We start from the raw sequence: 1153433 nt of genomic DNA on the forward strand, positions 1-1153433 counted from the left end.
TTGCAGGGGGCTGGGTGGCATTACCAACAGGGAGCTGGGTGGCATTACCTACAAGGGGCAGGGTGGCATTACCTACAAGGGGCAGGGTGGCATTACCAACAGGGAGCTGGGTGGCATTACCAACAGGGAGCTGGGTGGCATTACCTACAAGGGGCAGGGTGGCATTACCTACAAGGGGCAGGGTGGCATTACCTACAGGGGACTTGGTGGCATTACCTACAGGGAGCTGGGTGGCATTACCTACAGGGGGCAGTGTGGCATTACCTACAGGGGGCAGGGTGGCATTACCTGCAGGGGGCTGGGTGGCATTACCTGCAGGGGGCTGGGTGGCATTACCTACAGGGGGCTGGGTGCATTACCTGCAGGGTGCTGGGGGCATTACCTGCAGGGGGCTGGGTGGCATTACCAACGGGGCTGGGTGGCATTACCTACAGGGGGCTGGGTGGCATTACCAACAGGGGGCTGGATGGCATTACCTACAGGGGGCTTTGTGGCATTATCTACAGAGGGCTGTGTGTGGCAACAAATTTAAATGAAATTCATCCGATTTTAAAACGGACAGGGAAAAAAACGGATGCAAAACGGGTCAAAATCGGCCGGTAAAAACGGCAACACGGCCCGGAACGGAATCGGAATGAATGCAAGCCGGCCGGGAAAAACGGCCCAAAACGGGCGATTTTATCCGCCGACACTCGGACCCTGTCGTGTGAATGAGGCGTAAGGCTCCTTTCACACGTCTGGAATTTGGCAAAAATTTCAGGATGAAGTCTGTGTCAAATTTGATGGCAATCCGTATTCTTTGTATGTGAATAGGGTTTCTGAAACCACGTTGACATGCAACAAAAAATCCCTTCGCAGATTCTGATCTGCACTGCGGGAAAAAAAATCTGCCACTGATATAAGTAGCATGCTAAAAAGCCAAAGTCAAGCCCCATTGAATGACAATGGGGCTCATTGAATTAAATAACTTTGGATTTCTGCCACAAAAATACTTATCAGAGTTAAAGCCAAGTTGTGAATGGGGCCTCCACCGGTGCCAGAACACCTGCCTAAGTGCTTGTGCCATGATTTTTGAGAAAAGTTAGCTGCAGAAAAACTACAACTAGATGGGGGGTTGGACCTTTAGCAACATAACAGTCACTTGATCAAGGTCCTGCACCAAGGCACCGCAGAAAAGGAAGGTTAAAGAGGCTCTGTCACCAGATTTTGCAACCCCTATCTGCTATTGCAGCAGATCGGCGCTGCAATGTAGATTACAGTAACGTTTTTATTTTTAAAAAACGAGCATTTTTGGCCAAGCTATGACCATTTTTGTAGTTATGCAAATGAGGCTTGCAAAAGTCCAAGTGGGTGTGTTTAAAAGTCCAAGTGGGCGTGTATTAGGTGCGTACATCGGGGCGTTTTTAATACTTTTACTAGCTGGGCGCTCTGATGAGAAGTATCATCCACTTCTCTTCAGAACGCCCAGCTTCTGGCAGTGCAGACACAGCGTGTACTCGAGAGATCACGCTGTGTCGTCACTCACAGGTCCTGCATCGTGTCAGACGAGCGAGGACACCGGCACCAGAGGCTACAGTTGATTCTGCAGCAGCATCAGCGTTTGCAGGTAAGTAGCTACATCGACTTACCTGCAAACGCCGATGCTGCTGCAGAATCAACTGAAGCCTCTGGTGCCGGTGTCCTCGCTCGTCTGACACGATGCAGGACCTGTGAGTGACGACACAGCGTGATCTCTCGAGTACACGCTGTGTCTGCACTGCCAGAAGCTGGGCGTTCTGAAGAGAAGTGGATGATACTTCTCATCAGAGCGCCCAGCTAGTAAAAGTATTAAAAACGCCCCGATGTACGCACCTAATACACGCCCACTTGGACTTTTACTTTTAAACACACCCACTTGGACTTTTGCAAGCCTCATTTGCATAACTACAAAAATGGTCATAACTTGGCCAAAAATGCTCGTTTTTTAAAAATAAAAACGTTACTGTAATCTACATTGCAGCGCCGATCACATGCAATAGCAGATAGGGGTGCAAAATCTGGTGACAGAGCCTCTTTAAATTGCTAAACGTGTATGCTCAGGGGTGTAGCTAAAGGCTCATTGGCCCCCGAGGCAAAAGTTCTTATTGCCCCCCCCCCCCCCCCCGTGTGTGTATGTGTGTATAGGAGACAGCATATCTATTGCACTATGACCCTATAAACTATGGATAGAATTAGATACAGCCGCTCAGCAGACAGTATCACACATGATAGGATTAGATATAAGGCCCAGCAGACAGTATCGCACATGATGGGATTAGATACAGTAGCTCAACAGACAGTATCACACATGATAGGATTAGATACAGTGGCTCAGCAGACAGTATCACACATGATTGTATTAGAAACAGTGGCTCAGCAGACAGTATCACACACGATAGGATTAGATATAAGGCCCAGCAGACAGTATCACATATGATGGGATTAGATACAGTAGCTCAGCAGACAGTATCACATATGATAGGATTAGATACAGTAGCTCAGCAGACAGTATCACATATGATAGGATTAGATACAGTGGCCCAGCAGACAGTATCACACATGATAGGATTAGATACAGTGGCTCAGCAGACAGTATCACACATGATAGGCTTAGATACACAGCTCAGCAGACAGTATCACATACACTGGCGTAGCTATAGGGGTCGCAGTGGTCGCAATTGCGACCGGGCCCCGAAGCCAGGGGGGCCCACGGCCCCCCGCACCACATCAATAAAAAGTTACTATAGTAACTCGGGCCGCGGGCCCCTGTTACTATAGTAACATACTTTACTTACCTTCCTGGTTCCGGATCGCAGCGGAGGTCCTGACGTCAAGCGCTGTGCGCAGCGCATGACGTCACAGCGCTATGCGCCGCGCACAGCATCGAGACGACAGAACTCCCGCCGCGGCCGAAGAGGAAGGTAAGGTTAGCCCTGACTGGCGGGGTCCGACTCCCGGGACCCGCCAATCAGCTGTTTTGAAGGGGCCGCAGCACTCGTACGAGAGCTGCTCCCCTTCATTCCTGTCACTTCATTCCGGTCACACTGTGAATCCGTGTCGGCGATACACAGTGTGGACGACTAGTGAAATGAAGGGGAAGCAGCTCTCGTACGAGTGCTGCGGCCCCTTCAAAACAGCTGATTTGCGGGTCCCGAGAGACACATCAGCTATTGATGGCCTATCCTGAGGATAGGCCATCAATGTTTCGGGACTGTACAACCCCTAAGCCTACGATGTAGCAGGCTTAGGAGGCCCATGAGACAGGATCACAGATTGTGTGATCCTGTCTGCTGGGCCCTGTATCTAAGCCAATCACATGGTAGGCTTAGATACATGGCCCATGCGTGATCCTGTCTGCTGGGCCCTGTATCTAAGCCAATCACATGGTAGGCTTAGATACATGGCCCATGTGTGATCCTGTCTGATGGGCCCTGTATATAAGCCTACCACACTGTAGGTTTAGATACAGGGCCCCAGCACACAGTAATCTTATACTGTATAAGATTACTGTCTGCTGGACCCTGTATCTAAGCCTACGTTGTGGTAGGCTTAGATACAGGGTCCCACAGACAGTATCACACATGGGCCCTGTGTCTAAGCCTAACACACGTGTTACTAATCATTTTTTGTGTGTTTTCTTACAGGTTCGGTCGTTGGACTACGTCGGATTCCAGGACTACTTCGATGACAGCTTTTTTTTTATTATCAATAAAATGGTTAATGAGGGCTGTGTGGGTTTTTTTTTTATTTCAATAAAATATTTTTTCTATGTCTTTGTGGTTTTTTTTAAACTATAATACTACCGCCTTAGTAATGGCCGCCGGCTGATTGACAGCATCCATTGCTAAGGCGGGGCTTAGTGTTAGCCGGTGCAGAGGCTAACACTAACCACCTTTATTACCCCGATACCCACCGCCACCAGGGGTGCTGGGAAGAGCCGGGTACCATCCAGTACTTGACCATCTGTAGTGATGGTCGGCCACTGGGGTTGCCGCAGGCTGGTATTATCAGGAGGGGAAAGGCCAGATACAGTGGCCCTTCCCACCCTGGTAATACTAGGCTGCTGCTTTATTGTATCTGGCTGGTTATGAAAAATGGGGGGGACCCCACGTCATTTAAAAAAAAAACATAAAAAAAAAAATTGGAAAGAACGATGTGGGGTCCCACCCAATTTTCATAACCAGCCAGATACAACACAGCAGCAGCAGGCAGCATTACAAGGGTGGGAAGGGCCACTGTTTTTGGCCTTCCCCAGCCTAATACTACCAGCCTGCGGCCACCCCGGTGCCTGCCCGTCACTACAGATGGTCGGGTACTGGTTCGTACCCGGCTCTTCCCAGTACTCCTGGTGGCGGTGGGTAACGGGGTAATAATGGGGGTTAGTGTAGCCTCTGCACCGGCTAACATTAAGCCTCGCCTTAGTAATGAAGGTTGTCAATCAGCCAGCGGCCATTACTAAGGCGGTGATAATAAAGTTTAAAAAGATACAAGCACATAGAAAAAATATTCTATTGATATAAAAAAACACAACCCTCATTAACCATTTTATTGAGAATAAAAAAAACGCCGTCATTGAAGTCCTCGAATCCGAAGTCCAACAACCGAACCTGTAAAAAAGACACAAACACACAAAAATAATCAGTAACACATAAAGAAGCAAAATTATTATTCTTACCTATCCTGGGTCCAGCGCTGGAGACGCAATGTCAGCGAGCTGGGCCCTATATCTAATCCGATCATGTGTGATACTGTCTGCTGAGCCACTGTATCTAATCCTATCATGTGTGATACTGCCTTCTGAGCCACTGTATCTAATCCTATCATGTGTGGTACTGTCTGATGAGCCACTGTATCTAATCCTATCATGTGTGATACTGTCTGCTGAGCCACTGTATCTAATCCTATCATGTGTGATACTGTCTGCTGGGCCACTGTATCTAATCCTATCATGTGTGATACTGCCTTCTGAGCCACTGTATCTAATCCTATCATGTGTGATACTGTCTGCTGAGCCACTGTATCTAATCCTATCCATAGTTTATAGGGTCATAGTGCTATACTGTAGATATGCTATGCTGTCTCATATACACACATTTTTTTGGGCGGACACATATGTATTGGGGCTATTTCCCCTGACATTTTAAGCCCTGAGGGTATGTTCACACGGCAGCGTCTGTTACGGCTGAAATTACGGTGCTGTTTTCAGGAGAAAACAGCACCGTAATTTCAGCCGTAATAGCATGTGCAGGCGTCTTTCGTTGCGTCCATTACGGACGTAATTGGAGCTGTTTTTCTATGGAGTCCATGGAAAACGGCTCCATTTACGTCTGAAGAAGTGACAGGCACTTCTTTGACGCGGGCGTGTATTTTACGCGCCGCCTTTTGACAGCGGCGCGTAAAAAAAAATGACCGTCGGCACAGAACATCGTAAGACCCATTCAAATGAATGGGCAGATGTTTGCCAACGCTTTTGAGCCGCATTTTCAGACGTAATTCAATGCTAAAACGCCCGAATTACGTCCGTAAATAGGGTGTGTGAACCCAGCCTTAGTGACACCCCGGCTGCTAGTGCTGCATTGTTGGGTCACTTAGGAGACCCAGCGATGCAGCTGAAAGCTGCAGACCGTCGGCCATGAGAAGTCTGCGGGGGGGGGGCCCCAGTAAGAATTTTTGCATCGGGGCCCATGAGCCTTTAGCTACGCCCCTGATCACATATGATAGGATTAGATACAGTTGCTCAGCAGTCAGTATAAGGGTATGTTCACACGGCAACGCCAATTACGTCTGAAATGACGGAGCTGTTTTCAGGTGAAAACAGCTCCTGAATTTCAGACATTTTGACAAGTTAACGCGTTTTTCGCGGCATCTTTTACGGACGTAATTGGAGCTGGTTTTCATTGGAGTCAATGAAAAACAGCTCCAATTACGTCCCAAGAAGTGACATGCACTTCTTTGAGGCAGGCGTCTTTTTATGCACCGTCTTTTGACAGCGGCGCATAAAAAGAAAGCCCGTCTGCACAGAACACCGTAAGACCCATTGAATTCAAAGGGCAGATGTTTGCAGACGGTTTGGAGCCCTTTTTTCGGCTGTAATTGGAGGCGTAAAACGCCTAAATTACGTCCGTAAATAGGGCATGTGAACATACCCTTACACATGATAGGATTAGACACAGGGCCCAGCAGACAGTATCACACATGGTGGGATTAGATACAGTAGCTCAGCAGAGAGTATCACACATGATAGGATTAGATACAGTAGCTCAACAGACAGTATCACACATGATAGGATTAGATACAGTGGCTCAGCAGACAGTATCACACATAATAGGATTAGATACAGTAGCTCAGCAGACAGTATCACACATGATAGGGTTAGCGATAGGGCCCAATAGACAGTATCACACATGATGGGATTAGATACAGTAGCTCAGCAGAGAGTATCACACATAATAGGATTAGATACAGTAGCTCAGCAGACAGTATCACACATGATAGGGTTAGAGATAGGGCCCAATAGACAGTATCACACATGATGGGATTAGATACAGTAGCTCAGCAGACAGTATCACACATGATTGGAATAGATATAGGGCTCAGCTCGCTGACATTGCGGCTCCAGCGCTGGACTCAGGAAAGGTAAGAATAATGATTATTTTGCTTCTTTATGTGTTACTAATTATTTTCGTGTGTTTGTGTTTTTTTACAAGTTCGGTTGTTGGACTACGTCGGATTCGAGGACTACTTCAATGACAGAGTTTTTTTTATTCTCAATAAAATGGTTAATGGGGGTTGTGTATTTTTTCTATGTGCTTGTATTTTTTTTACTTTATTATTACTGCCTTAGTGTGATTGACAACCTCCATTACTAAGGTGGGGCTTAATGTTAGCAGTTGCAGAGGCTAACACTAACCCCCATTATTACCCCGCTACCCACCGACACCAAGGGTGCCGGGAAGAGCTGGGTACGAACCGGTACCCGACCATCTGTAGTGACGGTCAGGCACCTGGGCAGCCGCAGGCTGGTATTATTAGGCTGGGGAAGGCCAAAAACAGTGGCCCTTCCCACCCTGTTAATGCTGCTGCTGTGTTGTATCTGGCTGGTTATGAAAATTGGGGAGGACCCAACATCATTCTTTCCAATTATTTTTTTATATAATTTTTTTTAAATGACGTGGGGTCCCCCCCATTTTTCATAACCAGCCAGATAGAACATAGCAGCAGCATGCAACATAACCAGGATGGAAAGGGCCGCTGTTTCTGGCCTTTCCCATCCTGATAATACCAGCCTGCGGCCACCCCATTGCCCGTCCATCACTACAGATGGTCAAGTACTGGATCGTACCCGGCTCTTCCCAGCAACCCTGGTGGCGGTGTGTACCGGGGTAATAATGGGGGCTAGTGTTCGTCTCTGCATCGGCTAACACTAAGCCCCACATTAGCAATGGATGCTGTCAATCACCCGGCGGCCATTACTAAGACGGTAGTAATATAGTTTTTAAAAAAAACACAAATACATAGAAAAAATATTTTATTGAAATAAAAAAAACCTCACATAACCCTCATTAACCATTTTATTGATAATAAAAAAAAGCCGTCATCGAAGTAGTCCTGGAATCCGACATAGTCCACCGACCGAACCTGTAAGAAAACACAAACAAAAACGATTACTACGATTTCCATGTGTTAGGCTTAGATACAGGGCCCATGTTTGATACTGTCTGTGGGACGCTGTATCTAAGCCTACCACAAGAGAGGCTTAGATACAGGTTCCAGCAGACAGTAATCTTATACTGCGGTGTTGCTATCAGTGTGTGAAGAGTGGGAGAAGAGGGTTGCATTGACAATCCAACACAATGGGCAGCACTTTGAACACATTTTATAAGTGGTCAGAAACTTGTAAATAACTCATGAAAGAATAAAGTAACGTTAAAACCAAGCACACCATTGTTTTTCTTGTGAAATTCTCGATAAGTTTGATGTGTCACATGACCCTCTTCCCATTGAAAAAACTAAAGTTGGATACAAAATGGCCGACTTCAAAATGGCCGCCATGGTCAACACCCAGCTTGAAAAGTTTCCCCCTCCCATATACTAATGTGCCACAAACAGTTAGTTAATATCACCAACCATTCCCATTTTATTTAGGTGTATCCATATAAATGGCCCACCCTGTATATTTTTTTTAGTTAAACTGTTAGTATACAGTGAAGGAAATAAGTATTTGATCCCTTGCTGATTTTGTAAGTTTGCCCACTGTCAAAGACATGAACAGTCTAGAATTTTTAGGATAGGTTAATTTTACCAGTGAGAGATAGATTATATAAAAAAAAAAAAAGAAAATCACATTGTCAAAATTATATATATTTATTTGCATTGTGCGCAGAGAAATAAGTATTTGATCCCTTTGGCAATCAAGACTTAATACTTGGTGGCAAAACCTTTGTTGGAAAGCACAGCAGTCAGATGTTTTTTGTAGTTGATGATGAGGTTTGCACACATGTTAGAGGGAATTTTGGCCCACTCCTCTTTGCAGATCATCTGTAAATCATTAAGATTTCGAAGCTGTCGCTTGGCAACTCGGATCTTCAGCTCCCTCCATAAGTTTTCGATGGGATTAAGGTCTGGAGACTGGCTAGGCCACTCCATGACCTTAATGTGCTTCTTTTTGAGCCACTCCTTTGTTGCCTTGGCTGTATGTTTTGGGTCATTGTCATGCTGGAAGACTCAGCCACGAGCCATTTTTAATGTCCTGGTGGAGGGAAGGAGGTTGTCACTCAGGATTTGACGGTACATGGCTCCATCCATTCTCCCATTGATGCGGTGAAGTAGTCCTGTGCCCTTAGCAGAGAAACACCCCCAAAACATAATGTTCCCACCTCCATGCTTGACAGTGGGGACGGTGTTCTTTGGGTCATAGGCAGCATTTCTCTTCCTCCAAACACGGCGAGTTGAGTTAATGCCAAAGAGCTCAATTTTAGTATCATCTGACCACAGCACCTTCTCCCAATCACTCACAGAATCATCCAGATGTTCATTTGCAAACTTCAGACGGGCCTGTACATGTGCCTTCTTGAGCAGGGGGACCTTGCGGGCACTGCAGGATTTTAATCCATTACGGCGTAATGTGTTACCAATGGTTTTCTTGGTGACTGTGGTCCCAGCTGCCTTGAGATCATTAACAAGTTCCCCCGTGTAGTTTTCGGCTGAGCTCTCACCCACCTCAGGATTAAGGATACCCCACGAGGTGAGATTTTGCATGGAGCCCCAGATCGATGTCGATTGACAGTCATTTTGTATGTCTTCCATTTTCTTACTATTGCACCAACAGTTGTCTCCTTCTCACCCAGCGTCTTACTTATGGTTTTGTAGCCCATTCCAGCCTTGTGCAGGTCTATGATCTTGTCCCTGACATCCTTAGAAAGCTCTTTGGTCTTGCCCATGTTGTAGAGGTTAGAGTCAGACTGATTAATTGAGTCTGTGGACAGGAGTCTTTTATACAGGTGACCATTTAAGACAGCTGTCTTTAATGCAGGCACCAAGTTGATTTGGAGCGTGTAACTGGTCTGGAGGAGGCTGAACTCTTAATGGTTGGTAGGGGATCAAATACTTATTTCTCTGTGCACAATGCAAATAAATATATAGAATTTTGACAATGTGATTTTCTTGTTTTTTTTAAATATAATCTATCTCTCACTGGTAAAATTAACCTATCCTAAAAATTCTAGACTGTTCATGTCTTTGACAGTGGGCAAACTTACAAAATCAGCAAGGGATCAAATACTTATTTCCTTCACTGTATAAATGATTACACATTGTTCTAATTTTTTTAACTTTTTCACAAGTCAGAAAATATTATAAATTAGATTCTAATTTATAACATTTCCATGTGCTGGTCACTAGAGGGAGCAATTCCCAAAATTGCAGCATTGGCATGTGGTAAAGCAACCTCATTGCTTTATGCTGCAAAATTGGAGAAGACACACTCGCTCTAGTGTCCTCAAACAATCCTCCCTCCTTTATCCTGGCTAGTGCCAGGAGAAAGGAAGGGGTTGAATATTCAAACCTCCTACACTGTGTGCTGACATTTTTTGAGCGAATGCACAGTGTAGGAGGATTAGATACAGTGGTAATCAGACAAAAACACAAATAAAAACACAAAAACACAAATAAATAAAATTTATTTTAATGACATACTAAAAGCAATAACATATAAAAAAAATATTTTTCGTGACACCTTCCCTTTAACAATGGAGCTGATATTTTTTCGTTTTAGGAAATTATCTAAGCCTTTTTTAAAACCACCTCCCTGCTGTGACCAGATCCTGCGGTAGACTATTCAATAGATTCACAGTACTCACAGTAAAGAAGGTTTGTCGCCTCTGCAGATTGAACCTTTTTGTCCCCCCTTAGTCGACTCTTTTCAAGGCGAAATAGGTTTAATTATTTTACTCTTTCCTCATAACTTAGATTCTCCATGCCTATTATTAGCTTTGTTGCTCTTCTTTGTATTTTTTCCAACTCCAGGGCATTCTTTCTATGAACTTGAGCCCAGAACGGAACTGCATATTCTAGATGAGGCTGCACTAATGTTTTGTAAAGTAATATTATATAACTGTCCCGCGAGTCAGTGCCTCTTTTAATACATAACAATATCTTACTGGCCTTAGAAGCAGCTGATCTACAAGTACACCCAGATCCTTCTCAACAAGTGACTCTCCCAGTATAGCTCCCCCTATGACATATGAGGCAGATTGTTGGTACCCAGATGCATAACTTTACATTTATCTAAATTAAACCTCATTTGCCAAGTGGATGCCTAAACACCTAGGTTGGATTCACACGAGCACATTACGTCTGTAATGGACGGACGTATTTCGGCCGCAAGTCCCGGACCGAGCACACTGCAGGGAGCCGGGCTCCTAGCATCATAGTGATGTACGATTCTAGGAGTCCCTGCCTCGCTGCCGGACAACTGTCCCGTACTGTAATCATGTTTTCAGTATGGGACAGTAGTTCCACGGAGAGGCAGGGACTCCTAGCGTCGTAGATAACCTGCAGTGTGCTCGGTCCGGGACTTGCGGCCTAAATACGTCCGTCCATTACGGACGTAATCAGGGGCGTAGCTAAAGGCTCATGGGCCCCGATGCAAAAGTTCTTTTTGGGCCCCCCCCCCGCAAACTTCTCATGGCCGACGGTCCGCAGATTTCAGCTGCATCACTGGGTCTCCTAAGTGACCCAACAATGCAGCACTAGCAGCCGGGGCGTCACTAAGGCTGGGTTCACACACCCTATTTACGGACGTAATTCAGGCGTTTTAGCATTGAATTACGTCCGAAAATGCGGCTCAAAAGCGTTGGCAAACATCTGCCCGTTCATTTGAATGGGTCTTACAATGTTCTGTGCCGACGGTCATTTTTTTTACGCGCAGCTGTCAAAAGGCGGCGCGTAAAAAAGACGCCCGCGTCAAAGAAGTGCCTGTCACTTCTTCAGACGTAAATGGAGCCGTTTTCCATGGACTCCATGGAAAAACAGCTCCAATTACATCCGTCATGGACGCAGCGAAAAACGACTGCACATGCCATTACGGCTGAAATTACGGTGCTGTTTTCTCCTGAAAACAGCACCGTAATTTCAGCCGTAATGGACGCTGCCGTGTGAACATACCCTCAGGGCCTAAAATGTCAGGGGAAATAGCCCCAATACATATGTGTCCGCCCAAAAAAAAATGTGTGTATAGGAGACAGCATAGCATATCTATAGCACTACGACCCTATAAACTATGGATAGGATTAGCAGACAGTATCACACATGATTGGATTATATACAGTGGCTGAGCAGACAGTATCACACATGATAGGATTAGATACAGTGGCTCAGCAGACGGTATCACACATGATAGGATTAGATATAGGGCCCAGCAGACAGTATCACACATGATAGGATTAGATATAGGGCCCAGCAGACAGTATCACACATGATAGGATTAGATATAGGGCCCAGCAGACAGTATCACACATGATACGATTAGATACACGGCTCAGCTCGCTGACAATGCGGCTCCAGCGCTGGACCCAGGAAAGGTAAGAATAATAATTTTGCTTCTTTATGTGTTACTGATTATTTTTGTGTGTTTGTGTTTTTTTACAGGTTCGGTTGCTGGACTACGGCGGATTCGAGGACTTTAATGACGGCGTTTTTTTTTATTCTCAATAAAATGGTTAATGAGGGTTTTGTTTTTTTATTTAAATAAAATATTTTTTCTATGTGCTTGTATCTTTTTAAACTTTATTATCACCGCCTTAGTAATGGCCGCTGGCTGATTGACAACCTCCATTACTAAGGCGGGTCTTAATGTTAGCCGGTGCAAAGGCCAACACTAGCCCCCATTATTACCCCGGTACCCACCGCCACCAGGGGTGCTGGGAAGAGCCGGGTACGAACCAGTACCCGTCCATCTGTAGTGACGGGCATGCACCGAGGTGGCCGCAGGCTGGTAGTATTAGGCTGGGGAAGGCCAAAAACAGTGGCCCCTACCACCCTGGTAATGCTGCCTGCTGCTGCTGTGTTGTATCTGGCTGGTTATGAAAATTGGGGGGGACCTGACATCGTTCTTTCCAATTATTTTTTATTTTTTTTAATTTTTAAATGACGTGGGGTCCCCCACATTTTTCATAACCAGCCAGATACAATAAAGCAGCAGCAGCCTAGCAATACAAGGGTGGGAAGGGCCACTGTATCTGGCCTTTCCCCTCCTGATAATACCAGCCTGCGGCCACCCCAGTGGCCGACCATCACTACAGATGATCAGGTACTGGATCGTACCCGGCTCTTCCCAGCACCCCTGGTGGCAGTGGGTACCGGGGTAATAAAGGGGGTTAGTGTTAGCCTCTGCACCGGCTTATACTATGCCCCGCCTTAGCAATGGACGTTGTCAATCAGCTGGCAGCCATTACTAAGGCGGTAGTAATATAGTTTAAAAAAAAACACAAAGACATAGAAAAAATATTTTATTGAAATAAAAAAAAAGCCACACAACCCTCATTAACCATTTTATTGATAATAAAAAAAAAAGCCGTCATCGAAGTAGTCCTGGAATCCGCCGTAGTCCAACGACCGAACCTGTAAAAAAACACACAAGAAAAACGATTAGTAACACATGTGTTAGGCTTAGATACAGGGCCCATGTGTGATACTATCTGTGGAACCCTGTATCTAAGCCTACCACAACTTAGGCTTAGATACAGGGACCAGCAGACAGTAATCTTATACAGTATAAGATTACTGTCTGCTGGGGCCCTGTATCTAAACCTACAGTGTGGTAGGCTTAGATACAGGGCACAGCAGACAGGATCACACATGGGCCATGTATCTAAGCCTACCATTTGATTGGCTTAGATACAGGGCCCAGCAGACAGGATCACACAATCTGTGATCCTGTCTCATTGGCCCCCTAAGCCTGCTACATCGTAGGCTTAGGGGTTGTGCAGTCCCTAAACATTGATGGCCTATTCACAGGATAGGCCATCAATAGCTGATGTGTCTCCCGGGACCCGCAAATCAGCTGTTTTGAAGGGGCCGCAGCACTCGTACGAGAGCTGCTTCCCCTTCATTTCACAACTCGCTCACACTGTGAATCGCCGACACCAATTCACAGTGTGACCGAAATGAAGTGACCGGAATGAAGGGGAGCAGCTCTCGTACGAGTGCTGCGGCCCCTTCAAAACAGCTGATTGGCGGGTCCCGGGAGTCGGACCCCGCCAGTGAGGGCTAATCCTACCTTCCTCTTCAGCCGCGGCGGTAGTTCTGTCGTCTCGATGCTGTGCGCGGCGCATAGCGCTGTGACGTCATGCGCTGCGCACAGCGCTTGACGTCAGGACCTCCGCTGCGATCCGGAACCAGGAAGGTAAGTAAAGTCTGTTACTATAGTAACAGGGGCCCGCGGCCCGAGTTACTATAGTAACATTTTATTGATGTGGTGCGGGGGGCCGAGGGCCCCCCTGGCTTCGGGGCCCAGTCGCAATTGCGACCGCTGCGACCCCTATAGCTACGCCAGTGGACGTAATGTGCTCGTGTGAATCCAGCCTTAGTGTGTCCAAATCAGCTTGCAATTTACGAACATCTTCCATAGACTGAACAATACTACATAACTTGGTCTCATCTGCAAAAAAAGAAATAGTGCTATTAATCCAATCCTCTGTATCATTAATAAAAATAAGTTGAATAATAGTGGTCCCAGCACAGAACCCTGGGGTACACCACTTATAACCGGGGACCATTCAGAGTAGGAATCATTTACCACAACTCTCTGGATACCGTCCTTGAGACAATTCTCAATCCAATTGCAAACTATACTTTCTAAACATATAGTCCTTAATTTATTCATTAGACTTCTAAGGGACAGTGTCAAATGCCTTTGCAAAGTCCAAAAACACTATATCCACAGCGGCCCTTCTGTCTAGGCTTCTGCTCACCTCTTCATAAAAACAAATCAGGTTGGATTGACAACTTCAGTCCTTAGTAAAACCGTGCTGGCTGTCACTTATAATACTATTTTTTGTCACATAACCCTGTATATAGTCCCTCAATATCCCCTCAAACATTTTTCCCACGGTTGATGTTAATAGTCTATAATTACCCGGGGAAGACCTAGAGCCCTTTTTGAATATAGGCACCACATTTGCCCTGTGCCAGTCCCTTGGCACTATACCAGTCAGAGAGAATCTCTGAATATTATGAAGGGGGGGACATAAATAACTTAACTAAGTTCTTTAAGAACTCTAGGGTGTAACCTATCTGGTCCCGGGGCCTTGTGCACATGTATTTTATTTAACTTAGCTTTGACCTTATCTACATTCAGCCAATTAACTATATTAATCGATGTATTAACAGTACTGGCACCGGCTACATCAGCTGCTCTTTCTTCTGTTGTATATACAGAGCTAAGGAGCCCATATAGTAACTCTGCCTTCTCTTGATCCCCCGTGACCAACTCCCCATTACCAGTATTTAAGGATCCTACATGTTCAGACCTTGTTTTTTTTGCATTTATATATTTGAATAGTTTTTTGGGATTTGTTTTACTATCCTTGACCACCTGCATTTTCATTTTGTATTTTGCCCCTTTTTTACAGAAGGTATAAGCCATGTGGGGTTTAATTTTTGTAGTTTATACTTTTTACCTATAGGAATAAATTTTGCACTATAATTATACAAAGTGGATTTTAAGATCTCCTATTTATCATTTGTACCATTATTTGACATTAGTTGTTCCCAGTCTATGTCCTGAATTGCAGCCCTCATCCCGGGGAAATTGGCCTTCTTAACCCCTTGGCGACATGTCACGTACAATGACGTTGCTGTCGCCAAGGTCTTAAAGAGGCTCTGTCACCAGTTTATAAGTTCCCTATCTCCTACCTCATTTGATAGTTCTGATAGTCGCTGTAATGTAGATATGACTATTTTTAGTTTTATGCTAATTTCATCTAAATGGGTGTTTTTTTACTTTTGAGCAAGTTGGCCTTCTCTTCATTCATGTTTAGTTGTACTCACAGCACCGCGTGATCTCGCGAGATCACGCTGTGCTGTCACTCCTGCAGTTCCTTCACCGTAACGACGGGAGAATGACCAGATATCACCTCCATCCAGGAGGCGATGTCTTTTCATTCTTCCGACACTCCGGTAAAGTTAATGTGGGAGTAAGTGACAGCACAGCGCGATCTCACGAGATCACGCTGTGCCGTGAGTACAGCTAAACATGAATGAGGAGAAGTATATGACGCTGATTGGTCAGCATCATACACTTCTCTTTAAAATGCCCAATTGCTCAAAAGTAAAAAAAAACTTTTGGGAGAAATTAGCATAAAACGAAAAATAGTCATAACTCCGTCAAAAATAAACGTTTAAAAAAAACAAAACAAAACAAGTATTGTTATCTACCATCGCCAGCGGGTGTTGGCTGTATATCACAGCTGAAACCATGCCGCATGCAAGGCCTGGAGCTAGCTTCCGATCCGGCTGATTAACCCCTTAAAGGCAAGGTGTCGCGAAAATGTTTTTTTTTTATATAATATTGCTTTTAGTATGTCATTAAAATACATTTTATTTATTTGTGTTTTTGTGTTGTACTTTTTATTTTTTTCTTTCTTTTATTTCTCTATGGGGGCTGCCATTTTTTTTTACATCTCCCGTCCATTGTATCTGCTCTCTGGCTCTGTACTGCGCAGACGGAGGTCAGAGTCACACAGCAGAGCAGATGTTTGCAGGGAGATGTGTCTCTGTCTGTCCCTCTTCTCTCACAGACCGCCGCTCTCGTGACCCCCGATGGGCCCCCCCCCACCCACCCGACGGGGCCTCCTATAGTCGTGCAGGACTCTGTATAAAGGACACATGATGTAACTGTCCTGGGAAAGCTGGGTGATAAACAAGATGCCCGCTGTTAGTGTGGTACCCAGCTTTCCCAGACCCCTGAACGGTAAATCTCTCTAGTTGTGCTGAGACTGAGAGGTTCATTAGTCACATCCCCAAACAGTCTCAGCACAACTAGAAAGATTTACCGTTGAGGGGTCTGGGAAAGCTGGGTGACCACCATTACCATTCCGATGATGAATACCTATAACTTTATGTGAAGACATATCACATCTCCCCAAAGGGAAAAATAACACGAAGTACAATAAGTACCTTACAAAAAATATTAAATTCTTTATTACAATATACATAAAAACATATTGGCCATCAGGACCTAAAATACCACAAACAATTAAAATACACAAATGTGGAGAACATTAGGCTACTCAAAATGGCATATAATTCAACATTATATGATGCAATACCATAAAGGGTCACTCTGACAGACATGCTATAAATATGAAATGCAAAGAAATACAGACACCACAGAATATGTCTCAAGAAAGCATGCCTAAACAGAAAAGTATAACTATTAAATTTATATATGAGAAAGACTGGTAACAAACACATAAGTGTCAATGTGAATAGAGTAGTAGTGAAACCGGGGTATCACCAAAACATCAAGAAAGGTCCCAGAAGCTATACCAACCCGTATGTTGCATATTAAGCCTAAAGTGAGCTCCACAACAAGAGCACCGACGCGCATTTCGCGGATAGCTTTTTCAAGGGGTACTGACTAGTAAGGTGACCAGCGTTATATTTATATGGCAGGAGGGGTTTATTCAGGATAGCCAATAGCGGTCAGGTGTTCAAAATGCCTAATGTTGTGCATCTAAAATGTACCAGGTGTTATACACTAGTAAACCAATTCGTATATAATTACCTGAATGCTGATCAGTGGGTAACGGACGCCGCCATTGTTGCCATCATGCATGCGTCTCAAGGACGCAAACGCGCATGCGCATCAACAGGAGAGCGCCGTGGATAACAAATGTTTTCGCGCATATATGACGTGTCACGCTATAGTGGCCGTTTTAGGTATGGGCAGGGACAATCGAAAATGACCATATAGGGCAGGAAACAGTGTAGAATAGAGAAAGCAATTATCACGATCTGAATCTCCATATCGGAAACAAAATGGAGCAGGACTGTGATATATACATATATAAACAATACCGCTATAATACGAATACTGTACATGTAGAGAAAAAATTCAAATTGATAATACATTTAACATAGTATCATAATATCATTTCATGAATCCATGAATACAGAAAGACCATATATTTCCTTCTATATACACATAAATAAAAATTGTTTATAATACATGATAAGAAAGGGTAACTATATATAAAAGGAGGTATAAATAGAAAAAATATATAAGTGAGTGAACACACGTGCACAGTGAAGTGAAAAGTAAATAACAAAATAAATAAAGTGAAACACACGTGAAAGAGCGCATTTGAAAAATACAGTTCTTTTTATTAATATTGTTCATAAATACAACAATTAGTAAGTGTGGAGTATAGTTGTAATGACGGGGGTGGGGAAACAGACAAGTGAGCCCTAATCTACCCGCCACTCAGTCCCTGCCTACTTGCAACGACCCGCCCTAGGCGACGGGGTACAACTGGGCAACGGTTCCTACGCTCAATAAGTGCACGACAGACAAACAGACAAGGGTACACAGAGCTAGGGGGAGAAAGGTGCAGTTGCCCATGGCAACACCGTGAGCAACAAAAGAAGTGAACAAGCCGAGTCAAACCAGGAGTGTACGAGGTACCAAACGCAGAGCAGGAGAGTAGTCTGAAAGCCGGGGTCAATATGAAGCAAGGACAATAGTACAAGAGCTGCAGCAGGGCCAGGAAACCAAACGAGAAGAATCACAAGCAAAGGAGGAACAGGAAAGGCAGGTATAAATAGACAGAGGGCGGGAGCTAGCTCCGTCTGGCCAGGCTGTGATAGGTTCTCCCACTCCTAAGCCTGCCACCCTGAGTGGTGGAAGATGGAGTCAGTCTCACAGACATAGAAGCAGGTGCAGACTGATTATCTATGGGCGTTAACCCCGAAGCTGTGCCTGGCAGATCCTTTACAATAGTATGATATAATATACCCAACCTATAATAAAAATAAATGTGAGCGTATATACAAATAGTAACTAAAGTGTACAAAAATATAGGTATTCATTGTCCGTTTTCTTTTGATATGTGTGGACGTTTATTATAACGTTTATCGTTAGGTCTGTATCTACATAGGTATTCATTATTGTTTCTGTTTTTCTAACAGGCCTCAGTACTAATATGGATTTCCATACACGGGAAACCAATTGGCTGTCACTTGTGACCCAAGTTTTTAGTAATGATGCTGTAGGACCTATGGGTGTAACCCATATGGGAATATTGGAAACCCAAAAGAAATTAAAAGATTTACTTAAACGAAGGATGCGAGTATGGTGGAATAAGGTTGCCTTAGAGCAATATCTTACTAAGGACCTTATCCCCAGAGGCCTGCGGGTTCAGGTTTTTCCTTCCTTCCCTTTTGATGACATCATGTTTCGTTCTCGATGGGAAGAAGCATGCAAATCCTGTTCACGGACGTTCATTGAGCTCCTGATTGGATGGGATAAAAAGCAGTTGGAGGAAATTGAAAAGATGATACTGCCTTTACAGGAGAAAGTGAAAATGGAACTTACTCCAGACTTTCTTTCTAAATTTGAATATGAATTAAGCCTTGAATATATAAAATGGGAGAATGACATCAAAGAACTCAAATCCAAGAAATTTCAGCGGGATTTGATGGATTTCCAGGAACAAAGAGTGTACAAGTGGCAAAGACGTGGTTCTACTACGATGTCACGTTCTGAGACCTTATCCTCACTGGATAGTGCAACTTCTGGGGCCTCACAAGGGAGCCAACCAATGAGAACTAGGAGATATGAAACCAGACGTACTCCTACAAAAAGAAAATTGAATCCTTTGGAAGACAGTGTAGGAGGTGAAGTAAAGGTAATTAACCTCTCAGATATATTATTCACCCCTAGTCAAATTTCAGTGCTTTCCCTGGGGCTGTCATTCTGCCCTGTGACAGGCTTTGATGACTTTTTAGCCATCAAAGATGTGTTTCTGTTTGCACGCAAACTTCTATACAAAATGTATTTCTCTAAAAATGAACCTCATAATCTCTTTACAGCAGAGGAATTGGAAGCGGTCCGGGCGCTAGAATCTCTACTTCAGGTGCAGGAGGTCAGTAATGGCAGGTTTCCGGATACCATTCGTCCTAGGTACACCACATTTCCCCCCTTGTCACTAAATCCATCGGTTGAAATGTTTGTCAGAATGGTGGTGGATGAACTTCGTAAGTTGCCACAGGATCGTGGTTGTGACAATCTATCATGGGCACAGCGCAAGGCTTTACGTGAACTTAAGCAGATGAAGGGCATTGTGTTCAAACCCACTGACAAGGGTGGAAATGTGGTGGTATGGCCTATTGAGATGTATGAATCTGAGGCATATCGGCAATTACGGGATATGGAGTGTTACAAGCGTTTGACACATAACCCTACTAATAACTTTAAGGCTGGGTTCACACAACCTATTTTCAGGCGTAAACGAGGCGTATTATGCCTCGATTTACACCTGAAAATAGGGCTACATTACGTCGGCAAACATCTGCCCATTCATTTGAATGGGTTTGCCGACGTACTGTGCAGACAACCTGTCATTTACGCGTCGTCGTTTGACAGCTGTCAAACGACGACGCGTAAAAATACAGCCTTATCAAAAGAAGTGCAGGGAACTTCTTTCAGACGTAATTTGAGCCGTTCTTCATTGAACTCAATGAAGCACAGCTCAAAATTTACGGCTGTCAGAGAAGCCTCGCAAAATGCGAGGAGGAGCATTTACGTCTGAAACGAGGCAGCTGTTTTCTCCTGAAAACAGTCTATCTTTTTAGACGTAAAAGCCTCTCATCGTGTGCACATACCCTAAGGGACAGCTTGATGCGATGTTAGTGGAAGCTTGTGATAATAACATCATCAGTAAAAAAATTGTGGATGGGCTTACTGTGAAATTTCCCATCACTCCAACACTATACCTCTTACCAAAGGTACATAAAGATCAAAAGAAACCACCTGGCCAGCCAATTGTGTCAGGATGTGGGAGTTTATGTGAATCGATTTGTCGCTTCTTGGATTATTATCTCCGTCCTTGCGTTGAGAATTTACAATCATATGTTAAGTATTCCACGGACGTATTGAAGCGTCTGGATGGGGTGACCATTGAGCAGGATATGTATTTGGTATCCTGTGATGTGGAATCCCTGTATACTTGTATTGACCACGAATTAGGGCTGCGTGCTATCCAATACTTCCTAGGCTCACGTGACCACGATCATGAATTGGTCCAATTTTTGATCCATCATGCTTTTTGTCCTTGAGCATAATTATTTTGTGTTCAGGGACAAACATTATTTACAACTCCGCGGGACAGCAATGGGTGCCACGTGTGCACCTTCATATGCAAATTTATTTTTGGGCTTCTGGGAACAAGCAATTGTACGGGAAGCCATGGATATGGTGTCTGGATGTGTTGTTGGCTGGATGCGTTTTATCGATGACATCCTCTTTATCTGGCAGGGTACGCGAGCAGAACTGGATCAGTTTGTATCCATTTTAAACAACACATAGAACATCAAACTAACAAGCATGATCAGTCAAACAACCATGGACTTTGAGGATATCAAAATGATAGTACAAGATACAGGTTAGCTCAGTACCACTATCTTCCGAAAGGAAACTTCTGTAAATTCTCTCCTACATGCATCGTCTTTCCATCCCTCACATGTTATATGGGCTATCCCTACGGGTCAATTCTTGAGGGCAAGACGTGTATGTGACTCTGATTCCAGCATTGAAAGAGAATCACAGTATTTGAGGACCCGCTTTATACAACGCGGGTATCCCAAAAATGATATCGAGAAGGGATATCACAGGGCTTGCCACACTAACCGGAATAGTCTGCTCATCCAACAAAAACGTAAGAACAAGGATGATATAGTGAGACATTACTCCATACAACACGCAATGGATGGAGATAAGAAAAATTCTCACTCGCTTTTGGCCAATTCTGCTCACTGATCCTGATTTGAAAAAACATCTACCCTCGAAGCCTCAACTCACAGCCAAAAGAAGTAAAACTCTTGGTGATCACTTAGTTCGGAGTCACTACAGTGCTCCTAGTCCCAAGGCCTATCTTTTTGGCTCCAAGGGACCAGCGTGGGGATCTTTCTCCTGTGGTCATTTCTCTATCTGCAAATTGATGGTTAAAACTGATACGTTTACAGACTCTGAAAAGAAAAAAAGTTTTAAAATCGTACATTTCATCAATTGCAGTACCACTGGTGTGGTTTATATGGCCACATGTCCATGTGGCCTCTCTTATGTTGGCATGACCACAAGAGAATTGAAAACGAGAATTCAGGAACATGTGAGGGATATTAAAAAGGCTGGAACAATTAAGGGCAATAATTGGGAAGAAATTGACAAATTGAAATCTATCCCCAGACATTTCCGGGATTTTCATAACAATAAGTGGCAGGACTTGAAGGTACATGGTATCGTCAAAATTATTGTTGGATCACGTAGAGGAGATACTTTCCGTAAATTGGAACGTATCGAATGCAAATGGATCACAAAACTAGCTCGCCTCTGGGGCTTAATGAAAAAATGTACTTCGCCTCCTTCTTATAGCAATAATTCCTCTTTGGGTCCTATGGCATCATTAGTTTTTTACTTTTTGTATACATGCATATATTTGACTGGTTTGGTTGATCTTGTTGTAATGGTAATATATTCGGTGGGCCTTTTGGTCTATGCAATTGAGTGCATTAGTTGTTATATTTACATTATAGTGGCAATTTTTTGACATTATTATTTTTTGTCTTCTTATAGGGGCCTTACGTACTTTCGCTTTGTATTTACTGGGCTGAATATAATATCAAGCATCACATAACATATTTCTGAATATTTTTTGCTGGATTCTACTCATTAAGATGTTTTCAACATGTTTTGAGTTTTGACCATTATTTTTCATGGGGTACCTATTCTTATATGTGTGTTCGTGTACATATTACACGCATTCCTATCATGTATTTTACATATTTATATATCAAATTTGTTAGCACACTTGTTTACATTGTACATATTTTTTCTTATACATATCTTTTTATTCACATTTATTCATACACATATGCATATACAGTATATTTTTGTACACTTTATTTACTATTTGTATATACGCTCACATTTATTTTTATTATAGGTTGGGTATATTATATCATACTATACTCCACACTTACTAATTGTTGTATTTATGAACAATATTAATAAAAAGAACTGTATTTTTCAAATGAGCTCTTTCACGTGTGTTTCACTTTATTTATTTTGTTATTTACTTTTCACTTCACTGTGCACGTGTGTTCACTCACTTATATATATTTTTTATTTATACCTCCTTTTATATATAGTTATCCTTTCTTATCATGTATTATAATTTTTTTTTATTTATGTGTATATAGAAGGAAATATATGGTCTTTCTGTATTCATGGATTCATGAAATGATATTATGATACTATGTTAAATGTATTATCAATTTGAATTTTTTCTCTACATGTACAGTATTCGTATTATAGTGGTATTGTTTATATATGTATATATCACAGTCCTGCTCCATTTTGTTTCCGATATGGAGATTCAGATCGTGATAATTGATTTCTCTATTCTACACTGTTTCCTGCCCTATGTGGGCATTTTCGATTGTCCCTGCCCATACCTAAAATGGCCACTATAGCGTGACACATCATATATGCGCGAAAACATTTGTTATCCACGGTGCTCTCATGTTGATGCGCATGTGCGTTTGCGTCCTTGAGACGCATGCATGATGGCAACAATGGTGGTGTCCGTTACCTACTGATCAGCATTCAGGTAATTATATACGAATCGGTTTACTGGTGTATAGCACCTGGTGCATTTTAGACGCGCAACATTAGGCATTTTGAACACCTGACCGCTATTGGCTATCCTGAATAAACCCCTCCTGCCACTGAGTATAAATATAACGCCAGTCACCTTACTAGTCAGTACCCCTTGAAAAAGCTATCCGCGAAACGCGCGTCGGGGCTCTTGTTGTGGAGCTCACTTTAGGGTATGTTCACACGAGGCCATTACGTCCGTAATTGACGGACGTATTTAGGCCGCAAATCCCGGACCGAACACAATGCAGGGAGCCGGGCTCCTAGCATCATAGTTATGTACGACGCTAGGAGTCCCTGCCTCACTGCCGGACAACTGTCCAGTACTGTAATCATGTTTTCAGTACGGGACAGTTGTCCGGCAGCGAGGCAGGGACTCCTAGCGTCGTACATAACTATGATGCTAGGAGCCCGGCTCTCTGCACTGTGTCCGGTCCGATACTTGCGGCCGAAATACGTACATCATTTATGGACGTAATGACCTCGTGTGAACATACCCTTAGGCTTAATATGCAACATACGGGTTGGTATAGCTTCTGGGACCTTTCTTGATTTTTTGGTGATACCCCGATTCCATACTACTCTATTCAATTTGACACTTATGTGTTTGTTACCAGTCTTTCTCATATATCATTTTTTATGGGTCCATGTTATACTTTTTTGTTTAGGCATGCTTTCTTGAGACATATTCTGTGGTGTCTGTATTTCTTTGCATTTCACATTTATAGCATGTCTGTCAGAGTGACCCTTTATGGTATTGCATCATATAATGTTGAATATATGCCATTTTGAGTGGCCTAATGTTCTCCAAATTTGTGTATTTTAATTGTTTGTGGTATTTTAGATCCTGATGGCCAATATGTTTTTATGTATATTGTAATAAAGAATTTAAAATTTTTTGTAAGGTACTTATTGTACTTGGTGTTATTTTTCCCTTTGGGGAGATGTGATATGTCCTCACATACAGTTATAGGTATTCATTGTCCGTTTTCTTTTGATATGTGTGGACGTTTATTATAACGTTTATCGTTAGGTCTGTATCTACATAGGTATTCACCATTACCACTCCTACTGGAGTTTGAGAGGTTCATTAGTCACATCCCAAAACACACTCCAGTAGGAGGGGTAATGGTGGTCACCCAGCTTTCCCAGAACCCTGAACGGTAAATCTCTCTAGTTGTGCTGAGACTGAGAGGTTCATTAGTCACATCCCCAAACAGTCTCAGCACAACTAGAGAGATTTACCGTTCAGGGGTCTGGGGAAGCTGGGTGAACACCATTACCACTCCTACTGGAGTGTGAGAGGTTCATTAGTCACATCTCCAAACACACTCCAGTAGTAGGGGTAATGGTGGTCACCCAGCTTTCCCAGAAGCAGATATAACCAGAAAAGGGCTGGATGGACGGGCTGAGGGTGCACAGGGTTTTTGGTGATCCCCCTCTGTCATGTGATCGGACCTAGGTTACTGGTTCTGATGCAGACGGGGTTCATGTGACTATAAATCTGTTCATAACAAGAGACAGTGCACTCAGGACAAGCCCTGCCCTCATGCCGTAGTTGTGTGGTTCTGTCTGCAGTGATGGCGGTGGGTGGCTCTGACACCCGCCTCCCCCTTCAGGTCATCTCAGGATAGAAGGAGTGTCCGGATTGGAGACACAGCGCCGCACCTGTCCTCAGGTTGTGTCTGGTATTGCAGTTCACCTCCATTGAAGTGAATAGGACAGGGCTGTAATACGACACGACCTGAGGACAGGTGCGGCGCCATGTTTTCCTGAACGACCCCTTTAAGACTTTTCCTGTGTGTGTGTGTGTGTGTGTGTGTCAGAGCGGAGTGTGCACATGCGCTGCTGATACTTCATAACCGCTTATAAGCTGTTTTGAAGAATCAGCGGCGAGCGCACAAACACACACACACACACACACACACACCCACACACACCCCCCCCAAGTGTAATCAAGCGTTTTTTATGTGGTTTTTGGCACGTAAAATGTGCAAAAAAAACGTGACAAATACACACCGTGTGAAAGTGTCAACTGAAAAGTCATTCACTTCCCTTTCATCATTCTAAGGGTATGTGCACACGCAATGTTTTCAGCTGAAAAATCGCAAGTAGAACGCCTACAAGCATCTGCCCATTGGTTTCAATGGGAAATACGGCGTTCTGCTCCGACAGGGTGTTTTTTACGTGGTCGTTTCCAAAAATGGCACGTAAAAAGACACCGGCCAAAATGAAGTGCATATCACTTCTTGGGAAGTTTTTGGAGCTTTTTTTCATTGACTTTATAGAAAAACAGCTCCAAAAACGGCCGCAAAAAACACGAGTTTGATTAAAAAATGGCTGAAAATCAGGAGCTGGTTTCCCTTTGTTTACTAAGCGTGTGAACATACCCTTAGCCTTTTGGTGTGTCCAATAACTTCTGCCAGCTGCAGAATCACACCCAAAATGGCAGCCGGACACTGCTTAGCAATTTGAAGACACCTTTTCCTGGCTTGTAGGAGGGGGGTGAGATTCCCTCCCACATTTACGGCAGCTGTGAGTCAGGTTGCTTTGCCTTATTCACCTTGCTGCAATTAAATAATTAAATAATTAAATAATAATTTGACATGTTTTCCTATGTTGGCCACCAGGGGGGGGGCCTGGTGGCCAACATAGGAAAACATGTCAAATTATTATTTAATTTTTAATACTTTCCACCATGTGGAAGAAAAAAAAAATACAGTAAAAAACGTAAAAAATATAATAGAAATAAGTAACGACACTTAAAAAAAAAGGTTTAATTCGTGACAAATTCCCTTTAAATGCAGCGCTCAAACGTGAGTGCTGCATCTATGGGGTTTTACCAGCAGATCAAAACCCTGCGATGTAATCGCGAGGTTCAGATGACTGCTCAAGCAGACCGGAGGCCTAACAATGGCCTCCTGTCTGCCAAGTACAGTACCCTGTCAGGTCCCACTCGGAGGCGGGGCCTAAAAGGCTTTCGTCCCCAGAAACAAGATGGCGCAGGTTCAGAAGCTGAAATTGCAGGGAATGGAGCTAGCTCGGATCCCTGCCATTAACCCGTTAGATGCCGTGATCAAAAGCGATCGCTGTATCTTAATTGTCTTTAGCTGATCGGCATCGCTGCGATGCGCAGAATTGCCGATCGTTGCTATGGCCCTAAGAATGGCCTCCTGGTCTGCCACGTATGGAAGCCAATTAGGCCCCGCCCATAGGCCTAATAGGCTTGCTGTCAGTGAATAACTGACAGCTCTAAGGGTATGTGCACACACACTAATAACGTCCGTAATTGACGGACGTATTTCGGCCGCAAGTCCCGGACCGAACACAGTGCAGGGAGCCGGGCTCCTAGCATCATACTTATGTACGATGCTAGGAGTCCCTGCCTCTCCGTGGAACTACTGTCCTGTACTGAAAGCATGATTACAGTACGGGACAGTTGTCCTGCAGAGAGGCAGGGACTCCTAGCATCGTATATAACTATGATGCTAGGAGCCCGGCTCCCTGCACTGTGTTCGGTCCGGTACTTCCGGCCGAAATACGTCCGTCAATTACGGACGTAATTAGTGTGTGTGCACATACCCTAATGCATTGCACTACATGGGTAGTGCAATATATTCGAGTAAAGATCGGAAGTGCAGGCCTTCAAGTCCCCTAGTGGGACAAAACAAAAAAATTATAAAAATTTTGAATAAAAGTATAAAAATAAAAGTTTAAAGTTAAAAAAACAAACAAACACTGCCTTTTATCCTACAATAAGTCTTTTATTATAGGAAAAAAAATAAACTGTTAAAAAACAAAGTACACATATTTGGTATCACCGTGTCTGTAACGACCCAAACTGTAAAACTTTAATGTTATTTTACCCTTTCACAAATGACAGCACACCTGGAGAGACATCCCATTCGCTGGACAGGAAGCCTGACGATATAAAAAAGGACATACCTCTCCACACACACAGTCAGGTTTCCTATCCTCCGGATGGGATTGTCCTGTGGGATCAAGACACTCTTTCCAGGATTGCAGACCCTCCAGCTTTTACTCACCTGTATTCCTGGAGGTCTTCTGAAGGTGTAAGCCTCTTAAGGAGCAACTTGTAGTCTGGGGCTGGTATATCCCTCCTCTCCCGGTCACCGCTTCCCTCTACGGAGGTGGTAGGCTCCTGCTGCGGGTGGGGTCTCCTCTGAGGGCAGTAGCTCTCCTGGGTTCAGACCTGGCTCCAGTTTGCAGAGAGAGAGCCAGGACTCGTGACCCAGCGTTCGGCCGCTTCTGGCTCACTACAGTGACTATTTCCAGTCACGGCGCACGTCACTTCAGGTGGGAATGATGCATGGAGGTGCTCTAACGTCTCAGTTGAGGTGGAGGCGCTACAGCAAGTCGTAGCCTGGGAGCCTCCCCAGCCAATCCTAGGCCTTTTTTAGGTCTGAACTAAGATGGCTCCTTCTCCAACAAAGCAACCAGCATGGAAGCTCCAGGAGAAGCAGCAGCACGCGTGGTAGGACAAACCTTTTTTTCCCATTTATTAATTTTTTTCCTTCCTTGTATATTGCATGTTTCCTAGGTCAGAGAGGGTCCCAGGAAAAAGTTGGACAAGGCTCGCAACAAATAATGTGCTTTGTGTTGTAGGAAGCTAGCAGCCTCTTATCAAAAACGGTTATGCCAGCTTTGTTTAGATAAAATCCTGGCAGAGAATTCCTCTAGTGAAGAGGAGACTTTTGAGGAGGAAGGGGAGCTATGCTCCTCTGAATTTTCCTCTGACAAAGATGGGGGAGGGAAAAACCTATTTCCAGCGGAGGATGTGGACCAACTTCTTAAAGCAGTCCGGGTCACTATGAATATCGATGACCTTAAGGAACCCCTGTCCATTCAGGAACAGAAAGTTAGGCATTCCCAAAATTTTGAAGAGAAAATATCCCTTTGAGGAGGATGTAAGTAAGGGCTGGGATAGTTTTCCCAGACTGGATGCCCCAGTAGCGAAGATATCCAGGAAAAATGCCATATCTTTTGTAGTTCTGGGTTCCCTCCCCGATCATATGGATAGGAAGGCAGACTATTATCTAAAAGAACCTGGGAAGCCTCTGCAAGGGCCTTTAAACCTGGTATTGCGGCCACGTGTGTAGCCAGGTCACTTAAAATCTGGATAGCTCATGTCACGGTTTGTGGGTATGTGGACCCACTAGGCCGCTCTGCCGAAGTGGGGAGGCAGCTGGCCAAACAACTGAGCACCCCAGCAATATAAAGTCCCACCCTAGGGTACCTGAATAGTCCAGACAGTGGCTGAGGCTCTGGCATGGATGGAGAATACCTATACGAGTATAGACCATTGGCATGCGCCAAACAATAATGCGTCCACACAAATCATAAATCAAATATCAATACCTATACCAGACTGTGAAGACTACTAGTATATCCAGAAAATGAAACACACATAGCACAAGTCATGTACCATGACAATATAAAATAAACTTTATTGAAATATACATAACACATTGGCCATCAAAATATAAAAACAATATAGCACACAGTTAAAAAGGAGAGTATGGAGGATCTGCTTTCTCAAGGGGTACTGACTGATGGGATAGTGGTTGTTTTAAATATAAAATGCAGAGGGAGGGGACTACACGAATAGCCAAACACTAAGCAGTGTTCACAGCATATGGAGATCTGCTATCACAGATCAAATTACACCTACCATGCTGCAGGCACCATTAGGCTATGTTCACACAGGGCACTTTGCAGGGGGACCATCTGCCTCAAAATTCTGTTTGGAAGTCCGAGGCAGATATTCCTCTCCCTGCACGCCGATTTACTCGGCAATTCTCGTGCCGATTTTCGCCCGCGGCCATTGAGCGCCGCGGGCACAAAACAGCGCGAGACGCTCTTTCTGTGCCTCCCATTGAAGTCAATGGGAGGTCAGAGGCGGAAGCACCCGAAGATAGGGCATGTCGCTTCCCCTTCCCGTGAGGCAGTTTTACTGTTCGCGGGAAAAAGCCGCCGTCGCTTCCCATTGAAATCAATGGGAGGCGTTTTCGGGCCGTTTTTGCCGAGTTTTGCGACGCGGTTTCCGCGTAAAAAAACTCGGCAAAATACTCTGTGCGAACACAGCCTCAATGTGCACGGATGACGGAAGCCACATTCGTCTCTGCGGACGCCATCATACCTGCTTGGCGCATGCGCATCGGCACTGATCCGGATGTCGGAAACTGCCATGGACTTAAACTACAAACTGCGCATGCACGCTGCAAAAAGACTAAAGGGAGGGGCTGGCATTATACATGGAAGGGTTAGTGGCCATTTTAGAGCCTGGCAGTTATGCCAGAAGCCCAAACACGGGATAAAGGTCATGTACTGACCAGGAGTGCCGTATATAGCACTAAAACAATCTACCCCGGGAAAACATATAAATAGTGAAAGCATAGTTAATACATTAGTCGGTACTCCCGAGTACCTGGGTATCTCTCAAGGTAGTTGAGATATTATCACTGGACAGCTGGAGCACGCACATAAAAATCCCATATACATAGACAAGAATGAATATACATACATACATAAATACACAACAATATCAATATTCTACACATATTAGTACATCACTGTAAATAGCACCATACAATTAAAAATTCAATTTTATTTTACAATAAATACCATCGTAATAAAAATATACATATATAAATATACAATGTACCCCCATATAAACAAATAGTAAATAGTGTAAATAAAGTGCAAGGGGAGTGAGGAGAGGTGAGTGAACACACGTGCTCGTGATAGTGAAAAGAAGTGAGGAAAAAAATAAAATAAATAAATAAATAAATAGTTAGATTATGTGAAGGAGTAAAAAAGGACTGCACCTGAAAAATATATAGCCATTATTAAACATGCAGAAATATAAACATATTCAATATGAATCATTATATAATGTATTGTATAAATGACAAAAATATGAAAACCTATATAAAAATATGAAAATGATGCGACTCAATATGAGCGTGTTAGAGACCATAAAAATAATCAATGCATCATGACTAGAGATGAGCGAACCGGGACAACCGAACCCGGTTTCGGTCCGAACTTCCGGTAAAGTTCGGTTCGCAGCGAATCCGAACTTCACCGGGTTCGGCCGAACCCGTTTTGACCGAACCCGGTCAAAAACATTATACAAATCGGCAGCCACTTGTCTCTATCAATCACTGATAGAGAAAAGAGGCTGCTGATTAAAAATAAAATAAAAAGCATTTCATACGTACCCGGTCGTTGTCTTGGTGACGAGTCCCTCTTCTTCCTCCAGTCCGACCTTTTCTGACGCGGCAGCCTGTGGTTGGCTGCAGAGGCCTCTGCAGCCTGTGATTGGCTGCAGAGGCCGGGGCAGCCTGTGATTGGCTGCAGCGCTCACATGGGCTGCATCGTCATCAAGGAATGTCGGGCCGGATGTCGAGAGGGACGCGTCACCAAGGCAACGGCCAGGAGACCAGACTGGAGGAAGCAGAAAGTTCTCGGTAAGTATGAACGTCTTTTTTTTTACAGGTACTGTGATCGGTAGTCACTGTCCAGGGTACTGAAACAGTTACTGCCGATCAGTTAACTCTTTCAACACCCTGGACAGTGACTATTTAGGGTATGTGCACACACACTAATTACGTCCGTAAATGACGGACGTATTTCGGCCGCAAGTACCGGACCGAACACAGTGCAGGGAGCCGGGCTCCTAGCATCATAGTTATGTACGATGCTAGGAGTCCCTGCCTCTCTGCAGGACAACTGCCCGTACTGTAATCATGTTTTCAGTACGGGACAGTAGTTCCACGGAGAGGCAGGGACTCCTAGCATCGTACATAAATATGATGCTAGGAGCCCGGCTCCCTGCAGGGTGTTCGGTCCGGTACTTGCGGCCGAAATACGTCCGTCAATTACGGACGTAATTAGTGTGTGTGCACATACCTTTACTGACGTCGCCTAGCAACGCTGCCGTAATGACGGGTGCACACATGTAGCCACCCGTCATTACGGGGCCTCATGCACACAACCATAAAAACACCCGTTATCACGGGTCGTAATTACGACCCGAAATAGCGGGCCCATAGACTTCTGTTAGCCACGGGTACCTTCCCGTTTTCTCACGGGAAGGTGCCCGTGCCGTTAAAAAGATAGAACATGTTCTATTTTTTTTATTTTACGGGCCGTGCTCGTAATTACGACTCGTAACTACGAGCACGGCCGGCCGGCCACGGGCAGCCGGCCGCTTTTGCGAACCGTGCTGTCATTATAATTATAGCAGCACGGCCCGTAAAATAGAAAAATAGAACATGTTCTATTTTTTTAACGGCACGGGCACCTTCCCGTGAGAATACGGAAAGGTACCCGTGGGTAACAGAAGTCTATGAGCCCGTTATTGCGGGTCGTAATTACGACCCGCAATAACGGGTGTTTTTACGGTCGTGTGCATAATGGGAGCACGGCTCGGAAAAACGAACGGCTGCCCGTGCTCATCTCCTGAAATAATCTGTGCTGCCTTAAACTCTGTGGACGGGTCAGGATCCTGTTTCTTTTAAATGCTGCTAGGGAACCCGCTCGATCCACTATATAAGGCTACGCTACAGTGCAGCATTTAAAAGAAACAGGATCCTGACCTGTCCACAGAGTTTAAGGCAGCACAGAGTATTTCAGGAGATGAGCGTGCAGATTCAGTGCTGCTGTGAACTCTGCTCTTACCATTACGTAGCTCTCAGTCTGTTACCTCTCCTCCACTCCTGTCCTCAAGAACACCTTCACATGATTGGCAAGTCACCACGTAATGGTAAGAGCAGAGTTCACAGCAGCACAGAGTATTTCAGGAGATGAGCGTGCGGATCTTGTGCGTGGTGGTGACTTGCCAATCATGTGAACGTGTTATAGAGGACAGGAGTGGAGGAGATGTAACAGACTGAGCTACGTAATGGTAAGAACAGAGTTCACAGCAGCACAGAGTATTTCAGGAGAGGAGCGTGCAGATTCAGTGCTGCTGTGAACTCTGCTCTTACCATTACGTAGCTCAGTCTGTTACCTCTCCTCCACTCCTGTCCTCAATAACACCTTCACATGATTGGCAAGTCACCACCCCGCACAAGATCCGCACGCTCATCTCCTGAAATACTCTGTGCTGCTGTGAACTCTGCTCTTACCATTACGTGGTGACTTGCCAATCATGTGAAGGTGTTCTGGAGGACAGGAGTGGAGGAGAGGTAACAGACTGAGAGCTACGTAATGGTAAGAGCAGAGTTCGCAGCAGCACTGAATCTGCACGCTCATCTCCTGAAATACTCTGTGCTGCCTTAAACTCTATGGACAGGTCAGGATCCTGTTTCTTTTAAATGCTGCACTGTAGCGCAGCCTTATATAGTGGATCGAGCGGGTTCCCCAGCAGCATTTAAAAGAAACCGTGTTTGTGTATGTGTGTGTTTGTGTATATATGTGTTTGGGTATGTGACTTTGTCTGTTTTTGTTTTTATATGTGTGTTTGTGTATATGTGTGTGTATATATGGGTGTGTTTGTGTATATGTGTTTTGTGTATATGTTTGTGTATATATGGGTGTATTTGTGTATATGTTTGTGTGTAGATGTTTGTGTGTGTTTTTGTATATGTGTATATGTGTGTATATGGGTATGTGTATATGTGTGTATATGGGTGTGTGTTTGTGTGTATATATGGGTGTGTTTGTGTATATGTGTTTGTGTATATGTGTGTTTGGGTATGTGTGTTTTTGTTTGTATATGTGTTTGTGTATATGTGTTCGTGTATGTGTGTATAACTGTGTGTGTGTGTGTGTTTGGATATGTGTGTTTTTGTTTGTATATGTGTGAGTTCGTGTATCTGTTTGTGTGTGTGTGTGTGTGTGTGTGTGTGTGTGTATATCTTGTTGTGTTTGTGTATATATGTGTGTGTGTCTGTGTATGGTTGTTTGTTTGTGTGTGCGTGTATATATGTGTGTAGGTGAGTAGAAGTATTGGTATTGTTCACATTGATAACTGTTTTTTTATGTTGTTGCAGATTTTGATGTACCGATTGGACTACATCTTCGATTCGTTGGACTACTGCGTAGATCTGCGTTTTTTCAAATTTTAATAAAATGGTTAACGAGGGTTTTGTTGGGGATTTCTTATTTCAATAAAAAAGAATTGTCTTTGTGTTTTTTTTCAAACTTTATTAGTGCCTAGATAATGGCAGTTGGCTGATTGACAGCGTCTATTATTAAGGCGGTACTTAGTGTTAGCCGGTGCAGAGGCTAGCACTAACCACCCATTATTACCCCGGTACCCACCACCACCAGGGGTGCCGGGAAGAGCTTGGTACGATCCAGTACCCGACCATCTGTTGTGATGGTCGGGTACTGGGGCGGCCGTAGGCTGGTATTATGAGGCTGGGAAGGGCCAAAATCAGTGGACCTTCCCACCCTTGTAATGCTAGGCTGCTGCTGCTGTGTTGTATCGGGCTGGTTATAAAAATGGGGGGGACCCCCACGTCGTTTTTTTTTTTGAATTTAACAAATTTAGCAATAGACGGGTCCCCCACATTTTTAATAACCAGCCATATACAAGGCCGCAGCAGTCTGGCATTACATTGGCGGGAAGGGCCACTGGTTTTGTCCATTCCCAGGCTAATAACACTGTGTTGTATGTGGCTGGTTATGATAAATTGGGTGGAACCCCATGTCTTTTTTTAAAAAAAAATGTAAATAAATAATTAAAAAAAATGACGTAGGGTCCCCCCCACTTTTATAACCAGCCAGATACAACACAGCAGCAGCAGCCTAGCATTACAAGGGTGGGAAGGTCCACTGTTTTTGGCCCTGCCCAGCCTCATAATACCAGCCTACAGCTGCCCCAGTACCCGACCATCACAACAGATGGTCGGGTACTGGATCGTACCTGGCTCTTCCCGTCACACCCCTGGTGGTTGTGGGTACCGGGGTAATAATGGTGGTTAGTGTTAGCCTCTGCACCGGCTAACACTAAGCCTCGCATTAGTAATGGATGTTGTCACTCAGACAGCGGCCATTACTAAAGTGGTAATAATAAAATTTGAAAAGACAAAGATATAGATAAAATATTTTATTGAAATAAAGCACCCCCAACACAACCCTCATTAACCATTTTATTGTAGAAAAAAAAAACGTCATCTAAGTAGTCCTCGAAACCGACGTAGTCCAAACACCAAACCTGTAAAAAAAAAAAAAATGAAATAAAACATGTCGTAGGCTTAGATTCAGTTTAATGTGTGATACTGACTGTTATACCATGTATAGAAGCCTGCCGTGAAGTTGACTTAGATACAGGGCGCCAGCAGACAGTATCATACATGGCCATACATACATATATACAAACATACATACATATATACAAGCATACACATATATACATGCAAATATACATACATGCAAACATACACACATATATACATGCAAACTATCATACATGCATACACACACACATGAAAACATACATACATACAAACAAACATGCAAAGATACATACATACATACAAGCATGCACAAATATACATGCAAACATAAATACATGCAAACATAATTACATACATGCACATATATATAAACATACATGCAAACATACATGCAAAAATAAAAACATGCAAACATACATACATGCACATATATACATACATACATGACAACATACATACAAACATACATGACAACATACATACATGCAAACATACATACATGCAAACATACATACACACATGCAAACATATATACATGCAAATATACATACAAACATGCACATGTATACATACATGCCAACATACATGCACATATATACATACATGACAACATACATACATACATGACAACATACATATATATATATACACACATGCAAATATACATACAAACATGCATACATACATGCAAACATACATTCATGCAAACACACATACATGCAAACATACATACATACATACATACAAATATACATACACACATGCACATATATACATACATGACAACATACATACATACATACATGACAACATACATGCAAAAATACATACATGCAAACATACACACATGCAAACATACATACATACATGCAAATATATACATGCAAATATACATACAAACATGCACATATATACATACATGCCAACATACATGCACAGATATACATACATACATACATACATGACAACATACATACATGCCAACATACATACATACATGACAACATACATACATGCCAACATACATACATACATACATACATACATGGCAACATACATACATGCCAAAAAATAATAATAATACGTTCATACTTACTTTCCTCCTGTCCGGCCTCCAGCGATGACGTTTCATCCATGTCGCCGCTGCAGCCTGTGATTGGCTGCAGAGGCGGTCACGTGGGATGAAGCGTCATCCTGACGTGCGTGACCGCCACTACAGCCTGTGATTGGCTGCAGCGGCGAAAGGGATGAAACGTCATCGCTGGAGGCCGGACAGGAGGAAAGTAAGTACGAACGTATAATTTTTATTTTTTTATTACATTTAAAATAGTATTTTCCGCGCGCCGAGCATGTACTGTGAAGGTTGCTGAAAGAGTTAGTGCAGCCCATTAACTCTATCAGCACCCCGGACAGTAGCATGCTCGGCGCACGTAAGTGACAGGTTCGGTCAGAACTAGTTCGGTCCGAACCGAACTTTTTTGTGAAATTCGGCGAACTAGCCGAACCGAACTTTTGATAAGTTCGCTCATCTCTAATCATGACTGAAAGTCATCAAAATGTAAGTGATCTAATAAGTATAACTGAACACATGTATACAATTAAAATCCATACATGTGCCAAAAATATATATATATATTCAAAAAAATGTGTAGTGAGTATACGTGGATATAATATAATGGATAAGAAACATGAAACAATATATATAGATTCATGCATGATATATAAAAAGTGATAACGTGTATAGACTTAGGTATATAAATATGTTAATTAATTAGTGTATATAAAGTAGTAAAAATATATAAATATATAAAGTTGGTACACTAAAAGTGTATACATAATATGTGCATGTAGTAATCATGATATCATACAAAAAATACAATAATAACAATATGTAAATTCATATAAACATGTGTCAGTAAGAGAGAAATATGGATAAGGTACGTGTACCAGTACCAATACCTACCCCTTGAGAAAGCTGAGAACATCCCAAAATACCAAACATATACAAAAAAAGGGTATAAATGTATAGCAATGTATACATAAAATGACATTCCCATGCATACACTAAGCCCACATATGATAATAGCACGCAGAAGAAAGCGGGAACGGGCACAATTTGGGCATCATAAAGCACCTCCGCTATAACTGGACAAATGAGCCAATGTATCCATATCGCCTGTAAAGAGATTGAGAATTTGAGTGTAGTGTAGAATACTAAAAAATAGTCCGACCTGAGTGTATATAACTCACACCGACAGAACATTGCGTCCCCACCGCAACAACATGATCACAGAAATGTATCAACCAGAAATAATCCCATCACACAATTAAAATATCATAAAACTAACTATATTCCATAAAAGTGACGCCATGGAACCCACGGGGTAAATTACAAGAAGGAAGCGAAGGACATTTTTTCATTTAGACCATATGGTGAACTAGTGTTAAGCTTTGTTATCCACTTGCACTCGATACGTTCAAGCTTGCAAAAAGTGTCTCCACCACGTGTTCCGATGATGATTTTATCAATGCCATGTACTTTCAGATCTTGCCACCTGTTGTTATGATGGTCCCGGAAATGTCTGGGGGTAGATTTAAGTTTATTAATAATCTCCCAATCATTATCCGCAATTTTTTCAGCCTTTTTAATGTCTCTTACATGTTCCTGAATTCTTATTTTAAGCTCTCTTGTGGTCATGCCAATATAGGAGAGACCACACGGGCATGTTGCCCTGTAGACAACCCCCGATGTACTGCAATTAATAAAATGCACAATTTTGTAGCATTTTTTGTTTTCAGAGTCAGGGAAAGTATCCGTTTTGACTATCAAATTGCAGATAGAGCAATGGCCACAGGGGAATGATCCCCACTTTGGTCCCTTGGAACCATATAGATACATATTAGAGTTTGGGGCACTATAGTGACTCCGAACTAGATGGTTGCTTAAGGTCTTGCTCCTTTTGGCTGTAAGTTGGGGTTTGGGGGGTAGAAGCCTTTTAAGATCAGGGTCTGTCAACAGTATGGGCCAAAAGCGAGTAACAATTTTGTGCATCTCAGACCATTGTGTATTGTAGGTAGTGATAAGCCTTACCGTGTCCTCACTGTTTTTCTTTTTGCGCTGTTGTTGAACAAGAAGACTATTACGGTCAGTATGGTATGCTCTCTGATACCCTTTCTCAATATCATTTTTACGGTATCCTCGTTGTGCAAACCGAGCCTTCAAACATTGGGATTCATTTTCGAAGTTTGATTGTGAATCGCATACACATCGTGCCCGCAGGAATTGTCCTGTGGGGATGGCGCGTATAGTGTGTGAGGGGCGGAACGAAGATGCATGTAAAAGAGCATTTACAGCAGTTTTTTTGCGAAAAATAGTGGTACTGAGCTTACCCGTATTTTGTACAGAAATCTTGATGTCCAGAAATTCCATAAAGTCCTGACTAATCACATTTGTCAGTTTGATGTTACATGTATTGGTATTTAAGATGGTTAGAAATCGATCAAGCTCAGCTCGCGTACCCTGCCAAATAAACAGTATATCGTCAATAAAGCGCATCCAACTGACAACGCTACCCGAAACCGTGTCCATAACTGCTCTCACAATCTCCTGTTCCCAATGGCCCAGAAATAGGTTAGCATAGGACGGCGCACAGGTAGCACCCATCGCCGTCCCACGTAACTGTAAATAGAATTTGTCTCTGAACAGAAAATAATTATGTTCCAAGACAAAACGCAAAAGGTGGATGAGAAAGTGGACCAAATCCTGATCAAGGTTGCCTGCTCCTAGAAAATATGAGACCACGGATAGACCCAAATCATGATCTATACATGTGTAAAGGGATTCTACATCACAGGATACCAAAAACATATCCTGCTCCATTGTTACACCATCAAGGCGTTTCAGCACATCCGTAGAATCCTTGATGTATGATTGGAGTCCCTCCACACATGGACGGAGATAAAAGTCTAAAAAACGGCATGCCGATTCACATAAACTACCACAGCCAGACACAATTGGTCGACCGGGAGGTCTCTTTTGGTCTTTATGCACCTTGGGCAACAAGTATAGTGTAGGGGTGATGGGAAATTTCACAATAAGCCCATCCAGAACTTTTTTAGTGATAATATTGTCCACCAATGCATCCGCAAGCATTTTATCCAACTGTTCCTTAAAACCTTCAGTAGGGTTGGAGGTCAGGCGTTTATAGCATCTAGCATCATGCAATTGTCTGTATGCCTCCAGTTCATACATCTCCACCGGCCAAATCACCACATTTCCACCCTTGCCTGCTGGTTTGAATACCACACCCTTCATCTCTTTTAGTTCAAAAAGCGCCTTGCGTTGGGCCCACGATAGATTATCATGGCTCCGCTGCTGTGGAAGTTTGCGCAATTCATCGGTGACCATTTTAACAAACATGTCAACTGATGGGTTAAGAGACAAGGATGGAAATGTGGTAGACCGGGGGAGAATAGTTGTTGGGAATTTGCCAGTGCTCACCTCCTGCTCCTGAAGAAGGGATTCTAACGCCCGGACCGCTTCCAATTCCTCCTGTGCTGTAAACAAGTTATGAGGATCATTTTTAGAAAAATATTTCTTATATATTAATTTGCGTGCAAATAGGAAAACATCCTTACTGGCTGTGAAATCATCAAATCCTGATACAGGACAGAAAGTTAAGCCCAAGGAAAGCACAGAGATTTGACACGGAGTTAATACTCGGTCATCTCGCCTCCCATATTCTCCTCCACAGAATTAAATTTTCTTTTGGTTGGGGTCTGTCTTTTCTCATACCTCCTAGTTCTCATAGGGACACTCCCATGTGATGCCCCAGAGGTCGTACTCTCAAATGATGACACAGACTCGGAGCGTGTCAACATAGAGGGACCCCTCCGTTGCCATTTATATACCCTCTGTTCTTGGAAGTCCAACAAGTCACGTTGGAATTTTTTAGATTTAAATTCTTTGATGTCATTCTCCCATTTAATACACTCGGTGCTCAACTCTTGTTCAAATTTAGCCAGGAGTTCAGGATTCAGATCTGTTTTAATTTTATTCTGTAAGGGCAATATTAATTTTTCAATTTCTTCCAATTGTTTTTTGTCCCAACCAATCAGAAGTTCTATGAACGTCAGAGAGCAGGATTTACAGGCTTCCTCCCATCGCGATCGCATGGTCAAATCATTAAAAGGAAAAGATGGAAACACTTGAACACGTGATCCTCTAGGGATCAATTCTTTTGTAAGGTATTGTTCCAATGAAACCTTGTTCCACCAAATACGCATCCTTCGCTTGAGTAATTCCTTCAATTTTTTCTGGGTTTCCAATATACCAATATGGACAACCCCTGTGGGTCCCACAGCATCATTGCTAAAAACTTGAGTCACCAAAGACAACCAATTGGATTCCCTGGTGTGGAAATCCATATTTGTAACTAGGCCTATTAACAAAAACAGACAAAATGATGAATACCTATACGAGTATAGACCATTGGCATGCGCCAAACAATAATGCGTCCACACAAATCATAAAGCAAATATCAATACCTATACCAGACTGTGAAGACTACTAGTATATCCAGAAAATGAAACACACATAGCACAAGTCATGTACCATGACAATATAAAATAAACTTTATTGAAATATACATAACATATTGGCCATCAAAATATAAAAACAATATAGCACACAGTTAAAAAGGAGAGTATGGAGGATCTGCGTGAATAATCCAATATATATGCTACCATACTATAAATATCCTGTGATGTGGTAACAAATGCAGATATCTATAGAAAAAATAATCATATAGATCAAGTATTTGGACAACAGAAGCACATAAATATATTTAGCACCTGACAGAAGAGCACACAATTGTGCATGCATATAAAAGTATACAGCTAGAGCTCCAAGTTGCACCCAAAACAAAGACCATGCTTTATAAATAGAGGATATTGCACAAACCCATGGACTGCATGATAGGAAGCAGGATTGCAGACCCTCCAGCTTTTACTCACCTGTATTCCTGGAGGTCTTCTGAAGGTGTAAGCCTCTTAGGGAGCAACTTGTAGTCTGGGGCTGGTATGTCCCTCCTCTCCCCGTCACCGCTTCCCTCTACGGAGGTGGTAGGCTCCTGCTGCGGGTGGGGTCTCCTCTGGGGGCAGTAGCTCTCCTGGGTTCAGACCTGGCTCCAGTTTGCAGAGAGGGAGCCAGGACTCGTGACCCAGCGTTCGGCCGCTTCTGGCTCACTACAGTGACCATTTCCAGTCACGGCGCACGTCACTTCAGGTGGGAATGATGCATGGAGGTGCTCTAACGTCTCAGTTGAGGTGGAGGTGCTACAGCGGGTCGTAGCCTGGGAGCCTCCCCAGCCAATCCTAGGCCGTTTTTAGGTCTGAACTAAGATGGCTCCTTCTCCAACAAAGCAACCAGCATGGAAGCTCCAGGAGAAGCAGCAGCACGCGTGGTAGGACAAACCTTTTTTTCCCAATTATTAATTTTTTTTTGAGAGGGTCCCAGGAAAAAGTTGGACAAGGCTCGCAACAAATAATGTGCTTTGTGTTGTAGGAAGCTAGCAGCCTCTTATCAAAAACGGTTATGCCAGCTTTGCTTAGATAAAATCCTGGCAGAGAATTCCTCTAGTGAAGAGGAGACTTTTGAGGAGGAAGGGGAGCTACGCTCCTCTGAATTTTCCTCTGACAAAGATGGGGGAGGGAAAAACCTATTTCCAGCGGAGGATGTGGACCAACTTCTTAAAGCAGTCCGGGCCACTATGAATATCGATGACCTCGAGGAACCCCAGTCCATTCAGGAACAGAAAGTTAGGCATTCCCAAAATTTTGAAGAGAAAATATCCCTTTGAGGAGGATGTAAGTAAGGGCTGGGATAGTTTTCCCAGACTGGATGCCCCAGTAGTGAACATATCCAGGAAAAATGCCTTATCTTTTGTAGTTCTGGGTTCCCTCCCCGATCATATGGATAGGAAGTCAGACTATTATCTAAAAGAACCTGGGAAGCCTCTGCAAGGGCCTTTAAACCTGGTATTGCGGCCACGTGTGTAGCCAGGTCACTTAAAATCTGGATAGCTCATGTCACGGTTTGTGGGTATGTGGACCCACTAGGCCGCTCTGCCGAAGTGGGGAGGCAGCTGGCCAAACAACTGAGCACCCCAGCAATATAAAGTCCCACACTAGGGTACCTGAATAGTCCAGACAGTGGCCGAGGCTCTGGCATGGATGGAGATGGGTGCAGCAGGTTACTCCAGACGTGGCGGATGACAGCAGGTGCCGCAGGTGACACAGCACGTGGCAGATGACACAGGATGTGGCAAACAACAACAGGTGCAGTAGGACACGACCCCAAAACTAATAGGCTCAGGAACAAGAACACAGCACGGGATACGGGTAACATAGCATGGGTAACAACTGGAATGGGATAACACTAAGGGACTATTTGCAAGACTGACATGGGATACACTAACAACGCTCAGGCAAGGATCAGAAGGGCAGCGCCCTTCTTATAGTCCAGAAAATCATGTGCAGTTGATGATGGTGATTATACACATGTGCGTGCGCTGGCCCTTTAAGACCGGGCACGAGCGTGCGCGCACACCCTACGGGACACAGCGAACCGGAGCGGAAGTTAGCACTGGCGTCTCCTAGGAAGGAGATGCGAGCCAGCGCTCACTGATCCATGGCTGCGGGCGTTGGGAGGTGAGCAAACCCGACGGCCCGCGGCCATGGACGCTACAGTATCCCCCCTCTTACACCCCCTCTTCTTGGGCCAGAGCGAGAGAGGAATTTCTTAATGAGTGCAGGGGCACTGAGGTTCCCTTCTGGCTCCCAGGACCTCTCCTCAGGACGAAACCCTCTCCAGTCCACAAAATAGAAAGTCCTTCCTCCTACCTTTTTGCAGTCCAGGATGTCCCTCACCTCAAACACATCAGAAGAACCACTGGGAGCAACTGTGGAACTGGAAGTCTTACTATAGTGGTTCAAGATCACTGGTTTCAGGAGGGACACATGAAAGGAATTGGGGATTCTGAGGGTAGGAGGTAGCCACAGCTTATACAAGACAGGGTTTATCATTTGCCAAATCTCAAAAGGGCAGAGGAACCTGAGAGCTAACTTGTATGAAGGCACCTTTAAACTCATGTTTCGTGAGGACAGCCAGACTTTGGTACCAGGAAGATACTGAGGTGGCTCTCTTCTTTTTGTATCCGCTTTTCGCTTCATGTGATCGACTGCCAGCAAAATAGAGGACCGGATCGGTTACCAGATTTGCAGAAAGTCCCCAAAATGCAGAGAAAGCAGCGGGTACCTGAGATGTAGTCGACACAGGAAGAGGGACTCTAGGATGTTGACTGTACACAATGTAAAATGGTGTGGAAGTGGTGGACTCACTAGTGTGGTTGTTATACGAGAACTCGGCCCATTGAAGAAGCTGTACCCAGTTATCATGCTGCAAGGAGATGAAGTTGCGGAGATAATTCTCCATAATCTAGTTGATCCTCTCGACTTGTCCATTGGACTGGGGGTAATAGACTGAGTCCAATCCCACATCCAATAGTTTACAGAGGGCTCTCCAGAATTTTGAGGTAAATTGAACCCCCCGAAGGGGCAATCCATGCAAGCGGAAGATGTGTTGAATGAATAGACTCGCCAGTCGGGGAGCAGAAGGTCAGCGGGATAAAATGTGCCATCTTTGAGTACCGGTCTACCACCACCAAGACAGTGTTGCATCCTGCTGAGGGAGGAAGGTCTGTGACAAAGTCCATCCGCAATGAGCTGCCAGGGGACACTGGGTACAGGCAGAGGTTGGAACAGGCCGGCAGGCCTGGAGTGAGTAACCTTGTTAGAAGCACACACCGTGCAGGAAGAGACAAAGTTCACAACATCTTTGGGTAGCATGGGCCATCTGAAGTGACAAGCATTCAAGTCTTGGGTCTTACGAACACCAGCGTGCCCAGCTGAGTCCCCAGCGGAGAATTCTTCTCCAGTCTGCCAACCGAACATAAGTCCTCCCCGGAGGGATCTCTGTAACCTGCAAAGGATTGGCAGTGACAATGCAGGACGGGTCTATGATACTTTGAAGGGACTCCACGGAGTCATCCATCTCAAATAACCTTAACAGGGCATCGGCCCTCACATTCTTGTTAGCGGGACGGTAGTGGAGCACGAACTTGAAACAGGTGAAGAACAGCGACCACCTGGCTTGATGGGGATTTAGTTATTGAGCGGATGTCATGTCCGTGGCTGCGGGCCATCAGCTCCAATCTCCCCCTGACAGCCGCAGCTACAAGTTGGCAAGCGCGGGCCCCAGCCTCTTCCTCAGGAGCAGCTAGCGCTCGCTTCCACTCACCTCAGCCAGATCCCGAAGGGTGCGCGCGCGCTCGTAACCGCTCTTAAAGGGGCAGTGCGTGCACCGGACTTTGATGAACATCTGGCCGTGAGTACCCTGGACTATAAGAGGGGTTCAGACCTCTGCCTTGATGCCTGAACGTTGTTGTTTTTTCCCTAGTTTGTTTATGCAATGGTCTCCTAGTGTGTTCTTGTTCCTGTTCCCTGCAACTCCATACTATCCTGGTCGAGTACTCTGCTGAGCCAAAGTCGTGCCGTACTGCATACCATGCCTGACCTGCTTCACCTCACATGACGTCTACCTGCTGCCTAGTCCCAGCCGAGCCTGCCTTACTTCTGTCCGAGCTGCCACAGGTACCTATACGAACTATAGACATTGACCAAGGCGGTACGGCCCAGTGGGTCCACAGACCCTTCGTGACAATGCGCTCAGGCCATGGACCCCGCTGGTCAATTCAAGACCATGACGACATCTCAAGAGATGCGGGCGGATATGCTAGACCTCCGGTCGCAACAGGACCAACTCCTCCAGGCGTTGAACGTTCTTGCACGTCGGCAAGAGGCACAAGCTGCCGTTCCTCCTACTACACCCCCTGGCAGTGTTGATCCTCAGACTACACCGCTTGGCAGTGTTGACCCGCGTGTTTCTTTGCCACTTCCTGACCACTATGATGGAGATGCAAGTACCTGTCGTGGATTTCTGAATCAGTGCCAGATCCACTTCAGCCTGTATAGTAGGACATTTTCGTCTGATGGCGCAAGGGTCGCTGTCATCATCTCTCTCCTCACTGGCAAGGCTCTTGCATGGGCGAACCCTATCTGGGAGAGATAAGGACCAGAGACCCGTGACTTCCAAGCCTTCCGCCGGACTTTTCTTATGGTGTTTGAGGAGCCTGGTCGGGTCTCACCTGCAGCAGCCTCTTTAATTAACTTACGCCAAGGAGACACCTCCGTGAGTGACACCTCCTGTACGCCATCCACTTCTGCATCCTGGCGGGACAGCTGTTATAGAACAATGAGGCCCTGGTGGCTGCATTCTGGAATGGACTGTCTCCTAAAATTAACCCCTTAACCCCTTAAGGACACAGCCTGTTTTGGCCTTAAGGACACAGGCTTTTTTTTTTCTCAAATCTGACATGTGTCACTTTATGTTGTAATAACTCCGGAATGCTTTCACCTAGCCAAGCGATTCCGAGATTGTTTTCTCGTGAGATATTGTACTTGATGTTAGTGAAAAAATTTGGTCGATAAATTCAGTATTTATTTGTGAAAAACACCATAATTTAGAGAAAATTTGTGAAAATTTGCATTTTTCTAAATTTAAATGTATCTGCTTGTAAGACAGATAGTAATACCACACAAAATAGTTACTAGTTAACATTCCCCATATGTCTACTTTATGTTTGCATCGTTTTTTGAACATCCTTTTATTTTTCTAGGACGTTACAAGGCTTAGAACTTTAGCAGCAATTTCTCACATTTTCAAGAAAATGTCAAAAGGCTATTTTTACAGGGACCAGTTCAGTTCTGAAGTGGCTTTGAGGGCCTTATATATTAGAAAGTCCCCATAAATCACCCCATTTTAAAAAATGCACCCCTCAAAGTATTTATGTCATGTTTGTAACGTCCTGGAGGGACCAGAACAGTGGAAACCCCCCAAAAGTGCCCCCATTTTGGAAACTACACCCCTCAAGGAATTTTCCTAGTGGTATAGTTGGCATTTTGACCCCACAGGTTTTTTGCAGAATTTAGTGGAATTCGGCATGAATATGAAAATCTACTTTTTTTCTGAGAAAACGTAGAAATGTTTAATTTTTACTAGGAACAAAGGAGAAAAAGAACCCCAAAATTTGTAAAGCAACTTCTCCCGATTACGGCAATACCTCATATGTGGTAATAAACTGCTGTTTGGACCCACGGCAGAGCTCAGAAGAGAAACAGCGCCATTTGGATTTTGGAGCCCAGATTTTGCTGGATTGGTTTTCGGTGACATGTCGCGTTTGCAACGTCCTGGAGGGACCAAAACAGTGGAAACACCCCAAAAGTGACCCGATTTTGGAAACTACACCCCTCAAGGAATTTTCCTAGTGGTATAGTTAGCATTTTGACCCCACAGGTTTTTTGCAGAATTTAGTGGAATTCGGCCGTGAATATGAAAATCGACTTTTTTTCTGAGTAAACGTAGAAATGTTTCATTTTTACTAGGAACAAAGGAGAAAAAGAACCCCAAAATTTGTAAAGCAACTTCTCCCGATTACGGGAATACCTCATATGTGGTAATAAACAGCTGTTTGGACCCACGGCAGAGCTCAGAAGAGAAACAGCGCCATTTGGATTTTGGAGCCCAGATTTTGCTGGATTGGTTTTCAGTGACATGTCGCGTTTGCAACGTCCTGGAGGGACCAAAACAGTGGAAACACCCCAAAAGTGACCCCATTTTGGAAATTACACCCCTCAAGGAATTTTCCTAGTGGTATAGTTAGCATTTTGACCCCACAGGTTTTTTGCAGAATTTAGTGGAATTCGGCCGTGAATATGAAAATCGACTTTTTTTCTGAGAAAACGTAGAAATGTTTAATTTTTACTAGGAATAAAGGAGAAAAAGAACCCCAAAATTTGTAAAGCAACTTCTCCCGATTACGGGAATACTCCATGTGTGGTATTAAATTGCTGTTTGGACCCACGACAGGGTTCAGAAGAGAAGTAGCGCTATTTGTAGCTCAGATTTGTCTGGAATGGTTTTCGGGTGCCATGTCGCGTTTGCAGAGCTACTGAGGTACAAGTACAGTGGAAACCTCTAGGAAGTGAACCCATTTTGTAAACTACACTCCGTGAGGAATTTATTTAGGGGTGTAGTGAGCATTTTGACTTGAAAGAAGCTTCTTAGAAGTTGTAAACACTGGGCCGTGAAAATGCAGAATTTAATTTTCTCCAATAAAGCTTCTCCTGCTTTATCCTCAAATATTTCTTTTATACAATGGTAATAAAAAATAAAAAAAAAGCACCCCAAAATTTGTTGTGCAATTTCTCAGGATAAGGCCAATACCCCATATGTGGCCATTAACTGCTGCCTGGGCACACTGTAGGGCTCAGAAGGGAAGGCCTACCTTATGTTTGCAGAGGCTCCAGAACATAAAGTAAGTTGAAGAAATGCCTCATTTAATAAAATTGCCCCCTTCAAAGCACAGTATTCATCTAGGGGTATAATGAGAATTTTTATTTTTTTGGGGGGGGGGGGGGGAGGAGGCGGGTGTGGTATTATTGAGATATCAAATTAATTTGGAATATAAATGCCCAGGGGGTATTTAAGAAATAAATGGAATGGATGTGATGTCATTGGAGTCGTAAAAATTAGATTTAACGAATATCAACAGAGGTGTGATAAAAACGGAAGCATTCTCCGATGCAGAGACCTGGTTTAGAGGGACAGGTCATACAGTAGTGAGTGGTGTCTTTCCTAATCCCTCTGCTTGAGCAAACTCAACACATTTTCTTGGGTTTTTGATTTTTTTCTGTGGGGGGAAGTACTCCCGTTAAATGCTGGCGAGGTATTATTCTGGAGATCCCAGAAGTGCTGCTACCTTCACTGCTGCCCTCTGCTTCCTGGTCTCCAAAAATCATTTTTTTTATAATTTTTTCTTGGAATCCCAGGAAAGTCTGCGTATTGCCTGCCGTTCTGTAGAGAACAAAGGCGTTATAGAGTGCCACTTGGGTGAGGTATACCGCTAATTTTTTATACCACACCACAGATTTTCTTAGGGCACAGTAGGGCTGCAGTACCTGGTCCGAAAGATCCACCCCTCCCATGAATTATAGTCCTGGATGCACACAGGCTTGATGGTCTGCTCGGTGGCTCCTCTAACTGGAACTGGGGTGGATCGATCAGTATGCAGTGTGGTCAAAATAAAGACATCACGCTTGTCTTTATATTTGACAAGCATCAAATTTTCGGAGCAAACAGCCCTGCTTTACCCACGGCGCATTGTCTGCTCTATATAGGACTTGGGGAGACCCTTTTGATTTCGCCGAATTGTGCCACATGCTAGTGTGCCCCTGGCAGAAAGGCACTTCAGGAGGGGGACGCTATTGTAAAAATTGTCCACATACAACTGGTATCCTTGGTCTAGTATGGGGTGGAGCAAATCCCATACTATCCTCCCACTTATTCCAAGGACAGGGGGACAGTTTGGTGGCTCGATCTTTGAATCCTTCCCTTCATATACACGAAAGCGCAGTGTATACCCAGACATACTTTCACAGGCCTTATACAGCTTCACCCCATACCTAGCCCTTTTATTGGGCAGGTACTGGCGGAAGTGTAATCTGCCTTTAAAGTGGACTAGGGATTCGTCCACTGCAAGGCATTTTTGGGGCGTATAGACCTGACTGAATTTTAAGTTGTAGTGGTCAACTACTGGCCTAACTTTATACAGTCTATCATAATTGGGGTCGTTTGGGGGTGGGCACTCATCATTATTGTTATAGTGAAGAAATTTTAATAAAATTTCAAAACGGGCCCTGGGCATGGCAAGAAAATAAAGAGGGGAATGATAAAGGATGTCTTTGTTCCAATAGGAACGTATCGTGGGTTTTTTGGTAATGCCCATACTCAATAGAAGTCCCCAGAACTTGTGGATTTCAGTGGGGTTTGTGGGGGTCCATTTTTGGGGCCTGGCATAATAACTATTTGGGTTGCGGGAAATAAATTGCTGGGCATATATGTTCGTTTGTGCCACAATCAAATTTACAAGGTCATCAGTGAAGAACAGTTGGAAATAGTTCATTTCACTGAAGCCTGCGGTATCTACATTGATGCCTGGAGTCGCAGTGAATTCAGGCACCTGGGGCACAAAATTATCTGCAGGGATCCATGTGGAGTCCGCTGTACTGGGCTGCGATTGTGCACTACTGACGCCTACCCTTGGACGCCTACGTGGCGGTTCATCAATAGATGAGTCACTAGATGAAGAGGACACTAAAAATGTCACCTCTTCCCCACTACCAGAATCAGAGTCCTCAAAGAGCATGGCACATGCCTCTTTGGCAGTATACAGACGCTTAGTAATTTTTTTTTTCTTCTGTAAACTTGGTAACAAAGTGTCACTGGTGTTGAAAGTAATGTAAAACTTTTTTTGTATTTTTGTCTTGTTTTAGCGTTTTTTTGTGTTTTTTTATCGTTTATTTTATAGAATAACTAATTCCCTAAAACAAAGGTAATTTTTTTAAATATATCTACAAAAACTCCCGGGTAACAGGTGTCAAACGCGGGTGGATGGAGTTTGGTATGTCCAAATTAGGCGCAGAATACAGGACGGTAGCGATGAGACAATATATAGGTCACAGGACAGCTGTATAGGTCACAGGACAGCTGTATAGGTCACAGGACACCTGTATAGGTCACAGGACACCTGTATAGGGCACAGGACAGCTGTATAGATCACAGGACACCTGTATAGCGCACAGGACAGCTGTATAGGGCACAGGACAGCTGTATAGGGCACAGGACAGCTGTATAGGTCACAGGACACCTGTATAGGTCACAGGACACCTGTATAGGGCACAGGACAGCCGTATAGGACACAGGACAGCCGTATAGGGCACAGCACACCCGTATAGGTCACAGCACACCCGTATAGGGCACAGCACACCCGTATAGGGCACAGCACACCCGTATAGGTCACAGGACAGCCATATAGGTCACAGGACAGCCGTATAGGTCACAGGACAGCCGTATAGGGCACAGGACAGCTGTATAGGTCACAGGACACCTGTATAGGTCACAGGACACCTGTATAGGGCACAGGACAGCTGTATAGATCACAGGACACCTGTATAGCGCACAGGACAGATGTATAGGGCACAGGACAGCTGTATAGGGCACAGGACAGCTGTATAGGTCACAGGACACCTGTATAGGTCACAGGACACCTGTATAGGGCACAGGACAGCCGTATAGGACACAGGACAGCCGTATAGGGCACAGCACACCCGTATAGGTCACAGCACACCCGTATAGGGCACAGCACACCCGTATAGGGCACAGCACACCCGTATAGGTCACAGGACAGCCATATAGGTCACAGGACAGCTGTATAGGTCACAGGACAGCCGTATAGGGCACAGGACAGTCGTATAGGGCACAGGACAGCTGTATAGGTCACAGGACACCTGTATAGGGCACAGGACACCTGTATAGGTCACAGGACACCTGTATAGGTCACAGGACACCTGTATAGGGCACAGGACACCTGTATAGGGCACAGGACAGGTATAGGGCACAGTAGATTGGCTGCTGGGTGATCCAGGGGTTAATTTATATGGTTAATTACTAAATTATAATCTATCTAGCAATAGCTCCTTCTCTGATCGCTTCCCTGACAGAAGTGAAGCAGTCAGAGATGGAGACTACACTAAACTCCCCTCTCCAACTGTCATAATAAACTGTGATTGGTCCATCAGCACTGATGGACCAGTCACAGCGATCGCCGGCCGAGGACAGCTGTGGTTGGTCCTCGGCTGGCATCTCCTGTTACTAGGCTGTCTTGGACAGCCGTATTTCCAGAACTGTAATCCTGTCAAAGTCAAATTAAGCTGTGATTGGTCCATCGGCACTGATGGACCAATCACAGCGATCGCCGGCCGAGGACAGCTGTGATTGGTCCTCGGCCGACATCCAGAGTTGCTAGGCTGTCTCTGACAGCCGTCTTTTTTAAACTTCCGCCGCACCAGGATGTGCGGCGGAAGTTTAAATCGTTCGGAACGTCACACTAAGCTGTGATTGGTCCATCTGCACTGATGGACCAATCACAGCCATCGCCGGCCGAGGACAGCTGTGATTGGTCCTCGGCTGGCATCCTCAACTGCTAGGCTGTCTCGGACAGCCGTCTGTTTTAAACTGCCGCCACACATCCCGGTGCGGCGACAGTTTAAAGCATTCACATAACTGTACGTGGAGATGCGCGAACAGACCACATCCCATCATGTACAGTTACGTGAAATGGCGCGAAGGGGTTAAAGACGCAGCCTTGTTTTGGCCTTAAGTCTCAGAGCCCATTTTTCAAATCTGACATGTTTCCCTTTATGTGGTAATAACGTCGGAATGCTTAAACCTATCCAAATGATTCTGAGTTTGTTTTCTCGTGAAACATTGGGCTTTATGTTAGTGGTAAAATTTGGACTATATGTTCAGTGTTTATTGGTGAAAAATTGCAAAATTTAGAGAAAATGTATAAAAAATAGAATTTTTCAGAATTTAAATGCATCTGCTTGTAAAACAGACGGTTATACCACCCAAAATAGTTACTAGTTCACATTTCCCATGTGTCTACTTTAGATTGGCATCGTTTTTGAACATTCTTTTATTTTTCTTGGACGTTACAAGGCTTAGAACATAAACAGCAATTTCTCATATTTTTAAGAAAATTTCAAAAGCCTATTTTTTAAGGTACCTGTTCAGTTCCGAAGTGGCTTTGAGGGGCCTATGTATTAGAAACCCCCATGAACCACCCCATTTTGAAAACTAGACCCCTCAAAGTATTCAAAACAGAATTTAGAAAGTTTATTTAACCCTTCAGGCATTTCACAGAAATTAAAGCAAAGTAGATGTGAAATTTAATTATTCTTGCTGAATTTCAATTGTATTCTATTTTTTTTCTGTAACACAGAAGGTTTTACCAGAGAAACACTACTAAATATGTATTGTCCAGATTCTGCAGTTTTTAGAAATGTCCCACATGTGTCTCTAGTGCGCTCATGGCCTAAAACACAAGCCCCAGAATCAAAGAAGGACCTAGTACATTTTGAGGCATCTTTTTTATTAGAATATATTTTAGGCAGCATGCCAGGTTTGAAGAGGTGTTGAGGTGCCAAAACAGTAGGAATCCCACAAAAGTGACCCCATTTTGAAAACTACACCCCTCAAGGAATTAATTTATGGTTGTTGTTACTATTTTGACCGCACAGTTTTTTCACATCACCTCTTTGAATTGGGCTGTGAAATGAAAAAAAAAATGTTTTTTTTCCAATAAGATGTCATTTTTTATCAAAATTTCTTATATTTACAGGGAACAAAATACCCCATTTTGTTGCCCAATTTCTCCTGGGTGCAGCAATACCCCATTTGTGCCGATAAACTGCCGTTTGAGCCCATGGGAGGCCTCAGAAGGGAAGGAGCGCTGTGTGTTCTTTGGAGTGCAGATTTTGCTGGATTGGTTATCGGTTGCCATGTCGCATTTGCGGAGCCCCAGAGGTATCAAAGCAATGGAAACCCACCAGAAGTGACCCCATTTTGGAAACTACACCCCTCAAGGAATTAATTGATGTGTAATGTGACCATTTAGACACCACCTTTTCTTCACAGAACTTATTTGAATCGGGCTGGGAATTTTTCCAATAATATGTAGTTTTAGCTCAAAATTTCTCATTTTTACAAGAAATAAAATATTCAATTTTGTTGCCCAATCTGTCCTGAGTGCAGCAATACCCCACTTGTGGTGATAAACTGCCGTTTGGGCCCATGGGAGGGCTCAGAAGGAAAGGAGCGCTATTTGTTCTTTGGAGTCCAGATTTTGCTGGATTGGTTTTCGGGTGCCATGTCGCATTTGCAGAGCCCCAGAGGTATCAAAGCAATGGAAACCCACCAGAAGTGACCCCATTTTGGAAACTACATCCCTCAAGGAATTCATTTAGACCCCATAGTTTTTTCACATAACTTATTTGAATTGGGCTGGGAATTCAAACAAAATAATTTTTTTCCAATAATATGTAGTTTTGGCTGAAAATTTATTTTTTTCACAAGAAATAAAATACCCCATTTTGTTGCCCAATTTGTCCTGAGTGCGGCAATGCCAAATTTGTGGTGATAAACTGGCGTTTGGGCCCATGGGAGGGCTCAGAAGGAAAGGACCACCATTTGGCCTACTGGGGATTTTCTGGTGCGAAGTCATGTATGCAGAAGCCCCTGAGGTACCAGTACAGTTGAAACCCCCAGGAAGTGACCCTGTTTTAAAAACTACACCCCTTAAGGCATTCATCTAGAGGTGTAGTGAGCATTTTTACCGGAGACATACACCCCATAAACTGTAATGTTGGTTCTCACGGGTTTGGCAATACCCTCAATATGGTTGTTATCAGCTGCCTGGGTACACGGCAGGGCTCAGAAGGGAAAGATGAGGGGGAATAAGCTGTGCGGAGTGCATCAGGGTAAGTAAAACTGGGGTAGATTAAAAATCAAGGGATGTATGATACATTTTCAAGCACTCTTTCATACGGAGCCCTAGTTTTTCGGGACACGTGTCACATTGATATATTGTGTCCTCCCTTATCCCCCTCTTATAGCAGACTTTGTACCTCTTTTGACTTTTTCCTTTCTTGCCAGTTTGGGGAACTTCTCCTGGAAAGTGTTGCCCTGGTAAGATGCGTGTGACCCCGCTTCCAGAAGTACTGGGTGCCCCCCCTTCTTGGTCCCTAAAAATTAGTTTCTTGATAACCACCTCTTGAAATTCCAGGAGAGTTCCCGTCTGGCCTGTACATCGACGTAGCACGTATGCATTGTACAATGCCATCTGTATGATGTGCACGGCCACCTTCTTATACCACACCGCATGGCGCTGTAGGGCTTCAGGACTTGATCTGACAAGTCCACCCCTCCCATGTACCTATTGTAGTCCAGGATGCAGTCTGGTTTGGGGGTCTCTGTACTGGTACCTCGTACAGGTACATGGGTACTGGTGTGGGCATGTATTGTTGTCAATACAAGGACATCTCTCTTGTCCTTGTACTTGACACACAATATGTTGCTGCTAGATTATGCCCTGCTCTCACCCCTTCTGAGTGTTTGCCCAAGTAGAGTCTTAGGGAGGCCTCTCATATTTCTTCTAGCAGTGCCGCATGCCGCAGGACTTCTGGAAGCGAGGCAGTTGAAGAGCGGGACGCTGGTATAAAAATTATCCAGGTAGAGTTGGTAACCCTGGTCCAGCAGTGGGTGCAACAAATCCCACACAATTTTTGCAATAACTCCCAGTAAGGGGGGGCATTCTGGGGGCTGAGCACTGGTGTCCTTCCCTTCATATATCCTAAATTTGTAGGTATACCCTGATGCACTCTCGCACAGCTTATACATCTTCACGCCATACCTTGCCCTCCTACCCGGCAGGTACTGGCGGAATTGAGGCCTCCCTTTAAAATGTACCAAGGACTCATCAATAGAAATACAATTCTCGGGGGTGTATGCTTGGGAAAACCGGCCACTGAAACGGTCTAATAGGGGTCTCCGTTTATACAAACGGTCAAAACTGGGGTCGTCTTGGAGTAGGCAATGCTCATTAGGAGAAGCGAAGTATTGCCTCAATTTTTTTTTTTTTTTAGCTTCCTGTTCAGTTCTGAAGTTGCTTTGAGGGGCCTATATATTACACACCCCCATCAAACACCCCATTTTAGAAACTAGACCCCTCAAAGTATTCACAACAGCATTTAGAATATTTATGAACCCTTTAGGTATTTCACAGGAATTTAGAGAAAAGTAGAGGTGAAATTGACATATTTATTTTTGTCAGAAAATCCTTTTTATACCATTTTTTTCTATAACACAAAAGGTTTTACCAGAGAAACGCAACTTAATACTTATTGCCCAGATTCTGCAGTTTTGAGAAATATCCCACATGTGGCCCTAGTGCGGTAATGGACTGAAGCACCGGCCTCCGAAGCAAAGGAGCACCTAGTGGATTTTGAGGCCTCTTTTTTATTAGAATATAGTTTAGGCAGCATGCACCCCTCAAGGAATTCATTTATGGTTGTTGTTACCATTTTGATCCCACAGTTTTTTCACCATGTCCGGTTTGAAGAGGTCATGTGGTGCCAAAACAGTTGGAAACCCCCCAAAAGTGACCCCATTTGGGAAACTAGACCCCTTGAGGAATTCAATGTATTTTTCTGCGGGGTGCATGCGGCTTTTTGATCAGTTTTCATTCTATTTTTAGGTGGCGTGGTGACTAAAAAACAGCAAGTCTACTATTGTTTTTTTATTCTATTTTTTTACAGCGTTCACCGTGCGCTATAAATCACATATTCACTTTATTCTGCGGGGCGATAGAATTACGGCGATACCATATGTTTATAGTTTTTTTATGTCTTATGGCGTTTGCACAATAAAATAAGTTTTGTAAAAAATCATTAACTTTTTGTGTTACCATATTCTAAGAGCCAGAACTTTTTTTTTCATCAATAAAGCCGTGCGAGGACTTATTTTTTGCATAACGAACTGTAGTTTCAATCAGGACAATTTTTAGGTACAAGCGACTTTTTGATCTATTTTTATTCCATTTTTTGGGAGGTGACCAAACAATTGTGATTGTGGTACGGTTTATTATTATTTTCTTTTACGGCGTTCACCGTCCGGGATAAATAACAAAATAATTTTGTAGTTCAGGCCGTTACGGACGCAGCGATACCAATTATGTATAGATTTTTTGTTTATTTATCTATTTTTATTAATAATAAAGGACTGATAAGGGAAAAAGGGGGATTTTTACTTTTATTACTTTTAAAACTTTTATTTTCTTATTTTTACACATCTTTTTTAACTTTATTACTTTGTCCCACTAAGGGACTTGAGGGCAGGAGGCCCTGATCGCTATTCTAATACACTGCACTACATGCGTAGTTCAGTGTATTAGAGCTGTCAACTACTCACTGACAGCAAGCATAGTGGGTCCTGACTTTGTCAGGACCCACTAGGCTTCCGTCGATGGCATAGCCTGACACCATTGTTTGGTATCGTTGCCATAGTTACAATCGCCGCCTGCTATCGTGTAGCAGGCCGGCGATGGTAGCTTAACCCCTAAAAAGCCGCGATCTCTATTGAACGCGGCTTTTAAGGGGTTAATCAGCGGGGACACAGCGATCGGTCCCTGCTGTAGGAGCTGCGGCAGCTGCTGTACGAGGCAGCAGCTGTCACAGCTCCTGTATGTGTCGGGAGGACGGCCGAAACGGCCGTTACTCCCAAGACGTACTATTAGGTCATGGAGCGCGAACGATACAGCTACCATGACCTAATAGTACGTCCAGGAGCGGGAAGGGGTTGAGGACAAACTTGCCGCTCGAGATCTGCCGCCTACCCTGGATGACCTCATCCTTCTGTCCACCCAGATTGATATACGGATCCGAGAACGCCTCCAAGAGGTTCGACGGGAGGGAGCCCTTCCCAGTTTCGCTCCTATTTTGCAGCAACCCCTGCTGTCCTCAGATGTCGAGGCCCCTAAGGAGTCTGTGATAATGGACCAGTGTAAGCTATCCACCCAGGAGAGACAACGCAGACGCACTTCTGGACTTTGTCTTTATTGTGGCCTCGTGGCCATCTTTTGCGCCTGTGTCCCCAAAGATCCCAAAGCCTAGGGTTGCTAGGAGTGACAACCTTGGGTAAGAAAGGACTTCCGTCTAAATTGTCTATACCTGTGACCATAGTGTCCGGTGAGTGAACGCATCAGGTCTCTGCGTATCTGGACTCTGAATACGCTGCTAATTTCATCCATAGAGACCTGGTGGACCTTCTTTAAATACCCACCACCCCTCTGGAGAGCTCGTTGACAGTTGCTTCAGTAAATGGACTACCTCTGCCAGACCCAGTTATAGCTGTGACCAAGTCGCTGAGGCTGCAGTGTAGGGGCTATTCACTCTGAAATTCTGTTGTTCTATGTCCTATCCAAAGCTGTTAACCCTGTGTTGCTGGGCCTGCCTTGGCTCCAAATGCATGCCCCAGCCCTGGACTGGAATTCTCGGGAGGTTCTTCAGTGGGGCCCTAAGTATCAAAGCCGTTGCCTGGTCCAGATTCGTTTGGTTCAGCCTTCTCTGCCTCAGTCATTGGCAGGATTGTCGGGTCAGTATGCTGCATTTTCTGACGTCTTCAGCAAGAGGGAGGCGGGGACATTGTCTCCACATCGGGCGTATGACTGCCCTATCGAACCGATTCCTGGTGCATCCATTCCCCATGGTAGAGTATATCCTCTCTCCTTGCCAGAGACTCTGTCCATGTCCGTCTATGTGAAAGAGAACTTGGAGAGGGGCTTCATACGAAAGTCTTCTTCCCTAGCAGGAGCCGGGTTATTCTTTGTCAAAAAGAAAGATGGCTCTCTTCATCCTTGTATCGAATACCGAGGTCTCAGCCAGATTTCAGTGAAGAATAAATATCCGTTGCCACTGATCTCTGAACTGTTTGATCGTATACGTGGTGCCAAGATTTTTTCTAAACTAGACCTGCGTGGGGCTTACAACCTAATCCGGATTCGCCAGGGTGACAAATGGAAGGCTGCATTTAACACCCGTGATGGACACTATGAGTATCTAGTAATGCCCTTCGGCCTGTGTAATGCTCCCGCGTCTTCCAGGAGTTTGTTAATGACATTTTCCGTGACCTCCTCTATGTTTGTGTTGTGGTCTATCTTGATGACATCTTGATTTTTTTCTCCAGACCCTTTGACGCATCAGAGACATGTCCGTCAAGTTCTGCTACGGTTAAGGGAGAATCGTCTGTACGCCAAGTTGGAGAAGTGTGTGCTTGACAGAGATGCTGTACCCTTCCTGGGCTACATTGTCTCGAATCGAGGTCTTGAGATGGATCCTGAGGAGGTAAAGTCTGTCCTGGAATGGCCACGCCCTCAAGGCTTGAGGGCCATACAGCGCTTTTTGGGATTCGCCAATTTTAACAGACAGTTTATTCCAAACTTCTCCTCACTGACTTCTCCTATCTCTAACCTCTCTAGGAAGGGCATGAATGCCAAGGTGTAGACTCCTGAGGCAAAGTCCGATTCAATAGCCTGAAGAGTGCCTTCATGTCAGCCTCTATCCTCCATCATCCAGATATCTCTCTGCAGTTCTCATTGGAGGTGGACACATCCTCTGTCAGTGCTGGTGCACTCCTGTTTCAGAGAGGTCCCAAGGACAAGTCAATGGTATGTGGATATTTTTCTAAGCTCTTCTCTTCCGCAGAACGCAACTACTCGATTGGGGATCGGGAATTACTGGCCATCAAATTGGCTCTGGAAGAGTGGAGACATCTACTAGAGGGCGCAGCTCATCCGATCCTAATTTTTGCAGACCACAAGAATCTGACCTACCTCCAGACGGCCCAACGGCTGAACCCTTGTCAAACCAGGTGGTCACTGTTCTTTACCAGGGTCCATTTCGAGCTCCATTATCGCCCGGCCGACAAGAATGTGAAGGCTGATGCCTTGTCCAGGTCTTTCGAGACGGAGGACACCATGGAGATTCCACAGAGCATTATTGATCCGTCTTGCATTGTCTCTGTCAATCCCCTGCAAATTGGGGACATACCTCCAGGGAGGACTTTTGTGCGCCTGGCTGATCGTGGAAGAATCCTCCGCTGGGGACACTCCTCTAGACAGGCAGGTCACGCGGGGGGGGGATCCGTATGACCCGGGATCTGATTGCTCGTCATTTCTGGTGGCCCACGCTTCCCAAGGACATTATGGGCTTTGTTTCTTCCTGTTCTGTATGTGCAGCCAACAGGGTCGCTCACTCCAGACCTGCTGGTCTGCTCCAGCCATTGCCTGTGCCCAATGCTCCCTGGCAGCATATGGCTATGGACTTTATTACGGACCTGCCTCTCTCTGCCGGATGCAGTACTGTCTGGGTGGTGGTGGATCGGTTTTCGAAGATGGCCCACTTTGTTCCTCTGACCGGTCTCCCTTCTACTCCACAGCTGGCCAAACTATTTTTTCAACACATCTTCCGCCTACACGGCTTGTCACAGCATAATTTGTCTGATCGGGGGGTTCAGTTTACCTCGAAGTTCTGGAGAGCCCTCTGCGCCCCTCGGTGTGAAGTTGGATTTTCCTCAGCCTACCATCCTCAGTCCAATGGTCAGGTCGAGAGGATCAATCAGATCTTGGAGTACTACCTACGCCACTTCATCTCCAAGCAGCATGATGACTGGGTGCAGCTGCTTCCGTGGGCTGAGTTCTCATATAATAATCACACCAGCGAGTCCACAAGGAATACACCGTTCTTCATTATCTACGGCCAACACCCACAAATTCCTCTCCCGGTGCCCGATACTTCCGAGGTACCAGCGGCTTACTCCGCTATTAGAGACCTCCTGCAGATCTGGCAGCAAACTCGATCCTTCATTCTAATGGCAGTCGACCGAATAAAACGGAGGGCTGACACAATGTGAAGAGAACCTCCTCAATTTCTCCCTGACATGAAGGTCTGGCTGTCTTCTAGGAATATCCGACTGAGGGTGCCATCGTACAAATTTGCTCCCAGGTTCCTCGGACCCTTCGAGGTCCTACAGCAGATCAACCCTGTCGCCTACAAGCTTCGGCTGCCTCTTACCCTCAAGATCCCCAATCCTTCCATGTCTCCCGCCTCCTGGCGGTGGTTCTGAACCGCTATACCAAAACTCCTATCCCTGCGGTTGCCTCCAGCGGCCCTTCAGACACCTTTGAGGTTAAGGAGATCTTGGACACCAAAAATTGTGAGGAAAAGAGAGATCTTTATTAATAATAAATAACAATACATGGTATCACAAAAATACATATAAATAAACTCAATAGAGCAGGTCATATATATGGAGAGCAGCATCAATAGGGTATGGTTGTAATTATACAAAAGGAAAACAGAGCAACCCATCTCAGAAAAAACGTACCATTCCCTGCCTCACCACTAAATCCAAAAAAATGTGCTGCTAAAAAGCAGTAGCCGGGTAATCAGATGTAAGGCTTATAGGTACGCAGGGTAAATTCCAACTGGTGATTAATACATATGGCAAGGCCTAAATACAGCAATGCCGGCAAGAGCTGAATATCAAATCTAAATGCATTACCAGAAGTGTAAATAAGAAAACGTACCCAAAGACATGGTGGAGGGAGGGGGGCACATCAAGAGATGTGGCACGGCACAGAAAAACACCTCAGAGAGGCTATACCTGCCCACGGGGGAGAGAGGCATTAGGAACCAGTTCAATGGGGCAGTCATAAGTCCGATGTGGAGGCAGCATCTCAGCCTCCCTCTTGCTGAAGACATTTTTAAACTGAGCAAAATGGAGGGGTAGTCCCGCCAATTACTGATGCAGAGCTGGCTGGACAGGATGGATCTGCAACAGACAACGACCGAGGCATTTAGAGCCCCATTGGAGAACCTCTTAAGAATTCCAGTCCAGGACTGGGGCATGTAGTCAAAGCCAAGGAAGGCCCAGCAGAACAGGATTGATGGCCTTGTTCAAAACAAGAAATTAAATTAGTTCGGAATGAAGGGCTCCAACTTGGAGCTTCAACGGCTTGGTCTTACATACGATCGGGCAGAGGCAGTCCATTCACCGAGGCAACAGCCAAAGATGTCTCCATGGGAACTGTGGGCAACTGGAGATGATCCACTAGCTCTTTTTGGATGAAGTTTGCTGCAGACCCGGAGTCCAAAAAGACAGAAACCCAATACGTCTTTCTCCATACTATGGTCACAGGAATAGTCAACATAGAACAGAATGTTTTATTTGGTACAGTTCCACCTAGAGTTCTCTCTTCAACCAATCCTAGGCACTGGGGTCTCTCTGGCCTCTCGGGACACAGACGCACAATATGGCCTACAAGGCCGCAATACAGACAAAGTTCAGAAGTGCGTCGGCGTTGTCTCTCCTGGGTAGACATTTGACTCGGTTCATCTGCATAGGATCCTCTGGTAGGACGACTGAGGAGGATAGTAAGGATTGCTGGAAAGTAGAATCCCGCCTAGGAAATCCTCTCCCGGAGAACCTCTTGGGAACACTCCCGGATCCTCATGTCAACCCAGGTGGCAAGTAGGATGAGATCGTCCAGGGTAGATAGCAGATTGCGAGCGGCCAGCTCGTCTTTAATCCCAGAAGACAGTCCCTGCCAGAATGTGGCTACCAAAGCCTCGTTGTTCCAATTTAATTCAGCAGCCAGGTTATGGAACTGAATGGCATACTCGCCCACGGAGTGGTCTCCCTAGTGTAGGGTCAGCAGGGATGCAGCAGCCGAAGAAGCTCTTACAGATTCCTCAAATATTGAGCGGAAACTCCATAAGAGGCACTGCAAGTCACAAGTCTCTGGTCCCCGATGTTCCCACAGAGGATTTGCCCATGCAAGAGGCTTTGACAGTAAGAAAAGTGATAATGAAGGTGATCCTGGAGAAGGCCCTGGCATTTAGTCTGAAGTGGATCTGGCACTGATTCAGAATTCCCCTGCAGGTCCTCGTGTCTCCGTCATAGCGAGGAGGTAGCGGCAGGAAGCATCGGGGATCGGCACTGGTACTGACAGGAAGTGTAGCAGGAGGAACAGCAGAAATGAGTGCGGTGATGACTGTGGTTGGAGCAACCAGACAATGAGCAATGGCGTTCACCGACAGGAGGTGTTGGTCTTACCATGACTGGAGGTCTTGCATCTGGGCCAGCATGGCTTGTGTCGTCAAGGTCTCAGGTTGGCCAGCGGGGTCCTTGCCATAAGCATACTGTCACAGTTTGTGGGTATGTGGAGCCACTAGGCCACTCCGCCTCAGCGGGGAGGCAGCTGGCCAAACAGCGCACCCCAGCAGGTGCCGCAGGTTTTGCCAGATGTGGCGGATCACACTGGACGTGGAAGATGACACAGAACGTAGCAGACGACACAGGACGTGGCAAACGACAACAGGTGCAGTAGGGCACGACTCCAACACTAATAGGCTCAGGAACAAGAGCACAGCACGGGATATGGTTAACAGGGCATGGGTAACAACTGGAACGGGATAACACTAAGGGACCATTTGCAAGACTGACATGGGATACACTAACAATGCTCAGGCAAGGATCAGAAGGGCAGGGCCCTTCTTATAGTCCAGAAAAATCATGTGCAGTTGATGATGATGATTGTCCACATGTGCACACGCTGGCCCTTTAAGACCGGGCACGATCGTGCGCGCGCACCCTATGGGACACAGTGGACCGAAGCAGAAGTGAGTGCTGGCGTCTCCTAGGAAGGAGATGCGAGCCAGTGCTCACTGATCCATGGCTGAGGGCGTCGGGACGTGAGTAAACCCAACCGCGGCCATGGACGCTACAGCTCAGTTGGAGCTTCATCTTAGAGACAAGACTCCTAGGGATCAGATACTGGCTTCCCTCCCGGTTTTGTCTAAGGCCACAGAATTTTTGGCTGATGCCTCAGTGGACTCCGTCTGCCTGGCAGCTAGATCTGCAGCCCTATCCAACTCAGCCAGAAGAGATATATGGCTGAAGACATGGAAGGGAGATGCAGCCTCAAAAGGGAAACTTTGTTCTATCCCTTGTTCAGGAGATTTTTTGTTTGGTCTTCCACTGGATGATCTCCTGGAAAAAGCATCTGATAGGAAGGGTTTCCTACCCAGAGCAAACCAGACTCCTTTCGCTCCAGGAAGTTCAATAGAAACCCCAATCCCAAGAGACAGGAATTTAGATCCTCTAAATTCCCTAAAGAGAACAGGGGTTTCTTGTTTAGGCCTCAGAACAATCCCAAGAATAAGGATCACCAACAATGATGCCAGAAGGAGTGGTGTAGGAGGTCGCTTATCCCTTTTCTACCAAGAATGGGAAAAGATCTCCTCAAATAAATGGGTTCTAGATATCATAAAGACAGGATACAAGCTAGAATTCATGTCCCCTCCTCCAGACAGATTCCTCCCCACAAAGAGGCAGAAAGATTCAGAGAAACACCGGGCTCTAGAATCAGAGGTTATTTCTCTTATCAGGAAGGGGGTTCTAGTACCATTCCCTGAAACTAGATATAGGGAAGGGCTACTATTTCCCCCTTTTTCCGGTAAAGAAACAAGAAGGCCGATTCAGGTTTATAATATACCTAAAACAGCTGAACTCCTTCCTAATTTACAAAAAATTACGAATGGAGAGTATCCCCTCTACTGTACATCTTCTCTTCAGGAATTGTATGATGGCATCAATAGATCTGGAGGATGCTTATTATGACCCTGTCTGCATCACTCACCAGAAGTATCTGCGGGTGGCAGTACCAAGCTTATATCAGAAATGACATCATATATACAAACGAAGGACATTCTTATCATTCCCTACCTAGAAGACTTTTTAATAGTAGGAGACACTGCCCAGACTTTGACAATCCATCTACAGTCAGTACAATCGACTTTAACCCCTTAACGACCAGCGTATAGTGTTTTTACGTCGGCCGTTCAGGGTCGCCTTTTCACATCTGCACTTCAGAAGAACTTTTCCCACATCGTGCGGGGTGCTCCTGAAGCCCGGGCTGTTAGTTACAGCCTCAGGCTTCAGGGCAACAATCGGAGACCACTAGCAGTGGTCTCCGATCATATTTAACCCCTCAGATGCGGCGCACAATAGCGAGCGCCGCATCTGAGTGGTTTTAGAGGGAGGGGGCACCCTCTCTCATCCCACTGGCATCCCCTCGTGCATCGCGGGGTGCCGATGGTTTCTATGGCAGCCCGGGAACCTAACAAAGGCCCCCAGGTCTGCCTTTAGTAATTGCCTGTTTGGCCATGCCAGAGGCATGACCTAACAGGTGCCTGTCAGTTTTACACTGACCGACAATAATACACTGCAATAAGTATTGCAGTGTATTATAATAGCGATCAAAAGTTTGCACAGTAAAGTCCCCCAGTGGGATAAAAAATAAAGTAAAAAAAAAGTTAAATAAAGTTTGAAATATATAAATGTCCCAAGTAAAAAAAAAAAAAACCCCCACTTTTTCCCCTTACAACATACTTTATTATTAAAAAAAGTTAAAAGTTACTCATATTTGGTATCGCCGCATCCATACTGAACCCAACTATAAAACGATTACATTATTTAACCCGCACGGTGAGCGCCGTAAAAAATATTATAAAAAACAACGGCAGAATTGCGGTTTTCTGTTCATCCCGCCTTAAAAAGAATTTGATAAAAAGTCATCAAACCGTCGAATCTACTCCAAAATAGTACCAATAAAAACTACAAGTCGTCCTGCAAAAAAAAGCCCTCATACAGCTGCATCGGCGAAAAAAAAAAAAAGTTATGGCTCTTAAAATATGGCGAGACAAAAGCAAATAATTTTGAAAAAAATGTGTTTTTACTGTGTAAAAGTAAGAAAACATAAAAAAATCCATATAAATTTGATATCGCCACAATCGTAACGACCCGCTGAATAAAGTTATTATGTTATTTATAACACACGGTAAACGGCGTAAAATTAAGACGTAAATAAATGATGAAATGTCAGGGTTTTTTCCAGTACTCCACTATAAAAGTTATTAAAGAGTTAATCAATAAATTAGATGTAGCCTAATATGGTGCTATTATAAAATACAACTTGTCCTGCAAAAAAAAAAGATATTATACAGCTATGTCGATGCAAAAATAAAAAAGTTATAGCTCTTTGAATGCGACGATGTAAAAACGTAAAAAATTGCTCGGTCATTAAGGTTTAAAATCTTCGGTATTAAGGGGTTAATAGATCTGGGATGGAACATAAACGTAAACAAGTCGAACTTAACACCGTCCAACAGATGCATTTTTTTGGGAATCTTTTTAGACTACTCCAGACAGATGTCTTTTCTCCCTCAGGGAAAGATCCAGCCTTTGATGGAGAGGGTCTCAGTCCTCTTTTTGGATCACTTGACTTCTTTCAGGAGAGCTATGTCGGTCCTGGGTCTTTTAACCTCCTGTATCCCACCATAATGTGGGCTCAGTTCAGGTCCAGACCTCTGCAGAGGGACATATTAGAGAAGTGGGACAAGAGCAGACTCTCACTAGAACACTCCCTACTCCTTTCCTCGGTAGCCAGACACTCTCTCAGGTGGTGGATGAAGGTAGAAAACCTCAGGAAGGGGGTTTCATGGGAAATGTCTCCAACCCTGAACATTACAACAGATGCCAGTCCTTGGGGTGGGGAGCCCATGGCAAATTCTTCTGCCTTCGGGGTCAGTGGGATCCTCAAACCTCCATAAGATCTTCCAACTACAGGGAACTGGAGGCAGGACTTCAGGCTATAAAAGGCACAATTCCTATATTTTCAGGAAAAAGGGTAAAGATTCTTTTGGACAACATGACTACAGTAGCATACATAATTCATCATGGAGGTACAAGATCAGGACTTCTGATGAAATTAGCCACAGAGATTCTTTCCCTAGCCGAGATGCATCTATTGGCCCTTTTCAGCAGGGGAAGGGACAATCAGGTAGCAGACTTCTAGAACAGAAGACAGTTGCTACAGTCAGAATGGTCCCTGAATTAGGAAGTCTTCCGGATGATTGTGACCAGGTGGGGGAATCCTTCCATAGATATGTTTGCTACCAGGGAGAACAAGAAGGTGCCCAGATTCTTCTCCCTAGACGCCAGGGAATATCCAATAGCAGTAGATTCTCTCTCCCAGTGTTGGAGCCAGGAACAGGGTTATGCCCCCCCCCCTTTGTCTACTTCCGAGAGTTTTAAAAAAGATCAGGGAAGACAACGCCTCTGTAATCCTAATTGCTCCATTTTGGCCAAAGAGACCATGATTCACATGGTTGAGGAAGTTGTCCGTAACCTAACCATGAATCCTTCCAGACAGACTAGATCGCCTGTCCCAAGGGCCCGGTAGTTCATTCAGACATCACGAGGCTGCATCTTACAGCATGGAGACTGAGAAGATAATCCTCAGAAAAAGAGGTATCTCAGAAACTGTCATCTCTACTTTACTAGCAAGTAGGAAACATGATACCTCTAAAATATATTTAAGGTCCTGGAAAGCTTTTCTTAACCTTTACAGGAATTGATATAGATCCATTAACCCCTTAAAGGAACAGTGTCACCAAATATTTTTTTTTTATATCAGTTTTATGTTAGGGTTTTATTAAAAACGTTTATATTTATTTGTGTGTTTGTGTGTTACTTTTTTCTATTTGTATACTTTTTCTTCCCTATGGGGGCTGCCATTTTTTTTTCCATTTCTGTATGTGTCGATTAACGACACATACAGACATGGAATACGGCAGCTCCAGTCCCATAGGGACTGCGAACGGGGCCCGTTCCATCCACTATGGTGTACGCCGTGTGTGTGGGAACGGCGCATGCGCCGCTCCCACACAGTCCAATTTGAAATGCGCACCGTCCGGCGCCATTTCCTGTGGACCGGAAGTCGCGGCCGGACAGTAAGATTACTACTTCCGGTCGCGGCTTCCGGACTTGTGCACATGGAGCAGCGGCAGCAGACGGAGCGGACGGACCGGAGGGAGAGGCGGCGACTGGAGCAGGTAAGTGATTTCTATGTATGTTCGTGTTTCAGTGTGTGTTTACTAGTGTATGTAAACCTTCTACACTGTGTGTTAGCTCAAAAAATGGCGACAGACAGTGTAGGAGGTTAGACCGTTCAAACCCCTCGTTTCTCCCGGCACTAGCCAGGATAAAGGAGGGGGGGATTCTGAGAGCTCACTAGAGCGAGGGATTTTTTCCCAATTTTGCAGCATAAAGCAATGTGGTTGCTTTACCACATGCAATGTTGCAATTTTGGGAATTGCTCCATCTAGTGACCAGTGCTGGGAAATATTATAAATTGAATCCAATTTATAATATTTCCTGACTCTTGAAAAAAATAAAAAAAATTAGAACAATGTTTAATCACCTACACACTAATTGTTTAACTAAAAAAAATAAATCATGTTTTGCTGGCAACACATTCCCTTTAAGGACAGAGCAATTTTTTTACATTTCCCTCTTTGCATCCCGACGCTCATAACTCTTTTATTTTTTGTACGACGTAGTTGTATGAGACTTTGTTTTTTGCGGGACGAGTTGTACTTTATGTAGGTACCATTTTTTGGTACAAATACATTATCGTGTAATTTCTATACATTTTTATTTTGGCGAAAATGCAGAAAAGAAGCAGTTGCACAGCAGTTTTAATATTATTTTTTTTACACCATACACCGATCATCATAAATAATGTTATACATTTGTTGTACAGGTTATTACGGTCAGGGCGATGCCAAATATGTCTATATTATTTCATGTTTTGGGACTTATATTTTAAAAAGTTTATTTATTATAAAAAATGTGTGTTTCTGTGTATTTTTTTTACTTTTTACTTATTTATCCTAAAAAAATGTTTACATTCATTGAACTTTTTTTTTTAATCCCATAAAGGGATTTATCATTTTGATTTTGATTTTGTAACTTTAATGTACTGGCATAGATCTATATGCCAGTACATTAGCCTGATACTGATTGTACACAGGCAGTTGTTAGAGCATACCTCAGTATGCCCTAACAACAGGAAATATGTTCAGACAGCCCTGGGGTCCTTCAATGAACCCTGGGCTGTCTGGCCATATGAGTTGTGGGCTTTGATCGCGCCGTTCAAAGGGTTAACGGCGGAGAGAATAGGTTTCTTTCCTCTCCGCTGTCAGAGCGAGGCCGTGGCTGTGTATTACAACCATTGCCCCGCTCTCGATCAGGCGCAGAGACGGCTGTCACACAGGACGAGTATGCTCGTCCTAATGCGCGAAGTGCTCGCCGCTCAGGACGAGCATACTCGTCCTGTGTCGGCAACCAGTTAATAGATCCAGATATACCCCTGATATTATACTTTCTCCAGGCAGGGCTAGACAAGAGCCTCATGCCCAGTACATTAAAGGTACAGATTTCTTCCCTAAACTCCTTTTATGATTCCAGATTAGCAAAACACCCCTTGATTAGAAGGTTCCTGATTGCGACCCCCAGGATAAGACCCCAAATAAGATCTTCAGTCCCACCTTGGGACTTAAACTTAGTCCTTACCGCTATGATAGGTTCATCCTTTGGACTCCCTGTCCATTAAATTTCTCTCTCTGAATACCTTTTTACTAGCGGTTACCACTGCCCGAAGTGCAAGTGAAAGTCAGGCCCTCTCGGCTTTCCCCCCTTACATGTTAGTATTGGACAATAGGGTAATTATGAAGACCTTACTAGGTTTTTTGCCAAAGGTAATTTCCCCATTTCATCAAGACCAGGAAATTATTCTTCCTTCCTTTTGTGACTTCCCAAAAAATCCAAAGGAGCAGGAATTTAATTGTTTAGACTTGAGGAGGTGTTTAGTCCACTACCTGGAGGTTACAAAGGACTGGAGGTCTTCAGAGAATCTCCTTATTCAGTTCCAGGGTCCAAATAGAGGTTCGGCAGCTAGCAGACCGACAATAGCAAGGTGGATTAAACAGGCCATACACTTATGTGGGCCAGAAACACTAATCCACCAGAATTCTTTGGAGCTCATTCCACCAGAGCTATATCTACTTCTTTAGCAGAAAGAGCCAACGCATCTCTAGACCAGATTTGTAGGGCGGCTACATGGAGTTCACCCCATACCTTTATTAAAGAGGCTCTGTCACCAGATTTTCAAACCCCTATCTCGTATTGCAGCAAATCGGCGCTGCAATGTAGATTACAGTAACGTTTTTTTTATTTTAAAAAATGACCATTTTTGGCCAAGTTATGAGCATTTTTATATTTATGCAAATGAGCCTTTCTTAAGTACAAGTGGGCGTGTTTAAAGTTAAGTACAAGTGGGCGTGTATTGTGTGTGTACATCTGGGCGTTTTTACTTGTTTTACTAGCTGGGCGTTGTGAATAGAAGTGTATGATGCTGACGAATCAGCATCATCCACTTCTCTTCGTTAACACCCAACTTCTGGCAGTGCACAGACACACAGCGTGTTCTCGAGAGATCACGCTGTGACGTCACTTCCTGCCCCAGGTCCTGCATTGTGTCGGACGAGCGAGGACACATCGGCACCAGGCGACAGAGGCTACATCGACTTACCTGCAAACGCCGATGCTGCTGCAGAATCAACTGTAGCCTCTGTCGCCTGGTGCCGATGTGTCCTCGCTCGTCCGACACGATGCAGGACCTGGGGCAGGAAGTGACATCACAGCGTGATCTCTCGAGAACAGAAAATAGAGAGATGCCTCCAGCTCACCTTTTGACTGGACTTATGCTTTGTAGTCCTTGCGCACGGGTCCTCGTGACGACACACGACTAGCTGATTGTTTGTAGAAGAGAAGGGGGATGGATCCAGCGCTATGGTGGTTAAAAAGAATCTTTTTCTAAGTTTTAATTATCTTCGTTAAAAATAGGATCGGTAGCATGATAATGATGATGTCCTGAAATGCTGAGAGAGTGGAGTGAAGGTGGATAGCCTACGCGTTTCGAACGCTGCCTGCGTTCTTATTCATGGTTTGAGAACACGCTGTGTGTCTGTGTGCTGCCAGAAGCTGGGTGTTAACGAAGAGAAGTGGATGATGCTGATTCGTCAGCATCATACACTTCTATTCACAACGCCCAGCTAGTAAAACAAGTAAAAATGCCCAGATGTACACACACAATACACGCCCACTTGGACATAACGTTAAACACGCCCAGTTGTACTTAAGAAAGGCTCATTTGCATAAATATAAAAATGCTCATAACTTGGCCAAAAATGCTCGTTTTTGAAAAAAAAAAAACACGTTACTGTAATCTACAGCGCCGATCTGCTGCAATTCGAGATAGGGGTTTGAAAATCTGGTGACAGAGCCTCTTTAAGCATTATAGATTACAGTTGCATTCAGTCACTGACTTGGCCTTTGGTAGGAAAGTTGTACAAGCTGTAGTCCCACACTAGAAACTGGGGTTCTATTTTACATCTCCAGGGGTGCTGTCATAGGTGAAAGAGTAAAAGACTGATTACTTACCGGTAATCAGTTTTTCATGAACCTATGACAGCACCCCCTAGTTTCCCCCCCTTCAGTAAACTTTCTTAGTATCTGTTGTATATAGGATACATGTGACCATAAATATATATTTATGGTGTGGGGTAACTTTTCACTAAGGTGGCAAAATGAAAAAAGAAAAACAAAATATATAATAAATAAATAGATGTGTGTATATATACACACGGTGTATATAGAGATAAAAGATAAATTTACCCCAAAACAGTAACAATAAAAACTATAACCCGTCCCGCAAAAAACAAGCCCTTACACAGCTTTTTTGATGAAAAATAAAAAAGTTATGGCTCTCAGAATATGGTGACACAAATAATAAATTATATTAAAATAAAAAGTGATTTTATTGTGCAGACGCTGCAAAACATAAAAAACCTTTATACCTATGGTATCGTAATTTCTTGTTTTTGGTCACAATGCTTGCCAAAAAATGGAATAGAAAATGATAAAAATAAATAAATCGCATGTACCCCAAAATGGTACCAATGAAAGCGACAGATTGTCCCGCAACAGATTGTCCCTCACACAGCTCCGGTGGAGAAAAAATAAAAAAGTTCTGGCTCTCAGAATATGGCGACGCAAAATGTGCAGAATGTTCCAAAAGCAGATAAGATTTGGCACCATTTATCAGTGTGACACCGGCCACACATCTATGAATAATTATTTATTTACCGCATTATTATACCCTCTTATTATGCCCTGATGTACTCTTCACAGATTAAATATGCCCCCACATTATAAACTGAAATATCAGCAATACCCCAAACAGAAAAACTACCAAGAAAAATCTGCACTCCAAAAGCCAAATGGCGCTCCCTTCCTTCTAAACCCTACAGCGTGCCCAAACAGCAGTTTATGTCCACATATATGGCATCACCATACCCGGGAGAACCCTCTTAACGTTTTATGAAGTATTTGTCTTCAGTGGCACAAACTGGGCACAACATATTTTGCGCTAAAATGGCTTATCAGTGGAAAATTTTAATTTTTGCTTTGCACCATCCGCTATGCATTCATTTCTAATGAAAAAACACGTTGAGTCAAAATGCTCACTACACCCCTTAATATGCCCTACAGGGTGTAGTTTCAAAGATAGGAGTCACTACTTGGGGGTTTGTTTTACTATTTGACCTCAGAGCCCTGCAATTTTGGGCCAATGAGGTGAAAATCACATAAATAGGACTCAAATGTGCATGGTGCTCTTCACTTCTGAGCCCTGTCATATGTCCAGCCAAATGCTAAATATCTTGAGGGGTGTAGTTTCGAAAATGGGGTCACTTCTTGGGGGCTTCCACTGTACTCTGGTACCTCAGGGTTTTGCAAATGCGACATGGCGCCAAAAAATCAAATCAGCAAAATCTGCATGCCAAGTAGCGCTCCTGCATCTTTGAGCCCAGCTGTGTGTCCAAACAGCAGTTTATGACCACATGTGGGGTATTGCCGTACTCGGGAGAAACTAATTTACAAATGTTGGGGTGCTTTATCTCCATTATCCCTTGTGGAAATGAAAAAAATTCAACATTTTAGTGTAAAAAATGTTCATCTTCATTTTAATGCCCTAATTACACTAACTTTAGCAAAAAAAACTGTGAAGTCTTAATGCTCACTATACCCCTCAATAAATTCCTTGAAGGCTTTAGTTTCCAAAATCTGGTGACTTTTTGGGGGTTTTCCAATGTTTTGGTCCCTCAGGGGCTTTGCAAATGCGACAGGACACCCAAAAACGATTCCAGCAAAACTTGAGCTTCAAAAGCCAGATGTTGCTCCTTCACTCCTGAGCACTGCCATGTGTCCAAAAATCAGTTTATTACCACATATGGGATATTGCCATAATCGGGAGAAATTGCTTTTCAAGTGTTGGGGTGCATTTTCTCTTTTATTCCTTGTAAAAATTGAAAGTTTTTCTGAAAACATGTAATTTTTCATTTCACAGCATAATTACACTAAATTCTGCAAAAAAAAAACAAAACAGTGGGGTCAAAATGCTCACTATACCCCTCAATAAATTCCTTCAGGGGTGTAGTTTGCCAAATGGGTCACTTTAGGGGGGTTTCAACTTATTTGGTCCCGTGGGGGCTTTGCAAATATGACATGGCGCCGCAAACCATTCCAGCAAAATTTGAGCCCTGAAAGCCGAATAATGCTCTTTCCCTTCTAAGCCCTGCCGTGGATACGAACAGCAATTTATGTTCACATATGGGGTATTGCCGTGTTCAGGAGAAATTGCTTTACAAATATTGGGGTGCTTTTTCTCCTTTAGCCCTATTTCCAATTAATTCTGCAAAAAATCTGTGGGGTCAAAATGCTCACTATACCCCTAGATAAATTTCATAAGGGGTGTAGTTTCCATAATAGGGTCACTTTTGGGGGTTTCTACTGTTTTTGTCCCTTAGGGGCTTTGCAAATGCGACATGGTACCGAAAACCATTATAGCAAAATTTGAGCTCCAAAAGCCAAATGGCGCTCCTTCCTTTCTGAGAGAAGTTTTTGACCACATATTGGGTATTTCCGTAATCGGGAGAAATTGCTTTACAAATGTTGGGGTACTCTTTCTCCTTTATTCCTTGTAACAATGAAAACATTGTATGTTTTATTTGAAAAAAATATTAGATTTTCATTTTTATGGCTTAATTCAAAGACATTTAGCAAAAAAAAGCTGTGAGATCAAAATGCTCACTGTACCACTAGGTTAATTCCTTGGGGGGGGGGGGGGTGTAGTTTCCAAAATGGTGTCTTTTTGTTTTTCCTATGTTTTGGCACCACAAGACCTTTTCATACCTGACATGGTGCCTAAAATACTGTCTAATAGAAAGGAGGCCTGAAAATTCACTAGGTACTCCTTTGCATCGGAGGCCTGTGTTTTCATCTATTAGCACACTAGGGCCATATGTCTGATATTTCTAAAAACTGCAGAATGTGGGCAATAAATATTGCGTTTCTCTGGTAAAATCTTCTGTGTTACAGGGAAAAATTTATTACATGTGAATTTCGGCAAAAAATAAATAAAATTTGTCAATTTCACCTCCACTTTGCTTTAACCCCTTCAGGACTGAGCCTGTTAAGGCCTTCAGGACGAAGCCGATTTTTTCAAATCTCGTTTTTAGTGCCATATCGCGTTTGCAATGCACTGGAGGGACCAAAACAGTAAAACCCCCCCAAAAAGTGACCCCATTTTGGAAACTACACGGCTCAAGGAATTTTTCTAGGAGTATAGTTAGCATTTTGACCCCACAGTTGTTTTGCTGAATTCATTGGTATTAGTTTGTAAAGAGCAAAATCTACTTTTTTTTTCTTAAAAAACTTAGACATTTTTAATTTTTACAAGGAATAAAGGAAATCAAGCACCCCAACATTTGTAAAACAATTTATCCCGATTACGGAAATATGCCATATGGGGTAATAGACTGCTGTTTGGACCCACAGCGGGCCTTAGAAGGGAAGGAGCGCTATTTGGCTTTTGGGGAACAAATTTAGCTGAAATGGTTTTCACCCAAAAGTGACCCCATTTGGCAAACTACACCACTTAAGGAATCTATTTAGGGGTATAGTGAGCATTTAGACCACACAGGTCTTTTCTAGAATTTATTAGAAATAGGCCGTGAAAATGAATATCAACATTATTTCCACTAAAATGTTGAATTTTTTCATTTTCACAAAGAATAAAGAATGAAAAAGCACCCCAACAATTGAAAAGCAATTTCACCAAGTACAGCAATATCTCACATGTGATCATAAATGTTTTTTCATTAGAAATTAATTATCCCTTTCTGGACTAATCAATTTTTGCCTTTTTCTTTTTCGTTTTTCCCTCCCCACTTTCCAAGTGCCATAACTTTTTTATTTTTCCCTCAATATAGTGGTGTGGGGCTTATTTCTTGTGGGAGGAGTTGTAGTTTCAATTGACACCATTTAAAGTACCATTTAATATACTGGGAAACTGAAAATAAAATTCTTTGCAGGCTGAAATTGGAAAAAAAACTGCAATTCCGCCATTGTTTTTGTGTTTTGTTTTTACTGCTTTCATCGTGCAGTAAAAACTACATATTTTACTACTTTTACAAAGTAAAAACTATTTGTAAAAAAAAAATTTTTTTTGTTTCACCATATTCCGAGAGGCATAACTTTTTTTTATTTTTTGGTCGATTGAGAGGCGTGAGAGCATATTTTTTGCGGGACGAGCTGTTGTTTTTATTGGTACCATTTTTTAGTACATGCAACGTTTTGAGCACTTTTTATTACATTTTTTGGTAGAGCCAAGGTCACTAAAAAACAGCGATTTTGCAGTTTTAAATTCTTTATTTTTTCACAGCGTTCACCGTGCGAGTTAAATAATGGTATATTCTAATAGTCCGGACAATTTTGTGTCATTTTTTACATTACTTTAGAGAAAATATGGGAAAAGGTTTTTTTTCTACTTTAAATATTTATAAAAATATTCAAATAATAATAACTATTTACTTTTGTTTTTACACATTTTATTAGTCCCCCTAGGGGACTTGAACCAGCAATTACTGGATAGCTGGTACAATACACTGCAATACTAATGTTCCTGTCCGTTAGTCCCGGGTGTCAGCTGTAATACATGGCTGATACCCACAGCATATGGCGCGGGCTTAGCTCGTGAGCCCACTCCATACACCACCCCTCACACCATGACATACAGTCGTGGTGCATGAAGGGGTTAATGCGCAGCCGATGGTGCAGAGTGGAAATTTTCATTTTCCATTGATATGCCATTTTAGTGCACTATATGTTATCCCCAGTTTGTGCCACTGAAGACAAATACCTCATAAAATATTAACGGGGTTCTCCCGGGTATGGCAATGACATATCTGTGGACGTAAACGGCTCTTTGGGCACACTGTAGGGCTCAGAAGGGAGGGAGCGGCATTTGGCTTTTGGAGTGCAGATTTTGCTTGGTAGTTGTTCTGTTTGCCATTCATTTCAGTTTATAATGTGGGGGCATATGTAATCTGTGCGGAGTACATCAGGGCATAATATGAGGGTAAAATAATGGGGTAAATAAATAATAATCCACAGATATGTGGCCAGTGTCTCACTGATAAATGGTGCCCGAACTTTTGAACATTGATTTTTATTCAATTTTACAAATGTATGCAAAGACAATGTAAAGTCCATACAAGGTAAAATAAGAAAAATAAAGGATCAATTACAAAATCATTGCAAAGAAAATAAAATACAAAATATCAGAGCAGTATCAATCGTTGCATATTGCACTTTTTGTGATCATACATGAACATTTGTACTAGATCAATAGAGCAATAGATCAATAGCAGAGAAACAAAATTAAAGAACATAAAAGTAAGGAACACGAACAACAATACATTCTTTCATGTATAAAATAGCATGGTAGAAACTGACCTTCTTGAGTGAACAAGACATCTCTCCCCCCTGCGCAAACCATAGCCCCTTGAGAACAGTAATTTAAGTTGACCCAATGTTCCCCCGATGTTCGCCTAATTATACCATGATGTATATCGGAAAGGCTTGACTATTTCCTCAATCTCAAAGGCTAAGTAGTGAGATTCAATAAACAACTTCCATTTGGTAAGCAGCCACTCTGAGCCCAATTCTTTTTGCCTCTCCACCTCAATTCTTTCCAGTCCAAAGAGGTATTTCAATTGTGCCACTATTGCATCCCTCTGTGGCACTTTGCCAACCACTGAGCAAGTAGGCACCGAAGGGCTACCAACAAAACACTATGAATCAGTGAGGGAGAAGGGCCCCCACCCACCTGAACATCTTCTGGCGACCGAACATGGTGGAATAAGAGAGTCTGTGAGGATATGGGGAGCCTCCTTCCCCAGTGACCATAAATGTAATTGACAACCATCCGCCAATACTGGTGTGTATCTGGACAATCCCACACCCTATGCCACAGATCGGTTAGAGGGGTCCTACACTTAGGATATGCTACTATGCGATCAGGGAATGCAGGGGAAGATAGAATATTCAAGCCATATATGGCCGAGTGCATAATTTTAAAATAAGTTTCCCTCCACCATTCATTTAAGATGTGTTTCCTAACCAGTTCCCATCCTTCCAATATTATCTCGCCAATCAAAGGGGATTAAGACCACCTCTGCCATGATTTGAACATTGTTTTTGGATCAGTTTTAATGAGCTTGTCCCTGAGAGCTCGGTATAAACCAGATATGGTCACTTTATGCGTCACTGGACCCATAATCTCATCAAAAACGGTAGGAATTGCTTCCCTAGATAAATCTCTCAATCTAGAAGAGCAAAAGGCCTGTACCTGCAAAGTCCTCAAGAAATTATTCCCTGGTAAATCTAGTTTATTTGTCAGTTCCCCCCAGGTAAGCAATCTTTTATCCTCCTGATGCATTAAGTCACCTGCACAAGTAATCCCCTTATCAACCCATAAAGAAAAAACAAAAACATCCCCCATACCCTGGGAAAACTCTGGATGTTCCACAAGGGCACATGTTTAGATAGTAAATAAGGTAACCCAAATAATTTCCTAAGTACCTTCCATGCTACAATTGTATCTCAGAGCAGCACTGAAGCCTTGAGATGGGAAGGGATTTTAGCTATGTTGGAAAGCAGTAGTGCCTTTAAATCCCATGGTGAGGCCTTAGCAGACTCCAGATCCAGATTAGTATAATGGCTCGTGCCATGCAGCCAATCTACCACATGTCGAAATAGGCAAATTAAATTTTATCCCCTGATATTTGGAAAATTTAAACCCCCCTCTGGTTTACATAGCATAAATTTTGAGAGCGCAATGCTCCTTCCCTGCCAAAATGAAACGAGTAAAAGAGGAGTTAAGCTTAGTAATATCAACATATTTGAGTAGTAGGGGAAGGGTCTGTATGGGATATAAGAGTTTCGGGAAGCTGATCATCTTTATCAAATGGCCCCTTCCCAAAAATGTGAGTGGCAAGTTATGCCATCTAACCAACTCCATATTAATGCGCCGTAAGAGATGATGGAAGTTCAGGCCATATAAGGAGTCAGGGGTTTTTCCTATTTTAATTCACAAATATGATGTGGAGTAGGGGATATACCACATCCTAAGGAGTCCCACTTCACCTGCGGAAAGGGATGTCTCAATTTCAACAATTCGCTTTTTGCAACATTTATTTTGTATCCTGAGAAAGACCTGAATTTATGTAGAAATGGGCACTAGATGCGTTTGAGGATCAGCTAAAAATAGAATAATGTCATCTGCAAACAATGCTATTTTTGCCTCCTGCGTACCCACCATAATACCTTTTATATAGGTCAGAATTCTCAAAATAACGGGCTAGGGGCTCCAGGGCCAGGTCAAATAAGAGTGGCGACAAGGGGCAACCCTGTCGCGTGCCATTAAATAAACGAAAATGGGTTGACAAAAACCCTCGAGTGTGTATGCGAGCATGCGGGCTATCATAAAGACCCCTTAAAAAAGTTCTAAAAGCCCCTCTGATGTGCATCTTGTCCAGCACCATCTCCAACCAAGCCGACTGAACATTATCAAAGGCCTTCTCGGCATCTAACGCCAGCAAAGCCGGGCGGAGACCCGGCTGGAGACAGTGCTGTACCTCTTCCAGTACTGCCAACACCTTCCGTACATTCTTCACTTCCGCCCCACCCCTTACAAAACCAACCTGAGAGCCACCCACCAGGTCAGGGAGATATTGCACCAAACGATTCGCTAAAACTTTTGAGAATTTTTTGATCCTGGTTAATCAATGAAACGGGGCGATAGGAGCCTGGTTCAAGAGGATCTTTGTCCTTTTAAGGGTATGGTCCGATACGTTTTTCATGAGAAAACAGCTCCTGAATTTCAGACATAATGGCATGTGCAGACGTTTTTTTTGCTGCGTCCACTACGGATGTAATTGGAGCTGTTTTTCTATGGAGTCAATGGAAAACGGCTCCAATTACAGGCACTTCTTTGACGTGGGAGTCTTTTTTACGCGCCGTCTTTTGACAGCGGCGCGTAAAAAAAAATGACCGTCGGCACAGTACATCGTAAAACCCATTCAAATCAATGGGCAGATGTTTGCCGGCGCTTTGGAGCCGTATTTTTGGACGTAATTCTGTCAGGGATCATTAGCCTGTATATTGTTTGCAAAAACATTATTGCTTTATATCAGTATATTCCACAAAGATTTGTAAATGAAACAAGATGGAGCCTGCATGAGGGACACGCCTACGGAGACACCGCCCCTGGAATGCAAGAGGGGTGTACAGAAGAACTTACAGCTGAATAGAGCCAATAGGGCTTAAGCACGTCCCACATCTCTAGGGAGGAAACTTTTGTGTTTCTTTGTTCAATAAAAATTTAGTTTTTACTTCCTACTTCACTGAGGGAGGATGTCTACCACCATTTGTCTGTTTGGTACATATCTTCCATGCATGCCCTCAGTTTCCAATTTACAGAGGTGGCTATTCGGTGTGGAATAACAGGGAGAAGGCAGTTTGCCCTGACAATTGGCGCCCGAAGCGTGGGGCCATACTCGAGGGGATCTCGGAATCCGGACAACCGACAATCACAGGGTGAAACAGACAACCCGGGACTGCCCACTGAAGGAGCCAGAACACCTCCACAATAACACGGTAAGTCAGTTGATTTTATAAATCTTCGTGTTATCTGTGTTAGTGGACGGTCTTTTGGTAGTCTGTAGAACCCTTGTCGGTTGCCTGGATTAGCTCTCAGGCGACAGGAGCGACATCCCCGCTGTGTGGTCACGAACCCGTAAGAAATTAGTCGCGCCCGACTAACCATCCTCTGGGTAATTAGGGACTATATAGAAAATATAACCTGTTTTATACAGGGGCACGATAAGTCGTGAGTAATATTCCAGCCAGATTTAATACATTGCAGACTGGGAGATTGTAATATTCCAGCCAGATTTAATAAATTGCAGACTGGGAGATTGTAATATTCCAGCCAGATTTAATAAATTGCAGACTGCGAAATTGTAATATTCCAGCAAGACTTAATGAGTTGCAGACTGAGGAATTGTAATATTTTGGCCAGACCTCGGTGAACCGGTCACTAGAAGGTTGCAGACCAAAAGGTGTTATATAAATTCAGTGAAAAATATAGACGGTTAGAATGGATGATTTACGGTCCATATTCAAATCATCAGGATCACCCGTACCCGGACGATCCTATTCGTATGATTTGGTGAAGCGAAGGGCAGTTGGAAATAAGAAAGGTATTGTATGTTATATGTATTAGAAACCACAGTACCAGCCGCCGCCCTGTAATGGCGACAGTCCCTCATGTTGGGTGTGTCCTCATTGTGGGCAGCAAAACCCCCCTCACAGCTGAGCAATGTGCTTCCTGTGGGAGAGGCTGCCCCCCACCCCCTGATGAGGTCACGCACGGCCCAATCAACTCAGTATGAAATTATAGCCTTGTTAATTTTGTCATTTCCCTCATTAAAGAGTTGCCAGTAACACATGCTGCAGTGTTTTCTTCTATTCTAGATTCCGTCCCAGGGGTGCAGGATGCTGTGCACTGGTGAAAAGACACGTCATCATAATATAGAGATAGTGGCCGACAGATTGGACACTGTTACAGATATGTGACTCTTGGAGGTTCATTGTATGGGAGAATTTTTGCCGGCATTGAAATTGTTAAGATTGTGAGAATATAAGCTGTGAGGAGTGAGTGTGTGACCCCCTCCTGTAGAATTTGATGTAACGTGTGTGATAGATTGTGTGGGGGAGGGGGGCTGTGTGAAGTGTGCAGTGTGAAAAGCAGACTGGTGTAAGCTTGTATATAGAGCGTGGACTGATGAGACAAGTGATTACAATACTGCACTGATTTTAGATCTACAGTATATTGTATGCTCTTATTTTTAACAGCAGTAATGTCTAAAAAAAACTAAATTCTTAGTGTTTTGTGTATGGGGTTAAAATCAGTTTCTTTTTTTTCTGTGTAAAGGAAAGTTTCTTATTTTTGCGCATGCGCTGTTGTCCTACACTTCACCCAGCGAGAAAAATATTACAGACCGCTGGATATGTCTGAAAAAAAAAATATATAAAAGTTACACTGCATATTTGTGCTATGATGTGATAAGATTTAATGTTGGAATGTTTTGATGTTAATTCAGATGTATTAAACGACAGATATTGTGAGACACGGGGTCTTGAAAATGTATTTGCCCCCACTGTTCCCTATTTTTATATACAGTTTATTGGTTTGCAGTAATTAATATTACCAGATATATTATTTTCCGTTTTATTGAATAACTAATTACAATTGTTTTGTTTTTGTTTTTACACATGAGGAACGTGCTATAGTGCTGCCTAAATGTTATTTTGGAAAATGTGAGATGTTTTACAGGTAAATGGTTGCAAGTCATTTTAACTGGTTCCCGACCGCTGGCTGTATTTTTACGGCCAGCGGTCAGGGTCCTTAAAACCCGAGCCATATACTTTTTACGGCTCGGGTTTTAACTTGCTGCCCACGCGATCGGGCAGCTGAATGTCGGGTCTCCGGCTGTCAGTGACTGCCGGGGACCCTGAGGAGAAGATAGAAACAGCTTTCGCTGCTTCTGTCTTCTCTGATGTCTTTTTACACAGCGCTCAATGAACGCTGTGTATAGGAATAGAGGCAGCGGCAGCGGTGCTGTCTCTATTCCTCCCGGTGATCATGTGACTGGTCACATGATCGCCAGGTGCCGTTAGTGGCAGACTGCTGCTGGGTCTTACTAGACCCAGCACAGCCCAGTTAGTGACAATCGTCATTATGAGAGGGCTGATTTCCCCTGTAACTGGGGCTGCTGTGCAGCTCCAGTTACAGTGGAAAAACATGGTGTAAAAGAAAGAAAAAAAAAATATAAAGTTCCACAAAGGTCTTTTTTGACCTTTGAGGGACAGACCATAGTTATAAAAAAAATAGTAAAGTCAAGTGCCCAAAAAAAAATTAAATAAGAAATACGCATAAAATACCCACCCCCAAAAAAACGTTCCCCCCGCCAATCATTGTTGCAACGCTAGCGCTGACCCAATTACCCTAAAATAGACATGTAATATATTACAATTTATGGTAGACAATGACGATCACAAATAAAAGGTCTATTTTAGGGTAAAACTATGTTATTACCCAAAGAAATAGCTGAAACGTAGAAAAGCTTATTTTTTTACTATTGTTTTCAAACTTTATGAATAAAAATTCTAAAATAGCAAAAAAGATGTGTATAAAAACGATACGATACGATCGATACGATTACGGCGATACCATATGTATATAGTTTTTTTATGTTTTGCTGCGTTTGCGCAATAAAATCACTTAATTATAAAAAATTAATTTTTTTGTGTCACCATATTCTGAGAGCCATAACTTTTTTAGTTTTTTGTCAAAAAAGCTGTGTAAGGACTTGTTTTTTGCAGGACGGGTTGTAGTTTTTATTGGTACTATTTTGGGGTACATCCGACTTTTTGATCACTTTTTATTCTATATTTTGTGAAAGGTGGTGAGCAAAAAATAGTGACTCTAGAATTGATTTTTTTTACTTATTTTTTTGCGGTGTTCACTGTGCGGGAAAACGAACATTATAGTTTTATAGTTTGGGTCATTACGAACGCAGAGATACCAAATATGTGTACTTTTTTTTAACATGTTCATTTTTTTCCTATTATATAATATAATAAGACTTATTATAGGAAAAAAACAGTTCCCGTTTATGTAACTTATAATTTTTATTTTTACACTTTTTTAAAACATTTTTACTATCTTTTTTCTACTTTTCCCACTAGGGGACATGAAGACTTGCTGCGTAATCACTGCTAGAATACATTACACTACCTACGTATTGTACAGTAGTGTATTCTAAGGCTGGGTTCACACGACCTATTTTCAGGCGTAAACGAGGCGTTTTACGCCTCGAATTACGCCTGAAAACACGGCTCAAATAAGTCGGCAAACATCTGCCCATTAATTTCAATGGGTTTGCAGACGTACTGTGCCGATGACCGGCAATTTTACGCGTCGCTGTCAAAAGACGGCGCGTAAAATAACAGCGTCGTCAAAGAAGTGCAGGACACTACTTGGGACGTTATTTGAGCTGTTTTTCATTGACTTCAATGAAGAACAGCTCCAAATTACGGCCATAATTGACACCTCGCAAAACGCGAGTACGAGCAATTACGTCTGAAACGCAGGAGCTGTTTTCCCCTGAAAACAGCTCCGTAATTTCAGCCGTAATTGTTGATATCGTTTGCACATACCCTAACTGGCATTGTAACGTGACAGTCACTCTGACAGGAAACCTATATCCTCATAGGCTTCCAAACATGGCAGCCTGGAGGCCATTGTCTGGCCTCCCGTTGCCGTGACAAGCATAGCCAGCCCCTGCAAATGCATGTGGGGGCTGCCAATCTGCTCTAAACCTCTTCAATGCAGCGATCGCAATCGACCGCCGCATCTAAGGGGTTAATTGCCAAAATCAGCTGCGATGGGCCGCTTATCAGCAACACAGAGAGCAGGGCAGACACCCTGCACAGTTAACCGCCACTGCGTTGTAGCGCCGCGTGGCAGTTAACTGTTAAAGCGCGGACGTAGCTGCATGCCCAGGCGCGCAAAGTTACTGCTCATCTGGACGTGCATTTATGCCAAATGTGTGGGAAGGGGTTAATTCCTGTGAAACGCCTAAAGGGTTAAGACACTTTCTCAATGCTGTTTTACATGGTTAGTACTGTTGAAAAAAGACATGTCCATCAAGTTTTGAATACTTTGAGGGTGCAGTTTTTAAAATGGGGTGATTTATGGGTACATTCTAATATATAAGGCCCTCAAGGCCACTCAGCACTGAACTTGTCCCTGAAAAATAGCCTTTTGAAATTTTCTTGATGTTGTGAGAAATTGCTGCTAAACTTCTAAGCCTTGTAACAACCTAGAAAAATAAAAGAACGTTCAAAATATGATGCAAACATGAATTAGACATATGAGAAATGTAAACTAGTAACTATTTTGTGTGTTATTACTATCTGTCTTACAAGCAGATACATTTAAATTTAGAAAAATGCTAATTTTTCCAAATTTTCTCAAACTTTTGTAGTTTTTCACAAATTTTGAATTTATCGATCAAATTAACATAATAACATAAAAATACAATATGTCACGAGAAAACAATCTCAGGATCGCTTGGGATTAGCAAAAGCATTCCAAAGTTATTACCACATAAAGTGACATATGTCAGATTTAAAAAAATAGGCTGTGTCCACAAGGCCAAAACTGTCTGTGTCCCCAAGGGGTTAAAATTAAGTGTTTTTGCTCTCCCAGCCTGCGTTTGTTTTTTACAGTATAGGTAAAATGTAACTATATTGTGATCACGGTTACCGAGGTTTTCACGAACAGTGACATTCCCAACAAGCTCTTCGTTATTAGAAATGACCAGATCCAACAGAGCTTCACCTCTAGTCGGGTCTTCCACAAACTGGCCCATACAATTTTCCTGCAACTGGTTGAGGACATTTCTCCCCTTCGCATTATCACTACAGTACCAGCCTGCGCAGTTCGCTCCATCTGTTTATATAACTGACCTTCCATCACCTCAGTTATATTGGGGGCTCTATAGATTACACCAAAAGTAATTTTTTTCAGTGTTACCTCCTTTTGTAATTAAACCCACAAGGTTTCAACCTCCTCACTATCTTCACCCACTATTGCCTCTTTCACACTTGCCTTCATATCACTTCTCACATACAGACATACATCCTATTTGCCGTGTCTTTTCGAAACAATATAAAGCCCTGTAGATTTACAGCCCAGTCCTGAGTAGAGTCTAGCCATGTTTCTGCAACACCAACTATATCAATATGTTCCTCCAGTACAAAGGCCTCCAGCTCCCCCATTTTGCTTGCTAGACTTCTGGCATTTGTGAACATACACTTTAACTTGCATTTCAAATTGTCACGTTTGGTTTTAGAAATGTTATTATGTGACATTATTTGGGCATTTTTATTTTCATTGCTGTTTTGTAACAAAAGGATCTCCTTATCCTGTTGCCTTGTCCTCTCCCGACAGTCGTTCTTCTCCCCCCACCAATATAGTCTGACCCAGGGGCGTAGCTAAAGGCTCATGGGCCCCGATGCAAAAATTCTTACTGGGCCCCCCCCCGCAAACTTCTCATGGCCGACGGTCCGCAGCTTTCAGCTGCATCGCTGGGTCTCCTAAGTGACCCAACAATGCAGCACTAGCAGCCGGGGGCGTCACTAAGGCTGGGTTCACACACCCTATTTACGGACGTAATTCGGGCGTTTTAGCATTGAATTCCGTCCGAAAATGTGGCTCAAAAGCGTTGGCAAACATCTGCCCATTCATTTGAATGGGTCTTACGATGTTCTGTGCCGACGGTCATTTTTTTTGTCAAAAGGCGGCGTGTAAAAAAGACGCCCGCGTCAAAGAAGTGCCTGTCACTTCTTCAGACGTAAATGGACCGGTTTTCCATGGACTCCATAGAAAAACAGCTCCAATTACGTCCGTAATGGACGCAGCCAAAGACGCCTGCACATGCCATTACGTCTGAAATTACGGTGCTGTTTTCTCCTGAAAACAGCACCGTAATTTCAGCCGTAACAGATGCTGCCGTGTGAACATACCCTCAGGGCTTAAAATGTCAGGGAAATAGCCCCAATACATGTGTGTCCGGCCCCAAAAAAAATGTGTGTATAGGAGACAGCATAGCATATCTATAGCACTACGACCCTATAAACTATGGATAGGATTAGATACAGTGGCTCAGCAGACAGTATCACACATGATAGGATTAGATACAGTGGCTCAGAAGGCAGTATCACACATGATAGGATTAGATACAGTGGCCCAGCAGACAGTATCACACATGATAGGATTAGATACAGTGGCTCAGCAGACAGTACCACACATGATAGGATTAGATCCAGTGGCTCAGCAGACAGTACCACACATGATAGGATTAGATACAGTGGCTCAGAAGGCAGTATCACACATGATAGGATTAGATACAGTGGCTCAGCAGACAGTATCACACATGATCGGATTAGATATAGGGCCCAGCAGACAGTATCACACAAGATACGATTAGATACAGGGCCCAGCAGACAGTATCACACATGATCGGATTAGATACAGGGCCCAGCAGACAGTATCACACATGATAGGATTAGATACAGGGCCCAGCAGACAGTATCACACATGATTGGATTAGATACAGGGCCCAGCTCACTGACATTGCGTCTCCAGCGCTGGACCCAGGAAAGGTAAGAATAATAATTTTGCTTCTTTATGTGTTACTGATTATTTTTGTGTGTTTGTTTTTTTTACAGGTTCGGTTGTTGGACTTCGGATTAGAGGACTTCAATGACAGCGTTTTTTTTATTCTCAATAAAATGGTTAATGAGGGTTGTGTTTTTTAATTTCAATAAAATATTTTTTCTATGTGCTTGTATCTTTTTAAACTTTATTATCACCGCCTTAGTAATGGCCGCTGGCTGATTGACAACCTCCATTACTAAGGCGGGGCTTAATGTTAGCAGGTGCAGAGGCCAACACTAACCCCCATTATTACCCCGGTACCCACCGCCACCAGGAGTACTGGGAAGAGCCGGGTACGAACCAGTACCCCACCATCTAAAGTGACGGGCAGGCACCGGGGTGGCCGCAGGCTGGTAGTATTAGGCTGGGGATCGCCAAAAACAGTGGCCCTTCCCACCCTTGTAATGCTGCCTGCTGCTGCTGTGTTGTATCTGGCTGGTTATGAAAATTGGGGGGGACCACACATCGTTCTTTCCAATTATTTTTTATTTATTTATTTTTTAAATGACGTGGGGTCCCCCCCATTTTTCATAACCAGCCAGATACAATAAAGCAGCAGCAGCCTAGCATCACCAGGGTAGGAAGGGCCACTGTTTTTGGCCTTTCCCCTCCTGATAATACCAGCCTGCGGCCACCCCAGTGGCCGACCATAACTACAGATGGTCAGGTACTGGATCGTACCCGGCTCTTCCCAGCACCCCTGGTGGCGGTGGGTACCGGGGTAATAAAGGGGGTTAGTGTTAGCCTCTGCATCGGCTAACACTAAGCCCCGCCTTAGAAATGGATGCTGTCAATCAGCCGGCGGCAATTACTAAGGCGGTAATAATATAGTTTAAAAAAAAACACAAAGACATAGAAAAAATATTTTATTGAAATAAAAAAAACCCCACACAACCCTCATTAACCATTTTATTGATAATAAAAAAAAGCCGTCATCGAAGTAGTCCTGGAATCCGACGTAGTCCAACGACCGAACCTGTAAGAAAACACACAAAAAATTATTAGTAACACGTGTGTTAGGCTTAGATACAGGGCCCATGTGTGATACTGTCTGTGGGATCCGGTATCTAAGCCTACCACAACATAGGCTTAGATACAGGGTCCAGCAGACAGTAATCTTATACAGTATAAGATTACTGTGTGCTGGGGCCCTGTATCTAAACCTACAGTGTGGTAGGATTATATACAGGGCCCATCAGACAGGATCACACATGGGCCATGTATCTAAGCCTACCATGTGATTGGCTTAGATACAGGGCCCTGCAGACAGGATCACGCATGGGCCATGTATCTAAGCCTACCATGTGATTGGCTTAGATACAGGGCCCAGCAGACAGGATCACGCATGGGCCATGTATTTAAGCCTACCATGTGATTGGCTTAGATACAGGGCCCAGCAGACAGGATCACACAATCTGTGATCCTCTCTCATGGGCCCCCTAAGCCTGCTACATCGTAGGCTTAGGGGTTGTACAGTACAGTCCCGAAACATTGATGGCCTATCCTCAGGATAGGCCATCAATAGCTGATGTGTCTCTCGGGACCCGCAAATCAGCTGTTTTGAAGGGGCCGCAGCACTCGTACGAGAGCTGCTTCCCCTTCATTTCACTACTTGCTCACACTGTGAATCGCCGACACGGATTCACAGTGTGACCGGATTGAAGTGACAGGAATGAAGGGGAGCAGCTCTCGTATGAGTGCTGCGGCCCCTTCAAAACAGCTGATTGGCGGGTCCCGGGAGTCGGACCCCGCCAGTCAGGGCTAACCTTACCTTCCTCTTCGGCCGCGGCGGGAGTTCTGTAGTCTCGATGCTGTGCGCGGCGCATAGCGCTGTGACGTAATGCGCTGCGCACAGCGCTTGACGTCAGGACCTCCGCTGTTATCCGGAACCAGGAAGGTAAGTAAAGTCTGTTACTATAGTAACAGGGGCCCGTGGCCCGAGTTACTATAGTAACTTTTTATTGATGTGGTGCGGGGGGCCGTGGGCCCCCCTGGCTTCGGGGCCCGGTCGCAATTGCAACCGCTGCGACCCCTATAGCTACGCCAGTGGTCTGACCCCTCTCTAACCTAACTACCTCTTTATTTTCTACATTGACCTCCCTCATCAGTCCTAGTTTAACCCCTTTAGGATGCAGCCTAGTTTGGGCCTTAAGGCTCAGAGCACATTTTTCAAATCTGACATATTTCACTTTATGTGGTAATAACTTCGGAATGCTTAAACCTATCCATGCGATTCTGAGATTGTTTTCACGTGAGACGTTGGGCTTTATGTTAGTGGTAAAATTTGGTCGAAATATTCAGTGTTTGTTTGTGAAAAATAGCAAAATTTAGAGAAAATTTTAAAAAGATAGCATTTTTCTGAATTTAAATGCATCTGGTTGTAAGACAGAGGGTTATACCACCCAAAATAGTTACTTGTTCACATTTCCCATATGTCTACTATATGTTGGCATCAGTTTTCGAACATCCTAGGACGTTACAATGCTTAGTACATAAGCAGCAATATCTCATATTTTGAATACAATTTCAAAAGCCTCTTTTAGAAACTAGACCCCTCAAAGTATTCAAAACAGCATTTAGAAAGTTTATTAACCCTTTAGGTGTTTCACAGGAATTTAAAGCACAGTAGAGGTGAAATTTACAAGTTTCATTTTTTGTCAGAAAATCCTTTTTATTCCATTTTTTTCTGTAAAACAGAAGGTTTTACCAGAGAAACGCAACTTAATACTTATTGCCCAGATTCTTCAGTTTTGAGAAATAACCCACATGTGGCCCTAGTGTGCTAAAAGACTAAAGCACCGGCCTCAGAAGCAAAGGATCACCTTGTGGATTTTGAGGCCTCCTTTTTATTAGGCACCATGTCCGGTTTGGAAAGGTCTTGTAAGTGGCGTATCTATAGGGGTCGCAATTGCGACCAGGCCCCGAGGCCAGGGGGGCCCATGGCCCCGGCAGAACATCAATGAAAAGTTACTATAGTAACTGGGGCCTATGTAATAAACGATACGGGCACCCGTTACTATAGTAACTGACAGTACTTACTTTCCTTGTTCTGGAGCGCAGTGGGGGTCTTGACTGGAGTCAGGACCTCTGCTGCTGCTGAAGGGGAGTGTAAGTTCAATGCCACTCTGCTGGAGCTGATAGGTCGGGAACCCCCGCCAATCAGCTGTTTTGAAGGGGGTGTAGCCGCTCGTACGAGCGCTACTTCCCCCTTCATTCTGGTCACTTTCTCACACTGAATCGCCGACACGGACGTGTCAGCGATTCACAGTGTGAGCAAGTAAGGAAAATGAAGGTGAACCAGCGCTTGTACAAGCACTGCACCCCCTTCAAAACAGCTGATTGGCTGGTGTCCCGGGTGTCAGACCCCGACCCATCAGCTATTGATGGCCTATCCTGAGGATAGGCCATCAATGTTTAGTTGAATTCTATAAACTCCTACTGCAAAGTAATAGTGGGCTAGGAAATGTCCCTATGGGACACCCTCCCTTTTGTAATGCAAAGGCAACTCCATAATAGATATTTAAAACACAGAAAAAGCGGAGTACAAAGCCAGGTGTATATAAAATATAACAAATTTTATTGACTACACATATAAAACAAACATATTAAAAAGGTACATGAAATGGAGAGACTCTATGGTATTATAAATACAAGGGAGGTGTATTATCTTATAAGCAAATTTTCCCTCATGTGAGCACCCATGAATAATGGACACAATGGACTAGGGGGCAGTTTTTTCAAAAAGTGGGAGAGCTTGAATGTCATAAATGATTATAGAGAACCTTACCCATGTCAGTAATCCTGGAAGCCTGGATGGCTTGTATTAAAACCTGACGCGCATTTTGCGATGTCTGCTTCCTCAGGGGGTGGAAGGAAGCAGACATCGTGATACGTAGGTGACAGAAAAGTTGGATAGTTGTGAGTAATATCCTGCAGTACCACAAGGGCTTCAATGGTTATGTCCTGATAATGGAGAAACCAGTGCAATAGGGAAAACTTTGAATGTTGTTTTGAATAATCAATGATACGCTTCTAGCACGCGCTGCCAGCTTGTAATATTATCTGTAAGGGTCCTTAAAAAAAAAAACAGTCGTATGCATTATTTATGAGAGGAGGAAAAGGGGGACCAGATAACAGCGCTGCTAACATCAAATTGAAAATCCAGACTGAGAGTGATTAGTAGTAAAAGGGTTTTATTTGGTTTAGGAGGGTTTAGTTAGGCTACGCGTTTCGACGCTGGACCAGCGTGTTCATCAGGCCATATACATTGCATTGTAAGGGAGCAATTTTAAATTGTGGGAGAATGGAGGAAAAAGGGAGAAAAAACCCCGCCAAAAAAGGCAGGTCAGGGATCACCTCTGACGTCACACAGGGTCATGAGGATGAAGGTCAAGTAAAAAAATCACACATAACAAAACCAAAAGAGTTAAGTAAAAAACAATCAATCACTTCAATGGCAATAAATAAATATGTACATGTCAGAAGGCAATGGAGAAAACCGGCCGAAAAGGGGGATGAATACAGGAGAACATAGGCAGCAAACATCGGGAATGTTAAGAGCGTCGCGCACAGTAGTTATGTAAATATGTGGTACGAGTTGGAAGTGAAGGGATGAGAGGGGTTAAAATGTGGGGTTTGGGACATGTAATGTAACAGTGGGACCGATCGGTACTTACAGTTATGAGATTCGTGTCCCGTGAGGCTAGGATTGGAGGTATAATGCGTAGCCTAACTAAACCCTCCTAAACCAAATAAAATCCTTTTACTACTAATTACTCTTAGTCTGGATTTTCAATTTGATGTTAGCAGCGTTGTTATCTGGTCCCCCTTTTCCTCCTCTCATAAATGCTGTATTGTGCGGTCGCCCTCGTGCAACCGGCTTCGACCTAGCTGCAGCTACATCACCAACTATTACCTGCCTTCAGTAGAGTTGTGCCTACCCTTGCACAACAACTTTAGATGAGCATACTCTGCACCATTTTTCATCATCCATATTTTCCTTTGTGATCTGCACCATGTGGCGCCGTGGTTTTTTTAAAATTATTTTTCCTTTAAGTTGTATGCATTGTAAGACTGGCATAAGGTGGGAATCAGTACAGACTGATTTCTAGCACGCATTTGATAATCCGGCATGGACTTTTGATGTAGTATAACATCCGAAGTCAGTCTGTAGTAGTATAACATCAGACCGCTGGATTGAATACCGTTATAAAATAACATTTTGTATTCAGTGAATAACCCTGACACTTACCCTAATTGCCATCTGTGTCGTAGTAGTATAACTACCTACACAAATTACAGTGAAAGACATTGGTATTAGCTCACACTCAGGGCCCCTAAAGATCACCAAAGATGAGCAAAAGATCACCAAAATACATCACAGGCTGTATGAAACAAAAGCTATATCGGCAGCGAGGGGTTATTAGATGTTTGAAATTAATGTGACCAACTCCTGCTTGATTCAATGGAGGTTCACGAATGTCGATTGTGTTGAAGAATTTGCTCTTGAAATTGTTGATTGGCAGCATTTTGTCTGTTCTTGATGTTTTTAGAGAAAAAGATACCCTACTGCTAGAATGTCTGGAGGAACGACTTTTGATATTGTATTGGTAAGACAGTCTAAGAGATAGACTGGTCTGAGATATCTCTCTGCAGACGTGGCCAGTTTGCCTGGAGGTGGGGGATTTACCGGAGATCACCCTACTGCTCTCCGACTATGGGGTCAGGAGAAAGTGAGACAAAAATGCGGGACAGCCTTGGGGCATGGGTCCCGGCCATCATTATAGTAGAATGAGCAAAAGGAGCAGGGGATTTAATTGTAAAAAATGTCAAAGAGTGATGGGAGTTGGATCTTGTGATGCTGGAAGAATGTGAAGACAAAGTAACACACTGTAAAAAAAATTGTTGAAGAGGCTGGCAGCGGTAAGATGGTTGTTTGCATGTGATAAATAGAATAGTTTGTGGAAAGATGAAAAAGGGATGGTGGATGGCCAGGAGTTAAACTCTGTTAACTGGGCATAAGTTAAAATGACAAAGTAAGTGATTACAGGTGGTTACAAGAAAGTTGATTTGAGAAAGAACAATTTGAATACAGGTGTCAATTTTGATCGGAAGAGTGAAGAAAATGGAGCAGCCAGGTACTTTGCAGTGATTAATGTGGGTCAGAACGGGGGGGGGGGGGGGGGGGGGGGGAGTGTAATGTGAATGGGTGTTATGTGACATGTGTGTGATAAATGTGTGTAATGTAACATGTGTGAAGTTTGAAACTAGTGGCCACAATATAGCAGATCTATACTGTATGCTCTTATTTTTAACAGCAGTACTGTCTAAAAAAAATGTTTTTAGTGTCTTGTGTATAGGGTTAAAATCAGTTCCTCTCCTCTGTGTAAAGGAATGTTTCTTATCTCTGCGCATGCGTTTTTGTCCGTAAGTACCAAGTGAGAAAAATATTACAGCCGGCTGAATTTGTCTGCAAAAAGATAAGAGTTACGTTGCATATTTATGTGTTATGATGTGATAAGATTTAATGTTGTAATGTTTTGAAGTTAATTCAAATGAATTAAATACCGATATTGTGAGACACGGGGTCTTTAAAATGTATGTACCTCTACTGTTCCCTATGATCACATATAGTTTATTGGTTTGCAGTAATTAATATTATCCGATATAATTTTCTGTTTTATTGGATAAATAATTACAATTGTTATTTTTGTTTTTACACATGCAGGCAAGTGCTATAGTACTGCCTAAATTTAATTTTTTTAAATGTGTAATGTTTGAAAGGTAAATGGTTGTAATTTATTTAAAAGATAAAAAAAAAATTTGTCAGGAGAAAGTAATTTTTGTTCCAGGCTATTGTGTATTATAGGGGGCCAAACTAGTGTCCCCCAAATAGAGTGCCCAACCTTATTATATTGAGATATGTCGTTTTGAACCCAGCTACATTACTGTCGCAGAGTCTAAATAGGAGGGAGTAGTACGGGGACTGGAGGGAGTAGTGAGGGGACTGATCAGGTACAATTTTGTTTTGTTTTGTTAATGAATTTGGTTCTAGGAGGTCTACAAAATGTGTATGAGACCCCAATGAGTAATCCAGATTAAATGTGTATGACAGTAACCTTAATTTAGATTTTTTTTCTGTACAGATGGTTCCAGATCCTTCCAGAATGGTAAATATGACATGGATATGCTGTGCTGTAGTCTCCACCCAATATGAGGTATTGTGTAAGAGACCATCCCCCTCCAACAAATCTGCACAGGGGGCCGAGGTGACGTCACTCACAGATGAGTCTTTACAGATTTAGATGGGAAGGAGGCAAAAATTGTCTGAACATTGTTCATTTTATGCCAGATTTTAGTGAAATAATTTGTTTCTTTTTGTATTAATCAGGTATTTACAGGACCTGATGGGGTGGGATTTACAAGTGTTCTGGATTATCAGATGAATGTGGAAAAATAAAACTCCACCCTTTTGATATAGTCTGTCTATATGCGATATGGGTTTTCAATGTAAATTTGTAAGGTAGAGATACTTCATCATATACAGTATGTACAAGATAGGATACGAGGCACCAGGTAAATCATCCAGAAACCACTCTCACCTTCTTGTTCATCTCAAGAAGTGGAGCTAGAGGTGCTCGCTGAGGCTTGTAACCTGGCAAAAGGTAAGACGGCCGACATTTACTCTGACTTTAGGTACGCTTTTGGCATCGCCCACAATTATGGGTCCATTGGTAGTAGGACCTTTGTTGGATCATAAGGGTAAGCCAATTGAGAGAGCAAGAGATGACAGACCTGACAACAAGAGTATGTGCAGCCAGGTATCAGTAAATTGGCTTGTCCCTGGATTCAATAATGCCACCACTAGGTTTGTAGCAGCCTGCATGATGTGCGCATGGAATGACATAGGTAAAACAGCAAAGGTACCTATGAGAAGTGCCCCCCAGGCCAGATTACCTGTTCCAGCGACTGCAGAACATACAACTACCCGAGATAGGTGTGTATGAAAATGTGCTCGTATGTGTTGACCTGTTCTCAGGGTGGCCTGAATCCTGGTTGCAGAAGTTGTGTGTAGTGACAGGAATAGTTTTCTCCCAAGTATTGAACAGGTGTTTGTACAATGACTAAGATATCAGCAGTTCTCCAGATGTTATTCCAAAGTTAGTTTGGTTAATAATGGTATTCAAGAAGTGCTGTGGGAATATTAAATACTCAGGTTAAGTTTTATGTAAAGTTCTAGACCAGAGTGCCTTAGCATTGGACTATTGGAGGCATGCCTCAGATAAAAAGGTACAGCAGCGGAATATTCCCATTTGAAAACATTTTTTTGTTGTGAAAGGAAAATTTTAGAGCAGAAAATTCTGTGCAGTATATATATATATATATATATATATATATAAAGAAGAAAAATCAGTTTGCATGTATCACTTCTAGTTATTGCTCAATGTGAATGTTCAATGTAAAGTTGTTATTTGTTAATGTTTTTCTTCAATTGAATTGATGAAAGTGATGAAAAAGTGATGAAAAAGATTGTTCTCCACAGGAAGTGTCCAACTGGGAGCGGAGGGTGTGAAAACCAGATTCTAACAGACTGTGGAAAGATAAGGAAGGCAAACCGGTAGAACCCAAGGCACTCTTGATGGCATTTGCATTGATGGTGTGTGACATCACATATGCCCCAAGACTGCAAGGATCGATTTGGTAAGATCTAATTGGTATGTCCCAGGTTTTACAGCTGATGCTGCTAAATTCTGTTAGAGCTGTTTGATATGCCTACAGAACAGTCCTGGCAGACCGGTGCCAACTTTATCATACCCGCCTCCCGCAAAGAGAAGGGATCTTGAGAGAGGCCTTCCCATGCAATACAAATTAGAGTAAGATTGGCTTGAGACACTTGTCAGATAAACATGTGGAATCTGTGTATATTTTTGTGAGTAGAAGCTGTTATAGGTAATCAGCTCAGATCAAGGTACAAATCCTGCTGAAAAGTGTAACACCAAGTCCAAATACAATGTACCCAGTAACTACACATTTTCTACGTGCCCTGTCCATTTTGGGACAGATAAGTTTTTCTTATATAAAGGTGTGTGTTTGATTTAGTTTAAGGACCTAGCATTGTTATTGTATGTACTTAGTACAATTTTTATATTATGTAAATGTTATCAAGTTAGGATTTATTTTTAATAATTGACAAAGGTTGGTTCCCCAGAAAGTGCCAGTAAACATGAAATAAAAGACTTTAACATGATGAACTCCATCACTGAGAAGCGGCAGGCGCAGCCTGAGCCATTACAACCGACGGCAGTGTCACAATTCTAAGCAGCCGTCCAGACAAGTAACTTGCCCCAGGAAAAATACAGATGCGGAGGGTTTGTGGTTGTCACAATAAAACTCCACTACTCCGTCTACGTGGGATCTCACCCCAGGCTCAGAGTGCAGCCCGGTGATGTATACTAAAAGAGACGGTGTCTGACAGATCAGAAGGACCAAGCCAAGTCCCGGTGACATCAGCAGAGGTCAAAGTAAAGCAAAGACCAAAAACCTGAGTGAAACCGTTAGCAGCATCCAAGTGTTTTAGAAGTAAGTGACCAGGAGGAGGGTAATAATAAATCCCCCACTGGACACCACTGTTCAGTCTGACTCCATAATTGTGTGGGTTACCCTAAGGGCAACAGTCAGTGAAGAGCAGAAGACAGAAGAGGATGACGATGTACAGGACTTGTCAATGCACTGGTGGGACCCTATACCCAAACCTGAGATTGGTGATGGCATTATATGATTAGTTGTAGCCCTATTGATATATTGTTTGAGGTTTATAATCATAATATATAATTTCTGTAATTTAATATGAGAAAAGGGGTTTGTGAAGGATGGTTTATTTGCTTATATTCTCTGTATTAAATTACATTATGAATTATCAAGCAGGATGCCGAATTACTAAGATATGTATTCTCCATTTTGTAATTACCTTTCCTCTATATAATTCTAAAGAGAGAGAGCAAAAAACACACGGCGCCACCTTGTGCAGATCAGTGGGTAATAGGGTGAGACAAGGGGGCAAATACCATGCTCACCTAGATAAGATTTTTTTGAAGCGTAAGGATAGAACCACAGTGCTGCTGCCAGATCCAAGTCAGTACCCCGAAGGGACCGTTTTGTTGAGGGAGAGAGAGGGAGAAAAAAATTGGATCTTTTTGGGGGTGCTGCTGCGTGGCAAGATTAGTAGGAATGAAATCCAGAATATAATAAATAAGAATTGTTTTATTTCATTGAGTGGCTACGCGTTTCAACGCCGAACAAGCGTCTTCCTCAGGCCATGTGCACACTGTGTTCACAGCACTTTTTATAACATAATGAGTTCAGATTAGCACAAGTGAAAAAACCGCCAAATCTGCCGAGGTCAGGGTGCGACCGTGACGTCACACCCGGTTTTTTTCAACAACAGAGCAGTAAAAACAAGGATAAAATATTATACAAATAAATACATTCTTTTGTAAGACAAAGGCATTTTGGTAATAAAGGTACAATAGAGAAATGTTTGAATTACATAGTTCACAGAAATAACTTAAAAATAATGATCTTTAAAGTCCGGCAGTGTGTCGTTATCTGTAGTGCATAAAAATGGTAAAAAAGATCGTATATTAACAGTTTTATGATTTTATACAAGAGGTTAGTGAAACTTGCAATGGAAATGGTGATTTTGACATGAAATTGAGTTTGTAGTAAGAACAATTGTGTTGCTAGATTACATTGAAGGACGCCGGGACGCGTCTCCGTTGCCAGGACAACCAAGGAGGATCAGAACCTCAGGACGAACAAGCCGGGCTAAATGGGCTGCAGGTAAGTTGATAAAGGATTAAACAGTACTTCTGCATGTATTTATTTAACATATATAGAATAATAAATGGTAGTCATATAGTAATAGGCTCTGTAGTCATAATGATTTGTTCTGGTTTTGATGTGGAATAGTAAGTATGCCAGAAATCGTGTCTATCATAAACAATACTAGTCTTATTTATGTTTTTACTTTCATTTTCATATTGTGTACATGTTATCATGTTCATCTCTAACTTTTGGTGATCGCTCTGGAATCGGGATGTGTTAATCTAATGTGGACTCAGAGATGTCGTTAAGACCCCCTGGGTGTAATGTTTGTAATTTAAAAATCCAATAATTTTCCCTCTGTTTCAGTTTATTGAATCTGTTGGGAACATCTGGATGAATGTCCTCAATTGGTGTGATATTAATTTGATTAAATTGAAAGTTATGTACCTGAGTGAAGTGACGGGACACACTATGTTTTAGAAAGCCCGTATTCACATTGAATCTATGTTTGTTCACTCTAGATCGCAGACATTGTGTAGTTCTCCCTATATATTGTAACTGGCACGTACATTCCATTAGGTAAATTACATAGGAACTACTGCAACTAAGGGATGATTTAATTGAAAAGGATTCTTTTGTAACCGTCGATGTGTATGTACATTTTTTGTGAGTAATGCTGTTGCAGCATAGGCATCGTGGGTGACCACACTTGTAAGAGCCATTCAATTTAGATAGAAAGGTCGTTTGTGATGTTTTGGGTTTACGGACCCTACTGGGGGCTAAAATGTTTTTCAGAGTCAAAGATCGTCTGAATGTGATGCTTGGCAGGGCCGGCATCACATCTTTCAGATAGGGGTAATTTTTTATAATGTGCCAGTGTTTGTGCAGGATGGAACTAACTGTTTTGTTCCCTTGGTTGAAAGTGGTAATGAAATTGGTATTATATTTGTTTGATTCTAATTTTTTATGTGTTGGATTTAGACAGAAGTCTTGAGACAATTCTGAGGCTTTACGTCGCGCATCTTTAATCAGGTTTAAAGGGAAATTCTTCTCCCTGAACCTTTTTTCCAAGATGTTACACTCTAATTTAAAATTTTGATTGGTGCTACAGTTTTTCCGGACCCTTCTAAATTGCCCGAAGGGTACATTTTTTAGCCAAGGACGATAGTGTGCGCTTTTGAAGTCAATATAGCTATTGACATCGACGGATTTAAAATGAGTTTTGGTAATAAAATGTTTAATTTTGGTATCATAGCTAATAGTCAAATCCAGAAAATCAATGAAGGTTTTAGAAAAGTTGTGCGTAAAAGATAGGTCATAGTTGTTATCATTTAAAATTTCAATAAAACTAGCAGCTTCGTTTTTTGGATTTTTGGAAAGAAATTTGCGATAGTCTGTGCTTTCGGACTCATAATGAATGGTAATAGGACGTCGTTGCTGGTGACCGTAGGGGTTAAAGGGGGTCTGGTCAATTGTGAGGGAAGGCCTAAAAAAGGTAATAGGTCACCAGCAACGACGTCCTATTACCATTCATTATGAGCCCGAAAGCACAGACTATCACAAATTTCTTTCCAAAAATCCAGAAAATTTCCATAAAAAGAAAATTAAACACAGATATAGAGGATGGAGAGGAGGTAAAAAATACAATAAATCACTGCCCGAAACTGAACACAAAGAGAAATCGAATAAAACAATAAAAATCTTCAACTTGTCATCTTACACACTAAATATCCATGAGACGAACCTACTCAACAAAGGATTGTCCTTTTGCCCCACAGCTTCATCTAACAACTTTGAATTATTCATGGACCTTAACCGGTTCATAAGGAAACTTACCCTCATTAGACATTTAGCTTTACAGAAACCCACCATACCATCAATTACAACAACGGATTTACACACAACCTACCCAAATATAAATGCCATCTCTGTAGATGTCCATTCCAAATTTGAATTTTATCCTGTCCATCACCAAGGCCCCCTTATAGAAACTTTCTCAACTTTAGTTAGTAACGAATTTAGGTTATTAGAGAACCCACATCATTACCAAGACAACCTCACCACACACGAAAGAAGGGCTATCAAATCCCTTCAAAATAATGGGGACATTGTCATCCGCCCTGCAGACTGTTAGGGATCTGCCAGGTACTACGTCTAGGTATACTCCTGGGATTAATCAATCCACACCTGAGGCCAGACCTGTTCGACTGACACCATCTCCCACCAACCAGGGTGGCAGGCTCAGGAGTGGGAGAGCCTATCGCGGCCTGGTCAGTCGGAGTTAGCTCCGCCCCCTGTCCTTTATTACCTGCCGTGTTCTCTTCCTCAGTGCTTGTAATTCTTCTGGATTCCTGGCCTCACTGCTGCTTGCTCCAGCCTGCTTCTGCCGTGCTTCTGCCTTGCTGCAGTTCCTCTTAACCTGCTTTGCTTTGCCCCTGGCTTGCTTCCTTCTCCGTGCTCACTTTGGTATACTCCACTTCATCCTGGTCCTGACTACTCATTCACCGCTCCGTTTCCTCGCGGCGTTCCGTGGCTACTGCCCCTTCCCTTGCGTGTTCCCTGTTTGTTCTCCCGTGCACTTAGACAGCGTAGGGACCGCCGCCCAGTTGTACCCCGTCGCCTAGGGCGGGTCGTTGCAAGTAGGCAGGGACAGGGCGGTGGGTAGATTAGGGCTCACTTTCCCTTCACCTCCTTCCTGCCATTACACAGACAAAGGGGGTGGCATAGTAATCCAAGATAAAAACAAGTACTTTGAGGAAACAATGAGAATTCTGAATGATAACACCTTTTATTGCAGATTGACCTCGAACCCTCTTTCCACCTATATATGCAAATACAAATCCCTGATAGAGACAGCTTCTCAGGATGGATTACTCACTAAAAAGGAAAAACGTTTCCTACAGGTCCCTTTTCCAAACATGCCTTTCATTTATCACCTCCCCAAAATTCACAAGACACTCATAGACCCCCCCGGACGTCCCATTATTTCGGGAATTGGCTCATTAACCAGCAACCTTTCTCATTTTGTGGACCTGCACCTTCAACCATTCGTGCTTACCCTGCCATCCTACTTAAAGGACTCTACTCAATTAATCAAAGACCTATTCAATCTAGAAATTGACACATCCATATCCCATATACACTTTTTAACAGCTGATGTAACTGCCCTTTACAGCAATATCCCACACAAAAAAGGTATACAAGTAACAAATTCATTTTTATCATCCAACACCTCAATTCCAGATAGACAAGTTTCATTTTTAATCAATTGCATTGATTTTATCCTCCAGCACAACACATTCACATTTCATTTTAACCACAGTTTTTATAACCAAATTAAAGGCTGTGCGATGGGCACTAGATTCGCACCGGCCTATGCGAATCTGTACATGGGGGCATTTGAAGAGGAACACATCTACGGGGAACATCCTTTTAAAAATAATATTTTATTATATAGGCGTTATATCGACGACCTGTTCTTTGTGTGGACAGGAACTGAGAACGAAGCTGCTAGTTTTATCGAAATTTTAAATGATAACAACTATGACCTATCTTTTACGCACAACTTTTCTAAAACCTTCATTGATTTTCTGGATTTGACTATTAGCTATGATACCAAAATTAAACATTTTATTACCAAAACTCATTTTAAATTCGTCTATGTCAATAGCTATATTGACTTCAAAAGCGCACACTATCGTCCTTGGCTAAAAAATGTACCCTTCGGGCAATTTAGAAGGGTCCGGAAAAACTGTAGCACCAATGAAAATTTTAAATTAGAGTGTAACATCTTGGAAAAAAGGTTCAGGGAGAAGAATTTCCCTTTAAACCTGATTAAAGATGCGCGACGTAAAGCCTCAGAATTGTCTCAAGACTTCTGTCTAAATCCAACACATAAAAAATTAGAATCAAACAAATATAATACCAATTTCATTACCACTTTCAACCAAGGGAACAAAACAGTTAGTTCCATCCTGCACAAACACTGGCACATTATAAAAAATTACCCCTATCTTAAAGATGTGATGCCGGCCCTGCCAAGCATCACATTCAGACGATCTTTGACTCTGAAAAACATTTTAGCCCCCAGTAGGGTCCGTAAACCCAAAATATCACAAACGACCTTTCTATCTAAATTGAATGGCTCTTACAAGTGTGGTCACCCACGATGCCTATGCTGCAACAGCATTACTCACAAAAAATGTACATACACATCGACGGTTACAAAAGAATCCTTTTCAATTAAATCATCCCTTAGTTGCAGTAGTTCCTATGTAATTTACCTAATGGAATGTACGTGCCAGTTACAATATATAGGGAGAACTACACAATGTCTGCGATCTAGAGTGAACAAACATAGATTCAATGTGAATACGGGCTTTCTAAAACATAGTGTGTCCCGTCACTTCACTCAGGTACATAACTGTCAATTTAATCAAATTAATATCACACCAATTGAGCACATTCATCCAGATGTTCCCAACAGATTCAATAAACTGAAACAGAGGGAAAATTATTGGATTTTTACAAACATTACACCCAGGGGGTCTTAACGACATCTCTGAGTCCACATTAGATTAACACATCCCGATTCCAGAGCGATCACCAAAAGTTAGAGATGAACATGATAACATGTACACAATATGAAAATGAAAGTAAAAACATAAATAAGACTAGTATTGTTTATGATAGACACGATTTCCGGCATACTTACTATTCCACATCAAAACCAGAACAAATCATTATGACTACAGAGCCTATCACTATATGTGTAACGGCAGGAAGGAGGTGAAGGGAAAGTGAGCCCTAATCTACCCACCGCCCTGTCCCTGCCTACTTGCAACGACCCGCCCTAGGCGACGGGGTACAACTGGGCGGCGGTCCCTACGCTGTCTAAGTGCACGGGAGAACAAACAGGGAAACCGCAAGGGAAGGGGCAGTAACCCACGGAACGCCACGAGGAAACGGAGCGGTGAATGAGTAGTCCGGACCAGGATGAAGTGGAGTATACCCAAGTGAGCACGGAGGAGGAAGCAAGCCAGAGGCAAAGCAAAGCAGGTTAAGCGGAACTGCAGCAAGGCAGAAGCACGGCAGAAGCAGGCTGGAGCAAGCAGCAGTGAGGCCAGGAATCCAGAAGAATTACAAGCACTGAGGAGGAGAACAATGCAGGAAATAAAGGACAGGGGGCGGAGCTAACTCAGACTGACCAGGCCGCGATAGGCTCTCCCACTCCTGAGCCTGCCACCCTGGTTGGTGGGAGATGGTGTCAGTCGAACAGGTCTGGCCTCAGGTGTGGGTTGATTAATCCCAGGAGTATACCTAGACGTAGTACCTGGCAAATCCCTAACAGTACTCCCCCTTTTATGAGGGGCCACCGGACCCTTACTAAGAGGACCCGGTTTAGTAGGGAAGAGAAGGTGGAACCTCCTGATCAATACCCCCGCGTGAACATCACGGGCAGGTACCCAAGTCCTCTCTTCCGGCCCGTATCCTCTCCAATGGACCAGGTAGTGGAGGGAGCCCTGGACCATCCTACTGTCCATAATCTTGGCCACCTCGAATTCCACCCCCTCAGGGGTGAGAACGGGAACAGGAGGTTTCCTCGAGGGGGACCAGGACGGGGAGCAGCGTTTAAGGAGGGAGGCATGGAAGACGTCATGTATGCGAAAGGATGGGGGCAGCTCCAGACGGAAGGATACAGGGTTGAGGACTTCAATGATCTTATAAGGTCCAATAAATCGGGGAGCAAACTTCCTGGACGGGACCTTAAGGCGCAAGTTCCTGGACGACAACCAGACCAAAACCCCGATGACAAACCGGGGGTTAGCAGAACGTCTACTATCCGCCTGAATCTTTTGTGCGCTCTGGGACGCCTCTAGGTTCCTCTGAACCTGGGCCGAGACAGTGCACAGTTCCCGATGAATATCCTCTACCTCAGGATTATTGGAACAACCAGGGGAAACGGAGGAGAACCTTGGGTTAAACCCGAAATTACAGAAAAACGGGGAGACCCCTGACGAGTTACTGACCCGGTTATTCAGGGAAAATTCAGCAAGGGGAAGGAATGAGACCCAATCGAATTGACAGTCAGAGATGAAACACCTTAAATATTGTTCCAGGGATTGGTTAGTCCTTTCCGTTTGGCCATTAGTTTCGGGATGGAAGGCGGAGGAGAAGGACAGATCAATCTCCAACTTTTTACAAAAAGCTCTCCAAAATAAGAAAACAAATTGTACCCCCCTGTCAGAAACGATATTGACTGGGGCCCCATGGAGACGCAGGATGTGTTTCACAAACAAAGAAGCTAACGTCTTGGCGTTAGGTAGCTTCTTAAGGGGCACAAAGTGGCACATCTTGCTGAAGCGGTCTACTACCACCCACACCACCGACTTGCCCTGAGATGGAGGCAAATCGGTGATAAAATCCATGGAGATATGGGTCCAAGGTCTCTGGGGAATGGGCAAGGAACGTAGTAGGCCCGCAGGTCGGGACCTAGGGGTTTTGGACCTAGCACAAACCTCACAAGCGGCGACGTAGGCCTTAACGTCTTTAGGCAACCCAGGCCACCAATAGTTTCTGGTGATGAGGTGTTTGGTGCCCAAGATGCCAGGATGACCAGATAGTGCGGAGTCATGGTTTTCCCTGAGTACCCTTAGCCGGTATTGCAGGGGAACAAACAGTTTGTCCCCAGGGACGTTCCCGGGAGCTGCACCCTGATCAGCCGCGATATCAGAAGCTAAATCAGAATCCGTAGCAGAAACGATTATACCAGGGGGTAGAATACAAGCAGGATCCTTCTCGGAAGGAGGATTGGCCATGAAACTACGTGACAGGGCATCAGCCTTAATATTCTTGGACCCAGCCCTATAGGTAACCAAGAAATTAAATCTGGTAAAGAATAGTGCCCACCGAACTTGTCTAGGATTAAGCCTCCGGGCCGATTCTAGGAAAACCAGATTCTTGTGATCCGTAAGGACCGTTACCTGGTGTCTGGCCCCCTCCAGGAAGTGCCGCCACTCTTCAAAAGCCCATTTAATGGCTAGAAGTTCGCGGTTGCCAATATCATAGTTACTCTCCGTGGGCGAAAACTTCCTAGAGAAGTAAGCACAGGGACGGAGATGGGTGAGGGAGCTGGTACCCTGGGACAAGACGGCCCCCACTCCCACCTCGGATGCGTCAACCTCCACAATAAATGGCTCCTCTTGGTTGGGCTGAATCAGCACGGGGGCCGAGATAAAGCACTTCTTGAGGGTCTCAAAGGCCTGGACGGCCTCAGGGGGCCAATGGAGGACATCAGCACCCTTGCGAGTAAGGTCCGTAAGAGGCTTAGCGACGACCGAGAAGTTGGCAATAAATCTCCTGTAATAGTTGGCGAACCCTAAAAAACACTGTAACGCCTTAAGGGAGGCAGGTTGGACCCATTCCCCCACAGCCTGAACCTTGGCAGGGTCCATGCGGAATTCATGAGGAGTGAGGATTTGCCCTAAAAATGGTATCTCCTGTACCCCAAAGACACATTTTTCAGTCTTAGCAAACAGATTATTCTCCCGAAGGACCTGGAGCACCTTCCTGACATGCTCCACGTGGGAGGACCAGTCCTTGGAAAACACCAGTATGTCATCAAGGTACACAACAAGAAAATTACCCAGGTAGTCTCTCAGGATTTCATTAATAAAATTCTGGAAGACAGCAGGGGCATTACACAACCCAAAGGGCATGACCAGGTATTCGAAATGACCATCGGGTGTGTTGAACGCAGTTTTCCACTCATCCCCCTCTTTGATGCGGATAAGGTTATATGCCCCCCGTAGATCGAACTTAGAAAACCATTGGGCTCCCTGAACCTGATTAAAAAGATCCGGAATCAAAGGAAGTGGGTACTGGTTCCTTACGGTGACCTTATTCAGGTTACGATAATCAATGCACGGCCTAAGACCACCATCCTTCTTCCCCACGAAGTCGAGGGGCGAATGAAACCCTTGGCCAAGCATTCTTGGATATACACCCTCATAGCTTCACGTTCAGGACATGAAAGATTAAATATCCTACCCTTAGGAAGCTTGGCACCAGGCACCAAATCGATGGCGCAATCGTAATCTCTATGGGGGGGGGGGGCAACACCGCGGAGGCCTCCTTAGAAAACACTTCGGCGAAGTCCTGAACAAACTCAGGAAGCGTGTTTACCTCCTCCCAGGGAGAAATAGAGTTAACAGAAAGACATGACATAAGACATTCACTACCCCATTTGGTGAGATCCCCAGTATTCCAATCAAACGTGGGATTATGCAACTGCAACCAGGGAAGACCTAATACCAGATCAGACGATAATCCCTGCATCACCAGTACAGAGCACTGCTCCAAATGCATGGAGCCAACAAGGAGTTCAAAAACAGGAGTATGCTGAGTAAAATAACCATTAGCAAGGGGAGTAGAGTCGATACCTACTACAGGGATAGGATAAGGTAAATCAATAAATGGCATCTTTAGAGACATAGCAAATTCCACAGACATGATATTAGCAGATGAGCCAGAATCCACGAAAGCACTGCCCGTGGCAGACCGGCCAGCAAACGAGACCTGAAAGGGAAGCAAAATTTTATTGCGTTTCACATTAACGGGAAATACCTGTGCGCCCAAGTGACCTCCCCGATGATCACTTAGGCGCGGAAGTTTTCCAGCTTTTTATTCTTGCGCCTGGGACAGGTGTTCAGAAGATGCTTGTCGTCCCCACAGTAGAAGCAGAGACCATTCATTCTGCGAAACTCCCTACGATGTCGAGGGGACATGGAAGCCCCGAGTTCCTCGCCCCTCCGAGTCCTCCGTGGAGGGGCGAGGAGACGGGACCTCGGGGGGGATCGCAGAAAAGTCAGATGGGAGCACATTGAAGCGTTCCAGCTGACGTTCCCTGAGACGTTGGTCAAGTCGTACTGCTAGGGCCATAACCTGGTCAAGGGAGTCAGAAGAGGGGTAGCTAACCAGCAGATCCTTCAGGGCGTCAGATAATCCTAACCTAAACTGGCACCTTAGGGCCGGATCGTTCCACCGAGAAGCTACGCACCACTTTCTAAAATCAGAACAGTATTCCTCCACCGGTCTCCTACCCTGACGTAAGGTCACCAGCTGACTCTCGGCTAAAGCAGTCCTGTCAGTCTCGTCGTAAATGAGTCCGAGGGCAGAGAAAAAACGATCAACAGAGGAAAGTTCAGGGGCGTCAGGAGCCAAGGAGAAGGCCCACTCTTGGGGCCCTTCCTGGAGTCGGGATATGATGATACCCACCCGCTGGTTCTCGGAACCTGAGGAGTGGGGTTTTAGGCGGAAATACAGTCTGCAACTCTCCCGGAAGGAGAGAAACGTCTTACGGTCCCCTGAGAACCGGTCAGGTAACTTGAGGTCGGGTTCTAGAGGTGAGGTGAGGGGAACTACTAAGGCAGCGTCACCCTGGTTGACCCTCTGGGCCAGGGCCTGGACCTGTAGGGAGAGGCCCTGCATCTGCTGGGTCAGGGTCTCAAGGGGGTCCATGATAGCGTCAGCGTAGGAGAAATGGTAGACTAGGTATGGGCTTGTAATTATGTAACGGCAGGAAGGAGGTGAAGGGAAAGTGAGCCCTAATCTACCCACCGCCCTGTCCCTGCCTACTTGCAACGACCCGCCCTAGGCGACGGGGTACAACTGGGCGGCGGTCCCTACGCTGTCTAAGTGCACGGGAGAACAAACAGGGAACACGCAAGGGAAGGGGCAGTAACCCACGGAACGCCGCGAGGAAACGGAGCGGTGAATGAGTAGTCCGGACCAGGATGAAGTGGAGTATACCCAAGTGAGCACGGAGGAGGAAGCAAGCCAGAGGCAAAGCAAAGCAGGTTAAGCGGAACTGCAGCAAGGCAGAAGCACGGCAGAAGCAGGCTGGAGCAAGCAGCAGTGGGGCCAGGAATCCAGAAGAATTACAAGCACTGAGGAGGAGAACAAGGCAGGAAATAAAGGACAGGGGGCGGAGCTAACTCCGACTGACCAGGCCGCGATAGGCTCTCCCACTCCTGAGCCTGCCACCCTGGTTGGTGGGAGATGGTGTCAGTCGAACAGGTCTGGCCTCAGGTGTGGGTTGATTAATCCCAGGAGTATACCTAGACGTAGTACCTGGCAGATCCCTAACAATATGACTACCATTTATTATTCTATATATGTTAAATAAATACATGCAGAAGTACTGTTTAATCCTTTATCAACTTACCTGCAGCCCATTTAGCCCGGCTTGTTCGTCCTGAGGTTCTGATCCTCCTTGGTTGTCCTGGCAACGGAGACGCGTCCCGGCGTCCTTCAATGTAATCTAGCAACACAATTGTTCTTACTACAAACTCAATTTCATGTCAAAATCACCATTTCCATTGCAAGTTTCACTAACCTCTTGTATAAAATCATAAAACTGTTAATATACGATCTTTTTTACCATTTTTATGCACTACAGATAACGACACACTGCCGGCCTTTAAAGATCATTATTTTTAAGTTATTTCTGTGAACTATGTAATTCAAACATTTCTCTATTGTACCTTTATTACCAAAATGCCTTTGTCTTACAAAAGAATGTATTTATTTGTATAATATTTTATCCTTGTTTTTACTGCTCTGTTGTTGAAAAAAAACGGGTGTGACGTCACGGTCGCACCCTGACCTCGGCAGATTTGGCGGTTTTTTCACTTGTGCTAATCTGAACTCATTATGTTATAAAAAAGTGCTGTGAACACAGTGTGCACATGGCCTGAGGAAGACGCTTGTTCGGCGTTGAAACGCGTAGCCACTCAATGAAATAAAACAATTCTTATTTATTATATTCTGGACTTCATTCCTACTAATCTTGCCACGCAGCAGCGCCCCCAAAAAGATCCAATTTTTTTCTCCCTCTCTCTCCCTCTATATAATTCTAGAGGAGTCTCAAAGAAATGTCTTAACTTTTAGTGTTCTTTGCATGGTTTTCATATATCTATGCTAGCGGGTTGGCTGAACGCCCAGACATAAAGTGTAACTATTTCAACAAACTTCCTTAATGGGAAAGAACAGCAGACACCACTCTATTGTAGGTTTGTCTCCAGGTGTTACCTGATGTCAGCATTTTAATGAAGATGTACTTGAAATATGGTCTGCTATTGGTTAAATAAGAAATATTGTCACATTGTCTCTGACTGGTTAACTTCAAGCCTACAATCCTTTTGAATTATATTATGGTAATTGAGTTTGGCATTAAACCCCCAGAGTGGTATTTTGAGCTTACCAGCCGCGTCTGTGTGTTTTCTTTTTCTCTCTCGATATATATCGGTATGAAATCTCCTGATTAGGATGCTGTCTATTGGAACACTCGTCTAAATTTCAGTCTAACATATTTTGATCCATTGACTTCCATGACAGACCGAACGTCAGAACGGGACCCCAACGCAGATGTGAATGAGGCCTAACTAATGTTTTTTTACAGTTTCGATCGTTGGACTACGTTGGATTCGAGGACTACATCCATGCCGGCTTTTTTTTATTATCAATAAATTGGTTAACGAGGGTTGTGTGGAGGTTTTTTATTTCAATAAACCTGTTTTTTCTATTTTTTTTAAACTTTATTACTACCGCCTTATTAATAGCTGCTGGCTGATTGACAGAGTTCATTACTAAGGTGAGGCTTAGTGTTAGAGACTAACACTAACCCTCATTATTACCCTGTTACCCACCGCCACCAGGAAGGGCCAGGTACGATCAAGTACCCGACCCTCTGTAGTGATGGTAGCGCACTGGGGCTGCCGCAGGCTGGTATTATTAGGCTGGGAAAGGTCAAACACAGTGACCTTCCCACCCTGGTAATGCTAGCCTGCTGCTGTGTTGTATCAGGCTGGTTATGAAAAATGGGGGGGATCCCACGTCATTTTTAAAATAAAGAAATAAAGAAATAATTGGAAAGAACTATGTGGGGTTTCACCATTTTTATAACCAGCCAGATACAACACAGTAGCAGCAGGCTAGCATTACCAGGGTGGGAAGGGCCACTGCTTTTGGGCTTTCCCAGCCTAATAATACCAGCCTGCGGCCACGCCAGTGCCCAACCATCGCTACAGATGGTCGGGTACTGGATCGTACCCGACTCTTCCTGGTGGTGGTTGGTACTGGGGTAATAATCGGGATTAGTGTTAGCCTCTTCGTGTCCAATATTAAGCCCCGCCTTAGTAATTGACATTGTCAATCAGCCAGCGGCCATTACTAAGGTGGTAGTAATAACGTTTAGAAAAATACAGACATATAAAAAATATTTTATTGAAATAAAAATCTCACACAATCCTTGATATCCATTTTATTGGGAATAAAAAAACGCCGTTATCGTAATAGTTCTCAAATCCGAAGTAGTCCAACAACCAAATCTGTAAAAAAACACAAACACATGAAAAAAATTAGTAACATGTAAAAAAGCAAAACAATTATTATTCTTACCTTTCCTGGGTCCAGCGCTGGACCTGCAATCTCACCTAGCTGAGCCCTATATCTAATCCTATAACGTGTGATACTGTCTGCTGGGCCTTATATCTAATCTTATCATGTGTGAAACTGTTTGCTGAGCTGTGTATCTAATCCTATCATGTGTGATACTGTCTGCTGGGCCTTATATCTAATCCTATCATGTGTGATACTGTCTGCTGAGCAACTGTATCTAATCCTATCCATAGCTATAGGGTCGTAGTGCTATAGATATGCTGTCTCCTATATTGACATATACATACACACACATTTTTTCAGGGGTGTATTTACTGGGGCTATTTGTTCCGGCTTTTCAAGACCTTAGGGATGCCCCTGGCTGCTGGTGCTGCATCGTTGGGTCACTTAGGAGACCCAGCGATGCAGCTGAAAGCTGCGGGCCCTCGGCCATGAGAAGTCTGCGGGGGGCCCAAGAAGAACCTTTGCATCGGGGCTCATGAGCCTTTAGCTACGCCCCTAGATCTTGTGGTGCCAAAACAGTGGAAACCCCCCAAAAGTGACCCTATTTAGCAAACTACACCCCTCAAGGAACTTATTGAGGTGTATAGTGGGCATTTAGTTCCCACAGGTTTTGTGCTGCATTTTGTGGAATTAGGCTGTGCAATTGAAAATCAAAATTTTCCAAAAAAACGTACACATTTTTAATTTTGACAAGGTATAAAGGAGAAAAAGCACCCCAACATTTGTAAAGCAATTTATCCCGATTACAGCAAACGGCAGAGCTCAGAAAGGCAGGAGTGCTATTTGGCATGTAGATTTTGCTGGATTGGTTTCTGGGAGCCATGTCACATTTGCAGAGCTTCTGAGGTATCAGTACAGGGGAAACCCGTTAAAAGTGATCCCATTTTGGAAACTAGACCCCTTGAGGACTTCATTGTAGTTTTAATGGGATGCATGCGACTTTTTGATCAGTTTTTATTCTATTTTTAAGAGGCATGGTGACTAAAAAACAGCAATTCTTCTATAGTTTTGCATTCTTTTTTTTTTACGGCATTCACCATGCACAATAAATAACATATTCACTTTATTTTGCAGGTTGATACGATTACGGTGATACCATATGTTTATAGTTTTTTTTTATATCTTATGGCGTTTGCACAATAAAATACTTTTTATAAAAAATCATTTACTTTTTGTGTTGTCTTATTCGAAGAGCCATCACATTTTTATTTTTCGATCAAGAAAGCTATGTGAGGACTTGTTTTTTGCGTAACGAACTGTAGTTTCAAGGTATATACGATTTTTTGATCTCTTTTTATTAAATTTGTGATTCTGGTATGGTTTATTATTATTTTCTTTTATTGCGCTCACCGTGCGGGATAGATAATGAAATACTTTTGTAGTTCAGGCCGTTACGGATGCGGCGATACCAATTATGTATAATTTATTTGTTTATTTTTATTAATAATAAAGGACTGATAAGGGAAAAAGGGGGATCTTTACTTTTTATTACTTTTAAAACATTTCTTTTTTATTTTTACACAACTTTTTTTTATTTTTTTTTACTTTGTCCCACTAGGGGATTTGAAGGCAGGAGGCCCTGATTGCAATTCTAATGCACTGCACTACATGACTTTGTCAGGACCCACTAGGCTTCCGTAGATGGCATAGACGGAGGCCATGATTAGGTCTCCGGTTGCCATAGCAACCATCGCCACCCGCTATCATGTAGCGGGCCGTCGATGGTGGTTTTACCCCTAAGAAGCCGCGATCGCTATTGAACGCGGCTTCTAAGGGGTTAATCAGCGGAGACACCACGATCGGTCCCCGCTGAAGGAGCTGCGGCAATTGCTGTACGAGACAGTATTTGTCACAGCTCCTGTATGTGTCGGGAGCACGGCCGAAATGGCCGTTCCTCCCGCTACATACTATTCCGTCACTGAGCGTGAATGATGTGCTTACCATGACGGAATAGTACGTCGTGGAGCGCAAAGGGGTTAAATACTCTGCCACCCCAGCTAGAATTCTCTCCCGCAGCACAGCGGACCCCCTTCTATTTAGATGCAAATCATCTGCAGAATACAGTTTGTACTCCAATGAAAAGTCAGCCCAGTACTCTAGGAACCCAAAGCCCTCTCCACTACACCAAGACTTAAAGAGGCTCTGTCACCATATTATAAATAACCTATCTTCTACATGATGTGATCGGCGCTGTAATGTAGATTACAGAAGTGTTTTTTATTTAGAAAAACGATCATTTTTGACGGAGTTATGACCTATATTAGCTTTATGCTAATGAGTTTCTCAATGGACAACAGGGCGTATTTTACTTTTTGGCCAAGTGGGCGTTGTGGGGAGAAGTGTATGATTCTTACCAATCAGCGTCATGCACTTCTCTCCATTCATTTATACAGCACATAGTGATTTAGCTATATCGCTGTGTGCAGCCACATAAACACAGTATAACGTTACTGCAGTGTCATGACAATGAATATACATTACCTCCAGCCAGGACGTGATGTGTATTCAGAATTCTGACACTTCTGTAGCGTGATATTTACAGCAAGGCGTAATCTCGTTTGAAATGACAGGTTACATCGTAACCTCGCGAGATTATGCTTGCCTTGCTGAAGATATCACACAGACGATACAGAAGTGACAGGAGTCTGAATACACATCACGTCCCGTCTGGAGGTAATGTATATTCATCGTCATGACACTGCAGTAACATTATAGTGTGTTTATGTGGCTGCAGATAGCGATATAGCTATATCGCTATGTGCTGTATAAATGAATGGAGAGAAGTGTATGATGCTGATTGGTCAGCGTCATACACTTCTCTCCACAACGCCCACTTGGCCAAAAAGTAAAACACGCCCAGTTGTCCATTGAGAAACTCATTAGCATAAAGCTAATATAGGTCATAACTCCGTCAAAAATGATCGTTTTTCTAAATAAAAAACACTTCTGTAATCTACATTACAGCGACGATCACATCATGTACAATATAGGCCACTTATAATGTGGTGACATAGCCTCTTTAAGCCATGGATTTAACTCCCTGAGCTCCCGCTGTCTTTCTTGTGATGTGCATGGCACAGGCAGTATTCCTGAGAATACTACCTTGGAGGATCTTCCATTCAGCTTGTAGCCTAGTTCTTTAAAATTATTCTTAAGGCACCTTCACCCACCATGTATTCGGTCATTGTTACCCACATGGACCACGACAGCTGGATCATCACCAGCCCCTACCAGTAATTTATCCACCCTTTCCACCACATGCCGAACCCTGGCATCAGGGACACAGCAAACCATTCGGTTGAGGTGGTCTTGGCGACAAATTATTCTATCCGTCGTCCTGATTATAGACTCCCCTACAACCACTAATGTGTTATATATATATATATATATATATATATATATACATATATATATATATACATATATATATATATATATATATATATACACATACATATATATATATATATACATATATATGTGTGTGTGTGTGTGTGTGTGTGCCTGTGTGATATCTGTGGTGTTACATAGGACTACAGGCAACACCTACTATATTATCTGTACTCAGAGAGTTATCACTGTGTGTTATCTGTGGTATTATATAGGACTGCAGATAACATCTACTACATTATCTGTACTCAAAGAGTTATCCTTGTGTTATCTGTGGTGTGGAAATTTTTAAGCAAAAAAACATGAACCATCAAATGCACTGCTGACATTAGAAACAAGTGAAAGGGTAGTAATGTACAAAGTTAACGCCTTTATTATGGCAACGTGTTTCAACGCTGTACCAGCATTTTCATCAGGCCATTCAACATACAGGAAAAACAAACACAACATATATAATGCAATTAACTATGCAAATTATTTCTAAAAGATCCGCCAGAAATTGAACTGCTGTCTGACGTCATAGAGCAAATTTGACAGGCAGAAAGAGATTGCAATGTTATGGCAAAAGAAAACAGTGGCCAAGTACTTTGTGAGTTGAAATACATAAATACATTGTTTATATAGGATAAAATCTATCTCTAGAACAGGGCCCACTAAACCCCTTTCTAGCTTACTCGGCTCCGCTGCCTCCCGACCACTTCCTGGTTAGGTGGTCGGGAGTTACGGAAACAGCTGAGAGCTCGCTGAGCTACGCTGTTTCCGTAACTCCCATAGAAGTGAATGAGATTTACTGAAACAGCGTAGCATGGTGACCTACACTGTTTTCGGAACCCGTTAGCTACGGAAACAGCGTAGCTCACCATGCTACGCTGTTTCCGTAACTGCCATTTACTTCTATGGGAGTTACAGAAACAGCGTAGCTCAGTGAGCTCGGCTGTTTCCGTAACTCCCGACCACCTCACCAGGAAGTGGCCGGGAGGAGCCCAGTAAGCTAGAACAAGGTTTAGGGGGCCCCGTTCTAGAGATAGGTGCGGGTCCCAGAGGTGGGACACGCATCTATCAGACTTTTATGGCATATCCTGTGGATATGCCATAATTGTACAAGATGGGAAAACCCCTTTAAGCGGGCAGTGGGGAAGGATGATCAGCAGAGCATCAAGGTGAGTGGCGGTAATGTGGATAGGATTGACCTGACACAAAGACCAAATTGAAACAGGATGTGCACAGACGTCACCGGTGAGAGACACGGGTCTGGAATCAACAGCGTTGACAGTCGCCAGACACAATGTAGTGATACTGAAATGGTCCCTGTAGTCATAACGACGGAGCTAAGCTACGGAAGTCGGGAGGGGACACACGAAAATGAAAACGCCAACAATCAGTTTGGCTGATGAAGCCGGGGAGCAAAGAGACGATGTGTCATAGGGGATGGGAAAGGGAGGACAGGAATAGAAGAGGGAGAGGGTTATAAAAAAAAAAACTCTATCAGGGTGGCGGGAAACGAGCAAGGGGTGAGGAGTATATATAGACACAATTAAGTATAAATAAGTCTAAGTTCACACTTGCGTTGTTTAATCTGTTACTCTGATCCGTTTTTATATTAAAATAACTGATAAACATCTGTTAACAATACCATTGAAATCAATGGGATTTTTAATTGTATCCGTTAGCATCCATTTGCTTCCGTTGTGTTAGTCATCCATTTTTTTGAAGGATATAAAAGTGCAGAGTACGGGACTTTTTTCTCCGTTCAAAAAAACGGATGTCTAACTAATCAGTCATTTTTAACATTGGTGTCAATGTAAAACTGATACAAACGGATTGCAAGGCTTCTTTCACACTAGCGTTACTATACGTTTACCTCTCCTGTCAGAGGAAGAGAGGATCGATACATTAAACGGAAAGCAACGGTTCCGTTAGAATTACCATTGATTTGAATGGTAATTCTTTTGTTTCAGTTGCTTTCCATTTGTCTCCGTTTGCTAGGTTTTGCATTTTTTTTGAACGGAAACAAAAGTGCCATCTGCAGAACTTTTGTTTCCGTTCAAAAAACGGAAACCTAGCGAATGGAGACAAACGGAAAACAACTGATACTAAAAAATTACCTTCGAAATGAATGGTAATTCTAACGGAATTCTAACAGAACTGTTGCTTTCTGTTTAATCTCTTGGAGACACGGCCAATTTCAGTTTTTTAATTTTCTTTTTTTCCTCCCCGCCTTCCAAAAGCCATAACTTCTTTCTTTTTTTGGCGACATAGCCAAATGAGGGCTTGTTTTTTGTGGGACAAGTTGTAGTTTGTCATGGTACCATTTCTCGTACTGCATAATGTACTGGGAAGCTGAAAAAAATATTTGTGGGGTGAAATGGGAAAAAATCTGCGATTACGCCTTTTTTTGGGGGGCTTTTGTTTTTACGGCATTCATCAGGGGTAAACACTACATGTGCACTTTATTCTACAGGTTGATACGATTACGGCTATACCGAATTTGTTTGTTTTGTTTTATGTTTTACCCCCTTTTTTAAAAAAAAAAAACAACAACTATTTGCTCTTTTGTGTCGCCATGTTCTGAGAGCCATAACTTTTATTTTTCCGTCAATTTACCAACGTGAGGGCTTAATTTTTGCGAGGCGAGCTGTAGTTTTTACCGATATCATTTTGGGGTATATGCGATTTTTTGATCGCTTTTTAGTAAAACATTTTTGGAGAGCAAAGTGGACCAAAAAACAGCAATTTGCGTGTTTTATAATTTCTTTTTTTTACGGCGTTCACCGAGCAGGTTAAACAACGCTATATTGTGATAATTCGGACTTTCACGGATGCGGCCATTCCAGTTATGCTAACTTTTGGTTTTTTTAACATTGCTTTAGGCGAAAAGGGGACATTTTTGAACTTTTAATACTTTTTTTTTTTTACACATAAAAAAACCCTTTATTTAACTGTTTTAACTTTTTTTTATTACTTCCCCTAGGAGACTTGAACCAGCAATCATTGGATCGCTTGCATGATATACTGCAATACTAACGTGAACTCAAAGGTGACGGAAACCTAGCTAATGGTTTCTGTTTGTCACCGTTGTGACAGGGTTCCATAATTTGACGGAATCAATAGCGCAGTTGACTGCGCTATTGGTTTAGTCAAAACAATGGAACTCTGTCACAACGTTGACAAACGAAAACCTTTAGCAATGTTTCCGTCACCATTGATATAAATGGTGAGGGAAACGGAAGCTTAGGTGTCCGTTTGCCTTTCCGTTGAGGGGTTAACCGGATGGAAACTTTGGATGGAACCCCACAACGGAAGGGCAACGGTGATGTGAACCGGCCCTAACATCTACTACATTATCTGTACTCAGAGAGTTGTTAGGCTGGGTTCACACGACCTATTTTCAGACGTAAACGAGGCGTATTCTGCCTCGTTTTACGCATGAAAATAGGGCTACAATACGTTGGCAAACATCTGCCCATTCATTTGAATGGGTTTCCCGACGTACTGTGTAGACAACCTGTCATTTACGCGTCGTCGTTTGACAGCTGTCAAACGACGAAGCGTAAAAATACAGCCTCGTCAAAAGAAGTGCAGGACACTTCTTTCAGACGTAATTTGAGCCGTTCTTCATTGAACTCAATGAAGCACAGCTCAAAATTTACGGCTGTCAGAGAAGCCTCGCAAAATGCAAGGAGGAGCATTTACGTCTGAAACGAGGCAGCTGTTTTCTCATGAAAACAGTCTGTCTTTTCAGACGTAAAAGCCTCTCACCGTGTGCACATACCCTAACTGTGTGTTATCGTTGATGTTACATAGGACTGCAGGTAACATCTACATTATTTATACTCAGAGAGTTATCACTATGGTAACATCTACTACATTATCTCTACTCATAGATTTATTACTGTTCAGGGGCATAACTAGGAAACACTGGGCCCCATAGCAAACTTTTGACTGGGCCCCCCTCCCCTGTGTGCCACACACAGCCCCCTTGTTGATATTGCCCCACTGTAGATAGTGCCCCCTGTAGATAGTCCCATACAGCCCTCTCCTGTAGACTGTGCCATACAGCCCTCTCCTGTAGACTTTGCCATACAGCCCTCTCCTGTAGACTGGGCCATACAGCCCTCTCCTGTAGACTGGGCCATACAGCCCCCTCCTGTAGACTGGGCCATACAGCCCCCTCCTGTAGACTGTGCAGTACAGCCCCCTCCTGTAGACTGTGCAGTACAGCCCCTCCTGTAGACTGTGCAGTACAGCCTGCCCCCTGTAGACAGTGCCATACAGCCCACCCCCTGTAGACAGTGATATACAGCCCGCCCCTCTGTAGAAGGTGCTGTACAGCCCGCCCCTCTGTAGACGGTGCTGTACAGCCCGCCCCTCTGTAGACAGTGCTATACAGCCGCCCTCTAGACAATGCTATACAGCACCCCTGTAGAAAGTTCTATACAGCCCCCTGTAGACAGTGCCATACAGCCCCCCTGTAGACAGTGCTATACAGCCCCCCTGTAGACAGTGCTATACAGTCCCTCCCTGTAGAGTGCTATACAGCCCCCCTGTAGAAAGTGCTATACAGCCCTTCCTGTAGACCGTGCTATACAGCCCCCTGTAGACAGTGCTATACAGCCCCCCTGTAGACAGTGCTATGCAGCCCTCCCTGTAGACCGTGCTATAAAGCCCTCCTGTAGACCGTGCTATACAGCCACCCCTTTAGACAGCGCTATACAGCCCCCCTTGTAGATAGCGCTCCCACCTCCCTTGTATATAGTAGGATATATCACCCCCAAGAAAAAAATATATATATATACGGTACTCACCTAGGCCCTGTTCTCCCGACGAACGGAGCAGCTCCTCAATGCCGACGGGATCCTTGCATAGGCCTGCGTGATCCAGTGACGTCATCACGCCGGCCTGCGCAGGGATTCTGTATACCTAAATATGTGCCTTTATGTATGTATAGTAGGGCTGAGTGAATAATATCATTTTATTAATTCGCCCTTTTATTATGACATTAGCCCGATATTAGCCCAAACTGCACAGCAACGCCTTCTCAATATGACTGGAAAAGCACGGAAGAAGCCGTTAGAGCAGCAACGAGTCCAGCACCAGCAGGCTCTCCAAACTTACACCCTCCTGACCCCCAACCGGTTTAGCACCAGCTTCCCCCAACATCTTCACACCTCCTCTGCAAACCTTACCACGCAACACGACCATTGCTGCTTGGCCCTGCACCTATGTACTGAGGGGAAGACAAATGCATAAGGAACCTGAGGACACACACTGGATCCTGCAGGCTCTCAAGGCGAAGGGAGAGACCCAGGGAGGAGGAGGAGGAGGATAAGATACTGCATCCAGGTAAGTATGAAGGACAAGCAGGAAGACCCCACACCCTGGAGACTGAGATAGAGGCTGTCTAATGTAAACAGAGGGGAGAGACTTCAAGAGGAAAAGATCAGCACTCCTTGTGGAATTTGAAAAATAAATCTTCTTTATTTATTTAGATAGATTTTTTTCTGTCCATAATCCCTCTTTCTATCCTATTCATCTTAAACCTCCTGTTTTGGATAGGTTTCAGGAATTGGTCCAAAAAGATCTAGTTGAATTACATACTACGGCAGATACTAAATCTGTTGATAATTTACCCAAGAGGGAATACAAAGCAATTTTTTCTTTGAAGAACAATATAGATATAACCATTAGAACAGCAGAAAAGGGAGGGGCGGTTGTGGTCCTGGACACTGCGCTTTACATTAGGCTAAATGAGGAATTATTATCGGATGATAACACATATGACAGATCTAGCATTAATCTGACTGTGATTTTTTCTGAACGCCTGTACATTTTGTTACAGGAAGCTCTAAATTTGGGAGTTATGGACCAGAGAGAATGTGATTACATCTTTGTTGAAAAAACAGTTATTCCTATTTTTCATTCCTTGCCCAAGATCCACAAGGATCGCTTCCCGCTCCCTATGAGATCTATTGTGGCAGGCATCGGTTCCCTCAATGAGAAACTTAGCGAGTGGGTAGATACATTACTGCAACCCTTGATTACACGTTGCTATGGGTTTCTCCAGGATACCAAACACGTGCTATCGTCTGTACAGAATATTAAATGGCAGAATAATTTTGTATGGATAACTTGTGATATCGAGGCATTATATACATGCATCTCCCATCAATTAGCATTAAAAGCAGTTTCATACCATCTAGATCAGGGGTCTCAAGCACGCGACCCCTGGGGCTGTCATCTGCGGCCCGCGGGACATAGAGCCGCTAGACTCTGGAATTCACATATGAACAGCGATGTCTGGGGCTTCTCCAGAGCCGGAGTCCCGTGCAGAGCGCTAGTATCGGCTCTGCTCCGGGACTCTGTGGAATTCCCTGACATCGCTGTCCATATATGGACAGTGTGTCAGGGTCTTCCCCAGAGCGGAGTCCCGAGCAGAGCGCTAGTACAGGCTCTGCTCCGGGACTCTGTGGAATTCCCTGACATCGCTGTCCATATATGGACAGTATGTCAGGTCTTCCCCAGAGCGGAGTCCCGAGCAGAGCGCTAGTACAGGCTCTGCTCCGGGACTCTGTGGAATTCCCTGACATAGCTGTCCATATATGGACAGTGTGTCAGGGTCTTCCCCAGAGCGGAGACCCGAGCAGAGCGCTAGTATCGGCTCTGCTCCGGGACTCTGTCGAATTCCCTGACATCGGTGTCCATGACTGTGGCAGCATCTGTGGAGGGCACTGTGGCAGCATCTACGGATGGCACTGTGGCCGCATCTACGGAGGGCACTGTGGCAGCATCTACGGTGGGCACTGTGGCAGCATCTACGGAGGGCACTGTGGCAGCATCTATGGAGGGCACTGTGGCAGCATCTACGGAGGGCACTGTGGCAGCATCTACAGAGCGCACTGCGGCAGCATCTACAGAGGGCACTGTGGCAGCATCTACAGAGGGCACTGCGGCAGCATCTACAGAGGGCACTGCGGCAGCATCTACAGAAGACTCTGCGGCAGCATCTACAGAAGACTCTGCGGCAGCATCTACAGAGGGCACAATAATTTTGTGTTGTATCAAATTTGAAAGTAATGTGGCCCGTCAACTTCCCATTTTTTCTATATGCGGCCCACTTACCTTGCTGAGTTTGAGACCCCTGATCTAGATAGATATTCGAAATACTCAACAGATCTCAAAAATTGAATTATTATGGCAATAGAGTATCTTCTCTCCTCCAATTATTTCATGTTTCATGAATGTTACTATATACAAAAAACGGGCGCCGCTATGGGGGCTAAATTTTCCCCTTTGCTCGCCAATTTATATGCAGCATGGTGGGAGGAATGCTTTCTATTCACTGACAGCAATCCTTTTGCTCTTGATTTAGTCCGGTATGGTCGTTACATTGATGACATGATCCTCATCTGGTCCTCTCATGTGGCGACCATACCAGACTTCATCAACTACATTAATAATAACCCATTCGGTTTGACTTTCATCTATGCTTATGATTGCAAACAAATCGCGTTTCTGGATCTCACTTTGAGTTGTACCTCCAGTTTTGAGACTGTTCAGACTGGCACTTATCGCAAGCCTACTACTGGAAATGCAATTTTGCATGGCAAATCTTGCCACCCGGAACATACCATTAAGGGTGTCCCGGTTGGAGAAATATTTTGAGCTAAAAGAAACTGCTCGTCTGAACAATCATATAGGGACGAAACGTACAAAATATGCCATTGTTTAAAGGATCGAGGCTATCCCCAGTGGACCCTGCTATTAATTTAGATGAGGACAGAAAACGCTGCGATTACAAAGAAAACATAAATATAAAAAGAATAAAAATTAATCTCTTGCGTTTGTTACATCATATAGTAAAGAATATCATATGATGCAATCTATAGTGTCCAAATACTTACCAATCCTTTTTCAAGACGAAGGTTTACGCCAGATACTAGAGACGGGTTGTAAATTTTCTTCTCGGAGAGCGCCTACTTTGGGTACTATGCTCTCACCTAGTTTAACGCATGTTTCACCTAAACAAAATACGTGGCTGTCATCTTAGGCTGGGTTCACACGACCTATTTTCAGGCGTAACCGAGGCGTATTATGCCTCGATTTACGCCTGAAAATACGGCTCCAATACGTCGGCAAACATCTGCCCATTTGTTTGAATGGGTTTGCCGACGTACTGTGCCGACGACCTGTAATTTACGCGTCGTCGTTTGACAGCTGTCAAACGATGACGCGTAAAATAACAGCCTTGTCAAATAAGTGCAGGACACTTCTTTGGACATAATTTGAGTCGTTTTTAATTGATTCCAATGAAAAACAGCTCACAATTATGGCCGCCAGAGACGCCTCGCAAAATGCGAGTACAAGTAATTACGTCTGAAATGACGGAGCTGTTTTCTCCTGAAAACAGCTCCGTAATTTCAGACGTAAATGCAGTTAGCGTGTGCACATACCCTAAAGGTTTTTATCCTTGTGGAGCAAATATATGTATGTGTTGCAACCATGTACCATATTTTTCGGATTATAAACCGCACCTGACCGTTAGAACCACCCAGGTTTTAGACAACAGAAAATATGAAAAAAATTATTTGTTCTGTTTCACCACATTCTGAGAGCCAAAACGTTTTTTTATCGATTGAGCGGTGTGAGGGCTTATTTTGTTGTGGGCCGAAATTATTTTATTTTTTACATTGTGCTTGGGGAAAAATGGGAAAAGATTTTTTTTTTTGCACTCCTAAAAATGTATCTAACATGAATTTTTTTTTTTACACATTTTATTAGTTCCCCTAGGGGACTTGAACCAGCAGCCACTTGGTTACATGTGGAGTTACTGAAACAGCGTAACTACTCTATTTCCCTAACTCCCATAGTAGTGAATGGCAGTTACGGAAGCAGCGTAGCATGCGAGCTACGCTGTTTCCGTAACTACTGTTCAGTTCTATGGGAGTTACGGAAACAGCGTAGCTCAGTAATCAGGTCGCCGGGAGAGCACAGAAAGCTAGAACAGGGTTTAGGGGGCCCCGTTCTAGAGATAGGTGCGGATTCCAGAGGTGGGACATGCATCTGTCTGACATTTAGGACATATCCTGTGGATATGTCATAAATGTCCTTCATAGAAAAACAAATATAAACGCCGCGATCGCTATTGACCACGGCATTTAACTAGTTAAATGGGTTTGCCATAAAACACACGTATCCCCTATCCACAGAATAGGGGCTACATGTGAGATCGCTGGGGGTCCGACCACTGGGAGCCCCAGCAATAAGGAGAACAGGGGAGCGAAAGTCACCCAGAGCGCTACATGAGAAGCCTGGACTTCTGGGTTCTGTGTCCGACTTATTTGTTCTGCTGTTCCATAGAGATCAATGAGAGCCGCTCGCGCATGCGCAGAAGAATCCCATTGATCTCTATGAAGCTGCCGGACACAGAACGCGGAAGTAACAGCTTCTCATGCAGCGCTCCTGGTAACTTTCAGTCCCCGTTCTCCTTATCGATCACACATGTATCCCCTATCCAGTGTATAGGGGATACATGTGTTTTATAGCACAACCCCTTTAAACTGCCAGGAACAGCGAAATTGCTCCATACATCACTCCCCTCCAGCTCCATGAGGTGCCGGCACGTCATGGGTGGGGAAGGGGTTAAGTAATGAAGCGGTCATGGCGCCCGGAGATGCCGGGTCCCTTGACTGCGGACCATAAGATGCAGGGACTTTTTAGCAAGAATTATTCTCGCTAAAAACTGCGTCTTATAGTCCGAAAAATACGGTACATCAAATTAAAGAAGTTCGGCTATTGATGAAACTATACATAAAATAAAACATTTTATCAACTGCAGCACACGACATGTAGTATATAAAATAAACTGTACTCTCTGTAATTTATCCTATGTTGGGTGCACAAGTCGCCCACTTAAGGCCAGAATTAGAGAACATCTCAATGGAGCCACTAATCCTGAAGTTAGAAATCCTTATAATGCATCCAAACACTTTAATTTTAAGGCAATTTCAGCAGCTTTCAATTTTCAGGAATTGAAAGGGTTAATAAACCAGTACGAGGTGGTGATCATAGGAGAGCACTACTAAATCGTGAGGGATACCGGATTCTCATGTTGAATACTATAGTCCCCAATGGTCTTAATGTAAGAAATGATCTTATTACGAACTATTAATACTAGATATATTTTTGTGATTTCTGTGATTTTATAGTTGCATTTTTATAAATTTTTGTACGTTTTATATGTCATTCGCTTTTGTGATCATTGTATACACCTGATTAGAGTGGGTGTTTCTCTTTCCTGGCTGTTATTTCAGCCACACACTCTCATTCCCACCCCTATCTATGAGTAATGGCTCTTGTGAGCTAGAAACGCGTCAGAGAGGACGGACGTTTTATGTATTTTGTCCACTTCAAGCTGTTCAGCCTTCCGCTGGCTATCTAAATAAATAAAGAAGATTTATTTTTCAAATTCACAAGGAGTGCTGATCTTTTCCTCTTGAATGCTTTTCCTATAGCGTGGAGATCGCTGTCTTCTTCGTGCACCTGGGAGGGTGAGCTGACATTTCTATTTATTTATTGCTTCAGAGGGGAGAGACTGTCTCAGAGTTTCTCTCTCTTTATTTACATTAGACACTCTCTCTCCAGTCTTCTATACAGAGAGGAGAGAGACTGTCTTATATGCAGTGTTTGGTGACGTAATGTTGCTATGGGAACCAGACAGAGCGTTCCCTGGCTTAGAAACAAAACAAGCTGGCTGTCAGATCAAAAAACGATGAAGTAATAGCATTCAGTGCCAGAGTAAGCTCGTGTTAATGTAACTCCAAATGGTTTGACATAGAAGGGATAGGAAGGGCGCGAAGGAGACATTCATGGAGTTTGTGAACTGTCTAAAAGAGTATCCGGCACACCAATTTTGAAACAAAGGTATTTTTATTTTGTTTTTAATGCCAGTGGCTGAGTGCGAAGTTTCGGTCTAAGCGACCTTCATCAGGCACTTAGCCGTGCTGGGAAACTGCATAGACGAGCGCTATCAGCACCACTTGCGCTGGTCTATGCAGTTTTCCAGCACGGCTAAGTGCCTGTTGAAGGTCGCTTAGACCGAAACTTCGCACTCAGCCACTGGCATTAAAAACAAAATAATAAAAATACCTTTGTTTCAAAATAAGTTTGCCGGATACTCTTTTATACTCATATTTGGGTTGTGCCCCTATCCGTGCAAAACCCTATCCTTCCACGTATCTGGTGCTGTCTGAACCTATACACAAACTGTATCAACTGTAATCATGTTGGGTTGACATTCACTGCTGTAATAGAGGAACATTCTCTGGCCTTTTTGGATGTCTTGATTGAGCCTGACCATAATGGCTTTATCAAAATAGAGGTGTTCCACAAAGCAACTGCAACAACCAGCCTCCTGAAATGGGAGAGCTCCCATCCTTATTCCCTCAAAAAGGGAATTCCTAGATGAGCAATACCTCCGTCTCAGGAGAAACTGTACGAAAACGACAACATTTGTAAAACAGGCTCGCGATCTTCGCATAAGTTTTAGGAACCAGGGGTATCCAATCAAACCCTGAGAGAGGCTTTTAATTTAGCCATCAGGAAAGAGAGAAAGACCCTATTGACCTCTAGAGTTAATACTGAGGAAGTTAAACAATTTAGAGTCATAGATGTATATGATGAGACACACACTGAGGTAAGGAAGATTTTGAAGAAATATTGGGGATCCTTTTACAGGATCATGACCTCGGGAAGGTCCTGACCCCATGACCACAGATCACTTTCCGGTAGGGGAGAAGTTTGAAAGATAGGCTAGTCAATAGTCACTTCTCTCCCCCATTACGAAAAGATAACTGGCTCACACAAAGACCATGGGGCACATTTAAATGTGGTACGTGTGTCGCATGTGACCAAATCCAACCCACTCTCTAGCTCATCTACTGTGTTTGAAATTAGGAACTTCATAAATTGTAAAACTAAATGAGTGGTTTATCTTGCCCAATGTGGGTGCCCCCTGGACTAGTTAGGGAAAACAAAACGTGAATTTTGCCATAGAGTTAGGGACCACTTCAATGATAAAGTCAACGAAAAAGAGACATCAGTATTAAGACATGTACATTTGATGCATAGGGGAGATCCCAAATCAATGAGGTTCATTGGTTTTCAAGCTGTTCCCCAACACTGTAGGGGAGGTGACTGGAACAAAAGGATCTTACAGATTGAAAGTCGGTGGATCCATATAATTAAATCAGTTAACCCGGCTGGGTTGAACGAAAATATACGTTTTGGTTGCTTCATTTGAATATTAACGTTTAATTTATTGTCATTTCTCACTAATAATCGAGTATGCTTATGCTGTGATATGATCATATTTTGATAACTATAGTATGCCCTCAAACTGACATATCGGGTTAAACATGGGGCTATCGACTGGGGCAAATTATGGTGCTGGCTTATTATGCATGGTACATTAGTAAATGCTATCTTTCTGCCCTTGAACATTTGTGCCAAACAAATTGTAAATACATTCAGAATCTTAGTCCTGTGTATATGACTACAGTTGGCTGTGACCCGTAGAAAATCAGCTTAAAAAAAAAACCATTTAATTCGTTTTCTGATGCGTTTTTCCACTTTTATGTGTTTTTTGGTGCGTTTTCCTCTGCACTAGGCAAGTCGCAGGTGGAGACGCAGGATGAATTGACTGTGAATGATCCATCCGTAATATGCCACTGTCTAGCTCCAGACTATTTACGCTCACGTTCGTCTGAATAAGCCCTAAGAATTAGGGCTTCTGATTTTTGTAGATTGATCTTGAAACCTGACAGGGCACCATAAATTTAGATTTCCTGGAGGATTGGTTGTAAAGTAGAGGCAGGGTTAGATATGAACAACAAAATATCATCTGCAAAATGCCGATAGTTTAATTTGAGAATCTCCAATTTCTATGCCTTGAAAACATGCTAGGGATTGGAGATGACAGAGAAGTGGATCTAGGGACAAATTAAATAGTAACAGTGAGAGAGGGCATCCCTGACGCGTACCCCTGAAAATTGAGATAGGACGAGAGTTGAGCCCATTGATGGCAGAACAGGCCTGTGAGCGTGAAAGGAATGTTAGAAAGCGGTCCCCGAAGGCCATGATATAGAGTCAAAAGCCTTTTCCACGTCAAGTCCCAGCAGCATGGTCACTGGGGAGGAGGGATCTAGTGCAGACACCGTGGCTGCTACAGCCTGTCGGATACCTTTAGTGGAATGTCTATTCCTCAAGAAATCTAGCTGGGTTGGGGCAATGATCGGTCCAAGCATGGTTTGGAGGCGGTCGGCCAAAATCTTTGTTAGGAGCTTTTAGTCTTGGTTTAAAAGGGAAATCGGGCGATATGAGGAAAGGAGGGTTGGATCCCTATCAGGTTTGGGAAGCAATATGGTCCTGGACTCATGAAAGTTAGGCAGGTCAATCTCCCCACTAAATATGGCTTGTAAGGTCCTCGTCAATGTCGGTACAATATCTGGCAAAAGTTTGTATTATTCAGCCGATAGGCCGTCAGGACCCAGCGTTTTATTATTGGGTAGCTTAGACATTGCTAAAGCAACCGCCGCCTCCGTGATATCATTATTCAAAACTGTTATATTTTCTTCGGTTAGTTTGGGCAGATGAAGCTTGGATAGGAAAGATTTTGTTTCCTCCTGATCATATGTTGTCGTTCGATAAAAGTCTGCAAAATAATTCACAAACTCCCGTCGGATGAGATCAGAGTCCAAAATCTCAGAGCGAGACACTGGATCCACTAATTTCTCAATGTTGTGATTCGAGCGCTTAGGTCTGTGAATTTTTGCCAGCAGGGAGCTGACACGATTACCCCATCTAAAATATCTGTTGTTGGTCATATCCACGCCCCATCTAGCCTGACCCTGTATGTAAGTCTCCAATAGAGATTTAGTTGCTAAATATGCTGTTTTAGCCTCAGGAGTACGGGATTCTACCAGTAATTTATGAGCCTTCATAAGGTCCGTATTTAAGGAATGAAATTTCTTACGATATTCCCTTGGTTTAAAATTAACATAAGAAATGATGTGTCAGCTCATAACCACCTTAGACGCAGACCAAAAAAGGGCCGTATCATCTAGGTGGGCAATATTGTCATCTATGTAATAAGACCAATGGGCGATCAGTATTTGCGGAAATCCTCAGAGCTCAACAGATAGGAAGGAAACCGCCAATTATGACTATATGACGTTGGAATGCCCGTGGTAAATTCCATGCATACTGGAGCATGATCTGATATGCATATGGGTGTCAGGTCTACCGAGGTGAGTGATGGAAGAAGGGAATCTGGTATAAGAAAATAAATCAATTCTCGAGTGAGTGTTGTGGACATGCGAATAATACGTGTATTCTCGTGAGGAGGTGTGGGTTACACGCCAGGGATCACACAATGATAGGTGTTCTATGAGTGTAAGGAGTACCGAGGCTCCCGCGCGGTCCTGTGTGGTCGGGTTGGACCGGTCTATGTCTGAGTTCAAGGTGAGATTAAAGTCACCTCCCAGGATCAGAGTATGTGTTTGTCTCTGAAGTAGAAAAGGGAAAAGAGAGGAGTAAAAGTCTGCGTTCGGGTACACGGGTGCGTATAGGTTAACAAGACTATATCTGTGCGTGTTAATAGTAACATCGATGTACAGGAAATGTCCCCCCGGGTCGGAGTATGTATCGTGAACAGTCAGGTCCAGAGATTTGTGAAAAAGAGTTGCCACCCCAGTAGATTTAGAAGTGTATGAGGTTGTGTAACAGTCACCCAACCATGGGGCCCTCAGTGAACCCCCGTCGCCCTCACGCCAGTGTGTCTCCTGTAAGAAAATGACATGGAGTCTCAGTCGCTTTAAGTGAGTTACTACCTTTTTACGCTTGTCCACAGTATTTAGGCCAGCAACATTCCAGCTGACCATTCGTAGTGTGGAAGGCGTGACGACAGGTGTGTCTATAGTGCTATAAAGGGTACTCATCCTATCCCAGTAGGGATCTCAAAGTAGAAGTGCGATGAATTACAAGATCGGGGTCCACTGTCCCAGCAAGCAGTAGATCCCACGATGTAGCAACCTAGGAGGATAACACATGTCCAGGGCAGAAGGGGTGGAAAAAAAATGAGTTAAAAAAAAAAACATAGTTAAATAAAGTGAACAATATGTGCACCACATAACAATAATAATTAGTAATGAAAGGCATAGAAAAAGAAAACAATATCAGCGCTACAGTGCAAATACGCAACATGTGGTAAGGCATTAAAAAACATGAGGTAGAAGAGTCCCCAAATTTTCACAAAGTGATGACAGGTCAGGCAGGGACATCTCTGAAGAATTGACGTCGAGCTGCTCCAGGATCCGCGTAGATGCTGGGTCAGCCATTTTCAGTCACCCTGAGCTTAGCTGGGTACAGAAGTGGAAACGTATTCCCTTCTCTTGTAGATGACGGCATATTGGCGTGAACGCCTTTCTTTTCAAGGAAACTGCTGAGGAGAAGTCCTGAAAAATAAGTAGTTTAGATCCCCTGACCTGCAAGTTCTTGGCCTGTCTATAAGCCCTTAAGTCACGTTTCTTGATTACCCAATTAAGGTATTTCGCTATAACTGGGCGAACTTTACTCTCTCTCTCTCCCTGTGGGGGGCCAATTCTGTGAGCACGCTCAAAGCTGAATGGGTCCGGTGCAAGATCCAGTTGGAGGGCGGAAGGGAGGTCTGCTGTGAGAAGTTGCATGAGATCATCGCCCACAATGCTTTGGGGAATTCCTACAAAGCGCAGATTGTTCTGCCTGTCCCGGTTTTCCAGGTCCTCTAACTTATCTCTCAGAATGATTTCTGCATTTTGGTGTAGAGCCACTGAGTTCTCCAGATCAGACACTGTAGTTTCGCATGAAAGCACACGGTTTCCCTGGTCTGCTATTTTTTGTGCGTTTGTGGTAATCTGCGCCAGTGCTGAGTTAATGGAGGTATGGATCAGATTCATTCTCTTGTCAAATAAAGGTATCATTAAGCGAGATACCTCTTCTTCCAATACAGTGGCATGATGATGATCCATAAGCGCATAGGACATAGGATTGTCAGCCGGAGATAGGTTTGGTGGAGTGATGTCTCCGGTTTGGAGAAGCTCCGGTGAATGAGGACAAGACAGTGATGCAGATGGAGTCTGAGGAAGTCTAGGCCCCTTTTTGTCTTTACCGGCTTTTCCCCTTGTCATTGCTTCTGTTTTAGGGTTGGTCCCTTGAGATTGCCTAGTAAAACGTGGGGGCTGAGCGTGTCTATGAAGAAATTTGTCCATTATCAAGACAGGGGGAGAGATGGAAGGGCTAGATTAGGTCAGACGGGTCGTCTCCTACATTTTAGGGTTATCGCATCAGCATTTTATCAGGATGTTCAATTTGTAGAAAAGAAGACGGTGCAACGAACAAGACTAGGATGAACACTAGGTGGCAGCAACGTCACAAGCATTCAGCTATTGCTTAAGTCAGATGGTAGTGAAGTATGAGCAGTCAGGCCGGTACAACAGGCAATGTAGTTATCCAGATGACATATATGCAAGATTACAAGCGTGCATCACAGGGTTGAGGCAAACAGAGTTCAAAGTATACACGCGCCTGTACTTAGCAGAAGATTATATTCAGTCCTTGAAAGCGGAGACACTGTACTCATTCAGTACTCAGTACTTTATTTTGCGGGACGACTTGTAGATTTTATTCGTACCATTTTGGAGTAGATGCGACTTTTTGATCACGTTTTATCGAATTTTTTTTAAGGCAGGATGCACAGAAAAGAGCAATTTTCCATTCTGTTATTTATTATATTATTTACGGCGTTCACCGTGCGGGTTAAATAATGTAATAGCTTTATAGGCGGGGGCGTTACGGACGTGGCGACACCAAATAGGTGTAACTTTTTAACTTTATTCTGTTTTTTTTTAAAGTAAAGCATTTGGCAAGGTGAAAAAGTGGGTTTTTCATTTTATTTTCACATTTTCTTTTATTAACTTTATTAAACTTTTTTTTTAACTTTTTACTAGTCCTACTAAGGGACTTTAATATACGATCCTCTGATCGCTTTTATAATACACTGCAATACTTCTGTATTGCAGTGTAATACTGCCTGTCCGTTTAAAACGGACAGGCATCTGCTAGGCCATACCTCTGGCATGACCTAGCAGGCATTCACTACAGGCAGACCAGGGGGCCTTTATTAGGCCCCCGGCTGCCATCGGAGATATAGACACTCGGTGATCTTATCTTATCTCATCGGTGGGATGAGAGGGAGCTCAGATGCGGCGCTCTCTATTGAGCACCGCATCTGAAGGGTTAAACGGGTGCCGGACGAAGGCAGGTGCCGAAACGCGCGTCGGGTGTAGACGTCCCATCTTTGCATCACAATGTCTACTGGTATGTTGAACAAATACTTGCCATCTTCAGCAGCTTGCACAAAACTTTGCCTATAACTCTTTGATTACACTTCAAAACCAGCTTTTGCACACCTAAACTGCTCTATACTATTGTATCCTGTTGGCGTTGTTTATACATTTTCTTTTTTACTTAAATCGCCACTACTGTACGAAATATATGCATATATGTGTTTTAGCCAGGTATGCTGCTATTTATTTATTCGCTGCCATAATACCTTATTGTTTCCAACATGTTGACCAAATTAGCACATCTGATTTATGATTGATGTGACGTCCTTTTTTATTGTGTGACTTATCCTTATTTCCATCTTTTTACTTGTCTCATGTCTCTATTCAATAAAAATTGTATATATATTTTTTGTATTTCACGTGCCTCAAGTCGATCATTTTTTCTTTGTCAGTTTCTCATACCTCTGGCATGACCTAGCAGGCATTCACTACAGGCAGACCAGGGGGCCTTTATTACGCCCCCGGCTGCCATCGGAGATATAGACACTCGGCGATCTTATCTTATCTCATCGGTGGGATGAGAGGGAGCTCAGATGCGGCGCTCTCTATTGAGCACCGCATCTGAAGGGTTAAACGGGTGAGATCGATACTGATATCGATCTCACCCGTTCGAGCAGGGATGCCCTCAGCCCTCAGCTACCTCTGCCATCTGAGAGCAGGGACATTTAACGGCTCCCTGCTCTGTTTATTTATCCTGATGCAGCGCCGTGAAAAGGCGTATTGGCGGTCACTAACGGGTTAACATAGAATTGTAGACCATTTTCTATGGAATGTGCATAATGTGCTCTGCAGTATTAGCACATGATTCTTTATCACTCTACATTTTACTTTCATGTGACAATGTTACGTCAGTTACTGCACGAAAACGGGCAGGAGTTAACCCTTTGTGTGCTGACAAGGGTGAGCATGTACATAAACTTGGCTCACTACAATCTGCCTGACTCGCTCTGAGCCCTGGAACCTGAGCGTCATAACATATACACCCATTGGATGTGGTACGCAATGTATATTATCAGCTACAACACCACTTTCAGTAGCTTTACTCCCTTCCATCTTGGAATCTAAAACATGTGTCTCAGCATTCACATGCTCAGACTGGCTAGCCAGGGAAAATTTCCCATGACACTGTTCAGACACTTCAGGTTTAAGATTATTAGACCAAAAAGTGGTCATCTCCACAGCAGTGTTAGGGCCCTGCTCCTGCTTAGTGGCAGAACATGACTTGTTGCCATTAGCAACCTCTTTTACATCATATGCAATGTCAGTGGCTGAAGCATACTCTATAGTAGCATCCACTGAACACGGCTTGTTGTCATTAGCAACCTGTTTTTACATCAGTCTTCATTTCTAGAGGATTGAAATCACCTGTAGGGGGCAACATTTCTAAAGGTGCTGCAGTCAGATCTATTGCCAGGGCCCCCATAGCAATCGCTTGGGGGACACATGGTATCACAGCCCCACATAATTTTTATGATTTAAAGGTTGGTGGTTTCTGGTTTGGTTTCTTCCTCCCCACCCCTCTTTTATTATTACAGTTGGTATTTACCTGCATGGGTCAGGTTCAGGTCAGCTGTACAGGAATGTACGAGCAGGTTCTGGAATTTTCCACCTTGCGCTCGTAAAGCCCGCGCTTTTTACTGATTGGATAATGAGCAGCAACGGCGGGAAGATTTCCTGTTTAAATTCTGGTGTCCGGCAGTGTTCCGGGCCGTTTGAAGAAGATTCAAGACAAGCCATGGAGGACCTTATGCAACAGCTATTACAGAGAGCGGAGTCAGCGGGAGGTGAGGAATGGCTAAGAAGATGCCTTAATGTAGCAGAGCTGCCACCGGAACAAGGAGGAAGACTACCACAGGATGTGATGGAGCGGAGTGAGGCGGTACTTACAGAGGAGGAGCCGGGCCTTACAGAGACTGACAGGAGGCCGACCAAGAGGACAAGGAGGAGCCGGGTAATTTACTCACCGCCTCCTCATGGCAGCAGGAGCAGAAGCAGTGGTCGTTCAGTCGGCCAAAGGGCGGAGTTTTGCCTGTCAGCAGAGGGGAGACAGCGTCAGCAGTCGGTGTCGTCAGAACGGCGTGGGACAGTGACGAGGCAGAGTTTCCAGGGTCCTACGGAGTCAGAAGGGCGGGAAAGCGCCTCACAGCAGCAGCGCAGTACAGCTTCCTCAGGATGAGCTGCACAGCCTAGAGAGGGATTTCGTCAGGACCAGCAGGGCTTAGCTCCACCTACCGGTTCAAGGTCGGGAGAGAATCAGCCTGCAATGGACCCAGCGAGTGGTGAGATGAATGCTAACCAAAATGTCTATCTTTTTAATTTTATGAAGGTTTTATCAGATTTTATTATTAAAGCTGCAGCTCCTAGTACAGCAGCTGGAGTATGGAGTGAATAGAACAGCTCAAATGATAAAGTGACAGAGAGTAATGGTAATACTTCTGTCATTTTCCACAGGTTGCTGAGTCTGTTAGTGTTGTTCCTTTGTTAGACAGAGGTGCAGGAGTTGTAGAGACTTGTGTTAAGGAGGCAATTTCGTGTGAAGTGTCACCTTTAGGTTTTCATTTGTTGAAGAATATTAAGGAGCGCATTTGGCGTAATGAATTTATTGAAGTCTTATCACTATTGCCCTCAGCTAAGGAACATATTGTTTGTAGTGATAAGAAAGATGAAAAGTACGAGGATGATAGGAAGCGTAGTATGCCAAGATCTTTTAATAATTGGTTACAGGCGTTTTGTATCTATTCTGCAGTTTTAGGTGAGAAATATCCGGATAAGTGTTGTGGTTTATTTCAACATATTGATATTATTCTTGAGGCTTATCGCAATTTTGGCGGTATGGCATGGTACAACTATGACGAAATGTTTAGACAGAAGTTGGCAGTTTACCCGTCCATTAATTGGGGGGTTAAAGATGTGGGTCTTTGGCTCAATCTAATGTTACCACAAAGAGCTACGCCGGTTAAACAGCAAAATGCTGCTCAAGGTAACCTTAGGAAAGGGGTATGTTTCGCTTTTAATGAAACAACTTGCAAACGGTTTAGTAGTTGTAGGTATAAACACGAGTGTTCCTTTTGTTGGGGCGCTCACCCCATGTGTAGATGTTTCAAAAAAGCAGGTCAATCAAGTCAGCAACAGCCAAGTACCAAGGAGTTATCAAAAAGCATGGACGCCAGTGATGCTAATAAGAATGCGCCCATGGCTCGAGCGTTACCCAGACAGGGAGAAAGCTGAGCTCATTTTTAAGGGTTTCAATGAAGGTTTTGAAATTCCAATGTTTATTGGTCATGGCTGCTGCTGGGTTGAAAATTTGAAATCAGTAGATATGCATAAAGCTATTGTTAGGGAAAAGTTGTGTAAAGAATTAGAGTCAGGCAGGATCGCTGGCCCATTTAGTACTCCTCCATTTAGTAATTTCAGGTTATCACCTTTAGGTATAGTTCCTAAAAAGGAGGCTGGGTCTTTTAGACTAATTCATCACCTTTCTTACCCGGAGAAGACGTCTTTAAATGACGAGATAGATAAAGGAAGAGCGTCAGTTACATACGCTTCATTTGATCAGGCAGTGGCTTTATTAAGACAGTTTGGCCACAAAGCTCTATTAGCCAAGGCTGACATAAAATCAGCTTTTAGATTACTACCGGTTAAGCCTAGTGGCTTTAAAGAGGCTCTGTCACCAGATTTTGCAACCCCTATCTGCTATTGCAGCAGATAGGCGCTGCAATGTAGATTACAGTAACGTTTTTATTTTTAAAAAACGAGCATTTTTGGTCAAGTTATGACCATTTTTGTAGTTATGCAAATGAGGCTTGCAAAAGTCCAAGTGGGTGTGTTTAAAAGTAAAAGTCCAAGTGGGCGTGTATTATGTGTGTTACATCGGGGCGTGTTTACTACTTTTACTAGCTGGGCGTTGTGACGAGAAGTATCATCCACTTCTCTTCAGAACGCCCAGCTTCTGGCAGTGCAGACACAGCGTGTTCTCGAGAGATCACGCTGTGTCGTCACTCACAGGTCCTGCATCGTGTCAGACGAGCGAGGACACACCGGCACCAGAGGCTTCAGTTGATTCTGCAGCAGCATTGGCGTTTGCAGGTAAGTCGATGTAGCTACTTACCTGCAAATGCTGATGCTGCTGCAGAATCATCTGTAGCCTCTGGTGCCGACACGATGCAGGACCTGTGAGTGACGTCACAGATCTGCACTGCCAGAAGCTGGGCGTTCTGAAGAGAAGTGGATGATACTTCTCTTCAGAGCGCCCAGCTAGTAAAAGTAGTAAACACGCCCCGATGTACGCACATAATACACGCCCACTTGGACTTTTACATTTAAACACACCCACATGGACTTTTGCAAGCCTCATTTGCATAACTACAAAAATGGTCATAACTTGGCCAAAAATGCTCGTTTTTAAAAAATAAAAACGTTACTGTAATCTACATTGCAGCGCCGATCTGCTGCAATAGCAGATAGGGGCTGCAAAATCTGGTGACAGAGCCTCTTTAACTCTTTAGGTTTTCAGTTTGATGATGCATTTTATTTTGACAAATGCCTCCCGATGGGATTCTCAGTATCCTGTCATTATTTTGAAGCTTTTTCTACTTTTTTGCATTGGGTAGTTCAGGAACAGATGCCTAATGGAGGTATATTACATTATTTGGATGATTTCTTGTTTGTTGGTTACGCTGATTCGTTTTCATGTTTAGAGTTATTAGATAAATTTATTGAAGTTACTAGTTATTTTGGAGTTCCATTTGCTAAAGAAAAAACGGTTTTGCCCTGTTATTGTTTAGAGTTTTTAGGTATTGTTATAGATTCGGTTAATATGGAATTTAGATTACCAGTAGATAAGTTGTTAAAAATCAGAGTTTTGTTGGTTGAGCTGTTAGCAAAAAAGAAAACTACGCTACAGGAACTACAATCTTTACTTGGTTTATTAAATTTTGCTACCAGAGTTATTCCAATGGGACGCGTTTTTTCTAAAAGACTTTATTTTGCTACGCCGGGTTTGAAGTCGCCTAGGGCTCATAACAGATTATCGAGTTACTTGAAAGATGATCTGGGAATTTGGCTTGAATTTTTGAGCAAATTCAATGGTCACAGTTGCTGGCAGCAAGATTTTGAAGATTCAGACTCGCTTTGTTTATTCACGGATGCAGAAGGTAGTAGTGGCTATGGAGCATACTGGTGTGGTAGATGGTCGGCAGAGACTTGGCCGGATTCTTGGATATTGAATAAAGTTAACAAGAATATAGTGTTACTCGAACTTTTTCCTGTGCTAGTTGCTATTGTAATTTGGGGTTTTGAATTTAAAGATAGAAGAATTCGTTTGTTTACAGACAACAAAGGAGTTGTATTTGCTATAAATACATTATCATCAAAATGTGATCTTACCACTAAGCTGTTAAGACATTTGGTACTGTGTTGTTTATCTTTTAATATATGGTTGAAAGCGAGTTATATTGAAGGAAGAAGTAATAATTTAGCAGATTCTCTGTCTCGTTGTCAGTGGCAGAAGTTTCGAGAGCTGGCTCCGGAGGCAGAGGAAGAAGGGATCCCATGCCCAATTCATTTGTGGGACTAGATCTGGGATTGATTTCTTCTAATATTAGAAATTCATTAGCACCTAGAACATGGGCTGAGTATTCAGCTGCATGGAATGATTGGCTTTCCTTTTGTGCAAATTTAGATGTCGATTATTTACATGATGATCTATTTTTATTATTTATCTGTGATTTAATTCAGAATGAATTTTCTGCGTCTTACATTTCAAATATCCTGGCATTTTTTAGGAAATTATTGGGTTCACAACCAATCAATTATTTTCCAGTCAGGCAATTACTGAAGGTTTATCGGAGGAATTTTTCTCGCTCAGATGGTAGGAGACCTATTTCTGTTGATCTTTTGAGTAAATTGTGGTCTGCTTTGGAGCAGATTTGTTTTGACAGTTTTGAAGTTTGTTTATTTCGCACAGCGTTTGTAGTCGCCTTCTTTGCAGCATTAAGAATAGGTGAATTAGTATCGATTAATAAAAAAGTTAGTTCTGGTTTAGATTGTAAAGACATTTAGTTGAGAAGTTCGTTTGTATCTATTTTCTTGAGAAAATCAAAAACGGATCAGTCTGGTCGTGGTTTCTGGATTCGTCTAAATAAGTTCGAAGGCTCTGAAATTTGTCCGGTACTAAATATTCAGGAATGGTTTAAAATTAGACCTGCAGTTACAGGCCCCTTTTTGTTACACCAGGATATGTCTCCATTAACTAGGTTCCAATTTACTTCAATTTTTAAGAAATGTTTAGTTTCGTTAGACTTGGGTGATTTTAAATTTTCATCCCATTCTTTTAGAATTGGGGCTGCTACGGAAGCAGCCAGATTAGGTTTGGATGAATCAATAATTAAGCGTATAGGTAGATGGGAATCAAACAGATTTAGACTATATATTAGACCTGACTTTTTGATTATGAATTAATTATTATTTTCTTTAGGTAAAAAATTAGTGGTCTGGATAGTTGGCCACTCTTTTATCTATTGGGCTCAGAAGAGAGCAAGCAAGCGGAGTTATTCAGAGAATTTATCTTTTGATCCGAATGTTTTTAATATTTTTTGGTGGGGTATAAGAGGATTACAGTGGAAGAGAGTTATGGCTGAATTGAAGAAATTGAATTCGTCTTGGCCATGTCCGGACGTTTTAATAATTCATATCGGTGGTAATGACATTGGAAAAGTTAGGACATTAGAGCTAATTTGGGAAATGAGAAGGGATTTAGCTGTAATACAATGCATGTTTCCCAGTTCTGTTTTAATTTTTTGGGAAATTGTTCCTCGATTATTATGGACAGGTAAGGTATGTTCATATTTAGAGAAAATAAGAAAGAGAGTCAATCGAGCAATGGAGAAGTATTTACCCTCTTTAGGGGTTTTTTCATACAGACATATTGATCTGGAGGGTTTTACATCAGGCCTTTATAGGTCAGATGATATTCATCTTTCTGAAGTGGGGATTGATATTTTTAATTTAGGTCTGCAAAATGTTATTGAAAAATGGCTGCGATGTTTGGGGGGGGGGGCATGTATCGATGATTCATGGCTTGTGGGGTTTAGTCTCCCAGCTAATGCTGGGGGGACTTGGTTCAATAATTTGATGATGATTGATTAATGAATTTTCAATAATTTTATGGTTATGTTGTATTGAATTATTTATTCTTGGGTAACCCTTAATAAACATCGCGGGCTATATTTCCAATTATAAAGTTGTGGTTGTCATTTATTTGTATGTTTATATGTTGGGGTTTGTGTTACCATGCCAGGGCCCCCCATAGCAATTGCTTGGGGGACACATGGTATCACAGCCCCACATAATTTTTATGATTTAAAGGTTGGTGGTTTCTGGTTTGGTTTCTTCCTCCCACCCCTCTTTTATTATTACAGTTGGTATTTACCTGCATGGGTCAGGTTCAGGTCAGCTGTACAGGAATGTACGAGCAGGTTCTGGAATTTTCCACCTTGCGCTCGTGAAGCACGCGCTTTTTACTGATTGGATAGTGAGCAGCAACGGCAGGAAGATTTCCTGTTTAAATTCTGGTGTCCGGCAGTGTTCCGGGCCGTTTGAAGAAGATTCAAGACAAGCCCCGCCCAGCCCTCCCCTTTTTTACAAGGGCTTCCCTGTCGCGATGTTTACTAGTGGGGTTTAGTCTCCCAGCTAATGCTGGGGGGACTTGGTTCAATAATTTGATGATGATTGATTAATGAATTTTCAATAATTTTATGGTTATGTTGTATTGAATTATTTATTCTTGGGTAACCCTTAATAAACATTGCGGCCTATATTTCCAATTATAAAGTTGTGGTTGTCATTTATTTGTATGTTTATATGTTGGGGTTTGTGTTACCATGCCAGGGCCCCCCATAGCAATTGCTTGGGGGACACATGGTATCACAGCCCCACATAATTTTTATGATTTAAAGGTTGGTGGTTTCTGGTTTGGTTTCTTCCTCCCACCCCTCTTTTATTATTACAGTTGGTATTTACCTGCATGGGTCAGGTTCAGGTCAGCTGTACAGGAATGTACGAGCAGGTTCTGGAATTTTCCACCTTGCGCTCGTGAAGCCCGCGCTTTTTACTGATTGGATAATGAGCAGCAACGGCGGGAAGATTTCCTGTTTAAATTCTGGTGTCCGGCAGTGTTCCGGGCCGTTTGAAGAAGATTCAAGACAAGCCCCGCCCAGCCCTCCCCTTTTTTACAAGGGCTTCCCTGTTGCGATGTTTACTAGTGGGGTTTAGTCTCCCAGCTAATGCTGAAGGGACTTGGTTCAATAATTTGATGATGATTGATTAATGAATTTTCAATAATTTTATGGTTATGTTGTATTGAATTATTTATTCTTGGGTAACCCTTAATAAACATCGCGGCCTATATTTCCAATTATAAAGTTGTGGTTGTCATTTATTTGTATGTTTATATGTTGGGGTTTGTGTTACCATGCACCACACACATTTTCATCACAATCATTAGGTATGGCAGGGCTGTACTCCACGTTACCATCAACAATCCCAATCTCTAGGGAAATCTCCTCAGATACACCTGGTCTATTAAATGGCACGTCAGTGTCCAAGGACACATCCAGCACCACACACACACACACACACACACCTCACTGGCTCTTTTTAATAGCTCCCTCTCTGCTGTAAAATGTCGAAATGTCTTCTCGGCATCTCCGATATCAACCTCTATGAGAGAACTTTCAGTTTTACTCAGGTTCACCCCTACAGCTTGCATTTTTTCAAATTCACCCACTCCTTCAGTAAAACGTATTTCACCCAAAACTGACATGGCAACATTATTCTCTGGGTTGCCATTAGTAACAGTACACACAGCACATGTTACACTCTCGACATTCTCAACTACGGCCTCAAGGGGCGCACTTGAGCTAGTCTCCCCTTCTGTCTTGGCTGCTGTTTCTTTACCAGCCCGTTCACATGCTGCATTCACCTGTTCAGACTGTGTGACCTGTTCATGTGTTACAGACAGGTTAAGCGCAAAACTGGACATTTCGTTAGTGTCATCATATACCTCTTGTGTGTCATTTGCTATAGACATTATTACAGGAAACAGATTTTCATCATCAGACACAGTTACCATAGCTGCATGTCCCTCTTTAGAATTAGTAGCAGCATACTCTGAAGAAGGCTTCTCCCAGGAATATCCATAATGATTATATGGGATACTGTCCCAAAGATGCCAAAAATGAGGAAAGTCTCTACCAAGCACAAATTCCACATTAAGTAACTCACATTTTATGAGTTTGTGCTGTACAGTCCCAAAATCAGTCTTAAAAGTAAGGAGAACAGTCTCACCACTCCCAGGATTCCTCTTAATGAATAGCAATATATCCAGAAGCACCATCGACACCACCTGGGTAGGATCCACATCAACAAGTAGTGGGACTCCTCCCACCCCCAACTCCAAGGTCTTGATCTGCCATTCCTCTGGAATCTTGACCAAAGGACAACTAAGTGCATATTTCTCCGCTTGATGGCACTTCCTGCACAGCTCCTTCGGCTGAGCAATAGCTACCTGCTGTTGAAGTTTGTTGCCCCTAGCAACAGCCCTAGCAACAGACTTTTTAACACTTGGCCACTCAGCAACAGGACTTCCGACCATGCAGCAATTCGCACTCAGACATCTCCAGCCTGGCTCCGTTTGGTTGCCCTTAGTAACGGTACTCACAGTTTGTATCTTTGGCATCCAAGCTCTCTGCTCTTGCTTGCAAACCTTTTCCAAAACGTTAGGGGTCCTCTCCGTGGAACTACTGTCCCGTACTGTAATCATGTTTTCAGTACGGGACAGTTGTTCCATGGAGTGGCAGGGACTCCTAGCATTGTACATAACTATGATGCCAGGAGCCCGGCTCCCTGCAGTGTGTTCGGTCCGGGACTTGCGGCCGCAATACGTTCCGTCCTTTACGGACCGAACATGCTCGTGTGAATCCAGCCTAAAAGGAACCTTTTAGCACGCTAATGCTGTCCAAACAATGGACACAAGCCAGTGCTAAAGCTATAATTTCTCTAAAGTGACACAGCCCTTTAGGCCGGATTCACACGAGCGTGTGCGTTTTGCGCTCGCAAAAGTTCAGTGTGGCATCTGTATATGGTGCATGGCTGCGTGATTTCCGCGCAGCCGGCATCATTATGACACTCTGTTTTTAGGTTACGAAACAGTAAAGAAGGAGGGGCTTTTATGTTTCCCTTCACTTCTTTAACAGCTGTAGCGCGAATCACGCACGTCACCCGGAAGTGCTTCCGTGTGCCGTGCGCGATTTCCACGCACCTATTGACTTCAATGGGTGCGTGCTGCACGAAACACGGGCAAGTATAGGACATGTGGTGAGTTTTACGCATTGGACATACGCTGCGTGAAAATCGTGACCTGTCAGAACGGCCCCATTGACTTACATAAGTCCGTGACACGCGCGTGATTTCCACGCGCGTAGCACGGACGTAATATATGTTCGTGTAAATAAGGCCTTAGAGTAACACATAGTTTAGTTTAATCTGTGCACCTGTCGCTATATCATACTGCCCATTAACAAGCCGACAGTTTCACATAAACAAAATTGAAGATACAGGATTTGTTTCGGTACAATCTTAAAACCCCATCTATGATCAAAAATAGATGCATAAAAGCAAAGGAGAAAAAGGTTGTTAAAACAGTGGCATAACAATTGTGGTCACAGGGGGGATGGGTCGGCCTGGAATGGGTGATATTATTCTAATTCTCTATGTAACCCATTTATTCATTTTACGCTTACCTTTGCAGTCTTCTCTTCTCTTCTCTTCAGCAGGGGGGCATCCAAGCTCACAAGTGCTTACCACACACTGAAGCTGAGCCGCTCCCTTTGCCCTATCCAGACACAGCAGTTGGTATCACTGGGATTGCTCTTCACTGCTTTGGACCTTTAGGGTATGTGCACACGATAACGTCAATTACGGCTGAAATTACGGAGCTGTTTTCAGGAGAAAACAGCTCCTGCATTTCAGACGTAATTGCTCGTACTCGCGTTTTGCGAGGCGTCAATTACGGACGTAATTTGGAGCTGTTCTTCATTGGATTCAATGAAAAACGGCTCCAATTACGTCCCAAGAAGTGTCATGCACTTCTTTGACGAGGCTGTTATTTTACGCGCCGTCTTTTGACAGCGATGCGTAAAATTACAGGTCGTCGGCATAGTACATTGGCAAACCCATTGAAATGAATGGGCAGATGTTTGCCGACGTATTGGAGCCGGGTTTTCAGGCGTAATTCGAGACGTAAAACGCCTCCATTACGCCTGAAAATAGGTCGTGTGAACCCAGCCTTAGCAATAATACCAATTATTAAGTGAAAGAAAAAATAAATATTGTAAATAGCTTCGTCATTAGTTCTATAGAGTTTTAAACTTTAGGGTTAACGCTTATGACGTTGAGCATGACGTCAAGATATGCTAGATTGCAGCATGAGACTGCTGAGCAACTTAAATACACCCTAGCTAGACGCACATTGGAGCTGCTGCTTACTGGTTAAAAAGCAACCATTCAGTCCAAAAAAACAAACTAATTATAAACTGCAAAATTATTGTTAACCTACCTGCTGGCCTCACTTGCTTGCTTCTGGCTCTTCTTCCTCATTCCGCTCCCCGTTTTTCCAGAATCCAAGATGGCTGGTGCTGTCTCAGACTTGCATATAGAAAGCATTGCCTGCAAGTCTGAGATATGCCCCCACCTCCTTCACTGCTCCCAGAAGGACAAGCACCGATGATGTAAGCATTGTGTCCATCTCTTCTGACACTTCCCTTGCTGGGTTCTTGACATGGGTTCCGGCTGCAGCAACATCCTCACTGACAGCGCGTCAGTGGAGGACAGAGGAAGACAGCACCAGGGTTGGACTGAATCATCTTCTGTATGTAAGTATATCACTTTGTATGCTTGTAACGGTCTTATATTTTTTATTGTCTGTGTTTTTTTAAAGGTTTCCGTGTCTTGGACTACGTTGGATTGTCGTGGGATCGAATTTTTACCAATAAAATGGTCAAAGCGGACTATAGGGGGGGCAGTTTCTAGTTTTTTTCAACTGTGCAACAGCGCTAGTAATCGAGGTGTCTGACGGATACCTCTCCATTACAATTGCTAGGGCTTGGTGTCAGTCAGAGGTGGGCTATGTGACCTTTGGCTAACACTAATCCCTCCAATTACCTCAGTACCCAATGCACCAGGGGTACTGGGAAGAGGCACGAACCATCAGGAGCAGCCCAACCAACGTAATGGGCAGCCGTAGGCTGGTGTTTTTAGGATGGGAAGGGGACCAATAGCCATGGACCTTCCTATCCTGATAATCAGACTGCAGCTATTGATTTTCTCCATGTTTTTTTTATATATATATTTTTGTATTTATAGCATAGTGTAATGCCTTTCTTAAAAAAACAATAAGTAAATGATTAAACAAAAAAACATGTGGGGTCCTCCTATTTCTCTATCCAGACAAGAAAAACCAACAACCGCAGTCTGAAATTCTCAGGATGGGAAAGTCCATGGCTATTGGTTCCTTCCCATCCTAAAAACACCAGCCTGCAGCTGTCCTCGGGGTCACCCATCACATTAGATGGGCCGCTCCTGATAGCCCTCGGCTCTTCCCAGTAACCCTAATGCGTTGGATACTGGGGTAATAGATTGGAGGGGTTGGTGTCAGCCAAAAGTGGACATAGCACACCTCTGCCTGACGCCAAGCCATAGCGATTGTAATGGAGAGGTGTCAGTCAGATACCACGATTACTAGTTCTGTTATACAGTGGAAAAATTTATAAAAAAAACTTTATTGAAATAAACTGCCCCCCCTAGAGCCCGCATTGACTATTTTATTGGTAAAAATTAGATCCTACGAGGATCTTGCGTAGTCCAAGATACTGAAACATGTAAAAAAAAAAACACAGACAATAAAACATATAAGACCGTTACAATCATCCAATGTGATATATTTACATACAGAAGCTGATTCATGACAAACCTGGCGCTGTCTTCCCTCGTCCTCCACTGACGCGCTGTCAGTGAGGATGTTGCTGCAGCCGGAACCCCTGTCACAGACCCAGCAGGAGAAGTGTCAGAAGAGATGGACACAGCGCTGACATCAGGTGACAAGAGATGGGGGCATGTCTCAGACTTGCAGACAACGCTCTCCACATGCAAGTCTGAGACAGTAGCAGCCATCTTGGATCCCGGACAACTTTTTTTTTGTGTTCATAAGAACGAGGGTTCCAAACCCCCAGATCCTGCTCACTGCACCCCCAGCAGTGAGGGGGACATTGAATTGAGCGGCGGTCAAGCGTGCACGCTTCCATTTTATTCAAAGTGTATGGGAATGACGTAAACACCAGAGTACGTGCTTGACCGCCGCTCCGTACAAGCTCCGCCTGCATGGGAGTGCAAGTTTTATTTTACTCAAAATGCCCAAATTGTAAGGCTGGGTTCGCACCTGCATTCAGGTTTCCGTTATACTGTTCTGTCAAAGCAGAACAATGGAAAAATAAGAAGCGCCTGTTCCATTGCACAACGGACACCTGCCGCCAACTAAACCCATTGACTTTAATGGGTTTTGTCGGATTTACGTTGGGGTGTCCGTGGTTTTAACGAAAACAATAGGGCAGCATGCTGCACTATTGTATCCGGTATTCTTGGTCAGATCTGCAACGGAGCCTCCAACGCAGATGTGAACAAGGCCTAACACAAAAGTTTTGTATTTTTTTAAGCTGGTTCACAAAAAAAAATAAAAAAATTACAAATTCTACTGGACCAACTGCCTATTTAAAGACAGGCAGCAGCTTCAGGAGCACATCATAAGGGTAGGAACACACTAGGCGGATATGCTGAGTTAAACTACACAGCTTATCCACCTCGGTAGCCACAGGGAATTCCACCTGCAAAACCGCACCAAATAGTGGTGCAGGTTTCGTGAGGCATGTCCGCTGCGGAAATCCTGCAGGGAAAATAAAAATTTAGTCTTTCCCCGGCCGTAATCTAGGCGACGAGTCTCTCTCTTCTGAATGTAGCCCGGTCTCTTGGGATGGCGCTGTAGACCATGTGACCACTGCAGCAGTCACATGGGATGAAACGTCATGATAGGAGGCCGGGCTGCGCTAAGAATAGAGGAATGCCGGGGTAAGTCTAAACTCTTTTATAAATGTAAAATAAAAAAAATACCTTTTTTCCGCAACAGAGGAGCAGCGTGTTAGGGATCTGCCAGGTACTTCATCTAGCTATACTCCTGGGATTAATCAATCCACACCTGAGGCCAGACCTGTTCGACTGACACCATCTCCCACCAACCAGGGTGGCAGGCTCAGGAGTGGGAGAGCCTATCGCGGCCTGGTCTGTCGGAGTTAGCTCCGCCCCCTGCCCTTTATTACCTGCCCTGTGCTCTCCCTCAGTGCTTGTAATTCTTTTGGATTCCTGGCCCCACTGCTGCTTGCTCCAGCCTGCTTCTGCCGTGCTTCTGCCTTGCTGCAGTTCTGCTTGACCTGCTTTGCTTTGCCCCTGGCTTGCTTCTGTCTCCGTGCCCGCTCGGGTGTACTCACTTCGTCCTGGTCCTGACTGTTCGTTCGCCGCCCCGTTTCCTCGTGGCGTTCCGTGGCTACTGCCCCTTCCCTTGCGTGTCCCCTGTTTGTCTTCCTGTGCACTTAGCCAGCGTAGGGACCGCCGCCCAGTTGTACCTCGTCGCCTAGGGCGAGTCGTTGCAAGTAGGCAGGGACAGGGCGGTGGGTAGATTAGGGCTCACTTTCCCTTCACCTCCTTCCTGCCATTACATAATTACAAGCCCTTACCTAGTCTACCATTTCTCCTACGCTGACGCTATCATGGACCCCCTTGAGACCCTGACCCAGCAGATGCAGGGCCTCTCCCTACAGGTCCAGGCCCTGGCCCAAAGGGTCAATCAGGGTGACGCTGCTTTAGTAGTACCCCTCACCTCACCTCTAGAACCTGACCTCAAGCTACCTGACCGGTTTTCAGGGGACCGTAAGACGTTTCTCTCCTTCCGGGAGAGTTGCAGACTGTATTTCCGCCTAAAGCCCCACTCCTCTGGTTCCGAGAACCAGCGGGTGGGTATCATCATATCCCGACTCCAGGAAGGGCCCCAAGAGTGGGCCTTCTCCTTGGCTCCTGACGCCCCTGAACTTTCCTCTGTTGATCGTTTTTTCTCTGCCCTCGGACTCATTTACGACGAGACTGACAGGACTGCTTTAGCCGAGAGTCAGCTGGTGACCTTACGTCAGGGTAGGAGACCGGTTGAGGAATACTGTTCGGATTTTAGGAAGTGGTGCGTAGCTTCTCAGTGGAACGATCCGGCCCTAAGGTGCCAGTTTAGGTTAGGATTATCTGACGCCCTGAAGGATCTGCTGGTTAGCTACCCCTCGCCTGACTCCCTTGACCAGGTTATGGCCCTAGCAGTACGACTTGACCGACGTCTCAGGGAACGTCAGCTAGAACGCTTCAGTGTGCTCCCCTCTGACTTTTCTGCGATTCCCCCCGAGGTCCCGTCTCCTCGCCCCTCCACGGAGGACTCGGAGGTACCTATGCAACTCGGGGCCTCCATGTCCCCTCGACAACGTAGGGAGTTTCGCAGAATGAATGGTCTCTGCTTCTACTGTGGGGACGACAAGCATCTACTGAACACCTGTCCCAGGCGCAAGAATAAGAAGCCGGAAAACTTCCGCGCCTAAGTGATCATCGGGGAGGTCACTTGGGCGCACAGGTATTTCCCGTTAATGTGAAACGCAATAAAATTTTGCTTCCCTTTCAGGTCTCGTTTGCTGGCCGGTCTGCCACGGGCAGTGCTTTCGTGGATTCTGGCTCATCTGCTAATATCATGTCTGTGGAATTTGCTATGTCTCTAAAGATGCCTTGTATTGATTTACCTTATCCTATCCCTGTAGTAGGAATCGACTCAACCCCCCTTGCTAATGGTTATTTTACTCAGCATACTCCTGTTTTTGAACTCCTTGTTGGCTCCATGCATTTGGAGCAATGCTCTGTACTGGTGATGCAGGGATTATCGTCTGATCTGGTTTTAGGCCTTCCCTGGTTGCAGTTGCATAATCCCACATTTGATTGGAATACTGGGGATCTCACTAAATGGGGTAATGAATGTCTTATGTCATGTCTTTCTGTTAACTCTATTTCTCCCCGGGAGGAGGTAAACACGCTTCCTGAGTTTGTTCAGGACTTCGCCGATGTGTTTTCTAAGGAGGCCTCCGAGGTGTTGCCCCCCCATAGAGATTACGATTGCGCTATCGATTTGGTGCCTGGTGCCAAGCTTCCTAAGGGTAGGATATTTAATCTTTCATGTCCTGAACGTGAAGCTATGAGGGTGTATATCCAAGAATGCTTGGCCAAGGGTTTCATTCGCCCCTCGACTTCGTGGGGAAGAAGGATGGTGGTCTTAGGCCGTGCATTGATTATCGTAACCTGAATAAGGTCACCGTAAGGAACCAGTACCCACTTCCTTTGATTCCGGATCTTTTTAATCAGGTTCAGGGAGCCCAATGGTTTTCTAAGTTCGATCTACGGGGGGCATATAACCTTATCCGCATCAAAGAGGGGGATGAGTGGAAAACTGCGTTCAACACACCCGAGGGTCATTTCGAATACCTGGTCATGCCCTTTGGGTTGTGTAATGCCCCTGCTGTCTTCCAGAATTTTATTAATGAAATCCTGAGAGAGTACCTGGGTAATTTTCTTGTTGTGTACCTTGATGACATACTGGTGTTTTCCAAGGACTGGTCCTCCCACGTGGAGCATGTCAGGAAGGTGCTCCAGGTCCTTCGGGAGAATAATCTGTTTGCTAAGACTGAAAAATGTGTCTTTGGGGTACAGGAGATACCATTTTTAGGGCAAATCCTCACTCCTCATGAATTCCGCATGGACCCTGCCAAGGTTCAAGCTGTGGCGGAATGGGTCCAACCTGCCTCCCTTAAGGCGTTACAATGTTTTTTAGGGTTCGCCAACTATTACAGGAGATTTATTGCCAACTTCTCGGTCGTCGCTAAGCCTCTTACGGACCTTACCCGCAAGGGTGCCGATGTCCTCCATTGGCCCCCTGAGGCCGTCCAGGCCTTTGAGACTCTCAAGAAGTGCTTTATCTCGGCCCCCGTGCTGATTCAGCCCAACCAAGAGGAGCCATTTATTGTGGAGGTTGACGCTTCCGAGGTGGGAGTGGGGGCCGTCTTGTCCCAGGGTACCAGCTCCCTCACCCATCTCCGCCCCTGTGCTTACTTCTCTAGGAAGTTTTCGCCCACGGAGAGTAACTATGATATTGGCAACCGCGAACTTCTAGCCATTAAATGGGCTTTTGAGGAGTGGCGGCACTTCCTGGAGGGGGCCAGACACCAGGTAACGGTCCTTACGGATCACAAGAATCTGGTTTTCCTAGAATCGGCCCGGAGGCTTAATCCTAGACAAGCTCGGTGGGCACTATTCTTTACCAGATTTAATTTCTTGGTTACCTATAGGGCTGGGTCCAAGAATATTAAGGCTGACGCTCTGTCACGTAGTTTCATGGCCAATCCTCCTTCCGAGAAGGATCCTGCTTGTATTTTACCCCCTGGTATAATCGTCTCTGCCACGGATTCTGATTTAGCTTCTGATATCGCGGCTGATCAGGGTACAGCCCCCGGGAACGTCCCTGGGGACAAACTGTTTGTTCCCCTGCAATACCGGCTGAGGGTACTCAGGGAAAACCATGACTCCGCTCTATCTGGTCATCCTGGCATCTTGGGCACCAAACACCTCATTACCAGAAACTATTGGTGGCCTGGGTTGCCTAAAGATGTTAGGGCTTACGTCGCCGCTTGTGAGGTTTGCGCTAGGTCCAAAACCCCTAGGTCCCGACCTGCTGGCCTACTACGTTCCTTGCCCATCCCCCAGAGACCTTGGACCCATATCTCCATGGATTTTATCACCGATTTGCCTCCATCTCAGGGCAAGTCGGTGGTGTGGGTGGTAGTCGACCGCTTCAGCAAGATGTGCCACTTTGTGCCCCTTAAGAAGCTACCTAACGCCAAGACGTTAGCTTCTTTGTTTGTGAAACACATCCTGCGTCTCCATGGGGCCCCAGTCAATATCGTTTCTGACAGAGGGGTACAATTTGTTTCCTTATTTTGGAGAGCTTTTTGTAAAAAGTTGGAGATTGATCTGTCCTTCTCCTCCGCCTTCCATCCCGAAACTAATGGCCAAACGGAAAGGACCAACCAATCCCTGGAACAATATTTAAGGTGTTTCATCTCTGACTGTCAATTCGATTGGGTCTCATTCCTTCCCCTCGCTGAATTTTCCCTGAATAACCGGGTCAGTAACTCGTCAGGGGTCTCCCCGTTTTTCTGTAATTTCGGGTTTAACCCAAGGTTCTCCTCCGTCTCCCCTGGTTGTTCCAATAATCCTGAGGTAGAGGAGGTTCATCGGGAACTGTGCACTGTCTGGGCCCAGGTTCAGAAGAACCTAGAGGCGTCCCAGAGCGCACAAAAGATTCAGGCGGATAGTAGACGTTCTGCTAACCCCCGGTTTGTCGTCGGGGATTTGGTCTGGTTGTCGTCCAGGAACTTGCGCCTTAAGGTCCCGTCCAGGAAGTTTGCTCCCCGATTTATTGGACCTTATAAGATCATTGAAGTCCTCAACCCTGTATCCTTCCGTCTGGAGCTCCCCCCATCCTTTCGCATACATGACGTCTTCCATGCCTCCCTCCTTAAACGCTGCTCCCCGTCCTGGTCCCCCTCGAGGATACCTCCTGTTCCCGTTCTCACCCCTGAGGGGGTGGAATTCGAGGTGGCCAAGATTATGGACAGTAGGATGGTCCAGGGCTCCCTCCAGTACCTGGTCTATTGGAGAGGATACGGGCCGGAGGAGAGGACTTGGGTACCTGCCCGTGATGTTCACGCTGGGGTATTGATCAGGAGGTTCCACCTCCTCTTCCCCACTAAACCGGGTCCCCTTAGTAAGGGTCCGGTGGCCCCTCATAAAAGGGGGAGTACTGTTAGGGATCTGCCAGGTACTTCATCTAGCTATACTCCTGGGATTAATCAATCCACACCTGAGGCCAGACCTGTTCGACTGACACCATCTCCCACCAACCAGGGTGGCAGGCTCAGGAGTGGGAGAGCCTATCGCGGCCTGGTCTGTCGGAGTTAGCTCCGCCCCCTGCCCTTTATTACCTGCCCTGTGCTCTCCCTCAGTGCTTGTAATTCTTTTGGATTCCTGGCCCCACTGCTGCTTGCTCCAGCCTGCTTCTGCCGTGCTTCTGACTTGCTGCAGTTCTGCTTGACCTGCTTTGCTTTGCCCCTGGCTTGCTTCTGTCTCCGTGCCCGCTCGGGTGTACTCACTTCGTCCTGGTCCTGACTGTTCGTTCGCCGCCCCGTTTCCTCGTGGCGTTCCGTGGCTACTGCCCCTTCCCTTGCGTGTCCCCTGTTTGTCTTCCTGTGCACTTAGCCAGCGTAGGGACCGCCGCCCAGTTGTACCTCGTCGCCTAGGGCGAGTCGTTGCAAGTAGGCAGGGACAGGGCGGTGGGTAGATTAGGGCTCACTTTCCCTTCACCTCCTTCCTGCCATTACACAGCGATTCCGCAGCTTAAATGCTCAATTTCATTCTGAGAAAAAACATTTTCTTATTTGGAGTTAAACTCTTCCACCAATTGAGGGGGACTGCCATGGGCAGCCCCTGTGCCCCAACCTATGCTAACCTCTACCTGGGTTGGTGGGAGGATCAGGTGATGTTCTCGGACAACCATACGTCATCAACCTTGCGCATTTTATTGTGGGCAAGGTATATAGACGATATACTAATGGTCTGGAATGACTCAGTTGAGAATTTTAATAAATTTGTTAGCACTCTGAATATTAATGGACTAGGATTATGTTTCACGTCTGAAATACATCCAACATCTATCAATTTCCTAGATATCACCATTAATAAGACGGAAGAAGGAGATATAACCACCACGCTCTTCCGCAAGGCTACCGCAACTAATAGCCTCCTAGCTTGGGACAGCCATCATCCGATCAGCCTGAGGAAAGGGATCCCCAAGGGACAATACCTCAGGCTGAGGAGAAACTGTTTCGACCTGGGTGACTTCATGAGTAAGTCAAGACATCTGCGACAGAGATTTCAGACCAGGGGATACCGAGACGTTACCCTTAGACAGGGTAGACATATCGAAATGCTTTATCTAACAATAGAACAAACCTGCTAGTCCCCAAAATAACAACAAAGGATGAGAACCAAAATCAGATTCGAGTGATAGGTACCTATGACAATAGACACAGAGAAATCAGGACTATCTTTCCAAAATTTTGGGTTATTTTAACTGCGGATAATGATCTTAATAAAGCAGTTGCATTCTACCAGCTAATCACTATTAGGAGAGGAAGGAACCTAAAAGATAGGTCGGTTCATAGTCACTTTGATGAGGGTTCACCCCCTATAGGCTGGCTACCAGATATTCCAGTGGGCACCTACCTACAAATGTGGATCATGTAGGGCATGTAAACATATTGTTAAAAATAAATCCTTTCGGAGTGCAACCACAGGATAGGTTTTTGCAAATAGGGAATTTGGAAATTGTAGGTCCAAGGGTGTGGTATACATGGCAACATGCACTTGCCTGCAAAATTATGTGGGTAAAACAATCCGGGAGTTCAGGAGAAGAGTTTTGGACCATATTGGAAATATTCGACGCAAGGAAGATACATGTCTGGCTAGACATATGCGTGATATGCATGATAATAGAGAGGAATAGCTAACATTCCAAATCATAGAGGTTATAAGACCAACCGGTCGAGGAGGAGCTGTGGATTAACTTCTACTCCAGAAGGAATGTAGATGGATATATAGATTCCACACATTGAGCCCTATTGAATATATTCATCAACTAGCTTGATGACTGGTTTAAGACCTATTTAACAACATAATGTAACTAACAGTAGCCAATGACTTTATACATAAAAGTGGGGGTCATTATAGATTGGATGTGATTCTCCAATGTAGGGACTTCCATCTACAGGGATGAACTATGTATGTTTAATCTTATCCATTTACTTTGAAATTATGGATGTAAAAAACAAACATAAAGTTTCCTTATTTGACTTTGCTATCTCTCAATGATACAAATGCATATTTTTCCCAGTATATCTCAATGGATATTTAAATGAAAAAGAATTAATGCGGAGAATAAACACATATGTATCGATATTAAACAGACAAGCATCGATAGTAAACACATATGCATAGATAGAAAGTGCATATGCATCGATAGCCTTTTTAATAAACAATTAAACCTGCGCACACTAACTATCAATTGCATCCCTCTCTACATATACAGAAATGTTGAAAATATAGGCACGGTTTGTTCATACCTTGAACGGCGCTGTATGTCTCGGTCTGGTACCGCCCCCAACCCTTACGTGGAGGGAAGGGGTGACATTATTTGCACTGCTTTGCCGTGCAACTCGTCTATCCAATCCACTCCTTATACGTCATCTTGGAGAAGCCAGCTTAGCCGACGTATGATTGGATCAGTCGGACGAGCCCCCCTCTCAGGGGGAAAGGCATACGTAATAAGCTGAGCCTTATGATTGGCTGTGTAGTGTTGAGAGGGGTGGACACCTCGCCATTTAAGGTGAGGTGTCCTGCCGCCAACTGCGGCTAGCAAACTGGACCCCACGTTAAGGCATAAATCGATGCCTCGAATACATTGAGCATTAAAATCATTAAAGAGATCAAAATCTGCAGGCCCCTGATGAATTGTGGCAGATATCAATACAAGTAATGAAACGCGTAGAGCTGACAATTGGTAGCTGGAAGATATAGGAGTTAAAGAAAGGGCCAGTATTTAGTAGCCATTACTAACTGTGCCCTGATTAACACTGAGCTGTTTGACTCATAAGCAGTGCAGTGATATTGGGATTGAGTAGCTGCACGAACCTCTCAACGTATAAGCTGAAGGGTAGTATACAGTTAACAATATCCGTGACTATACCGGCAGCATAATCTGAGTACAGGAAGAGGGGACACCTATCCCCTTTTGGATTTATTGTCTACACATATTAGAGGTCTAGTTTGGAGATAAAATAACAATAAAAATAATAACATTTTCTAAAAACCAAAAAAAATAATAAGATTTTCTAAAAACAAAAAAAAATATCTAAATAAAATCCAGACTAGATTTATAATTAAACATAGAGCCTGTATCGTTTTGGCATACCAATTTATCGTTACTGAAAGCATCAATGTAAGTGCAAAAGCACTAGTAAAAAACATTGTTACATCTGCATAAATTTTATGCAGATACAATTTTTGAACTGGATACATATAGCTACATTGTTACTGAGATAATTTTGTATCCCTATAGATTACAAATCAGTGAGTAATTAATACATATTCTAGGGAAAACTAGCGAAGATACCTTAATAATAACAGTGATATTTACTCCCCTCAAGGTTAGCGGGAGTGGCTATCATTATTTAAACACACCTGGGCACTTCCCTTCAGCAGCATTCTCTGACCGGCCGCGTCCTGTTTGGAACGGGTTTTTACCCTCCTCCTAATTTGTGAGTATGGCCTTTTCTGTGGTTTTAATTATGTTCTATGTCCCAATTTTTTTGCATACCTTGATATTGACTCGGACACTGTGTCAGAATCACCGCCAAAAAACTTCCAAAACAGCATCCCATTGATTTCATCTGAAATCAATGGGTGCCAGTTGCGGAAAAAATAAAAAGCAGCATGTCCTTTTTTGCTGCCTCTGACCTCCCATCGAAATCAATGAGAGGCAGAGCTGTTTTTTTTGTCTGCGGTCCTCAATCGTCGTGGGCAAAAAAACGCGGCAAGATAGTGTGGGAATTTTGAGGCAGATTTTGTCTGCCTGCAAAATACTCTGTATGAACAGGGCCATACTTAATCAGCACTTTCAGACACTTTTCTTACTGTGTCAGAAGAGCTGCTGGCTCCCACTCCAGTCCTTCACCTCCAGGCTACAGAAAATGGCGAGGATCGGAGAACGCCCGCCGCCATGCTACAACTTGACTCCTCCCCCTCTCCTTACGCAGCTACGCTCTGGAGGAGAAGGAGGAGGCCCAGGAGAGTTGTGTGTGTGCTGGTGTGCGCGAGCGCTCACGGGAGCACGCGAGCGCTCTCGCGGTTGCGCGCAAGTGCACGCGGGGGGGGGGGGGCGGTGTTTGATAGCTGGGCCCCCATGATGAGAGGCGCAGGCAAACTCAAGGTGTAGGGGGGCCCGCAGCTCATGACTTTACTTTTGGTGAAAAGAACGGGTCCCACCCATTGCAGGGGCCTGTTTTTTTTCTACCAAAGGCAAGTGGCGGCAGTTGCCTGGCCCCCTTTCAATTAGGTTTGGCTGGGCCCCTTACATCAGTACCCCTAGTACTGCCCTTATGGCGGCCAAGGGTATGACCATTTTGTTTAGCAAGGTCTTCCTGCCACTCTATCTGACACATTTGTTTGACAAATTCCTCCATAAGACCCATTGGAACGGTCTCCGAACTTTCACAACTCAGCATAAGCACTCTCTCTGCTCAGACAGTCACTTTCAAAAATCCAGTTTCTGGCCTATTAAATTCCAGGTGCCCTTTTTGTGCTCAAAGCAATTCTCCACCATATGGGACAACTTGGGGTTAGCTCACAGGTTCGCCATCTCCAGGGTAAGATGGTTGGCACACTTAAGAATTTTCACTTCCACACAGTGGATTCGGTATGAAACTGGCGGCAACCAGCTTTATTGTCTTCATACAGGAAAAGCAGTTTTACAAAACAGTTAAAAAATAAAGCCTAAGGCTGGGTTCACACGACCTATTTTCAGACGTAAACGAGGCGTATTATGCCTCGTTTTACGTCTGAAAATAGGGCTACAATACGTCGGCAAACATCTGCCCATTCATTTGACTGGGTTTGCCGACGTACTGTGCAGACGACCTGTAATTTACGCGTCGTCGTTTGACAGCTGTCAAACGACGACGCGTAAATTGACTGCCTCGGCAAAGAAGTGCAAGGCACTTCTTTGCAACGTAATTTGAGACGTTCTTCATTGAACTCAATGAAGAGCAGCTCAAGATTTACGAGCGTCACAGACGCCTCGTATATTACGAGGAGGAGCATTTACGTGTGAAACGAGGCAGCTGTTTTCTCTTGAAAACAGTATGTCTTTTCACACGTAAATGCCTGCTATCGTGTGCACATACCCTTATCCATCCAGCCTCTAACTAAACATACAGCTTCCCTAGCTATCAGGGTGATAGGCCTTCTGCCCAGCACCTCACAACAAACATATGTTCTTACCAGAACTTCTGACTCCCACAGGCTGGCAATACCTGTCTTCCTCAGACTGGGAGCATTACATAGTTACATAGTTCGTACGGTTGAAAAAAGACACATGTCCATCAAGTTCAACCAAGGGATGAGAAAAGGGAAGTAGAAATTTCTACACATAAGAGCAAATATTTTTTTGTTCTAGGAAATTATCTAAGCCTTTTTTAACCCCTTCCCGCTGCAGCCCTTTTTCAGATTTTCATTTTTGTTTTTTCCTCCCCACCTTCCAAAAGCCATAACTTCTTTATTTTTCCATCAATATAGTCCTATGAGGGCTTTATTTTTGCGGGACGAGTTGTAATTTTTCGTAGTACTATTTATTTTGCCATATAATGTACTAGGAAACGGGAAAAAATTATTTGTTGGGTAGAATATGAAAAAAAACTGCGATTCCTCCATGTTTTTTTGCGCACCGTTTTTACGGAATTCACTGTGCAATGAAAACAACATGTTAACTTTATTCTGTGGGACAATACGATTACGGCGATACCAAATATATATTGTTTTTTTCTATATTTTACTACTTTTACAAGTAAAAACCTAAGCGTAAAAAAGAACATTTATTTTGTGTCGCCAAATTCCGAGAGCCATAACTTTTTTATGTTTCCGTTGATTAAGTGGTATGAGGGCTTATTTTTTGCGGGATAAGTTGTAGTTTTTAATAATACCATTTTGGTGTACATGCAACGTTTTGATCACTTTTTATTTCATTTTTTGTAGGAGATGAGGTGACCAAAAAAAATAGAGATTCTTGTTTTTAAATTTTTTTTTATGACCTTCACCGTGCGGGTTAAATAATTACATATTGTAATAGTTCAGACTTTTACGGATGCGGCGATACCAATTATGTTTATTTTTTTTATTTTTTACTATGCTCTAGGGGGAAAATGGGAAAAAGTGTTTTTTTTAACTTTTAATTTTTATTTTTTTTTACATAAAAAGAACAACTTTATTTAACTAATTTTTACTTTTGTTATTAGTCCCCAAAGGGGACTTCAACCAGCGATCATTAGATCGCTTGCACGGTATACTGCAATACTAATGTATTGCAGTATATAGTGATTCTGACAGGCATATATTAAGCCATGCCGGAGGCAGGGCTTAATAGGTGCACAAAGATGGCGGACCTGGGGGCCTTCATTAGGCCCGCAGGCAGCCATAGTAACCATCACTCCGCTCCCACGTGATTGCGTTGCGGGGGGAGCGATGAACTGTTAGAAGGGGTCGCCCCCCTCTTTCTAACGATTAAAGAGCTCATTTTGGAAACTACACCTCTCAAGGAATTTGGCTAGGGGTATAGTTAGCATTTTGACCACACAGGTTTTTCGCTAAATATATTGGAATTAGTCTATAAAAATGAAAATCTACTTTTTTCTGAAAAAACATAGAAATGTTTAATATTAACAAGGAATAATGAAGAAAATGCACCCCAACATTTGTAATCAATGTCTCCCGATTATGACAATACCCCATATGTGGTAATAAACTGCTGTTTGGACCCACAGCAGGGCTCAGAAGGGAAGGAGCGCCATTTGGATTTTGGATTTCTGATTTTGCTGGTGCCATGTCGCATTTGCAACACCCTGGAGAGACCAAAACAGTGGAAACACGCCAAAAGTTACCCCATTTTGGAAACTACACCTCTCAGGGAATTTATCTAGGGGTATAGTTAGCATTTTGACCACACATGTTTTTCGCTAAATATATTGGAATTAGTCTGTGAAAATGAAAATCTACTTTTTTTTTCTTGAAAAAAAAGAGACAATTTTAATTTTTAAGGAATAAAGGAAAAAAAAAGAACCACAACATTTGTAAAGCATTTTCTCCTGATAACGGCAATACCCCATATTTAGTAATAAACGGCTGATTGGACCCAGGGCAGCGCTCAGAAGGAAAGGAGCACCATTTGGATTTTGGAGCACAGATTTTGCTGGATTGGTTTACGGTGCCATGTCGTGTTTGCAATGCACTGGAGGGACCAAAACCATGAACCCCCCCCCCCCAGAAGTGACCCCATTTTGGAAAAACCCTCAAGGAATTTTCTAGGGGTATAGTGGGCATTTAGACCCCACGGGTCTTTTGCAGAATTTATTAGAATTAGGGCGCGAAAATGAATATCAAAAGTTTTTCCACTAAAATTTTGCATTTTTTCATTTTCACAAGGGATAAGGGAGAAAAAAAACAATAATTTTTTTATAAAGCAATTTCTCCCGAGTATGGAAATACCCCACATCTGGTCATACGTTTTTTCATTAAAAATGAATTAACCCTTTCAGGACTGATCCATTTTTTTCTTTCTTATTTTAGTTTTTCACTCCCCGCCTTCCAAGAGCCAGAACTTTTATATTTTTTCGTCAATGGAGCGGTGTGAGGGCTTATTTCTTCCAGGAGGAGCTGTAGCTTCTATTGACACCATTTAAAGTACCATAAAATGTACTGGGAAACTGAAAAAAAATTCTTTGCGGGCTGAAATTGGAAAAAAATCTGATTCCATTTTTTGGGTTTTCATTTTTACAGCTTTCGCCGTGCGGTAAAAATGAAGAGTTTACTTTATTCTGCGGCTCAATACAATTACGGTGATACCAAATTGATATAGTTTTTTTTTTTACATTTACTACTTTTACAAAGAAAAATCTATTTGTTAAAATAAAAATTGTTTTGTTTCACCACATTCTGATAGCCGTAACTTTTTTATTTTTCGGTTAATTGAGCGGTGGGAGGTCTTATTTTTTGCAGGACGAGCTGTAGTTTTTATTGGTACCATTTGCAGTAAAAGTTGCAGTACATTTTTTTTGAGAGCTAAGGTGACAAAAAAAAAACCAGCGGTTTACATTATTCCATGTTTTTTACGGTGTTTACCGTGTGAATTAAATAATGGTATATTGTAATAGTTCGGAATTTTATGGACGAAGCGATACTAATTTTGTTCATTTTCTAAATTACTTTAGAAGAAAAATGGGATAAGGTTTTTTTTTTGAACTTAAAAAAAAAAAAAAATCTCACTACTCATAACATTAATTATACTAATGTATTGCAGTATATTGTTATTTTTACAGCCTTCTGTAACAGAGCGATCGCTGTACCTGTCCGTTAGTCCCAGGTGTCATCTGTAATACACAGCTGACACCCGCAGCGTATCGCCATCTTCTGAAAGCCAGAACTTTTTTATTTCTTCACCACCGGAGCCGCATGAGCGCTTATTTGTTTCGAGACAATCTGTAGTTTTTATTGGTTCCATTTTGGGGTACATGCGATTTATTTATTTTAATCAATTTTTATAAAAAAAATTTGCAATCCTGACCAAAAACCAGGAATTCTGACACTGTCACAATAAAATCACTTATTTTTCTGTGTCACCATATTCTGAGAGCCATAACTTTTGTATTTTTTCAGTCAGAAACGCTGTGTAATGTCTTGTTCTTTGCGGGACGGATTGTAGTTTTTATTGTTACTATATTTGGGTACATGCGACTTTTTATGCTTTATTTTCGGAGGGGTGGTGACTAAAAAAATAGTGATTCTGGCCGTTTTTTATTGATTTTTTTTTTAGGTGTTCATCGTGCGGGAAAAATAACATTATAGTTTTATATTTTGGGTTGTTACGAACGCGGGGATTCCAAATATGTGTACTTTTTTAACGGGTTCATTTTTTTCCTATAATAAAATTCTTATTATAGGAAAAAAAGCATTTTTTGTTTATGTAACTTAACTTATTTTTACAGGTTTTTTTAAAACCTTTTTATTACCTTTTTTTTTTGTAACTTTTTTTTACTTGTCCCACTAGGGGACATTTAGACTTGCAGCTTTGATCGCTGCTCGAGTACATTACACTACCTGAAAAGTATGTCAGTATATGCACTCAATACTTGGTCGGGGCTCCTTTTGCATGAATTACTGCATCAATGCGGCGTGGCATTGCGGCAATCAGCCTGTGGCACTGCTAAGGTGTTATGGAAGCCCAGGTTGCTTTGATAGCGGCTTTCAGCTTGTCTGCATTGTTGGGTCTGATGTCTCTCATCTTCCTCTTGACAATAGCCCATTGATTCTCTATGGGGTTTAGGTCAGGTGAGTTTGCTGGCCAATCAAGCACAGTGATGCTGTGGTTATCAAACCAGGTATTGGTACTTTTGGCAGTGCGGTCAGGTGCCAAGACCTGCTAGAAAATGAAATCAGCATCTCCATAAAGCTTGTCAGCAGAGGGAAGCATGAAGTGCTCTAAAATGTCCTGGTAGACGGCTGCGCTGACTCTGGACTTAATATAAAACAGTGGACCAACACCAGCAGATGACCTGGCTCCCCAAACCATACTGGGAACTTCACACTGGACCACAAGCAACTTGAATTGAGTGCCTCTCCACTCTTCCTCCAGACTCTGGGACCTTGATTTCCAAATGAAATGCAATATTTACTTTCATCTGAAAACAGGACTTTGAACCACTGAGCAACAGTGTTGTTCCACTGTGTTATATCAAGTCCAGAGTCAATGCAGCCGTCTATCAGGAAACTTTCGAGCACTTCAGGCTTCCCTCTGCTGACCAGCTTTATGGAGATGCTGATTTCATTTTCCAGCAGGATTTGGCACCTGCCCACACTGACAAAAGTACCAATACCCGGTTTAATAACCACAGTGTCACAGCCACAGGGTATGTGGACCCACTAGGCCGCTCCGCCGTAGCGGAGAGTCAGCTGACCAGGTCACAGTCTATACGAAAGTCTATAGTAGTTAGTAACACTCGGGTACCTGAACTGGTCCAGACAGTGGCTGCAGCCTCAGCACGGATGGAGGTCGGTTCAGCAAGTAGCACCAGACGTGGCGGGCAGTATCTGATGTGGCAGAAGACACTGGACGTGGCAGAAGACACTGGACGTGGCAACGACAGCAGGTGCAGTAGACACAACTCCGACACTAGTAGGCACAGGAACAAGAACCGCACGGGATACGGGGACAGGTAACAGGGCATGGGTAACAACTGGAACGGGAAACACTAAGGGACCATATGCAAGACAGACTTGGGATAACTAACAATGCTCAGGCAAGGATCAGAAGGGTTGGGGCTTTCTTATAGACCAGGAAATCAGGTGGTTGATGATTGTTTTACAGGTGCGTGCGCTGGCCCTTTAAGAGCGGGCACGAGCGTGCGCACGTACCCTACGCAGACCGGAGCCGTAGTGAGTGCTGGCGTCTCCTAGGAAGGAGATGGGGACCAGCGCTCACGGATCCATGGCTGCGGGCGTCAGGATGGCCCGTGGCCATGGACGCTACAGTATCCCCCCTCTTACGCCCCCCTCTTCTTGGGGCCAGAGCGAGAGAGGAATTTTTTAATGAGAGCAGGAGCACTGAGGTTCTCTTCCGGCTCCCAGGACCTCTCCTCAGGACTAAATCCTCTCCAGTCCACCAAATAGAAAGTCCTTCCCCTATCCTTTTGCAGTCCAGGATCTCCCTCACCTCGACACATCAAAAGAACCGCTGGGAGCAACTGTGGAACTAGTAGTCTTGCTTCAGCGGTTAAGGACCACTGGTTTCAGGAGGGACACATGGAAGGAGTTAGGGATTCTGAGGGTAGGAGACGGGGTTTATTTGTTGCAGAATTTCGAAAGGACCAAGGAACCTGGGAGCAATCTTGTATGAAGGCACCTTCAAACGAATGTTCCGAGAGGATAGCCAGACTTTGGTACCCAGAAGATACTGAGGCGGCTCTTTTCTCTTTGTATCTGCCTTTTGCTTCATGCGATCAACTGCCAGAAAAATAGAGGACCGGGTCTGTTGCCGGATTTGCAGAAAGTCCCCATATGCAGAGTCAGCAGCGGGTACCTGAGATGTAGTTGACACAGGAAGAGGGACTCTGGGATGTTGACTGTACACAATGTGAAATGGAGTGGAAGTAGTGGATTCACTTCTGTGGTTGTTGTACGAGAACTCAGCCCATGGATGAAGTTATACCCAGTTATCGTGCTGTAAAGAGATGAAGTGGCGGAGATAATTCTCCATGATCTGGTTGATCCTCTCAACTTGCCCATTGGACTGGGGGTGATAAGCTGAGGAAAAGTCCAATCTCACATCCAGGAGTTTACAGAGGGCTCTCCAGAACTTTGAGGTAAACTGAACCCCCCGGTCGGACACAATGTGAAGAGGCAAGCCACGCAAGCGAAAGATGTGTTGAATGAAGAGACTTGCCAGTCGGAAAGGAGAAGGTAGGCCGGTCAGCGGGATAAAATGTGCCATCTTAGAGAATCGGACCACCACCACCCAGACAGTGTTACATACTGCTGAGGGGGGAAGGTCTGTGACAAAGCTCATCACAATGTGCTGCCATGGGCATTGGGTACGAGCAAAGGTTGAAGCAGGCCGGCAGGCTTGGAGTGAGTAACTTTGTTAGAAGCACACACGGTGCAAGAAGAGACAAAGTCCAGAAGATCTTTAGGTAGTATGGGCCACCAGAAGTGACGAGCAATCAGGTCTCGCGTTTTACGGACACCAGCGTGCCCAGCCAGTTTAGAACTGTGTCCCCAGCGGAGAATTCTTCTCCTATCCGCCAACCGAACAAAAGTCCTCCCCGGAGGGATGTCTCTAACCTGCAGAGCATTAGCAGTGACCATGCAGGATGGGTCTATGATAGTCTGAAGGGACTCCACCGGGCCTTCCGTCTCAAACGATCTGGACAGGGCATCGGCCCCCACATTCTTGTCAGCGGGATGGTAGTGGAGCACAAACTGGAAACGGGTGAAGATTAGCGACCACCTGGCTTGACAGGGATTTAGTCGTTGAGCGGACTGAAGGTAGGTAAGGTTCTTGTGGTCGTGTAGACCAAGATGGGGTGAGCTGCGACCTCTAGAAGATGTCTCCAATCCTCCAGAGCCAATTTGATGGCCAGTGAGCTCCCGATCTCCAATAGAGTAATTGCGCTCAGCTGAAGAAAAAAGTCTTGAGTAGTAGCCACATACTACTGCCTTTCCTTTGGAGCTCCTCTGGAATAGAAGTGCACCTGCACCAACAGACGAAGCGTCCACCTCTAATGAGAACTGCCGAGATACGTCAGGATGATGGAGGATCAAAGCTAAAGTGAAGGCTTATTTGTGGCTAATGAATGCGGACTCCATGGAGTCCATACCTTGGCATTCACACCCTTCTTGGTAAGGGTAAATGGGAGCCGTCAGAGATGCGAAGTTCGGAATAAACTGCCGGTAGAGATTGGCGAATCCCAGGAACCACTGTATGGCCCTTAGGCTTGAGGACATGGCCATTCTAGGAGAGACTTTAGTTTCTCAGGATCCATCTTAAGACCTTGATCCGAGATGATGTAGCCCAGGAAGGGCAAAGACCTCTTTTTCAAAGACGCACTTCTCCAACTTGGCATATAAGCGATTCTCCCTTAGTCACAGAAGAACCTGACGGACATGCCTCCGATGGGTCATCAGAAATGGGGAGAAAATCAAAATATCATCGAGATAAACTACAACACACATATAGAGGAGATCTCGGAAAATATCATTGACAAATTCCTGAAATACTGCGGGAGCGTTACACAGTCCGAAGGGCATCACTAGGTATTCGTAGTGCCCATCACGGGTGTTAAATGCCGTCTTCCATTTGTCAACCTGGCGAATCCAGATTAGGTTATAAGCCCCCCACATGTCTAGCTTAGAACATTTTTTGGCTCCTCGTATGCGATCAAACAGCTAGGATATAAGTGGCAACGGGTATTTGTTCTTGACCGTGATCTTGTTGAGACCACGGTAGCCAATGCAGGGTCGAAGAGATCCATCTCTCTTCTTAACAAAGAAGAAGCCGGCCCCAGCCGGGAAGGAAGATTTTCGTATAAAACCAATCTCCAAATTCTCCTTGATATAGACTGACATAGATAAAGTCTCTGGTAAGGATAGAGGATATACCCCTCCACGGGGAAGAGAAGCATTTGGAACCAGTTCAATGGGACAGTCATAATTCTGATGTGGAGGCAACGTCTCAGCCTCTCGCTTGCAGAAGACAGCCGCAAAACTGGCATACTGAGATGGTAGACTGGAGAGTGACTGAGGCAGAGGGGGCATAACAGGACGGACTTGTGACAGGCAATGCTTATGGCATCTGGAACCCCATTGAAGAACCACTCCGGAACTCCAGTCAAGAACCGGGGCGTGCAGGCGAAGCCATGGCAGACCCAGCAGGATAGGATTGATAGCCTTAGATAGTACAAGGAAGGCGATCTGCTCAGAGTGAAGAGCTCCGACTCGTAGTGTTAGCAGCTCCGGGATAAACACAATCAGATCGGGCAATGACAGACCATTCACAGAGGCAACATCCAGGGGTCTCTCCAGAAGAACTGTGGGTAGATGTAGACAATCCACTAGATCATGCTGGATGAAATTAGCAGCTGCTCCAGAGTCGCGATAGGTGGAGGAGGGATGTGACGTCTTTCCGGAGATGATGGCCACAATACATACATAGTACTGGAGTTTCCCGGTTTCTGTGGGCATTGGTGCACAAAATGAACCTTAAGGCCACAATACATACATAGTCCAGAGGAGCGTCTGCGCTGCTTCTCCTGTTCAGAAAACCAGACTCTGTCTACCGGCATGGGTTCTTCAGGTAGCGCAGTAGGGGAAGGCAATAGTGGTCTCTGGACCGAGGGTGATGGTCTGTGGACCCGGCTCTCCTGTCGAACCTCTTCCGTGTACTACCGGATTCTCATATCAACCCGGGTGGCTAACAGGATGAGGGCATCCAAGATAGAAGGAAGGTCGCTGCCTGCCAATTTGTCCTTGATGTGAGAGGACAGTCTCTGCCAGATGGTCGCCACCAGTGCCTCATTGTCCCATGCCAGTTCAGCTGCCAGGGTATGGAAGGAGATCGCATACTCCCCTACTGTAAAACCCTCTTGCATGAGGGTCAACAGAGTAGCTGCGGCAGAGGATGTTTGACCCAGTTCCTCGAACACGGCATGAAAGGACTGCAGGAACAACGCTAGGTCCGAGGATACAGGTCCTTGTTGCTCCAAGATTGGGTTCGCCCATGCAAGGGCCTTGCCAGCAAGAAGGGAGATGGTAAATGCTACCTTCGCCTCCTCGGAGGGGAAGAGATGAGCCCGTGTCTAAAATGAACCGTGCACTGATTAATAAATCCTCTACATGCTCTGGGATCACCGTCGTAGCAAGGCGGAAGAGGCAGAGGAACTGAGGATCCGGAGCAACGGGTAGTGGCACAGAAACAGCCTCAGGAGGAAGAACCGGAGGTGGAACAGTGAGTAGATCCAAACGGACCAAGATAGAATTCACAGCCTCAATGAGTTGATCCTGACATGTGCGTAGGTCATGCATCTCCGTCTGTATCTTCTGGACTGCAGTCTTGGGCTCGCCAGTGGGTTCCATGGCCTCAGCGTACTGTCACGGTCACAGGGTATGTGGACAAACTAGGCTGCTCCGCCGTAGCGGAAAGGCAGCTGACCAGGTCATAGTCTATATGAAAGTCTATAGTAGTTAGTAACACTCGGGTACCTGAACTAGTCCAGACAGTGGCTGTGGCCTCAGCATGGATGGAGGTTGGTTCAGCAGGTAGCGCCAGACGTGGCAGGCAGTATCCGATGTGGCAGAAGACACTGGACGAGGCAGAAGACACTGAACAAGGCAGAAGACACTGGACGTGCCAGAAGACACTGGACGTGGCAACGACAGCAGGTGCAGTAGACACGACTCTGACACTAGTAGGCACAGGAACAAGAACAGCACGGGATACAGGGACAGGTAACAGGGCATGGGTAACAACTGGAACGGGAAACACTAAGGGACCATTTGCAAGACAAACTTGGGATAACTAACAACGCTCCGGCAAGGATCAGAAGGGGTGGGGCCTTCTTATAGACCAGGAAATCATGTGGTTGATAATGATGATTGTTTTACAGGACACAGCAGGCCGGAGCAGAAGTGAGCGCTGGCGTCTCCTAGGAAGGAGATGGGGACCAGCGCTCACGGATCCATGGCTGCAGGCGTCGGCAGGTGAGTAAAACTGACAGCCCGTGGCCATAGACGCTAGATACATTATCACTGTGCTTGATTGGCCAGCAAATTCGCCTGACCTAAACCCCATAGAGAATCTTTGGGGTATTGTCAAGAGGAAGATGAGACATCAGACCCATCAATGCAGATGAGCTGAAGGCCGCTAACAAAGCAACCTGGGCATCCATAACACCTCAGCAGTACCACAGGCTAATTGCCTCCATGCCACGCCACATTGATGGAGTAATTCATGCAGAGTCGGCGCCCCGACCAAGAATTGAGGGCATATACTGTATATACTTTTCTGTAGGCCAACATTTCGGTATTAAAAATATTTTTTTAAATTGCGCTTATATAATATTCTTATTTTCTGAGACGCTAAATTTTGGTTTGCCATATAATCATCAACATTAAAAGAAAAAAATGCTGGAAATAGATCACTCTGTGTGTAATGAATCTATGTAATATATGAGTTGCACTTTTTGAATTGAATTACTGAAATAAATTAACTTTTTGATTATATTCTAATTCATTGACAAAGACTAGTATGTATGTGTATCTATGTGTGTATAAATATATAATATATATATATATAGGCAAAAAAGAGCAGCAGCACTCACAACGAAAAAAGTTGCGTCTCGGTGCCCACCAAGTAGTCCTGATCCTTGAACTAAATTGAGTATTCATCTTGCAGCACTCCGGTAGAATATAAGAAAATGTGATTTATTCAGTCAACATCAGGCAGTGCAACGTTTCAGTCCTGCAATAGGACCTTTCTCAAGCATAGTGATACATAGGCTCTTAATGGTTTATATAGCCTATATTCAATTAGTGTCATCAGCCTCTTTATAATCAATATGAATTGTGTAACGTGCAAATACATTGATAAAAACGAATTTTAAGGTATCAAAAATAGGTAAAGTTGATACAAAGAGTAAAAGTGACAAGTGCATATGCAATAAATATAACATATATCCATATTATACATAAAGTACATAACTAAAACATAATAAAAAAATACACAACTGGGTCGGGGGATGGAACTGCAGGACCACTCACCAATCAACGATCCACAATACACTGAATATTTAAATCCGGTTAGTTTGTAAAATTTAGTTATTCGACAATCACGCTGTACTTGACGTTTGTAGATGACGAATGCGCATGCGTTTAGCCATGAGACCGGAAGTAGCCTATTGCTATGCAACACAGAAAATCGGGAGCATCATGCAGTCATACTGGTATTGACAGCACATGTCAGAATGGAATACAGCAAGCGTCTCATGTTATCAAGCAACCAGGCAATACAAAAAACTAAGTCTGTATAACACCCATGGCCGCGGGCCATCAGGTTTACTCACCTCCCGACGGCCGCAGCCATGGATCAGTGAGCGCTGGCCTGCATCTCCTCAGGAGACGCCAGTGCTCACTTCCGCTTCACTCTGCTGTGTCCTGAATCAGATATCCAAATTAGCCCGTGAGCACCCTGGACTATAAGAAGGGCCCTGCCCCTTCCTGCATTGCCTGAGCGTTGTTGTTGTTAACCTATGTTCATCTCTGCAAATGGTCCCTTAAGTGTCTCCCAGTTCCCAGTGTTCCCATTCCTGCTACCTGTATCCTGTGTCCCGTGCTATCCTGGATCAAGTGTCATTTAGAGTTGGAGTCGTGTAATGCTGTGTGCTACGCCTCCCTGGTTACACCACGCTTGGTGTCCGCCTGCTGCCAATATCCCATCCAAGCCTGTCTTTGCTACTGTCAGAGGTTACCACAGGTACACCTATCCGAACTATTGACTTTGACTTGTACCATGTTGGCCAGCTGCTATACCATCAAGGTGGTACGGCCCAGTGGGTCCACGCACCCAATGTGACAGTCTGGTTCAGAGGTTACAGTATATAAATGTATAGATAAGTCGGTGTTGTAATATCCTGGTTCATTTCAAAGGGGGAATAAATCTGGAAAACGATCCCATCGAAATACAAGCTCAAAATGAAAAAAGGAGAATATGTATTAGCAAGTTAAATATCAGAGCTTACTATTTGTCAAGATCAAGGGGTATGTGGACCTACTAGGTTGCTCCGCCGTAGCTGGCCAAGTCACAGTCAATGCACAAGTCTATACAAGAAGTACGTAGCACGAAAGTACCTGAGATAGTCCAGACTATTGGCAGGGGCAGCAGGTTGCGCCAGACGTGGTGTATGGCAGCTGGTGCAGCAGGTTGCGCCAGACGTGGCGGATTACAGCAGGTGCAGAAGGTTGTGCCAGACGTGGCGAATGACAGCGGGAGCAGCAGGACACGACTGCAATCACTAAACAGGCTCAGGCACAATAACACAGCACGGGATACAGGATACAGGTAGTAGGGCACGGGAACACTGGGAGCAGGGTAACACTAAGGCACCATTTGCAAGACTAACATGGGAATTACAAACAACGCTCAGGCATGGATCGAAAGGGCAGGGCCCTTTTTATAGTTCAAGGTGATCAGACCATAATTAATTACATTTGCGTGCGCTGGCCATTTAAGGCTGGGAACCAGCATGCCCTCTAGTGACCACTGCGGGACAGAGCGGACGGGTGTGCTGGCGTCTCCAGGGAGGGAGAGGTCAGCAGGAAGAGGAGGACCTGCGGGAGGCAGGTAAAAGGAGGTTGCTGTCCGAGACCGCAGCCGTAACACTATTATATCTAATATATGTAAAGAACAGGAAAAGATTATGGTCCACACGTGGATACAAAGAACTACGGCCACACTTACGTGGTCAGTACGATCCTCATTCCGGGTTCGTGGGAACACCATGTTCTACCTTCGTACACATTGTGTATCACACTAAAACCACAAACATGTAACGGACCTGCAGGTGCCTGCTATGCAGCAGCTCGATACTGCAACCATTCCACAGAGGTTAATATATATAATAAGTAACTATATACTTTTCAACTCCATTAACCATATATGGGCTAAAGTGAATAAAACCAGAGTATATTATTTAGATTCACCCTGTCGAAAGATCTCAAGACATAACATGAGCAATAAAAATAAAGTCACAATACGAAATGATGGAGAGTGGTCCTGATCTTCCACTGTGATCTACAAATAAACAAAACTACAAATAAATTACATTAAATAACAACCTACATATATGTGAACAGAAAATATACACATATCATATATAAAGAACTACATATATATGTATCACAAACTATATCTGGAGAGGACTTTGCGAGGAGCAAATGTAATCACAAGGCAATGATCAGTCAAAGAGTAATCCTAGCTACATTAAATTTTACATTGAGGCCATTAGGCTTCAATGTGTTCAACAAAAATATCCATTTCAGTTCACATTTATGGAGCAACATATGTCTGTCACCACCTTGGCTGGACATGGTGGTCATAAATTTTAGATCTCTCTTAGTATGACACTGTTCAGCAAAATGTTTTGATAGAGGTAGTTCAAGTTTCTTTCTCCTAATAGAGAATCAATGGTTATTCAAACCAATGTTACCTCTAAGTCTTGGCAGCTCCTGAGCGGAGCAGTTAGGGAGCAGGGCAAGTCTCCATCAATAGTGGGCGATCTGATGACCAAAAGTAATACCCCCAGTAAACGCAAATATAGCGACTAAATAAGAGAATAAGAAAATTTATGTAAAATTACGTCAAGTTGTAATTACTTTTTTAAATACTATAATATTACAAATGCAGCAGTAAAATAGGCAGTTATAAACACCAATTATAGGCATCAATGAAAGAATCCCTCATTACACTACTGCCCCTATAGATAGCGCCACACAGACCCCCTGTAGATAGCACCATACAGACCCCCTGTAGATAGTGCCTCTCAGACCCCCCTGTAGATAGCGCCACACAGACCCCCCTTGTAGATAGCGCAACAAAGACTCCCCCGTAGATAGTGCCACATAGACCCCCCGTAGATAGCGCCACACAGACCCCCTGTAGATAGCGCCACTCGGACCCCTGTAGATAGCGCCACACAGACCACCTGTAGATAGCGCCTCACAGACCCCCTGTAGATAGCGCCACTCAGACCACCCTGTAGATAGCTCCACTCAGACCCTCCTGTAGATAGCGCCACACAGACCCCCTTGTAGATAGCGCCACACGGACATCCCTGTAGATAGTGCCACACAGACCCCCCAGTAGATAGTGCCACACAGACCCCCATGTAGATAGTGCCACACAGACCCCCCAGTAGATAGTGCCCCATGTTGATACTGTATATACTGCCGCACAGACCCCCCCTTGTATATACTACCACACAGCCCCCCTTGCATATACTGCCACACAGCCCCCCATGTATATACTGCCACACAGCCCCCCTTGCATATACTGCCACAAAGCCTCCCTTGCATATACTGCCACACAGCCCCCCTTGTATATACTGCCAAACAGATCCCCTTGTATAGGCTGCCCCACAGACCCCCCGTATATACTGCCACACAGACCCCTGTATATACTGCCACACAGCCCCCCTTGTATATACTGCGACACACAGCTCCCCTTGTAGATAGCCACACACAGCCCCCCTTGTAGATAGCCACACCCCCTTGTAGAAAGCCACACAGCCCCCCTTGTAGATAGCCACACATCCCCCCTTGTAGATAGACACACACAGCCCCCCTTGTAAATAGCCACACACAACCCACCTTGTAGATAGCCAGACACAGCCCCCCTTGTAGATAGCCACACAGCCCCCCTTGTAGATAGCCACACAGCCCCCCTTGTAGATAGCCACACAGCCCCCCCTTGTAGATAGCCACACAGCCCCCCCTTGTAGATAGCCACACAGCCCCCCTTGTAGATAGCCACACAGCCCCCCCTTGTAGATAGCCACACAGCCCCCCTTGTAGATAGACACACACAGCCCCCCTTCTGGATAGCGCCCCCCATTCCCTTGTAAGTAGCGCCACATAGCCTCCCCCTACCCTTGTACTTAGGCAAACAGAACGGAGAGCGGTACAACTCCGCTCTGCCTGACACGACTCACCGTCAGGAGGAGGAGGAGGTGGTCATGCAGCGAAGATCGGATCACTTTTGTCTGGGGTCGGTGACGGCACAGGACTGGACCTTTTCAGTCACCTGACCTAATGTCAGGTGACCGGATTGGTCCACTCCCGGTACCGACCTCGCTTGTCAGCGGACGGCCTGCATGCTGTCTCTGATACTCTGGGCTATCTCCTCCCTCTCTCACCTTCCGGGAGTTTTCATTGGGTGGCTGCTCCGTGAGGGTGATTGAGTGAGGAGATTGAGAAACTTCCGCTAGCCGCACTGACAGTCCGCTGGCTTTAAAGTTTAGTGAGCGGGGCACCGTGGAAGGTGCGCGGCCGCGCACCTAATAGGGAACATTGATTCAAACGTGTTTTGAACTCACACGTAGTTTCTCCCACATATAGTAGTCGACAGGGGCACTAAAGTACGTAAATGACCCAATCCGAGTCACAAGTAAACATATTTTATCGGTTCAGGATCGGGCTATTTTGAGCCTTCAGGACCAGACACCGTTTAGTCATTTTTTGCACGCGTTAGTTAAAAGGCTATAATTTTTTTATTTGTTGTGCTAGCGACGTGATTTTTGCGATGTTTTTCTGTAGACAATGCATGTCTATTTTTTTTATCATTTTTATACACACCCTTTTTGCTATTTTAGAATTTTTAGGCTTAAAGTTTGAAAATAATGGTAAAAAATAAGCTTTTATACATTTTAGCTATTTGTTCCTGGTAATAACATAGTTTTACCCTAAAATAGACCTTTTATTTGTGATCGTCTTTGTCTACCGTAAATTTTAATATGTTACATGTCTATATTAGGGTAATTGGGTCAGGGATAGCGTTACAACAATGATTGGCGGGGGGAACAATTTTTGGGGGTGGGTATTTTATGTGTATTTATTATTAAAAAAAATTGCACTTTATTTTACTTTTTACATTTTTTTTATTATTATGGTCTGTCCCTCAAAGGTTCCTTTGGGGGGACTTTATTTGTTTTTTACTTTCTTCTTTTACACCACGTTTTTCCACTGTAATTGGGGCTGCACAGCAGCCTCTGTTACAGGGGAAATCAGCCCTCTTATAGTGACTATTGTCACTAATAGGGCAGTGCTGGGTCTAGTAAGATCCAGCAGAAGTCTGCCAATAACGGCATCCCGGCGATCATGTGACCAGTCACATGATCACCGGGGCCAATAGAGGCAGTGGCGCTGCTGCTGCCTCTGTTCATATACACAGCGCTCATTAAGCTGCTTCTATCTTCTCCTCAGTGTCCCCGGCAGTCTCTGTCTGCCGGACACCCGACATTCAGCTGCCCAATCGCGCGGGCAGCAAGCTAAAACTCACGCCATAAATAGTCTATGGCGCGGGTTTTAAGGACCCTGACCGCTGACTGTAAATACACAGCCAGCGCTCGGGAACCTGTTAATGCTGTATTGACTACCCGTCCTGGGGTACGTTAATGTCCTGCCCTACACATGAACGGGCAGTTAACACAATTGTGACAAAGAAAATTACCCAGTTTAAGTGGTTTCAGTGAGGCCTGTTGTATGCCTTTAGATGACCTTTTTACTCGAGTCCTAACAAGTTTATCCCGTAAGATTTGTGATGGTCTATAAGACATATGGGGGATATTATTTAATTCATCTATATGATTATAGCTATTTTTAATAATAGACCAGTGTTTGGATAGAAATTTAGATACCTCACTACTAAAATAATTATATGTGGAGATGAAAGGAATTCGTTTCGGAATCGAGTGCCTAGATTTATTAAAAATTTTCTTCCTCGGTATAGTTTGAACCTTATTCTTATGTGCCTGTAGTAATGATTTGGGATAGCCCCTCTGTAAAATGTTAGAGGTCATTGTCTCAAGTGTTTGGTCCAAATCAGATTGATCATCGACTATACGTTTTACCCTAATCATCTGACAGTAAGGCAATGATCATATCGTGTTTCTTGGATTACATCTTTCAAATCTTAAAAGTGTATTTCAATCTGTTTCCTTCGTGTGCAATCTAGTCCTGAATTTGTTATCATTGATCATAACCATGCCATTAAAAAATTAGATCGTTTCCATGGAATGAACCATAGTAAACTGTATATCGTCATCCAACATGTTATGGTATTGATGGAAAGCCATCAAAGAAGCTTCGGTGTCTTTCCAGATGAAGAAGATGTCATCTATGTATCGCCATCACCTCAGAACATACGTGAAGTGTAGGGATACATAGATCAACATCTCCTCCATCATGTCCATAAAAATGTTGGCATAGGACGGTGCCATGTTGGACCCCATGGCCGTCCCAATAAGCTGTATATAATATCTGTCTTCAAAAGTGAAATAGTTTGATGTCAAAATAAGTTCCACAAGCGATATAATAAATTTGAATGCTGATGCCATATAGTAAGAGGTGCATAGTGTGATCGCAATGAGGTCACTTTACGCCTTGATCTCCATGCAGGTTCAAATCAGGTGGGGGGGGGGGGTGCGAGCTCGGAGAAGCAACAGATACACTGAGACGTTTCTCAAGGTAAAAATCCTTCTGACTTTATTTGCAGAGACACAGAGTTTATATAGTAAAAATATCATATAATTACGTGCAGACACATATACATTCTTGTGGTTTCTTTCCTCATTATTCTTATCTCTACATACATTGTTCTTATTCCTTACATCTAATTTTTAATCCGGTGTTCTACCCATATCTATCTTGGCTGTACGCCCAGTACCCAAAAAATCCTGTAAACAGACTCCCTAGTTTCTGGTGATACTCCCAAAACACAAAGAATTCGCAGTTTCTAGTCTCTGCAGAACATCTGCAGATTATTACATTCCATAACCTTTCAATAATACCCAAAATATAGACTCGTTTATCCTTCTACCTTGAAGTAGTACATACATTACACTTATATCATTGATTATAGGTTGTTCTATACCATCACATACCCAACATATATTCTAATACATGTTCTTCTCTTCAGCATTGCACTCATTGAGGTCCCAGATACATTATTCATATATTTATTCCATAACAATCCCTCCTTTTGTGATTTTACCAACACCTAAATTCCAATGCTACTTCTATCTCCTGATAGCAAGGCTTCGATCCATTTCTTCACTTGATTCACACAGGTATGTAGGTGGGGTAATCTCACAACACTCTTTCATCATAATGTATAGGCCTCTGACTGAATGCTTCCCTTATCTTGCAAAATGCCTAACAATTAAAACATATAAACAATATAAACAATATTATGAAACATATCAAATGTTGGAATAACACATACAGTATCTTAGTGGCAGTGGGGGGAAAATCCTGTAAATATGTCATACCAATGATGGGCACTGGCATCTTTTATTGCTGACGATAAATTTATTACTTCCTTAGCTGCTATTGTAGCCAATATTTTCACTTTACTTAGAGTTACATTATGGGCTGCTATCAATTTCTTTAAGTCTTTAGACTTTTGTAACACTTGTTTTAACTCTTCCAGTGGCAAACTAAAATTTCCATAGGGCAAAGGTTCAGGTACCCATACAGTGGACATTATTTCTTCTAAAGTAGGCAGGAACACTATAGTTTGGTTCCCCCAAGTCAAATGCGTCACATTGTATAGACATCCTGAAAATGGTCCTGTGAGTTTAAACTGGCTAAGGGTCTGCTTGTTGTTAGTTATTAAACATACATGCAGGGGCGTAACTAAGAAAGACTGGGCCCCATAGCAAACTTTTGACTGGGGCCCTCCCTCCCCTGGGTGTCACACAACCCCCCCCTTGTAGATAGGGCCTTTTTTACAGCCCCCCCCTGTGGATAACGCCATACAGCCCCCCCTCTGTAGATAGCGCCATACATCCCCCTGTAGAGAACGCCATACAGCCCCCCTGTAGATAACGCCATACAGCCCCCCTGTAGATAACGCCATACAGCCCCCCTGTAGATAACGCCATACAGCCCCCCTGCAGAGAACGCCATACAGCCACCCCCCTGTAGAGAACGCCATACAGCCCCCCCCTGTAGAGAACGCCATACAGCCCCCCCCCTGTAGGGAACGCCATACAGCCCCCCCCCCCCTGTAGGGAACGCCATACAGCTCCCCCCCTGTAGGGAACGCCATACAGCCACCCCCCCCCTGTAAGGAACGCCATACAGCGTCCCCCCCCCCTGTAGGGAACGCCATACAATGTCCCCCCTCCCAAAAAAATGCGACCTACAGTGTGTCCTACAAAATACATGTATCCCCTCTCCACAGGATCTCCACAGGATAGGGGATACATGTGTGATCGCTGGCAGCGATAGGGAGAACGGGGGACTGAAAGTCCCCTGAACTTCTCCATGACAAACCTCTGACTTCCGGCGTCTGCGCAGCTCAATAAAAATGAAAGGAGCGCTGGTCACGCATGCGCACAAGCACGACCGGCGCTCCATTCATTTCTCCGGAGCTGCCGACACAGACCCCGGAAGTCCGAGGTTTGTGATGGAGAACTTCAGGGGACTTTCAGTCCCCCGTTCCCCCTATCGCTGCCAGCGATCACACATGTATCCCCTATCCTGTTGAGATCCTGTGGAGAGGGGATACATGTATTTTGCTCTATTTTGCGCCTTCAGGACCAGACACCGTTTAGCCATTTTTAGCACACGTTAGTTAAATGGCTATCTTTTTTATTTGTTGGGCTAACGACGTGATTTTTGCGACTTTTTTCCGTAGACAATGCAGGTTTCATTTTTTATCGTTGTTATACACACCTTTTTTGCTATTTTAGAATTTTTATTCATAAAGTTTGAAAATAATAGTAAAAAAATAAGCTTTTTTACATTTCAGCTATTTTTTTTTTGGTAATAACATAGTTTTACCCTAAAATAGACCTTTTATTTGTGATCGCCATTGTCTACCGTAAATTTTTATATATTACATGTCTATATTAGGGTAATTGGGTCAGCGCTAGCGTTACGTCAATGATTGGTGGGGGGGGGGGATGTTTTTTTTTTGGCGTGGGTATTTTATGTGTATTTATTATTTACATTTTTTTTGCACTTTACTTTATTATTTTTTTATTACTATGGTCTGTCCCCCAAAGGTCAAAGAAGACCTTTGGGGAACTTTATATATATTTTTTCTTTCTTTTACACCATGTTTTTCCACTGTAACTGGAGCTGCACAGCAGCCCCAGTTACAGGGGAAATCAGCCCTCTCATAGTGACGATTGTCACTAATAGGGCTGTGCTGGGTCTAGTAAGACCCAGCAGCAGCCTGCCACTAACGGCACCTGGCGATCATGTGACCAGTCACATGATCACCGGGAGGAATAGAGACAGCGCCGCTGCTGCTGCCTCTGTTCCTATACACAGCGTTCATCGAGTGCTGTGTACAAGTGATCAGAGAAGACAGAAGCAGCGAAAGCTGCTTCTATCCTCTCCTCAGGGTCCCCGGCAGTCACTGACTGCCGGAGACCCGACATTCTGCTGCCCGATCGCGCGGGCAGCAAGTTAAAACCCGAGCCGTAGAAAGTCTATGGCTCGGGTTTTAAGGACCCTGACCGCTGGCCGTAAAAACACAGCCAGCGGTCAGGAACCAGTTAATGGCAGAGCGGGGAGATACCTCCCTGCTCTGCCGTAGTGTTCAGTGGCGTCCCGCTGTAGCAGCCATAGCGGCTGCTAGCGGAGCCTCCGGCCATGGTGGGGGCCCGTGCCGGCGGGCGACACGGGCCCCCTCATGCTGCGGGCCCAGTAGCAGCCGCTACTGCTGCTACGGCGGTAGTTACGCCACTGCATACATGCTGTGGACCTACTTCAATATATACCTGTAGGTTAGCTTCTGGGATTATAGTGAGTGCGCATACATTATCCTGGTGCTGCATTAGACAAGGTTCATATATCCCTGACTGTTGATTACATACATATCCTTGCTCTGTTAGTTGGCATAAATCTATATTCCTCGTTTTGTTTTGAGAATCTATGTGTGTTCCCTTCATTTCCGGCATCCAATATTGTCCTAATAATGTCACCGGATCAATCATTACCATTGGCATAACAATAAATTTGCATAATAGAGTAGGATTTTTCACATGAAATGCTATCAGTCTTCCTGCACACCATTTAGGTGTACACTCAATATACTCAGGCTGTAACAATAACCACGTATCATTTCTCTTTCCTATGGGCAGAATGTCTGTCCATTGCCTAACATGACTACTAAACAATTTATTCTTACAATTATTCATCTGTTCTTGTTGCCACATCGTTTTAAGCGTACATACTGTCCAATTTACAAAAGTTGACACATTCTGTAATGTTCTATATTTGGTTAGCATACTTTCATTAAAAACATTTAGAAACAGTTCATCTATAGCTAACCCTTTCTGTTGTATGGCAAAGGTAGTAGGTAACCATGAGGCACCTATCCTTAATGCAGTAGATGTGTCGTCTCCCACTGAGTTTAATTTGTTCATAACTGTTTCTAACTGTATACCATTCAATACTCCTAATCCCGTTCCTACCCCTCCTAATAGCGTGTCATACCATTCTCTTTTTTGTCTATGACAGCTGGGGGATTCAGGGAAGGAAATATTGAAGTGTACATTCTTTTTCTGCTGTTGGGTTACAGTGCTCTTACAAGTGTGTGGGATTCTTTCCAGACTTTGTACTGTTATATGTGGCTTAAAACTATCTCTTAAAATTGTTATCAAGAATACAAAATATATTCTATTTCTTATTTGGCTATTATTCATACATAATATCATCCCATCAGTTTCTTTTATTACAATCGTAGAGTTGAGCCTCTCCTTGTTGCATCTTTCATAAGTCTTATTTATCATTTTGTTTCTATTTTTACTGGTTGTATATTTCTGTGGATACTGTAAATCTGGTTCATAACAACAAAGCAACAGCCCCGGCGTCTCTTCTTGTATGCTAATGTTGGCTGTTTTGTCTATGTGAAGGTACACAGTCCCTCCATGTGGTCCTTTTTTTTCCAAGTCCCTTCGGTTGTAGTCACATTTGTAGTATAACACGGGGCATTGGCCTTACAGGTGTAGTTACCCTGCTTTCTATCCACTGTGGCATTCACCCACCCTGTCCTGAACTGTTCCAGTGATTCTGTACTGATTACGTGTACAGGAGTAGCAGTTCTGCCTTTTTGTATAAGAGCACACGCAACAACCGCCGCAACAACCGCAAAGATCTTCATTCTTCTGGCTGAAGAACCTTTTTACAATGACTGGCGTGAATCCAGGTTGCCTTTCCTTCGAGCTTCACTGAGGTGCTTGTAACGAGTAGGACTTGAAACGGTCCGTCAAATCTTGGGTCTAGACTTTTCCTCACGTGTCTTTTAACGACCACCCAATCTCCCGGTTCTAACTTATGCGTCCCTTCAACTGAATCAGGACCTGGAATGGAAGCAAAGACTTGTGCATACACCTTGGTCAATTGTTTGTTCAGCGTTGATACATAATCTGTTAGTCTACCATACTGCATTTGGAGCACCTGTGGAAAATAACATCCTAATCTGGGAGCCGACCCAAATAAGATCTCATATGGGCTGAGACCTGTTCTTTTTGTGGGCGTGTATCTTACTGAGAACAAGGCTAATGGTAGACACTCGGTCCATGGTTTCCCGGTTTCTACCATTGCTTTTTGGATTTTCAATTTGAGAGTCCCATTTAGTCTCTCAACCTTCCCACTGCTTTGTGGATGGTATGGTGTATGTAGGGCTTGACTTATGCCTAGAGCCGACAACACATAGTTCATGATTTCACCCGTAAAATGAGTTCCTCTGTCGCTCTCGATCACCTCTGGAACTCCATATCTGCACACCACCTCGTTGATCAGTTTCTTTGCTGTGGCTACGGCTGTAGCTTTGGTTACTGGAAAAGCTTCTGGCCATCCTGAAAAAAGATCAATACAAACAAGCACATACTCATAGGTACCGACTTTTGGTAATTTAATATAATCTATCTGTAGTCTCTGGAATGGGTAAATTGGTCTGGGTGTGTGCTTCTGTGGTACTTTTACAGTTCTTCCAATATTATGTGTTGCACAGATCATGCATCCTTGTGTAAAACTGCTGGCCATCATTGGGAACATTGTCTTAGGCAGGCACAGTTTATTCTGGCATTGCCAGAGGCCATCTTTTCGTAGCGTTGCTCCTTGGGCCGTCCACTTGTCTTTTTCTTCTTTTGTTGCTTGTCCTTGAAGTTTTTGCAGTAGGTCCGGGCTTACAGCTGGTCTTGTTTCCTCTGGATCTTTTATCTGACATACGGCTGCTAACACGGGTAGCTTCTGTGCTGCTTGCTTTGCCGCTTCGTCTGCCAGGGCATTTCCTTTTGTCTCTGGTGAACTCACCTTAGTGTGAGCTTTTATCTTTACTACTGCTACTTCTGTGGGTAACATCAGGGTCTCCATCAAGTATTTTACAAAGTCTGCATTCTTTACAGGTGTACCTGCAGAGGTCAAAAATTGTCTTGCCCTCCATATGGGGCCATAATCGTGTGCAATCCCAAAAGCATATCGAGAGTCAGTGTATATATTTGCTGTCTTTCCTTCTGCATGTTGGCATGCTGCTGCCAGGGCCTTAAGCTCCGCTTCTTGTGCTGAGCGGGACGCTGGTAAGGAGGCTGCTTCTAGGACTACATCTTCGGTGGTTACTGCATATCCTGTAAGAAAAGATCCTTCTACAAAATACCTTGAACCATCCACAAAGAGTATTAGGTCTGGGTTATCTTTTACATGTGCGAACCCCACTGTTTCCTGGGCCATAAGGGCCATACAATCATGTTCATCAGTATCAGGCAAAAATTGTGACCATACTTTACCTACGTCTTCTCCCCCTTGCTCCAAAGGCAGTAAGGTAGCTGGGTTCAATGTAGTACAGCGGTATAAAGTAACCTGCTCAGAAAGAAGAAGTGCACAAATTAATCTCAAATATCTTGCTGTTGACAAATGCTTCGGCTGTACTTGAGTAAAAATAACAGTAATATCATGTGGTGCAAAAACTTGGACTGGAAATGCCAGGACCAAATCTGAGGCCTTGTTTAACATTGAATTTACAGCAATAATAGCTTTCACACATGATGGGGAACCTCGGGCCACAGGGTCTAGTCTAGCTGAATAATATGCTACCGGGCGCTGCTGTGGTCCATGACTTTGTGTGAGAACTGCAGTGGCATGTCCATTTTGTTCAGTACAGTACAAAGTATATGCTTGCGTAGAGGTACTCCATGGATTGGTGTCACAAGCCGCTACCAAACACAACTCCTCCTCATTCAGCTGATAATCCAGAATACTTTGAGAATCTCACTTTTATCAGATTCTGCAAATACTTGATTAATACAAAAACAAATAAAAATAAAACATTCCCAAAAACTTTACATCAAATTAACAATGTCCAGACAAGTTTTGCCTTCTCCCTCATCTAAATCCATAAAGACTCGTGTGAGTGACGTCACATCGCCTCCTGTGTAACTTTGCTGGAGGGGGATGGTCTCTTACACATAAACCACAATTGTACCTGATCAGTTCCTTCACCCTTCCCCCCTTTGTGGACTCTGCGAGAGTGATGTAGCAGAGTTCAAAACTACATCTCAACATAACACTAATTTAACCCCCTGTAATGTACAACAGCCTGAAACAAAAATGACTTTTCCTGACAAACATGTTATCTTTACAATGACATAACTCATGTGTGAAATCAAAAACAAAACAATTGTAGTTAGTTATTCAATAAAACAGAAAATATTATATCTGATAACATTATTTACTGCAAACCAATAAACAGTATAAAAATAGGGAACGGTGGGGGCACGTACATTTTCAAAACCCCGTGTCTCACAATATCTGTAGTTTAATACATCTGAATTAACACATAAAATCTGATCACATCAGAACACATAAATAACGTAACTTTTATAAACAACAGCGCATGCGCAAAAGAGAAGAAATGTATTTAGGTTTGTAGACATTACTGATATATATATATCTCTCAGCAGTGCATATTGAAATCCATTTGTCTCATCAGCCCTGCAGACTGCACCCAGTCAGCCCCCCTCCTCCTCCTCCCAAACACAGCACACTACAGGGGAGAGGGAGGGGGGTCACAAACTCACAGCTTCTCACAGCTTCTCACAATCTTAACACTTTCAATGCCGGCAAAACAACATACGTATCTGCAATCATTTATCACACCATTGTATAGGAATTATGATTACGTGTTGCTTCATCAGTGAACTAGACTGGAACTTCTGTAAATAGAAAAAAAACACTACAAATGTCAAAATTAACAAGGTGATTATTTCATACTGATTTGGTTGGGCCGGGCGTGGCCACATCAGGGGCAGGGGGGGGGGCAGCCTCTCCCATTGGAAACAGTGCGCAGGGGGTTTCCCACCAACAATGAGGACACACTCAACATGAGGTACGGACGCCATTACCGGGCGTCGGCTGGTCCTGTTTTCTAATACATACAATACCTTTCTTATTCCTAACTTCCTCTTCTGCAAATCCCTCTAAAGCACTTTCCATCAACTTTCTACCTTCCAACTTCCCTTTGTTCTCCAGTATACCTTTTGCCCAATCTGCGGCTTGGAGCCGCCCTCCTCTTTTTCCCTCTGACAGTTTACATGCCTTGATCAGGGCAAGCAACTGCACTCTGTGCAGAATGTATGACAGGATCAAGGGTCTCATCATATAAGACAGGTGTCTGGTGGTTTGGCTGTGAAGGACTGCTTATACATTATTACATTTATCACTTTTCCTGATTCAATCTACAAAATGACACAAAGTCATACAAAATATCTATATCAGCATTTAATGTTGTGTCCATTCATTTCAAGAACAAGATTACATTTCTTATCTCACTAGCAACTGTTCTTCACCTTCCCCTTCTCTTGTCACACAAGTTGATTCTAAATTATACCATATGGGAATTTACTATAAGGTCATTTGCAACATTAAAACAACTACTATTTCTATAACTTCCTTTGCTTTTAACTTTACTTTATAAAATATGAATTTCCTCTGACAACCTCCTCGTACTACTTCTTCTGACACTTTTCTCCATGCTTCTGCTTTCCCCTGTAACTTTTTATCTTTCAACCATCCACGTTTTGTGTCACAACATTCATTCCATTTTTCTGCGTCTAACCGTCCATGGGATTCTAGACCACATGCTTTCATAAATTATTTTTTTTTGTTCCCTGCGTTGCCTTTTTACCTTCTCTTTCTGCTACTGCCTGTTTGGCTGTCAGTCCTTGTGGGTGCTCATCTCGTAATAGGAACACCAAGTTCCCCATTGTTCACTAGTTATAAGTGGTCGCCTATGGGCAGACCCTAAGTTATGTAGGGGGTAATTTCCTGATAGGTGAATTTCTTTCTCACCTATTTTAGACAGTTACTTATCCCCTCGAAACTTCTTAATAGGAACACCAAGTTCCTCATCTTGTGACTGTAAGTGGTGGCCTTTTGGCACACCCTAAGTAATGCAAGGGGTAGTTTTCCTGATAGGCAAATTTCTTTCTTGCCTATTTTCGACAGTTACTTATCCCCTTGATACTTCTTATTTTGTTACAGATTTTAGCTACTGACAGATGAATTTCTTTCTCATCTATTTTAGACAGTTTGTAGTTTCTGTACTTACTTTTCTACTCTGGCCAGAGAATCTTCACTTTTACAGTCCTTTTATAACTAGCTTACTTTCTTCGTCTGAGACACCACTCGAGTACGTGCCCTCCGCACCATAAGAATATTCCTAATCCAAATAACAAGGCAAACGTAAAATCAAGCTGTTCATTTGACATGCCGGATTATCAGATTGCACAAAATTCTGGAATTTTGAGCTGAAAATCAGTGCATGATAATCCCCGCAAGTACTCCAATCGTGTACACACATTTTCGGTATTTTGCCGGATTATCAGATTGCACAAAATTTTCGATTTCCGGGCTTAAATTTAGCCTATCATAATCCCCGTAGTCACCTGAAGCATGTACACATGTTTCTGGTAATTTGCCGGATTATCGGATGTTTTTTTTTTTTTTTTTCCAAAAACAATTTCCTTATTCTAAAATGCATTTGTACCACAAAACTGGGTTTCTACAACATTCATACAAATACTGTCATGGAGATCAGGCACTTTATCCTGAGGGTAGGATTACATATAGACTTGACCAGATTTTTACACTAAAAATACCCTCATGTGGCCCCTCTATTCCTCAGGAGTACTACCGGGAAGGTGACCTACCAGACAGGAAGGTGCAGAGCAGAGTTTGTAAGAATTAAGTGCTTCTTACCTTGCTGCAGCTGTGGTCTGCCCGTTCCTTAGTCTGGAGAGTCGCCACTTTAGTCCCGGTAGGTACCCGGGCTGGGTACCACTCGTCTGGTCAAGTCCCTGTTCGGGCGCCAATTTCTGTGATCGCAATGAGGTCACTTTACGCCTTGATCTCCATGCAGGTTCAAATCAGATGGGGGGGGGTGCGAGCTCGGAGAAGCAACAGATACACTGAGACGTTTCTCAAGGTAAAAATCCTTCTGACTTTATTTGCAGAGACACAGAGTTTATATAGTAAAAATATCATATAATTACGTGCAGACACATATACATTCTTGTGGTTTCTTTCCTCATTATTCTTATCTCTACATACATTGTTCTTATTCCTTACATCTAATTTTTAATCCGGTGTTCTACCCATATCTATCTTGGCTGTACGCCCAGTACCCAAAAAATCCTGTAAACAGACTCCCTAGTTTCTGGTGATACTCCCAAAACACAAAGAATTCGCAGTTTCTAGTCTCTGCAGAACATCTGCAGATTATTACATTCCATAACCTTTCAATAATACCCAAAATATAGACTCGTTTATCCTTCTACCTTGAAGTAGTACATACATTACACTTATATCATTGATTATAGGTTGTTCTATACCATCACATACCCAACATATATTCTAATACATGTTCTTCTCTTCAGCATTGCACTCATTGAGGTCCCAGATACATTATTCATATATTTATTCCATAACAATAGTCTACGTCTGACTGCTTCCATGCCTTTGCTATGACTGATAGATGTGTATAGGGACACAACATCGAAAGACACTAAAAAAAAAACAGACGCGGCGTCACCTGTTTCAGTTTGTGAAAAAAATCGGAGGTATCCCTAATATCTGACTTTGTGTCAATAGCAAAAACCCTCAAGACTTTATCCACAAAAATTGAAATATTATTGAGTAAAGATCCCCTCCCAGATACAATGGGGCGACCTGGGGTATTTATTAAACTTTTGTGTATCTTAGGGAGTAAATACAAGCAGGGCGTAGTAGGATGTTCAACAATTAAAAAAATGCTCTAAATGCTTGATCAAAGATACCCTCCTCAGATGCTTGTGTTATTAATGTTCTGATTCTACGTTCTATATCACATTTGAGATCACTCTTCAACATCCTATAGATATTGGTGTCCTGTAGTTGTCTGTTTGCTTCATTGATATACATGTTAGTGTCCAAAACCACAACCACAACCACACCCCCTTAGTCAGCGGGTTTAATAGTGCGGTCGTGGTTATGGACCAAGTCATCAAGTTCCCGCATTTCTGATGTAGTAATGTTCGGATGTTTAATGTTACTGGCCTGTGTCAGGGACCTCAATGTGCAAAGATCTTTTTAAACTAATTCAATAAAGTTTTGATAGAATGTGACATTATATTAGGTTGAAAGGTACTCTTATTATATAATCCGAAACTCTTTAAACAAATATCCTGGGAATTAACACATGAACCCACATCACTCGATTGAGAATCAAACCAGACCCTTAAATTAACAGATCTAATAAAATTATAAAGATCTAGTTTCAACTGGAACCCATCCATGCGTGGACAAAATGAAAAAAAAACTTAGATAAAATCTGTAATTGAGCATCAGGAAATATATGTGAAGAGATATTTACCACTGCTTATGGGAGTTATTTTTGCTGCCGTTGTATGGGGTCTTCTAACCTTGTAATTGTAGATGTTTCTGGAAACGGGTTCTTCCTCCCTTTATGTCTCTTGCATCCTGCTCTCCTGGTGGTTTTTCTTTTAACACGTCCGTATTGTTGGACCCTAAAAATAATCCTGGTTTGAATTTTGAATGTTACTTGGATAATGTTCCTGATTACGACTCTCATTGTTGAATTTTTTTGATCACGTGGTCTTGTCTTGGTGGCCCATTGTGATATTCCAAAGAATTGCCCCATGTATACACATGACCTGTCTTGTAGTCAAGTTGATCTCGATACCACTTTCTCTTTTTTGTGTCCTCAGTCTCGGATCTCACTTTGGTTAACGAAATTCGAAGTTTCTCCATATGTGAATTAAATTCGTCAGTGGATATCAACTTCTTTAATTTGCTTTCCAAATCATGGATCTTGGTTTTTAATCCTTTTGTAGAAAGTCAATATTAAGAAGAATCATATCCAAAGCGTATTAACATGGTGCGGCCGACCGCGCATGCGCCACTGGCAGCGGCTGAAAATAGAGGCCGTACGGCTGAAGCAAGACCGTTGCGCGCATGCGCCACATATGTACGTGCATGCGCCCGACGGCCGGGATGGAATAACAATATAAATAAGTATATAGCCACATGAAATGCACCAGAGATGATTGTCTCATATCTATAAAAGGAAAAATACATGTTTAAATAGAGTGACCATTTGTATGGCAAAAGGCATCTACCACATTGTCATATTGAGACTTATATAGAAGCCAAGACACGTACAAACTACATGGAACAATGCCCCAAATACTACAGGTATAATGGAAATGATAAATTCCGATCATTATTGTGAGGAATCAATAGACAACGATATTGCAATAATACCCATGTATATGGTCCCACATGTTGTATAAGATGTGGGCTGTGCAGAATTACACTGTGACCCTCTAATCTAATTTACAACATGAATCACAAGTCTCTTCTGAATAGAACCAATGTATTTTATGTCCAAGATCACACGGTGACCACCAGGAAGGAAAGAAGACCAAAGAAGGGGAAATAGAGCAATTATAACCCAGCGGTTAAAGCCAGGGAATTTTAAAAGCAGTTTATATGAAATGAAGCTCATGGAATGGAGCCAATATATCTTTATGCCATTTTCTTTGATGGTTTCTTCATTATCCTGAATAACAGCTCTTTCTGTGTTCAGAGAAAGCCAGCATGATAGGACACATTGTTGTCACCTAGAAGAATGGATGTCACCTAAAAGAATAAATAGGTTGGTGATTTTAGTTTTACAAAGAAATAATAAAATTAATTAGAGTAAGAGGGTGTAACCCAAGAACAGTAACAATGTTTTGTCCAAAAACAAAAAAATCACCAAAATTATCTGTGCAGTGTCATGCTTAAAGAGGCTCTGTCACCAGATTCTCAAATCCCTATCTCCTATTGCATGTGATAGGCGCTGCAATGTAGATAACAGTAAAGTTTTGTTTTTTTTAAAAACGGTCATTTTTGGCCAAGTTATGAGCTATTTTATATATATATATATGCAAATGAGGTTTGAAATGGACAACTGGGCGTTTTTTTTTTCGTTATGTCCAACTGGGCGTGTATTGTGTTTTTAACTGGGCGTGTTTACGTGTATGACGCTGACCAATCAGTGACCAGTCAGCATCATACACTCCTCTCCATTGATTTACACAGCAGCGATGTGCAGCCACATAAACAGAGATTAACGTTAATCAAGTGTCCTGATAATGAATACACATGAAATCCAGCCTGGACGTCATGTGTATTCAGAATCCTGACACTTCTGACTCTTTTCTTTGAGATTTCTAGCAAGGGAAACGAAATCTCGCGAGATTACGGAGGTAAACGAGATTTCGTTTCACTTGCTGGAAATCTCACAGAAAAGATTCAGAAGTGTCAGGATTCTGAATACACATGATGTCCAGGCTGGATGATCATGTGCATGGCCGGCCTTAGCTATGTGCGACACGTGCGGTCGCACAGGGCGCCGGGCGCCATGCTGTAAGGGGGGCGCCAGTGGGTACGAGCAGAAGAGAGGAGAAATGTTCCTCCCTCTGCACTGCTGCGTGAAGTGAGCGCTGATTGGAGGAGCAGCAGGTGCTTCTGTCTGCTCCACCAATCGGCACAGCCTGTACTGCAGTGTCACACACACTCAGCACCTCAAGCAGCTCCTTCCTGCTGTGCTGCTGCCCCAGTGAAGACTCCTCCACGGAGCTCCAGAGTCAGGTAAGAAGAGCAGCAGCTTTAGCTTAATCTATGTCTATTTATGTACTGTGTGAGGGAGGGGGAGAGAGGGGGCTTTTAGTGATGTGTAACAGGATGTTTTTTTTTTTAAAAGATCGATTTTGTGGGGGAGGGGAGACTAGGTTATAGGTACTTTGTGTGTGTGTATTTTTTACAGATCGATTTTGAAGGTGAGGGAACATTGCCCTAAATGCTATAGGAGTGTGGGGGATTCTTTATAAATGTATTTTGTGGGGAGGGGGACTTCTGTATAGTTTATTTTGTGGTGTAGGAGCTTATTATGAATGATGGGGGAGGGGAACTTAGCGTTATGTATGGGGAGAAAGGATTCTTTAGGGTACGGCCACACAGAGCGGCCCTCACACTGTTGCAACGCGGCCAACAACCGCGCTGGCACTATGTAGGAGCGGCTGTCAAATACCTTGTTAAGGGGTATTCCGGTTACATTCGCATGCGCACTGCCGCTCCATTCATTCTCTATGGGAGCGCCGGAGATAGCCGAGTGCAGTGTTCTGCTTTTTCCGGCGCTCCCATAGAGAATGAATAGGAGGTAAGTTGTTGTAATTTGCAAATTCGTGCGGCCATAAAGGGTGTATTAATTCATGGCCGCACGTTAACGCGGGTAAACCGTCCCTTTATCTGCAAAATCGTGCGCTCATGAGTTAATATACCCTTTATGGCCGCACGATTTTGCAAATTACAACAGCTTACCCCCTATTCATTCTCTATGGGAGCGCTGGAAAAAGCCAAACACTGCACTCGGCTATCTCCGGCGCTTACCCTTAGGCTCGATTCACACGAGCGTGTGCCTTTTGCGCACGCAAAAAGCGCGGCGTTTTGCCTGCGCAAAATGCATTTGACAGCTCCGTGTGTCAGCCCCGTATGATGCGCGACTGCGTGCTTTTTGCGCAGACGCCATCATTATGACACTCCATTTGGATGTTTGTAAACAGAAAAGCACGTGGTGCTTTTCTGTTTTCATTCATCCTTTTGACAGCTGTTGCGCGAATCACTCTGTTCGCATGGAAGTGCTTCCGTGTGGCATTGACTTCAATGGGTGTGTGATTCGCGCAAAACGCCCAAAGAACGGACATGTCGTGTGACTTTTACGCAGCGGACTCACGCAGCGTAAAAATCACACACATGTCTGCACGGCCCCATAGACTAATATAGGTCCGTGCAACGCGCATGAAAATCACGCGCGTTGCACGGACGTAATTCCTGTTCGTCTGAATAAGCCATTAGAGATAATATTTGTGGGGGAGAGCAACTTGATTATAAGGGTAGGAACACACAGGGCGGATACGTAAAACCACACAGTGTATACGTCCTAAGAACCGCAGGGAATTTCATCTGAAAAACAGCACCAAATTTTGGTGCAGTTTTTTGGGCGGAAAGACTGCAGAAATAAATTAAAAAAAAAGCTAATACTCCCGGCCGTAGTCCCTCTCTCTCTCTGAGCGTAGCCCAGCCTCCTGCGATGACGCTGTAGTCCATGTGACTACGTCCGGGTGTATTACCTTTTTTTTTCTCATTAGAGATTAACGATAAGCAAAGTTTTTATCATTGATCTTCCCCTTTGTTAACACTGAAGCCCCATGCACACGACCGTGCCCGCAATCACGGCCCGCGAATGCGGGCACGGCCGCCCGCCGACTGACAGCCGCATTTTCGGGCCGTGCTCCCATACAAAGTATGGGAGCACGGCCCGCAAAATGCAAAAGAACGGACATGTTCCATAATTCCCGGAACATTTCCACGGCACGGACACCCTTCCGTAGTGCCACGGAAAGGTGTCAGTGTTCAATGAAAGTGAATGGCTCCGTTTTTGCGGACCGCAATAGCGGTCCGCAAAAACAGAGGTTTTTTACGGTCATGTGCATGGGGCCTGACCAAATATCATTATAATTGGTCAGAAACTGGCGAATCATGATGATAATTGGCTAAACTAAATAGGCCTTTAATGGGGGTATATTCAGGCTTAGTGCCTAGGGCAGCGTGAGTTGTAAATACGGCCCTGCTAAAGACGCAGATACTATTGAACACTATAGCAGAGCAGGGAGGTATCTCCCTGCTCTGTGATCTACTAGGCTGGTGGTTCCCAGCATGAGGTTCCCATGAGAACCCTCCAGGGGTGCCGCGACACTCCTCTGGACAACTGCCACGGACGTGCTTTCTCTCCTCCTCCTCATAGCGCAAAGTGGATGTGAGGAGGAGGAGGAGATTTTTTTGCAGAACCCCTGTAGATAGCACCCCCCGACTAAATGGACAGAGACGTCAGGGGCTTCTCCTGGAGTGGAATCTCCGGTCACAGCGTCGGCAACGCTGAGGACAGGGATTCCGCTTCAGGAGTTAGTTGCCCCTGATGTCACTGTTCACATATGGACAGAGACATCAAGCACTCCGTCAAGGAGCGGAATCCCCAGCCACAGGGAGCTACAGTGGCGCTATCTACAGCAAGGGAGTGCTACCTACATGGGGGCTGTGTGGCACTACCTACAAGGGTGTGTGTGGCACTACAAGGGATCTGTGTGGCACTACCTACAAGGGGGCTGTGCGGCAAGGGGGGGATTTGTGGCACTACTTACTAGGGATGCACAATGCATTGAAACTTCGATACTGTGCATCCCCAAATGGTTCGAGCCACACAGCTAAGTATAGTAATACATGATGAATGAGAGCGGGGCTGCGGCTGTGTAATACAGCCATTGCCCCGCTCCTGAGTCCTGACAAGAGCGCGCCGCGAGGATGATGCGATGCGGCCAGTGCTGCACTAATGAGCGGCGGCACTGAAAACAGAACATGGCGGCCGCACTGCAAAACACCCCCATGGTCTGTCTTCGGTGTCTGCGCCGCCGCTCATTAGTGCAGCGCCAGCCGCATTACCTCATGCTGACCGCGCACGCACTTCTGTCAGGAGCGGGGCAATGACTGTATTACACAGCCGCAGCCCCGCTCTATAACGGCCGAGATCAGAGAAACCGCTCATCTCCGCCGCTATTCTCCTGAATGCTGCGATCAAAGCTGACTGCAGCATTCAGGGGAAAGTGAGGAGGGGGGATTACCCTTGGATCGCATCACAGGGAATTCCTGTGACGCGATTAAGGGCCATACCATATATGGGCAGAGAGCCCAGGGTCCATTGAAGGACCCCAGGGCCGTCTTACCATATTTCCTGTTGTTAGGGCATACTTAGGTATGTCCTAACAACTGCCTGTGTACTATACATACACAGGCTAATGTACTGGCATATATCTGATATATGCCAGTATATTAAAGTTTAAAAATAAAGTAAAAACATAAAGTAATGTTAAATTTTAAAAAATACACATACGGCTTTTTTACAATAAGCATTAAAATAAGTCTCAATACATAAAATATACACACATTCGGTATTGGCGCGGCTGTAATAACCTGCACAACAATTTTTTTGCGTCATTTATGATGTGTACGCTGTAAAAAAAAAAAAAAAACCTCCATGTGCCTCAAATTAATAGTAATTAACCCCATCATGTACCTCACACATTAACCCATTATGACTGCGAAACATGATGGGGTTAATTACTATTAATTTGAGGCACATGGAGGTTAAATTCATCATCACATCACGTGCCTCACATCAGAAAATGGAAGAACTTTTTTTTATTACTGTTGGCAAAGTATCGTTTTGGTATCGAAATTGCAATACTACACAAAGTATCGGTATCGAAGTCCAAATTCAGGTATCGTGACAGCCCTACTACCTACAAAGGGGCTGTGTTGCATGACCTACAGGGGGCTGTGTGGCACGAACTAAAAGAGGGCTGTGTGGCACGACCTACAAGGGGGCTGTGCAGCAAGGGGGTTGTGTGGCACGACCTACAAGGGGGCTGTGTGGCACTACCTACAATGGGCTGTGTGGTACTATCTACAGGGGGCATCTGTGAGTGCCGGGCTGATGGTCATTTTACTGTGAGTGGGGGCTGATGGTAGTTTTACTGTGAGTGGGGGGCTGATGGTAGTTTTACTGTGAGTGGGGGGCTGATGGTCATTTTACTGTGAGTGGGGGCTGATGGTAGTTTTACTGTGAGTGGGGGGCTGATGGTAGTTTTACTGTGAGTGGGGGACTGATGATCATTTTACTGTGAGTAGGGGGCTGATGGTCATTTTACTGTGAGTGGGGGCTGATGGTAGTTTTACTGTGAGTGGGGGGCTAATGGTCATTTTACTGTGAGTGGACGGGCTGATGGTCATTTTAGGGTATGTTCACACGGCAGCGTCCATTACGGCTGAAATTACGGAGCTGTTTTCAGGAGAAAACGGCTCCGGAATTTCAGACGTAATGGCATGTGCAGGCGCTTTTCGCTGCATCCATTACGGACGTAATTGGAGCTGTTTTTCCATGGAGTCAAGGGAAAACGGCTCCAATTACGTCTCAAGAAGTGACAGGCTTTTCTTTGACGCGGGCGTCTCTTTTACGTGCCGTCTTTTGACAGCGGCGCGTAAAAAAAATTACCGTCGGCACAGAATATCGTAAGACCCATTCAAATGAATGGGCAGATGTTTGCCGACGCTTTTGAGCCGCATTTTCGGACGTAATTCGGGGCTAAAATGCCCGAATTACATACGTAAATAGTGTGTGTGAACCCAGCCTTACTGTGAGTGGAGGGGCTGATGGCCATTTTACTGTGAGTGGGGGGGGGGGGGGCTGATGGTCTTCAAGTGGTTTCCACCTCTGACCTCCAATTGAAATTAATAGTAGGAAGAAAATAGCTGTGGCGCTCGTTTGGAGCTTTTTTTGCTGCGTCTTTTGCATTCGCTTCAACGGCTTAAAAAAAAACGCTAAAAAAACCCCATCAAATAACGCTGTCAATTCAAAAGCAGATTTTTTCTGCCTTACAAAAAACGCTGTGTGAACATACCCTAAGAATGTAGTGCTTATTTTTAGCTATTTTCTGTCTTTCTCTAAACAATTTTTGGTAGGGGGGCCCTGAGGATTTTTTTTTTGCCAGGGGTGGCTCAAGTCTGAAAAGGTTGGGAAACTCTGTAGCAGGCTACAGCGGCGCCTGCAGCCTATGAGGCGCAGGGACAGGATCCCTGCGCAGTAGGCATGATGACATCTCTGGATCAAGCCGGCCTACGCAAGGATCCTGTCAGGTGGAGGTGGGGGGCAGTATGGCACTGTCTACAAGGGGGAGGTGGGGGCTGTATGTCACTTTCTACAATGGGGAGGTGGGTGCTGTATGACACTGTCTACAAGGGGGCGGTGGGGGGCACTGTGTACAAAAGGGAGGTGGGGCTGTATGGCACTGTCTACAAGGGGGCGGTGGGGGGCACTGTGTACCATAGGGAGGTGGGGCTGTATGACACTACAAGGGGCAGATGGGGGCTGTATGGCACTACAAGGGGCAGATGGGGGCTGTATAACACTACAAGGGGCAGATGGGGGCTGTATGACACTACAAGGGGCAGATGGGGGCTGTATGGCACTGTCTACAAGGAGGAGGTGGGGGATTATGGCACTGTCTATAGGGAGGCTGTACGGCACAATCTACAGGGGGCACTTTCTACTGGGGGGGCTGTGGGGGCATTATACTCTGTGGAGGACATCATACTGTGTAGGGGCACTACAGGGGGCAATATAATGTATGTGGCACTTAGGGGGCATAACACTGTGTGGGCACAATTAGAGGACAAAATACTGTGTCCTTGAAGGCGTTATAATATATTACATTATTAAATATTATTATTATACTGTGTGTGGGGCACTAAAGGGGCATTACACTGTGTGGGGGCACTATATAGGGCATTATACTGTGGGGAGGAATTATGCTTTTTTATGGGGCATTTTTTATAATGGCGTGGGGCGCCGAAAGATAATTTTGCACGGGGTGCCATCTACCCTAAGGCCGGCCCTGATCATGTGTATTCATTATCAGGACACTTGATTAACTTTAATCTCTGTTTATGTGGCTGCACATTGCTGCTGTGTAAATCAATGGAGAGGAGTGTATGATGCTGACTGGTCACTGATTGGTCAGCGTCATACACGTAAACACGCCCAGTTAAAAACACAATACACGCCCAGTTGGACATAACGAAAAAAAAAGCCCAGTTGTCCATTTCAAACTTCATTTGCATATATATAAAATAGCTCATAACTTGGGCAAAAATGAACGTTTTAAAAAAAACAAAAACGTTACTGTTATCTACATTGCAGCGCCGATCACATGCAATAGGAGATAGGGATTTGAGAATCTGGTGACAGAGCCTCTTTAAGGGCTATTATTGTCTGGAAATATGTGAAAAGTAGACCAGTTCATATAATGTGTGTTAATAATTACAACTAAAGTGTACTATAAAGTAATCTGTGAATATGTGATAAACTAGGTGAAAATAAGTTTCTTGTGTAAAAAATGATTGTATATAAAAAAATTTGATGTTTTTATAAAATCCTGTATATAACAGTTCCTCATTCATACCCCTAGGAGATATGCATCCAACATTATACAGGGTGGGCCATTTATATGGTTACACCTAAATAAAATGGGAATGGTTGGTGATATTATCTTCCTGTTTGTGGCACATTAGTATATAGGAGGGGGGAAACTTTTCAAGCTGGGTGTTGACCATGGCGGCCATTTCTAAGTCGGTCATTTTGTATCCAACTTTAGTTTTTTCAATGGGAAGAGGGTCATGTGACACATCAAACTTATCTAGAATTTCACAAGAAAAACAATGGTGTGCTTGGTTTTAACGTTGCTTTATTCTTTCATGAGTTATTTACAAGTTTCTGACCACTTATAAAATGTGTTCAAAGTGCTGCCCATTGTGTTGGATTGTCAATGCAACCCTCTTCTCCCACTCTTCACACACTGATAGCAACACCGCAGAAGAAATGCTAGCACAGGCTGCCAGTATCCGTAGTTTCAGTTGCTGCACATCTCGTATCTTCACAGCATAGACAATTGCCTTCAGATGACCTCAAAGATAAAAGTCACCTCAAGGCCACCGGAATATCTGAAATTGCTACATGATGATGTGTTTCCCTCTTTATGTACTGAAGCTGGCACGTTCCCTGAGTTTTTCCAGCAAGATGGTGCACCACCACATTATGGGTGTCAGGTCCGAGCATTCCTAGATGAACAGTTTCCTGGAAAGTGGATTGGTCGTCGTGGGCCAGTTGAATGGCCCCCTAGGTCTCCCGATCTGACCCCCTTAGACTTTTATCTTTGGGGTCATCTGAAGGCAATTGTCTATGCTGGGAAGATACGAGATGTGCAGCAACTGAAACTACGGATACTGGCAGCCTGTGCTAGCATTTCTTCTGCGGTGTTGCTATCAGTGTGTGAAGAGTGGGAGAAGAGGGTTGCATTGACAATCCAACACAATGGGCAGCACTTTGAACACATTTTATAAGTGGTCAGAAACTTGTAAATAACTCATGAAAGAATAAAGTAACGTTAAAACCAAGCACACCATTGTTTTTCTTGTGAAATTCTCGATAAGTTTGATGTGTCACATGACCCTCTTCCCATTGAAAAAACTAAAGTTGGATACAAAATGGCCGACTTCAAAATGGCCGCCATGGTCAACACCCAGCTTGAAAAGTTTCCCCCCTCCCATATACTAATGTGCCACAAACAGGAAGTTAATATCACCAACCATTCCCATTTTATTTAGGTGTATCCATATAAATGGCCCACCCTGTATTTTAAACTTCACTGCGCTGGATCATTGTTTCCTTTTTTCCTGTCTTCACTGCCGTGTGCCATCACGGCGATCCTGGCGCAACTTGCAGTGAAAACCTGCTGATTGGTGAGCTGGAGGATTCCTCCCACAAACTGTCTTTTTCCATTCTTCATTGTCTATAGCCAACACCCTTGAATACCTCTCCCTGTTTTCACTACGTCCCAGGTGCCTGCATCTGACTCTGTATTCAGGGACTTTCTACAAATCTGGCAGCAGACCCGATCTTCTATTCTGCAGGCGGTCGACCGCATGAAAAGAAAGGCAGACACAAGAAGATGAGAGCCTCCCCAGTTTCTTACAGGTACTAAGGTTTGCCTGTCCTCTAGGAATATCCTGCTGAGGGTGCCATCGTACAAGTTTGCTCCCAGGTTCCTTGGACTCTTTGAGATTTTTCAACAAATCAACCCTGACTCCTACAAGCTTTGGCTGCCTCCTATCCTCAAGATTCCCAACTCCTTCCTTGTCTCCCTGCTGAAGCTGGTGATCTTGAACCGCTACTCCTAGACTTCAACTCCTGCAGTGGCTTCCAGCACTTCATCAGAGACTTTTGAGGTTAAGGAGATCCTAGACACCAAGAGAGTGGGTGGAAGAAACGTTTATTTTGTGGATTGGAGGGGGTTTGGTCCTGAAGAAAGGTACTGGGAGCCAGAAGAGAACCTCAATGCCACTACCCTCCTGAAGAAGTTTCTGTCTCGTTCTGGCCTCAAGAGCAGAGGCATAAGAGGGGGGAGACTGTCATGCCCATGGCCGCGGGCCGTCAGTTCTTAGGAACTCGTCGCATTTGCTTTCTCTTCTGCTCCTGGCAAGACTGCTTAGGAACTCCTTCTTTGATACTTTCGCCCATTCTTAGGGTTCTGCCCTTTTTGCTATCTTTTGACTCGTAAATCTTAGAAACTCGTTCTTGTTTGCTGTCACTTCTGCTCCTGGCAAGACTGCTTAGGATCTCCTTATTTTACGCTTTCGCCCATTCCAAAGGCTATCTTTTGACTCGTAAGTCTTAGGAACTCGTTGTTATTTGCTTTCACTTCTGCTCCTGGCAAGATCGCTGAGGAACTCCTTCTTTGACACTTTCGCCCATTCCTAAGGCTATGCCCTTTTTGCTATGTTTTGACTCGTAAGTCTTAGGAAATTGCTCTTGTTTGCTTTTACATCTGCTTCTGGCAAGACAGGTTAGGAACTCCTTCTTTCCTGCTTTCGTTCATTCCTAAGGCTATGTTTTGACTCATAAGTCTTAGGAACTTGTTCGTGTTTTCTTTCACTTCTGCTCCTGGCAAGACTGCTTAGGAACTCCTTCCTTGATGCTTTCGCACATTCCAAAAGCTATCTTGTGACTCGTAAGTTTTAGGAACTCGTACTTGTTTGCTTTCACTTCTGCTCCTGGCAAAACTGCTTAGAGACTCCTTCTTTGACGCTTTTGCCCACTCCAAAGGCTTTCTTTTGACTCATAAGTCTTAGGAACTGGTTCTTGGTTGCTTTTACTTCTGCTCCTGGCAAGACTGTTTTTGGAAATCCTTCTTTAATGCTTTCACCCATCCAAAGGCTATCTTTTGACTCGTAAGTCTTAGGAACCCGTACTTGTTTGCATTTACTTCTGCTTTTGGCAAGACTGCTTAGGAAATCCTTCTTTGACACTTTCACCCATTCCTAAGACTATGCCTTTTTTCTATATTTTGACTCGGAAGTCTTAGGAACTCGTTCTTGTTTTCTTTCCCTTCTGCTCCTGGCAAGACAGCTTAGGAACTCCTTCTTTTATGCTTTCGCCCATTCCTAGGGCTCTCTTTTTACTCGTAAGTCTTAGGAACTCGATCTTGTTTGCATGCACTTCTGCTCTTGGCAAGACTGCATAGAAACTCCTTATTTTACGCTTTTGCCCACTCCAAAGGCTATCTTTTGACTCATAGGTCGTAGGAACTCGTTCTTGGTTGCTTTGACTTCTGCTACTGGCAAGACTGCTTAGCAAATTTCTTCTTTTATGCTTTCGCCCACTCCAGAGGCTATCTTTTTAATCGTAAGTCTTAGGAACTCATTCTGGTTTGCTTCAATTCTTCTCCTTGCAAGACTTCTTAGGGATTACTTCTCTGATGCTTTCGCCCATACCTAAGGCTTTATTTTGACTCGTAAGTCTTAGGAAATCGTTCTTGTTTGCTTGTACTTCTGCTCCAGGCAAGACTGCTTAGGAACTCCTTATTTAATGCTTTCACCCATTCCAAAGGCCATCTTTTGATTCGTGTTAGGAACTCTTTGCTGTTTGCTTCCACTTCTGCTCCTGGCAAGATCGCTCAGGAACTCCTTGTTTGACGCTTTCGCCCATTCCTAAGGCTATGCCCTTTTTGCTATCTTTTGACTCGTAAGTCTTATGAACTTGTTCTTGTTTGCTTTTACATCTACTCCTGGCAAGACTGCTTAGGAACTCCTTCTTTTACGCTTTTGTTCATTCCTAAGGCTATCTTTTGACTCGTAATTCTTAGGAACTTGTTCATGTTTGCATTCACTTCTGCTCCTGGCAAGATCGCTCAGGAACTCCTTCTTTGACGCTTTCGCCCATTCCTAAGGCTATGCCCATTTTGCTATCTTTTGACTCGTAAGTCTTATGAACTTGTTCTTGTTTGCATTCACTTCTGCTCTTGGCAAGGCTGCTTAGAAACGTCTTCTTTTACGCATTCACACATTCCTAAGGCTATGCTCTTTTTGCTATCTATTAAATCGTACGTATTAGGAACTCATTCCTGTTTGCATTGTTCTCCTATAAAGACTGCTTAGGAACTCCTTCTGTGACTCTTTTGCCCATTCCTAAAGCTATCTTTTGACTCGTAAGTATTAGGAACTCGTACTTGTTTTCTTTCACTTCTGCTCCTGGCAAGACTGCTTTCTTTGATGCTTTTGCTCATTCCTAAGGCAAACCATTTCATCCATTCCAGTTGGGGAAATGTACAGGGCGAAAGGAACTGTAACAGTGATGATAGCTATAGAGCAGAACAGCAACAAATCTGTAATAGACTTCGCAAAAGAGGATATGCTGACTGGACCCTTAAAAGAGCGAGTTCCATAGTCTCAAAAAGACTCCGGGACCTTTTACTTTTTGAACCAAGACCCCCTACTAGTCATGATATAAATAAACCAACCTTGATTTTACAACACAGCAACCAGTTTTCTGAAATCAAAAGGATTATCCTCAAAAATCTACCCATCCTAATGGAGGACGATCAGTTAGAGGACATTCTCAGAAATGGTTGCCGTGTTGTATCAAGAAGGGCTCCATCCCTGGGTGACTAACTTTCCCCCTCCATGTTTACCTCAAGTGAGACCAAAATGACATGGCTTCATTATAAAGGCTTTTATGGATTTGGCTCTAATCCATGCAAATTATGCTCCTATGTTAAACCTACTAAAGTGTTTTGGGATTCTGATGGAGCCATGACCTTCTCAATTCAAACATACATTAATTGTAATAATGAGGCAGTGGTTTACATTATTGAATGCACCGAATGCAATTTACTATATGTAGGATGGACTAGCAGAAAATTCGAAGCCAGAATTTTGGAGCATCTTGGTTACATCAGAAATCCAAATCTTACTAACATCTCAAATGTTGCAAAACATTTTATAAAAACAACATAATAGATTAGTTTCAAAATTTAAATGCTATGCTATAGAGAAAGTCAATAACCCAATTCGAGGGGGCTACATAAAAGATAAAATCCTAGCAAGAGAAGCCTATTGGATATTCATACTCTGGACTAGGTTTCCTAAGGTTCTTAACCTCAGAAAAGAACTAATGTTTCATTACTAGCCATGGATCACTGGATATTGAAGGCTACTTTTTGATCATTGTTACTAATATAGTTATAAAAAAAAAATCATATATAGTAATGGAACATCCACAATTATGTATCAATGATCTAAATGCAACTTGTCCCTATAGTAAAGACTTGTCTTGATTCTGGTCATAAAATAAGAAAATTAACATTTAATTAAATTAAAATATAAATTCCTCCATCTCCTCTTTGTTACAAATGGCCATTATTTATCTACTAGTGACCATGCATTAATAAATTAATATCCATTATGATTACCGATGCCTCTTCCAGCCAACGCATTATTTTTAATTTAGTTAAAATGTAACATTTAGTCATGTATTTAGAGCTATATTTAATTTTAATTTATAGTAATACGATGTGAGCAGTACCTGTGTCGATGGTTATATCCGGTCATTAAATAACAACATATACTTAGTCCATTTCAAGACCCAATGAGTATAAAATCTGAATAGGATATTTTATATATTTTTTACACATAGAGATAACGTAAACTACTTACCTTATATCCGTGGTGCAGATCACCATATATCCGGGTGGCTGACGTAACATTGAGATCTGTTTGCGTTCCAGCACAATTTTGTTGGACCGCAATCTACTTCACCTGTCGATGACCGTATATAAACCCCGACACACTATCACTGTGTTAGCAAAAAGCCATGAAAAAGGACGCCGTATGCGTCTGAAACACCTAGGCATCATTGAATTTTTTGATACTTGCATCTGGGAGTCATCCTCTTTTAAAAGAATTGGAAATAAAATTGGAACAGCGTTCTATTTTAAACTTCACTGCGCTGGATCATTGTTTCCTTTTTTCCTGTCTTCACTGCCGTGTGCCGTCACGGCGATCCTGGCACAACTTGCCGTGAAAACCTGCTGACTGGTGAGCTGGAGGATTCCTCCCACAAACTGTCTTTTTCCATTCTTCATTGTCTATGGCCAATGCCCTCGAATACCTCTCCCTGTTTTCACTACATCCCAGGTGTCTGCAGCTGACTCTGTATTAAGGGACTTTCTACAAATCTGGCAGCAGACCCGATCTTCTATTCTGCAGGCGGTCGACCGCATGAAAAGAAAGGCAGACACAAGAAGATGAGAGCCTCCCCAGTTTCTTACAGGTACTAAGGTCTGCCTGTCCTCTAGGAATATCCTGCTGAGGGTGCCATCGTACAAGTTTGCTCCCAGGTTCCTTGGACCCTTTGAGATTTTGCAACGAATCAACCCTGACTCCTACAAGCTTTGACTGCCTCCTACCCTCAAGATTCCCAACTCCTTCCTTGTCTCCCTGCTGAAGCTGGTGATCTTGAACCGCTACTCCTAGACTTCCACTCCTGCAGTGGCTCCCAGCAGTTCATCAGAGACTTTTGAGGTTAAGGAGATCCTGGACACCAAGAGAGTGGGTGGAAGAAACTTTTATATAGTGGATTGGAGGGGGTTTGGTCCTGAAGAGAGGTACTGGGAGCCAAAAGAGAACCTCAATGCCCCTACCCTCCTGAAGAAGTTTCTGTCTCGTTCTGGCCCCAAGAGGAGGGGCATAAGAGGGGGGAGACTGTTATGCCCATGGCCGCGGGCTGTCAGTTCTTAGGAACTCATCTAATTTGCTTTCACTTCTGCTCCTGGCAAGACTGCTTAGGATCGCCTTATTTTACGCTTTCGCCTATTCCAAAGGCTATCTTTTGACTCGTAAGTCTTAAGAACTCGTTATAGGCTTTCACTTCTGATTCTGGCAAGATCGCTGAGGAACTCCTTCTTTTGCCCATTCCTAAGGCTATGCCCTTTTTGCTATGTTTTGACTCGTAAGTCTTTGGATCTTGTTCTTGTTTGCTTTCACTACTGTTCCTGGCAAGACTGCTTTGAATCTCCTTCTATGATACTTTGTCCCATTCCAAAGGCTGTTTCTTGACTCGTAAGGTTTAGGAATTTGTTCTTGTTTGAATTCAATTCTACTCTTGGCAAGACTGCTTAGCAACTCCTTCTTTGACCCTTTTGCACCTTCCTAAAGCTATCTTTTGACTCCTATGTCATAGGAACTCAGTTCTTGTTTGCTTTCACTTCTGCATCTGGCAAAACTGCTTAAGAAATCTTTCTTTAACGCTATCGCCCATTCCTAAGGCTATGCCCTTTTTGCTATCTTTTGACTCGTAAGTCTTAGGAACTCGTTCTTGTTTGCTTTCACTTCTACTCCTGGCAAAACTGCTTAGGAACTCCTGCTTTGAGACTTTTGCCCATTTCAAAGGCTATCATTTGTCTCGTAAGTCTAAGGAACTCGTTCTTGTTTGCTTTTACTTCTGATCCTAGCAAGACTGCTTAGGAATTCCTTCTTCGACGTTTTCGTCCATTCCTAAGTCTATGCCTGTTTTGCTATCTTTTGACTCATAAGTCTTAGGAACTCGTTCTTGTTGGCTTCCACCTCTGCATCTGGCAAGACTGTTTAGGAATTCCTTCTTTGTCACTTTCACCCATTCCTAAGTCTATGCCCTTTTTGCTATCTTTTGACTCGTAAGTCTTATTAACTCGTTCTTGTTGCTTTCACTTCTGTTCCTGGCAAGACTGCTGTAGCGTCCATGGCCGTGGGCCATCGGGTTTACTCACCTCCAGTCGCCCGCAGCCATGGACCCGTGAGCGCTGGCCTCCATCTGCTTCCTAGGAGACTCCAGCGCTCGCTTCTGCTCCGGTCTGCTGTGTCCCGTAGGGTGCGACACAAAGGAAATGGTCATCATCATCAACTGCCATGATTTCCTGGTCTATAGGAAGGCTCTTGGCCTTCTGATCCTTGCCTGAGCATTGTTAGGGTATGTTCACACGGCGGGGGTCCGTAACGGCTGATATTACGGGGATGTTTCAGCCTGAAAACATCCCCGTAATTTCAGCCGTATCGGCATGTGCAGGCGCTTGAACGCCGCGTCAATTACGGCCGTAATTAGCGCTGCTATTCATTGGAGTCAATGAATAGCGGCTCCAATTACGGCCAAAGAAGTGACAGGTCACTTCTTCTACGCGGGCGTCTATTTACGCGCCGTCATTTGACAGCGGCGCGTAAATATACGCCTCGTGTGAACAGACAAACGTCTGCCCATTGCTTTCAATGGGCAGATGTTTGTCAGCGCTATTGAGGCGCTATTTTCAGACGTAATTCGGGGCAAAAACGCCCGAATTACGTCCGTAAATAGGCCGTGTGAACATACCCTTAGTTTTCCCAATCTGTCTTGCAAATGGTCCCTTGGTGTTTCCCGTTCCAGTTGTTACCCGTGCCTTGTTCCTGTTTCCCATGTTGCGCCATTAGTATTGAGTCTGCCACGTCCAGAGGAATCCGCTACGTCCTGTGTCATCTGCCATGTCTGGAGAAATCTGCCACGTCCTGTGTCATCTGCCACATCCAGAGGAATCCGCCACGTCCTGTGGCATCTGCCACGTCATGAGGAATCCGCCATGTCCTGTCTCATCTGCCACGTTCGGAGGAATCCGCCATGTCTGGCGCAGCCTGCGGCACCTGTGTCATCTGCCACGTTTGCCTTTACATGCTGCACCCATCTCCATCAGTGCCAGAGCTGCGGCCACTGTCCGGACTATCCAGGTACCCTAATGCGGGACATTGTATTGCTGGGGTTTTCTGTTGTTTGGCCAGCTGCCTCTCCACTATGGCGGTACGGCCTAGTGGGTCCACTAACCCGCTTCGTGACAGTACGCTCAGGCCATGGACCTCGCTTGTCAACCTGAGATTTTGACGACACAATACATGCTGGATAAGATGGAGGATCTCCAGTCACGACAAGACCAACTCCTCCTGTCGGTGAACGCCATTGCCCATCGGCTGCTTGCTCCAACCACAGTCATCAACGCACCCATTCCTGCTGTTCCTCCTGCTACACTTCCTGTCTGTACCGGTAACAATCCCCTGTTTTTCTTGCCACTAGCGCCACGCTATGACGGAGACCCGAGGACCTGCAGGCGATTTTTGAATCAGTGCCTGATCCACTTCAGACTACATGCCAGGTCCTTCACTTCGGATGATGTCAGGATCGCCTTCATCATCTCTCTCCTTACTGGCAAAGCCCTGGCATGGGCTAATTCACTGTGGGAACATCAGGAACCAGAGACCCGTGACTTGCAGTGCTTCTTACAGACCTTCCGCTCGAACTTTGAGGAACCTGGGAGAGTTTCTTCAGCTGCTGTATCCTTGCTGACCCTACATCAGGGAGACCTCTCCGTGGGCGAGTATGCCATTCAGTTCCGTATCCTGGCTGCTGAATTGACATGGAACAACGAGGCTTTGGTGGCCACATTCTGGCAGGGACTGTCTTCAGGGATCAAGGACGAGCTTTCTGCTCGCGATCTGCCATCTACCCTGGATGATCTTATCCTACTTGCCACCCGGGTTGACATGAGGATCCGGGAGCGTTCCTAAGAGGTTCTCAGAGAGACAGAACATCCTAGGCTGTATTCTACTTTCCAGCAATCCTCCTCAGTCGTCCCACCAGAGGAACCTATGCAGAGTAACTATGTCAAATTGTCTACCCAGGAGAAACAACGCAGACGCATTTCTGGACTTTGTTTGTATTGCGTCCACGGAGGCCATATTGTGCGACTATGTTCCCAGAGGCCAGAGAGACCCCTTTGCCTAGGACTGATTGGAGAGACGACCCTAGATGGAATGATACCTAATAAAACATTCAGTTCCAAGCTGACTATTCCTGTGACCCTAGTATCCGCGACAGGACGCATCAAGTTTCTGCCTATCTTGACTCTGGTTCTGCGGCAAACTTTATCCAGAAAGAGCTTGTGGATCATCTTCAGATGCCCTGTTATGACGGGGTAGGGAGACAGACAGGTGAGCCCTAATCTACCCGCCACTCAGTCCCTGCCTACTTGCACGGCCCGTCCTAGGCAACGGCGTACAACTGGGAGCCGGTCCCTACGCTCAATATGTGTACGACAGACAAACGGACAAGGGTACACAGAAGCTAAGGGAAATGGGGCAGTTGCCCACGGCAACACCGTGAGCAACAGGAGTAGTAAACGAGCCGAGTCAAACCAGGAGTGTACGAGGTACCAAACGCAGCGCAGGGGCATATTCAGTAAAGCCAGGGTCAAAATGAAGCAAGGTCAATAATAATAGCAGGAGCAGCAGAGCCAGGAAACAGGAAAGAATCACAGGCAAAGACAAGCAGGAAATGAGGGTATAAATAGACCAAGGGCGGGAGCTGGAACCGTCTGGCCAGGCTGTGATAGGTTCTCCCACTCCTGAGCCTACCAGCCTGAGTGGTAGCAGATCGAGTCACTCTATCAGACCTAGGAGCAGGTGCAGACTGATTACCCACGGGCATCGACACAGAAGCTGTGTTTGGCAGATCCTTTACATGCCCACTGACCCCCTAGAGACATCTTTGGCTGGTGCCTCAGTTAATGGACTGCCTCGGCCTGATCCCATCATTTCTAAAACTAAGCCATTGAAGCTCCAGGTTGGAGTCCTTCATTTTGAATTAATTTCTTTCCTTGTTTTGCCCAAGGCCATCAATCCTGTTCTACTGAGCCTGCATTGGCTTCGACTACGTGCCCCAGTCCTGGACTGGAATTCTGGAGAGGTTCTCCAATGGGGTTCCAAGTGCCATGGTCGTTGTCTGTTGCAGATTCATCCTGTCAAGCCTCCTCTGACTCAGTCATTGGCGGGACTGCCTCCCCAGTTTGCTCAGTATGCAGATGTTTTCAGCAAAAGGGAGGCTGAGACGCTGCCTCCACATCGGACTTATGACAGCCCCATTGAACAGGTTCCTAATGCCTCTCTCCCCCGTGGTCGAGTATATCCTCTCTCCTTGCCTGAGTCTCTATCCATGTCAGCCTATATCAAGGATAATCTGGAGAGGGGTTTCATACGAAAGTCTTCCTCCCGGCCGGGGCTGGATTCTTCTTCATTAAAAAGAAGGATGGATCCCTTCGACCCTGCATTGACTACCGTGGTCTCAACCAGATCACGGTCAAGAACAAATACCCGTTGCCACTTATATCTCAGCTGTTTGATCGCATACGAGGAGCCCAAATTTTTTCTAAGCTAGACCTGCGAGGGGCTTATAATCTAGTCCGGATTCGCCGGGGTGATGAATGGAAGACGGGATTTAACACCCGGGACGGGCACTAGTGCTAGTGATGCCCTTCGGACTGTGTAACACTCCAGCAGTGTTTCAGGAGTTCGTTAATGATATCTTCCGAGATCTCCTCTATGTCTGTGTTGTTGTTTATCTTGATGATATTTTGATTTTTTTTCCCCCAGATCCGACGACTCATCGGAGGCATGTCCGTCAGGTTCTAATACTATGAAGAGAGAATCATTTATACGCCAAGCTGGAGAAGTGCGTCTTTGAGAGGAGTTCTCTGCCCTTCCTCGGCTACTTCATCTCGAATCAAGGTCTCAAGATGGATCCTGAGAAAGTGAAAGCTTTCCTGGAGTGGCCACGTCTTCAAGGCTTAAGGGCCATACAGTGGTTTCTGGGATTCGCAAATTTCTACAGCCAGTTTATTCCTAACTTCTCTTCTCTGACGGCTCCCATCTCTACCCTTACCAAGAAGGGTGTGAACGCCAAGGTGTGGACTCCAGAGGCAGAGTCCGCATTTATTAGCCTCAAGAGAGCCTTCACTTCAGCCTCGATCCTTCATCATCCTGACGTATCTCAGCAGTTCTCACTGGAAGTGGACTCTTCCTCTGTTGGTGCAGGTGCACTTCTGTTCCAGAGGAGCTCCAAAGGAAAGGCAGTAGTATGTGGCTACTACTCAAGACTTTTTTCTTATGCTGAGCGCAATTACTCCATTGGAGATCGGGAGCTGCTGGCCATCAAATTGGCTCTGGAGGAGTGGAGACATCTTCTAGAGGGCACTGCTCACCCCATCCCGCGTTCAAGAATGTCAGGGTCGATGCCCTGTCCAGATCATTTGAGACGGAAGACACGGTGGAGTCCCTTCAGTCACCAACGAAACTTTTCCAATCACAACATTTCTTAATTGCGACAGTTCATATGTCGTTTATCTAATTGAATGCCCATGTCAACTGCAATACATAGGCAGGACCACCCACTGCCTGCGAACCCGGGTTAATAACCATCGTTTCAATGTTAACACTGGCTTTCTGAAACACAGTGTATCCCGCCACTTTGCCCAAATACATAAATGTCAATTTAATGAAATCAGAATCACTCCTATTGAACACATTCATCCAGACGTCCCAAACAGGTTCAATAAGTTGAAACAAAGGGAAAACTTTTGGATATTCAAAATGAACACACTACATCCAAGAGGCCTGAACGACATCTCAGAGTCATCTTTGGACTAGCCCTATCAACATCAATCAATCCTTTATGTATGCCCTACTATGACCTTCTAGTTAATACACTAAGACGCTATCACACCACTAGGGAACTACATGATATTCCTATTGAAATCTATCGAACAAATATACAACAAAGACAATATACTTATATAACACCCACCAACCCATGCTTATTTGTTTTCTCTAGACGACGTTACCCAGAGATCCAAAATCAACATTCCTATGTTTTAAAAAAAAACCTCAGTGCAAAGCCATCCGAAAGTTCCCATCTCATGGTCCCACGTAAATCTTGATTCCATAAAATATCAATCTCATTATTAATACCTACATTCAGTATCAACAAGACACCTTTAAAAAGATTACCCTACTCTCTTTACATCAATTCAACTCTTAGTCGTTTATAAAAAAGAAAAAAATTTTTAAATCAAAATTGTTTTTAATATAATCTATTTTTCTATACACATAACTAGAATGTCCTTTTATTACATACATGCCCGCAGCAGCTGGTTTGCTCATCCTTCTCTTCAATGACGTTTCACACGAACCCCTGCGCATTGCGTGGCACCATGCGTGCCACCGTGCGTTCCACCGCCTTATTTTGGTCCGCCTCGGCCTCCGTAGTTGAAACAATCTCCTTGACTACGGCCCATGTTTACTAAAAGAGTCGTATTCACTGTGCCAACTGACACTTTGAATAAACAAAATACAAAACACGGCTACGATAATGTTATCAATATCAGATGGGTAAATAAATCCTTGTCGTCCACACTGCGAGCACAACCTCCTATATATAGAAACGGTTGCACTCTCGTACCTGCTGCAAACTCCGATCTGACACATATCACTTTTTAATATCCCCCGTTCTGCATTTTTACTTTTTACTTATCTACATGTCCCTCTTTCCAATGTCTAATCATACTACAAACTGTTTACTGCTGTTATCATACATGGTATTATTATGAACTTTGACCCGCCAGCTTTTGCCGGTTTTTTTCTCCATTTTCTGCTCCATCTGAACTGGGCCAATCATTACCCAGTGATGTGTATTTATACCAGCTTGTTTTAACACAATTTTATGCCTGATGAAGACGCCAGTTCGGCATCGAAACGCGTTGCTATCGCAATAAAATATTCATCATTATTAGAAGAGACTACTCGTTTCTCCACCAACTTGGACCACGCAGCAGCGCCGTTATAGATCCCCTTTTCTCTATATCTACCTATCATTCCTATAGGTAAGAAGTATGAACGACTAAAATTAAATCCCACATGGCTTACACCATCTGTAAAAAGGGCAATACATGACAAAAAAAGGGCATTTGAAAAATACACATCTGAGGATACAGCTGTAGCCTTTGTAAATTATGCAGAGCTTAATAAAATTTGTAAAAAGGTAATAAAATCAGCAAAAATACAAAATGAAAGGCAGGTGGCCAAGGATAGTAAAACAAATCCCCAAAAATTCTTCAAGTATATAAATGCAAAAAAGCCAAGGTCTGAACATGTGGGACCCCTAGATAATGGTAATGGGGAGTTGGTCACAGGGGATCAAGAGAAGTCAAGAGAAGGCAGAGTTAATAAATGGGTTCTTCAGCTCTGTATATACAACAGAAGAGAGAGCAGCTGATGTAGCCGGTGCCAGTTCTGTTAATATATCAGTTGATATACGGAAATGGAATGTACACAAGGCCCTAGGACCAGATGGGTTACACCCTAGAGTTCTTAAAGAGCTTAGTTCCGTTATTTCTGACCCCCTCTTCATAATATTTAGAGATTCTTTAATGACTGGTATAGTGCCAAGGGACTGGCGCAGGGCAAATGTGGTGCCTATTTTCAAAAAGGGCTCTAGGTCTTCCCCGGGTAATTCTAGACCAGTAAGCTTAACATCCATTGTAGGGAAAATGTTTGAGCGGCTATTGAGGGACTATATACGAATTATGTGACAATAATTAGTATTATAAGTGACAGCCAGCATGGTTTTACTAAGGACAGAAGCTGTCAAACCAACCTGATGTAATGATGGGGTAGGGAGACAGACAGGTGAGCCATAATCTACCCGCCACTCAGTTCCTGCCTACTTGCACGGCCCATCCTAGGCGACGTCGTACAACTGGGCGACGGTCCCTACGCTCAATATGTGCACGACAGACAAACAGACAAGGGTACACAGAAGCTAAGGGAAATGGGGCAACACCGTGAGCAACAAGAGTAGTGAACGAGCCGAGTCAGACCAGGAATGTACGAGGTACCAAACGCAGAGCAGGAGAGTAGTCAGCAAAGCCAGGGTCAATATGAAGCAGAGGTCAATAGTACAAGCAGCAGCAGCAGAGCCAGGAAACAGGCAGAATCACAGGCTAAGGAGGAGCAGGAAATGAAGGTATAAATAGACAGGGCGGGAGCTAGCTCCGTCTGGCCCAGGCTGGGATAGGCTCTCCCCCTCCTCAGCCTCCCAGCCTGAGTGGTAGCAGATCGAGTCACTCTATCAGACTTAGGAGCAGGTGCAGACTGATTAACCATGGGCGTCAACACAGAAGCTGTGTCTGGCAGATCCTTTACAGTACCCCTTTTATGAGGGGCCACTGGATCCTTTCTAGGTGGACCTGGCTTATTGGGGAACCGAAGATGGAACCTCCTGAGCAATACCCCAGCGTGAACATCCCGGGCGGGTACCCAAGTCCTCTCCTCAGGCCCGTATCCTCTCCAATGGACCAGGTACTGGAGGGAGCCTTGGACCATCCTGCTATCCACAATCTTGGCCACCTCGAATTCTACCCCTTCAGGGGTGAGAACAGGGACCGGAGGTTTCCTGGAGGTAGCCAAGGACAGGGAGCAGCGTTTGAGGAGGTAGGCATGAAACACGTCGTGTATTTGAAAAGACGGGGGTAACTCCAGCCGGAAGGAGACAGGGTTAAGGATCTCAATAACCTTGTACGGCCCTATATACCGGGGAGCAAATTTTTGGGACGGAACTTTAAGACGCAAATTTTTTGAAGACAGCCACACCAGATACCCTACCACAAACAAGGGGTTAGCAGAACGTCTTCTATCTACCTGAGTCTTTTGTATGCTCTGGGACGCCTCTAGGTTCTTCTGAACCTGGGCCCAGACTGTGCACAGTTCCCGATGAACTACATCTACCTCGGGGTTGTTGGAACCACCAGGTGAAATGGAGGAGAACCGTGGATTAAACCCAAAATTACAGAAAAAGGGGGAGACCCCTGACGAGTTACTGACCCGGTTATTAAGGGAAAATTTGGCGAGGGAAATTAAGGAGGCCCAATCGTATTGACAGTCAGAGATAAAACACCTTAAATATTGTTCTAGAGACTGATTAGTCCTTTCGGTTTGGCCATTAGTTTTAGGATGGAAGGCCGAGGAGAAGGACAGATCAATGTCGAACTTTTTACAGAAAGCTCTCCAAAACAATGAAACAAATTGTACCCCTCTGTCAGAAACAATATTGACAGGAACCCCATGGAGATGCAGGATGCAGGATGCAGGTAGCTAACGTCTTAGCATTGGGTAGTTTCTTGAGGGGCACAAAGTGGCACATCTTACTGAAGCGGTCTACTACAACCCACACCACCGACTTGCCTTGAGATGGAGGCAGATCGGTGATAAAATACATGGAGATATGGGTCCAAGGTCTCTGGGGAATGGGCAAAGAACATAGTAAGCCCGCTGGTCGGGACCTGGGAGTCTTGGACCTAGCACAAATTTCACAAGCGGCGACGTAGGCCTTAACGTCTTTAGGCAACCCAGGCCACCAATAGTTTCTGTCAATGAGGTGCTGGGTACCCAGGATGCCTGGATGTCCAGATAGTGCAGATTCATGATTTTCCCTGAGTACCCTTAGCCGGAATTTCAGGGGAACAAACAGCTTGTTCTCAGGAAGGTTCCCGGGAGCTGAACCTTGATCAGCCGCAATTTCGGAGACTAAGTCAGAATCAACAGAGGAAATGATTATACCTGGGGGCAAAACACAAGCAGGATCTTCCTCCGAAGGAGGGCTGACCATGAAGCTACGTGACAGTGCATCAGCCTTAATATTTTTAGACCCAGCCCTATAGGTAACCAAAAAGTTGAATCTGGTAAAAAATAACGCCCATCGAGCTTGTCTCGGGTTTAGCCTCCGGGCAGATTCTAGGAAAACCAGATTCTTGTGGTCGGTAAGGACCGTTACCTGGTGCCTAGCCCCCTCCAGGAAGTGGCACCACTCTTCAAATGCCCATTTAATGGCTAAGAGTTCGCGGTTGCCCACGTCATAGTTACTCTCAGTGGGCAAGAACTTCCTGGAGAAGTAGGCACAGGGACGGAGATGGGTGAGGGACCTGGTACCCTGGGACAAGACAGCACCCACTCCCACCTCGGAGGCGTCAACCTCCACGATGAATGGCTCCATTTGGTTAGGCTGAATCAGCACTGGGGCCGAGATAAAGCACTTCTTAAGGATCTCAAAAGCCTGGACCGCCTCTGGAGGCCAGTGGAGGAGATCAGCACCTTTGCGAGTGAGATCCGTAAGAGGCTTAGCGATGACCGAGAAGTTAGCAATAAATCTCCTGTAATAATTAGCAAACCCCAGGAAGCACTGTAACACCTTCAGGGAGGCAGGTTGGACCCATTCAGCCACACCCTGAACCTTGGCAGGGTCCATGCGAAATTCTTGAGGAGTGAGGATTTGACCCAAAAATGGTATCTCCTGCACCCCAAACACACATTTTTGGGTTTTAGCAAACAGTTTGTTTTCCCGAAGGGCCTGGAGCACCTTCCTGACATGCTCAATGTGGTAGGACAAGTCCTTGGAAAACACAAGTATGTCATCAAGGTACACTACAAGAAATACCCCCAGGTAGTCTCTTAAAATCTCATTTATGAAATTCTGGAAGACCGCGGGAGCATTACACAACCCAAAGGGCATGACGAGGTATTCTAAATGACCTTCGGGCGTGTTAAACGCAGTCTTCCACTCATCCCCCTCTCTGATGCGGATAAGGTTATAAGCCCCCCCGAAGATCAAACTTAGAGAACCATTGGGCCCCCTGAACCTGATTGAAGAGATCAGGAATCAAAGGAAGGGGATACTGGTTCCTTACAGTGACCTTATTCAAAATTCGGTAATCGATGCACGGCCTAAGACCACCATCCTTCTTCCCTACGAAGAAGAAGCCAGCACCTACCGGAGAAGTAGAGTGGCGAATGTAACCCTTGGCCGGGCATTCCTGGATATACTCTCTCATGGCTTCACGTTTGGGACAAGAGAGATTAAATATCCCACCCTCAGGGAGCTTAGCTCCTGGTACCAAATCGATTGCGCAATCGTATTCTCTATGGGGAGGTAACACTTCGGAGGCCTTTTTAGAAAAAACATCAGCGAAGTCCTGAATAAACTCAGGTAGAGTGTTCACCTCCTCAGGGAGAGAAATAAAATTAACAGAAAAACATGACGTCATGCATTCATTACCCCATTTGGTAAGATCCCCAGTATTCCAGTTAAACGTGGGATTATGCATCTGCAACCAGGGAAGGCCTAAACCAAATCGGACGATAATCCCTGCATCACCAGTACAGAGCACTGCTCCAAATGCATGGAGCCAACAAGGAGTTCAAAAACAGGGGCATGCTTCGTAAAATAACCATTAGCAAGTGGAGTGGAGTCGATACCCACTACCGGGACAGGATTAGGCAAATCAATCAATGTCATAGCTTGAGACATAGCAAATTCCACAGACATAATATTAGCAGAAGACCCTGAATCCACGAAGGCACTGCCGGTAGCAGACCTACCCTCAAAAGAGACCTAAAAGGGAAGCAAGATCTTATTAGGTTTCATATTTACGGGAAATACCTGTGCGTCCAAGTGACCTCCCCGATGCTCACTTAGGCGCGGAAGTTCTTCCGGCTGCTTATTCTTACGCCTAGGACAGTTGTTCACTTGATGCTTGTCATCCCCACAGTAGAAGCAGAGACCATTCTTCCTGCGGAGCTCTCTACGTTGTTGGGGAGACACGGAGGCACCGAGTTGAATTGGTTCATCCGAGTTTTCCGTGGAAGAACGAAGCAACGGAACCTCGGAGCCATCATGGGGGAGCCAGAGGAGAAGGCACAAAAATGTTCAAGTCGTCGTTCCCTGAGACGTCGGTCAAGACTTACCACTAAAGCCATAACCTGATCTAGAGAGTCAGAAGAGGGATAGCTAACTAACAGGTCATTCAGGGCGTTCGACAGACCCAATCAAAACTGGCACCTCAAGGCAGGGTCATTCCACCGAGAAGCTACACAGCACTTCCTAAAGTCAGAACAGTACTCCTCAATGGGTCTCTTACCCTGACGTAAGGTCACCAGCTGACTCTCGGCAAAGGCAGTCTTGTCAGTCTCGTCATATATGAGCCCGAGAGCAGAAAAAAAAAGATCAACAGAGGAAAGTTCAGGGGCATCATGAGCCAAGGTGAAGGCCCATTCTTGGGGCCCATCCTGGAGCAGGGACATAATTATACCCACTCGCTGGCTCTCAGAGCCTGAGGAGTGGGGCCTTAGATGAAAATAGAGCCTACAACTCTCCCAGAAGGAGAAAAAAGTCTTCCGGTCCCCTGAGAACCGGTCAGGTAACTTGAGGTGGGGTTCAAGAGGTGAGGTAGCATCATGCTGGTTGTCCCTCTGAGCCAGGGCTTGGACCTGTAGGGAAAGGCCCTGCATTTGCTGAGCCAGGGTATCAAGGGGTTCCATAGTTGTGTCAGGGACCAGGGTAGAAAAGGTATATGGGCCTGTGATTATGTAATGACGGGGTAGGGAGACAGACAGGTGAGCCCTAATCTAACCGCCACTCAGTCCCTGCCTACTTGCACGGCCCGTCCTAGGCGACGGCGTACAACTGGGCGACGGTCCCTACGCTCAATATGTGCACGACAGACAAACAGACAAGGGTACACAGAAGCTAAGGGAAATAGGGCAGTTGCCCACGGCAACACCGTGAGCAAAAATAGTAGTGAACGAGCCGAGTCAAACCAGGAGTGTACGAGGTACCAAACGCAGAGCAGGAGAGTAGTCAGCAAAGCCAGGGTCAATATGAAGCAGAGGACAATAGTACAAGCAGCAGCAGCAGAGCCAGGAAACAGGCAGAATCACAGGCAAAGGAGGAGCAGGAAATGAAGGTATAAATAGACAGAGGGCGAGAGCTAGCTCCGTCTGGCCAGGCTGTGATAGGCTCTCCCCCTCCTCAGCCTCCCAGCCTGAGTGGTAGCAGATCGAGTTACTCTATCAGACTTAGGAGCAGGTGCAGACTGATTAACCATGGGCGTCGACACAGAAGCTGTGTCTGGCAGATCCTTTACACCTGATTTGTTTTTATGAAGAGGTGAGCAGAAGCCTAGAGAGGGGCCGCTTTGGATATAGTGTTTTTGGACTTTGCAAAGGGATTTGACACTGTCCCTCATACTCATCTAATGGGTAAATTAAGGACTATAGGTTTAGTTTTAAGTATAATTTGTAATTGGATTGAGAATTGGCTCAAGGACCGCATCCAGAGTGTTGTGGTCAATGATTCCTACTCTGAATTGTCCCCGGTTATAAGTAGTGTACCCCAGGGTTCCGTGCTGGGACCACTATTATTAAATGTATTTATTAATGATAAATAGGATGGCATTAATAGCACTATTTATATTTTTTGCAAATGACACCAAGCTATGTAGTATTTTTCAGTCTATAGATGATATTAGTAAATTGCAAGCTGATTTGGATGCACTGAGTGTTTTGGCATCCACTTGGCAAATGAGATTTAATGTAGATAAATGCAAAGTTATGCATCTGGGTACCAACAATCTGCATGCATGATATGTCCTAGGGGAGCTACAGTGGGGGAGTCACTTGTTGAGAAGGATCTGGGCGTACTTGTAGATCATAAACTAAATAAATGCATGCAATGTCAATCAGTTGCTTCAAAGGCCAGCAAGATATTGTCGTGTATTAAAAGAGGCATGGACTCGCGGAACAGGGATATAACATTACCACTTTACAAAGTATTAGTGTAGCCTCATATAGAATATGCTGTTCAGTTTTGGGCTCCAGTTCATAAAAAGCATGCCCTGGAGTTGGAACAACGACAAAGAAGAGCAACAAAACTAATAAGGAGCATGGAGAATCTAAGTTATGAAGAAAGATTAAAATAATTAAACATATTTAGTCTTGAAAAGAGACAACTAAGGGGAGACATGATTAACTTATATAAATATATGAATGGAACATACAAAAATATGGTGAAATCCAGTTCCATGTAAAACCCCCTCAAAAAACAAGGGGGCACTCCCTCCGTCTGGAGAAAATAAGGTTCAATCTGCAGAAGCGGCAAGTCTTCTTTACTGTGAGAACTGTGAATCTATGGAATAGTCTACCGCAGGAGCTGGTCACAGTAGCTACAGTAGATGGCTTTAAAAAAGGCTTAGATAACTTCCTAGAACTAAAAAATATTAGCTACTATGTCAATGTATAGATATTTTTCCCATCCTTTTCCCATCTCCTGGTTGAACTTGATGGACATGTGTCTTTTTTCAACCGTACTAACCATGTAACTATGTAATAATATAATATATTATAACCCCTTCAAGGACACAGTATTTTGTCCTCTAATTGTGCCCACACAGTATTATGCCCCCTGTAGTGCCCCTAAACAGTGTATTGTCCGCTTAGTGGCCTCCACACAGTATAATGCTTCCCTCCCCTGGCTGCCACACACAGCCCTCCCTTGTAGATAGTGCCATACAGTCTCCCTGTAGACAGTGCATTAATCCCCTACCTTCTCCTTGTAGACAGTGCCATACAGCCCCCCACCTCACCCTTGTAGAAAGTGTTATACAGCCCCACACCTCCCCATGTAGAAAGTGCCCCATACAAAAAATTGTACTCACCTAGGCACCTTGAGTACAGATGCCCCCTGTAGATAGTGCCACACAGCCCCCTATTAGGTAGTACCACACAGTCCCCTTGTAGGTAGGGCCACACAGCCCCTGTAGGTAGTGCCACACAGTACCCTGTAGGTAGTGCCCCACAGTGCCCTTGTAGGTAGTGCCACACAGACCCCTTGTAGGTAGTGCCATACAGCCCCCTTGTAGGTAGTGACACACAGCCCCATTGTAGATAGTGCCACACAGCCCCCTTGTAGATAGCACCAATGTAAGCTCCCTGAAGGGGCGGAATGAATCCACCTGTGGCCGGGGATTCCTCTCCTGGATGGAGCGCTTGATGTCTATGGACAGTGACATCAGGAGCAACTCCTGAAGCGGAATCCCCGTCCACAGCGTTGCCGACGCTGTGACTGGCGATTCTACTTCAGGAGAAGCCCCTGATGTCTCTGTTCATTTATGGACAGTGATGTGAGGGGCTTCTCCTGGAGCCGAATCACCGGCCACCACGCTGTCAATGCTGTGGACGGGGATTCCGCTTCAGGAATTTCCCCTGATGTCACTGTCCATATATGGTACCATGTTTGGGAACCACAGGTCTAGTAGATAGCAGAGCATGGACATACATCCCTGCTCTGCTATAGTGTTCAACAGTATCTCTGTCCTAAGGATGCAGATACTATTAACAGCGGCTGCTATCGGCGCCACCGGCCGTGGGGGGGCCCGTCTCGGAGGGCGGCCCTCATGCCCGGTGTCGCCGCTATGGCTGCAACAGCGGTAGCGACGCAACTGAGACACAAGCAGGAGAAGGGAGTCAGCGCAGTGCCCCCTTCCACCTGCTGGAGTGATGCGCCCTGTACAATGGCACAGGTCGCACACTCCTAAGGCCGGCCCTATATGGGAAGCAGGATACAGGAACACTGGGAGCAGGAAACAACTCAGGGACCATTTGCAATACGAACTTGGGGAGACAACAACGCTCAGGCAAGGAGTGGAAGGGCAGAGCCCATATTGTAGTCCAGGGTGATCTGGGGATGGATAATTGCTAACTGTTTGCATGTGCGCATGCTGGCCCTTTAAGGCCGGGAACGAGCTCGTGTGCACACCCTATAGGAGACTGTAGAGTAGGACGGCCATGTGTGCTAGCGTCTCTGAGGAAGGAGATGCAGGCAAAAGACCAGAGGTTTGCAGTCGCGGCCGTCGGATCCTGAGGGGCGGCGGCAGTCCATGATCACGGCCATTAAAACGTATTCAACAAAAGGCCACTTAATCCCTTCAGGACCAAGCTCATTTTGGCCTTCAGGAGCAACCCCATTTTTTCAAATCTGACATGTTTCACTTTATGTGGAAATAACTTTGGAATACTTATACCTATCCAAGCGATTCCAAAATTATTTTCTCGTGACATATTGTACTTTCTGTTAGTGAAAATGTATTTATTTGTGAAAACCGCCAAAATTTTGAGAAAATTTGCAAAGATTGATTTTTCGAAATTTTAAATGTATCTGCTTGTAAAACAGATAGTAAAACCACCCAAAACAGTACTTTCCATTTCCCATATGTCTATTTTATGTTTGCATCATTTTTTGAATGTCCTTTTATTTTTCTAGGACGTTAAAAGGCTTAGAACTTTAGCAGTAATTTGTCACATTTTCAAGAAAATATCAAAAGGCTTTTTTTCAGGGACCAGTTCAGTTCTAAAGTGGTTTTGAGGGGCCCATATATTTAAAAAGGTCTTGTGGTGCCAAAATAGTGGAAACCCCCAAAAGTGACCCCATTTGGAAACGACACCCTTCAAGGAATGTATCTAGGGCTATAGTTAGAAATTTGACCCCACAGGTTTTGTCCTAAATTTATTTGAATTAGTCTGTAAAAATGAATTATTTTTTTTTCTGAAAAAACAGGGAATTTTTTAGGGGTATAGTTAGCATTTTGACCCCACAAGTTTTTTGCTGAATTTATTGGGCTTAGTCTGTGAGGATGAAAATATACTTTTTCCTATGAAAAAAACGTAACATTTTCAAATTCATACAAGGAATAAAGGAGAAAAAACACCCCAACATTTGTAAATCAATTTCTTCCGATTACGGCAATACCCCATATGTGGTAATTGTGATCGCAATGGGGTCACTTTACGCCTTGATCATCTATGCAGGTTCAAATCAGGTGGGGGGGTGCGAGCTCGGAGAAGCAAAGACACACTGAGACCAGGTTCTCAAAGTAATACTTCTAATTTATTGAACTACAGTGCTCATACTTATAGCATCAGACGAACAAAGAACATTCCATAACATATGAGTCATCTGTATGTTCAAGCCTTACATCTTCCTTTCCCATAAAAGCTCATTGGTGGAGCACCAGGTATTCCCTTAGGTTTCCTTTATGCTTAGGGGTTGGTCAAGCGATTGACCTCCATCTGTTTGCAATTTCAAGGGACGGCAAAGCATCTGCAAACTATTTCTTCTCTTAACCTTTCTAAAATACCGATTATTCTGTATAGTCATAAGAGCATTAACCATTTATCTCTCACAAATTCCAACTTTTGTGATTTTAACCATCTTATCTCTTAAACTCACAACATCCGTCTCTGCTCATAGTGTATAGGTCTTCGAGAAAAAGCATTTCTTATCTTACAAAAAGCATAACAATTGAAACATGTAAGTAGTACAAATAATATCATCATACAGATTAAAGGTTGAAACAATACGTGTAATATTGTAGTGGCTGTAGGGGAAAATCCTGTGAAAATATCATACCAGTGGTGGGCACTAACGTCCTTTATGGCTGAGGATAAATGCACTATTTTTCCTGAAGCTATAATAGCCAATACTTTTACTTTATTTAGGGTTACATTGTGTTCTTTTATTAATTTCTGGACATCTTGTGATTTTTGTAATACCCTTCTTAGTTCTTCTTAGGCTGGGTTCACACGACCATGTTACGTCCGTAATGTACGGAACGTATTTCGGCCGGAAAACCCGGACCGAACACACTGCAGGGGGCCAGGCTCCTAGCATCATAGTGATGTACGATGCTAGGAGTCCCTGCCTCGCTGCGGGACAACTGTCCCGTACTGTAATCATGATTACAGTACGGGACAGTAGTTCCACGCAGAGGCAGGGACTCCTAGCGTCGTACATAACTATGATGTTAGGAGCCCGGCTCCCTGCAGTGTGTTCGGTCCGGGTCTTCCGGCTGAAATACGTTCCGTACATTACGGACGTAACATGGTCGTGTGAACCCAGCCTAACGGTAAACTAAAATTGCTATAAGGTAGTGGTTCAGGAATCCATATTGTAGACATAATTTCTTCTAGGGTGGGCAAGAAGACTACCGTATCATTACCCCAATTCAAATGAGTCACAGTATACAAACACCCTGAGAATGGACTGGTGACATTAAATTGTTTAAGTGTCTTAGGTCATCCGTTATAAGACATACATGCAAGGGGCCTACTTCTATATATATTCTCAATTGTGAAGAAGGGATAACTGTGAGTGAACAAACATTATCTTGATGCTGCATCAAGCAGGGTTCATATATTCCTGATTGCTGATTACACACATACCCCTGTTCCGTCAATTGGCATAGGTCAATGTCAACAGTCGTGTTTTGTGAACTTATGTGAGTTCCCTTTATCTCTGGCATCCAGTACTGTCCTTCAAACATAACTGGGTCTATCATCACCATAGTCATAACTATAAATTTGCATAACAATGTAGGACTTTTTACCTTGAAAGCTATTAGTCTACCAGCACACCAAGTGGGAGTGCATTCAGTATGTTCGGGTTGCAACAATAACCAAGTATCATCTACTTTTTCTACCGGTAGAATATCTGTCCACTGTCTTACGTGTGTGCTGAATAATTTTGATTTAAAATCATCCATCTGTTCTCTTTGCCATATTGTTTTGAGAGTACATACAGTCCAGTTTACAAACGCTGAGATATTCTCCATGGTTCTATATTGCACTAGCATAGATTCGTTAAAAACATTTAAAAACAGCTGATCTATTTTGAGACCACTCTGTTGGGTAGCAAAACTCGTAGGCAACCATGTAGCTCCTACGCGTAAGGCTGTTGCTGTGTCGTCTCCTACGGAACCAAGTTTATTCATGACTGTTTCTAACTGTATACCATTCAATACTCCCAGTCCCGTTCCTACCCCTCCTAACATTGTGTCATACCATTCTCTCTTTATTCTAGTGTGACAATCTGGGGGTTTAGGGAAGGAGATATTGAAATGTATATTCTTCCTTTGTTCTTGAGTAACAGCATTCTTACATGTATGTGGTATTCTTTCTAAACTTTGTTCGGTTATGTGTGGCTTATGTTCATCATGCAAAATTTCAATTGATAATACAAAAATCGTTCTGTTACTTATTTCTGATGCATTTGTACAGAGTATTCTATTCATACCTCGTGTAACAAATACAGTTTCATTTACCTTATCACATCCTTTTACACTTTCATTATAGTAGTCTCTTCGTTGTATCGTTTGTTTTTCCAAATATTTCTGCACAAAATGTTTGTCAGTGTTAATGCAACAAATAAGCAATTTACTTGACGCCTGGGTAATCGTGACATTTGACTGTTCCCCATATTTTAGGTGTAAGTACCCACTCCTTCCCATTGGTCCTGACTTAAAAGTTCCTGCTGTGGTTGTCCAATTGGCAATCAAACACCTGGTATTTTCTTGACATGTAAAATTGCCTTGTTTCCGTGTCCTTGTAGCATTGTTCCAGCTCATTGTGAACATTTTTCCCTGGCCTTCCCCTTGTATTTTTACCACAGGGGTTGCTGTCCATACATTGTGTAACATCATAAAAACAGTAATTATCGCAACAACCGAGAAAAGCTTCATCTTGACTTCTCAGTCCTTCGTCTTTGACGCTTCTTGAGATTCTTCTGATAGTATCAGGACCTTTTTACAGTGGCTGGCATGTATCCAACTGGGTTTTCCTTCTAGCTTTACTGAGGTGCTTGTAACGAGAAAAACTTGAAAAGGACCATCAAACCGTGGCTCAAGGCTCCTCCTCACGTGTCTTTTGACAACGACCCAATCTCCTGGTTCTAGCTTATGCGCGCCGGCAACCGATTCTGGGTCCGTAAAGTGTGTTCCTCTGTCGCTTTCAATTACTTCCGGCACTCAATCACTCCATATCTGCAGACCACTTCATTTATCAGCTTCTTGGCTGTGGCTACTGCTGTAGCTTTGGTGACTGGAAAAGCTTCTGGCCATCCTGAAAAGAGATCAATACAAACAAGCACATACTCATAGGTACCAACTTTGGGTAGTTGAATATAGTCTATCTGCAGTCTCTGGAACGGATATATAGGTCTGGGTGTGTGCTTCTGTGGTACTTTTACAGTTCTTCCAATATTATGTGTTGCACAGATCATGCATCCTTGTGTAAAACTGCTGGCCATCACACTAAACCCTGGGGCATACCACACCTTGTTTACCAAATCCATTATTGCCGTTTTTGATTGGTAAGTCGCTCCATGTGTTATTTGGGCCATCATTGGGAACATTGTCTTAGGCAGGCACAGTTTATTCTGGCATTGCCAGAGGCCATCTTTTCATAGCGTTGCTCCTTGGGCCGTCCACTTGTCTTTTTCTTCTTTTGTTGCTTGTCCTTGAAGTTTTTGCAGTAGTTCCGGGCTTACAGCTGGTCTTGTTTCCTCTGGATCTTTTATCTGACATACGGCTGCTAACACGGGTAGCTTCTGTGCTGCTTGCTTTGCCGCTTCGTCTGCCAGGGCATTTCCCCTTGCTTCTGGTGTGTTGGCCGTAGTGTGAGCTTTTATCTTAATTACTGCTATCTCAGTTGATAATAATAAAGACTCCATCAAATACTTTACGAAATCCGCATTCTTAACTGGGGTACCTGCTGAAGTCAAAAATTGTCTTGCCCTCCATATGGGGCCATAATCGTGTGCAATCCCAAATGCATACCGAGAGTCAGTGTAGATATTTGCTGTTTTACCTGTGGCCTGATGGCAGGCTTTGGCAAGTGCTTTTAGTTCTGCTTCTTGTGCGGAGCGTGAGGCCGGTAAGGATGCTGTTTCAAGTACGGTATGTTCTGTGGTGACTGCATAGCCTGTGAAGAAAGAACCTTGTACACAATACCGTGAACCATCCACAAAGAGTATCAGGTCTGGATTTTGGAGTGGGGTATCTTTCACATGTGCGAACCCCACTGTTTCCTGGGCCATAAGGGCCATACAATCATGTTCTTCAGTATCTGGTAGATATTCCGACCATACTTTACCTGTCTCTACTCCCCCTTGCTCCAGAGGCAGTAAGGTAGCTGGGTTCAAAGTGGTACACCTATGGAGTGTGACCTGCTCAGGGAGAAGAAGCGCACAGGTTAATCTTAGATGTCTGGCAGTGGACAAATGCTTAGGTTGTACTTGAGTTAGAATAGCAGTAATATCATGGGGGGCATATATCTGTACAGGAAATGTTAATACAAGATCAGAAGCTTTATTCAACATAAGATTAACTGCAATAATAGCTTGTACACGGGATGGGGATCCACAGGCAACCGGGTCAAGCCTAGCTGAATAGTAGGCAACTGGGCGCTGTTGTGGACCATGTGCTTGCGTAAGTACAGACGTGGCATGGCCATTTTGTTCAGTACAATATAGTCGAAAAATCTTGTCATAATTGGGGGTCCCGAGAGCTGGGGCTGTCTGGACCACCAATTTCAAAGTGTGGAAGTTCTCTTCAGCTTCGGGCGTAAGGTGGAAAGGCTGGCTACTGAGGCAGTCATACAGAGGCTGCATGAGAATGGATGCGGAATGAATCCATGGTCTGCAGTAAGAGACTAAACCTAAAAATGTACATAAAGCATTTAAAGATTTTGGAACTGGTATTTGTACAATAGTTTCTACTCTGCTGTGTGTGAGATGCCTCGTGCCTTGTGCTACACAGTGTCCTAAAAATACAACTTGAGTACAACAAAATTGCAATTTATCTTTAGAGTCCTTGCACCCATTTTCTGCTAAAAAACTTCAACAGTGATACCGAAGCTTGGATACACGCTTCGGAAGAGGGACAGCAAAGAAGTAAATCATCGACATACTGCAATCCTCTCTTTTTGCCTTGTCCTTCCTGTTTTGCTCTTTTTGCTCCTCTTCGTCTTCCTCATCCCCTCCCTCTGCTCCTCTATTTGTTTTACCTGCCCTAGTAATTACCCCTGCTGGTGCTAACACCACTGGGGCCATTCCCGCAACCTGCTTATATGGTTCCGGTATATGCGTGGGGGCAGGCGCAAAAGGGTTGTTGTTCGAGTATCCTGGCACTACTGGGTATATACCTAGAGGATATTTGTCCCTAGGTCTGGGAGCGCCACATGCATAACATACATCCCTCCACTCCAGGTTCTGAGAACCGCACCTAAAACACGTCCATCCTTCTGGACCATTTGCCATTCTGTCTCCATACCCCGGGGGTCTACCTACCTTCTCTGTCCTTTTTCCTGGATTTTCATTATAACAATCATAATAAAACTTTTTCTTACATTCTGTTTCCATGCATCCCCCTGCGTTACTTCCTCTGACACCTTCTTCCATGCTTCGGCTTTCTCAGTCAACCCTTTATCTTTCAGCCATCCACGCTTTGTGTCACAACATTCATTCCATTTGTCTGCATCTAACCATCCATGGGATTCTAGACCACATGCTTTCATTCATTTTTTTATTCCCTGTGTCGTCTTTTTACCTTCTCTTTCTGCTACTACCTGTTTGGCGGTTTGTCCTTTGGGGTGTTCATCTTTAAAGAGGGTAACCAAGTTTCCCATCTTGTGACTGTAAGTGATGGCCTTAGGCACACCAGTATTTTGTTACAGATTTTAGCTACTGACAGATGAATTCTATTCTCATCTATTTTAGACAGTTTCTAGTTTCCGTACTTACTTTCTACTCTGGCCAGAGAATATTCCTTTTACAGTCCTTCTTATTTACTTTAAACACCACTCAAGGAGATATCCTCCACACCATAACAGTAAAACGGCTAGTATCCCTAGTCCAAATAATAGGGCGAGTGTCAAATGCAAGTGTTGATTCATCATGCCGGATTATTGGACTGCACAAAATTTTCGATTTCCGGGCAAAAATTTAGCCTATCATAATCCCCGTAGTCACCTGAAGCATGTACACATGTTTCTGGTAATTTGCCGGATTATCGTAATTTTTTTTTTATTTTTTTATTTTTTTTCATCTTTAAAAAAATTTCCTTATTCTAAAATGCATTTGTGACACAAAACTGGGTTTCTACAACATTCATACAAATACTGCCATAGAGATCAGGCACTTTATCCTGAGGGTAGGATTTATTTTAGACTTGACCACATTTTTACACTAAAAATACCCTCATGTGGCCCCTCTATTCCTTAGGAGTACTACCGGGAAGGTGACCTACCAGACAGGAAGATGCAGAGCAGAGTTTGTAAGAATTAAGTCTTCTTACCTTGCTGCAGCAGTGGTCTGCACGTTCCTTCGTCCGGGAGGTCGCCACTCTAGTCCCGGGAGATCCCCTGGGTGGGGTGCCGTCCTTCTGGTCAAGTCCCTGTTCGGGCGCCAATTTCTGTGATCGCAATGGGGTCACTTTACGCCTTGATCATCTATGCAGGTTCAAATCAGGTGGGGGGGTGCGAGCTCGGAGAAGCAAAGGCACACTGAGACCAAGTTCTCAAAGTAATACTTCTAATTTATTGAACTACAGTGCTCATACTTATAGCATCAGACGAACAAAGAACATTCCATAACATATGAGTTATCTGTATGTTCAAGCCTTACATCTTCCTTTCCCATAAAAGCTCATTGGTGGAGCACCAGGTATTCCCTTAGGTTTCCTTTATGCTTAGGGGGGTGGTCAAGCGATTGACCTCCATCTGTTTGCAATTTCAAGGGACGGCAGAGCATCTGCAAACTATTTCTTCTCTTAACCTTTCTAAAATACCCATTATTCTGTATAGTCATAAGAGCATTAACCATTTATCTCTCACATAATAAACTAATGTTTAGACCCACAGCAGGGCTCAGAACGGAAGGAGGGCCATTTGGATTTTGGAGTGCAGATTTTGCTGGAATGGTTTTCAGTGCCATGTCGCGTTTGCAACGCACTGGAGGGACTAAGATAGTGGAAACCCTCCAAAAGTGACCCCATTTTGGAAACTACACCCCTCAAGGAATTTTTCTAGGAGTATAATTAGCATTTTGACCCCACAGGTTTTTTGCTGAATTGTTTTTTGTTTTATTTTTTTATTGTGTTCACCTTGCGGGGAAATAATATATCATTATAGGTCAAGAGAGAAGTCCAGCGACGTACGGTGAGTAAAAGGAAATCCTGGTTTCCACTTTATTTAGGTAGTCAATGACATGTAACACACAGGAGGAAGAACGCAATAAGGTGGTAATCCAAAGGCAAAACATCAGACACACAGACAGCTAGTTCAATTCCCCATAATGAAATATCAAGGCAAAATATTTTTCGACCTTTCATGTTCCAGGAACAAATCACTCTTCTGAATTTAGAAGAGTTAGCTGAGCATGAGGAATCTCCTCCAATGTTACAAGCTGTAGATTTCGTTACGTCAAACCCAACCTTTAATCCCATCCAGTCCAGGACAGATTCAATGGACAGGTTCCAATCTACTATGGAGAGGGAGTTACACACTATTGCTGATCGGATTAATAAAAACAGCACTCAACACAATCTTACAGCTCACCAAAATAGTGCAGTAAAATCCCTTAGAGACAACAGAAATTTAGTTATCCGCATGGCGGACAAAGGTGGGAGCGTAACCGTAATGAACCGTGATATGTACACCGACCAAGTGAGGGAATTGCTATCTGATACTGAGACATATATTAAATTGGGACATAATCCGACCTCCATCAACCATAGTCTCCTCACAAATTTGCTTGACAAGGGTCTTAGCATGGGCACATTCACACAGAAACAGCACCAGTATTTTTCCATCAAAAATCCGATCATCCCACTACTATACGCCTTACCCAAGACACACAAGGGGATCATCCCTCCACCAATGCGTCCCATCGTCTCAGGCATTGGGTCATTAACGGAGAGATTATCCGAATGGCTGGATCATCTTCTCCAGCCCCTTGTTCAAAGAGTTCCCGGTCATCTTAGGGACACCAAAGATGTCCTACACATTCTAAAAAACAAAATCTTACCTGGCTAAGCTGTGACGTGGTGTCACTGTACACATGTATTCCCCATCACGTAGCCATCCAAGCTCTTGAACATCATCTTACCAAGTACAGTTCATACCACCACACATTACAGTCTTATGTGATAGAAGTACTTTACTTTTTGATGACTCATAACTACTTCCAATATGAGGGTGAATTTTTTCTCCAAAACAAAGGAGTTTCTATGGGGGCCAAGTTCTCTCCGTCCCTGGCCAATTTAGTCATGGCGTGGTGGCAAGAATGTACCTTATTTTCATCCCAAAATCAATTTGCTGATGTGATCCATTGGTACGGCAGATACATTGATGACCTCCTGATCATCTGGGAGGGCGATGTATCTGCCATACCGGAATTCATTACCTACATCAATTCGAATGCCTCCAATTTGAGGTTCACTCATACCTCTCACTCCAATTCTATCAATTTTTGGGATTTAACCTTGTCCGGTATAGCGGGGAAAATCATATGTACTAACACCTTTCATAAACCCATATCTGGCAACACCATTCTCCACGCCAGCAGTTGCCATCCGAAGCATACCATCTCGGCAATACCTGTTGGCGAGCTCACAAGGGCAAAAAGAAATTGCAGTTGTAAACAAATGTTTTGATGCAGAGCAACACAAAATTTTCAAAAAACTATCAGAGAGGATACAAAAATTGGACCCTCCGGAGAGCTCAAGCCTTAGTTAAATCCAAAGACAGGGAGGACCTACTCTCCATGGATAGAATTAGCAATATCAGGGATTCCACCTCCAATTCAACAACAGATAAACCTACACTAATTCTCCAGTTTAGCAGTTTAACGAGATTCGGAATATGATTAACCGTTACATCCCCATGTTATATGAAGACGCTAAATTGGAAAGGATACTAAAAAATGGTTTCCGTATAGTATCCAGGAGAGCGCCAACCTTGGGTAATATACTCTCTCCTTCATCCCTGCCATCCCATACCACTCCGACTTGGCTCCATCACACAAGTTTTTATAAATGTGGGTCGCACCCATGTAAGGTGTGCACAGTTACTAAAACCACAAGAACTTTTTCCAACTCCAGTGGGCAAACTGATTTCCCAATCAAAACACATATCAATTGCAACAGTAACCATGTTGTTTACATAATAGAATGCACTAATTGCAATCTTAAATATGTCAGATGTACCACCAGGAAATTTAAGATTAGGATACTGGAACATCTTAGCTACATTCGAAATCCGGCTATCGTAAACATTTTAACCCCAGTAGACATTTTATATCATGTCACAACAGAAGTATCAACGCTTTCAAAACATATGCCATCGAAAAAATTGGGAACTCTAACAGAGGCGGCGACTTGAAACATAAATTGCTAACACAGGAAGCCTTCTGGATTTTCAATCTGGATACGAGATTTCCCCTAGGCTTGAATTTGAAAAAGGAGCTAATGTTCCATTATTAAAGTGAGCTTTCTATATACTAGTTCATTTGCAAATTTGCATATCAGATCCATTACTAATATCTATCAATTATATTTATAGATTTGAAATAAATACCACTTTCATTTAACATATGTTGCTCTCTTAGATGTTTAGTTATTCATAGTCATGCAGTACCAATATTCGTGTCCATTGACCTCGACACTCTTTATGTTAAAACATCCTGGCAACAATTTTTATAACTTATATTTTATATGCTATGCCAATCTTTTACAATATTCACAAAAGAGTACGAAAAAGGTGGCTTTATTAACTTCATTTCATCGACATTTTGTCTCTGACGACTATGGATCTATTCACACCTGCTGCTGGCTCATGCTGCGGTCTTTTAGAGCCTTTTCTCGTTTGGAAAATAATGCACATATTTTCTACATTCATATTATGAAAAGCTCATACATTTGGCCTAATATTCTGTATATATACATACATATAGGTAGTTTATCATTGTTACTTTTCAACCCAGACAGGATTCCTTCCTTTATCTTTTGTCTTTTTAATTGATATACGCGGTATTACTTGATATGTTTATCAGTTACCACTAATAGCTTTTTAACACAATTACCTATTTATATTTATTATATGTATTCTGTGGCTCTATTATTGAGTCTTCTGATTAAAAATAAAAAGTTTCTTTTTTTCTTGTCTAATGTAATTTATCGGTTGTGCTTTGCGAGCTCCTTTCAGTTTGCTATACCGGATTTTGATATGGTATTAATTCACGTTCCTATGGTCCTTAATATATAGTTGCCGTTCCTATTTCAATACCTCCGTTTTACAGCCCTTCAGCTCATTATTTATATTATTTTTTCTAAGTACCAATTTGTTCCTGCTATTTTTTGGCTTACAAGGGTTAAATTTATAGGTGTATCAACCCGGGCCATGGGCGTTATTCAGGTCTCTACACCGCCCTACGTCTATCACTCTGTTATATTTATTGAGAGGGGCTCGCACTCACACACCGATATCAGCCATGATTAAGAATACTGTGTGTATTCGAAGCGCGTAGGCTTCTATTTTGCCTTTGGATGACCACCTTATTGCGTTCTTCCTCCCGTGTGTTACATGTCATTGACTACCTAAATAAAGTGGAAACCAGGATTTCCTTTTACTCACCGTACGTCGCTGGACTTCTCTCTTGTCTTCTATGTTGTTTGCCGTGTGCTGTCACGGAGATCCGGGCGAGTTCTGAGGACGGAACGCTGAGCTGGTGAGCTGGGAGGATCCCTCCTTCCCCCATTTCCCTATGTTGTTTCAAATCATTATAGGTCGTTATGGACGCGGCAATACCAAATATGTGTACTATTTTATATTTTTTCAGTTTTTCCTATAATAAAATACTTATTATGGGAAAAAAGGCAGTGTTTGTTTTTTTTACTTTTTTTTTTGTTCCACTATGGGACTTGAAGGCATGAAGCCCTGATTGCTATTCTAATACATTGCACTACCTACATAGTGCAGTGTATTAGAGCTGTAATTTATTCACTGAGAGCAAGCCTGCGGGCAGGGCCTAATAGGCTTCTGTACTAGACAGACTAGGAGGCCATTGTAAAGCCTCCGGTTGCCATAGCAACTATCGGCAACAAAGCGGGTGTCGATCGTTGCCATAGCAACCATCTGCTCCGATCTAAGATACACCTAGATGTAGCGATCGTTTTTGCTCGCTGCATTTAAGGAGTTAATCAGCCGAATCAGAGGCTAGCTCCGGTCCTAGCCATTACATCAGGATGTCAGCTGTAACGAACAGCTGACAACCGTGGATGCTGGCGCAGGCTCAGCTTCTGAGCCTGTGCCATCTTCTTGGCCTTTATAGTAAGTCTTTTAGGCCCCGCCTCTGGGCGTAACTACAGCGGTAGCAGCCGCAGGTTGAGGGGGCCCGTGCCGCTAGCCGACACGCCCCCTCATATGCCCGGTGGCGCTGCTAGCTGTAGTGACGCTTATATGGGGCCCGCGCCGCCGAGCCTCTAACATTTATGGGCCGGGCGACACGGACCCCCTCATACCTGGGGGCATTGCTAGCACCTGAGGGGGCCCAGGTGCTAGCGACAGCCACCCCCTCTATTGTACCTGTGTCTATAGCACGCAGGTACAAATACATGCATTAGTGCTGTATGGCCGGGGCATGCCCGACCATTCAGCGCTTTACAATGACTTGCCCCACCAATCAGTGCCTTTCAACGACGACGCCGCTTGAAAGGCGCTGATTGACGGGGCAAGTCATTCTGCCCTGCCAATCAGCGCTTTTGAACGACGCGTCGTTCAGCTCCAGCAGACTTGCTCAGAAGAGAGCAGGTCTGCATTGCCACCGGATGGCGCGGGAAATGGATCATGTGAGTATGTAAATTTTTTCTAATAAAACTGTGACTACAGGGGGGGCTTTATGTGGGGATGTGGGCCACTGTATACAGGGGGGGGGTCTATATGTGGCGATATGGTGCACTATCTACAGGGGGGTCTATATGTGGGGATGCGGGGCCCTATATACAGGGGTTTTATATGTGGCGATGTGGGTCACTATATACAGGGGGGTCTATATGTGGGGCACTATATACAGGGGGTCTTTATGTTGGACACTATATACAGGGGGTCTATATGTGGGGATGTGGGGCACTATCTACATGGGGGTTTATATGTGGGGCACTATATACAGGGGAGCTACATATGGAACACTATATACAGGGGTGGGCTATATGTAGAGCACTATCTATAGTGGAGATATTTGTAGGGCACTATATATAGGGGTGGGCTATTTGTGGGACACTATACACAGGGGTGGGTTACCTGTGGGGCACTAGCTACAGGGGGCTATATGTAGGCCACTGTCTACAGGGGTGAACTATATGTGGGACAATATATACATGGGGAGCTATAGGTAAGGTACTATATACAGCGGAGGGCTATATGTGGAGCACTATCTATAGGGGGAGCTATTTGTAGGGCACTATCTACAGGTGTGGGCTATATCTGGGACACTATATACAGGGGTGGGTTACCTGTGGGGCACTATCTACAGGGGGCTATATGTAGGGCACTGTCTACAGGGGTGGGCTATATGTGAGGCACTATCTGCAGAGGTGGGCTATATGTGGAGCACTATCTATAGGTGTAGCTATATGTAGGGCAGCACGGTGGCTCAGTGGTTAGCACTATTGCCTTGCAACTCTGGAGTCCATATGTGGGCACTATCTACAGAGGGCTGTATGTCGGGCACTATCTACAGTGGCTACTATGTAGGGCACTATCTACAGGGGGCACGGTTTGGTGGGGGACACAGTGTATAGTACTAAAAGGGTATGTTCACACACAAACTCAAAAAAGTCTCAAAATACGGAGCTGTTTTCAAAACGGCCACGTAAAAAAACGGCCTGTCAGAACAGAACGCAGTTTTTCCCATTTAAATCAATGGGCAGATATTTAGAGGTGTTCTGCTTCCGATTTTTTTGGCCAACGGCCGAAAATAAGCCATGTGAACATACCCTTATAATCAGGAACACAGTGTATGGCGCTACTATAATTAGAGGTGCAGTGTAAGGTACTATTATAATCAGGGACACAGTGTATGGTGCTATTATAATTAGAGTTCCAGTGTATGGTGCTTTATTATAATTAGAGGTGTTGAGAATTTTAACTTCGTTTATTGGTGCAGAAATGTTTTAAAAGTGAGAAGTGAAGACATCTGAGCGGAAAACTGCAGAAATGGGTAGTGGCTGGAAGACATCCATCATAGAGGTCTGGACCAGAGGGAGAAGAAAATAACTAGAATCTGAGACGTCACAGGTGAGTCACTTAATGTAAATGTTTATTCTGCCTCTAATCAGCACTGTAGTTGCTGTATGATCAGCAGCGAGATGTGAAACAGCATCTCCCAGCATATCCTTACTATTGTTCGGGCCATGCTGGGAGCTATAGTTTTACGCCGTACAAACCTATACGGCAGGGGTTGCACTAAATTGAGCTCTATTTGTTCTGGTGTTTTATATATGTACTGAGCTTGGTTCTGGGGCTGTATATATATATATATATATATATGTATATATATATATATATATATATATATATATATATAGACAAATCAAGGGTAGGAGCAGCACTGTGATTCCTTGCCTGTTAAGGCTGGTGCTCAGCTTTCAAACAGGGAGTGACCTCTCCCTGCACAAACGTGTATCCAAAAAAGAGAGATAGAAGCAGCACTCAAAAAAAATCTGGTTTATTCATCCAGCATCCACTGCAACGTTTCACCTTCTCTATGAAGGCTTTTTCAAGTCAGGTGTGTTAAAGCATACACGTGTATATATAGGGGCCAAAGCCCAGACAATCAGTGTTACAAATCAGTACATAATTAATAAAAAATATAAAAATACATAAATATTATAAATATAAAGTGACAAGTGAAACAAAATTCAGATAGTGAACATGAGTTATGACATGATGCAATAATACAAACAGATGATGCAACATGGCTAACATATAAAAATTGATCTTTATAATTGATTAAACCAACACAGTGTAATTGATTAAAAATTAGATCAGCTGGCACTCACCGATCTATGAAAGGAAAAAAGGTAATCATGAGACTCATATGTAACGCACGTAATCGTCCATAGTCATCCAAACTGGCGTTAAACAAACCATACTGCGCATGCCCGCAGGGAGCGCATAGATTGGATAAACTGAACGTCAAATCAAATAACGTCAGGGCAACATGAAGCAGCAGAACCTCAAGTATGTCTCGCGAGATTCAACTATAGAGACGTCATCCCTTGTTTGGTATTCAAAACCGCCATGTTTAAAGAGGGAATATCGCAATCCCAGCCAGGTAAATCCATATCCATAACCATAACCTATTTTTGTTACATAAAAGAGGATAGTTATCTCAAAAGGGGAATTTATAAGATCCAACATGTCATTCCAACAAGAGGGAAAACGGTCCGTTCGCATTTACGCAAACAACGTCATTTAGGCAATTTTCGTTCAGGCACTTACAAGGTATTCAACATCCCGGTACAGATTACATCTCTCATTATCCATAAGAGAGTAACCTGTCTCCAGTCACCACATAGACCTCCAGCGGATATATCATCCCCAAGAGGTTTTATAGTGGGTACTAGCCAAGAGGCGAATAAACCTAATTGACTCTATCAGAGCGAGTCATATTCTAATGACTATTATTATTAAAAGTTTATTAGTGCCATCACTGCTGCCAATCGAGACGCCACCGACCTCATAGTGGATACACATACAGGATCAGAATTAGTCAGATTTAAAATATAGAAAAAATGGACAGATTAATCCAAGGGTATAATTCATACTCATGCGGTACCGCTGCACCATATGACCAATAGAAAATTCAAAAAAATTACATTCATTATATAATTTTATCAACATAAATGCAGTCTAGAAGAACAACAGTCACATATGAGTCCAACGATCTGTCCTTCTCCTCGGCCTTCCATCCTGAAACTAATGGCTAAACTGAGAGGACTAATCAGTCTCTAGAACAATATTTAAGGTGTTTTATCTCCGACTGTCAATATGATTGGGTCTCCTTCATTCCCCTCGCCGAATTTTCCCTTAATAAACGGGTCAGTAACTCGTCAGGGGTCTCCCCCTTTTTCTGTAATTTTGGGTTTAATCCACGGTTCTCCTCTGTTTCACCTGGTGGTTCCAACAATCCCGAGATAGATGTAGTTCATCGGGAACTGTGCATAGTCTGGGCCCAAGTTCAGAAGAACCTAGAGGCGTCCCATAGCATACAAAAGACTCAGGCAGATAGAAGACGTTCTGCTAACCCCTTGTTTGTGGTCGGGGATCTGGTGTGGCTATCTTCAAAAAATTTGCGTCTTAAAGTTCCGTCCCAAAAATTAGCTCCCCGGTATATAGGGCCGTACAAGGTTATTGAGATCCTTAACCCTGTCTCCTTCCGGCTGGAGTTACCCCCGTCTTTTCAAATACACAACCTGTTTCATGCCTACCTCCTCAAACGCTGCTTCCCGTCCTTGGCTACCTCCAGGAAACCTCCGGTCCCTGTTCTCACCCCTGAAGGGGTAGAATTCGAGGCGGCCAATATTGTGAATAGCAGGATGGTCCAAGGCTCCCTCCAGTACCTGGTCCATTGGAGAGGATATGGGCTTGAGGAGAGGACTTTGGTACCCGCCCAGGATGTTCACGCTGGGGTATTGTTCCATCTTCGGTTCCCCATTAAGCCAGGTCCATCTAGGAAGGGTCCAGTGGCCCCTCATAAAAGGGGGGGGGGGGGTACTGTAAAGGATTTACCAGACACAGCTTCTGTGTCGACGCCCGTGATTAATCAGTCTGCATCTGCTCCTAGGTCTGATAGAGGGACTCGATCTGCTACCATTCAGGCTGCCAGGCTGAGGAGTGGGAGAACCTACACTACCGTTCAAAAGTTTAGGGTCACTTAGAAATTTCCTTATTTTTGAAAGAAAAGCACCGTTTTTTTCAATGAAGATAACATTAAATTAATCAGAAATACACTCTATACATTGTTAATGTGGTAAATTACTATTCTAGCTGCAAACGTCTGGTTTTTAATGTAATATCTACATAGGTGTATAGAGGCCCATTTCCAGCAACCATCACTCAAGTGTTCTAATGGTACATTGTGTTTGCTAACTGTGTTAGAAGGCTAATGGATGATTAGAAAACACTTGAAAACCCTTGTGCAATTATGTTAGCACCGCTGTAAACAGTTTTGCTGTTTAGAGGAGCTATAAAACTAACCTTCCTTTGAGCTAGTTGAGAATCTGGAGCATTACATTTGTGGGTTCGATTAAACTCTCAAAATGGTTAGAAAAAGAGAGCTTTCATGTGAAACTCGACAGTCTATTCTTGTTCTTAGAAATGAAGGCTATTCCATGCGAGAAATTTCCAAGAAACTGAAGATTTCCTACAAGGGTGTGTACTACTCCCTTCAGAGGACAGCACAAACAGGCTCTAACCAGAGTAGAAAGAGAAGTGGGAGGCCCCGCTGCACAACTGAGCAACAAGACAAGTACATTAGAGTCTCTAATTTGAGAAATAGACGCCTCACAGGTCCTCAACTGGCAGCTTCATTAAATAGTACCCGCAAAACGCCCGTGTCAACGTCTACAGTGGAGAGGCGACTCCGGGATGCTGGCCTTCAGGGCAGAGTGGCAAAGAAAAAGCCATATCTGAGACTGGCTAAAAAAAAGAAAAGATTAATATGGGCAAAAGCACACAGACATTGGACAGAGGAAGATTGGAAAAAAGTGTTATGGACAGACGAATCGAAGTTTGAGGTGTTTGGATCACACAGAAGAACATTTGTGAGACGCAGAACAACTGAAAAGATGCTGGAAGAGTGCCTGACGCCATCTGTCAAGCATGGTGGAGGTAATGCGATGGTCTGGGGTTGCTTTGGTGCTGGTAAAGTGGGAGATTTGTACAAGGTAAAAGGGATTTTGAATAAGGAAGGCTATCACTCCATTTTGCAACGCCATGCCATACCCTGTGGACAGCGCTTGATTGGAGCCAATTTCATCCTACAGCAGGACAATGACCCAAAGCACACCTCCAAATTATGCAAGAACTATTTAGGGAAGAAGCAGGCAGCTGGTATTCTATCTGTAATGGAGTGGCCAGCGCAGTCACCAGATCTCAACCCCATAGAGCTGTTGTGGGAGTAGCTTGACCGTATAGTACGCAAGAAGTGCCCATCAAGCCAATCCAACTTGTGGGAGGGGCTTCTGGAAACATGGGGTGAAATTTCTCCCAATTACCTAAGCAAAGAACAGCTAGAATGCCAAAGGTCTGCAATGCTGTAATTGCTGCAAATGGAGCATTCTTTGACGAAAGCAAAGTTTGAATGAGAAAATTATTATTTCAAATAAAAATCATTATTTCTAACCTTGTCAATGTCTTGACTATATTTTCTAGTCATTTTGCAACTCATTTGATAAATATAAGTGTGAGTTTTCATGGAAAACACAAAATTGTCTGGGTGACCCCAAACTTTTGAACGGTAGTGTATCACAGCCTGGCCAGACGGAGCTAGCTCCCGCCCTCGGTCTATTTATGCCTTCGTTTCCTGCTTTTCCTTTGCCTGTGATTCTGTCTGGTTTCCTGGCTCTGCTGTTCCTGCTTGTACTATTGACCTCTGCTTCAATTTGACCCTGGGTTTACTGACTACTCTCCTGCTCTGCGTTTGGTACCTCGTAAACTCCTGGTTTGACTCGGCTCGTTCACTACTCTTGTTGCTCACGGTGTTGCGGTGGGCAACTGCCCCATTTCCCTTAGCTTCTGTGTACCCTCGTCTGTTTGCCTGTCGTGCACTTATTGAGTGTAGGGACCGTCGCCCAGTTGTACGCCGTCGCCTAGGACGGGCCGTGCAAGTAGGCAGGGACTGAGTGGCGGGTAGATTAGGGCTCACCTGTCTGTCTCCCTACCCCGACATTACAGCTTTATTCCAAATACTGGACTTTTTAGGTAAGCGATTTTAAATGGACGTTTCAGCCTATCCAAGGCCTTTATCACAATCGCTGTGAGAAAAAAAGAACAAGTGTATAATATACACTCTCAACTGTAATCACTTATAACGGAATGGATATAACATTTTCTAAAGTATTAACAAAGGTATATAAATCTAAGGTAAATGTATACAATAATAAAAAAAATACAGTGAAGATGATAAATTGCTAGTATATAATGATTTAAGGATTGTAGAAAAAAGCAGAGGATTGGAGCAGCACTGTGAACAAATGTCTGACTAGGCTGGTGCAAAGCTTCAAAATGCCTTCATAGAGGAGGTAAAACGTTGTGGTTCCATGTTGGATGAATAAATTCACTTTATTTGAGTGCTGCTTCACATTCTCTTTTTTGGATATGATTTAAGGATGATTGCAGCAGGGTTTTGTCTTTCCTTAATGATATTGGCGGATGTCGTCAGTACGGAAAGTCGTGTGATATGAAAATAGGAACTAGAGAAGGATTTACTTTGTTACATGAAGAGGTAAAATATGCTCAATATTCATTGAGAAAAAATATATATATATTTATTAGAAATATGTATGCACATGCAAAAACATACTCGTAGATCATAGGAGTGTATATCAAGAAAATAAAAAAAATAAAAAAATAAAGGGAGAATCCAAGACAATATACTGTCACGAAGGATCTGGGACCCACTGGGCCGTACCGCCTTGGCGGTAAGGCAGCTGGCCCACAGGGAGCAGGTGAAAGTCTATGGTTCGTATAGGTACCTGTGGCAGCTCAGACAGCAGCAGGGCAGGCTCGGCTGGGACTATGCAGCAGGTAGACGTCAGGCGAGGTGAAGCAGGTCAGACGTGGAATACAGCACAACACGACTTTGGCACAGCACAGTGCTCGACCAGGATGGTATGGAATACAAGAAACAGGAACAGGAACTGGAACAGGTACAGGTACCGGAAACACACTAGGAGGCCATCACATAGACAAACTAGGAAACTTCAACAATGCTCAGGCATAGAAGCAGGGGACTGGACCCCTCTTATAGTCCAGGGTACTCACGGGTCAATGTTTATCAAAAGGTCCGGTGCGCGCACTGCCCCTTTAAGAGCGGGCACGAGCGTGCCTGCGCACCCAACGGGATCCGGCTGAGGTGACGCGAGCGCTGGCGTCTCCTGAGGAGGAGGCTGGGGCCAGCGCTTGCCGACTCGTGGCTGCGGCTGTCAGGAGGGGATTGGAGCTGACAGCCCGCAGCCACGGACATTACATATAAATTGCAGCCGGTTAACATGAACAAGATATCACAGAATAAGATAAAATGCATATAAAACAACTTAGAAGAGAGGCAGGGATATTGACAAGATACCCCTCAGGACCATACCATAAAGTGCCGGTAATAAATGTGCATAGAAGGAAATAGAATATAGGCAAAGGATGAGACAAACATACCTGTGTATAAATGAGATCGATGAAATTGATAAGTATAATGGCGTCTGCCAGACGCTCCAAGGAGGGGTCCGTCCCTTCATATATCCTAAATTTGTAGGTATACCCTGATGCACTCTCGTACAGCTTATACATCTTCACGCCATACCTTGCCCTCTTACTCGGCAGGTACTGGCGGAATTGAAGCCTCCCTTTAAAATGTACCAAGGATTCATCAATAGAAATACACTTCTCGGGGTGAATGCTTGGGAAAACCGGGCACTGAAATGGTCTAATATGGGTCTCCGTTTATACAAACGGTCAAAACTGGGGTCATCTCGGGGTGGGCACTGCTCATTATCAATATAATGTAAGAAGCAAAGTATTGTCTAATTATTTTTTTTTAGGTTCCAGTTCAGTTCTGACGTTGCTTTGAGGGGCCTATATATTAGAAGCCCTATCAAACACTCCATTTTAGAAACTAGACCCCTCAAAGTATTCACAAAAGCATTTAGAAAGTTTATTAACCCTTTAGGTGTTTCACAGGAATTTAGAGCACAGTAGAGGTGAAATTGACATATTTCTTTTTTTTGTTGTCAGAAAATCCTTTTTTTTCCATGTTTTTTTTGTAAAACAGAAGGTTTTACCAGAGAAACGCAACTCAATACTTATTGCCCAGATTCTGCAGTTTTGAGAAATATCCCACATGTGGCCCTAGTGTGATAATGATCACGCTATAGGGAAAAAGGAAACAAAGCGCACATAGTGCATGAGCCTGTATTAGGTGAGAACAAAAGGAAAAAAGTGGTCAATTGTGCTGACCTGATGTTGTTATGCTCGGAGCATAACATCCCAAGGTGCGTGTCCAAGTTAGACTTAGGTAGAGACAGTTGCAGCCCAAATTCCGGTTTGAAGATTGGTAAAAATCCACTATGTAGATCCAGGAGATAGGGAGATAAAAAATTGAATATCCGAGGGCGTAGCTGTACTGGAAATTGCTTTTATTTGTACAACAACAACAACAATGTGTTTCAAGGCCGTACCGGCCTCTTCGTCAGGTTAGGTACAAGTGTTAGGTCTATTCATGATGACTGTGCATTTATAGCTGGCCTAGGAATCAGTACCGGGTTAGGTTACAGGTCAAAGGTCAAAGGTCAATTGTGTAAGCAAGGTACGGCAGTGAGGTATAAAAATTATTCATTTAAAAACAAAACAGTTTTTCATTCATATTAAAGGTATAGACAAAGATACAAAACAAGGATCGTAGGTTCAAAAATATGAATAAGCATTTTTTACAGAATGATAATAATATAAAAATAATAATAATAAATAAAACAATGATTAAAAAACATTAATGACAATATGTATAAAAGTATGTATAAAAAGATCATAGATGCATTTCAAGTGGAATGTCTCCGCAGTGTGTTTATTCGTTAGTTGTAGTATGAAGTTTTTTATTATTGTTTTGTATTTTCAATTTAAAACATCGTTCATTCCAAACTGTCAGTGGTGTGTATCATCGTCATGGTGATATGACGCTCCTAGGTATGAGTCATATTAGCAAAGTGCGGTAATGAAGTGTGTAAGTTGTTCCCTATCAGAGAGCAGACCCGTTTTACATTAATATTCAAAATTTGTGCAAAAAGATAGAATAAGCATCTCATATATAATCATGGAAGAAGTGATTTAGAAACATGTAGAAATATATGTAGAAATATATACAAAAGCCTATTAGAGATGGAGCATCTTTGAAATGTGTATTTATTCAATGGGGGTGTTTATTTTTTGTTTATATGTACTTCAAATGTTTGGTGCTTATATTTTAGAGTATCGTTCTTTCAGAGCTGTCAGTGGTGTGTATCGTTGTCATGGTGATGTGACGCTCCTGGGTATGAGTCATTCATGCAGAGAGTGCTGCTGCCGACTCAGAGAAGGGAGCCGTGCGGTTCGAGGAAGATTGATCGGAACAAGAATACACAGCAGCCACGGGTGAGAGAATTGCCTATATTATAGCGCACAAATGTTGGTATATTCGTTTGTATATATATATATATAGGATGATTCCTATATATGTTGCTCTTAGGGTTGTAAAAACGGAGTTACATAATGGTCTCTGTTACTTCATTGAGACCTGTTGGTTTTAATGTCTTGAGTTTATACATCCAGAAGATTTCTCTTCTGCAAAGAATATTATAACGGTCTCTTTGGTTTTCCTTAATGTGATCGATCTGGGTGATGGTGAAGCAGTTAAAATCACTATCATGTGCTAGTGTGCAATGTCTGGATATACTGTGGAGTAAAAATTTATTTTTGCAGTTGGATCTATGTTTGTTTAATCGACAATGTAAGGGTTGGATTGTTCTTCCCACGTACTGAACTTAAAACAGATTTCAGGCCTCCTTTTTATTAGGCACCATGTCCGGTTTGAAGAAATCTTGTGGTGCCAAAACAGTGGAAACCCCCCAAAAGTGACCCTATTTTGGAAACTAGATCCCTTGAGGAATTCATTGTAGTTTTCTTTGGGTGCATGCGACTTTTTGATCAGTGTTTATTCTATTATTAAGTGGCATGGTGACTAAAAAACAGCAATTCCACTATTGTTTTGTATTCTATTTTTTTTTACAGCATATAATTGACATATTCACATTATTCTGCGGGGCGATACGATTACGGCGATACCAGATGTTTATAGTTTTTTTTTTTTGTCTTATGGCGTTTGCACAATAAAATACGTTTTGTAAAAAATAATTTTCTTTTTGTGTTGCCATATTCTAAGAGCCATAACTTTTTTATTTTTCCATGAAGAAAGCCGTGCGAGGACTTGTTTTTTTGCATAACAAACTGTAGTTTCGATCAGCACCATTTTTAGGTACATGCGTCTTTTTGATCTCTTTTTATTCAATTTTTTTGGGAGGTGAAGTGACCAAACAATTGTGATTCTGGTATGGTTTATTGTCATTCTTTTTTATGGCGTTCACCAGGCGGGATAAATAATGAAAGAATTTTGTAGGTCAGGCTGTTACGGATGCGGCGATACCAATTATGTATGGTTTATTTGTTTATTTATTTGTATTAATAATAAAGGACTGATAAGGGAAAAAAGGGGGTTTTTACTTTTATTACTTTTAAAACTTTTATTTTATTTTTACACAACTTTTTACTTTATTACTTTGTCCCACTAGGGAACTTGGGGGCAGGAGGCCCTGATCGCAATGCTAATACACTGCACTACATGCGTAGTTCAGTGTATTAGAGCTGTCAGCTACTCACTGACAGCAAGCATAGTGGGTCCTGACTTTGTCAGGACTCACTAGGCTTCCGTAGATGGCATAGCCGGACGCCATTATTAGGCGTTCGGTTGCCATAGAAACCATCGCTGCCCGCTATCATGTAGCGGGCCGTTGATGATGGTTTAACCCCTAAAAAGCCGCGATCGCTATTGAACACGGCTTTTAAGGGGTTAATCAGCGGGGACACAGCGATTGGTCCCCGCGATAGGCGCTGCGGCAACTGCTGTACAAAACAGCAGCTGTCACAGCTCCTGCATGTGTCGGGAAGACAGCCGAAATGGCCGTTACTCCCGTGACGTACTATTAGGTCATGGAACGCGAACAATACAGTTACCATGACTTAATAGTACGTCCAGGAGCGGGAAGGGGGTTAAAATTAATAAGTTTGCTGCTCTAAACCTACCCACAACCTCGAAGAGGAAAGCATAACCTGTTGAATGCTATTTAGATTGTTTGTGCCTGAGTGAACGTGTGCGTTACCAGGAGGAGGCTCTTGTCGGCCTAATACGGCAAGTGGTGGCAGCATTTTTTTGGTGGGTGTGTGAACTGGTTTTGGAGTGCACTTTAACTGGTTCCTGACCGTTGCTATTTTTTTACGGCCAGCGGTCAGGGTCCTTAATACCCGAGCCATAGACTTTTTATGGCTCGGGTTTTAACTTGCAGCTGATTGTCGGGTCTCCGGCTGTCAGTGACTGCCGGGGACCCTGAGGAGAGGATAGAAGCAGCTTTCGCTGCTTCTATCTTCTCTGATCACTTGTACACAGCGCTCAATGAACGCTGTGTATAGGAATATTGCTCCTGGTGTTCATGTGACTGGTCACATGATCGCCGGGTGCCGTTAGCGGCACACTGCTGCTGGGTCTTACTAGACCCAGCACAGCCCTATTAGTGACAATCGTCACTATGAGAGGACTGATTTCCCCTGTAACTGGGGCTGATGTGCAGCTCCAGTTACAGTGGAAAAGCATGGTGTAAAAGAAGGAAAAAAAATATATAAAGTTCCCCAAAGGTCTTTTTTGACCTTTGAGGTACAGACCATAGTAATAAAAAAATAAAAGGAAAGGAAAGTGCAAAAAAAATTAATAATAAATACACATAAAATACCCACCCCAAAAAAACATTCCCCTCCCGCCAATCATTGTCGTAACGTTAGCCCGGACCCAATTTCCCTAAAATAGACATGTAATATATTAAAATTTATGGTTGACAATGATGATCACAAATAAAATGTTTATTTTAGGGTAAAACTATGTTATTACCAAAAAAAAATAGCTGAAACTTAAAAATCTTATTTTTTACTATTATTTTCAAACTTTAAGAATAAAAATTCTAAAATAGCAAAAAGGATGTGTATAAAAACGATAAAAAAGAAACCTGCTTTGTCTAAAGAAAAAAACATCGCAAAAATCACGTTGTTAGCCCAACAGATAAAAAAGTTATAGCCATTTAACTAACACGTGCTAAAAAGGGCTAAACGGTGTCTGGTCCTGAAGGCTCAAAATAGCCCGGTCCTGAACTGGTTAAGTCATGGGCAGATGTTTACCAACGTATTGGAGCCATTTTTTCAGACGTAATTCGAGGCGTAAAACGCCTCTATTACGTCTGAAAATAGGTCGTGTGAACCCTGTCTAACGACTTATTTTCAGACGTAATGGAGGTGTTTTACGCCTCGAATTACGTCTGAAATAACGGCTCCAATACGTCGGCAAACATCTGCCCATTACTTTACATGGGCTCTACGATGTACTGTGCCGACGACCTGTCATTTTACGCGTCGCTGTCAAAAGACGGCGCGTAAAATTACAGCCTCGTCAAAAGAAGTGCAGGACACTTCTTGGGACGTAGTTGGAGCCGTTTTTAATTGATTCCAATGAAGAACAGCTCCAAATTACGTCCATAAAAGATGCCCCGCAAAACACGAGTACATGCAATTACGTCTGAAATTCAGGAGCTGTTTTCTCCTAAAAACAGCTCCGTAATTTTAGACGTAATTGCAGTTATCGTGTGCACATACCCTTAGAGTGCTCAAGGTTTTTTTCTATGGACCTATAGTGTTGGTTTCCAAACACGAACCTTTACAGCACCACCACATCCTACTTTGAAGTACAGCCCTACATATTTCTTTCTATGACTCAGGTACCAGCAGCCAATTCTTCTTTTTGGACGTTTATTCACATCTGGCAGCAGACTAAGTCTGCGATTCTCCAAGCATTGGACCGCATGAAAAAACATACTGATAAAAGGAAAAAAGTTCCTCCTCAGTTCTCTCCTGGAGTCAAGGTCGGGCTATCCTCGAGAAACATTTGTCTCAAGAAGCCCTCCCACAAATTCGCTCCAAGGTTCCTCGGTCCTTTCGAAGTTCTGCAACGGATTAACCCTGTATCCTATACACTTTGGTTTCCTCCCACTCTCAAGATCCCCAACACATTCCACGTGTCTCTCCTTCAGTCTGTGGTTCTGAACCGCTTCAGTAAAGCTCCTAGGTCTGCAGTTGCTCCCAGCGGGTCGTCTGATGTGGTCGAGGTAAAAGAGATTATGGACTTTAAGAGAATAGGTGGAAGAACCTTCTATCTAGTGGACTGGAGAGGGTTTGGTCCTGAGGAGAGGTCCTGGGAGCCAGAAGAGAACCTCAATGCTCCTACCCTCATAAGGAAGTTCCTCTTGCGCTCCTGACTTAAGAAGAGGTGGCGTAAGGGGGTGGTACTGTCACAGCCATGGTCGCGGACCGCCACCATTCCTTATCTGGCGACGCCCACGACAACAGTCTGTTGGCTTCCTGCCGGCATCTCCCTCCTAGGAGACGGCAGCACTTGCAGCCGGCTGGTCCTGCTCTCACTATTAAGATGCGCGCGCTCGCTCGGCCCCGGCCTTAAAGAGCCAGCGCGTACACATGTTTAAAGTTCCCTAATCAACCCCTGTCTATCCTGGACTATAAGAAGGGTTCCACCCTACCACTCCCTACCTGAGCATTGTTGTAGTTTTCCGATGTCTGCATTCTTGTTGGGAATGTCAATGTTCGTGAAAACCTCGGTAACAGTGATCATAATATAGTTACATTTTACCTATACTGTAAAAAACAAACACAGGCTGGGAGGGCAAAAACATTTAATTTTAAGAAAGCCAATTTCCCCAGGATGAGGGCGGCAATTCAGGATATGGACTGGGAAGAACTAATGTCAAATAATGGAACAAATGATAAATGGGAGATTTTCAAATCTACTTTGAGTTATTATAGTGCAAAATTTATTCTTATAGGTAACAAGTATAAACGACTAAAATTAAACCCCACATGGCTTACACCTTCTGTGAAAGGGGCAATACACGACAAAAAAAGGGCATTTAAAAAATACAAATCTGAGGGTACAGCTGTAGCCTTTGTAAAATATAAAGAGCTTAATAAAATCTGTAAAAATGTAATAAAATTAGCAAAAATACAAAATGAAAGGCAGGTGGCCAAGGATAGTAAAACAAATCCCAAAAAATTCTTCAAGTATATAAATGCTAAAAAGCCAAGGTCTGAACATGTAGGACCCCTAGATAGTGGTAATGGGGAGTTGATCACAGGGGATCAAGAGAAGGCAGAGTTACTAAATGGGTTCTTTAGCTCTGTATATACAACAGAAGAACGAGAAGCTGATGTAGCCGGTGCCAGTGCTGTTAATATATCAGTTGATATACTGAATTGGATGAATGTAGATATGGTCCAAGCTAAATTAAATAAAATAAATGTGCACAAGGCCCCGGGATCAGATGGGTTACACCCTAGAATTCTTAAAGAGCTTAGTTCAGTTATTTCTGTCCCCCTTTTCATAATATTCAGAGAATCTCTAGTGACTGGTATAGTGCCAAGGGACTGGCGCAGCGCAAATGTGGTGCCTATTTTCAAAAAGGGCTCTAGGTCTTCCCCCGGTAATTATAGACCAGTAAGCTTAACATCCATCGTGGGGAAAATGTTTGAGGGGCTATTGAGGGACTATATACAGGATTATGTGACAATAAATAGCATTATAAGTGACAGCCAGCACGGTTTTACTAAGGACAGAAGTTGTCAAACTAACCTAATCTGTTTTTATGAAGAGGTGAGCAGAAGTCTAGACAGAGGGGCCGCTGTGGATTTAGTGTTTTTGGACTTTGCAAAGGCATTTGACACTGTCCCCCATAGACGCCTAATGGGTAAATTGAGGACTATAGGTTTAGAAAATATAGTTTGTAATTGGATTGAGAATTGGCTCAAGGACCGTATCCAGAGAGTTGTGGTCAATGATTCCTACTCTGAATGGTCCCCGGTAATAAGTGGTGTACCCCAAGGTTCAGTGCTGGGACCACTATTATTCAACTTATTTATTAATGATATAGAAGATGGGATTAATAGCACTATTTCTATTTTTGCAGATGACACCAAGCTATGTAATATAGTTCAGTCTATGGAAGATGTTCATGAATTGCAGGCAGATTTAAACAAACACGGAAGGAGAGGGAAGTGTTGTTCCAGCGCTGCAAGGAGTATTAAAATGGAAGAAGGTTTCCAAGTTTAATGACGTTCACTTTCTTCCCACGTTATATCCTCATTACAAAAAGCATGCGCCCGTCTCTGTCCTTTTTCAATCTAAAGGAGAACAGTGATAATATCTCTCTAATAATACGTCTAACACTACACATCAACACTGTCCACGTACAGTAATAAACAATATCGTACTACTCACAGACATTTAAAACAATACTCTAATAATTAACGTACAAAATATTGACATTTACATAACAATGCATATCAACTATGTCTAAAAAAATGTTTTACCATATTTTCTATCTAAATAAATACACATAATACTCACCTATGTCATATGTACCACTGTCTGTCAGATAGATATCTGAGCTACAGGGAAGAGGCAAAGTGACGGGACCTTCCGTCTTCTAGTCTCCAATCTACACGACAAAACACCATCTGAAATATATAATATACTCATGTTGGGTTGAACTTACACAACCCAATACTCTCAACTATGATACTAACGTAGCTACCAGTCTTACAGTACGTAAGTGAAAACGCTAATAGAATGGGCAACAACCATTCTCACTTCCGGCTTGCGTTCCAAAGGGATAACAACAGTGGAACGCACTCAGCAATCAGCTGTACCCTAGAGACGAGGATAAATAAGAGACAACGCGCGCTTTTCAAAATAGACATTACAGCCAAGACTAAGGATGCAGTAGCATCCGAAACGCGTAGGCTCTGAGGACATTACCGCCCGCTTACCCTCACATCAAGACTATACCTCTGGACTATTTTTTAATTGAACGTCATTAAACTTGGAAACCTTCTTCCATTTTAATACTCCTTGCAGCGCTGGAACAACACTTCCCTCTCCTTCCGTGCTTCAGAACGTGTACCGACACGAGATTCCGGGCGCTGCTGAGACACACTCTGTAGTGTCAGGTGAGCTGGAGGATTCCTCCCCCCTCTTCTTCTATTTTTTGAGATTTAAACAAACTAAGTGTTTGGGCGTCCACTTGGCAGATGAAGTTTAATGTAGATAAATGTAAAGTTATGCATCTGGGTACCAACAACCTGCATGCATCATATGTCCTAGGGGGAGCTACACTGGCGGATTCACTTGTTGAGAAGGATCTGGGTGTACTTGTAAATCATAAACTCAATAACAGCATGCAGTGTCAATCAGCTGCTTCAAATGCCAGCAGGATATTGTTGTGTATTAAAAGAGGCATGCACTCACGGGACAGGGATGTAATATTGCCACTTTACAAAGCATTAGTGAGGCCTCATCTAGAATATGCAGTTCAGTTCTGGGCTCCAGTTCATAGAAAGGATGCCCTGGAGTTGGAAAAAATACAAAGAAGAGCAACGAAGCTAATTAGGGGCATGTAGAATTTAAGTTATGAGGAAAGATTGAAAGAATTAAACCTATTTAGCCTTGAAAAAAGACGACTAAGGGGGGACATGATTAACTTATATAAATATATTAATGGCACATACAAAAAATATGGTGAAATCCTGTTCCTTGTAAAACCCCCTCAAAAAACAAGGGGGCACTCCCTCCGTCTGGAGAAAAAAAGGTTCAAGCTGCAGAGGCGACAAGCCTTCTTTACCGTGAGAACTGTGAATCTATGGAATAGCCTACCGCAGGAGCTGGTCACAGCAGGGACAGTAGATTGCTTTAAAAAAGGGTTAGATAATTTCCTAGAACAAAAAAATATTAGCTCCTATGTGTAGAAATTTTTCCTTCCCTTTTCCCGTCCCTTGGTTGAACTTGATGGACATGTGTCTTTTTTCAGCCATACTAACTATGTAACTATGTATTGCAAATGGACCCTTAGTGTTTTCCTGCTCCCAGTGTTCCCTTGTCCTGCCTCCTATATCCCGTTCTGTGCCATGTTCCCATGCCTGTATAGTACCTGAGCCTTGCCTTGCCCCGTCTGCTGGAATTCTCCACTTCTGATGTTGCCTGTCATCCCATCATCTGCCACGTCTGCCGCAACCCACCACCTCCAGCCCCATCTGTGCCAGAGCCCTTGTCGCCATCCGGACTATCCAAGGTACCCTTGTGCTACACTCCTACCATAGACTTTGTGCATAGACTGTGAGTTGGTCAGCTGCCTCTCTGCTACGGCGGAGCAGCCTAGTGGGTCAACATACCCTTAGATCGTGACACCTAGAATAGAGTAGAATACTGCAGTGTGTATTATCTATTTTTCTCTGTCAGTTCCTGAAAAATCATCTTTACCTTATTAAAGGGGTTCTAGATATTATAATGAATACCGCAAACTTACAGAGCGCAGGTGCTGATCTTGAATATAGTGGTGACAGGCAGAGGCTATAGAATGTTCATATCCCATTCATGAGCATATAGAAATTAAACGTGACCAAACCTAATGTTGAAAGTGTTTGAGACAAGTGTTCCCTATAAGCTGTGCATGCTGGAAAGGATAGAGTTAAATAAAAAATTCTAATGAAGTCAACAAGTACAATAATAGCTCTACCTGTCTACAGGGTGTGGTTTTTATTCTATAATTTACGCAGATCACAACTTAGAGAGAACAGTGTTTGAGACAAGTGCTCAAGTACCCAATTGTAATAAGAAATTCTGTCTGGGACCACTATTAATGAGTAAGGGAGGCGTGCATAGACATGGCTCTTGAGCTGGCCGTCTGTGAAAACTATGACATTCAATTGTTTCTTTATGGAAAGGCTGCTATATTTAGTTTTTTTCTTGCAGAAGTGAGGCATTAAAATAAGCTAATTTATTGAGGAGGGTCCAAACATACGGGGCTCCAAATCCTCTGCAAAGGCAAAATTATAAAATTATGGCTGCCTGCGGCCACCACTAGGCAGACATTTTAAGTTTTACTGCATATTGTTTAGACAATGAACTCGATAATAGCACAGTATGCAGTAAGCTCTACAACTATAAAAGGGATTTGGAGTTTTGTATAAGGAAAGCAGAGCTCCGACCGCCATAATGATATGTTATAAAGTTAATCAGCACAGAATGGTGGACCTAAAAAGAAAATAATATGAAAAGGTGGACATTTATTTTAAGAATAGTGTGACACCGTTTCACTACCACAACACAATGTTTCTGTATAAAATAAAAAAGTTGCAAGCGACTATATCAAAGAAATTGTTGTAGTTTGATTCTTTGGATGGTCACAAAGTCACTTGCAAGTTTTTTCCCAAAGGGAAACAATTAAATTGTGACACGGTCGCTGTATCACTGTGATTCGTGGGCATTCTTCATGTGCCCTTGCCAAATAAAATAGGACACTACCCCAGGGAAACTGAATATTTTAGCATGTACTCTAAGACCACATAATATGCACATTTCATACCTCAAATACCTTTATCTCAATCCGTGATAATAATTATTAAAGATAACTTAAAGATAACATTGTGTAGTAGAAACAATTTGACATTTAAGACCATTTGTGCTTTCAAGTTTTACTTCAACAAGTGGTGGAAACATAAAAGTACATGGCAAAAGAAACACTAAACGCAATGCTCAATAGTTTGTTTTGATTTTATTTTGAATAAAGTAGCTAAAACGCTACCCTGAGGCTGAATTACTGCAGTGGGTTCTGCAAAACAAAAAAATATTTAACAAAACATAATCATTGAATTAGTCCATCAAAAAGACATCACACTATTGTTCAAGAAAAGTGAACAAGGAAACAAATAGTTTTCAGACAGTAAGAACATCTGAGACACATTTAACAAACGTCATCAAACACTATATCAATATGCACTTTAAGAATATTGTTGTTTTTTTTTAATATGGATATAGATATAAAAATATTTAATTTCCCAACGCAAATGATGACCATCTTTGAATTCCTGCTACTTAATGATTACTACAAGTATAAGATCAATTACTAGGAATCTGAAATGCAGCAGGCTGTGGGATAAAATGGCTACGTTATTCCTTCAGTACCTTTAAGAACAGAAATATAACACAATATTTAAAAAAAAAAGAATACATTTGTATAAAAATTCAATCTCCAGTTAACATGTGTCAATGAAGTTGAGCATCAAGGTCATACTTCTCGCAAAACTTGTCTGTAAATGGAATACAGGTTAGGTATTCGCACCATTCACACTTGATATGATAAAAGTAGAATAAAACCACAAGTCCCGACAAAAGCCCAAAAAATATTAAGAGAAAAATAATAATTTGACACCGTTTTCTGTACATGTCAAACTTGCCAAAACTAATGTAAGGGAGAAATGCAAAAGACAAAAAGAAACCACTAATAAAGCCGGAAATATGAGCAAAATTGTCAATCCATGGAAGAAGGCCAAATGTGAACAGGAAGATAACAACAGCAAAGAGTTTGAAGAAGGCTCTCCATGGTCTCTCTAGAATTTGCCAGCTTTGGAAAAGCTCAACAAAAAGGCATGCCAAGATTCCAAACTGAGATCCAGCTGGTCCAACCTGTAAAAAATTAGTAAATATATTTTAAATACCTAACATAAAATATAATGGAATTCTATATGAAGCACTTCATAATGAGGGAAAAAGAAGCATGAATATATTTAAAATAAAGTATTCAGGACCCTCAATAACTAAATATAAACATGTCCTATTTTGTTTTATCCTTAAATTTTTATTTACTTTTTTTTCACAAAGTACAAGACACAGCTCTCACAACAGGTAGAGCGCTGCGGAAAGCAAACGGAAAATAAAACAAAACCAAATAAAACAGTGGCTCTTATCACGGAGAACACAATAATAAGAATTACAATTAACATTAAATATTTAGAAGTAATCCAAGCGTTACATAAATTCCAGTTGCGACAGTGAGTTTTTACATCAGATATCAAATAGGTTTCTTGAGAACACTGGCTATTAATTCTACGCATAATTTAAGATAAGGAGGGAGACGTGGGAGACTTCCAGGATTTTGCAATAGCTAATCTAGTGGCAATTAAATTGTGGTGAATGAGGAGGAAGAGATCTGCTCCAGTGATATGTCTAAAATTGCAAATGCAGGATTTCTGTCAATAGGATGATTAGAAAATTCCAACATTCAATTAAATACATCCTCCCATGATGTAGTTATGGTCGGGCATGACCACCACATATGTAAGGGAGTGCCTACTCAGCCACAACCTCTCCAACAAGATTTAGAATCATTTGCAAACATATGTACCAGTCTAGAGGGTGTTAAATACAATCTGAGTTGAATGATTTACACATTTAGAATGTTTAGATGGCCAATTAGATGCTAGGAGCCACTGCTCATCTGAATAGGACGCTCCCAGTTCTCCCTCCCACTTTTCCATATATTTCGCCTTTCCCCTCATACCCACGGTGAGAATCAAATCATAACTACAAGTAAGGGCTTTTTGTGACCTTGCCAGTTACACATACATTTATGGAAAGTTATAAAACAGCTCGGAGCTAATAGAAAGTTTATCTTCTGCAGTAGAAGACTCACCTGAAGATATTGAAAAAAAAACTTATTTGAAATACCAAATAGATGTACAAGATTCTCAAATGACTGAAATGCATCTTCTATGTAAAAATCTGAAATCATTCTAACACCTGCTTCAAGCCAAGGTGCCATTGAGATATGAAAGATAAAAATTCCAATAACTTGTATCAGAATTTGAGTCCGAGGAATGTGAAACCAATTATATATACAAACATGTGATCTCCAAACCCTCAGAGAATCAGACATCGACTGCAGAGGCATAGCTGTCTTTTTCCGCACCAGCATATTCTGCCGCAAGAAAATGTTTAACCAGAAAACCAGGAACCATGTTATCTTCTAGTGTGCCCATAAAGTCGACCCTGCAGAATTCCAAGTCAAATGCATTTGATCCATGATCGCCGCTATATTATAAGCCGCTAAATTCTGAACCCCTAGACCTCCATTCTTAAGTCTACGAAATAAAAGGTGTTTAGATACTCTCGCCCTCTTTTTATTCCATTTGAATCTAAGAAATAGAGTTTGGATTTGTGAAAGTAAAGAAGATGGAATAAGGTATGATATAGTCCTACATAGGTAAAGAAATTTTGGTAAAAGTAACATTTTAACCAAGTTTTTCCTGGCTATCTAGGATAATTGAAAGAATTCTAGTCTACTACATTATTTTTAGGGATGTTAGGAGATCTGTTTAATTTAAATTAATTACTTGAGGTGGATGAGGAGTCAATGTAATGCCCAGATATGGAAATCCTTTTTCTGCCCAAGTAAAGTTAAAACTAGAAAGAAGGGATTTTAGAATTACTGGGACATGAATAGGCATTAGCAGAGATTTAGCCATATTTAATTTGTAATAGGATTCTCAACAGTATTCTGCTATGACTTTGTTAATGTCTGTTAAAGAAGAAAAGGGAGAAGAACAGATGAGAACCACGTAATCTGCATAAAGTCCAACTTTATGTACTTTATCACCTATAGTAATACCTGAACTATTTTGTGAAGTCCGTATAATTTCTGCAAAAGGTTCCATACACAGATCAAAAAATAATGGTGAGAGTGGACACCCTTGATGAGCACCATTGCTAATTAAAAAGGTTTTTGAAAGAAAGCCTGAGGCTAACACTATCGCAAAAGGACTAGAATAAATGGAAAGAATAGCATTTTTTATAAAAGATTCAAATTTAAACTTATCGAGAACCGCTTCTATGAAATTCCAATTTACCCTATCAAATGCTTTTTCAGCATCTAAAGAAAGTACCACTGTTGGGTCCGTTGAGTCATAAGCCACTTGTGTCAAATCTAACAGTCTTCCAGTCCAATCTCTAGCTTGGCGGCTTTTTACGAAGCCAACTTGGTCTAAAGAAATTAAAGAGGGCAGGCAATCGTTTATCCTTGTAGCCAATAATTTAGAAAATATCTTAATATCACTATTCAACAGGGAAATTGGGCGGAAATTTTCTGGAGAGTCGGTCGTTTTACCCGATTTGGGAAGAGTGACAATGACCGCTTGAAGAATTTCTGCAGGAGGGGTTTGTCATATGTGGAAGGAGAACCTCCCCAAATACTTTATAAAATTAATTTAACCCCTTACCGCACCAGGACGCACCGGTACGTCCTGCATTGAAGTGCTTTAAGGCACCAGGGCATACCGGTGCGTCCTGGCTAAAAACTGTCACCCTGTCAAAGGACAAGGTGACAGAACTGTGCCGTCAACTGTTTATGACAGTTGACCGGCACAGTAAGACGGCAGGGGATCAATCATAGCGGTCTCCTGCCGGCGATCGCTGTGATTGGTCAGTCAAAGCAGACTGACCAATCACAGCCCCATGACGTGGTGTATATGATGGCGCTGGCTCAGCTTGAGCCAGCGGTATCACCGCCGGTAATCAGCTGTTCAGCACCCCTCTGCAACGGCCAGGACCGGAGCTAGGCTCCGATCCGGCTGATTAACTCCTTCAATGCATCGATCAACGCGATCGATGCATCGAAGTGTCTTGTAGCCTGTCGGCAACCACGATGATTGCCACGGGCGCGGGTGTCAGCTGTTTGTCACAGCTGAAATCGTGCTCTAACGGCCAGGACCAGAGCTAGGCTCCGATCCGGCCGATTAACCCCTTAGATCGCACGCTATGGTTGCTAATGACAACCATCGGCACCCGCGGGTGTTCCGATGGTTGCTATGGCAACCGTAGCCTAACAATCGCTTTCTAGTACGGAAGCCTATTAGGCCCCGCCGGGAGGCGAAGTCTAATAGGCTTGCTGTCAGTGAATAGCTGACAGCTCTAATACACTGTACTATGTAGGTAGTGTAGTGTATTAGAATAGCGATCAGGGCTTCATGCCTTCAAGTTCCCTAGTGGGACACAAAAAAAAGTTGAAACAAGTTAATAAAAATGTTGCAAAAAAGTAAAAAAAAATAAGTTTCATGAAAAAAAAAGTTTAAAAAAACACTATAACAGCCTTTTTCCCTATAATAAGTCTTTTATTATAGGAAAAACAAAAAAACATTAAAAAAGTACACATATGTGGTATCCCCGCGTCCGTAACGACCCAAACTATATAAATATCATGCTATTTTACCCGTACGGTGAACACCGTAAAAAAATGTAATAAAAAACTATTCCAGAATTGCTGTTTGTTATTCACTACCCCTCGCAAAACAGAATAAAAAAGGGATCTAAAAGTTGCATGCACCACAAAATTATACCATTAAAAACTGCAGCCCGTCCCGCAAAAAACAAGCCCTCCCGCAGCTTTCTTGACTGAAAAATAAAAAAGTTATGGCTCTCAAAATATGGTGACACAAAAAATAAATTATTTGAAACAAAAGTGATTTTATTGTGCAGACGCTGCAAAGCATAAGAGAAACTATATACATATGGTATTGTCGTAATCGTACCGACCCGCAGAATAAAGTAAAATTGTCATTCATAGCGCATGGCGAACGCCGTAAAAATTTTTTTATAAAAAACATCAGAATTGCAGGTTTTTGGTCACCTTGCTTGTCAAAAAAAAATGAAATACAAAGTGATCAAAAAAATCGCATGTACCCCAAAATGGTACCAATGAAAACTACAGATTGTCCCGCAACATATAAGTCCTCACCCAGCTCCGGTGGAGAAAAAAAAAAAAGTTCTGGCTCTCAGAATATGGCAATGCAAAATGTGCAGAGTGTCCAAAAGCGGATAAGATCTGGCACCATTTATCAGTGCGACACCGGCCACACATCTATGAATTATTATTTATTTACCCCATTATTATACCCTCTTATTATGCCCCTGATGTACTCCGCACAGCTTACATATGCCCCCACATCATAAACTGAAATACCAGCAAAAGCCCAAACAAAACTACCACTAAGCAAAATCTGCGCTCCAAAAGCCAAATGGCGCTCCCTCCCTTCTGAGCCCTGCAGCGTGCCCAACGGGAAGTTTATGTCCACATATATGGCATCACCATACCCGGGAGAACCCGCTTAACAGTTTGAGGTATTTGTGTTCAGTGGCATGAACTGGGCACAAAATATTGTGCACTAAAATGGCATATACCTGTGGAAATTTGCAATTTTCACTTTGCACCATCGACTGAGCATTCATTTATTATAGAAAAAAAAAACCTGTGTGGTCAAAATGCTCACTACACCCATTAATAAAATGCCTTCAGGGGTGCAGTTTCCAAAATGGGGGTCACTACTTGGGGGTTTGTTTTACTATTTGACCCCAGAGCCCTGCCATTGTGGGCTAATGCTGCGAAAATCACCAAAATAGGTCTCGCATGCGCCTTTCACTCCTAAGCCCTGTCATATGTCCAGGCAAATGATAAATGCCTTGAGGGGTGTAGTTTACAAAATGGGGTCACTTCTTAGGGTTTTACACTCTACTCTGGTACCTAAGGGAGCTCTGCAAATGCGACATGGCGCCCATACACGAGTCCAGCAAAATTTGTGCTCTAAAAGCCACATGGCACTCCTTCCATTTTGAGCTCTGCCATGTGCCCAAACAGTAGTTTAGGGCCACACATGGGGTATTGCCATACTCGGGAGAAATTGGGTAACAAATTATGTGTTGTTTTTTCTCCTATTACCCCTTGTGGGAAAAAAATTGGGTGCAAAACTACATATTTTTTGGGAAAAAAATAATATTTCATTTTCATACTGCCTCATTCTGATACAATCTATGAAACATCTGTGGGATCAAAATGCTCAGTACACCCCTAGATGATTACCCTGAGGGGTATAGTTTCCAAAATGGAGTCACTTCTCAGGGGTTTCTACTGTACGGGTACCTCAGGGGCTCTGCAAATGCGACATTGCGCCCAAAATACAATCAAACAAAATCTACATGCCAAGTAGCACTCCTGCCATTCTGAGCCCTGTGGTGTATCCAAGCAGCAGTTTATGACCACATGTGGCGTATTACCGTACTCGGGAGAAATTGGTTTACAATTGTTGGGGCGCTTTTTCTCCTTTATTCCTTGTGAAAATGAAAAAAATTCAACATTTTAGTGGAAAGAATGTAGATTTTCATTTTCACTGCATAATTCCAATAATTCTGAAAAAAACCTGTGGGGTCAAAATGCTCACTATACCGCTAGATAAATTCCACAAGGGGTATAGTTTCCCAAATGGGGTCACTTTTGACGGGTTTGTACTATTTTGGCCCCTCAGTGGCTTTGCAAATGTGACATGGGGCCTCAAACCATTCCAGCAAAACTTGAGCTTCAAAAGTCAAATGGCGCTTCGTCCTTTCTAACTTCCGCCATGTGTCCAAACAGCAGTTTATTACCACATATGGGGTATTGCTGTGCTCAGAAGAGTTTGCTTTACAAATATTGGGGTGTTTTTTCTCCTTTCTCTATTGTAAAAATGAAAAAATCTGAGCTAAAACTAAATTTCATTAGAGAAAATTTAGATTTTCAATTTCACGGCATAATTCCCATAAATTCAGCAAAAACCGTGTAGAGTTAAAATGCTAACTATACCCCTAGAAAAATTCCTTGAGGGGTGTAGTTTCCAAAATGGGGTCACTTTTGGGGAGTTTCCACTGTTATGGTCCCTCCAGGGCTTTGGAAACACGACATGGCACTGAAAACTATTCCAGCAAAATCTGCGCTACAAAATTCAAATGGCCCTCGTTCCATTCTGAGCCCTGTCGTGGGTCCAAACAGCAGTTTATTACCACATATGGGGTATTGCCGTAATCGGGAGAAATTGCTTTACAAATGTTGGGGTGCTTTTTCTCATTTATTCCTTGTAAAAACTAAAACATCGTATGTTTTTCTCAAAAAGTAGATTTTCATTTTCACAGACCATTTCCAATAAATTTAGCAAAAAACCTGTGGGCTAAAAATGCTCACTATACCTCTTGAAAAATTCCTTGAGGGATGTAGTTTCCAAAATGGGGTCACTTTTGGGGGGTTTCCACGGTTTTGGCTCCACAAGACCTCTTCAAACCTGACATGGTGCCTAAATTATATTCTAATAAAATAGAGGCCCCAAAATCCAGCAGGTGCTCCTTTGATTCGGAGGCCTGTGTTTCAGTCCATTATCGCACTAGAGCCACATGTGGGATATTTCTAAAAACTGCAGAATCTGGGCAATAAGTATTGAGTTGCGTTTCTCTTGTAAAACCTTCTGTGTTACAGAAAAAATTGACACATGAATTTCATTTAAAAAAAAAATAAATTTGTACATTTCTCCTCTACTTTGCTTTATTTCCTGTGAAATGCCTAAAGGGTTGAAATTCTTTCTGAATGCTATTTTGAATACTTTGAGGTGTGCAGTTTTTAAAATGGGGTGATTTATGGGGACTTTCTAATATATAAGGCCCTCAAAGCCACTTCAGAACTGAACTGGTCCCTGAAAAAATAGCCTTTTGAAATTTTCTTGAAAATGCGAGAAATTCTAGCTAAAGTTCTAAGCCTTGTAACGTCATAGAAAAATAAAAGGACGTTCAAAAAACAATGCAAACATAAAGTAGACATATAGGAAATGTTAACTAGTAAATATTTTGTGTGGTATTACGATCTGTTTTACAAGCAGATACATTACAATTTAGAAAAATGCAGATTTTTGCAAATTTTCTCAAAATTTTGGTGTTTTATACAAAACATTTTCAGTATCATAAAGTACAACATGTCATGAGAAAACAATCTCAGAATCGCTTGGATAGGCAAAAGCATTTTTGAGTTATTACCACATAAAGTAACACATGTTTGATTTGCAAAAATTGGCTGTGTCCACAAGGCCAAAACAGGCTTAGACACTAAGGGGTTAATAGACCATCAGGTCCTGGAGATTTGTTTTGTTTTAAGTCGTTAAGTAATTTTCTAAGTTCCAAGTCTGTGATGGGGTTGTTAAGATTAATAAATTGAGTGTCTGATAACTTTGGCAAATTAAGCTTAGACAAGAAATTACTAGCTGCCTCTTTTGATATAAATGGTAGAGATGGGTCAGTGTTTAAATTATAGAGCTTGCTATAATAATCCGCAAAGGAATCTGCAATAATTTGTGGGTCATAAATAGTTTGACCATTCGGGGATTTTAAAAAAGGGATCTTAGATTTGGCTATCTGCTGTTTCACTTTTTTCACTAGCAATTTGCTAGGTCTGTACCCATGAGTCTAAAAGTTCCATTTGAGTCGTTTTAGAGTCTGTTCATAATGCATGATATTTAGAGATTTGAGTTTGTCTCTCTAGGCTTTGAGTTTGTCTTTAAGGCTATTTGTAGGGGTAGCTTTCATCTGTGTCTCATTTATGCGGATTTCTCAAAGAAGAAAATCAAGGCTCTAGCTGCGTGTTGAAAAAATAATCCCCTCACATAAGCTTTATGAGTGCACCATAATAACTCCAGAGAGGATGATGAGGGAGAATTTAGAAAAAAATTTTTTTTCAAAGCTGAAGTAATAGCAGACCTCGTATGTGAGTATTTCAGAGGTATGTATTCAATTTCCATGGTGCCCTGGGAGACAAGCTATTTCTATCCAACATGGTCAGTGATATGGGAGCATGATCAGACTATGTGATAGATCCCACTGCGACGCATTCAATAATACTATTCTAGAATAAACCCTGTGTGGGGAGGAGAAATAGGTATAATCCCTCTCAGAGGCATGTTGAAATCTCCACACATCATGCAAATTCTCTTTGGGAGCTAGGGTACGCAATTCAGAAACCAGTCTATTCCCAAAAGAAGAACGGTCCAATCTGGAGTTCATTACTACATTGAAATCCCCACATATCAGTTAACCACCTTGTTGCAAAGATTTAGCTTTAGATACAACTTTAGCTATAAATGATAATTGTCTAGTATTCAGAGCATACAGAGAGACAATAGTATAGGTAACCAAGTTTAACTTACAAACCAAAATTACATATCTACTATTATAACCTATATATATTTCACAACAAATTTATTATTCTCAAGATATCACAATATCCATATATATTTAACCAAAAAGAAACATCTTGATATCACATAAATTCGATTTATCAAATAGAATTTATTTTATTTATTACACATTAGTACAAAAATAACCCCCATCCAAGTATATACTACAGACATATAAAACAATAAAATCAACCAGGTGTCATACCATATTTAGTCCTGAACCATAGCTAGTGGTAACAATTCCTCACAGATAGCAATATACACATCGTTCAGCGTGCAACTCGACATTGATTATGTTCATAGTATACCAGCATGCAGGGCACTTAAATGGTATAGCAGGATGTTAATATCGCTACGTTGATTTGGTACAAAGTATCAAAGTTCCTATGAGTATATACATGTGTTAGTATTGCTACGTTGATATAGAACGAAGTATCAAAAAGTCCCTATGAGTACAAACATGTGTAGATCAACATACCTGTAGAGGGCATGATGGTTGGTGTATTAGACACCTGGAAACAGAGCACCTCGACGCGCGTTTCGCAACCATCGTCAGGAGATGTATAGACTGCTCTGAGACCCAGTTTAAATAGTGTATAGAAGAGAGAGATGACCAATGGCGCATGCCACACTGTACACATCCCCCCACGTCACTCCGTCAGCGTCATGACGTATACCTCTGTGTGCTCTGCACACATGCGATGTCCGTCACTGATCAGACAGCTTTCGGCCTGAAACAGGTGAGTGTCACAGTGCGCATGTGCACGATCGCTAAAACCTAAAATTAGTACTGTCACATTATATGCAAAATTTAGTCTATAAAGTAAATTGACCAGCTGGTTCAAATACCATCATATCTCCAAAGTGAACCTAAATAGATCCAAACCTTAGCGTGGAATTTATTATTAGTTTTACTAGCCCATGAAGTTGGGCAAGTCCATTATCAAGAACAATAAGGTAATCCATCATTTAAACCTGTATTATTCATTTAAAATATTTGTATATATAATTTTGGTATGTATATATGTATTTAGACTTTGCAAAAAAATATTTAATAACACAGGAGTATATGTACATCGTTCTAAAGATATCTGTAGCCCATCCACCTCAATGAATTATAATATGTATATAAAATTAAGTAAATAGTTTGAACCACGAGTAAATAATGGAGTACAGGAATTACACGAGAGAGCTATTCAATCCACAATAGCATATGTGAGTAACATCACACCACTTCATGCCTAATTTGAACACGACGTGGGTGATACCATCTGTTTATATCGTTACATATAAACACTTTACTACATCAATACAAATATATATAAAAAATTGAAAAAAATCTATGTGAAAAAAAAATATAGAAATAAATATATTTGAAATAAATAAATAAATAAATAAATAAATATATATATTATATATATATATATATATATATATATATATATATATATATATATATATGTATATATATATATATATATATATATATATATATATATATAGGAATAGAGGACAATATAGACCCCTAATAGTGAAAAAATCCAAGGTGGGCATGTGATGACCCAAGCGGCGGCACGTGAGAGTCCCACAAGGATAAATCGAATTTGTGTGATATCAAGATGTTTCTTTTTGGTTAAACAAAATTACATATCTACCCCTAGGATCAGAATATGTGTGAACTTTTTCGTAAATAACAGAATTCCTGATTGCAATGGTGACCCCTGCTTTTTTAACGTCTGCAGTAGGCGACATTATATGTGAAAATGTAAAATGCTTAATTAGATGTACATCTTTTTGATATAAATGAGATTCCTGAATACATAACACATCACAATTGGTTTTAGTGGCTTCCTTCCATAACAATGAATGCTTGAAAGGAGAATTTAAACCATGAGCATTGATAGACATGAATTTAAGACCCATCATAACAAATGTGAAAGTTTTGAAGAAAACCCAAGATTCTCTGTTGACACGAGGTTATCAAAAAACAGACATAGATCATAAGAACAAGTAGCAACATGGCAACCAGCCAAAGGAAAGGAGCACTATATATCCCTTTTTGAGGGAAAAGGGTAGATGCCCCAAAGTTAGAGAAACTTGTCACCCCTCAAATTCGAGGGCTTAGTAGACAGTCGGGCAACTGCAACAATCACAACTGAAGCTGAAGCACTAGTAAAGGTCAGTCCTCTGTTCTATGTTTAGTACGATTTACTTTCTCTGACCACAGGGGAGTGATGATTTCCGGACAGGATTCATTCCTAAAAGGAGGACTGCCAGGTAGATGGAAGAAGACCCCAGTCCTGGAGCAAATTCCTGGCTGCATCAGAATATGTACAAACGTAGTAACCCCCATTCCTAGAGATTATAAGCTTTACTGGAAAGCCCCATTTAAAAAGTATGCCTTTTTCCTGTAGGATTTTAGTTGCATTTAGGAATTCTCTACGACGCAGCATCGTGGCTGCAGATAAATCCGGGTATAAAGTGATATCTCTGGGAGTTCTGGGGAGATTTTTAGTGCTCGGAGGAATTCATCCTTTACATGGTAAAAATGGTTATGAGCTATAGTGTCTCTTGGAAGATGAGCTGCAATGTGTCGAGGTTTAGAGATATGGTGGATCCTGTCAATTGTGAGATCCAGAGTAGACTTTTGGGTAACACCAATGCCACCAGTCTGTAAGTTATTGTAGGAGTAAGTCACGAGAAACCGATTCCGGAATACTCGTAATTCTCACATTATTTCTGTGCGACCTATCCTCTGGGTCAAGGATTTTGTTTGACAATCTTTGAACTTCTTCTTCCAAAATCGAGTTAGCATCAATTAACAGGTTATGCGATTTGGCAAAATCATCCATCTTATGTTCAATATGGTCTGTACGTGACGCTATGGCTAGTATATCTGTTTTTAGGTCACCCATCATTTGTTTTATGTCTGAGTGTAGGAAGTCTCTCAGGGAATTTAGGAATTTTTTGATTGCTGTTTCAGACACTGGATTGGAGTCTAGATGATCTCCCGTTTATATATCTAGAGAATCCATTCTAGAGGATGGGGTAGGTGATGAGGGGGGAATAGATAAGCGTCTTTGAACCGCCAGCTGTTGGGACGGTGAATTATTGAAGAACTCAGTGAGTTTGGTAGGTTTTGATTTAGTGTCTTTCTTCCTCGTGGTACCACCCATCTTAGACATTCACGAAAAAATACTGTAGTATTGTTGTAACGTATACGTAGGTATGTTTTTTTTATTTTTTTATTTCTTTACTCTCCCCCTACTCCCTCTTTTACCTTTCTCTCCTTCTAAACTCTAAATAGATGAAAAGCCTGCGAAAGGTGACTTTTGAATAAAATAACACTGGATGTTGTTGTAAATGAAGATATGTCTTTCTCGCTAAGTGGAGAAGAAAATGTCAGAATTTCGCGCAAAACTGTAATGTCCAGTTACAAGGGCTTAGAAGACAATTTTGTTATGGGCGCATCACTTCAATTCTAAAATGTTTCTATTGGTTCCCGGTGGGTCAGGCATAATTGTCACTATGGGTAGAAAGCCTTACAATATCTTGTACCGGGACCCCGGCACCGGCATCTCCAATCTCCCCCACGGAGGAGAGGAAAGAGAGACAGGGAGGAGGGAAGCCAACGACCTTTATGAATGTACCCAGTATACCGGCTGGGTTCGTGTTCAGCACCTCAGCGGATAAGCGAGAACGGCATTCACTACTCCGGCGTTTATCTCACTTCCGGCGATCTCTACGATGCAGAGCAGGATGAGGTGTAGGACCAGGCCATAGGGTTCGGGATTGTCCATCAGAACAGAAACCATCAACAGCTGTCCAGAGTTCTGTCAGTCCAGTCACCGAGATATACAGGCATTGTCCTTCAGTAAGAGAGAACTCTGGGATTATAATTAGGGTTTAGCTGACCCGTTTTAGGCATGAGCAATCAGGAGCTCTCGTTCACACATCAGCTCTCATGTAGATCCAGGCCACACCCCCCGACATGTCCTATTTTCTTCCGTTTTCATGGATCCCTCGATAGACTCAAGTCCATGAGGGATCCCTGAGAACAGGTCCAGCACGGGTGCAACTCGGACGTGAAAAATTGCAGTTTTTCACGTCCGAGTTTCCCCTCGTTCGAGTCAATGAGCCCTTAGAAGTTTTCTCTCACAATCCGAGTAACATGAGCTCTGCTATGTCCAGTCCATACTGTGTTCTGAGAACACCAGCAGATTGTATAGTTCATAAGCACACTATATGAACAAAAGTATTGGGACACACCTCTTAATCTTTGAAGTCAGGTGTTTCATTCAATCTCATTCCAACAGGTGTATAAAATCAAGAACCTAACCATGCAGTCTGCCTTTACAAACATCTGTGATAGAATGGGTCATTCTAAAGAGCTCACTGATTTAGAGCTTGGTCCTTTAATAGGATGCCACCGTTGCAACAAGTCAAGTTCGTAAAATGTCTTCACTCCTAGATATTGTATGCACGACTGGAGCCGGAGTTCCAGTTTGAATACCTCTGTGGCAGATGTGAGCATGTTGTTCGCCAGGAAGCTCGCATTAGGGATCTGGAGGAGCAGAATGCAACACTGAGGAAGATAGACAATCTTGAGCTGAGCTTGCTGCTCACGGAGCATGCTGTTAGTGGGTTAGAACTGGAGGGTGAAGACATGGGAGAGCAGGATCAGGCAAGTAGCTGGGTTAATGTAGTTAGGGGCAGTAGAAAGGGGTCCAAGAAAAGGAAGGCCAATGCTGTTTCTGACATTCCAAGCAAAATTGCCAAGTTGGGTGATGATGCGAGGATGTCGGTCTCAGAAATGGCAGCCCTTGTGGATACTGATCTCCCTAATAGCCGGGAGAACAGCCCAGCTAGTAGTCGGCGGGATGGCAATGCAGGTAAGCCAAGACAATTGATAGCTGTAGGGGATTCTATAATCAGGAAGACGGATAGAATAATTTGTCGCCAAGACCGCCTCAACCGAATGGTTTGCTGTCTGCCTGGTGCCAGGGTTTGGCATGTGGTGGAACGGGTGGACAAATTGCTGGGAGGGGCAGGTGATGATCCTGCTGTCGTGGTCCATGAGGGTACCAACGACAGAATAAATGGTAGGTGGAGGAGCCTTAAGAATAATTTTAAAGAACTAGGCTACAAGCTGAAGGGAAGGACCTCCAAGATAGTATTCTCAGGAATACTGCCTGTGCCATGCGCATCACAGGAAAGACAGTGGGAGCTCAGGGGGTTAAATGCATGGCTTAAGTCTTGGTGTAGAGGAGAAGGCTTTGGGTTCCTAGAGCACTGGGCTGACTTTTCATTGGGGTACAAACTGTATTCTGCAGATGATTTGCACCTAAATGGAAGGGGGTCCGCTGTGCTAGGGGAGAGAATTCTAGCTGCAGTGACGGAGTATTTAAACTAGGGCTGAGGAGGGAGGCCAATGTAGAAAATAAAGCGGTAGTCAGGTTAGAGAGGGGTCAACTTTCGTTACAAAACAGAGGTGAAAATAAAAATGCACAAATATCAAATTATCACATTTCTGATACTGAAAGTGAAACATTTAAAGGCAAGTTAAAGTGTATATTCACAAATGGCAGAAGTCTAGCAAGCAAAATGGGGGAGATGGAGGCCTTGGTACTGGAAGAAAATATAGATATAGTTGGTGTTTCTGAAACATGTCTAGACTCTTCACATGTCTGGGCTGTAAATCGACAGGGTTTTACACTGTTTTGGAAAGACAGGGCGAATAGGAAAGGTGGTGGTGTATTTCTGTATGTGAGAAGTGATATGAAGGCGAGTGTGAAAGAGGCAATAGTGGGTGAAGACTATGAGGAGGTTGAAACCTTGTGGGTGGAACTAGAAAGGCAGGTAAACACGGAAAAAATAAATTTTGGTGTAATCTATAGACCCCCCAATATACTGGAGGAGATGGAATGTCAGCTATATAAACAGATGGAGCGGGCTGCACAGGCTGGTACTGTAGTGATAATGGGAGATTTTAATTACCGGGATATTAATTGGTGTCATGGTTCGGCTTCAACTGCAAAGGGGAGACATTTCCTCAACCTGTTGCAGGAAAATTTTATGGGCCAGTTTGTAGAAGACCCGACTAGAGGTGAAGCTCTGTTGGATCTGGTCATTTCTAATAATGCAGAGCTTGTTGGGAACGTCAATGTTTGTGAAAACCTCAGTAACAGTGATCATAATATAGGTTAAGAATTTGTAGTCGGCACACCTTGCTTGTGTTACAAAAATATATATCATTATTGGATTGATGCCAGAGGCTACATGTAGCCTCTGGCATCCATCCAATAAAGATATATATTTTTGTAACACAAGCAAGGTGTGCCGACTACAAATTCTTAACCTATACCCGGGTTGGGACCTTACCTCCCAAAAGAAACCAGTGCCATCTGAACACAACCACACCAGTGATCATAATATAGTTACATTTTACATATACTGTAAAAAACAAACACAGGATGGGAGGGAAAAAACACTTAATTTTAAGAAGGCCAATTTCCCCAGGGTGAGGGCTGCAATTCAGGATATAGACTGGGAAGAACTAATGTCAAATAATGGTACAAATGATAAATGGGAGATTTTCAAATCTACTTTGGGTAATTATAGTGCAAAATGTATTCCTATAGGTAACAAGTATAAACTACTAAAATTAAACCCCACATGGCTTACACCTTCTGTAAAAAGGGCAATACATGACAAAAAAAGGGCATTTGAAAAATACAAATCTGAGGGTACAGCTGTAGCCTTTGTAAAATATAAAGTGCTTAATAAAATCTGTAAAAAGGCAATAAAATCAGCAAAAATACAAAATGAACGGCTGGTGGCCAAGGATAGTAAAACAAATCCCAAAAAATTCTTCAAGTATATAAATGCAAAAAAGCCAAGGTCTGAACATGTGGGACCCCTAGATAGTGGTAATGGGGAGTTGGTCACAGGGTATCAAGAGAAGGCAGAGCTACTAAATGGGTTCTTCAGCTCTGTATATACAACAGAAGAAAGAGCAGCTGATGTAGCTGGTGCCAGTGCTGCTAATATATATTTTGATATACTAAATTGGATGATTGTAGATATGGTGCAAGCTAAATTAAATAAAATAAATGTACACAAGGCCCCGGGACCAGATGGGTTACACCCTAGAGTTCTTAAGGAGCTTAGTTCAGTTATTTCTGTCCCCCTCTTCATAATATTTAGAGATTCTCTAGTGACTGGTTTAGTGCCAAGGGACTGGCGCAGGGCAAATGTGGTGCCTATTTTAAAAAAGGGCTCTAGGTCTTCCCCGGGTAATTATAGACAAGTAAGCTTAACATCCATTGTGGGGAAAATGTTTGAGGGGCTATTGAGGGACTATATACAGGATTATGTGACAATAAATAGTATTACAAGTGACAGCCAGCACGGTTTTAGAAAGGACAGAAGCTGTCAAACCAACTTGATTTGTTTTTATTAAGAGGTGAGCAGAAGCCTAGACAGAGGGGCCACTGTGGATGTAGTGTTTTTGGACTTTGCAAAGGCATTTTACACTGTCCCTCATAGACGTCTAATGGGTAAATTAAGGACTATAGGTTTAGAAAGTATAGTTTGTAATTGGATTGAGAATTGGCTCAAGGACCGTATCCAGAGAGTTGTGGTAAATGATTCCTACTCTGAATGGTCCCCGGTTAGAAGTGGTGTACCACAGAGTTCAGTGCTGGGACCACTATTATTCAACTTATTTATTAATGATATAGAGGATGGGATTAATAGCACTATTTCTATTTTTGCAGATGACACCAAGCTATGTAATATAGTTCAGACTATGAAAATTGCAAGCTGATTTGAACACACTAAGTGTTTGGGTGTCCACTTGGCAAATTAAGTTTAATGTAGATAAATGTAGAGTTATACACCTGGGTACGAACAACCTGCATGCATCATATGTCCTAGGGGGAGCTACACTGGGGGAGTCACTTGTTGAGAAGGATCTGGGTGTACTTGTAGATCATAAACGAAATAACAGCATGCATCTGCTTCAATGGCCAGCAAGATATTGTCATGTATTAAAAGAGGCATGGACTCACGGGACAGGGATGTAATATTGCCTCTTTACAAAGCATTAGTGAGGCCTCATCTAGAATATGCAATTCAGTTCTGGGCTCCAGTTCATAGAAAGGATGCCCTGGAGTAGGAAAAAATACAAAGAAGTGCAACGAGGCTAATAAGGGGCATGGAGAATCTAAGTTACGAGTCAAGATTAAAAGAACTAAACCTATTTATCCTTGAAAAAAGACGACTAAGGGCGGACATGATTAACTGATATAAATTTATGAATGGCACATACAAAAAATACGGTGAAATCCTGTTCCATGTAAAACCCCTCAAAAAACAAGGGGGCACTCCCTCCATCTGGAAAAAGAAAGGCTCAACCTGCGGAGGCGACAAGCCTTCTTTACTGTGAGAACTGTGAATCTATGGAATAGCCTACCGCAGGAGCTGGTCACAGCAGGGACAGTAGATGGCTTTAAAAAAGGCTTACATAATTTCCTAGAACAAAAAAATATTAGCTCCTGTGTGTAGAATTTTTTTTCTTTTTTACTTCCCCTTTCCCATCCCTTGGTTGAACTTGATGGACATGTGTCTTTTTTCAACCGTACAAACGATGTAACTATGTAATATTCCACAATCAACTGTGAGTGATATTATTGCAAAGTGGAAGCATTTAGGAACCACAGCAAATCAGCCATGAAGTAGCAGACCACATAAAGTTACAGAGCAGGGAGGCTGAGTGCTGAAGCGCATAGTACAAAGAAGTTGTCAACGCTCTGCTGACTCAATAACTACAGAGTTCTAAATCTCCCCTGGCATTAACATCCGCACAAAAACTGTGCACTGGGAGCTTCATGGCATGGGTTTCCATAGCCGAGTAGCTGCATGCAAGTCTTACATTACCTAGCACAATGCCAAGCATCGAATGGAGTGGGGTAAAGCACGCCATCACTGGACTCAGGAGCAGTGGAAACCTGTTCTGTAGAGTGATGAATCACCCTTCACTATCAGGCAGTCTGATAAGAAAGTCTAGGTTTGGCGAATGCCAGGAGAACGCTACTTGCCTGACTGCATTGTGCCAACTGTAAAGTTTGGTGAAGTAGGGTTAATGCTATGGTGTTGTTTTTCAGGGGTCGGACAGAGCCCGTTAGTTAGAGTGAAAGGAAATCTTAATGCTTCAGCATACCAAGACATTTTGGATAATTTAATCCTACTTTGTGGGAATAGTTTGGGGTTTGGACTTTTTCTGTTCCAGCATGACTGTGTCCCAGTGCACAAATCAAGGTCCATGAAGACATGGTTGGGTGAGTTTAATGTTACAGGACTTGACTTGCCCGCACAGAGCCCTGATCTCAACCCCATCGAACACCTTTGGGATGAACTAGAACGAAGATTGCATGCCAGGCCCTCTTATCAAACATTAGTGTCTGACCTCACAAATGCTATTCTTGATAAATCGTCAAAATTTCCCACAGACACACTCCAGAATCTTGTAGAAAGGCTTCCCAGAAGAGTGGAAGCTGTTTAGCTGCAAGGGGAAGGGCAAGTTAGAATTAATGCCTATAAATTTAGAATGGGATGTCATGAGAGCTCATGTCGATATAATGTGTAGGTGTCCCAATACTTTTGTCCATATAGTGTATGTCTTGATCTTCACAGCAGTGTATTTGGATTTTGTTATTTTGCTTTATAATTCATTTTTCTTTAAACATTTTCCAGAATGGATGAGGCACATCCCCAAATATGATGTTGATTCAAGAAGACTTTGCTTGGGCAGCACACATACTGCCTTCTGTAACCTTCAACGATCTCAAATTTAGACTGATCAGTCATAAAAACTGACTCCATTACAAGCAAAGATTTAGTGATACACATCTTTTCAGACCCAGAGCACTGAGCTGTCCTATTAGGGTATGTTCACACAAAGTGACCAAAAACATCTGAAAATACAGAGCTGTTTTCAGGCGAAAACAGCTCCTGATTTCCAGACGTTTTTTACAGCCGTTTTTGGAGCTGTTTTTCAATGGAGTCAATGAAAAACGCCTCCAAAAACGTCCCAAGAAGTGTCCTGCACTTCTTTTGACGAGCCGTCATTTTACGTGCCGTATTTTGACAGCGACGCGTAAAATAAAGGCTCGTGGGAACAGAACATCGTAATTCCCATTGAAAGCAATGGGCAGATGTTTGTAGGTGTATTAGGGGCGTTTTTTAAGGCGTAATTCGAGGCGTAAAATGCCCGAATTACTTCTGAAAACACTGCGTGTGAACATACCCTCACTGTGATAAAAGGACAGAAACAACAGTGGATTTTTTTCAAGTTGGAAGCAAGTATGAAGTTTGATCTTCTCCTATCTCTCTATTTATCTAATGGTGACAGTTTCAGTGTCCCATTTTCTCTATGTCTTTTAATATTATGTTTAAATTCCAGTTTTTGGAAACTTCAGTTTTTTCACCCATTTTCCTTTAAACTTCCACTTCCTTATTCATGTGGATTATTTTATATCTAATCTCTTCATAAATATCTCCTTGAGCTATTTTAAATGCACATTGTTTCCTAAGGTATGTTCGGGTGAATATTAGTGTCTTTTCAGGGCAACATAATGTCAATGTCAACCATGGAAACACCATTTGGTAGTGGGACACAGATGTAACTTGCTGGGTTTAAGATTGAAGATTGAAAAGAGCAGAAGAAAGGATAAATGAAAGACCAAGTTTATATGTACCGAATTTGCATGGCATGGCTAAAATATATTAAAAAAATCTGTATACTCGTACCTTCCTAATTTTATGCCACTCCACTAGTACCACTAGTCTGATCCCTGGCTAGTCTCTGTAGCCTTAGCCCAGCTATGACGTGTTGACACATGTGACCGCTTCAGACTGTGATTGACTGCAGCGGTCATGTGTCTACACTACACATTATCAGAGGAGGCCAGGACGCAGAGACCGGCTAGCGTTACTAGGGGATTGGCGTGCTGAGTATAGTGATTTTTTTTTTACTGCTTCTTTTAGTAATTTTTTTTTTAACATTTGTCCGCATCTGTAGATTTTTCTGTGGATCTGCGGTTAATCTACAGTAAAAGCCGCAACAATTTGGTTTTGTTGTTGATTTTGACTTCTCCATTAAACTCAATGGGCAAAATCTGAAATAACTCCAAACCCAATTTGCAACAGATACTGGCATGCTGCCAATTTAAAAATCTGCACTGCTTGTCAATTGTACAAAAAAGTTTTGCAGCATGGAAATGAGATTTATCTAACCTGCAAAAGAACAGAGCTCCAAATGTCTCGACTACATAAATCTTTATTTAATACACAAAGTTAGAAACACAAAAACGAAAGATGGATGGGTCATCCTAAAAAAGCTGGAGCAGGTAGTAACATATAGTAGTAACAATCGTATACATGTAATGCCACATATATTTATAAGGCCTTATTTACACGAGCGTATTTAACGTCAGTGATACGCGCTTGAAAATCACGTGTGTCGCACGGACTTATGTAAGTCAATGGGGCCGTTCAGACATTCCGTGATTTTCACGCAGCGTGTGTCCGCTGTGTAAAACTCACGACATGTCCTATACTTGAGAGTTTTTTGTGCATCACGCACCCATTCAAGTCCATGGGTGCATGAGAATCGCGCACAGCACACGGAAGCACTTCTGTGTATCGTGCGTGATTCGCGCTACAGTAGTTAAATAAATGAAGGTAAAAATAAAAGCACTTCATTCATTGCAGTTTCTAAACCTCAAAACCGCGTGTCATAAGGATGGCATATGCGCGAAAATCACGCAGCCACGAACCAAATACTTATCATACATGGAACTGCAATGTGCAAAAAACGCTGCGTTTTTTGCGCGCACAAAACGCACACGTTCGTGTGAATCTTGTCTAAGGAAAACAATTGTAGTCACTAGGACTGCAAATCTGGATGGCAAATCTGCAGTAATTCCATCATGTGTGCACAAAAGTAAAGAGTGTAGAAATAAAAAACAAATAAAGATACTAGATTTTTAATGTTGGAGGCTTTAGCCCAATTTTATTATACATATATGTTGCCTGATTTAGTTTTAAAATGAAAAATTAATAACATACTTCACTTGAAATTAAATAAATGAGATACTGACATGATCCAAGATGATAGTCTATTTCTCAGCAGCACATTTTTCAGTTATGGTTCTGCTCACAGAGATGCCTGTTACGGCTGCTTTCACACAGCAGTATTTTGGTAAGGCCTCATGCACACGACCATAGCCATGTGCACGGCCGTGATTTTCGGGTCGGCCGGCAGCGGACTGTCAGCCGCAAGCCGCCCGCAAATCGCGGGCAATGCACATGACCGCGGCCATTATTTTCAATGAGCCCGGACCGCAGAAGACGTCCGTAATAAGACATGTCCGTTCTTTCTGCGGTGCGGGCTCCCGGGCCATGCACAGACCGTAAAAACTATGGTCGTGTGCATGGCCCCATAGAAATGAATGGGGACGCAATTTTCGGGGGAATTGCGGCCGAAAAAGCACGTTCGTGCGCATGGGGCTTAAGTATTTTGCATCAGTATTTGGAGGCCAAAATCAGGAGTGCATCCAAAACATGGAAGAGGTACATATGTATTTCCATTATATGTTTCTCTCTGTAGGTTTGACTCCTAGTTTTGGCTTACAAATACTGCTGCAAAATACTGATCAATATACTGCTATGTGAAAGTGGCCTTATGCTGTATTATACTGCTCTGTGTGAATGGAGTTTTAAATAGAAAACAAAAATGTGACTATTCTTACCTCAGCTCTGTAAGGCAGGAAAATAGCACTTGTAAGATTACCAGTAATCCCACTTAAAATGTAAATAATGGAGATTCTATGCCAGCCTGCCAGCTTTTCCAAATCTCGAAGTATTGTCATTTGGAGACACACAGACACCAAACAGTGCAAGATGCTGCAAAAACAAACACACAATGAGTGAGCAGGAGAATGACACACATTTTTCTGGGTTATATACAATGAAGAATTCTGAAAGCTTTGACTATAGACACCAGGATAATTTATATTTAAATAATTACAATTCTTTTGCTGGAAGAAGACTGGTTTACATTTTTGATGTATGTCTATGTGACGTTTAAAGAGCATCTATCACCAGTTTAGTAATGCCCAATCTCCTAGCTAATCTAATAGGCACTAAAACACTGATATTTCTAGTGAAAATTGTGTCCCAAAAAGTATTATTATTTTAGAAGTTATGAGCTTTTTTCTACATATGCAAATGTGCCTATACTTGACAAGTGGGTGTCAATGCCAGCGATTCTCCTCAGGTGGAGCTACCTCACAGCCTCTGGCGCTGTCCTATCTGCATGAAGATGCTTCACACTGTGTAAGAGACTGAGGCTGGAGGGAAGGGGATCACTTAAAACGCACATATCTTTGAACATCAATTCTGGTGGCATATGAAAGATGAGAAACAACCAGAGGTATCACCAGCTGAAAACACAGTCGGGAATGGAAGCTGTATACTATATGTTCAGGCTGTATGGCTGGGCAGGGAAGGGGGAGAAGCTGTATGGAAATTCGACAGCGTCATACAGAAAACATTACACCGCCCAGAGTGAAAAGAAAGAGTCACCTCCCATTTGGCAAGTATAACCAAAGTAGCATATTTAGACATAAAATATATATATTTTTTAAATAGTACACTGTAGTTATCTGCATCATAGCACCTATTAAATTAGTTAGGAGATAGGACATTAATAAACTAGTGACAGATCCTCTTTAACACCATAGTCGTACAACTATTACAAGATTGGTATGCAGCCTAAAGTTGGTAGGGTCATAATAGCCATGTACAATAAATAGGTTTCAGAACTGTGGTTGAATTAGACAACATACACCATTACATACCCAGCATGAAGGAACAGAGAAAGCCATAACCTATAAAACTGGTCTGGAACTTCTGGGTTCAGGAATGGCAGCAGACCACAAACATCATCCATGCAGTGAACCTAGGAACAATATGGACATTTGATCAAATCCCCTCAAATCAGATTACTCTGAAACAGTGAAGGAAAATAACACCATAATAAACATTGTAATAAAATATACCTAAATATGGAATAGGCATTATTTCCTACACTAGCAGACTCACATCCATTTATTTTATTTTTTTTATGAAAGTTGAGGCTCCTAAAACATTTGAAATGCACCGTTCAAATCTATACCCCCATCCCACGTAGATTATTATACTACTCATAAAGTACTAAGTGTCACTTTAAATGATTAACAAGTGATCAAACAAGCAGTATTGTATCTTAGGGTGAGTTGTATTAGAATATACCTGCAAGGAGGCGTGGCTTGAACTATGAGGAGGACAGACGTGCTTTGGAGGAGCTGTGAGACTCTCTTTCACAACCTGCAGGAATCAACCTGATACACCCACCATCCAGCCTGCTTTTCAGCAGCACGATACTCCTGGACTCCTGCTGAGCCTTTCTAAGTGCTTTAGCACAAAATTGGCTTAAACTGGTCGCGAGGACGACCTGCGGCCTTAACAACACATAGCTGCGGCCTGGATTTTTGTGCCGACTCCGCCATCACAGTTCAGCTTACCTGCAGAATTTATCTGGACACAGAATTAACCTGTTTGCCCAAGCGACGGTGACCCAGGCAAACTGCACAGCATGGACTCCTGCTCCAAACTTCTAAGTGCTTCAGCACTGATTTGCTCAACCCATCTGTGAGTACGTTTTGAGGCCTTGTAGGCGCGGAGTCGCGGCCTCGAATTTTTGTGCTAACGCTACAATTATTGGTCGGCTACCCTGCTGTGGACCTCAGGACCTTAATACCTAAGCAGTGGTGAACCAGACACATCCAGCAGTTCCACATTGTGAAACGGGCGGGACATACTGAAAGCCATCTCTGCCATTTTAGACCATCATGGCTCCTAGGATAAAGCAATCCTGTGAAGGTCTCATCCCGATTCAGGGTTCTCAAACTACTAAGTGCCACACAACACTACTCCTGCTTTTCTCTATCTTGTAGGTGAATCTGCAATTTACAAGTGAGACTCTTTTCCTATAATACAAGATTTGTATTGATACATTAAAAGAGCATAGCTCTAATTTTTCTCTGAACACTTAGCTCAGAACACATACTGGACATTGGACTGTCTCTTAAAAACCGGACTTGACAATTACACCAATTTCAAAATATGCATCTCTGAACAGGTGCATCTATTGGCAAAATTGTTCTAACATGTTACCACTCTCTTGAGACATTTGCCCTCTCTGTTACTTAAATGCGATATTGTATAAAAAATGGTCAAGCCTTCTAAAGATAAAATCAAAGAAGCTTTCGTCACAAAAGAACAACAGAACCTAGATAGATTCCTAAGAAAGAAACTCGCGGCCTCACCAGCAGGAAAACCTAAGCAAGTTTCAGTGGATATTTCTAAATTTGACCCAGTTGATGATTCAGACGGGTAAAGTCGTGCTTCTGAACAAGTCACGGATACTAATACTTGTCACCTCTCTAAATCCTTTCTGAAAAAATGCCTGACCCAAGCTCTATCTCCGGTGTTAAAGGAACTTTCAGACATCAAAGCTGAGCTGAAACATATTGGTGGTAGAGTTGAATCCTTAGAAACTACACAACCCTCTATCCTGTCACACAGTGAAGTTGCACAAACTAATATTCTAGCACAACAAGACCACCTGAACAACGCTCTTCTTTTGATAGAAGACCAGGAAAATCACAGCCATAGTTAGAACATACGGATAAGAGGTCTCCCTGAAAGCACGGCTTCAGAAGCTTTACCGACTGTCATGCCCATGGCCGCAGGCCAGAAGGCTCACTCACCTCTTGACGGCCGCAGCCATGGGTTTGTGAGCGCTGGCCCCCATCTCCTCCTCAGGAGACGCCAGCGCTCACTTCCGCTTCTCTCAGCTGGTGCACACTCATAAAGGGCCAGCGTGCGCACCTGAGTTAAAGTGTCAAATTAGCCCATAAGCACCCTGGACTATAAGAGGGGCCCAGCCCCTTCCTGCCTTGCCTGAGCTTTGTTATCGTTACCCTAGTCTGTTTATGCAAATGGTCTCCTAAGTGTTTTCCAGTTCCAAATGTTTCCCGTTACTCCTACCTGTAACCTGTATCCCGTGCTATCCTGGTCAAGTGCCGTATTGAGTTGGATTCATGCTGCGCTGAGTACCACGCCTGTCCTGCTACAGCACGCCTGGTGCCTGCCTGCTGCCTAGTCCCAGCCGAGTCTGTCTTGCTACTGTCTGAGCTAGCACAGGTACACCTATATGACCTATAGACTATGACCTGTGTCCTGTTGGCCAGCTGCCATACCGTCAAGGCGGTACGGCCCAGTGGGTCCACGTATCCAACGTGACACCAACTGTGGCTTTGTCAATGTCCTCAGACCTCCTGGGAGGAGAAAGAGCAAATAAAATCTTTATAGAAAGAATTCATAGAGCTCTATGCCCAAAGCCAGAATTAACCGATCCGCCACGCGATGTGATCTGTGACCTTTTGAGCTATGTCGACACAGCAGCATTGCTTCAAAAAGCTAGAGAGATTCCCAGTGTAGTTCTTGAGGGGACTAAGGTTATTTTCTTCCAAGATTTAGCAACCAGCACACTGACCAAATGGAGAATACTAAAACCGTTAAGAGATACACTGCAAGAGAAGAAGATTCCATTTTGCTGGCTATACCCATTTGGTCTATCCATCATGTGCAAAAGTAAACAAACTACCATCAGGCTCCAAGGCAACCTAGAATCTCATTAGCAAGGCCAGCGTTAGCACCCGGCGAACCCGGGCAAGTGCTGGGGCCCAATACCCTTGGGGGGGGGGGCCCACTTGGTCGCAGGGTGCTGTCGCTGCTGTCATCACGGCATCACTGTCCATATGTGGACCGTGATGTTGGGAGGAGAGAAAGAGTCCCAGGTGTGCTGTGTGGCACTCAGGGTTGCCAACCGTCCCGTAATTCACGGATAGTCCGTGAAATGAGAGGACTTTTGGCAACTGTCTGGAATAAAAAGAATGCGTCCGTGATTTCTATATTCTTTTGTTGTGCAAGGAGCTGCGCATGTGCAAGTTGTATGCGCCGGGTCACATGCAGGCTGCGTGATGACCTCTCATGTAGCACATTGTTAGCAGCCTTCCCACCCTTCCGCGCACTACATCTGGTGTGTAGTACTAGCAGGGGCCTCCTGCCCGCCAGAGAGGAGGAGGACAACGGAGAGGAGGAAATCCGACAGCAGAGAGAGAGTGCCTTGGCTGACACCTGACCGGTGGAACAGGAGAATATGCGCAGAGCATGATGGTGGGCTGCCGATACTTCAGCTTGTACTGCTGATGAGTGAAGCGCCTGCCCGGTGGCTTGCTCTGTATCTAATTCACTGCCCAGCAGCTGTACAGGTCAGCAGCACCCGGCTCCTTCACTGTGTCTGCACCACTGACCTGTATAGCTGCTGCTAAAATGTCTCCTAAACCCTGTACAGCCCAGTACTCCCTTGATAGCCCCTTCAGTTCCTAATCACCCTCTGTACACCCCTCCCCCCAGAACTGGAGCACCACCCCGTGCTGAAGAAGTCAGAGGAGACAGAAGTTGTCGAAGAAGCAGATTACAGGAAGGAGATAAGTGTCAATGTGTCTAAAGACAAAGACGTGACTGGAGTGTGCCTCAATGTATTTATGTATGTACACTACCGTTCAAAAGTTTAGAGTCACTTAGAAATTTCCTTATTTTTGCAAGAAAAGCACAGGTTTTTTTTCAATGAAGATAACATTAAATTAATCAGAAATACACTCTATACATTGTTAATGTGCTAAATGACTATTCTAGCTGCAAACGTCTGGTTTTTAAGTTATTATCTACATAGGTGTATAGAGGCCCATTTCCAGCAACCATCACTCCAGTGTTCTAATGGTACATTGTATTTGCTAACTGTGTTAGAAGGCTAATGGATGATTAGAAAACACTTGAAGACCCTTGTGCAATTATGTTAGCACCGCTGTAAGCAGATTTGCTGTTTAGAGGAGCTATAAAACTGACCTTCCTTTAAGCTAGTTGACAATCTGGAGCATTACATTTGTGGGTCCGATTAAACTCTCAAAATGGCTAGAAAAAGAGAGCTTTCATGTGAAACTCGACAGTCTATTCTTGTTCTTAGAAATGAAGGCTATCCCATGCGAGAAATTTCCAAGAAACTGAAGATTTCCTACAACGGTGTGTACGACTCCCTTCAGAGGACAGCACAAACAGGCTCTAACCAGAGTAGAAAGAGAAGTGGGAGGCCCCGCTGCACAACTGAGCAACAAGACAAGTACATTAGAGTCTCTAGTTTGAGAAATAGCCGCCTCACGGGTCCTCAACTGGCAGCTTCATTAAATAGCACCCGCAAAACGCCAGTGTCAATGTCTACAGTGAAGAGGCGACTCCGGGATGCTGGCCTCCAGGGCAGAGTGGCAAAGAAAAAGCCACATCTGAGACTGGCTAATAAAAGGAAAAGATTAATATGGGCAAAAGCACACAGACATTGGACAGGGGAAGATTGGAAAAAAGTGTTATGGACAGACGAATCTAAATTTGAGGTGTTTGGATCACACAGAAGAACATTTGTGAGATGCAGAATAACTGAAAAGATGCTGGAAGAGTGCCTGACGCCATCTGTCAAGCATGGGGGAGGTAATGTGATGGTCTGGGGTTGCTTTGGTGCTGGTAAAGTGGGAGATTTGTACAAGGTAAAAGAGATTTTGAATAATAAAGGCTATCACTCCATTTTGCAAAGCAATGCCATACCCTGTGTACAGCGCTTGATTGGAGCCAATTTCATCCTACAACAGGACAATGACCCAAAGCACACCTCCAAATTATGCAAGAACTATTTAGGGAAGAAGCAGGCAGCTGGCATTCTATCTGTAATGGAGAGGCCAGAGCAAGTCACCAGATCTCAAACCCATAGAGCTGTTGTGGGAGCAGCTTGACCGTATGGTACGCAAGAAGTGCCCATCAAGCCAATCCTACTTGTGGGAGGGGCTTCTGGAAGCTTGGGGTGACATTTCTCACGATTACCTCAGCAAATTAACAGCTAGAATGCCAAAGGTCTGCAATTCTGTAATTGCTGCAAATGGAGAATTCTTTGACGAAAGCAAAGTTAGAAGTAGAAAATTATTATTTGAAATAAAAATCAGTATTTCTAACCTTGTCAATGTCTTGACTATATTTTCTAGTCATTTTGCAACTCATTTGATAAATATAAGTGTGAGTTTTCATGGAAAACACAAAATTGTCTGGGTGACCCCAAACTTTTGAACGGTAGAGTATGTATGTATGTATGTATGTATGTATGTATGTATGTATGTATGTATGTATGTATGTATGTAGTGTGTGTGTAATGGCTCTATATGTGTGTATATGTAGTTTGTGTGTATGTAATATGTGTGCGTGTGTAATGATGGGGGTAGGGAAACAGACAAGTGAGCCCTAATCTACCCGCCACTCAGTCCCTGCCTACTTGCAACGACCCGCCCTAGGCGACGGGGTACAACTGGGCAATGGTCCCTACGCTCAATAAGTGCACAACAGACAAACAGACAAGGGTACACAGAAGCTAAGGGAAATGGGGCAGTTGCCCACAGCAACACCGTGAGAAACCAGAGTGGTGAACGAGCCGAGTCAAACCAGGAGTGTACAAGGTACCAAACGCAGAGCAGGAGAGTAGTGAACAAGCTGAGTCAAACCAGGAGTGTACGAGGTACAAAACGCAGAGCAGGAGAGTAGTCAGTAAGTCAGGGTCAATATGAAGCAGATACAAATAGTTCAGAAACTGCAGCAGGGCCAGGAAACCAAACGAGAAGAATCACAAGAAAGGAGGAACAGGAAAGGCAGGTATAAATAGACAGAGGGCGGGAGCTAGCTCCGTCTGGCCAGGCTGTGATAGGCTCTCCCACTCCTAAGCCTGCCATCCTGAGTGGTGGAAGATGGAGTCAGTCTCACAGACATAGAAGCAGGTGCAGACTGATTACCTATGGGCGTTGACACAGAAGCTGTGCCTGGCAGATCCTTTACAGCGTGTGTGTATATATGTGTGCATTTTCTATATATGTAGTGTGTGTGTGTGTGTAGTGTATGTTTGCAGTATGTATGTTTGCATTGTGTGTATATGTAGTGTGTGGGCAGTATGTATGTATGTATGTATGTGTGCAGTATGTATGTATGTATGTATTATGTGTATGTGCAGTATGTATGTGTGTGTGCATTATGTATGTGTGCAGTATGTATGTGCGCTGTATGTATGTGTGCAGTGTGTACATGTGCAGTGTGTATATGTAGTGTGTGTGCAGTATATATGTATGCAGTGTGTGGGCAGTATGTATGTATGTATGTATGTATGTATGTATGTGTGTGTGCAGTGTGTGAATATGTAGTATTTGTGCATTGTGTATAGGTATGTGTGCAGCATGTATGTATGTATGTATGCATGCAGTGTGTAGATGTAGTGTGTGCATTGTGTATAGGTATGTATGCAGTGTGTAGATGTAGTGTGTGCAGTATGTATGTATGTATGTATGTATGTATGTGTGCAGTGTGTAGATGTAGTGTATGCAGTATGTATGTATTGTGTATAGGTATGTATGCAGTGTGTAGATGTAGTGTGTGCAGTATGTATGTATGTATGTATGTATGTATGTATGTATGCATGCAGTGTGTAGATGTAGTGTGTGAATATGTATGTGTGAGTGTGTAGATGTAGTGTGTGCAGTATGTATGTATTGTGACAACCTGGGGACCACTTAGCTCATGGGATCGCCATCTCCCGGGTGAGATGGTTGGCACACATAGAAAGTTCACTCCAACTCCTTGAGTAAAAGGTTTAAACCAGCCGCAGCTAGCTTTATTGTCTTCACAACAGCAATCCGTGGTACAACAATAAACATACAAAATAAACCCTAGGCCGTCCAGCCTCTAACTAACACATTCAGTGTCCCTCACTACGAGACACTGAGCCTTGTGCCCAGCACCTCAAAACCTTCACAGTTTTACCTCACACATGGTGACTCTAACAGGCTAGCATGCCTGTCTTCCCCAGACTGAGAGCCCTGTGTGAACAGCACATACCTGAATTAAAGAGCCGTCTCAGGTGAAGCCTAACTAAGCTCATCAGACAGCCCAAGACATGGACTGTCTGTATGGAGTGGAAGCCTGCCCTTCTCCTTCACACTCCAGCAAACCAGGCCTTATTCCAGGCTTTACACCCAAGCAACAGAAGAGAAAACCCTCGCTGCTTTACATGCTCCCTGGTTGCTTAAAACCTGAGTTTCTGCACTGTCCAGTAGCTGCACTGCTACAGTATGTATGTATGTATGTATGTATGTATGTATATGTGCAATGTGTATGTTTCTAGTGCGTGTATATGTAGTATGTAGCTATATCTTCAGTGATCCATGTCGCACTCTTTGTATATTGCAACGATCTTCCTAGAGCTGAGTACGTCTTGTCTGCAAGTTTTAGTGCCGCAGCCTTGAACTGAACCAGAACATTACAAGAAGTAAATATGCAGAGTTCACCTGAACCTATTATTATAATCTTTAATTATTCTCACTTTCTAATTCACAATTAACATAGCTAACCTGGTTATATTAATGTTTTAAGTTCGAGAAACATGTTATTCTCAATTTTCAAAAACTGTCCGTAAAAATTTCTGTTTGTCCATGATTTTGGGCCAACTTGTGCAGAAAAAAATTAATTGGTGTTTGGCAACCCTGGTGGCACTATTTACAGAGGGCACTAAATTTATGGGGGTACAAACTGGGGGCCTAACTTCTATATGGGGCAAAAACAGGTCCTAACGTCTATATGGGGGTACAAAGTGATGTTTTCTGCCATTTTACTGCGGACGTGAGTTCCCCCGCAAAGGGGCCTATTAAGTCTGATTGTTTGATCACAGACCCTACTTCTCTTTCTATGAAGAAATAGATGATGACGTGCTAGGTCACGTAAGCTGAAATGTATTTTACTGTTCAATGTTTCAGATGTCATTACCATATTACAGAATTTTTTTCTATTTTCACTAGGTATTTTGTACCATATTTACGTTTCTATATTTAATATTTCATAGAAACACTATTATTGCTGCGTTCTTGTAAAATTACACGTTATTTACAACTTTACTGAGAGTGCATTTGTTCTCATATGTCTTAGGCCTCATTTACACGAGCGTGTGCGTTTTGCGCGCGCAAAAAAACGCTGCGTTTTGCGTGCGCAAAAGGCAATTGACAGCTCCGTGTGTCATCCGTGTATGATGCGCGGCTGCGTGATTTTCGCGCAGCCGCCATCATAGAGATGAGGTAGTCGACGCCCGTCACTGTCCAAGGTGCTGAAAGAGCTAACTGATCGGCAGTAACTCTTTCAGCACCCTCGACAGTGAATGCCGATCACAATATACACCAACCTGTGAATAAAAAAAGACGTTCACACTTACCATGAACTGCCTGCTTCCTCCAGTCCGGTCTCCCAGCCGTTGCCTTGGTGACGCGTCCCTCTCTTGTCATCCGGCCCCACCTCCCAGGATGACGCGGCAGGCCATGAGACCGCTGCAGCCTGTGATTGGCTGCAGCCTGTGCTTGGCCTGTGATTGGCTGCAGCTGTCACTTGGCCTGAATTGTCATCCCGGGAGGTCGGACTGGAGGAAGGAGCCGGGACTTATCGGTAAGTCAGAACTTCTGTTTTTTTTACACGTATATGTATATTGTGATCGAAAGTCACTGTCCATGGTGCTGAAACAGTTTAAGTCTTTGAGCACCGTGGGCAGTGACTGTCTCCTGACGTCGCGTACCCGAACATTTTTTGCCGGGTTCGGTTAAAACGAGTTCGGCCGAACCCGGTGAAGTTCGGTGCGCTCATCTCTAATTTGACACTCCGTTTGGATGTTTGTAACCAGAAAAGCACGTGGTGCTTTTCTGTTTACATTCATCCTTTTGACAGCTCTTGCGTGATTTTCGCGCATGCAACGCAGGACCGTCAGTGTGGCATGCGTTGTTTTCACGCACCCATTGAAGTCAATGGGTGCGTGTTGCGTGAAAAACGCAAGAATATAGAACATGTCGTGAGTTTTACGCAACGCACTCACGCAGCGCAAAATTCACGCATCGTCTAAACAGCCCCATAGACTATTATAGGTGCGTACGACACGCGTGAAAAGCACGCGCGTCGCACGCGCGTATAATACGCTCGTGTAAATGAGGCCTAATTGTTATTATTATTGTACTATGATATTAACCCACCGCTTCTCAGTCCCCCTGGCTACCTCATATATACACTACCGTTCAAAAGTTTGGGGTCACCCAGACAATTTTGTGTTTTCCATGAAAACTCACACTTATATTTATCAAATGAGTTGCAAAATGACTAGAAAATATAGGCAAGACATTGACAAGGTTAGAAATAATGATTTTTATTTGAAATAATAATTTTCTCCTTCAAACTTTGCTTTCGTCAAAGAATGCTCCATTTGTAGCAATTACAGCATTGCAGACCTTTGGCATTCTAGCTGTTAATTTGCTGAGGTAATCGGGAGAAATTTCACCCCAAGCTTCCAGAAGCCCCTCCCACAAGTTGGATTGGTTTGATGGGCACTTCTTGCATACCATACGGTCAAGCTGCTCCCACAACAGCTCTATGGGGTTGAGATCTGGTGACTGCGCTGGCCACTCCATTACAGATAGAATACCAGCTGCCTGCTTCTTCCCTAAATAGTTCTTGCATAATTTGGAGGTGTGCTTTGGGTCATTGTCCTGTTGTAGGATGAAATTGGCTCCAATCAAGCGCTGTCCACAGGGTACGGCATGGCGTTGCAAAATGGAGTAATAGCCTTCCTTATTCAAAATCTCTTTTACCTTGTACAAATCTCCCACTTTACGAGCACGAAAACAACCCCAGACCATCACATTACCTCCACCATGCTTGACAGATGGCGTCAGGCACTCTTCCAGCATCTTTTCAGTTGTTCTGCATCTCACAAATGTTCTTCTGTGTGATCCAAACACCTCAAATTTCGATTCGTCTGTCCATAACACTTTTTTCCAATCTTCCCCTGTCCAATGTCTGTGTGCTTTTGCCCATATTAATCTTTTCCTTTTATTAGCCAGTCTCAGATATGGCTTTTTCTTTGCCACTCTGCCCTGAAGGCCAGCATCCCGGAGTCGCCTCTTCACTGTAGACGTTGACACTGGCATTTTGCAGGTACTGTTTAATGAAGCTGCCAGTTGAGGACCCGTGAGGCATCTATTTCTCAAACTAGAGACTCTAATGTACTTGACTTGTTGCTCAGTTGTGCAGCGGGGCCTCCCACTTCTCTTTCTACTCTGGTTAGAGCCTGTTTGTGCTGTCCTCTGAAGGGAGTATTACACACCATTGTAGGGAATCTTCAGTTTCTTGGCAATTTCTCGCATGGTATAGCCTTCATTTCTAAGAACAAGAATAGACTGTCGAGTTTCATATGAAAGCTCTCTTTTTCTAGCCATTTTGAGAGTTTAATCGAACCCACAAATGTAATGCTCCAGATTCTCAACTAGCTCAAAGGAAGGTCAGTTTTATAACTTCTCTAAACAGCAAAACTGTTTACAGCGGTGCTAACATAATTGCACAAGGGTTTTCAAGTGTTTTCCAATCATCCATTAGTCTTCTAACACAGTTAGCAAACACAATGTACCATTAGAACCCTGGAGTGATGGTTGCTGGAAATGGGCCTCTATACACCTATGTAAATATTGCATTAAAAACCAGACGTTTGCAGCTAGAATAGTCATTTAGCACATTAACAATGTATAGAGTGTATTTCTGATTAATTTAATGTTATCTTCATTGAAAAAAACTGTGCTTTTCTTTAAAAAATAAGGACATTTCTAAGTGACCCTAAACTTTTGAACGGTAGTGTATATTACTATGCTGCATTGCAAGTCCAGTTCGATTCTCTCATTAAAATTATTTTGAGTGGACATTTTCACTTCTTATTAAACTGTTATGGAGACATGTACTCTGTTATGTTTCCTATTAGTTTAGCTACCTTTGCTATTCATATGTTGTTTTACTCCCTTTATGTGTGTAATGTGACATTATGGCAAACTCATAAAATATGTACAACCCCCAATTGTTGTATTGAATGATGGCAGCTCAAAATTGTATTACTCAATGCTAGATGACTTTAAACTCCGCAGAAACGATGCCAAGTTTTTAGTACATTACAGAAAGCACAGGCTGAGATTTTCTTCTTCCAAGAAACAAATTTTAGAAACCTGCATATTCCTAAGTTATCACACAACTATTTTCCCCTTTGGTTTTATAGCACTCATTCCTCGGTATCTAGGGGTACGAGCATAGGCATTAGCAAACAGATTCCATTAAGGCTGGGTTCACACTGAGTTTTTTGCAGGTAGAAAATCTGCCTCAAAATTCAATTGGAAATTTTGAGGCAGATTTTGCTCTGCCTGCATGTTACTTTTCACGGCGTTTTTCGCCCATGGCCATTGAGTGCCGTGGGCAAAAAAACTTTGCAAAATACGCTTTCTCTGCCTCCCATTGATGTCAAAGATAGGGCATTTCCCTTCTTTTACCCACGAGCTGTTTTTTTCCGCTTGCGGGAAAAAAACGCCCCCTCCTCCCATTGAAATCAATGGGAGGCATTTTCGGCAGTTTTCCGACACGGTTTCCGCGTAAAATAACAGTGTGGACTGACCCTTACTGTTTTGTCACACAGGGCAGACCCTAATGCTAGATATATCTTTGTAAAAGCTAAAATACATAACACATTAGTGACCTTAGCTAATTTGTATGCCCCAAATATGAATGAAGTAGCTTGGTTAGCTGATGAACTCCAACTATTTTCAGAGGGAATTGTGGTTATGGGAGGTGATTTAAATTACATCCTTGACCCAGATCTAGATACTACCTCAAAAACGCCCTCATTGTCTCATAGGGCCATGAGGAAGATAAAAAAGCCCTTAATTAACTCTCATCTACTAGATACTTGGAGAGTACTTTACCCTGACAGGAAGGACGATTCATACTTCTCACAAATACATGGTACCTACCATCGTTTAGACAAGATTATCATAATAGAGAGACACATATATGGAATAATTGCAGCTGATGATTGCCCAATCACCGTGTCCGACCATGCACCAGTTTCAGTCACGATATCGATCCCATCCCTCCCTAGTAGTAGAACTTTTGGGTGACACTAACCACATGTCATATTTACAAGACCGTCTTAAGGAATATTTTCACTTTAATGACATTCTGGAGACCCTGGTACCTTTAGTGTGGGAAGCGCATAAATCATATATTAGAGGAGAACTGATCTCATTAGGAGCTAAGATGAAAAAAGCTACATCAATACAAATAGACTCACTCTATAACCAACGTTCAGTTTTGGAAAATCTGAGTAAAAAATCCCACCTACAAAATGAGCAATCTGAACTCCTCAGAATTAAGCCTGATTTACACGAGTGTGTGCGTTTTGCGCACGCAAAAAACGCGGCGTTTTACGTGCGCAAAAGGCACTTAACAGCTGCGTGTGTCATCAGTGTATTATGCGCGGTTGCGAGATATTGTCTCGCAGGCGCCATCATTTTGACACTCCGTTTGGATGTTTGTAAACAGAAAAGCACGTGGTGCTTTTCTGTTTACATTCAGAGTTTGACAGCTGTTGCGCGAATCACGCAGTTCGCACGGAAGTGCTTCCGTGCGACCTGCGTGGTTTTCACGCACCCATTGACTTCAATGGGTGCGTGATGCGCGAACAGCGCACAAAGAAAGGACATGTCGTGAGTTTTATGCAACGCACTCGCGCTGCGCAAAACTCACGCACTGTCTGCACTGCCCCATAGCCTAATATAGGTGCGTACGACACTCGTGAAAAGCACGCGCGTCGCACGTGCGTATATTACGCTCGTGTAAATGATGCCTTAGGGCGGATTTACACGAGCGTGTGCGTTTTGCGCACGCAAAAAACGCTGCGTTTTGCGTGCGCAAAAGGCACTTAACAGGTCCGTGTGTCATCACATAGGATGTGCGGCTGCGTGATTTTCGCGCAGCCGCCATCATTATGACACTTTGGTTGGATGTTTGTAAACAGAAAAGCACGTGGTGCTTTTCTGTTTGCAAACATACTTTTGACTGCTGTTGCACGAATCACGCACGTTCCACGGAAGTGCTTCCGTGTGGTGCGCGTGATTTTCACGCACCCATTGACTCGTGATGCCCGAAAAAAGCAGAAATATAGGACCAGTTGTGAGTTTTACGCAGGGGACTGACGCTGCGCAAAAATCACTGACAGTCTGCACTGCCCAATAGACTAGCATAGGTCCGTGCGATGCGCGTGAAAAACACGCGTGTTGCACGGACGTATTAAACGTTCGTGTAAATCCGCCCTTAGAAATGAACTCAAGGCTCCCCTGAACGTAAAAACAGCAAAAATCCTACGGAAATGTAAATGTAAATATTACGCCCATGGGGATAAGGATTCCAAGATTATGTCTGCATAGGTTAACCCCTTAACCCCTTCAGAACACAGCCTGTTTTGGCCTCGTGGACACAGATGATTTTTTCAAATCTGACATGTGTCACTTTCTAACTCTGGAATAACTTTTACCTATCCAAGCGATTCTGAGACTGTTTTCTCGTGACATTGTACTTTATGTTAGTAAAAAAATTTGGTCGATAAATTCAATATTTATTTGTGAAAAACTTCAAATTTTAGCGAAAATTTGCAAAAATGTGCGTTTTTCTAAATTTTAATATATTTGCTTGTAAAACAGATAGTAATACCACACAAAATAGTTACTAGTTAACATCCCCATATGTCTACTTTATGTTTGCATCGTCTTTTTTCACGTCCTTTTATTTTTCTAGGATGTTACAAGGCTTAGAACTTTGGCAGCAATTTCTCATATTTTCAAGAAAGTTTAAAAAGGCTATTTTTTCAGGGACCAATTCAGTTCTGAAGTGGCTTTGAGGGCCTTCTATATTAGAAAGTCCCCAAAAATCACCCCATATTGAAACGTGCACCCCTCAAAGTACTCAAAACCACATTCAGAAAGTATTTTAACCCTTTAGGCCTTTCACAGGAATTAAGGCAAAGTAGAGGTGAAATTTACAAATTTCATTTTTTTTGCTGAAATTCATTTGTAATAAAAAAAAAATCTGTAACACAGAAGGGTTTACCAGAGAAACGCAACTCAATATTTATTGTCTAGATTCTGCAGTTTTAAGAAATATACAACATGTGACCCTGGTGTCCTAATGGACTGAAGCACCGGCCTCAGAAGCAAAGGAACACCTAGTGGATTTTGGGGCCTCCTTTTTTTAGGAATATATTTTAGGCACCATGTCAGCTTTGAAGAAGTCTTGTGGTACCTAAACAGTCAAAACCCCCCAAAAGTGACCCCATTCTGGAAACTACAGCCCTCAAGGCATTTTTCTAGGGGTATAGTTAGCATTTTGACGCCACCGTTTTTTTTTTTGCAGAATTTAGTGGAATTAGTCTATGAAGATGAAAATCACCTTTTTTTCTGTGGAAACATAGAATTTTTTCATTTTTACAAGGAATAAAGGAGAAAAAGCACCCCAACATTTGTAAAGCAATTGTTCCCAATTATGGCAATACCCCATATGTGGTAATAAACTGCTGTTTGATCCCACTGCAGGGCTCAGAAGGGAAAGAGCGCCTTTTGGATTTTGTAGCGCAGACTTTGCTGGATTGGTTTTCAGTGCCATGTCGGGTTTGCAACACACCGGAGGGACCAAAATAGTGGAAACCCCCCAAAAGTGACCCCGTTTTGGAAACTACACCCCTCAAGGAATTTTTCTAGGTGTATAGTGAGCATTTTGACACCACAGGTTTTTTGTAGAATTTTATGGAATTAGGCAGTGAAAATTAATATCAACATTTTTGTCCACTAAAGTGTTGAATTTTTCAATTTTTACAAGGGATAAAAGAGGAAAAGCACCCCAGCATCTGTAAAGCAATTTCTCCCGAGTACGGGAATACCCCACATGTGGTCATAAATGTTTTTTTTATTAGAAATGAATTAACCCTTTCAGGACTGATCTTTTTTTGCATTTGAATTTTCGTTTTTCACTCCCCGCCTTCCAAGAGCCATCATTTTTTTATTTTTCCGTCACTAGAGCGGAGTGAGGGCTTATTTTTTGCGGGAAGAATTGTAGTTTCTATTAACATTGAACTATTGAAATAGGAAAAAACTGTGATACCTCCATTGTTTTTGGAGTTTTGTTTTTAAGTCTTTCACCGTGCGGTAAAAACTACAACTTTAGTTTTATTCTGCGTCTGAATACGATTACGGTGATACCAAATTTATATAGGTTTTTTTTTATATTTTACTACTTTTACAAGGAAAAGACTATTTGTTAAAAAAAAAATATTGTTTCGTATCATCACATTCTGACATCCAGAACTTTTTCATTTTTTTGGTCGATTGAGCGCTGCGAGGGCTTATTTTTGGTGGGACAAGCTGTAGCTTTTATTGGTACCATTTTATGGTACATACATCTTCCTGATCACTTTTTATTACATCTTTTATAGAGCTAAGGTGACCAAAAAACTGCGATTTTGGAGTTTTAAATTCTTTATTTCTTACAGCGTTCACCGTGCACAATAAATTAGGTTTCACTTTATTCTGCGGGTCGGTACGATTACGGCGATACCATATGTATATTGTTTTTTTTTAACGTTTTGCAGGGTTTGCACAATAAAATTACTTTTCTATAAAATAATTTATTTTTTGAGACACCATATTCTGAGCCGTAACTTTTTTATTTTTTAGTCAAAAAATCAGTGGGAGGTCTTGTTTTCTGCGGGACGGGTGTAGTTTTTATTGGTACTATTTTGGTGTAAACGCGACTTTTTGATAATTTTTTATTCTATATCTTGGGAGGGGTGGTGACCAAAGAATAGCGATGCTGACATAGTTTTCCGTTTATTTTGTTTGCGGAATTCACCGTGCAGAAAAAAATAACATTATAGTTTCATAGTTGGGGTCGTTACGAACGCGGTGATACCAAATATGTGAACTTTTTTTAATGTTTTCATTTTTTTCCTATAATAAATGACTTATTATAGGAAAACAAAAACTTTTATTTTTACACTTTTATAAAACATTTTTATTAACTTTATCTTTACTTTTCACACTTTCTTTTTTTACCTGCAGCTCTGATCGCTGCTAGAATACATTACACTAGCTAGATAGTGTAACGTAATTCAACTGTCATCACAAGCATCAGCAACCCCCACAGTTGCATGAGGGCTGCTGATGTGCTACAAACCCCTAAATGTGGCGATCGCAATCAAGCGCCGCATTTAACGGGTTAATTGGCTAAATCAGCGTCGTTGAGCGGCAGATCGGCAACACTGGAGTGTCAGCTGTCGGGGACAGCTGACCTCCCAGTTCCCGATGCACACTTTGTCGCCGACAGTGTGCATCGGGAACGACACAGTGACTTCCTGTCACTCTGACAGGAAGCCTATCAGGACCAGCCGGAGGTTGGTCCTGATGGGCTTCCGTCCATGGCAGACACGGAGGCCATTGTTTGGCTTCCATTTGCCATGCTAACTATCGGCAAACCCCGCGATTTCGGACCGGGGTCTGCCGATAGGCAAGAAACCCCTAAAATGCGTCGATTGCAACCGATCGCCCCATTTAAGGGGTTAATTTGACAAAATCAGCGGTAAAGGACCGCTGGCCGGCAAGAGTGGAGTGTCAGCTGTCGGCGACAGCTGACCTTCCGGTTCCCGGTGCACACTGTAGCTCACAGTGTGCACTGGAAACAACTCAGTAACTATACGTCCTCGTGCGGGACGTAACCTCCCGCAACGACGTATAGTTACTTACTCGTGTGGATAGGGGATAACGACACAGCCTAGTTTGGGCCTTAAGGCTCAGAGCCCATTTTTCAAATCTGACATATTTCATTTTATGCAGTAATAACTTCAGAATACTTAAACCGAGATTGTTTTCCCGTAAGACATTGGTCTTTATGTTAGTCGTAAAAATTGGTCGATATATTCAGTATTTATTTGTGAAAAATAGCAAAATTTGGAGAAAATTGTTTAAAAATAGCTTTTTTCTGAATTTAAATGCATCTGCTTGTAAGACAGAGGTTTATACCACCCAAAATGGTTACTAGGTCACTGTGCACACTGATAATATGTTTTGTTCAATTGAATTCAAAAGTCACTGCCTGAAGAGAACGATTAAAATTATTTTAATAGTATTATTCCTAAAAATGGCACTTGAAGCCGAAAAAGTATCTAAATGCAGGCACAAGCAGACGGTCAGAACGTGTGAGAAAGGTCTATGGGTGATAGATGATAAACCCACGTAGACTGCAATCTCTATATATGATATAACTGATACACTAAACCAACTGCTAGAGAATAATTCTACGCGTTTCAGTACCACGTGTTTTAGTGGTACATCATCACGATTATGTTATTACAATTCGTTACATGCCGGTTAGCCCTATTTTCGTACTGGAACAGCCTCCCGGCATGTGCACGACTCTGATAGGAATGGCCGCAATCGCGCCGGCGAAGTGCTGGCCTTAAAAGGACTTGGGCCCTCCCACTCTATTGACGTCACGAATGCCACCCGCCAATCCGAATGTGACACGTTACCTCTGACGTCTCGGAAGGACGCGAGCCTCCATTGTACAGCCAATAGGCAGACACCAGACGTCAAAGCGTCCAGAGTAACACTTGGGATCCCGAAGCGGATTATATAACACCATCGGAATCAACACAGCAGGTAAGTTTCACAATGATGATAGTTGAAATCTGCACCTTTGTCATCCCAAATAAATAAACAAAGATAAACGCAGCAGATCTAAACATAGATAAATACTATCTTATTCACTTGAATCCGGAGTGAATATCCCATGATTTACATGGGAGTATCACACCATAATTGAACCTATAGAAATGACCACTGGCGTAGCTATAGGGGTCGCAGCGGTCGCAATTGCGACCGGACCCAGAAACCAGGGGGGCCCACAGCCCCCCGCACCACATCAATAAATAGTTACTATAGTAACTCGGGCCGCGGGCCCGTTACTATAGTAACAGACAGTACTTACCTTCCTGGTTCCAGATCGCAGCGGAGGTCCTGACGTCAAGCACTGTGTGCAGCGCATGACGTCACAGCGCTATGCGCCACGCACAGCATCGAGAGGACAGGACTTCCGCCGCGGCTGAAGAGGAAGGTAAGATTAGCCCTGACTGGCGGGGTCCGACTCCCGGGACCCGCCAATCAGCTGTTTTGAAGGGGCCGCAGCACTCGTACGAGAGCTGCTCCCCTTCATTCCGGTCACACTGTGAATCGGTGTCGGCGATTCACAGTGTGAGCGAGTAGTGAAATGAACGGGAAGCAGCTCTCTTACGAGTGCTGCGGCCCCTTCAAAACAGCTGATTGGCGGGTCCCGGGAGATGGACCCCGACACATCAGCTATTGATGGCCTATCCTGAGGATAGGCCATCAATGTTTAGGGACTGCACAACCCCTAAGCCTATGATGTAGCAGGCTTAGGGGGCCCATGAGACAGGATCACAGATTGTGTGATCCTGTCTGCTGGGCCCTGTAGCTAAGCCAATCACATGGTAGGCTTAGGTACATGGCCCATGTGTGATCCTGTCTGATGGGCCCTGTATATAAGCCTACCACACTGTAGGCTTAGATACAGGACCCCAGCACACAGTAATCTTATACTGTATAAGATTACTGTCGGCTGGACCCTGTATCTAAGCCTACCTTGTGGTAGGCTTAGATACAGGGTCCCATAGAAAGTATCACACATGGGCCCTGTATCTAAGCCTAACACATGTGTTACTAATAGTTTTTTTTGTGTGTTTTCTTACAGGTTCGGTCGTTGGACTACGTCGGATTCCAGGACTACTTCGATGACTGCTTTTTTTTTGTTATCAATAAAATGGTTAATGAGGGTTGTGTGGGTTTTTTTTTATTTAAATAAAATATTTTTTCTATGTCTTTGTGTTTTTTTTTAAACTATATTACTACCGCCTTAGTAATGGCCGCCGGCTGATTGACAGCGTCCATTGCTAAGGCGGGGCTTAGTGTTAGCCGGTGTAGAGGCTAACACTAACCCCCATTATTACCCCGGTACCTACTGCCACCAGGGGTGCTGGGAAGAGCCGGGTACCATCCAATACTTGACCATCTGTAGTGATGGTCGGCCACTGGGGTGGCCGCAGGCTGGTATTATCAGGAGGGGAAAGGCCAAAAACAGTGGCCCTTCCTACCCTGGTAATGCTAGGCTGCTGCTGCTTTATTGTATCTGGCTGGTTAGGAAAAATGGGGGGGACCCTACGTCATTTAAAAAAAATTAAATAAAAAATAATTGGAAAGAACGATGTCCAGTCCCCCCCAATAACCAGCCACATACAACACAGCAGCAGCAGGCAGCATTACCAGGGTGGTAGGTGCCACTGTTTTTGGCCTTCCCCAGCCTAATACTACCAGCCTGCGGCCGCCCCGGTGCCTGGCCGTCACTGCAGATGGTCGGGTACTGATTCGTACCCGGCTCTTCCCAGCACCCCTGGTGGCGGTGGGTACCAGGGTAATAATGGGGGTTAGTGTTGGCCTTTGCAACGGCTAACATTAAGCCCCGCCTTAGTAATGGAGGTTGTCAATCAGCCGGCGGCCATTACTAAGGCGGTGATAATAAAGTTTAAAAAGATACAACCACATAGAAAAAATATTTTATTGAAATAAAAAAAAACAACCCTCATTAACCATTCTATTGAGAAGAAAAAAACGCCGTCATTGAAGTCCTCGAATCCGAAGTCCAACAACCGAACCTGTAAAAAAACACAAACACACAAAAATAATCAGTAACACATAAAGAAGCAGAATTATTATTCTTACCTTTCCTGGGTCCAGCGCTGGAGCCGCAATGTCAGCGAGCTGAGTCCTGTATCTTATCCGATCATGTGTGATATGGTCTGCTGGGCCACTGTATCTAATCCTATCATGTGTGATACTGTCTGCTGAGCCACTGTATCTAATCCCATCATGTGTGATACTGTCTGCTGAGCCACTGTATCTAATTCTATCATGTGTGATACTGTCTGCTGAGCCACTGTATCTAATCCTATCATGTGTGATACTGTCCGCTGGGCCACTGTGTCTAATCCTATCATGTGTGATACTGTCTGCTGAGTCATTGTATCTAATCCTATCATGTGTGATACTGTCTGCTGAGCCACTGTATCTAATCCTATCATGTGTGATACTGTCTGCTGAGTCATTGTATCTAATCCTATCATGTGTGATACTGTCTGCTCAGCCACTGTATCTAATCCTATCATGTGTGATACTGTCTGCTGAGCCACTGCATCCAATCCTATCATGTGTGATACTGTCTGCTCAGCCACTGTATCTAATCCTATCATGTGTGATACTGTCTGCTGAGCCACTGCATCTAATCCTATCATGTGTGATACTGTCTGCTGAGCCGCTGTATCTAATCCTATCCATAGTTTATAGGGTCGTAGTGCTATAGATATGATATGCTGTCTCCCATACACAATTTTTTTTTGGGGGGGACACATATATTGGGTCTATTTCCCCTGACATTTTAAGTCCTTAGCGATGCCCCCGGCTGCTAGTGCTGCATTGCTGGGTCACTTAGGAGACCCAGCGATGCAGCTGAAAGCTGCGGACCGTCGGCTATGAGAAGTTTGCGGGGGGGGGGCCCAATAAGAACTTTTGCATCGGGGCCCATGAGCCTTTAGCTACGCCCCTGGAAATTACACTGCTAATACGGAGGCCAATTATAGTTGTTCTTGAAAATAAATTAAAGAATATAGGGTATATGTAAATTGCCAAAGTTGTACCAAGCACCACATCTGAGAATGTGCAGAAGGAACCATCTCTATGACTATTCATTATAAGAGAATCTCTCACAGAAAACAGGAGTATGAGATCTGTTCATTCAGACCGGATGGATTAAACGTCTGCATTCGGAAGATCCACTGTGCCTCCTTCTGTAAGATCTTTTTATCCAAATTCCCTCCTCTGACTGAGGTTCTAATATGCTCAATGCCTTGGAACTTGAGGCTCCTACCATCCCCCTTATGATATTCCAATACATGGCGTGACACTGGGGTATCTTCTTTCCTCCTAATGTCACCTATATGATCGCGAATCCTCCTCCTGAATTCCCTTTTCGTCTTACCAATATATTGTAACTGGCATCCACAAGTAATCAGGTAGACAAGGCCCTTAGTTTTGCAGTTGCTATACGACCTATTCACAAAAACCTTTCCAGTCTTAAAGCTTTTGAAATTTTTGCTGCAAAGAACAGATTCACATGCTTTACAAGAGCCAAATCTATAGGTTCCCTTAAGTCCACTATTCAACCAAGTAGTTGATTTGGCCTGTGGATCAAGGTGGCTATGTACAAGCCAATCTTTGACATTTCTACCCCTTCTATATGTAATTAGAGGGGACTTTCCCACCAAGTCACCCACATCTGGGTCGGTTTGTAGGATCCCCCAGTAACGGTGTAAAATTTCTCTAATCTCATTATTGGCCGAATCAAAAGTCCCTATAATACGAATTGGTTCTTCTTGCATTTTCTTAGGTTTAGGGTTGAGCAGATCATTCCGATTACAACCAGGAGCATTTTGGTACACCTCTTTTAAGACTCCCATGGGGGAGGTTGAGGAGGGAATGATCAGAGTAGATATCCCAATCGTGGTAACCAGAGATGGAGAGGAAGGGGAAAAGGTCCCAACCGGGGTGGTTTTTTAGACAGGAATCATCCCATCTCAGAGTATCTTGTACGATGTGATCAACCTATCTTCACGGACACTTAAAAAGGAAGAAATTGACATTTTGAAGAAGGGTCTATCTTTTGTTCCCACTAATAAATTCAACTTGTTCACATGGGTTAAGGACCTCAACTTGTTCGCACAAAAATTGAAATAGATTTTTTTTTTTAGAACACATGACAAACGACAATGTCTGGAACTGGGCATTCTGGAAGAAGACCTACCAAATTTGAAATTACTGGAGGGTTTGTGGGAGGAGAGTAACAGGGAAGAAGGAAAGGGCCCCTTTACTGAACTGGAGGTCCCCTCAACTAAATTTGCACCCCTGAATGACACTACTCCCATTGATGTGTTTTTGAAGGTGGTTGAGGAACAGCTTAGATCACTTGAGTGACCTGGGGGATGTCACTTTAATACAACTAAGGGCAAGATGGCAGGCTTACAATCTCTTGAAAGTGATGACACCATTATAATTAAGCCCTATGATAAGGGCGGAAATATCGTGGTTATGGATAGAACTCAATATAGCATAATGTGCTATCATATACTAGACGATCAGAATTGCTACAGACCGCTCACGGGTGATCCTACCACGATCTTCAGAAATAAGCTCAAAGGTATTTTGGGTCCTGCCAAATCCTTGAACCTTATCAGCGAGAAAGAAATGACATTCATGCTGACTGACTATCCTCAATGTGCGACATTCTATGGTCTCCCTAAAATACACAAGGGGGTCACCCCTCTCAAGGGTCGCCCTATTGTATCGGGAATAGACATCTTGTCACAGAATGCTAGTCTATACCTTGACCAGATCCTCAGACCATTTGTAGTCACACGCCCTTCCTATGTTAGGGATACGATGGATGCTTGAAGACATACGTTGTGATCAGGATGTTTTATTGGCCTCCCTGGATGTGGAGACTTTATACAGCTCCATCCCTCATGACGAGGGTTGTAGAGCCGTTGAATATTTTCTTAAGGGTAAAGGAGTACAATACCAGACTCATAACGAGTTTGCCATTTTACTTTTGAGGTTCATCCTGGAGCATAATTTCTTTTTATTTGATCAAAAGATCTTCCACCAACTCAGGGGTGTTGCGATGGGGAGTCCATGTGCCCCTACATATGCCAATTTATACCTGGGTTGGTGGGAGAAGGAAATTGTCTTTAGTGGAAAAATGGACTTCATGTATCCTACTGTGGATTAGATTCATAGATGAAGTGCTGATACTGTGGACAGGAACAAAAGGTGACTTTGAACAATTTGTCGCTATTCTTAATATTAACGATTTGGGTTTATTGTTTACATCAGAAATCAATGAGAACAAGATTACGTTCCTATATGTGATGATTTCAAAAACAGAATCGGTAGCTATTCACACAAATGTATATCGGAAAAAAACTGACACAAACAGTCTTCTACGATGGGAAAGTTGGTATCCCATTACCCTCAGGCGAGGGATACCGAAGGGCCAATACCTTAGGATGCGTCGTAATTGTTTGACTATCTCGGACTTCAAAATCTCTGCACGTGAACTGTAGGGGAGGTTTAGACGCAGGGGCTAACCCAGCGGAGTCTTAAAAGAGGCGTACCAAAATGCTCTTGGTTGTAATCGGAATAATCTGCTCAACCCTAAACCTAAGAAAATGCAAGAAGAACCAATTCGTATTATAGGGACTTTTGATTCGGCCAATAATGAGATTAGAGAAATTTTACACCGTTACTGGGGGATCCTACAAAGCGACCCAGATGTGGGTGACTTGGTGGGAAAGTCCCCTCTAATTACGTATATAGAAGGGGTAGAAATGTCAAAGATTGGCTTGTACATAGCCACCTTGATCCACAGTCCAAATCAACTACTTGGTTGAATAGTGGGAACCTATAGATGTGGCTCTTGCAAAGCATGCAAATCTGTTCTTTGCAGCAAAAATTTCAAAAGCTTTAAGACTGGAAAGGTTTTTGAGAATAGGTCGAATATCAACTGCAAAACTAAGGGACTTACCTACCTGATTACTTGTGGATGCCAGTTACAATATATTGGTAAGACGAAAAGGGAATTCAGGAGGAGGATTCGCGATCATATAGGTGACATTAGGAGGAAAGAAGATACCCTAGTGTCACGTTATGTATGGGAATATAATAAAGGGGATGGTAGGACCCTCAAGTTCCAAGGCATTGAGCATATTAGATCCTCAGTCAGATGAGGGAATTTGGATAAAAAGATCTTACAGAAGGAGGCACAGTGGATCTTCCGAATACAGACGGTTAATTCATCCGGTCTGAATGAACAGATCTTGTACTCCCGTTTTCTGTGAGAGATTCTCTTATATCGAATAGTCATAGAGATGGTTCCTTCTGCACTATCTCAGATGTGGTGCTTGGTACAACTTTGGCAATTTACATATACCCTATATACTTTAATTTATTTTCAAGAACAACTATAATTGGCCACCGTATTAACAGTGTCATTACTAATGAATTAATTGATGCCCATTATGAGTTAGAGGACGAGGTCTCACAGATGAAGGCTAAGATGGCGGATCTTGAAGACAGATCTCGCAGAAATAATATAAAATTTAGAGGGATTCCTGAGGATGTTGTCGCAAAGGATCTGTCCATGTATGTTCAAGATTTTATTAAGACCATGATCCCGAAGTGCTCGCCAAGAGATATTATCATAGATAGAGTGCACAGACTCCCAAGGAGTAAACATCTGGCAGACGAGATACCACGTGATGTGATAGCGCGCATTCACTTCTATCATATTAAAGAGCAGTTGATGATATCCCTCAAGAAAAAGGAGGCAATCCCATCCTCATACAAAAACATATCTGTTTTTGCGGACCTATCAGCTATCACGCTGCAACTAAGAAGACAACTGGCCCCAGTCACTGGTGCCCTACGGGACAACAAGATTTTATATCGTTGGGGTTTCCAGGTTCGTTTGCTTATTCATCGCAACGATTCTCTAAACATAATTCGAAATCTTCATGAAGGAGTGGCTATATTGAAAGCATGGAACATTCAGGTTCATTTCCAGGAGCAACCTCCCACTCATCATCCCGCCAGAATGCAGGAAGATTGGCAACAGGTCAAACAGCGTAAACAAAGGCGTAAACAAAGGCGACGTTGAAAGGTCCTTTCTTTATTACATCACACCTGTTTAAGTTTTCTACGACAGAAACAAGTCCATCAAAAGACCAATATGGAGGCTCAACTACTTTGGTGCAGTAGCGGTGACTCGGTTTTGACTTCAAGCTGACTGAGACTTTTTTTCCCCCCAAGAAGTTGAATAGTATGACCTGTTCTTGTATTGTGCAGTATTTTCGTTTACTGTGTTTTTTCTATTTTTATTTATGTTACAGCAGCAGTTGCAACAGATGTACCTTCAAACAGGCTTGTATAGTGTAACTTACGATCATGAAAGGTTAAATGGCGATATACACACACCCTCAGAAGGTTTGTTGCCATCAGCTACTCTATATATAACAAGATGGCTCTGAAATTAGCATCACTAAATGTTAACGGCCTCAACAGCCCACATAAGCGGGCCCATATGTGGCAGGAATCACAATCCCTAGCATGTGATATCTTTTGTATACAAGAGACGCATCTACTGTCAAAAGATGCGACTCGTATTCATCATCAGGCTTTTCCACACATATTCCAGTCACACTTTGTTAGCAAGTCAAGAGGGGTTTTGATTGCTGTCAAAAATACGGTGTCGTTTCAGTTAATTCAGGCCCACACGGATCCACAGGGTAGATTTCTTATATTGACTTGTATTATTAACAATGTAACGTATACCTTGGTTAATGTCTATGCTCCTAATAAGCATCAAAATCGCTTCTTTCACAAAGTCTTTAGGCTTATAAATAAATTTAGAAAGGGTAAAGTAATATTGTGCGGAGACTTCAACTCTATAATTGATACTTCCTTAGATACAACAAATCCTGTACGCCAGCGTCACTCACAGCTGGGCCCGTTGCTATGGCAACATGAGTTTTATGACGTCTGGCGCGCACAACATAGCGCGGAGAGAGACTACTCCTATTATTCCTCAGTCCATAATAGCTATTCCCGTATAGATATGTTTGTTATAGAGAAAGAATTACTCCTTACTGCTAAGAGTTCAGCTATTGAGACCATTAAATGGACGGATCATGCAGCAATCACCCTGACCTTTGAAGACAATAACACGAGTACCCCAACATACCTTTGGAGATGTAACCCCTTCCTACTGTCTCACTCGGAGCATAAACAAATTATAACTGATGATCTGAGAGAATATTTCCAAAAGAATGACACTTCCCAAATCAATGCTTTTACCCTCTGGAATGCCCACAAAGAATTTATCAGAGGCACTTTAATACGCTTAGGCCATAAAGTAAAAAAACAAAGGCTGGCTGCCATTTCCTCCATTACATCTGAAATTAATAAATTGGAAACCCTAAATAAAACAGTACAGACTCCACAACAAGCAGAAAGGCTTTTTATTCTTCGACAACAACTTAGATATAGCTTACTTTCTGAATATGAAAAGAATCTCAAGAAAACAAAGGCTAGGTATTATTCTCAGAATAATAAAGCAGGCAAATTATTAGCGTGCAGGCTTAAGTCGCAATACCAAAAGGCTAGGATCCCATTCCTGATAGATCCTCACACCAAAGCGAAACGTATCCATCCCACAGATATAGCAAATCAATTTAAGGAATACTATTCGTCCCTGTACAATTTAAAAAATGACCCTTTCTCACCCCATCCGTCGGAGGAGGACATCCAGTCCTTCCTCCGTAAAATACATTTACCACAACTCTGAGAGTCAACTGCGTACCCTAAATTCTCCGGTAGTAGACAAGGAAATAACAGCTGCAATTCAGATGATGCCTATGGGGAAGTCTCCAGGACCAGATGGTCTGACCAATATGTATTACAAATCGCTGCAAGAAATTTTATTGCCGTTTTTGAGTAGATTTTATCAGGCAGCCATGAACTCTGGGTCTATGCCAGCAGAAAATCAATCTGCGTTAATTGTTACCATCCCAAAAGCAGGGAAATCCATGGACACGCCCAAAAATTTTCGTCCTATCTCCCTACTAAACGTAGATGTCAAGATACATGCCAAGATCTTGGCTATGAGACTCTCCCCTCTGTTGCCATTGCTAATAGGAGAAGATCAGGTTGGATTTGTAAAGGGAAGGCAGGGATCAGATAATACCTGTAGAGTCTTGGGTCTGCTACATGCTATTGAGAGCTCACACACACCTGCAGTCATGTTAGCGCTTGATGCTGAAAAAGCATTCGACCGTATACACTGGAAATATGCCTTTTCCACATTAGAGAAAATGGGATTTGGGGAAAATATTCTTGCGGCTATTAGAGCATTATATTCCTGTCCCTCAGCTAAGGTGTTCACTAATGGGGTTCTCTCAGGTAGTTTTCAAATCACAAATGGCACCAGACAGGGATGTCCTCTCTCTCCTCTGGTGTTTATTCTATCAATGGAACCTCTAGCACAACTCCTCAGAACACAACCTAATATCCACGGAATCCGTATAGGTAACAGAACCCACACCATTTCTTTATACGCAAACGATATTATCCTTTCGTTATCTTCCCCGGAGGACTCTTTAGAAGCGTCTTTGGATTGTATCCGAAATTTTGGACAAATCTCCTTATACAAACTCATTCCCCAGAAGTCTCAAGTGCTTCCGCTGAACCTCTCAATCGCAACGCTTCATTTCCTCAAGAATAGATACCCACTTGACTGGCAGGATCGTGACATAAAATATTTAGGCATCTATTTGACGCCATCGCACAAATCTTTGTACCGAGCTAACTATGAACCCCTTCTACAAAGTGTTCAAGCAGAAATGACTGGGCTACACAAAACGGAAATGTCATGGATAGGCAGGATTGCCGCATTTAAAATGCTGCTCCTACCCAAGCTTTTATACTTATTTAGAACTGTTCCAATTGCTGTTCCTAAAACCTTTTTCAAAAGTATTCAAAAGGCTATACTAGAATTTATCTGGTCTTATCAAAACCACGTATCGCATCTCATATTTTAGTCAGGGATAAAAGGATAGGAGGATTGGGGATCCCTGACATCTATAATTACTACTCATACACTTTAGTGGCACTCTTGGGCCCGGGATGGAGGGAGGATCTCTCTACACATTGGGTTCAGATTGAATCGACTTATGTTTTCCCTTCAAGTTTGAAAGCACTTCTGTTTTTAGAATTATGGAATAGTAACATACCCTCTAATATCTCCCCCCTAAGTAAAGCGGCCTTAGATTGCTGGACATATATTCACAAAAACTCATCTGACCGCCGTCCTCTTCCAAACTCATACACTCCTATTGACATTTTAGAGTTAGCTATATCTGATTTAAATTTAATGACTTGGAAGTCTGGAGGAATATCCCTGATGTCACATTTATACGGAAGCGTAGGCTTTGGTTCCTTTGATTACCTAAAGCTTACTTTTGCTCTTCCTCAGACAGAATTTTTTAAATATTTACAGATCAAACATTATGTTGCTACTCTGCAAAATGTACATCCCATATGCAGTCTGACATTGTTTGCTATGCTTGGCAAATCCTCTAAAATCCTGAAAGGGATACTTAATGTATTAACAATAAATGCAGAATTTTATAAAACTCGTAATATGCGAATATGGGAAAGATCCCTAGATACAACCTTTAATGAAGCTGAATGGAAGAAAGCATATCAATTAATTCACAGCTCCTTACAATGCAGCTCTCAGGTAGAGGTAGCGATTAAAACTCATTTACATTGGTATTACACTCCTGATAGGTTACACATAATGTTCCCAAATGTACAGGATATGTGTTGGAGAGGATGCGGACATAAAGGCAAGCTATTGCATATATTGTGGGACTGCCCTATGATAACCAGCTACTGGCACAATGTGTTTGATTTGATGGAGTCATTGATTGGTACCCGGATTCCTCCTTCCCCTCACCTAGCTTTACTTCTCCTCCGAATAGATGATATCCCTACCAAATTCAGAACGTTAACTTGTAAAATTTTGGTTATGGCTAAATTGGTAGTGACCAGACATTGGAAGAGTGCAGAATCACCTACCCTAGACGAATTAATAACACTAGTAAATACCTCCTATGCATTTGAAAAAATAATAGCTTATGGGAATTCTTATTTTCCTAAATTCACTGAAATATTGAAGTGCTGGTCGGAGAGCCTTCTATGCCATAAATTATAGCTCTTGTAAGAAGTAGTTGACCAGGGGTAAACATGATTACCAACGACAATGTATCTGTTGTAAATGTTACCTTATGCTGCTGTCTTTCTCATGTAACGTTGCTGTAAAGTTGTATTGTTGATTTATGCATCTGTTCTTTAACCCCTTAATGACCGGGCCATTTTGCACGTTAATGACCAAGGATTATTTTTTGTTTTTCCACGGTCGCATTCCAAGAGTCGTAACTCTTTTTTTATTCCGTCGACATAGCCGTATAAGGGCTTGTTTTTTCCGGGACGAGTTGTATTTTGTAATTGTACCATTTTTAGATGCTTATAACATATTGATTAACTTTTATTAACTTTATTTTAGGAGAGAATTGAAAATAAGCAGCTATTCCAGCATTAATTTTCACGTTATAAATTTACGCCGTTTACTATGCAGCGTAAATAACATGTTAACTTTATTCTATGGGTCGGCACGATTACAGGGATACCAAATATGTAAAGGTTTTATATGTTTTTTCTACGTTTGCACAATAAAAAGCCTTTTAGAAAAAAATTACTTGTTTTTGCATCGCCGCGTTCCAAGAGCCGTCATTTTTTTATTTTTCCGTCGATGTGGCCGTACGTGGGCTTGATTTTTGCGGGACAATGTGTAGTTTTCATTAGTACTATTTTGGGGTACATAGGACTTATAGATGAACTTTTATTTTATTTTTTATGGGGGGAATGGGAGAAAAGAGAGAATTTTGCCGTTGTTTTTTGCGTTTTCTTTGGACGCCGTTCATCCGGCGGTTTAATTAATGTGTTCATTTTATTGGTCAAGTTGTTACGATCGCGGGGATACCATATATGTGTATGTGTGATTTGTTTTGACCGTTTTATTAAATAAAACCACTTTTTGGGGCAAAACAGTAGTTTTATTTGACTTTGACTGTAATTTTTTTTTTTTCACAAACTTTATTTAATGGTTTTACTTTTTTTTTTTTAGTCCCACCAGGGGACTTCACTATGCGATGTGCCGATCGCATATATAATGCTTTGGTATACTTCGTATACCAAAGCATTATTGCCTGTCAGTGTAAAACTGACAGGCAACCTGTTAGGTCATGCCTCTGGCATCGCCTAACAGGCAGATGCTGAAGACAGACCTGGGGGTCTTTGTTAGACCCCCGGCTGTCATGGAAACCCGACGGCGACCCGCGATTTGTTTGCAGGGGCGCCGATCGGGAGACGGAGGGAGTTCCCCCTTCTGTCAAACACATTAAATGCCGCTGTCACTGTTGACAGCGGCATTTAATGGGTTAAACTGCCGGAATCGGCGCGTGCTTCGATTCTGGCAGTTGCAGCAGGAGCCAGGCTGTGTATAACAGCCGTGCTCCTGCCGCTGATCGCGTGGGTAAACTGTCAGTACCCGCGCGATCACAGGACGGATATATCCGTCCTCCTGCGCGAACTAGCAGCTGCTGAGGACGGATATATCCGTCCTTCGGCGTTAAGGGGTTAACTTTGAAAAACAATAAAAAATGATTGAACCGAAGATAGTATTTATCTATGTTTAGATCTGCTGTGTTAATCTTTGTATATATATATATATATGGGATGACGAAGGTGCAGATTTCAACTATCATCATTGTTAAACTTACCTGCTGTGTTGATTCTGGACGTGATATATAATCCGCTTCGGGATCCCCAATGTTACTATGGACGCTTTGACGTCTGGTGTCTGCCTATTGGCTGTACAAAGGAGGCTCGCGTCCTTCCGAGACGTCAGAGGTGACGTGTCACATTCGGATTGGCGGTTGGCATTCGTGACGCCAATAGAGTGAGAGGGCTCAAGTCTTTTTAAGGCCGGCACTTTGTCGGCGCGATTGCGGCCATTCTTATCAGGGTCGTGCACATGCCGGGAGACTGTTCCAGTACGAAAATATGGCTAACCGGCATGTAACGAATTGTAATAACATAATCTCTGATGATGTACCACTAAAACACGTGGTACTGAAACACGTAGGATTATTCTCTAGCAGTTGGTTTACTGTATCAGTTATATCATAAATAGAGATTGCGGTCTACGTGGGTTTATCATCTATCACCCATAGACCTTTCTCACACGTTCTGACCATCTGCTTGTGCCTGCATTTAGATACTTTTTCGGCTTCAAGTGCCATTTTTAGGAATAATACTATTAAAATAATTTGAATCGTTCTCTTCAGGCAGTGACTTTTGAATTCAATTGAACGAAACATATTATCAGTGTGCACAGTGACCTATTTATATATCTAAGACTATTCAAGCAGGTGGGGATGGCAGGATTTCTCACGGGTGCTATCAACACAGATAAATGGATTAATGATGCAAGGGAGGTTTTCTCGGCTTCAAGGGCCATTTTTAGGAACGACGACTTGAACGTTTTTGTGCCTTCTCCTCTGGCTCCCCCATGATGGCTCCCGAGGTGTCATTGCTTCGTTCTTCCACGGAAAACTCGGATGAACCTATGCCACTCGGGGCCTCCGTGTCTCCCAACAACGTAGAGAGTTCCGCAGGAAGAATGGTCTCTGCTTCTACTGTGGGGATGACAAGCATCAAGTGAACAACTGTCCTAGGAGTAAGAATAAGCAGCCGGAAAACTTCCGCGCCTAAGTGACCATCGGGGAGGTCGCTTGGGCGCACAGGTATTTCCCGTGAATATGAAACCTAATAAGATCTTGCTTCCCTTTCAGGTCTCTTTTGGTGGTAGGTCTGCTACCGGCAATGCCTTCGTGGATTCAGGGTCTTCTGCAATGTCTGTGGAATTTGCTATGTCTCTAGCTATGCCATTGATTGAATTGCCTAAACCTGTCCCGGTAGTGGGTGTCGACTCCACTCCTCTTGCTAATGGTTATTTTACACAGCATACCCGTTTTTGAACTCCTTGTTGGCTCCATGCATTTGGAGCAGTGCTCTGTATTGGTGATGCAGGGATTATCGTCCGATTTGGTTTTAGGCCTACCCTGGTTGCAGATGCATAATCCTACATTTAACTGGAATACTGGGGATCTTACCAAATGGGGTAATGAATGCATGACGTCATGTTTTTCTGTTCATTTTATTTCTCTCCCTGAGGAGGTGAACACTCTACCTGAGTTTATTCACGACTTCGCTGATGTTTTTTCTAAAAAGGCCTCCGAAGTGTTACCTCCTCATAGAGAGTACGATTGCGCAATCGATTTGGTACCAGGAGCTAAGCTCCCTAAGGGTAGGATATTTAATCTCTCTTGTCCCGAACGTGAAGCCATGAGAGAGTATATCCAGGAATGCCTGGCCACGGGTTACATTCGCCCCTCTACTTCTTCGGTAGGTGTTGGCTTCTTCTACGTAGGGAAGAAGGATGGTGGTCTTAGGCCGTGCATCGATTACCGAAACTTGAATAAGGTCACTGTAAGGAACCAGTATCCCCTTCCTTTGATTCCTGATCTCTTCAATCAGGTTGAGGGGTCTCCCCCTTTTTCTGTAATTTTGGGTTTAATCCACGGTTCTCCTCCGTTTCACCTGGTGGTTCCAACAATCCCGAGGTAGATGTTGTTCATCGGGAACTGTGCACAGTCTGGGCCCAGGTTCAGAAGAACCTAGAGGCATCCAAGAGCATACAAAAGACTCAGGCAGATAGTAGACGTTCTGCTAACCCCTTGTTTGTGGTCGGGGATGTGGTGTGGCTGTCTTCTAAAAATTTGCGCCTTAAAGTCCCGTCCAAAAAATTTGCTCCCCGGTATATAGGGCCGTACAAGGTCATTGAAGTCCTTAACCCTGTCTCCTTCCGACTGGAGTTACCCTCGTCTTTTCGAATACACGACGTGTTTCATGCCTCCCTCCTGAAACGCTGCTCCCCGTCCTTGGCTCCCTCGAGGAAACCTCCGGTCCCTGTTCTCACCCCTGAAGGGGTAGAATTCGAGGTGGCCAAGATTGTGGACAGCAGGGTAGTCCAAGGCTCCCTCCAGTACCTGGTCCATTGGAGAGGATACGGGCCTGAGGAGAGGACTTGGGTACCCGCCCGGGAGGTTCACGCTGGTGTATTGCTCAAGAGGTTCCATCTTCGGTTCCCCAATAAGCCAGGTCCACCTAGAAAGGGTCCAGTGGCCCCTCATAAAAGGGGGGGTACTGTAAAGGATCTGCCAAACACAGCTTCTGTGTCGACGCCCGTGGTTAGTCAGTCTGCACCTGCTCCTAAGTCTGATAGAGTGACTCCTTCGTCTACCACTCAGGCTGGGAGGCTGAGGAGTGGGAGAGCCTATCACAGCCTGGCCAGACGGAGCTAGCTCCCGCCCTCTGTCTATTTATACCTTAATTTCCTGCTTCTCCTTTGCCTGTGATTCTGCTTGTTTCCTGGCTCTGCTGCTGCTTGTACTATTTGTCCTCTGCTTCATATTGACCATGGCTTTACTGACTACTCTCTTGCTCTGCGTTTGGTACCTCGTACACTCCTGGTTTGACTCGGCTCGTTCACTACTCTTGTTGCTCACGGTGTTGCCGTGGGCATCTGCCCCTTTTCCCTTAGCTTCTTTGTACCCTTGTCTGTCTGTCTGTCATGCACATAGTGAGAGTAGGGACCGTCGCCCAGTTATACGCCGTCGCCTAGGATGGGCTGTTGCAAGTAGGCAGGGACTGAGTGACGGGTAGATTAGGGCTCACCTGTCTGTCTCCCTACCCCGTCATTACATTTTACTTTTATAACTTTTTTTTTCTATAACTTTTTTTTACACTTTTTTACTTTGGCCCACTAGGGCACTTGAGGGCAGGAGGCCCTGAGGGCTATTCCAATACACTGCACTACTCGCTGACAGCAAGCATAGTGGGTCCTGACTTTGTCAGGACCCACTAAGCTTCCATAGATGGCATAGCCGGATGCCATTATTAGGCCTCCAGTTGCCATAATACCATCGCCGGCCACTATCATGTAGCGGGCCGTCGATAGTGTTTTAACCCCTATGAAGCCGCGATCGCTATTGAACGCGGCTTCTAAGGGGTTAATCAACGGGGACACCGCGATCGGTTCTCGCTGTACGAGACAGCAGTTGTTACAGCTACTGTATTTGTCGGGAGCACGGCCGAAACGGCCGTTCCTCCTGTGAGGTACTACTCCGTCATGGAGCATGAACGATGTGGTTACCATGACGTAAAAGTACGTTGTGGAGCGGGAAGGGGTTAAGAAACAAAACGAAAAAACTTTTAAACGTATCTCACATAAAAACACGCACAGGTGATCTCGGGCACCTCTGACATTGCCCTAGACTTTCATAACTTTTATACTTCTATATAAAATATTGATACATTGATACATTCGTCCCAATCGATGGGGTATCAATAGATACCCCATCGATTGGGACGAATGTATCAAATAAGGGTGAACTCATCTCGACATTCCTTGAATCCATTATCCTACCCCACCTAACAGCTACGGAATAAGAATCCCTCATAGCACCATTCTAAGCTGAAGAACTGTCTGTAGTTTTGTCCTCTATTCCTGGAGGTAAGAGCCCAGGCCCAGATGATTTTCCCATCTCCTATAAGACCTTCTCAGATGTTTTAATGCCGTATTTTACTTCTTTATGCAACTCCCTTTTGAACGGAGATCACCTGCCAAGACAAATATTGGAAGCCTTCCTCATCATACTGCATAAGGAAGGAAAAGATCCAATGAAGTGTGGTAGCTATAGTCCCATATCGTTATTGAATGCAGATGTCAAATTGTCGGCGAAACCTTGTTGGTCCTGAGCAGACTGGGTTCTTTCTGGGCTGGGAAGGAAAATTTTATATGATCAGGCTGATAAATGTAATCTCTTATGCTAGGCTCCACCAAATTCCACTAGTATTTCTTGGCACTGATGCCGAGAAGGCTTTTGATAGGGTGGCTTGGGACTATATAACGACAGCGTTGGAGGGATTTGGTTTCCCTCCACTCTTCATTAATGCAATTCTTACACTCTATAAACATCCACATGACAGGATCCAAATTAACCCCTTAAGGATGCAACCTAGTTTGGACCTTAACGCTCAGAGCCCATTTTTCAAATCTGACATATTTCACTTTATGTGGTAATAACTTTGGAATGCTTAAACCTATCCAAGCGATTCTGAGTTTGTTTTCTCGTGACACATTGGGCTTTATGTTAGTGGTAAAATTTGGTCGATATATTCAGTGTTTATTTGTGAAAAATTGCAAAATTGAGAGAAAATGTAGAAAAAATTGAATTTTTCTGAATTTAAATGCATCTGCTTGTAAAATAGATGGTTATACAACAAAAAATAGTTACTAGTTCATATTTCCCACATGTCTACTTTAGATTGGCATAGTTTTTTGAACATTCTTTTATTTTTCTTGGACGTTACAAGGCTAAGAACATAAACAGCAATTACTCATATTTTTAAGAAAATTTCAAAAGCCTTTTTTTTAAGGTACCTGTTCAGTTCTGAAGTGGCTTTAAGAGGCATTGTATTAGAAACCCCCCCAAAACACCCCATTTTAAAAACTAGACCCCTCAAAGTATTCAAAACAGCATTTAGAAAGTTTTTTAACCCATTAGGCATTTTACAGGAATTGAAGCAAAGTGGAGGTGAAATTTGCAAATTTTATTTTTCTTGCTGAATTTCAATTATATAAAAAAAAATTCTGTAACACAGAAGGTTTTACCAGAGAAACACTATAAATATGTATTGTCCAGATTCTGCAGTTTTTAGAAATGTCCCACATGTGGCTCTAGTGTGCTCATGGACTAAAATACAGGCCTCAGAATTAAAGAAGCACCTAGTGCATTTTGGGACCTTTTTTTTTATTAGAATATATTTTAGGCAGCATACCAGGTTTGGAGAGGTGTTGAGGTGCCAAAACAGTAGGAATCCCCCAAAAGTGACCCCATTTTGGAAACTACACCCCTCAAGAAATTCCGTTATGGTTGTTGTTACCATTTTCACCCCACAGTTTTTTCACAGCACGTATTTAAATTGGGCTGTGAAATTAAAAAAAATAATTTTTTTCCAATAAGATGTCATTTTTTATCACACTTTCTTATTTTAACAAGGAACAAAATACCCCATTTTGTTTCCCAATTTCTCCTGAGTGTAGCAATACCCCATTTGTGGTGATAAACTGCCATTTGGGCCCATGGGAGGCCTCAGAAGGGAAGGAGCGCTTTGTGTTCTTTGGAGTACAGATTTTGCTGGATTGGTTTTCGGGTGCCATTTTGCATGTTGCCCCAGAGGTATCAAAGCAATGAAAACCCACCAGACGTGACCCCATTTTAAAATCTACACCCCTTAAGGAATTCATCTAGAGGTGTAGTGAGCATTTTTACCCCACAGGTATTGTCTAAAAGGTAATGCGCAGCAGATGGTACAGTGTGAGATTTGCAATTTTCTACATATGTATGCCATTTCAGTATCCAATATATTGTGCCCAGCATGCGCCACCGGAGATATACACCCTATAAATTGTAATGTGGGTTCTCCTGGGTACGGCAATACCCTACATGTGGCTGTTATCTGCTTCCTGGGCACACAGCAGGGCTTAGAAGGGAAGGACCACTATTTGGCCTACTGGAGCTTTTCTGGTGCTAAGTAGTGAATGCAGAAGCCCCCGAGGTACCAGTACAGTTGAAACCCCCGAGAAGTGACTCATTTTAAAAACTATACTACAGGCAGGCGCCAGGCATGGTGTAGCAGGACAGGCGTGGTATACAGCACGACTTCAGCTCAATGCAGCACTTGACCAGGATAGCACGGGTGACCCCATTAGTCCATGCAAGGAAGTAGAGAACCATCCTTTTTCTTGACGAAGAAGAACCCGGCTCCTGACGTGGAGGAAAACTTCCGTATGAAGCCCCTCTCCAAGTTCTCTTTAACATAGGTGGACATGGACAGAGTCTCTGGCAAGGAGAGAGGATATACCCTACCACGGGGAAGGGATGCACCAGGAACTAGGTCGATAGGACAGTCATACGACCGGTGTGGGGGCAGCCTCTCAGCCTCTTTCTTGCTGAAGACATCCGAAAATGCAGAATAATGACCAGGCAATCCTGCCAAGGACCGAGGCAGAGCCGAACTAATCTGTACCAGGCAACGGTTGAGACACCCGGGATCCCACTGGAGAACCTCTCCAGAATTCCAGTCCAGGACTGGGGCATGTAGTCAGAGCCAGGGAAGACCCAGCAGCACAGGATTGACGGCTTTAGCCAGGAAAAAGAACAAGAGGAGCTCAGCATGGAGGGCTCCCAGTTGGAGCCTCAGCAGTTTGGTCACAGCTATAATTGGGTTTGGCAGAGGTAGTCCATTCAAAGATGCAACCAAGATGCCTCTTGGTAGTGGGCAAATGGAGAAGATCCACCAGGTCTCTACGAATGAAATTAGTAGTGGATCCAGAGTCCAGATACGCAGAGACCCGATGCGTTTTCTCGCCGGACACTATGGTCACGGGAATGGACAATTTAGACGAAAGTCCTTCTTTACCCAAGGTTGTCTCTCCCACCAACCCTAGGCTCTGGGGCTTTTGGGGACACAGACGCACAAGATGGCCTCCAAGGCCGCAATATAGACAGAGTCCCGAGGTGCCTCTGTGTTGTTTCTCCTGGGTAGACAGCTTAAACTGGTCCGTCCTCACAAACTCCTTAGGAGGATCAGCATCTGAGGACAGCAAGGGTCTCTGCAGAGTAGGAACCGGACTAGGGAGTCTTCCCTCCTGACGAGCTTTTTGGAGCCGTTCTCGGATCCTTATATCAATCCGGGCAGCCAGAAGGATGAGGCCATCCAGGGTAGACAGTAGATCTCGGGCGACAAGCTACTTCTGCAGAATGTAGCCACCAGGGCCTCATTGTTCCACAACAGTTCTCCCGCCAGGGTGTGGAAGTGGATGGCGTACTCGGCCATGGAGGTGTCTCCCTGGCGTAGGTTCAGCAAGGAGGTGGCTGCAGACGAGACTCGTCCAGGCTCCTCAAACACTGTGTGAAATGTTCGTAGGAACCCCTGGAAGTCACGGTTCTCTGGTCCTTGTCTCTCCCAGATAGGGTTCGTCCATGCAAGGGCCCTGCCAGTGAGGAGAGAGACGATAAAAGCGACCCTAGCGCCATCAGATGAAAATGACCCTGCATACAGGCTAACGTGGATCTGGCACTGGTTCAAAAATTCACAGCAGTTCCTTGCGTCTCCATCATAGCGGTCTGGAAATGGCAAAAAAAATCGGGGATCAGCACTGCCAGGAGGTGTAGTCGGAAGATCAGTACTGCCAGGTGGTGTAGTAGGAGGAACAGCAGCTTGCACCTCCAGCTGACGTGTAATAACGTTCAAGGTCTGGAGGAGTTGGTCCTGATGAGACCGGAGGTCTAGCATATGCGCCCGCATCTCTTGTGACGTCATCATGGTCTTGGATTGACCAGCGGGGTCCATGGTCTGAGCCTACTGTCACGATGGGTACGTGGACCCACTGGACCATACCGCCTTGACTGTATGGCAGCTGCCCAACAGGACACGGATCACAGTCTATAGTTTCTATAGTGTACCTGTGGTAGCTCAGACAGTAGCAAGACAGGCTTGGCTGGGACTAGGCAGCAGGCAGGCGCCAGGCGTGGTGTAGCAGGACAGGTGGTATACAGCACAGCATGACTTCAGCTCAATGCGGCACTTGATCAGGATAGCACAGGATACAGAATTACAGGTAGCAGGAACGGGAAACACTGGGAACTGGAAAACACTTAGGAAACCATTTGCATAGACATACTAGGGTAACGACAACAAGGCTCAGGCATGGCAGGAAGGGGCTGGGCCCCTCTTATAGTCCAGGGTGCTCATCTGCTAATTTCGACTTACTTTCAGGTGCGCGCACTGGCCCTTTAAAAGCGGGCACCTGCGCGCGCACCCTGCGGGACCCGGCCGGGAGAAGCGTAAGTGAGTGCTGGCGTCCCCTGAGGAGGAAACGGGGACCAGCACTCACAGTTCCATGGCTGCAGGCGTCAGGAGGTGAGTGAGCCTGATGGCCTGCGGCCACGAGCATGACAGATTGTCCTCCTCACAATTAAAACAGAACAAACTACAAGGGGGCTGCGCCTTACCGGATGTGCCAACTTATTATGTAGCAAACCACTTAGTTAGACTCTTCTTTGTACGCACCCAAGATAAAGCACCGCATTTACAAATATAAAGACCATCTACAGTACTTGGTGAAGGTGGCCTTTTGTACCTATGGTCAGATGTGCAGTTGGAACACCCGATTTGCAGCTTAACTCTCTCCGGCAGTAAATCAGAAACATCTCTCCCATACACAATTGAATGTTGGTCCTTCCCCAATTATGCCTATGAGTCTATTACATTCTAATGTCCAAAAAAAAGCCTATACCCTTAAGTTTTCCTTGGTCTAATCTCTGGAACGTATATATTACCCCGCATCTCAAAGATAGAACTCATTTACTCACAATCCTTCACAAAATATCCTTTAAACACTGGTGTGAAGGTTTCCTTGGCTTAATTTTTTTTTACTGCTTCCTAAGCTCCCTGAAGGTCTATTCTCCAGTCTATATAAACAGCTGATGATACATTATGCTCCAACTAAACCAAGCTGTCTGGCAGCGTTGGAAAGGGAATTTTTTTTTTAAATCAAACAACTGTTTATTGAAAATACACAATATACATCTGTCATCTGCTATAAATCCACTTTCAGCAGAGAAATAAAATTTACATTACACATATCATCTTTTCATATAAATTCTGTGTATATATTACATATTTCCCATATGGTTCTTTAATAACATCCCCCCCCCCAACCTTAACTCCCTTCCACACCCCTTCTCCCCCTGCGCGTCCATGTCTCTATCCCTTGCTATATCTCGCTCCACTTTTATTGACCTCCCAGTCCATAGTATTGTGTCCATTTACCCCATTGCTTATCATATTTATGAATCGCTCCACGTTTCATATATATTCTTCGCTCCAAAGCCACCGTATAAGTAACATAACTCACTAGTTCAGAAACCTCTGGGGGATCCCCCTGTAGCCAGTATTTAGCAATCAATTTTCTTGCGTGATATAGTACTTTTTTAATGGATAGCAATTCAGCCCTATCTTCTTCCACCCCTCCCATGCAGCCCAACAGGTATATCTTAGGATCCAGTGGGAATTCCCTGCCATATATCCGAGACACCATTTCTTTAATCTCTCCCCAGTATCCGTGCAGCCTCGGACAACTCCAGAACATGTGTTTCAGATCTGCCCCATCCAATAAACATCTTTGACATTCCATTGTAGATCTAAGCCGCATTTGCCAGAGCACCTTAGGTGTTCTATACACTCTGTGTAGGAGAAAAAGCTGCGACCTCCTATGCGCCACACTAAGGGAGAGGACTTTCGGTGACTCTAATATTTCCCCCCACTCGTCCTCTGTCAATGTTCCCACATCTCTTTCCCATTTTGTTTTAACTTCTGCCATCGGATCTCCTAGAAATTTGAGAAGCAGCGTGCCATATACTAGAGATATAAGCCCTTTTGTGTCTCTTGCCCCCAGTATCTGTTCCACCACTCCCATGCTGCAACAACCCATATCTAGCACCCTTGCCTGTGCTTGTGCCGCATGCCGCAGTTGAAGGTATTGATAGAATAACCTATGGGGGAGGCCAAACTCTTCCTGAAGCTGTGAGAAAGGTTTAAAAATTCCCTCATCATATAGCTGACTCACCATTCGAACTCCATTTTGCTCCCACTCCTGAAATCCCTCCAGTGTGCTAACCTCCCCAAGGTATGGATTGTTCCAGATGGGCATGTAACTAGAGCACCCCGTAACTCCCAGTAAGGCCTTACATTCCCACCAAACCTTATGAAGCAATAACAAGCTAGGTTTTCCTCTCGCCTCCCTCTTCAATCTATGAGATTCCCTGTCTCTGTCATACTCATGCGTTGCCCCAGGTAGAATAGCAGCTTCCCCCTGGAATCCCAATCCTCTCTATCTTTCCATCCTGCAAAGTGCTGCAACTGCGCCGCCAAGTAATATACCCACGCATTTGGGATGGCTAACCCACCTTGCTCCTTTGGTAACTGCAATTTTTCCATTTTAATTCGAGGGATCCCCCTTTTCCACACCAAGTCCCTGAACAGGTTATGAATCCTCCTGAACCAATACTTAGGTAACCACATTGGAGCGTTGTGTATCACATAAAGGATTTGGGGCATTAAAATCATTTTAATTAAGTTAGCCCGTCCCAGTGCTGAGAGCGGTAACTTCAACCAAATTTTTGATCTATCTTGGATCTTTTCCAATAGGGGCTTCACATTTAGGGCAACAAAGTCCTGCACCTTTGCCGAAACTGTAATCCCCAGGTACTTAAACTCCTTCACACAGGGTATATCCACCCCTCTCACCACCACCGGCAGACTCAAAGGGGTAAGCGGCAGTAGCACTGACTTACTCCAGTTGATTTTCAACCCCGAGAATTTACCAAAGATTTCCAGCACATTCATAACTGCCGGCAACGACCGATCTAGTCCCCTTAAAAATAACAAAACATCATCCGCATACAAGGCTATACGCTCCTCTAAGTCCCCATATCTAAATCCTTCAATATCCGGATGCTGTCTCACAACATTCGCTAAGGGCTCAATTGCTAAAGCAAATAACAACGGGGATAACGGGCATCCCTGACGCGTCCCCCTTTCCAGAGCAAAGATCTCAGACATCCTTCCATTAGCTCGAATTCTTGCCATTGGCTGTTTGTATAACAGTCGTACCCAGGTAATAAAGTTGTTCCCAAACCCCATGCGTTTCATCACCGCCCACATATATCCCCACTCTACACTATCAAAAGCTTTGGCAGCATCTAGGGATAACACTGCTCTAGACCGAGCATCTTCAGTATCTGCCTGAATATTCAGGAACAGCCTTCTCAGATTAACTGCCGTAGATTTTGATGGCATAAACCCTGACTGGTCTGGGCCAACAATGGTGGTCACTACTTTCGTTAGCCTATTGGCAAGAATTTTTGCAAGAATTTTAACATCTGAGGTCAACAGTGAGATTGGCCGATAGGATTCAGGCATAGTCTTGTCTTTCCCCTCCTTAGGAATAACTACTATGGCAGCCTCAGACATTGACCGGGGCAGACACCCCCTCTCAAAACCATCCTGAAACACTGTCAATAACTCTGGCAGAAGCACATCACCGCAGGTTTTATACAGCTCCACTGGTATGCCATCTAGCCCTGGTGCCTTTTCATTTGCCATTGAACTCACCGCTTGTTGTATTTCCTCCAGAGTTAGTGGTGCCTCCGGCCCCTCCCTATCTTCTGCCTTCAGCGTGGCCCACGTCATACCCTCTAAATAGTCTGCCAATAGTGCTCCCGTATAGTCAACTTTAGAGCTATATAGTTCAGTATAGTAAGATTTCAACACCTTCAGCACAGTTCCTGTGTCTTTAGCCACCCCCCCTTTCCCGTCCTGTAAGCAATGAACAAACGCACTATCTTGTGCAGGCCTAGCTATAGTGGCCAACAATCTACCTGTCATTTCCCCCTCCTCATAATATTTCTGTTGCAGAAAAAGTCGTTTATTAGCCGCCTGTTCCATCACATGTTCTCTCAATAGTTTCTGGGCATTCTTCCACTGAGCAAGCGTATCTGCCGTGCAATGTGTAACATGACTCTCCTCTGTTAGTGTTACCCTATTTGACAATTCCACACCCATTTGTTTAGTCCTATTCTTAATGGCCGTAATCTCTCGTATATATACCCCTCTAATATATGCCTTCATCGCATCCCACAAGACGTCGACAGGCACCGTGCCAGAATTAAATTCAAAATACTCCTGTAGACTCGAGGCTATTTTTCCCCCCCCTACCAATTGAATCCAGAACGGATTTAACCGCCAATGCAGTCTAAGTCCTCCCTCCTGAGGACCGGTGTTGACTTTCATTAGCATTGGAGAGTGATCTGACAGTGATCGCGGTAAATATTCCACCTCTTCAACACACACAACTCCCAGACTATTACTAAATATCAAATCCAACCTGGACAGTGATCCATATGTAGAAGAGACACAGGAATATTGCACAGTAGATGGCCATTTAGCTCGCCACACATCCGTAAACCCCCCCTCCGTCATATATTTTCCAAACAATGTCATCCCGGCTTCCGTTCCCCCTCCATTCCCCAGGAATTTATCACGCGCCTTATCCATTATATTGTTAAAGTCCCCCATTAGTATAGTGGGGACCATCGGCCAGCCAGCCAATTTCTCGAACACTTCCCGTATGGGGACCACAGAGTATGGGGGAGGCACATACAGTATCACTATAATACATTCCCAGTTAAAAAGTTTACAATGTACCCCTACATATCTACCTTCCCGATCACTGAATGAGTCCAGGCAACTAAACGGTAGGCTCCGATGTACCAAGAGACTAACCCCTCTTGAGTACGTGGAATGAAAGGAGTGGAAACTGTGCCTAATCCAGGCTCTATGCGCCTGATGGGCTGTGTCTTTGGTCAGGTGAGTCTCTTGCAATCCCATCACCCCAGCAGACTGTCTTTTCAATGAATCAAAAATAGCCCTGCGTTTTGTAGCCTCCCCCATACCCCTGACATTCCAGGACATAAAATTTACCCTTCCCCCCATCTAATCAAGACTTGGATTTGACATTGAGATATACCATATAATACAACACACTTCTGAATACGGCACGCTTTAACCTCCCACCCCCCACCCCCCCCGCAACACATCCCCTTCCCCCCTGTTATATCCCTCAACTCCCCACCTTGCCATAAACTTACCCTCCTAAGAGGGCCAGGGCAGGCGAACAATTCGCCCTTATCAAGACATTTCAGCACCTTATTCACAGTGTATAAATACATGTAAAATATTCTATGCATTGTACTTCAGAAGCTCCGATTTTCCCGCCACCAGAATACAGTATACATATTATTTTCACATTTCAAGTAATCATATCACGGTCAACCTTCCAGTATTCCCCCCCCCCCTTCCTTCCCTATTTCTTAAAATAAAAGGATTTCAACTCCTCTCCAACAATTCAGCGTTTCAACGTATACCCGCATTTCTTTCTCCTCTCCCCCCATCAGCAACAGTCCCATCAGGAACCTTCAGGTGCGCACAGCAACTTCTTCCCTCTCCTGACGAAGACGATCCTCATGGCTGTCCAGCCATCTGAGCACATCCTTTGGGTTTTCAAAAAATTGGACAGTCCCCAGTGCCACCACCCGCAGCTTCGCTGGATATAACATGGAGTATTGGACTCGAAGATTCCTCAGCCGTTTTTTAATATCTAGGAACTGCAGTTGCCGCTTCTGTATCTCAGCTGAGAAATCTGGATAAAAGGAGATTTTCGCCCCGTTCACACTAATATCTTGGCGTTCCCGGGCTTTCCTAAGAATCAGATCTCGGTCTTTGTAATGAAGCAATTTCACCAAAACTGGCCTGGGCGGTCTTCCAGGTGGGCCAGGTCGAGTGGGAACTCTATGTGCTCTTTCCACTGCAAACAATGGCGTCAAGGATTCTTTGCCAAACACTTCTAGCAACCATTTTTCAAAATAAGAATCTGGATGGGCCCCTTCCACTTTCTCCGGGATCCCCACCATCCTCACATTATTTCGGTGCAAACGATTCTCCAAGTCGTCCGTTTTGGACAAAAGGTAATTTACATCCACAGCCGTTGCATTCACATCTCTCCGCATGGGCAGCATTCTGTCTTCCAGCTCACTGACCCGACCCTCCACCGCCGTTGTACGTTCAGACACTTTCTGCAGGTCATGTCGTATAATAGAAATGTCCTCTTTGATCCTCCCCACCTGGCAAGTAAGCTTGGCTAGAGTAGAATTGCACTGGCTTACCGCCCAAAAAAACGTCTGCCAAGGTGGGTCCAGGCACTGCCTTGTCATGTATGCATCCTTCCGATCCGTCCGCATGGCCATCCGACACCCCTTCTCCATTTTCCTCCTCATCCGACTCCATCTGCGTCCTCAGTGGCTCAAACCGGGACCCGGAGCCTGAACCCTCCGCCATCCTCTCCCTACTGCTCATCTGCCCTCTGATTACAGCAGGCTTCGTAGGTGTGTGTCGGGCAAAGCGCTCTAACCTCGCTGCTGCCGCCCCTTTCACATCTCCGTGAAGGAGCCCGCGTCGGCGCCATCTTGCTTCTTCAGCTCCTCGTCCTCTGCCGCCTTTGACTTCCGAGATCGGGTCATTATGAATGTCGGTTTTGTTCCGAAATATCGTCCCCAGGTTCTCCACCACTTCTCCTCTCGTGTTAAGTGGTTCACCGTGCAAATTAACAACTGCAGGATATCGTTTAAGGATAATGGCAGCGGGAGCTCCGGATCCTGCTTCTTCTCACATGCGCTGCTAGGCCACGCCCCCGTTGGAAAGGGAATTTAGTATTCAATTCACCATCTTAGATTACCAAAATCCTTTCAAATTTCCATGGATTCTCCAGATGTATAAAAATCCGGCGGGGGCGTAGCCGGATGTAGAAGGGAGCAGCAGCAAAGGAATCCCAGCTCTGTACATGAGGTGACTAAAACGGCTAAAAGGAGGCACGTAACTGACGAAAAAATCCTCCTGCAGCACACTGCTACCTAGCTGACAACCCAGGGTACCTGCTGACATGACTAGGACGAGAAGGAAGCCCTGCAAAACTCACCTCTTTCTTTGCCAGTACAGCACAGAGCCAAGATGGCGCCGGACCGCATGGTGTCTCAGCCTCCTCGCGGCGGGCGCACAGCCCACAGTCATCTCCTCGTTCTGACATGGTCGGAAAATCGAGGATCTCCAACCCGGCCCTACAGCAGACCAGCCAAGGTGAGACCCATAACCAGTCTCCCCTGCACAACAAGCCATGCTGCAGTGTCTCCATGGGGGAATATGCAGCAACATCTTCCCCATACAGGGACTCTCCCTCACATTCAATGCCCTCAGCAGAACACCCTATTACTATCTCTGACATGAAATGTCTGCTAAAAGAGCTGAAAGATACCATACAGGCTGACATTCATGGTGCAATATCATTTCCCCACACTGAGTTGATCGCTATAGGAGAAAGAACAGCACATTTAGAGGACAAAATGGAGGATTTTACCACAGCCCATAACAGCTTAGTGGACGCTCATAATGCTGCAGAGGATGATCTAACACTTATCAAGCTGAAACTAGCTGACCTAGAAGACCGCTCTAGGAGAAATAATATTAGATTCAGAAACATCCCTGAAAATATTACAGACGACAAGCTAAAAGAATATTTAACCGACTTATTCACAGCACTGCTTCCAGACACAGCAGAAAGAGATCTACTCATTGATAGGGCTCATAGAGTCCCCAAACCAAAGCACCTGGCTCCTACTATCCCCAGAGATGTTCTGGCTAGATTGCATTTTTTCCACTTTAAAGATAATCTGCTCAGGGCTGCAGCAAATACAAATACAAAAAATCTGCCTGAACGGTTCCAGGACATTTCACTGTACGCTGACTTATCCATAGCCACACTGGCTAGAAGAAGAGAGTTTGCTTCAACAACTCAGGTTCTGAGATGACACAACATTCCCTACAAGTGGGGCTTCCCAGTCAAACTGATAATACGGAACAACGGAACAACTCACTCTCAGTGGCGGATTAAGAAGACCATGGGCCCTGGGCTGTTACCCAAACTTGGGCCCCCCTTCTCCACCACCACCCTGCCGCGCCGTAACTATTGCTAACACTACCTAAACACTAGTACACAAAGTAGGCACATTATGCACAAAGTACACACAGTACGCACATTATGCACAAAGTACGCACATTATGCACAAAGTACGCACATTATGCACAAAGTACACACAGTACACAAAGTAGGCACATTATGCACAAAGTACGCACATTATGCACATTATGCACAAAGTACGCACAGTACACAAAGTACCACATTATGCACAAAGTACACAAAGTAGGCACATTATGCACAAAGTACGCACAGTACACAAAGTACCACATTATGCACAAAGTACGCAAATTATGCACAAAGTACGCACATTATGCACAAAGTACGCACATTATGCACAAAGTACGCACATTATGCACATTATGCACAAAGTACGCACATTATGCACAAAGTACACAAAGTAGGCACATTATGCACAAAGTACGCACATTATGCACAAAGTACACAAAGTACCACATTATGCACAAAGTACACAAAGTAGGCACATTATGCACAAAGTACGCACAGTACACAAAGTACCATATTATGCACAAAGTACGCACATTATGCACAAAGTAAGGACATTATGCACAAAGTACGCACATTATGCACAAAGTACACAAAGTATGCACATTATGCACAAAGTACGCACATTATGCACAAAGTACACAAAGTACGCACATTATGCACAAAGTAGGCACATTATGCACAAAGTACACAAAGTATGCACATTATGCACAAAGTACGCACATTATGCACAAAGTACACAAAGTACGCACATTATGCACAAAGTAGGCACATTATGCACAAAGTACGCACATTATGCACAAAGTACACAAAGTACGCACATTATGCACAAAGTATGCACAGTACACAAAGTACCACATTATGCACAAAGTACGCACATTATGCACAAAGTACACACATTATGCACAAAGTACACAAAGTACGCACATTATGCACAAAGTACCCACATTATGCACAAAGTACACAAAGTACGCACATTATGCACAAAGTAGGCACATTATGCACAAAGTACGCACATTATGCACAAAGTACGCACATTATGCACAAAGTATGCACATTATGCACAAAGTATGCACAGTACACAAAGTACCACATTATGCACAAAGTACGCACATTATGCACAAAGTAGGCACATTATGCACAAAGTACGCACATTATGCACAAAGTACGCACATTATGCACAAAGTACGCACATTATGCACAAAGTATGCACAGTACACAAAGTACGCACATTATGCACAAAGTACGCACATTATGCACAAAGTACGCACATTATGCACAAAGTACGCACAAAGTACGCACAAAGTACGCACATTATGCACAAAGTACGCACAAAGTACGCACATTATGCACAAAGTACGCACAGTACAAAGTACGCACATTATGCACAAAGTACGCACAGTACACAAAGTACACACATTATGCACAAAGTACACAAAGTAGGCACATTATACACAAAGTATGCATAGTACACAAAGTACACACGAGTATGCACATTATACACTAAGTAGGCACATTATACACGAGTATGCACATTATACACAAAGTACACCTTGTAAACACATGAATATGGACATTAAACATACATGAATATGGACATTAAACATACATGAATATGGACATTAAACACACATGAATATGGATATTAAACACACATGCACTTACCTTTTATGTCTTCACTGCAGCTCTTCTCCTGCTCACAGCACAGAGCCCGCCGACAGTCTCCCCTCCCCCATGTCCCGACAGCTAGCAGCAGAGATGTTTAGAGCAGGGAAGGGGGGCTGGAGGGGGAGCTTCTAAAGCAGCACAGACCACGGCTGCTAAGTAGAAGCAAAGCTCCCCTCGCCTGACAGGTGCGGTCCTGGCACCGGGGCTCCCTCCGGTGCTAGCGACGCCACTGGGCATGAGGGGGTTCGGGCGGTCATAGGCTCCTTGGGCCCCCTGGCAGTCTTGGGCCCCGGGCGACCGCCCGAAACGCCCTAATGATAATCCGCCACTGCTCACTCTATCTCCTCTCCCAAAGAAGCAGCTAACTTACTAAAGAAATGGTCCCTGGACCCGTCACTAGAGGGCGACAACACAGCAGTAAAAATGAGGAAATCCAATACTATTCCACAGGAATGGTCCAAGACAGAACGCCAGGAATCTCCTCCTCGTCCAGATGTTTGATAAGTATCTTTCTGATCCGAAGTTTTCAATTGTTGCTATGCTTATCTTCTGAAAAGTTACGTGCTTTATTCACCTCACCACCTTAATGTATCCTGCTGATACATAGTTTATCTCCGGTCCTTTTTACTTTTCTAATTTTATTGGTTCTACAGGGTGGGCCATTTATATGGATACACCTAAATAAAATTGGAATTGTTGGTGATATTAACTTCCTGTTTGTGGCACATTAGTATATGGGAGGGTGGAAAATTTTCAAGCTGGGTGTTGACCATGGCGGCCATTTTGAAGTCGGCCATTTTGTAACCAACTTTAGTTTTTTCAATGGGAAGAGGGTCATGTGACACATCAAACTTATTGAGAATTTCACAAGAAAAACAATGGTCTTCTTGGTTTTAACGTTACTTTATTCTTTCATGCGTTATTTACAAGTTATGGGTGACATTATGGGTGTCAGGTCCGAGCATTCCTAGATGAACAGTTTCCTAGAAAGTGGATTGGTCGTCGTGGGCCAGTTGAATGGCCCCCTAGGTCTCCCGATCTGACCCCCTTAGACTTTTATCTTTGGGGTCATCTGAAGGCAATTGTCTATGCTGTGAAGATACGAGATGTGCAGCAACTGAAACTACGGATACTGGAAGCCTGTGCTAGCATTTCTTCTGCGGTGTTGCTATCAGTGTGTGAACAGTGGGAGAAGAGGGTTGCATTGACAATCCAACACAATGGGCAGCACTTTGAACACATTTTATAAGTGGTCAGAAACTTGTAAATAACTCATGAAAGAATAAAGTAACGTTAAAACCAAGCCCACCATTGTTTTTCTTGTGAAATTCTCGATAAGTTTGATGTGTCACATGACCCTCTTCCCATTGAAAAAACTAAAGTTAGATACAAAATGGCCGACTTCAAAATGGCCGCCATGGTCAACACCCAGCTTCAAAAGTTTCCCCCCTCCCATATACTAATGTGCCACAAACAGGAAGTTAATATCACCAACCATTCCCATTTTATTTAGGTGTATCCATATAAATGGCCCACCCTGTACAATTTCCAGTCCACCCGAAGTCGAGAGACTATCCTAGGATGTCCAGACGGGTTCACTTAGAACCAAGACTTTCTTACCCAAAATTTTTGAATATTTGGGACGTTTTTCAAGTGTTCAGTTTTTTGTCTTTGTTCTTTTTTGTCTTAAACCCATGGTACCTTCTAAGAAATGTATTATTATACTTGAACCTGAGCTTCTTTTATGCTAGATGTAATGTCATAAAGCAATGCGATGTCATATGTCATTCCCACAGATGTGTCTTTATAACGTGGTACACTCTCCCCAATGGTTATTACGATATGCACCTTGAATGTTAAGGGTCTTAACAGCCCTTTTAAGAGGTCCTTGTTTTGGAGAGAATGTGTTAAGCAAAAATGTGATGTCATTTGTGCCCAAGAAACCCATCTAAATGAAAAAGATGCTCCCAGAATGTACAATAGGCATTTCCCACATACCTTTTATTCTCATGCAATAGACAAAAAGAAGGGAGTATTGATAGCTATCAGGGACACTGTTGCATTTCAGTTGACATCTATTATCTCTGATCCAGAGGATAGATATCTAGTAATTATATGTCTCTGGTTTGATTTAGTTCAATCAAAAAAAACTGGCAACTTAATTATTTGTGGAGATTTTAATAGAACTATAGATCCTGTTTTAGACAGGAACCCGCCTCAATCTAAAGATAAAAATTGTGACTTACAAAGCTTATTACATTCAGAGGAACTATACGACGCATGGAGAGTTAATCACGCGTCTGAAAAAGATTATACATTTTTCTCTAATCCACACAATACATACTCTCGCATAGATCTAATACTAGTGGACAAATGGTTATTGCAAAGAGTATCTAACACAAAAATTGATATAATCACGTGGTCAGATCATGCACCGGTATCCATAAGGTTTCAGGAATCCTTTAATTCTCCCCCAACATCTCCTTGGAGGTTAAACAATTACCTTCTTAATAATGATGTATACATATCTGCCATTGAAAAAGCACTCTCGGAATATTTTTCACTAAACAATGTTGACAACATCTCTACAACCACTCTGTGGTGTGCCCATAAGGCTGTTATAAGAGGCCACTAACTTAAAATAGCAGCGCTAGAAAAACGTAACAGATTGGTTAAAGTCAAGGAAATTTCAGATAAATTGGCAATCTTAGAAATCAAAAATAAATCCACCATTTCCTCTACTCAAACTGAAGAAATCAAATCCCTTCGGCATCAATTACACCTTATACTTCAGAACAATTACGAACTCCATCTTAGAAAATCTAAACTGATAAATTACTCGCAAAACAATAAAGCTTCTAAACTCTTGGCAAATAAGTTAAAGAAAAAGGCCGCCAAGTCTAGAATCCCTTACCTATATGACAAAAACAAACACCTCAACCCCCTCGATATCGCCAACGAATTTGCCAACTACTATTCTTCTTTGTACAATTTACAGGATGACCTTAACACTCCCCAACCCTCCATAGAGGGTATAAATGACTTCTTGGAAGGTATGAAATTGCCTTCACTTTCCAGCGACCAACTAAAAATCCTGAACAGAGACCTATCGGATAGGGAAATCACAGAGGTGATAAAATCCTTAAAACTCAACAAATCTCCTGGACCAGACGGTCTCCCAAATGAATATTACATAAAATTCTCACACATACTATCTCCTTATCTACTACAATGTTTAAGGACTATAGTATCTACCGGCTCCACTCCTACTGAGATGCTACATGCAATAATTGTCACTCTCCCCAAGCCAGGGAAATCTGAAGATACACTGGCAAATTTCAGACCAATTTCTCTACTAAACTCTGATCTTAAAATAATGGCTAAACTGATGTCGAACAGACTCATATCCATTCTCCCCTCCATTGTGCACCCCGACCAAGTAGGTTTTATAAAAGGTCGCCAAACCGTTGATGGAACGAGGAGATTTGTTGACTTAATTGACGTTGTGCATTCTCGTGGGACGCCTTCTCTGCTCCTATCTCTGGATGCGGAGAAGGCCTTCGACAGAGTCCACTGGGGATATTTGAAAATGGTCCTTCAGAAATTTGGCTTCAAAGGCTCCTTCTTATCAGCAATACACTCCCTATACTCATCACCGACTGCAACTGTATACTCTTCTGGGTTTATGTCCGCTCCTTTCAAAATCACAAATGGCACCAGACAGGGATGTCCCATGTCCCCTCTTCTTTTTGCGCTATTAATGGAACCATTTGCTCAAGCCATTAGATCCTCACCTCATCTCTCTGGGATTTCAGTAGGCCAAGAAGACCACAGAATAGGCTTATTTGCAGACGATGTGATACTTGCTCTCTCAAATCCTGATTCCTCACTACAGACAGTTACCTCAATGATAAAACAATTTAGTAGTGTATCATACTACAAGATAAACACATCCAAAAGCCAAATTCTTAATCTAGGGATACCCCAAAGAACAAAAAAGCTTCTAGAAGAAAGATTCCAATTCAAATGGGTTAAATCAGAAATTACTTACTTAGGAATTAAACTCGCATTCCCTGCATCAAAATTGTTTAACTCTAACTTTTCTCCTTTACTGAACACAATCAAGCTAGACATAGCCAACCTCCGAACACAAGGTATATCGTGGCTGGGCAAAATTGCGGCAGTAAAAATGATAATCCTTCCAAAAATCTTATATATATTTCGTAATATGCCAATCTTTATTCCCATATCGTACCTAAAACAACTCCAAAATTTGATACTCAGATTTCTTTGGAACAATAAGAAAGCTAGAATCAAAGCAGACATATTGTATTTACACCCGAAAATGGGAGGTTCAGGATGTCCCTCCATACTGCAATACTACAGAGCAGCTATCTTGGACCAATTACGTTCACTGTGGTCTAATGACAAGTCCAAACGATGGGTTCAAATAGAAATGTATTCTTTGAAAACTCCCCACCTTAAAAACTTTCTACTCGCTGTCTCGCATTTACAATATGTACCTAGATCTCCGTTGTCCACTATAAAAGCCATATTATCCTTATGGCCTATTATAACCCACCAGAAGTACCTAATTCAAATGAATATTTATAAAAGCTCTTTGGAAGTGTTGGAAATCGCAATTCCTAATCTCGATCTTACTAGCTGGAAGGAAAAACAGTTGGATAAACTACACAAATTGTGGCATAATGGTGATTTCATTCTATTATCAGAATTGCAAAATACATACAATATTTCCATCGAGGACTTTTACAAATACCTTCAGGTCAGACATGCATTACAAAAAATCCCCCCTCCTCCGGGAGACCTTCATTCCCCATCCCCACTAGAAAGAGGGATTACTTATTCAAATAGATCTGATAAAGGTCTCTCTAAGTGTTATAAAATTTTGAATACTCCTATTTCGGATCAATTATGTCATATTAAAACGCTGTGGGAAGCGGATTTAGCTCTATCTTTTACTAATGACCAGTGGGCCTCCGCCCTCATGGCTACTATGACACATTCTAGATGTGCCAACCATATAGAAAATGCAAGAAAAATATTTTATAGATGGCACTTTACTCCAAATAGATTGTCACAAATTTTCCCGACTATGTCCTCCAATTGTTGGATATGTGATAGTCATAGAGGTACTTTTATTCATATGTGGTGGGAGTGCAAAAAAGCCAACACAGTGTGGCTCAAAGTATTCCAATTGCTCTCTGAGCTTTATGGCTCAAATATCACACCGAAGCCGGAATTAGCGCCTCTATCCATAGGCTTGAATCTATTTCCAGCCTCTTTTCAAACCATTCTTCAACACTTACTGATTTCCACCAGGCGTTCAATAGCCTCCACTTGGAAGGAAAAGTCCTGCATCAAGATAGGAGATATTGTTCGGAGTATGAATGATAGTTGCTGGTTAGAATGTATGTCTGCATCCGCAGTCCAAAAATCTGCCGTGTTTCAGAAAAGATGGGATGTGTGGCTTAAGAGCAAATATAACCAATGTACCATTTCTCACAAGATCTGATAGCACAAAACTCACACTAACACCTCCTATAGATGTTAGTGGAACTGACATCTCAGGTTTATTTCACATTACCAGGGTTTATAGATTTCGGTTTTCTTGTTCTCTTTTTGTTTTTGTTCCAGTCCATCTAAATGTACGATACTGCTTGCACCACATGCAATGTTTCTTCTTTTTGATGTCAATGAAGCTGATACTGTATAGGCTTGCCTAACCTTTGCTTGTGAATCAATCGTTACTCAATTGTATCTGTACATTTTCATGGAAAATTTATTTTCAATAAAAATGTAATGTTTCAAAAAAAATAAAAATAAAAATCCAAGAGAATTCATATAAAACGCTGACCAGATGGTACAAATCGCCATATCAATTGAAATTGATGGGTTTGTCACAGGAAGACAGCTGTTGGAGGTGTGGTAGAAGTACAGGCACTATTTCGAATATCTGGTACCATTGTGACCTCATTCATCCCTTCTGGACTGTGGTGCAAAAATATACCACCCAAGTTTGCGGGTGTGTAATTTCCTTGACTCCTGAGCTGGTTTTATTGTGGCTTCCCACTCCACAGTTCCAACCCTCTAGGAATAACTTGCCCACTATACTACTTACGGCAGCAAAATAACGTATTCCTCTTAAATGGAGATCTGTAGACACTCCAACTATAGAACAGTGGATTGATAAAGTAAACCAAATTTCGAGATTGGCCAGCTTGGAGACAGTAAGCCAAATACGTGAAATTATGGAAACCGTATTGTGACTTCCGAAGTTTGCATAGACTATTCAGAACAGCTTAACACTACAATATAGGTGATTGTTTTTTGTTACACAGGTCCTCTGGATACACGTTTACTGTTCATGACATTCATTAATCATATTGCTACTCTATTGTAAATGGGTTGAGAATGTAATATGATGCTTATTGCCACTCTTGTCGCTGTTTGTTTACCCCTTTTTGTATATTCTGTATAACATTTACGATATTTGTACTACGAGCTCTATGTAATATATTGGAACTCATTTATCTTTGAATATTCGGCTAATGTGCCCCTGTTTTATTCGATGTTACATTTCCTGCTTCAAATAAAAACAGATTGGAGAAAAATAATATACCTGTAAAATGAGAAAATTTTTAGCATTCTGAACAATTGCCAGTAGCAGATTGAGAGAATATGGTCCCAGTGGTTATAATCTCTCCTGTCTTTAGAGTATTGGCTTTTGGAAATGACACTCCCCTTCAGACCTTTCTCTTTTCTATCTAATTTTCTTTTAATCTGACTTAGTGGGGTCCATTTAGCTCACTGTTGTTTTATACCCTCATTATTATGGCCACCTGTACAGTAATATTATATCCTTTCATTGTTCTCCACCTCATTTATTTATTTGTAAAGTTAAATTAACACTTACTAAAATATAAAATTTACCTGTGAACACAAAGTTGCTTCTTCATGGAAATATCCTTTCATGAAATCGCAGTATTCTCTTGAAGTTATTTTACAGCTGAGGAAGTAGGGAATAAATTTGTAATGTTCAATTAATTATATTAAGTATATTATAGATTTTTATCTGTTTGCATTAAATCATGCATGTGATAAATGGTCATATTTCTGACAGAAGATTACAGATGGAAAGAAGACAACCCATGTTGTCCACAGAAACCAAAAAGTCCAGCATTGTAGGTTCTATAAAGTTACAATTTGTAGGATAATATGCTTACTTTCCCTTAGTTCCAATACAACAGGGCCTGCCTGTTATTTCACAATTCATGTGAAGATGGTTAGGATAGCTTCCATTTGTGCTGTTTGTACAAACCTACAAGCAAGAAATCAAAATATTTACTACACACAAGAAAACGTTATATTGGCAGGTTTTTCTACTAATCTTAGGCTTCATTCACATCTGCGTCGGGACTCCATTCAAGGGTTCCGTCTAACCTTTTCTGTGAGGGGAACCCATAAATGGAATCCAAACTGAAACAAACGGAAACCATAGGTTTCTGATTGCATCACCACTGATTTCAATGGTGACGGATACGGTGCAAATGGTTTCCGTTTGACATCGTTGTGTGAGGATTCCGTGTTTTTGACTGAATCAATAGTGCAGTCGACTATGGTATTGATTCCATCAAAACAAAACCCTTACACAACGGTGTCAAACGGAAACCATTTGCACCGGATCCGTCACTATTGAAGTCAATGGTGACGCAAACAAAAACCTCTGGTGTCCGTTCATGGGTTCCCCTGACGGGAAGGTCCAAGGGAACCCATGAACGGAGTCCCGACGCAGATGTGAACATAGCCTTACCTGTATGTGGTATTATGTATGATATACATTGCCTGATGTACATTCAAAGTATATGTTTATACATATGTAAGTTTTTTCATTATTAGTTTCTATGTGCACTATTGTTTACTCATTTGTCTTTTTTTGTAGCCTGATAAAGGTCTTACGCCAAAAGCGTCACTAGATTAATTACAATTGAGGGCTCTTTGACACAGTCGTACAATTCATTATATAGATTAAGGAGAAGATAAAAATTTAATTCAACTGCATATCGGTGTGCAGACCTAATCCTTCCTACTATCTACTGTGTACATGGTAAGGAAGTTTACCACAAGGCCCTGGCACCTGTTAAACCCTTATCAGCTGAGAGTGCTGCCTGATTGACCCGTATCAGACTGTGTAGGAACACATCTTATTAACAATGGGAATGGTAAGCCCAGTTTTTAATTAATTTATACATTTCCAGGAGGAATAACAGAGGACGCCACAAAGCTAATTTATAAAAAAAAAGATGCTTGAGAATTGTAATTCCATGGGGAATACAAGTGTTAACTAAGACATTTGAGGAGAGCTATATAAAATGTTGGTCTCTGAGAATCATTGGCCAGCATTTGAGCTATCCACAAGTCAAGTCAAATATTTCTTCGCAAAAAGTTTTCGACCTTTGATAAAGGCGTAATGGCGAAACTGGTCGGTCATTTCTGATTTATGATATGGCTTTTATGAGTATCTACTCTTTAAGTATAAAAAAATAGCGGGAGATTACTCCTATTAATTTTAATCCACACAGTCTTGCTTTCTTTCCGTGGTTTATTTGAGGTAGTGTTCTCGAGAAGCTGGAAGTTGGATCAACTGAAGGAGTTGCGACTTCTGAGGAGGTTTGACTACTAAAACCATCTGTAGCTACATGCACAAGGAGAGGTGTATCTATGAGGAGGATGCCATGTCGGAACATTGGAAAAGTGTGGAAAGAGTCTGAGGGAGTTCTCAGAAGATACAAATCAGAAAGTGGTGAGCTCTATGAGAATAGACATTTATAACTATCCGTACGAGACTGTACATACATTTTATTTTCATCACCTAATGTGTGACGGGGGCTGGGTTCACATGACCTATTTTCAGACGTAAACGAGGCGTATTATGCCTCGTTTTACGTCTGAAAATACGGCTACAATACGTCGGCAAACATCTGCCCATTCATTTGAATGGGTTTGCCGACGTACTGTGCCGACGGCCTGTCATTTACGCGTCGTCGTTTGACAGCAAAGAAGTGCAGGAGGAGCTTTTACGTCTGAAACGACGCAGCTGTTTTCTCCTGAAAACAGTCTGTCTTTTCAGATGTAAAAGACAGTTCTCGTGTGCACATACCCTTAAAGAGACTCTGTCACCACATTATAAGTGCCCTATCTCCTACATAAGGAGATTGGCGCTATAAAGTAGGTGACAGCAGTGCTTTTTATTTAGAAAAACAATCTATTTTTACCACTTTATGAGCGATTTTTATCTTTATGCTAATGAGTTTTTTAATTCCCAAGTGGGCATGTTTTTACTTTAGACCAAGTGGGCGTTGTACAGAGGAGTGTATGACGCTGACCAATCAGCGTCATACACTTCTCTCCATTCATTTACACTGCACTAGCGATATAGCTATATCATTATGTGCAGCTACATACACACACTATAACATTACTGTAGTGTCCTGATAATGAATATACATTACCTCCAACCAGGACGTGATGTGTATTTAGAATCCTGACACGTCTGAATCTTTTCTGTGAGATTTCCAACAAGGCAAACGTAATCTCGTGTACATCGTAATCTCGCAAGATTACGTTTGCCTTGTTGGAAATCTCACAGAAAAGATTCAGAAGTGTCAGGATTCTGAATACACATCACGTCCTGGCTGGAGGTAATGTGTATTCATTATCAGGACACTGCAGTAATGTTAGTGTTTGTGTATATAGCTGCACATAACGATATAGCTATATCGCTAGTGCAGTGTAAATGAATGGAGAGAAGTGTATGACGCTGATTGGTCACTGATTGGTCAGCGTCATACACTCCTCTGTACAACGCCCACTTGGCCTAAAGTAAAAACACGTCCACTTGGGCATTAAGAAACTCATTAGCATAAAGCTAAAAATCGCTCATAAAGTGGTAAAAATAGATTGTTTTTCTAAATAAAAAGCACTGCTGTCCCCTACATTACAGCGCCCATCTCCTTATATAGGAGATATGGCACTTATAATGTGGTGACAGAGCCTCTTTAAGTTGTGGATGGAATAAATACTGGCCCATGGTCAGAAAAAAGTTATTGGGTGATTTGTGTTACACTAGCAATTACATTTTAGTTGAATAGATTTCATGTGTTCCGAGACCAATGTTTTATATTGCTATTATTTTATCTGATATGTGGAGTATCAGAAGGTTGTCGTAGAAGCCTGTTATTATAGATCTTGTGCTCTGTTTCTTATTCTCTTGATATTGATTTCAGGAGAGCTGACAGGTTTTCTTTAAAGAGTTACACAGTAGTATCTAATTTCCAAAGAATTTTAGAGAAATTTAGAAATACGTAATAAATTAGTCTGGCATGTACAGAATATCGCAATCAGATGACATTGTCCCAAAGCAAACCCAATAACTGATAAAGAGTAGGCAGCCAGCCATTTTCTTTCTTGTCCTAAGAGTTTATTTTAAGGTCAATGATAAGTGTTGTTTAAAAAATATACAATAAATTTTGCCATGTTACATGAAACCCAGTCTGTAATGCTTAAGAATTAGAGCATGTTACAATACATGTGTTCCAACAAGACCAAGCATACTTTAAAGAGTCTCTGTCACCACATTATAAGCGGCCTATATTGTACATGATGTGATCGGCGCTGTAATGTAGATTACAGCAGTGTTTTTTTATTTCGAAAAATGATAATTTTTGACGGAGTTTGACCTATATTAGCTTTATTAGCTATTTATTTATTATATTAGCTACGCACTTATTAAAATAATATCTAATTGTAACTCAATTAAGTAAATTAGCTTAAGAAATCTTATATTTATCTTAAAGGATACGTACACTTTTAAACTAATTATTTTGTTTTAATAAAACAATGTTTTGGTTGATTTAAATAAACTTTTAAATTGTTTTTTACAAAAAAATAAATAGTTTTACTTTTTGAGATACAGCTTCTATCCATCCAGTATACATATATATTGCCATTAAAGCCGATTCCGTCAGGTCAGCTGGACTGACGGCTCAGCTGAATGTTGGTGTGTCTGACAAGCAGGATCTATCTAATAACGTTCACATCTAAGTTCATGAACTAAGATGTGATCATTATTAGCTGTATCCCGCGTGTCAGGAATCAGATTTGACGGCAGGATTCAGCTTCTTATGTATTCAGGATACAAAGAAGCTGTATCTCAAAAGTAAACATTTTATTAAATAAAAAAAACAATTTAAAAGTTGCTTAGAATCCCCAAAAATAATGAGTTCAAAGGTGTACATAGCCTTTAAAGGGAATGTGTTGCCAGAAAAACATGTTTTTTTAAAAAAAAAATAAACATTTAGTGTGTGGGTGATTAAACATTGTTCAAATTTTTTTTATTTTTTTCGCGAGTCAGGAAATATTATAAATTATTTCTAATTTATAATACTACCCATTTTTGGTTGTCCAGTCCCTAAAAATGAATGGCCTATCCTCAGAATAGGCCGGTTGATCAGCTGTTTTGAAGGGGGTGCAGCGATTGTACGAGTGTTGCTTCCCCTTCTTTTCTACTTGCTCACTGTAAATTGTCGACACGGATGTAGCGGCTATTCACAGTATTGCAGCCTTCTTCTCTCATTGAAGTGAATTGGAGAAGAAGGCTGCAATACCTGTGAATCGCCGCAATCATGAGCAAGTACAAATCAAAGAGAAGCAGTGCTCGTATGAGTGCTGCACCCCCTTCAAAGCAGCTGATCAGCGGGGGTCCCGGGAGTCGGACCCCAACTCATCAGCTATTGATGGCCTATCCTGAGACTAGGACATCAATTTTAAGGAACTGGACTTTAACTTGTTTTTTCATTTTGTATCCAAAATACATTTAGTTAAAAAGCAAGAAACTCATGACCATCAAATTTTACCACTCATGGCTAACAGTATCTCAGTATGTTGATTTTTTTCATTACCATACAGGAGCTCCACAGTTAAAAGAGGCAACCCACCTAAAAACATCTGCTTACGTGTCATTCAGATGACAATAGTGAAGGGGTCTATGAGCTTGGACAACCAGTGATTCTAAAACAGTGGGTCCATTTTATGAAGTACCTGCAGCCCTTTAAGGCTGGATTCACACACAGTGTTTTTCTGAATTTTTTATAAAATTTTTGAGCGTTTTGTGGTGCTTTTTTTTAGTGCGGCCAGATGTTGCATTAAAGTCTATAGTAAAATATCAAATGCACTACACACAACTGCGTTTTGGTTTGTGCCATTTTTGAGGCAATTTTGTGGTCAGTGGCTTTTTTTTTCCAAATGCAGAATGGCGTTTTTTTCATACGTATTTCTGATAAAGTTCTCTATAAGCCTTGAAAAACACCAGAAAAAAGGGATGTACAAAATGACACCAAATGAAAAATGTCACAAAAAATGCTATTAAAAACACCTTAAAAAAAACGCATATTTCATTTTAATAACGCTAGCTTTTTTAGAAGATTTTTTTGATGCAGTTTAAAACACCAGAAATTTTCTGTTTGTGAAGGAGACCTTACACTGCTTGAAGATTCTCGAAACACTATGACCCCTTGTTTTGATATAATTTGGTATAATCTATAGGACATATAAGAATATGAATTTAGATGGTTTTCCTGTTAAACCAAAACCGGTGTCTGTGTATACAAACTGATTTTAAGAAATGGACAAATACCTACCGGCCACTTTGTGATGTCATCTGTCCACTCATGAGGAGGAACAGAAGCTGGTTCAGCACAAAACCTACAATAAAACTTTATTTAATATGTATAATCTGAAAGGCAACTGTTTCCAAAAAACAGCACACATCACTCCAGCCCTGACATAGGCAGGGAGGTATAAGTCTCTTTTTTTTATTTTTTATTCCTGCCATACATAACTGTACTCAAACAGTATAAGCAACTCTATGCTATACTGCTGGATATATCTGTCCATTAACCCCTTAGTGACCAGCCTACTTTAGGCCCTAATGAGCAAGAATTTTTTTTCGTTTTTCTATAGTCGCATTCAAAGAGCTCTAACTTTTTTATTTCGACATAGCTGTATGAGGACTTGTTTTTTGCGGGAATAGTTGTACTTTTTAATGGCACCATTTTGGGGTACATATAATTTTTTTATTAACTTTTATTAACTTTTTTTGGGGGGAATATAAAAAAAGCATTTTAAATTCACGCCGTTCACTGTGCGGCGTAAATAACACATTAACTTTATTCTATGGGTCGGTACGATTACGACGATATCACATATGTATAGGTTTTTTATGTTTTACTACTGTTGTACAATAAAAACCCTTTTTAACTAAAATGATTTGTTTTTGCATCGTCGCTTTCCAAGAGGCGTAATTTTTTTATTTTTTTCGTCAATGTAGTGGTATGAGAGCTTTTTTTTGCAGGACAAGACGTAGTTTTGATTGGTACTGTTTTGGGGTACATGGGACTTATTGATGAACTTTTATTTTGACTTATTTGGGGGACAATGGAAAAAAATAGCAATTTCGCCATTGTTTTTTGCGAGTTTTTTTTATAGTGTTCACCTTGCGGTTTAAATTACATATTAACTTTATTGTTTGGGTGATTACGGTCGCGGCGATACCATATATGTGTAATTTTGTTTATTTTTTACATTTTTACTAAATAAAAACACTTTTTATGGAAAAAATAGATTTATTTTTTTACTGTAAATTTTGTTAATAATTTTTAGTTAATTTTACTTATTCTTTTAGTCCCACTAGGGGACTTTACTATGAGATCTTTAGATCGCTGCTATAATGCTTTGGTATACTTAGTATACCAGAGCAATATTGCCTGTCAGTGTAAATCTGACAAGCAATCTATTAGGACGTGCCTCTGGCACATCCTAATAGGCATATGCCCAGGGCAGACCTGGGGGCTTTTATCAGGCCCCCGGCTGCCATGACACTCCATCGGAGGCCCACGATTGCATTTGCAGGCCGCCAATGGGTGACAGAGGGAGCTCCCTCCCTCTGTAAACAAGTTAATGCGGGTTAAACGGCCGAGATTGAAGTAAACTTTGATCGCTCCCGTTAGAGCGGGAGCCTGGCTGCCATCAAACAGTCGAGCCCCGGCTCCAGCCTGCACGGGACACCCGTGCAGGACTTAGACTAGGCCGCCGTGAAAGGGCGACAGCCTAGCCTAAGGCCCCTAAGGCAGTGACTGCTGTGAAAAAGCGTATTGGTGGTCACTAAGGGGTTAACTGGACTTATAAACATATGTATACTCAATGTCTACTTTTCTGATTATGTTTATCCAATGGTACAATATATAAATATATAAATATGTTTAAAATATATATATTTTTATACAATGATTTTTAAAGTGTATTCATCTGACGTATGGGACAAAGGTGTTGTGAACAGAGCCTTACACAGAAATATATAGTAACACAAGTAGCACAAAGATCACAGTCAGGACATCCGTTTGTTTGTAATCTTTGGTGATGGAAAAGCATTAACCATGCTAAACATACTAAATGACTGCACATCACTAACGCCATTTATTTTGTGTCAATGCCTAAAACAATTCTCTTTTTATAGTTGTGTTATAGTGTCAGATAATTATAACTTCTACAATAAAGTTTCACTAAGAAAATTCATGCTTACTAATGATGGGTACTTTAGATGGAATGCAAGATGTCCCTCTAATGAACTTCGGTGTATACACCAAGAGAGTGATTCCAGCATTCAAATGACTGCCGACGACATTGCGTCCCGCAGCGCAGAGCACTGATACACCTCGGACGTGAAAAACTGCAGTTTTCCATGTCCGAGATGCGCAACGCTCGTGTAAATAAGGCCTGAGCGTTACGGGCCATGCAATGGCCGTTAATCATAGCAACCTATGACTAAGGCCCATTTTATAACCTAAAAAGCATAAGCAGTGTTGTCTTGTATTCTGCGATGGATTTTATAAGAGTTTAACCCGTTAGTGACCGGCCCATCGTGTTTCTACGTCGGTCACTAACGGGCCTTATTCCGATGCCATAGACTTTTTACGTCGCAGCATCGGAATAAGTAAACAGAGCAGGGAGCTGTCAAATTTCCCTGCTCTCGGCTGCCAGAGGCAGCTGAGGGCTGGGAGCGTCCCTGCTCTGCCGTGTGAGATCGATATTAGTATCGATCTCACACGTTTAACCGCTCAGATGCGGTGCTCAATAGCGAGCACCGCATCTGAGTGGTTTTGGAGAGAGGGAGGGAGCTCCCTCTCTCCCCCACCGACACCCGGCGATACGATCGCCGAGTGTCTGTGTCTCTAATGGCAGCCGGGGGTCAAATAAAGGCCCCCAGGTCTGCCTGGAGTGAATGCCTGCTAGATCATGCCGCAGGCATGACCTACCAGATACCTGTCCGTTTTAAACGGACAGGCAGTAATACACTGCAATACAAAAGTATTGCAGTGTATTATAAATGCGATCGCAGAATCGCATATTATAGTCCCCTAATGGGACTAGTAAAAAAGTGAAAAAAAAGTTTAATAAAGTTAATTAAAAAAAAAATGTGAAAAAAAACGAAAAACCCAGCTTTTCCCCTTACAAACTGCTTTACTATTAAAAAAACAAAATAAAGTTAAAAAGTTACACATATTTGGTTTCGCCGCGTCCGTAACGACCCCGACTATAAATCTATTACATTATTTAACCCGCACGGTGAACGGCGTAAAAAAAAAAAAACTATGGAAAAATTGCTGTTTTCTGTGAAGACTGACTTTAAAAAAATGTGATAAAAAGTGATCAAAAAGTCGCATCTACTCCAAAATGGTACCAATAAAAACTACAAGTCGTCCCGCAAAAAAAAAGCCCTCATACAACCGCATCGGCGAAAAAATAAAAACGTTACGGCTCTTCAAATATGGAGACACAAAAACAAATAATTTTGAAAAAAAAGCGTTTTTACTGTGTAAAAGTAGTAAAACATATAAAAACTATACAAATTTGGTATCGTTGCAATCGTAACAACCCGCTGAATAAAGTTATTGTGTTATTTATACCACACGGTAAACGGCGTAGATTTAGGACGCAAAAAAGTGTGGCGCAATTTATGCTTTTTTTCTATTCCCCCCCAAAAAAAAGTTAATAAAAGTTAATCAATAAATAATATGTACCTAAAAATGGTGGTATTAAAAAATACAACTTGTCCCGCAAAAAACAAGACCTTACACAGCTATGTCGACGAAAAAATAAAAACGTTATAGCTCTTGGAATGCGACGATTGAAAAACGTAAAAAATAGCTTGGTCATTAAGGTCCAAAATAGGCTGGTCATTAAGGGGTTAATAAATGTGGTTTTATTTATCAGAATTTGGATGCTGCAATCTCTCTGTTTTGGATTATCTACAAGTTGCCGCTGTACATCCCTCAGACACCACAATGAACTTTGCTTTGCACTGATAGGTACTTTAAGCCAAAGCTAGATGACATTGTGTGCGTGAGACTGTGTATTATTATAAGGTAAGTTGTTGAGTTGTGGAGCCTCAGCAAAAGGATGATTTAACACTTGAAAGAACGTCTGTACCCGTGCTATAGGCATAGGGGGAGGCCACATGAAAAGTGAAATAGGAAGGGGAGGAGTCAAGGGACACGAGGCTGGGTGAGACGGCGCTCTTGTTTAAGCGCCAGTCTAACCGGAAGGAGCACACCAAGCAGTTGTGCTTAGTGCTCGCTCCTGCATTCGGCCGATCTCCCGCATCTCATCTCCCCTTCTGGCAGACATTTCAGTGCTACTGGAGCAGCTCCATGCACTGGCCGATGAGCGGGACTCAGAGTGGCTTAGTGCCCAGCTCACTGGTCTGGTGGGTGGCCCGACTGGGCCTAGTGTGACGGCACCCTCGGCTGAGGGTGCTCAGGGGGTCGAGTCCAGGGAGGGGGAGATGGCTAGGGGATTGCAGGACCACTATTCCTAGATGGCACATCTGCGGCGGTCCAGGATGGCCAGGCCGCCATCTAGATTGAGCCCGGCTGTTACTCCCAGGGTCCGGCGGAGGGTTGGGAGCCCCTCCAGGCGGCCTGGAGGCCGGGTCTTGTGCCCTCTCATCCAGGACGCAGGCCCCGGTCTGGTAGGAATCCAATTTCCTGGCCGGATCTAGTTGGGACAGGGGGTCATGTCCCCATGAGGCAGGGGATGCCCTCTGGCCCCAGATCAGCTTAGCCCGGATCTGCGGCGGGCCGGCCTCGCGATGCTCCGGTCAGGTGTCTCATCTGTTCACATGAAGGAGGCTCCAGGATTTCCCGCTGGTCACAGTCGGTGGTTGTGCGGGGCAATGGCGGTGGGCGGCACCCTACTGGCTCTGCGGTGGAGAGACGACGGCCCGCGAGGGCTAGGGCATTGGCTACTGTTCAAGCTCAGGCGGGGGAAGCTGCCCTTCAGGATTAACTTCTGGATTCGTGACACAGGCGATGGGTGACTCCAATAATGATGATGGTCTTCGTGGAGGACGACTGGATGATCATGTTCTTCTGGCTGGTGTGATCACACCTGCCGTGCAGCCCGATGAGTCTTTTTAGTTTCCTTGCTTAAATCCTGCTATATTTAGGACCCCGGGGCAGGGTGGGGTGTCCCTCGGGGGGAGTAGTTAGGGAGTCTGTTGTCAGTAGTGTGGGTCATGAAGATGCTGATAATTTTCGCAATTTGTTGGCCAGTGTGCGGGAATTGTTGTTGCAGTATGAACATGCCGGCAGGGGGTCCGTCGCCGTGTTCCGTGAGGAAGAAGCCGCGGGGCCATTGTTTCCGCCCGTGGAATATAGACCGGGGCAAGCGGTGGTAGTTCGTTAGTGGGGGTGTCGGTACAGACGGATAAGGATTCGGAAGTCGATCTGGTTCGTTTGGATGATAGGGCAAAAGGGGAGGTTTATGTCTGTTTTGAAGGCACCCTCAGAGCCCATTTAAAGTCCAACGTTAAAGAAAAGATCTGAAAAGGCGAATACGTCGAGATCTTTTCACTTTTGCCCTTGAAAAAGTTTAATTTCGACAAGCGAAAACGGGTAGAAAGTAAGAAGGAGGAGGAGGAGGAAAAGCGGAGGTATAGGTTGATATCCCAAACTTTTACTAATTGGTTGCAAGCGTTCTCCATCTTGGCGAGCATTATCGGTGAAAAGGCGATAGATAATTGTTCCTGCCTTTTTTGCTATATGGATGCCATAGGGTTGGCTTATAGGGTTTACATCGGGATGACTTGGCTCAGATACGATGAGCAGTTTAGGCAACGGAAGCCGTTCCGCCCGAGTATACGGTGGAATCAAAAAGTTATTGGCCAAAGATTAAGGGTCATGGCATTGGTGTACCTTGCCAGGGAGTCCTTTGCATGTGGGGCTAGGGGCAGTAGGGAGTAGTAAGACAGTTGGGAGGCACTGCAAGCAGTAAATACGGTCTTTGTTGGCAGTTCAACAAGGGACAGTGTAAATTTGGGGCGGGTTGCAAGTTTAAGCACTCCTGCTCGGTTTGAAGAGGAATGTCCCATGGATCGTCCCGTCGCTTTACCAAGGGAAAAGGCAAAGGGGGGCAGCTCAGGTCGCCATGAGGCTGATCCTGGTGAGACTGGTAGAGATATTACCATAAATAGGCACCCGGATAGGACGAAGGGAAGTTTACTGGAGTCAGGTTTTCGAGATGGGTTTTGTATTCCACCCTCCCTTTTTCATTGCGGAATCTAAAGTCTGCTCGTGAATTCCCATTGGTAGTGTCAGAGAAGCTGGGTAACGAGGTGGGGCATGGTAGAATGGCGGGCCATTTGTCTCAACCCCCTTTTCTGACTTGGTCGTTTCATCCCTCGGTGTAGTCCCCAAAAAGAAGCCTAACAAGTTTAGAGTCATTCATAATGTCACGTTGGGTGCGTGGACCCATTGGGCCGTACCTCCTTAATGATATGGCAGCTGGCCAACAGAACACAGGTCAAAGTCTATAGTTAGACCTGTGGTAACTTCAGACAGTAGCAAGACAGGCTTGGATGGGACTTGGCAGCAGGCAGACACCAGACGTGGTGTAACAGGAGAGGAGTAGTACTCAGCGCAGCATGACTACAACTCTATACGGCACTTGGACAAGGATAACACGGGATAAAGGTTACAGGTAGCCGGAACGGGAACACAGAGAACTGGAAGACACTTAAGGAACCATTTGCAGAGATGAACCTAGATAACGACAACAAAGCTCAGGCAAGGCAGGAAGGGGCAGGGCCCTTCTTATAGTCCAGGTTCCTGGGCTAATTAAATAACAGATTCAGGTGAGCGCTGGCCCTTTAAAACCGAGCACGAAATGTGCGCGCACACCCAACGGGACACAGCAGAGTGAATCAGAAGTGAGCGGGCCAGCGCTCACAGAACCATGGCTGTGGCCATCAGGGGAGAGTAAACCTGACGGCCCACGGCCATGGGTATTACACATAACCTGTCGCATCTAAAGGGGGCTTCGGTGAATGATGGGATAGATCCATTTCTCTGTTCTGTAGTTTATATCTTGTTTGACGCGGCAGGCGATTGGGTTCGGCAGTTGTGACGGAACGGGTGACGGTTACAGGCATTGTACCCAAATAAAGGTTAAGCCTGCCGCAAACCGTCGAACTCCAGCCATCCGGGTGCCATAGCTTAGATGGCGCCCGGTGCTAGATGGGGATATATCCCCTCAAACTGCATTACGTTATGTTTGATAACCAGTTGATTTATATTATATTGTATTCAGTGCTGCTTCACTGTCCTCCCCTCTAGGGTTAATCTTACACTGAAGGAGAGTGAGTCACAGGCTGCAAGCGGGAACTTGTCTGAATGTAAATAAGAAAAAGGAGGTGGCAAGAGCAGAAAGCACATGGCCTGATTCCTGAGGGAGGGGTGAGTGAGGGAGATAGTGGTGCTGTGTGAGATCTCAGTTAGTTGCTGTCCAGGAGAGGATGAGATAGCAGTGTGAGCTGCAGGCAGGGGCTATCTACCTCAGAGATGGTACCTGACCTAGGGACAGTAATAGAGGACAAGTGCTGGAGTCCCATCTAACTAAGAAGGATCTGGAGACACCCCAAAGGATGAGAGGTACAGTGGAGAGACCCCATAGTGAGGTAGCCTGTCACATCCAGCCCAGAGGGGAGAAGCAGCGGTGCATTGTTTCTGTGTGTGTCTGTCCCTGTTAATAAACGCGCCTCTGTGGCTTGTCCCCTGTTAATCTGTGTCGCCTGAATCTATCGCCCACATTCTCTTGGCGTAAACCGACCCCCACTGACCCGGTTTCGCCACAGCAGTATGGCAAGGATGCGCTTATGGCGAAAACTGATGTGGAATAGTTTTTTTTTTTTGCTTCCAGTTCATCCCGAGAGTATTCGGCTGTTGGTTTGCTATTGGGAGAGGGCGTGCTTTGTTGATAAATGTTTTCCAATGGGCTGCTCGATTTCATGAGCCTATTTTGAAGCTTTCAGTTCGCTCCTGGAATAGGTGATTTGTAAAGTAGCAGGGGTGGCCTCGTTCATTCATTACTTGGACGATTTCCTTTGCGTCGGTCTGGCGCGGGTCCCAGGATTGTGGAAACCTTTGGTTGATGGTAGAGTGGGTGGCTAGGCAATTTGAGGTCCCGTCTACTAAAACTGAGGGCCCTCGGTCGGTTATGGTATTCCTGGGAATCACCATTGATTCAGAGGGCATGGAATGCCGCCTTCCCTGGGAGAAATTAGAAGATTTTAAATTATTGTTCGGCAGAATGTGTCACTTGCGGTAGATCACGTTGCACAATCTGCAATCGCTCCTGGGGAAACGTAATTTCCCACGTCGAATCAAGCCAATATACCGGGTTTTCCGTAGACATTTGGCAAGGGCGACAACTGGAGTGACGGCTCCTCATTTTGTTCGCTTGGCCCGTGAACATCGTGATGATTTGGGGGTGTGGTCAGAATTCCTTTGTCATTACAATGGCTGGTCGCTTATCGTGGCACCGGTCGTGGAGAATTTAGACTGGAACTTATTCACTGGCTTGTCGGGGAGTGTGGGTTTTGGGGCCTATTGGGAGTGGCCTACAGGCTGGGTTGCTGAGGGATTGGTTCATAACCTAGCCTTGTTGGAATTATTCCCGATTATCATGGCAGTTACGATATGGGGAAATGTTTTCGAAATACGAAGGTAAGTTTCCACTGTGACAACATGGGGGTGGTGATGGCAAAAACAATGTTTCGGCGTCATCTCCTCCTGTTGTCTGTTTGTTGCCGCATTTAGTTCTCTTGTGTTTGTCCCTTAATGCTTGGGTTACTGCTGTTCATGTCCTAGGTGTCAACAACTCAATCGCTGATTCCCTTTCTCGCTTACAGTGGGATCGGTTCTAGCTATTGGCCCCCGAAGCGGAGGGGTCCTCACTTGTGGGATCTGCTCTGCAAGGAGCGAATCGTCTGATCCATTCTTCTTTGGCTCCAGGGACGTGGATTGCTTATGAGGAATGGGAGGAGTGGTTGAGTGTTTTGAATGGGATGGTTATGGATGGCGATAGGATGGTTGCCTTGCTAGCTTTTTTGGGTCATGTGTCGGCTGCGGGTTGGTCGGTCGCGAAGGTTCATCGTTTTATGGCAGCGCATTAGGTTGTAAATGGCAGGGATGGAAGGACATTACAAAGAATTTTCTGGTCGGCCAGGCACTGAAGGTGTTTCAAAGTGCCTGATGGATGTCGCCCTGTGTCGTTTGCCTTGTTAGAACGGTTGTGGTTTGCTGTGGATGTTGTCTTTACTTCTGAGTATGAGTCAAATTTGTTTAAGTTGGCTCTTTCGTGGGCTTTTATTTGATGTGCTTCGGGTGGGGGAGTTAGTGTCTCCCAGCGGGTCACGTCCGGGTGGCTTGTTGGTTGAAGATGTTGCGCATGTTGATGGGGGAGTAGAGTTTTGGATTCGCCATTCCATGACGGATCAATCTGAGAGGTGGTATTGGGGCAGTTTTTGGTGCGATCATGTGTACGTTCGCTCCCTGGTAGTTTACCTCAGGAATAAAAAACTCATGTCTGGTCCTTTGCTTCGGCATGTAGACAGGAGGTTTCTGTCCCGTTTTCAATTCACAGCTGACTTTCATAACTGTCTGGTTTCGGTTGGCCTGGATTGGAGGACTTTTACGCCACACACTTTTCGGATTGGGGCAGCCACGGAGGCGGCTAATTGGGGGTTAGGGCCTGACGCGGTGCGCCGTATCGGGAGGTGGGAATCCCGGAGGTTCCAGTCATATGTGCACTATATGCATTTGCTGTGGGAAGTTTGAGCACTGTGGATTGTATGGTGGGGTTATTTATCGTGTTTTTTCATGTTCTTGGTTAACGATTATTGTATTTTTCTTTCAGATCATTCCCTGTGCCTAGTTTGGATCTTTGGGATGTTCGACCTGACTAGCGTCAACTTGGGTTTCCAAGATCGGCAGCTACATTGTGCTGGTCGGATTCCGCGGAACGTCTTGGGGAAAAGTTCACCCCGAGTTTAAAGAGGCTCTGTCACCAGATTATAACTTGACTATCTCCTAAATAATCTGGTTGGAGCTGTAATGTAGATAACAGCAGTGGTTTTTATTTTGAAAAACGATCATTTTTGAGCAAGTTATGAGCTAGTTTATATTTATGCTAATGAGTTTCTCAATGGACAACTGTGCGTGTTTCTACTTTTGACCAACTGGGTGTTGTACAGAGGAGTGTATGAGGCTGACCAATCAGTGACCAATCAGCCTCATACACTTCTCTTTGTTCCAGCCCAGCTTCTTTCACTGCACAATCACACTGTGCTGTGGATCATGCTGGGCTGGAACAATGAGAAGTGTATGACGCTGATTAGTCACTGATTGGTCAGCCTCATACACTCCTCTGTACAACACCCAGTTGGTAAAAAGTAAAAACACGCCCAGTTGTCCATTGAGAAACTCATTAGCATAAATATAAACTAGCTCATAACTTGCTCAAAAATGATCGTTTTTCAAAATAAAAACCACTGCTGTTATCTACATTACAGCGCCGATCAGACTATGTACGAGATAGGGCACTTATAATGTGGTGACAGAGCCTCTTTAAGCATTCGTGGGGCTGAAAAGGGTGCCGGGTGTCCTGGTGCTGCACATTGGGGGGAATGACCTTGGGGTCAGGCCCTTCCGCGAGTTGATCAGGGACATCTGGTTCGATCTACTGGTCACATTTTCCCTGTGTGATTGTGGTGTGGTCGGAGATTGTGCATCACAGGTCATGGAGGGCTGTCAGGTCGGTAGTGGCGATTAATAGGGCTCAAGTGAAGGTGAATCAGGCAGTGTCGGCGTTTGTGGTAAGGAATGGAGGTGTGTTTGTTCGACACTATGGTTTTGAGGATGGTTTGGGCAATTTTTGGTTGGCAGATGGTGTGAATTTGAAGGTGGTAGATATTGATTTGTGGGCACTGGGGATTCAGCAGGGAATTGAACGTGCCATTTTCTTGTGGGGGAACTTGCATACTTGAGTTGGTCAATATCTGCTCCTTGTGGCGGGTTGAGGGGTTCTTGGAGTAGGTTAAATTTGGTTGACGAGAGATTCATAGTATGGATGCTCCCTCCCAAATTATGATTATGGGGATCTGGCTTATTTAGGCTCCTGCTGGTGGGGTCATGAGGAGAAAATATATGTGAAGTTTAGCCATCTGCGGTTGGTCACGTTACACTGAGCCTGTGTTTTGGTCGGCTGGGGATAAAATTTGTATGTAATGGCAGGAAGGAGGTGATGGGAAAGTGAGCCCTAATCTACCCACCGCCCTGTCCCTGCCTACTTGCAACGACCCGCCCTAGGCGACGGGGTACAACTGGGCGGCGGTCCCTACGCTGTCTAAGTGCACGGGAAAACAAACAGGGAACACGCAAGGGAAGGGGCAGTAGCCACGGAACGCCACAAGGAAACGGAGCGGCTAACGAACAGTCAGGACCAGGACGAAGTGAGTACACCCAAGCGGGCACGGAGACAGAAGCAAGCCAGGGGCAAAGCAAAGCAGGTCAAGCGGAACTGCAGCAAGGCAGAAGCACGGCAGAAGCAGGCTGGAGCAAGCAGCAGTGAGGCCAGGAATCCAGAAGAATTACAAGCACTGAGGAAGAGAACAGGGCAGGTAATAAAGGACAGGGGGAGGAGCTAACTCCGACAGACCAGGCCGCGATAGGCTCTCCCACTCCTGAGCCTGCCACCCTGGTTGGTGGGAGATGGTGTCAGTCGAACAGGTCTGGCCTCAGGTGTGGATTGATTAATCCCAGGAGTATACCTAGACGTAGTACCTGGCACATCCCTAACATTGTAGTTATGGACAGAGTTGCACCAGATCCTTCTTTTGAGCTTCAAGGACCTCCTCCCCAATTTTCCGTAGGGGTGAATGTTTTGACGCGAATGATGTTAGAGTGGGTTTGCGTGAAAAGGGTTAAAATTTTGTCATTTATTTTTGTATTTATGGGGATGTTATTTATTGACTTATTTTTGTTGTTTGTTAATAAAATGGCTGCTGTGGCAAATTCAATCCAAGCGAAAGTCTCTGTGTCGTTATTGGGGGAATCAGAGTGTTAACAAGAAAGTTCTGAGATGAGCGGGTGTAAATTGGTACAGTAGCAAGTAAAAAAGCTAAGACAGTACCAAACTCTATTGTCCCTTGTCATGATAAAGTTTAATCCAGATTTATGTATGTAGTGAGACTATCCATTTTCATACCTGGGGTCCTGGCGGCAAACCGAACCATAATACCTTTCGCTTTTGTTTGCTAGCAGAGGGGTGCTGGAATGGTATGGCCATTTTACCCACACAGAAAGAGTAGACTAAAAAAAATAGAAAAAGTCAGGGCATGAAAATTGCTAAAGACGTCATTTTTAGAAATGAACACAAAAAAGTCTTAGGATTTATGTAAGACTGTGTAGGCATTTCTGCCTTTGTGAAATCATTATACACTTTATGCAAATGCAAAATTATTTTCCAAGGCATGCACATAAATTAGCAGTCTACTGGTGGAACAAAACTATTTTGTCCAATGCAGAGGGCCCATTGTTAAACTTGGAATGAAGCCCCAATCCACTATAACTACCATCAGAAGCAAGTGAGTTTAGGGCATAAAAAGCTGAAGTTATTTTTCATCCTTTCCCTGATCACTCAGTGATGTACATTCAACTTTTCACTGTGCCATCACAATTGCCTGCTGGGTCCTATAGTAGCTGCTATGAAAGCTACCCTGGTTGTTACACCCATGGGCAAATCTGATAAGATGAGCTAGCAAGATATGAGTAGTCTCAGGCATTTATATAAAAGTTTGCAAGTTGGCCTGGTAATCAGCTGATCGTGTGGGTCAGGCTTCTCTAAACTTTGGCGAGTAGTCTTATAAAGCACTCACCGTTCTAACTTAGAGAGCAGAGTTTCCCAACCTTTACCAGGCTTGAGGCACCCCTGGAAAAAAAAATTTCCTCAGGCACCCCCCACAGTAAAATAACCACGTTAGAGCACATAGTGTAGAAAGATCTCATCAACGGTTCACCCTCTGAGCTTCACCTACTCCACAGACAGAAGTTAATTTCTTCCTCCCGCAGTAAGCACACTATAAAGCCACTGCAATCACATCATGGAGATGTGAATGTAATGGCACAAAAGTGTGCTTACTCCGGGGGAAGGAATCACATACTTATGCAGCCCAGAAATGTAGAGTTAATGGTTCCTCTCCGTCAGGGTGTTCAGACGGGGAGCGTCGGGGGGGTGGTACTTGTAGCAGACGTGTGGGCGTGCTTCACGCCTGCTACAAGCACAGAAACAACTTTCAGGAAGGTTTTGGGCAGGGGACGCCATCTTTGATTGCCACATGCTCTATAAGATCATGCGGACATGGGTTGACCCCTTTAAAGTGGATCTGTCAACATAAAAGGCTACCCTTTTTAAGGGCAGCATTTTATAGGAACAGGTCTGCTGTACTATTAGAATAAACTTTCATTTTTGGCTATTTGCATCACAAAACACAAACACCACACCGGACTGAAAGCTGCCATGTATACATGCAAATACACAGAAATCGTCACTCACTGGTGATGGCGGCAGGGGGAGTTTCCATGAGTCCGTTGTATTCTGTTTTGGGTATAATTAGTCAAACGGCACAATTTTTTTTTGTGCTATTTAGAAAAATAGCACAATCGACCTTAAGCAGACAGCATATTATGGTTAAAGATCTGCTTGAAATTAATGTTTAATCCCAATTTATAGTATACTAGGTATGAACAAATTATTTTATCTCTGTATTTACTCATCTATTGTATGTATTATTACCCTAATAGTGAACACATTTCAGAATACTGTAACTTACTGAACACTCCTCTTCTGAGGTCTGAATACATCCAGATTTGTCATTTCTCACACAACAAGCAGAGTGCTTTTCTTTTTCTCTTTTCTTCTGAATTAAATTAAACACTTGCTGATCTTGTCTCATGCATGGTGAAAACTTTGCTCCAAGATGTATTAAATCTTCCTGTAAGAAATTACAATTGACAAACAAGGAAAGTTTATTCATACATTAGATTACATAAGCATGTTGATTTCTTCATATAAAAACAGCTTTCTATTTAACAGACAGTATCTATTATTTTTAAACAGACCTCTTTAGTCCTCTGGGACGCTATCCCATCAGACAAACAGGGATAAAAATATGCCGCCAGGGTTAGATGGGACAGTGTTAAGATAGCCAGTCTGTGGTGTCAAGTTGGAGATAACCCCCTCATGGAAGCCGACACATCCAATGCAACTTGTTGTGCCCGCGGTCGCTGAATGCCGACATGTCCTACTTACCGGCAGCCGCAACCGCAGGACACTCTCTTCATGCCGGTGTCTCCCTCCCCAGAGACACCGGCACACGCGGCTGCAACTCCCCGCTGTCTAATGTAGGGTGCGTGCGCGCACACCAGGGTAAAAGTTTCCTACCAATCCTTATGCACCCGGGACTTTAAAAAGTACCCTGCCCCTCCTCTAATTGCCTAAGCGCTGTTGTGTCTGCCCATGTTCGTCTCAGCAATGGTCCCTTAGTTGTATCCTGTATCTAGTGTTCGTGTTTCCTGTGCCCCGTATCCCGTAATTGTGTTTGTTCCAGTGTGAAGTCTAGTGTCGGAGTAGAGAGTGTCATTTGTGACAAGTGTCATCTGTGCCAAACGTCTGCTACATGAAACGTCTGCTATAGCAAACGACTACTACATCAAAAGTCTGCTATACAAAACGACTGCTACATGTGGCTGCTCCACCACCTGCTATCCCTCCTGCCTGCCTTGGGCCTGCAATTTCATTGCCTTTACCTCCTCGCTACGATGGGGATCCTCAGGGTATGTTCACACGGCCTATTTACGGACGTAATTCGGGCGTTTTTGCCCCGAATTACGTCTGAAAATAGCGCCTCAATAGCGCTGACAAACATCTGCCCATTGAAAGCAATGGGCAGACGTTTGTCTGTTCACACGAGGCGTATATTTACGCGCCGCTGTCAAATGACGGCGCGTAAATAGACGCCCGCGTAGAAGAAGTGACCTGTCACTTCTTTGGCCGTAATTGGAGCCGCTATTCATTGACTCCAATGAATAGCAGCGCTAATTACGGCCGTAATTGACGCGGCGTTCAAGCGCCTGCACATGCCGGTATGGCTGAAATTACGGGGATGTTTTCAGGCTGAAACATCCCCGTAATTTCAGCCGTTACGGACCCCCGCCGTGTGAACATACCCTAAGACTTGTAGGGGTTTTATCAATCAGTGTACCATCCACTTAAGGTTACGTGCTCATCTCTTCCCCTCTGATGAGACCAAAGTTGCTTTTATTATTTCTGTCCTCTCCAGCAAAGCTCTGGCATGGGCGAACCTCATCTTGGAACAAGAGGGCCCGGGATTCACTGATCTGCCACTGTTTCTAGAGACTTTCCATACTGTGTTCGAGGAATCGGGTCAAACATCTTCTGCTGCTGCCTCACTACTCACCCTCAATGAAGGGGAATCAACAGTGAGGGAGTACGCTATCTTCTTCTGTATGGTAGCAGCGGAATAATGAGGCCTTAGTGGAAACTTTATGGCGTGGCCTGTACTCTCATATAAAGTATGAATTGGAAGCTTGTGAACTTCCTGCTACCTTGGATGCCCTAATACTTCTGGAAACCCGGATCGATACGAGGATCCACCACCGCACTTTGGAAGTTTGTCGTGAGAAAAGGTCTTGTCGACTGGCACCCAAATTTCAAAAGCCTCTACTGCCGTGTCCTTCCGCACCTTTGGAGGAGCCTATGCAGGTCGACAGACTCTGACTGTCTGACCTGTAAGGGCAACGAAGACATTCAACTGAGCTACGTCTCTATTGTGGCCACAAGGGACATTTTGTGTACCAATGCTTTCAAAAGCAGGGAAACTCCAGCTCCTAGGTGAATCTCCCTCGACCACTAAATTCTCTCCCAGACTTTCCATTCCTGTGTCTATCGTCACCGGTGAAGGATCGCAGTTTGTCTCCGTTTATTTGGATTCTGGAGCTGCTGTAAGTTTTATCCTGCAGGACAAGGGTTGATCGTCTCCACTTGGCCACAGTTCCATCACTAAACCACTGGGACTACAGATAGGAGTTCCCCATTGAGAGCTGATTGCTTTCTATGTCTTACCAAAAGCTATACACCCCATTCTTCTGGGAATGCCTGACGTCACCTACATGCTCTGGTCCACGACTGGAGTTCTGCAGAGGTCCTCCAATGGGGATCCAAGTTTCCTCACCGCCACAGGTTCGTCCTATTCTGCCTCCTTCCATTTCAAAGAAACTCCAAGGGTAAGGCAGTGGCTTGTGGCTTTTTCTCCAAACTATTCTCTCCTGCAGAGCGCAACTACTCCACTGGGGACCGGGACTTACTGGCATTACAAGTTGGGCATGGAGTAGTGAAGACACCTGCTGGAGGCGCTATTCATCGTATAATCATCTATACGGATCACAAGAATCTCACGTATCTGCTGTCTACACAACTATTAAATCCTCGTCAAGTCAGATGATCGCTGTTTTTTGCCCGGTTCCAGTTCCTGCTCCACTTCCGTCCTGCAGATAAAAATGTGAAGGCCGACCCTGTCTCGGCCATTTAAAACTCATGACTCTAAGGAGGCTCCTCAATATATCATAGATCCTTCTAAGAATATTGTCGTTAAGCCTCGGCAAATTAGAGACATTCCGCCTGGAAACACTTTTGTTTGTCCTGCATACAGAGAAAAGATTCTCCTCTGGAGACAAAATTCCAAACTGACCGGGCACTCTGGTGTTCATAAGACACAGGACTTTATCTCTCGTCACTGCTGGTGGCCCACGCTGCCTAGAGATGTTGTGGAATCTGTTGCTTCTTGTACCAATTGTGCCCGAGATAAGTCTACTCATTCCAAGCCTGCTGGTATGCTCCACCCTCTGCCCATTCCTGTTGGTCCTTGGCAACACATTGCCATGGATTTTATCACCGACCTTCCTCCTTCTGCAAGTTGTACTACTGTCTGGGTCGTGGTGGATCGCTTCTCTAAGATGGCACATTTCATCCCACTGACTGGCCTTCCCTCTGCTCCTTGTCTGGCAAATTTATTTATACAGCACATCTTTCGTCTGCACGGACTGCCCCTCCATATCGTGTCTGATCGTGGTGTGCATTTTACTTCTAAATTCTGGAGAGCTTGGTGCAATCTTCTAGATGTGAAATTGGACTTTTCCTCTGCTTATCACCCACAATCTAACGGTCAAGTTGAAAGGATTAATCATATACTTGAGAATTATCTTCGTCACTTTGTTTCTGTTCATCACGACAATTTCGTGCAGCTCCGTCCCTGGGCCGATTTTTCCTACAACACCACGAGTGAATCTACTGCTATTTCCCTGCTCTTCATTGTATACAGCCTACATCCACGTGTTCCTCTTCCTGTACAGCCTACATCTCAAGTGCCTGCAGCTAATTCTTCATTTGGGGACTTTCTTCATATCTGGCAGCAAACAAAGTCCTCTATCCTACAGGCTGTGGACTACATGAAGAGAAATGCTGATGGAAAAAGCATTCCTGAGTTTCTTCCCAGAGCCAAAGTCTGGTTACCGTCAAGGAATATTCATTTGAAAATCCCCTCTTACAAATTTGCCCCCAGATTTCTTGGCCCTTTTGAAGTTCTCCAACAGATCAATATTGTGTCATATAAGCTACTGCTGCCTCCGACTCTTAAAATCCCAAACTCGTTCGATGTATCTCTCCTGAAGCCTGTGTTCCTGAACCGTTACAGCAAATCCTCTGGTTCTGCAGTCTCCCCCAGCAGTTCTTCTGACAAATTTGAGGTAAAGGACATCCTGGACTTCAAGGGGGTATGAGGGAGGATTTTCTATTTGGTGGAATAGTTTGGTCCTGAGGAGAGCTCTTGGGAGCCTGAAAAAAACATTGATGCCTCAGCTCCCAAGAAGTTCCGCTCACGCTTTGGACCTAAGAAGAGGGGGCGTAAGGGGGGGGGGGGAACTGTTGTGCCCGTAGTCGTTGATCACCGGCACGTCTTACTTACTGGCAGCTGCGACCACAGGACTCTCTCTTCATGCCGGCGTCTCCCTCCCCAGAGCACATAACTGCAACTCCCCACTGTCTCCTGTAGGGGTCGCACGCTCATTCCCGGCCTTAAAAGGCCAGCGCACCAGTGTAAAAATTCCCTACCAATCTCTGTGCACCCTGGACTTTAACCCTTTATTGACTAAGACTGTTTTGGCCTTAAGGACCAGACCATTTTTTTCAAATCTGACATGTATCACTTGAAGTGGTAATAACTTTGAAATGCTTTTATATTTCCAAGCGAATCTGAGATTGTTTTCTCATGGCACATTGGACACATACTGCTGTTTCGACCCATGGTAGGGCTCCGAAGGGAAGGAGCGCCATTTGGCTTTTGCAGCTCAAATTTTGCTTGATTGTTTTTCAGGTGCCATGTTTCATTTGCAAAGCCCATGAGTGGCCAAAACAGTGGAAACCCCCAAAAGTGACCCCATTTGGGAAACTACACCCATCTAGGGGTATAGTCGAGCATTTAGACCCCACAGGTCTTTTGCGGAATTTATTGGAATTAGGCCGTGAAAATGAAAATCTACATTTTAAGTTAGTGGCAAAATATGGTCGACACATTCAGTGTTTATTTATGAAAAACACCACATTTTTGAAAAAAATTGCAAAAATTAGCATTTTGTTAAATTTAAATGTATCTGCTTGTAAGACAGATAGTAATACCGCACAAAATAGCTACTATTTCACATTTCCCATATGACTACTTTATGTTTGCATTGTTTTTTGAACGTCCTTTTATTTTTCTTGGACGTTACAAGGCTTAGAACTTTAGAAGCAATTTTTCATATTTCCAAGAAAATTTCAAAAGCCTTATTTTAGGGACCGGTTCCGTTCTGAACTGGTTTTGAGGGCTTTATATACGATAAACCCCTATAAATCACCCCATTTTAAAAACTGAACCCCTCAAAGTATTCAAAACAGCATTTAGAAAGTTTCTTAACCCTGTTTTAATCAATTTTTTTCTGTAACACAGAAGATTTTACCAGATAAATGCAACTCAATATTTATTGCCCAGATTCTGCAGTTTTTAGAAATATCCCACAGGTGGCCCTAGCGTGCTACTGGACAGAAACACAGGCCTCAGAAGAAAATGAACACCTAGTGGATATTGGGGTCTTATTTTTATTAGAATATATTTTAGGCACCATGTCGGGTTTGAGGAGGTCTTGTGGGGCCAAAACAAAGAAAGTACCCCAAAAAATACACCATTTGCCAAACTACACCCCTCAAGGAATTTAACAAGGGGTATAGTGAGCACTTTGACCACACAGGTATTATGCTGAATTTAGTGTAATTAGGCTGTGAAAATGAAAATCTAAGTTTTTTCAAATAAAATGTTGTTTTAGCTCAGATTTTTCCATTTTCACAATAGATAAAGGAGAAAAGCAACATTTGTAAGGCAAACCCTTTTGAGTACAGCAATACCCCATATGTGGTAATAAACTGCTGTTTGGACCCACGGTAGGGCTCAGAAGGGAAGGAGCGCCATTTGGCTTTTGTAGCTCAAATTTTGATTGACTGTTTTTCAGGTGCCATGTTTCATTTGCAAAGCCCATGAGAGGCCAAAACAGTGGAAACCCCCCTAAAGTGACCCCATTTGGTAAACTACACCCCTCAAGGAATCTATCTAGGGGTATAGTGAGCATTCAGACCCCACAGGTCTTTTGCAGAATTTATTGGAATTAGGCCGTGAAAATGAAAATCTACATTTTGTTCCACTAAATTGAAGAATGTCTTCATTTTCACAAGGGATACTGGTGAAAAAGCCCCCCAACATTTGTAAAGCAATTTCTCCCGATTATGGCAATACTCCACATGTGGTCATAAACTGCTGTTTGGACACACGGCAGGGCTCAGAATGGCTGGAGCGCTATTTAGCATGCAGATTTTGCTGTATTGGTTTTTGGCCACCATGTTGCATATGCAAAACCCTTGAGGTACCAGAGTACAATGGAAGCCCCAAGAAGTGACCCCATTTTGTAAACTGCACCCCTCAAGGCATTTATCATTTGCATGGACAAGACAGGGCTCAGAAGTGAAGAGCACCATCCACATTTGAGCTCTATTTTTGTGATTTTCACAGCATTGGCCCACAATTGCAGGGTCCTGAAGACAAATAGTAAAACAAACCCCCATATTGGAAACTACACCCCTTAGGGCATTTTAAGGGGTGTAGTGAGAATTTTGACAGGTGATTCTACCTTAGAAATTAGTGTCCAGCATATGGTGCAAAGTAAAAATTGCAATTTTCCACTGATATGCCAATTTAGTGCACAATATGTTGTGCCGAGTTTGTGCCACTGAACACAATTATCTCATAAACTGTTAAGCCAGTTCTCCCGGGTATGGCAATGCCATAGATGTGGACGTAAACTGGTGTTTTCGCATGCTGTAGGGTTCAGAAGGGAGGGAGCGACATTTGGCTTTTGGAGCGCAGATTTTGCTTAGTGGTAGTTTTGTTTGGGATTTTACTGGTATTTCAGTTTATAATGTGGGGGCATTTGTAAGATGTGCGGGGTGCATCAGAGCATAATAAGAGGATATAACAATGGGATAAATAAATAATTCATAGATGTGTGGCCAGTGTTGCCCAATCTTATCCGCTTTTGGAACACTCTGCATATTTTTTTTGTTGCCATATTCTGAGAGCCAGAACTTTTTTATTTTTTCACCACTGGAGATGTGTGAGGGCTTATTTGTTGCGGGACAATCTGTAAATTTCATTGGTACCATTTTGGGGTACACGCAATTTTTTGATCACTTTTTATTTAATTTTTTGGCAAGCAAGGTGACCAAAAACCAGCAGTTCTGACAATTTTTTTGTTTTTACAGTGTTCATCGTGCGCTATAAATTAAATTTTACTTCTATCTGCGGGTCGATATGATTACGGCGATACCATATTTATATAGTTTTTAATGTTTTGCAGTGTTTTTTGTGTTGCCATATTCTGACAGCCATTAGTTTTTTATTTTTGCATTGACAAGGCTGTGTAAGGGCTTGTTTTTTGCGAGACTGGTTGTAGTTTTTAATGGTACTATTTTGTGGTACGTGCGACTTTTTGATCACTTTTTATTCTATAATTTAGAAGGGATAGTGACCAAAAAATAGCGATTCTGGCCATGTTTTATTTTGGTTTTTTTTGCGGAGTTCATCGTGCGGGAAAAATAACATTATAGCTTTATAGTTAGGGTTGTTACGAACGCGGTGATACCAATTATGTGTAGTTTTATACCGTTTTCATTTTTTTTCCTATAATAAAAGACTTATTATAGGAAAAAAGGCAGTTTTTAATTTTTTAACGTAGAACTTTAATTTTTACACTTTAGCAAAACTTTTTTATAACTTTTTTTTTGTCCCACTAGGGGACTTAAAGACCTGCACCTCTCATCTTTATTCTAATACATTGCACTACCCACGTAATGCAATGCATTAGAGCTGTCAGCTATTCACTGACAGCAAGCCTATTAGGCTCCGTTCAGGTCGGGGCCTAATAGGCTTTCGTACGTGGCAGACCAGGAAGCCACTGTTGGCCTCCGATTCCCATAGCAACGATCAGCATCCGTGCGACCACATCGCAGCGATGCAGATTTCCTGGAAACCACTAAGATGCCGCGATCGCTGCATCTAAGGGGTTAATGGCAGGGAGCAGAACTAGCTCCGTTCCCTGCTGTTACAGCAGGATATCAGCTGTAACATACAGCGGACACCCTTCGGCTGATGGCGCAGGCTCAGCTTCTGAGCCCACCGCCATCTTTCATCTGCGGCCGGAAGCCTTGTACTTGGCAGAAAGGGGACCATTGTTAGGCCTCCTTTTGCCAACAGGCAATCAGCTAGCGTGGCTACCCGGCTCTTTTATCCCGGTTACCATGCTGCAATACTGTGATTGGTCAGTCACTACTGACTGACTAATCACAGCGATCGCTGGCGGCGCCATGTTGCGATTGTTCCCCCGACGAGTCACAGTGACTATCAGCTGTCTGCGACAGCCGATGTCATTGTTCTGCCACCATTTGACAGGGTGACACAAAAGCACCTTGACGTAACTGTACTTCATGGTGCCTTAATGCAGGGCAAACCATGACGTACAGTTGCAACAAGGTGCATTAAGGGGTAAAAAGAACTCTGCCCCTCCTCTCCTTACCTAAGCATTGTTGTGTCTACCCATGTTCGTCTTTGCAAATGGTCCCTTAGTTGTATCCTGTATCCAGTGTTCCCATTTCCCGTGCCCCGTATCCCATATCCAGTAAATATGTTTGTTCCAGGGCAAAGTCTAGAGTCGGAGTCGAGAGTGTCATTTGTGCCAAGTGTCATCTGTGCTAAACGTCTGCTATACAAAATGACTGCTACATCAAACGTCTGCTATACCAAATGACTGCGGCTTCAAACGTATGCCACGCCAAGTGTCTGCCTAATCTTCTATCCAGGTACTTTTGTCATAAAGGCTTTTATTGACTGTAGTTTGGCCAGCTGCTACTCCTCTATGGTGGAGCGGCCTAGTAGGTCCACATTCCCCACAGTCGTGACACAACTGCTAACAATGAGCAGTGCATCCTCTTAAATGTATGACATACGCAGACCAGTCGTGACCAGTTGAGCGGCCCTGCCCATTACGATGCAAACAGAATGACGCAGGTCAATTTTGTCTTGTCCCAACACAAACATATAAAGCTCTATATTGATTAATAGTAACACAGGTCTTAACATAAATGCTATCTCTATAAGTCTCTAAATATTATACATATAAATAACAAAGAACTAAAAAAAACCTGTTTTTTGCAAACCATATATAAAAACATTGCCTGATGAAGACTCTGGTACAGGGTCAAAACACGCTGTAGTTTATTTGAAAATAAACATTTTAATCATTCCTCTACAATCTTTATTTATCGGAAACACAATCAAGAAAGATTGTCCAACACAGGAGCGCCTTCATAGGAGAAAAACATTTTTCAGTTTATTTCTGGATCCTTTGAGTTATCGGGTGAGCCGAGCAGAGCGCACACTCGGTGTCATCTCCTGAGGTAAGCACACTGTGTACCATAGAGCCGGAAGACTCGATAAGAAGTTGAGTTGTGCCTATGAAGTTGTGCAACCAAAAAAGGTGAGCAACCATTTTAAACACTCTTCACAAAACTATTACTAGAAAAAAAACTTGAACCTCAGCGTTTTTGAGGAGAAATGGTGCTTTTTCCCTTTTTTTTCATTTTCCCTTTAAGCATATTACAGATTATAGATTCGTACAAAACGTCTTTAGAATCAGGGAAAATTACATATCTATTGCTCATTTCTTATATAATTTCCAGTCCACCAAGCAATATTATTTTCCGGGGATTATAACTTTATTTCACATAGTGTCTTTATCATCTAGAAATGATGTATGAATAATTTTCTTAAAGTTAAAGTTGCTGATAACAAAAGGTTTTATAAAAAGGTGTGAAAATTCATGAAATATCTCTAGGCAGTAAAACAGATGAAGCCTTCCTTTTATCTGTGGTCAAAACTGTAAAGATCTGCTCTAAATGTAGGTACATTCCCTTCTACAGCTAAAAACAAGTCTGAAGCACGCTCCATTATGCACACCTTAAACAATATATCTCACTTATTATACTAGCCTACACCCCTACAAAATAATGAGCACTTACACCCATCATTCGAAAATGTAACTCTTTATTACTTCATATTGAAAAGTATTTTTAAAAGGATAAACAAAAAACAAAGTACAGCACAGAGCACTGTGGTTGAACAAATCCTATATCATGTAATAGTGTAATTCCCCCTACACAAGTAGGTTACATTTAAATATAAAAATCACGTGCCTAATGTTAATAACATGCAAATGAATTGCTTAGTAATTAGTATCACATGACAATAGAAGATAAATGAACAGAAGATGATTTACCATTGGAGTAAAGTTTTACAGCCGACAGAATTTTTGATTACACAAATTATATTCTTTCTGCTCTAATCATGTTCTTTGTGTTTTTATGGTTGCTTCACATTATGTATGTTGTGTTTTACATTATATATTTTTTTTTATTGTAAATTATAAAATCTTTAATAGCCAAAATTTCAATTTCAACCATAGTTTCCCATAAATCATCTTTTTCTATGTTTAGTTATGTTACAAATTACTACTTTACATCACAAATGATCCAGGTATAAGAAGCAAAAATAAAGATTGTAAACAGTCGATTGTCCAACAATATATGTCTTTCTGAGCTCACAATTTTTTTTTGCAGAAATGGTTTAGCTGTGAGAACAGGAAAAAAATGTTTTGTGTGAGGCAAGAGCACCAAGAATTTGTTCTACTTTTTTAGTAGCAGGATGTACCCCAATTAAATTCTAAGTGGCCACAATTCCTTGTGGGATAATGCCTGCAAGTTGTCTTGACCATATCTGTAAGTTGCTGCACTGCACTATGGTCACATGATGACATTGCACAGCTAGTGCAAATTAAATTATGGCACCATTTCATCCCAAAGATGCTCCTCAGGGTAAAGATCAATCCAATAATCACATTTACTTAATCTTATTGCACAACACTGGAGCTCAATATGGTTATATCTTATAATAGCTTATCCATATCAAGAACTGATGAATAGTTGGGATGACCATCAGCAGGGGTGCTGTCACCGGAACTCCGGGGCCCAAACCAAAGGATGTTTGGCAAGATGCCCCGGGCAACTGCCGCTACAGTTGTTGCAGCAGTCGCAATTGCCCCAGCCCCCGCACCTCTATAGAAATTTACTATAGTAACTGGGGCCTATGTCATAAAATTCACGTGCCCCTGTTACTATAACGATACATACTTACCCTCCTTCCCGAGCGCAGCGTAAGTCCTGATGTCTTCCCACGTCATGACGCTGCATGGTGTCGGGACATCCGCTGTGCCGAAGAGCCGTGTAAGTGTATCATCATCACTGCCTGCTGGGGTCCTGTATTTAAGCCTGCCTTGTAGTAATGGCCGCTGGCTGATTGATTAACAGCGTACATTACTAAGGCGGGGCTTAGTGTTAGCCGGGGCAGAGGTATTATTATTTTTCATAACCAGCCAGATGCAACATAGCAGCAGCAACCTAGCATTAATAGGGTGGGAAGGGCCACTGTTTTTGGCCTTTCCCAGCCTACGATTACCAGCCTGCGGCCGCACAAGTGCCCGTCCTGCTCCACAGATGGTCGTGTACTGGATCGTATCCAGCTCTTCCCAGTAACCCTTGTGGCGGTGGGTACTAGGGTAATAATGGGGGTTAGTGTTAGCCTCTGCACTAGCTAACACTAAGCCCCGCCTTAGTAATGGACGCTGTCAATCAGCCATCGGACATTACTAAGGCGGTAGTAATAAAGTTAAAGAAATATAAGGACATAGAAAAAATACTTTATTGAAATTAAAAAAAACACACAACACTCATAAACCATTTTATTGAAAATAAAAAAGCCGTAATTGAAGTAGTCCTCGAATCCGACGTAGTCCCAACAACCGAACATGTAAAAAAAACAGAAATACGTCCAAAAAATTAGTAACACATAAAAAAGCAAAATAATTATTATTCTTACCTTTCCTGGGTCCAGCGCTGGAGCCGCAATGTCAGCGAGCTGGCCCGTATATCTAATCCTATCATGTGTGATACTGTCTGCTGAGCCACTTTATCTAATCCTATCCATAGCTATAGGGTCGTAGTGCTATAGATATGCTCTCTCTCTCTCTCTATATATATATTATATATACACAAACACACATACATACACGCACACACCATTTTTTTGGGGGGGTGAGCATATGTTAGTGCAAAGATACTTACTGTTGGGGCCCTCTAAGTATCATGTGTGATACCGTCTTCTGGGCCATGTATCTAAGCCTATCATGTGTGATGCTGTCTGCTGAGACGAGGATGGTATGCGGGACTACCTACAGGGAACTGCATTGCACTGTATACAAGGGGGATGTATGGCAGGGGCACTGTGTGTGGAACCATACCAGGGGGTTGTGAAACTATATACAAGGTTCTTTGTGTGGGGAACTCTCTACAGGTGTCTATGATTAGATCCCCGAGACATTGGGGCCAGAGAAATGCCAAATTTGCCCCTGAGAGTTAGTACAAGGATACATACTGCTGGGGCCTGTGTCTAAGGCTAAATTCAAATGAGCGTGACAGATTTACATGCGTAAAAAAAGTGTGTAAATCTGTCCGTGTGCGTTGCGTTTTTCATTCGTGTGCTTCGCATGTGGCATGTGTTTTTCACGCAATCGCAAGCCCTTTTTTTTTTCAGTGTAATTGATGCCAGAAACACGAACTGCACACAGATTAAATACACCAATATAGGACATGCAGTGAGATTCACGCAACGGACAATCACAAGATCATGCTGTTTTGCTGGGCTGGGTATAGGAGAACTGTATGTTGCAACGTCATACAGAAAACATTACACCGCCCAGAGAGAAAAGAAAGAGTTACCTCCCATTTGGCAAGTATAGCCAAATAAGTATATTTAGAAAAAAGCATATAACTTTGCAATAATAAAAGTTTTGAAACACAATTTACACTGTAGTTATCAGCATCATAGCGCCTATTAGATTAGTTAGGAGATAGGGCATTAATAAACTAGTGACAGATCCTCTTTAATCATGGTCAATTTCCTGTGCCCATTTTTCCTGTAATTTACAAATATCCACAGTGAAACCAGAAGTTGCAAGGTGCTTATATAAATAAGAAGTTATTATTACTAGCTTTTTTTAAATAATTACTATCTGGAATAGAACGATTTTGAATCTGTGTTTATCTTCCACCTTCTCCCATACTTGTTTTAATTGAGCATAGTGCAAAAAATGACCCTTCAAAAGGCCGAGCTCTTTTTAAAGGACACAAAAGTCCTTCAAAATCCCATTGTCAAAAAGCTGCAAAAATTGGCTTATACCTCTTTTCTCCCAGAAATTTCTCCCATGAAAACCGTGACATTGCGGAAGGGTAGAATTTACCCAAATCAGTGAGCCCTCCAAAAAGGGAAAAGAGTAATTAATGATATATTTAAATTCTTTCCATTGTTTTCGATACAGATGAAAAGTATAGTATTTCAAAGGGTAGTTGGTTAAAGAGACAGATTCCAAGAAGCTGAAAGATATCCTCAAATACACCGCATTCTAAATTATTATGCAAATGTTATTTTTCGCTGATTTTCCTAAATAGTCGATGCAAATGACAGTCAGTATAATCTTCAAGCCATCAACCGTTGGAGTAGAATGCGAATTTTATTGAACAAATCTCCTAATGATAACAGATTTTTTTTTAGAAGTAAAAAACTCAAAACGCACTGTTTCAAATTATTATGCACAACAGAGATCAAAACATTTGAAAGGTTGTAAAGAGAATTAAAATGGTAATGTGTTGAATTTGCAGCATCAGGAGCTCATATTTACAGAAATCAAAAGCTCTTTCAATCAAAAAAAACATAGCAGGCCAAGTTACATGTTAACATAGGACCCCCTCTTTGATATCATCTTCACAATTCTTGCATCCATTGAATTTGTGAGTATTTGGACAGTTTCTGCTTGAATATCTTTGCAGGATGTCAGAATAGCCTCCCAGAGCTTCTGTTTTGATGTGAACTGCCTCCCACCATCATAGATATTTTGCTTGAGGATGCTCCAAAGGTTCTCAATAGGGTTGAGGTCAGGGGAACATGGGGGCCACACTATGAGTTTTTCTCCTTTTATGCCCATAGCAGCCAATGACACAGAGGTATTCTTTGCAGCATGAGATGGTGCATTGTCATGCATGAAGATAATTTTGCTACGGAAGGCATGGTTCTTCTTTTTGTACCACGGAAGAAAGTGGTCAGTCATAAACGCTACGTACTTTGCAGAGGTCATTTTCACAACGTCTGGGACCCTAAAGGGGCCTACCAGCTCTCTCCCCATGATTCCAGCCCAAAACATGACTCTGCCACCTCCTTGCTGACGTCGCAGCCTTGTTGGGACATGGTGGCCATTCACCAACCATCCACTACTCCATCCATCTGGACCATCCAGGGTTGCACGGCACTCATCAGTAAACAACACGTTTTGAAAATTAGTCTTCATGTATTTCTGAGCCCACTGCAACCGTTTCTGCTTGTGAGCACTGTTTAGGGGTGGCCAAATAATAGCTTTATGCACACTTGCAAACCTCTGGAGGATCCTACACCTTGAGGTTCGCGGGACTCCAGAGGCACCAGCGGCTTCAAATACCTGTTTGCTGCTTTGCAATGGCATTTTAGCAGCTGCTCTCCTAATCCTATGAATTTGCCTGGCAGAAACCTTCCTCATTATACCTTTATCTGAACAAACCCATCTGTGCTCTAAATAAGCCACAAATCTTTTCACAGTACGATGATCACGCTTTAGTTTTCTTGAAATATCCAATGTTTTCATACCTTGTCCAAGGTATTGCACTATTTCACGCTTTTCGGCAGCAGAGAGATCCTTTTTCTTTCCCATATTGCTTGAAACCTGTGGCCTGCTTAATAATGTGGAACGTCCTTCTTAAGTAGTTTTTCTTTGATTGGGCACACCTGGCAAACTAATTATCACAGGTGTCTGAGATTGATTACAATGATCCAAAGAGCCCTAAGACACAATACCATCCATGAGTTTAATTGAAAATCTAATAATTAAATGTTTATGACACTTAAATCCAATGTGCATAATAATTTGGAACATGGTGTATTACTTCAGTGGCTTGTAGTAAAGTTCACTTAACAGCAGAAAATTCCCAGTCTAGCAATTGCTAGAGTTGACATGCTAAGAAATAAGCATAAAAGTTAGGTAAATCAAACCCTTGTCACGGCGCAGGGTGTGGGCCCACTGGGCCGTACCGCGTAGCGGGATAGCAGCTGGCCAACTAGGTACAAAACAATGTCTATAGTCCAGAAAGGGTACCTGAGGCAATGTAGACAGTAGCGGTGACACAACTTGACTCTCACTGTAGATGCAGCGGAAGACACGACTTGACTCTCACAGTAGATGCAGCGGAAGACACAACTTGACTTTCACAGTAGATGCAGCGGAAGACACGACTTGACTTTCACAGTAGATGCACAAAGGCACGGTAGCATGGGATACAGGGTACAGGCAGCAGGAACGGATAACACTGGGAACTGGAAAATACTGGGGGACCATTTGCAAGACAAACTTTAGGTAAACAACAACACTCAGGCAAGGATCAAGTGGCCAGAGCCCCTTTTATAGTCCAGCAGCATTCTGGGCTAATACTGATCAATGACAGCTGGATGCGTACTGGCCCTTTAAGGCCGTGCACGCGCGGGCACACGTGCCCTGCGGGAAATAGTCCCAGGACCCGGCAGTGAGTGCCGGCGTTTACCTGGAGGGAGATGCCAATGAAAACACAGATGTCCATGGCCGGGGCCGTCAGAGGGTAAGTCTGAACAACGGTCCTCGGCCATAGACGTTACAGTATCCCCCGTCTTACTCCCCCTCTTCTTGGGACCAGAGCGGGAGAGAAATCTCTTCACGAGGACAGGGGCATCGACGTTCTCCTCTGGCTCTCAAGACCTCTCCTCTGGACCAAATCCCCTCCAATCCACCAAATAAAACGTCCTTCCTCCCACTTTCTTGGTAGCCAGGATCTCCCTCATTTCGAAAGTCCCCGACGAACCGCCATGAGCCACTGCGGAACTAGGAGTCCTGGAGTAGCGGTTCAGGACCACGGGCTTCAGCAAAGAGACATAGGAGGAATTAGGGATCTTGAGGGTAGGAGGCAGAGGAAGCTTGTAAGACACGGGATTGATTTGCAGCAGAATCTGGAAGGGTCCGAGGAACCTGGGAGCAAATTTGCAAGACGGCACCCTCAGCCGGATATTCCTAGAAGACAGCCAGACCTTCGTACCTGGAAGAAACTGGGGAGGCTCTCGTCTTCTAGTGTCTGCCTTTCTCTTCATGCAGTCCACCACCAGCAGAATAGAAGATCGTGTCTGTTGCCATATTTGCAGAAAGTCCCTGAAGGTAGAGTCAGCTGCAGGCACCTGGGACATAGTAGAGACAGGAAGAGGTATACGAGGATGTTGGCCGTAGACAATGAAGAACGGACTGGAGGTGGTGTACTCACTATGGTTATTATAGGAGAACTAAGCCCAAGGGAGCAGCTGCACCCAGTCATCATGTCGTCTGGAGACAAAGTGCCGCAGATAGTTCTCCATAATCTGGTTAAACCTTTCGACTTGTCCATTGGACTGAGGATGATAAGCCGAGGAGAAGTCCAACTTTACACCAAGGAGGCCGCAGGGTGCTCTTCAGAACTTCGAGATGAACTGGACCCCTTGATCCGAGACAGAGGCAAGCCGTGCAGACGGAAGATGTGTTAAACAAAGAGGTCGGCCAGTCGAACAGCAGAAGGCAGGCCAGTCAGAGGAACAATATGAGCCATTTTAGAAAATCAATACACCACCACCCAGATCACACTGCATCCAGCAGAGAGAGGCAGATCTGTGACAAAGTCCATAGCAACATGCTGCCAGGGGGCATCGGGTACAGGCAATTGTTAGAGCAGACCGGCTGGTCTGGAGTGGGCAACTTTGTTTGCTGCGCACACCGTACAGGAGGAAACAAAGTCCATGACGTCTTTGGGCAGCGTGGGCCACCAGAACTGACGGGCAATTAGGTCTCGGGTCTTACGTGACCTGCCAGCTTGGAACTGTGACCCTAGCGAAGGATTCTTCCTCTGTCTGCCAGACGTACAAAAGCCCTTCCCGGAGTAATGTCTCTAATTTGCAGAGGGTTAACAGAATAGATGCAAGAAGGGTCAATAATATTCTGTGGGGACTCCACAGTGTCCTCTGTTTCAAATACTAAGGGAGAAGAAAAAGAGATACACGGCGCCACATAGTGCAATAAAGCAAGGGAGTACAAGGAGCAATCTAATGTAGGAAAAATGCTCACCTTTGTTAGTGGATACCGTTAAGTATCTCAATAGCCAGAAAGCTGCTGCCAGGTCCGTGCACAAGCAAAACGAGTTTTGCTGTCAAATGGATCAATAATAGTGGAAAAAAAGGGGGACCACCGGCGCTGCTATAGACGATGTCGAGGCAAGAGATGATGATTAATGTTTTAATGAAATAATGAAAGAGGCTACGCGTTTCGACGCCGAACCGGCATCTTCATCAGGCCAATACACATTGTGCGATGTGCACACGTTTAAATACAGAATGAAATGAGACATAATTGCTAAAAAAAGAAAAAAAGAACCGCCAATACGGGCGGGTCAAAGGTCACATATATAGATTACATAATACTAATATACAGAACACCGCATTACAAAGTTTGTTCAGAGTAAAAAGTGTTTACATAAATACAATATGGTTAATACAATTAATGTATTTTTGTATTTTTAATTGTATTAACCATATTGTATTTATGTAAACACTTTTTACTCTGAACAAACTTTGTAATGCGGTGTTCTGTATATTAGTATTATGTAATCTATATATGTGACCTTTGACCCGCCCGTATTGGCGGTTCTTTTTTTCTTTTTTTAGCAATTATGTCTCATTTCATTCTGTATTTAAACGTGTGCACATCGCACAATGTGTATTGGCCTGATGAAGACGCCGGTTCGGCGTCGAAACGCGTAGCCTCTTTCATTATTTCATTAAAACATTAATCATCATCTCTTGCCTCGACATCGTCTATAGCAGCGCCGGTGGTCCCCCTTTTTTTCCACTATTATTGACTCTGTTTCAAATGACCTAGACAAGGCATCAGCCCTTACATTCTTGTCGGCAGGTCGGTAGTAGAGTTCAAACCGGAACCGAGCAACAAACAACGACCACCTGGCTTGACGAGGATTCAGCCGTTGAGCCGTCTGTAGATAGGTCAGGTTCTTGTGGTCCGTGAAGACCAGGATAGGATGAGCTGCGCCTTCTAGTAGGTGTCTCTACTACTGCAGGGCCAGCTTGATGGCCAGTAACTCCTGATCCCCAATCGAGTAGTTGCGCTCTGCGGGAGAAAACAGCTTAGAATAGTAGCCACATACCACAGTCTTGCCTTTCGAACCTCTCTGGAACAAAAGTGCACCGGCACCAACAGAGGAAGCGTCCACCTCTAATGAAAACTGTAGGGATACATCAGGGTGATGAAGAATAGAGGCTGACGTGAAGGGCTTTTTTAAGGTTTTAAATGCGACTTCTGCTTCTGGAGTCCACACCTTGGCATTCATGCCCTTTTTAGTGAGGGTGGAGATGGGTGCAGTTAGTGAAGAGAAGTTGGTAATGAAAAGCCGGTAGAAGTTGGCGAATCCCAGGAAGCGTTGTATGGCCCTTAAGCCTTGGGGGCGTGGCCATTCCAGGACAGCCTTTACCTTCTCAGGGTCAATTTTGAGACCCTGATCGGAGATGATATAGCCCAGTAAGGGTAGAGACTTTTTTTCAAACACGCACTTCTCCAGAAACACCTGGTGGACATGACCCTGATGAGTCACAAAATCTGGGGAAAAAAATATCAAAATGTCATCGAGATACACCACAACACAGACATAGAGGAGATCACGAAAAATTTCATTGACAAATTCTTGAAACACCGCGGGGGCAGTACACAGGCCGAAGGGCATGACCAGATATTCGTAGTGTCCATCACATGTACTAAATGCAGTCCTCCACTAATCACCCTGATGAATCCGGATTAGATTGTAAGCCCCCTGCAGGTCTAGCTTAGAAAAATGTTTTGCCCCCCCGTATGCGATCAAACAGTTCTGAAATCAAAGGCAATGGGTACCTGTTCTTCACCGTGATCTGGTTGAAGTCTCAGTAGTCAATGCAGGGTCGGAGGGATTCATCTTTCTTCTTGACAAGAAAAACCCGGATGAGGATTTACGTATGAAGCCCCTCTCCAGATTCTGTTTAATGTAGGTTGACATAGACTGGGTCTCAGGCAAGGAGAGAGGGTATACTCTACCGCGAGGAGGAGACGAATCAGGAACCAAGTCAGTAGGGCATTAATTCTCTCGATGTGGTGACAATGTCTCTGCTTTTTTCTGGTCGAAGATATCCAAGAATAGAGGATGGCAACCCTGCCAATGACTGATGCGGAGGAGACTGAGACGGATGGACATGCACCAGACAGCAGTCGAGATACTTGGGGCCCCACTGGAGAACCTCTCCAGAGTTCCAATCCAGGACTAGGGCGTGTAGACGGAGCCAAGGCAAACCCAGCAGCATGGGGTTGACGGCCTTGAGCAGGACAAACAGGGAGATCAGTTCGGAACGAAGAACTCCCACTTGGAGTTTTAACGGCTTGGTCACAGACAAAACTGGGTCAGGCAAAGGCAGTCTATCTACCGAGGCAACGATCAACGGCCTTTCCAGCAGAACAGTGGGCAACTGAAGAAGATCCACAAGGTCTTGGCAGATTAAATTGGCTGCAGAGCCAGAGTCCAGGTTGGCAGAGACTGGATGGGGACTCTCGCCAGCGACAATGGTCACAGAAATGAACTGTTTGGAGGAGAGTTCCCTATTAAATGCAGTATCGCCCAGGGTTGTCTCTCCAACCAATCCTAGGCGTTGGGATTTTTTGGCTTCTGCGGACACAGACACACGACATGGCCAGCAGGTCCGCAATATAAACAGAGTCCAGAGGTGCGTCTGCGCTGTTTCTCTTGAACGGACAATTTAAGCTGATCCACCTGCATCGAAACCTTGGGTAGACCAGTAGAAGAAGGCAAAAGGGGTTGCTGGAAATTGGGTGCCAGTCTAGGAAGCCGTCTCTCCTGTCGAATCTCTTGAGATCTCTCTCTGAGCCTTATGTCCACTCGCGTAGCCAGTAGAATCAGGTCATCCAAGGCAGCTGGTAGATCTCGAGCAGCACGTTCGTCCTTGATCTCAGGCGATAGGCCATGCCAGAAGGATGCTACCAAGGCCTCATTGTTCCAGGATAGTTCTCCTGACAAGGTCCGGAACTGGATTGTCTATTTGCCCACGGAGGCGTCCTCCTGGCGAAGGTTAAAGATAGCAGTGGCTGCCGACAAGACTCGTCCAGGCTCCTTGAATACGGTACGGAATAACCGCACAAACCCCTGGAAGTCTCGGGTCCCCGTCGTTCCCAGATTTGATTCGCCCACGCCAGGGCCTTCCCGGCAAGTTGAGACATAATGAAGGCGATCCTGGCTCCATCCGAAGGAAATGCTCGGGTGTGCAGAGTGAAGTGGATATGGCATTGGTTCAGAAACCCCCTGCACGTACTTGCGTCTCCATGGAACCGAGGTGGCAATGGCAGCGAGAACTGAGGATCCGAACTGGAGCTGCCAGGTGGTGTAGCAGGTGGGTCGATTGGAGGAGCTTGAATAGGAGCGGAGAAGGAAGTAGCTAGCGCCCCTAGCTGCTGTGCCATGGAGTCTACTGCCACAAGAAGTTGATCGTGTCATGCTCGCAGATCCTGCAGTTCCGCCTGAATGGCTTGGGAGGGTAACAGTCCCTTGAATTGACCAGCGGGTTCCATTGCCTGAGCAACTGTGAGTGCGCGGGGTGTGGATCCGCTGGGTCGTACCGTGTAGCGGGATAGCAGCTAGCCAACTAGGTACAAAACAATGTCTATAGTCCAGAAAGGGTACCTGAGGCAATGTAGACAGTAGTGGTGACACAACTTGACTCTCACTGTAGATGCAGCAGAAGACACGACTTAACTTTCACAGTAGATGCAGCGGAAGAGTCGACTTGACTTTCGCAGTAGATGCAGCGGAAGACACGACTTGACTTTCACAGTAGATGCAGCGGAAGACACGACTTGACTTTCACAGTAGATGCACAAAGGCACGGTAGCACGGGATACAGGGTACAGGCAGCAGGAACGGGTAACACTGGGAACTGGAAAACACTGGAATACCATTTGCAAGACAAACTTTAGGTAAACAACGCTCAGGCAAGGATCAAGTGGGCAGAGCCCCTTTTATAGTGTAGCAGCATTCTGGGCTAATACTGATCAATGACAACTGGACGCATACTGGCCCTTTAAGGATGTGCATGCGCGGGCACGTGCGCCCTGCGGGAAACAGTCCCAGGACCCAGAAGTGTGTGCTGGTGTCTCTCTGGAGGGAGATGCCGACGAGAACTCATATGTCCATAGCCGAGGCCGTCAGAGGGTAAGTCTCAACGACAGCCCTCGGCCATAGATGTTACAATCCTCCTTTCCCTAATAGGCCGCAGAGTTTTTCATATTTAATTTGAATTATTTTCCCTTTACAAATTAGGTCACTAAGTATTGCTTCTATTAAAGCAAAAATCTTTTTTGGTATACATATTGGGGAATTTCCCCAAAAATTAAGTAACAAATTAAGAACAATCATTTTGGTCAAAGCAATGTAAGAGGCCCTGGATAGGGGAAGTCCCCTCCATGCTTGTTTCTTAGATCTCTAATAAAATGCAAGATGTTTAGGGAAATTAAATCATTTGGATCTTCTGAGAAAATAATACAAAGATATTTAAAAGTTTCCTCTCTTATTACCTCTCCACATAGCTGAGACTCTACTAATGGCACTAATAGGAGTAAAGATGACTTAGCCCAATTAATATTAATACCTGAGAAGTGCACAAACTCAGTATACACGCTTTCCAAGAATAGAAACTGTCCATAGTGGAGAGTAATTATGGGGTCTGGGAGGGCTGAGTGGGTACTCAACCTAGGAGTTGGTTTGTCTTTTTTTTCTTTGGAGGGATCACTATCTCTAATGGTCTATTGTAATGATTTAAATTGTGTGTTAGAATGTTAGAGGCTTGGGTAACTGGTTAAAAAAATACTGCGGTATTTAACTTGATTAAAAATTACTTACCTGCCATTATTTGTTTACAGGAGACACATCTCTCTCCACCAGGATAAAGAAGAAGTGGGCAAGCATTAGTTACAATTCACTATACTCCTGATTTTCCAGAGGAGTGAGTTTTCTTGTATAAAATAAAGTCTCAGTTACTATCTATGACACCATCATGGATGGTTGTTTACCAGATCAAAGTCTGTGCAAGAAAGGGAGTTGAAAAACATGAAAACTAATGCGCTTTAGGATTAAGAATCCTCCAGGGATCTTTCAAGCCACACTGAGAGACAAACTCTGAAAGTCTGAGTCTGTGAATTTCCTCCCTTTCTAACTCTATCCCTCTCCTCTTGCAAAACCTTATTGAAATTGCCAATAATTAGAATAAGGCAATCACCTTTTTTTCAATGTAAAATTGGTGATCTTCGTCAAAGTATCATAAGAAAAGGGGATATAAAATCAATACTCCAATCAAATCCTCCAATTTATCATAAAATCTCCCTAACTCATCCATGATGGTGTCATAGATAGTAACTGAGACTTTATCGTATACAAGAATACTCACTCCTCTGGAAAATCAGGAGTATAGTAAATTGTAACTAATGCTTGCCCACTTCTTCTTTATCCTGGTGGAGAGAGATGTGTCTCCTGTAAACAAATAATGGCAGGTAAGTAATTTTTAATCAAGTTAAATACCACAGTTTTTTTTAACCAGTTACCCAAGCCTCTAACAGTCTAACACACAATTTAAATCATTACAATAGACCATTAGAGATAGTGATCCCTCCAAAGAAAAAAAAGACAAAACAACTCCTAGGTTGAGTACCCACCCAGCCCTCCCAGACCCCATAATGACTCTCCACTATGGAGAGTTTCTATTCTTGGAAAATTTTCCTCTTCCTGAATTTATATTCAAGTGGAACAATTCCCCCTGAAGTATATTAGGCCTGATGAAAGACTATCTTAATTTCATGAAATGACAAATATTTTTTTTTTTTTGCAGTGATCCACAATACTGCCAAATCAGGCCATTGGAAAATAGTATGGTCATTGTAGATTACTCTTAACTTTGTTGGATAGATATATTAATTCATGGTTTCTCAATCTGCTTTTAACCTCAGAAAATGTAATTCTATTCTTAGATGTAATGATAGAGTAATCTGGGTAGAATGATATTTGTGCTCCATTGAAGCTTAAATCCTCCATTGTTCTTGACATTTTGAGCATAGTGTCTCTGTCTTCCGTATTCATTACCTTAATCAAAATAGATCTTGGGGGAAATCCCAGTGGTCTGGGGTTAAGGAGGACTCCGTGTACTCCCTCCAGCACACAATTTTGATAAAGTATCCACTCCAAATTTCTCCATTAAAGGGAAGGAGTTGCGAAAAAAAATTTTTTATGTAAATTTGCTTTTAGTATGTTATTAATATAAATTTTAATTATTTGTGTTTTTGTGTTGTACTTTTTTATTTTTTCTTACTTTTACTTCACTACGGGGGCTGCCATTTTTTTTTCACCTCTGTATGTGTCGATTAACGACACATACAGTGATGGAATACGGCACATACATCCCCATAGAGAATGCGAACGGGAGCCGTTCCATTCACTATAGCGTACGCCGTCTGTGTGGGAACGGCGCATGCCCCGCTCCCACACAGTCCAAAAAAATGGTCTTCGGCAGAGTGACATCCGGCGCCATTTTCATGTGGACCGGAAGCCGCGACCGGACAGTAAGATGATTACTTCCAGTCGCGGCTTCCGGACATATGTTCCAGGCAGCGAAGACGCGAGGAGTAGGATCGGAGGCAGCAGCGGCGGCAGGAGCAGATAAGTTATGTTTGGGTATGTGATGTGTGTATTATGTTCGTGTTATACTGTCTGATTACCACTGTATCTAATCCTCCTACACTGTGTGCCGCCATTTTCTGAGCGAATGCACAGTGTAGGAGGATTAGAAGATTCAACCACCTCCTTCTCCTGGCACTAGCCAGGATTAGGGAGGGGGGATTGTGTGAGCACACGAGAGCGTGTGTGTCTACACCAAATTTGCAGCATAAAGCAATGAGGTTGCTTTACCACATTGCAGTGCTGAAATTTTGGGAATTGATCCCTCTAGTGACCAGCACATGGAAATGTTATAAATTTGAATCTAATTTATAATATTTCCTGACTTGTGAAAAAATGTAAAAAATTAAAACAATGCTTAATCACTTAAATACTAACTGTTTAACTGAAAAAAATAAAAAAAAATTCTAGCGACACATTCCCTTTAACCAGGAGCTCATAAACTCTCTGCAATTTGCGCCTTCATTTCCCTCTGCAAAGCCCACGCATCGGAGGTTAAGCCTCCTAGATCTATCTTCCCAGTCACAGACTTTAATAAATTTTTCCTGATAGGTCTTCATACCTCTTGGTCTTCAAACTCCTTTTTTAATATCTCAATTGTGTCTTGTGAAAAAAAGACCCTCTCCTCCACTTCATCCACACGAGATCAGATTTTTGACAGCTCATGTTCCATGATATTAGTATCGGATTGTATAGCTCCCATTTGTGTCTTCATATCAGCAATAGATACACTACCGTTCAAAAGTTTGGCGTCACCCAGACAATTTTGTGTTTTCCATGAAAACTCACACTTATATTTATCAAATGAGTTGCAAAATGACTAGAAAATATAGTCAAGACATTGACAAGGTTAGAAATAATTATTTTTATTTCAAATAATAATTTTCTCCTTCAAAATTTGCTTTCACAAAGAATGGTCCATTTGCAGCAATTACAGCATTGCAGACCTTTGGCATTCTAGCTGCTAATTTGCTGAGGTAATCGGGAGACATTTCACCCCATGCTTCCAGAAGCCCCTCCCACAAGTTGGATTGGCTTGATGGGCACTTCTTGCGTACCATACGGTCAAGCTGCTCCCACAACAGTTCTATGGGGTTGAGATCTGGTGACTGCGCTGGCCACTCCATTACAGATAGAATACCAGCTGCCTGCTTCTTCCCTAAATAGTTCTTGCATAATTTGGAGGTGTGCTTTGGGTCATTGTCCTGTTGTAGGATGAAATTGGCTCCAATCAAGCGCTGTCCACAGGGTATGGCATGGCGTTGCAAAATGGAGTGATAGCCTTCCTTATTCAAAATCCCTTTTACCTTGTACAAATCTCCCACTTTACCAGCACCAAAGCAACCCCAGACCATCACATTACCTCCACCATGCTTGACAGATGGTGTCAGGTACTCTTCCAGCATCTTTTCAGTTGTTCTGCGTCTCACAAATGTTCTTCTGTGTGATCCAAACACCTCAATCTTCGATTCGTCTGTCCATTACACTTTTTTCCAATCTTCCTCTGTCCAATGTCTGTGTGCTTTTGCCCATATTAATCTTTTCCTTTTATTAGCCAGTCTCGGATATGGCTTTTTCTTTGCCACTCTGCCCTGAAGGCCAGCATCCCAGAGTTGCCTCTTCACTGTAGACATTGACACTGGCGTTTTGTGGGTACTATTTTATGAAGCTGCTAGTTGAGGACCTGTGAGGCGTCTATTTCTCAAACTAGAGACTCTAATGTACTTGTCTTGTTGCTCAGTTGTGCAGCGGGGCCTCACACTTCTCTTTCTACTCTGGTTAGAGCCTGTTGGTGCTGTCCTCTGAAGGCAGTAGTACACACCGTTGTAGGAAATCTTCAGTTTCTTGGAAATTTCTCGCATGGAATAGCCTTCATTTCTAAGAACAAGAATAGACTGTCGAGATTTACATGAAAGCTCTCTTTTTCTAGCCATTTTGAGAGTTTAATCGAACCCACAAATGTAATGCTCCAGATTCTTAACTAGCTCAAAGGAAGGTTCGTTTTATAGCTCCTCTAAACAGCAAAACTGTTTACAGCGGTGCTAACATAATTGCACAAGGGTTTTAAAGTGTTTTGTAATCATCCATTAGCCGTCTAACACAGTTAGCAAACACAATGTACCATTAGAACACTGGAGTGATGGTTGCTGCAAATGGGCCTCTATACACCTATGTAGATATTGCATTAAAAACCAGACCAGACGTTTGCAGCTAGAATAGTCATTTAGCACATTAACAATGTATAGAATGTATTTCTGCTTAATTTAATGTTATCTTCATTGAAAAAACTGTGCTTTTCTTGCAAAAACATGGAAATTTCTAAGTGACCCTAAACTTTTGAACGGTAGTGTATATCTAGTCACTTCAATGTTTTGAGAACTTCTAGTATTGTTTGGTAGGGTGATAAGGATAATGGACAAACAATAATCAAAGACAGTCAGAATAGCAGTGCAGACTCAGTGCCAGCTAGAGCTTCTGCTTTCCCAGGCACTGGAGCAATTTCTTTTATTGAACACTTAATGAAATACATTGTGTACATCAATAAAGAACATTTTTACATCATGTCATAAGTACATATAAAGGAGGGCAGAAAGGAGATTATGGAATACTCAGTATTCGGTCAAACCGGAAGCAATACAGAAGTCTCATACCTACATATCAAATACACAATATAAACTAGAGTGATGCATTTAATATTTTACATATATTTAATTGTCAAAAACAATGGAATTCAACTTAACGTTGCACTTCTGAAATTTGCATAGTAAAGTACATCAGTTGTACTTTTCAACACTAGATAATTTAATACATATGATACATGACCTATGGTTCATGTTATGACTCTCGTGTACAGCGATGAGACCTTCCAGATATCTTGTGGATGATGTCACAGAGATCCTCAAGGATCAGACGAGAGACGACCCCAGGCAAGAGAGAGCCAACGAGGATTCATTCCATATTCTCCATACCTTTAGGAATTTTTGTGGACAGCCTCTATGTTTGTATACCACTTTTTCATAAGGAATTGTTGTATTGATCAACCTCTTCCATTTTCCCAAGGTTGGAGATTTATCTCCCATCCATCTAAGTCATGACTTTTCTAGCAAAAAATAAAGATTCTCTGAGAAAAATACGGATATGGTGCGGCCACGTCGATTCATCTAGCAGACCCAAGAGGCATACATCTGGGGTAGTTGGTACTGGAATCCCTAGGAGAGATGTCAATTGTGACGTGATCTCAATCCAGAAGGAGTTACTATAGGAACATTCCCATGCCATATGCCAGAAGTCAGTGGTTTAGAGCATCTATGGCACCTGTTGTGTGGAAGTCTTCCCATTTTATGGAAACAGGTCAGAGATAAATAACATAAATGCAAAAAGTATAATTGCGTCATGCAATTGTTAACTGCAAGGGAAACATACAATGGAAAGGCAAGAGCTTCTACCCAATCCTCAGAGGATAAACCAGGTAGAAGTGATATCCATTTGGTCTCAGATGCTAGTTGAGTGGATTCCTATTTAGTTCCCAAAAGATAAATGTATAAGGCTGATATTATTCCCCTGGGTCCCTGAGACACGAAGATTCCTATTAAAGGATAATTAGATAAGGGGCATGACACATTCGGAAACTGGCGTGCAGTAGTTGAAGATATTTATAAAATTAGGTACATGGTATTTGGTAAAGTTCCTGCATTTGTATAAAGGATCGAAGAGTTCCATCACTGTACAAATCACCCAAAGTGATGACACCATGTGAGAGTCAAAACACATTGTCCTCTACAAGTAAAATATGCAAAAACATGGGATTTCCCCAACGAGGGACTGAGGGGGGAAGGTCGTGGTAGTGAGACATCTCCTTGGCAGCTCTCCAAACTTGAATGGCCAATCTATGAAGCAACAGCAGGCATCTGGGAAAGAAATTAGACCTCTCTAGGACCGGCCATAGTGAGTCAACTTCCAAATAGCGCGCTAAATAATATTCAACACTGGGCTGGAGTAATGACCTTAGTCCACACATAAAGAAAGTGGAGCTGACCAAATAAAAAATATAAGTAAAACTCTGGCAAGGCCATGCCGCCCTGATTTTTTGGTCTTTGTAAAATTCTCACGCTCAATTAATGTCTGGATTTTCCCCATATAAAGGAAGTTAATATAGATTTGGAGAAAAGGGACTTGGGAATAGGACCTGAGGCATGTTCAATGAGATATAACCCTTTAGGAATGAGAATAATTTTAAATAGATTAATACGGCCAGGAGTGGACAAAGGCAAAGTCCCCCAAAACCTACATTTGGACTCTACATAATAGGGGGCAAATGTTCTTTTCATGGGACTTATTAGCATGTTTAGTAATATATATACCTAAGAATTACAAAAATCTCTACTACCGGCAAATGATAGTATACGGAAGGCCAATTTGAATCTCATAAAGGCATCAAGGATGATTTTCTGCAGTTTATGCAGAGTCCCGAGAATGGAGCAAACTCATCTAAAAGATGAATAGTTCTATGTAAGGAGATATCCGGATCTGCCATTAATAAAATAAGGTCGTCCGCGTATAGACCAACACGATCCTCTCTCTCTAACAAGGAGATACTGCGGAATACAAGATCCCGTCTCAGCCGGAGAGCCAGAGGCAAATGCAAACAGCAGCGGCGATAGGGCATATCCGTGCCTAGTGCCCCTACCCAAATCAAAAAAGCAGAGCACTGACCTGTAATCAACAGATTAGCCTTAGCTTTTTTTTTTTTTTTTTATAGAGGATACTTATTTAATAAATTGAGGGCCAAAACCAAATTTTCCCAACACTGCAAGCAGATATGGCCATTCTATGGAGTCAAAAGCCTTGGCCGCATCTAAGGAAGCCAAGGCACATTTTTTATTTTTGGCTCTTCCTACCTGAGAAATAACTTGTTCTCTGCGAATATTATCTGTGGTGCCCTTACCAGATTGTTCTGAGTGAATAATGCTGAGAATTAAAGAGTTAAGACGGTTAGCCAGTATTTTCGTCAGTATTTTGTATTCTACATTTAGCAATGAAATGGGTCTGTAAGAGCCACATTCCAGAGGGTTCTTATCAGTTTTTAATAATATACCTGTGAAGGGGGACCATCAGGGTCTGGTGATTTACCCTTAGACATATCTGAAATAGTCTAAGAGCTGGCTGTCCACTTCCAATAACTGGGGAAAGGAGATCTCATCTAAGTATGTGTCAGACTGCGAGTTACTATAATAAGTGGAGTATAATTGTTCATAGAAGTTTCTAAACCTATTTAGGATGAAATTATTATCCAGTAAAACTTCAGCCTGGTCTGATGAAATCTCAAGAATAGCTGGAGAGGCATTATTATGGTATACAATGTGGGCCAGGAATTTCCTGCCTGATTACTCAGTTCAAAGTAGGATTGCTTGGAAAAGAACAGTTTCCTCTTTTCGTTTAGGAGTGCCAAATATTGATGACCTGAGCGCAGCCAAGCTTGTTTCTTGGTGTCAGTGGGATCTGTTACAAATTCTTGTTCCCTAATCATACAGTCCTATACAAACCTCTCTTCATGTCTGGCAGACTCCTACTTAATGAAGGAAATAGTAGATCGAAGGCATCCTTATATATATATGCCTTAAGTGTCTCCCAAATAATGAGAGGATTAGCTGTACCAGTATTTAACTCTATAAAGGTCTGTAACTGGTCAGGTATTCGGTCTTGCACACCTACAAGTTTAAGCCAAAAGGGATGCACCCGCCATCCCGACCTACAGGGGTTTGTATTTCCAAGCATAATGGTGATATCCCCCTAACAACATATCGGATGTCCTTAACTGCTACTGAGACAGATGAAGTCCCAAATGCATAGTCAATTCAAGACAGGGCTCCCCTCCCTGGTGAAAAACAGGTGTATTGTCTCTCAGAAGGATGCCTACATCTCCATAGATCTATTCATCCCACCTCGGCCAGGAATCTTTTCAAGGCGGTTTCTTCTGAAAAAGCATTTCCTACACTTTGGGGTATCTGTAGTCTATCCAATAGGGGTTCAAGTGCCATCTTGTAATCTCCTATACACAGTACTTTGGCTATGGGGTATTGAACCGAGAAGATTGCAGCCTGATGTAATATAGACATGCCTGCTGCAGGGGGTATGTATAACATAAGGTAAACAATTGAGATGTGCATGAACAAGTACATATTGGCCTTCAGCGCCCGAGGAAACTCGGCTCACTTCTCATCTCAGAATTCTATGAACCAGCAGGGATACTCCTCTTGAGTATGAGGTATGTGTGGAATGTCTAGACCATTTTACCCAGGTACATTGTAGGCATACAATATATGGCGACAATTGTCTAAGATCGGAAAGAACAGCTATTCTTTTCCCCGGATGGCCCATTCCTCTGATATTCCAGCTAACAATCTTCAAGTTAGCCATCTATATGGTGTGCGTCATACGCATCAGGATAAAGGAAATCAAGTAGTCTCTCATACCAAGTCATCCTCGTGTTTGCAAAAGATAACATTACAAGAACCCTAAAAGGTATAAGTGGCCAATGAAGCTTATTGCTCGCTGTGGATGTCCAAAAAAGAATTATCATATCACAAGTGCATTGGATTGTAAAACTGACAAACATTAATACAAATAGAAACATATAACTCGTGGAAAGGTGCTGGGGTTGCTTGTGAAGCGAAAAATTAAGGTGGAAGTTGCTCCACAAACAAAAGACAACTCTCTCGTGACTTATTAAAATAGGTAAAATGTAAGAGAATGTGAATATACATGCTATCATCCTTGTCTCAACGGATCTACGGGCAGAACTGGTAATGTTGATTACAATACAGCAGTAAAGTCAAACATTAATCTTGCTATGGGACCATCACAATTTAAAAGCTGAGACTGCAACTCACCCTATAGATTCCACCAGTATCATAGTAGTATGTACAAAGAAAGAAATCCGGAACAATTAAAATGGATACATTCTCAAATCAGATTTCTTGTTTCCTTTGTGTGACTTGTAGAATAAGGTCACGGTGCTTCCAGTTGTCACGTAGGCTTTGTGGACCCACTGGGCCGTACCTCCTTTGCGGTAAGGCAGCTGGCCAACAGGGAGCAGGTGACGGTCTATAGTTCTACAGGTACCTGTGGGCAGCTCAGACAGCAGGAGGGCAGGCTTGGCTGGGACTTAGGCAGCAGGCGGACGTCAGGTGAGGTGAAGCAGGTCAGACGTGGATGCAGCACGGCACGACTTTGGCACAGCTCAGTGCCAGACCAGGAAGGTATGGATTGCCAGGAACATTAACTGGAAACAGGTATAGGTACAGGGACAGGGACAGGAAACACACTAGGAGGCCATCACATAAACAAACTATAGCGAACACAAAAACGCTCAGGCATAGAACTAGGGGGCTGGGGTCCAGGGTACTCACGGGATCCGGCAGAGGTGAGTGGACGCGAGAGCTGGCGTCTCCTGAGGAGGAGGCTGGGGCCGGCGCTTGCCGACTCATGGCTGCGGTTGTCAGGGGGAGGTTGGAGCTAACAGCCCACAGCCACGGACATTAAAGTATCCCCCCTCTTACGCCCCCTCTTCTTGGGACCAGAGCGAGAGAGAAACTTCTTCAGAAGAGCAGGAGCATTGAGGTTCTGCTCTGGCTCCCAGGACCTCTCTTCAGGACCAAACCCCCTCCAATCCACCAAATAAAAAGTCTTTCATCTCACTCTCTTGGTGTCCAAGATCTCCTTGACTTCAAAGATGTCCCAGGGGCCGCTGGAAGTTTAGGATCACTGGTTTCAGGAGGGAGACATGGAAGGAGTTGGGAATCCTGAGGGTAGGAGGCAGCCGAAGCTTGTAGGTTGATCTGCTGCAGGACCTCGAATGGTCCAAGGAACCTGGGGACAAATTTACATGACGGCACCCTCAGTCAGATATTCTTGGACGACAGCCAAACCTTAGTGCCAGGAAGAAACCGAGGAGGTTCTCTTCTCCTTGTGTCCGCCTTCCGTTTCATGCGGTCCACTACGATTAGGATGGAGGATTGAGCCTGCTGCCAGATCTGCAAAAAGTCTCTAAACGTGGAATCAGCTGCAGGTACCTTGGAAGTATCAGGCACCGGGAGAGGAATACGTGGATGCTGGCCGTAGACAATGCAGAACGGTGGATTCCTAGAAGACTCGCTGGTGTGATTATTGTAGGAGAACTCTGCCCATGGGAGCAGCTGCACCCAGTCATCATGCTGCTTAGAGATGAAGTGGCGTAGGTAGTTCTACAAATCTGGTTGATCCTCTCAACCTGACCATTAGACTGAGGATGGTAGGCAGAAGAAAAGTCCAACTTCACGCCAAGAAGTCTGCAGAGGGCTCTCCAGAACCTCGAGGTAAACTGAACCCCCCGATCAGACTCAATATGCTTCGGCAAGCCGTGCAGGCGGAAAATATGTTGGATAAATAACTTGGCCAACTGAGGGGGAGAAGGAAGACCAGTCAGAGGAACGAATTGGGCCATCTTCGAAAATCGGTCCACCACCACCCAGACAGCACTGCATCCAGCAGAGAGAGGCAGGTCCGTGATAAAGTCCATTGCTATATGCTGCCAGGGAGCATTGGGCACAGACAATGGCTGGAGAAGACCAGCAGGTCTGGAGTGGGTGGCCTTGTTGGCTGCACATACAGCACAGGAAGTTACGAAGTCCACAATATCCTTGGGCAGAGTGGGCCACCAGAAAAGACGAGCAATCAAATCCCGGGTCATACGTAACCCCACGTGACCTGCCTGTCTAGAGGAGTGTCCCCAGCGGAGGATTCTTCCACGATCAGCCAGGCGCACAAAGGTCCTCCCTGGAGGAATGTCCCCAATTTGCAGGGGATTGACCGAGACAATGCAAGATGGATTGATAATCTCAATGGTGTCTTCTGTCTCGAAAGGCCTGGACAAGGCATCGGCCCTCACATTCTTGTTGGCTGGGCGATAATGAAGCTCAAACTGAAACCTTGCAAAGAACTGTGATCACCTGGCCTCACGAGGGTTCAGCCGTTGGGCCGTCTGGAGGTAGGTCAGATCCTTGTGGTCCGTAAAAACCAAGATCGGATGAGATGCGCCCTCCAGTAGATGTCTCCACTCCTCCAGAGCCAATTTGATGGCCAATAACTCCCAATCCCCAATAGAGTAGTTGCGTTCTGCGGAAGAGAAGAGCTTGGAAAAGTATCCACATACCCTTGAATTGCCCTTGGGACATTTCTGGAACAGGAGTGCACCAGCACCGACAGAGGATGCGTCCACTTCCAACGAGAACTGCAGAGAGACATCCGGATGATGGAGGATAGAGGTTGACGTGAAGGCACTCTTCAGGCTATAGAAAGCGGACTCTGCCTCGGGAGTCCACAGCTTGGCGTTCATACCCTTCTTAGTAAGGTTAGAGATGGGAGACGTCAGTGAGGAGAAGTTCGGAATAAACTGCCTGTAAAAATTAGCAAATCCCAAAAAGCGCTGTATGGCCCTCAAGCCTTGAGGATGTGGCCACTCCAGGACAGACTTTAACTTCTCAGGATCCATCTCGAGACCTCGATTCCAGACGATGTAGCCCAGGAAGGGTAGAGCATCCATGTAAAAAACGCACTTCTCCAACTTGGCGTAGAGACGATTCTCCCTTAACCGTAGCAGAACCTGACGGACATGTCCCTGGTGCGTCATAGGATCTGGGTAGAAAATCAAGATGTAATCAAGGTAGACTACAACACAAACATAGAGGAGGTCACGGAAAATGTCATTCACAAACTCCTGGAAGACCGCGGGAGCATTACACAGGCCGAAGGGCATTACTAGATACTCATAGTGTCCATCACGGGTGTTAAATGCAGTCTTCCATTCATCACCCTGGCGAATCCGGACTAGGTTGTAAGCCCCACACAGGTCTAGTTTATAAAAAAAATTTAGCACCACGTATACGATCAAGCAGTTCGGAGATCAGTGGCAATGGATATTTATTCTTCACTGTGATCTGGTTGAGACCACGGTAGTCGATGCAAGGACGAAGAGAGCCAGCTTTCTTTTTGACGAAGAAGAACCCGGCTCCTGCCTGGGAGGAAGACCTTCGTATGAAGCCCCTCTCTAAGTTCTCTTTCACATAGGAGGACATGGACAGAGTCTCTGGCAAGGAGAGAGGATATACCCTGGCAGGGGGAAGGGATGCACCAGGAATCAGTTCAATAGGGCAGTCATACGCCCGATGTGGGGGGCAATGTCTCCGCCTCCCTCTTGCTGAAGACATCCGAAAAGGCAGCATAATGACCCGGCAATCCTGCCATTGACCGAGGCAGCGAAGGCTGAGCCGAACAAATCTGCACCAGGCAACAACCTTGACACTCAGGGCCCCACTGGAGGACCTCTCCAGAATTCCAGTCCAGAACTGGGGCATGCAGTAGGAGCCAAGGCAAGCCCAGCAACACAGGATTAACATTTTTCAGCAGGACATAGAAGGGCTCCCACTTGGAACCTCAGCGGCTTGGTCACAGCTATAACAGGATCTGGCAGAGGTAGTCCATTTACTGAAGCAACTTTCAACGGGCTCTCCAGAGGGGTGGTGGGGAATTGCAGAAGGTCCACCAGAACTCTGCGGATGAAATTAGCAGCGGATCCAGAGTCCAGATATGCAGAGACCTGATGCGTTTTCTCGCCGGATACTATGGTCACAGGTATAGACAATTTAGACGGAAGTCCATCTTTACCCAAGGTTGTCACTCCTAGCAACCCTAGGCTTTGGGATTTTTGAGGGCAAAGGCGCACCAGATGGCCATCGAGACCGCAATAAAGACAGAGTCCAGATGTGCGTCTGCGTTGTCTCTTTTGGGTAGATAACTTATACTGGTCCATTATTACCAACTTCGTAGGAGGATCGACATCGGAGGACAGCAGGGGTTGCTGCAAAGTAGGGACCAGACTAGGAAGGGCTCCCTCCCGTTCAACCACTTGGAGGCGTTCACGGATCCGTATATCAATCCGGGCAGACAGAAGGATGAGGTCATCCAGGGTTGACGGCAGATCCCGGGCGGCAAGTTCGTCTTTAATTCTGGAAGATAGTCCATGCCAGAATGCAGCCACCAGAGCCACATTGTTCCATAAGAGCTCTCCCGCCAGGTTGCAGAAGTGGATGGCGTACTCACTCATGGAGGTGTCTCCTTGGCGCAGGTTAATCAAAGAGGCCGCTGCAGATGAGACCCGTCCCGGCTCCTCAAGCACCATGCAAAAAGTCAGGAGGAAGGCAGGGAAGTCACGGGTCTCCGGTCCTTGTCTCTCCCAGATAGGGTTCGCCCATGCAAGAATCTTGCCGGTGAGGAGAGAAATAATGAAAGCGACCCTGGCACCATCAGACGAAAATGTCCTAGCATACAGGCTGAAGTGGATCTGGCATTGATTAAGAAAACCACAACAGGTACTTGCTTCTCCATCATAGCGGTCAGGAAGTGGCAAAGAAACACGTGGGTCAATACTGCCAAGAGGTGTAGACTGAGGATCCACATTGCCAGGAGGTGTAGTAGGAGGAACGGAAGCTTGTGCCTCCTGCCGACGTACAAGAATGTTCAACGCCTGGAGGAGTTGGTCCCATCGAGACTGGAGATCCAGCATATCCGCTCGCATCTCCTGTGTCGTCGTCATAGTCTTGAAACGACCAGCTGGGTCCATGGCCTGAGCGTACTCTAACGTAAGGTTTGTGGACCCACTGGGCCGTACGGCATTGGCGGTAAGGCAGCTGGCAAACAGGGAGCAGGTGAGGGTCTATAGTTCTATAGGTACCTGTGGCAGCTCAGACAGCAGCAGGGCAGGTTCAGCTGGGACTTAGGCAGCAGACGAACGTCAGGCGAGGTGAAGCAGGTCAGACGTGGATGCAGCACGGCACGACTTTGGCACAGCTCAGTGCCAGACCTGGAAGGTATGGATTGCCAGGAACAGGAACTGGAAACAGGTATATGTACAGGGACTGGAATAGGAAACACACTAGGAGGCCATCACATAGACAAACTATAGGAAAAACAACAACGCTCAGGCATAGAACTAGGGGGCTGGACCCCTCTTATAGTCCAGGGTACTCATGGGTCAAAGTTCGTCCATGAGGTCCGGTGCGCTGCCCCTTCAAGAGCGGGCACGAGCATGCGCGCGCACCCTACGGGATCCGGCAGAGGTGAGTGGACGCGAGCGCTGGTGTCTCCTGAAGAGGAGGCTGGGGCCAGCGCTTGCCGACTTGTGGCTGCGGCTGTCAGGGGAAGGTTGGAGCTGACAGCCCGCAGCCACGGACATTGTACCAGTTCTGCAACCTTGAGTTAATAAGGAAACAGCAGGTATTATGTGTTCCCCTAGGATTGACTATGATGAATTAGCTTCCGTAGGTGGTATGGTCGTAATTTGCAATTTTTGCGGTGCTCTCAAATGGAGAAAAGAACCAAATGGAATCTGTTGTTCAAGTGGTAAAGTTCACATTGAAAAATTTTAAGAGCTTATAAAACAACTTTTAAATGGTGACCTTCCACAATCAAAACACTTCTTAGACAGTATCCGTTTATATAACAGAATTCCAAGTGACATCTTTTGGGGCAAAACTAATTACAGAGGGACCATTCATGCCAACCTTCAAGGTGCAAGGCCAAGTTTACCATCTCATCGGATCTTTGCTACCACAAGATGAGCCAACATTTCTTCAGATTTATTTTGTATCAGATTACAATGAACAGGCCAATATTAGAAATCAGAACTTTCCACAACTAAATAGTAACCTTATATCTCCACTTCAAAACATGCTGCATCAGGTGAATCGTACGTGCATAGTTTCAAAGCTGCATTACAGTCTATTCTGCAGATGCAAAGCAATGATTACAAAATGATCAGATGTGGTGTATACCAGAAGGAATGGCAGGTTGCGCCAGACTTGGAGTATGATACCAGGAGTGGCAGATGGCACCAGACGTGGTGTATAACAGCAGGCGGCACAACACAAATCCAACACTAGACAGGCTCAAGAGGAAAACACAGCACGGGATACAGGTAGCAGGGCACGGGAACACTGGGACAAGGATAACACTAAGGGACCATTTGCAATACGAACATGGGAAAACAACAAGAACTCTCAGGCAAGGAGTGAAAGCGCAGGGCTTTTTATAGTCCAGGGTGATCTGGGAAATAATTAATTAATTACATATGTCCGCGCTGGCCCTTTAAGGCCGGGAACCAGCGCGCGCCCCCACACAGAGGTTGCAGGACAGAGCGGCTTGATGCGCTGACATCTCCCGAGAAGGAGACGTTGGCCAGAGGAGGAAGGTCTGCAGTTCGCGGCAGTCAATAGGTAAGGGGAGGTGGCGGTCCGTAACCGCGGCCATTACAGGTTATATTTCTTCTTTATGTAAATATGTCTTCTTTATACAAATATTTTAGCAATGTAATTCATTTTTTTTAGTATATTCAAAGGCATATAAGTTTAAGGGTATGTGCACACACACTAATTACGTCCGTAATTGACGGACGTATTTCGGCCGCAAGTCCCGGGCCGAACACAGTGCAGGGAGCCGGGCTCCTAGCATCATACTTATGTACGATGCTAGGAGTCCCTGCCTCGCTGCAGGACAACTGTCCCGTACTGTAATCATGTTTTCAGTATGGGACAGTTGTCCTGCAGAGAGGCAGGGACTTCTAGCATCGTACATAAGTATGATGCTAGGAGCCCGGCTCCCTGCACTGTGTTCGGTCCGGGACTTGCGGCCGAAATACGTCCGTCAATTACGGACGTAATTAGTGTGTGTGCACATACCCTAAAGGTAGATTTTCATATTTCAACAAGATTTGCAGAACATATATTTAGGCACCAATTCAGTTCTGAACTGGCTTTGAAAGGCCTAGGCCTGTATATTAGAAAACCCCCATTTTAAAAACTACACCCCTGAAATTATTCAAAACAGCTGTCAGGTCATTTGTTAACCCTTTAGACGTTTCACAGGAATTAAGGCAAAGTTGAGGTAGAATGAAAAAGTTTCACTTTTTAGCAGAAATGTAAATGTAAACAAATTTTTAGTGTATCACAGCAAGTGTTAACAAATAAACGCAACTAAATCTTTGTTACCCTAACACTGCAGTTTTCAGAAATATTTCACGTGGCCCTAATATGCTATTTGACTAAAAAACAGAGCTCAGAAATAAAGGAGCACCTTGTGGATTTTGGGGGCTCATTTTATTAGCATGATTTCCAGGAACCGTTTCCATTTTAAAGAGGCATTGGGAAGCCAAAAATAAGAAACACCCCGAAAAATACCCTATTTTAAAAACTGCACCCTTCAAATAAGTATTTTGACCCCTCTAGCGGGAAAGAGTGGCATTTGATTTTTGGAGTACAAATTTTGCTGCCATGTCGAATTTGCAGAGCTCCTCAGGTTCCAGTACTCTGGAAACCCCCCAAAAGAGACCCCATTTTGGAAACTACAACCCTCCAGGAATTCATCTATGAGATTGGTTAGCATTTTGACCCCACAGGTATTTCAAAGTCTTTTTTCAGAATTGTGCCACGAAAATCTATTTTTTCCCCCAATAATATGTGGTTTTAGCGCAAAATGGATGTTGCAGAGTGAAATTTGAAAATGTTCCCACAGATATGCTATTTCAACGCTTTAGAAAAGAAACAAAAAACACATTGCGAGGGATGAAACATCGCTTCATGGGTAAATAAAACTCCTTTTTTTCATCTTTACAACTTGGAATGCTTCTCTCAAACTTTATTCTTGCTAGCATAGTGGAATCTGGAATCAGGATTCAAGAGGTGTACACCAAACCATTATCAGAGCTTGGGGCTGTTGGACATTTTAAAAACTACACCCTCAAGGCATTTATCTAAGGAAGTGTAGTAAGCATTTTGACCCCACAGGTGTTTTCCAGAAATTAGCGTTTAAAGCGAAAATTGCAATTTTCCACAGATTTCGTGCCAAATATGTGGTGTCCAGCTTGTGCCCCTGGAGACACACACTTGTTAAATAGTTGAGTGGGTTCACCCGAGTACGGTAATACCCCATAAAATGAGGTTTGGGCACACTGCTGGTGTGGAAGAGCCACCATTTAACTTTTGAAGCACTGATTTTTCTTGGTAGTAGTTTTTGTTTGGTGTTTTACTGGTATTTAAAGTTATAATATTGAGGCATATGTAAGCCTTGCAGAGTATATTAGGACAAAATAATGTAGTATAATGGAGAAATAAATAATACAATTAATAACCCATAGGTATGTGGTACGCTTTTAAGCAATCCTTCATGTACAGGCCAGGTTTTTCAGGGCAGGTGTCTCACTGATAAATGTTATTCTTTTTATCTCCCTTTTGGAACACACACTGCACCTTTTTTGAGTCCTTCCTTTTTTTGCAGTTCGCGGAAGTTTGCTGGGAAAGTGTTGCCTTCTTACAATACGGACACCCTTGCTTCCTGCAGAGATTATGACGTTTTGGTACAGATATGCTTGGGCCCTCGTCTTCCTGGTTCTTAACCCCTTAATGACCGGCCTATTTTAGACCTTAATGACGAAACAATTTTTTAAGTTTTTCCATCGTCTCATTCAAAGAGCTATAATTTTTTTATTTTTGCATTGACATAGCTGTATAAGGTCCTGTTATTTTGCGGGACAAGTTGTAATTTTTAATAGCACCATTTTGGGGTATGTAAAATTTATTGATTAACTTTTATTAACTTTTTATAAACTTTTTTTGGGGGGGAATATAAAAAAAAACAGCAATTTCGCCACACTTTTTTGCGTCCTAAATTTACACCATTTACCGTGTGGTATAAATAACAATATAACTTTATTCAGTGGGTTGTTGCGATTGCAACAATACCAAATTTATATAGATTTTGTATGTTTTTCTACTTTTACACAGTAAAATCACTTTTTTTTCAAAATTTGTTTTTGTGTCTCCATATTTGAAGAGCCATAACTTTTTTATTTTTTTGCCGATGCAGTTGTATGGGGCTTTTTTTTTGCGGGACGACTTGTAGTTTTTACTGGTACTATTTTGGAGTAGAGGCGACTTTTTGATCACTTTTTATCACACTTTTTTTAAGACAGGATTCAAAGAAAACATAAATTTTTGCATTGTTTTTTATTTTATTTTTTACGACGTTAGTGGCCATCGTAAAAACACTATGGGGCGGTCACAAACGGGTTAAATATTAGGACCGTGATAACCACCTCTTGAAAGTGAAGGAATGTTTCCATCTAGTGTTACACTATCTGTATGATGTGCACGTCCAGCTTTTTGTACTATGTATAGTACAGCTCTGCAGCCAGCACCCACTGTGAATAGTGAAGGTTCAACTACTGCGTCTGCAACACGCGAGTGCCGTAAGGAAATTGCATTCTGCTAGTACTGATTCCCGCACATGACGTAACTGTCATGGAATGATAGTTACTAGTCCATTACTATTTTTTTTTTTCTGTCTATTTTTTAGTTTCTTTTACTGATAATTCAGAAAAAGTGATAGGGAGCCAAAGGAATTTTCATCTCTCTGAGAATTTCTCTTTAAAGGGGTTGTCTACTTTGGACATTCCCTTTTTTTTTTTAAATACGGAACCCCCAGCAATTAGCTGAAATATGTTAGGGAATATGGTAGCAAGTTTTACAATTCCCTGAAGCGACACCTCTGTCTGTTTACCACACAGTCCCAAAATCTTCAGGGGATACCACTTCCCCCAGCACATAAGCGATAATCAGTAATCCCAGTGTTGCACCTGGTTCTACTGGGCCCCGTAGTTCCATAGTGTATCCATCTTCAGACACTGGTTCTGAGGTGTTCCAAGTGTTGAAGTAAAATCTTCAGAGGATATCACTCTATATATAGATATCACTCTAGATATAAGCTATAATCAGTAGTCCCAGTGTTGCGGTTGGTTCTCCTGGGCCCTGTAGTTTCACAGTGTATCGATCTTCAGATAATGGATTCCGAAAGAAGCCAAAAGGGCGAAACCCAGGGTCGGGCTGGATACTTGGCGTGCAGCGTGCTTTTATTATTGATGTGCTTTTACCTTTTATATGCTTTGTGAGTATTAAGTAGTGTGCTGTGAAGTTGATCTTGAAGTGTTGCACTATACTTCATATATATTTTCCTGGTGACTACTTGAACACTTGGAACACCTGAGAGCCAGTATCCGAAGAACGATACACTGTGGAACTACAGGGCCCCGGAGAAACAGATGCAACACTGGGACTACTGATTATCTATAGCTTATGTGCTAAGGAAGTGATATCCTCTGAAGATTTTGGGAATGTAGTTAAGCACCGTCTGAGCAGTAATATCTGCCCTTTATTGTATATTATTTGAGTGTTGTGAATCTCAACCCAGTACCTGCTCCGGTCTCATTGGGAAGTGTGCATAGGCTATATTGTATTTTGTTACAGTTTTTAATGTATTCATGTATTTTCAGGGGAAATAACGGATTAACACAATGCAGATTTCTAAGAAAAGATGTCAGGAGAGCTGACAGTTTCTCTTTGAGGGTATGTGCACACGATGAGAGGCTTTTACGTCTGAAAAGACAGACTGTTTTCAGGAGAAAAAAGCTGCCTCGTTTCAGACGTAAAAGCTCCTCCTCGCATTATGCGAGGCGTCTGTGACGCTCGTAAATCTTGAGCTGCTCTTCATTGACTTCAATGAAGAACGGCTCAAATTACGTTGCAAGTGTCCTGCACTTCTTTGCCGAGGCAGTCAATTTACGCGTCGTCGTTTAACAGCTGTCAAACGACGACGCGTAAATTACAGGTCGTCTGCACAGTACGTCGGCAAACCCATTAAAATGAATGGGCAGATGTTTGCCGACGTATTGTAGCCCTATTTTCAGGCGTAAAACGAGGCATAATACGAAAATAGGTCGTGTGAACCCAGCCTGAGGCTAGATTCAATTGTAACTTACTATATCACAGTCAATCATTACACAAGCACATTCACGCTAGAAGACTGCCATATCACACCTAATATAAGTCTATGGAGGCGCATGACATTGCATGTGTACAAGCGATGACATGTATTCACGATTTTGTAAAACTAAAAAATGTAGCGATTGGATTTTCTTGACATTATTGCAAATCACCAGTGGTTTCACTCCCCATAAGGTCTACATTCGCAATGCACATATCATACAGTATGTGATTTTGCGCTGCAATCACACAAGGGATTGCAGTACAAAATATTTTAAACGATATGTCGCCATGGAGCCCCAGTCTCATTCACAATTCCCTTAGAAAGTATTTTCTAACCCAGACAATCCTGTCATTTAGGCCTCATGCACACGACCATAGCCATGTGCACGGGCATGATTTTCCTGTCTGCCGGCAGCGGAGTGTCACCCGCGAGCCGCCCGAAAATGCACACGGCTACAGTCATGTGCATAAGGACTTTGTGATATTTTTCAGAACATGCTGTTAAAACCAGTGTTTCTCAAACTGTGAGGCGGCATCACTGGTGAGGCACTTTTGACAGACGTTATCATATGCTGCGCAATCCCTGGTATGGTTGCACCAATCTATGGTAGGCAACATAACTTACTTCTTTTGTCCTTATTTTAATTTTCCACTGGGTTGGGGAGACAAATTTTAAGATAAATTTAGGTAAATTTTGCAGTAGGCTACAACCACTGGTAAGACCAATGCATCATCATATTCTGGCTGACCTGGTCTTAGTAAAGAAAGATTGAGAAGCCCTGGGTGAAACCATACAAGGCTTACTGTCTACTATATGTAATATTTATGGAGTGGAACATTTAGATCAGGAAAATAAAAAGAGTGTGCATAAAAAGTTTTTTTCCCAACTTTGCATGATTTCTACGTGGACATGTGTCATTTTTCTACCTGAAATACTAGGTGGTGACATTTTTGGTAGTGTTTTTTTTATTATTATTTATCCGTGGCACTATCAATCTAAAAAACTCTTAAAATATTGCAGTTATTTACAGCATTTTTTTTATACCAAAGAAAACCATACTAGTCTTCAACATTTTATGAAAGTAGCAGGGGTGAAGGTGGGGTGTCATTTTAAGAGAGCAATTACTGAGATTACCTATATTTCATATATCCTGTCTCTGTACTCCTACTTTCTAATGACTACAGGTTGTGTTTTTTTACGAGTAAACATAAGAAAAGTAGTAGGAGGGCCTTGAGAAAGCGTGAGACCACGCAAAAAAGCCCTGGGCTTCTTCCACAGCTAACAGACCATGATCATTGAATAAAAATAAGCTTTTTGCTACAGTTGGTGAGTGCCTTGATACTCGAGTACTAGTAGCTATGATAATTTCCACAGGATGCACTTTATTGGGAGGACATGCACTATAAACAAAATACTTGAGGAAGTTAACATAAAGTAAAATGAAAATCTGGACAGTAGCTTACTGAGTTTGGTCCAATCCAAAAGTTTTCTTGCTGGATATATCTCACATTTTCATAAACTCCCTTATTCCGTAGAACCTACAGATTAAAAAAAATATCATCATTAAAGCATTTTTCAAACATCTATTCAAACTTGTTCTATGCAAAATATGTGTAAAATACAACTTCTTATGTAATCTACTTGCCCTGCTCCTTGGCTATATAAGCCATAGAGCTGTTGACTGGAGTGGTTGGGTTAATCTGCAGGGTGGAGGACCCACTCCCCTTTCTTCATCTACCATGGCATTAATTTTATTGGGAACACACTCCTAGTGAGCGTCACTTAGCTGTAATAAAGTTTTGCTGTGCTCCTGTTCCTGCCTCTTTGGACCCCTGCACAGCCACCTGTCAAGATGTTCTTTGGAGACTGCATTCAACAGCATTAATCATGGCTGATACTGCACTAATTTCTTTGCTAAAAGAGAAGTTGAACAGAGATGGGTCAGCATGGCTGACTCTGCTGCTTGCTGGCTCATTAGAGAGCAGCTTTTGAGCCTGCTCCCGCTGTGGCGCGGTCTGTCTGCCGCGGCCGACCTCCACTGCTATTACTAGGCCGGCCGCATCACGTGCTCATTGATTGCCTGCTTAGACATGGCAGGCGGTAGCTCCGCCCATTCCTCTGGTGCATCGGCCGCAGCAGCACTGCCAATAGTGGCTGCTCCAGTGGCGAGGAGCAGCATAACCCTCGCTGCTAATAGTGAGGCTATGCCTCTTTCTAAGCCACCAGGCAGATTCACCAGGTGGTTTGGGAGAGGTAATGTGTCCCAGCCCACTGTCCCGCCAGAGTCCACCCCTGATGTGCAAAACACAGAAGTTACTGAACATCCGCCACTGCTCCCCCAGGTCACATTTAGTGCCAGAGTACAATAGAAATAAGGAGTTCTTTGATGTGGATTACATCCCTGGAACTCCTCAGACGGTAACAAGTGCACATGGTTTTACCATGACTTCGAGGTCGCGTCACGTATCTCGTGACCCTTTGCCCGCACGCAGATATGATGCCTGTTCTCGGGTGTCAAGATCACGATCCCCCAATGATACTAGGTCTAGACATCTTGGCCAGGATAGACGCTCGCGGTCATTCGAGCATAGACATTCTTGTAGAAGCTCCGTGGCCAGCGAAAAAAATGAGCAGGCCATCCAGGAATTCCCGCGGGGGGTGTTTTGTTTCTCGCAATTCCACTGCTTCAGCGAGTAGCAGATTCAGTAGATGTAGTAGAAGGAGCCCTGATAGTGGGCGTCGAAGGCGGAGTGCTCATTTCAGCAGATACACAGATCCGGGTGTTCTATCGCCAACTTCGGTTGCCATTTCTGTGGTGCCTCCGCTGCAGCAGTCGCGCAGCCTGTGGTCCTTCCGAGTGGTGAGTTGCTATATTCTCATGCATGGGTTGATGCTACTAGTAATAACGGTAATTAAATCTTGGACGTTTTAAAAGCTGTATTAGCTAAAAATAATACGACAAACGTATCATCTCCACCAGGTACGACTTCGTCGCAGCCTGCGTCAGGTACGAATCCTTTAGGTATGTTATTGAGGGATTCGTATTTCTGTGGTGTGTCCCCGCGGGGTACGCACATTTCTGGGGATGTTCGTGATAAGAAATTGAAAATGGAAATTGTGGATATTTGGTCCTTAGTTTCCGTTGATCAGTTGACCATAGACAAGGAGAGACGTTTTGAGAAATCGGACGATAAAAAGCCCAAGGTGGTAAAAATGTTTGTGAATTGGTTGTAAGCCTTTTCTATTATGGCAAGTATATTATGTCAATGGAGACCCGATTTTTCTCATGAGTTGTTTACGTATTTAGACACTATTTTTTCAGCACATAATTTGCATGGAGGTTCTGCCTGGTGGAAGTATGATGAGAAGTTCAGGCATAGGTTAGTGTAGCGTCCATGCCCATGGGCCATCGGGTTTACTCAACACCTGGCGGCCGCAGCCATGGATCTGTGAGCGCTGGATCGCATCTCCTTACCAAGAGATGCCAGCACTCAGTTCCGCTCCAGTCCGCTGTGTACCGTAGGGTCGTTCTTAAACGGCCAGCGCGCCCACATTTGGAAATCATCATTATCAACTACACATGATTTCCTGCACTATAAGAAGGACCCTGCCGTTCTGATCCTTGCCTGAGCATTGTTAGTGTTTCCCATGTCAGTCTTGCAAATGGTCCCTTAGTATTTTCCCATTCCAGTTCTTGTTCCTGAGCTTATCAGTGCTGGAGTCATGTCCTATTGCACCTGCTATCGTTTGCCATGTCCAGTATCGTTTGCCATGTCCAGTGTCGTCTGCCACGTTCAGTGTCGTATGCGGCGTCTAGTATTATCTGCCACGTCTGGCGCAACCTGTGACACCCACCTCCATACATGCTGAAGCCTTGGGCACAGTCTGGACTGGTTCAGGTACCCGTGTGTTACGAATTGCTATTGACTCTTGTATAGACTGACTAGGCCAGCTGCCCCTCCGCTACAGCGGAGCGGCCTAGTGGGTCCACATAACCTGTGATCGTGACAGTTACTTTTGAAGCCGGAAGTTGGTTGGGCCACTAAGGCCACGGATGTCTGGATACAGCTTTTGCTAGCTCAAAAACAACAACCTCCCTTTCATGCTGGTGCCACCGTGGGAGCCTCCACCTTGGCGGCAGCAACAGACACCCAGGAGCCTGCCGGCTCTTCAATGAAGGGCATTGCAAATTTTTTGCTTTGTGCAAATTGAAGCACGAATGTTCCATATGTGGAGGGTCACATTCGGCCCTCCGTTGTTATAAGAGTGGTAAATTGCCCAGTAGACCGGCTGCCTCCGCCGGAAAACCAGAGGACACTGGTGAGCATAACAAGGCTGCTCCGGTGGCTCGACCTACACCCCAGGAGGTAGGAAGCAGACATTTTAATAAATGTTTTTTCTGCAGGTTTTTACATTCCTCACGTCCCTCATGCTGCTCTCCTTTTCACTGACAATTTAAAATCTGTTATTAACAAATGTGATCTGGTCAGGGAAAAATTGGCCAAAGAATTTGAGATGGGTAGAATAACTGATCACATTAATGAACCTCCCATTCCAAATTTAAGAGTTAGGCCCTAGATTTGGTAAAAAAAAAAAGGGTCAGGTAAATACTGACTCATTCATCATTTGTCTTTTCCCCCTGGTGAGTCGGTGAATGACGGTATACTCCGCAAGGATGTCGTAGTCTCTTATACATCTTTTGACAGGGCGGTGTCACTGGTGGTTGCAACTGGAGCCGGCGCCTGGCCAGCCAAGTCTAATGTTCCGTCCGCTTTCCGCCTCCTCCGGGTCCACCCTGATTGTTTCCACTTGTTGGGTTGCCATTTAGAATGTTCCTTTTAATTGATATGTGTTTGCTGATGGGCTGCTCCATTTCGTGCCGTTATTTCGAGATGTTTAGTTGCTTTCTTGAATGGGTGCTACTTTACGAGACTGGTTGTTCATTATCTTGATGATTTCTTTTTATAGGCCCTTCCGGTTCCCAAAGGTATCAGTATTTGTTAGATTCATTTAGTTACTTTTTTGGTGTGCCTCTGTCTGAGGAGAAGACGGAGGGCCCAGTTCATTGCTTGTCCTTCTTAGGGATACTGATTGACATGGACTGCATGATACTTCGTTTACCAGAGGATAAATTATCGTGCCTGCACGCTGAATTGGATGTCAGCATTACATCAAAAAAGCAGACTCTATTTAAGTTGCAGTCCCTTTTAGGCCAGCTGGTATTTGCTTGCAAGATCTTCCCCATGGGTAGGATCTTTTTGAGTCGGTTGTCCATGGCGACAGCTGGTGTCAAAAAGTCCTAACTATTTCATTCGTATTACTCGGGTTTAGAGAGAGGATCTGCGAGTGTGGAAATGGTTCCTTTTGGACTATGACGGTGTGTCATGTTTCCCGGAGCCAAAACTTAATAATGATGATCTTCAGCTGTTTACCGATGTGGCTGTCTCCATGGGCTACTGTGCCATATTTTGTTGTCATTGGTCAGCCGAGAAATGGGCGCAACATTGGAAAGATGATGGTTTTCACAAAATGTGATGCTTTTGGAATTGTTCCCAGTTATCATTGCTATTGAATTATGGGGTCAGGCCATGTCTAACAAGCAAATAATTTTTGGGTTGGACAACGAAGGCGCAGTGTCTGCAATTATTAACCTTACATCTAGTTCTTTGCCACTATTAGCACTAATACCTCACCTGGTTTTAAGATGTTTACAGCTTAATATAGTTTTTAAAGCTAAGCATGTTCCCGTTGTTGTTAATGTGGTGGCTGATACGCTTTCTCGTTCACAGTGGGATCATTTCAGGGACTTTAATCTGCTGGCTGACACAGAGGGGTCCCCCTGTCCACCTTCCCTGTGGGGTTTAGCCACTCTCCACTGATGCTGAGAATTCGCTGGTGTCATCAATTTGGACATGTCACGGTAAGGCGTGGTCTGAAAAGTAGTCCTGCGGCCGCGCCGACCAGGTTCTGGACTTGGTGACTATGAGACATATGACTATGGAATATCTGTTTAGATTACACGTCTGGGCTCGTCCTCCGCAGTGGTGCAAAAACGGCTAGCTGGGGTCTCCTTCATTTTCGTTTAATTATAAAAGGGTTGAAAAAATAAACGATCCGGGTTGACGACAGACGCGCAATTTCGCTCCCTCTTCTTAGATGCCTTATGTTGGTGGCGGTTTGTGTCTGCACGTTGGACCACGAGGCCTTCCTACTTCAATGTGCATTTTCCATTGTTTTCTATTGTGCCCTGCGGGTAGGCAAACATGTTCCTGCTTTGCGCCAGAAGATTACAGGTCTTCTAACTGACAACGTGGTAGTCCGCTCGGATTCATTGACAGTTCGTATTAACCGATCGAAAACGGATGAGTATGGACAGGGTACATGGTTGACGGTTAATAAGATTCCTGACGTTTCCTGCCCCATATCATTTGTTGCCAAATATGCTACTATTAAACCTTCTTCTGACTGTTTTTTGGTCCACAACTCCGGTTTGCCCTTGACTAAATTTCAGTTGAATCCCTATTCAATAAGTGCTTGTACATCGCGGGTGTTCCTGCGTTGGAGTTCGGCACCCAGTCTTTTCGCATCGGTGCCGCTAGCGCTGCTGATGCCATAGGTTTGTCAGAATCCGACGTCAAAAGCTTGGGTAGATGGAAATTGGATTGTTTTAAACTTGACATACGTCCTAATCAATTGACTTGTTAGGTTCCTGTTACTTATGATCGTTACCTTTGCCTTCTTTCTTTTCAGGTTTGCATCGCTCGAAAGTTTAGTTGAAATAAATTTGCCAAGCATCTGTAACTTAGTTTATTGCAAGACCAATTGAGCAATTACAATAACAAACAGTTTAGATGAGATGTCCATTTGACAAGATATTTAATGTGAATCTAGTAAGATAAAAAGAAAATTCAGATGGAAAAAATCAGTTCTCATTTTCTTCTTATTTGTAGTCAGTTGTAAATAACATAAGATATAATTGCAGGAATACTTCCTGGTTTACAAATAAAGCAGAGGGGCTAATCGCCAGCTGGTTGATACTGCTAAGAAGTGCATCCCAAGGTATTTGATCTGTTACAAGCCTTATGGATGGAGAAGATCCAAAAGCAGTCCACATATAAATATCCTACTGTACTTCCTTCCTTCCTATCTTCAAAGTTGAAATGATCACTAGAATTACATTGCTACCCAAGTGGTGAAGTGATCCTCACTCTAGTTTTTCACTGCTATTTAACACTTTTTGATTTTAATTGGTTTATTTCAAAATGTAAACATTTACATGTAAGGCTTTGTTTACATCTGCATGCTGCACTATTGTCTCCAGTAATCCATGCTGGAACTGCAACGGAGGCCCCTAATGCGGAGCCTCCAACACAGATGTGAATGAAGTCTTAGCTGGAACAAGCACTAAAACACAATAATTGAATAAATACAAAATTGCATCATAGAGATTAAGTCTCACAGAGCACCAGAAAAGGGTCAAGAAAATTGGTACACATATAGCATTGACATTACAACCTATTTGTGCATCCAGAAAAAAATATATATCCTTCCCTTTTATTATTAATCGTGTTTCAAATAGAGCATGAGAAGAAGGAAATATAAGTATAACCAAGTAAAGCTTGGTGAATTAAATATATATATATATATATCCTACAATTGAGGTCAATTAACACGAAAATATTTATAGAAAAATACAAAGTATTCTTTATTGTTACATGTATTAAGACAAACAGTTTAAAACTGAATCATACAGTGCAATACCAGGTGTCTGTCAGGGCAATTTGCCAATGGATGTAAACCAATGTGGTATATGGCCACAAAAGATGTAGAAATAGATGCAGAAATTTGTAATGGGCAAAATCCCTGGGCATGTATTATAAAAAGGTCAAGTCATGAAAATATTTGTAGAACAATGGTAGATTATCTCATAATGTGAAAAAAAAACTCTCTAATATGTGTGCTGTCAGCATCTGAGAGTAAATAAGTAAGAGTGATTTGACCTAGTAAAAATAAAAAAGTGGACAGAATAAGCCTACCCACATTACTGCTCCTGCACCGTGGAGACACCAAACCCGACGCGCGTTTCGGCGGGATGCCTTCGTCCGGGGGTGGTGTCTCTCCAGCGGAAGTCTCTATTTATGTGACGTCTGTCCAATCATATAAGGAATATAGTAAGAGGGGAAAGAGCCTCTATGTGGCGTCATACGCCGGGTGTAGAGTTGTCCGTTGGAGTGCTTCCGGTGATATACAGTACAATTTCATTTGACATATGCAGGGATGGGATGGCCCAAATTGGTTGTTAATATTACAGCCGGTTCGCAGAACCGGGGTGAAGCGGGAAACCGGAATCGGTACCGTGCACTAAATTGTATCCGTGTCCTTAGGATACGGATACAAATGAGTTGCCTAGCACTGCCCTGGCGTGGCACAGGATGCTTCGTCATTCGGCGCTTTAGCGATGATGCATTCGGTACGATTATGTCATCGCGCTGCTGCGTCATTCCACTGGAGGGGGACTGGCATCGATGGAGGACGGAGCGGGAATGGGCACAGATAAGCATATCATGGTTTTATTTTACTGTGGACAGTGTTGGGGGCCTTATCTATAGGGGACACTAACTACAGGGGCCATATAGGGGGCAGTAATTACAGGGGACTATATAGGGGGCACTAACTACAAGGGACTGTATAGGGGCTCCTAACTACAGGGAGCACCACAGGGGGCACTATCTACAGGGAATGCCACAGGGGCACTATCTACAGGGAACGCCTCAGGGGGCACGATCTACAGGGAAAACTACAGGGGACGCTGCAGGGGGCCCTATCTAAAGTGAATGCTATGGGGGCCCTTATCTACAGGGATTGCCACATGGGGCCCTATCTACAGGGAATGCAACAGGGGGCCCTATATACAGGGAATGCCACGGGGGGCCCTATCTAAAGAGAATGACACAGGGGCCCTATCTATAGGGGAAGGCCTTAGGGGGCCCTATCTACTAGGAACGCCACAGGGGACCTATCTACAGGGAATGCTACAGGGGGGCCTATATAGGGAACGCTACAGGAGGCACTATCTACAGGGAACTCTACAGGGTGCCCTATCTACAGGGGATGCTACAGAGGACCCTATCTACAGGGGACTCTACAGGGGGCACTATCTACAGAGAACGCTACTATTTACAGAGGGCTCTATGGGGAGCACTATAGAGAGGGCTCTATGGGGAGCACTATTTACAGAGGGCTCTATGGAGAGCACTATCTACAGAGGGCTTTATGAGAAGCATTATATGCAGGAGGCTCTATGAGGGGCACTATCTACAGGGGGCACTGTGTGTGTGGTGCATTACTTTGCAGTGTTTGACACAATTATATTCATGGGCACAGTGTATGGTACTATTATATTCAGGAGCACAGTGTGTAGAACTATTATATTATATATGTTGGAAAAGTAAGCTTCCGAAGACATCTGAGCAGCAAACTCTGCAGAAATAGGTTGTGGCCAGGAGGTGTTATCATAGAGGTTTAGACCAAATGGAAAAGAAAAGAGAAAAAGAACGACTTCAATCTGAGAAGACGTCACCGGTGAGTCACTAAAAGTAAATATTTATTCTCCCTGTGACTGATCAGTACTGTAGTCACTGTATGATCTGCAGGGAGATGATGGGTGTATCGCTCTTTTTTATGAAACAACTCCCAGCATATCCGTACCATTGTTCTGGCTATAGAAGGAGCTGTAGTTTTATACCGTACAAAATTATATGACAGGGGTTAAACTGAATTCGCCAGTGATCTCTGTACTGAGCTGTAATTGTGCTTGTGCTGTATTTATGTACTGAGCTTGGTTCTGGTACTGTGTTTATATATGTACTGAGCAATATATAATGCAATAAAAATAATAAAAATGCATAATAAACAATAAGTGTGTATATATACAGTGAAGGAAATAAGTATTTGATCCCTTGCTGATTTTGTAAGTTTGCCCACTGTCAAAGACATGAACAGTCTAGAATTTTTAGGCTAGGTTAATTTTACCAGTGAGAGATAGATTATATATATAAAAAAAAAAAAGAAAATCACATTGTAATGACGGGGTAGGGAGACAGACAAGTGAGCCATAATCTACCCGCCACTCAGTCCCTGCCTACTTGCAACGGCCCGTCCTAGGCAACGGCGTACAACTGGGCGACGGTCCCTACGCTTAATAAGTGCACGACAGACAAACAGACAAGGGTACACAGAAGCTAAGGGAAATGGGGCAGTTGCCCACGGCAACACAGTGAGCAACAAGAGTAGTGAACGAGCCGAGTCAAACAGGAGTGTACGAGGTACAAATCGCAGAGCAGGAGCGTAGTCAGTAAAGCCAGGGTCAAAAATGAAGCAAGGTCAATAATGATAGCAGGAGCAGCAGAGCCAGGAAACAGAAAAGAATCACAGGCAAAGGAGGAGCAGGAAATGCAGGTATAAATAGACAGAGGGCGGGAGATAGCTCCGTCTGGCCAGGCTGTGATAGGCTCTCCCACTCCTCAGCCTCCCAGCCTGACTGGTAGAAGATCGTGTCACTCTCTCAGACTTAGGAGCAGGTGCAGACTGATTACCCACAGGCGTCGACACAGAAGCTGTGTCTGGCAGATCCTTTACAGTACCCCCCCTTTTAAGAGGGGCCACTGGACCCTTTCTTGGTGGACCTGGCTTATTGGGGAGGCGAAGATGGAACCTCCAGAGCAATACCCCAGAGTGAACATCCCGGGCGGGTACCCAAGTCCTCTCCTCAGGCCCGTATCCTCTCCAATGGACCTCTCCAATGTAGTTTTTATTGGTACCATTTTGGGGTACATGCGACTTTTTGATCACTTGTTATCCTTTTTTAAAAACAGCAATTCTGGCATATTTTTTAAATTCTTTTTATACAGCGTTCACCACGCATTATAAATTACATGTTACCTTTATTCTGCGCGTCAGTCCGATTCCGGTGATACCTAATTTATAGAACTTTTTTATGTTTTACAACTTTTTGCACAATAAAATAACTTTTGTAAAGAGAATGGATTATTTCTGTTGCCAAGTTGTGAGAGCCATAACGGTTTTAATTTTTTCGTCGACGGAGCTGTATGAGGGCTTGTTTTTAGCGAGACGAGTTATAGTTTTTATAGGTACCATTTTTGGGTACATGCGACTTTTTGATCACTTTTTATTTCAATTTTTGGAAGACAAAGTGACCAAAAAATAGCAATTATGTCAGTATTTTTTTGTTTTTTTTTTACGGCATTCACTGTGCGGAATAAATAACACAATATTTTTATAGTTAAGGTCGTTGCGATCGCAGCGATACCAAATATGTATGGCTTTATTATTTTTTTCAATAATAAATGACTCGATAAGGGAAAAAGGGCGATTGTGTTTTGTGTTATTATCTGAAACTTTTATTTTTAATTTTTTTACACTTTTTTTTACACTTTTCTTTAGTCCCACTAGGGGACTTGAAGGTCCAACTGTTTGTTTGATGTTCTAATACATTGCACTACCTATGTAGTTCAATGAATTAGAACTGTCAGTTGTTCACTGACAGCAAGCCGATCAGGCTCCGCCTCCGGTCGGGGCCTAATCGGCTTCCGTAATGGCAGATAGGAAGCCATTGTTAGGCATCCTGTTGCCATAGTAACAGTCGCCAGCCTTGCCATCGCATGGCAGGCTGCCGATTTTATACAAACCACTTTGATGCAGCGATTGCATTGAATCGCTGCATTGAAGGGGTTAATGGCAGGAATCGGAGATGGCTCTGGTTCCTGCCTTTACAGTGGGATGTCTGCTGTTACATACAGCGGACACCCACTGCTGATGACGCCGGCTCAGCTTCTGAGCCGGAAGCTGAGTCGGCACCATCTTGCCGATGGTACTGGAAGCCTACTGGGCCCCGCCGACGACGGGGCATAGGAGGACTCTGTTACTGGCAGACTGGGAGGTAAGTATTAGCCCTCCGATCGCCTTTGCAGCCACCGGCAACCCAGCGATCACGTTGCTGGGGTGCCAGAGGCTATAAACTCCTCAAATGCTGCGATCTCCATTGAACGCAGCATGTGAGGGGTTAATCGGTCGGATCGGAGGCTAGTTCCGGTCCTGGCCGATACCTCAGGGTGCCAGCTATAACATACAGGTGTCACCCGGCGGTGATGTCGCTGGCTCAGCTCCTGAGCCAGCTCCATCTGTTTCACGTACAGTTACGTGGAATTGCGTGAAAACACCAGTTCCCATCACGTAACTGTACGTGAAATTGCGGGAAGGGTTTAAGGTAAAACATTCTTATCCAGTACTATATTCCGTCCTAGGTTTTCTGCAGGAAACCCTGGTTGGGAAACCCTGATGTTCTGTAGGTAAATAAATGCAGTGTTGTCTCCCTCACCAAATACATTTTAACCCCTTCAGGACGCAGCCTGTTTTGGCCTTGTGGACAGATGATTTTTTTGAAATCTGACGTGTCACTTTATGTGGTAATAACTTTGGAACGCTTTTACCTATCAAAGCGATTCTGAGATTGTTTTCTCATGACATATTGTACTTAATGTTAGTGAAAAAATTTGGTCGATAAATTCCATATTTATTTGTGGAAAAATTTCAAATTTTAGCGAAAATAGCATTTAGAAAGTATTTTAACCCTTTAGGCGTTTCACAGGAATTAAGGCAAAGTAGCGGTGAAATTTACAAATTATTTTTTTTTTGCTGAAATTCATTTGTAATAAAAAAAAATCTGTAACACAGAAGGTTTTACCAGAGAAACACAACTCAATATTTATTGCCCAGATTCTGCAGTTTCTAGAAATATCCAATATGTTGTACTAATGTGCTAATGGACTGAAACACCGAAGGAGCACCTTGAGGATGGTGGGGCCTCCTTTTTTTAGGAATATATTTTAGGCACCATGTCCGGTTTGAAGAGGTATTGTTGTGCCTAAACTGTCAACCCCCCCCCCCAAAAGTGACCCAATTTTGGAAACTAAAGCCCTCAAGGCATTTTTTTAGGGGTATAGTTAGCATTTTGACCCCACAGTTTTTTTGCAGAATTTAGTTGAATTAGTCTGTAAAGATGAAAATCACCTTTTTTTCCTGCGAAAAAAATAGAATTTTTTCATTTTTACAAGGAATAAAGGAGAATAAGAACACAAACATTTGTAATGCAATTTCTCCAGATTACGGCAATACCCCATATGTGGTCATAAACTGATGTTTGGACTCACAACAGTGCTCAGAAGGGAAGGAGCGGCTTTTGGATTTTGGAGCGCAGATTTTGCTGGATTGGTTTTCAGTGCCATGTCGTGTTTGCAACGGGACCAAAACAGTGGAAACCCCCCAAAAGTGACCCCATTTTGGAAACTACACCCCTCAAGGAGTTTTTCTATGGGTATAGTTAGCATTTTGACCACAAAGGTTTTTTTGTAGAATTTAGTGGAATTAGGCCGTGAAAATGAATATCAACATTTTTGTCCACTAAAATGTTGAATTTTTTAATTTTCACAAGGGATAAAAGAGAAAAAGCACCCCAACATTTGTAAATAAATTTCTCCCGAGTACGGCAATACCCTACATGTGGTCATAAATATTTTTTTATTAGAAATTAATTAACCCTTTCAGGACTGATCCTTTTTTGCTTTTTCATTTTCGTTTTTCACTCCCCGCCTTCCAAGAGCCATAACTTTTTATTTTTCAATCAATAGAGTGGTGTAAGGGCTTATTGTTTGCGGGAGGAGTTGTAGTTTCTAATGACACTATTTAAAGTACCATAAAATGTACTGGGAAAATGAAAAAAAAATAATTAGTGGGCTGAAATTGGAAAAAACTGCGATTCCTCCATTGTTTTTGGGGTTTTGGTTTTTACGTCTTTCACCGTGCGGTAATAATGTCAACTTTAGTTTTATTCTACGTCTCAATACGATTACGGTGATACCAAATTGATATAGTTTTTTTTTATATTTTACTACTTTTACAAAGAAAATACTGTTTAAAAAAATTTATGGTTTTGTATCATCACATTCTAACAGCCAGAACTTTTTTATTTTTTGGTAGCATTTTTTGGTACATACAACTGCTTGATCACTTTTTATTACATTTTATTTAGAGCTAAGGTTACCAAAAAACAGCGATTTTGGCGTTTTAAATTCTTTATTTCTTACGGTGTTCACTGTGCGCAATAAATTACGCTTTACATTATTCTGCGGGTCGGTACGATTACGGCTATACCATATGTATATAGTTTTTTTATGTTTTGCAGCCTTTGCACAATAAAATCACTTTTCTATAAAATGATTTATTTTCTGAGTCACCATATTCTGAGAGCCATAACTGTTTTAATTTTTAGTCAAAAAAGCTGTGGGAGGTCTTGTTTTTTTGCGGGACATGTGTAGTTTTTATTGGTACTATTTTGGGGTGAATCCGACTTTTTATTCTATATCTTGGGAGGGGTGGTGACTAAAAAATAGCGATGATGGCATAGTTTTTCGTTTATTCTGTTTGCGGCGTCCACCGTGCGGTAAAAATAACATTATAGTTTTATAGTTTGGATCGTTACGAACGCGGTGATACCAAATATGTGAACTTTTTTTTAACGGAAAAAAACACTTTTATGTTTACACTTTTATTAAACATTTTTATAATTTTTTTTTACTTTTTACACTTTTTTTTTTACCTGCAGCACTAATCGCTGCTAGAATAAATTATATTACCTAGTAGTGTAATGTATTCCAACTGTCAGTGTGACGTCACAGTCACTCTGACAGTAAGTCTACGAGGACCAGCCATAGGCTGGTTCTCATAGGCTTCCATACATGGCAGACCCGAAGGCCGTTGTCTGGCCTCCGGATGCCATCACAAGCATAAGCAACCCCCACAACTGCATGGGGGTTGCCGATGTGCTTACAAACCCCATAAATGCGGCGATCACAATCGAGTGCCGCATTTAAGGTGTTAATTGCCGAAATTAGCGCCGATGAGCCGCTGATCGGCAACACAGCTGACCTCCCGGTTCCCGATGCACATACTGACGCCGACAGTGTGCATCGGGAACACAGTGACTTCCTGTCATTCTGACAGGGAGCCTATCGGGACCAGCTGGAGGTTGGTCCTGATGGGCTTCCGTCCATGGCAGACATGGAGGCCATTGTTTGGCTTCCGTTTGCCATGCTAACCATCGGCAAACCCCCCGGGGGTGTCTACCGATATGCTAGGAACCCCTAAAATGCAGCGATCGCAACCGATCCCCGCTTTTAAGGGGTTAATTTGCCAAAATCAGCGGCAAAAGACCGCTGGCCAGCAAGAGTGGAGTGTCAGCTATCGGCGACAGCTGACCTCCCAGTTCCAACTCAGTAACTATAAGCCCTCGTGCGGGAAGTAACCTCCCGCGATGACGTATAGTTACTGATTTGTGCGGGTATGGGGTTAATGAACATTCTGTAATCTCTCTTTAATTTAATCCACAGAGATTTTGGATAGGGAATGTCTGTACTCTATGTAAAATTGTTCTGTCAATGATTATGTGATATCTGTCAGAAAATTCACAATAGTATAAGAAACATTACATCTTGCTGAAATGTCAGCTATCTCAGTTATGTAGTCTTACTCAATAAGAAATATGGGTAAATTAATATCAACTAGTGCATTCCATTACATTCTATTGCGTAAAAGTTCAAGTGAATAAAATTACAGTTTAGCCACATACTGGAAATCAAGCCTCTGAAATAAAGAACTGGAAAGGTTGAATTACTTACTGATTCTACTGTTTCATGCTGGGAAAATCCAACAGGTGCAATGCCATAGATACATACAGTCAAGATGGTTATCAGTAAATGCACAACTGTAATCCAGTAAGTGAAGAACGGCCTGAGAAAACAAAAACCTTAATTATTATCACAATTAAACAGCACGCAACAGTGTAATAAAAAGCTTGTTAACCAAAGGCTGCTATGGACACGTGTGTCAGCTGGACCAGGACTAAATGCAACACTGCAATGCAAATGATGCCAACCTGTATATATGAAACATGTGATGTCAACAATAAGCACAAAAGGCAGATTGTTCAATATCAGCAGAGCACTAGTGAGTATGTTCACTCAGGACAAGCAATATCCAGCATAGGGAGGGGTCCCCTGCGTTGAACCGCCCTCTATGCTCCAGCAGCTGTTGTCCTAAGGAGATTGGTGAGAACATGTTTTGAATTGTGGACGTGCCCGCAGTTTCACCCAAGCGATAACAGCTGATCACTGGCAGTTGCTGAGTTTGAACCCGAGTTATCAGTTTGCCATTAGGGGAACTGTTTAATGAAAGTGGAGTGTCCTGAGTGGATTTTTCTTATAGTGTTTACCAGTAAGGATTGATTGAGATTTTACCAAACATATACTTTTCTTACCAAAGAAGCAGATTTCCATCAGTTGGAACCAATCTTTTTTGAATCATACACATAACAATAATCTGTCAAAAGTTTTTCGTTAACAAAATTTATTATGTGTATGGCCACCTATAGACATTGGAGGCTTTCATACCTGAGAGGTTCGACTAGCCCTCATAATCAAAAGAAAAACTGTGGGGAAAATGAATATACTGTGTTATACAAAGTACAGTGCCTGAAGGGAGGGGGGAGGTGCGTGACACAGCGATTCTCCCTGTGCCATGCATTATTATATACGTCACTGCCAATCTCTGCCAAGGTGTCATATATAAACATACCTAAATTCTCATACCACTAACTAGAATTTTTATGCAGGAGATCTGTTCTTGTCCACGTCATAACTTGCTTAGTCTTGGATTGATGTGATAAGAAGTGCAATTACAGTGCATTCGGAAAGTCTTCAGACCCTTTCACTTTTTTCTAATTTTGTTAATTTGAGGCCTTGTGCTAAAATAAAATAAAAAAATCAAGTTTTCCCCATCATTCTGCACTCAATACCCCATAATGAAAAAGTGGAAACAGATTTTTAGAAATTTTTGCAAAATAATGAAAAATGAAAAACTCTAATTTTGCATGGACGTAAGTAATCAGACCCTTTGTTATGACACTTCAAATTTAGCTGTGAGGGCCTCCAACTCTCTAGATTATCTTTGAAATGTTTCCACACCTTGATTGGTGTCCACCTGTGGTAAATTCATTTGATTGGATATGATTTAGAAAGACACACCCATGCAAGTTCTCACAGCTGACAATGCATATCAGAGAAAAAAACAAGCCATGAGGAGGAAATAACTGCCTGTAGAGCTCAGAGACAGTATTGTGTGGAGGCAGAGATCTAGAGAAGTGTACAAAAAAAATTCTGCTGCACTGAAAGTTCCCAAGAGCACAGTGGCCGCCATAATTCTTAAATGGAAGAAGTTTGGAACAACCAGGGCTCTTACTAGCGCTGGCTGCCCCACAAAACTAAGTAATCGGGGGAGAAGGGCATTGGTAAGAAAGGTGACCAAGAACCCAATGGTCACTCTGGCTGAGCTTCAAAGATCCTGTGTGCAGATGGAAGAAACTTCCAGAAGGTAAACCATCATTGCAGCACTCCACCAATCTGGGCTTTATGGCAGAGAGGCCAGAAAGAAGCCTCTCCTAAATAAAAGTCACATGAAAGGCCGCCTGGCGTTTGCCAAAAAGCACGTAAAGGATTCTCAGACTTTGAGAAACAAGATTCTGTAATCTGATGAAACCAAGATTGAACTTTTTGGCCCCAATTCTAAGCATAATGTCTGGTGGAAAACAGGTACCTGCCCATTACCATCTCTACAGTAAAGCATGGTGGTGGCAGCATCATGTTGTGGGGGTGGAAGCATCAAGCATGGCAGTGGCAGCATGCTGTGGGGGTGTTTTTCAGCAGCTGGTACAGGGATACTGGTCAGGGTTGAGGGAAAGATAAATGGGGAAAAGTGCAGAGATATTCTTGATTAAAACCTGATCCAGAGTGCTCTGGACCTCAGACTGGGCCAAAGGTTCACCTTCCAACAAGAGAATGACCCTAATCACACAGCCAAGGCAACACAGGAGTGGCTTAGGGACAACTCTGTGAATGTCCTTGAGTGGCCCAGCCAGAGCCCTGGCTTCAACCCAATCGAACATCTCTGGAAAGACCTGAAAATGGCTTTTCACCGACGGTGCCCATCCAACCTGACAGAGCCTAAGAGGATCGACAGAGAAGAATGGCAGAGAATCCCCAAATGCAGGTGTGCAAACCTTGTGGCATCGTACCCAAGAAGACCGAAGGCTGTTATCGCTACCAAAGGTGCTTCAACTAAGTACTGAGTAAAGGGTCTGAATACTTATGTCAATGCAATAATTACATTATTCCTTTTCAATTAGCAAGGATTACGAACATTCTGTTTTCACTTTGTCATTATGGGGTTCAATACCCCGTGCAGAATGATGGGGAAAAACTTGATTTTTATTTTAGCACAAGGCCTCAACATAACAAAATGTGAAAAAACTGAAAAGATTTGAAGACTTTTAGAATGTATTTTATATAGAAACAATATGGTGGTATGCAGTGTCTTGCGAAAGTATGCTTTTCATGTTTTGTTGGATTACAACCTTGAATTAAAATGGATAATTACATTTTTATGTAACAGACCTGACAAACTAGGTCACAGTGCAATTAAAAAAATACAAAAAAACAAGAGAAACAAAAAACTGAAAAGTTGTGAGTGTATATGTATTACCCACTTTTCAATGAAACCCCTGAATAAGGTCTGGTTAAACCAAGTAACTCCAGAAGTCACAGAATTAGTTGAATAAGGTCCCCTGTGTGCAATTAAAGTGTCACATGATCTGTCACATAATGTCAGTATAAGGGCAGATTCAGACGAACGCGCGCAAAAACCACTTGACAGCTGCGTGTGTCATCTGTGTATGATGCGCGGCTGCGTGATTTTCGCGCAGCCGCCATCATAGAGATGAGGCTAGTCGACGCCCGTCACTGTCCAAGGTGCTGAAAGAGCTAACTGTTCGGCAGTAACTCTTTCAGCACCCTCGACAGTGAATGCCGAACACAATATCGAGAAACCTGTTAAAAAAAAAAGAAAAAGTTTGTACTTACCGAGAACTTCCCTCCCGGCCGTTGCCTTGGTGACGCGTCCTTGGTGACGCGCCTCTCTTGACATCGGGCCCCACCTCCCTGGATGACGCGGCAGTCCATGTGACCGCTGCAGCCTGTGCTTGGGCTGTGATTGGCTGGAGCTGTCACTTGGACTGAATTGTCATCCCGGGAGGTCAGACTGGAGGAAGAAGCCGGGAGTTATCGGTAAGTCAGAACTTCGTTTTTTTTTTTTACACGTTCATGTATATTGGGATCGGAAGTCACTGTCCATGGTGCTGAAACAGTTTAACTCTTTCAGCACCCTGGACAGTGACTATCTCCTGACGTCGCGTACCGGAAATTTTTTTGCCGGGTTCGGACAAAACGAGTTCGGCCGAACCCGGTGAAGTTCGGTTCGGTTGTCCGGGTTCGCTCATCTCAAAGACACTCCGTTTGGATGTTTGGAAACAGAAAAGCACGTGGTGCTTTTCTGTTTACATTCATCCTTTTGACAGCTGGTGCGCTGTTTCAGTCGGTTCGCACGGAAGTGCTTCCGTGCGGCCTGCGTGGTTTTCACACACCCATTGACTTCAATGGGTGCGTGATGCGCGAAATACGCGGAGATATTGAGCATGTCGCGCTTTTTGCGCAGCTGACAAACGCTGCGCAAAAAGCACGGACTGTCTGTACTGCCCCATAGACTTGTATTGGTCTGTGCGTGGCGCGTGAAAACCACGCGGCCCGCACAGACCCAATACACGCTCGTGTGAATCCCCCCTAAGGCTGGGTTCACACAACCTATTTTCAGGCGTAAACGAGGCGTTTTACGCCTCGAATTACGCCTGAAAACACAGCTCCAATACGTCGGCAAATATCTGCCCATTCATTTCAATGGGTTTGCCGATGTACTGTGCCGACGACCTGTAATTTTACGCGTCGCTGTCAAAAGATGGCGCGTAAAATAACAGCGTCGTCAAAGAAGTGCAGGACACTTCTTGGGACGTAATTTGAGCCATTTTTCATTGACTTCAATGAAGAACAGCTCCAAATTACGGCCGTAATTGACGCCTCGCAAAACGCGAGTACGAGCAATTACGTCTGAAATGCAGGAGCTGTTTTCTCCTGGAAACAGCTCCGTAATTTCATCCGTAATTGTCGATATCGTGTGCACGTACCCTTACTAAACCTGTTCTGAAAGACTCCTGAGTTTGCAACATCACTAAGAAAGCTATATGAAGACCAAGGAGCTCCCCAAACAGGTCAGAGACAAAGTTGTGGAGAAGTATAGATCAGGGTTTTGGTTTTAAAAGAAAATATCCCAAACTTTGAACATCCCATGGAGCACCATACAATCCATTATAACAAAATTGAAAAAATATGGCATAAGTACAGGATGGCAGTTGACACCAGAAGTGGTGTATTCCAGCAGGCAAGGCAAGGAACGGCTCAGATAATAAACAGGCTCGAGAACAAGACACAGAATGGGAGACAGGAGATTGGAGGCAGGGCATGGAAACACTGGGAGTAGGAAAACACTAAGGGACCATTTTCAATACAAACATGGGAAAACTACAACAACACTCAGGCAGGGAGTGGAAGGGAGGCACCCTTCTTGTAGTCCAGGATTAACAGGGGTTAATTAGGGTACTTTAACATATGTGCACGCTGGCCATTTAGGGCCGGGGTCGAGCGTGCACGCACCTCAACAGACAGCAGGGCCGGACGGCCGCAAGTGGTGGTGTCTCATAGGAGGGAGATGCTGGCGGGATGCCAAGGGTCTGTGGTCGCGGCCGTCGCAAGGTAAAGAAGGTCGGCGATCCGCAACCACGGCCGTGACAGTACCCCCCTCTTCATAGGTCCGGAGCGTAAGAGGAACTTCCTTATGAGGGTAGGAGCATTGAGGTTCTCTTCTGGCTCCCAGAACCTCTCCTCAGGACCAAACCCGCTCCTGGACTGGATAGATAGAAAGTTCTTCCTCCTACTTCTCTTATAGTCCAGAATCTCTTTTACATCGAACACATCAGACGACCCGCTGGGAGCAACTGCAGACCTAGGAGCTTTACTGAAGCAGTTCAGAACCACAGGCTAAGTAGGGATACGTGGAATGAGTTGGGGATCTTGAGAGTGGAAGGTAACCAAAGTTTATAGGATACATCATTATAGGTTAATCCGTTGAAGAAGTTCGAAAGGACCGAGGAACCTGGGAGTGAATTCGTGAGAGGGCATCTTTAGATGAATGTCTCTCGAGGATAGCCAGACCTTGACTCCAGGAGAGAACTGAGGAGGAACTTTTCTCCTTTTACTGGCATGCTTTTTCATGCGGTCCACTGCTTGGAAGATCGCAGATTTAGTTTTCTCCCAGATGTGAATAAAAGTTCCAAAAGAAGAATTGGCTGCTGGTACTTGAGTCATGGCTGGCACAGGAACAGGAACTCGAGGATGCTGGATTTACACGTGTAGAAGGGAGACGAGGTAGTAGATTCACTTGTGTGATTATTGTACGAGAATTCCGCCCAAGGCAGAAGTTGCACCCAATTGTCGTGTTGGGCAGAAACAAATTGACAGATAGTTCACCAAAATTTGATTGGTCCTCTCCACTTTACCATTGGACTGTGGGTGATGGGCAGAAGAAAAATCTAGTTTTACATGGTTTAACAGGTTGCACAAGGATCTCCAGAACTTGGATGTAAACTGTACTTCCCGGTCTGAAACAATATGCAGAGGAAGTCCGGGCAGGCGGAAGATGTGTAGAATAAACAGATTTGCCAGTCGAGGAGCAGAAGAGAGACCAGTCAGTGGAACAGAATATGCGATTTCAGAGAAACGATCCACTACTACCCAGATTGTAGTACATCCAGCAGTAGAAGGAAAGTCAGTGATGAAGTCCATCGCAATATGCTGCCAAGGGGCATCAGGAAAAGGCAGGGGTAGTAGCAGGCCAGCAGGTTTAGCGAGGGTAGATTTGTTCGAGGCACAGTTTATACATGAGGAGACATAGTCCGCAACATCACTAGGCAGATTGGACAACCAACAGTGACAAGCTATCAAGTCCTGTATCTCACGGACACGAGAGTGCCCAGGTAGTTTAAAATTGTGGCCCCAGCAGATAATTCTCTTCCTATCAGCAGAGCAGACAAAAGTCTTTACAGGTGGAATCTTTCTAATTTGCACGGGGTTAGCAGAAATAATCCTAAAAGAATCTATGATGTATTGAGGAATCTCCTCAGAATAATTGGCTTCGAAAGAGCGAGACAGGGCGTCTGCCTTCACATTCTTGTCTGCAGGACGGAAGTGAAGCAAAAACTGAAATCGGGCAAAGAACAATGAACATCTGGCTCGGCGTGGATTTAACCCCTTAAGGACGCAGCCTAGTTTGGGCCTTAAGGCTCAGAGCCCATTTTTCAAATCTGACATATTTCACTTTATGTGGTAATAACGTCGGAATGCTTAAACCTATCCAAGCGATTCTGAGATTGTTTTCTCGTGACACTTTGGGCTTCATGTTCGTGGTAAAATTTGGTCGATATATTCAGTGTTTATTGGTGAAAAATTGCAAAATTTAGAGAAAATTTTGAAAAAATTGCATTTTTCAGAATTTAAATGCATCTGCTTGTAAAACAGACGGTTATACCACCCAAAATAGTTACTAGTTCACATTTCCCATATGTCTACTTTAGATTGGCATCGTTTTTTTAACATTCTTTTATTTTTCTTGGACGTTACAAGGCTTAGAACATAAACAGCAATTTCTCATATTTTTAAGAAAATTTCAAAAGCCTTTTTTTTAAGGTACCTCTTGAGTTCTGAAGTGGCTTTGAGGGGCCTATGTATTAGAAACCCCCATAAAACACCCCATTTTAAAAACTAGACCCCTCAAAGTATTCAAAACAGCATTTAGAAAGTTTTTTAACCCTTCAGGCATTTCACAGGAATTAAAGCAATGTGGAGGTGAAATTTGCAAATTTCATTTTTCTTGCTGAATTTCAATATTATTCCATTTTTTTCTGTAACACAGAAGATTTTACCAGAGAAATACTACTAAATATGTATTGTCCAGATTCTGCAGTTTTTAGAAATGTCCCACATGTGGCTCTAGTGCGCTCGTGGAATAAAACACAAGCCTCAGAAACAAAGGAGCACCTAGTGCATTTTGAGGCCTCTTTTTTATTAGAATATATTTTAGGCAGCATGCCAGGTTTGAAGAGGTGTTGAGGTATGAAAGCAATGGAAACCCACCAGAAGTGACCCCATTTTGGAAACTAGACCCCTCAAGGAATTCATTTATGGTTGTTGTTATCATTTTGACCACACCGTTTTTTCACAGCACCTATTTGAATTGGGCTGTGAAATTAAAAAAATGATATTTTTTCCATTAAGATGTAATTTTTGTTCAAAATTTCTTATTTTCACAAGGAATAAAACACCCCATTTTGTTGCCCAATTTGTCCTTAGTGCGGCAATACCCCATTTGTGGTGATAAACTGCCGTTTGGGCCCATGGGAGGACTCAGAAGGAAAGGAGCGCTATGTGTTTGTTGGAGTCCAGATTTTGCTGGATTGGTTTTCGGGTTCCATGTCGCATTTGCAGAGCCCCAGAGGTATGAAAGCAATGGAAACCCACCAGAAGTGACCCCATTTTGGAAACTAGACCCCTCAAGGAATTCATTTATGGTTGTTGTTATCATTTTGACCACACCGTTTTTTCACAGCACCTATTTGAATTGGGCTGTGAATTAAAAAAATTATATTTTTTTCCATTAAGATGTAATTTTTGTTCAAAATTTCTTATTTTCACAAGGAATAAAACACCCCATTTTGTTGCCCAATTTGTCCTGAGTGCGGCAATACCCCATTTGTGGTGATAAACTGATGTTTGGGCCCATGGCAGGACTCAGAAGGAAAGGACCACCATTTGGCCTACTGGAGCTTTTCTTGTGCTAAGTCATGTATGCAGAACCCCTGAGGTACCAGTACAGTTGAAACCCCCGAGAAGTGACCCCATTTTAAAAACTACACCCCTTAAGACATTCATCTAGTGGTGTAGTGAGCATTTTGACCTCACAGTTATTGTGTAAAAGGTAATGCGCAGCAGATGGTGCAAAGTGAGATTTGCAATTTCCTATGCATATATGCCATTTCAGTGTCTGATATATTGTGCCCAGCATGTGCCACTGGAGACATACACCCCATAAATTGTAATGTGGGTTCTCCCGGGTACGGCAATACCCTACATGTGGCTGTTATTAGCTGCCTGGGCACACGACAGGGCTCAGAAGGGAAGGACCACCATTTAGCCTACTGGAGCTTTTCTGGTGCTAAGTCATGTAGGCAGAACCCCTGAGGTACCAGTACAGTTGAAACCCCCGAGAAGTGACCCCATTTTAAAAACTACACCCCTTAAGACATTCATCTAGTGGTGTAGTGAGCATTTTGACCCCACAGTTATTGTGTAAAAGGTAATGCGCAGCAGATGGTGCAAAGTGAGATTTGCAATTTCCTATGCATATATGCCATTTCAGTGTCTGATATATTGTGCCCAGCATGTGCCACTGGAGACATACACCCCATAAATTGTAATGTGGGTTCTCCCGGGTACGGCAATACCCTACATGTGGCTGTTATTAGCTGCCTGGGCACACGACAGGGCTCAGAAGGGAAGGACCACCATTTAGCCTACTGGAGCTTTTCTGGTGCTAAGTCATGTAGGCAGAACCCCTGAGGTACCAGTACAGTTGAAACCCCCGAGAAGTGACCCCATTTTAAAAACTACACCCCTTAAGACATTCATCTAGTGGTGTAGTGAGCATTTTGACCCCACAGTTATTGTGTAAAAGGTAATGCGCAGCAGATGGTGCAAAGTGAGATTTGCAATTTCCTATGCATATATGCCATTTCAGTGTCTGATATATTGTGCCCAGCATGTGCCACTGGAGACATACACCCCATAAATTGTAATGTGGGTTCTCCCGGGTACGGCAATACCCTACATGTGGCTGTTATTAGCTGCCTGGGCACACGACAGGGCTCAGAAGGGAAGGACCACCATTTAGCCTACTGGAGCTTTTCTGGTGCTAAGTCATGTAGGCAGAACCCCTGAGGTACCAGTACAGTTGAAACCCCCGAGAAGTGACCCCATTTTAAAAACTACACCCCTTAAGACATTCATCTAGTGGTGTAGTGAGCATTTTGACCCCACAGTTATTGTGTAAAAGGTAATGCGCAGCAGATGGTGCAAAGTGAGATTTGCAATTTCCTATGCATATATGCCATTTCAGTGTCTGATATATTGTGCCCAGCATGTGCCACTGGAGACATACACCCCATAAATTGTAATGTGGGTTCTCCCGGGTACGGCAATACCCTACATGTGGCTGTTATTAGCTGCCTGGGCACACGACAGGGCTCAGAAGGGAAGGACCACCATTTAGCCTACTGGAGCTTTTCTGGTGCTAAGTCATGTAGGCAGAACCCCTGAGGTACCAGTACAGTTGAAACCCCCGAGAAGTGACCCCATTTTAAAAACTACACCCCTTAAGACATTCATCTAGTGGTGTAGTGAGCATTTTGACCCCACAGTTATTGTGTAAAAGGTAATGCGCAGCAGATGGTGCAAAGTGAGATTTGCAATTTCCTATGCATATATGCCATTTCAGTGTCTGATATATTGTGCCCAGCATGTGCCACTGGAGACATACACCCCATAAATTGTAATGTGGGTTCTCCCGGGTACGGCAATACCCTACATGTGGCTGTTATTAGCTGCCTGGGCACACGACAGGGCTCAGAAGGGAAGGACCACCATTTAGCCTACTGGAGCTTTTCTGGTGCTAAGTCATGTAGGCAGAACCCCTGAGGTACCAGTACAGTTGAAACCCCCGAGAAGTGACCCCATTTTAAAAACTACACCCCTTAAGACATTCATCTAGTGGTGTAGTGAGCATTTTGACCCCACAGTTATTGTGTAAAAGGTAATGCGCAGCAGATGGTGCAAAGTGAGATTTGCAATTTCCTATGCATATATGCCATTTCAGTGTCTGATATATTGTGCCCAGCATGTGCCACTGGAGACATACACCCCATAAATTGTAATGTGGGTTCTCCCGGGTACGGCAATACCCTACATGTGGCTGTTATTAGCTGCCTGGGCACACGACAGGGCTCAGAAGGGAAGGACCACCATTTAGCCTACTGGAGCTTTTCTGGTGCTAAGTCATGTAGGCAGAACCCCTGAGGTACCAGTACAGTTGAAACCCCCGAGAAGTGACCCCATTTTAAAAACTACACCCCTTAAGACATTCATCTAGTGGTGTAGTGAGCATTTTGACCCCACAGTTATTGTGTAAAAGGTAATGCGCAGCAGATGGTGCAAAGTGAGATTTGCAATTTCCTATGCATATATGCCATTTCAGTGTCTGATATATTGTGCCCAGCATGTGCCACTGGAGACATACACCCCATAAATTGTAATGTGGGTTCTCCCGGGTACGGCAATACCCTACATGTGGCTGTTATTAGCTGCCTGGGCACACGACAGGGCTCAGAAGGGAAGGACCACCATTTAGCCTACTGGAGCTTTTCTGGTGCTAAGTCATGTAGGCAGAACCCCTGAGGTACCAGTACAGTTGAAACCCCCGAGAAGTGACCCCATTTTAAAAACTACACCCCTTAAGACATTCATCTAGTGGTGTAGTGAGCATTTTGACCCCACAGTTATTGTGTAAAAGGTAATGCGCAGCAGATGGTGCAAAGTGAGATTTGCAATTTCCTATGCATATATGCCATTTCAGTGTCTGATATATTGTGCCCAGCATGTGCCACTGGAGACATACACCCCATAAATTGTAATGTGGGTTCTCCCGGGTACGGCAATACCCTACATGTGGCTGTTATTAGCTGCCTGGGCACACGACAGGGCTCAGAAGGGAAGGACCACCATTTAGCCTACTGGAGCTTTTCTGGTGCTAAGTCATGTAGGCAGAACCCCTGAGGTACCAGTACAGTTGAAACCCCCGAGAAGTGACCCCATTTTAAAAACTACACCCCTTAAGACATTCATCTAGTGGTGTAGTGAGCATTTTGACCCCACAGTTATTGTGTAAAAGGTAATGCGCAGCAGATGGTGCAAAGTGAGATTTGCAATTTCCTATGCATATATGCCATTTCAGTGTCTGATATATTGTGCCCAGCATGTGCCACTGGAGACATACACCCCATAAATTGTAATGTGGGTTCTCCCGGGTACGGCAATACCCTACATGTGGCTGTTATTAGCTGCCTGGGCACACGACAGGGCTCAGAAGGGAAGGACCACCATTTAGCCTACTGGAGCTTTTCTGGTGCTAAGTCATGTAGGCAGAACCCCTGAGGTACCAGTACAGTTGAAACCCCCGAGAAGTGAACCCATTTTAAAAACTACACCCCTTAAGACATTCATCTAGAGTGTAGTGAGCATTTTGACCCAACAGTTATTGTGTAAAAGGTAATGCGCAGTAGATGGTGCAAAGTGAGATTTGCAATTTCCTATACATATATGCCATTTCAGTGTCCGATATATTGTGCCCAGCATGTGCCACCGGAGACATACACCCCATAAATTGTAATGTGGGTTCTCCCGGGTACGGCAATACCCTACATGTGGCTGTTATTTGCTGCTTGGGCACATGGCAGGGCTCAAAAGGGAAAGATGAGGGGGATAAGCTGTGCGGAGTGCATCAGGGTAAATTAAAAATCAAGGGATGTATGGTAAATTTTAAAACAATCTTTCATACAGAGCCCTGGTTTTTCGGGACACGTGTCGCATTGGTATGTTGTGTCCTTCCTTATCCCCCTCTTATAGCACACTTTGCACCTCTTTTGACTTTTTCCCTTCTTGCCAGTTTGGGGAACTTCTCCTGGAAAGTGTTGCCCTGGTACGATGCGTGTGGCCTCGCTTCCAGAAGTACTGGGTGCCCCTCCTTCCTGGTCGCCAAAAATTAGGTTCTTTATAACCACCTCTTGAAATTCCAGGAAAGTTCCCCTCTGGCCTGCACATCGACGTAGCACGTACGCATTGTACAATGCCATCTGTATGATGTGCACGGCCAGCTTCTTATACCACACCCTCGATTTCCGCGTAGCGCTGTAGGGCTTCAGGACTTGATCTGACAAGTCCACCCCTCCCATGTACCTATTGTAGTCCAGGATGCAATCTGGTTTGGGGGTCTCTGTACTGGTACCTCGTACAGGTACATGGGTACTGGTGTGGCCATGTATTGTTGTCAATACAAGGACATCTCTCTTGTCCTTGTACTTGACACACAATATGTTGCTACTAGAATGTGCCCTGCTCTCACCCCTTCTGAGTGTTTGCCCAAGCAGTGTTTTAGGGAGGCCTCTAAGATTTTTTCTAGCAGTGCCGCATGCCGCAGTCCTTCTGGAAGCGAGGCACTTGAAGAGCGGGACGCTGGTATAAAAATTATCCAGGTAGAGGTGGTAACCCTGGTCCAGCAGTGGGTGCACCAAATCCCACACAATTTTTGCGTTAATTCCCAGTAAGGGGGGGCATTCTGGGGGCTGAATACTGCTGTCCTTCCCTTCATATATCCTGAATTTATATGTATACCCTGATGCACTCTCGCACAGCTTATACAACTTCACGCCATACCTTGCCCTCTTACTTGGCAGGTATTGGCGGAATTGAAGCCTCCCTTTAAAATGTACCAGGGACTCATCAATGGAAATACACTTCTCGGGGGTGTATGCTTGGGCAAACCGGGCACTGAAATGGTCTAATAGGGGTCTCAGTTTATATAAACGGTCAAAACTGGGGTCATCTCGGGGTGGGCACTGCTCATTATCGGCATAATGTAGGAAGCGAAGTATTGCCTCATAACGCATCCTGGACATGGCCATACGGTACATCGGGGTGTGGTATAGGATGTCCGTGCTCCAGTAGGTCCTAATGGATGGCTTTTTTAGAAGCCCCATGTTCAAGAGCAGTCCCCAGAACTTGCCCAACTCTGCTGCGTTTACAGGAGTCCACCTCTGGGATTGGGCATAAAATGAGTTGGGGTTCTTGGTGATATACTGTTGGGCATATAAATTAGTCTGGGTGACCATTAGCTCTATAAAGTTATCAGTGAAGAAGAACTTGAAAAAGTCCATCTCACTGAACCCTGCCGTGTTAAATTTGATGCCTGGGCTGCCCGTGTACTCAGGGATTTGGGGTTCATAATGGTCTGGTGTGGGCGTCCAAATGGGGTCACTTCGCTCAGGGGTATCACTTGTTGTGGGGTCACTTCTCTCAGGGATTTCTACTATGGTGGTGGTCCTGGGGCGTCTCCTAGGGGGTCCCTCCTCTTCATCGCTGGATGAGGAGGTAGACAAATAAAATAGTGTATCGCCATCCGACGAGTCTGTGTCGGAGGCCAGAAATGCATACGCCTCTTCAGCAGTAAATGTCCGTTGGGACATGCTTGTTGTGCGAAGACAAAATTTATATACTGCAAAAAAATAAATCCCTAACTGGGAGCAATAGGATAGCACAACTAGCACAAATGTGTGTTTTGTTTTTAGAGAGCAAGTGGACTTCCCTGACACTAAAGCTAACTAGGGCGAGGGTTCCTAACACTAAACCTAACTAAATTTTATGTGGACTTCCCTAACGCTAAACCTAACTACGGCGACGATTCCCTGACACTAAACCTATCTAGATTATTTCAAGCTTCCCTGACACTAAACCTAACTACGGTGACGGGTGCCTGACACTAAACCTATCTAATTATTCCGAGCTTCCCTGACGCTAAACCTAACTACGGTGATGGATCCCTAACGCTAAGCCTATCTACGGTGACCGATTCCTGACGCTAAATTCCCTGACACTATACCTAACTACGCTTTTTGACGGTTCCCTGACACTAACTAATCCTAATACTAAACTAACCAGTTAAATTTTCAAAATTGGCTAAACTAACTATTTTTTTTTGTTTCTTTTTTTTCTTTTTATATTTTTTTTTTTGTTTTATGTTTTATATAGAAAAAAATGAAAAAAAAATCCCCAGGGACCAAGAAATGTGGTCCTGAAGACTGAAAAGTGGTCAGTGATAGGAGATCACTGACCAAAAAACGTGGGTAGAACTCAAAGAGGAAGGGAACAGGAGTGGGTAGTGGATGGGGTGGTGGGAAGCAAAAAAAACGTTGTTTTAGAAACTTTTTTTCACTTTTTTTCACTTCTTTTCTCTCTGACTCTCTGCTCACAACCGATCTCAACGCCTCGCTAACTCCAACAGGGCGTTCAGGGCGGTTGCAGCAGGATGTGAGGTCAGAGAGAGGAAGTGACGAGAATGATCGCTGCTATTGGCTAGTTACTCACTGACTAGCCAATAGCGGCGATCGGCGAGGCGGGACCATAGTAAATGGTCCCGGCCCATTATGCTGTGATAGCATGCTGTCAGAAACAGCAGCTATCACAGCTCAGGAACGCCGGGCTCGAGCACTGCTGTGCTGAATGAGACCGATCGCTGCTATTGGCTAGTTACTCACTGACTAGCCAATAGCGGCGATCGGCGAGGCGGGACCATAGTAAATGGTCCCGTCCCATTATGCCGTGATAGCCTGCTGTCAGAAACAGCAGCTATCACAGCGCATGAACGCGCCGGGCGCGCGCACCGCTGTTCTAACTGCAAGACGTACTATTACGGCATGGAGCGCGAACGATAGAGCTGCCATGACGTAATAGTACGTCAAGGAGCGGGAAGGGGTTAACCGTTGGGCCGACTGTAGGTATGTGAGGTTCCTGTGGTCTGTATAGATGATAAAAGGATGGATAACACCCTCCAGAAAGTGTCTCCACTCCTCTAAGGCCAATGTGATGGACAGCAATTCCCAATCCCCTATGGAATAGTTGCGTTCTGCTGGGGAGAATCATTTTAAGAAAAAGCCACAAGCCACCATCTTGCCTTTGGAATTCTTTTGGCATAGCAGTGCACCTACAGAAGAGGTATCCACATCCAGAAGGAATTGCCGAGAAGAATCAGGGCGATGGAGAACAGATGCTGAGATGCTGAGGTAAAAGCGCTCTTGAGATCAGAAAACGCAGAATCTGCATCAATAGGCTAGACTTTGCCGTTCACCTCCTTTTTGGTGAGGGCCGAGATTGGAGCAATCAGAGATGAGAAGTTCGGGATGAATTGCCGATAGAAGTTTGCAAATCCCAGAAATCGTTGTAGGGAGCGAAGGCCCTGAGGTCGTGGCCATTCTAAGATGGATCTCACCTTCTCAGGATCCATCCTGAGACCATGGTCAGACACGACTAAGCCCAGAAAGGGCAAAGAGTTCTTCTCGAACACACATTTCTCGAATTTAGCATATAGGCGATTCCCCCTCAACCGCGAGAGAACTTGGCGAACAGGTTTCCGATGTGTCAACACTAGCTCCTCGTAGATCAAGCCTTGTGAACACCTTGGCCCCACAAATTCTATCAAGAAGTTCAGAGTTAAGTGAGAGGGGGTACTTATTCTTAACCGTAATTTGGTCCAGGCCCCGGTAGTCGATACATGGACGAAGAGATCCATCCTTTTCCTTCATGAAGAAGAATCTGTCTCCTGCCAGAGAGGATGACTTCCAGATGAAACCTTCCTCTCTCTCTCTCTCGGTTCTCCTTAACGTAGGCAGACATGGCTAGGGCCTCTGGCAGGGAAAGAGGATAAACTCGACCTTGAGGTGGTGAGGCGTCAGGAAGTAATTCAACAGGGCAACCGTAGATGCGATGGGGAAGCGTCTCTGCCTCCTTCTTACTGAAGACGTCCGCAAAACAGGCATATTGTGACAGTAGATCGGAGAGTGACTGAGGCAGTGGAGGCAAAACAGGATGAATCTGTGGCAGGCAGCGGGCAAGGCATTTGGGGCCCCATCCAGCACTCCAGTTGAGAACTGGAGCATGTAGGCGGAACCAAGACAGGTCCAGCAGGACCGGGTTGATGGCTTTAGGCAGGACAAGGAAGGTGATCTGTTCCAAGTAAAGTATCCCGATTTGTAAGGTCAGTGGTTAAGTGATAGACACAATAGGATCGTACAATGGTAGTCCAATTACAGAGGCAACAGCGGGGTCTCTCTAGAAGAAATGTGGGTAGATGTAGATGGTCCACTAAATCCTGCTGGATGAGGTTTGTAACAGAGGGGTCTCTCTATGAGAACTGAGGTTGATGGAGATGGTCCACTAAATCCTGCTGGATGAAATTTGCAGCTGCTCCGGAATCAAGATAGGCAGAAGAGGAGTGTGATGTCTCTCCAGAGATGAGGGTCACAGGAATAGATAATTTGGAAGAGGTTTTGACGTTTGGCGTCATCCCCCCTAAAGTTGCCTCTCCAACCAACCCTAGCTGCGGGAGTTTCCCGGCTTTGTGGACATTGCCACACGAAATTACCCTTAAGGCTGTAATACAGACACAAACCTGAAGAACGTCTGCGCTGTTTTAAAGGATCTGCCAGACACAGCTTCTGTGTCGACGCCCATGGTTAATCAGTCTGCACCTGCTCCTAGGTCTGATAGAGTGACTCGATCTGCTACCACTCAGGTTGGTAGGCTCAGGAGTGGGAGAACCTATCACAGCCTGGCCAGACGGTTCTAGCTCCCGCCCTAGGCCTATTTATACCTTCATTTCCTGCTTGTCTTTGCCTGTGATTCTTTCCTGTTTCCTGGCTCTGCTGCTCCTGCTATTAATATTGACCTTGCTTCATTTTGACCCTGGCTTTACTGACTACGCTCCTGCTCTGCGTTTGGTACCTCGTACACTCCTGGTTTGACTCGGCTCGTTCACTACTCCTGTTGCTCACGGTGTTGCCGTGGGTAACTGCCCCATTTCCCTTAGCTTCTGTGTACACTTGTCTGTTTGTCTGTCGTGCACATATAGAGCGTAGGGACCGTCGCCCAGTTGTACGCCGTCGCCTAGGACGGGCCGTGCAAGTAGGCAGGAACTGAGCGGTTGGTAGATTAGGGCTCACCTGTCTGTCTCCCTACCCCGTCATTACAGCTGTTTCACCTGCTCGGACAGCTTGACTCGGTCTACCTGCATCGGTTTTTCAGGTAGAGCAACAGGAGGAGGCAATAGTGGTCTCTGGAACAAGGGTGCTAGTCTGTGAAAACATCTCTCCTGCCGAACCTCCTGAGTGCGTTACTGGATCCTCATGTCGACCCGGGTGGCCAACAGGATGAGAGTATCCAAGGTAGAAGGAAGGTCGCGGGCTGCTAGCTTGTCTTTGATGTGTGAGGACAGTCCCTGCCAAAAAGTTGCCACCAACGCGTCATTGTTCCATGCCAACTCTGCTGCTACGGTACGAAAGGAGATAGCATAGTCCTCTACTGTGGACTCTCCTTGCTTGAGGGTTAGCAAAGTGGCCACTGCAGAAGATGTGAGACCGGCTCCTTGAACACGGCACGGAAAGACTGTAAAAACAAGGCCAGGTCCGAGAATTCAGGTTCCTGTCGTTCCAAGTTGGGGTTCGCCCGTGTGAGGTCATTGCCAGCGAGGAAGAAGATAATGAATGCTACTTTGGCCTTATCAGAGGGGAAAAGATGAGCTCGTAGTCTAAAATGAATAGTGAATTGATTGATGAACCCTCTACAAACTCTAGGGTCACAGTCAAAGCGAGGAGGAAGAGGCAGTGAAACTGTGGATTCGGAACAGACAAGAGGGGTAATGGGCAGTGGAACGGCAGCAGTCTCTGGAAGAGGAGCAGGGAGTTGATCCAGTCAGGCAATGATGGAGTTTACAGCCTCAAGGAGTTGTCCTGGCGCGCAAGTAGGTCACGCATATCAGTAAGTATCACCTGAACTGTGGTCTTAGGCTGGCCAGCGGATTCCATGGCCTAAGCGTACTGTCACGATCTAGGGGTTTGTGATAGTAAGCTCAGAGGAGAGCCAGCTTACCAACTCACAGTCTATGCAAAAGTCTATGGAAGTAGTGTAGCACAAGGGTACCTGGGATAATCTAGATGGCGGCAAGGGCTCTGGCACATATGGGGCTAGATTTGGAGGGTTGCGCCAGACGTGGTGGATAGTATCTAGGGTGGCAGTTGACACCAGACGTGGTGTATTCCAGCAGACGTGGCAGGATGCGCTAGATGTGGCAGGATGGTATCCGGGTGGCAGCTGACAACAGACGTGGTGTATTCCAGCAGGCGAGGCAAGGCACGGCTCAGATACTAAACAGGCTCAGGAAAAAGACACAGCACGGTATACAGGATATCGGAGGCAGGGCACGGGAACACTGGGAGCAATAAAACACTAAGGGACCATTTGCAATACAAACATAGGAAAACGACAACAACGCTCAGGCAGGGAGTGTAAGGGGAGAGCCCTTCTTATAGTCCAGAATGAACTAGGGTTAATTAGGGAACTTTAACATGTGCGCGTGTTGGCCCTTTAAGACCGGGGCCGAGCGCGCGAGCACACCTTGACAGACAGCCCAGGGCCAGATGGACGCGAGTGCTGGCGTCTCCTAGGAGGGAGACGCTGGTTGGGTGTGAACGGTCTGTGGTCGAGGCCATCGCAAGTTACAAAACGGCGGCAGTACGCGACCACGGCCGTGACAAATACTTTTCATTGGCAGGGATTGGAAAACTAGCCAGGATTAAAGGAGAGATGGATGGCAGTAAATACAGGGTAATTCTTAAGGAAAACCTGTTTCAGTCTGCCAGAGATATGAGACTGCGAAAGAGGTTCAACTTACAGCAGAACAATGACCCTAAACATACTGCTAAAGCTACATTGGATGGGTGTAAGGGGAAACATATAAATGTCTTGGAATAGCCTAATTAAAGCCTAAACATCAATCCAATTGAGAATCTGTGGCATAACTTGGAGACTGCTGTCACCAACGCAACCCATCTAACTTGAAGGAGTTGGAACAGTTTTGCCTGGATGAATGAGCAAAAATTCTAGTGTCTAGATGTGCTAAACTAATACAGGCATACCCCAAAAGACTTGCATCTGTAAATTGCAGCAAATGTTGGCTCCACAAGCAATTGACTTTCAGGTGGTTAAATAATTACGCATATTAAAGTTTTCAGTTTATTGTCTTAATTATTGTTTGCATCGCAGTAACAATATTTTAACCTTCAAAGTGGTAGGCATGTTGTTTATATCAAATTGTAAAAACCCACCAAAAATCTATTTCAATACATGCTTGTGATGCAACAGAACTTGAAAAACAACAAGGGTGTAAATACTTTTGCAAGGCAATTTTACACACTTTAAACAACCTATGTGAGTGAGAGTGTGAATGTGTGAGAGAGATTGTGCGTGTCATTATGCACACCGGCATACTGTAACATTCGTGGCATTAAAAGTACAAGATTTTAATGTCATCACCTATAAGGGAATTGTGAAATTCTATATTTTGTTTAAAAAGGCTTTAGAGAACAAAGATAACTCGGGAATTCCTTAACGTATGTACACATTTTCTTACTCATTCTATTCACTCAATTCAATTAAAAAGTCTGTACAATAAGAATTCTATTGCTCCATTTCAACAGAGCAAATATTTGCAAATCCTAGTGTGCAAATGTCTGTAAAACACATAGAGAAAAATCATAAAGCAAACAGGTATACAGTGCAATGTTTACAACATAAATAAAGTATCATAGTGTCATGCCGCGGGTCATCAGGTTCACCCACCTCCTCACGCCCGCAGCCATGGATCTCTGAGCGCTGGTCCCCATCTCCTCCTCAGGAGATGCCAGCGCTCACTTCTGCTTCTCCCGGTCGGGTCACATAGGATGCACACGCACGCTCGTGCCCGCCCTTAAAGGGCCAGCGCGCACACCTGAATTCAAGTACACAATTAGCCCATGAGGAATATAAGAAGGGCCCAGCCCCTTCATGCCTTGCCTGAGCCTTATTGTCGTTATCCTAGTATGTCTATGCAAATGGTCTCCTAAGTGTTTTCCAGTTCCCAGTGTTCCCCGTTCCTGCTACCTTTGTCCCGTGCTATCCTCGTCAAGTGCCGTGTTGAGCTGAAGTCGTGCTGTGCTGTGTACCATGCCTGTGCTGCTACACCTCGTCTGGCGCCTGTCTGCTGCCTAGTCCCAGCTGAGCCTGTCTTGCTACTGTCTGAGCTACCACAGGTACAATATACGAACTATAGACCTGTGTCCTGTTGGCCAGCTGCCATACCGTCAAGGCGGTACTGCCCAGTGGGTCCAGGCTCAGGCCATGGACCCCGCTGATAAATCAAAGGCAATGACGACGTCACAGGAGATGCGGGCGGATATGCTAGACCACCGGTCTCGACAGGACCAACTCCTCCAGGCATTGAATATTATTGAACGTCGGCTGGAGGTGCAAGCTGCCGTTCCCCCTCCTACACCTCCTGGGAGTACTGATCCTCCGACTACACCTCCCGGCAGTGCTGAGCTCCGATTTTCTTTGCCTCTTCCTGACCACTATGATTGAGACGCGAGGACCTGCCGTGGATTTTGAACCAGTGCCAGATCCATTTCCAAACCTTGGCTGGAGAACTGTTGTGGAACAATGAGGCCCTGGTGGCTACATTCTGGCAGGGACTGTCTCCTAGGTCGAGCTTGCCGTCCGGCATCTACCATCTACCCTGGGTGCCCTCATCCTTCTGGCCGCCCGGATTGATATAAGGATCCGAGCTCGCCAGGAGGGAGGACTCTCTAGTCAGGTTCCTACTTTGCAGCAACCCCTGCTGTCCTCAGATGCTGATCCTCATAAGGAGTCTGTGAGGATGGACCAGTTTAAGCTGTCTACCCAGGAGAGACAACGCAGACACCTCTGGACTTTGTCTATATTGCGGCCTCGGAGGCCATCTTGTGCATCTGTGACCCCAAAAGCCCCAGAGCCTAGGGTTGGTGGGGGAGACAACTCTGGGTAAAGAAGGACTTTAGTTTAAATGGTCAACTCCCATGACCATAGTGTCCGGCGAGAAAACGCATCTTTTCCAGTCCCTTGGTTGAACTTGGACTAACTTTGTAACTATATATGCATCGGGTCTCTGTGTATCTGGACACTGGATCCGCTGCTAATTTTATTCATAGGGACCTGGTGGATCCTGTCCAATTGCCCACAACCCCACTGGAGAGGCCGTTGATGGTTGCATCTGTGAATGGACTACCTCTCCCAGACCCAATTGTAGCGGTGACCAAGCCGCTGAGGCTCCAAGTGTGAGCCCTCCATTCCGAGCTCCTCACGTTCTTTGTCCTGGCTAAAGCTGTCAATCCTGTGCTGCTGGGTCTGCCCTGGCTCCGACTACATGCCCCAGTCCTTGACTAGAATTCTGGATAGGTACTCCAGTGGGAACCGTTGCCTGGTAGATACGTTCGGCTCAGCCTCCTCTGCCTTAGTCCTTGGCAGGATTGCCTGGTCATTGTTCTGCATTCTCGGATGTCTTCAGCAAGAAAGAGGCGGAGTCGCTGCCCCCACACCGTGCGTATGACTGTCCTATTGACCTAGTTCCTGGTGCATAACTTCCCTGTGGTAGGGTATATCCTCCCTCCGTGCTAGAGACTCTGTACATGTTAAGGAGAACTTGGAGAGGGGCTTCATACGGTAGTCTTCCTCCCCGGCTGGAGCCGGGTTCTTCTTCCTCAAGAAAAAGGATGCTTCTCTGCGTCCTTGCATCGACTACCAGGGTCTAAACCAGATCATGGTAAAAAATAGGTATCCGTTGCCATTGATTTCTGAACTGTTTGATCGCATACGTGGAGCCAAGATTTTTTCAAAACTAGACCTGCGTGGGGCTTACAACCTAATCCGGAATCGCCGGGGTGACGAATGGAAGACGGCATTTAACACCTGTGACGGACACTATGAATATCTAGTAATGCCCTTCGATCTGTGTAATGCTCCTGTGGTCTTCCAGGAGTTCGTTAATGACATCTGCCGTGACCTCTTCTATGTTTGAGTTGTGGTCTATCTTGATGACATCTTGATTTTTTCTCCAGATCCAATGACTCATCGTAGACATGTCCGTCAAGTTTTGCTACGGTTAAGGGAGAATCGTCTGTTTGCCAAGTTGGAGAAGTGCGTGTTTGAGAAAGATGTTCTACCCTTCCTGGGCTACATCATCTCGAATCAAGGTCTCAAGATGGATCCTGAAAAGGTAAAGGCCGTCCTGGAATGGCCACGCCCTCAAGGCTTGTGGGCCGTACAGCACTTCCTGGGATTCACCAATTTCTACAGACAGTTCATTCCAAACTTCTCCTCACTGACATCTCCTATCTCTAACCTCACCAAGAGAGGCATGAATGCCAAGGTGTGGACTCCAGAGGCGGATGCCGCATTTAATAGCCTGAAGAGTACCTTCACGTCAGCCTCTATCCTCCATATGTTTCTCGACAGTTCTCGTTGGAGGTGGACGCCTCCTCTGTCGGTGCTGGTGCACTCATGTTCCAGAGAGGTTCCAAGGGCAAGTCAATGGTATGTGGCTATTACTCCAAGCTCTTCTCTTCCGCAGAACGCAACTACTCGATTGGGGATCGGGAGTTACTGACCATCAAATTGGCTCTGGAGGAGTGCAGACATCTATTAGAGGGCGGAGTTCATCCCATCTTGATATTTACGGACCACAAGAACCTCACTTATCTCCAGACAGCCTAACGACTGAATCCCCGTCAGGCAAAGTGGTTGCTGTTCTTTGCCCGGTTCCAATTTGAGCTTCACTACCGTCCGGCCGACAAGAATGTGAGTGCCAATGCCTTTTCCAGGTCATTCGAGACAGGGGACACAATGGAGTCTCCACAGAATATCATTAATCCGTCCTGCATCATCCCTGTCAACCCTCTCTGCAAGTTATAGACATTCCCCCGAGGAGGACTTTTGTGCGTCTGGCAGACAGAAGCAGAATCCTCCGGTGGGGACACAGTTCCAAACTGGTAGAGCACGCGGGTATCCATAAGACCCGAGACATGATCGTTTGTCAGTCCTGGTAGCCCACGCTGCCCAAAGACATCACAGACTTTGTCTCCTCCTGCATGGTGTGCGCAGCAAATAAAGTTGTCCACTCCAAACCGGCGGGCCTGCTGCAGCTGCTGCCTGTGCCCGATGCCCCCTGGCAGCATTTTGCTATGGACTTTGTCATGGACCTGCCTCTCTCTGCTGGCTGCAGTACAGTCCGGGTGGTGGTGGACCGATTCTCCAAGATGGCTCATTTCGTTCCACTGACCGGCCTACCGTCCGCTTCTCGACTGGCCAATCTCTTCGTCCAACACATCTTCCGTCTGCACGGCTTGCCTATGCATATTGTGTCGGATCGGGGGGTTCAGTTCACCTCAAAGTTCTGGAGAGCGCTGTACGTACTCCTTGGTGTGAAGTTGGACTTTTCCTCTGCCTACCTTCCCCAGTCCAATAATCAAGTCGAGAGAGTAAATCAGATTATGGAGAACTATCTACGACACTTTATCTCCAGGCAGCATGATGACTGGGTGCAGCTGCTTCCTTGGGCTGAGTTTTCCTACAACAACCACACTAGTGAGTCCACCGCTAAGAGTTCATTATTCATTGTCTATGGCCAACACCCTCGAACACCTCTCCCTGTTTCCACTACATCCCAGGTGCCTGAAGATGACTCTGCATTCGGGGACTTTCTACAAATCTGGCAGCAGGCCCTATCTTCTATTCTGCTGGCTGTCGACCGCATGAAAAGAAAGGCAGACACAAGAAGACGAGAGCCTCCCCAATTTCTTCCAGGTACTAAGGTCTGCCTGTCCTCTAGGAATATCCGGCTGAGGGTACCATCGTACAAGTTTGCTCCCAGATTCCTTGGACCCTTCGAGATTTTGCAACGAACCAACCCAGACTCCTACAAGCTTCGGCTGCCTCCTATCCTCAAGATCCCCAACTCCTTCCATGTCTCCCTGCTGAAGCCGGTGATCTTAAACCGCTACTCCAAGACTTCCACTCCTGCAGTGGCTCCCAGAGACGTTTGAAGTTAAGGAGATCCTGGACACCAAGAGAGTGGGTGGAAGGAACTTTTATTTGGTGGATTGGAGCTGGTTTGGTCCTGAAGAGAGGTCCTGGGAGCCAGAAGAGAACCTCATGGCCCCTACCCTCCTGAAGAAGTTTCTGTCTCGTTCTGGCCCCAAGAAGAGGGGGCATAAGAGGGGGGATACTGTCATTCCCATGGCCGCGGGACATCAGGTTCACTCACCTCCTGACGGCCACAGCCAAGGGTTCTCGGAGCGCTGGCCCCAGTCTCCTCCTTAGTAGAAGCCAGTGCTCACTTCCACTCACCTAGAAAATTATCCAAGCAAATTTGTACGACGGCACCCTCAGTCTTGGTGTCCAAGATCTTCTTAAAGGAAGGGTGTCGCAAATTATTTTTTTTTTATATATCAATTTGCTTGGGGGCTGCCATTTTTTTTTTCATCTCTGTATGTGTCGATTAACGACACATAAAGACATGGAATACGGCACATACATCCCCATAGAGAATGTGAACGGGAGCCATTCGCATTCATTATGGTGTACAACGTTTGTGTGTGAACGGCGCATGGGCCGCTCCCACGCAGTCCAAATGGAAGGTCTTCGGCCGAGTGACATCCGGCGCCATTTTCTTGTGGACCGGAAGCCGCGGCCGGACAGTAAGATTACTACTTTCGGTCGCGGCTTCCGGACATGTGTTCTGAAGCAAGCACTAGGAGCAGAGGGAGAAGACGGACCGGAGGGAGCGGCGGCGGCAGGAGCAGGTAAGTTATGTCTGTGTTTGTTCGTGTTTTACTGTGTGATTACCACTGTATGTAAGCCTACTACACTGTGTATTCGCTCAAAAAATGGCGACACACAGTGTAGGAGGTTTGAACATTCAATCCCCTCCTTTCTCTTGGCACTAGCCAGGATAAAGGAGGGGGGATTGTTTGATGACGCTAGAGCGAGTGTGTCTTCTAAAATTTTGCACCATAAAGCAATGTGGTTGCTTTACCACATGCCAATGCTGCAATTTTGGGAATTGTTCCCTCTAGTGACCAGCACAGGGAAATGTTATAAATTAGAAACTAATTTATATTTCCTGACTCGTGAAAAAATTAAAAAAATTAGAACAATGTTTAATCATTTATACACTAACTCTTTAACTAAAAAAAAAAAAAATATTTCTAGCGACACATTCCCTTTAACCTTGAAGGTGTCTGAAGGGCTGCTGGAGGCAACCACAGGGCTAGGAGTCTTGGTAAAGCGGTTCAGAACCACTGGTTTCAGGAGAGAAACATGGAAGGAGTTGGGGATCCTGAGGGTAGGAGGCAGCCGAAGCTTGAAGACGATCAAGGTTGATCTGCTGCAGGATCTCGAAGGGTCAGAGTAACCTGGGAGCAAATGTGTACGATGGCACCCTCAGTCGAATATTTAATGAGGACAGCCAGACCTTCGTTCCTGGAAGAAACTGAGGAGGTTCTCTTCTCCTTGTGTCCGCCTTCCGTTTCATGCGGTCGACCGCCAGCAGGATGGAGGATCGAGTCTGCTGCCAGATCTGCAGAAAGTCCCTAAAAGCCATGTCAGCTGTTGGTACCTCGGATGTATCAGGTTCCGGGAGAGGAATTTGTGGGTGTTGGCCATAGACAGTAAAGTACGGTGTCTTCTGTGTGGACTCGCTGGTGTGATTATTGTAAGATAATTCAGCCCATGGGATCAACGGCACCCAGTCATCATGCTGCTTGGAGATGAAGAGGCGTAAGTAGTTTTCCAAAATCTGATTGATCCTCTTGACCTGCTTATTGGAGTGAGGATGGTAGGCTGAGGAAAAGTCCAACTTTACACCTAGGAGTCCGCAGAGGGCTCCCCAGAACTTTGAGGTGAACTGACCACCCCGATCAGACACAATATGCTGCGGCAAACCATGCCAGCGGAAGATGTGTTGGATGAACAGCCAGTTGAGCAGCTTGGCCAGTTGAGGAGCAGAAGGAAGACCGTTCAGAGGAACGAAGTGGGCCATCTTCGAAAATCGATCCACCACCACCCAGACAGTACTGCATCAAGCAGAGAGAGGCAGGTCAGTGATAAAGTCCATAGCTATATGCTGCCAGGGAGCATTGGGCACAGGCAATGGCTGGAGCAGACCAGCAGGTCTGGAGTGAGCGTCCTTGTTAGCTGCACACACTGAACAGGAAGAAACAAAGTCCATAATGTCCTTAGGCAGTGTGGGCCACCAGAAATGACGGGCAATCAGATCCCGGTTCTTACGGGTCCCTGCGTAACCTGCCAGTCTAAAGGAGTGTCCCCAGCGGAGGATTCTCCCTCGGTCAGCCAAGCGCACAAAAGTCCTCCCTGGAGGAATTTCCCCAACTTGCAGGGGATTGACAGAGACAATGCACGACGGATCAATAATGTTCCGTGGAATTTCAATGGTGTCTTCTGTATCGAAAGACCTTGACAAGGCATCGGCCCTCACATTCTTGTCTGCCGGGCGATAATGGAGCTCAAACTGGAACCTGGTAAAGAACAGCAACCACCTGGGCTGATGAGGGTTCAGCCGTTGGGCCATCTGAAGATAGGTGAGGTTCTTGTGGTCCGTAAAAATCAGGATGGGATAAGGCGCGCCCTCTAGTAGATGTCTCCACTCCTCCAGGGCCAATTTGATGGGCAGTAACTCCCGATCCCCAATTGAGTAGTTGCGTTCTGCGGAAGAGAAGAACTTAGAGAAATATCCACATACGCTTGACTTGCCCTTGGAATCTCTCTGGAACAGGAGTGCACCAGCACCGACAGAGGGTGCGTCCACCTCCAACGAGAACTGTCGAGAAACATCTTGATGATGGAGAATAGAGGCTGACGTGAGGGCACTCTTCAGGCTATTGAATGCGGACTCTGGCTCAGGAGTCCACGCATTGGCGTTCATGCCCTTCTTAGTGAGATTAGAGATAGGAGATGTCAGTGAGAAGTTTGGAATAAACTGTATCTAAAAATTGGCGAATCCAAGAAAGCGTTGTATGGCCCTCAAGCCATGAGGGTGTGGCCATTCCAGGACATACTTTACCTTTTCAGGATCCATCTTGAGACCTCTATTTGAGACAATGTAGCCCAGGAAGGGTAGAGCATCTTTTTCAAACACGCACTTCTCCAACTTGGCGTACAGACGATTCTCCCTTAACTGCAGCAAAACTTGACGGACATGTCTCTCATGAGTCATAGGATCTGGAGAAAAAATCAAGATGTCATCAAGATAGACCACAACACAAACAAAGAGGAGGTCACGGAAAATTTCATTAACGAACTCCTGGAAGACAGCGGGAGCATTACACAGGCCGAAGGGCATTACTAGTTATTCATAGTGACCATCACGGGTGTTAAATGCCATCTTCCATTCGTCACCCCGGTGAATCCGGATTAGGTTGTAAACGACCCACGCAGGTCTAGTTTGGAAAAAATCTGGGCACCATGTATACGATCAAACAGTTGTGAGATCAATAGCAACAGATACTTATTTTTCACCGTGATCTGGTTGAGACCCCGGTAGTCAATATATGGATGCAGGGAGCCATCCTTCTTTTTGACGAAGAAGAACCTGGCTCCTGTCGGGGAGGAAGACTTGCATTTGAAGCCCCGCTCCAAGTTCTCTTTAACATAGGTGGACATGGACAGAGTCTCTGGCAAGGAGAGAGGATATACCCTACCACGGGGAAGGGATGCACCAGGAACTAGGTCGATAGGACAGTCATACACCCGGTGTGGGGGCATTGTCTCCGCCTCCCTTTTGCTGAAGACGTCCGAAAATGCAGCATAATGACCAGGCAATCCTGCCAATGAACGAGGCAGAGGAGGCTGACCTGAACAAATCTGCACCAGGCAACGGCTGTGACACTCGGGGCCCTACTGGAGAACCTCTCCAGAGTTCCAGTCCGGGGATGGGGCATGTAGTCGGAGCCTAGGCAGGCCCAGCAGCACGGGGTTAACGACCTTGGATAGGACATAGAACAATAGAAGTTCAGAGTGGAGAGCCCCTACTTGGAGCCTCAGCGGCTTGGTCACAGCTATGACTGGCTCTGGCAGAGGTAGTCCATTTACCGATGCAACCATCAACGGTCCCTCCAGAGGGGTAGTAGGTAATTGAAGAAGGTCCACCAGGTCTCTACAAATGAAATTGGCAGCGGATCCAGAGTCCAGATACGCAGAGACCTCATGCGTTTTCTCACCGGACTCTATATTCACGGGGATGGATAATTTAGACGGGAGTCCTTCTTTGCCCAAGGTTGTCTCTCCTACCAACCCTAGGCTTTGGGGCTTTTGGGGACACAGACGCATAAGATGGCCTCCGAGGCCACAATAAAGACAGTGTCCCAAAGTGCGTCTCTCCTGGGTAGATAGCTTACATTGGTCCATCCTCACAGACTCCTTAGGAGGATCGGCATCTGAGGACAGCAGGGGTTGCTGCAAGTTAGGGACTGGATTAGGAAGACCACCCTCCCAACGAACCTCTTGGAGCCGATCTCAGAGCCTTCTATCAATCCAGGCGGCCAGAAGGATGACATCATCCAGGGTAGACGGCAGGTCTCGAGCGGCAAGTTCATCCTTAATTTTAGGAGACAGTCCATGCCAGAATTTAGCCACCAGGGCCTCATTGTTCCACAACAGTTCTCCCGCCAGGGTGCGGAAGTGAATGGTGTACTCGCCCACGGAGATGTCTCCTTGGCATAGGGTCATCAACGAGGCCGCTGCAGATGAGACTCGTCCAGACTCCTCAAACACTGTGTGAAATGTCCAGAGGAACCCCTGGAAGTCACGGGCCATTGGTCCTGGTCTCTCCCAGATAGGATTCGCCCATGCAAGGGCCTTGCCAGTAAGAAGAGAGATGATGAAAGCGACCCTTGCGCCATCAGACGAAAATGCCCTTGAATACAGGCTGAAGTGGATTTGGCACTGGTCCAAAAACCCATGACAGGTACCTGCGTCTCCATCATAGTGGTCAGGAAGTGGCAAAGAAAAACGAGGATCAACACTGCCAGGAGGCGTAGTAGGAGGGACGGCAGCTTGTGCCTCCTGTCGACGTGCGAGAATGTTCAAGGCCTGGAGGAGTTGGTCCTGTCGTGACCGGAGGTCTAGTATATCCGCCCGCATCTCTTGTGATGTCATCTTGGTCTTGGATCGACCAGCGGGGTCCATGGCCTTAGCGTACTGTCACATATGGTTCGTGGACGAACTGGCCCGTACCGCCTTGGCATTATGGCAGCTAGCCAACAGGGCACAGGTCATAGTCTATAGTTCCTATAGGGTACCTGTGGCAGCCCGGATAGTAGTAAAGAAGGCTCGACTGGGACTAGGCAGCAGGCAGACATCAGGTGTGGAGTAGTAGGATAGGCGTGGAATACAGCACAGCACGACTACAGCACAGCACGGAACTTGACCAGGATAGCATGGGACACAGGATACAGGGAACTGGAAAACATTAGGAGACCATTTTCTTAGACAAACTAGGATACGACAAACAATGCTCAGGCATGTAAGTAAGGGGCTGGGCCCTTCTTATAGTCCAGGGCTGATTACTCATTAAAGTCCGATGCGTGCGCTGCCCCTTTAAGAGCAGGCACAAGTATCCGCGCGCACCCTACGGGACCCGGCCGAGGTGAGTGGAAGTGATCGCTGGCGTCTCCTGAGGAGGAGACTGGGGCCAGCGCTCACAGACCCATGGCTGCGGCTGTCAGGAGATGAACCTGACATCCCGCAGCCACGGACATGACAGTATATAATGGAGACATGTATTTTCTCCTCCCAAGTTCATAAACTTACATTTATCAGTAACCTTATTTGCCACTTTTCTGCCCAAGCCTCCAACTTCTGCAGATCTATTTGTTACAGAATACTGCCCTCCTTTGTGTTAATTACTTTACGCAATTTAGTATCATGTTCAAAAATTAAATTTTACTGTGCAATCCCTCTACAAGGTCATTAAAAAAATATATTAAACAGCATTGGGCCCAATAACAACCCCTGCGGTACCACACTAGTAACGGTGACCCAATCTGAGCACGTACCGTTAATAACCACCCTCTGTTTTTTATCACTGAACCAGTTACTTTCCCACTTACACGCTTTTTCCCCCAGCCCTAGCAATCTCATTTTAAGTACCAACCTGTCATGAGGCATAGTATTAAATATTTTGGAAAAATCAAGATATATGATATAATTAACCCTGGTCCAGTCTAGCGCTCACCCCATAGAAGCTGATCAGATTAATTTGACAGAACCCATCCTTCATAAATCCATGCTAATATGTAGTTATGACTTTAATCTTATTGAGTTACTCGAGGATAATAGCATCTCTTAGAAAACCTTTAAGCATTTTACCCACAGTAGATGTTAAGCTCACAGGCCTTTAATTTCCGGCCTTATTAATTGACACCTTTTTGAATATTGGCACATTTTCTATGCACCAGTTCTGTGGAACAGACCCTGTCATTAAAAAAAACTTAAATATCAGAAATAATGGTCTGTTCTTAACTCCCATTTAGAACTCAGGGGTGTATGTCATCCTGGTGATTTGTCTATTGTAATTTTTTTAATGTCTTCCTGGGTTAGACATGTGACAACTAATAGAGAATTTACTTTATTCCTCTGCATTTTACCTGACATTTCATTCTTCTCTGTGAAGACGGGTCAGTCAGTGTGAAGACAAAAAAAAGGGATCCACTTCAGGGAGGCGGACAACAACTTGGCAAAACTATTCTGCGATTTCCTTAACCCCTTCGCGCCATTTCACGTACAGTTACGTGATGGGAGATGGCCTTTTCGCGCATCTCCACGTAACTGTACGTGATGGAGATGAAGCTGGCTCAGGAGCTGAGCCAGCGACATCACCGCCGGGTGACAGCTGTATGTTACAGCTGGCACCCTGAGGTATCGGCCAGGCCCGGAGCTAGCCTCCGATCCGACCGATTAACCCCTCACATGCTGCGTTCAATAGAGATCGCAGCATGTGAGGAGTTTATAGCCACCGGCGCCCCAGCAACGTGATCGCTGGGTTGCCGGTGGCTGCAAAGGCGATCGGAGGGCTAATGCTTACCTCCCGATCAGCCTGTAACGGAATCCTCCTATGCCCCGTCATCGGCGGGGCCCAGGAGGCTTCCGGTACCATCGGCAAGATGGCGCCGGCTCAGCTTCCGGCTCAGAAGTTGAGCCGGCGTCATCAGCAGTCGGTGTCCGCTGTATGTTACAGCGGACACCCCGATCTATCCGCAGGAACCGGAGCTAGCTCCGATTCCTGCCATTAACCCCTTCAATGCAGCGATTCAATGCAATCGCTGCATCAAAGTGGTTTGTATGCAATCGGCAGCCTTGCCATGCAATGGCAAGGCTGGGACTGCTACTATGGCAACAGGATGCCTAACAATGGCTTCCTATCTGCCATTACGTTAGCCGATTAGGCCCCGCCCGGAGGCGGAGCCTGATTGGCTTGCTGTCAGTGAACAACTGACAGTTCTAATACATTGCACTACATAGGTAGTGAAATGTATTAGAACATCAAACAAACAGTTGGACCTTCAAGTCCCCTACTGGGACTAAAGAAAAGTGTAAAAAAAAAAAGTGTAAAAAAAGTAAAAATAAAAGTTGTTAAACATACAATAAAAGTTTCAAATAATAACACAAAACACAATCGCCCTTTTTCCCTTATCAAGTCATTTATTATTGAAAAAAATAATAAAGCCATACATATTTGGTATCGCTGCGACCGTAACGACCTGAACTATAAAAATATTATGTCATTTATTCCGCACAGTGAACGGCGTAAAAAAAAAAACCTAAAAAATACTGACATAATTGCTATTTTTTGGTCACTTTGTCATCCAAAAATTTTAATAAAAAGTGATCAAAAAGTCGCATGTACCTAAAAATGGTGCCTATAAAAACTATAACTCGTCTCGCTAAAAACAAGCCCTCATACAGCTCCGTCGACGAAAAATGAAAACCGTTATGGCTCTCACAACTTGGCGACAGAAAAAATCCATTCTCTTTACAAAAGTTATTTTATTGTGCAAAAAGTTGTAAAACATAAAAAGTGCTATAAATTAGGTATCACCGGAATCGGACTGACCTGCAGAATAAAAGTAACATGTAATTTATAATGCGTGGTGAACGCTGTATAGAAAAAACCTAAAAAAATATGCCAGAATTGCTGTTTCTTGGTCACCTGGCCTCCCAAAAAAAAAAGGATAACAGGTGATCAAAAAGTCGCATGTACCCCAAAATGGTACCAATAAAAACTACAGCCCGTCCCGCAACAAACCAGCCGTCATACCACTATGTCTATGAAAAAATAAAATTAATCAAGGCACCAATAAATCAGGAAAGAAAAATATGTAGTTGTGCCGGCTTGAGGGGAACATTTCTTCTGTTTCAAGTGGCGAATTATCAAGGCCCCTAAAATTAGGGAACCAGGAAGGGGAGGGCCCAAACATATCTGCTGGAAGTGAGGGCGCCCGTATTATACCAGGACAACACTTTCCCAGCAAAATTCCCCAAACTTCAAAGGTGCCGAGTGTGGACCAAAAGGGGAATAAGTAAAGACCATTTATTAGTGTGACACCGGCCTGTGCAGAAAGGATTGTGTCACAGCGTAACACACATCTATGGATTATTTTATTGTTTTTTTTTACCCCACTATACCACCTGACTATGCCCCTTATATACTCCGCCCGCCTTACATGTACCCCGACATTATAAACGGAAACACCAGTAAGACTCAAAACAAAACTACTACAAGCAAAATCCACGCTCCAAAAGCCAAATGGCGCTACCTCCCTTCTGAGCCCTACAGTGTGCCCAAACAGCAGTTTACTTCCACATATATGGCATCGCCATACCCGGGAGAACCCTTTTAACAATTTTTGTCCAGTGGCACAAGCTGGGCGCCACATATTGGCATATCTATTGAAAAAACATTTTCACTCTGCAACATCGAGTGCACACCAATTTCTGCCAATCACCTGTGGGGTTAATATGCTCACTACACCCCTAGGTGAATACCTTGAGGGGTGTAGTTTCCAAAATGGGGTCACTTCTGGGGGGTTTCCACTGTTTTGGTCCCACAGGGACTTTGCAAATGCGACATAGTGCCCAGAAACCAATCCAGCAAAATCTGTACTCCAAAAGCCAAATGGCGCTCCTTCCCTTCTGAGCCCTACTCTCTGCCCAAACAGCAGTTTATGACCACATATGTGGTATTGCCGTACACAGGAGAAGTTGCTTTACAAGTGTTGGGGTGCTTTTTTTCATTTATTTGTTTAGAATATGAAACATTTTCAGCTAAAACTACGTCTTATTGAAGAAAAAGGATTTTTTTTATTTTCACTGCCCAATTCTAATAAAATCTATGAAACACCTGTGGGGTTAAAATGCTCACTACACCCCTAGATGAATTCCTCAAGGGGTGTAGTTTCGTGAATCGAGTCACTTTTGGGTAGTTTCCACTGTACTGGTACCTTAGGAGCTTTGCAAAAGTGACATGGTGTCAAGAAACCAATCCAGCAAAATCTGTGCTCCAAAAGCCAAATGGCACTCCTTCTCTTCTCATCCTTGCCGTATGCCCAAACAGACGTTTATGACCACAAATTGGGTATTGCCGTACTCCAGAGAAGTTGCTTTACAAATGTTGGGGTTCTTTTATTCCTTTATTTGTTGAGAAAATGAAAAATTTTGAGCTAAAGCTGCGCTTTATTGGAAAAAAATGTTTTTTTTTATCTTCACTGCCCAATTCTAATAAAATCTATGAAACCCCTGTGGGTTCAAAATGCTCACTACACCCCTAGATGGATTCTTCAAGGGGTGTAGTTTCCTAAATGGAGTAACTTTTTTGGTGTTTTCACTGTTTTGTCCCCTCAGGGGCTTTGTAAATGTGACCTGGTCTCCGCAAACCATTCCTGCTAAATTTGAGCTCCAAAAGACAAATGGCGCTCTTTCCCTTCTAAGCTCCGCCGTGTGTCCAAACAGCCGTTTATGACCACATGCGGGGTATTGTTTTACTCGGGAGAAATTGCTTTACAAAAGTAGTGGTGCATTTTCTCCTTTTAGTCCTTTTGGAAATTAGAAAAAATTAGCTAAACCTACATTTTCTTTGAAAGAATGTAGATTTTCATTTTCACGGCCTACTTCCAATAACTTCTGCAATAAACCTGCGGGGTCAAAATGCTAACTATACCCCTAGATAATTTCCTCAAGGGGTGTAGTTTCCAAAATGGGGTCACTTTTGGGGGATTTCCACTGTTTTGGCGCCGCAAGAGCCTTTCAGACCCGACATGGAGCCTAAAATATTTTCTAATAAAAAGGAGGCCCCAAAATCCTCTAGGTGTTCCTTTGTTTCTGAGGCCGGTGCTTCAGTCAATAAGTGCACTAGGGCCACATGTGGGGTATTTCTAAAAACTGCAGAATCTGGGCAATAGATATTGAGTTGCATTTCTCTGGTAAAACTTTCTGTGTTACAAAAAAAATAGATGAAAAATGAATTTCTGCAAAAAAAAAAAGAAATTTGAACATTTTACATCTACTTTGCCTTAATTCCTGTGAAACATCTAAAGGGTTAATAAACTTTCTAAATGCTGTTTTGAATACTTTGAGGGGTGAAGTTTTTAAAATGGGGTGACTTATCGAGGGTTTCTAATAAATAAGGCCCTAAAATCCACTTCACAACTGAACTGGCCCCTGTAAAAATAGCCTTTTGACATTTTCTTGAAAATGTGAGAAATTGCTGCTAAAGTTCTAAGCCTTGTAACGTCCTAGAAAAATAAAAGGATGTTCAAAAAACGATGCCAATCTAAAGTAGACATATGGGTGATGTTAATTAGCAACAATTTTGTGTGGTATTACTATCTGTCTTACAAGCCGATACATATAAATTTAGAAAAATGCTAATTTTTGCAATTTTTCGCTAAATTTTGGTGTTTTTCACAATTAAATACTTAATGTATCGAGCAAATTTTGCCAGTAACATAAAGTCCAATGTGTCACGAGAAAACAATCTCAGAATCGCTTGGATAGGTAAAAGCATTCCGGAGTTATTACCACATAAAGTGACACATGTCAGATTTGAAAAAATAGGCTGTGTCCTTAAGGCCAAAACAGGCTCAGTCCTTAAGGGGTTAATCAAAACAAGTGAGACATCTCCTTCACCATGAACATGGTTAATTCTGTCTTAGAATTCCTAGTTCTTATAATCATGCATGACAAAAAGACAATCTAAACACAAATCTCCTACAAAAAAGTTGATACCAATGACTAATTAGAGTTTTCAAGCAGGCACAACAAAAATGGTATCCGGTTCAGTCAATTCAATCGTATCCAGAAGAACTGCACCCGTAAAGACAATTTTCTCACCCAAGCTACGGTATTACATATACGGTTTAAAGAAAAAAAAATATCCCAAACCATTAATCACAGCTGCTTTTGAAAAAGCACCACGCCTCACATTGGCAGAATGCCTAATGACTCAATTGTCATTCAATGGTCAATCATCCATTTCCACATCACCACTACAAACTACATAGAATTTTCCTATCAAATTGAACCTGACCTTTCAATCATAATACGTAGTATATTTTCTAAAATGCTACTGTCCTTTTCAATATGTAAGATGGGAAATTCCCTCCATTGCAGAATCAACAAACACAGGTCAAACTGCTCAAAATAAAACCTCAAAACGCAACAACTGCTATTTGTTACAGTATTTACCTCCCCTTTGGATTCAATAGGGAAAACCTGAAACAGATAAGCAGCGTTTACGCAAATACAATTGACATGCTGCGGAATAAAATTCTGCGCTGCAAGTCAATTTCTGAACATTTTTTCCGCTCAGTATATACACAACTTGTGGATGAGATTTGTTCTACCTCATCCACTCTGCTGCTACTGTATTTGCTGCGGATTTTCCGCAATGCCTCTCCTACGATACCCTTAACCCCTCCAACATTCCTGCTAATTCCCCCTCTCCCCATCCATCCTATGTCCACCATGCTATCCCCTCCTCCACACATTCCGGTCCACGCGTCTGCTCCCCCACCTCTGATAGGCAGGCTAAACTGTGAGACCAGCCACCTAGCAACATGATGTCCTGCACTCCTTTTTAACCCCAGCAGGCAACCTACCAATTACCCAGCAATGCGATACGAAAGCCGAGCCTTTTAAAATCGTAATAATTCACACAATAAGCCTCCCGTTTTTACCTCCGCTCTACCACTTCTTGATTATTCAGCTAAAGTTTATACAGTTAAAGCTTTTATTCCTAGCTACAATTATTAAACTTACCACTTTATTTTAGCTTAGTCGGACCAATAAATGAGAACGTGTTTATTTGGTCCCCTAGCAACCGGAACCATACTGAAAGCAACCCTCAAACTTAAAGGAGTTCTCCGAGAGTTTTAAAAATGTATAGGAAAGCAGGGGAGAGTAACAAACATGTACTCACCCTTTGAAATGCCTCCAACTCCAGAAACTATACTCCGTTCTCCACCACTTTGGTTCCGGAAGCTCCGACAGCAGTCACGTGCGGTTGCAGCCAATTGCAGGCCTTAACGGTGCCATTCATGACATCACCACTGCTGAGGCCAGCGATTGGAGCGGGGGACATTTCATAGAGTGAGTACCTGTTAGGCCGGATTCACACAAGCGTGTGCGTTTTGCGCGCGCAAAAGGTACTTAACAGCTCCATGTGTCAGCAGCATATGATGCGTGGCTGCGTGATTTTCGCGCAGCCGCCATCATTATGACACTCTGTTTGTATGTTTGTACACAGAAAAGCACGTGGTGCTTTTCTGTTTCCATTGATACTTTTTACTGCTGTTGCGCGAATCACGCACGTCACACGGTAGTGCTTCCGTGTGCTGCGCGTGATTTTCATGCACCCATTGACTTCAATGGGTGCGTGATGCGCGAAAAACGCACAAATATAGGACATGTCATGAGTTATACGCAGCGGACACACGCTGCGTGAAACTCACGGACTGTCTGAACGGCCCCATAGACTAACATAGGTCCGTGCGAGGCACGTGAAAATCACGCGCGTTGCACGGACATATTTTACGTTCGTCTGAATAAGCCCTTAGTTTATTATTTTATACCCTTCCCTGCCCTCTTGCAAAATTTAAAAACTCACGGATAAGGTCGGGTTCACATCTGCGTCAGAGGCTCCCTCAGGGGCCTCCGATGCAGATCCGGTGGAGATTACTGCAGACAATAGCGCAGCATGCTGCGCTATTGTCTCCGGTAAAACCACAGTCCCCCCCAGCGGAAAGCCGACGGTACCCATTAAAGTCAATAGGTTCCATCGGCCACTGGCAATGTGCGTTGCTTCCACCATTCCGTTGTTCTGCTCCTCAGACGGAGAAGATCAGTAGAATCTCACAACGCAGATGTGAATGTAGCCTGAGCCCTTTAACCCCTTACCGCACCAGGACGCATTGAAGTGCTTTAAGGCACCAGGGCTTACCGGTGCGTCCTGGCTAAAAACTGTCAAAGGACAAGGTGACAGAACTGTGCCGTCAACTGTTTATGACAGTTGACCGGCACAGTAAGACGGCAGGGGACCATTCACAGCGGTCTCCTGCCGGCGATCTCTGTGATCGGTCAGTCAAAGCAGACTGACCAATCTCAGCTCCATGACGTGGTGTATGTGATGGCGCTGGCTCAGCTTGAGCCAGCGCTATCACCGCCGGTAATCAGCTGTCCGGCACCGCTCTGCAACGGCCAGGATCCGATCCGGCCGATTAACTCCTTCGATGCATCGATCAACGCGATCGACGCATCGAAGTGTCTTGTAGCCTGTCGGCAACCACGATGGTTGCCACGGGTGCAGGTGTCAGCTGTTTGTCACAGCTGACATCGTGCTCTAACGGCCAGGACCGGAGCTAGGCTCCGATCCGGCCGATTAACCCCTTAGATGCAGCTTCCGCTGCATCTAAGTGATAGGATCGCACGCTATGGTTGCTAATGACAACCATCGGCGCTCGCGGGTATTCCGATGGTTGCTATGGCAACCGTAGCCTAACAATCGCTTCCTAGTACGGAAGCCTATTAGGCCCCGCCGGGAGGTGAAGCCTAATAGGCTTGCTGTCAGTGAATAGCTGACAGCTCTAATACACTGCACTATGTAGGTAGTGCAGTGTATTAGAGTAGCGATCAGGGCTTCATGCCTTCAAGTTCCCTAGTGGGACACAAAAAAAAGTTAAAACAAGTTAATAAAAATGTTGTCAAAAAATAAGTTTCATGAAAAAAATAAGTTTAAAAAAACACTATAACAGCCTTTTTTCCTATAATAAGTCTTTTATTATAGGAAAAACAAAAAAACATAAAAAAAAGTACACATATGTGGTATCCCCGCGTCCGTAACGACCCAAACGATAAAAATATCATGCTATTTTACCCGTACGGTGTACACCGTAAAAAAATGTAATAAAAAACTATTCCAGAATCGCTGTTTGTTAGTCACTTCCCCTCGCAAAACAGAATAAAAAAAGGGATCTAAAAGTTGCATGTACCCCAAAATGATACCATTAAAAACTGCAGCCCGTCCCGCAAAAAACAAGCCCTCTCGCAGCTTTTTTGACGGAAAAATAAAAGAGTTATGGCTCTCAGAATATGGTGACACAAAAAATAAATTATTTGAAACAAAAGTGATTTTATTGTGAAGACGCTGCAAAGCATAAGAGAAACTATATACATCTGGTATCGCCGTAATCGTACCGACCCGCAGAATAAAGTAAAATTGTCATTCATAGCGCATGGCGAACGCCGTAAATAAAAAATTATAAAAAACATCAGAATTGCAGGTTTTTGGTCACCTTGCTTGCCCAAAAAAATGAAATACAAAGTGATCAAAAAAATCGCATGTACCCCAAAATGGTACCAAAGAAAACTACAGATTGTCCCGCAACAAATAAGCCCTCACCCAGCTCCGGTGGAGAAAAAAAAAAAGTTCTGGCTCTAAGAATATGGCGATGCAAAATGTGCAGAGTGTTCCAAAAGCGGATAAGATCTGGCACAATTTTTCAGTGCGACACCCGCCACATATCTATGAATTATTATTTATTTACCCCATTATTATACCCTCCTATTATGCCCTGATTCGCAGCGAATCCGAACTTCACCGGGTTCGGCCGAACACGTTTTGACTGAACCTGGCTACATTTTGGGAAAGCTTTAGGAATCTAAAAGCCAGGAATCCAGCAATCGAAGGGGCTCATCCACTACAGCGGGAGTCTACTCTCAACATCCAAATTGCAATACAAATTCTCCATTTGTCAAGCCAGTGTGTGAATAAGCTTTTATAAGGGGCTCATCCCCGTTGCATGGGTTAACATCCAACTTGCAATCCAGGCAGGCAGCTGTAGTACTACAACGCCCAGCATTCCCTGAGTGCACAGTGGCTGATAGAAATTCTCATTCATTGCCATTTGCCAAGCCAGTGTGTGAATAACCTTTTATAAGGGGCTCATCCCCGTTGCATGGGTTAACATCCAACTTGCAATCCAGGCAGGCAGCTGTAGTACTACAACGCCCAGCATTCCCTAAGTGCACCGTGGCTAATAGAAATTCTCATTCATTGCCATTTACCAAGCCAGTGTGTGAATGAGCTTTTATAAGGGGCTCATCCCCGTTGCATGGGTTAACATCCAACTTGAAATCCAGGCAGGCAGCTGTAGTACTACAACGCCCAGCATTCCCTGAGTGCACAGTGGCTGATAGAAATTCTCATTCATTGCCATTTGCCAAGCCAGTGTGTGAATAAGCTTTTATAAGGGGCTCATCCCCGTTGCAAGGGTTAACATCCAACTTGAAATAAAGGCAGCCTTTGTAGTACTACAACGCCCAGCATTCCCTGAGTGACCCGTGGCTGATAGAAATTCTCATTCATTGCCATTTGCCAAGCCAGTGTGTGAATAAGCTTTTATAAGGAGCTCATCCCCGTTGCATGGGTTTACAATCCAACTTGCAATCCAGGCAGGCAGCTGTAGTACTACAACGCCCAGAATTCCCTGAGTGCACTGTGGCTGATAGAAATTCTCATTCATTGCCATTTACCAAGCCAGTGTGTGAATAAGCTTTTATAAGGGGCTCATCCCCGTTGCATGGGTTAACAATACAACTTACAATCCAGGCAGGCAGCTGTAGTACTACAACGCCCAGCATTCCCTGAGTGCACCGTGGCTGATAGAAATGCTCATTCATTGCCATTTGCCAAGCCAGTGTGTGAATAAGCTTTTATAAGGGGCTCATCCCCGTTGCATGGGTTAACAATCCAACTTGCAATCCAGGCAGGCAGCTGTAGTACTACAACGCCCAGCATTCCCTGAGTGCACCGTGGCTGATAGAAATTCTCATTTATTACCATTTGCAAAGCCAGTTTGTGAATAAGCTTTTATAAGGGGCTCATCCCCGTTGCATGGGTTAACATCCAACTTGCAATCCAGGCAGGCAGCTGTAGTACTACAACGCCCAGCATTCCCTGAGTGCACCGTGGCTGATAGAAATTCTCATTCATTGCCATTTGCCAAGCCAGTGTGTGAATAAGCTTTTATAAGGGGCTCATCCCCGTTGCATGGGTTAACATCCAACTTGCAATCCAGGCAGGCAGCTGTAGTACTACAACGCCCAGCATTCCCTGAGTGCACCGTTAAATGAATTAGAAAAAAGAGACACGGCGCCACAAATGAGGGTCTGATAGGGTATCAGAAGAGTGGTGGATGCGATAATTGCGCTCACCTCGGGTGGTGGACACCTTAGGTGTCAATAGAGCTTGAAAAGCTGCAGCCAGGTCCACATCACAGCCAAACCAGGTTTGCTGTCGATTTGTAGTGCGATTAGAAATGGAGAAAAACAGTACCACCGGCGCTGCTTAGATAGAGATAATCCACGACCATTACAGTGGGTATGATAGATGAAAGGATTTTATTGTCAAACAGGGCTACGCGTTTCGACGCCGAACCGGCGTCTTCCTCAGGCCAATGCAGACAGTGCGGTTCCTGCCCCATTTATACACCAGGGCAAGGAAAAAAGACCGCCAAAAGAAAAACGGGTCAAAGGTCACATAAATACAGAATAAAATGACATGATAAATTTAAAAAAAAAACTTACACACAGTAATTGAGTATACAAAGGACAGAAATAGTACAAAGTTTGAAGGATGTTTTGGGTATTAAAAATATATACTGCTTGGGTCAGAATATTCTGACAAATCATTACGAGATTCCACAAGAATATTCTGGTCATCTCAGCAGGAAGACTCTGACGATCTGGCTTCAAGCCAGGTTTCGTTGGATTCCAGATCCTCTACAGTTCCTTGGCACAGTGACAGTAGTAATATGGGTATTTCTAGCGTTTCCATTCCATCATCTACGTCTTCACTCCCCCTTCCTAGCGGGAAGCCATCTTTCCTGAGAGTCCTAAGAGACATCTCCTCGGGTGCGAAGGAAGATACTGAACAACATAGTGATGATGATTTGTTTTCCGCGAGTCAGCCAACGGAGTGTGTTGCGGCGGTGGTGGAGGTGGAAGCGGTGTCCGAGACGCATAGCTGTGGTAGTGGGGGTGTTGGTGGTAGCCGTGGTGGCAGACGCAGTAATGAGGGGGGGCATGGAGCCCGCCATGATGTCACATCACATTCACAACACAGTGATAGAAGTGGCGGGGATGATGAGGAGGGCTATGATGATGTTGTTTTAGACAGGACGTGGGGACCAGGTGACGAGGTGATGACGGCGTCAGAGGAGGAGGGTAGTAGTGGCGGCACTGGCAGTGATAAACAGCCAAGCCGAGGTAGGGGCAGAAGTAAATCTGCAAAACGTTGCAGCGGTAGGGTCAGCTCAGGAGCCGGTGACGGCGACACTGCTGCTACTGGTGTAGGCTCCCGAAAAAAGCCTGCCAGACAAGGGGCAAGCTCTGGTGGTGGTGGTGGACGTGTACGACCTCTTTACGGTACTCTGCCGTGTGGCAATTCTTCTGTACCTTCCCGGAGGACGAAAACATGGCACAGTGCCTTGCACAAGCACGTGGAGAAAAAGCTGGGCCAGTCCTTGCAATTATCCGTGTGCAGCAGGGTACATGCCACCGTCGACACATGGAGCAGAAACTACGGGCAGGGACAGTACATGTCTTTCACGGCCCACTGGGTCAATATTTTGCAGTCCGATGCACCACCGCAGCAATGCCAGGCATTACCACCTCCACGCTTGTATCTTTCTGGTTCAACTCCGGACACCAGGCGCCTACCATCCTCCTCCTCCTACTACTCCTCCTCCTCCTTGCCCTCCTCAGTGGAGGTCTTCCCGTCACCGACAGGACACAGCGTATCTTCCACTCCTCCTCCCTCCTCTTTTCATAGGTGCAAGGTGAAGCGCCACAACGCAGTCTTACACCTGCTGAGCCTGGGCGAGAAAAGCCACACAGGGCAGGAGCTGATGCTGTGCATCAAGGAGGAAATCGCACGCTGGCTGTCTCCTCTGAAACTCACACTGGACAATGTTGTCTCTGATAACGGGAAGAACGTTGTGGCTGCACTGCGTCTAGGTCACCTGACACACGCTCCTTGCATGGCACATGTGATCAATCTGGTCATAACACGCTTCTTAAAGTCATATGTTGGTTTGAAGGGTGTGCTGGCCATGTCCAGGAGGGTTTGTGTTCGCTTGAGACGTTCGTATGCATTTAAGCACGCCCTCCTGGACTTGCAGCGTCAAAACAATCTCCCAGAACACAGCCTGATTTGCGAAGTTCCAACACGCTGGAATTCCACCCTGCACATGTTGGACCGTCTGTACGAACAGCGGAAAGCCGTGAATGATTTCCTGATGCAGCAGACGGGCAGCGTTTGGAGCCAGTGTAATTTCGAGCTCAGGCACTGGCAGCTGGTTAGAGACGCATGTCGCGTTTTGAGGCCTTTTGAAGAGGCCACACGATTTGTTAGCCGTGACGCTAGCGGAATGAACGATGTTATGCCGCTGATATTCATTCTGGAGCAAACGCTCACAGCGATGATTCAGCAAAGGATGGAGGAAGGATCACATCTGGCTATGGATGTTGAGGAGGAGGAGAATGAGGATGAGGAAACAGGACCTGAAGAGGAGCTGGATTTTGAGATGGAATCACAGGAATGGATAGGGGACGAGGCAGCCGCACAACAGGACAGTGATGATGACGAGTCTGACGACGACCTTGATGACGTACAACCATGGCAGTATGGGGCGGAGATGGAACCAACCGGGCCCTCTGAAACGCTGGCCAGGATGGCGAGCTTTATGCTTCGTTACTTGCGCGCTGACTGTCGTATTGTTAGCATGAAGCAAAGAGATGAGTACTGGATAGCCACACTTTTAGACCCTCGGTATAAAGCCAGAATGGGGGAGTTTTTTGCGCCTTCCGAGAGGGAGGCAAAATTGGCTTATTATCGAGAGAAGCTATGCAGCCAGCTTGTCACGGCTTTCAAACGGCAAACACCTGCTGCAAGCATGTCTGACCGGGGGCCACTCTCCGCTCCCCACTGTCTCATCGTTCCACCGCCTCTGGCACAGCTACATCTGCAATAGGCGGCAGCAGCAGCAGCAGCAGCAGCAGCCAATTCAGTTTGGAAAATATGATGACAACATTTTTACATCCAATATCCCGACCTGACACACATCGTAGTCATCAAAGGGATGTTCACCATAACCAGCACCTAAACAACCAGGTTCACTCGTACCTGGACTGTGCCCTTTCTCCGTCAGAAATCCTGATCCCAGACCCCATGGACTTCTAGGTCAGCAGATTGGATCATTGGCAAGAACTGGCCCAGTTTGCCATGGGTGTACTGTCTTGTCCACCCTCCAGTGTAGCGTCAGAGAGGGTATTCAGCGTGGCAGGGGGCTTCATCACCCCTAAGTGAACAAGATTGTCCGCCAACAGCTTGGAAAATCTCACGTTTCTGAAAATGAATCAAGCGTGGATCGGTGAGGATTTTAAAACCCCTGTGCCTGATGCCACTGATTAGATCTGACATTGCTGCTGCCGCCTGCTACTGCCGCCTGCTACTACGGGATTCTGTCCTGTCCACTCTTTTTTTAATGTGCCGCTGTTGGTGCTGCTACTACTTCTACCACCAATCCACCTCCAGTGTCGTCTGCTACAAGCAGGCCTGCCCCACCACAGGGCTTTGTCTGTGACTGTCCAGTCTGTTTTAATGTGCTGCTACTACTACTACCACCACCCTTGCTGTCCGTTGGCTACCTCTACTACCACCAATACACCTCCACTGCCGTCTGCTACAAGCAGGCCTGCCCCACCACAGGGCTTTGTCTGTGACTGTCCAGTCTGTTTTAATGTGCTGCTACTACTACTACTACCACCACCTTTGCTGTCCGTTGACTACCTCTACTACCACCAATACACCTCCCCTGCAGTCTGCTACAAGCAGGCCTGAAGCCAGCCCCACCACAGGGCTTTGTCTGTGACTGTCCAGTCTGTTTTAATGTGCTGCTACTACTACTACCACCACCCTTGCTGTCCGTTGGCTACCTCTACTTCCGTCTGCTACAAGCAGGCCTGAGGCCAGCCCCACCACAGGGCTTTGTCCTGTGACTCTCCAGTCTGTTTAAATGTGCTGCTACTACTACTACCACCACCCTTGCTGTCCGTTGGCTACCTCTACTACCACCAATACACCTCCACTGCTGTCTACTACAAGCAGGCCTGAGGCCAGCCCCACCACAGGGCTTTGTCTGTGACTGTCCAGTCTGTTTTAATGTGCTGCTACTACTACTACCACCCTTGCTGTCCATTGGCTACCTCTACTACCACCAATACACCTCCACTGCCGTCTGCTACAAGCAGGCCTGAGGCCAGCCCCACCACAGGGCTTTGTCTGTGACTGTCCAGTCTGTTTTAATGTGCTGCTACTACTACTACTACCCTTGCTGTCCATTGGCTACCTCTACTACCACCAATACACCTCCACTGCCGTCTGCTACAAGCAGGCCTGAGGCCAGCCCCACCACAGGGCTTTGTCCTGTGACTGTCCAGTCTGTTTTAATGTGCTGCTACTACTACTACCACCACCCTTGCTGTCCGTTGGCTACCTCTACTACCATCAATACACCTCCACTGCCATCTGCTACAAGCAGGCCTGAGGCCAGCCCCACCACAGGGCTTTGTCCTGTGACTGTCCAGTCTGTTTTAATGTGCTGATACTACTACTACCACCACCCTTGCTGTCCGTTGGCTACCTCTACTACCACCAATACACCTCCACTGCCGTCTGCTACAAGCAGGCCTGCCCCACCACAGGGCTTTGTCTGTGACTGTCCAGTCTGTTTTAATGTGCTGATACTACTACTACTACTACCACCACCCGTGCTGTCCGTTGGCTACCTCTACTACCACCAATACACCTCCACTGCCGTCTGCTACAAGCAGGCCTGGAGAGCTTGTGAAAAGCCATTGCTTGTTGCTTTTACATCCATGTATGGATGAACCCCGGCAGGCATCTACCAATAAAAAGGGTACATTTTTGGAGAGCTTGTGAAAAGCCATTGCTTGTTGCTTTTACATCCATGTATGGATGAACCCCAGCAGGCATCTGCCACCATAAAGGGTAAATTTTTTGAGGGCTTGTCAAAAGCCATTGCTTCTTCTTTTACCACCTTATATGTATGAACCCTGGCAGGCATCTGCCGCCAAAAATGGTTAATTTTTGTACCTTTTTTTAACAATGCATTAAGCATACAACATGCACAAGTGCAGTGGTTTCTGTTAGTTATCACCGTGTCCCATCCGTTTTCCTATAGCCATACATGTTGGCGGAACTTTGACACTAACTTTGCCTTAAAGACAGCTCAAAAGTACTTGGATACACTCATGGGTGACCTAAGAGTGTTATACAGGGCTTCTAGGGCTTTTAAACAGTGTTATACACAATTTTTAGGGGCTTTCTTGAATTACAGGTTCGGTCAGAACTAGTTCGGTCCGAATCTAACTTTTTCATGAAATTCGGCGAACCAGCCGAACCAAACTTTTCATAAGTTCGCTCATCTCTAGCCCTGATGTACTCCGCACAGATTACATATGCCCCCACATCATAAACTGAAATACCAGCAAAAGCTCAAACAAAACTACCACTAAGCAAAATCTGCGCTCCAAAAGCCAAATGGCGCTCCCTCCCTTCTGAGCCCTGCAGCGTGCCCAACGAGCAGTTTATGTCCACATATATGGCATCGCCATACCCGGGAGAACCCGTTTAACAGTTTGAGGTATTTGTCTTCAGTGGCATGAACTGGGCACAAAATATTGTGCACTAAAATGGCATATACCTGTGGAAATTTGCAATTTTTACCATCCACTGAGCATTCATTTATTATAGAAAAAAAAAACCTGTGTGGTCAAAATGCTCACTACACCCGTTAATAAAATGCCTTCAGGGGTGCAGTTTCCAAAATGGGGGTCACTACTTGGGGGTTTGTTTTCTATTTGACCCCAGAGCCCTGCCATTGTGGGCTAATGCTGAGAAAATCACCAAAATAGGTCTCACATGAGCCTTTCACTCCTAAGCCCTGTCATATGTCCAGGCAAATGATAAATGCCTTGAGGGGTGTAGTTTACAAAATGGGGTCACTTCTCAGGGTTTTACACTCTACTGTGTTACCTAAGGGAGCTCTGCAAATGCGACATGGCGCCCATACACCAGTCGAGCAAAATCTCTGCTCTAAAAGCCACATGGCACTCCTTCCATTTTGAGCTCTGCCATGTGCCCAAACAGCAGTTATGGGCCACACATGGGGTATTGCCATACTCGGTAGAAATTGTGTAACAAATTATGTGTTGTTTTTTGTCCTATTACCCCTTGTGGGAAAAAAAATTGGGTGCAAAACTACATATTTTTGGGAAAAAAAAATATTTTTCATTTTCATACTGCCTCATTCTAATACAATCTATGAAACACCTGTGGGATCAAAGTGCTCAGTACACCCCTAGATGATTACCCTGAGGGGTATAGTTTCTAAAATGGACTCAATTCTCAGGGGTTTCTACTGTACGGGTACCTCAGGGGCTTTGCAAATGCGACATGGCGCCCAAAAAACAATCAACTAAAATCTACATGCCAAGTAGCATTCCTGCCATTCTGAGCCCTGTGGTGTATGCAAGCAGCAGTTTATGACCACATGTGGGGTATTACCGTACTCGGGAGAAATTGGTTTACAATTGTTGGGGTGCTTCTTCTCCTTTATTCCTTGTGAAAATGAAAAAAATGCAACATTTTAGTGGAAAGAATGTAGATTTTCATTTTCGCTGCATAATTCCAATAATTCAGCAAAAAAATTTGCGGTCAAAATGCTCACTATACCGCTAGATAAATTCCACGAGGGGTATAGTTTCCAAAATGGGGTCACTTTTGCTGAGTTTGCACTACTTTGGCCCCTCAGTGGCTTTGCAAATGTGACATGGGGCCGCAAACCATTCCAGCAAAACTTGAGCTCCAAAAGTCAAATGGCGCTCCGTCCTTTCTAACTTCCGCCATGTGTCCAAACAGCAGTTTATTACCATTGCGTATTGCTGTGCTCAGAAGAGTTTGCTTTACAAATATTGGGGTGTTTTTTCTCCTTTATCTATTGTAAAAATGAAAAAATCTGAGCTAAAACTACATTTTATTAGACAAAATTTAGATTTTCAATTTCACGGCATAATTCCCATAAATTCAGCAAAAACCGTGTAGGGTAAAAATGCTAACTATACCCCTAGAAAAATTCCTTGAGGGGTGTAGTTTCCAAAATGGGGTCACTTTTGGGGAGTTTTCTACTGTTATGGTCCCTGCAGGGCTTTGCAAACACGACATGGCACCGAAAACCATTCCAGCAAGATCTGCGCTCCAAAATACAAATGGCCCTCGTTCCCTTCTGAGCCCTGCCATGGGTCCAAACAGCAGTTTATTACCACATATGGGGTATTGCGTAATCGGGAGAAATTGCTTTACAAATGTTGGGGTGCTTTTTCTCCTTTATTCCTTGTAAAAACTAAAACATCGTATGTTTTTCTCAAAAAGTAGATTTTCATTTTCACAGACTATTTCCAATAAATTTAGCAATAAACCTGTGGGCTAAAAATGCTCACTATACCTCTTGAAAAATTCCTTGAGGGGTGTAGTTTCCAAAATGGGGTCACTTTTGGGGGGTTTCTACGGTTTTGGCACCACAAGACCTCTTCAAACCTGACATGGTGCCTAAAATATATTCTAATAAAATAGAGGCCCCAAAATCCACCAGGTGCTCCTTTGATTCGGAGGCCTGTGTTTCAGTCCATTACCCCACTAGAGCCACATGTGGGATATTTCTAAAAACTGCAGAATCTGGGCAATAAGTATTGATTTGCATTTCTCTCGTAAAACCTTCTGTGTTACAGAAAAAATGTATTACAAATGAAATTCATTAAAAAAAAAATAAATTTGTAAATTTCACCTCTACTTTGCTTTATTTCCTGTGAAAAGCCTAAAGGGTTAAAATACTTTCTGAATGCTATTTTGAATACTTTGAGGTGTGCAATTTTTAAAATGGGGTGATTTATGGGGACTTTCTAATATATAAGGCCCTCAAATCCACTTCAGACCTGGACTGGTCCCTGAAAAAATAGCCTTTTGAAATTTTCTTGAAAATGCGAGAAATTCTAGCTAAAGTTCTAAGCCTTGTAACATCCTAGAAAAATAAAGGGACGTTCAAAAAAACGATGCAACCATAAAGTAGACATATAGGAAATGTTAACTAGTAAATATTTTGTGTGGTATTACAATCTGTTTTACAAGCAGACACAATACAATTTAGAAAAATGCAGATTTTTGCACATTTTCTCAACATTTTCGTGTTTTTTTACAAATAAATATTGAATTTAACGACAACATTTTTTCAGTATCATAAAGTACAACATGTCACGAGAAAACAATCTCAGAATCGCTTGGATAGGCAAAAGTATTCTGGAGTTATTACCACATAAAGTAACACATGTCAGATTTGCAAAAATCGGCTGTGTCCACAAGGCCAAAATAGGCTTAGACACTAAGGGGTTAACCAACTTCTCTTTATTTATTGTTCATCATGGATTATTTATGTATATATTTTTTAAACTTACAAAACATGATCAATTGTTTATCCTCTTTCATTAACTCAATTTTTAACTTAACTAGGAAATTAAATAAACAAATTTCACTACCTTAACCTCTCCCATACCCCGCCTCAACCTCTTTTCATGCACTTTTTTTTTTACTATAAATGATTGCAACAGTCGTATTACTTATGTGTCGAAGGAAGGAGCAGGTCCATCTCTGAAACGCGTTACACTGTTAACAAACCGTTCCAATTGGATTTCGGGATTGATCCATGGTGGCAGCTTCCCTTCTCCTATAAAGCAAGCCACGTTGTTGTGCACAAAAAACTCTGTGTGAGCAGGGCTTAATGCTGCAATCTAATGCCCACTGCTTTGCTGTGCCCAAAAAAGTCCTATACGTTTCAGGTGTCAAACTATGGACAAATAATGCTGCCATAGAATTCCAGGTAATACTTGCATATGGCTGAAATAATGCTTGCATACTGTGTTGCACAATATTTAAAATAATGCAGCCGTGAAGTGCCCAATTAGCCTCATGACTAAATAAAATAATCAGTCATATCAGTAACAGAACTGTAGTGCCCAAAAGACATATGTCCATCAAGTTCAACCAGGGGGAGAGGACGTAGATGAATGAAAGGGTTAAAAGGAAAAAAAAACAAAAAAAACACATACTGCATGAGCCAATCTGCTCTAAAAGGGAAAATGACCCTCCTGATTTGAAGCGGCGATCAGAATGGATCAACATACATACAAAAATTTTCTATATAGCATTTATCTAATTGGGAAATCGTGTAAGCCTTTCCCGAAGCCATAAACTGTGTCTGCTAAAACCGGCTTCTGATGTATTCTATTCCATAGTTTAATCCCTTAATGACCAGCCTATTTTAAACCTTAATGACCAATCCATTTTTTAAGTTTTTCCATCGTCGCATTCCAAGAGCTATAACTTTTTTATTTTTGCGTCGACATAGCTGTATAAGGTCGTGTTTTTTGCGGGACAAGTTGTATTTTTTAATAGCACCATTTTGAGGTACATATTATTTATTGGTTAACTCTTATTAACTTTTTTTTGGGGGGGGGGGGAATAGATAAAAACCGGACATTTTGCCACTCTTTTTCGCGTCCTAAATCTATTCTGTTTAACCCCTTCCCGCAAAATCACGTACAGTTACGTCATGGGAGATGGACTGTTCCCGCATCTCGACGTAACTGTACGTCATGGAGATGAAGCTGGCTCAGGAGCTGAGCCAGCGACATCACCGCCGGGTGACAGCTGTATGTTACAGCTGGCACCCTGAGGTATCGGCCAGGACCGGAGCTAGCCTCCGATCCGACCGATTAACCTCTCACATGCTGCGTTGAATAGCGATCGCAGCATGTGAGGAGTTTATAGCCACCGGCGCCCCAGCAACGTGATCGCTGGGTTGCCGATGGCTGCAAAGGCGATCGGAGGGCTAATGCTTACCTCCCGGTCCGCCAGCAACGGAATCCTCCTATGCCCCGTCGTTGGCGGGGCCCAGGAGGCTTCCGGTACCATCGGCAAGATGGCGCCGGCTCAGCTTCCGGCTCAGAAGCTGAGCCGGCGTCATCAGCAGTGGGTGTCCGCTGTATGTTACAGCGGACACCCCGATCTATCGCCAGGAACCGGAGCTAGCTCCGATTCCTGGCATTAACCCCTTCGATGCAGCGATCCATTGTGATCGCTGCATCCTAGAGGTTTGTAGCAAATCGGCAGCCTTGCCACGCGATGGCAAGGCTGGCGACTGCTACCATGGCAACAGGAGCCCTAACAATGGACTCCTGTCTGCCATTACGTAAGCTGATTAGGCCCCGCCCAGAGGCGGAGCCTGATCGGCTTGCTGTCAGTGAACAACTGACAGTTCTAATACATTGCACTACATAGGTAGTGCAATGTATTAGAACATCAAACAAACTGTTGGACCTTCAAGTCCCCTAGTGGGACTAAAAAAAAGTGTCAAAAAAGTAAAAATAAAAGTTGTAAAAAATACAATAAAAGTTTCAAATAATAACACAAAACACAATCGCCCTTTTTCCTTTATCAAGTAATTTATTATTGAAAAAAATAATAAAGCCATACATATTTGGTATCGCTGCGACCGTAACGACCTGAACTATAAAAATATTATGTTATTTATCCAGCGCAGTGAACGCCGTAAAAAAAATAACTAAAAAATACTGAAATAATTGCTATTTTTTGGTCACTTTGTCTTCCAAAAAATGAAATAAAAAGTGATCAAAAAGTCGCATGTACCTAAAAATGGTACCTATAAAAACTATAACTCGTCTCGCTAAAAACAAGCCCTCATCCAGCTCCGTCGACGAAAAATGTAAAACCGTTATGGCTCTCACAACTTGGCGACAGAAAAAATCCATTCTCTTTACAAAAGTTATTTTATTGTGCAAAAAGTTATAAAACATAAAAAAGTGCTATAAATTAGGTATCACCGGAATCGGACTGACCCGCAGAATAAAGGTAACGTGTAATTTATAACACGTGGCGAACGCTGTATAAAAAGAACTAAAAAAATATGCCAGAATTGCTGTTTTTTGGTCACCTTGCCTCCCAAAAAAAAAGGATAACAAGTGATCAAAAAGTTGCGTGTACCCCAAAATGGTACCAATAAAAACTACAGCTCGTCACACAAAAAAAACCAACCCTCATACCGCTACGTCCATGAAAAAATAAAATTAGTCAAGGCACCAATAAGCCAGGAAATAAAAATATGCCGTTGTGCCGGCCCAAGGGGAACATTTCTTCTGTTTCAAGTGGCGAATTATCAAGGCCCCTAAAATTAGGGATCCAGGAAGGGGAGGGCCCAAACATATCTGCTGGAAGTGAGGGTGCCCGTATTATACCAGGACAACACTTTCCCAGCAAAATTCCCCAAACTGCAAAGGTGCGGAGTGTGGACCAAAAGGGGGATAAGTAAAGACCATTTATTAGTGCGACACCGGCCTGTGCAGACAGGATCGATCACAGCGTAACACACATCTATGGATTATTTTATTGTTTTTTTTAACCCCACTATACCACCTGACTATGCCCCTTATATACTCCGCCCGCCTTACATGTACCCGCACATTATAAACGGAAACACCAGTAAGACGCCAAACAAAACTACTACAAGCAAAATACACGCTCCAAAAGCCAAATGGCTCTACCTCCCTTCTGAACCCTACAGTGTGCCCAAACAGCAGTTTACTTCCACATATATGGCATCGCCATACCCGGGAGAACCCTTTTAACAATTTTTGGGGTGTGTGTCTCCAGTGGCACAAGCTGGGCGCCACATATTGGCATATCTTTTGAAAAAACATTTTCACTCTGCAACATCACGTGCACACCAATTTCTGACAATCACCTGTGGGGTTAATATGCTCACTACACCCCTAGGTGAATACCTTGAGGGGTGTAGTTTCCAAAATGGGGTCACTTCTGGGGGGGATCCACTGTTTTGGTCCCACAGGGACTTTGCAAATGCGACATAGCGCCCAGAAACCAATCCAGCAAAATCTGTACTCCAAAAGCCAAATGGCGCTCCTTCCCTTCTGTGCCCTACTCTGTGCCTAAACAGCAGTTTATGACCACATATGTGGTATTGCCGTACACAGGAGAAGTTGCTTTACAAGTGTTGTGGTGCTCTTTTACATTAATTTGTTGAGAATATGAAACATTTTCAGCTAAAACTACGTCTTATTGAAGAAAAAGGATTTTTTTTATTTTCACTGCCCAATTCTAATAAAATCTATGAAACACCTGTGGGGTCAAAATGCTCACTACACCCCTAGATGAATTCCTCAAGGGGTGTAGTTTTGTGAATGGAATCACTTTTGGGGAGTTTCCACTGTACTGACACCTTAGGAGCTTTGCAAAAGTGACATGGTGTCAAGAAACCAATCCAGCAAAATTTGTGCTCCAAAAGCCAAATGGCACTCCTTCTCTTCAGATCCTTGCCGTGTGCCCAAACAGCAGTTTATAACCACAAATGGGGTATTGCCGTACTCCAGAGAAGTTGCTTTACAAATGTTGGGGTTCTTTTATTCCTTTATTTGTTGAGAAAATGAAAAATTTTGAGCTAAAGCTACGTCTTATTGGAAAAAAAGGATTTTTTTTTATCTTCACTGCCCAATTCTAATAAAATCTATGAAACCCCTGTGGGTTCAAAATGCTCACTACACCCCTAGATGGATTCTTCAAGGGGTGTAGTTTCCTAAATGGAGTCACTTTTTTGGTGTTTTCACTGTTTTGGTCCCTTAGGGGCTTTGCAAATGCGACGTGGTCTCCGCAAACCATTCCTGCTAAATTTGAGCTCCAAAAGCCAAATGGCGCTCTTTCCCTTCTAAGCTCCGCCGTGTGTCCAAAAAGCCGTTTATGACCACATGCGGGGTATTGTTTTACTCGGGAGAAATTGCTTTACAAATGTAGTGGTGCATTTTCTCCTTTTAGTCCTTGTGGAAATTAGAAAAAATTAGCTAAACCTACATTTTCTTTGAAAGAATGTAGATTTTCATTTTCACGGCCTAATTCCAATAATTTCTCCAAAAAACCTGCGGCCTCAAAATGCTCACTATACCCCTAGATAATTTCCTCAAGGGGTATAGTTTCCAAAATGGTGTCACTTTTGGGGGATTTCCACTGTTTTGGTGCCGCAAGAGCCTTTCAGACCCGACATGGAGCCTAAAATATTTTCTAATAAAAAGGAGGCCCCAAAATCCTCTAGGTGGTCCTTTGCTTCTGAGGCCGGTGCTGCAGTCAATAAGTGCACTAGGGCCACATGTGGGGTATTTCTAAAAACTGCAGAATCTGGGCAATAGATATTGAGTTGCGTTTCTCTGGTAAAACTTTCTGTGTTACAAAAAAAATAGATGAAAAATGAATTTCTGCAAAAAAAAAAGAAATTTGAACATTTCACATCTACTTTGTTTTAATTCCTGTGAAACATCTAAAGGGTTAAGAAACTTTCTAAATGCTGTTTTGAATACTTTGAGGGGTGAAGTTTTTAAAATGGGGTGACTTATCGAGGGTTTCTCATATATAAGGCCCTAAAATCCACTTCACAACTGAACTGGCCCCTGTAAAAATAGCCTTTTGAAATTTTCTTGAAAATGTGAGAAATTGCTGCTAAAGTTCTAAGCCTTGTGATGTCATAGAAAAATAAAAGGATGTTCAAAAAACGATGCCAATCTAAAGTAGACATATGGGTGATGTTAATTAGCAACAATTTTGTGTGGTATTACCATCAGTCTTACAAGCTGATACATATAAATTTAGAAAAATGCTAATTTTTGCAATTTTTCACTACATTTTGGTGTTTTTCACAATTAAATACTTAATGTATCGAGCAAATTTTGCCAGTAACATAAAGTCCAATGTGTCACGAGAAAACAATCTCAGAATCGCTTGGATAGGTAAAAGCATTCCGGAGTTATTACCACATAAAGTGAAACATGTCAGATTTGAAAAAATTGGCTGTGTCCTGAAGGCCAAAACAGGCTGTGTCCTTAAGGGGTTAAATAACACAATAACTTTATTCAGAGGATTGTTACGATTGCAACGATACCAAATTTGTATAGTTTTTGTATGTTTTACTACTTTTACACAGTAAAAACGCTTTATTTTCAAAATTATTTGTTTTTGTGCCTCCATATTTGAAGAGCCATAACTTTTTTTATTGTTCCGCCGATGCAGTTGTATGAGGGCCTTTTTTGCGGGAAGGACTTGTAGTTTTTATTGGTACTATTTTGGAGTAGATGCGACTTTTGGATCACTTTTTATCAAATTTTTTTAAAGTCAGGATTCACAGAAAACAGCAATTATTCCATTGTTTTTTAATTTCATTTTTTACGGCGTTCATCGTGTGGGTTAAATAATGTAATAGATTTATAGTTGGGGTCATTACGGACGCGGCGATACCAAATATGCGTAACTTTTTTACTTTATTTTGGTTTTTTAAAAGTAAAGCATTTTGTAAGGGGAAAAAGTGGGTTTTTCATTTTTTTTATTAACTTTATTAAACTTTTTTTTTACTTTTTTACTAGTCCCACTAGGGGACTTTAATATGCGATTCTCCGATCGCTATTATAATACACTGCAATACTTTTGTATTGCAGTGTATTACTGACTGTCCATTTAAAACGGACAGGCATCTGCTAGGTCATGCCTTCGGGTTAACAGCTCTTAGGTTAAAGAAGGCTTGAACCTTTTTTCTCCAGATTGAGCGTGTGTTCCCTTGTCTTTTAAGCCAGGTTCCCACATAGCGGAAACGGTGCAGAATTTCCGCAACGGAACTCTGTGCGGAAAGTCCGCAGCATTTACAGTAGCAGCAACGTGGATGAGATTTAGAAAATCCCATGCACACGCTTCGGAAAAAAAACGCTGCAAAATGTTAATATATTGGCCTACGGTGCCGAATTCCGCAGCACGTCATTTTATGCTGCGCTTTCGTTGATTTTCTTTTGCGGGTTTGCCCCATAGAATTCAATGGGGATGCAAAACCCGCAACAGAAAGCCAGTGTTGTAACTTTTGCGGAGGAATCACAAAAATCACAACTCAGGAAAAAAAAAGCAGCATACTTACTCAGAACTTTCTTCCTGCAGTCTGGACTCCTGGGATGACTTTGCATCCCGTGTGACCACTGCACCCAACCACAGGCTGCAGCGTCACTTGGCCTGCAACGCATCCAGGGAGACCGGAATAGGCGCAGAGTAGAGAGAGGGGGTAAGTATGAACAGCTTTTTTTTTCCCCACAGCACTGCACTCCGCAGCGGAAATTCAGTTTGAATAACCGCACCACAATGTGGTGCAGTTTTTAGTACGGAAGGTGCTGTGGGTTCCAGGTCGGATGCACAGTTTTTACGCAGCGTATCCGACTCGTGGGAACCCAGCCTTAAGAGGATTTTACATGGAACAGCTTCAACATACGTTTGGTCTTCTTTGAATCTTTCCCAATTCCAGGACAATCTCTCTAACAACTAGTGCCCAGAACTGAATTGCATATTATTAGTAATATTACATTCCTGTCCCACAAGTTCATGCCTCATTTATTACTCGCTTAAAATTTACTCTTCTGCCAAAGCTCACCTGGAATGACTGACTGCTTCTGACAACAGCTTAGAGCATTCAGGTTTTTATTAGCAGGGCTGCTTGTATGTATGGGCCTCTTGCCTATTAGAAAATCTAGTCCTGATTAATAATATTTAAAATTCACATTCATAATTTTCTTGCAATTTTAAAACAGAAGATATTTTTTCTCAATCCAAAAACCGCACATGCAACACACTCCAAAGGATTTGTTGGGCTTTTACCAGTACTGCATACACCAATTTCTACATAGCAGCTTATTCTGTTACCTTTAAATTGCTCTTACCGGTGATCATCCATATCTTCAATTTGCCTTTTTACATAGCTATCTATTCTTTTTCGATAAGTTCTATTTGTTAATCTTCCCACCATTCCCAACCCATATGGTCTTTTTTCTTTTGCAAAGAGTTTCTTCACTGGGATAGTTATACGTTGTCCTCGAATTTGAGGACCAATACTGACAACTTCTTGGCACAGTCGGATTTTTGGCCGAACGAGATGTCCATCTTTTATCTTTCGCCACCCTCTTTCCAAAGGCCTGAAAACACACAAAATGAAAATTTTTATGCATACTATATGTAAGCTATGACATAATCATACATTCTTTGAAAGGAGAAACCTGTTTTACTTGCATAAATGACTGCAGCACTTTGGATTCTAAGTACAAAACAACTGTTCTAGTGGTAGAATGGAAATACTGGGGCAGATTAAGTAATCTGATTAATAATTGAGCCAAAATTCTATTGCACATGCCGTGCACATTTATCAACTGTTTCAGAAACTTTTTGTGCCTCGCTCGACAAGTTGGCGTGGTTTAGACAAATGGGGGGTCTAGTGGAAGTTGGTGTGGCCTAAGTGGGTTGCCGTCTCGCAAAATTGCACCAAAATTGTGGTGAAAAAACTGACAGAAATAAGTTAAACAAGAGGTGGTTGCCTGCGTAAAATTAGACAAGGCAGTCAGAGGGTGCACCAAATTTATCATAGTGGCACACGTTGTATGATAAATTTGCCACATCTTGCTAGACATACTAGATACTTTTGTCTACCTTATTCCACCTCTTGATTGACTTAGTTTATGCCAGACTTCTGCACCATGGTGATGCATTTTAAGCCATTTCCCTTATCATTTAGGCCACATCCCTTTTTAAACCAAGACGCCAAAAGTGTCTCAAAGAGATAATAAATGTGGTGCACGACATATGCAACAGAATGCTGGCTTAATTTAAATAGTAAGGCTATATCCACACAGGGCGCATATGCTGAGTAAAAGCACGCAGCATATCCACCCTGCGCGCCGCAAGGAATTCTGGGTGAAAAAACACACCTAACTGTGGTGCAGTTTTTCGCATGGAATGTCCGCTCTGGAAAATTGCAGCATTTAGCTTGTCTGCACGCAGGCCATCCCAGGAGACCGCTGCAGCCTGCGATTGCCTGCAACGGCGATCACATGGGATGCAACCTCATCCCAGGAGGCCGGCTCTCTGATTTTTGGATACGTATAAGATTTTTTTTTCTGAGCTGCGGTTTTTGCTGCAGAATCGCTGCTATTCCACCACAAAAAAACGCAACATCTGCTATTTGTTGCGGGTTTTATTTTCCCATTGAATTCAATAGGGAAAACCTGAAACAAATAAGCAGCGTTTGTGCAAATACAACTGATGCTGCAGATTAGAAAACCGGTGCGATTTTTCCAGAGCTAACTCAGTTGTGGAAAATCTGCAGTAATTACACAACGTGTGAACTGACCCTAAATGTGCCCCTGTGTATAGCAAGATGAACAAAATTTATCATACAGCATGCATCACTGTGATAAATTTGGAACATCTTCTGACTGCCTTGTCTAAGTTTACGATGTCCAAAACGTAACCGTTTTAGTAAATCTGCTGCATTATATTCATAGTTACGACAGTGCCTGCACACTGTTAGAAGTTGGTATTTTACTAAATAGCTGATTAGTTCCTGCAGGCTATAGGCTCTCTTGTAATTATAGGTCCCTAGATTGTCCGCTTCGAATCCTATTCAGTAATTTTTTAGTTATATCTGTTTCTGGGACAGTTGGATTACAACCAAAATGGTCACAATTATATCTGCTGCAAGTGTGGTCACTTCCTGAAAAGCACGTTTTCCTAACCTTGGAGTGATAGAGACATAGGAGATATATCAATACATAATTAGGCTTATTTTTTTATTTAGAAATCTAGTAAAATTTGATGATTTTTGATTACCAATACGCTTTCCAATAAAACAGAAAAAAATGAGGAACTGGTTAAATTATTATTTTTCTTTAAATATATTTTTTATTTTTTATTGCAATTTAACAAATTATTCGTAAACATCAAGAAAAAATATTGCATAAATACAACATTTATACCCTCCCATCCAAACCCTAAGACCCAATAAAGGCCCTATTTTCCCTTTCCCCCCTCATCCCTCCCCTCTCCCCTTCCCATCCACCCATTTCTAACAACGGGATCAATTGATTCCTCAGACTCCTATGTCCTTGTAATTTATACCATTCCAAATAGTTTTATGTTGGGGCATCAACAAAACTAAAGTCCTCAGCACAATCTCAATATCTACTTTTTCATCTATTAATTCTATCAAAACAAATGTTTGGTTCCATTTCCACTAACCTATTATAGAGTCACAATAAGGTTTATGCTAATATACATAATTTCAACAACCCCTCTACAGCATATGGTCTGTGGAATACATATCTACTCAACTGATTATCACATTGACTACCTAAACAAACTCCTTCTCCAACAACCACCCAACATCAGGATCGCGATGATCGATGAGAAAAGAAGGAGAGAAAGAACAGAGGAGAAAAAAAGCAAAAACCTCACTCGGTACCCCAGATCTCCTCCCACCTCCAAATATGACAGATTTTACGGTACTTAAGCTTCTCATACTTCTATATTTTTCTCATAAGATTCCTCCACTCCTCGACTATGGGGGGTGAGGCAGCATCCCATTTCATTGCAATAAGTACCCTGCCTAAATGCAACAGTCTGGTAGTAACAGCTGTTTGTCCCTTGTTATATTTACCTTCTTCCATCTCTTTTGTATAGTTAGGAATTGCTAGGAACAGGGATTTAGGAATATCTCTCCCTAGAAAAATGTCAATTTCCTCAAAAATGTTTTCCCAAAAGATTTTAATGTACGTGCATGTCCAAATAACATGGATAAAGTTAGCCATTGGAGTTTGGCATCTAAGACAATTAGAGCAGTTGTTAATGTCAAATTTACATAAAAGAGCAGGGAAATAATACAGCTTATGCAATATATTGATTTGTATGAATTGATGATTTATTAACCGATACATTTTTGACATTTCTATAACAATTCACCCACCAATCATTATCGATCGGCCCTAAATCTCCAACCCATTTTGCTTGGCTTAAGGGCAACATACTTCCAGAAAGTGCACCATTTATAATTTTATATGGTGACGAAAAACACCCCTTTTACCCAAAGTGTTATGCATAAGCCTATCATTCCCACTGTGACTTTGTACAACAAATCTTTCTTTATTACTAGTTTTACTAACTGCGTGCTGTATTTGAATATATCGATAAGTTTCCCTTATTGAATAAATGATTTTAAGTTCCTCAAAAGTAATCAGTGTCCCATTATTAAATAAACCTTTAATATATTTAATACAATATTGTATCCACCCCCTTACATCCTGAATGTCCTCCAATTCTTTCAAATTGTTATTATACCACACTGGTGTACACTGAAGTGCTCCCTTAATCCCTAATATTGTTTTTACTGCTGCCCAGCTCTCCATCAACAGCTTACATATCGGCCTGCCCTTATAGATGCCAGCTCTAAGTTGCCCCGACTCCAATAACGTAAATATATTGCTTATTTGATCTTCTTTCTCTTTCACCAACCTCCTCAAAGCACTTACTTTATGCCATCTAATTAGGGGTATAATCTGAGATGCTATAAGGTATCCAAAAATAAAGGGCAGTGCCATTCCACTCTCACTGGTCTCAATAGAAATTTTTGCTTTATTCTCATCGTCTTCCTACCCCAAATTAAGTAATTTAATATAATTTCTATTAATTTGAATATTTTTTCATTAATCCAGACCGGGTTGGCAGCTAATACATAGAGTATTTGCGGTTGTAAGATCATTTTAACCAATGCCACCCTGTCTCCCCTTGATAATGGCATCTTAACCAATATAGAAATTCTAGACCGTATTTTAGCAAGAAGAGGCATAATATTTAAGGAGATAAAATTCTCCATATCTGATTCAATTTTAATGCCTAAGTATTAAACATTTTGAGTTGGTTGCAGCACTTTGAGTTTACTCAATGGTAATTCAAAATTGTCCAAAGGGAGAAGCATAGATTTGCTCCAATTAATACTTAATCAAGACAATCTTCCGAAGTCCTCTATTGCGTGTTAGCCTTAGGAACAGTTTTTTCTGAATTGTTTAAACATAATAAAATATCATCGGCATATAAAAGGACTTTATCCCCCTTTCCTCCCCAACCGAAGCCCTCTATGTCCTCCTTATTCCTTAGCCGTACTCATAGGGGCTCTATAAAAATAGCAAACAGCAGCGGAGAGAGGGGGCATCCCTGCCGGGTGCCACGAATCAAATAGAGAGGGGCTGTAAATCCACCATTAATTCTCACTCTTGCACTAGGTTTAACATAAATTTTCCTTACCATATCAATGTATTCCTGGCCCAGATCAAACCTCTCCATCACTTTCCATAGATACGCCCACTCCACCCTGTCGAATGCCTTAGTAGCATCCAATGACAGAATGGAGCGGGCCCCACCTCCACCCAGCTGCATATTTCCAAACAACCTGCTAAGATTATCATTTACATTTCTTCCTGGGATAAACCCACTTTGATCAGGGTGTATAATTGATGAGATTACTTTGGCCAACCTTATTGCCAATGCTTTAGCATATATTTTTACAACCGTGTTGAGGAGTGAAATTGGCCTATATGACTCAATTTCTATAGGATCTTTACCTTTCTTTAATATAACAGTGATAATAGCATCAGTCCTTGACAATGGGTGACCCTAATTTCTATTAAATAATATTTTTAACAGCTTAATAGAAGAAAACCCCTCATGAGCTCAAGATACAGCTCTCTCATGGAGAATCCCTTTCTTAAATAAAGCCAGCCAGGGGGCCGCCTTCAGAAACCCAGGGTGATCCTCTGTGCTTGCTGTTTAGCAATATTTACATGGCGACAGTTTAAATAAATGGTCATCCATGTAATACATGGATGGGCAGGGTCTATCAGAGCGTTTGTGTTGACTCTGGACTTGATATAACACAGTAAACCAACACTGTTGCTCAGTGGTCCAAAGTCCTGTTTTCAGATGAAAATAAATTTTGCATTTCATTTTGAAATCAAGGTCCCAGAGTCTGGAGGAAGAGTGGAGAGGCATTCATCCATGTTGCTTGCGGTCCAGTGTGAAGTTTCCACAGTCAGTGGTTTGGGGAGCCATGTCATCTGCTGGTGTTGGTCCACTGTGTTATATCAAGTCCAGAGTCAATGCAGTCGTCTACCAGGAAATTTTAGCGCACTTCATGCTTCCCTCTGCTGATAGGCTTTATGGAGATGCCGATTCATTTTCCAGCAGGACTTGGCACCTTCCCACACTGCCAAAAGTACCAATACCTGGTTTAATAACCACAGTATCGCTGTGCTTGATTGGCCAGCAAACTCGCCTGACCTAAACCCCATAGGGAATCTATAGAGTATTGCCAAGAAGAAGATGAGAGACACCAGACCCAACAATGCAGACAAGCTAAAGGCCGCTATCAAAGCAACCTGGGCTTCCATAACACCTCAGCAGTGTCACAGGCTGATTGTCTCCACGACACGCCACATTGATGCAGTAATTCATGCAAAAGGAGCCCCGACCAAGTATTCAGTGCATATACTGTACATACTTTTCAGTAGGCCAACATTTCAGGAATTAAAATTTATTTTTGAAATTGGGCTTATTTAATATTAAAATTTTCTGAGAGACTAAATTTTGGGTTTTTATTAACTGTTAGCCATAATTATCAACATTAAAAGAATAAAATGCTGGAAATAGACCTCTCTGTGTGTAATGAACTTTTTGATGATATTATAATTCATTGAGAAGGACTTGTATATATATATATATATATATATATATATATATATATATATATATATATATATATATATATGTATATATATATATATATATATATATATATATATATATACATATATATATATATATATATATATATATATATTTGCTTAAATAATTTACACATATTTTTTCCAAATTAAGATCTTCACCTACAGCATCAAATGACTTTTTTCTAGTTCACTCTTGTCTAAAGCACTTCCTGTTCGTTCGACGGTGTCTTCAGAGTTTGCATTTTGCTCAGCCTCTTTTATAGCTGCCTCTGATGGAGATTCAAACACCTCATCAGGATAACTTGACATATCTTCATGAAGAGCTCCTTCCTGATTAAAAAACAAACAAAACAAAAATAACAACAAATAATGATTTATGTTGATACTACTCATTACCTGGGTCCTGGATGAAAATTTTTTTTTAGTTTTGTGTTTACAACATATACGCCTTTCCCGCAAAAAAGACGTGTGTATATATATATATATATATATATATATATATATATATATATATATTAGTCCTTCTCAATTAAATAGAATATCATCAAAAGGTTAATTTATCTCAGTAATTCAATTCAGAAAGTGAAACTTATATATAGATTCGTTACACACACGGAACTATTTCCAGCATTTTTTTTATTTTAATGTTGATGATTATGGCTAACAGTTGATGAAAATGCAAAATTTAGTGTCTCAGAAAATTTGAATATTATATAAGCCCAATGTAAAAAATAATTTTTAATACCGAAATGTTGGCCTACTGAAAAATATGTACAGTATATACACTCAATGCTTGGTCGGGGCTCCTTTTGCATGAATTACTGCATAAATGCGGCGTGGCATGGAGGCGATCAGCCTGTGGCACTGCTGAGGTGTTATGGAAGCCCAGGTTGCTTTGATAGCGGCCTTCAGCTCGTCTGCATTCTTATGTCTAGTGTCTCTCATCTTCCTCTTGACAATACCCCATAGATTCTCTATGGGGTTTAGGTCAGTCAAGTTTGCTGGCCAATCAAGCACAGTGATACTGTGGTTATTAAACCAGGTATTGGTACTTTTGCCAGTGTGGGAAGGTGCCAAGTCCTGCTGGAAAATTAACTCAGCATCTCCATAAAGCTTGTCAGCAGAGGGAAGCATGAAGTGCTCTAAAATTTCCTGGTAGACGGCTGCGTTGACTCTGGACTTGATATAACACAGTGGACCAACACTGTTGCTCAGCGGTCCAATGTCCTGTTTTCAGATGAAAGCAAATTTTGTATTTCATTTGGAAATCAAGGTCCCAGAGTCTGGAGGAAGGGTGGAGATGCACTCAATCCAAGTTGCTTGCGGTCCAGTGTGAAGTTTCCACAGTCAGTGATGGTTTGGTGAGCCATGTCATCTGCTTTGTTGGTCCACTGTGTTATATCAAGTACAGAGGCAACACAGACGTTTACCAGGAAATTTTAGAGCACTTCATGCTTCCCTCTGCTGACAAGCTTTATGGAGATACTTATTTCATTTTCCAGCAGGACTTGGCACCTGCCCACACTGCCAAAAGTACCAATAGCTGGTTTATTAACCACAGTATCACTGTGCTCGATTGGCCAGCACACACTTGCCTGACATAAACTCCATAGAGAATCTATGGGGAATTGTCAAGAGGAAGATGAGAGACACCAGACCAAACAAAAGCAGACGAGATGAAGGCCGATATCAAAGCAACCTGGGCTTCCATAACACCTCAGCAGTGCCACAGGCTGATCCCCTCCATGCCACGTCGCATTGATGCAGTAATTTATGCAAAAGGAGCCCTGACCAAGTATTCAGTGCATATACTGTACATACTATTCAGTAGGCCAACATTTCGGCATTAAAAATCATTTTTGGACATTGGGCTTATTTAATATTCAAATTTTCTGAGATACAAAATTTTGGGATTTCATTAACTGTTAGCCATAATCAACAACATTAAAAGAAAAAAAATGCTGGAAATAGATTACTCTGTGTGTATTGAATCTATATAATATATGAGTTTCACTTTTTGAATTGAATTACTGAAATAAATTGACTTTTTGATGATATTCTAATTCATTGAGAAGGACTAGTGCATATATATATATATATATATATATATATATATATGTGTATATGTATATATATATATATATATATATATATATGTGTATATATATATATATATATATATATATATATATATATATATATATATATATATATATACAGGGTGGGCCATTTAAATGGATACACCTAAATTTAATGGGAATGGATGGTGATATTAACTCCCTGTTTGTGGCACATTAGTATATGGGAGGGGGGAAACTTTTCAAGCTGGGTGTTGACCATGACGGCCATTTTGAAGTCGGCCATTTTGTATCCAACTTTAGTTTTTTCAATGGGAAGAGGGTCATGTGACACATCAAACTTATCGAGAATTTCACAAGAAAAACAATGGTGTGCTTGGTTTTAACGTTACTTTATTCTTTCATGAGTTATTTACAAGTTTCTGACCACTTATAAAATGTGTTCAAAGTGCTGCCCATTGTGTTGGATTGTCAATGCAACCCCCTTCTCCCACTCTTCACACACTGATAGCAACACCGCAGAACAAATGCTAGCACAGGCTTCCAGTATCCGTAGTTTCAGTTGCTGCACATCTCGTAGCTTCACAGCATAGACAATTGCCTTCAGATGACCCCAAAGATAAAAGTCTAAGGGGGTCAGATCGGGAGACCTAGGGGACCATTCAACTGGCCCACGACGACCAATCCACTTTCCAGGAAACTGTTAATCTAGGAATGCTCGGACCTGACAGCCATAATGTGGTGGTGCACCATAAATAACTCATGAAAGAATAAAGTAACATTAAAACCAAGCACACCATTGTTTTTATTGTGAAATTCTCGATAAGTTTGATGTGTCACATGACCCTCTTCCCATTGAAAAAACTAAAGTTAGATACAAAATGGCCGACTTCAAAATGGCCGCCATGGTCAACACCCAGCTTGAAAAGTTTCCCCCCTCCCATATACTAATGTGCCACAAACAGGAAGTTAATATCACCAACCATTCCCATTTTATTTAGGTGTATCCATATAAATGGCCCACCCTGTATATATACATTTATATATATATATATATATATATATATATATATATATACACAGTATATATATGTATATATATATATATATATATATATATAGACACACATTAAAAATTAAAAAAAATAAACTATTTCCCATTTTTAACATAAAATAATGTCAATGTAATAATGTCTATACAGCAACACGTTACGAGATCGGACTGATCTCTTCGACAGGCTTACAAAACACATACCTAAGCCTGACGAAGAGATTGGTCCGATCCTGAAACGCGTTGCTGTATTGACATTGGAATAAATGCATGAATTTTTATTACTTTCCATTTCCACGACTTTCATTTGGATACTCCTTTGGGAAACATCTCAAAAGAGTTTTGCATCACTGCACCAGTGAAGGCAACTACGCTTATTAACGTGGGACAGTGCTGAAAAATAAAAATCTGTTTTTTTTTCTTTCCGCCTATGCTGATGTGTATCCTGGGATCAGTAGTTCCACTGGTTTGTTTGCCTTTCCTATGCGTTTAGTCTGCTGCCAAACACTTGGCTTGCCCTGCTGTGGGATGGTATTCAGATAGGGTCAGTGAAAGCTGTAAACTCTTGTACATTGTCTATTCGTCTGTTATCTGCCTTTGGTGTTCGGTTCCGCTTGTCCACTGGTGAGTTACTTGTGCCTTTAGTTTTCTGTCAGTGTTGACGCGTGCTTCACCCATGTGATAGCACTTTCTGGTATTGCATTCTTGAGCACCACCAGCGACGTAACATTATAACCAGCCTTACCGGAAGCCGTATCATGTCTGATCGTAATCCTATGCATAGTTTGACTGATTAGATTCAGACCTTCGGTTCTGTGATGCAGAATGTTCTAGCTCATTTGGTTTCTCAGAAACAACTTACTCGTAATATGCAGGGGGTGATCTTACTCCTTTGCCTTGTCCTGAACCTCGTATAAATTTACCTAACCATTTTTCTCATGATCATTCACAGTTTAGAAATTTTTATGAGAGTTGTAGATTGTATTTTTCTTTGAGGCCTAGATTTTCGAGGTCAGAAACTCAGGGAGTTGGAATTATTATGACTCTGTTTCAAGGGGATACATAGTCTTGGTCTTTTAGCCGTAGGCCTGGAGATCTTGCATTACTAAGTGTGGAAGAATTCCTGTCAGTTTGGGGGTTCTCTATGATGACCCAGATACAGATAATTCAGAGGCTAATTATCATCGGGCTTTGAAACAGGGAGACAGGACAGTTGAGGTATAGTCAGTAGGATTTAGACAGTGAGTCACTGTTAGTGATTGGAATAATGTCGCACTCCGTAGTCTGTATCGTTTGGGCCCTTCTGACCAGGTAAAGGATGCTATGGTACAATTTTACCTCGTGTGATTCTCTTAATAACATGTCTTTAGCCATCAATATTGACAGGCGTATTAGGGAGAGGTCAGAGAGGGAGACTGCTTTGTGTCATCTTGTTGATGTCTCTTGTCCTAGTACAGCTGAGGAGGAACCAATGCAGCTGGGTCCCTTGAGGTTTTCTAGGGCAGAGAAAGATAGGAGGGGACGCTTAGGTCTTTGTTTGTATTGCGGTAAAGAGGGACATTTTGCCCAATAGTTTCCTCCCAAGTTGGGAAAACGTCAGAGCCTAGAAGTCAATGGTGAGGTTATTCTGGGCATACTTAATTTTTCTCCCAAGAATATTCTGTTGTTGCCCTCTAAGATTGAATGGGAGGGCATATCTTTGCATATGCAGGCCTGGTTGATTCTGGTGCTGCAGAGGATTTTCTAGATTTTGATTTGACCAAAAAGTTGGGTATTGTCCCTGTCCTTCTGGAGGATCGGTAAAATACTGTATCCTGGTCTTAAGTTGTCAGTGGGAGGTATCCACTGTGACACTATTTATTTTCTATTGGTTCGCTCTCATTCCTATCCAATTGATTTGGGGTATACTTGGTTGTCCCTCCATAATCCAGTGTTTGATTGGACTTCAGGAGATGTAATGCAGTGGGGAAAGTTTTGTCCAGGGAGATAATTTAGTTCTCCAAGTTTAATCTCAGTGACCAGTCTCCAGGGTCTGCCTGTTGAGTATCAAGAATTTGTGGAAACCACCGTACCTTCTTTTATTATTCCTCCTGATAAAATTGTGACATGGCTAACATAGGATATTTCAGATTTATTTTTGCAGGCTCAATCTCAGACCCCTCCAGAGAAACCCACCCAGCAGTTGTTTGTTCTTAGTAACCTTAGACCTGCTGTTCTTTTAGAATACCATGGTAGTAAGTTGATGGGTCATCTAGGTATCACTAAGATGTGTAAGACCTTGTCTTGATCTGTTTGGTGGCCAGATATGAGGAGAGATGTGAAAAAGTTTGTTGGGGAACATGAGATCTGTTCTCCCAATAAGACATCTAGAGAATTACTCTTTGGTCAGTTAAATCCTTTGTCCACTCCCAGGAAATCATGGACACACATATGCATGGACTTTATTGTCGAGTTGCCCAGATCCGGGGGGAGAGATACCATTTGGGTTCAGCAAAATGGTCCATTTTATACCCTTGTATAAACAGGTAAATGTTTTTTTTTTTAGCCCTTCTTGAAGGGGGGGGGGGGTATATTACGATTAGCAGAAGGACTGCTGCTAATCAATGACTCTGAAATCTCTGTGTTTGGGCTTTGCTAGGTAATTTCTTGGATCTGAATCTGTTCATCATTTAGCTTTGCCTGGTTGATTAAGGCTGAGTACCTTTCTTTGGATATATATTCTTCAGGCCTGGATTACTCAGGTGCTGGTTATACTGTTTCTGGCATGTGCTAACTCTTTCCAGATTCGTGTTTAAGACTTTGTTCCTTGTCTGTTTGTACTGTGGGACTTGTTGGTCCCCTCGGGGTTCTAGTTTTTGTATAGTGGCTTGCTGTGTATCCTGGGATCAGCAGTTCCATTAGTTTGTTTGCTTTTCCTATGCATTTAGTCTGCTGCCAAGTTGTTATCTTACCCTCCTGTGGGATAGTATTCAGATAGGGTCAGTGAGTGCTGTAAACTTTTGTCCACTGTCTATTCGTCTGTCATCTGTCTGCATGCTATTCATCTGCCATCAACTCCATTTGTGCATCGTCTCCATCTACTACTGCCTTCGGTGTTCAGTTCCACTGGTGAGTTACTTGTGCCTTTAGTTTTCTGTCAGTATTGATGCGTGCTTCACCCATGTGATTGCAGTCTTGAGCACCACCAGCAGTGTAACACCCATTTGCTGCATACTGCAGAGCCACGATGGTGTTCGCTGGCTGAATTAGTTGATAAATACAATCTGGGATGTCATAACTTTTTACAATACTCTCAATTTAGGCATTTTCTCTCGCGTATAGTTAAAGACGTTTCCAAGGAAGTGGGGCAAAATAAATTTGACAGTATAATAGGCCCCTCCCCTTACAGCTCAACAATTTTGATGTTTTATTATGAGAGGAAGAGAGAAGTCCTCGGTATAGACACAAGGTCGTTTCTTAAAAGTTGGTCCAAGCAACTCCAAGAACCAGATATCATGGATAAAATTAAGAAAGGTTGGGTCTCGGTCTGTTGGCTGATTCCAAAAGAATTGTGGATGGAATCCCAGCTTGAAATGATGCACAAAGCGATTTTGGTGTTTGAACTAACTCAGACACCCTCACAGCCAGATCGTCCTACCTCTTGCCCATAGTGTGGTATTCCAAAAATGGATTTATTACCTGTCTTATGGCAATGTGATAAGGTACAAGTATTCTGGACAATGGCCAGTACCTTTATTAAAAACCTTTGATGTGGACCTCAGTCCTCATCTGATCCTTTTTCATTATTAGGATGACATTAATATAGAGTCCCTCCATTATGAATACCCTCCCTCGTTACTACAAGTTATGATATTGGTGGCTAAAAGGGCCCTACTGCAGCATTGGTTGCAAACCAGCCTATCAACAGTGTCAGATCTAATGGAACAGATGAGTTATTTACTTTCCATGTACCCCACAATGGTTCAAATAAAAACTACAGCTTGTGCCACAAAAAAACAAGCACTAACTTAGCTCCATCAATGAAAACATAAAAAAGTTAAGTATCGAAACAAAACATTATATATTTTTTTTTTTAACAAATTGTTTTTATTTTAGTAAAACATAAAATAAAAACTTTAGAGGGCGCTTGCGAGCAGCTAACCAAGATGACCGTACATTGAAGTGGCCTCGCAGCACCTAGGCACAACAGCTACCTTCAGTTAATATTTGGGGCGAGTTGCCTCTATTCAACCCTCCATCTTTTCTCTCCGATACTCCCCTGATTCGATTGCTTATGGTACGAAGCGGCACAGGAGGAAAAATCACCACATGCATCCGGCCACGTGCCAGAAAGTGCCGCATCTCTCGCCATGATGGCCGCATCAGAAGATGACTTGATGGCTTTGCCTGAACTCCACAACTAGGGTTATCCCTCGCTACCTCAAGCGGAGGAGCATATTTCCACCAGGGATGCTTCCCTGGTCTGTAAATGTAAATTCTGGTGCAGAGGGAGCTACAAGCCACAGCCACTAAGCTGTCCAAAGATCTAACCAGGGTGATCCACAACTTGGGATCTAGGACTAACGCCCTGGTAACAAAAATGGATGACACTGTTGAAGTATTAACTGCACACAATGCTAATTTTTTTTTCCTAAGAGCAGACTTGCACTCTGCGTTGCTGCATATAGAAGACTAATCGAACGCGCCGGGGCAAACACAGAATCCGAGGCCTACCTGAAACTTACGGGGACCTAAACTTCTCTATTATGGCGCTTTTCCAAGAACTGGTGCCAAACCTTCCCATAAAAAGACAGGAGATGGACCGGGTCCATAGATCCCTAGGCCCGTAGTGGGCAGATGGTAAACACAGCGACAATGTGGTTAAAATGACCTACTATGCAACAAAAGAAACCCTGATGCAAAAGGCTAGGGTGAAATATACCCTGAGATTCCAGGGCCATGAATACCAAATCTTTGCTGACCTATCGCCCATCACCATTCACCAACACGAAACCTTACCATCCTCCAGCAACACCAAATCCGACATCCGACCCTTTGAACTCTGATTCTCAGTGGACACTAAATCCTACTCGTCTCACTTGGCCGACGACCTCAAGTGACTATTGGAGAATCTAAAACTGCTACCAATGTCAACAGACCGTCCGAGCCAACAATCCCAATCTTCTTGGGAAGGATCCCGACTTCGCCCCATCTGGGATAAAGTTTCTCTCCGTAATCCACCACAAACCATCACCAGAGGACAGGGCTCTACGGTCCATTCCCAAGATGGTCTTACTTGAAGGATAAGTACTTCTATTAGTCCTGCTTATTTGCTTTCTAAGACCACCTAAATTCTTGGCTGACATCCTCTTAGCCAAGTTGGACTTATTCACACCCAAAGATAAAATGACAACTCCCGTAACCCTAATTGCTCCTTTCATTTCTCACCCTGTACTCCAGTTACCTAAAGACATTTCCCTTCATTTGTTTGACTGTTGGGGCTCAAGCACCTTTTTTTTTTTTTTTACTAATAACTTAGAATTGGTCATGACAAGTACCTTGAGATGCATTAATAAGTCCTTTAATATGTTTTTGCAATTTCTATATAGTGGGCTACGATTCCTGCTCATAGCTAAAGGGAAATTTGTTTACTGTGTATTTCACAATTTTACATTATGCAAAAAGCTTTTTGTCCACCTACAATTCACAAACATCCAATGTACTGCACGTTTTATATGGCTACCATACATGGTCACCACTATCTTCCCTCTTGATAGACCAATGTATTGTCTTTTATATATGACTGATAAGTACACTGTTTTCGGCTTCCCTTTTCGACAAGACTCCCCCCTCCTAGCCCCCACCAATCTTTTCTTCTCCCCTGTTCACCCATACTCCCTTCTCTCTTCCTCCCCCCACTGACCGACTCCGTTCCCTCTCTCTACCGCTTATCCATACAGCTTCTTCCCACCCAGATTTACCCCCAACAGACGTTATATGTCAGAACACCCATATTACTTATATTAATGCTGCTATAAGCTCTGATACAATAGCACATACTGAACTTTTCACTGTAAATTTATGCCCACACACAACATACAAATCCTCAGAGTAAAAGCCTTAACTTTGTACCTTGTTACTGCAGCTTTGTGCCCATCTGCCGGTGACCCACACTATCAAGTGTAGTATACACCACAATACTCAACCTAACATTGCCGTGCCAGGCGTACTGTATTGTTTGCTTATGCATTGCTCTATATTGTTTTTTTTTTCGTTTTTTTTTCCTTATTTTCCCTTCCTTCCTCCTCCCTATCACCGTTGGAAGTCTCGGAGTGACACTGCTTCTCCATGGTTCCTGATATGAACCCCCCATTCTAAAAATTATTTCCCCATAGTGTACAGGGTTTTAACTCCCCGAATAATACAATCAAAGGGCTTTTACTACTACAAAATGTGTCACGCCAACATCAGCTGCCTTCAGGAAGCTAGGTCTTCCACCATATCACATCCCAAATATCTGAACCCACACTTTTCAACCTTCTAAGGTGCTTATGCCCATGAGAAGAGGCGTGGAGTCAATATCGCTTTTAGGAAGGTTGCAGTAATGCACAGACTCTAGTATACAATAAAAAAATCACAGAAAAATGGTTCCACTTATAAAATGGTAGCTACAGAAAAAATTAAAAAACACCAAATTTGTCTGTCCTTGCTCAGAATAACAAAAGTTATACGTAATTAACATATATTAATGTCTTAGAACTCTCCTCATCTCTATAGATAAATACACTTGATATTACAGTAAGGGTATGTGCACACGGTAGCAGGCTTTTACGTCTGAAATGACAGACTGTTTTCAGGAGAAAACAGCTGCCTCGTTTCAGACGTAATTGCTCCTCCTCGCATTTTGCGAGGCTTCTCTGACCTCCGTAAATTTTGAGCTGTGCTTCATTGAGTTCAATGAAGAACGGCTCAAATTACGTCTGAAAGAAGTGTCCTGCACTTCTTTTGACGAGCCTGTATTTTTACGCGTCGTCGTTTGACAGCTGTCAAACGACGACGTGTAAATGACAGGTTGTCTGCACAGTACGTCGGCAAATCCATTCAAATTAATGGGCAGATGTTTGCCGACGTATTGGAGCCCTATTTTCAGACGTAAAACGAGGCATAATACGCCTCGTTTACGTCTGAAAATAGGTCGTGTGAACCCAGCCTAAGGCTCCATGCACACGACTGTATTTAGTAATTACGGACAGTAATTACGGACCCACTAAATTCTATTGGCCACAGACACCTTTCAGTATTTTTACTGATTGGTGTCCGTGCTGAAAAAATCTAGAACCTGTCCTATTCTTGTCAGTAACTACGGCAAGGACTCTGTCATAGAAGCCTGTGGGAGCTTCCGTAAATACGGACGGCTACGGATGTGCATCCGTATATTGTCCGTATTTACAGAAGCGTTGCTAAGCAACATGCCGATGATATCATTCGAATACTGCCCATTTTTTTACGGATCCGTATATATGGATGCATTACGGATGCAATACAGACCGTATTTACAGACACCCTTCCGTATATACGGATGAAATACGGATGCCTACGGATCCGTGTTTACGGACAGTATTTTGGGATAGATGAAAATACGGTCGTGTGCATGGAGCCTAAGATAAAAATAAGACTTTTGTTTTTTGATTATCACTGGATAAGGCCCCATGCACACGACCATATTCTTACCCTCTCGTAAATACTGGCCGTAAATACGGGTCCTTTGTTACACGTTTTTAACCCGTATTTACGGACACGTGCCCATAAATACGAGTCCGTTGTCATCCGTATTCTACCCGTATTTAAGGACCCATAAAAAAAGGGGGGCTGGAAATGATGTCACAATTATGTCCAAACCCCTTAAAAGGGTCACATCATCGCCCAGACACCATTTTCACTGCTTCTCTTTATTCAAATATTGAAATCCCCTGACATTGCCTAGCAACTTCTATGTGCCTGCCCGTGCCGTAATTACGGCTTGAAATTGGACATTTTCTATATTTTCTATATTTTTCTTCCCGTAAGGTACCCGTGGCCAATAGAAGTCTATGGGCCCATAATTACGGGCCGTAATTACGGGCGTTTTTACGGTCGTGTGCATGGGGCTTAATTAATTTTTACAAAAAATGCATTTACAAAATGCAGGTAATGTGCATGTAGCATATGTTATATATTTGGATGAAGGCAGAAAATGTAATGTCTTCGTTAAGTCAATTTGGACTCCAGGGGCCTCTTCTTGAAATAATTTCCTGTCAAGATTTCCCTGTCTGGGGCCTAAATTCTTCTGACATATCCTCCAAATTTTCAAGACTTTGGGGTCGCCGTTGTGTAAAAATCTGACATGTAGAGATAGTGGTGTATCAGTTTGAGTATAAATTGAGCAGATGTGCTTTGAAATGCATATCCATAATTGCTGAATAGTTTTTCATTTTCTGCCTTCATCTGAAATCATCAATATTTTTTAAAAATTTTACGAATATATGACATATGCTACATGCATATTACTATATGTTGTAATTGCTTTGTTGTATAAATTAATTATCTAGTGATATTCAAAAACCCCCCAAAAAAACTTATTTTTATCTTATGGTATAATCAAGTGACTATATCTATTAAGATGAGGAGAGATCTAAAACATTAATCTATGCTAATTACATGTAACTTTTCCTTTTGTTATTCTGAATAAGGTCAGCCAATTTGGTGTTTATTATTTTTTTCTGTAGCTGCCATTTTATAATTAGACCCCTTATCTGTGATTTTTTTTATTGTATACTAGAGTCTATGCATTACTGCAACCTATGTATACTTTGATTTATCATTAATATAGGAGAGGCAACAGCTCTATTTAATGCTAACAATTGTTACTTATTTCACTTGAGTCTCAGTATATAGGTCGTGTGCTTCTGCTTGCAGGAAGTGTAATTTCATAACTGTATGCTCTATCCAGTGGCGTAACTACCGCCGTAGCGGCCGCTACTGGGCCCGCGTCATGAGGGGACCCGTGTCGCCCGCCGGCACGGGCCACCACCATGGCCGGAGGCTCCGCTAGCTGCCGCTATGGCTGCTACAGCGCGACGCCACTGAACACTACGGCAGAGCAGGGAGCCATCTCCCCGCTCTGCCATTAAACAAAATACATGTATCCCCTATCCACAGGATAGGGGATACATGTGTGATCGCTGGCATTGATAGGGAGAACGGGGGACCGAAAGTCCCCTGAAGTTCTCCATCACAAACCTCGGACTTCCGGGGTCTGTGTCGGCAGCTCTGTAGAAATGAATGGAGCGCCGGTCACGCTTGTGCGCACGCGTGACCAGCGCTCCTTTCATTTTTATTGAGCTGCGCAGACGCCGGAAGTCAGAGGTTAGTCATGGAGAACTTTGGGGGACTTTCGGTCCCCCGTTCTCCCTATCGCTGCCAGTGATCACACATGTATCCCCTATCCTGTGGATAGGGGATACATATCTTTTAGTAGGACACACTGTAGGTCAGATTTTTTTGGGAAGGGGGACGCTGTATGGCGTTCCCTACAGGGGGGGGCTGTATGGCATTCCCTACAGGGGGGGCTGTATGGCATTCCCTGCAGGGGGGGCTGTATGGCGTTCCCTACAGGGAGGGGCTGTATGGCGTTCTCTACAGGGGGGCTGTATGGCGTTCTCTACAAGGGGGGCTGTATGGCGTTAGCGCTATACAGCCCCCTCTGTAGATAACGCCATACAGCCCCCCCTGTAGATAACGCCATACAGCCCCCCTGTAGATAACGCCATACAGCCCCACCTGTAGAGAACGCCATACAGACCCCCCTGTAGATAACGCCATACATCCCCCCCTGCAGGGAACACCATACAGCCCCCCTGTAGATAATGCCACACAGCCCCCCTGTAGAGAACGCCATACAGACCCCCCTGTAGATAACGCCATACAGCCCCCCTGTAGAGAACGCCATACAGCCCCCCCTGCAGGGAACACCATACAGCCCCCCCTGTAGGGTACGCCATACAGCCCCCCCTGTAGAGAACGCCATACAGCCTCCCCCTGTACGGAACGCCATACAGCCCCCCTGTAGAGAACAGCCCCCTCTGTAGAGAACGCCATACAGCCCCCCGTAGAGAATGCCATACAGCCCCCCTGTAGAGAACGCCATACAGCCCCCTGTAGAGAACGCCATACAGCCCCCCCCTGTAGAGAACGCCGTACAGCCCCCTGTAGATAACGCCATACAGCCCCCCTGTAGAGACCGCCATACAGCCCCCCCTGTAGATAACGCCATACAGCCCTCTCTGTAGATAACGCCATACAAACCCCCTTTGTAGATATCTACAGGGGGGGTTGTAAAAAAGGCACTGTCTACAAGGGGGGGTTGTGTGACACCCAGGGGACGGGGGGCCCCAGTCAAAAGTTTGCAATGGGGCCCAGTCTTTCCTAGTTACGCCCCTGGCTCTATTCAACAGAATAGATATTTCCCATGCTTTCTTCTGCAGTTATCTGGCAGTGTTATCTGATGGCACTTAGTATTTGAGCATGCACTGTCTTAGGAATAGAAAAAATTTAACTAAGGACGGACACATGCACAGTCCACAGCAACCTATGCTTAGATTCTGTGTGCTTTGGTGCTAATGAGCATGCTCCGTATGTAAGAAGCAATTGGCGCTTGTAGGAGCTTCGTATAAAGGCTAAGTTCGCCGTCTATCAAATGAGTCTGAATGACCGATGATACACCAAGTTACCTAATTGGCTCATGCGCACTGGTCCTCCTCTAGTGAAGTTCAAAAAGGTTTTATAAGCCTCAGACTTACTGTTTCCGCCGCCATTACCCCATTGTACCCCTGAGGACGCCATCTCGGCGAAACTTGTCAGGGGGGGGGGGCTTTGTTGAATGTTCCTAATATCCAATGGATTTTAACCTTAACCTTAAACTTAAAGACCAGGCCAATTTGAGTTTTTCATTTTTGTTTTTTGCAGGACAAGTTGTAGTTTTTCATGGCACCATTTATTGTACTTAATAATGTACTGGGAATCTGAAAAAAAAATATTTGTGGGGTGAAATGTGCAATAAACAGCGATTACACCATTTCTTTTGGGAGGTTTTGTTTTTACAGGCGGTAAAAACTACATATTCACCTTATTCTACTGGTTGATATGATTATGGCAATACCAAATATATATGTTATGCTTTATGTTTTACCACTTTTAAGAAAATAAAACTATTTTTAAAAAAATGTTTTGTGTCACCATATTCTGAGAGCATAGCTTAAATTGTGCAGGGTGAGCTGTAGTTTTCACCCATACCATTTTGGGGTATATGCGACTTTGTGATCAATTTTATTCCTTTTTTTTGGAAAGCTAAGGTGACCAAAAAACAGCTATTTACATGTCTTCTAGATTTTATTTTTACGTCGTTCACCGTGCGGGTTAAATAACGCTATATTGAGATAGTTCTGACATTTACGGATGTAGCAATATCAGTTATGTTAACTTTTATTCTTTTTTTTCAAATTGAAAATTTTTATTGGTTTTAATTCAAACATTTACAGAAACATTCAGAGAAAATGTAGTCTCATCATAAAAAAAACATGACAAATAGGGCACAGCCCAAACCGAAGGGTAAGCATCACAACTCACGAAGAGAACACAGTACACCAACCTTCTGAGTAATCATAACGGGAAGGAACATTGCTTAAAAGTAAAGGAAAAGAAACATACCATAATTAGTCGACTTCCTACACATCCTAAAATGCGCTGACTACATCATGTGAGCACAATCACAGGAAGCAATGACCCCCCCAAAGTAGACACGAGAGAAAAACAAAAGGGGTGATAGAATAGGACACAAACAAAGGCAAGGAGAAGACAAGGAAAGTTCATGGTGAACCTGGACTCCAATTCCAGAAAAGCATGGGTAAATAAGAATAAGAAAAAGCAGCCATGCACCTAATAAATACCTGGGTGGAGCAAGCAAACTCTTCCGCACTTGTCTACAGTTCCCTCTCGGATGAACTCTCTTATAAGGGAGGATAGGTACTGTGCCTCAAGCCACTACAGTATGGTATGAAGGAGAAGAGAGAAACAGAAGCCATTGAGACCAAGTATCTGTAAAGGATCTGCCAGGCACAGCTTCGGGGTTAACTCCCTTAATTAATCAGTCAGCACCTCAATCTACATCCCTGAGACTGACTCCAGCTTCCACCACTCAGGCTGGCAGGCTTAGGAGTGGGAGAGCCTATCGCAGCCTGGCCAGACTCAGCTAGCTCCCGCCCTCTGTCTATTTATACCTGCATTTCCTGTTCCTCCTTGCTTTTTATTCTTTTTCGTGTGGTTTCCTGGCCCAGCTACAGCTCCTTCTATTTTGTTCCTGCTCCATACAGACCCTGGCTTACTGACTACTCTTCTGCTCTTCGTTTGGTACCTCGCACACTCCTGGCTTGACTCTGCTCGTTCACCACTCTGGTTGCTCACGGTGTTGCCGTGGGCAACTGCCCCTTTCCCTTGCTTGTATTCCCTTGTATGTTTGTCGTGCACTTACTGAGTGCAGGGACCGCCGCCCAGTTGTACCCCGTCGCCTAGGGCGGGTCGTTGCAAGTAGGCAGGGACAGAGTGGCGGGTAGATTAGGGCTCACTTGTCCGTTTCCCTACCCCCCGGTCATTACATACCACAAGAATCTGGTTTTCCTAGAATCTGCCCGGAGGCTAAACCCGAGACAAGCTCGATGGGCGTTATTTTTTACCAGATTCAATTTTTGGGTTACCTATAGGGCTGGGTCTAAAAATATTAAGGCTGATGCACTGTCACGTAGCTTCATGGCCAGCCCTCCTTCGGAGGAAGATCCTGCTTGTATTTTGCCTCTAGGTATAATCATTTCCTCGATCGATTCTGATTTAGTCTCTGAAATTGCTGCTGCTCAAGGTTCAGCTCCCGGGAACCTTCCTGAGAACAAGCTGTTTGTTCCCCTGCAAATCCGGCTAAGGGTACTTAGGGAAAATCATGACTCCGCACTATCTGGTCATCCAGGCATCCTGGGTACCAAACACCTCATTACCAGAAATTATTGGTGGCCTGGGTTGCCTAAAGACGTTAAGGCCTATGTCGCCGCTTGTGAGGTTTGTGCTAGGTCCAAGACTCCCAGGTCCTGACCAGCGGGCTTACTGCGTTCGTTGCCCATCCCCCAGAGACCTTGGACACATATCTCCATGGATTTTATCACCGATTTGCCTCCATCCCAAGGCAAGTCGGTGGTGTGGGTGGTGGTAGACCGCTTCAGTAAGATGTGCCACTTTGTGCCCCTCAAGAAACTACCCAACGCCAAGACGTTGGCTACCTTGTTTGTCAAACACATCCTGCGTCTCCATGGGGTCCCTGTCAATACTGTTTCGGACAGAGGAGTACAATTTGTTTCATTGTTTTGGAGAGCCTTCTGTATGAAGTTGGGGATTGATCTGTCCTTCTCCTCTGCCTTCCATCCTGAAACCAATGGTCAAACGGAGAGGACTAATCAATCTCTAGAACAATACTTAAGGTGTTTTGTCTCTGACTGTCAATATGATTGGGTCTCATTCATTCCCCTCGCCGAATTTTCCCTTAATAACCGGGTCAGTAACTCGTCAGGGGTCTCTCCCTTTTTCTGTAATTTTGGGTTTAATCCACGGTTCTCCTCCGTTTCACCTGGTAGTTCCAACAATCCCGAGGTAGAGGTCGTTCATCGGGAACTGTGCACAGTCTGGGCCCAGGTTCAGAAGAACCTAGAGGCGTCCCAGAGCGTACAAAAAACTCAGGCTGATAGAAAACTTTCTGCTAACCCCGTTTATGGTCGGGGATCTGGTGTGGTTGTCGTCTAGGAACTTGCGTCTCAAGGTTCCGTCCAAGAAGTTTGCTCCCCGGTTTATTGGGCCGTATAAGGTCATTGAGGTCCTCAATCCTGTCTCCTTCCGGCTGGAGTTACCCCCGTCTTTTCGTATACACGACGTGTTTCATGCCTCCCTCCTTAAACGCTGCTCCCCGTCCTTGGCTCCCATGAGGAGACCTCCTGTTCCCGTCCTCACCCCTGAGGGGGTGGATTTCGAGGTGGCCAGGATTGTGGACAGCAAGATGGTCCAAGGCTCCCTCCAGTACCTGGTCCATTGGAGAGGTTACGGGCCCGAGGAGAGGACTTGGGTACCCGCCCGGGATGTTCATGCTGGGGTATTGGTCAGGAGGTTCCACCTGCGTTTCCCCAGTAAGCCAGGTCCACTTAGAAAGGGTCCGGTGGCCCCTCATAAAAGGGGGGGTACTGTAAAGGATCTGCCAGGCACAGCTTCGGGGTTAACTCCCTTAATTAATCAGTCAGCACCTGAATCTACATCCCTGAGACTGACTCCAGCTTCCACCACTCAGGCTGGCAGGCTTAGGAGTGGGAGAGCCTATCGCAGCCTGGCCAGACTCAGCTAGCTCCCACCCTCTGTCTATTTATAGCTGCATTTCCTGTTCCTCCTTGCTTGTTATTCTTTTTCGTGTGGTTTCCTGGCCCAGCTACAGCTCCTTCTATTTTGTTCCTGCTCCATACAGACCCTGGCTTACTGACTACTCTTCTGCTCTTCATTTGGTACCTCGCACACTCCTGGCTTGACTCTGCTCGTTCACCACTCTGGTTGCTCACGGTGTTGCCGTGGGCAACTGCCGCTTTCCCTTGCTTGTATTCCCTTGTATGTTTGTCGTGTTTGTCGTGCACTTACTGAGTGCAGGGACCGCCGCCCAGTTGTACCCCGTCGCCTAGGGCGGGTCGTTGCAAGTAGGCAGGGACAGAGTGGCGGGTAGATTAGGGCTCACTTGTCCGTTTCCCTACCCCCCGGTCATTACAGTATCTGTATATCGTGCAGAGGCCGCCGGGGATTGAGCCAGGAGGAGTTCCATACGCTGTATCAGGGAAACCTCCTGAAACCATTCATCCAACAGTGGAGGAACTGCCGTTTTTCATTTGACTGGGATAACCGATTTGGCCAACTGAAGGAGGTACCTAACCAGGGAGCGTTTGTAACTGAATAATGGCATAGGGAACATAAACAAAAGGGCCGCCTCGGGAGCACTGGGAAATGAGACCCCAGAGACTTCCAGTATTATCTTAAGTACCGCCTCCCAAAAACTCTGCAAGGAGGGGCAACGCCACCAAATATGAGACATGGATCCCCCCAACGCCCCACATCGTCAACACATGTCAGGTACAGACGGGTACCACTTCTGTAGGGCAGAAGGTACCCGATACCATCTAGAAATTATTTTATAACTAGTTTTCTAGGCTCGTATGGCTATCGAGGCTTTCTGGGACAGGTAGAAAGATCGCCTCCATTGTGCGTCCGCAAATGTCATGTTCAATTCAGTCTCCCAAGCCTTGCAGAAGGATGTGAGATGAGGGGATCGCTGGACAAGGAGTAATTTATAGAGTGTGGAAATGGCATGTGCAAGGGACCGGGTGGAAACACATAAGCGTTCAAAATCTGAAAGCGGTCGGTGGAGGTGAGCACGACGCTTAGTGGCACTATAGAAATGTTGTAACTGGGAGTATTGAAATATATGACTCAGTGAATTTTCAGCAGGGCAGATAGTGGTTAATGGGAGCAAAGAAGAGTCGGATAGAACCTGAGTGAAGTACATGGGATTGATGGAAGACCTACCTAGGAAGGAGAGACGCGCCTCCCCAGCAGGAAATGCTGGGTTGTCAGTAATAGGGGTAAGTGGTCCCAGTGGATCCACAAGCGAGCCCCCTCTCCCAGAGGAACACAGCGCCAGGAGTGTATGGAAAACAACAAAGGAGTCAGGTCTCGGTCTGTTTCCAGTTAGGGTCCATGGCAAAGTAGATAGGGTACGGGTACAGAGCTGTTGGGCTAACCAAACCCAGAGTTTAGAGTCATGATTGTGAAAGAAGTGAAGGACACGAGCATGAGTCGATGCCATATAATAAAGATGACAATCCGGCAGACCAACCCCACCCGCGTCCCTAAGGCGAGTAAGAATTGTCCTACTCAAGCGGGGGCGACCCGTTGGCCAGATGAAGGATCCAATGCACTGTTGGATACGTAGCCAATAAGAGGATGGGACGGATATGAGCATCGTCTGCAGGAGATACAACAACCTGGGGAGGAGTGACATTTTAATAGTATTTATACGGCCAAACCAGGAGAAATCCCTTTTATGCCACGAGGCGAAATCTGTGCAGAATTTGCTTAATAAAGGGGAAAAGTTATTAGTAAACAGTTGGGATAGGTCAGAGCTTAGGCGCACCCCTAAATAAAGTTATCCCTCTAGAAGGCCAGGAAAAAGGGAAATTACGTTTGAGGAGTGATACTGTCGAGGGTGAGAGGGACACATTCAAAGCCTTAGAGTTGGAGAAGTTGATCTTAAAGTTGGACCATGATCCAAAATGGGACAGCTCGGACATCAACGATGGAAGAGATACATGCGGATTCGTAAAATAGACCAAAAGGTCATCAGCAAATGCAGAGCACTTATATTCTGTCCCACCTATAAGAACACCCTTAATATCCGAGCTACCCCGGATGGAGGCCATGAGATGCTCCATAACGAGGACGTACAGCTATGGGGAGAAGGGCAACCCTGCCTAGTGCCATTATGAATAGCAATGGACGCAGATAGGGGGCTGTTTATTTTTAATTGGGCAGATGCGGAGTGATAAAGGGCCATAATCTTATTTATAAGGGAAGGTCCTGGGCCTATATGTTGCAGATTCTGGTGAAGAGCGGGCCAGGATATCCTATCGAACACCTTTTCAGCATCCAGAGACAGGATCGTGAGAGGGATGTGAAAGGACTGGGCCTGATGAATGATATCTAAGGTTTTCAGGGTATTATCGCACGCCTCCCGGCCAGGCACAAAGCCCACCTGATCCAGATGAATTAAATGGGGAAGATGTGTATTTAATCTGTTAGCAAGCAATTTGGCATAGATTTCAAGTCCACGTTGAGCAAGGAGATGGGGCAATAGCTGGAGCAGAGCTGAGGGTCTTTACCCGGTTTAGGAATAACTGTGAAATGAGACAAGGTGGAGCCCGTGGGAAACAAGACTGCAGGGGAAATAGAATTAAAGGCACGGAAAAGAAGTGGCGCCAAACAGTCTGTCAATGTTTTATAAAATTTGGCCGTATATCCATCCGGTCCGGGACTCTTTCCCCCCGGAAGATCCTTAATAACTGCAAGGATCTCCGGCAAGGTAAAATCGGCATCCATCTCCTCAGCCACCGCACTAGTCAAAGGCGTGAAAGAAGAGGGGAGAGAGGCTCAATCCAAGGAGGAAAAGCCCGCCGGGGGTCGAAGGTTATACAGGTCAGAGTAGAAGGTGTGAAAGCAATCCGCAATCTCAGGGGTCGTGTGGACTACATGACCAGAAAGGAATTTAATATTTGGTATATGGGATTGGGCCAACTGAGTCTTTAATGCCCTGGCTAACATGCGTCCGCTTTTGTTACCAAATTCATAAAACTTACTCCTACAAACTTGGAGTGCACTCTGTTGGGCCGAGTCTAACAGACGTCTGGCCTCTTGGCGGACACTCTGTAACTCCCGTAAGAGAGGAAGAGAAAGCGCACGCTTGTGAGCCAAGTTGAGGGAGCTGATTTTTTGAAGAGCAAGTTTCAGGGAAGGGCCCTGTAAAGGATCTGCCAGGCACAGCTTCTGTGTCAACGCCCATAGGTAATCAGTCTGCACCTGCTTCTATGTCTGTGAGACTACTCCATCTTCCACCACTCAGGATGGCAGGCTTAGGAGTGGGAGAGCCTATCACAGCCTGGCCAGACGGAGCTAGCTCCCGCCCTCTGTCAATTTATACCTGCCTTTCCTGTTCCTCCTTGCTTGTGATTCTTCTCGTTTGGTTTCCTGGCCCTGCTGCAGCTTCTGAACTATTTGACCGTGCTTCATATTGACCCTGGCTTACTGACTACTCTCCTGCTCTGCGTTTGGTACCTCGTACACTCCTGGTTTGACTCGGCTTGTTCACTACTCTCCTGCTCTGCGTTTGGTACCTCGTACACTACTGGTTTGACTCGGCTCGTTCACCTCTCTTGTTGCTCACGGTGTTGCCGTGGGCAACTGCCCCTTTTCCCTTAGCTTCTGTGTACCCTTGTCTGTTTGTCTGTCGTGCACTTATTGAGCGTAGGGACCGTCGCCCAGTTGTACCCCGTCGCCTAGGGCGGGTCGTTGCAAGTAGGGAGAGACCCTGCATTTGCTGAGCCAGGGTCTCAAGGGGGTCCATAGTAGTGTGAGGGACCAGGGTAGACTAGGTATATAGACTTGTGATTATGTAATGATGGGGGTAGGGAAACAGACAAGTGATCCCTAATCTACCCGCCACTCAGTCCCTGCCTACTTGCAACGACCCGCCCTAGGCGACGGGGTACAACTGGGCGACGGTCCCTACGCTCAATAAGTGCACGACAGACAAACAGACAAGGGTACAAAGAAGCTAAGGGAAAATGGGTAGTTGCCCACGGCAACACCGTGAGCAACAAGAGTGGTGAACGAGCCGAGTCAAACCAGGAGTGTACGACGTACCAAACGCAGAGCAGGAGAGTAGTGAACAAGCCGAGTCAAACCAGGAGTGTACGAGGTACCAAACGCAGAGCAGGAGAGTAGTCAGTAAGCCAGGGTCAATATGAAGCAGGGTCAAATAGTTCAGAAGCTGCAGCAGGGCCAGGAAACCAAACGAGAAGAATCACAAGCAAGGAGGAATAGGAAAGGCAGGTATAAATAGACAGAGGGCGGGAGCTAGCTCCGTCTGGCCAGGCTGTGATAGGCTCTCCCACTCCTAAGCCTGCCATCCTGAGTGGTGGAAGATGGAGTAGTCTCACAGACATAGAAGCAGGTGCAGACTGATTACCTATGGGCGTTGACACAGAAGCTGTGCCTGGCAGATCCTTTACAGGCCCTTTCTCTTTTAAGACGTGCCCCATGCTTTATGAGGACACCACGGAGCACACACTTGAGCGCCTCCCACTGCATCATAGTAGAAGTGGCATCACGGGCGTGATCGAGCGTGAAGTGCTCAACCATTTGCAACAGCTCAGCACCACAGACCCCATCAAGGAGAGGGACTCGTTAAGTTTCCAGGACCAGGGACCTTTAGTGAGAAAAGGAAGGTGTACGGTACAAAACACCGGGGCATCATCCAACCATAATATATTGCCTATGGACGTGGACACAGCCCAGGGCAGGGCATGATGTTGGAGGAAGATGTAGTCTAAGCGACTGTAGGTGCCATGCAGATTAGAGTAAAATCTATAGTCTTTATCAGAGGGATGTTGAAGTCACTAAACATCACATAGCTGAAGCTGTGAAAGTGCGTGTCACATCCGTCTGATAGCACAATAGGCGACACTGGAGCGACCAGTAGAGTTATCTAGAGTCGGGTCCAAGGTAAGATTAAAATCACCACATAACACCACAGTCCCCCGTACAACCGGTAGGGCAATGTCTATGACCTGAAGTAGGAAAGGGGCCTAATCGGTATTAGGGGCATAGGCATTAATCACAGTTAAGTCACGCCCACCAAAGTTTAAAACTAGGATGATATATCTAGCATCAGTGTCGGTGACAATATTGACGACCTGATGAGTGAGGGATTTATGAAGAGCTATGGAAACTCCACAGGAGAGAGACTGAATCAAGACCTAAACACATACATGTGGAGGAACATAGAGCGACAACAGCGCCCCGGAATGGTCCAGTACCTACGGGGGGAAGGTGACAGCTACACATGAGAGCGACCCGCTCTCCCCAGCATATAATAACATAAAAACAGATATAAACATCTATTATTATAGAGACATTGCAAATACACCGTGTTCCAAATTATTATGCACATTGGATTTAAGTGTCATAAACATTTAATTATTAGTTTTTCAATTATACTCATGGATGGTATTGTGTCTTAGGGCTCTTTGGATCATTGTAATCAATCTCAGACACCTGTGATAATTAGTTTGCCAGGTGTGCTCAATCAAAGTAAAACTACTTAAGAAGGGCGTTCCACATTATTAAGCAGGCCACAGGTTTCAAGCAATATGGGAAAGAAAAAGGATCTCTCTGCTGCCGAAAAGCGTGAAATAGCGCAATACCTTGGACAAGGTATGAAAACATTGGATATTTCAAGAAAACGTAAGCGTGATCATCGTACTGTGAAAAGATTTGTGGCTGATTCAGAGCACAGACGGGTTCGTTCAGATAAAGGCATAATGAGGAAGATTTCTGCCAGACAAATTAACAGGATTAGTAGAGCAGCTGCTAAAATGCAATTGAAAAGCAGCAAACAGGTATTTGAAGCCGCTGGTGCCTCTGGAGTCCCGTGAACCTCAAGGTGTAGGATTCTCCAGAGGTTTGCAAGTGTGCATAAAGCTATTATTCGGCCAACCCTAAACAATGCTCACAAGCAGAAACGGTTGCAGTGGGCTTAGAAATACATGAAGACTAATTTTCAAACCGTGTTGTTTACTGATGAGTGCCGTGCAACCCTTGATGGTCCAGATGGATGGAGTAGTGGATGGTTGGTGAATGGCCACCATGTCCCAACAAGGCTGCGATGTCAGCAAGGAGGTGGCGGAGTCATGTTCTGGGCTGGAATCATGGGGAGAGAGATGGTAGGCCCCTTTAGGGTCCCTGACGGTGTGAAAATGACCTCTGCAAAGTACGTAGAGTTTTCCCCACTTTCTTCCATGGTACAAAAAGAAGAACCGTGCCTTCCGTAGCAAAATTATCTTCATGCATGACAATGCACCATCTCATGCTGCAAAGAATACCTCTGTGTCATTGGCTGCTATGGGCATAAAAGGAGAGAAACTCATGGTGTGGCCCCCATGTTCCCCTGACCTCAACCCTATTGAGAACCTTTGGAGCATCCTCAAGCAAAATATCTATGATGGTGGGAGGCAGTTCACATCAAAACAGAAGCTCTGGGAGGTTATTCTGACATCCTGCAAAGATATTCAAGAAGAAACTGTCCAAATACTCACAAATTCAATGGATGCAAGAATCGTGAAGGTGATATCAATGAAGGGGTCCTATGTTAACTTGTAACTTGGCCTGTTAAGTTTTTTTTTGATTGAAAGTGCTTTTGATTTCTGTAAATATGACCTCCTGATTCTGCAAATTCAACAAATTACCATTTTAGTTCTCTTTACAACCTTTAAAATGTTTTGATCTCTGTTGTGCATAATAATTTGAAACATTTTGAGTGTTTTACTTCTAAAAAAAAAATCTGTTATCATTAGGAGATTTGTTCAATAAAATTTGCATTATACTCCAACGGTTGATGGCTTGAAGATTATACTGACTGTCATTTGAATCGACTATTTAGGAAAATCGGCGAAAAATAACATTTGCATAATAATTTTGAATGCGGTGTAGAGGGGAAGGCATATGATAGCAGTCATGAATACAATTTCTAAGGCAGAAAACAAACTAGGCATCTCACAGTAAGCAAGAACAAACGAGGACTACGAGGAACTTAAAGAGTCACGGAAGGCAAACTAAGTCCTGGAGTGGGCACACAGGCCTCCAAGCATCATGAGTCCTTAAGCAGAGCGGTCAGTCTCCACAGACTGTACAGGTTCCCAGTCGCGTCCGCGATCAGACCGTCTTCTGGGACACCTCATGGACTGACCCTCTATAGAATCCAAACTTGAAGAAGGAGGACATCCTACATGGGATGCCCTGCCAGCAGATGACAACAATGAGGGCCACTCCTGGAGTGAAACGGAAAAAAGGCCCAGATCCCTGAGGAAATCCGGCAAGTCATTGGGAGATCTCAGCGTGTACATGTGATCATCGCGCCTGACCATTAAGGCAAAGGGGAAGCCCCATCTATAGACGATGCCTCGATTTCGAAGAACCTTCGAAACGGGCTTAAGAGCTGCTCTTTGAGTATGTCTAGAGAGATCCGGCAGTATACGTATTTGCGTCCCATGGTGAAAAATGGTGGGCTGTTGTATGCTGTGGGTTTTTTGCATGATAGCGTCTTTTATGGTATAGAAATGTATCCGGCAAATGACATCTCTGGGCCGCTGGTCATCAAGGCTCAGTGGATGAAGGGCTCTATGAGCATGATCAAGTTCAATATTGGTAGTTGGAGGACGACCCAATAACGTATTGTAGATGGTGGACAATGTGGAGAAGAGATTGAATGCAGGAATAGATTCAGGCAATCCCCTAATACGTATGTTGTTTCTCCGATTACGATTCCCAATGTCATCAAGATGTTGTTGCAGAGTGAATAATTGAGCAGAGTGATGCTGCAACGTGGACTGCATGGTGACAATTGTTGCATTGTCAGAGATAAGGACGTGAGCAAGGGTATCAACTCTAGTAGAAAGTGAGGAAAGTTCAGCTCGCAACTGTGAAAACTCCAACTTACATTCTTCCACAATGTGTCTAACAAAGGAAGTCATATCCGCCCTAGTGGGTAGCGTTTGGACCATCTGACGAATGTCCAAAAGAGTTGCCTGTCTATCCTCACAAACAGGTACCCCTGAGATGTCTGTATGACTTAATCCAAAAACAGCCGACAGTTCGCCCGGATTGCGGGCAGAGTCCAGAACATGGTGGCTGGTAGAGAGGATGGCGGAAACCTGGCTGCGGGCATGGGAGAGAGGCAAGGACCGACACAGCAAGGGAGGCCCCTGGGGGATCGAGGAAGGAGAGGACGGCTGAACATGGGGGAGACTACCCCATGGGGAGCCAGAGGACCATGTGGGGGAACCTCCCAATATTCTAGGGCCCTGGGAAGGCTGGAGGGATTGGCAGACCGGAGCATTGGAAAGGGGCACATGAGGTCCAGGACCCGCGTACGCACTGTGATCCCTCGGTGGAGAGGATGTGTCCCGCAGAGGCCTGGTCTGAAGGCAGGGTCGATGTGGAAGTTCAGGGTCCAAGGCAGGGAGAGGGACCGCCGGTCTGAGAGGCGATTTCCGGGCGGGAGGCCGCCTCGAGAGACTACCCTGCATCCACTTCCGGTCTCATCTCCAGCAGCAGGTGCCGGCGGGCCATTTTGAAGGGCCGCATGTGAGGCCTGGAGCTGATCGCTGGCCTCTGCAGCGTCCCCGGAGGCAGCAGCGGAGGATAGTGGGGTCCCCACAGACAAGACCTCTCCAATAGGAGAGGCCGGTCGAGACACAGCACCAGCACTGGCCAGACCGGGATCCGTCACACACAGGCCGCGGCGGCCATCTTGGAAGGCCTCTTCGCTTGGGGCCTGGAAGCCGACTCAGCTCATCACAGAGCGAGGAGAGAAGGATCCACTGCGGTGATCCTGGAGGAGGTAAGGAGACCTCCGAGGATAGCGGGGAAGCATCCACGGCTCACTGGGGCAGCCCAGGTATTAGAGCCGGGCAGCCATCTTGCCCACGTGTTGGAGGGCTCGATGGCATGTTTGACTGGGCGCCCCCCTGATTCTAATAATTTAAATGCAGTGGTCGTGTTAAAGGGGCCGAATCAAGGTGATCTTTGATTTCGCCCGTTGCAATGAGGTACCGGCTGTATAACACAGCCGTCACCCGCTGTGTATTGAGCGAGCTCAGCCCATGAGCCCGCTCCATACTTCCCCTTAACGCCTGCCGCGTACCAGTACATGACATGCCGCTAAGGGGTTAAGGAACAGATTCATGTTACTCACCCTCTGGAGTTGTGCAGAATGGTCGGCACAACTCAACTTTTTTTTTTTTTATATTTCTAATTTTTTATTTTCAACAAAGAAAGTAAGGATACAGAAGGAAGAAAGGGTGACGTGGGTACAAATAATCTGACCACATTGCAACATATCAACAATTAATTCAACAAGTCTGTTGGTATTCCATTACCGTCATTACTGTAAGATACCCCTCCCATCTAGCCAGTGTCAGTATGGAGAGACTTGCACAATAACTCAACGCCTCTATCCGGCATTTCCCAAACCCCCATTGTCACCCCACAGAATTAAACTATCTGTTTAGATAATCAGAGAACAAACTACAGTAAGAGTGAGCTATAAAGGAGAAAAAGAAGAAGAAAACAGAAAAGATCAAGAGAAATGAGGGAAGAGGGGAGACATCTCTCCCAGCTCTCTCGCCCCCCGCAGCTCACCCCAAAGAACCAGATATTCTAAGCACTCCCAACATCATTACCAATCTGTTCGCCCATAACCCCTTTGTACCTGTCCGATCCACAGAATTCGAACCAGTAGAACCATGTTTTCCGGAATCGACCCGCATGTTTAGGAGAGGAATGGAGCAGCTCCTCCATTCTCCGAATGTCATGTACCCGCTCCAACCATTGTCTAATCGATGGAGGCTCAGAGGACCACCATTTCACTGGAATACATGCCTTAGCCGCATTTAATAAGTGTCTCACCAACAACTTCTTATATGTCCCTATAGAGATGTCATGGTGGTATAGCAAAATCCACGCCGGGTCATCTCCCAGTGTGAGTCCCGTAATCTCAAAATATGACGTCTTGGACTTATGACCAAAAGGGGCGAAGACATTCACAACCCCAAAATATATGTCGAAGCGTACCTTCTTCCCTGCCACATCTCCAACAGAGATGGGAAACATCGGGGAACACTTTGTGAAGAACATGTGGGACTCTGTACCAACGGGACAGTATTTTATAATTAGTTTCTTGATAAGCATTACTAATAGACGCTTTATGTGAAAGAAGCATGACCTTCTCTTTCTGTTCTTGTGTTAGGGAGATCTGGAGATCTCGCTCCCATTTTGCAATAAACGGTGGCGTAAAATCTTCTGCAGGAGCAATTCGCAAATCATAAATATTAGACAATGCTCGTTTCACATGTCCCTTCTGGGAGCACAACACTTCAAACTGAGTTAGTCTGCGATCATAAGTAGCAAGGGTAGGTAGATGAGCTAAGTAGTGAGTTAGCTGTAAAGTCTGCCACTGGGATGCCACAGGCAAACCCTCGGGCTCGGAAAGTTCCCTCTCGCATAGCCATTCATTATCCCTACAAAAGTGACTAATTCTAAAATGGCCCTGTTGGAACCAGGTCTTAAATGTCAGTTCTGTTAATGGTGGCCCAAACTCTGGTGTACCCAGGACCGGCGTGAGAGGCGAAGGGATCGATGAAATCCCCTCCCGTCGCCGCGTATTTCTAAACACCTGTAGGGTTGGGTATATAGTAGGGTGATCCCTCAGGGATTTCCAATGAGTCATAGGTATCCAAGGCAAACATTTCAATGGAAGATCTGTAAAGCCTTGTTCCACAGCTATCCAATCTTTAAGAGAATCATGACTGCACCAGTCCACTACCCTAGTCAAGTGTATGGCATGATAATATTGCTCCACATCAGGCAGCCCAATCCCTCCACGACGCTTGGCAAGAACCAGAATTCTCCTCTGTAATCTCGGAGGTTTATTGGACCACACAAAGGAAGTGATGTACTGATATACAGTTTTAAAAAAGGACGAAGGTAATTTAATTGGCAATACCTGCATCGGATATAGGAATCTGGGTAAAACGTTCATCTTGATGATACTCACTCTCCCAAACCATGAGAACGTCCCCTTTGTCCAGCGAGCCAAATCATTCCTCAATGTTTGTAACAGAGGTAGGAAGTTTAGTTGAAATGCCCGCTCTATACAGGCCAGCAATTGGATACCCAGGTATTTGATCGAGTCACGCTTCCACCTAAAGGAAAAACTAGCACGTAAGGAATTTTCTAGGTCATGTGGAATATGCAACGTCATCGCCTCCGACTTCTGAAAGTTGATTTTCAAATTGGACAATAAGCCATACTCTCGAAATTCCTTCATGAAATTGGGCATAGAAATGTGAGGAGAGGTCACAAAAAACAGCAGATCATCTGCATAAGCCACTACCTTGAAAGCTTTGCCTTTCAAAGTTAAGCCACTCACATTAACGTTGCCTCTGATCTTACACAAAAAAGGTTCCAGAGCTAAAGCGAAAAGCAGGGGCGATAGAGGACATCCCTGTCTTGTACCGTTATGAATCAGAAACGGGGAAGAGTAAGTACCATTCACCCTCACAGAAGCCGAAGGCGACGAGTAGAGTGCCCCCACCCAGGAGCGCATGTTAGGTAAACCCTAAACCCAAATGTTCCAAAGTTCCAAATAAAAATGGCCACCCAACCCGATCAAAAGCCTTTTCCGCATCTGTGGATAAAATGACGGCGGGACTCCTCTGTGAGTTGGCCCAATGGACAAGATTGAGAGCCTTAGTCGTATTATCTCTCGCTTCCCGAGACGGAATGAAGCCTGTTTGGTCTCTGTGAATTACTGTGGCCATCAATGGGGCCAGCCGATTCGCCAATATCTTAGAAAATAATTTCAGACCTACATTAAGCAGAGAAATCTGCCTATAACTAGCACAAGAGGAAGGATCCTTGCCATCTTTCGGGATAACCACTATGGTAGCCCTCAATGAATCTGAAGGGACTGAACTGCCCGATGATATCGCATTAAGAGCCCCCAAAAATCCGTCTGCCAACTGATCCAAGAACAGTTTATAGTAACCAACCGTCAGTCCATCTGGGCCCGGGGCCTTCCCCTTTTTTTGTGTCCCGCAGTGCCCTGGAAAGTTTGTCATGAGTGATTGGATGATCCAATGCGGTACACGCTTCATCAGGTAGTTCTGGGAAACCTGAGGAAGATATATATTCCTGTATAGCTACCTTAGTGGGAGGAGAATGAGGTGCTAATTGGTAGAGGGAGGAGTAAAACTCCCGAAAGGATCGGGAAATCTCCCTCGGGGACGTGACCTTTACCCCTGCGTGGGAAGTAATATGAGGAACATATGTAGAGATGGTCCAAGCTAAATTAAATAAAATAAATGTGCACAAGGCTCCGGGACCAGATGGGTTACACCCTAGAATTCTTAAAGAGCTTAGTTCAGTTATTTCTGTCCCCCTTTTCATAATATTCAGAGAATCTCTAGTGACTGGTATAGTGCCAAGGGACTGGCGCAGGGCAAATGTGGTGCCTATTTTCAAAAAGGGCTCTAGGTCTTCCCCGGGTAATTATAGACCAGTAAGCTTAACATCCATCGTGGGGAAAATGTTTGAGGGGCTATTGAGGGACTATATACAGGATTATGTGACAATAAATAGCATTATAAGTGACAGCCAGCACGGTTTTACTAAGGACAGAAGTTGTCAAACTAACCTAATCTGTTTTTATGAAGAGGTGAGCAGAAGTCTAGACAGAGGGGCCGCTGTGGATTTAGTGTTTTTGGACTTTGCAAAGGCATTTGACACTGTCCCCCATAGACGCCTAATGGGTAAATTAAGGACTATAGGTTTAGAAAATATAGTTTGTAATTGGATTGAGAATTGGCTCAAGGACCGTATCCAGAGGGTTGTGGTCAATGATTCCTTCTCTGAATGGTCCCCGGTTATAAGTGGTGTACCCCAGGGTTCAGTGCTGGGACCACTATTATTCAACTTATTTATTAATGATATAGAGGAAGGGATTAATAGCACTATTTCTATTTTTGCAGATGACACCAAGCTATGTAATATAGTTCAGACTATGGAAGATGTTCATGAATTACAGGCAGATTTAAACAAACTAAGTGTTTGGGCGTCCACTTGGCAAATGAAGTTTAATGTAGATAAATGTAAAGTTATGCATCTTGGTACCAACAACCTGCATGCATCATATGTCCTAGGGGGCGCTACACTGGCGGATTCACTTGTTGAGAAGGATCTGGGTGTACTTGTAAATCATAAACTCAATAACAGCATGCAGTGTCAATCAGCTGCTTCAAAGGCCAGCAGGATATTGTCGTGTATTAAAAGAGGCATGGACTCGCGGGACAGGGATGTAATAATGCCACTTTACAAAGCATTAGTGAGGCCTCATCTAGAATATGCAGTTCAGTTCTGGGCTCCAGTTCATAGAAAGGATGCCCTGGAGTTGGAAAAAATACAAAGAAGAGCAACGAAGCTAATAAGGGGCATGGAGAATTTAAGTTATGAGGAAAGATTGAAAGAATTAAACCTATTTAGCCTTGAAAAAAGACGACTAAGGGGGGACATGATTAACTTATATAAATATATTAATGGCACATACAAAAAATATGGTGAAATCCTGTTCCTTGTAAAACCCCCTCAAAAAACAAGGGGGCACTCCCTCCGTCTGGAGAAAAAAAGGTTCAAGCTGCAGAGGCGACAAGGCTTCTTTACAGTGAGAACTGTGAATTTATGGAATAGCCTACCGCAGGAGCTGGTCACAGCAGGGACAGTAGATGGCTTTAAAAAAGGGTTAGATAATTTCCTAGAACAAAAAAATATTAGCTCCTATGTGTAGAAATTTTTCCTTCCCTTTTCCCTTCCCTTGGTTGAACTTGATGGACATGTGTCTTTTTTCAGCCGTACTAACTATGTAACTATGTAACTATATGTTGAAGCTCTCTGGGCTCTCAAGGCATTTGCCAGTATTTTCCCCGGTTTATTTCCATACTCATAAAATATTCTCCGGCATCTAACTAATGTGGCTTTAGCCTTAACTTCATAAAGTGCTCTAAATTCTTCCCGAAGGGACAGCAAGACCCCCCTAGTTTCTGGTGTCTGACACTGTTTATGTTTGACCTCTACTTCGCTAATCCTAGTCAACAGGTCACTCATTTTTGCCACTCTCTCCCTCTTGAGCCGCGCCCCCTATTTGATGAAAAAACCTCTTATGTAGCATTTATGAGCCTCCCATAAGGTGAGCGGGTTTGACACTGAACCAGCATTGGTAGAAAAGTAAAGCTCCAGCTTGTGGCGAATTTCAGATTGAGCCTCAGGATGATGAAGTAAAAACTCATTAAGTTTCCACCGGCCTTGTGTCTGTGAAGACGGAGCGAAAGAGAGAGAGAGAGCGCAATGGGCGAATGATCCGACAAAGGAGATGAATGAATTTCCGCCCTCTCCACTCTATCAAGGTGGAAGTGACTGATAAAAAAATAGTCTATTCTGGAGAACATATCATGAGTGGCTGAGTAATACGAATTGTCACGAGTTCCCAGGTACAGAGTCCTCCACACGTCCACTAGTTGGTGGTCATGAATAATTTTTCTAATGGAGCTGAGTTGAGAGTAAGGAAGATGAGAGGCGCCCCTTGAGACGTCCAGATGAGGCTCCATTGCCACATTAAAATCTCCTCCAACTACAGTCAGGCCTTCCCAAAAAGACTGGAGTTGTTCCAGGTAGTCAGCTATAGCAGCTGACTGCCCCATGTTCGGTAAGTATAAATTAGCCAGTGTGACTACCTGTGAGAATAGAGTGCCCTTGACAAACAGAAATCTACCCTGAGGGTCAGCTTGAGAATCAATGAAGGACCAAGGTACATTTTGTGCAATGAGAATACTCACACCCCTAGATCTAGAGTCCTCTGAGCAACCATGATAGCAATATGGAAAGCGTCTATTGGAGAGCTTAGGTATCTTATCTTTCCTGAATTGCGTTTCCTGGAGAAACCCAACCTGGGTTTCAAGTCTCCACAGTTCAGCAAGAATCATGTAGCGCTTCTCCGGCGTCCTCAAGCCCCGGACATTATAGGAGAGCATTTTCACGTCCGTGTTCATGGTTCCCAAGCGCTGCGAGGGAAGAAGCAGAAGGGAGAGAAAAAGAAAAAGGAAAAGAAAACAGAGAGGGAGACCGAAGACAGACAAGTAAATAAAGAAGGTCAGGGAAATCTCTAAGGAAGGTTAAAGAAACCGAGGAGACTCAACCAGCGAGGCACCCCGGTGGGAATTCCTAAAGGGGAGAGTTAGTAAGGAATCTAAGGAAGTGGAGTCCACCTCCCGTGTAATTATTTGTAAATAGTACACCAGCAGCGATCATCATCACCCACCCCAGAGTTCTACCAATAATCTCCTAGGGAAATCGGGTAAGTGATACCAATTCTAAACTTATAGCTATAGAGGTATAGAACTGCCCAGTAGGGATCCGAGGCCAATCCCCCAGCAAGAGTCGTACAGCCCGCACCAGTAAGCCCATGAACTCCATAAAAGAGCCCTTCACTATGTACCAACCCTTGTAGCGTCTCCCATGATAGGATAAAGACCCGCAACCCCTCCCCAGGGAATCCCTCAAATTCCCTTGCCCCCTAAGGTCGTTATGGAAAGCGATCCGTAACCTCGGGACAGCACAACTCAACTTTATAGCTACGTATCGTACAGTCTGCGAGCCTCTGGAGTGGGCATCGGCGGCAGGTAGATAACAAATCCTCCGGTGAAAGATAATATACAATGGATTTTAAGGAACAAATTCACTCCTTTTCGTGGCACTCCTGTTATTTTGATGAGTGGTTTTCAGTTACTCTTCTGTCAGATAACGAATACTCCACAGTCCTTCAGTTTTTTTAAGTTTAACCCCTTAGTGACCAGCCCATTTTAGGCCCTAATGACCAAGCTATTTTATTCGTTTTTCTATAGTCGCATTCAAAGAGCTATAACTTTTTTATTTTTTCGTCTGCATAGCTGTATGAGGACTTGTTTTTTGCGGGATTAGTTGTACTTTTTAATAGCACCATTTTAGGGTACATATAATTTTTTTATTAACTTTTATTAACTTTTTTTTGGGGGGATTATAAAAAAAACCTGAAATTCCACCATTGTTCTATGCATTTTTAAATTTACGCCGTTCACTGTGCGGCGTAAATAACATGTTACCTTTATTCTATGGGTCGGTACGATTACGGCGATACCACATATGTAGAGGTTTTTTATGTTTTACGACTTTTGCACAATAAAAACACTTTTGAACTAAAATGATTTGTTTTTGCATCGTTGCTTTTCAAGAGCCGTAACTTTTTTATTTTTCCATCAATGTAGTGATTTTTTGGGCTTGTTTTCTGCGGGACGAGACATAGTTTTGATTGGTCTGTTTTGGAGTGCATGGGACTTATTGATTAATTTTTATTATGACTTTTTTGGGGGCAATGGCAAAAACGTGCAATTTTTTTTCGTTTTTTTTTTACGGTGTTCACCTTGCGGTTTAAATTACATATTAACTTTATTAATGGAGTCATTACGGTCGCGGCGATACCATATATGTGTACTTTTATTTATTTTTTACACTTTTAATAAATAAAACCACTTCTTATGGAAAAAATGGTTTTATTTCTTTTTTTACTGTAATTTTTATTAATAATCTTTATTTCACATTTATTATTTATTTCATTAGTCCCACTAGGGGACTTTACTGTGCGATCTTCAGATTGCTGCTATAATGCTTTGGTATACTTCGTATACCAGAGCATTATTGCCTGTCAGTGTAAATCTGACAGGCAATCTGTTAGGACGTGCCTCCGGCGCGTCCTAACAGGCATATGTCCAGGGCAGACCTGGGGGCTTTTATCAAGCCCCCGGCTGCCATGACAACCCATTGGAGACCCGCGATTGCATTTGCAGGCCGCCGATGGGTGACAGAGGGAGCTCACTCCCTCTGTAAACAAGTTAAATGGCGCGGTCTATATTGACAGCGGCATTTAACAGGGTTAAACGGCCGCGATCTAAGTAAACTTCGATCGCGGGCGTTGGAGCAGGAGCTCAGCTGTCAGTCCGTGCAGGACTTAGACTAGGCAAACGTGAAAAGGCGTCAGCCTAGCCTAAGACCCCTTAGTGACGAACGTGAAAATGAGTATTGTTGGTCACTAAGGGGTTAAAATGTATTTGATTAATAACAAGAATAAAACAAATAAAAGAACAATGCAGGCATGCGACGTGTTTCAACCTAGAACCTAGGTCTTCATCAGGCATAAAAAATAAAGGTGTTCCTACAGTATTTATATCCTACTAATATAAATAATCAATACCGGGTCAGGAGCTATCGGTCCAAGTTCATGGGGGGGTGTTTTCTTTTCTTAGTCATATGCTACGTCTATTCACAAAATACCTCAGAATTTGGTCTCTTATGGGGCTGGGAAATCAACAAACACTAAAATACTACAGTGTGCAAGCAAATTTTTCTGTGTCGTTCCACTTTATGCTGTTGTTAGTTTGCTCCTTTTTCATTACAATATTTAGTCAATGGTACTTCTCTCTCCATATTTCTAATGGAAACCCTTTATTTATTATGTGGTGGGCTACATATTGGGAGAGTATGTGTCTATTTGTATTTTAACTATTTTTGTTTCTGCACACTTTCTCGTAGCCTTGACTATGGTACTCTAAATGTAAACAAATCAGGAACGGTGTTCCTGTTGCTATGGCCACGGGAACTCTGTTATCTAATTGGTGCATCTCTATTTAAGTCTCGTGTCTCCTCCAATCGGGCCTTTTGGTTCTATTACTACACGGGTGTCGTATTTATCTTAATGCATCTATCCGCCAGACTAAAAGTGGATCTTCTCCAGAAGATGAAGGTCTGGTTTAAAAAAACCTAGACCAGAGGATTTTGTTACTCCGTTGAAGGGTAAGTTATTTTGATTTCCAACATAACCCTTTATTGCACGGTGTTCCATATTTATCTTATGGAGCAACCATCATCCTTGACTTCCTATATAAAAAATCCTCAATACGTATTTATAGAATTAGGCGGATTTTATGTATATTGATCTTCATTATGGGATATAATCTAGCAGTAGGTTTATCTATATGGGAATTTTTGTGGTTAAAATATTTCTATATTTTTATTAAGGCCATCCGGGGTCAATGTTTGAAGTTTAAAAATCCAAAAGGCTTCTCTCTCATTTAATTTTGAAATGCGATTTTGAACTGTATTCGCCACATGTTTTATGGGGGAGATTTCCAATACGAAAAAAGATGAATTGTGGTATCTGTGTAATTGTCTTGAGAGACTATGTTTTTAATACCCTATTCTTGCATTAAAACGATGATTATTTATTCTGCAATGAAGTGGTTGTGTGGTTCTACCAACATATTGAATATAACTTCAACATGCACTGAGCACCGCCAGACAAAGGCTGTCAAACTACAGGTCCCAGCGAGCTGAAGCACAGAGTCTGTGACATTGCAAGCTAAGGCAGTGCCAACCATTTTTCATTTTTACATGTTGCACATTATGTATACTTACCTGTTTAGACATGTGTCTTTTTATCTGTTGAAAAATTCAATAACATTTTTTAAATAAAAACAAAAACTGGGATTCGGCCATTTTAGCCTTTTTCCCCGCTATGGTGTTCACCATATTGGATAATTTTTTTTATATTTTCATAGTTCAGGCATTTTCGGACGCGGGGATACCTAATGTGTTTATGTTTATTTTTGTTTATTTATTTTATATGTGATCTAGGGAAAAGGTGGGTGATTTGAATTTTTATATATATTTGTTTTTGAAACCTTTTTACATTTTTTTTTAACTTTTATTTAGAACACCTAGGGGGCTTGAACCTGCAATCATTAGATCGCTTATGCCACTGAGAGCAATATCACAATATTGCAGTCCCCGCCAAAATTAGTGTATTCCTACTGAGACCTTCCACAGGCAGGTCTCAATAGCAATTTTCCTCTAGCAGGGCTTGGAGCGCTCACGAGGCTCCCATCTGCTAGAGGAGTGTACCGGCTCCCGCGATCTCACCGCGCAGGAGGCGGTGACCGGCCCCCCGAAGTGAAAGGGACCGTAAAAATCCTTCAGATGCCGGTGGTCACATTTGACACCGGCATCTGAGGGGTTAAATGCTTGCGATCAGAAATTTTTCTGATCGCAAGCAATGCCGCTGGGTCCCTGATACCCAACACAGCAGAGACCTGGCGGATATGGTGCCCCACTCTGCCTGTGAGCAGGCGCCATATTTAAATACCCTTTCACAACGTGAATCTACAGATTAGCGACGTGAAAGGGTTAAAGAGCAAAAAAAAGCAAAGAATGGATATAGATGAGCCATCTACCTCTACGTACATACATCTCCCAGTTCAGGGAAAATCCAGATTTTATCCTCTGTATCACAGAGGTAATTACCTGGAAACATTTGATGCGCTGGTTTCCAATGAATTTAAAAATGTAAACAAAGTTATATCAGAACGAGACCATTTAGATAGAAAAGAAAGATTAGCCTTGAAAAAATTAAAGGACGATCCCCAGATAGTAATCAGAGCAGCAGATAAGGGAGGAGGGATAGTTATTCAGGATCAAGAGATATATATTGTAGCGTCCATGGCCGCGGGCCGTCGGGTTTACTCACCTCCCGACACCCGCAGCCATGGATCTGTGAGCGCTGGTCTCCGTCTCCCTCCTAGGAGATGCCAGCGCTCACTTCCGCTCCATTCGGCTGGGTCCCGTAGGGTGCACGCGCACGCTCGCGCCCGGCCTTAAAGGGCCAGCGCGCGCAATTAGGAAATCGTCATCACTATCAACTGCCACGATTTCCTGGTCTATAAGAAGGTCCCTAGCCTTCTAATCCTTGCCTGAGCGTTGTTAGTCTTTCCCAGTCTGTCTCGCAATGGTCCCTTAGTGTCTCCCGTTCCAGCTGTTACCCGTGCCCTGTTACCGTTCCTGTATTCCGTATTGTTCTAGCTCCTGTGCCTACCAGCGTTGGAGTGTCTTCTGCCACGTCAAGTGTCTTCTGCCACGTCAAGTGTCATCTGCCACGCCAAGTGTCATCTGCCATATCTAGTGTCTCCTGCCACGTCAAGTGTCTTCTGCCACGTCAAGTGTCATATGCCACGCCAAGTGTCAACTGCCACGTCAAGTTCATCTGTCAAGTGTCATCTGCCACGTCAAGTGTCATCTGCCACGTCAAGTGTCTTCTGCCACACCAAGTGTCATCTGCCACGTCAAGTGTCTTCTGCCACGCCAAGTGTCTTCTGCCACGTCAAGTGTCTTCCGCTTCATCGGATACTGCCCGCCACGTCTGGAGCCACCTGCCGCATCTGCCTCCATCCGTGCTGAAGCCACAGCCACTGCCCGGACTATTTCAGGTACCCAAGCATTACGGTCTGCCATTGACTTCCGCATAGACTGTGACCTGGTCAGCTGCCTCCCCGCTACGGCGGAGCGGCCTATTGGGTCCACATACATACCCTGTGTCCGTGACAGTACGCTCAGGCAATGGAACCGGCTGGCCAGCCCAAGACCCCAGTACAGAAGATTCAGACAGAGATGCATGACCTACGCACACATCAGGATCAACTCCTTGAGGCGGTGAATTCTATCCTGGTCCGCCTGGATCTACTCACTGTTCCACCCCCGATTCTTCCTCCTGAAGCTGTTGCCGTTCCACTGCCTGTTGCTCCCCCTGTTTGTTCCGGATCCTCAGTTCCTCTGCCTCTTCCTCCTCGCTACGACGGTGACCCCAGAGCATGCAGATGATTTCTCAATCAATGCACGGTGCATTTTAGGCTACAGCCTCATCTCTTCCCCTTCGAGGAGGCCAAAGTGGCATTTATTATCTCCCTCCTCGCTGGCAAGGACCTGTATCCGCGGACCTAGCCTTGTTCCTGCAGTCCTTTCGTGCCGTGTTCGAGGAGCCGGGTCGAACATCCTCTGCCGCAGCTACTCTGTTGACCCTCAAGCAAGAGGGCTCCACAGTAGGGGAGTATGCTATTTCCTTCCGTACCCTAGCAGCCGAGCTGGCATGGAACAATGAGGCACTGGTGGCGACCATCTGGCAGGGACTGTCCTCTCACATCAAGGACGAACTGGCAGCCCGCGACCTTCCTTCTACCTTGGATGCCCTCATCCTGTTAGCCACCCTGGTTGATATGAGAATCCGGGAGCGCTCTCAAGAGGTTCATCAGGAGAGCCGGGCCCACAGACCAGCACCCTCTGCCCAGAAACCACTATTGTCCACTCCTAGTGCGCTACATGAAAAACCCATGCAGGTAGACAGAGTCCGGTTATCTGAACAGGAGAAGCAGCACAGACACTCCTCTGGACTTTTTATGTATTGTGGCCTCAAGGGTCATTTTGTGCGCCAATGCCCACAGAAACCGGGAAACTCCAGTACCTAGGGTTGGTTGGAGAGGCAACTCTAGGTGGAACGTCTCCAAACGTTAAAACTTCTTCCAAATTATCGATACCTGTGGCCATCGTCACCGGACAGACGTCACATCCTTCCTCCGCCTATCTTGACTCTGGAGCGGCTGCTAATTTTATCCACCAGGATCTAGTTGATCGGTTTCAACTACCCACAGTCCGTCTGGAGAGACTCCTGGCAGTTGCCTTTGTGAATGGTCTACCGTTGCCTGATCCGATCATGCTCATCACTGAGCCGTTGACACTACGGGTCGGAGCTCTTCACTTGGAACAGATCTCCTTCCTGGTACTACCCAAGGCTATCAATCCTATCCTGCTGGGTCTGCCATGGCTCTGTCTACACGCCCCGACACTCGATTTCTGGAGAGGTTCTTCAATGGGGTTCCAGATGCCATAGCCATTGCCTGTCACAAGTCCGTCCTGTTGTGCCCCCTCTGCCTCAGTCACTCTCCGATCTACCTTCTCAGTATGCCAGTTTTGCGGATGTCTTTTTTAAACGAGAGGCTGAGACGTTGCCTCCACATCGCAATTATGACTGTCCCATTGAACTGGCTCCCAATGCTTCTCTTCCCCGTGGACGAGTATATCCTCTCTCCTTGCCAGAGAATTTATCGATGTCAGCCTATATCAAGGAGAACTTGGAGAGGGGTTTTATTCGAAAATCTTCCTCCCCGGCCGGGGCAGGCTTCTTCCTCGTTAAAAAGAGAGATGGATCTCTCTGACACTGCATTGACTACCGTGGTCTTAATTAGATCACGGTCAAGAACAAATACCCGTTGCCACTCATTTCCGAGCTGTTTGATCGCATACGAGGAGCCAACATTTTTTCCAAGCTAGATCTGCGGGGGGCCTATAATCTAATCCGGATTCGCCGGGGTGATGAATGGAAGACGGCATTTAACACCCGCAATGGGCACTCCGAATATCTAGTGATGCCCTTCGGACTGTGTAACGCTCCCGCAGTATTTCAGGAGTTCGTTAATGATATCTTCCGAGATCTCCTCTATATGTGTGTTGTAGTTTATCTCGATGATATTCTAATTTTCTCCCCAGATCTGATGACCCATCGGAGGCATGTTCGTCAAGTTCTTCTGCGACTAAGGGAGAATCGCTTGTATGCCAAGTTAGAGAAATGCACCTTTGAAAAGAGGTCTTTGCCCTTCCTGGGCTATGTCATCTCGGATCAAGGCCTTAAGATGGAGCCTGAGAAATTAAAGTCTGTCCTGGAATGGCCACGTCCTCAAGGCCTAAGGGCCATACAGTGGTTCCTGGGTTTCGCCAATTTCTACCGGCAGTTTATTCCGAACTTTTCTTCTCTGACGGCTCCCATCTCTACCCTTACCAAGAAGGGTGTGAACGCCAGGGTATGGACTCCAGAGGCAGAGTCCGCATTCATTAGCCTCAAGAAAGCCTTCACTTCAGCTTCAATCCTCCATCACCCTGACGTATCTCGGCAGTTCTCACTAGAAGTGGACGCTTCCTCTGTTGGTGCAGGCGCACTTCTGTTCCAGAGGAGCTCCAAAGGAAAGGCAGTTGTATGTGGCTACTATTCAAGACTGTTTTCTTCTGCTGAGCGCAATTACTCCATTGGAGATCGGGAGCTACTGGCTATCAAATTGGCCCTGGAGGAGTGGAGACATCTTCTGGAGGGCGCTGCTCACCCCATCCTGATCTTCACCGACCACAAGAATCTCACCTACCTTCAGTCCGCTCAAAGACTAAATCCTCGTCAAGCCAGGTGGTCACTGTTCTTCACCCGTTTCCAATTTCTGCTCCACTACCGTCCCGCTGACAAGAATGTGAGGGCCGATGCCCTGTCCAGATCATTTGAGACGGAAGATACGGTGGAGTCCCTTCAGACGATCATAGACCCATCCTGCGTTGTCACCGCCAATCCTCTGCAGCTTAGAAATATCCCTCCGGAGAGAACTTTTGTTCGGTTGGCAGACAGAAAAAGAGTTCTCCGCTGGGGACACAGTTCTAAACTAGCTGGGTACGCCGGTGTCCGTAAAACACAAGACCTGATTGCTCGTCACTTTTGCTGGCCCACGCTACCTAAGGATGTTCTGGACTTTGTCTCTGCTTGCACGGTCTGTGCCTTTAATAAAGTGACTCACTCCAAGCCTGCCGGCCTGCTTCAACCTCTGCCTGTACCCAGTGCCAGTGGCAGCACATCGCTATGGACTTCGTCACACACCTTGCCCCCTCAGCAGGATGCAACACCATCTGGGTGGTGGTGGACCGGTTCTCTAAGATGGCACATTTTATTCCGCTGACCGGCCTACCCTCTGCTCCCCGACTGGCGAGTCTCTTCATTCAGCACATCTTTCGCTTGCATGGCTTGCCTCTTCACATTGTGTCCGACCGGGGGGTTCAGTTTACCTCTAAGTTCTGGAGAGCACTCTGTAAACTCCTGGATGTGAGTTTGGACTTTTCCTCTGCCTATTACCCCCAGTCCAATGGGCAAGTTGAGAGGATCAACCAGATCATGGAAAATTATCTCCGCCACTTCATCTCTTCACAGCACGATAACTGGGTACAGCTTGTTCCATGGGCCGAGTATTCTTACAACAACCACACAAGTGAGTCCACCACTTCCACTCCGTTTCACATCGTGTACAGTCAACATCCCAGAGTTCCTCTTCCTGTATCAAATTCATCTCAGTTACCTGCTGCTGACTCTGCATATGGGGACTTCCTGCAAATCTGGCAACAGACCCGGTCCTCTATTTTGCTGGCGGTAGATCGCATGAAGCGAAAGGCAGATACCAAGAGAAGAGAGCCGCCTCAGTATCTTCCTAGGACTAAAGTCTGGCTGACCTCTCGGAACATTCGCTTGAGGGTGCCTTCATACAAGTTCGCTCCCAGGTTCCTTGGTCCTTTCGAGATCATGCAACAAATTAACCCTGTCTCCTATAAGCTGCGGCTGCCTCCTACCCTCAGAATCCCTAACTCCTTCCATGTGTCCCTCCTGAAATCAGTGGTCCTGAACCGCTACAGCAAGACTTCTAGTTCCACAGTTGCTCCCAGCGGTCCTTCTGATGTATTCGAGGTAAAGGAGATCCTGGACTGCAAAAGGGTAGGAGGAAGGACTTTCTATTTGGTGGACTGGAGAGGGTTTGGTCTTGAGGAGAGGTCCTGGGAGCCAGAAGAGAACCTCAGCGCCCCTGCTCTTATTAAAAAGTTCCTCTCTCACTCAGGCCCCAAGAAGAGGGGGGATACTGTAGCGTCCATGGCCGCGGGCCGTCGGGTTTACTCACCTCCCGACACCCGTTTGGCTGGGTCCCGTAGGGTGCGCGCGCACGCTCGTGCCCGGCCTTAATTAGGAAATCGTCATCACTATCAACTGGCACGATTTCCTGGTCTATAAGAAGGCCCCTGGCCTTCTAATCCTTGCCTGAGCGTTGTTAGTCTTTCCCAGTCTGTCTCGCAATGGTCCCTTAGTGTCTCCCGTTCCAGCTGTTACCCGTGCCCTGTTTCCATTCCTGTATTCCGTATTGTTCTAGTTCCAGTGCCTACCAGTGTTGGAGTGTCATCTGCCACGTCAAGTGTCTTCTGCCACGTCAAGTGTCTTCTGCCACGTCAAGTGTCTTCTGCCACGTCAAGTGTCATCTGCCACGCCAAGTGTCATCTGCCACGTCTAGTATCTTCTGCCACGTCAAGTGTCTTCTGCCACGTCAAGTGTCATCTGCCACGCCAAGTGTCATCTGCCACGTCAAGTGTCATCTGCCACGTCAAGTGTCTTCTGCCACGTCAAGTGTCTTCTGCCACGGCAAGTGTCATCTGCCACCTCAAGTGTCTTCCGCTTCATCGGATACTGCCCTCCACGTCTGGCGCCACCTTCCGCATCTGCCTCCATCCGTGCTGAAGCCACAGCCTCCGCCCGGACTATTTCAGGTACCCAAGCATTACTGTCTGCCATTGACTTCCGCATAGACTGTGACCTGGTCAGCTGCCTCCCCACTACGGCGGAGCGGCCTAGTGGGTCCACATACATACGCTGTGTCCGTGACATACACTACCGTTCAAAAGTTTGGGGTCATCCAGACAATTTTGTGTTTTCCATGAAAACTCACACTTATATTTATCAAATGAGTTGCAAAATGACTAGAAAATATAGTCAAGACATTGACAAGGTTAGAAATAATGATTTTTATTTGAAATAATAATTTTCTCCTTCAAACTTTGCTTTCGTAAAAGAATGCTCCATTTGCAGCAATTACAGCATTGCAGAACTTTGGCATTCTAGCTGTTAATTTGCTTAGGTAATCGGGAGAAATTTTACCCCATGCTTCCAGAAGCCCCTCCCACAAGTTGGATTTGCTTGATGGGCACTTCTTGCGTACCATACGGTCAAGCTGCTCCTACAACAGCTCTATGGGGTTGAGATCTGGTGACTGCGCTGGCCACTCCATTACAGATAGAATACCAGCTGCCTGCTTCTTCCCTAAATAGTTCTTGCATAATTTGGAGGTGTGCTTTGGGTCATTGTCCTGTTGTAGGCTGAAATTGGCTCCAATCAAGCGCTGTCCACAGGGTATGGCATGGCGCTGCAAAATGGAGTGATAGCCTTCCTTATTCAAAATCTCTTTTACCTTGTACAAATCTCCCACTTTACCAGCACCAAAGCAACCCCAGACCATCACATTACCTCCACCATGCCACCTCCACCTTTTCAGTTGTTCTGCGTCTCACAAATGTTCTTCTGTGTGATCCAAACGCCTCAAACTTCGATTCGTCTGTCCATAACACTTTTTTCCAATCTTCCTCTGTCCAATGTCTGTGTGCTTTTGCCCATATTAATCTTTTCCTTTTATTAGCCAGTCTCAGATATGGATTTTTCTTTGCCACTCTGCCCTGAAGGCCAGAACCCCGGAGTTGCCTCTTCACTGTAGACGTTGACACTGGCGTTTTGCGGGTACTATTTAATGAAGCTGCCAGTTGAGGACCTGTGAGGCGTCTATTTCTCAAACTAGAGACTCTAATGTACTTGTCTTGTTGCTCAGTTGTGCAGCGGGGCCTCCCACTTCTCTTTCTACTCTGGTTAGAGCCTGTTTGTGCTGTCCTCTGAAGGGAGTAGTACACACCGTTGTACGAAATCTTCAGTTTCTTGGCAATTTCTCGCATGGAATAGCCTTCATTTCTGAGAACAAGAATAGACTGTCGAGTTTCACATGAAAGCTCTCTTTTTCTAGCCATTTTGAGAGTTTAATCGAACCCACAAATGTAATGCTCCAGATTCTCAACTACCTCAAAGGAAGGTCAGTTTTATAGCTCCTCTAAACAGCAAAACTGTTTACAGCGGTGCTAACATAATTGCACAAGGGTTTTCAAGTGTTTTCTAATCATCCATTAGCCTTCTAACACAGTTAGCAAACACAATGTACAATTAGAACACTGGAGTGATGGTTGCTGGAAATGGGCATTTATACACCTATGTAGATATTGCATTAAAAACCAGACGTTTGCAGCTAGAATAGTCATTTAGCACATTAACAATGTATAGAGTGTATTTCTGATTAATTTAATGTTATCTTCATTGCAAAAAACTGTGCTTTTCTTGCAAAAAAAAGGAAATTTCTAAGTGGCCCTAAACTTTTGAACGGTAGTGTATATTAGGAAAGCACTTAATATATTGTCAGATAAATCCTATTATCAAATTCAAGATCATGATCCCACAATGGATTTTTAAAGAAAATATGAAAATCTTATAGAGGAAGCCTACCTCAAATAACTGATAAATTAAAAAACTACTCAGAACCCAGACACCCCATTTTTTTTTATCATTTGCCCAAGATACATAAAGTTCAAAAAAATCCACATGGGCGAACTATTATATCAGGCATTGTCACGTTGGGTATGTGGACCCACTGGGCCATACCGCCTTGACGGTATGGCAGCTGGCCAACAGGACACAGTCTATAGTTCGTATAGTGTACCTGTGGTAGCTCAGATAGTAGCAAGATAGGCTCAGCCGGGACTAGGCAGCAGGCAGGCGCCAAGAGTGGCGTAGCAGGACAGGTGTGGTACACAGCACAGCATGATTTCAGCTCAACATGGCACTTGACCAGGATAGCACGGGATACAGGTTACAGGTAGCAGGAACGGGGAACACTGGGAACTGGAAAACACTTAGGAGACCATTTGCATAGACATACTAGGATAACAACAACAACAAGGCTCAGGCAAGGCAGGAAGGGGCAGAGCACTTCTTATAGTCCAGGGTGCTCTGGCAGCAATCAGCTCAATCTCACACCTGTGTGCGCTCCAAGGCTGGACTGAGCTCGTGAGCGCACCCTGGTGGTCACTGTGGAACAGGACGGCCGCATGTGCAGACATCTCTGGAGAGAAGGGCGTCGACCGGATGGAAGGAGTTCGTGGTCATTGACTACATATTTTACAGAATCCCCCTTCTTACGCCCCCTCCTCTTGGGACAAGAATGAGACACAAACTGCTTAATGAGGGTAGGAGCATTAAGATTCTCTTCTGGCTCCCAGGACCTCTCTTCTGGACTAAAACCCCTCCAATCTACTAAATAAAAGGTTCCTCCTCTTACTTTTTTGGTGTCCAGGATATCCTTAAGTTGAGCCGAGGGTTGAGGGTTTCCTTAAGTTGAGGATTTAGTCGTTGAGCCGACTGGAGATAGGTGAGATTCTTGTATTCGGGGTAGATCAGGATGGGATGAGCTGCGCCCTCCAGCAGATGTCTCCACTCCTCCAGAGCCAATTTTATGACCAGTATCTCCCGATCCCCAATAGAGTAGTTGTGCTGTCACGTTTGGTATGTGGACCCACTGGCCCGTACTGCCTTGACGGTATGGCAGCTGGCCAACAGGACACAAGTCACAGTCTATAGTTCGTACAATGTACCTTGTACCTGTGGTAGCTCAGACAGTAGCAAGAAAGGCTCGGCTGGGACTAGGCAGCAGGCAGGCACCAGGTGTGGTGTAGCAGGACAGGCATGGTACACAGCAATGCACGACTTCATCTCAACACAGCACTTGAACAGGATAGCACGGGATACAGGTAGCAGGAACGGGGAAAACTGGAAACTGGAAAACACTTAGGAGACCATTTGCATAGACATACTAGGATAACTACAACAAGGTTTAGGCAAGGCAGGAAGCGGCTGGGCCCCTCTTATAGTCCAGTGTGCTCATGGGCTAATTTTGTACTTAAATTCAGGTGCGCGTGCTGGCCCTTTAAGAGCAGGCACGAGCGTGCAAGCGCACCCTACGGGACCCGGCCGGGAGAAGCGGAAGTGAGCGCTGGCGTCTCCTGAGGAGAAGGGGACCAGCGCTCACAGATCCATGGCTGCAGGCGTCAGAAGGTGAGTGAACCTGACGGACCGCGGAAAATGGGCATGATATGCGCTCTGCAGAGGAAAAAAGTTTCGAGTAATAGCCACATACTACTGCCTTTCCTTTGGAATTTCTCTGGAACAGAAGTGCACCTGCCCCAACAGAAGAAGCGTCCACCTCCAATGAGAACTGCCGAGACACGTCAGGATGATGGACGATCAAGGCTGAAGTGAAGGCTTTCTTGAGGCTATTAAACGCAGATTCTGCCTCTGGAGTCCACACCTTGGCGTTCACACCCTTCTTAGTAAGGGTAGAGATGGGAGCCGTCAGTGATGAGAAGTTTGGGATAAACTGCCTGTAGAAGTGGCCATTCCAGAACGGACTTTAGTTTCTCAGGATCCATCTTGACACCTTGATCCGAGATGATGTAGCCCAGGAAGGGCAGAGCACTTCTCCAGCTTGGCATATAGACGATTCTACTTAATCGCAGTAGTAGTTGATGGAGATGCCTCCGAAAAGTCGTCGGATCTGGGGAGAAAATAAAAATATCATCGAGATGGACACAGATATAGAGGAGATCTCGGAAGATATCATTGGCAAATTCCTGGAAGACCGCGGGAGCATTACACAGTCCGAAGGGAATCACCAGGTATTCATAGTACCCGTCTCGGGTGTTGAACACCGTTTTCCACACATCACCTTGACAGATTCAAATCAAATTATAAGCCCCACACAAGTCTAGTTTTGAAAAAATCCTGGGTCCTCGTATACGGACAAACAGTTCGGATATACGTGGGAATGGGTATTTGTTCTTGACCGTGATCTGGTTGAGACCACGGTAGTCAATGCAGGGTCGAAGAGATCCGTCTTTCTTTTTAATGAAGAAGAACCCGGCCACGGCTGGGGAGGAAGACTTTTTTTTATGAAACCCCTCTCTAAATTCTCTTTGATATAGACAGACATGTATTGAGTCTCTGGCAAGGAGAAAGGGTATACCCGTCCACAGGGAAGAAAGGCATTTGGAACCAGTTTAATGGGGCAGTCATAAGTCCGATGTGGGGGCAGCGTTTCAGCCTCCCTCTCGCTGTAGACATCCGCAAACTGAGCAAAATAAGGGAGTAATCCTGCCAATGACTGAGGCAGAGGAGGCTGGACCGGATGGATCTGCAACAGACAGCGATCTAAACATTTGGAGCACCATTGGAGAACCTCTGCGGAATTCCAGTCCAGAACTGGGGCATGTAGTCGAAGCCAAGGCAGAACCAGCAGAACAGGTTTGGCGGCTTTGGGCAAAACAAGAAACCAAATCAGTTCCGAATGAAGGGCTCCAACTTGGAGCTTCAGCGGCTTGGGCTCATAAACAATCGGATTGGGCAGAGGTTGTCCATTCACCGAGGCAACAGCCAAAGATGTCTCCAGAGGAACTATGGGCAAATGGATACGATCCACTTGGATGAAATTTGCCAGGGACCCGGAGTCCAGATAGGCAGAAACCCGCTGCGTCTTCTCGCCGGACGCTATGGTCACAAATATGGTCAGCTTGGAATTGAACCTTATATTTTGTACCAATATGCCCAGGGTCATCTCCCAAACCAATCCTAGGCACTGGGGTCTCTCTGGCCTCTGGGGAAATAAACACACAACTTGGCCTCCGAGGCAACAATACAGACAAAGTCCTGAAGTGCATCTGCATTGTCTCTCCTGGGTAGACAATTTGGCCCAGTCATCTGCATAGGCTCCTCTGGTAGGACGACTGAAGAGGACAGTAGGGATCTACCGGAGAACTTCTTGGGAATGCTCACGGATCCTCATGTCAACCCAGGTGGCTAGTAGGATGAGATCGTCCAGGGTAGGTGGCAGATCGTGAGCGGCCAGCTCGTCTTTAATCCCAGAAGTCAGTCCCTACCAGAATGAGGTCACCGAGGCCTCATTGTTAAAGGTTAGTTCAGCAGCCAGGGTACAAAACTGAATGGAATACTCTCCCACGGAGAGGTCTCCCTGCTGTAGGGTCAGCAGGGATGCATCAGCTGAAGAAACTCTCCCAGGTTCATCAAAAATTGAACGGAAAGTCCGTAAAAAGCACTGCAAGTCACGAGTCTCTGGTCCCTGATGTTCCCACAGAGGATTTGCCCATGTCAGGGCTTTGCCAGTAAGGAGAGAGAATATGAAGGTGATCCTAGCGTCATCAGAGAAGAAGGCCCTGGCATGTAGTCTGAAGTGGATCTGGCACTGATTCAGAAATCCTCTGCAGGACCTCGTGTGTCCGTCATAGTGACGAGGTAGCGTCAGGAAGCAGAGGGGAAGGCACTGGTACAGACAGGAGGTGTAGCAGGAGGAACAGCAAGAATAGATGCGGTGACGACTGTGGCTTGAGCAACCAGCCGATGTGCAATGGCGTTCACCGACAGTTGGAGTTGGTCTTGCCGTGACTGAAGGTCTTGCATCTCTGCCAGCATGGCTTGTGTCATCAAGGTCTCAGGTTGGACAGCGGGGTCCATGGCCTGAGCGTACTGTCACAGTCTGTGGAAATGTGGACTCACAAGGCTGCACTGCCGTAAGGGGGAGGCAGCTGGCCAAGCAACAGAGCACCCAATCAATACAATGTCCCACTCTAGGGTACCTGAATAGTCCAGACAGTGGCCGAGGCTTTAGCACTGATGGAGGTGGGTGCAGCAGGTTACGGCACACGTGGCGGATGACAGCAGGTGCAGCAGCTTGCGCCACACGTGGCAGATAACACTGGACATGACAGATGACACTGGACGTGGCAGAAGACACTAGACGTGGCAAAAGACAGTGGACGTGGCAGAAGACACGGGACGTGGCAGAATACACTAGACGTGGCAGATGACAGCAGGTGCAATAAGACATGACTCCAACACTAACAGGCTCAGGAGCTGTAGGGTACCTGAATAGTCCACACAGTGGCCAAGGCTTTAGCATGGATGGAGGTGGGTGCAGCAGGTTACACCACACATTCCGGATGACAGCAGGTGCAGCAGGTGCAGCAGGTTGCGCCAGACGTGGCAGATAAAACTGGACGTGGCATATGAAACTGGACATGGCAGATGACACTGGACGCCTGGAAGAAGCCAGAATGCTGGCGAAACGCGCGTCGTGTGCTTAATCCATTATCCATTGGTGCTTACAATTGGCCAGAGCTGTCTCTGTTCAGCTTACAATAGACCACGCTACATAACACGGCTGACAGCTGTCAGCTGCTCTAGTGTGCTACACTATTTCAATTGCAGCGTGCCTCGCTGCCTAACTCTGAACAGTCGGGGCATATATCTCTCACCTCCCGCCACGATATGGTCTGATGGCTGGTAACTCATTGTACAGCCCTCCCGGGGTTCAACACACCCACGGGCTTTGACCGTAGGCGAGGTGTAGCGAGGCTGTGGGGTCTGGGCAATAGAGCCCTCACTGCCCCACTCATTGGCTCAGTCTACACACCGAGCTAATTGAGCGGACCTTTTCACGAACCGCTCTAACAGTATACACGACCCAGTGAACGGCTGCATTCGCCGCTTCTGGGTCACAACCAGCGGTGTTGGTAGCACATATCATAACCGCTCTCTGCATCGCTGCTCCTCAGGCAGACAGCGGCGTTAAGGTGCGCATGCAATTACAACTATCTAATACAAACGCTGTAATAACGCTAGATGTGCATGTGGCTCGATCACAATGCTCATCTAGTTACTATAGGGCCCACCTGGAGTCCACTTAGCTGCTTGCTGTTTTAACAGCGCAGCAATAATCACAAGAACTACCCTCTAGCACAGCTCAAATTTCTTAGCTGATACACGGTTCGAATTGATATTTGGACTCCACTTCATATCATCTGGAGCCACAAAAATGAAAAGTATAAATAAAAAATAAAAATAACATATCCTTTTATTTACAGTTCAGCAATGTGTGCACCACAATGTAACACCAGTGACAAGTGTAAACATTCAACATAACACTAAGTGAAATCACTTAATTTAATTCAATTCTTGAGCTATGATAACTGCCTACCATTAACGCAGCAATAACGCTGGGTGTGTATGTGGCCAACTTTACAATTGCCCACACAGTTAGTGTAGGGATATCCAAATTCCACATAGCTGCCTGTTATTATCACAGTGCAGCAACTACCACACGAGCCCACTTTTCTAGCACGGGCTATTTTTCTAGCTGTCACACTGCTCAATTGTTTACTTTACTCCACTTCGTCTTAACTGGAGCTACATTCTCTATTCATAGTGCAGTGATACATGTACCACAATGGAACACTAGCGTTGGTGAAATCACTTGACATTGTACTTAGTGATATCATTCAATATAACACCAATTTCAGGCCAAGGGTATGTGAGTTTTGGGGTCACTCACACATACCAGTCTGCACCAATGGACTTTTAATACATTTTAATGTTATTCAATAAAGGTTATTTATTAATTCCACTCTAGACCACACCTTCCCTCTTTCCCCCTTCCTGTTTAAACTTAGCTCCATACGGTGGTGTACACCAATGTGGTCCCCCTGACCTATTTCCCCTAGTGAGACAGGTGATCTTCACCAGTTGCCTGACACTGGATGTGGCAGATGACACTGGACATGGCAGAAGACACTGGACGTGGCAGAAGACACTGGACGTGGCAGAAGACACTGGACGTGGCAGAACACACTGGACGTGGCAGAACACACTGGATGTGGCAGAAGACACTGGACATGGCAAATGACAGCATGTGCTATAGAACACGACAACAACACTAACAGGCTCATGAGCAAGGACACAGCATGGGATATAGGTAGCAGGGCACGGGTAACAACAGGAAAAGGATAACACTAAGGGATCATTATCCAGACTGACATGGGAAAACTAACAACGCTCAGGCAATGAACAAGGGGCCTTCTTATAGTTCAGGGAATCATTTGGAATAAACTGTCTGTAAAAATTAGCGAATCCCAGAAAGCGCTGTATGGCCCTCAAGCCTTGAGGACAGACTTTACCTTCTCAAGATCCATCTCGAGACCTCGATTTGAGACGATGTAGCCCAGGAAGGGTAGAGCATCTTTGTCAAACATGCACTTCTCCAGCTTGGCGTACAGACGATTCTCCCTTAACCGTAGCAGAACATGACGGACATGTCTCTGGTGCGTCATAGGATCTGGAGAAAAAATCAAGATGTCATCAAGGTAGACTACTACACAAACATAGAGCAGGTCACGGAAAATGTCATTAACAAACTCCTGGAAGACCGCGGGAGCATTACACAGGCCGAAGGGCATTACTAGATACTCATAGTGTCCATCACGGGTGTTAAATACAGTCTTCCATTCATCACCCTGGCGAATCCGGACTAGGTTGTAAGCGCCACGCAGGTCTAGTTTAGAAAAAATCTTGGCGCCACGTATACGATCAAACAGTTCAGAGATCATTGGCAACGGATATTTATTCTTCACCGTGATCTGGTTGAGACCTCTATAGTCGATACAAGGACGAAGAAAGCCATCCTTCTTTTTGACAAAGAAGAACCCGGCTCCAGCCGGGGAGGTAGACTTTCGTATGAAGTTCCTCTCCAAGTTCTCTTTCACATAGGCGGACATGGAGATAGTCTCTGGCAAGGAGAAAGGATATACCCTACCACGGGGGAAGGGATGCACCAGGAATCAGCTCGATAGGACAGTCATATGCCCAATGTGGAGGCAATGTCTCCGCCTCCCTCTTGCTGAAGACGTCTGAAAATGCGGCATAATGACTTGGCAATCCTGCCAATGACCGAGACAGCGAAGGCTGAGCCGACCGAATCTGCACCAGGCAACGACCTTGACACTCAGGCCCCCACTGGAGAACCTCTCCAGAATTCCAGTCCAGAACTGGGGCATGCTGTCTGAGCCAAGGCGGCCCAGCAACACAGGGTTAGCAGCTTTGGGTAGCACATAGAAAGGCAGAAGTTCGGAGTGAAGGGCTCCCACTTGGAGCCTCAGCGGCTTGGTCACAGCTATAACTGGGTCTGGCAGAGGTAGTCCACTGAAGCAACTGTGAACGGGTTCTCGAGAGGAGTGGTGGGTAATTGCAGAAGATCCACCAGGCCTCTACGGGTGAAATTAGGAGCGGATCCAGAGTCTAGATATGCAGAAACCTGATGCGTTTTCTCGCCGGACACTATGGTCATAGGTATGGACAAACTAGATGGAAGTCCATTCTTACCCAAGGTTGTCACTCCTAGCAACCCTAGGTTTTGGGATCTTTGGGGACACAGGCGCACAAGATGGCCACCGAGGCCGCAATAAAGACAGAGTCCAGATGTGCATCTGTGTTGCCTCTCCTGGGTGGATAGCTTACACTGGTCCATTATCACAGACTCCTTAGGGGCCTCGACATCTGAGGACAGCAGGGGTTGCTGCAAAGTAGGAGCGAAACTGGGAAGGGCTCCCTCCCGTCGAACCTCTTGGAGGCGTTCTCGGATCCGTATATCAATCCGGGCAGACAGAAGGATGAGGTCGTCCAGGGTAGACGGCAGATCTCGGGCGGCAAGTTCGTCCTTAATTTAGGAGACAGTCCATGCTAGAATGCAGCCACCAGGGCCTGATTGTTCCATAACAGCTCTCCCGCCAGAGTGCGTAAGTGGATGGCGTACTCACTCACGGAGGTGTCTCCTTGGCGTAGGTTAATGAAAGATGCCGCTGCAGATGAGACTCGTCCAGGCTCCTCAAACACCATGCGAAAAGTCTGGAGGAAGGCTTGGAAGTAACGGGTCTCTGGACCTTGTCTCTCCCAGATAGGATTCGCCCATGCAAGAGCCTTGCCGGTTAGGAGAGAAATGATGAAAGCGACCCTTGCGCCATCAGACAAAAATGTCCTACTATACAGGCTGAAGTGGATCTGGCATTGATTAAGAAATCCACGACAGGTACTTGCTTTTCCATCATAGCGGTCAGGAAGTGGCAAAGAAACAAGCGGGTCAACACTGACAAGAGGTGTAGTCTGAGGATCAGCAGCTTGTGCTTCCTGCCGACATGCAAGGATGTTTAATGCCTTGAGGAGTTGGTCCTGTCGGGACCGGAGGTTCAGCATATCCGATCGCATCTCCTGTGATGTCGTCATGGTCTTGAATTGGCCAGCGGGGTGCATGGCCTGAGCGTACTGTCACGAAGGGTCTGTGGACCCACTGGGCAGTACCGCCTTGGCAGTAAGGCAGCTGGCCAACAGGGCGCAGGTGAATGTCTATGGTTCGTAAAGGTACCTGTGCCAGCTGAGACAGCAGCAGGGCAGGCTCAGCTAGGACAAGGCAGCAGGTAGACGTCAGGCGAGGTGAAGAAGGTCAGACGTGGATACAGCACGACACGATTTTGGCACATGCACAGTGCTCGACCAGGGTGGTATGGAATGCTAGGGACAGGAACTGGAACAGGTAACACACTAGGAGGCCATCACATAGACAAACTAGGGAACAACAACAATGCTCAGGCATCGAAGCAGGGGGATGGACCCCTCTTATAGTCCAGGGTACTCACGGGTCAAAGTTCGTCACAAGGACCGATGCGCGCGCTGCCCCTTTAAGAGCGGGCACGAGCATGCGCGCGCACCCTATGGGATTCGGCTGAGGTGAGTGGACGCGAGCGCTGGCGTCTCCTGAGGAGGAGGCTGGGGCCAGCGCTTGCCGACTCGTGGCTGCAGCTGTCAGGAGGGGAACGGAGCTGACAGCCCGCAGCCACAGACATTACACTTGGTCAGACCACGCAGGTATCACTTTGACCTTGTAGGAACACTAAGGGAAGCACAATTGATGACAGTTGCCAACAGGATCAGGGACAAACCCAAATGTGTACCTTTCGTACATATTTACCACCCTTGTGCCTATAAGGTGCATCACATCATTAGAAAGCACTGGTCGCTTCTCAAAGAAGCATATCCAAAGGTCGTAGAGTTTCAGACTCCATTTCTTCAATGCTCCAAGAGACCCCAGAACCTCAGAGATAGGTTAATAAGAGCAGATGTAGGATCAGTAAAGAAACCATTAAGACAAACCTTTCTGAATACCCCAAGAAAAGGGACGTTCCCATGTCGATCCTGTCTACAGTGCTCCCACATAATAAAAGGTGACACACTACGACATCCCCAGACTGGCGAGCGCATACCGATAAAGGAATACTTCACATGCAATACGAACTATGTCATCTATTTGATAAAGTGCCCATGTGGGCTAGCGTATGTGGGAGAAACGACGCAGCGCATACGGGACAGAATAGGCCAGCATAAGAGCAACATTCGATGCAACAAGACCCTACTACCGATCCCAGCACATTTTTTATCTAGAACACACAACATCTCACAGTTGCAATTCCAGGTAATTGAGCACATACCAGCCCCACGAAGAGGAGGGGATAGGGTTAAGACACTTAAGCGCAGAGAGACGTACTGGATTCATAGATTGCAAACATTGGAGCCCAAAGGCCTGAACAGGGAATATGAAGTAAGCAGTTTTTTGTAAACATGCAATAGCAATCATCATTGAATATGACTAATGCCTCTTTTTGCAGACACGCTGACCCAACACTGGGCATAATGCCCACCTTCATGCCGAACAAGGTATCCTTTAGAATATTGGCTCTCCTGCACAACAGGGGATGTGATAACCTATACCAAGGTATTTGACAGGGGTGATGATCATATGTTTGTACACGTAGATCTTTTTGTGCTCTACTCAATTGCAACAGACAGCTAGCTACGTACCACCCTATAGATAGAAGATTGCCCTATGTTCTATCATAACTGAATTTTACCCTTTCTCCCAATTTCTTTGGTTGAGGGCATAGAAACATTTGCCCACATACACAGATCACATAAATGACCAGTAACTGTGACACTACCAGGCCTGTAAATAGTATCCCATACCAACTACCTGAACCTGTCTATGGTGATTGACAAGTCCTTAACCTAGACCTATGGTAACACAGACCATCACTAGCTCCATTCTTAAATAAATAAATATATTGCCTCTTAAATATATTGCCTCTTAGATATACTGCCTCTAAATATATTGCCCAATTACAATAGGTCAGATAAAACCTATAACCTTAATATCATTAATATCTCCAATGTTTCCCTACAACTAAACATGTCCCTGACACGGCACAAGCTATTTTGAATTACGAGATCAGCAAAGAGCCTGCAGCAGGGATTCCCCTGAGCTGTTACACGCTCGAGAAATTTAGGCGTTACAAGGGTCGGCACTGACCAATCAGATACAGGCTAGGCAGGGTATTGACAGGAGAGGACACGAGCGTCCTCTGACTAGTAGAACGCCCAGAGCGTGACGTCGACAATCAGACGCGCGCTGAGACACGCCCACTGCCCGCCCCATACAGGGATATTTAAACCAGGAGTGTATCTCCTGAATTAGCGCCAAAAGGAGCGGAAACCCGCCAATCTGATTCACAGCGCCGATCATCTGGACATACCAGAAACCAGGGAAACGAGGTATGCTTGTAATAATCCTGCGCCCACTATACCATAACTATGTGTCTGCAATACGCTAGCTAGCACTAAACTGTGAGATTTCAGGTAGTGATAGCAAATTAGTAACACACCAGTATTTTACAGTAAGTGGGTATATAAGAGTCACCCGACCTCCTGCTGAGCCTAGATGTTTGCCATGTTGTTTTGTTGCCCTGTGGGATGTGCTCAATTGACAGCACAACAATAATACACTGTATTGTAATAACCACAGAATAAACATTATAAGAGATGCTGCTATGTCTTTCCTCCTTAACGATTTATGTTTAGATACTTCTATTTCTAGCCTCTATAGAACCGTCCATTTTGCCTATATGAGGAACTCACTATATAAACGCATACCTAACCATATCATTGTACCTGGGATGAGGATGTCGTTCGTACACTGATTCTGTTCTTGTTTGATTATTTATTATGTAATATTTGATAGCACAATTCAGTTTTTGATTTCCTTAAGATCTATTTTAATTTTCCTTGTATACGTCATGTTTTATTTTTTACTTTTTGATTGATGTATGTATATGATGCAAATATACCCACGTACAATGTTTTGTATACTTGTAGTGCCTGACGAAGGTCCTTTGACCGAAACGTTGCACCAAACCCTTGGCATCGAATATAATAAAAATTTCAAGAATTTGATACTTACGACTCAGTGTGCCGAATACTTTTTCACTAAACTAGGGAACAACAACAACGCTCAGGCATCGAAGCGGGGGGCTGGACCCCTCTTATAGTCCAGGGTACTCACGGGTCAAAGTTCGTCACATGGACCGATGCGCGCGCTGCCCCTTTAAGAGCGGGCACGAGCATGCGTGCGCACCCTATGGGATTCGGCTGAGGTGAGTGGACGCGAGCGCTGGCGTCTCCTGAGCAGGAGGCTGGGGCCAGCGCTTGCCGACTCGTGGCTGCAGCTGTCAGGAGGGGAACGGAGCTGACAGCCCGCAGCCACGGACATTACACTTGGTCAGACCATGCAGGTATCACTTTGATCTTGTAGGAATGTTTTAACCCTAACCATTCGTATTTATACCTATCTTATGTCTCACTTGAAATATAAAGAGATATTCAAAAACGATCTAAAAGAATATTTTAGATCTAATGTTAATTTTGTATCCGACCCTAACATATTATGGAACACACACAAAGCTTTTATTAGGATACATTTATAAAATTGGGACACAGAGATAAAAAAGAGAGGAATGAGCAGCTTTCTGCTACACTAGCTGAAATTAAGCGATTAGTATTGCTTAACAAGGCTAATCAATCCTCACAACAGATAGATCAACTTCGTAACCTCAGACAAAAACGCTGTAATTGCCTTTTGTATAAATATAAAAAAAAAACATAAAGAAAACAAAGGCTAAATATTATTCACAGAATGACAAGGCAACTTAACTACTGGTATCTCGTCTTAACCCCTTCAGGACTGAGCCTGCTTTGGCCTTGTGGACGCAGCCGATTTTTTCAAATCTGACATGTGTCAATTTATGTGGTAATAACTTGGGAATGCTTTTACCTATAAAAGCGAGTCTGAGGCTGTTTTCTCGTGACATATTGTACTTTATGTTAGTGGAAATATTTGATCAATAAATTCAATATTTGTTTGTGAAAAACACCAAATTTACATAAAATTGTAAAAAATTTGCATTTTTCGTAATTTTAATGTATCTGCTTATAAACCAGATAGCAATACCACACAAAATAGTTACTAATTAACATTTCCCATATGTCTACTTTATGTTGGCATCGTTTTTTGAACATCCTTTTTTTTTTCTAGGACCTTACAAGGCTTAGAACTTTAGAAGCAATTTCTCACATTTTCAAGAAAATTTCCAAAACCTATTTTTATAGGTACCAGTTCAGTTCTGAAGTGGATTTGAGGGCCTTACATATTAGAAACCCCCATAAGTCACCCAATTTTAAAAACTGCACCCCTCAAAGTTTTCAGAACAGCATTTAGAAAGTTTATTAACCCTTTAGGTGTTTCACAGAAATTAAATCAATGTAGAGCGGAAATTTACAAATTTCATTTTTTTTGCCACAAAATCCATTTTAATAAAAAAAATTCTGTAACACAAAAGGCTTTACCAGAGAAATGGAACTCAATATTTATTGCCCAGATACTGCAGTTTTTAGAAATATCCCACATGTGGCCTTAGTGTGCTAATAGACTGAAGCACAGGCCTCAGAATCAAAGGGGCACCAAGAGGATTTTGGGGCCTCCTTTTTATTCTAATATATTTTAGGCACCATGTCAGATTTGAAGAGTTCTCATGGGGCCAAAATAGTGGAAACATCCCCAAAAAGACACCATTTGGCAATCTACACCCCTCAAGGAATTTATCAAGGGGTATAGTGAGCATTTTAACCCCATAGATTTTTTGCTGAATTCAGTGGAATTGGTCCGTGAAAATGAAAATCTAAATTTTTTCCAATAAAACTTAGAAATGATCAATTTTTACAAGGACTAAAGAAGAAAAAGCACCCCAAGATTTTTAAAAAATTTCTCCTGATTACGCCAATACCCCATATGTGGTAATAAACGGCTTTTTGGACACACGGCAGGGCTCAGAAGCGAAGGACCACTATTTGGCTTTTGGAGCTCGGGTTTGCTGGATTGGTTTTCGGGTGTCATGTCGCATTAGCAAAGCCCCTGAGGGACCCAAACAGTGGACATGTCCCAGAAGTGACCCCATTTGGGAAACTACAGCCCTAAAAAGAATTTATCTAGGGGTATAGTGAGCATTTTGATCCAATAGGTTTTTTGCTGAATTTAGTGTAATTAGGCCGTGAAAACTTCTATTGTTTTTTATTCTTTTTTGTTACGGCATTCACCATGCATTAGAAATGACATATTTAATTAATTCTGTGGATCGATGCGATTACAGCGATGCCATATGTATATAGGTTTTTTATGCTTTACAGTGTTTGCACAATAAAATCACGGTTTTAAAAAAATTATTTCGTTTTTGTGTGGCCATATTCTAAGAGCCACAACTTTTTATTTTTCCATCAAGAAAGCTGTGTGAGGGCTTGTTTTTTGCGGAACAAACTGTAGTTTTTATTGGTATTATTTTTGGGTACATGCTACTTTTTGATCCCTATTTATTACATTTTTTGGGAGCTGAAATGACTAAAAATAGCGATTCAGGTATAGTTTTTTTTATTATTTTTTTTTTGGCGGTCACCGTGCGGGATAAATCACATTATATTTTTATAGTTCAGGCCGTTACAGACACGGCAATACCAATTATGCATAATTTATTACATTTTTTTCAAATAATAGAGGACTTTATAAGAGAAAAAGGGTGATTTTATTATTTTGAAATTTTACGTTTTTACTTTAGTAAATTTTTTAACAATTTTTTTTTTTTAGTCCCACTAGAGACTTAAACATCCAATTGTTGGATCGTAGTTATAATACCCTGCAATACCTATATATTGCAGAGTATTATACCTGTCAGTTTCACACTGACAGGAGGCATCTTAGGTCCTGCATATGGCAGAGCGGATTCCTTTGTTAGGCTTCCGGTTTCCAGAACAACAATCAGCCCCCGCAATCGCGCCACGTCGTGCTGATGTTGCTATAACAACTTAAATGTGGCGGTCGCTATTAATCGGCAGGGATCACGGCTGTGATCCGACCCAAAGATTTCCCCCAGTACTAAAGCTGCTAGTAGCAGCCTGTACTGGGAGATGCCGGGCTGTGGGGAGTGCCTGTGTGCTCTGTTAGGAGCAAACATAGATTAACAGGCTGCAGGCACAAGGACCAGGGCTGCAGCCCGTTAATCTACGTGGGGTGGTCAAGAAGGGGTAAAACTACAACACACAGAAACTAGAATTCCCTATCTAAGAATGCTAATGACACTAGTAAATTGTATAACCCTAAGGACATAGCTAACAGATTCAACTATTACTATAGCACACTTTATAACTTGAATTCTGACCCTTTTTCTCCCCAAATATCAGAAACAGACATTCAATCATTTCTAAATAGGATAAATCTTCCAAGACTATCGGTTGAACAATTAAACTTCCTCAATTCACCTATCACAATTTTGGACATTTCTAAGGTTATCACCTCTTTGCCTTTCGGCAAGTCCCCAGGCCCAGATGGGTTATCAAATGACTGTTATAGAACATTTAATTCCATTCTTAATCCCCATTTACACTCGGTTTTTCAAAAAAGCACTGTTCTGAGGGTCGTTCCCAAAAGAAAATCAAACTGCCCTGATAGTTACTTTGCCTAAACCGGGTAAAACACCTGAAGTTCCTCAACATTTTAGACCTATCTCACTGCTTAACTCTGACCTAAAGATATATGCAAAAATATTGTCCACTTCCTTAGCTCCTATATTACCAGCCCTGGTCCTAACGGACTAGGTTGGTTTTGTCAAAGGCAGACAAGCGTCTGACAACACTAGAAGAGTACTGAATATATATGGAATCCCAATGGCAGCATGGTGGCTCAGTGGTTAGCACTGTTGCCTTGCATCCTGGGTTCAAATCCAACCAAGGACAACATCTACATGGAGTATGTATGTTCTCCCTGAGTTTGTGTGGGTTTCCTCTGGGTACTCCGGTTTCCACCCACACCCCAAAAACATACTGATAGGGAACTTAGATTGTGAGCCCCAATAGGGACAGAAAGTGTGGACTTTTGTACAGCGCTGCAGAATATGTTGGCGCTATATAAGTAACAGAATAAAATAAATCCCATGGAATTCCTTCGGTGCTATTGTCGTTGGATGCCGAGAAGTCGTTCAACTGTATTAACTGGTGATACGCCTTCTCGGTTCTTAGACATATGGGTTTCAGTAGCAATATACTAAACACAATCCTTGCACTACATTCTGCTAAGGTATTTATAAATGGTTCCCTCTGTGACGAACTCTCCATTTTTAATGGGACTCGTCATGGCTGCCCCTTAAAACCAATATATGACATAATACATGATCACAGTATATTTACAAAATTTTATCAATTCAGAGAATGGAAGAAAGATTTAGGCCACACTTTTGAATCTGATGAATGAAAAGCCTTTAGATGGATCCCTGAGCTGTAGTTCACACTACGAATCAGCTATGAAAACCATGCTGGGGTGGTATTACACTCCGGATCGGTTGCATAAAATATACCTGAACTCCTCCTGTACATGTTGGAGTGGTTGTGGACACAGGGGTACCCACAACCAATGCCCACTCTTGTTGGCGGGCAGTTTTCAGGATGATTTCAGATCTTACAAATCACATTATTCATTGTTCCCCACAAATGGCACTTTTATTCATAGATCTCCTTGTAATACCTCCCACATTTCGGATCTTATCCTGTAAAATACTGATAATTGTTAAGATTGTTGTAACAAAGTATTGGAAATCTAACTCCATTCCGCAAATTGCAGAAGTTATTTCCTCTATTAATAACACTTTTATATATCAACGTTTAATAGCATATGGATCAAATACTTTCAACACCTTTTCAACGGCATGGAATGGGTGGATGCATAGTTCGAATTGCATTTCTCTAACGTAGGGATATTTATGGAGAAAGTAACATGTTTCACACCAAAATGTATATATGCCGTATAATGAATAGTGAGTTCCGAGGGGACATATTACGGTTTCTGTGTTTGACCAAATTTTGTAATTTAAACAATTGTTTTTGTTATATATACATCTGTATGACTGTGATGTTACTTACAGTTCTATGCATACTGCAATATGTAACCTTCTGTCATGTTTTTTGTATGTTTGAAAATAATAAAATTATTGAACCATAAGTCAAACAAGTCTCACCCTTGCAAAAAATGATGTATCTAATTCATCTGGAAAATCCATAGTGTCTTCTTCAAGAAAACTAACTGGGGTAAAGCTTCTTTGTTGTATCCTTCGTAATGTACCGTCCTTTACTGAGCGCCCCTACAGTTTTGAAAAAAGCAAAACATAAAACAAATTACTTACATTGTAGTAAATCCCTAAATTTGAAAGTCATCCATGGCTCCGTATGTTTAGTTCATACTTTCAAACACAATGAAGGACATTTCAACCTAAAACTAATTTACATACTGACTTACATTCTATAAATATAGAATTAGGAACTGCTTACTTTTCCTGGTCACCATGGTTTCATGATTTTCATGCTCCTTTATGACAATGCAAAAATCAAACTTCTCTTAGACCTTTTTGTGCTCAGAACAGTGGTAGTCTCTTTTGTAGTCCTATTATTCATTATGGAGAGGGAGGGAGTTGAGCAACCAAGCAATTAAAGTGTTATACCCACCTGAGACATTTATGGCATATCCATGGGTTATGCCATAAATGTCTGGTAGATGTGGGTCACATCCAGGCGGTGAATGAATAGAGAGGTGGCAGCGCATGTCCATGGCTTTCTCCATTGTTACTTCTGGGAGTTACGGAAACAGCCAAATAGACTTGCTGTTTCCGTAACTTCCATAGGAATCAATGGCCACTTCTCAAGTCATTCTCCGCCAGGATGAGGCCACCTTACCAGGTAGAATGGTAATCATGTGAGTCCGTGTTCTGTAGATAAGTGAAGGTTCTAGAGTTGGGACCCACATCTTAGCAGAGATCTACCTACATCTATCATACATCAGAGATGTATGGCATATCTCGTGGATATAGAATAGATGTCTAAGGTGGGAATAAATCTTTAAACATTTTAATTAAAAGCTATATAAACTTTCTAAAGCGATTTCAGTTTTTTTTTTTTATAAACTGGTCAATCAGTGTGTTTTGTGCAACTTTTTAATAAGTTTTTATTCAAAAATTATTTTAGCTTTTTGAGATACAGTTGCTTTGTATCCTGGATACACAGCAGCTGTATCTTACGCCAAATTCTGTACCCGTGAGGCCCGCGGGACTGCCGTGATCCTTTACAGGTGGATCCTGTGTGTCAGAGACACGCAGGACCCACTGACACTGAACCCATATAAGTTATGAACTATCCCGTGGACCTGACGGGTACAAGATTCAGCGTAGGATACAGCTGCTGTGTATACAGAAGACAGAGCAGCTGTATCTCAAAAAGTACAATTTATTTTTTAATAAAAACAAATTATAAAATTGCACAAAACACACTGACCTCTTTATTTAAAAAAATAAAATCGCTTTCTAAGGTTTACATAGCTTTTAAACCTGACTATTTTTAGGCATATCAACAGCCAACAATTTTATTCTTATTTAATTTTACTAGATTGCATTATACAAATGATTTTAGACATTTTACCATTCAGCTTTCTCTTAAATGTTTTGAATAATTGTTACAGCCAATGCTGTCGAGAACTTGAGACGGTATGCAGGGAATATAACTAGAATTCAAGAATTTATAGGCCCCATTGCAAAGTCAAGAATATGCCTCAAAATATTGTTGATAGTAATCTGAACTGCTGTAATGCAAATAGCAGCAAAAAAACTTTTATTTGAGCAATAAGTATAGATAGTGGTGTCATATATAAGATACTTTACACAAAGCAGTACCCAAGTAGAGGTGCTAGACATCAAAAAGTCATCACATTGTTTCTCCCCACAAAAAAGTATAATGTTTCTGTTTTTGAGTGGGACCGTTCAGCATCTGGTACCCATAGCAGCTGTTATTGCTGCTACAGCTGTGGTTATGCCCATGACAGTATGTTGTACAATTGATCTGCAGATGTACAGAGTATATCCAATATCTAGGAATCCTAACCTTTACAAGTGCAGCTGCTGCCCTAAAGCTCATCTTGGCTACAGACTCTTTTTTCCGTCTTCTGGGAAATCGGTTAAATCCAGATCTTGAGCTTGCAAACGAGCATAGGGAAGTGGCTCCTGGAGTAATGGGTGTATGTGGAATACTGTAGCCATCAGCATCTTCTACCATTCGGAAAGCACGCCCTCGTGCCAGAGGGTCTATAATCTAAAAATATGCAAGTAATTATTATACATCATGTTAAAAGAAAGAGAGGACAGTGTGGCTAAAAAACAATACCTTCTGCATATTAAACTGAGTTGATCCCACATATACAGGAGGAGGTGTTTCTGTACTTGTCAAGGATATATTATCCTGGCTGGGAAGGTCCATTTCCCGTATGACCTGCGGTTTTAACTTTCCATATCTCTGGCTGCAATGTCTAAGGCTTTTCCGTTGCCATTTTTGAGTGGAATCACTGTCCTTACTTACTCCAAACCAATCAGCAGTGCCCCTGCAATAAAGAAGGTGATCAGTTCTAGCAAAAGAAGTAGAATAAACTAAAAGCTTGTGACATTCTTCATTGGTTTGAATTCATTTTTAATACTTGGAAATATCTGACTTTACATAAGTGCTGGTGGTTAGGCAAAAACAAAGAGTTACAGTATAAAGAGTTACAGTATAAAAAAAAAATCCATACTTGTCAGTAACAGTTATTGAGTTATTTATAAACCTAACTTCCTTCCAACTCATTGACTCAAGCAATCATTAAGTCTGGGTGTCAAAAATAACACACATGCAATATGCATGTTTTAATAATGTTACATAACAAGGCAGACAGAGACTGTGAGATTTCATAGTTATACAGATATTGTTCATCACTATTAGCCATTGTAGTCTTGGAAACTACATCATGCTTCACAATGATTACTAGAGAGGAAGTCTGCTATGGAAAATATCTCCCCAAAACAATACCAACAGTCTTCAGCTCTAATATGCTCCTAAAGCTTTTATGTAACTATAGTATTAGGAGCAATGTTATACAAGCTAACATACATGGTAAGTTTAAATAATCCTTTTAAGCAAACCTCCACTGACCTTATGTCTGCAGTTCTTGTTACTCTTGTAGAGACCTGCAGGTCACATGATCGCAGGTCCTAGAATAACAGCAATACTAAAGAGACAAGACTGTGAAGTGAGCTGTTATGTAAGTATAAGGGGATGGATTAGTTTAAGGGGTCTGTATTTAGTGGGTCTGTATTTAGAGGGTCTGGCCTAGGTATTTGTATTAGTTTAAGGGGACTGGGGTCTGTATTGAGTAGGTCTGGTTTGGAGCGTGTATTACTTTATGGGGTTTGGGGGATGTGTCCCTACACAGTGTGATAGTCAGCGATGGTTGGAGACTGTCAATAAGTAGGGACACAGCCCTTTGACAAGGAGAATAGTAAAGCACAGGCTCGCACAGAACGGTGGTGTTCACTATGGACACGCCAGAGAAGTGGTGGGGAAGGGGGACCCAAGTTTGGGAAACAGCCCAAGGCCTATTGTCTACTTAATCCACCACTGATTTTCCCAACTGTTTTTGACTCTGCAGAAGAGAATGCAGGGATTAGTCTCCTGGTGATATGTTGCAGTTTTGGCTGGGAAAGGGAGGTAAAGTAGACAGGCAGCATTCAGGAAGAGGAGAAGCTGTAGAACGCCTCCTGTCCCTGTATAGTCGTAGATTACCCCAGGGGGAGGGGTAATATGAAATTTTCTTCATGTTATTACCCCTCTTATCAATCATAGAACATACCTTCACTCTGATTGTCACATTTGGGGGGGTCTCTTTTTTTTCCAGAAAAGTAGTGAGAAGATGAGCAGTATATAATATAATCATGCCTCTGCACCTAATTAGGTTGTTTATAATCTCCAGAACCTGGACGTTTACAAGCATCCGGATCGCGGCATCAAATAAGTCGCACTAACCCCTTGCACCACACAATGCGATACCCGTTACACAGTACGGTCAGTCAGAATTATAGTCATAGCAATAACGATTATCACGAGAGAGGAATCGCTAATACATTTCTGATTGATGGAAAAAAGTTCCCTTAGTCATAAAATACATTTTCATCCTGATGATCATCATAAATTATAATTTCCATCTCGTTCCACTAATAAAAGCAATATTAAGAGGTTTTCCCCATAGTGAATATCTATCACCTACACGCAGGGTAGGTGATAAATATCTGATCAGTGGGGGCGTGACTGCTGGGAACTACACCAATCACGAGAAAGTGCTTACCCTGCAATTCCTGGAAGCCCCACATGAATGGAGTGGTAGTGCGCATGCTCAGCCACCTGCTCCATTCATTTATACAGGGCTGCCACAGATAATGCTCAGCAGGCCCATAGAAATGAATGGAGTGGTGACTAGAATGTGCACTACTGCTGATATATATTGATTATGGGAAACCTTTAATGCATCACATTCAGTTTTTTGACCTTGTCGTGTAAACACAGCCTTAGAGTTTGTAAAGGGGTATAAAAAATGATATACCTATATTATCCAGAATATTATTTTCATGCAAAAATTGGATGGTGCATTGTGGTTTTGGAGTTTCTTTAACACATGCTACTGTGAATGTAGACATGTGTGGTATGTATCAATTGCTCACATCTTACAGATTTATGCAAGAGTACATTTGGTATGCATAACGGGTCTGCTTGAGTACGAATTTTAGTCCAAAATTTGAATTTTTATGTAAGTTTTGCTTTTAATCACTGTTTGATGCAAAGTTGTGTGAAGGTGGTTGTTTAGTAGAAAATTTTCAAGTTGTATTTTTATACGCAGTATGTTGAACTCTCAAAAAAATGTGAGTCTTACAAGCATAATAGCTGTTTGCCATGTGCAGTATATCATTTTTAACAAATTTGTGGATAATGGCCAAATATTACAAGGCCTCTGTTTCAGCACTTTTGGGAGGAAAAGCTATTGTTGATGTTTACATATGTGGTATATATGAACTTTGTACACCTCTGTCTATTATTTATTACATTAATGACATGTCATGTACAGTTACATTGCTATTATTAAGGGCCTAACGTAAAGTTACGTTGCAGAATTAAGCGGTCACGCGATGGCCGAGAAAAGATGTTCATCTTTACTCATTGCCCAGGGGGTTTTCACCCCCCACATCGGCGATTGCTCTGATTGGCCGGTCAAATCTGACCAGCCAATCATGGCTTTTTAACCCCTTCCCGACATTTGACGTATCCATCTGCCAAAGTCGGGTAGGGTAAGTATGGAACGGGCTCACGGAGTGAACCCGCTCCATACGATGCGGGTGTCGGCTGTATGTTACAGCCAACACTTCAGAGTAACGAGCGGGATCCCGCTAATTTAACTCGTTAAATGCCACGGTCAATAGTGACCGCAGCATTTAAATTGTTATGCAATCGCTGGGGGGGGCGATGGTTGCTATGGCTGCCTGGGGGCCTAATGAAGGCCCCCAGTTCCGCCGTCTTTGTGCTCCTATTAAGCGCTGCCTCCAGCAGGGCTTAATAGAAGCCTGTCACAATCACGATATACTGCAATACATTAGTATTGCAGTATATAGTGCAAGCGATCTAACGATCGCTGGTTAAAGTCCCCTAGGGGGTTAATAAAAAAAAGTAAAAATTAGTAAAATAAAGTTGTTTTTTTAATGTAAAAAACAATAAAATACTAAAAGTTCAAAAAAAAAACCTTTTCCAATTTTCCCCCAGAGAAATGTAAAAAATAAATAAATAAACATAATTGGTATCGCCGCATCCGTAAAAGTCTGAACTATTATAATATATCAGAATTTAACCCGCACGGTGTACGCCGTAAAATTAAAAAATGTAAATGCCAGAATCGCTCTTTTTTGGTTACCTCATCTCCCACAAAAAATGAAATAAAAAGTGATCAAAATGTCGCATGTGCCCCAAAATGGTAAAATGAAAAATGACAGCTTATCCCGCAAAAAATAAGCCCTCATACCACTTAATCGACGGAAAAATAAAAAAGTTATGGCTTTTGGAAAGTGGGGAGAAAAAAACTAAAATGAAAATCTGAATAATGGCTGCGACGGGAAGGGGTTAAAGCTACAACCAATCACTGTGCCACAGTGAAATGGAGGAGATTGGCGTAGCACCAATCTCTGACTTGAATTAATGGGGCTGTGGCAGTGGTGCCTCCTCTGCAATCACTACGATTGGTCAGTCTGTATAGAACAATGAATGGCAGCCATGGCAGGTATTTCAAACACCCTGCACCAGCTATGCCTGCCTCATTCCGTTTCCGAATAGCTGGTGCATACCTACTGTCTCCCATACTGTCCGTTATTGTGGCCTGTGTTGCTGGTGATCGTCGTCTTCTGCATCCTGAATCCTGCCTTGTGATCATCATCATCAACAACTGCGCTACTGCTATATTTTTTTTTTTTCAGTAGCAGTACTAGTGATCTCTAAATTTCCTTATCCCAGTCCCTCCTCCTCATCATCATCCTCATTCAGTGATGAGAAACCACCACAGAGGCGCCCCAGGACATCAGCTGAGGCAACCACCTAGATGAATGAGCTCATGTGAAACCCACCCCTGAAAATTCTGAGCCTCAGATTCCTGATTTCAGGGGCAGCACAGGAATTAATTTTGAGACTGAAGGCCTCGCAGAATTTTTTTTTTAATGTGAATTTAATGGTGGCCCAGACCAATTTATACGCCCAGCAGTTTACTACCCAGAACCCCAAATTACCATATGCTTGGCCCCTTCAAGTGGACTCCTGTAGATGAACCGGAATTGCTAAAATATTTTGGGGTCTTGTGCTGCATATGAGGCTAGTAAAGAAGTCACAGATCAGACAATAATGGAGTACAGATATTTTGTACAACACCCCAATTTACCGCATGGCAATGACCCAGTCACACTTTAAAGCAAATCTTACATTTTGCATTATAATAATAATGAACAGTGCCCAACCCATGATGACCCCACATATGACAGTCTATTCAAAATCAGGCCAGTCATTGATCATTTCTGCACCAAATTTCAACAAGCGTACACCCCCGAAAAGAACATTTCAATTGACGAGTCCCTTGTTCATTTTAAAGAGAGACTTACATTCTGCCTATCTCAATACCTATGAAAGATTGTAAGGACAAATAGTATATCCAAAGAATAAACAACACATTGTATTTCCACACTTTCCTTTTTAACATGTGTAATACTGTTTTTATCTTGTGATGGCCAATTTGCTGTTATGTGCATTATAAATAAAGTTTGTTTTATACTGTCATAGGCACATTATTTGTGCTATCACAAGATAAAAACAGTATTACACACGTTAAAAAGGAAAGTGTGGAAATACAACGTGAATAATCCATGTAAGATGCTAGCACAATGTAAACAGCATGTGATGTGGTACAGTACAGAAATCGACATTAAAAGATGATATATCAAAAGCCAAATTATAGAGCAAGAAGAGGAAGCCGTAAATGTATTATACACCTAGCCACAAGGCACAAAATTGTGCACACCTTTACAGAATGCAGGGCTAGGGCTGAACAAATAAACCCAATACTGGCCCTACTTCATGGGCTAAGAGAACTGTACAAACCCGTGGATTGCATGGTGGATCATGCACGAAATAACTCCTCACTGACCGCCAAGCCAGATTGCATCATGGGCTATAATAAATACATGGGAGCGGTTGATCTCTCAGATCAAGTGCTGAAGCCCTATAGTGCAATGTGAAAAACAAGGATGTAGTACAAAAAGGTGGTCGTGCACATGGTACAGATGGTATTGTAAAATGCTGACGTGCTATTCCAATATGCAGGCCAGACAGGTACATTCCTTAATTTTCAAGAGGTGGTTATCAAGGTACTTCTGTTTCATAGCCAGGAAGGGGAGGGCCTTAGCACATGCTGGAAGCGAGGAGCCCGTCTTGTACCAGGGCAAAACGTTTCCAGCACCGTTCTTCAAACTGCAAAGAAAGGAAGGTTGCAAAAAAGCTGCAGTGTGTAACAAAAGGTGGATAAGAAAGGACACTACCAATCAGTGCGACACCTGCTCCGAAAAACCTGGTCTGTGCATAAAGGATTGCTGCATGGCGCACCACACATTTACAGACTATTCATTTATGTACCCTTTTATTATACTCTGACTTTCCATGCACAGCTTACATATGCCCCCACATTTTTAATTCAAATACCAGTAAAACCCCAAACATAAATATAACTTCTTATTTATACCTCTAGATCTGTGTAGTTTCCATAATGGGTCACTTCTCTGGGGTTTCTACTGTATTGGTACCTCAAGGGCTCTGCAAAAGTGACATGACACCTGTACCGATCCGTGAGTATGTGGACCCACTAGACTGCACCACTGTAGCGGATTAGCAGCCGGCCAAACAACAGTCTATAAAGTCTAGGCAATCCCCTAGCACAAAAGTACCTGTAATAGTCCAGACAGTAGCAGGGGCTTAGACACAGATGGAGCTTGAAGTTAGATGACAACACACGTGGCGGATGATATCAGACGTGGCAGATGACACCAGAAGTGCTGTATGACAGCAGGCAGGACAGATAGCACAATATGACTCCAACACTAGAAGAGGCACACAAACAAATACAGAATACAGAGGGCACAGGAACACTGGGAACCGGATATGACTAAGGGACCATTTGCTAAGACTAACATGGAAATACACAACAACGCTCAGGCAAGGAGTGAAAGGGCAAGGCCCTTTTTATAGTCCAGGGTTATCTGGGAACAATTAATTAATTATTTACATGTGCGCAGGCTGGGCCTTTAAGGCCAGATACGAGCTCACGCACACCCTAGTGGTCACTGCAGGGCAGAGAGGCCGGATGTGCTGGCATCTCTGGGGAAGGAGATGTTGGCAGGAGGAGAGAGGTCTGCGGTCGCGGCTGTCAGCATGTAAGGGAAGGCAGTGGTCCGTGACCGCGGCCGTTACATGAGACCCCTTACGCTCCTTCTTCTTGGGTACTGAGCGAGAGAGGAACTTTTTAACGAGGGTAGGGGCATTAAGGTTCTCTTCGGTTCCCATGACCTCTCCTCATGACCAAACCCTCTCCAGTCCACCGAATAGAAAGTCTTTCCTCCTACCCTCTTGCAGTCCAGGATCTACTTTACCTCAAACACATCAGAAGAACCGCTGGGAGCAACTGCAGGACTAGGAGTCTTACTGTAGCGGTTCAGAACCACAGGTTTCAGGAGGGACACATTAAAGGAGTTGGGGATTCTGAGGGTAGGAGGCAACCGAAGCTTATAGGAGACAGGGTTTATCTTTTGCAGGATCTCAAAGGGTCCGAGGAGCAAATTTGTATGAAGGGCACCATAAAATATATGTTCCTTGAGGACAGCCGGACTTTGGTTCCCGGAGGGAACTGAGGTGGCTCTCTTCTTCGTATATATGCTTTTCGCTTCATGCAATCGACTGCCCGCATTATAGAGGTCCTTGTCTGCTGCCAAATTTGTAAAAAAGTCCCGAAATGTAGAGTCAGCTGTGGGTACCTGAGATGTAGCAGGAACAGGATGAGGAATTTGTGGATGTTGATCGAGGACAATGTAGAATGGCGTGGAAGTAGTGGACCCACTTGTGTGGTTGTTATACAAGAATTCGGCCCATGGAAGAAGCTGTACCAGTCATCATGCTGCACGGATATGAAGTTACGAAGATAATTCTCCATGATTTGATTAATCCTTTCGACTTGACCATTAAACTGAGGATGGAAGGCCGAGGAGAAGTCCAATCTCACATTGAGATTGTAGAGGGCTCTCCAGAATTTTTAGGTAAACTGAACCCCACAATCAGACACGATATGAAGAGGCAAGCCATGAAGGCGGAAGATATGTAGGATGAAGAGATTTGTGAGTCGAGGAGTAGAGGGTAGGCCGGTCAGCGGAATAAAATGTGCCATCTTAGAGAACCAGTCCACACCACCCAAACAGTATTGCATCCTGCTGAGAAAGGAAGATCCGTGACAAATTCCATTGCAATATGCTGCCAGGGAGCGTAAGGCACAGGCAGAGGTTAGAGAGGGGGCAACTTTATTAGAAGCACAGACCGTGCAGGAAGAGACATAGTCCACAGTAATTTTGGGCAGCGTGGGCCACCAGAAATGACGAGCTATCAGGTCTCAAGTCTTGCGGACACCAGTGTGCCAAGCCAGTTTGGAGCTGTGTCCCCAGAGAAGGATTCTCCTCATGTCTGCCAAAACGCACAAAAGTCCTCCCTGGAGGGATATCTCAGCAGGACGGTTCTATGATACATTGATCCACAGTGTCGTCTGTTTCACATTCTTGTCAGCGGGTCGGTAGCGGACGGGGCACAAAGTGAAAACGGGTGAAGAACAGCGGCTACCTGGCCTGACGGGGGTTTAGCCATTGAGCCGACTGGAGATAGGTCAGATTTTTGTGGTCGTGTATATCAGCATGGGATGAACTGCGCCCTCTAGCAGATGTCTCCACTCCTCCAGTGCCAGCTTGATGGCCAGTAATTCCCGATCCCCAATAGAGTAATTGCGTTATGCAGCAGAAAACATCCTAGAGTAATAGCCACACACTACTGCCATTCCTTTGAGTCCTCTCTGGAACAGAAGTGCATCTGCACTAACAGAGTGAGCGTCCACCTCCAATGAGAACTGTTGAGATATATCCAGATGATGGAGGATCGAGGCTGAAGTGAAGGCACTCTTGAGGCTATTAAATGCTGACTCTGCCTCCGGAGTCCACACCTTTTCGTTCACACCTTTCTTGGTAAGGGTAGAGATGGGAGCCATCAGTGACGAGAAATTTGGGATAAACAGCAGGTAGAAGTTAGCGAATCCCAAAAAACACTATATGGTACGCAGACCCTGAGAGTGTGTTAATTCCAAGACGGACATTACTTTCTCAGGATCCATCTTGAGGCCTTGGTCAAAGATGATGTAGCCCAGTAAGGGCAAATAATTTCTTTCAAAAAGGCGTTTCTCGAGCTTGGCATAAAAGCGATTCTCCCTTAATCGCAACAGGACTTGACGGAAATGCCTCTGATGCGACGTCGGATCTGAGGAGAAGATCAGAATATCATCTAGATAGACCACCACACAGACATAGAGGAGATCTCGGATGATATAATTTACTAATTCACGGAAACCCGCGGGAGTGTTACACAGACCGAAAGGCATCACCAGGTATTCGTAGTGGCCGTCTCGAGTGTTGAATGCCGTCTCCCACTCTTCACCTCGACGGATTCGGATCAAGTTGTAAGCCCCATGCAAGTCGAGTTTAGAGAAAATCTTGGCTCCTCGTATACGGTCAAATAATTCGGGGATCAGTGGCAATAGATATTTGTTCTTGACTGTGATCTGGTTGAGACCACGGTAGTAAATGCAGGGTCGAAGAGATCCGTCTTTTTTTTTAACGAAGAAGAACCCAGCTTCGTATGAAGCCCCTCTCCAGATTCTCCTTGACATAGGCTGACATGGACAAGGTCTCTGGCAAGGAGAGAGGGTATACCTGTCCACGGGGAGGTGAAGCATCTGGGACAAGTTCAATTGGATAGTCGTAAGACCGGTGTGGGGGAAGCATCTCAGCCTCCTTCTTGCTGAAGACATCCGCAAACTCAGCAAAATGAGGAGGTAATCCTGCTATTGACTGAGGCAGAGAAGGCTGGACAGCAAAGGTCTGTAACAGGCAGTGGTGGAGACATTTGGAGCACCATTGAAGAACTTCTCTGGAATATCAGTCCAGGACTGGAGAATGTAACCGGAGTCACGGCAGACCCAGCAAAATCGGATTGACAACTTTAGGCGAGACAAGAAATGTAATCAATTCAGTATGAAGAGCTCTAACTTGGAGCTACAGTGGCTTTGTCTCAGACACAATCGGATCAGGCAGAGGAAGTCCATTCACTAAGGCAACAGCCAGAGATGTCTCCAGGGGGACCCCGAGTCCAGTTAGGCAGAGACCCGATGCGTCTTCTCATTGGACACTATGGTCACGGGAATATACAGTTTGGCAGAGAGTTTTTTATTTAGTGCTGTTCCACCTAGGGTTGTCTCTCCAACCAATCCTAGGTGCTGGAGTTTTTTGGCTTCTGGGGACACAAATGCATAAAATGGCCCCCGAGGACGCAATGCAGAGATTCCCAAATTGAGTCTGCGTTGTCTCCCCTGGATTGACAATTTGAGCCGGTCAACATGCATAAGCTCCTCTGGTAGAACAACTGATGAGGGCAGCAGGGGTTGCTGGAAAGTACGAGCCAGGCTAGGGAATCCTGTGTCCCGGTAAACCTCTTGGGACCGTTCCCAGATCCTCCTGTCAATCCGGGTGGCCAGAAGAATGAGATCATCTAGGGTAGGTGGCAGATCTCGAGTGGCAAGCTTGTCTTTAATCTCCGAAGACAGTCCCTGCTAGAATGTAGCCACAAATGCCTCATTGTTCCAGGCCAGTTCTGGAGCCAGGGTACAGAACTGAATGGAGTACTCGCTCACGGAGATGTCTCCCTGGCGAAGGGTCAACAGAGATGCAGCTGCAGAAAAGACTTTCCCAGGTTCCTCAAATACTGTATGGAAAGTCTGTAAGAAATAATTTAAAGGGAAGGTGTCACGAAAATTATTATTTTTTATATAATATTGCTTTTAGTATGATATTAAAATAAATTTTACTTATTTGTGTTCTTGTGTTGTACTTTTTACTTTTTTCTTACTTTTACTTCTCTATGGGGGCTGCCATTTTTTTTTCATCTCTGTATGTGTCAATTAACGTCAGAGATGGAATACGGCACATACATCCCCATAGAGAATGCGAACGGGAGCCGTTCCATTCACTGCAGCGTACGCCGTCTGTTTGGGAACGGCACATGCGCCGCTCCCACACAGACCAAAACTAAGCTCGTTAGCAGAGCGAAATCCGGCGCCATTTTCATGTGGACCGGAAGCTGCTGCCGGACAGTCAGATGACGACCTCCGGCCGTGGCTTCCGGCCATATGATCAAGAAAGCGAAGACGCAAGGTATGGGAGCGGAAGAGGCAGCGGCGGCAGAAGCAGGTAAGTTATGTTTGTGTATGTAAAGTGTGTTTTACGTTTGTGTATGTTAGTGTTATACTGTCTGATTAGCACTGTATCTAATCCTCCTACACTTTGTATTCGCTCAGAAAATGGCGGCACACAGTGTAGGAGGTTTGAAGATTCAACCCCCTCCTCCTCCTGGCACTAGTCAGAATAAGGGAGGGGGGATTGTGTGAGGACACTAGAGCGAGTGTGTCTACCCCAAATTTGCAGCATAAAGCAATGAGGTTGCTTTACCACATTGCCAATGCTGCAATTTTGGGAATTGCTCCCTCTAGGGACCAGCACATGGAAATGTTATAAATTAGAATCTAATTTAAAATATTTCCTGACTTGAGAAAAAATAAAAAAAATTAAAACAATGTATAATCACTTAAATAATAATTGTTTAACTAAAAAAAAAATAAAAAAAATTTCTAGCGACACATTCCCTTTAAGTCACGGGTCTCTGGTCCCTGATGTTCCCATGTTCACCCATGCCAGGGCCTTGCCAGTAAGGAGAGAGATTATGAAGGTGATCCTTGCGTCATCAAAAGGAAAGGCCTTTGTATGCAGCCTGACGTGGATCTGGCATTGGTTTAGAAATCACCTGCAGGTCCTCGCGCCTCCGTCGTAGCGAGGAGGTAGTGGCAGGGAGAATCCGGGATAGGCACTGGTATTGACAGAAGGTGTAGCAGGAGGAACAGCAGGAGCGACAGTAGCAGGTCTTGTGAAGGCTGCAGCTTGCACATCCAGCCAATGTGCAATGGCGTTCAACTCCTGGAGTAGTTGGTCCTGTCGTGACCGGGGGTCTCACATGTCTGCCTGCATGATTTGTGACGTCGTCATGGTCTTGGGTTCACCAGCGGGGTTCATGGCCTGAGCGTACTTTTACGATCCGTGGGTATGTGGACCCACTAGGCCGCACCGCCGTAGCGGAGTAGCAGCTGGCCAAACAACAGTCTATAAAGTCCATGCAAGGTCCTAGCACAAGAGTACCTGTAGGAGTCCAGACAGTAGCAGAGGCTTAGGCACAGATGGAATTTGAAGGTAGATGATGACGGCATTTACTACTTTTACAAGGAAAAAACTAAGTGTAAAAAATAAAATTGATTTTGTGTTGCCAAATTCTGAGAGCCATAACTTTTTTATTTTTCCGTTGATTAAGTGGTATGAGGGCTTATTTTTTGCGAAATAAGCTGCAGTAGTTTTTAATGCAGCCATATTGGGGCACAAGCTGTCGTTTTTAATGCTACCATGTTATAGTACATACAAGGTTTTGATCACTTTGTATTCCATTTTTTGTGGGAGATGAGGTAACAAAAAAGTAGCAATTCTGGTATACACATTTTCAATTTTTTTTTAGGGCATACACTGTGCGGGTTAAATAATGATATATTGTAATAGTTCAGACTTTTACAGATGTGGCAATACAAATTATGTTTATTTATTTTTTTACAATGCTCTAGGGGAAAAATGGATAAAGGAGATTTTTTTTAACTTTTAATATATATATTTTTTCACATTAAAAAAAAACTTTATCTTACTAATTTTAACTTTTTTTTATTAGTCCCCCTAGGGAACTTCAACCAGTGATCGTTGGATCACTTGCACAATATACTGCAATACTAATGTATTGCAGTATATCGTCTTTCTTCACTCTTCGCCTTGGGGATACTATAAGGGAGGGGGTAGTCTGACTCCTAGCATCTATGAGTGGTATATTCTGGGAACTCATAGTTTTGCACTCAAGACGTCTTGTAAGCTTATGATTGGTTCAGGGCAAAACATATTGTCATTATATGCTATTGGCTAAATAAACGTCATATTTTAAACATTGTAAACGATTGGCTGGACTCAAGCTGCTCCTACTTCAAAAGATATTATTGTAATGTTTTGATGAATAAACGCCAGAGATGGATTTTGAGCAAACAAAACATGGTCTCTTGTGTCCTCTTTTCTCTCATAGGTATCAGGTGACATACCCAATACAGATTCCAGTCTAATGTATTTTGGCCCATGATTGCGACAAAAGTTTTTGGCGACGAAACACGGGAGATTGCTCGTCTGCTAAGCTGTCACTTGGAGGCCGGGTGGCATTTCATCAGTGAATTAAAACTGGCTGGTACGTAAGAAGCTTATTCTTACAAACCTTTTTCACTCATTCATTGGCGAGGCTGAAATTAGCTCTCATGACGTCACATCTCCTGAACGCAGTAATTTATCCAGAAGTTTGAGGTATGTTGAAAGCTTTTTGTGTGATGCATGATTGCAGATACGTACTTTATCTTGAGTTGTTGTTGCAGATGTGTGAATCTTGAGGAGTTCCATTGTATGAGAGAATTTTTGCCGGCAGTGAAAATTTAAACTGTTAAGATTGTATGGAACAGAAGCTGTGAGGAGTGAGTGCGTGCCCCCCCCCCCTTTGGAACGTGATGACATAGTGAGGAAAAAAAGCAGAAAAGAGGAACTCTCTGTGTAAGATGAGAATGCTGAATGTTGGGTTGTGTAGTGAACCTGCAATAAACTGTGCGGTTTGGATTTGTGTATGGTTATAGGTCTGTTGAAAATTTTATTTATTATTTGGCCGTTGTGTAGAAATTGTTAAGGATCAAAGGAAGGTTATCATGTTGCCTGTTTGTTCTGAAAGAGCTGAGAGTCGGGGACTCCCGACTTGGCGAGAGTCACAGACTACTGACTCAGTGGTACTAAAAGTGTTCGTCGGTGACACAACTGTCCAAATAGACATGACTGCGTTTATAGCAGAGAGTCTGGGACAGAGGAGTTGGATATTTGTCGGTGATCCTGTAGATAGTACCTGTAGTACCTCCAGTATCTCAGAGGGCCGCCCATTGGCATACAGCCAAAGATTATTGTGGCAAACAGGGGAAGAAAGACGCTATAACAACTACAGAGTAATAATCAGGATTTTAGAAGTTAATCATAACTTTGTCAGGATTGTAGAAGTCATGTGAATATATATAAAACTGCATATGATAAGTGTGATAAATGTGTATGTACCCTGACACAGTGAAATAGGGAAAACTTTGAATGTTGTATTGAAGAACCATTGATATGCTTCTGGCACACTGCCAGCTTGCAATATTATGTGTAAAGGTCCTTAAATACCACCAGTTGTATGCATTGTCAGACTGACATAAGGTAGGAATCAGTACTGACTGATTTCTAGCACGCATTTGATAATCCGGCATAGATTTTGATCTGTAGTAGTATAACATCAGACCGCTGGATTGAATAAAGTTGTAAAATAACAACCTGTGTTCAATGACCTACACAAATTACAGTGAAGGACATTGGTATTGGCTCACACCCAGGGCCCCGAAATAAATCATCACCAACATACATAAGCAAACCCCCAGACCCAGATGTGAATAGCAAACTGTCAAACTGTGGAAACAAAATGTTTAAAAAGATGGTTGTCTGCATGTTATAAATGGAATGGTTTTAGTTTAAAATGACAAAGTAAGTGATTACAGGTGGTACCAAGTAAGTTGGTGTGAGGGAGATGTGACTAATGTAGATTTTGACAGGAAGAGTGAAGAATACGGAGCAGCCTGTGTAAAATTTTTAGTGTCTTGTGTATGGGGTTAAATAATTTGAGTTATTAATGTAATCAGTTCCTCCCTTCTGTGTATAGGAATGTGTCTTATCTCTGCACATGCGCTGTTGTCGGTAAGAACAGAGTGAGTAAAATATTACAGCAGGCTGAATTTGTCTGAATAAAAGATAAAAGATACAAAATATGGACTGCTGGAATGTTTGGTGCTACGCTGCATATTGATGTGTTATGATATGATTTAATATTTAATGTTTTGAAGTTAATGCAACTGAATTAAAATATAGATATTATGAGATACACGGTCTTGAAAATGTATGTTCCTCTATTGTTCCCTACTCCCACATATAGTTTATTGGTTTGCAGTAATTCATATTAGCAGATATACTATTTTCTGTTTTATTGGATAAAGAAATGCAATTGTTATTTTTTTTTTTTTACACATGCAGGCCAGTGCTAAAGTACTGCCTAAATGTTATTTTTTTTTAAAAAGTATGACGTTTTAAATCTACAAGATAAAATGTAGTTATGTCAGGAGAAAGTCATTTTTGCTCCAGGCTATTGTGTATTACAGGGGGCCAAACTCGTGTCCCCAGATAGAGTGCCCAACCTCACTATATTGAGATATGCAGTTTTGAACTCTGCTACATTAGTTCTGCAGTCAAAATAGGGGGAGGAGTAGTGATACGTCTCAGTGAGACAACACACAAATTTGTTTTACATTTGTTTGTATCAATAAACTTAGAGCTAGGAGGTCAACAAAATGTTTATGAGAGTAACCCAGATTTTTGAGTATTTCTGTGTAGATGGTTTTAGATTCTTTCAGAACGGCAGATATCGCACTGAATATTTTGTGCTGTAGTCACCACATATTGTGTAAGAGATCACTCCCCTCCACCAAATCTGAACATTTGGCCGAAGTGACGTCACTCACAGATGAGTCTTTACAGATTTAGTTGCGAAGGAGGTGAAAATTTGTCTGAACATTGTTTGTTTTTTTAATGCCAGATTTTAGTAAAATATTTTTTTGTTGTGGTATTAATCTGTGGTGTTAATCAGGTATCTATAGGACCTGATGGGGGTGGGAGTCTCAAGTGTTCTAGGTTATCAGATGAGTGTGGAGAAGTGTATAACATTTGTTTTTATTTTTGAGAATAAAGACTCCACCCTTTTGAAATAGTTTATCTATATGCAACATGGGTTTCCAATGTAAATTTGTAATGTAGAGATACTTCATCATATATAGTATGTACAAAACAGGATACGAGGCACGAGGTAAATCATCCAGAAACCACTCGCACCTTCTTGTTCATCTCAAGGAGCGGAGCTGGAGGTGCTTGTTCAGGCTTGAAGCCAGGGAAAGGGGAAGACGAACAACATTTACACTGACTCTAGGTACGCTTTTGTCATCGCCCACAATTATGGGCCCATTGGTTGTAGAAACTTTGTTGGATAATCTGGTAAGCCAATTGAAACAACAAGAGCTGACAGACCTGGCAGAGAGAGTATCTACAGCCAGGTAACGGAAAATTGGCTTGTCCCAGGATTCAATATTGCCACCACTAGGTTTGTAGTAGCCTGCATGATATGCGCATGGCATGACATAGGTAAAACAGTAAACGTACCTATGAAAAGTGAACCCCGACCAGATTACCCGCTCCAGCGACTGCAGAACATACAACAACCCGTGGTAGGTGTGTATGAAAATGTGCTCGTATGTGTAGACCTGTTCTCAGGGTGGACTGAAGCCTGGCCAGTATTTTCCCCACTGCAAAGGACAAGGCCAAGAAAATTTCAGTGAATTTGTGTGTAGTGACAGGGGAATAGTTTTCTCCCAAGTATTGAACTGGTGTTTGTACAATGATTACGATATCAGCAGTTCTCTAGATGCTGTCCCAAAGTTAGTTTGGTTGATACCGATATTCAAGAAGTGTTGTGGGAATATTAAATACTGAGGTTACGTTTTATGTAAAGTTCTGGATCAGCGTGCCTTAACATTGGATTATTGGAGGCATATGTCAGTATTATGATTGTGTAAATGATAACTTCTCAATGCAAGTAGATTCTCATTTGAAAATATCTTTGTTTTGAAAGGAAAATTTTAGCGCAGAAAATTCTGTGCTATATATATATATATATTTATAAAAAGGAGAATAATCGGTTTGGGAAGTAACTAAAAGTGATACATACAATGTGAATGTTTAATATAAAGACATCAATGTGAATGTTTTTACTCAACTGGAAACCCTGATGAAGAACATTTCATGTGCAATGAAAGGATTGTTCTTCACAGGAAGTGTCCAACTGGGAGCAGAAGGCGTGAAAACCAGATTCTAACAGAATGTGGACGGATAAGGAAGGTAAAACTGTAGCAGCCAGGGCACTCTTGATGGCACTTGCATTGATGGTGTGTGGCCTCACATATGCCTCCAAGACTGTTAGGATCGATATGGTAAGATCTAATTGGTATGATTCCAGATTTTACAGCTGTTGCTGCTAAATTCTGTTAGAGCTGTTTGATTTGCCTACAGAACTGTCCTGGCAGACCGGTGCCAACCTTATCATACCCGCCTCCCACAAAGAGAAGAGACCTTGAGAGGCCTTCCCAGGTAAAACAAGTTGTTTTTAGCTTCCTAAGATATTAGGTATATGTATAAGGGTGTTCATTTGAATCTCAGAATAGGTAAGAGAAACAAATTGGTTTGAGACACTTGTCAGATAAACATATGATATCTGTGTATATTTTTGTGGGTAGGAGCTGTTACAGGTAATCAGCTCAGATCAAGGAATAAATCCTGCTGCAGAGAGTAACACCAAGAGCAAAATAAAATGTGCTCAGAAGCTACACATTTTCTAGGTGCTATATCTAGCGGGATTTAGTTTAACCCCTTGATGCACCAGGACGTAGTTGTACGTCATGTGTTGCAATGCTTTACCGCACCAGGATGAACTGGTGAGTCATAGATGTAAACTGTCACCCTGTCAAAGGACAGGGTGGCAGAACTGTGCCATCAACTGTTTATGACAGTTGATCGGCACAGTAAGAAGGCAGGGGACCAATCACAGCGGTCCCCTGCCAGCAATCGCTGTGATTGGTCAGTCACAGCAGACTGACCAATCACAGCTCCTTAAGAACGAGTATGTGATGGAGCTGGCTCATAAAGCTGAGCCAGCGCCATCACCGCCGGGTGTCGGTTGTATATTACAGCAGAAACCAAGCTGTAACGGCCAGGACCGGAGCTAGACGCCGATCCGGCCAATTATCCCATTAGATGCAGCGATCAAAAGCGATCGCTGCATCCAGATGGTTAGATAGTACCCGATGGTTGCTAATGGCAACGGTCGGCACGATGGTTGCTATGGCAAACTGAGGCAACAATGGCCTCCTAGTACGGAAGCCTGTTAGGCCACGCCAGGAGGTGAAGCTTATTAGTCTTGCTGTCAATAGCTGACAGCTCTAATACACTGCACTATATAGGTAGTGCAGTGTATTAGAATAGTAAAGGCTTTATGCCTTCAAGTCCCATTGTGAAACAACAAAAAAAAGAAAAAAAAAGTTAATAAAAATGTTGCAAAAAAGTAAAATAAAAGTTTCAACTTAAAAAAACAATAACTGCCTTTTTTCCCATAAGTCTTTTATTATAGGAAGAAATGGAAAACATAAAAAAGCACACATATGTGGTATCACCACTTCCGTAACAACCCGAACTATAAAAATACCATGCTATTTTTCCGGAATTGCTGTTTTGTGGTCACTACCCCTCCCAAAACAGAATAAAAAAAGTGATCAAAATGTTGCATGTTCCCCAAAATTATACCATTAAAAACTACAGCCTGTCTCGCAAAAAAACAAGCCCTCCCACAGCTTTCAGAATATGGTGATACAAAAAATAAATTATTTGAAACAAAAGTGTTTTTATTGTGCAAACGCTGTAAAACATAAAAAAACCTATATACATTTGGTATCGCCATAAACGCATCGACCCATTGCTTCCCAAAAAATGAAATGAAAAGTGATACAAAAATTGCATGTACCCCAAAAAGGTACCGATGAAATCTACAGATTGTCCAGCAACAAATAAGCCCTCACACAGCTGTGGTGGAGAAAAAATAAAAAAGTTCTGTCTCTCACAATATGGCGACGCAAAATGTGCAGAGCGTTTCAGAAGCGGCTAAGATTGGGCACCATTTATCAGTGCGACACCGGCCGCACATCTGCGGATTATTATTTATTTACTGCATTATTATACCACCCTATCATGCCCTGATGTTCTCTGTCCAGCTTACATATGCCTCCACATTATAAACTGAAATACCAGCAATATCCCAAACAGAAAAACTACCAAGCAAAATCTGCACTCCAAAAGCCAAATGGCGCTCCCTCTCTTCTGAACCCTACAGTGTGCCCAAACAGCAGTTTACGTCCACATATATGGCATCGCCATACCCAGGAAAACCCGCTTAACAGTTTATGAGGTATTTGTATTCAGTGGCACGAACTGGGCACAACATATTGTGCACTAAAATGGCATATCAGTGGAAAATTGCAATTTTCACATTAAACCATCCACTGAGCGTTCATTTCTCATTTTAAAAAAAACCTGTGGGGTAAAAATGCTCACTATACCTCTTAAAAAATGCCTTGATGAGTGTAGTTTCCAAAATTGGGGTCACACCTTGGGGATTTGTTTTACTATTTGATACCAGAGCCCTGCTATTGTGGGCCAATTGTGTAAAAATCACCAAAGTAGACCAAAAATGCGCATAATGCTCTTTTACTCCTAAGCCCTGTCATATGTCCAGGCAAATTATAAATGCCTTGAGGGGTGTAGTTTACAAAATGGGGTCACTTCTCAGGGTTTTCCACTCTACTCTGGTACATAAGGGGGCTCTGCAAATGTGACATGGTGCCGTACACCAGTCCAGCAAAATTTGCACTCTAAAAGCCAAATTACGCTTCTTCCATTTTTAGCTCTGTATTGTGCCCAAACAGCTGTTTAGGGCCACACATGGGGTATTGTTGTACTCGGGATAAATTGGCTAACAAATTGTGTGGTGTTTTTTTCTCCTATTACCCCTTGTGAAAATAAAAAAATGGGAGAAACAACTATATATTTTTGGAAAAAAATGGAATTTCATTTTCACTGCCTAATACTGATAACATCTATGAAATACCTGTGAGATCAAAATGCTCACTACACCCCTAGATGAATGCCCTGATGGGTATAGTTTCCAAAATGGAGTCACTTATCAGGGGTTTCTACTGTACTGTTACCTCAGGGGCTCTGCAAATGTGACATGGTGTAGAGAACTCAATCAAGCAAAATCTGAGTGCCAAGTAGAGCTCCTGCCATTCTGAGCCCTGCAGTATGTCCAAACAGCAGTTTATGACCACATATGGGGTATTGCCGTACTCGGGAGAAATTGCATTACAAATGTTGGGGTGCTTTTTCTCCTTTATTCCTTGTGAAAATTTAAAAAATTCAACACTTTAGTGGAAAAATTTATTTTCACTGCCTATATTTATTGCAATAAATTCAGCAAAAAAACAGCGGGGTCAAAATGCTCATGATACCGCTAGATAAATTCCGTGAGGGGTGTAATGTCCCAAATGGGGCCACTTTTGCGGGTTTTGCAAATGTGACATGGCGCCGCAAACCATTCCAGCAAAACTTGAGCTCCAAAAGTCAAATGGTGCTTCTTCCTTTCTAAAGTCTGCTGTGTGTACAAACAGCAGTTTATTACCACATATGGGGTATTGCTGCGCTCGGGAGAAATTGCTTTACAAATGTTGTGGTGCTTTTTCTAATTTATCTATTGTAAAAATGAAAAAAACTGAGGTAAATCTACATTTTATTATAAAAAAAATTATATTTTCAATTATACGGCCTAAATCAAATAAATTCTGGGAGTTCAAAAAACCTGTGGGATTAAAATGCTAACTATACCCCTAGAAAAATTCCTTGGTGTGTAGTTTCTAAAATGGGATCACTTTTGGGGGGTTTGCACTGTTTTGATCCCTCCACGGCATTGCAAACACGACATGACACTGAAAACCATTCCAGCAAAATCTGCGATCCAAAATCCAAATGGTGCTGCTTCCATTCTGAGCCCTGTCATGGGTCCATACAGCAGTTTATTACCACATATGGGGTATTACCGTAATCGGGAGAAATTGCTTTATAAATATTGTTGTGCTTTTTCTCCTTTATTCCTTGTAAAAATAAAAAATAAATGTTTTTTCAGAGAAAAAAGTAGATTTTCATTTTTACAGACTAATTCCAATAAGTTTAGCAAAAAACCTGTTGTGTCAAAATGTCTACTATTGACAAATGTCTTGAGGGGTGTAGTTTCCAAAATGGGGTCACTTTTGGGGGGTTGCCACTGTTTTGGCACCACAAGACCTCTTCAAACCTGACATGGTGCCCAAAATATATTTAATAAAAAGGAGGCCGCAAAATCCACTAGGTGCTCCATTGTTTCTGAGGCCGGTGTTTCAGTCCATTAGCATACTAGGGCCACATGTGGGATATTTAGAAAAACTTCGGAATCTTGGCAATAAATATTGAGTTGTGTTTCTCTGGTAAATCCTTCTGTGTTACAGAATTTTTTTTATTACAAATGAATTTTGGCAAAAAAAAATAAATGAAAATCGTAAGTTTCACCTCTACATTGCTTTAATTCCTGTGAAACAACTGAGGTGTTAAGAAACTTTCTCAATGCTGTTTTGAATACTTTGAGGGGTTCCGTTTTTAAAATGGGGTGATTCATGGGGACTTTCTAATATATAAGGCCCCTTAAAGCCACTTCACAACTGAACTGGTCTCTGAAAATATAGCCTTTTGAAATTTTCTTGAAAATGTGAGAAATTGCTGCTAAAGTTCTAAGCCTTGTAACGTCCTCGAAAATAAAAGAACGTTCAAAAAACGATGCAAACATAGAGTAGACATTTGGGAAATGTTAAATAGTAACTATTTTGTGTGGTATTACTTTCTATTTTTCAAGCAGATACGTTAAAATTTAGAAAAATGCTATTTTTTGCAAATTTTCTTTCAATTCTGGTGTTTTTCACAAATAAATACTGAATTCATCGACCAAATTTTTTCAGTAACACAAAGTACAATATGTCACGAGAAATCAATCACAGAATCGCTTGGATAGGTAAAAGCATTCCAAAGTTATTACAACATAAAGTAACACATGTGAGATTTGAAAAAATCAGCTGTGTCCACAAGGCCAAAACAGGCTGTGTCCTTAACCCCTTAATGACCAGGCCATTTTGCATGTTAATGACCAAGGATTATTTTTGTTTTTTCACGGTCGCATTCCAAGAGTCGTAACTTATTTTTTATTCCGTCGACATAACCGTATATGGGCTTGTTTTTTGCGGGACGAGTTGTATTTTGTAATTGTAAAATTTTTAGATGCTTATAATATATTGATTAACTTTTATTAACTTTATTTTAGGGGAGAATTGAAAATAAGCAGCTATTCCAGACATTGATTTTCACTGTATAAATTTACGCCGTTTACTATGCAGCGTAAATAACATGTTAACTTTATTCTATGGGTCGGCACAATTACGGGGATACCAAATATGTAAAGGTTTTATATGTTTTCCTACGTTTGCACAATAAAAAGCCTTTTAGAAAAAAATTAGTTGTTTTTGCATTGCCGCATTCCAAGAGACATAATTTTTTTATTTTTCCGCCAATGTTGCCGTATGTGGGCTTGATTTTGGCGGGCCAATGTGTAGTTTTCATTAGTAGTATTTTGGGGTACATAGGACTTATAAATTAATTTTTATTTCATTTTTATGGGGGAATGGGAGAAAAGAGAGAATTTTGCCGTTGTTTTTTGCGGTTTTATTGGACGCCGTTCATCAGGCGGTTTAATTAATTTGTTCATTTTATTGTTCAAGTTGTTACGATCGCGGGGATACCATATATGTGCATGTGTTATTTGTTTTGACACTTTTACTAAATAAAACCACTTTTTGGGCAAAAAAAGTAGTTTTATTTGATTTTCACTGTAATTTTTTTTTCCCCACAAACTTTATTTAACTGATTTACATTTTTTTTTTAGTCCCACCAGGGGACTTTACTATGCGATCTGCTGATCGCATATATAATGCTTTGGTATACTTAGTATACCAAAGCATTATTGCCTGTCAGTGTAAAACTGACAGGCAATCTGTTAGGTCATGCCTCCGGCATCGCCTAACAGGCATTTGCTGAATGCAGACCTGGGGTCTTTGTTAGGCCCCCGGCTGCCATGGAGACCCGACGGCGACCCGCAATTTCTTTGCGGGGGCGCCGATGGGGTGAGAGAGGGAGCTCCCTCCCTCTGTCAAACACATTAGATGTCGCTGTCACTATTGACAGCGGCATTTAATGGGTTAAACTGCCGGAATCGGAGCGCGCTTCGATTCCGGCAGTTGCAGCAGGAGCCAGGCTGTGCTCCTGCCGCTAATCGCGTGGGTACAGTGGCAGTACCCGCGCCATCACAGGACGGATATATGCGTCCTCCTGCGCGAACTAGCAGCTGCAGAGGACGGATATATCCGTCCTTCGGTGTTAAGAGGTTAAGGGCCTGTCATTGTTAGTACTTAGAACAACTTTTATAGTGTATGCAGATGTTATCACCAGATGAACATTTATTTTAACAATTGACAAAGGTTGGGTCCCCAGCAAGTGCTAATAAACATGAACTAAAAGACTTTTAACTGGTTCCCGACCGCTGGCTGTATTTTTACGGCCAGCGATCAGGGTCCTTAAAACCCGAGCCATAGACTTTTTACGGCTCGGGTTTTAACTTGTTGCCGCGCGATCGGGCAGCTGAATGTCGGGTCTCCGGCTGTCAGTGACTGCCGGGGACCCTGAGGAGAGGATAGAAGCAGCTTTCGCTGCTTCTGTCTTCTCCAATGTCTTTTTACACAGCGCTCAATGAACGCTGTGTATAGGAATAGAGACAGCAGCAGTGGCGCTGTCTCTATTCCTCCCGGTGATCATGTGACTGGTCACATGATCGCCGGGTGCCGTTACTGACAGACTGCTGCTGGGTCTTACAAGACCCAGCACAGCCCTATTAGTGACAATCGGCACTATGAGAGGGCTGATTTCCCCTGTACTGGGGCTGCTGTGCAGCCCCAGTTACAGTGGAAAAACATGGTGTAAAAGAAAGAAAAAAAATATATAAAGTTCCCCAAAGGTCTTTTTTGACCTTTGAGGGACAGACCATAGTAATAAAAAAATAGTAAGGTAAAGTGCAAAAAAAAATTAAATAATAAATACACATAAAATACCCACCCCAAAAAAGAACGTTCCCCCCCACCAATCATTGTTGTAACGCTAGCGCTGACCCAATTACCCTAATATAGACATGTAATATATTAAAATTTACGGTAGACAATGACGATCACAAATAAAAGGGTAAAACTATGTTATTACCAAAATAAAATAGCTGAAACGTAAAAAAGCTTATTTTTTTACTATTATTTTCAAACTTTATGAATAAAAATTCTAAAATAGCAAAAAAGGTGTGTATAAAAACGATAAAAAAGAAACCTGCATTGTCTACGGAAAAAACGTCGCAAAAATCACGTCGTTAGCCGAACAAATAAAAAAGTTATAGCCATTTAACTAACACGTGCTAAAAATGGCTAAACGGTGTCTGGTCCTGAAGGCGCAAAATAGCCCGGTCCTGAACTGGTTAACATGATTAACTCCATCACTGAGATGCGGCAGGTGCAGCCTGAGCCAATACAACACGCTTGTCATGAACTGAAGGCAGTGTCACAATAAAGAGTTTTGTGGTTGTCACAATAAAACTCCACTAATCCGTCTACGTGGGAACTCACCCCAGGCTCACAGTATGAGGTGCTGTGTACAGCTCGGTGATGTATACTAACAAGGGACGGTGACTGACAGATGAGAAGAACCAAACCAAGTTCTGATGACATCAGCAATTCACATGAGTGTTGCACACCTCGGACGTGAAAAACGACAGTTCTTCATGGCCGAGGTGAATCCGTGCTCGGCGCTGCGGGACTTGATGTCTCGCATCCCCCATAGATGAGAGTCTATAGAGGGATGCGTGATGCGTGAAAAGATAGGAAATTTCCTATTTTCCCACGGACCCTTCACACGGTCCGTTGAAACAACGGCTGTGTTAACGGCCACATTGAACTACATAGGTTTGTGGGACGGCCGCTGTTGCAACAGCCGTCCCACGGACGTTTAACACGCTTGAGTGAATTAGGCCTAGGTACCAGGCTTGGATACAAAATGTCCTCAAATAAACAAAAGGTGGGAAATGTGAAAGTGATTAGGAATGTTTAAAAGATTACATTTTGCGTGGACTCCATCTTGTATGGTTGGCGTCCATTTTCGATCGTTGGAATCCAGCTTGTGGCTTGAAGGAGCCATTTTGAGAAGATGAAGTCATGTTGCTTTAAGGCTAAGATATCTATGTTAAGCATTGTCTGAAACAATTCTATGTTAGTTGTTCTTGGGATGAATGTTTATACTTAGTCTCTCTCTAGTATGGAGAATACAGATGAATATTTACTTATTTTTGTATGATAAGGAGCTGCTCGACCTTGACGTCTATGGAGAAAGATCATGTTTTACTACATGGGAGGGGGTAGTCTGACTCTTCACCTTGGAGATACTATAAGGGAGGGGGTAGTCTGACTCCTAGCATCTATGAGTGGTATATTCTGGGAACTCATATTTTTGCACTTAAGACGTCTTGTAAGCTTATGATTGGTTCAGGGCAAAACATATTGTCATTATATGCTATTGGCTAAATCAAATCCAAATTAACGTCATATTGTAAACATTGTAAGCAATTGGCTGGACTCAAGCTGCTCCTACTTCGAAAGATATTATTATAATGTTTTGATGAATAAACGCCAGAGAAGGATTTTGAGCATACAAAGCATGGTCTCTTGTGTCATATTTTCTCTCATATATATATATATATATATATATATATATATATCGACTACCCATGATTTGAAACTGGATAAATCACTGGAGGGCGGGTATCGGTTGTCCTGCTGCAGGACAAATTTGGAGCCAAACAGACGCCTCCCTGATGGTATTGCACGATTGATAAGTACCTGACTGCATTTCTCAGCATTGAGAACACTATTAATTGTGACCAAATAACCAACTCCATTTGCTAAAATGTAGCTCCACACTTGCAAGGAACCTCCACCATGCTTCACTGTTGCCTGTAGACACTCATTATTATAGTGCTCTCCAGGCAATCGGCGAACAAAGTGCCTTCTGTTACAGCCAAATATTTAATATTTTGACTTAGCAGTCCAAAGCACCTGCTACCATTTTTCTGCACCACAGTTCCTGTGTTTTTGTGCATAATTGAGTTGCTTGGCACGGTTTCCAGTCAAAGGTATGGCTCTTTGGTCATATTTCTTCCATGAAGACCCTTTCTGGCCAGATTTGTCCGAACAGTACTTGGGTGTACCTGGGTCCCACTGGTTTTTGCCAGTTGTGAGCTCATGGCACTGCTGGACATCTTCCGATTTCGAAGGGAAGAAAGCATGATGTGTCTGTGATCTGCTGCACTAAATATCCTTGGCCGACCACTGCGTCTATGGTTCTCAACATTAACCGTTTCTTTGTGCTTCTTCTTGAACAGCACATTTTAAAACCCCAATCTGCTTTAAAATTTATGCCTGGGATAGAACTTGTGGATGAAGTATAACTTCCATGTGTCTTGTTGCTGTGCTCAGTATTGCCATGGTGGACCTGTCACAAGAAACTGTCTTCCACAACCCCACTCTTGTAGCAGCGTTTGGCAGTTCTTCACCCAATATTAAGCCTCCTACACGGCTTTTTCTGTTAGACTGGGTTCACACTACCTATTTTCAGGCGTAAATGAGGCGTATTATGCCTCGATTTACGCCTGAAAATACGGCTACAATACGTCGGCAAACATCTGCCCATTCATTTGAATGGGTTTGCCGACGTACTGTGCCGACGACCTGTAATTTACGCGTCGTCGTTTGACAGCTGTCAAACGACGAAGCGTAAAATGACTGCCTCGTCAAAGAAGTGCAGGACACTTCTTTGGATGTTTTTGGAGCCGTTTTCTCATAGACTCCAATGAAAACAGCTCCAAAAACGGACGTAATAAACGCTGCGAAAACGCCGCAAAAAAACAGCTCCGTATTTTCAGACGTTTTTGGTCACTACATGTGCACATACCCTCAGAATGACTGTGTTTCAACCTACATATGAAAATGATGATCATTATCACGTTTGGTCAACAGGTGATAATGATCATTTTGGTAATTGGTTAATCATGCACCTGACTATAATCCTACAAAATCCACGATTTTGTGCAAGTGTACCTAGAAGAATTAATGCTGTTTTGAAGGCAAAGGGTGGTCACACCAAATATAGTATGATATAGATTTCTCTTCTGTCATTCACTTGATAAAAAAAAACTATTAACACTTCTATTTTTAAAAGCATACTTAAAGTGCAGTATTTTACCACAACTGCCTAAAACTTTTGCACAGTACTGTATATTCAGTAAACTTTTAATTTTCCTGTTTTCAGAACTATTGGAATAGTATTTAGATTACCGTCAGGTGCTGTATGATCTAGTCCAACCTTAGCTGTGAGAAATTCCGGAATGGTGATGATTTGTTGCAGTTAGTAATATACTGTATAAGGGGAACTTCAAACACACTAAAACTAAGTGCTTCTTACAAACTTTTTTTTGTTGCATATATTATCAGCTGTAACACTTATTGTGAAAGAATGATATTGTTTCCATCACGTGTTGTCAACTAGGCATGCTTCAATTTACAGACTACGGTAGCATCTCCCAGGATTTAAGGCCAAAAAAGTTTGGGTCATGCAAAAATATATTGTTTCCACAAGTACTAAGTTTAGATGGCACCTGTGTGCTAGCAAAGTAGATCAACAAATGGCAGCTCCCCTCAGAGAAAGACTTAATTCAGAGGTACCCACAGTGCATTTTACTTAAAGAGGGCCTGCAACTAGGTTATATAAGTTGAACTGGTTAACTGACCTGAATAGCATTGCCTCCCTGATTCCAGTGGTTGTTTTTTTTTTTTCCTAGACCCCCTGTTCCAAAGATATAGCCACTGTTTTATTTGCACCCTATATGCTAATTTGCTGTAGTTAGCCAACAGGGTGGAGCTATCTTCCCTGCCTCTGATGCTGACCAATCAACGCGAGGCAGTTTAAAGGTAGTTCACGTCCTGTTGGCTAACTACAGCAAATTAGCATAGAGGGAGACAACACAACAGTGGGTCCTATCTCTGGAACGGAGCGGGGGTCTAGAATAAAAAAACAGTGCTGGAAACAGGGAGGCAGCACCATTCAGGTCAGTAAACAAGGTCAACTTATATCTAGTGACAGGTCCTCTTTGAGGGCACTTAAAAAAATTGATAATTTGCTTTTACTAGCAAAAGTTAAATGCTATGCACACCTTATAACATTGGAGAACATAAAATTCCCTATGCAAGCATATTTTACAATGTGCTCCCACCACATGCTTGTTTCACTGCAGCATAAACATAACTTCCCTCTGTGGAGACCCCTCTTGTTCAACTAAAAGAAAAATAAACCTAGAGATAAATGGAAAGAAAAAATTGCTCACAATGTTAGTCAGTCTGCAGATTTTCTGTAAGATCTTTTTTTAAAAAAAAAAAAATGTTTTATAATTGAAAATGTTCAACTTTTTCGGTAAGGGGTACAGAAGGAAAAAAAGGGGGAGAGTGAGAGGGATCGGGAAGGAAAGCGGTACATGAGATAATACATGTCTCGTGTAATTCACAACCGTAATACAGATAAACATCTCAAAAGAAAAGACGAACAATATAAATCAATTTTTAATGTTACATGCCACATCATCAATGATATATATATATATATATATATATATATATATAGAACCTGAGGAGATGCAGAACGAACAACAGGTCTCTTATGTCTACATGTACATGGTAAGGGTTAGGGAGGGGAACAATATGAGTTCGGACATCTGGGTCTCGTGAGGAAGTGAGCACCAATGCACCAGCTACTAGGTGATCACCAACATTATATCATTATAGGTGTGTATCCTGAAATGGATTGTTCTAGATACCAGGTCGTTAGACCAAAACAGCTCTTTAATTTAAGTTTAATCCTATCAGGAAGAAGATTTATGAATTTATTCCAGATTTGGAAGAACTGTTTTACTCTTTTCTCTTTTAACAGAAATGCCTTTATCCAATCCATCCGGAAGAGATATGATAATTTCTCAAAGGAAAAATCGAATAGTAGGTGGGGAGGATGAAATCCAACAGTGTAAAATGGTCTTACGTGCCACCACAGAAATAAACATTAAAAGCTTTTTCACATGTCGGTGTGTTACATTAGTATCATGCGGTAGTATTCCAATTAAATTCCATATATCTGTGCAAGGGCATGAGTCCAACAAGTTCGTGACTACAAAAGATTGTATTTGGCGCCAAAAGGTTTGTATACGGGGACACCTTCAGAGACAGTAAACTAAGTCAGCATTAGGGGAGAAGCATTTAGGACATGAGTGATCTGTGGTATTACCAATTATAAAGCCCCTATGTGGAGAAATATAAGCCCCATGTGTCACCTTATATGCTATTTCCCAGTACATTGCTGAAGGTAAGTATTTAGCTGCCAATTGTAGGGCACATAGAATATTTTCAGTGGAAGTATCGGTAAGTATTGTGAACCAATAAGCCACTCCAGTGAAAGATTTGGAATAATTATATTTATGGGAGAGTAATCGATAGTAAGTTGTCATTTCTTTGGGCAATGTTTATCGGGTAGGTGCTAAAAAGTGCTAAAAAGGGATCATCCCAATCATCATCTGTCATATGTTTGAGAACTTTAGATACCTAGCTATAAGCTTGTAAATAATAGAACGGAAGGGGACCCACTATGCCATATTTTAATCATAGTTCGTTAAATGTGTATGTCTAGTTCTGTCTACCATTTTAATGATATTATACAGGCCACCAGATTGCCACTGTTTAAATATATGGTGTGGTTTTCCTTCATGAAAGGTAAGATTTCCTAAGAACTGCAGAGATAATAAATATCTCGGATTAAGTGAGAGAGTGTGTCTAGTCTTAGTCCAAAATTTTCATGTAGTTATTAGAAGAGGATTTGTCTTTATATCTCCCGGTAAGTCTGGATATGGGGTATGTAAGAGGTTAATGAGGGAGATATCATGGGTGAATTGTCTGTCCAATGTTTGGAAAGTTAATTCCACCCTTAGTTTTATGTTGTTGTAAGATATGTAGTCTGATTTGTGGTCTTTTACTATTCCAAATAAATTGCCGGAATAAACCATTAATACTTTTAACGTCTCGGGGTCTGAGATACAATGGTAGTGATTGGAGACTATATAGAAGTTTAGGGGAAATCACCATTTTTAATAAATTAGACCTACCAAGAAATGAGAGTGTAAAGTTCTTCCACATGTTTAGTTGGGATCCCAGTTACGATATGAAGGTTCCTACATTATGTTTGTAAGTTATGGTAGGAGATCTTGTGACTTGAATACCTAGCTATGGTATCGATGTTGTGTTCCAGTTGAAATCATATTTAAGAGACCAAGTGGGTTTTGTAGGGCCTTTCAGAAGTAATGCTTCCGATTTTGACATGTTAATCTTGAATCCTAAAAGGGATTCGTATTTTGCAATGTCTCATAATATGGGGTCTAGGGAAGTTAGTGGGTTAGTAAAATATAATAATATATCTGTAAAGGATCTGCCAGGCACAGCTTCGGGGTTAACTCCCATAGATAATCAGTCTACACCTGAATCTACGTCTCTGAGACTGACTCCATCTTCCACCACTCAGGATAGCAGGCTTAGGAATGGGAGAGCCTATCGCAGCCTGGCCAGACGGAGCTAGCTCCCGCCCTCTGTCTATTTATACCTGCCTTTCCTGTTCCTCCTTGCTTGTGATTCTTTCCGTGTGGTTTCCTGGCCCAGCTACAGCTCCTAACTATTTGATCCTGCTCCATACTTACCCTGGCTTACTGACTACTCTCCTGCTCTGCGTTTGGTACCTCGTGCTCTCCTGGTTTGACTTGGCTCGTTCACCACTCTGGTTGCTCACGGTGTTGCTGTGGGCAACTGCCCCTTTCCCTTTGCTTTGTATTCCCTTGTATGTTTGTCTCGTGCACTTACTGAGCGTAGGGACCGCCGCCCAGTTGTACCCCGTCGCCTAGGGCGGGTCGTTGCAAGTAGGCAGGGACAGAGTGGCGGGTAGATTAGGGCTCACTTGTTCGTTTCCCGAACCCCCGTCGTTACAATATCATCTGCAAAGGCAGATAGTTTCAATTCCATTATGCCCACATGTATTCCTTGAAAAGGTGTTACAGTGAGAAGATGTCTAAGGAGGGGGTCTATGGAGAAGGGGGGATAGTGGGCATCCCTGATGTGTACCTTTATGTATATCAATGGGCATGGTGTAATGGCTATGTATACTGAGGGTTGTGTGAGCCTGGTGTTGGGAATCTCTAAGAAAGTTCAAAAAGGGTCTCCAAAGGAACAATATGGAAGGGTGGTGTGTAAGAAAGGCCATGATACTGCATCAAGTTCCTTTTTGGCGTCTAATCCCAAGAGCATTGTAATCGGTGAGTATGGATCGGAAGCTTGTACTATGGCCGCTATTGCCTGTCTAATGCCTTTAGTTGAATGTCTATTTTTAAGGAAACCCATTTGACTCTGTGTAATCATAGGGCCCAATACTCTGTGCAATCTATCTGACACAATTTTAGTCAGTAATATATAATCTTGGTTCAGTAAGGATATGGGACGGTAAGAGCAAACTGTAGTCGGATCTTTATTGGGTTTTAGAATTAAAATAGTTCTGGAGCCGAAGAACTCATGACGCTGGAGGTCCGTCATATAGATGTCATTCAGAATTCTGGTTAACAGGGATACCAGGTCTGGCAGAAGCATCTTATAATATTCTGAAGAGAGACCATCTGGGCATGGTGTTTTATTATTTGGGAGAGCAGTAATAGCCCTGCAGACCTCCTCCTCTGAGATCTCCCAATCAAGAAACTGCTGGTCTATTGAGGGAAGTTTAGGCATTGCGATAGAGGATAAAAAGGACAATGTAGCCCCTGAGTCGTATTTGTCGTTTTTTTTTTAAAAATCCTTAAAGAATTCTCTAATGGTGTGTTGTATTTGGTCAGGGGCAAATATGGTTTCGTTAGTGGTGGGGTGGGTCCGTTTTGGAATGTCATAGGAGGATCTACGTGGTTTACAAGTTTTTGCCAGTATCAGACCTATACGATTACCCCAACGGAAGTATTTATTCCGTATAGCTTCTATCTGCCACTTAGCTTGTCCTTGTAAGTAAGTGTCCAAAAGGGTTTTCGCTTCCAAATAAAGAGATTTACATTCTTCTGATCTATCTAAAAGATAGGATTTATGTGCTTCCAGTACTTCGAGGTTTAAAGTGTTACATAGTCACATAGTTACGTAGTACGGTTGAAAAAAGACACATGTTTATCAAGTTCAACCAAGGGATGGGAAAGGGAAGGCAAACATTTCTACACATAGTAACTAATATTTTTTTGTTCTAGGAATTTATTTAAAGGAACAGTGTCACGAAAAAAAATATTTTTTTACATCAGTTTGATTTTAGTGTTTTATTAAAAACTTTTATATTTATTTGTGTGTTTGTGTTTTCAATTTTTTTATTTTTGAACTTTTTCTTCCCTATGGGGGCTGCCATTTTTTTTTCAATTTCTGTATGTGTCGATTAACAAATACAGTCCCATAGTGAATGCGAACGGGGCCCGTTCCATCCACTATGCTGTACGCCGTCTGTGTGGGAACGGCGCATGCGCCGCTCCCACACAGTCCAAGTTGAACTGTGCGACGTCCGGCGCCATTTTCCTGTGGACCGGAAGTCACGGCCGGACAGTAAGATTACTACTTCCGGTCGCGGCTTCCGGAATTGTGCACTTCGAGCGGGAGGTAGCAGACGGAGCGGACGGACCGGAGGGAGCGGCGGCGGCTGGAGCAGGTAAGTTATTTCTGTGTATGTAAGTGTTTTACTGTGTGTTTACTAGTGTATGTTAACCTACTACACTGTGTGTTAGCTCAAAAAATGGCGACACACAGTGTAGGAGGTTTGACCGTTCAATCCCCTCGTTTCTCCCGGCACTAGCCAGGATAAAGGAGGGGGGGATTCTGAGAGCTCACTAGAGCGAGTGAGTTTTCTCAAATTTTGCAGCATAAAGCAATGTGGTTGCTTTACCACATGCAATGCTGCAATTTTGGGAATTGCTCCATCTAGTGACCAGCACTGGGAAATATTATAAATTAGAAACTAATTTATAATATTTCCTGACTCGTGAAAAAAATTAAAAAAATTAGAACAATGTTTAATCACCTATACACTAATTGTTTAACTAAAAAAAATATACATTTTTTTTCTAGCGTCACATTCCCTTTAAAGAGGCTCTGTCACCAGATTTAGCAACCCCTATCTGCTATTGCAGCAGATAGGCGATGCAATGTAGATTACAGTAACGTTTTTATTTTTAAAAAACGAGCATTTTTGGCCAAGTTATGACCATTTTTGTAGTTATGCAAATGAGGCTTGCAAAAGTCCAAGTGGGCGTGTTTAAAAGTAAAAGTCCAAGTGGGCGTGTATTAGGTGCGTACATCGGGGCGTTTTTAATACTTTTACTAGCTGGGCGCTCTGATGAGAAGTATCATCCACTTCTCTTCAGAACGCCCAGCTTCTGGCAGTGCAGACACAGCCGTGTTCTCGAGAGATCACGCTGTGACGTCACTCACAGGTCCTGCATCGTGTCAGACGAGCGAGGACACCGGCACCAGAAGCTACAGTTGATTCTGCAGCAGCATCAGCGTTTGCAGGTAAGTAGCTACATCGACTTACCTGCAAACGCCGATGCTGCTGCAGAATCAACTGAAGCCTCTGGTGCCGGTGTCCTCGCTCGTCTGACACGATGCAGGACCTGTGAGTGACGTCACAGCGTGATCTCTCGAGAACACGGCTGTGTCTGCACTGCCAGAAGCTGGGCGTTCTGAAGAGAAGTGGATGATACTTCTCATCAGAGCGCCCAGCTAGTAAAAGTATTAAAAACGCCCCGATGTACGCACCTAATACACGCCCACTTGGACTTTTACTTTTAAACACACCCACTTGGACTTTTGCCAGCCTCATTTGCATAACTACAAAAATGGTCATAACTTGGCCAAAAATGCTCGTTTTTTAAAAATAAAAACGTTACTGTAATCTACATTGCAGCGCCTATCTGCTGCAATAGCAGATAGGGGTTGCTAAATCTGGTGACAGAGCCTCTTTAAGCCTTTTTTTAAAGCCATCTACTGTAGCTACTGTGTCTAACTCCTGTGGTAAACTATTCCATAGATTCACAGTTCTCACAGTAAAGAAGGTTTATCGAATCTGCAGATTGAACTTTTTTTTTTTCCAGACGGAGGGAGTCCCCCCTTGTTTTTTGAGGAGGTTTTACATGGAACAGGATTTTATTTTTTGTATGTGCCATTCATATATTTATATAAGTTAATCATGTCACCCCTTAGTCGTCTCTTTTCAAGGCTAAATAGGTTTAATTATTATAATATTTCCTCATAACTTAGATTCTCCATGCTCCTTATTAGCTTCGTTGCTCATCTTAGTATTTTTCCAACTCCAGGGCATCCTTTCTATGAACTGGAGCCCAGAACTGAATTGCATATTCTAGATGAGGCCTCACTAATGCTTTGTAAAGTGGTAATATTATATCCCTGTCCCTGGAGTCCATGCCTCTTTTAATACACGACAGTATCTTGCTGGCCTTTGAAGGAGCTGATTGACATTGCATGCTGTTATTTAGTTTATGATCTACAAGTACACCCAGATCCTTCTCAACAAGTGACTCCCCCAGTATAGCTCCCCCTAGGACATATGATGCATGTAGATTATTGGTACCCAGATGCATAACTTTACATTTATCTACATTAAACTTCATTTGCCAAGTGGACACCCAAACACTTAGTGTTTTCAAATCAGCTGGCATTTTATGAACATCTTCCATAGACTGAACAATACTACATAGCTTGGTGTCATCTGCAAAAACAGAAATAGTGCTATTAATCCCATCCTCTATATCATTAATAAATAAGTTGAATAATCGTGGTCCCAGCACGGAACCCTGGGGTACACCACTTATAACCGGCGACCATTCAGAGTAGGAATCATTGACCACAACTCTCTGGATACGGTCCTTGAGCTAATTTTCAATCTAATTACAAACTATACTTTCTAAATCTATAGTCCTTAATTTACCTATTAGATGTATATGAGGGACAGTGTCAAATGCCTTTGTGCAAAGTCCAAAAAAAACTATATCCACAGCTGGCCTCTGTCTAGGCTTCTGCTCACCTCTTCATAAAAACAAAATCAGGTTGGTTTGACAACTTTTGTCCTTAGTAAAACCATGCTGGCTGTCACTTGTAACACAATATTTTTTGTCACATAATCCTGTATATAGTCCCTCAATAGCCCCTCAAACATTTTCCATACGATGGATGTTAAAGAGGCTCTGTCACCAGATTATAAGTGCCCTATCTCCTACATAATCTGATTGGCGCTGTAATGTAAGTGGTTTTTATTTTGAAAAACGATCATTTTTTAGCAAGTTATGAGCTCGTTTAGATTTATGCTAATGAGTTTCTCAATGGACAACTGGGCGTGTTTTTATTTTTTACCAACTGGGTGTTGTACAGAGAAGTGTATGAGGCTGACCAATCAGTGACTAATCAGTGTCCTACACTTCTCATTGTTCCAGCCCAGCTTCTTTCACTGCACAATCACACTGTTCTGTGGATCATGCTGGGCTGGAACAATGAGGACTGTAGGACACTGATTAGTCACTGATTGGTCAGCCTTATACACTCCTCTGTACAACACCCAGTTGGTAAAAAGTTAAAACACGCCCAGTTGTCCATTGAGAAACTCATTAGCATAAATCGAAACTAGCTCATAACTTGCTCAAAAATGATCGTTTTTCAAAATAAAAACCACTGCTGTTATCTACATTAAAGCGTCAATCAGATTATGTAGGAGATAGGGCATTTATAATCTAGTGACAGAGCCTCTTTAAGCTTACTGGTCTATAATTACCCGGGGAAGACCTAGAGCCCTTTTTGAAAATAAGCACCACATTTGCCCTGCGCCAGTCCCTTGACACTATACCAGTCACTAGATAATCTCTAAATATTATGAAGAGGGGACAGAAATAACTGAACTAAGCTCTTTAAGAATTCTTAGGAACTCTAGGGTTTAACCCATCTGGTCCCGGGGCATTGTATACATTTATTTTATTTAACTTAGCTTGGACCATGTCTACATTCAGCCAATTCGGTATATCAACTGATATATTAACAGCACCTGCAGCGGCTAAAGAACACATTTTGTAACTCTGCCTTTTCTTGATCCCCTGTGACCAACTCCCCATTACCACTATTTAGTGGTCTTACAAGTTCAGACCTTTTTGGGGGATTTGTTTTACTATCATTGGCCACCTGCCTTTCATTTTGTATTTTTACTGATTTTATTACCTTTTTACAGAATTTATTAAAGGGAATGTGTCGCTAGAAATTATTATTATTTTTTTTTCAGTTAAACCATTAGTATTTAAGTGATTACACATTGTTTTAATTTTTTCCACAAGTCAGGAAATATTATAAATTAGATTCTAATTTATAACATTTCCATGTGCTGGCCACTAGAGGGAGCAGTTCCCAAAATTGCAGCATGGTCACTGTGGTAAAAGCAACCTCATTGCCCGGAGGAAACCCACACAAAAACAGGGAGAACATACAAACTCCATGCAGATGTTGTCCTTGGTTGGATTTGAACCCAGGACTCTTGCTGCAAGGCAAGAGTGCTAACCACTGAGCTACCATGTTGCCCATCTTTCTCCTGGCACTAGCCAGAAGAAGGGAGGAAGGATTGTGTGAGGACACTAGAGAGAGTGTGTCCACCCCAAATTTGCAGCATAAATCAATGAGGTTGCTTTACCACATTGACCATGCTGCAATTTTGGGAACGGCTCCCTCTTTCCTGAATTAAAAAAATTAAAACAATGTGTAATCACTTAAATAATAACTGTTTAACTAAAAAAAAAAAAATAATTATAGCGACGCATTCCCTTTAAAGAGACTCTGTCACCAGATTATAAGAGCAGATACCACGGGAGGTTCATTTGCTGCTGATCCCTTCCATGTTGGCTGGCAGTTGTCTCAGGGGGTGAGCTTCATTAAGGAGTAAGAATGTACCTGATTTCCAGAAAGGATATTGGGAGAGGAATTTTGTTGCGGACAGTTGCCTTATGGCCATAGACAGGTGTTATCTAAGGTTTGTGAGAAGGAGGGTTAAAAATGGTTGCTCTGCTCGAACATATATAGAATGCTACATTTGCTATAGCACTCTATAGAGACCTTTTCATTCTGGAAAGGTGCCGGTTCGAGATAACTGACTTTACCAATGTGATCGTCTGACATATATCTACCACATATCTACCACGTATCTACCACATATCAAAAGAGTATTTGACTGAATTTATCCTAAAAAAGATTTTAATTTAACAAAAGGGAAGGACCTCCAAGGTTGTATTTTCAGGAATACTGCCTGTGGCATGTGCATCACAGGAAAGACAGCGGGAGCTTAGGGAGTTAAATGCATGGCTTAAGTCTTGGTGTAGAGTAGAAGGCGAGGTGTTCCTAGAGAACTGGGCTGACTTTTCATTGGGGTACAAACTGTATTCTGCAGATGATTTGCACCTAAATGGAAGGGGGTCCGCTGTGCTGGGGTAGAGAATTCTAGCTGGGGTGGTGGAGTATTTAAACTAGAGCTGAGGAGGGAGGTCAATGTAGAAAATAAAGGGGTAGTTAGGTTAGAGAGGGGTCAGACTTTATTGGTGGGGGAAGAAACAGACTGTGGAGAGAGGACTAGACAACAGGATAAGGAGATCCATTTGTTACAAAACAGCAGTGTAAATAAAAATGCCCAAATAATGTCAAATAATCACATTTCTGATAATAAAAGTGAAAAACTGAAAGGCAAGTTAAAGTGTATGTTCACAAATGCCAGAAGTCTAGCAAGCAGAATGGGGGAGCAGGAGGCCTTGATACTGGAAGAAAATATAGATATAGTTGGTGTTGCTGAAACATGGCTAGGCTATTCGCACGACTGGGCTGTAAATTTACAGGGATTTACACTGTTTCAGAAAGACAGGACAAATAGGAAAGGTGGTGGTGTATGTCTGTATGTGAGAAGTGATATGAAGGCGAGTGGGAAAGAGACAATAGCGGGTGAAGACTGTAAGGAGGTTGAAACCTTGTGGGTGGAAGTAGAAAGGGAGGTAATCACTGAAAAAATTACTTTTGGTGTAATCTATAGACCCCAAATATAACTGAGGAGATGGAAGATCAGCTATATAAACAGATGGAGCGGGCTGCACAGGCGGGTACTGAAGTAATAATGGGAGATTTTAATTACCAGGATATTAATTGGTGCCATGGTTCGTCTTCTACTGCAAAAGGGGAGACATTTCCTCAACCTGTTGCAGGAAAATTTTATGAGCCAGTTTGTGGAAGACCCGACTAGAGGTGAAGCTCTGTTGGATCTTGTCTTTTCTAATAATGCAGAGCTTGTTGGGAATGTCAATGTTCGTGAAAACCTCGGTAACAGTGATCACAATATACAGTGAAGGAAATAAGTATTTGATACCTTGCTGATTTTGTAAGTTTGCCCACTGTCGAAGTCATGAACAGTCTAGAATTTTTAGGCTAGGTTAATTTTACCAGTGAGAGATAGATTATATATATTAAAAAAAAAAGAAAATCACATAGTCAAAATTATATATATTTATTTGCATTGTGCACAGAGAAATAAGTATTTGATCCCCTACCAACCATTAAGAGTTCAGCCTCATCCAGACCAGTTACACGCTCCAAATCAACTTGGTGCCTGCATTAAAGACAACTGTCTTAAATGGTCACCTGTATAAAAGACTCCTGTCCACAGACTCAATTAATCAGTCTGACTCTAACCTCTAAAACATGGGCAAGACCAAAGAGCTTTCTAAGGATGTCAGGGACAAGATCATAGACCTGCACAAGGCTGGAATGGGCTACAAAACCATAAGTAAGAAGCTAGGTGAGAAGGAGACAACTGTTGGTGCAATAGTAAGAAAATGGAAGACATACAAAATGACTGTCAATCGACATCGATCTGGGGCTCCATGCAAAATCTCACCTCGTGGGGTATCCTTGATCCTGAGGAAGGTGAGAGCTCAGCCGAAAACTACACGGGGGGAACTTGTTAATGATCTCAAGGCAGCTGGGACCACAGTCACCAAGAAAACCATTGGTAACATATTACGCCGTAATGAATTAAAATCCTGCAGTGCCCACAAGGTCCCCCTGCTCAAGAAGGCACATGTACAGGCCCGTCTGAAGTTTGCAAATGAACATCTGGATGATTCTGAGAGTGATTGGGAGAAGGTGCTGTGGTCAGATGAGACTAAAATTGAGCTCTTTGGCATTAACTCAACTCGCCGTGTTTGGAGGAAGAGAAATGCTGCCTATGACCCAAAGAACACCATCCCCACTGTCAAGCATGGAGGTGGAAACATTATGTTTTAGGGAGTGTTTCTCTGCTAAGGGCACAGGACTACTTCACCGCATCAATGGGAGAATGGATGGAGCCATGTACCGTCAAATCCTGAGTTACAACCTCCCTTCCTCCACGAGGACATTAAAAATTGCTCGTGGCTGGGTCTTCCAGCACGACAATGACCCGAAACATACAGCCAAGGCAACAAAGGAGTGCCTCAAAAAGAAGCACATTAAGGTCATGGAGTGGCCTAGCCAGTCTCCAGACCTTAATCCCATCGAAAACTTATGGAGGGAGCTGAAGATCCGAGTTGCCAAGCGACAGCCTCGAAATCTTAATGATTTACAGATGATCTGCAAAGAGGAGTGGGCCAAAATTCCATCTAACATGTGTGCAAACCTCATCATCAACTACAAAAAACGTCTGACTGCTGTGCTTGTCAACAAGGGTTTTGCCACCAAGTATTAAGTCTTGTTTGCCAAAGGGATCAAATACTTATTTCTCTGTGCACAATGCAAATAATATATATAATTTTGACAATGTGATTTTCTGTTTTTTTTTAAATATAATCTATCTCTCACTGGTAAAATTAACCTAGCCTAAAAATTCTAGACTGTTCATGTCTTTGACAGTGGGCAAACTTACAAAATCAGCAAGGGATCAAATACTTATTTCCTTCACTGTAGTTACATTTTACCTATACTGTAAAAAACAAACACAGGCTGGGAGGGCAAAAACACTTAATTTTAAGAAAGCCAATTTACCCAGGATGAGGGCTGCAATTCAAGATATAGACTGGGAAGAACTAATGTTAAATAATGGGACAAATGATAAATGGGAGATTTTCAAATCTACTTTGGGTAATTATAGTGCAAAATTTATTCCTATAGGTAACAAGTATAAACGACTAAAATTAAATCCCACATGGCTTACACTTTCTGTAAAAAGGGGAAAAAAATGACAAAAAAAAAGGACATTTAAAAAATACAAATCTGAGGGTACAGCTGTAGCCTTTTTAAATTATAAAGAGCGTAATAAAATCTGTAAAAATGTAATAAAGTTAGCAAAAATACGAAATGAAAGGTAGGTGGCCAAGGATAGTAAAACAAATCCCCAAAAAATCTTCAAGTATATAAATGCAAAAAAGCCAAGGTCTGAACATGTAGGACGCCTAGATAGTGGTAATGGGGAGTTGGTCACAGGGATCAAGAGAAGGCAGAGTTACTAAATGGGTTCTTCAGCTCTGTATATACAACAAAAGAAAGAGCAGCTGATGCAGTTGGTGCCAGTGCTGTTAATATATCAGTTGATATACTGAATTGGATGAATGTAGATATGGTCCAAGCTAAATTAAATAAAATAAATGTGCACAAGGCCAAGGGACCAGATGGGTTACACCCTAGAATTCTTAAAGAGCTTAGTTCAGTTATTTCTGTCCCCCTTTTCATAATATTCAGAGATTCTCTAGTGACTGGTATAGTGCCAAGGGACTGGCGCAGGGCAAATGTGGTGCCCATTTTCAAAAAGAACACAGAGAGATGAAAGAGACCCCAGGTAGTTGGCAGGCACACTAATGAATTGCAGGAGAAGAAAGTGTCGCCCTCAGGCGACAAGCCTAATTTCCCAACTACCCAACAATATAAATTAAAAGTAAATCTTTATTAGCTACTTATAGCAAGACGACCACACACACAAATTTAAAATTCTCACTACCAGAAGACCGGATGACAATATTTTGCCTGTGGTGCAGGCATAAAGTAGCTACCGATAAGGTACGCATTGACAAGTGTAGTAGGTTAGATTGCTTGACAATAGTCAACTAGATAGATAGCATAGTGAAACCGGTCAGTGGTAGGAATTAAAAGGAATTTGGAAGCCCCCCCGACATGTTTCGCTACAGAGTAGCGTCCTCAGGGGTACATGGGGCTAAGATAGATAGATAGCATAGTGAAACCGGTCAGTGGTAGGAATTAAAAGGAATTTGGAAGCCCCCCCGACATGTTTCGCTTTAGCCCCATGTACCCCTGAGGACGCTACTCTGTAGCGAAACATGTCGGGGGGGCTTCCAAATTCCTTTTAATTCCTACCACTGACCGGTTTCACTATGCTATCTATCTAGTTGACTATTGTCAAGCAATCTAACCTACTACACTTGTCAATGCGTACCTTATCGGTAGCTACTTTATGCCTGCACCACAGGCAAAATATTGTCATCCGGTCTTCTGGTAGTGAGAATTTTAAATTTGTGTGTGTGGTCGTCTTGCTATAAGTAGCTAATAAAGATTTACTTTTAATTTATATTGTTGGGTAGTTGGGAAATTAGGCTTGTCGCCTGAGGGCGACATTTTCAAAAAGGGCTCTAGGTCTTCCCCGGGTAATTATAGACCAGTTAGCTTAACATCCATCATGGGGAAAATGTTTGAGGGGCTATTGAGGGACTACAGTGGAGGAAATAAGTATTTGATCCCTTGATGATTTTGTAAGTTTGCCCACTGTCAAAGACATGAACAGTCTAGAATTTTTAGGCTAGGTCAATTTTACCAGTGAGAGATAGATTATATAAAAAAAATAAAAAAAAATAACATTGTCAAAATTATATATATTTATTTGCATTGTGCACAGAGAAAGAAGTATTTGATCCCTTTGGCAACCAAGACTTAATACTTGGTGGCAAAACCCTTGTTGGCACGCACAGCAGTCAGACATTTTTAGTAGTTGATGATGAGGTTTGCACACATGTTAGATGGAATTTTGGCCCACTCCTCTTTAAAGATCATCTGTAAATCATTAAGATTTCGAGGCTGTCGCTTGGCATCTCGGATCTTCAGCTCCCTCCATAAGTTTTCGATGGGATTAAGGTCTGGAGACTGGCTAGGCCACTCCATGACCTTAATGTGCTTCTTTTTGAGCCACTCCTTTGTTGCCTTGGCTGTATGTTTCGGGTCATTGTCGTGCTGGAAGACCCAGCCACAAGCCATTTTTAATGTCCTCGTGGAGGGAGGGAGGTTGTAACTCAGGATTTGACGGTACATGGCTCCATCCATTCTCCCATTGATGCGGTGAAGTAGTCCTGTGCCCTTAGCAGAGAAACACTCCCAAAACATAATGTTTCCACCTCCATGCTTGACAGTGGGTACGGTGTTCTTTGGGTCATAGGCAGCATTTCTCTTCCTCCAAAAACGGCGAGTTGAGTTAATGCCAAAGAGCTCAATTTTAGTCTCATCTGACCACAGCACCTTCTCCCAATCACTCTCAGAATCATCCAGATTTTAATCCATTATGGCGTAATGTGTTACCAATGGTTTTCTTGGTGACTGTGGTCCCAGCTGCCTTGAGATCATTAACAAGTTCCCCCCGTGTAGTTTTCGGCTGAGCTCTCACCTTCCTTAGGATCAAGGATACCCCATGAGGTGAGATTTTGCATGGAGCCCCAGATCGATGTCGATTGACTGTCATTTTGTATGTCTTCCATTTTCTTACTATTGCACCAACAGTTGTCTCCTTCTCACCCAGCGTCTTACTTATGGTTTTGTAGCCCATTCCAGCCTTGTGCAGGTCTATGATCTTGTCCCTGACATCCTTAGAAAGCTCTTTGGTCTTGCCCATGTTGTAGAGGTTAGAGTCAGACTGATTAATTGAGTCTGTGGACAGGAGTCTTTTATACAGGTGACTATGTAAGACAGCTGTCTTTAACCCCTTCCCGCCATTTCACGTACAGTTACGTGATGGGAGATGGCCTTTTCCCGCATCTCCACGTAACTGTACGTGATGGAGATGAAGCTGGCTCAGGAGCTGAGCCAGCGACATCACCGCCGGGTGACAGCTGTATGTTACAGCTGGCACCCTGAGGTATCGGCCAGGACCGGAGCTAGCCTCCGATCCGACCGATTAACCCCTCACATGCCGCGTTCAATAGAGATCGCAGCATGTGAGGAGTTTATAGCCACCGGCGCCCCAGCAACGTGATCGCTGGGTTGCCGGTGTCTGCAAATGCGATCGGAGGGGTAATACTTACCTCCCGGTCCGCCAGTAACGGAATCCTCCTATGCCCCGTCGTCGGCGGGGCCCAGGAGGCTTCCGGTACCATCGGCAAGATGGCGCCGGCTCAGCTTCCGCTGTGTGGGTGTCCGCTGTATGTTACAGCGGACACCCCGATCTAACGCCAGGAACCGGAGCTAGCTCCGATTCCTGGCATTAACCCCTTCAATGCAGCGATTCAATGCAATCGCTGCATCAAAGTGGTTTGTATGCAATCGGCAGCCTTGCCATGCGATGGCAAGGCTGGCGACTGCTACTATGGCAACGGGATGCCTAACAATGGCTTCCTATCTGCCATTACGTTAGCCGATTAGGCCCCGCCCGGAGGCGGAGCCTGATCGGCTTGCTGTCAGTGAACAACTGACAGTTCTAATACATTGCACTACATAGGTAGTGCAATGTATTAGAACATCAAAAAAACAGTTGGACCTTCAAGTCCCCTAGTGGGACTAAAGAATAGTGTAAAAAAAAGTGTAAAAAAAGTAAAAATAAAAGTTGTAAAAAATACAATAAAAGTTTCAAATAATAACACAAAACACAATCGCCCTTTTTCCCTTATCAAGTCTTTTATTATTGAAAAAAATAATAAAGCCATACATATTTGGTATCGCTGCGACCGTAACGACCTTAACTCTAAAAATATTATGTTATTTATTCCGCACAGTGAACGCCGTAAAAAAAATAACTACAAAATACTGACATAATTGCTATTTTTTGGTCACTTTGTCTTCTAAAAATTGAAATAAAAAGTTATCAAAAAGTCGCATGTATCCAAAAATGGTACCTATAAAAACTATAACTCGTCTCGCTAAAAACAAGCCCTCATACAGCTCCGTCGACGAAAAATGTAAAACCGTTATGGCTCTCACAACTTGGCGACAGAAAAAAATCCATTCTCTTTACAAAAGTAATTTTATTGTGCAAAAAGTTGTAAAACATAAAAAGTGCTATAAATGAGGTATCGCCGGAATCGGACTTACCCGCAGAATAAAGGTAACATGTAATTTATAACGCGTGGTGAACGCTGTATAAAAAGAACAAAAAAAATATGCCAGAATTGCTGTTTTTTGGTCACCTTGCCTCCCAAAAAAAAAAAAAAGGATAACAAGTGATCAAAAAGTCGCATGTGCCCCAAAATGGTACCAATAAAAACTACAGCTCGTCCCGCAAATAAAACAGCCCTCATACCACTACATCTATGAAAAAATAAAATTAGTCAAGGCACCAATAAGCCAGGAAATAAAAATATGCAGTTGTGCCCGAGGGGAAAGTTTCTTCTGTTTCAAGTGGCGAATTATCAAGGCCCCTAAAATTAGGGAACCAGGAAGGGGAGGGTCCAAACATATCTGCTGGAAGTGAGGGCGCCCGTATTATACCAGGACAACACTTTCCTGCAAAATCCCCCAAACTGCAAAGGTGCGGAGTGTGGACCAAAAGGGGAATAAGTAAAGACCATTTATTAGTGCGACACCGGCCTGTGCAGAAAGGATTGTGTCACAGCGTAACACACATCTATGGATCATTTTATTGTTTTTTTTTACCCCACTATACCACCTGACTATGCCCCTTATATACTCCGCCCGCCTTACATGTGCCCCCACATTATAAACGGAAACACCAGTAAGACTCAAAACAAAAACTACTACTAGCAAAATCCACGCTCCAAAAGCCAAATGGCGCTACCTCCATTCTGAACCCTACAGTGTGCCCAAACAGCAGTTTACTTCCACATATATGGCATCGCCATACCCGGGAGAACCCTTTTAACAATATTTGGGGTGTGTGTCTCCAGTGGCACAAGCTGGGCGCCACATATTGGCATATCTATTGAAAAAACATTTTCACTCTGCAACATCGCGTGCACACCAATTTCTGCCAATCACCTGTGGGGTTAATATGCTCACTACACCCCTAGGTGAATACCTTGAGGGGTGTAGTTTCCAAAATGGGGTCACTTCTGGGGGGGATCCACTGTTTTGGTCCCACAGGGACATTGAAAATGCGACATAGCGACCAGAAACCAATCCAAAAAAATCTGTACTCCAAAAGCCAAATGGCGCTCCTTCCCTTCTGAGCCCTGCTCTGTGCCTAAATAGCAGTTTATTACCACATATGTGGTATTGCAGTACACAGGATAAGTTGGTTTACAAGTTTTGGGGTGCTTTTTTTTCATTTATTTGTTGAGAATATGAAACATTTTCAGCTAAAACTACGTCTCATTGAAGAAAAAGGATTTTTTTTATCTTCACTGCCCAATTCTAATAAAATCTATGAAACCCCTGTGGGTTCAAAATGCTCCCTACACCCCTAGATGGATTCTTCAAGGGGTGTAGTTTCCTAAATGGAGTAACTTTTTTGGTGTTTTCACTGTTTTGGTCCCTTAGGGGCTTTGCAAATGCGACGTGGTCTCCGCAAACCATTCCTGCTAAATTTGAGCTCCAAAAGCCAAATGGCGCTCTTTCCCTTCTAAGCTCCGCCGTGTGTCCAAACAGCCGTTTATGACCACATGCAGGGTATTGTTTTACTCGGGAGAAATTGCTTTACAAAAGTAGTGGTGCATTTTCTCCTTTTAGTCCTTGTGGAAATTAGAAAAAATAAGCTAAACCTACATTTTCTTTGAAAGAATGTAGATTTTCATTTTCACGGCCTACTTCCAATAATTTCTGCAAAAAACCTGCGGGGTCAAAATGCTCACTATGCCCCTAGATAATTTCCTCAAGGGGTATAGTTTCCAATATGGGGTCACTTTTGGGGGATTTCCACTGTTTTGGTGTTGCAAGAGCCTTTCAAACCCGACATGGAGACTAAAATATTTTCTAATAAAAAGGAGGCCCCAAAATCCTCTAGGTGTTCCTTTGCTTCTGAGGCCGCTGCTTCAGTCAATAAGTGCGCTAGGGCCACATGTGGGGTATTTCTAAAAACTGCAGAATCTGGGCAATAGATATTGAGTTGCGTTTCTCTGGTAAAACTTTCTGTGTTACCAAAAAAATAGATGAAAAATGAATTTCTGCAAAAAAAAAAAAAATTTGAACATTTCACCTCTACTTTGCCTTAATTCCTGTGAAACATCTAAAGGGTTAAGAAACTTTCTAAATGCTGTTATGAATACTTTGAGGGGGTGAAGTTTTTAAAATGGGGTGACTTATCGAGGGTTTCTCATATATAAGGACCTAAAATCCACTTCACAACTGAACTGGCCCCTGTAAAAATAGCCTTTTGAAATTTTCTTGAAAATGTGAGAAATTGCTGCTAAAGTTCTAAGCCTTGTGATGTCATAGAAAAATAAAAGGATGTTCAAAAAACGATGCCAATCTAAAGTAGACATATGGGGGATGTTAATTAGCAACAATTTTGTGTGGTATTACTATCTGTCTTACAAGCAGATACATATAAATTTCGAAAAATGCAAATTTTTGCAATTTTTCGCTAAATTTTGGTGTTTTTCACAATTAAATACTTAATGTATCGAGCAAATTTTGCCAGTGACATAAAGTCCAATGTGTCACGAGAAAACAATCTCAGAATCGCTTGGATAGGTAAAAGCATTCCGGAGTTATTACCACATAAAGTGAAACATGTCAGATTTGAAAAAATTGGCTGTGTCCTGAAGGCCAAAACAGGCTGTGTCTTGAAGGGGTTAATGCAGGCACCAAGTTGATTTGGAGCGTGTAACTGGTCTGGAGGAGGCTGAACTCTTAATGGTTGGTAGGGGATCAAATACTTATTTCTCTGTGCACAATGCAAATAAATATATATCATTTTGACAATGTGATTTTCTTTTTTTTTTTTTTATATAATCTATCTCACACTGGTAAAATGAACCTAGCCTAAAAATTCTAGACTGTTCATGTCTTTGACAGTGGGCAAACTTACAAAATCAGCAAGGGATCAAATTGTTAGGGATCTGCCAGGTACTACGTCTAGGTATACTCCTGGGATTAATCAATCCACACCTGTGGCCAGACCTGTTAGACTGACACCGTCTCCCACCAACCAGGGTGGCTGGCTCAGGAGTGGGAGAGCCTATCGCGGCCTGGTCAGTAGGAGTTAGCTCCGCCCCCTGTCCTTTATTACCTGCCGTGTTCTCTTCCTCAGTGCTTGTAATTCTTCTGGATTCCTGGCCCCACTGCTGCTTGCTCCAGCCTGCTTCTGCCGTGCTTCTGCCTTGCTGCAGTTCTGCTTTACCTGCTTCGCTTTGCCCCTGGCTTGCTTCCTTCTCCGTGCTCACGTTGGTATACTCCACTTCATCCTGGTCCTGACTATTCGTTCACCGCTCCGTTTCCTCGCGGCGTTCCGTGGGCTACTGCCCCTTCCCTTGCGTGTTCCCTGTTTGTTGTCCCGTGCACTTAGACAGCGTAGGGACCGCCGCCCAGTTGTACCCCGTCGCCTAGGGCGGGTCGTTGCAAGTAGGCAGGGACAGGGCGGTGGGTAGATTAGGGCTCACTTTCCCTTCACCTCCTTCCTGCCATTACATAGGTTCGCCAACTATTACAGGAGATTTATTGCCAACTTCTCGGTCGTCGCTAAGCCTCTTACGGACCTTACTCGCAAGGGTGCTGATGTCCTCCATTGGCCCCCTGAGGCCGTCCAGGCCTTTGAGACCCTCAAGAAGTGCTTTATCTCGGCCCCCGTGCTGATTCAGCCCAACCAAGAGGAGCCATTTATTGTGGAGGTTGACGCATCCGAGGTGGGAGTGGGGGCTGTCTTGTCCCAGGGTACCAGCTCCCTCACCCATCTCCGCCCCTGTGCTTACTTCTCTAGGAAGCTTTCGCCCACGGAGAGTAACTATGATATTGGCAACCGCGAACTTCTAGCCATTAAATGGGCTTTTGAAGAGTGGCGGCACTTCCTGGAGGGGGCCAGACACCAGGTAACGGTCCTTACGGATCACAAGAATCTGGTTTTCCTAGAATCGGCCCGGAGGCTTAATCCTAGACAAGCTCGGTGGGCACTATTCTTTACCAGATTTAATTTCTTGGTTACCTATAGGGCTGGGTCCAAGAATATTAAGGCTGATGCTCTGTCACGTAGTTTCATGGCCAATCCTCCTTCCGAGAAGGATCCTGCTTGTATTTTACCCCCTGGTATAATCGTTTCTGCCACGGATTCTGATTTAGCTTCTGATATTGCGGCTGATCAGGGTTCAGCTCCCGGGAACCTCCCTGGGGACAAACTGTTTGTTCCCCTGCAATACCGGCTAAGGGTACTCAGGGAAAACCATGACTCCGCAATATCTGGTCATCCTGGCATCTTGGGCACCAAACACCTCATTACCAGAAACTATTGGTGGCCTGGGTTGCCTAAAGACGTTAGTGCTTACGTCGCCGCTTGTGAGGTTTGCGCTAGGTCCAAAACACCTAGGTCCCGACCTGCGGGCCTACTACGTTCCTTGCCCATTCCCCAAAGACCTTGGACCCATATCTCCATGGATTTCATCACCGATTTGCCCCCATCTCAGGGCAAGTCGGTGGTGTGGGTGGTAGTAGACCGCTTCAGCAAGATGTGCCACTTTGTGCCCCTTAAGAAGCTACCTAACGCCAAGACGTTAGCTTCTTTGTTTGTGAAACACATCCTGCGTCTCCATGGGGCCCCAGTCAATATCGTTTTTGACAGAGGGGTACAATTTGTTTCCTTATTTTGGAGAGCTTTTTGTAAAAAGTTGGAGATTGATCTGTCCTTCTCCTCTGCCTTCCATCCCGAAACTAATGGCCAAACGGAAAGGACTAACCAATCCCTGGAACAATATTTAAGGTGTTTCATCTCTGACTGTCAATTCGATTGGGTCTCATTCCTTCCCCTTGCTGAATTTTCCCTGAATAACCGGGTCAGTAACTCGTCAGGGGTCTCCCCGTTTTTCTGTAATTTCGGGTTTAACCCAAGGTTCTCCTCCGTTACCCCTGGTTGTTCCAATAATCCTGAGGTAGAGGATGTTCATCGGGAACTGTGCACAGTCTGGGCCCAGGTTCAGAAGAACCTAGAGGCGTCCCAGAGCGCACAAAAGATTCAGGCAGATAGTAGACGTTCTGCTAACCCCCGGTTTGTCGTCGGGGATTTGGTCTGGTTGTCGTCCAGGAACTTGCGCCTTAAGGTCCCGTCCAGGAAGTTTGCTCCCCGATTTATTGGACCTTATAAGATCATTGAAGTCCTCAACCCTGTATCCTTCCGTCTGGAGCTGCCCCCATCCTTTCGCATACATGACGTCTTCCATGCCTCCCTCCTCAAACGCTGCTCCCCGTCCTGGTCCCCCTCGAGGAAACCTCCTGTTCCCGTTCTCACCCCTGAGGGGGTGGAATTCGAGGTGGCCAAGATTATGGACAGTAGGATGGTCCAGGGCTCCCTCCAGTACCTGGTCCATTGGAGAGGATACGGGCCGGAGGAGACGACTTGGGTACCTGCCCGTGATGTTCACGCTGGGGTATTGATCAGGAGGTTCCACCTTCTCTTCCCTACTAAACCGGGTGCTCTTAGTAAGGGTCCGGTGGCCCCTCATAAAAGGGGGAGTACTGTTAGGGATCTGCCAGGTACTACGTCTAGGTATACTCCTGGGATTAATCAATCCACACCTGTGGCCAGACCTGTTAGACTGACACCGTCTCCCACCAACCAGGGTGGCAGGCTCAGGAGTGGGAGAGCCTATCGCGGCCTGGTCAGTCGGAGTTAGCTCCGCCCTCTGTCCTTTATTACCTGCCGTGTTCTCTTCCTCAGTGCTTGTAATTCTTCTGGATTCCTGACCCCACTGCTGCTTGCTCCAGCCTGCTTCTGCCGTGCTTCTGCCTTGCTGCAGTTCCGCTTTACCTGCTTCGCTTTGCCCCTGGCTTGCTTCCTTCTCCGTGCTCACGTTGGTATACTCCACTTCATCCTGGTCCTGACTATTCGTTCACCGCTCCGTTTCCTCGCGGCGTTCCGTGGGCTACTGCCCCTTCCCTTGCGTGTTCCCTGTTTGTTCTCCCGTGCACTTAGACAGCGTAGGGACCGCCGCCCAGTTGTACCCCGTCGCCTAGGGCGGGTCGTTCCAAGTAGGCAGGGACAGGGCGGTGGGTAGATTAGGGCTCACTTTCCCTTCACCTCCTTCCTGCCATTACACAAATACTTATTTCCTCCACTGTATATACAGGATTATGTGACAAAAAATAGTATTATAAGTGACAGCCAGCAAGGTTTTACTAAGGACAAAAGTTGTCAAACTAACCTGATCTGTTTTTATGAAAAGGTGAGCAGAAGCCTAGACAGAGGGGTCGCTGTGGATATAGTGTTTTTGGACTTTGCAAAGGCATTTGACACTGTCCCTCATAGACATCTAATGGGTAAATTAAGGACTATAGGTTTAGAAAATATCGTTTGTAATTGGATTGAGAATTGGCTCAAGGACCGTATCCAGAGAGTTGTGGTAAATGATTCCTACTCTGAATGGTCCCCGGTTATATGTGGTGTACCCCAGGGTTCAGTGCTGGGACCACTATTATTCAAATTATTTATTAATGATATAGAGGATGGGATTAATAGCACTATTTCTATTTTTGCAGATGACACCAAGCTATGTAATATAGTTCAGTCTATGGAAGATGTTCGTGAATTGCAAGCGGATTTCAACAAACTAAGTGTTTGGGCATCCAGTTGGCAAATTAAGTTTAATGTAGATAAATGTAAAGTTATGCATCTGGGTACCAACAACCTGCATGCATCATATGTCCTAGGGGGAGCTACACTGGGGGATTCACTTGTTGAGAAGGATCTGGGTGTACTTGTAAATCATAAACTAAATAACAGTATGCAATGTCAATCAGTTGCTTCAAAGGCCAGCAGGATATTGTCGTGTATTAAGGGGAATGGACTCGCGGGACAGGGATATAATATTACCACTTTACAAAGCATTTTGTAAGGCCTCATCTAGAATATGCAGTTCAGTTCTTGGCTCCAGTTCATAGAAAGGATGCCCTGGAGTTGGAAAAAATACAAAGAAGAGCAACGAAGCTAATAAGGGGAATGGAGAATCTAAGTTATGAGGAAAGATTAAAAGAATTAAACCTATTTAGCCTAGAAAAAAGACGACTAAGGGGGGACATGATTAATTTATATAAATATATTAATGGCACATACAAAAAATATGGTGAAATCCTGCTCCATGTAAAACCCCCTCAAAAACAAGGGGGCACTCCCTCCGTCTGGAGAATAAAAGGTTCAACCTGCAGAGGCGATAAGCCTTCTTTACTGTGAGAACTGTGAATCTATGGAATAGTCTACCGCAGGAGCTGGTCACAGCAGGGCTAGTAGATGACTTTAAAAAAGGGTTAGATAATTTCCTAGAACAAAAAAATATTAGCTCCTATGTGTAGAAATTTTTCCCTTCCCTTTTCCCATCCCTTGGTTGAACTTGATGGACATGGGTCTTTTTTCAGCCGTACTAACTATGTAACTATGTAATGTGAAATACTACCCAACTAATAACCAGTATTACATAAAGAGGGAGCCAATATCTTGTATGTGGCCGCACACAGACGTCTGGACAGTTAGACCAGGGTGACCATCCACGTGTGTGGCCAAGAAGTACATTGAGTTAAACCACAAATGATGATCAGCCTGAGTGTACCTTATTGAAAATCCTGCCTAACAGAAGAATGCAGGCATGTTAGGAAATTACAAAATCCCCAAATTACTGTTGGTGGAGAAGTGGGTGAATAAAATAATTTGCAGAATAAGGGCAAGGCATGTATTCATGAACAATTGCTAAACACATTTCATTGAGCAAAATATGAGTATCATCCAAATCCTGTAATTGCTGAAAAATACTAGTAACAACATTTGAATGAAAGGAGTGACACATCAGTAATAAGGACTTTGGAAGAAATTACTAGTATACTGTATTCAAGTAAAATGCACCCTACATATACACACAGAATCTTCACTAAATTGGAGGTCCCCCACCCTTCAAAGTAATGACTGGGATAGGGCCGTATTTGCCACTAGGCACTGGGGGTACAGATTTGCCACTAGGCACTGGGGGTGCAGGATTTATGCGTCCCGCAGGGGGGTGGCAGATGCAGAATCGTGTTTTGTTTTTTTTCGACTTTAACTTGTGACCTCAGGTCATTCACAGGGCAGGGGGAGGGGGTGCGCTTCACCAGCGCTCCTCAGACTGTAAGGCTATGTTCACACGGGGTCTTTTGCCGAGTTTTTTGACGCGGAAACCGCGTCGCAAAACTCGGCAGAAACGGCCCGAGAACGCCTCCCATTGATTTCAATGGGAGGCGTCGGCGTCTTTTTCCCGCGAGCAGTAAAACTGCCTCGCGGGAAAAAGAAGCGACATGCCCTATCTTCGGGCGCTTCCGCCTCCGACCTCCCATTGACTTCAATGGGAGGCAGGAGAAAGCGTGTTTTCTGCCCGCGGCGCTCAATGGCCGCGGGCGAAAAACGGCGCGATCATTGCTATTCACACGGAGTATTTTGGGGGAGGAATATCTGCCTCAAAATTCCGTTTGGAGCTTTGAGGCAGATATTCCTCCCCCAAAATACTCCGTGTGAACATAGCCTAAGGCATGCCGTCTGTTATTGGAACGCTAGTGGGAAAAAGAAGTGTCATGCCCTTTCTTCAGGAGTTTCCGTCTCTGACCACTTTTGGCAGAGAAAGTGGTTTTCGCAGCGTTTTTGCCCATGGCGCTCAATGGCCGCGGCCGAAATAAACGCGGGAAAGAGAGTGCAGGCAGGTCAAAATCTGCCTCAAAATTACAGGAGGAATTTTGAGGCTGTTATTCTGCCTGCATAAAACTCTGTGTGAACATACCCTTATAATGGTTTTGCTTTTTTAGTTATTAGTGTTACAAAATTTTTTTGGGGTGTGCATTTTTTTACAAGTTCGGTCATTGGACTACGTTGGATTTGAGGACTACTTCGATGACGGCATTTTTATTTTCAATAAATTGGTTAACGAGGGTTGTGGGGGGGGTTATTTAAATAACATATTTTTTCTGTGTGTCCGTGTTTTTTTTAACTTTATTACTACTGCCTTAGTAATGGCGTCTGTCTGTTAGACAGCGTCCATTACTAAGGCGGGGCTTAGTGTTTGTCGGTGAAGAGGCTAATACTAACCCCCCATTATTACCACGGTACCCACCACCACCAATGGTGCCGTGAAGAGCCGGGTACAATTCAGTACCTGACCATCTGAAGTGATGGTAGGGCACTGGGGCGGCCACAGGCTGTTATTATTAGACTGGGAATTCCCAAAAACAATGGACCTTCCCACCTAGGTAATGCTAGGCTGCGGCTGCTCTGTTGTATCTGGCTGTTTATGAAAAGTGGGGGGACCCTACGTAGTTTTTTTATAACTAAATAATTGAAATAAACAACATAGGGTCCCCCCATTTGCCGGCAGCACATCCACCTGTGTAAACAGGAAGATGTGTTGCCGACATGATAGAAATGTATGGGGACGAATGATCGTTCGTCCCCATACATTACCGATCATAGCTCCTCGTGAAAAGAGCAAACGAGCACTGATCTCGTCAATCAGCGCTCGTTTTCACAGTCCATATCGGGCCATGTAAGAGGATCCTTAACTTCTATATCACAATTTCTTTTCGCCGCAAATAAAAGTGAAAAAGACCACATTTAAGTCCCCTGGCACTCCTGAAGAGTGAAGAGTCCCTGCTGCCCCAGCTGGTCCCTGAGTCCCAGGAGAGGTAAATATAGTCTTTTTCTTTTTTATCCCCTCTGTTCTGCAGCAGCAAATGTGGCCAAAAATCTATACCAATTAAAACATGATTTGGTGTGGAATCTGGGTTGGATTTAAGGGTTCCCACACACGTAGTGAATTTGCTGTGAATTTTCCACAGCAAGGTTTTGCTGCGGATTTACAGCAGATTTTACCCCTTCTACATTGTACAGGGTGAAATCTGCTGTGAACATTCGTAACAACCAGAGCAGTTGAATCAGACAAATGTCCCCTGAATAATCACTCATCGGTGGATTGGGGCAATAGAAAGTCTGTTAGAGGAAAATCTACAAAGAAAATATCTGTAATCACACCGAGTTTAATATAAAAAAAACTTTATTTAAATACACAGTACATAAATATATTAAAAATGGATGGATCACACAGTGCAAAAATAAGGAGTCATGTACCCGAGGAGAACATGTGTCAAGGGTACTGTCACATTGGGTATGTGGACCCACTGGGCCGTACTGCCTTGACAGTATGGCAGCTGGCCAACAGGACACATGTCACAGTCTATATTTCGTATATTGTACCTGTGGTAGCTCAGACAGTAGCAAGACAGGCTCGGCTGAGACTATGCAGAAGGCAGGCACCAGGCGTGCACAGCACAACACGACTTCAGCTCAACTGTCACTTGACCAGGATAGCACAGGATACAGGTTACAGGTAGCAGGAACGGGGAACACTGGGAACTGGTAAACACTTAGGGTATGTTCACCCAGCCTATTTTCGGCTGTTTTTCGGGCCGTACACGCTCGAAAAACAGCCCAAAAATCGGAGGCAGAACGCCTCCAAACATCTGCCAATTGAAATCAATGGGAAAAATGGCATTTGAAAAACAGCCGCGTAAAAAAACGGCTGCAAAAAAGAAGTGCAGGAAACTTCTTGGGACGTTTTTGGAGCTGTTTTTTATAGACTCTATTGAAAAAAAGCTCCAAAAACGGCCGTAAAAAACGCAGTCGAAAAACACCGCGGCAATCGCGAGTGGCTTAAAAAACTTCTGAAAATCAGGAGCTGTTTTCCCTTGAAAACAGCTCTGTATTTTCAGACGTTTTTAGTCTAGTGTGTGAAAATACCCTTATGAGGCCATTTGCATAGACATACTAGGATAATAACAACAAGGCTCAGGCAAGGCAGGAAGGGCCAGAGCCCTTCTTATAGTCCAGGGTGCTCTGGGAGCAATCAGCTCAATCTCACACCTGTGTGCGCTCCAAGGCTGGACTGAGCTCGTGAGCGCACCATGGTGGTCACTATGGAACAGGACAGCCGCATGTGTAGACATCTCTGGAGAAGGGTGTCGACCGGATGGAAGGAGTTTGTGGTCAGCGACCACAGATGTTACAGTATCCCCCCTCTTACACCCCCTCCTCTTGGGACCAGAACGAGAGAGAAACTTCTTTATGAGGGTAGGAACATTGAGATTCTCTTCTGGCTCCCAGGACCTCTCTTCTGGACCAAACCCCCTCGAATCTACTAAATAAAAGGTTCTTCCTCTTACTTTTTTGGTGTCCAGGATCTCCTTAACCTCAAATATCTCAGAAGAAACTGCAGGGCTAAGAGTATTAGAGTAGCGGTTCAGGACCACAGGTTTCAGGAGAGAAACGTGAAAGGAGTTGGGGATCCGAAGGGTCAGAGAAACCTGGGAGCAAACTTGTAAGGTGGCACCCTCAGCTGGATATTTCTGGAGGACAGCCAGACCTTGGTACCTGGAGAAAACTGGCGAGGTTCTCTTCTCCTTGTGTCTGCCTTACATTTCATGCAGTCCACCGCCAGCAGAATGGAGGATCAGGTCTGTTGCCAGATCCGCAGGAAGTATTTTAAAGCAGAATCAGCTGCGGGCACTTCGGACATAACGGACACCAGAAGAGGGAATCGTAGGCGTTGGCCGTAAACTATGAAGAATGGTGTATTTCTTGTGGAATCGTTAGTATGATTATTATACGATAACTTGGCCCAAGGGAGAAGCTGCACCCAGTCATCATGCTGCTTGGAGATGAAGTGTAGTAGGTAGTTCTCCATGTTTTGGTTGATCCTCTCGCCCTGACCATTGGACTGAGGATGGTAGGCTTAGGAAAAGTTCAACTTCACACCAAGGAGTCCGCAGAGGGCTCTCCAGAACTTCAAGGTGAACTGAACCCCCCGATCAGACACAATATGCCTAGGCAAGCTGTGCAGGCGGAAGATGTGTTGGATGAAGAGGGCAGCCAGTTAAGATGCAGAAGGTAGACCAGTCAGCGGAACAAAGTAAACCATCTTCGAAAATTGGTCCACCACCACCCAGACCACACTGCATCCCGCATAGGGAGGCAGGTCTGTGACGAAGTCCATCGCAATATGTTGCCAGGGGGCATCGGGCACAGGCAGCGGCTGGAGTAGACCCACCAGTTTGGAGTGGGCAACTTTATTTGCTGCGCACACCGTGTAGGAGGAGACAAAGTCCATCATGTCTTAGGCAGTGTGGGCCACCAGAACTGGCGAGCGATCAAGTCTCGGGTCTTACGGACACCCGCGTGACCTGCCAGTTTGGAACTGTGTCCCCAGCGGAGGATTCTTCTTCTGTCTGCCAGATGCACAAAAGTCCTCTCCAGGGGAATGTTTCTAACTTGCAGAGGGTTGACAGGGATGATGCAGGACGGATTAATAACATTTTGTGAAGACTCCATAGTATCCTCTGTCTTGAACGACCTGGACAAGGCATTGGCCCTTAAATTCTTGTCGCCTGGACGGTAGTGGAACTCAAACTGGAACCGGGCAAAGAACAAAGACCATCTGGCCTGACGGGGAATCAGTAATTGGGCAGTCTGGAGAGAAGTGAGGTTTTTGTGGACCGTAAAAATCAAGATGGGATGAACTGCGCCCTCTAATAGATGTCTCCACTCCTCCAGAGCCAATTTGATGGCCAGTAACTCCTGATCCCCAATCGAGTAGTTGCGTTCTGCAGAAAAGAAGAGCTTGGAGTAATAGCCACATCCCATTGACTTGCCCTTGGAACCTCTCTGGAACAGGAGTGCACCAGCACCGACAGAGTAGGCATCCATCTTCAACGAGAACTGTCGAGAAACATCTGGATGATGAAGGATCGAGGCTGACGTGAAGGCACTCTTCAGGCTATTAAATGTGGCTTCCGCCTCTGGAGCCAACACCTTGGCGTTCATGCCTTTCTTGGTGAGGTTAGAGATAGGAGATGTCAGTGAGGAATAGTTTGGAATGAACGGTCTGTAGAAATTGGCGAATCCCAGGAAGCGCTGTATGGCCCTCAAGCCTTGAGGGCATGGACATTCCAGGACGTCCTTTACCTTTTCAGGATCCAGAGTCCAGATACGCAGAGACCCGATGCGTTTTCTCGCCAGACACTATGGTCACAGGGATGGACAATTTAGACGAAAGTCCTTCTATACCCAGAGTTGTCTCTCACACCGACCCTAGGCTCTGGGGCTTTTGCGGACACAGACGCATAAGATGGCCTCTGAGGTCGCAATATAGACAGAGTCCTGAGGTGCGTCTGCATTATCTCTCCTGGGTAGACTGTTTAAACTGGTCCGTCCTCACCCGACTCCATAGGAGGATCAGTATCTGAGGACAGCAGGGGTTGCTGCATTTAGGAACCGGACTAGGGAGTCCACCCTCCCGACGAGATTCTTGGAACCGTTCTCGGATCCCTATATCAATCCTGGCGGCCAGAAGGATGATGGCATCCAGGTAGATGGTAGATCTTGGGCGGCCAGCTCGTCCTTAATCCTAGGAGACAGTCCCTGCCAGAATGTAGCCACCAGGGCCTCATTGTTCCACAACAGTTCTCCCGCCAGGGTGCGGAAGTGGATGGCGTAATCGCCCACGGAAGTGTCTCCCTGGCGTAGGTTCAGCGAGGAGGCGGCTGCAGACGAGACTCGTTCGGACCCCTCAAACACTGTGCGAAATGTCATAAGGAACTCCTGGAAGCCATGGTCTCTGGTCCTTGTCTCTCCCAGATAGGGTTAGCCCACGCAAGGGCCATGCCAGTGAGGAGAGAGACGATGAACGCGATCCTTGCACCATCAGACGAGAATGCCCTTTCATACAGGCTAAAGTGGATCTGGCACTGGTTCAAAAATCCACGGCAGGTCATCGCTTCTCCATCATAGCGGTCAGGAAGCGGCAAAGAAAATCGGGGATCAGAACTCCCAGGAGGTGTAGTCGGAGAATCAGTACTGCCAGGAGGTGTAGTAGGAGGAATGGCAGCTTGCACCTCCAGCCGACGTGCAATAATGTTCAATGCCTGTAGGAGTTGGTCCTGTCGAGACCGGAGGTCTAGCATATCCGCCCTCATCTCCTGTGATGTCGTCATGGTCTTGGATTGACCAGCGGGGTCCATGGCATTGAGTCTTCTGTCACGTTGGGTATGTGGACCCACTGGGCAGTACCACCTTGACGGTATGGCAGCTGGTCAACAGGACACAGGTCACAGTCTATAGTTCGTATAGTGTACCTATTGTAGCTCAGACAGTAGCAAGACAGGCTCGGCTGGGACTAGGCAGCAGGCAGGCACCAGGCGTGACGTAGCAGGACAGGCGTGGTACACAGCACAGCACAACTTCAGCTTAACACAGCACTTGACCAGGATAGCATGGGATACAGGTTACAGGTAGCAAGAACGGGGAACACTGGGAACTGGAAAACACTTAGGAGACCATTTGCATAGACATACTAGGATAACGACAACAAGGCTCAGGCAAGGCAGGAAGAGGCAGAGCCGTTCTTATAGTCCAGGGTGCTCTGGGAGCAATCAGCTCAATCTCACACCTGTGTGCGCTCCAAGGCTGGACTGAGCTTGTGAGCGCACCCTGGTGGTCACTGTGGAACAGGACGTCCACATGTGCAGACATCTCTGGAGAGAAGGGTGTCGACCGGATGGGAGGAGTTTGTGGTCAGCGACCACAGACGTTACAGGTACTAATATGTAGAAAATATAACTGATTCAATTTAACACAGTTGCTGGTTTAAAACCCACATAAAGTATTTTTTTATTATACTCAGTGTAATTACAGACGTTTTCTTTGTAAGTTTTGTGAACATTCGTAGCAGAATAGCATGCTGCGGATATAAAAATCTGCAACAAGCCCTGATTTCCATCTGGAAAATGTTCCATAGTATGTGGATGAGATTTGTTGCTGGTAATGTAATCCGCTACAGATTTTTCGTGCTAAAATCAGCAGCATTTCCATTCCGTGTGCAGGGGGCCTGATACTATTATTTTACATTTAAACAAATCTTTTCTTAATTATCATCTTACACAAAATGTCTTTATCCTTGTTTGACCAAGTGCATTTTCTAGCTTTGATTGATAAATATTTTAGAATTAAACGACATGCAAGAAAGTTAATTAACATGAAAACATTGGTTTATTAGCCATGTGCCGAAACTAGTAGAATATCATTAACTGTTTTAAAATTCCTCCAAATAAAAATAATCATGCAGAATTGCAGCACTCTACATGCACTTCAAAAACTACCTGCAAAAAAAAGTAGAGAGTGTTTGACGTTTCCTATAATATATAGGTCTCCTGCGAGCCAGATGCCCCTTTACCGGCATAGTACTGATTCTGTCAAATGTGACATGCTTCCTTGCAGAAAAAATACAAGAGAAATATTGGTGAACATACCTTACTGCTAACTTATAATGTAGATTTAAAATAAAAATCCTGTACTAATATTTAAGATCACTCAAAACTCTTTAATTCTTAATATTAAAACTGGGCTAACCTAGCCAAAATTCAAAGTATCAGGCTAAACAAGCAGGGAACAATCTAGGTAGAGTTCAGCAGAGACAAATTAGCTATAGCCTAGCCTGCCAAAATATTGCACTTTCTGTAACCCAGATAAACAGACCATACAAAGCTGTCACCTGCCTGGACTAGTTATTGAGAAAATGGATTGTCTATTAGCACATTTATAAGACACCTATTCAGAAAATGGTTTCTCTATCAGCAAAATTCGTAAGACACCTAATGCGTTTCAACATCCCTTTATTGTGTGGATGTATCTTCAGAGGTGTACAATAATTTACAGCAGGGGCAGCTAGTACACATTTACGTGTATGTATCAAGACCCCTGTTGTGTGGATCGCATTGCCGGAACTGGTGTCTGAACGTGGGGCTAGCGTGTTGAACGCCGGCTATTAATGGTTTAAGCCCCGCCTGTTCGAAGCCGACCGAGCCCTCTCGTTCACCCAATCGTAACACTTGTCCGCTGGTTTTGTCAGGTCCCGGTCATCAGTCAGCTGGCAAACTAATGGGCGCTAAGCGTCTGGTTACTATGCAAACCAATAAGTTGGGGCAGGTCGCCATCTTTGAGACACAGCAACATGGGTCAGTAGTCCACCATTTATTCCAGGTCTGTCATCGTTTGCACTTAGCACTTTATAAATAATATATGGAGTCTGATGGAATAGTGGTAGGGTGGTTTCTATTGGATTCCCTGTGGAGGCTGGTAACAGTGTAGTTCTCACATCTCTATAACCAGACATATAAACGTTCAATATTCACTTTGCACTTTTGTACTATATTGTATACCAACGCATATGTGGATATATGATTGATATTTGAACCCTCTCACGATAATTGTCTTATTTTTTGGCTGTCCTTTTCTGTCATCTGTGGAGATTCATTTTTAAATAGTTTATGTATTGACTTTTTAGAATTTGTGAAATAAAATTTTCGTTTTATCTTTTGACTTATAGACTCCATGTTCTCTTTTTTGGTGCAATATATATAAGGAGCACAGTCGTGTTATATGGGGAAATGACTATGTAAAATGATACATGTATATACCCTGTACGTGTATGTATCAAGCCCCCTGTTGTGTGAATTGCATTGATGGCACTGGTGTCTGAACGTGGGGCGAGCGTGTTGAACGCAGGTTATTAATAGTTTAAGCCCCGCCTGTCCCAAGCCAACCGAGCCCTTGTGGGCAGGTGGCGATCATCACTCAGCAGGTAAACCAATCGGCGCTAAGGGTCAGGTTACTATGGGAACCAATAAGCGACCTTGCAGTAGCGGCGTTCTGCATAGATGAAAATTCTCGATAATGTAGCCAAATGTAAAAACTTTTGAGGTGAGCTCCACCATATAGAGATCCAGAGAAACATATTAAAGATACAGTGTAATAAACGGCTCAAGTTGGTTCTGATGGGCCGTACTGCCTTAAGCCACTGTTGGATGATGGGGTATGTATATATATATATATATATATATATATGTGTGTGTGTGTGTATAGGTATTAGGTCAGGGACATGCTTCAGTGTCCTGAATTTAGGTAGTCTCAGTCAAGAAGTCTCATGGGTAAAAGACCTAAAACTTTTTGGGCGAAAGCTCAAATGGAAAAAATTCTTTCAAATCAATGATAAACGGAGATGTTTGGAGCTGGGTCTAGAGGAGGAGGATATGCCCCTCCTTAGAACTATGGGGGACCTGCTTGAAGAGTGTGAGAGATCGATAGGGGAAGGTCCATTCACTGAATTGTACTTGCCCGCAAATAAAACCCCCCCTATGAGTGATAACACGCCAATTGATGTGTTCCTGACCGGCTATCCCATATTTGTTCTAAAGGAAGACCTGGCATTGTCACCACTGATGACTTGGAGAGCTTGAGGCTCTAAGAAAAAGATGAATCCATCATACTCAAGTAATCAGTTAAGGGGGACAATGTGGTCGTCATGGATCGCCATGCATACATCAATATGTGTCACGCGATCCTTGACCCAATAACTCGTACAATGAGATACTTCAAAACATCCTATAACGGTTCTCACCGGTTTGTTCGTGGATCCTCGGTGTCGTCTGGGAGATGTTGCTTGGAACCCAGGCAACGCTTGGCACAGCGGGAAGAGGCGGTCGGATGGAGAAGCAGAAGTCAGGACAGGTAGCAGACGTTGTAACGGGTATGGCAGCAATAGGTCAAGGCAGGCGGCAGACGTCGTAACGGGTATGGCAGCAATAGGTCAAGGCAGGCGGCAGACAAGGATAGTCAAGTTCAAGCAGAGGTCAGTAACGGGAAATCCAGACAAAAGGCAGAAGGAACGTAAACAGGGAACTAGGGCACAGGGAACTTGGTTCAACAAGCAGGGATGGAAGGGAGGAGGAACCTTAAATAGGAAGTTCTAGCAATTAAGGCGCACGCTGGCCCTTTAAGGCAGGACGAGTCAGCGCGCACGCCTTCTAGTGACTGCAGCCGCACATCGAGGATGCCGACCGCGGCAGTAGGTAATGGATAGACTCACCTGACGCCGTCCAGGGCCAGCAGAGCGTTCGGACCGAGTAAGTGGAGCTCGGGATGAGCAACTGATGAGGGAGGGCGCCAAAACCGGAGCAAAGGCCGTGGGAACGGCGGGGAATGCACGGCAGCCATTACAGTACCCCCCCTTTACGCCCCCTCTTTTTAGGCTTGCTTGGAAACCTTCGCTCAAAGTCCTTGATGAGAGCTGGGGCGTTGATATTCTCCACGGGCTCCCATGATCTCTCCTCAGGACCATAATCTTTCCAGTCCACTAGGTACCACAATCTCCCCCGTGTTCTTTTGACATCCAGGATTTCTTGAATTTCAAATTCGGCATCAACCACTGATACAGGATGGACAGGAATTTTCTTAGAAAATTGGTTGAGTATGGTGGGTTTCAGCAGAGAAATGAGGAAGGAGTTAGAGATTTTTAGAGACTGAGGAAAGCGAAGTTTAAAAGTTACTGGACTAATTTGTTTAGTTATTTCATAGGGGCACAGAAACCGAGGAGCTAGCTTGTAACAAGAGGTCTTCAGACGTATGTACCGGGTGGGTGGACAACCAGACTTTATCCCCAGGAAGGAGCTGCGGCGGTATCCTTCGTCTTTTATCCGCGTCTCTTTTAAACCTGGAACGGCTCTGTGGATGGAGTCCTTGGCCGTCTGCCAAATTCGTAGAAAGTCGCGGTGGACCATGTTAGCAGCTGGAACCTCAGAAGGCACAGAGACTGGTAGGGGAATTCCTGGGTGCTGGCCATACACCAAGAAGAAGGGAGAAGAGCGGGTAGATTCCCCCGTATGGTTGTTTTAGGCAAATTCGGCCCATGGAAGCAGACCTGCCCAGTTGTCTTGTCTCGGAGACACGAAATTCCTGAGGAAACCTGCAAGTATTTGGTTAATCAGCTCTACTTGACCATTGGATTGGGGATGGTACGCGGAAGAGAAGTCTAGTGTGACCTCCAGCAGTTTGCACAAGGCTCTCCAGAACTTGGATGTGAACTGAACTCCTCTGTCAGAAACAATGTGCTTAGGAAGACCATGCAGACGAAAGATGTGCTTGACAAACAGCGTTGCCAGTCGGGAAGATGACGGAAGGCCTGAGAGAGGTACGAAGTGCGCCATCTTGCGATCCACCACAACCCAGATTACAGTACACCCAGCAGAACTAGGCAGATCGGTGATGAAGTCCATGACAATTTGCGACCAGGGAGAGTCAGGCACAGGCAGGGGGTGCAACTGGCCAGCAGGTCTTGAATGGGAGACTTTATTTTGAGAGCAAGTGGAGCAGGCAGAAACAAAGTCTTTAGTGTCTTGGGACATGGAAGGCCACCAGTACTGATGACCAATCAAATTGAGAGTCCTTTTGATGTCAGGGTGCCCAGAAAACCTAGAGGCATGACCCCAACGCAGAACACAATCCCTTTGTTTCGGGCATACGTAGGTCTTTCCTCGGGGAATGTGTACCACTTCAGCAGGAGCAGCGATCACAATACGTTTCGGATCTATAATAAACTGTGGGCTGGACTCTTGGTCTGTGGGGTCAAAACAGCGAGATAAGGCGTCAGCCTTGGTATTCTTTCCGGCAGGTCTGTAATGAAGCTGAAAATCGAATCTGGAGAAGAATAATGCCCACCGAGCTTGACGAGAGTTTAGGCGTTGAGCAGTCTGTAAATATAGGAGGTTTTTATGATCTGTGTAAATGATGATGGGGTGCGGTGCACCCTCAAGCAAATGTCTCCATTCCTCCAGAGCCAATTTAATAACTAAAAGTTCTTTATCTCCAATTCCATAATTTTTTTCAGCGTATGTGAACGATTTGGAGAAAAAAACGTAGGCCACTAGTCTCCCTCTACAAGTCTTTTGGGACATAAGAGCTCCAACTCTCACAGAAGAAGCATCGACCTCCAGAACAAATGGTTTGGTGAAATGTAGGACTGAGGCAGAAGAGAAGGCAGATTTGAGGGCTTGGAATGCGGCTTCGGCCTCCGCGGTCCAGTCTTTAGCATTAACCCCTTTTTTGGTCAGAGCAGAAATAGGAGCCGTCATAGAGGAGAAATTAGGAATAAACTGGCGGTAATAATTTGCGAATCATAGCAGGCGTTGGACCGCTTTGAGTCCTTGCGAACGAGGCCAGTTGAGAATTGAGGACAGCTTGGCTGGATCCATTTGAAAACCCTGGTCGGAAATGACATACCCCAAGAAAGGCAGGCAGGTTCTCTCGAAGAGGCATTTTTCTAGCTTGGCAAACAGAGAGTTCTCTCGCAGACGTTGTAACACTTGGTGCACATGCACACGATGAGTTTGAATATTGGGAGAAAAGATTAAAATGTCATCTAGGTATACCACCACACAGCTGTACAACAGATCTCGAAAAATGTCTGTAATGGCGGGGTAGGGAGACAGACAGGTGAGCCCTAATCTACCCGCCACTCAGTCCCTGCCTACTTGCAACAGCCCATCCTAAGCGACGGCGTACAACTGGGTGACGGTCCCTACGCTCACTAAGTGCACGACAGACAAACAGACAAGGGTACACAGAAGCTAAGGGAAATGGGGCAGATGCCCAAAGCAACCCCGTGAGCAACAAGGATAGTGAACGAGCCGAGTCAAACCAGGAGTGGACGAGGTACAAAACGCAGAGCAGGAGAATAGTGAACGAGTCGAGTCAAACCAGGAGTGGATGAGGTACAAAACCCAGAGCAGGAGAATAGTCAGTCAAGCCAGGGTCAATATGAAGCAGAAGACAAGTAGTAAGCAGTAACAGCAGAGCCAGGAAACAGACTGAAAGAATCACAGGCAAAGGAGGAGCAGGAAACCCCAGGAAGCACTGTAACGCCTTCAGGGAGGCAGGTTGGACCCATTCCGCCACAGCCTGAACCTTGGCAGGGTCCATGCGGAATTCGTGAGGAGTGAGAATTTGACCCAAAAATGGTATCTCCTGCACCCCAAACACACATTTTTCGGTTTTAGCAAACAATTTGTTTTCCCGAAGGGCCTGGAGCACCTTCCTGACATGCTCAATGTGGGAGGACCAGTCCTTGGAAAACACTAGCATGTCATCAAGGTACACTACAAGAAATACCCCCAGGTAGTCTCTTAAAATCTCATTTATGAAAATCTGGAAGACCGCGGAGGCATTACACAACCCAAAGGGCATGACGAGGTATTTGAAATGACCTTCGGGCGTGTTAAACGCAGTCTTCCACTCATCCCCATCTTTGATGCGGATAAGGTTATAAACCCCCCGAAGATCAAACTTAGAGAACCATTGGGCCCCCTGAACCTGATTGAAGAGATCAGGAATTAAAGGAAGGGGATACTGGTTCCTTACAGTGACCTTATTCAAGTTTCGGTAATCAATGCACGGCCTAAGACCACCATCCTTCTTCCCTACGAAGAAGAAGCCAGCACCTACCGGCGAAGTAGAGGGGCAAATGTAACAGATGGCCAGGCATTCCTGGATATACTCTCTCATGGCTTCACGTTCGGGACAAGAGAGATTAAATATCCTACCCTTAGGGAGCTTAGCTCCTGGTACCAAATCGATTGCGCAATCGTATTCTCTATAAGGAGGTAACGCTTCAGAGGCCTTTTTAGAAAAAACATCAGCGAAGTCCTGAATAAACTCAGGTAGAGTGTTCACCTCCTCAGGGAGAGAAATAAAATTATCAGAAAAACATGACGTCATGCATTCATTACCCCATTTGTTAAGATCCCCAGTATTCCAGTTAAACGTGTGATTATGCAACTGCAACCAGGGAAGACCTAAAACCAAATCGGACGATAATCCCTGCATAACCAGTACAGAGCACTGCTCCAAATGCATGGAGCTAACAAGGAGTTCAAAAACAGGGGTATGCTGCGTAAAATAACCATTAGCAAGAGGAGTGGAGTCGATACCCACTACCGGAACAGGTTTAGGCAAATCAATCAATGGCATAGCTAGAGACATAGCAAATTCCACAGACATAATATTAGCAGAAGACCCTGAATCCACGAAGGCACTGCCGGTAGCAAACCTACCACCAAAAGACACCTGAAAGGGAAGCAAGATCTTATTAGGTTTTATATTTACGGGAAATACCTGTGCGCCCAAGTGACCTCCCCGATGATCACTTAGGCGCGGAAGTTCTTCCGGCTGCTTATTCTTACGCCTAGGACAGTTGTTCACTTGATGCTTGTCCTCCCCACAGTAGAAGCAGAGACAATTCTTCCTGCAGAAGTCTCTACGTTGTTGGGGGGACACGGAAGGCCCGAGTTGCATTGGTTCATCTGAGTTTTCCGTGGAAGAACGAAGCAACGGAACTTTGGGAGCCAACATGGGGGAGCCAGAGGAGAAGGCACAAAAATGTTCAAGTCGTCGTTCCCTGAGATGTCAGTCAAGTCGTACCGCTAAAGCCATGACCTGATCTAGAGAGTCAAAAGAGGGGTAGCTAACTAACAGGTCCTTCAGGGCGTTCGACAGACCCAATCTAAACTGGCACCTCAAGGCTGGGTCATTCCACCGAGAAGCTACACACCACTTCCTAAAGTTCGAACAGTACTCCTCAACGGGTCTCTTACCCTGACGTAAGGTCACCAGCTGACTCTCGGCAAAGGCAGTCTTGTCAGTCTCGTCATATATGAGCCCAAGAGCAGAAAAAAATAAGGTCAACAGAGGAAAGTTCAGGGGCGTCGGGAGCCAAGGAGAAGGCCCATTCTTGGGGCCCATCCTGGAGCCGGGACATAATTATCCCCACTCACTGGCTCTCGGAACCTGAGGAGTGGGGCTTTAGACGGAAATAGAGCCTACAACTCTCCCGAAAGGAGAAAAAAGTCTTCCGGTCCCCTGAGAACCGGTCAGGCAACTTGAGGTGGGGTTCGAGAGATGAGGTGGGGGGCACTACCAGGGTAGCATCTTGCTGGTTGCTGCTCTGAGCCAGTGCTTGGACCTGTAGGGAGAGGCCCTGCATTTGCTGAGCCAGGGTCTCAAGGGGGTCCATAGTTGTGACAGGGACCAGGGTAGAAAAGGTATATGGGCCTGTGATTATGTAATGGCGGGGTAGGGAGACAGACAGGTGAGCCCTAATCTACCCGCCACTCAGTCCCTGCCTACTTGCAACGGCCCGTCCTAAGCGACGGCGTACAACTGGGCGACGGTCCCTACGCTCACTAAGTGCACGACAGACAAACAGACAAGCGTACACAGAAGCTAAGGGAAATGGGGCTGTTGCCCACGGCAACCCCGTGAGCAACAAGGCTAGTGAACGAGCCGAGTCAAACCAGGAGTGGACGAGGTACAAAACGCAGAGCAGGAAAATAGTGAACGAGCCGAGTCAAACCAGGAGTGGACGAGGTACAAAACCCAGAGCAGGAGAATAGTCAGTCAAGCCAGTGTCAATATGAAGCAGAAGACAAGTAGTAAGCAGCAACAGCAGAGCTAGGAAACAGACTGAAAGAATCACAGGCAAAGGAGGAGCAGGAAGTGAAGGTATAAATAGACAGAGGGCGGGAGCTAGCTCCGTCTGGCCAGGCTGTGATAGGCTCTCCCACTCCTGAGCCTCCCAGGCTGATTGGTGGAAGAAGGGGTCACTCGACCAGACTTAGGAGCAGGTGCAGAGTGAGTAACCACGGGCGTCGACACAGAAGCTGTGTCAGGCAGATCCTTTACAATGTCATTAACAAAGGCCTGGAAAACCGCAGGAGCATTACAAAGTCCAAAGGGCATGACAAGGTATTCAAAATGCCCATCACGAGTATTGAATGCGGTTTTCCATTCATCTCCCTCACGGATTCGGATGAGATTATAAGCTCCACGAAGGTCTAGTTTGGTGAAGATTTTCGCCATCACGGGGATTTGAACTGGATCCGAAAACTTCATGCTGAATAGTATGGCAGGAATCATGCTGTAAAACAACAGAGATCTTATAACAAGATAATAATTTCTTATCAAGTTGTGAACAACTGGGATAATAGTTGACCTCAAGAATAAAGATCAATATCCACGTATGTCTAGATAGAAGAACAGGGCATAAGGGGAATGGCAAGTAGAAAACCCAATGTACAAACACATAAACATAAAAATAAAAGGATAAAAACAATAACAACAAGTTAAAAAGTACAGGGATAAAATATTGGTGGACACCAATAGGAGAGTGGCAATGCTCAAACCAAAGAAAGTGACCATGACTTAACTATGGCGATTTCAAAGAAATGGTACGAAGCTGTTGTACTCATTAAGACCATATGGATGTAAGTACTTTAGAAAGCCTCATTTGCATAAATATAAAAATGGTCATAACTTGGCCAAAAATGCTCGTTTTAAAAAAAAAAAAAAACGTTACTCTTATCTACATTGCAGCGCCGATCTGCTGCAATAGGAGATTGGGGTTGCAAAATCTGGTGACAGAGCCTCTTTAAACACGCAGATACATAGGAACGACCAACTGCGACAAACACGCTGCTGAGATGGGACAGCTGGCATCCCAAATCCCATCGTAAAGGAATACCAAAGGGATAATAGCTGCGTATGAGGAGAAATTGCTCAGATTTCTCTGACCACCAAACAGCAGCATCAGAACTCAAAATCGTGATTAAACTATAGGGAATACCAGAATTGGGTCCTCAAAGATGCACATCAGCATGCCATCTCCAGGAACAGAAATGATTTGTTGAACCCAAAAACTCGGGGGACACAAGACACAGGCCTAAGAATTATAGGCACCTATGATGCACGACACCAGCAAGTTAGAGAGATATTAAATACCTACTGGGGGATCTTAAAGGTAAGAATAGGTAAAGGTGTTACCCTCTTATAATTTTACAAATTATTAGTGTAATGAAATCACACTAGGTGTACACCACCAATTGAATAGTATATATATGAAAAAAGGGGAAAAGGGATAGAGGGAAAGTAGTGTGATTGTGTTGAATTTAAAAAATAATAAATACTTTATTAATAATTGGTTAAAAATGGCAATGTTAGATGCTGAATTAACAGTGACAATGACCCGTCACTTGACACTGTAGACAAATTAATGTCTTAAGTAAACATACTCTGTTGTGAATAAAATTACTGGCCTTCAACCTCTATAGGACAATTAACTTCAATCTGGGATGTATACAGTGGAGGAAATAAGTATTTGATCCCTTGCTGATATTGTAAGTTTGGCCACTGTCAATGTCATGAACAGTGTAGAATTTTTAGGCTAGGTTAATTTTACCAGTAAGAGATAGATTATATAAAAAAAAATAAAGAAAATCACATAGTCAAAATGATATATATTTATTTGCATTGTGCACAGAGAAATAAGTATTTGATCCCCTACCAACCATTAAGAGTTCAGCCTCCTCCAGACCAGTTACACGCTCCAAATCAACTTGGTGCCTGCATTAAAGACAGCTTTCTTACATGGTCACCTGTATAAAAAACTCCTGTCCACAGACTCAATTAATCAGTCTGACTCTAACCTCTACAACATGGGCAAGACCAAAGAGCTTTCTAAGGATGTCAGGGACAAGATCATAGACCTGCACAAGGCTGGAATGGGCTACAAAACCATAAGTAAGACACTGGGTGAGAAGGAGACAACTGTTGGTGCAATAGTAAGAAATTGGAAGACATACAAAATGACTGTCAATCGACATCGATCTGGGGCTCCATGCAAAATCTCACCTTGTGGGGTATCCTTGATCCTGAGGAAGGTGAGAGCTCAGCTGAAAACTACTCGGGGGGACGGGACGGGGGGACTTGTTAATGATCTCAAGGCAGCTGGGACCACAGTCACCAAGAAAACCATTGGTAACACATTACACCGCAATGGATTCAAATCCTGCAGTGCCCGCAAGGTCCCCCTGCTCAAGAAGGCACATGTACAGGCCCGTCTGAAGTTTGCAAATGATTCTGAGAGTGATTGGGAGAAGGTGCTGTGGTCAGATGAGACTAAAATTGAGCTCTTTGGCATTAACTCAACTCGGCGTGTTTGGAGGAAGAGAAATGCTGCCTATGACCCAATGAACACCGTCCCCACTGTCAAGCATGGAGGTGGAAACATTATGTTTTGTGGGTGTTTCTCTGCTAAGGGCACAGGACTACTTCACCGCATCAATGGGAGAATGGATGGAGCCATGTACCGTCAAATTCTGAGTGACAACCTCCTTCCCTCCACCAGGACATTAAAAATGGCTCGTGGCTGGGTCTTCCAGCACGAAAATAACCCGAAAAATACAGCCAAGGCAACAAAGGAGTGGCTCAAAAAGAAGCACATTAAGGTCATGGAGTGCCTAGCCAGTCTCCAGACCTTAATCCCATCGAAAACTTATGGAGGGAGCTGAAGATCCGAGTTGCCAAGCGACAGCCTCGAAATCTTAATGATTTACAGATGATCTGCAAAGAGGAGTGGACCAAAATTCCATCTAACATGTGTGCAAACCTCATCATTATCTACAAAAAACGTCTGACTGCTGTGCTTGCCAACAAGGGTTTTGCCACCAAGTATTAAGTCTTGTTTGCCAAAGGGATCAAATACTTATTTCTCTATGCACAATGCAAATAAATATATATAATTTTGACAATGTGATTTTCTTTTTTTTTTTTTATATAATCTATCTCTCACTGGTAAAATTAACCTAGCCTAAAAATTCTAGACTGTTCATGTCTTTGACAGTGGGCAAACTTACAAAATCAGCAAGGGATCAAATACTTATTTCCTTCACTGTATATGTTTGATACACAACAGTTAGTCTGCACGAATTAGATTTGAAACAGAGGATGTTGTTGAACTTCCTCTGAAAAATCAATGCTTTATAATCAGTCAGAATGACGTGTCTCACATGCTGGGCTATGTATATACCCTTCTTATTGATGTGCCTATGATCAGGTTATAATCAAAACCCTGCAGTAACGGATCCTGCTGGAGTGACATTCACTGCGTGTAACAGAGGGGATTTACAGCCTGTGAGCCGGGATCAGCTGTCTGGAAGCTTATCAGAACGTCCAGCACAGGGATCTTAAAGGCTGATCCAGATATAGGGGTATTGTTGGATGAAAGACTGGCAATTACATACCGGAGAGGACACAATCTTAAGGATAAACTGATAAACAGCCACATGCAACCAATGGTCGAACAGACATGGTTACCTGGGGCCCCATCAGGGACATTCTGCTGTGGAAAATGCAAAGCCTGCAGTTCGATAACAGTTGGCAAGACCTTTTCAAATACGGCCTTGGGATGAATATATAAAATCTATGACTTTATTAATTGCAAGACCCAAAAAAGTGATATACTTGATGACGTGCCGTTTTGGTGTTCAATACTTAGGGAAGACCATAAGAGAATTCCGCAGACGCATTACTGACCACATGAATGATGTGGGGAGAAAAGCAGATACCCCGATTTCCCGCTACGTGTGGGATAAACATCTGGGTAACCCAGACCAACTCAAATTTCAAGGAATCAAAATGGTTCGCTACCTATCGCGAGGAGGCAACTGGGATAAACGTATCCTACAGAGGGAGGCTCGTTGGATTTTTTTTGATGAATACAGTGAAACATGTTGATCCTAATGATGATATATCATATACCTGCTTTCTCTAGGTGAGGACAACAATTCACACCATATCTCCATTGTCAATCGTACATTTACTTATTGACTACTGTATCAATCTTGAACAATTCTATAACCCCCTTTAGCTTACTTGACACCTTCAGTTTATAATAAACCTTTATGCCATCCTAAAGGGACATTGATTAATGCCACTATATGATTAGTAATATAGGTATGATAAGATGAGTGCCTTGTTTACTGATTAAGGAATAGATGCTTTACAGTTCCTGATTCTTGACTGAGACTACCTAAATTCAGGACACTGAAGCATGTCCCGGACCTAATACTTATACACATACAGGGGCGTAGCTAAAGGCTCATGGGCCCCGATGCAAAAGTTCTAATTGGGCCACCCCCTCCGCAAACTCCTCATGGCCGACGGTCCGCAGCTTTCAGCTGCATCGCTGGGTCTCCTAACTGACACAACAATGCAGCACTAAAAGCCGGGGCGTCACTAAGGCTGGGTTCACACACCCTATTTACGGATGTAATTCGGGCGTTTTAGCATTGAATTACGTCCGAAAATGCGGCTCAAAAGCGTTGGCAAACATCTGCCCATTCATTTGAATGGGCTTTACGATGTACTGTGCCGACAGTCATTTTTTTTACGCGCCGCTGTCAAAAGGTGGCGCGGAAAAAAGACGCCCGCATCAAAGAAGTGCCTGTCACTTCTTCAGATGGAAATGGAGCCGTTTTCCATGGACTCCATGGAAAAACAGCTCCAATTACGTCCGTAATGGACGCAGCGAAAGATGCCTGCACATGCCTTTACGGCTGAAATTACGGTGCTGTTTTCTCCTGAAAACAGCCCCGTAATTTCAGCCGTTACGGACGCTGCCGTGTGACCATACCCTCAGGGCTTAAAATGTCAGGGGAAATAGCCCCAATACATATGTGTCCGCCCAAAAAAAATGTGTGTGTAGGAGACAGCATAGCATATCTATAGCACTACGACCCTATAAACTATGGATAGGATTAGATACATTGGCTCAGCAGACAGTATCACACATGATAGGATTAGATACAGTGGCTGAGCAGACAGTATCACACATGATAGGATTAGATACAGCGGCTCAGCAGACAGTATCACCCATGATAGGATTAGAGATAGGGCCCAGCAGACAGTATCACACATGATTGGATTCGATATAGGGCCCAGCAGACAGTATCACACATGATAGGATTAGATACAGTGGCTCAGCAGACAGTATCACACATGATTGGATTAGATATAGGGTCCAGCAGACAGTATCACACATGATAGGATTAGATACAGTGGCTCAGCAGACAGTATCACACATAATTGGATTAGATGCAGTGGCCCAGCAGACAGTATCACACATGATAGGATTGGATACAGTGGCTCAGCAGACAGTATCACACATGATAGGATTAGATACAGCGGCTCAGCAGACAGTATCACACATGATAGGATTAGAGATAGGGCCCAGCAGACAGTATCACACATGATTGGATTCGATATAGGGCCCAGCAGACAGTATCACACATGATAGGATTAGATACAGTGGCTCAGCAGACAGTATCACACATGATTGGATTAGATATAGGGCCCAGCAGACAGTATCACACATGATAGGATTAGATACAGTGGCTCAGCAGACAGTATCACACATGATTGGATTAGATACAGGGCTCAGCTCGCTGACATTGCGGCTCAAGCGCTGGACCCAGGAAAGGTAAGAATAATAATTGTGCTTCTTTATGTGTAACTGATTATTTTTGTGTGCTTGTGTTTTTTTACAAGTTCGGTTGTTGGACTTCGGATTCAAGGACTTCAATGACGGCGTTTTTTTTATTCTCAATAAAATGGTTAATGAGGGTTGAGTTTTTTTATTTCAATAAAATATTTTTTATATGTGCTTGTATCTTTTTAAACTTTATTATCACCGCCTTAGTAATGGCCGCTGGCTGATTGACAACCTCCATTACTAAGGCGGGGCTTAATGTTAGCAGGTGTAGAGGCCAACACTAACACCCATTATTACCCCGGTACCCACCGCCACCAGGGATGCTGGGAAGAGCCGGGTACGAACCAGTACCCAACCATCTGTAGTGACGGGCAGGCACCGGGGTGGCCGCAGGCTGGTAGTATTAGGCTGGGGAAGGCCAAAAACAGTGGCCTTTCCCACCCTGGTAATGCTGCCTGCTGCTGCTGTGTTGTATCTGGCTGGTTATAAAAATTGGGGGGGACCCCACATCGTTCTTTCCAATTATTATTTTTTTTTTAAATGACGTGGGGTCCCACCCATTTTTCATAACCAGCCAGATACAATAAAGCAGCAGCAGCCTAGCATCACCAGGGTGGGAAGGGCCACTGTATCTGGCCTTTCCCCTCCTGATAATACCAGCCTGCGGCCACCCCAGTGGCCGACCATAACTACAGATGGGCAGGCACTAGATTCGGTTCCGACTCTTCCCAGCACCCCTGGTGGCGGTGGGTACCGCGGTAATAAAGGGGGTTAGTGTTAGCCTCTGCACCGGCTAACACTAAGCCCCGCCTTAGCAATGGATACTGTCAATCAGCCGGCGGCCATTACTAAGGCGGTAGTAATATAGTTGAAAAAAAAATACAAAGACATAGAAAAAATATTTTATTGAAATAAAAAAAAAACCCACACAACCCTCATTAACCATTTTATTGATAATAAAAAAAAAGCCGTCATCGAAGTCGTCCTGGAATCCGCCGTAGTCCAACGACCGAACCTGTAAGAAAACACACAAGAAAAACTCTTAGTAACAAAAGTGTTAGGCTTAGATACAGGGCCCATATGTGATAGTGTCTGTGGAACCCTGTATCTAAGCCTACCACAACGTAGGCTTAGATACAGGGTCCAGCAGACAGTAATCTTATACAGCATAAGATTACTGTGTGCTGGGGCCCTGTATCTAAACCTACAGTGTGGTAGGCTTATATACAGGGCCCAGCCGTCAGGATCATGCATGGGCCATGTATCTAAGCCTACCATGTGATTGGCTTAGATACAAGGCCCAGCAGAAAGCATCACGCTATCTGTGATCCTGTCCCATGGGCCCCCTAAGCCTGCTACATCGTAGGCTTAGGGGTTGTGCAGTCCCTAAACATTGATGGCCTATCCACAGGATAGGCCATCAATAGCTGATGTGTCTCCCGGGACCAGCAAATCAGCTGTTTTGAAGGGGCCGCAGCACTCGTACGAGAGCTGCTTCCCCTTCATTTCACTACTCGCTCACACTGTGAATCGCCGACACCGATTCACAGTGTGACCGGAATGAAGTGACCGGAATGAAGGGGAGCAGCTGTCGTACGAGTGCTGCGGCCCCTTCAAAACAGCTGATTGGCGGGTCCCGGGAGTCAGACCCCGCCAGTCAGGGCTAATCTTACCTTCCTCTTCAGCCGCGGCGGTAGTTCTGTCGTCTCGATGCTGTGCGCGGCGCATAGCGCTGTGACGTCATGCGCTGCGACCAGCACTTGACGTCAGGACCTCCGCTGCGATCCGGAACCAGGAAGGTAAGTACAGTCTGTTACTATATTAACAGGCGCCCGCGGCCCGAGTTACTATAGTAACTTTTTATTGATGTGGTGCGGGGGGCTGTGGGCCCCCCTGGCTTCGGGGCCCGGTCGCAATTGCGACCACTTCGACCCCTATAGCTACGCTAGTGTACACATATATATATATATATATTCCCCATCATCCAACAGTGGCTTAAGGCAGTACGGCCCGTCCGAACCAACTTGAGCCGTTTATTACACTCTATCTATAATCTGCTTCTCTGGTTCTCTATATGGTGGAGCTCACCTCAAACGTTTTTAACATTTGGCTACAATATCGACAATCTTCGTCTATGCAGAGTGCCGCTACTGAAAGGCCACTTATTGGTTTGCATAGTAACCAGACGCTTAGCGCCGATTGGTTTGCCTGCTGACTGATGACCGGGACCTGCCCACACCAGCGGACAAGTGTCACTATAACGTGGCGCTGCCCTATTGGGTGAACGAGAGGGCTCAGTCGGCTTGGGACAGGCAGAGCTTAAACTATTAATAGCCGGCGTTCAATACGCTAGCCCCACGTTCAGACACCAGTTCCGTCAATGTGATCCACACAACAGGGGTCTTGATACATACACGTAAATGTGTACTAGCTGCCCCTGATGTGAATTAATGTACACCTCTGAAGATACATCCACACAATAAATGGATGTTGAAACGTGTTAGGTGTCTTACAAATGCGCTGAGAAACTATTTTCTCAACAGGTGTCTTACAAATACGCTGATAGAGAAACCGTTCTCTCAATAACTAGTCCAGGCAGGGTACAGCTTTATATGGTCTGTTTATCTGGGTTAGAGATAGTGCAATGTTTTGGCAGGCTAGGCTATAGCTACTTTATCCCGCTGAACTCTACCTAGATTGTTCCCTGCTTGGTTAGCCTGATACTTTGAATTTTGGCTAGGTTAGCCCAGTTTTAATATTAAGAATTAAAGAGTTTTTAGTGATCCTAATTCAGGTGGTATCTATATACATTTAGAATAGAGGACGCAAATTTATGCATCTAGACTTATATAAATTCAACTATACTAATATTTAACAATAGAAATGAACCAGGTGCTATGTACAAAGAATACTTGTAAACCGTAACATATACAAATAGCATGTGTCTATTCATGATTCAAAACAGAGAAATAGGCTACAAGATGAGCTGAGCTGCACAACATCTACAATTTGCCTCCGATATTACACCGGAGACGCTTGAATTGAAAGGTTTGTCCTGAGAGACAGCAGTAATTAGCCTTGGCCTTATTACTATAAGGGTATGTTTACACGTCACAGTCAAGTTTTGTTTTTTGGGGAAAAACACAGTTTGACTGCAATGTTTGAACACACCCCAAGGGCTCAAGTACACGGCCATATAACCTGTTTTAATAACCTAAATAAAGGAGTCTATAAGCCACCGATAAGAGGAAAACATATTAATATTCATTTCTTAATTTTATATGTATGTGTTTTTTATGTTTTGTACTCAATAAAATGTATACGTTTTACCTCTTATCGTTGGCTTATAGACTCCTTTCTTTAGGTTATTATTGCAATATAATGAGTCTTTCACCACATTTATCATGTGTAGAAAGGGCTATTATGCCCTCCCCTCATATATGATATATGTTACAATTATGAGATTTCCTCCATGATGTGGAGGGGGATTGTGGTTTATCTCCCTATTGGTATACGACTCTGTTTGATAGAAAGCAGTATTAGGGCTCCGATAGAGATACACACAGCCTCTACTGTACCTAAATTTGCCTCTAATTTCATAAGAAGGTTTTTCTGTCTGATTCCGTAGAAAAGTAATTTGATATGCTCGTTTGGACTCTGTATGATAACAGAGGTATTCTCCTCTGGAAGCATTTCTTCTAAGGAAAAATATCTCCGTACATAAAGAAGTCGATGGAGCTTGTACAGCAGTGCATGGAGGCCGTGTAGGACCTCACCTGGAAGCTGTAAAGGTTCTAACCACTGGGCTCTGCCACAAGTTTTTACTCACAGTTTATAGGACAAAACTAATATCAGCAATTTTTAAATGCTATGTAAACCTTTGAAAGGCAACATGTTTTTTTTTTTTTTTTAAATAAAAAGGTGTATCAGTGTGTTTGATGTAACTTTGTAAATACCTATTTAAAATTATTTTTACTTTTTTAGATACTGCTGCTCTGTATTCTCTATACAGAGCAGACACATCTAGCGCTATTACTGAATCCGTCTGTCCCGAGGACCTTACGGGTTCAGTGACAGCGGGTCCAGCGGGTCTCTCACCACCTGTAAACTATCATATCTAAGTTATGAAGTTATGAAAATATCATGCCATTTCATATCTACACCTATGCAGACCTATTTTTTCTCATGGTAACAGACTACAAGCTACCTGTAAAGTCTTATCCTGCAGCCATACTCACTTCCATCTGTCCCCTACTACATGACAACTTACATTTGGTAGGTTAGCATAAAGTAGGGGTGACATGAAAGAGAATATGACTGCAGGACTAGTCTGCACAGCAGTATGTTACTATGGTGATATGTAGGTCTGCATAGGAGCTGTAAACACAAAACATTAGGATATTTTTAATCAAGAATATATGCAGTATGTAATAAGTTCATTCATTTTTTTCTTAGATGCAATTGAGCACAAAAAGATTGGTTGTAAAGGCGAAGACATCCTTTAGAAGTGATCTTTTGTATGTTTGACAAAAACTGAATTAGCAATATTGTCACTAACATAACATTGTCACTAACATTATCATTATTATAACACTTATTAATTTAATACAACAGTATATATTATCACAATCTATTCTTACCTTTTTATGGTCTGGGTGATTGAGGTCTGTCGTTGTAAGATTGGCCGCTTTGAATCATTGGGAGGTGACGGAATTCTAGTATTTTCAACTGGCATACTCACACTTCTTAAAAATGTCTGACGCTTGAAGGACTGGAAGTAGAAATGTTTCCATTGTAACAAAAGCTATTTTTTTCATATTTTATAACATTTCATTCAGCAAATAACTATATACATAAAATCCATAATAAATTATGGTTAAGAATACATCAATCTCACAAATAATATATTGCAGGAATTAACCTTTTTTGGGGGTATTTTTTAAATACTGTAGATACAGAATAATTTTGACCCCTTTATGACCACCCATGGTACATCATGGGTGGAGGGGGGTTGTATGGAGCGGGCTCACGGGCGAGCCCACTCAATGCGCTGTGGGTGCCAGTGTAAATTACAGCTGATAGCCTGCTCTAACTGCTAGGATCAAAGATTACTATGATCCTATTTGTATAACCCCTTAAATGCCAAGGTCAATAGTGACCCCGGCATCTAAAATGTTGAAAGAGGGGTGGCCCCCTCCCGTGGCCCATCACCCCCCCCAGGTGAGGTGATCAAGGTGTGCAGATTGTAGTCATGGCAGCCTGCGGCCTAATGAAGACCGTTCGGTTTGCCATATTTGTGCTCATATTAAGACCTGCCAGAGCCAGTAAAAATCATACTATACTGCAAAACATAAGTATTGCACTATAAAGTGCAAGCAATCCAGCAATCGCTGATTCAAGTCCCCTAAGGAGACTAATGAAAAAAAAACAAAAAACTGTTAAATAAAAAAAATTTATATTGAAAAAAAAATCCCCTTTTCCCATTTCCCCCCAAAAACGATGTATAAAAAAATTAACATAACTGGTATCGTTGCATCCGGAAAAGTCTAAACTACATAACCTTATTTATCCAGCACGATCAACGCAATAATACGCCAGAATTGCTGTTTTTTTTGGTTACCTTGTGTCCCCCGAAAAATGAAATAAAAAGTGATCAAAAAGCTGTATGCACCACAAAATTGTATAAAAAAACATATTTAGCCTTGAAAAGAGACGACTAAGGGGGCGGGGGGTTATGATTAATTTGTATAAATATATGAATGACACATACAAAAAATGTGGTGAAATCCTGTTCCATGTAAAACCCCCTCAAAAGTCAAGTGGGCGCTCCCTCCGTCTGGAGAAAAAAAGGTTCACTCTCCAGAGGCGACAAGTGTTCTTTACTGTGGGAAATCTGAATCTATGGAATAGTCTACCACAGGAGCTGGTCACAGTAGCTGCTGTAGATAGCTTTAAAAAAGGCTTACATAATTTACTACAACGAAAAAATATCAGCTCCTATGTCAATGTGTAGAAATTTTGTTTCATCCCATCCCTTTTCCCATCCCTTGATTGAACTTGATTGACATATGTATTTTTTCAACCGTACTAACTATGTAACTATATGATTTGTGCGGGTCCGACACCCGGACCCCGCATCGATCAGCTGCTCCAGCTGCCGGATGTTTTGAATGGTATGCAGTAGTTGCAGCCAGAAGCAGATGGCTCCGATCACGGAATAGCGGCCGAGCTGCACTACTGCAGCTCTGTTCCTATACAAGTGAATAGGAGCAGAGCAGCAGTTCTGCAGAACAGCCGCTATGCAGTGGTCGGAGCCCTCTGCTTCCGGCTCCAACTATTGCATACCGTTCAGATCATCCGGCGCCCGGAGGCCGCCGGACCGGCTGATAAGGGCGGGGCCCAGGTATTGGACCAGCACCGATCAAATAATGATGACCTATCCTGTAAATAGGTCATCAGTTGTCCGGTCGTGGAAAACCCCTTTAAGAGTATATTCACATACTGCAGTAGTAATACTGCATGTGCCACTACCATATGGTTGTTAATACTTTTTGCTCTGTATGTAGACAGAAGGTAACTTTCCCCTGTGTAGATGACTTCATGTGAACTACAGGACTAGATCATCACCAATCAGATCCCTCCTGGCAGCTCCGAGGCCCCTCCCCATCTGGCTCCACCCACCTTGTTTCTCTATATGCCCCCACATATATAGCGCTGCTGAAGAGATGATTTCTTCACTATCTAATGGAGCAGGAGTTCAGTTATATAATAGTTAAAGAAGCTCTGTCACCACATTATAAGTGGCCTATCTTGTAGATGATGTGATCGGCGCCGTAATGTAGATTACAGCAGTGTTTTTTATTTATGAAAAACTATCATTTTTGACGGAGTTATGACCTATATTAACTTTATGCTAATGAGTTTCTTAATGAACAACTGGGCGTGTTTTACTATTTGGCCAAGTGGGCGTTGTACAGAGGAGTGTATGACGCTGACCAATCAGCGTCATACACTTCTCCCCATTCATTTACACAGCGCATAGCCATATAGCTATATCGCTATGTGCAGCCACATAAACACACTATAACGTTACTGCAGTGTCCTGACAATGAATATACATTTTCTCCAGCCAGGACGTGATGTGTATTCAGAATACTGACACTTCGCTAATACAATCCCGACACTACAGCACAGCCAGCGTAATCTCGCGAGATTACACTGTAAACTGTCATTTCAAACGAGATTACACTTGGTGTGCTGTAGTGTCAGGATTGTGTTAGCGAAGTGTCAGAATTCTGAATACACATCACGTCCTGGCTGGAGGTAATGTATATTCATTGTAAGGACACTGCAGTAATGTTATAGTGTGTGTATGAGTCTGTACATAGCGATATAGCTATATCGCTATCTGCAGTGTAAATGGAGAGAAGTGTATGACGCTGATTGGTCAGCGTCATGCACTTCTCTCCAAAACGCCCACTGGGCCAAAATGTAAAACACGCCCAGTTGTTCATTAAGAAACTCATTAGTATAAAGCTCATATAGGTCATAACTCCGCTAAAAATTATCGTTTTTCAAAATAAAAAACTGCTGTAATCTACATTACAGCGCCAATCACATCATATACAATATAGGCCACTTATAATGTGGTGACAGAGCCTCTTTAAGTCTATACAATGAATAGCTGCAGAGTTGTAAAACTCCTCTGACTGTCTATACTATCTGTGTGTGTGGTGTGTGACGACAGTTTTTCTAAAAGATGCTGCTCTCCCGTGCCTCAGGTGTAAAAACTGACATGGAGAAACCTATTATAAACAGACGTAAGAAAGAAAGGCTGAGCTGAACAGTATATACTGAGACTACAGTGTGAGGCCACTTAAGATAGGATAGTGCAGGGTGATGAGTCTCCACCCCCTCTGTGTCTGCAAAGCCTGAAGCCTCATGGGAAATGTAGTGCTGAAGTGCTTCTTTAACCCGTTAGTGACTGCCCCATAGTGTTTTTACGTCGGTCACTAACGGGCTTTATTCCGATGCAATAGACTTTTTACGTCGCTGCATCGGAATAAATAAACAGAGCAGGAAGCTGTCAAATCTCCCTGCTCTCAGCTGCCAGAGGTAGCTGAGGGCTGGGGGCGTCCCTGCTCGAACGTGTGAGATCGATATTAGTATCGATCTCACCCGTTTATCCCTTCAGATGCGGTGCTCAGTAGCGTGCACCGAATCTGAGTGGTTTTGGAGAGAGGGAGGGAGCTCCCTCTCATCCCACTGACACCTGACGATAAAATCGCTGAGTGTCTGTGTCTCCGATGGCAGCCGGGGGCCTAATAAAGGCCCCCAGGTCTGCCTGTAGCAAATGCCTGCTAGATCATGCCTCTGGCATGACCCAGCAGATGCCTGTCCGTTTTACACGGACAGGCATAATGCACTGCAATACAGAAGTATTGTAGTATTATAAATGCGATCGGATAATCGCATAGTGAAGTCCCCTAATGGGACTAGTAAAAAAGTGAAAAAAAAGTTTAATAAAAAGTGAAAAAAAAAGTGAAAAAAATAGAAAAACCCACTTTTCCCCCTTACAAACTTCTTTATTATTAACAAACAAAATAAAGTAAAAAAAGTTACACATATTTGGTATCGCTGCGTACGTAACGACCCCAAATATAAACGTATTACATCATTTAACCCGCACGGTGAACGTCGTAGAAAATAAAATAAAAAACCATGCAAAAACTGCTGTTTTCTTTGAATACAGCCTTAAAAAAAATGTGATAAAAAGTGATTAAAAAGTCGCATCTACTACAAAATGGTACCGATAAAAACTACAAGTCGTCCCGCAAAAAAAAAGCCCTCTTACAATTGCATCAGCGAAAAAATAAAAATGTTACGGCTCTTCAAATATGGAGACACAAAAAACAAATAATTTTGAAAAAAAAGTGTTTTCACTGTGTAAAAGTAGTAAAACGTACAAAAACTATACAAATTTGGTATCTTTGCAATCAAAACAACCCGCTGAATAAAGTTATTGTGTTATTTACACCACACGGTAAACAGCGTAAATTTAGGATGCAAAAAAGTGTGGCGATATTGCTGGTTTTTTTCTATTCCCCCCCAAAAAAAGTTAATAAAAGTTAATCAATAAATAAATGTACCCCAAAATGGTGCTATTAGAAATTACAACTTGTCCCGCAAAAACAAGACCTTATACAGCTATGAAAAGGTTATAGCTCTTTGAATGAGACGATGGAAAAACTAAAAAAATTGCTTGGTTATTAAGGTGTAAATTAGGCTGATCATTAAGGGGTTAAAGACTTTTCATGGAGATTGTGGATGCAACATTATTGCCAAAAATATCATCATCATCATCATAAAGACAACTACATTTATAGTGTTATAAGTGATACTCCAAAAGACAACTAGAACGATCAATAGAGATAAATGGTTTTTTTTTACACACACATTTTCAATTTCAAAAATGATTTTTAAAACCAATCTATAGGCCTACTGAAAAGTATGTACAGTATATGCACTCAATACTTTGTCGGGGCACCTTTTGCATGAATTACTGCATCAATGCGGCGTGGCACTGCTGAGGTGTAATAGAAGCCCAGGTTGCTTAGATATCGGCCTTCAGCTCGTCTGCATTGTTGGGTCTGGTGTCTCTCATCTTCCTCTTGACAATACACCATAGATTCTCTATGGGGCTTAGGTCAGGCGAGTTTGCTGGCCAATCAAGCATAGCAATACTGTGGTTATTAAACAAGGTATTGGTACTTTTGGCAGCGTGGGAAGGTGACAATTCCTGCTGGAAAATGAAATCAGCATCTCCATAAAGCTTGTCAGCAGAAGGAAGCATGAAGTGCTATAAAATTTCCTGGTAGACGGCTGCGTTGACTCTGGACTTGACACTGGATCGCAAGCAACTTGGATTGAGTGCATCTCCACTCTTCCGCCAGACTCTGGGACCTTGATTTCAAAACGAAATTCAAAATTTACTTTCATCTGAAAATAGTACATTGGACCAGTCCTTTTTCTCCTTAGCCAGGTAAGATGCTTCTGACATTGTCTCTGGGTCATGAGTGGATGTCACGATCCGTGGGTATGTGGATCCACTAGGCCGCACAGCCGTAGCGGAGTTGCAGCTGGCCAAACAACAGTCTATACAAAGTCCTAGTACATGAGCTCCTGTGATAGTCCAGACAGTAGCAGAGGCTTAGGCACAGGTGAAACTTGAAGATAGATGACGCCACACATGGCGGATGATATGAGGCGTGGCAGATGACACCAGGCGTGGTGTATAACAGCAGGCGTTACAGGTTGCACCACACGACTCCAGCACTCTAAGGCTCAGTAACAAACACAACACGGGATACAGGATTACAAGGGACCATTTGCTAAAACTAACATGGGATACACAACATTGCTCAGGCAAGGAGTGAAAGGGCAGAGCCCTTTTTATAGTCCAGGGTGATCATGGGCTATTTAGTAATATTATACATGTGCGTGCCCTGGCCCTTTAACCCCTTTCTGTATTTATTTCTGAAAAACACCAAAATTTAGAAAAAAAATTCAAAATTGCATTTTTCTAAATTTAAACATATATCTGCTTGTAAAACAGATAGTAATACCACGCAAAATAGTTACTAGTTAACATTTCCCATATGTCTACTTTATGTTTGCATAGTTTTTTGAACGTCCTTTTATTTTTCTAGGACGTTACAAGGCTTAGAACTTTAGCAGCAATTTCTCATATTTTCAAGAAAATTTCAAAAGGCCATTTTTCAGGGACCAGTTTAGTTCTGAAGTGGCTTTGAGGGCCTTATATATTAGAAAATCCCAAGAATTCACTCCATTTTGAAAACTGCACCCCTCAAGTTATTCGAATCAGCATTCACAAAGTGTTTTAACCCTTTAGGCCTTTCACAGGAATTAAAGCAAAGTAGAGGTGAAATTTACAAATGTAATTTTTTTTGCCGAAATTAATATCTAATAAAAAAAAATTGTAACATAGAAGGTTTTACCCAAGAAATGCAACTCAATATTTTATTGCCCCGATTCTGCAGTTTTTAGAAATATCCCACATGTGGCCCTAGGGAGCTAATGGACTGAAACACAGGCCTCAAAAGCAAAGAAGCACCCAGTGGATTTTGGGCCTCCTTTTTTTTAGAATATATTTTAAGCACCTTGTCAGGTTTGAAGAGGTCTTGTGGTGCCAAAACAGTGGAAACACCCCAAAAGTCACCCCATTTTGGAAACTACACCCCTCAAGGAATTTATCTAGGCATATAGTTAGCATTTTGACCACACAGGTTTTTCGCTTAATATATTGGAATTAGTCTGTAAAAATGAAAATCTACTTTTCTTCTGAAAAAACATAGACATTTTTAATATTTACAAGGAATAATGAAGAAAATGCACCTAAACATTTGTAAAGAAATGTCTCCCGATTACGGCAATATCCCATATGTCGTAATAAACTGCTGATTGGACCCACAGCAGGGCTCAGAAGGGAAGGAGCGCCATTGGGATTTTGGAGCACAGATTTTGCTGGAATGGTTTTCGGTGCCATGTCACATTTGCAATGCCCTGGAGGGACCAAAAGAGTGGAAACACCTCAAAAGTTACCCCATTTTGGAAACTACACCTCTCAAGGAATTTATCTAGGGGTTTAGTTAGTGTTTAGACGACACAGGTTTTTTTGCAGAATTTAGTGGAATTAGGCCGTGAAAATGAAAATCTACTTTTTTTCTGAAAAAGGATAGAAATGTAACATTTTTACAAGGAATAAAGGAAAAAAAGAACCACAACATTTGTAAAGAATTTTCTCCTGATTACGGCAATACCCAATATGTGGTAATAAACTGCTGATTGGACCCATGGCAGCGCTCAGAAGGGAAGGAGCGCCATTTGTATTTTGGAGCACGGATTTTGCTGGATTGCCTTTCAGTGCCATGTCGCATTTGCAACGCCCTGGAGGGACCAAAACAGTGGAAATCCCCCAAGTTTCCCCATTTTGTGAACATCCCTCAAGGAATTTTTCTAGGGGTATAGTATGGTGAACATTTAGACCCCACGGGTCTTTTGCAGAATTTATTAGAATTAGGCCGCAAAAATGAATATCCCCATTTTTTTCCACTAAAATGTTGCATTTTCTCATTTTCACAAGAGATAAAGGAGAAAAAACAACCAATATTTGTAAAGCAATTTCTCCCGAGAACGGAAATACCCAACATGGGGTCATAGATTTTTTTCATTAGAAATTAATTAACCCTTTCACGACTGATCCATTTTTTGCTTTCTTATTTTCGATTTTCACTCCCCGCCTTCCAAGAGCCATAACTTTTTTCTTTTTCCGTCAGTAGAGTGGTGTGAGGGCTTATTTCTTGCGGGAGGAGTTGTAGTTTCTACTGACACCATTTAAAGTGCCATAAAATGTACTGGGAAACTGAAAAAAAATTATTTGCGGGCTGATATAGGAAAATAATCTGATTATATTTTTGGGGGTTTTCGTTTTTACAGCTTTCGCCGTGCGGTAAAAACAAAAACTTTACTTTATTCTGCGGCTCAATACAATTATCAAATTTATATAGTTTTTTTTATATTATACTACTCTTACAAAGAAAAATCTATTTGTTAAAATAAAAATTGTTTTGTTTCACCACATTCTGAGAGCCGTAACTTTTTTTATTTTTCGGGAGGTTTTATTTTTTGCGGGATGAGCTGTCGTTTTTATTGGTACCATTTTTTTGGTAAATAAAAAGTGATCAAAAAGTTGTATTACATTTTTTTTTGAGAGCTGAGGTGACAAAAAAAAAACAGCGACTTTGGCGGTTTAAATTATTTTACGTTTTTTACGGCGTTCACCGTGCGAGTTAAATAATGGTATTTTGTAATAGTTTGGCCTTTCACGGACGTAGCGATACCAATTTAGTTTATTTTTTTACATTACTTTAGAAGAAAAATGGGAAAAGGAGGTTTTTTTTTACTTTAAACTTTTTTCTTTCTCACTACTAATAACTTTAAGGGCGGGTTCACACGTGGCGGAATTTCACTTAAATTCCGCTGCGGACACTCCGCAGCGTTAATCCGCAGCGGTGCCGTTTGTCCATTGACTTACACTTTAATTTAGCAGTATTCGTTTAGACGAGGCGTAAAATTCCGCTGCGGAGCATAGGCTGCGGAGCGGAATTTGGTGTCCGCAGCATGCTCTGTCTGTTGCGGAGCAGTGGCGGACTCATGGCGGAATTTCTCCATTGACTTCAATGGAGAGTCAAAATTCCGCAATGAAGTCCGCAGATCTTATGTGTGCTGCGGAGCGTATTGTTTTTACTACCATGACATTTCTTCATTCTGGCTGGACCTATGTATTTCTAGGTCTACAGCCAGACTGAGGAAGTCAATGGGGCTCCCGTAATGACGGGAGCGTTGCTAGGAGACGTCTGTAAATAGTCACTGTCCAGGGTGCTGAAAGAGTTAAGCGATCGGCAGTAACTGTTTCTGCACCCGGGACAGTGACTACCGATCTCAATATACATGTATCTGTAAAAAACATATAAGTTCATACTTACCGAGAACTCCCTGCTTCTGTCTCCAGTCCAGCCTCCCAGGATGACGTTTTAGTCTAAGTGACGGCTGCAGCCAATCACAGGCCAAGCACAGGCTGCAGCGGTCACATGGACTGGTGCGTCATCCAGGGAGGTCGGGCTGGATGCCGAAAGAGGGACGCGTCACCAAGACAACGGCCGGTAAGTATGAAATTCTTTTACTTTCCCTAGGGAAAGTGCTGTCCCTTCTCTCTATCCTGCACTGATAGGGAGAAGGGAAGCACTTTTCCCGCAGTCCGCAGCAGCTAGTCCGCATCAATTTTCTGCACATTTTGTGCAGATCCGCAGCAGAATCTGCAACGCAGATTCTGTGCGGCATTGATGCGGACAGTTGCGGAGGAAATCCGCCACGTGTGGTCATGCCCTAATACTTCTACACATTTTATTAGTCCCCTTAGGGGACTTGAACCAGCGATCATTGGCTCGCTGGTACAATATACTGCAATACTAATGTATTGCAGTATATTGTTATTTTTACAGGCTTCTGTAACCGCACGATCGCTGTTCCTGTCCATTAGTCCTGTATTACAGCTGACACCCGCAGCGTATGGAGCAGGCTCAGCATGTGAGCCCGCTCCATACATCAACCCCTGCACCATGAAGTGCTATTAAGTCTGGGTGCGCAAAGGGGTTAATGCACAGCAGATGGTTCAAAGTGAATATTGCAATTTTCCACTGGTATGCCATTTTAGCGCATAATATGTTGTGCCCAGTTTGTGCCACTGAAGACAAATACCTCATAAAACGTTAAGCGGGTTCTCTTGGATATGGCAAATATATATGGGCGCAAAGTGCTATTTGGGCACGCTGCAGGGCTCAGAAGGGAGGGACGCCATTTTGCTTTTGGAGCGCAGCATTTGCTTGGTAATAGTTCTGTTTGGGGTTTTGCTGGTATTTTAGTTTATAATGTGGAGGGCATGTGTAATCTGAGCGGAGTACATCAGGGCATAATAAGAGGGTATAATAATGCGGTAAATAAATAATAATTCATAGATGTGTGGCCAGTGTCGCACTGATAAATGGCGCCTGATCTTATCCGATTTTGGAACGCTCTGCACATTTTGCATCACCATATTCTGAGAGCCAGAACTTTTTTATTTATTCACCACCGGAGCTGTGTGAGGGCTTATTTGTTGCGGGACAATCTGTACTTTTCATTGGTACCATTTTGGGGGACATGTGATTTTTTTGATCACTTTTTATTCAATTTTTCTGCAAGCCGGGTGACCAAAAACAAGCAATTCTGACAATGTTTTTTAGTTTATTTTTTTGCGGTGTTCACCGTGCGCTATAAATGGCAATTTTACTTTATTCCGCGGGTCGGTACGATTACGGCGATACCATATGTATATAAGTTTTTTTGTGTTTTGCAGCGTTTGCACAATAAAATCACTTATTTATAAAAATATAATATTTTCTGTGTCCCCATATTCTGAGAGCCATAACTTTTTATTTTTTAGTCAAAAAAGCTGTGTAAGGGCTTGTTTTTTGCAGGACGGGTTGTAGTTTTTATTGGTACTATTTTCGGGTAAATGCGACTTTTTGGTCACTTTTTATTCTCTGAGGGAGGGGTGGTGACCAAAAAAAATAGCGATTCTGGTGTCATTTTTTATTGATTTTTTTTGGGGTGTTCATCGTGCGGGAAAAATAACATTATAGTTTTATAGCTTGGGTCGTTACGAACGAGGTGATACCAAATATGTGTACTTTTTTAACGTGTTCATTTTTTTCCTATAATGAAATTCTTATAATAGGAAAAAAAACATTTTTTGTTTATATAACTTATAACTTTTATTTTTACTTTTTTTAAAAAAACATTTCTATTACTTATTTTTACTTTTTTTACTTGTCCCTCTAGGGGCCATTTAGACTTGCAGCTTTGATCGCTGATAGAGTACATTACACTACCTACGTAGTGTAATGTATTCTAACTGTCATTGTGACGTGACAGTCACACTGACAGGAAGCTTCGGAGGACCGGCCGGAGGCTGCTCCTCCGAGGCTTCCGTACATGGCAACCCGGAGGTCATTGTTTGGCCTCCGATTGCCACGACAAGCATCGGCAGCCCCCACAATCAATTCGTGGGGGCTGCCGATGTGCTTCAAAGCCCTTAAATGCAGCGATCACAATCGGTCGCCGGATTTATGGGGTTAATTGCCAAAATCAGTGGCGATGGTCTGCTTAACGGCAAGACTGGAGTGTCAGCTGTCGTGGACAGCTGACCTCCCAGTTCCCGGACACTGTCCGTTAGGATAGTGTGTGCCGGGAACCGCTCCGCAACTGTACGTCCTGGTGCGGGAAGTATGCCCTCTGCAGGATGTACAGTTGCGGCGCAGTGCGTGATGAGGTTAAGCCCGGGCACGAGAACGCACACGCTCACTACGTGATACAGCAGAGCGGAGGGGAGTGCTGGCGTCTCCTAAGAAGGAGATGCCGGCCAGCACTCCCAAGTTCATAGCTGCGGCCATCGTGGGGTGAGTAGGAACGATGGTCCGTGGCCGTGGACGTTACAGTATCCCACTTCTTATGCCCCCTCTTCTTGGGACCAAAGAAAGAGAAGAATTTCTTAATGAGGGTAGGGGCATTGAAGTGCTCTTCTGGTTCCCAGGACCTCTTCTCTGGACCAAACCCCTTCCAATCCACTAAATAAAAAGTCCTTCCTCCTACTTTCTTGTAGTCTAGGATCTCCTTCACCTCTAACAAATCGGTAGAACCGCTGGGAGTAACTGCAGGACTAGGAGTCTTACTGTAGCGGTTTAGAACCACAGGCTTCAGGAGGGACACATGAAAGGAGTTGGGTATTTTGAGAGTAGGACGCAGCCGAAGTTTATAAGAGACAGGGTTCATTTGTTGAAGGATCTCAAAAGGTCCGAGGAACCTAGGAGCAAATTTGTACAGTGGCACCTTCAAATGGATATTTCTTGAGGACAGACAGACTTTGGTACCCGGAAGAAACTGAGGCGCTTCATGCGACCAACTGCCAGCAGAATGGAGGACCGGGTCTGCTGCCAGATTTGTAGAAAGTCCCCAAATTCAGAGTCAGCTGCGGGGACCTGGGATGTAGCCGAAACAGGATGAAGAATTCGTGGATGTTGGCAATGAAGCAGTGGACTCACTTGTGTGGTTGTTATATGAGAACTCGGCCCATGGAAGAAGCTGTACCCAGTTATCATGCTGCATGGAGATGAAATGACGAAGATAATTTTCCATGATTTGGTTAATCCTCTCGACTTGACCATTGGACTGGTAGACTGAGGAAAAGTCCAATCTCACATCTAGTAGTTTACAGAGGGCTGTCCAGAATATCGAGGTGAACTGAACATGCAAACAGAAGATGTGTTGAATGAAGAGATTTGCCATTCGAGGAGCAAAAGGTAGGCCGGTCAGCGGAATAAAATGTGCCATCTTCGAGAACCGGTCCACCACCACCCAGATAGTATTGCATCCTGCTGAGGGAGGAAGATCTGTGACAAAGTCCATTGCTATATGCTGCCAGGGAGCGTTGGGCACAGGCAGAGGTTGAAGCAGACCGGCTGGCTTGGAGTGAGCAACCTTGTTGAAAGCACACACAGAGCAGGAAATGACAAAGTCCACAATATCCTTGGGCAGAAATGACGAGCAATCAGATCTTGAGTCTTACAAACACCCGCGTGCCCATCCAATTTAGCGCCGTTCCGCCTAGGGTTGTCTCTCCAACCAATCCTAGGCACTGAAGTTTTATGGCTTCATGTGACACAAACGCACAACATGGCCTCCGAAGTGCAACTTCGTTGTTTCTCCTGGACTGACAATTTGAGCTGGTCCACCTGCATACGCTCCTCTGGTGGAACAACTGATGAGGGCAACAGAGATTGCTGGAAAGTAGGAGCCACCCTGGGGAATCTTCTCTCCCGGCGAACCTCTTGGGATTGCTCCTGGATCCTCAAGTCAATCCGGGTGGCTAGAAGAATGACGTCATCCATTGTAGGTGGCAGATCGCGAGCGGCAAGTTCGTATTTAATCTCAGAAGACAGTCCCTTCCAGAATGTAGCCACCAGGGCCTCATTGTTCCAGGTTAGTTCTGCAGCCAGGGTGCGGAACAAAATGGCGTACTCGCCCAAGGAGATGTCTCCCTGGCGAAGGGTCAGCAGAGATGCAGCAGCAGAAGAAACTCTCCCAGGTTCCTCTAATACTATATGGAAAGTCTGTAAGGAACACTGTAAATCACGGGTCTCTGATGTTCCCAAATGGGGTTCGCCCATGCCAGGGCCTTTCCAGTAAGGAGAGAGATTATGAAGGTGATCCTTGCATCGTCAGACAGGAAGGCTTTTGCATGCAGTCTGAAGTGGATCTAACATCGGTTCAGAAATCCCCTGCAGGTCCTCGTGTCTCTGTCATAGCGAGGAGGTAGTGGTAGGGAGAATTAGGAGTCAGCACTGGTACTGACCAGAGGTGAAGCAGGAGGAACAGCTGGAGCAATTGGAACAGATGCTGTGACGACTGCAGCTTGCACATCCAGCCGATATGGAATGGCGTTCACCACCTGGAGGAGTTGGTCCTGTTGTGACCGAAGGTCTTGCATGTCTGCCTGCATGACTTGTGACGTCGTTATGGTCTTGGGTTGACCGGTGGGGTCCATGGCCTGAGCGTACTGTCACGATCCGTGGGTATGTGGACCCACTAGGGCACTAAGCCGGAGCAGCTGGCCAAAAAACAGATGAAACTTGATGGTAGATGACGCCACACGTGGCGGATGATATCAGGCGTGGCAGATGACACCAGACGTGGTTTATAACAATAGGCGATGACAGGTGACACAACACGACTCCAACACTCTAAACCTCAGGAACAAACACAGCACGGGATACATGTAGCAGGGCACGGGAACAACGCTAACAGGATAGCACTAAGGGACCATTTGCATGTTCCACTTGCTGGCCATTTAAGACCAGGCACGCGCGCCCGCACGCACACTACGGGACACAGCAGAGTGGAGCGGAAGTAGTGCTGGTGTCTCCTAGAAAGGAGATGCCGGCCAGCACTCACAAGTCCATGACCGCGGCCGTCGGGAGGTGAGTAGGAACGACCGTCCATGGCCGTTACAGTAGCTTGACACAAGAAATGCGACAGTTGTAGCCCATGTCCTGATACGTCTGTGTGTGGTGGCTCTTGAAGCTCTGACCCCAGCCGCAGTTCACTCCTAGTGAATCTCCCCCAGATTCTTGAATGGCCTTTTCTTGACAATCCTTTCTAGGCTGCGGTTATCCATGTTACTTGTGCACCTTTTTCTACCACAGTTTTACCTTCCTCTCAACTATCCATTAATATACTTGGATACAGCACTCTGTGAACAGCCAGCTTCTTTAGCAATGTCCTTTTGTGGCTTACCCTACTTGTGCAGAGTGTCAATGATTGTCTCCTAGACAACTGTCAAGTCAGCAGTCTTCCCCATGATTGTGTAGCCTACTGAACCAGACTGTTGGACCATTTAAAGGCTTAGGAAACCTTTGCAGGTGTTTTGTGTTGATTAGCTGATTAGTGTATGACACCATGAGTCTACAATCTTGAACTTTTACCCAATATTCTAATTTTCTGAGACTAAATTTTGGGTGTTCATTAACTGTTAGCCATAATCATCAACATTAAAAGAAAAAGAATGCTGAAAATAGATCACTCTGTGTGTAATGAATCTATATAATATATGAGTTTCACTTTTTAAATTGAATTACTGAAATAAATTAACTTTTTGATGATATTCGAATTCATTGAAAAGGACCTGTTAATATTAACCCCTTAAGGACGCAGCCTAGATTTGGCCTTAAGGCTCAGAGCCTATTTTTCAAATCTGACATGTCTCATTTTATGTGGTAATAACTCTGGATTGCTTATACCTATCCAAGCGATTCTGAGATGTTTTCTCCTGAGATATTGGGCTTTATGTTACTGGCTAAATTTGGTCGATATATTTAGTGTTCATTTGTGAAAAATAGCAACATTTTGAGAAAATGTGAAAAAAATATCATATTTCAGAATTTAAATGTATCTGCTTGTAAGAAAAATAGTAATACCACACAAAATAGTTACTAGTTCACATATGTCTACTATATGTTGGCATTATTTTTTTTAACATCCTTTTATTTTTCTAGGATGCTTAGAACTTAAGCAGCAATTTCTCATATTTTGAAGAAAATTTCAAAAGCCTCTTTTCTTATGTACCAGTTCAGTTCTGGAGTGGCTTTGAGCGACTTCTATATTAGAAACCCCCATAAAACACCCCATTTTAATAACTAGACCCCTCAAAATATTCAAAACAGCATTTAGAAAGTTTCTTAACCCTTTATGCATTTCACAGGAATTTAAAGCAAAGTAGAGGTGAAATTTACAAATTTCTTTTTTTTGTCAGAAAATCCTTTTTATTCCATTATTTTCTGTAAAACAGAAGGTTTTAACTGAGAAACACAACTCAATATTTATTGACCGGATTCTGCAGTTTTTAGAAATATCCCACATGTGGCCCTAGTGTGGTAATGGACTGAAGTAAAGGAGCACCTATTGGATTTTGAGGCCTCCATTTTATTAGGCACCATATTTGAAGAGGTCTTGTGGTGCCAAAACAGTGAAAACCCCCCAAAAGTGACCCTATTTGGCAAACTACACCCCTCAAGGAACATATCGAGGGGTAAAGTGAGCATTTAGACCCCACTGTTTTTTGCTGCATTTTGTGGAATTAGACTGTGCAATTGAAAATAATTTTTTTCCGATAAAAGGTACACATTTTTAATCTTTACAAGGAATAAAAGAAAAAACCACCACAACATTTGTAAAGCAATTTCTCCCGATTACGGCAATACCCATATGTGGTCATAAACTGCTGTTTGGACAAACGGCAGAGCTCAGAAAGTCAGGAGCGCTATTTGGCATGTAGATTTTGCTGGATTGGTTTCTGTGCGCCATGTCCCATTTGCAGGGCTTCTGAGGTACCAGTACAGGGGAAACCCCAGTTTTCACTCTATTTTTTTAAGAGGCATGGTGACTAAAAAAAGAGCAATTCTACTATTGTTTTTAATTCCTTTTCTTTTTACAGCTTTCACCGTGCGCTATAAATGACATATTCACTTTATTCTGCAGGGGCATATGATTACGGCGATACCATATGTTTATCTTTTTTTTTATGTCTTATGGCATATAAAATTATTCACTTTTTGTGTTGCCTTATTCTAAGAGCCATTACTTTTTTTTATTTTTCTATTAAGGAAGCTGTGTGAGGATTTGTTTTTTGTGTAACGAACTTTAGTTTCGATCAGTACAATAGTTAGGTACATGCAACTCTTTGATCTCTTTTTATACTATTTTTAGTGAGGTGAAGTGACAACATTTTTTTGATTCTGGTATGGTTTATTACTTTCTTTTATGGCGTCCACCGCACAGGATAAATACTACTTTTGTAGATCAGGCCGTTACGGATGCGGCGATACCAATTATATATAGTTTATTTTTTTTTTTATAATAAAGTACTGATAAAGGAAAAAGTTGGAATCTTACTTTTATTACTTTAAAACTTTTATTTTTTTATTTTTACACAACTTTTTTTTAAATCTAAGTTATGAGGAAAGAATAAAATAATTAAACCTATTTAGCCTTAAAAAGAGATGACTAAGGGGGACATGATTAACTTATATAAATATATGAATGGCACATACAAAAAATATGGTGAAATCCTGTTCCATGTAAAACCCCCTCAAAAAACAAGGGGGCATTCCCTCCGCCTGGAGAACAAAAGGTTCAATCTGCAGAGGTGACAAGCCTTCTTTACTTTGAATCTATGGAAAAGTCTACCGCAGTCTACCACAGGAGCTGGTCACAGTAGCTACAGTAGATAGCTTTAAAAAAGGCTTAGATAATTTCCTAGTACGAAATTTTTTTGGTCATGTTATTTCCATAAAAATGGAATAAAAACTGATCAAAAAGTCGCAAGCACCCCAAAATAGTACCAATTGTACCATGCAAACGCCGACAAAAAAATAAAAAAGTTATGGCTCTCATGATATGGTGACACTAAAACATTATTTTATTTAGGAAAAAGTGTTTTTATTGTGTAAAAGTATTAAAACATGTAAAAACTATATAAGTTTGGTATTGATGTAATCATATTAAACCACAGAATAAAGTGAACATGTTGTTTATACTGCACAGAGTAAAAATGTAAAAAAAATGTAAATGTAAAAAAAATGTAAATGTAAAAAAAAACAGTGAGAGAATTTCTGTTTTTTGGTCTCCTCACCTCCCAAACAATTTAATAAAAACTGATCAAAATATCGCATGTACCACAAAATTATACTAATAAAAATGACAGCTTGTCCCAAGAAAATCAAGCACTCACACAGCTCAAAGGAAAAAAAAAAAAAAAGTTAGGACTCGGAACGCAATAATGAAAAACGACGGCCCAGACTAATTTATATGTGCAGCAGTTTTTCACCTAAAACCCCACGTCATCATTTGCAATCCCCCACTGGTAGACCCTGTAAATGCAGCGGAAACTGATATTTTGCAGTCTTGTGCTACATATGGGACTAGTGAAGATGTCAAAGATTAGGCAATGCTGGAGTGTGGGTATTTTGTACAATACCACGGACACCCTTTAGAAGTGTTACTCCTGCCCCCAAAAAACTGGCCTGTTCGTAAAGGATTGGTTCAAAGCATACGTCACTATCCATGGATAATTAATTTTATTATTAGATTACCCCATTATTACATCATCCCATTATGCGCTGATGCACTCTGCCCAGTTTACATATGCCCCCACATTATAAACTGAAACACCAGTAAAACACTAAACAAAACTACTACCAAGCTACTTGCTCTCCAAAAGCCAAATGGCAGTCCTTCTGAGCCGAGCAGTGTGCCCACACAGCAGTTTATGACCACATATGGGGTATTACTGTACTCTAGAGCACAATATATTGGGCACTGAAATAGAATATATGTGGAAAAATGGCAATTTACAATACGCAACTCTTTAAAGGGGTGTAGTCTCCCAAATGGGGTCACTTCTCTGGGTTTTCACAGTACTGGTATCTCAGCGCAATGCAACATGGCGTCAAAAATCTGTTTTGTAAAATCTTCACTGCATAAACTAAATTGCGCTTTTTCCCTTTAGACGCTTGCCGTCTGTCCAAATAGCAGCTTACAAACACACATATAGGGTATTTTCTTCCTCAGAAGAAATTGTGTAACAAATTTTGGGGGTGACTTTTCTCCTGTATTCCTTGTGGAAATGAAAAATGATGAGCTAAATCTACATATTATTAGAAAAACTAATATTTTTTCATTTTTACGGCTAAATTCGAATAAAAACACCTAGGGGTTTAAAATGCTCACTACACCTCTTATTTAATCCTTTGACGGGAATATATCCAAAATGGAATGACACCTGGGGATTTCTACTGTACTGGTACTTCAGGGGCTCTGCAAATGTGACATGACCCCCAGAAAACAATTCAGCAAAATATGCGTTACATAAGCCAAATGGCGGTCCTTCCCTTCTGAGCACGACCGTGTGCCCAAACAGCAGTTTATGATCACATATGGGTAATTGCTGTACTCAGGAGAAAATGCTCTACATGCATTGGGGTGTTTCTTCTTCTATAGTCCTTGTGAATATGAAAAATTTGAGATAAAACTACATGTTATTGGCAAAAGAACATATTTTAAATTTTTACAGTCCAATCCTGATGAATTCGCTGAAACGAATGAAGTAAAAATGCTCACTACAACCTAGGTGAATTCCTTAAGGAGTGCAGTTTCCAAAATGGAGTCACTTTTTGCGGGCTTCTACTGTACAGATACCTTAGTGGCTTTGCAAATGACATGACATCAGAAAACCATTCCAGCAAAATCTGTGCTCCAAAAGCTAAAAGGTGCTCCTTCACTTTTGAGCCCTACCGTGCTGAAGTTTATAACCCCATATGGGGTATTTCCATGCTCATGAGAGATTGCATAACAATCTTTGGGATGCTTTTTCTCTTGAATACCTTGTGAAAATGAGAAATTTTGAGCTAAAACTGCAATTATTGGAAGAAAATTAGTTTTTACATTTTTGCAGCCCAAATCTAATAACTTATATTAAAAAACCTGTGTGGTCAGAATGTTCACTACACCACTAGACACATTCCTTGAGGGGTGTAGTTGCCAAAATGGGGTGTCTTTTGGGGTGTATCTAATGTTTTGGTACCTCAAGGCCTTTTCAAACATGACATGGTGCCTGGAAAACTAGTAAAAAGGAGGCCCCAAAATCCACAAGGTGCTTCTTCATTTGTGAGGCCAGTGTTTTGATCCAGTAACACACTAGGGCCACATGTGATATATTTTTTTTAAACTGCAGAATCTGTGTAATGAATATTGAGTTGTGTGTTTCTGTTAACGCTTGCTGTGTTACTGAAATAAATGAATGAAATTAAAAATCTGACAGAACAAATGAAATTTGGATATTTTACCTTCGCTTTGCTTTAATTTCTATGAAACTTCCTAAATGTTGTTTTGAATATGTTGAGGGTGCCGTTTTTAAAATAGGGTGACTTATGAGGGGTTTTTAATATATAGACCCCTCAAAGCCACTTCAAAACTGAAGTGGTGCCTAAAGAAATATGTTTTGCAAATTTTGTTGAATATTTGAAAAATTGCTAGGAAACATATAAACCTTATAACGTCCCTAAAAAACTGAAATTGAATAAAAAAATTATGCCTACATAAAAAATACATACAGTAAACCTTCTTTATGTACTAATTTCTGTGGTATCGTTAGCCATTTTAGAATTAGAGGATTTCAAATGTAGGAAAATTTTAGCAGCTAAAATTTCTGAATTTTCTTTACATTTTTTATTTTTTAATAAAGAGTAAACATACCGACCAAAATTTACCACTAACATAAAGTACAATGTGTTACGAAAAAACCATCTCAGAATCACTTGGATAAATTCAACCATTCCAGAGTTATTACCACATAATCTGACATGTTAGATTTGAAAAATGGGGCTTGGTCCTTAAGGCAAAAATAAGCTTGGTCCTGGGGGGGTTAATACTAAATAATACCACCATGCAGTAGTGTATGAAGTCTGCAGAGTATGATCACGCTGCAAACTATACAAGTGAATTACAGGGCTGATTCAACACAGTTAGTGTCAGAGTAGATTACAATAACATTCTGTGATTTAGAGGAGACGTCTTTACTAAGTTAACTTTCCTTTTTCTTCTCCATTGGGTCCAGACCGCCATGACGTCTTCTCCTGCCCACAAATAGAATCTGTAGGATTATGTACACCATTGAGATTTTTTTTTCTATATATATAAAAAATATATATCAGTGTGTTTTCTGCAACTTTTTTAAATGCTTCATATAAGAAATATATTTTTACTTTTTGAGATACTGCTGCTTTCTATCTTGTATACAGAGCAGATGTATCGTTCGCTTAGACCTGAATCCGTCAGGTCCGCAGGACTGTGTCAGCTGAAATCCACAGGCTTGGTTCTGTTGACAGATTACAGCAGCTTGGGATTTGCCAGAGGAGTCTTTCGTCTAAGTGCAGGGTTTCTTTTTGGAGGCATGACTGGTATGAAAGGGTTCCAATTTATGAGAATGCATATATCCAGTATCGGTACAGTTTGTTTACGTCGAGTAAAATGTCGAGTCAAGAAAAATGGCTTGGTTGTTATGGAAACCCGGTCTAAAACTGTGTGTATGTGAGTGAGGCTAGCAATGAGCAATGACCTGCGAACAAGTTATCTGAAGTGATATGGAGGAAGGTCCTTGATGTGGAAGCGAGTGGTTTCATATTTGCTTTTTTGAATATGCCAAGACCTGCCAGCTTAGAACTGTGACCCCAGCGAAGAATTCTTCCTCTGTCTGCCAGACGCACAAAAGTCCTTCCCGGAGGAATGTCTCTAACTTGCAGGGGGTTCACAGAGAAGATGCAGGATGGATCAATAATATTCTGTGCGGACTCCACAGTGTCCTCAGTTTCAAAAAACCTAGACAAGGCGTCGGCCCTCACATTCTTGTCGGCAGGTCGGTAGTGGAGTTCGAACCGGAACCGAGCAAAGAACAACGACCACCTGGCTTGAGGAGGATTCAACCGCTGGGCCGTCTGTAGGTACGTCAAGTTCTTGTGATCCGTGAAGACCAGGATAGGATGAACTGCGCCCTCATGTAGATGTCTCCACTCCTGCAGAGCCAGCTTTATAGCTAGTAACTCCCGGTCCCCAATCGAGTAGTTGCGCTCTGCGCAAGAAAACAGCTTGGAATAGTAGCCACATACCACAGTCTTGCCTTTCAAACCTCTCTGGAACAACAGTGCACGAGCTTCAACAGAGGAAGCGTCCACCTCTAACGAAAACTGTAGGGATACATCAGGGTGGTGCAGAATAGAGGCTGACGTGCAGGATTTCTTTAAGGATTCAAATACGTCTTCCGCCTCCGGAGTCCACACTTTGGCATTTATATCCTTTTTAGTGAGGGTGGAGATAGGAGAAGTCAAAGATGAGAAGTTGGGGATGAACAGCCGGTAGAAGTTGGCGAATCCCAGGAAGCGTTGCATGGCCCTTACACCTTGGGGGCGTGGCCACTCCAGGACAGCCTTTACCTTCTGAGGGTCAGAGATGATATAGCCCAGGAAGGATAGAGACTTCTTCTCAAACACACACTTCTCCAGCTTGGCATAAAGACGATTCTCCCTTAGACGAAGCAACACCTGGCGGCCATGACTTTGATGAGTTACTGGATCTGGGGAAAAAAATCAAAATGTCATCGAGATACACAACAACACAAATATAAAGGAGATCATGAAAAATGTCATTGACAAATTCTTGAAACACCGCGAGGGCGTTACAAAGGCCGAAGGGCATAACTAGATATTTGTAGTGTCCATGATGAGTATTAAAAGCAGTCTTCCACTTGTCACCTAGACGAATGCGGATCAGATTGTAGGCCCCCCGCAGGTCCAGTTTAGAAAAAAAATTTGCCCCCTGTATGCGGTCACACAGAGATCAAAGGCAGAGGGTACCTGTTCCTCACTATGATCTGATTCAGGCCACGGTAGTCAATGCAAGGTCGTAGCGATCCATCTTTCTTCTTAACAAAGAAGAACCCCGCTCTGGCTGGGGATGAGGATTTACGAATGAAGCCCCTCTCCAGATTCTCCTTAATGTAGGCCGACATAGACTGGGTTTCTGGCAAGGAGAGAGGGTACACTCTACCGAGAGGAGGAGATGGCTCAGGAACCAGGTCGATCAGACAATCATATGTCCGGTGTGGCGGCAAGGTCTCAGCCTCCTTTTCATTGAAGACATCGGAGAACATGGAGAAACAAGAAGGCAACCCTGCTAATGACTGAAGCGGAGAAGACTGTAGTGACTGGATATGACCCAGACAGCAGTCAAGACACTTCGGATCCCACTGGAGAATCTCTCCAGAGTTCCAATCCAGGACTGGGGCATGCAGACGGAGCCAAGGTAAACCCAGCAGCACGGGTTTCACGGCCTTGGACAGGACAAACAGGGAGATGAGCTCAGTATTAAGAGCTCCCACTTGGAGTCTCAACGGCTTGGTCACAGACACAACTGGGTCAGGCAATGGCAGTCCATCCACCGAGGCAACGATCAACGGCCTTTCTAGCAGGACAGTAGGCAACTGAAGAAGATCAACAAGGTCTTGGCAGATGAAATTGGCTGCAGAGCCAGAGTCCAGGTAGGCAGACCGCATGGGACCTCTCGCCAGCAATGATGGTTACAGAAATAAATAGTTTGGAAGAGAGTTCTCGATTAAATGCAGTGACGCCCAGGGTTGTCTCTGCAACCAAACCTAGGCACTGCTGTTTTTTGGCTTCTGAGGACACAGACGCACGACATGGCCAGCGAGGCCGCAATATAAACAGAGTCCAGAGGTGCGCCTGCGCTGTTTCTCCTGGACCGACAATTTTAGCCGGTCCACTTGCATCGGAACCTCGAGCAAAGCAATAGAAGCAGGCAAGAGGTATTGCTGGAAGTTGGGCGCCACTCTAGGAAGCCGTCTCTCCTGACGAACTTCATGAGATCTCTCCCTCAGCCTTATGTCTACCCGAGTGGCAAGCAGAATCAAGTCGTCCAAGGCAGGTGGCAGATCTCGAGCGGCCAGTTCGTCTTTGATCTCGGACGACAGACTATGCCAAAAGGATGCCACCAAGGCCTCATTGTTCCAGGATAGCTCTCCTGCCAGGGTCCGGAACTGGATGGTATATTCGCCCATGGAGGTGTCCTCTTGGCGAAGGTTGAAGATAGCAGTGGCTGCCGACGAGACTCGCATAACCGCACAAACCCCTGGAAGTCTTGGATCTCGGGTCCCTGACGTTCCGAGATAAGGTTTTCCCATGCCAGGGCCTTGCCGGCAAGTAGGAACACGATGAATGCGATCTTGGTTCCATCCGACGGAAATGCTCGGGCATGCAGGGTAGAATGAATATAGCATTGGTTCAGAAACACCCGACAAGTACTGGCGTCTCCATAGAACCGAGAAGGCAATAGCAGCGAGAACCCAGGATCCGAGCCGGAACTGCCAGAGGGTGTAGCAGGACAGTCGACCTGAGGAATTTGCATAGAGGTAGAAAGAGAAGCAACTAGCGTCCCTAGCTGCTGTGCAATAGAGTCCACTGCCACAAGTAGTTGATCTTGTCTAGCTCGGAGATCCAGCAGGTCCGCCTGCATGGCTTGGGAGGGTGACATGCCTTTGAATTGACCAGCGGAGTCCATGGCCAGAGAGTACTGTCACGATGCGGGGTGCGCACCCACGGGGCCGTACCGCGTAGCGGGGTGGCAGCTGGCCAAACAGGTAAAGTACAGAGTCAATAGTCCAGAGAGGATACCTGAGACAACGTAGACAGTAGCAAGGCAGGCACGTCTGGGACAAGGCGGCGCGTAGACGTCAGGTGTGGCGTAGCAGAACAGGCGTGGAACGCAGCACAAATATTGCAACAGCTCAGCATGGCACTAGAACAGGACAGAACAGAAACAGGATACAGAAACAGGGTACACTGGGAAACTGGAAGACACTAGCAGAGCATTAGCACGACAAACTTCGGGTAAAACAACGCAAACAACGTTCTGGCAAGGAACAAGAGGGAAGAGCCCTTTTTATAGCCCAGAGCATCCTGGGTTAGATTGCAGACTTCCTGCAATATGCGCTCACTGGCCCTTTAAGACCGTGTTCGCGCCCTCCGGAGACAGTCTCGGTATCCGGAAGTGAGTGCCGGCGCCTCACAGGAGGACGACGCTGCACACAAGTCGGATGTCCTTGGCCACGGCCATCGAGGGGTAAGTCAGAACGATGGGCCGTGGCCATAGACGTTACAGGTAACCTCTCCCCTGTACCTTCCCATCTAGGATTATCTTGTAAAGTGCACTACCTACTACTACCAGATAAAAAAAAACACTTTTCTATAAAAGCGAATGTCTGTATTTGCTTTTATAGTATTGGATCGTAATCATGTGATAATGGCTGATAACAGAGATCAGCAGCAAGGTTGGGACCTTTACGAAAACCTTCCTGAACACCCGATGAACCTATAGTTAGGTCCAGAATTTGTCATTTTAGCTATTTACCAAAACATATTGTATATACAGTTATATAATTAATAAAGGCTTAAAGTGCGAACTCTCAGCCTTAATTTGAGGGTATTCATATCATAATTTGAGGAAGGGTTTTGGAATTAAAGCTCTTTAACTCCTTCCCGACATTTATTGTAAGTATACGTCATGGAAAGCCAGTGCTTCCCGCAAAATGTCCTATACTTACGACAAATGCATGGCACCGGCTCAGAAGCTGAGTCGGTGCCATAATCCCCGGATGTCAGCTGTATCTTACAGCTGACACCTTGCTGTAATGGCGAGGGCCGAAGTTAGCTTTGATCTCCGCGGTCAAAGGCGATCACTGCATTTAACCCATTTGTGACCGCCAATAAGCCTTTTCACTGCGGCCACTGATGGGCTTTATTGTGATGCATAAGCCTTTTCACGGCACTGCATCAGAATAAATAAACAGAGCAAAACGCCGTTAATTAAATGTCCCTGCTCTCAGCTACCAGAGGTAGTTGAGGGCTGGGGGCATCCCTGCTCGAACGTGTGAGATCGATATCAGTATCGATCTCACCCGTTTAACCCCTGAGATGCGGCGCTCAATAGTGAGCGCCGCATCTGAGTGGTTTTGGAGAGAGGGAGGGAGCTCTGAAACCTGCTAAGTTGCCTGCAGCTCCAGGGATGTCATCGGGACTAAGTGCCTATGTCGAGCCAGAAGGACTTTTGACTGCTGACATCTTAAAAGGTATGCTGCTTTCTTTGCGTAAGGATATAGCTAAAGATTTCAACTCTGTGGTGTATCAATTACTAACAAATATTGATGGTCTTGGAGTGCGCACAGAACATCTTGAACAAAAAACGGCCCATCTCTCTACTGCAAATAGTGAGCTTGCTGACGCTCATTCTGTGCTTAAGGAGGAGGTGAATAGGTTACGGGATAAGGTCAACGATCTGGAGGACAGATCAAGACAGAACAATCTTAAAGTTCGGGGTGTTCCAGAGGAAGTTTTGCAGCCTGAACCCCCTTAGTATTTTCTGCAAGTCTTTCAGCTATTATTACCATCCTGCTCCACATTGGATCTCACTATTGACAGGGTTCAGAATTCCTAAGTCGAGGTCTGCTCCTGAGCTTGCACCTCGAGATGTTCTAGTTCGTATACACTTTTATTCGGTTAAGGAGAAATTGATGGCGGAATGCCGAAAGAAGGGCGCTCTTCCATATTCCGTATGCTGAATTATCCATATTTCCAGATCTACCAGCTGCCACCCTACAGAAAAGACGTGGTTTCTATCCGGTTACTGCCGCTCTTCGAGCTGCAAACATCAAGTATAGGCGGGGCTTCCCTACAAAGCTCTTCATCCATAAAAATGGAGTTCCACACACAGTCCTGTCCGTAGAGGAGGGTATAAACCTTTTAATGAAATTGAATATTTTGATTGACTTGCCATTTCCCCCTCAACGACCCAGATCTCCGGTTTGTATACAAGAAGATTGGACTGTCGTTAGCAGAAACGGTCATCATTCATGATTCAGCTCTACTGTAGAGGTGTCCTGGTCCATATATTATTGTTGCTTTTCATTATAGCCCGTTTTTTGAGCTTTGGATATTGTTCTACCCCCTCTATTTCTCACCGATAGTGCGTTTTTGCCTGATGATAATCTTTTTCCCCCCTTCTTTTTCTGTTTTTTTTTCTCTTTTTCCTATGCTGTAATGTTACTTTTTTTTATATATTGTACCTGACTACAACATGTACTTTTTGTATATCCTACAAAGGCAATTGGTTTCTATATGGTAATGAGTGGGGCGCGGCTGCATTTGTGTTGGTGTTTAAGCATTTCTATTGGAAAACATGCCGATTACTATAATATCTCTCAATGTGAAGGGCTTGAACAGTCCATTTAAACGTAGTATGTTTTGGAAGGAAGCTACTACTTACCGTTGTGATGTAATCCTTGCTTAGGAAACTCACTCAAGGTAAACACCCTATATGTACACATACTAAATTCCCCAATGTTATTTTTGCTTCTAATGGTACAAGGAAAAAACGAGGGGTTTTGATGGCGTTTGGGAATTCTGTGATCTTTTCTTTGCATACTACCATTTCTGATCCCTTGGGAAGATTTCTTACTGTTGTTTGTGAAATTAACAAAGTTTTTTATACCTTAGTGAATGTGTATTTCCCTCACACTGGCCAGCGAAGTTTTTTTCCATTTCTTCTTAAAAAAATGGATGATGTTAGACGCGGTATTCTGGTCATAGGAGGGGACTTTAACTCCGTTATTGATCCTTCATTGGATACCTCGGCAACATCACAGCGATCTCCGTCTGCTGTAGCTCCTCTGTTAGATGAGCGGGTATTGTATGATGCCTGGAGGTGCCATCACGGATCAGAGGTAGATTTTAAATTTTTCTCTCATGTACACTCCTCATACTCCAGGATTGACATGTTCTTTTTGGAGTATCAGGTTCTGCGGGATGTGGTGGGGACCGAGATTGGCACGATAACCTGGTCGGACCACGCACCGATTACACTTTCTCTTAACGAAAACGCTTCATATCCGCCTACGTATGTGTGGAGACTAAATGAATACATTTTGTCGCACCCAGACCATCAACACGTATTGAAGTCGGAATTGATACAATATTTTGACACCAACTCAAAATCTGTATCGGACGAGTTCATGGTCTGGAACGCACACAAAGCAGTTGTGAGAGGTGTGCTCCTTAAAGCGAGTGCCTTAACCAAACGAAAACGTGATAAAGAATTTAATTCCTTAACCTCTAAAATTCGGATCTTGGAGACGGAAAATAAAATGTCCCCCTCTCCTCGGTTAATTTCTGAACTACGGAAACTTCTTTCTGATCTAGGTACCCTATTATTGTCAAAATTTGATTATGCGTTTAAAAAGACCCAAATGAACTTTTATGCCCATGATAATCGTCCGGGAGCTTTATTGGCTAAACAAATAAAAACTATATATAATAAATTTTTTACTATACTCGCAAGGTAAAGACATTTCACACCCCAAAAGATTGTGGATCAGTTTACACTTTACTACGATTCTCTTTATAACCTTAAGAAGGATCAGGATACCTATATACTGAAAAAAGCCGACATCTCTGAGTTTTTAGACACAATCTCCCTCCCACATCTATCTAAAGATCAGGCTGCTTCCCTGTCGCTTCCCATTTCTGTGGAAGAGGTTATGCATGCTATATCGTCCTTAAAGGCCTTTAAATCTCCTGGCCCAGATGGATATTCTAATGGGTACTATAGGAAATACGCCCCGATACTGGCCCCGTACCCGACATCCATGTTCAACTTGGCGATGGTTAACGGGGTTTTCCCCTCTGAGATGCTGGAAGCTTTAATATACTTTGACTAAACCTGGCAAAGAACCGACTACTCCTGCAAATTTTCGGCCGATCTCCCTGTTGAACACGGATGTCAAGATATATGCTAAAATATTGGCTGGCCGTCTGGCCAAGATTTTGCCCGACCTCATTCTCCCTGACCAGGTAGGCTTTGTTCCGCATAGACAGGCCCCAAGCGGCACGAGACGATTTTTAAACCTCATCAGAGCCGCTGAATTAGCCTGGACACCTCTGCTCCTAGCTTTGGATGCGGATATGGCGTTTGGCCGCATCCACTGGGGATTTTTGGAGGCAACATTGATCAAATTTGGTTTTACAGGGCTTATTAAATCTGCCGTCCTGGCTTTATATTCGTCTCCTTCCGCCAGGGTGTTTACTTCTGGATGCCTTTCGGAACCTTTTCGTATTTCTAATGTGACTAGACAGAGGTGTCCCCTGTCTCCTCTTATTTTTTTGCACTTATGATGGAACCCCTGGCGGAGCAAGTCAGAATGTCCCCCGAGATTGAGGGAATAAAGGTGGGCAAGCAGGAACATAAAATTGGCCTTTATGCCGATGATGTGATTCTGGCAGTGACAAACCCGGCTGTCACTCTGCTATGTGTTCTGGATCTCTTAAATGCCTTCGGGCGGGCCTCTTATTATAAGATTAACAGGTCAAAGTCTTAACTACTTAATATTGGACTAGACAACAGTACTAAGTTCCCTATAGCAGCCTCTTTCCCTTTTCAAAGGAGTGACTCTAGTATTCCATACTTGGGCATATCCCTGGCTAGCCCTAGTTCCGCTACGTTTGCACGAAACTACACCCCTTTACTGTCTTCAATCCTTAAGATATTGTCTAGCTTTCGTAAACCTTTTATTTCCTGGGCTGGGCGCATAGCAGTACTTAAAATGATGATCCTTCCATGCATCTTATATATATTTATTTAGAACCTTACCAATCCCTGCTCCGGTGTCTTTTCTCAATAAGTTACAATCTATATTGAATAAATACATCTGGAACGGGGCGCGGGCTCTAATTAATTTTTCCACCCTATCTAAACCAACCGAGCTGGGGGGTATGGGAGCCCCTGATGCTAAAATATATTACTATGCAGCTGTATTGGACCAACTCAAAATTTGGTGGTATCAAACTCGCAGAAGCGATGGGCCTCTATAGAGACAGCGCTATTAGGTGCTCTCTTAATCTCCCTATTACACCACCAAACGGTTTCCCATGCATGTCAGACACCTCAGGTAGCTGGCATTAAAGAGGCAGTTCGTGCATGGACCTATCTCCAGGGCCGGCCTTAGGGTAGATGGCGCCCCGTGCGAAATTATCTTTTTTTGCGCCCCACACCATTATAAAAAATGCCCCATAAAAAAGCATAATTCCTCCCCACAGTATAATGCCCTATATAGTGCCCCCACACAGTGTAATGCTCCTTTAGTGCCCCACACACAGTATAATAATAATATTTAATAATGTAATATATTATTACGCCTTCAAGGACACAGTATTTTGTCCTCTAATTGTGCCCACACAGTGTTATGCCCCCTAAGTGCCACACACATTATATTGCCCCCTGTAGTGCCCCTACACAGTATGATGTCCTCCACAGAGTATAATTCCCCCACAGCCCCCCTAGTAGAAAGTTCCCCCTGTAGATTGTGCCGTACAGCCTCCCTGTAGACAGTGCCATAATCCCCCACCTCCTCCTTGTAGACAGTGCCATACAGCCCCCATCTTCCCCTTGTAGTGTCATACAGCCCCCATCTGCCCCTTGTAGTGCCATACAGCCCCCCATCTGCCGCTTGTAGTGTCATACAGCCCCACCTCCCTCTTGTACACAGTGCCCCCCACCGCCCCCTTGTAGAAAGTGACATACAGCCCCCACCTCCCCCTTGTAGACAGTGCCATACTGCCCCCCACCTCCACCTGACAGGATCCTTGCGTAGGCCGGCTTGATCCAGAGATGTCATCACGCCGACTGCGCAGGGATCCTGTCCCTGCGCCTCATAGGCTGCAGGCGCCTCTGTAGCCTGTTACAGAGTTTCCCAACCTTTTCGGACTTGAGCCACCCCTGGAAAAAAAAAAATCCTCAGGGCCCCCCTACCAAAAATTGTTTAGAGAGAGACAGAAAATGGCTAAAAATAAGCACTACATTCTTAGGGTATGTTCACACAGCATTTTTTGGAAGGCAGAAAAAATCTGCTTTTGAATTGACAGCGTTATTTGATGGGGTTTTTTTAGCGTTTTTTTTAAAGCCGTTGAAGAGAATGCAAAAGACGCAGCAAAAAAAAGCTCCAAAAGAGCGCCAAAGCTATTTTCTTCCTACTATTAATTTCAATTGGAGGTCAGAGGTGGAAACCACTTGAAGACCATCAGCCCCCCCCCCCACCACTCACAGTAAAATGACCATCAGCCCCACTCACGGTAAGGCTGGGTTCACACACACTATTTACGGACGTAATTCGGGCGTTTTAGCCCCGAATTACGTCCGAAAATGCGGCTCAAAAGCTTCGGCAAACATCTGCCCATTCATTTGAATGGGTCTTACGACATTCTGTGTCGACAGTCATTTTTGCGCCCGCGTCAAAGAAAAGCCTGTCACTTCTTGAGACGTAATTGGAGCCGTTTTCCCTTGACTCCATAGAAAAACAGCTCCAATTACGTCCGTAATGGACGCAGCGAAAAGAGCCTGCACATGCCATTACGTCTGAAATTCCGGAGCCGTTTTCTCCTGAAAACAGCTCCGTAATTTCAGCCGTAATGGACGCTGCCGTGTGAACATACCCTAAAATGACCATCAGCCCGTCCACTCACAGTAAAACGACCATTAGCCCCTCACTCACAGTAAAACGACCATCAGCCCGTCCACTCACAGTAAAACTACCATCAGCCCCCACTCACAGTAAAATGACCATCAGCCCGTCCACTCACAGTAAAACTACCATCAGCCCCCACTCACAGTAAAATGAGCATCAGCCCCCACTCACAATAAAACTACCATCAGCCCCCACTCACAGTAAAACTACCATCAGCCCCCACTCACAGTAAAACGACCATCAGCCCCCCACTCACAGTAAAATGACCATCAGCCCCCCACTCACAGTAAAACTACCATCAGCCCCCCACTCACATTAAAATGACCATCAGCCCCCAACTCACAGATGCCCCCTGTAGGTCATGCCACACAGCCCCTTTGTAGGTAGTAGGGATGTCACGACACCTGAATTTGGACTTCAATACCGATACTTCGTGTATTATTGCAATTTCGATACCAAAACGATACTTTGCCAACAGTAATAAAAAAAAGTTCTTCCATTTTCTGATGTGAGGCGCGAGGTGTGATGCTGAATTTAACCTCCATTTGCCTCACATTAATAGTAATTAACTCCATCATGTTTCTCAGTCATAATGGGTTAATGTGTGAGGTACATGATGGGGTTAATTACTATTAATGTGAGGTACGTGAAGGTTAAATTCATCATCGCACCTCGTGCCTCACATTAATAAGTGAAAGCAGTTTTTTTTAATTTATTTTTTTACAGCGTACACATCATAAATGACGCAAAAAAATTGTTGTGCAGGTTATTACAGCCGCGCCAATACCGAATGTGTATATTTTATATATTGAGACTTATTTTAAGGTTTATTGTAAAAAAAAAAGGTGAATGTGTATTTTTTTAAATTTAACATTACTTTATGTTTTTACTTTATTTTTAAACTTTAATGTACTGGCATATATCAGCTATATGCCAGTACATTAGCCTGTGTACTAATAGTACACAGGCAGTTGTTAGGACATACCTAAGTATGCCCCAACAACAGGAAATATGGTAAGACAGCCCTGGGGTCCTTCAATAGACCCTGGGCTGTCTGCCCATATATGGTATGGCCCTCAATCGCGTCACAGGAATTCCCTGTGACGCGATCCAAGGGGCATCCCCCTCCTCACTTTCCCCTGAATGCTGCAGTCAGTTTTAATCGCAGCATTCAGGAGAATAGCGGCGGAGATGAGCGGTTTCTCTGATCTCCGCCGTTATAGAGCGGGGCTGCGGCTGTGTAATAGTCATTGCCCCGCTCCTGACAGAAGTGCGTGCGCGGTCAGCATGAGGTAATGCGGCCGGCGCTGCACTAATGAGCGGCGGCGCAGACATCGAACACAGAACATGGGGGTGTTTTGCAGTGCGGCCACCATGTTCTGTTTTCAGTGCCGCCGCTTATTAGTGCAGCGCTGGCCGCATCGCATCATCCTCGCGGCACGCTCTTGTCAGGACTCAGGAGCGGGGCAATGGCTGTATTACACAGCCGCAGCCCCGCTCTCATTCATCATGTATTACTATACTTACCGGTGTGGCTCGAACCATATGGGGATGCACAGTATCGAAGTTTCGATGCAGTGTGCATCCCTAGTAAGTAGTGCCACAAATCCCCCCCTTGCCGCACAGCCCCCTTGTAGGTAGTGCCACACACACCCTTGTAGGTAGCACTCCCTTCCTGTAGATAGCGCAACTGTAGCTCCCTGTGGCTGGGGATTCCGCTCCTTGACGGAGTGCTTGATGTCCATATATGAACAGTGACATCGGGCAACTAACTCCTGAAGCAAAATCCCTGTCCACAGCGTTGCTGACGCTGTGACCGGGGATTCCACTCCAGGAGAAGCCCCTGACGTCTCTGTCCATTTAGTCGGGGGGTGCCATCTACAGGGGTTCTGCAAAAAAATCTCCTCCTCCTCCTCACATCCACTTTGCGCTATGAGGAGGAGAGAAAGCACGTCCGTGGCAGTTGTCCAGAGGAGTGTCGCGGCACCCCTGGAGGGTTCTCATGGGAACCTCATGTTGGGAACCACCAGCCTAGTAGATCACAGAGCAGTGAGATAGCTCCCTGCTCTGCTATAGTGTTGAATAGTATCTGTGTCTTTAGCAGGGCCGTATTTACAACTCACGCTGCCCTAGGCACTAAGCCTGAATATACCCCCATTAAAAGCCTATTTAGTTTAGCCAATTATCATCATGATTCGCCAGTTTCTGACCAATTATAATGATATTTGGTCAGTGTTAACAAAGGGGAAGATCAATGATAAAAACTTTGCTTATCGTTAATCTCTAATGAGAAAAAAAAAAGGTAATACACCCGGCCGTAGTCATAGCGATGCGTATTCTGTTCTGAGCGTAGCCCGGCCTCCAGGGATGACGATGCTTCCCATGTGACAGCTGCAGCCAATCAAAGGCTGCAGCGGTCACATGGACTACAGCGTCATCGCAGGAGGCTGGGCTACGCTCAGAGAGAGAGAGAGGGACTACGGCCGGGAGTATTAGCTTTTTTTAAATTTATTTCTGCAGTTTTTCCGCCCAAAAAACTGCACCAAAATTTGGTGCCGTTTTTCAGGTGAAATTCCCTGCGGTTCTCAGGATGTATACACTGTGTGGTTTTACGTATCCACCCTGTGTGTTCCTACCCTTATAATCAAGTTGCTCTCCCCCACAAATATTATCTCTAAGGGCTTATTTAGACAAACGGGATATACGTCCGTGCAACATGCGTGATTTTCATGCGCGTTGCACGGACCTATATTAGTCTATGGGGCCGTGCAGACATGTGTGTGATTTTTATGCTGCGTGAGTCTGCTGCGTAAAAGTCATGACATGTCCGTTCTTTGAGCGTTTTTTGCGCATCACGCACCCATTGAAGTCAATGGGTGCGTTAAAACCACGCATGCCGCACGGAAGCACTTCCATGCGAACAGCGTGATTCACGCACCAGCTGTCAAAAGGATGAATGAAAACAGAAAAGCACCACGTGCTTTTCTGTTTACAAACATCCAAATGGAGTGTCATAATGATGGCGGCTGCGCGAAAAGCACACAGCCGCGCATCATATGATGCTGCCGCACGGAGCTGTCAAATGCATTTTGCGCAGGCAAAACGCCGTGTTTTTTGCGTGCGCAAAAGGCACACGCTCGTGTGAATCCAGCCTAAGGGTAAGGCCACACAGAGCGGCCCTGACATGGTTGCAATGCAGCTAACAACCACGCCGGCACCATGTTCAGTGCGGCTGTCAAACAGCCTGTTAGTGGCCGCATGTATTCCGGTTACATTCGCACGCGCACTGCCGCTCCATTCATTCTCTATGGGAGCGCCGGAGATAGCCGAGTGCAGTGTTCTGCTTTTTCCGACGCTCCCATAGAGAATGAATAAGGGGTAAGTTGTTGTAATTTGCAAAATCGTGCGGCCATAAAGGGTGTATTAATTCATGGCCGCACAATTTTGCAGATAAAGGGACTTTTTACCCGCGTTAACGTGCGGCCATGAATTAATACACCCTTTATGGCCGCACGATTTAGCAAATTACAACAACTTACCTCCTATTCATTCTCTATGGGAGCGCCGGAAAAAGCAGAACACTGCACTCGGCTATCTCCGGCGCTCCCATAGAGAATGAATGGAGCAGCAGTGCACATGCGAGTGTAACCGGAATACCCCTTAACGAGGTATTTGACAGCCGCTCCTACATAGTGCCAGCGCGGTTGTTGGCCGCGTTGCGACAGTGTGAGGGCCGCTCCGTGTGGCCGTACCCTAAAGAATCCTTTCTCCCCATACATAACGCTAAGTTCCCCTCCCCCATGATTCATAATAAGCTCCTACACCACAAAATAAACTATACAGAAGTCCCCCTCCCCACAAAATACATTTATAAAGAATCCCCCACACTCCTATATCATTTAGGGCAATGTCCCCTCACCCTCAAAATCGATCTGTAAAAAATACACTCAAAGTACCCCTAGTCTCCCCTCCCCCACAAAATCGATCTGTAAAAAATACACTCAAAGTACCTATAACCTAGTCTCCCCTCCCCCACAAAATCGATCTTTTAAAAAAAAAAAAAACATCCTGTTACACATCACATAAAGCCCCCTCTCTCCCCCTCCCTCACACTGCACATAAATAGAAATAGATTAAGCTAAAGCTGCTGCTCTTCTTACCTGACTCTGGAGCTCCGTGGAGGAGTCTTCACTGGGGCAGCAGCACAGCAGGAAGGAGCTGCGTGAGGTGCTGAGTGTCTGTGACACTGCAGTACAGGCTGTGCTGATTGGTGGAGCAGACAGAAGCACCTGCTGCTCCTCCAATCAGCGCTCACTTCACGCAGCAGTGCAGAGGGAGGAACATTTCTGCTCGTACCCACTGGCGCCCCCCTTGCAGCATGGCGGCCGGCGCCCTGTGCGACCGCACGTGTCGCACATAGCTAGGGCCGGCCATGCCTATCTCTACTCGGTAAGGACATCTGACTCTCTGGGGGCCGTGTTGATTTTGGTCCTCCCATTACGATATTTATATACATTTATTCCACAGATAGATCTAGCTGAGTGGGAAAATTTGGGGGTTGGGAAAATTGGAGACCTATATAAAGATGAGAAGCTGGCTACATTTGAAGTGCTACAGAATAAATTCAGTCGTCCAGCGACAGATTTCTATAAGTTTCTTAGGATCAGGCACGTCCTGCGATATATAGATATTGCCGCTTTTACTTTTCCTAAGGCTGCTTTTGATTTTTTTCTCATTGTCATCTAGGAGTGTTGGGGGAATATCCACATTTTACAACTCCTTTTTTGAGCATCTTTCATTAGATAAATCTTCCCATATGCTTATCTGGGAAAGAGACTTTGAAGTCCAATTCTCCTTGTCCGATTGGAAGCATGCTCTTTCTTGGGTAAGGAGGGTCTCAAACGGTATTAACCACTGGGAGATGGCACAGAAACTTTTCCTGCATTGGTACTTTACTCCGGTTAGGTTAGCTCAAATGGATAAATTCAACCCGGAGTCCGGTTGGAGGCAATGCGGATCTAAGGGGACTTATCTTCATATGTGGTGGACATGCCCGGTAATTAAACAACTATGAGATTTCAGTTTTCATTTGAAATATACGGTCACATCCCATCGGATTCTCCCGAAGCCATCTTTGGCTTTGTGCTTTCTGGGAATGGAATATATCCCAAGAAAACTGGTAGTAGTGGTTGGCCATATTATCCTTGCCACAAGATTAATCATCGGTCAGCATTGGAAACTACCTATTACCCCCTCAAAACGGGAAGTGATTAATGAAGTTACCCATTCTTGTAAGATGGAACAGTTGTACTCTGCCAGACATCCTGGAGGTCGGTCACATACAGCCCTTTGGTCGCTATGGTCCCTATATCAGGCTAGTACTCCTATGTAGTGTCTTCTGTCACTCTATGACTTAGAGATAATATATAACATGACTGGAAGGCTGGTTTTATCAAGACTTTAACTGTCTTTTAAATGCACCAATTGCTTTCTGCTTAGTAAACTGAAAATGTTACTTGATTGTTATCTGCACATATGCACTAAGGTACTTTTTTTTTTCTCTATCTTTTTTGTGTTAATTATGCATTGTTTATATAGAAGCAAGTGAACGCAAAATCCTTTATTGTATGTCTTTGTAAAACTAATAAAAATTCATTAACTGGAGAAAAAAAATGTGGAAAAAAAAAAGAAAAAACACTTTTCCCCTTACAAACTGCTTTACTATTAAAAAACTAAAATAAAGTAAAAACGTTACACATATTTGGTATCGCCGCATCTGTAACGCCCCCGACAATAAAGCTATTATGTGATTATAAATGTGATAAAAAGTGATAAAAAAGTCGCATCTACTCCAAATGGAACCAATAAAAACTACAAGTCGTCCCACAAAAAAAAACCCTCATACAACTGCATAGGTGGAACAATAAAAAAGTTATAGCTCTTCAAATAAGGAGACACAAAAACAAATAATTTTGAAAAAAAAAGCGTTTTTACTGTGTAAAAGTAGTAAAATATATACAATCTATACAAATTTGGTATCGTTGCAATCGTAACAACCCACTGAATAAAGTTATTGTGTTATTTGTACCACACGGTAAGTGGCGTAGACTTAGGATAGAAAAAAGAGACAACTTGTCCCGCAAAAAACTAGACCTTATACAGCTATGTCGACTCAAAAAGAAAAAAGTTATAGCTCTTGGAATGCGAGGATGGAAAAACATAAAAAATACCTTGGTCATTAACCCCTTAATGACCGGGCCTGTTTGTACCTTAATTACCAAGCCAGGTTTGTCAAATCTGGTATGTCTGACTTTATCAGAGAATAACTCTGTGAAAGTTTTGAATATCCAAGTAATTCTGACATTATTTTTTCGTCACATGCTGTACTTTATTTAAGTGGTAAAAGTAGAATGATACGATCTGCGTAAATTAATTAAAAAATAGAAAAATTGAAGAAATTTTGTAAAAATTAACATTTTTCCCTGTTTTTAACTGCAATATGTCACATATATACTACATACTGTACAATTTGTTTTATTAAATATATATTTACATCTCTTTACTCTATTTTGGCAGCACTTTGGACAAAAATAATAATTTTTGAGCAATTTAGAAGACTTACAAATTTAATAATAATTGTATACATTTTGAAGTACATTTTGTTTTCCTGCACCAAGCCAGGTTTTCAGAGGCTCATATGTGTTAGAATGATGGAAACCCCCACAAGTGACCCCATTTTGAAAACTACAGCCCTTAAGGTATTTATTAAGGGGTGTTGTAAGTATTTTGACAGCACAGTTTTTTTGTAAGAATTCATGCAAAGCAGGCGTATAAAAATATAATTTAAATTTTTTCACAAATGTGTAATTTTTAAGACAGATTTCTTTTAAAGCGAATATGAGAATGAAGAAACACACCCCAAAATCTATCATCCTGTTTCCAAAAATACCCCCATTGTGGCCCTAATGCGCTGCCTGGACACACGGCAGGGCCCGAAAGGAAGGGAGCAACCGGAGGCTTTCAGGACTCATATTTTGCTTGAAAATGTTGTAGGTCCCACTGTACATTTGGAGAGGCTTTGAGCTGCCAGAACGATATAAACTCCCCATAATAGACCCCATTTAGAAAACTAGACCCCTTAAAGTATTTATCTATGGGTGTAGTTAGCATTTTGACCACACAGGTTTTTCACTAAATATATTGTAATTAGTCTGTAAAAATTTAAATCTACTTTTCTTCTGAAACAACATAGAAATTTTTAACATTTGCAAGGCATAACAAAGAAAATGCACCCCAAAGTTTGTAAAGCAATGTCTCCAGATTACGACAATACCCCATATGTGATAATAAACTGCTGTTTGGACCCACAGCAGGGCTCAGAAGGGAAGGAGCGCCATTTGGATTTTGGATTTCTGATTTTGCTGGAATGGTTTTCGGTGCATTGTCGCATTTGCAATGCACTGGAGGAACCAGAACAGTGGAATCCCCCTAAAAGTTACATTTTGGAAACTACACCTCTCAAGGAATTTATCTAGGGGTATAGTGAGAATTTAGACTCCACGGGTCTTTTGCAGAGTTTATTAGAATTAGGCCGCGAAAATTAATATCAAAAATTTTTTACCACCAAAATGTTGCATTTTCTCATTTTCACAAGAGTTAAAGGAGAAAAAAACAACCAATTTTTGTAAAGCAATTTCTCCCGAGTACGGAAATACCCCACATGTGGTCATACGTTTTTTCATTAGAAATGAATTAACCCTTTCAGGACTGATCCATTTTTTGCTTTCTCATTTTAGATTTTCACTCCCCGCCTTCCAAGAGCCATAACTTTTTTATTTTTCCATCAATAGAGCGGTGTGAGGGCTTATTTCTTGCGGGAGGAGCTGTAGTTTTTATTGGCACAATTTATTGGTACATAAAAAGTGATTAAAAAGTTGTATTACATTTTATTTTTTAGAGCTAAGGTGACAAAAAAAACAGCGATTTTGGCGGTTTCAATTATTAAAGTTTTTGAAGGTGTTCACTGTGCGAATTAAATAATGGTATATTGTAATAGTTTGGACATAACGATACCAATTTTGTTCATTTTTTTTACATTACTTTAGAAGCAAATGGGGAAAAGTTTTTTTTTAACTTTAACCCCTTCCCGCTCCGTGACGTACTATTACGTCATGGCAGCTGTATCGTTCTCGCTCCATGCCGTAATAGTACGTCTCGGGAGTAACAGCCGTTTCGGCCGTCCTCCCGACGCATACAGGAGCTGAGAAATTGCTGTTTATGTTCTAAGCCTTGTAACGTCCAAGAAAAATAAAAGAATGTTCAAAAAACGATGCCAATCTAAAGTAGACATATGGGAAATGTGAACTAGTAACTATTTTGGGTGGTATAACCGTCTGTTTTACAAGCAGATGCATTTAAATTCTGAAAAATGCAATTTTTTCAAAATTTTCTCTAAATTTTGCAATTTTTCACCAATAAACACTGAATATATCGACCAAATTTTACCACGAACATGAAGCCCAATGTGTCACGAGAAAACAATCTCAGAATTGCTTGGGTAGATTTAAGCTTGGGTAGATTTTCCGACGTAATTACCACATAAAGTGAAATATGTCAGATTTGAAAAATGGGCTCTGAGCCTTAAGGCCAAAACTAGGCTGCGTCCTTAAGGGGTTAAAAAAAAATAATTCTCATTACTAATAACTTTAATTCTTCTACACATTTTATTAATCCCCTTAGGGGACTTGATCCAGCAATCATTGGATCACTGGTACAATACACTGCAATACTAATGTATTGCAGTATATTGTTATTTTTACAGGCTTCTGTAACAGAGCGATCGCTGTACCTGTCCGTTAGTCCCGGGTGTCAGCTGTAATACACAGCTGCACCCGCAGCGTATGGAGCGGGCTCAGCACGTGAGCTGGCACCATACATCAACCCCCGCACCATGACGTGCTATTAAGTAATAGTGCGCAAAGGGGTTAGTGCACAGCGGATGGCTCAAAGTGAAAATTGCAATTTTCCACTGGTATGCCATTTTAGTGCATAATATGTTGTGCCCAGTTTGTGCCACAGAAGACAAATACCTCATAAAACGTTAAGCGGGTTCTCCGGGGTATGGCGATGCCATATATGTGGGTACAAACTGCTGCTTGGGCACGCTGCAGGGCTCAGAAGGGAGGGAGCGCCATTTTGCTTTTGGAGCGCAGATTTTGCTTGGTAGTAGTTCTATTTGGGCTTTTACTGGTATTTCAGTGTATACTGTGGGGCATATGTAAGCTGGGTAGAGTACATCAGGGCATAATAAGAGGGTATAATAATGGGGTAAATAAATAATATTTCATAGATACGTGGCCGGTGTCACACTGATAAATGGCGCCCGATCTTATCCGCTTTTGGAAGACTCTGCACATTTTGCAGCGCCATATTGTGAAAGCCAGAACTTTTTTATTTTTTCACCACCGGAGCCGTGTGAGGGCTTATTTGTTGCGGGACAATCTGTAGTTTTCATTGGTACCATTTTGGGGTACATGCGATTGTTTTGATCACTTTTTATACCATTTTTTGCAATCCTGACCAAAAACCAGGAATTCTGAAAATGTTTTTTAGTTTATTTTTTTGCGGCGTTCACCGTGTGCTATAAATGACATTTTTACTTTATTCTGCGAGTTGGTACGATTACGGCGATACCATATGTATATAGGTTTTTTCCTTTTTTTAGCGTTTGCAAAATAAAATCACTTATTTATAAAAGAAAAAAATTTCTGTGTTACCATATTCTGAGAGCCATAATTTTTTTATTTTTTAGTCAAAAAAGCTGTGCAAGGGCTTGTTTTTTGCGGGACGGACTGACGTTTTTATTGGTACTATTTTTGGGTACATGCAAATTATTGATCACTTTTCATTCTTTATTTTGCGAGGGGTGGTGACCAAAAAAATTGTGATTCTGTCATAGTTTTTTATTGATTTTTTTATTGGGTGGTCATCGTCATTATGGTTTTATAGTTGGGGTTGTTCCGAACGCGGTGATACCAAATATGTATACTTTTTTAATGTGTTCATTTTTTTCCTATAACAAGAGTCTTATTATAGGAAAACAAAGCATTTTGTGTTTATAGAACTTCTAACTTTTATTTTTACACTTTTTTTTAAAAACATTTTATTACTTTTTTAAACTTTTTTTTACTTGTCCCACTAGGGGACTACGAGACTTGCAGCTTTGATCGCTGCTAGAGTACATTACACTACACACGTGGTGTAGTGTAATGTACTCTAACTGTCATTGTGACGTAATTGTCACTCTGACAGGAAGCCGAGGAGGATCGGCCGGAGGCTGTTCCTCCGAGGCTTCCGTACATGGCAACCCGGAGGCCATTGTCTGGCCTCCGATTGCCACAACAAGCATCGGCAGCCCCCACAATCACTTTGTGGGGGCTGCCGATGTGCTTCAAACCACTTAAATGTGGCAACGGCAATCCGTCGCCGCATTTAAGGGGTTAATTGCTGAAAGCAGCGGCGATGTTCCGCTGACCGGCAAGACTGATGTGTCAGCTGTCTAGGACAGCTGCCAGCGCGGACTTGTCACTCTGTGTTTACACAGAGTGACAGTTTGAAATACTGACGAAAATGAACATCACGCTGCGCGATCTAGCAGCCAACCATGACGTTCATTTTCGTCATAGGTCGGGAAAGGGTTAAGGTTTAAAATAGGCTGGTCATTAAGGAGTTAAGGTGTTTGCAGCTTGTCCGTGGCTGAAATGGCAAATGGATGCCTAATAGTGGCCTCCCGGTCTGTCTAGTATGGCAAGCTACCAGCTCCTGCCGAAAGGCGGGGCATAAAAGGCTTCCGTAGCCGTCGGCAAGATGGCGACGGCTCATGAGATGAGCCGGCGTCATTAGCGGTGGATGTCAGCTGTATGTTAAAGGCAGGAACCGGAGCTAGCTTTGATCCCTGCCATTAACCCCTTAGATGCAGCGATCGAAAGAAATTGCTGCATCTTTGTGGTTGTCAGAAGATCGGCAGCTCTGCCTGCAATCGCAGAAATGCCGACTGCTGCTGTGGCAACAGGAAACATGACAATGGCCTGCTGCTCTGCCATTGCGGAAGCCGATCAGGCCCCGCCCGGCGCTAAAGCCTACTCGGCCCGCTATTAGTGAATGACTGACAGATCTGAAAATGCACTACATACGTAGTGCAATGTATTAGAAAAAAAATCTGACAGTTAGACCTTCAAGTCCCCTTGTGGGACTAAAAAAACCAGTGTAAAAAAAAGTTTAAAAAAAGGGAAAGAAAAAGTTGTAAAAAAAAGTCCTTTATTATTAAAAATAAATAAATAAACCATACATATTTGGTATCACTGCGACCGTAATGGCCTAAACTATAAAAATATTATGTGATTTATACCACGCGGTGAACCGCGTATAAAAAACCTGTAAAAAACAATGCCAGAATTTCTGTTTTTTGGTCACTTTACCCTACAAAAATTGAAATAAAAAGTGATGAAAAAGTCGCATGTGTCCAAAAACGGTACCTATAAAAACTAAAGCTCGTCTCGCAAAAAACAAAGCCCTCATACAGCTCCATCGATGAAAAAATTAAAAAGTTATGGTTCTCACAACATGGCAACAGAAAAAACTACATTCTTTTTACAAAAGTAATTTTATTATTCAAAAAATTGCAAAACATCAAAAAAAAGTACTAAAAATTAGATATCCCTGGTATCGTACAGACCCGCAGAATTAAGTTAACATGTAATTTATAAAGCATGGTGAACGCTGTATAAAAAAAGAACTAAAAACTTTGCTTCCCAAAAAATAGGATGAAAAGTGATCAAAAAGTCGCATGTACCCCAAAATAGTACCAAAAACTACAAAAACCAGTCCTCACATAACTCCGTCAATGAAAAAATAAAATTAGTTAAGGCTCCAATAAGTCAGGAAAGAAAAATATGCGGTTACGCAGGCCCGAGGGGAATATTTATTCTGTTTCAAGAGGCGATTTATCGAGACCCTAATCTTAGGGAACCAGGAAGGGGAGGGCCCAAACATATCTGCTGGAAGCGAGGATACCCGCATTATACCAGGACAACACTTCCCAGCAAACTGCAAAGATGCGGAGTGTGTACAAAAAGGGGGATAAGAAACGACACCATCTATCAGTGCGACACTGGTCTTTGCATAAAGGATTGCTTCACAGCGTAACAAATATCTATGGATTATTTTATTGTGTTTTTTACCCCATTATTATACCACCTGACTATGCCCCTGATGTACGCTGCCCAGATTACATGTACCCCCACATTATAAACTGAAATACCTGTGAAACTCCAAACAAAACTACTACCAAGCAAAATCTACGATTCAAAAACCAAAATGGTGCTCCCTCACTTCTGAGCCCTACAGCGTGCCCAAACAGCAGTTTCCTTCCACAAATATGGCATACCCGGGAAAACCCTTTTAACAAATTTTGGGGTGTATGTCTCCATTTTGCCACTGAAATGGCATATCTGGGGAAAAATTGAAATGTTTACATTGCACCATCCGCAGCACAATTATTTATGGAAAAGACCTGTGGTGTGAAAATGCTCACTATACACCTTAATAAATGCCTTGAGGGGTGTAGTTTCAAAATTGCGTCACTTCTCAGGGGTTTCTTTTATTATTTCCCATCAGAGCCCTGCAAATGTGAACCAATACTTTGTAAGTCGCCAAATTAGGCCTCAATTTCGCATGCTACTCTTTCACTCCTGAGCCCTGTCAAATGTCCAGGCAAAAGATTAGTGTCCCATGTAGCGTAATTCTAAAACCGGGAAACGCAGCATAATAATTAGAGAGCTGTCTTGTTATGGTGGCACAAGCTGGGCACCACATATTGGCATATCTATGGAAAAAAATCCCATTTTCACTCTGCAACATCGAGTGCACACTAATTTCTGCAAAACACCTGCGGGGTTAACATGCTCACTACACCCCTAGGTGAATAATTTTGAGGGTGCAGTTTCCAAAATGGGGTCACTACAGGGGGGTTTCCACTGTTTTGGTCCCACAGGGATTTTGCAAAATCTGCACTCCAAAAGCAAAATGGCGCTTCTTCCCTTCTGAGCCCTGCTGTGTGCAAAAACAGCAGTTTATGACCAATATTGCCATACTCGGGAGAAATTGCTTTTACAAATGCTGGGGTTCCTTTTTTTGTTGAGAAAATGCAAAGAAAAAGGATTGTTTTTATTTTCACTGCCCAATTTTAATAAAACCTATGAAACACTTGTGGGGTCAAAATGTTCACTACACCCCTAGATGAATTCCTCAAGGAGTGTAGTTTCCTAAATGGAGTCACTTTTTGGGCACTTTCACTGTTTTGGTCTCCCCAGGGGCTCTGCAAATGCGATATGGCATCCGCAAACCATTTCTGCTAAATTTGAGCTCCAAAATCAATATGGCGCTCTTTCCCTCCTAAGCCCTGCTGTGTGTCCAAACAGCTGTTTATGACCACATATGGGGTATTGTTTAACTCGGGAGAAATTGCATTACAATTCCTTTAGTCATTGTGGAAATGAGAAAAAAATTAGCTAAACCTACATTTTCTTTGATAGAATGTAGATTTTCATTTTCACGGCCTGCTTCCAATAATTTCTGCAATAAACCTGTATGGTCAAAATGCTCACTATACCCCTACATCATTTCCTTGAGGGGTGTAGTTTCCCAAATGGAGTCACTTTTGGAGGACTTCCACTGTTTTGGCACCTCGAGAGCATTTCAAACCTGACATGGTGCCTAAAATATATTCTAATAAAAAAGAGGTCCAAAATCCTCTAGGTACTCCTTTGCTTCTGAGGCCTGTGCTTCAGTCCATTAGCACACATGTGGGATATTTCCTAAAACTGCAGAACCTGGGCAATAAATATTGAGTTGCGTTTCTCTGGTAAAACTTTCTGTGTTACAAAAAAAATGGATTAAAAAAGAATTTCTGCCCAAAAAATTAAATTTGTAAATTTCACCTTGATATCGCTTTAATTCCTGTGAAATGTCTAAAGGGTTAAGAAACTTTCTAAATCCTGTTTTGAATACTTTAAATGGTTAAGTTTTTAAAATAGGGTGACTTATTGGGGGATTTCTAATACATAAGTCTCTAAAAGCCAATTCACAACTGAACTGGTCCCTGAAAAAATAGCTTTTTAAAATTTTCTTGAAAATGTGAGAAATTGCTGCTAAAGTTCTAAGCCTTGTAACGTCCTAGAAAAATAAAAGGATGTTCAAAAAATGATGCCAATCTAAAGTAGACATATGGGGGATGTTGACTAGCAACAATTTTGTGTGGTATAACTGCCTATCTTACAAGCAGATACATTTAAATTTAGAAAAATGCTAATTTTTGCAAATTTTTGCAAAATTTGGGTGTTTTTCACAATTAAATACTCAATGTACAGAGCAAATTTTAACAGTAACATAAAGTCCAATATGTCACGAGAAAACAATCTCAGAATCGCTTGGATCGGTAAAAGAATTCCGAAGTCATTACCAAATAAAGTGAAACATGTCAGATTTGAAAAATGAGGCTCTGCCAGGAAGGTAAAAAGTGGCCAAAGACGGAAGGGGTTAATTTGTAGCTGCCTCTTTTTCAAGGGACCAAAGGTAACTGGACAATTATCCCAAAAGCTGTTTAATGGGCTGCATGGGTTATTCCTTCGTTAATCCATAATTAATTAAGCAGTTAAAAGGTCTGGTGTTGATTCCAGGTGTGGCATTTGCATTCGGAAGGTGTTGCTGTGAACCCACAATATGAGGTCAAAGGAGCTCTCAATGCAAGTGAAACGGACCATCGCTAGGCTGAAAAAAAATGAAGAAATCCATCAGAGAGATAGCACAAATGTTAGGAGTGGCCAAATCAACAGTTTGCTACATTCTTAAAAAAAAAAAGGGTGCACTGGTGATCTTGTGAACTTCAAAAGGCCTGGACGTCCATGGAAGACAACAGTGGTGGATGATTGCAGAATCCTTTCCATGGTGAAGAAAAACCCCTTCACAACATCTACCCAAGTAGGTGTATCAGTATCTAAGTCTACCATAAAGAGAAGACTTCATGAGAGCAAATACAAAGGGTTCACCACCAGGTGCAAACCATTAATCAGCCTCAAAAATAGAAAGGCCAAATTAGACAACATCTAAAGAAGCCAGCCCAGTTCTGGAACAGGATTCTTTGGACAGATGAAACTAAGATCAACCTGTACCAGAATGATGGGAGGAAGAAAGTATGGAGAAGGCTTGGTACGGCTCATGATCCAAAGCACACCACATCCTCTGTCAAACATGGTAGGGACAGTGTGATGGCATGGGCATGCATGGCTGCCAAAGGCACTGGGTCACTAGTGTTTATTGATGATGTGACTGAAGACAGAAGCAGCCGGATGAATTCTGAAGTGTTCAGGGATATACTTTCTGCTCAGATTTAACCAAATGCAGAAAGGTTAATTGGGCTTCGCTTCACAGTATAGGTGGACAATGACCCAAAACATACTGTGAAAGCAACCCAGGATTTTTTTTTAAGGCAAAGAAGTGGAATATTCTGCAATGGCCAAGTCAATCACCAGGTCACAACCCAATCGAGCATGCATTTCAATTGCATAAGACAAAACTTATGGCAGAAAGACCCACTAACAAGCAACAAATGAAGACAGCTGCAGTAAAGGCCTGGCAAAGCATCACAAAGGAGGAAACCCAGCGTTTGGTAATGTCCATGGGTTCCAGACTTTAGGCAGTCATTGCCTGCAGAATATTCTCTACAAAGTATTAAAAAACAAGAACATATTATTTATGGTAATGTTAGTTTGTCCAATTACTTTTGAGCCCCTGAAATGATAAGGATGTGTAGAAAAATGGTTGCAATTCCTAAACGTTTCACAGGATATTTTTGTTCAACCCCTTGAATGAAACCTGAAGGTCTACACTTCAATTGGATCTCAGTTGTTTCATTTCAAATCCAATGTGGTGGCATGCAGAGCCCATAAAATGAGGACTGTGTCACTGTCCAAATAATTCTGGACCTAACTGTATGTGGCAAATTTGGGGTCAAATAGTTCAGGTGTTTGGATACCTATAGAGGACGACAAACAGACATTCACTATAATGGCTGATAACAGAGAACAACGGCAAGGTTGGGACATTTACGAAAGCCTTCCCATACACCCGATGTACCTATGTGCCAAATTTGGGGTCAAATGGCTCAGGTGTTTGGAAAGGTGTTTGGATGCCCATAGAGAACAGACAAACAGACATTCACTTTTATAATATAGAATAGCAGAGTAACACGGGTTCACACTGGTCTATTTGTTTGTTGTTTGTGTGTGTGTGGTTAAAAACTTCATTCCCTACTGATATGAAGTCAATATATCCAATAAAGTCCAAGTGCAGGGCACCTTTTTGGAGGCATGACTGGTCTGAAAGGGGTTAAATTTATGATAATGCTAAAATACACAGGCTTGGTTCTGTTGAGAGATTTCAGCAGATCGGGCAGCAGCTGTAAAGGATCTGCCAGACACAGCTTCTGTGTCGACGCCCGTGGGTAATCAGTCTGCACCTGCTCCTAGGTCTTATAGAGTGACTCGATCTGCTACCACTCAGGCTGGTAGGCTCAGGAGTGGGAGAACCTATCACAGCCTGGCCAGACGGTTCTAGCTCTCACCCTCGGTCTATTTATACCTTCATTTCCTGCTTGTCTTTGCCTGTGATTCTTTCCTGTTTCCTGGCTCTGCTGCTCCTGTTATTATTATTGACCTTGCTTCATTTTGACCCTGGCTTTACTGACTACGCTCCTGCTCTGCATTTGGTACCTCGTACACTCCTGGTTTGACTCGGTTCGTTCACTACTACTGTTGCTCACGGTGTTGCCGTGGGCAACTGCCCCATTTCCCTTAGCTTCTGTGCACCCATGTCTGTTTGTCTGTCGTACACATATTGAGAGTAGGGACCGTCGCCCAGTTGTACGCCGTCGCCTAGGACGGGCCGTGCAAGTAGGCAGGGACTGAGTGGCGAGTAGATTATGGCTCACCTGTCTGTCTCCCTACCCCGTCATTACAGCAGCCATGCGCTTTCCCACAGGAGTCTTTCGTCTAAGTGCAGGGTTTCTTTTTGGAGGCATGACTCGGATGAAAGGGTTTACATTTATGATAATGCTCTTATCCAGTAAAGGGACTGTTAGGAAAACGCCTGTTATCTTACGATCACCATGACTGTTCTAGCTTCTGGGCGGTTCTGTTTTACTTTGAGCCTATCTCTTTTCTGTGTCTTTCTGCCAATTAGGTGTGTGGTTGTATTTATGTCTGGCTTTCTCCACCTGGTCTTTGCTTGGGACTTTCCCAGTCTTCTGGTATTCTGATCAAGCTCTGACACTCCCTGTACTTCTGACTTCTTGGAAACTCTCTTTGGCTTGTCTCTTGTTAACCCCTTGTTTACCGATTTTAATTATCTGCTCTCGGCTGGTTCTGACCTCTGCCGTACCTTATTTCCACGTGCTTGGTTTTGTACTTTCTGTTTACCCTCTGGCTGGCTGGTTCCCGTTCAGGTTTGCCTACATTGTACCTCTTATCCAACACTCAACTCTGCTAAGACAACCTGGGTTCTATGCAGAGCTACCTTGCGGTCGGCTCTGGCAAAAACCTTAGAGTAGCATTAGACTCTGTTGATCAGAGTTGTGACGGATTTGAGGTTGCAGTTTTATTTGCACGCTCTCTCCTGGCAGTCTCCAGCACTCATTGGGGAATCGCTCAACTTGCAAATCCATAACAGGTACAGTTTGTTTACGGCGAGTAACACATCGAGTAAAGAAAAATGGCTTGGTTGTTATGGAAACATGGTCTAAAACTGTGTGTATGTGAGTCAGGCTACGAATAAAGGTCCTGCGAACTTCCATTGGCTAATACGGGTCAGTGGTGTCATATCTGCTTTTGTTGATATGTCGAGAACGGTAGGTCCCAGAGAGCTAAAACCTTCGGAAGTGCATGATTTACTTATGTGCCAAATTTGGTGCAGATTGGTCCAGTCGTTTGGCCGTGCATAAAGAACAGACAACAGAAATTCATTTTAATTCTTATATACATATATACATATGTATATATATATATATATATATATATATATATATATATATATACTTTTATTTCAAGCCGTCATTACAGTCTGATTTTTGTTAATACATTGGCATATTTGCCCTTATCTAATATGGCGTAATCTGTAGCTCTGTACCCTAGTGCGTCTGCGTGGGATCTTGATCCCTAAGCGGTTACACATTCGGGTCAGCTGTTACGCTTATGTGCGTTGTCATCACTACCTGAAACACACTTGTTAGCGGTATCCAATAGACAGCTGCTGTTGGAGCATGCGCAGATCGGTGACGATGGCGCTGAAATCGTAGTTTGTATATCTCGTGGCCAGGAATTCCTTGTTTTTCCAGATTGGTGAGTGTCAGCTTTTGTGTATTGTACTGTGATTATTTATTAATATGCAATTAATGTGTTTCACTGTTTTATACACACATATTTCACTTGACAGAAATGTTAAAATGTTTATACCTATTGTCAGCGATTGTCTCATGCACATATGCACTTGGTATTTCGTTACATTGTTACACATGACTATATTTTTATGTATAGTGTATAACTACTATGATTTAGAACACTTGTTAATTAAGCTTTGCTTTTCCTATATATGTCATTATGTGGTTTTTATTGATTGCTTGAAAATGCTTCCATGGAGGAAGTGAAACGTTGCTTTGCTGGGTAAATAAATTCATATTTTTTGCTATTTGAGTGCTGCTTCTGGTCTCTATTTTTTGTATATATAAAAATATATATATATAAAAAAAAAAATAAAAAAAAAATACAAAAAAAATAGGGAAACGGCCACAGTCTCCCAAGGTATATATTTTTCAAAAAACAGGCAGCACTCAAAAAGTTGTAGCAAAATTAGAAAAGGTGCTTTATTCCATCAGTCCAATACAGCAACGTTTTAGCTCTTCAATACAGCCTTTTTCAAGCTAGTGAATGCACACTCAAACAGCATATATATAGGGAAAATACAATCCAGTGGGAAGTGCTTGCATCACATGGCAATCCACCATGTGACCACACATGCAGTGAATAATGAATGAGCAATCATAAAAAGAGTTAACAACAACACATGCAATGTTATGACCTGCCAGTGTGCAGGTTCCAATTCATAAGTGACACAATAAAATTCTGTGAATCTTCGTGATTGTACATAATCGGTTACAGAAATCACCTGTGAAAATAGTACATAATAATATGAGGAAAACACACCATGTTGTAATCGGCCATAGTGTTTCAAATGCTGCCGCGCTAATCGCGGCACCTTTCGTGCGCTACTGCGCATGTCCGGGAAGTAAAATATGTCAGGAGTGTACTATTACATTGCACATGTCCGCGCATGCGCAGTCGCACCGACTACGTCAGGATCGCCATTTTTATTGTGGGAGAAGACGATATCCATCCATATCGTTAGATATTAGGATGGAGGAGAGCCCCAAAGATACAGCAGGCAAAGGTGTGGCACAAGGTATATAGTTTGAACAGCATCTTAAATGCGAGAGTCCACTAATTAAACTAAATTAGTAGTGACACTACCTCCAATGTTCAATACATATATATATATAATTATAACATGTAGGAAGACAACCTATTTATATCATATATCCTATTTATCAAACAATTTCAAAGGTTTGCATAGCCTTCAAAGCAACCCACCAATCAAAAACGAAGGAAACAGATGAAAAAACTGTGGATTTGCCCAGGTAAAATCTGCAGCAATTTACAGTAGCAGGCAATTGGCAGAGATTTTTCAAAAAATGTACCTGGGGTGAAGATATTAAAATCTATAGCACATCAATTTCTGCTGCTGATTTTCACAGCGGCTTTCATTCCTTTTAATGTAGCAGGGGTGAAATCAGCAGTGATTCCTCAGCTGAATCTGCAGTGCAAAAATCCACTGCGTGTGGACCTACCCTAAGGCTGGGTTCACACAACCTATTTTCAGACGTAAACGAGGCGTATTATGCCTCATTTTACGTCTGAAAATAGGGCTGCAATACGTCAGCAAACATCTGCCCATTCATTTGAATGGGTTTGCCGACGTACTGTGCAGACAACCTGTAATTTACACGTCGTCGTTTGACAGCTGTCAAACGACGACGCGTAAATGGACTGCCTCGGCAAAGAAGTGCAGGGCACTTCTTTGCCACGTAATTTGAGCTGTTCTTCATTGAACTCAATGAAGCACAGCTCAAGATTTACGAGCGTCTCAGACGCCTCGCAAAATGCGAGGAGGAGCATTTACGTGTGAAACGAGGCAGCTGTTTTCTCTTGAAAACAGTCTGTCTTTTCACACGTAAATGACAGCTAGCGTGTGAACATACCCTAAGGCTTAATGCACATGACCGTTGTTTTGTGTCCGAGTGCTATCTGCAAATTTGTGGATAACACACAGAACAATTGAATTTTATGGCCCCATGCACATGACCATAATGTTCACGGTTCCGCGTGGGGGCTGCAAAAACTCAGGACATGTCATTTTACTGGCTGTATTTGCGGATCATGTCACCTACTCAGGGAGTTCCAGACTGTCTTTGTTTGCGGATGCGTGAATTCTGATGATACACGAATGTACTACGGAAGGTTTTTGTGGACATATGGACCACAAGTACATATAACGGATCAGTGGTTTTGCAAAACGTAAAATAAATGCGGTTGTGTGCAACAGGCCTTAGGCTGGGTTCACATATCACGGTCAAAATGCGCTTTAGCTGCACAAAATAACATCAAAATGATGAAAAGTTTACAGATCATAGTTATTAATTAGACAGGAGAAGCTCCTCTTTTCACTTTATGCTGGGTTCACACACTGCGGTTGTCGTGGTTTTTTTTGCCGCAACTACTGTGAAATCACGGAAAAACCTAGTGTGATTTGTAAAATCACAAAAAAAACAACTAGCATTTAGACACTATATTGTGCTAATATTACTAGATTACTTAATGTCATCCCGGATATCCTCTCTCCCGACCAGGTGGGAGTTGTCGCTGGCCAACGGCCCCTGATGGCACCGTCGATTTTAAAATCTAATTCAATGAGTGGAGCATAACTCAACGCCGTCTCTGCTCTTAGCCTTGAATGCGGAGAATGCGTTTGATAGAGTGCACTGGCTATACCTCGTAAATACTTTTGAAACATGTGGCCTGCTAGGTTTCATCAATTCTGCAATATTAGCCTTGTACTCGTCCCTGTCGGCTAGGGTGCCGTCATCTGGCTTCCTCTCAAACCCTTTCCCGAACAGTAACGGTACGCGTCAGGGATGCCCACTGTTTCCCATAATATTTGCCTTTATGATGGAGCCATTGGCTGCTTTCATTAGGGACAACCCTAATATCCACAGGATCTGGGTGGAGCATGTTCTGCATAAAATAGGATTATATGCAGATGATGTATTACTTGCCTTTACGCAGTCGAGGGCCTCACTTGAAGAGGTTTGTACTTTGTTAGATAAGTTTGGAGAGGTCTGGTATTATAAAGTCAATCGGACCTAATCCCAAGTTCTGAATATGGGAATACACTCCAACACCTTATGTCTGGAATGACAATAGCATCCAGTACTTGGGTATTAAACTTACTTTCCAGGGTGCATTTCTGTTCCCCCTTAATTATTCTCCATTGATTCCGAAAATATCTGGCATGCTTGATAAGTTTCAGGGTTCTTTAGTGACATGGGCTGGTAGGATTGCAATTATAAAAATTTTGATATTGCCAATAATTCTCTACACATTCCGTACAGTTACTATTCCCTTACCACCCTCCTTTCTTCCCCAATTGCAGAGGGTGCTCTAGTCCTTTATCTGGTGCGGAAGGAGACCTTGGGTTCGGATTTCTACCATGATTAGACGTTGGCAGGCTGGCGGGATGGGGGTTCCTGATCTATATAAATATTATATGTCTACTATACTCGATCAGCTTATATTTTGGTGAGCCCTGTGTCATGTCCGTGGCTGCGGGCCATCAGCACCACTCTCCCCTTGACAGCCGCAGCCAAGAGTCGGCGAGCGCTGGCCCCAGTCTCCTTCCCAGGATACGCCAGCACTCACTTCCACTCACCTCAGCCGGATCCCGTAGGGTGCGCCCGCACGCTCGTGCCTGCTCTTTAAGGGGCAGCGTGCGCGGGACTTTGATGAAGCATCAGGCCGTGAGTACCCTAGACTATAAGAGGGGTCCAGCCCCCTGCTTCGATGCCTGAGCGTTGTTGTTGTTTCCCTAGTTTGTCTATGCAATGGTCTCCTAGTGTGTTCCTATTCCTGTTCCCTGGATGCCGTACTATGCTGTGTGCTTTATACTACGCCTGACCTGATTCACCTCGTCTGACGTCTACCTGCTGCCTAGTCCCAGCAGAGCCTGCCTTACTACTGTCCGAGGTACCACAGGTACCCTATACGAACTATAGACATTGACCTGCGCCCTGTTGGCCAGCTGCCATACTGCCAAGGCAGTACGGCCCAGTGGGTCCACAAACCCTACGTGACACCCTGTTCAGTGACAAGAGATGGGTGGGTATAGAACGATGCGCTATGGGCGTCCCCCTTAAATCTGCATTGACTAACTCTTCTCGTACTCGCGTATTCCATCTGTTCCCCTATTAGGAATGAAAGTCTCATTGATTGCTTGAAAATTCCTGTTACGGCATTCCCCCTTAATGATTGTGTGACTATTTGTGACTTGCCTCTTCGGGTTTTTGCATGCCTTTGTTGACAATATTAATGTTGACACCTGGGAGGATGCTGGGATTGGGAAAATTCAGTGCCTCTTTCTTAACTCCTCTTTATGTTCATTTACAGATATATCTTCGACCGATGTTATTCCTCGTTTTGACTTTTACAAATATTTGTGCATTAGACATGCGTTGTCCTCCATGGATGTCTCCAAACCAATGCTCGCTCGTCAAGCATTGTTAAACTTTTCCAACAAACTTCCCAAAGCTAGAGGTATCTCCCTATTCTATAATATATTTACTGCTTATGTACCTATTACTAAACTGTCATTCATGATTAGGTGGGAAGCGGAGATTAATTCTGAATATTCAATCCAGTCATGGTTTAAAGCTATAGCCTAGGTTAAGAAGGTGTCTAAAGGCTCTGTCCATTGGGAAAGGTCACGCAAAATTGGCTTCCGCTGGTATCTCAGCACTGCTCAAGTCTCTAAAACGTCTTCCTCTTCCTCAGATATCTGTTGGAGGGGTTGTCGGAGGAGAAGAACAAAATTGCACACATGGTGGAAGTGCTATTTAGTTCAACGGCTCTGGTCGATTGCCTTTCATCTGGATGCACTGTAATGTCCACAGCTGCGGACCGTCATTCATACTTGCCCTCCTTCGGCCGCGGCCATGGACGAGTGAGTCCCGGGCGGCATCTCCCTCCTGAGAGACGCCGGCACTCACTTCCGCATCGCTGCACTGGTTCCTGTAGGGTGCACGCGCGCGCTCGCGTCCGGGCTTAAAGGGCCATTGCACACACATGTGTAAGATCTGTAATTAGCCCATGATCACCCTGGATTATAAAATGGGCTCTGCCCTTTCACTCATTGCCTGAGCGTTGTTATGTTTACCCATGTTAGTCTTAGCAAATGGTCCCTTAGTGTTAGCCTGTTCCCGTTGTTCCTGTGTCCTCCTACCTGTATCCTGTATCCCGTGCTATATCTGTTCCTGTGCCTTAACCTGTTGGAGGCATGACGCCTGCTGATATACACCGGGTCTGGTGTCTAAAAGTTCATCTATGCCGAGCCTCATATACTGTATGGACTATTAAAGGTACTTCTGTACTAGGACTGTTGTTTGGCCATCTGCTACTCCGCTACGGCGGTGCGGCCTAGTGGGTCCACATACCCACAGATCGTGACAGTACGCTCAAGCCATGGACCCCGCTGCTCAAACCAAGACCATGACGACGTCACAAGCTTTGAAGGCAGACCTGCAAGACCTTCAGTCACAACAGGACCAACTCCTACTGGTAGTGAACTCCACTGCACAGCGACTGGATGCACGAGCTGCAGTCATCACGGCACCTGTTCCTGTTGCTCCGACTGTTCTTCCTACTGCGCCTCCTGTCAGTACTGGTGCCGACTCCCAATTTTCGCTGCCACTACTTCCTTGCTACGACGAAGAAGCGAGTACCTGCAGGGAATTTCTGAACCAGTGCCAGATCCATTTCAGTCTACATGCCCGAGCATTTCCTTCTGATTGCGCAATGATCGCTTTCATCATCTCCCTCCTTACTGGCAAGGCCCTAGCATGGGTGAATCCTATTTGGGAGCGTCAGGGACCAGAGACCCGTAACTTCCTACAGACTTTTCGCACTGTATTTGAGGAACCTGGACGAGTCTCGTCAGCAGCTGCATCTCTGCTGACCCTTCGCCAGGGAGACATTTCCGTGGGCAAGTACACCATTCAGATTCGCACCCTGGCGACACAGCTGTCCTGGAACAACGAGGCCTTGGTGGGTACATTCTGGCAGGGACTGTCTTGCAAGATTAAAGACGAACTTGCCACCACCTACCCTGGATGACCTCATTCTTCTTGCCAACCAAATTGACATGGGGATCCGGGAGCGATCCCAAGAGGTTCGTCGGGAGAGAAGATTCCACAGGCTGGCTCCTCCTTTCCAGCAATCCCTGTTGCCCTCACCAGTTGTTCCACCAGAGGAGCCTATGCAGGTGGACTGGCTCAAATTGTCAGCCCAAGAGAAACAACGCAGACGCACTTCAGGACTTTGTCTGTATTGCGGCCTCGGAGGTCATGTTGTGCGTTTGTGTCCTCAGAGGCCAAAAAGACTCCAATGCCTAGGATTGGTTGGAGACACAACCCTAGGTGGAATGGCGCTGAATAAAAAATTATCTTCAAGACTGTCCATCCTCGTGACCATAGTGTTCGGCGAGAAGACACACCGGGTCTCTGCCTATCTAGACTCTGCGTCCGCAGCAAGCTTCATCCAGAAAGACCTAGTGGATCTTCTCCAGTTACCCAGAGTCCATCTGGAGATGTCTTTGGCTGTTGCTTCGGTGAATGGACTACCTCTGCCCAACCCGATTGTATCTGAAACCAAGCCGCTGAAGCTCCAAGTTGGAGCCCTTCATACTGAACTTATTTAGTATCTTGTATTGCCTACAGCCGTCAATCCTGTCCTACTGGGCCTGTCTTGGCTCCGACTACATGCCCGAGTCCAATGGGGCTCCAAATATCGCAGTCGTTGTCTTTTGCAGATCCATCCTGTCCAGCTTCCTCTGCCTCAGTCATTGGCAGGACTGCCCCCTCATTTCTCTCAGTTTGCGGATGTCTTCAGCAAGAAGGAGGCTGAGACGCTTTCCCCACACCGGGCTTATGACTGTCCTATTGAACTGGCTCCAAATGTGTCCCCTCCCCGTGGACGGGTATACCCTCTCTCCTTGCCAGAGACTCAGTTTATGTCGGTCTATATCAAGGAGAATCTGGAGAGGGGTTTCATACAAAAATCCACCTACCCAGCCGGGGCCGGGTTCTTCTTTGTCAAGAAAGATGACGGATGTCTTCGACCTTGCATTGACTACCGTGGTCTCAATCAAATCACGGTCAAGAACAAATATCTGTTGGCACTAATTTCCGAACTATTTGACCGCATACAAGGAGCCAAGATTTTTTCTAAACTAGACTTGCGTTGGGCTTACAATTTGATCCGGATCCGCCAGCTTGACAAATGGAAAACAGCATTCAACACTCGAGAACTATGAATGCCTGGTAATGCCCTTTGGTCTGTGCAACGCTCCTGCGGTCTTCAAAGAATTCATCAATGGTATCTTCCAAGATCTCCTCTATGTCTGTGTTGTGGTCCATCTTGATGATATTCTGATTTTTTTCTCCAGATCCGACGACTCATTGGAGGCATGTCCGTCAAGTTCTGCTGCAATTAAGGGAGAATCGTTTGTATGCCAAACTGGAGAAGTGAATTTTTGAGAGGAATTCTCTACCCTTCCTGGGCTACATCATCTCGGACCAAGGCCTCAAGATGGATCCTGAGAAGGTAAAGTCCGTCCTGGAAAGGCAACGTCCTCAAGGCCTGAGGTCTATACAGCGTTTTTCGGGATTCACCAACTTCTACCGGCAGTTTATCCCAAACTTCTCTTCACTGACGGCTCCCATCAATACCCTCACCAAAAAAGGTATGAACACCAAGGCGTGGACTACAGAGGCGGAATCTGCATTCAAATAGCCTTAACCGCTTCCCGACCGCCCACAGTAAATTCACGTTGACTGTGCAGCGCCAACGTGAATTCACAGTAGGTGTTAAAAGCACGATCCGGGTGTCTCAGAGTAGCGCTGACACCTGGATCGCGCTGTTATCCCCTGCCTCTGGTCCCGGAGACATGACCGGGACCTAATTGGTTCAGGTCCCGGTCATGTGATCGCAGGGAAAGTTTGTTGTAGCAACGAACTGGAAAGTTTGTTACTACAACAAACTGGAAAGTTTGTTGCTACAACAAACTTTCCCGGGGACCGAGTGCAGGTGCTGCAATCGGTTATAAGGCAAAACCGGGGGCCATACAACAGCCCCCGGGTCTGCCATGCACAGCAGCCTATGAGAACCAGCCGGAGGCCGGTCCTCATAAACTACCAGTCAGTGTGAGTCTCAGCGTCACAATGACAGTTTATAATACGTTACACTACCTAGGTAGTGTAATGTATTATAGCAGCGATCAGTGCTGCAGGTCTTCAATTAAAAAAAGTAATAAAAATGTTTTTTAAAAGTGTAAAAATAAGTTATAAGTTATAAAAACAAAAAATGTTTTTTTTTCCTATAATAAGTCTTTTATTATAGGAAAAAAATGAAAATGTAAAAAAAAAGTACACATATTTGGTATGACCGCGTTCACAACGACCCAAACTATAAAACTATAATATTATTTCTCGCGCACGGTGAACAGCGCAAAAAAAATAATTAAAAAACAATGTCAGAATCACTATTTTATTGGTCATCAACCCTCCAAAAATATAGAATAAAAAGTGATGAAAAAATTGGAATGTACCCTAAAATAGTACCAATAAAAACTACAACCCGTCCCGCAAAAAACAAGCCCTTACACCGCTTTTTTGACTGAAAAATAAAAAAGTTATGGCTCTCAGAATATGGTGACACAAAAAATAAATAATGTTATCGAAAAGTGATTTTATTGCGCAAACGCCACAAAACATAAAAAAAACTATATACATTTGGTATCGCCGTAATCGTATCGACCCGTAGAATATAGTAAAATGTCATTTATAGCGCACGGTGAAAAGTGTCAAAAAAAAGACAAAAAACATTGTCAGAATTTGTTTTTTTGTCACTTTGCTTGCCCAAAAAAATCTAATAAAAAGTGAGAAAAAAATCACATGTACCCTAAAATGGTACCATTGAAAACTACAGATTGTCCCGCAACAAATAAGTCCTCGCACGGCTCCGGTGAAGATAAAATAAAAAAAGTTCTGGCTCTCAGAATATAGCGACAGAAAGTGTGCAGTGTCCAAAAGCGGATAAGATCGGGCGCAATTTATCAGTGCGACATTGGCCACATATCTGTGGATTATTATTTATTTACCGAATTATTATACCCTCTTATTATGTCCTGATGTACTCTGCCCAATTTACACATACCCCCACATCATAAACTGAAATACCAGCAAAACCCCAAACAAAACAGTTACCAAGCAAAATCTGTGCTCCAAAAGCCAAATGGCGCTACCTCCGTTCTGAGCCCCACAGCATGCCCAAACACCAGCTTACGTCCCGGATATAAAATATCATATATGTGGAGAACCCGCTCGACATTGTATGAGGTATTTGTCTTCAGTGGCACAAACTGGGCACAACATATTGCGCATTAAAATGGCATATCAGTGGAAAACGTTAATTTTCACTTTGCACCATCCGCTGCGCATTAACGCCTTCGCGCACCACGACTTAATAGAATATCGTGGTGCGGGGGGTTATATATGGAGCGGGCTCATGCGCTGCGCCCGCTCCATATTCTGCAGGTGTCAGCTGTGTATTACAGCTGACACCCGGGACTAATGGACAGGAACAGCGATCGCGCTGTTACAGAAGTCTGTAAAAATGATATTATAGGGGGGCGTGGCCAGCTACTGATGTGAGAGGACGTGTGTGGCGATAGCTCCGGGCTGGCATCCTGCATTATATCCTCCTGACGGTACTGTAATCCGTGAAAGTTGCCAAAATTCCTTACCAGCTACGTCGGAAGGGAAGGACATCTTCCAAAAAAAAGATGAGCCCGCCTAAAGCGATGAATGCGGCGGAAAAACTGAAATCCTATGCCCGCGTGGTAATCCAAGATGGCGCCGGCGAGTGTTCTGCTGGGCAGGCCGCGGCAATGGAAGGGACATCCACATCAGCTCCCTCGGAACGGGATGCGGGGCTCACGTTGCAGGAGGCATCGGATAAGCTGCTGACAGCCATCCTTGAGACACGTACGACACTCACGGCCAAGATAGATGAGGTGAGAGTGGACGTGGGCCTATTGAGGCAAGACCTACAGAATGTGCGGGAAAGAGTGACGGAGACGGAGGGCAGGATTTCGGCCTTGGAAGATCTCACTGCTAATATGCCTGCGGCTATACAAGACCTGCACCGTAAAGTGGATTTGTGGCGCCAGAAAGCCGACGATCTGGAAAATAGATCGCGCCGTAATAATCTCCGCATTGTGGGGCTGCCGGAGAGGGCAGAGGGGCAGAGATCGGGAGAGTTTGTGGAGAAATGGCTGAAGGAGATCTTCCCAGATGCACCATTCTCGTTGGCGTATGCGGTAGAGAGGGCGCACAGGGTTCCAGCACGATTACCACCTCCGGGTGCTCCTCCAAGACCTCTGCTTGCTCGGATGCTGAACTGCAAAGATCGGGATACGGTTCTGCTGGAAGCTCGGAAGGCCGGAGGGATTCGATTTGGAAATGCTTCTGTGTCCATATATCGGGATTTTTCTCCTGATTTGCAGAGACAGAGGGCGTCTTATGTCCCTATCAAGCGCCGACTACGGGACATGCAGATTCCTTACTCGATGGCATATCCGGCTAGATTGCGGGTTGTGGATGGAGATAGAGCCATATTCTTTATGAATCCAACTGAGGCGGAAGAATGGATTACAAGAAAACATAGGCAATCTCCCCGAAGATGAGAGCTGTGGCTATGCAGGATGGAAGTTATATCTGACATATGGAACTCATGGACACCCCATATTGCCTATAGCACGGACGTTCCAGTTTAAAGTATTCGTCTAAGATAATGAGGTGATGATGTACCGTATTGTCTGCAACTTGTTATGGGGGGCATGAGGCCCAGGTTATAAGGTGGGCAGTTTAAGGCCCATAGTAACATCCTTATATGTTATAAATTGAAGGAATAAGGGACCGATATTATACGTCAGGTATTAAAATGTCTTTAAAAGGGCCTGGGGATGCTGGCTCGGGGGTGTGCTACACTTATACAGACAGTGTATTTACGGCAGAAGCACGCTAGCCGTAGAAACTAACCCCTAAAGTATAGGCTACAAAGGTTAGCTCCTGTTGAGCAATGTTTGGTTTTGAAGTTGTTATGAAGGATATTGAGTCTATTAACATTACAACAGAACGCGGCTTAGATATTGCATATATACGAGTCATGGAGGGCAATGCATACGGGAATGGGATAATTGTTACTCAGGGGCTGGGGGAAAGGCTTCAGGGCAGTGGCGATCCAATGTGTGTTAACAGTATGACATGGCAGGATTACGGTTAATGTCCTGGAATGTCCGGGGAATGGGGTCTCCTGAAAAGAGGCATATGATATTTGCTACTGTGCGGGGACAGCGTCCACATATAACGTGTCTACAAGAAACACACATGACACCGGACATCGTGTCGATTCTGAATAAGCCCTGGGTGCAGTGGGTGGGACACGCTTCGCACACTTCGTACTCCAGAGGGGTGGCCATCTTAGTACACGCAGAGCTTCGTTGGAAATTGTTACAATCTAGTGTAGACCCGGAGGGGCGGTACATTTTTTTACACGCGGTTCTAGATAATTGCCCATATGTGATCATGGGGGTGTATAATCCTCCACCAGCCTCATTGGCAGTAATTCAGGAAGCCGTCCGATTTGTGGCAACACACCCCGGGGCTCGAGTGATCATGATGGGGGATCTCAACTTGGTAATGGACCCAGGTATGGATAGACTGCCGGGAAATGGGAGCAGAGGCCCGGGTAGTCCCACTCAATTGAGCATGTTGGTAAAGGAAATGGGATGGATAGACTTGTGGAGGGTGACACATGAAGGGATCAGAGAATTTACATGTCACACCTTGCAATACAACGCGCTGTCCAGAATTGATTATATATTTGGATCACATGCGGTTTTCCAGGAGATAGAATCAGTGGATCATTTACCGAGGGGGATCTCGGATCATAGCCCGATATTATTGACATTAAAAAGGCCACAGGTAGGCAGAAGGGGGATGCGTAAAATACATCCGTTTTGGCTTCAGCTCATCCAACAGAATGATCGCATACCGGATCAGTTGTCAATTTTTATAGAAGCGCATGCCCAGATGGAAAATCGGTCACTGGTGTGGGATACCCTCAAGGCCTATTTAAGGGGGTGTCTCCGATCCTCCATATCCTATGTAAAACGAGCATCCGCCTTGCAGGAGGAGGACATAGCATATCAATGCTCACAGGCGGAAAGGGCATTTGTTCAGGATCCCACACCAGCTAACCGGAACACATGGCTGGAGTTGGGTAGACAGTATTTGCAGATCCTGAGGGATAAGACATCGCGTAGCTTATTCTTTAGCAAACAATCTCAGTTTGAACTGGGCAACCAATCGGGTAAAATCCTGGCACAAATGGTACGGAACAGCTCTAGATCCCCCCCGGTGATGGGCATTGCGGGGCCTGGAGATGAGATCTACACCTCCCCGGGAGAGATTCTCGAGCAATTTACACAGTTTTATGATCAGTTGTATGCATCAAAAGTAGATTATAGGATGGAGGAGATGGAGGGCTACTTGGATGGAATATCGTTTCCTTCACTGACAACGGAGGGGGTGGCATCGCTTGAGGCTCCATTTACGTTAGATGAGGTGTTGGAGGGAATGGCTTCATTGGCTAAGGGGAAGGCTTCAGGGCCGGATGGTATTCCTCTGGAGGTATATTTACAATATGGAGAGCTGTTGGCCCCCCAATTGCTGGCCCTGTTTGAACACAGCTATCGGAATTCCGCTCTTCCGGAATCCATGTGTGAAGCCACCATAATTGTGTTGCTGAAGCCAGACAAAAAACCAGAAGAATGTGGTTCATATAGACCGATCTCGCTGCTGACGGTGGATTACAAAATCTTGACTAAGATGTTAGCTAGTAGACTCTGCAGGGTGATAAGTGAGATTATCCATTCAGACCAGTGTGGCTTTATACCTGGCAAGTCCACCTCAGAAAATATTAGGCGGGTGCAGGTGGTGACACAGATCGGCTGGGAGGAGCAGCAGGACTGGGCAGTGGCATCTTTGGATGCGGCCAAAGCATTTGACTCGGTAGAATGGCCTTATCTGCTAGCAGTACTGCGAAGATTTGGGTTTGGGGAGAGATTTATTAATTGGGTTTCCTTGTTATATAAGTCTCCACGAGCGCAGGTGTTGGTGAATGGGGCTCTGTCCCCTTCCTTTGGCCTCCATAGGGGCACGAGGCAGGGGTGCCCTCTCTCGCCACTTCTCTTCGCTTTAGCCATTGAACCACTGGCTCTTAAAATTAGGAAGGATCCTGCATATATGGGAATTAGAATAGGAGACAGAGAGGACCGGATAGGATTATATGCGGACGACATGGCGTTGTTTATGGCGAACCCCAATGCAACTCTCCCCAGAGCTATTTCCCTTATTAACGATTTTGGAAGATACTCAGGGTTATTAATTAATTGGTCTAAATCGTATTTGATGCCATTGAGACAGGATAATTGTGGATGGGGCACCCAGTTTAGCGGACTGCCGGTAAGATCAGAGTTCAAGTACCTGGGGATTAATATTGCTAGAGATAGCACTAGATCGTATGGGTTAAATGTAGCGCCCTTGGTCACGTATCTAAGGGACAAAATACAGGTGTGGAAGGGCCTGCCTCTGTCAGTAGCGGGACGTATCAATCTATTAAAAATGATAGTAATGCCAAAGTTCTTGTATGTGCTGGAGCACATGGATGTGTTGGTGCCTAAAAGGTTCTTTAAAATAATAAACTCGTTGTTTGCGCCATTTGTGTGGGGGGGGGGGAGATCTAAACTCAAGCTGTCGATCCTACAAAGACCTAAAGATGAGGCTGGGGCTGCGTTACCGGATGTTTTTCTATATTATTTGGCGGGGCAGCTAAGGTATTTGATCTCTTGGGTCTCCCCCCCCCCTAAAGACTAATGCTGAGAATCATCTGGCCCGAGTGTTGGGCTTAAAAAATCTGTGGCCGATACTGGAGCCGTATGATTTTAGACACCGCTCCCTGTTACCCTTACATAGGCTGGCGAGACGAGTCTGGCAACAGGCTAAAGATGTACTGGGATGTGTGGGGGTGGTGGCGGAGAGTCCGTTGTGGGATAACCCGAGCTTTTCTCATTTGCATGGGTTGGTGGGGAAACGTTACTGGTCATCTAGAGAGGTAGTTACTGTATCACAACTGTTAACGGAAGAAGGGTCGGTGATGACGGTGAGCGAGATTCGGGCAGCATTCAATATACCGACAGGGGATGAATTATATTGCATACAGCTTCATCATGCTCTAATAGCACAATTCCCATTGAACTCCGTGACACACTCTAGCTGTGACTTGGTGGTGAGGCTGTGCAAGCCGTTTACAAGAGGTGCTATCTCCCAAATTTATTCTTATCTAATGGAGGCTAAAATGCAAATGGAACCCCTGGGGGTGGAGGATAGGTGGCGTGCATTAATCCCACATCTCACAGCAGAGGAATGGAGGGAGGCGCAGGGCTCCCATCTGCTGGTGTCACCAGCTGCAAATAATAAACTTGTGCAATTGTTTATCATCCACCAATGTTATTTAACGCCCGTAAAGTTACATCGTATGGGAAGATTGGAGTCCTCACAATGTCATAGGTGTGGAGAGAGGAGGGCAGACTCCATACACCTAATGTGGGGTTGTCACCGGATTCTTCGTTTCTGGGAGGAGGTGGTGGCATTATTAACGGCAGTGATGGGGAGGACGATAACGTGCAGGCCGGAGGTGTGTTTATTGGGACTGCTAAATGAGGAGCAATGGTCAGTATATGAGAGGATCTTTCTCAGAGAAACACTGTTTATGGCAAGAAAGGCGGTGGCCATGAGATGGATGGCGGATAGGACCCCGACAGTAGCGCAATGGCGCAAAATGGTCAATGACATGCTCCCATTTGAGAAAATAGTGTATAAACACCGGGGAAAGCCAGCTAAATTTGATCTGATCTGGGATGGGTGGTGCTCATCGAGTCTCACTCATTGTACAGTCCAAGGGCTGACAGCTGCTCTGGCACAAGCTGGAGGTGGAAGAGGGTAAAAGATTAGGGAGGAGGACATGTCCAGGTGCTCCAGGGTATGATGTACAAGAGGATTGAGGTGGGGTGATAGAATATGGAAATGTGGGAATATTCCTATTGTCATGATGTAATGTAATAAAAGACAGGGTGAAATGCATTGAGAATTCTGTATTATGTGTGAGTGGTCTGCGAACCACGGGTTATCATGACGGATACCTGCGAGTACTCCTTTTGTATATATTGAGTATTATGACATATGCACTATTGAATGTATAATGTTCCCCTGCTGTATGTGATGGATTGACTCTGACAGTTACTTTTAATAAAACGAGTTTAAAAAAAAAAAATGATATTATACTGCAATACATCAGTACTGCAGTGTATTGTACCAGCGACCTAATGATCGCTCGTTCCAGTCCCCTAAAGGTACTTTTGGGAGGTTTCCACTGTTTTGGCACCTCAGGGGCTTTGCAAATGCGACATGACACCCGAAAACCATTCCAGCTAAATTTGAGCTCCAAAAGCCAAATATTGTTCCTTCCCTTCTGAGTCTTGCCCTGGGTCCAAACAGCAGTTTATTACCACATATGGCGTATTGCTGTAATCAGGACAAATTGCTTTACAAATTTTCGGGTGATTTTTCTCTTTTATTCATTGTAAAAATTAAACATTTCTATGTTTTTTCATTTTCATGGCCTAATTCCACTAAATTCAGCAAAAAAAACTGTGGGGTCAAAATGCTAACTATACCCCTAGAAAAATTCCTTGAGGGGTGTAGTCTACAAAATGAGGTCACTTTTGGGGGGTTTCCACCATTTTGCTCCCTCCAGGGCGTTGCAAACGCGACATGACGCTGAAAACCAATCCAGTACAATCTGTGCTTCAAAATCCAAATGGCGCTCCTTCCCTTCTGAGCTCTACCGTGTGTCCAAACAGTAGTTTAGTACCACATATGGGGTATTGCTGTAATCGGGAGAAGTAACTTTACAAGTTTTGGGGTGCTTTTTATCCTTTATTCCTTGCAAATATTATTTTTTTTTATATTTTTTCAGAAAAAAAGTAGATTTTCACTTTCACAGGCAAACTCCAATAAATATAGCAGAAGACCTGTGGGGTCAAGATGCTAACTATACCCCTAAATAAATTCATTGAGGTGTGCAGTTTCCAAAACCGTGTCAATTTTGGGGGATTTCCACTGTTTTGGCACTAGAAGACCTCTTCAAACCCGACATGGTGCCTAAAATATATTCTAAAAAAGGAGGCCACAAAATCCACTAGGTGCTCCTTTGCTTCTGAGGCTGGTATTTCAGTCCATTATTACACTAGGGCCACATGTCAGATATTTCTAAAAACTGCAGAATCTGGGCAATAAATATTGAGTTGCATTTCTCTGGTAAAACCTTCTGTGTTACAGAAAAAAAATGTATTACAATTGAATTGCAGCAAAAAAAATAAAATTTGTCAATTTCCCCTCTACATTGCTTTAATTCCTGTGAAACGCCTAAAGGGTTAAGAAACTTTCTGAATGCTGTTTTGAATACTTTTAGGGGTGCAGTTTTTAATATGGGGTGATTTATGGGGTCTATCTAGTACATAAGGCCCTCAAAGCCGCTTTAGAACTGAACTGGTTCCTGTAAAAATAGCCTTTTGAAATTTTCTTGAAAATGTGAGAAATTGCTGCTAAAGTTCTAAGTCTTGTAACGTCCTAGAAAAATAAAATAATGTTCAAAAAACTATGCAAATATAAAGTAGGCATATGGAATATGTGAAATAGTAACTATTTTGTGTGGTATTACTATCTGTTTTACAAGCAGATATATTTAAAATTAGAAAAATCATACTTTTTGCAAATTTTCTCAAAATTTTGGTGTTTTTCACAAATAAGCAATGAATTTATTGACCAAATTTTTCCACTAACATAAAGTACAATATGTCATGAGAAAACAATCTCAGAATCGCTTGAATAGGCAAAAGCATTGTAGAGTTATTACCACATAAATTGACACATGTTAGATTTTCAAAAATGGAGCTGGCCCTGAAGGCCAAAATGAGCTCGGTCTTGAAAGGGTTAAGAGGGCCTTCACGTCAGCCTCAACCCTCCATCATCCTGATGTGTCTCGACAGTTTTTGTTGGAGGTGGATGCCTCCTCTGTTGGTGCAGGTGCACTTCTGTTCCAGAGAGGTTCCAAAGGGAAGGCAGTGGTATGTGGCTATTATTCTAGATATTTTTCTCCCGCAGAGCGCAATTACTCTATTGGGGATCGGAAGTTACTGGCCATCAAATTGGCTCTGGAGGAGTGGAGACATCTACTAAAGGGCGCAGCTCACCCCATCCTGAAATATACCAACCACAAGAACCTCACCTATCTCCAGTCGGCCCCAACAACTGAACTCCCGTCAAGCCAGGTGGTCGCTGTTCTTCACCCGGTTCCAATTTGTGCTCCACTACCATCTCGCTGACAAAAATGTGAGGGCCGATGCCCTGTCCAGGTCGTTTGAAACAGAGGACACCGTGGAGTCTCTGCAAACTATCAATGACCCGTCGTGTATTATTCCTGTTAATCCTCTGCAAGTTAGAGACATCCCTCCGGGGAGAACATTTGTGCAATTGGCAGACAGGAGAATAATCCTTTGCTGGATGCACAGCTCCAAACTGGCTGGGCACGCAGGTGCTCGTAAAACCCGAGATCTGATTGTCCGTCATTTCTGGTGGCCCACGCTGCCCAAAGACATTGTGGACTTTGTCTCGTCCTGCACTGTGTGTGCTTCCAACAAATTTGCTCACTCGAAGCCTGCTGGTCTGCTCCAGCCTATGCCTGTGCCTAATGCTCCCCGGCAGCATATAGTAATGAACTTTGTGACAGACCTTCCTTCCTCTGCAGGATGCAATACGGTCTGGGTGGTGGTGGAGCGGCTCTTGAAGATGGCTAATTTTATCCCGCTATACCTTCTGCTCTTCGACTGGCTAACCTCTAAACCCACACACATCTTCCGTTTGCATAGATTGCCTCTTCATATCGTGTCTGTTCGGGGAGTTCAGTTCACCTCGAAATTCTAGAGATCCCTCTGTAAACTCCTAGACGTGAAGTTGGAATTTTATTCAACCTACCATCACCCGTCCAATGGCCAAGTCGAGAGGATTAACCAAATCATGGAGAATTATCTTTGCCACTTCATCTCCATGCAGCATGATGTCTGGGTACAGCTTCTTCCATGGGTCAAGATCTCAACAACAACCACACAAATTAGTCCATCACTTCCACACCATTCTACATTGTGTATAACATTCACAAATCCCTCTTCCTGTTCCGGCTACATCCCAGGAAGCCACAGCTGACTCTGCATTTAGAGACTTTCTACAGGTCTGGCAGCAAACCCGGTCCTCTATTCTGCAGGCAGTCGATCGAATGAAGCGAAAGGCGGATACCAGAAGAGAGCCGTCTCAGTATCTGCCAGGTACCAAAGTCTGGCTGTCCTCTAGGAATATCCGTTTAAAGGTGCCTTCCTACAAGTTTGTTCCCACGTTCCTCGGACCCTTTGAGATAATACAACAAATAAACTCTGTCTCCTATAAGCTACGGCTGCCTGGTACCCTCAAAATCCCCAACTCCTTTCATGTGTCCCTCCTGAAGCCTGTGGTCCTGAACCGCTATAGTAAGACTTGTGGTCCCACAGTGGCTCACAGCGGTTCATCTGACGTGTTTGAGGTGAAGCAGATCCTGGACTGCAAGAGGGTAGGAGGATTGGAGGGGGTTTGGTCCAGTGGAGAGGTCCTGGCAGCCAGAGGAGAACCTCAATGCTTCTAGCCTCATTAAGAAGTTCCTGTCTCGCTCTGGCCCTTAGAAGAGGGGGCATAAGATGGGGGATATGGTAACATACACAGCCGCGGACCGTCCTTCTTACCTGCCCCTCGACGGGTGCGCGTGCCCGCTCGCATCCGGCCTTAAAGGGCCAGTGCACACACATGAGTAAGATCTGTAATTAGCCAATGATCACCCTGGACTATAAAAATGGCTCTGCCCTTTCACTGATTGCCTGAGCTTTGTTGTGTTTACCCATGTTAGTCTTAGCAAATGGTCCCTTAGTGTTATCCTGTTCCCTTTGTTCCCATGCCCTGCTACCTGTATCCTGTATTCCATTCTATATCTGTTCCTGAACCTGTTGGAGTCGTGTTGTGCCACCGATCACGCCTGCTGGTATACACCACGTCTGGTGTCTACAAGTTCATCTGTGCCGAGCCTCCATTACTGTCTGTACTATTAAAGGTACTACTGTACTAGGACTGTTGTTTGGCCAGCTGCCACTCGGCTACGGCAGTGTAGCCTAGTGGGTCCACATATCCAAGGATCGTGACATGCACGAGTTTTGCATTTTAACATTTTCTAAAGCCCGGGTCTAGCGCTATGTTCTCTTGATATTGTCCCAAGTTATAGCAGGACTGTGTTTTGCCATATTATGCTGCGCTGCGAGAATCATGATGGGCCAAAAATGTAAATTCCCTGACTAATTTTCTCAGGCGGAATTAATCAAATTAACTTTTTTTATCATTTGGAAAAATCTTGGGCTTTCAGATCTCACACTCTTAGTAATTTCAACTTACATTGGCAGTCATGGACGTCGTCCGTACATTGTAATAGTACATCCCAGGTTTCTTCATTTGGCCCACAACCTTCTCCCACCTAAAATGTTCTAATATTTATTCGACCTGTGTGATAGGTTAATTTATTTATTCCTGTGTATATTTACATGTATTATCCTGTACTCATGTATGATGTAACATTGTACCTGTGTATACCTCACTGTACTGAATTCCTGCGGTTTCTTGTTATCGTTATATATTCATTTACTGTGGGTGTTCCATGTTCTCACGGAATGTTCTCTACATGTATAATCACATGTTTTAAAAATCTTAATAAAAAACAAATCTTAATAAAAAAAACATACGGTGGGTCCTGTGTTTAGTGTGGGTCAAAAGGTGTGGCTTTCTACTAAAAATTTGCGACTGTAAGTACCTTCTCGTAAGTTTGACCCTAGGTTTATTTGTCCATATGAAATTATTGAAATTATTAACCCTGTGTCTTTTCGTCTGGCTCTTCCTCCGTGTTTTAGAATTTGTGATGTGTTTCACAAATCCCTCCTAAAAAAAAATGTTCCACCATCTAATCCACTCAGGAAACCTCCTTCTCCAGTTCAGGTAGAAGGAGATATGGCGTTTAATGTTCAGAGGATTGTGGATTCTAGAAGGGTCAGGGGTACTTTACAGTACTTGGTGCACTGAAAGTGCTATGGGCCAGTAGAACGAACTTGGGTTCCTGCCCATTCTGTACATGCTAATTGTTTAGTTAAAATTTTCCTTCAAAGTTTCCATTGAAACCTGGGCCAAGGTTTAAGGGTCTGGTGGCCCCTCGTAGAAAGGGGGTACTGTTAGGAAAACGCCTGTTCCTGTAAAGGATCTGCCAGACACAGCTTCTGTGTCGACGCCCGTGGGTAATCAGTCTGCACCTGCTCCTAAGTCTGAGAGAGTGACACGATCTTCTACCAGTCAGGCTGGGAGGCTGAGGAGTGGGAGAGCCTATCACAGCCTGGCCAGACGGAGCTAGCTCCCGCCCTCTGTCTATTTATACCTGCATTTCCTGCTCCTCATTTGCCTGTGATTCTTTCCTGTTTCCTGGCTCTGCTGCTCCTACTATAATTATTGACCTTGCTTCATTTTGACCCTGGATTTACTGACTACGCTCCTGCTCTGCGATTGGTACCTCGTACACTCCAGGTTTGACTCGGCTCGTTCACGACTCTTGTTGCTCACGGCGTTGCCGTGGTCAACTGCCCCATTTCCCTTAGCTTCTGTGTATCCTTGTCTGTTTGTCAGTCGTGCACTTATTGAGCGTAGGGACCGTCGCCCAGTTGTACGCCGCCGCCTAGGACGGGCCGTGCAAGTAGGCAGGGACTGAGTGGCGGGTAGATTACGGCTCACCTGTCTCCCTACCCCATCATAACAATCACAGGCCCATATACCTTTTCTACCCTGGTCCCTGACACAACTATGGACCCCCTTGAGACCCTGGCTCAGCAAATGCAGGGCCTCTCCCTACAGGTCCAAGCCCTGGCTCAGAAGGGCAACCAGCATGATGCTACCCTGGTAGTGCCCCCCACTTCACCTCTTTAACCCTACCTCAAGTTGCCTGACCAGTTCTCAGGGGACCGGAAGACTTTTTTCTCCTTTCGGGAGAGTTGTAGGCTCTATTTCCGTTTAAAGCCCCACTCCTCAGGTTCTGAGAGCCAGCGAGGGTATAATTATGTCCCGGCTCCAGGACGGGCCACAAGACGCTCCTGACGCCCCTGAACTTTCCTCTGTTGATCTTTTTTTTTCCGCTCTCGGGCTCATTTATGACGAGACTGACAAGACTGCCTTTGCCGAGAGTCAGCTGGTGACCTTACGTCAGGGTAAGAGACCCGTTGAGGAGTACTGTTCTGACTTTAGGAAGTGGTGTGTAGGTCCTCGGTGGAATGACCCTGCCTTGAGGTGCCAGTTTAGATTGGGGCTGTCGAACGCCCTGAAAGACCTGTTAGTTAGCTATCCATCTTCTGACTCCCTAGATCAGGTTATGGCTTTAGCGGTACTCTCTTGACCGACGTCTCAGGGAACGACGACTGGCACGTTGTTGTGCCTTCCCCTCTGACCCCCCCATGATGGCTCCCGAGGTTCCGTTGCTTCATTCTTGAACGGAAAACTCGGATGAAGCTATGCAACTTGGGGCCTCCGTGTCTACCCAACTACGTAGAGAGTTCCGCAGGAAGAATGGTCTCTGCTTCTACTGTGGGGATGACAAGCATCAAGTGAATAACTGTCCTAGGCGTAAGAATAAGCAGCCGGAAGAACTTCCGTGCCTAAGTGACCATCGGGGAGGTCACTTGGGCGCACAGGTATTTCCCGTAAATATGAAACCTAATAAGATCTTGCTTCCCTTTCAGGTCTCTTTTGAGGGTAGGTCTGCCACCGGCAGTGCCTTCGTGGATTCAGGGTCTTCTGCTAATATTATGTCTGTGGAATTTGCTACGTCTCTAGCTATGCCATTGATTGACTTGCCTAAACCTGTCCCGGTAGTGGGTATCGACTCCACTCCTCTTGCTAATGGTTATTTTACACAGCATACCCCTGTTTTTGAACTCCTTGTTGGCTCCATGCATTTGGAGCAGTGCTCTGTACTGGTGATGCAGGGATTATCGTCCGATTTGGTTTTAGGCCTTCCCTGGTTGCAGATGCATAATCCCACATTTAACTGGAATACTGGGGAGCTTACCAAATGGGGTAATGAATGCAGGACGTCACGTTTTTCTGTTAATTTTATCTCTCTCCCTGAGGAGGTGAACACTCTACCTGAGTTTATTCAGGACTTCGCTGATGTTTTTTCTAAAAAGGCCTCCGAAGTGTTACCTCCTCATAGAGAATTTGACTGCGCAATCGATTTGGTACCAGGAGCTAAGCTCCCTAAAGGTAGGATATTTAATCTCTCTTTTCCCGAACGTGAAGCCATGAGAGAGTATATCCAGGAATACCTGGCCAAGGGTTACATTCGCCCCTCTACTTCTCCGGTAGGTGCTGGCTTCTTCTTCATAGGGAAGAAGGATGGTGCTCTTAGGCCGTGCATTGACTACCGAAACTTGAATAAGGTCACTGTAAGGAACCAGTATCCCCTTCCTTTGATTCCTGATCACTTCAATCAGGTTCAGGGGGCCCAATGGTTCTCTAAGTTTGATCTTCGGGGGGCTTATAACCTTATCCGCATCAAAGAGGGGGATGAGTGGAAGACTGTGTTTAACACGCCCGAAGGTCATTTCGAACACCTCGTCATGCCCTTTGGGTTGTGTAATGCTCCCGCGGTCTTCCAGAATTTCATAAATGAGATTTTAAGAGACTACCTGGGGGTATTTCTTGTAGTGTACCTTGATGACATACTTGTGTTTTCCAAGGACTGGTCCTCCAACATTGAGCATGTCAGGAAAGTGCTCCAGGCCCTTCGGGAAAACAAACTGTTTGCTAAAACCGAAAAATGTGTGTTTGGGGTGCAGGAGATACCATTTTTGGGTCAAATCCTCACTCCTCATGAATTGCGCATGGACCCTGCCAAGGTTCAGGCTGTGGCTGAATGGGTCCAACCTGCCTCCCTGAAGGCGTTACAGTGCTTCCTGGGGTTTGCTAATTATTACAGGAGATTTATTGCTAACTTCTCGGTCATCGCTAAGCCTCTTACGGATCTTACTCGCAAAGGTGCTGACCTCCTCCACTGGCCTCCAGAGGCGGTCCAGGCTTTTGAGGTCCTTAAGAAGTGCTTTATCTCGGCCCCTGTGCTGATTCAGCCTAACCAAATGGAGCCATTCATCGTGGAGGTTGACGCCTCCGAGGTGGGAGTGGGTGCTGTCTTGTCCCAGGGTACCAGGTCCCTCACCCATCTCCGTCCCTGTGCCTACTTCTCCAGGAAGTTCTCGCCCACTGAGAGTAACTATGATATTGGCAACCGCAAACTCTTAGCCATTAAATGGGCATTTGAAGAGTGCCGCCACTTCCTGGAGGGGGCAAGGCACCAGGTAACGGTCCTTACCGACCACAAGAATCTGGTTTTCCTAGAATCTGCCCGGAGGCTAAACCCGAGATAAGCTCGATGGGCGTTGTTTTTTACTAGATTCAACTTTTTGGTCACCTATAGGGCTGGGTCTAAAAATATTAAAGCTGATGCACTGTCGCGTAGCTTCATGGCCAGCCCTCCTTCGGAGGAAGATCCTGCTTGTGTTTTCCCCCCAGGTATAATCATTTCCTCTGTTGATTCTGACTTAGTCTCCGAAATTGCGGCTGATCAAAGTTCAGCTCCCGGGAACATTCCTAAGAACAAGCTGTTTGTTCCCCTGAAATTCCGGCTAAGGGTACTCAGGGAAAATCATGACTCTGCACTATCTGGCCATCCAGGCATCCTGGGTACCAAGCATCTCATTGGCAGAAACTATTGGTGGCCTGGGTTGCTTAAAGACGTTAAGGCCTACGTCGCCGCTTGTGAAATTTGTGCTAGGTCCAAGACTCCCAGGTCCCGACCAGCGGGCTTACTATGTTCTTTGCCCATTCCCCAGAGACCTTGGACCCATATCTCCACGGATTTTATCACCGATCTGCCTTCGTCTCAAGGCAAGTCTGTGGTGTGGGTTGTAGTAGACCGCTTCAGTAACATGTGCCACTTTGTGCCCCTCAAGAAATTACCCAATGCTAAGATGTTAGCTACCTTGTTTGTCAAACACATCCTGCGTCTCCATGGGGTTCCTGTCAATATTGTTTCTGACAGAGGGGTACAATTTGTTTCATTGTTTTGGAGAGCCTTCTGTAAAAAGTTGGAGATTGATCTGTCCTTCTCCTCGGTCTTCCATCCTGAAACTAATGGCCAAACGGAGAGGACTAATCAGTCTCTAGAACAATATTTAAGGTGTTTAATCTCTGACTGTCAATATGATTGGGTCTCCTTCATTCCCCTCGCCGAATTTTCCCTTAATAACCGGGTCAGTAACTCGTCAGGGGTCTCCCCCTTTTTCTGTCATTTTGGGTTTAATCCACGGTTCTCCTCCGTTTCACCTGGTAGTTCCAACAATCCCGAGGTAGATGTCGTTCATCAGGAACTGTGCACAGTCTGGGCCCAGGTTCAGAAGAACCTAGAGGCGTCCCAGAGCATACAAAAGACTCAGGCAGATAGAAGACGTTCTGCTAACCCCTTGTTTGTGGTCGGGGATCTGGTGTGGCTATCTTCTAAAAATTTGCGCCTTAAAGTCCCGTCCCAAAAATTTGCTCCCTGATATATAGGGCCGTACAAGGTCATTGAAGTCCTTAACCCTGTCTCCTTCCGACTGGAGTTACCCCCGTCTTTTCGAGTACACGACGTGTTTCATGCCTCCCTCCTTAAACGCTGCTCCCCGTCCTTGGCTCCCTCGAAGAAACCTCCGGTCCCTGTTCTCACCCCTGAAGGGGTAGAATTCGAGGTGGCCAAGCTAGTGGACAGCAGGATGGTCCAAGGGTCCCTCCAGTACCTGGTCCATTGGAGAGGATACGGGCCTGAGGAGAGGACTTGGGTACCCGCCCGGGATGTTCACGCTGGGGTATTGCTCAGGAGGTTCCATCTTCGCTTCCCCAATAAGCCAGGTCCACCTAGAAAGGGTCCAGTGGCCCCTCTTAAAAGGGGGGGGGGTACTGTAAAGGATCTGCCAGACACAGCTTCTGTGTCGACGCCCGTGGGTAATCAGTCTGCACCTGCTCCTAAGTCTGAGAGTGTGACACGATCTTCTACCAGTCAGGCTGGGAGGCTGAGGAGTGGGAGAGCCTATCACAGCTTGGCCAGACGGAGCTAGCTCCCGCCCTCTGTCTATTTATACCTGCATTTCCTGCTCCTCCTTTGCCTGTGATTCTTTCCTGTTTCCTGGCTCTGCTGCTCCTGCTATTATTATTGACCTTGCTTCATTTTGACCCTGGCTTTACTGACTACGCTCCTGCTCTGCGATTGGTACCTCGTACACTCCTGGTTTGACTCGGCTCGTTCACTACTCTTGTTGCTCACGGTGTTGCCGTGGTCAACTGCCCCATTTCCCTTAGCTTCTGTGTACCCTTGTCTGTTTGTCAGTCGTGCACTTATTGAGCGTAGGGACCGTCGCCCAGTTGTACGCCGTCGCCTAGGACGGGGCGTTGCAAGTAGGCAGGGACTGAGTGGCGCGTAGATTAGGGCTCACCTGTCTGTCTCCCTACCCTATCATAACAGTATGTGGACACACTAGGCCGCTCCGCCGTAGCGGGGAGGCAGCTGACCAGGTAACAGTCTATACGAAAGTCAATGGCAGACAGTAACGCTTGGGTACCTGAAATATTCCGGACGGTGGCTGTGGCTTCAGCACGGATGGAGGCTGGTGCGACAGGTCGCGCAAGACGTGGCGGGCAGTATCCGATGAAGCAGAAGACACAGGACGTGGCAGAAGACACTGGACGTGGCAGAAGACACTGGACGTGGCAAACGACACTGGACGTGGCAGACGACATTGGACGTGGCAGAAGACACTGGACGTGGCAGAAGACACTACTCCAACACAGGTAGGCACAGGAACTAGAACAATACGAAATACAGGAACGGGTAACAGGGCACGGGTAACAGCTGGAACGGGAAACACTAAGGGACCATTTGCGAGACAAACTGGGATAGACTAACAACGCTCAGGCAAGGATCAGAAGGCCTGGGGCCTTCTTATAGACCAGGAAATCAGGGCAGTTGATGACGATGACAAATAATTTGTGCGCGCGCTGGCCCTTTAAGGCCGTGCACGAGCGAGCGCGCTCACCCTACGGGACACAGCAGGACGGAGCGGAAGTGAGCGCTGGCGTCTCCTAGGAAGGAGACAGGGACCAGCGCTCACGGATCCATGGCTGCGGGCATCGGGGGGTGAGTAAAGTCGCATTTTTGTGCCACGATTCGCAGCCAAAACTGCAATGTATTTTGGGGCGATCATGGGCCCCCTGGACCTGGGCGGCCGTCAAAAATGCCCCTATTATGATCTGCCATTGCTTGGGATGTGACGTCCAATTTCACTTGCAGTACAGAATGGAAAACTACGCAACATTCTTCCAATCAGACGATCCGTCCATGCAGAGGTTCACCTCTGCGCACATCTTGATGTCATTTCCGTTAGTTGTTATCCCAACCTCCGGGACACGCAATGTTGAACAATGCTGACATCTCAGCCTAGGCGCATAGCGATCTGCCGGAGTGATAAACCAAGATCTCACAGTTCAAGGATTCTGCCCCTCACAGTATGCAACAACTGGCGATAACTGGCATGTCGATGAACAGGGTGCATCACACAATCATCCCACACCACTTGAGGTATGAGGTTTCATGTGGCTAAAAAACTTTGCTTTCAATCTGGCTTTTATGCCCATCCGACATTGCCACAGAAAACGTGATAATTTGCAGATCTTAACGACACCCGCTACTTCCTCGATTTGCATAACCTTACCACTTGCCCTTCTTGAGATTGCAATTACATGTTGAGGAGTGTATGTATGTTTCACTGACCGTGATGTTATTGATACTCCTGATTGAGATTGTATTTGTATTGATATATATGACTATACTTATCTTGTTCTTTATATTTTCACTTTATTATATAAGAACAATATTTAACTGTCAATTTCCCCTATTTAGATTCATGCGTGAATCTTTGCTGACTTTGAACTCATGCTTCTGTTGGTTGTAATGCTCGGTTGTTGTTTTTTTAATATGAAAAATTCAATAAACAATTATTGAGAGAAAATAACACGTAAATCATCAGTATTATGTAATACCTGAACAAAGGCCGGCTCTTCGCTTGTAGTAGTTACAGACGGTATTTCTAATTTTAACCATGGTGGCTTCTTTCTTTGTAAACTGCTTGTACTGTCCCGGCGCTCTTCGGTCATCTTTGATCTTTTATACTTCTTATGCCTAATATAAAAAAAAAAAAAAAAGTATAATAATATTGATATTATCAAGAATAGCATATTTTCTGTTCATTTTATTAAAACAGCCAGAAGGGAGAATTAATAACAAGAAAAACTGCTCTCATCAAAGCAACACAAAGCCCTGCATTTTCTCCTAATTTTGTTTCCCTTCTGATCACTGATTATTCACTACAGTAGTATGAATAAGGCTTTATTTACACGAGCGTGTCAAACGTCCGTGGGACGGCCATTGAAACAACGGCCGTCCTACGGACCTTTGTAATTCAATGTGGCCTTTCACACAGCCGTTGTTTCAACGGACTGTGTGAAGGGTTCGTGAGAAAATAGGACATGTCCTATTTTTTCACGAATCACTCCATAGACTTTCATCTATGGGGGATGTGAAACATCACGTTCCGCAGCGATGAGCACGGATGCACCTCGGCGTGAAAGACTGCAGTTTTTCACGTCCGAGGTGCGCAACACTCGTGTAAATAAGGCCTTAGGGTGACTGGATCAGGAAAGAACCAATGATTATGGCCAATCCCTTTTTTTAAAACTATTTTATGCATAATAAATTTTTAAACTTTTCCTCAAACAAATTTTATTGGAAGCAAATCTTTGTAATATATATTTCCTGAGATCATGTTATATAACCTGAAGATATTGATCCACAGCTGTCCAATACCATATGAGCCTTTTTTTATTTTATTTTTTTTACTCTGTCTGATGTTAGATTGTTTATTATGCATTTGTGAATGTTGAAGTTAAAAATAAGGTATAAAAAAATAAATAATTATTCTCTTCCGCCTGTCATCTCATCCCTTCAAACAGATGTCATTCAAGACTCTGGTCCCAATGTTGTATTCGTCCAAAAGGAAACTGAAGAAATTGTTAAGAACTTCTTATCCACAATGCATATACACAAACATGGCCGCCATCACGGTAGTACTAGGGTTAATGCTGTAAGGGGCCCAGCCAAACGGGGCCCATTCTTTTCACCAAAAGTAAAGTCGTGAAATACTGCCGCCCCGCTCACGCTCTACCGCGCGCACATGCGAACGCCCACGGGTACCCGCGAACGCCCGTAGGCGCCGAGCGCTTACGCGCACCCGCGAGCACCGGCACACACACGGCTCACCTGGGCCTCCTCCTCGTCCTCCAGAGCATAGCTGCGTAAGAAGAGGGGGAGGAGTCAAGTTGTAGCGCAGCGGCGGCCGTTCTCCGATCCCCGTCATTTTCTGGAGTCTGGAGGTGAAGGACTGGACCTGGAAGACTGGACTTGGAAGACATCGCCTGACAGCGAGAACTGGAGTGGGAGCCAGCAGCTCTTCTGACACAGTAAGTAAAATGTCTGGAAGTGCTGATTAAGTATTAGGCCCTGCTCACACGGAGTATTTTGCAGGCAGAAAAAATCTGCTTCAAAATTCCTTAAAGAATTTTGAGGCAGATTTTGACCTGCCCACACTATCTTGCCACGTTTTTTGCCCACGGCAATTGAGAACCGCAGACAAAAAACGCAGCAAAAAATGAATTTTCTGTCTCCCATTGATTTCGATGGGAGGTCAGAGGCGGAACCGCGGCAAGAAAGGACATGCTGCTTTTTATTAAATCAATGGGAGGCGGTTTTGGACATTTTCTGGCGCTGATTCTGACGCAGTGTCCGGGTCAATATCAAGGCCCAAAAACTCTGTGAACTGGGCCTTATTGTTAGGGTAGGAATACACTTGGCGTGTACACTGCGGATTTTATGCAATAAATTTCATTACGGAAAATCCTCAGCGTATAACAGTAGCAGCAGAGTGGATGAGATGTGAACGAATCTCATGCACACAGAGCAAAAAAAATTGACCTGCAGTGTGGTTTTTTAAGCCGCAGCATGTCAATTTATGCGGCGTAAAGACTGCTCCTCTGTTGCGGAAATGCTGCGGTGCTGCCACAAAAATCACAAATGAGAAAAAAAAAGTTATTTTTTTATTTTAAATGTATAAAAAAGTTTACTTACCCTGGCCATAGTCTAGGCGAGAAGATCCTCTATTAGCGCAGCCCGGCCTCCTGTCATGACGTTTCATACCATGTGACTGCTGCAGTGGTCACATGGTCTACAGCGTCATCACAGGAGGCCGGGCTCAGATGAGAGAGACGCGTCGCCTAGACTACGGCAGGGGTAAGTCTAAACTTTTTTTTTGTCTGCAGGATTTCTGCAGCGGACATGCCTCACGAAACCTGCACCACTATTTGGTGCGGTTTTGCTGGCGGAATTCCCTGTGGCTACCGGGGCAGATAAGCTGTGTAGTTTTACTCAGCGTATCCACCAAGTGTGTTCCTACCCTTATGATGTGCTCCTGAAGCTGCTGCCCGTCCCTAAATAGGCAGTTGGACCAGTAGAATTTGTATTTTCTTTTTTTTTTGTAAACTAGCTTAAAAAAATACAAACATTTGTGTTAGGCCTTGTTCACATCTGTGTTGGAGGCTCCGTTGCAGATCTGACGAAGAATCCCAGATACAATAGTGCATCATGCTGCCCTATTGTTTTCGTTAAAACCACGGACACCCCAACGGAAATCCGGAAAAACCCATTAAAGTCAATTGATTTTGTTGGTGGCAGGTGTTGTCCGTTGTGCAACGGAACATGCGCTTCTTATTTTTCAGTTGTTCTGCTTTGACGGAGGAAAATAACGGAAACCTACCTGCTGGCCCCACTTTCTTGCTTCCCACTCCGTTCCCTCGTTCTGGTCCCAGTTGTCCGGAATCCAAGGTGGCTGCTACTGTCTCAGACTTGCATGTGGACAGCGTTGTTTGCAAGTCTGAGGCATGCCCCACCTCCTTCACTGCTCTCGGAAGGACAAGCACCGATGATGTCAGCGCTGTGTCCATCTCTTCTGACACTTCTCTTGCTGGGTCCTTGACAGGGGTTCCGGCTGCAACAACATCCTCACTGTCAGCGCGTCAGTGGACGACCGAGGAAGACAGCGCCAGGGTTGTCATGAATCAGCTTCTGTATGTAAGTATATCATTGTATGCTTGTAACAGTCTTATATGTTTTATTGTCTGTGTTTTTTTTTTTACAGCTTTCAGTATCTTGGACTACGTAAGATCGTCGTAGGATCTAATTTTTACTAATAAAATGGTCAAAGCAGGCTGTAGGGGGCAGTTTATTTCAATAAAGTATTTTTTATATATTTTTCCACTGTATAACAGAACTAGTAATTGAGGTGTCTGACTGACACCTCTCCATTACAATCTCTAGGGCTTGGCGTCAGGCAGAGGTGTGCTATGTCCACTTTTGGCTGACACCAACCCCTCCGATATATTACCCCAGTACCCAACGCACCAGGGGTGCTGGGAAGAGCCGAGGACTATCAGGAGCAGCCCATCTAATGTGATGGGTTTCCCCTGGGACGGCCGCAGGCTGGTGTTTTTAGGACTGGAAGGAATCAATAGCCATGGACCTTCACATCCTGAGAATTTCAGACTGCGGTTGTTGGTCTTTCTTGGCTGGATAGAGAAAAAGGAGGACCCCGCATGTTTTTTTGTTTTATCATTTAATTTTATTTTTTTATTTTTTTTAAGAAAGGCATTACACTATGCTATAAATACAAAAATATATATAAAAAAAAAAACATGGAGAAAATCAATAGCTGCAGTCTGATTATCCGGATGGGAAGGTCCATGGCTATTGGTCCCCTCCCATCCTAAAATCACCAGCCTGCGGCTGCCCATTACGTTGGTTGGGCCGCTCCTGATGGTTCTCGCCTCTTCCCAGTACCGCTGGTGCGTTGGGTACTGAGGTAATTGGAGGGATTAGTGTCAGCCAAAGGTGGACATAGCACACCTCTGACTGACATCAAGCCCTAGCGATTGTAATGGAGAGGTGTCAGTCAGACACCTCGATTACTAGCGCTGTTATACAGTTGAAAAAATATAAAAAAACACTTTATTGAAATAAACTGCCCCCCTACAGTCCGCTTTGACCATTTTATTGGTAACAATTCGATCCCACGACAATCCAACGTAGTCCAAGACACGGAAACGTTTAAGAAAAACACAGACAATAAAACATATAAGACCGTTACAAGCATACAATGTGATATACTTGCATACAGAAGCTGATTCATGACAACCCTGGTGCTGTTTTCCTCTGTCCTTCACTGATGCGCTGTCAGTGAGGATGTTGCTGCAGCCATAACCTCTGTCAAGAACCCAGCAGGGGAAGTGTCAGAAGAGATGGACACCATGCTGACATCATCGGTGCTTGTCCTTCTGAGAGCAGTGAAGGAGGTGGGGGCATGCTTTCTATATGCAAGTCTGAGACAGCACCAGCCATCTTGGATTCCGGAAAACGGGAAACGGAATGGGGAAGCAGAGCCAGAAGCAAGCAAGTGAGGCCAGCAGGTAGGTTAACAATAATTTTGCAGTTTTTAATTTGTTTTTTTTTACTAAATGGTTGCTTTTTAACCAGTAAGCAGCAGCTGCAATGTGCGTCTAGCTGGGGTGTATTGAAGTTGCTCAGTAGTCTCATGCTGCAAACTAGCACATCTTGATGTCACGCTCAACGTCATAAGCGTTAACCCTAAAGTTTAAAATTCTGTAGAACTAATGACAAAGCGCTTTACAATATTTATATATATTTATTTTTTCTTTCACTTAATAATTTTTATTATTGCTAAAGGTCCAAAGCAGTGAAGAGCAATCCCAGTGACACCAACTGCTGTGTCTGGATAGGGCAGAGGGAGCGGCTCAGCTTCAGTGTGTGGTAAGCACTTGTGAGCTTGATGCCCCCCTGCTGAAGAGAAGACTGCAATGGTAAGTGTAAAATGAATAAATGGGTTACATAGAGAATTAGAATAATATTTACACACAAGGGTGTAACTACATTTTTCTGGGCCCCATGCCACACTTTTGAATAGTCTCGTCCACCTTAACCCCTTAACCCCTTCCCGCTCCTGGACGTACTATTAGGTCATGGCAGCTGTATCGTTCACGCTCCTCCCGACACATACAGGAGCTGTGTCAGCTGCTGTCTCGTACAACAGCTGTCACAGTTCCGACAGCGGGGACCGATCACTGTGTCCCCGCTGATTAACCCCTTAAAAGCTGTGTTCTAAAGAGACCGCGGCTTTTTAGGGGTTAAGCTGCCATCGCCGGCCTGCTACACGATAGCGGCCGGCGATGGTGACTATGGCAACCGGACACCAAACAATGGCGTCCGGCTATGCCATAGACGGAAGCCTAGTGGGTCCTGACAAAGTCAGGACCCACTATGCTTGCTGTCAGTGAGTAGCTGACAGTTCTAATACACTGCACTACGCATGTAGTGCAGTGTATTAGAATTGCGATCAGGGCCTCCTGCCCTCAAGTCCCCTAGTGGGACAAAGTAATAAAGTTAAAAAAAAGGTAAAAAAAATAGATGTGTAAAAAGAAGAAAATAAAAGTTTTAAAAGTATTAAAAGTAAAAATCCCCCTTTTTACCTTATCAGTCATTTATTATTAATAAAAATATATAAACAAACAAATAAACTATACATAATTGGTATCGCCACGTCCATAACGGCCTGAACTACAAAATATTTTTTTTATTTATCCCGCACGGTGAACGCCGTAAAAGAAAATAATAATAAACCGTACCACAATCACAATTGTTTGGTCACTTCACCTCCCAAAAAATGGAATAAAAAGAGATCAAAAAGTCGCATGTACCTAAAAATGGTACTGATCGAATCTACAGTTCGTTACGAAAAAAAATAAGTCCTCGCACGGCTTTATTGATTGAAAAATAAAAAAGTTCTGGCGCTTAGAATAAGGTAACACAAAAAGTGAATGATTTTTTACAAAACGTATTTTATTGTGCAAACGCCATAAGACATAAAAAAAAAGCTATAAACATAGGGTATCGCCATAATCGTATTGCCCGCAGAATAAAGTGAATATGTCATTTATAGCGCGCGGTGAACGCTGTAAAAAAAATAGAATAAAAAAAAAATAGTAGAATTGCTGTTTTTTAGTCACCACGCCACCTAAAAATAGAATAAAAACTGATCAAAAAGCCGCATGCACCCCAAGAAAACTACAATGGATTCCTCAAGGGGTCTAGTTTCCAAATTGGGGTCCAATGTTTTGGCACCACAAGACCTCTTCAAACCGGACATGGTGCCTAATAAAAAATAGGCCTCAAAATCCACTAGGTCCTCCTTTGCTTCGGAGGCCGGTGCTTTAGTCTATTACCGCACTAGGGCCACATGTGGGATATTTCTCAAAACTGCAGAATCTGGGCAATACGTATTAAGTTGCGTATCTCTGATAAATCCTTTTGTGTTATAAAAAAAAATGGTATAAAGAGGATTTTCTGACAAAAAAAATAATTTACATTTCACCTCTACTTTGCTCTAAATTTCTGTGAAACACCTAAAGGGTTCATAAACTTTCTAAATGCTGTTGTGAATACTTTGAGGGGTCTAGTTTCTAAAATGGGGTGTTTGATAAAGGTTTCTAATTAGAGATGAGTGAACCGGGACAACCAAACCCGGTTTCGGTCCGAACATCGGGAAAAGTTCGGTTCGCAGCGAATCCGAACTTCACCGTGTTCGGCCGAACACGTTATGACCGAACCCGGCGGAGATAGTCACTGTCCAGGGTGCTGAAAGAGTTAAACAATCGGCACTAACTGTTTCAGCACCCTGGACAGTGACTTCCGATCACAATATACATCAACGTGTAAAAAAAATAGAAGTTCCTACTTACCCAGAACTCCCTGCTTCTTCCTCCAGTCCGACCTCCCGGGATGACGATTCAGTCCAAGTGACCGCTGCAGCCAATCACAGGCCAATCACAGGCTGCAGCCAATCACAGGCCAATCCCAGGCTGCAGCGGTCACATGGACTGCCGCGTCATCCAGGGAGGTCAGGCTGGATGTCAAGAGAGGGACGCGTCACCGTTGCCTTGGTGACGCGTCCCTCTCTTGACATCCAGCCCGACCTCCCTGGATGACGCGGCAGTAAATGTGACCGCTGCAGCTTGTGATTGACCTATGATTGGCTGCAGCGGTCACATGGGCAGAAACGTCATCCAGGGATGTCGGGCCGGATGTCGAGAGGGACGCGTCACCAAGGCAACGGCCGGGAGACCGGACTGGAGGAAGCAGGAAGTTCTCGGTAAGTATGAACGTCTTTTATTTTTATTTTTTACAGGTTGCCCTATATTCTGATCGGAATTCACTGTCCAGGGTGCTGAAAGAGTTACTGCCGATCAGTTAACTCTTTCAGCACCCTGGACAGTGACTATTTACTGACGTCGCCTAGCAACGCTGTCGTAATGACGGGTGGACACACGTAGTCACCCGTCATTACGGGAGCTCCATAGACTTCTATGGGCTGTCCGTGCCGTTATTACGGCCTGAAATAGGACATGTTCTATCTTTTTCAACGGCACGGGCACCTTCCCGTAAGAAAACGGGAAGGTACCCGTGGCCAATAGAAGTCTATGAGCCCGTTATTACGGGTCGTAAATACGACCCGTAATAACGGGAGTTTTTACGGTTGTGTGCATATATGCAAATGAGCTTTGAAATGGACAACTGGGCGTTTTTTTTTCGTTATGTCCAACTGGGCGTGTATTGTGTTTTTAACTGGGCGTGTTTATGTGTATGACGCTGACCAATCAGTGACCAGTCAGCGTCATACACTCCTCAACATCTGCACGCTCCTCTCCTGAAATATTCTGTGCTGCTGTGAACTCTGCTCTTACCATTACGTAGCTCTCAGTCTGTTACCTCTCCTCCACTCCTGTCCTCAATAACACCTTCACATGATTTGCAAGTCACCACCCCGCACAAGATCCGCACGCTCATCTCCTGAAATACTCTGTGCTGCCTTAAACTCTGTGAACAGGTCAGGATCCTGTTTCTTTTAAATGCTGCTGGGGAACCCGCTCGATCCACTATATAAGGCTGCGCCTCCATCCTCTTCTGCCCCAGTCACTTATTCCCAAGCACTGTAAACTTTCAGATTCTACTGCTTGTCTGTATGTTCATTACCCTGCACATAAACCAATCACGTTCTCCGAATATTCACTGCGCAACCAATCTGAAAGTTTATTTACTACCGGTCTTATTCCCTTGAGTAGCCGCTAAAGCAATTAGATCGACGTTAGTATAAGGAAAAGGTAGGGGAACTAGGCATAACCCTAGTGACCCTAATTATAAAGGCGGTAGTAATAGTGGGTGCCACTAACCAGTGAATCCCGCTATTACCCCACCCCCTTTAACATTGGCGAGCCAGCCCATACTGCTTTCAATTGTTTCTGTCTTTTGTACAATAAAGTTGTGTTAAAACGTGAACTGCAGATAGGCGGCGAGGCGTGGACAGGTAACGTACATACACGGTGTAGTGTTGGGTTATACTGTGCGCCTAGACCTTTTTGAAGTTCAGATGAGTAACACAATTTTATTTAAGGCTTGATACAGGATATAATTGATCAGCGAACCTATTTTTTTTTTTTGTTTATTTTCTGAGGTATTAACGTCTTTTATTTTGCTTTGCGGCGTGCTGCTCTACGGCGACGAATCGTCGGGCGAGCAACTTATACAAAAGAGTTTGCAGAAGTATCAACGTCGGTGTTCTTCCGGTGAAGTCTAGCTGATCGAGAAAAGGCGTTCCGGAAGAAAAGGACCTTTTTCAAAACAGCGGGTGACAAGGAGGACAACGCAGACGGAGATGACTTCTGCAACAGTGAGTATGGACTTCTCCACACTTAAACACCTCGCCAAACACAGTAAATTTAATCCAGTAACACCCACGACATACAAGTCAGCAGGAATGCTGTGGTCCACTCTGCTGGACGAGGCTTATGCACATGATAAGTTGTGTATTAGCAAGAGGAGTGTTCTTAACAAAACCTCCAAACGTCTCCACATGCTCGCTAAACTTGTCTGTGTGTATGAGGAGACGTGGAAACCTGATCACTCAGAAATGAAGAGTGATTCAACAAATCTTCACTGCCATTGTTGTGTCAACAATGTGAAGCAGGTTTGTGATTTGCAGACACAACTGGCAGAGAATGCCCAATGTAGAGATCAGCAAATTTGCATGCTGGAATCGCAGGTGATAGATTTGAGAAATCGTGGTGATGATATTGATGCACGGCTGACTGGGTCTTATGCTGTGATCAATGCGTTTAAGGTTAAGGCAGCATCTACGGATGCCATCATTGCCAAGTTGAATGATGAGCTTGCTGCTAGGTCACAATTGGTTGCCAGTATGCAAAACATCATAAAAGATTTCTCAAAAATGTTACCGGCCTTGTCTTTTTCAAGGCCTGATTCCGCTGTAAGTTTGCCCTCTACAGGGCAAAAAGGGGGGAGTAGTAAGAGTGATGGGTCAGATGCCCCAAATCGTGATCCCATCCGGAAACCTGAAGGTAACATTGTTACGAAAGTGTTACGCAGATGTAAGCGTACAATAATCAGAAGTGCGTCCCTAGCCATGCAGAACTTTAAGAGATCATGCACTGCTGACTGCCCTAAGTCCAGCAGAGCATGTGCTGTTAAATGTTTTGCATGTGCCGGATCAGGCCATATTGCGAAGTACTGCGAGTCTTTGAGTACTAAGAAATGTGGTCCTGTTAAATGCTTTAAATGTGGTCAGATGGGACATATTGCGAGGAACTGCCACGGCATAAGCAACCATGGAAAGCCCAGTGAAATGGCAATAGAAAATGGCCACGTCACAACAAAACGTGGGTTTAGACAAAATGGCTGCACAAGAGTCTCCTTACAGCCTTATGTGCTCCACCACGTGCTCAAGGGTCTAAATGACCAACCACAACTAGGGAGGAGTTTAGGAAGTTGGCCATAAATTGCATGTTCAGTCTGGTGTTACGTCTGTAATGGTTGTTTATGGTCTGTTCTGTTTGTCCCCAGTTGTCCGTTTGTTTTCATTTGTGTTTTTTATTTTGTGTTTCTTTCACATATTCTATTGTGGTATATCCCTGGTTATGAGTAATATGTATTTATACTATATAGGTGTTGCCTGTATTTATAATGCATAATTAGAAAACCACTCCAGGAAAACAACTGGGGAATCAACCATTGGATAGTGGTGTATTTGCACCCAATATTTTAATTGCTCTCTATTGGGATAACGTTGAAGTTGTTATTATACTGTGAACTCAGGTTGGGCGGTGCGGGCAGGTAACATAAGTTCACGGTGTAGTGTTTTATGTTATTCTGTGCACCTAGACCTGGGGGGGTTCAGACAGGTAACACAACTTCATCTGAGGCTTAATGCGAGTGCAATTAAATACAGCGAATAACAGTATGGCTGATTCTTTTGTGTTTAACTGGAGTTAGGAAACTTTGGACAGGGGGAGGTAACCCTGGCATTACACCCATATCTTGATTTTAAGATAATGGGTTTGGTAAGACAGGGATATAGTTCTACAAACCTGAGAATTGTGAGGAACCACAAAAACAGTGCTTCATCCACAGCTCCCCTCGGATATCCTGACCTACACCAGTGTTGGGATACCGAGGGGTCCTGTGAGATGAAGGCCAACCCAATACCCTCTTCAAACGTAAAATACATAGGTCAAGGATATTGGTGCTGGTATCAAATACAGAACGTTTCATATACTATCCACGCGACTAACTGCACCGAAAGAGGCATACTCCTCCCCGGAGCATACTGTACCCTTAATCCCGTATTAGGCGTTGATGTGGCGGATCAAAAGGGAAGAACTCCGGTGACACCTGAAAAAAGGCTCGACATCAGTCCAGACACCCCTGTGAGACTCCAGACGATTCCTCTTGGGTTTGGCATCGAACTAAGAAATCTCCTGCTAGACTTCAATGAGGAAGAGGATATCGTGGAGAAACTGAAAGATTCCCAACACCAAGCCACTATTCAGTTGGAACATGACACTAAAAAGATCACAGGAATTGTGAACAACCTTGACGCGGACGCGGAAGTGTCTTGGTGGGAGAGCTTGTTTGGATATAGTCCCAAGGCCACTTCCTTCTTCAACTTGCTCATCCACCCAGTGATAATCCTTCTCACTCTTGTGGCGATTATGTACGTTGGACTGTTCTGCGTGTACCGACGAATGAAAGGACTGGTTGAGCAAATACAACGAGGTCAAGCAGAAAGCCACGAATACATTCGTAGACGGGGTCTAAGGACCTAGTGATAAAGTCCTGCGACCCAGAATTGTTTATTATTGTATGTGTATATATATATATTTGTAAAGTGTAAATCTTAATCAATGGGTCGTACAAAATTTTCAAGGTGTACATATAGACATTCTAGGTGTTGATATGTGTCCGCAACATAGGCATACTCAGTGAGGACGTGCCCGTCCCACAGCGAGTGAGTGTGTACATGGAGGCGGGCATATATTTACAGCCTGTAGTCACCTCATTTACATGTGTACCTTGCACGTGTTTATGGAGGGGTAGTGTGAGATGCTGTTTGAGCATGAATCTCTATATGTACATATACCTATGGTTGGTGGGGGAATATTTTTGTATGTTTGGTTATTTTTCACTTTGTTTGTATGATTGGGTAGTGTGTAGGTACCCTTAGGGACAGGTAAGGTATTCACACACCCTTGTAGGTATTTGCCACCTCAACCTGAGAACTGGTATGGTCAATATGATGATGGATTGAATGTCAGAGGGGAAATGGAAGGCGATGCTCCACCCCACAGTAGATTCCTGGGTACCAAGACCTCACCTCCTCCTCGGGGATGATAACCTGCCATGATGAAGACCTGGATATCGGCCCACAAAGATTGTTTCGTCTTCAATCAAGATGCTGGGAAAAGTTGGAAAAGTAATGGATCACGTACAAAAGGTTGTTGAAAGGCGGACTAAGCCATTCCAAGGCTGACCATATGAGGGCACAAGTAGCCTTACACGGGTCGGCATGCTAAAATTGGATCGGCCACTGGAAAGACCTGCTGACGCCACTTAAGAGGAAGAAACTCCAAGCAAGAAAGAACAAGAAATCTGCGGCTCATGGACTTTGAGATTTTCAAATGAGCTTTGTTCGTTTGATGAGCTTTGAGGCTTCGTTCTATGGACTGTGAGTTTATTTTCAACTTCGTCTGATGAGCTTCGAGGCTTCGTTCTATGGACTATGAAGGTTTCTTCGTTCTATGGACTATGAAGGTTTCATTTCAACTTCGTCTGATGAGCTTCGAGGCTTCGTTCTATGGACTGTGAGTTTTATCTCAACTTCGTTCTATGGACTAGGAGATTTAATTTCATCTTCATTCTGTGAACTTTGAGGTTTCGTTTCTTTGGACACTAGACTCCAGAGTCAGAGGACTGGCGGGAAGGTGTCCTTGAGGAGATAGCTGATCTCGAATATCTAGGTCTAATAGTATACTTCCTTCCATCTCAGACCATTACCAGTAACCGGGGAGGTTGAGGGGGTAAATAGAACCCCACAAACACTTCCCCAAATTGCATTGTCGAGTCCCTGACAACAGGGGGATTGTAAAGGGAAGTGTCCATATATATGTATATATGTATGTGTGTGTATGTATATATATATATATATATATATATATATATATATATATATATATATATATATATATATATATATATATATATATATATATATATATATATATGTGTGTATGTATAGTACATAAAATGTATCATGAGCCAGGGCTGTAACTACAGCAGCCCTAGTCATGAATACGGTTGGAAGCAGAGCAGGACAATTAGCATGTCCCTGCTTTGTTAGGAAACCATGGAGACAAGGGATAGTTATCCCCTGTCTCCATTTCAAGTCTCCCGCGCGCACGGACTGTCTCGTGCGGGCTCTCATGAGTCGGCTGGTGATACATTATCACCATGCCGACCCATGCTAGCCTGGGGCAAGCGCCACACACCCCGCTGCAAGCGTACCGACAGGGTTAAATAGCCCTGCATCGGTACGCTCAGGAGCCGAGCTCAGGAGCCGAAGCTGAAGAAGATCAGCTGAGAGCTGCCTGCCTGCCTCACACACACATCACGGCTCAACTCTCTCTCTCCTCCAAAGACCTGGGTTCCTGCTGCTGCCTCTGCTGCTCCACAAAGTCAAGCTAAGTATCAAGTGTAGCAGCAGCTACACTTAACCCTGTCTCTCCTGCTGTAACCCTTGCTTCCCTGAGTTAACCCCTTGATACTGTCCCTACTGTCCCTGAGTTAACCCTTGCTGTCCCAGAGTCCCTGAGTTAACCCTTGCTTCCCTGAGTTAACCCTTGCTTCCCTGAGTTAACCCCTTGCTTCCCTGAGTCCCTGAGTTAACCCCTTGCTGTCCCAGAGTCTGTCCCAGAGTCCCTGAGTTAACCCTTGCTTCCCTGAGTTAACCCTTGCTTCCCTGAGTTAACCCCTTGCTCTCCCTGAGTAAGTTAACCCCTTGCTCCCCCCAAGTTAACCCTTGCTGTCCCAGAGTCCCAGAGTTAACCCTTGCTGTCCCAGAGTCCCTGAGTTAACCCTTGCTGTCCCAGAGTCCCTGAGTTAACCCTTGCTGTCCCAGAGTCCCTGAGTTAACCCTTGCTGTCCCAGAGTCCCTGAGTTAACCCTTGCTGTCTGTTTTACACAGTAACCCATTCCCCTTGTTCCTCCTTATCCCGTATTAACCCTTAGTGTATAGGGAAAGTTATATTAGGAGGGAGTTGGATAGAGATAGAGAGCGTGTGAGAATCACAAGTAACTTATGTGTATTGTGTTGTAACGTAACTGTATTCTGTGTATGTTTATGTAAGTGGGTGGCGGTATAATATCTTGATACCGTGTTTATACTGTACGGTGATTAGTTACTGTATTATACATATGAGAGTGATTACTGTATGTTAATAAATATTATCTTTATTTACTATATGGTCTTATTCCCTTGAGTAGCCGCTAAAGCAATTAGATCGACGTTAGTATAAGGAAAAGGTAGGGGAACTAGGCATAACCCTAGTGACCCTAATTATAAAGGCGGTAGTAATAGTGGGTGCCACTAACCAGTGAATCCCGCTATTACCCCACCCCCTTTAACATTGGCGAGCCAGCCAGGAGCCGAAGCTGAAGAAGATCAGCTGAGAGCTGCCTGCCTGCCTCACACACACACATCTCAACTCTCTCTCTCTCTCCTCCAAAGACCTGGGTTCCTGCTGCTGTCTCTGCTGCTCCAAAGTCACGCTAAGTATCAAGTGTAGCAGCAGCTACACTTAACCCTGTCTCTCCTGCTGTAACCCTTGCTTCCCTGAGTTAACCCCTTGATAATGTCCCTACTGTCCCTGAGTTAACCCTTGCTGTCCCAGAGTCCCTGAGTTAACCCTTGCTGTCCCAGAGTCCCTGAGTTAACCCTTGCTGTCCGAGTCCCTGAGTTAACCCTTGCTGTCTAAGAGTCCCTGAGTTAACCCTTGCTGTCCCAGAGTCCCTGAGTTAACCCTTGCTGTCTGTTTTACACAGTAACCCATCCCCCTTGTTCCTCCTTATCCCGTATTAACCCTTAGTGTATAGGGAAAGTTATATTAGGAGGGAGTTGGATAGAGATAGAGAGCGTGTGAGAATCACAAGTAACTTATGTGTATTGTGTTGTAACGTAACTGTATTCTGTGTATGTTTATGTAAGTGGGTGGCGGTATAATATCTTGATACCGTGTTTATACTGTACGGTGATTAGTTACTGTATTATACATATGAGAGCGATTACTGTATGTTAATAAATATTACCTTTATTTACTACCGGTCTTATTCCCTTGAGTAGCCGCTAAAGCAATTAGATCGACGTTAGTATAAGGAAAAGGTAGGGGAACTAGGCATAACCCTAGTGACCCTAATTATAAAGGCGGTAGTAATAGTGGGTGCCACTAACCAGTGAATCCCGTTATTACCCCTCCCCCTTTAACACCTCTCATGGAATAACTCCTTAGGAGAGAGAACGGGTAATTAGTGTGTCCCCCCTCCCACGTCCGATCCCCCCCCCCGTCCGATTCCCCTTCATGTCCGATCCCCCCCTGGTCCGACCCTCCCCCCCTCATCCGATCCCTCCCCCCCAAAATGGCGCCCGCATGCGCAGTGCAAAGCTTACCTATGTTGGTAGCTGGCACAGCAACAGTCAGGGACCGTTGTGACTGGTCCCTGATCAGGTGATCTCTGTGATAAAACACAGAGTTCACTGACAGTTATTTTCATAACACAGCCAGGACATGGGCTGTGTTTCTCTCTCCTCCCATTGTAGTTGTTCTGAGAGGAGAGAGAGATCAGTCTGCGTCCTGTTCTGTGAAGAAAAAAAAAGTGATTAGTTCGTGTTTAGGGCCGTTAGAATTTATTTTACGTCTGTTATATAAAAAAAATATATATAAAAAAAATAATAATAAGTTGTGTCGTTTTTAGGTTTACTTTAGGGTTAGGACTTATAGGGCATATATATATATATATATATATATATATATATATATACACATATCTATAAATATGTCTCAGCGTATGTACAGCGCGGAGCAAGCCTACGCCTTGCTATGTTCCGACACTTCTGAAAGCGAAACAGACACCGCTTCAGAATTTGTTCCCGACAGTGACAGTGACTATTCTAGTTCTACCGCTGAACCCCATAGTCCTATGGTGGTAGATATGTCAGTCGCTGTAGAGGTGTCAAGTGCAGGGCCGAGTGTTGCAGTCCCTCCCGTGATGGGGGATCTCGCACTATCATTTTCCCCCCAAGTACCCCAATTTGAAGCGACTCCAGGAATTAGTGTTGACGTCCAAAAATTTTTTCATTTATTTGTATGCGATACGGTCCTAGACTTGATAGTCCAGCAGACTAATCTGTATGCTAGGCACGTTGTTCTACAAAAGCCTGCGTCTATGTACTCCAAAATGTGGAACCCCACAAGTATCCCAGAAATAACCCTCTTTGATGCGGATAAGGTTATAAGCCCCCTGTAGATCAAACTTAGAGAACCATTGGGCCCCCTGAACCTGATTGAAGAGATCAGGAATCAAAGGAAGGGGATACTGGTTCCTTACAGTGAACTTATTAAAGTTTCGGTAGTCAATGAACGGCCTAAGACCACCATCCTTCTTCCCTACGAAGAAGAATCCAGCACCTACCGGAGAAGTAGAGGGGCGAATGTAACCCTTGGCCAGGTATTCCTGGATATACTCTCTCATGGCTTCACGTTCGGGACAAGAGAGATTAACTATACTACACTTAGGGAGCTTAGCTCCTGGTACCAAATCGATTGCGCAATCGAATTGTCTATGAGGAGGTAACACTTCGGAGGCCTTTTTAGAAAAAACATCAGCGAAGTCCTGAATAAACTCAGGTAGAGTGTTCACCTCCTCAGGGAGAGAGATAAAATTAACAGAAAAACATGACGTCATGCATTCATTACCCCATTTGGTAAGATCCCCAGTATTCCAGTTAAACGTGGGATTATGCATCTGCAACCAGGGAAGGCCTAAAACCAAATCGGACGATAATCCCTGCATCACCAGTACAGAGCACTGCTCCAAATGCATGGAGCCAACAAGGAGTTCAAAAACAGGGGTATGCTGTGTAAAATAACCATTAGCAAGAGGAGTGGAGTCGATACCCACTACCGGGACAGGTTTAGGCAAATCAATCAATGGCATAGCTAGAGACATAGCAAATTCCACAGACATAATATTAGCAGAAGACCCTGAATCCACGAAGGCACTGCCGGTGGCAGACCTACCCTCAAAAGAGACCTGAAAGGGAAGCAAGATCTTATTAGGTTTCATATACACGGGAAATACCTGTGCGCCCAAATGACCTCCTCAATGGTCATTTAGGCGCGGAAGTTCTTCCGGCTGCTTATTCTTACGCCTAGGACAGTTTTTCACTTGATGCTTGTCATCCCCACAGTAGAAGCAGAGACTATTCTTCCTGCGGAACTCTCTACGTTGCGAGGCCCCGAGTTGCATAGGTTCATCCGAGTTTTCCGTGGAAGAATGAAGCAACGGAACCTCGGGAGCCATCATGGGGGGGGTCAGAGGGGAAGGCACAAAAACTTTCCAGTCGTCGTTCCCTGAGACGTCGGTCAAGACGTACCGCTAAAGCCATAACCTGATCTAGGGAGTCAGAAAAGGGATAGCTAACTAACAGGTCTTTCAGGGCGTTCGACAGACCCAATCTAAACTGGCACCTCAAGGCAGGGTCATTCCACCAAGAAGCTACACACCACTTCCTAAAGTCAGAACAGTACTCCTCAACGGGTCTCTTACGCTGACGTAAGGTCACCAGCTGACTCTCGGCAAAGGCAGTCTTGTCAGTCCCGTCATATATGAGCCCGAGAGCGGAAAAACAAAAATCAACAGAGGAAAGTTCAGGGGCATCAGGAGCCAAGGAGAAGGCCCATTCTTGGGGCCCGTCCTGGAGCAGGGACGTAATTATACCCACTCGCTGGCTCTCAGAACCTGAGGAGTGGGGCTTTAAACGGAAATAGAGCCTATAACTCTCCCGAAAGGAGAAAAAAGTCTTCCGGTCCCCTGAGAACCGGTCAGGCAACTTGAGGTGGGGTTCAAGAGGTGAGGTGGGGGACACTACCAGGGTAGCATCATGCTGGTTGCCCTTCTGAGCCAGGGCTTGGACCTGTAGGGAGAGGCCCTGCATTTGCTGAGCCAGGGTCTCAAGGGGGTCCATAGTTGTGTCAGGGACCAGGGTAGAAAAGGTATATGGGCCTGTGATTATGTAATGACGGGGTAGGGAGACAGACAGGTGAGCCCTAATCTACCCGCCACTCAGTCCCTGCCTAATTGCAACGGCCCTCCCTAGGCGACGGCGTACAACTGGGCGACGGTCGCTACGCTCAATAAGTGCACGACAGACAAGGGTACACAGAAGCTAAGGGAAATGGGGCAGTTGCCCACGGCAACACAGTGAGCAACAAGAGTAGTGAACGATCCGAGTCAAACCAGGAGTAAACGAGGTACAAATCGCAGAGCAGGAGCGTAGTCAGTAAAGCCAGGGTCAAAAATGAAGCAAGGTCAATAATCATAGCAGGAGCAGCAGAGCCAGGAAACAGAAAAGAATCACAGGCAAAGGAGGAGCAGGAAATGCATGTATAAACAGACAGAGGGCGGGAGCTAGCTCCGTCTGGCCAGGCTGTGATAGGCTCTCCCACTCCTCAGCCTCCCAGCCTGACTGGTAGAAGATCGTGTCACTCTCTCAGACTTAGGAGCAGGTGCAGACTGATTACCCACGGGCGTCGACACAGAAGCTGTGTCTGGCAGATCCTTTACACAATACTGAAGTGTTTAGACAGTGAATAGACATTTAACGGGATGTCTATTCACAATCTCTGCACTTCGTTACTGTTTCTATGGTAATTACAGCAGAGGAAGCGTAATCAGGTTACAACGAGATTACGCTTCCTCTGCTGTAACTACCATAGAAACAGTAACGAAGTGCAGAGATTGTGAATAGACATCCCGTGGAATGTCTATTCACTGTCTAAACATTTCAGTATTATTAATATGTTAGTATAAGACAGCACATAGCGATCTAAAAGGATCCCTATGTGCTGAGGAAATGAATGGAGAGGAGTGCATGACGCCCATTGGTCAGCGTCATACACTCCTCTATACAACGCCCACTTGGTCTAAAGTAAAAACACACCCACTTGGGCATTAAGCAACTCATTAGCATAAATCTAAAATCGCTAATAAAGTGGTGAAAACAGATCGTTTTATTTAATAAAAAGCATTACTGTCACCTACATTATAGCGCCCATCTCCTTATGTAGGAGATAGGGCACTTATAATGTGGTGACAGAGCCTCTTTAATGTCGGCTGAACGTGCCAATTTCGTCAGGATTGTCGGATTATCGAATGTGTATTGGGTACTCCCAATTCTCCCCGATGGCAGGCGTCAGAGCAAAGAAGGATTGGACAGTTGGATCTCAACATGCCCGATCATTTTATTCCTAGTGGCTTACTCCATTTACCCTATTCAGAATACATACACTGCCGAGTCGAGCGTGCATATGTATGGGGGAAACGGGAGGAATTGTTGTCAGCTGAATGAGCATGTGTGTGGTCTTCCTGTTGTTGTGTGTTACCAGTGGTTTGCATCTTGAGATAAATCCGCTGTATTTACATTCATAAAGGCGTCTCTTGATTGTAGACATTGACAATGATACAGATACTTCTTTGAGAGTGTTCTTATCTTGGCTAGATAATGTAGAGATTTTTTTTTTTGTGATATCATCCATTTTAGTTATCTTCCGTGGCCTTCAAAGCCTTTTTGTGTTGGTGAACTCACCAGTTCATGTCTTCTTTTTAAGAATGTACCAAATTGTTGATTTGGCAACTACTGAAGGTTCTGCTATCTCACTCTGATAGGATTGTTCTGGTTTTTAGCCTTCTTTACTTGCATCCCTTCACCTCTTTAGACTGCTTAGGCCTCATGCACACTTCAGTTTTTTCTTTCAGGGTGCTATCCGTTTTTGTCACTGATAGCACCCTGAACCCATTCATTTCAATGGGGCCATGCGCACTTCATTTTTTTTGACGGTCCGTTGCTCCTTTCCGATCCAAAGTAGAGCATGTCCTACTTTGGTCCGGGATTCCGTGACCGTGAGGCCCATGCAAGTCAATGGGGCCGTCAAAAAAACTGAAGGCACACGGAAGGCATCCGTGTGCCGTCCGTGTGTGACGGAGCCGTTGCCTAGCAACCGCCGGGCGGGCAGAAAAACATTAGAAAAATATTACACTAATCGGCAGCCACTTGTCTCTATCAATAACTGATAGAGAAAAGAGGCTGCTGATTAAAAATAAAATAAAAAGCATTTCATACGTACCCGGTCGTTGTCTTGGTGACGAGTCCCTCTTCTTCCTCCAGTCCGACCTTCTTTTGTGACGCGGCAGCCTGTGATTGGCTGCAGTGGCCGCGGCAGCCTGTGATTGGCTGCAGCGGCGACATGGATTGAACGTCATCGCTGGAGGCCGGACAGGAGGAATGTAAGTATGAACTTATTTTTTTACATTTTTTTTATTACATTAAAATTATATTTTCCACGCGTCGAGCATGGTACTGTCACCCTGGACAGTACCATGCTCGGCGCACGGAAACGGAAACACGCACACTGAAACCACACGGCCGCTAAAACGGGTTCACGGACCCGTCAAAAGCGGCCGTGAAAACGGTGACGTAAGTGTGCATGAGGCCTAATTGAGAGTTCCCATGAACAGATATCAAATACAAATTCAACAAATTGAATCCACCCGGATCTTTTATCTCCTTAATTGGTCATGAAATAATGAGGGAATAGGCCACACTCTGCCATGATACTGCTGATCAGTCAACTGTCAAATTACTTTTGAGCCTGTATAAATGGATGGACTATTTGATAAATGGCAAAAAAATTGTAAACAGTTAATGCAATATTTTTGTTAAACCTCTTGAATTAAATATTAAAGTCTACACTCCAATCCCATCTTGATGGTTTTGTTGAAATCCATTGTGGTGGTGTACAGAGGCTAAATTATGAAAATTGCCACCGTCCAAATATTTCTGGACTCTGCTATATAAACGAAGCATTAGATCCCAGAAAGAAAGCGGTAAGATTCTCCATATGTATAATGGCATTAATCCAGGCATACAAAATATGTTCAGATTTTACCTATAGGGTTCAAAACACAGTTTACTCATCATAGTGGAAAATAATTCTGAACAACAAACTGAAATATAAGGGCTGTCAGCTCTAATACACAGCTAATAAGGTGGGGTCCTAAAAAAGGGACCCCATTTTATAAGCAAGAGCCATGTTGAGCTCCAGTGAGAAGAAGTATTGCCATGTACAGCTATTGAATCTATTGAGCTATTGGAGCTGAGCTGTGTCATTTTAAGAAAAAAACATGAGCCAAAAAATATAAAAAGTAGAGTTCTAAAATACTGCATTGTGTAATATATCCATTCACCACAGTATTGTAGAAGTGGGAAAGACAAAAAGAGCAGGGAATTGTAAATATTACAGGAGTTTGGAGGGTTATGGAATTTTGTCAAGGGGGAATTTAATTACATAGCGTGCATACGAACACGTGTACACCTGCTAACTACAACAAATCAATAATAAAATTTGAACCAACTTTGCAAATAGTCTTGATTATTACATTTCCTACCGTTTTGTGTCTAAAGCTCCTATGCAGTCTTAACATGGTTACATGTTTAGCACGAGGTAGGGGCGCATGGAAGATAGTAAGATGAAGAATCAGCCAGGGCATAATTGTAGTCTGTAAGCGCCCTTTTACACTGGCTAATTATCTGGCAAACGAGCCTTCACAGAACGCTCGTTCCTGATAATTGCCTTGTGTAAACAGGGCAACGATCAGCTGATGAATGAACAAACGCTCGTTCATCGGCTGATTGTATCGTTTTAACCCCTTAATGACCGCCGATTAGCCTTTTCACGGCGGTCATTAATGGGCTTTATTCTACAGCGCGCTGCATTAGAATAAAGTAAACAGAGCAGGGAGCCGTGAAATCTCCCTGCTCTCAGCAGCTGAGGGCTGGGGGCGTCCCTGCTCTGCCGTGTGAGATCGATATTAGTATCGATCTCACCCATTTAACCCCTCAGGTGTGGTGCACAATAGCGTGCACCGCATCTGAGTGGTTTTGGAGAGAGGGAGCTCCCTCTCTCTCCCACAGACACCCGGCGATGAGATCGCCGAGTGTCTGTGTCTCCAATGGCAGCCGGGGGCCTAATAAAGGCCCCCAGGTCTGCCTGTAATTAATGCCTGCTAGGTCATGCCAGAGGCATGTCCTAGCATATGCCTGTCCGTTTTAAACGGACAGGCAGTAATACACTGCAATACAAAAGTATTGCAGTGTATTATAAATGCGATCGGATGATCGCATATGAAAGTCCCCTAGTAGGACGAGTAAAAAAAAAAAGTTGAATAAAGTTAATTTAAAAAAAATGAAAAACCCACTTTTTCCCCTTACAAACGGCTTTATTATTAAAAAAAATACAATAAAGCAAAAAGGTTACACATATTTGGTATCGCCGCGTCCTTAACGACACCGACTATAAAGCTGTTACATTATTTAACCCGCACGGTGAACGCTGTAAAAAATAAAATAAAAAACAATGGAAAAATTGCTGTTTTCTGTTAATCCTGACTTTAAAAAAAAAAAAAACAATCGAAAAATTGCTGTTTTCTGTTAATCCTGACTTAAAAAAAATGTGATAAAAAGTGATCAAAAAGTCGCATTCTACTCTCAAATGGTACCAATAAAAACTACAAGTCGTCCCGCAAAAAACAAGCCCTCATACAACTGCATTGGCGGAACAATAAAGTAGTTATAGCTCTTCGAATGTGACGATGGAAAAACTTAAAAAATGGCTTGGTCATTAGGGCCCAGAATGCAAGCAGGGGGAAGGGGTTAAATGTCCAAAATATTATTGTTGTCGGCAACACATCTCCCTGTGTAAACAGGGAGACATGCTGTCGACACGATAGAAATGTATGGGGACGAGTGATTGGAGTAACGAGCGCTCGTCCTCATAGTAGCTCCTTGTGAAAAGGGCAAACTAGTGCTGATCAACTAGCTGTCTCGTTGATCGGTGCACGATTACACGACCCACGTCGGGCTGTGTAATAAGACCCTATCCATAGAGACACATAGGTCTGCACAGAAGCTGTAGGCACAAAAGATTTAGATTTGTTTTAATCAAGATGGTTTGTAACAATGTTTTCTATTGTTAGAACATTGAAACAATAAATAAAATTGGTTGCAAAGCTTTATCCCAGAAGTGCATCAATAAATGTCCATGAATGAGAGATGTGCAAACATTTATGCATACAGAATACATTTTGTCAGAGATAAATTATATTTTTCTCATTAATCATTTTGTACATGGGGCACTAACATTGACATGTGCATATACAAATGTCTATTGAGAGATGGGGCTGTAAAATAGCAGACATAACGGTCTGATATGAAATATTAGTAACATTAGAACTCCTAGAGATTCCTCCGCCTTGAATATGAACTATAACAGTACATGACGGAGCTTAGGACATTATGTCAGGGTATCACAATCCTGTGAACTATATTTACTCTCCATTTCCCACAAATGTTTTTGCAATGCCATCACTTTTTGCCACCATGTAAACCATACTTCACAATGAGGTTTTTATCAATGAATACAGACAGATGTGATAAAAAAAAAAAATCATAAGCACGAAAGTAAGATAACAATGAGAACCTTCCATTTGAATAACAAGGGGGACAATCAATAAGTAATGACAGTGAATACTTTATGTTGATGTCAGTTATTATATTAAATAATATTTACTGTTTCCTTGTATCACTGATTACTGGGGTCTTGCATTTGAACTTCATCAGGGAAATATGTGCATAGAGCTAGGGTCCATATGTCATGAAAGTTCCCTAAATATTTTCTTACCAATCATTGCTCATTGTGACTGAAGCAAACGAGCGCAGATCAAAGATACAGCACGTCGATCGGCGTTCTTTTCACGGCCAATATCGGGCGGCCTAAAAGGACCTTTATGTGCATGACTGTAATTTAAGTACAATGCTGCAAAATATGTTAGTACTGCTATGACTACTGAGAGAGGGAGGGGAGGCCTTGCTGTGACTACGGAGGGTGGAAAGCCTTGCTGTGACTACTAAGAGGGGTAGGCCTGCTGCGACTACTGGGGAAGTGTGGAGTGACTTCTGTGACTACTAGACCAGGCTAAGATTTGTCCAGGCCTGGTATAAAGAGACGTATAGAATATAGACAGAGTGTGTTAACTAATCTCTGTGTTCACATTGCTTCTCTACACGGTGCTACACAGGCATATATAAGTAAAACATGCCATAGATGTAACAATTATTGATAATGATTCAATCTACTTTACAGACGTTAATTATAATCATTATTCTTATGATACTAAAAACAATCGGTTCTGACCGATAGAAATCTGGGGCAATGCAAATGCACAATATTTCAAAAGATATAAACGATTTTCGTAAGGGATAAATCGATTATATCACGGAAAATATGTTTTCGTGTATGCTTCCTTCCTAATTTAAAAAAACCGTAAATATGAACGATTGTTGTATCACAGCCAAATCTTTAGGACTATGGCCGGCTTAAACAATCAGTAAGGGCTCGTCCACACGTTGCGGAATTGATGTGTTTTTTCCGTCCGGAATTGCAGACGGAAAAAACGCAGCAGAATACAGTAGCAGCACAGTGGATGAGATTTAATAAATCTCATCCACACAATGCGTAAAAATTACGAGCCGAAATTGACCTGAGGTGCATATTTTTCAGACCGCAGCATGTCAATTCCTGCTGCGGAAAGAGGACTGAATTGCTGCGTTTTTCAGACGAGATGTCACCATCTCCTTGCATTGTGAAAAACACAGCAAAATATGCATCATTTTCTGTAGTAAAAACCGGAGCAAATTGTGCGTTTTTCCCGCAGCGGGAAGTCTGCTACTTTCAATGGAATTTCTGCAGAAATTTTCTGCAGGAATTCCGTTGTGTGTGTGGATAAACCCTAAGGCCCCATGCACACGAACGTAAAAACGCCCGTAATTACGGCATTTTTACGGGCCCATGGAATTCTATTGGCCACGGGTACCTCCCCGTATGCTTACGGGAACATGCCCGTACCGTTGAAAAATTATAGAACATGTCCTATTTCAGGCCGTAATTACGGCACGCGCAGGCCCATAGAAGTCTTTGGGGCTCCCGTAATTACGGGTGACTACGTGTGTGCACCCATAATTACGGGAGCGTTGCTAGGCGACGTCAGTAAATAGTCACTGTCCAGGGTGCTGAAAGAGTTAAACGATCAGCAATAACTCTTTCAACACACTAGACAGTGACTACCGATCACAATATAGCCTGTAAAAAAAAAAGACGTTCATACTTACCGAGAACTCCCTGCTTCTTCCTCCAGTCCGGCCTCCTGGGATGACGTTTCAGCCCATGTGACCGCTGCAGCCAATCACAGGCTGCAGCGGTCACATGGACTGCCGCGTCATCCATGGAGGTCGGACTGGATGTCAAGAGAGGGACGCGGCACCAAGACAACGGCCGGGTAAGTATGAATTTCTTTTACTTTTTCTGCAGAAAGGGCTGTCCCTTCTCTCTATCCTGCACTGATAGAGAGAAGGGGCTGCCGATTACTGCAGTGCAATTTTGCAGCGAAAACGTGCCCGTAAATACGAGTGGAATACTGGTGACACAGGACCCGTATTTACGGGCACGGGTCCGTAAATACTGGTGCAATACGGGTCGAATACGTGTGACCAAGGACCCGTATTTACGCCATTATTTACGGGAGGACAAAAATACGTTCGTGTGCATGAGGCCTAACTCATCCAGCAGCCACAATCCCTGAGATCCATTCTAGGTAGAAGTAAACGGGGGAGGAATCCTCCAGCTCACCGATCCTATGTACGAGCCCGGACAGCGCATGGATCCTCGTGGCGGCACACGATGAATATCAAAGCATAAAAAGAGAAACTTGATCCAGCGCTGGGTTTAAAATGAAGTAATATTCCAACTTTATTCCAAATATATTAAAAAGTCCATATACAAAGGGGTGAATGTGAAACACACCATGAGTAAGGACAAGTTACATAGTTAGGCCTCATGCACTCGACCGTAAAAACACCCGTTATTACGGGTCGTAATTACGACCCGAAATAACGGGCCCATAGACTTCTGTTGGCCACGGGTACCTTCCCGTTTTCTCATGGGAAGTTGCCCGTTCCGTTAAAAAGATAGAACATGTTCTATTTTTTTATTTTACGGGCCGTGCTCCTATACTTTATAATGGGAGCACGGCTCGGAAAAACGGCCGGCTGCCCGTGCTCGTAATTACGAGTCGTAATTACGAGCACGGTCGTGTGCATGAGGCCTTACATAGTACGGTTGAAAAAAAACACATGTCCATCAAGTTCAACCTAGGAATTGGAAAGGGAAGGAAAAAATTTCTACACATAGGAGCTAATATTTTTTTCATTCTAGGAAATTATCTAAGCCTTTTTTAAAAGCCATCTACTGTTCCTGCTGTGACCAGCTCCTGCGGTAGGCTATTCCATAGATTCACAGTTCTCACAGTAAAGAAGACTTGTCGCCTCTGCAGATTGAACCTTTTTTTCTCAAGACGGAGCGAGAGCCCTTGTTTTTTGAGGGGGTTTTACATGCAACAGGATTTCACCATATTTTTTGTATGTGCCATTCATATATTTATATAAGTTAATCATGTCCCCCCTTAGTTGTCTCTTTTCAAGGCTAAACAGGTTTAATTATTTAAATGTTTCCTCATAACTTAGATTCTCCATGCTCCTTATTAGCTTCTTTGCTCTTCTTTGTATTTTTCCCAACTCCAGGGCATCCTTTCTATGAACTGGAGCCCAGAATTGAAATGCATATTCTATATGAGGCCGCACTAATGCTTTGTAAAGTGGTAATATTATATCGCTGTCCCGCGAGTCCATGCCTCTTTTATTTAACCCATTCCCGACATTTGACGTATGGGTACGCCATGGAAAGCTAGTGCTTCCCACATTTTGTCGTATCCATACGCCAAATGCATGGCACAGGCTCAGAAGCTAAGCCGATGCCATCATCTCCGGATGTCAGCGGTATTTTACAGCTGACATCCGGCAGTAATGGCGGGGACCGAAATTAGCTTCGATCCTCGCCATTAACGCCTTAAATGCAGCGCTCAAACACGATCGCTGCATTTAAGGTGTTTGCAGCTCATCGGAACCCCAGCAATGAAATTGCCGGGGTTCCGGTGGCTGCAATGGCAACCAGAGGCCTAATACTGCCCTCCCGGTCTGCCTAGCACGGAAGCCGTTCAGGAACCGCCCGGTGGCGGGGCCTGAATGGCCTCCGTAGCCGGCGTCAACATGTCGCGGCGTCATCAGCAGTGGATGTCAGCTGTATGTTACAGCTGCCATCCACCTGTAACGGCAGGAACTGGAGCTAGCTCCGATCCCTGCCATTAACGCCTTTGATGCAGAAATCGAATGCGATCGCTGCATGTTAGCGGTAGAAAGCAGATCGCCAGCCACTCCATGCATTCAGGGCTGGTGACTGCTGCTATGGCAATAGGAGACCTAACAATGGACCCCTGCTATGTCATTACGGAAGCCGATTAGGCCCCGCCGGGAGGCGAAGCCTAATCGGCTTGCTGTCAGTGAATAACTGACAGGTCTAATACATTGCACTACGTAGGTAGTACAATGTATTAGAAAAAAACAAATCAGACAGTTGGACCTTCAAGTCCTCTAGTGAGACTTGAAAAAAAAGTGTAAAAAACAAAATATAAAAAAGTGGAAAAAAAAAGTAAAAGTTTGAAAACATAATAAAAGTTTAAAGTAATAAAATAAAACACAATCGATCTGTTCCCTTATCAACTCCTTTATTATTGAAAATAATAATAACCATACGTATTTGGTATCGCCGCGACCATAATGGCCTGAGCTATAAAAATATTATATCACTTATTTCACGCGATGAACAGCGTAAAAAAACAAAATTTAAAAAACTATACCAGAATTTCTGTTTTTTGATCACTTTGCCCCACAAATATTGGAATAAAAAGTGATCAAAAAGTTGCATGTATCCAAAAATGGTACCCATCAAATTTATAGCTCGTCTCGCAAAAAACAAGCCCTCATACAGCTCCATCGACGAAAAACTTAAAAAGTTATGGTTCTCACAACATGGCGACAGAAAAAAGACATTATTTTTACAAAAGTAATTTTATTGTGCAAAACATTGTAAAACATAAAAAAATGCTATAAAGTTGGTAACGCCATTAACATGTAATTTATAATGCATGGTGAACGCTGTATAAAAAAAACTAAAAAAGCCTGGCCTCCCAAAAAATAGAATAAAAAGTGATCAAAAAGTCGCATGTACGCCAAAATGGTACCAATAATAACTACAGCTCGTCCCGCAAAAAAAACAGCCCTCATACCACAATGTCTATTAAAAAATAAAATTAGTTAAGGCTCCAATAAGTCAGGAAATAAAAAATATGCAGTTGTGCAGGCCCGAGGGGAACATTTCTTCTGTTTCAAGAGGCGATTTATCAAGGCACTAAAATTAGGGAACCATGAAGGGTAGGGCCCAAACATATCCACTGGTAGCGAGGGTGCCTGTTTAATACCAGTACAACACTTTACCAGCAAAATTATCCAAACTGCAAATGTGCGGAGTGTGGACCAAAAAGGAGATGAGAAAGGACACCATTTAAAGGATTGCTTCACAGCGTAACACACATCTATAAATTATTTTATTGTTTTTCTACCCCATTATTATACCACACGAGTATGCCCCCGATGTACTTTGCCCAGCTTACATATTCCACCACATTATAAACGGAAACACCAGCAATACCCAAACAAAACTACTACCAAGCAAAATCCGCCCTCAAAAAGCCAAATGGCGCTCCCTCCCCTCTGAACACTACAGCATGCCCAAACAGCAGTTTACTTCCACATATATGGCATTGCCATACCTGGGAGAACCCTTTTAATAATTCTTGGGGTGTGTGTCTCCAGTGGCACAAGTTGGGCATGACAAATTTGCCACTGAAATGTCATATATATGGAAAAATATAATTTTTTAATTTGCACCATCCGCAGCGCAATCATTTATGGAAAAGACCTGTGGGGTTGAAAATACTCACTACACCCCTTAATAAATGCCCTGAGGGGTGTAGTTTCTAAAATGGGGTCACTTTCTTTTTATTATTTCACATCTGAGAACTGCAATTGAGAACATTACTTTGTAAATCGCCGAATTAGGCCTCAATTTTACATGGTACTCTTTCACTCTTGAGCCCTGTCAAATGTCCAGGCAAAAGATTAGGGTCACATGTAGGGTGTTTCTAAAACCGGGAAACACTGCATAATAATTAGAGAGCTGTCTTGTTATGGTGGCACAAGCTGGGCATCACATATTGGCATATCTATGGAAAAAAATCCCATTTTTACTCTGCAACATTGAGTGCACACTAATTTCTACAAAACACCTGCGGGGTTAACATGCTCACTACACCCCTAGGTGAATGCATTGAGGGGTGTAGTTTCCAAAATGTGGTCACTTCTGGGAGGTTTCCACTGTTTTGGTCCCAAAAGCCAAATGCCGCTCCTTCCCTTCTGAGCCTACTTTGTGCCCAAACAGCAGTTTATAAACACAAATGGGGTATTGCCGTACTCTGGAGAAATTGCTTTACAAATGTTTGGTTGCTTTTTTCCTTTATTTGTTGAGAAATTGAAAAATTTTGAGCTAAAGCTATCGTATTTTTCAGACTATAAGACGCAGTTTTTAGCAAGAATAAATCTTGCTAAAAAGTCCCTGCATCTTATAGTCGGCAGTCAGGGGACCCAGCAGTGCCGGGCCCCCTGACCACTCCTTACTTAACCCCTTCCCGACCCGTGATGTGCCGGCACATCATGGAATGGGGAGTTGATGATGTATGGAGTGGGCTCACGCGCTGAGCCCGCTCCATACACTGCAGGTGTCAGCTTCTGACACGCTGCACTAACGGCTAGGAACAGTGATGGCGCTGTTCCTGGTCGTTTAACTAGTTAAATGCTCCGGTCAATAGCGACCCCAGCATTTATAGTGGTTTTCCCATGAAGGACATTTAGGACATATCCACACGATATGTCCTAAATGTCAGATAGATGCGGGTCCCACCTCTGGGACCCACATCTATCTCTAGAATAGGGCCCCCTAAGCCCCGTTCAATCTTACCCGGCTCCGCTGTCTTCCGGCCACTTCCTGCTTACATGGTCGAGTCACGGACACAGCGTAACTCGCTGAGCTACGTAGTTTCCGTAACTCCCATAGAACTGAATAATAGTTATGAAAACAGCGTAGCATGCTACGCTGCTTCTGTAACTGCCATTCAATACTATGCGTAGCTCAGCGAGTTACGCTGTTTCCGTAACTCATCCATGTATTGCAGTGTATTGTACCAGCGATCTAATGGTTCAAGTCCCCTAGCGGAACTAATAAAATGTGTAAAAAAGAAGAAAAAGTTAAAAAAACAAAAACATTTTCCCCAAGCACAATATAAAAATAAAAAAATAATAAAAATGTTGGTATCGCTGCATCCGTAAAAGTCTGAAACTATTACAATATAGCATTAATTGACTCACACAGTGAACGGTGTAAATTTAAAACCCCAGAAGCGTTGTCTTTTGGTCACCATAGCACTAAAAAGAATAAAATAAAAAGTGATAAAAAAAATCATATGTACCCAATAAATGGTGCTAATATAAACTACAGCTCGTCACGCAAAAACGAAGCCCTCACACTGCTCAAACGATGGAAAAATATCAGTTATGGGTTTCAGAATGTGCTGAAACGGAACAAATTATTTTTTTTAACTGGTTGCCGACACAGGACGAGTATGCTCGTCCTGAGCGTCGAGCACTTCGCGCATTAGGACGAGCATACTCGTCCTCAGTGACAGCCGTCTCTGTGTGCGATCGAGAGCGGGGCAACGGCTGTAATACACAGCCACGGCCCCGCTCTGACAGCGGAGAGGAGAGAAAGAAGATAACTGTGACGCGATCAAAGCCCACAACTCATATGGCCAGACAGCCCAGGGTCCATTGAAGGACCCCAGGGCTGTCTGAACATATTTCCTGTTGTTAGGGCATACTGAGGTATGCCCTAATAACTGCCTGTGTACAATCAGTAACAGGCTACTGTACTGGAATATAGATCTATGCGAGTACATTACAGTTACAAAATCAAAATCAAAATGATAAATCCCTTTATGGGATTAAAAAAAAAAGTTAAATGAATGTAAAAAAAAATTAATGATAAATAAATAAATAAAAAGTAAAAAAAATACACAGAAACACACATTTTTTATAATAAATAAACTTTTTAAAATATAAGTCCCAAAACATTAAATAATATAGACATATTTGGTATCGCCCAGACCGTAACAACCTGTACAACAAATGTATAACATTATTTATGATCGGTGTATGGTGTAAAAAAAAAAATATTAAAACTGCTGCGCAACTGCTTTTTTTCTGCATTTTCGCCAAAATAAAAATTTATAGAAATTAAACGATAATGTATTTGTACCAAAAAATGGTACCTACATAAAGTACAACTCGTCCCACAAAAAACAAAGTCTCATACAACTACGTCGTACAAAAAACAAAAGAGTTATGAGCGTCGGGACGCAAAGAGGGAAATCTAAAAAAATTGCTCTGTCCTCAAGGCCAAAATTGGCCGTGTCCTTAAGGGGTTAACCAATAGTTGTTTCTTTGTAAAAGAAGTAAAATATATATTTTTTTCCGATTTTCTGTAGTCTAAAAGCTGGGTGCGTCTTATAGTCAGGTGCGTCTTATAGTACGAAAATTACGGTACGACTTATTGAAGAAAAAGTATTGTTGTTATTTTCACTGCCCAATTCTAATAAAATGTATGAAACGCCTGTGGGGTCAAAATGCCTGTGGGGTCAAAATGCTCACTACACACCTAGATGAATTCTTGAAGGGGTGAAGTTTCCAAAATGGAGTAAATTTTTGGGCGTTTTCATTGTTTTGTGCCCTCAGGTGATTTGCAAATGTGACAAACCATTCCAGATACAGTGGAGGAAATAAGTATTTGATCCCTTGCTGATTTTGTAAGTTTGGCCACTGTCAATGTCATGAACAGTCTAGAATTTTTAGGCTAGGTTAATTTTACCAGTAAGAGATAGATTATATAAAAAAAAATAAAGAAAATCACATAGTCAAAATGATATATATTTATTTGCATTGTGCACAGAGAAATAAGTATTTGATCCCCTACCATCCATTAAGAGTTCAGCCTCCTCCAGACCAGTTACACGCTCCAAATCAACTTGGTGCCTGCATTAAAGACAGCTTTCTTACATGGTCACCTGTATAAAAGACTCCTGTCCACAGACTCAATTAATCAGTCTGACTCTAACCTCTACAACATGGGCAAGACCAAAGAGCTTTCTAAGGATGTCAGGGACAAGATCATAGACCTGCACAAGGCTGGAATGGGCTACAAAACCATAAGTAAGACACTGGGTGAGAAGGAGACAACTGTTGGTGCAATAGTAAGAAATTGGAAGACATACAAAATGACTGTCAATCGACATCGATCTGGGGCTCCATGCAAAATCTCACCTTGTGGGGTATCCTTGATCCTGAGGAAGGTGAGAGCTCAGTTGAAAACTACTCGGGGGGGAACTTGTTAATGATCTCAAGGCAGCTGGGACCACAGTCACCAAGAAAACCATTGGTAACACATTACGTCGTAATGGATTCAAATCCTGCAGTGCCCGCAAGGTCCCCCTGCTCAAGAAGGCACATGTACAGGCCCGTCTGAAGTTTGCAAATGATTCTGAGAGTGATTGGGAGAAGGTGCTGTGGTCAGATGAGACTAAAATTGAGCTCTTTGGCATTAACTCAACTCGGCGTGTTTGGAGGACGAGAAATGCTGCCTATGACCCAATGAACACCGTCCCCACTGTCAAGCATGGAGGTGGAAACATTATGTTTTGGGGGTGTTTCTCTGCTAAGGGCACAGGACTACTTCACCGCATCAATGGGAGAATGGATGGAGCCATGTACCGTCAAATTCTGAGTGACAACCTCCTTCCCTCCACCAGGACATTAAAAATGGCTCGTGGCTGGGTCTTCCAGCACGACAATGACCCGAAACATACAGCCAAGGCAACAAAGGAGTGGCTCAAAAAGAAGCACATTAAGGTCATGGAGTGGCCTAGCCAGTCTCCAGACCTTAATCCCATCGAAAACTTATGGAGGGAGCTGAAGATCCGAGTTGCCAAGCGACAGCCTCGAAATCTTAATGATTTACAGATGATCTGCAAAGAGGAGTGGGCCAAAATTCCATCTAACATGTGTGCAAACCTCATCATTAACTACAAAAAAGTCTGACTGCTGTGCTTGCCAACAAGGGTTTTGCCACCAAGTATTAAGTCTTGTTTGCCAAAGGGATCAAATACTTATTTCTCTATGCACAATGCAAATAAATATATCTAATTTTGACAATGTGATTTTCTTTTTTTTTTTTATATAATCTATCTCTCACTGGTAAAATTAACCTAGCCTAAAAATTCTAGACTGTTCATGTCTTTGACAGTGGGCAAACTTACAAAATCAGCAAGGGATCAAAAACTTATTTCCTTCACTGTAAATGTGATCTTCAAAAGCCAAATAGCGCTCTTTCCTTTCTAAGCCCTGCCGTGTTTCCAAACAGCCGTTTATGACCACAAGTGGGGTATTGTTTTACTCTGGAGAAATTGCTTTACAAATTTTGCGTGCTTTTTCTCCTTCAGTCCTTGTGGAAATGACAAAAAGTTAGCTAAACCTACATTTTCTTAAAATGTAGATTTTAATTTTCAGGGCCTATTTCCAATAATTTCTACAAAAAACCTGTGGGGTCAAAACGCCCACTATACCCCTAGATAATTTCCACAATGGGTGTAGTTTCCAAAATGGGGTCACTTGTGGGGGCTTCCCACTATTTTGGCCCCTCGGGGGCTTAGCAAATGTGACATGGCCTCCGCAAACCATTTCTGCAAAATTTGAGCTCCAAAATCCAAATGGCGCTCTATCCCTTCAAAGCCCTGCCGTGTGTCCAAACAGCCGTTTATGACCCCATATAGGGTATTGTTTTACTCGGAAGAAATTGCTTTACAAACTTTGTGGTGCTTTTTCTCCTTTAGTCCTTGTGAAAATAAGAAAAAAAAATCGCTAAAGCTACATTTTCTTTGAAAAAACGTAGATTTAAAATTTTAACGGCCTACTTCCAATAATTTCTGTAAAAAACCTGTGTGGTCAAAATGCTCACTATACCCCTAGATAATTTCCTTGAGGAGTATAGTTTCCCAAATGGGGTCACTTTTGGGGGATTTCCACTGTTTTGGCACCGCAAGAGCCCTTCAAACGTGACATGGTGCCTAAAATATATTCTAATAAAAAGGAGGCCCAAAATCCACTAGGTACCTTTTCTTCTGAGGCCTGTGCTTCAGTCCATAAGCATACTGGGGCCACATCTATTACATATTTTCAAAAGTTTGTTTGAAGCCCGATTTTTCATTGGTTTAAAATGGATCACGTCATCTGTAAGTCATAACAACCAATCAGATCCCTGCTTGGATTTTTAATACCTGCTTTGGAAATTATAAAGGCTTACCTGATTGGCTGCTGGTAGGGATATAACAACCAGAGTGATGTCACACTGCTGCTACTGACATCATAATCTGCCTCCCGGTACATTATTCAGAAACCAGACACACATCTAATACACCGCCTGCTGCCACCAGACTCCACATCCAGGAGAGGACGCACAATATTTCTCACAAGACCGTACTCCATCTCCTGCTACAAAGAGAAGCCATCTCTGCTGTGTTTTCCTGGGACATGATCAGAACACCTTCCTACATGTAAAATGGGAGACATCACAGTCCTTCTACTATACTGGATAAAGGTTAACCCGTTAGTGACCGGCCCATCGTGTTTCTACGTCGGTCACTAACGGGCCTTATTCCGATGCCATAGACTTTTTACGTCGCGGCATCGGAATAAATAAACAGAGCAGGGAGCTGTCAAATCTCCCTGCTCTCAGCTGCTAGAGGCAGCTGAGGGCTAGGAGCGTCCCTGCTCTGCCGTGTGAGATCGATATTAGTATCGATCTCACACGTTTAACCCCTCAGATGCGGTGCTCAATAGCGAGCACCGCATCTGAGTGGTTTTGGAGAGAGGGAGCGAGCTCCCTCTCTCTCCCACCGACACCCGGCGATACGATCGCCGAGTGTCTGTGTTTCTAATGGCAGCCGGGGGTCTAATAAAGGCCCCCAGGTCTGCCTGGAGTAAATGCCTGCTAGATCATGCCGCAGGCATGACCTAGCAGATGCCTGTCCGTGTTAAACTGACAGGCAGTAATACACTGCAATACAAAAGTATTGCAGTGTATTATAAATGCGATCGCAGAATCGCATATAAGGGCGGGTTCACACGTGGCGGAATTTCACTTAAATTCCGCTGCGGACACTCCGCAGCGTTAATCCGCAGCGGAGCCGTTTCTACATTGACTTTCACTTTAATTTAGCAGTGTTCGTTTAGACGATGCGTACAATTCCGCAGCGGAGCATAGGCTGCGGAGCGGAATGTGGTGTCCGCAGCATGCTCTGTCTGTTGCGGAGCAGTGGCGGACTGGTTGCGGACTCATTGCGGAAGTTCTCCATTCACTTCAATGGAGAATCGAAATTCCGCAATGAAGTCCGCAGATGTTATGTGTGGTGCGGATTTCGTTTGTGGTGCGGTGCGTATTTCCTGCCGGACCAGGATATGACATCAGCATTCAGCATAGTAGAAAAGGAAGACGCCATTTTCGGCTTGCAGCCTGCCAGTGATTTTGGAAAAAGTTAACTGACAACTCTCAACACAGGCTGCAATGTCCAGGTATAGACGTATGGACATGGAGGTTTCGGCCCTCATTAATCTGGTAAGTACATGTATATGTTTGTGTCATGTTGTTTCAAGATGTCTACTATGTATGGATTAACACTAGCAGCACCTGTAGAATGTCCATTTTCTTAAGGCAGATCACCATGTAACAGCTCCACTGTGATTCCAGAGTACCAAGCAAACTGCAATATGCCATTTTTTTTTTTTTTTATAGGTGCATAGTAGGCCAGAAATCTGGGACAGCTCTATAGCTGCCTACAGCGACCGCAACGCCCGTGACGAGGGATGGTCGTTTGTGTGCCGCGGTCTGTACCCCGAGTGGGACAGGATGCTGGAGAGGGAGCAGGGAGTGATTGGTAAGTTTGCATTTAGTTTGTAATGCAGAGAGGTGAAAACACTGTTTCCAAAGGTTGTTTTGCATCATTAGCATGCTGCCATAAATCAGCACTAATTTCCTTTCCTGCCTTGCTAAACCATACCCCAACTTTTGGCATGTCACTATGGCACATGCGCAGTTGCTGATCACTTTTTCCCCGACTGTAACGGTATGTGCACATGGCCTATTGACGGCACTAAATACTGCCTTACACACTCCATTTAACGACCTGAAGTACCTTTTGCTAGCGTGGACAACCATATGCACATTTTAATGCATGGGCAGATGTTTGCCAGCATCTTGGCGGCGTCGTGGCCTATTTTTGCCATGGCAAGAGGTCGTGGGAACCCAGCCGTAGCCATAGTTGCTGGCTCCTCAAGTTCTGCCCCAATGATGTGGTTCCATTGATGATATCTCCTCACGACAGGCCAGAGGACGCAATTGATCTGTATACACCTGACTTCATCCGCTATGCCCTAATTTTGAACACATCCTTCCTTTTCCAGAAAATGATGTGCGCAATAGGTGGAGGACAGTACGCGACCGGTTCCGCAAACAGGTATCAAAGACACCTGCAAGTGGCTCCTCTCCTTCACGGGTCCGTGCGATAGCCCACTATGAAGAACTCGCTTTCCTCATTCCCTGCAGGGAGCTACGAAGGTAAGTCTCTATTCGCACACACACCTGGGTTAAAAGGTAGCGCATGAACCATGTGATTCTAAAATAATGGAATGAAATTTCGATTGTGTGCAGATTATATTCCACATGTTTGTTTTCCTTTTGCCAGTGTTGTGACTGAAATGCCCCTTCACCGTACACATTATCACATATCACTCTGTGTTGCTTATGTAACTCATTCTCTTCATGACGAGAATACGTCTTTAGTTTCCACCCCCCCCAAGATTGGTGTCAGATGGGGTGTGTGTAGAATGGCAAAAGGATATGTTAACGAGATTAGCGACTGACAAACTGTCTGAGAACTGTCTGCTGAATCCCCAAAGTCAATGAGCGTTTTTTTCCCTGCAGAACGTCCGGGAATGTACCACCCCGGACGCCACAAGGGAGTGCACGTGGCCAGGTGCAGCAGCAGGCCGTGGCAGGCTCGTCAGCAATTGTGGCTGAGGAAGATGCGCCCTACCAGCCAACCCCGGCCCCAGCAACTCCTCGTGGCGACACCTCTCCAGCCCCCATGGCAGGAACTTCCCGACCGCGCCAAAGAGTGGGTGGCCGAAAGCGCCAGACACCTGATGAACCAAGCGACACGGTAGAGGGCCAAGCCTTACGCATGATTCGTAGGGTGGAGGCAGAAGATCAATATACCAGTTTCGGGAATGCCGTTGGTGGACGATGTCGCGGGATGGAAAATACTCGCAGGGCGGCATATATGACGTGTGTGTTCGCCCTGGCTGATATCTTTGAGGCCCCCCAGCCCCTACCCGATGTGGGAGATCTCATTTTCCACATGCGCACATTAACTGGCCGTAGGGCTGACACGTCTGGCGCTGTGCCGCACGCCCCACCTCCTGCCTCTGCACCCTCCCTGCAGCCCGATCCCTATTTTTCCCCCTGGACTCATGGACATCCCTCGGGTTCCACTTTCCGCCCATACCCCAATGTCCCAAACCCTTTGCCCACCCCATACTCGTCCACTCTCCCACCTCTTCATATCCATCCTCCCACCTCTGCGGCATACATGCCCCCTACCTCAACCTCCTCCTCTGCCCCCTCGTCGCATCCCGAATTAAGCCCCCCGCGCTTCCACATCTTGTAGTTTGTTTGGGTTTTTGTTTGGTCGCTAGTGTACCACGTATTGAATGTTTCATACAAGTTGTTCCGTGATTCTACTCGTATATAGTTGTGATGTGCATACGTTCTATAAAAGTTACGGTTAATTTATGACTCTGACTTGTGTATTTGTTGTTTTGTATGGGAGGAGGCCAAAATGCGGAAGGGCATCAAGGGGGCGATACCGATTGTTCACGGTGTGGCCGTTTTCATTTAGTAAATACTGTGTGGTTTGATATGCTATGGTGTGCTCAACCAAGAAAGGCAACCTATACATCATACTCCCTATTCCGACATGTGATGACTCAAATACACACACTTAGGCCAAATCCAAGTAATAGGGCATTATTTTATTGCAAAGGAAGCACATCCCACACACAATTTGCCATTCCCTAGGAGTATCATTGACAGAATTGCCTACTGTTTGGACATTAAACCGATTACTGCTGGGTAGGCGGCACCCCGCCAACACAGGAGTATTGCCAAGGTACGGCCCCTTCAGAAGTGAGGAAATAATCCGAGTAAATATCTCGTACGCGTACACCACTACTGGCCTGACAAGCAGAACCCCAGTTAATGGCACTGCCAACATAGGGCAGAAGTGAGTCGCCCTCAACTTCTTGACGGTATTCCTGGAGGTAGTTATGTAGGACACAACATGCCTTGATGACCGCATCAATGGTGGTTTCCTCCAATTGCATGGCCGAGGTAAAGAGCGGCCACTGATTTGCCATGATGCCAAACGTGCACTCGACGAAACGTCGTGCCCTGCTCAGCCTATAATTAAAAATCCGACGACGGACAATGCTGACTATGGTGCGCAGCAGCAGAATCAAATATTGTCGGCGTAATTGAAGTGGTCGCTCCTGGATGTCAGGCATTATCCAACACTTCGGACTAGTATACTTCTCCTGCCAGATTCACTTCTCTTTCTGGCCACACTTATACATGCCATGGGTGTGTCCAGCACGTCGTCATAGGAACTGAACTCACAAATGATGTCAGTTCCCTTTTTGGAAGACTTGCCTTTGAAATCCGCAACTAAATCCGCAACTAAATCCGCAAGGCAATCCGCAGCACTTTGCCAAAATCCGCAGCGTAATCCGCAATGCGGATTCTGTGCGGCATTGATGCGGACAGTTGCGGAGGAAATCCGCCACGTGTGGTCATGCCCTTATAGTCCCCTAATGTGACTAGTAAAAAAGTGAAAAAAAAGTTTAATAAAGTTAATTAAAAAAAAATGTGAAAAAAAATGAAAAACCCAGCTTTTCCCCTTACAAAATGCTTTACTATTAAAAAACCAAAATAAAGTAAAAAAGTTACACATATTTGGTATCGCCGCGACCGTAACGACCCCGACTATAAATCTATTACATTATTTAACCCGCACGGTGAACGCCGTAAAAAAAATTAATAAAAAACTATGGAAAAAATGCTGTTTTCTGTGAACACTGACTTTAAAAAAATGTGATAAAAAGAGATCAAAAAGTCGCATCTACTCCAAAATGGTACCAATAAAAACTACAAGTCGTCCCGCAAAAAAAAAGCCCTCATACAACCGCATTGGCGAAAAAATAAAAACGTTACGGCTCTTCAAATATGGAGACACAAAAACAAATAATTTAGAAAAAAAAGCGTTTTTACTGTGTAAAAGTAGTAAAACATACAAAAACTATACAAATTTGGTATTGTTGCAATCGTAACAACCCGCTGAATAAACGTATTGTGTTATTTATACCACACGGTAAACGGCGTAGATTTAGGATGCAAAAAAGAGTGGCAAAATTTCAGATGTTTTTCTATTCCCCCCCAAAAAAAAGTTAATAAAAGTTAATCAATAAATAATATGTACCTAAAAATGGTGCTATTAAAAAATACAACTTGTCTCGCAAAAAAAAAAGACCTTATACAGCTATGTCGACGCAAAAATAAAAAGGTTATAGCTCTTGGAATGCGACGATTGAAAAACGTAAAAAATAGCTTGGTCATTAAGGTCCAAAATAAGCTGGTCATTAAGGGGTTAATATATATAGGCAGGTTCTGTATTTTGGTATATTTGCCAACAACCCCGTTTTGTGGGAGACAGTCCAGCAAGCCGGGTTAGGAAAGGTGGTGTTTATGCAAATTAGTGTTTTCAGGCAGAAAGGGGGCGAGTCATCAATGCTTTTCTACTATGGATTTGGGTTGATTGGTAATGATAAATAGTACGGGGAGGGGTATGAGTGAGATTATAACCTATTTGTTCATCCACACACTAACGCTCTGTGCAGTAACGGGACGTCTCTGTAATGGAAATGTCTCCAGATTTATTATGGACACAATCCATTATAACATTCATTTTTATATCCATGTTACAGACAATTCTTTTGGTTATTGATATAAATTAGATTTTCAATGTTAGTGTTTACTGAAAATTACAATGTTATATATGTCTCATAATGGGAGCCACTGTAGTTTATATGAGAAGAATGTGTTGTGCTGGTTACTATGGTGATAGCAGCCATCTTGGGGCTTATGTCAGAAGAATGCATTGTGCTGGTTGCTATGGTGATACCAGCCATATTGTGCCTTATATAAGAACAATGTGTTGTGCTGGTTGCAATGGCAGACATCTTGGAACTTATGGGAGAAGATTGAACCTCATTTAACACAACTGTCTAATAGAAAAACTGGATTTGTTAACCATAGCAACCAATCACAGTGCAGTTTTCATATTTCCAGCGCAGTGGGAAAAAAAATGAAAGCTGCTCTTTGATTGCTTGCTATGGGCCACAGGATATGTTTTTCTATTAAACAGTTTTGATAAATGACGCTCAATGTGCTGTGCTGGTTACTATGGTGATGGCAGCCATCTTGTTACAGTCAAAGGCAGTTGGTGTGAGCAGACTGATACTGGATAGAACTATATGAAGTTTGTTTGAAGCCCGATCAGGGAATAGCTATTTTTGATTGGACATTGAACAAAGTTTGGCTCCTTTTGCGAAAAAAAAATTGCTTTTACTGAAAGTCACTTTTACTGAAATTTACTTTTCACCGCCATTCACTTTTCAATTTGCGTCGAAGTACACACTTGCCTGATCGTGATTTTTGATTGTTTGAAAAGCTAACCAATAGCAATTTTTGATTGGTTGAAAAACAAAAAAACACGATTTTTGATTGGTTGTAAAACAAACCAGTAGCGATTTTTGATTGGATTGGACATTTCACAAAGTTTGCCTCCTTTTGCAGATCTCCAGGACGGGATGTCTATTCACAATCCCGGCACTTCGTTAACGTTTCTGTGGTACTTACAGCAGAGCAAACGTAATCTCGCAAGATCACGCTGTAAATGACAGGATACAGCGAGATTACGCTTTGCTCTGCTGTAAGTACCACAGAAACGTTAACGAAATGCAGGGATTGTGAATAGACATCCCGTCCTGTCTGGAAGGAATGTCCGTCTATTCACTGTCTAAACACTTCAGTAACGTTAATATGTCAGTATAAGACAGCACATAGTGAATAACGCAGTGTCACTATGCGCTGACTAGAATGGAGAGAAGTGCATGATGCTGATTGGTCAGCGTAATACACTCCTCTGTACAATGCCCACTTGGTCTAAAGTAAAAACACGCCCACTTGGGCATTAAGAAATGAATTAGCATAAAGCTAAAATCGCTCCTAACGTGGTAAAAATAGATTGTTTTTCTAAATAAAAAGCACTGCTGTCACCTACATTATAGCGCCCATCTCCTTACAGTAAAGGAAATAAGTATTTGATCCCTTGCTGATTTTGTAAGTTTGCCCACTGTCAAAGACATGAACAGTCTAGAATTTTTAGGCTAGGTTAATTTTACCAGTGAGAGATAGATTATATATTTAAAAAAAAAAAAGAAAATTACATTGTCAAAATTATATATATTTATTTGCATTGTGCACAGAGAAATAAGTATTTCGACTTTTTCTCCTTTATCCCTTGTGAAAATGAAAAAATTCAACATTTTAGTGGACAAAAATGTTTATATTCATTTTCACGGCCTAATTCTACTAAATTCTGCAAAAGACCTGTGTGGTATAAATTTATTGAGGGGTCTAGTTTCTGCAAAAGACCTGTTTGGGGTAAAATTACTTGAGGGGTCTAGTTTCCAAAATGGGGTCACTTTTGGGGTGTTTCCACTATTTTGTTCCCTCCAGGGGGTTGCAATCACGACATGGCACTAAAAAACAATCCAGCAAAATCTGTGCTCCAAAATCCAAATGGCGCTCCCTCCCTTCTGAGCGCTGCCGTGGGTTCAAACAGCAGTTTATTACCACATATGGGGTATTTCCGTAATCGGGAGAAGATGCTTTACAAATGTTGGGGTGAATTTTCTTCTTTATTTCTTGTAAATATTAAAAATGTCTATGTTATTTCAGAAAAAAGTAGATTTTCATTTTCACAGACTAACTCCAATAAATATAGCAAAATACCTCTTGGGTCAAAGTGCTAACTATACCCCTAGATAAATTCCTTGAGGGGTCTAGTTTCCAAAATGGTTTTGGTACCACAAGACCTCTTCAAACTCGACATGGTGCCTAAAATATAATATAAAAATAAGCAGGCCCCAAAGTCCACTAGGTGCTCCTTTGCTTCTGAGGCCGGTGTTTCGGTCCATTACCGCACTACGGCCACATGTGGGATATTCCTAAAAACTGCAGTACCTGGGCAATAAATATTGAGTTGTATTTCTCTGGTAAAACCTTCTGTGTTACACAATTTTTTATTATTACAAATGAATTTCGGCAAAAAAAAAGAGAAATTTGTAAATTTCCCCTCTACTTTGCTTTATTTCCTGTGAAACGCCTAAAGGGTTAAAATACTTTCTGAATGCTGTTTTGAATACTTTGAGGGGTGCAGTTTTTAAAATGGGGTGATTTATTGGGGGTACTCTAATATATAAGGCCCTCAAAACCACTTCAGAACTGAACTGGCCCCTGTAAAAATAGCCTTTTGAAATTTTCGGGAAAATGTGAGAAATTGCTGCTAAAGTTCTAAGCCTTGTAACGCCCTAGAAAAATAAAAGGATGTTCAAAAAATTATGCAAATATAAAGTACACATATGGGAAATGGTAACTAGTGACTATTTTGTGTGGTATTATATCGGTTTTACAAACAGATTCATTTATATTTAGAAAAATGCACATTTTTTCAAATTTTCTCTAAATTTTGGTGTTTTTCACGAATAAATATTGAATTTATCGACCAAATTTTTCCACTATCATAAAGTACAATATGTCAAGAGAAAACAATCTCAGAATCGCTTGAATAGGTAAAAGCAGTCCGGAGTTATTACCACATAAGGTAACACATGTCAGATTTGAAAAAATCGGCTGTCCCACAAGGCCAAAACAGGCTGCGTCCTAAAGGGGTTAAAAGTCACTTTTACTGAAATTTACTTTTCACTGACCATGGCTCCCAAAAGAAAAACTCCTGAACAAAGAGAAGGTCGACGCTTGGCTCAAAGAATACGTTGAGCAGCAGAAACACCAAAAATGACCAATGCTCGACTTGAAGATCAAAGATTGCGACAAGCGACCGCAAGAGCTGAAGAAACACCTCAAGCGACTGATCGTCGGGTTCGAGCACAAGGCGCAAGAAATATTGTTTCTCGACGAACATCTTGGGATTGCATGAACAAAGCTGCTATCCAATACGAACCAACAATTGAATATGATCTGCACGACTTGATCAATATTGTAAACATGGACACGACCTGTGAACATTGTGAAGCTCAGAAGTGGAAGTCAGAGCCACCTGGCATCTGCTGCTCTGCTGGCAAGGTTCAACTACCTGCACTTACTGCACCACCAGAACCACTCAAGTCACTGATGACTGCGAACACTCCCCAAACCAAGCACTTTCTGGGAAATTTGAGGCGCTACAACTCTTGCTTTCAGATGACTTCGTTTGGTGTGAACGAAATTCGAGAGAGAAGATTCATGTCAACCTTCAAAATTCAGGGACAAGTTTGCCATCTACTTGGATTGCTCCTGCCATTGCCCAATGAACCACCAAAGTTTCTGCAGATTTATTTCATGGGCGAGGAAAAGCTTCAAGTTCAGCAATGACAGAGCAACATCCCTGGAACTCGGGCTGACATTTTGCTGGAACTGCAGCAGATGTTTCACGAACATCACTGTTATGTCGAGATATTTAAGAGCTCTTTGGAAATGATGACTTCGGATAACTACAAAGTGGTCATCAAGGCTGACCGAAGGCCAACAGGAGAACATGAGCGGCGATACAACGCACCAACTGTCAATGAAGTTGCTGTCGTCATCGTTGGGGAATTTGAAAATCGGGATATTGTGCTGCAGAAGCGTGATAATCAACTGCAGAGAATTTCTGAAACCCATCGATCATATGACGCATTTGAGTAGCCACTGATCTTTTGGCAAGGCGAAGACGAATATGATATTCAAATCTTCCAAACAAATCCAAGTACCGGAAATGTTACCGCCGGGAAAAAGTTTTGTGCATGGCCTTCTACGTCTATCGAATTATGATGCGGGCGAGCCATTCAAATCACCTCTTGATGTGCCAAAATATTTTCCATCAGTTTTTGGTTGATATGTATGCCAAAATCGAAACGGAGCCACTTCGCTTCATCCGTTTCAATCAGAAGGCACTTCGCGCTGAAAGCTATATCCACCTTCGAGATGCTGTCGTCAAAGATGGAAACACGAGCAATTTTGTCAGATGGTTATCTTGCTTTCCAGCTTAACAGGGAGCACTCGACACATGCACGAATACACTCAAAACTCCATGACATATGTGCGAAAATACGGAAGGCCTGACCTGTTTATTACTTTTACGTGCAACCCAACATGGAAAGAAATTCGCCTAGAGCTCTTGCCAGAACAATCGGTGACTGATAGACACGATCTGGTAGCCCGAGTCTTTCGACAAAAGGTTATCAAGTTCATGAATGTCCTCACAAAGGGCAAGGCATTTGGAGAAACTCAATGCTTCATGTGCACAATCGAATGGCAAAAACGAGGTTTGCCTCACGTACATATACTGATCTGGCTGAAGGAGAAGATCCGACCAAATCAGATAGATTCTGTCATTAGTGCAGAGATCCCAAATACACAAGAAGATCAAAAGCTATTCGACATCATCATGAAGAACATGGTCCATGGACCATGTGGAAGACTGAATCCAAGCTCCCCATGCATGAAAGATGGCTTCTGTACAAAGAGATTCCCAAGACAGCTGATCCATGAAACTCAGTCTGGAGATAATGGTTATCCACTTTATCGCAGAAGAAAAGTGGGAGAAGTCGGGTTCACTGTATTGATGAAGATGAAGATTGGCAATAGTTACCAGGACATCGAGGTCGACAACAGATGGATTGTACCCTACTCGCCATTTCTTTCCAAGACCTTTCAATCTCACGTCAATGTTGAATATTGCAACTTAGTTAAGGCGATCAAGTACATCTGCAAATATGTCAACAAAGGAACGGATCAAGCAGCATTTGGCTTGGATAGACAAGGAAGATCAACTGATGAAATCAATCGCCAAGAAAGACAAGAAAGAACAATTGATGAAATCAATCGCTTTCAAACTGGATGTTACATCAGTAGCAACGAGGCTGTATGGCAAATTTTGGACTTCCCAATTCACGTCCGCTATACGATGGTAGTTCATCTCAACGTCCACTTGGAAAATGGACAGAGAGTCTACTTCACCGAGGAAATTGCTGCACAACAAGTTTTGCAGCCCAAAGACACCACGCTGACAGCATTCTTCAAGCTTTGCCAACAAGATGACTTTGGAACATTGCAGTATAGGAGTGTCGTTGCAAAGTATTATACGTGGAATAAATCTACAAGAGTTTTCAAGCAAAGAGTCCAAGGAACACCAGTTGAAGGTCATGTTGGAATCAAGTCAAGTGATGCTCTTGGCAGAGTCTACACAGTGCACCCAAACAACCACAAGTACTTCTTCCTCCGGTTGCTTCTACACACAGTAGCAGGCCCGACATCGTTTGTTAGCCTCAAGACTGTTGGCGACCATGTTTGTACAACCTATCGGCAAGCATGTCAAGAAAGGGGACTACTTGAGAGTGATTCTCATTGGGACAAGACTTTAGAGGAAGCAGCAACCTACCAATTACCAGCAAGGTTACGAAACCTATTTGCTGTCATACTCACGACGTGTGGACCATCCAAGCCACTTGAAGTGGGGGAAAAGTACAAAGAGCACCTCTTGGAGGATGTTCTTCTGCAAGCATGACGGCAAAACCCGGGACGCCAATTGGACAGCTGTACTCCGCAAATGTTCAACATGTCATTGATCCTCCTTGAAGAAAAGACCATCATGATGGTTGGAAAGAGACTTGAGCAACTGGGACTTCCCGCGACGGAAAGGAACAACGATGAAAGACTTGGACGGGAATTGCTTCGAGAAACAAGCTATGACATGAGCACTCTCGAGACTTATCTTGCAACGAATGAACCTCTTTTGGTTGCTGTCCAAACAACGGCATATAATCAGATCTTGGACATGGTTGTGAAAAACACTGATGCTATTGTCTTCTTGGATGCTCCTGGCGGAACAGGAAAGACGTTTGTCATAAACCTGTTGTGGGCAAAGATCCGACAACAATCCAGGATTGCTCTGGCTGTTACTTCCTCAGGCATTGGGGCAACATTGCTTGATGGTGGCAGAACTGCCCATTCAGCATTCAAATTACCGCTCAACTTGACTCGAGATGCGTCTCCTGTTTGTAACATCAGCAAAATTCTGGTGTGGCAAATGTCCTGCAAGAATGTTTGATGATTGTCTGGGATGAATGCACGATGGCACACAAGTTGGTGCTTGAAGCTCTGAATCGAACTCTGCAGGACTTGCGTGGAAACAATACAGTCATGGGAGGTGTCGTCTTGGTGTTGGCCGGTGATTTTCGTCAGACGTTGCCTATTGTTCCAAAGGGAACACCAGACGAATTGAAAGCTTGCTTGAAGCAGTTGGTGTTGTGGAGGCATGTGAAGAAGATGAGTCTGACTAACAATTTGCGAGTTCTTCTGCATGGAGATGCCACAGCTGGTGAGTTTGCCAGCACATTACTCAATCTGGGGAATGGAGATGTTCAAGTTGACAATGGGACGGATCTGATCAGCTTCCATGATGATTTCGCTAATTTTCCCAAGTCGGTGGTAGAGCTTACAAACAGTGTCTTTCCCAACATCGCCTTCAACTACTGAGATCATGAATGGTTATGTCAACGGGCAATACAGGCTCCAAAGAATGATTCTGTCAACGCCATCAATCAACAAATTCAAATGACTCTGCCAGGTCAAGAAAAGCTGTACAAGTCCACCGACAGTTATTGACCCCGATCAGGCGGTGTACTATCCGACAGAATTTCTCAACTCTCTCGAGCTGCCTGGCTTACCTGCACATCGATTGATTTTGAAGGTTGGCTCATCTATCATGCTGTTGAGAAACATTGACACTCCGAAACTTTGCAACGGGACGAGGCTGTGTGTCAAGAAGTTGATGGATCACGTCATCTAGGCCACCATACTAACAGGATGTGCCAAGGGGGAAGTTGTTTTTATTCCTCGCATTCCCCTCGCTCCAAATGATGTTTCTTTCGAGTTCAAGCTGCAACAGTTACCAGAACGCCTAGCCTTCGCAATGACAATTTTCAAGGCTCAAGGTCAATCCCTGAAAGTGGCAGGAATACACCTTCAAAGTCCCTGTTTTTCCCATGGGCAACTATATGCTGCTTGCTCCAGAGTCGGCATTGGAAAGAATCTCTACATCTTGGCACCGGATCAAAAGACAAAAAATATTGTTTACAAGAAAGCGTTGCAATAGAAACATGCAGTCCTAAATCAAAACTATATAAATCTGTAATTAATATATTGCTTCATTTCATTTCTTTTATGCTTCCAATAACATTATTTACACTCTCTAGCAATTAAATGCATATCGAGAGGTAGCAATTAAATTAATACTGAGAGGTATTTAAATAGTGAGCTTTTACTCTATCTATACCGTAAGTCAACCTCCCGAGCAACGCCGGGTATAAAAGCTAGTGTGGTATATTTCCTAAAACTGCAGAACCTGGGCAATAAATATTGAGTTAAATTTCTCTGGTAAAACTGTCTGTGTTACAAAAAAAATGGATCTAAAAAAAATTTCTGAATAAAAATATGAAATTTGTACATTTCACCTCTACTTTGCTTTAATTCCTGTGAAACGTCTAAAGGGTTAAGAAACTTTCTAAATGCTGTTTTAAATACTTTAAGGGGTGATGTTTTCAAAATGGGGTGACTTTTTGGGGGTTTCTAATATATAAGGCCCTCAAAGTCACTTCACAACTGAACTGGCCCCTGTAAAAATAGCCTTTTGAAATTTTCGTGAAAATGTGAGAAATTGATGCTAAAGTTCAAAGCCTTGTAACGTCCTAGAAAAATAAAAGGATGTTCAAAAAATAATTCCAATCTAAATGTGTAATGTCCGTGGCTGCGGGCTGTCTGATCTGTTCCCCTCCTGACAGCCGCAGCCACGAGTCGGCAAGCGCTGGCCCCAGCCTCCTCCTTAGGTTAAGCCAGCGCTCGTATCCACTCACATCAGCCGGATCCCGGACATTGTGGATTAACTTTGACCCGTGAGTACCCTGGACTATAAGAGGGGTCCAGCCCCCTAGTTCGATGCCTGAGCGTTGTTGTGTTCCCAAATTTGTCTATGTGATGGCCTCCTAGTTTGTTACCCGTTCCAGTCCCTGTTCCAGTCCCTGTACCTGTTCCTAGCATTCCATACATTCCTGGTCTGGCACTGAGCTGTGCCAAAGTCGTGCCGTGCTGCATCCACGTCTGACCTTCTTCACCTAGCCTGACGTCCGCCTGCTACCTAGTCCCAGCCGAGCCTGCCCTGCTGCTGTCTGAGCTGCCACAGGTACCTATAGAACTATAGACTCTCACCTGCTCCTTGTTGGCCAGCTGCCTTACCGCTAAGGATGTACGGCCCAGTGGGTCCACAGACCCTTCGTGACAGGATGTTAATTAGCAACAATTTTGTGTGGTATAACTGCCTGTCTTACAAGCAGATACATTTAAATTGCGAAAATTGCTAATTTTTGCAATTTTCCCTACATTTTGGTGTTTTTCACAATTAAATACTAAAAGTATAGAGCAAATTTTTTAATCGCTTGGATAGGTAAAAGCATTTTTAAGTTATTACCACATAAAGTGAAACATGTCAGATTTGAAAAATCGCTGAATATTATGAAGAAGGGGACTGAAATAACTGAACTAAGCTCTTTAAGAACTGTAGGGTGTAACCCATTTGGTCCCGAGGCCTTGTGTACATTTATTTTATTTTATTTAGCTTGGACCATATCTACATTCAGCCAATTCAGTATATTAACTGATATATTATCAGCACTGGTACCGGCTACATCAGCTGCTCTTTCTTCTGTTGTATACACAGAGATAAAGAACCCAGTTAGTAAATCTGCCTTCTCTTGATCCCCAGTGATCAACTCCCCATTACCACTATTTAGGGTCCTACATGTTCAGACCTTGGCTTTTTTGCATTTATATACTTGAAGAATTTTTTGGGATTTGTTTTACTATCATTGGCTACTTGCCTTTCAGTTTGTATTTTTGCTGAGTTTATTACCTTTTTACAGATTTTATCAAGCTCTTTATAATTTACAAAGGCTAAAGCTGTACCCTCAGATTTGTAGTTTTTAAACGCCCTTTTTTTTGTCATATATTGCTCTTTTTACAGAAGGTGTAAGCCATGTGGGGTTTAATTTTAGTCGTTTACACTTGTTACCTATAGGAATTAATTTTTCACTACAATTACCAAAAGTAAATTTTAAAATCTCCCATTTATCATTTGTACCATTATTTGACACTTTGTTCTTCCCAGTCTATATCCTGAATTGCAGCCCTCATCCTGGGGAAATTGGCCTTCTTAAAATTGAGTGCTTTTGCCCTCCCAGCCTGTGATATATTTTACCTATACTGTAAAAAACTAACTATATTGTGATCACTGTTACCGAGATTTTCACGAACATTGACATTCCCAACAAGCTCTGCATTATTACAAATTACCAGATCCAACAGAGCTTCACCTCTAGTCGGGTCTTCCACAAACTGGCCCATAAAATTTTCCTTCAACAGGTTGAGGAAATTTCTCTCCTTTGCAGTTGAATCCTAACCATGAAAACAATTCATATCCCTGTAATTAAAATCTCCCATTGTCACTACAGTACCAGCCTGTGCAGCCAGCTCCATTTGTTTATATAACTGATCATCCATCTCCTCAGTTATATTTGGGGGTCTATAAATTACACCAAATGTAATTTTTTCAGTGTTTATCTTCCTTTGTAATTCCACCCACAAGGTTTCAATCTCCTCACAATCTTCACCCACTATTGTCTCTTTCACACTCGCCTTCATATCACTTCTCACATACAGACATACACCACAGCCATTCCTATTTGTCCTGTCTTTCGAAACCTCTAGATTTACAGCCCAGTCGTGTGAAGAGTCTAGCCATGTTTCAGCAACACCAACTATATCTATATGTTCCTCCAGTACCAAGGCCTCCAGTTCCCCCATTTTGCTTGCTAGACTTCTGGCATTTGTAAACATACACTTTAACTTGCCTTTACATTTTTCACTTTCAGTATCATAAATGTGATTATTTGAGCATTTTTGTTTTCACTGCTGTTTTTTTAACAAAAGGATCTCCTTATGCTGTTGTCTAGTTCTGTCCCCACGGTCTATTCCCCCCACCAAACCAATATAGTCTGACCCCTCTCTAACCTAACTACCCCTTTATTTTCTACATTGACCTCCCTCCTCAGCCCTAGTTTAAATACTCCGCCACCCCAGCTAGAATTCTCTCCCTCAGCACAGCGGACCCCCTTCCTTTAGTTACTGTGTGTTACAGTTTGTAACCCAATAAAAAGTCAGCCCAGTGCTCTAAGAAACCCAAAGCCTTCTCCTCTACACCAAGACTTCAGCCATGCATTTAACTCCCTGAGCTCCCAGTTTCTTTGCTGTGATGCGTATGGCACAGGCAGTATTCCTGAGAATAATACCTTGGAGGTCCTTCCCTTCAGCTTGTAGCCTAGTTCTTTAACTCCTTAAGGACGCAGCCTAGTTTGGGCCTTAAGGCTCAGAGCCCATTTTTCAAATCTGACATATTTCACTTTATGTGGTAATAACGTCGGAATGCTTAAACCTATCCAAGCGATTCTATGATTGTTTTCTCATGACACTTTGGGCTTCATGTTCGTGGTAAAATTTGGTCGATATATTGAGTCTTTATTTGTGAAAAATTGCAAAATGTAGAGAAAATTTACAAAAAATAGCATTTTTCAGAATTTAAATGCATCTGCTTGAAAAACAGACGGTTATACCGCCCAAAATAGTTACTAGTTCACATTTCCCATATGTCTACTTTAGATTGGCATCGTTTTTTGAACATTATTTTATTTTTCTTGGACGTTACAAGGCTTAGAACATAAACAGCAATTTCTCATATTCTTAAGAAAATTTCAAAAGCCTTTTTTTGAAGGTACCAGTTCAGTTCTGAAGTGGATTTGAGGGGTCTATGTATTAGAAACCCCAATAAAACGCCCCATTTTAAAAACTAGACCCCTCAAAGTATTCAAAACAGCATATAGAAAGTTTTTTAACCCTTCAGGCATTTCATAGGAATTAAAGCAAAGTGGAAATGAAATTTGCAAATTTCATTTTTTCTGCTGAATTTCAATTTTATTCAATTTTTTTCTGTAACAGAGAAGGGTTTACCAGAGAAATACTACTAAATATGTATTGTCCAGATTCTGCAGTTTTTAGAATTGTCCCACATGTGGCCCTACTGCGCTCGTGGACTAAAACACAAGCCCTAGAAGCAAAGAAGCACCTAGTGCATTTTGAGGCCTCTTTTTTTATTAGAATATATTTTAGGCAGCATGGCAGGTTTGAAGAGGTGTTGAGGTATCAAAACAATGGAAACCCACCAGAAGTGACCCCATTTTGGAAATTACACCCCTCAAGGAATTCATTTATGGTTTTTGTTATCATTTTGACCGCACAGTTTTTTCACAGCACCTATTTGAATTGGGCTGTGAAATGAAAAAAATGATATTTTTTCCAATAAGATGTCATTTTTTATCAAAATTTCTTATTTTCACAGGGAACAACATACCCCATTTTGTTGCCCAATTTGTCCTTAGTGCGGCAATACCCCATTTGTGGTGATAAACTGCCGTTTGGGCCCATTGGAGGGCTCAGAAGGAAAGGAGCGCTATGTGTTTGTTGGAGTCCAGATTTTGCTGGATTGGTTTTCGGGTGCCATGTCGCATTTGCAGAGCCCCAGAGGTATCAAAGCAATGGAAACCCACCAGAAGTGACCCCATTTTGGAAACTACACCCCTCAAGGAATTAATTTATGGTTTTTGTTATCATTTTGACCGCACAGTTTTTTCACAGCACGTATTTGAATTGGGCTGTGAAATGAAAAAAATGATATTTTTTCCAATAAGATGTCATTTTTTATCAAAATTTCTTATTTTCACAAGGAACAACATACCCCATTTTGTTGCCCAATTTGTCCTTAGTGCGGCAATACCCCATTTGTGGTGATAAACTGCCGTTTGGGCCCATGGGAGGGCTCAGAAGGAAAGGCCCACCATTTGGCCTACTGGAGCTTTTCTGGTGCTAAGTCATGTATGCAGAAGCCCCTGAGGTACCAGTAGAGTTGAAACCCCCGAGAAGTGACCCCATTTTAAAAACGACACCCCTTAAGACATTCATCTAGAGGTGTAGTGAGCATTTTGACCCCACAGGTACTGTGTAAAAGATAATGCGCAGCAGATGGTGCAGAGCGAGATTTGCAATTTTATATATATATATATATATATGGCATGTCAGTGTCCGATATAGTGTGCCCAGCATGCGCCACCGGAGATATACACCCCTTAAATTGTAATGTGGGTTCTCCTGGGTACGGCAATACCCTACATGTGGCTGTTATCAGCTGCCTGGGCACATGGCAGGGCTTAGAAGGGAAGGACCACCATTTGGCCTACTGGAGCTTTTCTGGTGCTAAGTCATGTATGCAGAAGCCCCTGAGGTACCAGTACAGTTGAAACCCCCGAGAAGTGACCCCATTTTAAAAACTACACCCCTTAAGACATTCATCTAGAGGTGTAGTGAGCATTTTGACCCCACAGGTACTGTGTAAAAGATAATGTGCAGCAGATGGTGCAGTGTGAGATTTGCAATTTTATATATATATATGCCATTTCAGTGTCCAATATATTGTGCCCAGCATGCGCCACCGGAGATATACACCCCTTAAATTGTAATGTGGGTTCTCCTGGGTACGGCAATACCCTACATGTGGCTGTTATCAGCTGCCTGGGCATACGGCAGGGCTCAGAAGGGAAAGATGAGGGGTCTAAGCTGTGCGGAGTGCATCAGGGTAAATTAAAAATCAAGGCATGTATGATACATTTTAAAACAATCTTTTATACAGAACCCTGGTTTTTCGGGACACGTGTCACATTGGTATATTGTGTTCTTCCTTATCCCCCTCTTATAGCAGACTCTGCACCTCTTTTGACTCTTTCCCTTTCCACCGGTTTGGGGAACTTCTCCTGGAAAGTGTTGCCCTGGTACGATGCGTGTGGCCTCGCTTCCAGAAGTACTGGGTGCCCCCCCTTCCTGGTCCCTAAAGATTAGATCTTGAAATTCCAGGAAAGTTCCCCTCTGGCCTGCACATCGACGTAGCACGTACGCATTGTACAAAGCCATCTGTATGATGTGCCCGGCCAGCTTCTTATACCACACCGCATGGCGCTGTAGGGCTTCAGGACTTGATTTGACAAGTCCATCCCTCCCATGTACCTATTGTAGTCCAGGATGCAGTCTGGTTTGGGGGTGGCCTTTCCTTCATATATCCTAAATCTGTAGGTATACCCTGATGGACTCTCGCACAGCTTATACATCTTCACGCCATACCTTGCCCTCTTACCCGGCAGGTACTGGCGGAATTGAACCCTCCCTTTAAAATGTACCAGGGACTCATCAATAGAAATACACTTCTCGGGGGTGTATGCTTGGGAAAACCGGGCACTGAAACGGTCTAATAGGGGTCTCCGTTTATACAAACGGTCAAAACTGGGGCCATCTCGGGGTGGGCACGGCTCATTATCAGTATAATGTAAGAAGCGAAGTATTGGCTCATTTATTTATTTTTTTAGGTTCCAGTTCAGTTCAGAAGTTGCTTTGAGGGGCCCATATATTAGAAACCCCTATCAAACACCCTATTTTAGAAACTAGACCCCTCAAAGTATTCACAACAGCATTTAGAAAGTTTATGAACCCTTTAGGTGTTTCACAGAAATTTAGAGCAAAGTAGAGGTGAAATTTACTTTTTTTTTGTCAGAAAATCCTCTTTTTATACCATTTTTTTTATAACACTAAAGGATTTATCAGAGAAACGCAAATTAATACGTATTGCCCAGATTCTGCAGTTTTGAGAAATATCCCACATGTGGCCCTAGTGCGGTAATGGACTGAAGCACCGGCCTCCGACGCAAAGGAGCACCTAGTGGATTTTGAGCCCTCTTTTTTATTAGGCACCATGTTCGGTTTGAAGAGGTCTTGTGGTGCCAAAACATTGGAAACCCCCCAAAAGTGACCCCAATTTGGAAACTAGACCCCTTGAGGAAATCATTGCAGTTTTCATGGGGTGCATGTGGCTTTTTGATCAGTTTTTATTCTATTTTTAGGTGGCGTGGTGACTAAAAAACAGCAATTCTACTATTGTTTTTTTATTCTATTTTTTTTACAGCGTTCACCGTGCGCTATAAATGACATATTCACTTTATTCTGCGGGGCGATACGATTACGGCGATACCAGATGTTTATAGTTTTTTTTTATGTCTTATGGCGTTTGCACAATAAAATACGTTTTGTAAACAATCATTCACTTTTTGTGTTACCTTATTCTAAGAGCCATAACGTTTTTATTTTTCAATCAATAAAGCCGTGCGAGCACTATTTTTTTGCGTAACGAACTGTAGTTTCGATCAGTACCATTTTTCGGTACATGCGACTTTTTGATCTCTTTTTTTATTCAATTTTTTGGGAGGTGAAGTGACCAAACAATTGTTATTGTGGTACGGTTTATTATTATTTTTTTTTACGGCGTTCACCATGCGGGATAAATAACAAAATAATTTTGTAGTTCAGGCCGTTACGGACGCGGCGATACCAATTGTGTATAGTTTATTTGTTTGTTTATATATTTTTATTAATAATAAACGACTGATAATGGAAAAGGGGGGATTTTACTTTTAATACTTTTAAAACTTTTATTTTCTTATTTTTACACAACTTTTTTTAACTTTTTTTTTACTTTATTACTTTGTCCCACTAGGGGACTTGAGGGCAGGAGACCCTGATCGCTATTCTAATACACTGCACTACATGCGTAGTGCAGTGTATTAGAACTGTCAGCTACTCACTGACAGCAAGCATAGTGGGTCCTGACGTTGTCAGGACCCACTAGGCTTCCGTCTATGGCATAGCCGGACGCCATTGTTTGGTGTCCGGTTGCCATAGTCACCATCGCCGGCCGCTATCGTGTATCAGGCCGGCGATGGCGGATTAACCCCTAAGAAGCCGCGATCGCTATTGAACGCGGCTTCTGAGGGGTTAATCGGCGGGGGAGCTCCGCGATCGGTCCCGGCACATTGAGCAGTGATAGTCTGCTGTCGGAAACAGCAGCTATCACAGCTCATGAACGCGCCCCGCGCGAACGGCGCCGTGTTTACTCCATGACATACTATTATGTCATGGAGCGCGAACGATGCACTTACCATGACATAATATTATATCCTGGAGCGTTAAGGGGTTAAAATTATTCTTAAGGCTCCTCCACCTACCATTTATTCTGTCGTTGGTTCCCACATGGACCACGACAACTGGATCATCACTAGCCCCTCCCGGTAATTTATCCACCCGTTCTACCACATGCCGAACGCTGGCACCAGGGAGACAGCAAACCATTCGGTTGAGGCAGTTTTGGCGACAAATTATTCTATCTGTCTTCTTGATTATAGAATCCCCTACAACTACCAATTGTCTTGCCTTACCTGCATTACCATCCCACCGACTACTAGCTAGGCTGTTCTCCCGGCTGTTAGGGAGATCAGTATCCACTAGGGCTGCCATTTCTGAGACCGACACCCTTGCATCATCACCCAACTTGGCAATTTTGCTTGGAGTATCAGAAACAGGATTGGCCTTCCTTTTCTTGGACCCCTTTCTACTGCCTCTAACTACATTACCCCAGCTACTTGCCTGATCCTGCTGACCCATGTCTTCACCCAGTGAGCAGCATGCTCCGCTCAAGATTGTCTATCGCCGTCAGTGTTGCATTTTGCTCCTCCAGGTGTCTAATCCAAGCTTCCAGGTAAAAAACATGCTCCCATCTGCCACAGAGGTATTCACCCTGGAACTCCGGCTCAAGTCGTGCATACATATGGCAAACTCTGCACTGAAGAAAACCTCTAATCTTGCTGTCCATTACCCCAGTTACATAAAAACAGTGAACAATTGTTAAAGTAAAAGAAAAGAAGAGTACTTACATGTACTTTAACTCCTCTTTTTAGCTCCGGTTTAGTGACTCGACTTGATTTACAAGCCACTTAATTTAGCAAAGCAAAAACAGAGCAAGCTCAACTGAGGCCTGCAGGATAATTTATATCACCTCAGAGCAGTTAACCCCACCCCCTAGTTAGCTGCACAGCAGGACAGAAGCTAAGAAAGCAAAAAGGATTATAAATTGTGTCAGTTTTGCTAACTTCTATTAACAAGCACTCAATTTATATATCAAACACAGTTTCACACACAGCAACAAAATCCGGTTTAGTAACTCCACTTCATCTACAAGCCACTTAATTTAGCAAAGCCAAAACAGAGTGATTTGTCTGAAACGCGTAGGCCTACTATCTGATGCATCCACCCCTTTGTATATGGACTTTTTAATATAATTGGAATAAAGTTGGAATATTACTTCCTTTTAAACCCAGCGCTGGATCAAGTTTCTCTTTTGTGATCCATTCTAGGTGTCTGATTTTTTCAACCATATTACAAAGTTGAGTACCTATTATTGAATAAAACCTTTATTTAAACACAGGTTTCCAACATTTATACATTACATTGTTAGTAAAATCTATGTCACTGTATGGGGAAGGGTAGAGATGGAAAACGAATACAAGAGCATTTTCTACGATATTGCATCGCCTACTTTTGTTTCTGTAATTTTTCCCATATTGGATAGGTATAATAGTCACTATGCTACTTTTTACTAAAGCAGAAAGGGTTATTTGCATTAGGCTGCGTTCATATCTGCGCTGTGGCTTCCGTTCTAGCGTATCCGTCAGAGGCCCACAAGAACGGAAGTAAAGGTTTTCATAAAAAAACATTGATTTCAATGGGTTTTATTTTTGTATCAGTGCTCAGTCATTCTCCGTTGCGTCAGGTTTCCATTTTTTGACAGAAGAAATACCGTAGTCTGCTGCGCTATTGTTTTCGTTAAAAATTATGGAAACCTGACGGAAAGGAGCTTTCCGTTTTTTCTTAACATTGAAGTCAATGGATGACGGATACAAACTGAAAGTGAAACCACAGCTTCCGTTTCAGTCACCATTGATATCAATGGTGACGGAAACATCGCTAATGGTTTCCGTTCGTCACCATTCCGGCAGATTTCCGTTTTTCCGGCGGAATCAATAGCGCAGTCGACTCCTCTATTGATTCTGTCGTTAAAACGGAAACCTGCCGGAATATTGACGAACGGAAACCATTAGCGATGTTTCCGTCACCATTGATATCAATGGTGACTGAAACGGAAGCTGTGGTTTCACTTTCACTTTCCGTTGAGGGGTTCACCCGACGGAAACCTCCGACGGAACCCTGGAACGGAAAGCGAACGGTGTTGTGAACAGGCCCTGTTGACAAACTGACACAAACGGAAAGAAAAGAGTCTGTTTTTTTTACGGATCCGGTAAACTGTTTAGTCAAAAAAAACATATTTTACCTTCCGTTGCATTCAGTCTGGCTTCAGTTAGTGTGTCCGTTTTTTTTTATTTCAAGGGATATGTTAAAACGGATGCCACAACGCAGATGTGAACGAAGCCTAAGGCTTCGTTCACATCTGCGTTGGGGTCCCATTCTGACGTTCCGTCTGAGGTTTCCGTCAGAACAAGACCCTGAACAGACACAAACAGACACAAATGGAAACCAGAGGTTTCCGTTTCCATCACCATTGATTTCAATGGTGACGGATCCGGTGATGGAAACGGAAACCTCTGGTTTCCATTTGTGTCTGTTTGTGTCTGTTCAGGGTCTTGTTCTGACGGAAACCTCCGACGGAACGTCAGAACGGGACCCCAACGCAGATGTGAACGAAGCCTTAGATGGTTAGAGTTTAACATCAGTTAAAAGTTAGGGTAGGTTCACACAGAGTTTTTTGCAGCCAGAAAATCTGCCTCAAAATACAGTTTGGAATTTTGAAGCAGATTTTGCTCTGTGTGCACGCCGTTTTTTGCGGTGTTTGACGCCCGCGGCAATTGAGCACCATGGGCAAAAACGTAGCGAAATACGCTTTCTCTACCTGCCATTGATGTCAATGGGTGGTCAGAGACGTAAACGCCCGAAGATAGGGCAAGTCGCTTATCTTTCCCGCGAGACGGTTTTTCCGCTCGCGGGAAAGAAACGCCTCCGCCTCCCATTAAAATCAATAGGAGGCATTTTCGGCCATTTTTTGGAGTGTTTTCCGACGAGGTTTCCGCGTAAACACAACTCTGTGTGAACTTACCCTTAAAATCACAAATGATATCACTTTCATCAATTCAAACACACAAGATGTGTCACTGTGGCACCGAAATGATTATTCCCATTAAAGACTACAAGAATACAACTACAGTGTAACCCAGGGGTCTCAAACTCGGCCGGGTAAGTGGGCCGCATATAGAAAAAATGGGAAGTTGACGGGCCGCATTACTTTCAAATTTGATACAATACAAAATTATTGTTAATCAATTAGTTATTTGAACTACTATAACACTACATTACTAGAATAATAATAATACTACATTACTATAATAATAGCGCTAGGTTTAAAATTTGAGATATTTCTCCACGTGCTTATTTCAACAATCCAGCTTTCCAGTTTAAGTGTCACTAAATGCAGTCCGGCGGCTCAGTTAGCACACATGTCAAGATTGGGCAGCCCCTTTTTAGATAGTGCCGCAGTGCCCTCTGTGGATGCTGCCGCAGTGCCCTCTGTGGATGCTGCCGCAGTGCCCTCTGTGGATGCTGCCGCAGTGCCCTCTGTGGATGCTGCCGCAGTGCCCTCTGTGAATAATGCAACACACCCCTAGATAAGACCACAGTGCCCTCTGTAGATAAGGCCACAGTGCCCTCTGTAGATAATGCAACACACCCCTAGATAATGCCAGTGTCCTCTTCAGATACTGTCACACACCCACTTGTAGATAACGCCACAGTGCCCTCTGTAGAGGCTGCCACAGTGCCCTCTGTAGAGGCTGCCCCAGTGCCCTCTGTAGAGGCTGCCCCAGTCCCCTCTGTAGAGGCTGCCCCAGTCCCCTCTGTAGAGGCTGCCCCAGTGCCCTCTGTAGAGGCTGCCCCAGTGCCCTCTGTAGAGGCTGCCCCAGTAATGTCAGGGGCTTGCCCAGAGCTGGAGTCCCAGGCAGAGCACTAGTAGGCTCTTCCTGGGACTCCAGCTGTGCTCCTGACATCACTGGGACTCCTGCTCTGGGGTAGCCCCTGACATCATTGTCGATGTATGGACAGCGATGTCAGAGGCTTCCCCAGAGTCCCGGAGCAGAGCCGATAATAGCGCTCTGCCCGGGACTCCGCTCTGGGGAAGACCCTGACACACTGTCCATATATGGGCAGCAATGTCAGGGAATTCCACAGAGTCCCGGAGCAGAGCCGACACCAGCGCTCTGCTCGGGACTCCGGCTCTGGGGTAGCCCCAGACATCGCTGTTCATATGTGGACAGCGATGTCAGGGAATTCCACAGAGTCCAGGAGCAGAGCTGACACCAGCGCTCTGCTCCGCTCTGGGCAAGACCCTGACACACTGTCCATATATGGGCAGCGATGTTAGGGAATTCCACAGAGTCCCGGAGCAGAGCCGACACCAGCGCTCTGCTCGGGACTCCGGCTCTGGGGTAGCCCCAGACATCGCTGTTCATATGTGGACAGCGATGTCAGGGAATTCCACAGAGTCCAGGAGCAGAGCTGACACCAGCGCTCTGCTCCGCTCTGGGCAAGACCCTGACACACTGTCCATATATGGGCAGCGATGTTAGGGAATTCCACAGAGTCCCGGAGCAGAGCCGACACCAGCGCTCTGCTCGGGACTCCGGCTCTGGGGAAGCCCCAGACATCGCTGTTCATATGTGGACAGCGATGTCAGGGAATTCCACAGAGTCCAGGAGCAGAGCCGACACCAGCGCTCTGCTCCGCTCTGGGCAAGACCCTGACACACTGTCCATATATGGGCAGCGATGTCAGGGAATTCCACAGAGTCCCGGAGCAGAGTCGACACCAGCGCTCTGCTCGGGACTCCGGCTCTGGGGAAGCCCCAGACATCGCTGTTCATATGTGGACAGCGATGTCAGGGAATTCCAGAGTCTCGGAGCAGAGCCGATACTAGCGGCCGCATGCTTGAGACCCCTGGTGTAACCAATGATGACAAGGACACAAAATCATGTTGCATTTGCAAGAAGACCACACAAACCCAGCCATATGAAAGGAAAACAAGTTGTGGAAGCTTGTGGTTATAGAAAAGAAAATGACAGTGTAGTTGCATGACTGGAGAGATTTAAACTGCAACAGGCAGAAGCAAATATCACTTTGATTCCACCCGTTTAACCCCTTAAATGTCATAGTCAATCGCAACCGCTGTATTTAAATTGTTAGAATCAGGGAGTTGCCCCCTCCAACCTCAGCCAGGGCTTCAAATAAGACTGTTACTAAAGCGATATACTGCAATACATTAGTAATGCAGTATATTATGTAAGAGATCCAATTATCGCTGATTCAATTCCCGTAGGGGGACTAATAAAAAAAAGTAGAAAACAGTAAAAAAAAAATTTAACCCCTAGGCGCACCATGACGCAACTGTATGTCCGGGTGGCCAGTGTCTTAGCGCACCAGGACGTACAGTTACTGCGCGGTTCCCGATGCACACTGTTGGCGACAGTGTGAACCGGGAGGCCAGCTGTCCCCGACAGCTGACACTCTACTGTTGCCGATTAGCGGCTCATTTTAGCTGATTTTGGCAATTAACCCCTTAAATGCGGCAATCTATTGCAATCGCCGTATTTTAGGGGTTTCTAGCACATCGGCAGACCTCACAATGAAATCGTGAGGTTTGCAGATGGCTAGCATGGCGACTGGAGGCCAAGTAATGGCCTCTGTGTCTGCCATGTACGGAAGCTTATCGGAACCAGCCTCCTGATAGACTTCCTGTCAGAGTGACAGGAAGTCACTGTGTCGTTCCCGATGCACACTGTCGGTGACAGTGTCAATGACAGTGTGCATCGGAAACCGGGAGGTCAGCTGTCCCCGACAGCTGACACTCCACTGTTACCGATCAGCAGCTCATCGCCGCTAATTTAGGCAATTAACCCGTTAAATGCGGGGCTCAATTGTGATCGCCGCATTTACAGGGTTTGTAGCACATCAGCAGCCCTCATGCAATTGTGGGGGCTGCTGATGCTTGTGATGGTACCCGGAGGCCAGACAACGGCCTCCGGGTCTGCCATGTATGGAAGCCTATGAGGACCAGCCTCCGGCTGGTCCTCGTAGACTTACTGTCAGAGTGACTGTGACGTCACACTGACAGTTGGAATACGTTACACTACCTAGGTAGTGTAATGTATTCTAGCAGCGATCAGAGCTTCAAGTAAAAAAAGAAAGTGAAAAAAAGTGAAGACAAAAAGTGTAAATATAAAAGTATTTTTTCCTATAATAAGTTTCTTATTATAGTAAAAAAATTAAAACATTAAATAACAGTACACATATTTGATATCACCGTGTTCGTAACGACCCAATCTATAAAACTATAATGTTATTTTTCCCACATGGCGAACGCTGCAAAAAAAACAAACTAAAAACAACGCCTGAATCACTATTTTTTGGTCCCCACCCCTCCCAAAATATAGAATAAAAAGTGATCAAAAAGTCACATGTACCCCAAAATAGTACCAATAAAAACTACAACCCGTCCCGCAAAAAACAAGCCCTTACACTGCTTTTTTGACTGAAAAATAAAAAAGTTACCGCTCTCAGAATATGGTGACACAAAAAATTTATTATTTTATAAACAAGTGATTTGTTTCTGCAAACGCTGCAAAACATAAAAAAACTATATACATATCGCCGTAATCGTATCGACCTGCAGAATAAGGTAAAACTGTAATTTTTAGCACATAATGAATGCCGTAAGAAATAAAGAATATAAAACGGCAAAATCACTGTTTTTTTGTTCACTAAAGCTCTAAATAAAATGTAATAAAAAGTCATCAAAACGTTGTATGTACCAAAAAATCGTACCAATAAAAACTACAGCTTGTCCCGCCAAAAATAAGCCCTCACACCGCTCAATCGACCAAAAAATAAATAAGTTATGGCTCTCAGAATGTGTTGATATAAAACAATTATTTTTTTTTAACAAAAAGATTTTTCTTTGTAGAAGTAGTAAAATATAAAAAAATATATATACATTTGTTATCACCGTAATCGTACTGACGCGCAGAATAAAGTTAATTTGTCGTATTTACCACATGGTGAAAGCGGTAAAAACGAAACCCAAAAATCAATGGAGGAATCACAGTTTTTTCAGATTTCACCCACAAAGAATTTTATTTTCGGTTTCCCAGTACATTATATGGTACTTTAAATGATGTCAATAAAAACTACAACCCTTCCCGCAAAAAATAAACACTCACACCCCTCTATTGATGTAAAAATAAAAAAGTTATGGTGTTTGTAAGGCAGGGAGTGAAAAACTAAAATGGAAAAGCAAAAAAGGATCAGTCCTGCAAAGGTTAATTAATTTCTATTAAAAAAAAATCAATTACCGGTACTACCACATGAGGGGTATTGACATATTCGGGAGAGATTGCGTTACAAATTTAGGGCGACTTTTTCTACTTTATCCCTTGTGAAAATGAAAAAATTCATCATTTTAATGGACAGAAATGTTAATATTCATTTTCACGGCCTAATTCTACTAAATTCTGCAAAAAAACCTGTGTGGTATAAATGCACACTATACCCCTAGAAAAAATCCTTGAGGGGTGTAGTTTCCGAAATAGGGTCACTTTTGATTTGGGAGGTTTCCACTGTTTTGGTCCCTCCACGGTGTTGCAAAAACAACATGGCACTGAAAACCAATCCAGCAAAATCTACGCTCCAATATCCAAATGGCTCTGAGTCCTGCTGTGGGTCCAAACAGCAGTTTATTACCACATAGGTGGTATTTCCGTAATCGGGAGAAGATGCTTTACAAATGTTGTGGTGCATTTTCTTGTTTATTCCTTGTAAATATTACAAATTTCTATGTTTTTTCAGAAAAGATTTTAATTTTAATTTTCACAGACTAACTCCAATAAATATAGCAAAACTAGCTTTTATACCCGGTGTTGCTCAGGAGGTTGACTTACAGTATAGATAGAGTAAAAGCTCATTATTTAAATACCCAATTATGTGTTGTAAGGCCCCATGCAAACGACCACAGAATTCGTCCGTAATTACGGACCCATTTACTTCTATTGCCCATGGACACCTTCCTGTATATTTACAGGAAGGTGTCCGTGCCGTAGAAAGGCTCCGCAAAAGATAGGGCATGTCCTGTTTTTGCTTTTTATGGACCGTGCTCCCATACTTTATATGGGAGCACGACCCACATAATAGAGTATTAAAAGTTAACACCTTCCCGCTCCTTGACGTACTATTACGTCATGGCAGCTGTATCGTTAGCGCTCCATACCGTAATAGTACGTCTCGGGAGTAACGGCCGTTTCGGCCGTCCTCCCGACACATACAGGAGCTGTGACAGCTGCTGTCTTGTTCAGCAGCTGTCACAGCTCCTACAGCGGGGACCGATCGCTGTGTCCCCGCTGATTAACCCCTTAAAAGCCGCGTTCTATAGAGATCGCGGCTTTTTAGGGGTTAAGCTGCCATCGCCGGCCTGCTACGCGATAGCGGCCGGCGATGGTGACTATGGCAACCGGACACCGAACAATGGCGTCCGGCTATGCCATAGACGGAAGCCTAGTGGGTCCTGACAACGTCAGGACCCACTATGCTTGCTGTCAGTGAGTAGCTGACAGTTCTAATACACTGCACTACGCATGTAGTGCAGTGTATTAGAATAGCGATCAGGGCCTCCTGCCCTCATGTCCCCTAATGGGACAAAGTAATAAAGTAAAAAAAAAGTTAAAAAAAGATGTGTAAAAATAAGAAAATAAAAGATTTAAAAGTAATAAAAGTAAAAATCCCCCCTTTTCCCTTATCAGTCCTTTATTATTAATAAAAATATATAAACAAACAAATAAACTATACATAATTGGTATCGCCGCGTCCGTAACGGCCTGAACTACAAAATTATTTCATTATTTATCCCGCACGGTGAACGCCGTAAAATAAAATAATAATAAACCGTACCACAATCACAATTGTTTGGTCACTTCACCTCCCAAAAAATGGAATAAAAAGAGATCAAAAAGTCGCATGTACCTAAAAATGGTACTGATCGAAACTACAGTTCGTTACGCAAAAAATAAGTCCTCGCACGGCTTTATTGATTGAAAAATAAAAACGTTATGGCTCTTAGAATAAGGTAACACAAAAAGTGAATGATTGTTTACAAAACGTATTTTATTGTGCAAACGCCATAAGACATAAAAAAAAACTATAAACATCTGGTATCGCCGTAATCGTATCGCCGCGCAGAATAAAGTGAATATGTCATTTATAGCGCACGGTGAACGCTGTAAAAAAAAACGAAAAATAAAACAATCGTACAATTGCTGTTTTTTAGTCACCACGCCACCTAAAAATAGAATAAAAACTGATCAAAAAGCCGCATGCACCCCAAGAAAACTACAATGGATTCCTCAAGGGGTCTAGTTTCCAAATTGGGGTCACTTTTGGGGGGTTCCCAATGTTTTGGCACCACAAGACCTCTTCAAACCGGACATGGTGCCTAATAAAAAAGAGGCTTCAAAATCCACTAGGTGCTCCTTCGCTTCGGAGGCCGGCGCTTCAGTCCATTACCGCCCGAGGGCCACATGTGGGATATTTCTCAAAACTGCAGAATCTGGGCAATACGTATTAATTTGCGTTTCTCTGATAAATCCTTTTGTGTTATAAAAAAAATGGTATAAAGAGGATTTTCAGACAAAAAAAAAAATTACATTTCACCTCTACTTTGCTCTAAATTTTTGTGAAACACCTAAAGGGTTCATAAACTTTCTATATGCTGTTGTGAATACTTTGAGGGGTCTAGTTTCTAAAATGGGGTATTTCATAGGAGTTTCTAATATATGGGCCCCTCAAAGCAACTTCAGAACTGAACTGGAACCTAAAAAAATAAATAAATGAGGCAATACTTTGCTTCTTACATTATACTGATAATGAGCTGTGCCCACCCCAAGATGACCCCAGTTTTGACCGTTTGTATAAACGGAGACCCCTATTAGACCGTTCCAGTGCCCGGTTTTCCCCAGCATACACACCGAGAAGTGTATTTCTATTGATGAGTCCCTGGTACATTTTAAAGGGAGGGTTCAATTCCGCCAGTACCTGCCGTGTAAGAGGGCAAGGTATGGCGTGAAGATGTATAAGCTGTGAGAGTGCATCAGGGTATACCTACAGGTTTAGGATATATGAAGGAAAGGCCACCCCCAAACCAGACTGCATCCTGGACTACAATAGGTACATGGGAGGTGTGGACTTGTCAGATCAAGTCCTGAAGCCCTACAGCGCCATGCGGTGTGGTATAAGAAGCTGGTCGGGCACATCATACAGATGGCATTGTACAATGCGTACGTGCTACGTCGATGTGCAGGCCAGACGGGAACTTTCCTGGAATTTCAAGAGGTGATTATCAAGAACCTAATCTTTAGGGACCAAGAAGGGGGGGCACCCAGTACTTCTGGAAGCGGGGCCACACGCATCGTACCAGGGCGGCAACACTTTCCAGGGGAAGTTCCCCAAACTGGCAAGAAGGGAAAAAGTCAAAAGAGGTGCAAAGTCTGCTATAAGAGGGCGATAATGCATGACGCAATATATCAATGTGACACGTGTCCCGAATAACCAGAGCTCTGTATGAAAGTGTTTTAAAATTTATCATCCATCCCTTGGTTTATAATTTACCCCAATTTTACTTACCCTGATGCACTCCACACAGCTTATCCCCCCACGTCTTTCCCCTCTGGGCCCTGCTGTGTGTCCAGGCAGCTGATAACAGCCACATGTAGGGTATTGCCATACCCGGGAGAACCCACATTACAGTTTATGGGGTGTAGGTCTCAGGTCAAAATGCTCACTACACCTCTATATGAATGCCTTAAGGGTGTAGTTTTTAAAACGGGGTCACTTCTTGCGAGTTTCAACTGTACTGGTACCTCAGGGGCTTCTGCATACATGACTTCGCACTCGAAAATCCCCAGTAGGCCAAATGGTGGTCCTTTCCTTCTGAGCCCTCCCATGGGCCCAAACGGCAGTTTATCACAACAAATGGGGTATTGCGGCACTCAGAACAAATTGCGCAACAGAATGGGGTATTTTGTTTCTTGTGAAAATAAGAAATTTTCTGCCAAAACTACATATTATTTGAAAAAAATAATTTTGTTTTCATTCCCAGCCCAATTCAAATAAGTTCTGTGAAAAAACTATGGGGTCAAAATGGTCACAACACCCATAAATGAATTCCTTGAGGGGTGTAGTTTCCAAAATGGGGTCATTTGTGGTTGGTTTCTATTGCTTTGATACCTCTGGGGCTCTGCAAATGCGACATGGCACCCGAAAACCAATCCAGCAAAATCTGTACTCCAAAGAACACACAGCGCTCCTTCCCTTCTGAGGCCTCCCATGGGCCAAAACGGCAGTTTATCACCACAAATGGGGTATTGCCGCACTCAGGACAAATTGGGCAACAAAATGGAGTATTTTATTTCTTGTGAAAATAAGAATTTTTGAGCTAAAATGACATATTATTGGAAAAAAAATATTTTTTTTTAATTCCCAGCCCAATTCAAATAAGTTCTGTGAAGAAACTATGGAGTCTAAATGGTCACATTACCCATAAATGAATTCCTTGAGGGGTGTAGTTTCCAAAATGGGGTCACTTCTGGTGGGTTTCCATTGCTTTGATAACTCTGGGGCTCTGCAAATGCGACATGGCACCCGAAAACCAAACCAGCAAAATCTGTACTCCAACAAACATATAGCGCTCCTTTCCTTCTGAGCCCTCCCATGGGCCCAAACGGCAGTTTATCACCACAAATGGGGTATTGCCACACTAAGGACAAATTGGGCAACAAAATGGGGTATTTTGTTCCCTGTGAAAATAAGAAATTTTGATCACAAATGAAATTTTATTGGAAAAAATGACATTTTTTTCATTTCAGAGCCCAATTCAAATACGTGCTGTGAAAAAACTGCGGTCAAAATGGTAACAACAACCCTAAATGAATTCCTTGAGGGGTGTAGTTTCCAAAATGGGGTCACTATTGGGGGATTCCTACTGTTTTGGCACCTCAACACCTCTTCAAACCTGGCATGCTGCCTAAAATATATTCTAATAAAAAAGAGGACTCAAAATGCACTAGGTTCTTCTTTGCTTCTAGGGCTTGTGTTTTAGTCCACGAGCGCAGTAGGGCCACATGTGGGACATTTCTAAAAACTGCAGAATCTGGACAATACATATTTAGTAGTGTTTCTCTGGTAAAACCTTCTCTGTTACAGAAAAAAAAATGAATAAAATTGAAATTCAGCAAGAAAAATGAAATTTGCAAATTTCACCTCCACTTTGCTTTAATTCCTGTGAAATGCCTGAAGGGTTAAAAAACTTTATAACTGCTGTTTTGAATACTTTGAGGGGTCTAGTTTTTAAAATGGGGTGTTTTATCAGGGTTTCTAATACATAGGCCCCACAAAGCCACTTCAGAACTCAAGAGGTACCTTAAAAAAAAGGCTTTTGAAATTTTCTTAAAAATATGAGAAATTGCTGTTTATGTTCTAAGCCTTGTAACGTCCAAGAAAAATAAAAGAATGTTCAAAAAACGATGCGAATCTAAAGTAGACATATGGGAAATGTGAACTAGTAACTATTTTGGGTGGTATAACCATTTGTTTTACAAGCAGATGCATTTAAATTCTGAAAAATGCAATTTTTTCAAAATTTTCTCTACATTTTGCAATTTTTCACCAATAAACACTGAATATATCGACCACATTTTACCACGAACATGAAGCCCAATGTGTCACGAGAAAACAATCTCAGAATCGCTTGGGTAGGTTTAAGCATTCCGACGTTATTACCACATAAAGTGAAATATGTCAGATTTGAAAAATGGGCTCTGAGCCTTAAGGCCAAAACTAGGCTGCGTCCTTAAGGGGTTAAAGTATTAAAAGTTAACTTACCTGCTTCTTCCTCCAGTCCTGCCTCCCGGGATGACGTTTCATCCCATGTGATCGCTGCAGCCAATCACAGGCTGCAGCGGTCACATGGACTGCCGCATCATCCAGGGAGGTTGGACTCGATATCAAAAGTGATGCGTCACCAAGACAACGGTACGTATGAACTTCTTTTACTTTCAATCGCTGCTGAAACTCTGCCAGAATGGGCTGCCACTTCTCCCTTTCCAGCACTGATAGAGAGAAGGGGCTGGTGATTAGTGCAGAGAAAACGGGTCCGTAAGTACGGGTGTAATACTGGTAACACCGGACCCAATGTTATTGGAAGCACCATTAAATATCCTTAACACTATGATCACATGATCAAAAAAAAATGTATTCCCTTTAGGAAATAAAAGCCCTAAGCCAGTGCTCCTAGACTAAACTATGAAGTGGTGGATGAGGGGCGGGGACTTCTGATTCATGCCCATTTGGCATCAATGTTTTATATTCCAGTTATATTGTGTTTTATCTTAGTTATATTATATATGTTTTATATTCGTTATATTATATGTTTTATATTCCAGTTATGTATCGTTATATACCAGTTGCAGGTATTTTATGTATATATTATATACCAGTTATTCTATATTTCACTTATGTTATATACGTCATCACCTTATATATATTTTTTTCATTCTTAATAAAATGAGTTTTTGCAGTCCTGTCACTGTATTTCTGGTCTCTACGGGTAGTGCTGCCACATGCTGGGAGTTGTAGTTTCACACGATACAGACGACATGTCTATTTAATAGATGAGCTGCTCTGCACCTCAGGAGGTACTACAAACCTCAGCATGCCCTCAGTGAGAGGATATATAGAGGACTACTGCACTCGGGGTAAACACTACTACCCCTAGTAATCCTTTCCTCCGAGATTCGACGTCCAGACCTCGTCCTGCAGTGATATGACATTCACCGGCAGTGGAGGGAGACGTGGAGCTGTACCTCAAACTCCACACATAATGTGACCCCAAAACTGAGGCAGCGGCTGCTCACCCGACTCACCCGCTTCCTGTGAGGACGTGACAGCGCGGGAAACTGGGGACGTCACGTGACACATTTGGCGCGCACGAGAAGCGGCTGCAGGACGGAGATGAGGTGGCTGCGCACACTTCCTCTCATCCCACACAGACCATCCAAGCCATACCTACGGGACAATTCCTAAGGATTAGAAGGATTTGTTCTTCAGATGGAGTATTTGATAAACAGGCCTACGATCTCACAAATCGCTTTCTAAAACGGGGATACAGCAAGAGATCCATAAAAAAAGGCCTATCATCGTGCAAAGAACACTCCAAGAGAAAATCTTCTATTTCCAAAGAGCAAAAAATAGAATGATGTACGGGTAAGATTTACGACCAATTATCATTCACGCTGGTCCCAGATGAGAGGGATCATGAAACAGTTCTGGCCGATTCTGCTGTCTGATCCTACTATTGAGAAGTATATTACCGAATATCCATGTATCTCTGCTCGATGCTCACGAAATCTGAATTGTGAGAAGTCACTATCAATATAAAAATTCTAAATTTCCCTTTGGTACTAAAGGCCCTAAATGGGGATGAAGTCCATGCGGACATTGTGTTGCATGTCGAAACATTGAAAAAACAACCACTTTTGTGGATGCTAGAGGTGAGAGAACCTTTGAGATTACACATCATATAAACTGCTCCACAAAGGCGGTTGTTTATTATGCCACATGTCCCTGCCCTAAAATATACATTGGTCTTACTTCCAGGGAACTGAGAATACGAACAAGAGAGCATGTACGAGATATTTTGGGGGCAGCCGAAATCAAAACATTGGATACATTGAAACCAATCGCCCGACATTTTAAGGTTCATCATGCATGTAACACCAATTGAAGGTAAGGGGCATTAACCGTATCAATGTTGATATTCGGAGGGGTGACATACGCCAAAAATTGGCACAACGTGAATCCAAATGGATTTGGACTCTCAATACCATACATCCCCATGGGTTAAATGAAGTTCTTAGTTTCGCTCCGTTTCTCTGACCATGGATCTCCAGCGGGTCCACTTTTTAATTTCCTAGTTTTAATTAAAATTGTATCCACTTTGTTTTTTTCATATATATTATATATATGTTTTAACTATCTCTTTCATGTATGTAGATGGAGTTGAGGTTATGATTCTCACTGGAGGTATGGATTCAGTATGGAGATGTAAAGAGAAGCCATGTTGCTGAACAGGATCGAATTTTGAAGAACACTGATCCTCTTTTACATATTCATCTGGAAATATTTCTACCATAAAGTGTTATATATGGGTTTTTGCGATATATGTAACATCTCTTTATACTTAAATCACACCAATTAACGTCATAATAGTTGTTTTTCTTGCATATTTGTATTTATTTTCCCAGCGCTACCCACACGCACTTCGTATCATCTTCACGCACCACTCATTTTCATCATTAATTTTTCATTATTAATTTTTATTTATTTATTTTACATACATTGTTATAATTTTCTTCTCACTGTATTACTCACTAAAAGTTAATCCATCAATTATCCCATTATTATTTATTAATTTCACTTCATATTGTATTTATTATTATTGTCTCAATATTCTTCAATTACCTATGCATCACTATTGCTGCATTCTACACACTTTTTCACCACGACACGCTATCATCTCACTTACACACTCACTATTCACCTCACGGCATTGCCACAGGTTTATTTTACAATCCATTCTGTTTTATGGCATCACTAGCTTTATTTCATACACACATATTATTACTTTCACATCAACATATAATATACACACTGTTGCATAATTTCTCAGCCTATCAACACATCACTCCATAGTATGTTTTTCTTCACACATATATGCGTATTTTATTACACATATATTGTTTCACATGTATTCACATGCATCTCACCAACGCATGCATTAGTATTACCTTTCTTGCATACGTCCACATTTTATCCCTCGGATCATCATTTTTCATATTCACTCATTTACATTTACTCATTTTTATTATCACTTTTCATCCAATATTTTAATCATTCATCAATTATAACCTTCAAACGGCCCATAACAATACATTGGTGATTGAGTGTCCACTTTGCTCTGTATGAACATCTTCTATATCCTCCTCCCATCCATATTTCATCCAGTCATGTTTCGGGTCTTTCCTTTCCTACATTAATCCAGGGTAAAGCCGAGCGCGCACGCTCTGGTGGGAGTGTCTGTGATGATCTGCTGTCTGGCGTCTCCATCCGGCTGGGCGGAGTCTGAGTGGCATACACTCACTCTCTCTCTGGCCCCTCCCGATGATGCCACACCGGAAATGCATCGCTAAACATCTCCGGACCTGGTGTGCGACGGTCTATAGAGGCTTTTCCCATCACTAGTCGGTGTACATCCTTCTGCTGTTCCCCTCACATGATTGGATGACGTCTCTGTAAATAGTAGCTTCCGCTGGAGAGACACCACCCCCGGACGAAGGCATTTTGCCGAAACGCGCGTCGGGTTGGTGTCTCCAAGGCGCAGGAACAACACTATGGGTAAGTCATCTCATTTAAACCAATTAAGCATATAGGTCTGGCTCTGTCTCTTTGTTTACATCGTTACCCTCCTGTTGAGGATTTATAATACATTGTATTGAGGCATAATCTCTCTTCAGTCAGTTCTGTTTTCATGCATGGGCACATTTGCCCACCATTCTTACTATATGCATTTGCTGCCATTCTATGGAATTTCATACTTATACACTTTATGTATATCCATATGTTTCCTGCCCTGCTAGACACCACGATGTTGCATTGTATGCTTCATTTTTACATTTGTTTTGTCCTGTATATGTTTAAAAATAAAATATATTTTGTATCTTCTCATAATTATGTTGTGCTAATTGACCTCATCTATAGGCTATATCACACACAGGGCAGAGCCTGGGAACAAAGGTGTCAGGTACAAATTCAATGCGTTTTTTTTTTCGTAGCTAAAAATCGTGAGGGTCTCATCTCTGACGGGATTATTGAGACGTAGCGGTCACAGCGTTTTGACGCGATTTTGCCACATTTAAATGGGACAGCTACAGTTCTGTACATCTGAATAAGAGGTTCTGCGGCAGCTGTGTTTTATATAAGAACACGTTATACAGAGGTCACTGACATCGCTGTGTGATCTGCATGCGGTATTACTGCGGTACTTGATTATAAATGACCAGTGATAGGGATTAGTCCTTACTGCAGGTCCCAGAAGTCATCGAATGATGTACGTTGCAGCCAATTATGGGCTGCCACGTCATCAATAGGGGGCGGAGCCTGTCAGTGCAATCCGTTACCTGGGGAACGCGTGTCCAATCAAAAATAGCTATTCCCTGATTTTAAACCAATAAAAAATCGGACTTCAAACAAACTTTCGAAAATATATATAAGATACCTGTGGGGTCAAAATGCTAACTATACTCCTAGATAAATTCCTTGAGGGGTGTAGATTCCAAAATGGGGTCACTTTTGGGGAGCTTCCAAAAAACTGCAGAATCTGGGCAATAAATATTAAGTTGCGTTTCTCTGGTAAAACCTTCTGTGTTACAGAATTTTTTTTTATTATAAATGAATTTCGGCAAAAAAAATGAAATTTGTAAATTTCCCCTCCACTTTGTTTTATTTCCTGTGAAACGCCTAAAGGGTTAAGAAACTTTCTGAATGCTGTTTTGAATACTTTGAGGGCTGCAGTTTTTAAAATGGGGTGATTCATTGGGGGATTCTAATATATAAGGCCCTCAAAACCACTTCACAACTAAACTGATACCTGTAAAAATAGCCTTTTGACATTTTCTTGAAGATGTGAGAAATTGCTGCTAAAGTTCTAAGCCTTGTAACGTCCTAGAAAAATAAAAGGATGCTCAAAAAACGATGCAAACATAATGTACACATATGGGAAATGTTAACTAGAGAATATTTTGTGTGGTATTACTATCTGTTTTACAAGCAGATACATTTAAATTTTGAAAAATGCAAATTTTTGCAAATTTTCTCTAAATTTTGGTGTTTTTCACTAATAAATATTAATTTGATTGACCAAATTTTTCCACTATCATAAAGTACAATATGTCACGAGAAAATAATCTTAGAATCTCTTGGATAGGTAAATGCATTCCCAAGATATTACCACATAAAGTGACACATGTCAGATTTTAAAAAAATCGGCTGTGCTACAAGGCCAAAAGAGGCTGCGTCCTAAAGGGGTTAATATATAAAAAAAAAAAGTATTAAATGGTAAAAAAAACAAAACACCTTTTTCCATTTTCCTCTAAAGCAATGTTAAAAAAAGAGAAGTTAACATAACTGGTATCGCCGCATCTGTAAAAGTCTGAACTACAGGTATTACAATATAGCATTATTTAACCCACTCTGTGAACGCCGTAAATATATATATATATATATATATATATATATATATATATATATATATATATATATACAGTGAAGGAAATAAGTATTCGATCCCTTGCTGATTTTGTAAGTTTGCCCACTGTCAAAGACATGAACAGTCTAGAATTTTTAGGCTAGGTTAATTTTACCAGTGAGAGATAGATTATATATAATAAAAAAAAAAAAAAAAAAAGAAAATCACATAGTCAAAATTATATATATTTATTTGCATTGTGCACAGAGAAATAAGTATTTGATCCCCTAACAACCATTAAGAGTTCAGCCTCCTCCAGACCAGTTACACGCTCCAAATCAACTTGGTGCCTGCAGTAAAGACAGCTGTCTTAAATGGTCACCTAGACTCCTGTCAACAGACTCAATTAATCAGTCTGACTCTAACCTCTACAACATGGGCAAGACCAAAGAGCTTTCTAAGGATGTTAGGGACAAGATCATAGACCTGCACAAGGCTGGAATGGGCTACAAAACCAGAAGTAAGACGCTGGGTGAGAAGGAGACAACTGTTGGAGCAATAGTAAGAAAATGGAAGACATACATAATGACTGTCAATCGACATCGATCTGGGGCTCCATGCAAAATCTCACCTCGTGGGGTATCCTTGATCCTGAGGAAGGTGAGAGCTCAGCCGAAAACTACACGGGGGGAACTTGTTAATGATCTCAAGGCAGCTGGGACCACAGTCACCAAGAAAACCATTGGTAACACATTACGCCGTAATGGATTAAAACCCTGCAGTGCCCGCAAGGTCCCCCTGCTCAAGAAGGCACATGTACAGGCCCGTCTGAAGTTTGCAAATGAACATCTGGATGATTCTGAGAGTGATTGGGAGAAGGTGCTGTGGTCAGATGAAACTAAAATTGAGCTCTTTGGCATTAACTCAACTCGCCGTGTTTGGAGGAAGAGAAATGCTGCCTATGACCCAAAGAACACGGTCCCCACTGTCAAGCATGGAGGTGGAAACATTATGTTTTGGGGGTGTTTCTCTGCTAAGGGCACAGGACTACTTCAACGCATCAATGGGAGAATGGATGGAGCCATGTAACGTCAAATCCTGAGTGACAACCTCCTTCCCTCCACCAAGACATTAAAAATAGCTCGTGGCTGGGTCTTCCAGCACGAAAATGAGCCGAAACATACAGCCAAGGCAACAAAGGAGTGGCTCAAAAAGAAGCACATTAAGGTCATGGAGTGGCCTAGCCAGTCTCCAGACCTTAATCCCATCGAAAACTTATGGAGGGAGCTGAAGATCCGAGTTGCCAAGCGACAGCCTCGAAATCTTAATGATTTACAGGTGATCTGCAAAGAGGAGTGGGCCAAAATTCCATCTAACCTGTGTGCAAACCTCATCATCAACTACAAAAAACGTCTGACTGCTGTGCTTGCCAACAAGGGTTTTGCCACCAAGTATTGAGTCTTGTTTGCCAAAGGGATGAAATACTTATTTCTCTGTGCACAATGCAAATAAATATATATAATTTTGACAATGTGATTTTCTGTTTTTTTTTTTTTAATATAATCTATCTCTCACTGGTAAAATTAACCTAGCCTAAACATTCTAGACTGCTCATGTCTTTGACAGTGGGCAAACTTACAAAATCAGCAAGGGATCAAATACTTATTTCCTTCACTGTATATATATATATATATATATATATATATATATATATATATATATAAATAAAACATCCAAAATGCTGTTTTTTTGTGTTTTGAAATAAAAAGTGATCAAAAAGTCGCATGTATCCCAATAAGGTATCAATAAAAACGACAGCTCGCCACACAAAAAAAAAGCCCTTCCAACGATAAATCAACAGAAAAATAAAAAAAGTTATGGCGTTCAGAATATCGCGACAGAAAACAATTTTTTTTGCAAGTATTTTTTTTTAATATGGTAAAACATAAAAAAAAGCATAAAAATTTGGTAACGCCGTATCAAAACATAGAATAAGGTGACCATGTCGTTTATACCGCCTGATGGGTGCCATAAAACAAGAACCCCCAAAAAGCGGCGTAATCGATGTTTTTGGTTTTTTTCAGTCTCCCAGTACATTATGCGGTACAATAAATGGTGACATGAAAAAATACAACTTGTCCCACAAAAAAAGCCCTCATATGGCTATGTTGACGGAAAAATAAAAAAGTTATGGCTTTTGGAATGCGGGGAGGAAAAAGCAAAGAAAAAACAAAAACAAAAAATGTCTGTGTCCTTAACCCCTTAACGACCGGAATATAGTGTTTTTATGTCGGCCGTTCAGGGCAGTTCTTCTGAAGTGTCGGCTTTTCACGTCGGCACTTCAGAAGAACTTTCCCCGCATCGTGCGGGGTGCTGCTGAAGACCGGGCTGCTGGTAACAGCCTCAGGCTTTAGGGCAACGATCGGAGACCACTAGCAGTGGTCTCTCCGATCGTGTTTAACCCCTCAGATGCGGCACTCAATACCAAATGCCGCATCTGAGTGGTTTGGGAGGGAGGGGGCCGCATCGGAGCGGTTTTCGCGGGGATCTCCAGAAGATCGGGCTGTTAGTAACAGCCTCGGGCTTCAGGGCAACGATCGGTGGCCACTAGCAGTGGTCTCCGATCGTATTTAACCCCTCAGATGCGGCACTCAATAGCAAGTGCCGCATCTGAGTGGTTTGGGAGGGAGGGGACCGCATCGGAGCGGTTTTCGCGGGGATCTCCTGAAGACCGGGCTGCTGGGCTATCAGTGGTCTCCGATCAGTTTTAACCCCTCAGATGCAGCGCACAATAGCAAGCGCCACATCTGAGTGGTTTGGGAGGGAGGGGGCCGCATCGGAATGGTTTTCCCGGTAATCGGGTAATCTGCGTCTGAAGCCAAGGCTGTTAGCAACAGCCAAGGCTTTAGAGTGATGAGACCAATAACAGCGGTCTCCGTTCATGTAATCACTGTGAGTACCATTCACAGTGATCACAAAACGAAAAACAGTGTTTCTCCTCCTTGTCTCTCTGTCTCTCCTCACACTTGGTACTTTGTATGAGAAGAGACAGAGAGAGAATTTTACTGTGACACCAAAGACACTAAATTACAAAAAATGTAATATATAAACTTTATATAAACTTCAATTGTATACCTAGGCTAGGCTAGAGTTATCCTTAGGGCACGTTCACACGTGGCGGAGTTATTCCGCTGCAAATGTTGGTGCAGATTCGGGGCAATTACGCAACGAATCTGCACTAACATTTGCATATTTGACAGGTAGCTCAGACGTTCCAGAAAACACAGCGGACTTGCCACATATTTCAGTTTTTGCATTGCAAAGGCTGAAATACACAGTGAAATTCTGCCTCTTCTCCACAACAGACAGTGCATGCTGCGGACAGAAAATTATCCACTGCAGCCTATGTTCCGCAGAGGAGTTTTCCGCAATGTCTGAACTAACTTTCCTAAAAATGTATAGAAATAAATGTCAAAAACGGCCGTTAGAGAATTCCACTGCGGACTGTCCGCAGCGGAATTCCACAGCAATTCCGCCACGTGTGAACATGCCCTTAGGGTTAGTCTAGGGTTATTCTAGGTTCTATTCTAGAGTTAGTCTAGGGTTAGCCTAGGTTTAATCTACGGTTAGCCTAGGTTTAGCCTAGGGTTATTGTGTAGCGTACGTGTGTGACGTCTGTGTATTTTTTTTGTGCAAAAAAAAAGAAATGTTAAAAAAATATATGTAAAAAAAAAGTTTGATAGTCTACGTGTTTGTTCGACATCTGTTTTTTGTGAAGCGTGCTTTTGTGACGCTATACAGCGATACAGAAACCGCGTCCGAGGTAGAAATGTTGTCTACCAGTGATAGCGACGACAGTGATACGCTTTCTGCAATTCAAGTGTCGCTGCAGAGTCCACAAGCACAGGGCATGCCGCAGAAGTACCACAAAACACGGCCCACTCTATTCCCCCAGAATATATTGAGTGGGTACCCACAAAGTCATTTTCCCGTAATATCCCAGAATTTATTGCCACACCAGGGATAAATATTAATGTGGAAAATTTTACTGCCCTCGATTTTTAAAAAATATTCATTACAGATTAACTATTGGAGTTGGTTGTTAACCAAACCAATCTGTATGCTCGCCAATTCTTTGCTGAAAATCCAACGTCCTCCTATGCAAAGCAGTGGCACCCCAAAAATACTGGCAAACGTAAAAAAAAAATTGGGGCTCATCCTCAACATGGGGTTAGTGAAAAAGCCCTCAATCCGGTCATATTGGGCAACAAGCCCTACACATGCCACACCTGTTTTTCCAGCCGTAATGACCAGAAGCAGATATGAAGTGCTAATGCGCTTCCTTCATTTTAACGACAACCACCACCCCCCCCCCCGTAGTGCTCCGGACCGTGACCGCCTGTATAAAATAAGGAGGAGTCATCTATGCCGGTTCACAACCCCGAAAAAACCTAGCGGTGGATGAATCGCTGATGAGTTGCAAAGGCAGGCTCTCATTCCGCCAGTACATCCCCTCAGAGAGAGCAAAATATGGGGTTAAAATCTACAAGCTCTGTGAGAGCGGTACAGGCTACACATCTGCCTTAAGAATTTATGAAGGCAAAGACCGTTATATTACCCACATTATTAACTCATTTACTTTCACACTGTTTTTGTAGGGAGAAGCAAAAGGGAGGGTTGCTTATTGGATAATGTTTCACTGTAAAAATGCAGCACTACTGTATTTTCTGGAAAAACCTATTTTTTATTTCTTTCCACCTATTAAAAATACTCACTATACCCCTAGATGAATATTAGCAGGTCATTTATACTTGTCAAAATGACCTGCAGTACCACGGCAAACATAGCATGGTTCCCTAAAATCAGCTCTGGCGTAAAATGGCCTCCAAAAGCCAAAATTGACTCCTTCTATGATATGCCCTATAACGAGTCCATATAATAGATTAGACACACATACACTACCGTTCAAAAGTTTAGGGTCACTTAGAAATGTCCTTATTTTTTAAACAAAAGCACACTTTTTTTCAATGAAGATAACATAAAATTAATCAGAAATACACTCTATACATTGTTAATGTGCTAAATGACTATTCTAGCTGCAAACGTCTCGTTTTTAATGCAATATCTACATAGGTGTATAGAGGCCCATTTCCAGCAACCATCACTCCAGTGTTCTAATGGTACATTGTGTTTGCTAACTGTGTTAGAAGGCTAATGGATGATTAGAAAATACTTGAAAACCCTTGTATAATTATGTTAGCACCGCTGTAAACAGTTTTGGTGTTTAGAGGAGCTATAAAACTGACCTTCCTTTGAGCTAGTTGAGAATCTGGAGCATTACATTTGTGGGTTCGATTAAACTCTCAAAATGGCTAGAAAAAGAGAGCTTTCATGTGAAACTCGACAGTCTATTCTTGTTCTTAGAAATGAAGGCTATTCCATGCGAGAAATTGCCAAGAAACTGAAGATTTCCTACAACGGTGTGTACTACTCCCTTCAGAGGACAGCACACACAGGCTCTAACCAGAGTAGAAAGAGAAGTGGGAGACCCCGCTGCACAACTGAGCAACAAGACAAGTACATTAGAGTCTCTAGTTTGAGAAATAGACACCTCACAGGTCCTCAACTGGCAGCTTCATTAAATAGTACCCGCAAAATGCCAGTGTCAACATCTACAGTGAAGAGGCGACTCCGGGATGCTGGCCTTCAGGGCAGAGTGGCAAAGAAAAAGCCATATCTGAGACTGGCTAATAAAAGGAAAAGATTAATATGGGCAAAAGAACACAGACATTGGACAGAGGAAGGTTGGGAAAAAGTGTTATGGACAGACGAATCGAAGTTTGAGGTGTTTGGATCACACAGAAGAACATTTGTGAGACGCAGAACAACTGAAAAGATGCTGGAAGAGTGCCTGACGCCATCTGTCAAGCATGGTGGAGGTAATGCGATGGTCTGGGGTTGCTTTGGTGCTGGTAAAGTGGGAGATTTGTACAAGGTAAAAGGGATTTTGAATAAGGAAGGCTATCACTCCATTTTGCAACGCCATGCCATACCCTGTGGACAGCGCTTGATTGGAGCCAATTTCATCCTACAACAGGACAATGACCCAAAGCACACCTCCAAATTATGCAAGAACTATTTAGGGAAGAAGCAGGCAGCTGGTATTCTATCTGTAATGGAGTGGCCAGCGCAGTCACCAGATCTCAACCCCATAGAACTGTTGTGGGAGCAGCTTGACCGTATGACACGCAAGAAGTGCCCATCAAGCCCATCCAACTTGTGGGAGGGCCTTCTGGAAGCATGGGGTGAAATTTCTCCCGATTACCTCAGCAAATTAACAGCTAGAATGCCAAAGTTCTGCAATGCTGTAATTGCTGCAAATGGAGCATTCTTTGACGAAAGCAAAGTTTGAAGGAGAAAATTATTATTTCAAATAAAAATCATTATTTCTAACCTTGTCAATGTCTTGACTATATTTTCTAGTCATTTTGCAACTCATTTGATAAATATAAGTGTGAGTTTTCATGGAAAACACAAAATTGTCTGGGTGACCCCAAACTTTTGAACAGTAGTGTATTTGGTATCGCCGTACACGGGAGAAATAGCAGAATGTGGAAAGGTGTCACTTTTACCAGTATGTCATATGGTGTTTCGAAATGGCTTAAGAAAAGTGCCACTTTTGTAAAAAAAAAATGCAATTTAAATTTTTTTGGCCCAAGTTTGGACAAATTCTGTAAAAAGGGTTAAGACAGAAATTGAACCGCTAGAAATAGACTTTAGGCTATGTTTACACTGAGTTTTTTTACTAATTTTTTGACGCAGAAACCGCGCCAAAAAACTCGTCAAAAACGGCCCGAAAATGCCTCCCATTGATTTCAATGGGAGGCGGAGGCGTCTTTTTCGGCGTGCAGGGAGAGGAAAATCTGCCTCAAACGTCCAAACGGAATTTTGAGGCAGAAATTCCGCCTGCAAAAAACTCTGTGTGAACATAACCTTAGAGTGTCTAGTTTGTAGAACACAATGTTTTTTTACCATTATTTATTGGACTTCAAGTCCATTACCCATACATTAATACCATGGTGAAAAAAACTAAATTAAGACATTTTAGTGCGCAATTGAAAAAAGGGGCACTTGTGTTTTATATTATATTTCTGGTCAAAAAAAATAAACTACACCTCCAAGTCAGGTGTCCTTATGATCAGGATAAATGAAAAAATATATTTCAATACATTTGTATGATACAATTACTTTTATTTTCAAACTGTTACATATTAAATGATGAAAAATCAAAATGTTTCTTTTTTTCTGTATTTCCACGGCTATAAAAAAGTTACAAAAATGTTACCTATACATATATACCACAAAAAGGAAGCACCACATGTCCCAAGAAAACAGTGCAAAATTCACATAGATACATAAAACACATAAAGAGTTATACTGCGTTACATCTGTGAATGGCAAAACTGTGAAAATTGCTCTGGTCACTAAGGTTTAAAACACCTTCGGTATTAAGGGGTTAAGAGACATGGGAGTTTATTTACCAAAACAACAGATCACATGCTAAAAACAAAACACAGTCAATGGGTGAGTGAAAATCACGTGCAGCACACGGAAGCACTTCCGTGTGACGCGCGTGATTCGCGCAACTGCAGTAAAAACTATGAATGAAAACAGCAAAACACCACGTGCTTTTCTGTTTAAAAACATACAGAGTGTCATAACGATGGCGGCTGCGCGAAAATCACGCAGCCACGCATCATACGCTGCTGACACACGGAGCTATTATGTACCTTTTGCGCGCGCAAAGCGCCGCATTTTTTGCACGCGCAAAACGCACACGCTCATGTGAATCCGGCCTAACTGTCAGACTGTGATGTCACACTGACAGTTGGAATACGTTACACTACCTAGGTAGTGTAATGTATTCTAGCAGCAATCAGAGCTGCAGGTAAAAAAAGAAAGTGTAAAAAGTAAAGGAAAAAGTAAAAAAAAGTTAATAAAAATGTTTATAAAATATAAAAATATTTAATTTATTGACCAAATTTTTCCACTATCATAAAGTACAATATGTCACGAGAAAACAATCTCAGAATCGTTTGGATAGGTAAAAGCATTCCCAAGTTATTACCACATAAATTGACACATGTCAGATTTGAAAAAATCGGCTGTGCCACAAGGCCAAAACAGGCTGCATCCTAAAGGGGTTAAAAAGTCAAAGAAAAAACAACAAACTAATATGTCACATTTAAGAAGACAAATATATCTCGCAAAGGAGTCACAGCTCCTACAGCACATTATATTTCTTCCCATTATAGTGATCATCATCAATGAGTCATTCAAAATTTACCATAAGGCCAGATTCACACGAACGTGTCTATATTGTGTCCGCAGCGTTTTTCCTGCATTACAGTTCCATGTGCCATTAGTGTGTGTTACGTGTCATCAGTTTTTGATGACAGTGTTGATGCACATTTTAACAGTGGGACTAGTTGATTATTCCTGTGTTATAACATTTATATTCTGTATATTGTACTCCAGAAAATCTAAGCAGTCAACAGCTTTTGGTCCAAGCAATAATACGCTATTGCTTCCGGCAAAACGACGGGTCCGGTACACAACAGACACAAACGGAAACCACGGGCACCAGCTCCGTCAGCCATTGAAATCAATGGTGATGGAAACCTCTGGTTTCCGTCGGTGTCAGTTTGTGTCTGCTCGGGGTCCCCTTCTGATGGAAACCTCCGACGGAACTTCAGAACGGGACCCCAACGCAGATGTGAACAGAGCCTAATCTCTTGCTATTATGATGAATACTATATCCAATATGAGTAATCTTCTACACCCAAAATGTCATTAAGTCATTAGCATGCTTTGTCAGTGGTACATATTTGGACCATTGAGTCTACAAGGATTCAGTTTTGGGTGGAATCTCTTGGTAATACTGTATAGTTCTGCATGCTCATGTTATACAAATTGGTTAGCAGAAATGAGGGCAGTGCTGGGACAATATAAATCTCTTTTTCCAGTCATGTGAGTATTGCAGAACACATTGTTAATGGGGTTACACAGGAGTGAGCTTACCAGGTGTGGTGCTCATATATCAAAATTGAAATTGAAATTTTGGGTAACGTTTTTAGCAGTCTACGTCCTCAATTTACTCACTGAAGACTACAGGCTGCCATATATAGAAGCCAATAGTCTGATAAATGATTTGCAGGGCGACGTGAGTATTATTCAAAAGTTTCCATTGCTAAAGGGAGAAGTTCAAATGGTATCTTTCAGTAAGGTCATCAGTGGTAAAACTACACTTAATATGTGCATGAAAAATATCCAGATGGCCCTTTACTGTTAGTTCAGTTCATAAAAGATTATCTTATGCATACATCCCATCCAGATCTGGGACAACTCCATAGTCTATTGCCGCATCATTGGAAGATTGACTACAGATAAGCTGTTTTGGAAATGTCAATTGCAATATCACAAACAGAATTGAATTTAGTACTTTGTTTTTCAATTGAAAAGGTAAAATGTATTCAACTCTACATTTCTATGTGGAGCAAAAAGAACTTTTACATCCAGAGAAAGGATCTAGTGCATATTTTTTCTGTGCTCTTTAATATTAATATCACATGAGGATTTTACCTGACCGATTTTTACTACCAAAATAACAAAATTATATATGTAGGCTCATATATTTCATGTAACTGGAAATATGCCAGTGCATATTTCCTCTAGAATTGTCCTTGCTGGGCTGCTGTGTTGACTCATGCCAATTACTAACCCAAAGAATGGCACAGTAATCCTGCTACCAGCTGCTACCCTTCAAAGTGCAGAGCAGCTGATCTTAAGTACTGTGCTGTTGGATATCAGGGCTTTCTCAATACATCTCTGTACATATGAGGTCAATCTTAAGATAATCACTTGGAAACACTGTGAAGGCCAAATGATTTTAAGAAGCAAAATCAAGTCACATATGTAAATTCAAGTACATGTTCAAGCCCATATCCATATAATAGAGTAATGATTTCCAAACTTTTTAGTATGTGATAAGCCCTGAGGAACTGTTTCTCTTTCCAAACATGGATCAGTCACTCCTCTAAGGCCTCATTCACTCGACAGGGTTTCCCGGCCGGGTGGCGGCTGTTCATAAATCGGCCGGCACCCGGCTGCATTAGGAATAATAGACCCCTAATGGGGCTATTCACACGACCGATTTTTTGACGGCCGGGAAAACCGGCCGTCAAAAAATAGGACATGCTCTATTTTCGGCCGGGCACCCGGCCGCCCGGCTCCCATAGAAGTCTATTGGGCAGGGTAATACACGGCCATCACCGGAATGTGTCCCGAGTGATGGCCGGGTTTTCCGTCGCTTGTGCTCTATCTCCTCCTCCTCACAGCGCAGAGTGCATGTGAGGAGGAGGAGTTTATGCCATTCAGACGAATGACTGTACGCTGTACACTGTGTGGCAGGGCCGGGGTGTACAGCAGGTGGAAGGGAGCACTGCGCTGGCTCCCTTCCCCTGCTTGTTTTAAAAGCGCCCTGACCCGGCAACACCTTCCATGGCGCCGCTAGCAGCTGCTGCGGCTGCTACTACTGCAGCGACGCCACTATAGCAGAGCAGGGAGGTATCTCCCCGCTCTGCTATGTGCTAGCCCCACTTTAGCTCCTTGAAGGAGCGAAATCCCCGTGTTTTCGGGGATTCCGCTTCTGGACAGAGCGCTTGATGTCTCTGTCCATATCTGGGCAGTGACATCAGGGGAAACTCCTGAAGCTGAATCCCCGAACACATGGGGATTCCCCTTCAGGAGTTGCCGCTGATGTCACTGTCCTGATCTGCCCGGCCCAGAACGAATGCAAAACTTTATGCAAACCGGCCGGGCAAAATGGCAGATTTTACCGGCCGACACTCGGGCTCGGGCTGGACCCTGTCGCGTGAATCCAGCCTTACTCTGGCAACCTGCACTTAGAATACCTCTGCAACATAAACACTGCTTTTTAGTTAAACAGTTAGTGTATAAGTGATTAAACATTGTTCTAATTTTTTCACGAGTCAGGAAATATTATAAATTAGATTCTAATTTATAACATTTCCCAGTGCTGGTCACTAGATGGAGCAATTCCCAAAATTGCAGAATTGGCATATGGTAAAGCAACCACATTGCTTTATGCTGCAAAATTTGAGAATACTCATGTGTTCGCAGGGAAAGTTTGTTGAAGCAACAAACTGGAAACAACAAACTTTCCCGGGGACCGATTGCAGGTGCTGCCGTCGGTTGTCATGGCAAAATCGGAGGCCATGCAACGGCCTCCAGGTCTGCCAGTCGTAGGCTGGTCCTCATAGGCTTCCTGTCAGTGTGACTCTCATGTCACACTGACAGTTTATAATACATTAAACTACCTAGGTATAGCAGCTATCAGTGCTGCAGGTCTTCAAGTAAAAAAAAAAGTAATAAAAATGCTTTATAAAAGTGTAAAAATAAGTTAGAAGTTACAAAAACAAAAAATGCTTTTTTTTCCTATAATAAGATTTTTGAAAAATGCAGAACATTAAAAAAGTACACATATTTGGTATTAGACCCAGACTATAAAAATATAATATTTTTCCTACACGGTGAACACAGCAAAAAAAATAATTAAAAAACAATGCCAGAATCACTTTTTCTGGTCACCCCCCCTCCCAAAATATAGAATAAAAAGTGATCAAAAAGTCGCATGTACCCCAAAATAGTGCCAATAAAAACTACAACCCTTTCCGCAAAAAACAAGTCCTTACACAGCTGACTGAAAAACAAAAAAATAAAGACGTTAAAAAATAAAATAGTTGAATTTTTGAGATGTCTGAAAGCTTCTCCTGATCTTCCAGAAAGGTTTAAAGACATTGATCTATACCCGGATCTTTCGGCAGCGACCATGTTACGACGCAAGGAGTTTGCTTCATCGACAAAAATCCTAAGGGATAACGCTATTTTATACAAGTGGGGATTTCCGGTGAAACTCATCATTACAAATAAAGGAAAACAACATGTTTGTCTCACTCCAGCAGCAGTGAAAGAGCTTCTTCATTCCTGGAATCTGTTGTCGTCGTCTTCACAGAGTCCTGCTCGTCCTAACAGCATCAGACCGGAGATTGTTGCCCCTTTATGGTCCGATAACGGAGGGAGATCCAAACGACGGTTGCCCGTCTAATGGCTGTCGCATCAGAGATACTACTTTCGTGATACTTCCGGGACGTTCCACATTCCTTCTCCTGTTCTGGTAACTTTTACTTTACAGGGAAGCCGAACTTGTGTCTCCATGTCCTTTTCCCTGAAAGAGGGAATATCCTGTTTGGTAATTTTGATGTATTACCTTTGGTTTTTGTTACTTTATTCTGGTTTTTTATTTTTTATTGTGTGCTGTATCATATCTAATGGTATTTCTCTCATAAATCCTGATGGGTATTAAGCTACTTTCTATTAATGCCCATGGTCTGAATTCGCCTTTCCGAAGAGCCATGGTGTGGAAAGAAGCCCTCCAGTCTTCCTGTGATATTTTATGTGTACAGGAATCTCACTTAACCACAAGAGATTGTAAATTACTTAAGCACAGAAAGTTTCCTCATATGTATTATGCGTCTAGTGATGTAAAAAAAAGCTGGGGTAATTATTGCTGTCAAAGAAACTATTGCATTTAAATGTCTTCAATCCTATTCCGATCCTCAGGGCAGATTTATAATTTTGGTGTGTGAACTAGATAATATTGTTTATACCTTAGTTTCACTGTATGCTCCTAATGTTCGACAAATAGCTTTTATTAAGAAAGTGATCTCAAAAGCCAAAATGTATCAAAAAGGGGGGTTAATAATGTGTGGAGACTTTAATGTAGTGGTGAATAAGGATATGGACCGCTCGGATGGAGGCAATAGATTGACTATGGAACTAAATTCATTGATAGGGGAGGAAGAACTACATGATGTTTGGCGTTATCAACACGCATCAGAAAGGGATTACACGTTTTATTCTTCGTCGCACAAATTGTATTCTAGGATTTACTTATTTTTGGTTGATAGGCAGGTTCTTTTGAATTCTCGTTCATGTAACATCGGAGTAATTACTTGGTCAGATCATGCCCCAATTGACCTCATAATTTCGGATCAATATACCTCACTTCCTAAATCTCCCTGGCGCTTAAATACTTTGCTATTAAATTCTCCAACCCTCTTGTGCATCTATAGGACAAGCTTTGGAGGAGTTCTTTGAAATTAATTCTCCTACTGCTTCATCTCCCGAGCTTCTTTGGTGCACACATAAAGCTTTTGTTAGAGGGTTGTTTCTTCAGGCCGCAGCTAGGGCTAAAAGAGAGAGGACTAAGGAATTTGATACTCTTATTGGCAATATACAATCCTTGGAATCTCAGTTGAAACTGAACCCTTCAGAGTTAGTAAGGGACAAATTAAGAACTACTAGAGAAAAATTGCGTGTACATCAGCTTTTCATGTATGAAAAAACTCTGAAAAAGCTAAAATGGAACTTCTATGTTTAGGGAGATAGACCAAGTAAAATATTGGCTAAACGAGTAAAACAACATATAGCGAAATCAAAAATGGGTCAAGAGTTTACAATCCTCAGGATATTTTTGTGGCATTTGTGGATTATTATAGCTCTTTGTATAATCTCAAAAAAATTATATTCAAATCCCTGCGGTGTCTAGAGAAAGGGTTAATGCCTTTTTGGAAAAGGTGAAACCTACATTGTCAGAGTTGCAGCTTAGTCAGTTAAATGCTCCTATTTCTGTTGATGAAATAAGATTATTACTTCTTAGGTCGAAACACAATAAATCTCCCGGTCCTGACGGCCTACCGAATGAATATTATAGATCATTTGCAGAAATTCTCTTACCCTACTTGAAAGCTATGTTTGAGGGATTTGCGGCCAATCCGAATCCTCCTCCAGAAATGTTAAAGGCCATTATTGTCACTCTTCCTAAACCTGAGAAAATTCCAGATTCCCCAGCTAATTTTCGTCCGATTTCTCTTTTAAATTGTGACATAAAATTATATGCTAAACTCCTGGCGAATAGGTTAAATGATTGTTTGCCTTCCTTGATAGCGTTGGATCAGGTGGGGTTCGTAAAGGGACGTCAAGCCAGCGACGGAACTTGTAGAATCCTAGATCTGATCCAAATAGCAGGAGAGTCCACCAATGCGTCTCTTTTTATCTCCCTGGATGCCGAAAAGGCATTTGATCGAGTAAACTGGCAATATTTGGAAGGTACGTTTGATACATTTGGTTTTAATTCCTTTATTAAAAAGGTCATTCTTTCTCTATATTCTACACCGTCGGCTAGGGTCCTTTCTTCTGCACTTTTGTCCAGAGATATATCAATTACTAATGGGACTAGACAGGGATGCCCTTTATCCCCCTTGATTTTTACTTTATGTATGGAACCCTTTGCAGAAATGATCCGTAGTTCTAATAACATTTCAGGCATTAAGGTAGGAACGGGAGATCATAAAATAGGATTATATGCGGATGATGTAATTTTAACATGTACCTCTCCTCTTTGTCTTTGAAGGAATTCATGTCCATTATTTCGTTGTATTTGGAAGTATCCTACTATAAATTGAATATTTCTAAATCCAAATTGTTAGCAATTAATATAGATCCCCTACTTAAAAATTCCCTGTCGGAGTTTCAAATGACTTGGGCTACATCAGGACTTCCATACCTAGGAATAAAACTATTCTCTTCGACCTCTCAAATATTAAATAACAACTATTTGGATCTTATTGTCTTATTGAGGGTTTGAGGTCGGAATGTATACGATTGAATACATTTCAGTTATCATGGATTGCCAGAATTAATTTGGTCAAAATGTTGTTACTTCCCAGATATTTGTACTTTTGTAGAACTATTCCCTTGCTTGTACCTGGTTTTCATGCTTCACAAATTCAAAAATTGTTTCTTAACTTTATCTGGAATGGCAAAAGAGCAAGAGTAGCTAAAAATTTATTATTTCGTAAAGTTAAATCGGGGGGATTGGGGGTTCCAGACGTGGTTGCCCACAATGTAGCTGCTATTATGGATCAATTGCGCTCGTTATGGAGTTCTCCATCCACTAATTTATGGGCCCGGTTGGAAGGAGATATGTTCTCCCAGTCGTCCTTAAAAACCCTTATGGCTGCATCCCATGTAGGTGCCAGCTTATCCATGGTGACTTTACAAACCACATATGACTCACTGAAGGTGTGGAAACCGTATATATGCAAAAACAATTGGGTACATTTAAGTCTTGACCATATTCCGATTCAGGCCGTGCAATTTTATGTCCCACATGTGTCTATGCTTCCTTGGAAAATGGCGAGGATGTTGAATCTTTCTGATTTTTATGATGGAGATATTATGCGTTCATTTGAGAATTTAGTATCCAAATTTGATATTCCCCGTAGCTTATTTTACCAATATCTTCAACTCAGACACTTGCTACAAGCTATAGAGTTCCCTGCTCGGCCTCTTCATCTGTCGTCATTCCATAAGTTTCTTTTTCAATGGAAGGGGTATGATAAAGGACTCTCTTGCAGCTATGAGCTTCTTCTGAATAGCTCGGTGGCAAGAAAATCTTCTAATGTGTTGAGGTGGGAGTATGAGTTGGGGGAAGAGATTCCCGCGGAGGATTGGGAGAAGGCTTCGGGGTGGATTCTGCGTCATTCTAGATGCATTAATCATGTGGAACTCAAGCGGAAAATTCACCTCAGATGGTACCTGACCATCTAGATTTGCTCACTTTTTCTTTGGATCGTCTAATATCTGTTGGAGGGGTTGTGGATCTATTGGATCTACTATACATATGTGGTGGTATTGCTCGACGATTAATGGTTTGTGGGAAGATGTTTATAAATTGATTAAAGATCTTACTAGGAAAGATATTCCATACAAGCCAGAATTGGAAATTCTTGATATTGGTTTGGGGGACATTTCTTATGAATTTCGAGTAGTGATACATAAACATATTCATAGCAATTAGGTTGTCCATAGCCAAATCCTGGAAATCTCATATATCACCCTCTCTATCAGAAGTAATTAATAGAATAAATGCTAATTGCCATCATGAGACTCTCTTATTAAAAAATCCTTCTACTTGTGGTAAGAGTTTGAAAAATTGGAAGATATGGATAGACTCGCAATATTAATACGTATGTACCCCCTGAGGAAGCGACTGAAAACAGCGAAACGCGCGTTGGGGTCTTTTCTGTGGACCATCCAGCACGGACGTATTTTGATACTCTCGTTTTGAATGGGTAAGACTGCATTTTATAACTGCTCACCGTTTATTTTCTGATTCACCCTATGTGATCCACTTGTGACCTGGTAATATCCATTGTATTTACATATAACTGAGAGGACACTGTGGTTTATCAGTACACAATCCACTTGGATGAGATACTTTATATATCTAACTGTGTGGGTAGCATTTATGTTCTTGCCCTCTATACCATTCTAATACGTAATACTGTCCTGTGCTGTTTGATGTATCACGGTATTGGTACTAGAGTCTTCTTATGAAGTGTTTTTAATTGTATGTTATTTTCTAAAAATAAAAATTGATATATTCTTGTATACTCAGACGTTATGCTCTAGCTTCTTTCTTCGGTATGGTTCAATAATCATGGAGCAGTCTATCTGATACATTATGGGGGGAAGTTGGTCTCTTAAACTTTACCTAGCCTGTAACCAATATACGCTTGGAGTTTATGTATCTATAGATATTAATACGTAATGGTATACTGTATGATATGTCTGTAATTGAAATTTTTGGTATAGCACTGTTATTATTAATGTTATGTGTTGGTGCTTCTACAATGGTGTGATCTGCAATGTATCCAATGCATTCATGCACTATTTGATGAAGGTCCTTGTTTTACGGACCATTGTTTTGTTTTATCTTGTTTGAAAAATTGTCTGAATCTCAATAAAAACTAATGATTCAAAAAAAAAAAAAAAATAGTTATGCTAAGAATATTGTGGCACAAAAAATAAAATTATTTTATAGAAAAGTCACATTTTATAGAAAATCCACAAAACATAAAAAAAAACAATATACATATGGTATTGCCGTAATCGTATTGATCCGCAGAATAAAGTAAATGGCATTTTTAGCCCAGGGTGAACAAAATGAAACGAATAAAAACTACAGCCCGTCCCGCAAAAAAAAGACCTCAAAATAAAAAAAAGTTATGGCTCTCAGAATGTGGTGAAACAAAACGTTTTGTTTTTTTAACAAATAGTTTTTACTTTGTAAAAGTAGTAAAATATAAAAAAAAACAGTATAAATTTGGTATCACCTTAATCGTATTAAGTCTCAGAAAGAAACTTAAGCTGTCGTTTTTACCGCACGGTGAAAGCCGTAAAAACAAAACCCAAAAAACAATGGAGGAATCGCAGCTTTTTCCAATTTCAGCCTGCAAAGAATTTATTTATTTTCAGGTTCCCAATAAATTAAAAGGTACTTTAACCCCTTCAGGACTGAGCCTGTTTTGGCCTTCAGGACGAAGCAGATTTTTCTAATCTGACATGTGTCACTTTATGTGGTAATAACTCCGGAATGCTTTTACCTATCCAAGCGGTTCTGAGATTGTTTTCTCGTGACATATTGTACTTTATGTTAGTGAAAAAATTTGGTTGATAAATTCAATATTTATTTGTAAAAAACACCAAGATTTGGAGAAAATTAGCAAAAATTAGCATTTTTCTAAATTTAAATGTATCTGCTTGTAAAACAGATAGTAATACCACACAAGATAGTTACTAGTTAACATTTCCCATATGTCTACTTTAGTTTGGCATCGTTTTTTGAACATTCTTTTATTTTTCTATGACGTTACAAGACTTAGAACTTTAGCAGCGATATCTCATATTTTCAAGAAAATTTCAAAAGGCGATTTTTACAAGGACCAGTTCAGTTCTGAAGTTGATTTGAGGGCCTTATATATTAGAAAGTCCCCATAAATCACCCCATTTTGAAAACTGCACCCCTCAAAGTATTCAAAACAGCATTCAGAAAGTGTATTAACCCTTTAGGCGTTTCACAGAAATTAAAGCAAAGTAGAGGTGAAAGTTACAAATTTCTTTTTTTTTTCTCTTCAATAGTTTTTATTAAAGTTTTCAGATAAATACAAAACAAATGACTTGACTTCAAACACTGTATCATCTCATAACATTGGTATATGATATGTACTTATAATACATCAATTATCATGACGTGCTATCTTTAATCCAAGTACAAACATACTCCTCAGGTACATCAATGTTGGTGTTGTTAGCAGATGTGAGATGACATAAACATAAATAACAAATAAACAACGCATAACAATATTCGCTAGCAGAACCGATATCACAAACACTTGCTCTATTTCTGTGCATATTTTTTTATTTCAGGGGGGGGGGATAATAGTAACCCAATCTGATTTCAACTCTCTTCCTGTCTGGGTTTTCTTCTTCTACTGTTTGGAACAAAAATGAGAGTTTGTCCACGCTATCCAATGTTTCTCAAAGGATGAGATTGTAAAGTTGCCATGTGCTATCGCCCTTTCATATTTATATGATGTATTTATAGCTGTGACTAGTTCAGCAATTGGGGGAATTCCTACTTGTTTCCAATGTCGTGTTATGATTAATTTTGCCATAACTAAAATTTTACAAAATAACCTCCTATGTTCAACAGGGATCGGATCTAATTCCAAGAAAAGTAGGATGAGATGTGGGTTTGGTGCAACCTCCATAGAAAATATAACAGACAGTAAGTTGATCACCTCTGTCCAATAATTCCTAATAATCGTACACTCCCATAATACATGTATGAGCGAACCTTCCTTCCCACAATTCCGCCAACATAGTGGGGATACATTTGAAAACATGGCGTGTAAACGATCTGGTGTATAATACCATCGCATATATGTCTTAATTGCTGCTTCTACATGGGATACACATTTCAGTGAAGTATGAATCCATTTAAAGGCTAATGTCCAATGGTGGTCTGCAAACGATTTTCCCAGGTCATGTTCCCATCTTACAATTGGACCATTTCTTTGGAACTCTGAGTGGAATGAAATGGAGTTATATAGATATTTCAACCCCTTCTTCCCGTTATTAAAACCATTCAAGACTGTGAGGTTACCTTGTTAAATAAGGTTTGCGTGGCTATGTATAAAATGTTTTACCCTAAGGTATGTAAATATTTCTCTCTGAGGAATATCGTTCGCAGACCGTAAGTGCTCAAAGCTTATCATTTGGTTATTTTGGAACAATTGTTCACAGGAGGTCAGTCCCCTTGCTATCCATCCCTGGAGCGTCATATATGGTATAGCAAGTTCTAAAAAATCTAATTGCAGATACGACCTAGATATAGGCAGTCTCTGTGTTGCATGGGCGTGTAAGAATGTCCAGCATGTCAGAGTAGTCTTGGTAAGGGGGGAAATTTCATTCGGTAGTGGTATGTCACATAGTGTGAGGAAGAGAAGTGATTTTAAACTACCTGACCTTAAATAAGATGCCTCCATGTCTACCCAATGTTTCGGGTTGTCTTCCTTCCACCACGCCCTTGCTTGGGCCGCTACTGTCGCGACATAATATCCAAATATGTTGGGGACTCCCAGACCCCCTGCTCCTTTATCTTTGGTAAGAATGTGAGAAGCCACCCGTGGTTTCTTTTTGTCCCAAATGAAGTCCATCATGATACGTTGGATGCGAGAGAAATAAGATGCAGGAACATGTATGGGAAGAGTTCGAAATAAATATAATAATTTTGGTAGGAGAAGCATTTTAAAAGCGGCAATTCTACCCAGCCAGGATACCTCTACTTTCATCATTCTATCTAATTCTTCCTGAAACATCTGTATCAGTGGTATGTAATTTACTCCAAATAACTTTTTGTGTGTGGCTGTCAATGTGAGGCCTAGATATGTGATTTCCATTGCGTTCCATTGGAATGAATATTTGGACTGGAGAAAGTGTAGGGTTGAGGTATTAAGATTTAGAGGGAGACTCTGCGACTTTTGTGTATTCAATTTATAAAGAGATATCTGTCCAAATTGCTTTATACAATCTATTGCAGCTTCTAGAGATGTCTCCGGCTCAGACAGGGATAAAATTATATCGTCTGCATATAAGGATATTGTGTGGGTTTTCGTCCCCACTTGAATACCCTTTACGTCTTTATGTGTTCTGAGTAGTTGTGCTAGTGGTTCTATGGACAGCACGAATATGAGGGGTGATAGTGGACATCCCTGTCTGGTGCCATTCGAGATATCGAATCCACCTGAGAATACCCCATTTGTGTAGACTTTAGCAGATGGTTCCGAATATAGAGCTTGGATGGCCGACAATATACTCCCTGAGAAGCCCATGTGTTCCAATGCAGAAAAGGCGTAACCCCAGGAGACTCGATCAAACGCCTTCTCTGCATCTAATGCTAATAATACTGCCGGGATGTGTTTACTTTCAATGTGGTGTAGAAGACCTATCACCCTTCTTGTGTTATCCGAACCTTGTCGACCTTTTATGAAGCCCGTCTGATCGTCTGTTATGAGGTGTGGTAAAATGGGAGCCAATCGGTTCGCTATTAATTTGGCATATATTTTCAGGTCAATATTCAGTAACGAAATGGGCCTAAAATTTTTTGGTTGATCATTCGTTTTTCCACTTTTGGGCAGCGTAATTATGAGTGCCTCTTGATTTTCCTTAGGAAAGGATCCTGAGGATTGAGCTGCTTGGAAAAATCTGCTTAAGTATGGGGCAAGAATTTTATGGAATGTTTTATAGTAAGCGTTAGTTAGACCGTCTCGACCTGGTGCCTTATCTGGTGGTAAGGATCTAAGAATGGCAGATATTTCCGTTTCTGTAATTGGAGCATTTAAACTATTTAGTTGACTCGGTGATAGTTTTGGTAAGGGAATGTCCTTTAGAAAATTTCTGATGTCGTTTTCCCTTGGTTGTGATGTGAAGGGATCTCTGTTGATGTTGTATAATGCTTCGTAAAAGTCCTTAAATTTATTAGCAATATCTACTGGATGTGTAATTTGAGCCTGCGTATTCGAGTCTATGAGGTATGGTATTCTAGATTTTTGATGATGGTGTTTTAGACGTGCCGCTAGTAATTTGCCCGCTTTGTTGTTTTGAGAATAATATCTCGTTTTAGTTTTGCGTAAATTTTTTTCATATTCAGAGATCATATTCAATCTGAGCTCCTGGCGCAAATTATTTAAATTGGTGGCATGTATAGGGGAAGGAGCTGTTTTATTTAGTGTTTCTAGTTCGTGGATTTGTTCCGTTAACTTTGTAATGTTGCTTAGACGTACTTTCTTAGCAATATGTCCCATCCGTATTAGTGATCCCCTTATGAATGCCTTATGTGCATTCCAGAGTGAGTTGATATGGATTCCACCTGTATCATTCATCTCAAAATACTCCCCCAGATCTCTAATTATATCCAGTTGAAATTTAGAGTGGGATAACAAAAACGGACTACATCTCCACATAAATGCGGGGTTGGAATTATGATATTCCTTTAAGGAAAGTGTTATGGCTGCGTGGTCGGACCATTTGATAGTTTCTATGGTAGCTTTGTCCATAAGGAGTAAGAGTTCCTTATCTATGAGGAACATGTCAATTCTGGAGTAACAATTGTGTGGATTGGAAAAAAAGGAGAAATCCTTCTCTGTACCATGTTGAATCCTCCAACTATCATATAATTCTTTGTTCCATATCAGTTTCCTCAGTGCTGTTTGGTCTATTCTATTGCCAGATGTGGAATCTAAGGCCGTGTTCATTACCATATTGAAATCCCCGCACAATAATATTTTACCTTCTTTAAATTTCTCTATAATCCTGAACATTTTGTGTAGGAAATGTATTTGACGTGTATTAGGTGCATACAATGCTACTAAAGTGTATTTAACATTATTAATTGAGCACACTAACAAGATAAATCTACCATTGGGGTCTATGTGTACCTTTATCTGTTGAAATGCTACTGAATTCCTAATGGCCAACATAACTCCCCGGGATTTGTTCTTATAGTGAGATTGATATATATGTGGGAAGTTATGGCATTTGATACGATGAGCGTCTTTAGATAGGACGTGAGTCTCCTGCGCACAAAAAATATCACATGCTAGTGTTTTAGCCTCTGCCCACATAAAACTCCGTTTCTGTGGAGTGTTAAGGCCCTTGACATTTAGGGATGCAAACTTAATAGTCATGGTTTAAATCAATAAGTGTGCTAACCGTTGATAATACTTCTCCTACTGCGCAGTATCTGTACAGATGGAACCCAAAATTCTCGCATTTGACTATGGGAATACAAGTAATAAATATATACATTACATGTTCATTCAATAGGGATGAACTCCAGGTGATGTTGGTGTGTTCTGGTCTGCCAAGAAGTAAGAGCTGTATACCTCTCGAGAGAAGGTCATGTCGGATTCTGTATTTATGAATAAGTTCTGCAAAGCAAAAAACTGTAGAACAACAAACTCTGTATAACAAACAGACGTGGGGGGGAAAAGTCAGCCTAAGGTCAAATCAAGATGAATGCCTTGAGCACCCGCGAATTCCGGTCACCTCCATTCTGGAATCTTGTGACTGTCAGTGGTGTGTGGATCTATGTCTGGTTACCTTCTTCCATTCCTCCATAAGGTGTTGTGGAGGCTTATTCGTTGGATTAGTTGGGTGTTTAATCGTTATATTCCAACGGTGTAAAGTCTCTTCACCTTCCTCCAGAGTGTTGATTACATGTAGGACATTCTGGCGTTTGATCAGCAGCTTAACAGGAAATCCCCATCTGTATAGGATTTGGTGTTCTCGGAGTGCAGTCGTGATTGGGGTCAGTTGTCTGCGCAGTTGTAATGTCGCTGCTGAGAGGTCGGCAAATACAGAAATCTTTTGGAATTGTGGTGGTCTCCCTTCTTTCTTTCTGGTTGCTTCCATCAGTTTTTCCTTGATATGGAAGAAGTGTACGCGCGCTAGTACATCTCTAGGAATATCTGCATCAAGATGTTTCGGTTTAGGTATACGGTGTATACGATCTATAATCAGGTCACTCTGTGAGCATTCCGGGACCAAACTTTTGATAAAGTGTTGCGCAAATTTATTGAGGTCTTGAGGTAGTATGTCTTCAGGGATCCCCCTGAATTTGACGTTATTACGTCTCGACCTGTCCTCCAAATCAGCCATTTTGGCTTTAATTTGAGTAACTTCCTCTGCCAAGCCATAGTGAGCATCTACCACTTCATTATGAGAGGAGGTAACTTCTCCCATCTTGTTTTCTAAGTGCAGGACTCGCTGTTCCACTTCTTGCATGGAAGTAGATAATGGATGAATAAGGCCTGCCAGGCTAGTGTGCAGAGACTGGTGTAACGCTTGCAACATGTTTCTCATCATGTCTACTGTTACTGGGTCTGTGGATGCAGGTAAGTGCCCCAAAAAATCAGGTGTTTCTGTCAGAGCTTTGTTAGTGGTAGTTGGGAGATTTCTTACCTCCTCTAAGCGATCGTCTGCTCTGTGTTGTTGCTGATGAAGACGTTCTGAGCTATTACTCAGGGGAGAAGATGGCGCCGATCCGACAGCACCTCGTGGAGTGAGGCGTTGCGGTCTTCTTGTTCTGGTGATCCTATGTACCTCCGCCTCATGGCGTCGAGGGCTCCCAGCCAGAAATCTCATCCCCGGACTCCCAGACGGTTCCGAGCTGTGTCTGGTACGTATGGGGGTCTTCTGTTTCCGATTTTGAGTGTATTCTGGCGGTGCTTCAGATGTCGATGAGTCCGCATCTTCTCCGTCCTTCTCCCCGGACGCCCGACGGGGGTAAAAGTCCGTCAATTTTGCCGGTCTTGCCGCCGATTTCTTCTTCCTTGGCATCTTAGGAGTGAGAGGATCCACTGTGAGAATCTTTATACGTGTTTGAGAGGTCTTGTTATCGTTGTTTGCCGTTAGGGTGCAGGAGCTCTCTGTTCAGACGTCCATCTTCCTCAACAGCCAGGCCACGCCCCCAATTTTATTTTTTATTTTTATTTTTTTACAAAATTCATTTGTAATACATTTTTTTCTATACCACAGATGGTTTTACCCGAGAAATGTAACTTATTATTTACTGCCCAGATTCTGAAGTTTTTAGAAATACCCCACATGTGGCCCTAGTGTGGTAATGGACTGAAATACAGGCCTCAGAAGTAAAGGAGCACCTAGTGGATTTTGGGGCCTCCTTTTTTTTAGCATATATTTTAAGTACCATGTCAGGTCTTGTGGGGCCAAAACAATAAAGACCCCCAAAAGTGACATCATTTTGGAAACTACATCCCTCAGGGAATTTATCTAGGGGTATAGTTAGCATTTTGAACCCACAGTTTTTTTGCTAAATTTATTTGAATTAGTTTGTGAAGATGAAAATCTACTTTTTTTCTGAAAAAACGTAGAAATTTTTAATTATTTCAAGGAATAAAAGAGAAAAAACACCCCAACATATGTAAAGCAATTTCTCCTGATTATAGCAATACCTCATATGTGGTAATAAACTGCTGTTTGGACCCACAGCAGGACTCAGAAGGGAAGGAGCACCATTTGGATTTTGAAATTCTGATTTTGCTGGAATAGTTTTCAGTGCCATGTCGCGTTTGAAATGCACTGGAGGGAACAAAATAGTGGAAACCCCCGAAAAGTGACCCCATTTTGGAAACTACACTCATCAAGGAATTTTTCTAGGGATAAAGTTAGCATTTTGACCCCACGGTTGTTTTGCTGAATTCATTGGAATTATTCTGTAACGATTTTTTATTTTTACAAGGAATAAAGGAGAAAAAGCACCCCAACATTTGTAAAACAATTTCTCCCGATTCCGGAAATATGCCATATGCGGTAATAAACTGCTGTTTGGACCCACAGCAAGGCTTAGAAGGGAAGGAGCGCTATTTGGCTTTTGGAGCTCAAATTTAGCTGAAATGGTTTTTGGGTGCCATGCCGCATTTGCAAAGCCCCAGAGGTACCAAAACAGTGGAAACCACCAAAAAGAGGAAATTACACCACTTACAGAATCTATCTAGGAATATAGTGGTCATTTAGACCCCACAAGTCTTTTGCAGGATTTATTAGAATTAGGCCGTGAAAATGAATATCAACATTTCTTCCACTAAAATGTTGCATTTTTTCAATTTCACAAAGGATAAAGGGGGAAAAAGCTGCCCAACATTTGTAAAGCAATTTCTCCCGAGTGCGGCTATACCCCACGTATGGTCATAAATGGTTTTTCATTAGAAAGTAATTAACCCTTTCTGGACTGATCCATTTTTTCTTTTCCTTTTTAGTTTTTTCCTCCCCGCGTTCCAGGAGCCACAACTTTTTTATTTTTCAGTCAATAGAGCGGTATGACGGGTTATTTATTGAGGGACGAGCGTTCGTTTTTATTGGTACCATTTTTTGGTACATACAACTTTTTGAGCACTTTTTATTACATTTTTAGGTAGAGCCAAGGTGACCAAAAAAACAGCGATTTTGCCGTTTTAAATTCTTTATTTTTCACGTGAGACGCTCCATAAATCACCCCCCACACTAAGACATGCTATGTCATGGTGCGCGAAGGGGTTAATGCGCAGCGCATGGTGCGGAGTGAAAATTAAAATTTTCCACTCATATGCCATTTTATTGCACTACATGTTATGCCCAGTTTGTGCCACTGAAGACAAATACCTCATAAAATATTAACCGGGTTCTCCCGGGTATGGCGATGCCATATCTGTGGACGTAAATTGGTGTTTAGGCACACTGCAGGGCTCAGGAGGGAGGGACACCATTTGGCTTTTGGGGCGCAGATGTAGCTTGGTAGTTGTTCTGTTTGGGGTTTTACTGGTTTTTCAGTTTATAATGTGGGGGCATATGAAATCTGTGCGGGGTACATCAGGGTATAATAAGAGAGTATAATAATGCAGTAAATAAATTATAATCCGCAGATATGTGGCCGGTATCGCACTTATAAATGGCGCCCGATCTTATCCGCTTTTGGACACTCTGCACATTTTGCATCGCCATATTCTGAGAGCCAGAAATTTTTTATTTTTTCTCCACCGGAGCTGTGTGAGGGTTTATTCTTTGCGGGACAATCTGTAGGTTTTCATTGGTACTATTTTGGGGTACCAGAAATTTTTTTGATCACGTTTTATTCCATTTTTTGGCAAGCAAGGTGACCAAAAACCATCAATTCTGACAATGTTTTTTATTCGTTTTTTTATGGCCTTCACCCTGGGCTATAAATGACCATTTTACTTTATTCTGCAGGTCGATACGATTACGGCGATACCAGATGTATATAATTTTTTTATGTTTTGCAGCGTTTGTGCAATAAAATCACTTATTTATAAAATAAATAATTTTTTGTGTCACCATATTCTGAGAGCCATAACTTTTTTATTTTTCAGTCAAAAAAGCGGTGTAAGGGCTTGTTTTTTGCGAGACGGGATGTAGTTTGTATTGGTACCATTTTGGCGTACATGTGCCTTTTTGATCACTTTTTATTGTATATTTTGGGAGGGTTGGTAACCAAAAAATTGTGATTCGGGCACTGTTTTTCGTTTATTTTTTTCGCGGTGTTCACCGTGTGGGAAAAATAATATTACAGTTTTGTTTTATATGTGTACTTTTTTTAACGTGTTAATTTTTTTCCTATAATAAAAGACTTATTATATGAAAAAAAGCATTCTTTGTTTATGTCACTTCTAACTTTTATTTTTACACTTTTTAAAAACATTTTTATTATCTTTTTTTTACTATTTTACTTGTCCCACTAGGAGACACCTAGACTTGCAGCTCTGATCGCTGCTGGAACACATTACACTACACACGTAGTGTAATGTGCTCTAACTGTCATTGTGACGTAACTGTCACACTGACAGGAAGAATCGGAGGACCGGCAAGAGGCTGCTCCTCCGAGGCTTCCGTACATGGCAACCCGGAGGTCATTGTCTGGCCTCTGGTTGCCATGATAAGGATCGCCAGCCCCCGCAAATGCATGTGGGGGGCTGCCGATCCGCTGTAAACCTCTTCGATCTGGTGATCGCAATCGACCACCGCATCGAAGGGGTTAATTGCCGATTTCAGTGGCGACAGGCCGCTGATTGGCAACGGGGAGAGCAGGGCAGATGCCCTGCAGTTAACCGCCGCTGCGGTGTAGCGCCGCGCGGAGGTTACATGTTAAAGCGCGGACGTAACTGCATGCCCAGGTGCGCGAATGTTACTGCTCACCTGGACGTGCATTTACGCCACGGTGCGGGAAGGGGTTAAATGGTGTCACTAGAAACTACATCTCCTCCCGCAAAAATTAAGCCCAAATACAACTTATGGCTCTTGGAAAGCGAGAAGGAAAAAACGAAAATGAAAAAGCAAAAAATGTATCAGTCCTGAAAGGGTTAATTCATTTCTAATGAAAATAGCGTTCCACATGTTGGGGTGCTTTTTCATCCTTATCCTTTGTGAAAATGAAAAAATAAAAACATTTTTGTGGAAAAATTGTTGATATTAATTTTCACGGCGTAATTCTAATAAATTCTGCAAAATACCTGTGTGGTCTTAATGCTCACTATCCCCCTAGATTCATTCCTTAAGGGGAGTAGTTTCTTAAATGAGGTCAGTTTTGGGGTGTTTCCACTATTTTGGTACCTCAGGGGCTTTGCAAATGCGACAGGACACCCAAAAACGACTCCAGCTAAATTTATCCTTCCCTTCTGAGTCCTGCCGTGGGTCCAAACAGCAGTTTATTACGACATATGGCGTATTGCCCTAATCAAGATAAATTGCTTTACAAATTTTGGGGTTCTTTTTCTCCTTTATTCATTGTAAAAATTAAACATTTCTATGTTTTTTAAGAAAAAAAAGTAGATTTTCATTTTCACGGTCTAATTCCACTAAATTCAACAAAAAAACTGTGGGGTCAAAATGCTAACTATACCCCTAGAAAAAATCCTTGAGGGGTGTAGTTTCCAAAATGCGGTCACTTTTTGGAGGTTTCCACTGATTTCCCTTCAGGGGATTGCAAACGCCACATGGCACTGAAAACGAATCCAGCAAAATCTGTGCTCCAAAATCCAGATGGCGCTCCTTCCCTTCTGAGCTCTTATGTGGGTCCAAACAGCAGTTTATTACCACATATGGGGTATTGCTGTAATTGGGAGAAATAGCTTTACAATTTTTGGGGTGATTTTTATTCTTTAGTCCTTGGAAAAATTAAATTTTTTAATATTTTTTCATAAAAAAAGTAGATTTTCATTTTCAAAGACAAAATAAATATAGCAAAAGATCTGTGGGGTCAAGATGCTAACTATACCCCTAGATAAAGTCCTTGATGTGTGTAGTTTCCAAAACCGTGTCACTTTTGGAGAGTTTCCACTGTTTTGGCACCACAAGACCTCTTCAAACCTGACATGGTACCTACAATATATTTTAGAAAAAGGAGGCCACAAAATCCTCTAGGCGCTTCTTTGCTTCTGAGGCCGGTGCTTAAGTCCATTACCGCACTAGGGCCACATGTGGGATATTTCTCAAAACTGCAGAATCCGGGTAATAAGTATTAAGTTGCGTTTCTCGGGTAAAACCTTTTGTGTTATAGAAAAAAATGGTATAAAAAGGATTTTCTGACAAAAATAAATATGTAAATTTCACCTCTACTTTGCTCTAAATTCCTGTGAAACACCTAAAGGGTTCATAAACTTTCTAAATGCTGTTGTGAATACTTTGAGGGGTCTAGTTTCTAAATGTTTCATAGGGGTGTCTAATATATAGGCCCCTCAAAGCAACTTCAGAACTGAACTGGAACCTAAAAATAAATAAAAATGAGGCAATACTTCGCTTCTCCTAATGAGCATTGCCTACTCCAAGATGACTCCAGTTTTGAACGTTTGTATAAACGGAGACCCCCTATTAGACCATTTCAGTGCCCGGTTATCCCAAGCATACACCACCGAGACGTGTATTTCTATTGATGAGTCCATGGAACATCTTAAAGGGAGGCTTCAATTCCGCCAGTACCTGCCGGGTAAGAGGGCAAGGTATGGCGTGAAGATGTATAAGCTGTGCGGGACTGCATCAGGGTACCCCTACAAATTTAGGATATATGAAGGGAAGGACACCAGTATTCAGCCCCCAGAATGCCCCCCCTTACTGGGAGTTAATGCAAAAATTGTGTGCGATTTGGTGCACCCACTGCTGGACCAGGCTTACCACCTCTACCTGGATAATTTTTATTCCAGCGTCCCACTCTTCAACTGCCTCGTTTCCAGAAGTACTGCAGCATGCGGCACTGCTAGAAGAAATCTGAGAGGCCTCCCTAAGACTCTGCTTGGGTAAACACTCAGAAGGTGTGAGAGCAGGGCACAATCTAGCAGCAACATATTGTGTGTCAAGTACAAGACAAGAGAGATGTCCTTGTATTGACAATATATGGCCACACCATGTACCTGTACGAGGTACCAGTAAGGAGACCCCTAAACCAGTACCCATGTACCTGTACGAGGTACCAGTAAGGAGACCCCCATCCTGGACTACAATAGGTACATGGGAGGGGTGGACTTGTCATATCAAGCCCTGAAGCCATACAGCGCCATGCGATGTGGTATAAGAAGCTGGCCGTGCACATCATATAGGTGGCATTGTACAATGTGTACGTGTTACTTCGATGTGCAGGCCAGACGGGAACTTTCCTGGAATTTCAAGAGGTGGTTATCAAGAAACAAATTTTTAGGGACCAAGAAGGGAGGGCACCCAGTACTTCTGGAAGAGGGGCCACACGCATCGTACCAGGGCAACACTTTCCAGGAGAAGTTCCCCAAACTGGCCAGAAAGGAAAAAGTCAAAAGAGGTACAAAGTCTGCTATAAGAGGGGGATAAGGGAGGACACAATATATCAATGTGACACGTGTCCCGAAAAACTAAGGCTCCGTATGAAAGAGTGCTTCAAAATGTATCATACATCCCTTGATTTTTACTCTACCCCAGTTTTACTTACCCTGATGCACTCTGCACAGCTTATCCCCCTCATCTTTCCCTTATGAGCCCTGCTGTGTGCCCAGGCAGCTGATAACAGCCACATTGAGGGTATTGCCATATCCATGAGAACCCACATTACAGTTTATGGGGTGTATATCTCCGATCAAAATGCTCACTACACCTCTAGATGAATGCCTTAAGGGGTGTAGTTTTTAAAACGGGGTCACTTCTTGGGGGTTTCAACTGTACTGGTACCTCAGGGGCTTCTGCATACATGACTTCGCACCAGAAAATCCCCAGTAGGCCAAATGGTGGACCTTTCCTTCTGAGCCCTCCCATGGGCCCAAACATCAGTTTATCATCACAAATTGGGAATTGCCATACTCAGGACAAATTGGGCAACAAAATGGGGTATTTTATTTCTTGTAAAAATAGGAAATTTTCAGCCAAAACTACATATTATTGGAAAAAAATAATTTTGTTTGAATTCCCAGCCTAATTCAAATAAGTTATATGAAAAAACTATGGGGTCAAAATGGTCACAACAGCAATAAATGAATTCCTTGAGGGGTGTAGTTTCCAAAATGGGGTCACTTCTGGTGGGTTTCCATTGCTTTGATACCTCTGGGGCTCTTTAAATGCGACATGGCACCCGAAAACCAATCCAGCAAAATCTGCACTCCAAAGAACACATAGCGCTCCTTCCCTTCTGTGGCCACCCATGGGCCCAAACGGCAGTTTATCGCCACAAATGGGGTATTGCTGCACTCAGGAGAAATTGAGCAACAAAATGGGGTATTTTGTTCCCTGTGAAAATAAGAAATTTTTATAAAAAATGACATCTTATTGGAAAAAATTTCATTTTTTTAATTTCACAGCCCAATTCAAATATGTGCGGTGTAAAAACTGTAGGGTCAAAATGGTAACAAAAACCATAAATTAATTCCTTGTGGGGTGTAGTTTCCGAAATGGGGTCACTTTTGGGGGATTCCTACTGTTTTGGCACCTCAACACCTCTTCAAACCTGGCATGCTGCCTAAAATATATTCTAATAAAAAAGTGGTCTCAAAATGTACTAGGTGCTTCTTTGCTTCTGAGGCTTTTGTTTTAGTCCACGAGCGCACTACAGCCACATGTGGGACATTTTTAAAAACTGCAGAATCTGGACAATACAGATTTAGTAGTGTTTCTCTGGTAAAACCTTCTGTTACAGAAAAAAATGGAATAACATTTAAATTCAGCAAGAAAAATAAATTTGCAAATGTCACCTCTACTTTGCTTTAATTTCTGTGAAATGCCTGAAGGGTTAAATAAACTTTGTAAATGTTGTTTTGAATACTTTGAGGGGTCTAGTTTTCAAAATGGGGTGTTTTATGGGGGTTTCTAATACATAGGCCCCACAAAGTTACTTCAGAACTGAACAGGTACCTTAACAAAAAAGCTTTTGAAATTTTCTTAAAAATATGAGAAATTGCTGTTTATGTTCTAAGCCTTGTAACGTCCAAGAAAAATAAAAGAATGTTCAAAAAACGATGCCAATCTAAAGTAGACATATGGGAAATGTGAACTAGTAACTATTTTGGGTGGTATAACCGTCTGTTTTACAAGCAGATGCATTTAAATTCTGAAAAATGCTATTTTTTATAAATTTTCTCTAAATTTTGCAATTGTTCACCAATAAACACTGAATATATCGTCCAAATTTTACCACTAACATAAAGCCCAATGTGTCACGAGAAAACAATCTCATAATCGCTTGGATAGGTTTAAGCATTCCGACGTTATTGCCACATAAAGTGAAATATGTCAGATTTGAAAAATGTGCTCTGAGCCTTAAGGCCAAAACAAGGCTGTGTCCTTAAGGGGTTAAATATTGGTGTTTTCCACAAATAAGCAATGAATTTATTGACCAAATTTTTCCACTAACATAGTACAATATGTCACGAGAAAGCAATCTCAGAATTGCTTGGATAGGCAAAAGCATTTCAGAGTTATTACCACATAAAATGACACATGTCAGACTTGAAAAAATGGGGCTGGTGCTGTAGGCCAAAATGAGCTCGGTCCTGAAAGGGTGAAAATCCTTAGTATAATTTAGCGGATGCTACTGGACCCTTGATCTGTATGCTCACAAAAGCAAAGCAGGAGGAGAACGTGGCTTCTTAAAGCATACGAGTACTGTTATCTTCTAAGATGGTGCTATTGAAGGCAGCCAAACAAAAAATTCCTCATGGTAGGACAGGCATATGGCTCACAGCAGCTGGAATGGCAGACTTGGCAACTGAAGCCCAAGAGTACCCGAATTTGGAATCATCTAATCTTTTTGGCGCTGGTTTTATTCAAGATGTGAAGTTCAGGCTCATTGCAAGGACGTCATTTGCAGACTTGAAGCAGTCTTTCCTAGGAAATGGCTCTTTCATTCAGAGGGTGGATAACCATGGACAATTTAAGAAATACACTGCAAAAGGAGTGCCTTTTGAGTCTGGAAGAGGCACCTCATTCTCCTGGTATTCCTCTCAAGTACAGGTGAGTTCAGATGTCTCCATTCCTACTCGTCAGTTTTCAGGAGCTTTGGAAAAAAAGTCACTTCAGATAGGTGGATCCTGAATGTTATTAGCAATGGCCTTGTTGTTCCTTTAAAGAAGTTCCTGTTTCAAAAGAGACCTCCCTCAATGCAGGAAAACAAAGTCACTGGACCAGGACCTCTCACTCGCTCTAAGCTAGGGGCTTATCAGTCTTATGACTCTTTCACCTGTGGGGTTAAGAGGTTGGGTATGGCATATTTTTCCAGTCATGAAATCAGATGGGTCAATCCACACAGTTCTCAATGTCAAATCACTCAACCGATATCTGAAAAATAAAAGATTTTGTCTGGAAAGTATCACAGAGCTGAGATACCTATTAGAAAGAGATTTATGTCTAATCAAAACTGATTTGAACGATGTATTCCAATGCGATTTATAATGCGCCAAAACACAGAAGCTTCTTGCAATTTTGTCAGAAAAACCATGTGTTCTACTGGCCAATGCACACTAATCATAATTCATTAACGTTTCAAAAGCGTCTTGTGCCTAGTTTATCTGGACGATCTATTAGTATTTCATCCAGGTTCTGCCATTGCAAAGGGATCAGATTTTGTCCCTTTGGGCAGAAAAAGGTTTCACAGTCAAAGTGGAAAAATCTGTTCCCCACACGACAAATTTCCTAGTTTTCTTGTGGTTCACCATAGACACTCTAACCTTTTCTATGAGCGTTCCCCGAAAAATGGCAGAACTAATTGGCAGAAGTGTTAGTGATTTCAACACGGCATCAATTGACTTTTAGACAACTAACCAGCCTGAAAAAGAGAGCAGCGGCCCTAAAACCGGGATTCAAAATGCCCACGTTAATGTGCAGTCATATGCAACTATGGCTATCTGCCCCGTTAAACCGAGGTATCGGATAAAACAAAGTTTGGATCACTGTAAAGAAGGAAATACAAGTCATCACATCTCTTTGTCAGTCAACCCCAGGACCCAATCTTCAACTGCCCACCAGATATTACTATTACGACCGATGCATCCTTGAGGGGTTGAGAAGCTTACACGCCAAGTCAAGCGTAAGGGTAGTAGCCAGGAAACAAGCATAGAAGAATCACAGGCAATGGAGGAAAAGGAAAGGCAGGTATAAATAGACAGTGGGCGGGTGCTAGCTCCGTCTGGCCAGGATGTGATAGGCTCTCCCACTCCTAAGCCTGCCATCCTGAGTGGTGGAAGATGGAGTCAGTCTCACAGACATAGGAGCAGGTGCAGACTGATTGCCCACGGGCGTCGACACAGAAGCTGTGTCTGGCAAATCCTTTACAACCAAGCTATGTAGTAATGTTCAGTATATGGAAGATGTTCGTGAATTGCAAGCGGATTTAAACAAACTAAGTCTTTGGGCTTCCACTTGGCAAATTAAGTTTAATGCAGATAAATGTAACGTTATGCATCTGGGTACCAACAACATGCATGCATCATATGTCCTAGGGGAGCTACACTGGGGGATTCACTTGTTGAGAAGGATCTGGGTGTACTTGTAAATCATAAACTAAATAACAGCATGCAATGTCAATCAGCTGCTTCAAAGGCCAGCAAGATATTGTCGTGTATTAAAAGAGGCATGGACTCGCGGGACAGGGATGTAATATTACCACTGTACAAAGCATTAGTGAGGCCTCATCTAGAATATGCAGTTCAGTTCTGGGCTCCAGTTCATAGAAAGGATGCCCTGGAGTTGGAAAAAATACAAAGAAGAACAACAAAACTAATAAAGGGCATGGAGAATCTAAGTTATGAGGAAAGATTAAAAGAATTAAACCTATTTAGCCTTGAAAAAAGACGACTAAGGGGGGACATGATAAATTTATATAAATATATTAATGGCACATACAGACAATATGGTGAAATCCTGTTCCATGTAAAACCGCCTCAAAAAACAAGGGGGCACTCACTCCATCTGGAGAAAAAAAGGTTCAACCTGCAGAGGCGACAAGCCTTCTTTACTGTGAGAACTGTGAATCTATGGAATAGTCTACCACAGGAGCTGGTCACAGCAGGAACAGTAGATGGCTTTAAAAAAGGCTTAGATAATTTCCTAGAACAAAAAAATATAAGCTCCTATGTGTAGAAATTTTTCCCTTCCCTTTTCGCATCTCTTGGTTGAACTTGATGGACATGTGTTTTTTTCTACCATACTAACTATGTAACTATGTAACTATGTAAGGACATGCCTCTGGCATGGTATATAGCCAGGGCAAACCTGGGGGCCTTTGTTAGGCCCCCGGCTGCCATGGCACCCCATCGGATGCCCGCAATTGCATTTGCGGGCTGCCGATGGGTGACAGAGGGAGCTCCCTCCCTCTGTAAACAACTTAAATGCAGCGGTCGCTAATGACAGCGGCATTTGAAGGGTTAAACGGCCGCGATCGAAGTAAACTTTGATCGCTACCATTGGATCAGGAGCCCGGCTGACAGCTGAGCCCCGGCTCCAGCCTGCACAGGAGAACCGTGCAGGACGTTGATTAGGCCACCGTAAAAAGGAGGCGGCATAGAATAAAGCCCCTTAATGACCGCATAAAACATAAAAGTAAAAATGTATAATGAAAAGACTTGCATGCCTTTTATGTTTTGAACCTGGTCCTGGTTTTGGCTTCCAAATACTGAAGCAAAACACTGACCAAAACACTGCCATGTGAAAGAGGCCACACTGCTGTCAGAGGCTCCATAGTCAATGGGGTCCGTCGGGCGCATCATGGTTTCCGTTATAATAGAATCCATGACAGCGGTGTGAACAGAGCCTTACGGACAGAAAAAAAGGACGGAATACTTGTGAGTAATATGCTTGTGTGAAAGCAACCTTAGGTCTAGTTTACTTTGCGTTTTGGCCATACGTTTAGTGTGTATGTCGGGAAAGCTACAGACATTACATGATACATGTGTCCATAGGGCCCGACGGAGGCCAAAAGAGTGTAATTTTGGCCTCCGTCGGGGTGGTAAACAGTAGTGTACCTTTTTTTAAGGATGGAATAGCGTAGTAGACTACGCTATTTCATTCTGCAGGATCCCGCAGAAAAAATTATACCATGAAACGTATGCTTGAAGCTCCAGTCATATGTGGACAGTTATCACTGGAGCTTCAAAATGCAGCAGAGGCTGTCCTGCTCACCGGCGAATGAAAAACTCTTACAGCCAAAGTCCCCGGCTGCTTTAAAGCTCTTGGGCGATGTTTGGAGTCCCCATCCAGAGCGCTTCCAAATGCCTGGGAACTCAAATCGCAAAGCTCCTCACATCGCAATCAGTAATGGTCAGGAGCTTCCCCAGGGCAGGAATCCCTGTCCAGGACAGTGATGTCAGGAACTTTCCCAGGGCCGGAATCCCTCACCAGAACGCTTTTGACGCTCTGGCCATGGTCTCTGGTATGGCAAAGATTCCGACATCACTGAAATGTCTTGAGCTTCCCCAGGCACAGTGCTTTAAGTAGTGTTCTGCTCGGGGCAGGGGTTCGTATGACAAATACCACTGTGTGCCTATACATTGCAGCCTACCGTCGGAAACTTATGTCCCAACGTATACCTCCGACAGAAGAAAAAGACGCGATGTGAACAAGACCTTAAGCTGAATGGAGCCCAGAAATTTCTTATGCCAGCCATGGTTTTCATTGGCGAATCTGTTTCCAATTCTGGAACTTATGTATCTGGTTTTTTTTTTTATCAACTAAAGGAGCAGGTCTGTTGCGAACAGAATAAAAAGAATAACAATGGTAGAAGAGAAAAACGAGTGGCACTCACCCAGATGTAGTGAAAAGTCCTTTATTTCAGCATCAAACAAGGGCTGTGAAGGGAGGACAAACAGACAGCTAGGGCTACAGATTGTTTCGTGCTCAGAGGCGCTTCTTCTGACCTGGAATAAAAAGCATAAGGGTAAGTTCACACATAGTGTAAATAGTGCGGGTTTCGAAATTACGCAGCATAATACAGTAGCAGCAGAGTGGATGAGATATAAACTAATCTCATCCACATGCTGCGTAAATGCTAAGTGGAAAAAACTTTAAGAAATTGACCAGCAGTGCGGTTTTTTAATCCTCATTATGTCAATTGCAATTGAGTAATCGCTGCTTTTTTGTTGTGGGTCTTCCCTATTGAATTCAATGGGGAGGTAAAACTTGCAACAAGTAGCAGATGTTGCGGTTTATGCGGTGGTAAAAATTGCAACTCAGGACAAATTTTTTTTTATACTTACCCCGAATTCTGTGCTTCTTCGTCGAGGCCGGCCTCCTGGGATGACGTTTCATCCCATGTAACCGCTGCAGCAAATAACAGTTTGCCGCAGCCACATGGGATGAAATGTCATCTCAGTGCTTCAGAACATCAGAATGCCAGAGGGACATGGCAGAATTTGCATTGCAGAATTTCCACAGCAGACATTCCTGGGCAATAAACTGCACCACGATTTGGCGCGGTTTTTCATCCGGAATTCCATGTATGCAACAGGGCGGATACGCTGGGTGCTTTTACACAGCGTATCCACCCTGTGTGAACGTAGCCTTAGGCTGGGTTCACACTACCTATTTTCAGGCGTAAACGAGGCGTTTTACGCCTCGAATTACGCCTGAAAACACGGCTCAAATACGTTGGCAAACATCTTCCCATTAATTTCAATGGGTTTGCCGACGTACTGTGCCGATGACCTGTAATTTTACGCGTCGCTATCAAAAGACGGCGCGTAAAATAACAGCGTCATCAAAGAAGTGCAGGACACTACTTGGGACGTAATTTTAGCCGTTTTTCATTGACTTCAATGAAGAACAGCTCCAAATTACGTCCATAATGGACGCCTCGCAAAACGCGAGTACGAGCAATTACGTCTGAAATGCAGGAGCTGTTTTCTCCTTCAGCCGTAATTGTCGTTATCGTGTGCACATACCCTTACAGTGTTGAAAATATTTTTGGAAAAATTCCCTCCTAATAGAGTACAAATGTGAACATGGCAAGTACTAAGCATTCAATAATAGGAGTTGGCAAAGATATATATTGGACAAGATGTACACTTTACATGATACATTTTATTATTTTGTGACATGAGTGTAACATTCTAGCTTTTAGTGTGCATGCTCCAACATAGAACACCATATTCTCATACATCCATGCACCGATTTTGTAAATTATTATTATTATTATTATTATTATTATTATTATTATCATAACTATTTTGACAACAGACAACTCTCTGCAAAATTACACTTTTTAAAAGTCAATGCATGCATTCATTTAGGATATAGAGGAAATAGAAAACACCTCTATCCAATGATGTAGAATCAGCCAACATACTATGGTTTCTGCATATGATGTCTGTTGGTGGTATGTGACAGTGTTTTTCAGCCAACTAATATAATGATTTATTCTTTAACTCACAACAGACCATTTTTTTTTTTTTAACAAGCCGGCTAAACTCTCTTATTTCTATCTCTCTTTGCAGTGGTAAGAACATGCCAGGAAAGGATAACAAGCAGACGTGAAATACACAGGAATAACAGCAAGTCTAACAAAGCAGTGCCGATTGAGAGGAAATACGTATTCGAACAGCATCTCCAGTCCTGAGTAGGTAGATGCAATATGCAGCTTGCTCTGTAATAATAAGAAAATCCAGTTTACAGAAGCAAGTGACATGTTGCTTTATAATTCAACTGTCCTCTTCTAGTGACGCTGGCAGTCAGAACACCAGTCCCCTGTAAGGATATATACCCGCTAATTTGTGCCTAAATCCTTATCAAATCCGCTAAAATTATGCATCCATTAAAAGTGAATGGGGTATTTTATTTTAAATTTTCTGCACAGAAAAGGCCACGGATTAGCCCAGACTGGATTAGCCCTATTCAGTAGTCCTGTGCGGATCCTCTTGTAAATACACTTCAAAATTGCCAGAGGAAAATCCATAACGAGTTCAGCCTAAAATGGAATTTTGGAGCCTGTGTTTTGAAATCTAATGAATATGTTAGCCATTTATTCCAGGAATTCCAAAAATTCTCCATGTTTTCATTTGATAACAGCTATTACACAATGACAGTGGAATGGACAGAAAGGAAGAGGTTTCCCTTGGATTTACTTTGCAAATTCCATACTTACTACTGTCCCCTACTGTATAATGTATTGCTATAAATATATTGCTATTGTACATATTTTTCTTCATTAAGTTAGGGATGTCATGATACCAGAATTTGGACTTCGATACCGATACTGTGTGTAGTATTGTGATTTCGATACCAAAACGATACTTTGCCAACAGTAATAAAAAAAAAGTTCTTCTGTTTTCTGATGTGAGGCGTGATGAATTTTGAATGTGCCTCACATTAATAGTAATTAATCCCATCATGTTTCTCAGTTATAATGGGTTAATGAGTAAGGTACATGATGGGGTTAATTACTATTAATGTGAGGCACATGGAGGTTAAACTCATCACACCTCGTGCCCCACAATAAGTGAAAGAAAGACGTTTTTATTTTATTTTTTTACAGCGTACACATCATAAATGATGCAAAAAAATTGTTGCCCTAACAACAAGAAATATGGTAGGACAGCCCTGGGGTCCTTCAATGGACCCTGGGCTGTCTGCCCATATATGGTATGTCCCTCAATCGCGTCACAGGGATTCCTGTGATGCGATCCAAGGGGCATCCCCCCTTCTCACTTCCCCTTGAATGCTGAAGTCAGCTTTGATTGCAGCATTCAGGAGAATAGCGGTGGAGATAAGATGTTAAGGATCTGCCAGGCACAGCTTCTGTATCCACGCCCATAGGTAATCAGTCTGCACCTGCTTCTATTTCTGTGAGACTGACTCCATCTTCCACCACTCAGGATGGCAGGCTTAGGAGTGGGAGAGCCTATCACAGCCTGGCCAGACAGAGCTAGCTCCCGCCCTCTGTCTATTTATACCTGCCTTTCCTGTTCCTCCTTGCTTGTGAATCTTCTCGTTTTGTTTCCTGGCCCTGCTGCAGCTTCTTGAACCATTTGACCCTGCTTCATATTGACCCTGGCTTACTGACTACTCTCCTGCTCTGCGTTTGGTACCTCGTACACTCCTGGTTTGACTCGGCTTGTTCACTACTCTCCTGCTCTACGTTTGGCACCTCGTACTCTCCTGGTTTGACTCGGCTCGTTTACTACTCTTGTTGCTCACGGTGTTGCCGTGGGCAACTGCCCCGTTTCCCTTTGTTCTGTGTTTCCTTGTCTGTTGTCTGTCGTGCACTTATTGAGTGTAGGGACCGTCGCCCAGTTGTACCCCGTCGCCTAGGGCGGGTCGTTGCAAGTAGGCAGGGACTGAGTGGCGGGTAGATTAGGGCTCACTTGTCTGTTTCCCTATCCCTGTCATTACAGTCGCTGCATCGGAATAAGTAAACAGAGCAGGGAGCTGTCAAATCTCCCTGCTCTCAGGTGCCAGAGGTAGCTGAGGGCTGGGGCGTCCCTGCTCGAACGTGTGAGATCGATATTAGTATCCATCTCACCCGTTTAACCCTTCAAATGCGGTGCTAAATAGCGTGCACCGCATCTGAGTGGTTTTGGAGAGAGGGAGGGAGCTCCCTCTCATCTCACTGACACCCGGCGATAAGATCGTCGAGTGTCTGTGTTTCCGATGGCAGCCGGGGGCCTAATAAAAGCCCCCAGGTCTGCTTGTAATAAGTGCCTGCTAGATCATGCCTCCGGCATGACCTAGAAGATGCCTGTCCGTTTCACACGGACAGGCAGTAATACATTGCAATACAGAAGTATTTCAGTTTACTATAAATGCGATCGTATAATCGCATAGTGAAGTCCCCTAGTGGAAATAGTAAAAAAGATTAAAAAAAAGTTTAATAAAAAGTGAAAAAAAAAATGAAAATCCCACTTTTCCCCCCTTACAAACTGCTTTATTATTAACAAACAAAATAAAGTAAAAAAGTTACATATATTTGGTATCACCGCGTCCGTAACGACCCCAACTATAAACTTATTACATCATTTAACCCGCACGGTGAACGTCGTAAAAAATAAAATAAAAAAAACATGCAAAAATTGCTGTTTTCTTTGAATCCAGCCTTAAAAAAAAGTGATAAAAAGTGATCAAAAAGTCGCATCAACTCCAAAATGGTACCGATAAAAACTACAAATCGTCCCGCAAAAAAAAAAAAAGCCCTCCTACAATTGCATCGGCGACAAAATAAAACTGTTACGGCTCTTCAAATATGGAGACACAAAACCAAATAATTTTGAAAACAAAGCGTTTTTACTGTGTAAAAGTAGTAAAACAATCTGGTATCGTTGCAATCGCAACAACCCACTGAATAAAGTTATTGTGTTATTTATGCCACACGGTAAACGGTGTAAATTTAGGACGCAAAAAAGTGTGGTGAAATTGCTGTTTATTTTCTATTCCCCCCCAAAAAAAGTTAATAAAAGTTAATCAATAAATTCTATGTACCCCAAAATGGTGCTATTAAAAATTACAACTTGTCCCGCAAAAAAACAAGACCTTATACAGCTATGTCGACGCAAAAATAAAAAGTGTATAGCTCTTTGAATGAGACGATAAAATATGGCTTGGTCTTAAGGTCTAAAATAGGCTGGTCGTTAAGTGGTTAAATAGCTATTATAGCTTCTATATTATTATTATTATTATTATTATTATTATTATTATTACTAAGAATTCGTTATTATTCTTATATTTGCTATCTTCTTTGAAGATTAAAATGCATGGATTTATAAATATTTTCTAATGTAACGTAGGTAAATATTATCAGTACCATGCATATGTGAGATAGATATGTTAAAATAGAAAACTGACATTCGAGTCATCCTGGGAAACAGTAGGCCTCAAACAACTACGACTATATTTATTTTTACTATATTTTTCAAGGCTGACCTCTTGCACTCCACTACTGAGCAACTGAAATGTACTTTCCATGTCTTCCAGTTATGCATTAGGTTACAAGGACACAGAGAGCAGGAAGTAAGGAGCAGAGATCAAAGTCGGCGGAAGAACTTGTTTTCCTGTCTGGATTGTTGTTGTTTCTGAGAAACCTGAGTCAAAGATAAATCTCTCCAATTTCAACAAGCTTGAACCTGCAAAAAAAAACAAAAAACTACTGGAACAGTGCACAGGCACAGGGGCTTCTGTCTTTATGGAAGGAGCATATTTTATAAATTATTTTTATATGAGAGAATATGAGCCAAGCCTGAAATCTTTTCTTATTCAGTTGTCTGTAAGGTATGGCCAATTCTTACATATAATACTTTCTCATGAACAGAGTCAACAATAAATCTGTGGGTATTGTTCTTTAGTACAGCTATGAGTTTTTTGACAAGTTTTTTTACATCAATGGGAGGCAGAGAAAGCGTATTTCGCTGCGTTTTTGCCAGTGGCATTCAATGGTCGCGAGTGAAAAATGCTGCGAAAAACGCGGCAAACGGCGCGCCGGCAGATGAAAATCTGCCTCAAAATTCCAAACCGAATTTTGAGGCAGAATTTTCTGCCTGCAAAAAAAACTCAGTGTGAACTCAGCCTAAGGCCTTATTTACACGAGCGTTGCGCATCTCGGACGTGAAAAACTGTCGTTTTTCACGGCAGAGGTGCATCCGTGCTCGGCGCTGCGGGACGCGATGTCTCGCATCCCCCATAGATGAGAATCTATGGATGGATGCGTGATGTGTGAAAAGATAGGACATGTCCTATTTTCCCACGGACCCTTCACACGCTCCGTGTGAACAAACACATTGAATTACGTAGGTCCGTGGGATGGCCGCTGTTTCAACGGCCGTTCGACGGAGGTTTAACACGTTCGTGTGAATAAGGCCTAACAGTTCTTAATTCTATTCCCGAAGGTTGCAATTGTCTCTGCCTGTATCATCTCTTCTGTTGTTTTAATATTCAGTAAATGCAATTCTATTAAAATTAGAAAAAATACAATACAGTAGTATTAATTTATCCAACATGGAATATGTTGGCGTTATATAAGCAATAATAAGAAGAAAGTAATAGTCAAATAGTTTTATTAGTAGATGTTTAATATATATGCTATTAACATTTCTGAGCACTAATAACAACCAGAGATGTGGGGTGAGGGGCAAATATTTGCATACATACTGTACATCTCTCCATCAACATTAAGACAGGATATGTATATGTACATGTATATTGCTTCAAATATGCCATCAAAAATGAATATTAAAGGGGTTTTCCCACAAACACATGTATCCCCTGTCCACAGAATAAGGAAAACATGCATCATCAATGGAGGTCCGACCACTAGGTCCCCCAGCGATTAAGAGAATGGGGGCCTAAAAGTTTCCCAAAGTGCTCCATGAGAATTGAGCGGTGGTGCGCATGCTCGACCATGCTCATTTCTCTGGAGCTGCCAGAGACAGCCCATAGAAATGAATGAAGCAGTGGCCAAGCATGCTCACCAGCGCTCCATTCTCATGGAGCACTTCGGGGAGACTTTCAGCCCCTCGTTGCCCTCATTGCTGGGGGTCCCAGCGGTCGGACCCCCAACGAACATACATGTATGCCCTATCTGTGGGGCATTATACTGTGTGGGAGGTAATATGGGGGCATTATACTATGTGGGAGGTACTATGGGGGCATTATACTGTGTGGGAGGCAATATCGGGGCATTATACTGTGGGGGGTGCACCATGGGGGCATTATACTGTGTGAGACACTATGGGGTATTATACTGTGTGTGAGACAGTATGGGGTATTATACTGTGTGGGAGGCACTATGGGGGCATTATACTATGTGGGAGGCACTCTGGGGCATTATATTGTGTGGGGACAGCTATGGGGGCATTTTACTGTGTGGGGGACAGCTATGGGGGCATTATACGTTGTGGGGGCACTATTGTGCAATATACTGTGTGGGGGGCACTTAGGGCGCATTATACTGTGTGGGAGGCACTATGTGGCTCTAAACGGTGTGGGGGCAGCTAAGGGGTCATTATACTGTATGGGGGCAGCTAAGGAGGCATTATACTGTGTGTGGGAGGCACTATAGGGCATTATACTGTGTGTAGGCCACTACGGGGAATTATACTGTGTGGAGGCCACTGTGGGAGCATTATACTGTCTGGATGTCACTATAAGGCCTTATTCACACGACAGTGAAAAATATGTCCATTAAAAACTGATCAACTGTCAGGGCCACAGAGGCCCCCTGTAGTTGATACCACACAGCCTCCCTTAGATCATGCAACACAGACCTCCTGTAGGTGATGCCACACAGACCTCCTGTAGTTGATGCCACACTGACCCCCTGTATATGTGACACAGACCCCCTATATATGATGCCACAAAGCCTCCCTGTAGATCATACCACACAGACCCCCTTGTAAATGCGACACAGACCCCCTGTAGTTGCTGCCACACAGCCTCCTTGTAGATCATGCCACACTGACCCCTGTATATGTGACACAGACCCCCTGTAGTTGATGCCACACACCTCCCTGTATATGATGCCACACAGCCTCCTTGTAGATCATGCCACACTGACCCCCTGTAAATGCGACACAGACCCCCCCTGTAGTTGCTGCCACACACCTCCCTGTATATGATGTCACACAGCCTCCTTGTAGATCATGCTACACTGACCCCCTTGTAAATGCGACACAGGCCCCCTGTAGTTGCTGCCACACACCTCCCTGTATATGATGCCACACAGCTTCCTTGTAGATCATGCCACACTGACCCCCTGTATATGCGACACAGACCCCCTGTAGTTGATGCCACACACCTCCCTGTATATGATGCCACACAGCCTCCTTGCAGATCATGCCACACTGACCCCCTGTAAATGTGACACAGACCCCCCCTGTAGTTGATTCCACACACCTCCCTGTATATGAAGCCACACAGCCTCCTTGTAGATCATGCCACTCTGACCCCCTTGTAAATGCGACACAGACCCCCAGTAGTTGCTGCCACACACCTCCCTGTATATGATGCCACACAGCCTCCTTGTAGATTATGCCACACTGACCCCCTGTATATGCGACACAGACCCCCTGTAGTTGATGCCACACACCTCCCTGTATATGATTGCCTACATATTCAATACAACAATGCCATAAATACTCACGGATGCAGCGTCGTCTCTCGTCTGCTTCAGGTGTGGTCACTCGTCTGCACGGGATCTGGCAAGGCAGAGCGACAAAGTCATCGAGGCGCCTTCAAACCCGTTAAGACAAGTGACCACACCTGAAGAGGACCCCCTGTAGTTGATGCCACACAGCCTCCCTTAGATCATGCCACACAGACCTCTTGTAGGTGATACCACACAGACCTCCTGTAGTTGATGCCACACTGACCCCCTGTATATGTGACATAGACCCCCTATATATGATTCCACAAAGCCTCCCTGTAGATCATGCCACAGACCCCCTGTAGTTGCTGCTACACACCTCCCTGTATATGATGCCACACAGCCTCCTTGTAGATCATGCCACACTGACCCCCTGTATATGCGACACAGACCCCCCTGTAGTTGCTGCCACACACCTCCCTGTATATGATGCCACACAGCCTCCTTGTAGATCATGCCACACTGACCCCCTGTAAATGCGACACAAACCCCCTGTAGTTGCTGCCACACACCTTCATGTATATGATGCCACACAGCCTCCTTGTAGATCATGCCACACTGACCCCCTGTATATGCGACACAGACCCCCTGTAGTTGATGCCACACACCTCCCTGTATATGATTGCCTACATACAGGGGCGGATTACAATGAGGGCAATATGGGCAAGTGCCCTGGGCCCGAGGCTGGAAGGGGGCCCAGTTCGCCCCGGTTCTCCCTTACCGGCTGTTAAAATTACAGCCGGTTCAGAGAACCGGAGGGAAGCGGGACCGCTCACCCAACCAGTGGCTATACACTACACTACGCACTACACAATAAAAAAGTTACTATAGTAACGGGAGCCGCGGCCCGTTACTATAGTAACTACAGTACTTACCTTCCTGTTTCCGGTGCGCAGCGCATGACGTCACCACCATCCTGAGTGAGGACATTCGCCACGGCTGAAGAGCAGGGTAAGTTTGGTACACCTTCTGCTTGAAGCTGATGGCTTGTGGTCCGACTCCCAGGACCCCCGTCAATCACCTGTTTTGAAGGAGACGCAGCGCTCGTACGAGAGCTGGTGCTTCCCCTTCATTCCGGTCACTTGCTCACACTGAATCCGTGCGGGCGATTCACAGTGTGAGCGAGTAAGTGAAATGAAGGGGAAGCAGCTCTAGTACGAGTGCTGCGGCCCCTTCAAAACAGGTGATTGGGGGGTCCCGGGAGACGGACCCCAAGCCAACAGCTATTGATGGCCTATCCTGAGGATAGGCCATCAATATTTAGGGACTGGACAATCCCTTTAAGCCTAGAGGGCCCATGCAGGCTTAGAGGGCCCATGAGACAGGATCACAGATTGTGTGATGCTGTCTGCTGGGCCCTGTATCTAAGCCAATCACATGGTAGGCTTAGATACAAGGCCCATGTGTGATCCTGTCTGTTGGGCCCTGTATCTAAGCATCTTACATAAGCACATGGTAGGCTTAGATACAGGGTCCCACAGACAGTATCACACATGGGCCCTGTATCTAAGCCTACCACACGTGTTACTAATAGTTTTTTGTGTGTTTTCTTACAGGTTCGGTCGTTGGACTACGTTGGATTCCAGGACTACTTCGATGACGGCGTTTCCAGATTTCCAGCAAGTCAAACGTAATCTCGTTTTAAATGACAGTTTACAGCGTAATCTCGCGAGATTACGTTTGCCTTGCTGGTATAGCTCACAGAAAAGATTCAGAAATGTCAGGATTCTGAATACACATCACGTCCTGGCTGGAGGTAATGTATATTCATTGTCAGGACACTGCAGTAACGTTATAGTGTGTTTATGTGGCTGCACATAGCGATATAGCTATATCGCTATCTGCTGTGTAAATGAATGGAGAGAAGTGTATGACGCTGATTGGTCAGCGTCATACACTCCTCTGTACAACGCCCACTTGGTCTAAAGTAAAAACACGCCCACTTGGGCATTAAGAAACTAATTAGCATAAAGCTAAAAATCGCTCCTAACGTGGTAAAAATAGATCATTTTTCTAAATAAAAAGCACTGCTGTCACCTACATTACAGCGCTGATGACATTATGTAGGAGATAGGGCACTTATAATGTGGTGACAGAGCCTCTTTAAGGGAAAGGGTGTTCTGCCCGGTCAGGTGTGTTTCTTGCAGGCATATAATGTGCGGGGAGTGTTTCCTAACAAAATCCATAGCTACCGCTCGTTTAAATTTAGAATTTAGTCCCCGCACATTCTAGCTCAAAACTTTAATCTGTGACATAAAATCTTTAGAGGAAATATATGTGGTAGTTGTCTACCGCCCCCTGGGCTCACCACGTCAATTCCTGGATCATTTTGCTGCCTGGCTTCCACAATTCCTATCATCTGAAACACCAACTCTCATCAAGGGTGACTTTACCATCCCCATTGATAACCCAATCTCCTCATCTGCCTCCCAGATTCTATCTTTAACCTCCTCCCTTGGTCTGTCACAATTTAATCTGGCCGACAAACATTACAGCAACACTCTCAAAAATGCTTTGGATGAAGCAGCTCCCCCCCCCTACACTCCGAGCCACAAGGCAAAGACATCCACAACACTAGCACACGCCTCAATCCCGCTTTCTTCAGCGGTGCTCGAGGTGTGCCAAACGTCTGTGGAGAAAATTGTACTTGTCAGCAGACTTCGTCCATTACAAATTTATGCTGAGAACTTACAACTCTGCCCTTCACAGAGCCAAACAAGTCTATTTCACCTCTCTCATCTAGACACGATCTAATAATCCAAAACGCCTGATACTTTTCATTCCCTTAGTCCTAAAGTGCAGATGCCAATCACAGATCTCAATGCTGAAGGCCTAGCCACTTATTTTAAAGTTAAAATTGACAACATCCGGCATGATATTATCTCCCAGTCCCCTAGTAGTATAAATCCCTTTCCCTCCCACACTCCCTCTTCTTTACTTTTAGCATTTAACCCAATAACAGAAGAAGTCTCTAGGCTCCTTTCTTCTTCTCGTCCTAATACCTGCTCTAGTGATCGTACACCCCCACACCTCATCCAGTCCCTCTCGCCGGCTGATAGTAGTCACCTGACTAGAAATTTTAACCTCTCTCTTTCTTCTGGAATCATTCCCTCCTCTTTTAAACATGCTATTATAAACCCATTACTGAAAAAAATAACTCTTGACCCATCCAGCGCTGCTAACTACCGACCAGTCTCTAATCTGCCCTTCATCTCCAAACTCCTGGAACGCTTGGTCTACTCTCGCCTTAGCCGCTATCTCTCTGCTAACTCCATTCTAGACCCCTTACAATCTGGTTCCGCACTCTACTCTCCACAGAAACTGCCCTTACTAAAGTCTCAAACAATCTCCTGGTGGCTAAATCTAAAGGAAAATACTCTCTCCTGATTCTTCTGGATCTCTCTGCAGCCTTTGACACTGTAGACCACCAATTCCTACTAATCATGCTCCACTCTATTGACTTAAAGACACTGCTCTCTCTTGGCTTTCTTCCTGTCTCTCTGACCGCTCGTTCAGTGTGTCAGTTGCTTGTTCTACTTCTTCTCCTCTTCCCCTTGCTATCGGGGGTTCCTCAGGGATCAGTCCTAGGTCCGCTTCTCTTTTCTCTCTACACAGCCCCTATCGGACAAACCATCAGCAGTTTTGTCTTCCAGTGTCATCTCTTCGCTGATGACACCCAATTATATATATGCCTCTTCCCCTGACATCACCCCTGCTCTAATACAAAACACCAGTGATTGTCTGTCTGCTGATCTAAGATCATGTCCTCTCTCTATCTGAAACTGAATCTTTCTAAAACTGAGCTCCTTGTGTTCCCACCATCTACTAACTTCCCTAAACCGGATGTCTTCATCGCAGTGTATGGCACTACCATAACTCCAAGGCAGCACGCCCGCTGTCTTGGGGATATTTTTGACTCTGGTTCTTTCCATTACTTCACACATCCAATCACTTAAACGCTCCTGTCACTTTCACCTCAAAAACATCTCCAGAATACGCCCTTTTCTTACTGTGGAAACAGCCAAAACTGTCATTGTCGCTCTGATTCACTCTCGTCTTGATTACTGTAACTCATTACTAATCGATCTTCCACTCACTAAACTCTCTCCTTTCCAATCTGTCCTTAATTCAGCAGCCAGGCTCATCTTTCTGACCAACCGCTACACCAACGTCTCTACCCTCTGCCAGTCACTGCACTGGTTGCCCATACTTTCAGAATTAAATTCAAACTTATTACTCTCACCCACAAAGCTCTCCACAGTGCTGCACTACCTTACATCTCCTCCCTCGTCTTTGTCACCACCCTACTCGCGCCCTACGTTCTGCCAACGACCTTAGATTAACATCCACCATAATCCGAACCTCCCACTCCCGTCTCCAAATTTTTTCTCGTGCTGCACCCGTCCTCTGGAATGCACTACCCTAGACAATCAGATTAATTCCCAACATTCACAGTTTTAAACGTGCCCTGAAAACACATCTTTTTAGACGGGCCTATAACATTCCCCAATCTGACTACTTTCCCTGGCCCCACTTTTACATTAGTCATGAGAACTTGATCCCCTTTCAGCAGTATCCCCCACACTCCTCCCACCCTAATGCACATCATGTCTGTCATACACAGACACTGGATGGTGACCGACATATGCAGCTTTATGTGTACTACCCCATATGTATAAAAGATGGCTGGACCATTGTACTTAACAAGCATTTTTTACATTTTGTGTCTCCCTTATTTCCTCATAGATTGTAAGCTCTTGCGAGCAGGGTCCTCACTCTTTTTGTTTGAATTGTAAATTCGTTTTGTCAATACGTAATCTCTGATATCGTCTACAATGTATCCCCTGAATTGTAAATTAATTGTAACGTGCCTCAGAATATGTTGGTGCTATATAAATAATGATTATTATTATTATTATTATTATTATTATTATTAAGTGACTGCAACCATTTGCGACAGAGAACAAATGGGGTGGGGGTGAGTAAAGAGGACACAGCCATACACACACAGCAATCGTACAAAATCAACCATACAGAACCTTTAAGTGCAGACCTATACCCGCTAACTTTTGAAACTGAGAACAGTAGACCCTGACTAAGCTACTAACATCTAGAAGCAGAGTCCCGAGACCTGACCCTAAAAGGGGGAAAGCACATATAGAACAACAGAATCCTTAACTATCGTGCAGTGCAAAGGCATCCCACCAGTCATCCGAATGGGAAGAACTTCTGGAGACGAATCTGGAAGTTTGCTCAGGTGGGACGTTTCACACTGCCAGGTAAGGGTAAAGCAGCCGGCCTCATCAAGAGCTGTTAAGAGTCTAGCGGTAAGGCCATCCACAACCCTCAACCTGGCCAGATTCAACATGGCATATTTGTAGCCAATCCCTTGCATGTCTCTGTAAATTGTAAATTGGGTACGTTGTTTCCGTATATTAACCGAGAAGTCTGAATAGAAAGAGACTCGTTGCCCATTAGAGCGAATGTCCCCTTTTTTTCTAACAGCTTGAAGAATGGCATCCCTGTCTCTAAAATCTAGAGGTCTAGGAGAACATCCTGGGGGACCGGGCCGAGCAGGAATACGGTGTGCCCGTTCAATGGTGAAGTATATGGAGAAAGTATCCGCATCCAGAAGAGATTTAAGCCAGTGTTCCAGGAAGGTCACTGTATCTGAACCTTCTGCCGTTTAAGATTAGCGATTTGTTCAGGAATAGGAAGAGGACTCATGTCATGGATCCCTCAAACAGTGATAGGGACAGTGCAGGAGAGCAAGGCCCTGGCCTAGAAAACCGTTCAAGCTTTTTTGCTGCACTAGATTGTATTTGGGAAAAATCAGCATGAGGTGCAGATCCAGTCACAGCAGACAAGGATGAAAATCTTGATTCCTCCACCACATACTCATTCTCAGAGGAATGCTTGGAGCTCCTGGGCAAAGATTTCACTAGACATGATTATTAATAATCTAGAAGTTCAGTCTCTAATAAAGTATGAGAAGAGGGGAGGGAGGCCATATCTCATGTATTCCAAATAAGGGAAAGGTGGGGAAGTAGCCTGCAAATACCTCTCTGCAGGATCGCACGGCCGCTGAAGAAAGATGGTGGCGGATGGCGGGAAAACACCCACTCCGCCAAGGCACTGCGCTCACTAACCACCAAGGAGGACAGCTCGGACCCGGCTCGTAGGAAGAATAGGTGAGTTGTCTCTGCACCTCTCCAATGCGGGCACCGTACAGCACAGGCCAATGCCTCCCGCCAGGTAATTCAAATGATTTTTATTAAAGTTTTACAGACAAATAAAACAAAACAAAGTAGCATCAATTCAACCCTGTCTCATTATAATGAAAGGACCGTGAAGAAATTTACCATCCAATAAATGTTCAGGATGTGAGCAAGTATAAAAATACAATAAAAGCAATTTCCATTACAGTAAGTCCAGTACATAGTGACCTATAAATAAATGAACATGTTATATCATAATGGACTAAATATATTCATATATTCCTTCATATATTCATGACGACAGTGTACCATGAAAACGACAGTAGAGTATACAAACAACAACAACAACAACAACAACAGAAAACTGTCGGATTACTGTGAGCAAGCCTAACAGGGCTTTATTGATTAGGGATTTGAGCAGAGAGAGGAGCTTCTCCAAGTTAACCAATATCGAGAAATTCCCGAAAGCTATTGCTTTTTCATATGCAAAAGTAGTATTTATTAACAAGATGAGTTCTTAAATTGAAGGAGCCTCAGGTTTTTTCCAATATCTCGTTACCACCAGTTTAGAAAACTAAGATTTTACAAACAAGTCTTCTATTAACCCAGGGAATACTTTCCAAATCCAAAAATAATAAAGACATTTGTGGAGTGCGAGGTGTTCTCATAGAGAATATATCATCTATAATATTAAATACTTCCACCCAATAGTGTTGGATAATGGGACAATCCCATAATATGTGGGTAAGAGAGCCTTTATTGCCGCAATTCCGCCAACACAATGCAGGAGAATTAGGATACATTTTACGTAAGCGGTCTGGTGTATACCATCTGAAAAGAGATTTGTTAGCGGCATCTAGGTGTAAAACACACTTAAAGAGGCTCTGTCACCAGATTTTCAAACCCCTATCTCCTATTGCAGCAGATCGGCGCTGCAATGTAGATAACAGTAACGTGTTTTTTTTTTCAAAAACGAGCATTTTTGGCCAAGTTATGGCCATTTTTATATTTATGCAAATGAGCCTTTCTTAAGTACAACTGGGCGTTTTAAAGTTATGTCCAAGTGGGCGTGTATTGTGTGTGTACATCTGGGCGTTTTTACTTGTTTTACTAGATGGCGTTGTGAATAGAAATGTATGATGCTGACGAATCAGCATCATCCACTTCTCTTCGTTACCACCCAGCTTCTGGCAGTTCAGACACACAGCGTGTCCTCGCTCGTCCAACGCGATGAAGTTCCTGTGGGAGGAAGTGAGTGACGTCACAGCGTGATCTCGCGAGGACACGTTGTTTGTCTGTGCACTGCCAGAAGCTGGGTGGTAACGAAGAGAAGTGGATGATGCTGATTCGTCAGCATCATACACTTCTATTCACAACGCCCAGCTAGTAAAACAAGTAAAAACGCCCAGATGTACACACACAATACACGCCCACTTGGACATAACTTTAACCCCTTCAGGACTGAGCCTGTTTTGGCCTTCAGGACGAAGCCGATTTTTCAAATCTGACATGTGTCACTTTATGTGGTAATAACTCTGGAATGCTTTTGCCTATCCAAGTGATTCTGAGATTGTTTTCTCGTGACATATTGTACTTTATGTTAGGGAAAAAATTTGTTCGATAAATTCAATATTTATTTGTAAAAAACACCAAGATTTAGAGAAAATTAGCAAAAATTTGCATTTTTCTAAATTTAAATGCATCTACTTGTAAAACAGATAGTAATACCACACAAAAAACGTACTATTTTATATTTCCCATTATGTCTACTTTATGTTTGCATTGTTTTTTGAACATTCTTTTATTTTTCTAGGACGTTACAAGGCTTAGAACTTTAGTAGCAATTTCTCATATTTTCAAGAAAATTTCAAAAGCCTATTTTTTCAGGGACCAGTTCAGTTCTGAAGTGGCTTTGAGGGCCTTATATAATAGAAAGTCCCCATAAATCACCCCATTTTGAAAACTGCACCCCTCCAAGTGTTTTAACCCTTTAGGCGTTTCGCAGGAATTAAAGCAAAGTAGAGGTGAAATTTACAAATTTCATTTTTTTTTTCGAAAATTAATTTGTAATACATTTTATTCTGTACCACAGAAGGTTTTACCAGAGAAACACAACTCAATATTTATTGCCCAGATTCTGCAGTTTTTAGAAATATCCCACATGTGGTCCTAGTGCGGTAATGGACTGAGGCACCAGCCTCAGAAGCAAAGGAGCAACTAGTGGATTTTGGGGCCTCCTTTTTTTAGAATCTATTTTAGGTACCATGTCAGGTTTGAATAGGTCTTGTGGTACCAAAACAGTAAAGACATCCCAAAAAGTGACCCCATTTTGGAAACTATACCCCTCAAGGAATTTATCTATGGGTATAGTTAGCATTTTGAAGCCACAGTTTTTTTGCTAAATTTATTTGAATTAGTATGTGAAGATGAAAATCTACTTTTTTTGTGAAAAAACGTAAAAATTTTAAATATTTACAAGGAATAAAGTAGAAAAAAACACCCCAACATATGTAAAGCAATTTCTTACGATTATAGCAATACCCCATATGTGGTAATAAACTGCTGTTTGGACCCACAGCAGGCCTCAGAAGGGAAGGAGCACCATTTGGATTTTGGATTTCTGATTTTGCAGGAATAGTTTTCAGTGTCGTGTCACGTTTGCAATGCACTGGAGGGATGAAAACCATGGAAACCCCCAATAGTGACCCCATTTTGGAAACTACACCCCTCAAGGAATTTTTCTAGGGGTAAAGTTAGCATTTTTACACCACAGTTGTTTTGCTTAAGTCATTGGAATTAGTCTGTAAAGGTAAAAATCGACTTTTTTTCTGTAAGAACTTAGAAATTTTTCATTTTTAAAAGGAATAAAGGAGAAAAAGCACCCCAACATTTGTAAAGCAATTTCTCCTGATTACGTAAATACCCCATATGTGGTAATAAACTGCTGTTTGGACCCACACCGGGGCTTAGAAGGGAAGGGGCACCATTTGGCTTTTGGAGCTCAAATTTAGCTGGAATAGTTTTTGGGTGTCATGTCGAATTTGCAAAGCCCCTGAGGTACTAAAACAATGGAAACCTCTCAAAAGTAACCCCATTTGGGAAACTACACCACTTAAGGAATCTATCTAGGGGTATAGTGAGCATTTAGGCCCCACACGTCTTTTGCAGAATTTATTAGAATTAGGTCGTGAAAATTAATATCAACATTATTTCCACTAAAATGTTGAATTTTTTCAATTTCACAAAGGATAAAGGAGAAAATGCACCCCAACATTTGTAAAGCAATTTCTCCCGAGTACGGCAATACCCCACATGTGGTCATAAATGTTTTTTCAATAGAAAATAAATTAACCCTTTCCGGACTGATCCATGTTTTGCTTTTTCTTTTTCGTTTTTCCTCCCTGCTTTCCGGGAGCCACAACGTCTTTATTTTTCCGTCAATAGAGCGGTGTGGGGGTTTATTTTTTGCGGGACGAGCTGTAGTTTTTATTGGTACCATTTTTTGGTACATAAGACTTTTTCAGCACTTTTTATAAAAAATTTTGGTAGAGCGAAGGTGACCAAAAAACTGCGATTTTGCCATTTAAAATTCTTTATTTTTCACGGCGTTCACCGTGCGAGTTCAATAATGGTATATTGTAATAGCTTGGACTTTTACGGATGCAGCAATACCAATTTTGTGTATTTTTTTTATTTTTTTACATTACTTTAGAGAAAAAATATGAAAAGGGTTTCTTTTTGGACTTTAAATATTTATTTAATTTTTTCCACTAATAATAACTATTTACTTTTGTTTTTACATATTTTATTAGTCCCCATAGGAGACTTGAACCAGCAATCGTTAGATCACTGGTAGAATACACTGCAATACTAATGTATTGCAGTTTATTGTGATTTTTACAGGCTCCTGTAACAGCGTGATCGCTGTTTCTGTCCGTTAGTCCCGGGTATCAGCTGTAATACATAGCTGACACCGGCAGCGTATGGCACGGGCTCAGTGCGTGAGACGCTCCATATATCACCCCCCCACACCACGACATGCTATTAAGTCATGGTGCGCGAAGGGTTTAATTCGCAGCCGATGGTGGAAAGTGAAAATTAAAATTTTCCACTGATGTGCCATTTTAGTGCACTATATGTTGTGCCCAGTTTGTGCCACAAATACCACGAATAAAATATTAACAGGGTTCTCCCGGGTATGGCGATGCCATATTGGTGGACGTAAACGGCTGTTTGGGCAGACTGTAGGGCTCAGAAGGGAGGGACGCTATTTGGCTTTTGGAGCGCAGATTTTGCTTGGTAGAAGCTCTGGCGTTTTGCTGGTATTTCAGTTTATAATGTGGGGGCAAATGTAGGCTGGGCAGAGTATATCAGGGCATAATAAGAGGGTATAATAATGGGGTAAATAAATAATAATCCGCAGATATGTGGCCAGTGTTGCATTTATATTATAAATGGCGCCCGATCTTATCCGCTTTTGGAACGCTCTGCACATTTTGCATCGCCATAATCTGGGAGCCGGAACTTTTTTTATTTTTTCACCACCGGAGCTGCGTGAGGGCTTATTTGTTGCGGGACAATCTGTAATTTTCATTGGTACCATTTTGGGGTACATGCAATTTTGTTGATCACTTTTTATTCCATTTTTCGGCAAGCAAGGTGACCAAAAACCATCAATTCTGACAATGATTTTTATTTATTTTTTACAGCGTTCACCCTGGGCTATAAATGACCATTATATTTTATTCTGCGGGTCGGTACGATTATGGCGATACCATATGTATATAGATTTTTTTATGTTTTGCAGCGTTTGCGCAATAAAATAACTTATTTAGAAAATAATTTATTTTCTGTGTCACCATATTCTGAGAGCCGTAACTTTTTTATTTTTCAGTCAAAAAAGCTGTGTAAGGGCTTGTTTTTTGCGGGACGGGTTGTAGTTTGTATCGGTACAATTTTGGCGTACATTCGACTTTTTTTATCACTTTTTATTGTATATTTTGTGAGGGGTGGTGACCAAAAAAAAGTGATTCTCGCTTTGTTTTTCATTTATTTTTTTGCGGTGTTCACCGTGTGGGAAAAATAATATTATAGTTTTATAGTTGGGGTTGTTACGAACGCGGTGATACCAAATATGTGTACTTTTTTTTTACGTGTTCATTTTTTTTCCTATAATAAAAGACTTATTATAGGAAAAAAAGCAGTTCATGTTTATGTCACTTAGAACTTTTATTTTTACACTTTTTTTTAAAACATTTTTATTCTTTTTTTTACTTTTTTCACTTGTCCCACTAGGGGACACTTAGACTTGCAGCTCTGATCGCTGCTGGAATACATTACACTACACACGTAGTGTAATGCATTCCAACTGTCATTGTGACGTGACAGTCACACTGACAGGAAGCCTACGACGACCACCCTCCGGGCTGTCCTCATAGGCTTCTGTACATGGCAACCCGGAAGCCATTGTCTGGCGTCCGGTTGCCATGGGTACGATCGCCAGGCCCCGTGATTTCACATGGGGGCTGCCGATCGGCGCTAAACACCTTAATTGTGGTGTTCAAATCAAACACCGCAATTAAGGGGTTAACTGCCGAAATCAGCGGCGATAGGCCGCTGATCGGCAACGGGGAATGCAGGGCAGACGCCCTGCAAAGATAACCGCCGCTGCGGTGTAGCGCCGCGCGGCGGTTAACTGTCAAAGCACAGACGTAACTGCACGTCAAGGTGCGCGAACTTACTGCACACCTCGACGTACAGTTACGTCAAGGTGCGGGAAGGGGTTAAACACACCCAGTTGTACTTAAAGAGACTCTGTCACCACATTATAAGTGCCCTATCTCCTACATAAGGAGATGGGCGCTGTAATGTAGGTGACAGTAATGCTTTTTATTTCAAAAAACGATCTTTTTTCACAAAGTTAGGAGCGATTTAAGTTTATGCTAATGAGCTTTCTTAATGCCCAAGTGGGCGTACTTTTACTTTCGACCAAGTGGGCGTTGTACAGAGGAGTGCATGACGCTGACCAATCGGCATCATGCGCTCTTCTCCATTCATTTACACTGCACTAGCGATATAGATATATCGCTATGTGCAGCCTCATACACAAGCCCTAACATTACTAGTGTCCTGATAATGAATACACATGAAATCCAGCCTGGACGTCATGTGTACTCAGAATCCTGACACTTCTGACTCTTTTTTGTGAGATTCCAGCAACGGATACGAAATCTCGCGAGATCTTGGAGCTAAACGAGATTTGGTTTCACTTGCCGGAATCTCACAAAAAAAGATTCAGAAGTGTCAGGATTCTGAGTACACATGACGTCCAGGCTGGATTTCATGTGTATTCATTATCAGGACAGTGTAGTAATGTTAGGGCTTGTGTATGAGGCTGCTCATAGCGATATATCTATATCCGGTACGCGACGTCAGGAGATAGTCACTGTCCAGGGTGCTGAAAGAGTTAAACTGTTTCAGCACCATGGACAGTGACTACCGATCCCAATAAACATGAACCTGTAAAAAAAAACGAAGTTCTGACTTACCGATAACTCCCGGCTTCTTCCTCCAGTCTGACCTCCCGGGATGACAATTCAGTCCAAGTGACAGCTCCAGCCAATCACAGGCCAAGCACAGGCTGCAGCGGTCACATGGACTGCCGCGTCATCCAGGGAGGTGGGGCCAGATGTCGAGAGGCGCGTCACCAAGGCAACGGCCGGGAGAGAAGTTCTCGGTAAGTACGAACTTTTTCTTTTTTTTTAACAGGTTGCTGTATATTGTGATCGCCATTCACTGTCGAGGGTGCTGAAAAAGTTACTGCCGATCAGTTAGCTCTTTCAGCACCTTGGACAGTGACGGGCGTCGACTAGCCTCATCTCTATGATGGCGGCTGCGCGAAAGTCACGCAGCCGCGCATCATACACGGATGACACACGCAACTGCCAAATGGTTTTTGCGCGCGCAAAACGCTGCGTTGTTTGCGCGCGCAAAAACGCAACGTTCGTCTGAATCTGCCCTAAAACATGACATGGGTGGCAATTCTCAGTGGCTTTTTTTCCCAAATGAAGGTTATTAGTAAACGTTGACTTTGTTTGAAATAAGATGCATGAATCGAAATGGGGAGTGTCCTGAACAAGTATAACAGCTTTGGTAGTAGCAGCTTGAATCACCTTGTTAAGAGGAATATAATTTGTGTCAAATAGATATTTATGCCTTTTAGTCAATCTAAGGCCCAAATATGTTATATCTGTCATGTCCAAACAAAATTATATCTAGATTGAAGAAAATGCAGGGAAGATGGGGATAAATTCAAGGGAAGGATCTGTGATTTCGATGTATTGAGTTTATAAAGGGAGACTTTACCAAAATGTATTATGCATTCCATAACTGCTTCTAATGAGGTCTCCGGATTGGACAAAGATAAAATAACATCATCTGCGTAAAGTGATATAGTGTGTGTTTTTTAACCTATTTTGATGCCGTGGACTGCTTTGTGCAGTCTGAGAAGTTGAGCCAACGGTTCCATAGAAAGTACGAATATAAGGGGTGACAGAGGGCAACCCTGTCAGGTTCCATTTGTAATTCTAAAATCTTTAGATAATACCCCATTTGTATAAATTCTTGCCGAGGGGTCTGAGTATAAGGCTTGAATTGCTGACATTATAGCACCTGAAAACCCAATTTTCCGCAGAGTCGAGAAAGCATACGACCATGAAATACGGTCAAACGCTTTTTCCGCGTCTAATGCAAGCAAAACGGAAGGAATGTGGTTTTGTTCAATATGATGTAGCAGGCCAATTATTCGTCTTGTGTTGTCTGAGCCCTGTCTTCCCTTTATAAAACCAGTCTGATCATCTACTATTAGATGGGGCAAAAGAGGAATCGATTCGCGATTATTTTACCGTAAAGTTTCAAATCTATATTGAGTAAGGAAATTGGTCTAAAACGTTGAGGTTGGTCAGCGGTTTTCCCCGGTTTCGGTAAAGTAATTATTAAAGTCTCTTGATTTTCTTTGGGGAAAGAACCGAACATTTGTGATGCTTGAAAAAATCTGCATAGATATGGAGAGAGAATTTCTCTAAAAGATTCATAGTATGCATTTGTGAGGCCGTCTGGTCCAGGTGCTTTGTCTGGGGGTAGTTTAAGAATTATGTTATGTATTTCAGATTCAGAAATCGGGGCATTTAGAATATGTATTTGGTCCTCCGTTAGTTTGGATAAGGGAATGTCGTTCAGGAAATTTTGAATGTCATCTGTAGTGGGGTGAGAGACGAATGGATCAGTATTCAAATTATATAAAGATTCATAAAAAAAAACTTAAAACGATCGGCGATGTGGTATAATATATATATATATATTTATCATATTTAAAGAGGCTCTGTCACCAGATTTTGCAGCCCCTATCTGCTATTGCAGCAGATAGGCGCTGCAATGTAGATTACAGTAACGTTTTTATTTTTAAAAAACGAGCATTTTTGGCCAAGTTATGACCATTTTCGTATTTATGCAAATGAGGCTTGCAAAAGTACAACTGGGCGTGTTGAAAAGTAAAAGTACAACTGGGCGTGTATTATGTGCGTACATCGGGGCGTGTTTACTACTATTACTAGCTGGGCGTTGTGTATAGAAGTGTCATCCACTTCTCTTCACAACGCCCAGCTTCTGGCAGTGCAGCACTGTGACGTCACTCACAGGTCCTGCATCGTGTCGGCACCAGAGGCTACACTTGATTCTGCAGCAGCATCAGCATTTGCAGGTAAGTAGCTACATCGACTTACCTGCAAACGCTGATGCTGCTGCAGAATCATCTGTAGCCTCTGGTGCCGACACGATGCAGGACCTGTGAGTGACGTCACAGATCTGCACTGCCAGAAGCTGGGCGTTGTGAAGAGAAGTGGATGACACTTCTCATCAGAAAGCCCAGCTAGTAAAAGTAGTAAACACGCCCCGATGTACGCACATAATACACGCCCAGTTGTACTTTTACTTTTCAACACGCCCAGTTGTACTTTTGCAAGCCTCATTTGAATAAATACGAAAATGGTCATAACTTGGCCAAAAATGCTCGTTTTTTAAAAATAAAAACGTTACTGTAATCTACATTGCAGCGCCTATCTGCTGCAATAGCAGATAGGGGTTGCAAAATCTGGTGACAGAGCCTCTTTAACTACTTGCAGACCACCCATAGACTATAAACGTCCGAGAGGTCCGCAATTAAATCTGCAGGGCCGTTCCAGAACGTCCTGCAGAGTTGGCAGTTTTGCCGCTCTCCTGCGGCATTTAGCTCCGTGATACTGCTGTCTCTAGACAGCTGCATCATGAAAACTTAACCGGAGACTACAACTTATCACAACGATCAGTCTAGAGACAGCTGATATCACGGAGCTTTCCATAAAATAATAATTTTTGGGGTGTCAAAGAGGTTTTCCAGTCCACAAAAATTGATGGCCTATCTTCAGGATAAGCCATCAATATCTGATCGGTGGTGGCCTGTCTCCCCGCAGCCCCGCCGATCAGCTATTTTGAAGGGGCCGCGATGCTTGTACAATCGTCGCTTCCCCTTCATTTCCTTTACTGCTCACACTGTGAATCGCGGACACAATTGTAGCGACGGTTCACATTATTACAGTATACACTTTAAAGGGAGAAGGCTGTAAAGCTGTGAAACACCACTACAAGTGTGTCCGCAATTCACAGTGTGAGCAGTAAAGGAAATGGAGGGGAAGCAGCGCTCGTATAAGTACTGTGGCCCCTTCAAAACAGCCCATCGACGGGGGTGCCGGGTGTCGGACCCTAACCGGTCAGATATTGATGGCCTATCCTGAGGATAAGCCATCAGTTTTTGTGGACTGGGAACGTCACGATATCTGTAATGGTCGTATGGTGTCAGCAAACCAGCTTTGGAATTTTTTTTCTCTAAAAGCCAGATTGCGCAACATTCATTGTAAGCGCCACCTTGCACCCAGCGTGTAAGAAATGCACACATATTTAGTATAGTTGAAGTCGGCAGAAGTTGCCAAATATGTATTCAGGTGTGTTTACCCAGTGGCATGCACCAGATGTAAATAAAATCACCTAAAATCACACAATCACATTTTTTTCAACTTTTTTTCAATTTTTCCCTCTAGATTTTTTTAAAAAGTTAAATATATACATTTTTTTACACAATATGGAAGTCCAATATGTTCTGAGAAAAACAAGACCAAATACATATAGGTTGGAAAATAATAGAACAAAAATTTGCTTTTAAATTGGCACATGACTAAAACTTAAAAATGGGCCTGGTCAGGAAGTGGTTATGGTTTGTATATTTGCATGTGTGTGTATATAAATACTGTATGTGGGTATGTAGATTATGTGTAGTGTGTATGTATTTGGTCGTATATATTATATATGTGCATATATATATATATATATATATATATATATATATATATATATGTGTGTATGTGGTATATATGTATATTATATATGTGTGTGTACAGATGTAGCCAAGTTTATCTTGACTGATAACTTGCTGCATCGTGATATCACACAACAAAAGACATTGAAAAAGTAAAATTAAAGTTTCTTGACACTGTGTATTTAATGCCTTAAAAGTCAAGATAAAGATGACTACATCCATATGTATATTACTAATGCATTTATTTGGTGTGATTGTTTGTGTGTACGTGGTATGTTTCTGTAAGGCCCTGTTTACATCTAGTTTTTTTCTTCAAGTCAAAAGTATATGTTGGGAGGAGTCCCGACGTATACCTCCGACGGAAGGCACAGACGCATTCCACTGTATAGGCATATAGTTGTATACGTTGCCCAAACTTCCAGGGCACAGCGCTACTTTAACAGCTGAGCCCGAGGAAAGCCCCTGATGTCACTGTTCATTTATGGACAGTGATATCAGGGGTTTCAAACTATGGAGACTCCGGCCTGAGCGTCGGCAACACTCAGCACTATCGATGCTCTGGCTGGGGACTTTCTAGACGAAAGTCCATGAGATCATTGTCCATATATGGACAGTGTTGTCAGGGGCTTCACAAGGGCCGAAACCCCGGGGACGGGTGCTACCTGATGTTCTTCCCGGGGATTCCAACCCTGTGTAAGTTCTCCAAGGTATACGTTTAAGGTATACCTGTGACGGATGCCATATGCTGGGGCGTAGCTTAGGGGGGCAGAACGGGCATGTGCCCTGGGTGCAACTGGAATGGAAGGGGGGCGCCACTGGTACAGCTGCCGCTACTACAGCTGATCGCTTCCGCAGCCGCCGAGCATACAGGGCCCCTATCAGCAGCGATCAGGAGTTTTGATAATGCTTCTTTGCGGCGGTCTGATCCTCTCAGGGCCCCCTGCTGCTTCGGGGGCCGGCCCCCTGCTACCGACTGCCACATTCACTTGTATCTGCTCCCTCAGGGGGGCTGTGTGGCACTATATACAAGGGAGAGGGGCTGCGTGGCAAGATATACAAGGGAGAAGGGACTTTGTGGCACTATATACAAGGCAGATGGGGGCTTTGTGGCACTATATACAAGGGAGAGGGGGACTGTGTGGCACTATACAGAAGGGAGAGGGGGCTCTGTTGCACTATATACAAAGGCGGGGGCTGTGTGGCACTATATACAAAGGAAGGGAGGTGTGGCACCATCTACCAGGGGGGGGTGGCAATATCTACAAGGGGTGCTGTGTGTGGCGCTATCTATAAGAGAGGCGGCTGTGTGTGGCGTTATCTACAAGGGGGGCTGTGTGTGGCGTTATGTACAAGAGGGGGATGTGTGTGCCACTATCTATAAGGGGGGCTGTGTGTGGCGCTATCTACAAGAGGAGGGCTGGGTGGCGTTACTTACAAGATGGGGGCTGTGTGTGGCGCTATTTACAAGAAGGCTGTGTGGCACTATCTACAAGGGGGCTGTGTGTGGTGCTATCTACAAGGGGGATCTGTGTGGCATTATCTACAAGCGGGCGGCTGTGTGGAGTTATCTACAAGAGGGGGGCAGTGTGCGGCGCTATCTACAAGGGGGCTGTGTGTGGCGCTATCTACAAGGGGCTGTGTGTGGTGCTATCTACAAGGGGGATCTGTGTGGCATTATCTACAAGCGGGCGGCTGTGTGGAGTTATCTACAAGAGGGGGGCTGTGTGTGGCGCTATCTACAAGAGGGCTGTGTGTGGCGTAATCTACAAGGGGGGCTGTGTGGCATTATCTAAAATAGGGGGCTGTGTGTGGTGCTATCTATAAGGGGGGCTGTCTGGCAATATCTACAAGAGGGGGGCTGTGTCGCATTATCTACAAGTGGGGGCAGTGTGGCGTTATCTACAAGAGAGGGGCTGTGTGTGGCGCAGTCTACCACGGGGCTGTGTGTGGCCCCTTTGATTTATTTTCTTTTAATTCATTGTTATGTTAACGAACTTATAGAGCTATATTGCTTGTAGAATTTACAAATGGAAAAAAAAATGACATCTCACTAATTGGAAGTGAAAGCAAACATGGCGAGGGGGAAGGAAATGTTGGGAAAGTAGTTGGGGGGAGCGCCAAACTGAATTTTTGCCCCGGGTGCAGGAGAACCTAGCTACGCCTCTGCCAAAGTGGCAGCCGTGACACATAGGCTTCAATGTAAAAAAAATATATACCGACCGGTATACTTTTTTCTGTGGGATCCCTCAGGATGGAATAGCTTAGTATACTACGTTACTCCATCTTTCAAATAAAAGGTATATCGATGCATACCAACCCGACGGAGTCTAAAAGGACGCTAATGAAGCTCCATGGACACGTTTAGTGTTTATGTACGCAAGGAGCTTTCCTATCGTGCTAGCTAAACGTAGGGCCAGAACGAAATGTAAACATAGCTTAAAGGTTCTCTTACACCGGCCAATTTTGGCGGGGGCATCAAGCACCGATCCACGAACTCGTTGATCGGCGCTCATTTGCTCCATTCACAATGAGCTATGTATGGGCACGAGCGCTCGTTGCTCCGATCGCTCATCCCCATACATTATCATGTCGGCAGAGTGTCTCCCTGTTTACACAGGGAGATGTGCTGCCGACAATGATAATACGTTTTCTAAAACGATATGATCAGAAGATGAACGAGCTGGTCACTGCCCTGTTTAGACAGGGCAATTACCAGCAACGAGCGTTCTATGAACGACCGTTTGCCCGATAATTGGCACGTGTAAAAAGTTTGTGATTATGCTTGTTTGTGAATATATCAGTATGTTTGTATGTGGAGTGCATGCGGTAAGTGTGTGTGTGTGTGTGTGTGTGTGTGTGTGTGTGTGTGTGTGTGTATCTATGCCTGTTTGTGTGTATGTAGTGTGTATACTATATTTATGTATGTGCTATCTGTGTGTTTATATTATATTTCTTGATATAAGTGAGTGCAGATAGTATTTATCTGTATTTTTGTGTGAATATGATAAAGTGTGTACAGTGTTCACTTCCACTTCACGTCCATACACTGACTCTCCATGTTATTTCCTCAGACTTGTTACATGGGAACTCACCAGTCACAGGGCTGTACTCATCCTCCGGCAGGACAGTAAGAGAGCGGGCCTCGGCTTCTATATCCCTCGGGCTCCCCAGTGTAAATCCCAGATGTGTACAGACGTGGATAAAGTGCAGAAGAATAATAATCTTAAACCCCGGGTTCCAGGCTCTGGTAACTTTCTTCAGCGCGTACTAGTCAGGAGAACAGGGACACCCTCCACATCCACCTATCAGCGCCGGCAGCCGGGACAATTCCACCGGGCGGGGCCACATAAATGTCACATTGTTACAGCGGCCTAACCAGTTCTGCGTGTCTCCTGTACTCTGCCGAGTGCAGGCGTGCCACCAGTAGGTGGCGGCAAAGAGCCAAGACTTCACGAACTTTCCCGAGCAACTTTCCCATTATGACGACCTGGTTCCTGCCAAAGTAGGAGACCACGTGATTCATTAGTAACTTGTTCTTATTTCCATCATTTTCACAATGGCACACACAGATTATTATATAAAGACTCTTGATTATGATTCCGATTTTTGGAAAACGTTCTTTTGTGCAAACGACTGATAACCGCCAATCTGTAGAAATGTTTAACTGTCCTGTTGGAGTCTTTCAGTCATAACTTGAAGTTTATGGTGCGATTCGTTGCTCAGAGGTTAATCGGACGTTAGAATAAGTTTTTTTCCAAACTGCAACTTCCGCTTTTTGTCTGTGAATGGTTGTATATATGTATAGTATAAAGCTATATTTACACATCACGATTTGTTGCAGATTTTTGAGCCAAAGCCAGAAGTGGATCCAGAAGGAAGAAGAAATTTAAGTTCTTCCTTTATATTTCCCATTCATTTTGAAACCACTTATGGTTTTGGCTCAAAAACCTGCACCAAAATCTCCAACAAATCAGGATGTGTGAACATAGCTAAATGCTATCAGCAGGGCCGGCTCCAGGTTTATGTGGGCCCTTGGGCGACATAGAGTTAGTAGGCCCCTTTGCAGGGGAACTCACGGTGGCAGTCCCCCCATATAGACGTTAGACCCTGTTTTTGCCCCCATATAGAAGTTAGTGCCACACAGCCCCCCCTTCCTGGTAGTGCCATACAGCCCCCATCCCAGGTAGTGCCACACAGCCCCCCTCCCTGGTAGTGCCACACAGCCACCCTCCCCGGTAGTGCCACACAGCCCCCATCCCTGTAGTTAATGCATTTGGGGTTCCCTCTAGGAGTGGAATCCCCAGCCAGACCATTGCCGACGCTCTGGCTGGATGATTCCGCTTCAGGAGAAGCCCCTGGCGTCACTGTCCATATATTGACAGTGTTGCCAGGGGCAACCCCAGAGCCATAGTCCCGGACAGAGCAGTACTAGAACTCAGCCTGGGACTCCTGCTCTCATTCTGACATCACTGTCCGTATATGGATAGTGATGTCTGGAGCAGAGCTGAAGTCCCGGGCAGAGCGCAAGTAAAGGCTCTGGCTCCAGGACTCTGTCTCTGGGAAAGCCCCTGACATCACTGTCCATATACCGCTAGTATTGTCAGGGGCAACCCCAGAGACAAAGTCCCGGGCAGAGCGCTACTAGCACTCTGCCTGGGATACTGCTTTGCTTCGGACAACACAGTCCATATATGGACAGTGATGTCAGGGAATTCCCCAGAGACGGAGTTCCGGAGCAGAGCCTTTACTAAGCGCTCTGCCTGGGACCTTCTCTCCTCCTGACATCACTGTCCATATATGGACAGGGATTTCCCCAAAGACGGAGTCTCGACTCACAGCCGCTTCTAGTGCTGTGAATGAGACGCCTTCTCCCCTCCTGACATCACTGTCCATATATGAACAGTGATGTCAGGGGCTGACACAGAGATGGGGTCCCGGAGCATAGCTGCTTCTAGCTCTCTGCCTGGGATGCCTTCTCTACTCCTGACATTACTGTCCATATATGGACAGTGATATCAGCGGCTCCCCAAGAGACGGAGTCCTGGAGCAAAGCCGCTAACGCTCTGCCTGGGACTCCTTCTCTCCTTCTGACATCACTGTCCATATATGGACAGTGATGCCGTGACGACGCCAGCGTCAGCACCCGGTGGCCGAGTGGGCCCCCGAAAGATAGTAGGCCTCGGCACTTGCACGGGTTTGCCGGATGCTGACACCGGCCCTGGCTATCAGTCAATGCTAAAGTTGATATGGACCTCCAGTATAAATCCCATTGCCAGATATCAACAGCTATATTTTAACCCCTTAACGACATGTCACGTACAGTTACGTCATTGCAGCTAATAACTTAGTGCAACATCACGTAACTGTACGTGACAGTGATGGACCGGGCTTAGAAGCAGAGCCCGCGCCATCACCAGCGGGTGTCAGCTGTATATTACAGCTGACACACTGCTCCAATGGCAGGGCAAAGCTAGCTCCACACTCTGCCATTAACCCCTAGGATGATGCAGTCAAAAGTGACCGCAGCATCTAGGTGGTTTGTATCGGATCGGCACCGCACAACGTGATTGGCAGTGGCCTTCTGGTCAGCCACGCACGGGAGTCTCTTAGGCCCTGCCACAGACGGCAAAATAAAATATTTATGGCTCTTAAAACACGGTGAAGCAAAAAATAAATGATTTTTCAAAAAAATAGATTTTATTGTGCACACACTATAAAATCTAAAAAAGCTATATACAAATTGTTTCGCTGTAATCGTATTGACCGGCAGCATACAGTTAATATGTGATTTATAGCACACAGTAAACACTGTAAAAAAAAATATATATATAAGAATGGTAGAATTGCTGGTTTTTGGTCACCTTGCTTGTCAAAAAAAGGAATATCAAATGATCAAAAAGTCGTATGTACCCCAAAATGGTAGTAATGAAAACTACAGATTGTCCCGCGAAAAATAAGCACTGGCTCTCAAAATATGGTGACACAAAACGTGCAGAGTGTGTTCCAAAACGGGATAACATTGGGCATCATTTATCAGTGTGACACTGGCCACACATCTGTGGATTACTATTTATTTACCTTATTATTATAGCACCTTATTATGCCCTGATGTACTCTGCCCATCTAACATATGCCCTCACATTATAAAGTGAAATAGCAGCAAAAACCCCAAACAAAACTACTACCAAGCAAAATCGTCGCGCCAAAATCCAAATGCCGCTCCCTCTCTTCTGAGTCCTACATTGTGCCAAAACATCAGTTTACGTCCACTTATATGGCATCGCCATACCCGGGAGAACCCACTTAACAGTATATGATATATTTAAACTGGGCATAACATATTGTGCCATATCAGTGGATAATTGCAATTTTCACTTTGGACCATCTGCTGTGCATTAACCCCTTCCCGCAAAATGATGTGTCTGGTACATCGACATTGCAAGTAACTTACCGCAATCCGATGTACCAGACACGTCCTGTAGATGAAGGGGGCACAGGAGCTGTTATCGCCGATCGCCGGCCTTTAACCCCTTCAATGTAGCGGTCAATGAGGTCCACCGCATTGAAGTTGTTGACAGAGGGAGGGGGCTCCCTCTGTACCCCACCTGCACCACCCCCCGGGCCGTTAACGATCGCGGGTGCCGACGAGTGCTATGACAACCATGAAGCCTAGCAACTGCTTCTTGGTCGGCCAGATATAGAAGCCTATTAGGTCCTGCCCAAGGTAGGACCGGATAGGCTTTACTGTCAAATGAAAAATGACAGTTATAATACACTGCACTACATAAGTAGAGCAGTGTATTGTGCCGGGATCAGAAGATCAGATCTTCAAGTCCCCAAGTAAGTGTAAAAAAAAAAAGCGAAAAAAGCAAAAAAATAAATGTTTAAGAAAAAGATAAATAAAACTTTTAAGTGATAAAAACAATAATCGCCCTGTTTCCCTGATCAAGTCCTTTATAATTAGAAAGAAATGAAAGAAACTATACATAATACATATCGCCGCATTCAGAAACGGCCTGAACTATTAAAATATCACCTTTTTTTTACCACACTGTGAACACCGTAAAAAAATTAAATAAAAAACTATGACAGAATACATTTTTTTGCTCACCTTGTCTCAGAAATTTTTTTACTAAAATGTGATCAAAAACTCACACAAAAAACAAGCCCTCTCACAGCAATATCAACTGAAAAATAAAATAGTTAAAGCTGTCAGAAAGTGGCGACAAAAGTATTTTTATTGTGGGAAAGCACTAAAACGTAAAAAAAAGATATAAATTTGGTATCGCTGTAAACGTACCGACCCACAGAATAAAGTTAACATGTTGTGTATACTGCATGGTGAACACTGTGAGGTATGTTCATACGGCAACGCCAATTACGTCTGAAATTACGGAGCTGTTTTCAGGCAAAAACAGCTCCTGAATTTCAAACATTTTTTACTAGTGCACGCGTTTTTCGCGGCGTCTTTTACGGACGTAATTGGAGCTGGTTTTCATTGGAGTCAATGAAAAAAGGCTCCAATTACGTTCCAAGAAGTGCCATGCAGTTCTTTGAGGGGGCGTATTTTTACGTGCCGTGTTTTTACAGCGGCGCGTAAAAAAAAGGCCTGTCTGCACAGAACACCGTAAGACCCATTGAATTAAATGGGCAGATGTTTGCAGACGGTTTGGAGCCGTTTTTTTGGGCGTAATTCGAGGCGTAAAACGCCTGAACTACGTCCGTAAATAGGCCGTGTGAACATACCCTAAAAAAGAAGAAACAATACATTGCTAGAATTGATGTTTTTTGGTTCCTCGTCTCCCAAAAAATGGAATAAATAGAGATAAAAAAATCGCATGTACCCCAAAATGGAACCAATAAAAATTACAGCTCGTTCCACAAAAACCAAGCCCTCACGCAGCTCTTGCAACGGAAAAATCAAACGTTATAACTCTCAGAACGCAATGAAGCAAAATGATGCTAAATGACAGCCCAGACAAATTTTTTAGGTCCAGTAGTTTTTCATCAAAAACCCCACATCTTCATTTGTTAGACCCCACAAGTGGCGCCCGTAGATGCAGAGGAGATGAGGAAACTTTAGGGCCTTCTGCTGCTTATAGGGCTAGTGAAGAAGTCAAAGATTAGGCAATACTGGAGCGCAGATATTTTGTATAATACCCTAAAAACCCGGCATGTGCATAAAGGATTGGTTCAATGTGTACCACACCAAACCATGGATTATTAATTTTATTATTCATTCACCCCATTATGACATCATCCTATTATGCCCTGATGCACTCCCCCCAGCTTACATATACCGTGATGTACTCCGCACAGCTTACATATACCCTGAAGTACTCGGCACAGCTTACATATACCCTGATGTACTCGGCACAGATTACATATACCCTGATGTACTCCGCACAGCTTACATATACCCTGATGTACCCCGCACAGTTTACATATACCCTGATGTACTCTGAACAGCTTACATATACCCTGATGTACTCCGCACAACTTACATATACCCTGATGTACTCCTCAGAGCTTACATATAGCCTTATGTACTATGCAAAGATTACATATGCCTTTATGTACTCCGCACAGCTTACATATACTATGATGTACTCCGCTCAGCTTACTTATACCCAGATGTACTCCGCACAGCTTACATATACCATGATGTACTCCGCTCAGCTTACTTATACCCAGATGTACTCCGCACAGATTACATAAACTCCCACATTATAAACTGAAATACCAGTAAAACCCCAAACAAAACTACTAAACAGCAAAATCTATGCTCCAAAAGCCAAATGGCGGTCCTTCTGAGCCTGACAGTGTGCCCAAACAGCCGTTTCTGACCACATATAGGGTATTACTGTACTCTGGAGAACCTGCTTAACACTGTATGGGGTGTGTGTCTCCAGTGGCACAAGCTGGGCACAACATATTGGTCACTGAAATGGCATGGCATATCAGTGAAAAAATAGCAATTTTCATACTTCAATACCCACTGGGCACTAATTTTTGCAAAACACTTGCGGGGTCAAAATGCTCACAATACCTCTAGATTAATTTCTTCAGGGATGTTGTTTCTGAAATTGGGTAATTTTCCGGGGCTTTCCAATGTACAGGTACCTTAGCTCAATACAACATGGTGTCCACTCCAAAAACCAAATTCGCTCCTTCCCTTTAGAGCCTTACTGTGTGTGCAAATAGCAGTTTATAACCACATGTGGGGTATTGACTTAGTCGTGAGCAATTGCTTTACAAATGTTGGTTGGCTTTTTCTTCTTTATCCCTTGTGAGAATGAAAAAAAATTCTACTTTTTAGGTGAAAAAATGTTGATATAAATTTTTACGGCCTAATTCCAATAAATTCTGTGGGGTTTAAATCCTCACTATACCCATAGATAGATTCCTTAAGGTGTGTAGTTTCTCATATGGGGTCACTTTTTGGGGGGCTCCCACTGTTTTGACCCCGCAGGGGCTTTTGAAATGTGACATGGCAACCGAAAACCATTCCAGCTAAATTTGATCTCCAAAAGCCAAATGGTTCACCTTCCCTTCTAAGCCCTACCATGGGTCCAAACAGCAGTTTGTTGACACATATGGGGTATTGCTAGGCTCAGAAGAAGTTTCCTTACAACTTTTGGGGTGCTTTTTTTCCTTTATTTATTGTTAAAATGGAAAAATCTGAGCGAAAACTACATTTTATTAGAAAAAAACGTAGATTTTCATTTTCACGGCCGAATTCCACTAAAGTCAGCAAAAAAACCTGTGGGGTCAAAATGCTTATTATACCCCTCGATAAATTCCTTGATGGGTGTAGTTTACCAAATGGGGTCACTTTTGGGGGTTTTCTACTGTTTTGGTCCCACTGGGGCTTTTCAAATGTGACATGGCACCCGAAAACCATTACAGCAAATCTTGAGCTCTAAAAGCCAAAATGGCGTTCCTTCCCTTCTGAGCTCTGCGTCCAAACATCCAGGGCCGCCATCAGGAATTTCTGGGCTCCATACAGCCAAGATGTCTGGGCCCCCCCTCCATTAACGGGGGTGAGCAACGGAAAGTGTGGCACTCACGTTTGTATATTATACACATTAACTGATTTTGGTGCGGATGTCAATTACAGTGTAGGAAACCATGGAGCAGGCACTGACCGGTTAATGCTCTGGATTTTGATCTATTTAGCCAAAACGTATCCGACTGCAGTTTTGCAAAGCCTAAGTACACGGCCGGGGAGTCGGCAACGCTCTAGCCAGGCATTCTGGCCCTGGATAATCCCCTGACGTCACTTTACATATATAGACAGCGATGTCAGGAACTTTCCCAGGGACCAAAGTCCACGGGCAGAGCACTTGTGATGCTCTGCCTGGGGACTCCGGAAGAGCAAAGTCTACTACACTATTCCATCCTTCAAAAATAAGGTATACCGATTGCTGCCAGCCCAGACGTAGGCTAAAAGGACATACTGGAGCCCTGTGAATTATCGTCTACGTTGTTTATACTGTACGTTAGGAGATTTCCTTACGTACACGATAAACTTAGGGCAACAACATGATGTGAAGGGGGCCTTAAGGGAGGGGGAGCACTTGTGAGGATGTAAGAAGCGCTAATGCTCCGTTCTTACGTTGCCATTAAAGTTCCCTTTGATTTCTGACGCAGATGTGCTACAAGCGTGTTGCAGATCCGCACAAGAATAAGGCCCTGTTCACACAGAGTTTTTTTGCCACATTTATTGCAGCGGAAACGCGTTGGAAACTGCGGCAAAAAACAGCCGAAATCGCCTCCTATTGATTTCAACGGGAGGCGAAGGCTTTTATTTCTCGCGAGTGGAAAAAAACTCTCGCGAGAAAAAGAAGCAACATGCCCTTTCTTCAGGCATTTCCCTCTCTGACCTACCATTGACATCAATAGGAGGCAGAGAAAGCCTGAAGGAATTTTGAGGCAGATTTTTCTGCCTCCAAAAAACTGTGCGAACAAGGCCTAAGTCCCATTGTCATTCAAAGTTGCTTATCCTCGGCTTTTCCATGCAAAATAATTAGCATGCTACTTATTGCTGTGCTGGATTTCTTCTCATGGTGCCGGCAAAAATACACGTGGAAAATTTTTCGCAGCATGTGAACTGGGTTGCGGAAACCTCATCTGCATGGCATGCAGGATGATCGCCATGTCATTGGAATCCGCATCAAATCCAACATGTGTGAACGGGGCCTTAGGCCTTATTCACACGAATGTGTTATACGTCCGTGTTACACGCTTGATTTTCACGCGCGTCACACGGACCTATGTAAGTGAACGGAGCCATTCAGACTGTCAGTTATTTTCACGCAGCGTATGTGCGCTGCGTAAAACTCACAACATGTCCTATACTTGCCCGTGTTTCGCGCAGCACGCACCCATTGAAGTCAATGGGTGCGTACAAACCGCGCACGGCACACGGAAGCACTTCCGGGTGCCGCGCGTGATTCGTGCATCAGTAGTAAAAAGAATAAAAGCAGTGTCAGGCCGGATTCACACAAGCGTGTGCGCGCGCAAAAAAAATCGTCATTTTGCGCGCGCAAAAGGCACTTGTCAGCTGCGTGTGTCAGCCCCGTCTGATGCGCGGCTGCATGCTTTTCGTGCAGCCGCCATCATTATGACACTCCGTTTGGATGTTTGTAAACAGAAAAGCACGTGGTGCTTTTCTGTTTTCGTTCAGCGTTTTCACAGCTGCTTCCGTGTGGCATGCGTGGTTTTCACACACCCATTGACTTCAATGGGTGCGTGATGCGCAAAAAAAGCTCAAAGAACGGACATGTCGTGACTTTGACGCAGCAGACCAACGCTGCGTAAAAATCACGCACATGTCTGCACGGCCCCATAGACTAATATAGGTCCGTGCGACGCGCGTGAAAATCACGCGTGTTGCACGGACGTATATCCCGTTCGTCTGAATAAGCCCTCATAATGATACCGGCTGCGTGAAAATCACGCAGCCATGCACCATATGCTGATGCCACATGGACCTTTTTTTGCGCGTGCAAAACGGACACGTCCGTGTGAATAAGGCCTTAGGCACATGAACGTGCTTTTGCGGTCGCAATTTCCCCGAAAATCCACGGGAGAATTGCGGCCCCATTCATTCCTATGGGGCCATGCACACGACCATGGTTTTCACGGTCTGTGCATGGCCCCGGAGCCTGGACCCCAGAAAGATCGGACATGTCTTATTACGGCCATGTTCAGCGGTCCGGGCTCATTGAAAATAATGGCCGCAGCCATGTGTACGGCCCGCGATTTGCGGGCGGCTCGTGGTTCTCACTCCGTGGCCGGCCGACCCGGAAATCACGGCCGTGCACATGGCTACGGTCATGTGCATGAGGCCTTACGGTGAGTTCAAAAAAACTGTTAGGCCAAATGCACACGATACTTATTACAAGCAAATTTGTCGCGGGTATTTTAGTGCAGAAAATCCGCAGTGTAATACAGTACCAGCAAAGTAAATGAGATCAAGAAATCTCATCTACATGTCGCATTTTCTGCACAAAAATTGACGTGCGTATTTGAAAATATGATACATCTTAATTTATCTTGCGTTTCTACTTGTAAATTGTTTCTGACTAGTTTAAAAAAAAAAATATGCAGCATAAAACCTGCACCTATTTCCGCATCAAAATGTAAAAACCACACCTAAAAACGTATCAAAAAACGCACTATTAAGTTTAGATTTTACCTGCGGAATTAATATGTGCGTTTCAGAATTTGCTAGGGATTTACAGCAAATTAACCCTTTACATTGTACAGGATGAAATACGTTACAATTCTGAAACATAATAGGCATGCAGCTCATTTAACCCATTCCCTCCTCAGCCATTTTTCGGATTATCACTTTTGTTTTTTCCTCCCCACCTTCCAAAAGCTATAATATTTTTTTTCCGTCTATGTAGCCATATGAGGGCTTTTTTTTTCTGTGGGACAAGTTGTAGTTTTTCATGGCACCATTTATTGTACTGGGAAGCTGAATTTTTTTTATTTGTGGGATGAATTGGACAAAAAACAGCGATTGTGCCATTTTTTGCGGGTTTTTGTTTTTACGGCATCCATCAGGTGGTTAAAACTACATATTCACCCTATTCCACAGGTTGATACGATTACGGCGATACCAAATTTATATGTTTGGTTTTATGTTTTACCACTTTAAAAAAAAATAAAACGATTTGCTAAATTAAAAAAATCTTTTGTGTCGCCATATTCTGAGAGCCATAACTTTTTCATTTTTCCATCAATTTAGCGATGTGAGGGCTTCAATTTTGCGGGCGAGCTGTAGTTTTCACTGATACCATTTTGGGGTATATAAGACTTTTTGATGACTTTTTTGGAGCACTGAGGTGACCAAAAACCAGCAATTTCCGTGTTTTATATATATTTTTTACGGCATTCACCCAGCGGGTTAAACAACGCTATATTGTGATAGTTCGGACTTTTAAGGATGCGGCGATACTAGTTATGTTAACTTTTATTTTTTTTAACATTGATTTAGGGAAAAAAATTTAAAAGGGGTGTTTTTTGAACTTTTAATACTTTATTATTTTATTACATTATTTATTTATTTTTTTGGAACATAAAAAAATACATTATTTAACTGTTTTTCACTTTTTTATTAGTCCCCCTAGGGGACTTGAAGCAGCGATCCACTGCAATGATCATCCACTGCATGATATACTGCAATACTAATGTATTGCAGTATATTGTGATTCTGACAGTTTTCTTTGAAGCTTTGCCGGAGGCAGAGCTTCAAAGGAGTACAAAGATGGCGGACCTGGGGGCTTTCATTAGGCCCCCAGGCTGCTATAACAACCGTTGTTAACAGCTGATCTTGCCGCAGGGGGGGGGCCCTGATTCTAACACTTTAAATGCCGCGGTCGCAATTGACGGCGGCATTTAAGGTGTTAAACGGGCAGAATCAAAGTGATCTTTGATTCCACCCCTTGCAGTGAGGTGTCGGCTGCGTAACACAGCCGTCACCCGCTATGTATGGAGCGAGCTCAGCCCGTGAGCTCACTCCATACTTCCCATACATACCTAATCCTTATCACATACAGTTACGTGATATTGCGATAAGGGGTTTTAAATCAGCAGCACGTCCTAAATTTCATGCAGATTTTTTTTCTGCTCCATGTCCATGGGGTTTTGACAAAACCCATTCACATGAGTTAGAGCTTATTCAGACTAACGTGTTAATCGTCCGTGTGAAGGAAGTTTTTATTAATGGCCGTCACATGGCTGTATGTACCGTATTTTTCGGACTATAAGACGCACCTGACCATAGGACGCACCCAGGTTTTAGACAACAGAAAATAGGAAAAACATTTTGTTAAAAAATTATTTATTCTGTTTCACCACATTCTTTTTTTTTTTACACATTTTATTAGTTCCCCTAGGGTACTTGAATCAACGGCCACTTGATTACATGGGGAGTTCCCGAAACAGCATAACTCGCTGAGCTACGCTGTTTCCCTAACTCTCATAGTAGTGAATGGCAGTTACAGAAGCAGCGTAGCATGCGAGCTACGCTGTTCCATTACAGCAAATCTTGAGCTCTAAAAGCCAAATGGCGTCCCTTCCCTTCTGAGCTCTGCGTCCAAACAGCCAGGGCCGCCATCAGGAATTTCTGGGCTACATACAGCCAAGATGTCTGGGCCCCCCCCCCCTTCATTAACGGGGGTGGGCAACGGAAAGTGTGGCACTCACGTTTGTATATTATACACATTAACTGATTTTGGTGCTGATGTCAATTACAGTGTAGGAAACCATGGAGCAGGCACTGACCGGTTAATGCTCTGGATTTTGATCTATTTAGCCAAAACGTATCCGACTGCAGTTTAAGTACACGGCCGGGGAGTCGGAAACGCTCTAGCCAGGCATTCCGGCCCTGGATAATCCCCTGACGTCACTTTACATATATAGACAGCGATGTCAGGAACTTTCCCAGGGACCAAAGTCCACGGGCAGAGCACTTGTGATGCTCTGCCTGAGGACTCCGGAAGAGCAAAGTCTACTACACTATTCCATCCTTCAAAAATAAGGTATACCGACGGCTGCCAGCCCAGACGTAGGCTAAAAGGACATACTGGAGCCCTGTGAATTATCGGCTACGTTGTTTATGCTGTACGTTAGGAGATTTCCTGACGTACACGATAAACTTAGGGCAACAACATGATGTGAAGGGGGCCTTAAGGGAGGGGGAGCACTTGTGAGGATGTAAGAAGCGCTAATGCTCCGTTCTTACGTTGCCGTTAAAGTTCAATGTGTTTTTGCACAGCAAAAATCTGGGGCTTACCCTTTGATTTCTGACGCAGATGTGCCTCAAGCGTGTTGCAGATCCGCACAAGAATAAGGCCCTGTTTGCCACATTTATTGCAGCGGAAACCGCGTTGGAAACTGCAGCAAAAAACAGCCTTTTATTTCTGGCGAGTGGAAAAAAACGCTCGCGAGAAAAAGAAGCAACATGCCCTTTCTTCAGGCATTTCCCTCTCTGACCTACCATTGACATCAATAGGAGGCAGAGAAAGCCTGAAGGAATTTTGAGGCAGATTTTGTCAGGTCCGTATTTCACACCGAATAACCACCTCTATAAATTGAAAGCTGAAGGCATGCCTGGAAAGAAGTAAACCAGCCAAAGATGTTTGGTACACAGCTTCCCTCAATCAGCCAGGAGGAAAACTGAAAACTTTTATTCAGAACAAAGAAACACAGAAAAAGAAAGACACATGCCTCCTCCCTAGAGATGTGGGAGTGCCCAAGCCCCCACCGGTTTCTCAGCTGTAACTTCTCAGACTCACTCTTCTTGCATTCCAGGGGGCGGTGTCTTCCATAGGTGTGTCCGACATGAACAAAGAACTTGTTATATATATCAGTATATTACACAAAGAACTGAAATGTATATACATATGTGTGAGGATAATATTTTTCAAACAATATACATAGTAATGATCCCTGACAGTCCCCCCTAAAAATATTATTACTCTATCCCTGAGTCTTGCCTAGCAACCTACCACTGACCACTCGAACCAGGCGGGTAGGGGTTTTGGATTTCTTCACCAGCTTGAGACGAGCTACTCCTGATGAGTGACCCCCCTTTGTACCTGGACTTCCAAGGTGTTCCAGTGGTCCTAACTTTCCCTATTCTCCTCTGGATACAGGATGGTTGTCTTGATATAATCTACAAACCGCTGCTGGTTGTAATATATATATAATTAATCCGGTCTACATTTTTATTAACAGTAATAATTGCCGCACTGTCACTTACTGTCCTAATGGGACTTTACCCCTGCAGATATGACAGGTCATGGGCAGCACAGTGACCTTCACCTCACACCTTCACATAAAACTCCTCAGATTGTAATTTGCAGCACCGTGGCATATTTACACACATTATAATTATAAACCTCAGACATTATAAACAATAGGGCCTCAACTAATAATCATAATGCTATCACCAATCTCATGCTATCACCCTCAGGTTTCGGGTCCCATCAGTTCATTGCCAGTCCTGTACACCATCGTCCCCTTCTTCTCCTGTCTTCTGCTCTTCACTGACTGTCACCCTCAGGGTAACCCACACAATTGTGGAGTCAGACTACGTTGGTGTCCAGTGGGGGAGTTATTATTACCCCCTCCTAGCCACTTACTTATCAAAACACTTGATCCTGCTGACGGATTCACTCAGGTCTTTGGTCTTTACTTTGATCTTTGCTGATGTCATCAGGACTTGGTTTGGCCCTTCTCATCTGTCAGACACCGTCTCCTTTAGTTTATGTCATCAGGCTGTACATAGCACCTCATACTGTGAGCCTGGGGTGAGATCCCACGTAGGCGGATTAGTGGAGTTGTATTGTGACTATCACAAACCCTCCGCATCTGTACTCTTCCTCTGGCAAGTTACTTGTCTGGGCGGCTGCTTAGAATTTTGACACTGCCGTCAGTTCATGATAAACGCGTTGTACTGGCTCAGGCTGCGCCTGCCGCATCTCAGTGATGGAGTTCATCGTGTTAAAAGTCTTTTAGTTCATGTTTACTGGCACTTGCTGGGGACCCCCAACTCTTGTCAATTGTTAAAATAAATACTAATCTGGTGATAACATCATCCGTATACATTATAAACGTTGTTCTAAGTACATACAATAATGTCATGCCCTTAAATTACATCAAACACCTTTATATATATATATATATATATATATATATATATATATATATATATATATATATATATATATAAAAGTAAAAACTTCTCTGTTACAATGGACAGGGCACCTAGAATATGTGTGATTACTGGGTACATTTCATTTGCACTTGGTGATAATCTTTCAGCAGGATTTGTACCTTGATCTCAGCTGAACAGCTCCACCTCACAGAAACATACACAGATTCCACATGTTTATCTGACAAGTGTCTCAAACCCATTTTTTCTTACTCTAATCTGGTTCGTTCTACCTGGGAAGGCCTCTCAAGGTTGGTTCTCTTCGTGGGAGGCGGGTATGATAAGGTTGGCACCGGTCTGCCTGGACTGTTCTGTAGGCAAATCAAACAGCTCTAACAGAATTTAGCAGCAACAGCTGTAAAGCCTGGGACATACCAATTAGATCTTACCACGTCGATCCTTGCAGTCTTGGGGCATATGTGAGGTCATACACCATCAATACAAGTGCTATCAAGAATGCATTGGGCGCTACCGGTTTACCTTCCTTTATCCGTCCACATTCTGTTAGAATCTGGTTCTCACGCCTTCCGCTCCCAGTTGGACTCTTCCTGTGAAGAACAAGCTTTTCATAGCCTAATCAGTAATTGATCTTAATCAGATAATTAACTTGAAGAAAAACATTAACAATGACAGATTTATGTTAAATGTTGACACTGGTCAGTAACTAAAACTGATACCTACAAACTGATTCTTCTTTATATATATATATATATATATATATATATATATATATATATATATACATACATACACATATATACTGCATAGAATTCTCTGCTCTAAAATTTCCCTTTCACAACAAAAATAAAAATAAACAAATAAAAATGTTTTCGAATGGGAATATTCCGCTTCTGTACCTTTTATCTGACGCATGACTCTAATAGTCCAATGCTAAGGCTGGTCTAGAACTTTACATAAAACTTAACCTCAATATTTAATATTCCCACAACACTTCTTAAATAGAGTTATTAAACAAACTAAACTTGGGACAATGTCTAGAGAACTGCTGACATCTTATCATTGTACAAACACCAGGTCAATACTTGGGATAACACTGTTCCCCTGTCACTACACACAACGTCTGCAGTGGGGAAGATACCGGCTGGGCTTCAGGCCCCCCTGAGAACAGGTCTACACACACGAGCACATTGTCATACACTTCTACCTTAGGTAGTTGTATGTTCTGCTGTCGCTGGCACGGGTAATCTGGCCGGGCTGCACTTTTCACAGGTACCTTTGCTGTTTTACCTATGTAATGCCGTGCGCACATCAAGCCGGCTGCTACACACCTAGCGGTGCCATTATTGTATCCAGGGACAAGCCAATTTACTGACACCTGGCTGCACATATCCTTGTTGTCAGGTCTGTCTTCTCTCGCTCTCTCAATTGGCTTACCCGATGATCCAATAAAGTTCCTACTACCAATGGGCCCATAATTGTGGGCGATGCCAAAAGCGTACCTAGAGTCAGTGTAAATGTCGGCCGTCTTACCTTCCGCCAGGTTACAGTCTCAGCGAGCACCTCCAGCTCCGCTCCTTGAGATGAACAAGAAGGTGAGAGTGGTTTCTGGGTAATTTACCTGGTGCCTCGTATCCTGTCTTGTACATACTGTATAATAACATATCTCTTTATTACAAATTTACATTAAAAACCCATGTCACATATAGATAGAACATTTCAAAGGGGTGGCGTCTTCATTCTCTAAAATAAAACCAAATATTATACACTTCTCCACACTCATCTGATAATCCAGAATACTTTGAAAATTTCACTTTTATCAGGGTCTGTAAATACTTGATTAATACAAAAACAAATAAAAATATATTCTTGAAATCTGGCATAAAAGAAACAATGTTCAGACAATTTTTTTTTTGTTTTGCCTTCTCCCCCATCTAAATCTATAAAGGCTCATCTGTGAGTGACGTCACCTCTGCCTCCTGTGTAAATTTGCTGGAGGGGGATGGTCTTTTACACACTACCTCATATTGGATGGAGACTACAGCACAGTGCCATATTCACCGTTCTGAAAAGATCTGGAACCATCTACACAGAAAAACCTCAACATTTAGGTTACTCTCATACACATTTTGTAGATCTCCTGTAACCAAATTAATTAATTCAAAACAAACCAAAATGGTACCTGATCAGTTCCTTCACCATTCCCCCCTTTGTGGACTCTGCGAAAGTAATGTAGCAGAGTTCAAAACTACATCTCAACATAACAAAGTCGGGCACTAGTTTAACCCCCTGTAATGTGTAACTGCCTGAAACAAAAATGACTTTTTCCTGACGAAAATAAATTTTATCTTTACAATGACATAACTCATGTGTGAAATCAAAAACAAAACAATTGTAGTTAGTTATTCAATAAAACAGAAATTATTATATCTGATAACATTAATTACTGCAAACCAATAAACTGTATATAAAAATAGGGAACGGTGGGGGCACATACATTTTCAAAACCCCGTGTCTCACAATATCTGTAGTTTAATACATCTGAATTAACATCAAAACACATGAAATCTGATCACGTCATAACACATAAATATCGTAACTTTTATAAACAACAGCGCATGCGCAAAGAGAAGAAATTTATTTAGGTTTGTAGACATTACTGATATATATATATATATATATATATATATATTTATATCAGTGCAATATTGTTATCCCTTTGTCTCATCAGCCCTGCAGACTGCACCCAGTCAGCCCCCCCTCCTCCTCCCAAACACAGCATACTACAGGGGGAGGGTGGGTCACACACTCAACCCCTCACAGCTTCTAGTCTCACAATCTTAACACTTTCAATTGTGGCAAAACAACATACGTATCTGCAATCATTCATCACACCATTGTATAGGAATTATCTACATTCAAAACATCAAACACATAATCTGTAACAGTACAATCTGTCGACCACCATCTCTATATTATGATGACGTGTTGTTTCATCAGTGAACAGCGTCCAGCACACTAGAATGGAACCTAAAAATAGAAAAGACACTGCAGCATGTGCTACAAATGACAAAATTAACAAGGCGATTATTTCATACTGATTTGGTTGGGCCGGGCGTGGCCTCATCATGGGCAGGGGGGGCAGCCTCTCCCATTGGAAACAGATTGCGCAGCTGTGAAGGGGGGGATTTCCCGCCCACAATGAGGACACACTCAACATGAGGTACGGACACCATTACCGGGTGTCGGCTGGTCCTGTGTTTTCTAATACATATAACATACAATACCTTTCTTATTCCTAACTTCATCACCTGATGATTTGAATATGGACCATAAACCATCCATTCTAACAGTCTATATTATACACGTAATTTATATAACAATTTTCGGTCTATAACTCTCTGACCTGGTTAATATATATATATTACCCACGACTTATCACACAACTTAACAGTTTTTTTTTATCAGTTTATACACCCCGCATGTGCCTTATCGCATGACTTATCAGTGTTTCATCAGTTTATACACCCCGCGTATGCCTTATCACACGACTTATCAGTGTTTTTGTACAAGACAGGTTATAATACTATCCACGACCTATCACACATGTATATTGTGCCCCCGTATTTTCTAGTCCCTAATTACCCAGAGGATGGTTAGTCGGGCGCGACTAAGGTCTCACAGGTTTTCGACCTCACAGCGGAAAATATCACCTCTGTCGCCTGAGATAATCCAGGAAATCAACAAAAGGGTTCTACAGATCGCCACAAGACTGTCCACTAACACAGATAAGTCGAAGATTTATAAAATCAACTGACTTACCGTGCCTGTGGAGGTGATCAAATACCTTCAGTGGGCAACTTTGAGTCCTCTGTTTCACCCTGTGATTGTCGATTGTCCGGATGTTGATATTTCCTCGAGTGAGGCACCACGTTCGGGCGCCAAATGTCAGGTGCGTATTTCACACCGAATAACCACCTCTGTAAATTGAAAGCTGAAGGCATGCCTGGAAAGAAGTAAACCAGCCAAAGATGTTTGGTACACAGCTTCCCTCAATCAGCCAGGAGGAAAACTGAAAACTTTTATTCAGAACAAAGAAACCTAGAGATGTGGGAGTGCCCAAGCCCCCACCGGTTTCTCAGCTGTAACTTCTCAGACTCACTCTTCTTGCATTCCAGGGGGCGGTGTCTTCCATAGTTGTGTCCGACATGAACAAAGAACTTGTTATATATATCAGTATATTACACAAAGAACTGAAATGTATATACATATGTGTGAGGATAATATTTTTCAAACAATATACATAGTAATGATCCCTGACAATTTTTCTGCCTCCAAAAAACTGTGCGAACAAGGCCTAAGTCCCATTGTCATTCAAAGTTGCTTATCCTCGGCTTTTCCATGCAAAATAATTAGCATGCTGCTTATGGCTGTGCTGGATTTATTTTCATGGTGCCGGCAAAAATACACGTGGAGATTTTTTTGCAGCATGTGAACTGGGTTGCGGAAACCTCATCTGCATGGGATGCAGGATGATCGCCATGTCATCGGAATCCGTATCAAATACAACATGTGTGAACGAGGGCCTTAGGCCTTATTCACACGAATGTGTTATATGTCCGTGATACACGCTTGATTTTCACGCGCGTCACACGGACCTATGTAAGTGAATGGGGCCGTTCAGACTGTCAGTGATTTTCACGCAGCGTATGTGCGCTGCGTAAAACTCACGACATGTCCTATACTTGCCCGTGTTTCGCGCAGCATGCACCCATTGAAGTCAATGGGTGCGTACAAATCGCGCACGGCACACGGAAGCACTTCGTGATTCTTGCAACAGTAGTCAAAAGAATGAATGAAAACAGAAAAGCACAAGGTGCTTTTCTGTTTCTAAACATAAAAACAGTGTCAGGCCGGATTTTCACACGCGTGCGCAAAAGGCACTTGACAGCTGCGTGTGTCAGCCCCGTATGATGCGCGGCTGCGTGCTTTTCGCGCAGCCGCCATCATTATGACACTCCATTTGGATGTTTGTAAACAGAAAAGCATGTGGTGCTTTTCTGTTTTCGTTCATCCTTTTCACAGCTGTTGCGCGAATCACGCTGGTTGCACGGAAGTGCTTCCGTGTGGCATGCGTGGTTTTCACGCACCCATTGACTTCAATGGGTGCGTGATGCGCAAAAAACGCTCAAAGAACGGACATGTCGTGACTTTGACGCAGCGGACCAACGCTGCGTAAAAATCACGCACATGTCTGCACGGCCCCATAGACTAATATAGGTCCGTGCGACGCGTGTGAAAATCACACGCGTTGCACGGACGTATATCCCGTTCGTCTGAATAAGCCCTCATAATGATACCGGCTGCGTGAAAATCACGCAGCCACGCACCATATGCTGATGCCGCATGGACCTTTTTCGCAAAATGGACACGTCCGTGTGAATAAGGCCTTAGGCACATGAACGTGCTTTTGCGGTCGCAATTCCCCCGAAAATCCATGGGAGAATTGCGGCCCCATTCATTCCTATGGGGCCATGCACACGACCATGGTTTTCACGGTCTGTGCATGGCCCCGGAGCCCGGACCGCAGAAAGAACGGACATGTCTTATTACGGCCATGTTCTGCGGTCCGGGCTCATTGAAAATAATGGCCGCGGCCATGTGTACGGCCCGCGATTTGCGGGCGGCTCGCGGCTCTCACTCCGTGGCCGGCCGACCCCGAAATCCCGGCCATGCACATGGCTACGGTCGTGTGCATGAGGCCTTAGGGTGAGTTAAAAAAAAACTGTTAGGCCAAATGCAGACGATACTTATTACAGGCAAATTTGTCGCGGGTATTTTAGTGCGGAAAATCCGCAGTGTAATACAGTACCAGCAAAGTAAATGAGATCAAGAAATCTCATCTACATGTCGCATTTTCTGCACAAAAATTGACGTGCGTATTTGAAAATATGATACATCTTAATTTATCTTGCGTTTCCACTTGTAAATTGTTTCTGACTAGTTTAAAAAAAAAAATATGCAGCATAAAACCTGCACCTATTTCTGCATCAAAATGTAAAAACCGCACCTAAAAACGTATCAAAAAACGCACTATTAAGTTTAGATTTTACCTGCGGAATTAATGTGTGCGTTTCAGAATTTGCTAGGGATTTACAGCAAATTAACCCTTTACATTGTACAGGATGAAATACGTTACAATTCTGCAACATAATAGGCATGCAGCTCATTTAACCCATTCCCTCCTCGGATTATCACTTTTGTTTTTTCCTCCCCACCTTCCAAGAGCTATAATTTTTTTTTCCCGTCTATGTAGCCATATGAGGGCTTTTTTTTCTGTGGGACAAGTTGTAGTTTTTCATGGCACCATTTATTTTTATTTGTGGGATGAAATGGGCAAAAAACAGCGATTGTGCCATTTTTTGCGGGTTTTTGTTTTACCGGCATCCATCAGGCGGTTAAAACTACATATTCACCCTATTCTACAGGTTGATACGATTACGGCGATACCAAATTTATATGTTTCGTTTTATGTTTTACCACTTTAAAAAAAATAAAACGATTTGCTAAATTAAAAAAATCTTTTGTGTCGCCATATTCTGAGAGCCATAACTTTTTCATTTTTCCATCAATTTAGCGATGTGAGGGCTTCAATTTTGCGGGCGAGCTGTAGTTTTCACTGATACCATTTTGGGGTATATAAGACTTTTTGATTACTTTTTTGGAGCGCTGAGGTGACCAAAAACCAGCAATTTCCGTGTTTTATATATTTTTTTTTACGCCATTCACCCAGCGGGTTAAACAACGCTATATTGTGATAGTTCGGACTTTTAAGGACGCGGCGATACTAGTTATGCTAACTTTTATTTTTTTTTAACATTGATTTAGGAAAAAAATTTGAAAAGGGGTGTTTTTGGAACTTTTAATACTTTATTATTTTATTACATTATTTATTTATTTTTTTGGAACATAAAAAAAAACATTATTTAACTGTTTTTCACTTGAAGCAGCGATCCACTGCAATGACCATCCACTGCATGATATACTGCAATACTAATGTATTGCAGTATATCGTGATTCTGACAGTCTTCTTTGAAGCTTTGCCGGAGGCAGAGCTTCAAAGGAGTACAAAGATGGCGGACCTGGGGGCTTTCATTAGGCCCCCAGGCTGCTATAACAACTGTTGTTAACAGCTGATCGTGCCGCGGGGGTGCCTGATTCTAACACTTTAAATGCCGCGGTCGCAATTGACTGCGGCCTTTAAGGTGTTAAACGGGCAGAATCGAAGTGATCTTTGATTCCACCCCTTGCAGTGAGGTGTCGGCTGCGTAACACAGCCGTCACCCGCTATGTATGGAGCGAGCTCAGCCCGTGAGCTCGCTCCATACTTCCCATACATACCTAACCCTTATCACGTACAGTTACGTAATATTGCGATAAGGGGTTTTAAATCAGCAGCACGTCCTAAATTTCATGCAGATTTTTTTTCTGCTCCATGTCCATGGGGTTTTGACATACCCCATTCACATGAGTTAGAGCTTATTCAGACTAACGTGTTAATCGTCCGTGTGAAGGAAGTTTTTATTAATGGCCGTCACTTGGCTGCATGTACTGTATTTTTCGGACTATAAGACGCACCTGACCATAGGACGCACCCAGGTTTTAGATAACAGAAAATAGGAAAAACATTTTGTTTCAAAATAATTTATTCTGTTTCACTACATTCTTTTTATTTTACACATTTTATTAGTTCCCCTAGGGTACTTGAACCAACTGCCACTTGATTACATGGGGAATTCCCGAAACAGCATAACTCGCTGAGCTACACTGTCTCCCTAACTCTCATAGTAGTGAATAGCAGTTACAGAAGCAGCGTAGCATGCGAGCTACGCTGTTCCCGTAGCTACTATGGGAGAGTACAGAAAGCTAGAACGAGGTTTAGGGGCCCTGTTCTAGAGATTGGTGTGGGTCCCAGAGGTGGGGACCCGCATCTACCTGACATTTATGACATATCCTGTGGATATGTCATAAATGTCCTTCATAGAAAAACCCCTATAAATGCCACGGTCGCTATTTAAATAATTAAAGGGGTTTGCCATAAAACACATGTGTCCCCTATCCACAGTATAGAGTCTACATGTGGGATCGCTGGGGGTCCGACCCAGAGCGCTACATGAGAAGCCTGAACTTCGGCTTATTTGTTCTGCAGCTTCATAGAGATCAATACATAGTTGCTCGCATATAGCCTGTGGATAGGGGATACATGTGTTTTATAGCACAACCCCTTTAAACCACCAGGAACAGCAAAATTGCTGTTCCTGGCTGTTAGAGCACCATGTCAGATGCTGACACCTGCAGTGTATGGAGCGGGCTCAGCGCGGGAACATTATGGGTTGGGAAGGGGTTAAGTAATGAAGCGGTCAGTGGGCCTGGTGATGCCGGGTCCCTTGACTGCGGACTATAATTCTTGCTAAAAACTGCGTCTTATAGTCCGAAAAATACGGTATTTCTATGCGGTTATTCACATGGTTGTTGCTTTAACAGGGCCTGTAAAAAAAATAGGACATGTCCTATTTTTGTGCATTTTCACGGATCCCTGAATAGACTCAAGTCTATGAGGGATCTGTAAAAACTGGTCCCGCACGGGTGCAAATCGGCCGTGAAAAACGTCCGTTATTCACGGCTGATTTCACACACGTTCGTCTGAATATCGCCTTATATTGTAATTTGTAGTGAATTTTCAGTGCGCAATCCGCACCGAAAATAGGAGACAAGTAAGTGGCCTTATTCAGACGTCCATGTTCGGTCTGTGATATACGGACAGTGTATCGGTCATATTTCTCGGACTGACCGCAGTTCAGGAAGCCGGGTTTCTAGCATCACAGTTATCTATAATAATAGGAGTCCCTGCCTTCCCGTGGTAATACTGTCCCTGGTGCCGTACTGAAAGCATCATTACAGTATGGGGCAGTATTCCCATGGAGATGCAGGGACTCTTAGCAGCATTGATAACTGTGATGCTAGGAGTCCGGCTCCATGAATTGTGGTCAGCCTGGGAAATACGGCCGATACAAGCTCCGTATATCACTGACCAAACACGGCTGTCTAAATAAGGCCTTAATCTAGTTACACAGTGCGGTAAAATCCAATTTTTTTACCACAATGTTTGCAAAATCGCAGCAAAAACTTGATTTGAACGCACTGTGAGAATATAGCCTAACAGCACTATTTTTTCATGTTGTGTATCCTTTTTTTAATGCAATTTTCATAATCGTGGCACAAATCACGTGGTTTTGCTGTGTTTTTATATAATTGCGGCAAAACTGCGCCATTTGCGATTGCGAAAATCACGGCATAAAAAACGCTAGGAAAACTATAAAAAACAAAAAAACATTTTAACATACTTTATATATTCTACAAGTGGGGTCAGAAGGAATGGGAAGCAGGATGCAGAGGAGGAAAACACTTACCAGCCTTCAGGTCCAGTCGGCGGTGTAGAGAAGGAGTTGGGGGGTGGGATCTCCACACGGAGATTCTGCTTACATGCTGCATCTTGTCGTCCAGTTCATGAAGCAACAGGTCTGCAGGGGGGTCGCGAGCGTTTCGAAGGGGGGGGGCCACGAGCGTTGCGAGGGAGATCTGCGAGCGTTGCGAGGGAGGTCCGCGAGCGTTGCAAGGGGGGCCGCAAGCGTTGCGAGGGGGCGAGCCGCATGGGGTGCCCGCGAGTGTTGCAAGGGAAGGCCGATGACAGCCCGGCAGGCCCCTCTTCTTCAGCCATGTGACCGCACCCTGACGGGAGTACTACTAGTACTGCCCTGATGGCGGCCATGCAAACAGCAGTTTATTACCACATATGGTCTATTGCCATAATCGGGAGAAATTACTTTTCAAATGTTGCCGTGCTTTTTGTCCTTTATGCCTTGTAAAAATTGAACATATGTACTTTTTATTTGAAAAAATGTTGATTTTCACTGCCACATTCCACTATATTCAGCAAAAAACCTGTCGGGTCAAAATGCTCACTATACCAGTTGATAAATTCCTTGAGGGTATAGTTTGCCAAATGCTGTCTTTTTGGGAGTGTTTCCACTGTTTTGGCCCCACAAACCTGACATTGAAACAAAGCAAAAAGGACACGGCGCCAAACTTGCGGAATCAATAGATAATAGAGCGGAAAACGCACATAAGTGCTCACCTCAAAGGCTGCAAATTACCGGCATGTAATTTGTACTGGAAAGCTGCTGCCAATCCCAACGCAAACTCCCATGGAGATGCCAAGGTAATAGAAATAAAAAAATTGTAAAAACTGGATAAATGGCGCTGCTTATTACAATTGATTTAATAATAAATAAATACAGGGGATGCTAGGCGTTTCAACGCCGGACCGGCGTCTTCATCAGGCATGTCAACAGGATAATACATAAACACACATATATATACACATGCACATAGTTGATGACAGATTGATTGGACCAGTTCAGACCAGCCTCCTGGTCCAAAAAACCGCCAAAACAGCAGGTCAGAGTTCATCAGTAACATAAAGGGTAAACAGTTTAAAAGGGTAAATAAATAGTCACAAATAGGTTAATAACAACAATTGAATGGGTGTACCGATGATATACAGTAAAATTAGAAAATAAGCAATGTAAATGTTGAACCGCTCAGCCGAATTAAAAAGAGTTTATGCACATCGTACAAAAAAACATTCCATTGTTAATAAAAGAACATTATTATTATTACGATAAATGTAGTAAGTGAGCGTAAAGGGGTGACATATTATCTGCAGAGAATATACAATCGGGCGTTGTCAGGGGGATCGTAAGCACTGAGATGCCGGAAGCACTAAAAGATCATATTGGAGCGCATGGTGGAGCGCATGGTGGAGCGTTGTCATGGAGATCGTAAACAATACCATACCGGCAGAGAGGAGAAGTCATGATGAAACGCATGGTGGAACGCAGGACGCGAATAATGCGCTAGAGGGAACGACGGAAAGGGGAGGTTTTAACCGAAGACAGATTAGCCTATATTTATGTTTGGGAAGGCATGAGTAAGTAATTTGCAGAAGGTAGATAATGTGTTACATTCAAAAGTGAATTAGAAAAAAACTAATAGACAAAGCAAAGACTGTAGTCATGACGACCACTGACAACTACGGTGGCCGGGCAGGTTCAAGACGTTTACTGGGGAGTGAAACTCCCACGGCACTAGATAGTCGATGCAAGAAGAGAAAAAGTCAGATAGGTGAGTGAAACCTATAAAATAATTAAACTGATAGGAATGTCATTATTGGAATTATTAAACAAGGAATGCATGGTAATGAATATGCCGTCTGGGTTATAATACAAGGAATAAAACCTATTGCCTAGTTGTAAGACTATACAAAACGATAATATATATATACTCAATTGACAAAGGAGGGGGGGGGGAGAAAGAGAATTGATGTAAGTAGTGTTGATATGCACAAGCACTCTGATTAAAAAGAGATCAATGTATGAATAAATAATTACATAGATATATAAATGAATAAATAAATGAACACACAGATGTGTATTGTCATTAGTCCAATGCGGACTCTGTAATGTCATTAAGACCATTTGGATATAATGTCCCCAGTTTATATATCCAAAAATTTTCCCTTTGCTTCAATCTGATAAACCTATTGGATATATCTATAGGTATTTTCTCAATGGGAGTCACAGTGATGGTGTCAAAATTGCACTTGTGCTCAGCGGCACAATGGCGGGACACACTATGTTTTTCAAAACCACTCCTAACATTAAATCTATGCTTATTGATCCTACATCTGAGGGTTTGAGTGGTACGACCCACATATTGTCGATCACACGTACATTGCAGCAGGTATATGACATAGTCGCTACCACAGTTCAGAAAGCTTTTTATCAAAAAACTTTCATTAGTAGTTACAGAAGTAAAGTGCGTTATTTTGTTTGCAATGTTTAGACAGCATAAACATCTGGATTTGCCACAACGATAAGACCCATCAGTGATTAATGATGTTTTCAGGGGGTCATGAGTAATTTTCTGTAGTTTGCTAGGCGCAATCATATTTCTCAGTGTTTTAGCCCTTCTATACGTGATCTTGGGCCTAATCGGAAGGATGCTTTTCATGAAATGGTCATTCTTAAGAATATGCCAATGTTTCAGAAGTATGGAACTGATCAATTTGCTCCCTTTATTAAAAGTAGTAATAAAATTACAATTAAAATCGGTAGATTTCGATGCAGCTTGGGCACTAGGGTTAATACACTCGGATTCCGTTAACGCTTTCGCTCTGGATTCTGCTCCCATAATCAGACTGGTTGGAAAGTTTTTTTGTTTAAACCTCTTTTTGAGTATATTGCATTCAATGGAGAAATCGTTATCATTAGTACAGTTCTTTCTTATCCGTTTGAATTGGCCAAAGGCTACATTCTTTAGCCATGGACGGTAATGTGCACTTTTAAAATTCAAATAGCTGTTAACGTCAACCCCTTTAAAATGTGTTTTGGTGCTTAAAAGGTGGCCATTTTTTTCAATTGTGAGGTCTAAAAAAATCAAATCGTTCAAGAGAAGATGTATGTGTGAACGAAATACCAAAATTATTGCTATTGAGGTGATTAACAAACTCCGAAATTACAGTTATATCACCTTTAATGATAAAAAAAGAGGTCATCAATATAACGCTTGTAAAAAATAATATTATCCTTATACTTAGGGTCACCGTATACGTAAAAATCTTCAAAGGACCCCATATGCAGGTTAGCGTACGATGGGGCAAATCTCGACCCCATCGCACAGCCCTTTATCTCTCTGTAGAATTTTCCTTCAAATGTGAACACATTATGCTTAAAGAGGCTCTGTCACCAGATTTTGCAACCCCTATCTGCTATTGCAGCAGATAGGCGCTGCAATGTAGATTACAGTAACGTTTTTATTTTTAAAAAACGAGTATTTTTGGCCAAGTTATGACCATTTTTGTATTTATGCAAATGAGGCTTGCAAAAGTACAACTGGGCGTGTTGAAAAGTAAAAGTACAACTGGGCGTGTATTATGTGCGTACATCGGGGCGTGTTTACTACTTTTACTAGCTGGGCTTTCTGACGAGAAGTATCATCCACTTCTCTTCAGAACGCCCAGCTTCTGGCAGTGACAGACACACAGCGTGTTCTCGAGAGATCACACTGTGACGTCACTTCCCCAGGTCCTGCATCGTGTCAGACGAGCCGGCACCAGAGGCTACAGATGATTCTGCAGCAGCATCGGCGTTTGCAGGTAAATCGATGTAGCTACTTACCTGCAAACGCTGATGCTGCTGCAGAATCAACTGTAGCCTCTGGTGCCAATGTGGCCGACACGATGCAGGACCTGTGAGTGACGTCACAGATCTGCACTGCCAGAAGCTGGGCGTTCTGAAGAGAAGTGGATGATACTTCTCATCAGAACGCCCAGCTAGTAAAAGTAGTAAACACGCCCCGATGTACGCACATAATACACGCCCAGTTGTACTTTTACTTTTCAACACGCCCAGTTGTACTTTTGCAAGCCTCATTTGCATAAATACAAAAATGGCCATAACTTGGCCAAAAATGCTCTTTTTTTAAAAATAAAAACGTTACTATAATCTACATTGCAGCGCCTATCTGCTGCAATAGCAGATAGGGGTTGCAAAATCTGGTGACAGAGCCTCTTTAAGTATAAAGTCAATACAGTCCATTAAAAAATGAATTTGATTATTCGGGAAACATGGGTCTGAAGTTAAATAAGTTAAAGACGCTTGCATGCCAAGATCATTACAGAGTCCGCATTGGACTAATGACAATACACATCTGTGTGTTCATTTATTTATTCATTTATATATCTATGTAATTATTTATTCATATATTGATCTCTTTTTAATCTTGTGCTTGTGCATATCAACACTACTTACATCAATTCTCTTTCTCCCCCCCCCCCTCCTTTGTCAATTGAGTATATATATATTATCGTTTTGTATAGTCTTACAACTAGGCAATAGGTTTTATTCCTTGTATTATAACCCAGACGACATATTCATTACCATTCATTCCTTGTTTAATAATTCCAATAATGACATTCCTATCAGTTTAATTATTTTATAGGTTTCATTCACCTATCTGACTTTTTCTCTTCTTGCATCGACTATCTAGTGCTGTGGGAGTTTCACTCCCCAGTAAACGTCTTGAACCGTAGTTGTCAGTGGTCGTCATGACTACAGTCTTTGTTTTGTGTATTAGTTTTTTTCTAATTCACTTTTGAATGTAACACATTATCTACCTTCTGCAAATTACTTACTCATGCCTTCCCAAATATAAATATAGGCTAATCTGTCTTCGGTTAAAACCTCCCCTTTCCGTCGGTCCCTCTAGCGCATTATTCGCGTCCTGCGTTCCACCATGCGTTTCATCATGACTTCTCCTCTCTTCCGGTATGGTATTGTTTACGATCTCCATGACAACGCTCCACCATGCGCTCCACCATGCGCTCCAATATGATCTTTTAGTGCTTCCGGCATCTCAGTGCTTACGATCCCCCTGACAACGCCCGATTGTATATTCTCTGCAGATAATATGTCACCCCTTTACGCTCACTTACTACATTTATCTTAATAATAATAATGTTCTTTTATTAACAATGGAATGTTTTTTGTACGATGTGCATAAACTCTTTTTAATTCGGCTGAGCGGTTCAACATTTACATTGCTTAATTTCTAATTTTACTGTATATCATCGGTACACCCATTCAATTGTTGTTATTAACCTATTTGTGACTATTTATTTACCCTTTTAAACTGTTTACCCTTTATGTTACTGATGAACTCTGACCTGCTGTTTTGGCGGTTTTTTGGACCAGAAGGCTGGTCTGAACTGGTCCAATCAATCTGTCATCAACTATGTGCATGTGTATATATATGTGTTTATGTATTATCCTTTTGACAAGCCTGATGAAGACGCCGGTCCGGCGTTGAAACGCGTAGCATCCCCTGTATTTATTTATTATTAAATCAATTGTACTAAGCAGCGCCGTTTATCCAGTTTTTACAATTTTTTTTATCTCAAACCTGACATGGTGCCTATAATATATTCTAATAAATAGAAGTCCCCAAAATCCTCTAGTTGCTCCTTAGCTTCTGAGGCCTGTGCTTCAGTCCATTAGCACACTAGGGCCACATGTGGAATATTTCTAAAAACTGCAGAATCTGGGCAATAAATACTGAGTTGCGTTTCTCTGGTAAAACCCTCTGTCTTACAGAACAAAAATGATTACTAATGAATTTCTGCAGAAAAAAAAATCTCACCTAATCTCAGAAATTTCACCCCTACTTTGCTTTAATCCTTTTTTATTTAAAATCTTTATTTTTGAAAATTTGTACAACAAAAACAGTATCATCAACCATACATGTACCGTCTCTTAGGACCTCAAAACATATTGCAGTATGTATAATAAAGTACATTGAAAAACCATAATACAGTTCCATCACGTTTCTGGCTCACATTAGCATGTATAATCTGTGACACAATGGAATCCAAACAACAAATGAAAATTGAAAATAAAAGAAAAGGAAAGAATACTAAAGCAAAAACTAAAAGGTATTTCTTTCTACCAATTATGGCCTTTGCAACAGGTATCTCTTGAATTTATCGAAAAATGCACACTTTTTAAGTTAAAGACATCAAAACCTAAACCTTTGCAAGATGAGAGAATATACTGGGTCATGTTTTGGGAGTTGACTCCCAAGTGCACCACGGAGCCCATAGTTGTATGAATTTGTCATGTGTTCTAGATTCCCAGCTTGACAATTCTTCCAGCCGAAACATTTGCCGGACTCTATTGAGCCACATTGGTATGTCAGGGGGTGTCTTGTCTAGCCACTTTATCAGTATAAGAAGTTTAGCTGTCATAATGAGCAGTGATGCCAAATCAAATCTAGTAAGACAACAGTCAGATGATGGTAAATTGACTAATATAAGAGAAGGTGTGAGTGTGATGGACGTGTTACAAATTGCGATTCAATGGATGACCAGAACGGTTTAATAATAGGGCAATCCCACCAGATGTGTAACAAGTTACCCGGGGAACTCCCACATCTCCAGCACCTATCTGATACATTATCATACATTTTTGCTACTATATCCGGGAACCTATACCATCTTGTAAGCAGCTTAAAGGCATTTTCCTGAGTTCTAGTACATCTGGATAGGCCATGAGATCTCTTAAGTATAGCTGAAGTATCCTGTGGGGAGAACACCATATTCAAGTCTCGCTCCCAAGCACAAAGAAATGAAGGCTTTTCCTCCGCATCATAGGTGAGCAGCTTATTATATAGAATGGAAATCAGTTTTTTGGGCAAGGGAGTAGCACTCATCAAGGCCTCGAACCAAGAGAGGGAACCAGTAATATGGTACCTTCTCAGAAATTCCGAACAAGTACCTTTAAAGTGGTCATATTGTGCTCTGGACCAAAGTCTTCCCACTCCCAAGGCCTGGAGGTTATCTATTGTAAGTACCTTACCCCTTTAAAAAGATCCCCTATTGGAGTCGTTTTCAATGATCTCCACAAGTTCAAGGGATCGTCAAAACTTTGGGAAAGAATGAATGGGAGCACGTTTGCCATCATCAAAGGCGAGGGAAACGAGACTTTGAACATTGGTGTCGTATAAAGTTTCCGCAATAACAGTATGCCCTTCAACAATGGGTCCTCTCTATCCATCTTCGCCGACCCACTCTCCCCTCCCCATAGAGCTATCTGAGTCTGAGTCTTGAAACTCCCCAAAGCAATTTGTTTAGCTAAGGCCGTATGAGAACAAGACAATAGTTCCAGATGTGATCTAAGTTGTATAGCTTGGTAATAGCCCAGTACGTCCGGAAGAGCAAATCCACCTCTTGCTTTTGGGTGTGTCAGTTGTCTATAAGAGATTCTAGGTCTAGACTGTTGCCATAGGAATCTAGAGAACAATCTCCTAGTTTCTGTGAAAAAGGTAGCAGGGATGAAGACTGGGGCGGCCTGCATTAGGTACAGAAACTTAGGAACGCTATATGATTTTAATAAATTCTTCCGTCCTATCCATGAAATCATTGGCACCCTTAGTTCCCTTAACTGAGTTGAGACGGATTTCAGCAGAGGGGGAAAATTAAGATGATATATATTTTGTAAATTGCTAGATATTTTAACCCCCAAATAAGTGATGGACTCTGGAGCCCATTTAAACGGGAAGTTCCTCGAGAGGCTAATGACCACTTGTGTAGACATTGTAACATTTAGAGCCTCACATTTGGAGTGATTGATTTTAAAATTGGATAAGGTCCCAAAGTCCTCTAACAATTTCAATAGAGCAGGGAAAGCAGACATAGGATTGGAGATAAGTAAGAGCATGTCATCTGCAAAAGCGGCCACCTTATGTTCCTTATTCTCCACCTGTAGTCCCCTAATGGTAGTATCTTGCCTGATAGCTTGTATCAGTGTTTCTAAAGTTAATATAAACAGAGTAGGGGAGAATGGGCAACCCTGTCTCGTGCCCCACACTTGCCTCAGATCTGATTTAATGTCGGCCAGTTCATTAACCACCGGTGCTAGAGCCATAGTCGGGGCCCTCTTCAGAAAACCCCTCGATATAGGAAGGTAGTCATCACTTGCCTGTGTATCCGAAGCACTTTCAGCCTCTGAGTCCTCAGAGTGTTGGGCGGCATCTCGTGGTTCCGGCGCCATTTTAGATACTCGCGCCGGAGAAGCTGGCAAGTTCTTCTGGAAGAACTTATCAACATCATGTTGGTTCCGTGAGGTTTTCGGAGCAGGTGTGAGTTCTCGGTTCTTCTCTTTGCCTGTCATCTTCCCCATGATCAAAAAAAACGGCCGGTTTAGCAGGGTTTCAGGTGCTCGACAGCAGGAGAAGAGGTATCACACGACTGTCATGAACCGTGGTCAGGCTCCGCCCCCCTTTAATCCTTTTTTAAATGGGGTAATTTATTGGGGTTTCTATTATATAAGGCCCTCACAACTGAACTGGTCCCTGAAAAAGTAGCCTTTTGAAATTTTCTTGAATATGTGAGAAATTGCTGCTAACGCTCTAAGCCTTGTAATGTCCTAGAAAAAGAAAGTTCAAAAAAAGATGCCAAAATAAAGTAGATATATGGGAAATGTGAAATAGTAACTATTTAGTGTAGTATTACTTTCTGTTTTACAAGCAGATACATTTAAATTTAGAAAAGCGCAAATTTTTGCACATTTTCTCAAAATGTTGGTGTTTTTCACAAATAAATATTGAATTTATCGACCAAATTTTTTTCACTAACATAAAGTACAATATATCATGAGAAAACAGTCTCAGAATCATTTACATAGGTAAAAGCATTCCAAAGTAATTATCACATAAAGTGACACATGTCAGATTTGAAAAAATCGGCTTCGTCTTTAATGCGAAAACAGGCTGTGTCCTGAAGGTGTTAATGTCTAATAAAAAAATCCCCTGTGGGGTAAAAATGCTCACTACACCCTTTAAAATGCCTTAAGGGGTGTAGTTTCCAAAATAGGGTTCACTACTTTAGCGTTTGTTTTAATATTTGACTTCAGACCCCCTGCAATTGTGGGACATTGCTGTGAAAATCACCAAAATAGCAAATGCGCATGGTGCTGTTTCACTCCAAAACCCTGTCAAAAGTCCAGGCAAATGATAAATGCCTTGAGGAGTGTAGTTTCCAAAATAGGGTCACTTCTCGGGGATTTCCAGCATCGCTGCCTCTCTGAGTGTGCGGCGAAAACAGGCGCCGCCACCCCTGCTGCACTATATTTGTCAGCACCTTTCAATGACGTCGGCAAGGCAAACTGCCAATCAGCGCCTTTCAATGAAACAAGCAGCACAATGATGTCATCGCGCAGCTTGCGTCGTTGAAAGGCCCTGATTGGCAGGACAGAATGACTTGCCCTGTCACTCAGCGCATTTTAACGATGCAAACGGCGCGATGACGTCGTCTTGCCGCTTGCATCGTTCAGCCCTGACCTCAGAAAAAAGCAGGCCCGCATTGCAAGAGGACAGTGCGGGAATGGTTTTAGGGGAGTATGTAATGTTGTTGTTTTTCAGTTAAAATTGTGAGGGGCTATATGTGTAGCACTATCTACCGTGTTTCCCCGATAGTAAGACACCCCCGATTGTAAGACGTATCGGGGGTTTCAGGGGGTCGGCTAATATAAGCCGTACCCCGAAAGTAAGACATAGTTACATAGTTACATAGTTAGTACGGCTGAAAAAAGACACATGTCCATCAAGTTCAACCAAGGGAAGGGAAAAGGGAAGGAAAAATTTCTACACATAGGAGCTAATATTTTTTTGTTCTAGGAAATTATCTAACCCTTTTTTAAAGCCATCTACTGTCCCTGCTGTGACCAGCTCCTGCGGTAGGCTATTCCATAAATTCACAGTTCTCACTGTAAAGAAGCCTTGTCGCCTCTGCAGCTTGAACCTTTTTTTCTCCAGACGGAGGGAGTGCCCCCTTGTTTTTTGAGGGGGTTTTACAAGGAACAGGATTTCACCATATTTTTTGTATGTGCCATTAATATATTTATACAAGTTAATCATGTCCCCCCTTAGTCGTCTTTTTTCAAGGCTAAATAGGTTTAATTCTTTCAATCTTTCCTCATAACTTAAATTCTCCATGCCCCTTATTAGCTTCGTTGCTCTTCTTTGTATTTTTTCCAACTCCAGGGCATCCTTTCTATGAACTGGAGCCCAGAACTGGACTGCATATTCTAGATGAGGCCTCACTAATGCTTTGTAAAGTGGCATTATTACATCCCTGTCCCGCGAGTCCATGCCTCTTTTAATACACGACAATATCCTGCTGGCCTTTGAAGCAGCTGATTGACACTGCATGCTGTTATTGAGTTTATGATTTACAAGTACACCCAGATCCTTCTCAACAAGTGAATCCGCCAGTGTAGCGCCCCCTAGGACATATGATGCATGCAGGTTGTTGGTACCAAGATGCATAACTTTACATTTATCTACATTAAACTTCATTTGCCAAGTGGACGCCCAAACACTTAGTTTGTTTAAATCTGCCTGTAATTCATGAACATCTTCCATAGTCTGAACTATATTACATAGCTTGGTGTCATCTGCAAAAATAGAAATAGTGCTATTAATCCCTTCCTCTATATCATTAATAAATAAGTTGAATAATAGTGGTCCCAGCACTGAACCCTGGGGTACACCACTTATAACCGGGGACCATTCAGAGAAGGAATCATTGACCACAACCCTCTGGATACGGTCCTTGAGCCAATTCTCAATCCAATTACAAACTATATTTTCTAAACCTATAGTCCTTAATTTACCCATTAGGCGTCTATGGGGGACAGTGTCAAATGCCTTTGCAAAGTCCAAAAACACTAAATCCACAGCTGAAATGCTGAAAAGACAATAGTAGTTGGCAGGTATATAGTTAATATACATTAAGACAAATGTGCCTGAGGCACACTGAGACCCAGTTTCCCAACTACTAATTCATGATATTAAAATATAACTTTTATTATTTTGCTATTAAGATGTCCATGAGGGGACACACGATAAACACAAAGAGTTAAAATTTTTAGCCAATGTTAGTTAGCACACGCTATCTGAACTCTATCTGCACTGTTGCAAGATCGAGAATTGAGTGAATGAGTCTGTTTGTATTAGAACAGCAGCTGCAGACTGCTGAAACTACGTAGATACAATGATTGTGACTAGTATGCGCGCTGTAGATGCTAATAGAACATTGCTGTTTTAAAATTCAAATTAGCCCCCCCGACATGTTTCGCTGTAGACACAGCGTCCTCAGGGGTTCAAAACGGGGCTAGTGAGCGCGCGTTGTCATTTTTCCTCTTTTAAAGACTACGATATGTGTCACACAGGAATCACCTGTGTGAGAACCAATAGGATCTCCGTCTGAGAAACAAGCCTCCGTGCGGAAAGATTGGCATATGACTAAACCAATCCGGAGGATGTGTATGGGACCAGTTAGAGTGCGCCAAGGCGCGCATGCGCAGCAGGTTCATGGCTGGACTTAGGCGATCATTCACAGTCTAAATAGCAAGTGCGCATGTCGAGGCACTATCTGAGAAGGAATCTCCGTAATAGAAGATTGGCATGATGCTTAGCCAATCAGGAGGGTATGTGTAAAGCCAATGCAAGTGCGCCGAACGCGCAGGCGCACCTTGTCCGCGGCTGGACTTAGCCGATTTTAATAGTTCCGATGGCAAGTGCGCATGTCTGGGCACTTAGAAATTGCAGCATTGGTAAAGTTCTACTGGGAATCAGGTAGGCAATATTTGTGTATATATATGTATAAAGATGCCGGGAGGAGCAAATGCCTGGTACAGGCTAAGATGCTATCCTGACAGGTTCCCGGTTTAAGTAAACAGCGCAACTTTAGGGGTTAGTGATATCCCCGTATATGCTCTAATAATGCACAGATATTACTAAGGTTGTATATAGAATCCAAAATGTTCCACCTGGGCAGCCAGTTTGGCACTAGAGAACGGAATCATTAGACACAGGGCAGATCTTAATGGAAGATATATACATTTTAATTAAAGAGGAAAAACGAACGCCCACATGGACATATTTGGTGATAACAAGTAGCTTATAGATATAGATATAGAGATATCATATCATTATAATGGTAAAGATATAGTTAAGCTCATAGTGATTGAATGGCATAAATATCAAAATCCAGTATAGATGGAAATTACACACAATTATTTTCTATTTGACATTAAATTCTATCATCAACTCAAAAGCGCGGCTATGGGCACAGTTTGTGCACCGACATACGCAAATTTATTTCTAGGGTGGTGGGAAGACACTTTGATTTTTAATGAAGATTTACTTTTTTTCACATGTCACATTTTGTTTTGGGGTAGATACATTGATGATATACAGATTTTTTGGGATATACACACAAATGAAATTAATTTTCTTGATCTTAAAATCTCCTTTGATCCTCGTGGGGCTGTCCAAACTAACATCTACTGCAAAGAAACTGCCACTAACAGTTTCTTGCACTGGGGAAGCTTCCACCCACCGGCCCTGAAAAAAGGCATCCCAATTGGACAATATCTAAGAGCGAAAAGGAATTGCTCTGAAGAAACCACCCTCCAATCAGAATGCGACACACTATACAAAAAATTCCTCGCACGCGGATACCCAAAGAAGACTCTGCATAGAGCCTACGCCAGAACCAGGGCAACATCTAGGGACGACCTACTTCATAGTAGAAAGGAAAAAGATAAATCCAATTATGACAACTTTAAACAATCTCCCCTTATCAGGTGCATAGGGCATTTTGACAACTGCTCCCATCAAATTAAAAACATCCTACAAAAACACTGGTCTATTTTACAGACAGACTCTGATCTATGTGACACAATCTCTAGTGTTCCCAACATCACCTACCGGAGAGGTAAGAACCTTCTGGAATACCTTACACAGTCATTACACCAGACCATCTACCTTGCGAAGCAGCTGGCTTCCACCTCCAACACATGGATCTTTTCCGTGTGGCAGATGCTCGTTCTGTTCTTTGATGCCAACGACTAAAACTTTTTCCAATCCAGTTGATGGTAAGATTTTTACCATCAAACAATTTATCAATTGCCAAAGTAGTGGCATCGTCTATGCTGCACAATGCCCATGTCCTAAATTATACGTGGGCAAGACTGTTCAACAACTCCGTAAAAGGATCTCTAAACATATAAGTACGATCAATACTAAAGAAGATACACCTCTTTCTAAACATTTCAGATCCTGTCATCAAGGCAACACTAGTGCCCTCAAATTTTGGGGCATCGCCCAAGTTAAATTGGGCCCAAGAGCCGGCAATCTGGATAAAAAACTGCTGCAGGAAGAAGCCAAGTGGATTCATAGGTTAAATCCCTAAGCCAATAATGGGGTAAATGAAGGCTTCACCTTCATAGCCTTCCTATAGTTTTATTTTGACCTATAATTATAATTTTCGTCTATACTGGATTTTGATATTTATGCCATTCAATCACTATGAGCTTAACTATATCTTTACCATTATAATGATATGATATCTCTATATCTATAAGCTACTTGTTATCTCCAAATATGTCCATGTGGGCGTTCGTTTTTCCTCTTTAATTAAAATGTATATATCCTCCATTAAGATCTGCCCTGTGTCTAATGATTCCGTTCTCTAGTGCCAAACTGGCTGCCCAGGTGGAACATTTTGTATTCTATATACAACCTTAGTAATATCTGTGCATTATTAGAGCATACACGGGGATATCACTAACCCCTAAAGTTGCGCTGTTTACTTAAACCGCAGGAATCTGTCAGTATAGCATCTTAGCCTGTACCAGGCATTTGCTCCTCCCGGCATCTTTATACATATATATACACAAATATTACCTACCTGATTCCCAGTAGAACTTTACCAATGCTGCAATTTCTAAGTGCCCAGACATGCGCACTTGCCATCGGAACTATTAAAATCGGCTAAGTCCAGCCACGGATAAGGTGCGCCTGCGCGTTCGGCGCACTTGGATTGGCTTTACACATACCTTCCTGATTGGCTAAGCATCATGCCAATCTTCTAGTACGGAGATTCCTTCTCAGATAGTGCCTCGACATGCGCCCTTGCTATTTAGACTGTGAATGATCGCCTAAGTCCACCCTTGAACCTGCTGCGCATGCGCGCCTTGGCGCACTCTAACTGGTCCCATACACATCCTCCGGATTGGTTTAGTCATATGCCAATCTTTCCGCACGGAGGCTCGTTTCTCAGAAGGAGATCCTATTGGTTCTCACACAGGTGATTCCTTTGTGACACATATCGTAGTCTTTAAAAGAGGAAAAATGACAATGCGCGCTCACTAGCCCCGTTTTGAACCCCTGAGGACGCTGTGTCTACAGCGAAACATGTCGGGGGGGGGGGGGCTAATTTGAATTTTAAAACAGCAATGTTCTATTAGCATCTACAGCGCGCATACTAGTCACAATCATTGTATCTACGTAGTTTCAGCAGTCTGCAGCTGCTGTTCTAATACAAACAGACTCATTCACTCAATTCTCGATCTTGCAACAGTGCAGATAGAGTTCAGATAGCGTGTGCTAACTAACATTGGCTAAAAATTTTAACTCTTTGTGTTTATCGTGTGTCCCCTCATGGACATCTTAATAGCAAAATAATAAAAGTTATATTTTAATATCATGAATTAGTAGTTGGGAAACTGGGTCTCAGTGTGCCTCAGGCACATTAGTCTTATTGTATACTAAATAGTGCATAGCCCAGGTGTTTTAAATTTGATGAGTATTTCCACATCTATGGGTGTGTGGCGCACATCCATCGACGCAACGGGAAGTGTGGCATGCCCCACATCCGGCCTCCAGTGCTGTGGCGCACATCCGTGTCACTGACGCGTACCAGGAATTCCAGACATGCGCACCACACTCTCGGAGGTTCGGGTGGGGTCAGCGACAGTCCCGGTCATGTCCGTATGTAGCGCGCTCCCCATAGGACGATATGGACATCGGAGAGGTAGGTGTTTGTTTACTAATATGTGTGTGTAATATAAAGATACTGGCCATTTTACATGTCCCCAACTGGAGACCCCCAAACACAAGTACAATGTGCAATGAAGAACGATGTGTATAAACAACTGATTAATCTATCAGTAGAATAAAAATGTATTATAAATACACAGGGAAAGAATGACATAAGGATCCCCTATGAACAAAATATTGTGAAAAGAACAAAATCTTTTATGAAAATTTCACATTTGCATAACACTGTGAATAAATGACAATAATAATAATAATAATAATATTAAGCCACATAAAATACAATGTATAGCGTTGAGTAAGATCATGTTAGAATGCCTTGAAAATATATTGAAGAGCATAGGCGCGGACGTGAAGTTCTGGGCTCCAGTTCATAGAAAGGATGCCCTGGATTTGGAAAAAAATACAAAGAAGAGCAACGAAGTTAATAAGGGGCATGGAGAATCTAAGTTATGATGAAAGATTAAAAGAACTAAAACTATTTAGCCTTTAAAAAAGACGACTAAGGGGGGACATGATTAACTTATATAAATATATGAATGGCACATTCAAAAAATATGGTGAAATCCTGTTCCATGTAAAACGCCCTCAAAAAACAAGGGGGCACTCCTTCCGTCTGGAAAAAGAAAGGTTCAACCTGCAGCGGCGACAAGCCTTCTTTACTGTGAGAACTGTGAATTTATGGAATAGTCTACCGCAGGAACTGGTCAAAGCAGGGACAGTAGATGGCTTTAAAAAAGGCTTAGATAATTTCCTAGAACAAAAAAATATTAGCTCCTATGTGTAGAAATTTTTTACTTCCCCTTTCCCATCCCTTGGTTGAACTTAATGGACATGTGTCTTTTTTCAACTGTACAAATTATGTAACTATGTAACTATGTTAAGGTCGTCCGTAAAAGACAGATGACAAAGTAACTATTCCACAAAAATTTAACATATCGCAGATCCATAACTCCAATATAAGGCATATATTATCCTAATCCATATTGTAGGGGATCATCTGGGTTTAACGTACTCGTTTCAGTTGTGCGGGCACTCAGGCTATAGTCAACTGGTACATCAAATACCTATTAAAAATATATTGTATTAATACAAGGCACACAAGCAATAAACGAAAATTAAAATAACAAACTGGTAATAAGGTGGTTAAAGAGGCTCTGTCACCAGATTTTGCAACCCCTATCTGCTATTGCAGCAGATCGGCGCTGCAATGTACATTACAGTAACGTTTTTATTTTTAAAAAACGAGCATTTTTGGCCAAGTTATGACCATTTTTGTATTTATGCAAATGAGGCTTGCAAAAGTACAACTGGGCGTGTTGAAAAGTAAAAGTACAACTGGGCGTGTATTATGCGCGTACATCGGGGCGTGTTTACTACTTTTACTAGCTGGGCTTTCTGACGAGAAGTATCATCCACTTCTCTTCAGAACACCCAGCTTCTGGCAGTGCAGACACAGCCGTGTTCTCGAGAGATCACGCTGTGACGTCACTTCCCCAGGTCCTGCATCGTGTCAGACGAGCGAGGACACATCGGCACCAGAGGCTACAGATGATTCTGCAGCAGCATCGGCGTTTGCAGGTAAATCGATGTAGCTACTTACCTGAAAACTCTGATGCTGCTGCAGAATCAACTGTAGCCTCTGGTGCCGATGTGGCCGACACGATGCAGGACCTGTGAGTGACGTCACAGATCTGCACTGCCAGAAGCTGGGCGTTCTGAAGAGAAGTGGATGATATGATACTTCTCATCAGAACGCCCAGCTAGTAAAAGTAGTAAACACGCCCGATGTACGCACATAATACACGCCCAGTTGTACTTTTACTTTTCAACACGCCCAGTTGTACTTTTGCAAGCCTCATTTGCATAAATACAAAAATGGCCATAACTTGGCCAAAAATGCTCGTTTTTTAAAAATAAAAACGTTACTGTAATCTACATTGCAGCGCCTATCTGCTGCAATAGCAGATAGGGGTTGCAAAATCTGGTGACAGAGCCTCTTTAAGCTTTTTGGGGTTTATAAGAATGGTGCAAAACTCAGTTTCTCATTAAGTCCAGATGGTGTCATGGACCCCAATTGGACAATCCACCTGCACTCCTTCTGTGCCAAGACCTTCTTCATCTTGCCCCCCCCTGATGCCACAACGTATACGCTCAATACCACAAATTTTTAACGATTTTGGGTTACATCCGTGGAACAGTTTAAAGTACCTTGGTAGGGTTTTCAGCTCTGCAAGATCATCTATGGCACTTGCCCCAACAATATCCCGCACGTGTTCTCTTGTGCATACTCTCAACTCCCTTGAAGTTAAACCTATGTATACCTTCGGACACCCACATACAGCATAGTAGATTACATGTGTAGTACTGCAGGAGATATAATCTCTAATGTCAAATGATCGGGTGCCATCCACTGTTTCAAATTTAGTAGCCCTGCTAATATTCTGGCATGCAACACAATTGCTGCAAGGATAGCAGTCTATCCTTTGTCCCTGTGATCCAAAGTAGTTTACTTTTTTTGGTATGTAGTGGCTTTTTACTAGAAGATCTCGAAGGTTTTTGCTTCTCTTGTCCGTCATCATAGGTCTTTCACCAAGACAGAGAGCCAGGGTTGGTTCAGATCTTAGAATAGACCAATGTCGCCCTAGGATTGTCCGCATTTCATCCCATCGATTGTTATAGGTGGTAATAAACCTTATAGTGGTTTCTCCTATTCTGTGGGTTTTAGTTCTTAAAAGGTCAGTATGGGGTGTACTTTTAGCTCTACGATATCCTGCCTTAATAGATCTTTTGCTGTATCCCCTATTTTCAAATCTATATTTAAGATCCGCAGAATGTTGTTCAAATAGATGGTCAGTGGAGCAGATCCGCCTCATCCTGAGGAACTGACCAACTGGGATGGCTTTTGCTGTGGACGATGTGTGAGAGGAGGAGGCATGCAGTAATGAATTGATGGAGGTCGATTTACGGAAGACATCCGTTTGAAGAAATCCACACTCGTCAGTAAAAATTAGAATATCCAAGAATTCGATTTTATTTGTGTGAAAGGTATATGTCAATTTGACATTAACCTGATTCACATTCAATTGTTGCATGAAGCTCCTCAGCTCACACTCCGAACCTTGCCACACAAACAAAATGTCGTCTATGTAACAAAGCCAGCGAGTGCCATCCCCATGAAAAACCTGCCTCTCCCAAAAACCGAGAAACAGGTTTGCATAGGATGGCACACACGCCGCACCCATGGCAGTGCCCTGTGTCTGGACATAAAAATTGTCCTTGAACACAAATACATTGTGACTCAAAATATACTGTAATAGTTCAAGGATTAGTTCATACAATTCTCCATCCCAGTTGCTAGTCCCCAGGAAGAAGCGGACCACCTCCAAGCCATCTTGGTGTCTTATACATGTGTACAATGACTCAATATCCGCGGTTACGAGATACATGTCGGGCTCAATTTGGATCCTGTCTATCCTCCCCAGGACATCTGTTGCAAGCATTAGAAGAACTAATTTAGATAGTTGTTTGAGCTCATCTACTAACAGCTTTGTAAATATTTCCACTTGAGGGCACAGAGATAAGGGGGGAAACCTTGTAGATCTGGGTAAAACCGACATTGGGAACTTACCTGTTGTAGTAGTTCTTCTAATGCTTGCAACAGATGTCCTGGGGAGGATAGACGGGATCCAAATTGAGCCCGACATGTATCTCGTAACCGCGGATATTGAGTCATTGTACACATGTATAAGACATCAAGATGGCTTGGAGGCGGTCCACTTCTTCCTGGGGACCAGCAACTGGGATTAAGAATTGTGTGAACTAATCTTTGAACTATTACAGTATATTTTGAGTCACAATGTATTTGTGTTCAAGGACAATTTTTATCTCCAGACACAGGGCACTGCCATGGGTGCGGCGTGTGCGCCATCCTATGCAAACCTGTTTCTCGGTTTTTGGGAGAGGCAGGTTTTTCATGGGGATGGCACATGCGTCGCTGACCATGTGCAGTGCTGGCTTCGTTACATAGACGACATTTTGTTTGTGTGGCAAGGTTCGGAGTGTGAGCTAAGGAGCTTCATGCAACAATTGAATGTGAATCAGGTTAATGTCAAATTGACATATACCTTTCACACAAATAAAATCGAATTCTTGGATATTCTAATTTTTACTGACGAGTGTGGATTTCTTCAAACGGATGTCTTCCGTAAATCGACCTCCATCAATTCATTACTGCATGCCTCCTCCTCTCACACACCGTCCACAGTAAAAGCCATCCCAGTTGGTCAGTTCCTCAGGATGAGGCGGATATGCTCCACTGACCATCTATTTGAACAACAATCGGCGGATCTTAAATATAGATTTGAAAATAGGGGATACAGCAAAAGATCTATTAAGGCAGGATATCGTAGAGCTAAAAGTACACCCCGTACTGACCTTTTAAGAACTAAAACCCACAGAATAGGAGAAACCACTATAAGGTTTATTACCACCTATAACAATCAATGGGATGAAATGCGGACAATCCTAGGGCGACATTGGTCTATTCTAAGATCTGAACCAACCCTGGCTCTCTGTCTTGGTGAAAGACCTATGATGACGGACAAGAGAAGCAAAAACCTTCGAGATCTTCTAGTAAAAAGCCACTACATGCCAAAAAAAGTAAACTACTTTGGATCACAGGGACAAAGGATAGACAATGACAGAAAAAACAACAAAACGCACAATAGTGCATGAAACTGTGTATACAAGTGTGAACAGAGTGGAAGTGATGCTAACCTGGTGCGGTAATGCTGGGAGCATAACATCCAGTGAAGCAGAATCCGAGATACCTCGACGGTACAGTGGTATTGGAGTTCGGTTGCAGCCCAGGACCCGGTTTGAGAACTTAGCAAGAAGTCTCAATGTTGATATGGAAGGAATAAAAAGAAGAAAGAACGGGTACTTTCCAGGCGCTGCCGGTCGGAATGTCATCCGTGATGACTACGATCCATATGTCTCAAGGATGGAGACAAGGTCAGTAGTTGAAAGATTTAATGGTGCAGGTATATATAAAACAACAGCAGACTGTTTAACAGCGGACTGTTTCGAAACCGGACCGGTTTCTTCCTCGGGTAGAATAAAAATGAATAGGTGGGTGGGGTGTCAGTTAAATAACCGAGTAAAAGGTCGGTTTGAGGTAAGAACTACCGGGTCAGGTATACAGGTAAAATCTGATAAACATACATATGAAACAATGCAAATAATTTCACAAATAATTACAAACAGTTAGATAAAAATGTTAGATAAAAATGTGTCTGTGTGGTGTTTAAAAATTAATTTGACTTCCAATTATTATATAATAAATAATAATGAAAAAATTATTTTATTATTTTGGTTAAAAAATATATTATCTTAAAAGATGTGTGTGAGTTGGTAAAAGGATCTATAAAGATATCTTCGATAATTTTCTTATTATATTAATAGTTTTAGAAAATCTATCTGTGGTGTGTAATCTTGCTTATTTCGCATCCGCAATTGTCATAGAAGAAGCTCAGCATACAAATGGAGTATCATCTTATTTTTCAATTATTGTTGGGATTGTACTGAAGTTTAAATTCCACTTTGCTCATTTTGTTTTGTTCTTAAATTAATTCTATAGATTCATAAGTATTAAGCTAAGAAAACAGATTTAATAGTTTTTTTGTATATTATGTGCATATATATATATATATATTTATATGCGCTTTCACTATAAATGTGCTATTTTCGTGACAGATGGTAATAGATGTACTGATTCTTTTCTAATCTCAATCTTGCTTTCAAGACTGTTTCAGTATTTCTTTGAAACGGAGTGGTCATATTTTGTGTCTTTTTTATGAGAGGTGTATGTTTTCTTCTTTCATACAGTCTTTGTCGGTTATTAAAAAATATTGTGGTATATAACGAATTTATTAGCTATTTATGTCTAATGGACCTCATCTAAAATAAATTTGTTTCATTAAATTATTATCTCTGTGATTTCATTGAGACCTTCAGGTTTTAAGGTCTTAAGTTTATATATCCAGTAGATTTCTCTTTTACAGAGTGAGTCGAACCTATCCACTCGGCTTTCGTTTATATGTTCAATGGGTATGATATTAAAACATTTAAAATCATCATTGTGAAATAAAGTGCAGTGTTTAGAGATACTATGTAGAAGGAATTTTTTTCTACAATTAGAGCGATGCTTATTTAAACGACAATGTAAAGGTTGTATGGTCAAGAAGAATGCTTACCTTCTAACGATATAACATCAAACGGAACCAAAGAGAAGGACACAATAGGTACAAAAAAGGCGAAGGAAAAACAACAAAAAAACTATTTTTCCTTCAATTTTATAACAAAATACAATGCAGCACATAAAAACATAAAATATATTATGAATAGACACTGGCACTTTCTACACGTTGACCCCTTTTTAAAAAATAGTCTACCAATGAAACCGATAATAACATTTAAAAGAGCAAAGAAGGTTAAAAACATCTTGGCACCTAGCCGGATTAATTTTTCTGGTAAACAAGAAATACCTCAACAAATTACCGTGAATTCATGTTTATATACAAAAGGGAGCTCAAAATGTAGAAAAAAGAGATGCTTATGCTGCTCCAGCATACTTACTACAGACATTTTTCGATCAAATCAAACAAAAAATGAATATCAAATTGAAACACATCTAAACTGTCAGTCAAGTTATGTAATATATCTCATCAATTGTATTTGTGATCTCCAATACGTGGGAAGAACCATACAACCTTTACATTGTCGTTTATTTCACAATGATGATTTTAAATGTTTTAATATCATACCCATTGAACATATAAACGAAAGCCAAGTGGAGAGGTTCGACTCACTCTGTAAAAGAGAAATCTACTGGATATATAAATTTAAGACCTTAAAACCTGAAGGTCTCAATAAAATCACAATAATTTATTTTAGATGAGGTCCATTAGACATAAATAGCTAATACATTCGTTATATACCACAATATTTTTTAATAACCGACAAAGACTGTATGAAAGAAGAAAACATACACCTCTCATAAAAAAGACACAAAATATGACCACTCCGTTTCAAAGAAATACTGACAGTCTTGAAAGCAAGATTGAGATTAGAAAAGAATCAGTACATCTATTACCATCTGTCATGAAAAAAGCACATTTATAGTGAAAGCGCATATAAATATATATATATATATATATATATATATATATATATATATATATGCACATAATATACAAAAAAACTATTAAATCAGTTTTCTTAGCTTAATACCTACGAATCTATATAATTAATTTAAGAACAAAACAAAATGAGCAAAGTGGAATTTAAACTTCAGTACAATCCCAACAATAATTGAAAAATAAGATGATACTCCATTTGTATGCTGAGCTTCTTCTATGACAATCACGGATCCAAAATAAGCAAGATTACACACCACAGATAGATTTTCTTAAACTATTAATATAATAAGAAAATTATGGAAGATATCTTTATAGATCCTTTTACCAACTCACACACATCTTTTAAGATAATATATTTTTTAACCAAAATAATAAAATAATTTTTTCATTATTATTTATTATATAATAATTGGAAGTCAAATTAATTTTTAAACACCACACAGACAAATTTTTATCTAACATTTTTATCTAACTGTTTGTAATTATTTGTAAAATTATTTGCATTGTTTCATATGTATGTTTATCACATTTGACCTGTATACCTGACCCGGTAGTTCTTACCTCAAACCAACCTTTAACTCGGTTATTTAACCGACACCCCACCCACCTATTCATTTGTATTCTACCTGAGGAAGAAACCGGTCCAGTTTCGAAACAGTCCGCTGTTAAACAGTCTGCTGTTGTTTTATATATATACCTGCACCATTAAATCTTTCAACTACTGACCTTGTCTCCATCCTTGAGACATATGGATCGTACTCATCACGGATGACTTTCCGACCGGCAGCGCCTGGAAAGTACCTGTTCTTTCTTCTTTTTATTCCTTCCAGGGACAAAGGATAGGCTGCTATCCTTGCGGCAATTGTGTTGCATGCTCGAATATTAGCAGGGCTACTAAATTTGAAACAGTGGATGGCACCCGATCATTTGACATTAGAGATTATATCTCCTGCAGTACTACGCATGTAATCTACTATGCTGTATGTGGGTGTCCGAAGGTATACATAGGTTTAACTTCAAGGGAGTTGAGAGTACACACAAGAGAACACGTGCGGGATATTGTTGGGGCAAGTGCCATAGATGATCTTGCAGAGCTGAAAACCCTACCAAGGCACTTTAAAGAGGCTCTGTCACCAGATTTTGCAGCCCCTATCTGCTATTGCAGCAGATAGGCGCTGCAATGTAGATTACAGTAACGTTTTTATTTTAAAAAAACGAGCATTTTTGGCCAAGTTATGACCATTTTCGTATTTATGCAAATGAGGCTTGCAAAAGTACAACTGGGCGTGTTGAAAAGTAAAAGTACAACTGGGCGTGTATTATGTGCGTACATCGGGGCGTGTTTACTACTATTACTAGCTGGCCGTTGTGTATAGAAGTGTCATCCACTTCTCTTCACAACGCCCAGCTTCTGGCAGTGCAGCACTGTGACGTCACTCACAGGTCCTGCATCGTGTCGACACCAGAGGCTACAGATGATTCTGCAGCAGCATCGGCGTTTGCAGGTAAGTCGATGTAGCTACTTACCTGCAAATGCTGATGCTGCTGCAGAATCAAGTGTAGCCTCTGGTGCCGACACGATGCAGGACCTGTGAGTGACGTCACAGATCTGCACTGCCAGAAGCTGGGCGTTCTGAAGAGAAGTGGATGATACTTCTCATCAGAACGCCCAGCTAGTAAAAGTAGTAAACACGCCCCGATGTACGCACATAATACACGCCCAGTTGTACTTTTACTTTTCAACACGCCCAGTTGTACTTTTGCAAGCCTCATTTGCATAAATACGAAAATGGTCATAACTTGGCCAAAAATGCTCGTTTTTTAAAAATAAAAACGTTACTGTAATCTACATGGCAGCGCCTATCTGCTGCAATAGCAGATAGGGGCTGCAAAATCTGGTGACAGAGCCTCTTTAAACTGTTCCACGGATGTAACCCAAAATCTTTAAAAATTTGTGGTATTGAGCATATACGTTGTGGCATCGGGGGGGGGGGGGCAATATGAAGAAGGTCTTGGCACAGAAGGAGTGCAGGTGAATTGTCCAATTGGGGTCCATGACACCATCTGGACTTAACGAGAAACTGAGTTTTGCACCATTCTTATAAACCTCAAAAAGCTTAACCACCATATTACCAGTTTGTTATTTTAATTTTCGTTTATTGCTTGTGTGTCTTGTATTAATACAATATCTTTTTAATAGGTATTTGATGTACTAGTTGACTATAGCCTGAGTACCCGCACAACTGAAACGAGTACTGTAAACCCAGATGATCCCCTACAATATGGATTAGGATAATATATGCCTTATATTGGAGTTATGGATCTGCGATATGTTAAATTTCTGCCATTTCCCTCTCTTCTCTCTTTTTGTGGAATAGTTACTTTGTCGTCTGTCTTTTACGGACGACCTTAACATGGTTGTTGATGTTTTTATAATTATTTTTAACTTTTTCTTTATCCCTATTTTTCTCTTTCCCTTTTTTGCTCTCTCTTTTTGCACCATCATGTATTCATGTACAGTGTTTTGAAATGTCGAGCATATGTGTGAGGCGTCTTCACGTCCACGCCTATTCTCTTCAATATATTTTCAAGGCATTCTAACATGATCTTACTCAACGCTATACATTGTATTTTATGTGGCTTATTATTATTATTATTATTATTATTATTATTGTCATTTATTCACGGTGTTATGCAAATGTGAAATTTTCATGAAAGATTTTGTTCTTTTCACAATATTTTGTTCATAGGGGATCCTTATGTCATTCTTTCCCCGTGTATTAATGAGACATTTTTATTATACTGATAGATTAATCAGTTGTTTATACACATCGTTCTTCATTGCACATTGTACTTGTGTTTGGGGGTCTCCAGTTGGGGACATGTGAAATGGGCAGTATCGTTATATTAGTAAACAAACACTTACCTCTCCGATGTCCGATGTCCATATCGTCTTATGGGGAGCGCGCTCCATACGCACGTGACCGGGACTGTCGCTGACCCCGCCCGAACCTCAGAGAGTGTGGTGCGCATGTCTGGAATTCCTGGTACGCGTCAAGAACCCGGATGTGCGCCACAGCACTGGAGGCCGGATGTGGGGCTTGCCACACTTCCCGTCGCGTCGATGGATGTGCGCCACACACCCATAGACGTGGAAATACTCATCAAATTTAAAACACCTGGGCTATGCACTATTTAGGGTGCACATGAGTTAGAAACATTACACCCCTTGAGGAAGCGGATATCGTGAAACGCCCGTCGGGGTCCACACACAGACTCCCAGGTCACCAGAGATCACTGCTATGGGTAAGATGATCTGAGCTATTAATGTTAAGGTAAATTATGTTGTAGAAACTACTCTTTGGACATTTATGTCCTTAATCATTCATAGTCTACACATAGATAACTAGCGTTACTTAAGATAAGATTGTATCCCTTGTCATATGCCCCATATATAGGGACTTCAATACAATACAAACCTGGTTAACCTGGTTTCTCTGTGTTCATATCATATAGAGTCTCTCCAATCATGTACTGTTTTAACATTTTTGTTCTTATATGTATTTAATAAAATTTGTTACTCATTTTGATATACATTTGGCTTTATACTCTGTTTTTTGTATGCATACGTCTGTCTAAACAGCAGTTTATGACAACATATGGGGTTTTGCCATACTTGGGAGAAATTGTTTTACAAAGCTTGGGGTTCTTTTTCTCCCTTATCCCTTGTTAAAATGAAAAAATGCAACATTTTATTGGAAAACATAATGATTTTCATTTTTACAGCCTAATTCCAATAAATTATGCAAAAGTCCTGTCGGGAGTCTAAATACTCACTATACCCCTAGATAGATTCCTTAAGGGTTGTAGTTTGGCAAGTAGATTCAGTTATGGAGGTTTCCACTGTTCCCTAAGGGGTTTTGCAAATGTGACATGGCACCCGAAAAACATTCCAGCAATAGTTTCAAAATCCAAATTGCGCTCCTTCCGTTCTGAGCCCTGCCATGTATCTGAACAGAAGTTTATTACCACATATGGGATATTACCGTACTCGGGAGAAATTGCTTTACAAATGTTGGGGTGCTTTTTCTCCTTTATTCCTTATGAAAATTAAAAAATCTTAGCTGATATTACATTTTATGAGAACAATTTTTTGATTTTCATGGTCTAATTCCAATGATTTTAGCAAAAAACCTGAGTCAAAAAGTTTGCTATACCCCTAGATAAATTCCTTAAGGGTTGTACTTTCGCAAGTGGACTCACTTTTGGGGGTTTCTACTGTGGGATTTGCAAATGCAACATGGCACCCAAAAACCATTCCAGCAAAATATGAGCTTACTAAGCCAAATTGCGCATTTTCCTGAGCTAAAATTACATTTTATAAGAAAAAATGTAAGTTTTAATTTTCACTGCCTAATTATGATTTCGCCCAAAAACTATGTTTACTATAAGGGTATGTTTACACGCAAATGCAAAATACGTCTGAAAATACTGAGCTGTTTTCAGAGTTAATGAAAAACGCCTCCAAAAACGTCCCAAGAAGTGTCCTGCACTTGTTTTGACGAGCTGTCATTTTACGTGCCGTATTTTGACAGCGACGTGTAAAATAAAGGCTCGTGGGAACAGAACATCGTAATTCCCATTGGGCAGATGTTTGTAGGCGTATTAGGGGCATTTTTTCAGGCGTAAAACGCACGAATTATGTCTGAAAATAGGATGTGTGAACATACCCTAACTCTAAATAAATCTCATTGAGAGGTGTAGGAGTTCTTTTTCTCCCTTATCCCTTGTTAAAATGAAAAAAATTCAACATTTTGTTGGAAAATATTATGATTTTCATTTTTACAGCCTAATTCCAATAAATTATGCAAACGTCCTGTGTGTGTGTGTGTGTGTGGGGGGGGGGGGTTCTAAATATTCACTATACACCTAGAGAGATTCCTTAAATCCTTCCCACTTTGGCCACTTTTGATCTTCCTGACAGAGCCTCATTTTTCAAATCTGACATGTTTCATTTTATGTGGTAATAACTTCGGAAAGCTTTTACCTATCAAAGTGATTCTTAGATTGTTTTCTCGTGACACATTGGACTTTATGTTACTGGCAAAATTTGCTCGATACTTTGAGTATTTAATTGTGAAAAACACCAAAATTTAGCGAAAAATTTCAAAAATTAGCATTTTTCTCAATTTAAATGTAAGGTATGAAAACATTGGATATTTCAAGAAAACTTAAGCGTGATCATTGTACTGTAAAAAGATTTGTGGTTGATTCAGAGCACAGATGGGTTCGTTCAGATAAAGGCATAGTGAGGAAGGTTTCTGCCAGACAAATTAATAGGATTAGGAGAGCAGCTGCTAAAATGCCATTGCAAAGCAGCAAACAGGTATTTGAAGCCGCTGGTGCCTCTGGAGTCCCGCGAACCTCAAGGTGTAGGATCCTCCAGAGGTTTGCAAGTGTGCATAAAGCTATTATTCGGCCACCCCTAAACAATGCTCACAAGCAGAAACGGTTGCAGTGGGCTCAGAAATACATGAAGACTAATTTTCAAACCGTGTTGTTTACTGATGAGTGCCGTGCAACCCTGCATGGTCCAAATGGATGGAGTAGTGGATGGTTGGTGAATGGCCACCATGTCCCAACAAGGCTGCGACGTCAGCAAGGAGGTGGCGGAGTCATGTTTTGGGCTGGAATCATGGGGAGAGAGCTGGTAGGCCCCTTTAGGGTCCCTGACGGTGTGAAAATGACCTCTGCAAAGTACGTAGAGTTTATGACTGACCACTTTCTTCCGTGGTACAAAAAGAAGAACTGTGCCTTCCGCAGCAAAATTATCTTCATGCCTGACAATGCACCATCTCATGCTGCAAATAATACCTCTGTGTCATTGGCTGCTATGAGCATAAAAGGAGAGAAACTCATGGTGTGGCCCCCATATTCCCCTGACCTCAACCCTATTGAGAACCTTTGGAGCATCCTCAAGCAAAATATCTATGAGGGTGAGAGGCTGTTCACATCAAAACAGAAGCTCTGGGAGGCTATTCTGACATTCTGCAAAGATATTCAAGTAGAAACTGTCCAAATACTCACAAATTCAATGGATGCAAGAATTGTGCAGGTGATATCAAAGAAGGGGACCTATGTTAACATGTAACTTACTAAAAGAAAAGAAAAAACACACGGCGCCACATAGTGCAATTATCCAGAGTTCAAGGAACAACAATACTAGGGTATCTTGCACTCACCTAGTCGGGTTATGCTGACCAAGCACAACAATGTTGAAGAGTATGGAACAATCTCCAGAGAGCACAATGCTGTGGAGATGCAAGATGAGGAGACACACCCAGGGTGTGTGCAACCAAGTGAGGGCTGAAGCTGCTGCCAAGGTCCAGAGGCCGGTAAACGGAGATCTGATTAAAAATAGTACTTTTTTTAAGAACAGAGGCCCTGCAATTAGAACTACCAAAACCACGCCCATATCCATTCCAGTCATAACTGTCAAAAGTGTGTCAGCATTGACCCCCACTACTGCCATTGCTCTTCCCAAACATATACCCAATACTTCTATTCCCAAACATACACCTTCTCACAATAGTCTTCCCTTGGGTTCCATTCCAATACATGCTTTCAAATCCACAGATCTCCAAGCTCATCTCAAACTCCTCAATCTTGCACCTGATACTCCCCCCTCATCACCCATGCAATCTCCCTGTTTCAATGATTCCATTGATCTTTCGGTTACACACTTCATCTCCCCTACCTTATTAGAATTATCCCTACATGAAACACAGACAAATATTGATAGTCCTGACAAATCTTTTTTACAACTCACTCATAACCCAAATGAACATTCACAAATCATGGATAATACTCTAGCCACGGTCTCTTTTTTAGGGCTACCTCTACACATCACAGTGCCACCGGTCACTCCCATTTCACATTCACAGGAATTCCTTCTACCGTACCTAAAAAGCCCCAAATCTCAAGCAATTACATCCTTTTTTCCAAAAATCCAAAAAATTTCAACCAAGAGAAAGTTAGAAATAGATTCAGAGGATGTAGAGGAGGGAAAAATAGATATAACAAATCAGTCCAAACTATCGAAAAAACACAGACAAAAACAATAAAATTATTTAATCTTTCAAGCTATATTCTCAAGGATAATGAAAATGCACTCTTATCCAAGGGGTTGTCTTTTTGCCCGACTTCCATGCCTGACGGTTTCAATTTATTCATGGATTTAAATAGATTCATCAGAAAATTGACTTTACTTACACATTTTTCGTTAATACCCCATGCGGTTGCTGTGTCAGCTCCCCCTGGCGACAGCTCCCCTACAGGTGCACCACCACCCGTCCAGGTGGAGGTACAGTCCAAGCCACCACCCGTCCAGGTGGAGGTACAGTCCAAATCATCATTCTATCCTCTACATCATAGAGGTCCTTATTTGGATAAATTTTCCACTTTAGTTGGTAACGAATTTAAATCTTTGGAAAAACCCAATATGAAAATTGACAATCTTTCTTCTTGTGAAAGAAGGGCATTGAAATCCCTCCAAAACAACCACTCAATTGTGATACGCTCAGCCGACAAGGGAGGGGGTATTGTTATCCAGGATCGTTCAGAATACATTAAAGAGGCTTATAGAATTTTATCTGACGTTACGTTCTATGAAAAACTGTCGACAAATACCATACCATCTGATCTCATTGAATATAAGCTTTTGATTGGGTCAGCATTCACTAAGGGTCTGTTATCCAAAAAAGAAAAAAAATTTTTATCGGTTTCATTTCCAAACACACCATTTTTATATAATTTACCGAAAATTCACAAATCCGTTTCTTCCCACCTGGTCGGCCTATCATTTCAGGCATAGGTTCTCTTACGAGTAACCTGTCACATTATTTAGATTTACACCTTCAGCCCTTCGTCCTAGAGCTACCTTCCTTCCTGAAGGATTCTTCACAGCTTATCAGGGATCTCAAGGTTTTTAATGACAGTCATAATTTTAGCAAAGTGAGTTTTCTCACAGCGGACGTATCGCCATTATATTCCAATATTCCACACACTTCAGGTATTGAAGCCATTTCACACTTTTTGTCTATGGAGGTTCGCATACCCACTGAACAAAATTACTTTTTAACACAATGTATTGAGTTTATTTTACAACACAATACTTTTAGGTTTGAAAATAAATATTATCGTCAAATTAAGGGTTGCGCAATGGGTTCCAGGTTTGCCCCATCTTATGCAAACCTCTATATGGGCTCATTTGAAAATAATCATATTTGGTGCAAACATCCATTTCGCAAGAATATACTATTTTACAAACGTTTTATAGACGATTTGTTTTTTGTATGGAGTGGGGATGAGGCCTCTGCCATTTCCTTCATGGAATTTTTATATATAAATTCCTATGGTCTAAATTTTACGCACACATATTCGGAAGATCGCATTGATTTTCTAGATCTAACTATTAGTAGAAATGGTGACACATTCACAACCAGAACACATTTCAAAACAGTGGATGTAAATAGCTATCTGGATTTTACAAGTGCCCACTATCCCCCGTGGCTCTGGAATGTCCCGTTTGGACAATTTCGGAGAATTAGGAGAAACTGCTCCAATCCGGTTGATTTTAAAAATGAATGTTTGATCTTACGGAAAAGATTTAGAGAGAAGCATTTTCCGATTAGTCTCATTGAAGGAGCGCAATCCAGAGCAACAAAAATGACACAAGCAGAATGTGTAAGAGTTGCGGATAAAAAAGTTGATCACTTTGATTATAAATATAATTTCATTACCACTTTTAATGCTGGGAGCAAATCGATTAAGTCAATTCTGTGTAAGCACTGGCATATCCTCTGCAACGATCCGGTTCTTAAGGGGTTACTTCCCCCTTTACCTAAGGTCACTTTTAGAAGGTCCAAAACTCTCCAAAATTTATTGGCCCCAAGTAAATTGCATAACCAAGGTCTTCCATGCATCATAAGGCTACAACCACCACTATTAGGCTCGTTTCGTTGCGGATTGCCCAGGTGTATGTGTTGTTCCAATATTACACATAAGGTCACCAATTTCACGTCTATAGTTACTTCAGAGTCCTTTGCCATTAAAAAATTTTTAACTTGTGGTAGTGAATATGTAATTTATCTGCTACAATGTACCTGTAAACTACAATATATAGAATGTACTACCCAAACCCTACGAAAAAGGATTAATAACCACAGATCAAATGTCAGCAGAGGTTTTTCTAAACATAGTGTATCCCGACATTGCTTATATAGGCATAATTGCAATTTTGACTGTATAAGCATTACCCCCATTGAGCAGATACCTGCAGACTACACTAATAGATTTTTATGTTTGAAACAACGTGAGAACTATTGGATTTACAAATTGTGTACACTTCACCCTGAAGGCTTGAATGATATTAGTGAGTCTTCTTTAGATTAGACCCTTATTCTATGCTTTCTGTCCCCCGTTATACACATACAATATTGGTTGCCCTTTCAGATATATATATAAAAAAGTCATCAGGTACATATCTAGCTATTTTCGCAATCATACCACCGGCGATACAACTATGTATATGTTTTTATGTATTACGGGTATGTAATCCATATTTTCCGTAATATAATTTATATAGATTTTTTTATATATTTTGGGTAAAAAAATCGTTTTATTGGTAATATTGATATTAATTCAATTCATTTATAGCTATGACATTCAATCATTATATATGTCATCCTCCGTTTTATTTGACCGAGTGTTCTAACATTCCGTTTCTTTTAGACGTTGGTTAGAGTTTTAGGTATATGCCTTTATATGTCCGATATCCCATTTAATATAGACCGTATAATGGTTTTTCTTGGTTGCAAGCGCTTGGTTGTCCGTTGCAAAAAATTTATTTGTAAAAAATTAATTTGTGAATATTCTTCTAACACATGTTATTAGGTAGGCTTATTGGTAACTTTTTTATTTTGATATAATACAAATCGTCCTATCTATTTAACATATCCCACATACACCGATGTATTTTCATAATAACTAGTGCAGTCGTTATGACTACCAAGACGCTACCTTCTTGTCCTTTCCTGTGCAGATTAACATTTTGGTCTCTTATGAATTCGTTCATGGTTTTTTTATCATAATTTTTATTTAGAATTATTAGATTTAATTATGAAATACTATTTTCGTTTTTAATTGACCGAGTATCATTCGGTTCTTTTTTAGAATTATATAGTAAATTCACCATACCGCTCGTCCCAGTTGCCGTTTTTCTATCTAATCATTTATTGGAGTTCTTTTGCCTCCCCCCTTATTTAAACAACAAATATTGGATACATTGATATCAATATTTCCCCCCCTTTTTATTATATTATTGTATTATCCTAAATTTTTAAATCAGCATAAGTTGGCCGCAGATAACATGGCGATGTTGTTTTTTAAATACGGTCCTATTTGTCAAATATTTCACATACTATTCAATTGGGCGAACATTACCATGTTTTGTTACTACTGATCTATGTGTTTAATTCATTAATTTTATCATTCTTTGATCAAATTGTGACACATTCTAATAATCAAACGTTGTTACTTATCAAGCATGATTGTTAGTTTAGCGGGTTTTTATCTGATTTCCCTTAGCATCTCCTGGTGACCCCTCCCCGTTTCTCCCTTGTGATTGGTCGTTTTTTGATTACTGACTTGTATATATATAAGATGTTATTTTGTGTATGTTCATGACCTGATGAAGACGCAATTCCTGCGTCGAAACGCGTAGCCTACCTTCAATAAACACCCCTATTGTTATTAAGCAGCGCCTCACATTGGTCCCCCCTTTTTTTCTACCTTCCCACTTAACATGTAACTTGGCCTGCTAAGTTTTTTTTGATTGAAAGAGCTTTTGATTTCAGTAAATATGACCTCCTGATGCTGCAAATTCAACAAATTACCATTTCAGTTCTCTTTACAGCCTTTAAAATGTTTTGATCTCTGTTGTGCATAATAATTTGAAACGTGCATTTTGAGTTTTTTACTTCTAAAAAAAAATGTTATCATTAGGAGATTTTTTCAATAAAATTTGCATTATACTCCAACGGTTGATGGCTTGAAGATTATACTGACTGTCATTTGCATTGACTATTTAGGAAAATCAGTGAAAAATAACATTTGCATAATAATTTGGAACGCAGTGTAGATGTGAAATTTACAAATGTCATACTTTTTTGCAGAAATTAATTTTTAATCCATTTTTTTTGTAACAGAAGGTTTTACCAGAGAAATGCAACTCAATATTTATTTCCCAGGTTCTGCAGTTTTAGAAAATATCCCACACGTGGCCCTAGCGTGCTACTGTACTCAGAAGCAAAGGAGCACCTAGAGGATTTTGGTGCCTTATTTTTATTAGAATATATTTTAGGCACCATGTCAGGTTTGAAGGGCTTTTGCGGTGCCAAAACAGTGGAAATGCCCCAAAAGTGACCCCATTTGGGAAACTAAACACCTCAAGGAAATTATCTAGGGGTATAGTGAGCATTTTGACTGCACAGGTTTTTTACAGAAACTATTGGAAATAGGCCGTTCAAATTAAAATCGAAATATTTTCAAAGAAAATGTAGGTTTAGTGATTTTTTTTCTCATTTCCACAAGCACTAAAGGAGAAAAAGCACCACAAAATCTGTAAAGCAATTTCTCCCGAGTAAAACAATACTCCACATGTGGTCATAAACGGCTGTTTGGAAACACGGCAGGGCTTAGAATGGAAAGAGCGCAATTTGGCTTTTGGAGCTCAAATTTAGCAGGAATGATTTGCGGAGGCCATGTCACATTTGTAAAGCCCCTGAGGGGACAAAATAGTGGAAACCCTCCACAAGTGACCCCATTTTGGAAACTACACCCATTGAGGAAATTATCTAGGGGTATAGTTAGCATTTTGACCCCACAGTTTTTTTGCAGAAGTTATTGGAATTAGGCCGTGAAAATGAAAATCTAAATTTTTTCAAAGAAAATGTAGGTTTAGCTAATTTCTCTCATTTCCACAAAGACTAAAGCAGAAAAAGCACACAAAATTTGTAAAGCAATTTCTCCCGAGTAAAACAATATCCCAGATGTGGTCATAAATTGCTGTTTGGACACACGGCAGCGCTGAGCAGGGATAGAGCACCATTTGGCTTTTGGAGCTCAAATTTAGCAGGAATAGTTTGCGGAGGCCATGTCACATTTACAAAACCCCTGAGGGGACAAAACAGTGGAAACCCCCCACAAGTGACCCCATTTTGGAATCTACACCCATTGATGAAATTATCTAGAGGTATAGTGAGCATTTGACCGCATAGGTTTTTTGCAGAAATTATTGGAATTAGGCCCTGAAAATGAAAATCTAAATTTTTTCAAAGAAAATGTAGGTTTAGCTAATTTTTTCTCATTTCCACAAGGACTGAAATAGAAAAAGCACTGCGAAATTTGTAAAGCAATTTCTCCCGAGTAAAACAATACCCCACATGTGGTCATAAACGGCTGTTTGGAAACACGGCAGGGCTTAGAAGGGAAAGAGCGCTATTTGACTTTTGGAGATCACTTTTTGCAGGAATGGTGTGCGGAGGCCATGTCACATTTGCAAATCACCTAAGGGGACAAAACAATGAAAACGCCCAAAAAGTGACTCCATTTAGGAAACTACACAACTTTAGAAATTCATCTAGGGGTGTAGTGAGCATTTTGACCCCACAGTCGTTTCATACATATTATTAGAATTGGGCAGTTAAAATGAAACAATCCTTTTTCTTCACTAAGAGGTAGCTTTAGCTCAACATTTTTCAATTTCTCAACAACTAAAGGAAACAAAGAACCCAACATTTGTAAAGCAATTTCTCCAGAGTATAGCAATACCCCATATGTGGTCATAAACTGCTGTTTTGTTAACACGGCAGGGCTCAGAAGGGAAGGAGCGGCATTTGGCTTTTGGAGCGCAGATTTTGCTGGATTGGTTTCTGGGCGCATCTGAGACCAAAAGAGTGGAAACCCCCCAGAAGTGACCATATTTTGGAAAATACACCCCTCAATGTTTTCACCTAGGGGTGTAGTGAGTAAGTTAACCCTGCAGGTGTTTTGTAGAAATTAGTGTACACTCGATATTGCAGAGTAAAAATTGATTTTTTTTCCATAGATATGCCAATATGTGGTGCCCAGCTTGTGTCATCATAACAAGACAGCTCTCTAATTATTATGCAGTGTTTCCCGGCTTTAGAAACACCCTACATGTGTCCCTAATTTTTTGCCTGGACATTTCACAGGGCTCAGGAGTGAAAGAGTACCATGTAAAATTGAGGCCTAATTTGGCGATTTACAAAGTATTGGTTCTCAATTGCAGGACTCAGATGTGAAATAATAAAAAGAAAGTGACCCCATTTTGGAAATTACACCCCTCAAGGCATTTATTAAGGCGTGTATTGAGCATTTTCACCCACAGGTCTTTTCCATAAATTATTGCGCTCTGGATGGTGCAAATTTAAAATTTATATTTTTCCATATGCATGCCACTTCAGTGACAAACATGTTGTGCCCAGCTTGTGCCACTGGAGACACACACACCAAAAATTGTTAAAAGGGTTCTCCCGGGTATGGCTATGCCATATATGTGGAAGTAAACTGCTGTTTGGGCACGCTATAGGGTTCAGAAGGGAGCGAGCGCCATTTGGCTTTTGGAGGGCGGATTTGGCTTAGTAGTAGTAGTTTTGTTTGAGTATTGCTGGTGTTTCCGTTTATAATATCGGGGTACATGTAAGCTGGGCAGAGTACATCAGGGGCATAGTCAGGTGGTATAATAATGGGGTAAAAAAGCAATGAAATAATGCATAGATTTGTGTTACGCTGTGGAGCAATCCTTTCTGCACAGGCCAGTGACGCACTGATAAATTATGTCCTTTCTTATCCCCTTTTTGGTCCACACCTCGCACCTTTGCTGTTTGGGGAATTTTGCTGGGAAGTGTTGTCCTGGTATAATACGGGCACCGTCGCTTCCAGTGGATATGTTTGGGCCCTACACTTCCTGGTTCCCTAATTTTAGGGCCTTGATAAATCGCCTCTTGAAACAGAAGAAATGTTCCCCTCGGACCTGCACAACCGCATATTTTTTATTTCCTGACTTATTGGAGCCTTAACTAATTTTATTTTTTCATAGACGTAGTGGTATGAGGGCTAATTTTTTTCTGGACGAGCTGTAGTTATTATTGGTACCATTTTGGGGTACATGCGACTTTTTGATCACTTTTTATCCTATTATTTGGGAGGCCAGGTAACCCAAAAACCGCAATTCTGGCATAGTTTTTTTTATACAGAGTTCACCAATGGGTTATAAATCACATGTTAACTTTATTCTGCGGGTCAGTTCAATTCCGGCAATACCTAATTTATGGCACTTTTTATGTTTTACAATGTTTTTCACAAACACCGAAAAAGGCCATACTTACAATGTTGAATGTTTTTCACAATAAAATTACTTTTGTAAAAAGAATGTATTTTTTCTATTGCCAAGATGTGAGAACCATAACTTTTTAACTTTTTCATTCGACGGTGCTGTATGAGTGCTTGTTTTTCGAAGAGACGAGCTATAGTTTTTATAGGTACCATTTTTGGATACGTGAGACTTTTTGATCACTTTTTATTCCAATATTTGTAGGGCAAAGTGACCAAAAAACAGAAATACTGGTATAGTTTTTTACGTTTTGTTTTTTTTACGCTGTTCACCGCGTGCAGTAAATAATATATTTTTATAGCTCAGGCCAATACGTTCGCGGCGATACCAAATACGTATGGTTTATTATTATTTTTTCAATAATAAAGGACTTGATAAGGGAACAGGGCGATTGTGTTTTATTTTATTACTTGAAACTTTTATTATGTTTTCAAACTTTTACCTTTTTCACTTATTTTTATACTTTTTTATACTTTTATTTTTTTGTCGACGGAGCCGTGTGAGGGCTTGTTTTTTGTCTGACACACTGTAGTTTTTATTGGTACCATGTTTGGGTACGTGCGACTTTTTGATCACATTTTATTCCATTTTTTTGGAAACAATGTGACCAAAAAAGGAAATTCTGCCATTGTTTTTTATTGTATTTTTTTTACGGTGTTTACCATGCGGGATAAATAATATGAATTTTTTTTAGGTCAGGCCGATACGAACGCGGCGATACCTATTATGTCTAGTTTTTTTTTTTTTTCATTTTTTTCTAATTATGAAGGGGTTGATCAGGGAAACAAGGCGATTATTGTTTTTATTATGTAAAACTTTTATTTATTTGTTTATTTATCTAAAACTTTTTTTTTTTTTACACTTTTTTTTTTACACATACTAGGAGACTGGAAAATCTGATCTTCTGATCCCCTGTCCAATACACGGCACTACTTCTGTATGTACTTGTGTAGTGCAGTGTATTGTAACTGTCATTTTACAACTGACAGTTGAGCCTATTACATCCTGCCTTGGGCAGGACGTAATAGGCTCCCGTACCTGGCAACCAGGAAGCCGTTGCTAGGCTTCCTGGTTGCCATTGCAACCATCAGAACCCTGCGATTTTTGATGGTGCGCGCACATCTCCTGTGCCTGCTTCATCCTCAGGGCGTTACTATACGCCCATTTGCGGGAAGGGGTTAATAAAAATGGTGGTTTTTTTTTACATGTCTTTCTCTGATCTCCTCACGGATCTCACAGAAATGAGGAGATCAGAGAAAGTGACAAGAGCTTTCTCCTGTAGACGACGTCAAAGACGGCTGTGATTGGTCAGTCTCTGTAGACTGATTGGTCCCCGGGCCGGTAACAGAGACGGTTAGCTGTCAATGACAGTTGCCGTCGCTGTGTTATCACTATGTGATTTCACATAGTGACAGTTTATTCCTGCTCCGCAATAGTACGGCGCAGGTCCACTTCAATAAGCGGCGTGTGCCGTACTATTGCGGAGCAGGTACGCAACGTGTTAAATATAAAATGCAAAGACAACGCAAATAAATAAAGACAGTGTGCAAGAGAGCAAAATATGTGATTTCCACACCGCGCTGACCCCTGATAAAGCCGTACCAATGGCGATACGCGTGGGGTCTCAGCCCTACTCTTGCCCTCATAGGACCAGGCCTTTTGTTCCACCACACTTCTCTCTCTCCTTCCCCCTATATCCACATTTGGATGAACATATCATGTAATCTCCTTCATAAATTATAATTTTTCCTCCCAACACCGCCATCTTTTTTCAAATTCCTGGACTTGTTTATTCTGTTTCAAATCCTTCTTTTCTGAGGCGATCTGTCCCCTCACTGCCCTGACATAAGCTTCAAATACCGGTGGGGTACTAACTCTCCATTTATAATTAAGGACCCTTCTAGCCTTCTGTAATGCTTTTAAACCTGTTTTAATATTCTTGGGATCCACTTTAATTCCCCAACACTGTATTTATCGGGTCCCAAGGTATACAAATTTTCCCAATTCTTTCAATTTTTTCCCCAATAGATGTGAACAGTGGGGCAGTGCCACAACAGGTAGACTAGATCCGCCTCCAGATATTTACACCTTGGGCATCTGTATTCACCTTTTGAATTGAATTGTTTCACTTTTTTAGGAGTATAATAGACATCATGTAAAATAAACAGTTGTGAGATTCTAAATACATTATTACTTGTAGTTTCCAAAACCATTTTCAGTCCATTCTCCTATTTATCTTTATTTAGTATATTTACATTTTTTCCCATTTTTTAAAACTCTTATCCGTTTTATTATTGCTTACTTCTTTACATAACCCCCAATATATCTGAGAAGCTACTTTCTTTCTGTTTAAAGAGTTCGCTATTAGGTGCAAAAGTGAGTTGTCACAAGCTAGAATTTTTTTTTCTGTCTTCACAGACCTTAATAAAGTGTTGTATTTGTGCATAATACAAAAATTCCTTCTCAGTAATACCAAACGGCCGAAATATCGGAAGCAGAACGCCTCCAAACATTTGCCCATTGATTTCAATGGGAAAAACGTCGTTTTGTTCAGACGAGGAGTTTTTTTACGCGGCCGTTTTGAAAAATGGCTGTGTGAAAAAACACACGCTAGAAAGAAGTGTCACTTGAGCCGTTTTTGGAGCTGTTTTTCATTGACTCTATAGAAAAATAGCGTAAAAAACGCAGCGAAATACGCGAGTTGCTTAAAAAACATCTGAAAATCAGGATCCGTATTTTCAGACTTTTTTACTAAGCGTGTGAACATTGCCTTAATCTTCCAAAATTTTTCACTCTGTAGTGCTTCCAAATTATATTTAAAGTTTCCCTATATTGAAGTAAAAGGCACATACCATTCTTTCCCGAGCATTACTTTAAATCGCATTTGACTGATCACAAATTTCTTATATTCTTTATTTTCGAGTGAATTCAATTCAAGTAGCCTCAGCATGATATAATTATTTCCCCCCTTCAAAATGTCCTTGTTATTCAATAGGCCAAGATCATATTCAACCAGCTGTGTCAATTTTCCGGCGTAATAATATAGTAATCTGGAAATCTGACCACCCCCCCTCCCCCTTTTCATTGGGATGTTTTAAAGTGGAAAGGACAATTCGGGCACTCTTACCCCTCCATATTAATTTCCGTAAAATGGACTCTATTGAGCTAAAGCATTTGTCGGGTATACATGCTGGTGAGTTCTGCTAGCAGTATAAGCCCTGTGGGAGCACAATCATTTTTACTAACATAACCCTAGCTGCCATCGATGTCGGCAGACTCTGCCATATCCTAGCCTTATCCCTAAGTTTTTTAAGCCATGGCTCGATATTTAAACTAATATAATCTTCCACTTGACAGTACTCTAAGGCCATGGACCCCGCTGGTGTACCCAAGACCATGACGGCTTCATGCCGCCAAAATCCAATGAGATCTTTAGATCCAAAAAATTTATTTAATTATCTTTTATTTCGTGAGGAAACCTGATCCTTATAGTAGTGTCATTAAGTATGGACTTGAAATCAAGAAGAAGTAGTGTACCCAATACTATGACGGCTTCGAAAGTAATGCAGGCAGACATGCAAGATCTCCCGTCACGGCAGGAGCAACAACTACAGGCGGTGAAAGCCATTGCACATCATCTGTATGCTCAAGATGCAGTCTTCATGGCACCTGCTCCTGTTGCTCCTTCTGTTCCTCCTTTTACACCTCCTGTCAGTACCCATCCCAGACTCTCCCTTCCACCCCCTTCGCACTAAAATGGGGACGCAAGGACCTACAGGGCATTTTTAAATAAATGCCAGATCCACTTCAGGCTGCATGCGAGGTTATTTCCTTCTGACGACGCAAAGATCGCCTTCATAATCTTCCTTCTTACTGGTAAGACCCTGGAAAGGGTGAATGCCGTACGGTATTTGAGAAACATGGAAGAGCATATTCTGCAGCTGCATCTCTGCTGACCTGTCGCCAAGGAGACACTTCCGTGGACGAGTATGCAATCTGGTTCCGTACCCGCAGAACTGGCCTGAAACAGCGAGGCTTTGCTGCCTACACTCTGGCAGGGACTGTCCTCTTGCATTAAAGATGAGTTTGCCACTCGAGATCTGCCACCTACACTGGATGCTCTCATTCTTCTTGCCACCCGGATTGACATGAGGATCCAGGAACGGGCCCGAGAGGCTTGCCGGGACAAACAATTCCCTAGGCTTGCTCCTACATTCCAGTGACCCCTGCTGTCCTCATCAGTTGTTCTGCCAGAGGAACCCATGCAGGTGGACCGACTCAAGTTGTCAGTCCAGGATAAACAACACAGACGCACTTCAGGACTCTGTCTGTATTGCGGCCTCGGAGGCCAATTTGTTCGTTTGTGCCCCCCGAATCCAGGAAACTTCAGCGCCTAGGATTGGTTGGACAGACAACCATAGCTGGAACGGCTCTAACAAATAAATCTTCTCCCAAACTGTCCATAGTGACCATAGTGTCCGGCGAGAGAATGCACCAGGTCTCTGCCTACCTGTATTCCGGGTTCGTGGCAAACTTTATCCAACAGGACCTAGTAGACTCCCCTGGCTGTTGCCTCGGTGAATGGACATTCTCTGCCCGATCCTATTGTGTCTGAGACTAAGCCACTGAGGTTCCAATTTGGAGCTCTTCACACTGAACAGATTCCATTCCTGGTCCTGCCTAAAGCCATCAATCCTATTTTGCTGGGTCTGCCTTGGCTCCGGCTGCATGCCCCAGTCCTTGACTGGAATTCCGGAGAAATTCTCCAATGGGGCTCCAAGTGTCTCCACCACTGCCTGTCACAGATCCGTCCTGTCAAGTCTCCTCTGTCTCAGTCATTAGTGTGACTTCCCACTCACTATGCAGAGTTTGCAGCAAGAGGGAGGCTGAGAGGCTTCCCCTTCACCGGTCTTACGACTGTCCGATCGAACTAATCCCAGATGCCTCACATCCCCGTGGACGGGTATATCCTCCCTAATTGCCAGAGACCCAGGCCATACCGGCCTATGTCAAGGAGAATCTTGACAGGGGCTTTATGTGAAAGTCCTCCTCCCCGGCCGTAGCCGGCTTCTTTTTTGTCAAAAAAAGGGACGGATCTCTTCGACCTTGCATCGACTACCATGGTCTGAAAAAGATCACAGTCAAGAATAAATATCCATTGCCACTGATCCCCAAGTTATTTGACCACATACGAGGAGCCAAAATGTTCTCTAAGCTGGACTTACATGGGGCTTACAACTTGATGCAAATCCATTGGGGTGATGAGTGGATGATGGCATTCAACACTCGAGATGGGCACTATGAATATCTGGTAATGCCCTTCTGTCTGTGTAACTGTTACTATGCGGGGTGTGGTCCCACTGGGCCGTACCGCATAGTTGGCTGGCAGCTGGCCAAACAGGTATGGTACAGAGTCAATCGTCCAGAAAGGTTACCTGAGGCAATGTAAACAGTAGCAAGGCAGGCTCGGCTGGGACCAGGCGGCAGGTAGACGTCAGGCGTGGAGTAGCAGAGCAGGCGTGGAAATGCAGCACAGCACGACAACAGCTCAGCATGGCAGTAGATCAGGATAGTACTGGATAGCATGGGATACAGGATACAGGTACATGGAACACTGGGAAGCTGGAAGACACTTAGGAGACCATTTGCAAGACAGACTTTGGGAAGCAACAACAACGCTCAGGTGAGGATCAGAAGGGCAATGGCCTTCTTATAGTCTAGGAAATCATGTGAGTTGATGATGATGATTTCATGCGCGCGTTGGCACTTTAAGGGCGGGTTCACACATGGCGGAATTTCACTTAAATTCCGCTGCGGACACTCCGCAGCATTAATCCGCAGCGGAGCCGTTTCTCCATTGACTTTCACTTTAATTTAGCAGTGTTCGTTTACACGATGCGTACAATTCCGCTGCGGAGCATAGGCTGCGGAGCGGAATTTGGTGTCCGCAGCATGCTCTGTCTGTTGCGGAGCAGTGGCGGACTGGTTGCGGACTCATGGCGGAATTTCTCCATTGACTTCAATGGAGAGTCAAAATTCCGCAGTGAAGTCCGCAGATCTTATGTGTGCTGCGGAGCGTATTGTTTTTACTACCATGACATTTCTTCATTCTGGCTGGACCTATGTATTTCTAGGTCTACAGCCAGACTGAGGAAGTCAATGGGGCTCCCGTAATGACGGGAGCGTTGCTAGGAGACGTCTGTAAATAGTCACTGTCCAGGGTGCTGAAAGAGTTACGCGATCGGCAGTAACTGTTTCTGCACCCGGGACAGTGACTACCGATCTCAATATACATGTATCTGTAAAAAAAAATATAAGTTCATACTTACCGAGAACTCCCTGCGTCTGTCTCCAGTCCGGCCTCCCAGGATGACGTTTCAGTGTAAGTGACGGCTGCAGCCAATCACAGGCCAAGCACAGGCTGCAGCGGTCACATGGACTGGAGCGTCATCCAGGGAGGTCGGGCCGGATGCCGAAAGAGGGACGCGTCACCAAGACAACGGGCGGTAAGTATGAATTTCTTTGACTTTCACTAGGGAAAGTGCTGTCCCTTCTCTCTATCCTGCACTGAATAGGGAGAAGAGAAGCACTTTTCCTGCAGTCCGCAGCGGCCAGTCCGCATCAATTTTCTGCACATTTTGTGCAGATCCGCTGCAGAATCTGCAACGCAGATTCTGTGCGGCATTGATGCGGACAGTTGCGGAGGAATTCCGCCATGTGTGGTCATGCCCTAAGAGCGGACACGAGCGTGTGCGCACCCTCCGGGTGACAGTCTCGATACCTGGAAGTGACTGCCGGCCCCTCACAGGGGGACGACGCAGCACAACAGCAGGATGTCCAAGGCCACGGTCATCGGGGGGTAAGCTAGAACGACGGACCGCGGCCATAGACGTTACAGTATCCCTCTTCTTGGGGCCAGAGCGGGAGAGAAGCTTCCTCATGAGGACAGGGGCATCGATGTTCTCCTCTGGCTCCCAAGACCTCTCTTCTGGACCGAATCCCCTCCAGTCCACCAAATAAAACGTCCTTCCTCCCACCTTCTTGGTGGCTAGAATCTCCCTTACCTCTAAAGTCCCTAACGAGCCACCAGGAGCCACTGCAGAGCTAGGAGTCCTAGAGTAGTGGTTCAGGACCACGGGCTTCAGCATGGAGACATGGAAGGAGTTAGGGATCTTGGGGGTAGGAGGCAGCCGCAGTTTGTAAGAGACCGGGTTAATTTGTACCATGATCTCGAAGGGTCCGAGGAACCTGGGAACAAATTTGCAGGACGGCACCCTCAGCCGGATATTCTTTGAGGACAACCAGACCTTCGTACCTGGAAGAAACTGAGGAGGATTTCGTCATCTAGTGTCTGCTTTTTTCTTCATGCGGTCAACTGCCAGCAGAATAGAAGATTGGGTCTGTTGCCATATTGGCAGAAAGTCCCTGAAGGTCGAGTCAGCTGCAGGCACCTGGGACATAGTAGAGACGGGAAGAGGTATTCGAGGATGTTGGCCGTAGACTGTGAATAACGGGCTGGAGGTGGTGGACTCACTAGTATGGTTATTATAGGAGAATTCTGCCCATGGGAGCAGCTGCACCCAGTCATCATGTCACCTGGAAACAAAGTGACGTAGATAGTTCTCCATAATTTGGTTAATCCACTCGATTTACCCATTGGACTGGGGATGATAGGCCAAAGAGAAGTCCAACTTTACACCGAGGAGGCAGCTGAGAGCTCTTTAAAACCTTGAGGTGAACTGGACCCCTCAATCCGAGACAATATGCAGAGGCAAGCCCTGCAGACGGAAGCTGTGTTGTATGAAGAGGTCAGCAAGTCGAGCAGCAGAAGGCAGATCAGGGGAACAAAATGAGCCATTTTAGAGAATCGATCCACCACCACCCAGATCCCACTGCATCCCGCAGAGAGAGGCAGATCTGTGACAAAGTCCATAGCAACCTGCCGCCAGGGGGCATGGGGCACAGGCAGTGGTTGAAGGAGACTGGCTGGTCTAGAGTGGGCAACTTTGTTTGCTGCACACACCATACAGGAGGAGACAAAGTCCATGACGTTTTTGGGCAGCGAGGGCCACCAGAACTGATGGGCGATTAGGTCTCGGATCTTACATGCACCCACGTGACCTGCCAGCTTGGAGCTGTGACCCCAGCAAAGGATTCTTCTTCTATCTGCCAGATGTACAAAAGTTCTTCCTGGAGGAATGTCACTAACCTGCAGAGTGTTAACAGAATAGATGCAGGAAGGGTCGATAATATTTTGTAGGTTTAGCGATTTTTTTTCTCATTTCCACAAGGACTAAAGGAGAAAAAGGACCGCAAAATTTGTAAAGCAATTTCTCCCGAGTAAAACAGTACCCCACATGTGGTCCTAAACGGCTGTTTGGACACACGGCAGGGCTTAGAAGGGAAAGAGCGCCATTTGGCTTTTGGAGATCATATTTAGCAGGAATGGTTTGCGGAGGCCATGTCACATTTACAAAGTCCCTGAGGGGACAAAACAGTGGAAACCCCCCACAAGTGACCCCATTTCGGAAACTACACCCATTGAGGAAATTATCTAGGGGTATAGTGAGCGTTTTGACCCCACAGGTTTTTTGCATAAATTATTGGAAGTAGGCCCTGAAAATGACAATCTAAATTTTTTCAAAGAAGATGTAGGTTTAGCTAATTTTTTCTCATTTCCACAAGGACTGAAGGAGAAAAAGCACTGCGAAATTTGTAAAGCAATTCCTCCCGAGTAAAACAATACCCCACATGTGGTAAATTAAAAAAATGCAACAATTCCAATATATTATGCAAACGTCCTGTGTGGGGGGGGGGGGGTCTAAATATTCACTATACACCTAGATAGATTCCTTAAATCCTTCCCACTTTGGCCACTTTTGACCTTCCTGACAGAGCCTCATTTTTCAAATCTGACATGTTTCATTTTATGTGGTAATAACTTCGGAAAGCTTTTACCTATCCAAGTGATTCTTAGATTGTTTTCTCGTGACACATTGGACTTGATGTTACTGGAAAAATTTGCTCGATATGTTGAGTATTTAATTGTGAAAAACACCAAAATTTAGCGAAAAATTTCAAAAACTTGCATTTTTCTCAATTTAAATGTAAGACAGGCAGTTATACCAAACAAAATTGTTGATAATTAATATCCACCATATGTCTACTTTGGATCGGCATTGTTTTTTGATCATCCTTTTATTTTTCTAGTACGTTACAAGGCTTTGAACTTTAGCAGCAATTTCTCACATTTTCAAGAACATTTCATAAGGCTATTTTTACAGGGGCCAGTTCAGTTGTGAAGTGACTTTGAAAGCCTTATATATTAGAAACCCCCAAAAAGTCATCCCATTTTAAAAACTTCACCCCTTAAAGTATTCAAAACAGCATTTAGAAAGTTTCTTACCCCTTTAGACGTTTCACAGGAATTAAAGCAATGTACACCGTGTTTCAAATTATTATGCACATTGGATTTAAGTGTCATAAACATTTAATTATTAGTTTTTCAATTAAACTTATGGATGGTATTGTGTCTTAGGGCTCTTTGGATCATTGTAATCAATCTCAGACACCTGTGATAATTAGTTTGCCAGGTGTGCCCAATCAAAGGAAAACTACTTAAGAAGGATGTTCCACATTATTAAGCAGGCCACAGGTTTCAAGCAATATGGGAAAGAAAAAGGATCTGCCGAAAAGCGTGAAATAGTGCAATACCTTGGACAAGGTATGAAAACATTGGATATTTCAAGAAAACTTAAGCATGATCATCGTACTGTAAAAAGATTTATGGTTGATTCAGAGCACAGACGGGTTTGTTCAGATAGGGGCATAATGAGGAAGGTTTCTGCCAGACAAATTAATAGGATTTGGAGAGCAGCTGCTAAAATGCCATTGCAAAGCAGCAAACAGGTATTTGAAGCCGCTGGTGCCTCTGGAGTCCCGCGAACCTCAAGGTGTAGGATCCTCCAGAGGTTTGCAAGTGTGCATAAAGCTATTATTCAACCACCCCTAAACAATGCTCACAAGCAGAAATGGTTGCAGTGGGCTCAGAAATACATGAAGACTAATTTTCAAACCGTGTTGTTTGGACACACAGCAGGGCTTAGAAGTGAAAGAGTGCCATTTGGCATTTGGAGTTCACATTTAGCAGCAATGGTTTGCGGAGACCATGTCACAATTACGAAGCCCCTGAGGGGACAAAACAGTGGAAACCCCCACAATTGACCGCATTTTGGAAACTACACCCATTGAGGAAATTATCTAGGGGTATAGTGAGTGTTTTGACTCCACAGGTTTTTTGCGTAAATTATTGGAAGTAGGCCCTGAAAATAAAAATCAAAATGTTTTTTCAAAGAAAATGTAGGTTTAGCTAATTTTTTCTCATTTCCACAAGGACTGAAGGAGAAAAAGCACCACAAAATTTGTAAAGCAATTTCTCCTGAGTAAAACAATACCCCACATGTGGTAATAAACGGATGTTTGGACACACGGCAGGGCTTAGAAGGGAAAGAGCTCTATTTGGCTTTTTGAGATCACATTTAGCAGGAATTGTTTGCGGAGGCCATGTCAAATTTGCAAAGCCCCTGAGGGGACAAAACAATGAAAACGCCCAAAAAGGGACTCCATTTAGGAAACTACACCTCTTGAGGAATTCATCTAGGGGTGTAGTAAGCATTTTGACCCCACAGATGTTTCATAGAATTTATTAGAATTGGGCAGTGAAAATAAAAACAGTCCTTTTTCTTCAATAAGATGTAGCTTTAGCGCAATTTTTTTCATTTTCCCAACAAATAAAGGAAAAAAATAACGCAACATTTGTAAAGCAATTTCTCCCGAGTACGGCAATACCCCATATGTGGTCATAAACGGCTGTTTGGGCACACGGCAGGGCTCAGAAGGGAAGGACCGCCATTTGGAGTGCAGATGTTGCTGGATTGGTTTCTGGGTGCCTGGGGGCCCAAAACAGTGGAAACCCCCCAGAAGTGACCCAATTTTGGAAACTACACCCCTCAATGCATTTACCTAGTGGTGTAGTAAGCATTTTAACCCTGCAGGTGTTTTGTAGAAATTAGTGTGAACTCGATGTTGCAGAGTGAAAATTGGATTTTTTCCATAGATATGCCAATATGTGGTGCCCGGCTTGTGCCACCATAACAAGACAGCCCTCCAATTATTATGCTGGGTTTCCTGGTTTTAGAAACACCCTACATGGGGTACTAATCTTTTGCCTGGACATTTGACAAGGCTCAGGAGTGAAAGAGTACCATGTAAAATTGAGGCCTAATTTGGCGATTTACAAAGTATTGGTTCACAACTGCAGAGGCTCAGATGTGAAATAATAAAAAGAAACCACTGAGAAGTGACCCCATTTCGAAGCTACACCCCTCAAGGCATTTGTTAAGGGGTGTAGTGAGCATTTTCACCCAACAGTTCTTTTCCATAAATGAATGCACTGCGGATGGTGCAAATTAAAAATGTATATTTTTCCCTAGTTATGCCATTTCAGTGGCAAATATGTCATGCCCAGCTTATGACGCTGGAGACACAGACCCCAAAAATTGGTAAAGGGGTTCTCCCGTTTATGGCAATGCCATATATGTGGAAGGAAACTGCTGTTTGGGCACGCTGTAGGGTTCAGATGGGAGGGAACGCCATTTGGCTTTTGGAGAGCGGATTTTGCTTGGTAGTAGTTTTTTTTGAGTATTGCTGGTGTTTCCGTTTATAATGTGGGGGTAGATGTAAGCTGCGCAGAGTACCTGAGGGGCATAGTCAGGTGGGATGATAATGGGGTAAAAAAAACAATAAAATGATCCATAGATGTGTGTTACGCTGTGAAGCAATCCTTTCTGCACAGGCCAGGGTCGCACTGATATATGGCGTCCTTTCTTATCCCCCTTTTGGTCCACACTCCGCACCTTTGCAGTTTGGGGAATTTTGCTGGGAAAGTGTTGTCCTGGTATGATACGGGCACCGTCGCTTCCAGCGGATATGTTTGGGCCCTCCCTTTCCTGGTTCCCTAATTTTAGGTCCTTGATATATCGCCTCTTCAAACAGAAGAAATGTTCCACTCGGGCTGCACAACTGCATATTTTTTATTTTCTGATTTATTGGAGCCATAACTAATTTTATTTTTTCATAGACGTAGTGGTATGAGGGCTGTTTTTTTCGGGACAAGCTTTAGTTATTATTGGTACCGTTTTGGGGTACATGCGACTTTATGATCACCTTTTATCCTATTTTTTGGGAGGCCAGGTAAACAAAAAACCGCAATTCTGGCATAGTTTTATTTAGGTTTTTTTATACAGCGTTCACCATGCGTTATAAATTACATTTTACCTTTATTCTGCGGGTCAGTACGATTCCGGCGATACCTATTTTATGGGACTTTTTTATGTTTTACAACTTTTTGCACAATAAAACTACTTTTGTAAAAATAATGTATTTTTTCTGTCGCCAAGTTGTGAGAACCAGAACTTTTTCATTTTTTTGTCGACGGAGCTATATAAGGGCCTGTTTTTTGCGAGACGAGGTATAGTTTTTATAGGTACCATTTTTGGAATACGTGCGACTTTTTGATCACTTTTTAATCCTATATTCATAGGGCAAAGTGACCAAAAAACAGAAACTCTGGTATAGTTTTTTACGGAGTTTTTTTTACGCTGTTCACCGCGTGCAATAAATAATATAATATCTTGATACCTCTGGTCGTTACGGTCGCGGCGATACCAAATACGTATGGCTTATTATTTTTTTTCAATAATAAAGGACTTGATAAGAGTAAAAGGGGGATTGTGTTTTATTTTATTACTTGAAACTTTTATTGTTTTCAAACTTTTATTGTTTTCACTTTTTTTTACACTTTTGTATACTTTTTTTTACACTTTTTCTCAAGTCCCCCTAGTGGACTTGAAGGTCCAGCTGTCAGATTTATTTTTTTCTAATACATTGCACTACCTATGTAATTTCATTGCTGGGGTTCCGATGAGCTGCAAACACCTTAAGTGCAGCACTCGCATTTGAGCGCTGCACTTAAGGGGTTAACGGCGGGGATCGAAGCTAATTTCAGTCCCTGCCGTTACAGTCGGATGTCAGCTGTAAGATACAGCTGAGATCCGACGATAATGGCACCGACTCAGCTTCTGAGCCGGTGCCAAACATTTGGCGTATGGGTACGTCAAAATGCGGGAAGTCAATGCTTTCCATGACGTACCCATACGGCAAATGTCGGGTGACATTTGACCGATGTTTGTTGACTCTACAGCGTAACAACTGGGTCGCTCTTCCAATATACTGGAGATTGCATGGGCATTGTAGTAGATAAATCACATAGGCAATTCCACAGTTTAAAAACGTTTTTATAATGAAACATTCTAAGGTTACAACTGACGTATAGGTCTTGATTCTATGTGCTATGTTTTCACAGCACATGCATCTAGGGTGACTGCAGCAGTAGGATCCACATAATGAGGGGAACATTATAATGAAGCTGGATTTAGGTTTGCCTAAATTGCTGGGGGCGAGGATGTTTCTTAATGTCTGAGACCTTCTGTAGGTGATTTTGGGTGTTGCAGGTAGACATTTTTTCAAATAAGAATCGTTAATTTAAATGTGCCAATGCTTAAAAAGGATGGATCTGATCTGTTTACTTCCATTATTAAAAATGGTGATAAAATTGAGTTTGGAGCTTTCAGCATTAGTTTTTTTTGGGGACTGCTAGTAAGCAGTTCAGCTGGGAAAATGACTTTTTTGGCCTCTCTGAAGCCCACTTTTCTAATTCCCCAATGAAGCCCCTCCCAAAGAAACACACCAGATCTTTTCAAAAGGTTTCTAATGCGCGAGTTCCTGCTTTCCCTTCACCAAACCAACAATATTCAAGAAAAACATGATATTTAAAAAGAAAAACAGCTCACGGGGAGCGTGGCTAGCAACGGACCAGGACAGACGCATCTGGAGTGAGCTCCGGAGTCTCACGACACATCCAGGACCATCCAACCCTTCACACAGCAGATTCCCCAGTGTTGCAGACATTTCCTCAGTGGTGCAGACAGCACCAACTGAGCATTTAGAGCTAAAAATCGTCTCTTTTGGTGAGTTTTTAGATTCGCGGCCTACTTTTTGGACTGAAGTTGGGGCCTCAATTTGCAACCTCCGCCACGGGAGCGGCCCGTGCATCTCGCTCTACCCTCTACAAAAATGGCACTGACTGTCATCAGAGGCCGTTCGCCACAGCTGGAGGCACTTTGGAGCAGCCTTGGACCGCTTTGATGCAGGTTACAGCCTGCAGCCTACTAACACCGCCGGAGCCGCGGCCTCAATTTTAAAGGGCCGTCCGGAGAGCACTGGACATCGGAAATGCAGGTGAGGGACAAGCCACACATATAGCTTGCTGAACATACCTTCTCCCTGCTTTCCACCCTCAGGCCATTCAGAGCAACCCAGCAGAGGTATTGATTGTATGGCTGTGACATCCTGGTGTGTACATCAGTCTGTCCCCCTAAGGGAGAAGTAAAGTGAAGGGCCCAGGGTTGCTAAAGAGATCTCTGGCAGAGATTAAAACACTATATAACAGAAAAGGCACTATATAAAGCAAACCAGCTTAATCACATTTACAAGATTAAAGCATTGTGATTCATTTTCATATAAAGCATTTCAGACCCATTTTAAACAGAAGCAGTTCATACTATATAACTTCTTAAAGGAGAACACGCACAGTTTTTCCAGCATAACACCAAGCTACTCGGTTAAATCAAACCCCAAATGTAGAAATACTGTGAATGACATAAAAACAAATAAAACGGGACATGGCGGAGTGAGGCTGCGTTCATCTGGAGCTCCGAGACCACTGCTTTTATACAGAGACTTTCACTTACCTGATCCTCGCTGACAGCATGCCAAAAGGGAAGAGAGTGGACCCTAATCCTCCTGCTACCCCAGGTACCTTGCTGGCACATTTCTCCCGCAACTCCACGGGAGATTCCCGTTCCTCCTCGCCTCGTTCCAACATGGCGCCCGCACAAACAGCGTGCAGACAGCCTCCTCTACAAGGGACACCCAGCCCTAGAGCCTGCACCCTTAGTCAGCCTGTGCCGGCTATGTTTCTCTCCCAGACACGGGAGTCCCACGCGGAGAGTGGGGCATCAACAGACGCTCCCATGCTTTCTGAGCTGAGGGACATGTTGCAAGCACTCCCCACACGTGAGGAGCTGGAGGCACAGTTCTCCCGCCTTGAGGAGCGACATACCAGGGACATCTCTGCCATTCACAACAACATTCAACAGCTCTCTGCTACAGTGACACTGGTACAACAGCGTTCCACAGACTTGGACAGCTCGCTTTCTAACATTACGACTACCTTGCAATCTCATTCTACTCTGCTGACTGATCTCACACTGCATATTGATGACTTGGAAAATCGGGGCCACCGCAACAATATCAAAATACGTGGCTTGCCAGAGTCGGTGGGTAATGATGAATTGTGGCGTTCTGTTCGTGCTCTATTTTGAAAAATGTTGGATTTAACTGATGAGGAGCTCGACAGAGTACATAGGATCTATAGCCCCAGGTTGCAGGACCGGAAGAGGAGTGGCCAGCGTGATGTGCTTTTCCGCGTTCACTTTATCCAACAAAAAGAAGCTCTTCTCCGAAAAAGTGTGGGATGTGGGTCCCATTCCACATGCAGAGTCGTCTGTCCCTTTGCTCCCAGATGTGTCACGTCGCACTCTTAATATGCGACGCATTGTGAAACCCTTGCTGGATAAGACCCATGAGGCGGGTGGATCATATCATTCTACGGAAAGGGGGTGCAGATTCTGCTGTGAGAGCTCCGGAAGACCTACAGGAGGCATTTGTCTTTTTGGGAACAGATCCCGTTCCAATCCCGGACTGGACAATCCCTGGTCTTTTTCTTTGGGCCCCTCAGCGTCCGAATGGGGATAGACCACCGAACCTTCCCAGAGAAGTGGATCTGATTCGTCCGGCAGAACGTGCCTTGGAGGGGCCCCCCAGGATGGGCACCCGATTACGCCTCCCACGGCCTGACCTTGTCCTCCCCTCCTGGATTTGACGGGACATTGCGAGTACTCTGTCGTCCCATCCCTGGACTGGGTTCTTGTTTTTTCTCCAATAGCGTTCTCTAAATGGTGGGAGGACAGGGATTTTGTGCTCAGGACATACCTGGATTTACATGTTTCTACCTGCCCTGTTTATTTCAACTGGTTTACTGTGTGACATGTAGAGGTTTGTAGAATCTTAGCTTACAGGGTTTCATTAGCTACCTCTCCCGGCCACTTGGAGCCTCGTTGTCCAATATGTTAGGGCTGGGGCATATATACTAATGTGTATTCATGGGATTAGTTTTTCCACTGTACTGTGTCGGCCGCCTTACCTTCCAGGAGGCTCCATCCTCTATCCCCCCTATTCCCAAAATTCCTTTCCCTCACTATCCCCTCCCCCCTCCTTCCTTCCTTCCATCCTTCCTTCCTCCCCCCTTTTTTCCCCTCCCTTCCCCCCTTTTCCCTCCCCCTTTCCCCCTCCCCCCTATTTCCCGGACTGGTATTGGGGTCCCTAGTTGGATCGTGTGTTCTCGCTCATTCCTGTGTCTCCAACTCCCCCCCTTTTTTGGTATGCGCAATGTATATTCCTTATTTATTTCTATTTGATGTAATTTTGGTTTATTATGTCTCTTTGATGCAGTATACTCCTTATGCCGCTGTACCTTGGTCTCCTGCTGGAGCACCTTGCTTTGCTCTTTCCTTCTACGTTCCCCTGCAATTGTGGTCGGACACTGCCCAGCCGCTTGATTGCTGCTGGACAGTCTCTGTCCTTACAGTTTTCCCGTCAAGTCCTTATAGGACTACTCTTGGTTCTTTTTCTTTCTCCTCTGTCCTTTTTCTTTTCGCTTTTTCTCCTCTCTTCGTTCTCTCCTTCCCTCCCCTTCCCCTTGTAGGTACATGGATCTACTCAACATAGTATCTCTGAATGTCCAGGGCCTCAATCTCCCTGAGAAGCCGTCCTCTCTGCTTCATCTTCTATGGAAGAAGCGAGCTTCTGTAGCCTTCTTGCAAGAAATTCATTTTCGGAAAGACCAGATCCCAAGACTCTCGGACAGGAGGTTCCCGGATGTCTTTCACAGCTGCTCCCCAGACTCTAAAACTAAAGGGGTTTCAATTCTTATTGCACGTTCTGCACCCTAGACGTATGTGGATTGTTGCTATGATGAAGCGGGATGATATCTGTTTGTCAAAGGTAAGATGGCAGAATCAACTTTTACGTTTGGTACGGTGTATCTTCCCAACACTGGACAATCTCGTTTTTTGGATAGCATGCTCAGGGATGTAGAAGATTTTCTGGAGGGGGTGGTTGTCCTAGGCATTAGACCCCATATTTGATACCTCGACTGGATCCTCTCACTTGCCCTATATCTCCCTTAGAAAAGCAAAAGCCTCCCTGCAACATTTTCAATTAATTGACACATGGCGCTTGCTCCATCCCTCCGACCGCGATTGCTCCCATTTTTCTTACGTACATGACTCCTACTCACGCATTGATTACTTGTTCCTATCTCATACTCACCTTTCCGTGCTGCAGTCGGCGCATATTGATTCGATCTCTTTTTTGGATCACGCTCTCATATCCATGTCTCTTTTCCTCCCGTCCTCTCAACCACGTACTTGGAGATGGCGTCTGAATGACAGCCTTCTACAAGATCAAACCGTGGTTGAAGGTATTCGTGCAGATCTTTAGGAGTTCTTCACTAATACCGCAACGGGAGAAGTATCGTCTCCTGTGGTATGGGAAACTCATAAATGCTTTATCCGAGGAACTTTCACTTTAAACATGGTGTCCGGCTTAAGCGCTCGAGGAATGCTCATTTCACAGACCTTCTATCCAAGATCGGCGCTCTAGAGAAAGCTCATAAATGAACCCTTGCGCTTCAAACTAAAGTTGAACTTTGCACACTACAGGAACAACTTAAAAGCTTATCTCTTTCTCACGGGAAGGCTTCCCTGGCCAGATGTCGCCGCCATTTCTTCGAGTTTGGAAACAAACCGGGCAAGAGTTTGACTTGGGCTCTGCGCGTACAGAGAGCAATCTAGTTTATTCCTCTCATTTCGGATGAACGGGGTCACAAACATGCCCTTTCCTCACGTATTGCAGAAACATTCCAGGCTTATTATGCTAAGCTTTATAAGATTACTCAGCCCCTTCAATCACAGGCCCTTGAAGAGCGCAAACTCTCCATAGATAATTATCTGCAATGGGCCGGCCTTCCCACCCTTCCCCAGGACAGTGTTTCAGTTTTGGAAGAACCTATCACACTTCCCGAGCTCTAACTCACCAGTAAAGATTCTCGAACTGGTAGAGCCCCAGGCCCAGACGGACTCACATTAGCCTACTACGAAACATTTATGCCAGACCTTCAGAGTCACTTTCTCTCTGCTTATAATTCGCTTGCCGCACCTGCTACTCTACCTCCCGACACGCTCAGGGCACACATTTTGGTTATCCCCAAAGAGGGTAAGGATCTCTCCTTATGTTCGAATTATAGACCCATTTCTCTGTTGAACGTCGACCTTAAATTGTTTGCAAAAATCCTGTCAACCCGTCTTACTCCCGTATTGCAGCATATCATCCATCGTGACCAGGTTGGGTTCATGCCCACCAGAGAAGCTAGAGATAACACCACCAGGTCTATTCGTATCCTACATTATCTCTCCTCCTCCTCTATCCCAGCTGTTATTCTCTCCACTGATGCCGAGAAGGCCTTCGAACGAGTGGATTGGGGGTTCCTTACCCAGACCTTAAAAAATATAGGACTTGGATCCAACATGCTCCGATGGATTGGTAGTTTGTACTCAAGACCCTCTGCGGCTGTCAATATTAACGGAGTCCTCTCGGACTATTTCCCTATTCTTTTTTTTTTTTTTATTTTTTTTTTATATTTACATTTTTTATTGAATTTTCCAACAATACATAGGATAAACGTCAGCACAAATAAGCATTACATTCCATGCCATATTATAAGTGTTTTACAGACCATAAAGGGAAAAGGGAACATAAAATAGGAGAATGAACCAGGTAGTAACTCAAGGGGAGGGGGGAAAAAAGGGGGGGGGGTTGTCATAGGTACATCAGTGACAATCATTAAATTCCACTTACAAATGTATAACCTTAACCTCTGACTTCACAGTAAATCCTGTCACACAAATTTACGGAACTGTTTCCAAGGATGCCAGATCTTGAGAAATGTATCTCTCGAACATGAGTTCCAGTGAGACACCTCCTCAAACCTATAGATCTGATCTACCCTCGCAATCCATTGATCTAAGGATGGAACTGTATCTGTTAACCAGTGTAGGGGTATTAAAAGCCTAGCCGCCACTATCAGTAATTTGAATAAAGCAGATGGGACTACCGGGACTGAGGAATCTGCAACTGATAGCAACGCAATTTCCGGTGATACCGGAATTGTTCCCTTGCACACAGAATTACATATTGAGAAAATTTTCTCCCACCATTTTTTCAGCGGAGTACATTCCCACCACACATGGTAAAAAGTGCCTCTGTCCCCCTTGCAACGCCAGCACGTATCTGAATGTGAGGAGCTATACATACAGGTCCTATCTGGTGTCCTGTACCAACGGGATAGTATTTTATAACTGTTCTCCTGAATCTTAATGCATCTGGATGCTTTGTGTGGGGCAATCAATATCTTGGATATTTCGGCTTCAGAGAATTTCCTTCCCAGATCTCTTTCCCACAATCCTATGTAGTATGGAGGTCTCGTTGCCAGAGGGATAGAAATCCTTCTATAAATCTGAGAAATACTTTTTACCGGTGTGCGTTTCTGGGCACATAATGTTTCAAACCAATTAGCTTCTCTGTGAAACGAGATAGACCTGCAACAAGTGAGAGTAACAGACTTTACATATGCAAGAAGTAAAAAATTTCCCTCGTTAATCGATAATTTAGACAGCAGATCGGCATGGGAAATGAGACAACCCTCATCGTCTAATAGCTCAGATAATGGCGTCTGGGAGCTGCTAACATGTAACGGAGCACTATCCCTTACTGCTTTTGTGGCAGCCCCTATAATATCTCTTACCTCTATCAGAGGAGATGGCAGCTGTGTTCTCCCTAAACTAGCTACAAACCCTTTCCAAACTGAAAGTGTTGCCCGTGTAAAAGGATTCGAGGGGCCGCAATCCGATAGCATAGAGGGGTCTATCAATACTAGAGTCCTAAGCGGTGACGGGGAGAGTGCGTTCTCCACCCAATCAAGCACCCTAGATAAATGTATTGCTCTATAATATTGTTCTGGGTCTGGGAAACCAATACCCCCTGTTCTTTTTTGCCTAGTCAGAATGACTCTCGCGATACGCGCTCTTTTCCCCTTCCAGATGAACTTAGCAAATAATCTAATTATCCGAGAGAAATAAAGCCGAGGGATAGCTACTGGCAGTGTTTGCATCAGATAAGTAAGCTTAGGCAGGACATAGGACATAACAATGTTTTTTCTACCAAACCAAGACAGATAAGGCAAGTCTAATCGTTGTAACATGTCTGGTAAAGAGGCCAGGAGTGGTAGAAAGTTCAAGGAGAATAACTCGTCACAATTTGCGCACATCTTTATCCCTAGGTAGGATATATGGGGTGATGACCAGTCAAAGTCCGAGTTAGCCCTCAGTTTTCCTCTACATTCTGGCGACACAGCAATCCCCAACGCTTTTGATTTACTGGCGTTAATCAAGAAATTGGAAATGTAACCAAAGGAGTCCAATACCTCTTTTATCTTTGGGAGTGCAATAATAGGGTTCGTGACAATCAGTAGCAGATCATCTGCATAAGCAGCTACTTTATGTTCCACCCCCCCTACCCACATACCTTCTATATCTCACTTTAAACGTATAGACTGCATCAGAGTCTCCATCACCATGACAAACAGCAGGGGGGAAAGAGGACACCCCTGCCGGGTGCCATTGCTAATTTCAAAAGGGGAGGACAGTGTCCCGTTCACAGTAATTACTGCCGAGGGTGAAGCATACATTGAAAAAACCGCATTAATGAATGGTGTAGGGAGGTGGAATGCTCTCATAGTCTGTCTCATAAAATTCCAGCTAACCCTATCAAAGGCCTTCTCCGCATCTGTGCTAAGAAGGACTGTTGGAACCCTGTTTCTTTGTGCGTGATGTAGTAAGTGTAATACTCTCGTAGAGTTGTCCTTCCCCTCCCTTTGCATTACAAATCCGACCTGATCTGGTGAAATAATGTCAGGGAGAATCAATTTTAAACGAGATGCCAGCATTTTTGCTATCAGCTTCAAATCTGTGTTCAATAGTGAGATAGGTCTAAAGTTAGCACAGTTTGAATGATCCTTCCCTTCTTTGGGTATGAGGGAGATATATGCCCTTGACATATCTACTGAAAGGGGTACTCCTTCAGTGGTAAGATTTGCGATGCGTAGTAAGCGAGGGAGGAGAATCTCTCCGAAAGATCTATAGTATTCTATAGATAGACCATCTGGCCCCGGGCACTTCCCCGCTGGGGACTGCTTTACTGCTGACTCCAGTTCAGCCAACGTAAATGGCTCTGCTAACATTTCCCCCTGCGTCTCGGATATGACCGGAAGAGAGAGAGAGTCTAAAAAAGAGGATATGAGCCCAGGTCTCTCTGCCAAACACTCCGAGGGTAGTGACCTCTCTAAATTATACAGATTATGATAAAAGTCTCTAAACAAAGAAGCTATATTAGGAGCTGAGTAAGTCGGACTTCCATCCGGTGCCTTTAACATATGGACATGATTATTAACCTGCCGCTGTTTGACCCTTTTAGATATGAATTTGGAGGCTTTGTTGCCATGGGCGTAAAAATTTTGTCGGGACCTCTCAAAATATTTAGCTGACGAAACGTTAAGTGTGTTTTTTAGCTGGGATCTAAGGTCGTTTAGTTCAGTCAGATGCCGACTAGCCAGGGACTGCTTGTGAGTTTTTTCCAGTTTCTGGATCTGGGACAGAAGCGTCTCTACCTCTCTATCTCTTTCCTTTTTTATATAAGAACATATGCTGATCAGGTGCCCTCTAACCACCGCTTTGTGAGCGTCCCAAACCACCTGGGGGGAAGAGTCTGGTAAAGCATTAAGTCTGAAATACTCTTCCAACTTTTGTTTGACATTCTCCTTTACATCCCCTCGTCCTAATACCGAATCATTAATCCTCCACCTTGGCGATCTACTCTGTATGTTAGCTAACTGTAACGACAGAAAAACCGGTGCATGATCTGAGTGCACTCTAGTACCTATCCTTATGTTACTACAATGTTGAAGGTTATTTTTGTGCAGAAAGAAGTGGTCTAATCTTTGATAGGAATTATGCACTTGAGAATAAAAGGAGTAATCCACTTCCATTGGGTGAAAACATCGCCATACATCAACCAGGCCACGGTCCTCCAAATAATTTTTTACCCTCCTCAGAGCTCTGTATGACAAAGCCGATTTTTTAACGGATGAATCCATTAAAGGATCCATAACCAGGTTGATGTCCCCTCCTATAATAGTCATGCCCTCTGCCACCGAATCTACTAACAGTAATACCTTACTCAACCATAATACCTGTCCAACATTAGGAGCATATAGATTTACAAACGTGACCAATTGATTGCCTATCTTACCCTTCAATATAATGAATCTGCCCTCTGGATCCAGAGTGGTAGACAAACCGACAAATGGTACATTTTTTCCAAAACCCACACTCACCCCTCTGGAAGCCCCACTATTGCTACCACAATGAAACCATACTGGAAAGTGAGAGAAGGAAAGATTTGGATAATGATCCTTCTTAAAATGTGTTTCTTGCAACATAAGGACATCACATTTTGCTTTCTTCATAAAAGAAAAAATTTGGCATCGCTTTGAGGGGGAGTTGCAGCCCTTCACATTATAAGATACTATCTTCAGAACAGCCATATTACAGTGCAGAGATAGGTTCCCTTGTCACATTCCCACAACAGACAGGCAAGAACCCCACTCATGAACTTTCTGCAACCATATAGGGGCGAGCCATAATACACCACCCACATTCTCCTTAGTACCACTGGACTGTATATAAGGCACACATATGAGACGTGAAGTACCAATGACAGGACAGGGAGGGGAGGAGCAAACATAAATAACATAGATAACAAAAAGAACAAAGATGGGGGACAGTACCCCACAACTGAGAACAAGAACAGTAACGGTTCACACAGAACCTTCCACCGGGGGGAATCTGGTAAGTTAACCATATATCGACACGATCAGCTCATCTAGCCATAACAGTCCCCGCCAAGGTCAAAATAAGGAACATATTGGGATAAAGCATGTTATCCCTCCGTTATTCAAGGCAGTTCCTCTCTTTCCCCTGCCACTCTTCGTGAGCCCGAACGTCCCGATTTCTTCTTGCTACGCTGACGTTTAGGGGCAGGAACATCTTCCCATGGTGTAAAGTGGGCTGTAGCGGGAAGAGATGACAAATCCAAGACCGGATCCCAGTCTTCTATATCCAGTGGTTCTATATCCAAGTGCGCATATACGGACTCCAGATCTGTCACGGATGAGACCAGCATACGACGACCTTCGTAGAAAAATGATAATCCAAATGGGAATGTCCAGCGATACATGACATTCTTATTCCTTAAATGATCCGTAAGCGGTTTCAAATGACGACGTTTTTGAAGGGTACTAGATGCCAGATCCTGATATATAGAAATAACAGAACCTTGTATAGTAAGGGCATCCGTGTTTCTTGCTTTAGTCAGCACAGCGTCCTTATCCGTATAGTTTAGAAATCTACATATTACGTCCCTCGGGGGGTCTGAGGCAGTTGGTTTAGGGCGCAAAGCTCTATGGGCCCTCTCCAAAACAACGTCCGCATGTGTATTAGGGCCAATCAGCGAGCGGCAAAATTCCTTTATAGTTTCCATCAGAGCGTCCGCATTGATGGATTCTGGCACCCCTCTAAAACGCAGATTGTTCCTACGGTTCCTATTCTCCTGATCTTCTAGGGCCCGGAATACCGAGTTAAAGTGCTTTTGACACGAGGAGAAGCATTGTGTGACTGCCGTGTTAAAATCAAGCATTGCCGCCTGAGTTGCTTCCAGCTTCTCAACTCTTTGCCCCACTTGCCTCATATCTTGCTTAATGTCCGCCAAATCTCTAACCAAAGGCTCCAAAGCCTTATTAAGTACCTTTGTGAAGAAGTCTCTGGTGAGTGGCAAGTCTGCCGAGGTGCTGCCTGCATCGCTGCTATCGTCTGCTGCTTCTGCAACATCTTCTTCTCTGGAGCGAGATGAGGACGGCGCCATCTTGGCCACATGTCCGCCTGCACCCACCGGCCCTCTTTTCACAAACTTCTCCATGTTCCCTCGAGCCCCGAGTGTTCTGGGGGGATCCTGGTCATCTCTGGACTTACTGCCGCCGATCTTGACCATGGCAGGCTGTAACACGCTAACTTATGCGATCAATGAGCTGTCGGTAGTTACGGAGCTCAGCAGCACGCGTCCATTCAGGTCCGCCGCTAGCTCCGCCCCCTATTTCCCTATTCTGAATGGTACCCGTCAGGGCTGCCCCCTCACCCCTCTTATTTTCATTCTCACACTGGAACCTCTCCTTCGATGCATTCGTCAGAATGTGGATATTACAGGAGTTCAGGTCGGGGACAATACCCATAAAATTGCCGCCTATGCCAATGACCTCTTATTTTTTCTTTCACAACCGTTAATCTCACTTCCCAATCTTCTCGCTGAACTCTCCCGATACGCGACCCTATCAAATTACAAGATCAATTTGCAGAAATCGGAAGCCCTCAATACTTCTTTGCCACAGACAGCTCTTGCTTTATTAGCAGCTTCCTTCCCGTTCAAGTGGTCCACGTCTACCTTACCATATCTGGGAGTTCACCTCACCCCGCGTACGTCGGGACTCTACCAGGCCAATTTCCCTCGCCTACTGTCCTCTGTTAAAAAAGACATGGATAGATGGTCTATGGGTACCTTTACGTGGTTTGGTCGCTGCTCAATACTAAAGATGAACGTTCTCCCTAGGATTCTTTACCTACTACAGGCCCTGCCCATTTATATCCCTCGGTCCTTCTTCGGGCACTTGCCTTCTTCTTCTCCAAATTTGTGTGGAATAATAAAACAGCCAGAATCTCAAAGTCATTGCTCTATAGACCCAAACGACAGGGGGGTATTGGATTACCTGATAGCTATGCATACTATAGGGCTACCCACCTCACTAGGCTAGTGGATTGGCATCGTAATGCTGATAGCAAACTTTGGGTTATATTGGAATCACACTCCTGCTCCTCGCCTCTCCACATATAGCCCAAAACCCCTAACCATAATGTCCTTCTTCCCAACAGTTCAAAGATTCACAACCAAGAGAAAACTAGGTGTAGATATAGGGGCTGCAGAGGAGTGGGAGCCAAGCAAAATAAAACTTGTAGTGAAAGCCAAGAAACACAGACCCAAACAGTAAAAATCTTCAACCCGTCGAGTCATGTAATTAATAAAAATGAAAATGATATACTGGCCAGAGGACTTATCTTTTGCCCGACCATATTTCCCGATGGTTTTGAGCTCTTTATGGATCTGAATAGATGCATTCGCAAACTCACTCTAACACAACATTTTGCTATAACTGCCCCACCACCTCCTCCCCCCTACCAATACCAAACCAATCATGGTGGATGTTCATCCCATATCTACCTACTATCCTGCTCACCACCGCGGCTCGGACATAGACATCTTTTCATCACTAGTATGGAATGATCTTAACACTCTGTAAAGCCCCACGATAACTTAGGATAAAATCAAATACTTCCCTGGTTATTCGTTCTGCCGACAAAGGGGGGGAAGACATAGTCCTAAAAGACCAAACGGATTATATTAAAGAGGCTTCACGACTATTATCTGACGCTGGCTTCTAAGAGAAACTAAAGAAGAACCCGTTATTTGCCCACATCATTGGGTATAAATCCCTCATCAACATTGCTTATTCTGAAGGGTTATTGATTATAAAAGAAATGAAATTCCTACAGGTTCTCTTCCCCACTATGTCCTTCATGTATCATTTACCAAAAATTCATAAATCCACAACTACACCTCCGGGACGTCCTATCATTGCTGGTATAGGTTCTCTCACCAGACCTTTCTCATTTCATAGATCTACACCTCTAGCAGCTGCTTGATAATGGCAAGACTGCAACTAGGTGAAGTACCTGGGGTCACATCACAGTCACATGATCAAGGTCCTGGAGGCTGTACCAGAGCACAAGCACCGCAGGGGAAGAGGCTCTGGTAAGTATGGTGTGTATATAGCAAATATAATGTATGTTTACATAGTGTGTGTGTGTGTGTGTGTATAGTGAATATAGTGTAAGTCTATATAGTGTGTGTGTGTGTAGTGAACATAGTGTTAGTCTATATAGTGTGTTTATAGTGAGCATAGTGTAAGTCTATATAGTGTGTGTGTGTGTGTAGTGAACATAGTGTAAGTCTATATAGTGTGTGTGTGTGTGTGTGTGTATAGTGAACATAGTGTAAGTCTATTTAGTGTGTGTGTGTGTGTGTGTGTGTGTCAATGACGTCCGCCACATTGAAATTGTTAATAGAGGGAGGACGCTCCCTCCGTACTCCAACTGTACCACCTCACCTGCTGTGAGTGATCGCGGGTGCCGACGATTGCTATGGCAACCATGAAGCCTAGCAACTGCTTCCTGGTTGGCCAGGTATGGAAGCCTATTAGGTCGTGTTCAAGGCATGACCGGATAGGCTTAACTGTCAAATGAAAAATGACAGTTATAATACACTGCACTACATAAGTAGTGCAGTGTATTGTACCGGGGATCAGAAGATCAGATCTTCAAGTCCCCAAGTAAGTGTAAAAATATAATGTTTAAGAAATAGATAAATAAAACTTTTAAGTAATAAAAACAATAATCGCCCTGTTTCCCTGATCAAGTCCTTTATAATTAGAAAGTTGTACCTAAATGGAGGACACCAAACAGCTCCCTAGAACATCCGTTGTAAATGGCCCTTCACAATGGTCTATGGGCTCTATAGGGAACCGGGCCACAGGCCTATAATAAACATGGTGGTGACGGTGAACCCGCTAGATATGAAACAAAACCTATAACTTGGAGTCTGACACACGAGAAATGAATTAAAACAGTGAGAGTTTATTGAATCAATTAAAATAAGCACATACAGTGGAGGAAATAAGTATTTGATCCCTTGCTGATATTGTAAGTTTGGCCACTGTCAATGTCATGAACAGTGTAGAATTTTTAGGCTAGGTTAATTTTACCAGTAAGAGATAGATTATATAAAAAAAAATAAAGAAAATCACATAGTCAAAATGATATATATTTATTTGCATTGTGCACAGAGAAATAAGTATTTGATCCCCTACCAACCATTAAGAGTTCAGCCTCCTCCAGACCAGTTACACGCTCCAAATCAACTTGGTGCCTGCATTAAAGACAGCTTTCTTACATGGTCACCTGTATAAAAAACTCCTGTCCACAGACTCAATTAATCAGTCTGACTCTAACCTCTACAACATGGGCAAGACCAAAGAGCTTTCTAAGGATGTCAGGGACAAGATCATAGACCTGCACAAGGCTGGAATGGGCTACAAAACCATAAGTAAGACACTGGGTGAGAAGGAGACAACTGTTGGTGCAATAGTAAGAAATTGGAAGACATACAAAATGACTGTCAATCGACATCGATCTGGGGCTCCATGCAAAATCTCACCTTGTGGGGTATCCTTGATCCTGAGGAAGGTGAGAGCTCAGCTGAAAACTACTCGGGGGGACGGGACGGGGGGACTTGTTAATGATCTCAAGGCAGCTGGGACCACAGTCACCAAGAAAACCATTGGTAACACATTACACCGCAATGGATTCAAATCCTGCAGTGCCCGCAAGGTCCCCCTGCTCAAGAAGGCACATGTACAGGCCCGTCTGAAGTTTGCAAATGATTCTGAGAGTGATTGGGAGAAGGTGCTGTGGTCAGATGAGACTAAAATTGAGCTCTTTGGCATTAACTCAACTCGGCGTGTTTGGAGGAAGAGAAATGCTGCCTATGACCCAATGAACACCGTCCCCACTGTCAAGCATGGAGGTGGAAACATTATGTTTTGTGGGTGTTTCTCTGCTAAGGGCACAGGACTACTTCACCGCATCAATGGGAGAATGGATGGAGCCATGTACCGTCAAATTCTGAGTGACAACCTCCTTCCCTCCACCAGGACATTAAAAATGGCTCGTGGCTGGGTCTTCCAGCACGACAATAACCCGAAAAATACAGCCAAGGCAACAAAGGAGTGGCTCAAAAAGAAGCACATTAAGGTCATGGAGTGCCTAGCCAGTCTCCAGACCTTAATCCCATCGAAAACTTATGGAGGGAGCTGAAGATCCGAGTTGCCAAGCGACAGCCTCGAAATCTTAATGATTTACAGATGATCTGCAAAGAGGAGTGGACCAAAATTCCATCTAACATGTGTGCAAACCTCATCATTATCTACAAAAAACGTCTGACTGCTGTGCTTGCCAACAAGGGTTTTGCCACCAAGTATTAAGTCTTGTTTGCCAAAGGGATCAAATACTTATTTCTCTATGCACAATGCAAATAAATATATATAATTTTGACAATGTGATTTTCTTTTTTTTTTTTTATATAATCTATCTCTCACTGGTAAAATTAACCTAGCCTAAAAATTCTAGACTGTTCATGTCTTTGACAGTGGGCAAACTTACAAAATCAGCAAGGGATCAAATACTTATTTCCTTCACTGTATGTAAAAGCATAGAGATGATTACCACAAGGAAAATGGACAACCAGAACATATAGTACAAATGGCGGCACTATGTAGACAGACTAAGCACAACTGTGGCAGATAACATTTATGTTTGAGAAGTAATGTACAAGCAGCCAACTGTATGTAAATATAGAGTGCTGGGTAATAAATGCAACAATAGTATATTCACTTTATAATATCTCTGCATAATACATCTGGGCAACAGCCCATGAGTTGTTGAAGAGAGTAGCTGAAAGTGTATGCACATCACAGTGCAAATGACTATTGCAATATGTGAGAATGTCTCTTACCCATCTCCAGGTTGAGTGTCTGGCGTCCACCACGACGCGCGTTTCGGCCCGGAAGCCTTCGTCTGGGGGTGGTGTCATAACATACTCTCCAGCCTTTTAAATAGCCCCCCATCAATCCCCGAGGAGAAGAACATGACCTTGCAAGAGTCAGCTGTGCACGAGTGCCCGCGGAATCACGGGTCGGCACATCGACATCCGGGTCACGGACCCGGAAGCAGAAGACGCAAAAGGCACGTGTCCTGCATCCGAGTCCGAGCCGGGAGGCCGAGGGCCGGGCCGCGACATCGTGCAGGCGCACAGCACCAAAGAACATATGCCAGGGAATACTAATAGCGCGCATGGCCATCTCCAGGGGCGCGCTATGCTTGGGCAGCGAAAAATGAAAAGCGAAAAACCACAAGTGGATAAAACACCTGTCCCTAACCTTTCCCTACACCGTTTTATACACAAGGGAAAAGAGGAAGCATGCATGATACTGTTTTAAATGGGTGAAAAAGATAAAGACAGGCATGAGTGGATGGATGAATGAATACCCACCCGAGAATTTAGCGTTACACACCATTATTGCATACACCACCAGCACATCAGTCAAATGTACTGACAGGCAAACAGAGACATTATTGCCAATTGGCATATGTATTCAAAATGTATATATACATAATACAGAGTCCTTGCATGACAATGTAGCAACACATAAATTCATTATTAAGTGAGAACACAATCTATAAGAACACAATCAGTAAAATTTATGTATGTTATATATAAATATAAAGTAAAAAGAAATACATAAAAATATATATACACACTTATACACATACTATATATACAGTTCTGTACACATGCCTATATATGCACGTGCGTGTATCCTGCATGAATAGCCAGTGTCAAGTGTAATAAGTAATGGAAAATAGTGTGACAAATTACAGGAAAAACAATGTGTTGTAGCGACATCCTAGTGCCAATAAGTGAAGACAACAAGAAAAAATGTGAAAAGAAAAAGTGAAGGCGAACATTAAGCTCGCAACCTGTGTAAAAGCGAAGCTGAGTGGCCACTAGACATGAAAACGTGATTGAGATTGGTGAATGAGTGAGTGTAAACAAGAATGTATGTGTGTGTGAAATAAAGTGTAAGTGTGTGTGAATGAATGGTGTAAATGAAATATGAAGCAAGTGAGTATTGTTAATACATGTTTGTGTGTCACAAATCAATAAATACAGTGAAGGAAATAAGTATTTGATCCCTTGCTGATTTTGTAAGTTTGCCCACTGTCAAAGACATGAACAGTCTAGAATTTTTAGGCTAGGTTAATTTTACCAGTGAGAGATAGATTATATAAAAAAAAAAAAAAGAAAATCACATTGTCAAAATTATATATATTTATTTGCATTGTGCACAGAGAAATAAGTATTTGATCCCTTTGGCAAACAAGACTTAATACTTGGTGGTAAAACCCTTGTTGGCAAGCACAGCAGTCAGACATTTTTTGTAGTTAATGATGAGGTTTGCACACATGTTAGATGGAATTTTGGCCCACTCCTCTTTGCAGATCATCTGTAAATCATTAAGATTTCGAGGCTGTCGCTTGGCAACTCGGATCTTCAGCTCCCTCCATAAGTTTTCGATGGGATTAAGGTCTGGATACTGGCTAGACCACTCCATGACCTTAATGTGCTTCTTTTTGAGCCACTCCTTTGTTGCCTTGGCTGTATGTTTTGGGTCATTGTCGTGCTGGAAGACCCAGCCACGAGCCATTTTTAATGTCCTGGTGGAGGGAAGGAGGTTGTCACTCAGAATTTGACGGTACATGGCTCCATCCATTCTCCCATTGATGCGATTAAGTAGTCCTGTGCCCTTAGCAGAGAAACACCCCCAAAACATAATGTTTCCACCTCCATGCTTGACAGTGGGGACGGTGTTCATTGGGTCATAGGCAGCATTTCTCTTCCTCCAAACACGCCGAGTTGAGTTAATGCCAAAGAGCTCAATTTTAGTCTCATCTGACCACAGCACCTTCTCCCAATCACTCCCAGAATCATTTGCAAGCTTCAGACGGGCCTGTACATGTGCCTTCTTGAGCAGGGGGACCTTGCGGGCACTGCAGGATTTGAATCCATTACGGCATAATGTGTTACCAATGGTTTTCTTGGTGACTGTGGTCCCAGCTGCCTTGAGATCATTAACAAGTTCCCCCCCGAGTAGTTTTCAGCTGAGCTCTCACCTTCCTCAGGATCAAGGATACCCCACAAGGTGAGATTTTGCATGGAGCCCCAGATCGATGTCGATTGACAGTCATTTTGTATGTCTTCCAATTTCTTACTATTGCACCAACAGTTGTCTCCTTCTCACCCAGTGTCTTACTTATGGTTTTGTAGCCCATTCCAGCCTTGTGCAGGTCTATGATCTTGTCCCTGACATCCTTAGAAAGCTCTTTGGTCTTGCCCATGTTGTAGAGGTTAGAGTCAGACTGATTAATTGAGTCTGTGGACAGGAGTCTTTTATACAGGTGACCATGTAAGAAAGCTGTCTTTAATGCAGGCACCAAGTTGATTTGGAGCGTGTAACTGGTCTGGAGGAGGCTGAACTCTTAATGGTTGGTAGGGGATCAAATACTTATTTCTCTGTGCACAATGCAAATAAATAGATATCATTTTGATCATGTGATTTTCTTTATTTTTTTTTATATAATCTATCTCTTACTGGTAAAATTAACCTAGCCTAAAAATTCTACACTGTTCATGACATTGACAGTGGCCAAACTTACAAAATCAGCAAGGGATCAAATACTTATTTCCTCCACTGTAAGTGCAAAAAATAGCAATTTGTGCAATTTATGTGAATATCCACACCTACATCAATGTATAATTAATACATGTTTCTGTGTCAGAAATCAATAAATAAGTGCAAAAAATAGCAATTTGTGTAATTTATGTTACGTCAATAAATACATGTCATACCCAAAAGAGATATATATATATATATATCATATAAAAGTACAGTAAAAAAATATATATAGTAAAAAATACAGTAAAAAAGATACATTGGCATGCATGCACACCTACATACATGCTTAGGTGCACCAAAACAGATATAAAATGTGCAGTACAACAGGTGAACAAACACAGAACACCGATAATAGTTAAAAGTAAAGAACAAAACCGCCATGTATACGATAGATAGCTACAAAATAAATACTGTTGTTCAATACAACCGGTTAATGGAGTGCAATACAGAAGTAAAATGTGGGTACATCCAAAAACTGGACCGGGATACAGATCCACACTGGCAAGGTAGATGGTACGGAAAACATCCTCTAGTGGATTACATATCCATTCGGTGATAGAAGGGAAAAGTTATCACAGACTCAGGAGGTCAATAGAGTGTTAGATCACAGCAAATGCACCATACATATTTGACAATCTGAAAGAACTAAAAACAAACACATGTTAAAAAATGGCTATTGCTGTACACATAACACATTTATTAAAAACAACAACACCATGGGAAATCCTAACACCCTTACAGGAAAGCTGCAAACCCCAGGGTTTCATTCAAACCCTTCGGTTGTATTGTTTTGAGTTTCCAAATCCACTTGGATTCTACTCGCAACAATTTTTGCATTAGAGAGCCACCTCTCAAATCAAGCTCCACATGGTCAATGCCTTTGATTTTAAGGTCTTTAGATGCACAATTATGGTACAGGAAGAAGTGTCGTGGCAGAGTTTTCAGGAGATCAATTTTGTCAAGAGACGTGCCCCTAGCTGCCTCAATGCTGTTAACATGTTCCCTCGTTCTTATTTTGAGTTCTCTTGTGGTGAGACCGATGTAGATTTTTGGGCAGGGGCAGTATGCATAATATATTACTCCCTTTGTGTTACAGTTAATGGGCCAGGTGATCTTGTATGTTGTCTTACCCGTTGAGTCCACAAAATCATCTCCACTGACAATGTTTGGGCAAGCTATGCATCGACCACATGGGCGACAGCCCCATCGTGGTTTTGATGCACCAAAAATCGGTTTAGCCACTTGTGGTTGGTGGTAGCTGTGAACTAGTGTATCACGAAGATTTCTTGCTCTCCTTGATGCTACTGCAGGTTTCGTGGGCAAGATTTCGGATATAATACCATCCGTTTGTAGGACGGGCCAATGTTTGGACAAACACTTGCGCATTTCCCCCCATCTATCGTGATAGGTAGTGACATACCTTATTTTGAAATCGTCTGTTTTCTTGATAGCAGGGTGGAGTATTGAGTACACGTGGACCTACATGCCCTCTCATATGCCTTGTTGATGCATCTTCTGGTATAACCTCTATCTAAGAAGCGTTGTTTAAGATCAGATGCCTGTTTCTCAAAATCCTCCTTAGATGAACATAATCTCCTGATCCTTAGGAACTGTCCCACCGGAATCAAGTGGATCATATGTCTGGGGTGCGAGGATGAAGCATGTAAGTATGAGTTAACTTATGTGTCTTTCCGATGTACATCAGTCTGAACAAAACCAACGTCATCCCGCTTGATTAACATGTCCAAGAAATCAATGGCCATACGGTTGACTCTCCAGGTCAAGCGGATGTTAAAATTGTTAACATTAAGTTCACCCATGAAAAGATCAAATTCCTCTTGAGTACCCTGCCAGATGATAAAGATATCGTCAATGAATCTGGTCCAAAGGACCACTAGGTTCATTGACGATATCCGGTCCGATAGAAAATTATCCCTCTCCCACAGCCCCAGGAACAGGTTGGCATATGAGGGTGCACAAGCCGCCCCCATTGCCGTTCCCTGGAGCTGTAGGTAGAAGGATCCATTGAAAGTAAAAAAATTGTTTGTAAGTACAAATTCCATGAGGATGAGGATGAACTGAGCCTTAGTGGGGTCAATGTCAGACATCCTCAAGAAATATGCCACCGCCTGTAAGCCATCTTGATGTCTGATGTTCGTGTACAACGATTCAACATCACAAGTGGCAAACAGCATGTTGGGTTCAAGTTGAACCCCCTCCAGTTTTTTGAGGAGATCCGCCGAATCTCTCAGATAAGATGGCAGTGTCTCTACTATTGGTTTCAAGGTTGCGTCAATATACTTACTGACATTGTCGCAGATGTTCTTTCTCCCAGAAATAATGGGGCGGCCCGGTAGTAATTTAGAATTTTTATGGACCTTCGGCAATAGAAAGTCAAAAAACAAGCCCTCCCACAGCGATATCAACTGAAAAATAAAATCGTTATGGCTGTCAGAAAGTGGCGACAAAAGTATTTTTATTGTGGGAAGGCAGTAAAACGTAAAAAAAGATATAAATTTGGTATCGCTGTAAACGTATCGACCCGCACAATAAAAGTTAAAATGTTGTTTATACTGCATGGTGAACACTAAAAAAGAAGAAACAAAACATTGCTAGAATTGATGTTGTTTGGTTTCCTCGTCTTCCAAAAAATGGAATAAATAGTATAAAAAAATCGTATGTACCCCAAAATGGAACCAATATAAATTACAGCTCGTTCCACAAAAACCAAGCCCTCACACAGCTCCATCAACGGAAAAATAAAACGTTATAATTCTCAGAACGCAATGAAGCAAAATTATGCTAAATGATGGCCCAGACAAATTTTTTAGGTCCAGTAGTTTTTCACTAAAAACCCCACATCTTCATTTGTTAGACCCCACAGGTGGACCCCGTAGATGCAGCGAAGATGAGGAAACTTTAGGGCCTTCTGCTGCTTATAGGGCTAGTGAAGAAGTGAAAGATTAGGCAATGCTAGAGCATAGATATTTTGTATAACACCCTAAAAACCCGGCGTGTGAATAAATGTAATGTCCGTGGCTGCGGGCTGTCAGCTCCAGCCTCCCGCTGACAGCCGCAGCCATGAGTCGGCAAGCGCTGGTCCCAGCCTCCTCCTCAGGAGACGACAGCGCTTGCATCCACTCACCTGCGCCGGAGCCCGCAGGGTGCGCGCGCACGCTCATCCCCGCTCTTAAAGGGACAGCGCGCGCACCGGACATCTTGAACGACCTTTGACCCGTGAGTACCCTGGGCTATAAGAGGGGTCCAGCCCCCTAGTTCGATGCCTGAGCATTGTTAGTTTTCCCAGTCTGTCTTGCAAATGGTCCCTTAGTGTTTCCCGTTCCTGTTGTTACCCGTACCTTGTTCCCCGTTCCTGTTTCCCGTGCTTTGCCATAGTATCTAGTCGTGCCAGGTCCTGTGTCATCTGCCACGTCCAGAGGAATCTGCCACGTCCTGTGTCATCTGCCACGTCCGGAGGAATCCGCTACTTTCTGTGTCATCTGCCACGTCCGGAGGAATCCGCCACGTCCTGTGTCATCTGCCACGTCCGGAGGAATCCGCCACGTCCTGTGTCATCTGCCACGTCCGGAGGAATTCGCCACGTCCAGAGGAATCCACCACGTCCTGTGTTATCTGCCACATCCGCAGGAATCCGCCACGTCTGGCGCAACTTGCGGCTCCTGTGTCATCCGCCACGTTTGGCGCCATCTGCTGCACCCATCTCATCTGTGCCAGAGCTGCTGCCACCATCTGGACTATTCAGGTACCCTTGTGCGGGACATTGTATTTCTGGGGTGTCCTGTTGTTTGACCAGCTGCCTCCCCGCTGCGGCAGTACGGCCTAGTGGGTCCACTAACCCGCTTCGTGACAGTACGCTCAGGCCATGGACCCCGCTGGTCAACCTGAGACGTTGACTACACAAGCCATGCTGGCTGAGATGGAGGATCTCCAGTCACGACAAGACCAGCTCCTCCTGTCGGTGAACGCCATAGCCCATCAGCTGCTTGCTCCGTCCACAGTCATCACCGCACCCGTTCCTGCGGTTCCGCCTGCTACACCTCCTGTCTGTACCGGTACCAACCCCCTGTGTTTCTTGCCGCTACCTCCACGCTATGACGGAGATCCGAGGTCCTGCAGAGGATTTTTGAATCAGTGCCTGATCCATTTCAGACTACATGCCAGGTCCTTCTGTTCGGATGAGGTCAGGATCGCCTTCATCATCTCTCTCCTTACCGGCAAAGCCCTGGCATGGGCCAATCCTCTGTGGGAACATCAGGGACCTGAGACCCGGGACTTGCAGTGCTTCTTACGGACCTTCCGCTCGATCTTTGAGGAACCTGGGAGAGTTTCTTCGGCTGCTGCATCCTTGCTGACCCTACACCAGGGAGACCTCTCCGTGGGCGAGTATGCCATTCAGTTTCGTATCCTGGCTGCTGAATTGACCTAGAACAACGAGGCTTTGGTGGCTACATTCTGGCAGTGACTGTCTTCAGGGATCAAGGACGAGCTGGCTGCTCGCGATCTGCCATCTACCCTGGACGATCTTATCCTACTCGCCTCCCGTGTCGACATGAGGATCCGGGAACGTTCCCAAGAGATTCTCCGGGAGAGAGAACTTCCTAGGCTGGATTCTGCTGTCCCGCAATCCTCCTCAGTCGTCCCACCAGAGTACCCGATGCAGAGTAACTATGTTAAATTGTCTACCCAGGAGAAACAACACAGACGCACTTCTGGACTTTGTTTGTATTGCGGCCATGGAGGCCATATTGTGCGTCTGTGCCCCCAGAGGCCGGAGAGACCCCATTGCCTAGGGTTGGTTGGAGAGACAACACTAGGTGGAACAGAATCTAACAGAGGATTCGCTTCCAAACTGACTATTCCTGTGACCCTGGTATCCGGCGACAGGACGCATCAAGTCTCTGCCTATCTTGACTCTGTCTCTGCTGCAAATTTCATCCAGAAATAGCTTGTGGATCATCTTCAGCTGCCCACAGTTCCCCTGGAGACATCTTTGGCTGTGGCCTCAGTTAATGGACTGCTTCTGCCTGATCCCATTATCTCTAAAACCAAGCCGTTGAAGCTCCAGGTTGGAGTACTTCACTCTAAATTTATTTCGTTCCTTGTTTTGCCCAAGGCCATCAATCCTGTTCTGCTGGGCCTGCCTTGGCTTCGACTTCATGCCCCAGTTCTGGACTGGAATTCTGGAGAGGTTCTCCAATGGGGCTCCAAGTGCCATGGTCGTTGTATGTTGCAGATCCATCCTGTCAAGCCTTCTCTGCCTCAGTCGCTGTCGGGACTGCCTCCCCATTTTGCTCAGTATGCAGATGTTTTCAGCAAAAAGGAGGCTGAGACGCTGCCTCCACATCGCACCTATGACTGCCCCATTGAACTGGTTCCTAATGCCTCTCTTCCCCGTGGACGGGTATATCCTCTCTCCTTGCCTGAGTCTCTATCCATGTCGGCCTATATAAAGGAGAATCTGGAGAGGGGTTTTATACGAAAATCTTCCTCCCCGGCCGGGGCTGGATTCTTCTTCATTAAAAAGAAGGATGGATCCCATCGTCCCTGCATTGACTACAGGGGCCTCTACCTGATCACAGTCAAGAACAAATACCCGTTGCCACTCATCTCTGAGCTATTTGATCGCATACGAGGGGCCAAAATTTTTTCTAAGCTAGACCTGCGTGGGGCTTACAATCTAGTCCGGATTCTCCGGGGTGACGAATGGAAGACAGCATTTAACACCCGGGACGGGCACTACGAATACCTGGTGAAGGCCTTCAGACTGTGTAACGCTCCAGCAGTGTTTCAGGAGTTCGTTAACGACATCTTCCGAGATCTACTCTATGTCTGTGTTGTTGTTTATCTCGATGATATTTTGATTTTCTCCCCAGATCAGACGACTCATCGGAGGCATGTTCGTCAGGTTCTACTACGATTGAGGGAGGATCATTTATACGCCAAGCTGGAGAAGTGCGTCTTTGAGAAGAGTTCTCTGCCCTTCCTGGGCTACATTATCTCGGATCAAGGCCTCAAAATGGATCCTGAGAAAGTGAGGGCTGTCCTGGAGTGGCCACGCCCCAAGGCTTAAGGCCCATACAGCGGTTCCTGGGATTCGCCAATTTCTACCGGCAGTTTATCCCTAACTTCTCTTCTCTGACGTCTCCCATCTCGACCCTTACCAAGAAGGGTGTGAACGCCAAAGTGTGGACTCCAGAGGCAGAGTCTGCATTTAATAGCCTGAAGAGTGCCTTCACTTCAGCCTCGATCCTCCATCATCCTGACGTATCTCGGCAGTTCTCACTGGAAGTGGACACTTCCTCTGTCGGTGCAGGTGCACTTCTGTTCCGGAGGAGCTCCAAAGGAAAGGCTGTAGTATGTGGCTACTACTCTAGACTGTTTTCTTCTGCTGAGCGCAATTATTCCATTGGAGATCGGGAGCTGCTGGCCATCAAATTGGCCCTGGAGGAGTGGAGACATCTTCTGGAAGGCGCTGCTCACCCCATCCTGATCTTCACCGACCACAAGAACCTCACTTACCTTCAGTCCGCTCAAAGACTTAATCCTCGTCAAGCCAGGTGGTCGCTGTTCTTCACCTGTTTTCTGTTTGCGCTCCACTACCGTCCCGCGGACAAGAATGTGAGGGCAGATGCCCTGTCCAGATCGTTTGAGACGGAAGACACGGTGGAGTCCCTCCAGACCATCATAGACCCGTCCTGCATCGTCACTGCTAATCCTCTGCAAGTTAGAGACATCCCTCCTGGGAGGACTTTTGTTCGGTTGGCGGACAGGAGAAGGATTCTCCGCTGGGGACATAGTTCTAAACTTGCTGGGCACGCCGGTGTCCGTAAAACCCGAGACCTGATCGCTCATCACTTTTGGTGGTCCACGCTACATAAGGATGTTCTGGACTTTGTCTCTTCTTGCACAGTGTGTGCCTCTAACAAAGTGACTCACAGCAAGCCTGCCGGCCTGCTTCAACCTCTGCCTGTACCCAATGCCCCCTGGCAGCACATTGCGATGGACTTCGTCACAGACCTTTCCCCCTCAGCAGGATGTGGTGGTGGACCGGTTCTCTAAGATGGCTCATTTTATCCCGCTGACCGGCCTACCTTCTGCTCCTCGTCTGGCAAGTCTCTTCATCCAGCACATCTTCCGCTTGCATGGCTTGCCTCTTCACATTGTGTCCGACCGGGGGGTTCAGTTTACCTCTAAGTTCTGGAGAGCCCTCTGTAAACTCCTGGATGTGAGATTGGACTTTTCCTCTGCCTATCACCCCCAGTCCAATGGGCATGTTGAGAGGATCAACCAGATCATGGAAAATTATCTCCGCCATTTCATCTCTTCACAGCACGATAACTGGGTACAGCTTCTACCATGGGCCGAATTTTCTTACAACAACCACACAAGTGAGTCCACCACTTCCTCTCCGTTTCACATCGTCTACAGTCAACATCCCAGAGTCCCTCTTCCTGTGTCGACTTCATCCCAGGTTCCCGCTGCTGATTCTGCATATGGGGACTTCCTGCAAATCTGGCAACAGACCCGGTCCTCTATTTTGCTGGCAGTAGATCGCATGAAGCGAAAGCCAGATACTAAGAGAAGAAAGCCGCCTCAGTATCTTCCGGGGACTAAAGTCTGGCTGTCCTCTCGGAACATTCGCTTGAAGATGCCCTCATACAAGTTCGCTCCCAGGTTCCTTGGACCATTCGAGGTCCTGCAGAAGATCAACCCTGTCGTCTACAAGCTTCGGCTGCCTCCTACCCTCAGGATTCCCAACTCCTTCCACGTCTCCCTCCTGAAGCCTGTGATCCTAAACCGCTATTCCAAGACTCCCAGCCCTGTGGTTGCTCCCAGCGGCTCCTCGGACATCTTTGAGGTAAAAGAGATCTTGGACACCAAGAGAGTGAGAGGAAAGACCTTGTATTTGGTGGATTGGAGGGGGTTTGGTCCCGAAGAGAGGTCCTGGGAGCCAGAGGAGAACCTCAATGCCCCTACTCTTCTAAAGAAGTTTCTCTCTAGCTCCGGTCCCAAGAAGAGGGGGCGTAAGAGGGGGGATACTGTAATGTCCGTGGCTGCGGGCTGTCAGCTCCAGCCTCCCGCTGACAGCCGCAGCCACGAGTCCTCCGCCGGAGCCCGCAGGGTGCGCGCGCACGCTCGTCCCCGCTCTTAAAGGGGCAGCGCGCGCACCGGACATCTTGAACGACCTTTGACCCGTGAGTACCCTGGGCTATAAGAGGGGTCCAGCCCCCTAGTTTGATGCCTGAGCGTTTCCCGTTCCTGTTGTTACCCATACCTTGTTCCCCGTTCCTGTTTCCCGTGCTTTGCCATAGTATCTAGTCGTGCCACGTCCTGTGTCATCTGCCACGTCCAGAGGAATCTGCCACGTCCTGTGTCATCTGCCACGTCCGGAGGAATCCGCTACTTTCTGTGTCATCTGCCACGTCCGGAGGAATCCGCCACGTCCTGTGTCATCTGCCACGTCCGGAGGAATCCGCCACATCCGGAGGAATCCACCACGTCCTGTGTTATCTGCCACATCCGGAGGAATCCGCCACGTCTGGCGCAACTTGCGGCTCCTGTGTCATTTGCCACGTTTGGCGCCATCTGCTGCACCCATCTCATCTGTACCAGAGCTGCGGCCACCATCTGGACTATTCAAGTACCCTTGTGCGGGACATTGTATTTCTGGGGTGTCCTGTTGTTTGGCCAGCTGCATCCCCGCTGCGGCGGTACGGCATAGTGGGTCCACTAACCCGCTTCGTGACAATAAAGGATTGGTTCAAAGCGTACCACACCAAACCATGGATTATTAATTGTATTATTTATTCAGCCCATTATGACATCATCCTATTATGCCCTGATGCTCTGCCCCCCCAGCTTACATACACCCTGATGTACCCCGCACAGTTTACATATACTCTGATGTACCCTGATGTACTCCTCACAGCTTACTGGATGTACTACGCAAAGCTTACATATGCCTTGATGTACTCTGCACATTTTACATATACCCTGATGTACTCCGCACAGCTTACATATACAATGATGTACTCTGCTCAGCATACTTATACTCGGATGTAGTCCACATATATTACATAAGCCCCCACATTATAAACTGAAATACCAGTAAAACCCCAAACAAAACTACTAACAAGCAAAATCTACACTCCAAAAGCCAAATAGCGGTCCTTATGAGCCTGACAATGTGCCCAAACAGCAGTTTATGACCACATATGGGGTATTACTGTACTCTGGTGAACCTGCTTAACAATGTATGGGGTGTATGTCTCCAGTGGCACAACATATTGGTCACTGAAATGGCATATCAGTGAAAAAATAGCAATTTTCAATCTGCAACATCCACTGTGCGCTAATATCTGCAAAACACTTGCGGGGTCAAAATGCTCACAATACCTCTAGATGAATTTCTTCAGGGATGTAGTTTCCCAAATGGGGTACTTTTTTGGCCTTTCCAATGTACTGGTACCTTAGCTCAATGCAACATGGTGTCAGAAAGCTAATTTTGTAAAATCTCCACTGAAAAAAACAAATTGTGCTCCTTCCCTTTAGAGCCTTACTGTGTGTGCAAATAGCAGTTTCTAACCACATGTGAGGTATTGCCTTAGTCATGAGAAATTGCTTTACAAATGTTGGGTGGCTTTTTCTCCTTTATCCCTTGTGAAAATTAAAAAAATTTTATTTTAAAAATGTTCTACATTTTTACGGCCTAATTCCAATAAATTCTGCAAAAGACCAGTCACTAAATGGTCACTATACCCATAGATATATTCCTTAAGGTGTGTAGTTATCCAAATGGGGTCACTTTTGGGGGGCTCCTACTGTTTTGTAATGTGACATGGCAACTGAAAACCATTCCAGCTAAATTTGAGCTCCAAAAGCCAAATAGTGCTCCTTCCCTTCTAAGCCCTACCGTGGGTCCAAACAGCAGTTTATTGCCAAATATGGGGTATTGCTAGGCTCAGAAGAAGTTGCTTTACAACTTTTGGGGTGCTTTTTTTCCCCTTTATTTATTGTTAAAATGGAAAAAACTGAGCTAAAACTTCATTTTATTAGAAAAAAAACCCGTAGATTTTCATTTTCACGGCCGAATTACACTAAAGTCAGAAAAAAACCTGTGGGGTCAAAATGCTTACTATACCCCTCAATAAATTCCTTGAGGGGTGTAGTTTACCAAATGGGGTAACTTTTGGGGGTTTTCCACTATTTTGGTCCCACAGGGGCTTTGCAAATGTGACATGGCAACCGAAAACTATTGCAGCAAATCTCAAGCTGTAAAAGCCAAATGGCGTTCCTTCCCTTCTGAGCTCTGCGTCCAAACAGCAGTTTATTACCACATATAGTGTGTTGCCATAATCGTGAGCAATTGCTTTTTAAATGTTGGAGTGTTTTTTGTCCTTTATGCCTTGTAAAAATTGAAAATGTCTACGTTTTATTAGAATAAATTTAGATTTTAAATTTCACTGCCACATTCCACTGTATTCAGCAAAAACCCTGCCCTGGTCAAAATGCTCACTATACCCTTGATAAATTCCTTGAGGGTGTAGTTTGCCAAATGCTGTCTTTTTGGGAGTGTTTCCACTGTTTTGGCCCCACAAGTTCTCTTCAAACCTGACACGGTGCCTAAAATATATTCTAATAAAAAGAAGGCCCTAAAATCCTTTAGGTGCTTCTTAGCTTCTTAGGCCTGTGCTTCAGTCCATTAGCACACTAGAGCCACATGTAGGATATTTCTAAAAACTGCAGTATCTGGGCAATTTTGCGTTTCTCTGATAAAACCCTCTGTGTTGCAGAACAAAAAGGATTACTAATGAATTTCTGCAAAAAAAAATGTAATTTGTAAATTTCACCCCTACATTGCTTTAATTCTTTTGAAACATATTTACATAGTTACATAGTTAGTTAGTACGGCTGAAAAAAGACACATGTCCATCAAGTTCAACCAAGGGACGGGAAAAGGGGAGGAAAAAATTTCTACACATAGGAGCTAATACTTTTTTGTTCTAGGAAATGATCTAACCCTTTTTTAAAGCCATCTACTGTCCCTGCTGTGACCAGCTCCTGCGGTCGGCTATTTCATAGATTCACAGTTCTCACAGTAAAGAAGGCTTGTCGCCTCTACAGGTTGAACCTTTTTTTCTCCAGACGGAGGGAGTGCCCCCTTGTTTTTTGAGGGGGTTTTACATGGAACAGGATTTCACCATATTTTTTGTATGTGCCATTAATATATTTATATAAATTAATCATGTCCCCCCTTAGTCGTCTTTTTTCGAGGCTAAATAGGTTTCATTCTTTTAATCTTTCCTCATAACTTAAATTCTCCATGCCCCTTATTAGCTTCGTTGCTCTTCTTTGTATTTTTTCCAACTACAGGGCATCCTTTCTATGAACTGGAGCCCAGAACTGAACTGCATATTCTAGATGAGGCCTCACTAATGCTTTGTAAAGTGGCAATATTACATCCCTGTCCCACGAGTCCATGCCTCTTTTAATACACGACAATATCCTGCTGGCCTTTGAAGCAGCTGATTGACACTGCATGCTGTTATTTAGTTTATGATTTACAAGTACACCCAGATCCTTCTCAACAAGTGAATCCGCCAGTGTAGCTCCCCCTAGGACATATTATGCATGCAGGTTGTTTGTACCCAGATGCATAACTTTACATTTATCTACATTAAACTTCATCTGTCAAGTGGATGCCCAAACATTTAGTTTGTTTAAATCTGCTTGCAATTCACGAACATCTTCCATAGACTGAACTATATTACATAGCTTGGTGTCATCTGCAAAAATAGAAATAGTGCTGTTAATCCCATCCTCTATATCATTAATAAATAAGTTGAATAATAGTGGTCCCAGCACTGAACCCTGGGGTACACCACTTATTACCGGGGACCATTCAGAGTAGGAATCATTGACCACAACTCTCTGGATACGGTCCTTGAGCCAATTCTCAATCCAATTACAAACTTTATTTTCTAAACCTATAGTCCTTAATTTACCCATTAGGCACTATGGGGGACAGTGTCAAATGCCAATTCTCAATCCAATTACAAACTTTATTTTCTAAACCTATAGTCCTTAATTTACCCATTAGGCGTCTATGGGGGACAGTGTCAAATGCCTTTGCAAAGTCCAAAAACACTAAATCCACAGCGGCCCCTCTGTCTAGGCTTCTGCTCACCTCTTCATAAAAACAGATTAGGTTAGTTTGACAACTTCTGTCCTTAGTAAAACCGTGCTGGCTGTCACTTATAATACTATTTTTTGTCACATAATCCTGTATATAGTCCCTCAATAGCCCCTCAAACATTTTCCCCACGATGGATGTTAAGCTTACTGGTCTATAATTACCCGGGGAAGACCTAGAGCCCTTTTTGAAAATAGGCACCACATTTGCCCTGCGCCAGTCCCTTGGCACTATGCCAGTCACTAGAGATTCTCTGAATATTATGAAAAGGGGGACAGAAATAACTGAACTAAGCTCTTTAAGAATTCTAGGGTGTAACCCATCTGGTCCCGGGGCCTTGTGCACATTTATTTTATTTCATTTAGCTTGGACCATATCTGCATTCATCCAATTCAGTATATCAACTGATATATTAACAGCACTGGCACCGGCTACATCATCTTCTCTTTCTTCAGTTGTACAGTGAAGGAAATAAGTATTTGATCCCTTGCTGATTTTGTAAGTTTGCCCACTGTCAAAGACATGAACAGTCTAGAATTTTTAGGCTAGGTTAGTTTTACCAGTGAGAAGTAGATTATATTTAAAAAAAAACAGAAAATCACATTGTCAAAATTATATATATTTATTAGCATTTTGCGCAGAGAAATAAGTATTTGATCCCTTTGGCAAACAAGACTTAATACTTGGTGGCAAAAGCCTTGTTGGCAAGCACAGCAGTCAGACATTTTTTGTAGTTGATGATGAGGTTTGCACACATGTTAGATGGAATTTTGGCCCACTCCTCTTTGCAGATCATCTGTAAATCATTAAGATTTCGAGGCTGTCGCTTGGCAACTCGGATCTTCAGCTCCCTCCATAAGTTTTCGATGAGATTAAGGTCTGGAGACTGGCTAGGCCACTCCATGACCTTAATGTGCTTCTTTTTGAGCCACTCCTTTGTTGCCTTGGCTGTATATTTCGGGTCATTGTCGTGCTGGAAGACCCAGCCACGAGCCATTTTTAATGTCCTGGTGGAGGGAAGGAGGTTGTCACTCAGGATTTGACGGTACATGGCTCCATCCATTCTCCCATTGATGCGGTGAAGTAGTCCTGTGCCCTTAGCAGAGAAACACCCCCAAAACATAATGTTTCCACCTCCATGCTTGACAGTGGGGACGGTGTTCTTTGGGTCATAGGCAGCATTTCTCTTCCTCCAAACACGGCGAGTTGAGTTAATGCCAAAGAGCTAAATTTTAGTCTCATCTGACCACAGCACCTTCTCCCAATCACTCTCAGAATCATCCAGATGTTCATTTGCAAACTTCAGACGGGCCTGTACATGTGCCTTCTTGAGCAAGGGGGACCTTGCGGGCACTGCAGGATTTTAATCCATTACGGCGTAATGTGTTACCAATGGTTTTCTTGGTGACTGTGGTCCCAGCTGCCTTGAGATCATTAACAAGTTTCCCCGTGTAGTTTTCGGCTGAGCTCTCACCTTCCTCAGGATCAAGGATACCCCACGAGTTGAGATTTTGCATGGAGCCCCAGATCGATGTCGATTGACAGTCATTTTGTAGGTCTTCCATTTTCTTACTATTGCACCAACAGTTGTCTCCTTCTCACCCAGCGTCTTACTTATGGTTTTGTATCTCATTCCAGCCTTGTGCAGGTCTATGATCTTGTCCCTGACATCCTTAGAAAGCTCTTTGGTCTTGCCCATGTTGTAGAGGTTAGAGTCAGACTGATTAATTGAGTCTGTGGACAGGAGTCTTTTATACAGGTGACCATGTAAGACAGCTGTCTTTAATGCAGGCACCAAGTTGATTTGGAGCGTGTAACTGGTCTGGAGGAGGCTGAACTCTTAATAGTTGGTAGGGGATCAAATACTTATTTCTCTGTGCACAATGCAAATAAATATATATAATTTTGACAATGTCATTTTCTTTTTTTTTTTTTTATATAATCTACTGGTAAAATTAACCTAGCCTAAAAATTCTAGACTGTTCATGTCTTTGACAGTGGGCAAACTTACAAAATCAGCAAGGGATCAAATACTTATTTCCTTCACTGTATATACAGAGCTAAAGAACCCATTTAGTAACTCTGCCTTCTCTTGATCCCTTGTGACCAACTCCCCATTACCATTATCTAGGGGTCCTACATGTTCGGACCTTGGCTTTTTAGCATTTATATACTTGAAGAATTTTTGGGGATTTGTTTTACTTTCCTTGGCCACCTGCCTTTCATTATGTATTTTTGCTAATTTTATTACATTTTTACACCTAAAGAGTTAAGAAACTTTCTTAATGCTGTTTTGAATACTTTGAGGGGTGCAGTTTTTTAAAATAGGGTAATTGATGGGAGTTTCTAATATATAAGGCCCTCAAAACTGAACTGGTCCCTGAAAAAATAGCCTTTTGAAATGTTCTTGAATATGTGAGAAATTGCTGCTAAAGTTCTAAGCCTTGTAACGCTCTAGAAAAATAAAAGAAAGTTCAAAAAAAGATGCCAAAATAAAGTAGATATATGGGAAATGTGAAATAGTAACTATTTTGTGTGGTATTACTATCTGTTTTACAAGCAGATACATTAAAATTTAGAAAAGTGCAAATTTTTACAAATCTCAAAATTTTGGTGTTTTTTTTACAAATAAATATTTAATTTATCGGCCAAATTTTTTCACTAAGATAAAGTACAATATATCACAGAAAACAGTCTCAGAATCGTTTACATAGGTAAAAGCATTCCAAAGTTATTATCACAGAAAGTGACACATGTCAGATTTGAAAAAATCGGCATCGTCTTTAAGGCCAAAATAGGCTGTGTCCTGAAGTGGTTAATGTCTAATGAAGAATGCTCACTACACCCTTTAAAATGCCTTAAGGAGTGTAGTTTCCAAAATAGGGTTCATTACTTTAGCATTTGTTTTACGATTTGACATCAGACCCCCTGCAATTGTGGGACATTGCTGTGAAAATCACCAACATAGGCTACAAATGCGCATGGTGCTATTTCACTCCTAAGCCCTGTCATATGTCCAGGCAAATGATAAAATGCCTTTAGGAGTGTAGATGGGGTCACTTCTCAGGGGTTTCCAGCATCTCTGCCTCTCTGAGTGGGCGGCGAAAACAGGCTGTGCCACCCCTGCTGCACTATATTTGTACCGTTCTTTGCCTTGCTATTCAGCGCCTTTCAGTGACATCGGCAAGGCAACCTGCCAATCAGCGCCTTTCGATGAAACAAGCGGCGCAATGACGTCATCTCGCAGCTTGCATCGTTGAAAGGCGCTGATTGGCAGGACAGAATACTTGCCCTGTCACTCAGCGCTTTTTAACAACTCAGGCGGCGCGATGACGTCGTCGTGCCGCTTGCGTCATTCAGCACCAGCAGACCTGCTCAGATAAAAGCAGGCCTGCTGTTAGGAAAGTTTTAAATGTATGATTACTTCATCTAATGAAAACTAAAAATGTGTATGCAAGCTTATCTGTAAAAGCCTTGACTAACAAAATGTCTAATATGTTTTATTGTTAAGATAACTGATATCATATATGAGGAGGGGGTAGCTGAATTCCTAAAAAGGGAGATTAGAATTTCCAATTAGGTTTGTTTTTAGGTGTCTAGTGTGATATATGAAGCGAAATATATTAGAACTAGTCCAGACATGTTATTCTCAGAATATGTATAAAAACTCTGTCATTCAGGATAGAAGCAGACATTTTGCCATACTGTTTCCTTATCGATAAGAATAAAAGATGCACATCTATATTCAGATGACTCCTTGAATCTTTTTGTTAAGAGAATAAATTCTTCTATCGTTTGGTTCTTTGAGCCAGGAATCCAACAAAGAACTCACTAAATCTAAAGACCTCTGGCTGAATTGCAGACAAACTGAGGCCAGTCTGATTGGATGGACGGGGTGGAGTAAAGGATTCTAAAAGAACATATAGAGAAGAATTGAGGATTCGAGTTTTCAACTGAATAAAGGTAATATAATTTTGTTTATATATGTTTTTATTATTTTTCATATTTAGATGTTATAAGGTTATGTGATAAAAACCTAAGTTGGATCTTAGGTACTAAGACTGGGTCTTATTTATATTAAGCACAGGTCTTAATATAAAAACCTGAGAATAGCGGTTCTCGAGGTTAGAAGTTCATAGCCTGTGTGAGAAGGCTACAGGTAATAAATAACTCCGTGCAGCATGTAAAAGCTAAAGTACTTGAAGATTTGGAGGATCCCCTATAGATTAAGGATTATAAAGTATTATTTGTTTAAAAAAGCTGAATAAAGAATTGTGTATGGCCAGGTGTTAACTTCGTTAATTGGGCTACTTTAAATGACAAAGTAAGTAATTACAGGTGGTTACAGAGTAAGTTGACATGAGAGAAAAAATAGTTGAAAATCTGGCAGCCTTAAGATGGTCGTTTGCATGTGATGAATATAATGGTTTGTGGAAATTGAAAGAAATGATTGTTATAGATTAAACATATATGAGAAGTATATTTATAGAGTAAAATAATAGGATAATAAAACCGTTTGAATCTGTTTATTTGTATGTTTTGTCTTCAATGTGGCAAAAGTGAAATGATGAGAAAGTCTTTCACAAAATCCTCATCGTGGTCACCTCGGGTGAGCGACATTACTGTCTTGGGACTGTGTTTTGGTAAGCGGCTCTAGGTATCTAGAGTGCTGCGAGCTCTACAGTCCAGGGAGAATAAAGTTTTGGTAAGCGGCCTTATTTATAAGGTGCATAGAGCATTGTTATTCACGAACTACTTGTAGTTCATCCCAAACTATAACTAAAATCCACATGAGAGTCCTTCACTGTGAAGAATGAATGTATGAGGGTTAAATAAATAAAACTCTGTGCATATAAGGGAGTCCAATTAAGTATGGTCCTAGGTAAAATTGTTACCAGGACAAATTCGTAAGAAAAATACTGTTAAAACACCCAGGAACATTAAGTATATGACTGATCAGCATAATACTTGTGAATCATTGTTGTGAGTGTGATAGGACAAAAATTAAAAAATTAAACTTTTTGCTGATATATCTATGTGGAGAAGGATGACGTGTCTTGTGAGAGAGCAGAAGTTATACTGATTCTATTGTGTGAGTTACCAGACAGGAAGTCACAGGAATTCCATCTGTTCAAACTAACCATTGTATATAATAAATTAACCTTTATCTTTACCGCATTATATTATGTAGAAATGTGCCAGTGGTATTGTACACTGAGTCTCTCTATCTCCTGGTGTGCATACGTCATATTGGCTATATAAATTGCCTTAATTAATGATTTGATGTCCAATCTCCATAGGAAGATTTTGGTTTATATTACAGATTGTAAAATATGTGTAATATTGTAAAAATATGTGTAATATTGTAAAATATGTAATATTGTTATACTAACTGTATGTTTGCTGTTTTAATGAACAGACATATATGGTATAGTCTATCTGTGTTTTACAGACTTATCCACCAGAACATGGGTCTAAGTTGTAACACTTTATTACAAACTCTATGTGTGAAGTGGCGGGTAACCACTCCCATCCGCGAATCTGGACAGCACTCTTGCATGTCCACATTGTGACTATTATTGCGCACGTGGTCAGGAGAGAGTTAGCGAGTTAACAATTGAGAAAAGAAAGATAAAAGTGTATGTATGACTTGTTTTGTATACATAAGTTCTGCATTTGTTTTATGTTGGGGTTATAAGCGTTTTCTACTATACTTCTATGTTGTGTTCACTTGTGATTTGGATGTATGGACTGTTCTCTCACTAACAATACAGTGAATGGGTAATAGAAGGACCTTTGAAAGATGTGTGAATGTATAAGGCAAGTGAAGGGTTACCCCTGAACTGTCTGTCTGCTATGAGGGATGGTAAAAGTCTCTGAATCTCATAAAATATCCGCTGTCTAATTTAATGCTCTGTGTTACACTCAGTAGCAGGAGTTGGTAGAAAGGGAAGCAGGGAATGTATGTGTACTGACTGATGGTTTGACCCTTTGTATCTATAAGAGTGTTTCTCTATTGTATATTTCAGTGTCTCTGACTGCTATGCTATAGAAGCAAAATGGGACCTGTAGTAGTAAGGTTTAGTATGGTTATCTAGGCACATGGTAAGAAAGTATACAAAATGTGGAACTGTATTATAAAAATGATGTAGAAAAGAAAATGTATTATAAATGGTTGGATTTAGTTAACACAGATATTAGAGTAATGCTCTTAATGGAAATTATAACCCTACATGCTTTACCAATGTCTTGTATGTCACCTAACATGATGATGATGATGATGATGATGATGATGATGATGATGATCTATTAACCATGATAAGCAGAATGCCAAAGCCTAGAACAGGGGGAATATATCCAGTAAGTGAGTTACAGGAAGTAAAAGAAGGTTTGATGACTGATGGGTACATGAATGTAGATATCTCCAATGTGATTAAGTCTAGGTGGTTATAGAAAGCCTTGAACTTGTACTAAAAATTGTTGGAGTTGAAGAAACAAAGAAAAAAGGAAGAAAAGGCGGTGCATGGGGGCAGCAGATGATTGCAATATGTGAAAATGTGAGAAAAAAAGTGAAATGCTTCTCTCTCTGTCTCTCTCTCTCTCACTCTCTCTCTCTCGCAAGTGAAATATAGATTTCTAAGTTATTAAGAAATAGACTGATAACTCCCATTGTGCCTCCATATAATATCCGTTTTTCTCTATCCTTCTGTCTCCATATTGTTACTAATATTTTGCCTTTACACACAGAGGCAATCAAACTAACTGCAGAATGCATCTGTTCAAACTAACCATTGTATATAATAAATTAACCTTTATCTTTACCGCATTATATTATATAGACATGTGCCAGTGGTATTGTACACTGAGTCTCTCTATCTCCTGGTGTGCATACGTCATATTGGCTATATAAATTGCCGTAATTAATGATTTGATGTCTAATCTCCATAGGAAGATTTTGGTTTATATTACAGATTGTAAAATATGTGTAATATTGTAAAAATATGTGTAATATTGTAAAATATGTAATATTGTTATACTAACTGTATGTTTGCTGTTTGAATGAACAGACGTATATGGTATAGTCTCTCTGTGTTTTACAGACTTATCCACCAGAGCATGGGTCTAAGTTGAGACACTTTATCACAAACTCTATGTGTGAAGTGGCGGGTAACCACTCCCATCCGCGAATCTGGACAGCACTCTTGCACGTCCACTTTGTGACTATTATTGCGCACGTGGTCAGGAGAGAGTTAGCAAGTTAACAATTGAGAAAAGAAAGATAAAAGTGTATGTATGACTTGTTTTGTATACATAAGTTCTGCATTTGTTTTCTGTTGAGGTTATGTGTTTTCTACTATACTTTTATGTTGTGTTCTCTTGTGATTTGGATGTATGGACTGTTCTCTCACTAACAATACAGTGAATGGGTAATAGAAGGACCTTTGAAAGGTGTGTGAATGTATAAGGCAAGTGAAGGGTTACCGCTGAACTGTGTGGAAAAAAGGAAGAAAAGGCAGTGTATGGGGGCAGCAGATGATTGCAATGTGTGAAAATGGGAGAAGAAATGTGAAATGCTTCTCTCTCTCTCTCTCTCTCTCTCCCACAAGTGAAATATAGATTTCTAAGTTATTAAGAAATAGACTGATAATTCCCATTGTGCCTCCATATAATATCCGTTTTTCTCTATCCCTCCGGATTGTTACTAATATTTTGCCTTTACACACAGAGGCAATCAGTATGCCTGGGCTGGGCTTCCCCAGGGTGCAGCAAATTCCCCTGATATTGTCATACATGCAATGAAAGACTAACTATGATGTTCAGTATTTTGTAGATGGATCCAGATACTGCAATGAGCAGACAGGACATTTCACCACCGGGTATGCAGTAGTCCAGGAAGTTAAGACAGTGCTGAAAAAGTCACTGCCCTCTGGCAGCTCTGCCCAAGAGGCAGAACTCATGGCACTCGCAGAAGCATGTAAGTTGGGCACAGGTAAAAGGGTGAACGTCTACAGACTCAAGGTACACCTTTGGAGTCGCACACGATTATGACACAATATGGTGAGCAAGAGGCTTTCTGACTTCAGCAGGCAAACCAATACAACACTGGTTTGCCCCTGGAAAAGTCTTCCCCATAGCAAGCCCAGATGCTATCACAGTTGCTAAAGCATTGGTAAAGGAGATACTACCTAGGTTTGAGATACCTTATAGTCCAGGGTACTCACGGGTTCAAGTTCATCAGAAGTCCGTGCGCGCGCTGCCCCTTTAAGAGGGCACGCACCCTACGGGATCCAGCTAAGGTGAGTGGACGCGAGCGCTGGCGTCTCCTGAGGAGGAGGCTGGGGCCAGCGCTCGCCGACTCGTGTCTGCGGCTGTCAGGTGGAGATTGGAGCTGACGGCCCGCAGCCACGGACATTACAGTATCCCCCCTCTTACGCCCCCTCTTTTTCAGAGGTTCTCCTCTGGCTCCCAGGACCTCTCTTCAGGACCAAATCCCCTCCAATTGCTCTCACTTTCTTGGTGTCCAAGGTGTCAAAGGTGTCCGAAGGGCCGCTGGAGGCAACTGCAGGTCTAGGAGTCTTGGTATAGAGGTTCAGAACCACCGGTTTCAGGAGGGAGACATGGAAGGAGTTGGGGATCTGGAGGGTAGGAGGCAGCCGAAGCTTGTAGGCGACGGGGTTGATCTGCTGTAGGATCGCGAATGATCCGAGGAACCTGGGAGCAAATTTGTATGACGGCACCCTTAGTTGGATATTCCTAGAAGACAGTCAGACCTTTGTGCTAGGAAGAAACTGAGGAGGTTCTCTTCTCCTTGTATCAGCCTTCCGTTTCATGCGGTCGACTGCCATTAGGATGGAGGATTGAGTCTGCTGTCAGATCTGCAGGAAGTTTCTAAAAGCGGAGTCAGCCGCTGGTACCTCGGAAGTATCGGGCACCGGGAGAGCAATTTGTGGGTGCTGGCCATAGACAATAAAGAACAGTGTATTCCTTGTAGACTCGCTGGTGTGAGTATTGTAGGAGAATTCAGCCCATGTAGATAGTTCTCCAAGGTCTGATTAATCCTCTTGACCTGAGCATTGGAATAAGGATGGTAGGCTGAGGAAAAGTACAACTTCACACCGAGGAGTGCGCTTAGGGCTCTCCAGAACTTCGAGATAAACTGAACCCCCCGATCAGACACAATATGCTGCGGCAAGCCGTGTAGGCGGAAGATGTGTTGGATGAAAGAGCTTGGCCAGCTGAGGAGCAGAAGGAAGACCGGTCAGAGGACCGAAGTGGGCCATCTTCGAAAATCGGTCCACCACCACCCAGACAGCACTGCATTCAGCAGAGAGAGGCAGGTCCGTAATAAAGTCCATAGCTATATGCTACCAGGGAGCATTGGGCTCAGGCAATGGCTGGAGCAGACCATCAGGTCTGGCGTGAGCGGCCTTGTTGGCTGCACATACAGAACAGGAAGAAACAAAGTCCATAATGTCCTTGGGCAGCGTGGGCCACCAGAAATGACGAGCAATCAGATCCTGGGTCTTACGAACACCCACGTGACCTGCCAGTCTAGAGGAGTGTCCCCAGCGGAGGATTCTTCCACGATCAGCCAGGCGCACAAAAGTCCTCCCTGGAGGAATGTCCCCAACTTGCAGGGGATTGACAGAAACAATGCAAGATGGATCAATAATTCTCTGTGGAATCTGCAGAGTGTCTTCTGTCTCAAAAGACCTGGACAAGGCATCAGCACTCACATTCTTGTGGGTCGGGTGATAATGGAGCTCAAATTGGAACCTGGTAAAGAACAGTGACCACCTGGCCTAACGAGGGTTCAGCCGTTGGGCCGTCTGGGGGTAGGTCGGATTCTTGTTGTCTGTAAAAATTAGGATCGGATGAGCTGCCCCCTCTAGTAGATGTCTCCACTCTTCCAGAGCCAATTTGATGGCCAGTAACTCCCGATCCCCAATCTGCGGAAGAGAAGAGCTTAGAGAATTATCCACATACCCTTGACTTGCCCTTGGGACCTCTCTGGAACAGGAGTGCACCAGCACCGACAGAGGATGCGTCCACCTACAACGAGAACTGCAGAGAGACATCCGGATGATGGAGGATAGAGGCTGACGTGAAGGCACTCTTCAGGCTATTGAATGCGGACTCTGCCTCGGGAGTCCACACCTTGGTGTTCATACCCTTCTTAGTGAGGTTAGAGCTGGGAGAAGTCAGTGAGGAGAAGTTTGGAATAAATTGCCTGTAAAAATTGGCGAATCCCAAAAAGCGCTATATGGCCCTCAAGCCTTGAGGGCGTGGCCATTCCAGGACAGACTTTACCCTCTCAGGATCCATCTCGAGACATTGATTCGAGACGATGTAACCCAGTAAGGGTAGAGCATCTCTGTCAAACACGCACTTCTCCAACTTGGCGTACAGACGATTCTCCCTTAACCGTAGCAGAACTTGACGGACATGTCTCTGATGCGTCATAGGTTCTGGAGAAAAAATCAAGATGCCATCAAGGTAGACTACTACACAAACATAGAAGAGGTCACGGAAAATGTCATTAACAAACTCCTGGAAGACCGGAGGAGCATTATACAGGCCAAAGGGCATTACTAGATACTCATAGTGTCCAACACGGGTGTTAAATGCAGTCTTCCATTCATCACCCTGGCGAATCCGGACTAGGTTGTAAGCCCCACGCAGGTCTAGTTTAAAAAAATCTTGGCGGGCGGCGTGGCCAGCTATGGGTGAGTGAGGACGTGTTTCTCTGCGCTCCTCCACCAGCTCACCTGAATCGGCTACCATCTGGACTTTGCAATGGGGAAGGCGTCCAAAAAGACCAAGGCGGCCTCCTCTTCACGCCCTGCATCCCCACAGGGTGACATCGGGTCGTTCTTCGGGAGGCAGACCCCGATACATCCTTGGGCGCTGCTCCGGTCGGACGCACGTGGGGAAGATGGCCGACCGCCATCTCCATCTAGGCTGCCCCAGGTCTATGGGGGCGAGCCTCTGATCACAGCTGACATCTCCCTGCCCTGTCGGGAGCAGGTACAGGGGACGGTGAGCTGCGCACTTCATACTGGGGCCGCAGCTGAAGCTGGGCTCCGGATGTCCTGGCCAGCTGACTCACAAGATGGCCGCCCGGATCTCGCCGCGGCCTCCTACGAGCCTGCTGCAGAACTCCGGCTGTCTTTCCCACCTGGGGTAGACCGCAGTGCGGGGACCCCACAGCCTAGCCACCGCCACTGCCTAGCCGGGCCTGACACGGGAGCCGCCGCTCCTCATCCAGCCTCGTGTGAGGCATTCCAATATGGCCGCCGGCACTCCTCCTCAGGGCCGCAGCGTCCGGACCTGTGTGCTGGGCCCTCTCTGCAGGATACATCGCTGCAGGCTTGGCCTCTGCTGCCTGCGGTTTCCTTCTCAGCAGCATCAACCTGCCTGCTGCCTGGACCTGGCCTGGACTCCTCTATGCTGGGGGTTCGGAGATCCGCTGATCAAGTCCATCAGGACCTACCTGGTCATGCAGCTGCACCATCACAGGAAGCCTCGTTCCAGCTCCACATGAACTGTGAGTACGGGGGTCATAGACCTCACAGCCCTGGGCCCACTGTTGCGACCTCTGGGTACCAGGCCCAGGTCTCTCCGCAGACTCCCCTGAGCCCCATGCCTCTAGGAGTTGTCCCTTCGTGGCCCTCAGGTTCCCCTTGGGGTGGCCCTCTGCATAGCCAGCTGACTATCCCACCTTTGCTGCCCCAGAGTTCTTCCCCACGCCAGCGGCCTCTGTCCTCCTCCCAGGGGCCTTGTCAAGACTTTTTTTCTGCCAGTCTGCTGGTTCTGGACTCTGCTCACAATCCGGACGGAATCCCGGCTGTTCTCAGATTAAGTCATCCAGACTCCTCATTGGTGCCTGTCTGTGAAAATCGCCCGTCCACTCTCTCGGATATCCGCCAGATGGTTCAAACGTTACCCACCAGGGCTGATATGTCTACCTTTGCCAGGCAGATTGTGGATGAATGTAAGGCGGAGTTTACCCAGTTCCGTGCTGAACTTTCTTCACTTTCTACGAGAGTAGATACTCTTTCTCAGGATCGTGTTGCTGACTCTGCCACGTTGGCGTCTATCCAATCTACCCTGCAACAGCATTCGGCTCATTTGGTTACTCTTCAGCAACATCTGGATGATATTGAGAATCGTAATCGGAGGAACAATCTTCGGGTTCGGGGCCTGCCTGAATCTATCCCTGCATCGGACTTGTTCTCTACTCCGTCTACCATCTTCAATAACTTATTGGGTCGTCCGCCAAATATGCACATTGAGATTGATCGTGCTCATAGAGCCCTACGCCCACTGAATCTGGATGATCAGCGGCCCAGAGATGACATTTGTCGGATTCATTTCTACGCCATTAAAGAATCGATTCTGCAAAAACACAGACAACAATCTGTCATCTTCCTTCAAGGTACGCAGATACGTATCTTGCCGGATCTGTCCAGACACACATTGGCACAACGATCGGCTCTCAAACCTCTTCTAGAGGTACTTCGGAACCGAGGCATCATCTATCGATGGGGCTACCCCTTTGCCCTCATGGTTAAACAAGAAGGTCATATCTACACATTGAGAGCTCCGAGTGACTTGCCTGACTTTCTGAGGGATCTAGGCCTTCCTCCTATTGTTATCCATGCATGGCCCTCGCTGTTATCTTCTGTTGGCAGAGGTTCTTACACAGGATGCCCTCCTCCTTCGCACCCGCCACCTGCTGTGGGACGCCCTCCGAGGGGCCCCAGAAGACGATATGGCCGTGGCCGCGACAGAGAGCCTTCACCGCCTAGAGATCCTGCCCGTTCAGCTTGATAGTTTGGGTTGTCTGAGGCCCTGCTTATATGTTCTGGGACTTCTCTTGACTTACTGTAGGATGTCTAAATTGTTTTATGCCTTGGGTTTTGTTTTCCTGATGTATTAATATGCCTTTCCCTCTATTTTTCACATGTTTATAATAATAGCCGTTTATTGTTATATTTCAATTATTATATGCTGGGGAGCACGGGTTGCTTTTCTGCATAGCTGTCACCTTCCCCCTGTAGGTACTGGACCAATGGGGCGTGCAATTGACGCCTTCGGGTTCTTCACGATTTTTTGTTTAGTCTGTGCGGCAGTCTTCATTTTGCTGCCTTTTTTGTTGATGCTTTTGTTTTTCTTTAATGCTGTGATTTCTCTCCCTAGACTGTCCATTCCTTTCCTCTTCCTTGTGGTGATCCTGGGCTCCTGCTTTTCCTGTTCCTTTCGGAACGTCTCAGAGAGCGGTGTTGCCTGCATCTATGGCTGACCTCACAGTAGCCTCCTTCAATGCGAAGGGGTTGAATACGCCTGAAAAGAGAGCGCAAATCATGCACCACATGCATAAGCGCAAGATACATATTGCATTCTTCCAGGAAACAGACTTTTAAGGAAGGTCACTTAATAATAATCCCCTTTCCAGATCCTGTGGAGTGGCCATAGCTCTTCATAAATCCCTCACTCATCAGGTTGTCAATGTTCTCACCGACCCGGATGCTCGATATATAATATTAGTACTAAATATTGGTGGGCGGGAGTTCACTGTGATTAATGCCTATGCCCCTAACATTGGTCAGGTCCCTTTCCTCCTCCATCTCATTGACATTGCCCTTCCGGTTGTGCGGGGGACTGTGATGTTATGCGGAGACTTTAATCTCACTTTAGATCCGCCTCTGGATAATTCTACTGGTCGTTCCAGTATCTCGTATAGTGCTCTCAAACGGGTGAAACGCGCTCTTGCGCAGCTTCAGCTCTGTGATGCTTGGCGTCTACAACACCCTACTGATAGAGATTATAGTTTTTACTCTCCTCCGCATGGCACCTACAGTCGCCTGGACTACATCCTACTTCAACACCATGCCCTCACATGGGCCGATTCCACGTTCATTGGCAACATATTATGGTCTGACCATGCCCCAGTGTTCTGTACCCTACACCTTCCATTCCTCACTAAAGGTCCCTGGTCCTGGAAGCTTAATGAGTCCCTGCTCCTTGATGGGGTTTGCAGTGCTGAACTGTTGCAAACGGTGGAGCACTTCACATCCGATCACGCTCATGATACCACATCTCCGATGATGCAGTGGGAGGCCCTCAAATGTGTACTCCGAGGTGTCCTTATAAAACATGGAGCGCGCCTCAAAAGAGAAAGGGCCCATCCTTGAAACTTGCTCTTAAAAAAATTAGTTCCCTGGAACTGGCTCACAAGCGTGCGCTTTGTCTTCCGCTCTTACGGGAGTAAGTGCCCGACAAGATGCCCGTCGTCTGTTGGACTCGGCTTAAAAGCGGGCCATCCAGGTGTGCCGGAGCAAGTTTTATGAGTTTGGTAACAAAAGCAGACCCCTGAGATCGCGGACTGTTTTCATGCATTTTATTCTGACCTTTATAATCTTCGGCCCTCCACTGACTCCTTGCCCCCGGATCGGGCCTCTTTCCCCTCTCCTTTCACGCCTTTGTCCAGGGAAGTGTCGGACGAGCTGGAGGCTGACTTTACCTCGTCGGAGGTCCTTGCATTTATAAAGGACCTCACAGGGGGAAAGAGTCCCCGGCCGGATGGATATACTGCCAAATTTTATAAATCATTGACTGACGGTTTAGTACCACTTCTGCTCCGGGCCTTTGATTCAATCTCACCTGACGTCTTGTTCCCCCTGGGCTCCACCTTAGCCCATATTACGGTTATTCCTAAACCGGGTAAGGATCCCCAGCTCTGTCCCAGTTATCGCCCCATCTCCTTGCTCAATGTCGACCTCAAAATTTATGCCAAGTTGTTAGCTAACCGGCTGAATAAACATCTCTCTGAATTAGTCCATCCGGATCAGGTGGGGTTTGTGCTGGGTCGGGAGGCGCGAGATAACACTCTTAAAACCTTTGATATTGTCCACCATGCCCAGACTCACCACGCCCCCTCATGCTCCTGTTCCTAGATGCCGAGAAGACGTTTGATAGGATATCCTGGCCTGCCCTTCACCAAACTCTTCAACATATAGGACTGGGACCTTCCTTTATGAGTAAAATAATAGCCCTCTACCATTCTCCATCCGCCCAACTAAAAGTAAACGGCTCCCTCTCTGCTCCATTTGCTATTCATAATGGTACCAGACAGGGTTGCCCTCTTTCCCCATTGTTGTATGTCCTCGTTATGGAACATCTTATGGCCTCCATTCGGAACAGCTCGGACATTAAGGGCGTTGTCATAGGTGGGACTGAATATAAGTCTTCTGCCTTTGCTGATGACCTATTGGATTATCTCACGGACCTGCATGTCTCGCTTCCCTCGTTGATGGCCGAGCTGTCCCGCTTTGGAGTATGGTCAAAGTTTAAGATTCATTTCTCCAAGTCTGAGGCGCTGAATGTATCCCTTTCAGCCTCGACGCTATCACGCCTCAAAAATAATTTCCCCTTCTCCTGGCCTGCTAGGGGTATAACATATTTGGGTACACATATAAGCTCTGATCTCTCCCAATTGTTTTCCAATAACTTTATCCCTTTATTAGCCAAATTTCGCACAGATCTCGCCTCTTGGGATAAAAAGGAATTCTCTTGGTTTGGCCGTATTAATATTATTAAGATGTCTCTGCTCCCCAGACTGCTCTACCTCCTGCAGACTATCCCTATCTCCATCCCATCCTCTTATTGGCTACGCATCCAACAGTGCTTTGGTTCCTTCATATGGCCAGTTGGTCGTCCCCGTTTAAGTAGGACGATTCTTACTCGTTCCAGGGGTGCAGGTGGGGTTGGTCTGCCGGATTGTCGCCTTTATTATTTGGCGTCAACTCATGCTCGAGTACTAGACTTTTTCCACAATCATGACTCTAAACTCAACAGCTGTGTACGCGTACCCTTTCTACATTGCCTTGGACCCTGCCTGGGAATAGACCGACTTCCGCCGCCTTTGTCATTTTCCATACCCTCCTGGCACTGCAGTCCTCTGGGAGGATGGGCTCACTGGTTGACCCACTGGTTCCTTTCACCCCCGTCACTGAAAACCCCGCCTTTCCGGCTTGGGAGGTGCGCCTCTCCTTCCTGGGTTGGTCTTTCACCAACCCCATGTATTTCACTCAGATTCTCTCTGATGTTTCTCTGCTCCCACTGGCCATGATCTGCCCCGCTGATACTCCATCGCCACGTCACATTTATGCATACTCCCAGTTAAAACATTTTTACAGTGCCACTAAGCGTAGGGCTCATCTTCACCGGCCACTTACTGATTTTGAGCGGGTATGTGTTTCAACCCGGTCCCCTGCACACGCCATATCCACACTCTATAAACTACTCCTATCCCAGCGATCCCCTCATCTTCCGCCCTTCTGCAGGGCTTGGGAGACAGAATTGGACGCGACATTCTCTGATGCTCAATGGAGACGATGTTTCTACCTTTCCCAGAAGGCCTCAATAGCCATCCGAGCCCAGGAAACTAACTACAAGATTATTTCTAGGTGGTATCGAGTTCCTGCTGACCTACACGGGTGGTACCCGTCTGTGCCGGAGGAGTGTTGGAGGTGTGGGGTGACGGGGGCTTCCATGTCTCACATTTGGTGGAGTTGCCCTAGTTTGCAGAGTTTTTGGTCCCTAATTCCCTCGAGTCGGCCCTTTTATTCATGTTCCCTATGCCGCTACCCATTTACAAATGTTCTTTAATTAGACATCTCCAGGCTGCAAAATCGGTTATACCTCGTAAGTGGAAAACGGCAGTCCCTCCGCTGCTGGATGAGTGGTTCTAGGAGGTTGCTTTGATACAGCAAATGGAACACCTTATAGCTCATTCCCTGGCCACTCCTCTGCGGTACCGGGATAGCTGGTCTCACTGGCATGCGTTTCTCTCTTCCACCTATCGTACTGCAGTGAACTGAGAAAATCATCCTTTTCTATGAGACTCTGTTAACATTTGGACTGCGGGCTGGTGTTGTGGGGTTTGTTTGCTCTAATCTCGTCTCTGACAGGCGCATGGCTGCTTCTTTTCATTTTATCTAGGATGTTCAGGTGCTGGAGTCCAGGTTCGCCACGACCTCCCTTTCTTTTTCCTTGCCCTTGTTTGTTTCCCATTCTATCTTTTCCTTTTCTCAATGTGTCTATTGTGGGTGATCATTGCTTCCTGTGATTTGCGCAAACATGTTCTTACCATTGCATTTTAGGATGTCTGGGGGGTTGAATTGGTGTATTTTTGTTCCTTTTTGTTACAATGCTCATTTCCTTTCAGCTTCCTCAGACTGCTGTGATAGTATTTTGCGCTGGTTATGGCTTGTGATGTTCACTCTCCTGTTTGGGCTGTGCCCTTATTGCATGTTCTTTCTACTAGAGTGACACTTTTTTCGATTGTGTGTGTATTTTGTTTATATTAAAAAGAATAAACATTTTGAATATGAAAAAAATAAAAAAATAATAATTCTTGGCACCATGTATACGATCAAACAGATCAGAGATCAGTGGCAATGGATATTTATTCTTCACCGTGATCTGGTTGAGACCTCGGTAGTCGAAACAAGGATGAAGAGAGCCATCTTTCTTTTTGAAAAAGAAGAACCCAGCTCCAGCTGGGGAGGAAGAATTTCATATGAATCCCCTCTCCAAGTTCTCTTTCACATAGGCGGACATGGACAGAGTCTCTGGCAAGGTGAGAGTATATACCCTACCACAGGGAAGGGATGCACCAGGAATCAGTTCAATAGGGCAGTCATACGCCCGATGTGGAGGCAATGTCTCCACCTTCCTCTTACTGAAGACGTCCGAAAATGCAGCATAATGACTCAGCAATCCTGACAATGACCGAGGCAGAGAAGGCTGAACCGAACTAATTTGCACCAGGCAACGGTTTTGACACTCAGGACCCCACTGGAGAATCTCTCCAGAATTCCAGTCCAGGACTGGGGCATGCAGTCGGAGCCAAGGCAGGCCCAGCAACACAGGGTTAACAGCTTTGGATAGAACATAGAACAACAGAAGTTCGGAGTGAAGAACCCCTATTTGGAGCCTCAGCGGCTTGGTCACAGCTATAACTGGGTCTGGCACATGTAGTCCATTTACTGAATAAAATGTCAACGGGCTCTCCAGAGGGGTGGTGGGTAATTGCAGAAGGTCCACCAGGTCTCTACGGATGAAATTAGCAGTAGATCCAGAGTCCAGATACGCAGAGACCTGATGCGTTCTCTCACCGGACACTATGGTCACAGGTATGGACAATTTAGATGGAAGTCCATTCTTACCCAACGTTGTCACTCCTAGCAACCCTAGGCTTTTGGATCTTTGGGGACACAGGCGCACAAGATGGCCACCGAGGCCGCAATAAAGACAGAGTCTAGAAGTGCGTCTGCGTGGTCTCTCCTGGGTGGATAACTTACACTGGTCCATTATCACAGACTCCTTAGGAGGATCAACATCTGAGGACAGCAGGGGTTGCTGCAAAGTGTAGCCAGACTGGGAGGGACTCCCACCCGTCGAACCTCTTGGAGGCGTTCTCGGATCCGTATATCAATCCGGGCGGACTGAAGGATGAGGTCATCCAGGGCAGACTGCAGATCCCGAGCGGCAAGTTCGTCCTTAATTTTAGGAACTGTCCATGCCAGAATGCAGCCACCAGGGCCTCATTGTTCCATAACAGCTCTCCCACCAGGGTGCAGAAGTGGATGGCGTACTCACTCACGGAGGTGTCTCCTTGGCGTAGGTTAAACAAAGAAGCTGCTGCAGATGAGACCCGACCAGGCTCCTCAAACACCATACGAAAAGTCCGGAGGAAGGCTTGGAAGTCACTGGTCTCTGGTCCCTGTCTCTCGCAGATAGGGTTCGCCCATGCAAGAGCCTTGCCAGTGAGGAGAGAGATGATGAAAGCGACCCTTGCACCATCAGACAAAAATGTCCTATTATACAGGCTGAAGTGGATCTGGCACTGATTCAGAAATCCACGACAGGTACTTGCCTCTCCATTATAGCGGTCAGGAAGTGGCAAAGAAACACGCGGGTCAACACTGCCAAGAGGTATAGTCTGAGGATCAACACTGCCAGGAGGTATAGTAGGAGGAATGGCAGCTTGTGCCTCCTGCCGATGTGCAAGAATGTTCAATGCCTGGAGTAGTTGGTCCTGTTGAGATCGGAGGTCTAGCATATCCGCCCGCATTTCTTGAGACGTTGTCATAGTCTTGAATAGGCCAGCAGAGTCCATGGCCTGAGTGTACTGTCATGAAGGGTCTGTGGACTCACTGGGCTGTACCGCCTCGGCGGTAAGGCAGCTGGCCAACAGGGCGCAGGTCAATGTCTATAGTTCGTATAGGTACCTGTGGCAGCTTGGACAGCAGCAGGGCAGGCTCGGCTGGGACTAGGCAGCAAGTAGACGTCAGGCGAGGTGAAGCAGGTCAGATGTGGGATACAGCACAACACAACTTTGGCACAGCACAGTGCTCGACCAGGATAGTATGGAATGCAGGGAACAGGAACAGGAAAACACTAGGATGCCATCACATAGACAAACTTAGGAAACATCAAAAAACGCTCAGGCATAGAAGCAGGGGACTGGAGCCTTCTTATAGTCCAGGGTACTCACGGGTTCAAGTTCATCAGAAGTCCGGTGCGCGCGCTGCTCCTTTAAGAGCGGGCACATCCTACGGGATCCGGCTGAGGTGAATGGACACGAGCGCTGGCGTCTCCTGAGGAGGAGGCTGGGGCCAGCGCTCGCCGACTCGTGGCTGCGGCTGTCAGGGGGAGACACGGACATTACACCTACCCTCTATTATCTATTTGGCAAACTTCATTTATGAAGATAAATTGGCATTAGAAACAGGTTACTGTGATAAAAATTAATGGTTAGCCTGGGAAGGATACACTGCAATCCAAAATAATAGAACTAACTGTATCGCTGGCTACTATACCTTTCAGGCTATCAGATAAGGAGAACCTACAAGGTCTGCAATGCGTGTTATCTTTATATAATGCATCATATAATCCAGGTGATCAATTATGTAAGACACTCTCTTAATTGTACCCACCTGTGGGGTAAGATGAAATCCCTCCCTTAGTATTTGCTTACCAAGGCAACTACACCTGCTTTCTGAGGAATGGGCAAGGTAAGAAAGTAGGGAACCTCACTGAAAAGTTTTTGTGAAACCACCATAGACATTGGTACCGATAATGGTAATTACTCCTCTAATTGGTTTACCAATCAGACAAGGGCAAGAGCTGATCTCTGATGGCTATGTGGAAATAGGAAGCTGGGACCTAGGCTACTGGCCAAGTGAAGGGGAAGCTGTACTCTGGTTCAGCTTCTGATGCCATTCTACTTGTTTCAGAGAATAAGAAAATAGCCCTGGAGACTATCTGGATCGCTATAAGCGGTCTATCCCTGAAGGTTCCTTTGACCATAGAATATACATAGATGAAATAGGAGTACCCCAACGGGTACCAAATGTGTTTAAGGCCTGAAATCAGATTGCATCAGGCTTCAAGTCTGTATTTTTCTGGTGGTCAACGATAAATAAGATTGTTGACTGGATTCATTATATTTATTACAATCAACAGAGAGTTGTTAATTATACCAGAGATGCAATAAAGGGCATTGCAGATCAGTTGGGACCTATATCTTTAATGACATGGCAAAATAGAATGGCCCTGGATATGTTACTAGCAGAAAAAGGGGGTGTCTGCAAAATGTTTCTATCTTCTGTTGTACTTTTATTCCCAATAATACAGCTCCTGATGGTAGTATTACCAAGGCATTGGAAGGACTCAATTCCCTGTCCGAAGAGCTTGCGGAAACTCCGTAATAAATGACATCTTCACTAATTGGCTTGAAGAATGGTTTGGAAAATAAAGTAACCACATATCCAGTCTATTGATTTCATTCGCAACTGTGGCAGCCATACTTGTACCTCGTGGGTGTTGTTGCATTTCTTGCATAAGGGGACAAATTCAGAGACTTATTGACACTTCAATTACTAAAACAATGTACCAAAAAATTCAAAATGAGGACATACAATTACTTGGAAACACCCCATGACAAGATTTTGATGTATGAAAAAAAATTGGTGAAAACTTAAATGGATGTGTCACAGAATATTCCTTGATAAATTTACAACAGGGGGGAATGTTGGGAAAGTTTTACATTTATGATTACTTTATCTAATGAAGACTAAAAATGTGTTTGCAAGCTTATCTGTAAAAGCCTTGATAACAAAATGTCTAATATATTTTAATGCTAAGATAACTGATATTATATATGAGGAGGGGGCAGCTGAATTCCTAAAAAGGGAGATTATAATTTCCAATTAGATTTGTTTTTAGGTATCAAGTGTGATATATGAAGCACAATATATTAGAACTAGTCCAGACATGTTATTCTCAGAATATGTTTAAGAACTCTGTCATTCAGGATATAGGCAGACATTTTGCCATACTATTTCCTTATCGATAAGAATAAAAGACGCACATCTATATTCAGATGACTCCTTGAATCTCTTTGATGAGAGCATAAATTATTCTATCACCTGCATTGCAAGAGGACTGTGCGGGAATGGATTAGGGGAGTATGTAAAGTTGTTTTTTTTTCATTTAAATGTGTGAGGGACTATATGTGGAGCACTATCTACAGGGGGCTACATGTGAGGCACTATCTACAAGGGGGCTATATGTTGTGGCGATATGTGGAGCACTATCTACGTTAGGGCTATAAGTGGGGCACTATTTACAGGGGGCTATATGTGGGGGCTATATGTGGAGCACTATCTACAGTGGGGATATATATGGGGCACTATGTACAAGGGGGCTATATGTGGAGCACTGTCTACAGGGGGGCTATATGTGGAGCACTATCTACAGGGGGCTATATGTGGGGGCTATATTTGGAGCACTATCTACAGGGGGGCTATATGTGGTCTCTATATGTGGAGCATTATCTACAGGAGCAGCTATATGTGGAGCACTATCTACAGGGGGTGGGCTATATATGGGGACTATATGTGGAGCACTATCTACAGGGGGGCTATATGTGGGGGCAATATGTGGAGCACTATCTAGAGGGGGCTTTAAATGGGGCACTATCTACAGGGGGCTATAAATGGGGCACTATTTACAGGGGGGCTAAATGTGGAGCACTATCTACAGGGGGGCTATTTGTGGGGCACTATCTACAGGGGGGCTGTATGTCAGACACTATATACATGGAGGCTATATGTGGGACACTATCTACAGGGAGCTATATGTGGGGCAGTATCTACAGGGGGCTGTAAGTGGGGCACTCTCTACAGGGGCTACCATCTACAGTAGGATCTATGCGGGCCACTATCTACAGAGGAATCTATGTAGGGCACTGTCTACAGGGGGCTGTATGTGGGGCACTATCTACAGGGGCTACTATCTACAGGGGGATCTATGTAGGGCACTATCTACAGGGGGCACTATCTACAGGGGACACTACCAGCAGAAACCTTTGAAAAGTCAGAAGCTGAAGACATCTGAGCGGAAAAAAGGAGAAATGGGCCGTGGCCACTAGAAGTCATCATAGAGGTCTGCATCGGATGGAGAAGAAAAGAGAAAAAGAACAACTAAAATCTGAGAAGATTTCACATGTGCGTCACTTAATGTAAATGTGCATTCTGCCTCTAATCAGTACTGTAGTCACTGTATGATCTGCATCGGGAGAATGGGTGGTATGATTTTTGTTTTTTGTCAGGCTGCTAGTGATGTAGAACAGCAAGTGGGATGTCAATAAAGATCTGGGTGGTGCCATTTGAATTTTTGCCTCAGGCAGCAGAAAAGCTAGAATCAACCCTGATTGCACGCAAAAACCAATCCAGCAAAATCTGCACTCCAAACCCAAAATAGCGGTTCTTCCCTCCTGAGGCCTGCCATGTGCCCAAACAGCAGTTTAGGGCCACATATGTGGTATTGCTGTACTTGGAACAAATTGAGTAACAAATTGTGTGGTGTTTTTTCTCCTATTACCCCTTGTGAAAATAAAAAATTGGGAACTAAAACAAATTTTTTGTGGAATAAATAAATATTTTCCTTTTTACTGCCTAATTCTGTTAAAATCTATGAAACAGCTGTGGAGTGAAAATGCTCACTGCACCTCTAGATGAATGTTTTGAGGGATCTAGTTTCCAAAATAGAGTCACTTTTAAGGGGTTTCCCCTGTAATGGTACCTCAGGGGCTATGCAAATCTGACATGGTGCCCAAAAACCAATCCAGCAAAATCTGCATGCCAAATAGTGCTCCTTCCATTCTGAGCCCTACTGTCTGTCTAAACAGCAGTTTATGACAACATATGGGGTTTTGCCATACTTGGGAGAAATTGCGAAACACAAAGCTTGGGGTTCTTTTTCTCCCTTATCCCTTGTTAAAAATGAAAAAAATTAAACGTTTTATTGGAAGTTATTATGATTGTCATATTTACAGCCTAATTCCAATAAATTATGCAAAAGTCCTGTCTGGAGTCTAAATACTCACTTATACCCCTAGATAGATATCTTAAGGGTGTAGTTTGGCAAGTAGATTCATTTATGAAGGTTTCCACTGTTTTGGTCCCTAAGGGGCATTGCAAATGTGACATGGCACCCGAAAAAAATTCAAGCAATAGCTTCAAAATCCAAATTGCGCTCCTTCCATTCTGAGCCCTGTCGTGTGTCCGAACAGAAGTTTATTAGCACATATGGGATATTACCATACTCGGCAGAAATTTCTTTACAAATGTTGGAGTGCTTTTTCTCCTTTATTCCTTATGAAAATGAAAAAAATCTGAGCAGAAATTACATTTTATGATAACATTTTTTGATTTTCATGGCCTAATTCCAATGATTTTAGAAGAAAACCTGTAGAGTCAAAATGTTTACTATACCCCTAGATAAATTCCTTGAGGGGTGTACTTTGGCAAGTGGACTCACTTTTGCGGGGTTTCTACTGTCGGATTAGTAAATGCAACAGGACACCTGAAAACCATTCCAGCAAAATATGAGCTTACTAAGCCAAATTGCACTCTTTCCTGAGCTAAAACTAAATTTTATAAGAAAAAATTTAGATTTTCATTAATTCTGATTTTGGCAAAAAAACTATGCTTACTATAACTCTAAATTAAAATCATTGAGAGGTGTAGGGGTTCTTTTTCTCCCTTATGCCTTGTTAAAATGAAAAAATTCTAAATTTTATTGGAAAACATGATTTTCATTTTTACAGCCTAATTCCAATAAATTATGCAAAAGTCCTGTGGGGGGGTCTAAATACTCACTATACACCTAGATAGATTCCTTAAGGGGTGTAGTTTCCCAAGTAGATTCGCTTATGGGGGGTTCCACTGTTTTGGTCCCTCAAGGGCTTTGCAAATGCGACATGGCACCTGAAAACCATTCCAGCTAAATTTGAGCTCCAAAAGCCAAATAGTGCTCCTACCCTTCTAATCCCTGCCATGTGTCCAAACAGCAGTTTATTACCACATATGGGTTATTGCCAGGAGAAATTGCTTTATAAATGTTGGGGTGCTTTTTCTGTTTTTTTTAAATAAGCTATCAATAGCTGATGGTCGGGATCTGAATTTCGGGACCCCAGGGAATCAGCTCTTTTGAAGGGGCTGCAGAGCTCATATCAGTGCTGCTTCCCCTTCATTCCTTCTTTCTCATTGTGAATCGTGAACATGCATTTGGCGGAGAATTTGTGGTATTTCAGTCTTTTCTCCCATTGATGTGAATGGGAGAAAAGGCTGCAATACCTGTGAATCGCCATAAAATGTGCGTCGACGACGTATGAGCGCTGCAGCCCTTTAAAAACAGCTGATCGCCGGTGTCTCAAAAGTCGGACCCCGATCCATCATCTATTGATGGCCTATCCTGAGAATATGCTATCAATTTTTAGTGGCTGGAAAACCCCTTTAATTCCTGTAAAATGTCTAAAGGGGTAAGAAATATTCTAAATGCTGTTTTGAATGCTTGTAGTGGTGAATTGTTTTTAAATGTAGTGATTTATGTGGAGTTTCTAGTCTATAAGGCCCTCAAATTCACTTCATAACTGAACTGGTCCCTAAAAAATAGTTTTTCGAAGTTTTCTTGAAAATGCGAGAAAGTAATGTCCTAGAAAAATAAAAGGACGTTCAAAAAATCATGCAAACATAAGTAGACATATGGGAAATGTAAACTAGTAACATTTTGTGTGGTATTACTATCTGTCTTACAATCAGATACGTTTAAATTTAGAAAAATCCAAATTTTTGCTAATTTTCTCAAAATTTTGGTGTTTTTCACAAATGAACACTGAATGCATCGACCACTAACATAAAGTGCGAGGTGTCACAAGAAAACAATCTCAGAATCGCTTGGATAAATAAAAGCATCCCAAAGTTATTACCAAATACATTGACACATGTCAGATTTGAAAATGTTGGCTATGTCCACAAGGTCAAAACACAAAAAGAAGAGGAAAGACAAATGCTACTATAGTCGCACATCCAAAACAATTTAAGTTACTTTATTACAATATACATGAATAAGTACAAACAATGAGCATAGCAGTACTCAAAAGAGAAAAAACATTTAAAACAATTAAAATCGAAGAAAAAAAGAGAGCACATGTCCCTGTCCTGAATAAATGCTAAAGGGAACCCCACTATTGCCCTATTAGAATTTAAACAGGAGAAATGTCACTTAAAAGAATGGACATCTGGAAAAATCAGCATTTGAATTACTGAAAATGCAATGTCAATGTCATGTTGGGTATGTGGACCCACTGGGCCGTACCGCCTTGATGGTATGGCAGCTGGCCAACAGGACACAGGTCACAGTCTATAGTTCATATAGTGTACCTGTGGTAGCTCAGACAGCAGCAAGACAGTTTCGGCTGGGACTAGGCAGCAGACAGGCACCAGGCTTGGAACACAGCACGACTTCAGCTCAACATGGCACTTGACCAGGATAGCGCGGGACAGGTTACAGGTAGCAGGAGCGGGAAACACTGGGAACTGGAAAACACTTAGGAGACCATTTGCATAGACATACTAGGATAACGACAACAAGGCTCAGGCATTGGAGGGAGGGGCACAGTCCTTCTTATAGTCCAGGGTGCTCTGGGAGCAATCAGCTCAATTTCCCACCTGTGTGCGACCTGGCTCCTTGTCTGGACTGAGCTCGCGAGTGCACCCTGGTGGTCACTGCGGAACAGGACAGCCGCATGTGCAGACATCTCTGGAGAGAAGGACGTCGACCGGATGGAAGGAGTTCGTGGTCAGCGACCAAGGAAATTACAGTCAAATATAGAATGCAAAGACAATGCAAATAAATAAAGAAAATGTGCAAGATAGAAAAAGATGCGATTACCACACCATGCTGACCCTGATGAAGCAATACCAATGGCGATATGCGTGGGGTCTCAGCCCTACTCTTGCCCTCACAGGACCCGGCCTTTAGTTCCACCACACTTCTCTCTCTCCTTCCCCCTATATTCACAATTGGATGAACATATCATGTAATCTCCTTCATAAATTATAATTTTTCCTCCCAACACCGCCATCTTTTTTCTAGTTCCTGAACTTGTTTATTCTGTTTCAAATCCTTCTTTTCTGAGGCGATCTGTCCCCTCACTGCCCTGACGCAAGGTTCAAATCCCAGTGGGGTACTAGCTCTCCAATTATAACAGAGGATCCTTCTAGCCTTCTGTAATGCTTTTAAACCTGTTTTAATATTCTTGGGATCCACTTTAATTCCCCAACACTGTATTTATCGGGTACCAAGATATACACATTTTCCCAATTCTTTCAATATTTTCAATATTTTTTTTCCAATAGATGTGAAGTTTGGGGCAGCGCCACAACAGGTAGACTAAATCGGCTTCCAGATATTTAAACCTTGGGCATCTATATTCACCTTTTAAATTGAATTGATCATTTTTTAAAGTTCTCCAAAACAATGAAACAAACTGTACCCCTCTGTCAGAAACAATATTGTCAGGAACCCCATGGAGACGCAGGATGTGTTTGACAAACAAGGTAGCTAACGTCTTGGCATTGGGTAGTTTCTTGAGGGGCACAAAGTGGCACATCTTACTAAAGCGGTCTACTACAACCCACACCACAGACTTACCTTGAGATGGAGGCAGATCGGTGATAAAATCCATGGAGATATGGGTCCAAGGTCTCTGGGGAATGGGCAAAGAACATAGTAAGCCCGCTGGTCGGGACCTGGGAGTCTTGGACCTAGCACAAATTTCACAAGTGGTGACGTAGGCCTTAACGTCTTAAGGCAACCCAGGCCACCAATAGTTTCTAGCAATGAGGTGTTTGGTACCCAGGATGCCTGGGTGGCCAGATAGTGCAGAGTCATGATTTTCCCTGAGTACCCTTAGTCGGAATTGCAGGGGAACAAACAGCTTGTTCTCAGGAAGGTTCCCGGGAGCTGAACCTTGATCAGCCGCAATTTCGTCTAAATCAACAGAGGATATGATTATTCCTGGGGCCAAAACACAAGCAGGATCTTCCTCCGAAGGAGGGTTGGCCATGAAGCTACGCGACAGTGCATCAGCTTTAATATTTTTAGACCCAGCCCTATAGGTGACCACAAGGTTAAATCTAGTAAAAAACAACGCCTATCGAGCTTGTCTCGGGTTTAGCCTCCGGGCAGATTCTAGGAAAACCAGATTCTTGTGGTCGGTAAGGATAGTGACCTGGTGCCTAGCCCACTCCAAGAAGTGGCGCCACTCTTCAAATGCCCATTTAATGGCTAAGAGTTCGCGGTTGCCCACGTCATAGTTACTCTCAGTGGGCGAGAACTTCCTGGAGAAGTAGGCACAGGGACGGAGATGGATGAGGGACCTGGTACCCTGGGACAAGACAGCACCCACTCCCACCTCGGAGGCGTCAACCTCCACGATGAATGGCTCCATTTGGTTAGGCTGAATCAGCACTGGGGCAGAGATAAAGCACTTCTTAGGGATCTCAAAAGCCTGGACCGCCTCCGGAGGCCAGTGGAGGGGATCAGCACCTTTGCGAGTAAGATCCGTAAGAGGCTTAGCGATGACCGAGAAGTTAGCAATAAATCTCCTGTAATAATTAGCAATCCCCAGGAAGCACTGTAACACCTTCAGGGAGGCAGGTTGGACACATTCAGCCACAGCCTGAACCTTGGCAGGGTCCATGCGGAATTCATTAGGAGTGAGGATTTGACCCAAAAATTGTATCTCCTGCACCCCAAACACACATTTTTCGGATTTAGCAAAGAGTTTGTTTTCCTAAAGGGCCTGGAGCACCTTCCTGACATGCTCAATGTGGGAGGACCAGTCCTTGGAAAACATAAGTATGTCATCAAGGTACACTACAAGAAGTACCCCCAGGTAGTCTCTTAAAATCTAATTTATGAAATTCTGGAAGACCGCGGGAGCATTACACAACCCAAAGGGCATGACGAGGTATTCAAAATGTCCTTCGGGTGTGTTAAACGCAGTCTTCCACTCATCCCCTTCTCTGATTCGGATAAGGTTATAAGCCCCCCGAAGATCAAACTTTGAGAAATATTGGGCCCCCTGAACCTGATTGAAGAGATCAGGAATCAAAGGAAGGGGATACTGGTTCCTTACAGTGACCGTATTCAAGTTTCGGTAATCGATGCATGGCCTAAGACCACCATCCTTCTTCCCATGAAAAAGAAGCCAGCACCTACCGGAGAAGTAGAGGGGCGAATGTAACCCTTGGCCAGGCTTTCCTGGATATATTCTCTCATGGCCTCACGTTCGGGACAAGAGAGATTAAAAATCCTACCCTTAGGGAGCTTAGCTCCTGGTACCAAATCGATAGCGCAATCGTATTCTCTATGAGGAGGTAACACTTAGGAGGCCTTTTTTTTAGAAAAAACATCAGCGATATCCTGAATAAACTCAGGTAGAGTGTTTACCTCCTCAGGGAGAGAAATAAAATTAACAGAAAAACAGGACGTCATGCATTCATTACCCCATTTGGTAAGATCCCCAGTATTCCAGTTAAACGTGGGATTATGCATCTGCAACTAGGGAATCATCACCAGTACAGAGCACTGCTCCAAATAAATGGAGCCAACAATGAGTTCAAAAACTGGGGTATGCTGCGTAAAACAACCATTAACAAGTGGAGTGGAGTCAATACCAACTACCAGAACAGGTTTAGGCAAATCAAACAATGGCATAGCTAGAGACATAGCAAATTTCACAGACATAATATTAGCAGAAGACCCTACCCTCAAAAGAGACCTGAAAGGGAAGCAAGATCTTATTAGGTTTCATATTTACGGGAAATACCTGTGCGCCCAAGCGACCTCCCCGATGGTCACTTAGGCGGGGAAGTCTCTCCGGCTGCTTATTCTTACGCCTTGGACAGTTGTTCACTTGATGCTTGTCATCCCCACAGTAGAAGCAGGGACCATTCTTCCTGCAGAGCTCTCTACGTTGTTGGGGAGACACGTTGCATTGGTTCATCCGAGATTCCCGTGGAAGAACGAAGCAACGGAACCTCGGGAGGCATCATGGGGAAACCAGAGTAGAAGGCACAAAAATGTTCAAGTCGTCGTTCCCTGAGACGTCGGTCAAGACATACCGCTAAAGCCATAACCTGATCTAGAGAGTCAGAAGAGGGAAAGCTAACTAATAGGTCTCTCAGGGCGTTCGATAGACCCAATCTAAACTGGCACCTCAGAACCTGAGGAGTGGGGTCTTAATTGGAAATAGAGCCTACAACTCTCCCGAAAGGAGAAAAAAGTCTTCCGGTCCCCTGAGAACCGGTCTTGCAACTTGAGGTGGGGTTCAAGAGGTGAGGTGGAGGTCACTACCTGGTTAGCATCACGCTGGTTGCACCTCTGAGCTTGGGCTTGGACCTGTAGAGAGAGACCCTGCATTTGCTGAGCCAGGGTCTCAAGGGGGTCCATAGTAGTAGGAACCAGCGTAGAAAAGGTATGGGCCTGTGATTATGTAATGACAGGCTAGGGAGACAGACAGGTGAGCCCTAATCTACCCGCCACTCAGTCCCTGCCTACTTGCACGACCCATCCTAGGCGAAGGGTACAACTGGGCGACGGTCCCTACGCTCAGTACGTGCAAGAGAGACAAACAGACAAGGGGGCACAGAAGCTACGGGAAATGGGGCAGTTGCCCATGGCAACACCGTGAGCAACAAGAGTAGTGAACGAGCCGAGTCAAACCAGGAGTGTACGAGGTACCAAACGCAGAGCAGGAGAGTAGTCAGTAAAGCCAGGGTCAAATAGAAGCAGAGGTCAATAGTACCAGCAGGAACAGCAGAACCAGGAAACCAGACAGAATCACAGGCAAGGAAGAGCAGGAAATGAAGGTATAAATAGACAGAGGGCGGGAGCTAGCTCCGTCTGGCCAGGCTGTGATAGGTTCTTCCACTCCTCAGCCTACCAGCCTGAGTGGTAGCAGATGGAATCACTCTATCAGACCTAGGAGCAGATGCAGACTGATTAATCACGGGCGTCGACACAGAAGCTGTGTCAGGCAGATCCTTTACAATTTTACCGGACAAAATAGTGCTTCATGCTTCGCTACTTTATCCATGATCTTTTACAGAATCCGTGACATAGGCTCCTGATGAAGGCAGCGATGCAGATGTGAAGACGGCCTAAGCTAGTTATAAAGTTATTAAGCAGTGTAAAAGAAAACTTATGTCATATTATTGGTCGAGGCAGGGGGCACAGTTAAACATCAGATAGGGGGGTTGGAAGGGAAACGCCAAACTGAATCTTTGCTGTGCAGGAAAACCTAGCTACGTCACTGTTTACTCTTAGGGTATACTCACACAGCATGAATTAATACATTCCATACATGTAAATGGCTTTTTTCTGCAACATGCACATGGCTTTCTGCAAGTTCCATTCAGAAGGATATTACAGTCGCATACATTTCTGCAACATCCCTTTATGAAGACTGCTAAGTGGTACACCAGTCTAAAGAAGAAGTGTAATATGTGTATTTCTCCAACACAGCACCCACCTGATGTTGTTCACCACCACTTTTCTTCTAAAATGAGTGTCAGTAAACCTTAGTAAGTAAGGTATCATGAGCACGGCCATAGGCATGTGCACGGTCCGTAATTATGACACAGAAGGGCGCAGACTGTCATCCACGGGCCGTCTGCAAATTACTGAGTGAGCCCGGACCGCAAATGCGGACCGTATAATGACATGTCCTATTTATTTGCGGTCCGGGCTCTAGCCAATGCACGGACCGTTTAAACCACAGACGTGTGCATGGGCCCATAGAAATGAATGGGTCCGCAATTCATCCACATTTTTGCTAGTGATGAGGGGGTTTACACTGGTTAATGAGGATGGCAGTCTCTTTATATCCCCCGGGACACTCCCTGTGTCTGCTTCTGTCCTGATGGTGTTTTGGGGTGTCCTTCATGTTATGGGTGCAAAATAAGACAGGAGGCTGAAGTGGCATTTTAACAGGCTTCCTTGCAGCACAATTTGACTTAAGTTTTCCACATAAAATGGTGGTTACATTTTTCCATCTCTTACAAATAACTCAATCCTTTTAATACAATGAAGCACCAGGTGCAGGATCGGGAGACCCTCTCTCTCTCTCTCTCTCTCCCTCTCTGCTTTCCTTGTGGCTTCCTACCCTTGTCAATACAGTGGGACTATAAGATATCTGGCAAGAAATGCAGTTCTCCGCTGCTGTGTAATGGCTCTCAGCCTGTCAGTAAGGGTAGTAAAGATGTATATAAGAGCCTGTTCACATCAGCATTCGCTTTGCGTTCCAGGGTTCCATCTGAGGTTTCCGTCGTGGAACCTCGCAACGGAAAGTCAAACGGAAACCTTAGCTTCCGTTTGCATCACCATTGATATCAATGGTGATGGAAACATTGCTAATGGTTTCCGTTTGTCACCGTTCCGGCAGGTTTCCGTTTATTCGATGGAATCAATAGCGCAGTGAAGCTAAGGTTTCTGTTTGCCTTTCCACGACGGAAACCTCAGATGGAACCCCGGAACGGAAAGCGAACGCTGATGTGAACCAGCCCTAAGAAGGATGAAACTTACCAACTTTATAAGGTGACATTGTTCACAGTCCACAGAATAGATTCCTGTTACTCTTAGTAGATTTGAGAAAGTTTCCTTCTCTTAAGGCCTTATGTACATGGACCTATGTAGTTCAATGTGGCTGTTCACACAGCCGTTGTTTCAACGGACCGTGTGAAGGGTGCGTGCGAAAATAGGACATGTCCGTTCTTTTCGCGCATCACGCATCCCTCCATAAACTCCCAACTATGGGGGATGCGTGACATCGAGTCCCGCAGCACTGATCACGGATGCACCTCGGGCGTGAAAAACTGCAGTTTTTCATGTACGAGATGCGCAGCGTTCGTGTAAATAAGGCCTAAGACTGTTCTCTTATTTCCTGCGAGCTTTACTAATGCCTGATGTTGAAGGCAGCCTGTCTCTGGATCCTAGATGGATGGACCCAGGTATCACTCTCTTCATCTACCAACCGACTCTGACTCCAACTCCCACTAAGTGCCACTGGACTCCCTCTATCTCTTACGCTCCTCCCACCTTTTGGAAACTTCTTAGTCTAAGCGACTCCTGCATAGGCTGTAAAACAGTGCATTTTAACTTTACATTTGTTATTTTAAAGTGACAGTACCTAAAAGTGCAAAAGATGTCATAAAATACATTTACAACACATTGTCACAAGTAATATTTTGGGGTACATTACATTTGCCCCCTTTTTCTGACCAACATTAAATCTCATTGATAAATCTCCAATATCTTAACAAAGGTATTTAAACCCTATTCTTCAAAGCAGCTGAGGTGTCTTTAACCCCTTCCCGACATTTGACGTATGGGTACGCCATGGAAAGCCATGAGTTCCCGCAATTTGCAGTATACATACGCCAAATGAAGAAGGGGTTACAGTGTAAAAAATAAAAGTTACAAAGTAAAGATGGCTGCTGTTCATAACAGCAGGCCATCTTTACATGAGGGCCAGGAGGGTGGCTCACCCGCCCCGCATCGGCAATCGCTGCAATTGGCCGGTCAATTCAGATCGGCCAATTGCGGCTTTCGCCAATCACTATGCCACAGGGCACAGTGATGTTGTGGTGTTTGGTGCTGCCTAGGACAAAACCAATCCCTGCCATGTAGTGATGATGAGGTGGCACCGACCGACCAATTGCAGCCATGGCGGGTGTTTGAAACACCCTTCACCAGCTCTGCCCACCTCATTCCGGTTAGGAACGGTGAGCAGAGATGGTGTTACGGTCTGTGAGCCATACTTTCCGGTACTGAGGCCTTCTGTGCTGCGATCCTGCTGTGACGTCTTCATCCGACTGCTTCCTGCTGAAGAGTGAACAGTCATCATCATCATCTGTGCTGCTGCTGATTTTTTTTTTTCAGCAGCAGCACTTGTTTTGTCGCTAAATTTCTTATCCCTGTAACCTTCCCCACTCCCCCTCTTTCCCTTTTTACGTCCTGTTGACGCTGAGTGCGGATCAGTGACCGCAATCACTGACCGCCAATTTTTGGCACAGGACTTTTTTTTACAGCTTATACTTAGCGTCCGTTTAGTGACAGACATTCAGGTTTTTTTAACTGAAGTTCGTTCACTAAATTTGTGATAGCGTAGCGACAGTTTTAGTATAAATTTACAGCTTATAGTTATAGTTTATAGCTTATAGTTATAGTTTATAGCTTATAGTTAGCGTCCATTTAGTGACGGAAATTCCGTTTTTTTTAACTGAAGTTCGGTCACTAAATTTTTGATAGGGTAGCAACACAGTTGTAGCTCAATTATTTTTTTTTTACAGTTCTCTATTGAAACAATAAATTTCTTTCTCCTAAATATTTTTTATTCTTCTTTTCTTTTTCTTCGCTTCCTTTTTTTTTCCTATAAACTTCATATACACGTGTTGAAGCACTACATACCCCCCTAATAAAAATGTTCCAATCATCTCAAAGGGTCTATTCAGCCGAAGAGGCATACGCCATCCTGGCCTCTGACACTGAATCGGCCAGCGAGGGAGAAGAGGAAATTGCCCCATTCCTCTTGACCTCTTCATCATCATTCTCATCCAGTGATGAGGAACCCCCGCAAATACGCCCCAGGACATCAGCTGAGGCAATTATGAGCCTCACACTCCAGATTTCATAAGCAGCTCAGGAATTCGATTTGAGACTGTAAGCCTTGCAGAAATTGAGTATTTCAAGCTCTTTTTCTATGAGGATTTTATTAATTTAATGGTGGCCCAGACAAATTTATATGCCCTACAATTTTTAGCCCAAAACCCTACGTCATCATTTGCTAGGTGGGCCCCCATAGAGGTAGCGGAGATGATAACATTTTGGGGCCTTGTCCTACACATGGGCTTAGTAAAAAATCCAGAGATTAGGCAATACTGGAGTATGGACATTTTATACAACGCCCCATTATACCGGATGGCAATGACCCGGACACATTTTGAAATAATTCAGACATTTTTTGCATTAAAATGATAATGCACAGTGCCCGCCCCGTGATGACCCCACATACTATTCAAAATCAGGCCAATGATTGATTATTTCTGCACCAAATTTCCATTGTACATTTTAAGGGGAGACTAAAATTCTGCCAATACCTGCCAAGCAAGAGGGCGGGGTACGAAATAAAAAAGTACAAGCTGTGCGAGAGCAGCTCAGGGTACACCTACAAGTTTAGGCTTTATGAAGGGAAGGACACCAAGAGAGAACCTTCAGAATGTCCCCCTGTCCTGGGAGTTAGTGGAAAAATAGTGTGGGATTTGGTGCACCCACTGCTGGACCAGGGTTATCACCTTTACGTCTATAACTTCTATACCAGCATCCCACTATTTGCCTCTCCCACTATTTGCCTCTCCACCAGAAGTACTGCAGCATGTGGCACCATGCGCAAAAACCAGAGAGGCCTCTCTAAAAATATGATTGGGCAACCCCTAAGAAAGAGAGAAAGCAGGGCACTACACAGCGATAACATGTTTTTGGTCAAATATAAGGACAAAGGAGGTGTTCTTATGTTGACCACAATACACGGTAGCGGCAGTACCCCTGTCCCTGTCCGAGGTAGCACTACAATGACCCCCAAGCCAGATTGCATCCTCGGCTACAATAAGTACATGGGAGGGGTTGATCTCTCTGATCAAGTATTGAAGCCGTACAGTGCCATGCGTGAAACAAAGGTGTGGTACAGAAAGCTGGCCGTGCACATGGTACAAATGGCATTGTATAACTCTTACGTGCTATACCAATGTGCAGGCCAGACAGGGACATTCCTTCAGTTTCAAGAGGTGGTTATCAAGGCCCTTGTATTTGGGAACCAAGAAGGGGAGGGCACCAGTACTTCTAGAAGCGATGGTCCACGTATTGTACTAGGGTAACACTTTCCGGGCAAAATCCCCTCCACTGGTAAAAAGGGAAGGAGCCAAAAAAGGTGTAAAGTGTGTTACAAAAGGGGGAGCAGACGAGACACAACTTATCATTGTGAAACCTGTCCCGACAAACCTGACTTGTGCATAAAGGAGTGCTTCAAAGTTTATAACACATCCATGGATTTTTAATTGAAACATTTTTTTTAAATGCTCACTATACCCCTAGATAAATTCCTTGAGGGTGTAGTTTCCAAAAGTGGAGTCACTTTTGGGGGGTTTCGACTGTTTTTGCCACTCAGGGGCTTTGCAAATGTGACATGGCCTCCGCAAACCATTCCAGTTAAATTAGAACTCCAAATGGTGCTCTTTCCCTTATGAGCCATGCCGTGTGTCCAAACAGCCGTTTAAGACCACATGTGGGGTACTGTTTTACTCGGGATAAACTGCTCCACATATGTTGTGGTGCTTTTGCTCCTTTAGTCCTTGTGGGAATGAAACAAAATTAGCTAAGCCTACGTTTTATTGGGAAAAATGTAGATTTTAATTTTCACGGCCTAATTCCAATAATTTCTGCAAAAAGCCTGTGGGGTCAAAATGATCACTATACCCCTAGATAAATTCCTTGAGGGGTATAGTTTCCCACATGGAGTCCCTCTTGGGGGGTTTCCACTGTTTTGGCCACTAACATGGCCTCCGCAAACGATTCAAGTTAAATTTGAACTCCAAATGGTGCTCTTTCCGTTCTGAGCCCTGCTGTGTGTCCAAACAGCCATTTATGACTACATTTGGGGTACTGTTTTACTCTGAAGAAACTGCTTTACAAACGATGTGGTGCTTTTACTCCTTTAGTGATTGTGAGAATGAAAAGAAATGAGCTAAACCTACATTTTATTGGGAACAAAGTAGATTTTCATTTTCACGGCCTATTTCCAATAATTTCTGCAAAAAGCCTGTGGGGTAAAAATTCTCACTATACCCCTAGATAATTACCTCAAGGGGTGTAGATTCCAAAATGGGGTCACTTGTGGGGGGTTTACATTGTTTTGTCCCCTGAGGGGCTTTACAAATGCGACATGGCCTCCGCAAACCATTCCTGCTAAATTTGAGCTCCAAAAGCCAAATGGCGCTCCATCCCTTCTAAGCCCTGCCATGTGTCCAAACAGCCGTCTATGACCACATGTGGAGTACTGTTTTACTCTGGATAAACTGCTCTACAAATGATGTGGTGCTTTTTCTCCTTTAGTTCTTGTGGGAATGAAAAAATTATCTAAACTTACGTTTTATTGGGAAAATTTAGATTTTCATTTTCACGGCCTAATTTCTATATTTCTTAAAAAAACCTGTGGGGTAAAAATGCTCACTATACCCCTAGATAATTTCCTCAAGGGGTGTAGTTTCCAAAATGGGGTTACTTGTGGGGGTTTCCCCTGTTTTGGTACCTCAAGAGCCCTTCAAACCTGACATGGTGCCTAAAATATATTCTAATAAAAACAAGGCCCCAAAATCCTCTAGGTGCTCCTTTGCTTCTGAGGCCGGTGCTTCAGTCTATAAGCACGTTAGGGCCACATGTGGGATCTTTCTAAAAACTGCAGAATCTGGGCAATAAATATTGAGATGCATTTTTCTGGTAAAACATAGTCCAAGACACCTTTCGATAGCGTGGGCCACCAGTAGTGACGAGCAATAAAATCCCAAATTTTACTGACACCAGAGTGCCCGGCCAGTTTGGAATTATGTCCCCAGCGGAGAAATCTACTCCTGTCAGCAAGATGGACAAAAATCTTTCCAGGGGGAATGTCCTTGATTTGCAGAGGGTTAACAGCAAAAATCCTAGAAGGATCAATAACATGTTGAGGACTCTCTTCAGAGTCTTTAGTGTCAAACGACCGGGAAAGAACATCGGCCTTAATGTTTATGTCCGCAGGGCGTAAATGAAGCAGTAATTGAAATCTGGCATAGAACAATGACCATCTGGCTTGACGAGGGTTCAGTAGTTGTGCAGACTGTAGATAAGTACGATTTTTGTGATCTGTGAAGATGATGATGGGATGAGCAGCCCCCTCCAGCAGGTGTCTCCACTCTTCTAAGGCTAACTTGATGGCGAGTAATTCTCGATTCCCAATAGAATAGTTGCGCTCTGCAGGAGAGAAGAGTTTGGAGAGAAATCCACATGCCTTACCTTTGGAATTATTTTGAAAGAGGAGTGCTCCAGCACCAATGGAAGAGGCGACAACCTCCAATGAAAACTGTCGTGTCACATCAGGTTGATGAAGAACGGAAACAGAGGGGAAGGCGCTCTTGAGGTTGGAGAATGCCTCTGGTGTCCAGTCCTTAGCGTTCACTTCCTTCTTGTTAAGAGCTGAGATAGGCGCAGTTAGTGACAAGAAATTTGGGATGAACTGTCGATAGAAATTTATGAATCCTAGAAATCTCTATATGGCTCGGAGTCCTTGAGGATGTGGCCACTCCTAGATGGACTTCACTTTCTCTGGATCCATTTGTAGACCACGATCATGGACAATATAGCCCAGGAAGGGCAAAGTTTTCTATCAAATACGAACTTTTCCAGTTTAGCATTTAAGCTGTTACCCCTTAACCTCGACAGGAATTGGGGAACATGCTTCTGATGCGTCATCAGATCAAGTGGGAAAACCAAGATGTCGTCCAGATAAACCACCCCGCAGACATACAGAAGATCACGGAAGATGTAGTTTACAAATTCCTGAAACACCGCTGTAGTGTTACACAGTCCAAAGGGCATTACGAGATAGTCGTAGTGGCTGTCTTGGGTGTTGAATGCGGTCTTCCATTCGTCACCCTTGCGAATACGGATCAGGTTATAGGCCCCACGTAGGTCCAAATTCATGAAAATCATAGCTCCATGAATCCTATCGAACAGTTCGGAGATAAGCAGGTTTTTTACCGTGATTAAGTTCAACCCACGCTAATCGATGCATCGGAGTCATCCATCCTTTTTTTTCACAAAGAAGAATACAGCACCGGCCGATGAAGAAGATTTTCTGATGAACCCCCTCTCCAGGTTCTCCATGTCATACTCTGACATGGCCTGGGTTTCAGGCAAGGAGAGCAGATAAACCCGCTCATGAGGAAGTGAAGCTTCAGGAAGCAACTCAATAAGACAATCGTAGGGACGATGAGGGGGAAGAACCTCTGCCTTCTTCTTGCTAAAGACATCTGCATAATTAGCTTATTTTGGAGGCAGTCCATTGAGAGATAGAGGCAGTGGATAAAGAACTGGACGAACCTCAGGCAGACAGCGGTGAAGACATCGTGGACCCCATTGGAGGACCTCTACGGAATTCCAATCAAAAACTGGAGCGTGCTGGTGAAGCCATGGCAATCCCAACAGGAGGGAGTGTATAGCATTGGATAGGACATGGAAAGTTATAAGTTCAGAGTGAAGGACTTCTACCTGTGGTCTCAGAGGTTGTCCATCAACAGAAGCGACCGCTAGAAGATTTTCTAGGGGAACAGTAACCAAGTTGAGATGGTCTACTAAGTCCTGCTGGATGAAGTTTGCAGCCGCTCCAGAATCCAAGTAAGCAGGTGCAGAGTGTGATCCTTCATCAGTGACGATAGACACCGGATTAGAAAGTCTGGGAGAGAATTTAGTAGTTGCAGGAGATTCACCTAGGATTGTCTCTCCAATCAAGCCTAGGTGCTGGAGTTTCCAGAATTTTGCAGGCATTGGCGCACGAAATGTCCCTTTTGGCGACAATACAGACATAAACTTGTCGAACGTCTGCGTTGCTATTCCTCGTCAGACAGTCAGAGTCTGTGTACCTGCATGGGCTCAACCGAAGGTGCAGCAGAACAGGGCAGTAGAGGCCTTTTAAATTTAGGTGCCAGTCGACAAGACCTCTTCTCTCGCCGAACTTCCAAAGTGCGGTCTTGGATCCTCATATCAATCCAGGTTGCCAGAAGTATTAGGGCATCCAAGGTAGCAGTAAGCTCTCGAGCTGCCAGTTCATCCTTTATATGAGAGGCAAGGTCCTGCCAGAAAGTCGCCACTAAGGCCCCATTATTTCAAGACAGCTCCGATGCCAGCGTACAAAAGTTGATGGCGTACTCCCCAACAGTTGACTCCTCTTGATTGACGGCCAGCAGTGAAGCAGCTGCAGAGGATGTTCGACCGAGATCCTCGAACACCGTACGAAAAGTCTTAAGAAACAGTAATAAATCATTGAACTCCGGACACTCACGTTCCAAGATGGGGTTCGCCCATGCAAGGTCCTTGGCAGAGAGGAGAGATATAATAAAAGCGACCTTCGCCTTGTCAGAGGGAAAGAGAAGGGCACGTAGCTTGAAGTGCATCATACACTGATTGATGAAGCCTCTACAGGTATTAGGATCCCCGTTGTAGAGATGACGTAGAGGCAACTAAATTGTAGACCCAGAACAGGCAGGAGGGACAGCAGGTGGTGGAGCAGCAGAAGCAGCCAGAGGAAGAACAGAAGGACGATCCAAACAGTTAATGTTCACAGCCTGTAAGAGCTCATCCTGCCCGGTTGTCACGCATGTCCACTTGTATCAGCTGGATCGCGGTCTTAGGTTGACGAGCGGGATCCATGGCCTGAGCGCACTGTCACTGTTCTGGGGAAGGTGGACCCAATAGGTCGCTCCGCCGTAGCGGAGTGGCAGCTGGCCAAACAGCAGTCAATGGAAAGTTTTAGCACAAGAGTACCTGTATGAGAGTCCAGAAAGACACGAGATGTAGTAGACGCTTTGGCACAGATAATTTGTGGCACCGATAATGCTCGGCGTGGCAGATGGCACTTGGCGTGGCAGATGGTGCTTGTCTCTGACACACAGGATCCACCTATCATCCTTTACATCTAAGTTCATAACTTTTGGTACAATGCAAAAGTGTAAAATCCTGAGTGTTGCATAAATTAATTAATACAATAGTACCAAGTGTACAAGGTCAATTATTAACAAAAAAACACACGGATACATTTTTCCTCATATTGATATGCATATAAGTTCAAATACAAAAGCAAAACGCTAACAAACAGCCTTTCCTTATCAGCAACATACAGTGAAGGAAATAAGTATTTGATCCCTTGCTTATTTTGTAAGTTTGCCCACTGTCAAAGTCATGAACAGTCTAGAATTTTTAGGCTAGGTTAAATTTACCAGTGAGAGATAGATTATATTTTAAAAAAAAAACAGAAAATCACATAGTCAAAATTATATATATTTATTTGCATTGTGCACAGAAAAATAAGTATTTGATCCCCTAACAACCATTAAGAGTTCCGCCTCCTCCAGACCAGTTACACGCTCCAAATCAACTTGGTGCCTCCATTAAAGACAGCTGTCTTAAATGGTCACCTGTATAAATGACTCCTATCCACAGACTCAATTAATCAGTCTGACTCTAACCTCTACAACATGGGCAAGACCAAAGAGCTTTCTAAGTATGTCAGGGACAAGATCATAGACCTGCACAAGGCTGGAATGGGCTACAAAACCATAAGTAAGACGCTGGGTGAGAAGGAAACTGTTGGTGCAATAGTAAGAAAATGGAAGACATACAAAATGACTGTCAATCGACATCGATCTGGGGCTCCATGTAATATCTCACCTCGTGGGGTATCCTTGATCCTGAGGAAGGTGAGAGCTCAGCCGAAACCTACACGGGGGGAACTTGTTAATGATCTCAAGGCAGCTGGGACCACAGTCACCAAGAAAACCATTGGTAACACATTACGCCGTAATGGATTAAAATCCTGCAGTGCCCGCAAGGTCCCCCTGCTCAAGAAGGCACATGCACAGGCCCGTCTGAAGTTTGCAAATGAACATCTGGATGATTCTGAGAGTGATTGGGAGAAGGTGCTGTGGTCAGATGAGACTAAAATTGAGCTCTTTGGCATTAACTCAACTCGCCGTGTTTGGAGGAAGAGAAATGCTGCCTATGACCCAAAGAACACCGTCCCCACTGTCAAGCATGGAGGTGGAAACATTATGTTTTGGGTGTGTTTCTCTGCTAAGGGCACAGGACTACTTCACCGCATCAATGGGAGAATGGATGGAGCCATGTACCATCAAATCCTGAGTGACAACCTCCTTCCCTCCACCAGGACATTAAAAATGGCTCGTGGCTGGGTCTTCCAGCACGACAATGACCCAAAACATACAGCCAAGGCAACAAAGGAGTGGCTCAAAAAGAAGCACATTAAGGTCATGGAGTGGCCTAGCCAGTCTCCAGACCTTAATCCCATCGAAAATGTATGGAGGGAGCTGAAGATCCGAGTTGCCAAGCGACAGCCTCGAAATCTTAATGATTTACAGATGATCTGCAAAGAGGAGTGGGCCAAAATTCCATCTAACATGTGTGCAAACCTCATCATCAACTACAAAAAACGACTGACTGCTGTGCTTGCCAACAAGGGTTTTGCCACCAAGTATTAAGTCTTGTTTGCCAAAGGGATCAAATACTTATTTCTCTGTGCACAATGCAAATAAATATATATAATTTTGACTATGTGATTTTCTTTTTTTTTTTTTAATATAATCTATCTCTCACTGGTAAAATTAACCTAGCCTAAAAATTCTAGACTGTTCATGTCTTTGACAGTGGGCAAACTTACAAAATCAGCAAGGGATCAAATACTTATTTCCTTCACTGTATATAAAGTAAAATCTGGTGAGGACAAGTACCAAATCTGGTGAGGTGGAGGAATGGGGGACCAAACAGAGACGTCAACAAGTCCAGGTCCAATCAACCTGGGCTATGTCAAGTCTAAGAGCTAGTATGAGGTTTGCTATCCAAGAGCTCCACACTTTCATAAGTTTATCAGGACATCCACGTGTTTCATAAGTGAGTTTAAAAAGTGGCAGGCCAGAGTTTACTAATCCATTCTGCAAAAAGATTAATTTATTTTTTGACAGAAACTAAATCTTTCTAATTAGTTTGCTACAACCACAGTCTTTCAAAAGGCCGGAGATGCCAAAAATATATAGCATCGGTTCGATTGGAACCTCTTTCCGAATTAATTTAGAAATAGATGCTGCTACTCCACTCCAGTATTTATGTATCTTGGGACAATGCCACAGCAAGTGTATGAGGTCCGCTTGATGTATACCACATTTGTGACAATTATCGTCATTCCTTACCCCATAACCTTTAAGAGCTTCGGTGTATAATAAAGTCATTGGTTGAATATAAAACAAATCAGTGATCGTGATTCAATGATGCTTCTCCGATATGTTTATAAACTAACCCCCAATCCATCCTAATCCCAAGATCCTTATCCCATTTTCCTTGTGATTTAATATGATTTCCTTCATCCTCCAGAAGGAATTTTTTATATAGTGCGGACAAAAGTGCTTTCTTACTTTTTAAACATTGTACTGATTGAAAAGTTGTATGAACAAACCGTGATTTATCTTTAATGGCCAAAAAGGCGTGTTTAATTTGAAAATACCTAAACAGACTGGGACCTTGTACAAACTCTGCAGTTCCGTTAAAGTTTTTAGTTGTGCATTATTAAATAAATGTGATACGCTTGTGATGTGATGCTTTTTCCAAAACAAAGAGGCTGTCAAACTCACCAATATTCCTATTGTCCCATAGAGGAGTGACTTCAATCAGGTATTAATTTTTTCAATAAGTTTGACAGCATTCCAGACCCGCTGCTGGTTATCATAAATAGTCCCAAATCGGGGAATTCAGAACCCCCGGATTCTAGAGCTTCAAATATATTAGACCATTTGTCCTCAAGTGTTTTCAACAAAAATCTATTAGCCCCAGGCCCTCCCAGTCCCGGAATTATTGGAACTGAGAAACTAAAAAGTACTTCCTCCAATCAGGAAGGGCAAAGCCCTATTTGGTTACTAATAAGGTAAGAACATAGTATTTAAAGAGGCTCTGTCAACACATTATAAGTGGCCTATCTTCTACATAATGTGATCGGCGCTGTAATGTAGATTACAGCAGTGTTTTTATTTTGAAAAACTATTATTTTTGACGGAGTTATGACCTATTTTAGCTTTATGCTAATGAGTTTCTTAATGGACAACTGGGCGTGTTTTACTTTTTGACCAAGTGGGTGTTGTGGAGAGAAGTGCATGACGCTGACCTATCAGCGTCATACACTTCTCCCCATTCATTTATACAGCACATAGCGATATAGCTATATCGCTATGTGCAGCCACATACACAAAAACAGAGTCCTGACAGTGAATATACATTACCTCCAGCCAGGAGGTGATGTCTATTCAGAATCCTGACACTTCTGTAGCGTGATTACGATGTAACCTGTCATTTAAAACGAGATAACGCTTGCCTTGCTGTAAATATCACACAGACGCTACAGAAGTGTCAGGATTCTGAAAAGACATCACGTCCTGGCTGGAGGAAATGTATATTCACTGTCAGGACACTTGAGTAACGTTATAGTGTCTTTATGTGGCTGCACATAGCGATATAGCTATATCGCTATGTGTTATGTAAATGAATGGGGAGAAGTGTATGACGCTGATTAGTCAGCGTCATACACTTCTCTCCATAACGTCCACTTGGTCAAAAAGTAAAACGCCCAGTTGTCCATTAAGAAACTCATTAGCATAAAGCTAAAATAGGTCATAACTCCGTCAAAAATTATCGTTTTTCTCATTAAAAAACACTGCTGTAATCTACATTACAGCGCCAATCACATAATGTACAAGATAGGCCACTTATAATGTGGTGACAGAGCCTCTTTAATGTGATTTTTAGCTTCTAGAGTTTTAAAAAAGTTGGAGAAAAATGTTTATATTTTAGGTGGAAAAAACATTTTGATCAGTGCAATTTTTGCAGCTCTGGTCAATGGTAACTTATTCCATGCTTTAACGTTCCCGCTCAAAAATTCAAACAGAGAAATTCTATTCAGTGTAATGTAGTCAGTAGGGTTCCTAGAAATTTTTACACCTAAATATTCAAACACCTCAACAGAGTTCAAGGAGGAAATCTGATCGAGGTTAACCTTAGCCGGGATATTTAACAAGCTAGATTTCTGACAATTAATTTGAAGGCCAGCCTGCTCACCAAACTCTTGGTATAACCGAATTACATGGTCGACTGAAGATACATCTGCTCTTCAAACAGAAGAACATCGTCTGCGTATAACAAGATTTTATCGACCTTATTACCCATTTGAAAACCCACTATATTCTCAGAGGTTCTCATCTTCATTGTCAAAACCTCAATTAGTAAAGTTAATAAGAGAGGGGATAGAGGACAACCCTGCCGCACTCCCCTTTCTAAGTAAAAGTAAGATGATTTCTGACCATTCATGCTCCTCCACCAACCATGTTTTCTGTTGTTGGTACAAATATGGACCATGACAGCTGGATCATTAGAAGGGCTTGGCACGTTATTAAGGCAGAGACGGTGGCATCGCTGTGTGGTAGAATAGCAGTTTGCGTTTTCTCCAGTAACTCCACTCTGGCTCCTGTCACACTTCTTGTTTCATATTAGCTAGCTCTCCCATGACAGGTCTGAGAGCCTACTTTATGATCTTTTGAAGGCCTGTGTTTGTTACCGAAATCATTGATGGCGCATCAGATGTCGTCTCATCATCTATGTTGCTTTCTGCATCTGAGGTTTCAGGAAGGCAGTTAGCAGTTTCCGTTTGGCTACGAGAATTTTTGTAAGTATTTGTCCATGTTGGGTTGCGCTTTCACCTGTTTAGATGTAGTTTGAGGTTCCACACACTTAGTTGGACCGATTTTCACAATTTTTGCAACTCTGGTATAATAAAACAGCCGGGAGCAGCATGCGCTCACATTAGTGCATCTGGCCATATATGTAATGCATCAACCCATTTACCAGGGTTAGCTGGTAGTGAAGCAGCAGAGGGTAGAAGATGATTTATAACTTGTGCTCAATTTATGCAAAGTCACCAAACAGCTCCTCTCCAAGTGATTTGGGCTGTGCCTGTATTTATTAGAGCAGGAATAGTACTCTGCTTGTCCTCTCACTGGTGATGTATGGCAGGCAAATATTTAGTAAGAGAAGGAGTCAGTAATATATGATGTGTCTGCTCACCTCGTGGCTGGTTGTGGTTTTACAGCAAGATGGCCGCCAGTCCCCCCTTGCCCTCTGAGATCTCAGGTATCTCCCATTCGGCCTGCCTTATTCAGGGCCCTCCGGTGTCGGCAGCTAGTATGACGGCTATTTGTCCGCCACTGTACTCCGGCGGAATTGGCCGCAAGTATTGCAGCAAACAGTCTAGGTGCGGCCGCCGGTCCCCCAGTACTCGAGGTCCCGGTCTCTGGAGCCTTAGCGCTTCAACAGGCCGCGGCTTGAATATAGCTCCGCCAGAGGCGGAAACTGCACCGATGCCCCTGTGCAGACTGAGGGGAAGCTGAGAATGTGCCAGGTGATGGCTCTAGCTCAGTATTCAGGCAGGATTGGGGCAGATGAGAAATTAGTTGCCGTAGCTCTTTTTTCCTCCGTCCGTCTGCTCTGGTAGTTGGCCACGCCCCCCTGCTTTTTCATTTTTTTAATGCGGTGTTCACCATGCTGTATAAATGACATGTTGACTTTATTCTGTGGGTTAGTATGATTATAGCTATACCAAATTTATATCGTTTTTATGTTTTACTACTTTTACACAATACATTTATTTATTTATTTATTTTAAATCATGTTTCTGGGTCGCCATATTCTGAGAGCCATAACTTTGCTTTCCGTCTACAGAACTGTGAGATGGCTTGTTTTTTTTATTGTTTCTTTATGCTTCACAACTTTTTGCACAATAAAATAACTTTTTTTAAAAATAATGTTTTTTCTGTGAGCCCGTGCTGTATTTTCTGAGCCCACACCATCAGCTTGTCGTAATTGTATGGCATGTTGCAGGAATACCATGCTGTCCATGTCGTGCCGTTACGACAAATGTCGGTAAGGGGATAAAGCTGGCCATAGATTTTTTTGTTGATACATAGTTACATGGTTGATAAGGATGAACAAAGCCACAGGTCCATCAAGTCCAACCTATAATCCTACCAGAGGAAAGCAAAAATCACCATGAGGTTGATGCCAATTGCCACATTGGGGGAAAAATTCCTCCCCGACTCCAAATATGGCAAACAGAATAAATCCCTGGCTCAACGTCCCATCTCCAGAATCTAGTACTCATAACCTGTAATATTATATTTTTCAAAAAGTCATCAAGGCCCATCTTGAACTTTTTTAACCCCTTCCCTCTTTGGCCGCTTTTGACCTTCCTGACAGAGCCTCATTTTTCAAATCTGACATGTTTCACTTTATGTGGTAATAACTCCGGAATGCTTTTACCTATCCAAGTGATTCTAAGATAGTTTTCTCGTGACACATTGGACTTTATGTTACTGGCAAAATTTACCCGATACATTCAGTATTTAATTGTGAAAAACACCAAAATTTAGCGAAAAATTGCAAAAATTAGCATTTTTCTCAATTTAAATGTATCTGCTTGTAAGACAGGCAGTTATACCACACAAAAATGTTGCTAACTAACATCCCCCATATGTCTACTTTAGATTGGCGTTTTTTGAACATCATTTTATTTTTCTAGGACGTTACAAGGCTTAGAACTTTAGCAGCAATTTCTCACATTTTCAAGAAAATGTCAAAATGCTATTTTTACAGGGGCCAGTTCAGTTGTGAAGTGGCTTTGAGGTCCTTAGATATTAGAAACCCCCAATAAGTCACCCCATTTTAAAAGCTGCACCCCTCAAAGTATTCAAAACAGCATTTAGAAAGTTTTTTAACCCTTTAGACATTGCGCAGGAATTAAGGCAAAATAGAGGTGAAATTTACAAAGTTCATTATTGTTTTCCAGAAATTCATTTTGAATCCATTTTTTTTGTACCACAGAATGTTTTACCAGAGAAATGCAACTCAATATTTATTGCCCAGGTTCTGCAGTTTTAGGAAATATCCCACATGTGGCTGTAGTGTGCTACTGGACTGAAGCACCGGCCTCAGAAGCAAAGGAGCACCTGGTGGATTTTGGGTCTCCTTTTTATTAGAATATATTTTAGGCACCATGTCAGCTTTGAACAGGTCTTGTGGAACTAAAACAGTGGAAACCCCCAAAAGTGACCCCATTTGGGAAACTACACCCCTCGAGGAATTTATTTAGGGGTGTAGCAAGCATTTTGACCGGCCAGTTTTTTTGCTAAAATTTTTGGAACTAGGCCATGAAAATGAAAATCTACATTTTTTCAAATAAAATGTAGGTTTAGCTAATTTATTTTCATTTCCAAAAGAACTAAAGTAGAAAAAGCACCACAACATTTGTAGAGCAATTTCTCCCGAGTAAAACAATACCCCACATGTGGTAATAAACGGTTATTTGGACACACGGCAGGGCTTAGAATGGAAAGAGCGCCATTTGGCTCTTGGAGCTCAAATTTAGCAGGAATGGTTTGCGGAGGCCATGTCGCATTTGCAAAGCCCCCTAGGGGACAAAAAAGTGGAATCCCACAACAAGTGACCCCATTTTGGAAACTACACCCCATGAGGAAATTATCTAGGGGTACAGTGAGCAGTTTGACCCCACAGGTGTTTTACAGAACTTATTGGAAGTAGGCCGTAAAAATGAAAATCTACATTTTTTCAAATAAAATGTAGGTTTAGGTATTTTTTTTCATTTCTACAAGGACTGAAGGAGAAAAAGCACTGCAAAATTTGTAAAGCAACTTCTCCCGAGTAAAACAATACCCCACATGTGGTCACAAACATCTGTTTGGACACACGGTATGGCTCAGAATGGAACTAGCACCATTTGGATTTTGGAATGGTTTCTGGGCGCCATGTCACATTTGTTGAGCCCCTGTAGTACTAGTACAGTGGAAACACCCCAAAATTGACTCCATTTGGGAAACTGCACCCCCTGAGGAATCATTTAGGGGTATAGTGAAAATTTTGATCCCAAAGGTTTTTTGCTGAATTAATAAGAATTAAGCTATGAAATTGAAAAATATTTTTTTTTCCAACAAGATGTAGTTTTAGATCAACATTTTTCATTTTTACAAGGAATAGAGAAGAAAAAGCACCCCAACATTTGTAAAGTAATTTCTCCCGAGTACGATAACACCCCATATGTGGTTATAATCAGCTGTTTACATATATGGGAGCATTCAGAAGAAAAGGTGCAGTATTTATCTTTTGGAGTGTAGACTTTGCTGGAATGGTTTGCGTACGCCATGTTGCATATGCAAAACCCCTGATGTACCAAACAAAAGTGACCCCGTTTTAGAAACTACACCCCTAAAGGCATTTATCAAGGGGTGTAGTGAGAATTTAGACTCCACAGGTGTTTTTCCAGAAATGAATACGCAGTGGATTGTGCAAAGTGAAAATTGCAATTTTTCAACTGATCTGCCTATTCATTGCACAATATGTTGTGCCCCTAGAGAATCTTACCCCATAAATTGTTAAGCGGGTTCTCCCGGGTATGGTAATGCCTTACTTGTGGCCATAAATTGCTGTTTGGGCACACTGTAGGGCTAAGAAGGGAAAGACCGCCATTTTGAGCATGGATTTTGCTTGGTGGTTTTGTTTGAGTTTTGCTGGTATTTCCGTTTATAATGTGGTGGCATATGTAATCTGTGCGGAGAACATCAGGATATATGTAATATGTGCGGAGTACATCAGGGCATAATAAGAGGGTATAATAATGGGGTAAATAATACAATTATCCATAGACGTGTGTTACGATGTGAAGCAATCCGTTATGCGCAGGCCGGTGTCACACTGATAAACACTTTTCTTTCTTATCCCCCTTTTGTAACACTCTGCACCTTTTGGGGACTTTTTCTCCTTCGTAGTTTGGGAAATATTACTGGGAAAGTTTTGCGCTGGTATAATACGGGCGCCCTCGCTTCCAGAGGATGTGCTATGTCCATTCCCTTTCCTAGTTCCTAAATACTAGGGCCCTGAAACTGAAGGAATGTTCCCCTCCGGCCTGCGCATTGAGATGTTTTTTCATCACCGCATTACTAGTGCCGTAACTTTTTTGTTTTTCAGTTGATTGAGCGGTGTGCGGGCTTGTTTTTTGCGAGACGGGCTGTAGATTTTATTGGTACCATTTTAGAACACATACGACTTTTTGATCACTTTTTATTTCATTTTTTGGTAAAGGAAATTACCAAAAACAAGCAATTCTGGAATAGTTTTTTATTGTTTTTTTTATCGGCATCCACAGTGCGCCCTAAATTACATGTTAGATTTATTCTGCGGGTCTATACGATTATGGCGATACCAAATATATATAGTTTTTTTATGTATTGCAGCTTTTGCACAATAAAATCACTTTTTTTCTAAAATCATTTGTTTTCTGTTTCGCCATATTCTAAGACCCATAACTTTATTATTTTTGCGTGCACAAAGCGGTGTGAGGGATTATTTTTTGCGGGACGGATTGTCGTTTTTATTAGTACTATTTTGGAGTAAATGTGACTTTTTGATCACTTTTTATAGCATTTTTTGGAAGGAGATGTGACCTAAAAACAAAGATTCTGGCGTTGTTTTTCATGTTTTTTTTTTACGGCGTTCACCGTGCGGGATAAATTACATAATAGTTTTGAAGTTTGGGTCGTTACGGACGCGGCGATACCAATTATGTTTAGTTTTTTTTAATTTTTACGGTTTTTCCCATAATAAAAGACTTACTATGGGAAAAAAGTCAGTTTAGCTTTATTTTTATTTGAAATGTGTGTGTTTTTATTGTTTTACCACATTTTTATTATCTTTTTTTTACTTTTCTGACTTGTCCCACTAGGGGACATGAGGGCCTGATGCCCCGATCGCTACTCTAGTACACTGCACTACATACGTAGTGCAGTGTATTAGCGCTGTCAGTTATTCACTGACAGCAAGCCTATGAGGACTCGCCGCAGGCGGGTCCTCATCGGCTCCTGTACAAGGCAGACTCGGACGCCATTTTCTGGCGTCCGATTGCCACAGCAACCCAGCGATTGCATCACTGGGTTGCCAATCAGGGGAAAACCTATTGAGCGCAGCATCTGAGGGGTTAATCTGCCGGATCGGAGAATAGCTCCGGTCCTGGCAGTTACAGGAGAGTGCCAGCTGTATAATACAGCTGTCACCCCGCGGTGATGGTGCCGGCTCTGCTTCTGAGCCCGCACCATCACTGCGCCGTACATATACGGCGCTTTGCGGGAAGCACCTCCCGACAGCCCCGTACATGTACGGCGCATGTCGGGAAGGGGTTAAAGACTCAACCATCACAACATCCTGTGGCAGAGAGTTCCATAACCTCACTTCTCTCACAGTAAAGAATCCCTGACTTTGATTATGGTGAAACCTTTTTTTCCTCTAGACGTAGAGTATGCCACCTTGTCCTTGTTACAGGCCTACATGTAAAAAGATCATTAGAAAGATCTCTATACTGTCCAATTATATATTTGAACATTGTAATTAGATTGACCCTAAACCGTCTTTTTTTCTAAACTGAATAGTCACAAGTTTGATAACCTATCATGGTAATGCAATGCACCCATACCCTTAATTACCTTGGTTGCCCTTCTTTGCACTCGTTCTAGGTCAGCCATGTCCTTCTTATACATAGGTGCCCAAAATTGTACACAATATTCTATGTGTGGTCTGACTAGTGATTTGTATAGAGGCAAAACTATGTTCTTGTCATGTCATCTATGCCTTATTTGATGCATCCCATGATTTTTTTGGCCTGGTAGCAGCTGCCTGGCACTGGTTGCTAAAGGTAAGTTTACTGTCCACCAATATCCCCAAGTCTTTTTCGGTAGCAGGTTTACAAAGTGTTTTACCATTTAATGCATAATTGTAAAATTTGTCCAAGTGCATAACCTTACATTTTTCCACATTAAACTTAATTTTCCATTTCTCTGCCCAAACCTCCAGCTTGCCCAAATCACTCTGGAGTATTTTATTATCCACCTCTGGATAGATTACTTTACAGAGTTTAGTATCATCTGCAAATACTGAAATTATCATCTGTAAACCCTCTACAAGGCCATTAATAAACATATTCAAAAGAAGAGGGCCCAATACTTACCCTGTGAAACCCCACCGGTAACTGTGACACACTCTGATGGATCCACTATTGGTCTCATGTCTATACTAACACGCAAACCATTCCCAAACACTTGCCATTGGTGGAAATAGAGATTGGACAGGTTGGATATCGACCCTTTCATTGTGTTGTTTCTTGTAAAATAGGTGACTGACCCAAAAGAGCACGTTTGTGATGTTGTCAAGGGAGGTAGATGTAATTCTGCCACAATCTCATGTATGCTTTTTTGAGAAAAAAATTATTTGATTTTGACGCAAGTCTGCGGCTATTCCGAAGCAAAATCCAGATGTTACATGCAGAGTCACCGCGGATTTTACCCCATACATTAAAGGGGTAAAATCTGCAGTGAAAATCCGCAACTTAATTGACGTGTTGCAGATTTGAAAATCGCAGCATGACCTCAATTCTGTGTGGATTTTTTCCGCTAGATGTGGTTGGGGTTTTGGAAACCCCATCCACGTTTATTGTATTGTAGTTTGCTGTGGATTTGTGGTGCTGAATCCGCGCCGTATATCTGCTTTGTCTGAACTTGGCCTTAGACTTTTTGCCATGTCATCGTTGGAGGCCTGTGGAATTCCCACTTATTATTAAAAGAAAGGACCCCCACTACCTTTCCGTGCTCTTGTTCTCCTTTGGCTTTAGCTCAGATCTCTGAGCTAAAGCTTAAAAGCTATTAGGGTATATTGAGATGGTGCGGTTAAATTGTGGTTTATTACTGCAAAATGCAGCCGTTTGTGGTAATTAACTGCGATTTGAGCGCACTGTCGAAATATACCCTTAGGCCCCACCGATTGTGAGAATGAGATCCTCTTTACTGCATCCCATGCTGTGAGGAGGAGCATGAATAAAACAGCGGTCGAGCATGTGGTCACTTCTCAATTCAATGTTATAAGAATAAGGCTATGTTCACACGCTTAACAAAAAATTGCTGAAAATACTAAGCTGTTTTCAAGGGTAACCAGTTCCTGATTTTCAGCCTTTTTTAAGGAACTTGCGCTTTTTGCGAGGCATTTTTTAAAAAAAAAACGACCGCGTAAAAACGCCCCTGGGGACGGAAAGCTGTTTTTCCCATTGGAATGGGCAGATGATTGGAGGCGTTCAGCACCTGCATTTTTAGCCATTTTTTGGGGCGTTTATGGCCCGAAAACAGCTGAAAATATGCCATGTGAACATACCTTTACAGAAACATGCGAGCGTCATTCCTTACAGACTTTTAATGGAGCGGCAGCGCGCATTGCCGACCGCTGCTCCATTCAATGTCCTCAACATTGCGGTAGAGAAAGTGAGTAGGAACAGGGCGTTTGGGACCCTCGTTCTCATGATCTGTGCGGGTCCCAGCTGTGGTGCCCCAGAGATAAGAAAATTAGCACCTATACTCTTTATAGGTGATAAACTATGATTCTGGGAAAACACCTATTTTATGGATAGCAGAATGTCTAGGAGAGGCATGGACCCCACCAAGTACAGTTGCACCTGGTATTTGCCCAGTTTTGCCAGGTGTTGATGCTGGTCCCGGGCACTGGTTTAATTGAGTTGCAGAGTGTAATGAATCCCTTTGCCTCCTTCAACAGTTCTAATATTGTCTCAAAGGTGACTACTGATAGATGGGACAAATCGGCACTTACTTGTGGGTTTCAGAGCCTTTGGCTTCTTTCACACAGCAGCATTTAGTTCAGTATTTTGCATCAGTATGTAAAGGATTTACCAGACACAGCTTCTGTGTCGACGCCCGTGATTAATCAGTCTGCATCTGCTCCTAGGTCTGATAGAGTGACTCGATCTGCTACCAATCAGGCTGGTAGGCTGAGGAGTGGGAGAACCTATCACAGCCTGGCCAGACGGAGCTAGCTCCTGCCCTCGGTTTATTTATACCTTCATTTCCTGCTTTTCCTTTGCCTGTAATTCTATCCTGTTTCCTGGCTCTGCTGTTCCTGCTTGTACTATTGACCTCTGCTTCTATTTGACCCTGGCTTTACTGACTACTCTCCTGCTCTGCGTTTGGTACCTCGTACACTCCTGGTTTGACTCGGCTCGTTCACTACTCTTGTTGCTCACGGTGTTGCCGTGGGCAACTGCCCCATTTCCCGTAGCTTCTGTGTACCCTTGTCTGTTTGTCTGTCGTGCACTTATTGAGCGTAGGGACCGTCGCCCAGTTGTACGCCGTTACCTAGGACGGGCCGTGCAAGTGGCAGGTAGATTAGGGCTCACCTGTCTGTCTCTCTACCCCGACATTACATAATCACAGGCCCATATACCTTTTCTACCCTGGTCCATGACACACTATGGACCCCCTTGAGGCCCTGGCTCAGAAAATGCAGGGTCTCTCCCTACAGGACCAAGACCTGGCTCAGAGGTGCAACCAGCGTGATGCTACCCAGGTAGTGCCCTCCACCTCACCTCTTGAACCCCACCTCAAGTTTCCTGACCTGTTCTCAGGGGACCGGAAGACTTTTTTCTCCTTTCAGGAGAGTTGTAGGCTCTATTTCCGTCTAAGGCCCCACTCCTCAGGTTCTGAGAGCCAGCGAGTGGGTATAATTATGTCCTGGCTCCAGGACGCCCCCCAAGAATGGGCCTTCTCCTTGGCTCCTGAACTTTCCTCTGTTGACCTTTTTTTTTCTGCTCTCGGGCTCATCTATAACAAGACTGACAAGACTGCCTTTGCCGGGAGTCAGCTGGTGACCTTACGTCAGGGTAAGAGACCCGTTAAGGAGTACTGTTCTGACTTTAGGAAGTGGTGTGTAGCTTCTCGGTGGAATGACCCTGCCTTAAGGTGTCAGTTTAGATTGGGTCTGTCGAACGCCCTGAAAGACCTGTTAGTTAGCTATCCCTCTTCTGACTCTCTAGATAAGGTTATGACTTTAGCGGTACGTCTGGACCGACGTCTCAGGGAACGACGACTTGAACGTTTTTGTGCCTTCTCCTCTAGCTCCCCTATGATGGCTCCCGAGGTTCCGTTGCTTCGTTCTTCCACGAAAAACTGGGATGAACCAATGCAACTCGGGGACTCCGTGTCTCCTCAACAACGTAGAGAGCTCCGCAGGAAGAATGGTCTCTGCTTTTACTGTGGGGATGACAAGCATCAAGTGAACGACTGTCCTATGTGTAAGAATACTCCAGCCTGAAAACTTCCGCGCCTAAGTGAACATCGGGGAGGTCGCTTGGGCGCACAGGTATTTCCCGTAAATATGAAACCTAATAAGATCTTGCTTCCCTTTCAGGTCTCTTTTGAGGGTAGGTCTGCCACCGGCAGTGTCTTCGTGGATTCAGGGTCTTCTGCTAATATTATGTCTGTGGAATTTGCTATGTCTCTAGCTATGCCATTGATTGATTTGCCTAAACCTGTCCCTGTCTCCACTCCACTTGCTAATGGTTATTTTACACAGCATACTCCTGTTTTTGAACTCATTGTTGGCTCCATTCATTTGGAGCAGTGCTCTGTGCTGGTGATGCAGGGATTATCGTCCGATTTGGTTTTAGGCCTTCCCTGGTTGCAGATGCATAATCCCACGTTTAACTGGAATACTGGGGATCTTACCAAATGGGGTAATGAATGCATGATGTCCTGTTTTTCTGTTAATTTTATTTCTCCCCCTGAGGAGGTGAACACTCTACCTGAGTTTATTCAGGACTTCGCTGATGTTTTTTCTAAAAAGGCTGCCGAAGTGTTACCTCCTCATAGAGAATACGATTGTGCAATCGATTTGGTACCTGGAGCTAAACTCCCTAAGGGTAGGATTTTTAATCTCTCTTTTCCCGAACATGAGGCCATGAGAGAATATATCCAGGAAAGCCTGGCCAAGGGTTACATTCGCCCCTCTACTTCTCAGGTAGGTGCTGACTTCTTCTTCGTAGTAAGGGAGAAGAAAAAGAGATACACGGCGCCACATAGTGCAATAAAGCAAGGGAATACAAGGAGCAATCTAATGTAGGAAAATTGCTCACCTTTGTTAGTGGATACCGTTAAGTATCTCAATAGCCAGAAAGCTGCTGCCAGGTCCGTGCACAAGCAAAACGAGTTTTGCTGTCAAATGGATCAATAATAGTGGAAAAAAAGGGGACCACCGGCGCTGCTATAGACGATGTCGAGGCAAGAGATGATGATTAATGTTTTAATGAAATAATGAAAGAGGCTACGCGTTTCGACGCCGAACCGGCGTCTTCATCAGGCCAATACACATTGTGCGATGTGCACACGTTTAAATACAGAATGAAATGAGACATAATTGCTAAAAAAAGAAAAAAAGAACCGCCAATACGGGCGGGTCAAAGGTCACATATATAGATTACATAATACTAATATACAGAACACCGCATTACAAAGTTTGTTCAGAGTAAAAAGTGTTTACATAAATACAATATGGTTAATACAATTAAAAATACAAAAATTAATAGCAGCGTATTATGGATGAACATATTAGATCAAAAACAACACACAATCTTTGGGAGTCTTTATATTAATTAGATTCAGATTACGTATTAGCCTTAGTATTAGTATAAGAATGCAAACAACATTCTATAAAATGTGTTGAAAAGAAGGATTACCGTAATATAAAAGGGAATTTTCAAAGCGTCCCTGAACTCCTAGGTAACGCTAAGAGAAGGTGGCCGAAAGGGGACATATATACTGAATGGACCGCATTTGGAACGCAACAAGATACTCACACAATCACATGGGCACTGAGCCGCAAAATGAAACGCAGGATACTAAATGGACCGCTTATGGAACGCAACAAAGTACTCACACGATCACATGGGCAGTGAGCCGCAAAATGAAACGCAGGAACTATAAGAATATCGGCAAATCAATACAAGGGAGAAGATTACAAAAGGTAAGTAAAAGGACTAATTTAAAATTGCGATAATAAATAAAATATGGAAATGCAATAAAACTTGATGCATTGATAATCGGTTGCTTATGTTAAATGAAATATACTCTATAAAAAATAATGTAACTGCAATAAGAAAAACAATAAGAGTGAAACGTATATTCAAAAGGCATATATAATATATAAACGTTAATATAAAAACTAGGACAAATCTAACATTAATCGAAACATAGTGAGCAAGGTACAATTAGACCTAGTATGCCTAAAATACGTTTACGTATATATCAGATTCAAATTATTCTAGGGACGTTTCAGTGAGATCATTTAGACCACTAGGGTGTAGAGTCTCAAGTTTGAAAATCCAGAAATTTTCTCTCTGCTTTAGCCTATTAAACCTATTTGGCACATCTAATGGGATTTGTTCTATTGGTGTTATGACGATATTTTCAAAATTGCACTTATGTTTTAATGCACAGTGGCGGGACACACTGTGCTTAAGGAAACCTTGTCTGACATTAAAACGATGTTTATTAACCCGATTCCTCAGCGTTTGGGTAGTCCGACCTACGTATTGTAAGCCACAGGTACAGTGTAACAAATAGACTACATACGAGCTCCCACAGTCTAAATGATTTTTAATGGGAAAAAAGGCCCTAGTTTTGAATGAGGAGAATTCGACTACTTTGTCAGAAATATTAGCGCAACAAAGGCATCTCTTGTGCCCACAGGAATAAGACCCCTTATTAATTGACAAAGGATCTACAAATTCCTTTTTTATATCAGGTAATTTACTAGGTGCTAATATGTTTCTCATGGTTTTTGATCTTCGGAAAGTAATTAGCGGTTTAGCTGGGAGCAAGGGTTTAAGGAAAGGATCACTAGTCAAGATGTGCCAATGTTTCAAAAAGATAGATCTAATGTGTTTGCTACCTTTATTGAAGGACGTGATAAAATTCAAATTGTATTCAGTTGGTTTGACTTTCTTACTGTCGGTAACACTTGGTACTATTGTTTGGATACATTCTAGTTGTGTCATGCCTCTAGCTCTTGATTCTGCCCCCTTAATCAAAGTCCTAGGAAAACCTTTATCTATGAACCTTTTATTTAGGATATCACACTCTTTATTAAAACTATGATCGTCAGAGCAATTCTTTCTTATTCTGCGGTATTGGCCGAAAGGGACATTTTTAAGCCAGGGAGTGTAATGTGCACTACTGAAATCCAGATAGCTGTTTACGTCCACACTTTTAAAATGGGTATTGGTAGAAAAATGACTGCCATTATTAGTAATCGTAAGATCTAAAAAGTCAATAGTGGTACCCGAAAAAGTATACGTAAAATTTAGACCGAAATTATTATTATTTAAAAGATCCATAAAAGCAATAGCAGAATCCATGTCACCTTTCCAAATAAAAAATAAATCGTCAATATAACGTTTATAAAAGACGATATTGTTAGAAAAATTATGTGCATTCAAAATATGGGATTCCTCAAAACAGCCCATGTACAGGTTTGCGTAGGAGGGTGCGAAACGCGACCCCATTGCACACCCCTTTACCTGTCTATAAAAATAATTGTCAAATGTAAAAACGTTGTGTGTTAGAATAAAATCTATGCATTCAATAATAAAATTAAGCTGTTTATTGGAAAAACGAAGGTCCGATATAAGAAATGAGGAGATGGCTTCCATACCAAGAGTGTGTGGAATGTTGGTATATAAAGAAGACACATCAGCAGTTAAAAAACTCAGATTATTATCGGACACATTATTTTATGAAAAACTCACTTTTAATCCCATTCCGAAGTATGAACATGAATATAAAATACTCATTGAGTCAGCCTTTAATGATGATTTATTAAGCAAAAAAGAGAGGAGTTTTCTCACTGTGCCTTTTCCTGCTACCCCTTTCATGTATCATCTCCCAAAGATACATAAGTCCTTGTCAAACCCTCCAGGTAGACCTATTATCTCTGGAATAGGATCCCTTACTAATAATTTGTCCCATTTTATTGATATCCACCAACCGTTTGTTTTAAAATTACCTTCTTTCCTCAAGGACTCCACCCAATTGATTAGGGAGCTGTTCGAATTGCAATCTAATTGTGACATATCTGATCTGAGTTTTTTAACTGCTGATGTGTCTTCTTTATATACCAACATTCCACACACTCTTGGTATGGAAGCCATCTCCTCATTTCTTATATCGGACCTTCGTTTTTCCAATAAACAGCTTAATTTTATTATTGAATGCATAGATTTTATTCTAACACACAACGTTTTTACATTTGACAATTATTTTTATAGACAGGTAAAGGGGTGTGCAATGGGGTCGCGTTTCGCACCCTCCTACGCAAACCTGTACATGGGCTGTTTTGAGGAATCCCATATTTTGAATGCACATAATTTTTCTAACAATATCGTCTTTTATAAACGTTATATTGACGATTTATTTTTTATTTGGAAAGGTGACATGGTTTCTGCTATTGCTTTTATGGATCTTTTAAATAATAATAATTTCGGTCTAAATTTTACGTATACTTTTTCGGGTACCACTATTGACTTTTTAGATCTTACGATTACTAATAATGGCAGTCATTTTTCTACCAATACCCATTTTAAAAGTGTGGACGTAAACAGCTATCTGGATTTCAGTAGTGCACATTACACTCCCTGGCTTAAAAATGTCCCTTTCGGCCAATACCGCAGAATAAGAAAGAATTGCTCTGACGATCATAGTTTTAATAAAGAGTGTGATATCCTAAATAAAAGGTTCATAGATAAAGGTTTTCCTAGGACTTTGATTAAGGGGGCAGAATCAAGAGCTAGAGGCATGACACAACTAGAATGTATCCAAACAATAGTACCAAGTGTTACCGACAGTAAGAAAGTCAAACCAACTGAATACAATTTGAATTTTATCACGTCCTTCAATAAAGGTAGCAAACACATTAGATCTATCTTTTTGAAACATTGGCACATCTTGACTAGTGATCCTTTCCTTAAACCCTTGCTCCCAGCTAAACCGCTAATTACTTTCCGAAGATCAAAAACCCTGAGAAACATATTAGCACCTAGTAAATTACCTGATATAAAAAAGGAATTTGTAGATCCTTTGTCAATTAATAAGGGGTCTTATTGCTGTGGGCACAAGAGATGCCTTTGTTGCGCTAATATTTCTGACAAAGTAGTCGAATTCTCCTCATTCAAAACTAGGGCCTTTTTTCCCATTAAAAATCATTTAGACTGTGGGAGCTCGTATGTAGTCTATTTGTTACACTGTACCTGTGGCTTACAATACGTAGGTCGGACTACCCAAACGCTGAGGAATCGGGTTAATAAACATCGTTTTAATGTCAGACAAGGTTTCCTTAAGCACAGTGTGTCCCGCCACTGTGCATTAAAACATAAGTGCAATTTTGAAAATATCGTCATAACACCAATAGAACAAATCCCATTAGATGTGCCAAATAGGTTTAATAGGCTAAAGCAGAGAGAAAATTTCTGGATTTTCAAACTTGAGACTCTACACCCTAGTGGTCTAAATGATCTCACTGAAACGTCCCTAGAATAATTTGAATCTGATATATACGTAAACGTATTTTAGGCATACTAGGTCTAATTGTACCTTGCTCACTATGTTTCGATTAATGTTAGATTTGTCCTAGTTTTTATATTAACGTTTATATATTATATATGCCTTTTGAATATACGTTTCACTCTTATTGTTTTTCTTATTGCAGTTACATTATTTTTTATAGAGTATATTTCATTTAACATAAGCAACCGATTATCAATGCATAAAGTTTTATTGCATTTCCATATTTTATTTATTATCGCAATTTTAAATTAGTCCTTTTACTTACCTTTTGTAATCTTCTCCCTTGTATTGATTTGCCGATATTCTTATAGTTCCTGCGTTTCATTTTGCGGCTCACTGCCCATGTGATCGTGTGAGTACTTTGTTGCGTTCCATAAGCGGTCCATTTAGTATCCTGCGTTTCATTTTGCGGCTCAGTGCCCATGTGATCGTGTGAGTATCTTGTTGCGTTCCAAATGCGGTCCATTCAGTATATATGTCCCCTTTCGGCCACCTTCTCTTAGCGTTACCTAGGAGTTCAGGGACGCTTTGAAAATTCCCTTTTATATTACGTTAATCCTTCTTTTCAACACATTTTATAGAATGTTGTTTGCATTCTTATACTAATACTAAGGCTAATACGTAATCTGAATCCAATTAATATAAAGACTCCCAAAGATTGTGTGTTGTTTTTGATCTAATATGTTCATCCATAATACGCTGCTATTAATTTTTGTATTTTTAATTGTATTAACCATATTGTATTTATGTAAACACTTTTTACTCTGAACAAACTTTGTAATGCGGTGTTCTGTATATTAGTATTATGTAATCTATATATGTGACCTTTGACCCGCCCGTATTGGCGGTTCTTTTTTTCTTTTTTTAGCAATTATGTCTCATTTCATTCTGTATTTAAACGTGTGCACATCGCACAATGTGTATTGGCCTGATGAAGACGCCGGTTCGGCGTCGAAACGCGTAGCCTCTTTCATTATTTCATTAAAACATTAATCATCATCTCTTGCCTCGACATCGTCTATAGCAGCGCCGGTGGTCCCCTTTTTTTCCACTATTATTGTTCTTCTTCGTAGGGAAGAAGGATGGTGGTCTTAGGCCGTGCATCGATTACCGAAACCTTAATAAGGTCACTGTAAGGAACCAGTATCCCTTTCCTTTGATTCCTGATCTCTTCAATCAGGTTCAGGGGGCCCAATGGTTCTCTAAGTTTGATCTTCAGGGGGCTTATAACCTTATCCGAATCAGAGAAGGGGATGAGTGGAAGACTGTGTTTAACACGCCCGAAGGTCATTTCGAATACCTCGTCATACCCTTTGGGTTGTGTAATGCTCCCGCGGTCTTCCAGAATTTCATAAATCAGATTTTAAGAGACTACCTGGGGGTATTTCCTGTAGTATACCTTGATGATATACTTGTGTTTTCCAAGGACTGGTCCTCCGACATTGAGCATGTCAGGAAGGTGCTCCAGGCCCTTCGGGAAAACAAACTCTTTGGGGTGCAGGAGAAACCTTTTTTGGGTCAAATCCTCACTCCTATTGAATTCCGCATGGACCCTGCCAAGGTTCAGGCAGTGGCTGAATGGGTCCGACCTATCACCATGAAGGCTTTACAGTGCTTCTTGGGGTTTGCTAATTATTATAGGAGATTTATTGCTAACTTTTCGGTCATCGCTAAGCCTCTTACGGATCTTACTCGCAAAGGGGCCGATCTCCTCCACTGGCCTCCGGAGGCGGTCCAGGCTTTTGAGGTCCTTAAGAGGTGCTTTATCTCTGCCCGAGTGTTGATTCAGCCTAACCAAATGGAGCCATTTATCGTGGAGGTTGACGCCTCCGAGGTGGGAGTGAGTGCTCTCTTGTCCCAGAGTACCAGGTCCCTCACCTATCTCTGTCCCTGTGCCTACTTCTCCAGGAAGTTCTCGCCCACTGAGAGTAACTATGACGTGGGCAACTGCAAACTCTTGGCCATCAAATGGGCATTTGAAGAGTGGCACCACTTCTTGGAGGGGGCAAGGCACCAGGTAACTGTCCTTACAGACCACAAGAATCTGGTTTTCCTAGAATTTGCCCGGAGGCTAAACCCGAGACAAGCTCGATGGGCGTTGTTTTTTACTAGATTCAACTTTGTGGTTACCTATAGGGCTGGGTCTAAAAATATTAAAGCTGGTGCACTGTCGCGTAGCTTCATGGCCAGCCCTCCTTCGGAGGAAGATCCTGCTTGTGTTTTGCCCCCAGGTATAATCATATCCTCTGTTGATTCTGACTTAGTCTCCGAAATTGCGGCTGATCAAGGTTCAGCTCCCGGGAACCTTCCTGAGAACAAGCTGTTTGTTCCCCTGCAATTCCAGCTAAGGGTACTCAGGGAAAATCATGACTCTGCACTATCTGGCCACCCAGGCATCCTGGGTACCAAGCACCTCATTACTAGAAACTATTGGTGGCCTGGGTTGCCTAAAGACGTTAAGACCTACGTCGCCGCGTGTGAAATTTGAGCTAGGTCCAAGACTCTCAGGTCCCGACCAGCGGGCTTACTATGTTCTTTGCCCATTCCCCAGAGACCTTGGACCCATATCTCCATGGATTTTATCACCGATCTGCCTCCATCTCAAGGCAAGTCGGTGGTGTGGGTTGTAGTAGACCGCTTCAGTAAGATGTGCCACTTTGTGCCCCTCAAGAAACTACCCAATGCCAAGACGTTAACTACATTGTTTGTCAAACACATCCTGCGTCTCAATGGGGTTCCTGTCAATATTGTTTCTGACAGAGGGGTACAATTTGTTTCATTGTTTTGGAGAGCTTTCTGTAAAAAGTTGGAGATTGATCTGTCCTTCTCCTCGGCCTTCCAATATGAAACTAATGGCCAAACTGAGAAGACTAATCAGTGTGTAGAACAATATTTAAGGTGTTTTATCTCTGACTGTCAATATGATTGGGTCTCCTTAATTCCCCTCGCCAAATTTTCCCTTAATAACCGGGTCAGTAACTAGTCAGGGGTCTCCCCCTTTTTCTGTAATTTTGGGTTTAATCCACGGTTCTCCTCCATTTCACCTGGTGGTTCCAACAATCCCGTTTCATGTAGTTCATCGGGAACTGTGCACAGTCTGGGCCCAGGTTCAGAAGAACCTAGAGGCATCCCAGAGCATACAAAAGACTCAGGCAGATAGAAGACGTTCTGCCAACCCATTGTTTATGGGTGGGGATCTGGTGTGGCTATCTTCAAAAAATCTGCGTCTTAAAGTTCCGTCCCAAAAATTTGCTCCCCCGTATATAGGGCCGTACAAGGTCAGTGAGGTCTTTAACCCTGTCTCCTTCCGGCTGGAGTTACCCCCGTTTTTTCAAATACACAACGTGTTTCATTCCTCCCTCCTCAAACGCTGCTTCCCGTCCTTGGCTACCTTGGGGAAACCTCTGGTCCCTTTTCTCACCCCTGAAGGGGTAGAATTCGATGTGGCCAGGATTGTGGATAGCAGGATGGTCCAAGGCTCCCTCCAGTACCTGGTCCATTGGAGAGGATACGGGCCTGAGGACAGGTCTTTGGTACCCGCCCAGGATGTTCACGCTGAGGTATTGCTCAGGAGGTTCCATCTTCGGTTCCCCAATAGGCCAGGTCCACCTAGAAAGGGTCCAGTGGCCCCTCATAAAGGGGGGGTACTGTAAAGGATTTACCAGACACAGCTTCTGTGTCGACGCCCGTGATTAATCAGTCTGAATCTGCTCCTAGGTCTGATAGAGTGACTCGATCTGCTACCAATCAGGCTGGTAGGCTGAGGAGTGGGAGAACCTATCACCGCCTGGCCAGATGGAGCTAGCTCCCGCCCTTGGTCTATTTATACCTTCATTTCCTGCTTTTCCTTTGCCTGTGATTCTGTCCTGTTTCCTGGCTCTGCTGTTTCTGCTTGTACTATTGACCTCTGCTTCTATTTGACCCTGGCTTTACTGACTACTCTCCTGCTCTGCGTTTGGTACCTCGTATACTCCTGGTTTGAGTCGGCTCGTTTACTACTCTTGTTGCTTACAGTGTTGCCGTGGCCAACTGCCCCATTTCCCTTAGCTTCTGTGTACCATCGTCTGTTTTTCTGTCGTGCACTTATTGAGCATAGGGACCGTTGCCCAGTTGTACGCCGTCGAATAGGACGGGCCGTGCAAGTAGGCAGGGACTGAGTGGCGGGTAGATTAGGGCTCACCTGTCTGTCTCCCTACCCCAACATTACACAGTATTTGTGAGCCAAAACGAGGAGTGGGTCCAAAATACGGAAAGAGGTACAAATCCTTCCATTATACTTTTCTCTGTTTATGTTTTACTCCTGGCTTTGGCTGTAAAATACTAACAACAAATACTGATCAAAATATTGCCGTGTGAAAGAAGTTCATACCTGCGTCGGTGTGTTCTGTTGTTCTGCTACGTCACAGGAATCAGAACAAAGGAATACCGGAAGCAATGGTTCCGTTACACAACGAGCACCACCGGCGGCTGACAGACTTTAATAGGGACCGTCGGCATTCCACCGGGCTGTCAGTGATCTTACCGGAGACAATAGCACAGTAATCTGGATATTACTGGGTATTGGTGAGCAACACTGGAACAAAATGTTTTTTTCTTTCTCGTTATAGTATCTTGCTAATTAGAAACTAGTTTTATAATCTGGAAAATTGTTTTTTTTAAGGAAGGGTATATTATTCTGATATGAGTAACCATTGAACCAAATTCTAACTAAGGTGTTAAGAAAGCAATAAAGATAAGTTACGAAGATAAGCTACAAAGAAAAAAAGGCAAAGCTCTTTCTATCGTAATAACATTTCATTTAAAAAAATAGGTTGATATAAAATTCAGACAATACTTGCCCTGCTTACCTGGTATTGTTATGCAGAGAGGCGAAAAAATATCGCAGGTAATATGGTGCTGCACGTCCTCCAGGGTACACCTACAGTGGGTCCCTTTCAAGACATTTGGGGAAAGTGAGGAGATGAAAAATCCTGGGCTGCACAACCATTCAAAGAATATCCAAGACAAATCCAATAATATTGACTTATTTATTGATTCATAGTCCGTCATAAATATAATCTGTTTTTGACATGAACGCATACCGTATTTTTAGGGAAAAACGATTATAGTGCAGTATGCACAATAATAATTTTCTTTAATAACCTTAATTAGCAATTTTGCTTCTAGCAGCAGCACGGACTATGTAACATCCGTTTCTGGTGGCAGCTCATAACTCTTCAGTGGGAAAAACAGCGTCCTGTTCGTCTCCATGCCTCCCAAATTCAGATCGGCCACCAGTGCTATAATCGTTTTTCAATGAAAGTGTAAGTATGCTTTAAAGAGAACGTGTAACAACTCCTAAATTGTCCATTTTAGCAAATACTTGTTTTCCCCATAAAATAAAAATTCTGGAGCATATTTTCTTAGAGCTCTGCATTCTGCCCATCTTTTGTTATTCTCTCTCGAAATCTATAATTAACTTGACAACTGGGTGTTACCATTCCTCTTGTCAAAGGTGTGTGTTCCTACACTGTCCGATTCTGTGTGGCACAGGTTGTACAGGGTCAGACTGTGTATGGATACATCTTTAGGGCTTAGTTACACGAGCGTGTTAAACTTCCGTGGGACGGCCGGTGAAACAGCGGCCTTTCCACGGACCTATGTAATTCAATGTGGCCGTTCACACAGCCGTTGTTTCAACTGACTGTGTGAAAGGTCCGTGTGAAAAATAGGACATGTCCGTTCTTTTCACGCATCACACATCCCTCCATAGACTCTCAACCATGGGGGATGTGTGACATCGTGTCCTGCAGCACTGAGCACGGATGCACCTCGGACGTGAAAAACTGCAGTTTTTCATGTCCGAGATGCGCAGCGCTCGTGTGAATCAGGCCTTAGGGTAGGAACACACACAGCGGATGCAATTCTGAACTTCCGCAATGGATTTCATTGCGGATAATCAACAGCGTAGAACAGTAGCAGCAGTGTGTGGATGAGATTTAAACAAATCTCATCCACGCACAGCGACAAAAAATGAGTCAAAAAAAAGTTAATAAAATTGACCTGCCGTGCAGTTTTTTATTTTAGGCATGTCAATTTATGCTGTGGAATCGCTGCTCTTCTGCTGCTGGTTTTCTCCATTGAATTCAATGTAGTGTTAAAACCCACAAGAAAGAGCCATGTGTTGCGGCTTTAGTGGCACAAAAATTGCAAATGAGAAAAAACAATCTTTCTTATGTAAAATTAATAAAAAGCTTAAAATTAATTAAAAAAAAACACCTTGTACAGATGTAGCCATCTTTAACTTGATTCTGATAACTTGCTGTAGCATGATATCACATAACAAAAGTCATTGAAAAGCCATTGTTTATTTAATGCGTTAAAAGTCAAGGTAAAGATGGCTACATCTGTACCTACCGCATGGGCGTAGCTAGGGGGGGGGGGCAGGCGGGGCACGTGCCCCGGGCGCAGTTCAGAGGGGGGCGCCAGCGCCCCCTCCTCCTGCACTATAATTGTACCTGTGTCGCAAGGACACAGGTACAATTAGATTCAATGAATGACCGGGCACGTTCCGTGCCCGGCCATTCAGTGTCTCTCCACGAATGAAGCGACTGGTACCTTTTGTACCAGTGACGCTTCCGTCGATGAAAGGCGCTGACTGACTGGCAGGGAAAGTCATCCTGCCCAGCCAATCAGCGCCTTTCATAGACGCTGTGTTCAACCCCCTGGAGACCTGCGCAGAAGAGAGCAGGTCTCCATGGCTGCCGGACGGCGTGGGAGCGGGATTAAGGTGAGTTTGAATTTTTATTTATTTTTTTAAATTGTAATAGACGTGTGTGTCTGTATCTGCAGGGGGGACTTTGTCTACGGGGGGTGTCTATCTACAGGGGGACTATATCTACAGGGCTGGGCTATATACAGGGGGACTATATCTACAGGGGGGCTATATACAGGGGGACTATATCTACGTGGGGGGGTCTATCTACAGGGGGACTATATCCACAGGGCTGGGCTATATACAGGGGGACTATAGCTACAGGGGGTGGGCTATATACAGGGGGACTATATCTACAGGGCTGGGCTATATACAGGGGGACTATATCTACAGGGGGGCTATATACAGGGGGACTATATCTACAGGGGGGCTATATACAGGGGGACTATATCTACAGGGGGGCTATATACAGGGGGACTATATCTACAGGGCTGGGCTATATACAGGGGGACTATATCTACAGGGGGCTATATACAGGGGGACTATATCTACAGGGGGGCTATATACAGGGGGACTATATCTACAGGGGGACTATATCTACAGGGCTGGGCTATATACAGGGGGACTATATCTACCAGAGGTCTATATTCAGGGGGACTATATTTACAGGGCTGGGCTATATACAGGGGGACTATATCTACAGGGGGGCTATATACAGGGGGACTATATCTGCAGGGGGGCTATATACAGGGGGACTATATCTACAGGGCTGGGCTATATACAGGGGGACTATATCTACAGGGGGGCTATATACAGGGGGACTATATCTACAGGGGGGCTATATACAGGGGGACTATATCTACAGGGGGACTATATCTACAGGGCTGGGCTATATACAGGGGGACTATATCTACCAGAGGTCTATATTCAGGGGGACTATATCTACAGGGGGCTATATACAGGGGGACTATATCTACAGGGGGGCTATATACAGGGGGACTATATCTGCAGGGGGGCTATATACAGGGGGACTATATCTACAGGGGGACTAGATCTACTGGACTGGGCTATATACAGGGGGACTATATCTACAGGGGGGCTATATACAGGGGGACTATATCTACAGGGCTGGGCTATATACAGGGGGACTATATCTACAGGGGGACTATATCTACGGGGGGGTGTCTATCTACAGGGGAACTAGATCTACAGGGCTGGGCTATATACAGGGGGACTATATCTACAGGGGGGCTATATACAGGGGGACTATATCTACAGGGCTGGGCTATATACAGTGGGACTGTATCTACAGGGGGGCTATATACAGGGGGACTATATCTACAGGGGGACTATATCTACAAGGCTGGGCTATATACAGGGGGACTATATCTACAGGGGGGCTATATACAGGGGGACTATATCTACAGGGCTGGGCTATATACAGGGGGACTATATCTACAGGGGGACCATATCTATGGGGGGGTGTTTATCTACAGGGGGACTATATCTACGGGGCTGGGCTATATACAGGGGGACTATATCTACAGGGGGGCTATATACAGGGGGACTATATCTACAGGGCTGGGCTATATACAGGGGGACTATATCTACAGGGGGGCTATATACAGGGGGACTATATCTACAGGGGGCTATATACTGGAGTGGGCTTTCTATAGAGCACCATATACAGGGGTGGGCTACATAGTATATAGCCCCCTGTAGATATAGCCCACCCCTGTATATGGTGCTCCATAGATAGCCCACCCCAGTATATAGCCCCCCCTGTAGATATAACCCCCTGTAGATATAGCCCCCCTGTAGATATATTCCCCGTGTATAGCCCACCCCTGTGTATAGCCCCCCTCTGTAGATAGCCCCCCTGCGTATAGCCCACCCCTGTAGATATAGCCCCCCTGTGTATAGCCCAGCCCTGTAGATATGGCCCCCCTGTAGATATGGTCCCCCTGTAGATATGGTCCCCTGTAGATAGGCCACCCCTGTATATATAGTCCCCCTGTAGATATAGCCCACCCCTGTATATAGTCCCGCTGTAGATATAGCCCACCCCTGTATATAGTCCCCCTGTAGATATAGCCCACCCCTGTATGTAGTGCTCCACAGATAGCCCACCCTTGTATATAGTATATACAGGGGTGGGCTATCTGTGGAGCACTATATACAGGGGTGGACTATCTAGTGGAGCACTATATACAGGGGTGGACTATATGTACAAGGGGGGCTATATACAGGGGTGGGCTATCTGTGAAACACTATATACGGGGGTGGACTATATGTGGAGCACTATATACAGGGGTGGGCTATATCTACAGGGGGCTACATACATGATTGGGCTATCTGTAGAGCTCTATATACAGGGGTGGGCTATATCTACAGGGGGCTATAAACAGGGGTGGGCTATATCTACAGGGGGGCTATATACAGGGGTGGGCTATCTGTAGAGCACTATAGGGGGAGTTATTTGTGGGACACTATATACAGGGGTGGGCTATATGGGGGCACTATCTACAGGGGTCACGGTGTGTGTGGGACACGGTGTATGGTGCTATTATAATTAGAGTGCAGTGTATGGCGCTATTATATTTAGGGGCGTAGTGTGTGGTATAATGATAACTTTATATTTATTTATAGGTGCAGAAATGTTGGAAAAGTGAGAAGCTGAAGAAATGTGAGCGGCAAACTGCAGAAATGGGCTGTGACCGGGAGAAGTCACCATAGAGGTCTGGACCGGATGGAGAGAAAGAACTAGAATCTGAGACGTCACCGGTGAGTCACTTAATGTAAATGTTCATTCTGCCTCTAATCAGTACTGTAGTCACTGTATGATCTGCAGCGAGATGATGGGTGGAATGATTATGATAGGATTTATTTTTTGTGAAACGGCATCTTCCAGCATATCCTTACCATTGTTCGGGCTATGCTGGGAGCTGTAGTTTTACGCCGTACACACCTATACGGCAGGGGTTGCACTAAATATAGCTGTATTTGTGCTGGTGTTGTATATATGTAGTGAGCTTGCTTCTGGGGCTGTATATAGAACCATATTGCTTGTGAAATGTACAAATAATTTTAAGCTCGCGTTACATAAAAATAAATGACACGTCGATTGGTAGAGAAAACAAACACGGCGAGGGGGAAGGAGATGTCGGGAAAGAGGTGGGGGTGGGGGGCGCCAAACTGAATCTTTGCCCCAGGTGCTGGAGAACCTAGCTACGCCTCTGCCTACCGCTCCGACCCAAGTCATGGTGACACGTCCATCTGATCTGAACGCAGCCTGGCCACCTGGGATGACAATCCCATATGACTGCTGTAGCCAATCAAATGCTGCAGTGGTCACATGGACTACAGCATCATCACAGGAGGCCTGGCTGCACTCAGAACAGACGGACACATCACTCTGACAATGCGTGGCCAGTAAAGACTAACCTATTTTTCTTTTATTCCTGCAGTATTTCCGCAGTGGACGTACCGCCCGAAAAACGTCACCACAATTTGGTGCGGTTTTTGGGCCGGAATTCCTTGTGGCTTCCAGGACGGAAACGCTGTGTACTTTTATGCAGCATATCCTCCCTGTGTGTTCCTACCCTTAACTTGTAGCACCCAGTAGTCAATTTATTAATACATTTCTAGGAAGAATAACAGAGAAATTGTACAACACAGAGTTCTGAGAAAAGATGTTCCAGAATCCTTATTATATGGGTAATACAAGTATTTACTAAAATATACATGCCAGGAGTTGGGATAAGTCCTCTTTAAGCCAAGAAATGCGTTGTATTTATAGGACTGTGAATGAATATACTATATAAGTAAATATTAATGGATTTGTCGTGAATATTCTTTGAATGGTTGCGTATCCCAGAATTTTTTTCTCTACTGACTGTGACACCCATGGCCGCGGACTGTCGGGATTACTCACCCTCCGACGGCCGCAGCCATGGATCAGTGAGCGCTGGCCGCATCTCCTCCGTCTGGAGACGCCAGCGATCACTTCCACTTCTCTCTGCTGTGTCCCGTAGGCTGTGCGCACGCTCGTGCCCGGCCTTAAAGGGGCAGCACCTGAATTGTATAGCAAATTAGCCAATAATCACTCTGGACTATAAGAAGGGCCATGCCCCTTTCTTCATTGCCTGAGCATTGTTTTTTTACCCATGTAGTCTTTTCAAATGGTCCCTTAGTGTTTTACAGTTCCCAGTGTTCCCGTTCCTGCTACCTGTATCCTGTATCCCGTGCTACCTTGTTCCTGTGCCTTAAAGAGTTGGAGTCGCGTTGTACCACCGGTCTGTCTGCTGTGTTACACCACGCCTGGTGTCTGCTGCCAAGGTCCCATCTGAGCCAAGTCATCGCTACTGTCTGAACTACCACAGGTACCCTTGCTTGAACTATAGACTTTACTTGGTACTCTGTATTGGCCAGCTGCTATCCCGCTACGGTGGTATGGCCCACATACCCACAGATCGTCACAGTACGCTCAGGCCATGGACCCCTCTGGTCAAACCAAGCCTGTTACTACACCAGCCATGCAAGCAGATATGCTAGTTTGCCAGTTACGTCAAGACCAACTCCTCCAGGCGTTGAACGCCATTACGCGTCGGCTGGATGCACAAACAGCAGTCATCTCGACATCCATTCCTGTTGCTCCGGCTGTTCCTCCTATTACACCCCCTGGCAGTGCTGACCCCCCGACTTTCTCTGCCACTACCTCATTGCTATGATTGAGACGCGAGGACCTGCAGGGAATTTCTGAACCAGTGCCAGTTCCACTTCAGCCTATATGCCAGAACATTTTCTTCTGACGGTGCAAGGGTCGCTTTCATAGTTTCTCTCCTCACTGGCAGGGCCCTAGTATAGGCGAACCCTATCTGACAAGGACCAGAGACCCGTGACTTCCAGGGGTTCCTGCGGACATTTCGCACAGTGTTTGAGGAGCCTGGATGAGTCTCATCGGCAGCTGCCTCCCTGCTGAACCTTTGCCAGGGAGACACTTCCGTGGACGAGTACGCCATCCACTTCCGCACCACTCTGGCTCCGCAGCTAACTTCATTTAGAGAGACCTGGTGGATCTTCTCCAGTTGCCCACAACCCCCCTGGAGAGTCCTTTGATCGTTGCCTCTGTGATTGGACTGCCTCTGCCTGACCCGATCGTAGCTGTGACCAAACCACTGAGGCTGCAAGTGGGAGCCGTTCATTCCGAGCTTATCTTGTTTTTTGTCCTGTCCAAGGCCATAAACCCTGTGGTGCTGGACCTGCCCTGGCTCTGACTACATGCCCCTGTTCTGTGCCTCAACCGCTGCCTGGGGTAGATCCATCCGGCCCAGCCTCCACAGTCTCAGTCATTGGCAGGATTGCCTTCTCACTATTCTCAGTTTATGGATGTTTTCAGCAAGAAGGAGGCAGAGACGCTGCCCCAACACCGGGTGTATTACTGTCCTATTGAACTGGTTTCTGACGCATCCCTTCCCCGTGTAAGTGTATATCCTCTCTCCTTGCCAGAGACTCAGTCTGTGTCCGCCTATATTAAGGAGAATTTGAAGAGGGGCTTCATATGAAAATCCTCCTCCCCGGCCGGGCCGGATTCTTCTTCGTCAAAAAGAAGGACGGATCTCTTTGACCCTGCATCGACTACCGGGTCTCAACCAGATCACAGTCAAAAATAGATCCTTTGCCACTGATTTCCGAACTATTTGACCGCATATGAGGAGCCAAGATCTTTTCTAAGCTAGACCTGCGTGGGGCGTACAAACTAATCCGGATTCGCCAGGGTGACGAATGGAAGACGGCATTTAACACCACGAGACGGGCACTATGAATACCTGGTGATGCCCTTCAGGCTGTGTAACGCTCCCGCGGTCTTCCAAGGCTTCGTTAATTACATCTTCCGTGACCTCCTCTATGTCTGTGTTGTGGTCTATCTCGATAACATCTTAATTTTTTCTCCAGTCCTGACGACTCATCAGAGACATGTCCGTCAAGTTTTGCTGCGATAAAGGGAGAATCGCCTGTATGCCAAGCTGGAGAAGTGCGGGTTTGAGAGAAATGTCCTACCCTTCCTGGGCTACATCATCTCGGACCAAGGCCTCAAGATGGATCCTGAGAAGTTAAAGGCCGTCCAGGAATGGCCACGTCCTCAAGGCTTAAGATCCATACAGAATTTCCTGGGATTCAAAAATTTCTACCGACAGTTCATCCCAAACTTCTCCTCACTGACAGCTCCCACCTCTACCCTCACCAAAAAAGGCATGAATGCCAAGGTGTGGACTCCAGAAGTGGAATCCACATTTAATAGAATGAAGAGTGCCTTGACATCAGCCTCTGCACTCCATTATCCAAATGTATCTCGACAGTTTTCGTTGTAGGTGGACGCCTCCTCTGTTGGTGCTGGCGCACTTCTGTTCCAGAGAGGTCCCAAGGGCAAGGCATTGGTATTTAGATATTACTCTAAACTTTTCTCTTCTGCAGAGCTCAACTACTCGATTGGGGATCGGGAGTTATTGCCCATCAAATTGTCCCTGGAGGAGTAAGACATCTACTAGAGGGCACAGCTCATCCCATCCTGATATTTACTAACCACAAGAACCTCACCTATCTCCAGACGGCCCAACGACTTAACCCCCGTCAAGCCAGGGGGTTGCTGTTCTTTGCCCGGTTACAGTTTAAGCTCCACTACCGCCCTGCCGATAAGAATGTGAGGGCCGATGCCCTGTCCGTGTCGTTCGAGACAGAGGACACCATAGAGTCTCCACAAAATATCATTGATTTGTCCTGCATTATCCCTGTCAACCCTCTGCAAGCATGAGATATCCCTCCGGGGATGACTTTTGTGCGCTTTGCAAACAGAGGGAGAATCCTTTGCTGGGGACACAGCTCCAAACTGGCAGGTCATGCGGGTGCCTGTAAGACCCGAGACCTGATTGCCCATTAGTTCTGGTGACCCACGCTGCCCAAAGACATCATGGACTTTGTCTTGTCCTGCACGGTGTGCGCGGCTAACAAGGTTGCTAACTCAAAGACTACTGTCCTGCTCCAGCCGCTGCCTGTGCCCAATGCTCCCTGGCAGCATATAGCAATGGACTGTCATGGCGCGGGGTTTGGTCCCACTGGGCCGTACCGTGTAGCGGGATAGCAGCTTGCCAAATAGGTACAGTGCAATGTCTATAGTCCAGAAATGGTACCTGAGTCAATGCGGACAGTAGCGGTAATTCAGGCTGAAAATAAGGCTCCGGCAGTACACCGCATTCCAACTTATTATGCAAATTTTATTTTTTGCTGATTTTCCTAAATAGTCGATGCAAATGACAGTCAGTATAATCTTCAAGCCATCAACCATTGGAGTATAATGCAAATTTTATTGAACAAATCTCCTAATGATAACAGATTTTTTTTTAGAAGTAAAAAACTAAAAATGCACTGTTTCAAATTATTATGCACAACAGAGATCAAAACATTTTAAAGATTGTAAAAAGAACTAAAATGGTGATTTGTTGAATTTGCAGCATCAGGAGGTCATATTTACAGAAATCAAAAGCTGTTTCAATTTAAAAAAAACTTAACAGGCCATGTTACATGTTAACATAGGACCCCTTCTTTGATATCACCTTCACAATTCTTGCATCCATTGAATTTGTGAGTATTTGGACAGTTTCTGCTTGAATATTTTTGCAGGATGTCAGAATAACCTCACAGAGCTTCTGTTTTGATGTGAACTTCCTCCCACCCTCATAGATATTTTGCTTGAGGATGCTCCAAAGGTTCTCAATAGGGTTGAAGTCAGGGGAACATGTGGGCCACACCATGAGTTTCTCTCCTTTTATGCTCATAGCAGCCAATGACACAGAGGTATTCTTTGCAGCATGAGATGGTGCATTGTCATGCATGAAGATAATTTTTCTACGGAAGGCACGGTTCTTATTTTTGTACCACAGAAGAAAGTGGTCAGTCATAAACTCTACGTACTTTGCAGAGGTCATTTTCACACCATCAGGGACCCAAAAGGGGCCTACCAGCTCTCTCCCCATGATTCCAGCCCAAAACATGCCACCTCCTTGCTGACGTCGCAGCCTTGTTGGGACATGGTGGCCATTCACCAATCATCCACTACTCCATCCATCTGGACCATCCAGGGTTGCACGGCACTCATCAGTAAACAACACGGTTTGAAAATTAGTCTTCATGTATTTCTGAACCCACTGCAACAGTTTCTGCTTGTGAGCATTGTTTAGGGGTGGCCGTATAATAGCTTTATGCACACTTGCAAACCTCTGGAGGATCCTACACCTTGAGGTTCGCGGGACTCCAGAGGCACCAGCGGCTTCAAATACCTGTTTGCTGCTTTGCAATGGCATTTTAGCAGCTGCTCTCCTAATCCTATTAATTTGTCTGGCAGAAACCATCCTCATTATTCCTTTATCTGAACGAACCCGTCTGTGCTCTGAATTAACCACAAATCTTTTCACAGTACGATGATCACGCTTACGTTTTCTTGAAATATCCAATGTTTTCATTGTCCAAGGTATTGCACTATTTCACGCTTTTCGGCAGCAGAGAGATCCTTTTTCTTTCCCATATTGCTTGAAACCTGTGGCCTGCTTAATAATGTGGAACGTCTTTCTTAAGTAGTTTTCCTTTGATTGGGCACACCTGGCAAATTAATTATCAGAGGTGTCTGAGATTGATTACAATGATCCAAAGAGCCCTAAGACACAATACCATCCATGAGTTTAATTGAAAAACTAATAATTAAATGTTTATGACACTTAAATCCAATGTGCATAATAATTTGGAACATGGTGTAGACGGACACCTGGCGGGGTGCGACGCAGTAGATGCAGCGGAAGACACAACTCAACTTCGACTCTAGACGGCACAACGGCACGGTAGCACGGCGGCACAGAATACAGGGTACAGGCAGCAGGAACGGGTTACACTGGGAACTGGAAAACACTAGTAGACCATTTGCAATACAAACTTTAGGTACACCACAACGCTCAGGCAAAGATCAAGAGGGCAGAGCCCTTTTTATAGTCCAGCAGCATTCTGGACTGATTGCAGACTTCCTGCAATTGTGCGCGCACTGGCCCCTTAAGGCCGTGCTTGCGCGGGCACGTGCGCCCTGTGAGACGGTCTCAGATCCAGGAAGTGAGTGCCGGCGTCTCACAAGAGGGAGACGCTGCAGGGAACTCACGCGTCCATGGCCGCAGCCGTCGGAGGGTAAGTCAGAACGACGGGCCGAGGCCATAGACGTTACATGGACATTGTTACGGACCTGCCTCCCTCTGCTGGATGCAGCACGGTCTAGGTGGTGGACTTTCGAAGGTGGCTCATTTAGTTCCGCTGACCGCTCTACCTTCTGCTTCTCGACTGGCCAAACTCTTCATCCAACACATCTTCCGCCTTCACGGCTTTTCTCGGCATATCATGTCTGATCCCCCCGGAGAGCCCTCTGTAAACTCCTTGATGTAAAGTTGGACTTTTCCTCAGCCTACCATCCCCCGTCCAATGGTCAAGTCGAGAGGATCAATCAGATCATGGAGAATTACCTACGACACTTCATCTCCAGGCGGCAAGATGACTGGGTGCGGCTTCTTCCTTGGGCCAAGTTCTCGTATAATAATCATACAAGCAAGTCCACACGAACCACACTGTTCTTCATCGTCTACAGCCAACACCCTCAAATTCCTCTACCAGTGTCCGCAGCTGATTCTGCTTTTAGGAACTTCTTACAGATCTGGCAGCAATCCCGATCCGCCATTCTGCTGGCGGTCGACCACATGAAACTAAAGGCAGACACGAGAAGAGAACCTCCCCAGTTTCTCACAGGTACCAAGGTCTGGCTGTCCTCTACAAATATCCGCCTGAGGGTACCATCATACAAGTTTGCTCCTAGGTTCCTCGGACCCTTCGAAATCTTGCAACAGGTCAACCCTGTCTCCTACAAGCTTCGGCTGCCTCCCACCCTCAAGATCCCCAACTCCTTCCTGTGGTCCTGAACCGCTACACCAAGATTCCTAGTCCTGCAGTTGCCCCAAAGCGGTTCATCGGATACATTCGAGGTTAAGGAGATCCTGGACACCAGAGAGTAGGAGAAAGAACTTTTTATTAGGTGGATTGGAGGGGCTTTGGTCCAGAAGAGAGGTCCTGGGAGCCAGATGAGAAACTCAACGCTCTCCCCATCCTGAAGAAGTTTCTCTCCCGCTCTGGCCCCAAGAGGAGGGGGCGCAAGAGGGGGGATGCTGTGACACCCATGGCCAAGGACCGTCAGGATTACTCACCCCTGACGGCCGCAGCTATGAATCAGTGAGCGCTGGCCCGCACCTCCTCCTCAGGAGACTCCAGCGCTCACTACCGCTTCACTCTGCTGTGTCCCATAGAGTGCGCGCGCGCACGCTCATGCCCGGCCTTAAAGGGCCAGCGCACACACCTGAATTGTATACCAACTTAGCCCATGATCACCCCGGGACCTGCCCCTTCCTTCATTGCCTGAGCGTTGTTGTGTTTACCCCTGTTAGTCTTTGCAAATATTCAAGAAAGGACAATATGTGCAAAAGGCACACAAAAAACCCAGCTTTCCCAGCTTTCCCAGATATCATTGAGTGTGTGAGAGAATAAAATTTAACTTTTATTGAATCTAACTAAAAGGACAATAATGGAACATACAACATGTAATTTAAAAGTAGCCAAGGCAGACCAGCAAGAATTAGTATAGGGAGGAACGTAGAGGAGATACGTGAAAAACGAGTGCACCTAAGCACAAGTGTAATAGACCAACGACAGTTGTACGTTCTACCACTGACAGTAACAGTTGAATTCCTGGCAAAACATGATTTTAAAAAAGCACTAAAGCCACCCCCCCTGACATGTTTCGCTACACACGTAGCGTCTTCAGGGGTATAATGGGGCTAATGACGGAGTGCACGAGGTTTCCTTCTCTTAAAACCTCGGAAGTGACGTGCATAGAGTTGCGGCCGAATTCGGCCAAAGGAGTGCCCGGAGGATGACGAGCCTCCAAACAAGATGATGGACAGGAGTGCCGTCCAATCAAGGGAACAATATCCGCAGTCAATCAGCGTACTCAGGTGACGCATGTGTACAGCAGCGAGAACGGCTGTTAGATGAAAGAGGAGAACAAAGTGTCTGCAACTGACAGTACACTTAGAGAACAAGAAATGAAAGGGTAAGTACATAATAATCACTCAGGGATGAATCGATATCGCTAGTAGCAAGTGTGTGAGTGAAAAGTAAGTGTTTGGAATATAGAAATGACGGAAGTACACAACGGGCAAAATACTTAAAGATGCCAATCCACAAGCGAGAATGGCAGTTGGTAATTGCCATATTGCTAAGTTACATAGTTACATAGTTACATAGTTAGTACGGCTGAAAAAAGACACATGTTCATCAAGTTCAACCAAGGGACGGGAAAAGGGAAGGAAAAAATTTCTACACATAGGAGCTAATACTTTTTTGTTCTAGGAAATTATCTAACCCTTTTTTAAAACCATCTACTGTCCCTGCTGTGACCAGCTCCTGCGGTAGGCTATTCCATAGATTCACAGTTCTCACAGTAAAGAAGGCTTGTCGCCTCTGCAGGTTGAACCTTTTTTTCTCCAGATGGAGGAAGTGCCCCCTTGTTTTTTTTGAGGGGTTTTACATGGAACAGGATTTCACCATATTTTTTGTATGTGCCATTAATATATTTATATAAATTAATCATGTCCCCCCTTAGTCGTCTTTTTTCAAGGCTAAATAGGTTTAATTATTTTAATCTTTCCTCATGACTTAAATTCTCCATGCACCTAATTAGCTTCGTTGCTCTTCTTTGTATTTTTTCCAACTCCAGGGCATCCTTTCTATGAACTGAAACCCAGAACTGAACTGCATATTCTAGATGATGCCTCACTAATGCTTTGTAAAGTGGCAATATTACATCCCTGTCCCACGAGTCCATGCCTCTTTTAATACACGACAATATCTTGCTGGCCTTTGAAGCAGCTGATTGACACTGCATGCTGTTATTTAGTTTATGATTTACAAGTACTCCCAGATCCTTCTCAACAAGTGAATCTGCCAGTGTAGCTCCCCCTAGGACATATGATGCATGCAGGTTGTTGGTACCCAGATGCATAACTTTACATTTATCTACATTAAACTTCATCTGCCAAGTGGATGCCCAAACACTTAGTTTGTTTAAATCTGCTTGCAATTGACGAACATCTTCCATAGACTGAACTATATTACATAGCTTGGTGTCATCTGCAAAAATAGAAATAGTGCTGTTAATCCCATCCTCTATATCATTAATAACATTAATAATAATAATAATATTAATAAGTTATAGGTACAGTGCGGAGTATTGCCACAACGGGCTGTACAGTGTAGACATAAAAGGCTATTTTGCGACCAATGGTAATTACTAAATGATAGTTGAGGCCATATACCAGAGAAGGAATATTAGTATTTCCCAAAACTAGGGTCCTCCATGGCAATAAATGCAAAAACTATAAAGGTTTGCATAATTAGAGGGTATACATGGGTGCAAGTACCCAAGACCAAATAATTTAAAAAGGGAAAAGGAAAGATACTGGCTTATTTCAAGACAGACGAGAAATAGCCAGTATGTATATATTGAGAATGGCAAGAGAGGAATCGGACAAGTGAGAGAAGTAGAAATAAATCCGTCAGAGAAAAGCAGCGAAGGTAAAGCCCTCGTTGAGTCCAGTAGGAGACAAGGATTTAAGTCTATGGATCCATCTCGCTTCCTCCTGTAGAAGTTATGGAACGATCGAATATGTCTGGAAAGAGGGGTATCCTCTTTAGTATTGATAGTGATCAGATGCTTCGAAATCCTTCTTCTCAATTGTTGGACAGTCTTGCCAACATACAATTTTGAGCACGGGCATTTAGCAGCATATATTACTCCATGAAAAGGGGCCAGTCGCCATATCGGCTTTAGATTCATTTTCATTGGCCAGATCTTCAAGGTCACGAAGAGTGCGAGATTCAATATGGTCAATAGAGTCAGTGTCAGAAAGACGTCCCTTGAAATGTTTGAATAAAGCAAATTTTCTTGCAAATAGATTAATGTCCTCTGTCCACCTGAGCTTATATCAGGGGACACTCCTACGTAGGGGCCTATCCTACACGCCCACCCCTTCCTTTGATGAATTCACCTGGATAAAGGACATGAATCTATTTGCAAGAAAACTTGCTTTATTCAAACATTTCAAGGCCTCATATTTGCGTGACACTCCCTCCAGGATCCAATAGATTATTGTCACTGCTACGAATATGATAGCAAGTATTGATGTTGAATCCCTTTACACAAATATCCAGCATAATTTAGGCTATGACGCCATACAACACTTCCTGAGCACAAAGGGTACTCAGTTTCAGGCTCACAACAAACTTATATTATCATTTCTTAATTTTTACTCACTCACAACTTTTTTCTTTTTGATGGCAAATTTACCATCAACTTAAAGGTACTGCAATGGGCACTGTTTGTGCACCCACTTATGCCAATTTATTTTTAGGGTGGTGGGAAGACACTTTAGTCTTCACTGATGATTTGCTTTTTTTCACATCCTACATTTTTTTTTACATCCCACATTCGTTTTTGGGGTAGAAACATTGATGATATTCTTATTTTTTGGGATGGGGACAAGACCTCTTTTCTGATTTTATGGCTATTCTTAATACCAACAATATTGGGATGAAATTCACCTCCAAAATCCATGATAAGGAAATAAATTTCCTGGATCTCCAAATCTCTTTGGACCCTGGTGGTAGTGTCCACACTAATATATTTCGCAAAACGACGGCCACCAACAGTTTCCTGCAATGGGAAAGTTTCCATCCACCTGCTCTCAAAAAGGGCATTCCCATTGGGCAATATTTAAGAGCTAGAAGGACCTGCTCTGATGACCACACCTTCCAATATGAATGTGATACTTTGTATCAAAAATTTATAGCATGGGGCGATCTTCAAAAAGGCCTTACATAGAGCATACACAAGAGCCAAAGCGACCGCTAGAGAGGACTTGTTATACGGTGCTAGTAGTAAATCCGTAAAACCATCACCCATTGTCAGATGTGTTGGTAATTTTCATGGCTGTTCCTCTCAAATATTCAGTATTTTACAAAAACATTGGCCTATTCTACAAACTGATTTGGATCTCAGAGATGTTATTTCCAACTCTCCAAATATAACCTATCGTAGAGGCAAGAACCTCAGTGAGTTTTTGGTACACAGCCATTACTCGACACCCAGTATTTCACGTAAGACCTGACTTTCCTCCCCTGTAATAGGCTCTCACCCATGTGGCAGATGTTAATTTTGTCCCCTTATGCCTACTATCATGGCCGGCCTTAGATACGTTCGACCAGTGCGGTCGCACAGGGCACCAGCCGGCACACTGCCAGAGGGGCGCCAGCGGGTGTATGTATCCCTGCGCCGTTGCAACTACCAGCGGGTCAGGTGCCACTCGCTAACTGCACCCTTGGCCGGCCTTAGGCAGTTGCCTTTCCGCCCGGGCGCTTCTTCACTTAGTGGCCGTCGCTACCGCTGTAGCAGCCATAGTGGCTGCTAGCGGCGACACCGGGCATGAGCCCAGTGGCGCCGCTAGCAGCTGCTGCGGCTGCTACAGCGGTAGCGATGGCACTATAGCAGAGCAGGGAGGTATCTTCCTGCTCTGCTATCTACTAGCACCACTGTAGCTCCCTGAAGGAGCGGAATTCCCATGTGGCCGGGGATTCCGCTCCTGGAGCGCTGCTTGATGTCTCTGTCCATATATAGACAGTAACATCAGGGGAAACTCCTGAAGCGGAATCCCCGGTCACAGCGTTGCAGACGCTATGACCGGGGATTCTACCCCAGGAGAAGCCAATGACGTCATGGACACAGATGACAGGAGCTTCTCCTGGAGTGGAATCGATGGTCACAGCGTGGGCAACGCTGTGGATGGGGATTCCGCTCCAGGAGTTTCCCCTGATGTCACTGTCCAAATATGGACAGAGACACCAAGCAGCGCTCCAGGAGCGGAATCCCCGGCCACGCGGGGATTCCGCTCCTTCAGGGAGCTACAGTGGCGCTATCTATACTGGAAGTGGGGGGGGGGGGCGGGGGTTGCTATCTACAAGGGAGCTGTGTCGCACTACCTACAAAAAAGGACAACTGTGCAGGAGCACACAAAATACCCAGCTTTCCCGGCTATCAAATAAATGTGTGTAAATAAACTAAGATATAATTTTTATTTAATCTAGCTAAAAGGATTAATCCTTTAGCTAGACTAAATAAAAGTTATATCTTAGTTTCTTTCCACACATTTATTTGGTAGCTGGGAAAGCTGGGTATTTTGTGTGCTCCTGAACAGTTGACCTCTTTTCAATGTCTATTGCCTGCCAGCTATCAGGGTCATTTTGTAGTCCTTGCACTACCTACAAGGGGGCTGTGGGCAGTGTGGCACTACCTACTAGTGGGCTGTGTGGCACTACCAACCAGGGGGCTGTGGGCTGTGTGGCACTACCAACCAAGGGGCTGTCGGCTGTGTGGCACTACCAACCAGGGGGCTGTGGGCTGTGTGGCACTACTAACCAGGGGGCTGTGGGCTGTGGGGCACTACCAACAAGAGGGCTGTGTGGCACTCCCTACCAGGGGGCTGTGGGCTGTGTGGCACTCCCTACCAGGGGTCTGTGTGGCACTCCCTACCAGGGGTCTGTGTGGCACTCCCTACCAGGGGGCTGTGCGGAACTCCCTACCAGGGGGCTGTGTGGCACTCCCTACTGGGGGCTGTGTGGCACTCCCTACAGGGGGCTGTGTGGCACACTCTACAGGGGGCTGCGTGGCGCTCTTTACAGGGGGCTGTGTGGCGCTATCTACAAGGGGGCTGTGTGGCGCTATCCTTAAGGGGGATGTGTGGCGCTATCTACAATGGGGCTGTGTGGCGCTACCTACAAGGTGCTGTGTGGCGCTACCTACATGGGGATTCTGTGAGTGGTGGGCTGATGGTAATTTTACTGTGAGTGGTGGGCTGAAGGTCATTTTGCCTGTGAGTGGGGGGCTGATTGTCATTTTACTGTGAGTGGGGGGCTGATGGTCTTCAAGTGGTTTCCGCCTCTGACCTCCAATTGAAATTAATAGGAGGCAGAAAATACCTGCGGCGGCGGTTTGGAGCTTTTTTGCCGGTGTCTTTTGCATTCGCTTGAACATCCTAAGAAAAAAAAGAAAAGAAAGGTCAAACAACGCTGTCAGTTGCTGAAGAAATTTTGAGGCAGATTTTTTTTGCCTTACAAAAAACGTGTGTGAACGTACCCTACGAGTGTAGTGCTTGTTCTTAGCCGTTTTCTCTCTTTCTCGAAACAATTTTTGGTAGGGGGGCCCTGAGGAAGTTTTATTTTTCCAGTGCTGCCTCGAGTCCGAAAAGGTTGGGAAACTCTGTATTAGGCTACAGGATCCTGTCATGGAGCAGCTCAGTTCGTCATGGGAACGGGGCCTATGTGAGTACAATTTTTGTTTTTGTTTGGGGGCACTGTCTACAAGGGTTAGGAGAGGGACTGTATGGCACTGTCTACAAGGGGGAGGTGGGGGGGCTGTATGGCACGATCTACTAAAAGGAGGTTTGGGATTATGGCACTGTCTTACAGGGAGGCTATATGGCAAAATCTACAGGGGGGGGCACTATACTGTGTGGGGGCCACTAAGCGGACATTACACTGTGTAGGGGTACTACAGGTAGCATAATACTGTGGGCACAATTAGAGGACAAAATGCTGTGTCCTTGAAGGGGTTGTAATATATTATATTATTAAATATTATTATTATACTGTATGGGGGCACTAAAGGGGCATTATAATTTTTTTATGGGGCATTTTTTTTTAATGATGGGGTGGGGCGCTGAAAGATCATTTTGCACAGGGCGCCATCTATCCTAGGGCCGGCCCTACCTACTATGAAGAGCTTTTGTAATCCCTTTGACGGCAAATCGTTTGACATAAGAGAATTCATCATTCATCCAGAGCAGTGGAGTAATATATGCTGCTAAATGTCTGTGCCCAAAATTGTATGTTGGCAAAACTGTCCAACAATTGAGAAGAAGGATTTCAAAGCATCTGAGCACTATCAATACTAAAGAGGATACCCCTCTTTCCAGACATATTCGATCATTCCATAATGGCATCACGACTTCTCTACAATTTTGGGGAATTACTCAACTCAGATTAGGTCCTAGAGCTGGCAACATGGATAAAAAAACTTCTACAGGAGGAAGCGAGATGGATCCATAGAGTTAAATCCTTGTCTCCTACTGGACTCAACAAGGGCTTTACCTTCACTGCTTTTCACTGACGGATTTATTCGATCTCTCTCACTTGTCCGATTTCTCTCTTGCCCAGTGGCGTAGCTATAGGGGTCGCAGCCTGGTGGGCCCACGGGCCCCCGTTGCCATATCACATGCTTGTTAAATAAATCTTCTGTGCCGTGAAGCCGGCACTTCCTGGTTACGGTCACATGGTACACTTAGTGTACCATGTGACCATGTTGTCACGTGACACGTCTTCCAGCCGGACCCCCAGTCTTGACCCCCGGACGAAGGCATCCGCCGAAACGCGCGTCGGGTCTGGCGTCTCCTGCATGTGGGATCACTTATGAATTTGGGTTTGTACCTCATTACTCTACATCGTTGGTACACAATTTTGGAGGGTTGATAGCATTCTCCTCTCACAAGAACGAGTTCTATATTGTACTATTGTGCTGGTTATTATTGCATGTCCTGCCTTGCATCCATTTATTTCTATAAAAGTGCTTTGCATTTATATATTTCCTAGAGCACAGTATAGCTTTATTAGCATACCATTACCTGCACACTGTACTTTATTACATATTATCTTGCTTGCATATCAGGCATAACCAGTACATCGCATGCTGTCATCCTATTTTCTTGTACTTTGTCATTCATACCCTGCATGTATTACTCTGTGTCCTATATTCGGTTGACGCCATTTTTTAACATTGTATGACTCATAATTTTTAATCTTGTTTGTATCTGTCTGTTAATAAAACGAATTTCTATTTATTTGTTACATTTGTATCAGTTTTTTGACTATTCTCTCTATAGGTTCTCTGTATATTCTTAGTCAAAAACACCAAGTCACACTTGGTTATATTTTCGAGGCTATCTCTATTTACAATGGTGTAAAAATTGAGACGTAATTTATTGCATTATTTTACACACTATACCAGATATTTTTTTTAGATAGCCCACTAGCGCTTCATGTGTACAAATTGGTTGTACAGCCAGTGCAGTGGAAGAGCCGGTGCGGAGGACTCCAGGTGAGCTGCAGAGTCTGTATTGTAATGTATTGTGTTGTGTTGTATTGTGTTGGCTTGTAATTTATTGTAATGTAATGTGTTGTGTTGCCTTATTGTAATGTCAGGATAGGGAGGCAGACAGGTGAGCCCTAATCTACGCGCCACTCAGTCCCTGTCTACTTGCACAGCCCGTCCTAGGCGACGGCGTACGACTGGGAGACGGTCCCTACGCTCAATATGTGCCTACTCTGGCCTGTGGTTGCCTATCCAATTTATTAATTTTTCCCCGATACCAAAACAACCCAAAATCCTAAAAAGAAAACGCCATTCGACTGTATCGAAAGCTTTCATACCATCGATTGAGAGGATAGCACCCGTCTTAGCATACACTTTCCCGTATTGGAAATTAGTAAAGTCTCAGCGGACATTCTTTACCATAACCCTGCCCAGAATAAACCCACTCTGGTCCGGGTGAATTATACTATTCATTACCTTCATCAGTCTGCCAGGCCAGAACCTTGACCAACAGCTTGACATCGGTATTCAACAGTGAAATAGGCCAATACGATTCCGGCAAGAGAGGGTCCTTATCTTTCTTAGGGATCACAATAATTTCTGTGGCCTACATAGATTCGGGAAGCCTACGTCTAACATAGGAAAAATTAGCGGTTTCAACTAGAATAGGGATTAATTTATCCTGGTATAACTTATATAGTTTAAATGGAACTCCGTCTACCCTCACAGCTTTGTTACTTATACTGATGTACAGAAAAAACAGAGTCTCCAAGGCGCTGCTGCACTAGGAAGGCAATGAGCATGAAAGATATGTAATATACAAGCAATTTATTGAAAACAAGGCTACGCGTTTCAATGCCGCACCGGCATCTTCATCAGGCCATAAAAGAAGCATATCAACTGCACAGTTTAAATACACACTGAACACTGAAAAAACCCGCCAATGTGACCGGGGTCAAAGTGCTCAGATGACGTCACAAATGAGAGGAATGCAACCATTCACACGAGGCAGTTGATCGTATAATCAGCGGTCAGGACCTTGGACAGCAGCAATGCAAAACATACGCAACTGAATCAAAGGAAACACATAGCAAAAGGAACAGCAATGGTACATAGTGCAGAAAATTGCAAATGGATATTAAATATTATTAAAATACTCTATTATGTCGGAGCAGTATAAATATGAAAAATAAAAAAAGAGAAAAGAAGAAAGATCCAAATATACAAAAATATATATATATATATATACGGCAATAAAATTACTTGGAAATAGAAGCATCCAAAGGGATGTTAAAAAAACAGCATCTAAATGGATGTAGAAAAACAGAATAATATTAACAGAATAATGTTAGAAACATCTAAACATATGCTGAAAGTGATAGCATCCAAAAGTAACATCAATATGGATGCTAAAGTGACAGCGCACGTATGAATAGAAAGACGGGCATCGATTAAATATGTACTCAGAAAGGGATAACAAAATATAATGCAATAGGATCCCGTTATGAAAAAATAATATACAATTATAGGATACAATAATGTAGGTACAATGCAATAGGTAATTAAATAAATTGTTAGTATAAAAACAGGATAAAAGGGAAGCAGGTGCGTGTCAACCAGTATACAGTTAGACAATCAAATAACTAGGTGAGGTAGATATTAAAAATGAGGGATACGAAGGAAAAATTAGGATATCGAGAAGATGACATAGGGGTAAGGGAGTAACATTTATATTATCTATGTAATTGCCAAAAAGCCGCTAAATCGGAATAACCTGAATTATGAACTAAACGAATTGAAAGGAGTGCATGGAAATAGGAACTACAAAACAATGGCAAATGAAAGGAAAAAACGGACTCAATCGAACGAGCACAGAAATTACTGTTGGATGGATAAACATTATTGTGTTTAACAATAATCATTATTACTCTAGGGAAGATTCAGAGAGATCATTCAAACCATATAGTTGGAGAGTCCTCAGTTTGAAAATCCAATAATTTTCACGCTGCTTGAGTTTACTAAATCTATTGGCAGTATTTAGTGGAATTAGTTCGATGGGTGTGACTGTTATTTCATTAAAAAGATTATTATGAGTAGAGGCAAAGTGACGGGAAACACTATGTTTCATAAAACCAGAAGTTACATTGAACCTATGGCTATTAACTCTGGTTCGTAGGCATTGTGTAGTGCGGCCAATGTATTGTAGATGACAGGGGCATTCAAGCATATAGATGATAAATGAACTCCCACAATTCAGGAAACTATTGATCTTGAAAGATTCATCAGTCACTGTGGATGTATACTTTGTGGCTCTATGGGTGATAACAGCACAGCACATACAGCGTTGATGGCCACATTTAAAAGAGCCTAATAGTTTAGGGAGCAAAGTTGAGCTGGTCGCTGAAGGATTGCTCAGTCTACTTGGAGCCAAAATGTTCTTTAAAGATTTTGAACGTCTACCTATAGTTACTTTTAGACGAATTAAAGTTCAGCCTTTGCTGCCGGGCCCTCACTAAGCGCCCATAGTGATAGTAATCTACGGATTTATATTTAGAACCCTTTAGAGTCCAGCCAGTGATCCACCTCCATTGCTGATTGAAAAAAAAAATCATAGTTCCTTCGTGGGAGAATTTTAATTTGATATATGCGAATATTGAATATTTGTCTTGAACAATCTCCTTTTGGCATCAAGAAAGCTCAATCTGAGCTTATTTGTTGCCATAGAGAAGTCAGGATAGATAGAAATCCGGGCCTCATTAAAAACAAATCTCCCTTTCTCCTCTTTTCCCGCATAATCGCATCCCGATCCAGATAACATAATAATTGTAACAAAATAGTCCTAGAGAAAGAACCCGCTTATCTAGATTTGACAATGAGCTGGTGGGCTCATTCTACACAAACAAATTTAGAAAGGGACTCTGGTCCTATCTGTTACAGAATCCATTCCTGCACGCATTTTTTACAGTCTTTGTTTTCCACCCCTTCTGGGAATCCCACAAATTTCAGATTGTACCTCCTAGCTGTATCCTCCATATGGGTAAGTGTAATGATAGGGGTAGGGAAATGGACAAGTGAGCCCTAATCTACCCGCCACTCTGTCCCTGCCTACTTGCAACGACCTGCCCTAGGCGACGGGGTACAACTGGGCGGCGGTCCCTACGCTCAATAAGTGCACGAGACAAACAGACAAGGGTACACAAAGCTAAGGGAAATGGGGCAGTTGCCCACGGCAACACAGTGAGCAACAAGAGTGGTGAACGAGCCAAGTCAAACCAGGAGTGCACGAGGTACCAAACGCAGAGCAGAAGAGTAGTCAGTAAGCCAGGGTCAGTATGGAGCAGGATCAAATAGTCAGAAGCTGTAGCTGGGCCAGGAAACCACACGGGAAGAATCACAAGCAAGGAGGAACAGGAAAGGCAGGTATAAATAGACAGAGGGCGGGAGCTAGCTGAGTCTGGCCAGGCTGCGATAGGCTCTCCCACTCCTAAGCCTGCCAGCCTGAGGCTAGAGTCAGTATCAGAGAGATAGACTCAGGTGAAGACTGATTACCTATGGAAGTTAACCCCGAAGTTGTGCCTGGCAGATCCTTTACAGTACCCCCCTTTTATGAGGGGCCACCGGACCCTTTCTAAGTGGACCTGGTTTATTGGGGAAACGAAGGTGGAACCTCCTGACCAATACCCCAGCGTGAACATCCCGGGCGGGTACCCAAGTCCTCTCCTCAGGCCCGTATCCCCTCCAATGGACCAGGTACTGGAGGGAGCGTTGGACCATCTTTCTGTCCACAATCTTGGCCACCTCGAATTCCACCCCCTCAGGGGTGAGAACGGGAACAGGAGGTTTCCTCGAGGGAGCCAAGGACGGGGAGCAGCGTTTAAGGAGAGAGGCATGAAACACGTCGTGTATTAGAAAAGATGGGGGCAACTCCAGTCGGAAGGAGACAGGATTGAGGACTTCAATGACCTTGTATGGCCCAATAAACCGGGGAGCAAACTTCTTGGACGGGACCTTAAGGCGCAAGTTCCTAGACGATAACCACACCAGATCCCCGACCATAAACAAGGGGTTAGCAGAACGTCTTCTATCAGCCTGAGTTTTTTGTACGCTCTGGGACGCCTCTAGGTTCTTCTGAACCTGGGCCCAGACTGTGCACAGTTCCCGATGAACGACCTCTACCTTGGGATTGTTGCAACTACCACCAGGTGAGATGAAGGAGAACCGTGGATTAAACCCAAAATTACAGAAAAAGGGGGAGACCCCTGACGAGTTACTGACCCGGTTATTAAGGGAAAATTCGGCGAGGGGGATGAATGAGACCCAATCATATTGACAGTCAGAGATAAAACACCTTAAATATTGTTCTAGAGATTGATTAGTCCTCTCACTTTGACCATTAGTTTCAGGATGGAAGGCAGAGGAGAAGGACAGATCAATCTCCAACTTTTTACAGAAGGCTCTCCAAAACAATGAAACAAATTGTACCACTCTGTCAGAAACAATATTGACAGGGACCCCATGGAGACGCAGGATGTGTTTGACAAACAAGGTAGCTAACGTCTTGGCATTAGGTAGTTTCTTGAGGGGCACAAAGTGGCACATCTTACTGAAGCGGTCTACTACCACCCACACCACCGACTTGCCTTGAGATGGAGGCAAATCGGTGATAAAATCCATGGAGATATGGGTCCAAGGTCTCTGGGGAATGGGCAAAGAACGTAGTAAGCCCGCTGGTCGGGACCTGGGAGTCTTGGACCTAGCACAAACCTCACAAGCGGCGATGTAGACCTTAACGTCTTTAGGCAACCCAGGCCACCAATAGCTTCTGGCAATGAGGTGTTTGGTACCCAGGACGCCTGGATGACCAGATAGTGCGGAGTCATGATTTTCCCTAAGTACCCTTAGCCGGTATTGCAGGGGAACAAACAGCTTGTCCTCAGGAAGGTTCGCGGGAGCTGAACTTTGATTAGCCGCAATTTCAGAGACTAAATCAGAATCAATAGAAGAAATGATTATACTAGGAGGCAAAATACAAGCAGGATCTTCCTCCGAAGGAGGGCTGGCCATGAAGCTACGCGACAGCGCATCGGCCTTAATATTTTTAGACCCAGCCCTATAGGTAACCAAAAAGTTGAATCTGGTAAAAAATAGCGCCCATCGAGCCTGTCTCGGGTTTAGCCTCCGGGCAGATTCTAGGAAAACCAGATTCTTGTGGTCGGTAAGGACCGTTACCTGGTGCCTAGCCCCCTCCAGGAAGAGGCACCACTCTTCAAATGCCCATTTAATGGCTAAGAGTTCGCGGTTGCCAATATCATAGTTACTCTCAGTGGGCGAAAACTTCCTGGAGAAGTAGGCACAGGGACGGAGATGGGTGAGGGACCTGGTACCCTGGGACAAGAAAGCCCCCACTCCCACCTCGGATGCGTCAACTTCCACGATAAATGGCTCCATTTGGTTGGGCTGAACCAGCACCGGGGCCGAGATAAAGTACTTCTTAAGGACCTCAAAAGCCTGGACAGCCTCAGGGGGCCAGTGGAGGAGATCAGCACCTTTGCGAGTGAGGTCCGTAAGAGGCTTAGCGATGACCGAGAAGTTAGCAATAAATCTCCTGTAATAATTAGCGAACCCCAAGAAACACTGTAACGCCTTCAGGGAGGCAGGTTGGACCCATTCCGCCACAGCATGGACCTTGGCGGGGTCCATGCGGAATTCATGAGGAGTGAGGATTTGACCCAAAAATGGTATCTCCTGTACCCCAAACACACATTTTTCGTTTTTCGCAAACAGTTTGTTTTCCCAAAGGACCTGAAGCACCTTCCTGACATGCTCAATGTGGGAGGACCAGTCCTTGGAAATCACCAGTATGTCATCAAGGTACACTACAAGAAATACCCCCAGCTAATCTCTTAAAATCTCATTTATGAAATTCTGGAAGACAGCAGGAGCATTACACAACCCAAAGGGTTGTGTAATGATGCGGATAACTTTATACGCCCCCCGTAGATCAAACTTAGAGAACCATTGGGCCCCCTGAACCTGATTAAAGAGATCAGGAATCAAAGGAAGGGGATACTGGTTCCTTACAGTGACCTTATTCAAGTTACGGTAGTCAATGCATGGCCTAAGACCACCATCCTTCTTCCCTACGAAGAAGAAGCCAGCACCTACCGGAGAAGTAGAGGGGCGAATGTAACCCTTGGCCAGGCATCCCTGGATATACTCTCTCATGGCTTCACGTTCGGGACAAGAAAGATTAAATATCCTACCCTTAGGGAGCTTAGCTCCTTGTACCAATTCTATAGCGCAATCGTATTCTCTATGAGGAGGTAACACTTCGGAGGCCTCCTTAGAGAAAACATCAGCGAAGTCCTGAACAAACTCAGGTAGCGTGTTCACCTCAGGGGGAGAAATAGAATTAACAGAAAAACATGACGTCAAGCATTCATTACCCCATTTGGTAAGCTCCCCAGTATTCCAGTCAAACGTGGGATTATGCAACCGCAACCAGGGAAGGCCTAAAACCAAATCGGACGATAATCCCTGCATCAACAGTACAGAGCACTGCTCCAAATGCATGGAGCCAACAAGGAGTTCAAAAACAGGGGTATGCTGTGTAAAATAACCATTAGCAAGAGGAGTGGAGTCGATACTCACTACCGGGACAGGTTTAGGCAAATCAATTAAAGGCATAGCTAGAGACATGGCAAATTCCACAGACATGATATTAGTAGAAGACCCTGAATCCACGAAGGCACTGCCGGTAGCAGACCTACCCCCAAAAGAGACCTGAAAGGGAAGCAAGATTTTATTACGTTTCATATTTACGGGAAATACCTGTGCGCCCAAGTGACCTCCCCGATGATTACTTAGGCGCGGAAGTTTTCCGGCTGCTTTATTCTTACGCCTAGGGCAGGTGTTCACTTGATGCTTGTCATCCCCACAATAGAAGCAGAGACCATTCTTCCTGCGGAACTCTCTACGTTGTCGGGGGGACACAGAGGCCCCGAGTTGCATGGGTACCTCCGAGTCTTCCGTGGAAGAGCGAAGCAACGGGACCTCGGGAGGCATCATGGAGGAGTCAGAGGGGAAAACACAAAGACGTTCAAGTTGTCGTTCCCTGAGACGTCGGTCAAGTCGTACCGCTAAAGCCATAGCCTGGTCAAGGGAGTCAGAAGAGGGATAGCTAACTAGCAGGTCTTTCAGGGCGTTCGACAGACCCAACCTAAACTGGCACCTTAAGGCAGGGTCATTCCACCGAGAAGCTACGCACCACTTCCTAAAGTCAGAACAATACTCCTCAACAGGTCTCTTACCCTGACGTAAGGTCACCAGCTGACTCTCAGCAAAGGCAGTCCTGTCAGTCTCGTCATAAATGAGTCCGAGAGCAGAAAATAAACGATCAACGGAGGAAAGTACAGGGGCGTCAGGAGCCAAGGAGAAGGCCCACTCTTGGGGCCCTTCCTGGAGCCGGGACATAATAATACCCACCCGCTGGCTCTCAGAACCTGAGGAGTGAGGCTTTAAACGAAAGTAGAGACTACAACTCTCCCGAAAGGAGAGAAAAGTCCTCCGGTCCCCTGAGAACCGGTCAGGCAACTTGAGGTGGGGTTCAAGAGGTGAGGTGAGGGGGACTACCATGGTAGCGTCAGGCTGGTTGACCCTCTGAGCCAGGGTCTGGACCTGTAGCGAGAGACCCTGCGTTTGCTGGGCCAGGGTCTCAAGGGGTTCCATAGTAGTGTCAGGGACCAGGGTAGACTAGGTATATGGGCTTGTGATTATGTAATGATAGGGGTAGGGAAACGGACAAGTGAGCCCTAATCTACCCGCCACTCTGTCCCTGCCTACTTGCAACGACCTGCCCTAGGCGACGGGGTACAACTGGGCGGCGGTCCCTATGCTCAGTAAGTGCACGAGACAAACAGACAAGGGTACACAAAGCTAAGGGAAATGGGGCAGTTGCCCACGGCAACACCGTGAGCAACAAATGTGGTGAACGAGCCGAGTCAAACCAGGAGTGCACGAGGTACCAAACGCAGAGCAGAAGAGTAGTCAGTAAGCCAGGGTCAGTATGGAGCAGGATCAAATAGTCAGAAGCTGTAGTTGGGCCAGGAAACCACACGGGAAGAATCACAAGCAAGGAGGAACAGGAAAGGCAGGTATAAATAGACAGAGGGCGGGAGCTAGCTGAGTCTGGCCAGGCTGCGATAGGCTCTCCCACTCCTAAGCCTGCCAGCCTGAGTGGTGGAAGCTGGAGTCAGTCTCAGAGAGATAGACTCAGGTGAAGACTGATTACCTATGGAAGTTAACCCCGAAGCTGTGCCTCTCAGATCCTTTACAGTAAGCTTATTTTGTTGGAGTTTGACATCTTGATTAAGTTCCGTAACCTCAGTTTATAGTATGAACATAGAGTACTCCAGAAGCTAAATTCTGCCCTCAGCCTCATCAATTCTATTGTGAATTACCGACTGAAATATTGAGTTTTATCCATCCAACTGAAAATGCAAGCCCATAACTTTGCAGTCCGTAACTTTAACTGTACTAAATATATTGTAGTAGCAGAGGGTTAGCCAACCCTTGGGGTTCAGTTCGAGACCCTTGATTGGTATCTGAGGTGTCCACAATAATAGGTGAAACCACTTCTTCTCCTAAAGAGCGTATTGAAGTGGTACCTTTATCTCCTTGCTTAGGTGTTAAAGCAGGCAATTTTTTTATTTTTTTTATGCCAGATGACAGCAGGGAGCTAAGGAATTTATCCTAATTTTGGGAGTTTTTCTCCTCTGGGATTCTGGTAGACAATTCACTGAAACACCGAAAAAGGCCATACTTGCAAATGGACACAGCCAGGCCAGAAATGCTGATGAAAGGGCGAGCTTTTCTGAATTCACTGATCTGCGTTGAGAAACGCACTTTTTGGGCTGTTTTTTTGCCGACATATTCAGGGCATTTATCTTCCCTATATAAAAGCTCTACAACTCAGGAGCAGCTAAGCAGCAATGGAGGAATTCAGCAGCAGTGAAAAAGTTCAGCAGCCGTGGCAGAACTCAGCAACAATGAAGACACTCAACAGGGAAGGAGAAACTCCTCAGCGATAGAAGAGATGCACAGATATGAAGCAGCTCAGCGGTGTTGGAGGAATTCTGCACCATGGAGGGTCTTGAGAACAGTGAAGGAGCTCACCGGCAATGAAGGAACACAGTGGAGGTGGAGGCACGCAGCAGCTACAATGGAAGAGCTCAGCAACAGTAGACAAACTCAATGACAGTGGAGGAACTCAGCAGCGATGGAGGAACAGCAACAATGGAGGAACTCGGCAGCAATGGAAGAACTCGGCAGCAATGGAGGAGCTCAGCAGCAATAGACCAACTCCACAGCAATAGTGGAACTATGTAGCAATAGAGGAACTCCACAGCAACAGAGGAACTCCGCAGCAATAGAGGAACTCGGCAGCAGTAGACGAACTCTGCAGCAATGGAGGAATTCCGCAGCAATGGAGGTACTCAACAGCAATGAAGGAACACAACAGCAATGAAGAAACCCAACAGCAATGAGGGAACCCAACAACAATGGAGGAGCTCGGCAGCAATGAAGCACTCAGCAGCCATAGAGAGACTCAGCAGCAATGGAGGAATAAATATGCAATGAAGGAACCAGACAAAAAGGGTAAACAAAAAAACAAACAGCAAACATGGAGAAACTCAATAGCAATAGGGGATCTCAGAAAATGGAGACCTCCAACTGCGAAGAAAAAAAAAAAAGAACCGACAGCAATGGAGGTGCTCATCAGCCGTGGAGGAGCTCGACAACGGTAGAGTATCTCAACGGTAATGGAGGAGATCAACATGGTAGATCTCAGTAGTGTCCCTCTTGGCATACACTTCCAGCAGAGCTCACAGAACACGCCCGCTCACATGATCCCCTCCAGCTAATCACTAGCAAGCTATGTCTTTGTTTGTGACAATTGGTTTTAATACTTGCTGTAGGTTGGGACTGTAGTAACTGTACCCATTGGATAAATCTGGGGACAAATCCAAATTTGCCTAGTACAGACCACAGATAGGACCACTCTACCGAGTTGAATGCTTTCTCAAGATCCAAAGAGGCAACAACTCTGGTGCCACCTGACTCTATAGTAGATGATATGTTGGTAAAGAGCCTCCGAAGATTAACATCAGTGTCCTTCCCTGACATGAAACTAGATTGGTCTGGATGAATAATATTAGATATAATCTTTTGCATACGCATCGCCAGAATTTTGGCTAATATTTTAATATTACAATTAAGGAGTGAGATATGTGCCACAGTCTCTAGGATCTTTGCGGTGCTTGGGGATCAGCCCTATAAGGGCCTCTCTCATAGAAGGGGGAGGGTAGTACCACCATGGAAGGATTGAAAAAGTGTAAGCAAATGAGGAACAATCAGGTCAACATGCAATTTATACCATTCTATTGGCAGACCGTCCAGACCCAGGGTTTTCCTGTTTGGAAAGGTGCTAATAGCCTTTGTAATTTCCTCTATGGTCAGATCAAAAAATGTACATCCTCACTATCCAGGGTGGGGAACATAATGTTATCTAAGTATGCCTCCAGTTTAGATGGATTTCTTTGCAACCTTAGAGAAGTACAAATCAGAGTAGAACTTAGCAAAGACGTCATTGATGGCCAAGGGGTCACTGACAGGCATTCCAGTACACGAGGTGATTTCTAAAATATGATTCGGTGTGGTGTCCTCTCTAGCCAAATGGGCCAGCAAAAGACCGTTCTTATCCCCAGTCCCATGCTCAAAATCTCTCTGTTGGGAATATGAAGTTTTCTTCCTGGTGAGTTCGGTCAGTAAAAGGGTATATTTACGTTGCTTGGCCGTGAATGCAGTTAAGGCCGAGGAGTCCCTAATCCAGAGATATTCCTCCTCCGCTACAACCAGTTCAGCCTCCAATCCTATACGTTGTTTAACTAGTCCCTTTCTATATGATATTATTGCTCGTATAACCACCCCTCCAATGTATCCTTTGAAGGCATTCCACATCAGATTGCTATCAGTCGAACCCAGGTTAGTATTGCAGTAACCTGTAATTTATTTTTCTAAGGAAGTCGCGACCACAGTGCAAGAGAGCTATAGGGGACTCAATCTCCATATTTTCCATTTTGCAATGTCAGGGAACCCCAGAGTGATTATGAGGGGAGAATGGTCTGAGATACGCTGAGGATAGTATTGTGCATCTACCACATATACTAGAAAAGAATAATTTCAAAATTCCAGGTCAATTCTGTAAAAGGACCTATAGGTGGGTGAGTGGCATGAATAAGCTAAGGAATCAGGGTAATGAGAAAATTATAAGTTGCAGCCCAATTAGCCAAAGGGAAACTACACCATGGGCCTCCCCCAGTTTATCTTATTCAGAGCACAATAAAATGATGAAATCCCCAAAGGGGCTAAAGCGGAGCAGGGCCAAACTCAGTCACCAGGATCATTATGTTAGTGAGTAACTGGACAGCGGCCGGAGAAGGATTATAGACATTAGCAATAATAAAGGATGTAAAATGGATCTGACATAGCAGCATAAGTAGTCTTCACTTAGGATCTGTCTTAACAGTTGTAAGCTCACATTGTAAAGATTTGTGGACCAGTAAAGAGACCCCACAGGAGTAACGAAAATGAGAGGCATGATAACCATATCTGACCTAGCTCGCAGTTTGGAACCGAGTAAATTAGTCTTTTGTAAAAGTATAATTTGCGTGTTGTACGTGGAGAGAAAATTAAAAATTATTGACCTTTTAAATTTGTCATTAAGTCCTCTCATATTTCAGGAGATAATTTTAAGATGGCGTAGCGTCTCCATAAGTGATATTATGTACAGTACAGATCCGGAGGACATCAATATACAGGGGTTGAACACATAAGTTTTGCCCCCTTTGGGAATTATTGACTCCAGTAGTCCCAGAGACCAGATCACTGGTCCACATGGTCAGACAAGTCATATATAAACAAGCAGACAAGTATGAAAGGCATGAACAAGTAAACATTTCTTGGCCTCTGTAAGTCGTAGCCTCTGTTTTTCTACTTCCAGCGAATAGTCGTGAAAGACTGGTGTGTTTAAAATGTCCCTGTTTCCTCCCAAGTTCCCGCAATTTGTCTCTGTCTTTGAAAGTGCATGGTGGCACTCCAGGTGGAGGCACTCTGGTTGGGATCTGATGTGCACACTCCACACAGAACATAGGGGAAAAGGGAGTATCACCAAATGATGATTTGAGCCAATTATCCAGGAATGCAGCAGGGTCTGGCTTTTCCACACCTTCAGGCAGGCCAACGAAATGGATGTTGTATCTACGCAGACAGTTCTCCTCGTCGTCAAGTTTAGCCCGCCATGCGGACTGTTGTGTTTCTAAGGTGTTGACCCTCAATCTCAGGGGAGTCACCACATCTTCCAAGTCAGAAATACACCTCTCAGACTCAGTGGCTCTTTCATGTAGCCCTAAGAAAACCAAAGTCCGTCTGAAGGGCATCAATTTTCTCAGTTAGAACAGTGCGAGATTCCGTAATAGCTCTCGGCACATCCAATATGTATGATTCAGGAGGGGAGTCAACAGATGTGGAAGGAAAGGTGGAGGCCCCAGAAGGTTGCGATGTACAGGGGCCCAAATGTAGGACCAGTGGATTTATCCTCCAGTAGAGAGGATGCAGGAGGATAAAGATCTTCCCCAGATGAGCTCCCTGCAACACGCGTTCTCCCACCGGAGTCAAGGCCACGCCCCTCTAGGTTTGGAGTGCCAGGGACTGTAAGGGTAATTGAGGAGAAAGGGTTAATTGATTTGCAAAATGCCCAGGAACGTGATTGGTTACAGGTTGTTAAGAGGGGCGTGGTATAGGTGATAGAAGAAAGGGTTCAAGGGCAGAACACCCTTTTACCTTCTGCTTCTGTTGAAGTTGGAAGTTCTTGAGCCCCCCCTCTCCTCCTTCTTCTTATTTTTGGTACTCCTTCTTCTCCATAATGGCTGATGGGATTTTGCGCCAAGTAGTCCAGCGGGTGGCCGCTGAGGGGACAGCCGGGCTGGAAACACTGTTAGCAAAACAGGAGAGAGATGTCAATACACCGGTTCCAGAACAGCCTGCTGCGGCTACTCGAGGTAGGCCGCAACGTGTGACCCACTCTCCCACCCGCCTAAGTCCCAGCCCCACTTATAAATGTGTAGGCACAGTGAGGGCCGCTCCTCCGTCTGGTGCTGCAGGACACATAGGCCGCAGGCCCATGTCTTCGGGCGCATCATTGGGGGCGTGTTTTCCCACCCACCCCTCCACCCCTCCAGTATACCCCCTCACGATGCACGGAGGATTGCAGTTAAGCCGGAATCCGTCCGGCACAACGCTTCTTCACACGCTGCTGCGGAGTGGGATGTGGGAGCGCTATGGCGGCTATGGTGGCCTACCACAAGGCTTTCCCGCAGGATCCAGGCCTAGACGAGGCCTCACAGGCGGCTCCTCCAATGATGTCAGTGCCCAGCACCGCCTCCTCTTTTCTGCAGGATGGGGGAGAGTGATGTGGGAGGCTGTGAATGACAGGAGATGCCGACGCCATTCCACGAGGCATGTGAGGAGCAAGAATGCCAGGGTCAGAGGTGTGGAGCCATTGATGCCGGTGGCAATACGTGAGCAGACTAGAATTGTGGCTGGTGCTCACCCAAAAAGATGCGTAACGTATCCTTTGACGAATATATGCCCTCCTTCCCTCAGGGTTTAAGCCAGAGCAAGGTGGGCTCACATGTTGGTGGTCCCAGAGAGGATGGATGTAATAGTTGCCGCTCCTCTGCCCTGTCCCCTTTTACTTCTTTAGGTCCAGCGATGGAATCTTCCAGGAGAGGGAGGAAACGCCATGACCGTCGCCATGACCGTTGCAGATGTCATATGTCCAGGAGAAGTGGTTCACGGGAGCGGCGTGTTAGGAAACGCCTATTCCTTTAATGATCTTATGACTACTGTTCAAGGCTTCTGGGCGGTTCAGGTTTTTCCATGAGCCTATCTCTTTTATCTCTTTTCTCTGTCTTTCTGCCTATCATATTTGGCAATATTGACCTCGGCTTGTCTCTTGTTAACCCCTTGTTTGCTGATTTGGATTATCTGCTCCCAGCTGGCTCTGACCTCTACTTCACTTGGTATCCACTTGCTTATTGATTTGATTGACTTTCTGTTTAACCTCTAGCTGTCTGGTTATCCTGTTTAGGTTTGCCTACAGTGCACCTCTTATCCAACATTGAATTCTGCTAAAATAACCTGGGTTCTATGCAGCAAAAACCATCCCGAGAATACGATAGAGTAGCCTTAGACTCCGTTGATCAAAGTTGTGACAGATTTAAGGTTGCAGATTTATATGCACGCTCCCTCCCAGCAGTCTCCAGCAGCCTTTGGGGAATCTTTCTCCTAGCAATTCCATGACACGCGGTCTTCGTCCCCCAGGGACGCACCCTCCTCTTCTTCCTGCTCATCATTGGCATGGTCGCTGTGGGATTCATTCAAGAGGATTTCTAAGAGGCAGGGAAATGGACGACACCATGAGGTTCATCGCTTGCCTGTGGAGCCAGGCACCCTGTCCCAGGATGTTTCCCCAGCCTGCACATCTGGTGGGGTTCAGTCTTTGGTCCCAGAATCAACAGTGGCGGAAGACGTACCCTCTGAAGATGGGAGGACCCCTGCAATTAGTGAGTCTGCATGCGGTGACGTATGGCTCAACAAAAATGTATTGTCCGGTAATGATCTAGTGTCAGTTTTAAAGGCCGTGCTGGCCAGTTTGAATGTAAAATAGGGAGCAACTGCTCCCTCTGTTCTGCCAGGGGGGGCTAAGCTCCCATCTGAGAGAGAGTCTAATTTGTAGCGTCTAACATTTCGGGATTCGTTGTTCTGTGGAGTATCTCCTCTCGGGACTCATTTGTCTGTATGGACCAAAGAAAAGATCTGGAAAAATGGATTTGTTGATATTTGGTCTTTGGTCTCTGTTGAACAGGTGACGGTCAACAAAGAGCGTTCTTTTGAGAAAGGATGGGATAAGAAGGTTAAAGTTGACAAAACTTTTGGTAACTGGCTCCAAGGTTATTCTACCTTGGTGCACATAATTTGTCAACGTTACCCTGAAAAAGGGTACAAACTATAGGTGTATTTCAGCATAATATTTAGTGCCCACAGCCTGCACGGAGGTACGGCCTGGTGGCACTATGACGAAGAGTTTCATCGTTGATTGGCTTTGACACCTGACATTCGTTGGGCATCAAAGATGACCGATGTTTGGTTGCAGATTATTTTAGCACAGAACAGGAAACAGACTGGGCACTTTCCAAATCCGGCCGCGGCTTTAGGAACAGCTCCTGGAGTCTATTGGCTCTATAGTGAGGGTCATTGGCGGTTCTTCGCTACTTGCAAGTTCCGGGATGAATGCTCCATCTGTGGGTGTGCTCACTCGGCACTTACTGGAGTGGCAAGCAGCCTGCCAAGGCACCTCCTTCTGGCTCTGCGGAGAACGCCGTTGTTAGATCGGTACCACAGGAGGCCGAGGTGCTCATTAGCAGCTTTAGTTACGGTTTATACCGTACGAGTATTCATCAATGTTGTTATTGTCTGACAATTTGAAGTAGATCAATGAGAAAGTTGATGTGGCACGCGAAAAGCTTGCTTGTGTAGAATGGCTGGCCCCTTTCTAGAACATCCGTACTCCAACCTGAGGGTCTCTCCCCTTGGCCTAGTTCCCAAAAAATAATGAGGGAAGTTTAGACTTATTCATCATCTATGTTTCCCTTGCGGGGAATCAGTCAACGATGGGATTTCCAGGGAGGATACAGCGGTTTCCAAAACTTGATTTGACGTCACTGTTCAACTTTCGTGCGTCGCGAGTCTGGGCGCTTTATTGGCAAAATCGGATATTGAAGCTACTTTTCATTTGCTGTTGGTTCACCCGGATTGTTTCCACCTGTTGGTTTGTTGTTTTGAAGGTAGTTTTTTATATTGCCATGTGTCTCCCCATGGGCTGTTCAATATATCGTTATTTTAAAATGCTTGGGTCATTTTTGGACTGGGTATTTCGTTTCAAGTCGGGTTTCTCTTCAGTCATTCATTACTTGGATGACTTTCTTTTTGTTGTTCCAAATATTCTGGTTTGTGTGGGTATTTGTTGAGAATTTTTCACCAGATGATGGCTCGTTTTAGTGTATCGATTTTGGAAGAAACGGTGGAAGGTCCTGTGACCATCTTGTCCTTTTTGGGTAAAGAAATTTATACTGAACGCATGGTTTTTCGTCTGCCTGCTGACAAATTAGTGAGTTTGGTGTCCCAAATCGATCAGGTGTTCGGGTCAAAGAAGGTGACATTGGGACAGCTGCAGTCACTACTAAATTTGTTGGTGTTTGCCTGCCCTATTATCCGAATGGATTGTGTTTTTTGGAGGTGCCTGTTAGGGTATGTTCACACGCTTAACCAAAAAATTCTGAAAATACGGAGCTGTTTTCAAGGAAAAACAGCTCCTGATTTCCAGCCGTTTTTTTTTAGCAAACTCGCGTTTTTTGTGGCGTTTTTTTACGGCTCCAAAAACGGCTCAAGAAGTGACATGCACTTCTTTTTCACGGCTGTTTTTTTAAGCGGCTGTTTTTCCCATTGAAATCAATGGGCAGATGTTTAGCAGTTGTGGCGTTTAGGTTGTAGTTGTGGGGAGTTAGGAATGTCACAAAAGAATTTGTGGTACACCAGGCTCCTAAGGGATGGAAGAAGGAAAGCGTTGCCCACTATACGAGACAAACTGTTTCTTTTGCATTGCTATAAAAATTTGCCATGATAGCTATGAATGTTGTTTGTTTTGCGCTGCTTTTTCTTTGGCCTTTTCACTGCATTGTGCATCAGTGAGCTCATAGCTCGTAGCTCTAGAAAGGTGTGTGGACATTCAACCACGGATGTAGTGGTTCTTCCAGATACGTAAAGATATGTGTGCGCAAATCAAAAACAGACCAGGCTGGTAGAGGGTCTTGGTTGTCCGTGGGGAGAGTGGGGGGAGGGGCGCACTGTCCCGTGGTTGTAATTAGCGAGTTTTTGTTGCTTTGGGCCTCTGGGCCGCCACAAATTCCGTAAATGGTGTGCCCCTCACGCGTTTTCAATTTGATTCAGTTCAGTCATGTTTGAAATATTTGGTGCTGCCAGCACATGAGTTAGGGACTTATTCTTTCCCATAGGCGCAGCCACCAAGGTAGACGCTATGCTATAACGCTTTTGGGTAACTCGAGCTCCGGTAGTTATAAGTCTTATGTTCGACCGGATTTAGTCTGTTTGTAAAATTTTGACATTTCTCCGCCTCTCTCCCTCTCCCCTTTTATTTACTTATTAGGTTCTGACAGGCCCCAGATTTGGATTCTCGGGCACACATATGTACATGGTTATGCTATCCGCATGACATGGGTTTCGAATTTGGGTTTGGCCCACGCAGATGTGCACTGGAAAGGTGTCAGGGGATTATGGTGGGGACAGCCGTTGCCTGAAATTGTGTCCATCAGTAGGGACGATATTTCACCCATATTACTGATTATTCATTCTGGGGGTAATGATTTTGGTCAGGTTAAACTAGCCGAGCTTTTGTCGCTAATTCGCACAGACTTAGATAGGTTCTGAAATTTATTTTTCAGGTGTGTTCTAGTCTGGTCCGAAGTAATAGCAAGGAAAATCTGGCATGGAGGCAGAGATATGTCGGCATTGGAGAGGGTGCAGAGGCTGCTCAATGTTCAAGTATCATGGTTCATGTGATCTATAGGTGGAATTGTGCTGCACCATCGTTCTTTGGAAGGTGGCAACGCGGATTTGTTGGCTCCTGATGGAGTCCATCTTAATGATACAGACTGGATATCTTTTTGCTATATTTACTTGATGGTGCCGAGTGCGGACTGGCATTGCTTAGTGGGGGTGGTCCGGAAACCGAGTAGGTCTCTCGATTTCCCTCCTTGGTGGGTTTTATGGCTATAAAGGCAGATCTAGCACCCTAAATGCAGTGGTTCCTTGGCATCGCAGGAATTAAGAGGACAACGGAGAAATAGTGCTGTCAAGCCGAGTTCATTTAGGTTTAATAAATAATATGTTATGTAATAAAGCTGTGGCCACTTCCACTTTACCATACAAGGTGTTGTAGTTTTTATTTATTTAACCCCTTCCCGCCGCAGCCCTTTTTCAGATTATAATTTTAGTTTTTTCCTCCCCACCTTCCAAAAGCCATAACGTCTTTATTTTTCCGTCGATATAGAACTATGAGGGCTTGATTTTTGCGGGACGAGTTGTAGGTTTTTGTAGCACCATTTATTTTGCCATATAATGTACTAGGAAACGGGAAAAAAAATATTTGTGGGGTAGAAAATGAAAAAAACAGCAATTTCTCCATGGTTTTTTTGCGCGCCGTTTTTACTGAATTCACTGTGTAATTAAAACAACATGTTAATTTTATTCTGTGGGTCAATACGATTACGCCGATACCAAATATATATAGTTTTTTCTAAATTTTACTACTTTTACAAGTGTAAAAAAGAATTATTTTTTTTTGTCTCCAAATTCCAAGAGCCATAACTTTTTTATTTTTCCGTCGATTAAGTGGTATGAGGGCTTATTTTTTGCAGGATAAGCTGTAGTTTTTAATAATAACATTTTGGTGTACATGCGACGGTTTGATCACTTTTTATTTAATTTTTTGTGGGAGATTAGGTGACCAAAAAATAGAGATTCTGGTGTTTACAATTCTTTTTTTACGGCATTCACCGTGCGGGTTAAATAATGATATATTGTAATAGGTCAGACTTTTATGGACGCGGCGATACCAATTATGTTTCTTTATTTATTTTTTTACTATGCTCTAGGGGGAATATTTTTTTTTTTTCTACTTTTAATATTGTTTTTTTTTTTTTTTTACACAAAAAAAAACTTTATTTAACTAATTATCACTTTTTTTATTAGTCCCCCTAGGGGACTTCAACCAGCAATCGTTAGATTGCTTGCACGATATACTGCAATACTAATGTATTGCAGTATATCGTGATTCTGACAGGCAACTTTTAAGCCCTGCAGGACCTGTGGGCCTTCATTAGGCCCCCAGGCAGCCAAAGCAACCATCGCCCCCCCCCCTGTGATAGCGTTGCGGGGGGCGCGATGAGCTGTTAGCGGGGGTCGCCCCCCTCTATCTAATGATTTAAATTCTGCGGTTGTTATTGACCGCAGCATTTAACGAGTTAAACGAGCGGGATTGCGCTCAAGCGCGATGCCGCTCGTTACTCTGAAGTGTTGGCTGTAACAAACAGCCGACATCGGCATCATATGGAGCGGGTTCACTCCGTGAGCCCGCTCCATACTTCCCCTACCCGACTTTGGCGGATGGATACGTCAAATGTCGGGAAGGGGTTAAAGAATTAATGGTGGAAACAGATCCTGGACGTAATGGTGAAGTTGGTGAAAAATCCTTGCAGTCCATAACTTCGATGTGATAGATTACAGGTGGACATACAGGACCCGCTGACACTGAAACCGTCAGGTCCGCGGGACTGAAGGATTCAGGTAATAGCGGATGATACAGCTACTCTGTCAAGAGAATACAGAGCAGCTGTATCTCAAAAAGTAAAACTAATTTTTAAGAAAAACTAATTATAAAGTTACACCAAACACACTGACTGACCTGTTTATTAAAAAAAAAAACAACTGTCCTGCAAAGGTGTACATAGTCTTTAAGGGTCAGTTTGCACGCCTTATTTTTGGCTGTTTTTCAGTGAAAATCAGAAGCAGAACGCCTCCAAACATCTGCCCATTGATTTCAATGGGAAAAACTGCGTTCTGTTCCGACGGGCCGTTTTTTTATGCGGGCGTTTTTAAAAACGGCCGCGGAAAAGAAGTGCATGTCACTTCTTGAGTTGTTTTTGAAAACCGTTTTTCATTGACTCTATAGAAAAACAGCTCCAAAAACGGCCGTAAAAAACACAGCGAAAAACGTGAGTTTGCTTAAAAAACGTCTGAAAATCAGGAGCTGTTTTCCCTTGAAAACAGCTCCGTATTTTCAGAAGTTTTTGATTTTTTTGTGTGCACATACCCTAAGGCTGGGTTCACACGAGCACATTAACGTCCGTAATGGACGGACGTATTTCGGCCGGAAGTCCCGGACCGAACTCAGTGCAGGGAGCCGGGCTCCTAGCATCATAGTTATGTACGACGCTAGGAGTCCCTGCCTCTCCGTGGAACTACTGTCCCGTACTGAAAACATGATTACAGTACGGGACAGTTGTCCTGCAGAGAGGCAGGGACTCCTAGCATCGTACATAACTATGATGCTAGGAGCCCGGCTCCCTGCACTGAGTTCGGTCCGGGACTTCCGGCCGAAATACGTCCGTCCATTACGGACGTTAATGTGCTCGTGTGAACCCAGCCTAACAGTGAAAGGCCACAAAGCTTCTCATACAGTAACAACCACAGTGCCCTTCCAACAGTACTAGAAACAGTGTCCCCAGACAGGGTCACCTAGTTCTCGTATACAGTGCCAGCTATCATGAAAACATTATAGTGCCAGCCGGTGAAAAAGTGGGAACTTTGCACTACAAGGTATTATGCAATAAGTGATATTTTATTTCACATATAGCGAAAAGTAGTAATCCAAAAATAGGCTATTTAAAGTTTCGGTCTATACATTCGACCTCCTTCAGAGACACATATTACGACCGTGGATAAGGACACGTGGCGCTTGCGACCTCGGTCGCTGTTAGGTTATGGCGCTAGTGCCAGCTGATGACCCCAAACATTGCCAAACACAATGTACCTCAAAACCAAACAGCTGCTGCATATTCACATCCTCCATAGCTCCTCTCAACTACAAGTGAACAGTAACTCAGCAGCTTTTCACATCTGGCATAGGAAGTGATTCCTTCAGTAGGGAGAGATACAAGGTGCCTGTGTAGTGCCACTCATCTCTGTATGATCATTGCAGCAGAAGAAGGCATGGTTATAGAAATATACTGTATTTGACATGTACTTCAATAATAAAAGCCTGTTGGTGTGTAAGATATAAGTTGAATGAGAAAGACAGTCAATATTAAACAGTCATGTTAGCAATCTCTTCTTAGCTGTTGCCCCCACCCCCAACCTCTCTGAGCCAGTTGCATCCATGATACCAGATGGATTCAGTCAGTTAGAGAATGTGATCTCTATCTCCCTGACTCACAGTGTGAGAATTCTTTCAGGGATGATTCATAGGCAGTCACAAGTAGCAGGACGGAAGAACTTCTATGTATCCACACCCACCAACAACAAATATAGAACTGGGGCCTGTTTATGGCTTTTCAAAGTCACTGCATAGATTTGTTATAAGCATTATGAAAGTAACCGAAGAGTTAAGTTGTTTATCCTGTATAATCAGGCCGAGAATGAGATCGAGAGTTTATGATTATTAGATGCGTACGTGGGCTATAGAATCCCCAAGAAAGTTTAGGGTATGTGCACACACACTAATTACGTCCGTAATTAACGGACGTATTTCGGCCGCAAGTAGTGGACCGAACACAGTGCAAGGAGCCGGGCTCCTAGCATCATACTTATGTACGATGCTAGGAGTCCCTGCCTCGCTGCAGGACAACTGTCCCGTACTGTAAACATGATTATACTACGGGACAGTTGTCCTGCAGCGTGGCAGGGACTCCTAGCGTCGTACATAAGTATGATGCTAGGAGCCCGGCTCCCTGCACTGAGTTCGGTCCGGGACTTGCGGCCGAAATACGTCCGTCAATTACGGACGTAATTAGTGTGTGTGCACATACCCTTAGAGTTCAGTTAAACCTGTTTTTTTCCAAATGTGGGGGCTCAGGGAGTTTCCACAGGCTGTGTCTTTGTCTAACATGTATGTATGTAACATAAGTGATCGTAAAGAGACTCTGTCACCACATTATAAGTGGCCTATCTGCTACATAAGGAGATGGGCGCTGTAATGTAGGTGACAGCAGTGCTTTTTATTTAGAAAAAGTATCTATTTCTACCACGTTAGGATCGATTTTAGCTTTATGCTAATTAATTTCTTAGTGCCCAACTTGGCGTGTTTTTACAGAGAAGTGTATGACGCTGACCAATCAGCGTCATGCACTTTTCTCCATTCATTTAGTCAGCGCATAGTGACACTGCGTTATTCACTATGTGCTGTCTTATACTGACATATTCACGTTACTGAAGTGTTTAGACAGTGAATAGGCATTCCTTCCAGACAGGATGGGATGTCTATTCACAATCCCGACACTTCGTTAACGTTTCTGTGGTACTTACAGCATTGCAACGCGTAATCTCGCTGTAACCTGTAATTTACAGCATGAATTCTCGCAAGAGTACGCTTGCTCTGCTGTAAGTACCCCAGAAATGTTAACGAAGTGCCGGGATTGTGAATAGACATCCCGTCCTGTCTGGAAGGAATGCCTATTCACTGTCTAAACACTTCAGTAACGTTAATAGGATTGGTTAGAGAGACAACCCTAGGCAGATCGGTACCAAATTAAAAATTCAATTCCAAGCTGACCATTGCTGTGACCATAGTGTCCGGCGATAAGACGCACCGGGTTTCTGCCTATCTGGACTCCGGGTCCATGACAAACTTCATCCAAAAGGATCTAGTGGATCATCTCCAGTTTCCCACAGTTCCTCTGGAGACATTTTTGGCTGTTCCTCGGTGAATGGACTGCCTCTGCCCGATCCGATTATATCTGAGACCAAGCCGCTGAGGTTCCAAGTCTTCAGCAAGAGGGAGGCTGAGACGCTACCCCCATATCGGACTTATGACTGACCCATTGAACTGGTTCCATATGCCTCTCTTTCCCATGGACGGGTTTATCCTCTCTCCTTGCCAGAGACTCAATCCATGTCGGCCTATATCAAGGAGAATTTGGAGAGGGGTTTCATACAAAAGTCTTCCTCCCCATTCTTTTCGTTTGAACTTCATTCTGGTGCTGTATATATGTCAGAGCTTGGTTCTAGTACTGTATTTATGTTCTGAGCTTGGTTGTGGTACTATATATATATATATATATATATATATATATATACAGGGTGGGCCATTTATATGGATACACCTAAATAAAATGGGAATGGTTGGTGATATTAACTTCCTGTTTGTGGCACATTAGTATATGGGAAGGGGGAAACTTTTCAAGCTGGGTGTTGACCATGGCGGCCATTTTGAAGTCGGCCATGTTGTATCCAACTTTAGTTTTTTCAATGAGAAGAGGGTCATATGACACATCAAACTTATCGAGAATTTCACAAGAAAAACAATGGTGTGCTTGGTTTTAACGTTACTTTATTCTTTCATGAGTTATTTACAAGTTTCTGACCACTTATGAAATGTGTTCAAAGTGCTGCCCATTGTGTTGGATTGTCGATGCAACCCTCTTCTCCCACTCTTCACACACTGATCGCAACACCTCAGAAGAAATGCTAACACAGGCTTCCAGTATCCGTAGTTTCAGTTGCTGCACATCTCGTATCTTCACAGCATAGACAATTGCCTTCAGATGACCCCAAAGATAAAAGTCTAAGGGGGTCAGATCGGGAGACCTAGGGGGCCATTCAACTGGCCCACGATGACCAATCCACTTTCCAGGAAACTGTTCATCTAGGAATGCTCGGACCTGACACCCATAATGTGGTGGTGCACCATCTTGCTGGAAAAACTCAGGGAACGTGCCAGCTTCAGTGCATAAAGAGGGAAACACATCATCATGTAGCAATTTCAGATATCCCGTGGCCTTGAGGTTTCCATTGATGAAGAATGGCCCCACTATCTTTGTACCCCATATACCACACCATACCATCAATTTTTGTGTTCCAACAGTCTTGGAGGGATCTATCCAATGTGGGTTAGTGTCAGACCAATAGCGGTGGTTTTGTTTGTTAACTTCACCATTCACATAAAAGTTTGCCTCATCACTGAACAAAATGTTCTGTGTAAACTGAGGGTCCTGTTCCAATTTTTGTTTTGCCCATTCTGCAAATTCAGTGCGCCGATCTGGGTCATCCTCTGTAATGGCAGGAAGGAGGTGAAGGGAAAGTGAGCCCTAATCTACCCACCGCCCTGTCCCTGCCTACTTGCAACGACCCGCCCTAGGCGACGGGGTACAACTGGGCGGCGGTCCCTACGCTGTCTAAGTGCACGGGAGAACAAACAGGGAACACGCAAGGGAAGGGGCAGTAGCCCACGGAACGCCGCGAGGAAACGGAGCGGTGAATGAGTAGTCAGGACCAGGATGAAGTGGAGTATACCAAAGTGAGCACGGAGAAGGAAGCAAGCCAGGGGCAAAGCAAAGCAGGTTAAGCGGAACTGCAGCAAGGCAGAAGCACGGCAGAAGCAGGCTGGAGCAAGCAGCAGTGAGGCCAGGAATCCAGAAGAATTACAAGCACTGAGGAAGAGAACACGGCAGGTAATAAAGGACAGGGGGCGGAGCTAACTCCGACTGACCAGGCCGCGATAGGCTCTCCCACTCCTGAGCCTGCCACCCTTGTTGGTGGGAGATGGTGTCAGTCGAACAGGTCTGGCCTCAGGTGTGGATTGATTAATCCCAGGAGTATACCTAGACGTAGTACCTGGCAGATCCCTAACATCCTCGTTGAGATGCTGCAGCAGCTGGAGTTTGTAAGGGTGCCATTTGTGAGTAGCTAATATCCGCCGAAGGGATGTTCGACTGATGCCACTCTCCAGTGACATGCGGCGAGTGCTACGCTGTGGGCTCTTGTTGAATGAAGCTAGGACAGCCACTGATGTTTCTTCATTAGTGACAGTTTTCATGCATCCACATTTGGGCAAATCCAACACTGAACCAGTTTCACGAAACTTGGCAAGCAGTTTGCAAACTGTAGCATGGGAGATGGGTGATCTCGTAGGGTGTCTTGCATTGAAATCCGCTGCAATGACCCGGGTACTGCATTCACCAGACATCAACACAATTTCTATCCGCTCCTCACGTGTTAACCTCTGCGACATGTCAATGGCTGTAAACAAAGAGAAGCTTGTAAATAACTCATGAAAGAATAAAGTAACGTTAAAACCGAGCACACCATTGTTTTTCTTGTGAAATTCTCGATAAGTTTGATGTGTCACATGACCCTCTTCCCATTGAAAAAACTAAAGTTGGATACAAAATGGCCGACTTCAAAATGGCCGCCATGGTCAACACCCAGCTTGAAAAATTTCCCCCCTCCCATATACTAATGTGCCACAAACAGGAAGTTAATATCACCAACCATTCCCATTTTATTTAGGTGTATCCATATAAATGGCCCACCCTGTATATATATAAATATATAGTCCAGCAAATAGATGAACAAAGCACTCCACAATAGCAAGAAATCAGGCCATGTGCTCGTCACCAGGGGATGAATCAATTCCCCTTTTTTTAAAATAGAAGACGTAGAACACAGTGACGGCACCAGGACTTCAAGTCAGATGAAAGCAAAGTGGATTTATTCACCTCAGAAAACCAGCAACGTTTCGGTTCAACAGGAACCTTTCTCAAGCCATAACAAACCAACAATGGTGCCAAGTATATATAGGGAGGACGTACATCAATTGGCAATATAAAAATTTACTGTACAATTCTCATTTAATACATCAAAATGTGATTGTAATAATGTATTTCAGACATTATAAATAGAGTGCAGCAATGAACCTTCAAACAGACATGCATAGATACCAAAATATTAAAAACATAGTGAACACACATCATGAATAATGAACAATTAGTGCAGAATAGGATTAATTAGGAAAACAGCAGGGGCCAATTATTGATTAATTTAGATCCATAAACTTACAGTTTACGATCTCTCCATGTAGCCGTGTAGTGTTCGCGCATATCCACTGCGCATGCTCCAAAATGGCGTCGAAACCGGATAGTAGATCCGGTGGAACGCATCGTGAAGCGCAATCGCCACTGCGCATGTGCGGAGACGGAACTTGCGTTCCAGTCCCATTGTGCAGGCGCAATTGGCGATAAAGATTATGTAGCATATACATTGTGCAAAATTTAACCCCATGTGTAGTCCAGAGGATCACATTAGAACTAAGCTGCCCAGATTCACATATTTGGGGATTGTTAGTAGAAATAGGCATAGGTTTATAGACAAAAGAGTCTATATACTCTTGACGTCCCATTGAGAGATAATGTGACTGTAGTCACCAGTGGGATTTACATAGAAAAAGACATATTAGAATAAAAAATTAATGATCTCAGACAGACATATCCAATTTATTGGACATCTCATGCTGGACAAAGACATATACCATATATATATATATATATATATATATATATATATATATATATATATATATATATATATATTTGTATTTATTATTCATGAGGTACTAGTCAATAAAGAGGTTTCCGATACAATATGATAAAACCATACACCAGGCTAGATAGGATTATATAGAAATTTGTGCACATTAGAAACACTACAATGTTGAAATTAATGTTGGATATAAAGATAGACAATTCAATATGGGACTCAAATGGTCCCAATAAATCGGCTCTGCTGCTTTTCAAAATCCTTCATGATGCTTTGACAAATCCGTGTGTTTCTAAAAAGTGTAAAAAAGAAACAAATTACCATATAATATTTATAATCAACAAGAATTTTGTAGTACAATGTATACATTAGAGAGAAATCAAAGTAGGACTTCAACCTATCCATATACCAAGCACAAACTATACCAATCGGGAACATAGACCCATCATACCCCTCAGATTCTTCAGGCAAGTTACCCCCCACTATATTAAATATGGGGGCCATAAGAATATTCTATATTAAGCCCCTTGGGAGACATAGTATCCAACTTATGAATCCACTCTAGCTCTTTTTTCTTAAGAGCCAAACCTCTACCACCACCACGCCTCATTTGAGGTACAGAATCAATGATTCTGAATCTCAACTGGGACAAGCTATGATTTTTCTCACAGAAGTGTCTTGATACTGGTAAATCTTGCCAATTTGTTTTGATGTTAGATTTATGATTTCTCATCCTGAGACGTATTTCTGTTGTAGTCTCACCTACATAATGCAGACCACAAGGGCAACTCAGTAAATAAATGACAAAAGATGAATGACATGTAAAGAAGCCCTTGATTTTGATGACACTGCCAGTTTGTGGATGGTTAAACGAATCACCCTTAGTCATGTGATCGCAGATATTACATCCCAAGCAGGGGTAACAGCCCAATTTGGGGGGTGCCAAAAACCTTTGACTCTTTCGGTTAGAACCAATATCGGCTCTCACAAGACTATTCTTAATCGTTTTGCCTCTTCTGTAGGCCATCATAGGTCTCTCCTGAAATTCAATAATCTCTGGAAAGGCTCTACTCAAGACCTTCCAGTCCCTCCTCAGGATCTCACCAATTTGTGAGCTTAGTGCGGAGAAAGTGGAAACAAAGGGTAGACAAACCTTCTTTTCTACACTTGACTTTTCACCTAAAAGAACCTGTCTATCCAATACATCAACTTTCCGTCTATTCAACTCCAAAATATAATTCGGATATCCTCGACCAGAGATTTTTTTACACATCTGATCGAGTCGTCAGGATAGTCTGTCCTCATGACTTACCAACCTCTTGACTCTGATCAATTGGCTATAAGGTAATGATTTAAACAATGCCCCTGGATGTCCACTGGAAAAATGTAGAAGATTATTTCTGTCCGTTTTTTTATGAAACAGATCAGAAATCAACTTATTTCCAGATATAGAAATCCGAGTGTCTAAGAATTCAATGGCAGTCGTAGAAAAGGACATAGTAAATACAATGGTGAAATTTAAACCATTAAGGAATACTGCAAAATCCTGTAATTGACTAATTGATCCGGTCCAGATGAGGAAGACATCGTCTATGTATCGCCATCACCGCAGCACTTGGCTGAAGTGGTGGGACACATAGACAAGGTCCTCCTCAATCCGCCACATAAAGATATTTGCATAGGTAGGGGCCATGTTTGACCCCATTGCAGTTCCTCTCTTTTGCAGATAAAATTTATCTCCTACCAAAAAATAACTCTTCACAAGGATAAACTCTAATAATGATTTAATAAAATCAATCTTGTCCCTAGAGAAGCCTGACCTTTCAAGATAAGAAAGTGAGGCATCAATGCCCTCTTGATTGGTAATTGAGGTATACAGACTACCCACATCAAGTGTAACCAAGACCGACTGATCAGGGATCGTGAGATCCTGGATCCTGACCAGGAAGTCTGAGGTGTCCCTGTTGTAGGAGTCCTCACCAATAGCAAACTGCCTGAGTATTTTATCAATAAACATGGCTATCGGGACAAACAAAGAATCATTCCCTGATACAATAGGACGTCCAGGGGGTCGAGTAAGATCCTTATGGATTTTTGGCAGGAGATAAAGCACGGGAGTGACAGGGAATTTAACCTTTAAAAATTCACAAAGATTTCTATCAATGATTTTCCTCTTAAACACACTGGAAATCAGGTTATCCAGCTCACGTAAATATATAAACTTGGGGTCACCCGGTAGTACTGCATATATGTTAGTATCATTAAGTTGGTTGGCCATTTCTTGTAGATAAAGGGAGGTGTCCATAACCACTATGGCACCTCCCCTATCCGCAGGTTTAATGGTCAAATCATTGTTACCCATTAAATCCTTTAGTGCCAGATTTTTGGCACGTGTCAAATTTCTTTGTACAAATTGACTATTCTGTGAATTCTTCAAGGAATCTACCTGGTTTCTAACAAGTGAAATATAAGTTTCAACAGCATGGATATTTTGGGGAGACTGAAATGTGCTCTTATTACATAGCCCATAATCCCTAAGGTGGAACATCTCATTAGTTGAAGCTACACTTATATTAGTAGTACATTTTGATTGCTCAGAAAAATATGCCTTAATGACCTAAAAAAATATTCAAGATCTAGATTTAGCTTAAACCAATCAATGGGATAATTTGGACAAAAAGACAGGCCACGGTTAAGCACCTTGACCTGTGGGTCAGTTAATACATGTAACGATATATTCACCACTAGGTCTGGGGGTTCTTCGTCCTGGTCTGATATTGCCTTACCCCCCCCGTGTTGAAGTCATCCGTCCTCTGGATTTGTTGTAATTCGTTCTTCCTCCTGTGTTTCCTCCCGCCCCTGCGGGTTCGCTTTCTCCCAACATGGGAGTATCCATGTTGTCGCCTAAAAAAGGTATAGCAAATTGGTCGTCAGAGAGTTCTGAATCCAGGATGTATGGCTCAGCTCCCTTCTGTCGTCTTCTTGGTCCTCTTCCGATCCTCCTGGGAGCCCTTGGGTCAGCATCTTCTCCCTGCCAACAGTAGATTTTGCCTGTGGCATAATCATCAAGGTCTCGCTGCCATTTTTGGCGCTTTGTTTTCTCTATATCTCCCCGAAATTTCTGTAGATAAGAGGTAGCTTTATCTTTTAAAGTTGTCAAATCTTGAGAGAATACCATCTCCTTTAACTGAGTATCCCTTTCACTCAGGCGTGCTTTAACCAGGTCAATTTCCTTTTGCAGATACAGTGAAGGAAATAAGTATTTGATCCCTTGCTGATTTTGTAAGTTTGCCCACTGTCAAAGACATGAACAGTCTAGAATTTTTAGGCTAGGTTAATTTTACCAGTGAGAGATAGATTATATTAAAAAAAACACAGAAAATCATATTGTCAAAATTATATATATTTATTTGCATTGTGCACAGAGAAATAAGTATTTGATCCCTTTGGCAAACAAGACTTAATACTTGGTGGCAAAACCCTTGTTGGCAAGCACAGCAGTCAGACGTTTTTTGTAGTTGATGATGAGGTTTGCACACATGTTAGATGGAATTTTGGCCCACTCCTCTTTGCAGATCATCTGTAAATCATTAAGATTTCGAGGCTGTCGCTTGGCAACTCGGATCTTCAGCTCCCTCCATAAGTTTTCGATGGGATTAAGGTCTGGAGACTGGCTAGGCCACTCCATGACCTTAATGTGCTTCTTTTTGAGCCACTCCTTTGTTGCCTTGGCTGTATGTTTCGGGTCATTGTCGTGCTGGAAGACCAAGCCACGAGCCATTTTTAATGTCCTGGTGGAGGGAAGGAGGTTGTCACTCAGGATTTGACGGTACATGGCTCCATCCATTCTCCCATTGATGCGGTGAAGTAGTCCTGTGCCCTTAGCAGAGAAACACCCCCACAACATAATGTTTCCACCTCCATGCTTGACAGTGGGGATGGTGTTCTTTGGGTCATAGGCAGCATTTCCCTTCCTCCAAACACGGCGAGTTGAGTTAATGCCAAAGAGCTCAATTTTAGTTCCATCTGACCACAGCACCTTATCCCAATCACTCTCAAAATCATCCAGATGTTCATTTGCAAACTTCAGACGGGCCTGTACATGTGCCTTCTTGAGCAGGGGGACCTTGCGGGCACTGCAGGATTTTAATCCATTACGGCGTAATGTGTTACCAATGGTTTTCTTGGTGACTGTGGTCCCATTTGCCTTGAGATCATTAACAAGTTCCCCCCGTGTAGTTTTCGGCTGAGCTCTCACCTTCCTCAGGATCAAGGATACCCCACGAGGTGAGATTTTGCATGGAGCCCCAGATTGATGTCGATTGACAGTCATTTTTTTATGTCTTCCATTTTCTTACTATTGCACCAACAGTTGTCTCCTTCTCACCCAGCGTCTTACTTATGGTATGTAGCCCATTCCAGCCTTGTGCAGGTATATGATCTTGTCCCTGACATCCTTAGAAAGCTCTTTGGTCTTGCCCATGTTGTAGAGGTTAGAGTCAGACTGATTAATTGAGTCTGTGGACAGGAGTCTTTTATACAGGTGACCATTTAAGACAGCTGTCTTTAATGCAGGCACCAAGTTGATTTGGAGCGTGTAACTGGTCTGGAGGAGGCTGAACTCTTAATGGTTGGTAGGGGATCAAATACTTATTTCTCTGTGCACAATGCAAATAAATATATATAATTTTGACTATGTCATTTTCTTTTTTTATATATATAATGTATCTCTCACTGGTAAAATTAACCTAGCCTAAAAATTCTAGACTGTTCATAACTTTGACAGTGGGCAAACTTCCAAAATCAGCAAGGGATCAAATACTTATTTCCTTCACTGTATTCAAGATTCAGTAGCAAGGGATCCTGAGAATATTTGTTTGAGATAGCTTCAAATCTCTCCTAAAATGCTACGTTAGTAGGGAAGAGATTAGGTCTCAGATGTGAGCGCATGCCACGTGGTATTCAAAGGCATCTATAGTACTCACCGAGCGTGGATAGATGTAATTCAAGGGAGATTAATCTCTTGGAATCAGCCTCCCATTTTCTCCTCACATTTTCGACAGTGGGTATACTTAGGAAGGTAACATCTCCCGGCAGACCCTGCAGGATACGATCAGCGTCCTCCTTGGTATAGATAAAACCTTGAGGTGTAATCACACCTATATCCAGCTCATCTTCAGTTGAAAGCATTTTGTAATGGGTGCACGTGTTCGATTCAATAGATATAGTCCAGCAAATAGATGAACACAGCACTCCACAATAGCAAGAAATCAGGCCATGTGCTCGTCACCAGGGGATGAATCAATTCCCCTTTTTTTTTAAATAGAAGAAGGCGTAGAACACAGTGACTGCACCAGGACTTCAAGTCAGATGAAAGCAAAGTCGATTTATTCACCTCAGAAAACCAGCAACGTTTCGGTTCAACAGGAACCTTTCTCAAGCCATAACAAACCAACAATGGTGCCAAGTATATATAGGGAGGACGTACATCAATTGGCAATATAAAAATTGACTGTACAATTCTCATTTAATACATCAAAATGTGATTGTAATAATGTATTTCAGACATTATAAATAGAGTGCAGCAATGAATCTTCAAACAGACATGCATAGATATCAAAATATTAAAAACATAGTGAACACACATCATGAATAATGAACAATTAGTGCAGAAAAAGATTAATTAGGAAAACAGCAGGGGCCAATTATTGATTAATTTAGATCCATAAACTTACAGTTTATGATCTCTCCATGTAGCCAGCGTGTAGTGTTCGCGCGTATCCACTGCGCATGCTCCAAAATGGCGTAGAAACCGGATATTAGATCCGGTGGAACGCATCGCGAAGTGCAATCGCCACTGCGCATGCGCGGAGATGGAACTTGCGTTCCAGTCCCATTGCGCAGGCGATTGCGCTTCATGATGCGTTCCACCGGATCTAATATCCGGTTTCGACGCCATTTTGGAGCATGCGTAGTGGATACAGTCAATTTTTATATTGCCAATTGATGTACGTCCTCCCTATATATACTTGGCACCATTGTTGGTTTGTTATGGCTTGAGAAAGGTTCCTGTTGAACCGAAACGTTGCTGGTTTTCTGAGGTGAATAAATCCACTTTGCGTTATCTGACTTGAAGTCCTGGTGCCGTCACTGTGTATATATATATATATATATATATATATATATATATATATATATATATATGTGTATGTATGTATGAGCTTGGTTGTGGTACTGTATATATGTCAGAGATTGGTTCTGGAGCTGTAATTATATAGGACATATCTATAATAACAAACTTGCAGGCAGATGGAATTGTTCTCAATTCATTGTATATTTCATGGGAACCTGTCTGGTAGTTTTAACCCCTTGAACCGCCACCATGTGGAAATACATGGTCTGACAATATTCCCCTGTATGTTTTTTCTCAGATGCAGCAAAATATTTAAAATCCACTTTTAAAACGGCGCACACTATATGCTAATTACTTATTAAAGGGCCACGGGGCGGTGCCGCTACCCTGACAATTCACATAGTCCTGCCTCCAAACCAAACTTTTCATGTTTGATTGACATCCCCTGGCTGATACAACTTTCTCGGATGAGCCATTGCCTTGTGGCACTATATATAAATGTGGGGCTTCGTGGCACTATATAAAAGGGGGGCTGTGTGGCACTGTACACATGGGGGAGCTGTGTGGCACTATATACAAGGAGCCGTGTGGCACTACTAAGGGGGGAGGCGGTGTGGCACTATTTACAAGGTGGAGGGCTGTGGCTCTCTCTACAGGGGGCTGTGCGTGGCGCAAACTACAGGGGTCTGTGTGTGACTATCTACTAAGGGGGGATTGTGCAGCACTATATACAAGGGAGGGGGCTGTGTGGCACTATATACAGTGGGAACTGTATATCGCTATATACCAGGGGGGCTTTATGGCGATATCTACAGGGGGTGTATGGCACTATCTAAAAGGGGGAGGTGAGGGTCGCTATCTACAAGTGGGGTGTGACACTGTTTATAGGCGGGGCTGTATAGCACTGTCTACAGGGGGCCTGTATGGCACATTCTACAGGGGTCACTATCTATAAGGGGGCTGCTTGTGGCACCAGGGGGGGCCCCAGTCAAGAGTTTTGTCTGCCTGCTATGGGGCCCATTCTTTCCTAGTTACGCCCATGGGTGTGGGACATTGGGTCATGAGGCAGCTGGGGTGTCGCTGGATATTGTCTCTGTATGTTCATCTCTGGTCTGGGTTGCTGGGGTTTGTTGTTCTTTGTAAGTTTAGGCCTATAACCCCTTCCCGCTTTTGGGCATGACTGTACGTCCGAAATCAAAGTGATTTCCCGCAATAGTTCGTACAGTTATGCCCAAGCTTTAAACTGTCACCATGTCAACAGACATGGTGACGGCATCCTGATCGCAACTGTCATAGACAGTTGCCGAGCAGGACTCGCGGCACAGGACCAATCAGAGTGGTCCCGTGCTGGCATGAGCTGTGATTTGCCAGTCAGTACTGACAGGCAAATCACAGCGCAGGAGACTTGTTTTGCCGGCATCTCCGGCTCTGACAAGCTCATTTCTGTCAGAGAGCTTGTCAGAGTCGGAAGCCAGTGAAAGGACAGTGAGAGGAAAGAACAGTTGTTAAAAAAAAAAAGCAGTGATCTGACCCTGTTGTGCCCACTGTGCCCACCGACCAGTGATCACCACCTTTGGTGCCCACTGGTTGTAAGATATATAATTATAGAATTATATAATTTCAGTCACCCACAGTGTTCTACTGCCATGTGATCTGTGCCCAGCGATCACCTGTCGCAGTACCTGGTCGCCATCACCCTGCTGTGTCCCTAGATTGCCCACTTCCCGAGTTCCCTGCTAGGTAGCAATACCACGTCTCATTTAGTTTTCCTCCTGGTAGGTAGGGTACCCTTACTCATTGAATACAGCAGGGTCGCTGGTCTGTTCTCATTTCGCAGTTAAGAATAGCGCTGTTTATTTTTTGTTAAAAAAAGTTTTTTTAAAACAGTTAAAAACAATTTAAAAAATAAATTTAAAAAAAAGTTACAAAAAAAGAGTTACAAAAAAAGAGTTAGTTAGTTAGTTAGTAGCTGAACAAAATTATGGCCAAAAGTGTCTTCACAGCCGAGGAAGCGTATGAGATGTTGTGTTCCGATACGGACAGCGCAAGTAAAGGTGAAGCACAGTTCGTGCTTTCATCTTCATCTTTATCGAGTGACTCTGAGTCTGCACCCCCCCCCCCGCCGGCGCAGAAGAGCCGTAGGTCCTGCCCTGCCTGAGCTGACATGGGTAGCTGCGGACAATTATACCCCCCAGGTGCCTGAATTTACAGCCCCGTCAGGCATTCAAATTGACACAGCGGATTTCAACCCCATTGATTATTTTAAAGGTTTTTTTTCAGACACCCTTTTAGAATTAATTGTCCAGCAGGCCAACATTTATGTGGAACAATTTATCGCCCAGAATCCCAACTCATTTTATGGGAGAGGCCAAAATTGGACCCCCACAAACGCAGTGGAATTGCGGACGTTTTGGGGCTTATTCTTAAATTTTGGTCTCATTAAAAAGCCCAGTATTAGAGACTATTGGTCCCCTGATATTTTATATAATACCCCCCTTTACCACACAGTAATTACAAGGATGCAACTTGAAGCCATCGTAAAGTTCCTTCATTACAATGATAATAGTCAGTGCCCATCCCCACAGAACCCACATTTTGATAGGCTGTATAAAATAAGACCACAGATTTACCACTACTCCCAAAGTTTTTCCCAAGTTTATATCCCCCAACAAAATATTTCGGTAGATGAATCATTGGTAAGCTTCAAGGGTAGACTGCACTTCAGGCAGTATCTACCCAATAAAACTGTACAAACTCTGTGAAAGTGCCACCGGTTACACTCACTCTTTTAGAGTTTATGAGAGGAAAGACTCCCATATAGATCCCCCAGAATGCCCCCCCCCCCTTCCTAGGAATTAGTGGAAAGATCGTATGGGATCTTATCCATCCTTTACTTGGCAAAGGATATCATCTTTATCTGGATAACTTTTACAACAGTGTCCCATTGCTAAAAGTTCTGTCACCCAGATCCACATTGGCGTGCAGAACAATCCGCAAAAATCAGAAGGGCCTCCCCAAAACTTTGCTGGGTCAAATCCTAAAATTAGGAGAGCGCAGAGTTGTCTGCAGCGACGATCTGCTCTTCCTGAAGTATAAGGATAAAAGGGACGTCCTTATACTAACCAGCATTCATGACAGTAGAGGCAGCTTAGTCCTTGTACGCGGATCCACCACCCAAGTTCCCAAACCATATTGTGTACAGGAAAACAACAAATATATGGGTGGCTTTGACCTGTCTGACCAGGTCATAAAACCATACAGCGCCATGCCCAAGACCAAGGTATGGTATAAAAAGCTGTCTGTGCATCTTACACAGATGGCTTTATACAACGCCTTTGTCCTCTGCAGATATACCGGCAGTGGGGATACGTTCCTGCAAATTCAGGAAAAGGTCATCAAGTCCCTAATATTTGATGACCAGGTAGGAGAGGGCAGTTCATCTGGTTCTTCCATCAGCAGGATAATTCCCAGCCAGCATTTCCCCACAGAAATCCCCCCCCACTGAATAAAAACAGAAGCCCCCAAAAAAATGCTGTGTGCGCCAAGCGAGGCATTCGTAAGGACACCACATACCATTGTGAGACGTGTCCCACAAATCCCGGCCTGTGTATGAAACAATGTTTCAAAATATACCATACCTCCCTGGATTTTTTATTTATTTATTCTTCATTCACCTTTTCTGTCTCCCATATTGACCATGACCAATTATTATTTTTTTTTACTGACCAGCCCCATTTAAAATTTGATCATTTAAAATTTGTAAAAAAAACACCTAAAACAAAACTAAAAATTCTCACTATACCAAGGACCCGAGGGAGTGTTTGTCTCATCCAGCTTGCAAATCTGGATGAGAGGAATAAATCCAGATGAGATTGGTTGTCTCAGCAAATCTTTTTTTCCTGCGGCCTTTGATTTATTTTTTGGGCTGGATTTTATGGAATGGTGGGTAGGTTGGTAGTGGGACCTGCCATTCCCTCTCCCTCCATAGCGGGTTTTCCAGGTTGCCCTCCTTAGTTACTAAAATTAAAGTATTTCTTATTATACCCCTAGATGAATACCTAGAGGGTTGTCACTTCACAATTAAAAAATTCTCACTATACCCCTAGATGAATACCTAGAGGGTTGTCACTTTACAAATTAAAAATTCTCACTATACCCCTAGATGAATACCTTAAAAGGTGTTACATTACAATCTAAATCTTCTCACTATACCTCTAGACGAATTCTTTGAGGTGTTTAGTGACCTAAATGGGGTCACTTTTCTGGGTTTCTAATGTTTTGACACCCCAGAGCCCCTGTTTTCATGACACAGGGCAGTAAATGCCATCGTAGTAGGCATCAGATGTTGCATGATGCTCTTTACCTTCTGAGCCCTGCCATGTGCTCAAACAGCAGTTTATCTCCCCAAATAGGGTATTGCCGTATTCAAGAGAAATTGCGTAACAAACTGTGGGTGCTTTTTCTCCTTTAACCCCTTGTGAAAATAATGAATTTTCTTTGAAAAAAATCTAAATTTTATTTTTTTACTGCCCAGTGTATGAAACAACTGTGGGGTCAAAATGCTCATTATACGACTTGAAAAATTCCTTAAGGGGTGTAGTTTCCCAAATGGAGTCACTTTTGGGGGGTTTCCACTACACTGGTACCTTTACAAATGCGACATGGTGCAGAAAAATCAATCCAGCACTCCAAAAGCTAAATGGCGTGCCTTCCTTTCCGAGTCCTGCCGCTTGCCCAAACAGCAGTTTATGACCACATATTTGGTATTTCCGTACTCTGGAGAAGTTGCTTTAGAAATATTGGGGTGCTTTTCCTCATTTATTTGTTGAAAAAATTTACAATTTTGAGGTAACGCTACATGTTATTGGAAATTAATGTAATTTTTTATTTTCACTGCCCAATTCTAATGAAATCTATGAAACCCCTGTGGGGTCAAAATGCTCACTACACCCCTAGATGAATTCCTCAAGTTGTGTAGTTTCCCAAATGGAGTCACTTTTTGGGGGTTTCCACTGTACTGGTACCTTAGGAGCTTTACAAATGCGACATGGTGCAGAGAAATCAATCCAGCAAAATCAGCGCTCCAAAAGCTAAATGGCGTGCCTTCCCTTCCGAGTCCTGCCGCTTGCCCAAACCGCCGTTTATTACCACATGTATGATATTTCCATACTCTGGAGAAGTTGCTTTACAAATGTTGGGGTGCTTTTCCTCATTTATTTGTTTAAAAAAAAAATTACAAATTTTGAGGTAACGCTACATGTTATTGGAAAAGAATGTAATTTTTTATTTTCACTGCCCAATTCTAATGAAATCTATGAAACCCCTGTGGGGTCAAAATGCTCACTACACCCCTAGATGAATTCCTCAAGTTGTGTAGTTTCCCAAATGGAGTGACTTTTTGGGGGTTTCCACTGTACTGGTACCATAGGAGCTTTACAAATGCGACATGGTGCAGAGAAACCAATTAAAAAAAAATCAGCGCTCCAAACGCTAAATGGCGTGCTTTCCCTTCCGAGTCCTGCTGCTTGCCCAAACAGCAGAGAAGTTGCTTTACAAATGTTGGGGTGCTTTTCCTCATTTATTTGTTTTAAAAAAATTACAAATTTTGAGGTAACGCTACATGTTATTGGAAAAGAATGTAATTTTTTATTTTCACTGCCCAATTCTAATGAAATCTATGAAACCCCTGTGGGGTCAAAATGCTCACTACACCACTAGATGAATTCATTCAGGGGTGTAGTTTCCTAAATGAAGTCACTTTTGGGGGGTTTACACTGTACTGGTACCTTAGGAGCTTTACAAATGTGACATGGTGCAGAGAAACCAATTCCACAAAATCAGCGCTCCAAAAGCTAAATGGCGTGCCTTCCCTTCCGAGTCCTGCCACTTGCCCAAACAGCAGTTTATGACCACATGTTTGGTATTTCCGTACTCTGGAGAAGTTGCTTTACAAATGTTGGGGTGCTTTTCCTCATTTATTTGTAATTTTTCATTTTCACTGCCCAATTCTAATGAAATCTATGAAACACCTGTGGGTAAAAATGCTCACTACACCCTTAGATGAATTCCTCAAGGGGTGTAGTTTCCAAAATGTGGTATTTTTTGGGGTGTTTCCTTTGTTCCGGCACCACAAGACCTCTTCTAACCTCACATTGGTCCTGAAATATAATCTAAGAAAAGGAAGGCCCTAAAATCCACTAGGTGCTCCTTTGCTTCTGAGGTCGGTGTTTCAGTCTATTAGCACACTAGGGCCACATGTGGGATATTTCTAAAAACTGCCGAATCAGGGCAATAAATATTCAGTTGTGCTTCTCTGGTAAAAAAAAAAAACCTTCAGTATTACAGGAAAAATTGATTAAAATGGAATTTCTGCCCAAAAAATTAAATTTGTAAATTTCCCCTCTACTTTGCTAAACGCCTAAAGGGTTAAAAAAAACTTTCTGAATGCTGTTTTGAATACTTTGAGGGGTGCAGTTTTTAAAGTGGGTTGATTTGTGGGGGTTTATAATATATAAGGCCCTCAAAGCCACTTCACAACTGAACTGTTCCCTAAAAAAATGGGCTTTTGAAATTTTTTTGAAAATGTAAGAAATTGCTGCTAAACTTATAAGCATTGTAACGTCCTAGAAAAATAAAAGGATGTTCAAAAAATGATGCCAATCAAAAGTAGACATATTGCAAATGTTAGCTAGTAACTATTTTGTGTGGTATAACTATCTGTCTTACAAGCAGATACATTTGACTTTAGAAAATGCTAATTTTTTGCAAATTTTCAACACAAAAATATTGAATATATCGACTACATTTTTTCACTAACATAAAGTACAATATGTCACGAGAAAACAATCTCAGAATCACTTGGATAGGTAAAAGCATTCCCGAGTTATTACCACATAAAATAACACACGTCAGATTTAAAAAAATGAGGCTCTGTCATTTGGTCCAAAAGTGGCTGCGTCCTTAAGGGGTTAATATGATGAAAGATTTCTTGGAATTCCTCTAGGTTGTCCTCATTGCCCTGTATGAGAATGGTCCCGTTATTATATAGACTAATGGTAAGTGTAATACTCCCATCATTTTCTGTGTTTTTTATTCTTATCTGTCGGCCCTTATTGATACCACACTTTGATATGTCCTTATAGTGTTGCCACTTTGTGGCAGGCGGAGGGGTGCTCAGTGTAGAATGATACATTTGTTTTCCTCTTGACTTCTTCTTTAGGGTCAAAGTCAGCAAAAAGTGTCTCTGGATTTTGTCTGATTGCGACAAGTTTTATGGCTTTCCTCGCTTGAATGCTCCTCTGCCCTTCAGAGTATGTGATCTCCAAGGTGCCTGACCCCCTGTTGTCTAAATCTTCTATCCCAAACTCCGTCTTATGGACATTTACTTTATTCTGCTTTTCTTGTTCTAAATTGTGATTTTCCTTTTTTCAGATAAATCCTTATATCTATGGTGTTTTCTTTCTAGTAGGATTGGGTTGGTGTTGCAGGAAGTTCTTACCTTTGGATGCTCAGTTCTCTGGACTCGGTCAGACTTGATGCTCTCTGCTGCAGTCTGTCCTCTAACTAAAATGCTTGTTTTTTCTTTCATATCTTTTATTTTCTTATTTTTCATGAAGAACTTTTAGTCCTGCTTCCTCCTGTCTTCCATGGAGTCTGTATTATCCAGGTTATGCCTTACAGTTTGCTCATTACAAGGTATATATTGATGTAGACTCAGGAGCTCATGTTCAGTGCTGTTTACTGCTTGGAAACCTGGGCTATCTATCTATCTATCTATCTATCTATCTATCTATCTATCTATCTATCTATCTATCTATCTATCTATCTATCTATCTATCTATCTATCTATCTATCTATCTATCTATCTATCTATCTATCTATCTATCTATCATTTCCAAAAGAATAGGCACCACAACACAGGTTCCAATTCAACGTTTCAGTCCACATGGGCCTTTCTCAAGCATGCTATAAGGCCGAACATGAGTTATACTATCTGCTGAGCCGATGTATCTAATCTCATCATGTCTGATACTGTCTGCTGAGACAATGTTTTCAATCCTATATGCTGTCTCCAATATATATCAACATTTTTTTATTTTCACAAGGGATAAAGGAGAAAAAGCTCCCCAACATTTGTAAATCAATTTCTCCAGAGTCGGAAAAACCGCATATGTGGCCATAAACTGCTGTGCGGACACACAGCAGGGCTCACAAAGGCAGGAGACCCCATTTAGAAAACTAGACCTCTTAAGATATTTATCTAGGGATGTAGTGAGAATTTTGATCCCATCGCTTTTTGCTAAATTTAATGCAAATTTTGCTGGATTGGTTTTTGGGTGCCATGTCTCATTAGTAGAGCACCTAAGGTATCAGTACAGTGGAAACCCCTGAGGAATGACTCAATTTTGGAAACTACACCCCTCAAGGCATTCATCTAGTGACCACACAGGTGTTTTATAGATTTTATAGATTTTATTAGAATTAGACAGTAATAATTACAGTTTTAGCAACCGTTTTTTCATTTTCATAAGGGGTAATAGGAGAAAAACCACCACACAATTCGTTACCAAAGCGCAGATTTTACAGGATTGGTGATCTGGTCCCATGTCGCATTTGCAGAGCTCCCTAAGGTACCAGAGTACAGTGTAAACCCCCCGAGAAGGGACCCCATTTTGTAAACTACAATTATCAAGGGATGTAGTGAGCATTTTGACCACAGAGGTGCAAAGTCAAAATTGCAATTTTTCCCCAGATATGTAATTTTAGTGCCCTGCTCATGTCACTATGAAAATACAGCTCTCTTATTATTATGCTGTTTCCTGATTTTAGAAACAGCCTACATGTGGTCCTAATCGTGAAAATTAAAATCTAATTTTTTTCCAATAAAATGTAAAAAAATTTCATTTCCACAAGGAATAAATTAGAAAATGCACCACAACATTTGTAAAGCAATTTCTACTGAATACAGCAATACTCCATATGAGGTCAAATAACTGCTGTGGCAGTAACTGCTGTTTGGGCACACAGCAGTATTTAGGAGGGAAGTAGTGCCATTTGGCTTTTGGAGCTCAGATTTAGCTGAAATGGCTTTCAACTGCCATGATGCATTCGTAGAGCCCCTGAGGGAACAAAACAATGGAACACCTCCAAAAGTGACTCCATTTTGGAAACTACACCCCTCAGGGAATTCATTTAGGGGTATAGTGAGCATTTTGACCCCACAAGTTTTGTTGCTGAATTAATTTTAATTAGGCTGTGAAAATGAAAATATAAATTTTTTGCAATAAAATGTAGAATTTTTTATTTCCACAAAGGAATAAAGAAACAAAGCACCCCAACCTTTTATGGCAATACCCCATATGTGGTTATAAACTGCTGTTTGGACACACGGCAGGGCTCAGAACAAAAGGAGTGCCATTTGGCTTTAGGAGCTCAAACTTAGCTGGAATGTTTTTTGGGTGTCATGTCGCATTTACAAAGCCTCTTAGGGACCAAAACAGTGGAAATCCCCCAAAAGGGACTCCATTGGGGAATTTACACACCTAATGACATTTATCAATGGGTTTAGTGACCACAATGGCCCCACAGTTTTTTTTCCTAGAAATTACCGTGCAGTGGAAGGTGCAAAGTGAAAATTGCAACTTTCCACTGATATGTCATTTTAGTGTGCAATATGTTATGCCCAGCTTGTGCCACTGAATACAAATACCTCATAAACTGTCAAGCGACAATTGCCAGGTATGGCAATGCCATATATGTGGACGTAAACTGCTGCTTGGGCACACTGTCCAATCTTATCCACCTTTTGGAACACACCATTGTGTTGCCATATTCTGAGAGCCATACATTTTTTATTTTTCCATCTATGAATCGGTGTAAGAACTTATTTTTTGAGTGTCAATCTGTAGCTTTTATTGGTACTATTTTGGGGAACAAGAGACCTTTTAACCACTTTTTATTTCCTTTTTTGTGAGGAGAGGTGACCAAAAAACAGCAGTTGTGAAATTGTTTTCTATTAGGGCTTATTCAGACGAACGTAAAATACGTCCGTGCAACTCGCGTGATTTTCACGCGCCTCGCACGGACCTATATTAGTCTATGGGGCCGTGCAGACAGTCAGTGATTTTTGCGCAGCATGAGTCCGCTGCATAAAACTCACGACATGTCCGTTCTTTGTGCATATTTCACGCATCACGCATCCATTGAAGTCAATGGTTGCGTGAAAACCACGCATGGCACACAGAAGCACTTCCGTGGGACGCGCGTCTTTCGCACAACAGCAGTGAAAAGTACGAATGAAAACAGAAAAGCACCACGTGCTTTTCTGTTTACAAACATACAAACAGTGTCTCATAATGATGGCGGCTGCGCGAAAAGTACGCAGCCACGCATCATATGGTGATGACACACGAAGCTGTTAAGTGCTTTTTGCGCATGCAAAACGCTGCGTTTTTTGCTTGCGCAAAACGCACACGCTCGTGTGAATCCGACCTGAAAGTTTTTTTTCTTACGGCGTTCACTGTGCGCTATAAATGATATAATAACTTTATTCTGCGGGTTGATTCGATTATGGTGATACCAAAAGTATATATTGTTTCATGTTTTACAGCGTTTGCAAAACATATTATTATTCGTTTTTTTTAAATCATTTATTTTTTGTGTCGCCATATCTAAAAAGCCGTAACTTTTTTTTTTTTCCATCAAGAAAGTTATGTAAGGGCTTGTTTTTCGCGGGACGAGTTGTCGTTTTTATGGATACCATTTTGGGGTACATGAGACTTTTTAATCACTTTTATTTCTTTTTTTGTTTGGAGAGGAGACCAAAAAGACAGCAGTTCTGACACAGTAATAAGTAATGTGATAGGTTTATAGTTTGGGTCATTGTGGACGTAGCAATATCAAATATGTGTAGTTTTTATTGATTCTCTTTGTTTGCCTATAATAAAAGTCTTATTATGGAAAAACGGGTAGATTTTTGGTTATTGAACTTGAAATCTATATTTTTTTCATTTCATACATTTTTTTAAACTTTCTTTAGTCCCACAAGGGAATTTGAAGCACCAATTGCCTGATCGCTGATATAATACACTTCAATACTTATGTATTGAACTGTATTATACCTGTCAGTTTTACACTGACAATTAGCCTATTAGGGCCTGTGATTATGTAATGTCAGGTTAGGGAGAAGACAGGTGAGCACTAATCTACCCGCCACTCAGTCCCTGCCTACTTGCACAGCCCGTCCTAGGAGACGGCGTACAACCGGGCGACGGTCCCTACGCTGAATATGTGCACGACAGACAAAACAAGACAGGGTACACAAAGCAAGGGAAAGTGGGGCAGTTGCCCACGGCAACACCGTAAGCAACAGAGTAGTGGACGAGCCGAGTCAAACCAGGAGTGTACATGGTAACAAATGCAGAGCAGGAGAATAGTAAGTCAAGCCAGGGTCAATATAAAGCAGAGGACAATGGTAACAGCAGAAACAGCAGAGCCAGGAAACAGGAGAATAAAAGGCAAAGGACAAGCAGCAAATGAAGGTATAAGTAAAACAAGGGCGGGAGCTAGAACCGTCTGGCCAGGCTGCGATAGGCTCTCCCACTCCTCGGCCTACCAGCCTGAGTGGTAGCAGATCGAGTCACTCTAGCAGACCTAGGAACAGATGCAGACTGATTAACCACGGGCGTCGACCCAGAAGCTGTGTCAGGCAAATCCTTTACAGTACCCCCCCTTTTATGAGGGGCCACTGGACCCTTCCTAGGTGGACCTGGCTTGTTGGGGAACTGAAGGTGGAACTTCCTGAGCAATAACCCGGCGTGAACATCCCGGGCTGGTACCAAAGTCCTCTCCTCAGGCCCGTATCCTCTCCAATGGACCAGGTACTGGAGGGAGCCTTGGACCATCCTGCTGTCCACAATCTTGGCAACCTCGAATTCCACCCCTTCAGGGTGAGAACAGGGACAGGAGGTATCCTCTAGGTAGCCAAGGACGGGGAGCAGCATTTCAGGAGGGAGGCATGGAACACGTTGTGTATTCGAAAAGACGGGGCCAACTCCAGCCGGAAGGAGACAGGGTTAAGGACCTCAATGACTTTGTACGGCCCTATATACCGGGGAGCAAATTTTTTGGACGGAACTTTAAGGCGCAAATTTTTTGAAGACAGCCACACCAGATCCCCGACCACAAACAAGGGGTTAGCAGAACGTCTTCTATCTGCCCGAGTCCTTTGTATGCTCTGGGACGCCTCAAGGTTCTTCTGAACCTGGGCCCAGACTGTGCACAGTTCCCGATGAACGATATCTACCTCGGGATTGTTAGAACCACCAGGGGAAACGGAGGAGAACCGTGGATTAAATCCAAAATTACAGAATGGGGAGACCCCTGACGAGTTACTGACCCGGTTATTGAGGGAAAATTCGGCGAGGTGAATGAAGGAGACCCAATCATCTTGGCAGTCAGAAATAAAACACCTTAAATATTGTTCTAGAGACTGATTAGTCCTCTCTGTTTGGCCATTAGTTTCAGGATGGAAGGCCGAGAAGAAGGACAGATCAATCTCCAACTTTTTACAGAAAGCTCTCCAAAACAATGAAACAAATTGTACCCCTCTATCAGAAACAATACTGACAGGAACCCCATGGAGACGCAGGATTTGTTTGATGAACAAGGTAGCTAACGTCTTGGCATTGGGTAGTTTCTTGAGGGGCACAAAGTGGCACATCTTACTAAAGCGGTCTACTACAACCCACATCACCAACTTGCCTTGGGATGGAGGAAGATTGGTGATAAAATCCATGGAGATATGGGTCCAAGGTCTCTGGGGAATGGGCAAAGAACATAGTAAACCCGCTGGTCGGGACCTGGGAGTCTTGGACATAGCACAAACTTCACAAACGGCGACGTAGGCCTTAACGTCTTTAGGCAACCCAGGCCACCAATAGGTTCTAGAAATGAGGTGCTTGGTACCCAGGATGCCTGGATGGCCAGACAGTGCAGAGTCATGATTCTCCCTGCGTACCCTTAGCCGGAATTGCAGGGGAACAAACAGCTTGTTCTCAGGAAGGTTCTCGGGAGCTGACGCCTGATCAGCCGCAATTTCAGAGACTAAGCCAGAATCAACAGAGGATATGATGATACCTGGGGGCATAACACAAGCAGGATCCTCTTCCGGACGCGACAGTGCACCAGCTTTAATATTTTTAGACCCAGCCCTATAGGTGACCACAAAGTTGAATCTAGTAAAAAACAACACCCATCGAGCTTGTCTCGGGTTTAGCCTCCAGACAGATTCTAGGAAAACCAGATTCTTGTGGTCGGTAAGGACCGTTACCTGGTGCCTAGCTCCCTCCAGAAAGTGGCGCCACTCTTCAAATGCCCATTTAATGGCTAAGAGTTCGCGGTTGCCAATGTCATAGTTACTCTCAGTGGGGGAGAACTTCCTGGAGAAGTAGGCACAGGGACGGAGATGGGTGAGAGACCTAGTACCCTGGGACAAGACAGCACCCACTCCCACCTCGGAGGCGTCAACCTCCACGATGAATGGCTCCATCTGGTTAGGCTGAATCAGCACTGGGGCAGAGATAAAGCACCTCTTAAAGGAACAGTGTCATCACAAATTATTTTTTTATATGTTAAAGATGTTAGTGCTTTATTAAAAATGTTTATATTCATTTGTGTGTTTGTGTTTTACTTTTTCTTATTTTTACACTTTTTCTTCCCTATGGGGGCTGCCATTTTTTGTTCCATTTCTGTGTGTGTCGATTAACGACACATACAGACATGGAATACGGCAGCCACAGTCCCATAGGGACTGCGAACGGCTCCCGTCCCATTGACTGCAGTGTACGGCGTCTGTGTGGGAACTGCGCATGCGCCGCTCCCACACAGTCCTATTCGAAATTGGCGCCGTCCGGCGCCATTTTCCTGTGGACCGGAAGTTGCGGCCGGACAGTAATATTGCTACTTCCGGTCGCGGCTTCCGGATTTGTGCACTTGCACCAGCGGCAGCAAACAGAGCGGACGGGCCGGAGGGAGCCGCGGCGGCAGGAGCAGGTAAGAGATCTCAATGTATGTTCGTGTTTGTGTGTGTTTACTACTGTATGTTAACCTACTACACTGTGGGTTAGCTCAAAAAATGGCGACACACAGTGTAGGAGGTTACACCGTTCAAACCCCTCGTTTATCCCGGCACTAGCCAGGATAAAGGAGGGGGGGATGCTGAGAGCTCACTAGAGCGAGGGCTTTTAACCCAATGTTGCAATGCTGCAATTTTGGGAACAGCTCCATCTAGTGGCCAAAAATGGGTAGTATTATAAATTAGAAATAATTTATAATATTTCCAGACTCGTGCAAAAAAAATAAAAAAAATTTGAACAATGTTTAATCACCCACACACTAAATGTTTAATTTTTTTTAAAAAAACATGTTTTTCTGGCAACACATTCCCTTTAAGGACCTCAAAAGCCTGGACCGCCTCCGGAGGCCAGTGGAGGAGATCGGCCCCTTTGCGAGTAAGGTCCGTAAGAGGCTTAGCGATGACATAAAAGTTAGCAATAAATCTCCTATAATAATTAGCAAACCCCAAGAAGCACTGTAAAGCCTTCATGGTGACAGGTCGGACCCATTCAGCCACTGCCTGAACCTTGGCAGGGTCCATGCGGAATTCATTAGGAGTGAGGATTTGACACAAAGAAGGCATCTCCTGCACCCCAAAGAGTTTGTTTTCCCAAAGGGCCTGGAGCACCTTCCTGACATGCTCAATGTGGGAGGACCAGTCCTTGGAAAACACAAGTATATCATCAAGGTACACTACAAGAAATACCCCCAGGTAGTCTCTTAGAATCTCATTTATGAAATTCTGGAAGACCGCGGGAGCATTACACAACCCAAAGGTCATGACGAGGTATTCGAAATGACCTTCGGGCGTGTTAAACGCTGTCTTCAACTCATCCCCTTCTCTGATACGGATAAGGTTATAAGCCCCCGAAGATCAAACTTAGGGAACCATTGGGCCCCCTGAACCTGATTGAAGAGATCAGGAATCAGAGGTAGGGGATATTGGTTCCTTACAGTGACCTTATTCAAGTTTCGGTAATCGATGCATGGCCTAAGACCACCACCCTTCTTCCCTACGAAGAAGAAGCCAGCACCTACCGGAGAAGTAGAGGGGCGAATGTAACCCTTGGCCAGGCTTTCCTGGATATATTCTCTCATGGCTTCACGTTCGGGACAAGAGAGATTAAACATCCTACCCTTAGGGAGCTTAGCTCCTGGTACCAAATCGATAGCGCAATCGTACTCTCTGTGAGGAGGTAACTCTTCGGAAGCCTTTTTAGAAAAAACATCTGCGAAATCCTGAATAAACTCAGGTAGAGTGTCCACCTCCTCAGCGAGAGAAACCAAATTAATAGAAAAACAGGACGTCATGCATTCATTACCCCATTTAGTGAGATCCCCAGTATTCCAGTTAAACGTGGGATTATGCATCTGCAACCAAGGAAGGCCTAAAACCAAATCCGACGATAATCCCTGCATCACCAACACAGAACACTGCTCCAAATGAATGGAGCCCACAACGAGTTCAAAAACAGGGGTATGCTGCATAAAATAACCATTAGCAAGTGGAGTGGAGTCGATACCCACTACCGGGACAGGTTTAGGCAAATCAATCAATGGCATAGCTAGAGACATAGCAAATTCCACAGACATAATATTAGCAGAAGACCCTGAATCCATGAAGGCACTGCCGGTGGCAGACCTAACATAAAAAGAGACCTGAAAGGGAAGCAAGATCTTATTAGGTTTCATGTATACGAGAAATACCTGTGCGCCAAAGCGACCTCCCCGATGGTCACTTAGGCGTGGAAGTTTTCCGCCTGCTTATTCTTACGCCTAGGACAGTCGTTCACTTGATGCTTGCCATCACCACAGTAGAAGTAGAGACCATTCTTCCTGCGGAACTCTCTACGTTGTTGGGGAGACACGGAGGCCCCGAGTTGCATCGGTTCATCCGAGTGTTCTGTGGAAGAACAGAGCAACGGAGCCTCGGGAGACATCATAGGGGAGCAAGAGGAGAAGGCACAAAAACGTTCAAGTCGTCGTTCTCTGAGACGTCAGTCAAGACATACCGCTAAAGTCATAACCTGATCTAGAGAGTCAGAAGAGGGATAACTAACCAACAGGTCTTTCAAAGCGTTTGACAGACCCAATCTAAACTGGCACCTCAAGGCTGGGTCATTCCACCGAGAAGCTACACACCACTTCCTAAAGTCCAAACAGTACTCCTCAACGGGTCTCTTACCCTGACGTAGGGTCAACAGTAGTTGAGTATAGTAAAAACGGACCACAGGCACTTCTAAAATCATCGATGCAATATGCTTTAGACAGGCATGAGTTTCAAAAGTATTTAATAACACAGGGGAGGCTACGCGCTTCAACGCCGGACCGGCGTCTTCATCAGGCCAATACATATTATGCGGTTAACATACGTTTAAATACACAAGGGGAAATTAATAACAATTAACTGCCAAACAGGAAAAGAACCGCCAAGGGGCGGGTCAGAGGTCAAAAGTAAAAAGATTTGTTTACACGTACAATGTTTGCCGGCAAATTGATAAATAATTGATAAATAATTAATAAATATGCTTGGTAAAATACACTGAGAATATTACATTGAGGGTAATATATAGTAATAACAAGATGCAGCCAAAAAAAGAAAATCAGGGTGAATATGACATCCAACGGAAAAGAAACATAAACAGATGGGATAAAGATTTACGTAATAAACAGAAAAATTAGTTACTCACATTAGCCAATGCAAGAGAAGAGACCAAGTGAGACCACGATAGCGAACCAAAGGACTTCCAAAAATAAGCTGAATAGAGTAAGGCGGCGCTCAACGAGCGTCCCTGGTCACTAGGATACATCAAAAAATCAAAGTACGGTGGCCGAAAAAGGTATTGAACCGCATGGTGGAACGCAACATGAACAATAAAGAAACTTGCAGCACAAAGGGGAGTACAGTAATGAAACGCAACATCCAATGCACGATTGCAGGTAATTAACATCAACGATTGCAGGTAATTTACATCAACAGTAATATATAATAGAGCCAAGGAAAGAATAATATATAATAGAGCTCTTTTTACTCTCTCCTAGTAAGGTCACCAGCTGACTCTCGGCAAAGGCAGTCTTGTCAGTCTCGTCATAAATGAGTCCGAGAGCCGAAAAGAAAAGGTCGACAGAAGAGAGTTCAGGGGCGTCAGGGGCCAAGGAGACGGGCCATTCCTGGGGGGCCGTCCTGGAGCCGGGACATAATTATACCCACTCGCTGGCTCTCAGAACCTGAGGAGTGGGGCCTTAAACGGAAATAGAGCCTATAACTTTCCCGAAAGGAAAAAAAAAGTCTTCCGGTCCCCTGAGAATCGGTCAGGCAACTTGAGGTGGGGTTCAAGAGGTGGTGTGGAGGGTACTACCTGGGTAGCATCACGCTGGTTGCACCTCTGAGCCAGGTCTTGGACCTGTAGATAGAGACCCTGCATTTGCTGAGCCAGGGCCTCAAGGGGGTCCATAGTGTGTCAGGGACCAGGGTAGAAAAGGTAAAGGGCCTGTGATTATGTAATGTCAGGTTAGGGAGAAGACAGGTGAGCCCTAATCTACCCGACACTCAGTCCCTGCCTACTTGCACAGCCAACCCTAGGCGACGGCGTACAACTGGGCGACGGTCCCTACGCTGAATATGTGCACGACAGACAAAACAAGACAGGGTACACAAAGCAAGGGAAAGTGAGGCAGTTGCCCACAGCAACACCGTGACCAACAGAGTAGTGGATGAGCCGAGTCAAACCAGGAGTGTACGTGGTAACTAATACAGAGCAGGAGAATAGTAAGTCAAGCCAGGGTCAATATAAAGCAGAGGACAATGGTAACAGCAGAAACAGCAGAGCCAGGAAATAGGAGAATCACAGGCAAAGGACAAGCAGCAAATGAAGGCATAAGTAAAACAAGGGCGGGAGCTAGAACCGTGTGGCCAGGCTGCGATAGGCTCTCCCACTCCTCAGCCTACCAGCCTGAGTGGTAGCAGATCGAGTCACTCTAGCAGACCTAGGAACAGATGCAGACTGATTAACCACGGGCGTCGACCCAGAAGCTGTGTCAGGCAAATCCTTTACAGTAGGCTTCCGTATATGGCAGACTTGGAGGCCATTGTTAGTAGTCTGGTTGCCATAGCAACCATCGGCTTCTCCGCAATTACGTCACGGTGGGGATCGCATTCTAACACCTTCGATGTGGCAGTCGTTATCGACCGCGCAATTTAGAGGGTTAGCCGGCCGGGATCGGAGCTAGCTCCGGTCATGGACATTACAGCTGTGTTAGCTGTAATCAGTGTCTTAGTAGAGTACCTTGGGCCCACCAGAGGAAATAATTCTTAGGGCCCACCCGTCAGCTATTTAGAAACAATGCCACCACTCTTAATTTTGTAGTAAAACATGTGTAGTAAACCAAAGACGAATATTACCACTACGTATTGACCATATAGTGGTAGACACCAGTCCTACACAAGCGCTCTGCAGACCATATAACTTAAAGGAGTTTTCCCATCTTAGACATTTATGGCATATCCACAGGTAATGCCAAGAATGTCTGATAGATGTGGATATGCCATAAATGTCTAAGATGGGAAAACCCCTTCAATACAATAGGGTGAAATCCAGTGACTAACCGGTGACGTCTTCTCAGATTGGAGTTGCTCACTTTTCCTTTTCTTCTTCATCCGGCCCAGATTGCCCTGACACCTTCACCCGACTACGAATCTCCTCTGCAGAATTTGCAACACAAATATTTATGGCTTCTTGCTTTTCTAGCACCTCCCCACCCTCTACAAAACCTCTTATAGTGCCCCAGATGGAACTAATGCCCCCTTGGTGCCACACACTATAATTGTACCCCCTTTAGGCCCCACACAGTAAAAGTTCTACAAACAGTTCCCTGTAAATAGTGCCACACACAGCCACCGGTTGTAGATAGTGCCACACACAGCCCCTTCTGGTAGATAATGCCAGACAGCACTCTCTTGTAGACTGTACCACACAGTCCCCCACTGTATATAGTGCCACACAGCCCCTCCTGTAGACAGTGCAACACAGCTCCCCTTGTACATAGTGCTACACAGACCCCCTTGTATATAGAGACACACAGCCCCACAAACACAAACAAAAATTCTACTTACCTAACCCCGTTCCCACTCTGAGATGGGACCCTTGCGTAGCTCAGCCTGATGCGGTGACATCATCACAACGGCCTGCACAGGGATTTTTCCCAGCGCCTTATAGTCTATAGGCCTAAAGTGGCTTGCAGCCTACATTGTTAAATTGTATCTGCGTATCTGAGGACGCATATACAATTAAGTGTGGCAGTCACTTGCTGCGTATCTGACGACGCATATACAATTGAATGTGGCAGCCGCTAACACCATAGCGACGCCACCGGGCATTAGGGGGCCCGTGCCGCCCGGCCCATAAATGTTATGTGCCGGGTGGCCCTGCCTACAAGAGTGAGCAGCGGGACAAGGAGTCAATGTCTCTCTGATCCGATGCCGGATAAAAGCAGCTTGCTGCCTGGGCCCACCGGAGGGCCAGTCCAACACTGGCTGTAATATACAGCTGACACTTGCTGGAGATGGTGTGGACTCAGCTTCTGGGTCTGTGCCATCACGTCACGTACAGTTACATTGGAATGCGCTAACTCCTTGACAGCTGCAACGTAACTGTAAGTGACATGTCACCAAGGGGTTAAAAATGCTAAAAATGAATATAACAGTTCAGTTTTTCAAGTGACAACCTTTATTCAAAGCGTATCAGACTGATTTATGTCTGCTTGTTCAACATATAAATTAAAATTTTCCATGAGATGCCATGTTCAACTTAAAAAGCAAACAAAGTGAAAACAAACGTAATTTAAAAAAATTAAACAGCCCCTTATGACCATACACTGACACATGCTGTTTATCCAGAATACAAAAATCAAATTTGCACTCCAAAGCCAGCAAGAAAGAATGAGAAATAGAATCTAATAAGGGGGCAGGGCCATCATAAAAAGAAGTCATGATCAGACATGACTGTTTGTTTGGGTTCTGTAGTCAAATTAGGGAACCACAAAGTGATTAAGATCACCCACATGACATGGCTTAGTGGTAGAGAGAATCAATATTAAAGTACATTTTTAATACAACCTAGTGTTCCCTTTGAGCATCCATTTCAGACTGACAGTGGTGCAGGGGCGGGCTGGGCCGGGGGGCAGTGTGTAATATCTACGGAGGGCAGTGTGTGGCATTATATACAGGAAGCAGTGTGTGGCATTATCTACAGGTGGCTGTTTGGCATAATCTACAGGGAGCAGTGTGTGGCATAATCTACAGGGAGCAGTGTGTGGCATTATCTACAGGGGGCTGTGTGGCATTATCTACAGAGGGCAGTGTGTGGCACTATCTGAAGAGGGCTGTCTGTGGCATTATCTACAGGCAGTGGCGTAACTACCGCGGTAGCAGCCGTAGCGCCCGCTACGGGGCCCGGGGCTTGAGGGGGCCCGATGCCGCCAGCTGACACGCCCTCCCATATTTGCCCGGTGGCGCCGCTAAAAGCCCTTATGGCTGCTACAGCGGTAGCGCTGCTACTATGGAGCCCGCGCCGCCGAGCCTCCAAGTATGGACTGGGCAACACAGGCCCTCTCATGCCTGTAGGTGTCGCTAGGCCTGGAGGGGGCCCCGGTGCTAGTGGCAGCCAAATACATGTATTAGCACTAAATGGCCGGGCATCCAGTGCCTTATAATGACGCTGATTGGCTAGCGGCGCGATGATATCTTCCATACTTGGAAGGTGCTGATTGACGGGTCAAGTCATTCTGCCCCACCAATCAGCGTCATTGGATGACGCTCGTTCAGATCCAGCAGACATGCTCAGAAGAGAGCATGTCTGCATCGCCAGTGAATAGCGAGGGAACGGGATCATGTGGGTATGTCAAGTTTATATATTTTTTTCCATAAAAATGTGAGTGGCATTATCTATAGTGGGGGGGTCTATCTACAGGGGGGTCATCTTTATGTGGGCCATTATATACAGGGGGTCTATATGTGGGCCACTATATACAGGGGGGTCTATATGCGGGGCACTATCTACAGGGGAGGTCTGTATGTGGGGATGTGGAGCACAATCTACAGGGGGGTCTATATGTGGGGATGTGGGCCACTATATATAGGGGGCTCTATATGTGGGCCACTATATACAGGGTGGGTCTATATGTGGGGATGTGGGGCACTATCTACAGGGGTGTCTATATGTGGGGCACTATATGTGAGACACTATACAGGGGTGGGCTATATGTAGAGCACTATCTATAGGGGAGCTATTTTTAAGGGTACTTTCTATAGGGGTGGGCTATATGTGGGACACTATATACAAGGGTGGGTTACCTGTGGGGCACTAGCATCAGGGTGGCCATATGTAGTGCACAGTCTACAGGGGTGAGCTATGTGTGGGACACTATATACAGGGGGAGCTATATGTGAGACACTATATACAGAGGTGGGCTATACGTGGAGCACTATATATAGGGGAAGATATATTTAGGGCAGCACGGTGGCTCACGGTGGGCACTATCTACAGGGGCTTCTATGTAGGTCACTAACTACAAAGGCTCTATGGGGGTCACTATCTCCAGGGGGCTATGGGGGCACTATCTACAGGGGGCATGGTGTGTGTGTGACACAGTGTATGGTACTATTATAATCAGGGACACAGTGTATGGCGCTACTATAGTTAGAGGTGCAGTGTATGGTGCTGTAATGATAGGGGTAGGGAAACGGACAAGTGAGCCCTAATCTACCCGCCACTCTGTCCCTGCCTACTTGCAATGACCCGCCCTAGGCGACGGGGTACAACTGGGCGGTGGTCCCTACACTCAGCAAGTGCACGAGACAAACAGACAAGGGTACAAAAAGCTAAGGGAAATGGGGCAGTTGCCCACGGCAACACCGTGAGCAACAAGAGAGGTGAACGAGCTGAGTCAAACCAGGAGTGCACGAGGTACCAAACGCAGAGCAGGAGAGTAGTCAGTAAGCCAGGGTCAGTATGGAGCAGGATCAAATAGTCAGAAGCTGTAGCTGGGCCAGGAAACCACACGAGAAGAATCACAAGCAAAGGAGGAACAGGAAAGGCAGGTATAAATAGACCGAGGGCGGGAGCTAGCTGAGTCTGGCCAGGCTGCGATAGGCTCTCCCACTCCTAAGCCTGCCAGCCTGAGTGGTGGAAGCTGGAGTCAGTCTCAGAGACATAGACTCAGGTGCCGACTGATTACCTCTGGGCGTTAACCCCGAAGCTGTGCCTGGCAGATCCTTTACAGGTGCGTTATTATATTTAGAGGTGTTGAGAATTTTAACTTTGTTTATAGGTGCAGAAATGTTTTAAAAGTGAGAAGCTGATGACATCTGAGCGGAAAACTGCAGAAATGGGTCATGGCCAGTTGAAATCCATCATAGATGTCCGGAGAAGAAAATAACTAGAATCTGAGACGTCACCGGTGAGTCACTTAATGTAAATGTTTATTCTGCCTCTAATCAGTATTGTAGTCACTGTGTGATCTGCTTCGAGATGATTGTGATATGATATTTTTTTGTGAAACAGCGTCTCCCAGCATATTCTTACCATTGTTCAGGCCATGCTAGGAGCTGTAGTTTTACGGCGAACAAACCTATACGGCAGGGGTTGCACTAAATTGAGCTGTATTTGTTCCTGTTTTCTATATATGTACTGATCTTGATTCTGACGCTGTATGTAAGTACTGAGCTTGGTTCTGGTGCTGTATATACGTATGAGATTGGTTTTGGTGCTGTGTATATATGTAGAGTTTAGTTCTGGTGCTGTATATATGTACTGAGCTTGGTTGTAGTGCTGTATTTATGTACTGAGGTTTGTTCTGGTGCTGTATTTATGTACTGAGCTTTGTTCTGGTGCTGTATATATGTCAGAGCTTGGTTCTAGTGGTGTATTTATGTTCTGAGCTTGGTTCTAGCGCTTTATTTATGTACTGAGCTTGGTACTGGTACTGTATATATGTCAGAGCTTTGTTCTGGTGCTGTATATATGTACTGATCTTGGTTGTGGTACTGTATTTATGTACTGAGCTTGGTTGTGGTACTGTATATATGTCAGAGCTTGGTTCTGGATCTATAGTTTATATAGGATATATTTATAATAAATATTGCAGGGCAGATGGAATTGTTCTCAATACATTGTAAATTTAATAGGAATCTGTCAGGTAGTTTTAACCCCTTGAACCGCCACCATGCGGTAATACATGACCTGACAATCTTTCCAAACATTGTATGTTTTTTTCAGATGCAGCAAATTCCTTAAAATCCACTTTTAAAACGGCACACACTACATGCTAATTACTCATTAGAGGGTCATGGGGTAGTGCCGCTATCCTGAAGAGTCACATAGTCCTGCCTCCAAACCCACCTTTCTATGTTTGAGTGACATCTCCCTGGCTGATACAACTTTCTCGGATACGCCATTGCCTGGTGGCACTATACACAAGGGGGAGCTGTGTGGCACTATACACAAGGGGGAGCTGTGGGGCACTATACACAAGGGGGAGCTGCGTGACACTAAATACAAAGGGGGGCTGTGTGGCACTATACACCAGCGGGAGCTGTGTGGCACTATACACATGGGGGAACTGTATGGCACTATTTACAAGGGGGAGGGCTGTGGCTCTATCTACAGGGGGCTAAGTGTGGCGCAATCTACACGGGTCTGTGTGCTGCACTTTCTTCTAAGGGGGGCTGTGAGCACTGTGGGGCATAAACTGGGGGCCTAACCTCTATATGGGAGCATAAACAAGACCTAACTTTTATATGGGAGCACAAACTGGAGGCCTAACTTCTATATGGAGGCATAAACGGTGCCTACCTTCTATACGGAGGTGCAAACTGCACCGTAAGTCAGTTCCCCCGAAAAGGGGCCCTCTAAGTCTGTGTTGCCCAAGGGTCCGCATAAACCTGGAGACGGCCCTGCTCAGACCCACCGTTGGATTATAATTTCCCCTATAGAGCCTTCAGTAGTTATTATACTTCAAGGGAGGGAGGGTCAGAGCAGCTTATTGCTGAGGGCTCTATTCGGGGGGATAACTTCCCACCACAGAGCCATCAGAGTCAGACACTCGGATCCTCCGTAGTGCATCCGAGTGTCATCAGTATTTACTAATCCACAAATGAAAGTGAGGTTGGAACCCCCTGAGTAGGTCACATGATCTGCAAATACGGACAGTAAAATTGCATGTCCTAATTTTTGCGGCCCCCACGCGGATCCGTGAACAACGCGGTCGTGTGCATTGGGCCTTACAAATGAATGGGTCCATGTGCTATCTGCAAAATTGCGCATAGACCATGGACAAAAAACTGTGTGTGATATAGGCCTCAAGCAGGGGTGTAGCTAAAGGCTCATGGGCCCCGATGCAAAAATTCTTACTGGGCCCCCCCCCGCAAACTTCTCATGGCCGACGGTCCGCAGCTTTAAGCTGCATCGCTGGGTCTCCTAAGTGACCCAACAATGCAGCACTAGCAGCCTGGGGCGTCACTAAGGCTGGGTTCACACACCCTATTTACACACGTAATTCGGGCGTTTTAGCATTGAATTACGTCCGAAAATGCTGCTCAAAAGCGTTGTAAAACATCTGCCCATTCATTTGAATGGGTCTTACGATATTCTGTGCCGACGGTCATTTTTTTTTTACGCGCCGCTGTCAAAAGGCGGCGCGTAAAAAAGACGCCCGCGTCAAAGAAGTGCCTGACACTTCTTCAGATGCAAATGGAGCCGTTTTCCATGGACTCCATAGAAAAACAGCTCCAATTACGTCCGTAATGAATGCAGCGAAAGACGCATGCACATGCCATTACGGCTGAAATTACGGTGCTGTTTTCTCCTGAAAACAGCACCGTAATTTCAGCCGTAATGTACGCTGCCGTGTGAACATACCCTCAGGGCTTAAAATGTCAGGGGAAATAGCCCCAATACATATGTGTCCGCCCAAAAAAAAGTGTGTATATGAGACAGCATAGCATATCTATAGCGCTACGACCCTATAAACTATGGATAGGATTAGATACAGTGGCTCAGCAGACAGTATCACACATGATAGGATTAGATACACTGGCTCCGCAGACAGTATCACACATGATCGGATTAGATATAGGGCCCAGCAGACAGTATCACACAAGATACGATTAGATACAGGGCCCAGCAGACAGTATCACACATGATTGGATTAGATACACAGCTCAGCAGACAGTATCACACATGATTGGATTAGATACAGGGCCCGGCTCGCTGACATTGCGTCTCCAGCGATGGACCCAGGATAGGTAAGAATAATAATTTTGCTTCTTTATGTGTTACTGATTATTTTTGTGTGTTTGTGTTTTTTTTACAGGTTCGGTTGTTGGACTTCGGATACGAGGACTTCAATGATTGCGTTTTTTTTATTCTCAATAAAATGGTTAATGAGGGTTGTTTTTTTATTTCAATAAAATATTTTTTCTATGTGCTTGTATCTTTTTAAACTTTATTATCACCGCCTTAGTAATGGCCGCTGGCTGATTGACAACCTCCATTACTAAGGCGAGGCTTAATGTTAGCAGGTGAAGAGGCCAACACTAACCCTCATTATTACTCCGGTACCCACCGCCACCAGGAGTACTGGGAAGAGCCGGGTACGAACCAGTACCCGACCATCTGTAGTGACGGGCAGGTGACGGGCAGGCACCAGGGTGGCCGCAGGCTGGTATTAGGCTGGGGAAGGCCAAAAACAGTGGCCCTTCCCACCCTTGTAATGCTGCCTGCTGCTGCTGTGTTGCATCTGGCTGGTTATGAAAATTGGGGGGGACCCCACATCGTTCTTTCCAATTATTATTATTTTTTTTTTAAATGAAGTTGGGTTCCCCCAATTTTTCCTAACCAGCCAGATACAATACAGCAGCAGCAGCCTAGCATTACCAGGGTGGGAAGGGCCACTGTTTTTGGCCTTTCCCTTCCTGATAATACCAGCCTGCGGCCACCCCAGTGGCCGACCATCACTACAGATGGTCAGGTACTGGATCTTACCCGGCTCTTCCCAGCACCCCTGGTGGCGGTGGGTACCGGGGTAATAAAGGGGGTTAGTGTTCGCCTCTGCACCGGCTCACACTAAGCCCCGCCTTAGCAATGGACGTCGTCAATCAGCCAGCGGCCATTACTAAGGCGGTAGTAATATAGTTTAAAAAAAACACAAAGACATAGAAAAAATATTTTATTGAAATAAAAAAAAAACCACACAACCCTCATTAACCATTTTATTGATAATAAAAAAAAAGCTGTCATCGAAGTAGTCCTGGAATCCGCCGTAGTCCAACGACCGAACCTGTAAGAAAACACACAAAAAACGATTAGTAACACATGTGTTAGGCTTAGATACAGGGCCCATGTGTGATACTGTCTGTGGGACCCTGTATCTAAGCCTACCACAACGTAGGCTAGAATACAGGGTCCAGCAGACAGTAATCTTATAGAGTATAAGATTACTGTGTGCTGGGGCCCTGTATCTAAACCTACAGTGTGATTGGCTTAGATACAGGGCCCAGCAGACAGGATCACACATGGGCCATGTATCTAAGTATACAATGTGATTGGCTTAGATACAGGGCCCAGCAGACAGGATCACGCATGGGCCATGTATCTAAGCCTACAGTGTGGTAGGCTTATATACAGGGCCCACCAGACAGGAACACACATGGGCCATGTATCTAAGCCTACCATGTGATTGGCTTAGATACAGGGCCCAGCAGACAGGATCACACATGGGCCATGTATCTAAGCCTACCATGTGATTGGCTTAGATACAGGGCCCAGCAGACAGGATCACACAATCTGTGATCCTGTCTCATGGGCCCCCTAAGCCTGATACATCGTAGGCTTAGGGGTTGTGCAGTCCCTAAACATTGATGGCCTATCCACAGGATAGGCCATCAATAGCTGATGTGTCGCCCGGGACCCGCAAATCAGCTGTTTTGAAGGGGCCGCAGCACTCGTACGAGAGCTGCTTCCCCTTCATTTCACTACTTGCTCACACTGTGAATCGCCGACACGGATTCACAGTGTGACCGGAATGAAGTGACAGGAATGAAGGGGAGCAGCTCTCGTACGAGTGCTGTGGCCCCTTAAAAACAGCTGATTGGCGGGTCCCGGGAGTCAGACCCCGCCAGTCAGGGTAACCTTAACTTCCTCTTCGGCTGCGGCGGGAGTTCTGTCGTCTCGATGCTGTGCGCGGCGCATAGCGCTGTGACGTCATGCGCTGCGCACAGCGCTTGACGTCAGGACCTCCGCTGCCATCCGGAAACAGGAAGGTAAGTAAAGTATGTTACTATAGTAACAGGGGCCCGCGGCCCGAGTTACTATAGTAACTTTTTATTGATGTGGTGCAGGGGGCCGTGGGCCCCCCTGGCTTCGGGGCCCGGTCGCAATTGCGACCGCTGCGACCCCTATAGCTACGCCAGTGGCCTCAAGGGAAAAGTGTTTACATAATTATTATTATTTTTATTTGATGTGTTGGCCTATTTTTTCTAATTATTTTAATGTAGTTTATTTATTACAATTTTTTTCTATTTGTGGCTGCAGTCATCTTTATTATTACTCTGTACGACACATAGACAGGTGTCATATGGCACACACACGGGGCATAGGAGACTGGGGACGGGAGCCGACCCTTTCCCCTATGCTGGAGCTGTTCCAGCAGTGAATGCAGGACCGCCCATCAATTCATTCGAATTGCCACTTCCTCCTGCCCCCCACCTCTACCTAACACTTCAATGTGACCGCTAGTAATCCCCTGTCACATATGGTAGCTAATACAGGGTCTCTTCTGTAGTTTTAGGAGTCCCTGCATTAGCTTTTTCTGGCGCACGGGACCTCCCAGATGCTCTAGAATTATTAATGACTATTAATACTTCTGCCGCATCTCTAGGTCCCGGGCACCACAAAAGAATCTACAGTTCATTGACCTCTAGTTTCTACTGCTGTGCAGGGGAGAAGACATAAGATTGTAGTAGGTGAGGATATGTTTTTTTATTTTTCATACTGCTAACTTTGTTTGTGTTTTCTTTTTTGTTTTGCAGGTTCCGCTGGACTGTTTGGACTATGGCTACTTTATTGTATCTGACTGGTTATAAAAAATGGGGGCGAGCCCACGTAGTTTTTTTTTTTTTCAAGTATTTTTCTTTATAAAGAAGAACGATGTGGGGTGCCGCCATTTTTCATAACCAGCCAGATACAATAAAGTAGCCGCAGCCTAACATTACCATGGTGGAAAGGGCCATGTTTTTTTTTATCCTTTTCAGCCTGATAATACCAGCCTGCGGCCGCACCAGTACACGACCGTCGCTTCAGATGGTCGGGTACTAGATCGTACCCAGCTCTTCCCAGTACCCCTGGTGGCGGTGGGTACCGTGGTAATAATAGGTTATTAGTTCTAGCCTTTTTACTGGCTAACACTAAGCCCCAAATTAGTCAGACAATGGCCATTACTAAGGCAGTAATACAGTATTAAAAAAAGACAGACATAAGAAAAAAATGTTTTGTTGAAATAAAAACTCCACAACACAACCCTCTTTTGCCATTTTTTTTTTTTAAAAGGGTAGATCAACTAATTAGTCCAACATATGTACATTGTAGTCCAAATGGTCCTGTGAAACCTACAAATAAAAAAGTAAAATAATGAAAACTAAAAAACATATCCTCACCTACAGCAGTCTTCTTTCTTCTCCCTTGTGTAGCAATAGAAACTAGAGGTCAATGAAAACAAATTCCCCATCATGTAACTCTGCTATCTATCAACAGAAAAGTCATCATCACAGGGAAAAATGTTTCCCATCATTTCTAATTCCCTGGCCGAGTGTTAGGGGAGCAAACTGGGCTATTGCCCAGTGCCTCCACAGTCAGAGGAGTAAAAAGATCAGCTTGCTGGCATCTGCAGGTCACCTTCCCCTCTAGGCCAAGTAGCACTCCCTAAAAGCACGACTGGGCCCGAAGGAGAAGGGGGCAAACCAGTGGCAGTGGATAGATATATGTCCTAGAGCCAGGGTGCAGAGGACGTCATTTTTTTGAAGCAAATGTGGCATTATTACTGTGTGTAGGCAATAAAGGAGGCATTCTCTCTGTGGGGACACTAAAGGAGGCATTGGTACTATATGGGGGCACAAAGGGGACATTATTACTGTATGAGGGCTTTATTAATAACGGGGCACAGTTACTCAGGGGGCACTTTTATTGTGTTGGGGAATCAAAACGAGCCTTTTAACCGTCTGGGGAACTGTGGATGCAAAGTTTGTTGAGGGGATAGGATATAACTGGTAAGGATGCTGGAAAAGCGAGGAACCAATATGTCTGTGTTTTAAATTTTGCAGAGACGAGTCGTGGCTGGAATGAGTCGTCATAGCGGTCTGGGTCAGATGGAGAATAAAAGGGAAAGTAAATGACTAGAGAAGACGTCACTGAATATAACTGTACTGTAATCACTTATATGGTCTGCAGAGCTCCTGTGTAGGACTGGTATCTACCACTCTATGGACACTGTAAACTGGTAATAATGATGTTTTCATTCAGTAACAGTATGGGTGTATTATTAATTCACTATGTGGTTATGGTGTGGCGGTATTGTTCAGTAACAGTATGGGTAGAGATGAGCGAACTTATGATAAGTTCGGTTCGGCTGGTTCGCCGAATTTCATGAAAAAGTTTGATTCGGACCGAACTAGTTTTGACCGAACCTGTAATTGGAGCTCCCGTAATGACGGGTGGCTACATGTGTGCACCCGTCATTACGGCAGCGTTGCTAGGTGACGTCAGTAAATAGTCACTGTCCAGGGTGCTGAAAGAGTTAACTGATCAGCAGTAACTCTTTCAGCACCCTGGACAGTGAATTCCGATCACAATATAGAGCAACATGTAAAAAAAAAAAAAAGACGTTCGTACTTACCGAGAACTTCCTGCTTCTTCCTCCAGTCCGGCCTCCCGGCCGTTGCCTTGGTGACGCGTCCCTCTCGACATTCGGCCCGACATCCCTGGATGACGTTTCAGCCAATGCGACCGCTGCAACCAATCACAGGCCAATCACATGCTGCAGCTGTCACATGGACTGTCGCGTCATCCAGGGAGGTCGGCTGGATGTCAAGAGAGGGACGCGTCACCATTGCCTTGGTGACGCGTCCCTCTCTTGACATCCAGTCCAACCTCCCGGGATGACGATTCAGTCCAAGTGACCGCTGCAGCCAATTACAGGCCAATCACAGGCTGCAGCCAATCATAGGCCAATCCCAGGCTACAGCGGTCACATGGACTGCCGCGTCATCCAGGGAGGTCGGGCTGGATGTCAAGAGAGGGACGCGTCACCGTTGCCTTGGTGACGCGTCCCTCTCTTGACATCCAGCCCGACCTCCCTGGATGACGCGGCAGTCCATGTGACCGCTGCAGCCTGTGATTGGCCTGTGATTGGCTGCAGCCTGTGATTGGCCTGTGATTGGCTGCAGCGATCACTTGGACTGAATCGTCATCCCGGGAGGTTGGACTGGAGGAAGAAGCAGGGAGTTATCGGTAAGTAGGAACTTCTATTTGTTTTACAGGTTGATGTATATTGTGATCGGAAGTCACTGTCCAGGGTGCTGAAACAGTTACTGCCGATCGTTTAACTCTTTCAGCACCCTGGACAGTGACTATCTCGTGACGTCGCGTACCGGAAAATCAGTGACTCATAAGGTGCCAGTCAGTCAGGGAATGCTGACTACGCAGGCGCCAAAATTTAGCCGGGTTCGGTCAAAACGTGTTTGGCCGAAACCGGTGAAGTTCGGATTCGCTGCGAGCCGAACTTTTCATGTTGTTCAGACCGAAACCGGGTTCGGTTGTCCCGGTTCGCTCATCTCTTACTATGGGGGTATTATTCAGTCACTATGTGGTTAAGGTGTGGAGGTGTGATTCAATAACAGAATGGGAGTATTTTTCAGTCAACAAGTGGTTATGGTGTGGTGGTATTATTCAGTAACAATATGGTGGTATTATGCAGTCACTATGTGGTTATGGTGTGGTGGTAATATTCAGTACCAGTATGGGGGTATTATTCAGTCACTATGTGGTTATGGTGTAGTGGTATTATTTAGTAACAGTATGGGGGTATTATTCAGTCACTATGTGGTTATGATGTGGAGGTATTATTCAGTAACAGTATGGGGGTATTATTCAGTCACTATGTGGTTATGTTGTGGAGGTATAATTCAGTAACCGTATGGAGTATTATTCAGTCACTATGTGATCATGGTCTGGCGGTACTATTTGGACCTTATATAGTGTTATTAATGGTAATATTGGTCTTTCTATATTGAGTTGTCTTCAGTTAAAAATAGGTTAAAAATCGGCTGTTACTCTTGGGCCAGTGCTGTGTGCTTGCCCCCATGCTAAAATTTGCCAGACAGACCCTCCTGTTGTGTTCTTTAATAGGATTGCTAACAGGAAGTAGAGATAAATGTCTGCCCCCATAATCACTACTTTATCTCTCCATAGATGAATACATAAATACATGTGAATGATATTAGCACCTTCTTTCATTATCTAAACTTTCATAAACTGCGAGTTTAAGGGGAATTTATCAATCTTTGAACACCAGTTTTCTGGCGTAGAAAATCACAAAAAAGGCTAAAAAAGTCGCAATTTGCGGTAAAAAATTGTGACTTTTATGTCTTTTACACCACCCTTGCAACTTTTTAAATAAAAAAGTGGACAGGGCCACTACAGCCTGGCATTATAATTTATGCTACAAAACTGGCGTAAATTATAGCAGAAATCTACACCAACTCCTAGCTGACATAGATTTCACTCTGTGAGGAGTAGCAAGTTAGAGGCCCTTGCCGGGTTCCGTACTTTACCCTCCCAAATCGGACTACCTCCATCAGACTAACCCACTATTGGACAATAAAAAATTAAAAAAATAAAAAATAAGTATACCCACCTCACCGCTAATCTTCTCCCCTCCAGGTCCCCTCAGTCTCTCAGTGCCATCCGCGGCTCATACATTGTACTGATGCTGGCCAACATCTGGACGTTGTATGAGACACAGTACAGATAACGTTGAGTGCTGCGTCGCATATAAGAACCTGGTATGAGCTGCAGCATGCTGAGGGGACCTGTTGGGGAGAAGCAAAGAGGAGCAGTGAGGTTAGCATTCATTTTTGTATTTTATGCCCAAAAGGAGGGGAGAAAAATGGATGGCACATGGACGCTGTAGTTGCACCACATTTAAAACGCACGGATGCGGTTGTTGCGCTAGAATTGTGGCGCATGGCCAGCGGAAAAATTCAATAGATTTATTAAGAGACCTGTGCCTCTAAATAAATCTATTGCATCGAACTCCAGCCGAGCAGAAAGCGAAGTCATATAAAACGTTAGTCTTAGTAAATCTGCCCTAAATGTTTAGTAGCCTTTTCAAGCTCTTTAATGCCAAGACAGCATTAGTAATCTCAAAGTGACAGCAACATATATGATTATGGGTAAAAGGATGGTAGCCGGTGGTAGCAAACAACCTGTCAGATTTTTTATGCTTTTTAAATTTAAAAAATATCACTTGGACAAAGACTAAAGTATAAAGGCCAGTGGCGTAACTACCGTGGTAGCAGCCGTAGCGGCTGCTACGGGGCCCGGGGCTTGAGGGGGCCCATGCCGCCAGCCGACACACCCCCCCATATGCCCGGTTGCGCCGCTAGAAGCCATTATGGCTGCTACAGAGGTAGCGCCGCTACTATGGGGCCCACGCTGCCGAGCCTCCAAGTATGGGCTGGGCGACACAGGCCCTCTCATGCCTGTAGGTGTCGCTAGCACCGGAGGGGGACCCGGTGCAAGCGGCAGCCAAATACATGCATTAGCACTGTATGGCCGGGCATGTGCCCGACCATCCAGTGCCTTACAATGACGCTGATTGGCTAGCGGCACGATGACATCATCGCGCCGCTTCCATGCTTGGAAGGTGCTGATTGACGGGGCAAGACATTCTGCCCCGCCAATCAGCGTTATTGGACGACGCTCATTCAGCTCCAGCAGACATGCTCAGAAGAGAGCATGTCTGCGTCGCCAGTGAACAGCGTGGAAACAGGATCATGTGAGTATGTCAAGTTTATATAATTTTTCTCATAAAAATGTGAGTGGCATTATCTATAGTGAGGGGTATATCTACAGGGGGGGTCGTCTTTATGTGTGCCATTATATACAGGAGGTGGGTCTATATGTGGGCCACCATATACAGGGGACCCCCCTGTATATATGTGGGGCACTAGATACAGGAGAGGTCTGTATGTTGGGATGTGGGGCACAATCTACAGGGGGGTCTATATGTGGGTATGTGGGCCACTATATACAGGGGGCTCTATATGTGGGCCACTATATACAGGGGGCTCTATATGTGGGCCACTATCTACAGGATGGCTATATGTGGGGATGTGGGGCACTATCTACAGGGGGAGTCTATATGTGGGGCTCTATATGTGAGACACTATACAGGGGTGGGCTATATGTAGAGCACTATCTATAGAGGAGCTATTTTTTTAGGGTACTTTCTATAGGGGTGGGCTATATGTGGGACACTATATACAGGGGTGGGTTACCTGTGGGGCACTAGCATCAGGGTGACCATATGTAGCGCACAGTCTACAGGGGTGGGCTATATGTGGGACACTATATACAGGGGGAGCTATATTTGAGACACCATCTACAGAGGTGGGCTATACGTGGAGCACTATCTATAGGGGAAGCTATATGTAGGGCAGCAAGGTGGCTTAGTGGTTAGCACTATTTCCTTGCAGCTCTGGAGTGCATATGTGGGCACTATCTACAGGGGCTTCTATGTAGGTCACTATCTACAGAGGCTCTATGGGGGTCACTATCTACAGAGGGCTATGGGGGCATTATCTACAGGGGGCACGGTGTGTATGTGACACAATGTACGGTACTACTATAATCAGGGACACAGTGTATGGCGCTATTATAGTTAGAGGTGCAGTGTATGGTGCTTTATTATATTTAGAGGTGTTGAGAATTTTAACTTTGTTTATAGGTGCCGAAATGTTCCAAAAGTGAGAAGCTGAAGACATCTGAGCGGAAAACGACAGAAATGGGTCATGGCCGGTTGAAATCCATCATAGATGTATACATCGGAGGGAGAAGAAAAGAACTAGAATCTGAGATGTCACATGTGAGTCACTTAATGTAAATGTTTATTCTGCCTCTAATCAGTATTGTACTCACACTAAGGGCTTATTTAGACGAACGTGATATACGTCCGTGCAACGCACGTGATTTTCACACGCCTCACCGACCTGTTAGTCTATGGGGCAGTGCAGACTGTCCGTGAGTTTCACGCAGCGTGTGTCCGCTGCGTAAAACTCACGACATGTCCGTTATGTGTGCGTTGTTCGCGCATCACGCACCAATTGAAGTCAATGGGTGCGTGAAAATCACGCGCAGCACATGGAAGCACTTCCGTGTGATGCGCGTGATTCGCGCAACAGCAGTAAAAAGTATGAATGAAAACAGAAAAGCACCACGTGCTTTTCTGTTTACAAACATACAAACAGAGTGTCATAATGATGGCGGCTGAGCGAAAATGACGCAGCCACGCATCATACGAGGGTGACACACGGAGCTGTTAAGTACCTTTGGCGCGCGCAAAATGCCACATTTTTTGCGCTCGCAAGACGCACACGCTCATGTAAATCCGGCCTAAGGCCTTATTTACATGAACGTGTTTCATGTCCGTGATACGCGCGTGAAAATCACGCGCGGCGCACGGACCTATGCAAGTCAATGGGGCCATTCAGACATTTCCGTGTTTTTCACGCAGCGTGTTTCCACTGCATGAAACTCACGACATGTCCTATACTTGAGCGTTTTTTGCGCATCACGCACCCATGGGTCCGTGTGCTGCACGTGATTCGCGCAACAGTAGATCAAGAAATGAAGGGAAAAATAAAAGCACCTCATTCATTCCTTTTTCTAAACCTCAAAACCGCGTGTCATAAGGATGGCATATGTGCGAAAATCATGCAGCCACGCAGCAAACACTTATGACACACGGAACAGCAACGCGCAAAAAACGCAGCGTTTTCTGTGCGCGCAAAACACACACGTTCGTGTAGATAAGGCCTTATCATATTCCATAAATGATAGAGAAAAATATAAATTATCTGACATGGTTTGGACCTCCCAAGGTACTTAATCATGGATAATAAAACAACAGTAAATTCAAGTTTAACTATCCTAGTAACCTCCACCCACAAATTCTCAACAAGTTTTGAACTGTTTTGAACTACAAAAAAAAAAAATGCAAAAAAAGTTGGTAGAGATATAGCACATAGTAAAAATGTTACAGCTTGATAAGTCTTTTGGGACAGATCTGTGTATAGAAATAATTACTGATCTGTCAATCCCTTGCATTATACTTAGAAGTTTTAACCCCACAAATACCAGATTGTTAGGCAACTTCCTGCTAATGTTGAATCACATTTTGATTTCATGGCATATCAACATGTATTCTACTGTACACATTTGGCGTTAAATCATCTTTATAGAATTAAGAATTGCTGTATTATCCGTATGAATCTAGGATTATAGATTACTTTATAACTATTATTTATGTTATACATGACTTGACAAGGGTATAGTCAGACATAAGTAGAATGCTATAGACCAGTGGTCCCCAAGCTTTTATACCTTGTGAGCCACATTAAATTTTGAGTGATGGCCCGGATTAATATTTAAGTAAAAAATGGAACATTAAACGCAGAGAAGCACGAAATCATGAAATTTCGATTTGCAAGTAAATATTTCAGTTTGAAATTTAACACAATTTTATTCCATCGTCCAAATTGGTAGTTTTTTGGGTATAGGATATGTCTGTAATATTGTTAATGTGGATGTCATATTGTAGCTAAAGCATATGGTCAGAACTCAGGGTTCCTATGGCGAGTCACACAGCAAAGCGTTGCGAGCCAAATGTTGATCCCGAGCAGGGGCCTATCTAAAGGCTCATGGGCCCCGATGTAAAAGTTCTTCTTGGGCTCCCCCAAATTCTATTCATGGCCAACAGCCCGCAGCTTTCAGCTGAATCGTTGAGACTCCTAAGTGATGCAACGATAGAGGAATAGCAGCCAGGGGCATAGCTAAGGTCTTAAAACGTCAGGGGCAATAGACCCAATACATGTACGCACCACAAAAAAGTATGTGTGTTTGTATGTATATACAGTGAAGGAAATAAGTATTTGATCCCTTGCTGATTTTGTAAGTTTGCCCACTGTCAAAGACATGAACAGTCTAGAATTAGGCTAGGTTAATTTTACCAGTGAGAGATAGATTATATTTAAAAAAAAACAGAAAATCACATAGTCAAAATTATATATATTTATTTGCATTGTGCACAGAGAAATAAGTATTTGATCCCTTTGGCAAACAAGACTTAATACTTGGTGGCAAAAGCCTTGTTGGCAACACAGCAGTCAGACGTTTTTTGGAGTTGATGATGAGGTTTGCACACATGTTAGATGGAATTTTGGCCCACTCCTCTTTGCAGATCATCTGTAAATCATTAAGATTTCGAGGCTGTCGCTTGGCAACTCGGATCTTCAGCTCCCTCCATAAGTTTTCGATGGGATTAAGGTCTGGAGACTGGCTAGGCCACTCCATGACCTTAATGTGCTTCTTTTTGAGCCACTCCTTTGTTGCCTTGGCTGTATGTTTCGGGTCATTGTCGTGCTGGAAGACCCAGCCACGAGCCATTTTTTATGTCCTGTTGGAGGGAAGGAGGTTGTCACTCAGGATTTGACGGTACATGGCTCCATCCATTCTCCCATTGATGCGGTGAAGTAGTCCTGTGCCCTTAGCAGAGAAACACCCCCAAAACATAATATTTACACCTCCATGCTTGACAGTGGGGACGGTGTTCTTTGGGTCATAGGCAGCATTTCTCTTCCTCCAAACACGGCGAGTTGAGTTAATGCCAAAGAGCTCAATTTTAGTCTCATCTGACCACTGTAAAGGATCTGCCAGACACAGCTTCTGTGTCAACGCCCATAGGTAATCAGTCTGCACCTGCTTCTATGTCTGTGAGACTGACTCCATCTTCCACCACTCAGGATGGCAGGCTTAGGAGTGGGAGAGCCTATCACAGCCTGGCCAGACGGAGCTAGCTCCCACCCTCTGTCTATTTATTCCTGCCTTTCCTGTTCCTCCTTTGCTTGTGATTCTTCTCTGCTGGTTTCCTGACTCTGATGCAGCTTCTTGAACTACTGACCCTCTGCTTGTTATTGACCTTGGCTTTACTGACCACTCTTCTGCTCTGCGTTTTGTACCTCGCTCATCTCCTGGTTTGACTCGGCTCGTTCACCTCGCTTGTTGCTCACGGTGTTCCCGTGGGCAACTTCCCCATTTCCCCGGCTTCTTTGTACCCTTGTCTGTTTGTCTGTCGTGCACCTATTGAGTGTAGGGACCGTCGCCCAGTTGTACCCCGTTGCCTAGAGCAGGTCGTTGCAAGTAGGCAGGGACTGAGTGGCGGGTAGATTAGGGCTCACCCGTCTGTCTCCCTACCCCATCATTACAACCACAGCACCTTCTCCCAATCACTCTCAGAATCATCCAGATGTTCATTTGCAAACTTCAGACGGGCCTGTACATGTGCCTTCTTGAGCAGGGGACCTTGCGGGCACTGCAGGATTTTAATCTATTATGGCGTAATGTGTTACCAATGGTTTTCTTGGTGACTGTGGTCCCAGCTGCCTTGGGATCATTAACAAGTTCCCCCCGTGTAGTTTTCGGCTGAGCTCTCACCTTCCTCAGGATCAAGGATACCCCACGAGGTGAGATTTTGCATGGAGCCCCAGATCGATGTCGATTTACAGTCATTTTGTATGTCTTCCATTTTCTTACTATTGCACCAACAGTTGTCTCCTTCTCACCCAGCGTCTTACTTATGGTTTTGTAGCCTATTCCAGCCTTGTGCAGGTATATGATCTTGTCCCTGACATCCTTAGAAAGCTCTTTGGTCTTGCCCATGTTGTAGAGGTTAGAGTCAGACTGATTAATTGAGTCTGTGGACAGGAGTCTTTTATACAGATGACCATTTAAGCCAGCCTCCTTTAATGCAGGCACCAAGTTGATTTGGAGCGTGTAACTAGTCTGGAGGAGGCTGAACTCTTAATGGTTGGTAGGGGATCAAATACTTATTTCTCTGTACACAATGCAAATAAATATATATAATTTTGACTATGTGATTTTCTTTTTTTTAAAATATATAATCTATCTATCACTGGTAAAATTAACCTAGCCTAAAAATTCTAGACTGTTCATGACTTGGACATTGGGCAAACGTACAAAATCAGCAAGGGATCAAATACTTATTTCCTTCACAGTATATATATATATGCCGTATTTTTTGGGCTATAAGACGCAGTTTTTAGCAAGAATAAATCTTGCTAAAAATTCCCTGCGTCTTATAGTCGGCAGTCAAGGGATCCGGCAGCGCCGGGCCCCCTGACCGCTTCTTGCTTAACCTCTTCCCGACCCATGATGTGCCGTCACATCATGGAGCGGGGAGGGGATTATGTTTGGAGCGGAGCGGGCACACGCGCTGAGCCCGTTCCATACACTGCAGGTGTCAGCTGTGTTTTACAGCTGACATGCTGCTCTAATGGCCAGGAACAGCAATGGCGCTGTTCCTGGCCGTTTAACTAGTTAAACCCGATATCAGGAGCGGTGTCACGCTGTAAAATCAGACAAACCCATGTCCGACGTAATGTAATCCTCAGAAAAAGCATGGTTGAACAGCAGCACACGTCTCCCAAATTTCAATCAATATATTCTTTTATTGGTCAAACATCCAGTAAAAAATGGCAGCGTTTCGACCCATGACAAGTGGAGGGTCTTTCTCAAGTCAGGCTAGAACCCTTCGCTGTTTCCTGCCACTTCCTGGTCAGGTGGTCGGGAGTTACGGAAACACTTGAGTGCTCGCTGAGCTACGCTGTTTCCTTAACTCCCATAGAACTAAATAGTACTCACGGAAACAGCGTAGCATGCTAAGCTGCTTCTGTAACTGCAATTCACTGTCATGGGAGATACAGAAACAGCGTAGCTCAGCAAGTTACGCTGTTTTCATAACTCATCCATGTATTTCAGTGTATTGTACCAGCGATCACTGGTTCAAGTCCCCTAGGGGAACTAATAAAATGTTTAAAAAAGAAAAATTATACATTTTCAGGAGTGTAAAAAAATATTAAAAGTAAAAAAAAAAATCCGTTCCAATTTTTCCCCAGCACAATGTCAAAAATAAAAATAAAGAAAAAAAAATGGTATCGCTGCGTCCATTAAAGTTCAAACTATTACAATATTGCATTATTTGACTCGCTCGGTGAACGGCGTAAAAAAACAAAACAGAATCGTTGTTTTTTTGGTTACCATAGCGCTAAAAAGAGTGAAATAAAAAGTGATAAAAAAAATCGTATGTACCAAAAAATGCTGCTAATAAAAACTAAAGCTCATCCTGCATATAATAAGCCCTCACACTGCTCAAACGATGGAAAAATATAAAAGTTATGGCTCTCAGAATGTGGTGACACTGAACAAATAATTTTTTCTAACCAATAATTTTTTTTTTGTAAAAGTAGTAAAATATGCAATTTTTTCCTATTTTCTGTTGTCTAAAACCTGGGTGCGTTTTATAGTCAGGTGCGTCTTATAGTCAAAAAAATACGGTGTATATATATGGGAGACAGCATATCTATAGGACTACAAACCCTATAGCAATGTTACTGGGTAGGATTGCATAAAGTGGCTCAGAGCAGATTGTATTACATATGATAGCGTCACGTAGGGTTCGTGGACCCACTGGGCCGTGGCGGTATGGCAGCTGGCCAACAAGGCGCAGGTCACAGTCTATAGTTCGTATAGGGTACCTGTGGCAGCTCGGACAGTAGCAAGGCAGGCTCAGCTGGGACTAGGCAGCAGGCAGACGTCAGGCGTGGAGTAGCAGGACAGGCGTGGAATACAGCACAGCACGACTACAGCTCAGCACGGCACTTTACCAGGATAGCACAGGATACAGGATACAGGATACAGGAACAGGGAAAACTGGGAACGGGAAAACACTAGGAGACCATTTGCTTAGACAAACTAGGATACGACAAACAATTCTCAGGCATGGAAGCAAGGGGCTGGGCCCGTCTTATAGTCCAGGGCACTCATGGGCTGATTTCACATTAAAGTCCGGTGCGTGAGCAGCCCCTTTAAGAGCGGGACCCGGCCGAGGTGAGTGAAAGTGAGCGCTGGCGTCTCCTGAGGAGGAGACTGGGGCCAGCGCTCGCAGACCCATGGCTGCGGCCATCAGGAGGTGAGTGAACCAGACGGCCTGCAGCCACGGACATGACAGATATGATTAGATACATGGTTCAGAAGACTGTATAGTTAACATACAGGGCTCAGCACACAGTATCACGCATGATATGTTGAGCTACAGGGCCCAGCGGACAGCATCACACATGGAAGGCTTTTTTTTTTCTCAATAAAGTGGTTAACGAGGTTTGTGTGGGTTTTTTTATTTCAAGAAAATATTTTTTCTATGTCTCTGTAATTTTTATTTACTTTATTACTACTGCCTTAGTTTTGGCCACTGGCTGATTGACAGTGTCCATTACTAAGGCGAGGCTTAGTCTTAGCAGATAAAAAGGCTAACACTAACCCCCCATTTTTACCCCAGTACCCACCTGTAGTGATGGCTGGGTAAGGGACGGCCGCAGGCTGGTATTATTGGGCTAGGAAAGGGCAAAAACGTGGTCCCTCCCACCCTGGTAATGTTAGGCTTCTGCTGTTTTGCTGTACCTTGCTGATTAGGAAAAATCGGGGCACCCCCAAATATTTTTTAGTTTTTTATTAAATTTTTTCATAACCAGACAAATACAGCAAAGCAGTAGCAGGCTAGCATTACAAAGGTTGGAAGGGCTATGGTTTTTGGCCTTTCCCAGACTAATAGTACCAGTCTGAGGCCGCCCCAGTGCCCCTCCATCACTGCAGATGGTTTGGTACTGGATCGTAACCGTCTCTTCCTGGTACCCCTGGTGTTGGTGGGTAATGGGGTTATAATGGGAGGGCTAGTGTTAGCCTCTTCACTGGCTAACACTAAGCCCCACCTTAGTAATGGACGCCATCAATCAGCCAGCAGCCATTGCTAAGGCAGTAGTAATAAAGTTAAAAAAAAACAGATACATAGAAAAAACAATTTTATTGAAATAAAAAAAACACAATCCACATTAACCATTTTATTTAGAATAAAAAAAAACGCAGTGGTTAGGCAAAGATAAGGAGAGGTGCATACAGTATCACATCGTGTGGGATACTGTCTGCTAGGCTCTGCATCTAAGCCTACCACATGGTAGACTTACATACAGGCCCATGTGTGATACTGTCTGCTGGGCCCTGTATCTAAGCCTACCGCATGGTAGGCTTAGATACAAGGCCCAAGTGTGATACAGTCTGCTGGGCCCTATATCTAAGCCTACCAACAAGGTAAGCTTAGATACCGGGCCCAGCAGACAGTAACAGACCATGCGTGATACTGTCTGATGGGCCCTGTATCTAAGCCTACCACATGGAAGGCTTAGATACAGGGCCCTAGCAGCAAGATATCTTATACTTACCCTCCTCTTCGGCTTCTGGAGCAGCGCAGGTCCTGACACCATTCAGCGCCATAACGTTGTGCGCGGCGCAGGTAGTGTCGTGACGTCATCACGCTAAAGACGTCCAGATCAGGGCTGCTCCCTGAACGGGGAGGGTAAGTATACTGTAACTATAGTAACAAGCACCCGTGTAGCTTATTACATAGGCTCCAGTTACTATAGTAACTGTAAATAAGCGTGGTGTGGCTGGCCGTAGACCCCCTTGGCTTCAGGGCCCGGTTGCAATTGCGACGATGCAACCCCTATGGCTACGCCACTGCTCCCAAGTCACTGGTTGGGGACAACTGCTATAGACAATCAAGTAAGTAACATTGGTAAATAATAACAAAATACATGGAATGGATCCTTTCCTTTTTTCTGTGGTGGTAAATTACTATATAAGTAATTTTTTAGAGTATGATCCAGACAGCCTTTTTGGCATCAAAATAAGTAGGAAGGCAACCATTGAATAATCCTGTGTGACACAGGCTGGGAGAAATTATTAAAGAAGAATGTGGTCGTTTTATATGGACAGAACTGCCCTTTTAGAAATGAAAGTGATTCCTTCCTTTTAATAAAATGCGTTATTCATAAGTAATAAAGAAGCTGTTTGACACACAATCCAGCAGTTTAACTTATTCCGAAAACAACACAATACAGAGATTTGTTTACAATTAATATGCGCTCATGAGTCACTTATATGCATAAATGGGAAAAATTATGTAAGTTAAATTAAATAACAATAGGATTTTTAATGTCACGTGGATATTTATCAGCAGAAGAGAAACACAAACATATTAAAGAATACATGCATTACAATTTATGAATTGGAGTTACTAAAGAAAATTTAGGAATTGGAGTAACTATTTTAGTATGAATAGACTAGTAACCTACACTAATAATTTGAAAAAAAAGGTATTCATATGTGACCCTATTTCAGTTTTGACCTTGAGGGTATGTGCACACAGTGAGGGTTAGCTGCTAAAAGTATGCAAAGTATCCGACCTAGAACCTGAAGGGAATTCTGGACGAAAGACTGCACCAATTTGTTAAAACAGAGCAGAAAAAATAAAGCCAATACTTATCTTCACTGGCATTGCCATAGTGACGCATCCTTCTGTTCTTTGTGCAGCCCTGCCTCCTGTGATGACGCTGCACATGAGATGAAATGTCTCCTCAGGAGGCCAGCAGCACAGAGAACAGCCGAAGGAAAAAAGATGGCTATCACAATGCCAGGGAAGTAAGTATAGACTTTATAATTAAATTGAAAGGTTTTTTTTCCTCAGATTCGCGATTTATGCAGCAGAATCGTGACTTTTCCGCTGCAAAAATCGCTGCATTTGCTATTTGTTGCGGCTTAAACCTCCCAATTCGAACGTAATAGGAAAAAACTGCAACAACCATAGAATGATTCCAGAGCATAAATTCACATGCTGCAGATTAATAATCTGGACCACAGTTCAATTAATGCATGTTATCTCAGCAGATTTTTTTCCGCAGTGTGTAGATGAGATTTGTTCAAATCTCATCTACTTTGCTGCTACTGTAATACGCTGCAGATTTTACACAATAAAGTCAGTTGGGGAAAATCCACAACTAATCTGCTCTGGGTGCACGTATCCTAAGGCTGGGTTCACACGACCTATTTTCAGACGTAAACGAGGCGTATTATGCCTCGTTTTACGTCTGAAAATAGGGCTACAATACGTCGGCAAACATCTGCCCATTCATTTGAATGGGTTTGCCGACGTATTGGGCAGACAACCTGTAATTTACGCGTCGTCGTTTGACAGCTGTCAAACGACGACTCGTAAATTGACTGCCTCGGCAAAGAAGTGCAGGGCACTTCTTTGCCATGTAATTTGAGCTGTTCTTCATTGAACTCAATGAAGAACAGCTCATGATTTACGAGCGTCACAGACGCCTCGCAAAATCCGAGGAGGAGCATTTACGGCTGAAACGACGCAGCTGTTTTCTTCTGAAAACAGGCTGTCATTTCAGCCGTAAAAGCCAGCTAGCGTGTGAACATACCCTTAAAGGGTTTTGTCATGAAGACAACCACTTTCCATAATTTCTATTAGGGCAGAGGCCCCCGCCAGTGCTGACTTTATGTTTACATTTTAATAGTTTTAGTGTTTTGAATAAGGAGAATGCATAAATTAAGTATAATTTTGGAAAAAAACACCACTGGCCCCCCAAAAAAATGTCACATACCAAATCACTTTTATATATTTCACTATAGATTATAAAGTAACATTTGGAAAAAAAAACCAGTAAAAAATGCCAACGAAAACGCCACAAATAAGTCAGCAAAACGCTGTGTGTGAGTCCAGCCTTAGGCTACATTCACATGACAGGGAAATATGTCTGTGTGACGGATGTTTTTTTAACAGCCGCCACATGACCATTTTCGGAATGATGTAGTTCTATGGTTGTATTCACACGGCTGTATTTTTAACGGCCCGTCAATACTGGCCATCAAAAATAGGACATGTTTTCAAAGCCCAATGGCCCCCATAGAACTGAATGAATGAGTTTTTACGGACGTTTTTCAGGAATCAATCCTTATGACGGCTGTTAAAATCTGATCCTGTCCCTCACAAGATGACTCCCTGGGCACAGAGCTACTTTAATCGCTGAGCCCGGGGTAGCCCTTGACGTCACTGTCCATATATTCACAAAGACTAAAAACGACCCCGATAGTTGGTTGGCATTAGAACATTATATATGCAAAATTGCCATCGGCAAATTACCCTTTATGTCCCAACTATCTCTAAATAATTTTTCTCAACTTTATTATGCTACTTGAGCAAAAAGACGAACCACATGTCTGTTTACAAAATCAAACATGCATGCTGCTGGAAGGTTACTACCATTGGACCTGTTTAGTAAGCGGTGCACAGTGCCAAAGAAGGCCGGCGCCTGCAGAATGCCAAGCCTAATCAGTGATCTGTTTGTGAGGAATCAACAGCAAAGCCCCCCCCCCCCCCAAATAGACCACTAAACAGGCATTGTCCAATGGTAGTAACCTTCCAGCAGCATGCATGTTTGATTTTTTAAACATACATGTGGATCGTCTTTTTGCTCCAGTAGCATAATAAAGTTGAGAAAAATTATTTAGGGATAGTTGGGAAATAAATGGTAATTTGCCAGTGGCAATTTTGTATATATACTGTCCATATATGGACACTGATATTAGTGCCTTCAACTATGGAGTCGCCTGAGAATCGTAAACTCTCTGGCCGGGGCCTCCTGTCTTGGGAAAGTCCTTGACGTCATCGAAAGTCTTTGACATTGCCGACGCTCTGGCCGTTTAAAAATATATATTTTAAAAAATATATATGTTAAAAACTGGATATTTAGAAAGCGCTACTCAAACGGAAGGATAAGCAGAGTGATGCTGATTGGTAGATTTATTGTACAAAAGGAAGGGCAACGCGTTTCAACGCAGAACCTGCGTCTTCGTCAGGCCAAAATTAAGTAAAAACAAGCATGAACATACATCTTAAATACACATGTGGATGAGGCAAAAAAACGCCAAAAAAGAAACAATCAGATACACAGATAAAAACAGATGAGAATGATGTCATCATGTAAACAGTCTCAATTACAAAAAGCCTTGAGATATGTAAAATAGATAATAGGGATTGAGTAAAACGTACTAGTTAATAAGAAGTACAGAATGGGCACCCAATAATAATAATAATAATAATACGCTCTGGCAGGGGATTCTGCTCCTAGAGGAATCCCCGCTCAGAGTGTTGCTGACACACTGGCTGGTGATTCCACTCCTGGAGGAGCCCCTGGCGTTACTATCCATATATGGACATTGATGTCAGGGGCTCCCTCCAACAGTGGGATCCCCAGCCAGAGCATCAGCAATGATCTGGCCGGTGATTCCGCTCCTGGAGGAGCCCCTAGCATCACTATCCATATATGGACAGTGATGCCAGTGGCTCCTCCTGGAGCGTAATCTCTGGCCACAGCATTGCCGACGCACTTGCCAGGGATTCTGCCGCTGGAGGAGCCCCTGGCGTCACTATCCATATATAAACAGTGATGTCAGGTGCTCCCTCCAGGAGCAGGATCCCCAGCCAGAGCGTCAGCAACACTCTGGCCGGTTATTCCAATCCTGGAGGAGCCCCAGCATCACTATCGATACATGTACAGTGATGTCAGCGGCTCCTTCAGGAGCGGAATCCCTGGCCAGAACGTCAGCACTGCTCTGGCTGGGAATTCTGCTCCAAAAGGAGCCCCTGACAACACTGTCCATATATGGATAGTGATGCCAGGGGCTAGAGATGAGCGAACCGGGACAACCGAACCCGGTTTCGGTCCGAACATCGGGAAAAGTTCGGTTCGCGGTGAATCCGAACTTCACCGGGTTCGGCCGAACCCGTTTTGACCAAACCCGGCTATATTTTGGCGCCTGACACATGTTAGATGTAAAATGGAGGATTTCACAAGATCACCTGACATCAGGCTATCCCATAATGCCTTGCACGGCTCTCCCAGCTAATCGGGGCGGGCTCAAGCCTGCAATAAAAGTCTATGCACGGAGCTCAGCTGCCATTTTACAGACAGGAGCTGTAGGAATAGCATCTCTGTGCAGTAAGGGAAATCTTTAGGAATCTAAAAGGCAGGAATCCAGCAATCGAAGGGGCTCATCCACTACTCACTACTCAGCCAGTGTGTGAATACGCTTTTATAAGGGGCTCATCCCCGTTGCATCCAACTTGCAATACAGGCAGGCTGTGTAGTACTACAACGCCCAGCATTCCCTTAGTCAGTGCACAGTTGCTGATAGAAATTCTCATTCATTGCCATTTGCCAAGCCAGTGTCAGTGTGAATACGCTTTTAGAAGGGGCTCATCCCCGGCCGTTAACATAACGAAATAACAATCCAACTTGCAATACAGGCAGCCTAGTAGTACTACAAGGCCCAGCATTCCCCGAGTGCACCGCGGCGCAGCTGATAGAAATTCTCATTCATTGCCATTTGCCAAGCCAGTGTCAGTGTGAATACGCTTTTAGAAGGGGCTCATCCCCGTGCGTTAACATAACGAAATAACAATCCAACTTGCAATACAGGCAGCCTAGTAGTACTACAACGACCAGCATTCCCTGGGTGCACCGTGGTGTGGCTGATAGAAATTCTCATTCATTGCCATTTGCCAAGCCAGTGTCAGTGTGAATACGCTTTTAGAAGGGGCTCATCCCCCAGGTTTTGATTCAACTTGCTGCACTCCAGCAGTGAAATGTCTGGTAAAAAATAGGTTGTGAAAGGACGGGGTAGGGGAAAAAACACCCATGCCGTGTCCTCTTTCAGTCCAAATGTTGGATCTGTTGGTGCCTGACCCAGTACTAGCATTTGTGGCACAAGACATGTGCCCAGTTCCACTAGTAGCAGCAGCCATGTGCCTGCTGGTAGTAGTAGCAGTATCAGCAAGCCAGACTTGTCCATCTCCTCTGGTGGGCGGGTTACTTTAGACAATACAGCCATTGTGGACTGGTTGGCTGGCTCGCGGTCATCTCAGCAGGAAGACTCTGACGATCTGGCTTCAAGCCAGGTTTCGTTGGATTCCAGATCCTCTACAGTTCCTTGGCACAGTGACAGTAGTAATATAGGTATTTCTAGCGTTTCCATTCCATCATCTATGTCTTCACTCCCCCTTCCTAGCGGGAAGCCATCTTTCCTGAGAGTCCTAAGAGACATCTCCTCGGGTGCGAAGGAAGATACTGAACAACATAGTGGTGATGATGATTTGTTTTCCGCGAGTCAGCCAATGGAGTGTGTTGCAGCGATGGTGGAGGTGGAAGCGGTGTCCGAGATGCATAGCTGTGGTAGTGGGGGTGTTGGTGGTGGTAGCCGTGGTGGCAGATGCAGTAATGAGGGGGGGCATGGAGCCCGCCATGATGTCACATCACATTCACAACACAGTGACAGAAGTGGCGGGAATGATGAGGAGGGCTATGATGATGATGTTGTTTTAGACAGGACGTGGGAACCAGGTGACGAGGTGATGACGGCGTCAGAGGAGGAGGGTAGTAGTGGCGGCACTGGCAGTGATAAACAGCCAAGGTAGGGGCAGAAGTCAATCTGCAAAACGTTGCAGCGGTAGGGTCAGCTCAGGAGTCGGTGACGGCGACACTGATGCTGGTGTAGGCTCCCGAAAAAAGCCTGCTAGACAAGGGGCAAGCTCGGGTGGTGGTGGTGGTGGTGGTGGACGTGGTACTGCCTCTTTACGGTACTCTGCCGTGTGGCACTTTTTCTGTACCTTCCCGGAGGACGAAGACATGGCACAAGCAGAAAGTAAGGCGTGGGCAGGGCAGCAATGTGGGAACTACCGCTCTACCTAAACACATGGAGCGGCATCACAAGGCCATGTGGGACAATTGACATGCCCCACCATCATCATGTACATCTAATGAAGACCCCTCTGCTGCTGCTGCTCCGAGTCCCTTTCATCGAAGTAGTAGCCAGGCCTTATCCACCATGTCGTTGTCATCATCATCATCACTGTCATCTAGTGCTCCTCCTACGTCCCGTCAGTTATCCATTACGGAATCGTTGTCCAATAAGCAACAATATATACCCAGTCATCCACTTGTCGTGCGGCTTAATTCACACCTGGCTAAGTTGTTGGTGGTGCAGTCGCTGCCGTACCACCTGGTCGACTCCGCCGGCTTCAAGCAATTGATGGCGTGCGCTCAGCCTAGGTGGCGAATACCTAGCCGACATTACTTCTCCAAAACAGCTGTCCCTGCCTTGCACAAGCACGTGGAGGAAAAGGTGTGCCAGTCCTTGCAATTATCCGTGTGCAGCAGGGTACATGCCACCGTCGACACATGGAGCAGCAACTATGGGCAGGGACAGTACATGTCTTTCACGGCCCACTGGGTCAATATTTTGCAGTCCGATGCACCACCGCAGCAATGCCAGGCATTACCACCTCCACGCTTGTATCTTTCTGGTTCAACTCCGGACACCAGGTGCCTACCATTCTCCTCCTCCTACTCCTCCTCCTCCTCCTTGCCCTCCTCAATGGAGGTCTTCCCGTCCCCGACAGGACACTGCGTATCTTCCACTCCTCCTCTCTCCTCTTTTCATAGGTGCAAGGTGAAGCGCCACAATGATGTCTTACACCTGCTGAGCCTGGGCGAGAAAAGCCACACAGGGCAGGAGCTGCTGCTGTGCATCAAGGAGGACACCGCACGCTGGCTGTCTCCTCTGAAACTCACACTGGGCAATGTTGTCTCTGATAACGGGAAGAACGTTGTGGCTGCACTGCGTCTAGGTCACCTGACACACGCTCCTTGCATGGCACATGTGATCAATCTAGTCATAACACGCTTCTTAAAGTCATATGTTGGTTTGAAGGGTGTGCTGGCCATGTCCAGGAGGGTTTGCGTTCGCTTTAGACGTTCGTATGCATTTAAGCACGCCCTCCTGGACTTGCAGCGTCAAAACAATCTCCCAGAACACAGCCTGATTTGCGACGTTCCAACACGCTGGAATTCCACCCTCCACTTGTTGGACCGTCTGTACGAACAACGGAAAGCCGTGAATGATTTCCTGATGCAGCAGACTGGCAGCGTTTGGAGCCAGTGTAATTTCAAGCTCAGGCACTGGCAGCTGGTTAGAGACGCATGTCGCGTTTTGAGGCCCTTTGAAGAGGCCACACGATTTGTGAGCCGTGACGCTAGCGGAATGAACGATGTTATGCCGCTGATATTCATTATGGAGCAAACGCTCACAGCGATGATTCAGCAAAGAATGGAGGAAGGATCACATCTGGCTATGGATGTTGAGGAGGAGGATGAGGATGAGGAAACAGGACCTGAAGATGAGCTTGATTTGGAGATGGAATCACAGGAAGGGATAGGGGACGAGGCAGCCGCACAACATGACAGTGATGGTGATGACGAGTCTGACGACGACCTTGATGATGGACAACCATGGCAGTATGGGGCGGAGATGGAACCAACCGGGCCCTCTGAAACACTGGCCAGGATGGCGAGCTGTATGCTTCGTTACTTGCGCGCTGACTGTCATATTGTTAGCATGAAGCAAAGAGATGAGTACTGGATAGCCACACTTTTAGACCCTCGGTATAAAGCCAGAATGGGGGAGTTTTTTGAGGGAGGCAAAATTGGCTTATTATCGAGAGAAGCTATGCAGCCAGCTTGTCACGGCTTTCAAACGGCAAACACCTGCTGCAAGCATGTCTGACCGGGGGGCCACTCTCCGCTCCCCACTGTCTCATCGTTCCACCGCCTCTGGCAGAGCTACCTCTGCAATAGGCGGCAGCAGCAGCAGCAGCCAATTCAGTTTGGAAAATATGATGACAACATTTTTACATCCAATACCCCGACCTGACACACATCGTAGTCATCAAAGGGATGTTCACCATCACCAGCACCTAAACAACCAGGTTCACTCGTACCTGGACTGTGCCCTTTCTCCGTCAGAAATGCTGATCCCAGACCCCATGGACTTCTGGGTCAGCAGATTGGATCATTGGCAAGAACTGGCCCAGTTTGCCATGGGTGTACTGTCTTGTCCACCCTCCAGTGTAGCGTCAGAGAGGGTATTCAGCGCGGCAGGGGGCTTCGTCACCCCTAAGCGAACAAGATTGTCCGCCAACAGCTTGGAAAATCTCACGTTTCTGAAAATGAATCAAGCGTGGATCGGTGAGGATTTTAAAACCCCTGTGCCTGATGCCACTGATTAGATCTGACATGGCTGCTGCTGCTGCCGCTGCCGCCTGCTACTGCCGCCTGCTACTACGGGATTCTGTCCTGTCCACTCTTTTTTTAATGTGCCGCTGTTGGTGCTGCTACTACTTCTACCACCAATCCACCCCCAGTGCCGTCTGCTACAAGAAGGCCTGCCCCACCACAGGGCTTTGTCCTGTGACTGTCCAGTCTCTTTTAATGTGCTGCTACTTCTACTACCACCCTTGCTGTCTGTGTTGGCTACCTCTACTACCACCAATATACCTCCACTGCTGTCTGCTACAAGCAGGCCTGCCCCACCACAGGGCTTTGTCCTGTGACTGTCCAGCCTCTTTTTTTAATGTGCTGCTACTACTACTACTACTACCACCCTTTCTGTCCGTTGGCTACCTCTACTACCACCAATACACGTCCACTGCCGTCTGCTACAAGCAGGCCCAAGGCCTGCCCCACCACAGGGCTTTGTCCTGTGACTGTCCAGTCTCTTTTAATAATGTTCTACTACTACTACTACCACCCTTGCTGTCCGTTGGCTAACTCTACTACCACCAATACACCTCCACTGCCGTCTGCTACAAGCAGGCCTGAGGCCTGCCCCACCACAGGGCTTTGTCCTGTGACTGTCAAGTCTCTTTTAATGTGCTGCTACTACTACTACCACCCTTGCTGTCTGTTGGCTACCTCTACTACCACCAATACACCTCCACTGCCGTCTGCTACAAGCAGGCCTGAGGCCTGCCCCGCCACAGGGCTTTGGCCTGTGACTGTCCAGTCTCTTTTAATGTGCTGCTACTACTACTACCACCCTTGCTGTCTGTTGGCTACCTCTACTACCACCAATACACCTCCACTGATGTCTGCTACAAGCAGGCCTGAGGCCTGCCTCGCCACAGGGCTTTGGCCTGTGACTGTCCAGTCTCTTTTAATGTGCTGCTACTACTACTACCACCCTTGCTGTTTGTTGGCTACCTCTACTACCACCAATACACCTCCACTGATGTCTGCTACAAGCAGGCCTGAGGCCTGCCCCACCACAGGGCTTTGTCCTGTGACTGTCTAGTCTCTTTTAATGTGCTGCTACTACTACTACTACCCTTGCTGTCCGTTGGCTACCTCTACTACCACCAATACACCTCCACTGCCGTCTGCTACAAGCAGGCCTGAGGCCTGTCCCACCACAGGGCTTTGTCCTGTGACTGGCCAGTCTCTTTTAATGTGCTGCTACTACTACTACCACCCTTGCTGTCTGTTGGCTACCTCTACTACCACCAATACATCTCCACTGCCGTCTGCTACAAGTAGGCCTGCCCCACGACAGGGCTTTGTCCTGTGACTGTCCAGTCTCTTTTAATGTGCTGCTACTACTACTACCACCCTTGCTGTCTGTTGGTTACCTCTACTACCACCAATACACCTCTACTGCCGTCTGCTACAAGCAGGCCTGAGGCCTGCCCCACCACAGGGCTTTGTCCTGTGACTGTCCAGTCTCTTTTAATGTGCTGCTACTACTACTACTACCACCCTTGCTGTCCGTTGGCTACCTCTACTACCACCAATACACCTCCACTGCCGTCTGCTACAAGCAGGCCTGCCCCACCACAGGGCTTTGTCCTGTGACTGTCCAGTCTCTTTTAATGTGCTGCTACTACTACTACCACCCTTGCTGTCTGTTGGCTACCTCTACTACCACCAATACACCTCCACTGCCGTCTGCTACAAGCAGGCCTGAGGCCTGCCCCACCACAGGGCTTTGTCCTGTGACTGTCCAGTCTCTTTTAATGTGCTGCTACTACTACTACCACCCTTTCTGTCTGTTGGCTACCTCTACTACCACCAATACACCTCCACTGCCGTCTGCTACAAGCAGGCCTGAGGCCTGCCCCACCACAGGGCTTTGTCCTGTGACTGTCCAGTCTCTTTTAATGTGCTGCTACTACTACTACCACCCTTGCTGTCTGTTGGCTACCTCTACTACCACCAATACACCTCCACTGCCGTCTGCTACAAGCAGGCCTGCCCCACCACAGGGCTTTGTCCTGTGACTGTCCAGTCTCTTTTAATGTGCTGCTACTACTACTACCACCCTTGCTGTCTGTTGGCTACCTCTACTACCACCAATACACCTCCACTGCCGTCTGCTACAAGCAGGCCTGCCCCACCACAGGGCTTTGTCCTGTGACTGTCCAGTCTCTTTTAATGTGCTGCTACTACTACTACCACCCTTGCTGTCTGTTGGCTACCTCTACTACCACCAATACACCTCCACTGCCGTCTGCTACAAGCAGGCCTGAGGCCTGCCCCACCACAGGGCTTTGTCCTGTGACTGTCCAGTCTCTTTTAATGTGCTGCTACTACTACTACCACCCTTTCTGTCTGTTGGCTACCTCTACTACCACCAATACACCTCCACTGCCGTCTGCTACAAGCAGGCCTGAGGCCTGCCCCACCACAGGGCTTTGTCCTGTGACTGTCCAGTCTCTTTTAATGTGCTGCTACTACTACTACCACCCTTGCTGTCTGTTGGCTACCTCTACTACCACCAATACACCTCCACTTCAGTCTGCTACAAGCAGGCCTGCCCCACCACAGGGCTTTGTCCTGTGACTGTCCAGTTTGTTTTTTTAATGTGCTGCTACTACTACTACTACCACCCTTGCTGTCCGTTGGCTACCTCTACTACCACCAATACACGTCCACTGCCGTCTGCTACAAGCAGGCCTGAGGCCTGCCCCACCACAGGGCTTTGTCCTGTGACTGTCCAGTCTCTTTTTTTAATGTGCTACTACTACTACTACTACCCTTGCTGTCCGTTGGCTACCTCTACTACCACCAATACACCTCCACTGCCGTCTGCTACAAGCAGGCCTGAGGCCTGGCCCACCACAGGGCTTTGTCCTGTGACTGTCCAGTCTCTTTTAATGTGCTTCTACTACTAATACCACCCTTGCTGTCTGTGTTGGCTACCTCTACTACCACCAATACACCTCCACTGCCGTCTGCTACAAGCAGGCCTGAGGCTTGCCCCACCACAGGGCTTTGTCCTGCTGTGACTGTCCAGTCTCTTTTAATGTGCTGCCACTACTACTACTACCACCACCCTTGCTGTCCGTTGGCTACCTCTACTATCACCAATACACCTCCACTGCCATCTGCTACAAGCAGGCCTGGAGGGCTTGTCAAAAGCCATTGCTTGTTGCTTTTACATTACATCCATGTATGGATGAACCCCGGCAGGCATCTGCCAATAAAAAGGGTACATTTTTGGAGGGCTTGTGAAAAGCCATTGCTTGTTGCTTTTACATCCATGTATGGATGAACCCCGGCAGGCATCTGCAAATAAATAGGGTACATTTTTGGAGGGCTTGTGAAAAGCCATTGCTTGTTGCTTTTACATCCATGTATGGATGAACCCCGGCAGGCATCTGCCAATAAAAAGGGTACATTTTTGGAGGGCTTGTGAAAAGCCATTGCTTGTTGCTTTTACATTACATCCATGTATGGATGAACCCCGGCAGGCATCTGCCAATAAAAAAGGGTACATTTTTGGAGGGCTTGTGAAAAGCCATTGCTTGTTGCTTTTACATCCATGTATGGATGAACTCCAGCAAGCATCTGCCAATAAAAAGGGTAAATTTTTTGAGGGCTTGTCAAAAGCCATTGCTTCTTCTTTTACCACCTTATATGTATGAACCCTGGCAGGCATCTGCCGCCAAAAATGGTTAATTTTTGTACCTTTTTTAACAATGCATTAAGCATACAACATGCACAAGTGCAGTGGTTTCTGTTAGTTATCACCGTGTCCCATCCGTTTTCCTATAGCCATACATGTTGGCGTAACTTTGACACTAGCTTTGCCTTAAAGACAGCTCAAAAGTACTTGGATACACTCATGGGTGACCTAAGAGTGTTATACAGGGCTTCTAGGGCTTTTAAACAGTGTTATACACGATTTTTAGGGGCTTTCTTGTATTACAGGTTCGGTCAGAACTAGTTCGGTCCGAATCAAACTTTTTCACGAAATTCGGCGAACCTGTCGAACCGAACTTTTCATAAGTTCGCTCCTCTCTACCAGGGGCTCCTCCAGGAACGGAATCACCGGCCAGAGGGTGTGTGGCACTATTTATAGGAGGGGGGTGGCGCTATCTACAGGGAGGTGTATGGTGCTATCTACGGAGGGGGGGGGTGCTATTTTCAAAGGGGGTGTAGCTATATGTATGGTTACTATCTAGCGGGGCCACTGTGGTGCTATCTACATGGGCACTGTGTGTGGCACTATCTACATTGGCACTGTGGCACTATGTGGGCACTCGCACATTATATGTGGGCACCGTGCCATTATGTGGGCACTGTGGTACTATCTGCAGTGGGTACTGTGGTACTATGTTGGCACTGGCACTAACTATGTTGGCACTATCTACAGTGGGCCCTGTGGCACTATGTACAACGGCATTGTGGCACTATGTGGGCACTATGTGGGCACTGGCACTTTATATGTGGGCAATACAGCACTTGATATGTGGGCACTGTGGCACTATCTACAGTGAACACAGTGAATCTAAGTGGGAACTCTGGCACTATGTGCGCCATGTCACTATCTATGTGTGCACTGGCATTATCTATGTGGGCACTGTGTCACTATCTACAGAGGCTTTGTGGCAGGCTTTGTGGCACTATCTACATAGGCACTGTGGTGTTTTCAGGGGGTAGGGACAAAAAAAACCTGACAAATGAAATCCATCAATTTTTTAACAGCGATGAAAAACTGATGACAAACGCCCATTAAAACGGTCAGACGGACTTGAAATGGATGAAAATTTGGAGACACACTGATGGAAAACGGCCATGGAAAACTGACAGTTGATCTGTTTTTAATGGCTATTTTCTCTCATTGTTGTGTGAATTTAGCCTTAGGCCACCTTCACACATATTTTTCTCAGTGTTTTATAACGACTGTAAAAAAAAATCCATGTGTTTTATGCAAGAGCTGGTGAGAAGAGAGCATGTGCGCGCAGTTCCGCCGCCACTACGGAACAGAAGAGGAGAAGAATGTGAATTCTTCTTCTTCTGTTCCATGGTATCGGAGCTGTGCTCGCACGCACGCTCTCACTCTTTAGCTCTCCGCAGACAAGGACAACAAGTCTGATCTCTCGCGAGAGATCACACAGTCTTGTACTTGCCTGCCGAGAGCTGAAAATTGAGAGTGTGCACGCGCACACGCTCTTCTCTCTCCAGCTCTTGCTGTTGACACTGTCCGTAGCTTATTGGACAGTATCACAGCAATGTTACACGCACCCTTGCAATTTACGGCCCCACTGACAGTTCAGGGGGTTACTTACATATGGGGGCCGAATATTACGGCACCGATATCTAAATAACAAAGAAGGCTAGGAAAACAATGTAAAGTGCCGCCGGGGTTTGTGCAGCCCTGCCCATTACATACTGCACTCAGCTGCACATGTATGGACAGGTGAAAGGTTCTCTTTAAAGTGTAACATCATTTTAAAACAACTTTTGACATGTCAGAATTTTTGATCAGTGGGGTCCGAGCCCTGAGACCCCCACTAGTCGCTAAAACGAAGCAGCAGAAGTGCTTGGGTGAGTGGTGTGCCGCTTTGATTCTGTTTGGCTTTCTTTGGAGCGGTGTACGGGCTCAATAGAAAGTCTATGAGTCCGTACACCGTTCACTTGGCCAGAAGTCGATCATAAATGAAGCGGCGCAGCGCTCACCCGAGCACTTCTGCTGCTTCGTTTGAGTGATCATGTGGCTCTCTGACATGAAAGGGTATGTACACCTTTTTCTTGAAAATTAATTTACTTCTTGAGATACAGCTGCTTTGTATCCTGTATACAGAGCAGCTGTATCTAGCGCTGAGATCTGAGTCCATTAGGTCACCTATTGTTGATCACATCTAAGTTATGAAGTTAGATGTGATCGGTAACAGCTTGATCCTGCAGGACCCGATGACACTGAACCCGTCAGTAACGCTGACCTGACGGATACAGGATACAGCGCTATATACAGCTGCTCTTTATACAGGATACAAAGCAGCTGTATCTCAAAAAGTAAAAATAATTTTTAACAAAAAGTAATTAGAAAGTTGTGTCAGGGATCATTACTATGTATATTGTCTGAAAAATATTATCCTCACACATATGTATATACATTTCAGTTCCTTGTGTAATATACTGATATATATAACAAGTTCTTTGTTCATGTCGGACACACCTATGGAAGACACCGCCCCCTGGAATGCAAAGAGGAGTGTGCAGAAGAATGTATAGGAAAACTTATAGGGAGGGGCATGTGTCTTCTCTGTGTGTGTTTCTTTGTTCTGAATAAAGTTCAGTTCCTCCTGGCTGACATTGAAGCTGTACCTCAGACATTTGTGTGGTGTACTTCTCTCCAGGCATGCCTTCAGCTTTCAATTTACAGAGGTGGTTATTCGGTGTGAAATACGGACCTGACATTTGGCACCCCAGATGGGACCTCACTCGAGGAAATATCAAAATCGGGACAATCGACAATCACAGGGTGAAACAGATAACTCAAAGTTGCCCACTGAAGGAATTTGATCACCTCCGCAATAACACGGTAAGCGAATTGATTTTATAAATCTTCGTCTTATCTGTGTTAGTGGACAGTCTTGTGGCGATCTGTAGAAACCTTTTGTTGATTTCCTGGATTATCTCAGGCGACAGAGGTGATATTTTCCGCTGTGAGGTTGAAAACCTATCAGACCTTAGTCGCGCCCGACTAACCATCCTCTGGGTAATTAGAGTCTAAATAAAAGATTATATAACCGACCAGAGAGCTGCAGACTGTGGAATTTTAATATTTCCAGCGAGGCCAGAGAGTCTAATTAAAGATTTTTATATCCTAGCGAGACGTAATAAATTACATTGCAGACTAGAGATGATACTATTTCGGCTAGACTTAGTGTTGCAGACTGTGAAATTATAATATTTCCTGCCAGACCAAGAGTTGCAGATCGAAAATTGTTATATAAATTACGTGTATAATATAGACTGTTAGAATGGATGGTTTACGGTCCATATTCAAATCATCAGGATCGCCCGATCCTATTCATGATTTGGTGAAGTGAATAGAAGTTAGGAATAAGAAAGGTATTGTATGTTATATGTATTAGAAAACACAGGACCAGCCGACGCCCGGTAATGGTGTCCGTACCTCATGTTGAGTGTGTCCTCATTGTGGGTGGGAAACCACCCCCCCTTCACAGCTGCGCACTGTGTTTCCAATGGGAGAGGCTGCCCCCCTGCCCCTGATGTGGCCACGCCAGGCCCAACCAAATCAGTATGAAATAATCGCCTTGTTAATTTTGTCATTTGTAGTGTTTTTTCTATTTACAGAAGTTCCAGTCTAGTTCACTGATGAAACAACACGTCATCATAATATAGAGATGGTGGCCGTCAGATTGCACTGTTAAAGATTATATGTTTGATGTTTTGAACGTAGATAATTCCTATACAATGGTGTGATAAATGATTGCAGATACGTATGTTGTTTTGCCGGCATTGAAAGTGTTAAGATTGTGAGACTAGAAGCTGTGAGTGTGTGACCCCCCTCCCTCTCCCCTGTAGTGTGCTGTGCTTGGGAGGAGGAGGGGGGCTGACTGGGTGCAGTCTGCAGGGCTGATGAGACAAAGGGATTTCAATATGCACTGCTGAGATACATATATATAAGTAATGTCTACAAACCTAAATAAATTTCTTCTCTTTTGCGCATGCGCTGTTGTTTATAAAAGTTCAGAAAAAGGCCATACTTACAAATGGACACAGCCAGGCCAGAAATGCTGCTGAAAGGGCGAGCAGGTGCTTTAAATAATAATAGCCACTCCCACTAGTCTTGAGGGGAGTGGTGTGTGGTGCATGGGATGTGTAGTAAGAAATAATAAATGAATAGTGTGTGTGCAAGTGTAATACTATAAGTGAAATATAGGGGGCAGTAATAAATGAAGTGCCTCAATAGAAATAAATGGATAATGGGGTGCAAGTGAGTGAAACATGGAGGGATAGTGTGTACGTCATGAGGCACAACGTGTATAGCCAGGTAGAAGCCTATTTGTGATGCCTTGATAATTCATAGAGCGGGCTACACTGCTTGCTATGCCAAACAACAACACACCATGCTCTCCCAGCATCAAAGACCCGGCTGTGTCCAAGAGAAGCGAATATACATAATAATGAAAAATACCTGGGGTATTGGTAATCATTTTGGCCAAAAGGACGCAAGCTCGCAATCCACGACAAGGATCCCCAGACTTGCGAGTCCCTAAATCCTAAACTGGAACAGAACGTTCCTGATGCACAAACAGAACCGATAAAAACACAGGGACATATACAAAAACACCGAAAAAGGCCATACTTACAAATGGACACAGCCAGGCCAGAAATGCTGCTGAAAGGGCGAGCAGGTGCTTTAAATAATAATAGCCACTCCCACTAGTCTTGAGGGGAGTGGTGTGTGGTGCATGGGATGTGTAGTAAGAAATAATAAATGAATAGTGTGTGTGCAAGTGTAATACTATAAGTGAAATATAGGGGGCAGTAATAAATGAAGTGCCTCAATAGAAATAAATGGATAATGGGGTGCAAGTGAGTGAAACATGGAGGGATAGTGTGTACGTCATGAGGCACAACGTGTATAGCCAGGTAGAAGCCTATTTGTGACGCCTTGATAATTCATAGAGCGGGCTACCCTGCTTGCTATGCCAAACAACAACACACCATGCTCTCCCAGCATCAAAGACCCGGCTGTGTCCAAGAGAAGCGAATATACATAATAATGAAAAATACCTGGGGTATTGGTAATCATTTTGGCCAAAAGGACGCAAGCTCGCAATCCACGACAAGGATCCACAGACTTGCGAGTCCCTAAATCCTACACTGGAACAGAACGTTCCTGATGCACAAACAGAACCGATAAAAACACAGGGACATATACAAAAACACCGAAAAAGGCCATACTTACAAATGGACACAGCCAGGCCAGAAATGCTGCTGAAAGGGCGAGCAGGTGCTTTAAATAATAATAGCCACTCCCACTAGTCTTGAGGGGAGTGGTGTGTGGTGCATGGGATGTGTAGTAAGAAATAATAAATGAATAGTGTGTGTGCAAGTGTAATACTATAAGTGAAATATAGGGGGCAGTAATAAATGAAGTGCCTCAATAGAAATAAATGGATAATGGGGTGCAAGTGAGTGAAACATGGAGGGATAGTGTGTACGTCATGAGGCACAACGTGTATAGCCAGGTAGAAGCCTATTTGTGATGCCTTGATAATTCATAGAGCGGGCTACCCTGCTTGCTATGCCAAACAACAACACACCATGCTCTCCCAGCATCAAAGACCCGGCTGTGTCCAAGAGAAGCGAATATACATAATAATGAAAAATACCTGGGGTATTGGTAATCATTTTGGCCAAAAGGACGCAAGCTCGCAATCCACGACAAGGATCCCCAGACTTGCGAGTCCCTAAATCCTAAACTGGAACAGAACGTTCCTGATGCACAAACAGAACCGATAAAAACACAGGGACATATACATAAACACCGAAAAAGGCCATACTTACAAATGGACACAGCCAGGCCAGAAATGCTGCTGAAAGGGCGAGCAGGTGCTTTAAATAATAATAGCCACTCCCACTAGTCTTGAGGGGAGTGGTGTGTGGTGCATGGGATGTGTAGTAAGAAATAATAAATGAATAGTGTGTGTGCAAGTGTAATACTATAAGTGAAATATAGGGGGCAGTAATAAATGAAGTGCCTCAATAGAAATAAATGGATAATGGGGTGCAAGTGAGTGAAACATGGAGGGATAGTGTGTACGTCATGAGGCACAACGTGTATAGCCAGGTAGAAGCCTATTTGTGACGCCTTGATAATTCATAGAGCGGGCTACCCTGCTTGCTATGCCAAACAACAACACACCATGCTCTCCCAGCATCAAAGACCCGGCTGTGTCCAAGAGAAGCGAATATACATAATAATGAAAAATACCTGGGGTATTGGTAATCATTTTGGCCAAAGGGACGCAAGCTCGCAATCCACGACAAGGATCCCCAGACTTGCGAGTCCCTAAATCCTAAACTGGAACAGAACGTTCCTGATGCACAAACAGAACCGATAAAAACACAGGGACATATACAAAAACACCGAAAAAGGCCATACTTACAAATGGACACAGCCAGGCCAGAAATGCTGCTGAAAGGGCGAGCAGGTGCTTTAAATAATAATAGCCACTCCCACTAGTCTTGAGGGGAGTGGTGTGTGGTGCATGGGATGTGTAGTAAGAAATAATAAATGAATAGTGTGTGTGCAAGTGTAATACTATAAGTGAAATATAGGGGGCAGTAATAAATGAAGTGCCTCAATAGAAATAAATGGATAATGGGGTGCAAGTGAGTGAAACATGGAGGGATAGTGTGTACGTCATGAGGCACAACGTGTATAGCCAGGTAGAAGCCTATTTGTGACGCCTTGATAATTCATAGAGCGGGCTACCCTGCTTGCTATGCCAAACAACAACACACTATGCTCTCCCAGCATCAAAGACCCGGCTGTGTCCAAGAGAAGCGAATATACATAATAATGAAAAATACCTGGGGTATTGGTAATCATTTTGGCCAAAAGGACGCAAGCTCGCAATCCACGACAAGGATCCCCAGACTCGCGAGTCCCTAAATCCTAAACTGGAACAGAACGTTCCTGATGCACAAACAGAACCGATAAAAACACAGGGACATATACAAAAACACCGAAAAAGGCCATACTTACAAATGGACACAGCCAGGCCTGAAATGCTGCTGAAAGGGCGAGCAGGTGCTTTAAATAATAATAGCCACTCCCACTAGTCTTGAGGGGAGTGGTGTGTGGTGCATGGGATGTGTAGTAAGAAATAATAAATGAATAGTGTGTGTGCAAGTGTAATACTATAAGTGAAATATAGGGGGCGGTAATAAATGAAGTGCCTCAATAGAAATAAATGGATAATGGGGTGCAAGTGAGTGAAACATGGAGGGATAGTGTGTACGTCATGAGGCACAGCGTGTATAGGTTCTGTTTGTGCATCAGGAACGTTCTGTTCCAGTTTAGGATTTAGGGACTCGCAAGTCTGGGGATCCTTGTCGTGGATTGCGAGCTTGCGTCCTTTTGGCCAAAATGATTACCAATACCCCAGGTATTTTTCATTATTATGTATATTCGCTTCTCTTGGACATAGCCGGGTCTTTGATGCTGGGAGAGCATGGTGTGTTGTTGTTTGGCATAGCAAGCAGGGTAGCCCGCTCTATGAATTATCAAGGTGTCACAAATAGGCTTCTACCTGGCTATACACGTTGTGCCTCATGACGTACACACTATCCCTCCATGTTTCACTCACTTGCACCCCATTATCCATTTATTTCTATTGAGGCACTTCATTTATTACTGCCCCCTATATTTCACTTATAGTATTACACTTGCACACACACTATTCATTTATTATTTCTTACTACACATCCCATGCACCACACACCACTCCCCTCAAGACTAGTGGGAGTGGCTATTATTATTTAAAGCACCTGCTCGCCCTTTCAGCAGCATTTCTGGCCTGGCTGTGTCCATTTGTAAGTATGGCCTTTTTCGGTGTTTTTGTATATGTCCCTGTGTTTTTATTGGTTCTGTTTATAAAAGTTACGATATTTATGTGTTCTGATGTGATCAGATTTCATGTGTTTTGATAATTCAGATGTATTAAACTACAGATACTGTGAGACACGGGGTTTTGAAAATGTATGTGCCCCCACCGTTCCCTATTTTTATATACAGTTTATTGGTTTGCAGTAATTAATGTTATCAGATATAATATTTTGTTAATAATAATATAATGTTTTTATTGAATAACTAACTACAATTGTTTTGTTTTTTGATTTCACACATGAGTTATGTCATTGTAAAGATCAAATGTATTTGTCAGGAAAAAGTCATTTTTGTTTCAGGCTGTTGTACATTACAGGGGGTTAAACTAGTGTTATGTTGAGATGTAGTTTTGAACTCTGCTACATTACTTTCGCAGAGTCCACAAAGGGGGGAATGGTGAAGGAACTGATCAGGTACAATTTTGGTTTGTTTTGAGTTAATTAATTTGGTTTCAGGAGATCTAAAATGTGTAAGAGACCATCCCCCTCCAGCAAAGTTACACAGGAGGCAGAGGTGACGTCACTCACAGAGTCTTTACAGATTTAGATGGGGGAGAAGGAAAAAATAAAAAACTTGTCTGGACATTGTTAATTTGATGTAAAGTTTTTAGGAATGTTTTATTTTTATTTGTTTTTGTATTAATCAAGTATTTGCAGAACCTGATAAAAGTGAGATTCTCAAAGTATTCTGGATTATCAGATGAGTGTGGAGAAGTGTATAACATTTGGTTTTATTTTAGAGGATGAAGACGCCACCCCTTTGAGATGTTCTATCTATATGTGACATGGGTTTTTAATGTAAATTTGTAATAAAGAGATATTTTATTATACAATATGTACAAGACAGGATACGAGGCACCAGGTAAATCATCCAGAAACCACTCTCACCTTCTTGTTCATCTCAAGGAGCGGAGCTGGAGGTGCTCGCTGAGGCTTGTAACCTGGCAGAAGGTAAGACGGCCGACATTTACACTGACTCTAGGTACGATTTTGGCATCGCCCACAATTATGGGCCCATTGGTAGTAGGAACTTTATTGGATCATCGGGTAAGCCAATTGAGAGAGCGAGAGAAGACAGAACTGACAACAAGGGTATGTGCGGCCAGGTATCAGTAAATTGGCTTGTCCCTGGATACAATAATGCCACCACTAGGTTTGTAGCAGCCGGCGTGCTGTGCGCACGGCATGACATAGGTAAAACTGCAAAGGTACCTGTGAAAAGTGCAGCCCGGCCAGATTACCCGTCCCAGCGACTGCAGAACGTACAACTACCCGAGGTAGTAGAAGTGTATGACAAAGTGCTCGTGTGTGTAGACCTGTTCTCAGGGGGGGCCTGAAGCCCGGCCGATATCTTCCCCACTGCAGACGTTGTGTGTAAGTGACAGGGGAACAGTGCTTATCCCAAGTATTGAACTGGTGTTTGTACAATGATAAGATGTCAGCAGTTCTCTAGACATTGTCCCAAGGTTAGTTTGTTTAATAACTGTATTTAAGAAGGGTTGTGGGAATATTAAATACTGAGGTTAAGTTTTATGTAAAGTTCTGGACCAGCCTTAGCATTGGACTATTAGAGTCATGCGTCAGATAAAAGGTACAGAAGTGGAATATTCCCATTAGAAAACATTTTTATTTGTTTTTGTTGTGAAAGGGAAATTTTAGAGCAGAGAATTCTGTGCAGTGTATATGTGTATGTATAGATATGTATATAAAGAAGAAGAATCAATTTGTAAGTTTTAGTTACTGACCAGTGTGAACGTTTAAAATAAATCTGTCATTGTTAATGTTCTCCTTCAAGTTAATTATCTGATTAAGATCAATTACTGATTAGGCTATGAAAAGCTTGTTCTTCACAGGAAGAGTCCAACTGGGAGCGGAAGGCGTGAGAACCAGATTCTGACAGAATGTGGACGGATAAAGGAAGGTAAACCGGTACCACCCAAGGCACTCTTGATGGCTTTTGTATTGATGGTGTATGACCTCACATATGCCCCAAGACTGCAAGGATCGATTTGGTAAGATCTAATTGGTATGTCCCAGGTTTTACAGCTGTTGCTGCTAAATTCTGTTAGAGCTGTTTGATTTGCCTACAGAACAGTCCTGGCAGACCGGTGCCAACCTTATCATACCCGCCTCACACAAAGAGAACCGACCTTGAGAGGCCTTCCCAGGTAGAACGAACCAGATAAGAGTAAGAAAAATAGGTTTAAGACGCTTGTCAGATAAACATGTGGAATCTGTATCTTTCTGTGAGGTGGAGATGTTCCAGACAATCAGCTGAGATCAAGGTACAAATCCTGCTGAAAGGGTATCACCAAGTGCAAATAAAATGTACCCAATAAGTTACACATCTTCTAGGTGCCCTGTCCATTGTAACAGAGAAGTTTTTCCTTATATAAAGGTGTTTGATGTCATTTAGGGGCCTGACATTATTGTATGTACTTAGAACAACGTTTATAGTGTATGCGGATGATGTTATCACCAGATTAGTATTTATTTTAACAATTGACAAGAGTTGGGGGTCCCCAGCAAGTGCCAGTAAATATGAACTAAAAGACTTTTAACACGATGAACTCTATCACTGAGATGCGGCAGGCACAGCCTGAGCCAGTACAACGCGTTTATCATGAACTGATGGCAGTGTCACAATTCTAAGCGGCCGCCCAGACAAGTAACTTGCCAGAGGAAGAGTACAGATGCGGAGGGTTTGATAGTCACAGTACAACTCCACTAATCCGCCTACGTGGGATCTCACCACAGGCTCACAACATAAGGTGCTATGTACAGCCTGATGACGTAAACCAAAGGAGACGGTGTCGGACAGATGAGAAGGACCAAACCAAGTCCTGATGACGTCAGCAAAGATCAAAGTAAAGACCAAAGACCTGAGTGAATCCGTCAGCAGGATCAAGTGTTTTGATAAGTAAGTGACTAGGAGGGGGTAATAATAACTCCCCCACTGGACACCAACGTAGTCTGACTCCACAATTGTGTGGGTTACCCTGAGGGTGACAGTCAGTGAAGAGCAGAAGACAGGAGAAGAAGAAGACGATGGTGTACAGGACTGGCAATGAACTGATGGGACCCGAAACCTGAGGGTGATAGCATTATGATTATTAGTTGAGGCCCTATTGTTTATAATGTCTGAGGTTTATAATTATAATGTGTGTAAATATGCCACGGTGCTGCAAATTACAATCTGAGTAGTTTTATGTGGAGGTGTGAGGTTAGGGTCACTGTGCTGCCCATGACCTGTCATATCTGCAGGTGTAAAGTCCCATTAGGACAGTAAGTGACAGTGCGACAATTATTACTGTTAATAAAAATGTAGACCGGATTAATTATATACACTACCGTTCAAAAGTTTGGGGTCACCCAGACAATTTTGTGTTTTCCATGAAAACTCACACTTATATTTATCAAATGAGTTGCAAAATGACTAGAAAATATAGTCAAGACATTGACAAGGTTAGAAATAATGATTTTTATTTCAAATAATAATTTTCTCCTTCAAACTTTGCTTTCGTCTTGGAATGCTCCATTTGCAGCAATTACAGCATTGCAGACCTTTGGCATTCTAGCTGTTCATTTGCTGAGGTAATCGGGAGAAATTTCACCCCATGCTTTCAGAAGCCCCTCCCACAAGTTGGATTGGCTTGATGGGCACTTCTTGCGTACCATACGGTCAAGCTGCTCCCACAACAGCTCTATGGGGTTGAGATCTGGTGGCTGCGCTGGCCACTCCATTACAGATAGAATATCAGCTGCCTGCTTCTTCCCTAAATAGTTCTTGCATAATTTGGAGGTGTGCTTTGGGTCATTGTCCTGTTGTAGGATGTAATTGGCTCCAATCAAGCGCTGTCCACAGGGTATGGCATGGCGTTGCAAAATGGAGTGATAGTCTTCCTTATTCAGAATCCCTTTTCCTTGTACAAATCTCCCACTTTACCAGCACCAAAGCAACCCCAGACCATCACATTACCTCCACCATGCTTGACAGATGGCGTCAGGCACTCTTCCAGCATCTTTTCAGTTCTGCGTCTCACAAATGTTCTTCTGTGTGATCCAAACACCTCAAACGTCGATTAGTCTGTCCATAATACTTTTTTCCAATCTTCCTCTGTCCAATGTCTGTGTGCTTTTGCCCATATTAATCTTTTCCTTTTATTAGCCAGTCTCAGATATGGCTTTTTCTTTGCCACTCTGCCCTGAAGGCCAGCATCCCGGAGTCGCCTCTTCACTGTAGACGTTGACACTGGCGTTTTGCGGGTACTATTTAATGAAGCTGCCAGTTGAGGACCTGTGAGGCGTCTATTTCTCAAACTAGAGACTCTAATGTACTTGTCTTGTTGCTCAGTTGTGCAGCGGGGCCTCCCACTTCTCTTTCTACTCTGGTTAGAGCCTGTTTGTGCTGTCCTCTGAAGGGAGTAGTGCACACCGTTGTAGGATATCTTCAGTTTCTTGGCAATTTCTCGCATTGAATAGCCTTCATTTCTAAGAACAAGAATAGACTGTCGAGTTTCACATGAAAACTCTCTTTTTCTAGCCATTTTGAGAGTTTAATCGAACCCACAAATGTAATGCTCCAGATTCTCAACTAGCTCAAAGGAAGGTCAGTTTTATAGCTCCTCTAAACAGCAAAACTGTTTACAGCGGCGCTAACATAATTGCACAAGGGTTTTCAAGTGTTTTCTAATCATCCATTAGCCTTCTAACACAGTTAGCAAACACAATGTACCATTAGAACACTGGAGTGATGGTTGCTGGAAATGGGCCTCTATACACCTATGTAGATATTGCATTAAAAACCAGACGTTTGCAGCTAGAATAGTCATTTAGCACATTAACAATGTATAGAGTGTATTTCTGATTCATTTAATGTTATCTTCATTGAAAAAAACTGTGCTTTTCTTTCAAAAATAAGGACATTTCTAAGTGACCCTAAACTTTTGAACGGTAGTGTATATATATATATATATATATATATATATATATTACAACCAGCAGCGGTTTGTAGATTATATCAAGACAACCATCCTGTATCCAGAGGAGAATAGGGAAAGTTAGGACCACTCCGACACCTTGGAAGTCCAGGTACAAAGGGGGGTTACTCATCAAGAGTAGCTCGTCTCAAGCTGGTGAAGAAATCCAAAACCCCTACCCGCCTGGTTCGAGTGGTCAGTGGTAGGTTGCTAGGCAAGACTCAGGGATAGAATAATATTTTTAGGGGGGACTGTCAGGGATCATTACTATGTATATTGTCTGAAAAATATTATCCTCACACATATGTATATACATTTCAGTTCTTTGTGTAATATACTGATATATATAACAAGTTCTTTGTTCATGTCGGACACACCTATGGAAGACACCGCCCCCTGGAATGCAAAGAGGAGTGTGCAGAAGAATGTATAGGAAAACTTATAGGGAGGGGCATGTGTCTTCTCTGTGTGTGTTTCTTTGTTCTGAATAAAGTTCAGTTCCTCCTGGCTGACATTGAAGCTGTACCTCAGACATTTGTGTGGTTTACTTCTCTCCAGGCATGCCTTCAGCTTTCAATTTACAGAGGTGGTTATTCGGTGTGAAATACGGACCTGACATTTGCACTAATCACACTGAAGCCCCCCCCCCCCCCCCCTGCAGTATAATAACTACTGAGGGCGCTATGGGGGAATTATACTGCAAGGAGGGTACTGACTCTGACTGCTGTGGGGGGGAGCTATACTGTGCTCAGCTTCCTGCCCCCACTAACTTAAGTGATCGTGGGGGGAGGGGTGGTGGTCGTCTGAGCATCTAACTGGCAGCCGTGGGCTCTATGGTGCTGAATAATCCCCCCATAGAGCCCTCACTAATTATTATACTGCAAGGTGGGGTCCGGGTGTCCAACTGACTGCTAAGGGCTCTAAGGGGGCAGATTCCCCTGAGAGCCCTCAGCAGTCAGTCAGACGCTTAGACCCCTCAAACCTTGGGTATGGTAGCTAGTGAGGGCTCTATGGGGAAGATTATTGCCTCTATAGAGCCCTCGGCTGTCAGTAAGATGCTCAGACCGCCCCTTGTAGAATCCCCCGCCCTTCAGCGTTGGCTGATCAGTTTTAAATTAGTTGGGGCAGGTTTATGGGGAAGGATTATACTGCGTTCAGCTTCCTGCCCCTACTAATTTAAAAGTGGTCGGCCGATGCTGTTGGGCCGGGAGTATACTGCGAGGGGGTGTCTGGGCGTTTTACTGACAGCAAAGGGCTCTATAGGGGGGAATAATCCCCCCATAGAGCCCTCACTAGTTACTATACTGCAAGGTTAGGGCGGTCTGAGAATCTGACTGACTGCTCTAAAGTGGGGAGCAGATTTCCCCCATATAGAGCCCTCTGGAGTAAGTCAGACGCTCGAACCGCCCCCCACCCCGCACCCGCCTATCCTTCCATTAAAGTGACGTGAGGGCTCTATGGGTGGATTATTCCCCCCCATTAGAGCCCTTGGCTGTCAGCAAAATGCCCAGACCCCCCTTGCAGTAAAGTCCAGGGTCCCGGTCCCCCAGCTTTGACCGACCGACCACTTTTAAGTTAGCGAAGACTGGAGCGTGAAGTGGTGCTCAGTTTTTAACTGGTTCCCAACCGCTGGCTGTATTTTTATGGCCAGCGGTCAGGGTCCTTAAAACCCAAGCCATAGACTTTTTATGGCTCGGGTTTTAACTTGCTGCCCGCGCGATCGGGCAGCTGAATGTCGGGTCTCCGGCTGTCAGTGACTGCCGGGGACCCTGAGGAGAGGATAGAAGCAGCTTTAGCTGCTTCTGTCTTCTCCGATGTCTTTTTACACAGCGCTGTGAACGCTGTGTATATCAATAGAGACAGCAGCAGCGGCGCTGTCTTTATTCCTCCCGGTGATCATATGACTGGTCACATAATCACCGGGTGCCGTTACTGACAGACTGATGCTGGGTCTTACTAGACCCAGCACAGCCCTATTAGTGACAATCGTCACTATGAGAGGGCTGATTTCCCCTGTAACTGGGGCTGCTGTGCAGCTTCAGTTACAGTGGAAAAACATGGTGTAAAAGAAAAAAATATATATATATATATAAAGTTCCGCAAAGGTCTTTTTTGACCTTTGAGGGACAGACCATAGTAATAAAAAAATAATAAAGTAAAGTGCAAAAAAAAATTAAATAATAAATACACATAAAATACCCACCCCCAAAAAAAAAACATTCCCCCCCACCAATCATTGTTGTAACGCTAGCGCTGACCCAATTACCCTAATATAGACATGTAATATATTAAAATTTACGGTAGACAATGACGATCACAAATAAAAGGTCTATTTTAGGGTAAAACTATGTTATTACCAAAAAGAAATAGCTAAAACATAAAAAAGCTTATTTTTTTACTATTATTTTCAAACTTTATGGATAAAAATTCTAAAATAGCAAAAAAGGTGTGTATAAAAACGATAAAAAATTAAAGCTGCATTGTCTACGGAAAAAACGTCGCAAAAATCACATCGTTAGCCCAACAAATGAAAAAGTTCTAGCCATTTAACTAACACGTGCTAAAAATGTCTAAACGATGTCTGGTCCTGAAGGCGCAAAATAGCCCGGTCCTGAACTGGTTAATACAGGCCACCGCTCGCCTCGTGCGTCTCGTCACTTCTCTTTTTACTTGAGGAAAGAGGGCGCGGCATCTCCTCCTGCAGACCTGCTCCTCTCTGGCGGCACGTGCTGCGTACAGCGTCAGAGAGGAGAAGGAGTGTTCTTACAGACGTGCCCATCATGCGGCACGTCTTCTAAGTAAAATAAGGCATGCCCCCTCCCTCCGGTCCGGGCCGTTCCTGGCTCAAAATGCCGCTCCCCCATTTTCGGCTAGGTGGCGCTGCCTGAGGCTGTCGGCTCACCTCGCCTCATGGCAGGTGTGACACTGGCTGCTAGAATAGAGAACAAGCTGACACTAGAATAACAAGCTGAAATGATAATACAGCTAGTAGCAAGCAACAGAAGTAGTGATGAACAGTGGTAATTACATAGTCGGATCAAGGGTTAAATCATGGTAAAAGATTAGGAGTAGTCAGGGCAGTCATAACCAGGAACATAAAGCAGACATAGTCACACAAGACAGGAATCATAACCAGAGAAGCAGACATTGTTAGACAAACCAAAGATATACATAGTCTAAACTAGCCAAAGGTCACTACCAGGGCCGGCCTTAGGATAGATGGCGCCCCGTGTGAAATTATCTTTCGGCGCCCCACCCCATCATAAAAAAATGCCCCATAAAAAAAGTATAATGCCCCACACAATATAATGCCCTATATAGTGCCCCCACACAGTATAATGCCCCTTTAGTGCCCCCATACAGTAATAATAATAATAATAATATTTAATAATATAATATATTATAACCCCTTCAAGGACACAGTATTTTGTCCCCTAATTGTGCCCACACAGTATTATGCCCCCCTAAGTGCCACACACACAGTATATTGCCCCCTGTAGTACCCCTACACAGTATAATGTTAGCTTAGTGGCCCTCACACAGTATAATGTCCCCTCCCCTGGCTGCCACACACAGCCCCCCATTGTAGATAGTGCCTCCTTGTAGATTGTGCCATAATCTCCCAACTCCCCCATGTAGACAGTGCCATACAGGCCCCCACCACCGCCTTGTAGACAGTGCCCCAAAACAAAAACAAATTTTACTCACATAGGCCGCCCCACGACGAACTGAGCTGCTCCCCGAAGGGATCCTTGCCTAGGTCAGCGTGATCCTGTAGCCTAGTACAGAGTTTACGAACCTTTTCGGACTCGAGGCACCACTGGAAAATAAAAATTTCCTCAGAGCACCCCTACCAAAAATTGTTTCGAGACAGAATACGGCTAAAAACAAGCACTACACTCTTAGGGTATGTTCACACGGCCTATTTACGGATGTAAATCGGGCGTATTAACCCCCGAATTACGTCCGAAAATGCGCCTCGATAGCGTTGACAAACATCTGCCCATTGAAATCAATGGGCTGACGTTTGTCTGTTCACACGAAGTGTATATTTACGCGCCGCTGTCAAAAGACGGCGCGTAAATAGACACCCGTGTCAAAGAACTGACCTGTCACTTCTTGGGGCGTAATTGGAGCTGTTATTCATTGACTCCAATGAAAAGCAGCGCCAATTACGTCCGTAATGGACGCGGCGTTTAAGCGCCTGCACATGCCGTTACGGCTGAAATGACGGAGCTGTTTTCTCCTGAAAACAGCCCCGTAATTTCGGCCGTTACGGACGCTGTAGTGTGAACATACCCTTAGGGCAGGGGTCTCAAACTCGGCCGGGTAAGTGGGCCGCATATAGAAAAAATGGGAAGTTGACGGGCCGCATTACTTTCAAATTTGATACAATACAAAATTATTGTTAATTAATTAGTTATTTGAACTACTATAACACTATATTACTAGAATAATAATACTACATTACAATAATAATAGCGCTAGGTTTAAAATTTGAGATATTTCTCCACGTGCTTATTTCAACAATCCAGCTTTCCAGTTTAAGTGTCGCTAAATGCAGTCCGGCGGCTCAGTTAGCACACATGTCAAGATTGGGCAGCCCCTTTTTAGATAGTGCCGCAGTGCCCTCTGTGGATGCTGCCGCAGTGCCCTCTGTGGATAATGCAACACACCCCTAGATAAGGCCACAGTGCCCTCTGTAGATAAGGCCACAGTGCCCTCTGTAGATAAGGCCACAGTGCCCTCTGTAGATAAGGCCACAGTGCCCTCTGTAGATAAGGCCACAGTGCCCTCTGTAGATAAGGCCACAGTGCCCTCTGTAGATAAGGCCACAGTGCCCTCTGTAGATAATGCAACACATCCCTAGATAATGCCAGTGTCCTCTTCAGATACTGTAACACACCCACTTGTAGATAACGCCACAGTGCCCTCTGTAGAGGCTGCCACAGTGCCCTCTGTAGAGGCTGCCACAGTGCCCTCTGTAGAGGCTGCCAAAGTGCCCTCTGTAGAGGCTGCCCCAGTGCCCTCTGTGGAGGCTGCCCCAGTGCCCTCTGTAGAGGCTGCCCCAGTGATGTCAGGGGCTTGCCAAGAGCAGGAGTCCCAGGCAGAGCGCTAGTTGGCTCTTCCTGGGACTCCAGCTGTGCTCCTGACATCACTGGGACTCCTGCTCTGGGCCGACACCAGCGCTCTGCTCCGCTCTGGGCAAGACCCTCACACACTGTCCATATATGGGCAGCGATGTCAGGGAATTCTACAGAGTCCAGGAGCAGAGCCGACACCAGCGCTCTGCTCCGCTCTGGGGAAGACCTTTACACACTGTCCATATATGAGCAGCGATGTCAGGGAATTCCACAGAGTCCCGGAGCAGAGCCGACACCAGCGCTCTGCTCGGGACTCCGGCTCTGGGGAAGCCCCAGACATCGCTGTTCATATGTGGTCAGGGAATTCCACAGAGTCCAGGAGCAGAGCCGACACCAGCACTCTGCTCCGCTCTGGGGAAGACCCTGACACACTGTCCATATATGGGCAGCGATGTCAGGGAATTCCACAGAGTCCCGGAGCAGAGCCGACACCAGCGCTCTGCTCGGGACTCCGGCTCTGGGGAAGCCCCAGACATCGCTGTTCATATGTGGTCAGGGAATTCCACAGAGTCCAGGAGCAGAGCCGACACCAGCGCTCTGCTCCGCTCTGGGGAAGACCCTGACACACTGTCCATATATGGGCAGCGATGTCAGGGAATTCCACAGAGTCCCGGAGCAGAGCCGACACCAGCGCTCTGCTCGGGACTCCGGCTCTGGGGAAGCCCCAGACATCGCTGTTCATATGTGGACAGCGATGTCAGGGAATTCCACAGAGTCCAGGAGCAGAGCCGACACCAGCGCTCTGCTCCGCTATGGGGAAGACCCTGACACACTGTCCATATATGGGCAGCGATGTCAGGGAATTCCACAGAGTCCCGTAGCAGAGCCGACACCAGCGCTCTGCTCGGGACTCCGGCTCTGGGGACACCCCAGACATCGCTGTTCATATGTGGACAGCGATGTCAGGGAATTCCACAGAGTCCAGGAGCAGAGCCGACACCAGCGCTCTGCTCCGCTCTGGGGAAGACCCTGACACACACTGTCCATATATGGGCAGCGATGTCAGGGAATTCCACAGAGTCCCGTAGCAGAGCCGACACCAGCGCTCTGCTCGGGACTCCGGCTCTGGGGACACCCCAGACATCGCTGTTCATATGTGGACAGCGATGTCAGGGAATTCCACAGAGTCCAGGAGCAGAGCCGACACCAGCGCTCTGCTCCGCTCTGGGGAAGACCCTGACACACTGTCCATATATGGGCAGCGATGTCAGGGAATTCCACAGAGTCCCGGAGCAGAGCCGACACCAGCGCTCTGCTCGGGACTCCGGCTCTGGGGACACCCCAGACATCGCTGTTCATATGTGGACAGCGATGTCAGGGAATTCCACAGAGTCCAGGAGCAGAGCCGACACCAGCGCTCTGCTCCGCTCTGGGGAAGACCCTGACACACTGTCCATATATGGACAGCGATGTCAGGGAATTCCACAGAGTCCCGTAGCAGAGCCGACACCAGCGCTCTGCTCGGGACTCCGGCTCTGGGGACACCCCAGACATCGCTGTTCATATGTGGACAGCGATGTCAGGGAATTCCACAGAGTCCAGGAGCAGAGCCGACACCAGCGCTCTGCTCCGCTCTGGGGAAGACCCTGACACACTGTCCATATATGGGCAGCGATGTCAGGGAATTCCACAGAGTCCCGGAGCAGAGCCGACACCAGCGCTCTGCTCGGGACTCCGGCTCTGGGGAAGCCCCAGACATCGCTGTTCATATGTGGACAGCGATGTCAGGGAATTCCACAGAGTCCAGGAGCAGAGCCGACACCAGCACTCTGCTCCGCTCTGGGGAAGACCCTGACACACTGTCCATATATGGGCAGCGATGTCAGGGAATTCCACAGAGTCCCGTAGCAGAGCCGACACCAGCGCTCTGCTCGGGACTCCGGCTCTGGGGACACCCCAGACATCGCTATTCATATGTGGACAGCGATGTCAGGGAATTCCACAGAGTCCAGGAGCAGAGCCGACACCAGCGCTCTGCTCCGCTCTGGGGAAGACCCTGACACACACTGTCCATATATGGGCAGCGATGTCAGGGAATTCCACAGAGTCCCGTAGCAGAGCCGACACCAGCGCTCTGCTCGGGACTCCGGCTCTGGGGACACCCCAGACATCGCTGTTCATATGTGGACAGCGATGTCAGGGAATTCCACAGAGTCCAGGAGCAGAGCCGACACCAGCGCTCTGCTCCGCTCTGGGGAAGACCCTGACACACACTGTCCATATATGGGCAGCGATGTCAGGGAATTCCACAGAGTCCCGTAGCAGAGCCGACACCAGCGCTCTGCTCGGGACTCCGGCTCTGGGGACACCCCAGACATCGCTGTTCATATGTGGACAGCGATGTCAGGGAATTCCACAGAGTCCAGGAGCAGAGCCGACACCAGCGCTCTGCTCCGCTCTGGGGAAGACCCTGACACACTGTCCATATATGGGCAGCGATGTCAGGGAATTCCACAGAGTCCCGGAGCAGAGCCGACACCAGCGCTCTGCTCGGGACTCCGGCTCTGGGGAAGCCCCAGACATCGCTGTTCATATGTGGACAGCGATGTCAGGGAATTCCACAGAGTCCAGGAGCAGAGCCGACACCAGCGCTCTGCTCCGCTCTGGGGAAGACCCTGACACACTGTCCATATATGGGCAGCGATGTCAGGGAATTCCACAGAGTCCCGTAGCAGAGCCGACACCAGCGCTCTGCTCGGGACTCCGGCTCTGGGGACACCCCAGACATCGCTGTTCATATGTGGACAGCGATGCCAGGGAATTCCACAGAGTCCAGGAGCAGAGCCGACACCAGCGCTCTGCTCCGCTCTGGGGAAGACCCTGACACACACTGTCCATATATGGGCAGCAATGTCAGGGAATTCCACAGAGTCCCGTAGCAGAGCCGACACCAGCGCTCTGCTCGGGACTCCGGCTCTGGGGACACCCCAGACATCGCTGTTCATATGTGGACAGCGATGTCAGGGATTTCCACAAAGTCCAGGAGCAGAGCCGACACCAGCGCTCTGCTCCGCTCTGGGGAAGACCCTGACACACTGTCCATATATGGGCAGCGATGTCAGGGAATTCCACAGAGTCCCGGAGCAGAGCCGACACCAGCGCTCTGCTCGGGACTCCGGCTCTGGGGAAGCCCCAGACATCGCTGTTCATATGGACAGCGATGTCAGGGAATTCCACAGAGTCCAGGAGCAGAGCCGACACCAGCGCTCTGCTCGGGACTCCGGCTCTGGGGACACCCGAGACATCGCTGTTCATATGTGGACAGCGAAGTCAGGGAATTCCACAGAGTCCAGGAGCAGAGCCGACACCAGCGCTCTGCTCCGCTCTGGGGAAGACCCTGACACACTGTCCATATATGGGCAGCGATGTCAGGGAATTCCACAGAGTCCAGGAGCAGAGCCGACACCAGCGCTCTGCTCCGCTCTGGGGAAGACCCTGAAGACCCTGAACAGCGGGCCGCGTGCTTGAGACCCCTGCCTTAGGGTATGTTCACACGCTAAACAAAAAATGGCTGTAAAATACGAAGCTGCCTGTGATTTGCCACAGAACCCACATGGGATGAAACTTCATTCAGGAGGGCCACCTGTAAGAAGAGCAGAAGAAATTGTCGCTATGGCAGTGCCTGGGTGGTAAGTATAAGCTTTTTTTTATTAATTTTAAACCCCAAAAATTTGGATTTTTGTGGCAGAATCGCGTTTCTGCCGCAAAGGTCACAACACTTGGCTGTTTGTTGTGGTTATACATCCCCATTGAATTTAATAGGGAAAACCTTTAACAGAACAGCAACGAAAATGCAGCATAAACATTGTACACATGTAACATTGTGATCTGGCCAATCAAAATCTTGAATAGAGCCTTTGAAAAAGGGATTATCCCTAAAAAAACACTGGACGGTCTAATGGTCGAATTTCCTAAAACCCCAACTTTTTATCTCCTCCCTAAAGTTCACAAAAACATCAGGGACCCTCCAGGCCGCCCGATAGTGTCAGGGATTCGAGGTCTTTGTGAACCAGTGTGCAAGTTCATTGATTTTTACTTGAAACCTCTAGTCGAGTGCCTGCCATCATATGTCAGAGGCACCACAGAGGTACTCAAAAGAATTGATGGAATATCTCTGGAGGCGGACAAGCTACTGGTCACAGCAGATGTGGAGTCCCTGTATACGTGCATTAGACACCAAGATGGCATTAAAGCGGTCCGCTTTTTCCTCGGGATGAGCAACCGGGATAGCCAGCTGTGCGATCTGATAATTGATCTGTTGGAGTTCATTTTGACTCATAACCTGTTTGTCTTTGAGGATACTTTTTATGTCCAAAAACAAGGCACTTCCATGGGGGCGTCGTGCGCGCCGTCATATGTCAACCTGTTTCTGGGCCTCTGGGAGAGGCAGGTTGTACATGCTGACGGTGCCTGCGCCGCTAGCCATGTGCAGTGCTGGTTACGTTACATCGATGACGTGTTTATCATCTGGCAGGGCACTGAGACACAACTCGTCAGTTTTATGCATAATCTGAACATCAATACTTGGAACATAAAGCTGACGTTTGTCCATGACAGGCAAAAGGTGGATTTTTTAGACGTATCAATTGAAGCGGACAACGAAGGGAGATTACAGACCGACGTCTTTAGGAAAGAGACGTCGGTCAATTCCCTGTTACACGCAACATCAGCACATACTTATTCTACAGTCAAAGCCGTCCCGGTTGGTCTGAGGATGAGGCGGATCTGCTCCTCAGACACTAGGTTCGAAAACCAAGCACAAGATCTAAAAGAACGCTTCAGGGAGAGGGGTTATAGCCACCGATGCATTAAACAGGGTTACAATCGGGCTAAGAAAGTGGAACGGAAACATCTACTTAACCCATTGTCGTTAGAACAGAAGGATGAGACGCCTGGTGTGATTAGGTTAATTTCCACTCACAACAACCAATGGCAGACCATGAGAGATATTTTGCAGAAACATTGGTCCATTCTGCAATTAGAGCCAACAGTTACCCCAGCCCTACCTCCCCATCCCCAAATGACAGCGAGAAGAAGCAGGAACCTAAGAGATATACTGGTACAGAGCCACTATGTCCCTAAACGAGAAAATCCTTTCTTGGCTAGAGGCCCGGCTCAGGGTTGTTTCCTCTGTGGTGACTGTGTAGCATGTCCGAACATTTTGCGTGTTACAACTTTTGACTCTGTTAAGACTGATAGACGCTTCAAAATCATGCAATACATTTCTTGCAGTACCACTCACGTGATATATTATGCTACATGTGACTGCCCTAGGGTGTATGTGGGTTTAACCTCTAGGCAATTAAGATTACGGGTCCATGAACACGTACGGGACATATCTGCAGCAAAGGACATAGATGACCTGACGACCTTAAAAACCATTCCCAGACATTTTAAATTAAAACACGGATGCGACCCCAAAACATTCCGCGTACGCGGTATTGATCGAATACATTGCGGTGTCAGAGGCGGAGATGTCAAAAGGACACTTGCACAAAAAGAGTGCAGGTGGATTGTCACATTGGGTACCATGACCCCTCATGGTCTCAATGAGAATCTGAGCTTCTCCGCTTACTTATAAGAACTTCTCTCTGTTTGAATATCGCCTCATGTACTTTGTAAATTTCTCTCTCTCATTAATATTCCCTTTAATTTTAAGTGTTTTTAATTGTTATTAATGCCTGTTCTTTTCGCATTGTCATGTCTAGATGGCTGGGTGATTTCAACTTGCTGTCCTTCTGATATACCCTCCGACTACATCCTGGATGTAGCGACCAACCACTAAGGACAAGAAGAAATTTATCATATTTGTTATCATTTTTTTATTTTGTTTTGACATCCTCCTATTTTTAACAGATGGTCCTTTTGTCACATAGTGAGACATAATTTTCTGTCATTCCCCCTCCTCTACGGTTTTACAATTGCACGATTTAATTATCATTTATTATTTTTCTTGTATGTCAATTATCGCAAGCATATATATTTGTTTGCTTGCGTCCTCGATTCATGTTGATCATGATCTCCTTACTCACTTGTGTTTTGTGAATTTTTAAACATGTAAACACTACTTATAATTCTATGGTTAGTACTCTTCTATGAGCAGTAGTTCTATTGCATTACAATGTATGGTCTGTCATTATATCACTGTATTATCAGTAACACACTTATGTATCTGTCATAATCATTGTTGATACGTTTATTATGGTCACTTTTCACCCACCCCATTATCTCTTGTTCTGTCGTCTTCTTCTCTCTGTCCTCTTTTCTTTCCCCTCCTTCTCTTTTTCTCTTTTTTCTTCTTTCTTCCCCCTTCTCTTTTTTTCTTTTTTCCCTTTCCTTTTCCTCTTCTATTTTCCTGAACAGGGGATATAATATAACATCTGTCAACTTTCCATCTATAATAAGGCCCAAGAACAGATTTCTTCGTCACACTTACTCCAATACTCTCGTGTCCCGGGGTTGCGCATGTGTTGGTGAGTCTGGGAGCCTCGCCCGGCTCTCTCTCGTCTTTACGCTCGTGCTGCGCCTGCTCGGTCTCCATGGACACGCGTCCCTGGGGGCACGCAGGCGCCGTGCGAGCGTGACGACGGACAGCGGGGATCTCGCGGCTCAAGTCGTACTCTCGCGCATGCGCCGTGGACCGGAACTAGAGGACAGACACCGGAACACAATAGCCATTACCTACCTAGCTAGATATAAAACCGGACAATGCCATGTCAGAATATACTACCCCCTGAGTAAGCTAGACTGGCGAAACGTGCGTCGGGGCGCTACCATTTCAGGCTGCAGTGTGGGGCCATCTCAATATTCATCCCTATGGGTAAGCCTGCCACAATACTTATTGTGTTTCAAACAGACTCTTTTTGATCTGTATATGTTTTGGACACTTGACTCCCTTTCCGGCTGTTTTTGCCTGACTCTTTCTTCATGATCTATTTTCTATTATGGCGTAATCGGTTATGCAACCTTCTGACTTTGGGCACCCAGGAGCACACGGTTATATGTTGAACCTTGTGTCTCCCTTAAAACTGTACCTGTGTTGTTACTAATAGGCTGCAGATACGCCCATACTATATGACTTAGATGCTTGATCTTTGGTCTTTGTGAGGCACACACAATTGCCAGGGAACTCTTTGTGCAGGGCACCCTAAACCTAATTTGTTTGAAGCAACCACACTGTTTCTTTTTTAGATCCCTTTGAATTTTATATACATGTTATTTCATGTTGTATGTCCTAATAAAATTTGTAATTTCTTATAATATTTGTGGCGTAATGGCTTCTTTTTCTCCAAGTTTTCTATGATGCAATGAAGCTTGCTATGATATAAGTATATATTAGAGGTGCTCAGACACTTGCCAGTGGCATCTAACTTGTGACTTAACCTGCCGAGTCTTTATATTTAAGCATAAACATGCTGCAGATTTAAAATCTGACCGCAGGTCAATTTATCAACATTTTTTTTCTTCAGCATACAGGATACAAAGCAGCTGTACATCATAAAGTAAAAATATATATTTTTTAAAAACCATGCCACTTTATGTTCTCCCAGAAATCCCCTCCTCCTTCCCGCTCTGAGCCCTGGAACTTAGTCTCTCCACCTTGCCCCCTGATACCCACCAGCTAACTCTGCCCTGTCCCTCCAAAGAGACCTCCTACTAGTTTACTTTTCACCGCTGCCTTACCTCCCACCCCTTTACTTTGTGCCCGCCCCAATAGTGAGGGTGGCCCCAGACTCCTTGGCTGTATGGGGCCCAGAAATTTCTGATGGCGGCCCTGGGTATCTGGCATCAAGATGTTAACAGCAGATCTTTTAAACCCTGTAAGTACGATGTGGGACCACCATGGATCGGACTTGTTTTTTCAGCATATCCGACAGATGCGCGATCGGACTGAGATCTGGAGAATTTGGAGGCCAAGTCAACACGTTGAACTCTTTGTCATGTTCCCCAAACCATTCCTGAACAATTTTGGCAGTGTAGAAGGGCACATTATTCTACTGAATGAGGCCACTGACATTAGGGGGTATACCGTTATCATAAGAGCTTTACCTGATCTGCAACAATGTTAAGGTGGTCATGTGCCCTTTGTAGGCACTTTCAGGGGTGGACAGGAGTCAGTATGGGTACACTGCAGCCCCAAATGCAACAAGCTGCGATGCACTGTGTCTTCTAAAACCTTTTTTATCAAAGCCAGCATTAACCCCTTCCTGCACCTTGACGTAACTGCACATCCAGGCGAGCAGTTACTTTCTGCACCTTGACATGTAGTTACGTCTGGATTTTAACAGTTAACTGCCGTGTGGCGCTACACCGAAGCGTCGGTTAACTGTGCAGGGTGTCTGTTCTGTTCTCCCTGTTGCCGATGAGCGGCCCAATGGCAATGACAAAGAAAATGGCCTCCGGGTCTGCCATGTACGGAGGCCTATCAGGACCAGCCGGAGCTTCCTATTACGTCACTGTCAGGGTATGTGCACACGAGAAGTGGCTTTTACGTCTGAAAAGACAGACTGTTTTCACTAGAAAATAGCTGCCTCGTTTCAGACGTAAAAGCTCCTCCTCGCATTATGCGAGGCGTCTTTGACGCTTGTAAATCTTGAGCTGCTCTTCATTGACTTCATTGAAGAACGGCTCAAATTACGTTGCAAAGAAGTGTCCTGCACTTCTTTGCCGAGGCAGTCATTTTACGCATAAAAGACAGGTCGTAGGCACAGTACGTCGGCAAACCCATTGAAATGAATGGGCAGATGTTTGCCGACGTATTGTAGCCCTATTTTCAGACGTAAAACGAGGCATAATACGCCTTGTTTACGTCTGAAAATAGGTTGTGTGAACCCAGCCTCAGTGTCAAACTGACACTTAGAATACATTACACTCCATAGGTAGTGTAATGTATTCTAGCAGCAATCAGAGCTGCAAGTCTTCAAGTCCTCTAGTGGTATAAAAAAAAAAAGTTTAAAAAAGTTAATATGTTTTATAAAAGTGTAAAAATAAAAATATGTTACAAAAAGAAAAATGTTTTTTTTCCTAAAATAAGTCTTTTATAATAGGAAAAAAATTAAAACGTTGAACACATATTTGGTATCACCGCGTTCGTAATGACCCAAACTATAAAATGATAATATTATTTTTGTCGCACGGTGAACACTGCTAAAATAAAAAATCACTATTTTTTGTTCACTACCCCTCCCATAACAAAGAATAAAATGGGATCAAAAAGTCGCATGTACCCGAAAACAGTAACAGATTTTTAGACTGAAAAATAAAAAAGTTATGGCTCTCTTAATATGGAGACATTAAAAATTTATCATTTTATAAAAAACTGATTTTATTTTGCAAACGCTGCAAAACATAAAAAACTATACATTTGGTATCACCGTAATCGTATCAACACAAAGAATAAAATTAAATTGTCATTTATAGCGCACGGTGAACACTGTAAAAAGAATATAAAACATTGTCAGAATTGATGGTTTTTGGTCACCTTGCTTGCCAAAAAATGGAATAAAAAATTGCATGTACCCCAAAATGGTACCAATGAGAACTACAGATTGTTCCGCAACAAATAAGCCCTCAAACATCTCCGGTGGAGAAAAAATAAAGAAGTTCTGGCTCTCAGATTATAGCGACTCAAATTGTGCAGAGCGTTCTAAAAGCGGATAAGATTGGGCACCATTTATCAGTGCGACACTGGCCACATATCTATGAATTATTATTTATGTACCGCATTATTATACCCTCTTATTATGCACTTATCACATTATAAACTGAAATAGCAGTATAACCCCAAACAGAACTACTACCAAGAAAAATCTGCGCTCCAAAAGCCAAATGGCGCTCCCTCTCTTCGTGTCCAAACAGCAGTTTATGTCCACACCATATGGCATCGCCATACCCAGGAGAGCCCGATTAACATTTTATGAGGTATTTGTCTTCAGTGGCACAAACTGGGCACAACATATTGTGCACTAAAATGGCATATCAGTGGAAAATTTTAATTTTCACTTTGCACCATCCGCATCGGATTAACCCCTTTGCGCACCACGACTTAATAGCATGTCGTGGTGCGGGGGTGATGTATGGAGCGGGCTCACGCGCCATAATCTACTGCTGTCAGCTGTGTATTACAGCTGACACCCGGGACTAACGGACAGGAACAGCGATAGCGCTATTACAGAAGCCTGTAAAAATGACAATATACTGCAATACGTTAGTATTGCAGTGTATTGTACCAGTGATATAATGATCACTGGTTCAAGTCCCCTAGGGGGACTTACAAAATGTGTAAATACTAAATAAAGTTATTATTAGTGAAAATAAATAAAAATAGTCCAAAAAACAAAAATAAATAAAAATTGGTATCGCTGAGTCCGTAAAAGTCCAAACTATTACAATATACCATTATTGAACTCACATGTTGAATGCCGTAAATATTAAAGAATTTAAAATGCCAAAATCGCTGTTTTTTGGACACCTTAGATCTAAAAATAATTTTAATAAAAAGTCATAAAGTTGTATGTACCAAAAAAATGGTACCATTAAAAACTACAGCTCTTCCCGCAAAAAAACGATCAAAAAATAAAAAAAGTTATGGCTCTCGGAATGTAGTTTTTACTTTATAAAAGTTGTAAAATATAAAAAAAAACTATATAAATTTGGTATCACCGTAATCATATTGAGTCACAGAAAAAATGTAAGTTGTTTTTACCGCACGGTGAAAGCCGTAATGAAACAAATAAAACAATGGAGGAATCGCAGTTTTTTGCAATTTCAGTCTGCAAAGAATATTATCTTCAATTTCCCAGTAAATTAAATGGTGCTTTAAATGGTGTCAATAGAAACTACAACTCCTCCCTGCAAAAAATAAGCCCTCACACCACTCTATTGACGGAAAAAGTTAACATTTTATGCAGGGGCGTAGCTGGGGGGGGCAGGCGGGGCATGTGCCCTGGGCGCAACTTAGAGGGGGGCGCCAGCTAAACCTCCTCCTGCACTATAATTGTGCCTGTGTCTATAGGACACAGGTACAATTAGAAGCAATAAATGGCTGGGTACATTCCGTGCCCGGCCATTCAGCTCTTTTCTACGAGTGAAGCGGTATCGCGCTTCCGTCGCTGAAAGGCGCTGACTGACAGGGAAAGTTATTCTGCCCAGCCAATCAGCACCTTTCATCAGAGGCGTAGCTAGGTTCTCCATCACCCGGGGCAAAGATTCAGTTTGGCGCCCCCCCCACCTGTTTCCCGACATCTCCTTCCCCCTCACCGTGTTTGTTTTCTCTACCAATCGACGTGTCATTTATTTTTATGTAACGCGAGCATAAAATTATTTGTACATTTCACAAGCAATATGGTTCTATACACAACACCAGAACCAAGCTCAGTACATATATACAGCCCCAGAAGCAAGCTCAGTACATATATACAGCCCCAGAACCAAGCTCAGTACATATATACAACCCCAGAACCAAGCTCAGTACATATATACAGCCCCAGAACAAATACAGCTTAATTTAGTGCAACCCCTGCCGTATAGGTGTGTACGGCGTAAAACTACAGCTCCCAGCATGGCCCGAACAATGGTGAGGATATGCTGGGAGATGCCGTTTCACAAAAAATAAATCCTATCATAATCATTCCACCCATCATCTCGCTGCAGATCATACAGTGACTACATTACTGATTAGAGGCAGAATAAACATTTACATTAAGTGACTCACCGGTGACGTCACAGATTCTAGTTCTTTCTCTCCACCCGGTCCAGACCTCTATGATGAATTCTCCCGGTCACAGACCATTTCTGCAGTTTGCCGCTCACATGTCTTCAGCTTCTCACTTTTCCAACATTTCTGCACCTATAAACAAAGATAAAGTTATCATTATACCACACACTACGCCCCTAAATATAATAGCGCCAAACACTGCACCTCTAATTATAATAGCACCATACACCGTGTCCCACACACACCGTGACCCCTGTAGATTGTGCCCCCATATAGCCCACCCCTGTCCCACAAATAACTCCCCCTATAGTGCTCTACAGATAGCCCACCCCACATATATAGCCCCCTGTAGATATAGCCCACCCCTGTATATAGAGCTCTACAGATAGCCCAATCATGTATGTAGCCCCCTGTAGATATAGCCCACCCCTGTATATAGTGCTCCACATATAGTCCACCCCTGTATATAGCCCCCCTTGTACATATAGTCCACCCCTGTATATAGTGCTCCACTAGATAGTCCACCCCTGTATATAGTGCTCCACAGATAGCCCACCCCTGTATATACTATATACAAGGGTGGGCTATCTGTGGAGCACTACATACAGGGGTGGGCTATATCTACAGGGGGACTATATACAGGGGTGGGCTATATACAGGGGTGGGCTATATCTAGGGGTGGGCTATATACAGGGGTGGGCTATATACAGGGGGACCATATCTACAGGGGGACCATATCTACAGGGGGACCATATCTACAGGGGGACCATATCTACAGGGCTGGGCTATACACAGGGGGGCTATATCTACAGGGGTGGGCTATACACATGGGGGCTATCTACAGGGGTGGGCTATACACAGGGGAGCTATATCTACAGAGGGGGGCTATACACAGGGGTGGGCTATACACAGGGAATATATGTACAGGGGGGCTATATTTACAGGGGGCTATATCTAAAGGGGGGCGATATACTGGGGTGGGCTATCTATGGAGCACCATATACAGGGGTGGGCTATATCTACTATGTAGCCCACCCCTGTATATGGTGCTCTATAGACAGCCCACTCCAGTATATAGCCCCCTGTAGATATAGTCCCCCTGTATATAGCCCAGCCCTGTAGATATAGTCCCCCTGTATATAGCCCCACTGTAGATATAGTCCCCCTGTATATAGCCCAGCCCTGTAGATATAGTCCCCCTGTATATAGACCAGCCCTGTAGATATAGTCCCCCTGTATATAGCCCAGCCCTGTAGATATAGTCCCCCTGTAGATATAGCCCCCCTGTAGATATAGTCCCCCTGTATATAGCCCCCCTGTATATAGCCCCCTGTAGATATAGTCCCCCTGTATATAGCCCAGCCCTGTAGATATAGTCCCCCTGTATATAGTCCCCCTGTATATAGCCCACCCCCTGTAGATATAGTCCCCCTGTATATAGCCCAGCCCTGTAGATATAGTCCCCCTGTAGATAGACACCCCCCCCCCCCCCGTAGACAAAGTCCCCCCCCACAGATACAGCCACACGTTTATTACAATTTAAAAAAAATAATTCAAACTCACCTTAATCCCGCTCCCACGCCCGTCTGGCAGCCATGGAGACCTGCTCTCTTCTGCGCAGGTCTCCAGGGGGTTGAACACAGCGTCTATGAAAGGCGCTGATTGGCTGGGCAGGATGACTTTCCCTGCCAGTCAGTCAGCGCCTTTCATCGACGGAAGCGTCACTGGTACAAAAGGTACCAGTCGCTTCATTCGTGTCGAGGCGCTGAATGGCCGGGCACGGAACGTGCCCGGTCATTCATTGCTTCTAATTGTACCCGTGTCCTTGCGACACAGGTATAATTATAGTGCAGGAGGAGGGGGCACTGGCGCCCCCCTCTGAACTGCGCTCGGGGCAAGTGCCCCGCCTGCCCCCCCCTAGCTACGCCCCTGCCTTTCATAGACGCTTCGTTCAACCCCCAGGATACCTGTGCAGAAGAGAGCAGGTCTCCATTGCTGCCGGCCGGCGTGGGAGCGGGATTAAGGGGAGTTTGAATAGTTTGTTATTTTATTGTAATAAAAAAGTGTGTGGCATTATCTACAAGGGGGCTTTATCTACAAGGGAGGCTTTATCTACAAGGGGGCTTTATCTACAGGGGGGGCTTTATCTATGGGGGCTTTATCTACAGGGGGGGCTTTATCTATGGGGGCTTTATCTACAGGGGACCTTATCTTCAGGGGGGCTTTATGGGGGGGCTATATCTACAGGGGGGCTATATACATGAGTGGGCTATCTATGGAGCACTATATACAGGGGTGGGCTATATCTACAGGGGTTCTATATACAGGGGTGGACTATATGTGGAGCACTATATACAGGGGTGGGCTATATCTACAGGGGTGGGCTATCTGTGGAGCACTATAGGGGGAGCTATTTGTGGGACGCTATCTACAGGGGGCACTATGGCAGGCACTTTCTATAGAAGGCACAGTGTGTGTGTGTGTGTGTGTGTGTGTGTGTGTGTGTGCGTGCGTGTGTGTGGAATACGGTGTATGGTGCTATTATAATTAGAGGTGTATATTTAGGGGCATAGTTTGTGGTATAATGAGAACTTTATCTTTGTTTATAGGTGTAGAAATGTTGGAAAAGGGAGAAGCTGAAAACATCTGAGCGGCAAACTTCAGAAATGGGCTGTGACCTGGAGAAGTCCTCATAGAGGTCTGGACCGGATGGAGAAAAAGAACTAGAATCTGAGACGTCACCGGTGAGTCACTTAATATAAATGTTTATTCTGCTTCTAATCAGTGCTGTATTCACTGTATGATCTGCAGCGAGATGATGGGTGGTATGATTATGATGGGATTTATTTTTTGTGAAACAGCAACTCCCAGCATATCCTTATCATTGTTCGGGCCATGCTGGGAGCTGTAGTTTTACACCGTACATACCTCTACGGCAGGGGTTGCACTAAATTGAGCTGTATTTGTGCTGGTGTTTTATTTATGTGCTGAGCTCGGTTCTGGTGCTTTATATATGTACTGAGCTTGGTTCTGGTGTTGTGTATAGAAATATATTGCTTGTAAAATGTACAAATGTTTTTATGCTTGAGTTAAGGAGATGTCGGGAAAGAGGTTGGGGGGGCGCCAAACTCAATCTTTGCCTCGGGTGCTGGAGAACCTAGCTACGCCTTTGCTTTATGGCACTTGGAAAGCGGGGAATTAAGCTGGGAATTAAAAACGAAAATGAAAAAGCAAAAAATGGATCAGTCCTGAATGGGTTAATTAATTTCTAATGAAAAAAACATTTATGACCACATGTGGGTTATAGCCGTACTCGGGAGAAATTGCTTTACAAATGTTGGGGTGCTTTTTCCTCTTTTATCCTTTGTGAAATTGAAAAAATTCAACATTTTAGTGGAAAAAAGTTGATATTCATTTTCACTGCCTAATTTTAATAAATGTTGCAAAACACCTTTGGAGTCTAAATGCTCACTATACCCCTGGACAGATTCCTTAAGGGGCATAGTTTTTCAAATGGGGTCACTTTTGGTATGTTTCCACTGTATTGGTCTCTCAGGGGCTTTGCAAATGCGACATCGCACCCGAAAATAATTCAAGCAAAATCTGCACTCCAAAATCCAAATGGTGCTCCTTCCCTTCTGAGCCCTGCCATGGGTCCAAACAGCAGTTTATTACCACATATGGGGTATTGCCCTAACCAGGCAAACTGTGATTGGCTGCAGTGGTCACATGGGATAAAACAGCAATTCTGCCACGTGTGAACATGCCCTAATACATCAATTAATATTCTGAATTGCCTGAATGTAGATATGGTCCAAGCTAAGTTAAATAAAATAAATGTGTACAAGGCTCCGGGACCAGAGGGGTTACACCCAAGAGTTCTTAAAAAACTAGTTCAGTTATTTCTGTCCACCTCTTCATAATATTCAGAGATTCTATAATGACTGGTATAGTGCTTATGGACTGGCGCAGGGCAAATGTGGTGCCTATTTTCAAAATGACTCTAGGTCTTCCCCGGGTAATTATAGACCAGTAAGCTTAACATCCATTGTGGGAAAAATGTTTGAGGGGCTATTAAGGGACTATATACAGGAGTATGTGACATAAAATAGTATTATAAGCGACAGCCAGCACGGTTTTACTAAGGACAGAAGTTGCCAAATCGACCTGATTTGTTTTTATGAATAGTTGAGAAGAAGCCTAGACAGAGGGACCGCTATGGATATAGAGTTTTTGGACTTTGCAAAGGCATTTGACACTGTCCCCCATAGACGCCTAATGGGTAAATTAAGGACTATAGGTTTAGAAAATATAGTTTGTAATTGGATTGAGAATTGGCTCAAGGACCGTATCCAGAGAGTTGTGGTCAATGATTCCTTCTCTGAATGGTCCCCGGTTATAAGTGGTGTACCCCAGGGTTCAGTGCTGGGACCACTATTATTCAACTTATTTATTAATGATATAGAGGATGGGATTAATAGCGCTGTTTCTATTTTCACAGATGACACCAAGCTATGTAGTATTGTTCAGTCTATGGAAGATGTTCGTTAATTACAAGCTGATTTGGACACACTGAGTGTTTGGGCATCCACTTGGCAAATGAGGTTTAATGTAGATAAATGTAAAGTTATGCATCTGGGTACCAACAATCTGAAAGCATCATATGTCCCAGAGGGTGCTATACTGGGAGAGCCACTTGTTGAAAAGGCTTTGGGTGTACTTGTAAATCATAGACTAAATAACAGCATGCAATGTCAATCAGCTGCTTGTAAGGTCAGCAAGATATTGTCGTGTATTAAAAGAGGCATGGACTAGCGGGACAGTGATATAATATTACCACTTTACAAAGCATTAGTACGCCCTCATCTGGAATATGCAGTTCAGTTCTAGGCTCCAGTTCATTGAAAGGATGCCCTGGAGTTGGAAAAAATACAGCAACTAAACTAATAGGGGCATGGAAAATCTAAGTTATGAGGAAAGATTAAAATAATGAAACCTATTTAGCCTTGAAAAGAGACGACTAAGGGGAGACATGATTAACTTATATAAATATATGAATGGCCCATACAAGAAATATAGCGAAAACCTGTTCCCTGTAAAGCCCCCTCAAAATACAAAGGGACACTCCTTCCATCTGGAATAAAAAAGAGGTTCAATCCGCAGGAGCTGGTCACAGCAGGGACAGTAGATGGCTTTAAAGGGAATGTGTCGCTAAAAATTATTATTATTTTTTTGTTAAACAGTTAGTGTATACATCTAATTTTTTACATTTTTTCACAAGTCAGGAAATATTATAAATTAGATTCTAATTTATAACATTTCCATGTGCTGGTCACTAGAGGGAGCAATTCCCAAAATTGCAGCATTGGCATGTGGTAAAGCAACCTCATTGCTTTATGCTGCAAAATTGGAGAAGACACACTCGCTCTAGTGTGCTCAATTAATCCCCCTCCTTTATCCTGGCTAGTGCCAGGAGAAAGGAGAGGGTTGAATGTTCAAACCTCCTACACTGTGTGCCGCCATTTTTTGAGCAAATGCACAGTGTAGTAGGCTTACATACAGTGGTAATCACACAGTAAAACACGAACATACACAAACATAACTTACCTGCTCCTGCCACCGCTGCTGCCGCCGCTCCCTCCGCTCCGTCCGCTCCTAGTACTTGCTTCTGAACACATGTCCAAAAGCCGTAACCTGAAGTAGTCATCTTACTGTCCGGCCACGGCTTCCGGTCCACAAGAAAATGGCGCCGGATGTCGCTTGGCCGAAGACCTTTCTTTTGGACTGTGTGGGAGCGGCGCATGCGCCGTTCCCACACAGACGGCGTACACCATAGTGAATGGAATGGCTCCCGTTCGCATTCTCTATGGGGATGTATGTGCCGTATTTCATCTCTGTATATGTCATTAATCGACACATACAGAGATGAAAAAAAAAATGGCAGCCCCCATAGTGAAGTAAAAGTTAGAAAAAAGAAAAAAGTAAAACACAAACACACAAATAAAATTTATTTGAATAACACACTAAAAACAAATTGATATGAATTTTTTTTTTTTCACAACACCTGTCCTTTAAGGAGATCTTGGACACCAAGAGAGTAAGGCATACATAATATCCTAGAACGTGAAGCTATCAGCTCCTATGTCAACGTGAAGAATTTATGTTTCATCCCTTTCCTTTTTCCATCCCTTGGTTGAACTTGATGGATAGCACTTAGGCCCCATGCACACGAACGTGCTTTTGCGGCCGCAATTTCCCCGAAAATTCACGGGAGAATTGCGGCCTCATTCATTCCTATGGGGCCATGCACATGACCGTGGTTTCCACAGTCCGTGCATGGCCCAGGAGCCTGGACCGCAGAAAGAACGGAAAAGTCTTATTACAGCTGTGTCCTGCGGTTCAGGCTCATAGCAAATAATGGCCGCGGTCGTGTGTACGGCCCGTGATTTGCGGGCGGCTCACGGTTGACACTCCGCTGCCGGCCGACCCAAAAATTACGGCCGTGCACATGGCTACAGTCGTGGGCATGAGGCCTTACATTAGACACGGGCAGATCTAGCATATTAGAAATTTCACATCTGACTTGTGGAAAGGTGGCATGACAGTGCCATGTACAAAGCGTACGTATCGTTTCAGGGGACATTTCAGAATAAGCCATCATGTGTGTGAATATGAAGACTAACACCATCTCTGGCCATTATATGACTTGTATCCTGCATTTATCAACTGTTCTTTCTGCAGGCTCCATCTCTATTTGTTAGATTTCCCTAAGCTCAGCTCCAGAGTAGACAGAGACTAGCTGATGTGATGTCTTCCATATACAGCACATACAAAAGAGAGTAGATCCTGCTCCCCTTTCTCTATTTCTTTCTCAAACCCAGATGCAGCAGCATGGCAGACATTATACAGCAGTGCTGAGTAGTGGAGCTGTGAATACAGCACTGGGGTGAGACAGTAGAAGCAGCAGCAGTGTCTCTGTGTCTCTCTCACTCCGCAGCTTCCCCCCTTCCCTCTATCAATTAACCGCCAGAATCGTTCTTTTTTGGTCACCTCATCTTCAACACATAATGAAATTGAAAGTGATCAAAAAGTGTCCCCCAAAATGGTACCAATAGAAATTACCCTGCAAAAAAATAGATCAAACTGCAAAAAAACACACCCTCATACCGGTCAATCACCAGAAAAATAAAAAGCTCTAAAAATATATAGCTCTAAGAATATGGCAACACAAAACAAATTTTAGTTTTAACAATTAGTTTTTTCCTTGTAAAAGTAGAAAACTTAGAAAAAACTATATCAATTTTGTATCACCATAATCATTTTGACTCGCAGAATAAAGTTAAAGTGTTGCTTTTACCGCACGGTGAACGCTGCAAAAACAAAACCCAAAAAAACAATGGCGGAAGCGCTGTTTTTTCCCATTCCACCCCACAAAAAAAAAATAATTCAGTTTCCCAGTACATGAAAAACGACATCTTGTTCTGCAAAAAACAAGCCCTCATATGGCTATATCAACGGAAAAATAAAAAAGTTATGGCTATTTAAATGTGGGGAGAAAAAAGCGAAAATGAAAATCTGAAAAACAACTATGGAGGGAATGAGTCATTGAGCTCTTCCGTACAACCCTTCTTCTACCAATGTTTGTCTGTAGAGATTGCATGGCTGTGTGCTTGATTTTTTTATCTACCTGTTTGCACTGGTTGAGGCTGAAAAATCTGAACTCAATAATTAGTATGGGTGTCCAAATATTTTTGCCATATAGTGTATAATCTGAACCTACGTAGGCATTTTAAATGTTCTCTATGTGAATAGCAGCAACGGTCAGAAGATGAATTTATACTAACTCTTCTTTGCATTCACTCCTGAGTTTTGCAACAGTATTTCGAAGCCAAAAATAAGACGGGTTCCTAAACACAGGGGAAATGTAATGGAAAGATTTAGGGCACAGCCAGATGTGGCGGAATTGCTGTAGAATTCCGCTGCGGACAATCCGCAGTGGAATTCTCCAGCAGCTGTTTTTTACAGTTGTTTCAATACATTTTTAGGCAAGTTAGTTCAGACATTGCGGAAAACTCCGCTACGGACCATAGGCTGCGGTGCAGAATTTTCCCCCTGCAGCATGCACTGTCTGTTGCGGAGAAGAAGCAGAATTTCACTGCGGATTTCAGCCTCTGAAATGCAAAAACTGAAATCTGTGGCAAGTCCGCTGTGTTTTCTGCAACGTCTGAATTACCTGTCAAATATGCAAATGTTGGTGCAGATTCGTTGCGTAATTGCCCCAAATCTTCACCAACATTTGCAGCGGAAAAACTCTGCCACGTCTGGCGTGCCCTTATGCTTCTACTCTTCTTTACATCCACTCCTGATTCTGGCTTCAAAATACTGATGCAAAATACTAACCAAATATGCAATGTGTAAATGAGGCCTTAGAAAGAATATCATAGAAGTGGGAAGCTCATTGGAAAAGTCACTTGAAGGTTAGGGGTTTTTAGAGGTCCAATTGTAAAGTCTAATACAAAAAGGAAAAATCCACTTACATTTTACAATTATTTACCTCACTTAATTCACCACTAAAATTTCTATAACTTGATCCATATTAGTAGTATAGAGCTATATAATCGTCAAACTAATTTTGACAAGTACCCAGTCCCTTTAGGGGCAGGGCAATGTGTTAGCCATGCCCCCAACCTTTGATCTTTGTTATTAGGTAACGGCCAGTCATGACCTTGCAACGCCCCGGACATGCCCTTCTGGTTCTGGCTTAAAGAATGACCTGCCTCTTCTGGATCCGTTGTACAGCCCCTCCTGGTTTCGGCATTCTTCCCTGCCCCTTCCGGTATCGCATTATATGATGCACACGTAGAATAATTTTGATTGGTGCCATAAACAGTCAAAAATATACTAGTCCTTCTCAATGAATTAGAATATCATCAAAAAGTTAATTTATTTCAGTAATTCAATTCAAACAGTGAAACTCATATATTATATAGATTCATTATACACACAGTGATCTATTTCCAGCATTTTTTTCTTCTAATGTTGATGATTATGGCTAACAGTTAGGCCTTATTCACACATACGTGTGCGTAGTGCGTATTGATTTTCGCGCAGCCGGCATCATTATGACACTCTGTTTTTATGTTTACAAACAGAAAAGCACGAGTTGTTTTTATGTTTTCATTAATTTATTTTACTACTATAGCGCGCATCACGCGTGGCACCCGAAGTGCTTCCGTGTGCCGTGCACGATTTGCACGCACCCATTGACTTCAATGGGTGCATGCTGCGTGAAACATGGGCAAGTATAGGACGTCGTGAGTTTTACGCAGCACACATACGCTGTGTGAAATTCACTGACAGTCTGAACGGCCCCATTCACTAACATTGGTCCATGCGACACGCGTGAAAATCACGAGCGTAGCACGGACGTATAACACGTTCGTGTGAATAAGGCCTTAATGAAAACCCAAAATTTAGTCTCTCAGAAAATTATTATGTTGGGTAAAAGTTGAAGATTGTCGACTCATGGTGACACACTATAATCAGCTAATCAACACTAAACACCTGCAAAGGTTTCCTAAGTCTTTAAATGGACAGGTCTGTTGCTCAGTGGTCCAAAGTCCTGTTTTCACATAAAAGTCAATTTTGCATTTCATTTTGAAATCAAGGTCCCAGTGTCTGGAGGAAGAGTTGAGAGGCATCAATCTAAGTTGCTTGCTGTCCAGTGTGAAGTTTCCACAGTCAGTGATGGTTTGGGGAGCCATGTCATCTGCTTGTGTTGGTCCAATGTGTTATATCAAGTCCAGAGTCAACGCAGCCGTATACCAGGAAATTTTAGAGCACTTCATGCTTCCCTCTGCTAACAAGCTTTATGGAGATGCTGATTTCATTTACCAGCAGGACTTGGCACCTTCTCACACTGCCAAAAGTACCAATACCTGGTTTAATAACAACAGTATCACTGGGCTTGATTGGCCAGCAAACTCACCTGACCTAAACCCCATAGAGAATTTATGGGGTATTGTCAAGAGGAAGATAAGAGACAACAGACCCAACAATGCAGACAAGCTGAAGGCCGATATCAAAGCAACTTGGGCTTCCATAACACCTCAGCAGTGTCACAGGCTGATCGCCTCCATGCCACGCCACATTGATGCAGTAATTTATGCAAAAGGAGCCCCGACCAAGTATTGAGTGCATATACTAAACATACTTTTCAGTAGGCCAACATTTCGGTATTAAAATGCATTTTTTAAATTGAGCTTATTTAATATTCTAATTTTCTGAAAGACTAAATTTGAGGTTTTCATTAACTGTTAGCCATAATCATCAGCATTAAAAGAAAAAAAATGCCAGAAATAGATCACTCTGTGTGTAATGAATCCATATAATATAGGAGTTTCACTTTTTGAATTGAATTACTGAAATAAATTAACTTTTTGGTGATATTCTAATTTATTGAGAAGGATTAGTATACCAATAATAGGTCACAGAGTACTGTTTTTCTCCCCTGTCATTTTTATGAATGATCAGCGATGTCCTCTCCAAAAGGAAATAAACTAGAAAATAGATACAAAATTAAACAAAAATAAGAAAAGAAAAATAAATATAAAAACAAAAGAAAATAAAATTATTACAAAAAATAAATTAAGCAATTATAAGTAAAATGAAAAAATTTTCTTTATTTAAACAAACAAATAAATAAATAATTGAATTGAATAAATATTAATAGAATGACTGTTAAAGAGTCCGTGGTTCAACTCGGGTGGGCAGGGAGTCAGTCCGATGCCAAATTAAGGCAATGGGACCGGGTACCCACCAGCCCAAAACCCCATCAAGATGGAATGCCCAATCATTCTTATTGTAACGGGAATAAATATCCTGTGAAGGGCCTATATACAGGAGCTGAGTAACTTAAGGTCTGCCTCAGAATGGCAGGGAGTAAGTCCACCGCCTGAGGAAATAGCACCAGGTCCCCACGAGCCAGAGGCAGAACATAATTAAAACCACAGAAAAGCCCATACTCACAAATTAGGAGGTCGCGTCCTGTTTGGAACGGGTTTTTACCCTCCTCCTAATTTGTGAGTATGGCCTTTTCTGTGGTTTTAATTACATTCTATGTCCCAATTTTTTTGCATATCTTAGATTTTGTAACGAAAAGTTCTAGGTAGGGACTCGCAAGTGTGGGGATCCGTGGCGTGGATTGCGAGCTTGCGTTCTTTTGGCCAAAACGACAACTAATACCCCATGTTTTTTCATGGTTACTTACATTGTACATACCTTTTTTTCAGGACGCGGCCAGGTCTTATGGTGCTGGGAGAGCATGGTGTATGGATGTCTGGCATTGCATGCTGGGCAGCCCTCTCTCTTACAGTATGGGCGTTCTAAATAGGCTGCTATTCGGCGATATATGCTGTGCCTCACTATCCAAATACTATGCCTCCATGTTTTACACACTACAATCACGTTTTTGTATCACTCACAGCCCTGATTTCTACGCACTACACTTAATAATGTCCCCTATATCTCACATGTACACCATACACAGTACTTTATTTATTTTATTTTTTTCCATTACACATTTACCTCCATGCCCAACACACCACTCCCCTCAAGGTTAGTGGGAGTGGCTATCATTATTTAAACACATCTGGGCACTTCCCTTCAGCAGCATTCTCTGACCTGGCCGCGTCCTGTTTGGAACAGGTTTTTACCCTCATCCTAATTTGTGAGTATGGCCTTTTCTGTGGTTTTAATTACATTCTATGTCCCAATTTTTTTTGCATATCTTAGAGGCAGAACATAGTCATCAGACATACAGGTTTCTCCCAATATAACAAAATAATATACTGTAGAGGACCTATAATTGTTGAACAAAGAAATCTCAAATATACCCCTGGATGGCACAGAACCAGCCCACTGTCTGGTAAGGAGATGAAAGAAACATCTCCCCACCCGCCAAGAACAGATAAATACTTAACAGGGGATGTGTGGAGATCGCTTGGGACGCTGGTATACAGCCATCCCAGTGAAAGTCCACGCATACCCTGTCAAGAGGAACTGGTAAATCAATCATAAGAACATATTAAATTTGATTTAATTATTGAGTCCCCCAGGGTTCAAGGAGCCCAATGTATAGATCCACGTGGTTTTCTTCTGTAAAAGGATACGATTACGGTCAGCACCCCTTCTGTCTCCTGATAGTTGGTAGATCCCCATGAATTTCAAACCCATGGGCGATTGTTTATGGTGGGTTTTAGGCCTCATTTACACGAGCGTAATATACGCGCGTGCGACGCGCGTGCTTTTCACGCGTGTCATACGCACCTATATTACTCTATGGGGCAGTGCAGACAATGCGTGAATTTTGCGCAGCGCAAGTGCGTTGCGTAAAACTCACGACATGTTCTATAATCGTGCGTTTTTCATGCCGCACAGAAGCACTTCCGTGCGAACTGCGTGATTCGCGCAAGAGCTGTCAAACTGAACTCGGGTTTGACCGAACCCGGCAAAAAATGTTCCGGTACGCGACGTCAGGAGACAGTCACTGTCCAGGGTGCTGAAAGAGTTAAACTGGTTCAGCACCCTGGACAGTGACTTCTGATCACAATATACATGAACGTGTAAAAAAAAAAAGTTCTGACTTACCGATAACTCCCGGCTTCTTCCTCCAGTCTGACCTCCCGGGATGACGATTCAGTCCAAATAACAGCTGCAGCCAATCACAGGCCAAGCACAGGCTGCAGCCAATCACAGGCTGCAGCGGTCACATGGACTGCTGCGTCATCCAGGGAGGTGGGGCCGGATGTCAAGAGAGGGACACATCACCAAGGCAACGGCCGGGAGACCGGACTGGAGGAAGCAGGAAGTTCTTGGTAAGTATGAACGGCTTTTTTTATTCACAGGTTGATGTATTTTGTGATCGGAATTCACTGTCGAGGGTGCTGAAAGAGTTACTGCCGATCAGTTAACTCTTTCAGCACCCTGGACAGTGACTGACGTCGACTAGCCTCATCTCTATGACGGCGGCTGCGCGAAAATCACGCAGCCGCGCATCATACACTGATGACACACGGAGCTGTCAAGTGCCTTTTGCGCACGCAAAACGCTGCGTTTTTTGCGTGCGCAAAACGCACACGCTCGTGTAAATGAGGCCTTAAATTGTGCTCCCAATGGATTTTTTATTACACCATTTAAATGTCTGAGAGATTTTCACTTATACGTGTTTGTAGCTCTCGCTTGGTTTTCCCAATATATTGTTTTCCACATGGGCAAAAAATTTAATATAAAACCAAAGTGGAGCGGCAATTAATAAAATTATAAACCTTATATTCTCTTTTATGTTTACTATCAAAAAAAATATCAGATTTCAGGGCATATTTGCAACAACTGCAAGAACCACACATGTACATCCCTTTTGGACGTTTTTTTAACCATGAATCAGAAAAATCTGCATGTGTTGGGGCTTGTCCACACGTAGCGGAATTGCTGCATTTTTTACGTCCGGAATGGGGGACGGAATATACGCAGCAGATTACATTAGAAGAATAAAGGAGCATAAAACATTATGACTCTCAAAACGCTATGATGCAAAATTATGCTAAATGACGGCAATTCATTCCACTTTCCGCAGCAGGAATTGACATGCTGCGGTCCGAAAAATACGCACCGCAGGTCAATTTCTGGTCTGAATTTTTCCGCAGCATGTAGCAGCAAAATAGCATGTAGCAGCAAATTTCTACAGTTAGGGCCTGTTCACACAGAGTATTTTGACGAGCTTTTTGGAGCGGAAACCGCTCCGCAAAACTTGTCAAAAACCAGCCGAAAATGCCTGCCATTGATTTCAATGGGAGGCAGGGGCGGTTTTCTCCCGCGAGCGGTAAACTGCCTCGCGGGAGAGAGAAGGGACATGCCCTATCTTCACGCGTTTACACCTCTGACCTCCCATTGACATCAATGGGAGGCAGAGAAAGCGTATTTCGCTGAGTATTTTGCCCGCAGCACGCAATGGCCGCGGGCAAAAAACGCGGCAAAAATCGTGGCAAACGACGTGCAGGAAGGACAAAATCTGACCTCAGAATCCCAAACGGAATTTCGAGGCAGAATTTTCCTCCTGCAAAAAACTGTGTGAACGAGGCCTAAAAACCGCAGGAAATGGTGCATTTGTTCCGCAGCGGAATGTCTGCTACTTTCAACGGAACTACTGTAGAAATTTTCTGCACTAATTCCATTACATGTGGACCAGCCCTTACATGCAAATTCTGCTGCGGATTTCCTCATTCTACATTGAAAAAGCCAAAACAAGAAGAGAAGTAGGCTGGGTTCACACGACCTATTTTCAGGCGTAAACGAGGCGTATTATGCCTTAAATTAATGCCTGAAAGTGCGGCTCCAATACGTCGGCAAACATCTGCCCATTCATTTGAATGGGTTTACCGACGTACTGTGCCGACGACCTGTCATTTACGCATCGTCGTTTGACAGCTGTCAAACGACGACGCGTAAAATGACTGCCTCGTCAAAGAAGTGCAGGGCACTTCTTTGAAACGTAATTTGAGCCGTTTTTCATTGAAGTCAATGAAGAACAGCTCAAGATTACGGGCGTCAAAGACGCCTCGCAAAATGCGAGGAAGAGCTTTTACGTCTGAAACGACGCAGCTGTTTTCTCCTAAAAACAGTCTGTCTTTTCAGACATAAAAGGAAGCTAGCGTGTGCACATACCCTTAGGGTATTTTCATACGCACTGGTTTCAGAGGTAATTCGGGAGTTTTACGCCTCGTTTTACGCCTGAAAAAACGGTTCCATTACAAACATCGGCCCATTGCTTTCAATGTGTTTTACGATGTTCTGTTCCCACGAGGTGTCATTTTACGCGTCGCTGTCAGAATACGGCGCTTAAAAAGACGCCCGCGTCAAAGAAGTGCATGTCACTTCTTGGGCCGTTTTTGGAGCCGTTTTTCACTGATTCCATTGAAAAACAGCTCCAATAGCTTCCATAAAATACGCCGCGAAAAACGTGAGTTGTTAGAAAACGTCTGAAAATCAGACGTATTTTGCTACTGCGTGTGAACATACCCTTAGCATGCTTCAGAATTAAAAATCTGCAGCATGCTGTGATTTCTGTCCAGCAAGGGTATGCTCACACGCTTAACCAAAAACGTCTGGAAATATGGAGCTGTTTTTTCAGGCATTTTTTAAGCTGAAAATGAAGCTTCTTTTAAGGGTATGTTCACACGCAGTTTTACGCCTTGAATCACGGCTGAAAAAACTGCTCAATTAGGACACGGGCAGACGTGGCAGAATTGCAGTGGAATTCCGCTGCGGACCGTCCGCAGTGGAATTCTCCTGCGGCTGTTTTTTATATCAAAATCATACATGAAACATATATTTACAACTGTCTAACAGTCAGAAAAAGTGTGTGTATATATATATATATATATATATATATCTCGTTGTCCAATGAAATAGGTCGAAAGAGCCTATAAACCTAGCTGCAAAGTGCAATTAATTGAACACCTTACCCATCATGTGAAGAGCACTGTCTGGCATCACACCCCGAAGCGCGTTTCTGCAGGAAGCCTTCCTCTGGGGGTGATGTCAGAGGATCAGAATGAGCCATTTAAATGACAATGAACCAATCATGGATGAGGTACACACCTGTGGTTGCTCAGATCGATCGCAAGGCGGAACTATGCCACTAAACGCAGCAGCCCGGCGTGTCAACATCCTGGGCGCAACCAGGAAGTGAAAGGGCACACGATGAACCCATTACGTGTCCCGCCGCCCGGCTCAAACTCAGATGCGAAGGCCCGGACTAGGCAACCGCGCATGCGCAAGTCAAGTGCAAGATGAAGCGGCAGACTTAGTGACGTAGTTGTCACTCGAGAAGAGCCCATTTACATGTAGGTAAAAAACCAAGAGGAGTGAGGACAGCTTCAGTTTGAAGAAAAAAAAGGAAAAAAGAAAGAAAAAAAGGAGCACATAAACATCTATTCCTATCCTTTCCCTAAAAGCACACAAGACATTAAATGATGTTACATGAAAAATGTAAAAAAATTCATAACAAAGCTTTTATAAATGAACGTGTATGGATCAAAGCATATATATATATATATATATATATATATATATATATATATATATATATATATATATATATATAAATAAAAGATATATATAATAATTTCATATACATTACATGATGAAAATATATGTGTGTATAAATAGTAAATGTTAGTGAGATCACAATGTATCACATAATAATAGCCCATAAAAATATTATTTTATGTGCTGTACAATTGCATTTTTTATTATTTTTATTTTATTTCCATTATTATTTATGTTGTTAATACTGTGGAAAATAATAATAATGTGACCATGTTACAACTAAAAAGTAAAAGGTGAAATACCAAACAAACAAAAGCAAAAACAACAAAAATGTGAAAAATTAAATAAAAAAGGTGCAAAGAGGATGTTTATAAATAAATATATACACACAACTTGTATGTATGTATATATATATATATATATATATATATATATATATATATATATTACAACTAATAAAAAAATGTTTTTTATGAAAAAAATTGTGAATTAATATGTCAGAAAACCCGTAATTGAAAAAGCCACATAAATAAGCCAAAAAAGTTAAGAAGTGCAAGAAGAAACCACCAAAAGTCAAATCTCATCCCCCTCTTCCCTGGATGAGCTGCTCACGGATTTATATATAAGGAAAAAAGGGGGAGTCATTATAGGCTCAAGGAGACATCAAGTTAGCAGGTCGCAGCAAACTCATAAGAGTATCCAATGGCAATCTGAAATCAGACTAAAACAAAATAAAAATTAAAAACAATGATAATTTGCTGGACACATTAAAAACAACAACATGGGAAATCCGTACACCCCTTACAGGAAAGCTGTGAATCATAGTTACATAGTTACATAGTTTGTACGGTTGAAAAAAGACACATGTCCATCAAGTTCAACCAAGGGATGGGAAAGGGGAAGTGGGATGGGAAAGGGGAAGTAAAAAATGTCTACACATAGCAGTTAACATTTTTTTGTTCTAGGAAATTATCTAAGCCTTTTTTAAAGCCATCTACTGTCCCTGCTGCGACCAGCTCCTGCGGTAGGCTATTCCATAGATTCACAGTTCTCACAGTAAAGAAGGCTTGTCGCCTCTGCAGGTTGAACCTTTTTTTCTCCAGACGGAGGGAGTGCCCCCTTGTTTTTTGAGGGGGTTTTACATGGAACAGGATTTCACCATATTTTTTGTATGCGCCATTCATATATTTATATAAGTTAATCATGTCCCCCCTTAGTCGTCTTTTCTCAAGGCTAAATAGGTTTAGTTCTTTTAATCTTTCCTCATAACTTAGATTCTCCATGCCCCTTATTAGCTTCGTTGCTCTTCTTTGTATTTTTTCCAACTCCAGGGCATCCTTTCTATGAACTGGAGCCCAGAACTGGACTGCATATTCTAGATGAGGCCTCACTAATGCTTTGTAAAGTGGTAATATTACATCCCTGTCCCGCGAGTCCATGCCTCTTTTGATACACGACAATATTTTGCTGGCCTTTGAAGCAGCTGATTGACACTGCATGCTGAAATTTAGTTTATGATTTACAAGTACACCCAGATCCTTCTCAACAATTGACTCCCCCAGTGTAGCTCCCCCTAGGACATATGATGCTTGCAGGTTTTTCGTACCCAGATGCATAACTTTACATTTATCTACATTAAACTTCATTTGCCAAGTGGACGCCCAAACACTTAGTTTGTTTAAATCTGCCTACAATTCACAAACATCTTCCATAGTCTGAACTATATTGCATAGCTTGGTGTCATCTGCAAAAATAGAAATAGTGCTATTAATCCCATCCTCTATATCATTAATAAATAAGTTGAATAATAGTGGTCCCAGCACTGAACCCTGGGGTACACCACTTATAACTGGGGACCATTCAGAGTAGGAATCATTGACCACAACTCTCTGGATACGGTCCTTGAGCCAATTCTCAATCCAATTACAAACTATACTTTCTAAACCTATAGTCCTTAATTTACCCATTAGATGTCTATGAGGGACAGTGTCAAATGCCTTTGCAAAGTCCAAAAACACTATATCCACAGCGGCCCCTCTGTCTAGGCTTCTGCTTACCTCTTCATAAAAACAAATCAGGTTGGTTTGACAGCTTCTGTCCTTTGTAAAACCATGCTGGCTGTCACTTATAATACTATTTATTGTCACATAATTCTGTATATAGTCCCTCAATAGCCCCTCAAACATTTTCCCCACAATTGATGTTAAGCTTACTGGTCTATAATTACCCGGCGAAGACCTAGAGCCCTTTTTGAAAATAGGCACCACATTTGCCCTGCGCCAGTCCCTTGGCACTATACCACTCATGAGAGACTCTCTAAATATTATGAAGAGGGGGACAGAAATAACTGAACTAAGCTCTTTAAGAACTCTAGGGTGTAACCCATCTGGTCCCGGGGCCTTGTGTACATTTATTTTATTTAATTTAGCTTGGACCATATCTACATTCATCCAATTCAGTATATCAACTGATATATTAACAGCACCGGCAGCGGCTACATCAGCTGCTCCTTCTTCTGTTGTATATACAGAGCGGAAGAACTCATTTAGTAACTCTGCCTTCTCTTGATCCCCTGTGACCAACTCCCCATTACCACTATCTAAGGGTCCTACATGTTCAGACCTGGGCTTTTTTGCATTTATATGCTTGAAGAATTTTTTAGGATTTGTTTTACTATCCTTGGCCACCTGCCTTTCATTTTGTATTTTTGCTGATTTTATTACATTTTTACAGATTTTATTAAGCTCTTTATATTTTACAAAGGCTGCAGATGTACCCTCAGATTTGTATTTTTTAAATGCCCTTTTTTTGTCATGTATTGCCCCTTTCACAGAAGGTGTAAGCCATGTGGGGTTTAATTTGAGTCGTTTATACTTGTTACCTGTAGGAATACATTTTGCACTATAATTACCCAAAGTAGATTTGAAAATCTCCCATTTATCATTTGTCCCATTATTTGACATTAGTTCTTCCCAGTCTATATCCTGAATTGCCGCCCTCATCCTGGGGAAATTGGCTTTCTTAAAATTAAGGGTATGTGCACACGTAGTGACCAAAAACGTCTGAAAATCCAGAGCTGTTTTCAAGGGAAAACAGACCCTGCTTTTCAGACATTTTTTGACCAACTCGCATTTTTCGCGGCGTTTTTCGCGCCGTTTTCGCAGCGTTTTTTACGTCCGTTTTTGGAGCTGTTTTCATTGGAGTCTATGAGAAAACAGCTCCAAAAACGTCCAAAGAAGTGTCCTGCACTTCTTTTGACGAGGCTGTATTTTTACGCGTCGTCGTTTGACAGCTGTCAAACGACGACGCGTAAATAACAGGTCGTCTGCACAGTACGTCGGCAAACCCATTCAAATGAATGGGCAGATGTTTGCCGACGTATTGTAGCCCTATTTTCAGACGTAAAACGAGGCATAATACGCCTCGTTTACGTCTGAAAATAGGTCGTGTGAACCCAGCCTAAATGTTTTTGCCCTCCCAGCCTGCGTTTGTTTTTTACAGTATAGGTAAAATGTAACTATATTGTGATCACTGTTACCGAGGTTTTCACGAACATTGACATTCCCAACAAGCTCTGCATTATTAGAAATGACCAGATCCAACAGAGCTTCACCTCTAGTCAGGTCTTCCACAAACTGGCACATAAAATTTTCCTGCAACAGGTTAAGGAAATGTCTCCCCTTTGCAGTTGAAGCCGAACCATGACACCAATTAATATCCCGATAATTAAAATCTCCCATTATCACAACAGTACCCGCCTGTGCAGCCCGCTCCATTTGTTTATATATTTGACCTTCTATCTCTTCAGTTATATTGGGGGGTCTATAGATTACACCAAAAGTAATTTTTTCAGTGTTTACTTCCCTTTGTAATTCCACCCACAAGGTTTCAACCTCCTCACAGTCTTCACCCTCTAATGTCTCATTTACACTCACCTTCATATCGCTTCTCACATACAGACATACACCACCACCTTTCCTATTTGCCCTGTCTTTCCGAAACAGTGTAAAACCCTGTAGATTTACAGCCCAGTCATGTGAAGAGTCCAGCCATGTTTCAGCAACACCAACTATATCTATATCTTCTTCCAGTATTAAGGCCTCCAGCTCCCCCACTTTGCTTGCTAGACTTCTGGCATTTGTGAACATACACTTTAACTTGCCTTTAAATGTTTCACTTTCACTATCAGAAATGTGATTATTTGACATTTGGGCCTTTTTATTTTCACTGCTGTTTTGTAACGAAAGGATCTCCTTATCTTGTTGTCTAGTCCTCTCCCCACCGTCTGTTTCTCCCCCCACCAATATAGTCTGACCCCTCTCTAACCTAACTACCCCTTTATTTCCTACATTGGCCTCCCTCCTCAGCCCTAGTTTAAACACTCCGCCACCCCAGCTAGAATTCTCTACCCCAGCACAGCGGACCCCTTCCATTTAGGTGCAAATCATCTGCAGAATACAGATTGTACCCCAATGAAAAGTCAGCCCAGTGCTCTAGGAACCCAAATCCCAAATGTTCATTTAGCCCTACGGCTGGGTTCACACGACCTATTTTCAGACGTAAACGAGGCGTATTATGCCTCGTTTTACGTCTGAAAATAGGGCTACAATACGTCGGCAAACATCTGCCCATTCATTTGAATGGGTTTGCCGACGTACTGTGCAGATGACCTGTGCAGCTGTCAAACGACGACGCGTAAAAATACAGCCTCGTCAAAAGAAGTGCAGAACACTTCTTTGGACGTTTTTGGAGCCATTTTCTCATAGACTCCAATGAAAACAGCTCCAAAAACGGATGTAAAAAACGCCGCGAAAACGCAGCGAAAAATGCAGCGAAAAACGTGAGTTGCTCAAAAAACGTCTGAAAATCAGGGGCTGTTTTCCCTTGAAAACAGCTGCGTATTTTCAGACGTTTTTGGTCACTACGTGTGCACATACCCTAAAGGTTGCACTGTCTTCAATTTCCAAATCCACCTAGACTCTAATTTTAATAATTTTTTCATCAGCGACCCACCTCTCACATCAAGCTCTACATGGTCAATGCCTTTCACACGCAGGTCTTTGGATTCACATCTGTGATGAAGGAAAAAGTGTCTAGGCAAAGTTTTCAAAAATTCTACCTTTTCAGGTACAGTGCCCCTAGCTGCCTCAATGCCATTCACCTGTGTTCTCTCGTCCTTACCTTAAGGTCTCCTGTAGTAAGACCAATGTAGATTTTAGGGCAAGGACACTAAACTAATTGGTCAAGTGATTTTGTATGTTGTTAAACCAGATGAATCCACAAATTCGTTGCTTGTATCAATATTTGGACAAGCAATGCATCGTCCACATGGGCGACAACCCCATATAGGTTTAAGCGCTTCAAAGATTGGTTTAATCACCGAAGGTTTATGATAACTATGTATAAGAGTATCACGAAGGTTTCTCGCCCGTCTGGATGCCAAAGCAGGTTTAATGGACAAAATTTCTGATAAAATGGCATCAGTTTGCAGCATAGGCCAGTATTTGGACAAACATTTTTTCATCTCACCCCATCTATCATGGTAAGTAGTAACGTACCTGATTTTCGTGGTACAAGCTTTATTGCAAGTTGAAGTAACTGTGCCTGTGTTGACCTGCGGGCTCTCTCATAAGCTTTGTTGACGCATCTTTTGCTATATCCCCTGTCAGAAAAGCTTTGTTTGAGGTTCACTGCCTGTTTCTCTAAATCTTCCTCAGACGAACACAATCTCTTCATCCTTAAAAATTTCCCAGTTGAAATGGAGCGGATCATATGACTGGGATGTGAGGATGAAGCATGTACATAGGAATTGACTGACGTTTCTTTCCTGTGGACATCTGTCTGTATATATGTAATGACCGGGGGGTAGGGAAACGGACAAGTGAGCCCTAATCTACCCGCCACTCTGTCCCTGCTTACTTGCAACGACCCGCCCTAGGCGACGGGGTACAACTGGGCGGCGGTCCCTGCACTCAGTAAGTGCACGACAAACACGACAAACATACAAGGGAATACAAGCAAGGGAAAGGGGCAGTTGCCCACGGCAACACCGTGAGCAACCAGAGTGGTGAACGAGCCGAGTCAAGCCAGGAGTGTGCGAGGTACCAAACGAAGAGCAGAAGAGTAGTCAGTAAGCCAGGGTCTGTATGGAGCAGGAACAAAATAGAAGGAGCTGTAGCTGGGCCAGGAAACCACACGAAAAAGAATAACAAGCAAGGAGGAACAGGAAATGCAGGTATAAATAGACAGAGGGCGGGAGCTAGCTGAGTCTGGCCAGGCTGCGATAGGCTCTCCCACTCCTAAGCCTGCCAGCCTGAGTGGTGGAAGCTGGAGTCAGTCTCAGGGATGTAGATTCAGGTGCTGACTGATTAATTAAGGGAGTTAACCCCAAAGCTGTGCCTGGTAGATCCTTTACAGTACCCCTCCTTTTATGAGGGGCCACCGGACCCTTTCTAAGTGGACCTGGCTTACTGGGGAAACGCAGGTGGAACCTCGTGACCAATACCCCAGAGTGAACATCCCGGGCGGGTACCCAAGTCCTCTCCTCGGGCCCGTAACCTCTCCAATGGACCAGGTACTGGAGGGAGCATTGGGCCATCTTGCTGTCCACAATCCTGGCCACCTCGAATTCTACCCCCTCAGGGGTGAGGACGGGAACAGGAGGTCTCCTCGAGGGAGCCAAGGACGGGGAGCAGCGTTTAAGGAGGGAGGCATGAAACACGTCGTGTATACGAAAAGACGGGGGTAACTCCAGCCGGAAGGAGACAGGATTGAGGACCTCAATGACCTTATACGGCCCAATAAACCGGGGAGCAAACTTCTTGGACGGAACCTTGAGACGCAAGTTCCTAGACGACAACCACACCAGATCCCCGACCATAAACAGGGGGTTAGCAGAACGTTTTCTATCAGCCTGAGTTTTTTGTATGCTCTGGGACGCCTCTAGGTTCTTCTGAACCTGGGCCCAGACTGTGCACAGTTCCCGATGAACGACCTCTACCTCGGGATTGTTGGAACTACCAGGTGAAACGGAGGAGAACCGTGGATTAAACCCAAAATTACAGAAAAAGGGAGAGACCCCTGACGAGTTACTGACCCGGTTATTAAGGGAAAATTCGGCGAGTGGAATGAATGAGACCCAATCATATTGACAGTCAGAGACAAAACACCTTAAGTATTGTTCTAGAGATTGATTAGTCCTCTCCGTTTGACCATTGGTTTCAGGATGGAAGGCAGAGGAGAAGGACAGATCAATCCCCAACTTCATACAGAAGGCTCTCCAAAACAATGAAACAAATTGTACCCCTCTGTCCGAAACAATATTGACAGGGACCCCATGGAGACGCAGGATGTGTTTGACAAACAAGGTAGCCAACGTCTTGGCATTGGGTAGTTTCTTGAGGGGCACAAAGTGGCACATCTTACTGAAGCGGTCTACCACCACCCACACCACCGACTTGCCTTGGGATGGAGGCAAATCGGTGATAAAATCCATGGAGATATGTGTCCAAGGTCTCTGGGGAATGGGCAACGAACGCAGTAAGCCCGCTGGTCGGGACCTGGGAGTCTTGGACCTAGCACAAACCTCACAAGCGGCGATGTAGGCCTTAACGTCTTTAGGCAACCCAGGCCACCAATAATTTCTGGTAATGAGGTGTTTGGTACCCAGGATGCCTGGATAACCAGATAGTGCGGAGTCATAATTTTCCCTAAGTACCCTTAGCCGGAATTGCAGGGGAACAAACAGCTTGTTCTCAGGAAGGTTCCCGGGAGCTGAACCTTGAGCAGCAGCAATTTCAGAGACTAAATCAGAATCGATCGAGGAAATGATTATACCTGGAGGCAAAATACAAGCAGGATCTTCCTCCGAAGGAGGGCTGGCCATGAAGCTACGCGACAGTGCATCAGCCTTAATATTTTTAGACCCAGCCCTATAGGTAACCAAAAAATTGAATCTGGTAAAAAATAACGCCCATCGAGCTTGTCTCGGGTTTAGCCTCCGGGCAGATTCTAGGAAAACCAGATTCTTGTGGTCGGTAAGGACCGTTACCTGGTGTCTAGCCCCCTCCAGGAAGTGGCGCCACTCTTCAAATGCCCATTTAATGGCTAAGAGTTCGCGGTTGCCAATATCATAGTTACTCTCAGTTGGCGAAAACTTCCTGGAGAAGTAGGCACAGGGGCGGAGATGGGTGAGGGACCTGGTACCCTGGGACAAGACAGCCCCCACACCCACCTCAGATGCGTCAACTTCCACGATAAATGGCTCCATTTGGTTGGGCAGAACCAGCACCGAGGCCGAGATAAAGCACTTCTTAAGGACCTCAAAAGCCTGGACAGCCTCAGGAGGCCAGTGGGGGAGATCAGCACCTTTGCGAGTGAGGTCCGTAAGAGGCATAGCGATGACCGAGAAGTTAGCAATAAATCTCCTGTAATAATTAGCGAACCCCAAAAAACACTGTAACGCCTTCAGGGAGGCAGGTTGGACCCATTCCGCCACAGCCTGAACCTTGGCGGGGTCCATGCGGAATTCATGAGGAGTGAGGATTTGACCCAAAAATGGTATCTCCTGTACCCCAAACACACATTTTTCGGTTTTGGCAAACAGTTTGTTTTCCCGAAGGACCTGGAGCACCTTCCTGACATGCTCAATGTGGGAGGACCAGTCCTTGGAAAACACCAGTATGTCATCAAGGTACACTACAAGAAATATCCCCAGGTAATTTCTCAAAATCTCATTTATGAAATTCTGGAAGACCGCAGGGGCATTACACAACCCAAAGGGCATGACGAGGTATTCGAAATGGCCTTCGGGCGTGTTAAACGCAGTCTTCCACTCATCCCCCTCTTTGATGCGAATAAGGTTATACGCCCCCCGTAGATCCAATTTAGAGAACCATTGGGCCCCCTGAACCTGATTAAAGAGATCAGGAATCAAAGGAAGGGGATACTGGTTCCTTACCGTGACCTTATTCAGGCTACGGTAGTCAATGCATGGCCTAAGACCACCATCCTTCTTCCCCACGAAGAAGAAGCCAGCACCTACCGGAGAAGAAGAGGGACGAATGTAACCCTTGGCCAGGGATTCCTGGATATACTCTCTCATGGCTTCACGTTCGGGACAAGAAAGATTAAATATCCTACCCTTAGGAAGCTTAGCTCCTGGTACCAATTCGATAGCGCAATCGTATTCTCTATGAGGAGACTACACTTCGGAGGCCTCCCTAGAGAAAACATCAGCGAAGTCCTGAACAAACTCGGGTAGCGTATTCGCCTCCTCAGGGGGAGACATAGAATTAACAGAAAAACATGACGTACAACATTCATTACCCCATTTGGTTAGCTCCCCAGTATTCCAGTCAAATGTGGGATTATGCAACTGCAACCAGGGAAGGCCTAGAACCAAATCGTACGATAATCCCTGCATCAACAGTACAGAGCATTGCTCCAAATGCATGGAGCCAACAAGGAGTTCAAAAACAGGGGTATGCTGTGTAAAATAACCATTAGCAAGAGGAGTGGAGTCGATACCCACTATCGGGACAAGTTTAGGCAAATCAATCAGAGGCATAGCAAGAGACATAGAAAATTCCACAGACATAATATTAGTAGAGGACCCTGAATCCACGAAGGCACTGCCGGTAGCAGACCTACCACCAAAAGAGACCTGAAAGGGAAGCAAGATCTTAGTACGTTTCCTATTTACTGGAAATACCTGTGCGCCCAAGTAACCTCCCCGATGATCACTTAGGCGCGGAAGTTCTCTGGCTGCATTCTTACGCTTAGGACAGTTGTTCACTTGATGCTTGTCATCCACACAGTAGAAGCAGAGACCATTCTTTCTGCGGAATTCTCTACGTTGTTGGGGGGACACGGAGGCCCCGAGTTGCATAGGTATCTCTGAGTCTTTCCTGGAGGAACGAAGCAACGGAACTTCGGGAGGCATCATGGGGGAGTCGGAGGAGAAAACACATAAACGTTCATGTTGTCGTTCCCTGAGACGTCGGTCAAGTCGTACCGCTAAAGCCATAGCCTGGTCTAGGGAGTCAGAAGAGGGATAGCTAACTAACAGGTCTTTCAGGGCATTCGACAGACCCAACCTAAACTGGCACCTTAAGGCAGGGTCATTCCACCGAGAAGCTACGCACCACTTCCTAAAGTCAGAGCAATACTCCTCAACAGGTCTCTTACCCTGACGTAAGGTCACCAGCTGACTCTCGGCAAAGGCAGTCCTGTCAGTCTCGTCATAAATAAGTCCGAGAGCAGAAAAGAAACAATCAACGGAGGAAAGTTCAGGGGCGTCAGGAGCCAAGGAGAAGGCCCACTCTTGGGGCCCTTCCTGGAGCCGGGACATAATTATACCCACCCGCTGGCTCTCAGAACCTGAGGAATGAGGCTTTAAACGAAAGTAAAGCCTACAACTCTCCCGAAAAGGAGAGAAAAGCCCTCCGGTCCCCTGAGAACCGGTCGGGCAACTTGAGGTGGGGTTCAAGAGGTGCGGTGAGGGGAACTACCAAGGTAGCATCAGGCTGGTTGACCCTCTGAGCCAGGGCCTGGACCTGTAGGGAGAGACCCTGCATTTGCTGAGTCAGGGCCTCACGGGGGTTCATAGTGGTGTCAGGGACCAGGGTAGACTAGGTATGGGCATGTTATTATGTAATGACCGGGGGGTAGGGAAACGGACAAGTGAGCCCTAATCTACCCGCCACTCTGTCCCTGCCTACTTGCAACGACCCGCCCTAGGCGACGGGGTACAACTGGGCGGCGGTCCCTGCACTCAGTAAGTGCACGACAAACATACAAGGGAATACAAGCAAGGGAAAGGGGCAGTTGCCCACGGCAACACCGTGAGCAACCAGAGTGGTGAACGAGCCGAGTCAAGCCAGGAGTGTGCGAGGTACCAAACGAAGAGCAGAAGAGTAGTCAGTAAGCCAGGGTCTGTATGGAGCAGGAACAAAATAGAAGGAGCTGTAGCTGGGCCAGGAAACCACACGAAAAAGAATAACAAGCAAGGAGGAACAGGAAATGC

The 1153433-nt window shown here is 43.6% G+C and overlaps 1 protein-coding gene and 1 long non-coding RNA gene across 3 annotated transcripts; one reads left to right on the forward strand and one right to left on the reverse strand.

Moving 5' to 3' along the window:
• The first annotated feature begins 122048 nt into the window (after positions 1-122048).
• Positions 122049-798218, forward strand: LOC142655636 (uncharacterized). The gene is made up of 5 exons (XR_012849527.1): positions 122049-122242; positions 235916-236062; positions 540185-540340; positions 794074-794195; positions 797543-798218. It is a non-coding gene; the product is annotated as an uncharacterized LOC142655636 (long non-coding RNA).
• RHBDF1 (rhomboid 5 homolog 1) lies at positions 245395-820791 on the reverse strand. Of its 2 annotated transcripts, XM_075830048.1 has the most exons (20): positions 820421-820791; positions 797492-797691; positions 792387-792498; positions 682117-682255; positions 605437-605567; positions 527453-527666; positions 527174-527380; positions 525265-525387; positions 463772-463938; positions 457726-457977; positions 401044-401155; positions 386755-386829; positions 343500-343661; positions 341876-341979; positions 329914-329977; positions 324442-324536; positions 324149-324224; positions 268618-268718; positions 267508-267661; positions 245395-246308 (listed from the first exon to the last, which is right to left on the reverse strand). In XM_075830048.1, the coding sequence occupies exons 4-20, from the start codon at positions 682228-682230 to the stop codon at positions 245889-245891; spliced, it is 2571 nt and encodes an 856-aa protein (XP_075686163.1). In that variant the 5' UTR covers positions 682231-682255; positions 792387-792498; positions 797492-797691; positions 820421-820791; the 3' UTR covers positions 245395-245888. The 2 variants fall into 2 exon arrangements, with proteins under 2 accessions (XP_075686163.1, XP_075686162.1); XM_075830047.1 differs by lacking the exon at positions 797492-797691.
• Positions 820792-1153433: the final 332642 nt, after the last annotated feature.

Source organism: Rhinoderma darwinii, chromosome 6 (genome assembly GCF_050947455.1).
Source record: "Rhinoderma darwinii isolate aRhiDar2 chromosome 6, aRhiDar2.hap1, whole genome shotgun sequence".
Classification (NCBI taxonomy): Eukaryota; Metazoa; Chordata; class Amphibia; order Anura; family Rhinodermatidae; genus Rhinoderma; species Rhinoderma darwinii.

Coding starts and splice junctions, on each gene's coding strand:
- RHBDF1 (XM_075830047.1), bottom strand. CDS start 682,230: ATGACCGAAGAGCGCCGGGACAGTACAAGCAGTTTACAAAGAAAGAAG. Junction 605,568..682,116: donor AAGAGCCGGCCTTTGTTCAG/GTATTACATAAT, acceptor TTCTACTTCCAG/TCCTTCAAGCGTCAGACATT. Junction 527,381..527,452: donor CTCAGTTTAATATGCAGAAG/GTATTGTTTTTT, acceptor GCATATTTTTAG/ATTATAGACCCTCTGGCACG.